General features: G+C 37.4%; 5 protein-coding genes, 2 long non-coding RNA genes and 3 pseudogenes across 18 annotated transcripts; 7 read left to right on the forward strand and 3 right to left on the reverse strand.

The window, feature by feature from the left end:
• The first annotated feature begins 33,455 nt into the window (after positions 1 to 33,455).
• Positions 33,456 to 69,298, forward strand: LOC120364329 (uncharacterized). Of its 4 annotated transcripts, XR_012513184.1 has the most exons (4): positions 33,456 to 33,783; positions 34,351 to 34,465; positions 66,591 to 66,805; positions 68,287 to 69,298. It is a non-coding gene; the product is annotated as an uncharacterized LOC120364329 (long non-coding RNA). The 4 variants fall into 4 exon arrangements; XR_012513183.1 differs by having other exon boundaries at positions 66,591 to 69,298; XR_005579606.2 differs by lacking the exons at positions 66,591 to 66,805; positions 68,287 to 69,298 and adding an exon at positions 47,023 to 50,977.
• Positions 69,299 to 111,461: 42,163 nt separating this feature from the next.
• Positions 111,462 to 146,874, forward strand: LOC141583462 (uncharacterized). 2 transcript variants are annotated; one of them, XR_012516076.1, is made up of 3 exons: positions 111,462 to 111,543; positions 115,799 to 115,902; positions 145,445 to 146,874. It is a non-coding gene; the product is annotated as an uncharacterized LOC141583462 (long non-coding RNA). The 2 variants fall into 2 exon arrangements; XR_012516078.1 differs by lacking the exon at positions 145,445 to 146,874 and adding an exon at positions 135,100 to 135,304.
• A 42,983-nt stretch (positions 146,875 to 189,857) lies between these two features.
• On the reverse strand, positions 189,858 to 773,354 carry ADGRV1 (adhesion G protein-coupled receptor V1). 4 transcript variants are annotated; one of them, XM_074383772.1, is made up of 90 exons: positions 773,194 to 773,354; positions 728,982 to 729,166; positions 726,357 to 726,506; positions 724,733 to 724,828; positions 722,865 to 722,969; positions 720,155 to 720,268; positions 717,626 to 718,191; positions 716,683 to 716,953; positions 715,990 to 716,319; positions 703,723 to 703,899; positions 701,091 to 701,314; positions 696,319 to 696,445; positions 696,041 to 696,226; positions 695,096 to 695,276; positions 694,212 to 694,375; positions 693,002 to 693,125; positions 691,679 to 691,945; positions 687,469 to 687,595; positions 686,618 to 686,835; positions 685,233 to 685,976; positions 680,799 to 681,172; positions 670,851 to 671,027; positions 667,441 to 667,621; positions 666,242 to 666,444; positions 665,491 to 665,620; positions 662,072 to 662,149; positions 660,252 to 660,391; positions 657,830 to 658,439; positions 651,449 to 651,664; positions 649,786 to 650,001; positions 648,846 to 649,090; positions 647,150 to 647,331; positions 645,222 to 646,033; positions 642,799 to 643,008; positions 636,131 to 636,261; positions 635,112 to 635,211; positions 634,209 to 634,388; positions 633,389 to 633,552; positions 630,114 to 630,207; positions 627,182 to 627,260; positions 626,934 to 627,072; positions 625,816 to 625,957; positions 620,668 to 620,930; positions 618,119 to 618,294; positions 617,304 to 617,428; positions 614,093 to 614,250; positions 613,850 to 613,996; positions 613,427 to 613,534; positions 610,152 to 610,416; positions 609,321 to 609,443; positions 592,863 to 593,082; positions 592,326 to 592,530; positions 587,375 to 587,521; positions 584,262 to 584,517; positions 582,801 to 583,003; positions 581,387 to 581,563; positions 580,832 to 581,014; positions 578,762 to 578,941; positions 575,719 to 575,883; positions 563,581 to 563,698; positions 561,255 to 561,378; positions 559,778 to 559,916; positions 559,122 to 559,304; positions 558,640 to 558,872; positions 556,215 to 556,363; positions 554,396 to 554,597; positions 553,670 to 553,889; positions 551,370 to 551,609; positions 549,837 to 549,986; positions 548,359 to 548,832; positions 542,971 to 543,114; positions 540,417 to 540,591; positions 538,180 to 538,315; positions 534,960 to 536,065; positions 530,043 to 530,160; positions 528,976 to 529,147; positions 523,420 to 523,662; positions 517,162 to 517,569; positions 511,049 to 511,233; positions 506,203 to 506,452; positions 505,498 to 505,637; positions 503,801 to 503,961; positions 497,638 to 497,738; positions 393,427 to 393,543; positions 380,812 to 380,990; positions 273,139 to 273,296; positions 252,983 to 253,104; positions 204,573 to 204,764; positions 201,481 to 201,658; positions 189,858 to 190,648 (listed from the first exon to the last, which is right to left on the reverse strand). In XM_074383772.1, exons 1-90 carry the CDS (start codon positions 773,213 to 773,215, stop codon positions 190,530 to 190,532), a joined length of 18,918 nt encoding a protein of 6,305 aa, XP_074239873.1. In that variant the 5' UTR covers positions 773,216 to 773,354; the 3' UTR covers positions 189,858 to 190,529. The 4 variants fall into 4 exon arrangements, with proteins under 4 accessions (XP_074239873.1, XP_003920809.3, XP_074239876.1 ...); XM_003920760.4 differs by having other exon boundaries at positions 662,072 to 662,152; XM_074383775.1 differs by lacking the exon at positions 773,194 to 773,354 and adding an exon at positions 748,880 to 749,047 and having other exon boundaries at positions 662,072 to 662,152.
• On the forward strand, positions 321,276 to 321,800 carry LOC120363354 (lysosomal enzyme trafficking factor-like; annotated as a pseudogene).
• A 30,339-nt stretch (positions 773,355 to 803,693) lies between the features above and the next one.
• LYSMD3 (LysM domain containing 3) lies at positions 803,694 to 815,138 on the forward strand. Of its 2 annotated transcripts, XM_010340504.3 has the most exons (4): positions 803,696 to 803,870; positions 804,531 to 804,591; positions 806,896 to 807,161; positions 813,697 to 815,138. In XM_010340504.3, the coding sequence occupies exons 3-4, from the start codon at positions 806,907 to 806,909 to the stop codon at positions 814,360 to 814,362; spliced, it is 921 nt and encodes a 306-aa protein (XP_010338806.1). In that variant the 5' UTR covers positions 803,696 to 803,870; positions 804,531 to 804,591; positions 806,896 to 806,906; the 3' UTR covers positions 814,363 to 815,138. The 2 variants fall into 2 exon arrangements, with proteins under 2 accessions (XP_003920810.1, XP_010338806.1); XM_003920761.4 differs by lacking the exon at positions 804,531 to 804,591 and having other exon boundaries at positions 803,694 to 803,870.
• Positions 815,139 to 815,443: 305 nt separating this feature from the next.
• Positions 815,444 to 859,117, reverse strand: POLR3G (RNA polymerase III subunit G). Of its 4 annotated transcripts, none has more exons than XM_039464949.2 (8): positions 859,031 to 859,117; positions 847,260 to 847,419; positions 845,136 to 845,265; positions 837,070 to 837,126; positions 835,144 to 835,194; positions 830,848 to 830,930; positions 827,002 to 827,148; positions 815,444 to 820,946 (listed from the first exon to the last, which is right to left on the reverse strand). In XM_039464949.2, the coding sequence occupies exons 2-8, from the start codon at positions 847,374 to 847,376 to the stop codon at positions 820,860 to 820,862; spliced, it is 672 nt and encodes a 223-aa protein (XP_039320883.1). In that variant the 5' UTR covers positions 847,377 to 847,419; positions 859,031 to 859,117; the 3' UTR covers positions 815,444 to 820,859. The 4 variants fall into 4 exon arrangements, with proteins under 4 accessions (XP_039320883.1, XP_010338813.1, XP_003920813.1 ...); XM_010340511.3 differs by lacking the exon at positions 859,031 to 859,117 and adding an exon at positions 858,734 to 859,017 and having other exon boundaries at positions 847,260 to 847,409; XM_003920764.4 differs by lacking the exon at positions 859,031 to 859,117 and adding an exon at positions 858,734 to 859,017.
• Positions 859,118 to 859,462: 345 nt separating this feature from the next.
• MBLAC2 (metallo-beta-lactamase domain containing 2) lies at positions 859,463 to 884,930 on the forward strand. The gene is made up of 2 exons (XM_003920766.4): positions 859,463 to 859,916; positions 881,089 to 884,930. Exons 1-2 carry the CDS (start codon positions 859,463 to 859,465, stop codon positions 881,472 to 881,474), a joined length of 840 nt encoding a protein of 279 aa, XP_003920815.3. The 3' UTR covers positions 881,475 to 884,930.
• Positions 884,931 to 935,899: 50,969 nt separating this feature from the next.
• Positions 935,900 to 954,022, forward strand: CETN3 (centrin 3). Its single transcript, XM_003920767.3, has 5 exons — positions 935,900 to 936,024; positions 937,861 to 937,996; positions 939,840 to 939,954; positions 945,775 to 945,966; positions 951,353 to 954,022. Exons 1-5 carry the CDS (start codon positions 936,008 to 936,010, stop codon positions 951,394 to 951,396), a joined length of 504 nt encoding a protein of 167 aa, XP_003920816.1. The 5' UTR covers positions 935,900 to 936,007; the 3' UTR covers positions 951,397 to 954,022.
• A 65,768-nt stretch (positions 954,023 to 1,019,790) lies between these two features.
• On the forward strand, positions 1,019,791 to 1,030,516 carry LOC101038158 (inactive protein-arginine deiminase type-6 pseudogene; annotated as a pseudogene).
• A 4,934-nt stretch (positions 1,030,517 to 1,035,450) lies between these two features.
• LOC101028437 (actin, cytoplasmic 1 pseudogene) lies at positions 1,035,451 to 1,036,509 on the reverse strand (annotated as a pseudogene).
• Between the last annotated feature and the right edge of the window lie 116,924 nt (positions 1,036,510 to 1,153,433).

Below are 1,153,433 nucleotides of genomic sequence, written 5' to 3' on the forward strand. Positions count from 1 at the left end.
TTTGTAGAACACCTAGTTTGACATAATGAAACGTAAGACTGAATAAATGGACAAAATCTCCTTTTCAATTCAGTTTCTTTTTTTCTTATTACCCATATAAACCGAAATTTTATTATAGAATGTTTCCAAAAAATTCCTGTTTGTGGTAATTTTCATCTCAATTATTTTCAGAGAAGCCATTCTAGAAATTTTAATTGTTAACATTTATTTGATAATTTTTTTTCTTTTTTTCTCATTTTAAGCTCTTACATAGAAGAAGATAATTTTTTTTTAAGAGGAAAAAATATCTCTCTAGGCTGGACAGGGTGGCTCACACCTGTCTGTAATCCCTGCACTTTGGGAGGCTGAGGCAAGCAGATCACTTGAGGTCAGTAATTCAAGACCAGCCTGGGCAACATGGTGCAACCCTGTCTCTACTAAAAAATACAAAAATTAGCCAGGCAAGGTGGCGCAAGCCTGTATTCCCAGCTACCTGGGAGGCTGAGGCAGGAGAATCGCTTGAACTAAGGAGGCCAAGACTGCAGTGAGCTGAGATCAGGCTACTGTACTCCAGCCTGGGTGACAGAGCGAGACTCTGTCTCAAAAAAAAAAGAGAGAAAGAGAGAGAGAGAGAGATCGTTTCTTGCTCTGTCACCCAGGTTAAAGTGCAGTGGTGTACTCATAGTTCATTGTAACTTGACAGTCCTGGCGTAAGCTATCTCCTGCCTAAGCCTCTCTATTAGCTGAGAACATAGACGAATGCCACCATGCCTGGCTAATTTTTTTTTAACATGTTTTGTAGAGATGACATCTCACCCTGATGCTCAGGTTGGTTTCTAACTCCCAGGCAAATGATCCTCTCACTTCAGCCTCCTAAAGTGCTGGGATTACAGGCACAAACCACCACACCCGGCTATCTCAGCTAATTTCAAATAAATGAATAGCTATGTTCCTATAGAACAATAATTCTCAAGAGGGGCAATTTTGCCCTCCTCACTCTCTACTCTCATGCCCAGGGAACATTTGGTAATGTCTGAGACACATTTTTGATTTTCATATTGGGAGTAGGGGCTGCTATGGGCATCCATGGGTAGAGATCAGGGAAGCTGTTAAATATCCTACAGTGCACTGCATAGCAAAGATTTATCCCATCCAAAATGTCAATAGTGCCAAGGCTGAGAAACCTTGATGTAGAAATAGCTTTGTTTCTCTCTCTCTCTTTTTTTTTTTTTTTTTTTTTTGAGATGGAGTTTCGCTCTTGTTACCCAGGCTGGAGTGCAATGGCATGATCTCGGCTCACCGTAGCCTCCGCCTCCTGGGTTCAGGCAATTCTCCTGCCTCAGTCTCCTGAGTAGCTGGGATTACAGGCACGCACCACCATGCCCAGCTAATTTTTTGTATTTTTAGTAGAGACGGGGTTTCACCATGTTGACCAGGATGGTCTCGATCTCTTGACCTTGTGATCCACCCGCCTCAGCCTCCCAAAGTGCTGGGATTACAGGCTTGAGCCACCGCGCCCGGCCTTTTTTTTTTTTTTTTTTTTTAAAGACAGGGTTTCACCATGTTGATCAGGCTGGTCTTGAACTCCCGACCTCAGGTGATCTGCCCGCCTCGGCCTCCCAGAGTGTTGGGATTACAGGTGTGAGCCACCGCACCCAGCCACTTTGTTTCTCTTTATTTGAAATATGCAATGTGCCCCAGGACCCTTGGGACATAATTTAGTGCACAGAGAGAGAAAATAATTCAGCACAAACCCTTTCTGCCATATCCACGGCTGGAACCCTCAACTGTGCTGCCATAAATTCTTGCCTGAACTTCTCCAATAGCCTCTCCACTGGCCTCCCTGTTTCTATTTCTGACTTCTCTAGTCTCTTCTCCCCTAGAGCAGCCAGAGTGGGGGTTTCCCATTCCTAGTCTAGATCATGATAAACTTCCTATTTTATGAGACCCTCCAGGATTGCCTTCCTGCCTCCCTCTGCAGCCTCAAACCAAGAACCCTGGAGCCATACTGGCTTGCTTTCTTTCTTTCTTTCTTTCTTTCCTTCTTTTTTTTTTTTTTTTGAGAAAGAGTCTCGCTCTGTCGCCAGGCTAGAGTGTAGTAGTGCGATCTCAGTCACTGAAACCCCCACCTCCTGGGTTCAAGTGATTCTTCTGCCTTAGCCTCCTGAGTAGCTGGGACTATAGACATGTGCCACCACACCCAGCTAATTTTTGTATTTTTAGTAGAGATAGGGTTTCAGCAGGTTGGCCAGGATGGTCTCGATCTCTTGACCTTGTGATCCGCCCACCTCAGCCTCCCAAAGTGCTGGGATTACAGGCGTGAGCCACCCTGCCTGGCTCATACTGGCTTTCTTTACGTTACTCAATAGCTTTGTCAGGCTCGTTATGTTCTTTTGTTTCGTTTTTGTTTTTGAGACTGAGTTTTGCTCTTATCACTCAGGTGTGATGTCCGATCTCACTACAACCTCCACCTCCGAGGCTCAAGAAATTCTTATGCCTCGGCTTCCTTAGTAGCTGGGATTACAGGCGCCGGCCATCATGTCCAGCTAATTTTTGTATTTTTAGTAGAGATAGGGTTTCACTATGTAGACCAGGCTGGTCTTGAACTCCTGACCTCAAGTGATCCACCCACCTTGGCCTCCCAAAGTGTTGGGATTACAGAAATAAGTCACTATGTAAGGCCTCCTGTTTATCTTCTTATCATTGACATCTATCTTAATTCCAGTAAGACTTTCTTAACCCATCATCACTAGATGAGGCCAGTCTGCTCTAAGCTCTCTTATCTCTGTGCTTTTCTTTTTTTAAAATAAATTTTATTTTATTTTATTTTTTTAGAGATGGGGTCTTGCTACATTGCCCAGGCTGGAGTGCAGTTGCTATTCACAGTGACATTTATTGGAGTAAATGTCACTTACATTTATCAATATACCTTAATGAATCTGCTTGCTATTAAAGAGGAGACACTGAAAACCATAAGTAGGAAGAGTTTAAACTGTTAAACTGCTTTGCATAATAAAATAAGAATTAGAAGTCTTGGGAATGGGCGGTGGCTGGGGAGGCATGACCTGTGGGCAAAAATATAACTGGAAGTGATCTATTAAGGAGGTACAGAAATTCTCTAAGACAGGGACTGATTAGTAGACTTTAGTAGAGTCATATTAATGTTTTTAAACTTTTTTCCTGTACTGCTCAGCTCTGCATCCCTTTATAGCTAATACAAATTCCAGTGAAACTTACACTCTTGACCTTGTATTAGTGGTGCTTTGTGAAATGGGAGTAATTTAAGTTGTGTCCAATGTTGGGAATAGGAGGCCTGGTGCAGCGTCTCACTTCTGTAATCCCAGCACTTTGGGTGGCCGTGGCAGGTGGGTCACTTGAGGTTCAGGAGTTTGAGACCAGCCTGACTAACATAGCAAAACACCATCTCTACTAAAAAAAAAATTAGCCAGGCATATGGGTGTATGCCTGTGGTTCCAGCTACTAGGGAGGCTGAGGCACAAGAATCACTTGAACCCAGGAGATGGAGATTGCAGTAAGCCATGATCATGCCACTACACTCCAGCCTGGACAACAGAGCAAGACTCTGTCTCTAAATAAGTAAGTAAGTAAGTAAGTAAATAAATAAATAAATAAATAAATGTTGGGAACAGAACGGAAAAAGACATCAGTAAGTGGGCAGAGACTAAGATGTCAACAGATAACAGTAAATTGGAGTGAAATGACTAAAATATTAGCCTCTCAAGGATTACTAGGTTAGATGCTGAGTTTCCACTGTGTTGTAAAAAGGGCATGAGTTATTTAAATATTAGAGGTCTAGTTCAGGCGTCCCCAAACTACGGCCCGCGGGCTGCATGCGGCCCCCTGAGGCCATTTGTTTGCTCCCCACCCACCCCACCGCACTTCAGGAAGGGGCACCTCTTTCATTGGTGGTCAGTGAGAGGAGCACAGTATGTGGCGGCCCTCCAACAGTCTGAGGGACAGTGAACTGGCCCCCTGTGTAAAAAGTTTGGGGACGCCTGGTCTAGTTGCTTCCAAACAGGGACAGGCACTGGCATCCAGATTACATAACAATGTAAAATGAATAAATAAATGATATCTAAGGTCTCTCTCTCTCTCTCTTTTAAATTTGCTCTCTTTATTCATTCTTACATCATTAAGCATAAATCTGAGAATAATTGCTTTTAATTTTAATGTTTGAATGTGTGTACACTTCCCCTTGTATGTCTAAGTGTTTTTCTTCTTTTGTTTCTTTAACATTCATCTGACAGATAGACAACTGAAAATAACACTTACCTTTTATCTAAAATTCCCAGAAATGTTTGCAACTCCCTAATTAAAAGTCACCAAGTGACTCATTCTGGAAAGAAAAGGGGAAAACCAACTCTAATGGAATACGGGAAAAAAATTAACAATCTCTTCTCATCTACTACTTAAATCATACTGTTAGCTGAAATATATTCCAGGTTCTGTTTTTAAGTGCTTTCGTATATCAATGCCCCGAACATTACCAACTCCATAAGGTGGTATGTTATTATCTCCATTTCACAGGGAAGGAATTTGAGGCTCAGAGAAATTAAGTAACTTGCTCAAGAGGTTAGGTAACACAGCTAGTAACCAGTGAGCCAGGATTAGAAAACAGGCAATTTGCCTCTGAAAGCTACCCACTCCAGAGGCTAAACAATGTGCATTCATGCCTCAGTGTGATTAACTTCATACTGACTGGTTGGCTTTTGAATACAGTACAGTGTTACATACAACAAAGGATGACAGTCTCAGTGAATGCCACCTCTGTACTTGGTTTGCTCAATCCAAAGAAGTATCCTTGAATTCTGTCATTCTCTTACATCCCATATCCAAGTTGTCAGGAAACTTAAAATTACTCTGCTTTCAAAATACACTCAGACTCTAACCATTTCTTACCATCTTCACAACTTCTATTCTGGTCTTTGTTACTGTCATGTTGACATGCATTATTGCACTAACCTCCAGACGTTATATCTAACCTTTCACCCTTGCCCCTTCAACAGTCTATTCTCTAGTCAGATGCAAAAAAGAAATAGAAAAACATACAAACAAAGAAGCAATCTATTCTCAACACAATTGTCAGAGATATCCTTTAAAATGAAAAGCCAGGGCTGAGTGCGGTGGCTCACATCTATAATCCCAGACTTTGGGAGACCGGGGCAGGCGGATGACTTGAAGTCAGGAGTTGGAGACCAGCCTGGCCAACATGGTGAAAACCCATCTCTACTAAAAGTATAAAAATCAGTCAGGTATGGTGGTGCACGCCTACGGTCCCGGATACTCAGGAAGCTGAGGCAGGAGAATCGCTTGAACCCCGGAAACAGATGTTGCAGTAAGCCAAGATCATGCCACTGGACTCTAACCTAGGTGACGGAGCAAAACTCTGTCTCAAAAAAAAAATTAAATAAATAAAATAAAATGAAAAGCTAGATCAAGGCACGTGTTTTCTGACAATAGTGGCTTCCTATTTTTTTCAGAGTGAAAGTCAAATTTGTTACAATGGTGCATGAGGCCCTCTGTTATCTGTACGTCCCCCCTCATCACCATCGCTGTGGTGCACACAGCATTCTAGCTACACCTGACTACGGACAGTTTTTCAAATATTCCATGCAGGTTTTCTGCCTTAGAGCTTTTGCACTGGCCATTTCCTCTGCCTGGAATTCTGTATACCTAGTCTCCTCACTCTCTGTGAGTCTTTATTCAAATGACAGGTCTACCCTAAAAACTCTATTTTAAATTAGGAGCCGGGTGTGCTGGTTCATGCCTATAATCCCAGCACTTTGGGAGGTCAAGACGGGCAGATCACTTGAGGTCAGGAGTTTGAGACCAGTCTGGCCAACATGGTGAAACCCCGTCTCTAATAAAAATATAGAAATTAGCTGGCATGGTGGCATGTGCTTGTAATCCCAGCTACTTGGGAGGCTGAGTCAGGAGAATCACTTGAACCTAGGAAATGGAGGATGCAGTGAGCTGAAATCACATCACTGTACTCCAGCCTGGACATCAGAGTGAGATCCTGTCTCAAAAAAAAAAAAAAAAAAAAAAATTGTAGGCCGTGCGCTGTGGCTCAAGCCTGTAATCCCAGCACTTCGGGAGGCCAAGGCGGGTAGATCACGAGGTCAAGAGATCGAGACCATCCTGGTCAACATGGTGAAACCCTGTCTCTACTAAAAATACAAAAAATTAGCTGGGTACGGTGGTGCGTGCCTGTAATACCAGCTACTCAGGAGGCTGAGGCAGGAGAGTTGCCTGAACCTAGGAGGCAGAGGTTGGGGTGAGCCGAGATTGTGCCATTGCACTCCAGCCTGGGTAACAAGAGCGAAACTCCGTCTCAAAAAAAAAAAAAAAAAAAAAAAAAAAAAGTATCTATATATATATAGGTACTGCTCAAGTCTTTACTAAACCTCATTTCTTTCTTCTTTCTTTCTCCTTGTATATTTTCCACTAGCATTAATACTTTATACAGTAACATGTAATTTATTCTACTTCTTATTCATTATATTTATTTTCTGTCTTCTCTGTTAGAATTCAAGTTTGTGAACACTAAGGTATCTCAAGTGTCATGCATATTTATGTGTGTTTTTGTGTTTGTTTTGTTTCTTTGTTTTTTAAGAAGGAGTCTTGCTCTGTCACCCAGGCTGGAATGCAATGGCACAATCTTGGCTCACTGCAACCTATGCTTCCCAGGTTTAAGCAATTCTCCTGACTCAGCCGCCAGAGTAGGTGGGATTACAGGCACACGCCACCACCCTGGCTAATTTTTGTATTTTTGGTAGAGACAGGGTTTCACCGTGTTGACCAGGGCGGTCTTGAACTCCTGACCTCAGGTGATCTGCCCTTCTCAGCCTCTCAAAGTGCTCAGATTACAGGCATCAGCCCCCACACTGGGCTGATACATATTTGTGGAATGAATGAATAATTAGTCATAGGACCCTAAGGAATGAATGCAGCTAGTTTTTAAAATCAGAAAACTATCTACAAAAGTATATGAAATGTATTACTATTGGGCAAATTTATTCTTTGGCATGTAGATATTTGGAATATTAAAGACTAAAATTTCATTCCCTAAGAATCACCAATATTAAAATATAAATTTAAAAACAATGATTATCACCACTTTAATTGTGAAAGGCCCCATTTCAATACAATACCAACATACCCTCTTTTTATTTTCTTCTGAAAATAGTGGCTCTAGGCTCCCAAAAGAACAGGAACAGTTATGGGAAAATGCATATATGGACAAATATTGTTTTCAGGACCTGTCATACTTCCAATCACTCAGCACCTCCTTGCAAGTCTTCTTCTCCCAGAGTCACTCCATCTCTGCGTTATGTCCTCAGAACACTGCAGAGACCTGCATCAGAGTGAGTGACAGGAAGGACTATCAGCAGGTGCCCCAGCTCCTGGAAGCTGGCTGCCCATCCTATCGGCACCTCAAAGTATGGTCTAGGACAATCTACATCAGGGTTTCTGGGGCACTTGTAAGAATGCAGACTTCCAGGACTTCAGCTATTCTTACTGGGTGAAATTCTCCGGAGATGAGACTGGGCATTTGCATTTTAGTTCAATTCTGGCATAATTCTTTCTTTTTCTTTTTTATTTTTATTTTTTGAGACAGAGTCTCACTCTGTCACCAGGCTGAGTGGTGCAATCTCAGCTCACTGCAGTCTCCGCCTCCCAGGTTCAAGTGATTCTTCTGGCTCAGCCTCCTGAGTTGCTGGGATTACAGGTGTGTGTCACCATACCCAGCTAATTTTTGTATTTTTAGTAGAGACAGGGTTTCACCATGTTGGCCATGATGTTCTCCATCTCCTGATTTTGTGATCCGCCCGCTTCGGCCTCTGAAAGTGCCGAATTCACAGTGAATTACAGGCGTGAGCCACAGTGCCCGGGACATGAGTAATGTTCACCTAATTGTATAGAGATGAGGTTTCGCCACATTTGCCCAAGCTGATCTTGAACTCCTGAGCTCAAGGGATATACCTGCCTTGGCCTCTCAAAGTGCTGGGTTTATAGGCATGAGCCTCTAAAGCCAATTCTCACATTCTTGTACCCAGTTATCTGCCAAAGTTAATCATATGAGAGATATTCAGGCAATAACTATTGATGTTCGCTCCCAAGATCTCCTCTCCATAATTGCATTCAATACCTTTAAACAAACTAGTAACCAGTGGTAAGGACTATCCATATACCTGCAGGCTCATGGGGAGAGCATCTGTGACATCTCTCCCCCTTTAAGGCAATTCTTTTTAAATGTCTTGTCCTGGATGTGAAGTTGACTGAGAGAAAGAATGCTTCTTTCTTCAAAGAAAAAAAATATTTTTTTTTCCTAAAATATCTTCTAAGTCATATGTTTGGAAATAAATCTATGCTTTTGTACAGTATGTTTACATTTGATTTCACTACCTACCAGGTTGACCTAAACAAAACCAGAAAACCCTAGAGTGGCATAAATTAGATTTATCATTGGATCTATGTTAATATTTGCTGGGTTACAGGTCAAATATTGACATAGGTAGGTATTCTGGTATTAATACAAATAAAGTTACTCTGACTCTCCCGATGTTCTTATTTGCATGGAATTCTACTAAAGAAGCCAGGCAGGGCCGGGCGCGGTGGCTCAAGCCTGTAATCCTAGCACTTTGGGAGGCTGAGGTGGGTGGATCACAAGGTCAAGAGATGGAGACCATCCTGGCCAACATGGTGAAACCCCCGTCTCTACTAAAAATACAAAAATTAGCTGGGCGTGGTGGTGTGTGCCTGTAGTCCCAGCTACTCGGGAGGCTGAGGCATGAAAATTGCTTGAACCCGGGAGGCAGAGGTTGCAGTGAGCCAAGATTATGCCACTGCACTCCAGTCTGGTGCCTGGCGACAAAGTGAGACTCTGTCTCAAAAAAAAAAAAAAAAAAAAAAAAGAAGCCAGGCATGGTGGTGTATGCCTATAGTCCTATTTGGGAGGGTGAGGTGGGAGGATGGTTTGAGCCCAGGAGCTGGAGAACACAGCCTAGGCAAGATAGTGAGACCCTGGTTTAAAACAAAAAAAAGGCTGGGTGCAGTGGCTCAAGCCTATAATTTCAGCACTTTGGGAGGCCGAGGCAGGTAGATCACATGAGGCCAGGAGTTCGAGACAAGCCTGGCTAACATGGTGAAACCCCGTCTCTACTAAATATACAAAAATTAGCTGGGCATGGTGGTGCACGTCTGTAATCTCAGTTACTCAGAAGGAAGACTGAGGCAGGAGAATCACTTGAACCCAGGAGGCAAAGATTGTAGTGAGCCCAGATAGCACCACTGCACTCCAGCCTGGGTGACAGAGTAAGACTCTATCTCAAAAAAAAAAAAAAAAAATCACTAGAGCGCAAGTGGGTTGTTTTTGTTTTTCTGTTTTTTTGAGACAGGGTTTCACTCTGTCACCCAGGCTGGAGTGCAATGATACAATTACTGCTCACTGCAACCTCTGCCTCCCAGGCTCAAGCCATCCGATCCTCCCACCTCAGCCTCCCCAGTAGCTGGGACTACTGGTGTGCACCAACACACCTAGCTAATTTTTGTATTTTTTGTAGAGACAAGGTTCTACCATGTTGCCCAGATCAGTTTTGAACTTCTGAGCTCAAGTGATTTACCCATCTTGGGCTCCCAAAGTGCTGGGATTGCAGATGTGAGCCACCGTGCCTGGCCTCTTGCAAGTGTTTTTAAAGCAAGTCTCCAATGAGTTGATTCTCATTATTCATGACAGTTATATTCTGTAAAGTCTCCACAAACACTGAATTAGTGAATACTGACTCATTGCTCCTAGGGAAAATACAGGGTTAGGTTCCTACAGCCCTTGGTGACAACATTTTGTCAACTGATCAATACACAACCTTGTTTTATGTTTTTCTGTTTAAAAATGTGAACCCAAAAGCATCTGATCCAGGTCTCAATCAATTTAGAAAGTTTCTGTTGCCAAGGTTAAGGATTCATTCATCACACAGCCTCAGGAGGTGCTGACAACATGTGCCCAAGGTTTTTAGGGTACAGCTTGCTTTTATACATTTTAGGGACACATAAAACATAAATCAATAAATGTAAGATTTACATTAGTTGTATCTGTAAGGGTAGGACAACTTGAAAGGAAGAGGAGCTTCCAGGTCATAGGAAGATTTTTAAATGTTCTAATTGGCAATTGATTGAAAAAAATTTTTTTTTTGAGACAGCGTCTCACTCTGTCACCAGGATGGAGTGCAGTGGCACAAATCCCAGGTTCAAGTGATTCTCCTACCTCAGCCTCCTGAGTAGCTGGGACTACAGGTGTGTGCCACCATGCCCAACTAAGTTTTGTATTTTTTAGTAGAGACAGGGTTTCACCATGTTGGCCAGGAAGGGCTCAAACTCTTGACTTTGTGATCCGCCAGCGTCAGCCTCCCAAAGTACTGAGATTACAGGCCTGAGTCAATGTAAGAGTTATTTACAGTAGAAAGTAGTGTCTGGGATAAGACAAAGGGTTGTGGAGATCACGGTTTTATCATGCAGATGAAGCCTCCAAGCAGCAGGCTTCAGAGGCGATAGATTGTAAAAGCATCTTATCACACTGAAAAGCGGTACTGATGTTGATGCTGGAGTATAATGAGGTATGTCCAACCCCCACTTCCGTCATAGCCTGAACTAGATTTTCAGATGAACTCTGGAATGCCCTTGGCTGAGAGGAGAGATCCATTTGGATACCTGGGGAGGCTTAGAATTTTATTTTTGGCTTACAAAGACAATTACTTGGCCCTTGGCTGGGCCTGGTGGCTCATGCCTATAATTCCAGCACTTTGGGAAGCAGAGGTGGGCAGATTGCTTGAGTTCAGGAGTTCAAAGCCAGCCTTGGCAATATGGTGAAACCCTGACTCTACTAAAATAGCAAAAATTAGCCAGGTATGGTGGCAGGTGCCTATAGTCCCTGCTACTTGGGAGGCAGAGGCACAAGAATTGCTTGAACCTGGGAGACGGAGGTTGCAGTGAGCAAAGTTTGCACCACTGCACTCCACCCTGGGTGACAGAGCAAGATTCTGTCTCCAAAGAAAAGACAAGAAAAAAAAGAAAGACAATTACTTAATGTGCTTATGTTCAACAGCACTATAATTCATGCCTGAATGAAGCTTATCTAATACAAAGATTCATCTGTAAGACACATCACAGGTGTCTTGTGCTTAGGAACATAAAATAGCACTTCGGTACTACACTGGGAACCATTTTAAACAGTGAACTCCTCAACAAAAAGCTCAAAAATGTTGCCAGATACGGTGGCTCATGCCTGTAACCTCAAGTGATCCAGGCCTAGGCAGGTGGATCACTTGAGGTCAGGAGTTCAAGACTAGCCTGGGCAACATGGTGAAACCCCGTCTCTACCAAACACACAAAAAATTAGCTGGGCGTGGTGGCACACACCTGTGATCCAAGCTACTTGGGAGGCTAAGGCATAAGAATTGCTTGAACCTGTGAGGCAGAGGCTGCAGTGAGCAGAGATAGCGCCACTGAACTACAAGTTGGGTGACAGAGCGAGACTCTATCTCAAAACAAAACAAAACAAAACAAAACAAAAAGTTCAAAAATACAAGAAAGCATGGCACTATATAGACTGTGAAAAGAGCATTTGTGTGTATTATAGTATGACAACAGAAATGAGAAGGCAGAGTGTTGCCTTGTTAAACCTCATCCTCTGTGTGCACGTCTGTGAAGTGCCAGAAGTGTTGGGTTTGAGGTTATAAATACATTTTTGCGGCCGGGCATGGTGGCTCACGCCTGTAATCCAAGCACTTTGGAGGCCAAGGTGGGTGGATCACCTGAGGTCGGGAGTTCAAGACCAGCCTGACCAACATGGTGAAACCCCGTCTTTATATAAAAAATAAATAAATAAATAAATAAATAAATAAATAAATTTTTGCAAATAGCCAAATTCACAAATACAGAATCCTGAAATAATGAGGATCAACTCCATTCAAAATTAATACACTCCTACAAATAATATATTAATAGCTATCTTTTTTTCAGACTTTATGTTGTATAAGATACATTTAATAACTTCTTTTTTTTTTTAAGTAATTTTTTTTTTTTCGAGATGGAGTTTCACTCTTGTCACCCAGGCTGGAGTGCAATGGCGCGATCTCAGCTCACCGCAACCTCCTCCTCCTGGGTTCAGGCAATTCTCCTGCTTCAGCCTCCTGAGTAGCTGGGATTACAGGCACGTGCCACCATGCCCAGCTAATTTTTTGTATTTTTAGTGGAGACGGGGTTTCACCATGTTGACCAGGATGGTCTCGATCTCTTGACCTCGTGATCCGCCCGCCTCGGCCTCCCAAAGTGCTGGGATTACAGGCTTGAGCCACCGCACCCAGCTTAAGTAATTTTTTTTTTTTTAAATAGCTCACTGTTGTAGTTTTGCAGCACCTGCTGGGTCATGGTCAGTGCCACCAGGGTTAACTCAAATATTTTTTTTTTTTTTTTTTTTTTGAGATGGAGTCTCGCTCTGTTGCCCAGGCTGGGGTGCAATGGCCCAATCTCTGCTCACTCTAACCTCTGCCTCCCAGGTTCAAGCAATTCTCCTGCATCGGCCTCCCAAGTAGCTGGGATAATAGGTGCTCCCCACCATGCCCAGCTAATTTTTGTATTTTTAGTCGGGACAGGGTTTCATCATATTGGCCAGGCTGGCCTCAAACTGCTGACCTTGTGATCCGCCCACCTCTGCCTCGAAAGTGGATTACAGGCGAGAGCCACCACGCCCAGCCTTAATTCTTAAAAGAATTCTTGGAGATAAATATCATGATTCCACATTTGCAGCTGAAGAATTTGGAATTTAGTAAGGTTTTTAATTTGCTTAAGAACACAGAACTCTTAACTATCAGAATGTGGATTCCGATTTTTGTTTTGTTTTGTTTTCTTGAGACGAGGTTTCACTCTGTCACCCAGGCTGGAGTGGGGTGGCAGTGATCACAGCTTGTTGCAGCCTCAGCCTCCAGGGCTCAAACCATCTTCTCACCTCAGCCTCTGGACTAGCTGGGACAACAGGCACATGCCACCATGACCTGCTAATGTTTGTATTTTTTGTAGAGACAGGGTTTTGCCATGTTGCCCAAGCTGGTCTCAAACTGCTGTGCTCAAGTGGTCCTCAGGCCTTGGCCTGCCAAACTGTCCTGGGATTATAGGCGTGAGCTACCACAATTGGCCTGACAGTTTATTTTAAGACAATTTAAGGCTGAGCGTGGTGGCCTGTAATCCAAGCACTTTGAAGGTCAAGGTGGGTGGAGCACCTGATGTCAAGAGTTCAAGACCAGCCTGACCAACATGGTGAAATCCTGTCTTTAAAAAAAACTCTTAGGCCGTGCGCGGTGACTCAAGCCTGTAATCCCAGCACTTTGGGAGGCCGAGGCGGGTGGATCACGAGGTCAAGAGATCGAGACTAACCTGGTCAACATGGTGAAACCCCGTCTCTACTAAAAATACAAAAAATTATCTGGGCATGGTGGCGGGTGCCTATAATCTCAGTTACTCAGGAGGCTGAGGCAGGAGAATTGCCTGAACCCAGGAGGCGGAGGTTGCGGTGAGCCGAGATCGCGCCATTGCACTCCAGCCTGGGTAACAAGAGCGAAACTCTGTCTCAAAAAAAAAAACAAAACTCTTTTTTGATTAAAAATTTCTTTTTAAAAAAAGGCAACTTAAATATCCTTCTTCTTTTTCTTTTTTAAAATGAAACCTTAATTATTTAAGTATTTATTTATTTATTTATTTTTATTTTTTATTTTTTTATTTTATTTATTTTTTTTTTTTTGAGATGGAGTTTCGCTCTTGTTACCCAGGCTGGAGTGCAATGGCGCGATCTCGGCTCACCGCAACCTCCGCCTCCTGGGTTCAGGCAATTCTCCTGCCTCAGCCTCCTGAGTAGCTGGGATTACAGGCACGCACCACCATGCCCAGCTAATTTTTTGTATTTTTAGTAGAGACGGGGTTTCACCATGTTGACCTGGATGGTCTCGATCTCTTGACCTCGTGATCCACCCGCCTCGGCCTCCCAAAGTGCTGGGATTACAGGCTTGAGCCACCGCGCCCGGCGAGTATTTATTTATTTATTTGAGGCAGGGGCTCACTCTGTCACCCAGGAGTACAGTGGCACTACCTGGGCTCCTTGCAGCCTCCACCTGCAGGGTTCCAGTGATCCTCCCACTTCAGACTCCTGAGTAGCTAGGACCACAGATGCATACCACCACACCCAGCTAATTTTTGTACTTCTAGTAGAGAAGGGATTTTGCCATGTTGCCCAGGCTGGTCTCAAACTCCTGGGCTTAAGCAATCCACTCGTCTTGGCCTCCCCAAGTACTAGGATCGCAGGTGTGAGCCACCTTGCAAAGCCTAAATATCCTCCTAAGACATGCAAAGAGGTTTTTCGTTTTTGTTTTGTTTTTATTTAAAACCTTAACTGAAAAATAATGAACTTGAATCTCATAGCAAGAATTTTGCTAACATTGCCTTTTATTAGTTAGAAAAACAAAGCTCAAATATTAAATTACTGTTTAATGGTCTTAGGAAAAACACAGGGCTTAAAATTAAAAAAAAAAAAAAAAAAAAAAAAAGAAATTGCTTTGCAAGACCAGGAGTGTCAACATCCAATGGTGTCACCCAACCACAAAAACAATCCCAGCTACTTGGGAGTCTGAGGCAGGAGAATCACTTGGACCTGGGAGGCAGAGGTTGCAGTGAGCCGAGATTGTGTCATTGCATTCCAGCCTGGGCAACAAGAGCAAAAGTCCATGGGGAAAAAAATAATAATAACAACTAATGTGGAAGGACAAGAGAAGCCAGGGGATGTAGTGTAATATGGTCCATGCCAAGGGGTATAAATTTTTATCTTGGTGCAAAGGGATGCCTTTGTGAGAAAGGGGTCAGATAATTTGGTTTACATTTTTAAATACCTCTTTGGCTGTTGTGTGCCGAATAAATTAACAGGAGCAACAGTAAAAGTGGGAAGACAGGAAGCTCTGCACTAGTTCAGGTGAGAAAGAATGGTAACTAGGTCTGGCGGATGGTAACAAGGAAAGTGAGAGGTAGATCTTTAATGTAGGACACGCAGGACTTCATGGTAGATTGTAAGGGTGGTGGAAATAGAGAAATCATTTACCCATATATTTTTCTGTACACTTGTTTTTCTTTCTGGTCCTCATTTTCACCCATAAGCTTGAGGATACCAGCAGATATGTTAGATTGTGTTCTTCACTGCAAAATTTTATGAACTGAATTCATAAAATCAGTGAGACATAATGAAGGCAGTAGCAACAGTCTTAAACTCTAACAGTGAAACAGCCTGCTGGGGAGGCTGAGATGGGAAGATGACTTGTGTCCAGGAGTTCAAGACCAGCCTGGGCAGAATAGCAAGACCTCCATCTCAACAAAAAATAATATCATCATTAAAAAACTGACAGCCAGACTCAGTGGTTCACACCTGTAATCCCAACACTTTGGAAGTCTATAGTGGGTGGATCACCTGAGGTAAGGAGTTCGAGACCAGCATGGCCAATATGGTGAAACCTGTCTCTATTAAAAATACAAAAATTAGTCAGGTGTGGTGGCGGGCGCCTGTAATCTCTGCTACTCAGGCAGCTGAGTCAGAAGAATTGCTTGAACCTGGGAGGCAGAAGTTGCAGGGAGCTGAGATCATGCCACTGCACTACAGCCCGGGTGACAAACCACAACTCAGTCTCAAAAAAATAATTGAGACTATTCTTGGATTTAGAATTTAAAATACACCTTGTGATTGAGATTCAGGGTCCACAAGTGTAAACATGAGTTTGCATTGAAAGTTTTTAGAGGTTGGTTTATAACTGGCTGATGAGGTCCAAGTGATAGAATAGCAATTGAATTTTATAAACCTTTGCATGTATTGTCAATACCAATTACATGCTACAGGTGCCATTTCCTAACTTGCAACAATTATTTGTAGCTTTTAATTACATGGTAAACTAGATGTTCCAACTTTATTTTTAGAAGTACCATCTTTTATTTTTTTACTTTTTGTGTAGAAACATAAATATCATTTTTACATAATTATAAAAAAACACATAGGTTATAGTGAATGGAGATATAGGAAAAAAGGAAATATAAGCATTAGTTCTTCAGATACATTGAGGTTTACATTTGTGTTACATTCTTGGCAAAGTTGAGGGACCGCAAAATGGTCATACTTGGTGTATGAACCACAAAATACACATACTTGGTGTATGAACCACAAAAATACAACTGAAAGAGATACGGAAATTATTTATTTTACTGTGTAATGTGACAAGATGTGTTTAAAATGCAACAGAATAGTCATTCTACTGGGGATGCAAAACAACAAATATTTAAAAAAATAAAATGCAACAGAAGCTGAGTTGTGTCTTTCATGAGGCTGGGCACCTGGGAGGAGCAGCATGTGATCACAATGCATGACTCCTTGTCATTTTTTTCTTTTTATTTTATTTTATTTTGTATGATTTTTATTATTTTTTTAAATATAAGACGGGGTTTCACCGTGTTGGTCAGGCTGGTCTTGAACTCCCAACCTCAGGTGATCCACTCGCCTTGGCCTCCAAAGTGCTTGGATTACAGGCGTGAGCCACCACGCCTCGCCTCCTTGTGATTTTTTTCTCTGTGAATCCACATTTTAAACAGGGAGTCCTCCAGCTCCAGCTCTATATACATTTTTCTGAAGCATATTATGCACTTCTTATCAGATGTGGAAACTGTTTTAGAAGGATAGAGCAGGTCTCAGACTGATCCATAGACCTGATAACGTTTTTTGTGGCTTGCTTGTGAAAGCCAGGCTGATTCTTAGAGCTAGAGACTCATTCTGTTAGAGGAACAAATTACTCCCAGGGCTGCCTCAGTCTTACAGGTGTGACTAGACTGGTTTAAATAACATAGCCTAAAGAAAAAAACTTCTTTTTTAAACTTAAGGGGATTTACCAACATGAAAGATAGAGTGGAAAGAGAAATGAAATTCCAACACTGAAGAGGAAGGAAAAACTAGTGAACAAGGACATTCCAAGTTTTTGGGGGTTTTGTTTATTTGTTTGCTTTTTGGTTTTTTGAAAAGTGATTTTTGGGAAAAATATCTTTCTCTTTTTTAGATTCGTCATGTATCATCTTTCTGTACAGTAAGAAAGAGTTGCTATAAATGCCTATGTGTGTATCTCCCTTTTTTGCTAAGAAAATTTTGTTAAACATGCTGTTGCTGCTGCTCCTTTATTTTCCACCAAGTGAATGTTTAAATAGTTTAAATAAACATGTTTCAGCTGACTGCTAGGCGAGATTCATTACAGCCAGGAGGAACTCAGTGAAACAGTTCAAGGAGATCTGGTTAATATCCCTATGATTTTTGCTTGCATCAGAAATTGCACTAATATTTACACAAAGGGCATGGTTTGGGGGCAATAGCAAAGCTCTACTAAAGTGGGAATTTGCACAGTCAATGCCCACTAATGAAAATAACTACAGTTCAGTGCCTTTTCCTTTTTTTTTTTTTTTTATTATTTATTACTATTATTTTTTAATAAGACAGGGTTTCACCATGTTGGCCAGGCTGAATGCCTGACCTCAGGTGATCCACCCACCTCAGCCTCCCAAAGTGCTGAGATTACAAGTGTGAGCCACCATACCCAGCCTTTTATTTATTTATTTATTTATTTATTATTTTTAAAATACTTTTCCAAAAGTATAATTAGGCCCTTCAAATGACATGTGATTTTCATATTTTTAGTCTTAAGTTGCAAATTTTTCTTGCCATCCAAGTGCCTGCATTGAGACTACCACTTTGCAAAAATAATTAAGCAAGATAACACTAGGCTCCTGAACAACTTCTGAAAAATGTATGTTGGTTTTTCTTTTATAGCTGATATAAATTAAAAACAAAAGATTATAATTTTCTTGATAATTATACTTAAAAAATTACTGATCTATGTGAATATCATTACAGTCTCTGAGTAACACTATAGAACTAGGTTAAGCATGGTGGCTTATGCCTGTAATCCCAGCTACTAGGGAGGCTGAGGCAGGAGAATCACTTGAACCAATGAGGCGGAGGTTGCAGTGAGCTGAGATCACGCCACTGCATTCCAGCCTGGGCAACAGAGCAAGACTCCATCTCAAAAAACAAACAAACAAAAAACCATTATAGAACTATACTTTTTGGCAATCTAGATATCTGATTGAGTTCTACTTGGGTGGAGAAGAAACTTCAAACCAAATTTACACTGCAAATACAGTTCTGCTAAAGTTCTAGCGGGTTTTCTCATTGAAGAGGGAGCCCGTGGGAAATCTCTAACACTGAGTTTACCAGGTTTTGCTTTTTGTTTTTGCTTTCCTAGTTCAATAGCTATTTAACTTGTTCAGGAAACAGAATATCCTGAAATTCAAGGTGCTCTTTGTGTTATGATAAAATATGAATGTATTTATTTCAATCCCAAAAACTCTGATTTAGTACAAAAAGACATATCTAGATGTCTAAAGCTAAATGGTGATACCTAGACAGATAAACAAATGTTTATGCATTTATTTAATTTCTTTTTTGAGAATATTCAATGTTGGTGTTGTAAATCACATTCCCTTGACCTCATGCTTATAAACCATGGATGCTTCCTGATTTCCAACTAGGGCTCTTTCTATCTTTTCCTGTTAGTATTTGCTACTTGTTCACTCACTCTTGTACCCAGTGGATAAAATGCAGTAGTTGATGTTTTAAAAAAAATACATGGGAGAAACACCTAAAATTTAGAAAATTCTGTTCACTGTTTGATATGTTTTCTGAGTTAAGAAAAATCCCATTATTTGATTTTAGTACTGAATACATTAGTCCATTTCAGGGTCCAGCAATTATATATTTGATAGATTTGAGCATAGCATGAGAAGTATTCTCAATTTTTTGTTTTTTTCAGACTGTGTTTCACTCTTTTTTTTTTTTTTTTTTTTTAGATGGAGTTTCACTCTTGTTTCTCAGGCCGGAGTGCAATGGTGCGATCTTGGCTCACGGCAACCTCCGCCTCCTGGGTTCAGGCAATTCTCCTGCCTCAGCCTCCTGAGTAGCTGGGTTTACAGGCATGCGCCACCATGCCCAGCTAATTTTTGTATTTTTAGTGGAGACGGGGTTCCACCATGTTGACCAGAATGGTTTCGATCTCTTGACCTCGTGATCCACTCGCCTCGGCCTCCCAAAGTGCTGGGATTATAGGCATGAGCCACCGCGCCCGGCGACTGTGTCTCACTCTTGTTGCCCAGGCTGGAGTGCAGTGGTGCGATCTCGGCTCACTATAACTTCTGCCTCCCGGGTTCAAGTGATTCCTGCCTCAGCCTCCCGAGTAGCTGGGACTACAGATGCGTGCCACCATGTTCAGCTAATTTTTTGTACTTTTTTTTTTTTTGAGATAGAGTTTCGCTCTTGTTACCCAGGCTGGAGTGCAATGGCGGCGATCTTGGCTCACCGCAACCTCCGCCTCCTAGGTTCAGGCAATTCTCCTGCCTCAGCCTCCCGAGTAGCTGGGATTACAGGCACGCGCCACCATGCCCAGCTAATTTTTGTATTTTTAGTAGAGAAGGGGTTTCACCTTGTTGACCAGTATGGTCTCAATCTCTCGACCTCGTGATCCACCTGTCTCGGCCTCCCAAAGTGCTGGGATTACAGGCTTGAGCCACCGTGCCCGGCAATTTTTTGTATTTTTAATAGAAACAGGTTTCACTGTGTTAGCCATGCTGGTCTCGATCTCCTGACCTTGTGATCCACCCGCCTTGGCCTCCCAAAGTGCTAGAATTACAGGCATGAGCCACGGCAGCTGGCCTAGTCTTCAAATTTTAAGTTGAGAATTCATTACAATATCTAATTACTTTACTCTGTTCAGAACATTAGGACAGAGGTATTGATACAGCCCAAGGTTAACCAGAGGTTCCAGTTTTTCTTAACCTATACTGAGCTCTGACTTTGTGCCACGCACTGATTTAAGACCTTGACATGGATAACTATTTTTAATCTTCAAAACGACCCTAAGAAACAGATAATGTTCTTTCATTTATTCATTTATTTATCCTAAGTGCCAGGCACTATTCTAAGCTCTGAGGGTAGAACATGAACAAAACCAAGTCCTTGCTCTGCTACTGTTTGTAATTCTCCTCAAGGATATAATCTGAGGTCTGTTTAAATATCTGCTCCACCCCTTACTAGCTCCGTGACCTTGGGTAGATTTTTAAAATCTCTCTTTGCCTCAGCCTCTTTATCTATAAAGTACAGACGATAACAGTTCTTACCTTAGAAGGTTGATATGAAGTGGTATGATGTAATACTAAATGAGTTAACCATTGTAAAACACTTAGAACCTTGTCTGGCTAACAAATAAGCACGAAACACCAAGCAGATGGTGTTTCGCCTGTGTTAGACAAGGAGGAACATGGAACACATATATGTTTATGTGGTGGTAAGTGATATGAAGAAAAATGAAACTGGGGCAGGGAACTAGACAAAGACAGAGATGAGTTCATTTTCTGTAGGTACATGGGAAAATCCTCTCTGTGAAGGTACACAGATACCTGACAGAAGGAAGGCACCAGATCATGTGGCTATGTAAAGGAAGAGCCATCCAGGCAGAGGGACAGGGGAGGGAGTATGGCTGGCGTGACCAAACAACAGCATGAAGGCCAGCACGACCGGAAAGGGAGACGGAGCGTGGCCGGAGATGAGGATAGAAGGTGCAGGGATCATACCAGGAAGAGCTTTGCAGATTATGAGGAGTACTTTATTTTGTTTTATTTACTTTTGTTTTGTTTTCTCTCTTTACTTATTTTTGAGAAAAAGTCTGGCTCTGTCGTTCAGGCTGGAGTTTAGTGGCGAGATCTCAGTTTATTGCAAACCTCCGCCTCCTGAGTTCAAGCGATCTTTGTGCCTTAGCCTCCTGAGTAGCTGGGACCAAAGGCTAGCACCACCACGCCTGGCCAGAACTTTTTTGCTTTGTGTTGTCAAGATGGAGTCTCCCTCTGTTGCCCAGGCTGATGTGCAATGGTGGGATCTTGGCTTATCACAACAGCAATTCTTCTGACTCAGCCTCCCGGGTAGCTGGGATTACAGGTGCCCACCACCATGCCTGACTAAATTTTGTATTTTCAGTAGAGATGGGTTTAACCATGTTGCCCAGACTGGTCTTGAACTCCTGTCCTCGTGATCCACCCACCTCAGCCTCCCAAAGTGCTGGGATTACAGGTGTGAGCCAACGTGCCAGGCCAGAATTTTGTATTTTTCTTTTCTTTTCTTTTTTTTTTTTTTGAGACGGAGTTTCGCTGGAGTGCAATGGCGCGATCTTGGCTCACCGCAACCTCTGCCTCCTGGGTTCAGGCAATTCTCCTGCCTCAGCATCCTGAGTAGCTGGGATTACAGGCACGCGCCACCATGCCCAGCTAATTTTTTTTTGTATTTTTAGTAGAGACGGGGTTTCACCATGTTGACCAGTATGGTCTCGATCTCTTGACCTCGTGATCCACCCGCCTCGGCCTCCCAAAGTGCTGGGATTTACAGGCTTGAGCCACCGCGCCAGGCCCGAATTTTATATTTTAATGAGCATATTGCTCTGAATAAAGTTGAAGGCAGCCAGGTGAGGTGGCTCACGCCTGTAATTCCAGTACTTTGGGAAGGCTTAGGCGGGCTGATCACATGAGCTCAGGAGTTTGAGACCAGCTTGGGCAACATGGTCAAACCCCAAAAATTAGCCAGAGATGGTTGCAGGTGCCTATGATCACAGTTTCTCAGACAGCTGAGTCAGGAGGATCGCTTGAACCTGGGGAGCTGAGGTTGCAGTGAGACGAGATCACGTCACTGCCTTCTAGCCTGGGTGACAGAGTGAGACTCCATCTCAAAAATAAATAAATAAATAAATAAATAAATAAATAAATAAATAAATAAATAAAGTTGAAGGTCTCAGAAGCAATCCCCCAATAAATTGTGTCCTTGTTCCCCACCCAGGTTTTAAAGAAGTAGTACAACAAAACAAGGGATTTTTGTCTGTTTTTCTTTGTCTCCCCCTCGTATCCCAAGCAGCAGAACAGTATCTGGCACATAGTAGGCTCTCAAAAAAGCACTTGTGAGTGAGTGAATGAAGTTCTATTTCAAAGTAAAAATGGAAACCAGCAGATCAACTTTATTATAGATTGTTAGATGCTGCTTTAGGTTGTTAGCTAAGGGGAATGACTAGTCCTAAACTCCCAACATTAGGCAGAAAGAACCTGAGGAAGACTTACCTGACAGAAGAGCAAAACAGAATGCTTGCTTTCTGCTAGCTGATTCCTTCCCAAGAGGGTAAAGAGCCAGGCCTGGTGTTCCATTCCACATTTATCAATCAGTAAGTCAGGCGTCTTACTGGCAGCAGAGTGTCTGCAGACAGAAAGACCAGGATGTGCTCAGGAATAATCTCGCTTTAAGAAAACCAGGCCAGGTGCAGTGGCTCACGCCTGTAATCCCAGCACTTTGGGAGGCTGAGGGTGAAATCCTGTTTCTACTAAAAACACAAAATTTGCTGGGCGTGGTGATGCATGCCTGTAATCCTAGGTACTCGGGAGACTGAGGCAGGAGAATTGCTTGCACCCGGGAGGCGGAGGTTGCAGTGAGCCAAGATCGCGCCATTGCATGCCAGCCTGGGCAACAAGAACGAAACTGCATCTCAAAAAAAAAAAAAAAAAAAAAAAAAGAAGAAGAAAGAAAAAGGAAACCATGAGAGGAGAAAAGGTATATCCCTCTAACCACTGAAATGGGCGTACATTAGGGGATTCAGAAAAGGAAAGAAACATCTCTGATTTACATTTTAAAAGTTTCTTCTATTTGCCCCCAGATCCACTCTTTACCTTCCTCCCCTTGCCTTGTGCCAGGGATGATGGTAATATGGGTCCAACTGTCAGAAGGCAATCAAAGAGCTCTGATCTAAGGCCTGGCTATCTTCCCGTCTACATGCCCTGTAACCACTTCCTGCACTCTGGGATATTGTTCTATTCCTTTTTTACTTCCCTCACACCTGTCCTTACCTTTGTAAATTGTTCCTTTATTAAACCGTCTTCAAATTAGCCAGTTTGTGTGAGCATCACTTTCCTGTCTATACCCTAAGTGATACATAGATATAGTGGCTCTTGCTGTTTTCTGAGGACAAAATTACTGAGGGGAGAACATGTGGGGCCGAGGGTGAGGGGTGGAGAGAAGAGGTAAGCACAAAAGCAGGCCAATTAGAAGCTGGCCGTGTGCAGGTTCAAGCCATTCTCCTGCCTCAGCCTCCTGAGTAGCTGGGACTACAGGCACACACAACCACGCCTGGCTAATTTTTGTATTTTTGGTGGAGAAAGGGGTTTCCCCATGCTAGTCAGGCTGGTTTCAACTCCTGACCTCAGGTGATCTACCCACCTCGGCCTCCTAAAGTGCTGGGATTATAGGTGTGAGCCACCTAACACAGCCTGGTTTTAAAGAGAGATTATTTCTGGCCAGGTGAAGTGGCTCACACCTGTAATCCCAGCACTTTGGGAGGCCGAGGTGGGCAGATCACAAGGTCAAGAGTTTGAGACCAGCCTGATCGACATGGTGAAACCCTGTTTCTACCAAAAATACAAAAATTAGCCGGGTGTGGTGGCATGCGCTTGTAATCCCAGCTACTTAGGAGGGTGAGGCAGGAGAATCACTTGAACCTGGGAGGTGGAGGTTGCAGTGAGCCAAGAAGGTGCCACTGCACTCCAGCCTAGGAGACAGAGGATGACTCCGGATCAAAAAAAAAAAAAAAAAAAAAAAAAGAGAGAGATTATTTCTAAGCACCTCCTGGTGTTTCTGTCTGCAAACACTCTCCTCCAGGAAAGATGACTGACTTACTGATTGATAAATGTGGAATGGAACACCAGATCTGGCTCTTTACCCTCTTGGGAAGGAGTCAGCTAGCAAAAAAAAAAAAAAAAAAAAGAAAGAAAAAAAAAATCCATTGTAATAATCTTCAGAATGTGTGGGAAAGGGCAATACAAATGGAAATAAATTAAATTATTAAAAAAGGTGTGTATATGCTGAGCCAGTGTGTTCAACAGTATCTCTCTCTCTCTCTCTTTTTTTTTTTTTTTTTTTTGATGGGGTCTCACTCTCACCCAGACTGGAGAGCAGTACCATGATCTTGGATCACTAAAGCTCCCGCCTCCTGGTCTCAAGCTATCCTCCCACCTCAGCTTCACAAGAAGGTGAGATCACAGTCGCCTGCCAATAGGCCATGCTATTTTTTTGTATTTCTGGTAGAGATGGAGTCTTGGCCGGGTGCAGTGGCTCACACCTGTAATCCCAGCACTTTGGGAGGCTGAGGTAGGTGGATCACCTGAGGTCAGGAGTTGAAGGCCAGCCTGGCCAACGTGGTGAAACCCCATCATAAAAAAAGAAAAAATATATATATATAAAAGAAAAGAATATATTAAAAAATTTTCAAAAATTAGTTGGGTGTACTGGCATGTGCCTATAGTCCCACCTACTTGAGAGGCTAAGGCAGGAGAATCGCTTGAACCTGGGAGGCGGAGATTGCAATAAGCCACGATTGAGCCACTGCACTCCACCCTGGATGACAGAGTAAGACTCCATCTCAAAAAAGAGAGATACAAGATGGGGTCTCACTATGCTGCCCAAGCTGGTCTCCAACAAAGAAGTTGTCCACCCACCTCAGCCTCCCTCTCAAAGTGTTGCAGTTACAGGTGTAAGCCATCACACCTGGCCCAGTAGTATTCTAAGAATATATCGATACGTGTATAGGAAAACAAAAACTGAACATATTAAAAGATTAAAGAAACCAAATTGCCAGGGTTAAAGATGAGTTAATTAGGTAACTTTTGCTTCCTCCATACACTTGTCCACATTCAAAGGTTTCTGAAATAAATAGGTATTAGTTTTAGAAAGTGGGCTTCCCTGACCATCTATCTAAAATAGTAATACCCTAAAAACAGGGATGTGGACCAATGGAATGGAATAGAGAACCCAGAAATAAAGATAAATACAGCCAACTGACTTTCAGCAAAGCAAACAAAAACAAAGTGGGGAAGGACATCCCATTCAACAAGTGATGCTGAGAGAACTGGCATGCCCCATGCCAAAAAATGAAACTGGATCTCCTCACCTCTCACTTTATGTAAAAATTAAGATGGATCAAAGACTTAAATCTAAGATCTGAAACCTTAAAAATTCTGGAAAATAATATCAGAAAAACTTTTCTAGACATTGGCTTAGGCAAAGAGTTCATAACAAAGAACCCAAAAGCAAATGCAACAACAATAAAAAATAAATAGATGGGAACTCATTAAACTAAACTAAATTTCTTTGGCACAGAAAAGAAATAGTGGAGTAAACAGACAATCCAGAGTGGGAGAAAATCTTCACAAACTATGCATTCCACAAAGGACTAATATCCAGACTCTATAAAGAGCTCAAACCAGCAAGAAAAAAACAAATAATCCCATCAAAAAGTGGGCACAGGACATGAATAGACAATTTTCAAAAGAAGATATGTAAATGGCAAAAGAAGATCCGTAAATTTATTGTGTACCTCCCAAGTTCTAGGCAAAGGAAGAGTGAACAAGGTAGATAACTTATTTTTAATTTTTAATTAATTAATTAATTCCTTATTTTTCAGACAAGTTCTGGCTCTGTCACCCATGCTGGAGTGCAAACTCTGCCTCCCAGGTTCAATTGAACATATGAAAAAAATCAAACATGAAAAAATTGCTCAACATCACTAGTTACAAAGAGATGAAAATTAAAACCACAGTGATACACCACCTCACTCCTGTAACAATAACCATAATTTAAAAATAAAAAAATAAAAAATAATAGATGTTGGGCCAGGTGTGGTGGCTCGTGCTTGTAATCCCAGCACTTTGGAAGGCTAAGGCGGGCAGATCACTTGAGGTCAGGAGTTCGAGACCAGCATGGCCAACAAGGTGAGACCCTATCTCTAAAATATTTTTTTCTTTTTTTCTGTCTCTTTTTTTTTTGAGATGGAGTTTCGCTCTTGTTACCCAGGCTGGAGTGCAATGGCGCGATCTTGGCTCACCGCAACCTCCGCCTCCTGGGCTCAGGCAATTCTCCTGCCTCAGCCTCCTGAGTAGCTGGGATTACAGGCACGTGCCACCATGCCCAGCTAATTTTTTTTTTTTTTTTTGTATCTTTAGTAGAGACGGGGTTTCACCATGTTGACCAGGATGGTCTCGATCTCTCAACCTCGTGATCCACCCGCCTCAGCCTCCCAAAGTGCTGGGATTACAGGCTTGAGCCACCGCGCCCGGCTTCTCTCTCTTTTTTAAAAAAAAAAAAAAAAAAAAGACAGGGTTTCACCATGTTTGTCAGGCTGGTTTTGAACTCCCGACCTCAGGTGATCTGCCCACCTTGGCCTCCAAAGTGCTTGGATTATGGGCGTGAGCCACCATGCCCGGCCTAAAAATTTTTCTAAAAAAGGCAAGGCAAGGCCGGGCGTGGTGGCTCATGCTATAATCCAAGCACTTTGGAGGCCAAGGCGGGTCGATCACCTGAGGTTGGGAGTTCAAGACCAGCCTGACCAACATGGTGAAACCCTATCTTGTTAAAAAAAAAAAAAAAAGGCAAGGCAAATCAGGGCAGAGAAGGGAAGGGAAGGGAAGTGCAGATGTGGATGGAATGTGGTAAAACAGGGACAGTTTTTTTTCTTGGAGATGAAGTCTCGCTCTGTCGCAAAGGCTGGAGTACAGTGGTGTGATCTTGACTGAGTGCAACCTGTGCCTTCCGGGTACAAGGGATTCTCCTGCCTCAGCCTCCGGAGTAGCTGGGATTACAGGCTACAAGCACACCATCATGCCTGGCTATGTTTAGTATTTTTAGTAGAGATGGGGTTTCATTATGTTGGCTAGGCTGGTCTTGATCTCCTGAGCTCGTGATCCACCCACCTCAGACACCCAAAGTACTGGGATTACAGGCATAAGTCACCACGTCAGGCCCTAGGGGACACTATTACACTTCCAGTGGGAATGTAAACTAGTACAACCACTATAGAAAACAATATGAACATTCCTTGAAGAACTAAAAGTAGAACTACAATTTGATCCAGCAATCCCACTGCTAGGTATCTACCCAAAGGAAAATAAGTCATTATATAGGTCATTATATAAAAAAGACACTTGTGCACGTGTTTATGGCAGCATAACTCACAATTGCAAAACTATGGAACCAGCCAAATTACCAACGACTGGATAAAGAAAATATGGTATATGTACACTATGGAATACTACTCAACCATAACAAGGAATAAAATAATGGCATTCACAGCAATCTGGATGGAGTTGGAGATGATTATTCTAAGTGAAGTAATCCAGGAATGGAAAACTAAACGTCGTATGTTCTCACCCGTAAGTGGGAGGTAAGCTATCAGTACGCAAAGGCATAAGAACGATATAATGGACTTTGGGGGCTTGAGGGGAAGGGTGGGAGGGAGGCAAGAAATAAAAGACCACACACTGGGTACAGTGTAAGCTGCTTGGGTGATGGGTGCACCAAAATCTCAGAAATCACCACTAAAGCACTTACCCATGTAACCAAAAACAACTTGTTTTTCAAAAACTGTTGAAATAAAATAAAAATAGCACACTATTTAAAAAATTTTTTAAAAAGTGATACCCCACTCCCCACCCCAGTTTCACACAAATGCATACAAATACTACTTTTCTATTCTTCATAGCATATAACTCAAGCTAAAATTACATAATTTGTACATTGCACAATTCCATCAATAAGATTTAAGTTCTCTGTTCTGCTCTTCTCCACTTCTCACTGGTGCACTTGACTAGTCTTAAAATAAAAAAATTAAAATAGGCTGGGCGTGGTGGCTCATGCCTGTTATCCCAGCACTTTGGGAGGCCAAGGCACAGTGATTAGTTGAGATCAGGAGTTCAAGACCAGCCTAGACAACATGGTGAAACTCCATTTCTACTGAAAAATACAAAAATTAGCTGGGCATGGTGGCAGTTGCCTGTAATCCCAGCTACTTGGGAGACTAAAACCCAAGAATCAATTGAACCTGAAGGCAGAGGTTGCACTCCAGCCTGGGTGACAGAACCAGACCGTGTCTGAAAAATAAGGAATTAGTTAATTAATTAAAAATTAGAAATACGGGCCGGGCGCGGTGGCTCAAGCCTGTAATCCCAGCACTTTGGGAGGCCGAGGCAGGTGGATCACAAGGTCAAGAGATCAAGACCATCCTGGTCAACATGGTGAAACCCCGTCTCTACTAAAAAATACAAAAAATTAGCTGGGCATGGTGGCGCGTGCCTATAATCCCAGCTACTCAGGAGGCTGAGGCAGGAGAATTGCCTGAACTCAGGAGGCGGAGGTTGCGGTGAGCCGAGATCGCGCCATTGCACTCCAGCCTGGGTAACAAGAGCGAAACTCCGTCTCAAAAAAAAAAAAAAAGAAAATTAAAAATACATTCTCTACCACTCTTCCTGTGCCTAGAATTTAGGAAGTGCACAATAAATGTTTGCTAATTTACACATACACACACACACACACACATGCACACTAAGGTATTTGGCAACAGAGAGAGATTATTATGATAATTCTAAAAATCTGCAGCACTCATAAGAGTTTAAGTTGATATGATTTTTCTTTCTTTCTTTTTTTTTTTTGAGACAGAGTCTTTTTCTGTCACCCAGGCTGGAGTTCAATATCGTGACGTAGGCTCACTGCAACCTCTGACTCCAGGGTTCAAGCGATTCTCCTGCCTCAGCCTCCTAAGAAACTGGTATTACAGGCACCCACCACCACACCCAGCTAATTTTTGTATTTTTAGTAGAGACAGAGTTTCACCATGTTGGTCAGGCTGGTCTCGAACTGCTGACCTTGTGATCCACCCACTTGGATCCCCCAAAGTGTTGGGATTACAGGTGTGAGTGCACCCGGCTGATAGAAATTTTCTAAAGAGAAATGTTACCGTCTTTTTTTTTTTTTTTTGTACTGTTAGTAGAAATGGGGTTTTGCCATGTAGGCCAGGCTGGTCTCAAGCTGCTGACCTCAAGTGATTTGCCCCATGGGCCACCTAAAGTGCTGGGATTACAGGTGGGAGCCACAGCATTCGGCCATCATCTGTTTTAAAAAAAAAAAAAAGCTTCAGAAAGATTATGACATTCAATTCAGGAAGTCTACTTGAAGGGCTGAATAGGAGATTCAGACAAATATTTATAAAAGTGTCTTTGTTGCATTATATAGTAATGGGAAATATAAAGTTTGGTTAAATATATTATGAAGCCATAAAAGAATAAATTGTTATAGCAAAAAAAATGTTAGGCAGGGGGCAGTGGCTCACACCTGTAATCCCAGCACCTTTGGAGGCTGAGGAGGGCAGATCACTTGAGGTCGGAGGTCGGGAGTTCAAAAGCAGCATGACCAACATGGAGAAACCCTGCCTCTACTAAAAGTACAAAATTAGCTCGGTGTGGTGGCACATACATGTAATCCTAGCTACTCCGGAGGCTGAGGTAGGAGAATCGCTTGAACCGAGAGGTGGAGGTTGTGGTGAGCCGAGATCGCACCATTGCACTCCGGCCTGGGCAATAAGAGCGAAACTCCATCTCAAAAAAAAAAAAAAAAAATTACAGCAATTAAATGATTATAGAAAAGGCTGTGTCATCTGTTATTAAATTTGAAAAGTAGGTAACGAACTAGCATGATCAGTTTTCCTTACACAAGGTAAAACTTTCCTGATTGGGCTCAGTGGCTCACTCCTGTAATGCCAGCAATTTGGGAGGCCGAGGCAGGCAGATGACTTGAGCTCAGGAATTTGAGACCAGCCTAGGCAACATAGTTAAAACCCATCTCTACAAAATACAAAAAAAAAAAAAAAAAAAAAAAAATCAGTTGGGTATGGTTGCATGTGCCTATAGTCCCAGCTATTCAGGAGGCTGAAATGGGAGGATCACTTGAACCCAGGGAGGTCAAGGCTGCAGTGAGCCCAGATCGAAGCCTACACTCCAGCCTGGGTGTCAGAGTGAGGTCCTGCTTCAAACAACAGCAGCAACAACAACAACAAACAAACAAAAGACCTGGCCTACAACTTGACCTTCCCACCCTCGCCTTCCCACCTCCGACTCCAAAAACAAACAACTTTGTAAAGTGTGTGCTCCAGAATGTCTGTCATTGTTACTTCTTGGTTGTGAGATTATAGATGTTTCAGAGTTTCTTCTGTGTGCTTATCTATGTTTTTTTGTTTTGTTTTTGAGATAAAGTATTACTCTATTGCCCAGGCTGGAGTTCAGTGGCATGAGTCACTGCGTCCAGCCTTATCTATGTATTTTTAAATGTCTACAATAAACTAATAAAACAACATGTTGTTTAACTTGTTTCATTTTAAAATACTGTTTAAAATTATTATAAGTAAACCAAAGTGGATTTCCTAAGGACTTGTAGCTACAGAGTATCTCAAAGCAGAAAAACTAAAATTTGCAAGTGAATTAGAATCATAAAGAGTCTGAATATTTTCTCTCTTCAGTGCTGTTACCCAAACATTTATCTCAAGTGGAAACATTTCTCTCTGGGCTCCAAAAAAGATTTGTAAAATTGCTACTGCCTGCCAAAAGAAATTAATATTGCAAATAATAATTAGGTTAACAATGAAAACCCTGGGGGGAGGGCATAAATAAAATACCCACAATTCACAATTATCCTTGAGTGCAATCTGCAGAGGTTGGAGGTTAATGGAGAGCTCCTCTTTCAAAGTCAAATCAAATCAGTGGTGTTAAGCACCTCATGGACAGGACCCACTGAACTAAGCTCTGAGGAAACACAAAATGTGTGACCTAAAGTTCTTGCTCCCCAGAGACAATACTAATGTAGTGGAGGAAATTCCTGTTAGAAATTGGTTTGCAGTGAGTAGGAAGGATGGTGTGAGGTGAATAGCGGGGTTGTGGATGGTGTGGATTGTCATTCCCTTGATCTGAACCAGGGGTTGCAAAAACATAATCTGAAAACTGAATCAGCCCTGCAGACAAGATAAAGCATTTATAATGCTTAAAAATATGTTAGAAAACAGCTGGTTGTGGTGGCTCACACCTGTAATCCCAGCGCTACAGGAGGCCAATGTGAATAGATCACCTGAGGTTAGGACTTCGAGACCAGCCTGATCAACATGGGTGAAAACCCCGTCTCTACCAAAGAGTATAAAAAACTAGCCGGGTGTGGTAGTATGTGCCTGTAATCTCAGCTACTTGGGAGGCGGAGGCAGGAGAATTTCTTGAACCTGGGAGGTGGAGGTTGCAGTGAGCTGAGATTGCACCACTGCACTCCAGCCTGGGCAACAGAGCCAGACTTCATCTAAAAAATAAATAAATAAATAAAAAATAAGTTAGAAACCTATTTAGCTCATTTCAGGCATAGCACAGAGCAACTAATCCAAATCACAAATTTCAGTTATTTGTTCCTACAGGTATAGTTTTTCATTATTGTATCTAAGCTATGCTTGGATTCCTACTTGAAAGCTGACTGACATTTGTCAAACAAAAAAATCCAGAGAATACTGACTTTTAATGACAAAGATGAAAGTGCTGTGCTACTTATGTATTTATTTATATTGAGACAGGAATTCTTTCTGTCACCCAGGCTGGAGTGCAGTGGTATGATCATGGCTCACCACAGCCTCCATCTTCTAGGCTCAAGTCATCCTCCAGCCTCAGCCTCTCATGTAGCTGGGACCAAAGGTGCACACCACCATGTCCAGCTAATTTTTTGATATTTTTGTAAGGGCAGGTTATTACTCTTGCCTAGGCTGGTCTTGAATGCCTGAGCTCAAGAGATCCTCCCACCTCAGCCTCCCAAAGTGCTGGGATTATAGGCATGAGTCACCATATCCAGCCTACTAAATTTTAATAATGGTAACTTCTACAATTATCAGGAAATAATTGCTAGGTAGGATTTCCTCCTAGGCCACTTTTCTCTCCTCTCCTCTCCCCTCCATTGCCCTTTCCTCTCTTTTCCTTTGTCAGAATGAGTCTTGCTCTGTTGCCCAGGTTGGAGTACACTCGGGTGATCTCGGTTTTCTGCAACCTCCATCTCCCAGTTTCAAGGGATTCTCCTATCTCAGGCTCCCAAGTAGCTGGGATTACAGGCATGGATCAACACACCTGGATTTTTTTGGATTTTTTGTAGAGACAGGGTTTCACCATATTGGTCAAGCTGGTCCCTAACTCCTGACCTCAAGTAATCTGCATGCCTCGGCCTCCTGAAGTGCTAGGATTACAGGTGTGAGCCACTGTACCTGACTTCTAGGCCACATTCTTTTTTTTTTTTTTTTTTTTTTTTTTTTTGAGACGGAGTTTCACTCTTGTTACCCAGGCTGGAGTGCAATGGTGCCATCTCGGCTCATGGAAACCTCCGCCTTCTGGGTTCAGGCAATTCTCCTGCCTCAGCCTCCTGAGTAGCTGGGATTACAGGCACGTGCCCCATGCCCAGCTAATTTTTTGTATTTTTAGTAGAGACAGGGTTTCACCATGTTGACCAGGATGGTCTCGATCTCTTGACCTCGTGATCCACCCACCTCGGCCTCCCAAAGTGCTGGGATTACAGGCTTGAGACGCCACGCCCGGCCTAAGACCACATTCTTAAAGCTTTGTCCTGCCACCATTTATCTGCCAGGAACAAAAATAAAGAAACAAACACAAGTAAGCCAATATCAAGGAGGAAAAAAAAAAAAGCAAAACAAATTAAGATTCTATCATGCTGGGAAGATAGGTATAGATAAATTCCCCTAGCACCCTAATGGCCAAGATATTGAATTTCCTTTATCCTGGAGACAGTCGGGAGTCTTGGATATGGAGACAGACTAGAAATTTAAAATCAGTCTCTAAATTTTAGAAACAAGGCTGAGTGTTGTGACTCATGCCTGGAATCTCAGCACTTTGGGAGGCCAAGGTGAGAAGATCACTTGGGGTCTGCAGTTTGAGACCAGCCTGGCCAACATGCTGAAACTCTGTCTCTACTAAAAATACAAAAATTAGCTGGGCGTGGTGGCGGGTGTCTGTAATCCCAGCTACTCTAGAAGCTGAAGCAGGAGAATCTCTTGAACTCAGGAGGCAGAGTTTGCAGTGAGCCAAGATGGCACCACTGCACTCCAGCCTGGGCAACAGAGTAAGAGTCCATCACAGAAACAAAATCTATTGATATGAGTTCATTTTGAAGATCATTCTCCACACTTGGAGCATGAGACTATGCCTCTCAGCAATTTTGATCAGTCTCCAGATTAGTAACTGTGACTTGCCACCCTGGCTGATGGGCTGGCAGGAAGGAGTGTCATATCAGAGATTGCCACAGACTCTCAGGGCAATGTGATTTGTCGCTTAAAGAGGGAGGCAGCTCAAGAGTATCTCATCCTCCAGCTGCTGAGTCATCCTGTGCTGGCAGTTATTTAAACAGAAGCCTCCAGGAGACATATAATCAACACTGCACTCAGACAATGCCCAGACCTCCAGAAATCATGTGTCCAGCTCGGATTGCCTTAGACAGGTGCAATTTGAAAACAGTTTTCATCTTCTTTTCTGTCATGTTGGTACACTGTGGGTTCTGACTTCTGGCTCCTTTTCTCACAAGAAGCTCACCCAGCCGTCACTCTTACGGGACCTTGGCACCAGAGACCACCAATTCCTCTTTGAAGTTTTCTAGCAGCAACAGTGATATTTCTGACTTGGCTTTCTTGTATTTCTCTCACGTTAACAAAATTGGTTGAGCATCTACCATGGGCTACATAGGAGCTACAGGTAAGGCTTGGCTAAAGGATGAATAAGACCCACTCCTTATCTTCAGGAGCTTGTCTAGCAGAAGAGTCTGTCAGGTAATCAGGAAACCCCAATACACAGTGTGATAGCTCTAAGACAGGTATATACAAGATGATGCTCTGGATCTTAACTGTTTGGGGAGTACCTTGTCTGAAAGCTATCACCTTTTTTATATGCCATTTGGGAGGAACTGGGGGGATGTGGGAGGCATCAAAGGGATATGGGCGGATGGACATTTTAGAAGGGGTTTTCAAATCTGATGATATGTTCGCATTTCCACCTGTCTGCCAGCCCTTGTCCAGTTTGACCTGGGCACTCACTGCTGGTCTGGCGGTGAGTAGTGTAGATGGTTCTTTTTCCTGCCCATCCTCGAGGTGCTCCCTTCAATATGTTAAATGAGGACTCCTGTTACATTTGGCTGTCATCTATCAGCCACAACTGCCCAGCCCAGAAGAGCTGGCCTTGGCTTTAGAGCCTGCATCCTGGCTGGCCTTCTTTACCACTTTATTAAGGAATCTGACTTGCTGTTTGGTATCCCATGTACTCCAGGTGCTGTTGATGAAACTGCTAAAGGAGCTGAATGTGACTGACGTCTTTGGAAGGATGAGACTTAGCATGCCCGTACAGTTGTGTCTAAACGTTGTCCTTACCTCCCAAAGGAAAGGTATTGTAAATAAAGAGAAAGGTCAGAGGCTTATTTTAAACACTAAATATGAGCTAGGAGCTGTCCTAGACACTATGTAAAAGCTTTATTTAGTTCTCACTGTAATGTTGGCCTTACGTTAGCATCCCATTTTTTAGACTGAGGAAATTATGGCTCAGAGAGGTTAAGAGACTTATTGAAGGTCACACAGCTCCACAAATGTTGGGTAGATTGAATGTGCACATGGGTCTATGTGACTTTGAATCTTGTTTTCTTTACATTATGGGCATATTTCCCAGGAGGAAAATGAAATATTAACATGGCAATAAGATTTCTTATACCAGTCTGATTACTGGGTCTTCCAAGAGTGTTACAGGATGCATAGCCTGAGTCTCCGAAGCTTTGTTCTGAAGCATGCTATCAATCTGAACAAATTAGTATGCAAGGAAGCCACAAATACATACTAAAATTAATTCATCAGAGAAAACTTGGTTAAATACATTTACATTCCCAGAACTATTAATATCAAAGAATAAAACACAGAGTGGGAAAGAGACGAAGAGAAAATGCGCATGTTTTTATGACTTGTTGATATCTACGGGGTTTTTCCTTAAGCCTCAAAACAATTTACAGCATTGCCAGCAGCATTCAGTACATTCAGAACAGGATCATTTCACCCGCAGCTGAACTAGGGCCATGCCTGGGACAGACAGAGCACGGCCTTCCAGCAGACATGCCAAGGAGCAAGCCAGGGTCAGTGAGTGAAGAGGAGGGCAGGCCCATTTGAAGCCACACAGTTTATGTAAGTGTGATCTAACTGCTGTCACTGAAAATGGGTCAGACTCCAGCTGAGAAAACCAGGGGTCTCAATGACTTGGGCAAAATCACTCTGGCATTTCTTTCAGTCACCTCCAAGAATATGGCCCTGTGACGACGTAATGACGTTTGGATTAATTTCAGTTGGCCATGTTTCACCCTCTTTTCTTGCCTCCTCATACTTGATTTGCTCATTTGTTTTTCGTTTTGCTTAAATACGCTAAACTAAACAGGATACATTATATGACAGTCCGTGATAAATTTACCACTGGGAATAGGGGGAAAGTATGGGATAAAGAAATAGGTCTTTTTTGCCTCTCACAGCTGTGATTCAGTTCTGACTCAAAAGGAAGTGTGCCACCTACTGAATCACAGAAACCACTTCCTGTGGCTGTTTGGTTTATTCTGGAGGAGCATCAGGCCAAGTGCTGCCCTGCCCTGACCCTGACGGGCTCTTCAGAGCCAAGGCATTCACAGCTTGAGGTGGTTTGGCCTCAGACTCTTGAGAACATTGCATATTAAATTACAAGTGTTTCGTTTCCTAGCAAGGAGTCTTTAGCAACATGAAAACGAACATGTGTTATTTGCAAACCAAGTGTATCATTCCTGAACCTGAATATCTTTACTTTCTCATAAGGTATGTATTCCGGATGACCAGTCTTAAGATCTGAATGTACACTGGCTGTTTTTACTGAGGGCAACATGGACAGTCTGCAGGGTAGCATTAACCAGCTGAGGGAGTTCAAGAGCACCCTTTAATCAGTGAAGCAACACTGAACTTGTATTCACTCACTCAACGTATTTTTGGGCATGTATTTATTGCCATGTGCCGAGCTAGGTAGGGGTAGAGGATACAGTGGTAAACAAGACCCCGCAGCTCCTGACCTCATGGCTCATGTGTTCTACACTGTAAGGGAATTACGCTCTGTTCCGCGGGGCAGGGGCCTTCCTCTGTTCACCACGCAGCCCCAGCATCTAGCACTTGGCCTTGCATAAAAGAACCTCTAAATCAAGCTTGTTCAACCCAAGGCCACAGGCCGCATGTGGCCCAGGATGGCTTTGAATGCTGCCCAACACAAATTTGCAAAGTTTCTTAAAACATTATAAGATGCGTGTGTGTGCGTGTTTTAGTTCATCAGCTATCATTAGTGTTCGTATATTTTCTGTGTGGCCCAAGACAATTCTTCCTGTGTGGCCCAGGGAAGCCAAAAGTTTGGACATCCCTGCTCTAAATACTTGTTTGTGGAATGGATACATGAAAAGAAAGAAGGAAGGAGGAGGAAAGAAGGGAGAGAAGAAGGGAGAAAGGAAGGGAAGAAAGAAGGAGAGAGGAAGAGAAGTTACAGCTGGTGCGGTGGCTCAAGCCTGTAATCCTAGCACTTTGGGAGGCCAAGGTGCGCTGATCACCTGAGGTCAGGAGTTCGAGACCAGCCTGGCCAACATGGTGAAACCCCGTCTCTACTAAAAACACAAAAATCAGCTGGGTGTGGTAGCACATGCCTGTAATCCTAGCTACCTGGGAGGCTGAGGAGGGAGAATCTCTAGAACCCAAGAAACGGAGGCTGCAGTGAGCTGAGATTGTGCCACTGCATACCAGTATGGGTGACAGAGTGAGACTTCGTCTCAAAAAGAAAAAAAAAAAAGAAAGACGTTACCATTATATTTTTTTCATATTTGCAAGTGAAGAAAAAATCACCAAGGTAATTGTTTCCTTCTATAATTAGATTTTCAAATAGACTAAAAGTTTCTGCACTTAGATGGATCTGGAGACTCTAGTACCTCAGGACACATGTAGTCTCTTGGTTTTGTTTTTTTTTTTTAATGTTGTTGATTTTATTTTAAAACAATTTTTTGTAGATGAATATGCTTACATATGTTTGGGGTTTTTTTTTTTTTTTTTTTTTAGAGACAGGGTTTTCCCATGTTGGTCAAATGGGGTTTTCCCATGTTGGTCAGGCTGGCCTCGAACACCTGACTTCAAGTGATCTGCCTGCCTCGGCCTCCCAAAGTGCTGGGAATACAGGTGTGAGCCACCGCGCCCAGCTGTTTGGTTTTTTTTGAGACAGGGTCTTGCTCTGTTGCTCAGGCTGGAGAGCAGTGGCATGATCACAGCTCACTGTAGCCTTGACCTCCCAGGCTATGGACTATAGGTGTGCACTGGGGTGCACCACCACATCCAGCTAATTTTAATTTTTTTTTTTTTTTGTAGATACTCTGTTGGCCAGACTGGTCTTGAAATCCTGGACTCAGGCAATTCTCCTGCTTTGGCATCTTAAAGCATTAGAATTACAGGAGTGAGCACCGCACCCTGCCCGCATGTGGTCTCTTAATCAGAGGAGGCCTCTTCTGAACTAGGTAGAGGTCCTAAGAATTTATTCTAAGAGTAAAAGGCTCTTTGTTCTCCTCAGAATAGATCAGAATCCCTAATGATAGAGCATCTACTACTCTAACTTAGGTTGCACCTGATAAGGCCAGTGATTTTTCCAAGGTATGACCAATGGTCAGGTATTTAATGATATAATTATATGGCTCAGTGTATCTCAGCCTTTCTAAACCCTGCTCTTCTTTTGACAATTGTAAAAATCTTAAACTGACCTCCAGTTGAAATCCTCTGACAAGAAGATATTATTGGTCGGGGGCGGTGGCTCACACCTGTAATTCCAGCATTTTGGGAGGCTGAGGCGGGAGGATCACTTGAGGCTGGGAGCTTGAGACCAGCCTGGCCAACACAGTGAAACCTCATCTTTACTAAAAATACAAAAATTAGTCAGACATGGTGGCCTGTGCCTGTAATCCCAGCTACTCAGGAGGCTGAGGCAGGAGAATCACTTGAATCTGGCGGGGCAGAGGTTGCAGTAAGTCAAGACTGTACCACTGCTCTCCAGCTTGGGTGACAGAGCAAGACTCTGTCTCAAAAAAAGAAAAAAAAAATTAAGAAAAAGAAGAAATCCCAATCTCTTCCTTTATGTAGATTCTTCCTCACTTGAATAATGCTTCTCTTCCCCAGTATCGTCCAAATTATCCCAGAGTCAGCCCCTGTGTTTTTGTAAAGCTCTATGTAACCTCCTCTAAGTTCTCCTCAACTATCATTTCATTTGGCTCAACAAAGGGCAGGAAGCTAGATTCTAACTGATATTTTGAGGCTGGGCACAGTGGCTCATGCCTATAATCACAGCACTTCGGTAGGCTGAGGTGGATGAATCACCTGAGGTCAGGAGTTCAAGACCAGCTTGGACAACATGGTGAAATATTGTCTCTAATAAAAATACGAAAAGTACAAAAATTAGCCAGCCATGGTGCCATACACCTGTAATCCCAGCTACTCAGGAGGCTGAGGCAGGAGAATTGCTTGAACCTGGTAAGCGGAGGTTGCAGTGAGCCGAGATTGTGCAACTGCACTCCATCGTGGGTGACAAGGCCAAACTCCATCTCAAAAACAAACAAACAAACAAACAAACGACCCTGATACTTTCAAAATTGAGGCAATTATAACAGTTGTTTAGCCAAGAATTATGATAGCAATAATAGCAAGAAAATAAATTGGTTCACAAATGAGTCTCAGAAGCTCAGTGATTTTAATTTTTTTAGTTTTTGAACTTTTATTTTAGAATACATATGCAGGATTGTTACCAGGGTATATTGCATGATGGTGAGGTTTGGAGTGCACATGAGTCAAATCTGTCATCCAGGTAGTGAGTATAGTACCCAACAGATAGCTTTTTTCTTTTCTTTTTTTTTTTTTTTTTTTTGAGACCAGCAGGGCCAACATGGTGAAACCCATTTGTGCTAAAAATATAAAAATTATCTGGGTATGGTGGTGAATGCCTGTAGTCCCAGTTACTTGGGAGGCTGAGGCAGGAGAATTGCCTGAACCTGGGATGTGGAGGTTGCAGTGAGCTCAGATCACGCCACTGCACTCCAGCCTGGGTAACAGAGCAAGATTTCATCCTGGAAATATATATATATATATATATATATATATATATATATATATATATATATATATATTGTAGGGACTAGGTCTCCATATGTTGCTGCAGCTTGTCTGGAACTGCTGGGCCCGAGCTATTCTCCTGGTTTTGCCCACCAAAGTGTTGGGATTACAGGTGTGAGCCACCACATCCAGCCTGTTTCTTTCTAAATCTACAATCTGCATGTTTGATTTCTTTGTGAATGGTACAAAGTAGAAGTTAAGATATTTTTTTTTTCCAAATGTATATCTAGTTGACCCAGCACCATGGATATTTTTTTTTTAAAGAGAAAAAGAATAATAAGAAAAAGAATAAAGAAGAGGAAGAAAGAGAAAGAGGAAGAGGGGGAGAGAATAGGGGTATTGCTTTGTTGCCCGGGCTAGAATGCAGTCTAAATATGGGTATGCCTACAATTGTCCTTGATAATGGAGACATGAAAGAAAATGAGGGAAGAGAATAACAAACAAGGAGCCAACCAACATTTCATTTAAACTTCTAAGTTGAGATGATGTGGTACTGACAAGAGTGTGTATTTTGTGTAAAGTGGACAGTTCTATAAATGTTATTTACGTTTACTTGTTCCAGATCTGAGTTCAAGTCCTGGATATCGTTGTTAATTTTCTGTCTCATTGATCTGTCTAATATTAATGTTGAAGTCTCCCACTATTATTATGTGGGAGTCTAAGTCTCTTTATAAGTCTTGTATGTCTGGGTATTCCTGTATTGGGTGCGTATATATTTAGGACCTTTAACTCTTCTTGTTGTTGCATTGATTCTTTTATCGTTATATAATGTCCTTCTTTGCTTCTTTTGATCTTTGTTGCTTTAAATACTATTTTATCAGAGGCAAAAATTGCAACTTCTGCTTTTTATTTATTTATTTTTGCTCTCTGGTTAGTTGGTAAGTCTCTCTCCATCCTTTGTTTTGAGTCTTTGTGTATCCTTGAATGTGAGATGGGTCTGGATGCAGCATACAGTTTTAGTTTTTTGTCCAAATTGGCTGTCTGTCTTTGAATTGGGGAATTTAGTCAATTTAAATTTAGAATTAATAATAATATATGTGAGTTTAATACTGCCATTTGCCCATTAGTTGATATAAATTCTTCATCATATTAATGTTCTTTACTTTTTGGTATTTTTTAGAAAGGCTGATACTGTTTGTTCCTTTCTATGTGTAGTGGTTCTTTCAGAAGCTCTTGTAAAGCAGGCCTGGTGGTGATGAAATCTCTGAGTACTTGCTTGTTCACAAAAAACTTTATTTTACCTTCACTTTTGAAACTTAGTTTGGCTGGATGTGAAATTCTTGTTTGAAAATTCTTTTCTTTAAGGATGTTGAATATTGGTCCCCACTCTCTTCTGGCTTGTAGGGTTTCTGCTGAGAGATCTGCTGCAAGTCTGATAGGCTTCCCTTTGTGGATAACCTGACCTTTCTCTCTGGCTGCCCTTAGTATTTTCTCCTTCATTTCAACCCTGGTGAATCTGACAATTATGTGCCTTGGAGTTGCTCTTCTTGAGGAATATCTTTGTGGTGTTCTCTGTATTACCTGGAGTTGAATATTATCCTGCCTTACTAAGTTGGGAAAATTTTCCTGAATAATATCCTGAAGCATATTTTCCAGCTTGGATTCATTCTCTTCGTCACATTCAGGTACACCTATCAAGCGTAGATTAGGTCTTTTCACATAGTCCCATATTTCTTGGAGACTTTGCTCATTCCTTTTTATCCTTTTTTCTCTAATCTTGTCTTCTAGTTTTATTTCATTAAGTTGGTCTTCGACCTCTGATATCCTTTCTTCTGCTTGATCAATTCGGCTGTTAAAACTTGTGCATACTTCACGTAGTTCTCGTATTGTGTTTTTCAGCTCCATCAATTCACTTATTTTCCTCTCTAAATTTTGTATTCTTGTTGACATTTTGTCAACCCTTTTTTCAAAGTTCTTAGTTCCTTTAGATTGTGTTAGAACAAGTTCTTTTAATTCACAGAAGTTTCTTATTATCCACGTTTTGAAGCCTGCTTCTGTAATTGGAACACACTCGTTCTCCATCAAGCCTTGTTTCGTTGCTGATGAGGAACTGGGATCCCCTGCTGAGGAAGAGGCATTCTGATCTTGGGTATTCTCAGCCTTTTTTGACTGTTTTCTTCCCTTCGTTGTAGATTTATCCATCTGTGGTCTTTATAATTACCGTCTTTGTAATTGGGTTTCTGAGTGGACGTCCAACTTATTGATTCTCAGCGCCGAAATCTGAGCAACCCACTGCACCGACTAAATCAGCGGCGTTAAGATTGATGGTGCTTTTCTGACTCTGCACCGAGAACCGACGCTCTGAGGCGCCGGCAAAACCGCCTCGCCGGTCACAAGAGTTGCGCTGGCGACCCGTGGGGCTCCTCCGCTGGGAATCCCCTGGTGCGTGAGCAACAAGAATTCATGTGAAGGTGTGGCGTCCTCTCGTTCTTTGCGTTTTCACTGGGAGCTACAATCCCGAGCTGCTAGTGATCAGCCATCTTGGATCTCTCTCCCCAGATAGCTTTTTCCAACCCTTACCTCACCCCTTCCCCACTCTTATATTTTCCAATGTCTACTTTTCCCATTTTTATGACTGTACCAACAATATTTTTTTCTTTTGTCTTTAAATAGAGATGGAATCTCACTGTGTTGTCCAGGTTGGTCTCAAACTCCTGACCTCAAGTGATCCTCACACCTTAGCCTCCCAAAGTGCTAGAATTACAGGTGTGAGTCATTGCGCCTGGCCCATGCCAACAATATTTTAAACCCTTATCTGCATGTACAAGTTTGCTACTGGTTTTGTTTTGCTCATTACTGTATCCCAAGCATCTATACCTGGCATATAGTACCAGTATATAGTAGGTGCTTAAGAAATATTTACTGAATAAATAAATTAGTTTGAGAGTTAACATTTCAAGTACAACAAAATACCATTCAATTAATTCTCTTTTTCTTCTTTTTTCTTTTAAGAGAGATAAATAGTTGCACATGCATCAGCAGGAGAGGATACAATTTCCTGTCTTTAAGTTTTTATGATGTTACTTTAGGTCAAATGTCACAGCAAATTATATTGAACTCTTGACCAATCTATCTATTTTTTCCATTGGAGTATTGGCCCAAATAAGAAATAGCATCAAGGAAAAATTATTTTTTGGCAGAAAAATATCCTCTCTAAATTCTTGTGTGTTTTGTTTTGATTTTTTCCTTAGTGACTGGAGGCCAGTTTCAATCCACTGAAGCACAGATTCCAAATTTTCAATCTGGTTTTCCTGAGTAGTGACTTAGTGCCAAAAGTGAAGCAATGACACAACATCATGACCAAGGCACTCCCCATCATGCACGCACATACCGGAGTCCAAGCCATATTCCGGCGACTTGCAAGCTTCTTCCCCACTCACAAAATAATGGGTTTGGTTTTGTTTTTATTTCAGATGAATTTATTTCCTATATCTTTAGCCAATTCTCATAAAATGTTTGTCTAACACACTGGTCAGTGTAGTCCAGATCCTAAAAGATAATATAATAAAACTACCTATGACCAAAAGATAATCAATATCTTCTATTATCCTTTTTTTTCTTTTAAACTTGAATTTTGATACATTTGGGAGTGAAATGATGACAATAAATGCAAAGTAATGATTGAAGAAACATTAATTTTGTATGAGCTTACTGAGAAAAAAAAGATAACCAAATATATTTTGGCAGCCCCAAACAAATCACATGTGTAATACAGCAGGAGAGCAGTGCCCTAAAGGAAAAGGTGGCCTGCTGGACAGCCAAGAGAACAGACGGCTTCTGCAAGTAATATGAGCTCTAAGTTTGGACGAGGCCCATGTCTGCTATGAGACTTGGGGCAATTCACTTAATCTGAACCTTAATTTCTTCAGCTACAGGCTAGCAATATCCATACCTGCTACTTATTTTGTGAATCTCCTTTCTAAAGTTAACTCTATTTGTTGTTCCATAATCCCATACATTCTAGAATCTTTTCCTATTATACCAAGTTGTCTATCATTGACAGAGATATTCACCTGGTTGTTTTGGCTTCTCTAATCCTCCTGGTGAGAACACTTCCAAGGGAGATTTCAATGGCATTTATGGTCACGTGTGCTCTTAAATGGGCCTAGAAATTGCCTTGATAGTGATTTTAGCTCACATGAGGTAAGTCTTTATTACATGCCCAACCTCTGTATGCATTACTTCATTTAATTGTATACTAGTCCTTTGTTGTAGGTTATCAGAGTGCTTAACTATAAGTTATGGGAAGAAAAAAAAGCAAAGTTCAATTGAGTAAAACAATGGGGCATTTACTGGCTCACGTAACTAAGAGTTTAGAGAGAAGGTTTGGCTGATCCTGTGACTCCGCCTTGTCTCCAGGTCCCCAAGTTCTGCCTCTGTCCTGACATCCAGTGCTGGATTCCTCTTTACATCAATTCTTCTCTGTAGGTTGGACTGTCAGATATTACCTCCTTATTTATGTTGAGCAAAGGAGAGAGAATGCCTCTACAAACAATAAAGAAAGTGAAAAAAAAATCCTCTTACTTCTAACTTTAGTTAGCTTATCTTTATTCAGTTACTTATCTATTAAACAGTAGCTGTTGGGAGGTGGGAAAGAATTTTATTGTGTAATCAACTAAGGCATATACAGAGGAGTAGTGTTATCTGGATTGATTTGAATAAATTATAATTTACTCTTGGAGCTGTGGCAATTCCCTGAATCACACTGATTGCTATAAAGGGGAAGAGGAAGAGACTACATTTTAGGGAGTCAACTACAATGTGTACTACAGGTAAAATACTATGAATTTCCAATTCACAGATGAGAAAGTTGAAGGATATGGTGGGAGGGAGGTTAAGTAATTTGTCCAATATCACACCTGAACCTAGGCAAAGACCTGTCTCCACTTCTAACAGTTCAGTGACCTCCATGTACATTTCTCCCTCTCCTTTTTTTTAGAGTAGGAATCTCACTGTGTCACCCAGGCTGGAGTACAGTGGCTTGATCATGGAGATCATGACTTCCTGTAGCCTTGAACTCCTGGGCTCAAGTGATCCTCCTGCCTCAGCCTCCCGAGTGGTTAGAACTATATGCTTGACAACACACCCGGCTATCCTGTGTACATTTCCTGAGAGCTTATGGTATATAAGAGAAACTCCAAAGAAAAGGGGACGGTGTGCTAAGGGGAAGATGACAGCTCTATCAGAAGGTGGACATTCAATCTTATCTCTTCTATTGACTAGTTCTGTGACTCTTTTGAAAATGGGAATAATAGGCTGGGTGCGGTGGCTCCTGCCTACAATCCCAGCACTTTGGGAGGCCAAGGCAGGTAGATCATTGGAGGTTAGGAGTTCAAGACCAGCCTGGCCAACATGGCAAAACTCCATCTCGATTAAAAATACAAAAATTAGTCAGGCATGGCAGCGTGTGCTTGTAGTCCCAGCTACTCAGAAGGCTGAGGCAAGAGAATCACTTGAACCTGGGAGGCAGAGGTTACAGTAAGCTGAGATTCCACCACTGTACTCCAGCCTGGGTAACAGAGCGAGACTCTGTTTCAAAAACAGAAAAGAAAGAAAGAAAATGGGAATAATAAAACTGACTTACTGGAGTAGCAGCAAATATTAAAATTTAGACCATGCAGAAGAATGTTTCTCAAAATGACATCACCTGATAGTATGTTAAAAATGCAAATTCCTGTTCCCGGGGCCAGACCCACTGCATCAGAAAGTCTGGGGATGGAACCCCGCAATAAGTACTTTAGCAAGCACTCCAAGTGATTCTAATGATTGTTAAAGTTTGAGAACCACTGGTCTAACACAGTGCCTGGTACATAAGCTTTTATTTTGTTGTTGTTCTCAGGACAATGTGTGTATTGACTTCTGTCTCCAGGAGTTCATGACTAGGAGACCTAGGGAAAGGCAGACAAAAATTCTTTAATGCAGAACAATACTGACTGATAAATACCTAAGTATAATACAGGTTAAATGTGCTTTGAAGATTTATAAAAGGTTGAATTTATTTCCAGCAAGATGACTCTCAGAAGCCTTTATAGATGTGTGTCTTTTTTTTTTTTTTTTTTTTTTTTTTTTTAAGATGGGGTTTCGCCATGATGGCCAGGCTGGTCTTGAACTCCTGACCTCAGGTGATCCACCCACCTCAGCCTCCCAAAAAGTGCTAGGTTTACAGGCGTGAGCCACCACACCCAGATACCTTTATAGATTAGAGAAGAAATGGAAAGGGGAAAAATACTTATGAACTATAAAGTAGGACAGACAAATTTTCAGTGGTTACTGCCAATGTGTATTTTTAAAAGTTACCTTGGCAGGGTGAGGTGGCTCACGCCTGTCATCCCAGCACTTTGGAAGGCCGAGGGGGGCAGATCACCAGAGGTCAGGAGTTTGAGACCAGCCTGAACAACATGGTGAAACCTAGTCTCTACTAAAAACGCAATTAGCCAGGTGTGGTAGAGCATGCCTGTAGTCTCAGCTACTCAGGAGGCTGAGGCAGGAGAATTGCTTGAACCCAGAAGGCGAAGGCTGCAGTGAGCCGAGATTGTGTCATTGCACTGCAGCCTGGGCAACAAGAGCAAAACTCTGTCTAAAAAAAGAGAAAGTTACCTTAAAATATATTAATACAAACAAATAAATTAGATATTTCATATTGTACAGGAACAAAACCCATCAGAAGATAAGGATTTTTGTCCTGATGCTATTTTTTTTTTTTTTTTTTTTTTTTTTTTGAGACGGAGTTTCGCTCTTGTTACCCAGGCTGGAGTGCAATGGTGCGATCTCGGCTCACCGCAACCTCTGCCTCCTGGGTTCAGGCAATTCTCCTACCTCAGCCTCCTGAGTAGCTGGGATTACAGGCACGCGCCACCATGCCCAGCTAATTTTTTGTATTTTTAGTAGAGACAGGGTTTCACCATGTTGACCAGGATGGTCTCGATCTCTTGACCTCGTGATCCGCCCACCTCGGCCTCCCAAAGTGCTGGGATTACAGGCGTGAGCCACCGCGCCCGACCTTCCTGATGCTATATTTAACAGCTGCCCTTCAGTGTTCTACTTCTTAAAAAAGGAAAGGTTGGTTCTAATCCTTGCTTCTTAACCAAGAAAAAATAAAGTGAGGTCAGGGCGTGTGCAGACTTAAAAATTACACAAAGGAATGTAGGCACAGCCTGTTTAAGAAATACTGGACTAAATGGCCTCTAATCTGTGATTGTAGACTAAAGAATAATCAAGTGTTTGCCAGGCGTGGTGGCTCATACGTGTAATTCCAGCGCTTTGAGAGGCTGAGGTGGGTGGATCACATGAGATCAGGAGTCTGAGACTAGCCTTGCCAAGATGGCAAAACCCCCTCAGTACTAAAAATACAGAAGATTAGCCAGGTGTGGTGATGCACATCTGGAGTCCCAGCCACTCAGGAGGCTGAGGCATGAGAATCACTCGAACCTGGGAGGAGGAGGTTGCAGTGAGCCGAGATCACGGCACTGCACTCCAGCCTGGGCAACAGAGTGAGACTCTGTCTCAAAGAAAGAGAAAAATAATAAACAAATGTAAAATTAACACATAAAGGAAGCACACACATATTAGTAAAATCTATATGGCTATCTCTACTTTTTAATTTTTTGCTTAATATCTCAAAGTATTCTAGTATCTGAACACATATTAATGAAAGGAGAACATTTGTAATACATAGCTACCAAAATGTCACCTTCTCTGTGGGGATCACAAAGTCCTTGGCAATCACTTCCATACCAGACAAGTGAGTATTGTCCTTCTCCTTTTCCAGATGGATAAACAGAGGCAACCCGAGGATAAAGGCCTTTCCCAGTGTCACACATTTCAGTCACTAAAAAAGACACAATGGATGCCAGTCTTCTCATCAAATAAACAGCCTTCAAGCTCTTGCAGTCAACAAGAACTTTTGGAATGATTTCACTGCCTGAAAAGGCAGATATATAGATGACATCCACAAATAGAAAGAAAATCAACCTGAACCTTAGTGTCTGGCATCACTGACTCTAAGCAGTAGAGACAGAAGCAAAGTAAAGTTTTAGTAAAGAAGGGTCTGAAAGAAAATACATTTAGTATAGCTAGTTATTAAGTGCTGTTTTCACACAGTAAACAAAGGCAAAATTACTCTTCTTTAAGTAGTAATTTTTAACTCTTGATTAAATCATTCACTCGTTCATTTAATAAATACTTACAGATTGCCTTCTATGTGTTGAACACTCATCTCTGTGCTGGAAACATAATGATCATGAAAGTTGACAATAGTAATAACAATAATAGCCAATATAGCAGATACTAATAATTATTTGTTGAGTGAAATGTCAAAATTCAGTGTGAACCAGCATTGTCTTTGGGGCTGCATCCATTGGCTATAATATAGCTAATCTATCTGAAATTTTCCAGCTTTGGGTCTCTCTAATAGAAGAAGCTGTTGCTGGGCCTGCCTTTGGTTGGCGATGCACACACCAAAGAGAATGAATTATCATCACTCCTCCTGTAAAGAACGCTGGAACTGAGAGCACTGCAATTTTCTTTTACTGTGGTAGTTTTAATCACTAGAACCAACTTTACTTCGTTTCCTACTTACCAAAACAGTAAAAACAACATGTAACATAAAAGAAATGCCATCTTAATATTGTTTTGATGACAAAACAGTGTTCCTTTCAGTTGTGCTTCAAATGGAATAAGACACAAACGGGCTTGGTATGGTGGCTCACAGCTGTAATCCCAACCCTTTGGGAGACTGAGGTGGGAGGATTGTTTGAGGCCAGGAGGTTGAGACCAGCCTGGGCAAGATAGCAAGACCGTGTCTCTATAAAAAATAAAAAATTAGCCGAGTGTAGAGGTGTGTGCTTGTGGTCCCAACTACTTTTAAGGCCGAGGAGGGAGAATATCTTGAGCCCAGGAGCTTGAAGCTGCAGTGAGCCATGATCATGCCACTGCCCTCCAGCTTGGACAACGGAGCAAGACACTATGTCAATAAATAAATAAATAAATAAATAAAAACGACGCAAACATATTTGAGATTAACTTTCAGTGGTAAATTTGTTCCATGAATTTATTTTATTTTTATTTATGTTATTATTATTTTGAGATGGAGTCTCGCTCTGTCGCCTAGGCTGGAGTGCCATGGCACAATCTCGGCTCACTGCAACCTCCGCCTCCCGGGTTCAAGCAATTTTCCTGCCTCAGCCGCCTGAGTAGCTGGTATATAGGCACGTGCCACCATGCCCGGTTAATTTTTGTATTTTTAGTAGAGGTGTGGTTTCACCTTGTTGGTCAGGCTGGTCTCAAACTCCTGACCTTGCGACCCACCTTGGCCTTCCAAAATGCTAGGATTACAGGTGTGAGCCACCACACCTGGCACCATATATGATTTTTAAGGCTAAATGCTTTGGAAGCCTTAAAAATCATTTCCGTCTTTTTAAATGCCAACTTACACTGATGATGCTCTCAGATATTAGGAAATCTTTCCAGACAGAAAATAGGAGTGGAGCTGTTGAGGCAGGGAGAACAGTGATGCAATACTCCTTAGTGCTGTCCTGTGATTTCACAATTTGTTTTTCAATCTGCTTGGACTTCCGAAAGGGAAGACTCTCATATGTCACCAAGCACATGAACTAAAGCTTAAAACACTGGAAACAACAACTGCAGAGTTTCAAGTATAAGTACATTGATATATTCATATTCCTTGATGGGAATGCTAGCTGGTGTGAATGTTCAGTCTCCTGGGAAATGTAAAGTTTTCTCTGACAGATTTACTAGCTTGCTCTATCTGAGCACATGAGCAAAAACAATGCCTAATAAAACTTTGTTTCCTTCAAAGTCAAACTTGGAAGAAATAAAGGGAAACTGAATTTTCTTTGCTTGACAGTGTTCAGTGTTCTTGTAGTCAGTGTGTTCATGATGATTGCAAACTTTTTGTTGTTGTTGTTGTTGAGATGGAGTGTCTCTCTCTGTTGCCCAGGCTGGGGTGCAATGGCATGGTTTTGGCTCACTACAACCTCTGCCTCCCAGGTTTAAGCGATTCTCCTGCCACAGCTTTACCAGCAGCCAGAATTACAGGTACCTGCCACCACACCCAACTAATTTTTGTATTTTTAGTAGAGACAAGGTTTCACCATGTTGGCCGGGCTGGTCTCGAACTCCTGACCTCAAGTGGTCCACCTACTTTGGCTCCCAAAGTGCTGGGATTACAGGCCTGAGTCATTGCACCTGGCTGCAAACCTTTTATAGTTAGTAAAAAGATGCAGCACATTTTCAACATGAAAAGACTGGCCAGGTGCAGTGGCTTATGCCTGTAATTCCAGCACTTTGGGAGGCCAAGGAGGGTGGATAGCTTGAACCCAGGAGTTGACCAGCCTGGAGAAGCTTCATGATATGGTTTGGCCATGTCCCCACTCAAAAGTCTCATTTTGAATTGTAATCCCCATAATCTCCCCATGTCAAGCAAGACACCAGGTGGAGATAATTAAATCATGGGGGCAGTTTCCCTCCTGCTGTTCTTGATAGTGAGTGAGTTCTCATGAGATCTGCTGGTTTTATAAGCGTTTGGTAGTTCCTCCTGCACTCACTTCTCCTGCCTGCCGCTCTGCAAAGAAGACGCCTTGCTTCCCCTTTGCCTTCTGCCATGATTGTAAGTTTCCTGGGCCTCCGCAGCAATGCTGAACTATGAGTCAATTAAACCTCTTTCTGTTATAAATTGTCCAGTCCCAGGCAGTTCTCCCCAACTCCCACATACAGGTCCAGGCTGGAGTGCAGTGGTGCAATCTCAGCCCACTACAACCTCCGCCTCCTGAGTTCAACCAATTCTCATGCCTCAACCTCCCAAATAGCTGGGAAGATGTATGCCACCATGCCCAGCTGATATGTTTTTTTTTTTTTTTTTTTTTGAGATGGAGTCTCACTCTGTTGCCCAGGCTGGAGTTCAGTGGTATGATCTTGGCTCACTGCAACCTCCATCTCCCTGGTTCAAGCAATTCCCCTGCCTCAGCCTCCTGAGTATCTGGGATTACAGGTGCATGCCACCACGCCTGGCTAATTTTTTTGTATTTTTAGTAGAGACAGGGTTTCACCAGTTTGGCCAGACTGGTCTCAAACTTCTGACCTCAGGCAATCCCCCCACCTTGGCCTCCCAAAGTGCTGAGATTTCAGGCATGAGCCACCACACCTGGCTGTGGGGTAGTTCTTTATAGCAGTATGAAAATGAACCAATACGCCCGATCTCTCCCAAAATACAAAAATTAGACAGGTGTGGTGGTACGCACATGTAATTCCAGCTGCTCAAGAGGTTGAGGTGGGAGAATAGCTTTATCTGGGGAGGCGGAGGTTGTACTGAGCTAAGATTGGGCCACTATACTCCAACCTGGGTGACAGAACAAGATCCCGGCCGGGCGCGGTGGCTCAAGCCTGTAATCCCAGCACTTTGGGAGGCCGAGGCGGGTGGATCACGAGGTCGAGAGATCGAGACCATCCTGGTCAACATGGTGAAACCCCGTCTCTACTAAAAATACAAAAAAAAAAACTAGCTGGGCGTGGTGGTGCATGCCTGTAATCCCAGCTACTTAGGAGGCTGAGGCAGGAGAATTGCCTGAGCCCAGGAGGCGGAGGTTGTGGTGAGCCGAGATCGCGCCATTGCACTCCAGCCTGGGTAACAAGAGCGAAACTCCGTCTCAAAAAAAAAAAAAAAAAAAAAAAAAAAAAAAAAAAAAAAAAAAAAAAGATCCCATCACCCCCCCTAAAAAGAATTAACTTATTAGATTGAAAAGATATAAAAATAAAGCTATTAATCTCTTATAGTCCCAGATATAAAGTATGTGCTCTCATGTTATGAAACGGGTAACATAATTATGAATAAGAAAAAAAGATTATTGTTCTTTTATGTTCACCAATCTGAGCACCTATGATGAACTCCTACGAGAATCTCTGCTGGTACTTACCAGTTAACCCACTCACTGTCTCCAAGATTCTGTATGTTTTCCACCCTCTGTTGAAGAGCATTTCTGGTCCAGTATACATAGTTAAGCAATAATAGATTGTCAAGGAGAAAAGACAGTTCTGAAGTGGCATTAAGAATAGCAGCAATGGCCAGGCGCGGTGGCTCAAGCCTGTAATCCCAGCACTTTGGGAGGCCGAGGCGGGTGGATCACGAGGTCAAGAGATCGAGACCATCCTGGTCAACATGGTGAAACCCCGTCTCTACTAAAAAATATTTAAAAAAAAATTAGCTGGGCATGATGGCACGTGCCTGTAATCCCAGCTACTCAAGAGGCTGAGGCAGGAGAATTGCCTGAACCCAGGAGGCGGAGGTTGCAGTGAGCCGAGATCGCGCCATTGCACTCCTGCCTGGGTAACAAGAACGGAAACTTCGTCTCAAAAAAAAAAAAAGAGCCGGGCGCGGTGGCTCAAGCCTGTAATCCCAGCACTTTGGGAGGCCGAGGCGGTTGGATCATGAGGTCAAGAGATCGAGACCATCCTGGTCAATGTGGTGAAACCCCGTCTCTACTAAAAATACAAAAAATTAGCTGGGCATGGCGCCTGCCTGTAGTCCCAGCTACTCAGGAGGCTGAGGCAGGAGAATTGCTTGAACCCAGGAGGCAGAGATTGCGGTGAGCCGAGATCGCGCCATTGCACTCCAGCCTGGATAACAAGAGCGACACTCTGTCTCAAAAAAAAAAAAAAAAAAAAAAAAAAAAGAATAGCAGCAATAAGTCCAGGCATGGTGGCTCACACCTGTAATCCCAGCATTTTGGGAGGCCAAGGTGGGTGGATCACCTGAGGTCAAGAGTTCAAGACCAGCCTGGCCAACATGGTGAAACTCTATCTCTACTAACAATATAAAAATTAGCTGGGTGTGGTGGTGCATGCCTGTAGTCACAGCTACTCAGAAGCCTGAGGCAAGAGAACTGCTTGAACCTGGGAGCTGGATGTTGCAGTGAGCTGGGATCGTGCTACTGCATTCCAGCCTGGGTGACAGAGTGAGACTCCATCTCAAAAAAAGGAATAGCAATGATAAAATAGAATTGTCTGGAAATGACTGGCTTTGAGGCAGATTGTTTAAATAAAATATGCATGGAGGCTCACTTCAGTAATCCCAGCACTTTGGGAGGCCAAGGTGGGCAGATCAGTTGAGGCCAACATGACAAAACCCTGTCTCTGCTAAAAATACAAAAATTAGCTGGGCTTAGTGGCACGTGCCTGTAATCCCACCTACTTGGGAGGCTGAGGCAGGAGAATCACTTGAACCAGAAACGTGGAGGTTGTAGTGAGCTGAGATTGTGCCACTGCACTCTAGCCTGGGCAACAGAGCAAGATTCTCTCCCAAAAATAATTAGGCCGGGCATGGTGGCTCACACCTGTAATCCCAGCACTTTGGGATGCCAAGGCAGGCAGATCATTTGAGGTCAGGAGTTCAAGAGCAGCCTCAGCAATATGGTGAAACCCCATCTCTACTAAAAATACAACACTTAACCAGGCATGGTGGTGCATGTCTGTGGTGCCCCCTACTTGGGAAGCTGAGTCAAGAGAATCATTTGAACTTGGGAGATGAAAGTGACAGTGAGTCGAGATGGTGCCACTGCACTCTAGCCTGGGCGACAGAGTGAGACCCTGTCTTTATTCAAAAAAAGAAGAAAAGAAACAAAAATGTACTGTATATTTCAAAATAGCTAAATGTCAGGATTTTAATTTTTTTTTTTTTTCTTTTTGAGACAGAGTTTTGCTCTATGGCGCGATCTCTGCTCACCACAACCTCCGCCTCCTGGGTTCAGGCAATTCTCCTCCCTCAGCCTCCTGAGTAGCTGGGATTACAGGCACGCGCCACCATGCCCAGCTAATTTTTTGTATTTTTAATAGAGACGGGGTTTCACCATGTTTACCAGGATGGTCTCGATCTCTTGACTTTGTGATCCGCCCGCCTTGGCCTCCCAAAGTGCTGGGATTACAGGCTTGAGCCACTGCGCCCAACATGCATTTTAAATATTTTTACCACAAAGAAATGATATTTGAGGTGATGTATACGCTAATTAGCCTGATTTGCTCGTTCATTCATATATATATATATACACACACACACACACACACACATATATGTATATGGAAACATCACACTTTACTCCATAAATAAACACTTGTATAATTATTATTTGGCAATTAAAAATAAAAAAATATTTACATAAGTAAATTAGCCAACTAAATACAAAGTAGTATAAATAGATTATACAGAAATAAAAGTCAAATTAAGTGTATAATTGCCAGTTCCAGAAGCAAGCCTTTAAGACAGCCTTCATTATTGTAGGACCCATCACTATGTATTCTCTCAATATTCTTAGATTTTTCTCATCTTTACTATACTGCATGGTTATTAATGGGTGCAACAAAATGTTTATTTACTTTGAGTCATAATCAACTTTTCCATATAGATTAAGAATTATCCTCTTTTTTTTTCTTCTGAGACAGGGTCATCTTGCTTTGTCCCCAAGTCTGGCTAGCTCACTGCAGCCTGGAACTCCTGGGGTCAAGTGATCCTCCTGCCTTAGCCTCTAGAGTAGCCAGGACTATGTCCAATCCTCCTGCCTTGGTCTCTCCCAAAGTGCTGCAATTACAGGTATAAACCACAACACCGGACCTAGATTATAAATTATTCTTCTATACAGCTATGGCATTGTCAGAGGAATTTGAACCAGAGCAATTCCATCTTGAATAGGAACTGTGTAAAATGAGGCTAAAAACTACTGGTCTGCATTTCCAGACAGTTAGGTATTCTAAGTTACAGGATGAGATAGGAGATCAGCACCTGATAAAACAGGTTGCAAGAAAGAAGCCAGCTAAATCCCACCAAGACCAAGATGGTGATGAGAGTGACCTCTGGTCGTCCTCACTGCTACACTCCCACCAGTGCCATGACAGTTTACAGATCCCATGGCAACATCAGGAAGTTTATATTATGTAAAAAGAGGAGGCATGAATAATCCTCCCCTTGTTTAACATATCATCAAGAAATAACCATAAAAACGGGCAACCATGGACTAGCCATTCTTTTATTTCTTTACCTTTTTTGTTTTTTTGTTTGTTTGTTTGTTTTTGTTTGTTTTTTTTTTTTTTTTTTTGAGGTGCAGTCTCGCTGTCACCAGGCTGGAGTGCAGTGGCTCAATCTTGGCTCACTGCAACCTCTGCCTCCCAGGTCCAACTGATTCTCCTGCCTCAGCCTCCTGAGTATCTGGGATTACAGGTATGCACCACCACGCCCAACTAATTTTTTGTATTTTTAGTAGAGATGGGGGTTTCCACTGTGTTGGCCAGGCTAGTCTCGAACTCCTGACCTCAAGTGATCCAGTCGCCTCAGCATCCCAAAGTTCTGGGATTACAAGCATGAGCCACCGCGCCCAGCCTTTTACTTTCTTAATAAGCTGCTTTCACTTTACTCTATGGATTTGCCTCAAATTCTTTCTTATATGAGATCCAAGAACCCTCTCTTGGGGTCTGGATCACACCCTTTTCAGGTTATAGCTCTATCACAGCATTTTTAATCCTATGCACTTAACACTTCTGTATAGAGAAAGAACATCACACTAGAATTTTGATGACAATAGATGACAATATGATGAATCTTATTATACGAAGTGTCAAACTTATTAGAGCAGATATGGTACTAAAAATAAAATCCCACCTCCTCTAAAGTTCTTCTAGTCTCCAAGGCCATCATTTTTCATACGTACTGCAATATTTCTTCTATATCTTGCTAGTCTAAAAGTATTAATCCCCTTTGCAAAGTGCACAGCTCATTACTAGGTAGTAACTTAAGCAAAGGAAGAAAGCTGGCTGAATCAATGATTTGTCAGCAAGGTCTGAATCACAGGAGGTTGGTCTCTGGTGTATCCTCTTGGTCCAGAAAGCAGGAGGTGGTGGTCCAGTGAGCCAGGAATTGCCTGGCAGCATCAACATCCTGGCTGTTGCTTGGGATAGGTTGCATTTTTTGGCTTTTGCTCTTGAACCAAAAGTTCAAGTGTGAAAACCAGGACTGATGCCTCTCCTCTGCTGAAGCCAGGTTACCCCCAGTTCAGCCAGAAGTTAGCTTGAGGGTGGAGTGGCCCAGCATTCCAGGAGTGGCAATTGTCAGCAGGAGCTGTGCCAGGGCTATGTCCCAACCACAGAGCTGGGCTTGCCACACATCCTTCACTTCATTAATATAGTGGATTTCTGGGTGACTGGGCAGAGACACCATTGAGACAGAATCAAAATGTGATTTACATGCTGGGTCTATTATCTCCGCTTTGGCAGGCACATATTAGATAAAAGTCAGGCTGTGGCCTGCAGATTTAGGCCTCTGTCTCCACTGTACCTGGAAATGAACCCTTTTGTTTCATCTTTCTTTTTTTTTTTTTTTTTTTTTTTTTTTTGAGACGGAGTTTCGTTCTTGTTACCCAGGCTGGAGTGCAATGGTGCGATCTCGGCTCACTGCAACCTCCGCCTCCTGGGTTCAAGCAATTCTCCTGCCTCAGCCTCCTGAGTAGCTGGGATTACAGGCACGCGCCAACATGCCCACCTAATTTTTTGTATTTTTAGTAGAGACGGGGTTTCACCATGTTGACCAGGATGGTCTCGATCTCTCGACCTCGTGATCCACCCGCCTCGGCCTCCCAAAGTGCTGGGATTACAGGCTTGAGTCACCGTGCCCGGCTGTTTCATCTTTCTTAAAAATAAAGAGCTCATGTGCTCATGTTTTTCCCTTTGCTTCTTTTTTTTTTTCTTTTCTTAGACAAAGTCTTGCTCTGTCGTCCAGGCTGGAGTGCAGTGGTGCAATCTTGGCTCACTGCAATCTCTGCCTCTCAGGTTCAAGTGATTCTCTTGCTTCAGCCTTCTGAGTAACTGGGACTACAAGCACACGCTGCCATGCCTGACTAATTTTTGTATTTTTAATCGAGATGGAGTTTTGCCATGTTGGCCAGGCTGGTCTTGAACTCCTAACCTCCAGTGATCTACCTGCCTTGGCCTCCCAAAGTGCTCGAATTGTAAGCAGGAGCCACCGCACCTGGCCTATTATTCCGAGATGGGCGGATCACTTGAGGTCAGGAGTTCGAGACCAGCCTGGCCAACATGGTGAAACCTCGCCACTATTAAAAAAATATAAAAATTAGCCAGGTGTGGTGGCAGACACCTGTAATCCCAGCTACTCAGGATGTAGGAGAATCTCTTGAACCTGGGAGGTGGAGGTTGCAGGGAACTGACATCACACCACTGTACTTCAGCCTGGGGGACAGAGCGAGACTCCATCTCAAAGTAAAAATTAAAAAAAGAACACTTATGTGACCAGATAGATTTTTGCTACACACACCAAGCAATTTTCCAGCACATACCAACTGGTTGTCTTCTAATTCAATTAGGACACTGTCTACTTGGAGATAGTGTCAGATCCCACAGAATTAGTCTCTGTCTCACAAGACTGGCCCCTATTACAAATGTCAATCACAAGTCCTATGTTGTGATCTGTGCTTCTGGTCAACCCACTATAAATCAGGGTTCCATCCTCTGCCCCCACTTTGAGTTCAATAATTTGCTAGGATGATTTAGACAACACAGGGAAACACTTTACTTATGTTTACTGGTTAATTATAAAGGGTGTTACAAAGGATATAAATGAATAGCCAGATGAAGTGATGGATTGGACAAGACACAGGGGAGACAAGGTATTGCGGGAAATGGAGCTTCCATGCCTTTTCTGGGCATACTGATCCCAGCACTTCCACATCTTTGGCATCCCAGAAGATCATCAAATCTTGTTATTCAAGAATTTTAATAGAATTTGGCTGGGCACAGTGACACCACCTGTAATCCCAGAACTTTGGGAGGTACTGAGCTCAGGAGTTCGAGACCAGCCTGGGCAACATGGCAAAACATATCTCTACAAAAAATACAAAAATTAACCAGGTGTGGTGGTGCATGCTGGTAGTCCCAGCAACTTGTGGAGCTGAGGCCAGAGGATTGCTTGAGCCTGGGAGATTGAGGTACAAATGCAAACACCTGGGTAACAGAGCGTCTCTTAAGGAAAAAAAAATTTTCATATTAATAGAACTTTATCTCCATCCTCTTCCCAACTTTCCTGGAGGTTGGAGGTTCCAAACCTCTAATCACTGGGTCTTTCTGCCGACCAGCTCCATTCTGAGACTACCCGAGGGTCCCGACCCTAATTCACCACATTAGCATGGACTCAGGTGTTATCAAAGCTGCACATTGCTAATAACAAAAAGGTACTCCTGTCATTCCAGAAATTCCAGGTGTTTTAGGAGTTCTGTGACCGGAATCAGAGACAAAGACCACACACACACACACACACACACACACACACATATATATATATATATATATATATATATATATATATATATATTTTTTTTTTTTTTTTTTTCCAGATGGAGTCTCACTTTGTTGCCCAGGCTGGAGTGCAGTGGCATGATCTCGGCTCACAGCAACCTCTGCCTCCCAGGTTCAAGCAATTCTCCTCCTTCAGCCTCCCAAGCAGCTGGGTTTACAAGCATGTGCTACCACACCTGGCTAATTTTTGTATTTTTAGTAGAGATGGGGTTTCACCATGTTGGCCAGGATGGTCTTGAACACCTGACCTCAGGTGATCTGCCCACCTTGGCCTCCTAAACTGCTGGGATTACAGGTGCGAGCCACCACACCCGGCTGACCATATATATTTCATATTATACAATAAACTATACTTACGGGGGAAAAAAACTGAGTTGTAAAAATGAAGACAAAGTTTACCTCACCAATCATTTTCACCTTCACTCTCTGCAGGTAATTACAGTGAATTTCTTGTTTTTTTAAGACACCAGGTCTCGCTCTGTTGCTCAGGCTGGAGTGCAGTGGCATGGTCATGGTTCACTGCAGCCTTGACCTCCTTGGCCAAGTAATCCTCCCACCTCAGCTTCCCAAGTAGCTGGGACAGGCATGTGCTGCCTTGCCCAGCAATTTTTTAAAATTTTTGTAGAGATGGGGGCTTACTATGTTGCCTAGGCTAGTCTCAAACTTTTGGGCTCAAGCAATCCACCCACCTCTGCCTCCCAAAGTGCTGGGATTATTCTAGGCTTGAGCCACCACACCTGGCCTATTGTGAACAATTTAATGTGCGTTTTTTTGTTTTGTTTTGTTTTGTTTTGTTTTTTTGGACTTTTTATAAATACTTGCAAATATTAGGTATGTAGGTATGTCTATGAGTTTTTCAGTTTTTTGTTTTGTTTTGTTTTGTTTTTACAAAAATGAGATTTTAATGTTCTTTTTACCTGTCAAAATGTATGCACAGATGACAACTGGAAGAGATGCCAGATGTAAATTTGCCCCTGTCCCCTCCCTCTGAGGCTTGCCCCATCCTCTGGCTCCATATGACCTCATGACAGGAGAGCTTTCTGTGGCATTCAGGCAATGCAGCAGGGGTCTGGCCGCTGACACAACAAACTTGCGGTTTTCAAATACAAGTCATACAGCCAAGACACAGGTGCCTGGGTTTCAGGGCCTGTCATTGTCCAATGTCAGACTGATTTTTAACCAGCTAGTGAATACATTTGTAATACATGATCCAGCTGAAGATTTCAATGATTTAACTGCCATGAAATTGCAAGGAAACTTCCCAGTGGCTGAAATTTTGTGGTTCACATTTACACTGCTGTTAGCACAAAAGGCAATTACGATGTGTGTGAAAAAGGTAGCCTGATTAGTTGTTCACACATACAAAGATGTGCTTTCACACATCTTAACTGCTTTTCTGCTAAAGAAAGTGTAACTGCAAATCGTAAAATTATAACATCCTCTAACACGTTCATTCCATTTCATCAGCAGATGATGTAGCTTGAATATTGGTGTAAAGTGACTTTAGAACTCATATTGATGGGAAAAGTTGAGGTTAAGACCCTGCTTTTATAGAAGATAATTATAAAAATTATAGTTCACACTCATAAATACACATGTTTCTGTACAGTAGTATTGTGAATTACTATTTTGGGATGATGTCTTAGGCTTTATTTTCCTACATTTCTTTTGTTAGCCTCAATTGAGTCATAGATTAGTAGAAAATATGGCTCCAGAAAGAAAGAGGATACGGGCTAAAGAAGTAAATCAAAGCACTCAATAGCTTTTCTGAAGGCTAAGGTAGAGAAAATCATCTTGAAAGCCAACACTTACAGAGAAGAAAGGGTTTTTAAGCTGCATAAAACAAAGAAGAACCTGAAACAGCTGGAATACCAGAGGTTCTATCACGGAGTGGGTAAAGACTAATTTTTACACCACTAAGAAGGGAGATCAAAGTTTCTCCAGCTTAAAGGAAGAGGGATTAAGAGACCTGATTAGTGCCTACATGCTGCTTGCATCCCAGAGATGGGCAGCAGGAACCCCAAAAAGCTTTAAGAAGATGGAGAATGTGGAGAGTATTGTCTCTATTCCCATTGTATAGCCAGAGGAAACTCCAAGTCTTTCAGAGAAATGCCTTGTCCAGCACAATGGAGGAGGAAAGGTCTGAGTGGGTGGAACTGAGAGGAGCCTCACCCTTGTGTCAGAGGCAGAGGTGTCTAAACCAGAGCAACTCCATCTTGAATAGGGACTGGGTAAAATAAGGCTGAGAGCTGCTGGGCTGCATTCCCAGTAAGTTAGGCATTTTAAGTCACAGAATGAGACAGGAGGTAAGCACAAAATACAGGTCATAAAGACTCTACTGATAAAACAGCATGAGATAAAGAAGCTGGCTAATTCCCACCAAAACCAAGATGGCAACAAAAGTGACCTCTGGTCATCCTCACTGCTCATTATACATTAATTATAGAGTATTAGCATGCTAAAAGACACTCCCACCAGCACCATGACATTTTACAAATGCCATGGCATTGACCACGTATGGTGTAAGATGGCAAGGAGATCTCAGTTCCAGGAATTGCTCACCCATTTCCCAGAAAACTCTTGAATAATCTGCCCCTTATTTAGCATATAATCAAGAAATTACAATAAGCATAAGCAGCTGGGCAGCCCATGCCTGCCTATGGAGTAGCTATTCTTTTATTCCTTTACTTTCTTAATGAACTTCCTTTTACTTTACTGCATGGACTTGTCCTCAATTCTTTCTTGCACAAGGTCCAAGAACACTCTGTTGATGTCTTGATGGAGACCTCTTTCCAGTAACACTTTCACAGGGCAGGAGGGTATCCATCAGATCCCACTGTTCTTAAGAGGAGCACCAGGGTAGCTGAGAGTAGCTAAGGGACCCAAAGGAGTTTGGGGTAGACTAGGGAGGTTCCATCTACATCTGCAGTGTATGGACTGTGACATGCGCAGTGGAGGCCAGCAGGGCCGAGTGGATTTGGTTCTACTTCGACAGAGACCAGCAGGGATAGGGAAGGATGGAAGGCCAAGGGCCTTTTCCCACCTGTTATCAGAATGATACACATACCCTCACTCTCCTCTTTTCCCTGATATCCCATCCCTCAAAAGGGGGATGGAAGAAAGCAGAGAAAGGGTAATCCCAAGTTAAGTGAGAATCACCCAAAAGAGAATGAGTTTCCAATCAGTAAAATGCAGTTTCCCACTGGCAGTGGAAAGTGGGCTTTAGAGTTAGGTTATGGTTGGTGATAAGAGAAACAGAGCCATATGCGGATACCTGAGTCTATGTCTGGACTTTCCATGCCTGCTGTGTAGACACACACAGATACATGCACGACTAAGTGTGTCTGTGTCTTTTTAAAATGTAATCCCTGGAGGCAAACAGACCTAGCTTAAATCTTGGTTTATCCACTTAATAGCTGGATGGCTTTGGGCAAATTTCTTAATCCAAGATTCTCTTTTTGTAAACTGGTATGAGAATAGTGCCTCAGAGGATTTTTGTAAAGATTAAATGAGATGAAGAGTTTACCCAACGATGTGGCACATAGTAAGCCATTAATTACTATAATTGCAGAATAAATAATAATAATTATTATAATTGTATGTTTGCTTATTCTGACACTGAGGCTGAACTTTTGACTGGCAGGATACAATTACCTGTTGTGCTTATGGTACGTCCCATTCAGCTACCAATACTATACATGCTTAGAGACTAAGGAGATGTTCATGACAGCTCTTTAAAGTCAGTGTTTAAGGTGTATCCCCTTTTATATATTTGTTTATATGTTTAATTCTTTATTTTTGAGAATTTATTCTCAGGGAGGGATATGCCCTCTAGATTTGGGGAAATTTGAGGTAACATTTCTTTTGAACCAGAATATAAACTTAAATTTTAAATGAGTAAAGTCTGTTACCCAGCCTCACTTCTCATCACTTAAGTGGAACTGGGATCGGTGGGCTAAGAGAGGTTTCTTTCCTCTTTGCCAAGGTCTTCAGAGGCACTGCACATTTGGTCCTTAATGTAGCATTCGTTGAAGAGCAATGCTTCATGCAAGGCTCCGGCAGTACGTCTGGTCCTGAAGTGGTTTATTAATGCAACAGCCCTTGCGGAGTAACCAAGTAGTTATTATATTTGAACATTTCTGATACGAGAGCAGTATCTACAGCCAAATCTCTGGGGCTTCCTTTTGATTATCCAAGGTGCTTCTATCCTAAGCATCCTAATGGTGGTTTGGCAATCCTAGTTCCACCCTCTATACTAACAAGGTGAAAAACCTACAGGAATCCCCGTATCCAGGTGATAAACTCAGTCACAGGCTCTAGTGATCTATGCTGTATTTGGCAGAAGAGGCATAAAGTCTTTTCCTGATTTCTGGGTGGCCTCAGAAAAGCATCCAAAAAAAAAAAAAAAAAAGAATCTATCTGTATAAGGGGGTTAATGATACTATGATAGTTTGCCTCAAGAGATATTATATAAAGCTAAAGATTATATGTTGAGACAAGACGTGGTGGCTCATATCTGTAATCCCAGCACTTTGGGAGGCCAAGATGGGAGGATGGTTTGAGGCTGGGAGTTGAAGCCCAGCCTGCATAACACTATAAGACCTTGACTTTACAAAAAAATAAAATAAAAATACAGGCTGAAGGGCAAACTATGCAAATGCTGTGAATATCATTATTCAGATAATGGTTAATTGAATGTAAATAATTCATCATATGAATAAAACCATGAACTGCTTTGTGTGGTGTTTACTACAGCCATTCCCTACATCAATGTAATGTCTGGATAGCAGCATCTTAACAGGAAACTTCTGGATTTTTCTTTTTCATTTTTTAGAGATGGGTCTCCCTATGTTGCTCAGGCTGGAGTGCAGTGGCTATTCACAGGCATGATCCCACTACAAATCATCATGGGACTTTTTACCTGCTGTTTCCCATCTGGGTGCTTTCATTTCTCCTTAGGCAACCTGGTAGGCCCCAGTTCCAGTGTCAATGCTGATGGGCATACATAAGGCATTACAGCCCAGAACTGGGCTCAAGCAATCCTCCAACCTCAGTCTTTCAAGTAGATGAGACTACAGGTGGGTGCCACCATGGCTGGCAACTCCTATTTTTTTTTTCTTTTTTTTTGAGAAGCAGTCTTGCTCTGTCGCCCAGGTTGGAGTGTAGTGGCGAGATCTCAATTCACTGCAACCTCTGCCTCCCTGGATCAAGCAATTCTCCTGCCTCAGCCTCCTGAGTAGCTAGGATTACAGGTGCCCACCACCACACCGAGCGAATTCTTGTATTTTTAGTAGAAACAGGGTTTCAACATGTTGGTCAGGCTGGTCTCAAACTCCTGACTTGTGATCCACCCGCCTCGGCCTCCCAAAGTGCTGGGATTATAGGGGTGAGCCACCATGCCTGGACTCCAGATACGTCTTTAATTCATTTGGGTCTCTGAGTCTTTCATTCCTGGGTCCTGAAACAAAGATCCTTTTTTTCCATTAGAAAGGAAGTTCTCTCCTACAAGGCAGTTTAGAGGCAGTTTAGAGGCAGGCACAGGCTTAGCTAGATGAAAAAGGCCAGATGCACATGGCCAAATTTCAGCTGAATTAGGCCTGCCCTGGTTCACACAGATCTTTTACCTAATCTGATTATCTTGTTGAAAAGAGAAGCTGTATGTACATCAACATTTGGCAAGTATTAATATGCATACTGTGTTTTCTTATGATTATTAATATAAAAAGAAGAAATGTTCCTTGGCAAGTACACATGGTATTAAGAGTACCCAAAAGTTCCTGTATTCTGCAGAACTTATCTAGAAATGTTAGTGAATCATTCTTTCCATCACACTTAACAAAGACATGCATTATGCACATTCATGGAATAAATACATACAAGGTTGTAAGTAATCACTTTAAGGTAAGTCTCTGATATTTGAAGCCATGGGAAAGTGTCTGGCTTTTTTTTTTTTTTTTTTCTTTTCTATTACTTGTTTCCTCAGGGTCCATGGAATTGCTGAGGAATTGCTTAAGTTTTCATCTACTGGGATGAATGCCAGCTTTATGCTCTGGTCTGGCTGTGGAAAATCTCAGAGTACATCTAGGAATAGCTTGGTTGGGGTAAATAATTAGGATAATGTCATCATCCTTCCAGTGTAGATGCTGCCCATCCATATTTTTTCTTTTCCACAGAGGGCTCTTGGGAAAACCCTCATTACCTAATGGATCCAGGCCTGCCTGGCTCCACACGGTGCCCCTCAAGCACATTTCTGGGGCTTATTCAAGGAAAGAGCATATGCAAAGATTGTCCCACTGGGCCCTAGAATTTCTCTTGACTTTGTTCCTTAAAGTAGAAAACAAACTCCTGTAGACAGGAGGCCAGGGCAATTATTTTACATAGTTCATGGGCTAAACCTTCAGAGAGTCTTCCCTGAGGAAAACTTGGTTCTGCAAGGATTCAAATTATAATGTGAACTCAAGACAGAGGTAGCAATGATGTGAATTGTGTCATTATTTCTTCTGATTTGATTAAAAGACGATATATTTTATATTCTTCTACTTTTCTCAATAACATGCCTACAAAGGCTGGCTCATATATTATAGTGATTGCCACCCCTCACACCCTGGTGTGTTTCTACATTTATATTATTGAAATCTTTAGCAACGTTCTCACCAACTTTTGCTTAGAATTGGTGAAAAAAAGGTATGTCAGAAAATTTTTCTTTTCTTCTTCCTTCCTTCCTTTTCTTTCTTTTATTAGACAGGATCTCACTGTATTGCTCAGGCTGGAGTGCTCTGTTGCCCAGGCACATTTATGGCTCACTGTAGCCTTGACCTACTGACCTCAAGCCATCCTTGTACTGCAGCTACCCGAGTAGCTGGGACTACAGGCATGCACCACCACATCTAGCTAATTTTTAAATTTTTTGTAGAGATGGGGTTTTGCCATGTTGCCCAGGCTGACCTCCAACTCCTGGTCTCAAGCAATCCTCCCACCTCAGCCTCCCACAGTGCTGGTATTGCAGGCATGAGCCACTGTGCCCAGAGAGAAAATTTTTCTAAACTAGAAAATAAATTCGTTTATTTATTCAACAAACAGAATCAACTACATTCACTGTTGAATTATGTTCAACACCAGTTAACTCACTGAAATTCACTAAAACACTCCCTTTCTGAATTGTTACTGATAAAATAGATACCTGAAGCATACGTTAAGGGAAAGAGAGCTAGTCTTAGAATCCAGTCCTACTTCTACCAATTCCTAGATGTGAAATTCTGGGTGAAATATTTAACATTTTTCAGCTACAGTCTCTTTATAAATATGAAGAGTGCAGAAATGAGGCAGAATGCATAAGATCTCAGGCTTTGCAGTTAGACAGGCCTGGATTCCAATCCAGTTCCTTTCTGCTGCTTATTAGTTGAGTGTCCTCGGGTAAGTTAAACTTCTTATTTCTCAGTTACCTTATCAGTGAAAATAGGAATGATACCAACTCACCTCACAAAGTTGTATTTACAAGAATCAAATTTTAAAATGTTGATCAAGTGCTTAGTTTAGTATCTATCTGGCTCATAATAATATTCATTAAGCTGTGGTTTAAAAAAATCTGGAACTTGGGATCACAAAATAGAAACCGTTTTTCTTTTCTTTTCTTTTTTTTTGTGGCCCTACCCCTTCCTGTATGGACTCCTTTTACTTTTCAAAAAGAAAAATGGAGCTCCAGCAGTGAAGGATCTTGTCTACAGTCACTGAATTAGCATGCTCCTGATGAACATTCCCAAAGCTTTCATGAGTTCCATGGTCTGGGATAGGTCTCTTTGTGACCTGTTCTCCTACATACTAAATATATGAAATATTAAACCACATAATCACAAAGTTTCTGTATCCATCTAAAAATGCCAAAGATTGCATTGCTATTTATTGAGCGCCCATGTTCAGAGAATGTTGCTACCTATTGTGGATGCTATAACATGCATGTAAGAACTTGTCTCTTGTCCCAAGAGTGCTTACAGTTTACTTGGAGAGACATTTATATAGACACTTATGAGATTTTTAAACCAGTGACATAGCCACTTGGCATGGCCAAAGTTCAAATGTCAAAAGGATTAGACATAAACAGCAATGTATGCTGCAAGGTCCTGCAGAGGGTGAGGTCCATTTGGCTTATGGTGTTAGTGATCAGGCTTCAAAGAGAAAAAACAGGAGTTTTATCTATGCATTAAGGCTGAGTTGGATTTGAATACAGACAGGAGAAGGGAAGACATCATATGCCTTGAACTAATGCAAAAGCACAGAGGTAGAGATGGTCACCATTAAGTGTCCCACGATTTAATACTGAAAACTGCAGAGATTACTGAATGAATTTATGAAAGGAAATGAAGTTTAAAGTACTTTAGTGCTCACATTACCTTCCAAGTCTGTCAACACAATCATGCGTTGCTTAACGATAAAGATCTATTTCTGAGAAACAGATCCATAGTTGATTTCGTCACTGTGTGAACATCACAGAGTATTTACACAGACCTGGATGGTATAGCCTACTTCACACCTAGGCTATGTAGTATAGCTATGGAAGGAAAATAAAATCTTGGAACACCAAACTCACTATGCTGAAGGGAAAAGTTAAGATTGGGAAATGAGTCATGCAAAAACTGCCTTCCTTTTGCTTCTAAACAGATAGTTGCAACACAGAGGGCCACATATCTCCCCACGTGGCCTCCCTCACAAATTGCTCACAAGGAAATTCCTTGTGGGCCCCAAAGTCTTCACCCTAAAACAGAGTTCTGTGGAATCATCCTGATACTGTACAGTACTATGTATCAGGATGTACAGTACATTCTGATACTGTAAATTAACAGTTTACCCTCACAGGTACTAGACAAAGACAAGATTAGAAATCATCCCTCTGCCCAACCTGAGACAAATGCATATTTGACTTCTGATATGGTCTGGCTGTGTCCCTACCAAAATCTCATCTTGAATTCCTATTCGTTCTAGGAAGGACCCCATAGGAGGTAATTGAATCATGGCGGCAGGTCTTTCCCATGCCATTCTCACCATAGTGAATAACTCTCATGAGAACTGACAGTTTTAGAAGAGAGAGTTTCCCTACAAAAGCTCCTTTTTTTGCCTGCTGCTGTCCATGTAAGACATGATTTGCTCCTCCTTGCCTTCCACCATGATTGTGAGGCTTCCCCAGCCATTGTGGAACTGTAAGTCCATTAAACTTTTTTCCTGCATAAATTACCCAGTCTCAGGTATGTCTTTATCAGCAGCATGAAAATTGACTAATACAACTTCGTTCTCTACTCTATGTTTATACTATGTAAAATGCAGATTTACTTCGTAAAATGAATGTATAATTGACTGTTCCTCTTTCCCCACCTGGGTGCTCTTTCCCCTTTAAAAACTAAAGTCCTCAAGACTGTTCAGAAAAAACACAGTGCACTGATTCTACTGTAACTTGTGTCTCTTTTTCCTGGTGTATCCTCAATCTGAGCAAAATAAGCCTCTAAATTGATTGAGATTTGTCTGATACTTTTTGGTTTACATAGCCTATTGCTCCTAGGCTATAAAGCTGTACAGCACGTTACTATACTGAAAACTATAGGCAATTGTAACACAGTTGTGTTTGCTATCTATATACAGAAAAGGTAACACAGTGTGCTACAACCTTGCAATGACTATGACATCACTAGAAAATGCTCAACTGCATTATAATTTTATGGAACCATCATCATGCATGCAGTCTGTTGTTTCATTTACAAAGGAGTTGCTTTCTTTTGGTGGGGGGTAATTTTGAAACAAATATCTTCTCTGTTGTTTTTTTGTTTGCTTGTTTCTTTGTTTTGTTTTGAGTCAGAGTCTCACTATGTCGTCCACGCTGGTATGCTGTGTGCTATCATCGCTCACTGCAGCCTCAACCTCCTGGCTCCAAGACGTTCTCCCGCCCTGGCTTTCCAAAGTGTTGGGATGACACGCATGAGCCACTGTGCCAGCTGAAATCCCTTTCTCTGAAGCGCATTAGAGAATGGAAAAGAAAAGAGAGAATAAAATAAGAGAAAGAATAAAAAGAAATTGCTGTGGCCTGAGTCATGTCCCTCCTGGTAAATAAAATTTATGGGAGGCCATTGTTTTGGACTAAGCTCCCAGAGTTGGGCCCAACAGACCAAACCACATAAACAAGCTAAAACTTTAAGGAAGCAGGTAAATCCCCAAACACACCAGTTTTCCTTGAAAACAAGAGGTTTACAGCCATCACTTGGAAAAGGTCCAGTCAACCTGAGTCACCCTAATAAGGAAGTTCCTTTTGCTTTAAAGTTTATAAGTAACCTGAAGTAACCTGATATTAACCATTCTGCTTTTTTCTATATTTGTGTTTCCGTGTTCCCATATAAAAAACTAACTATTGCACTGAGCCCTCATCATGCCTCTGTACTCCAGCCCGGACAACAGAGTGAGACCCTGTCTCAAAAAAAGTGAAAAACAAAAAAGTAACTGTTTTGCTAAACCCAATAGAGCACTCACTATTTTATAGAATGAAATGTTGCCTGATTCTAGAGTCCCAAATAAAAGCCAGTTTGATCTTTAAACTAAATTTGTAATTTTGTCTTTTAACACCCTCAGAATTCATATATTGAAACCTAATATTTACCCCTTCTCCCCCTCCTCACCATCCTGTGTATGTACAAAGAAGAAGTCATTTGAGCATCTACCTACAAGCAAATAGAAGAGGCCTCAGAATAAAACCTACCTACCTTGCTGGCACCCTGATCTTTCCAGTCTCCAGAACTGTGAGAAGTGTATTTCTATCACTTAAGCTACACAGTCTGTGGTACTTTGTTATGGCAGTCCAAGCTGACTAAGAAAAATACTATTTCAAGAAAGTGACTTACCACCAGGTGCGGTGGCTCACACCTATAATTCCAACATTTTGGGAGGTGGAGGCAGGCAGATACTTGAGATCAGGAGTTCAATATCAGCCTGTGCAATGTGGTGAAACCCCACCTCTACTAAAAATACAAAAAAATTAGCTGGATGTGGTGGTGTGTGCCTGTAGTCCTAACTACTTGGGAGGCTGAGGCAGGAGAATTACTTGAACCTGGGAGACAGAGGTTGCAGTGAGCCAAGATTGTGTCACTGCACTCCAGCCTGGACGACAAAGCAAGACACTGTCTCAAAAAATATATAAATAAATAAATAATAAAGGGACTTAGTGACTTCTTTCTTATGAGCTGCTTGGGGAAGTTGATGGGTGATTGGTCACTAACCTCTATCAACAGCTAAGCTCCTCAGCCTTGTACCTGCACAGAACCTCATTTCTGTCTCAGCAAAATAATGCATTTCTGTATGGCAAGGGGATTGATCTATAACTTAAAGGGCAATAGTACAATAAGTATATCCTCTCTGCCCAGTGACTGCAATGCTACTTTGTCAAAGAGCTCTCTCTGAGGACGGGAGAAAAAGGTTCTTGCCTGGTTGTTTTGCATCACTTACCACTTCTCTGGCCAAGTGATGATTGTAGGGCATTCCCTTGATTTAGATTTCCTTTATTTTTTTCAGCATTCTTCTTATAATCAAAGAACATTAGTACTTGCCCAGGTGTTTTAGACTCTTGTCCAAGGATCTTGCCCCAGGTCACTGTATTAGTCTATTTTCACATTGCTATAAAGAAATACTTGAGACTGGGTAATTTATAAGAAAAAACCAAGTTTTGTGGTTTTTTTTTTTTTTTTGAAACACACTCTCACTGTCGCCAGGTGCCAGGCTGGAGTCCAGTGGCACAATCTCGGCTCACTGCAATCTCTGCCTCCTGGGTCCAAGCAATTCTCCTGCCTTAGCTTCCCGAGTAGCTGGGACTACAGGCATACACCACCACACCCAGCTAATTGTTGTACTTTTTAGTAGAGACGGGGTTTCACCATGTTGGTCAGGATGGTCTCGATCTCTTGACCTCATGATCCACCCACCTCGGCCTCCCAAAGTGCTGAGATTACAGGCATCAGCCACCGCGCCTGGCCAAAAAAAAGATTTTTAATTGACTTGCAGTTCCACATGGCTGGGGAGGCCTCAGGAAACTTACAGTCATGGTGGAAAGTGAAAGGGAAGCAAGCACCTTCTTCAGAAAGTGGCACCAAAGAGAATAATGAAGGAGGAACTACCGAACACCTATGAAATCATCAAATCTCATGAGAATCACTCATTATCACAAGAACAGCATGGGGGAAACTGTCTCTGTGGTCCAATCACCTCCCTCCCTCAACACATGGGGATTATAGGTCCCTTCCTTGACACTGGGGATTACAAATGAAGATGAGATTTAGGTGGGCACACAAAGCCAAACCATATCAGTCACTGAACCACCACATTTGTGGTGTACATTCCCAAAGCTTTTATTAGTTCTATGATCTGGATAAAATACCTGTACTACCTCTTTGTGACCTGATCAATAGTTTAGTCAAGTTCAGTAATACTGACAGCACAATACAAGCTTCGTTTACTGATAATTTTTTTGTCCGGAAATGTGCTAAACCTTTTATAGGCATCATCTCATTTAATTCTGCTTTGCGAACAAGTGAAATGGTGATTGCAATCTCTACTTTACAGAGGAGAAAATGTGCTTAGAGAAGCTAGGTGTCAAGCCCAAGTTCACACTGTTATAAGATGAACTTGGATTTTGAACTGAAGTCTGACTCTGTAAGTGCCAAGGCAATAGCAGTATGGATATGCTAAGAATAATGAATCAGAATCAGGCACAGCTTTTAAGACATCAAATGATGTATGTAATTACTTAACATTTTAAATGTTCATGCAATAATTTGACCTTTTTTTTAAGGCTAGCATATTAAATATATCTCCCACTACAACTAGTTTAAGTAAATGAGATTCCATTTCTGGTTCATATTACTCATTTTGCTTTCCTGGGCTCTGATCATCTCTCTTATTTTCATGTTTCCTAATTTTATTTGTTTGACGGCTTTTCCCTCCTTTACAAAATCGAGTAGTCATGCTTCTCCAGTAACCTTGGTGAGTCAGTTCAACCTCTAATTATTTCAGTCTCCTTCCCTGCAAGAACAGCAGTCAAACTACACGAACACTCTATTGTTTTGCATCATTTCACACGCACACAGGGATAAGGAGGGAAATAATTCTCCCAATGAAGCAGAACCACCGGTAACAGCTGGCACAACTTCTAAAGACCCAGTCTGTCTTGAAAAACAGCCTCAAGTTGTCCCTAAATAATAATTACCCCACCTGTATCAGGACTATCTCACTAACTAGCTGTACTTGGTGACACAGTATCTGCTATTAACTGTCAGCATGGATATAAACATTGCCATAATATTTTTAAAAACCAACAATGTATTGTTTGCACATCAGGACAACAGGATGTTAGTTAAGGCACAGAAAACACAAAGACATGGCTACTCTGTTCTTTAGTGACTCACTATCTAATTATTACCAAATATGTCTCCAGTCTTTAGACAAATTTAGTTATTATAAAGGTGATGGGACAAATAGCAAAGATTTGCCTTTCATTAACAAACGGCACATCAGAACCACGTTACTTTTCCTTCCCAGCTACCCAACATTCAAAGCTTCTACTGCAGCCATTTTCGAGTCATTGTAGACCCCAGAGCAGTGGGACGATTTGATGCCTAAGTTTCAACACGTTTTATTAATCCATACTTCTTGTGCTTCATTTAAAATACTGGAAACTATAAAAAGATCAGCGCGTTAACCCTCTGCCAGGAAACATGGGGGGGGGGAAAGTTGGAAACCTAACAACAACACGAAAAAAGCAAGAGCAACTGGAATCTCAGCTTTGAGGAAACACATGGGATGAAAGCATCCGCCGGAGCTCTAACCATCTGTCACATGGGACGCTTCCCCTCGGGGTGAATCCTGGACGTCCCCAGGACCGAGCGCGGAGGCCGTGCGTGCGGGCGAGTGTGTGTCTGCGGGGGGCCTCGGCGGCGCGAGAAAGCGGCGCCGCCCCCTCCCTCGGGCGCAGGGAGGGTCTTCCAGGAAGCGGCGGACCTCGGCTGACTCCGCGGCTGCGGGCCCCGGGCCGGCACGTAGCGCCGAGCGAGCGTGACTCAGCGCTGACTCATCGGACTCGCTGCCCGTGGATTTCCCCCGTCAGCTGCTCGCGCTCCGCCTGCAGCCGGGAGCGCTCAGGACTCCGCAGAGAGCGCTGCCTCCTTCGTCCTCCCTGCACAGCAGAGCGGTCCCGCCGCTCCAAACAGGGCGAGCCAGCTTTCACTGCTTTCGAATCCCGGCCGAGCGGGCCACTGTTCTGCTGCGTTTCCTTTGCCTTTAAGAGTGCAATATGCCGGTCGCGGTGGCTCAAGCCTGTAATCCCAGCACTTTGGGAGGCCGAGGCGGGTGGATCACGAGGTCAAGAGATCGAGACCATCCTGCTCAACATGGTGAAACCCCGTCTCTAGTAAAAATACAAAAAATTAGCTGGGCATGGAGGCGTGTGCCTGTAATCCCAGCTACTCAGGAGGCTGAGGCAGGAGAATTGCCTGAACCCAGAAGGCGGAGGTTGCGGTGAGCCGAGATCGCGCCATTGCACTCCAGCCTGGGTAACAAGAGTGAAACTCCGTCTCAAAAAAAAAAAAAAAAAAAAAAAAAAAAAAAAAAAAAAGGAGTGCAATAGTCCACTTAACCAAATTCTTTCATCAAAAGCGTGTTGGGACAAATCCCGGACCCCGCCCTTCCACTATGACTTGGAGGTGACCTCCACCCAGCTCTCGTCTTATTTTCGTCCCTCATTTTGTGAATTTATCCTCTCACTACGCTTGATAACTAACGTTGGCGCAAACCCACAATTGTGGTGACGCAAATCAGGTCGGAACTTGGCATCGTCGCGTGCGGGCAGTCAGGGACTTACTGTAAACACTGGGCCTTTATAAAGGCGTTCTTATCTGCCATCCCACTTGCTGATTAGATGCCATGCTCATTTTCGGTCTGCCAGGCACCTTTGAAAGTTCCAGAGACAGATTTAGATTGACTGCTAAAACCTGTATTCAGGGGCGACCGTGCTCATTTATACTTCCCCGGAGTTCAATCTGCAGCGCGGCGGTACAGCGGCATTTCTTCCACTTTACCAGGAGCCGCCTGCATCAAAAGCGCCACGGTTAAAAAAAAAAAAAAAATTGCAGATTCTTGAAGCTCACGTCCCATTACAGACTCGGAATGTCCTGGAGGGTGGGTGCACGGAGGCACCTGTCCTCAGGGCGGGGCCTAGAAATAATTCATCGTATTAACCAACTACCTAGCAGTGAATCTAGGTACACCTAGGTTTGAAAACTACTAGCAAGAGGACGAGGATGTGAGACATTATACCATGCAGACTGTAGGACTCCTTACAGTCTAGAGCACTGTGTTCTAAAATTGATGTTTACGTTCTGATGGAAGGAAAAATATTTCCAGATTTAGCTTTTGTATATTATTTGCTTTAACTGTATACAAATATAGACAAATTTCTTTGTTTTTATTTATTTATTTTTTTTATTTAAAGAGAGAGAAACTCTTGCTGTGTTGCCCAGGCTGGCTTCGAACTCCTGGGCTCAAGGAACCCTTCTGCCTCAGTCTCTCCAGTAGGTAGGACTGCAGGCGTGCAACACCATTCGACTCTTTCTTTTTCTCTTTCTTCCTTTTTTATTTTTATTTTGAGACATGGTCTCACTCTCTCGACCAGGCTTAAAGCGAAGTGGTGGGATCTCAGCTCACTTTAGCCTCACCCTTCCCAGGATCAGGTGATACTCTCACCTCAGCCTCTCGAGTGGCTGGGGCTACGGGCATGTGCCATTAGGCCTGGATAATTTTTGTATTTTTTGTAGAGACAGGGTTTCGACATGTTGCCCAGGCTGTTCTTGGACTCCTGGGCTAAAGGGACCCGCTTACCTTGGCTTCCCAAGGTGCTGGGATTACAGGGGTGCACCCTGTACCTGGCCAGCTCTTTTTTTTTTTTTTTTAATAATTAGAAGTTTGTTTATAAAATAAAATCAAGTTGCTATAAATTTTCTTTATTTCAGAGTGATATTTCCCCAATGTGACTTTGTGTCAGAATTACCCAAAGAGCTATACCAAAAAACAAAACAAAAAAATTATTTGACCAGCCTTCAGGCTTAAACACACTATCTCTGAAGGTGAAGCAACACCCAGCCAAAAATAGGCATTTTGAAATACTTTCAAAGTTAGTCTTTGAACTTTTTCAAAATCATCGCTATTCCCAAGTAGTAACATCAGTAACTCCAGGGTAAGTTGGCCTATATTGTTCCATTATAATGCTCACTCATCTCTCACTCTCACTGTTTCATTTTGAAATCACCATTTTAAAAATAAAATTATGATAAAAAGGAATTTGATGAGATAAAAGGAAAAAGAGAAAAATTAAAAGTGATCACATAAAATAGCAACTCACTATTACATTCATAAATTCACTTATTTAGAAAACAAGTTTGAAATATTTGTATTCTACATCTTTTGTGTAGGTGGGAAGAAGGGGTTTATTGGCCAATAATCTGCAGGTCTATTTTGAAATTTTTAGGTCAGTTGTGGTGGCTCATGCCTGCGATCCTGGCACTTTGGAAGGCCCGGTGGGAACGAGGGCAACATAGCAAGACATTGTCTCTAAAAGAGAAAAAGAAAAAAAGTAATTGTTTTCCCCTTGGATATTATGTTTACTCTTCTTCTTCTTCTTCCTCTTCTCCTCTGCCTCCTCCTCCTTCTTCCTTCTCTTTTTCTTTTCTTTTTTTTTTTTTTTTTTTTATGGGATTGCAGGACAGAAAAAGAACTCTGGGTAAAAACTGAGGACATCTGAATAAAGTATAAGCTTTAGCTAATAATGAGGTATCGATATTGGTTCATTAATTGCAATAAATATACCATTTATCACTAATGATGATACAAAATACTATTTATTAATATGATTAATATGAAGATATTAATAATATGGTAGCTGGATTTGGAGCATATGGAAACCCTGTACTATATTCACAATAATTTGTTAACATCAGTAATTGTCATAAAATTAAAAGTTTACTTTCTAAAAGTTTATTTTAATATCCTATGATATGTTTTAATAATATTTCAAAATAATTTCTCAAAGGAGTGCATGAGTAGATTAACTATTTCAATATATGGGCATTTATTTTTTACTTTTAAATTTGTGGTTTATTTCAATAGGTTTTGGGGGAACAGGTGGTGTTTGGTTACATGAATTAGTTATTTAGCAGTGATTTCTGAGATTTTGGTGCACCCATCCCTCAAGCATACTGTCCCAGTATGCAGTTTTTTATCCCTCACCCCCTCACACTCTTTGCCCAGAGTCTCCAGAGTCTCCAAAGTCCATTGTATCATTTTTTTTTTTTAATAGCTATTCTTCTTTTTTTTTTTTTTTGGTTATCACAGCTAGAGGGAATGAGATTTTATTTTATAAAAAATAAAAATAAAAAAATAAAATAAAAAAGAATCCCTGGCCTCTACCAACTATATGCCAGTAGCCTCTCATTCCTTCTCTTTTTCTTTTCTTCATCTTTCTTTTTCTTTTTCTTCCTTCTTCTTTTTTCTTTAGGGGAGAAGCACAAGACACAAGTTCTGTGAGTATTTATTTTCTTTTCATTCCCCTGGATTTTTCCATTTAGTCTCTGCTAGCATTGTGGCAAAAAGCCAAAAAAAAGCCTAGATCTGAAACATGCCTGACAAAGACATCTCCTTGCTGACTTTTTTTTTTTTTTTTTTTTTTTGTTTTCAGACAGAGTTTCGCTCTGTCATTTAAGCTGGCGTGCAGTGGTGCGATCTCGGCTCACTGCAACCTCTGCCTCCCTTCACGGATTCAAGTGATTCTCTTGCCTCAGCCTCCCAAGTAGTTGGGATGCCCAGCTAATTTTTATGGTTTTAGTAGAATCAGGGTTTCGTCGTGTTGGCCAGGCTGGTCTCAAACTCCTGACCTCAAGTGATCCACCCGCCTCAGCCTCCCAAAGTGCTGGGGTTACAGGCATGAGCTCCCATGCTGGGCCTGGCTGACTTTTTTATAGCTTTGCTTCTTCAAGCCTGGTCCTTGGTCCAGCCGCATGGGCATCATCTGGGAACAGACTCTCAGACCCCGTCCATCACTACTGAATCAGAATCTGCATGTTAGCAAGATCCGAAGGTGATGTGTGTGTGTATTAAAATTTGGAACCACTGTCTCATAGTAATTGTAAGAGCTACAATCTAAGGTTGATGGAAGAGGAAAGAAGAAGAAACAGGAGTCTGCTTGTGGAGGGGACATGTATTAGTTTCCTAGGCCTGCTATAACAAAATACCACAAACTGGGTGATTAAAACAATAGAAATTTATTCCCTCACAGTTCTGGAAACTAGAAGTCCAAAGTGAAGAAGTCGGCAGAGTCATGGTCCTTATGAAACTCTGGGAGGAATCCTTCCTTGTGTCTTCCAGCTTCCAGGGGTGACCATGGATACTTGCAGTTCCTGGGTTTGTAGCTGTATTACTTCAACCTTTGCTCTTGTGGTCACATGGCATTCTTTCTATGTGTCTGTCTTTTAAATTGGTTTTTTTTTTAAGACAGAGTCTCACACTGTCACCCAGGCTGGAGTGCAATGGTGCGATCTTGGCTCACTGCAACCTCTGCCTCCTGGGTTCAAGCGATTCTCCTGTCTCAGCCTCCTGAGTAGCTGGGACTACAGGTGCCCCCCCTGCCCCCCGAACCCAGCTAATTTTTTTTGTGTGTGTATTTGTGTGTGTCTTTAGTAGACACGGGTTTCACCATTTTGGCCAGGTTGGTCTCAAACTCCTGATCTCATGATCCACCCGGCTTGGCCTCCCAAAGTGTTGGGATTACAGGCATAAGCCACTGCGCCTGGCCTACATCATCTTCTTATAAGGACGACAGTTATGTTGGATTAAGGCCTAGTGAATACATTGTAAATTGATTATATCCGCAAAGGTCCTATTTTCAAATAAGATCACCTTGACAGGTACTGGGATATAGGATTTCAATATATTACTTTGGGGGAAGAGATTTATCCTGCAACAGGGAGATGTGGAGATTTTATTATCAATGATTGGAAATGCATTATGTGAAAAATAACATTTAAAAATAAGCATTATTTTAAAATAACCTAATCATATTTTACTTTTAAATTTTATTTATTTTTGAGATGGTCTCACTCTGTTGCCCAACCTGGAGCGCAGTGGCGTGATCTTGGCTCACTGTAACCTCTGCCTCCTGAGTTTAAGTGATTCTCCTGCCTCAGCCATTCAATTAGCTGGGATTACAGGTGCATGCCACCATGCCTGGCTCATTTTTATTTTTTATTTTTTTCATATTTTTAGTAGAGACAGGATTTCACCATGTTAGCCAGGCTGGTCTCTAACTCCTGACCTCAAGTGATCCACCTGCTTTGGCCTCCCAAAGTACTGGGATTGCAGGTGTGATTCACTGCACCCAGCCTCAAGGGCAACTTAGCATTATAACATGATGCCGAGTTGAAAGTAAGAACTCAGTAGTTATTAATGATAATAGTCAAAGCTATAGCATACTACTGGACAAACATATAAAATCTCACGTTTCAATCTACCTATGGTACAAGGCAAAGCAAACTTCCACCACAAAGATTTAGTTTGATCATAGAAAGTAAGGTCTAAAAAAAGGGAAAAATCTAGGCACGAAGGCTCACGCCTGTAGTCCCAGCTACTCGGAAGGCTGAGGCAAGAATTGCTTGTGACAGGGAGAACTGCTTGAACCCAAGAGGCGGAGGTTGCAGTGAGCCGAGATCACTCCATTGCACTCCAGCCTGAGTGACAGAACAAGACTCTGTCTCAAAAAAAAAAAAAAAAAAAAAAGCAAAAAAAAAAATTATAGCTAAAATTATCACATTGACAGAGAAACTGAAAATACCACAGGACCAGGGCAAGAAAGAGAAGGGAATTCTTATAATGCCAGGGAAGGATAAGAGTAGGACCAGAGGGGCAGCTTCAAATGTAGTAATAATGTCTTTTTAAAAGCCCTTGACAATTTGTTGTAGGAATCTGTTTTTGTCTGCCCAGCATTAATTATCCCCCTTTCCTTTGAGAAGCCTCAAGTCATCCTGGCCAACGTTTCTATGTAGGACTCTCAGCCACAGTGCTTGACTTTCCCACCTCCCTTCCTCCAAAGTTGAAACATAGGGCTATTTATGTCCTAGGCATCTAAATATGGAGTGTAGTCTCAAAAATGAAGAAGGTGGTGGAAGCTGAGTCATTTTAGTGGTAGTGATCAGTGACACCAAACAGATATTTTGTTTGTTTTACCACTGAGAATACCAGAGCAACCCTAGTTGCTATCCTCCACAGGTCCCCATGTTTTTTGTTTGTTTTTGAGACGGAGTCTTACTCTGTCACCCAGGCTGGAGTGCAGTGGCATGATCTTGGCTCCCTCCAACCTCCGACTCCTGGGTTCAAGTGATTCTCCTGCTTCAGCCTCCTGAGTAGCTGCAATTACAGGAGCCTGCCATCATGCTCGGTTAATTTTTGTATTTTTAGTAGAGACAGGGTTTCACTATGTTGGCCAGGCTGGTCTCAAACTCCTGAGCTCAGGTGATCCGTACGCCTTGGCCTCCCAAGTTCTGGGATTACACACGTGAGCAACCACGCCCAGCCCCATTGTTTAGCTATTGCTTTTGTTCAAAGTGCTACCTAGTATCTTTCCAAATGTTATTTTATTTAAAAAGTTAAAATGTCAATGTTTATTTTACTTTGTATATTGTTATTTTTTGTTAATTATAATTTACTTTAAAATTATTTTTAATGGGCCCAGAGCTAGCCTCAGTTGATTTCTATTGCTTACAAAGAAACCTAAGCAACAAAGATACTGATGGGGAGAACACATACTGCTCACCCACTGAGACACCTGAAGTAGTAGTCTGCATTCATCATAAATAAAATATGTTTTCTTGAAATATAATTAACCTCTTTTCAGTTTGTTTCATTGGATTTTACTGTCATTGTCCTCTATATTTTTTACTTTTTTTTTTTTTTTTGAGACAGAGTTTTGCTCTTGTTGCCCAGGCTGGAGTGCAATAGCACAATCTCAGCTCACTGCAATCTCCACCTCCTGGTTTCAAGGGATTCTCCTGCCTCAGCCTCCCAAGTAGCTGGAATTACAAGCATGTGCCACCACACCCAGCTAATCTTGTATTTTTAGTACAGATAGGGTTTTTCCACATTGGTTAGGATTGGTCTTGAACTCCCAACCTCAGGTGATCCAATCACCTTGGCCTCCCAAAGTGCTGGGATTATAGGTCTGAGGCACCATGCCCGACCCGTACTTTTTACATTTTAATTTACTTATTTCTTTATTTTAGAGATGGGGGTCTCACTATGTTGCCCAGGCTGGAATGCAGTGACTATTCACAGGTGCAATTATGGCACATTATAGCCTTGAACTTCTGCACTCAAGCTAGCCTCCTGCCTCAGCCTCCTTCATAGCTGGGACTACAGACATGCACCACTGCATCCAGCTAGCCGTATATTTCAAGCTGAGTCATCTTTCCTTTCTAACCACCCAAATTGCCAGTGGGTGAAAATGAGGGAATCTCTTTTATTATGCTACTTGAAGACACCAACAATCTTTTAAACTTTTTTTTTTTTTTCCAGACAGGGTCTTGCTTTGTTGCCCAAGCTGAAGTGCAGTGGCACAAACATGAATCACTGCAGCCTTGCCCTCCTGTGCTGAAGCAATCCTCCTGCCTCAGCCTCCCAAATAGGTGCAACCACAGGTGCACACTACCCCATGCCCAGCTAATTTTATTTACTTATTCCTTTTTTTTTTTTTTAAGATGGAATCTTGCTCTGTCTCCTAGACTGGAGTGCAGTGGCTCAATCATGGCTCACTGCAACCTCTGCCTCCTCGATTCAAGTGTTTCTCCCACCTCACGCTTCCACAAACCTTTTCTCGTCTGCCCTCATACCACAACAATCAACACTTCTGACTAAGTATGGGGGAGGGGTTCCCCACACACCAAGCACGCAATCATTTCCGCAATGGATACCAGCTGGGTGTCTTCTAATTCAATTCTGATACTATCTACCTGGAGATAGTGTCAGATCCCACAGACTGAGGCCTCCGTCCCCAAAACTGCCCCTCTTCCGCACTTCCGATGCCAGTCACAAGCCCCAGGTTGTTCTACCTGTGCTTCTGATCAACTAGCTATAAACTCGGGATTCCACAACCTCTTCCTGGGTTTAGTTATTTGTTAGAGCAGCTTAGAGAACTCAGGGAAACATTTATGTTGTTTACTGGTTTATTATGAAGGATATTACAAAGGACACAGATGAAGAAATGCATACGGAAAGGCCTGGGGGAATGGGAGCAGAGCTTCCATGTCCACCCTGAGCACACCACCCTGTAGGAACATCCACGTGTTCAGTTATCCAGAAGCTCTTCAAATCCTGCTCTCTTGGGTCTTTTGCGGAGACTACATTGGATTGGCATGACAGCTAACTATGTAGAAAGGTGACTGGTCACAAAAGCATGATCTCATGGTAATAGATTTAAGTAGGAAAACTCAGCAAGGCCTGTCTGTTTAGATTTTTCTTGGTCTTTCTGTGCAGCATTTCTTCCTCCAGGGTATGGGGAATGACTTCTGAAAGGCAGGGGAAGATTAGGATCCTCTCTTGGAGACAAAAAGGAGCAGGTGAAAGAAGGGCAGGAGAAGGCCGGGCATGGTCACTCACGCCTGGAATCCCAGCACTTTGGGAGGCCAAGGTGAGTGGATCACCTGAGCTCAGGAGTTCGAGACCAGCCTAGCCAACATGGTGAAGCACCGTCTCTACTAAAAACACAAAAAAATTGGCTGGATGTGGTGGTGTATGCCTGTAGTCCCAGCTACTAAGGAGGCTGAGTCAGGAGAATTGCTTGAACATGGGAGGTGGAGGTTGAAGTGAGCCAAGATTACACCACTGTACTCCAGGCTGGTTAACAGAACAAGATTCTTTCTCAAAAAAAAAAAAAAAAAAAAAAAAAGGCAGGAGAAGATGAGAGAAAAAGATTCTGTTTTCTGAGGGTTGCTTCTGAGGCCTTAAGTTCCCCAGTATTATAACAAAATATTATAACAAAAGCTATGGGAGTTACGAGCCAGGAGCTGTAGATGAAAATCAATATGTGTATATATTATAACACAGGTGTAATTGCATGTCCTTTTCTGCAATCTATTGTTTTTCCTAGACTTTCTAATTAAAAAATTTTTTTACATTATCGCCCGTAATTTCTTCCAAAATTCTTCAACATACTACTTGGTCTATGAAAATGTTTCTTTCTAGGAGAACTCCAGCCTCTGGTATCCCTCTGACCTCTTTGAACTGATTACTTTGCAAGCCTGTTTCACAGTTATTACTTCAAGACTTCTGCATATTGCAATATTAGGTTGGAGACACTGTCTTCTAGCTCCCATATGACTTACTCTCTCCACTCTAAGTATCTTTAAAGAAAATGCCTGAAAGATAAATTTACTAATTCTTGCATATCTAAAAATGTTTTTTCTTTTGTTTTTACATTTGATAGATAAGATGTCTAGAATTCTTGATTGAAATCATTTTCCTGCAAAAACTGAGAGCATTGCTTCAGTCTTAACAGTATTGCAAATGAGAAGTCAGAGGAAAGCCCGAATTTTAATTCTTTATTTTTTCCATTCTAAACTTTGAATCTCTTCTCTTTCTTTCTTCTCCTTTCTCCTTCTCCTTCTCCTTCTCCTTCTTCTTTTCAAAGATGGGGTCTTGCTGTGTTGCCCAAGCTGGTCTTGAACTCCTGGGCTCAAGCAGTCCTACCATCTTGGCCTCCCAAAATGTTGAGATAACAGGCATGAGCCACTGTGCCCAGGCTTCTTTATGTATTTATTTATTTTTTAAGTGAAATCAAGTTTATTAGGAAAGTAAAGGAATAAAAGAATGGCTACTCCACAGGCAGAGCAGCCTAGTGTTTATTTTTAGTTTAGCTCTTCCTAGCCTTCATAATCTTAGGGTATTGTCTCTACTTATGGATATTCCATTTATTCTGCTCATCATTTAGCAGAAACTTTCAGTTGGAAAATTCATGACTCCCTTCAGCTCTTCTAATATTTCCTGTCTCTCTTCTGTCTTTTCTCTCTGGAACTGCTATTAATTAGCTATTACACATCTAGGTCAGTTCTTTATTTTTCTTAGTTTTTCTTATTTTTTTATTCTTTTACATATATTTAAAGGAATTTCCTTGATTCTATATTCTAATTCTTCTAATTATATATTTTGGCGTGTGTGTGTGTGTGTGTGTGTGTGTGTGTGTGTGTGTATTTAAAGACGGAGTTTCACCATGTTGGTCAGGCTGGTCTTGAACTCCCGACCTCAGGTGATCTGCCCACCTTGGCCTCCAAAGTGCTTGGATTACAGGCATGAGCCACCACACCCGGTCAGCAGTTATATTTTTAACTTATCAGAATTCTTACTTATTGTCTGAATGTTCTTTTATTATCACATCTAATTTCCCTGCATTTCTTTGACAAGCTTATTGGACCTTTTTTAAAAAAGTATTTTGTTCTTTGAATTATTTGTTTCCTTGTGCAAGGTTTTTTACTGATGCATTTCTTTTATCTGACAGTTTTCTTCAAATGTCTAGGCATACTTGGCTGTGTTTTTATATTATTAAGAGTCATCAGAGAGGCGTTGATTTAGGGTAAATAAACTCTTAGGTCCTCAAGTTCCAGAATGATTTTACTTTAGCGCATCAATACCTAGAGTGCTACTAGTTGCCATAATTCCTTCCAGTGTTTTCAATGCCGCTGAATAGGAATATTCAGTTTTTTAGATTGAAGCAAAGGTCTGTTATTCAAACTTTTTTTTCTTTTTGAGACAGAGTCTCATTCTATAACCTTTGGCTCACACTGTGTCCTGCACTGCACAAGGGTTCTAAGACCTAAGAGGGAACAGTGGGGGATAAAGAAAAACACAAACAGAAACATAGAGAAAGCTGGGCCAGGTGGTCCGGGGGGTGAAGGATTTCAGTCTCTCTAGCCCCAACTTGTCTCAGTGTACTTTATTTTATATGTTCACAAAGCACATAGCAGAGGGAAAGTGCAGTTACGTAGAACAGCCTGTGGTTATTATTCTCATACTTCAGTTAACATACTTCAGCTAACAACTATCTTGCAGCAAGCTCAGCAAAAGCTGCTTATCTCTCTAGGCCTGTCTCTGTTCTACCCCAAGACATACACATCCTCCTATTATGGTTTCACTTCTCTGGAGTTCACCCAAAGTTCACAGCAGACTTGCTGCTGATCCTCCTAGAGTGGGTAGGCTACTCTCACTCTCTACATAGCCCAGGATGGAGTGCAATGGTGTGATCTCTGCTCACTGCAACGTCTGCCTCTCAGGCTCCAATTATTCTCCTACCTCAGCCTCCCAAGTAGCTGGGATTACAGGCATGTGCCAGCATGTCTGGCTAATTTTTGTATTTTTAGTAGAGATGGGGTTTTGCCATGTTGGCCAGGCTGGTCTCGAACTCCTGACCTCAGGTGATCCGCCTGCCTCGGCCTCCCAAAGTGCTGGGATTACAGGTGTGAGCCACTGTGCCTGGCCGATATTCAAACATTTTAAGCTAGGTGGCTGAAAGTAGAGGAAAGGGGATCATGGTTTACTGTTCTCTTTAAGATGTTCAATTTATCTGGATGATTTCATTTCACTTCTCACTGTTCTTCTTTCCTACATCTCTCTGTCTCTGAGAAGGGAGGCTCTTGGGGCACTGCAAACCGGCAGGCTTCATTTTCCTAGGAAGCTCTCAGAAAGTACAGATTCCTGTTCCTAACCTAGGGACCCAAATTCAGCACCTCTGGGATGAGCTTAGACATCTCTTTATTTTTAAATGCCTTTTCTTGTTCATACATACATCCAGATTTAGGCACCACCAAAAAGTTATCAGTGACTTGGGAAGAGGTGACAATACAAGACAAAGCAGAGGTTAGAGCCTCATGACATGGCAAATGACCTGATATGGGGAGAAAGAAGGAATCAAAAATGTCTATCAGGTTTCAAGCCTGAGTGACTTCTAGAATTATAGTGACATTCATATAAATAGAAAAGTGATAAGGAGAAATAGGTTTACTTCCTTCTTGAGTTTTTTTTTTTTTACCAACTACTGTACTGAATGCCATCCCTATAAAATATTACTGAAATATTCTTTTTGTAGAAAGATTACTAATAAGATGAAGTTAAATAAAAGTTAAATTAAAAAATCAATTCTAAATCTTTTGGGAAAATAGAAAAAATAGAATGAAGTTGCATTTCAATAGAATTTCCCTGATAAACTTATTAGAGCTTTATCAGAGAAAAAGATGAAGAAATAGGTGTTTTTTTCAGGCTGTAAAGCCTGAAGGGATTTATATGCACAAGCTAAACAATCTATCCACTTTTAACAGTTTATTAAGATAATTAAAAGACACATATACAGCATTCCAAAACTAAATGTAACAATCTACTGGTGAAAAATTCCTAGTTTTTCTTCAATCAAGTGTCCTGATTTTCTATATGTAAAAGAGCAAAATCTTAAATATACATCACCTCTCATTCTTACTCACTACTTCTAAACAGAGTTGCAAAAAAAAGAAAAAAAAAACCACAACAATGGTATCTACAACTCTTTACAAGGCTTATATCTAACCTTACCCACTAAAATATTTTGGTTCATGCAGTTCACTTTCTATTAATAGAACAGCTTGATGACTCATTTTGTACATTTAGAGTATAATGAGGATTTCCAGATCTGCAATACCTGTGATGACCATAAATACTTCCTTCAAATTAAAACACATTTTTAAAGAATAGTTCTTTGAAATATTATTTTGAAAAAAGATAAGGTACGATTTATGTACAGTAATTTTTATGCATTTTAGTGCATAGCTTTGTAAGCTTTGACAAATGTATACAGTCATGTAACCATCACCACAATCAAAATACCAAGCAGTTCCTTCACTTCTTGAAGTACCTCCTACCTCCCCCAACCTCGTATCCTTTTGAAGTCAACCCACCCCTGCCCCGCAGTCCCTGGAAATCACTCATTTGTTTGCTTCCTATATAATTTTGCCTCCTCCAGAATGCTATGTAGATGTTATCAGACAGTATGCAGCCTTTTGAATTTGGCCTTTTTCATTTAGTGTGATGAACTTCAGATTCATCAATTTTCCTCAATACATCAGTAGTTTGTTCCTTTTTATTCCTGATAGTATTCCATCATACAGATATGCCAAAGTCATATCCAAATACTGATTGGATGAAACTAACCATAAAAAGGTTATTTTCATGACTTTTGAAATTATGTAATTTATTTTTTTATTTGTTTTGAGATGGTCTCACTCTGTTGCCCAGGCTGGAATGCAGTGGCACCATCCTGGCTCACTGCAAACTTCACCTCCCAGATTCAAGTAATTATCCTGCTTCAGCCTCCCAAGTAGCTGGGATTAAAGGTGCATGCCACCAGAACTGGCTAATTTTTGTATTTTTGCTAGAACCAGGGTTTTATCATGTTGGTCAGGCTGATCTTGAACTCCTGACCTCAATGACCCGCGTGCCACAGCCTCCCAAAGTGCTGGGATTACAATGAGCCACCACCCCTGACCTATGCATTTATTAAGAAGGAAAAAAAAATGTATATTCTCATAATGCCTTGAATTCTTTAGTTACTTGGGAATTATTTGAAAATGTATTAGGTATAACTGCTTCAAAAGATATGTTTTTTTTCACATACCTTAGAAAACAATAGATATTTGTTCAGCTGTCTAATTGTGGGTGTGCATTTAAAATGTGTATTTTGAGTCCAAAATTTTCTCTACCTAGAAGGGGAATACAACACATGGGATTATTATTACTGATGACACCAGATAATATTTTGCCCAAACTCCTGAGGTAAGTGCTCTATGAAGATCCCATTCAACCCAACCCTTTGAAATGGCTCACTTCCCATTTAAACCCTATTAAACTTTTACCTCATGAAGGCAACAGGTGGTTTAGAAAAGAGCCAATAGAAAGATAATTTTTGTCCTTCAGTATCAGTGCCAATGGAAAAAAGTGACCTGAAATACAGATCTCAGGCCTGACATGATGAAAATCTAATGCCACAGCTGTTGTCTCTCAGAACTGTCACTCATCATGTTTTAATTTCACAGTTTTGATTTAATCTTTTCTAAATACAGCACTGGATAAATACAGAACAAGATAACAAGAGTTCCCAGCAAAGAAGCCAGATTGGTATTCATACTATCTCCCTTTTTAACCTCCTCCCCAGCCCTTTGGGTTTTATTTTCTGTGGTGATTGCATCTCCAGCACACTGCTTTTTATGTTCATGAGGGACAGGGCTTCTTTACTAGCTCGTGAACCGAACAAGCATCCTAGTGGTTTGATTTCAGTGTGATTTATTTGCCTTTCTTATCGTGCTAACCAGAATGCTTTTATCAGCCATGTTAACTTGTAACACAATGGAATTGGGTTTGCAGGTAAAAAAAGAAAAAAATGAGATTTTTCAATGATGTACCTATCCTTAAGAGGCCCATTTTTCTGAGATCTATAATGAAAAATACTGCTGTCAGTCATGTGTTAATTCTTTTTCTTATGAAGCCACCATTAAAAAAAAAACTACATTGGGTTATAATTTACATACAATAAAATGTACTCATTTTAAGCATATAATCTTGATGAACATATATGCATGAGTAAATCACTACTACAAGATATGGAGCATCCTCCCCGTGACTCACAGGCCTCCCTAATGTCTCTCTTCAGTCATTTCTTCCCTCACCCTCAGACCCAAGCAGCTGATCTGCTTTCTGTCATGATAGATTGCTTTTGCCTTTTTCAGATTCTTCTGTAAACAGTGTGTACTCTTTGTGGCCTGGCTTTCTTACTTAGCATAAACTTTTTGAGATTCATCAGTGTTTTTTCATGCATCCATTAACTTGTGCTGTTTTTTTTTGACTGAGTTTTATTTTGTTTTATGAATACATCACAATTAGTTTATTCATTTGCCTGTTGATGAATATTTGGATTGTATCCACTTTAGGGCTATTTTGAGTAAAAATGCTATGGACATTTGTATGTAAATCTTTATGTAGTACTCATTTCTTTTGGGCAAATATCTAGGAGGAAATGGCTGGGTTGTATGATTATGTATATAATTTTAGTCATTTTAGTGGGTTTGTAGAGATGTATCATTGCAATTTTAACTTGCAGTTTCCCAAAGACTAAGGAGAAGTCTAAGGACTTAGAATAGTTTTTCATGTGGCTATTGACCATTTCAGTAACTGTTTTTTTTTTCCTTAAAATGTCTGTTTGAATCTTTTGCCAGTATTGTTTTGGATTGTTATCATCTAATTATGGAGTTGTAAGAGTTCCTTAATATTTGAAATACCAGTCCTTCAGAATATGTGTGTTACAAATACTTTTTCCTACCTTGTGATTTTCCATTTCCTTTTTTAAAACATTTAGTTTCTTGTTTTATGTTCTATTTTCTTTCTTCCTTCCTTCCTTCCTTCCTCCCTCCCTCCTTCCTTCGTTGTTTTTTTTCCTTCCTTTCTTCATTCCTCCCTCCCTCTTTCCTTCCTTCCTCTTTTCTTTTCCTTTTTCCTTTCTTCCTTCCTTTCTCTTCCTTCTTCTTTCTTTCTTTCTTTCTTTCTTTCTTTCTTTCTTTCTTTCTTTCTGTCTTTCTGTCTTTCTGTCTTTCTGTCTTTCTTTTTCTTTCTTTCTTTTTCTTTCTTTCTTTCTTTTCTCTCAGTTTATTGCAATGTCCACCTCCTGGGTTCAAGTCATTCTCGTGCCTCAGCATCCCGGGTAGATGGGACTACAGGCATGCACCACCCACACCCAGCTAATTTTTTGTATTTTTGGTAGAGGTGGGGTCACTATGTTGGCCAGGCTAATCTTGAACTCCTGACCTCCCAAATTGCTGGGATTACAGGCCTAAGCCACCGCACCTGGCCTCATGTAAATTTTAGAATTGACTCATTAATTTAAACAAAAGGTCTGCTAAGCTATTAATTGGGATTGCATTGAATTAATTTAGGAAGAATTGTCATCTTGGCTGGTCAAGGTGGCTGGTCAAGGTGCCTGTAATCCTAGCACTTTGGGAGGTCGAGGCAGGCAGATCACCTGAGGTCAGAAGTTTGAGACCAGCCTGGCCAATCTGGTGAATCCTCGTCTCTACTAAGGATACAAAAATTAGCAGGGTGCAGTGGCAGGCATTTGTAATCCCAGCTACTTGGGCAGCTGAGGCATGAGAATCACTTGAACCCAAGAGGCAAGATTGCAGCTAGCTGAGATCATGCCACTGTACTCCAGCCTGGGAGACAGAGTGAGACTCCATCTCAAAAAAAAAAAAAAAATTATCCTAACAATATTTAGACTATCAATCTATGAACCTGGTCTATCTTTCTGTTTATTTATTTATGTTTTCTTTTCTTTTTTTTTTTTCAAGGCAGGAATGCAGTGGTGCCCTCTCTGCTCAATATAGCCTCAACTTCCTGGTCTCAAGCAATTCTCTCACCTCAGCCTCCTAAGTAGATGGGACTACAGGCATGTAAAACCATGCCTGGCTAATTTTATTGTTTGCTTTTTGTAGAGATGGGGTTTTATCGCGTTGCCCAGGCTGGTCTTGAACTCCTGAACTCAATAGATCCTCCTACCTCAGCCTCCAAAAGGGCTGAAGGTGGCTGTGAGCCACCATGCCCAGCCTATTTAAGTATTTTTAAACTTCTCTCATTAACATTTTGTAATTTTTAGTGTACAGATACTACATATATTTTGTTTAATTTATTCCTGTTTCATATTTTTTGTGGTGTTGTGAATGTAATTGTTTCTTTAATTTCATTTCCAAGGGATCTTGGCTAGTATTTAGAAATACAATTGATTCTTTAATATTGACCTTATATTCTATAATTTTGCTAAATTCACATGTTTGTCACAGTAGTTTATTTGGAATACTTTAACATTTTCCATATGCACAATCATGTTATTGATGAGAACATACTGTTTTACTTCTTTTTTTCTAATCTTGCTTTGTATTTTTTTTCCTTGCCTTATTGTAATGACTAGGATTCTAGAGCTTTGTCGAATATATGTAATAAATGCAGACCATCCCTTGGTCTTTGGAGGGGAAACACTCAATATTTCAATAGGATGTATGATGTTAGCTCTAGGTTTTCCATGGGTGTCCTTTATCAGATTGAGGATGCTCTTTTTTATCCTATTTGTTGAGAGTTTTACCATGAGAGGGTGTTGAAGCTTGCCAAATACCTTTCCTGTATCTATTGAAATGATATTTTTTCTCATTTATTTTATTAATATGGTGAATTACCTCAACTGTTTTGTTTTGTTTTGTTTTGTTTTGTTTTGTTTTGTTTTGTTTTGTTTTTTTTTTGTTGTTGTTGTTGTTTTGAGACAGAGTCTTACTCTTGTTGTCCAGAGTGGAGTGCAATGATGTAATCGCGGCTCACTTCAACCTTCACCCCCTGGGTTCAAGTGATTCTCCTGCCTCATTCTCCCAAGTAGCTGGGATTACAGGTGCCTGCCACCACACCCAGCTAATTTTTGTATTTTTTTGTAGAGACAGGGTTTCACCATGTTGGTCAGGCTGGTCTCAAACTCCTGAGTTCAGGTGATCCGTCCCCCTCGGCCTCCCAAAGTGCTGGGATTACAATTGTGAGCCACTATGCCTGGCCATATCAACTGAATTTGAATGTCAAATCAAGTTAGAAATCCTGCAATTACCAGTATGTGGTCATGGTCATGCCATGTTATCCTCTTTATATACTGCAGGATTGATTTTCTAATAGCTTAGATTTTTTTCCTTTTGTCTATGTTCAGGAGAGATTAATCTATAGTTTTCTTTCTCATGATGTCTTTAACTGGTTTTGGTACTGACATAAATGAATCTTACAAAATGAGTCAAAAATTGTTCACCCCTTCTTTTATTTTTCTTACACAGTTTCTGTGGAATTGGTATTATTCTTTTATTGAATGTTTAATACAGTTCACTAGTAAAGGCATCTAGACTTGGAGCTGTGTGTGTGTATGTGTGTGAAAGGTTTTAATTTTGAATTTAATTTCTCTAATACATATTTGACTCTTCACATTTTCTGTTTTTCTTTTAACAGAATTAGTAATTTGGATCTTTCAAGGAGTTTGTTTATCTAACCATTGAATTTATTGGCTTAAGGATATTTAAATATTTCCTTATTGTAATTTTAATGTTTGTAGGATCTGAAGTGCCACCCCTTCTTTCTTCTTCATATTAGTAACAAAGTGCTATAATATTTGCTTTGAGCATTTATGTATCTTTTAAATAAAGTGAGGAAATGTATGTGTGTATAATACGCTACGTATCTATTTACTCACACCGTTACCATTTCCAGCATTCTTCCTACCTATAGATTCCAGTCATGATCTATGTAGTTTAGGGGTTAGCCAAGGATTGGGAAAGTTTTAAAATCCAATTTGGAGCTTGCAGTCTTTGTAGTTCCCTTAATTTCAGAGCTACCCCTTCTCACTCTCCAGAAATTTCCGACAATTCCTCTGGCACCTCAGGCCATTAAGCTTTCAGCTTTCTGCTGCCTCAGTTGCATTCCGGTTGGGAATATGCTCTGTCAAAGAGCCATAAAGTCACAGATCTTACCTGAGATAGTTCTGATACAATGTGCAGATACATTATTCTCTCTTTTCTACCTATCTTTTGCTGTCCCCATGTGGTATTTTCTACTTATCCATAGTTTAGCAGTCACCTAGAGATTTGGGTAGTTTATATTCAGAATTTGGGCCTTATCTCTTCTGTGGTTTTCTTGCTTCTAAGATTTCCTCCTAAAATTCCAGCTACTCTGAAAGCTTTGTAGTCTGTCTTCTGCCACCAGTAATACTGTAGTTTTCTGTCCCAGGAGCTTTGGACATTGCTAACTCTCCTCAGGCAAAGAAAGCCACAAATTGCAGTTCTTATCTGCTGCTGCTGCAGTCTTTCAAGAATAAACTGTGTGTGGCTTCTGGTTTTCTCCAGAGTCTTCAAATCATTGTTTTAAATAAATGTTTTGTCCAGTTTTTATCATTATGATCTGCAGAAGAGTTCACCTGACCACTTCATAATGCCAAAACAGGAAACTTGACCTTTGACTTTTAGCCTTTGGCTTTACAAACATATATTGAAATTCTTTCTCATATGTGTGCTTTCCATAGATTATTATTCTTTCTATAGGGATTGGAAAACATATATATATATATTTTTTAAGACGGAGTTTCGCTCTTGTTACCCAGGCTGGAGTGCAATGGCGCGATCTCGGCTCACCGCAACCTCCGCCTCCTGGGTTCAGGCAATTTTCCTGCCTCAGCCTCCTGAGTAGCTGGGATTACAGGCACGTGCCACCATGCCCAGCTAATTTTTTGTATTTTTAGTAGAGACGGGGTTTCACCATGTTGATCAGGTTGGTCTCGATCTCTCGACCTTGTGATCCGCCCGCCTCGGCCTCCCAAAGTGCTGGGATTACAGGCTTGAGCCACCGCGCCCGGCCCGTGGAAAACATATTTTTATTTGTATGTGCCTCAAATGCCTAATTTTATTCCACATACATTTATCACATATTTGCTTGACTTGAATACAAAGGTAAATAAAACTTGGCCTTAAGGACTTGTCTAATGTGAGAAAATGATAAACAATGGAATTATTGTTGTTATGCCAAAAGTTGTTAGAGGGTACCATGAATCACAATGAATATACGGGTCAAGACTCTCAGAGGGGTTAGAGAGAGTGTCTTCACAGAATTTGCAACCCAGCTACTTGGGAGGCTGATGTGCGAGGATTGCTTGAGCCCAGGAATTCAGGTCAAGCCTGGACAAGATAATGAGAACCCCCTTCTCTAAAAAAATTAAATAAGTAAGTTAAATAAACCAACAAATAAAAGGAAGGAGTAATACTTGAGAGCTGAGTCTTAAAAGATGATTAGATGTTGGCCCACCTTTATGAGGTTTTGGTGAAATTCCTTTTCTTATCATACATTTTTCTATAAGTAGCCATTCTCAAAGCTCACATTGTGGAATAAATCATAGTGAATTGAAAGGAAATAATTATGTATTAAAAACTACAATATGGCAAGCATTATGCTATAGAGATTTTACATATTTCATTTTATGTTATCTCAATAACTGTGAATTATTATTAGCCCTATTGTAGAGATAAGAAAAAAATAATTTTCAATTTGCCCAGTATCAAGCAATTAATAAGTTATGTACATTCCTTCACCAAATTTTTTTTTTTTTTTTTTTTTTTTTTTTGAGACGGAGTTTCACTCTTGTTACCCAGGCTGGAGTGCAATGGCGTGATCTCGGCTCACCGCAACCTCTGCCTCCTGGGCTCAGGCAATTCTCCTGCCTCAGCCTCCTAAGTAGCTGGGATTACAGGCACGCGTTACCACGCCCAGCTAGTTTTTTGTATTTTTAGTAGAGACGGGGTTTCACCATGTTGACCAGGATGGTCTCGATCTCTCGACCTCGTGATCGACCCGCCTCGGCCTCCCAAAGTGCTGGGATTACAGGCTTGAGCCACCGCGCCCGGCCAAATATTTTTTAAGTAGTTGTTATGTGCCAGTCAAACATTATTTTTGGTGTTGGGTATACAAAAATAAACAACATAAGGTCCTTGGCCTTATGGAATTTACATTCTAATGGGGGAAGTCAGATTACAAACTAATAAATAAATACGCAATGTCTTCATTGGGAATAAATGCTACAGAGAAAAATTTTAAAAAGGCAAGGAGTTGATATGTTATTAGATATAAAGGATGATCAGAAAAGTCTTCTTAGATAAAGAGACATTTGACCCAAGATCTGGAATAAGTAAAGGAGGATCATGAAAACACCTGGGGGAACAGCATTCGGAAGGGAAAGAGGACAGCACCTGCAAAAGTGCATTCCCTGGTGTGTTTGAGGAATATGAAGGAGGCCCGTGGAGCTGCTGTGGAGTGTGAGATGGGGAAATGGTAGATAAGGTGATATGATGGTTAGAGGAGCCCAGCTCGTGTAGAGCTTTGTAGGCCAATGAGATTTGGAATGGATGAAATGAATGAAGCAGGAAATCACTGGAAGCTTTTGAGCATTAGAGAGGCATAATATGCCTTGTATTTTAGAAGGGTTACTCTGGTATGGGAAATACATATGAGGGCAAGGGTGGAAACATATAGACGAGCTAGGGGATTATTATAATTGCTCCAGTAGGAGATTGGACCAGTATGGTAGCAGTGAATCTGGAGAGAAGAATTTGGATTCTGGACTTATTCTGCGTGTAGAGCTGACATTATTCAAAATGAATTAGAAGTGTTCTTTGAAAGAGAAGCCAACCTCAGGTTAATCTAATTCTGAACTCACTCTTCCTCTAAGTACAGGGGGAAAAAAAAGTCTTTTATTTAAAGAAAAAAAGCAGAGAAAAAAATGCACAATTTGTACAGTTATACTGGTAAGAAACTAAGATGAAACTCATGGTCACTGGCAAATTCAAACTATTTTAATCACCCAAAATGTCTTCAAACTAAATTGCTCAATGTGTCAACCTGAAGTACATTCAGTATTATGAAAACACATAATATATAGATTGTATGCCAGTTTGTGAATACTTTAGAATTCTTAGCATAAAAATACTCAAGTTTGGAAAATAACTGAAAGTAAAATGAGAGTCATGGCAATCCTGTGAAGTATGAAATGAACAATTATTATTCCTACTATTCTGTAAGTTATAAATGTAGAGTCCGGATAAATATATGGCCCCTTTCATCAAATCCAATTAATCAAGCACTAAGATCAGGGTCTATGAATTTTAATTCTAGAGCAGAGATACTCTTTGATCAATTGTTGACTCATGCTCAATGTTGCCTGCCTTTTGGCCTAATTAAAGGTATCAAATATTAAAGGCATAATATTTTCCATATTCCATATTTCCACAAGACCATAACAAGCATTTTAAAGCACCAATAGATGGTATAAAAATATTCTATACAATGTTAGAACATTTAGAAGTGTCCACCAAAGGATAGCTCACGAAGTACAAAGAACTTAGAAAAACCACTTTCTAAGTCTTTATGTTCTATATCAGTTACCCTAAGTTTTTGAAATGTCTATAATTTTTTTTTAATAGATTCTTGTTCTGCTGCCCAGGATGGAGTGCAGTGGCATGACTTTGGCTCACTGCACCCTCTGCCTCCTGGGCTCAAGCGATTCTCCTGTCTCAGCCTCTTGAGTAGCTGGGATTACAGGCATGTGCTACCATGCCTGACTAATTTTTTGTATTTTTATAGAGACGGGTTTCATCATGTTGGCTAGGCTGGTCTTGAACTCCTGACCTCAGGTGATCTACCTGCCTCAGCCTCCCAAAGTGCTGGGATTACAGGTGTGTGCCACTATGCCCAGCCATCGAAACATCTGTAGTTGTGTTGATTTCCTTACTACTTATTCTGCATGGCAAAATCTGTTTAAATATATGTGTGTTTCTTTGGTGGGGGACAGGGGTTTAGAAATGCACACAGAAAGAACATTTGCAAACACATCTAAACAAAGCTTGTTTGGAGACTGTAATTTTTACTTCCATGATGTTGAGCATGTAGAATGATAATTATATTATTTCCTCTAAAATGAAAAAAAATAACTAAAAAGTAATTATATTATTTCCTCTAAAATGAAAAAAAATAACTAAAAAGTCTAGGCAGGAGGTGGCCATAGAATTTATCTCTGCTGAAGCAATTGGTTTGTGTGCATTCTTATATTCCATTGTAAATATTTTGTATTTATCTATGGTAAGCCTCAGTAATCAGGCCATAATCGTAAGTTGTCACTCTTGAAGACTACAGCTGTGTGTATTTGCAAAGATTAATGACAACTAGATTTTTTAAATAATTTTGGGAACATTGCTTACCCTAAGATGGCAAGCAAGACTCTTATTGTTTACTTGATATGATATAAATATATTTTATTGAATATTTAAGACTACATAGCTACATAACTTTGTTTAAAAAAAAAGCTTTTAACAAAAGTTTGGAAGTTAAAAGTGAATTGTTTCTTTCTAAAGCTGTGATTCGTAGCCTTCATAGTGCCCAGTCATGTGCCATATACTATTTAATGTTTAATAATTTTTTATGCTCAGTCATGACATCTATACACACACATATTTTGGTTTTAAAATCTATATTATTGGCTTTTTCTTATAACTATTCAGAAGGATAAATAAAAATAGAAGCAATTCTATTTTTATTTTACAGAAAAAGGTATAAATATTTAACTGTGTAATAGGCTAAATCATATGAGTAGCAGAATGAGTACCAGAACATGATTCATTAATTTTGTGTTTACAGATCAGTGAGACCCAGAATATTTTTGTTTCTGGACTATTCTTCAGTCAGGGTGGATTAAACTACATCTGTATTTGCTGTTGGAGAGATTCCAAATACACATTTTATATGGTATAGTTGAAAGTGGAATAAAATGTTACTGGAAAAGATCACCTTTCCCAAATAAAATCCAGGCTTTCAAAAGAAGCATAGTCTAGATTCATATAATTCTGGAACATCAGAATCAATCAATCAATAAAGTAATAAGCAAAGGTTTCTTAGTGACTTTTCCGGATTTTATAGCTGGTTACAGTATCATGTTCATGTTAGTAAACAGCTTTGGAAAGCCTACTAGCCAGAAGAAATGTGAACTATAGATTATACTCAGTAGAATAACATTAATTAACATTAGCCAAATAGCAAATTTCAGTAAATCATTTAGAATTGGAGAAAATAATCCCATTTGGAAACATCTGTTACCTATTCAAATAATAACGATATTGAACATCTATACTTTTTTCTTTTTCTTTTTGAGATGGAGTCTGGCACTGTCTCCCAGGCTGGAGTACAATGGTACAGTCTCGGCTTACTGCAACCTCTGCCTCCCGGGTTAATTCTCCTGCCTCAGCCTCCCGAGTAACTGAGATTACAGGCACCTGCCACTATGGCCTGGCTGATTTTTTGTATTTTTAGTAGAAATGGGGTTTCACTATGTTGGCCAGGCTGGTCTTGAACTCCTGACTTTGTGATCCACCCACTTCAGCCTCCCAATGTGCTGGAATTACAGGTGTGAGCCACCGTGCCCAGCCTGAACATCTATTTTATGTCCACCAGTGGTATAGGGTGATGAGATATGAGAGAGAAAATTAGGGGTTTCTTGCCTTCAAATAATTTATAATCTAGTTCTTCCTATTTCATTTCAGGTTGGCCAATACAAGCTTTAGATGCTTCTTGATAGCTTTATTTAAAGAACCAAATTTTGTCAGAATCATTCAACTCATCAGGCATGGTGGCTCATGCCTGTAATCCCAACACTTTGGAATGCTGACGTCGGAAGATCACTTGAACCCAGGAGTTCAAGACCAGCCTGGGCAACATAGCAAGACCCTGTCTCCATACAAAAAAATGAAAAACTATCTGGGCTTGGTGGCATGCACCTTTAGTCTCAGCTTCCCCAGGGAAAACTGAGGTGGGAGGATCGCTTGAGCTGGAGAGGTTAAGGCTGCAGTGGACCATGGTCGCCCCACTGTACTCCAGCATGGGCAACAGAGTAAGACCCCATCCCCCACACCCTCTCCCTGAAAAAAGGGAAAAATTGCTTATCTCTTTTGGATAATACCAAGAAGCAAATGAATGATAGTGAAAACATATATTGCGAACAGTCCTTATTTTCTTAAGTTGGTTATGATTCAATCATCTGTTAGAAAGATCTCAGTGTAGAAAACGCCTTGACCAGCCAGGTGATCTTTGTGAACTCCTTCACTCTCAGAAAGGAAAAATAATATTGGTTCTGCCTTCTGGCACTGGCAAGAAACACATGAATGCCTGTACAAGTGCACACCAAGGACTTCAATGTCGTTTACCAACAGATTTCCAAAGCATCAAAGAGCAAGCATTTAAACCACACAATTGAATTTTAGGAAAAATGCTCAAAAATACAATTTGACTAATTATTCAACCTTGTTAGGCATTCTGCCGGATCACCTTTCTTCCTTCCTACACAGTGCAAAAGACTTCTTTGTGGTATTCATTAGAGGAAAAATAATAGTTGTTGTGCCAAAGTTTTGGTAAAAGTTACTTTAAAACCGTTATCAGTCTTTTAGATTTTTTTTCATTTAGTCTTGCCTCATGATAATTATGCTGAAATATCAATTGCACAATCATTTATTGTGCCAGGTTAAGGTACCTTAACCTTAATTTGCTGTATTAGACATGGAAAGAAATACATGAAGATAAATATTAACCTATTTTGATGTCTAGATACTTGTAACCTAGCAGAAATAATTATAAATTATTTTTTTTCCTTTTTTTTTAAGATGCAGTTTCACTCTTGTCACCCAGGCTGGAGTGCAGTGATGCCGTCTTGGCTCACTACAACCTCTGCCTCCTGGGTTCAAGCAATTCTCCTGCTTCAGCCTCTAGAGTAGCTAGGACTATAGGCACCCACCACCACGCCCAGCTGATTTTTGTATTTTTAGTAGAGACAGGATTTTGCTATGTTGGCCAGGCTGTTCTTGAACTCCTGACCTCAGGTGATCCACCCACCTCAGCCTCCCAAAGTGCTGGGATTACAGACGTGAGCCACTACACCCGGCCTAACTCTATAAATTCTATAAACATTGAATGTATACTAAGATGTACCTGAAAGTAGTCCTTTGAATAAGTAACTAGTAAAATAATATAATTTTTATCATAAAAATAGAATGGAGACTTTATTGAAAATATAATTTTTTGGGCTCACTCTTTGTTTATATGCCACAAAAAAAGCAATTGACTATATTGTGTTAGTCTGTTTGCATTGCTAGAAAGGAATATCTGAGTCTGGGTAATTTATAAAGGAAAGAAGTTTCTTTGGCTCACAGTTCTGCAGGGTATACAGGAACCATGGCACTAGCATTTTCTCAGCTTCTGGTGAGGCTTCAGGAAGCTTATAATCATGGCAGAAGGTGAAGGGAGTGCTGACATACCACATGGCAACAGAGGGAGCAACAGAGAGAGGAGGAAGTTCCAGGTTCTTTTTGACAACCAGATCTTGCACAAATTCATAGAGCAAGAACTCATTCATTCCTGAGAGAACAGAACCATGTCAGAGATATCCACATGATATCTCTGTCAGAGATAACCCATGACCCACATACCTCCCACCAAGCCCCATCTCCAACACTGGGGATTATATTTCAACATGAAATTTGGAGGGTATATTAGGGTTCTCTAGAGGGACAGAATTAATGGGGTAGATGTATATATAAAGGGGAGTTTATTAAGGAGTATTCACTCACATGATTACAAGGTGAGGTCCCACAATAGGCTGTCTGCAAGCTGAGGAGCAAAGAAGCCACTCTGAATTCCAAAGCGAAAGAACTTGGAGTCCAGTGTTCAAGGGCAGAAAGCAGCCAGCATGAGAGAAAGATGTAAGCTGGGAGGCTAAGCCAGTCTAGTCTTTTCACATTCTTCTGCCTGCTCTTATTCCGGCTGTCCTGGCAGCTGATTAGATGGTGCCCACCCAGATGGAGGGTGGGTTTGCCTTTCCCAGTTCACTGACTCAAATGTTAATCTCCTTTGGCAACACCCTTACAGACACACCCAGGAACAATACTTTATATCCTTCAATCCAATCAAGTTGACACTCAATATTAACCATCACGGAGGGGAAAAAAACATCCATACCATATTTTGTAGATAGATGATAGCAACCTAGCTAGATTGATAGCCAGATGGATGGATGGATGGATGGATGGATAGATAGATAGATAGATAGATAGATAGATAGATAGATAGACATTCTGGTGAAAAATAAAGAATAAATTTGCTCAAATTAGTGAAAAAAAATCTCCCATTGAATTCAAAATGTGAAGGAAATTATGTATAGAACAATTGAGTTTTAGGACCTACAAAATGAGAGGGACTTTTTTTTCTGAGTCAACTTAAGCAATGCATAAACTGCTGTATAAGTTAATAATAACTTAGTAAAATTTTGAGAACCAAATAGGAGTTTTCATAATTAGCCTAGATCTACTTAATCTAAACCACCTTGACAGGTACCTATCTTTGGATATTCTGTGAAGTCCTACTACCTATAGCTTCTGGAGTGTTTGCTGTAATAGCTAAAATAATGAAAAATAAAGAATAGAGTTCTAGGTAAAGATAAAGAAACAAATATGTGTTTGTGTTTACTTTCTCTTTAGAATTTCATTAAAATGACAGAAAAGTGATTTACAAAAAGGAACAAACCCATAAAGACAAAGAGGACAAAAAAGGAGTCAATACAAGGAAATTTTGGACACGCAAACACAGATGTAGTAACTGCTTGTTAAAACTTTAGAAACCAACTGTGGGGGAAGTAGAGAAGTAAATTTTCATGTCAGATTTCCTAGAGGGTCAAAATTATTGGCACTACGTGCTTTTGAACTAAGGTGAATGTGAGCGTATAAATAGGAGATTGTTATACCTACTCTGTATAGTGAATCAATGGTGTCGGCCCAACAAGGACAAAATATTGCAGGTTTATTTGAAAGAGGGTATTGGAAATGGATGACACTAGGCAACATTGAAGCTAGGGGCTACTCTTCTGCGAGCAGTGTAATTAAGTGATCTTTATTAACATATATTTTAAGAACAGTCAGCTTTTCTTCCTGTCCTCAGTTCCCAGAATGTTTGCTTCCAGCCTCTACTCTCTCTAGGCTGAAGAGCGGAAAAGTCATGTCTGAGGAATCTGATAAGCCAAGAAGACCTAAAGATCCTGATATCAGAGTTCCTTCAAAGAAATGGGTCATCCATATCACCCACCAAGAGCAAAGGTTCCCCTAAATATAGTGCACACAGAAGATGCTCAGAGCTCCCTATTAGCTTTCTAGTCACCTGCTGTTAGAGAATCCAAAATCATTCAATATCTGAGAAGATCCTCTTATTTGAAGGATAGAGAGGGCAACAAGTAGATTAAAACAACATTGAAGGGATGGATACAGGCAGGAGGAGAAAATGTAAATACTTTCATGTCTCTGATGGAAAAGAGAGAATGCTGTATCCATAAAAGAGAACAGGTTGATTATCTATCTATCTATCTATCTATCCATCAATCATCTATCCGTCTAAAAATACTAAGAAAGTCATCCTTAATATTCAAATCACGAGAGTATAAATTAAAAAAAAAAAATACTCAGTAGAAGAGTTGAAGGCTGGGCATCATCACTTACACTTGTAATTCCAGCGCTTTGGGATGTCAAGGTGGATGGATCACTTGAGGCCAGGAGTTCGAGACCAGCCTGGCCAACATGGTAAAACCCTGTCCTTACAAAAAAATACAAAAATTAGCTGGGCATGGTGGTGCATGCATGTTATCCCAGCTACTCAGGAGACTGAGGTAAGAGGGTCACCTGAGCCTTGGAGGTCGAGATTGCAGTGAGCTGTGATAGCAACACTACACCCTAGCTTGGGTTACAGAGTGAGACTTTGTCTCAAAAAAAAAAAAAAAAAGAGTTGAAAGACAACTATATACATTGAGGACATCTCTTACAATGTAGAGTGAAAAGACAATGAGAAGGGAAATTACATAGAGAAAAGATTTAGAGGACTAAAGGACCAGTGCAAGAAGTTCAATATCCGAAGAACAGGTATTTCAGATGGTAAAAGAAATCTGACGATTTTATTTTATTTATTTTATTTATTTTATTTTTTTTTGAGACGGAGTTTCGCTCTTGTTACCCAGGCTGGAGTGCAATGGCACGATCTCGACTCACCGCAACCTCCGCCTCCTGGGTTCAGGCAATTCTCCTGCCTCAGCCTCCTGAGTAGCTGGGATTACAGGCACATGCCACCATGCCCAGCTGATTTTTTGTATTTTTAGTAGAGACGGGGTTTCACCATGTTGACCGGGATGGTCCTGATCTCTTGACCTCGTGATCCACCCGCCTCGGCCTCCCAAAGTGCTGGGATTACAGGCGTGAGCCACCGCGCCCAGCCAGAAATCTGACGATTTTATTAAGAAGGAGAAGGAAAAAATTTAGAAAAGGAGATAAGAGAAAATGGATAGAAGAAAATAATCAAATAAGGAAATCAAGAACATATGTCAGAACTGAAGGATCTGAATTTCTACGTTAAAAGGTACTACCAATGGCCCCAGCCAGTCATTTCTAATTCTTTCAGTGGAATTTTAAAATTGCCTTTATAGAGACAGGATCTTACTATATTGTCCAGGCTGGTCTTGAACTTCTGGGCTCAAATGATCCTCCCACCCTGGCCTCCCAAAGTACTGAGACTAAAGGAACAAGTCACCAAGTCTGGCCTCAGTGGAATTTTTTTTTTTTGAGGTTGGGGAAGGTAGTTTTTTGGTCATCTTTTCTTTTTTGAGACAGGGTCTTACTTTATTGTTCAGGCTGGAGTGCAGTGGTGCAATCATGGCTTATTGCAGCATTGACCTCCTAGGCTCAAGTAATCCTCCTGCCTCAGCTCAGACTACAGGCATGCACCACCACCTGGCAAATTTTAAAATTTTGTTTTTGTAGAGACAGTCTCACTATGTTGCCCAGGCTGCTCTTGAACTCCTGGGCTCAAGTGATCTTCCTGCCTTTGCCTCCTAAAGTGTTGGGATTACAGGCATGACCCACCAAGACCTGCCATGTCTTACTTCTAAATGATATGCCTATATAGCTGCTTCATGACGTTTCAGCTTTAGGCATCAACTCTTGTATTAGTCTGTTTTCATACTGCTATAAAGAAATTATAAAGTATAATTAAGTGATCTGGGTAATTTACAAAGAAAAGGATTCAATTGACTCACAGCTCTGAATGGCTGAGGAGGCCTTAGGAAACTTACAATTATGGTGGAAGGGGAAGCAGGCACCTTCATCACAAGTTGGCAGAAAAGAGAAGAGTGAAGGAGAAACTTCCAAACGCTTCTAAAACCATAGATATTGTGAGAACTCACTCACTATCACTAGAACAACGTGGAGGAAACTGCTCCCAGGATCCAGTCACCTCCCTCCCTCAGCACGTGGGATTACAGGTCCCTCCCTCCGCACATGGAAATTACAATTGGAAATGAGATTTGGTTGAGGACGCAGAGCCAGACCATATCATCTATTGTTTTCGTATTTTAGAAGGAGCATTGTTCTACTCATTATTTTCTTCAAAACTATCTATCCTCATCCTCCCATTCACCTTGTATAATTATGTTTTAATTTAGGTTAAACCTGTATTCACAATTTACATTATTATGACTACATTAAAGCTGTTCACAGCTGAGACATGCAGCATTTTATAATTCTCTTTTTTTCCTATGTAACCTTTTGCTTTCCTCTAGGTTAATCTTCGTCTTATTTCTTCATTTATGAAATTTGAAAGTTCAAGTACTGACCTATTTTCACTCACAATTCAAATACTGTCATTAAGAAATGATCTCCCTTCTTTGATATGCTCTCCTGTCTTGTGAGCCACTTCACTCTCAGCCAGGCATTCCTAGCAAGCCAGCAAGAAGCAACTTCAGTCTTATATGCTAGCAGTTGAGAAATCTCAGCAGATAGGAGATTTTTCTCAATAGCTCCAGGAAGAAAACCAGTCTCTAATCCAAGAGGATGTGCTTGCTACTCTTTTTGCTTTCTGGAATCTCATTCTAGCCAGAGGATGGTATAAGTTTTATGTCAGCCTTTAGGATTGAAAATGAGGGAAAGAGTCTGGGCAAACAAAAAAAAGATAATGGGATTGCAAGAATATTACGTAGTTTACATTTGTATCTGTAACTATATTGTAGCTCAAACTCAAAAAGGTGTTAAAATTGTACAGGCTAGAAGGGGATAGGAGTTCATTTAGTCCATTCCTCTGATTTAATCAGGGTCATAACCGAAGTATTCCAGATTTAACATTCGAAATTTATTGATGTTTAACTCTATAAGTGATGCATTTTGGTGGAAGAAACACTATATAATTCAAATTTTCAAGTTTAAAATGACCCAGGAGGCTGGGCGCAGTGGCTCAGTCCCCTGTAATCACAGCACTTTGGGAGGCAGAGGCAGGAGGACTGCTTGAGCTCAGGAGTTTGAGACCAGCCTTGGCAACATAACAAGACCTTGTCTCCATAACAAGACCTTGTCTCAAAACAACAACAACAACAAAAACCCAAAACTGGCCTGGGGATAATGGTTTACTATTACGATTTTAGAGCTAATTCAAAAAATTTATATTGGTGCTCAAAGGGCAGAAATTTGTACATAAATAAAAATTAAGATGATATGAATTCATAGTTCCTATTCCTTTACGGCTATACTATCTTATCCCTTTGAAGATATAAGCAACTTTAAAAAAAGCATCTTTTGGCTGGGCTCAGTGGCTCACGCCTGTAATCCCAGCACTTTGGGAGGCTGAGGTGGGTGGATCACTTGAGGTCAGGAGTTTGAGACCAGCCTAGCCAGCATGGTGAAACCCTGTCTCTACTAAAAATACAAAAATTAACTGGGCATGGTGGTGCATGCCTGTAGTCCAAGCTACTTGGAAGGTTGTGGTGGGAGGATCAATTGAGCCCAGGAGTTTGAGGTTACAGTGAGCCATGATCATGCCTTGCACTTTAGGCTAGGTGATAGAGTGAGACCCTGTCTCAAAAAAATTATTGAAGTGCCTACTAAGTATATTAAAAGTACAGAGAATAACATAAGAAACATACATGTACCCATCATTTAACCTTTCGACATATTCGCTAACTTTTTTGTTTTTTAAACTACGTTATGGACAGTTCTTTTTTTCCTCTTTTTTTTTTTCTTGAAATAGAGTCTTACTCTGTTGCCTAGGCTGGAGTACAGTGGCACAATCTCCACTCACTGCAACTTCTACCTCCCGGGTTCAAGCGATTCTCCTGCCTCGACCTCTAGAGTAGCTGGGATTAAGGTGCCCACCACCACGCCCAGCTAATTTTTGTATTTTTAGTAGAGACAGTGTTTCACCATGTTGCCCAGGCAGGTCTTGAACCTGACCTCAAACGATTTACCTGCCTCGGGCTCCCAAAGTGCTGGGATTTCAAGTGTGAGCCACCGCATCCAGCCTATAGACAGGTTTAATAGTGTATAGAATATATCTATAATGGTTTAAGGAATAATAAGATGAATGTGAATGTACTCTTTAGCAATTTTAAAAAATAGAACATTGCTTCTATCTTAGGAGGCTTCTGTGTTCCCTCTCTAATGGTTGATAGTTTGAATATAGAATTCTAAGTTGGAAATAATTTTACTTCAGAAGTTTTAAAGATCTTGTTCCGCCAGGCGTGGTGGCTCATGCCTGTAATCCTAGCTCTTCAGGAGCTTGAAGCAGGAGGATTGCTTAAGCTCAGAGTTCAGGAGTTCTAAATCAGCCTGGGCCCATAGCAAGATTGTCTCCACTTTTGCTGTTCAGGCATCAGATGCCATTTTGATTCTTTTTCCTTTGTACATAACCTACTTTTCCCCTCCATGGAAACTTTTGTCCCCAGGGTTCTGATGTTTCACAACGATGTACCTTGGCATGAATTTATTTTTATCAATGTGCCAAGCACAATCTATGAGTACATTCAATGTGGAAATTCACGGGCTTCTGCTCTGTAGAATGTTAAAAGATTGCTTTTTGATGATTTTTCTCCAGAACATTTTCTATGTTCTCTGATATTATTTCAGGGTAGACATGATGGGCTGACGTCGTTTCATTTTTCTCCCTTATCACTTTGCCTTTTTTGCTCTATTTTCTGGGAGATTTTTCTCAACTTTATCTTTATGCTCTTCTAACTTCTCATTTCTACCATATTTATAATTTCTTTTTCTTTTGTTTTTTGAAACAGGGTCTTGCTCTGTTGCCCAGGCTGGAGTGCCATGCTATGAGCTTGGCTCACTGCAGCCTCCCTATTCTGTGTCTAAAGCGATCCTTCCACCTCAGCCTCCCAAGTAGCTGGGACCACAGGCACGAGCCACCAGTCCCGGCTAATTTTTGTGTTCTTGGTAGAGATGAGGTTCCACCATGCTGTCCAGGCTGGTCTTGAACTCCTGACCTCGAGTAATCTACCCGCTCCAGCCTCCCAAAATGCTGCAATGACAGATGTGAGCCATCGTGCCCTGCCCATATTTATAATTTCTAGTAGTTCCTTTATTCCTGTGTTTTAAACAAAGTATCCTATTCTTTTATGGCTTCTCTATATTATCTCTCTGAAGTTATAAGCAACTTAAAAATTATTTTTCTTCTCTTTACATGGTCTCTGTTTCCTTGAGAACTTTTTTTTCTAATTTCTTTGTTTTGGTGTCTCTTTCACATATTCCTCAGTATTTCATAGTGATCCTTGGCTACCTACTCTCACTAAAAATGAAGCATTAAAGAGATCATTTGGGTTGGGCATGGTGGCTCACATCCGTAATCCCAACACTTTGGGAGGCTAAGGTGGGTGGATCAGTTGAGGCCAGGAGTTCAAGACCAGCATGGGCAACATGGTGAAACCCCTTCTCTATCAAACATAAAAATTTAACCAGGTGCAGTGGCTTGTGCCTGTGATCCCAGCTACTTGGGGGGCTGAGGTGGGAGGATCATTCTAGCCCCCAAGGAGGAAGGAGGCTGCAGTGAACTGTGTTTGTGCCACTGATCTCCAGCCTGTGTGACAGAGTGAAACGCTGTCTCAAAAAAAAAAAAAAAAAAAAGAAAGAAAAGAAAAAAGATAATTTGGAGTTTCATATCCATGTGTGGGACTTACTGACCAGGAACTTTATTATGAGGTGTTTTGGCTGTAGCACTTTATTGGGGAAGCCCTGACTGTAGGTATTGGTATTATATGTTATATATAAGATATATGTCTCTCTCTATATAGATATGTCTTCCAGTGCCCATAAGTTGTCTTTTTTTTTTTTTTTTCAATAGAGATGGGTTTTCTCCATGTTGGCCAGGCCAGGCTGGTCTCAAACTACCGACCTCAGGTGATCCACCCACCTCGGCCTCCCAAAATGCTGGGATTACAGGCATGAGCCACCGTGCCTGGCGACTCATAAGCATTTTTATGAGACCTGGAAGAGAGTCTTCCATTTTTCTGCCTTGCAGGTAAAAACTGGTGGCTATTGTTTTACTTAGAAGGCTGGTGGAGGAATGGTAGTATCTCAATATTTAATATGCGACCATTTTATTTAATCTGTTTTCAATATGGAAGCCTACTCTCACAGTGCTCAGTGCCCTCTAATGAAGAAACACTGTTCTATTCTCTCTAGGTGATGAAACTTCAGTGTTGTGCTGGAGTAAAAAAATGGCAATCCCTTGACTACAAGGAGTTGCAGGGCTCTGAGTATATAACTGCTTCTTAAACATTGACTCAATCTTCCTTTTTAAGGCCCAACTTTACTCTCACTGCCAAAATTATCAGACACAGTTACTGGGAGCTAGCTGCTCGTGGGTTTTGAGGCATACATTGCATTGCTTTTTTACTTCCTCTACTGTCATTGCAGAGAAGGAAGCTTCCTGAGTTATGCAAAACCCAGTTAGTTTCAGATTCCTATTCAAATTTATCATTCGTTTTGCTCTTGTGGACACATCTTTTTGTTTGTCTTTGCATTCTGCAGTTTAGCTAGGATGGCTTAAGTGCAGGTTTCATTTACCTTGCTTTGGGTTCCTTACATCCCTGAATATGAAGATTTGTGTCTTTTATCAATTTCAGAGTATTATCAACCACCTTTAAAAAAAATCTTCTAGCGGAAGTTGGAATGTACATATCACTGTGCAGAATTCTAGATTATTTCCTCATTCTAACCATCTGACTGACTAATTCACACTTCAGTTGTCTATAAAATGCTTTTAAACTGCACATAGAGCTTCTAATTTTAATTGTTATACACTTCATTTCTAGAATTTCTGTTTAGTTCTTTAAAAATAATTTCTTTAAACATATTTGGCATGCTTATCACCATTTCAGAATCTATGTCTGCAGATTTGCTTTGTTGCGGTGATACCATTCTGCTCTCTTTTTTGTTTTTGTTTCTCTTGCTCTCAGGGGCTTCTTTTGCTGTTGTTTTGAGATTCTCCATTCTGTACTCTCATTCCTTGGAAGTTTATCTGTGAAAGCTCTTCGAGACCTAGATTTAAAACATCTACAATTCTTCTATCAGTACCACTTGGAAACTGCTAACGTAGAACCATTTTAATGTAAATTTTTACTTTTTAATTTTGAGCCATACAGAGGGTATAAATTCTGACCCCCAAGTTTGGATTGAGAGCCACCTTGATGTTACATATTACCAAGGAAGACTTCTCACCTTCATCCAGAGGTAAGACCAAGAAAAGCAAGTTTCTTTACTATTTTCCTTTTTCTTAGTTGTCTCATTAAAGAGAACAAAATTGTTTCTGGTTGGAGGAGGGTCTCAAATAAGAATTGCAACAGTTAATAGGCCCTCATGCTTATCTTTTTTTTTTTTTTTGAGATGGAGTCCTACTCTGTACCCTAAGCTAGAGTGCAGTGGGGCAATCTCAGCTCAGTGTAACCTCTGTCTCCCAGGTTCAAGTGATTCTCCTGCCTCAGCCTCCCAAGTAGCTGGGAATACAGGTGCCCACCACCACACCCTGGCTGTTTTTTGTATTTTTAGTAGAGACAGGGTTTCACCATGTTGGCCAGGCTGGTCTCGAACTCCTGATTTGCCCGCCTTGGCCTCTCATAATGCTGGGATTACAGGCATGAGCCACCATGCCTGGCCTATCTTTTATCATTTATACTAAACCATTAAACCTGAAGCTTTAGACCCCCTGGAATCTGTAGATTTCAATCCACCACATTCCACCCTAACTCCAGGCAGTGGGACTATGGTAAGCTACCTGAGTGCCTTATACAGCAACGTTTAAGTTCTTGTTCTCGTCACAATTCTTTATGGAATGGTCAGGTCTTCCCAGAGACTCTCATCCAAGCAATGGTCTCGTATTTTGGGTGCTTATATAGCAGAACTCCACTGCCTGGAACATTTGGCTTTCAAAGGTATTCCAGAAGTGCCTGTGGAAAGAATTGCAGAATCAAGAAGGATGTTTTCAAGGCCACACTTCTGCTTATGTTTTATTGCCAGATTTTAGCCCCAATCTAAATTTATAAGAGGCCAAGAGGTCGTGCATGGTGGCTCACGCCTGTAATCTTAGCACTTTGGGAGGCTGATACTGGCAGATCACTTGAGGTCAGGAATTTGAGACCAGCCTAGGCAACATGGTGAAACATTGTCTCTACTAAAAATATAAAAATTAGGTGGGCGTGGTGGTGCACGCCTGTAGTCCCAGCTCCCCAGGAGACTGAGCCACAAGAATCGCTTGAACCTGGGAGGCAGAGGTTACAGTGAGCCGAGGTTGCACCACTGCACTCCAGCCTGGGCCATAAAGCGAGAATCTGTCTGAATAAAATAAAATAAAATAAAATAAAATAAAATAAAATAAAATAAAATAAAATAAAATAAAATAAAAAGTAAAGTTGTAGGAGTCCAAGAAATATAGTCTTTTTGTGTGCCAAGGAGAAGGAACTGGTGAACACACAGCATTATCTCTGTCATGGAGGAGTACTCTGGGGACTCTAATGAATCTAGAAAATGTAAATTTGTGAAATAAAATGAAAAAAAAAAGTAAGAAATAAGTGAAATACTTTCTAAGCCATCTACTGCATTTGAATTTTTAATATGTGAAATCTAGTTCAAACCAGGAGAATTGATTCCAGATTCCTTGAGCATCCCTGCTCTGTGTTAATGACATGCTGTGAGCTAGCTTGGGAACTAGTATGGTGATGCTTTGAGAATTATCAGAACAGAAATAAGATGGATTTTCTGGACTTATGTTTCTGGGAGATAGCAACAGATTTTGTTAAGTATTAAAACTCTGACCCCTACTATTCTTCTATGCTTTTTTCATGGAACCCGTTAGCCTAACCCCCAAACATACAGTCCTCTCTCTCACCTTTTAGTCTGTACATGGCTTGTTCTCTGTGCTTGTAGTTCCTTATCACTCTTTGCTCTCATGTTAGGTTTGTGATCACCAAAAGTTTATATGTAATCTTTTCTCAGAAGTCTTTTTGGAGTCCTCTAAAAAGAATTGCTTGTGTTTTCTCTGTGTTTTCAAATATCGATGCTGTTTTTATTTATTTATATGGTGTGGTCTTCATCACACCACCTGATTCCCTAAAACACAGATATACTCCTAATCAGGGTGTGGTCACATTGGCAGTAAAGATTGAGTCTTTTTGTGTTCTTTCTCCATAATCTTGGATAGCTCTAGACACATAGAAGGTGCTCAATAAATGTCTATGGCTCAGTGATAACAACTCTAGCTTAGCAGAGTTCTCCATAAACATGGTGAAATTATTTGATTCGGTCTAGCTGAGGAGATCAACTAACTCCCTGTTCTGCATCGCAGCCCCGCTCCGCAGTCCACATTATTGTGATCAGATCACTTTTATTACAAGGGAAGAAGACACCATCTCTACCCTTAATAAACTTTATCTCTAAAAAAGGGATGTAAAACACATCTAAGGATACACACAGATATACAAATAAGTTACAATTAAATTTAAATATATGAGTGCTTATTAAGCAGGAAGCAGGGAAAGACAGAGTGTACTGGGGAAGAGAAAACCTACGGCGTGAGGTGAACATGCACAGGCAACTGTGGCAGCGTACCCAGCCTGGCTGTCCTCACTCACCCCCCAGCTGCATGCTGACGAAACAGGCACCTTCTCCGTTTGGAAGCTAAAACATTTTTAGCAGGCTTGGAGTGCAGACATGGCCACATTTAGCTTCTCAATGCTGCTCCTGATTGACAGTCCCTGAAATGGAAAACTGGAAATTTGGTCATATATGAGTCTCATCAGAAAGAATTTAAAAAGCAAAGTGTATTGGTCTTATTTTTTTTCAGTCAATACCATTCCTCTATCATGCAGCCTTGAAATAACATGGTGCTAAGCATGGATTTTTCCACAGACTAAGGAAATTCTAATTCTATTTGTTAGTCTCTTTATCACCGATACCAAGTGGCAAAGGACATCACCATCTTTGGAGACCTAGTGGCGGAGTTAAGCTACTACCAGGAAACAATTATGTATAGAGGAGCTGAGCTTCCTAAAGGAAAAAGTACATCTATTTTTTGTTTTTCTTCCTTTTACCTGATAGCAGAGTAGCACAAGTTTGTAGGTGTGGAACTGCCACTTTGCCCAACACACAACCCAGAAAATTACCCAATTTCTGTCTATTCTGCTGCCTTAGGCACTCCTTTTCACCTCCCATTCCAATCCTGTCAGTCTCAACCAACTTTTACTGCTGATGTATGGGCCCTGCTGCTGAACACCTTGAGTAGCATCCTGAAGAGTAATCACATGTTGTTACAGTTGTAGTGGCGGTGGTGATAGTGGTGGTATGTGTATGTGGCTTTGGTGGGGGACAAGTAACGTTACATGACAGCTTGTTTCTATTCCATGTTCTTCAACAATGACTATACCACAGAATTTAGTATCTGGAGATTAACGACAACAACAAAAACTAAGTAATAGGGATGTTCATTTTCGGTAGTGACAAACTAGTAATTCAGACCAAATCTCCTACTGAGTTTTAATAGAAAAGATGGGGGAAAATCCATTTGAAAGTACCTGAAAGCTAAGGAAGTAGGGAATAATTAGTTCAAGATTTGGAAAAAATAAAAATTGAGAAACTTGTGCCCTGTGCTTGAGGGCACTTTTCTCCTAAAGGCATTTGAAAATTCCAGAAAAGGCATCTGATGTATAAAAGTCCTTCCCAACTAGAAGCTTATCAAACTCTGTGCACATAAGGTTGGAACTCCAAAATACTATAGCCAGGAACAAAGGTGAAGGAGAAGCCAACTGGCTCTCTCAAAGACTGTAGCCCAGTTCCAAATTACTTTTATCACTGAAATTATGTTGTGTTTCCAGATTGCTAGAGATCCCAAATGCAAACTTTTTCCCGGGTAAAGTTAACATTATGCTAGACCTCAAAGTATATTAACAAATAATTTTTAAAACACAAGTTCCGATGCACCATAGAAAATAACCAAGACCCTAAGAAGATAGAACTTCATGAAAAATAACTAAAAACGGTCTTGCAAGGACTCCAAAAATTAGGGTACTCAAACATTGATTTTAAAAGCTAGGCTTTCTTACATTCAAAGAGATAAAAGACAAGATTTGGAATTGTAAACTGACAGCTAAAAATATTAAACCATGGCAAATTGAAAAAGGATCAAACAGAAGAGCTAGAATTTAAAGATGCAGTAACTAAACTTAAGAACAAAATATATGAATTTAACAGCAGAGACTAAACAGAATTGAAGAGAGAATCTATGATCTGAATGGCAAGACAGAAGAAAATATGCAGAAAATCATAAATCACCAGACCAAAAAGGGAGAGAAATGAAAAGATTACAGTGATAATCCAAAAACAGAGGAGAGTAAAATAGGGCAGAAACAATATTTGAGAAAATAATGGCTAAGAATCCCCCAAACTTGATAAAGAACAATAAGACTAGATTCAATAATTTCCAAGGATAAATAAAAAGAAATTTATACCTAGGCTCATCATTGTAAAACTGATGTAAATAACAATAATAAGGCAAATGTTAAAAGCAATCCGAAAAGACAGATTACTTTCAAGGAAAACAATTTGATATACGACTTTTCAAAAGAAACAGTGAATGCCAGAAAACAATGGGATGATATTTCCAAAGAACTCAAAGAAGATAACCTACAGTTTATACACAGGGAGAGCATCCTCCAAGAATGAAGATGAAATAATGACATTTGTTTTTTAAACAAAAGCAGATAGAATTGATCTCTAGCAGACCTACAATAAAGAAAATACTTCTTTGGGCAGAAGGAAAACCATTCCTAATGGAAGATCAACTATTCAAAAAAGAAAGAAGAACAATAAGAAAGGTAAATATGTGGGCACATTTAAATGAATGTTGACTAAATATAAGAATTGTAGTATCTTGTGTAGTTTAAACATTATTGGAAGATAATTCTTATAGGCCTCTCTGCGTGGTTTGTGAGCAGGGACACTGAAAATTTTGTTTTAGACTATTTTTAATGAATGTTTGTACAGCAAGGAGATTTAGGTTAGAGTTAGTGTCTCCCTCCAAAGTAGAGTAAGTTTGTCTGCTCAGGATTTCTTAGTTCTGATGCAAATGCACTATGTGCCCAGTAGGTACCTGGATCACTCGATGTCACCCCAATGGGCCTTTGGGGGTGAGGAGAATTGACACAAATACAAAGCTCACACTTCTTCCTGTGCCATATGTAATAATGTCCTTCATCTTCGACTCAGGGATGTTTTGTCTTCTGCCTGCATCACTGAAACTATGGCAGGCTAACTTGTTAGCTTGCAAATATAGTAAAATCTTATACCTTTCAAAGTTCTTAACAAATATATATGTAGAATTAAAATACACAACATTAGCATGTAAGCATATATATTACATTCAAGTGGGGTTTATTAAAGAAATGTAAGTTGACTTAACTTTTGAAAATTAACCAATGTAATTCACACTTGCAGAATAAAAGAGAAAAATGATTTGATCATCTCAAAAGAAGCAGAAATATCTTTTGATTAATTTTGATATCCACACATGATTTAAATTCAACTTCTAGCAAATTAGAAATAGATAGGTGCCAGGTGCTATCTATCTAATCCCAGCACTTTGGAATGCTGAGGTGGATGGGTTGCTTGATCTCAGGAGTTTGAGACCAGCCTGGGCAACACAGTGAAACCCCATCTCTACCAAAAATACAAAAAATTAGCTGGGCATGGTAGCATGCATCTGTGGTCCCAGCTCCTCAGGAGGCTGAGGTGGGAGGATCACTTGAGCCTGGAAGGTGGAGGTTGCAGTGAGTTGAGATCACACCACTGCACTCCAACCTGGGTGACAGAGGTGACACCATCGAAAGAAAGAAAGAAAGAAAGAAAGAAAGAAAGAAAGAAAGAAACTTTCTTAATTTGCAAAGGGTATCTAAAATGACCCAGAGCAAGCATAATTGTATTTGCACATCAGCAGCAATCATAAAACACAAATTTAAAAATATAAAATTCACAACATCATAAAAATTTAAAATGCCTAGAGCCAATCAAGATGTGCAAAATCTTTATTCATTTATTTATTTATTTTGAGATGGAGTTTCACTCTGTCACCCAGGCTGGAGTGCTGTGGTGTGATCTTGGCTCACTGGAGCCTCTGCCCCTGGGTTCAAGTGATTCTTCTGTCTCAGCCTCCTGAGTAGCTGGGATTACAGGCGCACATCACCATGCCCAGCTAACTTTTGTATTTTTAGGAGAGATGGGGTTTCACCATGTCGTTCAGGCTGGTCTCGAACTCCTGACCTCAAGTGATTCATCTACCTCAGCTTCCCAAAGTGCTGGGATTATAGGCATGAACCACTGTCCCTGGCCCTGTGCAAGACCCTTATGCATAAATATATAAAATGTTATTGAGAGAAGTTTTTATAGGTCTAAATCAACAGAGGGATGTGTCAAGTTCATGAACTGGAACACTCGGCACTATAAAAACATTTTCTCCAAACTGTTTTTTAGATTCCATAAAATCCTAGTCAAAATCCCAAAAGAGCTTGCATGCATGAATGTGTGTACAAGTATAACTAAACAAGTTATGTGTGGTCAGAGGCCACTATCCACTATCCACTCTCTCTCTGGCTTATACAGGGACCACAACTGGAAAGTCATAGCATATCTGTGTAATGGCAAAAAAAATTGTTTGCTCTTATGATTTCATGTGTAATTTATAAGCATGAGATGAACTTAACGTATTGTATAATCTTTTGGAGGTTTAAATGTTGCTATCTCTAAACTTAGTTTATCAGGATTGAATAAACTGATAAAGGCTGTTAAAACTCTTATAGTTGGGGATTTTGTGTAAAATTTAAAAATATTTTGTGTTACAGTCAAGAAAAACACAATATTCTCCTTAAAAAAAAAACCCCAACGTCATTATAGTTAAATATTGCTATGTCTACGAAAGTTTTATATTAATCATATGCTGGCCAGCTGATAGGAAACTGGCCAGTATTTCTGTACAGGAATATCAAGAATAAAATTTCATAAGGCCTTTACTTCTCAATGAACAATAATGGTTTATTATCAATTTAGAATGTGTTTAGGGGAATTTACATATTAGGAATGTTTAATTCAAATGAAACTTTGGTTCTTTCCTTTGAGGTAGAAAATTATCATCATTCTTAATACTATTAACTGTTAATAGTTGGCAGTTGTCTTGTTTATAAACTAGATTCCAGATCTAAATGTCTTATGTTCAATATCCTCAATTATAACCCCCAAAGCTGCCTTAAACAGTTAAAGAAAAATTTTTCACAGATCAAATTCTGAATGCCTTCAGGTAGGATGCAAAAAGGTGTTATATCAATGATGTGCTGGAGCTTCTGTAAACTGATTTATGAGAACCAATTATGAACATGTCTTTCCAGCTCCACATTTAGTAATGTCATATGGATAGTTTGAAATCAGTCATGGTAGGCAGGAGTAATTATACCACAGAAATGGGTGAACACAATAAATCAGGATTGGGTGGTTGTTACTTTACCCTGGAGATCTGTCTGTTAAGCAACACCAGCATACCATTATATAAGGTGAAGAGAAAAAGAAAAGGAAACACGGATGTGGTTTTACTTATAGAAAGGCCATGGAATTTGCAAATGGAGCTCAGAATGACTTGTTAGATTTATAATTGGAAAATATTATTCAAAGTTTCATTTATTTATGTATGTATTTATTTAGAGACAGAGTCTCGTTGTATCCCCCAGGCTGGAGTGCAATGGCACTATCTTGGCTCACTGCAACTTCTGCCTCCTGGGCTCAAGGGATTCTTCTGCCTCAGTCTCTTGAATAGCTGAGATCACAAATGTGCACCACCATGCCCAGCTAAGTTTTGTATTTTTTGCAGAGATGGGGTTTCACCATGATGAGCAGGCTGGTCTTGAACTCGTGACCTCAAGTGATCTGCCCACCTCAGCCTCCCAAAATGCTGGGATGACAGGTGTGAGCCACTGTGCCTGGGAGTGTGATCCTATTTTTGATCAAGCATTTGAAACCTTTATTTTTACAGACTTCTCCAAATTGAATTATCAAATTAAGTCTTTTTAACTTTGAACTAACTTTGAGATGTTCCACAGAGTTCTAGAACTTCTCAAATGATGTATAAAAGAAGTATTAAACTGTGGTAAGCTTATTGATACGTTAAATTACATGAGAAATATTGCAAATAAGAAATATTTAACTTTCTTTGAGTTATATTTGTATAAATATATTATTAATATGTGCTCCAAAATTGTATGAGATTTCTAAAAATATGATGATATCAGTCATAATTTTGATTATTATGTTCCAATGTTGTAATTTCCTTGTCACAGAAATAATCAAATTTCTTTGTCAAGTGAGTTACTATAGACTCTCATCAGGTTTTGAACCATGGTCATTTTATGTCTTGTTGCCCACAGTTAATTGCTTTATTGATACCTTTCTGAAAGCTTTTTGCAACCAACTATAATCCTAAAGCATTGTGTTTTCAAGGAGATTTAAGGAAAGAATGGAGAGAATTCAGACAAGCACAGGTTTCTGATAACTGAGCTGTTATTAGACTGGATAAGAATTTCTGAAACTCTGGAGGAAAAACTGATGGGGTTGGACATTGGTGGCTCACCTGTAATCCCAGCACTTTGGGAGGCCAAGGTGGGTGGATCACTTGAGGTTAGGAGTTCATGACCAGCCTGAATGCACAACAAAGCAAAACCCTGTCTCTAAGGAAAAAGTACAAAAAGTTAGGCTGGTGTGGTAGAGCTGTACTACCAGTTACTTGGAAGATTGAGGCGCAAGAATTGCTTGAACTCAGGAGGCAGAGGTTGCAGTAAGCTGAGATAGTGCCACTGCACTCCAGCCTGGGTGACAGAGAGAGACTTTGTCTCAACAACAACAACAGTAATGACATAAACTTATGGGGTTGTGAAACTGCTAACCAAGATTAAATGGAGCAAAAATTAATTACATGAAATTGAATGAACTGATGAAGAAAACTTATGGGTTTTTATGACTTTTAAAAATTTGAGCCAATGCTGGTTCTTTTCATGTTTTGTCTTTCAAATTTAAGGAATGTTTTTTTCTTTTCAGCTATGTACAGCTTACAGCAATTTGATAAAGTATTCTTTTGTACATAAAAAGGAAATGTTTGCTTTTCTTCTCTGCTTGATCTCCCCAAAATTCAGAAACTATTGGTGAGTATTCTTATTTTTATGTCAAATATGAGTATTTACGTAAGTTCAATAAGAATTTAATTGTATCCTTCAATAAGATACAGTTGAAATATTGAATATATTATTAAGGTTTTGACTGGATTGTCATATTTGAAAATGTGCATAGAATGTCTGGCTTCAGGAGTTCCCAACCCATCAGAGGGTGACTAAAAAGTTGTCACTTCCTGGCAGGCCAGAGAACCTCAAGATATTAGATACTGTAGGCAAAGTCTAGTATCTGCCTTGGTTTGACTTCCTAGCATCAGAGGTTTTTTAAAGTCCAATTTGAGTTTCCTTCTTAAAATTTACAGCAACGCAAATGTAAAATGAGTGAGCTTTTGTGTCTATTCTTGCTGAACCTATGTAAATATCAGGCCAAGTTTGAAGCTAAAGTTATTTTACTAACAAATTGGTCTTACCATGATTATCTTTGACAAAAATGGGGGTGACTGTAGAGAGAAAAATATTTTCCAGAACAACAAGCACAGTACATCTGTTATTTGATTGGAGCCCTGTTTATTGCTTTTAAGTTTTTATGATCTATCTGTAGACAGGATTCTGAATTCTTTCTAGTTTTCTCTAATATCTGGGTATGACTCTTCAACAAAGAATCAGAACTGCTCTGTTCCTGAAGCCCTATAGCCAAAGTTGGACAACTTAATATACATTTCAAGAGACAGGTCTCATGCTTGATGTTTGTGCCACAAAGATAGTTTGTCAGAATGTCTGATGCCACGACTGAAGATATTCAAACTGCAAACTAGGATTAGTCACTGACTTCATGCTGTGGGTAGCTTTGCACAAAACCAGAGGAACAAGACTCCATATCATAGTAAGACTCTTACCCTTCTTATTTTTCTTTAATAATTTTTTTCTTTTATATTTTGTAGAGATGAGGCCTCATCATGTTGCCCAGCCTGGTCTAAATGCATGGGATCAGACAACTCTTACTCTTTGTAATTTTTCATTGTTTATGCCTATCTCTTTCACTTGACAGGATAATGCTGTAGTTAGAATTTCCATCAGTAGTTTTTTGTAACTTGATAAACCATGAGATCTGTCATGTCAAATCCATTTTTTTTTTTAAAGAAGTGGGGTTTTGCTATGTTGCCCAGGCTGGAGTGCAGTGGCTACTCACAGGCATAATCATGGCACATTGCAACCTTGAACTTCTGGGCTCAAGCAATCCTTCCACCTCCATCCTGACTAGCTGGGAATTTAGGGACACACCGCAATGCCTGGCTCAAACCAAAACCTTTACAGGACTTAAGATATCTTTTAGTGTACCTAACAGGTAATATTAGCAACATTCCTAACACAATGTTTGTTCAAATTGTACTAGTGGCCTCTTTTATAGAGTTAGTACTCTCTGCTTTAATTTGATGTTTTCCTGTGTTGCTAGATGATAGAATTGCTACCTACAATTTACTGAACAGGGAGGAATCTGCACAGTTGATGACGCTTCTTATTGCACATAGATAAATACATAGGGCATTGTGAAGACACAGCTGCAAAAAGTTAATGCAAAGGCTACTTGGTTAAAATGGGTAGATTCCTCATCTGATTCATTATTTGATCTATTCAATTTTAAATGGTTCAATTCATCAAGACTCTGGCTTAAGAGCATACTCCAAACTCTTGGTAATATCTTCCTAATAGTCATACTAATAGTCTCCCTGGTGCATTATTTCTTCTCAAAAAGTTTTAACTGTTTGCACACAGCTCTCTGTTGAGTATCAGATGATTTTTCTTCAGCTCAAAGAAATACATTATCATGAGAACACTGTAACCTAACAATGACGTGTTGAGACAGGAATGATGGTAACTTAAGAGTAGTATTAACAGCTTTAGTTTTGACTTTTTTAAAAATTTTTAATTTTTCTTTTTTGGAGACAGAGTCTTGCTCTTGTTGCCCAGGCTGGAGTACAGTGATGCAGTCTCAGCTCACTGTAGCCTCCACCTCTCAGGTTCAAGTGAGTCTCCTGCCTCAGCCTCCCCAGTAGCTGGGATTACAGGTACCTGCCACCACGACTGGCTAATTTCTTGTATTTTTGGTAGAGATGGGGTTTCATCATGTCAGCCAGGCTGGTCTTGAACTCCTGACCTCAAGTGATCCACCGTCCACATCGGCCTCCCAAAGTGCTGGGATTACAGGTGTGAGCCACCACACCTGGTCAATGCCTTCAGTTTTGATCACACTCTTACGTGGGTGAGAACCTCATTAAAAGAAGGGAACTGTTCAAAAATTATAGGAGGCCATTAACTCCTGTACTAGGCCCCAGCAGACTAGATTAATAACCCCAAATGGAGCCATCCATGCTCACTAAACTAAAACTGAGTTATTATCTGGTCTTCCAAGAAATCAGGAGGGACAGATAGCTTGATTTTTCTAATAAGCCTGTTGCAATCTTCAATTGGCATGATAATGAAGTTCTCCTTGTTTTAATCCTTACATTAAAGTGTGATCGAAAAGTAAACTGGTGTTAACCAATCAGTTATCTCTCTACTATTCTGTCTCCCTGTCCTTGTCTTAACAAGGAAAGTAACTTTGAAATGATCAATCTCTTTTCGTTCTATATATCTGCCTTCTTCAGCCCTTTTTCTGTCTATAAAGCCAAACTTCTCAGCCCAATTCATTGGACACTTCTTCTGTTTCATGGGATGAAGTGTTGCCTGATTCTAGAATCACAACAAAGTCATTTGAAATCTTTAAACTGAATTTGTTGTAATTTTATCTTCCGACACTACCTATTACTCTGTTCCTAGGCACACAGATCTCATGAAAATTGTCTGTATGTGATTACCAATTTTCTTATTGCTGTGTCTGGCATATAGATATTGTCTCTACCTAGTAGTTTTGGTGTTTGTTTCTTTACCCATATAGAAACAAACTTTACCCTTCAGAAAGTCTATTTCCAGTATGTCCTTCATTTCCCTTCTTCATTGATCTTCCTATAGCCTTTACTTGCTCTATGAGAGGAATGTAGACCCTGGAGCTTACAAAGGAAATAGAAATGTACAAATAGTATTTCCAATACAAGAGTCCCTGTGACCTTTAAGAAGAGTCCAAGCTCAATTGGCTGAAAAGTTTTCTGTGGGAAAAGCATTTTCCCAAGGTCAAAAGAGTTCAAAGAACACAGCAAACTTTGTGGAGCATGCCAATTAATTCTGTAAAAGTTGTTTTTGTGTGTGCGCAAAGGCAGGGCTTGGCTGGTCATTCTGATCTCCAGATGGTCACAGGATGCAGCCAGTAATGACCATGGAACATCCTGAAGCCGATTATTAGTTTAATCAAGCAACATATTCTCATTTGTTTGCTTGTAAGAGAAAATTTGACAAAATTTCTGACAATGTTCTCTGCCATCCCTACTGCTACCTCACACTAAGTGAAACACTGTTTTCTGGCTGGATTATTGTAATGACTTCCTAGCTAGTCACCACTTTAACAATCTTGCTTTTCTGAAATCTATTTACACTGTAGCTGGAGAGGTCATTTTAAAACCTAAATTGGATTTTGTCACGCCCAGCTTTAGAAATGTCCTTGGCTTCCCACGGTAGTTATAATAGCATGCAGAAAGCTTTACTATGGCCTGCAAGGCCCTGCGTGACCGGGACCCCACCTCCCTGCTCCATTTGTTTCTTCCACCGTCCCTCAAGTTTCTGACAATCTTAGCTGGTTTTACGCCACTGTTCCTTTGGCCCAATACCCCAGCCACAGAGCTTCTTGTGGTCCCTCAAAAGCTCAAACTCCTTCTTATCATAGAACTTTTCCCAGTGCTCTTCTTTCTCCCTAAAACTTGCTCTCCTTCATTATTCGTTGCTACACAGCCTGTTTGAGGTATCTCTTTTTTTTTTTTTTTTTTTTTTTTTTTTTTTTTTTTTTTTTTTTTTTTTTTGAGACGGAGTTTCGCTCTTGTTACCCGGGCTGGAGTGCAATGGCGCAATCTCAACTCACGGCAACCTCCGCCTCCTGGGTTCAGGCAATTTCCTGCCTCAGCCTCCTGAGTAGCTGGGATTACAGGCATGCACCACCATGCCCAGCTGATTTTTTTGTATTTTTAGTAGAGACGGGGTTTCACCATGTTGACTAGGATGGTCTCGATCTCTTGACCTCGTGATCCACCCGCCTCGGCCTCCCAAAGTGCTGGGATTACAGGCTTGAGCCACCACGCCTGGCCGGGGTATCTCTTTAAGGGTGTTAGCAGGCAGGCAGCAGTCGTCACTTTTACTGGGCCAGGCTCCATCAAGAAGGTGATTCTCAAGCTTGAAGTTGAGGAAGCATTTATAGGCAGACAAATGGGACCACAGTGTAATCTCAGCAGAGGGAACAGAGTAGATTAAAATATGGAAGGCAAGAAGCCACTGGGATAAAAGTAGTGATAACATTTGTTAAAACAAAGAAAACAGACTGAGGAGAAAGTTTTGAGAGAAAGATGAACTCTGCTTAGAACCTGTTGAGTTTGATTTATCTGGGACTTCAAGATGGAGAGACTAGCAGGCAATTGGATATGTGGGGAAGGACATGGGTTAGTTATCTAAAAGGTACGGAAGGACATGTAGATCTAAAAGTTAACAGCACAATTTCTCAGGGGAAAAAAATAGAGTAATAAGAAAAGAAATACCAACATTTAAAAAGCAGGCACCAGTAATGAAGACAAGAAATGGTTAGAAAAGTTGTTATCTCTGAAAGTGAGGAGAGGGAGAGTTTCAAGTTGTCTATAGCAAAAACACAGATAATTTAATGTGAGAACTAAAAGGACCTTAAGACATTTGGCAACACAAAAGTCTTGGATGAGCTTTCCCAGGGAAATGTGGGAAACTGAGGTGTAAGGAAAGTAGCTGGAGATTGAAGAGAAACTGGAATATCAGGAAATGTAGCTAGAGATTGAAGACCATTCTTTTGTGGAGTTTGGCTGTGAAAGAAGAGAGGGGCAGAGGAACAGATAGGTTCCTGTGAACCACCATGAAGTGGGTACAGATTTGAGTTAGTGTTTAATTTCTATTTTTTAGATTAGATGAGGCTAATGGTTTTATAGGCAGAAGGAAGGTAAGATTGAAATATAATATTTGAGAAAACAATTTATGAAACAAAACATTGCGAGAGAGAATAGGGAATCTGCTTTTAAAACCAAGAAGAACTTAGGAGAGGAACAAACTCTGAGATGGGTAGAAAAGAGAAAAGAGTCATGGCCTTGTATACAGCTGATAACTGCAATTTTTCTCTGTAAGGTAGGAACAAGGCCACGACTAAGAGGCTAGGCAATGTGGAAAGCAGCTACCTCATCTCAGCAACGTAGCTGAGATATCTGTTGGTACAAAATCATAGAGCTTTTACCTGTCAAGGGTTCATAGCTATGAGGACTGGACTTACATATAAAGTAAAAGATTCAAGGCTATGACATTTCTGCAGATGTGTGCACGTGGTCTGATCTGGTCTCTCCTAGCCCAGTAGTAGGGATGCAAGGCCAGAGGAGAAGATTTGAAGGTCAAGGATGTGAAAGTAGCTGCAATAGCGGGTGAGATCCTCTCTGAGTGTAAATGTCAGACCCTCACAGTGACTGACTCTTAGGCCTGGATACCACGTTTTTCTTTTCAGTAGAGTGGTTTAGGAATCAGTTACAATTCTAGGCACTATCTGATAATGCTTGTCTGTACCTCATAGTTGAGCTAATAAACATTGTCAAATAACTGTTTAAGCTTTAGTGGATTGAGACATTTAGGGAAGGTAATACATATAATTGTCTATTACCATAGTAAAAGGCCATGCTGCACCTATACTTCTCACTGAGGAATAACAACTAAAACATGTGTTTTAAAAATATGTATCAATGCACTTAGCATATGTTTGTCAGGTATATTTGATTTATTTTTTTTTATTTTATTTTTTTTTTTTTGAGTTTAAATGCATTTTATTTTTAGAGAACCTACATGACATGTTTTTCTTAGAAACAATGCCTCCACTCCAAATAAATCACGGTCAAAATACATGAAGAGCTCAAGGTGACATCAGTCCCATTTGTCTTAAGTCCTGGTGTGTGGATGACAAGCAGAAGCCAGTTACGATGGTAGGTGATAGATCCAAAGTAATTGCCAAATTTGTTAACATTTTTCCATTTCTAAACCATCCTTAAAGAAAATCATATATGGGGTCACACCATCTTCACGGTAGTCCAATAGAGCAACCATGCTGTCTGGATTCATGTTTTCACCAATAAAGAACTGGTAGTTTTTGAAATTAGCAAGGATGTGCTTGATTTGTTCTGCAGCCCCTGTCATAAAAGGTTTTACTCTTTCTGGTCTCTGTTCTTCAAGTTTGCCTTTGATTGATTTCATGTAATCTTTGATATACTTCTTGTAGGCTTCTTTTGTGAAACTTGTTTCCTGCAGGTGATGGTTCATGACAATATCGACACCAGTGTACTGCTCAAAGTGGCCATGCTGTTGTTGTTAGGACCACAGAGGGTCAAGTTTACTAAATTTATTATTTATTTATTATTTTATTATAAATTTACTAAAGTACAGAAACGTTTAGCTCAGGTTTTCTTCCTTTCTAGTTGCTAGTCTTAATAAGACTGTCAGCCTAAATGATCACAGGTACATGCCATTTTCATTGTATTTTTTAAACTACAGCTTCATTATCAGTAGCAAAAATTCTTAGAGGCCCTGGTTTAAAGCTATAAATATATAAAGAAATTGTTCAAGGCAGATATATTTGAACATCTATTTTTATAGCCCATTGAAAAGAATTTTGTAGGTGTTTTCATCGTAAGTAGTAAGGCAAGGTCTTTCTCTTTTTCATAAAGCCATGTTATCTATTATTCTGCCATGTTATATTTTAAGCACAGTGTCTAACTTAAAATGCTACTGACTTTTCCTAGAAAGTCTTTATTGTTCTGATTAATTTGTACTTTTAAAACCTTTGCCTGCTGTTTCAGGGGAAAGGTTTTTTGAATCACGGATGAATAATGTCTGAAAGACCATAATTTCCCACAGGAATGTGTCTGTAATAGAGCTGGCACACAAGAGAGGAGGTTCTTGTCCTCAGGGAGTTTATCTTCCAGTGGGGAAAGATATGTAAAAAAAGTAAAATGATAAATAAATAATTTTAAGTTGGGATAGCATTTGTACAGTAGTCCCCCCTTATCCACAGGGAATGAGTTCCAAGACCCAGTGGGTGCCTGAAACTGTGCACAGTAGTGGACCCTATATACACTGGTATGGTATGGCTGTATCCCCAACCAAATATCATCTTGAATTGTAGCTCCCACAATCCCCATGTGTTGTGGGAGGAACCAGGTGGAGATAATTGAATCATGGAGGTTCGACACCATCCTGTTCTAGTGATAGTGAGTTAGTTCTCACAAGATCTGATGGTTTTATTATTTATTTATTTATTTATTTTTAGATGGAGTCTCACTCTATTGACTAGGCTGAAGGGCAGTGGCATGATCTCAGTTCCCTGCAACCTCTGCCTCCTGGGTTCAAGCAATTCTTGCCTGGCTAATTTTTGTAGTTTTAGTAGAGAGGTGGTTTCACCATGTTGGCCAGGCTAATCTCAAACTCCTGATCTCAGGTGATTTGCCTACCTCAGCATCCCAAAGTGCTGCAATTACAGGTGTGAGCCACAGTGCCCAGCTATGAGATCTGATGGTTTTTATAAGGGTTCCCCCCTTTGCTGGGCATTCATTCTTCTCCTTCCTGCTGCCATGTTAGGAAGGAAATGTTTACTTCCCCTCCTGCCATAATTGTAAATTTCCTGAGGCCTCCCCAGTCCTGGGTAACTGTGTGTCAATCCATTTTTATAATTTACTGTCTTGTGTCTGTCCTTATAGCAGCCTGCGAACAAACTAATATAGTAAATTTATATTGCAGAGTAGGGTGCTGCTATAAAGATATCTGAAAATGTGGAGGCAACTTTGGAACTGGGTAGCAGGCAGAGGTTGGAGCAGTTTGGAGGGCTCAGAAGACAGGAAAATGTGGGAAAGTTTGGAACTTCAGAGACTTGTTGAATGTCCTTGACCGTATGCTCACAGTGATATGGACAATGAAGTCCAGGCTCAGGTGGTCACAGATGGAGATGGGGAACTTGTTGGGAATTGGATAAAAGTTACTGTTGTTATGCAGAGACTGGAGGCATTTTGCCCCTGCCCTAGAGATCTATGGAACTTTGAACTTGAGAGAGATGACTTAAGGCAGGCGTCCCCAAACTTGTTACACAGGGGGCCAGTTCACTGTCCCTCAGACCGTTGGAGGGCCACCACATACTGTACTCCTCTCACTGACCACCAATGAAAGAGGTGCCCCTTCCTGAAGTGCGGTGGGGGGCCAGATAAATGCCCTCAGGGGGCCGCATGCGGCCCACGGGCCGTAGTTTGGGGACGCCTGATTTAAAGTATCTGGCAGAAGAAATTTTTAAGTGGCAAAGCATTCAAGAAGAAGCAGAGCATAAAAGTTCAGAAAATTTGCAGCCTGACAATGCAACAGAAAAGAAAAACTTATTTCCTGGGGAGAAATTCAAGCTCAGAGCATAAATTTGCATAAGTAATTAGGAGCTGAATGTTAATGGCCAACACACTGGGGAAAGTGTCTCCAAAGCAAGTCAGAGAACTTCACCGCAGGCCCTCCTAACACAGGCCCAGAGGCCTAGCAGGAAAAATGGCTTTGTGGGCCTGGCCCAGTGCCCCCCTGGTGTCTACAGCCTGGGGACTTGGTGCCCTGTGTACTGGCCACTCCAGTCATGGCTAAAAGAGGACAAAGTACAGCTCAGGTCATGGCTTCAGAGGGTGTAAGCCCCAAGCCTTGGCAGCTTCCACGTGGTGTTGAGCCTGCAGGTGCACAGAAGTCAAGAATTGAGGTTTGGGAACCTCCACCTGAATTTCAGAGGATGTATGGAAACACCTGGATATCCAGGTGGAATTTTGCTCAGGGGCAGGATCCTCACAGAGAACCTCTGCTAGGGCAGTGGGAAAAGGAAATGTGGGGTCAGAGTCCTCACACCAAGTCCCCACTGGGGCACTGCCTAGTGGAGCTGTGAGAAAAGGGCCACTGTCCTCCAGACCCCAGAATGGTAGATCCGATGACAGGACAGCTTGCAGAGTGCACCTGGATAAACTGCAGGCACTCAACACCAGCCTATGAAAGCAGCTGGGCGTGGGGCTGTACCCTGCAGAGCCACAGAGGCAGAGCTGCCAAAACCATGGGAGTCCACCTCTTGCATCAGTGTGACCTGGATGTGAGATGTGGAGTCAAAGGAGATCATTTTGGAAGTTTAAAGTTTAATTATTGCCCTATTGGGTTTTGGACTTAGATGGGGTCTGTAGCCCCTATGTTTTGGCCAATTTCTCCTATTTGGAATGGGTGTATTTACCCAATGCCTATACCCTCATTGTATCTAGGAAGTAACTTACTTTTGATTTTACAGGCTCATAGGTAGAAGGGACTTGTTTCAGATGAGACTTGGGACTTGGACTTTTGGGCTAATGCTGGAATGAGTTAGGACTTTGGGGGACTGTTAGAAGGGCATGATTGTGTTTTGAATTGTGAAGACATGAAATTTGGGAGGGCCCAGGGGTGGAATGATATGGTTTAGCTGTGTTCACACCCAAATCTCATCTCGAACATAGTTCCCATAATCCCCATGTGTTGTAGAAAGGACCAGGTAGAGATAGTTAAACCATGGGCATACTTTCTCTCATCTTGTTTTCATGACAGTGAGTTAGTTCTCACCAGATCTGATGGTTTTATAAGGGTCTCCCTCCTTTGCTAGGCACTCATTCTTCTCCTTCCTGCTGCCATGCGAAGAAGGACATGTTTGCTTCCCCTGCTGCCATGATTGTAAGTTTCCTGAGGCCTCCCAAGCCATGTGGAACTGTTAGTCAATTAAACTTCTTTTCTTTATAAATTACCCAGTCTTGTGAATGTCCTTGTAGCAGTTTTAGACTGGACTACTACATACGCTGTTTTTTTCTATAAAGGATCAATCAGGTAGCATATATAGTGTGAATGTATCAGACAAAGGGATGATTCATGTCCAGGGCAGGACAGAGCAGGATGGTGCAAGATTTCATCATGCTACTCAGAATGGTGTGTAATTTAAAACTGACTAGTTGTCTATTTCTAGAATTTCCACTTAATATTTTTGGATCACTATTGACTACATATAACTAAAACTGGGAAGCAAAACCTTGGATAAGGGGGGACTACTGTATTTGCTTTTTCTTCCCTATATGTTTCTGTCAGCCTTACCATTTATAGAATTATTAAATGTATTCTCCATCAAGAAGTACCATACAGTATAGCTTCTAATTGATAAACTTAAAAATAAGAAAATAGATTAATGTTGATGGGCTTACTGACTGTATCATGTATCTCCTGATCCAGTAGCAGTCTGCCTGACACAATTTTGAGATGGGACACCAAATATTCAACTATGATGCTAGCCAGAAGATAATATGTTGTGAAGTTGGGGTGCTAGCATATGAAATATGGTATGTGCTCTGAAGCTGTGACAATTTTATGGCACTGATGATTACACGGCCTGAATGCATGAATTTGGTAATTAAGGGGCAGAACTGGAGTGACAGTTCTCACAAAATCACATAGTGGCTGAATCATAAAAATTTGGCATCCCAATCCAGTCCCCTTGGGCTCTGCTTGTTTAGGGGATCTTAGTAGCCAAGGAAGGGTTGCTTCCACAGGGTACCAGGTAAACACTGGCTTAATTGCAATGGAAGCTGAGTTTGCCACTTTTCCATTTCCAATTCTAAAATCACAGGGTGAAAAGTCAAAAAGAGGATTATGATATGACAGAAATTATGATTCTAGCTATAATGGGGAAACAGTGTTGCTATTAAACAATAGGTTCAGAAGGGTATTGGTGGAAATCCAGCAATCCTCTGGGGTGCTTCTTAATACTGGCCATGCCCAGCATCAAAAGTTAAAGGAAATCCACAGCAACCCAATATGGAAAGAATGGTCAAGGGCAGCTTTCTCAGGATCAAGATGGGTAAATCCTTGGCTGAGGGCAAAAGAAACTTAAAATTGATAATAGATGAGTTGAGTAATCAGTGCAAATACAGCACCAGGACAAACTACAGAAATGAGACTGCAACATCTACCCATATTTTCTTTCATATATGTATGTATAAATCTGAACAGTTTTTCCATTTTTCTTTCATTTTATCTCTGTTCTATTATTTATGTATTAATAGTGGCTTTTACAAATTAGTCCATAGTTTATAGAATATTGAGACAATACCATGGTACAATTCCAGAAGAGCTGGACATCTTCTAGAAAGCCTGAATTTCGATCTGGATAAAACTTCAACTGGTTCTTTTTGTATGAGGAAGAATAGTTACTTTGGGTTAAGTAGTAACTTTTTTTTTTTCTTAAAAATTTTTTTTTAATTATTTTTATTTTTTGAGACCGAGTCTCACTCTGTCACCAGTCTGGAGTGTAGTGGCACGATCTCAGCTCACTGCAACCTCTGCCTCCCAAGTTCAAATGATTCTCTTGCCTCAGCCTCCCGAGTAGCTGGGACTACAGGCACATGCCACCACACTCAACTAATTTTTTTGTATTTTTAGTAGAGATGGGGTTTCACCATGTTGGCCAGGTTGGTCTCCATCACTTGACCTCGTGATCCACTCACCTCGGCCTCCCAAAGTGCTGGGATTACAGGCATGAGCACCGTGCCTGGTCTTTTCTTAGAACTTTAGGCATGGGGAGAAGCTTGTAAGTTGGTGTTGAGATGCCAAAAGTTTAGCTAATAGTGGACATTCGTGATTCAGTTTGTCTGTATAACAACCAAGTCCCATTCTATACCATATTTGAGAATTCCCACTTAATGAATGAATCTTGGTGTGAGGCAAAAAGAGTCTATCCCTAAGGAGGCTAAGACTGTCAGACATTTGGCAGCTTCCTTTGAAGACAGTATACTGTCATGAGACTTCGGTTCAGAACTGGACTTTAACTAAGGGTAGTGATGGAAGAAACCAAGAACAGGGGTCTTTTTTCTTATGACTATGGCAAAGACAGCTATTAATATTACTTCCTTGTTAAAAAAAAAAAGGCTAAAATTTAGTGTGAAACTTTTTGATTTTATCCTGAAATTAGGCTCTCCAGCCCTGCCAATGAGTCTACAAATTATTCACTATTCTTTTACCAATTTCCTTTTCTGCTTAACTCTAGCTAGAGTTGCTAGAAACCATGAACATCAACTACCATAGCATTTGTTGAGGCATCTCCCAATATTTTACCACTGCTATGAATTCCTTTTAAAAAATTATTTTTAAATAACCCTTTTTAAAATATTTATTTTTAAAAATCAGCCATAGACCTCATACTTTAAAATATTTTAATACTAAGTAAAATGCATTCATTAACATCACCACTTCCAGGAGCTCCAGGTTGAGGATCACCAGCATAAGATAAACCAAGTACATATTATGCAGTGACATCTCATTAATTCGAATGAAATGGGAAGGACTGTCTATATCAATGTGAAATACTTACTTTTGAAACGATGAGGCTTTATTTTTTCCAATTACTTATAGCAAGTAACTTATAGCAAGTAATGTTTTGATGTGCCATCAAAACATTACAAGAAATACTAGAAATCTACTAGAAATAATCAGAGATCTGCCAAGCTAGATATATAGAGTACATGTTAATATAATCAAGTTTCATTTTGTTGGACTGGACCTGTATGATTCGGAATTCTTTCTGTTTCAAATAATTTTTAAAAACTAAATTCAAACTGGCTTAAAAATAAAAGGAAACAGAACTTAAAAATCTAGGGTTAATCTGGCTTCAGACATTGTTAGATGTGTGGGCTAAAAACAAAGAACCAGGACTCAGTCTATCTCTCTCCACTGCTTGGCTATGCTTTCGTCTATATTGGTTTCCTCCTCAGGCAAGCCCTCCCCCGCTTGCTAGCAAGATAATTGCCAGAAGTTCTGGGCCTACATCCTACCCCTTCAGCAACCTGTGAAGAAAAAGATTCCTTTTTCCCAACAGTTTCCTTGAAAGTCTTAGGACTGCTTCAAATTTTCCGAGCATGGACCACGTGCCCTTTCTTGGCCAAGGAGATAAAAGCCACTAAATGGCTATATAAGGATCACATGCCCACTTCTGGAAACTGAGGGTGATTTTAGCTCTACTACGCCTCATAGAAATGGGGGAGAGGTGGTTCAACAAAGAACAATGGGAGCTATTACCAGAACAAGGAGGAATAAGATGCTGACCAGGTGAAAAGACCCATTTCACGAGAGAACCTTAAATTACCAGCGCCACCTGGTGCATCAAAACCCCTCTGTAGCTGGGCGCAGTAGTTCACATCTGTAATCTCAGCACTTTGGGACGTTGAGGCAGGAGGATCGCTTGAGCCCAGGAGTTTGAGACCAGCCTGGGGAACATACGGAGACCAACCTCTATCACTGCCACAAACACATCTCTACAAAAGATTTAAAAATTAGCCAGGCATGGTAGTGCATGCCTGTGGTCCCAGCTACTTGCGAGGCTGAGGTTGGAGGATTGGTTGGGCCTGGGTGGCTGAGGCTGCAGAGAGCTGTGACTGTGCTACTGCACTCCAGCCTGGGTGACAGAGTGAGACTGTCTCAAAAACAAACAAACAAACAAAATTCCTCTGTAACACTGCTAACAGCTATGGAGCTTCTTCTTGTATACTTCCTGTATTGACATATTTTCTATCCTATCCGGCAACTTACTCTGTTGACAATAAGTGTTACAGTTCTTCCTTATATGGAATTAAATTTGTTTCCTTGGATTTTAGAAACATCTATTTGTCTATGCTATGCTCTGGAGTTCAGCATGTGCCCATTCCCACTTAAAAATGACACTACAGTATTCGAGGTCGGAGTTCATACAAATCATGTACACCATTTCTCAAATGATATGTTTCCTCCAGAACCGTTATTATCTTGGACACTTTTCCCTAAGACATTTTCTTGTTCATTTATGTTGCCATAAAATATACTTTTATAAAATAACATATTTGGAAGACAAATAAAACGAGGAAATGGGAGTACACTAGGAAATACAGAAATCATTTTGTTAACTGTGACCATCTTTCTGAGTGCAGCCTGATATGGTTAGAAGAGCAATCCTTGGATTTGGAAGTAAATAAAATGCATTATCCTGCCTTCCTTTTCTTTTTTGTCTTGACTAGAGTGATTGTAGTCTGGTCTCAAATTACCCGTTTTGGGCTAGTGTAATTATTATGGTACCCCCCCCTTCACTTTCAAAACTTTATTTTGGTCATACTAATCTTGAACCACTGTCTGTATACATTGTCCATTGTTTGAAATAAATCATACCACAAGTTTTGGCTATGTGCCAGAGGTAGCAAAACCTACAACCTATTCAGTTTTTGGATTTCATCCAGGTGAGATGTGCTGATTGAGTCAAGGAATTTCCATGCTGGACAAGTATGTACTTTTGGTTGATCAGTGCTAGATCATAATGCTTTAAAACTTTGTCTAGGTAGTCTAATTATTCAGAGGACAGTCTGATATTTGTGACATTGTTAGATGGAACATGTTCAAGGAGAAGGACAACTATGCAGCCATAAAAACCACACACTATCACCTTGTGGCTGAAGAAATTGTGTTTTATCATCACATTGTTAATCAATTGACAATACAATTAATTACTTACAATTCATTTGTGCTGGAATAAATGTAATTACCAATATATTTAGGTTTATATCTTCTAGTTTACTAATACACTATTTGTTTCTCATTTGTTCAAGCAGTACTATGTTTCTTTAAAAATATAAAGAAGGCATGTTGATCAACTGATTAATGTTTCAACAGTCTTATTTTCCTGAATAGCTATAGAAGTGTTCAAAAGAGAAACAGACCACATTCCAAACATGATGTATCACTACGGTAGTTGCAGAGGAAAGGCAGACTGAGTGAACTATGTGTAAGGGTACCTGGAAAATTTATCACCAAAAGTGAAACATTTTTGAGAGTGAGAGAGGGTGCTATTAAAAATTATTCTGGAATGACACGTGTGAACCAGGACAATTCCAGGCAAACAAAGATGCAAACTGACCCTAAACAAGTATGTATTTATTGTATAATTAATTGTTTCCTATTAGGGAGCTGTGCACAAGAATTCTGAAAATGGAAGTTGGGGATAGAAATTTTGTTGTATTTGCTGTATTAAGTGTGTACCTTAAATAATAAACAGTTCTATGATTAGGATTTAGTCCAAGCAAATTAAATGTCTAGCATTTACACATCCAGAAGTTATACATGTACTGTATTACTTGTAGGCATCAAGATTAGTAACTATTACATGAATCAGTTCTTAAACAGGCTGGGGAAAGTACAAGTTGTGTTGAGATACCTCAATCCCTCTTCATTCCCATTACTAATCATGAAAGCAACACAAATGTTTTTGTTTTTTTCTTGACTTGGGTCACATTCCATTGCGGGGTGATGTAAGAATTTTAGCCCAGCATAGAATAGTAATGAGCAATTTTGGACATCCAGTTCTAAAACCTTGCCTTGGGTCACACACAACTAGCACTTAGAATCTAAGAACATGGAACCATTTGACTTGTAAGTTTAATTGTATACCTGTTGACTTTGGGCATATTTTCTAAGGTTAAACTGGAAAAACAAAGAATCAGTTATGGTCCACTTGTCCAAGAAAAAAAATATAAGCCCATGAGTCCTCTAGTATTTTTCCTATCCCATTGAAATATATAAGCCAACATAGCCTTCCTCTGCGAATAGCTGAGGCTTCTTCGTTTCTGCTTCTAAGCCAGTAGTTTCCAGCTTGGATACACATTAGAATCATCTAGGGGGAACTTAAAAAATCCTGATGCATGAGCCATACCTCAGATCAATTAAATTATATCATCTCTGGTGGTGGAACCCAGGCATCTGTGTTTTTTAAACGCTGTAGATAATTCCAATGTGCAGGCAAGGTTGAGAACCACTGCTGTAGTTTCAGCTCCATCCCCAGCTCTGTAACTACTAAAGGCTGATTTGAGGAGTTCTAGCCCAGTGCTCCAAGATGTCTGAAAGATTAAAAATCAACTTACAAAGCTAGTCTGACTTACTAGTTCCAGTAACTAAATTTATAAGAGTTACAGGCTGAAGTAAGAAAAAGAGAAATAATTAGTTTTAGATTTAGCTAAGCTTTATTTTTTTTGAAAAAATTTTTTAAATTTTTTAGACAGAGTCTTGCTCTATCACCCAGGGTGGAGTGCAGTGGTGTGATCTCAGCTCACTGCAACCTCTGCCCCCTGGGTTCAAGAGGTTCTTCTGCCACAGCCTCCTTAGTAGTTGGGATTACAAGCATGTGCCATCACATCTGGCTAATTTTTGTATTTTCAGTAGAGATAGGGTTTCACCATATTAGCCAGGCTGGTCTTGAATTCCTGACCTCAAGTGATCCATCCATTTCAGCCTCCCAAACTGTTGAGATTATAGGCGTGAGCTGCCACACCCGGCATAGGTAGGCTTTATTTTTTAGCCAGAATCACGAATTTAAATTAGCTATATGGCTTTCCACAAGTTTACTTATTCTCATTGAGCCTCAGGTTCCTGATCTGTAAAATGGATCAATAACACCTGTTGCTAGACTGTACTATTGCTTTCCTTCTTAATGAAACAGAACCACTGCTCCCGTTTAACCTAGTTTTGGAAGCTCCCACTTCTATAAACACCTGTATTTCTATCTTGATAACTTTATATTCTAGAACCCGGCCTCTCCCCTGTTCGTGTGGATGCCTTCTCAATGACTATCATCTCCCTCTGACACCAGTCCAAGGATGGGATTCGGCTACTGGCTGACAGATTTTCCTAATCCTATTTCTCCAAGCACATGTACATTTGTAGTGCTGCCACTTCTGGATTTCTATATCTGGGCTCCTGCCACTTGACCAATGGCTTGGTTGAGAACTTCTTTTTGGATATCACTGACACCTGTTGCACAAATACTGTGCATCAAGTTCCATCAGCCTGACTAGATTTCCTCTGATCACCTCTAGTTGTGCTATCACTCAAGTTCTACCTAACCCCTAAGGAATGTATTGTGTTTATTCATTTAATCAATGTTTAACAAGCATTTACCAAACCCAAGCATTTTGTCTTTGCACACATAAAATGTATATAGTACAGTGGAGGAAGACAGACAAAAGATACAATAAGTACAGTGACAGGGACAATTCTAGGCCTTGACCTTCCCTATATCCTTTTCTCATCAAAGATTAATACTTCAATATTAATTTTCTCATTGAAAATTAACACTTTTATGTTAGGTCAGAAGGTGGGATCATTGTTAAAGACAAATTATTATTATTATTACTTTGGAGATGGGGTCTTACCTTATTGCCCAGGCTGGCCTCAAACTCCTAGGCTCAAGCAGTCTTCCTTCTTCAGCCTCCTGAGTAGTTGGGATTATATGTGCAACTGGCTTTTTTTTTTTTGGAGATGGAGTCTTGTTCTGTCACTCAGGCTGGAGGGCAGTGGTGCAATCTTAGCTAGAGATGGAGAATCAAGTGATGCTCCTGCCTCAGCCTCCCAAGGATCTGGGATTACAGGCACATGCCAATTTACCCAGCTAATTTTTGCATTTTTAGTAGAGACAGGGTTTCACCATATTGGCCAGGTTGGTCTCAAGCTCCTGACCTCAAGTGATCCACCTGCCTCGGCCACCCAAAGTGCTGGGATTACAGGTGTGAGCCACTGTGCCTGGCCTTGCTGTATTACTTTTAATGGCAAAACCCACAATTTCTTTTGCATTAACCTAAAATATCGGATACCTTCTTTTGATCTACATGATCAATGATTATTATAATTTTTCAAAACTCATTTTCTACTCTTTAGTGTACAGCAAGCACACTGTCAAGTCTATGTTGGGCTTATCTTTGTGTACCTAAAGTGAACTCCATGCTTTCCCTCAGGAACAATTTAATTTGCTGTGTAGAGGAGGTGTCCTCTGGCTCTCTAAGAGTTAACTGATCTGGCTCTATCTGATCTATCTGTGAATTTCTATAAATACTTTACAGGTATGTGACCAAACCAGTGTCAGAGGGAAAAGGAATTAGGTAGTCATTCCAGCAACCTACTTTATGGGGCAATCAGTGAGGATGTTATCTTAGCTGTCTTTTTTATTTTTTTATCTTTTTTTCAGACAAGGTCTCACTTTATCACTCAGGCTGAAGTGTGGTAGTGTGATTTTGGCTCACTGCAGCCTTGACCTCCTGGGCTCAAGCGATACTCCCACTTCAGCCTCCCTAGTAGTTGGGACTACAGATATGCACTACCACACTTGGCTAATTTGTGTATATTTTGTAGAGATAGGGTGTTGCTATGTTGTCTAGGCTGGTCTTTTTTTTTTTTTTTTTTTTTTTTTGAGACAGGGTCTCACGCTCACTCTGTTGCCCAGGCTGGAGTGCAGTGGCACGATCTCAGATCACTGCAACTTCTGCCTCCTGGGTTCAAGCGTTTCTCCTGCTTCAGCCTCCCAAGTAGCTGGGACTATAGAGGCATGCACTACCATGCCCAGTTAATTTTTGTATTTTTAGTAGAGACAAGAGTTTCACTATATTGACCAGGCTGGTCTTGAACTCTTGACCTTGGGTGATCCACCCCCTTGGCTTCTCAAAGTGCTAGGATTACAGGCATGAGCCACCATACCCGGCCCCAGGCTGGTCTTGAACTCCCAAGCTCAAGTGATCCTCCTGCCTCAACCTCTCAAAGTGCTGGGATTATAGGTGTGAACCACTGCATTCAGCCTCAGCTGCCTTTATACCACCATCCCCAGCCTCGCTTATCAGTCGTGAGTTCCCTCTGTGTCTTTCTAATGTTCTTTCTCTGTGTTTTCTGCCAGCTCCCTTATATTACCTATCAGAGGGATGAAAGCGATTGATTCTATCAGAAGCTATTGAGAAATGTACATGGCTTTTAGGAGTGGTGGTGATGATGATGATGACGATTGTTTTGGCACTTTCAGAATTCAGAAGTAATTTGTTGCCTCCTGGGCACCCTACTCATGACCAGCTAACTTTAAAATAATCCTGTTTCCTTTGTGGTGATCAGAGTTGGCTTAACAAAAATTACAAAGGAATAAAAAGCTAAGTTTAGTAAGCCCATCTCTACTATGCTGTGTCTAATCTTCTTGTACTGGTTTCCTAGGGTGCCCTCTGCTGGGCCCAACCAAGTCTTCGATTCCTGTGAAACTCATGCCTCAGCTCTCATCAAAAACTTACTATTTCATTCACATATGCCATCAGAATCCTAGCATTTGCTTTCCAGATTGACAGTTAACCCAGGTAAACTAATTCATGTTAATGTGTGTATGTATTTTATTGTATAAATGGGAAAAAAAACCCAATGCCCCTCTCAGATCATCTAAGTGTACATTTCCACAATGACTTTATGGACGTACTACTTCAACTTAGTATCTAACTCTGGTGACTAATGGTGGGAATGGAAGCCAGGAGTCTTGGGAAGGCTATGTTCTGAGAAATCAAAGGGGAGTATATTTTCCAACAGACAGAACCTTGTGGCTCCCCTCAAATTACACTGTGTGGGCCGCTGTCTACTCAATCTATCTGTATGGCCAAGCCCCACAGAGGTAATTTTCACCCTGCCACCCAGAAAAGAATGAACATCATTGTTTACTTTTAAATTTTTATGAAGAATGCCTTGAGCTCTTTAGATTGTGTTATCTAAATCTTGATACTAAGTAAGTATGTGGCATTGTTTGGAGGATCAATTTAAACTATAAAGATGTGTCTAGGTTGTACAGTCATTGGCTTGACCTCTGCTGCCTTATGTACTTCCTTGTCTACTGAAATCAGTTGGGCAATTCCTGTCTGTAAGCACATTTCCCAAGAACTGGTTAGAGCCAGTCTTCATAGGAGGAACGTATTATGAAACCAGCTCCTGGGATATTTACTTTGCTCAAGATCTACCGAATGCTACACTTAATTGAAAATAAAATTGCTTTCTCTTGGCTCCCACCCAGCCCCTTGAAAATCAGCAACCTTTGGGATTCAGTTAGAATGAGATAGAAAGGGGAGATGATATGCTGGGCCTAAGTGACATTTTTCTGTAAGCTTTTCTTGTTTAAACTAGTATTTGTATAGTTGTTGAATGTGGGTGTTTCAAGAAGATCAACTAAACTGATAACATATTATCAAGTAAATAAGGCGTCCAAGATTGGGAAGAACATGGCACACATTTTTTGAATGCACACCTTTTTTCTTAAAATTTAATATGAAATTTGTATCTTTGTTAATATATCCAGGTTGTTTTTCAGTTCAGTTATTAAATCATCCAAATCTCCAGTTAAATAAATGCTCAAGTGAGAAACATTGTCTTAATGGCTCCTGATCTAAAATTATGTGTCCCCGGGAATGTATGTATCCACATTTGAGAAGCACAAGCTCCGTGGAATAGTGATTGAGAGAACCTGGTCAGAGAAAATAAGTGTGTATTGATGATCAATCAGTAGGAAGGAGGACTGGCATAAGTTTTGTTGTGGATGACTTTCACAGGAGGGTGGCAGTGGCATTTGATGTTAAGACCTACTGCATAGTTGTGCTGAGGTAAAGATGTTAGGATTATCTAGTTAGAGCTAGAAATGAGGAGAAAATAAACAGAACATGGAATCATCAAGATGGCTGTGAAAAGGCAGGAATGTGATAAACACGAATGCAGATTTCTTAGACTCCTTACAGACTTACAGGAACTGTGGATGCACAAAGTAAATGGTATAGCATGCAAATGGAGAAAATTCTGCATATTACTTTTTGCATAATAGCGTCTTCTCTTTACTTTCTGAAATTTAAAAATAAATATCCTTTTAATCTAGAGAGTGCTATACACTTTTTATAAATAGTGTTTTATATTCACTATCTACAATAAATATTATCTGTAACAATAATTATAATAAATCTCTGTAATAATTATTTATAAGATAATATTATCCATAATAATCATATCACAATCTGTAATTATTATATAATTATTATATTTAATAAATATTATCTATTAATAATTATAATTATTTCAAAAGTTTATTTAAAACTCAGAGTAAGCTTTCCAGTATAATCTTCTTAGCACTGAGTCTTTCAAACCAGTCCCAAAAGTGTATTTAACACATAAGGTATCTGGAATAGGTCTGGAGTAAGGAGCTTAGGTATCTGCATTTTTAAATAAACGCACTTTGATGCAAGTGATCTGGACAACACTGTGAGAAATAGTATTATAAGAGGTTGAAGACTCTTGGGATAAGGGCTGGAGACTGAGGACACCAGTCAAGAGCCTGGGACAGGGTTGCGAAGGGTTGTAGAACTATATGAAGTTGCTTGTTTAGTCCACAATTCCCCTCTCTACTACCTGGTATCTCTCCCAACTCCCCAACAAAAGTAGTTACCTTGGCAGTTAGATGGAACTAAATGACCAGACCTCATGGAACCATGGTGGACACCTGACCTAAGATAGGCCAACCAAATATTTCAACTTGAGAGTTTGGAACTGAGGACAGGAATACCAGTTAACTGCTGCTGGTTGTTTGAAATGAAGAGATCCTCTGGAGCTATAGGAAGCCAGACGTATCTAGCAAATGGACAGACAGAGAGCAGCACATGTAGAGGAAGAAGGCAAAAAAAAAAAAAATCAGGAAGAAGAGATGAGGAACTATGGGTTGGAGATGGGGAGGGAGAGAGAGAAGGAGTAGAGAAGGGAGGGAGAAATAAAGACAACCAGCAAGAAAGCCAAAGGGAATGAATTTTCCGTGGAGCGTACCAATCTGCTACTCCAAATCCCAGTCTCTCCTGTGGTCTGAGTGTGCGTTCTGTAAGATATTTTTGTATCTGTCCAGTAAATTCTTCAGTCTCACTCAAGCTAATTCAAATGTGTTTTTGGGTGAGAGGACACCCAGAAGTTTAGGAGAAACACAGGTAGAAAGAGCTGTGTCTTATTCTTGTGACTTCTTCTTCATCCAATCTGTCTCCATTCTCTCTTCCCCCTTTTACTTTTCCTTCCTCCTGGCATAAGGACTTATGCCCAGGACTGTTAGGGGAACAAAAAAGTGATTTTTTTTCTCTCCAAATCCTTGATCCTTTTTCTTTTCTGTGTTTAACCCCTTTCTCTTCTTCCTTGCAAAGCAGAAGAGAGCCTCCTTTTTTTTAATTTTTAGATTATTATTAATTAATCAAAATTCTTTTTAATAGAGGTGAAGTCTTGCTATGTTGACCAGGCTGGTCTCAAACTCCTGCTCTCAAGTGATCCTCCTACCTTGGCCTTCCAAAGTCCTAGGATTGCAGGCATGAGCCACTGCGCCTGGCCCCTCCTTTCTTTTTCCCATCCCTGCTCCTCTCTAAGTGTTATTCATACCTACCCTAAATAAGAATGAACGACTGTGATGTGGAGGGAAGAGGAGGGAATCTTAGGACCACTTGGGCAAACGTAAGAAACAGATTTCTCATATTAAAATGTAACACAGGGAGTATGTTTGTTTAAAATAGCCCATTTGTTAAGCCCAGTGAACTTAACCTTATGTAATGTTTTATGTGATGAAACACTTCTCTGGTTGGATCAGTTTCAGTTTTGCTAATTAGACCTTTTTTTTTAGTGAGTGTGAGAGAGAGAGTCTCACTCTTTGTCACCCAGGCTGGAGTGCAGTGACGTGATCTCTGCTCACTCCCATCGCCTCTTCCTGGGTTCAAGCCATTCTCATGCCTCAGCCTCCCAAGTAGCTGGGATTACAGGTGTGCACCACCATGCCTGGCTAATTTTTGTATTTTTAGTAGAGACAGAGTTTTGCCATGTTGGCCAGGCTGGTCTCTAACTCCTGGCCTCAAGTGATCCACCTACTTTGGCCTCCCAAAGTGCTGGGATTACAGATGTGACACTCCACACCTGGCCCTAACTGGGCTTTTAAAAATTAGGTGCTCTTCATTGAACTAAAAGAAAAGAATTGCAGATAAAGAATAAAGGTCTAGATCTGTGATTAACTTGACATATAATATGCATTATATAAAAGTTACAACTTCATATCATAAAAATCTTCTATGTTGAAAGGATTGAGCTTAAAATGCTCCAATTTAGGCTTGGCAGATTATTATTATTGTTTGAAATTGAGTCTCACTCTGTCGCCCAGGCTCCCAGGCTGGAGTGCAACGGCACAATCTCAGCTCACTATCCCCTCTACCCTCATCTACCCACAACATTCAAGCAATTCTCCTGCCTCAGCCTCCTTAGTAGCTGGGATTATAGGTGCCTGCCACCGTGCCCAGTTAATTTTTATATTTTTAGTAGAGATGGGGTTTCTCCATGTTGGCCAGGCTGGTCTCAAACTCGTGATCCACCCACCTCAGCCTCCCAAAGTGCTGGGATTACAGGTGTGAACCACCGCATCCAGCAGGCTTGGCTTATTTTTATGAAGACATGGATTGAGTTGTCATAAACTTATCTGATCAAGGCAGTCAACATATTTGCCTTAAATCAACCTGTAGTGAGTTTCCTACTTGCATTTGTATGAAGCTAGTAGAGATGTAGCTTAATATGTATGAATGGACAGAAGGAAACTTTGGTTCTCACTCAGCTCTGCTGCTCACTTGGCTAGTTACAGGAATTTCAATAAATCACAATTTCTCTGGGTCTAAATTTTCTTTCTTTTATAAAATGTGAAATACTTTTTTCAAACAAAGCTACAATATGTACATTAGATTAAAGTGCCCTGATTGGGTTGGGCTGGAGGTGGGCCAACTGCCAGAATCTCCTTCCTCCCAGTCTTTTTCCAGTTGCCTCACTACTCTACCCATCCCACCTACCTCTACACTTCTGGACTTGAATGAACTCTCAGGGCTTCGCTGAGGACCCCTGGAAATCCTAGACTGAACAATCCCCACAATTGTTTCAAGCTCATTAATTCAATTACTCTATGAGATTTTTGAGGAAAACTCTAAAGAAAATGAGAAAATACATCATTTACTCCAATGAATGTTTATAAAGGCTCTCTGATGACTATGATATTTATGATTCAAGGGGTAGTTGATGTGAGAGATCAGATGATTACTGAAGCTGCCATTTTGATTGCTAGAAATCACTTTGTATATATGTTTGTTAAAGTAAGTAGATCCCTCATGTCCCACATGTCTATATTTGCATTTTGATGGAACTTCAGGGAAAAGGAATGTGTTCATAAAGAACAGTTGAAATTGACTTTTCAGTCAAAGCAAGGTACTCTAACTGTGGTTACAAATATGCCTCTTCTTCTAAAAGCTCAGCATCAGTTATGAAAGTAAATTCTTAGTAATACTGTTGTTTCATGTGGGGCCTGTGCCTGGGATGCCATGGCTGCATTCCATCCCATTCTTCCTCTTCAGTCAGAATGCTGCCCTTTGACAGAATAGAGTCTAATTTGGATCACAAGATTCTTTTTAAGCTTTGCTTTAACGTAAGGACAAACAGGGAGGCTAAGACATCTGAGCTTCATAAACTCCCCTGCTGTAGGTGGAGTTCTGTCCCTCAAAAATTCAAATCCTGGAGTCCTAATCCCTAGCATCTCAGAATGTGACCTTATTTGGAAATAGGGTTATTGCAGATGTAATTGGCCAAGTTGAGGACCTACTGGAGTAGGGTGGGCCTGGATCCAATATGACTGATGTCCTTATAACGGGGGAAATTTGGACACAGATATGCACATATGAACATGAAGGCAGAGATTGGGGTGACATTGCAGAAGCCAAGGAACACCAAAGATTGCCAGCAAACCACCAGAAGCTAGGGGAGAGGCATGGGACAGATCATCTGTCACAGCCCTTGGAAGAAACCAATCCTGCCAACTCCTTGATCTTGGACTTCCAGCCTCTGCAACTGTGGGACAATGGATTTCTCCTGCTTAAGCCACCTACTTTGTGGAACTTTGTTAAAGTAGCCTAGGGAAACAAATACAACTACCATCATTATTAAATTTCTAGGGGGTGTGTTTTAATCTGTTCTTACATTGCTGTAAAGATGCTTCCCCAGACTGGCAATTTATAAACAAAAGAGGTTTAATTGACTCACAGTTCTGCATGGCTGGGGAGGCCTCAGGAAACTTACAATCATGGCAGAAGGGGAAGGGGAAGCAAGGCGTATCTTACATGGTGGCAGGAGGAGAGAGCAAGCAAAGGGAAGTGCTGCGCTTTTAAACATCAGATCTCATGAGAACTCACTTACTATCATGAGAATAGCAAGGGAGAAATCCACCCCCATGATCCAACCAGGCCCCTCCTCCAAATGTGGGGATATTACAATTCACGATTAAATGTGGGTGGGGACACAGCCAAACCACATCAGGGTGGTTTCTCCGTGTCTGTCACTTGAGTAAGGACTTTTGCTATTGTAGTATGTGCCACCAATTACAACTTATTTTCTATTTCTTCCCTTAAAAACCTATTTTTAGCTCATTGGGTATATCAAAAAAGAGAAGACTTTTTTAAAAGCAGACTTGTTAAGTCTAAGTGCTCTGTAAAAACTACTGGAAGTGCTGAGTTAAAATATAAAACCTATTGCTTTTAATATACTCATTTGTTCAATAAATATGGGTCATGTCCATGACAGGTATTGGCAATAGAGAAAAAGCAGAGCCTAGCTCCAGCAGAGACTCGATGTCTGTACATCAAACCATTTCTTATTCTTCCTAGGTGCACAGCTTAACTACTTTCTCCAGTCTCTCTTACAGTTGGGTGTGGCCATGTGACTTGTGGGCAGTGGTCATGTGAGGCACCAGCAGACTTGGCTCATAAAACTTCTTTTTCAAAGTGAACATGTATTGAAACTGGCTGAGCCACAGGATGGAATTTAGGACCCTGACTCATGCTTGGAGTAGAGCCACCTGACAATTAGGAACATCTGTTTGGACTTTCTATGGGAAAGAAAGAAACCTCCATTATATTAAGCTACTCAGATGTAGGAGTTTGTCTCCTGCAATAAGTAGCATTGCCCCAATTAACATGCCATACTCAAAATCAAATAGGAAAATAGATTTTTAAAAACACCATGCAGTACAGTGCTTTGAAAGTGATCAAGCATACTCTGGTCCTGGAACAGAGGACAGCTTGAGGAGTGAGAGACAGAGGAAATGACATTTGAAGTGAATTTTGAAGATTAGGTTATGTGTCAGCCAAGCTAAGCAGGGAGGAGTGTTTAAGACAGTGAGAAATGTGTGTACAAAGCCTCCCCAGGAAAGAGAGCAATTTCAAAAGATTAAAGTAAGTTTGTGGGGGAGGGTTCAATGTGGACTTAGTTTGAATGACTCAGCACTGAGGAGAAGGGTGAGATTCTGAGTCTCAAGAGGTAAAGAGAAACTGGATAACGAAGGATGAATAAACGGCTGACAGGATGGGAAGTGGACGTCCTGGGCAGAAAAAACTGAATGTCCAAAGCCCAGAGTTATTACAGAGCATAGTTATCTCTGGAAATTAAACAAACACGAATTAGCATAGAGGGAGTAACTGGAGTAACGTAGGAGTGGAAAATCAGACCCTTGTTCTTCCACTCTTGATTCTGAAGACAACAAAGTGCTATTCCGGAGTTTTCAGCAGGGGAGTAATGGAACATATTTTCACTCCAGAAATATTCCTCCGTTGAAAAATCATGTAGAATACAGATTAGGGTTTATGTAGGCTCTTAACATAGCAGTGTTTGTTTTTTTCTAACAGAAATGTTTTGTGATGTTTTCCATTGAATTCTATTTCATCACTGCTAAGAGATAAACGTCTCATTGTGTATGGATCATAATCAGGACATGCTCTATTAGTTAAGATTGGAAGTGAGGGGACAGGTTCAGAGCTATCAGTATTATCCAGAACATTGATGGTGATAGTCTGAGCAAGGGCAGAGTCAGAGGAAAGAAAGAAGAGGGGATGAATTCAAAAGCAGACTAAGCAACTTAAAGACAGGGCTTAGGTGGGAGCAAACATCAGAGCTTACTTTAGTTTTAGTTCTTTATTTTGCATGACTAGGGAGATCATGATGCTACTCATCTGAGAAGTGCCCAAGACATAGCAAGAAGAAAAATTTGCAGAAGATAGAAAAGTTTGCCAGCTGAATGTGGTGGTGTATGCCTATGGTCCCAGCTGCTCTGGAGGCTAAGGCCAGAGGATTGCTCAAGCCCAGGAGTTCAAACGCTGCCATGAGCTATGATCATGCCACTGCTCTCCAGCCTGGGTGAAAACAGAGCAAGACTCTGTCTCTAAAATATAAAGAAAGAAAAAAAGAAAAGTTTGGTTTTTGAAATACTGATTCTGAGGAGACTGAGGCACATGTGAGTATTGAGCTTTCCTTTGGGGGAAAAAAAAATCAGGCTCAGACTCTCACAGATCAGAAAAGGGGAGGATAAATTGTGGAGTGGTATCAGTGTATAGTGGTCCCAGTAGAAGGCCGAATGAAAGCAAAAGAGATTATCCAGGGTAAAATGAGGGCTAAGTAAGAAAGCTTAGAGGTCTCTTACATTTCAGCACCCAATCAAATAAAAGGAGAAACAAAAGTAAGAGGAAAACAACACCAAACCAAGGCTTGGCGTCCAGAGCAGCACAGTCACAGCAGGCACTTGAAACACTGCCATGGAGCCTTTTTTTTTTTTTTTTTTTTTTTTTTTCTGAGACAGTCTCTCTGTTGCCGAGGCTGGAGTGCAGTGGTGCAATCTTGGCTCGCCTGCAACCTTCGCCTCCGTGGTCCAAGCAATTCTCCTGCCTCAGCCTCCTAAGTAGCTAGGATTACAGGTGTGCACCACCACACCTGGCTAAATTTTGTATTTTTAGTAGAGACAGAGTTTCACCATGTTGGCCAGGCTGGTCTCAAACTCCTGAACTCAGGTGATCCACCCACTTCAGCCTCCCAGAGTGTTGAGATTACAGGCGTGAGCCACCCCTCCTAGCCCAGAAGAGAGTTCTATACTTGTTTCTACAGAAGTCCTTGGAGATTTCTTGGAAAAGTCTAGAAGAGTGGGAGTGGAGGCTAGATTATGGTGAGTGAGAAGAAGGCACAGATGTGGAAATACCTTCTTTCTAGAAATTTTCCAAAATGGTTACAGATTGCAAAAAAAATGCGGGATAGAGGAATTTCTCTTGAGAATAATAAACATTTGAAAATGTCCATCAGGATGAGAAGTGGGTGCAATTAAGGGGAAGACATTAAAGATGGAAAAGTCTGGGGATAATGGTGGGGAAAACTCTTTAGTGAGCTGTGAAGGACAGATGAGGACTCTTTTTCCATTGCTCAGAATCATTTTGGTAACTTATACTACTTCGGCTCTGAAATGCACCCACTTCTAAGCTAGGGTCCCACGGAGGAAGTCTCTTCTGTGCTAACCATTCTGTGAGAGGAGAAATAGCAGCAAGAGTGATGTAGACCAACAAATGCATTGCAAATTGATTTACTGAATATACCCCATTCAACTGAAAATAAACACAGTTTAAAAAACTCATAGTTAAGTGAGCTTAATGTGGGGAAATTCATGTTAAAAGGATTGTTTGAGAGGCTACATATCAGTTTTTTCTGATGCTATGAAAATCACCAAAGATATGTATCTAAGGAATAGAGCAACTCTATTTTTGTTTCTTTGTTTTGTAGATTGTAGTGATGCTTGTGGAAACAAAGCTCCTGTGCTGCCAGTCACATAAAAGTATAGCACATACAATTCCGTACAGTACCTGATACTTGATAATGAGTGACTATGCTACTGGTTGATGTATTTTATATATATATATATATATATATATATATATATATATATATATTTTTTTTTTTTTTTTTTTTTTTTTTTTTTTTTTTGAGACGGAGTTTCACTCTTGTTACCCAGGCTGGAGTGCAATGGTGCGATCTCGGCTCACCACAACCTCTGCCTCCTGGGTTCAAGCAATCCTCCTGCCTCAGCCTCCTGAGTAGCTGGGATTACAGGCACGCACCACCATGCCCAGCTAATTTTTTGTATTTTTAGTAGAGACGGGGTTTCACCCTGTTGACCATGGTCTCGATCTCTTGACCTCGTGATTCACCCTCCTCAGCCTCCCAAAGTGCTAGGATTACAGGCTTGAGCCACCGCGCCCAGCTATTTACTATATTTTTAATCATTATTTTAGAGTATAAACTTACTTACAAAAAAAATCTACAAAACAGCCTCAGGTAGGTCCTTCAGGTAGTACATGCACATCTGGTTTTATTGCACTTTGGTTTATTGTGCTTTGAAGATAATGCATGTTTTCCAAATTGAAGATTTGTGTCAACTCTGCATTGAGCAAGTCTATTGGTGCCATTTTTTCAATAACATATGTTCTCTTCATGTCTTTGTTACATTTCTTTGATAATTATTGAAATATTTCAAGTGTTTTCATTATCATTATAGCCTTTATTTTTTATGTTAATAATCATAATTGTTCTGGGTGCCACGAACTGCATCCACAGAAGACAGCAAACTGATAAATGTGTGTGTTCTGACTGCTCCACCCACTGGCTGTTTCCCTATCTCTCTCTCTCTCCTCAGGCCTCCATATTCCCTAAGATACAACAAGTTAAAATTAGGCCAATTAATAACCCTATGATGGCTTCCAAATGTTCATGCGAAAAGAAGAGTCTCACATCTCCTGCTCTAAATCAAAGCTATAGATGATTAAGCTTAGTGAGGAAGGGATGTCGGAAGCTGAGATGGTCTGAAAGCTGGACAGCATAAGCCAAACAAACTGTGAATACAAAGGAAAATTCCTTGCAGGAAATTAAAAGTGCTACTCCAGTGAACACGAATGATAAAAAAAATAAAACAGACCTATTGCTGATATAAAGAAAGCTTTAGTGGTCTGGATAAAAGATCAGAGCAGCCACAATATTCCCTTAAGCTGAAGCCTAATCTAGAGCTGAGACCCAACTCTTTTCAATTTATGAAGGCTGAGAGAGGTGAAGAAGCTGCAAAAGAGAAGTTTGAAGCTAGCAGAAGTTGATTTATGAAGTTGATGGAAAGTAGTCATCTCCAGAACATAAAAGTGCAAGGTGAAGCAGCAAGTGCTGATTGAGAAGCTGTAGCAAGTTATCCAGAAGAACTAGCTAAGATAAAGGTGGCTACGCTCAACAATAGATTTTCAACTGAGATGAAATAGCTTTGTATTGCAAAAGGGGTGCCATCTCTAGGGCTTTCATGGCTAGAAAGAAGTCAATGCCTGGTTTCAAATATTCAAAGGACAAGCTGAGTCTCTTGTTAGTGGCTAATGTAACTGGTAACTTTAAATTGAAGCCAGTGTTCATTCACCGTTCTGAAAATCCTAGGGCCCTTAAGAATTATATGAAATATACTCTGCCTGTGATCTGTAAATGAAACAGGAAAGCATGGGTGATAGCAAATATGTTTGCAGCATGGTTTACCGAATATTTTAAGACCACTGTTAAGACCTGTTGCTCAGCAAAAAGATTCCTTTCAAAACATTACTGCTCATTGAAAATGCACCTATTCACCCAAGAGCTCTGATGAAGATATACAAGGTGATTAACGTTGTTTTCATGCCTGCTAACACAACATCCATTCTGCAACTCATGGATCAAGGAGCAATTTTGAATTTCAAGTGTTATTAGCTAAGAAATTCCTTCCACAAGGCCATAGCTGCCATAGACCATAATTCCTCTAGGGACCTGGGAAAAGTCAACTGAAACCTTCTGGAAAGTATTCACCATTCTAGGTGCTAGTAAGAACATTTGTGATTCACAAGAAGAGGTCAAAATGTCAACATTAACAGGAGTTTGAAAGAAGTTGATTCTAACCCTCATGGATGACTTTGAGGGGTTCAAGACTTAAGTGGAGGAAATCATGCATATGTAGTGGAAACAGGATGAGAACTAGAATATCTGAAGATGTCACAGAATTGCTGCAATCGCATGACAAACTTGAACACGTTCTTCTTGTTGATGAGCAAAGAAAGCGGATTTCTTGAAATGGGAGCTATTCCTGATTGTGAACATTGTTGAAATCACAATGAAGGATATTAAGTAAGTTTAGTTGATAAAGCAATGGCTTTGAGAAGTTTGACTCAAGTTTTGAAAGAAGTCCTGCTGTAGGTAAAATGCTGTCAAACAGCATCACATGCTACAGAGAACTCTTTTGTGAAAGGAAGAGTCAATTGATACAGCAAACCTCATTGTTTTAAGAAACTGCCACACTCACCTCAACCTTCAGCCATCACCACCGTGACCAGTGAGCCGCAATCAACAATAAGGCAAGACCTTTCAGCAAAAAAATAACTCTCTGAAGACTCAGATAATCATTAGCGTTTTCAGCAACAACATATTTTTAAATTCAGGTTAGTACATTTTTCTAGGCATAATGCTATAGACTACATTATAGTGTGAAGATAACTTTAACATGCACTGGGAAACCAAAAAAAGTGTGTGACTCACTTTATTTTGATATTGGCACTGAACCTGTAGTATCTCTGAAGTGCACCTGTATTCCAGAAAGAGACATTGTTATCATAGAACATGACAGCTCCATGTGTGTTACTGCCCCTGAAGACAGTCCAATGGGACAAGATGTGGAAGTAGAGCACAGTGATATTGATAATCCTGACCCTGTGTAGGCCTAGACCAGTGTGTGTGTGTGTGTGTTTCATTTTTAACAAAAAAGTTTAAGAATATTTTTAAAAATTACCAGAAAGTAGCTACAGATAAAGATATAAAGAAAAAACAATTTTTGTATAGCTGTATAATGCTCTTATTTTAAGCTAAATGTTATTACAAAAGAGTCAGTTTAAAACACTAAAAAGATTATGAAATAAAAAAGTTACAGTAAGCTAATTTATTAAAGACAAAATTTTAAAATAAACTGAGTGTAATATAAGTATATAGTGGTTTTAATCTGCAGTAGGGTACAGTAATATCCCAGGCTTTCACATTCACTCACCGCTCACTCAATGACTCACCCAGGAGCAACTTCCAAGCCGGCAAGCTCCATTCATGGTGAGTGCCCTATATAGGTGTTCCTTTTTTTTTTTTTCTTTTAATCTTTTATGCCATGTTTTATTAGACATTTTCTATGTTTGCATATGTTTACATACACAAATACCATTGTGTTACAATTGCCTACAGTAGTGATCCCAGCCTTTTTGGCACCAGGGACCCTTTTGTGGAAGGCAATTTTTCCACTGATGTGGCAGTGACGGGGGACGGGGAACGGGGGACAGGTGGAGTGGGGAGGACAGTTTCAGGATAGAACTGTTCTATCTCAGATCATCAGGCATTAGATTCTCTTAAGGAGCTCACAACCTAGATCCCTCATGTGCACAGTTTACAATCGCATTCCCACTGCTATAAGACTCTAATGCGGCAGCTGATCTCTCAGGAGGTGGAGCTCAGGCGGTGATGCTTGCTGGTCCCTCGCTCACCTCCTGCTGTGTGGCCTGGTTCCTAACAGATTACAGACTCTATCTGTCCACAATCCGGGGATTGGGGACCCCTGGCCTACAGTATTCAACACAGTAACATGATGTACAGGTTTCTAGCCTGGGAGCAACAATATATTATACCATACAGTTTAGGTGTGTAATAAATAGTTATATCATGCAGGTCTAAGTACATTCTACAGTGTTCATACGATGATGAAATCACCTAATGAAGCATTTCTCAAAATGTATCCCTGCCATAAAGCCATACATGACTGTACTTCACTAGGTAAACAACAAAAATCAACCAGCAAAGTTAAATAAGTTTCAAGAAAACTTCTTTTGAAATTCTCAGTGGGAGTTGCTGATATTTGAGCCTCATAAAAAAGGTATGATGTGGACAAACAAGCTCTGTCTTTCAGAATGAAATATTGCCTGCACTGAGTATTTAAAACATAAACACAAAAAATAGACACATCGATCCAAAGAAATTAAGCATCTTTGTGGACTGGCTTTTTATGTTTTTATATCATTTTTCTTTTTAAGATGGAGTTTCGCTGTTGTCGCCCAGGCTGGAGCGCAATGATCGGCTCACTGCAACCCTGCCTCCTGGGTTCAAGTGATACTCCTGCCTTGGCCACCTGAGTAGCTGGGATTACAGGCACACACCACCAGGTCCAGCTAATTTTTGTATTTTTAGTAGAGATGGGGTTTCATCATGTTGGCCAGGCTGGTCTCAAACTCCTGAGCTCAGGTGATCCGCCTGCCTTGGCCTCCCAAAGTGCTGGGATTACAGGCATGAGCCACCATGCTTGGCCTTTATAAATATTTTTTATATAAGTGATCATTTAACTTTCAGTCTGCTTTTATTTATTTTATCACAGCATAAAACCAACTATAGCTCACTGGCTGCCACAGAGTTCACTTAAACTTTGATCTTTAAACAATGTGTATGCCCAATCTCATCTCTTTATTTCCTACTTACTTTCTATTTATTCTTTCACTGCCTGTCGTCTGTGTTTTTATTTTCTCAGAGGGCAAGGCAACATCTGTGTCTTAAGCAATTTGATATGTATTATAGAGCCTTAATAAACACCTTGCAATTTTATTTTCTCTGTTGGAAAAGTTTTCATTTACTTGTCAGTTAAATAATGATTCTAATGATTATTATAACATGAAATTAGAACAGTTTATAGGTCATCTCTTTAGTTTTATATGTTTTGGGACAATCTATTCTTGAATTGAAAATGAGCTCATACTGACACACATTTCTGATGCAGGGCTTTCTATACTTTTGTACACTTTCGATGTACTTTACTTTTTTTTGTTTTTAAACAGAACTTGATGTATTCCAAAATCTTTCTCAAGTTTCCCAGGAAAATGCTGAACTTGTATTGGAGTAATAACTAGTGTAATTCACCTTTTCCAATCCATATGGCATGTTATAGTTATATTATCTCCCTGAATTGGTCTTTTTTAAAGGGGTCTCTTACACAGTGTTTGTGTTTCTTCTGATTTATTGTTAACGTTATGCTCTTTTTGAGTTAAAATCATGTGCTGTTTGTGCATTTTTCTCTTTGAGAAGTTGCATTATAAAGTAAAGCTATTTGGTGGAAGGGTAGGCTCTTGATTTTTAGAAGAACTGGAAGCCACTCTGAGGCCTGAAAGCCAAATGGGAAGACAGCGAGCTCTTTTTGTTTTATTTAAAGACGGGCTTTCACCATGTTGGTCAGGCTGGTCTTGAACTCACAACCTCAGGTGATCCGCCCACGTTGGCCTCCAAAGTGCTTGGATTATAGGCGTGAGCCACCACACTCGGCCTAACAGCAAGCCCTTTTTATTGGCTTTGAAAGCGTTTGTGCTCAGCGTAAATTGATCTAAACAGAAATCGCTTTTTTCGAATCACTTAACTGCTTACTGGTTTTTGTGCTTTTGTTTTACTTGGGGATACGTTTTTGGTTAATCACTTGGACCCAGATTTGAAATAGGAAATACTTGGACTAATTTTAATTTTTCTCTTTTTAAACTGTGGTAAAATGTATACAATGCAAAACTTATCATTTCAATCCCTATAAGTGTACAGCTCTGTGACATTAAGTCCACGTACATTCGCATTTTTGTACAACCACCATCCTTCATCTCCAGAACTTTTTCATCTTTCCCAACTGAAACTCTGTAACCATTAAATAGTAACTCCCCATTTCCCTGTACCTCCAGCCTCTGACAACCACTGTTACTGTTTTCTGTTTCTATGAATTTAACTATTCTAGGTATCTCGTACAAACAAAATCATAGCAGTTGTTCATTTCACTTGGCACGTCTTCAGAGTTCATCCGTGTTGTTGCCTATGTCAGGACTTCTATCCTTTTGAAGGTGGAATACTATTCCTTGGGATGTACAGAGCACATTTTGTTTATTCATTCGCCTGTCCGTGAACACTTGTGTTGCTTCCACCTTTTGCCTACTGTGAATATACCTTTACTCTAAAAGCTGCAATGTAGCCCATATTTCAAAGATTTGTACATTTTGTACATTTGAAACAATTTAATGTCCCTAAAATCAAGATGCTTCAAAATCATTGGAGTATCATATTTTTAAAATTAAAGCATAATTTACATACAATCATTCAATGAACTTTCATAAATGAATATTTACATGTAACTTACACCTTAATCAAGATACAGAAACCGATATTAGAGACAAAATATTTCCATCACCTTAGAAAGTTTTCTCCTGCCTGGCACCCACTCACTGGCCACCTACACAGAAGCCACCATGGTTAGGCTTTCTATCAGCATAGATTAGTCTGTCTAGTTTTGTACATCACTTAAATGGAATTACACAGTGTCTGCTTTTGTGTCTGGATTATTTCATTCAATATATTTTTGAGATTCTTCCATGTTATGTGCATCAGTAGTTAATTCCTTTTATTGTTGGAGAATAATCCACTGTATGGTTATGTCATGATTTATTTATCCACTCTACCATTAATAGACATTTAGGCTGTTTGTATTTTTTAGCTATTATTAATGAAGTTGCCATGAATCATGCATAATCTTTTTTTTTTTTTTTTTTTTTTTTTTTTTTTTTTTTGTTGAGATGGAGTCTTGCTTTGTTGCACAGGCTGGAGTGCAGTGGCATGATCTCAGCTCACTGCAATCTCTGCCTCCCAGGTTCAAGCAATTTTCCTGCCTCAGCCTCCCAAGTAGCTGGGACCACAGGCATGCGCTACCACACCTGACTAATTTTTGTATTCTTAGTGGAGACAGGGTTTCACCACATTGCTCAGGCTAGTCTTGAACTCCTGACCTCAGGTGATCCACCTGCCTTGGCCTCCCAAAGTGCTGGGATTATAGGCATAGCCACCACGCCCAGTTGCCATGCATATTATTTTACAAGTGTTTCTATGGACATATGTTTTCTTGAGGAACTGCCTATGGGTGAAACTGCCAGGTAACGAATTAGGTATATATTTAATTTTATAAGAAAGTGCCAAAGAATTTTCCAAAGTGATTGTGCCATTCATACTCTCACCAACAATGTTGGAGAGTTTCTGTTGCCTTCCATGTTTCTTGAACTGAGTATTATCCATATTGAATTTAGTAGTCATGTTGATTTTGTGTGTGTGTGTGTGTGTGTGTGTGTGTGAAGTGTTGAAGTCACTTGCTCACTTGAAATTGGATTGTCTTTTTATTATTGATTTGTAGTTCCTTAAATATTCTAAATACAATTCCTGTGCCATCACATAGCAGATTTTTTTTCCAAATCTATGACTTGTCTTTTCATCTATTTAATGATATCTCTTAATGAGCAGAGTTATTTAATTTTGATGAAGTCCAATCCATCATATTTGCTTTCTTTTATGCTTAAGCTCTTCGTCTATTTTCTGAAAGAGGTTATTCAAGATTGGTATTATTTCTTCCTTAAACATTTGATGTGATTCACCAGTACAGCCATATGAATATGACATTTTATTTTTAGGAATGTTTCATTACAAATGCAATTCCTTGAACAAAGGTAAAGTTATTCAAATTTTCTATTTTTCCTTGAGTCAATTTTGATAAATTGTGGTTTTCAAAGAATTTGTTAATTTCATATAGATTCTTTAACTTATTGGCATAAAATTATTTATGATGTCTTCTCATTATCATTTTAATATTTACAGTTCTGTAGTGATATTCCCTGTCTTGTTCCCGAGATTAGTAGCATAATTTTCCCATTCTTCCTCTTCTATTTTCTTTTTTTGATCAGTATTTTTGGGAGATGATCAAATTTACACATTGTTTTCAAGGAACTAATTTTTGGGTTTGTTGATTTTTAAGATTTATTTTCTACTTTACTGATTTTTTACTCCTTATTTCCTTACTTCTACTTACTTGGAGCTTAATTATTTAATAATTTTTATATCAGCATTATTTTTCTTTTTGAACTATAAAAAATATGAGTGCATTTTAAAAATCAGAAAAGTTTTTAGATTTAATGAAACATTGCTACTTTTTGCAACTACAGTTGACCCTTGAATAAGATGGGGGTTAAGGCTACCAACCACCTATACAGTCAAAAAACCAAAACAGAGCTTTTGACTCCCCGCAAACCACAAACTTTTCTAATAGTCTACTGTTGAACAGAAGCCTTACCAATAACATAAACAATCAATTAACACACATTTTGTATGTATATGTGTTATATTCTGTATTATTACATAAAGTAAGCTAGAAAAAATGTTATTAAGAAAATCATAAGAAAAAGAAAATATACTTACTGTCCTTTATGGAGCATCATAAAGGTCTTCATCCTCGTTGTCTTCATATTGGGTAGGTTGAGGAAGAGGAGGAAGAGGAGGAAAAGGAGAGGTTAGTCTTGCTGTTTCAGGGGTAGCAGAGACAAAAGAAAATCTGTGTATTAGGAGATCCAGGCATTGCAGGTCTATGCTGTTCAAGGTTCAACTGTACTAGTTTTACAGAGATATTCCTGAAAAATATCACATCCTTATTTGTTCAAAGACATGGGACAATTTCTCTAAAATTCAAAAGAATCTTAGAAAACAATTTCAAAACCAATTTTTTTTTTTTTTTAGAAAATAGGCAAAGTAAATAAGTAGCTAACACACAAAGAAGAAATATAGATAACCAATACAAGGAAAGATACTAATCAAATTTTTTAAATAACAAAACATTTTCTTTTACAACTTAGATTTTCAAAATGAAAACAAGTCATCAAAACCTAGTGTTGGTAATTATGAAAGGAAATATATATTCTCATATTAGTGTATTTCAGGTGTAATTTTTTTTCCCCAGAGCAGGATCTTATTCTGTCACCCAGGCTGGAGTGCAGTGGCACAATCATAGCTCACAGAAGCATTGACATCCCAAGCTCAAGTGATCCTCCCACCTCAGCCTCCCAAGTAGCAGAGGTACACCACCATGCCTGGCTAATTTTCTTAGTTTTTGTAGAAATAAGGTCCCATTATGCTGCCCAAGCTAGTCTCGAACTTGTTGTGGGCTCAAGTCATCCCACTACCTTGGCCTCCAAAGCAGGTGCACACCACCACATCTGGCTAATTTTTTAACAGTGTTTTGTAGAGGCTTTTCCTATGTTGCCTAGGCTGGTATTCAACTCCTGGGCTCAAGTGATCCTCCCACCTTGGCCTCATATGTTGGGATTATAAGCATGAGCCACTGCATCTGGCCTCAGGTGTATTTTTTTTAAAGCATGTATTCATATGTAAAATGAAATTCCATGGATCCAGCAATTCTAATTATTAATCCTCTTAATTAGTACATATTTTAGAATTTGCCATTAGGATAATAACTGCAGAAGGTGAATAGATGTAGTTGTGAGGATGTCTTGCTTTTTTTCTTTTAATTTTCAACTTTTAAGTTCAGGGATACCTGTGCAGAATGTGGAGGTTACACAGGTAAAAGTGTGCCATGGTGGTTTGCTGCACAGATCATCCCATCACCTCAGTATTAAGCCCAGCATCCATTAACTATTCTTCCTAATGCTCTCCCTCCCCCAACCCCCACTGCGATAAGCCCCAGTGTGTGTTGTTCCCTTACGTGTCCGTGTGTTTTCATCATTCAAATCCCACTTCTTTGTTTGTTTGTTTTGTTTGTTTCAGCTCCCACTTGTTTGTGAGAACATGCAATGTTTGGTTTTCTATTCCTGTGTTAGTTTGCTGAAAATAACGGCGTCCAGCTCCATCCATGTCCCCTGCAAAGGACATGATCTCATTACTTTTTACGGCTGCATAGTACTCCATGGTATATTTGTACCACATTTTCTTTATCCAGTCTATCATTGAGGGGCATTTGGGTTGATTCCATGTCTTTGCTATTGTGAATAGTGCTGTAGTGAACAGACACACATATGTATCTTTATAACAGAATGATTTATATTCCTTTGGTTACATACCCAGCAATGGGATTGCTAGGTCAAATGACATCTCTGCCTCTAGACCTTTGAGGAATCACTACACTGTCTTCCACAGTGGTTAAACTAATTTACACTCCCATAAACAGTGTAAAAGTGTTTTCTCTGTAACATTACCAGCATCTGTTGTTTTTTGACTTTTTTTTTTTTTTTTTTTTTTTTTTTGAGATGGAGTTTTACTCTCTTCGCCCAGGCTGGAGTGCAATGGCTTGATCTTGGCTCACTGCAACCTCCGCCTCCTGGGTTCAAGGGATTCTCCTGCCTCAGCCTCCAGAGTAGCTGGGATTACAGGCATTGGCCACCATGCCTGGCTAATTTTTGTATTTTTAGTAAAGACATTTTTGCCATGTTGGGCATGCTGGTCTCAAACTCCTGACCTCTGGTGATCCACTCACCTTGGCCTCTCAATGTTCTGGGATTATAGGTGTGAGCCACTGTGCCCAGCCAGTTTTTTGACTTTTTGATAATAGCCATTCTGACTGGTGTGAGATGGTATCTCATTACGGTTTTGATTTGCATTTCTCTAATGATCAGTGATGTTGAACTTTTTTTCATAAGTTTGTTGTATGTCTTCTTTTGAGAGTGTCTGTTCATGTCCTTTGCCCACTCTTTAATGGGATTGCTTTTATTTTTCTTGTAAATTTAAGTTCCTTATAGACTCTGGCTATTAGACCTTTGTCAGATGGGTAGATTACAAAACTTTTCTCCCATTCTGTAGGTTGTCTGTTAACTCTAATGATAGTTTATTTTACTCTTTAATTTAATTAGATAACATTTGTCAATTTTGGCTTTAATTGCAATTGCTTTTGGCATCTTCATAATAAAATCTTTTCCTGTGCCTATGTCCTGAACGGTATTGCCCAGATTTCCTTCTAGGGTTTTTATAGTTTTGGGTTTTACATTTAAGTCTTTAATCCATCTTGTGTACATTTTTGTATAAGATATAAGGAAGTAAGTTTCAATTTTCTACATATGGCTAGCCAGTTCTCACAGCACCATTTATTAAACAGGGAATCCTTTCCCTATTGCTTGTTTTTGTCATGTTTGTTGAAGATCAGATGATTGTAGGTATCTGGTCTTATTTCTGAGTTTTCTGTTCCATTGGTCCATGTGTTTGTTCTTATACCAATACCATGCTGTTTTGGTTACTGTAGCCTTGTATTATAGTTTGAACTCAGATAGAATGATGCCTCCAGCTTTGTTCTTTTTGCTTAGGATTATTTTGGCTATTCGGGCTCTTTTCTCATTCCATATTAATTTTAAAGTACTTTTTTCTGCATGTACCCTACCTCTTTATCTGTAACCCATACAACAAAATGCCTGTGTAATCCTTTTAGGAATTCCCAACTGCTTATAGACATGGTTCTCAGATTTACTGATGGTCTGTCAGAATCACCTGGAAGCTTATTAAAAATACTAATGTTTGGACCCCACTCTGGAGATTTTGATGTAATATTTTTAAATCGTTATATACTGCAATCTTCAAATCACTTGTAGAATAATATCAAAATTTCTCAATCAGAGAATAAAGACCCTCACAAATATTACTCCAAGTTATCCATCCAGTCATAATTCCCAATATCTTCAGGGAAGATATTCTTCCTACTTTCTTTCAAATCTATGATGTTTATTCTCTCCCCTGTGCTTTATTGCAGTGAAATAATACTGTATAGACTGTTGTCTCTTTCTCTGGTGAAACTTTTGCCTGGATGAATTTGCGAATCCTACCACACAGCACAGCATCACAGACTGGGGGTCGTAAACAACAGGAATTTGTCCTCTCACATCTCTGAAGACTAAAAGTTTGAGATCGAGTTGTCAGCATGGTTGGTTTCTCTCTCCCTCCCTCCTTCCCTCCCCCTCTCTTTCTTTCTTTCTTTCCTTCTTTCTTTTTTTGACAGTATCTCACTGTGTTGCTGCCCACACTGGAGTGCAGTGGTGTGATCCCTGCTTACTGCAACCTTTGTCTCTTGGTCTCAAGCGATCCTCCTACCTCAGCCTCTTGAGTACCTGGGACAACAGGCACAAGCCACCATGCCCGGCTAATTTTGTTTTGTAGTTTTGGGAGGCAGGGGTTTTGGCAGGTTGTCCAGTCTGGTTTTGAATTCTTGGGCTCAAGTGATCTACCCACCTCAGTCTCCCAAAGTACTGGGGTTACAGGTGTGAACCACCAGGCCTGGCCTCTTTGGCTGGTTGATGGCCATCGTCTCCCTATGTTTTTGCATGATCTTCCCTTTGTGTTTATGTCTTAATTTCCTCTTTTTATTAGGATGCTAGTCATATCAATTGGAGCTCATCCTAATGACCTCATTTTAACTAACCAACCCCTTTAAATCACCTATCTCCAAATTCAGTCATAGTCTGAGATACCAGAGCTTAGGCCTTCAACAGATGAATTTCAGGAGGGGAGCACAATGCAGCCCATCACACCTGACCTCCAAGGCCCTCTACAGCTGAAGAATCTTCAGGTATGTCTAGCCCACACTGGTCTTCCTATATTCTGAATGTCTTTATGAGAACCGTTGTTATTTAACTGCTTTATGTGGAAATGCTCCTTACCTCTCACATCATCTCCTCGAATATGGTTTGTACTTTTCTGGTGTTTACCCCAATTTTCAGCTCACTGCTTTGTACATATAGTCAGTAATGTGTAATGCATTTAGTCATTTAAAGGAGTTTTCTCTCCCATTAATACAAACTTTGAGAATGCTACTTCTTGGGCATAGTAAAGGTGCTTGCTTCCAGGACTTCAAAATCATGGATTAGACTGGCCAAACCGCAAGGTACAGTGCCTGAGTATCAGTTCAGTGAGGCAGCCGGGAGACAGTCTATATTCAGGATTATCAGTGCTGGCAGCCACAACACACAGACTCCTGAAGCCTCAGTGGTTTCACACAGCAAAGATAGCTATATTTCTTCCTCACATTCTGGTCTGATACAGATCTGACAGCTTCCACCATTTTGTAGTTATACAATTGGGCCAGTTGACTCCAAGTAGGAGGACAGGGGAAGAGCTGGAGGATGGGGTGTCTTGAGGGGCCAGAAATGGAAGTGACTCTGCTCCTTCTGTTCTTATCCTATTTGCAGAACTAGTCACATGGCCCAGATTGCATCCTCGGGGAGGCTAGGGAATGTGGAGGGCACATGGATATTTGTTGAACATTCTGACATTCTGTCCTGTAATCTGTAATCCAAACGTCATCTTTTTTTTTTTTTCTTTTCTTTTCTTTTTTTTTTTTTAACTAGTATTTGGGAAAACCTCAGCAACTTTCTCACGGTAGCTCCTTTAGAACTGAGCAGCATTAGGAAGGGGCACTTTTCCTGCTCAGTGGGTTCCCTGAGCAGAGGGTATTGGAGATGATAGAAACAGAGTGGCATGAAGGTAGAATCATGGATTTAGGACTGTAGCAATCCCGTCTGGGGTTCTGGGGCTCTGTATTTTAGGACTCCTTCAGGTTTTGTGGACATTGTGCCAGGACTACAAAGGCTGGGGTAGAATCTGAGATTTGGGGGCTGCTCGGCTTGTTGGCTTCTGAGCTATCCCAGAGCTAGGATCAGTAGGCCAATGAGTCTGGGCTGCAGGTTTGATCAGCTCTGGGGAAGTTATTTGAAATTGGTGTAATTCACTTAATAAGGTACGGGGAAGATGCCTTTCTTCAGTGATCTGGATTGAGACATAAGACTGGATGGGTACAAGCATCCAGAAAACAAATGGGATATTTTGTTCCAGGCTTTTGACTCCTCAGAAGAAAAAGTGACCACTATATATGCCTCAATGCGGCCTCCTTGCAGCTGGTGCCCAAATGTATAGTCACAAAATTAAACAGGGTAAGTCACCCTGCTTGCAATTTTGCTTGGTTGGAAAATTTAAACAATTTAAAGTTAACTGATTTCATTTTGAGTTTAATTTAGATCCATTCTGTTACATAGTCCAGCACTGGCACAGGCGGTTGGCACGTGTCTTTGCAATTGCTCTCCAAGCAGTAATAATCGTCACAGTATTACTTTTCACTCACAGCAGGTGCCTCCAAGGAGCTCCTGCACCAGAATTGCTTGATGGGTGGAATACAGCCCTTTAATGCACTCAGTGAATTGAGGAACAATTGAAACATAGCCGTGATGAGGGGTAACCATTTTATGGCATGGCTATTGCATTATCTCTATTGTTGTAATGGCATATCATTGGCTACCACTCATCAATAGGATTTTATGGCACAGGGTGATCTAATAAATAGCAGCAGATGGAGTTTGAGTCTCCTTGGAGAACTGACTAATCCTACAACCTGTGGAACTGCTCTCTTTACATTTTCGCCTTGGCGTTTTTCAGAGATCGTAAATGAATAAGACAGAGAAACTGACAGGAGGAAAGCAAGCTGCCAGAGCTTAGAGCTGTTCTTTTGTCTGTACTGTTCAGGAGCTGAATCTTATTCAAATTCATAGTAATTTCTTTTTTCAAGCGAAGCCAACTCACATTGGGAATTGGAACTCTGCATAGTACTCAGACTAGCTAACACAGTAAGTGGGTATTTCTGGTCTCTATCACCTTCCTGAGATTTTTTTTTTCTTTCTAATTGTATTAGTCTGCTCAGGCTGCCATCACAAAATACCACAGACTGAGTGACATAAACAGTAAAAATTTATTTTCTCTCTGTTTTGGAGGCTGGATGTCTTAGATAAGGGTGCCAGCATAGTCAAGTTCTGGTGAGGACGTTCTATTTGTCTTGCAGATGGCTGTCCTCTTGCTGTGTCCTCACAAGGAAGGAAGGGGGAGAGAGAGAAAAAGAGAGAGAGAGAGAGAGAAAGAGAGAGAGAGAGAGCAAGCTGAGCAAGCTCTTTGATGCCTCTCTTTCTAAGGGCACTAATCTGTTCACAAGGCCTTACCCTGAACACCTCATTGAAACCTAATTATCTTCCAAAGGGCCCATCTGCAAATACTAGATAAGGGGGGTTGAGGTCTTCAATATATGAATGTTGGGAGCAGAATTCAGGGCATAGCCCTAACATAATATACAAATAGGAGCATAGAGGAGCTTCTTAGTGGATCTCACTGCTCCTCACTAGATCCCTGCAACCTACTTTCAGTGAAGATAGAATTTTAAGATATATAAGCCGGATTACATCACTTCCCTGTTCAAATCCTCCAGTAACTGCCATCACATCTAGAAAAATATCCCGTGGACTACAAGGGTCTACATGATTTACACCCTTCCTTCTTCTACTTTCTCTGCTTACTTCAATGCTAACATACCGGTCTCTAGGTATTCCTTAGGTACATCCAACGCACTTCACCTTCAGGGCCTTCGCAGTTGCTCTCCCCTTGACCTGGATCACACTTTTTCTGATATTGATTGATTGATTGATTGAGGCAGGGTCTCTAGCCTTGTTGCTCAGGCTGAGTGCAGTGGCATGAACATGGCTCACTGTAACCTTGATCTCCTGGGCTTTTCTGTCCTCAGCGTCCTGAGTAGCTGGTACTACAGGTGCACACCACCATGCTTGGCTAAGTTTTTTTTTTTTTTTTTGGTGGAGATAGAGTCTCACCATGTTACCCAAGTGGTCTCAAACACCTGGCCTCAAGTGATCCTCCTGTCTTGGCCTCCCAAAGCACTGGGATTATAGATGTGAGCCACCACACCCAGCCTGTCAACTTCTTGAAATGCTCCTTTTCCCCCAGCCGTCTCTAATTATATGTTCTGGTCAACGTGACTACTCTATCTTCAAAACACTTCATATGAAACTTTGCTGTTGCTTCTTTCTCCATATATATCTTATGGCTAGAACAGTACCTGATACTTAGTAGGGACTGAATTAGCACTCATTACAAAAAATAAATAAAATACTATGCACATCCCAATGACTCCCACATTTGTACGTCCGTCCTAGTCCTCTCCCCAATTTCTAGGCCTGTATATTCCTCTGTCTACTTGGTCGTCCCCAAATGATTACTTCATAAACATCTCAAATGCAAAGTGTTCAAAACTAGTTAATCCACCTCATGAAACCTGAGTCTTTTTTTTCATGTTTGTCTTCACGTAGTCTGGGAATCACCTTTAATTTCCCTCTTCCTCACCTCCCTATAATAACAAAGTGCTATTAATTCTATCCGTAGAATACATCATGGCTATCTTCTTTGCCCCGTCTCTACCAATGCCACTCTTGTCCAAAATACTATGCTTTCTTGCAACATCTTTCAACAGGTCTTCCCACTTTCATTCTTTGCATACCTTCATTCTTTTCTGAAGCAGTAGCCAAAGTGATTCTGAGTGTTTAACAGCAAGAGTGAAAGTGTACTGCGTTCTACCGTATGTCAGTACTCCGTTGCTACTTGAAGATGACCAAACCAAACATGAATTTTGACCTTCTTGGAGAGTAAAATGCAAATCTGTTCATGTACCTACCCTATATAAAAAGTGATATTTACAAAAAGCTGTATAAAAGCTAAAATGTTACTTCTCAAAGAAGCTTCTCATGAAACACCTAGTTAAAAACTGAGTCGCATCTAACACATGCTTCATAGCATTTACATTTGGTTTTATGACAGTTGGTAATTATAGACTTATCTGTAACTGCCTAAGAATGGACTCTGCCATCATCTGCTTACAATCTTGTAAGCTCTGTGTACTCGCAAGTCATGTTTGTGTGTTTGTTTTTTAAATTTTTGTTTGTTTTCAAGACAGGGTCTTGCTCTGTCTTCCAGACTTAAGTGCAGTGGTGCAATCATAGCTCACTGTAACCTCCAACTCCTGGACTCAAGTGATCCTTCTGCCTCCGCCTCCCAAGTACCTGGGACTACAGGTACACAGGCATACACCCCCACATCTGGCTAATTTTGTTTGTTTGTTTTTGTTAGCTTGTTTTTCATAGAGATGGTGTGGGGCGGGGGTCATCTCAATATTTTACCCAGGCTGGTCTCAAACTCCTGTCGTCAAGCAATCCTCCTGCCTCAGCCTCTCAAAGTGCTGGGATTACAGATGACGTTTGTATTTTTAACTGCCATATCTTCAAAGGCTGAGCCAACTACCAAGTACACAGTGGAAATGTAATAAGTACTTACAACTGTAGCCAAAAATGAGTGGAACGCTCTCTGCCACCCCCAGAAAGTTACCTGACAGGCTTTTAATTCTGGTCCCTTGAACAGCTTAAAATAGAATGCTCCAACAAGTTACTACAAAATGTATAATATGCCCAGTAACTGAGAAAAGGGAAGCCTGTTTTAACCATGGCTTTCATTGAAATTGTTTAGTTTTCTGTTCAATAGTAAAAAAGAATCATAGTTTCCTGTAAAAAACTTACTTGCATTTGATAATTATTTGTTATCTATTGTTCATTTGCAAAGCATAACTTTTAAAAAACCTGTTCTTTAAGATAAACTGCCAATTTATTAATGGAAGTGTTGAGATTTTATTATCAAAGTGAAATGCTACTACATAAAGCGGTGGGAAGACACACACATTTTATCCAGTTATTCCGTTATTCTTAGCCAAAACTACTTTGCATATTTAATACAGGATTTTGACAAGATTTTTAAAGCCCAAAGTATCATATGATCTTGTTTTAACAGCAAGAATTATTGTTATTACTAACAACCACAAACGGCCTGGCCTTTAAATCCAGGTGTTCTTAATCAAAATATAAATGCTGCAGTAGCCAATCATAATGGGAGACTAATTTGGGACTAAGCCTGAGACAATTTGTTATAACTTAACTGATCAAATCAAGTTTAGGGTCCAAACAAAGACGGTATCTTAATCTAGGTAAGAGGCCAACAACCTCCACAAGCTCCAGCAGCCCAGCGGGACAACTTGCTGTTTTGCTGTAGAGCCCATGAGCGAAGAATGGTTTTACATTTTTAAACTGTGGAAAAGCAATCAACACAAAACATTTTATGACATGTAAAAGGGATATGAAATACAACTTTCACACAGCCAGGGCCCATTCATTTACATATTGTCTATGCCTACTGTTGTACTACAATGAGAGTTAAGTAGTTGCAGCGGAGTTTCAAAGTTTTTTGACTCTAATTCTTAGTAATATACTTTACATTGAGAGCTTTATAGTCACATAAGCACATAGCTTAAAAGTTTCACAATACAATACTTACACTGTTATAATGTGCTCTGCTGCGTTCTGCTCCATTTTGTTTCATTTAAATAATATTTAAAATGTTATTTCTGATTCTGATCCACTAATGATTGCACTCACAGTTTGAAAAGCATTCATTTGGATTTGTTTTCTCAATCCTGGTTGGATAATCGTAAATAACTGAGGAAGTTCTTAAAGAATATGAGGCTTCACTCCAGACCAGTCTCTGGATACCTGTTAGTCTTAAAAACAAACAGTAATCAGCCTCTCAGGGTGATTTTATTGAGCAGCCAAAGTTGAAAACTCATCCCCTTGCTACTCAAAACCTGGTCCTCAGACAGCAGTCTCTATATCACCTGTGAGTTTGTTAGAACGGCAGAATTTCAGGCCCCAGTGTAGACCTACAGAATTAGCTCATGTTTCTTAGCAAGATCCTCAGGTTATTTATATGTACATACATTAAGGTGTGAGAAGCGCTCATCAGAACCAGGTAAAAGTTTGATTAAGCAGTGCAGCGTGAGGGACTCTTTTTCCTCAGGGAAAGGAAAATGAATGTGTTTGCTTCTGGTTTAAATTGGATTCAGACCTGCAAGGGCAAAATGTGAAATGGCTGCGGATAAAATGTATCCAGAACCAAAAGCCATTCCATCTGTGTGTCATTCTCTACCTGGAGGAGACCATTCAACTCTCAAAAAGGATTCATACAGAACTGGATTTCAGGAACATAGCAGGAGTGACCTTGAAATGTCAAGCCACACGACATCTAAACTGGGGCTAAGGGTGTGTGAGTTCTTCCTCCCTCTCTCCTGCTCCTCCAGGGGAATCCATTACTTGGTTTTCTCTAATCTCAACCTTCCCACCTGGGTCATAATCACACTGACTTCTAGGAATCGGAGTCTAGGCTCTCCTACTGTCTATTTGATCAGAAACATCCATGTTTTAGAAACCAAAGCTCTCTGGGGCATTTCATCCTGGTGAGATCAAAGGCAGAGTTTCTGAGTTTTCCCTGAGTCCAAGGCTTCCCAGGGACACAGTGAGTCACAGAGGAGCCACGGAGGGCTGAGGTCTCCAGCAACCTACACAAACTCCTTGGCAACTGGAACCTTGGATGGAAAGTTTTCCTCTTTAATTTCCTCAGGTTTCGTCTACAGTTTAAACTCTCTGTGTTCTCACAGCATTTCCAAATCCTGGTTTTACCCTCAACTGCTGTGAGCAATTCTAGCTGGCACTGTTGTTAACTTTTTAAGTGCTGGTAAGAGCCCACAGCGTTTTGTCTAGATGTTTGCTTTGTTTATTTTACTTTTGGTTTTGGTTGAGGGAGAGGATGTGAGAGTAGAGGTACTGGATTCAGAAGCAGACACTGACAGAAATTTAATCAAGTAACACTAGATCAAGACAAAAGAATTAGGAGTGATCTCTGTTTTTTAGTTCACAACTTCCTTCCAAACAAATAAATAAACAACAAGAAAACCAGATCAAATTTTAAACGACCACATCTTAATCTGTCTAGGGAAGTTTCCACAATGTCTCTTGGATGTTATTTTTTTTTTTTTTTTTTTTCTGTCGTGAGCATTTATTAAGTGTTTGCTGTGTGCCAGCCACTGCGCCAGGTGCTCTCTGAACACAGAAGCACTGAAGTCTGGCCCCAAGGGCCTGAAGTCTGGAAACAGCTGTTCGTCAGCCGTGGCATGCCCTCTGGGGACGGTGAAATGTGTGCAGACCGACTTGGAATCCCAGGGGAAAGCCAGCATAGCAGCAGCGTGCAGCGTCTGGATGCCTTCACCTGCAGGAAGAGCTGGGCTGAGACTTCAGGACTGAGCAGGACAAAGCCGGATAGAGGGAGGTGCAAATGTTCCGTAAACCTCAACCCTCAGCTCTCAGTAGGTTTTGGTAAATACTGAAGTCATAACAAACGTTCTGAAAACCTCAGCCCTCAGCCTGAGCACCCTGAGTGGTCATCTCAGCCCCGGGATTCACAGGCAGAGCGCCCAGCCTGGAGGGAGAGGCTGAAAGGCAGGACAGACGCGGGACATGAGGTCAGGGGGACGTCCAGGCTGCACCTGCAGTACCTGCGCTTGGGAGATTGGGAGGACTCTTTCTAGGGCAGTGGTTTATGAAGTGTGATGCCCTGGCTGGGAGAATCCCTTCCACCTGGAAATGTGTTAGAATGTCCATTCTCAGGCTCCATCCCAGACCTACTGAATAAGAAACTGTAAGGGTAGAGTCCACCTCTCCAGGTGATTCTGCATCATGCTAAAATTTGAAGACTTCTATAACATCAGCTACAATTGAAACTGGTATTAAAGACATGTTAATCTGATCTGGAAAACAGCCGTTTACTACCCCACAATATCTTTGGAAAAACGTTGGATTTATGAAAGCAGATTCTTAGCCTGACCATAGGTAGATGAAGACCAACTTTTTATGGCCATCAGAGCACTTTCCTAATGAGAGCTTTGAAAACTGTAAAACATTAGCAAGTCCTATTAATCCTCAGACCTGTGGGTTGGTCACCCATTGCTGAAGATGATACACTCTAATGGATACGAATCTGTCAGAGGGAAAAGAACATGTTGCTTCCATTTTGCAGTTGAATTATAACTTCCAGTCAATAAACTAGATAAATTAATGTGTATCTGGAAAGAATTAAAATGCCTCCAAACAATGTAAAGTATACCTAACAAGATTCATTTAGCAGAAAGAAATCTCTCTTCCAGCAACTAGTACCTTAAAGGCTAAAGGATAAGTCAATATTCACACAAATACAAAGATTCATGCCGTGTATAAGGTATGTTTGCCCAGTGAACCATAAAATATGGCCTAACAGAGATTTCCAAATAATCTGAAGATCTAAAGTTGATGCCCAGTTCTCTGGCATAGCTATGCTTCCTGAAAGAGATTATGCCCAACCCCTATATAGGTGCTTAGTAGAAATATCTTGAGATCACACCAATGTGTTTTAAGGGTCACTTAAGAAAAACAAAAACAAAACCCAAAACACCTAAATCCAAAGGAAATAGAGGCAAATTACTTTCCATTTAGAGAGTTTTTTTTGTTTTGTTTTTTGTTTTTTTTGTTTTTACAATAAAGGGTAAGTTTTGAGTAATGTTTTGAACAAAAGAACCTACGTGGTTTAATGGAAAAGCAAGAAAAGAGAATTCCAAGTGGAGATTCTTTTTAGTCTTAAAAGTTACGTATTATGCATTCATCTATCTATTCATTTGTTCATTCATTTTCTCCACATTTCTTCACACTCTGAGCTTTCCTTGCCTAAGGGATTGAAAATCATCATTAGTTATGAATATTCTGATGTGTAATTATTGATTATCAAGGAAACAGAAAAGATTTGGCTAGTCACAAGCTGTGTGACCTTGAACAAATTAAGTTTTCAGGAGCCTATTCTTTTTATTTCTACAATAAAATTATACTTTTTTTTTTTTTAATGATTCTTGTAAGGAGACATTCTATACATTCTACCAATGTGATTTCCTCTCAGTGAAGTGGAACATAATGCAGAAACACAGCTAACATTTATTTGGGTGTTTCATTTTGTTTGGTAAACAGGATCAATATGCCAACATTTTTTGTTCATTCTAGATTTTGTTTTAATTCAAAATATCCAGAAAGAAGTTATTCCTTCACTCAACTGTTTTTTTTTTATTTTATTTTTATTTTTTTGAGAAGGACTCTTGCTTTGTCATTCATGTTGGAGTACAGTGGTGCAATCTCAGCTCACTGCAACCTCTGCCTCTCGGGTTCAAGCAATTCTCCTGCCTCAGCCTCCCGAGTAGCTGGGATTACAGGCATGCACCATCACACCAGCCTTTTTTTTTTTTTTTTTTTTTTTTTTTTTAAGTAGAGACAGAGTTTTTACCATGTTGTCCAGGCTGATCTTGAACTCCTGACCTCCAGTGATCTGCCTGCTTCAGCCTCTCAAAATGCTGAGATTACAAACGTGAGCCACCACGTTTGGCAACAGTCTCACTTTTTATCAGTGTTTTTTACCAGCCAGATTATTTGTATTAGTCAAGCTAAATATGTCTTTGTTTTCTTTACAACCTGACAACTCCAAAGAACTTCACAATCCTACTGTCTCTTCCTTTGTAGCACCGCCCTTGCCTTTTCTTTTCCCTTGCTTCATCCTCTTACGTCTGAACTATGCAAGAATCTGTTGCATAGTTTTCCTGCTTTCAGTATCTCCTTCTAGTCAATCTAGTCCTGACTGTGTAGTAGATAATTAGATAAGCTTTAGAACTTTACTGTATGGGTTTGACTGTTAGCTCTACCTTTTTATAGTAATATGAACTTGGCAAGTTATTTCAACAGAAATAGCTTCCATTTCTTTGTCTGGAAAATGGAGATGATAAAAGTATCTATTCACATATGGTTCTTTAGAAGATTCAGTGGTAGAGTAGATATGAAATAGTAACCAGTAAGAGCAAGCATGATATAAAATGTTAGCTGTTATTATTTTACTCACTGATGAGTTAATCTTACTAAGGCATATTATGTGATTACCCACTCAAAAATCTGGAATGACTTCCCAAGGCCAACAAGTTAGAGCAGAATGTTCATAAATGGCTGATGACTTTATTAAAGAAGAGGTATTCCAGAAATTCCTTACTGCCCTTACCTTAAGCAATGTGTACACTGGTGCAGAAAGGGAAGCTAATATTTGCACTTAAATACAGGGAAAAAATAGATAAATCAAGAAAACCTCATAATTCAGACTGGAGGAGCACGTGTTAGACATCCTCTCCATTTCTTGCAAATGTGGTGTCATCTTTGCCCCCAGTGGACCATTGCTTAAACCTCTGAATTTCCCAGTTCTCAACTCCCTGGTTTCTTCTTCCCATCACAACCTTGAATGTGGTCATTTGTTTGTACTTCTACTTTCAGAGAATTTCAGACACCTTACAAATGTACGTATAGCAGGAGAAAAATAAATACATAACACCATGTTAAATATAATTAAATTTAAAACTGGAGCAAAATGAACCCTTGTGAAATCTAGAGTGTTCAAACCAATTTTTCCCATGTGTGTTTTTGAATTAGACCCATAAAATGCATCCATCATCTGTTTATGAAACTAGGGACAACAGGGTCCTTCTTCCTCACCCATTCCAAGGTCAATACCCAACACCCCTGCAACAAAAGTTAACAAGAGAAAAGCATAACACATTTATTTAGAAGATCAATAGCAAATGAGTACTCCAAAACCAAATTTACACACAAATTACAATTTAAACAACTGTTTTCTTCTGCTAATCTGCACTTGAAAAGGAAAGGATAAAGATAAATTTTTACCTGCCACTCTCCCTTCACAAGGACTATAGGCAGAGATCTTGAAATACTGACCTTGGTAAAAGCATTTTTTTTAAGCCCTTTTACTGGCTTTTTGTCAGTTGTACCAGGATCTCAACTGCAGTATCTGGAGTGAGTCAAGTGCCTCAGCCACTCCATGTTGGATGCCAGAAATTGTAGGAGCAGAAAGAGAGAAGGTAATACCTTTTAAGGTCATGGCTGACATGTCAAAATGGGAGACAAGTTAGCACAAGAAAACTATAACAAATGTATTTAATTAAAGTTTTATGTGATAGGGAGCCTTCAGAAATCAAGACCTAAAGACACAGGGAAAACTATGTAATTTTATGTTTAGGTTCAATGAAGAACGGACAACCATGTAGAAATGTAATTGGACAAAAAATGGTTATAAACTAGGGGAACTTAGGATGTCCTGTTTGACCAGATTCTTTCTGGCCCCTCTGTGTGGCATTCTTTCCTCTGGGTGTAGGGCAGGACCCTTGTCACATGAGGGTCTTTGGGAGAGAAGGGAACAGGCCAAAGAGTGACACGTCTGGGTTTTTTGAATTACTTTGGGAAGAGGAGTTCTAGTTTCTATGACCTGCTCAGAGGAGAAGTGGGGAAGGAGAAAGGAGGGCTGGAGAAGGTCAGAGAGAACTTCTTGCTTCTGAAGCCCTTCCAGTCTCCTTCAGTTCCAACTACTTAGCCTGGTAATGCGCCATATTTTGGGATATCATGTTCTAAGCCCCAGTACTATTCTATGTATCACTGATCTCTATGTTTCTACATCTCTATCTATGCATAAATTAGGCAGGCAACTGACTCATAGGGTGAAGGATGGAGATTGTCAGTTTTTATATCTGATAATAAACAGTAAAGTGTTGATATATTCAGATACTCAATGTTCTTCTTGTTTTCTTTTTCTTTTTCTTTTCTTTTCTTTTTTTTTTTTTTTTAAGACAGGGTCTCACTCTGTCATCCAGGCTGGAGTGCAGTGGTGCTATCTCGGCTCACTGCAATCTCCACCTCCCAGGTTCAAGCGATTCTCCTGCCTCAGTCTCCTGAGTAGCTGTGTGTGCCACTAAGCCCTGCTAATTTTTTGTGTTTTTGATAGAAACGGGATTTCACTGTGTTAGCCAGGATGGTCTTGATCTCCTGACCTCATGACCCACCCGCCTCAGCCACCCAAAGTGCTAGAATTATAGGCATGAGCCACTGTGCCTCACCTCAGTGTTCTTCTAAAAGGTGAATCCATTGTTCTACTAAAACTTGAAGAATTTTGGGGGGGGGGGGAAACTGATACTTTTATCCCAAAATAAACTTCAAAGTTGTTCAAAATAAAACTAAATGTCTTTGAATCAATATTGAAATAGTGGGAAAGACTGTAGGTATTTTTAAATAATCTGCTGGAGGATTCACAAAAATATAGCTATATGGAAAACCTACATCTCCGTTTCACAGAACTAAACTACATGATGAGTTTTGAAACAGATTAGCAGAGGCTTAGAATGTAGGATTATTTTTCAAGAAACTTGAATGAATTTACTTCTCAGTATAAAAAAGAAAGTGAACAATATCCTCCACATTCAAACGTAATAAAAAAATTGAGGAATAGAGAAGAACTGTGTCAAATATTGATGTATGTGTGGGTTGGCCATATGTCCTTTTTCATCCTGGATAGTCCATGTTTGCATGTGTGGTCCTGTTGTGATTGTTCGTAATGCCACCTTTCGCTCTTCACAATGTCTTGGTTTAAATGATACATTAAATGTTCATCCTATGTATGTAAAATTAGATGAAGAATGTTTTACATGTTCACTAAGTAACATGTAAAATTGTCTGATTTGCAAAAGTAGAGCTCTAACTGAAACTACCTGTTCATTTGGAAACAAACCAAATAACCTTCTAAATGAGTGTTGCTTCTCGGAGATGTGAAGACTTCCCAACTTTATTTTATATATAATGATAAAAATTCTGCCTGGATTCAGAAATTTCAGTGTTTAGTAGGGATTACCATTTCATTCTTTCCATTCGATAAACCACCTCTAGCTGACCTCTGGGAAGGGCTAGGATTTCTGGCAGGGACATAGGGCAGCTGAGAACATGAGGCTAAACAAAACTCCATTAAAAGTAGGGATTAAGGGGAGGATATTAATCTCATGCAAGTTCTCTTGACAAATCCTAAAGGAACTAATATAATCATAGGTCACAAACCAACTGTGAAGATTAATTAAATGCTTAGGTTAATTCTCCCAATTCACTTCCCCAATTTTCCATAAAAAGTACTTCCAAGTCCTTATAACTTTAAGCTCTTTCCCATTCATGAGCTCTTTAGAAAAGCAGTAGAGACTTCCGGGTGTTCCAGGGAGAGTTCTTATAGGCAGCCAACAGAGTTCAAGACTTCAGTGTAATATTGCTAACTTGCAATTATTAAGAGGAAACTACCCATGACTCTTCAGAGAGATGTCTCCAGAGACAGCTTTAGTTTGTACCATCAGGTCATCGCTGTGATTTTTTTTCCTCCATGAAACTGCATTAGAAAACTATCAAAATAGACAACAAAGGTATGATTTTTTAAAAATCATGGTCTTAAGCTCATTTAGGGGAACACTATCATCATTTTCAAGTTAGACCTCCCATATAATTTAATGACTATGTAAGTGAGTATCCGAGATGACACATGGAAACATTCTTATTAAAGGGGTTGTACAAATATGGAAGGCATTATTATGGTTATCACTTCAGTGGTCTGAATCCTTCAGATTCCTTGGGGTGCTTGGCCACAGGATAGACAGTACAATGTTTAGAGCTGAATTGCAGCTAGACTATTTGGAGTCCCAAAGGTGAAGTTTATCAACTTCCTCTTCAAGTAAGTGGGCGGGAGGCGGGGCAAGTATTGTTGCAAGGCTAATATGTTCATTTCTTCCTCCTTCCCAAACTTGTTTTGACAGTCAGGTGAGCCAGCCAACTTATGAAGACAGTAGGTTAGGTCAGGAATAAATCCTTGTTCTGGATTTGTTTCCCCTCTTTGAACAGCAGCTTCAAGTTGATTCAGGTTTTACTTGTCTTTTCTGGAGTTCAACATTTATACTTCTAAGAATGATTTTTTTTTTTTCCCTGAAACTCAAAGAGGCAAATGAAAGGGAAAGAATAATCAAGAAAAAAAATGGAAAATGAAGGGGGAACATAAAGAAAGCCAGAAGAAAAGCAAGAGGAAAGGATTAAAGTGGAAATTACTTTGGGGCATTGCCTTATTGATTCCTTTGTTTCAGTTTCCTCTTCTGTAACACAGAGATAATCATAGTAAATAACTTTTAGGAAAGTTAGTGGGGCCAGGTGCAGTGGTTCATGCCAGTAATCCCAGCCCTTTGGGAGGCCGAGGCAGACAGATCACTTGAGGCCAGGAGTTTGAGACCAGCCTGGCCAACATGGTAAAACCTGATCTCTACTAAAATCAAAAAAAATTAGCTGGGTGTTTTGGTGCCTGCCTGAATCTCAGCTTCTCAGGAGGCTGAGGCAGGAGAATCCCTTAAACCATGGAGGCAGAGGTTTTTCCAAGAAAATTACATGATTCAACAAATAACTCAGTACCTTTTGCAATGGAAATAATTCGAATGTAGCCAGAGACATTCATAGGTTACAACTAATCTCACTGAAGAGTCATTCCCTGAGTCCCAAGGATTGTTTGATGCCAAGCCTAAACTGCTGTTACCTGGATTGTGGACTCAGCTGGTTTGATTCTGTATAGTGTGAAAGGCAGTAACTAGAAAAGATAGATCATAAAAGGCCTTAAGAAATACTCTTCAATTATAGGTGTGGTTTTTTCAAGTCACCCTGTTTTTCACTGAACTCAGCTCCACCCAGAGATGAGAGGAGTCAGTAGCCAGTCAGAGAGAAATGACTTTGTAAAGCTCTACAAACAGAGAAACAAGGAAGGAGGAAGCTGGAGGAGGAAGCTGATGTCTCCATCTTTACCCTGGAGTGCAATGTTTATGTGAAGTGGGGAACCATCTAATCTTAAGCTCAGCGAGCAAGTTCCGAGAAAGTTTGTATCCCAGGCCTCCCTTTTGGTGAATCTCTGAGGAGGCCTCCCTAGTCTCTTGAACTCCTGTTCCTACTCAAGGTGAGAGAAATTCTGTGCCCCATTTAGTTACAATCTTAGTTCTGAGATACAAGTTGTATCCAGGGCATTCGCTGTCAATATAGGAAAAAATGATCAATAGGAGCAATAATTTTCATATGCCCAAACATTTAAACACACACTATGTGCCAAAGGATCAAGAAACACACATTTATTTTTTTTTCCTTGTGCTGTCACCTGGACGTCCTTGGCCTTGCATAGGGGAACTGCTGTAATGTCAGAAGACTGTTATGGAAGAGAACAAGTCATGGAAAAGACATTTAAAATTATCTAGTTCTGAAGAGCTTGTCCCTTGCTGTATATTAGAGTCATCTGGAGAATTGTACAAAATACCAATACCAAGCCCTACTCTCAAAAATTAATCTTCTGGGCTGGGGATAGGCAAAAATATTTTTTAAAATTTCTCCAGGATGATTCTAAAGTACAGTAAGAGCAGAAACACAAAGATTTATGTGCGTCCCTTTACTATGTAATGGTGTCTAATATATAATAAGGCCCCCAAAATAACGGTTATAAGAAGATAGGATAAATGTGTTAATTAATTGATAAACACGTTAAGTTAAACCTTTTTCTAGAAAGCTGGGAACAAAAGCAAATATTTTGAGATAAGAGCTTGATTTGCTCCTATACTTCACTGGGGTGAATTTTCTCAGTATTGTACAATGTGATCAATTGCAATACAAATAAAAATTGAGTACCGGGCTCAAATGTATACTCTGAAGATGCCACTATAAAAGTGTGGTACTCTTTTTTTTTTTTTTTTTTTTTTTTTTTTTGTGACGGAGTCTAGCACTGTCACCCGGGCTGGAGTGCAATGGCATGATCTTGGCTCACTGCAACTTCTACCTCCCAGGTTCAAGCAATTCTCCTGACTCAGTCTTCCAAGTAGCTGGGACTACAGGTGTCCACCACCATGCCCAGCTAACTTTTTTTTTTTTGTATTTTTAGTAGAGACAGGGTTCTGTAACCAGGTTTTTGGGGTGCAGGGGAGGCGAGAGAAGTTTATAGGTTCTTGGTCTCCGCTATCTCAAGAATGAGAGATGGGACCACTGCAGGTGCGCGGTAAGCTCATAAATACCAGACCCAAGAAGTGTTGTAGAAAAGTTATTTATTTACAGAGAGACAGAATAAAGGAGAAGAAGAGAGAAAGACTTCCACACGAGAGTTGTCTGGAAGGGTATCCAAACATGGAGTCCAAAGGGGTGGGGAGGAAGGGGACTTTTAACCTGGGAGGCACCCCCACCTTCTCTGAGACCCCAGGCCCATGAAAGGAGTTCCTTAGAATTTCCGCTGGAGTGATTGACTTTTGACCCTTCCCCACTGCCCGTAAAAATGAAAACAGAGATGTTAAATCTCCTGGATGGAGAGAGATGGGAGGGGTGCGTGGTGCTGGGATGTTCTTGCCCTTAAAACTATGCCCCCTTGTGTACCCGGAAAGAGAACACATTATCTCAGTTTCACTATGTTGGCCAGGCTAGTCTCGAACTCCCGACTTCGTGATCCACCTGTCTTGGCCTCCATAATTGCTGGGATTACAGGCGTGAGCCACTATGTCCTGCCAAGGTGTGGTGCTTCTAAAACTGCATGCACAAACTTCTTTATATGCCTCCCTTTAAGAGGTGGAATCTAATATCCTGCCCCTTGAGTGAGGGCTGGATTTAATGACTTGCTTCTAATCAATAGAATAAAGTGGAAGTTGTGATGTGTAACTTCAGAGATTAAGTCACAAAAAGGCACTATGATTATTGCTGTGTGTGTGTGTGTGTGTGTGTGTGTGTGTGTGTGTGTGTGTGTGTGATCACTGGCTTTAAGGAAAACAGCTGACATACTGTGAGGAGGTCAGGTAGAAGCCCACACTGGGATGAACTGAGACCTTCTGCCAACAGCAGTCTTAGTGAGCCATCTTGGAAGTGGATCCTGTAGGCGTGTCAAGCCATCGGATGATTTCTCATGAAGTTGCAGTTTTGGCTGACAGCTTGATCCAGCTAAACTGTTCTCAGAATCCCGATCCTCAGAAATTATGTGAATAATAAATGCTTGTTGTTCGAGGCTGCTAAATCTTGGTGTAATATGTTATGCAGCAGTGGGTAACTGACACAGGAATCCATGAACCCTGGCCTCCACAAATTTACAATGCAGTTGGAAAAGTAGGTTACAGGCACAAAAAAATAACAAACTACAAAAGAATTTAAGTATTCTATCAGATGAACAGGACTGCTGTGGATTGGAACTTGAGGGGATATCATCCACATGATGGTCTTTATGAATTGCATGTCCTGAAGCACTGTGGACTTAACAACAGGTAATAATTTAAAGGAAGAAATCAAAGTTATAAAGGTTTGAATTGATAAGATTTGGGTAGACACAGTGAGAAGACTACACAAGTCTCAAGATATGTCTTTGGGAATCTCTCATAGTTAATGAGATGTCTGTTGAAGCCAATGATGTAGTTCCATTACATATATATATATGTGTCTGGATCTATAATGAGCTCACTGAGATTGCATGCAGTATGCTACCAAAACAGATCAATAAAAAATTGCTGATTGCAGTTGAAGTAGCTGATTAATTATTGTGCAAGTTCAGTTTTCTTGGCTTTAATGTTAACATCGCTCTTGTCATTTGTTTGTTTTTGAGATATAGTTTCAGTCTGTTGCCCCGGCTGGAGTGCAGTGGCACAATCTTGGCTCACTGCCCTCAACCTACGCCTCCTGGGTTCAAGTGATTCCCGTGCCTCAGCCTCCCAAGTAGCTGGGATTACAGGTGCGCACCACCATGCCTGGCTGATTTCTATATCGTTAGTAGAGATGGGGCTTTGCCATGTTGGCCAGGCTGGTCTCAAACTCTTGACCTCAAGTGATCCTCCCACCTTGGCCACCCAAAGTGCTGGGATTACAGGCATGAGCTACTGAGCCCAGCCTGTTCTCGGCATTTTGTTGTTGTTGGTGCTGTGTGTTGTGTTTTCTTTGAACTGTACCAGGAGTAGGCCTCTGGTCACTGTTTGTACAATATGATCTAGCACTGTCAAAGGTGATTAGAGACTGAAATTCAGATTTAAACAGAAACAATCTGAGATCCATTTGCAGGAATTTAGAATTAGGATTTAGGCCAGGTGCCGTGGGAGTAATCCCAGCACTTTGGGAGGTTGAGGTGGGCAGATGGCTTGGGCCCAGGAGTTAGAGAATAGTCTGGGTGACATAGCAAAACCTCACCTCTACAAAAAAAAAAAAAAAAAAAAAAAATTAGCTGAGCATGGTGGTACACACCTGCACAATTGTAGTCCCAGTTACTCAGGAGGCTCAAAGAAGGCTCAAGTAATCCTCCTGGTGGGAATATCATATGAGTTCAGGAGGTCAAGGGTGCAGTGAGCTGAGATTATATCACTGCACTTCAGCCTGGGTGGCAGAGTGAGACCCTCTCTCAAAGAAAAAAAAAGAGCAGGGACTTAGTTGGTCTTCCTTTTCTTCAACCCTCCCTTACTTCATTCCTTTCTTCCTTCCTTCCTTCTTTTCTTCCTTCCTTCCTTCTTTCCAAGGTCTCACTCTGGTGCCCAGGCTGGAGTGTAGTGGCATGATCTCGGCTCACTGCATCCTCCACCTCTCAGATTCAAGCACACCTTGTGCCTCAGCCTCCTGAGTAGCTGGGATTACAGGAGAGTGCCACTACACCTGGCTAATTTTTGTATTTTTAGTAGAGATAAGGTTTTGCCTTTTTGCCCAGGCTAGTCTTGAACTCCTGGACTCAAGCGATCTGCCCATCTGGCCTTCTAAAGTGCTGGGACTGTAGGTGTGAGCCACAATGCCTAGCCTGAGGTACTTTCTTAAGTGGAGGAAACATTGGTATATGTTGTCAGTCATTTTCTTCCATATTAATTGGGAAGCATAGAGATCTAGTTAAGAGAGACACAAAGGGGAGAGACAGACAGGGGAGAGAGTTCCATAGCTTCCATGAAATATCCTTGTAACTTTTAAAGGAATTGTTAATTGCCCTGGTTATAAGTAAATCTTTCTGGCCAGGCACAGTGGCTCACGCCTGTAGTCCCAGCACTTTGGGAGGCCTAGGCAGGTGGATCACATGAGGTCAGGAGTTTGAGGCCAGCCTGATCAACATGGAGAAACCACATATCTAAAAAAATAAAATAAAATAATAAAAAATAAAAAAACAAGTAAATATTTCTGCAACCAAAAGAACCCAACTACAATACATTCATGATTTTATAGTTTAGACTCTTAATATTAAAAATAACCTGACCTTTGTCTATTGCATACTATAATGAGGTCCCAATGGCAAAGCATCTATTATTTTGTACTTTAAGTGATTTTCTTTTCCCTAACTTCTCAAAGAAATGGCACAAGTAAAAGAATTTATAAATAACATCTGTCTAGCTCATGTTATTGGTTATTTGTGTGAAAATTTGTCTTATTACTCACACGAGGTTTTTTTTTACCTTCTGGAAAAGAATAATGCACAATTTCCTGTAAGTAAAAAAACCAGGGAAAATTTTTAATTTTGATCTAAGTTATTTCTTCACTTTTAATTATGATGACTACTACCCCATCCAGTCAGAAAAAAAGTTTGACCTGATGTAAATAAAGCTTTAGAATTATGTTGCTTTTAAAAGTTTCAATAGTAATAGTAGGGTAATTTAAATAAAAGGGACTGTCATTACTCCTATATGAAATACAGATAAAAGAGTGAGTAAGATAAGCCTTAAAAAAGTTTGAAAAACTGTAACATGTTCTATAAACGTATCTTTATTATTACTGTAATTAAGCTAATTTTACTATACATGATTAATTGAATGGGTATAAGCAAAGACTAAAAAGTCCAGCAAGATTTCCCTCTATTTTCTTTACCAGCAGTGTTTTAGATGATTCTGAATTCCAGAGGAAGTGGTAAGATCTTTTCATGGTCGGATTTTCCTTTTGTTTCTGGGGAAGGATCATATCTGGCTTAGTGACATCTATTGTAAGATATTGTTTTTCCGAATATTTTAGCTCATCTTTTGGGTCACTGATCTCAGGTCTGAAAATTGCAAAATGTTTCCAAACGCAGCTTGTTCCTTAGAGCACTCCTCTTTCATAACTCTAGTTATGAAACTAGTAACTCAGGCTATGTGTCCTGGTGCAGAGGATTTATCTTTTCATCTCAGGAAATTTTGAAGAATTTTAAACATGTATTAGAGTATCCAAAATTGTTATATTAGTCTTTTATGAAAAATTTAACTTCTTATTTCTGTTTCTATTTCCTGTGAGATTTTCTTTATTGTGCCGTTTATATTGTTTCTTGCACTTGGTGTGAATTTCTTTTTTTTTTTTTATTTTGAGAAGGGGGTCTTACTCTGTCAACTAGGTTGGAGTGCAGTGGCATCATCTCAGCTCACTGCAACCTCTGCCTCCCAGGCTCAAGCTGTCCTCCCACCTCAGCCTCTCAAATAGTTGGGATTACAGGTGTGGGCCTCCATGCCTGGCAAATTTTTCTATTTTTAATAGAAATGGGGTTTTGCCATGTTGCCCAGGTGGGTCTGAACTCCTGAGCTCAGGTGATCCACCCACACAGGCCTCCCACAGTGCTAAAATTACAGGCATGAGTCACCGAGCCCTGTCTTGCACTTGGTATTAATGCTTCCTTATGGTAGCCAGTGGTGATTCTATCAGCTTATTTCCCCCTCAGTTTTTATTCCTTGCAAAGATTGAAGAAATTAACACAATCTAAGGCAAGGATTTAACTTTAGAAACATTTGATATTTTTGGAACTCAAGATAGAGTGGTGAGTCAGCAGGGAGTAATACACATGGTTCACGGGAAGAATAGCTTTGGGTGGGTTGAAATGATAATGCCAGAGCCAGGTGTGGTGGCTCATGCTTGTAATCTCAGCACTTTGTGAGCCGCAGTGGGAGGATCACTTGAGCTCAGGAGTTTGAGACTAGCCTGCAACTTAGTGAGACCTTGTCTCTATACAAAAATTTTAAAAAGTTAGCCAGGCATGGTGGTGCATGACTGTAGTCCCAGCTACTTGGGAGGCTGAGGCAGGAGGATTGCCTGTGCCTGAGAGGTCAAGGCTGCAGTGAGTCATCATTGTACCACTGTACTTCAGCCTGGACAGCAGAGTGAGATCCTATCTCTTTTTTCTAAAAAAGTCATTTATTTCATTCTCCAAAAAATTTGTAGGATGGAAGAGCATGTATACTGTATAATCTTATTTTACCACTACTATGTTTTTCTTTAAAACACATGGTATTTTCTTTGAAATGAAGCTTTAGCATTATTAGAGAGAACTGTGACCTATAACTCATCAATCCCCAAAAGGAGGCTTATTAAATCAATCATCATATGTACCTATTTACATACCATAAGTATGTTGTACTGCCATTGGGAGTGACGTAGAAGCCATATTTAAAAAAATTTTGCAGATTTGGCCATGAATTTAATAGCTTTGGCCATTGTCTATGATGCTTTTACAGTCCTTTAAGGGTCAATTACTGCCGGAGGTGCATGCCTGTAGTCCCAGCTACATGGGAGGCTGAGGCAGGAGGATGGTTGTGCCTGAGAGGTCAAGGCTGAAGTGAGCCATGATTGTGTCACTGCACTCCAATCTGGCCAGCAGAGTGAGACCCTATCTCTTAAAAAATATATATATATACATGTATGTGTATATATATATATATATATATATATATATATATGGCCAGGGATATAAGGCAGAGAGGGCAGCAGGGTGGCTGGCTGGAGTGGTAAAGGAAGTATGTGCATAAAAAGACACTCTGGATTAGGGTGGTCCACCTGAAGTGATGTGATTGTGGAAAGAATTGTGAGAGACTCTGTACGTGACCAAGACAGCTGGTATTTACCTACATCTGCTCTTTCCTGACACACATTTCCTAGCCTGTCCGGCAGCTAGATAGAACCACGTGACTGAGTGCTGGCCAGTGCATGTCTAATGATGATGGTCGCATATTCCACAAGCGCTTCCTTTCTCTCATTCTTTCTCTGTCTGCCTTGCTAGAAATGAAAGATTCTGAGGGCCTAAAGGATGGTGACACCACAGAATGAAAGAAGGGATTCTGAGTCATTGCTTTGAAAAGAGGGATATTGGACTTTGCATAAGCAAGAAATAACTTGATATTATGATAAGCCACTGAAAACTGGGTTTGTTTATTACAGCACCCAGCATCAAGTATCTTGATTAATATAATATCTCTCTAGGTCTGCTATTGTCTTTGACATTGTCACAGAAAGAGAATAAATTAAGGAATACAGAAGCAGAAAATAATTACTCGGGGAGAGGGTATTAGTGGATGGGGAGGGAGCAGGAGAAAACAGATGGCATTGGGCATGGAGGGCCTCATGAAATAGCAAACATTTTGTAGGTGTACTGACCTAATTTTAGAACAGAGCAGGATGCCTCTAAATGTATCTTGATTTGTGTGACAGTAGAGTGACATATTTTTGACAATTAAAAGGATATGCCACCTTCTAGTTTATGCAAGTGTAAATGAGGCACAATAAATTAAGTTTATTAAAATATATGAAATAGGAAAAATCAGTTGTCAAATATCAAGTTCATATGTATATACTAAGACTTTTTTAAAAAATGCTGCAGTACACTCTATGTGTTTCAGAATACCATGTGGAGAAATAGGAGGGCCTTAGCTCTGAGCTTGCTGAGTTGGAGAGCGCTCTGAGGCTATGCACTGCATGTGGAGAATGTTTGGTGTATGATCAACTATGAAGCTTGCAGGGCCTGGGAGCCCAGAGAAAGTGGCAGGAGAGGACTGGCTTTTCCCTTTGCTGTTGGTATTTAAATAAAGTGACTTAGAAGTCAATCTTCATTCAACAACAAAAAAAATTTCATGATCAGATTTGGGACAATTGTTTGAAATTACAGAACAGGTGAATGAACGGTAAGGCTCAAGTTTCTTTTGAAATGTAGCATAGATTTTTTTTTTTTCTGAAACATGGAACAAATCCAAAAGTCTGAAATAATACCCCAAACGCTCATTTTTCCATCAATGATCCTTTGTGACTATCAAGTATGTGTCATTTTCTTTTAAATATGCTAACATCGTCGTACCAATTGATTAGAATAAAAGCACGCCTGTGTTCCTTCCGCAAACTGTCAGGGACAGATAATTCCTTTGACTTGGGGCTTCCTTTTTCTTTTTCCCCCATGCCTAAATTAGAGATTTGATTGGACTGAGAAGTTAAGTCTGATAGTTTATGAACCAGTGACGGTGGTTCTGAAACTCATGGTATGCTAATCGTTGTGGTCACCTAATGTCATCTATGAAGCAGACTTCACAGGGGTGTCATTTCCACGAGGAAAAGGAAGCCTGTGGTCTTTAGATTTTTAAAATATCATCTGTTATAATCATTATACTAAAGATTGACTGAAAATAAAGAATAGATGACTTGTGCTGAACCCACGGCTTAAATAATTTCCAGCAAACTCTATGCGTATTTCTTCTGAATTCAAATTTAACACACAATCTATGTAGAAAACTTGAAAAATACAGAAAAGTCAAAGAAGAAATTGAAGATCTCTGTAATTACACTATTAACGTGTTATATACATGTATGTGTATATTTGTGTGTGAAGATTTGTGCGTGTTTAAGTTCCAAATATAATATGTAAATATGTTATATATTTATATAAATGCATACTATTTGTATTCATAGTATATATTTATATGTAAATATATACATATATATTTATAATTTTATTATACATATTTTTATTAGTGTTAAACTTTGGGTTGTATTATAAAAGTTAGCTCATGTTAACTGCTAACATTCTTAAGAACTTCTAAAAATATTCTTTCAAGTGACTGTGCAAGAGCTTTCTTCTGTCATTTATTTCATTCTCCAAAAGACTTGTATGATGGAAGAGCATGTATACTGCGCTGTATAATCTTATTTTACCACTACTACATTTTTCTTTAAAACATATGGTATTCTTTTTGAAATGAAGCTTTAGCATTATTAGAGAGACCTGTGAACTATAACTCATCAACATCCCCAAAGGAGGCTTATTAAATCAAGCATCATGTGTATTTCTTTATATACCATAAGTATTTTATACTGCCATTGGGGGTGACTGTAGAAGCTGTAGTTTAAAATGTCTCCCTGATTTGGCCATGAATTCAATAGTTCTGGCCATTGTCTATGACGCTTTTACAGTCCTTGAAGGGTCAGTTACTGCTGGTGGAGAATCAGTGGTCTCTCCATTTTTCCCAAAATGATAAATGATAAGCCATTTTAATGGTTTCCTATTTCGCTGGAAACCTTGGCACTCTCAAATCTATTTATAAGGAACGCTCACATAAGTTACTTGTAAGTATGTGATGGCAAGCTGAGATTAATTTTTACTTTGCCTTGAAACAGGCAGAGTGTAAGCAGTGCCTCTCTGCTTCATGTTCATGGTGTAGACCTAACACAGAAAGCAACTATCATTTATTCCAAGAGCCATTCGGCCCTGGGTTCTATACATTTTACCACATGACACTTGAAACCAAGTGGAAATGTACTATACTTCCAGGTGGTATTTGCCTACTCTGAAGGTCTAAGTACTCAGCAACCATGCTTAGGAGAAGGTGTGGATGCTAAGGGAAGTCAAAATTACTGAAGTTAAAAGGCTTGTCATCTTTTAGGGAGTTTTAAAATTGTGGTCACAGTTTTATTTCTCAGTCTAAATCCTGTAAAGAATGGTTGTTCTCCAAGGAGAAGAAAATGAATCAAATAACTTCTATTTCTTTCTTTCCTTCCTCCCTCCCTTCCTTCCTTTGTTCCTTTCTTCCTTCTCTCTTCTTTCTTTCCTTTTTCCTTTCTCTCTTTCTTTTCATTCTTTCATTCATTCTTTTGTTCTTTCATTCGTTGTTCTTTTTTTTTCATAGAGACAGAATCTAGCTCTGTCACCCAGCGTAGAGTGCAGTGGTGCAATTATAGCTCACTACAACCTTGAACTCTTGGACTCAAGCAATTCTTCTGCCTCAGCCTCTCAAGTAGCTAGGACTACAGGTGCATGCCACCATGTCTAGCTTAGTCAAATAGTTATCAAGATGAAATCAAGAAATAATTTGAAAATAATATTTTATTATTTATATATAAACACAAATTTTTAATATTTAATATTTATATTAAATAATATTTTAAATTATTTTCAAATTATTTCTTGATTTCATCTTAATATAAATTTACCTTATTTATAATGGTAAATAAAATTTAAGGGTAGCGATTATTTTGGACTGAGCTTCATCTGCAAGAGGCCCCAACAGAAAAAACCAAAATGGAGTCACTTGTGTTAAGTGCCACAAAAGCAAACTGAAATTAAAAAGAACAGGAAAATCTCTAAACAGGCCAGTTTTTCCAAAACACAGGAGATTCACAGCAACCAATCAAAAAAAGCCCAGCTGACCTGGGCCAGCATGATAAGGAAGTCCTTTCTGCTTTAACTTTTATGAGGAAAGTACTCTGAAGTAGCCTGAGGTTAAACAATTTGCTTTTTTTTGTATTATGCCGTTTCCTTGCTCCTGCTCGAGGTTCCTTGCAAAAATCAGTTGTCCTGCCATACCCAATGGAGCTTCCTCTGTTTTGGAGATGAGATGCTGCCCAATTCATGAATTGCTAATAAAAATTAATCAATCATTAAACTGAATTTGTTGACATTTTTCTTTCTGAACAATCAGGCATGCCCACATAGTGTGAAAAATATACTTTATTTAAAAAATAATTTCAATATAAATTTTCAAAAACTCTTTCTTCTATAAAATATGAAGTGTGAGGAAGAGGAAAGGACAAATAAGAAGACAAAGAGCAAAGATTCCAAACTTAACTATTTAACCAGCCTTCCAGGAGAAATTCTGTAGGGTTAAGAAAATGCTTTTTCTCTTTTTCAAAATTGCCTATACTGTTCTAGTTTAGAGAGGTTTTGAATAACTGGACCAAAGATAAATTAAAATAAAATCTGTTCTTCTTTTTGCTCATCCTTCCAATTTGTCAATTCTGTTGTATTTGCTCTATAATCTACATTGGCAAATTAAAATTTTGTGCATTTTATCAAAACATTTTTGTGCTGACTTTTAAATGATTATTATTTTTTTAATTTTCTTTTTTGAACTTTTTAAATCTTTTGCCAGGAAAAAGGATCTATTTCCCACAGGTTAGTCTTTATCTTGGTGACTGACAAGAAGCAATAACTTTTGACTCATAATCCTTTGGTTGTCTTGAGAAATCACAATGTGGTTGGATATGGGAAGGTCTTAATATGTAGTTCCTAAAAGTGTGGAATAGAGTCATTGCTCAGTTGTGAAGATGATAGTGTGTTCATCTGAACCTTGGACACAAACAGTTAAACTGATTGCATTGCTTTATCTTCAGAGTACAGTGAGTCTTATTTCCTTGGTTTACTACAATGAGAAATTACATGTTATCTAGAGCTGGGTATTACGGAGCAGACTATTCAAACACATTTAGTACAGGAATAAATCAACCATGAAATGCCAAATACAAACTTCTTTGACTTCCTACTGTGGAACCAGATAAGTAGAAGAGATTACAACCATTTGGTTATGAAATACCCATGCATATGTAATTTTCAACACAAAGCCTTATGATTAACAGGTCTTGAAACAAGAATGAGATGCTAAAAGTAAATATCATCTTTTGTTGTTCATTTACTCCTTTTGTCCTCACTAACCCCAGTAATCCTTTAAAAAACTATTCTAGTTTGAAACCTGTTATATAGACTACTGCCAAAATGAAAATAACAAGTTTTTTATAGATCTTTAGTGGTTTTCATGACTCCTTGGATAACTAGGAAGCTGAGTGAATTACAGATATAATTCAACAAACTTGGCCTTGAAAATCAAAGCTGTTTGGTAACATGAAGATGATATGGCATCTTCAATAATTGCTATCCATTTGGATTTTTGAAGGTGTAACTTCTGTAACCAAATCAATTTTTAAAAATCAAGAAAAAAGATGCTCTAATTTAGCTACTAGGGAAAAGATGGCTTTTTTTCAGATCAACAAATATTTATTTGGCATCATTTTGTTCCAAGCATTTTGTTAGTTGATTTGGATAACAAAACAAATGAGACAGAGATAAGTAAAAGTGGGAACCCTCTTAAGGAGCTTATAGTCTATCTAACAAAGGTTGTTTAATTTGGGTTTTGCAGATATCATTAGGGATTATGTGAGGAGTTACTATTAGGGGTTCCAGAAGAGATTGGGAAATTTTTCAAAAAATTTTTTTGATTTTCCTTTTCTATGCAGTGCCAGCACTTACAGTGATAAATAGTGATCAAGTGCCCTGTAAGCAATTTTTAAAAAATTTATTTTATTGTGGTAAGAATACCTAACATGAGATTTACCCTCTTAACAAAATTTTAAGTGTACATTACATTATTGGTTGACTATAAGTGCAATGTCATACTGTTGTATGTCAAATTTCTAGAGCTTATTCTAGAGCTTATTCAACTTGCTAACTTAACCTTTATGTTCACTGATTTAACTCCTCATTTCTCCTCCCCCATCCCCTGGCAACCACTATTACACTCTTTAATTCTGTGAATCTATTTTAGATACCTCAGATAAGTGGAATAATGTAGTATTTGTCTTTCTGTAATTGGCTTATTCCACTTATCAACAGAGTAAAATGGCAACTAATAGAATGGAGAAAATATTTGCAAACCATGTATCTGATAAAGGGTTAATTTCCAAAATATATAAGGAACTCCAACAATTCAATAGTAAAAAACACCTTATAACCCAGTTAAAAATGGACTAAGGACTAGAATAGACATTTCTTCAAAGAAGACATACAAATGGCTAACAGGTATATTTAAAAATGCACATGTCACTAGTCATCAGGGACATGAAAATCAAAACCACAATGAGATTCCCTCTACAACTGCCAGGATGGTTATTATGAAAAAACAAAAGACAACAAGTGTTGGTGAGGGTGGGGAGAAACCAGAACCCTTGTACACTGTTGGTGGGAATGCAAAATGGTGTGGCTGCCATGGAAAAACAGTATGGTACTTCCTCAAAAAAATTAAAGATAGAACTACCAAATGATCCAGCAATCCCACTTCTGAGTTATTTGTCCAAAAGAAATGAAATCAGAATCTTGAAGAAATATTAGCACTTCTATATTCATTGCAGCACTATTCATAATAGCCAAGATGTGCAAACAACCAAATGTTCATTGACAGGTAAATAAAGTATATATAGACATACAGTGGGCTACTACTCAGCCTTTAAAAAGGAAATTCTGCAATCCGTGATAGCACAGATGAACCTTGAAGATAAAGGTGATCTTTTAAAAGGGGAAGCCACCCCTTTGCTATATAATACCTGTATGCTATTTGGTGGAACATTCAGGAAAGAAACCAAACTGCCTCTGATACTTCTTGAGTATTTTTCTAGTTTCTGTGAGTGTTCTTACCCACTCTTTTAAGTCTTTAATTAAATGACCACTACTTCCCTCCTGTAATGTACAAAAGTCTTCAAAATGATTTTGATGAATGCACGGAGTAAGGATATATAATGTGATGCAGGATGGTGGACTGTTGACACACTTCATGAGTCAGTTTTGAGAACATCTTTTAATCACGGAATCTATTATTACTTTATTATTGTAATTTTCCTAATTTTCTTGCTCTGAATTCCCAGACTTTTTTTTTTTTAGGCAGAGTCTGTCTTTATTGCCTAGGTTGGAGGTGCAGTGCAACAATCTTGGCTCACTGAAACCCCTGCATCCCGGGTTCAAGAAATTTTCCTTCCTTAGCCTACCAAGTAGCTGGGATTATAGGCATCTGCCACCATGCCTGGCTAGGCTGGTCTTAAACTCCTCACCTCAAGTGATCTGCCTGCCTCGGCCTCCCAAAGTTCTGGGATTACAGGTGTGAGCCATTGTGCCCAGCCCCCAGAACTTTTCAGTCTCTCTCTCTCTCTCTCTCTCTCTGACACACACACACACACACACACACACACACACACACACTTACCTTTGAAATAAATGTAATCATATCCCAAACTCAAAATAGTGATGTTGACATGGTTTGCATTGTCTCTTTCCTTCATTAGTGTTACCAAACAAATGCTAGCAGTACAATCCTAATTAAAAACAAAAAACAAGTTTGTGATTTGTTTACAAACTCATAAAGCTTTATCACAGGCAAAAAGTAAAGTTTGACCTTGCTAAAATTTGAATTATTGTATCTATTAGAAAGCAGTGATTACTTATGTTTTTTCACAGATCTAAAATACTATTTCATGTACTGAAAGTGCTCATTAATTTCTTGGGCTATGTCAGCTTTAGAAATTTTGGCTCCAACCTTGGTTCTCACAGGTAGATCCAGTTGGTGAGTTCACTGCAGAGGCCAGCTGGGAACTGAACTGAGACATCCACAGTACTCCCAAGGACCATGACAATAGTACTAGACAACAGTATGCCATTGTCACAGATGATAGGAAATGTGGTTATTCTCCATTCGTGTTTCTTGAAACCATGTAATTTACTTTATAAAAGATGTCTGTTAGCCATAAATCAATGATACTGAAGCATCAGTAAATGGGTTGTTTTGAATAAATTCTTTGTTAAACCCCTTTATCTCCAGTGTAGTCAATTCCTAATTAAGTAGTTGCCTAACTTGTCAAGGTGGCTTGAATAGTTATAGATTACCATGAAAACAATGTTTTTTTTTTTTTCGTTAGGAATATTATACATGTATTCACTGTGTGTGCTAGCTAGTATGTGCTATAGTTTAATAAAGCATCTGGGGGTTTCTAAATGTTTATAAAGGTGAGTTTGCTTTTCTATTGCAGTGTTGACATTTTTATGGAATAAAAGTATGGGTAGGTGAGAATAATTAAGAATAAAATCAGAATGTACCAACTACATTTTATCAACATCAATCATCTGAGTTGTATTTTATTTCATTGGTTGGTCAAAAAGACTAGAAGTGGCTGAATGTGGTGGCTCACGCCTATAATCCTAGCACTTTGGGAGGCCAAGGCAGGAAGATTTTCTGAGATCAGGAGTTTGAGACCAGGCTGGACAGCATGGTAAAACCCTGTGTCTACTGAAAATACAAAAAATTAATTGGGCCATGGTGGCATGTACCTGTAATCTGAGTTACTTGGGAGGCTGAGGCAGGAGAATCCCTTAAACCTGAGAGGCAGAGGTTGCAGTGAGCCAAGATCATGCCACTGCACCCCAGCCTGGGCAGCAGAGTGAAACTCCATCTCAGAAAAAAACAAACAAAAGACTAGAAGAGATGCAAGATAATGAGTTTCCTAGCCTCAGTCATTTGGTCCATTCTTTAAACCAGGCGTCCCCAAACTACGGCCCGCGGGCCGCATGCGGCCCCCTGAAGCCATTTATCCGGCCTCCCGCTGCACTTCAGGAAGGGGCACCTCTTTCATTGGTGGTCAGTGAGAAGAGCACGGTATGTGGCGGCCCTCCAACGGTCTGAGGGACAGTGAACTGGCCCCCTGTGTAAAAAGTTTGGGGACGCCTGCTTTAAACACTACTCCTAGAAAATGTGGTCCTTTGACTTGGCTCCTGCTAGAGAAGCCTTGGAAGTGTGGGTCTATAACATTAACAATTAAAAGGCCATATGGAACATAGGAATGGCCTTGGTGCTTTCTTTGTTTCTCCCAAAGTCAGGGTGTAAGGGAGATCCACTCTGGCATCCAGACACTTTGAGGTCAATATCACTTACTTATCTGATTGAGACTTAACCTCAAACAAATCTACCCAGAGGCCTTAGGATCTTAAGTTTTGGTAAACACAAGGTAAAATTGATTGAGAGTTTAGTCCCTAAATGGGATTTTTTTTCATACATCCATTATGTTTAAACTTTCCTGATCAGACTTGGGAGGCATGGAAAATGTTGATTAAACCTTAAAGTACCTCAAGAGATTGAAAATCAACGCAAAACTCAAGTTCCAGAATGAAATTCTGTGTTTTGTTTACTAAGATTTTCATTCAACTGGTATTTCCTGTCTTGTTAGTAGAAATTCCACCAGTTCTATCACCATCACCATCCTGTAACCCATGTGCATACCTCTCTGCACTTATATCCAAATTATGAAAAATCTTTTTGAATGTTCTAAAATACTAAAAATATAAAACCAAAACAAATGCAAAAAAGTAATCACAAAAATGCAGAGAAGTGAAGACGTTGCCAAGGAAATGTTAGGTGTCTTACAGAGGAAAGAAAATGTGATGGAGATGGGGTATACAGAGTTTATGTTTGGAGTGATGAAAACATTTTGGAAATAGATAAAAGTGATGCTTTACATTGCACCACATCATGAATGTAATTAAATCACTGAATTATACCCTTAAAATGGTTAAAATGATACATTTTGTATGTATTTTACTACAATTTAAAAAAACTCCAATAATGTAATATACCAAATACCATTGAAGTATACACTTTAAATAGGTTTTATGGAATGTGAATGATATCTCAGAAGAGTGTTAAAGAAATGTCATGGAGAAAAAGAAGATCATGCCTACTGAAAGAGAAAGACCACAGGTGAAGTGTTACAGTCCTATCCTTTCAGTGTTCATTTTTGAGAATTTGATTTTATTTGCCCCTGCATAGTACTACATAGCAGATATCCCACTTTTATGCACATTTAGAGGAAACAGAATGGCAAACTATTGTTGCTTGTTGGCATATGAATCTTACTTCTTTTTAGCACTCTGGCTGGTAAAACCTTGGGTTTTCCTTCTAATACTTAAAAGAATCAAGTGGAACACTGGCAGGTAGCGCTTGTGATTTTTTTTTTTTTATCAAGATGGCAATTTGGATAGTAAAAGAAATCCAGCAACCTGAAGTAAGAAAGGTGTCCCTGATTGGTCATTTTTTTCTTTTTGGTCAGGTTTTCTCAAAATTTGGCAACATGTAGCAAAGAAAATAGCTATCAACAATAGCCTTTGTTAGATAATTAGATGTCTAATGTATTTTTTTTTTTTTTGTAGAGATAGTTTTGCCATATTACCCAGGTTAGTTTCAAACTCTTGCACTCAAGAGATCCTCCCGCCTTGGCCTCCCATAGTGCTGGGATTACAGAGATGAGCCACTGCTCCTGACCCTTTGTTTTCTACTTAAAGTAACAGTCTACTTTTCAAAACTCAATATAAGATGAAGGAAAAGGAGACATTTTATAATTTATCAAGATGAATAATGCCACCTCAGGCTTTATAACAAATAAAGCCACCCTTAATAGAGATGATAAAACACTTGGATCTTTTAATTATGTCCCTAAGGAAAATTATTAATAGAACAAAATTATCTCTTAACCTTTAACTTTTCTTGAGATGATACTGATTTTCTCAAAAATACTCAAGAATTCCAAAATAAACGGTCAAAATGCCTTCCTTAGGACAAACTTGTCCTGTTCCTGGTAATTCTTCTGGAACTCCGGTCAACAAAATCATCACGAACACAACAGTGTTTGTTCTGGGATAGACTTTCTGATGTCTCATTCCAAAGCAAAGAAGGATGGAAAAATCCAAACCGAGAAATGTTTCTCCAAAACAAACTCTCTATTGTTTGAACGATCTTCTTCTTAGCTGCATGAAAGTGCTTGACGGAGTTATTTTTAACTGGGGACAGAACATTCATTCTGGGAAGTGTTCAGATCCCTGATTTTGTAACGAGCAGAAATACATACTGTTGAAAGACTAGGCCAACTTCAGTACTCCCATCAACATTTAGGTGCGGGATCATCAACAGACAGTTCATTTTACAGTTTTCGGGAATTAAAGTCTTCTAGTTGCAGTGCAGTCTTGAATCTGGAAAACCTGGATTCATGCAAGATGGCACAGGGTGCTTGTCATCATCTACACAGAGAGTTAGCTTTTTTTGCCCATGCACAATGTTTCTTTATAAATAATGAAGCTGGATGATACCAAATAGATTCTATTGCTTTATTGACTATTACTTTCATTACACAATGTTAGGCATATAGGATGATTAAAAAAAAAACTAATATTTTTGGAATATGAACATTCTATTAACTGATACAAACCGATCCTATCTTTCTCATAGTAGTGAATTTTCAGGTCGCACACAATCAGTAACTTATATTCCAAACACAACAATCACTTTTGTGTTAATCATCCAGTATAGTTCACAGGTTCTTATTCCACAAGTGCATGTACTTAAAGAATTTTAGCACAAAAGCTGATACAAATATGAATGTGTGTTCAGTTGAATGGTTAATGAGGTGCTAGAGGTGAGTGTCGGCGATGGGTATCCTCCTGAGTTCCACGATCTGGGAGTCAGTCAAGGTGCCCCCCTCCTGGCTGCCTTGACCAGATTCATTATCACTGATACTGAGACCAGCACCTGCCACAGAAATAGAATGAACACAAAAATCCAAACCATTAGTGCAGTGAATTCTTAAGAATCAATTTACATTAGGTCCAAATTTGTTTATTTCTATTATATGAGTGAAAAATGAGCACTACCTTTAGAAGACATTATTAATACTGAATGGTTATGAAACTACCTTTTACATTTCTTTTGGTAGTTTTTAAAAATCTACAGATTAATTTCTAAAGACACACATTTGGGTTCTCAATCTTTATTGTTTCTTTGTTTCCACACAGCGAACAGGTGTAACCTACTACCAATAATACAATTTCTCAACTGAGGGCTCAGCAAAATAGAAGATCAGTCAGGTTATTAGACTTTTCAGCAGTGGTGTAGGATTTGCTGTTATAAAACATACAGGCCCCGATTTCACATGCACTGAGTTGGGTAGGTCCATCAGTTGAGACTGAGCGTTGGACAGTTATCTGAGAAGAAAGATAGGCATCTGAGAACACCTGGTGTCACATCAGTGCCCTGAAGACATTGGCTCTGAATGATTAAGATCTGATCCTAAGATAAAAATAATTATGTAACACCGTTCCAAAATAGATCCACACAGGAATTCCACCACAATGGCTGTTAACTAGACAGTGTCCAGAATCTATTTTGAGGAAGCTCCATTATTTGCTATTTTTTTTAACAACTCAGATAATAGAGAAAACTTAAAACTATGCTAGAGTAACACTTTGTTCTTTTCTTTTTCTTTCATATTTCTAGAGAACAATGTTCTTTTCTTTTGTAGTAATGTTCAGAGGAACACATAAAACTCTCACTTTCTCTCTACACAGACACACAGACACACACACACACACACACACACACACACACACACACACACACACACAATGGGGATGTGGTCATAGGACGTGCTGGATGAATCACCAGAGGTTACCAGGGCCAGACCCACTAGACTCTGCAAACAAGGAGGAAAGTGAAAAACCGGTTGCTCAGGCAGCTGGGATTTCCCTTTCCGTCTGAGACGAAGAAAAGGCAATTCTGCAGAGTTGACAGTTACAGGAAAATGGTGAATTAGCTTCAACTTAGCCTATTTGGAGATGGAAGCCAGAACCTACTAGTGACCTTCTAGCCAAGCCCTCCCTCCTCTGGGTCTCTGAACTTCGCACTCTCCTGTTAAAGGCTGCTGTTGAAACTCCACTTCCTCCCTTTGTTTCTGTGACAAGGTACTTGCCCATCTCATCCTCTGATCTGCTGGCTCTTTCTAGACCTCTTCTGCTTTCTCATTTGTCTCTTCCTGCTGCCTCATTTCTGGAGGCCTTGTCTTCTGCTCTGCCACAGGGTCTGCAAGATCTTCTTGCCTGCACTTTCTCCTAATGTCTCACTAGGGTTTCCAAGCTCAGGACAGGGAGCAGCAGGTCACCTCCTTTTTATACCATGTTCTTACGCTGGCACCTCTGCCTGGGGTACTCTTTTCACTTCCCACCTCCTTCGTCTGGCTGCCTCCACTCTTTCTACCAATATAAATTTCACTATCCCTGGAAACATCATGATTCTCATTTAAAATTTCTGACTCTTGATTATGTCCTTCCTATCTTTCTATCTTCCTAGCTCATACGACAGTGCTCAGTACACTGCAGGTGTTCAGTAAAAGTCTGCTGGATGTAGTAATAAGCTGTGCTCTGCATCCTGAGTCACAAACCTGCCTGTTCCATCTTGTTGCCTGCTCTGTTCCTCTGGTCCATTCTGCATTCCCTGCCCTCTCCTTCTCAAGAATAAGCATTAGTTCCTATTGCCAGTTGCAGTGAGTTGGGACCCTCTGCTTTGGCTTTCAAAACAGTCCTTAATCTGTTTCTAGCCTATCAAATAGATGTATCCTTACTACTGCCTTTTGGAGAGCTTTCTCTGAAACTGATCAGGACTCCTGATGTCCTGAATGTACCATGTTAATTCCAGCCTAAGTGTTTTCCTACCTGTCCATCAATGCCCATTTATATCTCTGTACCTTTTTACAGATACTTACTTTTCCATCTCCCCAAAATAGGGAGCTGGAGGATATAAAATGTGAAAAGTCCTCATCCCTGACAAAATTGTTAATCATGTCCCCTTTATTCTCTCACACTGTGCAGGTTTTGATGATAAATTTAATAATACTCCAATGTATAATGTATACATAAGCCATAAAGCAAAATGCTTAACAAACACCCATAAACTCTTTCTTCAAGAACCAGAATATTGACAATGACAATGTATTTTAAAAAATTTAGTAAGTTGTGGCCTGGTGCAGGAGTTCATGCCTGTAATTCCAGCACTTTGAGAGGTTGAGGTGGGTGGATCACCTGAGGTCAGGAGTTTGGGACTGACCTGGCCAACATGGTGAAACACCGTCTCTAATAAAAATACAAAAATTAGCCGGGGACGGTGGTGGGTGCCTGTAATCCCAGCTACTTGGGAGGCTGAGGCAGGAGAATCGCTTGAGCCTGGGAGGCAGACGTTGCAGTGAGCTGAAACTGGGCAACAGACTGAGACTCCATATCAAAAAAATATGTATTAAGTTGCTAAAATTTAACAATTACAATACATTTCACATTAAAAAAAATCAGATTTCTGGTTCCTCTTGAACAAAACAAAAGATCAGGCAACACTGGGCCTGCATTACAAAAACAAAAACCAAAAAACCATGGACCAGGCAGTCCCCTTCAGTTTGTTTCTGTTTTTGCCAAGACCCCTTCAATCATTTATGAAACACCATAAATAATGGTTGGCCCTGAAGCATAAATGCTTGGCCTCTGAAGGTAACATCTGCATCTACGTCCAGGCCTTTGAAGGACAAGGCCAATGCTTCTCTGCCAGGAACAGGAGAATCGTGTTATCTGGAAGAACCTCAGTGAATTGGTAAGATAGCAGTCATTCTACAAGGAGGTGACTGAGGCCCTGGGGCCTGTAGCTAGGAGGAGCTAAATACGGAAGCTCTAGGGAGGAACAGAGAGAACCCCATGATTAGCCTCAGGGAAGAGTGAGGCCGAATGATTTATCTAGTACCAAGGCCCAGTGATTTTAGTGTCTGCCTATTCTCCATCCCACTAGGAATGCTATCATAAAGCATGTGATGGCAACTTGGACAAGGCACACCAGAAAGATGAGCTCTGCATTACTGAAAGCATGCTGAGCTTATTTAGCAACTCAAGATATGCAAGCGTGTTCTAGACTACTCTTGAGTCACCACATCTACCTGACCCACCTCATTATCCTCCTTCCCAATTTCTTCCCAGTTCAAAAAAATGCACAAATACCCAAATACTCATCCCTCACTGAGACTCAGAAAGGGCATATATTACAAACAAGTAACATGCCGAGACCTGGGAGCACAAACCAGGTCTCCTATCTCTGCAATTCATTCATTAAATGAATAGGGAGGTAGTTTGCAGTAAGTGTCCTGATTTTCTGAAAGGTGTTTTCGTGCATAGACTTCAAACCAAAAGTTTAAGAAAAATCCAGTGACTGTGATAACAAGAACACCTTTCTTTGGTGAACAGCACAGGCAATCATAAAGGAACTAAAAGTAATAATTTACACTCATCATGAGCTTCACCTTTTCTTAACATTTTAACATGCTTTGGTTAGGATAGGGTGATTATCAGTCCTTTTTTATAGATGCAGGGACTGAGTGAGGATCAGAGGTGCTAGTTGAGTAGCCCAAATCAATGTGACAATGATCCAAAGACCATACCCTTTCCATCTTTTTCTGAGGAAAAAATTCAAAATCTTTCAAAATTCCACTTTTTCACTTTGATTCTCACCTAACTTTGTTTAGTACACTAGGCTGCAGAAGTTCTTGAAGCTAAATAAGTCATTGTGGTTTGATGTGATATCTTGTAAAGAGAAATTTAATGATGAGTTGGGGAAGTCTGAGTATTTTGGGCCTTGATTCTGAATGTTTTCATTTGTGTTCAAGGACTTGTCACCTATTTTCTTCTCACTGAAAAATAAATCATTTCTAGGTATCCAATAGGGAAATGTTTACCATGACATTTGTGTCTCTGGCCAGGGATAACACCAGGAAGCTAGGGTACTGGGGATGGTGGGGAATCAGGTTAGTCACTCTGGGAGAAGCCCCCACTGAAGAAAGTCTCCTTTCTAAGCCCAATATGCTCCAAGCTTGATATTTTCAGGAATCTTGTCAACTTGGGATCAACATAGAAATGCCAGTACTCAAGGCACACCTTGTTAGGAATGCAAATAGAGACATTCCTTTCCATCCTACCCTCACCCTGAGTCTGGGTTCTAGTTTGTTCTGAACCTTCTCCTCTTCCCTAAAATGAAAGCTGTCCCAGGGTGACTGTTCCATTCTTCTAAAGTCCTAGCTGGGGACACTGATGATACATTAGACAGCTCTATTTAAAAAAAAGGATAATAATAATCAGGATACCACTAGTCTAGAACTCAGTGTCTCATTTGCCTGTGGAAAGGCTGATGGACTTCAAGAACAACTAATTGAAGGACATTATGCCATCTTTTTTTAGATTGAAATGTGGATTTCTCATAGAAAGTCAAATATTTTATCTTAGAAATTAAAAATGTCAATAGTGTTTTCTTTTTCTAAATTTTAAAAAAATTAATATGGTTAAAATTAGATTAAAAAAGAAGTCCATGACTGGTTTATGGGCCAGGTCTTCTATTTTACTTCAAACTATTTTAATATACTTGCCTTTAATGTAAGTTTGAAGTATGCAACAAAGTAGGCGCTAACACAGTGGCTTCAAAAACATTGTCTTGCTCACATCAAAATTTAATTATAGCTGTTAGACATGAATTTGGAGCCTGCTGACGCATTTGTAAATGCTTGTAAAGAAGTGATGATGTTTTCTAACCTGGAAACTGACTCCTTAGCTTTCCCTCTTAGAGATATAGCCTTTCTCATGGTTAGTCTTAACATAATTAAAAAGAGAATGTCTTAGCTAAAGAGTATTATGTCTCCTGCTTGCCCCTTAGAGCAATGGCATTCTGACATTAAATCTCTCTATTGCACTCAGTAAAGACATTCTACCTACTGAATGAATACAAGCATTTTGGTCTGTACTTGAATTTTTGAACATTATTCCTAATAGAAAGATGAAGAATGCTAAGGGAGATTAAAAGGGTACAGGAAATGTTATCTGTGGCTATTGAAAAACCTACTTAGTCACTCTTCCTGAATCCCATGTATCCATCCATCCATCCATCCATCTGTCCATCCATCCATTGATCCATCCATCCAGTATGGAGCATCAACTGAGATACTCAGCACTGTTACATATCCAGGGATACTGAGATGAATCCTGATTTTTCAGAACATAAGCTCTGGCCCAGGACTAGGCCAGATTCTTATTTCTACATATTCATCTGGCCACCCTTCCGCTTCTATGTGGAATTTGCTTTCGACCGTGCTTCCTATTCTTGTGACCCACCTGCTCATTTGTGATTTATTAACCTCTGTCTTGATTATTACACACTCTCCAACACATATTTTAGTGCATAATATCCTATTAGGGGAAGGGAAGTGCATAGAACAGACCTGATTAACAGGTGGTACAATTTAAGAAGGACAGACAAATCACTTTTCATCTGATCCTACCACAGTGTCTGAAGTCCCACAATTAAAAATGAACTTTTTCCACCTTGTAGGCTTTGGTTTTTAAGAGTTTTCTATTCAAATGTTAAAACCATAGAAAAAACTTTTATCTTCTACTTGTTTATAGTATACTTTGTTATGAATGATGCTATAGCTAAGAAAGGAGGAGGTGAAACAGAATGGACATTGAATGTCAAAGGCCATTTTTGCCTTAGATTTGAGACTAAGATAATCTTTGCAATGTCGGATTTTTGAAGTAGAAGGAAAAATAGGAGTTTGCTAGCCCAGTTATTATAGATGAGAAGATGTGGTTAACGATTCGGCTAAAGTCAGTGGTCTATGTGGGAGCTGGCTTCCCCTCATAAGCTAATGCTATACATGGCTCCAGGTCAGTGCCTCTGCAGGATATAAAGCACCTGAAGTAGAAGGCTTCAAGCTGAGATTCCTTTAACTTGTGGTACATGATGCCTTTTCAAGGAGTACAAAGTAGTGTGGAAGGAACAGCTTTAAGGGAATACATTCCCAGATCTTGAATTTCCATCTCTATTATTCTGATGAGTCTTTTTCATTTTCGACAGTCATTTATCAAAACAGATATTTTTATTACTCATGTTGGCTTGTTGAACTGTACAGTAGGAACAATTATAACAGTATAAATGAAATTTTGAACACTTTAGAGTCTTATGGACACAGAAAAAAATAAGTTTTAATTTGAAAATATGTTCTGTTGGAGAGAAATATGAGTAAAATGAATTTCAAGTATAAAATATATTAGAGTAGGATAAAATTCTGTGGAGAAAGTAGAATGGAAATTTAAGTTTGAACAGAAGAGAAAGTAATGTCAAATTTCCAGTGATTAAAAAAATCCTGTTCACAGATTTTAAAAATGAATAACTAGGTATTACATTGCTAAGGTAATTAGCAAAATACCTTTGGGTTAGCTTAAAACAATAATGTAAAAATTTTTTTTTTCAAACACCAAAGGAGAAATACAGTGGAAATTACATTATTTGATACTATTTAAACTCATTATGAAAAACTTCAGATGTTTATTTAAACATATGCAAAAAGCTACATGGCTTTTAAAAGTTGTTTAGGGGTTCAAATGAAAGAGACGTGGAAGATCCACTGTTTCCAGTACTTAACTTGGAGTGGTCCATAGTGAAGGTGGACCTGAGATAGATCAAGGTTTGCAAACTCAGATGTCCTAGTGGCCAAGGAGGCCTGCATAAGCCGGTGACATGGGCCTAGCAGGTACTAGACAACAGAAGAGCTCACGTCCAAAGAGGCTGCTATTACTCAGTCCCAAGCAAGCAGTGCTGTGCTCGAATTCAAAGACTCTGTTGTTAGATTTTTCTAGAAATTATAGATTTTTAGAAACTATCTCTAATTTTTCATATTGGCTTAAAAAATGTTAAGATGTTATAGGCATAAAACAAAGCACTTTGTTGGGCTGAATCTGGCCTTACAGGTCAATTATAACTGCTGTAGATCGAATGGCATGTAGACAGATACTTTACTTGACCAGATTCTACGAGGGGAAAGTGTTCAGTAGGTGGTACTTGATTACTACCATATTTTTGCTAAAAATATAGGGAACCAAGTGTTAGAGATGGTTATTTTGGTCTTTTAAAGTATTTATTTCCCAGTGAGTTCAGGGAACTCTAAAGGAATGCTAAACCAAATCTATAAGTAAGCAAGACATTCCTTACATTCTAGAACCGAATGCACTTCATAGTTGTTATATAAATATAATATCCAATGTAATATAGATCTAATTTAATTATGTTCCAAGAATTCATTTTATGTTTCCGGTGTCATAACTTCAACAACTGATGATGCTGTAGCAGTGGGGACATAATCTGCCCTGAGAATTACTTGTAGTCTGAAAGCCCCTTTTGAGCCCCAAGGAACGTTTTATGCGGCCAATCATTTCTTCCTTCCTGAAACTCCTTCCTCTTTGGTTTTCTTTCTGAACTTGCTACAGTTTCTTTGTGAGACTGTTGTCTAATTCGATTTTTAAATGATAGTATTATCTATAAAATTCTTGTTTTCCTTCCTTCTCCTCTGACTTCCTTATTTCTTTTCCTTTTTTCTCCTCTCTCCTTCCATTTTCCCAGATCACACTTTTTTCATCTCTATAGCTTCAAATATAGTCTCTGTGCTGATGCATTTCAAATCATTCCCTTCCCCTTCCACCCTGGTTCTTCGCCTAAGATCCAAGCCCGAATATTTAGAAGCCACCAGGCCTAATGTTCAAATCTGAACTCATCAGTTTTCTCCTGCAAACAAATAAACAAACAAACGCTCTATATACTTTTCCTTCAGTCAGCCATCGTGGTGAGAAGCATGAACTTTGGCAGATTGTCCCTGAGATTTTCCTCAGCATTCCCCTTGTTGGGAATCTCATCTTCTCATTTTTATTTCCACTCTCCAGATTTGAGGCCTTAACCTCATTCTTTTGGAGCACTGTAATAACCTCCCAGCCTTCCTGATGTTGCTTCTAAATTTATTTCTTCATGCTTTCATAGGAGTTATTTTGCCTCAAAACCCAATAGGAACATGTCATTCCTTTCCTCCAAAACCTATGTGGCTCACTATGCTCTATAAATATCTCAGTCTTTACCCACAGCACCCGAATAGAATTTTAATATCATGCAAAATGTCAGTGACTGTTCCGCTCCCCCAAAATGAATGTATTGCTAGAGTTCTGGAAAGACCAGGTTAAATTAAGCAAGTGGGTTTCCTTGGTCTAGAACATTTTAGAGCTGCTAAAATGCTCGTGTGAATTGTGAATCTCTGCAATTTCCCAAATATACTGGGTCAGGGATCCTCCCATTGAGGAATGACTATGAACAGCTAAAGGAGGGTGTTTGCTGAAACCCAGCTGGGGAGCGAAAGTAGATTACTGATGGTGCCAGCAAGCTACCCATCAGGCCTGCCTTCTGCTGCCTGGCTTCTCTCACCCTCTGCCCCTGTGACACTGCACCACTGGTTCTCCTAAAACAGGCCATACTCCGGTAAGCCTCTGGGCTCCTGCTCATTCTATCCCCTCATATCCCCTCAGTCCCTAATGCCTTTTCCTCCATTCTTTACTTGTTTAAATCCTATACATTCTTCAAGAATTAATAGAGAATTTTTTGTTACCTCTTCATCTCCTCAGTAATTTACAACTTTATCCATGACTTTATTCTTTCTTATGTCATGTTTGTGTGAATGTCTATTTTTCCTAGCAAACTCTAAGCTTCATTGTTTAAATTCATCCATTCATTCAGGATTCAACAATATCTAGCAAAGGTTATTCGAAGCACTATTCTGAATACAGGGTTGAGTTCTTATTCCTTTCAATAGTGATATGGTTTGGCTGTGTCCCCACCCCAAATCTCATCTCGAATTGTAAGATTCAATTGTAGATGTACAATTCAATTGTAATTGTAATTGTATCCCCATATTCTCTACGTGTGGAGGGCAGGACCAGGTAGAGGTAATTGGATCCTGGGGGCAGTTTCCCCCATGCTGTTCTCGTGATAGTGAGTCTCACAGGGTCTGATGGTTTTATGAGTGTCTGACATTTCTCTTGCTTGCACTCACTCAGTCCTGCCACCCTGTGAAGAAGATGCCTACTTCTCCTTTGCCTTCTGCCATCATTGTAAGTTTCCTGAAGCCTCCCCAGCCATGGGGAACTGTGAGTCAATTAAACCTCTTTCCTTTATAAATTGCCCAGTCTCTGGTATTTCTGCAAAGCAGTGTGAGAATGGACTAGTACATATAGGATTTGCCATTCCTAACAAAGCACTTGAGAGGCGGTTGTGGCATACTGGCTGAGAGCACCATCTCAGGACTGGGCGGCCTACATCACCATCTCAGGGCCAGGTGGCCTGCATCACCATCTCAGGGCCAGGCGGCCTGCATCACCGTCTCAGGGCCAGGCGGCCTGCATCACCATCTCAGGGCCAGGCGGCCTGCATCACTGTTTCTCAGGGCCAGGCAGCCTACATCACCATCTCAGGACCAGGCGGCCTGCATCACCGTCTCAGGGCCAGGCGGCTTGCATCACCATCTCAGGGCCAGGCGGCCTGCATCACCGTCTCAGGGCCAGACGGCCTGCATCACCGTCTCAGGGCCAGGCAGCCTGCATCTGCTTTGTGCCACCGCCATTTCTTAACTATGTAACCTTGGACAAGTTATAAAATATGATACATGAAAATATGCTGTTATTCTTAGGAATTCTGGAGTATTTTTCAAGATATAATGCAAAATTTTAACTTCATAATAACAAAAAAATGTTTTAGCAAAGCAATATACTTTATGCCAAACAATAAAATTATAAGACAGTAAAATGCACTTCTGAATAAATATTTCAAAAACTTCAACTGGGCATGGGCATATCTTCTTGCTTATGTGGATATCTAGAAATTGAAAGTTCACTGGGATTTTTATAAGTGTCAGTTCAACATTTTTCTAAGGAAAAACGATTTTTAAACTCCATATTTGATTTGAAAACAACTCAGATTGCTTTTTGGTTTTCTTTCAATGTTCAAAATAGGATTTCTGACCAATCAAATATCCACTATATTTATATTATGAATGCAGTTATAATTTAGACACACTGGAAAGAATGATGTCCACTAACTGTTCCCCCAGGAGCATGTGACCTTTAATCAGGTGTTTTCATGGTCTTTTATTGCCTTAGCATATTTCTAGCATCATATGTTGATGAGTTGGGACCTTAGGACTATGTTCCTCTCATTCTGTAAGAACTATTCACTGGGGTCAAAGTGGAGTGGGACTGAATATATAGGAGGGTCAATGAATTATTGTATGTGATAGCACTCGGAAATTATAGAACTATACCATGCTTATTACGTTGCCTTTGAAAGTTTCTGCTTCAAAAGCACTCCATAATAAGGTCTCTTTGGCAGGCCAGAGACAAAACTCCCACAGTGAGATCCCTATCTACTCTCTATAGCAATCTTCATAGTATACTGGTGTTCTAGCAGGAGTCCAGGACAGGGATATTTACATTTAGTTAGAGTATGCCTTGTTTGAAAGCAACTTGTAATTATTTTTACGTGGTGTTATATTTGATGCCAAGAACAAAATATCCCAGAGTTTTCCTTGAATTAGAAATGGGTCATGAGAATCAAGATGTGCTAAGGGTGACTGACAGTACTTTTGGAACTTTATGGGAAGAAAATATAAATTGTAACATAGTAGTTCTAATGTGGCTCATACATACCAGTTTTTAATGCAAATATTAAATCATCAAACTCCTGGGACTCCTCATCAGCTGTCAGTGACCCCTGGCCATATCCTCCAGAGGGTGGGAACGTGGCTCCATTTTGTGGACTTGGCTTTAAATCAGGGCTGGCCTGACTGGCCTGTTGGAAGGATGCTCTCTCCCAGTCAGGTGGCACCTGTTTGGATTGGGATGGGGGAAGAAGAAACCATAATATGAATGCATTTGCACTCACGATGAAACCCATATGAACAATTGATCTTGGCCTCTCCTTACAAAGACCTTGTTGAGTGGTTACATCATTTTGAAACTAGACCTTTATTTACTTATAAATTTATTTTTTGTAGAGATGGAGTCTCATTACATTGCTCAGGCTAGTCTTGAACTCCTGGATTCAAGAGATCCTGCCTCCGCCTATCATAGTGCTATGATTACGGGGATGAACACCATGCCTGGCCTTAAGTTCTTGTGTGAGGATTGCTTGAGTCCAGGAGTTAGAGACTAGCTTGACAAAATGGTGAAACCCCATCTCTACAAAAGTTTTTAATATGTAAAAAATTAGCTGGTGTGGTGGTGTGCATCTGTAGTCCCAGCTACTCAGGAGGCTGAGGTGGGTGACTCATTTAAGCTCAGGAGTTCATGGCTGCAGTGGGCTATGATAATGCCACTGTGCTCCAGCCTGGGTGACAGAGAGACAGCCTGTCTCTACAAAACAAAACAAAACCTTAATTTTGTCTTTATTATTTAGAAAATTATGTCTCTCCCTGAGACAATTTAATCTGGTGATTCTAAACAATGTCTCTATTTCAATTACTTGTATATTTCTACGCTGTCATGTGTGGGGAAAGAAAATTAATTTTTAACCCAGTAAATACATGTTTTGGTAAGATGCGTGCAAAGAAAACTGTTAAAAAAATATAAGAACTGGAGGATAATTCTGCTAATCCTTTATCTAAAATGCCACACAGGATTTTAAATATAGTAGGTATCTATAAGGACATACTAAATTGAGAAAAATACTTTCATAGCATTCCTCCTTGTTTTTGATTGAATAATTAAAAAGATAGCTCTATCCTGGAATGATTAAATATACTTACATCCCTCTAGGTTACTCATAAACAGCCCCTTAATCCTTCCTTTCTTATACTTTCCCTTCTTTGCATGGCTTTTTAGAATGTCTCTGATAGCACCTCACTGACAGCTGAATCAGTGCCAATTCTAAGCCTCTGAGGAATGCAGAGCACACTTCAGGCTTTGCTCTTGCACAAAACCCAAATGAGCACTCAAGTGGTGGCTCTGGCCCAAGAACTGGACTGTTACAGCTGCTGCCTACCAATATAGGGTGTTCTGAGAGACAGCAAAGACACTTCGTTTCTGAGAACAGTGATCTGAGAACTTTAGATACAAACCTGAGAGGAAAAGATGAAACCTTAAAAAATTTCACTAGGAAGTGGAACATCTAGACCAGCAGTGTCCAGTAAAACTTTCTGCAGTGATACAAATGTGTTGTGTCTATGTTCTCCAATATGGCAGCCACCAAAGGCATGTGGCTGTTGAGCACTTAAAATGTGGCAAGGGTGAATGATAAACTGACTCTTTAATGTTGCCTAATTTTAGTTTAAATTTAAATAGCCACATGTAGCTCATGGTTATTGTATTGGATAGTTCAGATCTAAATAAATGCAAGACTGAGCAACCATTCAAAAAATTTTTTTTAAAGATTCATTTCTGAATTCTTGATCCTAAAAAATCCCTGTTTCCATTGGACCTGCTGTGATGAAGTAAGTCTATTTAACGAACTCTGGGGACGCAGAAATGGTACTAGATTTCCAAAAATTTAAGGACACTAAAGATATATCTTGATTTTTAAAGACTGTACCTGAATTTATAACTGAAATTTTGTAGCCTTTGACCAAAATCCTTCATTTCCTCCACCCCCTGCACCTGACAACCACCTTTCTACTTTGTTTCTGTTACTAGTTAATAATTCTTCATATTAAAATTTCTCATTCAAATTAAAAATATATACAGTACTTGAATTGTAGACATTTATCTTAATTTTAACCTAACATAAATAAAATTACTTTCTATATTGCTATGAAGGACAAAAGGTATCTCTGGGCAGGTAGGTTATCAGTCTATTGATCTATCTATCTACCTATCTCTCCATCCATCTATCTATTAATATAAACTGTTTCCTTTTCAGACAGATGTACCTTCATTTCCTGCCATTTTTCAGGAAGTAAACACAAATACTGTTTCCCTTGGTCCTTTAATTTATAGAGGGCAATACAAGCTCATAAAAAAATAGTAACCAAACACATCTTGGACACTGCAGAAATTTTTAGGGGCCTTTGTTACTATCTCCTCCTGACCAAAGGAATTCAGGGATGTTTTAAAATGTGAGCAGTGGCCTGACTGCTAGGGCAAGCATTACTGACAAGCTGGTGGCAATGGCATTCACGCACAGGAAATCAAAACGATGTGGACAGAATGCAGAGGGCAGTGGGAGGTAGATTTGTACAGAGGAAATCCTGGCTAGATTTTCCAACAGTGCTGCAGAAGCACTCTTCTGAGCTTTTTTTCTAAAATGTTTTCTGGTATTTGAATTGAAAAGAGGTTTGGCTTAATTTCTTTTCTCTGTTTGTTGGGATTGAAGTAGTGAGTTGAAATGGGTGGAGGAAGAGAGCTATGAAAGTATTTTTAGGAAAAATAGCACGTTAAGAACCACTTCCTTGGTAGACTCAGTCACTGGCACATCAAATTAGAAAGATTTTGAAGAAAGAAATGCCAGATTATACTCTATCTGATTACCCAGTACAAATTGCTGATCAGTCTAGTTCACAGGGTGAGGAAGAAAAATAATTAGATAATGGGTGTGACACTATAGTAAGGCAACCAAGTATCATAGGTCAGAAGATGTCAGTATGTAAAAGATTTAAAAGTCACCTAGTATCATTCATCTTTTACTCATATTCATGAGGTGGAGATGCTGTCAATGAGAGATGTGTGTGTGTGCGCGCACACAGAGAGGGGGTGGGGTAGAGAGAGAGAGAGAGAGAGTCAGAGAATGAAAGGGCAAGGGCAGATACCTCCTCCATAGCACTGATGAGATTCTGGGTGGACTTGCTGATTTCCCCTCCAGCAGGAGGCATTCCACTCCCGGGTGTGAAAAAGGCTGTGCTGGGTCCAGGATGCCCATTCATTTCCACAGTGTAACTGGCCTTCATGGGGCAACACATTTGGTTGTGTAAAATGAAATAAACCACGAAAACATAAAGTCCCTGCAAAAAAAAGAACATCAGCATGTCAAAAGAAATTGTGCTACCATAGCTGAAGAATAAACATTCTCATCTGCTATGAAGAAATACTCAAGACAGTAGTAATTTGTTTTTCTTTCTTTGTTTTTTTTTTTTTTTTAGATGGAGTTTCACTCTGTCACCTAGGCTAGAGTGCAGTGGCATGATCTCACCTCACTGCAACCTCAGTCTCCCGGGTTCCAGTGATTCTCCTGCCTCAGCCTCCCAAATAGCTAAGACTACAGGGGTGTGCTGCCACACCTGGGTAATTTTTGTATTTTTAGTAGAGAGGGGGTTTCACCATATTGGCCAGGCTGGTCTTGAACTTCTGACTTCAAGTGATCCCCTCACCTTGGCCTCTCAAAGTATTGGGATTACAGGTGTGAGCCACTGCACCCAGCCAAGACTGGATAATTTATAAAGAAAGAGGTTTAACTGACTCACAGTTCTGTATAGCTGGGGAGGTTTCAAGAAACTTACAATCATGATTGAAGGCACCTCTTTACAGGGTGGCAGAAAGAAAGAGTGCAAGCAGGGGAAATGCCAGATGCTTATAAAACCATCAGATCTCATGAGATTCACTCATTATCATGCAAACAGCACAGAACTTCCTCCGTGAGACTCACTCATTATCATGAAACTGCCTCCATGATCCAATTACTTCCATCTGGTCCTGCCCTTGACACGGGCGATTATTACAATTCAAGGTGAGATTTGGAGAACACAGAGCCATAACATATCATTCCACCCCTGGCCACTCCCAAATCTCATGTCCTTACATTTCAAAACACAATCATGTCCTTCTAACAGTCCCCCAAAGTCTTAACTCATTCTAGCATTAACCGAAAAGTCCTAGTCCAAAGTCTCATCTGAGACAAGGCAAGTCCCTTTCATCTATGAGCCTGTAAAATCAAAAGCAAGTTAGTTGCTTCCTAGATACAATGTGGATACAGACATTGGGTAAATACACACATTCCAAATGTGAGAAATTGGCCAAAACGAAGGAGCTACAGACTCCATGCAAGTCCAAAATCCAGCAGGGGAGTCATTAATCCCTAAAGTTGCAAAATGATCTTTGACTCCATGTCTCACATCCAGGTCAAGCTGATGCAAGAGATGGCTTTGGACAGCTCCACCCCTGTGGCTTTGCATGGTACAGTCCCTCTTCCAGCAGCTTTTCCAGGCTGGCATTGAGTGTCTGTGGCTTTTCCAGGCACACAGAGCATGCTGTTGGTGGATAAACTATTCTGGGGTCTAGAGGATGGTGGCCCTCTTGCCACTGAGGCAGTACCCCAGAAAGGATTCTGTGTGGGGACTCTTACCCCATATTTCCCTACTGCACTGCCCTAGCAGAGGTTCTTTATGAGGGCTCCGCCCACGCAGCAAAATTCTGCTTGGGTGTCCAGGCATTTCCATACATCCTCTGAAATCTAGGCAGAGGTTCCCAAACCCCAATTCTTGTCTTCTGTGTCCCCACAGGACCAGCACCACATAGAAGCTGCCAAGGCTAGGGGCTTGCACCCTCTGATGCAATGGCCTGAGCTATACCTTGCCCCCTTTTAGTCATGGCTGGAGCAGCTGGGATGCATGGCAGACAGCAGGAGGGCCCTGGACCAGGTCTAGGATACCATTTTTCTCTCACAGGCCTCTGGGCCTGTGATGGTAGGGGCTGTGGTGAAGGTCTCTGGCATGCCCCAGAGAGTCCCTGGAGATATTTTCTCCATTGTGTTGGCGATTAACATTTGGCTCCTCATTACTTATGCAAATCTCTGCAGCTGGCTAGAATTTATCCCCAGAAAATTGGTTTTTCTTTTCTACTGCATCAACAGGTTGCAAATTTTCCAAATTTTTATGCTCTGTCATCTCTTGAATGCTTTTCTAATTAGAAATTTCTTCTGCCAGATACCCTAAATTCTCTCTCTCAAGTTCAAAGTTCCACAGATTTCTAGGGAGGAGGTAAAATGATACCAGTCTTTTTGTTAAAGCATAGCAAGGGTCACCTTTACTACAGTTCCCAACAAGTTCCTCATCTCTATCTGAGACCACCTCTGCCTGGACTTCACTGTCCATATCACTATCAGCATTTTGATCAAAGCTATTTAACAAATCTCTAGGAAGTTCCACACTTTTCCACATTTTCCTGTCTTCTTCTGAGCCCTCCAAACTGTTCCAACCTCTGCCTGTTACCCAGTTCCAAAGTCACTTCCACATTTTTGGTTATCTTTACAGCAGCACCCTACTGTCTCAGGGATCAATTTTCTGTAATAGTCTGTTCTTATGCTGCTATAGAGAAACACCCGAGACTGGGTAATTTATAAAGAAAAGAGGTTTAATTGACTCACAGTTCTGCATGGCTGGGGAGGCCTCAGAAAACTTATAATCATGGTGGAAGGCACCTCTTCATAGGGCAGCAGGAGAGAGAAAGAGTGCAAGCAGGAGAAATGCCAGATGCTTATGAAACCATCAGATCTTATGAGATTCATTATCATGAGAACAGCATGGGGAAACTGACTCCATGATCCAGCTACTTGCATCTGGTCTTGCCCTTGACACATGGGGATTATTACAATCCAAGGTGAGATTTGGGTGGGGACACAGAGACAAACCATACCAATGGTTGAAAGCTTCACTGATTTTCCACAAGCATTCTCCAAATTCTGCTAAAAGCTGAGAATTTATATAACATGTTAGGAGTCTAGCAAGAGACCACGGCAAATTTTTAATGTCACAAAAAATTTAGTCAATGTAATTTAGGAAAACTGACCTCCCACTAACAATTTTTTTTTTTTTTTTGAGACCAGGTCTTGCTTTGTCACCCAGACTGTAGTGCCGTTGGAATGAAGTGATGTAATTACAGCAGTGGTGCAAGGTGCATCTCGGGCTCAAGTGATACTCCCACCTTATCCTTCCCAGTAGCTGGTACCACAGGTGTGTTTCACCATGCTTGGCTAGTTTTTTATTTTATTTTATGTATATATGGGGTTTTGTCATGTTGCCCCAGCTGGTCTTGAATTCCTGAGCTGAAGAGTAATGACTACCTTGGCCTCCCATAGTGCTGGGATTACAGGTGCAAGCCACCATACCCAGTTTCAAATTCTTTTCTTGGTAAAAACTTAAGTGATGCTGAAATCTAGCTCTACTAATACATGAAAACAGAATGACAGAAGTATATCCTATTAGCTGTGCACATTTTGTTTTAGAAAGCAAACTTTTTTCCTTCCAAAAAAGCACCATATTTTCCCATCTATTTCACTTATTTCCATTTTTTTCTTAGCAAAATGCTTAAACTGGGGTACTAACAGTGATCCATTCACATTGTAGATTTCTGGAAGGGCAGCATTAATCAGGCCTCCTGATTTTATTTGTGTATCTCACCTACTTATCTCATTTGAAAATAGCATCACTGGGTAGGGACTCAGAGGAATTCAGTAGATTGCTTAACATTTGGTATGCCTTGCGTCACAGTAAATGTTACATAAGGATAACTCATGCATTCTTAAAGAGCTGCTGGCCCTTTGCATTCTTTTGCAGTCCAGTCAAACTCTTGACAATTGCTCTGCTTTCGTCACAGACAGCAACTCAAAATTTGTATTGCTGGTCCTGACACTGCCTACACTGGCTCTCCTTCATGGTCTCTACAAAAGATCTACTATATATTTCTAAGGGTGTGTCTATAAAGCTTGGTAATTGTGACCTTTATGCTCAGCCAATAAAATATGTTAAATTGTGCCTCTTGTATCTATTTATCCTGGTGCCTATGTTTTGGAAGCAAGTAAGAATCTTAATTAAACAGTTACTAAAATTCTTAATACATAAAAATAAAAGCAAGGCATTCAGCTTATTAAAGAAGAAAAGGAGTTAACATCAAGATTTTTCAGAAAACATGAATTAAGTATCTTCATTTTGTGAAAAATGGCATTCTCCCATGGTTCCTAACATTTCTAGAAGTGTAGAAGCAATAATTTTCTTGTGGGCCTGAAACTTCCATCTCTTGGTATAATAGTAAAAAGTATATTAGAAGATGCCCAGGATCTAAGAATTACAAACAAATTTTATAAAAAGTGAAATTAGAGGGAAATGCCAAGGTATGTAGGCTAGCATTTGATTTCTGCTGCCATTTCTGGAGTATTATTATAATTTAGTCCTTTCTCCCCTTTCTACTTGAATGATCCCTTCTCGGGTTGACATCTAATCTGTATTACTAAAATAATACACTTTAAAATCAGTGGTTTATCTGCTAAAAATACTTTTAAGTGTAATTTCTCTAACCATGATACCAAAGTAAACAAACATGTATTTCCTTTTGAATTAGAGTTGTGATTTTGGAAACAATAATAATATTCTAAATAATTATATATGATAATAAGTGAATTAGTTTCATGTGCAAATGACATCATCAGCAGAAACAAATCTTCCTGAAAATACTCATACATATCCAAAATTTTCCTTGTACGAAAAACTTTTCACATGGGTATGACCTAATTACATTGGCTACAGCAATAGACAAAACAGGAAAAAAAAAACTGTCAGCCTTAAAAATTGTGCAAACGTTACTGATTTATTTCAGGATTTCTCTCAGTGTTGTGAAGTGATAGGGTAAAAGCTGGATCGGAAAACAAAATTCAGGCTTTAAAATCCATCTCTAAGGACGTATTTGTTAAAACAGTGCATTCTCTCTCGTTTGTTTTTATATCTAGCCTTTTGTGATTCGGGAAAGGAACTGCCTGCTGAAAATAACTTGCATGTGAAGGCTGCGTGTTTTTTTTCCTTAAAAGCATAGAAATATACAGCAAATATTGTGAATCTTTTAGATGTGCCACAGGAAACACAAACACTTAAAATGGCAAGAAAAGAATGTTTAAATGCAGATCGTATGACATTTGTCTGTGTCCAGCCTAAGCTGGAAAAATATAGAAAATGGACTTTCATTATCCTGAGTACTCAGCTGTGGAGGTTTCTGACCTCAGGATAAAAACAAGTTCCCATTACAAACACTGCATGTTAAATCTCAGGCTCCCTTTTGTATGCCAGTCTGTGAAAGAATTATAAGAGAGAATCTGGATTCTCAATCATTTAATCCAGCATTGTTGATCACTATATTGCATATAGTGGGTACTATATACATTGCCAAGCACTGAGATGTAAGGATGGAATATTTGGTTCCTAATCTTGTTACTCACAAATATAACAATATCTTACAATATAACAGCTTAACTGTTTTAGAAGCAGAACCTATATAATCCATCTGTTCTTCCTATTCTTTACCTAGTAAAAGCTTACAGGGAAGAGAATTGTTTCTGTGCATTACCATTTTGATTATTTTGTTGGCTCTCCTAGTACAATCATAAAAAATGCTTTCAAAAGTTTTTAGTTAGGTTGGCTGAGGTAGCTCATGCCTGTAATCCCAATGGCTTGGGAGACCAAGGTGGAAAGATCACATGAGGCCAGGAGTTCAAGACTATCCTGGAAAACTTAGAGACTACATCTCTACAAAAAAATAAAAAAGAAATCAGCCAGGCATGGTAGCACACACCTGCCATCCCAGCTACTCAGGATGCTAGGGCAGGAGGACTGCTTGAGCCCAGGAGGTTGAGGCTGCAGTGAGCCATGTTTGCACCACTGCATTCCAGCCTGGGTAACGAGTCAGAACCTGTCTCTAAAAACAAACAAAAAAATGTCTTTAGTAATATCTGCATTGACCATACCCACTATTTATGGTAGCAGTGCCCCATCTGGAGCAGCTGCTGTGGAGATGCTGGCTACAGAGGGGGAGGCATGGCTGGGCTTTGCAGTCCATGGGGCTGGGAGTGGGCAGGAGCCACACCCTTCTGGGTGTCACTGCAGCTGCCCAAGCTGCAGCTGCAGACCTGGGCATCTCTGCACTCTCGAGGGCCCAGGAAGCCCCCCTTTCCTCCTGCGGGCTCAGAAGTGCCTGCTCTCACTGCCTGGCCTCTCCACATTCCCAGTGCCTGCTCAAATCTCGGAGCAAAGTTGAGGCCAAGCCCAGGCACTGTTGCAACCCAGCTGGATGTGCACACACTCAGGGCAGCACTGACATATTAGCTCCCTGCCGCCTCAACTCTTTCCAGACTTAGAGTGCCAATGAACATGGGAGGGAGGCTGAGGGGGGCTGAGGGCAGCTTAGCACTTGCCTGCAGGCACCCTTCTGTATGAACAGCCTGGGGATTGTGAACAGTGGCAGGAGGCAGACAAGCCCCAGAGCAGAAAGGGGCAGGTCCTTGTTGAGGCCCCACCTTTAAGCTGGGTTAGGCCTGAAGCCTGGAGAACAGGCTGCCAGTCCTGCAAACTGCAGTGGGAACTTATGGTGCTTTTTCTGGGCCCACCCATGGCCACTCATAGACCAATCAGCATGCACTTCCTCCCCTCTGCAACCCATTAAAAACCCCAGACTCGGCCAGACTTGAGCACTCAATGGGGCGACCTGCCTGCAGAGACAAGCTACCTACTCCAGGGTCTCCTCTCTACTGAGAGCTGAGCAGATGTAGGGATGCCCAGCTGTGGAGAGGAGCACTTTGAGTCTCCTCTGAGCTGTTCTATCACTCAATAAAGCTCCTCTTCACCTTTTTCACCTTCCACTTGTCTGCATACTTCCTTCTTCCTGGGCATGGGACAAGAACTTGGAACTTGCTAAATGGGGCTGAAAGAGCTGTAACACAAACAGGGCTGAAACACATCCCTTGCTTGCCATATTGTGGGAGACAAGGAAAGAAGAGTTCCAGCCCTTGGGGAAACCCAGACCTAGGAGTGCTCCCAGCCAAGGCTGTGACACCCTTTTTTGGGCTCTCTGGTTCCCGGCATTTTGAAGCTTCTGGGTATGAATGTGTTCTCTGGTGCCAGCTGTGGAAGCTACTTGTGGGATGCCTGGTGGGGACAGTTCCTGTGGCGGTGCCTGGAGCTGCACACTCCACCACTGTGTGCAGTGGTCAGACCCCATACTTGTTCATTCACACACCCCTCACCACTCCACTCACCCTTGGCAGGTATGGGATCCAGGCAAGTAGCACCAGCTAAGAGTAGTCTGCCAGGCTGAGCAGGCCCAGTGGGCCTGAACAAAACTCGGGCAAAGGTGTCACTGGCCACAGAAGTTTCCAGCTGGTGAAGTGAAACCCCAGGATCCTGTAACACTATGACCAATTCTGTATTTCTTTTGATTCAAGAATTTAAACTTATTAGCAAACATTCAGTGAGACATAAATGACATCATAATAGTCTAAAGGAGTTAATAAATGTTCTTGACATTATCAAGGAGTAAAATAAGTATAGGAGATTCTGGACAATTATCTCAAAAATTTTTATCAGCTCTATATGAGATAGGAAAGAATCAGTATTACCATCACATAAATTTAACAGGAAGCGGGGTGGGGTGGGAAGAAGTGGTTAAAACAGGAAAGTGATTAAGTTAGGCTTTACAGTCTTTTGAGATCTTTTTACAAGTTCTCCAAGGTTTGACAGCTCCTAGTTGAGGGTCATCTTCAGGTTTCATGTGACATCTCCAAATTGGTGTGGATCCCTGAGAAGATTGGAGGTGGTCAAACAGTATTGAGGTGGGACTTAAAAATATAGAAGAGGTTTGGTATCCAAGGATAATTTTTTTAAAGTTTAATAAAAAGTAGAGAAAATAATTGAGTTGGTATGAACTTTCAATAGGAATTTTTTAAAAATTATAAAAATACCAAATTGTACTGTAATAAATAAGATTATTTATTTAAATCCTGTTATAAGTAGTCTTAAACATAGTTTTGATCAGTGTCCTTTAAATTACCTTTTTGAAAACAAGGCCTTAAGAGTTTACCATTAATCTATCCTTCTCATTGTATGGATAAGTTTAATTGTTTGAACAGTGATAGGTGACCAAAGAACAGTGTTGATGATGACGAAAGGGGAAAATTAGATGATCCAGTTCCAAAAAATTAAGAGAGGACGAAGGATCACTTTGCTGTAGGAGCTAAATTAAATTTCACACATGTTAGAGGTGAAAACATGAGATATTTTAAGTACCCCAATGGAGATGAAAAGAGAAGGCAAGGTTAGAATGTGAATATAGAAAATAGCTGTGTAGTGGTGAAAGCTGAAGCTACACGGCTGTATGACTTTTTAAAGGAAGACACTTTACAGAGAAAAAAAAAGCTGAGTGCTCAGGATTAAACACAGCTGGAGGAAATGAACAGAAAGAGGAACCAGTGAAGTAAATAAGGAACAACTGACTGGTCAGGCAAGTCTGACTAAGGACAGCCACAACTATATGAGGGATGCCAAGGGAAGATATTGTTCTAGGAGAATGAGGTGGTCCACATTGTCAAAACAGACATCAAGGAGAAAGAGAAAGAAGGATTTGTTCATTTCAGAAGTAACTGACGTCTCTGAGAAAAAAAAAAGAAAATAACACAATTACAACAGAGAGAGTGGTGAGAGTAGGCTAAACTATGTAATATGCATTAGTGTCAAAAAACAGGTGTCAGGTTAGGGGAATAATCTGACTTGGTCCATTAAATCAGCCAATTTGATAACTACCTCTTAACACTTGAAGGGAGTGTTTTACTCCTTCTAACCTATCCACTTCAATCATTTTCCTTATTCGGAGCAAAAGACTATATAGCACAGAATTAAATTCCTTTAAACTACAAATGGAATCAGGTATTCCATCTGAAGAGAAATTCTGAATGCACACTGCAAACTTCACTTTCTTTGCAAGGTAAGACTAGTATGGTGAGCTTTCCTGCAAATGAGATGCCTTATCTCACACCAAGATCCCTTCTGGAGATGCCCGATGTTTGTATTCCTGACTTATTCTTGTCCCACAAGGTGCTGACGTGAGTCAGTCTGCCAAAGATATATATATACTGGGTTTCTAAATCTTTTATATTGCTTTTAACAGGAAAAAAAATCTCAAACATTTTTGACTTCATTATAACGTAATTAAATATCACAGATGACCTAAAAGGCTTTGTTTTAGAAACATTCTCATGTGAATCCATTCCAAGACAATGATATAGTCCAGTAGACTCACAGAAATGTGCAACTCCACATACTATGCTTTGCTGTACCGAAACACACGTGTAAATTATGCCCTGAGGAGGTAAGAAGTTTACCAATATGGCCCAGTGCAGTGGCTCACACCTGTAATCCCAGCACTTTGGGAGGCTGAGGTGGGCAGATCACTTGAGGTCAGGAGTTCATGACCAGCCTGGCCAACATGGTGAGACCCCATCTCTACTAAAAACACAAAATTAACTGGAGGCGGTGGCGCATACCTGTAATCCCAGTTACTTGGGAGGCTGAGGCACAAGAATCGCTTGAACCCAGGAGGCAGAGGTTGCAGTGAGCTCAGATGGTGCCACTGCACTTCAGCCTGGGCAACAGAGCAAGTCTTCATTTAAAAAAAAAAAAAAAAGAAGTTTACCAATACAAGTGGCAAAATGACAAATTCTGGGAAGCCTCACTAGCAGATAAATATTCCTTGAGGTATCATACTTCTTAGAATTTTTGCATTTATGGATTTGAGATAATATAGTATATAAATATTGTAATAATTTAAGCATATATATTGTCAAAAGATTATGTTATTATTTTCAAACACTCTTTTCTGATGACTGTTTAGTAGAGACAAATCATTTAATATCTTTTTGTTGCTATTTTCTTATCAGTGAAACAAGGGCCCTAGGAGTTCTCTAGGGATGTTTTATAGAGTCACTTATTTATTAGCAAAACTGTAAAACTCAGCAGATGTTTTAATTTAAATAAATAAAAATTGAAAAGCAAACCAAGTTCATATTTATTGCAGAAGGAGAAACAAGAAAGAATGGAAATATAGAGTAGCCCCCCAAAAAATTGATACCAAATCTTAGCACTCAGAAATAACCACTCCAGCTTGGATATAAACTTTTGTAAAATTACAATTTCTACAGAAGGTTTTTTTTTTCTCCAACCCGTTAATTATATAAGGAGATGTTTTCATATGTAAGCATTTTTTTGGAATAAGAGCTGAAGGTTGGATTTATGGTTGGGCAATCACTAGGGTAACCTCAGATCCTGGTTTGCCATGACAGTCCTGGTTTGCTTGGGATTCTTGGTTTAGCCTGTTGTCTCAGCATTTTTATTAACATCACCCCATTTCACTCAACTGGCAATGATAGTGAATTACATGGCAAACTAGCAATTGCTTGCTAAGGGACCAGCATTGTGGAAGCCATCCTGTTTGATACAGCAGGACTATCAACTTTATCCTTACATAAATCCAGATTCTAACCAGCTCTCTTATATGAGGATGGTCTGCAATTTAAGTTCTCTCTTAACCATCTTTGGTTCATTCATTGAGTAAATACATAATAGCTAAAGGTCCACCTGGTAATGTACTGTCTGCTCCATACAGGCAGTAAACAGAACAGGCTTGGTCTTGCCTCCAGAGTATTTCATGGCCACTCACGTAGTCTAACGATTGGAAATCCACCGGGAGTTCCTCTTATCCCTGAACCTCAGATCACTGCTTGAACAGGAAAACAGGAAAGTGGAAGATGGGTCCCAATTTAGTCCCAAATTACCTTCCCAACAGAAAATTTTCAACTTTATTAAGAGCAAGTAAGTATCAGATGTGGTCCTGTATCACTCATTTTGTGAAGAAAGTCAAATGTAAAACAAAGAGCTGGGTACAGTGGCTCAAGCCTGTATTCTCAGTACTTTGGGAGGCTGAGGCAGGAGGATCAATTGAGCCCAGGAATTGAAGGTCACAGTGAAAAAAAAAAAAAAGGAAAAAGGAAAAAAAAAAGAGAAAACAAGAATGAATTTCATGTATCTGTTTATTCTATAGCCAATTTTTTATAACTCAGTTTCTGGTAGTGCCAATTTTAATTGCCATTACCTCAAATTAATCTTACTTAAAAAAATACATTTTTAAACAGAGCATTTTTATTCTTAGACCATAACAAAGAAAATCAGCAAAATGACTATTATTTCTACTTCTAAAGGAAATGGAGTGATCAATTCTTATAATCGGTAATTTGACAAAAAATCCAACTAAGAATTTTAGTTCTGCTGCAAGTTTAATTTTCTTCATTGAAAATTGCCAGTCTTGGCCGGGCATGGTGGCTCAAGCCTGTAATCCCAGCACTTTGGGAGGCCGAGGCGGGTGGATCACGAGGTCAAGAGATTGAGACCATCCTGGTCAACATGGTGAAACCCCGTCTCTACTAAAAATACAAAAAATTAGCTGGGCATGGTGGCACGTGCCTGTAATCCCAGCTACTCAGGGGGCTGATGCAGGAGAATTGCCTGAACTCAGGAGGCGGAGGTTGCGGTGAGCCGAGATCGCGCCATTGCACTCCAGCCTGGGTAACAAGAGCGAAACTCCGTCTCAAAAAAAAAAAAAAAAAGAAAAGAAAAGAAAAGAAAATAGCCAGTCTCTTTTAAAGAACAGAGTAGTTTAAAGTCTGATATCTTGGAATGAATCTCAGCTCCACTGCTTGCTAATCATTATTATGTATAACTATATTTTATTTGTATGAACCTCAATTTCTTAAATCTGGGAAATTGGAATTTCAATACCAATTACTTCCATGGATTTCTTTCTTCCCACCAAGATGGTCTTGCTCTCTCACCTAGGCTAGAGTGCAGTGGCACAGTCGGGCTCACTGCAACCTCCACCTCCTAGGTTCAAGCAATTCTCCTGCCTCAGTCTCCCAAGTAGCTGAGATTACAGGTGACTGCCACAATGCCTGGCTAATTATTTTTTTATTTTTGCTAGAGTTGAGGTTTCACCACTTTGGCCAGGGTAGTCTCGAATTCCTGACCTCATGATCCACCCGCCTCAGCCTCCCAAAGTGCTGGGATTATAGGCATGAGCCACCACGCCCAGATGGATTTTTATGAGTCTCAAATGAAATGTACCATATATATATTTGTAAGCTGTAGATCAAATTTATAAAGAAAGGTGATATTGTTTTTACTACTAAATGAATTTGCACAAAGTTGATCTCATCCTTAACCTGGTTGATTGATTTCTTTGTTCAACACATTCCTACCAGTTGAGGTGGCCTGCCACAAGTCTGTCTTCCGAGAAATAACCTAACATTACAAGGCCAAGCAGGATCTTTGTGGTTGAATATTTTACACAGCTAAGAACCACTTCTTTCCCAGAACTGGTCGAGGATGTGAACCAAGGTGCTATTCTGCCTTGAGGGTAGGTCTAAACACAATTCTTGATCACCTTACTTAAGGCATTGGCAGCTCTTCTGATTCACCTATAAGGTTTATTCTTTATTGAGTCATTTCAGCAAATGGTAGGGGGCTACAAGGGAGGTGTTAATGTTTCAGTGGTTCCCTAATGCCTTCAGAATAGAGAACATAATTTTGTAATTTGGCTAATAAAGCCTCTGTGGTTTGGTCTTCATCTGCCACCACTCCCTGTCCCAGATTCCTCACTCCAGGCATAGTGAACAAGTCATACTTTCATCAAGATGTGCTGTGCTTCTCCTCAGGCTTGCCCCTGAACTCGTGGTTCCCTCTGCCGCTCTTCCCCCACTACCTTGCTAATCCTACTTATCAGTTAAGTACCAACTTCCTCCAGGGTGTGGAGATGCTTCTCTGGCCACCCCACCACCCCATACTGGGTTAGGTAACCCAGTACTATATCCTGCACATGCCCTGTTTACAGCACTTATATGCTAATGTCACATCATCATCCATAAACTTCTTCAAGCAAGAAAACTGGATTTCTGTAACATGACCTGCAAATAGCAAGTTTTTCATAAACATTGGTTGGGTAGATGAGTGAATTATGAATTCCAGAAAAGTCTGCATTGCCTAGTGCCTAGAAAAACAAGGACAGGAAAAACCAGATTCTATAGAAACAGCTTCTATGAATTAAAACTCACTCTTAACTAAGAAAAGGGTTGAATTGTACCATCTATGCCATGATACATCTTTCCAGAAATTCTGAAATACTTAGACTGGGATGCTTTCTTTGCAAGCTGCTCCCACAACTCAGTTCCCAAGTAAGAGTATGAAGGTATGTAATCACAGATTTTATAGGCTGGGCCTAAAAACACCTATAGTTGGAAGGGATGAAAGGCATGTTACAGAAAAGGCAACAAAAGCTGAACTGTGTGTGTGTGTGTATGTATGCATGTACATGTTTAAAGCACCTGGGAATATGTAAAAGCATGCCAAATTTTACTATTTTAATGGGTTAAAAATAATTTTAATTTTAGAATACAATGCAGTATCTATGTAGAAAAGAAAATTTTCCTCTTTTTTTTTTTTTTTTTTTTTGAGACGGAGTCTCACTCTGTCCCCGAGGCCGGAATGCAGTGGTGTGATCTCAGCTCACTGCAATCTCTTTCTCCCTGTTCAAGCAATTCTCCTCCCTCAGCCTCCTGAGTAGCTGGGATTACAGGCGTGTGCCACTATGCCTGGCTAATTTTTGTATTTTTAGTAGAGATGGGGTTTCTCCATGTTGGCCAGGCTGGTCTCAAACTCCTGACCTCAAGTGATCTGCCCACCCCAGCCTCCCAAGAAAAAGAAAATTTTTTAAAATTAAAAAATTAAATCCCAAATTTCCAATTTTGGGTTTCTTTCTTCTGTAAGTCTTTCATGCAGAGTGTTATTTATACCTTGACTTTAAATTTCACCACTCTTATAAGAGAACACATATTTTATAAAATTAATCTAAAGTAGGTTGTAATTTTTAGAACAAATAAAAATTTTGGATTTATAAGAAAAAGAAAATCTTCATATTCTATGAAAAAGAAATCTTAAAACAAGGAAACATTCTAGGTTTATGAGGAAATGTTTGTACAATTAATAAAAATAATTCATTAATATTTATTTATACATCATAGGTGAAAAATAGCGAATCTATATATTCCTTTTCATGGCAAAAGGGTGGTTGTGACCCTTTATGTAATTTGTCAATGATAGTAAAGTCTGGGCGCAAAGAAACAGTAGGCAGTTGGGCACAGTGGCTTACACCTATAATCCCAGCACTTCGGGAGGCCCAGGCCAGCAGGGCGGTGATCACTTGAGCCCGGTGGTTTGAGACCAGCCTGGGCAACATGGTGGAACCCTGTCTTTACAAAAAATTAGCCAGGCATAGTGGTGCACACCTGGAATCCCAGCTACCTGGGAGGCTGAAGTGGGATGATTGCTTGAGCCTGGGAAGTTGAGGCTGCACTGCGCCATCATCAGGCTACTGCATTCCAGCTGAGGTGACAGAATGTGACTCTGTCTTAAAAAAGCAAGAAAGAAAAAGAAAGAAAGAAAGAAAGAAAGAAAGAAAATAGAAAGAAAGAAAGAGGAAAGAAAGAAAGAGAAAGAAAGAAAGAAACAAACAAACAAACAGCGGGCCATTCCTTTAAAATATATGACCCAGAAAAAACAGAGTTCTCCATGCTTGCCTACTTTTCTTCCCCTGAATAATCAAGACATTCATCTTTCCAGTTTACATGCTAGTTCCTCTTCCTTACAGATTTTACACATGTGTGAAATTAATAGACTTGAGATAGTCGTAGTTGGGTCATTTTCATTTTATTAAATTATTAGTTTATGGAGCTGAAGTCAGTGGCATACTGTGGATTTACCTTTTTTTTTTTTTTTTTTTAAATGCATAGCTATACTTTTGGAAAAGGACATCCTCTTGGTACTAAAGCAGAGTTACTGCCTAATCAATGTTAGATACATTTCTTTAATACACTGTGTGATGCGGTAACTTCTGTACAAAATTCTGACAAATTAAGTGCTGAATTAAAAGCATACTTAGGCAGTAGCAAATCAAAGTTAGTGGGATTCACAAAAGTTTAAGATATAAGGATCAGCATACAAAAGAGGAAAGGTGCTTTCTATCTTATCGCATTTCTGTATGTGCCACACACTATATCAGGATCTTTGTAACATTGTCGCCCACATCTTCTAACAGTTCAATTAAGTAGGCATTACCATCCTTCATCCTAGGAGCCTTCAGAGAGGGTCAGTAACTTCTTCAAGTATATGGTTCTCCTTAGCAAGCTCAGACACCTGGATGTGAAGTGGCTGGAAGCACAAGGATATGTGTAGTTTCCCTTCTATTTCAGCAGGGGAGTAGCTTAGGATAGCGGCAAAGTCCAGGGTGGGACCAGATGCCTGGGTAGTAGAGGTGGCATTACTGGAGCAGGAGAGAATCATCTATAGATACTGAGTCATCAGGATGGCCCAGGACACCTACAGTGACCCCTTCTCTCTCTTCCGCCAGCCCCAAGTCCAATCTATCACCAAGTCAAGTCAATTTCACCTCAGAATTGTCTTTTGAGATAATTCTGAGGTGATAATTCAACCTCCAGCTTCTCTTCAAGTACATTACTAATACGTTAGTTGAAAACACAATAATCATTTAAGCCTTTACTACCTATATAAGAAAACTGCATATATACCCCAAACCTAAAAGTTAAGAAAAAACACCATGATATCACGCCTTCACTCAGACAAAAATCTCCCTATTAGCTCACTCCCTAGTCTCCTCCCCTCCTCTGCCGCAATAGTTCTCCATAATAGAAGATGCAACATCACTACCTATACCCTTTAATGATTACCACTACTTTCAAGATAAAGACCTAAATCTTAGCTTGTCTTAAAGGACTCTGCATGACCTGAATTCTGGCCAATTTTTCAAGTTCATCATTGTGACCTCTCCTTCACTGTCCACATCCAGCTCCACTCATCTGATTTCAAGTCCCCACCTCAGTGCCTTTGCATGTTCATTTACTCAATCATCCCATGAATATTTTTCATGCAAGTGCGTCCTCTCCCTCTCACATGCTGCTCCCTTTGGCTGGAACACTATTCTTAAATGGGTAGTCCCTCCTGGGCCTGGTGGCACTTTGTCAGCCTTCTGATTTTACTTCCTCAGGAATTCCCCCAATTAGATGGCATTCTTCTATTTACGTATTTACAGCACCCCATAATGTTCTCTTGTAGAACTTATCACAGTTTATAACAATACTTGTGTGATTATTTTAGTCAAATCTTCCTCCCACAGTAGACTGCAGCCTCTGTGATTTTATGCATTCTGTTTGGGACCACTCCTGTTTGGTTCTCCATTGTACCCGCAGAACCTGATGCAATCATCCATGTAATGAATACCTTTGAAAGAATAAATGATGAGACAAGCTACTTGTTGAAATCTTTTCAGAAATACCTAAAATATGATTTGTAAATGTATTAGTGATGAGACTAACAACAAAACTCAAATTTATAAAAACTTCCAAAGGACTTTCTAATTAAAGCCACATTGATTTTTAATATAAATAGTTAAAATAAATTCAACATTTTGTTCTATGAAGAAAAAAATCCAGTAAACCAATGACAAATGATTAAGCAGCCAGTGATAGTCAAGAATCTGTCACGACAATGGAACAGAACAGAGACCCCCGGAATAAGGTTGCACACCTACAATCAACTGACCTTTGACAAAGTTGACAAAAATAAACAATGGGGAAGCATACCCTATTCAATAAATGGTGCTAGGAAAATTGGCTAGTCATTTGCAGGAGAATGAAACTGGACTTCTAACTCTCACCATACACAAAAGTTAACTCAAAATGGATTAAAGACTTAGATGTAAGACTCCAAACTACAAAAATCCTAGAAGAAAACCTAGGAAATACCCTTCTTAGACATTGGCCTACTCAAGGAATTTATGACTAAGTCCTCAAAAGCAAATGCAACAAAAACAAAAATTGACAATTGGGATTAATTAAACTAAAAAGCTTCTAATTAAACTAAAGGGCTTCTGTATAGCAAAAGAATCTATCAACAGAGGAAACAGGCAACCTAAAGAATGGGAGAAAATATTTGTAAACTATCCATCTTACAAAGGACTACTATCCAGAATCTACAAGGAACTTAAATAAATCAACAACAAAAACAACCCCATTAAAAATTGGACAGAGGCTGGGCATGGTGGCTCATGCCTGTAACCCCAGCTACTGGGGAGGCTGTGGAGGGAGAATCTCTTGAACCTAGGAGGCAGAGGTTAAAGTGAGCCAAGGTCATGCATGCCACTGCACTCCAGACTGGGTGACAGAGTGAGATTCCATCTCAAAAAAAAAAAAAAAAAAAAAAAAAAGTTGTCAAAGGACATGAACAGACACTTCAAAAGAAGACATACAAGCAGTCAACAAACATAAAATAATGCTCAACATCAGTACTCGTCAGAGATACAAATAAAAACCATAATCTGAATGACTATTATTAAAAAGTCAGAAAACAACAGCTGTTGGTAAGGTTGTGGAGAAAAGTGAAGTTTTATATACTGTTGGTGAGAATGCAAATTAGTTCAGCCCTTGTGGAAAGCAGTTTGGAGATTTATCAAATAAATTAAAATAAAATTACTATTCCACCCTGTAAACCCATTATTGAGTATAATAAGCCCAAGGGAAAATTGGCCGGGCGCGGTGGCTCAAGCCTATAATCCCAGCACTTTGGGAGGCCGAGGTGGGTGGATCACAAGATCGAGACCATCCTGGTCAACATGGTGAAACCCCGTCTCTACTAAAAATACAAAAAATTAGCTGAGCATGGTGGCGTGTGCCTGTAATCCCAGCTACTCAGGAGGCTGAGGCAGGAGAATTGCCTGAACCCAGGAGGCGGAGGTTGTGGTGAGCCGAGATCACGCCATTGCACTCCAGCCTGGGTAACAAGAATGAAACTCCGCCTCAAAAAAAAAAAACAAAAACGCAATTCTCATCTCTGATAAAATAGACTTTAAAGCAACAAAGATCAAAAGAGACAAAGAAGGACATTACATAATGGTAAAAGGACCACTGCAACAAGAAGAGCTAACGATCCTAAATATATACGCACCCAATACAGGAGCACCCAGATACATAAGGCAAGTTCTTAATGACTTACAAAGAGACTTAGACTCCCACACAATAATAGTGGGAGACTTTAACACCCCATTGTCAATATTAGACAGATCAACCAGACAGAAAATCAACAAGGATATCCAGGACCTGAATACAGACCTGGAACAAGCAAACCTAATAGACATTTACAGAACTCTCCACCCCAAATCCACAGAATATACATTCTTCTCAGCACCACATCACACCTACTCTAAAATTGACCACATAATTGGCAATAAATCACTCCTCAGCAAATGCAAAAGAACAGAAATCATAACAAACAGTATCTCAGACCACAGTGCAATCGAGTTAGAACTCAGAATGCAGAAACTAACTCAGAACCGCACAGCTTCATGGAAACTGAACAACTTGCTCTTGAATGTTGACTGGATAAACAATGAAATGAAGGCAGAAATAAAGATGTTCTTCGAAACCAATGAGAACGAAGACACAACATACCAGAATCTCTGGGACACATTTAAAGCAGTCTCTAGAGGAAAATATATAGCAATGAGTGCCCACATGAGAAGAAAGGAGAGGTCGAAAATTGACACCCTATCATCAAAATTGAAAGAGCTAGAGGAGCAAGATCAAAAAAACTCAAAACCCAGCAGAAGACAGGAAATAACTAAGATCAGAGCAGAACTGAAGGAAATAGAGACACAAAAAACTCTTCAAAAAATCAATAAATCCAGGAGCTGGTTTTTTGAAAAGATCAACAAAATAGACAGACCACTAGCCAGATTAATAAAAAAGAAAAGAGAGAATAACCAAATTGATGCAATAAAAAACGATAAAGGTGATATCACCACAGATTCCACAGAAATCCAAACCATCATCAGAGATTATTACAAACAACTCTATGCACATAAACTAGTAAACCTGGAAGAAATGGATAAATTCCTGGACACCTGCAACCTCCAAGCCTAAACCTGGAAGAAGCCGAAACCCTGAATAGACCAATAACATGGTCTGAAGTCGAGGCAGCAATAAAGAGCCTACCACCCAAAAAAAGCCCAGGTCCAGATGGGTTCACAGCTGAATTCTACCAGACATACAAGGAGGAGCTGATACCATTCCTTCTGAAACTATTCCAGACAATCCAAAAAGAGGGAATCCTTCCCAAATCATTTTACGAGACAAACATCATACTGATACCAAAACCCGGCAGAGACTCAACAAGAAAAGAAAATTTCAGGCCAATATCCATGATGAACATAGATGCAAAAATCTTCAATAAAATACTGGCAAACCGATTGCAACAGCATATCAAAAAGCTCATCCACCATGATCAAGTAGGATTCATCCCGGGGATGCAAGGCTGGTTCAACATACGCAAGTCCATAAACGTAATCCACCACATAAACAGAACCAAAGACAAAAACCACATGATTATCTCGATTGATGCAGAGAAGGCTTTTGACAAAATTCAACAACACTTTATGCTAAAAACCCTCAATAAACTAGGTATTGACGGAACGTATCTCAAAACAATAAAAGCTATTTACGACAAACCAACAGCCAATATCATACTGAATGGGCAAAAACTGGAAGCATTCCCTTTGAAATCTGGCACTAGACAAGGATGCCCTCTCTCACCACTCCTATTCAATATAGTACTGGAAGTTTTAGCCAGAGCAATCAGGCAAGAAAAAGAAATAAAGGGTATCCAAATTGGAAAGGAGGAAATCAAATTGTCTCTATTTGCAGATGACATGATTGTATATCTGGAAGACCCCATCATCTCAGCCCAAAATCTCCTGAAACTGATAAACAACTTCAGCAAAGTCTCAGGATACAAAATCAACGTGCAAAAATCACAAGCATTCCTATACACCAGTAATAGACTTCAAGAGAGCCAAATCAAGAACGAACTGCCATTCACAATTGCTACAAAGAGAATAAAGTACCTAGGAATACAACTAACAAGGAACGTAAAGGACCTCTTCAAGGAGAACTACAAGCCATTGCTCAACGAAATAAGAGAGGATACAAACAGATGGAGAAACATTCCATGTTCATGGTTAGGAAGAATCAACATCGTGAAAATGGCCATACTGCCCAAAGTAATTTACAGATTCAACGCTATTCCCATCAAGCTACCAATGACCTTCTTCACAGAACTGGAAAAAAACACCTTAAACTTCATATGAAACCAAAAGAGAGCCCGCATAGCCAAGTTAATTCTAAGCAAAAAGAACAAAGCAGGAGGCATCACACTACCGGACTTCAAACTATACTACAAGGCTACAGTAATCAAAACAGCATGGTACTGGTACCAAAACAGAGATATAGACCAATGGAACAGAACAGAGGCCTCAGAGGAAATACGACATACCCACAACCATCTGATCTTTGATAAACCTGACAAAAACAAGCAATGGGGAAAGGATTCCCTGTTTAATAAATGGTGTTGGGAAAACTGGCTAGCCATGTGCAGAAAGCAGAAACAGGACCCCTTCCTGACACCTTACACCAAAATTAACTCCAGATGGATTAAAGACTTAAACATCAGACCTAATACCGTAAAAACCTTAGAAGAAAATCTAGGCAAAACCATTCAGGACATAGGTGTAGGCAAGGACTTCATGACCAAAACGCCAAAAGCAATGGCAACAAAAGCCAAAATAGACAAATGGGACCTAATCAAACTCCACAGCTTCTGCACGGCAAAGGAAACAGTCAGTAGAGTGAATCGGCAACCAACAGAATGGGAAAAAATTTTTGCAGCTTACCCATCTGACAAGGGGCTGATATCCAGAATTTACAAAGAACTAAAGCAGATCTACAAGAAAAAAGCAAACAAGCCCATTCAAAAATGGGCAAAGGATATGAACAGATACTTTACAAAAGAAGACATACGGGAGGCCAACAAACATATGAAAAAATGCTCATCATCACTGGTCATCAGAGAAATGCAAATCAAAACCACATTGAGATACCATCTCACACCAGTTAGAATGGCGATCATTAAAAAATCGGGAAACAACAGATGCTGGAGAGGATGTGGAGAAATAGGAACACTTTTACACTGTTGGTGGGAATGTAAATTAATTCAACCATTGTGGAAGACAGTGTGGCGATTCCTCAAGGACCTAAAAATAGAAATCCCATTTGACCCAGCAATCCCATTACTGGGTATATACCCAAAGGATTATAAATCATTCTACTACAAGGACACGTGCACAGGAATGTTCATTGCAGCACTGTTTACAATAGCAAAGACCTGGAACCAACCCAAATGCCCAACGATGATAGACTGGATAGGGAAAATGTGGTACATATACACCATGGAATATTATGCAGCCATCAAAAACGATGAGTTCACGTCCTTTGTAGGGACATGGATGAACCTGGAAACCATTATTCTCAGCAAACTGACACAAGAGCAGAAAATCAAACACCGTATATTCTCGCTCATAGGCGGGTGTTGAACAATGAGAACACATGGACACAGGGAGGGGAGCACTACACACTGGGATCCGTTGGGGGAAAATGGGGGAGGGGCGGGGGGTGGGGAGGTGGGAAGAGATAGCATGGGGAGAAATGACAGATACAGGTGAGGGGACGGAAGGAAGCAAAGCACACTGCCATGTGTGTACCTATGCAACAATCTTGCATGTTCATCACATGTACCCCAAAACCTAAAATGCAATAAAAAAACAAAACAAAACAAAACAAAACAAAAAAACAACAAAAAAAAAACAAAAACAAAAACAAAAAAAAACTCAGGGTCCCAATTTCCTCATCTGCAGAATCAAGGTGTGCCGTAGACTGGATTATGTCAAAGAAAGTATTTCTAGAATTAAAGTTTGATTTTTTTAATAGTTGAAAAGAACAACATAGTTGCCGAACTTATATTGTGTCTCTTCTTGGAGCATATCACAAAGAAGCTGAAATCTTTGAATTTTACTTTCTAGAGACAACTATCTATTTCTTCAGCCAAGCATAAATCCCACTGTAAAGTAATACCTCATGAATACTTGAATAGTGGTCAGCTTGCTGCAGTTGTTTTTGAGCCTGTGAAACTAAGGATCAAACTTTGATCTGTGATGCCGCCCAAAATAAAGGCAGACTTTAAAATATACTTGAGAGAAAGCCAACAAACAATACCATACCCTACCCATCATTAAACTAGCGGTGAATACAATAAGGGCAAGTAATTATAGAACTCATAGGCAGGGGAGAATTCTACCTTTTCCAAAATGCTTTCTAATTTAGGCTGCTCACGGCCTGCATGGAAGAGAATCACAATGGGGAGAAAATTTAAAAGTAGATGTTTAATAATGATTTTTGCTGTTCTTGCAACATACAGCAAAATCATGTGTTAGAGAAGAATGAGCACCTCTAGCAAATGTTAACCATATTTGTTAACAAAGAAAGGAAATGAATTTCAGAGATAGTTCTCTCTGTTCTAACTCATAAATGCCACTGGAAAACATTCTAAATCATTTTGATCTTAAAACACCCACAAGTATGCATTGATTTCTTAGTACAGAGAAAATTAAGTATTTTGAACTGAGGTTTTTGCTAGTTTAGGCTGATTACCATTTTTCCTCATTTATACTATGGCTTTTGGCTTCAGGTACAGAGGTATTGTTTCATTTTTCCAACATTAAAGAATCTTTGTCTCACTGTATTCTATAATAATCCTCCAGGAACTTTAAGGGAACATTCCCAGTGAATCCTGTCCTGCCTGATTTGCCTGAGAGTGAATGATTGTGATGATTCAAGTGCTAAGTATTGGGAACACAGGACAGACCATTCTGGAATTAGTGTGACCATTATTAGCTTGCTGAAAGGACAGTAGAATTATCCTCCATGCCATTACTATCTTTTCCAGGGTGTGTATGGGGATGGTGGTGGTGGAGAAGTCATTTGAATTTAGGATATGCCAATATAAGTCAACATGCTGGAAAGGCACAATAAGCCTTTCATTCTTCTTAGCATTCATCCAAGTATTTATTCATTCAGGGATCCATTCAATCATTAAACATTTACTGAGAACAAGCATTGTTAGGGTTGGAACACAGAGATTAAACACACAGCACCTGTCTTCAAGTGGCTAGGTCAGTGAGAGAAAGACAAAAATAATTACATTACAGATGCTCCTAGACTTACAATAGGGCTACATCTCAATAAGCTCATTTTTAGTGGAAAATATTGTAAAAAAAAAAAAAGTTGATAAATCTTAAGTCACTCTAAGTCAGCAACTGTCTCTATATAAATGTTGTGATAAGGGAGAAATATTATATAGCAGGAGTTCAGAAACATTAAACCAGGAGTAGTTGGGCTCAACAGAGAAGTTCCCTTGAAAGATCTGACTTTGGAGAGTTTTAAAAGGATAAGTAGAAAGCCAGACAGGAGGCAGAGAGAGGCAGGGGAGGGAAAGATTCCAAGCAGATCAGACAATATGTCCAAAGGCTTGTTTTCTTTCGTTTTGTTTTTTAGGACAAGCCTGTTGATTGTTTAAAATTAAAATACTAAAGAGTGATTAGATTTAACACAAAGTTATAGAGACATAGTTCCAGGGAACATCAGAAACTCTGAAGACTTGTAAAGCTAGCATAGCTTTAGTGAGTTCAAGAAGCAGAGTGACTTTATTTTGAAAAGGGTTAACAAGCTTGTTTAGGTTGTGAATCAACAGAACTATTGGTCTGTCGAATCTGAAAGCATCCCATATTTGTACTATGAAAACAGGGGAATTAAAATGGTCCAGGGCAAGTACTGGTGTCTCTATAAAGTCAGCTTCCTAATTTCTTACCCTGGATTTAAGCTGTCACTAAGATCTGGCTTTTGCTTTGTTTACTGTGTGACTATATGGACTGTTTATCCAGCTGAAGAAATATTTTCATAGGACATAAAGTCTTTAAGTGATCCCTTTTCTAATAACCTAAATCTCTAGTAAAAAAATTTTTTTTTTTTTTTTTTTTTTGTGAGACAAGGTCTAGCTCTCTTACCAAGGCAGGAGTGCAGTGGCAGGATCAGAGCTCACTGAAGCCTTGAATTCCTGGGCTTAAGTGATCTTCCTGCCTCAGCCTCTGGAGTAACTGGGACTACAGGCACACCACCATGCCTGGTTAATTTTTAAATTTTTTGTAGAGACAACATGTCACTGTGTTATCCAGGCTAGTCTCAAACTCCTGGCCTCAAGAGATCTGCCCACCTCAACCTCCCAAAATGTTAGAATTGCAGGCATGAGCCACTAGGCCAAGCCAGATTTCCATTATTTAACAAGTATGAAGTCTCAGATGTCTTGCAGGATACCTGCAGAGTATTCAAGGGATAAGAGCAACTAGCCCTATTGCCCTATTGGGGATGGATTCTCATACTGGTAATGGTTTGTTCTTCTCTGACCTGAGGCAGTTTACAAAGATTCTGGTACAACACTTACCAGCCAGAGCAAAGGTGCTCTTTGTTCAGGTTGTTGGGAAGTGCAATCAGGTGACCTTGTGTATTATTTGGTTACCGTAATTCTGGAAACAAGGAACTGTAGTCTACATAACAGACACCTAGCAGTTCTGCAAGGCTAGATGCCTGCGTTCAGATGTTAGAAAATCAAAAACCTTATAATATGGGTATGCTGCTTGCTGCTTCTGAGAGAAGAGCATCCATTCAAACACCAGGCATTTCTGCTGCTGCTTTTGCCCTTTGTAAACCCATAATCTCCCTACAAAAGTGGTCCAGAAATGACAGAGCCATGTCACAGACAAACCCAGTTTCCAGTGCAATGCTGCAAACATAGATTAAGTCATAACTTGGAACTCTTCCACTGAGAAAACTTACAAGAAGCAAAGCAACTTTTCAAAGCACAGCAAAATAAACATTTGCTCCATGACTTACTGAATTTGGCACATGAAAAATATGCACTTCCAGTAAACTTAGTGATTTAACTGAGGCACCAGCTTTACCTTCTTGGTTGTTCAAGGCGACCAGACTGCTCTGGGGGACTGACCTAATTTCTACTCCTAACCCCACCACTAAATCTATTATTTGAGGCAAAGCATGTAACCCTTAGCTATTTTAGCTCCTCTAAGTGGGACAATGCTTCTGGCTTTTACCATAGTCTTAGGAAATGTTGGATAATTATGTTCTTTTCATGTAAACACTGGTTTCACGTAAACGTTGTTTTGGTAGTACACACTGGAAAATTATAAAGCATCTCAATAATTTGAAAATGTTAGTTTGTGTTGAGGTGTTAACACTGGTTAGTCATTTAAAGAGATTTCCCTTCATTGAGGGTTTTTGTGGAAGGGGAGTGGAGGCATTGGAAATTTCAAATAAGAGATTTAACTCAACAAGAATTTATTGGGAACCTTGTGCCAACCCTGTAATTAAGCTTTACAGGCAGTACAAAAGAACAGAGGGAGTAGGTCTTCAGGGAACTGCTCAGGGAACTGCCCAAGGCAATCGAGGATGAAATGCCAAATGAGTGAAAATATGGAATGCAATGAGGTGGGGGTTGCATCAGAAGATGTTACTATAAACTAGAGCAGGCACAGAAAGCTTCAAGGAAGTAGTCCATTTAAAGCTGTATTCTAAAGAAAGGTAAGGTTTGAAAACATTTTAAAAAGGAAAACAGAATTCCAGATGGACACAGCGTGGTAGAAGGAAGATGACAATGAAATAAAATTCCTCTGTATCAGATATGAACATAATCATTGCATGTGTTCATTTCAGCTGATACACTTCAAAATAGTGCTTTCTACGCTCTGTTGATCTGGTTCCCAACAAAAAGCTCTAGCACAAAATGCATTCACTCAAAATAAATTTGGAGAATTATCTAAGGCTGTGCAACTCTTCTCTTCTTTATTCCTTTGAAAAAAATAATATAGCTACCCTTTACTGAGTGTTTACTACGTGGCAAGCATTGGGCTGAGCATATTATGCATTATTTCATTTACCGGGATTTAGGGATGGCACTGTACCTAGAATTCAAATTTAAGCTTGTCTGATTCCAAGTCTAGCTCTAATGCTATGACTTGCCCAAGACTAGTGTTGCCTGGATTCTCTCTGGACCTTAGGGATTGTCAACGTATTTTCAGGGATCAGGCAACAGCTCTGTGCTGTGATGCTCCAGACTGCAGCTCTCACTGTATCTTCCAAGTATATTCCTGGCCTTTGCAAGGAAGTAATAGTAATAGCTACTTTTTAGGCAAATCATATTATAATGCATGACCTACCAAAAGTGAATGATATGTGCTTTTAAAGACCACTGTTTGCATGTCATGTCAGCAGCTCATAGTTTAAAAGATTCTCCTACAAATTTAGGGGATATCAACCTCTGTGCTTCCCTCCTCTCATCCATTCAGGGAAGGCAAATCCTGAGTGTGGAGAATACATGCAACAGGAAGGAGAAAGAAAAGCAGTGTGTGACTCCCCATCTGTCCACTCTGCTGGTTTTATTCCAGATAGTCTTGAAGATCCTGGACTGAAAACCTGGCCACTCAGAGGTCCGCACTGCCCCTTGGCACAGCTGCTGAAACCCCAACTCTCCAAGGGACTGTCTTTATCTCTCTCTCTTCTCCTCTGTCTCATAAATACAAACTGCATAGTTCTAGAATCTTAAAGCTCACTTTTGATATGATAGTTCATTTTAGTATTCAATTAAAATGTCTTTAGAAATTAATTAGAAAAAACATACAAGCTCAAATAAAAGCACATTATAGAGAATGTTACAGTTTCATCTTTTCAAGTAATTTCTCTGAACTAAATAAATCAATCTAAAATTTTTCTTCTTGAACCTGTAATTAAAGATACCCAAGTTTATTATGAACAGATTTTTTTTTAGAGGAATACTTCCATATTTTACCATGAAGGTTGTTTTTGTCCCATCTGTCATTTTTTCCTATGGTTTATTATGTTAACTTCAGGGGTCTTCACTAGAGGGTTACAAGTTTTTTCCAGTCATGGTAAAGTCACCACTGAGACTTTTCAATCTCCAAATAAAGTATTTGTGTTCTATTTTTGCTCACGGTACACCTACATTGATGTTATTAGTGATGTTAGGCAAGGAAATTTTAACTTCCTTTTGATGTTGCAATACCAGATGGCCACAATTTAAAATGAAACCCTACCTAATGAACCTAATGTTAATCCCACTCTCACTTAATGGTGAGAGAAAAACAAAGCAAACATTTAAAAATTTTATTTTGTGGTGAGTTTGGAGAGGCAAATTCAAATATACTAGATAATAAATGCAATAGAAAATTTTAGGATAAAGGCCAAAAATAGACCAAAAGATTTAGTCTCAAAGATATTATCTTTGCGGTACTAGTAAAGGTTATGGAATGAACTGTAATGAGTAATGGTACTCAGAAATAATACATACAAAAAATTCTACTCAATAAAAAAGTTTAAAAATAACTATGTGAATCATGGAAGGAAGTAAAAGCAACTGAAGATGGACACTGAAATTCTCCCTGGCTTCCTTCTACCCATGCTCATTAACGGCCTTCTCAAAGGTCTCAAGGCCTTCTATTTGGCCACCTGTTTAAAATGTATCCCACCTGCCTGCCCCTTGCTCCCCTGGACTTGGAATTTGTCATCTTCTAACATGGTACATGATTTAGTGATGTTTATTTGAATTATATATTTTCTCTACCTCACCCACCCTCCACTCTGTGTTAGGATATACATTTTTCAAGGGCAGGCATTTTTGTATGTTTTGCTAACAGAGAGATATTTTTTGTCTATTTTGTGATTTAGCCAAAGCACATACAACAGTTTCTGAAAAAGAATAGATAAATAAATTAATTAATTTAAATGAAGCATCTAATATAGTAAATACATAGCTAAGGGATGGAGAAATAATTATAAGTCAATTCAGAGAACGAGATTTATAAAACATGGATCGTAATGTTGGGAATCACCATGGTTTGACGATTGCCTCCAAAATTCAAGTTGAAACCTAATCCCCATTGTGGTGGTATTAAGAAGTGGGGCCTCAGGAGGTGATTAGGTCATGAGGGCTCTATCCTCATGAATGGGATTAGTGCTGTTATAAAATAGGCCTGAGGGAGCTTGTTAGCCCCCTTTTCCTTTTACTTTTCTGCCATGTGAGCACACAAAGAAGGCGCCATCTACAAGAAACAGATCCTCACCAGATACCAAATCTGTCAGCACTTTGATCTTGGACATCCCAGTCTCCAGAACTATGAGCTCTAAGTTTCTGTTGTTTATAAATCATCCATACATTTTTGCCATAGCAACCTGAATGGACTAAGAATAATACTAATAAGATAACAATTAACAGTTATTGTGTATTTACTGTGTATAGCTACTCATTTAAATGTTTTACATATATTATCTCATTCAATCTCCCAACAACCCTGTGACATAACCATCTTTCTCACTTTAACAGATGAAGAAACTGAGGCCCAGGGATGTTAAGTAACTGGCCCATGATCACAGGACTAGCAAGTAGCCGAGTCAGGATTTGAATCCAGAAGCATGGTGGAGACATTTCCATCCTATGGAAAGAGGATGACCAGGAGATACTGATTTTTGTACACTCACTTTTGCTGTGGGAGTAGGAGAAACAGGCAGGAAGTCTGGGAGTCCCTCTTTAAAATGCCAGCATCCTGGCAGGAGGCATATCTGAAACTAGCACTGTGAAATCTTCAGCAAGGATTAACTGAGAGTAAGCCAAGCTCAGCAAAAGAACACAAGCTAGGAAGTAGTGGAAGCGGGTAAGAGAAGGAGAAAAGCACTGGCAGTTGGGTGCAGAGCTACTAAAGATAAACTTTTGCATATTCTATTTTGAAAATGTCACTAGTATGTGTTCTGTCAGTGACAACAATAATCATTTCCTGGCCTACATTTTGCCAGCCTACTCTCTGCCTTTGTAATAAGATTATAAGATACAATTCAATGAAAACTTACGGTTTCACACTGTTAAGTAATGCTATTTTATATTTCCCCCCAAAATAATTTCCCCAAAAAGAGGTATGAGGTAGTAATGTGCTATGACTAGAGCAGACAGTGCTAATAAATAACAATGGCTATTAGAAAATAAACTTGAACAAAGAGACTTTCTCTTTTTCTTACTCTGTGTGTGTGTGTGTGTGTGTGTGTGTGTGTGTGTGTATACGCACATACAAGTTCATCATCAGTTATAAAAATGAGATGACTTTTCTGCTGAAGGAGTAAGTCCCTCGTTACCATTTGGAAAATGCCACTATGAAATGTATTCATTAAAAGAATTATACTCCCACAGCTATATTCTTGTTCAAGAACATCAAAGAGCAGAAAAGCATGAGGGAAACATTATGACGCCCACCCATCTAGTGTGGTAACTCATACTCCACAAATAAGCAACATATAGAGTATTTATAAACAACTTTTGCTGTTGAATTAGTTTTCTCCGTGTTGTTTTTCATGGAAAGACCCAGAAACAAGAGGAAAGTACCAGAAATTCACTAATTTTATTACAATCTAGTCTTTCTTGTTTCAGAGCCACCAAAACATTTTTAGATTAATTTTACTGGTAAATAAAACACTTCTGAAGTTCAATAACAAGTTAATGGCCTAAGTTCGTTTTTTTTTTTCTTCTCTTTAAACCATACTGACCTTTAAAGAAGCAAAAGAACATTTGACATTTCACAGAAAAAGGAGAAACATAATTTAGCAATTTTTCACAATTGCTGCATGCTACGACTTTAGAGTTGCTCAACTCTTTCCAGACACAAATGTCTCCCAAGCATGCTTCATAGTCTTTTTAAAATCACAAGTAAATAAACCAAAAAATATTTAATTAGTTGAGCCTGTATCTCATATTTGGCTGATGTCATCTTCTCCTCTCCGGGAAAAAAAAAAAAAATCCATTATAAAAATGAAGAAAGGAAAAAACCACAGGACCCAGATGACACTGGACATGTAGAACCTGCTTTGTCTCCAGTGCTGTGGTTCCTAATTGCAGCTCGGATCTCGCCCAAACTGCAGGTCCGGACTTGGTTACTCAGATTTCTGGCCCAACCCTCACACCACAAAGAAGAAACACACCCATCAACGCCGGGGCTGACGTCCCTTTTGAGTTGCCCCATGTATTTACCTGTTCGCTTGGCCTATTGTTTCACTTGGAACAAAAATATCCTGTTATCTCCGTCCTAGCCACTGCACCCTAGCACGGCTTCTGGTTCTGGTGAAGATTTTTGGTAGTATGATGTAAGTATGGATGCATTCATTGAACAAGTTAGAAAGGAGAACTGAGCATCTCCCATGGTCTCATGATTTAACACCTCTATTTTGATGTATTTTTCTTACTTACAGTTGAGAACTAGAAATAAATAATGTTACCCTACACACCCCATTGCATTCTATACTTTCTTTTTTTTTTTTTTTTTTTGAGCTGGAGTCTCATTCTTTTGCCCAGGCTGGAGTACAATGACACTATTTTGGCTCATTGCAGCCTCCTCTTCCAGGGTTCAAGTGATTCTCCTGCCTCAGCCACCCAAGTAGTTAGGATTAAAGGCATCTGCCACAATGCCAAGCTAATGTTTTTATTTTTAGTAGAAACAGGGTTTTACCATGTTAGCCAGGCTGGTCTCGAACTCCTGGCCTCAAGTGACCCGCCTGCCTTGGTCTCCTAAAATGCTGAGATTACAGGCATGAGCCACAGTGCCTGGCCCCATTCTATACTTTATCTTGTCTGTCTCCCATAGCATCTCATTCCCTTCTGCATGGCTATACTCCACATTGCCAAGCACAGCTGAAGAGGTTCTGGCCTGACTTAGAGTGAGTGACTTTGTGCCTCCCCTGTGGCTGTAGTACCGAGCCAGGTGGAGCCCAGTGTTTTGTACTAGTCTAGAATAGGCCCCAAATGTCCAGCCTCTCCCTTTTCTCCTCTTGGATGAGCTATGGACTTAAGGTCACTTGAGGGGATGGATCATCCGGAGGTCACACTGAGAACTGGGGTTTGTTCCAGACTACATTCAGAAAAGGGGTTCAAAAGCTCTGACAACAACTCTGATTTAAAAAAAAAAGTTTATTGTAGAAAATTTGTAAAAGCTAGACAAAGCTGGAAAAGTTTCTTTTTTCCTGATCCACATGGACTATGAGAGAATGCCTACTAGGTAAGCCAAAGGCTACAAACTGGCAGCTTGAATACTGCCTGCCAAAAAGTTTGGATTGGCCCGCATAGTGTTTAAAGGTTGTCATAAATACTTGCCACCATTAACAAATTAGGAGCTTTCACATAAAAAATCTGGTTTCTGGCTTCTCTAGAAAAATCAGAAGATCTGGCTGAACCGGATCTGCTTCCTGTCCAGCAAATGTTTAACTGGAGCCACATAGCTACTGCCCCTTCATGTCCCTTCATCCCCCTTTCCCAGGCACGCTCCCTCTTGACCACAGGTTCCAGACGAGTCTGCTTCCAGCCTTTGTAGACATGGGAGTTCGCGGCATCTGGCATAATCACCCCGAGTACCCAGGTGAGCACCTGGTGTAAGTGCTATGTTCTTGTCAGTAACTCTAAGGCAGGATCTGGTTCTTGCTAGTCTCACCTTATCTATGCTTTTTCTTCTTGCCTCTGAGCTGCCCTGAGGCTAGATAAGCACTCTAGTAAGAACCATTTTCCTTTGCCAAAAGGGTCCGAAAGACCAAGTGAAGCCAAAGTGTCACAGTCTCTGCTGTCCTTGTCTGCAAATCCAATCGCTGTTTTGGCTGCCAAAGACTTGTACTAGTGAGGAAGATCTATAACTTCTATAATTGGGCTAGGTATTTGCCAATATAAAGATACAAAGTCATGCCAATGGAGAGACTTTTGAGGGCCAAAGGAGAAGTGGATGTGTGTGGTTTTATTTCTTAATGCTTGCCCTAAACTTGGCTGCAAAGTTGATAAATATGAGGCATGATGCCTGAAGTCAAGCTAACAAAAGTTCTAAAACATTTTCTTTGCTTCTACCTCCAACTATGGAGATTACATTTAGATTCCATCTTCGGGACAGTTGCCAATTCCTTCCTTAGAAAATAGCAGAGGCTAGCTTTTGGTGACACACAGCATGAAAGCCACCACGGGGCTAGGCGATAAGTTGGTAACACAGAGGCAAAAGACAATTCAGGACAATTTTCAAAGTGCTTCAGGGCCTGCAGCTGTAAGACTCCCGTGGACTGCACAGCAGTGGTGTGCCTACATTTTTCTTCTTCACACAGCTCTAAAAACATAAGCAGGCAACTCTTGGCTGACTTCAGGAATCCAGTTGCCTATGTATGATTCCTCACAGCACCTGCCAGTATTCACCGCCACTGGGAATGTGCAGGGGCATCCTGAAATGGCACAAACCTGGATGTTTGATTATTTCTTTTAGCTCTTACTGAATTGGAAAATTCACCATGTCTTCTAAAAATAAAAAAATTCCCTGCTGAACACTATTAGGTGGATTTTAAAACTTTTGTTTGCTTTTTAAAGGCAGAGATGAGTCCTTGTATGCTAAAGGCTTGCTCTCTCAGAGAACAAGTCATACATAGTCATCTATGGAATTACTAACAAAGATGTGAATGTATGAGAATGATCAAGATAGATGAAAAATGAAAATGGGGTGCAATAGAAAATAGATATTGAAAGGAGAAGAAAATGATAAGAAGCTTCGTTCTTATCAAGAAAAAAGAGAATTCCCTGTGAGTTCAGAGAGAAACAAGCAGTGCCAAGTTCAGAGGGACCCTGGCTGGTGCCATTCTCTATGCCTTAAGGATTAGATAAGGTTCTTTCACTTCAGTGCTCATTTGTGCATTGTCCTAAAAAAACGTGCTCCAGGAATTCAACTCAGTAGCTTCTTAGTACTGTAAGAGGTGTTACGACCATGAGAGGCACGGGAGATTTTCAAATCATGGCTCTTGATCTCAAGAAGATTACACTCTGGATTACGGTTGGTGTTTTGTGCATTTATGTATTATTTATTTATGGTGAATTCCTTTCATGCTGCTCTGAGCTCATTCTTAGAGTCAATATCAGTGAGAGGAGCAAAAGCATCTGTGATAATGGTTCTGTCCTACAGCAGAATAAACTCCCTGATAGCTGTCTTTGCATTTGCCTTTATAGATGTAATGCAAAAGGCCAGAGTTCAATAACTGCAGTGGTTAAGGCATTTATAATAAATGATTTTTTAGAAGTTTTTTTTTTGTTTCAATTACCTTAAACTATTTAAACAGATCCCATAATAGTGTGGCACAAAGATTTTGCTCATGTGACCATCCCCTTACCCCAAGGCCTTTTCAACAGTATTTCCCTTTATTCTCCTACATAAGCTTCATTCCAGCCAGACAAGGATAACTATGTACTCCCCACCTTCTGCATTTGCCCACCCCTGCCTTGTACCTGAAGAGACTTCCTTTGCCTCACGACTCACCCAAATTTGCTAACATTTGTAACGGGGCTAAGGACCACATCTTTCCTGACGCCATCTCTGACTTTTCTAGATATTCCTGTGAACTTCTCAAATTATTTTTATTGCTAAGTATAATTACAAATAACACTAGATAGCAACCACCACTCTGACGATAAGAGTAGCTAATATTTTCTGATCACTGTTCTAGCTTCACACACTCAGCCATGCTTCACATATAAATATTTAAACTACTCAGTCCTCTCAACAATCCTAATCCTAAGGTGAGTTCTATTATTATTCTCACTTTTTGAAGAGGGAAACTAACTAAGGCTTACAGAAATTGAGTAACTTTCCCAATGATACCCAGAGTAAGTGACAGGGAATTACTGTCAGTATCATCAGTTTAGCATTTAACTATGAAGTGATCATTTGTGTCTCTTGAATTGCTATTTATTGTGCCGTTGTTAAAATATTTTCAATGTAGTACTTGAGTAAGTGGTTTTATTAAAAAGCAAAACTGAGGCTTCAAATATAATACAAAAATGTACTCTTCATTCAGCACTGAAGAGCGTAATGAGGAAACTGATTATAGAACCCCACTCATATGTTATTGGGTATGTGACTTTGCCTAAAAGTCTCTAAGCCTTTGTTTCTCCATGTGTAAAATAGCAAGAATAAAAGTCCCTACTATTCACAGTTGTTGTAAAGATTTAATGAAATAAGTACAATTCCACATAATAAACAATCAATATTATTGTTCGTGTTCTGATTTTTTATTATAATAGATATTGAGGGAATAGAAAAAGCAAATACATGAACAGAGACTGGATAGATTAATGTTCCTGAATGAATAAATGAATATAAGGTTTCCAGTGTTATGATATTGGTTTACTATGTATTGATAAACTCAGCATAATTTACTTTTTTTGATATTATAAATTTTCCAAATAAAAATTTTACTATAAAATTTTATAACAATTGTACTGTGAGGAATACTGATGAATTCAAATTCTTTTTTCCCCAAATGCTTACATATTAGATTTTTCTTGCAAACCTTTTCAAATGACCATCATCACATTCTACTTTACCTACTTTTTACCTACTGTTATTTAGTCTTAGCTAATAATTGTGTAATCTTGACCTGGAATAGATTATAGTACTGCTACATATTACTGCTCTGGGTATTCCCTATTCTAGCAACCAACATGGAAACAAAACTTCCTGAAAATTCTTTTTGAAGGTAATGAGCTAATCCTGATTTTAACAATTTTCTTCTGAAGTATCACATGCCAAATCAAATATTATCTGCCTAGGGTAGTGGCTGGCCCTTTTTTTGCAATGCTTGAATATATTACCACTTTATAACGGAGAGTTTCCTATGGTACTGCCCTAACATGTTCCAAAACATTAATTACAGAACAAAGGACAAAATACAACAGGCAGATTTTATGTCTACATCACATTTATACAGCACCCATACATACATTGAGGTCTCATTTCCAAATAAGATCACTGAGTTGGTAGCTTAGTAAATGCAGCCTGTGACATTATTGGGCTTCTGAACAGATTGAATTATCAGACTAACTTAAGGGAATTAGAAAAATACTGCTAACTGATTTCAGTGACACACTATGTAAAGTAATCTTACATGAAATGCATATGCAGTTATGATATCATATTAGGGACAAGAAAAAGGCAGTTAATGTTAATATACACCAGTTAAGTGCTGGAAATTTCACTATCTTTGGTAGATTTCCATAAGTGCTTTGTAAAGTAAGTAGTACTATACTCATTTCAGAGAAATTACATAATTTGCCCACAATCACAAAACTAAAAATTAATAAGACAGGATTCGTATTTCGATGTATTTTCAACTTGCTATTTCATGCTATTTCTCAAAGTAAAGAGAACATTATTTAAAATATTTACAGAGGAAAACAGTGACATGGAATTGGTTTATTATGAAGGACTGAAGATAGAACTTCCCCGATCTATCTATCTAAAGGGCTTAAAATAAAAGTTCAATTTGTATTTAAATTCATGCTCTTTACATTTTTTTTCAGTAGAACTGTAGTTCACATTTTTCTATCCATATTGTGAGAAGGAAGGTATGTTTCCTGGAGTAGTATCCATTTGGAACATGTACCTTTAGTTGCCCTTTGTGTTATTACATTATTAGTCTGGTTTTTGTTTTTGAGATGGAGGCTCACTCTGCTGCCCAGGCTGGAGTGCAATGGTGTGATCTCTGCTCACCACAACCTCTGCCTCCTGTGTTTAATCAATCCTCCTGCCTTCTGAGTAGCTGGGATTACAGGCGCCCACCACCATGCTCAGCTAACTTTTGTATTTTTAGCAGAGATGGGGTTTCATCATGTTAGCCAGACTGGTCTGGAGCTCCTGACCTCAAGCAATCTGCCCACCTCAGATTCCCTGCTGGGATTATAGGTGAGAGCCACCACACCCAGCCAGTCTGGTTTTCCTATTGTTTTATTTCAGTTTTGTGAAATAGGTGTGGCGATTTGGAAGCTGAAATATCATATCTAAATCTCAATTTTCATTTGATGGATTACAGATTCTAAGATCTTACTCAATATCTATATTTATTGTTTTAGTTTTGGTAATATACAAGAAAAAGTACAGCTCATAGGCTGACTATAAGATGTTACATGCATGGGCTTCCTCATCATGTTGTTCTTAGGATGCTGGCCCAGGAATATGCCTTAAAAAGTATCTACTACATACCCGATAAATTTCAGCAGCTCCAAATATCTTCATTTATTATTATGCAATCAGTATATGTGAAAAATTATCAGATATAATTTGTTGAAATAAATGTATTGAGATTTTTGTTGCTGGCTCTGATGGAATAGTCTGTATCAGATTAATCTTATTGAGTACAACTATGTAAGCTGGAGAAAAATATTTTCACACACACGCAATAACAAAACTGGAGCATGAACAAAACCAAGAACATAAGAACAAGAACAAGAACAAAATAAGGGTTGAAAGACCTAACACCATAAAAACCTTAGAATAAAACCTAGGCAAAACCATTCAGGACATAGGCATAGGCAAGGACTTCATGACTAAAACACTAAAAGCATTGGTAACAAAAGCTAAAATAGACAAATGGGTTCTAATTAAATTCCAGAGCATCTGCACAGCAAAGGTAACAATCATTAGAGTGAACCCACAATCAACAGAATGGGAAACAATTTTTGCAATCTACCCATCTGACAAAGAACTTATAGCCAAAATTTGCAAAGAATTAAAACAGATTGACAAGAAGAAAACAAACCAACCCATTCAAAAGTGGGCAAAGGATATGAACAGATACTTTTCAAAAGAAGACATATATGAGGCCAACAAACATATGAAAAAATGCTCATCATCACTGGTCATTAGAGAAATGCAAATCAAAACTACAAAGCAAAAGTAACAATCATTAGAGTGGACCAGCAACCAACAGAATGGAAAAGAATTTTTGCAATCTACCCATCTGACAAAGGGCTAATACCCAAAATCTAGAAAGAACTAAAACAGATTTACAAGAAAAAACAAACCCATTCAAAAGTGGGCAAAAGATATGAACAGACACTTTTCAAAAGAAGACATATATGAGGCCAAGAAACATGAAAAAATGCTCATCATCACTGGTCATTAGAGAAATGCAAATCAAAACTATATTGAGATACCATCTCACACCAGTTAGAACGGCAATCATTAAAAAATCTGGAGACAACAGATACTGGAGAGGATGTGGAAAAACAGGAACAATTTTACATTGTTGGTGGGAGTGTAAATTAGTTCAACCATTGTGGAAAACAGTGTGGTGATTCCTCAAGGATCTAGAAATAGAAATTCCATTTGACCCAGCAATCCCATTACTGGGTATATACCCAAATGATTATAAATTATTCTATTATAAAGACACATGTATATGTATGTTCATTGCAGCATTGTTTACAATAGCAAAGACCTGGAACCAACCCACATGCCCATTGACGATAGACTGGACAAGGAAAATGTGGCACATATACACCATGGAATACTATGCAGCCATAAAAAATGAAGAGTTCATTTCTTTTTTAAGGACATGGATGAGTCTGGAAACCATCATTCTTAGCAAACTCATACAAGAACAGAAAATGAAACACTGCATGTTCTCACTCATAGGTGATTGTTGAACAATGAGAACACATGGACACAGGGAGGGTAGCATCATACACTGGGGTCTCTTGGGGGTGCTTGGGGAGGGACAATGGGAGATGGGGAGGTTGGGGAGGGATAACATGGGGAGAAGTGCCAGATAGGTGATGGGGATGGAGGCAGCAAACCACATTGCCATGTATGTACCTATGCAACAATCCAGCATGTATCCCAGAACCTAAAATCCAATTATACATATGTAAAGGAGAAAAACATTGCAATATATGTGGTCATAGAGTGCTCACAAAATGGAAAAATCACAGGAAAAGAAACTAAAAGATTAAAAGATAGTATGAATTAGAGCAGAAGAAACAGAGACACCTGTTTGGACAGAGGCAGTCAGGTTTCAAAATGTATAGTCTGTTCAAGCCCCTCATTACTAAAACTGTATTTGTGGGAGATGTTTACTGGCAGATCAGACCCTGACACTTTTATTTCGAGAACTCAGATGAAACAGAAGTGAAAATCCTGCAATCTATCTAAAGAACTATGTCTGGCCAATCAATAGGCTAATGAGGAGGTAATGTTAGACACTGTCACTCACTATGAAATGGAGTTAGCTTGTCTCTCAAAAACACAGACATGATTCACCAGCCCAGGTGCTACTGAACATGGGGCAGAGTGGCACAACCTGATTAAGAAAATTTAAGTACACCTCCTTGTCTCAGCTTCTATATGTTTATTTGTGAATTTATAGAAACTTTTAGGGAAGTTTCGAAGGGTGCATGAGGCATTCATTAGTCTCTCTGAATTCTCACTCTACAAAACAAATGTAGTGATTTTTTTTCACTGAATTTGACTTGGCTCTGGGACAAATCAATGATAGAGTCCCAGCCTCCCCTGGCTTCTACATGTTTATTCCAGGGTTTTCTGGGAAGACTGCTTTTTCGCTCTTCATGAATAGTTCATGTACTAATGTCCAATGGAAACAAAGTGACATTTCTTATTACTGTTGGCTGTTGGAAAGCAATTGCAAAGGGAGTGCCTTGAAACAATTAGTCCTCTGTAACTGATTATTTAACAATGTGTATTTCCCAAGAGCTGTTTATCTTCGAAAGGAAGCAGCCAAGACTATATACGTATGGTATTTAAGCAGACACCTGCACTGAACCCTTCTGGATACTAAGTGGGAATTGAAGGGGGATTATTAATTTGATCCTATATTCCATTTGGGATGAAATCTGTATTTTTTATGAGCAAAGAAATAAGTTCCATTTCTTATGATACCTCAAAATCTATTTTCATTTGGGAAAAATCTCTTTATAAAAGATGGCTTTAATTTTAAAACTGAAATTCAACATATGCCAATGAGAGACACATAGAAAGCAAGAACAGGAAGGGTAAAAGGTGGGAGGAGAGAGAGAGGGATAGAGAAAAATCTGTTTTTTGTGTTTTTTTTTTTTTTAAATAAGGAAAATGTTTTATGTGTTCAAGGCACTGTAGTGACCACCAAAGAATAATTTTTAAAAACCAGGTAGAATAAACTGTTTCTACCTTTCAGTCACTTCTTTCCAGTATAAGACATGGGGCTAGAATGAAAATGATTTTAACCAACTGGATCCTTAAGTCTGAATATGGACTATATATTTTTAGCTACAAATTCCATGTTGTAACTCCCCTCTCTGAAATAGGAAATGATTCAAAACGTGCCAGGGAACATCTCGAGACCAGATGCTTGTACAAATGAACATGTACGAGTCAGTCACAGAGAAACAGTCCAACAGTGCTCTGGAGAATGCAGTCTCATAACTGACATACTGAGAAATGTCATATCCCAATACTGTGCAAAGCTCTGCTCACTTGCCAGCTTATGCATTCCAAGAAGAACGCATTTCAGATTTTGGAAAGCTTCTATGCATGTGAACCTTCTCCGCAAATATATTTTCTAGCATCTCCAAGCAGCTCATCCCGATTACTGCTGGCTACTCATTATCTCACATGGGATTCTCTACATGTGAGAAAACTGTCAGTGAAATTCCGACATAGTAAATGTGAGTGACCCCCTAGAAGAAAACCTGAAATAAATGCTGTATTTCAGCCTGAATCTGATGGGTTAAGGTTAAAAATAGAAGAACTACTTCAGCACATAATTACAACTAGGAGTGATATGCAAAATATTTAATAATAAGTGTGGCATAAGCATTGCCAAATCAGAATGGCTGCAGGTCTAGTGCTGTATTAGCATCCTGGAGGCTCCCTGTCTGGAAGCCTAGAAAGGCTTCTAACCTCAGTGAGTGGAAGCCTGAAACACCTGCAAGGTTTGGATGGTAGCTATTTTCAATATTTTAATTGATAGGGTTCTGCCAGGGTCTACCAGCTGAGTATCAACCTGGTGATTATTACTACTAAATGATGATACAAATTTGGATATACCTTGGCCTGAGTAGTTTAAGAAATTTGTGCCCTATAAGAATTAGCAAGAATCCCCTTAGAAATGACAAACTCAACTCAGTTTTTTAAATTAGAGGTTATTGATTAATGGAACAGGAAAATAAAAAATATTAAACATAGTTTCTTATGAATTTCTTGTGAACAGTATAGAGACATTTGGTTATATGACAGATCACAAGTACTATCATAATAAACTGATATCACACTGATAAAGTTTTCTCGTTTTGTGACAGTAGCTGTCATTGGCCTTGTCCAAACATATCAATGAACAAGCAGATTTAGAAAGTCGGTACAGTGGACATCTGCTACTTTGGGCCTGTATAGCGCTCCTGTCCCCTTTTGTTGATAAGAGAATCCTTTCTTCTGGCAGGAATTCCATTCCATGTGGCTTTTATGAAACCGACTTTACTCTTTTCATTATTGGATTCTGTTCATGACCCAGGCCTGGCCAGAGTACCAGTCACCCTGTGATTGGTTCCTGCATGAGATGTGACCCAGGATGGTACCATTTGGTCCTCCATAGGATTTTCTTATCGAGGAATAAGCTCTTTCCTGCTGCGGCTGGAAAGCTGGCAGGTGAGTCTTGCTCTGTGGCGACCACCATGATCAATGCACTTGGAAAGCCATGTAGCATAGGGAAACATAGAACCCCAAGGCCTTTGGAATATGGGCTCACTAGGCATGTAACCGTAGAAATACTTTTCTCCTCTCAGGAAGTCAGAGCCCCTCTTTTAACATAAAATGAAGCACCATGAAAATCAGGATTTGTTAACCTCACATCAAGCACATTACGGGGAATTGGCAAAAGCACAATTACCATGATCATGCTGACATGTTATATAGTAGCTACTGGAATTAGAAACGAATTCTGACCGAATAAACCTGAAAGGGCATTTTCACTGTCATTCTCTATGTTCTGCTCACTTTTGATATCCAACAGTTTAATTTTTAAACTATCAAGAAAATGTAAATAATAAGGATAGACCAATAATAATTTGAGTAAAAGTTCAGTTCTTGGGGAAGATGAACTCCTTATGTTCAAGGAAGATTATTAAACAATACAAATTAATAGTAAATGTTTAGAATGATGATTTTTAGACCTTACTTTTGCATTTGTATCCACTATGCTTTGCAAAACACTTCATATGCATTTTCCTAAATATGCAAATTTATTATAAGTTTAGTAGTTCAACTTTGAAATTTTAGGAAGTGATAAATTTCAGGTAAATATTTTAGATAATATTTCAAGTGATCACGATTTTCTTATTTAAAGTACATCAGACACTAAATATAAAACACTTCGGGATAGACATACTGGTTCATGCCTATAATCCCAGCAGTTTGGGAGGCTGAGGTAGGAGGATCACTTGAGGTCAGGAGCTCAAGAGCAGCCTGGACAACATAGTGAGACCTTGTCTCTACAAAAAAAATAAAAATAAAAAAATAGCCAGGCATGGTGGTATGTGCCTGTAGTTCAGCTGCTTAGGAGGATGAGGCAGGAGGATTGCTTCAGTTCAAGGCAGGAGTTCAAGGCTGCAGTGAGCTATGATCACCTCACTGCCCTCCAGCTTGGGAGACACAGCAAGACTTTTTTTTCAAAGGAAAAAAAAGACTGTAGAGAGAGGACAGAGGTGGCTAGAGATCCTGAGATCGCAGATTCTAGAATGTGTGTTGATAAATAATTTTTTTAAAACTTAAAAAAATCAGAACACTATAGAAATATTGTTTTCAATCATCAGTTTTAGAGCACCTATGACATCATAATAATCTGGAATAAAAAGTCAGTCAGTAATCTCTGAACAAAATGTAGTAAGCAAACATAAGCTAAATAATATGCTTTTATGGTCACAGGTGTGGACAAAAGTCAGCAGAGAAATACAAAAGCCATTCGGGGGGGGGGGTCAAAAAATATAAGTGTTCATGGATCATACTTAAAAAATCTTACTATTAATACTATATAGCTATATTCCATGGAAATGCCTAATTGAATACCTGATTTATAAGTTAAATGAACCAAAATAAACTCTAAGGAAAGGATATTTTCCAAGTGTTTCTTAGTAGGCATTACTTTTAGGACTGACTCAGTGAGTACTGGTACCAGGAATGTGCCAGTGTGCCAGGTGCATTGCTGGTTTAGTAATGCCTGGATTGCATTAAGCTCATTAAACATGAGTTTGAAATATTTTTAGTTTTTACTTATTCTTAGCTTCTAATAAGTTCTTCAGAGAAAGAGACCAAATTTTTTTCTTATATATACCAGTGGCATATACCATTATGTTCAACAGTCCTCCTTTATTTACATTTCCATAAGAACCTCAATAAACTTTTCCTGTGTATGTGGTTTCATAGGTTACCCAGGCTACCATTATAATCTTAAGGCTTACATTTATTTAATTACTGCTGACTGGCTCAATTACAGATTTAAGTTGTCTAATCTCCATTTAATCCCACTGATTTCTCTCTAAGCAATCCATTTCTTGACGAGCTTTCAACATAGTTTATTTACTTTCTTTCTAGAAACTGCTCCATACCTTTTAAAAATTTTTATCTTATGCTTTGAACCCATTTTTTTTTCAACAAATAACTTGGCCTCTTGCCTTTAAGAGAAAAGAGAGTGTATTACATGCAAATGCCAACATTCCACATTTTCAGCTCCAGAGCAGCATTTTTCATGTTCACCAATCATTCCTTCTTTCCCCAGTCTCAGAGAGAGAGAAAAAAAATTGCTACTCCCAGGGAAGCCCTCTCTCTTTTGTTCTACCTGTCTCATCCATGATCTTGCCATGACAATAAATCTTTCTTCCAGTTGTCAATTTTTCCTTTGTTGGTTCTTGTCACAATAAAACAAAACCAAAAAATCTCCTTTGAACCAACCAACCTTCCTTCCTAAGCTATTTCTTTCTCTCTTTGCAGTCTCTATTTCACTTCATTTTCTCAAACTGTAGTTCCTAGACCAGCCGAATCAGCACCACCTGGAAACTTACTAGAAATGCAAATGATCAGATTCTGCCCAGACCTACTGGATCAGAAATTCTGGGTGAGGGGCCTAAACCTGTGTTTAACAAGCCCGCCATGGACTTCTGCTGCACATAATGGTTTGGGAACCACTGCTGTAGGCCACATTGATCCTCAGTTGTCACGCTATTTAACTTCTCTGTTACACTAGCCGCAGTTAGGCATTGCATCCTCTTGAGCTTTCTTTTCTACCCACAACTGCAAACCCTATCCGGGTTCTCTTCCTAGCTCTCCGATCACTCATTAACAATTTCTTTCATTAGCCCTATCTCTGTACCCAGTTACTAAAACATTGGCATACAGTATTTAGCAATGTCTCCTAAATCTCACCAACATCATTGTTTATTCCCTAGACCTTGCTCTTTATGTGATCCACATTTGGACTAAAGGTATTCAGGGCCCAGCCATTCATTCAAGCCAGGAATTTCTAAGTGATGCTCCTCTCTCACACTTTACATTCCTATATTTAATTAGTTAACCAAATTTCATTAATATTTATCTCATATTCCTCATGGACCAGAAGAATTAATATTGTTAAAACAACCATACTAGCCAAAGCAATCTACAGAGTCAATGCAATCCCTATCAAAAATGCCAATGACATTCTTCACAGAAATAGAAAAAAAAAATCCTAAAATTTGCATGGACACACAACAGACCTCAAATAACTAAAACAATTCTGAGCAAAAGAGCAAAGCTGAAGACATTGTACTATCAGAATCTGAAATATACTACAAAGCTATAGTAACCCAACACAGCATGGTATTGGCATAAACAAAGACACGTGGACCAGTGGAACAGAACAGAGAAGCACAAAATTAATCCACATTATCTACAGGCTGATTTTTGACAGAAGGCAGCTAGAACATTTATTGGGGAAAGGACAGCCTCTTCAATAAAGGTTGCTAGGAAACCTGGACGTACACATACAAAAGAATAAATCTAGACCCCCAACTCTCACCCTATACAAAAACCAACTTAAAATGAATCAAAGGCCTAGATATAAGACCCAAAACTATAAGATTACTGAAAGAAAACATGGTGAAATGCTTCACTTTATAATTTTATAAAAGATTCTTATTTATAAAAGGTTTATAAATATAAAAGGATATTAAATATAAATGAAACGTTTTAAAGACTATTAAATATAAATAAAAGGCTTATAAATATAAAAGGATATAAAATAAGAATCTATTGATAAATTTATAAGAATCTAAAGATTCTTATTTATAAAATCTTTTCCCAGACCAATGTTCTGAAGCTTTTATAAAATGCTTATTTTATAAACTAATAGGATTATGTCAAACTAAAAAGCCTCTGCACAGCAGGAAACAATTAACAAAGTAAAAAAGACACCCTAAAGGATGAGAGAAAATATCTGTAAACTATTCATCTGACAGATAATATGCAGAACATACAAGGAACTCAAACATTTCAACAGCAAAAACCAATCTGAATAAAACATAGGCAAATGATCTGAACAGTTATACAAATGGCCAACCAACATATGAAAAAATGCTCAGCATCACTAATCATCAGGGAAGTGCAAATCAAAGCCACAGTGAGGTATCATCTTACCCCAGCTAGGATGACTATCATCCAAAAGACAAAAAATAAATGCTGGTGATGATGCAGAGAAAACAGAACTCTTCTACACTGCTGATGGGAATATGAACTAGTATAACCACTATGGAGAACAGTATGGAGATTCCTTAAAAAATTGCCCACAGAACTACATATGATTCAGCCACCCTACCACCAAGCATTTATCTAAAGGAAAGAGAAATCAGTGTATTGAAGAGACATCTGCACACCCATGTTTGTTGTAGCACTATTTGCAATAGCCAAGATGTAGAATCAACCTAGTTATCCAATAACCAATGAATGGATAAGGAAAATGTGGTAAATACACACAATGGAATACTATTCAGCCATAAAAAAGAATGATGGCCAGGTGCAGTGGCTCATGCCTATAATCCCAGTACTTTGGGAGCCCAAGGTGAGTAGATTGCTTGAGTTCAGGAGTTCAAGACCAGCCTGAGCAACATGGTAAAACCCTGTCTCTGCAAAAAAGAAAAAAAAAATACAAGAAATTAGCCAGGCATGGTGGCATGTGTCTGTAGTCCCAGCTACTCAGGAGGCTGAGGTGGAAGGATTGCTTGAGCTTCAGGTGGAGGTTGCAGTGAGCTAAGATTGTGCCACTGCACTCCAGCCTGGGTGACAGAGTGAGATTCTGTCTCAAAAAAAAAAAAAAAAAAATATATATATATATATATATATATATATATATATATAATATATGTGTGTGTGTGTGCACGTGTGTGTGTTTTATATATGTGTGTACATATATATACACATATATATGTATATATAATATACATATCTATATATGTGTGTATTAATATACACATTTATAATAAATCATGTATAATATATACATATACATATATTGTATTACATATAATGTATAATACATATAATGTATAATGTAATATATAATGTATAATATACATTATATGTATATTATGTATATGTATACATACATAATACATGTAATATACATATATATGTACATAATAATACATATAATATACATAATATATGTATGTGTATATAACAATACATATAATGTATAATACATATTACGTATAATGTATAATACATATAATGCATTATATATGTGTATTATATATGCATATTATATATAAACACACATATATAATACATTATATATGTATAATATATATACACATATTTTTATATATATATGTACACATACACACACACACACACACACACACACACACACATATATATAGATGAAAAGGTTGGTGCAAATGTAACTGTGGTTTTTGCCATTACTTTTAATGACAAAAATCACAATCACTTTTACACCAACCCAGTATCACTTACGGCAACATAGATGGAACTAGCGGACATTACGGTAAGAGAAATAAGCCAAGAACAGAAAGCTAGACATTGCATGTTCTCACTCATGTGTGGAAGCTAAAAATGTTGATCTCATAGAAGTAAAAAGTAGAACAGAATGTACTAGAGGTTGGGAAGGTTAGGGGGAAAGGGGATACGGAGAGATTTGTCAAAAGATATAAAATTACAGCTAGATAGAAGAAATAAGTTCTTGTGTTCTATAGCACTACAGGATGACTACAGTTAATAATACTTTATAGTTTCAAAGCACTAGAAAGAGGGTATTGAATATTCCCAACACAAAGTAATGATAAATGTTTGAGATGATAGATATGCTAATTCTTTTGATCTAATCACTACATCTTATATGTATCAATACATCACTATGTACCCATAAATACACAATTATTACATGTCAATTAAACAATAAAATGAAAACTCTATAACAACTCTCTATAACAACTCTCAAACCTGTCAGCTACTTGTTCCAACTTGGTTCTAAACTTGTACCAACTTGGTTTTATTCCCAGGCACACTGCCAGAACATCTATAGTCTGAAATATGACAACAGCCTACCTACTCAGAGCTACTCTTTTTTTCAATATCCTCTCCTAAACATTTCCAGTTATTCTTCCAGTACAAGCATGTACTCCAATTCAAAATGAAAAAAAAAAATTAATTGACAAAATTAAAAAATGTTAGAACAAAACAAAGAAAAAACACAACTTTTACGGCTTCCCCTTGTTTAAAGACTGAAGTTCAGAATCCTGAGCATGGAAAGGGGGCATTTAAACCAATCTACCTTTCTGTCTCCTCTCTTACCACTTCTTTTCTAATTGCAAGACCTTTATTTTCCCTTCTCAACCCTTTGTTTAATCTAGGTGAGATTATCCCTTCTTGCAGCTTGGCTAACAGTTTTTTCTGCCTGAAATTCCCATCTGTAACCATACACTCATTTATCATTTAATAAGCATTAAATATGTCACAATCTCAGGGGCAGGTAAAATGAATAAATTAAGCATATCAGGTCTGCTCAGAGCTTGGAAATTGCTGCCATGCAAATACTGCCTTCAAAAAAAAAAAAAAAAGCCAGTGATTCAGGTTTTTAATGTGAAAATTCTCAATTTTAAAAGTTTGCAGCAAATATTTAAAAATCTGAAACAATCCTTTGTATAACACTGTGTGTCTGCTAAGTAAAACACACAGGCAGGATGTTGGTTTGGACCTTGCTCTTAGTTCCACCAGGCCCTAGGGAACCAAAGGTGACCAGAACCGAGCTTCTGCCCTATTGGCTCTGCCCTGACGGTCAACAGGCCCCTACTGATTCTTGAAATGCTCTGTTTACATGGCACCTGCCATACTTGATTCTTAGAGCTAGTTGTTTACTTTTTGAATCATTAGATCCCAGAGAGGTGGGGCTGTCTCTGTTCCATCTGGCAATAGTAAGTGCTCACCTGTAACTATAACCATAGACAGATGTCTATATAGAAACTTGTACCAACTTGGTTCCAAACTTTTAGTTATTTTGTATTTTTCCCTTCCTAAGTTGATAATATGCTTTTATTAGGCACCATCACGTAAGCTATGACCTAACTAAAGAATTTGTCTGCTCAGGTGCAAACCTAGAAAATTCTTGGAGTCACATTTCAATTGTATGCTACAATTCTGAAAGTGTGCATATGTGTGTGTGTTTGTCACACAGGATCCTTTCAAGATGGTAGCCAAAAAGAAGGACTACTTACAAATAATTTTAGTAAATTTAAGAAATTATTTTAGTCTAGGACAGACCTTTTCACTTTGGAAAATAAGAAAAATGTGTTCATTTGCTCCATATGTTAATATCAGGGTGCAACATTTTTCCATTTCACAAAAGTACTAAAAATGTCAGCTTTCATTTTTGCTACAGTTATATAATTTCTAGTCATCCAAGCATACTTACAAAACTAATTTAAGTTGAGCACTGGGGACTTACGGGATGTCAGTCATGTTTTAGTGAACCAAACACTCTCATTTCACTAAGCATCACACTTAAGAGGGGACTGCTTGAACATCACTATTTCACTCCTCAGTTGATCTAATTTCTAGACCCAACCACAATCCAAATATGTGCATTGATCTTACATGGCTGCCATCTGCAAAATTAATAGTTGATAAATCAATCCTACTGAAAAAGAAATATGTTTGTGTAGTTACTTGGATGTTGTCAAAATGAAGGACAGTAAATATTTTGTCTTCCCTAATTGTATACTGGGCAAGTTAGAATCCCAGTCATATTTCGAATGTTAAAGATTTAGGCTCCTATTATTTTATTTTACAACTCTGTATGATGTTACTGTGTACACAAATTCACCTGTGTGTGGGTGCTTGAATCTTTAATATTGAAACTCTACACCTTGTGTTCAGTAAGATAAATGTATGTTGTCACTAACCAAACTGTAAGGCTTACCTGCAGACTGTTGAAAATGACAAAGAGAACCAACATCCAGAAGTGTCTGTAGGCCATGTGTAGTCCTCCCCAAAGCCATGTCACAGAAATCAGGGCAAAGAGATATAAAATCAGTGGAATTTCTAGAAATTAAAAAAAAAAAAAAGAATTTTTGAGCTTCGGAATACTGCACAGTCACATGTATACACAAAGTTATTTTTGGCTTCTTTCTGTGGTACTCTAAGTGCCCATTTTGAGAGAACAACCTTGGAAATCCCATTCTTACGCCAGCGGAGAGAAAGCACATTGCTGAGTCCACATTCTTTCTGTTTTGCAAATGGGGCTGCTGGTAGGCCCAGGGATGGATGGGGAAGGATGAAAACTGTTCCTTTCCTAGACTACCACCTGCTGGACTGCTCAGAAAGTACCACAAGCAACAATGGAGTTGTAGAAATCTCCTTAAAAGAGCGTTCCACCAGAAAATGGCAGGCAGTAGTGTGCTACCGAAATTGGCATATCCCAACCAGGCACTTAAGATTATGTAACATTTTGTATATGTGTGTGTGTGCATGTGTGTGTGTGTGTGTGTGTGTGTGTGTGTGTGTTGGAAGAACCTGTAATCATGTCCTTTATCTGACTGAGAAGACACCAAAATTTATTGGTAAGGTTAAGAGCAAAGATGAAGTGACTCATAATGATCAACTGAGCTTATCCCACACATGTTCTCAGGCAGTTCATTTCAAAAGTTTCAAACAGATTTTCTCAGGGCCAAGGGACTTTGCTATCCTTTCCACTTGTCTATTTTGAATTTTCTTTGCTATTTGGGTTTTAGAATAATAACCATATAGAGGTGATTTTAATATTTAAATGACAAGTTATTTAAGATTTAGAAAGTGAATCAGATTTTTGCAGCCACAAATAAACACATTTTCAAGCTGTTGAAAGAGAATCAGGATGGATCACACCACTAACAACTTTCATGACAGACCTCAAATCCTTTCTTTACCCACTATCATCAGTTCACACCTAAAATCCTCATGCACTATGGAAATGTAAACAGTTGCTTAGAACTTTAGCTATTTTTAAATTTATTTGGAAACAATCTCAAACTTACAGAAGAGATGCAGGTAGAGAACAATGACAAAGTTTATTTTTCCCCTGAATCATTTGAAAATTTTCAACCTGATCCACCATTACCCTCTGAATAATGTATATTTTCTACAAAGACATCTTCCTAAATAAACATGATACCATCAAATCGGGAAATTAAGATTAATATGGTACTATCATTCTCAGATTCCATTTTATTATACCAGTAATTTCCTTTTTAGCAGAGAGCCAGAGATCCAGCCTTGTATAGCTGACATGTCTCTGTAGACCCTTTTAATCCCACATGGTTCTTCTGTGTGTCCTTGACTTTCATAACCCTGACACTTTAGATATTACCAGCCAGTTTTTCTTGCAGAGTGTCCTTAAATTTGAGTTTATTTGACATTTTCTTATGATTTGATTTACATTATAAACTGGTAGAAATAACAGAAGGTATACTGAGTTCACCTTACAGCATTCTATCGGGTGGTACAAGAATTCAGTCTGTCCCATTACTGAAGCTGTTCATTTCGGTCACTTGATTAAAATGATAGCTGCACAAATTCTTCACTATACTTAGCATTTTCCCCTTTGTAATTAAGACGTGTTATATGTGGCATTTTTTTGAAACTATGTAAATAGTTTTTTCCTTAACAAATGTTTGATTTATCCATTTATTTATTTTCTAACATAGACTTACAGATTCCTACTTATTTGGCATGTTATTATCCATTATTCTTTCCAATTCCCTTCCTCCCTCCCTCCGTTCTTCCTTTCTCCTTCTTTCCTTCCCTCTTTGTTTTCCTTCTCTTTTCTTTTTCCTTTTCTTTTCTTTTCTTTTCTTTTGCATAGGGTCATACAAGGTATTTCTCCATTGCCCAGGCTGGAGTGTGGTGGTGGTATCACAGCTCACTGGAGGCTTGACCTCGTGGGCACAAGCCGTACTCCCACCTCTAAGCCTCCCAAGTGGCTGAAACTACAGTCGCATGCCACCAAGCCCACTTAATTTTTCTATTTTATGTATAGATGGGGTTTCACCATGTTGCCCAGGCTGGTCTTGAACTTCTGGGATCAAACGGTCTGCCCGCCTTGGCCTCCCAAAGTGCTGCGATTACAGACATAAGCCACTGCACCCGGACACTGTCATCGTTTATTTTCATGCCAAGTTTTCCCTAGTGGGAGCCCTTTCAAGATGGTTTCTGTGCCTTTGTTTATATCCTCATCATTCTACTAGCAGTTGTTTGCTTTTTGGCCCAAGATGTTTCCAATGTTCCCTGCCCAAGTCCTGGTATCTTTTAAGGGAGAATGGTATTTAGAAATTGTGATCTGGGGCTAGGTATGGTCCCTGCTGTTGCTGCTCCTAAGCTCTCTCAGTAGATACAGTGAGGATATATGTATCTATGCACATACAAACACATTTACATCTATTTTACTCTATCTCTATATAATGAAATTAGTTAGTTCATTTCAATGCTTTGAATTCCAACCCAACATCACAGGGTTAATTCTAGTTTTCTCCCCTCTCCATATCGTAACCCTTCTATGTTGGTAAGAGATCACCTTCTCATTATTCTTGAACTCCTGGACTCCGGTGATCTGCCTGCCTCAGCTCCCCAAAGTGCTGAGATTACAGGCGTGAGGCACCATAGCCCACTATTTCTGATTATTCCTAATGTATGTGTTGATTCGATCCACTCCCCTGCATGTAACCAATCTCCTATTGCTGTCATCCATTCCCTCACTCAGGTGGCCTTCCAAACCCACTCAGCGTCCCACAATTCCTGCTGGGCAGCACTGCAGCCCTCACATGAATTCCCTCCTCACAACCTGTGGCTTCTGACACCCAGGCTTGGGCCCCTTCCTGTGGATGCACATCTTGCTCTGTACCAACCAGTGGCTGTACAGGGAATTGTTTGGGAAAGGGAGGAAAAAGAAAGAACAAGGAGAGAAGGCAAAGAGGGAGAAGGGAAGTGGGGAGGAGAAAGAGGGAACCTGAACCCTTTTTTTTTTTTTTTGAGAGAAAGAAGGCATTAGAAGGGGACCATACCGATATCTTTCTCAGATATACCTTTCCTCACAACATATACAAATTGTCTAAATTATTATATCTGCACAGGGAAAGTAAGACTGATAGAAGAAGATTTACACACATGAATAATGTCTTTTATTCATTATAAAATTTTATTCATTTTAGTCACTAATGCTTTGCAGCAGGACAGGAAAATATATATTAAGATTTAATTTCGAGAAAAATTCATTTTTATTGAATGAAGTAATAAAACTGATAAAGGGTCAGAAGGCTCATTTTTACTTCTGACAATATACCATAATATTTAGAAAACTGCCTAAGCTGTGCTAACAAAATTTTCAAAGATTAGGTATCAAGTCTGGACACCACATTCTCTTCTTCCACTGTATAAGAACAAAATTCTATTTATGGCTCTGTGTGGAGTACAAAGGGACATGCACATTTTGTATCAACAACTAGGAACCAATTTTCAAAGTCTGGCCTGCATGTTCCTCTGAGTGCTTAGAACCAAGCAAGTGGTGTGTGCTGACAGAGCTTAGCGGAGAAGCTAAGGGAGCATACTGGGGCTCACGAGGAATATCCATGGCTTATATTTTCCTGGAATTCTGTAGAAAAGCATGGTAGTTTGGCACCCCAGACTAGAAACTCTGTGAGGAAAAAAGCTAGTCATAAATAACTTAGTGTACTTAACAAGAGATCCCAGGCTTGCTATCCAGCAGTACAACAATGATTAAAATTATGATTTCAGATAGAAGAAATATATCCAGAGGCACATACGGATTTTGTCAGCCTGAAGCTGATATTAGGGAGGTTTATTTAAAAAACAAAGATTATGAAGTCATAATCAGGTATAGGATCTTGGAAGACGCCAAGGCTGGTAAAAGGACCTGAAACTTAAGCTTCATCAGCTGTACGGTTAATCTACCTCTGAGGAGGAACTTTTAATCCTCTTTGGGGCCTGAGTCAAAAGAGAATAGGTATTGGGAGCGGTTGATGGCGATGAAAGCTGGTTGGGGGTCATGTTGTTGTTAAACAGTGACTGTAAATTCCATTTGGCAAACTGAAAAACACTGCTCCATTCAATTGAAAATCACTTTGTTTTTATATTTCCTAAGCTGTCATTTCACATTTGATGAACTACTAATAACTTCTCTGCTTTCTATAATTCAATATTTACCAAAGAAGGCATTTATAATGGGTAATATTGGAAATAACTTATGTTTAGGAGTGAATTAGTGAAGATAAAACAGAATCATTTCAATGTTCTCAATAAAAGGAGGCCCTAAAAGCACAGTGTTGCACCCAAGAAATTAGTATCTATATAAAAGACTGGGCTATGTAGAATAAAGAATTCCTACAACTTAATAACAAAATACCCATTCAATCCATCTGAAAATGTACAAAGGACATTTGTTTAGAGAAGATATATAAATGGCCAATAAGCACATGAAAAGATGCTCAGGATCACCAGTCATTAGGGAAATGAAGATCAAAACCCCAATGATACCACTTCATACCTGCTAGGATGAATATTATAAGAAAAACAGGAAATAGTCTAAGTGTTGGTGAGGATATTTAGCAGTTGAAACCCTTGTGCATTCCTGATAGAGATGTAAAATGGCACAAGTACTGTGGAAAAGTTTGGTGGAACCTCAAAATGTTAAACATAGAGTTATCATATGATCCAACAATTCCACTTGTAGGTATATGTTCAAAAAAAGTGAAGGCACAGGTACTCAGGCAGATATTTGCACACCAATGTTCATGGCAGTATCACAATAGCCAAAAGGTGGAAACAACCCAAATGTCTATCAATAGATGAATAAATAATATATAGTATTTGCATATAATATGACACGACTCAGTGCCATATTCTGAATGTTTATGTCCCCCCACCAAACGTTATATGTTGAAACCCAATCACCAGTGATAGCATTAGCAGGTTGGACTGCTGGGGGATGATTAGGTCATGAGAGTAGAGCCCTCATGAATGGGATTAGTGCACCTGCAAAAGAAGCCCCAAGGCTCTTCCCTGCCCCTTCCATGTGAGGACACACCGAGAAGGCACCATCTATGGACCAGAAAGCTGAGCCCTCACCAAACACTGAATCTGCTGGCACCTTGATACTGGATTTCTCCACCTCCAGAACTGTAAAAAATACATTTCTGCTGTTTATAAGCTAGCTGGTCTAGGGTATTTTGTAATAACCTGAACAGACTGAGATACTCAAGCTTAAAATGGAATGAAATTATAATATGTGCTATAACATGGATGACCCTTGAAAATGTAATATGAAACAAGCCAGACACAAAAGGACAAATAATAATTCCATTTACATGAGGCGCCTGGAATCAGCAAATTCAGAGGCAGAAAGTAGAATAGAGGTTACCAGGGGCTGGAAGGAGTGGGGAATAGTGAGTTACTGTTTAATGGATACAGAGTTTCTGTTTGGAGTGATGAAAAAGTTCTGGAAACACGGATAGTGTTGATGGTTGCACAACATTGTCAGGGTACGTATGTGAAATAAAGTTTACATTTAAAATGGTTTAAGATGCTAAATTTTGTTATGTATATTTTACTACAAATAAGAAAAAAGCAAAAAGACTATGCCAACTAAGTCAGGCTGTGTCAAGACGAAGTTCCACTGCAGGGAGAAAAAGAAAATCAAATCATTACAGTACTTAATTTACATACTTAAATGAACAAGGAGTCTCTAACGTGAAAACCACAGTAGTCTGAAAAAGTTTTAGTGAAAGAAATTACTTGTGGAAAGGCAAAGAAACCAAAACAAACAACAACAACAAACCAGCAAGTAGATAGGTCAATTAGTGCTACTATCTTAAGAAAGTCTACTTATGGGAGTTAATAGAATTCCATTGAGATTACATCACATCTCCTTATGTTTTAGTGTAAAGTATTATTTCCATGAATTTAACAGGTTGGCCAGGCTGGTCTCAATCTCCTGAACTCAAGACTGGGTAAGCAGATGGCCCTTCCTGATGTGAGTGGCCATCACCCAACACCTTGAGGGCTTCAATAGAACCAAAAAGGTGGAGGAAGGTTGGCTTTACCTTTCTTCTGCTTGACTGCTTGAGCTGGAACAGGAATCTTCTTCTGCCTTTAGCATTCCTGTTTTTCAGGTCTTCAAACTCAAACTGAAATTTACAGCATTCGCCTCTGGCTCTCAGGCCTTTAAAATATACACCAGCAGTCTTCTTTAGTCTCCAGTCTGCAAGTGATCTCTTGTTGGTTCTGTTTCTAGGGAGAATCCTAACCTAATTCACATATTGTTTGTTGTTTAACACTCTCCTAGAATGTGAGCTCACAAAAGCATTGAAATAATTCTCAAGCACTAGTTTAATGAATTAAAGACAATTTCTGTTTCTAGTTAAATGAATTTTAAAAAGTTCTTATGGGGCTGGCTAAGATGATATGCTACAGTTAAAGGTAAAATTGAGAAGAAATTGTACCACCGCTATCTCCTTCACTCTTTATTTAAAGAGTAGGAAAGATGCAGAGAGAAATGTGGATGTCACAGCAGGGAAAGAATTGCTTTTGGGCTGCAGGGGCTTGATAAAAATTTGAGTTAGTGACTTGTAAACAAAGCTGTCTATGAGTAACATTCCCATAAAGACATTTCAGTGGAATTATTTGTTTCTTAATCGGAGGGAAAAAGAGAGGGAGGGAGAAAAAGTGTGATAGAATCATTGAATGCTTTCCAGAAACAACCCTACCTTATTTAAGATTTCCAAAAACATATGTCAATTCCACGGCCACTGAGGAGTCAGATTTACTGTACAATACTGACTTTTAAACTCTGACCACAAACCACAGTAAGAAATGCATTTTACATGTGAATTACACAATCTTGAAAGAAAATTTCTATGAAACCCAAGTTAATATATGCACACTTTGATCTATTCTATTCTATTCTATTCTATGCACTCTATTCTCTCCCATCCCATCCTATCCCATTCCATGTAAAATATGTTGGCAGTGGGACTCACCAATGTACTGTGTGACCCACGATTTTTAAACCTTGGTTTTAGAAGGTAATTTAAATAGCTTATACTGTAGAGGTAACGGTAGGCACAGTAAATATAACCATAGCGGAGGCTTCCACCTACTACCTTCTGACATGGATTTACCCTGACCTTCTTTACTGATATGTGAAGGATGCAAGCATAATTTGGAAAGATCTGTGCAGGTGACATACTGGATCTGCAGGCAGAGAAGTGAATCAGTATTGGCCTACAGTTTATTTTCCAGGGGTAAAGAGAAGAAGAATGTGAGCAAATTCTCGGAGGAGTCTCAAGGTCTGCAGGGAACTTAAAATGCAGTACTTTGTCAACAGCTGATGTAGGGCTCTCCTGGATGCTAAAAGACAGTCCAGTGTCAGGTCTACTTTGAATGTGATTTATTGGGATTGAAAAAAAAGTGGTGAAAGCCTAGAATTATGGTCTTCCCTTGCAAAAGCTATATATAATTTTCAATTTGCAGGCTATAATTTTGAATCTAAGAAGAATAACCAAGTTAGATGAGACATACCCACACAGACCTCGCAAGAACTATTATTAGAGTAATTCTATTTGAACCATGTACTTCAAAAGTGCCAGATAATATTCTGCTGGTGGAGGGGGGTTCAAATATGTCTGTGATTCTTAAGGAAAAGGTTAAGTACTCTGTTTTCTTCCAGTGAAGGAAAAAATGTTGAAACTATGGGAAAGGGAATTATCATTTGGGTTTACAGCTATCAGCAATTTTCTACACATTTCATAAATGTTTCATAAGGTGAAATTATGAAAACAAGTTCTTAGAAGATTAGAGTTCTAAAACAAACATGAAGTCAGCCAACTAACGACTGAAGACTGGCTTAACCTAGTTTTCTAACTACCTTACCAGTTACTCAGGCACTAAGGAGCTCAAAACTCATCTACAGGCATGCTCAGGCATCTAACAGCAATTTTCCATCACACTTAACTTTTTGTAATACAATGAAAATGTACAATTAATCTTTAAACCTGCCTATGTTTGTATTTTGAATCTGGCTAGATGGCCTTAAAATTTTTGGACATTAGATGATCATGCATTTGGCCATGAATAACCAGTTATCTTTTGTAGATAGTTTGATAACACATCAATTAGCACTCATTAAGAGTTAATAGGCTCAAATTCAATGCCGAAATCTTGAGTCAAATCTGGCAGGAGTCTGAGTAAAATTAACCTAAAGATAACCCTAATTGTGCAAGAAAATATTTGAATGAGTTATCATAAATGTCAGTTTCCAGAACTGGTTTTTGGTAGACCCTCAATCTGGATAAATGCCAGCCTACTTCAAAGCTGCCTTTGTTTCTTTAATTTGGCTCTTCAACCATCACACACAAAACTGTAATACAAATTTAAAGTTTGATTTGACTTTTTAAATTTCCCTTGCCATATCACTATTCTAAAAGGTCTCCTTGAGTTAAATCCTTTGACTCTCTGTCAGTGTGACTAACTGCATCTCTTCCCAACAGCCATCAGATTACCAGGGCACTGCCTGGTCTTAGAAATAATGATATTTCCCAATAGCTGTAGGTAAATTACTTATTGTCTGTTGTTAAATAATTATATTTTTAATCAATTAAATAGATATAAAACTCATGCAGAGCTGTTTTTTGGCATATGCAATGACGATTGATCATGAAGCCGTCTGATACCTGTGTTATATAAAGGTTTATTTTTGTTATCCATTTAAACAATGGCACAATACCCACGGGTGTGGCAGATATTTTAATGAATAAGAGAGTGAACTAATATCTTATTGCTCATTCTTACTAACAACGTTGGACAAAGCCCTCACAGAGAAAAAAAAGGGAAACAATGGTTTTGAGAAAAAAAAAGGCAATTCTGGGATTGAATGCTGTGTGTATAGTCTGGGGAGAAGGAGGCTGTCTAATACTTGTATATTAGTGATCAAGGTAATTTGATCAAAGTGATTTCACCCAACGACAGACCACTAAATTTTATTTCTGTATGTGCTTGTCAATATTACATGTAGACCTTGATTTTTGTGGCATTTTAATTCCATGGTTTTTTTTTTTCTCTCTTTTTTTTTTTTTATATAGAGTTTAAATTGCTAATCGTTAAACTGGTTCACAGGTGTGTCTGATATTATTAGCAAACGTATGGTAGATGCTACAGCTTCTTTTTGCTACAAGCTCACAACTACATGCGTCCTTTTTTTGAGAGTACTTCTGTGAGGATCAAAGTTTGTTACTGCCTCTAGCCCAGTGAAAATCACACTTCATCTTTAATATGGTATACTTTTTTCTGAAAAAAAAAAAAAAAAAAAAAAAAAAAAAAAAAAAAAGACCAACATATTATAAAAATGACACTTTCTTCTATTCACCTGAGTTTTATAATATGTAAACTTTTGAGTATAGCATTAGATCATGGGTATTGTGCTAAGCATTCATTTTGAAGGAAATTTATGATTCAATTGCTAATTCCCCAAATTACCTTCCCCTACTTCCTATTTCTCTAGCACTGGTAAATCCATTTTTCTTTATTTCTGGATCTCCTCTTTAATAATGTACCAGTTGATTCATGTAATTAAAGTGTGATCATACAAATGATTGTAGACTATATTATTTCATTATAGAACTATGTAGGCACTGAATTATAAATTAGAAGTAAATTTAAATAATGAAAACAACAATAAATAATATGTGGAAAAAGTTGCAAACCAAGAATGGAATTTACACCTAAGAAGTTGGGAAAGAGAGCTATAGTGCGTAACAGTATCACCATGTTGATACCAGCTGAGGTGGCTCATTGACCAGGTCGAGAGAGAAACCTAGTGCTTTCAGGGCCATACTTATTCCAAGATAAAACAGCCTCAAAATACAAATTTTTCTATTCTCTAGTCAAGTTTTATATAAACTCATTCTGAATACAAATCCTAGAGAGATACATTTTAAAAAATCAGTAACAATATTTTCATTAGCCAACAGTTGAATAGAAGACTTTGGTCATCCATTTTTTTTAAAGTGTTCCTAAATAAAAAAAATTTTAATAATCAGCTGGGCATGGTAGCATGTGCTTATAGCCCTGGCTACTTGGGAGCTCGAGGTGGGAGGAGCTCTTGAGCCCAGGAGACTTAAGCTGCAGGGAGCTATGATTGTGCCATGGCACTCCATCCTGGGCAATACAGTAAGGCTCCATCTCAGAAAAAAAAATAGGAACTGCCAGGAAAATTACAATTTATTATTAACTTGGAAAACAATAGCAAGGAAATAGAAAACTTCCTTAGCCTAAGTACACACCTGATAATGGGAATGTTTCACTAATTCTCTGGGTCAAACATGGTATGGCACAGCAGTGACACACACATCAACAAGAAATGCCAGCCACATTAAGGGTCAAAGAGTATGCAGTGCACCTAAGCAACAACAGCACTTTAATACTCTTAGTTATTGGCTTTAAGTGTGTATCACATTAGCATATCTTCCACTAACACCCTACTGAAACTTATTTATGATGAGTATCAAGAATTTGTTTCAATTCTATTCTGTCTCCTCTCTTATCACCCTAAGTGATGAACTCAGCAAGCAAGAGTGAATTTAGTTGCGTTATTTAAGTCCAGCTTTATCAGTTGTCATACCAGTTTTAGGTGGCAGCACTAGTTAAGTATGGTTAGGGCATTAGAGACTATGTGGAGAAGTAGTAAATTTTAATTTTCATTTATTTATTTATTTGAGACAGAGTTTTGCTTTGGTTGCTCAGGCTGGAGTGCAATGGTGCGATGTTAGCTCACTACAACCTCCACCTCCTGAATTCAAGTGATTCACCTGCCTCAGCCTCCCGAGTAGCTGGGATTACAGGTGCCTGCCATCACACCTGGCTAATTTTTGTATTTTTAGTAGGGACAGGGTTTCACACTATGTTGGCCAGGCTGGTCTCAAATTCCTGACCACAGATGCCTTGACCTCACTAAGTGCTGGAATTACAGGCGTGAGTCACTATGCCCAGCCCCTGAATTTTTCCATTTATTCGACGGTCTAATGAGTGTCATTGGATGATTTTGTGACATGGTCAATTTTGCTTTTTAGAATGCTTCAAGTGTGGAATGGGGATAGACAAGAATTGAGCAACACTGGTCTCAAGACAGCTGTAATAGTCTAAAGGTAAGCTGATGGGAGACATCACCAAGGTGCTATGGAATGAATTGTTTCCTCAATCCCCCAAATTTGTAATGTTGATGCCCTAACTCCCAAGGCAATAGTATTTGAAGATGGAGCCTTCAGGAGGTAATAATCTCATGAAGGTAGAGTCCTCATGATGGAATTAGTGCCCTTATAAGAAGAGACATGAGAGGGATCTCTCCCATCCATGAGAAGGGACAGCAAAATGTCTATGCAAGCCTTGCCAGGGCCTGAATCAGCTGATGTCTTGATCGTGGACTTCCAGTCTCCAGAACTGTGACAAATAAATGTCTGTTGTTTAGGACACCCAGTCTATGGTACTTTGTATGGCAGTCTGAGCTAATATATCAGGCAAAATCATGAAGAAAGGGAGGGGAACATTTGAGAGATATTGATGAAGTATACAGAAGAAAGAAGTGACATATCTGACTGAATTCTGTACCAATTACATATTGAAAAGGTTGCTATACTAACAAAAATACTAACATATATTGAGTGCTCAGTATGTTTCAGGAAGTATATTAAATATTTATATGAATTAAAATTTTATCTTTCACACAACTCTACAAAATTAAATAGTATTATTATTCTTGCATTACATATGAGAATAGTGAGGAAAACTAGGGAGGTTTTTTAAAAGTACCGTAAAAAGGGGGCAATCTTTCTTGGAAATCAGATTAAGTGGAAGATGAAGGAGTAATTTTCCAACCCTGATGGCTTCAAGTTTCTTTTTTCTTTTTTTTGTGGGGCAGGACAGGGCTGGATGTGAAGTCTAATAATTACTTTTACGAAATTAGAGTTCTCTAAGCTTAATATTTAATGTTTACATGCCACTATTACCAAGAAGCGTTTTGAAAACAAAATGGTAAGGGCAGAAGTACTGATGCTAACAACAATGGCAGCTCTGGAGAGCTTGTGAATCAACCTACGATTCTAATCTCACAATTTAACAGCTTTGTAAATGTGAAAACGTTTCTAAGACTCTCATTTCCTTGATTTTCTTGTCTGACTAGAGGAAATCATACCGGCTTCATAGGCTTCATGCAAAAATGGAGATAAAATGTTTGATAGCAAAATTAGGTTGACTATAGTTAACAACATGTATTGTATATTTTAAAATAGCTAGGAGATAACTTGAAATGTCCGCGACACATTGAAATGATAAATATTCAAGGTGATAGACATTCCAAATACCCTGACATGATTATTACACATTCTGTGTATGTCACAAAATATCACATGTACCCATACATATGTACAGATATTATGTATATATATATACATATATATATATATATATATATATATATATATACACATATAAATTGAGAGAGTATACACAAAATTCTTAACTCAGTGCCTGATGAATGGTGAGTCTTAATGGGTGGCAGTAATGGTGGTGACAACAACCATCATGTGGACTACCAAGGCCCAAAGGGAGAAGAACACCTGCCACTTACAAGCAGTGCCAGCCCTTTACTCTTCCTTCACCCCATATCCATGCTCTGTGCCCTCTGTCCACCTAGAAAAAAGATGTCCATTAAACATAATAGTTTATTACTGAAATAGCCTGAATTGAGGATTGCCTTTGTTCTCATCCATCTCCAACTGAGACTGGCAAAGGCAGTTCATTAAAGTAAGAGATCCAGGAAACTTGAGTTCTGGAAAGGCCCAGGTTTCCCACAAGTGGTCAGCCCCTTTTCCTTTTTGGCTACAAATGTAAATCAGGGGTGTTTCAACAGAAATTTAAGCCTTTTCTCAACAATGCAATTTTCTTTTTTACTTTTCATGTGGATGTGAAAAGCCTTAGGAAACTCCTGATGTTATTGTTGTAGGAGTTTTTCGTGAGCAATATGTTTTCAAAAACAATAATGAAGAAAACAAACACTGAATAATGAAGAAAACAAACACATCATCTTCCAGGCAGAGAGATTTCTGATATGAATCTTTGAGGACTGAGGTCAGAAACCTAGGCAGAGAATGGGCATCCACATGTATATGTTTTTAATATTTGGAATTTTCCCCACCACTAATGGCAAAATGTAGGAAGAGTGAATTGTGCTTCACAAAGATTGTTCCAAGCTTGAGTGGGAGTGTCTGTTCACGGTAGAGTGAAAAGCTGGGATTTTCCTTAGGCCCCTAGGCATTGTTTTTTTATTTTATTTGCAGAAATGGAACTGGGAGTAGACTACAAACAGCATTTAACTGCCAAGGACATGTGAAACCTGTTTTGTTGGTCATTCTGGATCCTATTCAAGTACGTACTATTACTGGGTAGGATCACTTTTACTTTATGTTAGCAGAAGCCCCAATTCTGCTTTAGGAAAAAAAATGATATCATGTTTTTCCATTTTTATTTATAAATCCTGAAGGTTTCTAAAAGCAGTAACATTTAAAAGGACAATGACATACTTGTAAGTTTGCTGTGAGTATAATGAGGATGCTGAAACACCAGAATGTTTCAGCTATTGATTGCCTCATAATAAGCTAGCACCAAACTTGGTGACTTAAAATAAAATAATGTACTATTCCTCCCAAATCTGCAATCGGGGCTAGGCAGATTTTCAACTCCATGTGGTGTCTACTGGGGCTGGAACCTACAAGAAGCCTTCTTCACTCACATGTCTGGAATCAGAGCTGGTTTGCCTGACACAACTGGAGGCTGGCCGAGCCTGCTCTGCACATCACTGCTAAACATGGCCAGCTTGGGGTTTCTACCACTGTGGCGGTCTCTGGGTAACTGAACTTAGATGGTGGCTGGCTTCCAAGAGAAAGGAATCTAAAATTGCCATTCCTCTTAAACTTTCGGCCCATTATGGGAAAGCATCACTTCCATCACATTATATTGGTCTAAGCAAGTCCAAAGCCAGCCCAGACGTAAAAGGATGAGAAGCAGTCTCCATCCTTTGATGTGAGGAGTAGCACCTATACAAAAGGAGAAAAGTAACTGATGGTGGCCATCTTTGAAGACTGCAACACAGTTTATTTACCGGGAGCTTTTTCCTTTCCCTCTTTTTCCTTTGGATTTCATTTCCTTTGAACTCTATTTGAAATTTTAAAAATGACAAAGGAAAAAAGTCACTCAACTTTAGTATGTAAGTGATGAATATTTACAATATTCATTATAACAAGTTTTCAATAATTGTAATAATAATAAAATCTTGATTTGCATTACTATTATTGCTCACTCTAAAGCTGAAGAAATGGAAGCATTCATTCTCAAATAATTCTTCCAGGTAAGAGATGAGGCCCTTACAGTACCAGGAGATTCCAAATACCTCACGTTCACATTACATGGCTAGCTGGATGAAGCCGCCTTTTCATTTTCATATATCATATTGAAATCTATGTGTAGGATTTTTAGAAGAAGAGATTTGTAATCATCTACTTCCATATTCAAATGCATTTTCCTCTCCTGATTCATGAATCATTCCTCATATAAGAACTGGATTATGAATCAGAAAGGAGTCAGCAAACACTAATGAGCCTAAAAGGAGAAACAAGCTTATCATTGTCAGAGATCAAAACCAAGCCCGAAAATTATAGGCTTTGTTTAAAATGCTGTTTGAGACACTGAAATTTAGTTTAGGGACATACCTTTATCATAACTCATTCTCACTGCACATCCACCCACTGAAGGGAGGAGGAGGCGAATGATCCTCATTAGGAGCCATTGACCTTCAAAAATTTGGTTTATGACAGTCAATGGGCCACAAAAAGCCAAGTTGTCCTGTCCCAGGCCATGCCCAGGGGGATACTTATTCTTTGTTCTCTCCATTCCTTTGGGTTTCACTGAGTTTATTTGAACTCTGTTTGAAATTAAGGGATGATGGGAAGAAAAAAGTCACTAAAAATACAGGATGTAAGGGATGGCTTCTTGTATTCGTTATAACCAGTGAATAATGTGATGCAAAGTTGCTCCTGTTGTCAGCACATTAAATCCACAAAGGAAGTGATTAGCTTAGAGTTTGGTTCTATAGAAATCATGGAAGACTTTGAGCCTAACAAAACTTCCTGCATCTACCAGCTTCTGGGCCCAGGAAACATCGGTCTATGGTTTTGGCCTAGCCTACTGGTACATTTGGTGTTTCTGCTTGATTTCTGTTCTGTAGAGGTGCTCATGGTATTTTTTAACATTCTTTTGTTATATGTTATCTTTGGCTATTCTGTATATAGAGTAAGGCAAAGGGCAAAACGTGAACTTACAGTGCCATCTTAACTGGATATTTTACAGGTCAGCACAAGGGAATTTTAGCAAAAAGATTAAAAGAGAGTGTCAAGTGCTCTACGGTAGAATAAATAGAAGTTTTTCTTCTAGAAATTTTGAATTTAAGTGGAGCATATTCAAGTATAGGTAAGTTATAGTAGGTTGAAAATAAAAATATAAAAGATCAGGCTGAGGGCAAAGCTGAACATGTAGTTTTGGAATTATAGAAGTAAAACTTTAAAAACTCTGTCTTATAAAAATAGTCCAAATAAAAATAACTGAGGGATATTTACAAGCAGATCAGCAAATTAAATCATTTAATTTCTACTTTGATAATATTATACTTTCTCTTCTTATTGCTATTTTTAGCTTGGGTATTCATCTATACAATTATAGACTTTTGTGGTACATTGATGATTATTAATTTATTTGTTTAATTAATAAATATTAATTATGCTCCTGCTATCCACTGAACACTCTGCAAGGCCCCGGGGATACAGAGATGAATATTAAATGTCCCCTGCCCTCAAGGAATTAATAATTTATTAAGGAAATCAAGCAACCACACACACCGAAACAAGTGACCACTCCATCCTAAGACAAGTGCTACAGTGCCTAAAGGGACAAGTACTTTAAAGGCATAGAGGAGGGAATGAGTAATTCTTATTTGATGTGATTCCATAAAGAGGCAATTCCTAAGGCTTCACAAAAGAGGGAGAATACTAAAAGTTTCTAGAATTTCTGTAAAGAAGTAAAGTGAGGTCTAGGAGAATTAACTTGTGATTGTCAAACACATCACTGTTGCTTAGATTCAGGTTATTTTGGAAAGCTTTGTAGAACTAATAAAAATTATGGGAGGGTGATAAGCCTCTTGCACCTGTCTCTCACTCATCTACATTTTCTCATATCACTTAGGAGCACATGAGTTTTACCAACTAATGGGGAGGAGCTCAAAGTAAAGGTTTCTTTACATGAGCAAAGACGGCATTATCAGGCAAATTTAGGAAAAGGTAAATAGACTGGCATGTTAGAATACAGGATAATAGTAACTAACTTGGGAATGGAAAGATGGTCCTGGTTAGGACTGTGGAAACTCTCGTAAGCTAAAGAGACTGAACTTTCTTTTTGGGCAGTGAGAGAAATATTGACCGAAATGCGGGAGAATGAGGAAATCCACTTTATATTTTTTTAAATGTAGACATCTTAGATAAGAAAATGGAGAAGAAAAAGCATAGAACCAGAGATACTAATCAGAAAACTCCTGCAAGAGTTCAAGTATAATGACTATTAGAATGAACTGCCATGGGAAGAGGGGAATTAGAAATACTATACATTTTTAAATTTGTAACACCACAATAGGGCAATACTTCTATTCACATTTTATCACAAGAGAGGGTTCCCTCATTAAGATACAACTGTGCTGGAACTTTTGCCTTATATTCAATGCTTGAGGGCTATCTTTTTCTGATAATCAGGGTACTGTTTTCTCTACTATATCATTAATGAAGCATATCCAAGAGATACATGGGGTGATTTACTCATTCAAAGAATTAACTCACCGTGTTAGCCCCCTATGTTTGCATTGTTGAAAACATGCAAGCATTGGCACTTTTTTCTTTTCTTTTTTTCTTTTTTTTGAGATGGAGTCTCACTTTGTCATTCAGGCTGGAGTGCAGTGGAGTGATCTTGGCTCACCACAACCTCCGCCTCCTGGGGTTCAAGCGATTCTCTTGCCTCAGCCTCCCAAGTAGCTGGAGACTACAAGTGCTGACCACCAAGCCCGGCTAATTGTTGTGTTTTCATTAGAGACGAGGTTTCACCATGTTGGCCAGGCTGGTCTTGAACTCCTGACCTCAGGTGATCAGGTGGGATTACAAGTGTGAGACACCATGCCCAGCCACAATGGCACTTTTACATTGGATATAAAACAACAAATTTTGTCACTTAGAGGAAGAAACAAACAACATTTCCCCCCAAAAAAGAATGTACATTTTAATAAGAGGAATCTCAAGTTGATTAAAAGCACAGCTTCTGAAATGGGACCTAATTAAACTAAAGAGCTCCTGCATAGCAAAAGAAAATATCAATGGAGAAAATAAAAAATCTACATAATGGGAGAAAACTTCTACAAACTATGCATCGGATAAAGGTCTAATATCCAGAATCTATGAGGAACCTAAATAAATTAACAGACAAAAACCAAACAAGCCCATTAAAAAGTGGGCAAAATACATTAACAGACACTTTTCAAAAGAAGACATATGTGCCACAAAGAAGTCAACAAGCATATGAAAAACTGCCCAGCATTGCTAATCATTAGAGAAATGCAAATCAAAACCACAGTGATATACCACTTGACACCAGTCAGAATAGCTATCATTAAAAAGTTAAATGATAATAGATGCTGGCAAGGTTGTAGAGAAAAGGGAACACTTATACACTGCTGGTAGAAATGTATTTTAGTTCCTCCTTTATGAAAAGCAGTTTGCTATTTCTCAAAGAACTCAAAGCAGAATTACCACTTGACCCAGCAATTCCATTATTGGGTATGTACCCAAAGGAATAGAAATTGTTCTACCATGAAGACACATGCATACATACATTAATTGCAGCACTATTCACAATAGCAAAGACATGAAATCAACCTATCCATTTTTTATGGCTGTATAAAAAATGGATAAAGAAAATGTGGTACAGATATGCCATGGAATACTATGCAGCCATAAAAAAACCAAGATCATCTCCTTTGTAGCAACATAGATGGAGCTGGAGGCTGTTATCCTAAGTGAACTAACAGAAGAACAGAAAACCAAATACCACATGTTCTCACTTGGAAGTGGGAGTGAATATTGAGTACCTATGGACACAAAGAAGAGACTAAGGGACACTGGGGCCTACTTGCGGGTAGAGGGAAAGAGGAGGGGGAGGACTGAAAAACTACCTTACTGGATATCATGCTTATTACCTGGGTGGTGAAATAATCTGTATACCAACCCCCCATGACGTATGCAGTTTATCTACATAACAAACATACATATGTGTCCCTCAACCTAACATAAATGTAAAAAGAAAGAAAAGTAAAATTTAAAAAAATGTAATCAAAAAATAAAAAGTATTAAAACTAAAAAACAGCTTCTGGATAAATTCTGTGTCCCATGAAAAAGTAGAATTTATACATTGAATTTTTTTTATTAAAGGAGTTAAGATTAATCATAACCTTAAACAATATTCCTTGGCTGGACATGATGGCTCACACCTGTAATCTCAGCACTTGCGGAGGCCAGAGCAGGTGGATCGCCTGAGCTCAGGAGTTCAAGACCAGCCTGGGCAATGTGGTGAAACCTTGTCTCTACTGAAAATACAAAAATTAGCCAGGCATGGTAGCACATGCCTGTAGTCCTAGCTACTACTCAAGTGGCTAAGTCAGGAGAATTGCTTGAACCCCAAAGGCAGAGGCTCCAGTGAGCCAGGATTGTGCCCCTGTATTCCAGCCTGGGTGAAAGAGTTAGATACTGTCTCAGAAAAAAAAAAAAAATCTGCCAACACAATGATGCATGCTAAATGGGAACGAACAGAAAAGAGCTGGCTAGATACTGCTATCCTACAAAGTATCCCACAAAGTAATACAAACTAGTGTTTTTTCCTTATACTACAAGGAAAATCCTTTTGCATATTAACTGATTAAGTTCAGGAACTAGAATTACATTACATTAGAGTGACATCCAGCAAGTGACAATAGCTATTGAGCTCCTAATAATGTTTTAGACACTATTGTAGAGATATCATATATGCTACTTGCTTAAACTTTGACAAGCACTTAAAATGTGAAGAATTCATCTAAGACTGTCATTCATTTGACTTTAGATTTGTAAAACTTAGAAAAAAGATTACTTCTTTTCCTCATTGGCCCAAGAGTATCCTCCACTCCCAGCTCTTAAGATGCTCCCTAATATCCCCTTAAGATGCTCCCTAATATCCCAGTCACTCATATAACATTTTAGAGAGCATTTTCTGTACGTAGGTATGTGGTTATTGCTTCCAGTTAAGAAAATTTCTGAGGGACTCTAATCTAAAAACAAAAATAAAAAGAATCAAATCATAAAAATCTCTGTTAAGCATGATTCAAAGGGAAAAAATGAGCTGCAGTGAGAGCCAATTTGAACTAGAAAGACTTGCACTCTTAAGTAACCAGACATGTGTAGCCACTTATGTAATTGTCTGATTACATATGTTTTTAAACATCTGTCAGCACAACCAGAGCTCCACATGGACACTCATGAGCACTATGGAGGTTTGTTCCACTGTGCAGAAGTCACAGAATCAGAGAGAAGTGAAAAGACGTCACAGGTAGAACACAAGTTATTATTGCTTCACTTAATGAAAGATTGGGAAATGGTTCCCAAGGCTGTGACTCATTTACTTGGACACCAATATTTTAATGACAAAATTTGAACAAGCAATAAAACCTACAGAGCCCTGAAGAAAGAGAGACATCAGAGGTACCAAGAAGCAGGAGAAACTAGAGAGATATAGCTTAACTTGTGGCTTCAGAGTTGAAAGCTGGGCCTAACTTCCCTCTTTTGGATAAAAAAAAAATGTTCAGTGACATTTTCCCACCATTAAAGGGTTTCCATCTCCAAAGTACAAATATAGTTCCTTTCAAACCTGCAGCATTTGCCCTTCCTCTGAAGACATCGTCATATGCTTTCCACTGTGGCTTCACCTGGTAGGCATGGATGAACACCACGAACACCACCACGAGGCACATCAAAGGAACAAGAGCTGCAGTGAACAAAGCAGCATAGATGTTTGGAATAAAACAGCTGGAAGAGAAATGAGAAGTAACTCAGTCACTTTTAGTGCAGATATTTCTAAATTCAGAACGTGTCGCGTCACCACTTTATACTAGCTCTTTGTATCAGGTTGCTGGCAGCATCAGGTTTTTGGTTTGCTAAAATGAAATTTTGTTTGAGTACAACATCTGATTAAATCTAGCCCACTGTTTTACACAGTAGGTTCCTTGAACATTCATCTCATGTAAAGTTTAGAAAACTTCAAAAAAGGTAATGGCCAAATAAATTTGAGAGATGCACACTATCTATATACATCTCATGGAGGTTAAGGGTACATATCTGTTCATTTTAAAAATGCCACAGAAAGTCATGGAGTCAAGAGATCTGGGCTCTGAAATCAGGCTAGTGAATTCAGCACCACATCTTAAAAAAGAAGAGTCAGTTTAGACATATTTTTTAAATTTCTCTGAACTGTCTCTCATGTTTAAAATAAGAATTATAGACAGGCATAGTGGTTCACGCCTATAATCCCAGCACTTTGGGAGGCCGAGGAAGGCAGATCCCCTAAGATCAGGAGTTCGAGACTAGCCTGGCCAACATGATGAAACCCCACCTCTACAAAAAATTCAAAAACATTAGTTAAGTGTGGTGGCAGGTGCCTGTAGTCCCAGCGACTTGAAAGGCTGAGGAAGGAGAATTGCTTGAACCCAGGAGGCAGAGGTTGCAGTGAGCCAAGGTCATGCCACTGCTCTCTAGCCAGGGTGACAGAGCAAGACTCCATCTAAAAAAAATTTAAATAAAAATAAATAAATAAATAAAGATTGTAATCATGTATGCAACAAAAGTTAGTTGTCAAGATTAACCAAAATAATTCACATAAAGCATTTAGCAAATTTTGTTTAACCCATCATTCCTAGAGTTCAATGAAAATAGATCCGTCTGCTTTTTCACACACATGTGCACACACAGATACACAGAAATATGGTCACGCTATAGGACTAATGTGTTCTGGAACACTTTGGGAATCACTGATCTAGTCATGCCCAGCTTATGTTTCAAATTCCTTGGTAGATTCTGGGGAGAGTTCCAGGTTCCTTTGTGTTTCCTTCCTTTATTTAACCTCAAAAGAAGAATGCCATCAGGGTTTACGGCCATGAGGCTGATGACAAAGACACTGTGTCCTGTCAATGGCTGATCATGTCTGCAGGGACCTCTGTTGACTTCTCTGGCTCCTCAGGGTAAAAGGTCAAAGAGACTGACTATTGCTGCTCCTGCATAGGAGGAGCCAAGCCACCTGCTCTCTCCCCTCGCCCCCTCTCCCTTCTCTCCTTTCCTGCTCTCTCCTTCCTTCCCTCTCTCTCCATTTGGAGTTTTCTTCCTGAGAGGGGACTAACAGAGGAAATAAAGGATGAGAGATCATGTCACAATTAGGGAGCTAATAACAAAGCATGAGTTTGCCTTGCTTTTCCAGCCCCATCATCCCTTGGGAACCACATGAGAGAAGGTATTGTTTAAAGGCAAATCTGAGGATTCCCAGGGCTTCACTCTGTCATCCCCACGATATTGTTTTTTTTGAGTAACTGACAGTTTTGACATTCCTGAACTATACATTTCCCCAAGAGCCATCTATTCTTTCTTGAAAATGAAGATAATTTCTCCATTTAGAAGCTATTCTGCATAACTGTATCTATTATTACTGGATTTAGATAGGACAATGAAGTTCAAGGCAAACTTTATTTATTTATTTTGGTAACACTGAAATTATCGGCAAAATGATTTTAGAGATGTAACTAGAAATTTTTGCTTATACATCATAACATCCACTTGTGCTTTACAATAAATCTTGCATGAAAATCTCAAAATGGAGGAAAGTGAAACAGGTACTCAATATCTAAAATGTGCTTTTGAAGTATTCTTGTAAGAGATACACCTCCAAGTTACAAGACTATACTTTTAATTACAAGAAATCTTAATAGTATGAAGTGTTTCTTTTAAAATATTTTCCCCACCCTCTCTATTTTTCCAAAATATAATATCAATAAATCTAGATTATAATACAGCCATAAATACTAGACTTTGAAGAAAACTCAGGAAAAAAATGCATAGCCTGTTTAGAAGGAATCCAGAATATAAGTAACCAGGGAAAACACTCATTCTTTTAATTTGGGAAAATAGTGCCTCATTTTTTTTTTTAAATAACTTCAACTTTTATTTTAGATTCTGGGAGTCCATGTGCAAGTTTGTTACATGAGTATATTGCATGATGCTGAGGTTTGGGATGTGAATTATCCCATCACCCAGATAGTGAGCAAAATGTCCAAATCAGTTTTTTAATCTTTGCCCACCTCCATCCCTTCCCCATCTATCAGGTTCCAGTGGCTGTTATTGCCATCTTTATGTCCAAGAGTATACAATGTTTAGCTTCCACTTATAAGTGAAAACATGTGGGATTTGGCTTTTTATTCTTGTGTTAATTTGCCTAGAATAATGGTCTCTAGCTCCATTCGTTTTGTTGCAAAGGACATGATTTCATTCTTTTTTGGGGCTGCATAATATTCTATGGTTTATATGTACCATATTTTCTTTATTCAACCCACCATTGTTGGGCACCTGGGTTGATTTCATGTCTTTGCTATTGTGAATACTGCTGCAGTAAACATACAAGTGCATGTGTCTTTTTGATAGAACGATTTATTTTCATTTGGATATATGTCCAGTGATGGGATTGCTGGGTCAAATGTTAGTTATGTTCTAAGTTCTTTGAGAAATCTCCAAACTGCTTTCCATGGGATCTGAACAAATTTATATTCACACCAATAGTATACATACATTCTGTTTTCTCCACAACCTTGCCAATATCTGTTGTTTTATGACTTTTTAATAATGACCATTTTGACAAGTGTGAAATGGTGTCTCATTGTGGTTTTGATTTGCATTTCCCTGATGATTGATGATATTGTTGAACATTTTATCATATGTTTGTTGACTGCTCATAAGCCTTCTTTTGCGAAGTATCTGTTCATGTTTTTTGTCTACTTTTTAGTGGAGTTATTTGTTTTTTGCTTGTTAAATTGTTTAAGTTCCTAACAGATTCTGGATATTAGACCTTAGTCAGATGCATGGTTTTTGAGTATTTTCCCCCATTTTGAAAGTTGTCTTTTACTCTGTTGATACTTGTCAGTTTTGTTTTTGTTGCAATTGCTTTTGGGGTCATAGTCATGAAAACTCAATGGACATAGAGCCAGTGTCTATGTCCAGAATGATATTTCCTAGGTTTCCTTTGGGGAGTATTATAGTTTTATGTTATACAGTTAAATCTTTAACCCATCCCAGTTAATTTTTGTATATAGTGTAAGGAAGGGATCGAGTTTCAATCTTTTCCATGTGGCTAGCCAGTTATCACAGCACCATTTATTTATTGACTAGAGAGTCCTTTCCCTGTCATTTGTTCTTATTAGCTTTGCAGAAGATCAGACGTCTGTAGTTGTGTGGCTTTATTTTTCAGTTTGCTGACTTATTCCATTGATCTATATACAGTATCTGTTTTTGTATCAGTACCATGCTGTTTTGGTTATTATAGCCCTGTAGTACAGAGCCAGGTGATGTGATGCCTCTTTGCTCTTTTTGCTTAAGATTTCTTTGGCTATTCAGGCTATTTTTTTGTTTCATATACATTTTAGAATAGCTTTTTTCTAATTCTATGAAAAATGATGTTGGTTGTTTGATAGGAATAGCCTTGAATCTGTAGATTGCTCTGAGTAGTATGGCCATTTGAACAATATTGATTCTTCTAATCTGCAAGCTGGAATGTTTTTCCATTTGTTTGTGTCATGTACGATTTCTTTCAGCAGTGTTTTGTAATTCTCCTTGTAATACTTGGCCAGATGTATTCCTAGGTATTTTATTTTATTTTATTTTATTTTATTGTGAGTGTCTCAATTTTATATTAAAAAGAAATACGTTATTAAAGGCCTAACTCAGATACTATTTCTAATTAACATAATCTGCTAAATGTATTCCTCATGTAAATAAGACATATTTCAAGAGATATTTCAATACATACTCTGTATCTGCAAAGGGATATAAGAATGATAAATTTATTGGCTTTTAGAATTTAATTTTGATGGCACAAAGCCTGAATCATTACCTGAACACTCATCTGTATGCAATCAGACCTGATTCTTCCACATGAAGGGCACGTGATTAAATAAAATGGGCAAACAATAATGGTCTTAATACTGAATATGCTTCTGCACTAAAAATAGTGGTCATTTTGGTTACTTGTTCTTATGTATATTGGCTTCAAGTGGTTACTTTTTTTTCATGTGAATTATGGGTTCTATTGACAGCAGGAAGCCTAAAGATGCTTACACAAATTCAGATACTGATGAAGAATCATGCTTAGGTTCCACTGCCTTATTTGCGTTTTAAAAACTGTCACTACAATTCAATTTGGGACTGCAAAATAGGGAAAATTACTGAATCTATTGAGTTGCCCTACAAGTATAAAGATTTCGTGCAGAGTGCTATGGGTATAGATGTGACTGTCCAACATCCATGTTCTCCTGTGGCTAACCATATTTGGGGCTCACCTTCTTATTTGGAAAACTTTGCTAGAACTTTCATCTACTTTAAAGAACAAACTTTAAAAGGTAATCTCCAACTGATGACACATCATTTTGATTAAAAAATTAAGCAAGCAATGTGGAACCTTTGGGAGGATGGAGGTAACCAGACATGTCCACAGCTCCTCTCAGGAACAGAAACGAACTCTGTAAGTGCTATTGCTCTTAAACATATTCTTGCAATTTTCCCTGCTTATAGGATGACTTGACACTGATGGCTCATCCTTTCAGAAAAGGGGCAGGAAAATGACTTTTCTCCTTTTATTCAGAGCTCTACAAGTCATGACTTCTCAGAAGTGCTGGGCCCCTGAGGGTACCTACTCCATGTTCATCCTCTACATGGTCAATGTCAGGCCAGAATGTTAAGGAGGAGGGCTTGCTCCTACAGCATGCCTGTTCGCATTGGCAGCTCCTCTTGCCTTCTCCTCTACCTACAGCATTGCAGAACTTCAGGGCCAGTCCCTTTGCTCTCTGCTGTTCAGCTGGGACTCCATCCCAGTCTCCTTCAAACAAAAACTGCCTGCCTTGTGTACTACCTCTTAGGGATTAGGGAGTCAGTCGGTGTTGCAAAAAACTTAACATTTGCAAAGGAGGCAGGGCTACCAAGATAACCCACGGTGCAGATAACAGATGGGGTTCCCACTCCCTGATGGTCCGTGGAGAGGAGGTAGGACTAGCTATGATTCTGCATCACCAGATTTTGCCTAATATACTTAAAATCTTCTTGTTTTAACTTATCTTTTAACTCCTCTTTTAAAGCTAATAGGTATTATTCTGATTTTCTGAGCAATATTGTCTGAATAAAATTTCTACTGGTGTAAAATAAAATTTCTCCCAACTACTAAAAAATGCTCAAGATAAATGAACTATATCCTACCCTTGAAAGAAAAAAATAGGAGCCTCACCAACCAGAATTTCCTCCAGTCCATTCAAACTAGAGGTACAGTATATTCAGGTAGTTAGTTTGAGGATTAGATCACATGAAAGTGATGTGGGGTGTTAGGAAACTGTGAATGTCATGTAGAATAGTTTTTGAAATAAGTCTAGGAATGAATTCTTGGAAAAACTGAATGCAACATAAGAAATAAGTAGACAGAATGCGATGCCTGCACCAGGGCTGTGGAAGTAGCTGATTAACGTGTAGGCAACTATTGCTTCAAGAACAGATCTGGCAGATATGAGAAGGGAAAGTGAGACAAAGGCCATATAGATTTGCTTCTTTAAAAAGGGTGAGGAGAATGTGTTCTCTGTAATTACCAGCTCAACCAGGTTCAAAGAACTCCAGGGATCTTTCTCTCTTTGGGTGTCGAACAGGTTTTTGGGGCCTTACAACCACATGACTAAATTTTACTGTTCCTTTTTAAACTTTTATGGATAAATTTCTTATTATAACCTACAGACAATTTTAATTTACTTCAAAATTTTGTCAGGACTTCATCTTTTCTCTATATTTAGCCAGAGGAAACAAGTAGATGCTGTTTCATGACCTTCAGTTTTTCCTTTTCCAAGTCTACCCTCAGAGCATTCACAATGCTTTAAGTCACTTTCTAATTTAGTAAGATTATTACCTCTCCTTGGTAACGCTTTAAACTTACTGAAATGTTTTCCCTTGCGCTACCCAACTTAATTTTTAAAAAATTTATGTGGGTGGCATGGAGTACCTCAGTTTCTTTATTCCCGTCTGAAATCTTCATGAGAAGGAGTTTAGAGGCAGAGGGGTCTAGGAGAGACATGATCTCCACTTACAACCACTGAAAATACTGGAATGGACGCTGGGAACTCCTTGTGCATGAGATTGTGATTTGCATCCATTTAAATTATATTTTAAAGAACAGGTTGACCCTAGCAAGCTGGAAAATTTGAAGAAATACAGGCAGCTGACAGCCAGGTTATATCTGGGTTATGTAGGTAATGAAAAGGACCTAGGTAGTAAAAGGACAATAAATGTTTCCCAGGTCTTCTTTGTGAGTACTTCTCACTAAGACAAGGATAATAGTCATGATTCACAGGCTTATGTGTCAGCCTCCCTCAGAAGTCTCCTGAGTATTTCTCCAATAATAGCCTCTACGTTAAAAGACACATTTGTCACTTCAACAACTTCTTCTTCTCTACATGGAAATTCATAGTGATGACCTACTTTATCAGGGGAACTCAAGGGATGGTCTATCAATCAAGAATTGCTCACCATTTATCACAAACTGGTTTCCAATTTGTATAGAGAGTACAGTATATCTGCTTATTGCTTTTATTAGTTGAAGAATACACAGATGTTATTAATTTTATAGATGCTTATTCTTTATAAATAAAGTCTAACACATTATTTACAATTTCAATATTCCTTTCTTTGTATACTCAATTTGCATACTTTCCAAAGATAATGCTCTTATTTAACATGCATTTTTATTTGCTTGTGAATTTATGTATGCATGCATTGTGTGTGTATGTATGTATTTCCTGGTCAATCCAAAATGGCTGGAGAGATTTAGAGAAACACTTTAAGCACATTAATTGTTTTAAAGTAATAAATTTATGAAAACATCAGAGAACAGGAGAAACATAGTTTGGGTTTAAACAGTTGTAAGTAGGAAAATATACCCTTCTTTCTGTCTTTCTGTTATAGAGCTTATAGCAGTTTTCATATCCAGGGGAATTAACTAAATTTTAAATGCATTTTTGTTTAAGTTTATACTTTGAACAACATTACTATTAAGATTAAACTGCAGACAATCTCTACCAAGTGAAATGGACCATTAAGAAAACATATGAACTTAGGGAGAGGGGAACAGTTTTTCCTAAACTGAATTGGATGGATAATTAAGACTAATTAAGTATTACTACTACCACTACCACTACTGCTAGCAATCACTTACTGTGTGCCAGGCATGAAACTCAATCCTTACATGCATTAACCCAGTGAAACATAACTATAACCTGTTATTGTTACATACATATGGGGAAAATGACGCCTAAATCATAAAATGTCAAATTGCTAGAACCTTAAACAGGCTCACTGGCCTTCACCTTATCTCTACAATTCTAAAATTATTTCCACAATTCCAGTATAGACACATTTGAGTTAGTGGCAAATATGCCAGTGTTCTTTGAGCACAAGGACTGTAACATTTTCTTTCTATTTCTTCTAGAGCTTTGCACAATCAGATCCTTAAGAAATGCTCATTGATTTAACTGGTTCTTAGAAGTTTTTGAAAATCTCTCACTTAAAAATATGGCATAGAAAATCCAGTATTTCAAGTGTCCTCAGCTCATTCATAATCCAATTAACATTTAAATATCAATCACATACTAGCTTCCATGCTGGGCATGGAAGGGCATATAAAGCTGCCTAAGGTGTGGTCCCTCCTGTCAGGGAGAATATATTTCCAATAAATGCAGAGCACTTCTGAATCCAGTCTTCTACCAGAAGTTGTGTTGTTCTTCCATCAGCATCATCACCACCACCACCAGCTCCACTATGGAGCTCCTGAATCTCATCTGAAGTTTCACAAGTTCCCCAGGTGCTTCCTATGCATATTAATCCTGTTTAGAAAAAAAAGTGCAGCTCACTGCCAACCTCATTTAATTTTACATAAACATGTTCTTTGAGGCTGAAGCAAATTTGGCTGATTGTCAATGTGAAAAGAAAATATAAAAACTGTTCTTGGAGTTATTTCTAAACAGAACTAACATCAGAATTGTCTGAATCATCAGACTCTTCTATTTTGGAAAAATCTGATTCATCAAATGAATCTTCCACCAACAACTGCTCCAGAAGGATGTTAACATCATGCGTAGGAATGCTACATTTTCTAGGATTTGACAATTTCAATGATAGAGAATTACTACATATTGTAAATGGAAATACCACTACTAAAAATAGAATGCTATAAATAGAATTATGCCTTTTGGGCTGGGCGCAATGGCTCATGCCTGTAATCCCAGCACTTTGGGAGGCCGAGGTGGCTGGATCACCTGAGGTCAGGAGTTTGAGACCAGCCTGACCAATATGGAGAAACTCCATCTCTTATAAAAAATAAAAATTAAAAAAAAAGAATTATGTCTTTTGTTTCCGAAGTCCACATACTAGAGAGATGTGAAAATAATAAAAGAGATATTTCATGACAAAATTGTCTTGGGGTAAATGCTGCAGCCACAAGTACTGGCTGCTGGTATTCTTGGAGCAAACAGGAAAAAGGCTTAAAGTTTGAGAAAAATAGTTTGGTGCAGGGGTTGATGCCTATAATCACAGCACTTTGGGAGGCTGAGGTGGGCAGATGGCTTGAACTCAGGAGTTCAAGACCAACCATGAGCAACATGGAGAAACCCCATCTCTACATAAAATACCAAAATTAGCCAGGTATAGTGGTACCATGCCTGTGGTCTCAGTTTCCTAGAGACTGAAGTGGGATGATCACCTGAGCCTAGGAGGTCAAGGTTGCAGTGAACCAAGATCATGCTACTGCACTCCAGCCTGGGTAACAGAGCAAAACTCAATCTCAAAAAAAAAAAAAAAAAAAAAAAAGTCTGAGAAACACTCTTCTAGCATACTCTTTATAAAGTAGTTTAACCTAATTAACACGTTAATCTCTACATCCCTTTGGTTGGGAGCCATGGTGCTACAGAACCCTAAGGAGAATCAGACCCAGAGACTTCACAGCACATGGTAGTCACAGCAGCATGAAGAACCATTGAGAAAGAAAAACAGCTGGAAGCCAAAGGGATAGAAAAGCACAGGTCTGTGATATTTAGAAGCCTGGGTTCTTCAGATGCAATGTTCAGAAGAAATCTGAATGTTGTAGAAAAGAAGAGCTAGCATTAAGGTGACAGAGGATACAGCAGATCTGCAGACTGGCCGAAAGAGATAGGAAGGAAAGTGCTGGGATGCAGTGGGTGTGGTAGGACATTAATATTTAGTTCTGCTGCATCTAAACAGCTCTTGAAGAAATAAGGTTTCTGTGTGAGTGCAATTGACATGTTCCACAGTGACCCATGCTGCTCAAAGTTTCTGGAAAGGGGGATCCCTGTGCCACATCCTCCACCCCCACTCCCCCAGCCACAGATGACTGGCTCTGAGATGAACACCTGCCTCGGAGACAACCATTCTCACTTGCCTCTGACTTATAACTTGGTGACTCTGCTCTAAAAGTTGAGCTCAGTCAATCTGTCTTTTGCCCTTGAGAATTTAACAGGGATAGTTGCAAATTAATGGTGGGCTCCAGAGCTGATGTTAGGGCAAATGACCATATTGGAGCAAATACATAAATCTGAGGAAGAAATGGACAAAGAAAGGGGAAGCAAGAGAGAAGGGGAGAGAAGAAGAGGGTTCAGATGCTTGTAACACCACAGAAGTGAGAGACTCTGTGGTCCCTAAAAGAAGAATGAGGCCCTGGCTTCTGGCATGCTAGTTCCAGGTCTCCTGAGGTCCTGCTTCTGAATGTCCATGGGAACGCCTGTAGTATACTTCTATACCACCACCTCCCTCTGACTTGAGATAACTTTTGTGGATTTACATGCAACTACAATGACCATAGTTAAAACACAGCTAATGAGCAAGTGATAGAGAGAAAAAGGGAGTGAACACATAACTGTTCTTTAAACAACACTGCCCTTGAAGATGTATAGGATTCCACTGTCATGTCTATGTGTTCTAGACAACACTCCACACCGTGGTGAGAGTTGCTAACTCTAAGTATTGACAAATGCCTCAAAAAATGCCAAAGGACCAAGGAACAAGAATTGGGCTTATTTTTAAGTACTAAAAATGTACTCACATGCTTAAATTGTTTAAAAAGATTGAGAAAAGAGAAATGAACATATTACAGCAATATCACTTCATCTAATTCAAAAGGAACAGATATTTGACTTCATTTAATATTAAACTAAGATTTTGAAGTAGTCGGATATGCTGTCTATACTAAAATACCACCTTATATTGTAAATAATTAGCTCTTGGTGAATAAGGAAGAATTGCCCACATTCCTGGCTCATTAAGAAGTTAAATATATTTAGACATAACTCCAAAAGTGAATAATAGACTCCAAGTATTAGAAGGTTAAAGATAGTTGATGAAAAACAGTCCAAAAGTCAGGATACTTCAATTTTTTTTCCTTTTTCCAAGAAACCCAAGTCTGAGCAGCCTGTTCCTGAGCAACTTGATAAAACTGCTGAAATAAATCCACTGGTCAGTGCCTGCCAACTTTATTCCAGGTAGGTTCCAGTAAATCAAGCCCCATCAGCATTTCATCAGAGTAAGGTCAGGCTGACTTGTTATTTTTTGTATGTACGAATGCTCTATGTTCTCTCATAAAACAAAATTGTTTGGTACTGGAAAATGTCATTGTCCTAGAGCATTCAAAGTGTCCTGTTCTTACCTCTTGCTCTAAAAAAAGGGCAAAAGGTGCCTGGAAGGAAAAGGCTGGTTACATAATAATTTTCTAGCAAAGGGAGTTTCTAGCCTTTCAGAGCCTGCCTTATGGATGGGTCTATGCCCAAAGAGTGTCACTCTTGGTCACTATTGATGATATAGATGTCTGAGTGGCAAAAGAAATCCTCACAGCAATGCTTTTATTTTTCAAAAGGGCACTTTGTAGAAGGAGAATTCAACTTTTTTTTTTTTTTTTTTGAGACTGAGTCTTACTCTTTTTGCCCAGGCTGGAGTGCAATGGCATGATCTTGGCTCACTGCAACCTCTGCCTCCCAGGTTCAACTGATTCTCCTGCCTCAGCCTCCTGAGTAGCTGGGATTACAGGTGCCCACCAACATGCCCAGCTAAGTTTTGTATTTTTAGTAGCGATGGGGTTTCGCCATGTTGACCAAGCTGGTCTCAAACTCCTGACCTCAGTTGATCTACCTGTCTCGGCCTCTCAAAGTGCTGGGATTACAGGTGTGAGCCACCACACCTGGCCAGGATAATTCAAATTTTAATTATTCACCGCATTTTATAGAACAGTAGCCACATTACTTTGACCTGGAAATTAGCTCCGTATGTGGCTTTATGTGATAGTTACAAATGCTCCAAGAAAATACTTCTAGAGCATTCCCTGCAGGGGTGAACATTCAGCCACACCCATATGTATCATATTTAGTCACATTAACACTTGCAGCACATTGCAATAACTGGTGACCCTAAGTGATAACCTAAAATCTTTAAGAAATCATCAGTTAGTCATACACTGTTTAAAATACACTAAACATTTCTTTGCACTATAAATAAAATTTTAATCATAAAATTCTGGAAATAATAAGGTAACTTTCAATGATTAAAAAAACAGTGGCCAGGTGCAGTGGCTCATTCTTGTAATCTCAGCACTTTGGGAGGGTTAGATGGGGGGATTGCTTGAGGCTAGGAGTTTGAAACCAGCCTTGGCAGCATTCCGAAACAATGTCTTTAATAAAAATACACACAAAAAAAACCCAAACAGCCAGGCATAGTAGAGTGTGCCTGTAGTTCCAGCTACTTGGAATGCTGAGTTGGGAGGATCACTTGAGCCTGGGAGATACATTGCACTCTAGCCTGGGTGAAAGAGTATCTCAAAAAAAAAAAAAAAAACCCAACCAAACAAACAAGCAGAAGAAACAAAACTGCCACCCCATCCCTTCCCACAATCAACAAACAAACAACAAGATAATAGTGATAGTGTGAGTAGATGAGGTTATATGTCCATCATTTTAGGTTATTAAGTTATAGATTAGTTATGTCTCAACTCCAATACTCAGCTTAGTTGCAGAACCCATTTCAATCCTCATATCCTAAATTTTTTATTGAATACACATGTAAAGATGTTGGTGTTTGCTGTGTAATGTGTTAGCACATAAAAATGTACTAGGATATCTAAACATTAAATATGCCCGTACTGGATGGTTGCTAGTTAGTCTATGATGTTACCGTTAATTAGTATTTATCATGTTTATGTTATGTTCTGGCCTTGCAGTGCTGCAGTTAAAACTGGAGGCTTAAGAAATGTAAAAGGTCAGTATGCAAGGGATATCTATAAATGTTATAAAGGCAAAGAAATATGGGCCAGAAGATGGAGTCCAAGATGTCCGAATGAAAACAGTTCCAGGATGCAGTTCCCAGCAAGACAGACGCAGAAGCCAAGTGATCTCCACGTTCCAATCGAGGTACTAGGTTCATTTTATGGGTCTGTTTGGACAGTGGGTATAACCAAAAGAGGGCAAACTGAGGCAGGGCAGGGCACTGCCCCTCCCGGGAAGTACGTGCAGCTGACCAGAGGATCGGAGGTTACACCCCCTCTGGGACTCTGGTTCAGATACTGTGCTACACCCAAGCTCTCTACAACCCACCGAACAGGAGATTTTGTTGAGCTGAAAAGCGTCCCTGAATCGCCTGAATAGGGCTGAGCAACAGCTCTGGCTGGGGGTTATTGGCACAGATCCAAGTGGAAGTACTGGCTAAGGCGGAGAAAGCCAGCAGGATGGAGCTTCCCATCCCCTAGAAAGGAGGGGAACTGAAAGCCGGGAATCAGGCCATGATGCTAGGCAGGTCCCTCCCCAACAAAGCCTAGCAAACTGAAGCCCTCTCACTTGATAGTTTCACAGCCAGCACATCAGTTAGAGCTTGACAGAAAATGATCAAGCTGGGGGTGGTGTGGAGGGCAGTTGCCATTGCAGAGGTGGGCCTAATCTTCCTGAGTAAACAAAAGACAATAAACGCAGCAGCTCCACTGAATCCATAACAGCCCAGCAGCGCCTCTGCAGGCAGACAAAGGAAAGGCTGCCTTCCCAAGTAGCTACCTGAGACCAAAGCTAGATAAATCCAAGAAGATGGGAAGAAATGAGTGTAAAAAGGATGAAACCATCAAAGACCAAAACACCTCTCCCCCACCAAGGGATCACAACTCCTCACCAGCAAGGGGAAAAAAAAGGATGGAGAACGAATTTGATGAATTGACAGAAGCAGGCTTCAGAAGGTACATAGTAACAAACTTCTCTGAGCTAAAGGAACATGTTCTAGCCCAATGCAAAGAAACTAAAAACCTTGAAAAAAAGGTTAGACAAAATACTAACTAGAATAACCAGCTCAGAGAAAAACATAAACGACTTGGAGCTGAAAAACACAGCATAAGAACTTTGTGAAGCATGCACAAGTTTCAATAGCCGAATGGATCAAGCAGAAGAAAGGATATCAAAGATTAAAGATCAACTCAATGAAATAAAATGAGAAGGCAAGGAAAGAGAAAAAAAGATGAAAAGAAATGAACAAAGCCTCCAAGAAATAGGGGATTATGGGAAAAGACCTAATCTACGTTTGATAAATGTATCAGAAGGTGACAGGGAGAATGAAACTAAGCTGGAAAACACTCTTCAGGATATTAACCTGGAGAACTTCCCCAACCTAGCAAGGCAGGCCAAAATTCAAATACAGGAAATACAGAGAACACCACAAAAATACTCCTCAAGAAGAGCAACCCCAAGGCACATAATCGTCAGATTCACCAGGTTTGAAATCAAGGAAAAAATGCTAAGGGCAGCTGAAGATAAACGGGTCACCCACAAATGAAAGCCCATCAGACTCAAAGTAGATCTCTCAGCAGAAACCCTACAAGCCAGAAGAGAATGGGGGCCAATATCCAACATCCTTAAAGAAAAGAACTTTCAACCCAGAATTTCATATCCAGCCAAACTAAGCTTCATAACTGAAGGAGAAACAAAATCCTTTATGGACAAGCAATTGCTGAGAGATTTCATTACTACCATACCTGCCCTACAACAGCTCCTGAAGGAAGCACTAAACACAGAAAGGAACAACCAGTACCAGCCAATGCAAAAAAGAACCAAATGGAAAAGACTAATGATGCAATGAAGAAACTGTGCCAACCAAAGGGCAAAACAACCAACCAGTAACAAAATGGCAGGATCAAATTCACACATAACAATATTAACGTTAAATGTAAATGGACTAAATGCCCCAATCAAAAGACATAGACTGGCAAACTGGATAAAAAGTCAAGAACCATCAGTGTGCTGTATCCAGGAGACCCATTTCACATGCAAAGACACACATAGACTCAAAATAAAGTGATAGAAGATTTACCAAGCAAATGGAGAGCAAAAGAAAAAAGCAGGACTTGCAATCCTAGTCTCTGATAAAATAGACTTTAAACCAACAAAGATCAAAAGAGACAAAGAAGGGTATTACATTATGGTAAAAGCATCAACGCAACAAGAAGAGCTAACTATCCTAAATTTATATGCACCCAATACAGGAGGACCCACATACATAACACAAGTTCTTAACAACATACAAAAAGACTTAGACTCCTGCACAGTAACAGTGGGAAACTTTAAAATTCCACTGTCAATATTAGACAGATCAACTAGACAGCAAATTAACAAGGTTATTCAGGACTTGAACTAGATCTGAACCAAGCAGACCTAATAGACATCTACAGAACTCTACTCCCCAAATCCACAGAATGCACATTGTTCTCCGAACCACATTGCACTTACTCTAAAATTAACCACATAATTGGAAGTAAATCACTCCTCAGCAAATGCAAAAGAACAGAAATCAGAACAAACAGTCTCTCAGACCACAGTGTAATCAAATTAGAACTCAGGATTAAGAAACTAACTCAGAACCGCAGAACTTCATGAAAACTGAACAACTGGCTCCTGAATGTCGACTGCATAAATGAAATGAAGACAGAAATAAAGATGTTCTTTGAAACCAACAAGAATGAGGATACAATGTACCAGAATCTCTGGGACACATTTAAAGCAGTGTCTAGAGGAAAATTTATAGCAATAAATGCCCACATGAACAGTGAGAAAAGATCTGAAATTGAAACCTTTCATCAACATTGAAAGAGCTAGAATAACAAGATCAAAAACCCCAAAAGCTAGCAGAAGGCAAAAAAATAAATAAGATCAGAGCAGTACTGAAGGAGATAGAGACATTAAAAAATCCTTCAAAAAATCAATAAATCCAGGGCTGGTTTTTTGAAAAGATTAACAAAATAGACCACGAGCCAGACTAATAAAAAATAAAAGGGAGAAGAATCAAATAGATGCAATAAAAAACAATAAAGGCAATGTCACCACTGATTCCACAGAAATACAAAATACCATCAGAGATTACTACGAACAGCTGTATGCACAGAAACCAGCAAATCTGGAAGAAATGGATACATTCCTGGACACTTGCACCTCTCCCGAGACTTAACCAGGAAGAAGTTGAAACCCTGAATAGACCAATAACAAGGGCTAAAGTTGAGGCAACAATTAATAGCTTACTAACCAAAAAAAGTCCAGGTCCAGATGCTTTCACAGCCGAATTCTACCAGACTTACAAAGAGGAGCTGGTACTATTCCTTCCAAAACTATTTCAAACAATCCAAAAAGAGGGAATCCTCCTTAACTCATTTTATGAGACCAACATCATCCTGATACCAAAACCAGGCAGAGACTCAACAAAAAAAGAAAACTTCAGGCCAATATCCATGATGAACATAGATGCAAAAATCTTCAATACAATACTGGCAAACCAAATGCAATAGAACATCAAAAAGCTTATTCATCATGATCAAGTAGGCTTCATCCTAGGGATGCAAGGCTGGTTCAACAAACGCAAGTCTATAAACATAATTCATCACGTAAACAGAACCAAAGACAAAAACCACATGATTATCTCAATAGACGCAGAGAAGGCCTTTGACAAAATTCAACAGCCCTTTATGCTAAAAACCTTCAATAAACTAGGTATCAATGAAACATATCACAAAATAATAAAAGCTCTTTACGACAAACCCACAGGCAATATCATACTGAATGGGCAAAAACTGGAAGCATTCCCTTTGAAATATGGCACTAGACAAGGATGCCCTCTCTCACCACTCCTATTCAGTAACTGGAAGTTCTAGCCAGAGCAATCAGGCAAGAAAAAGAATAAAAGGTATTCATTAGGAAAGGAGGAAGTCAAATTGTCTCTATTTGCAGATGACATGATTATATATTTAAAGGACGCCATTGTCTCAGCCCCAAATCTTGTGAAGCTGATAAGCAACTTCAGCAAAGTCTCATGATACAAAAATCAATGTGCAGAAATCACAAGCATTCCTATATACCAATAACAGACTAACAGAGAGTCAAATCAAGAGTGAACTCCCATCCACAATTGCTAGGAAGAGATTAAAATATCTAGGAATACAACTAGCAAAGGACATAAAGGACCTCTTCAAGGAGAACTACAAACCACTGCTCAAGGAAATAAGAGAGGACAGAAACAGATGGAAAAACATTCCATGCTCATGGTTAGGAAGAATCAATTTTGTGAAAATGGGCATACTTCACAAAGTAATTTATAGATTCAATGCTATCCCCATCAAGAAACCTATGACCCTCTTCACAGAACTGGAAAAAATCACCTTGAACTTTATATGGAACCAAAAGAGAGCCCACATAGCCCAGTCAATTGTCCGCAAAAAGAACAAAGCTGGAGGCATCACGTCACCTGACTTCAAACTATACTACAAGGCTATAGCAATCAAAACAGCATTCTACTGGCACCAAAACAGAGATATAGACCAATGGAACAGAACAGAGGCCTCAAAGGCAATGCCACACATCTATAACCATCTGATCTTTCACAAACCTGACAAAAACAAGTAGTGGGGAAAGGATTTCCTGTTTAATAAATGGTGTTGGGAAAACTGGCTAGCCACGTGCAGAAAGCAGAAACTAGACCCCTTCCTGATACCTTACACTAAAATTAATTCCAGATGGATTAAATATTTAAACATAAGACTGAACACCATAAAAACCCTAGAATAAAACCTAGGCAAAACCATTCAGGACCTAGGCATAGGCAAGGACTTCATGACTAAAATAGCAAAAGCATTGGCAACAAAAGCCAAAATAGACAAATGGGATCTAATTAAACTCCAGAGCTTCTGCACAGCCAAAGAAACAATCATTAGAGTGAACTGGCACCCAACAGAATGGGAAAAAATTTTTGCAATCTACTCATCTGACAAAGGGCTAATATCCAGAATCTACAAAGAACTAAAACAGATTTACAAGAAAACAAACAAACAAACAAACCCATTCAAAAGCGAGCAAAGGACATGAACAGACATTTTTTAAAAGAAGACATATATGAGGACAACAAAGACATGAAAAAATGCTCACCATCACTGGTCATTAGAGAAATGCAAATCAAAACTACATTGAGATACCATCTCACGCCAGTTAGAATGGTAATCATTAAAAAATCTGGAGACAACAGATGCTGGAGAGGATGTGGAGAAATAAGAACACTTTTACACCGTTGGTGGGAGTGTAAATTAGTTCAACCATTGTGGAGGATAGTGTGGTGATTCCTCAAGGATCTAGAAATAGACATTCCATTTGACCTAGTAATCCCATTACTGAGTATATACCAAAAGGATTATAAATTGTTCTATTATAAAGACACATATACACGTATGTTCATTGCACCACTGTTTACAATAACAAAGACCTGGAACCAACCCACATGCCCATCGATGATAGACTGGACAAGGAAAATGTGGCACATATACACCATGGAATACTATGCAGCCATAAAAAATGAAGAGTTCCTTTCCTTTGTAGGGAGATGGATGAAGCTGGAAACCATCATTCTCAGCAAACTGATACAAAAACAGAAAATGAAACACCGCATGTTCTCACTCATAGGTAAGTGTTGAACAATAAGAACACATGGACACAGGGAGGGTAGCACCATACATTAGGGTCTCTTGGGGGGGCTTGGGGAGGGACAGTGGGAGATGGGGAGGTTGGGGAGGGATAACATGGGGAGAAATGCCAGATAGAGGTGATGGGGGATTGGGACAGCAAACCACCTTGCCATGTATGTACCTATGCAATAATCCTGCATGATCTGCACATGTACCCAGGAACCTAAAGTACAATAAAGAAAAAAAAATATGGGCCAAAATACCTGGAGAAAACTTGAGAAAGTGATCACAAATTAATTCCAGATAAGGAAAGTAAAACCAAAAGTAAGGGAAATACAGGCTAAAATTTTATCCACTTTATGGGGAATTCCCAATATTGAATTCCAGTTTCCCTGAAGCTTTGAAGTGTTAAGCGTTAGATCATACATATGTAGAGGCAACATTAAAAAAATCTCAATTTGAACTTCCCTAAACTAGACAGATATGTAATGAGCTAGATAGACAGATGTCGAGAGAGCTCCTTTATGACTTTTGCAAGGAAGCTACTTAAAAGAAAATGATCTTGTTGAGGTATAACATGGGGCGAATAACAGAGTGAGGAGAAGCCTTTTACTGATGGGTTAGAATAATTCTGCTCACAAAAAAAAAAAAATACTGGTAAGAATGAAGGCTCTGAGTCCAGATATTTGGAACAGCCCCAGGTACACCTCTTATTGACTTGTGCAACTATGTAGCTCCTCCACACCTCAGTTTTACAAAAAACAAAATGGGGAAAACAATGACATCTACCTTACAAGAGTGCAGTGAGAACCAAATGAGTTAATACATGCAAAGAGCTTGGATCAGAGCCTGGCATGCCGTAGGTACTCAATAAAAGATGACTGTGATCACTGTCATCTATTGCTAAGCCCAAATCCTCTTAAGTATACAGTATACAAGATTTAATTTGCATTAAAAAAGAGAAGATACCAAATAGTAGAGAGGAAAGTGTGAACATTTATCACATTTCTTTATGTGTCAGAGAAAAGTGCTGTGCAGTACGAGTTCAGTGAAAGAAAACAATCTCCTATTTGGGGTAGTCAGGGTAGACTTTGTGCAAGAGTTAGGTGAAACCAGCTCTTTCCCTCTTGAGCTCCTTACCAATCAGCAGATGCTTAAGATGACTCAATCATGCAGTTATGATTATCTGTCTGTGTCCACAACACATCTGCATAAGGGGAAGGAGGAAAACTTTCCCTTTGCTGCTTTTCCCCATGACTCATGTATGTTTTTGCAAAATCAGTGTTGAAACTTGGTTTCAATTTGAAAAGTCAAGGTAATTAGGGGTCATTCAAAAAGAGGCAGGTAATACTCAAGGAAGCCCAACATGACACCTCACACCACTAATGGTTGACAAACCAGTCTGGCCAGTGGTGTTAGCAGCAGTAAACTGAGCTGTTGGTTTAGGGGCTTTTCTAGGGATTTAAACTTAGGGTTTCTTATCTGCCATAATCCTGTCTCACCGCAACAAAGATTCCAAAATGGGGTCAAAAGGTGCCAGAAAAAAAATGGTCGATTACCTAATAATTTTCTGGAAGAGGGAGGGCTTTTAGCCTTTCAAAACCTGCATTCTGGATGGGGTGACTGCTGGAGGATCTCAGTGTTGACTGTTGGAAGGCAGGCCACTATTAATATCCCTGTCATTCTGAGCTGCCCACTGGAAAGACAACAGTACTTCCTTCTTTAAGGAAAAAGTTCCTTCATAGAAAGTTAGCACTAGAAGGGATAGTAGAGGTCTTGCCATCTTCCCTGCAGCATGATGGGTGAAGAAACCAAGTGCAAGGACTTCTGAGGCTTGCCCAGCACCTGGCTATCTAAACTCCTGGTCAGTGCTCTAATGAGGCTCCGCAGCATAAGTCAGACTCAAGGGAAAATTAACCTAAAATGTTTTCAGGGACCATATTCTGCTAATAATCTAAAATCTCTTGTTAAGCGAATGTCTCAAGTGTTGTGTACTTTACATATGCATTCCCAGGGGTTAGGGGACTACTGAATAAATCAGTGTTCAGTGAACATCACACTAAACACGCTCATTCCTAAGTATAATACTCACTAGTAATAGCCAGGCAGCACAGACACACGTATTCCTTCCATAAAACAGTTTTCAAATACACCACACATCAACAGTTTTGCAAAATACAAAAATTCATGTAAAATAATACAACTCATTCAGTCAGAGATAGAGCAAAGCTATGAGGAAAGAGCAATGAACTCAAACCAACATTCTGTCACTCACAATCCACTCTCCCACTAAGGCCCTTTCCCCATCCAAAAAAAAATTGGCTTCAGTTGAAAAATATTTTATCATAAGGAATTTATTTTTGTCAACAGGATGTTCCTGTTATTTTTAAGTCCTGTAGTTTCAACAACAGGATTTTAGGGCAGTGAAAATAGGAATAGCAGAGTAATTTGAATTTCTGAGCATACTCATGCATATATAAGAAAAGTCCAAATAGTCTAAAACTGGCTTTAAACAATTTGAGCTGTCTCCTTAGGAACTTTCTAAATTTCTTCTCATTAAAAAAAGATGATCTAATAGGCAGTAAATATTTTTGACTGACATTCTTAAGTTTTTAATTGTAGCTAAACTTCTTAATCGTGGAGGTGGGCCAGCTAATGCCTTCAAATACTTCCCTTTATGATGGTGCAATAGTTTATTTGTTCTTTTCTTTAGTTTTTTCTTTCTTTCTTCAAATAAATGTTGCATGTGCTACAAAATTTAAATAATTTAAAAACATACTGAAAATTCAACAATATGAGATATACATGCCATCTATCTGGGAAGGTATCATGTACTTTTAAACAATACAATTTTCCGAAAAGTCAGGGCTGCTCTTCCTTACTCATATAGTGGTCTATTACTTTGGTGTGTGGAGAGGAGCCAGGAGAAAATATTAGGTTGCTACGAAAGGAATTTGTCATTTGATAATGGAATACACTCTGAAATAAATGTGGTTATATTATATACTATTTTACTGGGCATTTCTCGATTTATGCTTTCGCTAATGACTTATTACTTGCTGTTTATTTTATGTTTATTTTAGACCATGGATATTATGTTAGACAAAAAGGTAATTCGAGTGATTTTCTTATTCTAGTTCAAAATGTGTTGTAAAGCAGTGGCGACAACTCACAACATCAATAGTGCACTTCGGCCCAGGAACTGCTAACAAACGGACAGTTCAATGGTGGTTCAAGCAGCTCTGCAAAGGAGACGAGAACCTTGAAGATAAGGAGCCCAGTGGCTGGCTGTCAGAAGTGGACAACGACCAGCTGAGAGCAGTCATTGAAGCTGATCCTCGTGTAACAACACGAGAAGTTGCCGAAGAACCCAAGGACGACCATTCTATGGTCATTAGGCATTTGAAGCAAATTAGAAAGGTGAAAAAGGTCACAAAGTGGGTGCCTCATGAGCTGACTGAAAATGAAAAAATAATTGTCGTTTGAGGTGTCGTCTTCTCTTATCCTATGCAACAACAATGAACCATTTCTCAATGGGATTGTGACATGCGATGAAAAGTGGATTTTATAGGACAACTGGCGATGATCAGCTCAGTGGTTGGACCGAGCTCCAGAGCACTTCTCAAAGCCAAACTTGCACCAAAAAAAAAAAAAAAAAAAAAAAAAAAAGGTCATGGTCACTGTTTGGTGGTTTGCTGCTGGTCTGATCCACTACAGCTTTCTGAATCCTGGAGAAAACATGACATCTGAGAAGTACGCTCAGCAAATAAGTGAGATGCAATGAAAACTGCAACGCCTGCAGCTGGCATTGGTCAACAGAAAGGGCCCAATTCTTCTCCACAACAACACCCAGCTGCACGTCACACAACCATCACTTCAAAAGTTGGGCTCTGAAGTTTTGCCTTATCTGCCATATTCACCTAACCTCTTCCCAACCAACTACCATCTCTTCAAATATCTAAACAACTTTTTGCAGGGAAAACCCTTCCACAACCAGCAGGATGCAGAAAATGCTTTCTAAAAGTTCGTTGAACCCTGAAGCACAGATTTTTACACTACAGGAATAAACCAACTTATTTTTTGTTGGCAAAAATGTGTTGATTGTAATGGATTCTATTTTGATTAATAAAGATGTGTTTGAGCCTAATTATAAAATGATTTAAAATTCATAGTTACTTTTGCACCAACCTCTAAATCAAAGACTTGTTTGAAGATTTCTGTTGCCTGCTGTCACCCAGAAGAGAGACTAATCTCACTGGGTTTGATTATGTCTCACCAAAACTCACCACTGTCTGGGTCATTCTGAATTGAAGACAGAAAGAACATGATGATTTCACAAAACAATGAGAAAGTGAACTGCTTATGGATGTGAAGTCTGAATCAGACAGCCCTGGCTTTTAGTACTGGCATTGCTATTTAATAGCTTTGTGACTATGGGCAAAAGAAATTACCTCTCTGAGCCTCAGTAGCCTTACTTGTAAAATACAAATAAAATCTGTTTTTCCCCCCATAAATTTGTTGTGAGGGATAAATGAGGTAATCAAAGTGCTTAGTACAGTACCCAGCACGTGGCAAGGACTCAGTAAAGGACAGCCATTATTATCACTAACTTTGGCATTGTTTTTTGCTAAAGTTAAATGACAATATGTGTAGGGAAGTTAAGAAAGTGAAATCTTGTTTGTCAAGAACGAGATGAGATTAAAATCAAGAAGGACATTGGTTACTTTAACATCATGAAAATGAATTAGATAGTCTTGGGAGAACCATATTTTCTTTCCTGGACAACAGCAAAGAAAAATGCTCAAATTGGTTTAATTGAGGATTAATTTAATTGCTGTAACACTGTAATGTCTACTCATATAGAAATCATACATGACACTTAACTGTATTCATATTTCATTTCATATGCTATGCAAACATCTGGTTAATATCCTTTTTTTCTTTTCTGCAGAAAAGAAAAAGCAAGCTTATCAGAGGTCCTAATCCACAAAGTGGTCATCACCTCTAATCTGGTGTCTAATACCATTTTTCAGAAGAGCACACACTTCCTTTAGAGCACCCATAGCAGTGACTTAAATGTGAAGGCTCTGGGTCAGTGCTTAGTCATTCGAAAGCAAGAAAAACTTACAATCTTTTAAAAATATGAGCTTAAATATTTATTTGGTTCTGTCAAGGTGACTCAAAATTGTCTACAAAGAATCCTAGATTTAAAATCACAAAAAGGGGAGATGGTGATGAACCCTTTATGTTGGGATGCAGATTACTTACCTACTTAGGGATATGTTCTTTATGGTTTCTGTTTTGAAGGGTGGGGGAGCACACACAATCTCAGTGGCCTCCTCTACGGTGACTATGGTGTTATTTTCACTAAGCTATGTTACTGTGCTTGGAATTTTGAAGAATTTTTCTTTGAAGACAGGGCAGTTCTACTAAAGGTTCTGCTGTGGTTTGAATGTTTGTTTCTTCCCAAAATTTACATGTTGAACTCCTAACCCCCAACATGATAGTATTAGGAGACAGGGCTTTGGGAGAGTGATTAGATTGTGAGAGCAGAGCCCTCATGAATGAGATTAGTGGCCTTATTTAATAAAAAACCCCAGACAGACTCTTGCCTTTCTGTCATGGGAGGTTACAGCAAGAAGATGGTGGTCTATAAACCAACTTCGGGGCCTCTGCCAGCACCTTGATATTGAACTTCCCAGTCTCCAGAACCATGAGAAATAAGTATCTATTATTTATAAGCTACACGGTCTATGGTATTTTGTTATAGTATCCCAAATGGACGAAGACAGGCTCCTACCATGTTACTTCAATATCCAGGCAGCAGTAAATAGCATCCTCATAATTTTCCCCCCATACTTTCCTCTTCAGCAAAGAGTGGACTAGATCTTTTTTATGCTTCTTTATTATTTCTATAAAATACAAAAGATTAACCTATGTGCCTAAAAAGGTTTCGAGTTGCTTATAAAGTTGTTCAAGATAAAAAAAATTAAAATTGAGAGAAATGAGGCAAAGAAGAAATAAACTAAGATTGAACTAGGAGCAAGATATCAAAATGCTATTCGCTTATAATGGGTTATGCATTCATCCCAGTTTGCTCTCTTTAGCAGCTGTTTCAGAGTCTCTGTCTCTCTGTCTGTCTCTCTCTCCCTCCCCCCTCTCTCTCTTTCACTCTCTCTCTCAAACATACACACACACACACACACACACACAGAGTAGTTCAATGAAGCACAACTTTTTCCAGTATGAAAGCAGCAAGGCTACTGTGTCATATAATAGATAAAATTCTTGATCTTATATTAATGGAAAACCTATGACTGACTTTTACATGACTGATATTCATTCATTTTACATGCATTTATTAAGCAATAACTATGTGTATGCTATTTGCTAAGCTCTGGACATTCAGTGATGGATAAGACATGCTTCCTGAGCTGGAGATCAGAGTCTGGTATGGAGAAGAGGCTCACACTATCCAGTAACTTAGTTCAGAGTTTTAAATGTGATAGCAAAACCACCTGGAGTATGACTGGAGCATAAGGAAAGGAGTGAATTATTATATGTAGGGAAGTTAAGACAGAGAAATCTTATTTGTCAAGAATGAGATTAGATTAGAATCAAGAAGGATATTTGTTACTTTAACAATAGGAAAATAAATTGAATAGTCTTGGGAGAACTATATTCTCTTTCCTGGACAATGGCAAAGAAAAGAAATGCTCAAAAGTTTCTCAACTTTGTTTCCTGTTGGTTCAGGAATCATCTGTGCACTTAAAAAGGGAAGCAGGGCTTGAGATTTTCAGGAAGATAACATAATTATGATTAATCTTTGTTTCTTTGGGGCCATAAAATTTTCAAGGTCAGGGATTTGTATATGTGCTCTGATTTCGAGGGGTCGAGACCAGAATTAATAAACACATAGAATTAGAATAAAGGCTTGAGGGTCCAAAGATACAAGGACTGTATATTTCACTAAAAAAGGGCCTAGAGAGACAGAGTGACACACATCATTGTGTAACCCGGCCAATAAAGACTGTGTGAAGGGTGATTGCAGAGGAAAGCCCAGGAGAGCTGTAATATAAGAATTTCAAAAGAACCCCAGACAGTTTAGAAATCAGGAAGGAAACAGTGATTAAACCAATGTTCCCTTTACAGATCCCTTCAACCCAATGGAAATGACAAGGAATGAACCATAGGATCAACGCTGAGTGGAAGGACCTTGGGAAGTACAGTAGAGGTAGAAAAATTCACCAATCCCCGAAAAATTCCACTTTCCTTTATTAGCTTGTAATGAATCAAAACTTAGCTACTGAGAAAGCATTAATATCGACTAGAGCAGCAAACTGAAGAATACTAAAGAAGCAGTGTTTCTGGGGGAAGGAGAGGACTTTGATACTGTTTTTTTCCCCTGTCTTTTAAATCTAAATTTGCCCTTTATTCACACAGAAAAGTTTCTCTTAAACTGTAACTGGAGTGTGACACAGATATCTTTAACAAGCCACAAGATACTTAATATGCTATATCTAGGCCGGGCACACAGGCTGGGTGCACAGGCTGTGCACAGTGGCTCACGCTTTTAATCCCAGCAATTTGGGAGGCCAAGGCGGGTGGATCACCTGAGGTCGGGAGTTTGAGATCAGCCTGACCAACATGTTGAGACCTAGTTTCTACTAAAAATACAAAAATTAGCGGAGCATGGTGGTGGGCTCCTGTAATCCCAGCTACTTGGGAGGCTGAGGCATGAGAATCACTTGAGCCTGGGAGGTGAAATTTGCAGTGAGCTGAGATCACCATGCCACTGAACTCCAGTCTGGACGACAGAGCAAACTCTGTCTAAAAAAAAAAAAGGAAAAGAAATATGCAGAGGTTTTCCTTTTTTTCAGTGCTATCAACAGTGCTATTAACAAAACACTACAATTCATTCAGTAAATGCTACTACAAAGCAATTTTGGAAAGTTAGATTCTAAAATGCATCGTTTTTAGGAGAAACATTCAAGAAAACATAGAGGGTATCAGGCTGTCACACAAGCTAAGATCTGATGTCTTATTGCTTGTAACTCCCTTTCTTCAATCCTTATAAAAACTGCAGAGACACTGGTGTTATTAAGGTTTATATTTGCTTAAAGTTCAAAGCAGAGCACTGCCTCTGGATTAACTTTTGAAAAGAAAAAGAAAAGGAGATTATAAGTTTTAAAAAAGAAAAGCCAGTAAGTCTGTTCTCTAGTTTGGGGTGTAATAATTATTAAATAAATAGTGCCAAAATACAGATCAAGTGGTCTTCAGTCTATGGTTAGACAAAATGAATGTCCTTAAGAGGATATTTTCCCACCTTTTATATGAAAGAACTTTTTATATAGTAAACATAAGGTGAATTGTTAATGATATCATAGTGAGATTCTCATCACTGTAAAAAAGTCCACTTACATAAACAAGGATCCCAAATATAGATGCTTACTGGGATGTAACCCCATTGTAAGTCAAAAATATCTGAAGTCAAATGCATTTAATATCCCTAACCTACTGAACATTATAGCTTAGCCTAGCCTACCTTAAACAAGCTCAGAAAATTTGTTAGTCTACAGTTGGACAAAATAATCTAACACAAGCCTATTTAATAATAAAGTCTTTTATATCTCATGTCATTTATTAAATACTATACTGAAAGTGAAAGAATGATTGTATGGGTACTTGAAGTACAGTTTCTACTGAATGCATATTGCCTTTATATCATCCTAAATTTGGAAAAGTGTTAAGTTGAATCACTGTGAGTCAGGGACTTCCTATATAGTATTTAGAAGTTGTATATATTTAAAATGTGCATATAATCAGTATGTTCAGTTTATGGGTTGAAATTCATACATTTAAAAGTCAAGTTTGGCATTTCTGGGTGCCATAAGGGACGTTTTAGGGTTTTAGATTCTGTATCTCATGTTGTGTTGAGTTTGAATGACATCTTTAATCTTCACAACAAATTCATAAGACAAGCATTAATTATAATCTCCATTCTTTCCTGACTGTTGAGCAGTGGTTATAGGTCAGAGAATGTTCGAGGCTCCAGGGTTACAGCAGTGAACAACTACTGCTGCAAAAAGTCCTCACCATTTTGGAGCTTACATTCTAGTGGATATCACTTTGTCTGGATCCTATTTCATTTTATTTTTAGAGACAAGGTGTCTCTCTGTCACCCAGGCTGCAGTGCTTGCTGCGGTAAAATTGCGGCTCACTGCAGCCTTAACCTTCTGCGCTCAAGTGCTCCTCTCACCTCAGCTCTTGAGTACCTGGGACCACAGGCACACATAACCGTGCCTGGGAAATTTTAAATTTATTTTGTAGAGACAGGGTCTCCGTATGTTGCTGAGGGTAGTCTTGAGTTCCTGGGTTCAAGCAATCCTCCCACCTCGTCCTCCCAAATTCTTTTTAGTCTAACCTTGCCCAGAGCTAAGATATTATTAGAAAGACTTTTAAAAAACCAAAAATCCAGGACATAGGCATAGGCAAGGACTTCATGACTAAAACACCAAAAGCAATGGCAATAAAAGCCAAGATAGACAAATGGGATCTAATTGAAATTCAGAGCTCTGTACAGCAAAATAAACCATCATTAGAGCGAATCGGCAACCAAAAGAATGGAAAAAATTTTTTGCAATCTACTCCTCTGACAAAGGGCTAATATCCAGAATCTACAACGAACTCAAACAGATATACAAGAAAAAAACAACCCCATTCAAAAGTGGGTGAAGAATATAAACAGACATTTTTCAAAAGAAGACATATGAGGCCAACAAACACATGAAAAAATGCCCATCATCACTGGTCATTAGAGAAATGCAAATCAAAACCACACTGAGATATCATCTCACGCCAGTTAGAATGGCAATCATTAAAAAATCTGGAGACAACAGATGCTGGAGAGGATGTGGAGAAACGAACACTCTTACACTATTGGTGGGAGTATAAATTAGCTACCATTGTGGAAGACAGTGTGGTGATTTTTTAAGGATCTAGAAATAGAAATTCCATTTGACCCAGCAATCCCATTACTGGGTATATGTCCAAAGAACTATAAATCATTCTACTATAAAGACACATGCACACGTATGTTCACTGCAGCCCTGTGTACAATAGCAAAGACCTGGAACCAACCCAAATGCCCATCAATGATAGATTGGACAAAGAAAATGTGGTACATATACACTGTAGAATATGACACAGCCATAAAAAACAATGAGTTAGTGTCCTTTGTAGGGACTCAGATGAATCTGGAAACCATCATTCTCAGCAAACTGACACAAGAACAGAAAGCCAAACACCATATGCTCTCACTCTTAGGTGAGTGTTGAACAATGAGAACACATGGACTCAGGGAGTGGAACATCACACACTGGGGGCAGTTGCAGGGGTGGGTAGGGGAGAGACAGCGGGGGTGGAGAGGGAAGGGAGGGTGGGGAGGGATAATATGGGGAGAAATGCCAAATATAGCATGCACCTAAAGTAAAATAAATAAATTAAAAAAAAAAAAAAACTTCCTTTTAAACCTCAGCCAGAATCTAGTACAGATATCTGAAAGACAGAAAATATGAAAATACATACAAATAAATAAATACATACTATACCTGATATTGATAATGATATTGACAATGTCATTGATAGAAAAATAAAATAGGATAAGGTCATTATGCAGTGCTGGGAACTGCTAATTTTATATCAAAGGGTCAGGGACATAAAGTACCCATTTAGAAACCAAACTGAGATTTGAGATTTTTCTACTACCAAATCAGGGAGCTAGTAGATCACTGATGTCTCTTTCAGAACAACAGGAAGAGATAAACTGAATTAATATTGCACTGTGCTTATTAACATGCTGTTGTTCCAAACAAATTAATGCTAGTCCTCAAATGGTAAAATATCACCCAAGGAATACCTCGCCCAACTGGAAAAGAGTCCTAACGCTTTATTTCCAAAACATGTAGACTCTCACTGTCAGCATAAGTACCCAGACTGGTATGGTTAATTATTTTTCTAATTCTATACCAGCAGGATCTGGAGGAGGACATCTGGATTCTCCCTGGCAGGCCAGCACATGACTCATGTCAGAGGAACAGTTGCATTGGATAACTGATAAGTCTGTAAATTTTTATGAGGGCTTTCTAAACTTCATGCACAGTTTTCCCTCAGTATTTGTGGTGCATTGATTCCAGGACCTCCACAGATACCAAAATCCTAGGATGCTCAAGCCCTAAAGTTGGCCCTCTGGAACTCGTAGCATGTGCTGTTATTCTTGCTTACAACCAGCTTGTTTCTTTTATCTAAGGCACTCCTCCTTCAAAAATAATCAAGAGATACTGATGATATGAACTTTATATTTGTCTGAGATTGGCATTTTTCTTACTAAAATTCATTTCATTTGATTACAGTCATCCCTTAAATCTCAGTGTTTGCCTAAAAACATGATATACAAAATTACATTGAATGATATTTGTCTTGATTTTGAACTAATATAAAGGGCAACAAGTATCCAAGTTTGGCCATTTAGTATAAAATTCATGTATTTAATTAAGTATTTAGTCATTTATTTCAAGTGGGCCAATTTGTTTCAAGTAGACAACCACATGGAAAGTTTTAAGATTTTTTAAAACATGCTGAAATAATCTGTTATGATTCTAACTGTGAAAAGTGCACTGAACCTAGACTTAATTATTTCAAAAGAATGAAGGAGACATCCTGGATCAGCAGGCAATGTGTTTAAACAGAGAGCTGGCCTGACGAATCCATAAACAAATGTGAATGTATGGGGATAAACCAGTGACAAATCCATAAACAAACACAAGAGTTATGAGAATAAACCAGTGTTGTATCATATAAACTCTAGGGTAAAAAAGAAAGGTTTACTAGTTTACCTGGCAATTATTCTTAAATCTTTAAACCATATCACTTCTTAAGATGTATTTTGTTAACAGAGATAATTATCAACTGGTTGAGCTCAGTGGTCTTGGTTTTTTATTTTTTTAAGGAAAACTATTTTTTTTTTAAGGAAAAACAGAATGTACTATAAATATAGGCTGCAATATGAAAGTCACACCAATAGGCCTGGGTTTTTAGATAAGTTGATTATAATCTGGTTAGTATCATGCATCTGCAGGTGATTTAATGGAATTGTAGGCAAAGTAAAACTAAGAGTAAAATAAACTGTTAGTGTTGCTTAACTACTGAAGATGCAAACAAGCTGTACCTTTTTTATGACTTTCATTTATTTAAATCACTTTACAAAAATCAATAGATCTTTTTGATTAAGACCCTAAGGCATCAGATATCAAACAAAGTAAGCTGGAAGACAGAAAGCATCAGAGCGACTTGTGAAAACTACATGGCAGAGAACAGGCTAGATATCCTTGCATGTCAAGGGCAGTAAACAGAAAGAGAGAAGTGAAGTTTAGAAAAAGAAAGGTTTTGGTTTATTTATTTATTTATTTATTTGGCATGCACTTGTGTAGGAAAAAGAGAGAACAAGATACCTACAATTGTGCTACGTAGAAGTAATTGTGTGCCCCCTGGAGTTGGGGGAAAGGGATGAAGAGCTCTGGTTTTGACTCCAGTTTGGAAAATCTCCAATGTGAGAGACAGGCTGGCTTGCCACTTCAGCAGCAGGCTAGAAAAACAGGTGGTTGGGTTGGGTAAACTTGTACTTCAAAAGTTTATTGGGTCAATGCGTTACACAGGTGTATCTGGTACACTGTGCAAGAGAGAGCCAGAATGACATGATACTAGTTCTTGTCTGATGGAACCTTCTAGAATGGCCATTAGGCCTCAGGAGAGATAAGCGAAAGATACTGAGTTGCTAGAGATTGTGCAAATCATAAGCAACTGTCCAGAGAATGGCAGCCAACTTATAACCACACCAATTAAATAAATATGCCAGTATTTTCCTTCCTTTCTTCCATATTCTTCCTCCCCATATTCCAACCTAGGAGAGCCAGAAATCAAGATTAATTAGCAGAAGTGTAAAGAGGCAGGAAGAACAAGGCTAACCACACCCTCTTCCCTATCCCTAAACTTTAGACCTTAGTAAGTCCTTGCTGTTGGAAGGATAGTAGTTGTAACTGAATCAAGTTAGCAACTTTGACAATCCCATGGGACTAGATTTTTAAATAATTGAGTCAAGACTGTGTGATTTACAGTAATCGCAAGGCCTTCTATTTCCAAAGACTTATTAGAAGTTTAAGAAGTTTTCTAAGGTTTTACTCAGTGGCAGAAGACTTCTTCCATTGAACAAATTATAAAGAAACAATCAGTGGCAAATAGTATCACTTTATGATTAGACCTCATGAATCCTAACATATCAGTTACATTGTGATGGTTAATATTGAGCATCACCTTGATTGGATTAAAGGATCAAAGTATTGTTCCTGGGTGTGTCTGTCCGGGTGTTGCCAAAGATTAACATTTGAGTCAGTGGACTGGGAAAGGCAGGCCCACCCTCCATCTGGGTGGGCACAATCTGATCAGCTGCCAGCACAGCCAGAATAAAAGCAGGCAGAAGAACATAGACTAGACTGCCTTAGCCTCCAAGCCTACATCTTTCTCCCATGTGGATGCTTCCTGGCCTTGAACATCAGATTCCAAGTTCTTCAGCTTTGGGACTTGGCCTGGCTTCATTGCACCTCGGCTTACAGAGAGCCTACTGTGGGACTGTATCCTGTGAACGTGTGAGTTAGTACTCCTTAATAAACTTCCCTTTATATAAACATCTATCCTCTTAGTTCTGTCCCTCTAGGGAACTCTAATACATACATGTAAAGAGAAAAATTATGGATAAATAAAGGATGTTATCTTTTTTTATATATAACAACAAGGGAACTGTTTGGCTAAGAAATTTGTCCACAGTTATTAGGTATGGCAACTAGAGCTCAAATTCAGATCTCTGAACTCCCAGATTGGTACTATTTTATTCTACAATGGTCACCACACTGTCTTTCATAGTGGTTGTACCAGTTTACATTTCCAGCAGCAGTACAGAAGTGTTTCCTGTTCAAGGCATCCATGCCAATATCTATTATTTATTTACTTTTTGATTATGGCCATTCTTGCAGGAGTAAGATGGTATTGCATTGTGGTTTGTACTTCCCTGATCATTAGTGATGTTGAGCATTTTTTTCCTGTTTGTTAGCCATTTGTATATCTTCTTTTGAGAACTGTCTATTCATGTCCTTAGCCCACTTTTGGATGAGATTTTTTTTCTTGCTAAAATTTTCCCAGGACCACTTGTTGAATAGGGTGTCTTTTCTCCACTTTATGTTTTTGTTTGCTTTGTCATAGATTAGTTGGCTGTATTTGGCTTTATTTCTGGGTTTTCTATTCTGTTCCATTAGTCTATGTACCTATTTTTATACCAGTTCCATGCTGTTCTGGTGACTATGGCCTTAGAGCATAGTTTGAAATCAGGTAATGTGATCCCTCCAAATTTGTTCTTTTTGCTTATTCCTGCTTTGGCTATGTGGGCTCTTTTTTTTTATTCCATATGAATTTTAGGATTGTTTTTTGTAGTTCTGTGAAGAATGATGGTGATATTTTTCTGGGAATGGCACTGAATTTGTAGATTGCTTTTGGCAGTATGGTCATTTTCACAATATTGATTCTACCCATTCATGGACATGGGATGTGTTTTTGTTTGTTTGTGCTGTCTATGATTTCTTTTAGCAGTGTTTTGTAGTTTTCCTTGGAGAGATCTTTCACCTCCTTGGTCAGGTATATTGCTAAGCATTTTATCAGTATTATTTTGCAGATATTATAAGAGGTGTTGAGTTCTTGATTTGATTCTCAGCTTGGTTGCTGTTGGTGTTAGCTCTTCTATAGAAGAGCTACTGGTTTGTGTACATTAATTTTGTATCCAGAAGTGTTGCTGAATTCTTTTATCAGTTCTAGACACTTTCTGGAGGAGTCTCTAGGGTTTTCTAGGTAAACAATCATATCATCAGCAAATAGTGACAGTTTGACTTCCTCTTTGCTATTTGGATACACTTTATTTCTTTCCCCTGTCTTACTGCTCCAGCTAAGACTTCCAGTACTATGCTGAAGAGAAGTGGTGAGAGAGGGCATCCTTGTCTTGTTCCAGTTCTCAGAGGGAATGCTTTCAACTTTCCCCCATTCAATATTATGTTGGCTGTGGGTTTGCCAATAGGTGGCTTTTATTACCTTGAGGTATATCCCTTGTATGCCAATTTTACTGAGAGTTTTAATCATAAAGAAATGCTGGATTTTGTCGAATGTTTTTTCTGTATCTATTGAGATGATTGTGTGATTTTTCTTTTCACTTTTGCTTAAGTGGCATATCACATTTATTGACTTGCATATGTTAAACCATCCCTGAATCCCTGGTATGAAACCTACTTGATCATGGTGGATTATGTTTTTGATATGTTGTTGGATTCGGTTAGCTAGTATTTTGCTAAGGATTTTTGCATCTATGTTCATCAGGGATATTGGTCTGTAGTTTTCTTTTTGGTTATGTCCTTTCCTGGTTTTGGTGTTAGGGTGATACTGGCTTCATAGAAAGATTTAGGGAGGATTCCCTCTTTCTCTATCCTGTGGAATAGTGTCAGTAGGATTGCTACCAATTCTTCTTTTTGAATGTCTGGTATAATTTGCCCAATTTTATCTTTGATCAAGCTGTATTCTGTGCATGAAATGTTCTCTTCTCCTTCCAAATCACCTAACAAAATGCTTTTCATCCTTTAATGTTTGTCTAAAGGATCACTCTCTTGTGTTTTCAATCACCTACAAAAATCGTCCTACATCTGAATTTCTTTAGAAACTAATGATTTACTAATGCGTACTGATTTCTTACAGTTTTTTTGTCTTGTTGATCTAAACCAGGCGTCCCCAAACTACGGCCCTGGGGCCCATGCGGCCCCCTGAGGCCATTTATCCGGCCCCCTGCTGCACTTCAGGAAGGGGCACCTCTTTCATTGGTGGTCAGTAAGAGGAGCACAGTATGTGGCGGCCCTCCAAGGGTCTGAGGGACAGCGAACTGGCCCCCTGTGTAAAAAGTTTGGGGACGCCTGATCTAAACAGACTATACACTTTTCAAGAACAGAACTTTATGCGTTTTTGTATCCCACTCAATGCTAAGCGTATTGATACATAATAAAGGTTCAAGAAAGAAGAGACATTTATTCTTTAATCTTTAAGGTACTGTCAGTGTGTACCTAAATAAAATTTCAAAAGGCAAAGTCAATTTATTTTTGTTTGACATTATTTAAATAACAGTATCAAAGCAAGTGCAATTCTGGTGTGAGTTAGGAGGTCTTTCATTTTTCTGACATTCTCCATTTTTACCTAACCTGCGTAGATTAAACAGCCTTTGGCTATTTTACCCTATGGTATGTGGTAAAGCAAAGCACCAGCTCTAATAATTCACTGTTGAATGATTCAAAATTGAAATGAGAAAGTACTTTTAATAGCAATCGTGAAAAAAAATGCACACAAGTGATTTTAAAGTGATTACTTTAAAAAGTGACTCTTTCTTTACCAGTGAAAGTATTATCATTTTTGTATGTAGAGAACTGTCTTAAGTCTTTAAACTTGCACTATTTTTTTCTGTTTCAAGTGTACGTTTTACTTCATTTATACTGAAAATATAATTGACATTGAGAAGTCAAACTAAAAGATCAGGCTTATGTTGTGAATCACTACAGACCCTCTTAAGTGTTTCATATGAGCTTAGTATTCAATTCACTGCAAGCACAGCTTAAACCAGGATCTAATTTATCTTGCAGTAATTGTGATTTTGTGCTCCTATAGAGTTCTGATGGATTAATGTATCTATAGATATGCATTCTAATATAGATATCTTTCTATAATAATTTCTTCATTCATTCTCCAAATATTTGTTGAGCACCTACTATGTACATACCAGACGCTGTTCTAGATTCTAGGCATAGAGTCCTATACAAAAGACCTCACTAAGATTACTTTCTTTTTGAAGAAACAGAGTTCAAAATATAAAATAAATACAAAATATAATATTGGATGGTGATCAGGACTTTAAAAAAATAAAGCAGCAAATAGGAAGAGTGAAAAAGATGACCAGGAAAGGCCTCTTTGAGGAATGACATTTGGAGACAGCATGCTACATGAAGTCTGAAAGAACATTTTAGATAGAAGAGACAGCAAAGCAAAGTGTTGAGATACGAGCAGCTACACAAATATCTAATCTTTAAGTATTGCCCACTAAGTGCCAAGCTCTCTTATCACTTAGAATAACTTATTTAATCCTCACAATAATCCTAAGAGATAATTACTAGAATTATCACCCCCATTTTATAAATGGAGGAACTGAGGCACAGAGAGATTATTTAACTTCTGAAGGTTAAATTCTAGGAGGAGGCAGATCCAGACTTTGAACTCAAGCAGTTGGTCTGGCTCCCAAGTCCCTGCTCTAACCACTGTGCACACTGCTTCTCCAAACAAAAAGGCTGCTGGGGCTGGGCACTGAGCATTGTCTCTTTAAAAAATGGTAACAAGAACCTCTAGCAGACGTCCCCAAACTTTTTACACAGGGGGCCAGTTCACTGTCCCTCAGACCGTTGGAGGGCCGCCACATACTGTGCTTCTCTCACTGACCACCAATAAAAGAGGTGCCCCTTCCTGAAGTGCGGCGGGGGGGCCGGATAAATGGCCTCAGGGGGCCGCATGCGGACCGCGGGCCATAGTTTGGGGACACCTGAGCCTCAAAGAGTATCACCATCAAGATATAGGAATATTAGTTTTTTAAAAAGTAGGGTTTATCAGCTTGAACCTGACAAACTTTAAGTATTAAGTATTGATACAGTATTTAATAGAACTATATCTGGAAAAAGAGATTCCTCTAGAAGAATATGAACACAAATGGATTTGTATCTAGAAAATGGACAACTCTACCGTATTACAGCCAAGAACACACTGTAGATTTACTCCTTTGATTACATCTGAAATAATGAAGTAGAGATGACTTTGGTGCCTCTTCTCATAAGAGTTACATCTGACTTTTCCAGATGGTGAACAGGAAATTGCAGATACACAGTGAACCGGGGATAAAGCAACCATACAAAGCTCAGACTGTTGCTGAGCAAACATTAATAAAAATGCTTGGAGTTACTCCTGGCTCGAACTATAGCTTGTTTGTTCTCTTGGAAAGGAAGAAAGAAAAAAAAAACACCCAGAAATGAAGTTTTAAGGATCTCAATTTGAAGCCAAACAGTAAACCCTTTCAGCACTCTGAATCACATGTGAAACTGTCATGGAGGCTGCTTTCTAGGGTGCCTCCCATTTATGGGTCTACAAGTTTGTTAAAACCCTAACACTCATAATTCCATAACTGCATAAAGGAAACAGGAGAGAGATTGTTTGCTAATGTGGAGGGCATTATTTTTAAAAGGCTGCTGTATTTTCTAATACTGCAATTCAATTCAGATTAAATTATCTTGATTTAATACTTAAAGATAGCTGTCTGCAATGTGATTGGCTAAAACCCTGAACACATCCTGCTTAGGCAATATAACATTTGTTTGATTCTAGGAGGCAGGCATGTCTCCTTATGTCCAAGGGACAACTCTGGCCCAGCTGTGAATGATATAAAACAGTTTATTTGGTGGCCGTAAGAAAGCTGTTGTTTTAAATATATCAACTGTACTGTGATATTTATTATAATTCATTATCATTCTTGATGACTCTCACCGGTATGACTCTGTTTTTATTATTTAAGATAAAAATAATTTTCCATAGCAAAGCATAATCTTTTCATCATGCATTAACTACTCTACTGAGTTCACAGAAGTGCAGGCAGAGCTTAAGGAGATATTTGAACTGAATGACTATGTCTTCCTTGGTCAGTGATGAATGGATCAGAGTAATTAAATCATAGTAAATCAATCAAACTGACTAAGAGCCTCAAGCTTGAAACATCTGTAAAGCAGTTAAATAACTTCCAAATTTCTTCATCCTTAACAATACTTCCTAATGGAGAGCTAATTTTAGCCACATCCTCTAAGTTATCCTCAAATATAATACTTTCCTTAAATACAAATAAGGAAAAATGAATATATTACACATGTGTTTAATGTCTGTGTTGAGTTTGTTCTTAGAGCATCATGAAAATGGCCAACCAATTTACTCTCGAGATGGTATGAGGTAGAGTTTATACTGACCAATTGACATTAATATTGATGTTAAGATAGGCCTCTGAAAACTCTCCTCTAGCTTTAGAAAACTGAAATTCTTTCAAGTAGGTTTTATGTCAGTTTCTGCCATAAAAACGTTATTTCAAATTGGGCAAGTCTCTCTCTCTCTCTCTCTCTCTCTCTTTTAAATTATACTTTAAGTTCTGGGATATATGTGTAGAACATGCAGGTTTGTTACATAGATATATGTGTGCCATGGTGGTTTGCTGCATCTATCAACCCATCATCTACATTAGGTATTTCTCCTAATGCTATCCCTCCCCTGGGCCCCGTCTTCCTGACAGGCACCAGTGTGTGATGTTCCCCTCCCTGTGTCCATGTGTTCTCATTGTTCAACGCCCACTTATGAGTGAGAACATGCAGTGTTTGGTTTTCATTCCTGTGTTAGTTTGCTGAGAATGATGGTTTCCAGCTTCACCCATGTCCCTGCAAAGGACATGATCTCATTACTTTTTATGGCTGCATAGTATTCCATGGGGAATATGTGCCACATTTTCTTTATCCAGTCTATCATTGATGGGTATTTAGGTTGGTTCCAAGTCTTTGCTATTGTGAATAGTGCTGCAATAAACATACGTGTGCATATGTCTTTATAGTAGAATGATTTATAATTCTTTGAGTATATACACAGTAATGGGATTGCTGAGTCAAATAGTATCTCTGGTTCTAGATCCTTGAGGAATCACCACACTGTCTTCCGCAATGGTTGAACTAATTTACACTTTCACTAACAGTGTAATTGGGCAAGTCTCTTAACATAGTTAGGTCTCAATTACATCATCACCTAAATAATGAGATAACTAAAGAAGAGAAGATTGAGAAAAAGATGGTCCTTAAGCTTCTTTACTGAACCTAAATTCCATTGCTCAATTCCATGATGACCTAGATGCAATATTGAGTCTATTCATAAAAGTGCTATGACCATATGTTTTGTATTCAGTGTAACTTATAATATTAAGAAACCTCATCTTTCATAATTACTCCTAAAATGAATGCTTAGTTGATGATAATAGATGGAGACAATGGATCAGATGATCAAAATTTTCAATAACTGGAAATTATATCAGTATCTTGTTGTCAGCATCTTTTATTAGATTGTTAGCACATCTAGCTTCTATTCACTGAAAACACAGCAGCTAGAAAGTTGGCAGTCTATGTATAATGCCATGTATGTATGATGACAACACCATTATAAATGTAATATTCGTTAAGCAGATCCATAAAACAGATTCCATATATAGATAATTAACAACTAAGTGAAATACAAATTAACATTGACACATACTTAGCCAATATTTTAAAGACCATTATGATCCAGCCCATCGGATGCAAATATGCAAATAACACAGGATTCCTGTCCTCATAAAGCATAGAGTCATCTAACTGGTCACTCTACCTTTGAGCAGCACAGTGCCCCAAGGTCCAAATGTATGAGAAGGAACACTATTTTAAAAGATCGCAGAGAAGGCTTGAAATTCATTCAAAGAGTTATTAACTCCAAGTTAAAAAATATTTCTCTCTAAATATTTTGCACACCTGCTTGAACTTCTTTTATTCTGTTTTATTTCTAGTATGGATGCAAAGAGAAAAATAGCTACTTTTTTCCTGAATTGAAACCATATATGTAAAAGCATTATGTTTCTCTTTTACTACTGCAATAATTTAATACATTTTATCCTCCTCAGAGGGCTTTATTTTGCATAGACAAAACACTACATACATATTGATTGATTTTTAAATTTTATTTTCTATCCATTACTCATCTTCATAGAGTTCTTCTGGATCTTTCCAATTGTTTTCAGTTTTTTTCTTTAGCGTAGGAGTTCAACCTCAGATACAAGGATCTAATTCAAGAGTAGTAAAATAGCAAAATTAAACCATCACTCCAATATTCTAGACATGGGTTTTATTCATCCTTGTACATCTTTGTTTTTGAAACTTTGACACCTACTGATTCACAGACAACATAATACACTCTTTCCATCTTTTCATAAGTATTACTGCAGAATTATCTTTTATTCATTTTATATCAATGTACCTTGTCTTAACCTTCCACATCTGCCATTCTGCACTGGCTTGTATTGAAGTCATTCTGTGATGTTTCAGCTCTTTCCCAATGTACTTGTGTGCAGTGGACATTTATCATTTGTTTGTCAGTTTGCATGCCCATCCATCTTTACTTTCCCATGTTCTGGGATAAAATCCCCTCTTCTTGGGGAGATCAGATTAGAACAAGAAACAAATGTGATTCCAGTTAGACTGGCCAAGGCAAGCAGGTGACCCAACTTTTGTTCAGAGGTGAATACATGACTCAAACAGTTGTCCTAGTTTTCACGGTCAGAAAGCAAGACACTTTTCCATTGGGAAATCAGATGGACTGTATAGGCCTAGAGCTACCAGTGACTTCCTTTTGTACTTCAGGAAAAAAGTCTGCCCAATAATGAAGGTAACAAGGGACTCCAGAAGGGAGTCATGGAGTAAGACAGCAGCGTGATGACATCTTGGGTATCTACAGCTGCCCGCTTGATCTGAAAGTTTTTACTTACTTGAGCTACATATTTTCTTATGATAGCTTGAGTTGGATTTTTGTCAACTGCATTTTAAATACTCCAAGAAAATGCTTTTAGTAGTTTCTTAATTCTAAGGAATTTACTTACATATTGGAAGCACCAGGTTCAATATTTGATGTGGTTGAATATCAACTACATATTCAGAATATCTGTGGGTAGTAAGAGCATACTTTTCTCAGCATGAGAAAAGGACATATGCCTCATTAGAATCAACACAGGGAGCATTAATGATGGCATCATACCCGGTGTAAATTATACAGCTTAAAAGGGATCATACCGGCAATATTTGAGGTGCAATTTTTAACCAACTGATAGCACAAAGGTATTCTTTCTTCTATGAATTCAATAAAAACTACCTGTATATAGAGGTGAGTGTGATACCTCAATTCCCTACAGCATATCTTTTATCTGTACCAAAGTTAGTTCTTAGGGCTCTGGAGAGAATCAGGTTCCCTGTGTGTATATATCTAAGATGCTTGCTGTCACTGAAATAGAAGTGAATTTATGAGATAAATCCCCAAGAGGCTAGTTAATTCTTTCTAGGCACTCTGCCTGCACAGTTGCCCATGCCAGAAATCTGAGAATCATCCACAACTTTCTTTTTCTCCCTCTAAATCAAATCAATCACCCAGGTCTGACAACGACGCTTTATAAAATATTTTTTGAATCTACTCATTTCACTTCATCTATACTGTCATTGTCTGTAGCCAGATTACTATCACCTCCTGCTGGGCTTATAACAATAAGCTCTCAACTCCAATGTCTGCATTCATCCTTTCCCCTACAATCAATCCTTCATACAACAATGGAGGGGCATTCTAAAATGCTAATATAACGAGGTAATTCTCTTTCTTAACCTTCCACTGCCTTTGCATTGCCATCAGAATCAAGTCCAAAATCCAGTCTGGTTCCTGCTATCTTACACTGCTCTAGTAATCCTGGCTTTCTTGTAGTTTCTCTAATAATACGGGGTTCCTTCATTCAATAGGGTCTTCCTTCTACGCAGAATATTGTATTCCCTACTCTTCACCTGATCATTACTACCAGAAGTAAAGTATCTGAAATGCTTGGGACCAAAACTCTTTTAGATTTTGGATTTTTTCAGATTTTGGAATATCTGCATATACATAATGAGATATCTTAGGGATAGAATCTAAGTCTAAACACAAAATTCATTTATGTTTCACGTATACCTTATATACATAGCCTAAAGGTACCTTTGTACGGCAATTTTAATATTTTGGTACATAAAACAAAGTTTGACTGCATTTTGACTGTGGCCTGTCACATGAGGTCAAGCGTGAAATTTTACACTTGTGATGTCATGTTAGCACTCAAAAAGTCTTGGATTTTGGAGCATTTCGGTTTTTAGATTAGAGATGCTCAACCTTACTCTGTCTGTTAGGCCTTATTTTCAAATTTTTACTTCCTCAGGGACACTTTCCTGGATATCATAAACTAGATAAGTTCCTTAATATATAATTTCATAAATCTGCTTCATTTTCTCCGGTGAAACTTATCTAAATTGCAATTAATCATTTATGGCTTATCTGTTTAAAGCCTGTCACTATCACCAGACTGTTAGCTCCCTGAACGCAAATAGTACATATATCTTGTTCTTTTCTCATTCCTTTGATTACAGTGAAGAAATTATTAGTTATCCATCCATCCATATAACTAACTTTATCCCCTCTCCCCCAAACTAATATATGACAATATTTTCCCTTCCTGACTTGATGCGACAAACATTGGGAGACAATTCTTTAAAGGTTTCTTTGTTTCTGGATGGCTTGCAAGCAGAGGCACTGATGGCTTTTATTCTCAACAATTTTTTTTAAGTATATATGATCTACTTTGGAGGATAGAGACAGTTGCTTTCTCATAAGCAGAGAGCAGATTTTCTTACTGTCTAGTAAAAAGATGTGTCCTACTGCAAAGATCAGGCAGGTTTGCATGTAGCTGTTATAAAAGACTGGGCTTTCCTAAACTTGGATATCTTTAGCTGTGATGCAAATCCACTGTGTGCACAGCATCCATCTTTGTGATACCTGCCCGGGTCTCTGGGGAAAGGAGAACTGATGCGAACATAGAGCTGTGCTGCCTGCTGTGCCATGAATGATAAAATTGCTTTGTCCCTGAGCCAGAAAGTTCCTATCTGTCAGTATCCAGGCTAACTTGTTAGCTAGCAAGAAGGGTAGCATTTCAGATCCATCAGAATCCCTGACAACAAAAAGGTCATCTAAGTTGTGTAATCTGTACATTTAAAAATATTTTATTTTTATTTTTTCACACTTCATTTCCTGCCAGAAACTTTTAAGCAAGGGATTCTTAATCTGAGGTATAAGAATGAGCTTCATGGCATTGTGAATCCCTGGGTAATCTGTATTTTAACATAGTTCCCTTTAAAAACAATTAAATATGTATACATATTGAGACAGAGTCTTGCTCTGTCATCTATGTTTAAGTGCAGCTGCATGATCATATATCACTTCAACTCCAACTCCTGGGCTCAAGTCATCCTGCCTCACCTCTCTTGCAAGTAGGACTACAGGTGCTCACCAGCACGCCTGGCTAAGTTTTTTATTTTTTGTAGAGACAGGCTGTTGCTTTAGTGCCCAGGGTAGTCTAGAACTTCTGGCTTCAAGCAATCCTCCTGTCTTAACCTTCCAAACTGTTAGAATTACAGGTGTGAGCCACCATATCCAGCATTAACATAGCTCTTGAAATGAGTAAGTTATTTTTATCAGATTTTCTAAGGAGTCAGAAAAAAATACTAAGAGTCGTTTAAGGATATATGCCTTACCTTCTTATGTGAAGTACATTGTGAATTCATTTAGTATGTATTAGAATACATTTAAACATAATGATTTCATTAAGTATATTTTTAACATCAGATATCTACAATGCTTAATCTAAACCCCTCATCTGTCAGCTTCCTTTATCTCATATTTTAATTCTTGAGATTTTGTGTGTAGTGTAAGTAAGTGAATCCTAGCTGGCACATGTATACAGTACCTACTAAGTGCTAGGCATAGTTGTAAGATATAGATATTTATATTGGAAACCTCCTAGGTGATCACTATTTTAACATAGTCCTCTTTAAAAGCATTTTTTTTTAAGACAGGGTCTTGCTCTGTCATCCATGTTTAAGTGCAGTTGCATGATCATAGGTCACTACAGACTCCAACTCCTGGGCTTAAGTGATAAACTTACAATATTACTTACAATATCCATATGAGGTAGCAATTATTGGTTATTATTATTATTGGATGCTACAGATGAGGAAACCAAAGAACAGAGAGGTTAAATAACTTGTCTAAGGTCACATCAGTTAGTAAGTGGTGGAGGAAGATTTGAAACCAGGCAGGCAGATACATGATTTCACCTATAATATTCATACCCAAATTGGCTTCTCAATTCAAGATATTTTTAGATTTCTTTTGCTCTAAATTAACCTAGTAAATAATATAAATATAAAATAATAATACTTTACCATTCACAATTATATTCTTGAAATTTTCATTATCGAACAAAACCTAAGTAATATCAAAGCATTTCAGAAAACTGAGGTTAAGTAAAAAGTAGTAAAATCATTCTAAAATATATATTGGGGAAGAGAAACATATTATTGTAAAATCTTATAAACAGAATTCTTCTTGGGAAACAATCTGTTTAGCAAAACTCCTGAGTCATCCATTGGGAAGTAAGTGCATGGGCCTCAAGACAAAGACAAGGTGACACCAAGGGAAGACAGATTTGCTCTTCAACAAAAAGTGGGGAAATTTTGGTTTCTTTCTAGAAACAGCTCAAGAGGGAGGCAGTGAGAATTAAGGATATAAAAAAGGGTGGATGGCATAGAACATATGGTAGCAGGCTGGATGATGGAAGGATAGGGCTGCAAGGAGAAACAGAGCCATTGCAAAAGTCCCTGTATTACAGATGACAGGAAAAGCTTTAAAATTAAGGATGTTAGTCTGGATACAGTGGCTCACATCTAAATCCCAGTGCTTTGGGAGGCCAAGGTGGGAGAATTTCTTGAGGCCAGGAGTTGGAGAATAGCCTGGTCAACCTAGTGAGACCCCGTTTCTACAAAATAATAATAATAATAATAATAATAATAATAATAACAAAATTAGCATGCCTGTAGTCCTATCTACTGGGAAGGCTAAGGTGGGAGGACCACCTGCACCTGGCCGTTTAGGACTGCAGGGAGCTATGATCATGCCCCTGCACTCCAGCCTTGGCAACGTAACAGCGGGAACAAAAAGCTGTCCACCAAAACATCCGGTATGCTGTTTGGTCTGCTTGTCACTCTGACTTACACTTTTAGAAGTTGGCAGGATGCAAAAAAGCAAAAGGAGTCTGTGTTTCATGTCTGTGTGGACAAGAGACAGAGAGAAGAAAACACCTGAAAGAAGCCAGAATCAGAGTGGAGAGGGGGAATACAGGGAAAGCAGAAATCCAAAGCACACGTTTCCACAGAGATACTGGTGAGAACACTGCAATCCCTGCCTTTCTTGTGATGAGGAGTTATGCCAAGCTCTTAATACTTGTGTCTGGAAGGATGCCTTTAGAAGGATGTAGTACTTGATAAATAAAACTTCTAAAAGCACATCCTTTTCTAAAATAAAATAGAATAGTGAATGTTAATAATCTACCATGACACATTACCCTTTTTGAATCTCTTTTCAAATGTTCAAGAAACTTTGTTCAGTCTAACCAATGAGGCAGATTTTTTCCATGAGTTTTGTGTTATGTAGATTTTTGATCTGCTTAAAGTTTGTACACCAGACCTTATTAGATTGAAATGTAATGTGTTTGTACTTAGGCTGACTTGGCTGGTTTTCACAAGCCTCAGTAAAATGCTTAGGTAACCTCCCAGGCTACACTAGATTCGGTCTTCTGGCTACATTTTGGACTATTTGGAGGATAGAAAACAATCACACTAAATATAACTTTAAATTTTAAAAAAAATGTGGTATCTATTGATAAAATCAGGTTATCACAAAACTGTAGTTGGTCAGGAATTTCTGCATGCTTTATTTCTGCAACTTCATTTCTCCAAGTTAGGAAATCAAAATATTTCGTGACTTTAATAAGAGAAAAAGAAATGTTAAATGAATAATGTCTCTGAATAATGCAGTACTCAGAATATGAAAAAATATCACTAAGATTTGAATATCTGTTAAATGTAAAAATGTGAAAGATGGACTTCGAATCGATAGGGTTGACAGTCCCCGCCTCAGCTCTAAACAAATAAATTGCTTTAAAAAATAAATAAGAATAATACAATTGGGAATTTATCATCTAACTCAAAATTTGGAATCATAAATCCTCATGTGCCAAAGATAAAGCCGCAACAAAATGTCACACTGGTTAATAGGACTGAAGTCCTGCGACTCATAGAGCAATCAGAACTGGGAAGGACAGGGTTTAATACCTGTGAGGAGCTGTCTGTTTGCACATCTCTAGGACTGAATTACATGCAGACACCTAGAAGCCATGAACGGCTACCAAAATCATGAACAGGGAATCAGAAAAACATTTGCTCACTGCCCAGGGAGAGTGGTGAAGAGTTACCAGTTGGAAACCTAAACTTCCAACCTTGCTCCATGTAGAGATGGCATCCAAATTCACACTATTCACACAGATCAGGAACATGAAGCTGAAAAGTTAAGACAAAACTGCTCTGGAACCTTTAAATTACGTAGGACCCCTATCAAAAGACACAAAGAATTCCCATAGAAACTCTTCTCTAGTCACACTTATAATTAAAAAAAATTATAAACCACACAAGGAAATAAAGGTCCTTGTATCATCCAAGAAGAAGATAAAGACATTATTAACTTAAAATATTTTTAAGTATATGTATTTTAAAAACCACACAAATTTGTAAACAAAAAAGTAGAGTGTTTAATCACACCAATGGAAGGAAAGCATAAAAGGAAGCTAACAAAAAGCTCAGTGCATAGAAAACACAAAGTAAGTTAGTAGAAATAACTTAACGTTTATTAGCAATCAAAATAACTGTAAACGTATAAATCCCACTAACAGGGCTCTAGACTTGACATAAACGAATCCAGATCTGTGCCATATCAGATTTACCTAAAATAATGAATGACCCTTAAAGTTTAAAGTAAATGGCCAGGAAATGCCACAGCAGAACAGAAAGCTGGGGTAGTAACACTAATAGGAAATCATGTACAAAGTAAGGCTTTAAAACGCTCATAGATGTTAAAAAAAAAAAAAAGGTAAAAAACAATTTTCCCAGAAGATATAACAATGTAGATCTATAGGCATCTAAGAAAACAGCCTCAAACTATATAATTCAAACACTAATATAAAGTAACATTTACAAATCCAAAACCATAATTGGAGATTTTGTTTTTTTCAGAAACTGACAGATTAAGTTGAGAAAAACAAAAACGTAGTAAGGCATCAAGAAAGAATAAATTATATAATTAAGAGACTTAGTAAAATATATATAATTATAGTTACCGGAACAAAACAGACAAGACAAGGTGGTTAATGACTCAACTGTAGAAAGTAGAAAGAAGATAATACTAATGATAGAAGCCAACATGGGTAAAATAAAGACAAATGAAGGCAGCAGAGATAGATGACTCTAATTCATCACTACATGTCTGTTGTTACCACCTTAATCCAAGTGACAATCATCTTTTGCCTTTACATTGCAATAGCATCATAACTCTTCTACTTGACTTCCATTTATATTTAAAACTATGTATCAGATATGTCATTACTCTCACAACCTTCTTTTTTTTTTTTTTTTTTTTTTTTGAGATGGAGTTTCGCTCTTGTTACCCAGGCTGGAGCGCAATGGCATGATCTCAGCTCACCGCAACTTCCGCCTCCTGGGTTCAAGCAATTCTCCTGCCTCAGCCTCTCAAGTAGCTGGGACTACAGGCATGCACCACCATGCCCAGCTAATTTTTGTATTTTTAGTAGAGACGGGGTTTCGCCATGTTGACCAGGATGGTCTCAATCTCTTGACCTCGTGATCCACCCGCCTTGGCCTCCCAAAGTGCTGGGATTACAGGCGTGAGCCACCGCGCCTGGCTCTCACAGCCTTCTTAAACTCAGAGTCATTATGCTTACCTATTCTGACTTCTCTCTTCTCCCTCTCATTCACTCTACTGCAGCCACACTGGCCTCTTCGCAATCCCCAGACATGCCCAGCATGCTCCTGCCTTAGGGCCTTTGCACTGGCTGTTTCCTCCACCAGGAATATTACTTTTGGGATGCTCACATGGCTAACTTTCCTGCCCCCTTTAAATCTTTGCTGAAATCTTATCTTCTCAATAATATTTCTGCTCACATTCTTTAAAACTGCAGCCCACATGCTGCTCCCACCATGCGACACTTCTGATTCTCCTCACTCTGCTTCATTTCGTTCATAGCAATTATTATCTCATCATATAATTATTTTTTCTTTGTTAAAAAACATATCTCTGCCTCATAAAATCATAAAGAGCAGGTATCTAGATTCTATTATTTTTTACTTTTTTAAAAAAGTAACCCAATTAGTTAGAGTCTGGCATATAGCAATTAATAAAATTTATTGGTCACATAAATGAAATATAATTGTTTAAAGAGCTAATCCTTTGAACAGATACTAAGAATCTTTGGCATTATTGATCATGAGAAGAAAGAAGGCACAAAAACAACGGGACATAACCTTAGATATAAGAAAATAATACGACTCACCATGTATTTGAATACTTAATAAACTACTATTACTTTCTAATAGTACTTAATAAAATAAACTATTTCTAAAAAGAACTCTCAAGGGCCAGGGGCCATGCGTGACCCACCACAGTCACAGGTTCTTGATCACCAGTAGTTGGTGCTTCAGGCTGGCGGTGCTCACCTTTCTCTAAGCCTAGGGGCTTAGGGGATTTACTTTATGGTGGCTTTCTCTGAAATGCCAAAGCCACTAGCTTATTCAGAGCTCTTTAACGCTGGCCATAGGAACAGGAAGGTTTTTGGGACCATTGCACAGAGCATTGAGAATGACGAATTTCTGTCAGCGGATGAGATGAATTGCAGTGGGATTGTATCTGTTAGCAAGTGGAGCAGCATTTTACTATGTTTTCAAAATCAATGAAACTTACAACAAGCTGGTCTTGGAACACATTCAACAGCACCCTGAGAAGCCCCTGAAGGAACCACATGGACACTCTCCTTGAAAGCTCGGTTACTCTTTTGCCTTTTTGGTTGTAGACAATTATTTTTCTGATATCTTACTTACAGATGTTTTTGTTCCTTTATTCTTGTATAAGAGCACTGATTCCAAAACACTGAGCTACTCTATCATCCCTGTACGTGTGGCAGTTATTTACAATCACCACCAGGCATTTGTCAAGCTTCTAATCAGATCAGCAGACTACAACTGGTTGACATGTACAATCTGTCGTCGTTTTTTCCTTAGGATTACAAAATTGCCAGTACTATATGGAATCTGATCACAAGACTGCAGTTTCTTCTCCGATCTCAGGAAGTTGTGGTGAGGCAGAGGCTTTTCCAAAATATGTGATTAGGGGACTATCTTTATCTGAATAATAATGAATTTTTAGGTAAAGCTTAAGATAGAGTAATACAAAATCATGTTGATGACTTCAGGTTTTGGAAGTTAATCTTGTCTGTTACTTGCATTCTTGACTAAGTACCTGAATCTATTCTACTGTGCAACACAGTGATGATTCAGAAATTTTTCCTTTGGGGAAAAAATGAATATGAACATTTCCATTGTGTTAAGTGTAAAAAGGTCCAGACAAAATCATAAAAATTGTATACGAAAACAAAAATAAAAATAAAAACTCTCAAAAGTGACTCAATAAAATAGAAAACACAGCTAGACCAAAAATTATTGAAGAAAAGAGAGTCAAAATTCACCCTACACCTCCAAAATCAATCAAGTTTTATGAGCAAAAGTTAAATCTTTATGCACAAAGAACCCCATCTTAAACAAATTGTACCATTTCTCACCACTTCATTTTTATGTTATAATTTAGACACCAAGAAACCAAAAACAAGAGAAAGAATAATTATAAACCTGCCTTGCTTAGAATATACATTCAAAAACCTGAATTAAATATTAATAATTTGAATCCAAGAGTGGACTAAAAGGGTTTATCTAAGCATTTCAAAGACTTGAATATTTGGTATCTATTAATATAATCTCATTGTTAGCAGATTAAAGGAGAAATATCATACATACAGCAGTTAGAAGAGTATGGTGTTGGTGCAGGGATAAGCAAATGGAACAGAAGAGAGAGCCTACCCACATGTGAATGGTAATTTTAGTATATGACCAAGTAAATGGGGAAAGATATTACTTAATAAATACTCTTGAGACAACTGGTTATTATTTTTAAAAAGTAGATCCCTCCTTGACATCATTTACAAAAATACATTCCAGATGAATAAAATATCTAAGTGTAAAAAAAAAAAAACTTTTAAGTATTTTAGAAAACACTGTAAGAGAGTATGACACTGAAATACTGTAGGTGATTTCTAAAATCAAGAGTTAAGGAAAATACTGGTTAATATGACTGTATCAAACTTGAATACTTCACTTGATATACAAAATTTAAAAGACAATAAAAACTAGAAGCAGATATTTGCAACATATTTAATTGATAAATGATTATATTTATAAAATAAATTTCTACAAATTAATAAACAAAAATAAACAACCTATTAGAAAAATATTGTTGGACAACTATTTGAAAGAGCAAGATACCATGTATTGGCAAAGCAGTGGGGATACGCTTCAACATGGCTGGTTATGTATAAATTGTTGCAGCCATTTTTTAGAGTAATTTGTCCGTATCTACTAACATTTAAGATATATCTACATGAGGTCAAGCCATTTTATTTCTAGTTACATGTTACAGTGAAACTTTGCACATATATATCTGGAAATGTGTTCATTAAACTACTGTTTATAACAATAAAAAATTCAGGAAAATCTACATTTCTATCTATTAATAACTAATAAATTAATAAATAATAGAGAAATAAATTGTACCATATTCATACCTTGGTGTAAAATGTAATAGTTTAAGTGAGTCAACTAAAGGTATGCGTATCATTTGGAATCACCTCTAAAACATTATATTGATTAAACAGGCAAATTGCTGAAGGATAGGTACATTTGCATAAATTATTTTCTATGTAGTTCATGAAGAATATAGAAAGATAGATGGAAAGAATATAGACCAACATTCACAGTGTGAAGAAGTAGAATGTGGGGTGGAATTGTACATAAATCTCTTTGTAAAAACCCTAAAGAAAAAAGTTTTAATACTTTTGGCCGAGTGTGGTGGCTCATGCCTGTAATCCCAACACTTTGGGAAGTCCAACGGAAGGACCACTTAATCTAGGAGTTCAAGACTAGCCTAGTCAACATAGCAAAACCTAGTCTCCACCATAAAATAAAAATTTAAAAATACTTAGCCAAGTGGTAATGTGTACCTGTAGTCCTAGCTATGCAAGAGGCTGAAGCTAGAAGATTCCCTGATCTCAGGAGTTCAAGGCTGCAGTGAGCCATGATTGCACTACTGCACTCCAGCCTCAGTGACAGAACAAAGCAAGGCTCTATTAAAAAAAATCTAGTGTTTTCTACTTGGATTTTGGCTCAGACATGTTGAGGGTCATGATAAATCTGCCTGGAACAGGCAGTGTTTAAAGAGGCTGGTCCTTGATGGTAGAGATGTCTTAAAACTGGAGCAGGGCAAGACATCGCAGCATGAGTAGGATAGATCTCGTATATTATACATGTGGTCATGAGTAAATGGGCATAAATACTAAGAAAATATGTTTAGGGGCAGGGTGTGGAGTAGGCCAGATAAAAAAAGAGAAAAATGAGAAGATACCAAGACTAACTTTAAGGATATCAAAGCCAGCCTAAAGTCTTTTGTAAATATAGCCAGAAATAAGCAGTCAGTCAAGAAAGAACTGTGAGGCAGACAGATCTGGGTAAATACAATTTTCTTTCACAAACCAGGTCTATAATCCAGGGCACCTTTGCTTCTATGGGGTCAGGTCCTCTCTCTGGGCTTAGCTGGATACGAGGGAGAAGAGGGAATAGTGGAATTGGTTCATTGTTTCAGGGACTTTGGTAGGAATTGTTTCCTAAACCATGACTCAGATGACCTCAAAGGAGGATTCAGAAGCAGAAGCTCCATTCTTTACTCATAAATCTATCTTCTCTACTTCTTTTACAAGAAATAACAGCAGAGAAAAGTTGAAGTTCAGCCATTCACTGATTTGAAGAATTTTTTTTTTTTTTAAAGCTGGACCTGAGTAGCAAGTGGGTCACTTGTGTCTTCCAGCATTCAAGGCCTGCTATTTAAGAAATCCTGATCTGGAAAAAAATTCTCTTAGCAACAAAAGAAAGTCTGCTGGCTTGGTAAAGCTAAGAAACCAGCAGGCTCTTTGCAAAGTTCATCTCAGATTCAGTATTTATACTACCAACAATAATTGTCAATAAATTAGACTTACTATTGTACAACACAGGAAAAAGCAATGCTCCTTGTTTATCTTTGGCTGCTGTTTACTTTTAGCTCTGCTGTGGGAAAGAGAACTCAAACAATGCTAAGCTTTCCCTTAATGAGATCCTGATTAGATAGTCTGGACCAATGTATAAAGCATAGTACACTAAAGCAGGACAGCAAAAACTAAACTCTTTATCACCCTCTCTCCTGCAAACAAAATTGTCAGTTCATTCCAGTTTGCCTTCAGCACAGAGCAAAGCCATCTCCTCAGTGATGGTCCTTTTTCCAGAGTACCTGTCCTAACTAGCCCAGTAGCCTTCTTGACTTTCTTTCTCATGCTGTTTTCATATCTTTCAATGTTCTGGGTTGGCCTTGCCATCTTGCCAAACAAAAAAATACACTCATTGTATGTCAACTTCTCAGTACCTTAAATTAACAAAAATCACCGGTGTAGGCATTGTAAAGAGTTTGAGGGATTTAATCTACAAGTTTTCAACCTATGAAACTAGGGGTCCAGGAACTTCATCTGTTTGATTATCAAAGAGGTTAGCAAACATTATTTAGTCTATTATTTGTTGTATAGATTAGAAGATGAAGAACTGAGAGAGAGATTGCTCCTTTCCTCTAGTTAAGAGGTTTTTTTTTGTTTTTTGAGACTGTCTCACTTTGTGGCCCAGGCTAGAGTGCAGTGGCAAAATATTGGTTCACTGTAACCTCTGCCTCCCAGATTCAAGCACTTCTTCTGCCTCAGCCTCCCGAGTAGCTGGGACTGCAAGTGTGCACCACCACACCCGGTGAATTTTTCTATTTTTGGTAGAGATGGGGTTTTTCCATGTTGGCCAGGTTTCTCTCGAACTCCTGGCCTCAAGTGATCCACCTGTCTCAGCTTCCCAAAGTGCTGGGATTACAGGCATGAGTCACTGAACCCGACCTAGACAGACAGTTCTTAATGGCAGAGTAAGGCCTGGTTTCTGGAACTGTGAGTCTCTGGTCCTGTCCTCACCACCGTATAAAAGCTGAGGTTAACTTATCTTTATGAAGACATTAATTCTTACTTATATCTTACACATTTTAACTGAGGCCTTCAGTGTTACCATCTTTTGTTACCTGCCAGGTCTTTTTGGCACTCCTCCAAAATCCACTCACAGCACAAATGGCTCTGTTGCCTATGAGTTCAAGAATTCTCATGTTCAAAGTGCCATGAAGCCTCCCCAAGAGCTTCCACTTTCCCTCCATAAATGAAATCCAAGGAGGTACCAATCCAAAGTCATGTCTATTTAATAATGTGTATACTTACTTCCCACTGATCCTCAATATCAAGAATAGAGGTTTAATCTTGAAATTATCTACTTTTCAGGACCTACGTTGGAACGTAGGGAAAGGGAATTGTACTGAGATAGAAGAAAAATATTATTTTGCAATTGAAAGGCAGGATTTTAGAATGGAGGCTTAATTAATACTTACAAAGTAACAAAGCAGTGAAATGATCTTTGACTGGCTTATTTTTTGAAAGGCATTGTTTTATGTCCTGCTCAAATGAAATATTTCATATTTCATTTCCTGGCATCATGCTGTTCAGCTCTAAAGCATTTTGCAAATATTTAATCTTGTTTGTAAGGCATGGAAGTTTCACAAAGATTAACAGAACCATGGCCTAATGGTCCAAAGCAAGGACTTTGGAGCAGGTTTAATACCAGCTAAGTTATGTATTGCTAGCTGTAGGACTTTGCATTAATTTGATGTAATTTTTTTTACCTCAGTTTTCTCATTTTTAAAATGGGGACGGTGATGATAATAGTACTATTTCACTGTAGCACTTAGTAGTAAGCACTTACGTATTACTGCCATTATTATTAGATGGTATTTTCTTGAATATTATCTCATCAGTAAACTATGCCTAACTCTTCAAGTCTGTCACTCTTGCCTTGTTGAGAACTGAGGTGTTTTCATGTGTTGAAGCTCACCTGCCATGCTTACTCTTAACAGCATATTCATAGTTTCTGGATTGATCACAGTGAAACAACAACAGTAAAACAGCTTTGCTTCACCTCCCTGTTTCAATTATCAGTGAAAGTAACTGGAATAAATGCAATAGAAATGAAAATGTGTGGGTCTGGCGGCCCTTTTCTCTGTTGCTGATTGGTGATCCCCTGGTTCCCAGGCTGCCATTCTGAAAGTGCGGCGGAAGGGTGAGGAATGTGCACTCTGCTGGCTATGTCTTTTGCATGTGGCAGTCTCTTGACGAACTGTTTTATCTGACAGCATGCCCTTCCTTTATGTCTCACAAACAAGAAAACCGATCATATGTATTAAAAAGTAATTATATCTGCTATTTCACCTCTATGTCCACAAAGGTCACTGATTTTTATACTAAATCCCATATTCTTTCTGGGTAGCAGTTATGCATCTATTTTGATAATTGTATTAAAATGCTCAACTATCTGGCTTATATAAGACACGACCTAAAAAAAAAAAAATCTTTCCTTTTCCCTTAGGCCATATTATTGTTTCTGTAATATGCTAGCTCCTGACTTTGCCCTCTGACTACTTGTGTGATTTTTACGCAAGCTATATTCTGCATGGGGAAGAGGTGGGAAACTGTGAGTAAGAGGAGTAAGTGGAAAACAGAACAGAAAGGCGAGGGAATGTTAGAGAGGGGGAGAATTATGCAGAACAGGAGTTATACTGTAATTAATGCGTGGCAGGTGTTTTCTGATGATGAATTGGGAGTGGTCTCAAGGTTGCCAGTGTTGGTCAGAGAAGCTTGCTTATAACCAAGAAGTAGCTTATAACCAAGCTTGTAACCAAGAGGTAGCAGTGGAAAGTCTAAAGCCTTTTACTTTGGCACAAATCCCAGGGAAGTCGATGGGGGAGACCCACTGGCTATGAGCACCATACTGCGCTATTTGACGCTTTTCATTTGGTAGAATTTTGTTGCCAAGGCTATTGCATCAAGTTACTGAAATCTTAGTGGATATAAATTGTCTCATGTGTCACTTATCCTGGCAAGAAATTTAAAGAGCATGCCTTCTACTGAAAGGAAAGATTTAACTTTAGCCCATTAAAGCAATAAGCAGCATTCTAAACCCTAGGGAGAACACTCACACTATAGGTTTGTACCTGAGAAAACAAAGTAAGTTTTTTTTTAACAACAACAAAAGTTTTGGTGGAACCCTGGACCCTTCATTATGAAGTATGCATAAAATCAGGGGCATTTTTTTTAGGGATTAGGAATTTTACTTTACATTTTTAAATCATTTTGTATAGTTCAGTTTTGTAAAATGTGTGGGCAACTGAGTACTGCTTTTAACTAAATCCCAGGAGAGAAACCAATCGATGCTGATTTATAGAGGATGTAAACAAGGGTTTAATGTTTTCAAATCCTAAATGTTGGCAGTGTAAGGAGAGCAGTTAATAGAGCAATATTTAGGGTTTATTAACCTACTAAAATGATTCAGGGATACAGAGGTTGCTTCTGTTTCTAAAACAGGATATTATTCACATGCTTCCTTTCTTCCTTCAGGCTGAAAATGCCCAAACCTTCAATTTCATTGTCATTCTCCTCTGTCTCAAAGTCATCCAACACTAGACAGGCTGGCCATACAATGGAAGAAATGGCTAAGATCACCAAGAGAATAATTAATTGAGATAAACAGATGTTACAGGTGTGAGTGTCTAGAGAGGAGGAACTCAATCCTGCTGCATGTCAGAATCAGCTGAGGAGATTTTAGAAAATACTCATGCTTGGGATCAAGGCCCTAGATGCAGAAATTCGTTTAGGATTGGGCCTATGTTTTGTACTGCTTTTAAAGTTTTCCAAGTGATTCTACCATGTATTGAAGTTTGAGACATAGTGGTTCTTTAAGATGAAAAACATGAAAAGATAAACTTGAACTTCAGAGAACTGAGGTTCAGTTACATGTAGGTTACAAGCAACTATATAGTAGTTATTACATTTAGGTTCTAAAAATAAAGATAATATTTTAGAAGCATTTTAGTGATACTCTGTTTTCATCCTATCTCGTCAGTGTAGCCCCTTGAACTTTTGAAAAAGGAAATGTAACTCCAACAGCCTTGCTCATGGCTTCAGGGGAAAGCACTGCTAGGCCCCTGAGTTCCCTGCCTGCCAAGCCAGCCCTGGAGCTTGGGTGGCCCAGAATCCTTTCGTCATTCTGAAATAGAAACCATGGATGGGGATATGACGTATTTTCAACCCTGATACCAGAGAGCATTTCCAAATATCTTTCACCCAGTATTCTGGCAACTAAACAATTCAGGAAAATAAACCCTAACTTAAAAACCAAGTAAAAGAAAAAGAGAGCGCATATACCTTTTCATCTGAATATACAGCAATAACTTTAGCTCCAGTATCAGGTATTTGCTTTCCTTTCCATTCTCACTTTATCACCTCACCTTCCTCACTTCTTTACACTACCACAGGGATCTCAGTGCTTTTCACCTGGGCTCTGGTATCTTACCCCTAACTGAGCTTGTGAATAGCTAGATTTAATCTTCTTACTCAAAGTACACAGCACTTGTATAAAATTCATTGTTTAGCTACACATTATGGTGTTCTGAATCACGAATGCTTTTAATATTTAAGCACTAGCTTTATTAACTGCGAAAATTCAATATATGTTTGTTTATAAGGAAAGGTTTCTGTTTAAGCATCACTTTTCCATTAAGATCATTAGTTCTTTAGTTTATCTGTGGGATCTTCAATGGGGAAAAAACAATCGTTTTTATTTTAACCCACACACAAAAAGAAGTAAGCCCTGAGACAACTGTGGGCTTAATAGTTACTGAAAGATCCATAGGATCCCAAATGTCCTACCCCAAGGCCCTAGGACTTCACGCCTAAATTTACTTATTTTTAGTTCTTGCGTCTCCTTTAAGTATGACATTTTAAAATAGCAGCACAGAAAGCTGCAGGCTAAGACTGTTACTTGTAAACCTGTTGGAACAAATTCATCCCTCACATTAAGGGAAACTAAATTACCATATTCATCTCCCCAAAATCGTTTCCCCACAAGGAATCTAGCTTATCTGTGACCCAATTTTAGTTGTTCATGAGTGGGGGTGGGGTTCCACAAACTCATACAGTGGAAACACTTGAAAGATTTATGAGCCTGTAAATGGGTATTAGCCATTTCAAGTAAATACAGGCGAAACCAAACTCTTGGCTGTCTGCATTTAGCCTTGATTACAGAAGTTACACAAATAAGACTACACATGTATCTAGAACTTAGAAAATTGCTTAGAGGCTTTTCTTTCCATAAACCTTAAAGCACAGGGAGTGGGCAACCTATATGGAGCCTCTGAATCAAATCTTTCACTGAAATATTTTTTCCTGCCTATTTTTATGGCAGCAAAAAGCCATAGAGAATTTTTGGAGCTCATATTAAACGCTCCCTGATGATAACTTTACTGGTCTCACCATTTGGGCTCCACTGACACTATGAGCAGTCAGATGTACCCAAGCCCAAGTCAAGATTTAGCATAAACACTATGTTTACTTAGTTCTAAATTCTACTCATGAAGATTTGTCATCACAGATCCTAAATTGCATTGATAAACACACTAGATAGCATCTTCTATGACTGAATCCGGCAGATAAAGCTAGAAGATAATGATTATGCTATTTTAAGTAGTTCAAAATGAAATTGTTTGGAGGACTTTGATTATTATATCAGGTATTCCACTGTGTTTTTTAAATTTCAAAAAGTTTTCAAGTTACGTGCTCTAACATTTGTTTGTATGATTTTAGAACCTGTATCACTACATTCATACTCTCCATTGCCATTTTCCTTGACTAAAGACTATGCTAATATGGTGCTAACCCATTCTTACAGGTAGGCAATCACTTACAAGTCGACCGTCACTGGCTGCTCCCTGGATATATGATATCTGCTCACATGAAGCAGCTAGATCTGAATTTCAAATGTTACAGCTCTTCCAGATGCAGACATTATGATACCTTCTCTCTAGGCACTACCCTTCTTTTGAAATAAAATTTGTATCTGCCTAGGTATTTTCTCAAAAGCCAGGAGAGGGATCACTGTCTTTCTGTGCCACACCAGACACAATAATTTCGGGGTGCAACCACACTGTATCTACCTGCTGCCATCCTTTCAGGATAGCTAGATACCTCTATTTATACTTTCTTAGTAAAGATTCACATGAAAGTTGATGAGATGGGACAGGACTATTTCGTACAGGAAATGTGGAGGATAAGTAGTCTCTAACCTGGTTCACTGTGTGGGTTTAATTAGGTCTCTTATTCTTTTATGGGCACAGAAATTATTAGTCTCAGCTTTGATTTCCCCACCTAATATAAATAAAGCTGAGCTCATTAAAGCATTTGATCTGCTTCCAGCCTCTCAAATTGGATTTTCTGTACTTAACTTTGTAAATACAACATCGTGAGGAAATTGAGAGAAAAATAATACCACCAAGGGAAAGATGTAGGCGAGTCCTCGTTTAGAATTCAAGTCATGTCTTACTTGCTAGTAAGTGAAACTGACAACCTAATGTCATTTTATATTATACTCTTCAAAAATATCATTTGTGACAGTTATTGACATTCTAGAAATAAGACAACAGTTAGGTTAGTTAAAATATTTTCCTTTTGCAATTCAGAGTTCCAACAATAAGTTAACTGACTTTAAATAATTGCTGTTAGGGATACAAAGCATTAATTTGTGTCTGTTTCTGATATGGAAAAATTTGCTTTAAATTTCCATTGAAATTTGAAAACATAAAAAAGGCTTAAGAGAAAAAGTAAACTCTCATTTACATATTAGCAAACTGGGAATGAGTAAGCTTGAACGTATTCAAACTTAAATATATTTCAAATGAAATGACATTCAATGAAAATACTTCTTTTACTTGCATTGTGTATAAGTAGCACAAGAAATAACTTGTACTCAAAGTCAGTACTCTTTAAATACTATATCAAAGATTTAGATGTCAAAGCAGTGGTGTTCAGTATGCTTAATATCCTTTAAAATGTCTTCTACCAGTTCATTCCTTTTCCAGTGTCTTCCTAATGTCTCAAATTCTATCAAGCTCCCATGCCTTCCAACTGAGATGCCTGCACATTCTTCAGCCTCAAAGCCATCTTGATGGATGTGCACAATGGCAGTGGGTCTTTCACACATGCTTAGCTCTGTCTGACAGTCTGCAAATGCTGGAATGGATTCCAGGCAATGCCGTGATGGAAAGAACACAGACAGTCCAGAGTCAAAGACCTGACTCTGTCATTTCTTAGTTATATACCCTGGTGAAAGTCATTAAGGTCCCTAAGTTCTACTCTTGACCTGCAAACTAAGATAGTAAGATCTCATCTGTTACGAGAATCAAGTGAGACAACACACATGAAAGTACTTTTAAAAATGAAAAGTTCATACATAAATGGAAGCTATCTGACAAGTTCTTCTTTCTGTGATCAGCTGTTTAAATAATGCAGGCCAGTGAGTATGTCAGCACAAGAAACTTACATAGTTTAGAGGGTTGAGAAATGGAACTGGACACATGTTGGCTTTGTGGCCCTACTCTTTAGGATCAAGGCCAGCTTACAAAAGCATACACCAGTGGTAGCCTGACAAGAACAATTGTTGGGACTTACAAAGAAATAATGTAAACCAGTTAACTTTATACAGGTAGGAGCATCATTTGCCATCCATGGGGAAGAAATCATAGCCAATCTGCCATAACTGTAAGTCTTAAAAATTATAGTTAGAAACATATTTCTTCTAAAACTTTCTTAAACATGACACACTTCGATCACTAAGGCTTGGACAGCCTCAATTACTGGGTGAACAATTTAACCTCCCAGCTGCTCAAATAATGACACAGAAAGAAAGCATGAGAGCTGGGAATAGAAGAGAGACAGAGAGTAGGAAATAGTTAAACAAATGAATGAAAAAAATGTTCTGCACCAGAAGAATTAGATTTCGCTCTACTTATATATAAATAACCATAGTGAATCTGAAGAGTTAACAGGATGTGAAGAAATAGGAAAAAAATCATTTTTTAAGGGTCATGTTCTCAGATAACAGTATTTTCACCAACAACCAATTTGTTTGAATGACATCACCGAAATCCCAGGAATTTAAGGATTAGAAAATAATCATAAAACAGTTTCCAAATCATCAGACTTTTATAAAAAAAAAAAAAAAGGGATCAAGTGGTATCATATCCAGTTTTCCCCTACAGAAGGGAAAGAACCAAGTAAATTAATGGTACAGCAATGTTCAAGTGATTACATCTGTTGCTGTTAGCCAAGGGCAAGAAGAGCTGTCTTAATGTTGGTCCCATTTTGCACTAAAGTATAACACACTTATCAAATAGTATAAGCCTTAAGGCAAGAAAAAGTGATTAAAGGCATTCTGGCTAAAATAGTCATCCATACCAGATTAAGGTAGATAACAATCACAAAGGTGGATGCACAAAAAACCCACTGCTACTTTCCTTACTACTTATTATGATGTGCCTTATGACAGACACAGATGCTAGTTGTCAGTATGACATTTATTCCCCGTTTTGGTAACAGCACTTCAGAATTTCCTTTGAAATCTATATGATTTCATCATAACTGACCTCATTCTTCCCTGCTCTTGCTTTAGCCATGGGCATATGACCTGGACAATCAATGTTATCTGCTCTCCTATCCACAGTGATAAGTTCAGGGATGAATACTGAATCCATGCAGCCAACAGGACTCCTATATAGAACTTTTGTTGCAACTGTTGAAAAGAGAAACTATCTTTCTTCTGGACTGGTAGGCTGAAAGGATGAGAATCTGAAGCCACTAGCCATTATGTTGACTCCCCGAGGAAGGCATCTTACAATGATGAAATGACTGATTTCTATAACGTCGGCTCAACACCTAGATGGTGAAAGTCAGAATGCTGTGACATTTTGAACCTCTGAATTCAGCAATGACTGAAGCCGGTTATTCACAGGCAACTTAAGCTTTAAGGCTTAAGCACTGCAGTTTATATTGGATTTCTGTCATTTGCAATAGCATGAATCCCAGGTTCGCTTCATAAAATAGGGATGTTTACTGAAGCAGTATAACTCCGTTTTAGGAGATGGCTTTGTAAAGGAATCCAAATGTGACTATTTAACAAAAGGATTTAAGCTTAATTTCTTAATTTATTTGTATGAATGACCAGTTGCATTTCCCCCTTTAACCTAAAGCAAACATGATATGCAAAGACTCACAAGTTTCTTCTTTTTAGAAAGGCAAAAGTTGCCTTTCATACCTAAGAACCCAAAGCAAACACTACTTGAGGTCCAGATACTGAGTAACATAAATCTCAACCTTTCTTTCCACACCTCTCTGAAAGAGGCTTTGCCAAAACCTCTCTCCTACTATGCTGCTATGTAAATCTCCCATATCCAGTTTACCAGTGGCATCTCCCTTGGAATCTCTGGCCAGGTCCTGGCAGAGCAGAGAGAACTGTTTGAGAAATTCAGCTGCAGTTCAGCTGTCTGGAGCTTCAAATAACTCCACATATTTAAGGGCAGGGAGAACTGTCGTCTAGGAAGACCACCTGGGACCGCCTGTAGGACATTTAGCTTTCAGAACAGACAAGGTCAGAAAAGGAAAAAAGATGCTCAAGACTATGAGAAAAGGTAAGTCTTTCCCTTTCAGAATCAGGTTCTTTATTAAGTTTCTGTATATTGTTTTCCTTTTCTAAGTGAATACGGAAGATCCAGCATATACTTGTTAAAAACTTAGTAGGGTAGATTACGAATACTCTCAATACAGTATATTTGTTTTACATTCTTTCAGAATATCATATATACTTTGTACTGTTGAATACATAAAATTACAGTTTTCTGTTAACAATTTAGTTATGTTGACTGATTGGTAGTGATTTGTTTTCTTCTAGGTCCATAGCTTTCAAACTTCACTCTGCATTAGAATCCTCTGGGGAGGACTTGTTCAAAGTGCTGACACGAAGGGCCCACAGTAGACCTGAGAAGTAAGAATCTCTGTAGAAAGAGTGCAGAGATTGGAATTTTCTAGTGATACAAGTTACCTGAAAACCACATGCTGGAAAACATTGCCCTGGGGGTAAATTCACATCCAAGGGCATACATGCATTTGTACCTTATAAATCTACTTAACAACAATTCACATCACTAGTGACATGTCTACATCTTGATGCTTTTATCACAAAATCCTATTTACCAAGAGACATGGCACAGAGTTCCAAACAACATGTAATCATTGCTCTGACTGGTTGTTTTGTCTACAATCACTTCCAGTCTTCATGCCATGGGAGGATAAAGTGTTCCTGACTCACTGCTGAAGTGGCAGCACAATATAAACAGCTTCAGTTCTCCTTCAGATTGCAAAGCAAAAGACATTTCATAGACCCTTCATGGATCCACTGGTTCATTTTAAGTTGAAAATTTATAATGTGCTTTTTGGTGCTTATTTTTTACTTCCATTTTGAACATGGAATTACAAAGAAGTACTCGCTGTATTATCTTTCACATTAGAATACATTCTGCCAGTTGTGGTCCAAATGTAGTTTAAGTGGTTTGGCAGCTGGTCAGTCAGTATTACAAGAGAGAACAGCACCTCTTAATGAAAAATATATATATCAGAATTGAAAGTTTAGCAATAGCAAATCAAACAAGGCTCTTCATGAGTCACATATATCCATTTTGAAAGCCATGCTTGTAGTAAATCATGCTTGATATGTGTATCAATTTTGTTGACTGCTTGATACTACTGAGTACAATGAAACAATGGTTTCATAAATGATTCTCCCACTGGAACTCTTCAACTTGTATCCTGAATATCCCTCGGTCTTCCAATCATATTACAGTCTAGATTAATGTCAAAGTTCTCATCTCTGTTTCTCTGTTCCCTCATTAGATTTCTGTTTCATCCCTGTATTTTCTCTTCTTATTGTCATCAAGGATAAGTATCAGAGACTCTTTTATTACTGTATCTCTAGTGTCTACTAGAGTGATCGGCATATAGAAGGTGCTTAATATTTATTGAATTAATAAACAACAAAAATGAATGAAACAACTTCCTTTTCTTTGATCACATTATCTTTTATTCCATTTTAACTTAGTCTATCTCCTCAAGCTGGAGTAGGTGAGAGTAATCTCTGATTTTCACCATTTGCCACAAGATACATAAAATTCATCAATCTAAACTTTGGTAGGATTAAAGGATTGCATGTCTGTTTCTTCTACTAGTGAGCCAGAGGACAGTGATGAAATAATGGCCAGCATTTCCCCTCCCTCCAAAGTCAAAAGTTTATTTTTAATCAATAATCAGCTTAAGGAAATTAAGACGGAAAAGCAGACCAAGAAAATGACTTGGGTCACATGTGTGGTAATTTTTCTCTGCATTTGTTAAAAAGTGTGTGAAGCTTGCAGGGACTGAGAGCTAGGGTGGGGGCTGGAGTGTGCAAGAACAAGGACCCTCCAGGGTCTGGTAGTTTCTGAATAACTTCCTACCACACAATACCTGAAACCAGACAATGAATAAATCCTTAAAAAAATACAAGATGTTTGTCATTTTAAGACATGGCATGGCACAAATCAGCCAGTTAAAAGCTAATTAATAATTTTAAAAATATTTTAAAATCTTCAACTAAAATTTCATATCCAGTCAAATTAAGCTTCCTCTGCAAAGAAAAATAAGATCCTTTTCAAATTAGCCAATGTTGAGGGAGTTCATTACCACCAGACCTGTCTTACAAGAGATCTTGAAAGGAGCACTAAATCGAGAAAGGAAGGACTGCTACCAGCTAATACAACACACACTTAAATACACGGACCAGTGACACTATAAAGCAACCACATAAACAAGCCAGAATAATAACCAGCTCACAACCCAATGACAGGACCAAATTCAAACATAATAATACTAACCTTGAATATAAACAAGCTAAAAGCCCCACCTAAAGGCAGAGTGGCAAGCTGGATTAAAAAAAGCAAGTCCCAATTGTATGCTATCTTCAAGAGACCCATCTCACACATAATGACACCTATAGGCTCAAAATGAAGGGATGGAGGAAAATCTACAAAGCAAATGGAAACCAGAAAAAGGCAAGCATTGCAATTCTAATTTCAGACAAAACAGACTTTAAACCAACAAAGACTAAAAAAGACAAAGAAGGGCATTAAATATTGGTAAAGGGTTCAATTCAACAAAAGACCAAACTATCCTAAATATATATGTACCCAACACAGAAGCACTTAGGTTCATAAAGTTTGGAAACCTACAAAGAGACATAAACTCCCACACAACAACAGTGGAAGACTTCAACACTCCACTGACAGTATTAGATCACTGAGGCAGAAAATTAATAAAGATATTCAGGACCTGAACTCAAAGTTGGACCCAATGAATTTTCTAGACCTTTAGAGAACTCTTCACCCCAAAATAACAGAACATACATTCTTCTCATTGCCACATGGCACATACTCTAAAATCCATCACATAATTGGACATAAAACAATCCTCAGCAAATGATAAAGAATCACAATCATATCAAACACACTCTCAAATCACAGTGCAGTAAAAATAGAAGTCAAGACTAAGAAAATTCCTTAAAATCATGCAACTACATGGAAATTAAAGAATATGCTCCTAAATGATTTTTGGGTAAATAATGAAATTAAGGCAAAAATCAAGAAGTTCTTTGAAACTAATGAGAACAAAGATACAAAATTCCAGAATCTCTGAGACACAGGTAAGGTAGTGTTAAGAGGAAAATTCATAGCACTAAAATGCCCAAATAAAAAAGTTAGAAAGATCTCAAATTAATAACCTAACATCACAACTCAAATATCAGAGAAGCAAGAACAAATGAACCGCAAAGCTAGCAGAAGACAAGAAATAACCAAAATCACAGCTGAACTAAAAGATATAAAAACACAAAAACCATTCAAAAGATTAATGAATCCAGGAGTTGGTTTTTTGAAAAAATTAATAAGATATATATGCCACTAGCTAGATTAATGAAGAAGGAAAAAGATCCAAATAAACACAATTAGAAATGAAAAAGGGGATGTTACCACTGGCCCTCACAGAAATAAAAATTATCATCAGAAACTACTACAAATATACTTCCACATACAAACTAGAAAACCTAGAAAACATGGAGAAATTCCTGGATACATACACCTTCCCAAGACTGAATCAGAAAGAAAAACAGAGTCAGTAATAAATAGCCTACCAACCAAAAAAAGCCCAGCACATGATGGATTCACAGCCAAATTCTACCAGATGTACAAAGAAGAGCTGGTACCATTTCTATTGAAACTATTCTTAAAAATTGAAGAGTAAGGACTCCTCCCCAACTCATTCTATGAGGCCATCATCATCCTGATATCAAAACCTGGCAGAGTCATAACACAAAAAAACTTTACCCCAATATCCTTGATGAACATTGATGCAAAAATCCTCAACAAAATACTTTCAAACCACATTCGGTAGCACAATCAAAAAGCCAATCCACCATGATCAAGAAGGCTTCATCCCTGGGAGGTCTTTTACCTGCCTGGTTAGCTGTATTTCTGGTGTGTGTGTGTGTGTGTGTGTGTGTGTGTGTGCGCACAGAAATTATGAATGGGATTGCCTATGAGGCTACAGTAAGCAAAACAGCATGGTACTGGTACAAAAACAGACACATAGACCAATGGAACAAAATAGAGAGCCCAGAACTAAGGCCATACCTATGAACATCTGATCTTTAACTAAGCTGACCAAAACGAACCACTGGGAAAAGACTTCCTATTCAATACATGGTGCTGGGGGTATTTGTCTAGCCATATGCAGAAGACTGAAGCTGGACTGCTTCCTTACACCACACACAAAATCAATTCAAGACGAATCAAAAACTTAATGTAAACCCCAAAACTATGAAAGCCTTGGGAAACCACTTAGGCAGTACCATCCTAGACACAGAAATGAGCAAAATTTCCATGACAAAGATAACAAAAGCAATCTCAACAAAAGCAAAAATTGAGAAATGGGATCTAATTAAACTTAAGAGGTTCTACAAAGCAAAAGAAACTATCAACAGAGTCAACAGACAACCAATAGAATGGAAGAAAAAATTTTCAATTATGCATCTGACAAAGGTCCAATACCCAGCATCTATAAGGAACTTAAATTTACAAGAAGAAAACAACCCCTCTGAAAAGTGGGCAAAGGACATGAACAGACGCTTTTCAAAAGAAGACATACATGCAGCCAATAGCCATATGAAAAAAAGCTCAATATCACTGATCATTAGAGAAACGCAAATCAAAACCACAATGAGACAGCATCTCATACCAGTCAGAATGGGTACTACTGAAAAGGCAAAAAACAAACAAACAAACAACAACAGAAAAAAACAGATGCTGGCAAGGTTGCCAAAAAAAAGGGAATAGTTACACACTGTTGGTGCTAATGTAAATTAGTCCAATCATTGTGGAAAGCTTCATGGTGATTCCTCAAAGAGCTAAAAGCAGATCTAACATTCAACCCAGCAATCCCATTACTTGGTATATATCCATAGGAATAGAAATAATTTTATCATACAGACACATGCCTGTGTATGTTCATTGCAGCACTGTTCACAATGGCAAAGACATGTCCTACATGTCCATCAACCTACATGCCATCAGTGACAGACTGGATAAAGAAAATGTGATACATATACACCATGGAATACTATGCAGCCATAAGAAATAACAAGATCATGTTTTTTTTCTTTCTTTTTTTTTTTTTTTTTTGTGAGAACAAGAATGGAGCTAGAGGCTATCATCCCTAGCAAACTAATGGAGAAAGAGAGAATCAAATACTGTATATTCTCACTTATAAATTGGAGTTACATGATGAGAACTCATGAACACAAAGAAGGGAACAAGAGACACTGGTATCTACTTGAAGGTGGAGGTGGAAAGAGGGAGAGGGGCAGAAAAAATAACTATCAGGTAGTAGGCTTAATACCTGAAATAATATGTACAATAACCCCTCATGACACAAATTTACCTGCATAACAAACCTTCTTATGTATCCCTGAAACTAAAGTAAAAGTTTAAAAAAGAATTAAAAACATATATATGTATAAAATTATTTATTTTAAACATTTATGAATATACACTACCATGGACCCTGTCACAGGAGGGAAGCAAACTGCTTCTTGTTTTCCACTTTTCCCTCAACATTGAGAACACACTTGATACACAGGAAGTAGAGAAAGTAATGGGAGGAGGGCATATAAATGATACGAGAAAATATGTGGTAAGTGTCATAAGACAGTTCAAATAAATAGAAAGCTATTCATAGGGAGAGGACCCACCTATAGTGGAAATAAAGCAAGGCTTCTAGAAGGTCATGGTATTTAACCCTAAAGAATTTAAAAGTCTAAAGAATATAAGATTTTAGTAGACAGATGATAAATAAAAACTGAAGGCAATGTATTAATACAAATGGTATAAGAAAATGGGTAGAGAAAGGAAAGCCTAGGTTGTTGAAAGGGGAATAACAACAAGTATTCCAACTAGACTGGAACAAATGGAATGTCTAACAGTTATAGACCAAGCTGAAAGGTATCCAGGGACCTTGAACACTGGTTTAAGGGAAATTAAATTTTATTTAGGAGTAAGTAGGAAACCAGTTATCAGGTGAATGGCAATAGGGGAAGCTAGAACAACCCAGCCCCATTGTAAAGAAAAACTGAACACCATTAGCAAGCTATTGAAGTCGTTTATATTTCAGGTCCTGGATTTAAGCGATAATAGCAGGAATGAAAAGGAAAGGTTAAATGTCAGATACACTGTAATGGTTAATAAAAAAAGAAAAGGTTATTTTATTAGCCGTGAAAAGAGGGGTGGGGAATGAAGTCAAGCTAAGCTCAGATACCTGAGAGAATTTTCAGTGTTGAAGGAAATTGTAGCTCATTTCCCAGGGAGAAAAGTGTTTTCGTGCAAATGGATTCGTCAGTTAATTGCTACTCCTATCCATGAAATGCAATTCCAAGATAATAAAGTAGCTCTATGAACTACAAATCCATTCTGTTACCACTGCTTTTTTTTCCTGGCCTTACCAAATCTAAACAGTAAAAGCCTTTGTGAATGGAAAATATGGGCAATGTCATAAATACATAATTTGATAATGATGATGCTAGTTAGAGGGAGAACACAGAAATTTAAATTCACCATTTTCTAGTTTTACAGATTAAGGATGTTAGATATATACATAATATATTAATATGTTAATACATGTAGAGCATCTACAAAAGTATTCTGAAGATCATAATGTTCTAAATAGATGAAGTAAAATATGGAGTGAAATTTCCTAGACTCTAGGCAGTAGTGCTTGTTTGCCACTTACTAAAGTGATGATGACAAAATAAGGAAACTGATAACTCTGGAAGAAAGAGAAACAGACACAAAACTGTGAAGAGAAGATGAATCCAAGACATCAGAAAATAACTAGAAATGACATGTTCTTAACTATAAAAATATTCAAATCCAATTTTTCTTAAAAAATAAGTGGTAATACAATTTAATGAAGACTATACCATAAACATTAACAAAAAGCTGCATGGTTGTCAAGTTTTTCATCTATCTTTAAGGTACGACTTTTTTTATGTTTTCGTCATTTTTATTATGAAAGTAGTAAAGCAAGGTTGTGATGAACACAATCAGACAAATATAAAGCAGAAAGTAAAGTACTCCTAATACTCCTTCCCCATCTCATTTCCTAGACAAAGCTACTATTAGTAAATTGACATATATTGTTCCACATTTTTTCTATGAATAACATTTGTAACATAAATTGAATTCAATATCTTTTTCTAAGAAATCATTCATTTATCAAATAGTAAGTTTATGTGCACTACGCTGAAAATCCAAACATAGGATTCTATTTTCAGTAACTTACAGTCTAGTGGGAAAGAAAGAGAAGTAAATCAACTATTACAATACAGTATACAGCACTAAGAAATTATTACTTTGTCTAATAATTATTAAATAAATTTCAAAAACTTCAGAACATTTTCAGAGCTTAAGATCAATAGTTTAAATGAATGAAGTGATTCTTAGGATGCAAATTTTGATTAACTTATAGAAAATTTACAGAAGGTTTCCAGTGTAAGTAGTACATAATTTAGTATTTCAGATAAATCAGACAACGTTTCTTTGTATTATCGGGTGACTGTCATTTAAAGTACTCATTTCCTGGTGGGTTTAATGTATGAAAATATCTTTGACCTAAAACCTTTCATTTTATTTTTGGTCCACTAAAAATTCATCTAAACAAAAGAGAATTTGATATTTCTATTTCAAATATTTTAGGACTCAGAGAAAAACTAAGCTTCTCTTACAATTCATAAATATGTCTGCACAGGCCAAACAAAAGTCAATGAAAAGTGACTCAAAGATTATCTGATTTCTGAGAGCAAGCCTGGTGTTTTAACACAGCCTTTGTGTATAGTTGAGTATTTCCTCTTCTTTTAGAAGATGGATAGATGTGTGCTCATATTTAGGTGGTTCTTTTGATCCACCCCAGGAACTGCGTATGAAACTACTGCTTCTCAGAAACGGTGAATTAGCTCATTATTTATTTCTTAGGAAGCCTGTGTGTCATGTTGCATCTAGCTTTTATGCATCCCCATTCATTTTGTTCCCCTATTAATATCGACTTCCTATCTTGGCCAGCTTTTAGTAATTCATGTTTTAAAACTATTATGTTTGTAATTTACCACAGGCCAATTCTTACAAATGAAATGCTAAGATGATGAGAGTAATTACCAGGGTGACGTAATCAAGTCAACTTTTTTTTTTTGCTCTATAATTCCTTAATGGAACTCAGAAATGAAACCAAGTTGTGGTGTTTTAAGAAACACATGAAATTTGTACTTATAATTTATATAACTATCCTTAATTTATTGAAACAGATTAAGATGTATGTCCATAATTTTCTGATGCTTTCGGTTTCTCTTTTTCCTTGACTTTAAATATCTAAAAGGCTGTGATAGAGTGTTTTGAAATTCACCCAATTTATTCTGGTAGATATTATAGTACAATTTTATAAACATGTATTATATTGCTTTGGTTCATGACATGACTAATTAATTTCTCTTTAGCTACTATAAAATAGAAAAACTTAAGTCTTTTATTAAAATCATACTTAAAAGTGATAGCTTTTACAAAAGAAAATTTTCAATTATTTTTCATTATATGGCTCTAAATATTTGCTACATGACACAGCAAATATTACAAGTGTGAACGTTTAGAATAAAAATAAAATTTATTCTGAAATCTCTCAGAAATATTTAATTTCATGTCAAGGGACAGATAACAGTAAGTCATTCTGTTACTTGCGGAACACACCAGAGCTGTATTATTTACCTTGCTTGTTTCAATTGACTCCAATAGGACCAGTAAGGACAATCTGAGACTTGTGGCAGAGCTGCAATAATGAGCTTGTAAGAGTTTTTATCTGAGGAAATCCCAACAATTCTTGATACAACATCTATTCTCTTTATCATCTTCCTTGATGAAAGACCATTTTGCCTAGATTCTGTGAGTAGAAAGTCATAGTTGCTCCCTTTGACCTCATATCTATACAAACGAACATGTCATGCTTGAAAGAACTCAGAGAATGATCAACAACAGTCTTTGTGTTACTCTGTGATTTACTTCTAAGAACAACACATTTTGAGAATTTTTATGAATAGAAGAGATAGAAAGATGCATATAAATGCAACAGATTATCTGAGCATAACATGAGTATCCATTTAAGGGTCAGAATTAGTGTTCTTCCTCCACTACAAATATAAATTTTTTCTAGAACCCTCTGAAAATGTCTGTTGGATTTGTCAATATTCACTTTCAAGGAGCCATGTAAAATACTATGCTGGAGCTGGTTTGTACTAGCCCTATGAGAAGCAACTGTCAAATTTTCAAGAATTTGGTGAACCAGTTATTAAACACAGTCATTATTTGAAATAATATAGGTCACACACAGTGGCTCACACTTGTAATCCCAGAACTTTGAGTGACCAAGATGGGAGGTTATCTTGAGGTCAGGAGTTTGAGACCAGCCTTGCTAACATGGTGAGACCCCTCTCTCTACTAAAATTACAAAAATTAGCTCAGTGTGGTGGTACATGCCTATAATTTCAGCTATTCGGGAGGCTGAGGCACAAGAATCACTTGAACCCGGGAGGCAGAGGTTGCAGTGAGTTGAGATCACGCCACTGCACTCCAGCCTGAGTGACACAGTGAGATTGTGTCTCAACAAAATGGATAAATAACAGAATAAATGAGAAGTAAAATTATACAGACTTACAATAAATTAGATTAAAAGCAAAGGTAATAAATAGTCAAAACTCACGACTTCTTAATTATTTGGCTACGTTATTATTATTCATGCATCTATTATATTTGTCTAGTAGAAATGTCCCAGAATAATGTGCCATTATGCATCTCTTTCCAACTCTGTGATCAGTGATTCTGCATTGGTAGCTACCATGTTGGGAGCATTTAAAACATAGAAATTAACTGCTGCTCCAAGTCAGTTGTTTCCTGACCCCAGAAGTCAGCTGTTAAACATTTACCAGCACAACACTCTAAGGATAGGTTCCTGAATTACAAAGAAGAATGAGACAACGCCTTTATAAATATTATAACCTAATATTTATTTATCAGAGATAAATATTTAACTATAAGATATCTTCTAAATGACAAAATAGGGTTTAAAGGCATTAAAAAGAAGAAAGAGACAATTAATTTTTCTTGAGGTGTCCTGAGAACGTCTCATAGAATAACAACCTTTGAATTAGACTTTGAAAGTTGAGTAAAAAATGACTTGGCAGAGAAGGGAAATGCTCTTCTAAAAAAGAGCAAAGGGTGAGTGACATATAAAATAATACTATTAGCAGTATAGTGGAATATGTACACAATAGAGTTTCTCAGATATTTCCACTTAGAAAAGTGGCAAAGAATGAATGAGTAATTCTGGTGATTTCAAGTTGCAGCTTGAAGAGGCTCACTGCCAAGATGGAGTTTCTCTGATTTCTTCTGTTTCACCCTAAAAATGCATTGGAGTATATTAAATTATAAATGCTTAATATACTTAGTTTTAATGTAAAAATCACGTAAAGTAGAATTTATGAGAATTCTGTCTTTGTTGTACAAAGATATGTAGCAATACTACGAACAGTAAGAACATCTACGGGTATAGGAACAAATTTCAATTGACCATGTTAGAGGAAGGACTTATCTATCATTCAGGCTTCTCTACAGAACATCTTACTAAATTGATACCATGTAAAGAAGTGATCAAAAAGTATACAAAAATGTTGTGAAAAAATTAGAGAGGTATCTGATGACTAATAATAAAGTTACGTTATTTCTGGATTTTGTATGTTTGCGGTATTTGACACTTTTTTTTTTTTTTTTTTGAGACAAGAGTCTCACTCCATCACCAGGCACCAGGCTGGAGTACAGTGGCACGACCTCAGCTCACTGCAACCTCCGCCTCCCAGGTTCAAGCAATTCTCCTGCCTCAGCCTCCCGAGTAGCTGGGACTACAGGTGCGCGCCACCACGCCCAGCTAATTTTTTTGTATTTTTAGTATTTTTCACCATGTTGGCCAGGATGGTCTCAATCTCTTGACCTCATGATCTGCCCACCTCGGCCTCCCAAAATGCTGGGATTACAGGCGTGAGCCACCGTGTCACATTTTTAAGTACAAAATTTGTTGTAACTTTTTTCTCTTTACAAACAAACATTTATTTTTGTATCTAATTTTGGATTTGCAATTTTGTACATGTTTCTTATGGTTGGCTCTCCAAATCACAGACATGTTAGTCTCCTTGAAACCTGGATCTGCCCCTGTAAGGCTCTGTACCTACATTCCCATTCAGAGGTTACAGGGTATAACATTATGTAGTATAAAAATGGTATTTTAACTTATTTACCAGCTGAGCTACTTTAAAAAATCCTAGATATTTAAATACAATTAAACTTCCAGGAATATGAGCAATGTCTATCCTGTGGCTCTGTGACTCTGGCCCTTCTACAATTATTCTAGTTTGAAAAATATAGACTCAGGGCTTAGCAGGCATGAGTAGCTATGAAAGGATGGGAAAACATAGGTTGGGGCCAATAAATTAAGGGCATTGCATACTGTGTAGAAGAGTTTGTATTTTTTCCCCCAGAGATTTAAAATTTAATGAACTTTAGTGATGGTACAGGGAAAGGGCTGGAATGGGGGTAAATGATATAACTGGCCTTGAGGCTATTGAAATAGACTTTGCTCAAGATCATGAGGACTTGAAGTAGGCCTGTGAAATAAGAATGGACAGGAGAGAACAGGTTTTAAGTGTTATCACAAGGATCAATAACCCTGTGACTAACAGGATGCAGAAATGGGTGGGAGAGTGCTGCCAAAGATGACTCCAAATGATCTAGCTTAGAGCACCTAGAGGAACAACACTGCGGATAATGAAGCGGGAGAGTGCAGCATGAGCAGGTTTTTCACAGAAATAGCAATAGCAAACAAACTGGATTTGTTGCCTTAAAATTTGCAATACAACTTTAAGGTATAATTTTAAAACTCTGTTAAACAAATTTCTTTATATAAGTATCTTGCATTATCTTTTTCTGTTAAGAGACGGTAATTTTGGATTACAAGTCATATCCTAGGTGATATTTAGCAGCTAGAAACTTAAATCAGCCAATCAAATAGTTTTTTTTGAGCATTTACTCTGAAACCAGAATAAATAAGCTATAAAGTTTAAGATGAATTCTGAGAAAATATACGAAGTATTCACTTAAATTCAGTGTAGGGTTGAATGTAGCTATTGAACAACAATTAAAAAATATGTTTCTACTTTAGGTTTATAAAAGAGAACGAAATTAGAAAACACTGAGGGAATAACAAGTTCATTCAGTTAACTTCCATTCAATGCTTGACTCTCCCAGATGATTCTCCAGGCATCCTTTTTGTCAGTATCTCAGTTCTTCATTTGAAGAAAGCCATACTGTCTCCCCCAGCACTTCTCACTTACACTTGAGCCCTCCCCCTCGCTTCTATCCGTGACCCTCTACATGATGGCATGTGACATCCTCTTAATCATCATGACATTCTCCTCCTGAAGCCCCAGTGTTTTCAAGCATTTCTCTTTAGCTTTACAATTCACAATGAACAATTCAATCAATGCTTAGATACATTTATTAAGCCAATCACAAAACAACTCAACCACATCCAGTCTATGGTTCACCATCTCATTCTTAAGAAAATCATGAGAGCCAAAGCCAAAGGTCATAATGTCTATAGCATTCTCCTATGTTGGTATACCCCTTGCAAAGGAAATTGGTCTAATAGTATATGTAATCTTCTAGTTTATCATCACTTTATTTTTCTAAGTGTTCTCCAAAAATCAGATATGTTAGGAATTTTTTTCAGGACCAGGAGGATTCAGAATCTAATTTATGAAACTGAAAAATTAGATTTTGAGGATTCATAAGATGAATGAGGTTTATAAATTAGATTTATAAAAATATTTGCTTATTTTTCATTTTGTTTCCATTACCAAACTGTCCTATATTCTACATTTCTCAAAGTCAGTTCATCAGATTCTCTCATATTTGAACATTATCATTCAAGTGGGAAGAGTAATGTTACTTAGAACACCTAGATGCTTTTTCATCAGTTCACGTATCTGATAGTCCAAATCTTTTACAGGTACCCTTCCTCCTGATCCCAAAGATTCTATTTAACAGAGAAGATTAAAGCAAAATAGGACTTAGGTATCTTTCCTTTTCCTAATACTATTCTGTCTTCTTATAATCTACATTTTCTCCACCGTTGAGTGCATGTTTAAACTGAAAGCAAACTTTAAATGGCCTTTCCTTTCCTACAGTTACCATTTCATTGATTTTTTGAATTGTACTTTAGGTTCTGGGGTGCATGTACAGATCATGCAGGATTGTTGCATAGGTACATACATGGCAAGGTGGTTTGCTGCCTCCATCACCTATATCTGGCATTTCTCCCCATGTTATCTCTGCCCAACCTCTCTACCCCCCACTGTCCCTCCCCTAGCACACCTCCAACAGACTTCAGTGTATGATACTCCCCTCCCTGTGTCCATGTGTTCTCATTGTTCAACACCTGCCTAAGAGTGAGAACATGCAGTATTTGATTTTCTGTTCTTGTGTCAGTGTGCTGAGAATGATGGTTTCCAGATTCATCCATGTCCCGACAAAGGACACAAACTCTGTTTTTTATGGCTGCATAGTATTCCACGGTGTATATGTGCCACATTTTCCTTGTCCAGTCTATTTCCAATGGGCATTTGGGTTGGTTCCAGGTCTTTGCTATTGCAGACAGTGCTGCAATGAACATATGTGTGCATTTGTCTTTACAATACAACGATTTATAATCCTGTGGATATATACCCAGTAATGGGATTGCTGGGTCAAATGGAATTTCTAGTTCTAGATCCTTGAGGAATCACCACACTGTCTTCCACAATGGTTGAACTAATTTACACTCCCACCAACAGTGTAAAAGTGTTCTTATTTCTCCACATCCTCTCCAGCATCCGTTGTCTCCAGATTTTTTAATGATCGCCATTCTAACTGGCATGAGATGGTATCTCAATGTGGTTTTGATTTGCATTTCTTTAATGACCAGTGATGATGAGCATGTTTTCATATGTTTGTTGGTCTCATAAATATCTTCTTTTGAAAAGTGTCTGTTCATATCCTTTGCCCACTTTTGAATGGGCTTTTTTTTTTTTTCTTGTAAATCTGTTTTAGTTCTTTGTAGATTCTGGATATTAGCCCTTTGTCAGATGGGTAGATTGCAAAATTTTCTTCCCATTCTGTTCGTTGCTGGTTCACTCTAATGATTGTTTCTTTGGAGGTACAGAATCTCTGGACTTTAATTAGGTCCCATTTGTCTATTTTGGCTTTTGTTGCCAATGCTTTTGGCATTTTAGTCATGAAGTCTTTGCCTATGCCTATGTCCTGAATGGTTTTGCCTAGGTTTTCTTCTAGGGTTTTTATGGTGTTAGGTCTTATGTTTACGTCTTTAATCCATCTGGAGTTAATTTAAGTGTAAGATGTCAGGAAGGGGTCCAGTTTCTGCTTTCTGCACATGTCTAGCCAGTTTTCCCAACATCATTTATTAAACAGGGAATCCTTTCCCCATTGCTTGTTTTTGTCAGGTTTGTCAAAGATCAGATGGTTTTAGATGCGTGGTGTTGCCTCCAAGGCCTCTATTCTGTTCCATTGGTCATATCTCTGTTTTGGTACCAGCCTTCAGCTTTGCTCTTTTTGGTTGGGATTATCTTGCCTTTGCGACCTCTCGTATGGTTCCACATGAAGTTGAAAGTGGTTTTTTCCAGTTCTGTGAAGGTCATTGGTAGCTTGATGGGGATAGTGTTGAATCTATAAATTACTTTGGCAGTATGGCCATTTTCACAGTATTGATTCTTCTTAACCATGAGCATGGAATGTTTTTCCATCTGTTTGTGTCCTCTCTTAATTCCTTGAGCAGTGGTTTGCAGTTCTCCTTGAAGAGGTCCTTTACATCCTTTGTTAGTTGTATTCCTGGGTATTTTATTCTCTTTGTAGCAATTGTGAATGGCAGTTCATTCTTGATTTGGCTCTCCTTAAGTCTGTTATTGGTGTATAGGAATGCTTGTGATTTCTGAACATTGATTTTATATTGTGAGACTTTGCTGAAGTTGCTTATTAATTTAAGGAGCTTTTTGGCTGAGACCATGGGGTCTTCTAAATATGCAATCATGTTGTCTGCAAACAGAGACAATTTGACTTCCACCTTTCCTAATTGAATACCCTTTATTTCTTTTTCTTGCCTGATTGCTCTGGCTACAACTTCCAATACTATATTGAATAGTAGGGGTGAGAGAGGGCATCCTTGTCTAGTGCCACATTTCAAAGAGAATGCTTCCAGTTTTTGCCCATTCAGTAGGATATTGGCTGTGGGTTTTTCATAAATAGCTTTTATTATTTTGAGATATGTTCCATCGATACCTACTTTATATTTTTAGCATAAAGGGCTGTTGAATGTTGTTGAACACCTTCTCTGCTATTGAGATAATCATGTGGTTTTTGTCTTTGGTTCTGTTTATGTGGTGGATTACATTTATAGATTGCATATGTTGAACCAGCCTTGCATCACCGGGATGAAGCCTACTTGATCATGATGGATAAGCTTTTTGATGTGCTGTTGCAATTGGTTTGTCAAGATGTTGCAAGATTTTTGCATCTGTGTTCATCATGGATATTAGCCTGAAGTTTTCTTTTTTTGTTGAGTCTCTGCCAGGTTTTAGGATCACAATGATGTTGGTCTCATAAAATGATATGGGAAGGATTCCCTCTTTTTGGATTGTTTGGAAGTTTCAGAAGAAGTGGTACCAGTATGTCTGGTAGAATTTGGCTGTGAACTCAACTGGACCTGGACATTTTTTGGTTGGTAGGCTATTAATTGCTGCCTCAACTTCAGCCCTTGTTATTGGTCTATTCAGGGTTTCAAGTTCTTCCTGGTTTAGGCTTGGGAGGGTGCAAGTGGCCAGAAATTTATCCTTTTCCTCCATGTTTACTGGTTTATGTGCATAGAGTTGTTTGTAGTCATCTCTGATGGTAGTCTATATTTCTGTGGAGTTGCTGGTGATATCCCCTTTATAATTTTTTATTGCATCTATTCGACTCTTTTTTCCTTCCTTTTTTATTAGTCTGGCTATTGGTATGTCTATTTTGTTGATCTTTTAAACAAACCAACTCCTGAATTTATTGATTTTTTGAAAGGTTTTTTGTGTCTCTAGCTCCTTTAGTTCTGCTCTGATCTTAGTTATTTCTTGCCTTCTGCTTGCTTTTAAGATTTTTTGATCTTGCACCTCTAGCTCTTTCAATTTTGATGATAGGGTGTCAGTTTTAGATCTTTCCTCACTTCCCATGTGGGCATTTATTGTTATAAATTTTCCTCTAGACACTGCTTTTTTTTTTTTTTTTGAGATAGAGTTTCACTCTTGTTACCCAGGCTGGAGTGCAATGGTGCAATCTCGGCTCACCACAACCTCCGCCTCCTGGCTTCAGGCAATTCTCCTGCCTCAGTCTCCTTAGTAGCTGGGATTACAGGCACATGCCACCATGCCCAGCTAATTTTTTGTATTTTTAGTAAAGACGGAGTTTCACCATGTTGACCAGGATGGTCTCGATCTCTTGACCTTGTGATCCACCTGCCTCGGCCTCCCAAAGTGCTGGGATTACAGGCTTGAGCCACTGGGCCCAGCCTCTAGATACTGCTTTAAATGTGTCCCAGAGATTCTCATACATTGTATCTCATTCTCGTTGGTTTTGAAGAATATCTTTATTTCTGCCTTCATTTCACTGTTTATCCAGTCGACATTCAGGAGCCAGTTGTTCAGTTTCCATAAAGTTGTGGGGTTCTGAGTTAGCTTCTTAATTCTGAGTTCTAATTTGATTGCATGTGGTCTGAGAGACTGTTTGTTATGATTTCAGTTCTTTTGCATTTGCTGAGGAGTGATTTGCTTCCAATTATGTGGTCAACTTTAGGGCAGGTGTGATGTGGTGCTGAGAAGAATGTATATTCTGTGGATTTGGGGTGGAGATTTCTGTAGATATCTATTAGAACTGCTTGATCCAGATCTGAGTTCAAGTCCTGGATATCTTTGTTAATTTTCTGTCTCGTGATCTGTCTAGTATTGACAGTGGAGTGTTAAAGTCTCCCACTATTATTGTATGGGAGTCTAAGTCTCTTTGTAGGTCATTAAGAACTTGCTTTATGTATCTGGGTGCTCCTGTATTGGGTGTGTGTATATTTAGGATCGTTAGCTCTTCTTGTTGCATTGACCCTTTTACCATTACGTAATGCTCTTCTTTGTCTCTTTTGATCTTTGTTGGTTTAAAGTCCATTTTATCAGAGACTAGGATTGCAACTCCTGCTTTTTTTTTGCTCTCCATTTGCGTGGTAAATCTTCCTCCATCCCTTTATTTTTAGCCTATGTGTGTCCGTGCACGTGAGATGGGTTTCCTGAATTTGGCACACCAATAAGGTCTTGACTTTTTATCCAATTTGCCAGTTGGTGTCTTTTTTGGGGGGCATTTAGCCCATTTACATTTAAGTTTAATATTCTAATGTGTGAATTTGATCCTGCCATTTTGATACTAGCTGGTTGTTTGGCTCATTAGTTGACATAGTTTCTTCATCGGTCGACGGACTTTAACATTTTGTACATTTTTGAAGTGGCTGGTACTCGTTGTTCCTTTTTGTGTTTAGTGCTTCTTTCAGGAGCTCTTGTAAGGCAGGCCTGGTGATGAAATCTCTCAGCCATTGCTTGTCTGTAAAGGATTTTGTTTCTCCTTCACTTATGAAGCTTAGTTTGGGTGGATATGAAATTTTAGGTTGAAAGTTCTTTTCTTTAAGGATGTTGAATGTTGGCTCCCACTCTCTTCTGGCCTGTAGGTTTTCTGCTGAGAGATCTGCTGTGAGTCTGATGGGCTTCCTTTTGTGGGTAAACCAACCTTTCTCTCTGGCTGCCTTTAGCATTTTTTCCTTCATTTCAACAATGGAGAATCTGAGGATTTTGTGCCTTAGGGTTGCTCTTCTTGAGGAATATCTTTGTGGTATTTTCTATATTTCCTGGACTTGAATGTTGGCCAGCCTTGCTAGGTTGAGGAAGTTCTCCTGGAGAATATCCTGAAGAGCATTTTCCAGCTTGGATTCATTCTCCCCATCATATTCAGGTACACTGATCAAACGTAGATTAGGTCTTTTCACATAATCCCATATTTTTTGGAGGCTTTGGTCATTTCTTTTCACACTTTTTTCTCTAATGTTGCCTTCTCATTTTATTTCACTGAATTGATCTTCAATCTTTGATATCCTTTCTTCCGCTTGGTCAATTCGGTTATTGAAATTTGTCTATGTTTCATGAAGTTCTTGTGCTGTGTTTTTCAGCTCCATCAAGTCATTTATGTTATTCTCTAAGCTGGTATTCTAGTTACCATTTTGTCTAACCTTTTTTCAAGGTTCTTAGTTTCTTTGCATTGGGTTAGAACCTGTTCTTTTAGCTCAAAGAAGTTCATTATTACCCACCTTCTGAAGCCTGCTTCTGTCAATGCATCAGACTTATTCTCCACCCAGCTTTGTTCCCTTGCTGGTGAGGAGTTGTGATCCCTTAGAGGAGCAGAGGTGTTCTGCTTTTTGGTGTTTTCATCATTTTTGCACTGGTTTCCTCCCATTTTTGTGGATTTATCTATCTGTGGTCTTTGTAATGACTTTCAGATGGGGTCTCTGAGTGTACACCCTTTTTGTTGGTGTTGAAGCTTTTTTTTTCTCTTTTCCAGTTTTCCTTCTAACAGTCAGGCCCCCCTCTGCTTCAGGACTGCCAGAGGTTCACTCCAGACCCTGCTTTCCTGGGAATCACCCGCGAGGGCTGTAGAACAGTAAGGGTTGCTTCCAGTTATACACCAATAACAAACTAACAGAGAGCCAAATCTTCTTCTGTTATCATTGTACCAGAAGAGGATCTGCCAGATGTCAGCCATAGCTGTTTTATGAGGTGCCTCTTTAGATATACAGGGGAGCTACTTGAGGCGACAGTCTGTCCCTTATCAGAGCTCAAGTGCTATGCTGGGAGCTCTGTTGTTCTGTTCAGAGCCACTGGGCAGGAAGGTTTAAGTTTGCTGCAGCAGCACTCATAACCTCCTCTTTTCCCAAGTGCTCTGTCCTGGGAAGGTGGGGCTTTATTTATAAGTTCCTGATGTGCTGCTCCCTTTTTTCAGAGATGCCCTGCCTAGCAAAGAGATAGTCTAGTCACAGTCTGCCAGCAGAGGTGTTGCTGAGCTGGGCAGCTGCTGTGTAAACTTCCTTGAGGTTTCGTTTACAGAGGTGCAGTTAGAACTTCCTCGGTAATGGCAGTCAGCCTCAGTAATGGTGGACTGCCTCGGTAATGGCAGATTGCCTCAGTAATGTTGGACTGCCTTGGTAGTGGTGGACTGCCTCAGCAGTGGCGGACTGCTTCAGTAGTAGCGGACTGCCTCAGTAATGACGGATGCCCTTCCCCCTACAGAGCTGAACCAGCCCAGGTCCAGCTGCAGTTGCTGCAAAACTCTCAATCCAGAGCGTTTCAGATTGCTGGTCTTTGTGTGGGTGGGACCCACCCAGCCAGATCACCTGGTTCCCCGCTTTCAGCACCCTCTTTTTTCAGTTGAATAGGTGGCTCTGCCTACCAGGCATTCCAGGCATCAGTTGAAATGGCAGTCCAGATTTGTGTTTTTGTGCGGAAACCTGCTGCACCGGCTGAATTGTGGCACTTTTCAGCCTGGGAATCTCCTGGTCTGTGGGCAGTAAAATCTTCAGGAGAAGCACAGTATATGAACTGGAGTACTAGAGTGGATGGAAAAGTCCCTGATGGGCTCTTTTGGGTAGGGAGGGGGTCCTCCAGGGATTGCACTTCCCAGGTGAGGCAGCGCTCTACCCTGCCTTGGCCTGCCCTTCTTGGGCTACACCCACTGTACAAACAGTCCCATTGAGATGCACCCCGTACCTCATTTGGAAATGCGGTGATCATTCACCCTCTGCATTGTTCTTGCTGGGAACTGCACACCAGAGCTGTTCCTATTTGGCCATCTTCCATTTCATCATTTTTTAATCAAGCCTCACTTTGTTCTAGATTTAAGCTTCCCTTTTTCTTACATTGGCTATTATTTTTCCATTAATGATACTTTCCTACTTTCTTTCATTATACCTGTCCTTTTTACATCTGAGTCCATGAGGAAGAGTACATGTACCCATACTGATTTTGATGACTGTAAACATTTTTCTTTAGAATTATTCCCAGCCATTCCATTTGAACTTAACTTTTGAAGCTTTTATTCCTCTGGCACTGTTTCCTTTCAGCACCTCTCTTTGTGAAATATCCAATTTTTATCTGAGTGTTTAAAAATGGATCTTCCTAAATTTTAGTGTGCACACACATCTAATTATGTTCAGGATTTCCCTCCCTGTTTATCAGGGACTCCACAAGGCAAGAACTGTTTTCTCCTGGGATCTTGTCATTTCTACATATAGAATTGAACAGAATCATGCCAAGTAGTTTGCCTCACTGCTTCCTCTACCTTCAGAGAAACTGTCAGGTATTCACATAAAATATCATCAGTGACTGTATTTTAAGCAGAATAGGATTTCTAGTGTGTGTCTGAGAGTAGCTATGGATCTGTGGATAAGTCAGATACATGTGGTTTAATTCTAGCTGTGCTACCTACGATATTCTGCCCTTGTACTTCTTTACACCTTAATTTCCCAAGAAGAAATAAGTTACCTAACAGTTTACCTGGTATTCACTCAAAAGGGGCAGGATTTCTATCAACTAAAAAGATGGGCAGCTCAAATAATTTCCTTTTCAGACTGTGTACTACCTTTTCTACTGCTAGCAGTCCATCTCTTCCATCAGTCCTAATTACCTTTAGACACTGTTTAGAGGCTGCAGCTCACCAATTCCACAGGAGTAGCTGAAGTAAAAGGGACTGTGTTAAGAGTGTGGTACCCTGGGAGGTCAGGAAAGATCTATTACACAGGTACAGAGACAAGAAAAAACCCAGGAGCAGAGTCTACTGGGGGCTGACATTTTCCATGTATTTCTTTGTTTTTAAAGTATCAGATAACTAGGCTATGTAGATAACAGTAGATAAATACCACTTCCATCCTATAGATCTGTAGTAAATGAATACTTACTAACTAATCACTGTTAATTGGGCCATTATGATATGTATATATTTACAATTAGACTCTCCATTTAAAAATGGAGATTCTAAGAACGAAGCGAACAGAACCAAAGTCATAACTTCATGTACTGGACAACATGACACCCCATGGGGATCTCATTCCAGAAAGAGTGAATACATTTAATAAAACATATTCACATGGGTACATGAGAAGAAAAAGTAAAAGCCATCAAATTAAGAAAAAAAAAATTTTGAAAATTATTAAAGGGGCCAGAAAAAAATTTAGAAAATGGCTTGAAAGTCTAAATAGGATATAAGGAGACAAACCCAAAGGAAAGAAGCAAAATAAAGCCCAGACGAAAGTTGTCTGAGGGATTTAACAAAAGAGGAAAACAAATGAGGGAAAATGAAATAACACCTGATATCTACATTGGAAGTAGTAATGAGCAGAATGATACTACAGAATCTAAAATAACTTTCATGGCAGACAAATTGGAGAAGCAGTGACAGATGCATGGGATAACGTCACAGAGCTGAAAACTGGTTTTAAAAACTATGATTATTATGAACATGAAAGACAACGTACTCACAATACTTTGGTATCTCCGATTCTAGAACAACAGAAAAATAGCAAATAGAATGTGTAAGATTGAAAATTTAATTGAGCAGAACACATCACGTCTGTGGACTTAGGAGCCTACCCAGGACCAGACAAGTTTAAGAAAAAATAGCTACAATTATATATATTCAGCTCAAAGTATTTATTACATTATAGAAATAAAAATGTAAAGATACATAGGCATTCATGAAGATGAAGAAAAAATTTACCTAAGTGGAAAAATAATATCAGGCTAATCTCTTTAACACAAAATGCTAGAAAATAATACTATCATATTTTCTGAGTTCTTATGTGAATAACATCAAGCAAAAATAATGTTACAATATTTAGTGTCATAGGAAATTAACATAGCTTGCAACTGAATTAGCAACAACTGAGAGAAAAAGACACAAAGAGAAAAGAACTAGTGAGAATACAAAGCAAATGTGTGAGAGAGAAAGAAGACCAAATAAGTTAATAATAAAGAACTTCCAAAATGAAACTGAATAAAATAGTATTTAAAGGTATAATTGAAGAAAAATGTTCTGAAACATACAAGTAACACAAGAAAAATATATAAAAAGTTGGATAGACTTTACTACAATTAAAAAATGTAACTCACAAAGTGTGGCAAATATTTTCATCAAATATTACAAAGCAATATCTTTAATAGGAAATTAAAGTTTAAATAGGAAAACAAAGTTCTCACAAATCAATAAAACAAAACAATGGACAAAAATGCAAACAATTTATAAGAGAAGTACAAAATGGCCAATGAATGAATAAGAGTATGTTCAAAGTCCCTGGTCTCATTAAAGAAATAAAAACAAAAACAATAACATATCATGACATGTGATGGTTAATTTCATGTATCAACTTGAAATATGACATAATACATTCACTGCAGACTTCTTAAAAATTGAAAAATGGCCAGGTGCAGTGTCTCTCACCTATAACCTCAGCACTTTGGGAGGTTATGGATGGAGGATTCCTCTAGGTCAGCAGTACAAGACCAGCCTGGGCAACATAGTGAGACCTGGTCTCTATAAAAGATAAAAATATTAGCCAGGTATGGTGGTACATGCCTATAGTCCCAGCTACCAGGGAAGCTGAGGCAGGAGAATCACTTGACCCCAGAGGATTGAGGCTGCAGTGAGCTGTGACTGCACCACTGCACTCCAGCTTGGGCAACAGAGTGAGACTCTGTCTCAAAAATAAAAGAAAAATGGAGACACAAAAGAGAACCTAACTTGACAGATATTTGGCCAAACATTATTCTGGGTGTTTTTTGTGAGAATGGTTTAAGATGAGATTAACATTTATTTATTTTTTTATTTTTTTTTATTTTTTATTTTATTTTTATTTTTATTTTTTATTTTTATTGCATTTTAGGTTTTGGGGTACATGTGATGAACATGCAAGATTGTTGCATAGGTACACACATGGCAGTGTGCTTTGCTTCCTTCCGTCCCCTCACCTGTTTCTGTCATTTCTCCCCATGCTATCTTTCCCACCTCCCCACCCCCCACCCCTCCCCCATTTCCCCCTAACGGATCCCAGTGTGTAGTGCTCCCCTCCCTGTGTCCATGTGTTCTCATTGTTCAACACCCGCCTATGAGCGAGAATATACGGTGTTTGATTTTCTGCTCTTGTGTCAGTTTGCTGAGAATAATGGTTTCCAGGTTCATCCATGTCCCTACAAAGGACGTGAACTCATCGTTTTTGATGGCTGCATAATATTCCATGGTGTATATGTACCACATTTTCCCTATCCAGTCTATCATCGTTGGGCATTTGGGTTGGTTCCAGGTCTTTGCTATTGTAAACAGTGCTGCAATGAACATTTGTGTGCATGTGTCCTTGTAGTAGAATGATTTATAATCCTTTGGATATATACCCAGTAATGGGATTGCTGGGTCAAATGGGATTTCTATTTTTAGGTCCTTGAGGAATCCCCACACTGTCTTCCACAATGGTTGAATTAATTTACATTCCCACCAACAGTGTAAAAGTGTTCCTATTTCTCCACATCCTCTCCAGCATCTGTTGTTTCCCGATTTTTTAATGATCGCCATTCTAACTGGTGTGAGATGGTATCTCAATGTGGTTTTGATTTGCATTTCTCTGATGACCAGTGATGATGAGCATTTTTTCATATGTTTGTTGGCCTCCCGTATGTCTTCTTTTGTAAAGTATCTGTCCATATCCTTTGCCCATTTTTGAATGGGCTTGTTTGCTTTTTTCTTGTAGATCTGCTTTAGTTCTTTGTAAATTCTGGATATCAGCCCCTTGTCAGATGGGTAGACTGCAAAAATTTTTTCCCATTCTGTTGGTTGCCGATTCACTCTACTGACTGTTTCCTTTGCCGTGCAGAAGCTGTGGAGTTTGATTAGGTCCCATTTGTCTATTTTGGCTTTTGTTGCCATTGCTTTTGGCGTTTTGGTCATGAAGTCCTTGCCTACACCTATGTCCTGAATGGTTTTGCCTAGATTTTCTTGTAAGGTTTTTATGGTATTAGGACTGATGTTTAAGTCTTTAATCCATCTGGAGTTAATTTTGGTGTAAGGTGTCAGGAAGGGGTCCTGTTTCTGCTTTCTGCACATGGCTAGCCAGTTTTCCCAACACCATTTATTAAACAGGGAATCCTTTCCCCATTGCTTGTTTTTGTCAGGTTTATCAAAGATCAGATGGTTGTGGGTATGTTGTATTTCCTCTGGGGCCTCTGTTCTGTTCCATTGGTCTATATCTCTGTTTTGGTACCAGTACCATGCTGTTTTGATTACTGTAGCCTTGTAGTATAGTTTGAAGTCCGGTAGTGTGATGCCTCCTGCTTTGTTCTTTTTGCTTAGAATTGACTTGGCTATGCGGGCTCTCTTTTGCTTCCATATGAAGTTTAAGGTGTTTTTTTCCAGTTCTGTGAAGAAGGTCATTGGTAGCTTGATGGGAATAGCGTTGAATCTGTAAATTACTTTGGGCAGTATGGCCATTTTCACGATGTTGATTCTTCCTAACCATGAACATGGAATGTTTCTCCATCTGTTTGTATCCTCTCTTATTTTGTTGAGCAATGGCTTGTAGTTCTCCTTGAAGAGGTCCTTTACGTTCCTTGTTAGTTGTATTCCTAGGTACTTTATTCTCTTTGTAGCAATTGTGAATGGCAGTTCGTTCTTGATTTGGCTCTCTTGAAGTCTATTACTGGTGTATAGGAATGCTTGTGATTTTTGCACATTGATTTTGTATCCTGAGAGTTTGCTGAAGTTGTTTATCAGTTTCAGGAGATTTTGGGCTGAGATGATGGGGTCTTCCAGATATACAATCATGTCATCTGCAAATAGAGACAATTTGATTTCCTCCTTTCCAATTTGGATACCCTTTATTTCTTTTTCTTGCCTGATTGCTCTGGCTAGAACTTCCAGTACTATATTGAATAGGAGTGGTGAGAGAGGGCATCCTTGTCTAGTGCCAGATTTCAAAGGGAATGCTTCCAGTTTTTGCCCATTCAGTATGATATTGGCTGTTGGTTTGTCGTAAATAGCTTTTATTGTTTTGAGATACGTTCCGTCAATACCGAGTTTATTGAGGGTTTTTAGCATAAAGGGTTGTTGAATTTTGTCAAAAGCCTTCTCTGCATCAATCGAGATAATCATGTGGTTTTTGTCTTTGGTTCTGTTTATGTGGTGGATTACGTTTATGGACTTGCATATGTTGAACCAGCCTTGCATCCCCGGGATGAATCCTACTTGATCATGGTGGATGAGCTTTTTGATATGCTGTTGCAATCGGTTTGCCAGTATTTTATTGAAGATTTTTGCATCTATGTTCATCATGGATATTGGCCTGAAATTTTCTTTTCTTGTTGAGTCTCTGCCGGGTTTTGGTATCAGTATGATGTTTGTCTCGTAAAATGATTTGGGAAGGATTCCCTCTTTTTGGATTGTCTGGAATAGTTTCAGAAGGAATGGTATCAGCTCCTCCTTGTATGTCTGGTAGAATTCAGCTGTGAACCCATCTGGACCTGGGCTTTTTTTGGGTGGTAGGCTCTTTATTGCTGCCTCGACTTCAGACCATGTTATTGGTCTATTCAGGGTTTCGGCTTCTTCCAGGTTTAGGCTTGGGAGGTTGCAGGTGTCCAGGAATTTATCCATTTCTTCCAGGTTTACTAGTTTATGTGCATAGAGTTGTTTGTAATAATCTCTGATGATGGTTTGGATTCTGTGGAATCTGTGGTGATATCACCTTTATCATTTTTTATTGCATCAATTTGGTTATTCTCTCTTTTCTTTTTTATTAATCTGGCTAGTGGTCTGTCTATTTTGTTGATCTTTTCAAAAAACCAGCTCCTGGATTTATTGATTTTTTGAGGAGTTTTTTGTGTCTCTATTTCCTTCAGTTCTGCTCTGATCTTAGTTATTTCCTGTCTTCTGCTAGGTTTTGAGTGTTTTTGATCTTGCTCCTCTAGCTCTTTCAATTTTGATGATAGGGTGTCAATTTTAGATCTCTCCTTTCTTCTCATGTGGGCACTCATTGCTATATATTTTCCTCTGGAGACTGCTTTAAATGTGTCCCAGAGATTCTGGTATGTTGTGTCTTCGTTCTCATTGGTTTCGAAGAACATCTTTATTTCTGCCTTCATTTCATTGTTTATCCAGTCAACATTCGAGAGCAAGTTGTTCAGTTTCCATGAAGCTGTGCGGTTCTGAGTTAGTTTCTGCATTCTGAGTTCTAACTCGATTGCACTGTGGTCTGAGAGACTGTTTGTTATGATTTCTGTTCTTTTGCATTTGCTGAGGAGTGATTTATTGCCAATTATGTGGTCAATTTTAGAGTAGGTGTGATGTGGTGCTGAGAAGAATGTATATTCTGTGGATTTGGGGTGGAGAGTTCTGTAAATGTCTATTAGGTTTGCTTGTTCCAGGTCTGTATTCAGGTCCTGGATATCCTTGTTGATTTTCTGTCTGGTTGATCTGTCTAATATTGACAATGGGGTGTTAAAGTCTCCCACTATTATTGTGTGGGAGTCTAAGTCTCTTTGTAAGTCATTAAGAACTTGCCTTATGTATCTGGGTGCTCCCGTATTGGGTGCGTATATATTTAGGATCGTTAGCTCTTCTTGTTGCAGTGATCCTTTTACCATTATGTAATGTCCTTCTTTGTCTCTTTTGATCTTTGTTGCTTTAAAGTCTATTTTATCAGAGATGAGAATTGCAACTCCTGCCTTTTTTTGCTCTCCATTTGCTTGGTAGATCTTCCTCCATCCCTTTATTTTGAGCCTTTGTGTATCCTTGCATGTAAGATGGGTTTCCTGGATACAGCACACTGATGGGTTTTGGCTTTTTATCCAATTTGCCAGTCTGTGTCTTTTGGTTGGGGCATTTAGTCCATTTACATTTAGGGATAGTATTGTTATGTGTGAATTTGATGCTGTCATTTTGATGCTACCTGGCTGTTTTGTTGGTTAGTTGATGCAGATTCTTGATTTTGTTGATGCTTTTTTACCATTTGGTGTGTTTTTGGAGTGTCTGGTACTGGTTGTTCCTTTACATGTGTAGAGCCTCTTTCAGGAGTTCTTGTAGAGCAGGTTTGGTGGTGATGAAATCTCTGAGTGCTTGCTTGTTCACAAAGGATTTTATTTTTCCTTCACTTATGAAGCTTAGTTTGGCTGGATAGGAGATTCTGGGTTGAAAGTTCTTTTCTTTGAGGATGTTGAATATTGGCCCCCAATCTCTTCTGGCTTGTAGGGTTTCTGCTGAGAGATCTGCTGTGAGTCTAATGGGCTTCCCTTTGTGGGTAACCCGACCTTTCTCTCTGGCTGCCCTTAGCATTTTCTCTTTCATTTCAACCCTGGTGAATCTGACGATTATGTGCCTTGGGGTTGCTATTCTTGAGGAATATCTTTGTGGTGTTCTCTGTATTTCCTGGATTTGAATATTGGTCTGCCTTGCTAGGTTAGGGAAGTTTTCCTGGATAATATCCTGAAGAGTATTTTCCAGCTTGGATTCATTCTCTTCATCACATTCAGGTACACCTATCAGACGTAGATTAGGTCTTTTCACATAGTCCCACATTTCTTGAAGATTTTGTTCATTCCTTTTGGCGCTTTTTTCTCTGTTCTTGCCTTCTCTTTTTATTTCATTGAGTTGATCTTCGACCTCTGATATCCTTTCTTCTGCTTGGTCAATTCGGCTGTTGAAGCTTGTGCATGCTTCACGAAGTTCTTGTGTTGCGTTTTTCAGCTCCATCAATTCATTTATACTCCTCTCTATGCTGTCCATTCTCGTCAGCAGTTCGTCCAATCTTTTTTCAAGGTTTCTATTTTCTTTGCGATGGGTTAGAACGTGTTCTTTTAGCTCATTGTAGTTTCTTACTACCCACCTTCTGAAGTCTGATTCTGTCATTTCATCACCCTCCTTCTCCATCCGGTCTGGTTCCCTTGCTGGTGAGGAGTTGTGATCCCTTTTAGGAGGAGAGGTGTTCTGGTTTCGGGAGTTTTCATCCTTTTTGCGCTGGGTTCTTCCCATTTTTGTGGGTTTATCCACCTGTTGTCTGTCTCTGTCCCAGGGAGTTGGAGCTTTATGAGTTTCCCTTGCACTACTGCCTTTTTTGATTTTTCTTTCAGGTCTGACCCGCCCAGCTAGCAGCATGCCTAGCCACTGCCTGCCCACAGGGGCTTTGCTGAGCTGCTGTGGGCTCCGCCCAGCTGCCCTGAGCTCTTCCCTGTAGTCCTTTTTATAAGGGCAATGGTGGCCCCGCCTCTGTTATGGTGGACTCTCTCTGTTGTGGCAGGTTGCCTCGGCAACGGCAGCCTGCCTCTGTAGCGGTGGAGAGTCTCAGTAATGGCGGAAACCCCTCCCCCACGGAGCCGGACTGTCCAGGTTCAGCTGTGCTTGGTTTGAAGGGCTCAACCCAGAGGGTTTCCAATTACTGTTTTTGTTTTGGTTGTTGTTGGGGGTGGAGGGGTGGGACCAACGGAGCCTGATCACCTGGCTCCCTGACTCAGAGTCTTTTCTTTTAAGTTGCACGACCCCGCGTTCCGGTCGCTTGTTGAAAAGGCCCCGGGATCTCCCGTGCTGCGACTCACGGAGTCGGCTCGAACTGCGGCGCCGGCTCCTGGCGGATTTTTTCCCTAGGAATCTCCTGGCCTGACTCGCTATTTCAGATGAATGGGCTATTCTGCCGTCTCAGGGCTCTGCTCGCCAGCTAAGAGGGCTCCCGGACCATTGGCTTTTGTATGGAGAACCGCAGCAACAGGGAGTGGTCACAGCAGCCGCGCGGGCGGAATCAGCCCCGCGGGGGCCAAAACAGCCGCACCGGCTGGGACTGCGACGCTGGCGACCCCTCTGCCTGGGTATCTCCTGGTCTATGGGCAATAAGAGTTCGTCTGGAAATGCGGCGTCCACTCACCCTCTGCACTTTCACTGGGAGCTGAAGTCCTGAGTTGTTCTTAGGCGGCCATCTTCCCTGAGATTAACATTTAAATTGGTGAACTGAGTAAAGCAGATTGTTCTCCCTACTGTGGGTGGACCTTACCCAATCAGTTGAAGGTCTGAGGAAAACAGTCTGATACTTCCCCAATCAGAGTGAATTCTTCCTGCCCAGTAGCCTTTAAACTGGGACATTTTTTCCCCTGCCTTTGTACTCAAATTAAAACATCAGTTCTCCTGGGTTTCCAGCTTGCCAATTCACCCCAGAAATCTTGAACTGGTCTCCATGATACTATGAGCCATGCCTTATAATAAATGTCTTTATAAACACACACACACACGCACACACACACACACACACACACCCTGTAAGTTCGTTTTCTCTGGAGAATCACTGAAAGTAATGGCAAAAACAGCAATTACTCTTGCACCAACCTAATATGCAGTATTTACTACCAAAATCATAACGCTAATAAAACAATCAAGACTAGCTCTTGTGATGGGAGACTGGTAATTTCAAAAAATGTTAAGATTGTATATTTTTAACCTTTCTGGATAACAGTTTGGTAATAATAATATTTCTAAAACTCTTATATCCTTAATCTAGTAACTTCATTTCAAGGAATATGTGAAGTGGAAATATAACATAGCACATTCACTGAAGAAAACCTAGGTAAAACCATTCAGGACATAGGCATAGGCAAGGACTTCATGAGTAAAACACCAAAAGCATCGGCAACAAAAGCTAAAATAGACAAATAGGATCTAATTGAACTCCAGAACTTCTGCACAGCAAAAGAAACTATCATTAGAGTGAACTGGCATCCAACAGAATGGGAAAACATTTTTACAATCTACCCATCTGACAAAGGGCTAATATCCAGAATCTACAAAGAACTAAAACAGATTTACAAGAAAAAAACAAGCAAACCCATTCAAAAGTGAGCAAAGGATATGAACAGATACTTTTCAAAAGAAGGCATTTATGAGGCCAATAACATATGAAAAAATGCTCATCATCACTGGTTGAGAAATGCAAATCAAAACCACATTGAGATACCACCTCATGCCCGTTAGAATGGTGATCCTTAAAAAATCTGGAGACAACAGATGCTGGAGAGGATGTGGAGAAATAGGAAAACTCTTACACTGTTAGTAGGAGTGTAAATTAGTTCAACCATTGTGGAAGACAGTGTGGCGATTCCTTAAGGACCTAAAAACAGAAATTCCATCTGACCCAGCTATCCCATTACTGGGTATATATCCAAAGGACTATAAATCATTCTATTGTAAAGACACATGCACACATATGTTCATAGCAGCACTATTTACAATAGCAAAGACCTGGAACCAACCCAAATTCCCATTGATGATAGACTGGACAAGGAAAATGTGGAATACTATGGAATATGCCATGGAATACTGTGGAATACACCATGGAATACTATGCAGCCATAAAAAATGATGAGTTCATGTCCTTTGTAGGGACATGGATGAATCTGGAAACCATCATTCTCAGCAAACTGACACAAGAACAGAAAAACAAACACCTCATGTTCTCACTCACAGGCGGGTGTTGAACAATGAGAACATATGGACACAGGGAGGGTAGCATCATAAACTGGGGTCTCTTGGTGGGGCTTGGGGAGGGACAATGGGAGATGCAGAGGTTGGGGAGGGATAACATGGGGAGAAATGCCAGATATAGGTGACAGGGGGATGGAGGCAGCAAACCACCTTGTCATGTATGTACCTATGGAACAATCCTGCGTGTTTTACACATGTACCCCAGAACCTAATGTGGAATTATATATATGTGTGTGTGTGTGTGTGTGTGTGTGTGTGTGTGTGTATACATACATACATATATAAGCAATTCCACTAAGCCTGTAATCACATTAAATAAAATCCTCCTGCAACCACCACCAAAAAAAATCTAATAAATTACTATTTAAAAAAAATAGCACATTCACTGCAGACTTTAAAATATTAAAAATGGGGACAGGAGAGAATCTTAACGTTCAATGCTGAGGAAAGGTAAACATGCTTGATAAATCTATCATGAGACAGACATTGTGAATCCATTAAAAAATGCTGAGGTATGCTCAATGGCATGGGAAATTCTAATAATATACAACATTAAGTGAAATACTCGGGAGATAAAATTGAGAGATCTCAATTTTCTATTATAAAACAAAAATGTATAAATCTAGACATAAACAAACACATCAAGTGCTTATGTCTGAATGATGAAGATACTTCAGATTTTAATTTTTATTGTGTTTTTTTGCTTTCCATAATTTCTAAACAAATATTGATTAATTTTATAAGCAAAATGTAACATTATTTTGGGAAATGGAAAGAGCAGGAAGATCCTTGCTTCTAAGAAGCTACAAAGTAGATAATCCAAACTCAAAATCAATTGTCAGAAAATCCTTTTGAGTCAGGAATGGTTTTTCTTAAACTGTATGAAGTTGTGGGTATTCCCTTTTTCATTAGAGACATCTACAACAGAACTTCCTCTATAAAGAACTGCTTTCTTTCCTGAGTAATACACACGTGACCATCTGTGGTTGTATGAGCTTTTCAGTTTTCCAAATGGAAATCTTTGAAATATTGCAAAAGACTTTGTATTATAGAGCTTCTAACAATAAAGGTGCCCAATTTTCCATTTTATTTCTAAAATTCTTAAAGAAAATAAGAGAGGTGAAACGTAATCTCATAAACATCTCTATCATTACAAATCTACACCCTGTGGCTTTATAATGATCTGTTTCCTAATGCTCTATTCCACTCGATATTTCAAATGCCTAAAGTCTTAGCACTTTACATTAAAAAGTAATCATTAATCTTCCTGATTCTGCCCTAGTTAATAAATTAGGATGAATACAGACTGAGATTCTTATGGCAGCATATGTTTTCATGATTTTAACCCTGAGTAAATAAATGTTCTCAACTTGTTAACTGTTCTATTATTGTGGATGGAAAATTGAATTAGCATAAAAATATTTAAAATAATTCTCTGAAATAAATTGATATAAAAACTCATCTCGTATTTAGATATAGGAGAAAGATGTATCAATAGAGAAATAAAAATTCAAGAGAGACAAAAGCTAATAGCCATAATACAGCACACCTCACTTCCAAAAGAAGGAAACAGGAAAAGAACAAGAACAAAGTACTCTCCAAATCACTGAAAAACATGAGCAAACAATCCCAAAAATTAACGTACGGACAGGAACGAGTAAGTCAAAAAAGAAATAAAAATGCTGAATAAATTTATGCAAAGATATTCAAACTCACAGAATTGTATATGAATAAATGAGAATATGCAGTCAGTATAGTGTCTGGTACATGATAAATGAAGTTATTAAAACATAATAATTAAAGAAATACAAGTTTAAGGTACTGCATATGTGTATATTTACAAGTATGCAAATCACACTGGCAAACATTAAAAAGAAGTTATGATGCCCAAAGTTGGCAAGAGTGTGAGGAAACAGGCACTGCCATCATTTGCTGCTTTAGTATGAACAGGTGTATCGTTTTTTAGAAAACACTTTGAAAATATCTTTTAAAGTGAAAACTTATACATATATCATTGAGTCATTCCACTGCTTGAAATTTATCCTATAAAAATATTAACATAAGTGTACAAAGATACCTATATATGGATATTCATCACAGCAATGATATAAAGAATTGGAAATAGTTCAGAAGTCTGCAAAAAGGGTTGATTAAATCAGCACAATAGAACATTATAATACAAAATGTAATGGCGATTACATACTGATACAGAAAACTTTTCAGTTATTAAAAAGTAAATTGCAAAGTACACAACATCCCATTTTTGTCGTGATTGTGTATAAAAACAAAATGCTCACTGTTTAAGTCACCCAGTCTATGGTATTCTAGTACAGCAGCCCTCCCTGACCAGGACAGCCTCACAGAAGACCACAAGTGTTAGAGACATTTCTCTTTCTCTTTTATGATGAAAACAAAACAAGCTCGTAACTTAGGTTGTTAGAAGCTTCTGAGTTTCAGAAATATTAAAGAATGTTGTGCTTGCAATCCTTATGTCAAAGACGAGTGCAAAAGAAAACGATGGAAATGACATAAATAATACTTTCAAAATAGCTGGAGATAACAAAATAGTAAGCAACTCTTCAGGACTTACAAGGTCAACAGTATTTAACTGGGCTTGTCTGATTGCTTATGTGTAATTACCACTTCATATAAGACACACAGTCATAGACATATACATGTGGCTTTCACTTATTGTCCCCTCCTCTGTGTCAGGTACTGTACATGCATTTTCACTGCAAGCATTGTCTCACTTAATCCATGTCACAGTCCTAGAACACAGATTTTATGATGCCTAATGCACAGATGGAAAACTTCAAGCTCACAGAAGGTAACTTGCTCAGAATCATTCAGCTAGAACATGTCTCAGTCAGTATTTGACTCCTCTGTCTACCTCCAAAGCCCCTGCTCTTTCTACTACACTCCAACCAAGGATAATTTTAGAGGCATAGCTTAAGATATGTACAATAGGTTTGTGAAAATATAATTTTAGGTCTTTGTATTTCAGTACAGGGTATTCTAGATATGAAGCTATGTTAGTATGTTCTCACACATCTATAAATAACTACCTGAGACTAGGTAATTTACGAAGAAAAGAGGTTTAATTGACTTACAGTTCTGCACAGGAAACATGGCTGGGGAGGCCTCAGGAAACTTACAATCATGGTGGAAGGTAAAGAGGAAGAAACCATGTCTTAAATGGTGGGAACAGGAAAGAGAGAGCAAAGTGGGAGGAGCTACATACTTTCAAACAACTAGATCTCATGAGAACTCTATCACAAGACAGCACTCTGAGGATGGTGCTAAACCGTTAGAAACTGCTCCCGGACGGGCGCGGTGGCTCAAGCCTGTAATCCCAGCACTTTGGGAGGCCGAGGCGGGTGGATCACGAGGTCAAGAGATCGAAACCATCCTGGTCAACATGGTGAAACCCCGTCTCTACTAAAAAATATTAAAAAAAAAATTAGCTGGGCATGATGGCACGTGCCTGTAATCCCAGCTACTCAGGAGGCTGAGGCAGGAGAATTGCCTGAACCCAGGAGGCGGAGGTTGCAGTGAGCCGAGATCGCGCCATTGCACTCCTGCCTGGGTAACAAGAACGGAAACTCCGTCTCAAAAAAAAAAAAAAGAGCCGGGCGCGGTGGCTGCCAAGCCCTGCCCCCCCGCCTTTTTTCATGGTATTCTATTCCTTATTCTACACATTGAATATTAAGGTAATTTAAAATATTCTGTTCAAATTATGCTTAAAATAATTAGGCTTATATATTTTTATAGTTGGTTTTTATATAAATCTAGGTTTAAAATGTTAAAATTTTTAAGTGGTTTCTATGGGTCAACCTAATTACTTGCTATACAACCAAGTATAAGTTTAATACTTTTAGCCGGGCGCGGTGGCTCAAGCCTGTAATCCCAGCACTTTGGGAGGCCGAGGTGGGTGGATCACGAGGTCGAGAGATCGAGACCATCCTGGTCAACATGGTGAAACCCTGTCTCTACTAAAAATACAAAAAATTAGCTGGGCATGGTGGCACGTGCCTGTAATCCCAGCTACTCAGGAGGCTGAGGCAGGAGAATTGCCTGAACCCAGGAAGAGGAGGTTGCGGTGAGCCAAGATCGCGCCATTGCACTCCAGCCTGGGTAACAAGAGCGAAACTCTGTCTCCAAAAAAAAAGAAAAGAAAAGAAAAAAGAAACCGCTCTCATAATCCAATCACTTCCCACCAGGCACCACGTCCAACACTTGGGATCACAATTCAACATGAGATTTGAGTGAGGATATAGAGCCAAACTATATCATACCGCCACTGGCCTCTCCCAAATCCTTACATTTTAAAACACAATCATGCCTTCTCAACAGCCTCCCAAACATTAACTCATTTCAGCATTAACTCAAAAGTTCAAGTCCAAAATCTTATCTGAGACAAGCCAAGTCCCTTCTGCCTATGAGCCCATAAAATAAAAAACAAGTTAGTTACTTCCAAGATACAATGGGGGTGCAGGCATTGGGTAAATGCTCCCATTCAGAAAGGAAGAACTTGGCCAAAACAAAGAGGCTACAGGTCCCATGCAAGTCCAAAATCCAGCAGGGCAGTCATTAAATCTAAAAGCTTCAAAATAATCTCCTTTGACTCTATGTCTCACATCCAGATCACGCTGACACAAGGCATGGGCTCCCATGGCCTTGGGCAGCTCTGCTCCTGTGGCTCTGCAGGATACAGCCTCCACGGCTGCTTTCATGGGCTGGCATTGAGTACCTGCTGCTTTTCCAGGTATATGGTGCAAAGTGTCAATGGATCTACCATTCTGGGGTCTGCAGGACAGTGGCGCTCTTCTCACAGCTTCACTAGGCAGTGTTCCAGTGGGGACTCCGTATGGGGACTCCAACTCCATAGAGAGGTTCTCCATGGGGGCCCTACCCCTGCAGCAGACTTCTGTATGGATATCTACACATTTCCATACATCTTCTGAAATCTAGTTGGAGTCTCCCAAACCTCAACTCTTGCACTCTGTGCACTCACAGGCTTAATACCACGTGGAAACTGCCAAGGATTCTTACGGCTTGCACCTTATAAAGCAGTGCTCTGAGACATATCTGGGGCCCTTTTTGCCACAGCTGGAGCTGGAGGGGCTGGGATGTAGGGTACCATGTCCTGAGGTTGCACAGAGCAGTGGGGCTCTGAGCCCACCCACAAAATCATTTTACCATCCTGGGTCTCTGGGCTTCTAATGGGATGGGTTACTTTGAAGGTTTCTCAAATGCCTAAAAGGCATTTTCCTCATTGCATTAGCTGTAAACATTCAGCTCCTCTTTACTTATGCAAATTTCTTCAGTTGGCTTGAACTTCTCCTCTGAAAATGCGTTTTTCTTTTCTACCTTAGAGCCAGGCTGCAAATTTTCCAAACTTTTATGCTTTTCTTCCTTTTTTAAGTTCCAGTTTCAGGTCATTTCTTTCTTGATGCAAATGAGCATAGGCATTTAGAATCAGCCATGTCACATCTTGAACATTTTGCTGCTTAAAAATTTCTTCTGGGCTGGGTGCTCATGCCTGTAATCCCAACACTTTGGAAGGCCGAGGCGGGTGGATCACGAGGTCAAGAGATCGAGACCATCCTGGCCAACAGGGTGAAACCCTGTCTCTACTAAATACAAAAAATTAGCCAGGCATGGTGGCACACGCCTGTAATCCCAGCTACTCGGGAGGCTGAGACAGGAGAATCACTTGAACCCAGGAGGTGGAAGTTGTGGTGAATTGAGAATGCGCCATTGCACTCCACCCTGGGCAACAAGACTGAAACTCCGTCTCAAAAAAAAAAAAATTTCTTCTGCCAGGTACCTTAAATCATCTCTCTCAAGTTCAAATTTCCAGAGATCCCTAGAGCAGGCGCACAATGCTACCACTCTCTTTGCTGAAGCTTAGCAAGAGTGACCTTTACTCCAGTTCTCAGTAAGTTCCTCATATCAATCTGAGGGTACCTCACCCTGGACTTGATTGTCTATATCACTATCAGCATTTTGGTTATAACAATTTAATAAGTCTCTAGAAAGTTCCAAACTTTCCTTCATCTTCATGTTGTCTGAGCCCTCTAAACTTTTCCATCTTCTGCCTGTTACCCCATTTCAAAGTTGCTTCCACCTTTTCAGGTGTCTTCATAACAATACCTCACTCCCAGTACCAATTTTTTGTATTAGTCCATTCTCACATTACTATAAAAAACTACCTGAGGCTGGCTTATATATAAAGAAAATAGGTTTAATTAACTCACAGTTGAACAGGTTGGATACAAGGCATGGCTGGGAAGCTTCTCTAGACTCATATAGCCTTGAAAAATAGTCTGCATTCTGGATATAGTCTGGCACCTACTGGGGAGGAGATTTGGGGAGCACAATGAAGCTGGAGCTCTTTCAAAGCTTCAGTCCCAAAGAAAATCCCCACTTGCAAGGTTTTCTATATTTTACCTATTTCAGAGCTCAGCCAATGCAAAAAAAATCTATTTCTTGGGTATAAGGTAAGGAGACAGGGGGTTGTTTGCTAAAAGCAACTAAAGGCAAGTAATTTAACATCACAGCTAACTGAGCCAGTAGATAACAACAATGGAGCAAAACACTTCAAAAGCTTAAAAGAAAAGCTGGGGCATTAGACATACACATAGGCTTTGGAAAGCTCCAGTACATTTCTGGGAATTTAAAACACCATATGCATGCTTGAGGCTTTGTTCATGTTCAGGAAAGACTTGAGAAGGCTCTAGGCTCTCTCACCACTGGTACTTTGAGGGCATACACAAAATTAAGGCTAAGACAGTTACTAACTTCCTGGTGGAGTGTTAAAGTCATGCCCCGACATGCACATGCAGTCTTCTAGCAAAGACTGGGAGATTTCTTGGTGACAGGCATTTAAGGAGATCTCTGTTCAATCATTAGCTGACCATTAAATTAATGAAACAGAGACATCAGTGGCCACATGTGACAAAGAATATAGATTTATGAAATTAAATGTGTAAATTCAGAAAACTCAATAAGCAAACAGCAGCTACTACTCTAAACAGAAAAAACAAACCCTGAGAGAAAAAAATTATCTGATTTCCAAATTTTCCACATAGAATGTCTAATTTTCAACAAAATTGACAAAATATGCAAAAAACCAAGAAGGTAGGTACGATGCATACACAAGAAAATAATGAATAGAAACTATCCCTCAGGTAACTCAGATGTTAGATTTACTGAACAAATAAATTCACCATTTTAATCATGCTCAAAACATAAAGGAAACAATGTCTATATAACTAAATGAGCACATGAGAATGGAATCTCATCAAATAGAAAATATCAATACAGAGATAGAAATGATAAAAAAGAACCACATAGAAATTCTTGAACTGAAAAGTACAATAACTAAGCTGGGCATGGTGGCTTATACCTGTAAACCCACACTGGGAGGCAGAGGTGGGCAGATCACCTGAGATCAGGAGTTCAAGACCAGCCTGGGCAACATGGTGAAACCACATCTCTACTAAAAATACAAAAATTAGCTGGGCATGGTGGCATGTGCCTGTAATCCTAGCTACTCCAGAGGCTGAGACAGGATAATCGCTTGAACCCAGAAGGCAGAGGTTGCAGTGAGCTGAGATTGTGCCATTGCACTCCAGTCCAGCCTGGGCAGCAAGAGTAACTCTGCCTCAAAAAAAAAAAAAAAAGAAAAGTAAAATAACTAAAATGAAAATGTCACTAATGATGCCAAACAACAGATTTAACCAAGAAGAAAAAAAAATTGGTAAATGTGAAGACAGCTCAGTTGAGGTTACCACATCTGAGGAACAGAAAGAAAAAATGCAAAGAAAACTGAACACAATCTTAGATTTTTGTTGAACATCATCAAAAGTACCAATATATGCATAATAAAACACTCAGAAGAAGAGAAGCAGAAAGGATATTTGATAAAACAATTGCTAAAAACTCTCCAAACTGATGAAAAACCTTAATCCACACATCTAAGAAGTTTAACAGACTCTACTCAGAGAGACCCACACCTAGACAAATAAACTGTTGAAAGACAAAGACAAAGAGATGATCTTGAAAGCAGCAAGTTAAATCATATGGCCCAATAAATTCTACTCCTAGACATATACTCAAGAGAATTAAAAACATATGTTCATATGAAAAAACTTCTACTTTAACACTCCGTCATTCTAGCCAAAAAAATGCATAACCTACATCTAATCTTGAAAAACATTAGATAAGTTTGGAGTTCTTCTATAAAATAATTGACCAGTACTCTTCAAAAGTGAAAACCAAGGAAAGACAGAGAAATTGTCAGACTGGAGACTAAGGACACACAAGCACTAAAGATAATAGAACATATTTTTTATTGGATTCCAGAACACAAAAAAGACACTGAGGAAAAAACTGGTGAAATGTGAACAAGGTCTGTAGTTCAGTTAAAAAGTTTTATCATTGGTAATTTCCCAGTTATGATCATTGTGCTATAATTATGTAAATATGTATGCACACTGGATTAAAGGTATATGTGAACTCTGTATAATTTTTGCAATTTTTTTGTAAGTTTAAAATTCTTAAAAGGTAAAAAGAAGAATTGACATAGAACAAGTTTAGAAGAGATCTATTAAAATAGTGAACCGATGTTGCATGAGAAACTATATAAACCAATCAGAAATGTTTAGGATGGAAAAAAGAACTGGGAGAAATATTCAAAAGGATTATCATGTGAAAAATATCACATTATTTTGCTTGCTTGCTATGAACCCAGCAAATGGATTTAAACCAGAATCTATAAGATAGTTTCCTTTTCTACACAAAGAATTCTTGGGAGAAAGTGTGTGTTCTTTCTAATGCAAGAGTTCAAACATAAAGTGAAAGAATGTTTGTCAGCAGTGCTGTGAAGGTTACTCAAGAATTACATGAAGATGGGATTAAAAGCTTGATAAAGTTCTCTTTACACCTAGGTTCCACCTTGTGCGCAAAGAGGAGGATCCAGGAACTAAGGGAAGCCAAGAGAGATATAACTCAAAACATGACGTGGAATTTTTCTGAGAGAGACAAAGCAGTAATCAGAAAAGGTAAGATTGTTGCTAAGAGTGACAATACTGTATATTAAGTGAAGAGAACATGGTATTAGCAGAATTGTATAATTAACTTCCATAAAAAGTCAGATATACTGAGCATGTTTAGAATAAAAATGTGAAGGAGCTAACAAGCCTTTGAATGAGAATTCGAATCATGATTATGTTTTCGAGAATGTGTGGGAAACTTTATTAAGGCAAGCTAGATATTTTCCAACCCTTAGATTCCATTATTCTAAGAAGACTTCATAAGGAAGGGTACTTTCAAGATTTTTTCATTTTAGGGTCTGAATATATAGAAAATGCCAGTCTAAGGTTGCTATTTTTATATGGATGTATTTATATTTCTTATGTGTGTACATGTGCACCGACAAGCAGTAATATAGCCCTAACTGAGCAAATGCATGAAGAGATCTTGACATTTTTTTCAAAGATGAATGGTGACTTTGTTCACTCCTCAGACAATAAGTAAACATTTCTCTAATAAACACTTTTTTCATGATTCTCTTTTAAAGTAATTTAATGAAAATAAAGACTCTCATATGATATCATATTTCCCATACAGTACAATTATTTCTATTTAGTTCTAATTTAGAATAGATATTTGTCCTCTATATTAATAACATTTCTTCTAATATAGCTTGCAGAATCAGATTGTTATGAGATGATTTATTAAAACTGGTAATTCAGTTCAGAAACAGGATAATCAGAGTAGGTTATAATAAAGATTTGTTTAGTGTATCTAAATTAAAATATAATGCTGAAATACTAAAACGCTAAAATACTAGGCTGGGCATGATGGCTCATGCCTGTAATCGTAGCACTTTGGGATGGAGGAAAATTGCATGAGTCGAGGAGTTTGAGAACAGCCTGGGTGACACAGCAAGACACTGTCTCCACAAATTAAAGACAAACACCAAAAAGACCAAAGAACTGTTACCAGTTTTAAAATTAAGTTATGAAGTTATGCAATTTTTTTCATTACAACCAAATTCTAAGCCTAGACAGAATAGAATTCACTTAAGCCTTTGCATATAGTCATTATTCAATAAGTTATTTGTTGATTTTTCTTAAGTTTGAATTCATATGAATTATAAGAATAAAAAGCAGACATTTGGAAGTACAAAACAATGTCACATTTATTGTGTCGTTTTTACTTTTATTGATGTGTTGGGGTTGCTTAGAAGAAAGAATATTGAGATCAAAGTAAGTAATGTTTTCGTTGTCCTCACCTCCGTATGCCATGTCTTTGACACTCATTCCTATCACTCTATCAATATTCACATAACGGGAGTTCCAGATAAATGGCATATTCTCTGTTTAAGAACACTCCTCAGGACCACATTCTCTTCACTTCCACCCTGGGTCTTGACTCTTCTTATATTCTCTTTTCCCCTACACTTTGCATGTTAAGGTCTCCTTTAACTTGTTTTCTTTACCTAAAGTAGCCTAGAATCTGTCTCAAGAAAAATCGGTGACTACTTCCAAAGACATTCATTATAAAACGGCTCAATAGAGACTACTTCCAGGTACTCTCAACAGTGTTACTTCTGGTAACCAATAACAAACAGGGACAGATTTCCTTTACTTTTGTCTTTGTTTTAGTTTAAGCACTGTTCAATTATAAGACAGAAAGGAAGTTGGAAAGATTTTTTAGCACTAATTTCAAAAGTTGATTAATATATCCTGTAGAGGTCTTCAAACCCAGGGCAGTGGACTGGTACCTGCCCATGGCCTGTTAGGAACTGGGCTGTACAGCAGGAGGTGAGCAGTGGGCGAGCCAGCATTACCGCCTGAGGTCTGCCTTCTGTCAGATCGGTAGAGGCATCAGATTATCACAGAAGTGTGAACCGTACTGTGTACTGTGCACGTGAGTGATCCTGGTTGAGCACTCCTTATAGGAATCTAACTAATGCCTGATGATCTGAGGTGGAACAGTTTCATCCCCAAACCACTCCCCACCCCCATCTGTGAAAAAATTTTCCTCTACAAAAATGGTCCCTGGTGCCAAAAACGTTGGAGAATGCTGCTTTAGAAAAGTTTGAAAGTGTAGGTGCCTCCTTCTATTAACTTGGAGTAGAATATAATTCCTCATAGATACATAGAATCATCTGGTTTAGTGACGAAGCAGCAATATTAAGTCTATGTTGTGTTTTCTACTTTATAGAAAAAAGTACATTTTAAATTTTATAGGCACTTTTGGCTTTTATTCAAACCAGATTATTCAATTTAAATCTAGGTTGAAAAACACATTTGTCTTAGTAAATTAGAATTTTATTTTCTATGCACATATAAGAAAGTTTCTCTCTTATAAGATTTGACATGACCCATGGTATTTAAAATATTGAGATACTTATCATTTGGTGACCTTAAATATATTAGATATTTTTACTAATCATATTGTTGTATGAAATCTTTATTATGCATGTGTATGTTATTGTGTAGGGAAAACATGAAAGTTATTTCTAAAATCTCATTTGTGTAAATTCACATTGGATTGTTAAGGCCCTCCTTTCTCTAGTTTAGATAATTCCACTAAGGGATGAACTTACTAACCCTTTCCATATAGTCTGTAAGTAATCACTGTTCTCCAGCTGAATTTCAAGTTACATAGTTGGCATAAACAAATATCTTCGATATATTATACTTAGCACAATCTTAGGATTTATGAAAGGTTATGACTCTATATAAAAAGCTATATATAAGATGTTGTGTTTTCATCTGAAAACAGACACTTTACTAAGTTGATATTTAAGTCGCTTCAAGGAAGAATAGGGACTTTGTAGGCAGACAAATGAAAGAAAGGCATTGAGATATAAAAGATACAGTCAGGCCAGGTATGGTGGCTCATGCTTGTAATCCCAGCACTTTGGGAGGCCTAGGTGGGCAGATCACGAGGTCAAGAGATCAAGACCATCCTGGCCAACATGGTGAAACCCCATCTTACTAAAAATACAAAAAAATTAGCTGGGCGTGGTGGCGTGCACCTGTAGTCCCAGCTACTCAGGAGGCCGAGGCAGGAGAACTGCTTGAACCTGGGAGGAAGAGGTTGCAGTGAGCCAAGGTCACGCCACTGCACTCCAGACTGTTGCCTGGTGACCGAGTGAAACTCTGTCTCAAAAAAAAAAAAACATATATTCAAAGGCACAGAAATAAGAGATCATGGGAAACTTCAAGGAAGACAAGGGAGGAGAGTGGGAAGAATGATTCTAAAAAAGCTGGTTCAGCAGTTCAGTGTCAAACCATGGATGACCTATCAAGCTATGATCTTGAAGGTAATGAAAGGCAACTGTTGGGTTTTAAGCATCAGAGTGATATGAAAATTTGCATATTTCAGAATTTAATGAGTAGATTATAAAATGAAGAAATTAGAGATGGGGCACAAGTTAGGAGGCAACCCAACAAACCAAAGAAGACAGAAGCTGAACTTGAGAGGGAGATGAAATAAAAGATGATGGTTGAAATGAGAAACTAGATTAAGAAGGCAAATATTTAGGAGTTAGGCTAGAAAATAATTTGTGATTATAGAATATTGAGTGTAAGGTGAAAGATATAGAAAGTAATCTGAGTTCACAGCCTGTGTATGTGGGTGGACAGTGGACATTTCATAGAGAATGTGGGTCAAAGCATTTTAGGATATCAATTTGAAACGTACTAAATAGGAAAGAGCTGTGTGTTACTTTGGTAAAGATGTTTATAAAACATCTGAATGTATAATATAGATATGGAGCTCAGAAAAGTGTTTTATAGGCTAGAGATACAACTTCAGGGGGTTATCATATAGAAAGTGGCAAACCATAATAATAGAAAATAATGTATATACAGAAAAGTAGACTGAAGTCAGCACTTAGGAAACACAGGTATTTAAAGTGTTTTCACTGCTATTCACTATTACTGCTTTCCATAAAAAATTTAACCCTAGATTATATAAATTATTTGGCAAAATTTTTGTCTTTGGCTGTATTTAATCAGTAACACTTAACCAGCATATTACTATTTAAAATGCAGATATGCACACTATCTATAAAATCCATCTTAAAATACTGAACTATATTTAATGAAACAGCTTGTATATGATTTATAATTCCATCTAGAATAATCAGAAAAAATAAAGTAAAATCAACCAAACAAAACCATTTGTTTGAAGGCACTGGAAAGCTGTTGAGGCAGCCAAGATTTGAGAGGCCAAGCTTGTGAAGAAGACAAGCTCATTGAAATCAGTGCTATATTCAGCATACCACTTTTCCCCCCCAGGGCATCTGCCTATTAATACTTGGAGAAGAAAGACTGACTGAAAATTCAAGACAAGGAAAGATGCTGAGAGTCATGGAAGCCAGCGCAGCATCTGGTAATCTCAAAGAGCTAAGGAGACAAAAATTAGACTTCAGAGCTGGCAAGAAAGAGGACTTGAGAAAACACATTCCAGAAAAAAGTGAACAAGATGCTTGGAGATTTTCCCTTGAGGCATTTAAAAAATTCTTAGCACTTTCATAGGGGAAGAGCGTAGGAGACAAGCAAAATACTACGAAGTAACCACTGCTCAACAGACGAGCCAGTAGTTCACACAACCATAAATCCTGCCAACACCTCTAGAGAAATGGCATGTTTCAAAGTGATGATATAGGTACACAATATTTTAATATAAATAATGTATCAGTTTATATCCTTAAATTAAAATAGAATATTAAAGATACAGAATATTTACAAGATAGAATGAATTCATATGGGAATGACTTAGGAAAATTCTTTGTGAATTAAGGAGAAAAGTAACCTATAGTGAAATAGACACTATGGTCTAATAATTCTTTAAGATTAAAATCAGGTAGCAGTAATTATAATGTATTTTTCATTTCACTTATAATTCAGGTGGTCACAGAGAACATTTGGCAAAAGCTTAAGAAGGCAAATACTTTTGAGTAAGTTCATTTGGACGTTCTTTGATCATAGTTTATTTCTCCCTTTAAAAATCCTTTTAAAAGGATCAAGAGAGTTTTTTCTAATTAATATTACATTAATTGGGTTCATTTAGCAAGTCTGGATGGGTACACATGTAATGTGTTTTATTTCCTACAACTAAATAAGTCCTGTCTTGCCAGGGAGCTCATGAAAGGAATGGTCTGCCAGCCACCACAGCTTGCTTCATGGTTACTTTGCATGTCACAAAGAATGATGCAGAATTTTCTGAAATTAATCCTGGCAGCCCAAGATTTAAATTAATGCAAGGGGTGGTAAAATGTAAAAAATCATAATATAATTCTGAGAAGATGCCATTGTTTCTTTTTAGAAGATTACAGCAATGTAGATTTGTGTATACATAAAATACATTATAATATTATAATCAGTATGAAAGAGTCTTCTTGAATCTCAATAAAAAGAATTACAAAAATGTATAGTATATATGTGTTGTGTTTGCATGTTTGTGTGTGTATATTGTGTGTCTGAGTGTGTGTTTTACATAGCTACTCTCCATCTGAATGTGTTATGGGGTATGTGTCTGTGATTGCCTATCGTGAAATACATTTGTATATATCAATAACAAGTATTTATTCAGTATATAATTGATCCAAAGCAATAATTCTATTAAAATGACTTCTGCTGATACAGTTTAACTTTCAATATTTTTAATGTCTATTAACTAATTTTATCAATATAATAACCTATGAGATAATTAAGTAATACTGTCTTCATAAGACTGTGAATAGGCTATTTTTCCTTGTTTAGAATTTTACTTTTTCTCTTATACCAAAGGAGTTCTTTGAGCTTTATTAATGCAAAGTGTGTTTCCACCCCCTACATGTGGAGCTAATAAGAGGGTTTCAGTGGTCCTCAAAGCTACAAGATACCAGATTTAGGATTAAGTCTCACACACACACACACACACACACACACACACACACACACACACGTGTATGTGTGTGTGTGTGTGTATAAAAAAGTGTTAGATTTCAAGATTAAAAGGATATTTTAACAAGAGTATCTAAGACCAAGTTGACCTTGTCTGGTTCCTATGCACTTCTGCAGACACTCTCCATTCATATGATGCAGTCATTTGGTACATTTGATATTCAGGAATTTTATGGGTGATGGTGGCTGCTATCATCCTCTCTCACCAAAAAGCCACTGCTTAATGTGCCACACTCCAGATTTTTTCAGTAATGCTTTATCAAAAACTTCACGGTGCCCTGATTTTGCTAAATATTATTATTTGCCTCAATCTAATGAACTAAATGCTAAGGTACAAATTACGATGAACTGTCTGATCCACCAACTCGCTTGAGAAAACTGCATCTATCAAAGAAACTTGAGAGGCCACAGTTTCCTATTTAAAAGAGTAATTAAGTAAATAGAGCTTTAGACAGTGTGGCAGAAAAGCAAAGATCTTCCTGGTACTTATTCAGTCACAGCTCCTATGCAACTGCCTCCACTGTCTACTAATAAACGTGCTTAGGTACATGAAAGCTAGGGCAATGTGTTGCACAGATGTACTTACAGGTCACCATGAATGAGTCCATAGATCAGTGACATGCTCTGATGATAGATTCCTCTCAAAATAACTATGAGGAGAATCATCACAAAAGCTGGTAGTCCCCAGCTCAGAAGGAAGAACAGCATATATCTCCTCTCTGTGTGCTCATCATTCATCACCAGCACGTACCAGAAATTCACAGACTAAAAAGAAAACAAGATAAAATGAACAGGCTCTTCTTTAATGGCACAGAACACAAACTCACCTGGCTTAGGCAATAAGTTACCAAACAACAAAGGGCAGTTGTTATTTACTTAATAATTAGTTTTGATTTGTTTTTTGTTGTTGTTGTTCATATTCTTTCACACATTCAAGAAATTCGAGATACCTCAAAATTCTGGAAACACAGGGAAATATTTAGTTGTTTTGTTGTATTTTTTATTTGCCTTAATTTGCTCCGATTTACTCTCAGTTACAATCTTCTAAGATTGTTTTATACATGTGTCTTTGAAGAAACAGACACTGATAGGCAAACCTACTTTCCACGTGAACTTCCAGGTGATAATGATGTCAAGAGCTCTAAATTTTGAAACTTATTGGTGAGTTTTATTTATTGAGGGCCTAGCACATGGTAGGGCCAGATACTGTTTAGTGGGGAAATAATGGTGAAGATAACCTTGGCTCAGTGCCCAGTAGAAGACATAGACAAATAAACAGAAAATGACTGCACAGAGAGGAAGTACTATAGTGGGTTTGTTTTGTTGTCCCTGTGTCTCAGTTTATACTCGCACCCTTTTGTTCATTCACATGACAAATATTTATTGAGTGCTTACAAAGATTCACAGACTAGTGTAGGCACTGCGGATACAGCAGTGAAAGAGATGGGGTGGTATTTACTTTCTTGAATCTTAGTTTCCAAATAAGCGGGAAATAAATAAGGACAATATTTCTTTTATATCATATCACATCTTTTATCTGTTACTTCTAATTAAGATAAAACATATAAACAGGGTAAGTATGTAGAGAGTGAGGGGGGATGAAGGGATGAGGGGACACATTAAACAGAGTAAGAAAACTGAGGCCTATAAATGTGATGTTGGCTCCAAATCCCACACCTAACTTGTATCTAAGTCTTCTGGTGTCTTCTTTCCATGAGGAGTGCTCATATTTAATTATCATTTAGTACACTAACAATATTGAATGTCATGTCATACATATTACAAACAGTAATATCTATTACCTGGATAAACCCTCCTTCTCAATTTTGTATGGTGGAAAGAGTATGAGTATATATTAATTATATATTATATCTCTATAATTATATCTCTATATACTTCATACTCATGAATGTTATACTTTAAGTGGATAATCTTGGGCAAGTGACAACATTTTCAGAACCTCAGTTTCATGTGTACAAGGTTACTGTAAAGATTAAATGAGATGTTATGTGTAAAGTGCTGAGCACATATATAGTCAATGCTGGAAAATGTGACTGCCTCTCTTAAATCTCCTATTAGGAGGTAAGGCAGTGTGAAAGACAAAAGATAAATACTTTTCTATTTGAAAAATAAGCATTCCTAACATTTGTGGGAAGGCTTTCAGATGTTTTATTTACTGAGGCTTCTCAGTAAGATTCTATTTTTTTTTTTTTTTTTTTTTTTTTTGAGACGGAGTTTCACTCTTGTTACCCAGGCTGGAGTGCAATGGCGCGATCTCGGCTCACCGCAACCTCCGCCTCCTGGTTCAGGCAATTCTCCTCCCTCAGCCTCCTAAGTAGCTGGGATTACAGGCACGCGCCACCACGCCCAGCTAGTTTTTTGTATTTTTAGTAGAGACGGGGTTTCACCATGTTGACCAGGATGGTCTCGATCTCTTGACCTTGTGATCCACCCGCCTCGGCCGCCCAAAGTGCTGGGATTACAGGCTTGAGCCACCGTGCCCGGCCTGTAAGATTCTATCTTTACCAAATTAGCCTTGAGGGATTAGTATTAGGCTAAACCAGGGAAGGATAAGAGTGTTTGTTTACTTAAAGATTTGTGTCTCTAAATTTTATTTCCTGCCAGCACTCCATATCTTTATGTACATTTGCTTATATCTGTAATTACGAAGCACGATTTGAGTTGCTGCTCATGTGAATTTGTTCCAACTCATTTTTAAAAATTATTAGATCTAATATTTTTTTTTCTGCTTTCAATAATTAGTATAGGGATGTAGACTCAAACAAGTGGGGTTGTGCCAAGTGTTGTCGCTGAAGTAATCAATACTGCCTGTTAAAGAATGAAAATTTATACAAAGCAAGGGTCATTGATTAATCCGTCTTCTAAACAAAAGTATTAATTATTTATGTCAGGTAGATACTTGTGTGCATCCATGTAACATGATAACTCAATGGGGTATAGTAGGTGGATGAGTCAAGGAGGAGGGTACAAATTGGTAAACGACTCTAAGTTGATTCATCATGATAAAGACTGAGACATTTTCAAAATGTCTGCTTTTATACAGATGGACATTAGTTCCATCAGTTAGAATCACTCAGCCTTTCAGCAGCTGTCTGACCTTGACCACAGGCTCAGATAAGACTGAGACAAATATAATTGTTAGATTTATACATGCAGTGCTTCTGTCCCAAAGAGCTCAAGACACAGTGTGGCTGAATTATTGAATATTTGGTTAGGCAAAACAAGCTTCAAATATCATAAACTTTTGCCAATTATAAATAAAAAATAATTTAAATTTCTTCTTAAAAGAATATAATCACTGAAATATACTCTAAGAGGAGTATTTCCCATAACATAACATTTTTAAAGCTATGGACTAGAAATACTAGAATGTTATGTAACAACATTTAATTATTCTAGGAACAATACATGGCCCACACATAAGATTTGTGTTGACTAGCTCATTACAAGTTTGACTTGAATTTTATTTTAATGTAGTATGGTAGGCACATTTTTGGTCACATGCCTTGCTCATGAGCACCCCTTTTCCAAACCCTGCCCCTCTAACCCTCCTTCTACCATACGCAGAGTGGGCTCAGTGTGCTCAATGTACTTACTCCCTGACGCTGCTCCCCCAGGCACAGCTGATTTGATCAGGAGAGAAGCCTGGCCCAGCCTGAGCCAATCACCTCTACCCTGAATTCCTTGATGTTCTAAGACAGTCTAAGCTGGTCAACTGAAGTAAGAGGACACAGAAAGAGGGTGGCCATGAGCACAGTGAAGCAGAGGTCTGCCAGTAGAGAAGAATGGACAAAGCCTTCCATTCTTGCTCACAGTCCCTTGTGAGGGCCAACTGTAGGTACAGTTCTTAGGTTCAATGAGTTATCCAATATATCTTTACAATTTCAATGTTTGTTTACATTAGCTCAACTTAGTTAACTTAGTTTTTCTTTCTTCTTCTGCCAAAAACTTCAATAAGATATATTAACATGTTGCTTTCCCAAAGCAGTGGGGTTAACATCTCCAGTTACTATCATTTTTTTTAAAACCAAAAGAAGACGGTGGAGCATTTGACTATACATACAGTATGTTCTCACTTAACATTGTCAATAGGTTCTTGGAAACTGCAGCTTTAAGTAAAATAAAGTATCATGAAACCAATGTTAACATAGATTAAATGATATAGACAAGAGTTAAGTTCCTATAGCATGTTTCTGGTCACAAAACGATGACCAATCTTCTAAATAAAGACCTAAATACTTCTCATATTAAACACTGAAATAAGCGTGACCTATACATATCTTTAAGAAAGATTGATAAAAACAAGTGTGATTTTTTTTTTAATTATCATTTTTTAGAAATAGAGTCTTGCTCTGTCATCCAGGCCGAAGTGCTGCAGTGGCATGATCATAGCTCACTGCAGCCTTCAAGTCCTGGGCTCAAGCAATCCTCCCACCTCAGCCTCTCGAGTAGTAATTATTTTACTCAGGTTTTGGTGAATCAATGAGTGGCAGTGGTTGTCATGATGGTAGGTTAAATCAAGGAATAAATATTTGCAAAGTGAAATTTAGTAACTCTAAACATTGTATATTAGAACTACCACCTTCTTATTTTCATTGTTGCTTATCAGGAAAGGATGGTGTACTCTTGAATCCTCACACATCTCACAATTACCAGCATACTATGATCACCTAGGGACTATACTTGGAAGTACTTAATTAAAAGCCCATTTTAATAAATGTAAAGAAAACTATGTCATGTTATTATTGAAAATTTCCTATTACAAACAGAATCTACATAAATATAGAAAGGGAAGATTTGCAAAGCAGTCCTCCAAAAGTAAAGCTCCAGGTGAATAATAAATATATATTTTAAAAATCTACAAAATTAAAAAAAAATAATGCTTAGTAACTTGATTTGGGTCTGTGACATGCTTCTGCATAAACTGCTTTTGGCCACTATCACTTGGCTTCTCTGAGTTTTAATTTCCTCCTACGGTAAAAGGAGAGGTTAAACTTTTAGTTATTAATAATTTCCTAACACTCTGATTGATTACTGCAGAAACGACAGTTCTTAAGTAAAAACACTAATGGCATGGATGTATACAGACGATGATTTCAGCCACACACAGATCTTATAGATCATCTTGCCATGTCCTCTTATGATGAAACTGAGGCAACGAAAGAACAGCATAGCTTTTTCATCTTCTGGTTAGCTACAGAAATAGGAGTGGAACATAACTCCAAACTGCCTTGTAAAGACTGATTATATTTAAGATTTATTTCTTTTGACACAAATAGGCTGGGCACAGTGGCTCACACCTGCAATCCCAGTATTTTGGGAGGCCGAGGTGCGTAGATTGCTTGAGCCCAGGAGTTCCAGATCAGGCTGGGCAACATGGGGAAACCCTGTCTCTACAAAAAATACAAAGAATTAGTCAGGCATGATGATGCATGCCTGTAGTCCCAGCTACTCAGGAGGATGAGGCAGGAGGATTGCTTGAGCTTAGGAGGCAGCGGTTGCAGTGAGCTGAGATGGCACCGCTGAACTCCAGCCAGGGTAACAGAGTAAGATCCTATCTCAAAAAGAAAAAAGCACAGAAATGGACATAAATATTGACAATATTATTATTTACATGAGAGCTTCTTGTCCTCATTTCTTCCTCCACTCACTTTATATGCCAGTGGAGATATACTTTACTTGTAGAAGTAAAATGATAACCTGTTCTGTATCTTCATTTCTTTTCTAAGACTTCAGAAAAGCTTATAAAGGCTGATCAGAATACAAATAATAAAACAATTGTGAACTGTGGCACATTAATTTTTCTTTACCTTGTAGTACCTAGTGATATGCTTTGCATGTAATTTTAATTGAAAAACATGAAATAAATGAAGATGTACACAATTTGTTTTGAGTATTTAAAACATTTTATTGACTTTAATAATAATTTTATTATTTGGTTTAATATTTGGTTTAGTTTCCCATAAATATACACCACCTTGTTCAAAAAATAATTTAAATGTTTTAAAATTTTTAACTTAAAAAAATGTGTACATAATAGGAATATATTTATGGGGTAAGTGTGATATTTTGATACAGGCATACAATCTTGTAATAATCAAATCAGGGTAATTGGTGTATCCATCACCTCAAGCAGTTATTATTTCTTTGCATTTGAAACATTCTAATTCCACTTTTTTCATTATTTTAAAATACACAATAAATTTATGTTGCGCACACTCACCCTGCTGTGCTATCAAATACCAGATCTTACTCATCCTAACTATATTTTTGTACCTGTTAACCATCACCTCCAGAAAGAATTTTAGGAAGACTTTATAATTTTAGTTGATTTGACTGGACTCCTAACGAAGGACAAAAGTTAACTGGTGAAAAGTGAAAAACATTGAAGGTAATAGTTTAACAGAGGAAGAATGAAACAAATATTTATTAATTAGTTAATACATATACACCAAACATAAAGCTATATATCATTTAATCAAGACTTCTTTCCTAGGTTTTACTACGCCCTGTTTAAATCAGAGGAAACTCAGCATGGGTAAGTATATTTCTCAGAATTAGTAATTAAGGCTATTGGAATTTAAACTGATTCTGTATAAGATGCAAACAACCAATTGAAATACCCAGATATAATTTAGGTCAAATATAGATAGTAATAAACTAAAAGACTGTGTCTATAAGCTTATTTACTTATATTCCTACACAAACCTATCCATTTATTTTTATAATAACACTTTCCCTACTATTTTTCCAAGTGTCCAAATAGGAAAACTGAAGACATACTTTGTTAAGTGTTTTGACTGTCATAGGCCATAATTATGCTTTCCCATGTTCCATAAACACACATTCATTAGCTTATTCATGTATCTTCATATAAAGCATATTAGCATATGTGTAAAATATAAAGGAGAAATCCCCTTCATTTTAAAGTTAAAAATAGGCTATTTGAACTCCATAATTCATGGTATATGAAATAAAGATTGGTATCCTGACTGTTGTTTAATATTTGATTAATAATTGTGTAACCAGAATCCTTGAACTGACCTATAGCATCAAGTTTAGTCAGAGATCACAGATGCTATTAATTCTGTTACCATATGCTCTTAATCATTCATTTCAGATGAGAGTCTAAGAAATGTTATCACTCGTCCTTGTCCCAGTTCTCTCCCTCTTTCTTAACATTTATTGCATGAAATAAATTGCAATAGTCCTTTTTGAGGACTGGAGAATTCAGTATTTTCTGGGTATGTCATTTTTATCTTGGTGATTACCAGTCTGTTGTCCTTAATACCTTTGATGTTCCCCCAAATTAAATCAATGATGAAGGAGAAACAAGGCTAATTTTAGCATTTCTCTTCCTGTTTTGCTATGCTTGGGCACTAAGTAGCCTTTCTACCAAGGAATAAATAACGTGCATTTTCTTGTTCATAGCCTGGTTATATTAAGAAATTAAGGCATAAGATGTGAATGCTCAAGTACAATTGTAGAATGACTTCTAACCTTATTCTACCTTTAAAAAAATATGTTCTTCAATTAAGCTTTAGTTTCGAAAGAAAAGGTATTTCAAATTAAGCTGTGACTCTAAGCATGAGATGAAAAGACTACAAGAATAATTCCAGGTTCGAATATTTTTCATAGTTGATGTGGATTGCAATACAATCATTTAATTTGGTGACAGGAAGTGATCATAAAACTGGTCCAAATGAATATACAGGCAAAAATTATGTGTCTAGCTATATCATATATGAATATCTCAAATAATTTACTTGCAATTTACCTCATGATTTTACATGTTTCATGTAGACATGAATAGTAAAGGCATAATTCCCAGAATGTATTCTATGGATATGGTCCAAGTAAATATTCAAATATTCAGAGTGCAAGGATGTTCAAGGACACATTGTTTACTATAGCAAAAATTAACACAATAACCAAAAAATAATGTAATTTTATCAACTGGAGGCCAGAAAAATGAATTATGTAATAACCATATTATAGAATAGGAAAAAGGTATATCATGCATGGTAAACTTAAAGATGTCCATATATATACATGCATACATACCTATACACATAAGACAAATATACACTATATGTAAATATACACTATATTTAAATAGATACACTATATATATACACTATATATAAATGTATGTTCACTATGCATATACAAGAACACACGTGTGCTTATTTATATATTTATAACTATTTGTCTATGCATGGAATACTTATGGAGAGATACACAGGAAACTGGTATTGACAGTAGACCAAAGACTGGAGAGTGCAAGAAATAGAAAAGGATGTACTTTTTATTTTATATTTATCTGTAGTATTCAATTCTGTTTTGTAACATTGCTACATGCTATCTCAAAAATGAAACCAAATCAGAACAGAAGGAAAAACAGAACAAGTAGCAAAACAGAATAAAGATACTTCATGATTTTAAATTCTCACAGCCAATTTTTTTTAAAGTAGACATAATCCTGCCTTCTTAAGGAAGTGAGAAATGATTTCAGTAGTTCCATGGAGTGATCTTACATGACAAGTGAACAGAAGGATAATTCGATATCTGTGGCCAAAAATGGAGTTTATGAATTGTTTCCTTTTAAAAAATAAGAAAAATAATTTGTTACTGCATCCTTGCCTTGCACTGTATGACTTCTCTGTCAAAGAAGAGGGAAGCCTGTAGAAAGAGTGGCAAGGCTGTTATTTATGGAGCCTGCTATGAGCCGTGCGTCTACTTTAATAAGAGGTTAAAGGTTCTCCAGCTTGCTAAGGCTTTGCAGCTAGTTAGTGTCCACCTCACTCAAAATCAGACTTCTTTCCACTACATGAAGCTTATTCTTTTCCATTTAAAACAAGGTATAAATTATATTGGAAAAGCAGAGTAAGCAAGATGTTTTTAAATCTATGAAATTTTAGCCACAACATATTATCTTTTTTTAAAAAATATATATATATTTTATATATATTTTATTGTACTTTAGGTTCTGGGGTACATGTGCAGATCATGCAGGATTGTTGCATAGGTACATACATAGCAAAGTGGTTTGCCTCCATCCCCCTGTCACCTATATCTGGCATTTATCTCCATGTTATCTCTCCCCAACCTCCCTAACCCCTGCTGTCTCTCGCTTAGTCCCCCCCAACAGACCCCAGTGTGTGATGCTCCCCTCTGTGTTCATGCGTTATCATTGTTCAACACCCACCTATGAGTGAGAACATGTGTTGTTTGAGTTTCTGCTCCTGTGTCAGTTTGCTGAGAATGGTTTCCAGATTCATCCACGTCCCTACAAAGGACACAAACTCATCTTTTTTATGGCTGCGTAGTAGTCCATGGTGTATATGTGCCACATTTTCCTTGTCCAGTGTATCATGGATGGACATTTGGGTTGGTTCCATGTCTTTGCTATTGTAAACAGTGCCGCAATGAACATACGTGTGCATGTGTCTTTATAATAGAATGACTTACAGTCCTTTGGCTATATCCCCAGTAACAGGATTGCTGGGTCAAACGGAATTTTCTATTTCTAAGTCCTTGAGGAATCAACATTGTCTTCCACAATTGTTGAACTAATTTACACTACCACCAACAGTGTAAAAGTGTTCCTATTTCTCCACATCCTCTCCATCATCTTTTGTCTCCAGATTTTTTAATGATCGCCATTCTAACTGGCATGAGACGGTATCTCAATGTGGTTTTGATTTGTATTTAACATATTATCTTAACAAATAATATTAGTAAATGTGTACAGAGTATGCACTCTGTACAATGGTATCCCAGATACCATTTCAAGCTCATTCTATATATTAATTCATTTTATCTTTTCACAGTTTGTAAAGAGAGGTACTGTTATTACAATTTAAGTTTTCAAATAAGAAACTCTATGCTCAGAGAGTTTATGTAACTTGTTTCCCAATAAAACTTATCCTAATATTCTAAAATACAATCTAATTTTACCATAAGGTACTAAAAGTATAGAATATAAAAGTAAAATAATCTTCAAGGTAAAGTCATTTAAATGTATTTATTCTAAGACTGAAGATATAATGCAGATAAAAGTAAACATGAACAATTCTGACATGTTTAACTCCATAATTACAAATTAATGATTAATGTATTGTCATTATAAGCTATGCACAGTCATATGTAGTATCACATTCTCTCCTATATTACTAAAAAAATATGAAGTAGAATCATTAAAGTAAAAATACTCCCAATTCAACTAATAGGATTGAACTAATAACAGTCTAACCTTCTATATAATGTTTTTAAAATGGATTTTAGAAAAAAACAGATTTTAGCAGTCACTATTTTATAAATGGGAAAATGTAGGTTGGTGCAGTGACAACCTCTGATGATAAAATAATTCATTAAAAGTAACCTAACTAGAATTCAGAACTTACTGACTTTTTCCCTTGTGGTCACACCACAAACCATGAAAAATGTGTGGTGTACCATCTGAAATATATTAAACTTCACTGGTACTTTAAATAGTTTCCCTAAGCCATTCGCTATCCAGAAATCTAACCGGTCTACTAAATGTGAATCAGCCACAATCACATTTACCTAACTCGAAGAAGAGATGTAGAATACACCAATCTTTATGAACTTGGATGAAATCTTATGTATGATTTTGTCTAATGCTCCTTGAAATCAGGAAATCCATCTAAAACATGTTTGAAAGTTGGTCATTTCCCTCTCAATATATTTCAGCGATTGAATTCACTCTACCTTTGGAAAAGTCTTTTCAACTTTGAGAGTGTTACTGGCTATGAAAATTCCTAACCTGAATCAAAAATTTCCTTCCCTAATTTTTGACCCATTTGCTCTGCCAAATGGAGCTACATAGTCCACCTTTTCCTGTAGTAGCCTTTTCAGTATTTGTAGACAGCCATCACACCTTCCTAAATTCTTTCCAGGTTAGTTATGTCCAGCTGCCTCAAAGTTTCTTAGAGTGTTGTTTTCCAACTTCTCATTGGATATTTAATGTTCCTGCTGAAACACGAGCCATGAGAGTGGTTGCTGTGTCCCAAAATCGTCTGAATTTTATAGATTACAGTGTAAACCATGTCTGCTTCCATACCGCTATCAATGCAACCTAGGTGTGTCTTGTTTTTTAGTTACTGTAGCTACTATTGTTAAGCATTCTGGTCAGCTATTTGCTGTTGCGTTTATGTTAAATTATAATTTTGAATAATTTACATTAACTTCCATTGATGTCTCTTTCACTCTAGTTTTTAACTTATCTCAGTACAGTTTCTCTTTATTGGCTCTACCTGTAATCTTTATACAGGCAGCTCTGTTGCAGCTGTCCTTTTAGTTCTGTATCATGTGTATAGCTGATAAGCAATTTCCTGTGTTTTCATCCAAGTCATGAATCAAAAATTCTGAATAGGTCAGGGACATGGACAAAGACCTTCAGCATAGCACTGGGGACCTCAATCCAGACAGATAGATAACAACATGAATAGGGCACATTTTAAAAAGTTTAACTCAGATAAACTCTTAAAGAATTTGACAATCAGAAAATCTTGCAAATGTTATTCTAATTTCAGCAGATATGTAAGTTTTATGTTATATGGTTTTAATTTACTCTTACTTGTAACTTTTTCTGAGGGGGGAGCTTGAAAACACCATAAATTTTCCATGATTAGAAGTGCTCCAAGAACTATATAATATTAATAATAATTCTATGAGTTAGGAATTATCCCCATATGAGGATTTAGAACCAAATACTGGAGAGAGTTGATAGCTTGATTAAGCTTACACAGATAGTGGCAAAGGTGGAATTCAAGCCCAGATCCAGGGTGCCAATTGTTTCAACTAGTTCTATTAGTTAAGTAGTTCAATTCTCTTCTTCAGCTCCCACTATCATATCATACTGGAGAAAACAACCCTTCCTTGAGCCTGTGTCATATTCTCTCATATCACCACCTCACTTTCTTCCTCATTTTATCATTATTTCACTGTTGCTACATAATCAAGTTCCACAAACTTCTTCTTTAACAAGATAAAATAATATGCAAGGGCCTGAATGCATCTGTCTTCATAAAATAGTTTACATGCATACTCAGAAACACTGTATCACATGAAAATCTTAACCATACCATTATGTAGAATGCATTATCAAAGGCAGCATTTCAGTTGAGCCATTTAATTAGTGACATATACTGTGTCCTCCTCTCACTTTAGCCTCTTTATCAACCAAATCAGCATAGAATAATGGAGAGAATTTGGGATTTTAGTAAGAAAAGGAGAATTGAAACTTCTCCCCCAACATTTACTAGCTCCCCAGGTGAGTATGCTAAGACTCTGCTGGTCTAACTCTATACCTTCTCCCCAAGTAATCTCATCCAAACCAATGGCTCCATTTTCCAACTCTAAGCCACTAACTTCCCGGAGCATTTCTAAAGTCTAGGCCTCTCTTTTGAGCTTTGGCTTCATGTATCTCCCTTTCCTAAAAGTTCCCACTGGAGGTCTCATAGGTGCTTCACATTCAGCATGTCCCAAACAAAACTCACCAGCTCTTCCCCCATTGTGCAGTGTTCAAAACTTCAGCTACCGCTACCCACCAAATACACAGGCCAGAAATTTGGGAAGCATCCTGAGTTCCACCTTCTGCATTCCTCACAACCAAGCTCTGCATCCTATAGTTCTAATTTTAAAAAATCTCCAAAGCAGTCTACTTCCCTTTGCTTCTACTGCTACCTCTCTAGTTCACGCTACCATAATTTCCCTGTGACTACAGCTAAATCTGCTTAATAAGTTCTCCCAGCCACTCTTTCCCGTCTTGAATTCACTGCAAACAAGGAGATCTTTCTAAAATCTAAATTTTATCATGTCACTCCTTGGCTTAAAATCATTGTTACTTTTTCTAGAAAAAATGTTCGAATTTCCTATTGTGCTTTATAGGATCCACATTGCAGACCTCATCTCTAACCACTCCCGTGTTTCCAATCCTACTAGATTTGCATCATTTCTTCAAACTCACGATGCTCTCTAATGTTGTACAGCTTATAGGGTGTATTGTTTGTTTGTTTGCATTTATATCCTGAGAATGCAGTGATGGATATATGGAATTAGTTCTACTTCAGTACAGAGTACCAGATATTAAGACCACTCCACCCAGATTCATTAAAAGATGGAAAGGGGCGGGGAGAGGGAATGAGGTACCAACCTGAATGAGCATCCAGCTAAACTGGCAAAGATACAGGTAATGTGTGACAGCAGCCATAGCTGAGCAGCTCTCCTCGCTGAGTTGGGGACTTGCATATGCAGACGCCAGGAACAGAATCTGTAAGAAACAGATACCTCTATTTTAAAAAGTTGATGAAGAATATTAAGAAAGTAAACGGCTTTCTTATCTAAATCTATGACTCAGTGATTCAATGGGAAAGTAAGTTGACCTGTTGCCCAAACTGATGCAACTAAGAGTCATTCTAAAAATGCCAATATATGGATTTTTGATTTCTAAGAAACAATGAATGATATGAAATTATGCTCCATGTTGCTCTAGGCTCTCAAGAGAAAATTTTCAAAGTAAACCTGTTCTTATTGACAGACAAAAGTCCCATGAAATACATTTATTTTAGCTAAGTAGAAAATAGTGGAAATACCACTCCTTGTGTAAATCAATGCTAATGGGAGAGAAAAGAAAGAATAATAAAAACTTTGACTTTACCAACACCTACAGCCTCTTCCCAGGAAGTCACATAAATAACAAAACAGACTTAAAATGAGTTTAAAAATTCAAATTTTATGATTATCCTAATCTTTGGATTTTTATTTCAAGAGCCTTTGTTCAAAAGTCACAATGAGGCCTCTCTTGACCACACTATTTAAAATTGCACCGTGCTTTTTAATTTCCTTCTCATGCACATACTTCTGCTAATTCTACTTCTCTCTCTCTCTCTCTCTCTCTCTCTATATATATATATATATATATATATATATATATATATATAATTTTTTTTAAACCAGCACACACCACCTTCTAGTATGCTCTGTAACTTTTTTTTTTTTTTTTTGGCTATTAGTCTTACCCCCTAAAACATAATCCCTGCAAAGACAGGATGGTTGACTGTTTTACTCACTAATGTAACCCAAGCACCTAGCACATGGCAGGTACTCAGTAATACTTGCTGAGTAAATGAGCAAATGAAGTGAAAGACAGTGATTTCTATCCTTTTGTGTTTTCTCCAGTAAATGACTACTGTGTTAAATATTGCAATGATGAGTGTAGATGGCAGGAGAAAACCTGGAGCAATAATATTGTCCTATAAATACTCAGTGAATAAACTCAGGCTGTCCCTTACAGACAGGAATCAACTTTTTGACTATACTTTCAGGGGCTACCACTGCGCCTGGAATATAGAGGTGATCCATAAACATTTATTATAAAAGAATGAATGATTTATTCCAAAAGGACAGAGGAGAAAACGAATTCACTTATGCCTTAAAACCTCTCAACTTCCAAAAAGAAAACATGAATGTCTTTAATGTTGTTTGACTTTATTTAAAAAAATAAATAATATGCTCAAAAACAAAGACCATGGGACAAAAAGTTGTTTAAATTTCAAGTGAAATATACACCTCCCCAATCCTCTTGTTATTAAGGACATGTCCCTCGACTCCCCTTGAAAATTTCTGCTCAAGGGTATTGGTAGGGCAGCATCTCTGCGGTAAATTTGCTAGGATCTTCAGTGACACTTTGTTATGTTCCCAGCATCTCAATTTCACAATGAAAGATGCACCTTAACCTTATTCCTTAGTCAATTGCATAAGGTCCAACATACTAATTAAAAATTAATCTATTATTAATAATTATAAATTACCAATAATATAATTGATATTAACTGTAAATTAATAAATCTGCAATATGTATCTCATGTCATGCTGAAGTGACTCTTTCTTCTTGCAAATTATTCATTGAGTACCTTCTGTACCTGATCAAATACAGAATGAAAATATTCTTTATTTTAAAGCTATGGACACTGAACAAGTCATTTTCTCCTTATAATTCCATCATCAATAATAGAGGGAAGTTGGAAACAAATCAACTCTAAAGTCCCTTTCTACTGCAAGACTCCAGAATAATTTTTAAAATGAGAAGTACCTTGATTCAACTTTCTTTCTTTTTTTCTTTTTTTTTTGAGACGGAGTTTTGCTCTTGTTACCCAGGCTAGAGTGCAATGGTGTGATCTCAGCTCATCGCAGCCTCCACCCAGAGTTCAAGCAATTCTCCTGCCTCAGCCTCCCGAGTAGCTGGGACTACAGGTGTGCACTGCCATGCCCAGCTAATTTTTGTATTTTTAGTAGAGACGGGGTTTCACCATGTTGACCAGGATGGCCTCAATCTCTTGACCTCGTGATCCACCTGCCTCGGCCTCCCAAAGTGCTGGGATTATAGGCGTGAGCCACTGCACCCGGCCTTGATTCAACTTTCTATTTACTTAGCCCTGGATTTGGTACATTTGTAAAATACACTATTAAAAAGGATGCATGCCAACATTTAAAGCAGAAAATAGAAATTTATGTAACATTATTTCATGACAATCCGGTACAAATAAGTTCCCTTAAAAAAATTAAGCCCACAAAGTCACCTTTCTAGAACACACCACAATATAGCTTTTGAATTATTAGAGACTATGCTTAGATTTCCCTTGACTTTATTGTCCAGCTTTATCATTTATTCTGACCTTTATTATAGGTCATAAACTAAACCTTCCTAAATTCCACAATTATTCCTTGAACACCTTCTACACACTAAGCACTGGAACTATGACTTAAGATTATGATATGGTTTAGCCCAAAACAAAACAAAACAAACAAAAAAACAGACAAAAAGAAAAACCAAAATGGATTTAAAAAAAACAATCATTTTAACATTTCAAGTTCTGTCTTTTTACAAAGGTGCATCTATTTCCATAAAGTCTTCATAAATGTACTTAACAATAAATTCAAGCCTTTCTAATTCAGATTCTTTTATATGGATTGTGTTGAAGTTTACTTGGTAGTTTTGGTCTAATCAACATAAACAGGTCATTACATAATAAAACAGTGTAATCCAATTTATAATTGAATATGTTTAGCTTTCAGCATTCTATGAAACTATAACTATATGCTAACTTATAGAATTCTTTTCTTTTTCAATATGTTTTCTTTGAAGCAACTAAATCAGTATAGGTTCTTATTTAAAAGTGTATTTACTTTCAGAATGGTTTTAACATTCGAAATTCTATTCTTAAGGTATGATTTCATATTTTATTATATTCTAATCTCCTTTTCTAAATTATAAGAAGATCAGCTACAAATCTACTTTTGTAAACCATGCAAGTTGTTCCAGATTATTATCTGAATTATGGGAACTGCTTCTGTCTGTAGAGGAGATTAGTCAGCAAGAGGAGGCTGAGCTGTCACAATGCACATTGCTATAAAAGGGATGTGCAAAGAATACTTGGAGAACTAGGTATTACATGTGACCAGACCTCCTCAACATTTCATTAACTTAATTTAAGATAGAAATAAAATGAAATCAAGTAAACAAAATAAACAAAATCTACCAGCATAGTTAGCTGTCTCTTTTTTAAGGATACATAACCTAAAAATAGATGGAGTTCCATCATTGTTCTTTTATTCAAACACAGAGATTACCAGAAAAAAAGGTTATGTTCACAGTCAGTTCTCTGAAAGCATTAAGTGGAATATGATAACAGAAAAAAAGCAATTTTTCAAAGGTCTAAGTTGTTCATATGCTGATTTATTCAGTATGAATGAGTGCTTAAGTATCCACTACCTATAAAGTATTGTGCTAGGCAAGAGGAAGTATCTGAAGGCAGAAAACTGCTGTATACCAGCATGGTGCTACATATTTTATCTTGTTCTTTTGTGTATAACTCACATATTAATGATGTGAAGCCATTATTGTTTTTATCCCAATTAAATAAATAACAAAGGAAGAACTATGAGATAATTAACACGTTAAAAGGTCCTTAAGCAAGTTTTAAAGTTAAATTGGGATTCAAATTCTGGCATCCTGATTTGCAGAACTAGTATTCTTTCTTAAACACCAGGCCACTGCCTACAAAGCTAAATAAGCACAGTCCCCTCTCTGATGGGGCTGTGTCACTGTTTCTCAATTATTTTTACTCCATGGCCCACCACAGGCTCATGACAATGGAATATAATGTCAATAGCAAACAGAATACTATTCTCAATTCCATTTTGATATAACCTATATACAACTTAACTAAAGAGAAAATAAAAATATATTTCTTCCCCAAAAATATCTGAGATATTCTCTTTTTAAAATGACTTATAAAAATTCTCTGTTTATTCTGATTGCTTAGATGCAGGTGTCCCCAAACTACGGCCCGCGGGCCGCATGCGGCCCCCTGAGGCTATTTATCCACCCCCCTCTCCCCCGCCACCGCACTTCAGGAAGGGGCACCTCTTTCATTGGTGGTCAGTGAGAGGAGCACAGTATGTGACGGCCCTCCAACGGTCTGAGGGACAGTGAACTGGCTCCCTGTGTAAAAAGTTTGGGTACACCTGGCTTAGAGCTCTGCTGTGCCAGCCAGTAAAGGAAATGAAGAGAAAAGACTTTTTAGAAAACTTAAATATACAGTACGTGTCTCTGTTGCTTGGGCTAAATAATGACAAATATTGGTTTTCCTATAAACCTCAATTCTCAGTACTCCTTAATATACATACCCTCTTCCTTCAATTTACTATGGATACCCTCACTCCGTTCCCTATAAAATTATTTTTGAAAAGACCCCTCCTTTTTTTTTTTTTTTTTTTTTTTTTTTTTTGAGACGGAGTCTCATTCTGTCACCCAGGCTGGAGCGCAGTGATGCAATCTCGGCTCACTGCAACTTCTGCCTCCCGGCTTCAAGTGATTATCCTGCCTCAGCCTCCTGAGTAGCTGGGACTACAAGTGCATGCCACCACGCCCAGATAATTTTTTGTATTTTTAGTAAAGATAGGGTTTCACCACGTTGGCCAGGATGGTCTTGGTCTTCTGACCTCGTGATCCGGCCACCTCAGCCTCCCAAAATGCTGGGATGACAGGTGTGAGCCACCACGCTCAGCCAAAACTAGTCATTAAGGACCAATTCAAATTCTACCTGCTTACTCTGATCATGGCAGATTCCTAGACTTTCCCATTTTTTGAAGTGGGACATCCCTTGTTACTGAGCATTTATAATGAGGCAAATGTAGTCCTTTCAGATAGAAGAGTGCCTAACGCTGAAGCTAGACACAAGATGCAATAAAATGTGACAAGTATTGCAGCAGGGTATTGAGTAAAATATGAGGAGAAAGCAGAGTTGAAAGTATTAGAGCTGCTTGTGGGAATTCAAAGAAATTTTCAGAGAGGAAACCCAAGTCCCATCTGCCCCACTTTCTCTTCCTAAGTTTATCTTCCATAAGACCCTTTGTACACCAAATATTCTATCCAAATGCATTTACTGCTATTCCCTAGACATACTTCTTCATGTGCTGACTCTTGCCTTTGTTCTTCCTCTTCCTTTTATCTAGAATTTCACCTTCCAAAACGTGGTAGACCTCTGTCATTAAAACCTGGAAATTCTACCTGCTTACTCTGATCATGGCAGATCCCTAGACTTCCCTATTTTTAAATACCTGGTTATTCCTTTAAACCATAAACAATCTTTACCTCCTCTAGATTTTTAAAATAGGATTTTATTATTATAAGAATTTATTTTCTTATAAATCTCAATTTTTAAATAAAATTAATTTTAATGTCTTTGAAAACTGTCAATTTCTTAAAACAATTTGATCTTATCCAGTCATAATTATTTTAAAGTACATTTTGTAAAAAAGAATTCTGTACAGATTCTATCATGAGTTTGAACATAGTAGGTGTTTGTTTAAAAAACAGCTTATTGACATATGATTGACACCATAAAGGTGCATATTTAAAGTATTTGACCTAAGTGATTTTTGCACCTGTGAGGCCATCATCACAATTAAAATAATGAACACACACATCAGCCCCAAAAGTCTTCTCGTGCCCTTTGTAGTACCTCCCTGCACCACCACCCCTACAACCCTAGGCATACACTGATCTGTTTCTAATACATTAGTTTGCATTTATTAAATTTTATATAAATATAATCATATATGCTCTTTTGTGTCTAGTTTATTTCACTCAGCATCATTATTTTGAGATTTTTCCGAAATAATGTGCCAATATTTTTTCAGCATCATTTGTTGAAAGACTGTCATCTTTCTTCCAGTGAATTGCCTTTGTGTATTTGCCTATATATGCTGAGGTCTATTTCTGGACTCTCTAATCTGTTCCCTTGATCTGATTGTCTAGGTTTACACCAATACTACATCATTTGATTACTGTAGCTATATTTCTTGAAAAGGGTAGTGTTAGGTTCTAATTTATTCTTTTTCCTAGTTGTTTTGGTTGTTCTTAGTCATTTGCATTTCCATGTGACTTTTTTTTTTTTTTTTTTTTTGAGACGGAGTTTCGTTCTTGTTACCCAGGCTGGAGTGCAATGGCGGGATCTTGGCTCACCGTAACCTCCACCTCCTGGGTTCAGGCAATTCTCCTGCCTCAGCCTCCTGAGTAGCTGGGATTACAGGCATGCACTACCATGCCCAGCTAATTTTTTATATTTTTAGTAGAGATGGGGTTTCACCATGTTGACTAGGATGGTCTTGATCTCTTGACTTCGTGATCCACCCGCCTCAGCCTCCCAGAGTGTTGGGATTACTGGCATGAGCCACCGCACCTGGCCCTCCATGTGACTTTTATGATGAGGTAATCAATTTCTACAGAAGAAAGCTGAATCCCAATCTAGGGAGAATTGACATATTAACAATATTCACTCTTACAACTCATGAATTCAGTTTCTTTCTCCATTTATTGAGGTCTTCTCTAGTTTCTCTCAGCAGTGTTTTGTAGTTGTCCACATACACCTCCCTCATACATTAAAAAAAGATTTATCTCTAATTATCTTGTTTGATATTGTTGTAATTCATATTTTATTAAATTTTAGTTTTGATTATTCCTTTCTGACACATAAAATAAAATTTATTTTTATATTGATCTTTTATATGTTGATCTTGTACCCTGTAAACTTACAGAAATCACATTAGTTTGAGTAGCTGTTTTGTAGATAACATTGTATTTTAAATATAGGATCATGTCATCTATATATAAACAGTTTTACTTACATTTTAGTTAGAATGAGTTGTCTTATCTTGCCTATTGTACTTGCTGGGAAAAATATATGCACACACATGTTGAAGTCCCCACATGCACAGTTTGGAAGCTAGAGTCTGAGTTGAAGGTGTCTGCAGGGTTGACTTCATTCTGAGGCCTTTCTCCTTGGCTTTAGGTGGCCATCATCTCCCTTTGTCTAAACATGATCTTTCTTCTGTGCATGTGGGTGTCTGTGTCCAAAATTTTCACCTCTTTTAAGGACACCAATCATGTTGGATTAGGACTTACTCTAAAAGACCTCATCTTAACTTAATTACCTCTTTAAAAATCTTATCTTCAAATACAGTTACATACTGAAGTACTGGGGGTTGGGACTTCAACATGTGATTTGGAGAGGAAACAATTTAGCCCATAACAACACTTAATGCTGAAAGACTGAATGCGTTCCCCCTAAAATTAGAAACAAAACAAGGATCTTTATTTTCACCACCTCTTTTAATAGTGTGTGTGTATGTGTGTGTGTGCATATTTTGTTATGTGTTCTTTAAGCCATCCGGTCTGTGCTATTTTGTTATGGCAGCCCTAACAAGCTAATACAAGTATGATGTTAAGTTACATAGTTTTGTAGATACCTTTATCAGGTTAAGAACATTCCTTCTGTTCTTACTTTGCTGTTTGTTGAGTTTTATTGGAAACTGACATTAAATTTTGTTAATTCTATTTCTCATTGAAATTATTCAAAAAATTTCTTTTCTTTTCTTTTTTCTTTTTCCATTTTTTTGTTTGTTTTTTGAGACAAGGTCTGGCTCCATTGTATAGGCTGAAGTGTAGTGGCACAATTTTGGTTCATTGCAACCTCAACCTCGTGGACTTAAGCGATCCTCCCACCTCAGCCTTCCAAGTAGCTGGGACTACAGGTGTGCACCAGCTTGGCTAATTTTTGTATTTTTTCTTTTTTTTTTTTTGTAGAGTCAGGACTTCGCCATGTTTCCTGGGTTGGTTTTACAATCCCGAGGCTCATGCAATAAACCTGCTTCAGCCTCCCAAATAAAAAATATTTTCTATTTTAGTTTGTTATTATGGTAAATTACATTGATTAATTTTTGAATTTTAAGTCATCCTTGCATTATTGGGATCACTATCATTCTGTTGTGGTATATTATCATTTTGATTGGCTAATAGTGTATTAAGAATGTTTGCATCTATGTTTCTGAAAGACATTGGTTGGTACCATACCACTTCATATATAGCATAAAAACCTCACAATAATATACTTTATTATTTTCTCTCCTGATTTCCTGGCATATATTCTACTTTCACATATACTGTAAACCTCACACTATTTAGCTATTATTTTTGTTTCAAGAGTTAATTATCTTTAAAATAGATTTAGATACTGGGGCTACACATGGTTTTATATACATATATATATAGGAGAGAGAGAGAGGGAGAGACAGATTTATATACATGTAAAATATATTACATATATAGCTAAACTATATTACATATATTAAACTATATTATATTTGTAATATATGTAATTTGTAATATATATGTAATATATATTACATATATTAAACTATATATATAAACTATGTTATGTATACTAAATACTAAACATATTTTACATATTATATAAATCTATGTATATTTATATATGTAAAACATTACATATACAGTTTATATATGTATAAACTATGTTATATATGCTATATATGTAACATATATATATATTACAGTTGAAATTTTTTTAAAAAAGGAAGCAAAAATTATTAGCCCTCACTACAGAATTTTTATAGAGGGATTTTAGTATGCTTTTATTTTTTCTCTTTTTTAAAAAAAGCCATCTTCTGAGAAACATTTTTATGAGTAATTAACATCAAGACTAGTTGTTTTCATCTGGTACACAGCCAAAGAAACACTAATTTATTTTTATAAGAAATAGTAACTGCAGTAATAATAATAGTTACCATTTAGTGAATGGTTTTCTTGTGCCAGGTACTGTGCTAAAGGCCCTAGAGATACTACTTCATCTTATCTTTAAATAATCTATGCAATTTAGAGATCAGTGCTTTTTAAAAATTTCCTAGAGAAGGAAACTGAGGCTTAATAAAAGTAAATACATTTACCAAGGACACAGATCTAAGGAAACACTACCATTTTTTTTTCCTCCTTGATTATGCTTAGTAGAGATTTACCCGGACCATGTTCCTCTTGGAATAATGCCATACTTGGTTTCTTGCATTTGCTGCATCTTTTCTTCATTACCTTGTGCTCACATGTTTGTTTTTTTTCCCCCCTGGGCTAGCATCTTTTTCACTGGTGTTTTTACTTTGTCCCTTAAGGGAATATTTAAGTGTCAGGAATATTCTGTCAATACCAAATCTTAATATTTGCTGTTATTGATAGCACCTTACTTAACATTACAGCTCTTTCCACTGATGTCACAAAGCTATACCTAAGGTACGACAGACTCAAGACTTGAGCCAAGTCTGCTGACTCCAAAGTGTTTCTAACCACTAAAATAACCACTTAAAATGATGCTAGTATGTATTCCCAAAATCACTAAAGCCACGCACTCACAATTCCTGTTTGTATAGGAGATTCTCTAGAAGTACATAAAATCCTTTCATTTGAAGGAATAACAACTAACGCAATGGCTGGTTGAAGTATCAAGCTGAAACATCAAGATCACTTGAATATTACAAAGGTTGAACTAAATGTTTCCATGTAGACTTAGATTTTCAAAGTCACATTTCTTAGTTCTGTAATGACAGTTATGAATTCTGTGGAAACAAAAAAGTCTCTCTATATGAAGTGAACATAATTAAATTCTTTACGTAGAGCACACTGAAGTTTGTATTCTACTATTTTGTTGGTGGTACTGGGTTATTACTCAGAAAATTCAGATTTTAGTTGATTTTGTTGTTGTTATTATTGTTGTTGAACGATTAACTTGTAATAAAACCATGTTCATTTTTTCATTTTGGTAGTGGATACATGGCCAGGATCTGATTACAAGTGATACATGGTCTGAATACAATTCAGAATCTACAGTCACTTCAAAATTGTACAATAAATTTATTTGAAATATATACTGGGAAATTGCTGTTTTTGCTTCATAAGTTATCAGTTGAAAATATTTTGATTCAACTTTTTATGGAATTCCTTGGACTTAGATAAGCATACATATCAGCTGGAAAGGAAACCTTATGGGATGGAATTGAAGAGAAACTGAACAAGACTAATAAAATTCTAACACATCTAAAATCTAACAGTAGTGTTTATTAACTCACAGGTCATAGCCTAACCTTACTGTGCAACCTCCAAAGTTTATAATTTCCCTGGCTACAGCATAAAACAAATCAACGTGTCTTCTCTAAGTGGAGTGATATTAGATGTTTCTTATAAATAAAAAAAATTGTTATTCCTTCCCATATTACATCGAGGATATGATTGCTTGTCTTTAATTATTGAGAGAGTTGTATTTTCCCTATATTTTTAACTACAAAGTAGAATTCCCAAATATTTTATCCGATGTAAAAAGTTGGCAAAGAAGCCAACATTAAAGACTACTTTTATTGTGTAATTGCTTTAGTTAGAACTCTTTACCAAGTACAAAAGTGTCGCATGATCTATAAAAAGATAAAAAAAAAAAAAGGGAGAAAGTATTTCAATAAGTGAATATTTTAAGAATCAGAATCATCTTATCATTTCTTTATCTAATCATTCAATCATTCCATTAACAAATATATTCTGTGTGGTTGCTACATGCCTGATTCCAGAGCCAAGTTTCTGTTATTTTAAATCACATTCTATTTCAGGTTGGGGGTTATTTTGAGAAGGCCTGGGATATATGAATAAATAAACATACACAGGACTCTCTGCTTTGGGGTAGGAGGCAAGAAGTATAGACAAAATATATAGGTATTTGGAACAAAAAAATGGAAAATTTATTCTCAGATAGAAAACAAGAAAAATATGATTTTGGCTTATTTGTTCTTAAATGAGGAAGAAATGTGTTTGAGTCAGTTTGGGATATTATGACAAATATGCCCATAGACACTGGGTAGCTTAAACAACAAACATTTAGTAATCACAGTTCTAGATGATGGAAAGTCTAAGATCAAAGTGTCAGAACATCTGGTGTCTGATGAGGACCCACTTCCTAGTTTGCAGAGGGTCACTGTTTCATTGTGTCTTTACATGGCAGAGAACAGAGAGAAAAAGCAAACTCTCTCCAGTCTTTTCTTCTAAGTGCACAAATCTCAGTCATGAGGGCTTCACTGTCATGACCTAATTACCTCCTAAATAAAGGCCCCATCTCCAAACACCATCACTCCGGGGATGAACTCAGGCAACTACTAAACAGCAGACACAAAGTTTGAGGAACACAAAGATTCAGTCCAAGCAAATCAGAAACATAGAGCAGCCAGTGTATGCCATGAATTCATTATAATTAATTAGTCACCTTTCTAAGCCACAAAATCACTATTAAGTAAATATCCTAGTAGATAGAGGATTATGTAGCACATAAATAATGCATTTGTTTACATGTCTCAAGTTAACCTATGGAAATATAAAATCACGACTAAACATTTTGGCCTACATTGAATTATATTAGGAATAGAAATTACAAAGAAAAATGTAACATATATCAGCCCCTTGTCAGATGGGTAGGCTGCAAAAATTTTTTCCCATTCTGTTGGTTGCCGATTCACTCTACTGACTGTTTCTTTTGCCGTGCAGAAGCTGTGGAGTTTGATTAGGTCCCATTTGTCTATTTTGGCTTTTGTTGCCATTGCTTTTGGCATTTTGGTCATGAAGTCCTTGCCTACACCTATGTCCTGAATGGTTTTGCCTAGATTTTCCTCTAAGGTTTTTATGGTGTTAGGTCTGATGTTTAAGTCTTTAATCCATCTGGAGTTAATTTTGGTGTAAGGTGTCAGGAAGGGGTCCTGTTTCTGCTTTCTGCACATGGCTAGCCAGTTTTCCCAACACCATTTATTAAACAGGGAGTCCTTTCCCCATTGCTTGTTTTTGTCAGGTTTGTCGAAGATAAGATGGTTGTGGGTATGTTGTTTTTCCTGTGAGGCCTCTGAATTTACAAAGAACTAAAGCAGATCTATAAGAAAAAAAACAAACAAGCCCATTCAAAAATGGGCAAAGGACATGAACAGGTACTTTACAAAAGAAGACATACAGGAGGCCAACAAACATATGAAAAAATGCTCATCATCACTGGTCATCAGAGAAATGCAAATCAAAACCACATTGAGATACCATCTCACACCAGTTAGAATGGCGATCATTAAAAAATCGGGAAACAACAGATGCTGGAGAGGATGTGGAGAAATAGGAACACTTCTACACTGTTGGTGGGAATGTAAATTAGTTCAACCATTGTGGAAGACAGTGTGGCGATTCCTCAAGGACCTAAAAATAGAAATCCCATTTGACCCAGCAATCCCATTACTGGGTATATATCCAAAGGATTATAAATCATTCTACTACAAGGACACATGCACACGAATGTTCATTGCAGCACTGTTTACAATAGCAAAGACCTGGAACCAACCCAAATGCCCAACGATGATAGACTGGATAGGGAAAATGTGGTACATATACACCATGGAATATTACACAGCCATCAAAAAGGATGAGTTCACGTCCTTTGTAGGGACATGGATGAACCTGGAAACCATCATTCTCAGCAAACTGACACAAGAGCAGAAAATCAAACACCGTATATTCTCACTCATAGGCGGGTGCTGAACAATGAGAACACAAGGACACAGGGAGGGGAGCACTACACACTGGGGTCTGTTGGGGGGAAATGGGGGAGGGGCGGGGGGTGGGGAAGTGGGAAGAGATAGCATGGGGAGAAATGACAGATACAGGTGAGGGGATGGAAGGCAGCAAACCACACTGCCATGTGTGTACCTATGCAACAATCTTGCATGTTCATCACATGTACCCCGAAACCTAAAATGCAATAAAATAAAATAAAATAAAATAAAATAAAATAAAAAAAAGAGTGAGACTTCATCTCAAAAAAAATAAAAATAAATTAATTAAAAATAAATAAAAATTAAAAAAAAAAAGAAAAATGTAACATATATACACATATATCAAATGTTCATACTTTTTAGACTTTTAAATATGTTTTTATGTAGTATATCATAGTCATAATTTGGGCAAGTACAAGAAAAGGTAAAGCGGTTGAAAGGCAGTTACATTTTTCATAAAGTGACTTCCTTTATATGTTTTTAAGATTTTGTTCTAATGTTTTCACATATAATGTTCCATCTTGGTTTGATAGTATGGCATGCCTAAAAAGCAGCAGTTACTAACTCACCAGTTTTGCCTTTTCATATCTCTTTCGACTATTAAAAAAGGTGAATTAGTATTTTATAATGTATAATAGAAAACATGCTAACCCATACAGATTCAACATTTGCTGAGCACATATATACAAATCAAAGCATTAACAAAGTGCTTTAAGGGATAATAAATTTCATCCCCCTACTCTCAACCACAGGCTTTTAAATCTTTATAAATAGGATGATTAAAAAAACAAACAAACAAACAAACAAACAAACTAAGGCTAGGAAAAGAAGCCCTATGTTTTACACAAGGTTTTACATAACAGGTGGATATCTAATATATTTTGTTATCATTAAAAAGCCACATTAGTTGAGTTACCACTTAGCTACCTTAATATTTGTTTACATATAGAAAGTATTTTTAAATTACTATCAGTAATTATTTGATCAATCTGTTGGCATAATTAAAATTAAGGAGTATAGCAGAAATTTGATTAACATTAGAAAAATAAAATACATGCCTATAGGTCTTTAAAGAAAACAGTTCATTTATCCAAATGTTTAAGGAATAAAAAAATGAAATAAATTTCCTACAACCATTACCATACTCTTCTCTTATGCATTTCTTTGCAGCATTTCCCCTTTAGAATTATGCAAGAAAATTATGTTAGAACAATCATTACAAAGGAATGACACACATTGGTTTTATCATTATTTTCAATTCAAACTTTTACTTCAAATTAAATTAAATATCTACATTTTTATATGTTTTAAACTTTGAATAGTTTTTCTTTAAAAGCTGTTTTCATTTTGTATGACTGTTAGAGAAGAAATATCAAGACATTTATGAGTTGTCAAGAGTCTTCATTATCTGAGTAGGCAGTTAAAAAACAAAATAAAAAACTCCTAAACTGCTAAAAATAAACTAGATCCTTCAAGAAAATCCAGTATTACTAGAATTGGAGAAATAAACATAAAAATTTTAGAACTGTCCTAAAATACTGAACACTGTGGGAATACTGAGTAATATTTTGACTCAACTAAATGAGAAGGGAAGTAATTATTGGATTCTTACAGTGTGGTAGACTTTCTATGATTTCTACACATAGGTTATTTCATTTTAATCCTGAAAATAGTCCTATAATGTTATTGTTCCTGTGTGATAGCAAAAGAAACAAAGGTTTTACAGCTAACAAATGACAAAACTTGTGCTGGGCTTACCTAACCTCAGCTCAATTCTCTTTTTGCTATTCTCGGCTGCCTTTATGCTGTTTTATAAAAACTTCTGAAACTCAAACAAGGGGTACCATTAGCTCTTTGAATTAATGGAGACAATATTGAGATTTTTTCACATGGCTCTCAAAGATATTTCCGTTAATACCAGTGTTCCCATACACTTGGTCCAAAGTAACTAATGAACCTCACTGGTGAGTAAAACTACGGTCTTTTCAATGAGTAATTGTTAAACTTGTTTTCCATTTATTTTATGTGAACACTAAAATGTATATTCTCTCACTGACAAAATAGGTGACAAAACAATTATCAACAGAAAACTTAAGTGGCTCTTAAAAAATAAAGAAAAATTCCTGATACAGACAATCCACTAGCAGATAGGAAATAAAAGAGCTCTGTGTAGAAGAAAACAAGGCAAATCAAGAGAGACAAGTCAAGATGTACCTAAAAGTTCACTTCTGAATCTAAATGGAAGAAATTTTAGAGGAGATGTGAACACTTTCCACTTATTATTATCTATACAGATAGCTTACCTGAGTTCAAGTCCTATATAGAAAATTGGTTTTCCTAAGTCAAAATAATATTTGGAGTAAGATAAGGACTTCTGGAAGCTCAGCTGTACTTTAATTATATTACATGTCCTAGATATCTGTAGATCAGACTTTCAGCAACTTCAAGTGTCTAGAATGCTCCAGATGTCAGGATAGCCCATCTTTCCACACACCCCAGTGTTTATTGTGACTCCCTCCCTTCATCATAAATGAGTTTTAACACAAAGGTAGTACTCTTGAACAGCCAGCAGCAAGGAAGATGAAAAGGGCACAAAGATAACTAATAGTATTCCACAACTGGCTTATCAGAAAGAAAAGAGCATCCTAACTGCCTAAGAACACCCGTAGACAATCAGTTGTTTTGAATGACAGTGACTATTCTCTGGAGAAGTGGCAGAAATCAAAAGAAAGAGAGAAAACAGATGGAAGTGAAGGTGGTAGCAGCAGGGCACAGAGATTAGCAGTGGGGGATAACCAGTACTAAAAAGAGAGAAAGACTTTTAAAAGCACACCGTAGACTATGGGCAAATATAAATTGTTAGTATATAAATTGTTAGTATAATGATGTTTTGAACAGACACATAAAATTTTTTAAATTTTACATCTGTGTAGAAATTTCAGTACTCAATCTTTAGAGAAAATTCTTACTTCAATAATTACAAATAACTGAGCTTTATCAGTATTGCCACTAATTTCATGAGATTATTATTATGGCAATTTAGCTATTATCTGGAAAAATTAGTATAGCTTTATATACAGTATAATTTATATTCTTAAAAATAGTACCAGCTGGGTGTGGTGGCTCATGCCTGTAATCCCAACACTTTGGGAGGCAGAGATGGGTGGATCATGAGGTCAAGAGATGAAGTCCATCCTGGCTAACATGGTGAAACCTTGTCTCTACTAAAAATAAAAAAAAAATTAAAAAAATAAAAAATTAGCCAGGCATGGTGGCATGCACTTGTAATACCAGCTACTTGGGAGGCTGAGACAGGGGAATTGCTTGAACCCAGGAGGCAGAGGTTGCGGTGAGCTGAGATCTCACCACTGCACTACAGCCTGGGTGACAGAGAAAGACTCTGTCTAAAAATAAGAAATAAAAAAAGCACAAACTCCTTATAACTGGATTTAATGAATTCTAAGTTCAGATCTTAAGCACTTTGAGGGCAGGAATCTTATTTTTTAATGTATCTCTAGCACTGAGCATATTGGCTAAGATCTGAAAATTTAATATATAGTTGTTGAATAAACATTTGTTATATGCAGTATTCTAACTTATTCAGAAACATTTACAAATCTATAATTTAAAATTTAAGTTTGAATTGGAGACATTCACCTATTGCTAGCCCCATTAAAAGTTACTTACTTTAACTATACATTATTAACTATAGTATATATCAATTACTGATAGCCCTGACACTTAATAAAACATAAATTGCATTAATGTAAATAAAATACTAGTTTTTAGGAGTAAACAGTGACCAAAACTTAAGACTCTAAGGAAATGATTAAAATCTTATTGTCTATTTTTCAAGAATCCATAATAATTACAGAAATGTTACTCACTCTTTCTTCAATAAATGAGCACAGATGTCTTCAAAACTTTGTATTACTTAAAAAAAAAAATCCAGAATTCTGACTTGTCCCCAATTCAGTTTTGGAAAACAAGCATTTTTATTACCTCTCTACAATCCAATTAAAGTAGTTATTTTCTAGTAGGCAGAGACTACCTAGCATGGAGGTGGGCTCTATGGAAGAGTTTGCTGAGCAATGAAATGTTTCCTACTTGGAAAGAGTGAACCATCGAGATGTGAAAAGAGGAGATACAATTATCAAGGCATGAGCCACATGTCAGCTTCCCTTTTGCCTATTGTTTTTATGTTTTCACCACAGTTTTTATGACAAAATTGCTTGTTCTGCAAAGTGGAAATGAGGATATAAAAAGAAAGCAATGCTTATCTTTGTTGAGATCAATAATATGAACTATTAATCATTATTTTTTAATTAGCCATATCATCCATAGAAAGAGAGATACAAGTAACAAAAGAACATTATTTATAATTCATTTACTACCTAAGTACTCACTACAAGGTGCTAAGCTGAAATTTTGCTCCTCTTCAACCAAAGTACTCTCACTATTCCAGCGTCTGTGTATCACTCAACAGTTTAAGTTACTCAAGATTTTGACTGCCTTTTTTTCTTCATCCTGTACAATTCATTCTCAAATTCTATCAGTTTTATTTTAAAAATAGTTATTTAAGGCTGGGAGTGGTGGCTCATGCCTGTAATCCCAGCACTTCGGGAGGCTGAGGTGGGTGGATCAACCTGAGGTCAGGAGTTCGAGACCAGCCTGGCCAACAGGGCAAAACCCTGTCTCTACTAAAAATAGAAAAATTAGCTGGGCATGGTGGCAGATGCCTGTAATCCTAGCTATTCAGGAGGCTGAGGCACAAGACTCTTTCGAACCAGGGAGGCAGAGGTTACAGTGATCCAAGATTGCCCCACTGCACTCCAGCATGAGCCACAGAGGGAGAATCCATCTCAAAATAATAAACAAATAAACTAGTTTTAAATGTGTACATCCCTCCCCCTTTCTACTATTATTTCTCACCTGGAATATTTCCTCTCCAGAATGAACAGTGTAATTACCTTGATATATAGCAATACATGTACACAAGACAAGTATACTATTATATCTTAAAGTTGGGAATGATGAGACATTCCTTTTCATCCAGGAGATAAATGTAGTTTAAAATGTGGCATGGTACTTTAAAATCTATTCATTGCTACATTTTTCACTGAAATGGCTACCACATCTTAATGAATGTATCTCCAGTTCTCCTACATCCAGAAACATTCAATTGTTAAGATGCTGATAGGGATCACGGACCAACCATTGTACAAAGTTCATGTTTAACAATGTATTATTCTGGAAATGATTAATGAAACTTCAGTAAAGGCATCCCTCCTTTGTCAAAGAAATACCACATCAGAGCACCCTGTACTGTACTAAGTCACTTCCAAACAGTCAATGGAACACAGTTCATTTTTAAATGAGAGGGTTGGGCTGGATGAAAGGTAACACACCTTGTCTTACAGCTTTAACATTTTATAATTTGTTTTTCTTTTTGCTTCTTTCTGGTTTATCATTCAAAAGCATTTCAGAATGCTTTCCTCCGACTTTAACCAAATCTAGCCATTATGTGCAAGGACACCCTGTTAGGCAAAAAGCCCCTAGAGAATTTCCCTGTAGTGGGAAGTTGACATCTTCTCTTTTTTTTCCCACCACCTGTCCTTTTGGTAACCCATTCCGGAAATTGCTCTTCCATTTATTACCTCTGCCATCTATATCTATAATGTTTTTTACTAATCTCCCATTCATTTTTAGTTCTATATTCATTAAGAGGAATGCATGTATTACATGATTTGCAAGATTGAATAGTTTTATGAGGTTATAAGAGAAAGGTTGTTAAAACAGCTGCTACCTGGGATTTCCCTTTATAATCACCTTAAAAATTTCTCTTGTGTCTCTCCTATGCTGTCCATAGCCATATATTTCCTGGAATCCACATCTTCCCCTCCTTTTTTAGTGAAGCACATCGCTTTTGGCTATCTCAGATAAAGTAACTCCAGATTACAAATGATGAAGGTAATCTTTTCAGGCCTTGCATGACTGAAGTGTTTTACTTTTTCTGTCAATCACGGGAAAGAATTCTGGGATTGAAAGAGTGTATGGTCAGAATTCTAAAGTCAAAATTTTATTGCCTTCCAGTATTGCTGTTAAGAAGTCTGACACCATTCTGATTCCTGCTATGAGACATTTTGGTGTGGAGAGGGAGGTCTTATAGAAATGTTTAGATTTTATTTATAGTGTTTTAAAATGCCATGATAATGATGCGCTTTGTTCTGTTTTGTTTGCTAAACACCTGAAGGGCTTTCAGGGATCATATTCTTTAATTTGGGGAAATTTTATGCTATTGTTTCTTTGGCAATTTCTTCATTTATATTTTCTCTGTTATTACTTTCTAGATCTATTATTCAGATGTTGGATATATTTTATTTCCTATCTATTAATTCTCCACTATCCTAAGATACCTAAGGAAATGTTCTTTTTAATTTTTTAGATGGAAGTCTACCATACACACACTAGGGTGCACTTACTTTAAATTATAGTTAAAGTTTAGACATAGACCTATATGAAGTCCACAAAAAAGATCACAGTATAGAACTTTTCTAACACCTTTCAAGTCTCACTCATTACCCTTCCCAGTCAGTACCCTGCAACCTAAAGTATTCAGGTATACTTGCATCATCATTAATTTTGGCTATTCACGAACTTCATATAAATTGAACTATGCAGCACGTACTATTTCATGCCTAGTTTATTTCTCTTAACAAGTATCTGTTTGATTAATCCATATTGTTGCATGTAGCAACATTTCACTTTTTTATTGTTGCATAGTATTCCACTGAAAGAAATTATGAAAATGTGTCCATTCTATTTCTGATGAACATTTGAGTTGTTTATTATTTCAGGCTAGTGTTAATAAAGGTGAAATAAATATTTTATATACAGATGACCTCTGACTTATGATTGATTTACAATTTTTTGACTTCATGATGGTGCAAAAGTGATACATATTCAATAGAAACCGTATTTGAAGTACTCATACAACTATTCTGTTTTCCACTTTCAGGATAATCTTTAATCAATTATATGAGATGTTAAACCCTTTATTATAAAATTGGCTTTTTGTTAGATGATTTTGTGCAACTGCAGGCTAATGTTAGTGAAATATTTGTTGCAGCTTTATTAATAAGTAAATACTTATTGCAGCTTTATTAACACTTGCCTAAGTACCTGTACTGACTTTCCTTACCCGATCTCAGGACCTGCTTTCTCTTCCTCCTACCTCTCTGAAATATTGGTGTTCTGGGCCTTCTTTCATGTGTCTTTTATATCCCCACTTTCATCCACCAATACTCTAATGCTGCCTAAACCTGTATTTTAGCTCCAATTTCTTCCTGAGAATTGCATCAACATTTAAAATAATCCCATCTAAGATTTCATGATGAAAACATCAAAAATATTACAACAAAAGCAAAAACTGATAAATGGGATCTAATTAAACTAGGCCCTACAGAATGGGAGAAAATTTTTGCAATCTATCCATCTGACAAGGATGTAATATCCACAATCTACAAGGAACTTAAACAAATTTACAAGAAAAAAACAAACGACCCCATTAAAAGTGAGCAAAGGATATGAACAGACAGTTCTCAAAAGAAGACATTTATGTGGCCAACGATAAAGAAAAAGCTCAACATCAGTGGTCGTTAGAGAAATGTAAATCAAAATCGCAATGAGATACTGTCTCATGCCAGTCAGAATGACAATTATTAAAAAGTCAAGAAACAACCAGTGAGAGTGAGGCTGTGGAGAAATAGGAACACATTTACACTGTTGGTGGGAATGCAAATTAGTTCAAACATTGTGGAAGACGTTGTGGCGATTTCTCAAAGATATAGAACTAGAAATACCATCTGAACCAGCAATCCCATTTCTGGGTACATATCCATAGGAATATAAATTATTCTATTATAACGATACATGCATGCATATGTTCACTGCAGCACTATTCACAATTGTGAAGACATGGAATCAACCCAAATGTCCATGAATGATAGACTGGATAAAGAAAATGTGGTACTTATATATCATGGAATACTAAGCAACCATAAAAAGAATGAGATCATGTCTTTTTCAGGAACATGGACAGAGCTACAGGCCATTATCCTCAGCAAACTAACACAGGGACAGAAAACCAAACACCACATATTCTCACTTATAAGTAGGAACTGAACAATGAGAACACATGGACACAGGGAGGAGAACATCACACACTGGGGTCTGCTGTGTAGAGGGAGTTGGGGGAGGGAGAGGATCAGGATAACAACTAATGCATGTGGGGCTTAATACCCAGATGATGGGTTGATAAGTGTAGCAAACCACCATGGCACATGTTTATCTATGTAACAAACCTGCATGTCTTGCACATGTATCCTGGAACTTAAAATAAAATAAAATTTTAAAAAATCCACTCAATAATTATAGCCAGATATGGCAAAATGATAATGTTTAAATCTCAATTCATTATATTCTCTTTTACCAAAGATCTACCTGTCCATTTCCACTAACAGAGTGATTCTTACAATGTAATTAAAAATCCTTACCATAATCTTGCAATGCCCTATATGATCTTGCTCTATCTACTCTGTCACCTCATCATCTATACCACTGTGCCCATTACTCACTCAACTCCAGCACTGCAGTCTCTTTTCATTTTCTTCAATAAGCCAAGCCCTTTCTTGTTTTAGATTCTTTGCAGGTGTTCCTCCCTTTGCCTGGGATATTCTCTCTCTAGGTGGCTCTTGTCCAACTTATTGGTCTCAGTTCAAATGCTATTTCCTTGGGAAGACAATCCTTGACCATACTCCTAGTATTACTTATTATTGTATCAGTCTGCTAATTGTCCCTCCCTCCCTTGCTTCCTCCCTCCCTCTCTTCCCTTTTTTTGAGACAGGGCCTCACTTTGTCACCCAGGCTAAATAGAGTTCATTGGCACGATCTTGGCTCACTGCAACCTCCCACCCACTGGGGTCAAGTGCTCCTCCCATCTCAGCCTCCAGAGAAGCTAGGACTACAGGCACACACCACCATGCCCCACCAAATTTTTGTATTTATTGTAGAGGCAGGGTTTTGCCATGCTCTGCTTAATCTCTGGGCTCAAGTTATCCATCTGCTGCAGCCTTGCAGAGTGCTGGGATTACTGGCTAAAACTATTACACTGCTTTATGATAACTTCAGCACCCAGCACAAGCTCTGCATCAAAGTAGGTGCTTAATAAATATCTGTGGGACAAAGGCATTAAATATCATCCACTGTTCCCCTTCCCATCTAGCACCCTCCCTCAATAGAGCTCAGTTTTAGTCTTTTGCCCCCAAGGCTACTATCTGTTGTGCTGAAAGCAATCCCTGGATTGGCCAATGCCCTCCATTGAAGTCTCTCACCAGTGCCTTCCTCAGTTTTGGTCAAGTCCATGTGACTGAGCATCCCTTGGAGACCGAAGACCCCTGCTACCCTCTGAAGCCCTGCCTTGAACCACATCCTGCTTGACTGGGAAGGTTGGAAATAAGTAGTCCTGCAGGATACCTGGCCCCAGTCCTGCCTCCTCCTAGTTGCTGGGGGCTCAGGCTTCCTCTCTTGTTATTGAAGTGATCAGTTTAGGATATAAAAGAGAACAGAGAAGAACAAAAACAATCTGTTTTCGGATTAGTAAGAAATTCAGTTCATTAGCCATGAAGTGCCCTGTGGTTTTAATTTTTTAATCTCAGAATTTAAACAGGGCCTAAATTTATAGATAGAATTGAACTGATGGCATCTGTAATCAACACCATAACCATGATTGTGTTGGTGATATTTCTAGCAAGATAAAATATGTTTATGGACAAGTTTTTTGTTTAGTAATGGCCTGAAAATTTAAATTAATATAGTCAATTGTTTTCAATTTTGCCACACAGTCATCTTTTGTTTTTTAGTGCTTAGAAATTTTGAAATTTAATTTTAAAAAGTAAATATTTCTGCATTAAATGCAAACAAAATCATGTTTAATCAAAAGGACTTCCCATTTTCTCAGAAGTAAAATTAAATGGATTTTTCTTGGCAGCACTTAAAGGTCCCAAAGAGGATGTTTCAGCAACATTGTACTGTGAAAAGTGTCAAAACTGATGACATATTTCCAACAGTTTGTCAATTAAATAATTCAAACTGATAAATTAACTTTCATGGGAAATAATTGTTCTACATCTTCTTAAATAAAAAGAAATGAGTTACGTTATATTCCTATGGGAGAAAAAATATTGAGGTAGAAAGGTCTTTTGGGAACCAGCCACTATGAGCATAAGAATGAAAATTGCTTGAAGATTTGGGGTCCAGTCTTCGTAATGTCTAGTCTATTTACTACATAACACAGAATGAGTGTTTGCTACACTTAAATCAGAATATGTAACTTTGGTTATCTTTCTTATAATTCTCTCTTCAAAACCAGGCAAAGCAATAGGTATCTCAATGTCATGTGTTTATTTTTTCCTCTTTTTCTTCAAGTAGGACCTAAATGGAAGGTACAGTATAATCATAATAAAAAATTTTTATTTTATTTACATGTAAATTTTTATTTACATGTAAATACCTGCTGCACTGATTCACAGAGTAACTTGGGGTCACTGAGCATCTGGCGAAAACAGATCACATACTACTGGAACTGCAAAGTACCTTAAAGACTAGCAATTCCAACCCCATTATTTCATCAGTGAAGAAAATTAGCCGAGGGGGAAAAAAGATTACTTAATATACTAAATAAATACTTTTTGGTTAGCTTTTAGATACCAAAAATTACCTAGGCATTGAGAATACAGAAATGAATAAAACAGACTTAAAACTTGCCTTCATAGAATTTCCATGTTAGAAAGATAAACAAATTAATATGTAATTACAAATAGAGTAAATACAATAAAGAGAATTTAAAAAGGGGGTTGGTACTGGGTTGAGTAGTGCTCACCCCTCACCCTAATTCATGTATACCTGGAACCTTAGAAGTTGACTTTATTTGGAAATTGAATCCTTGTAGATGTTATTAGTTAAAATGACGTCTTGCAGAATTGAGTGGGCTCTACATCCAGTGAACAGTGTTCTTATAAGAAGGCCACGTGAAGAGACCCAGACACACAGAGGAAAGAAGGCCATGTGACCACAGAGGAATGGGTAGGGGTGGTGCAGCTGCAAGCCAAGGCACACTAAGGATTGCTGGGAACCAGCAACAGCTCGGAAGAGGCCAGGAGGGATTCTTCCCTAACTTTTAGAGGGAGGATGCTGCTGTAAGCATCTTGAATTGGGACATGTAGCCACCCAGTTTATGGTAATTTTTTTACATTAGCACAAGGAAGCTGATAGAAGCTCCAGTTTAGATGGGAAGGCCATGGAAAGCCTCTCTGAGGAAGTGACATTTTAGCTGTGATTTTAAGGACAAGAAAGTGACAGTCAGGTAAAGGTAAAGAGAGAGATTTTGCAGATCAGGGAACACAGCATGTGCCATGGCCCCAAAATGAGGAAGAATTTGCCAGGTTCATAAGGCCAGGAAGTAGCAAAGTTGAAACTTGGTTCCAAGCCTTCTGATTGTAAGATCAGGGGTTAAAGCTTTTCCCATTACATCCTGTATCTCAGAAGAACCTTAAGAACTAACCAATCCACCCACCCCTCACTGTTCAATTTTCTGAGCAATTACAAGTGAAGTGTGGCTACAGGCAGGTGGTGCAGATATTGCAGGCAAAAAACACTTTTTGAGAGACAAATGGAGGCCACCTTTAAAGAACTGCAATCTAATCCCCTAGCCAAAGCACCCTAAAGAACACAAGTGACAGCCAGTTTAATCAGTCACCAAGTCTTGCTGATTCCTTATTTCAATGTCTTCCTAACTCCTAATTGCAGAAGGGGCAGAAAAGGCTTCCTGGAGTCTGTAGCTTGGGTCCACAGGTTTTTCCCATTCAAAATCACAATAGGTAACCATCGTGATTACCTTCCTAAAATATTCATTATATCTCTGGCCTGACTAAAAAGCTCCAGGACTCCCTTTTCCCACACAGTTATGGATATAATTGATCTGTTTAGTGTTTTTAAAATTCAGGTATTTCAAACCATAGTTCAGATAATCAATTTCTCTTGAAAAATAAGAAAACCTTGCCACAAGGAATGATTAGGTGGAAGTAAATAATGGTTTCCATTTAGGGCACATATTTACCTGTTACCACTTCTGTAGTCCCTCGGGTCTCGCTGAAAGAGCTTCCCTGGCCCCTAGAAGGCATTTGGGTTTTTGAGCCCTGATCTACAAAAATATTAACTCTACAATCTGTATCTGTATCTGTACACTCAAGCTGTATCTGTACTGTATCTGTACACTCAAGATATAGTATTAAACCTGAGAAACTCTCCAATCTTCCATAACTATTTCATACTATTCCCTCTCCTCTCTCCTTTCAGCCAGTTGATCCCTCCTCCAGGGGATAACTCGAGTTGTAGTCTTTTCCAAATACACCTAGTCCACTATTTTTCAAGAATTAATTCACTATTGTGTCTGTCACTTAAGAGTTTTCTTAATCGATGACTGCCTGGCATTGCTAGTTTATTGTCCAGTACATACGTTTCTCCAAAGATTATGGGATCATCATAAACTCACTTGCTATCAACTTAGCACTTTAAGGCTACAATACAGATTAGCTTTCATAAAATGTTTGGCCAATGTATGGTGTCAATGAGTCAACACCAAAGAAAAAGTGGCTAGTTAACAATGCAAATTACTTATTTGAAATTAGATAAGCTGTCTGTACACCCTCTTATTTCTGGACAATTCCTTACCCCATGGGTATCTACCAAAGAGTGAGGAAGAATAAAGAAGGGCATGTTTTCTTGCGAATTGCTCTAATATAAGGGTTTGTGAGAAGAAAAACTGAAACCAATGTCTGAAATAAGATTATTAGATTATTCAGGCTTTTCATGACTACAATTATCATGGAAATTTTAAAATCAATTGCATCATCACATTTTGACTTCCAAAGTCATTACAATATTATGAGTTAATTCTGGATAGCACCTACTAAATGAAATGTCAACATACACTCCTAACTTAGCTGTGGGTTTTATTTCACAGGCACCTGAACTTAGATTACCCTTGTGCTGATGAGAATCTACCCTAAAGTTGCTGAATCTTTAAATTTCCTAAGGATAGCTGCGTGAGAGTGTTTGGGTTAGACATTTCTCCCAGTTTTGTCTCCAGTCCCTGTATTTCTTGTAGGGGGACAGTGTTGGCAGTGACTCCTAGAGTGGAAACCATCTAGCAGGTTTTAAATGGTTTTGGATTTCTGCCTAGTAGTAGTAAACCCTGAAATTAATGAGACAGAACTGATTTGAAAATGATGAGCTTGAAAGACACCAGAAGCCCTATAATCACCCTCTTGCCCACTCAATTTAACTCATTCCTAAAAATCACTGCATTTTTAAAAATGGCTATTTGTGTTGTAAATTTTCACAAGACCGATCATATAATGTTAACCAATTGCCTTTACTTAAGAAAGTCTTTTGCGACTTCAATTTTCACCAGATGTTATAAACAATATCCTGTCTCTACTGATTTAAACGGAGTTTCTTTATGCACATTCTACCATATCAAAACTAGATGTCGTTTTGAAGTAGTTTTATTTGCTTTTGATGGTGTGATCTGCTTGACTTTTTTTTTTTTTTTAAAAGTACTTTTCCTTGCCATGATCTTAGAAATTCTCTAGAAGCTGGTTTTGTTTTTATTTTTTTCTCAGGAAATGTCCAAAACTATGGATGCTATTTTACCAGTATCCATATTCTATTCTAAATGAGAGGTGAAAAAAGGCAAATCCCAGGAGGGGAAATGCAGAAAGCAGAGCTGTAACACAAACGGCTATTTCTGTGCTTTTTTTCACAGAAGAATAAGAATTTCGTCAAAACATTAGGCCTATAACTACACATTTAAAACACATCCTCTAAATGGCCTTTACAGTGATCCTGTGAAATGAGGCAGCGGCTGAATGTAATTCCCCTCTGAGTCAAGTGCTCCTCCTTCCCGCGCTGGTCCCACCTCTTTTCTCCCTGTCATTACTAACTAGTGCCGGTTCAAACTGGCTGGTTCCAGCCTTTGCAGCATCCTTTCTCTCCTTCTGTGGGCTTTTGTTTGAGTTAGAACAGAGCAGGGCTTTTGCTTCCATGCAGTTTGTGAAATTAGTCCACAAACTGAAAAACATCGCAGTATATCACTCAATAATTTATTGACCTGGTTACCTGAAAAAATAGTATTAATCTAAGGTAAATGTAACTGCATTTTATTATCCTATGTTTTTGCATTTAATCTATTTTCCTAGTTCTGGTAGTTCAATAGTTTTTATCCCTTGGCTAGTTGCAAGTCATTCTGTATAATTGTTCTGTTTGTGGCTTATGAGGTTCTAAAGAAATAAATCATTTGCAAAGAATTCAAGGAAAGTTCATTTGACTATCCTTTTTGTTTTTTTTTTTTCACTGTACAGACAGGAGGAGTAAACAGAACAGTCTTGAGTCATCCGACAAAGGGAAAACTGGAAAATGTTACTGGTACAGTGGCATCATTTTAAGCAGTCCACTAGTTTTATATTTTGAGTACTGAATAGTCATGCCTCTTCTGTCATAGTACCTGTGAGATGAAAAGCTATTCCAAAGCAGTTTTTGTTTTCAGAGTAAGCATATGTTATTACCAAAATTCAAAGAGGAAAAAGAGCAGTTTAAAGGATAGAAACATATTTTGATGAAATAAAAGGTAACATTTAGTCACATCAAACAGCTGCCACACCATATTAACTGCAGTTTGCCTTCTAGTGCTGAAGAACAAAATGACAACCTGTTGTGAGCAGAGTTTTGGCGTCTGATGTTTGTATTTCTAGACCTGCAGTATATGACTGTGTGTGTGGTGTGTGTGTGCGCGTGTGTGTGTGTGTGTGTTTACGCGTGTGCTGGAGAACGTAGAAGAGGAACAGAGAAAAGAGGAGGGTAATGTGACAGGGTCACTGACTCTTTCAGTCAAAGAATTAGAACCCTTTTATGTGCTAATATGCCTCTGACAAATCTCATGCTCTCTACTAAACTAAGGAGGGCTCTATCCCCACTTCAGAGTCTCAGATGAGTCCTGTGACCAACACCTCTGCTGGATACATCCTAAAGTCTGCTTCCAAGCTCTTGATACATGTTTCCCTCTCTATTTTAGAAATTTTGTTTTAGAAGCAAATTTACTGTGACTGTAGACATAGCAATGTGTACAAAATACCACCTTATTTATACCTAGTGCATGTATGTTTACAATTAAACAGAGCATTGTACTGAAACTCAGCCAACTCACCTGTGTAAAGTTCCATGGCTAGCAATGGCCAAGTTTGGAAGAAGCAGCAGCAGCAGCAGCAAAATCGTGGATGATTCATAAATTCACAGTAAATACCAACTATACCTGGCCTTTTGACTTAGCTCGGATTCTTGTTGAACACTTGACAATAACACAGATAATATATTTCCTCTTTGTGGAATAGTGTGAACACTGAGTGTGCTCTTGTATTTCACAAAATCAAAGCAACTCATATTTTGGATAAGACAGAATCAGATTTATATCCAAGTCCTTAAAAGACAGTCAGTGACGGGAGGTAGATTCTTAGGCTGTTTATATTTCTTCTCTGAAATAACTGTAGTTCTTTTACTGCTCTACTAGTCTGCAATAAATGCTAGGAGCTGTTTACAGGAATAGTTCTTAAGAAGAAAACAAGTTGACAATGCATTTTGAAGGCCTAAGGAAAATAAGAAGACCACGTTACATGCTTGAGAAAACACATGATTTCTGAACTAGGAAGATACGAGGTTAGTTGAGAATGACAGCTCTTCTTACAATGAGAGCTCTAAAATGGCATCAGGTTTGAAGGACAACACGATTGTGTCTAATCTCTCAACCTCCCTGGGAAAACAGATTATTGTTTGTTTTCCACATGAGGCCACACAGAAAAATGGTCTAACTTAAGGGGCTTTTATAAGGCTCATATGAGAGCCTTACAAAGTGTTTACAAACCTGAAAGTATTTACAGACCAGAAAGTATTTACAAACCTGGAAATCACTATTCAAGTAACAGTATTATATTTTAAAATCAAGTGAAAAAAAAAAGCAATCTGCCACCTGTATAGTATCTAAATTTCCCGTAGAAGGTTGTTTATGAATTCTAAATATTATTCTCAGATGAACAAGAGAGACTTTTTAACCTAAATTATTATTTTTTACACAATTGCTTTCATAGTACTTTATATCCTTGTCATTTAGAGCATTTTGTTCACAGTAACATTAGTCCACAAATATCTTCACAAAGCAGAAGAAATTCAAATAGCGTGGAAAGTCAGCAGTGAGCCTAGAATGGAACTCACATTTCCCGACCTTCAGTTTAGTGTTCCATCTGTTAGGCCCTGGTATTTGAATAATGAACTCAAATTAACCTAATCGTCATTGCTCAAAAATTCATTAATCACAGAAGCAGATCAGAACAAAATGAGTAAGTCAAAAGTCAATGAAAACTAATACCCTAAAACTGCTTTTAAGAGTAATTCCTCATACAGCTACCTAATTAATGAGAGAAACTCTAATCTGTATCTTGTATCTAATTAAATATGGGCCCCTTCTTTGATTATGTTTTAAAATGTAACTTTCAGGTTTAAGCTGACAATGTGCTTCTCTTTCATTGCTTTAGTTTAACTTTGTTTTCCAAGCTGGAAGAAGTGAACATGTTTTCTAAAACTGGCACCTTTGACTGACAGACAAAAAAAAAAAAAAAAAAAAAAAAAAGGATTATCAATCTTCTACTGGGCTTATTTTATCTTTATAATGATAACTTTAGAATAACTGATAGTCTTCCACCAGTGTAGATTTACTATAGAAAATAGAGAAACACAAGTATATATGTATGTGGTTAGGATTTCTTGTGGCAGTTTTCCAGAAATGTGGTAAGAATAAAAGTGGCTTCCTCTAGATATGCTTTCTGGGTTGAAAGATAACGAAAGCAGATCCTAAAATCATCACTTTACTTTTCCTACCAATACTTTGTAAAATATACAATCCTGGAATTATACTTTCTTCAGTGTTTCATTGATTAATAAAAACCCTCTCTGAGCAAAGTTATTATTAACAATAAACTGGAATGTAGGTCCCAAGAGGGTAGAGATTTTATATGATCTGTCTGCTGTCATATAACATGTGCATAGAGCAGTGCCTGGCATATAATAGATGCTCAATAAAGTATGTGTTGAGTGAAAAGGATAAGGGAATTAAGCAGAGGTTCAGGCAGAGGGAGCACCGTCACAGCCAGACAAGATCACAGAAAACTTTCATAGAAGTATTCATTAGGGAAGTCTTCAATTAATACCTTTTTTGGCACTCAAACATTGCCAATCTCACTGTTATCTTTTCCCTAAAAAAAAAAAACTATACTCTTCAATGTTTATGGTAGTATACTGCCTTAAGAAGTAAATTATAAGTAACAGCCAAACAGGTCTAAGATTAAGGCAATCTAAATTAGAATTGCTTCAAATTAATTCAAAGTAAATGTTTCAGAGCCATGAGTACCAACATGGATGTGAGGAAAGAAAAAGCTGCTTTTGTCCTAAGTGACATTAAAAACTATTGAATGACAACTCCAATAAAATTCCTTTAAAAATTTTTCCCTCTTATTCAGCCAGGCTGTTTGGGACTCTCAGTTGAAGACGCACAATGAGTTCACACAGGAAACTCCAGTTCTAAATACATATCAATGATGCATTAAAAAAATAAGATTGGGTAGTGAAAATGACAGCCAAGGATAAATACGAGCAAACATTTTTATAAACCAGAAATGGAACAAAAATCAAGACACTGGGCAGGTACAAATAAAAGGCAATTAATAAAATCGACAATTTGCACATAAATGCACTCTAGATAAAATTAGCTTCATGAAACAATCTGACAAAGGTATTAAAAGAACATGCTAACAATGGCCAGAGATTAATAAAGACAAAACTGTCAATAAAAAGAATGAATTCATAAAATATACACAGTCAGAATTGAAATAAGAATAGGTAAAGATGAAAAACATAAAGCTTAAAACTGAAAAAAATAAAGTTACTGCAACTGAAAGATGCAATAAATGGGATAACTTCAAAGTGGGATCAAAGAGCAAGCTAATGAAGAAGAGTGAAAACTAAGGAACTCACCCAGAATGTAGCACAGAAAGATAATGCTTAAAATTATGAAATAATAGTCATGCCACAGAAAAGACCTCTAACAAATCTTCTGTAAAAAGAGTAAGAAGTAAATAATAAAAGTATATGAAAAGTATTGCTGAGAATTTTCCAGAATTAAAGAAACACACAAGCCATTAGGATGAAAGTACAAACTACTAAATAGAAAAAATAAGGATGGAATATATAATAATACATCTAGATCAATATATACTGTAATGAAACTGAAGAATCTTAAAGTCAAGTAGAAGGAGAAAATACAAATTATCTACATTAGAATAATAGACTTACAATAAACTTACTGGCTACAACAGATGGCAAGAAACAATGAAATGATACTTTCAAGGTGCTAAGGAAGTGTAAGTATTAACTTAGAATTTTATAACCTGTCAAACTATTATATTGTGCAAGATCACAGTCAAAAATTTAGATATATTATATTTTTATCTAATATTATTAAATTAGAACTCAAAATAATTAAAAAGTAGCAAAAAAAATGTTTAAGAAACTTTAAATGCACACCTAAATTAATTCAAGGAATTAAAACAGAAATTACTGGTTAGAACAAAATGACAATGAAAAGTACTATATGCCAAAATTTGTTGGAAAGCAGCTATAGTGATACTTAAAGGTAAATTCAGACTTAATTGTGTTTACAAAACAAAACTAAAAAGCGATAATTTAAAAGCCAAGTAAAGATAAAAATGTAAACATATTAGGTAGAAGAAAATAAATAAGAAGAAGATAAAATATTTATTAGAAAAAAGAGATAATCAACAAAACTAAAAGCTTGTTTTTTGAAAATATCAATAAAACAGATAAAACTTGAACAAAGTTTAAGAAAAAAAGGCACACATTTTTAAAAGGGGAAGATTTGTATAGCTACAATTGATGTCATTTTATAAAAATTCTTAAGAGATACAAAAATATATTTACAAATTTGAAAGTAATAGATATATAAGTATATATATTTTCAGATACAGATAAAATATGAGCGTGTGTGTGCATGTATGTGTGTGTGTGCCTGAGACAGAAAAGAGAATACCACAATTAATGGTGTTAGAAATATACAGAAAAAAATAGAATGACCCAGTAATAACTAAATTGGATCCATAATCCAAAATATCTTGGCCCAGAAGAAATCAAGAAGATTGGAAGAATATTGCAGAACATGCTTACTATTCCACATAGAGCAATGATTCATAAAATCTAGGGTACATAGAAATCATCCCGATAATTACAAATGCAGATTTTCAGGCCTCATCATGTAAGAGTCTTCTCTTAAAACTTTTGAAAAGCTTTTTTTGTTGTTTTGTTTAGAGGTGGAGTCCTCACTATGTTGCTCAGGCTACAGTGCAGTGATTATTCACAAGTACCATCACAGCACTCTACAGCCTTGACCTCCTGGGCTCAAGCAATCCTCCTGCCTTAGCCTCCTGAGTAGCTGGGACAACAGGTGTGTGTCACTGTGCCGGGGCTGGAAGAACTTCATTTGTAACAAGCAATCCAGGTTACCACAATCAAGGTGAACTTCAGAGCACATTCTGAGAAACGCTGCCTCGAGTCATATGACATGTGGACACACATCTGTCTTTCCTAATTGTGCTGAACACATACCAGAGTTATGTGTATAGGTGTAAAGACATAAATTTTGTGGGCCCCACAAACTTAAAAATGAAACAGCAACAACAAAAGCAGTATTAGAAAGTCACATGCCCCATGCCCCCTTTTTTTTTTTACAGACTTTTTCTGTTGAATAACCACGATTTTCTATAAGTTTTAAAAGCATAATCAATCTCTATGCTCTGTATTAGAAAGCAAAACTTGACCAAATAGGTTACAACTATTCCCCTTTGCCAGCTGGAACCAGTCAGGGTTTAAGAGGTGTGGAAGTTGGAATTGAATATAATAGAGAGATGCAAAGCTCTAGAACTACTCACCCCTGGCCATGAGCAGCTTCATTGCTAACAAATATAATTTTCTATATTTCTCGTGACATCAAAATGGCTTAAAAGCAAAACTACAGAGTATGTGAAAGTATTAATTTCTTTTTTGACAAACATTAGAGTTGAACAATATAATTTCTTATTGGAGGGCCTTGAACTTTATTGATAGGAACAGGAAAGATTTTTTGCCTAGGTGAATATGCTTATTATTTTCATGATCAAGCATTTATTGTTCTCCATTATAATTGGCACCATCATAAATGCCAGAGATGAAAACAAAAGAAAACAAAACTGTTATGGATTGAACATTTGTGTCATTCCAAAATTCATATGTTGAAGCCTTGACCCCCATATTGTGATGGTATTTTGAGATGGGGCTTCTAAGGGGTAGAGTTAGATGAGGTTGGATGAAGTTAGGAAGGTGGGGCCTTCATCATGGGATTAGTGGCCTTTTAAGACACAGCAGAGAATTTTCTCTCTTTCCTTCTCCAAGTACACACAGAGAAGAAGTCATGTGAGCACACAGTGAGATAGAGGCCCCATATAAGTCAAAAGAAGAGGACTCAGATCACAATCTACCTTGTAAGTGCCTTGCTCTTGAACTTTCCAGCCTCCAAAACGGTGAGAAATAAATCTCTACTGCTTAAGCTTCACAGTCTGTGGAATTTTGTTATGGCAGCCTAGCTGTCTAAGACAAAAACAAAACACCCCTTAAGAAGTAGTTGTCCCTGTGATCTCAAGGACCCAACAATTGAAGGTTTGGAACAACAATTCAAAAGGTGGCATGATACCAATGAACAAGGGTCAGGCTGGAGGACACAAACAAAACGCCTAGGGAGTGCACAAGAGGAAGTGCTTATCTCTTATGGTGACGGAGATCAGTAGCTGTGGGCAGGGTGCTAAGAGGACCCGATAAACACGAGGGGCCTGAAAAGACAAGCAGGATTTTATCAGACTCAGAAAGGTAAGTGGCACAATAATGCTCTGAAATAACCAAGTTTTTTCCCCTCTGGTTTTCCTTTTTATCTGTTGTAGTCTCCACCCCTTCAAACAATAGCAAGATTGAGCAGCATCCACTGCCCAGGGAAGACATCAATTACAAGCATAATGAAGACAAGGAAGAGATCAAAGGCCTGGAATAATACTGAGCAAGGGCAAAACTTCCCACGCTAGGCCAGAACAGATCTAGAGACCTATAGGGTCAGAAGGGGAGAGATGAAGAAGCAGCAGAGAGTGAAGAAATGAGGTGAGACTATGCCAACTCCCAGAAAGAACAGACAAACCCCCTGCAGAGGTTTAGGGATCTGTGGTAAGAACCTATGGCTACTTTTCAGAAATAGTTTCTGGAGTAGAAAGGCTACAATCTGTGTCTAGGCAGCTGTGCTTGAGACAGGCCCTTTGCCTACCTCCCTAGATAGCTCACTGTTACAAGAGTCCGCAAGGGCCTACGTGCAGCCACAGAATAAGGCCAAAGGAGAACAGAATTGACAGATTGTTCATACTACCCAGAAGAATGGGGCTCAATTCATCTGTGAACAAATAGTTATATTCCTCACATATCTCTGCATGTGGACTGAGATTCACACCCTCTACGAGAAACTGGGTATTCCAGACAGAAGTAACCTAAATAAAAAACAGAAGGATTGGAGGGCAGAGCATTTGCAAGGAGAACCACACAGAGGCCTAAGAGTGAAGGCTTTTGAATGCCAAATCAACTCAAAAGTTAGAGAGATTCTCTGAAAAGTTAGTCTAATCAACCCCCTCTTCTGCACAAAGCCTGCCAATGATTTCCTATCTCATTTGGAGAAAAAAATCTACTAGGTCCTGGCACATCTCACTAACTTCATCTCCCACAACTCTCCCTCACATTCCAGAACCAGACTCACTTACTGTCCTTAAAATAAACCTCAGGACTATATTTGCTTTCCCTTTTATCTGGAATGTTATCCCCCAGCTACGTGCATAGCTTTCTTCCTCATTTCTCTCAGATCTCTGCCCAAAGAGTATTTTCTCAGAGACATTTACCTCGGCATTTTTACACAAAATAGCTCTGCTTCTAACACCCTTAATCCTTTTACATTACCCTTTTTCATTGCAAAAGGGTGCCTGGTGTGCACCCTTGCCTTGCCACCACTACCACCAAACATAAACAGCATGAGTAAAAGAATTTTGTCTGTATGTTTCCTGGCATAAACAAAACATTGCACAAAACCGAACACACCGCAGACACTCAGTAAGTGAGTAAATTGATGGGACTAGATCTCAAGCTCTGATATTAAAAAATTTGAAAGATCATGCTTTTTAAGTAAACCAACCAATTTCAATTTGAAGTTCATTAAAAATCTTCAGAGAGTGATTATTTCTGGGATCACCAACAACTCTAACTTTATATGTATAATTACATACGTGGGGCCTGCATATTAATGTGTGACCAGCACCGTGAGTGATGAGACTCACTGTCACATGCCACTGAGCAAGTGTCCTTTTTATGTAGTCTTTGCTCTCTGTGTGTTTTTACATGTATACATATGTGTGTCTACTATGTGTATGTACACACACACACACACACACACACACACACACAGCTCACGGCAATCCTATATTCTCTGATTTTTTTTAATCTGAAAGCTTTTCCTGACACAACCACTGTTTGGTTTTTGCAGCAATGCATTCTATGGTGACTTAATATTTTCAACTGTTCACAACTAAGTTATACTCAGAGATCTATATGTTTTTACATTTGAAAAAAATCAGGGAGAAAATTACTATTTTAAAGGTTATAGTAGAACTTTTAGTGAACACTTGATATCGAACATGTGTTCTTCTAATAGGCATCTCTCCACAAACTAGTACCTTGAAAAATAGGTACCAACCAAAACATTTGAAAGTTGTTTTTGTTTATTTGTTTTAAACAATTATAAAAAAGGACATTTCTACTTGCAAAAGAAACTAGGTACAAAAACCTTAGCTTAGTAATAAAAACACAAAAGATGAGTAAATGCCCACAGGTTTTTATTGTGTAAAGTCATCCGGACACCCTGGTAAATAGCGCTTGGAAAGAGTGCACCCTAGTGGGCAAAGTAACTCAACGAAGGCGTGATGAGATGGAAAAGTACCTTTTACACAAAAATGAAATGGGATATTTGGGAAATCGTACCACTAATGAAAAAACATTCACAGCCCCGCGAACTCATTTCCTAGCAAGTTACCACTTCCTTGAATTCTCTCACCTGCTAAAATGATTACATACAGATTTACCCACGAAGAAAATAAACTAAGCTGCCCTGCAGTGCTTGAGAAATCCCTTCTAGCAAGTGGAAAATTTATAACAATTTATGTGAAGAAGGAAAATAAAACAAAGTGAGTAAAGTAAAAATCTAAAGGTAGAGTGCTTCATGCTTCTCTTCGCTGTTTCAACTTTGTGCCTTTGCTCTTACAGACCATTCATTTTATGTCCACTAAATAGTCCATTAAGTTTTCAGATTTTAGGGGGTCAAATTTATTTGAACAGCAAATTGACATCAATTTTTCTCTAAACCAATATACAGTAAAGGATTTTCAAGTATATGCCTGTCAGAGAGAGTGATTTTATTTCTGTTCATCAATTAGGAAACATGCCTAATTAATACATAGAAATGAACAATTATTAAAATATATCTTTTAAGAAATTGTGTTGTCAATTTTAATAAAATGTTTATTGAATCATACTGTTTTCCATACTTCAACATAATCACTTACATAAAATTTGGCACATAAGCAAAATGGTATTTTTTCTTATAATCTGTTATTTTAAAATACATGCTGATTTCCACATAGAATTATATTACTTCAAGAAAAGCCAGTATTTTCCCTAGTGAAATTTATTAATTTGGGCATCACTAAAAGAACTGAACTAAGAAAAGGAATTTTATTTATAGAAACTATTTGAATGTATCTAGCTCCATAAGTGAGCTAGATCTATTAGGTGAGCTGGATACATTCTTGGATAAGTGACTAATTTTTGGATAACTTTTTGATCCCTTCTATATCACCTCTTTTCCCTAAATCTTCTCTGTATAAACTTCTTTGATATCTGGCACTTGATGACTTAGCTCTTGTTTACCAATCCAGCCTCATCCCCCATGAATCCTCAAATTTGCATTACCCACCAGTCCTCTTAAACTGCTGTTTCATTCTCTTTCTCCATCCACACACGACATCGTCAGAGCTGCCTGCTTTTACCAGTGCTGCTTGCTTTATCAGGACACAATTCCAGCAAGTACCTCCTTTCTCCTCCTCTCTCTCTTCACCTATTAAAAATATCTACAAATCCTTCAGCTTTGGTATCATCTATCCCAAGTCACCTTGGGATGAACAAAGTGGCCTCTTCTCTGAGCTCTCATGGCACAAGTTCAGAAGTTTTTTGATCACTGACGTGCCATGCTAAAATGTCCCGGTTAGGTTTCTCCTTTAAAGTCAGGCAGTAGTCATGCCAGAGAGTTCATGGCTCACAGGTGATCCTCTGCTAGTGTTTAATGAATTGGATATTCCCTATTATCCAGGCTCTCATATTGTGAAAGATATTTCATTAAAACCTAGGTAACATTATTGTTACTGGACTTGAAACCACAATATTTCCTCATTTCCTGTAAAGTTACTTACAATAGTGCGAGACCAAGTTCATTAGGGCAGTAAAAATTATCAGGTAAGCAAAGAAGAATTACAGTTTCTGCTTGGAAATTTGGCCCCATGTAAATTTAGAAATATTAAAATTTTAGCTAACACTTATATTTGGTCCTTTTTTCTTTTTTTAAAAGATGTATTTTATTGCACTTTAGATTCTGGGGTCTATGTGAAGAACATACGGGATAGTTGCATAGGTACATACACGGCAATGTGGTTTGCTGCCTCCATTCCCCTGTCACCTATATCTGGCATTTCTCCCCATCTTATCCCACCCAAACTCCCTATCCACCGCAGTCCCTACCCTAGTCCCCACCAACATACCCCACTGTATGATGCTACCCTCCCTGTGTCCATGTGTCCTCATTGTTCAACACCCACCTATGAGTAAGAACATGCGGTGTTTGATTCTCTGTTCTTGTGTCAGTTTGCTGAGAATGATGGTTTCCAGATTCATCCACGTCCCTACATAGGAAATGAACTCGCTTTTTTTTTTAATGGCTGAATACTATTCCATGGTGTATATGTGCCACATTTTCCTTGTCCAGTCTATCATTGATGGGCATTTGGGTTGGTTCCAGGTCTTTGCTATTGTAAATAGTGTCACAGTTAACATACATGTGCATGTGTCTTTATAACAGAATGATTTATAAGCCTTTGGATATATACCCAGTAATGGGATTGCTGGGTCAAATGGAATTTCTATTTCTAGGTCCTTGAGGAATCGCCACACTGTCTTCCACAATAGTTGAACTAGTTTACACTCCCACCAACAGTGTAAAAGTGTTCCTATTTCTCCACATCCTCTCCAGCATCTGTTGTCTCCAGATTTTTTAATGATCGTCATTCTAACTGGGGGGAGATGGTAACTCAGTGTGGTTTTGATTTGCATTTCTCTAATGACCAGTGATGATGAGCATTTTTTCATGTTTGTCGGCCTCATAGATGTCTCCTTTGGAAAAGTGTCTGTTCATATCCTTTGCCCACTTTAGGATGGGTTTGTTTTTTCTTATAAATCTGTTTCAGTTCTTTGTAGATTCTTGATATTAGCCCTTTGTCAGATGGGTAGATTGCAAAAATTTTTTCCCATTCTGTTGGGTGCCGGTTCTCTCTAGTGATAGTTTCTTTTTCTGTGCAGAAGCTCTGGAGTTTAATTAGAACCCATTTGTCTATTTTTGCTTTTGTTGCCAGTGCTTTTGCTATTTTAGTCATGAAGCCCTTGCCCATGCCTATGTCCTGAATGGTTTTGCCTAGGTTTTCTTCTAGGGTTTTTATGGTGTTAGGTCTTATGTTTAAGTCGTTAATCCATCTGGAGTTAATTTTAGTGTAAGGTGTCAGGAAGGGGTCCAGTTTTGGCTTTCTGCACACTGCTAGTAAGTTTTCCCAACACCATTTATTAAACAGGGAATCCTTTCCCCATTGCTTCTTTTTGTCAGGTTTGTCAAAGATCGGATGGTTGTAGATGTGTGGTGTTGCCTCTGAGGCCTCTGTTCTGTTCCATTGGTCTATATTTCTGTTTTGGTACTAGTACCATGCTGTTTTGATTACTGTAGCTTTGTAGTAGTTTGAAATCAGGTAGTGTGATGCCTCCAGCTTTGTTCTTTTTGCTTAGGATTGTCTTGGCTATGCAGGCTCTCTTCTGGTTCCATATGAAGTTTAAAGGGGGTTATTTCCAGTTCTGTTAAGAGGGTCATAAGTAGCCTGATGGGGATAGCTTTGAATCTTTAAATTACTTTGGACAGTATGGCCATTTTCACAATATTGATTCATCCTAACCATAAGCATGGAATGTTTTCCCATCTGTTTGTGTCCTCTCTTATTTCCTTGAGCAGTGGCTTGTAGTTCTCCTTGAAGAGGTCCTTTACATCCTTTGTTAGTCGTATTCCTAGGTATTTTATTCTCTTTGTAGCAAGTGTGAATGGCAGTTCATTCTTGATTGTGCTCTCTTTAAGTCTGTTATTGGTGTATAGGAATGCTTGTGATTTTTGCACATTGATTTTGTATCCTGAAACTTTGCTGAAGCTGCTTATCAGTTTAAGGAGATTTTGGGCTGAGATGATGGTGTCTTCTAAATATACAATCATGCCATCTGCAAATAGCGATAATTTGACTTCCTCCTTTCCTAATTGAATACTCTTTATTTCTTTTTCTTGCCTGATTGCTCTGGCTACAACTTCCAATATTATATTGAATAGTAAGGGTGAGAGAGGGCATCCTTGTCTAGTGCCAGATTTCAAAGGGAATGCTTCCAGTTTCTGCCCATTCAGTATGATATTGGCTGTGGGTTTGTCGTAAACAACTTTTATTATTTTGAGATATGTTCTGTCAATACCTAGTTTATTCCGAGTTTTTAGCATAAAGAGCTGTTGAATTTTGTTGAAGGCCTTCTCTGCTATTGAGATAATCATGTGGTTTTTGTCTTTGGTTCTGTTTATGTGGTGAATTATGTTTATAGACTTATGTATGTTGAAACAGCCTTGCATTCCCAGGATGAAGCCTACTTGATTGTGATGGATAAGCTTTTTGATGTGCTATTGCAATGAGTTTGCCAGTATTTTATTGAAGATTTTTGCATCTATGTTCATCATGAATATTGGCCTGAAGTTTTCTTTTCTTGTTGAGTCTCTGCCAGGTTTTGGTATCAGGATGATGTTGGTCTCATAAAATGATTTGGGGAGGATTCTCTCTTTTTTTATTGTTTGGAATAGTTTCAGAAGGAGTGGTACCAGCTCCTCTTTGTGTGTCTGGTAGAATTCAGCTGTGAACACATCTGGACCTGGGCTTTTTTGGTGGTAGGCTATTAATTGCTGCCTCAACTTCAGCCCTTGTTATTAGTCTATTCAAGGCTTCAGTTTCTTCCTGGTTTACGCTTGGTAGGGTGCAAGCGTCCAGGAATTTATCCAATTCTTCCAGGTTTACTGGTTTATGTGCATAGAGTTGTTTGTAGTAATCTCTGATGATGGCTTGTATTTCTGTGGAGTCAGTGGTGATATCCCCTTTATTGTTTTTTATTGCATCTATTTGATTCTTCTCCCTTTTCTCTTTTATTAATCTGGCTAGTGGTCTGTGTTGTTGATCTTTTCAAAAAACCAGCTCCTGGATTTATTGATTTTTTGAAGGTTTTTTTTTGTCTCTAGCTCCTTCGGTTCTACTCTGATCTTAGTTATTTCTTGTCTTCTGCTAGCTTTTGAGTTTTTTTGATCTTGCTCCTCTAGCTCTTTCAATTTTGATGATAGGGTGTAGATTTTAGATCTTTCCTTGCTTCTCATGTGGGCATTTAATGCTATAAATTTTCCTCTAGACACTGCTTTACATGTGTCCCAGAGATTCTGGTATGTTGTGTCTTTGTTCTCCTTGGTTTTGAAGAACATCTTTATTTCTGCCTTCATTTCATTGTTTATCCAGTAAACATTCAAGAGCCAGTTGTTCAGTTACCATGAAGTTATATGGTTCTGAGTTAGTTTCTTAACTGTGGGTTATAATTTGATTGCACTGTGGTCTGTAAGACTGTTTGTTATGATTTCCGTTCTTTTGCATTTGCTGAGGAGTGATTTACTTCCAAATATGTGGTCCATTTTAGAGAACGTGTAATGTGGTGTTAAAAAGAATGTATATTCTGTGGATCTGGGTGGAGAGTTGTATAAATGTCTATTAGGTTTGCTTTGTCCACAAATATATTCCTCAAGAAGAGCAACCCCAAGGCATACAATCGTCAGATTCACCAGGGTGGAAATGAAGGAGAAAATGCTAAAGGCAGCCAGAGAGAAAGGTCAGGTTACCCACAAAGGGAAACCCATCAGTCTCACAGGCGATCTCTTGGCAGAAACCCTACAGGTCAGAAGAGAGTGGGGGACAATATTCAACATCCTTAAAGAAAAGAACTTTCAATCTAGAATGTCATATCTAGCCAAACTAAGCTTCATAAGTGAAGGAGAAATAAAATCCTTTACAAACAAGCAATTGCTGAGAGATTTCATCACTACCAGGCCTGCCTTACAAGAGCTCCTGAAAGAAGCACTAAACACAGAAAGGAATAACCAGTACCAGCTACTCCAAAAACATATCAAATGATAAAGAGCATCGACACAATGAAGAAACTGCATCAATTAACCAGCAAAATAACCAGCTAGCATCAAAATGGCAGGATCAATTCACACATAACAATATTAACCTTAAATGTAAATGGGCTAAACGCCCCAATGAAAAGACACAGACTGGAAAATTGGATAAAAAGTCAAAACCCATTGGTGTGCTGTATCCAGGAAACCCATCTCATGTGCAAGGATACATATAGGCTCAAAATAACGGGATTGAGGAAGATTTACCAAGAAATTGGAGAGCAAAAAAAAGCAGGAGTTGCAATCCTAGTCTCTGATAAAATAGACTTTAAACCAACAAGGATCAAAAGAGACGAAGAAGAACATTACATAATGGTAAAAGGATCAATGCAACCAGAAGACCTAATGATCCTAAATATATACGCACCCAATATAGGAGCACTCAGATACATAAAGCAAATTTTTAATGACCTACAAAGGGACTTAGGCTCCCACACAGTAATAGTGGAAGACTTTAACACTCCACTGTCAATATTAGACAGAGCGACAAGACAGAAAATCAACAAGAATATCCAGGTCCTTTTTTCTTTGGTTAAAAATAAAAACCACATACTCACATACAAAATTATACTATTTCATTGACGAGAGTTCATATATTGAATACCAAGTTATAAAAGTCCATGTACAAAACCACTTAGGCAATAAAAATATAACCATTTGGTCATTATGAATTTTAGAAGATTATGTAGGAATGTTCCTCACCAATAAGGCAATAATAAAATACGTATTTTTTAAAGTTGGCATTCTCATTCACTATTTCCATTTTTATTTGGAGTTTGCCAAAAGGACACATGACATTCCACTGGCAACATACTCATTTTGTTAGACCAGGACTGAAAGTAAATATTGGCATCATGCTTCTAATAAGAAAGTAGAACATCTGACTCTATAGCACAGGAGGCTGTTGCAGCAAAAATCGTGGCCTAATCTGTCCTTAAAATAGTGTTGCTAAGAAATGTATTTCTTTACCAAAGATTTGCTAGACAAACCATATATTTTTTAAAAAGAAACAACAAAAGAAGATGCCTACTGGTCAGGCCATTCAAATGGAAAGCCAACACTCATGGCTAACATTAATGCCTATTTTAAATATAGACTGGCCTTTTAAAATTCCATAAAAACAATATGGATGAAAAACTCAATTAAAATAGAAATAGAAATGGAAGCCTTCCTTAAAAATGATTTCTTAATGTTTCTGTAGGATATAGTCATTTACTTACCTTAACATTGTGCAAGAAAAAACCCCACAAATCTACATATTAGTCAACAACCTAAATGTAGTCAATGCAGTACAATCCACACTGTACTAACTAATATAATCAAAACCTATATAAAAAGATGTGCCTAACCACAAATAACATAAGAAGACTAGCAGTGACAACAATGTTTAACCTGAGATGTTGTCACCACTTACAACAAATAACCTAAGGCTAGATTGGGGCTGTTCTATATCTGTCACTGTTGCAAGCTGTTTTATGTATCTATCCTAGTAACTATTTAAATTTCAGGTTTATATTTTAGTATATATTTGAATTTTATATATTTAAACACATACTTTTTAAAAAACAAGTTTTTAAATTGATTTCAAAGAAAATTTCTAAATCATGATGAATTTTATAGTACATATTAAAAATCAGAGGTAATTTCTATTTTTAAAATATACATTATCCTTGATATACATTAGCCTAGCCCTTATTATAATATTTGTTTATGAAAATATCCTTTTAGCTAATGGCTCCCTTATAAGCATAATGAAAAATTATAATCATAAATTGCAATAAATTCTATTCGAATTATCGCATTCATTTCATGCATGTAATGCTCACAAGTTTGAAAGGATACAGTTTACAAGGTGCAAAAATGCTTCTGTTTCTCATGGCGACAAATAATTTGGTGGGTTTAGTGCTGAAAACACCCAAATTCTAAGCATAACTTCTTATAGGATCATTTATGCCCAGAGACAAGATAAAATACAAATCAAGTCAGTATAAATTTAGCGAGAGCCACTATGTAGCAGATCCTCTGTGGAACGTTTTGAGGGCTCCACATCAAACAAGATACAGTTCCTCCATGAGAAACTTAAGATCTACAAGAGACCATGTATCAATAACCAACTGTCATTCATGTGATGAACGCTATTTCTAAAACATGAGGACCAGCAGTGTCAGATCACATGGGAACTAGTTACAAATACAGATGCTAAATTCAGTGGGTCAGGTTGGGCCCAGCATTCTGCATTTCTAACAGACTTCCAAATGAGGTCAGTGCTGCTGGTCTGCAGACCACATTCTGAGTAGCAAAGGTTTATATACATGGTAACACTGGTAAAGCAGCAACAAGCTCTGCCTTGGTTAATTAGAAGTTTATCTTAAAAAGCTACTGATAGATTACCACTGTAGAGGAAAAAGGCAAAAATAGCTTTCTAGACACAAGAGAAACTCCAAAAATAAAGGCATACAGTTATGAAAATACATGACACAGTAACTGACAGTGAGCTGACAAATATGTTTAAAGTATGAAATATATGGAATGAGTGACAAAGCCAGAGAAATGCCCTAAGGTCATATTGTAACTGTTCTATATACCTGTTAGACATCAGATAGTTTAATCCCATAAATATTTCAGAGGCCCCCCCGAGAGATACTGGACTTTTAAACATTTTTCTTGAGGGAAATAACAAAACACCAACATTTTAGAAAGATAACTAACATTAGCACGGGGGATGGACTGGAAGAAGAAAATATAATCGGTCAAAAGACTATCTGAAGTCATTTGAGCAAGAGATGTTGACACCTTGAACTACAATGTGGTAGGAAAATGAGGTAAAGAAGGAAAGACTCTGGAAGACATTGATGAAGCTACGTGTGGCTCAGATACTGGACTGTCCACCTAAGTCTCTCCTCCTGTACTTTAATGATAGTGTTATGGTGAGGAGGTGGCTACCTACCCACTTAGGAACTGTTTTCCTTTTAGATTCACAACCAGGAGTGTGTGAATGGAAGTGATTGAACAACTTAGACCCTGTTTATGAGTCAGTTTTTGACCCCGGACTTAGGACTGTCCTCTCTCCCCCACAGGCTGAAGGATGACCTTGGAAGTCATATGTTGAAGAAGGAAGACATGCTGTAGTCTAAGTCATTAAAGTGCTGCACTGACCAGGGGCTCAGACACCTCAGACTCTTGTAGAAGAAAAAACAAACAAAACAAGACACAACTTTATTGGATTGGGTCTTACCTATTATATTTTTATATATACTACATTAATATATCTTGCTTTAGTAGCTTGGGTTTTACTTTTAGCCTCTAAAGGATTTAGTGATTTAAGTAGCCATGAAGGGTGAAGAACATCAGGGATTTCACAATGACTAAATTTAACAGCACAGACCGCAGGGTTGATAGCATACCATTATTTGAGTTAAAGAAAAAGCAAAAGAAATTGCAGGTCTGGGGAGACAATAATAAACTCACATTTGGAAGCAGGAAGTTTATGTTACTTGCAGGATATCCTGTTGGAGATACTCAGTAGGTTTTTAGACAAACAGGCCTGAATCTGAGAAGTATATAAAAGGTTTATAGAAGCCACGTGACGCAGGGAATACATAGGGAGAGGTTGTGCAGCTAGTAGAGAAGGTGGTCAATTACAAGACGCACAGAAACCAAAAAAAAAAAAAAAAAAAAGAATCTTGTAAAAACAATGTTAAATGATAAAACAAAAAACAAAAAATAGGTGCTAAAGAACATATCCATTCACACAGTGTGCTGTCATATAAATAAAAGTTAAAATATACCAAAATGTGACATGACACATTATGTACAGGTACATACTATGTAGTAAAAGAATATTTAAAATGCATGGGACTGTAAATACCCAAGTTTGGATAACGGTTACATTTCCATTTGGGCATGAAGGAACATACAATCTGGGAGGAACACAGGGAACCTGAACTCTGTTGACAGTGTTTTATTTATTAAAATAGAAGCAGGTACAGAAGTTCTCACTTTTTAAATAGTTTACATGATTTGATAATAAAATTTAAACTAAAATGCCAAAAAGACAGTTTTACAAAGTAGGTTGTGGTTCACAATATCAAAGGAAAATGAGAAATAGAAAATGACAATTGGATTTGACACCCAGTAGTTAATTAGTGACATTTATAAGAGGAATTTTAGTGACTACAGGAGAACTTGAGTTAGATTTTTAAAAAATGGAATGTGTAAAATTCCACATTTAGATTCTAAACATTACACTATTTTTGTTGAGCTATTCACTCTAGGAAACTGCTTTACAATGAGGAGAAATAAATTTTATATTCTGCAGTAATTAGAGAAAAAGATACTAATGAGATTATAACTGCTCTAATACATCTAATAAAATATTTTTGATTGGCTTAGTTTATTATAGGAATCAACTATAAAATATTAATCATTTCCCATTGGTTATTATAAATAACTCTTAAATCTGTTAAATGTATATAAATTCTAGTGGGCACCTGAATGTAAAACAATAACAAGTATAAAGACTCTGAAGAGAAAAAAGTTGTGTGTGTGTTTTTTTAATTTAGGAAGCCAGTAATCCATTTTCCAAAGAGCATTTGTTATGTTCTAATATTTGTGTCTCTCCCAATTCATATGTTGAAACTCTAACCCATAAGGTGATGGCATTAGGAGGTGGAGCTTTTGGGAGGTGATCAGGTCATGAGGGCTCCTCTTGCATGAATGGGATTACTGCCCTTCTAAAAGTGGCCCAAGAGAGCTCCCTGGCCCTTTCAGCCACATGAGGACAGACACAGTGAAAAAACGTTGATAAACCAGGAAGCAGGTCCTCACCGGACACTGAGCCTGTTGGCACTTTGATTTAGGACTTCCCAGTCTCCAGAGCTGTGAGAAATAAATGTTGTTTATAAGACACATAGTCCATGGTAATTTGTTATAGCAGTCTGAATAAGCTAAGACAGTAGTGTAAAATATTACTCTTTCAAAATATTTTTCTTTTCTCTTCTAGTAGTACATACATATAATGAGTTCTCAAGCAATTATCCATATTTCCATTAATGAAACTACACACAAAGCTTAAACTAATACTCACCTGAATCACAAATATATTTAATAATTATGGTACATTTTAGGAAAAAAAGAAATTATTTTGAGGAATAACTTTGATTTCACAAAGTGTGGTTTTTAAAATCTCATTTATAGTCACAATCACTATAAGATCTAGAAAAATAAAGTGAACAAATTAGGTGTAATAACAGAAAGTTATATGTATCAATTACACCTACCAATATTATTTTCTCTTGTTAACATCATTTCGAAGTCTCCAGTCCTATCTAACTACCATCTCTCTAACTATTAGAAAACATTGCTTTTATGATCAGGCAAGACTTTCTCTTTCATCTATTGTTTGGGAATATATAGATGCTGATGAAAAATATGTATTGGATAGGAACAGCAGATTTGGGCTAAAAGGAAATAATTAGATGAGTTCCATGCTCCTTTTTGATTCTGTGGTTCTTGATCTGGGTGACAGGAAGGAAGCTAATAGCAGCTGGAAAATATAAAAACTAGAAAAAGAGGTTTGAATTTGATATCTGAGGATGTAGGTAATTTGAAATGTTTTTTGTATTGCCAGAAAACCAGCAGATGATCTTTAGTAGGCAAATTAAAACAAAGCTTTTAGAGAAATATAACTCAAAATGTATGAGATGCATCAGGCAGGGCAGGGCAGGGGTATGTTCTAGGGCCAGAGTGATTAGGTCCCTGGGTTATGCACCCTGTGAATTCCTAAACCAAGAATAGACACAGTTAAAGGAGGAATTGAGAAAGACCCTTATGGCTGGTGTAAATTTCTTCCTGTAAGAGGTGAAGAGAGGGAGGCCTTGATTCTAGTAACATGTGAAATGGAAATATAAAATAATGGTTTAAATAATTATTGTGGAGTAAACATACAAGGGAGGAAGACAGCCTATCATATGCAAGACATTGTATAGCATGTTTATACATAGATATCTCATTTAATCTCCATAACAACCCTGAAAACTTATTATTATTTACAGTGTAAAGACAAGAAAGCTAAGGCACACAGACATTAAGAAACTTAGTATCCAAAGTTATAAAAGTACTAACTAATGGGTCTGAAGTTCAAGCTCAGATACATGTATACTCAAATTCTGTAATTGTTCCACTAATCTTTGCTATCTACTTTTCATACCGAGCTTAGTGACTCACAGATGCAGAAGATGCAAGAGATAAAATCACTGAAAATAGCCTGAATATTGAAACCTAATGTGATACTTAATAACATAGATCTGGCTAAAAATTAGCTCAGCATGGTGGCACGCGCCTATAGTCCCAGCTACTTGGGACTATTCTCCTGAGGCAGGAGAATTGCTTGAACCCGGGAGGCAGAGTTTGCAGTGAGCCAAGATCTTGCCACTGCACTCCAGCCTGGCACCTGGCGACAGAGTGAAACTCTGTCTCAAAAAAAAAAAAAAAAAAAAAAAAAAAAACGATCTGGCCACTGGGAAATAGATGTTTAGATCATTTCTCTCTGGATCTGGGCTTTCACTTAGTTTAGTAGATGTGGTCTGTCATAAAACCACTGCAGGCTTCCTGAAAGTCAGATTAGGCTTTCTGAGGGGTCATTAAAACCAGAACTGGTCCCAAACATTGGAACTATTTCCTCCAAGATTCTGCTCCTACCACAGCCACCAGATTGGACTGATCCAGCACTCTGAACTGATCTGATGAATTGTGAGAGCCAAACAGCCTTAGCAACTCTACCCAAACTGTAGGATCTAATGTGTCTCAGTCAAATTCCAGTTTCTGCTCTTACTAGTTGTGTAACCTTGAATTAGGTATTCATTCCTTTGCCGCTCATCTCATTTGAAAAATGAAATACTGAAATATATCTCCCTAAGAGCTACTATCAATAAAGACTAAATAAAATAAGGCAGATAAAGTACCCAGCATAATTTGCACTTCACAAATGCTTCTTTTAAAAAAAGACAGTGGTGGTGGTGATGATGATGATGATGATGATGATGATGATGGGATAAATGAGAGAGGAAGGGGGAGGAAGAGGAGAAAGAACAATCTAAAAACTCAGAGAGTTTCTTGAGCATCTGGATTTCTCGGTATTTGTTAGACAAAAGCCTGCTTTCTGCTTGGTAGCACGCTTTCTGTAGTCAAGGGATAATAAACAATACAAAATGAGACTCTAGCTGGTTTATTCTTTTAAGGAAATAAGTTGGTTCTCTCAATAATAGAGCTTATCTCTCAATTATAGAGGAAACTTACTTCCTTGGGAGTTTGGCAGATTCAGAGCTTGATATAAACTTGAAGAATGTGAAGCAGGTTACACCTGTTGATTTTGTTTTGATTCACTGAAGTTTTGTTTGCTTATTTTGAATATTCCCACTGCTAGCACATGCTTGGCATAAGGCACAGCAGTTAATTTTTATCCATTCTTGATTGCTGTAGGTAATTTATATCTTTAAATTTTTTATTGGCAATGACTTAGAAAGTCACTTAAATTAAAATAACATACGTGGATCTAGTCATAGGAACATCACCATATACTTCTCTCTGCTTCCAGGGAGCTGCCCATGGCTCCACTTATAAACATAGTTATCTGTGGCATTTTTCACCTCTTTTCATTTTTGGAGTCCTGAAAATCATGAAGATTTAAAATGAGTTTAGTCATTGATAATTCCCAATTCCAGGAAAGCTGTGGTGAAACAAGCACTCATTGCTGATAGTGTTGTGATTGCCACATCCCTTATGAAAGCAGCGTGGCAACTAGAAACAGCAAGGTTTGTTCATTCTTTTTGATTTGGTCTGGAAATGATTCAACAGAGAAATCAAATGATACTGCACCAGTGTTTTCTACTAACATACAATGAAATATTCAGTATTATATGAAGAATTTAATAAATTAAGATACACAAATATACAGATATTCTAATAAAAAATTTGTGAACTCTGAAGAAACAATGAAAATATTCACTATAAAATTAAGTAAAATAGAATATATAAATTGAACACAGAATAATATGTACAGCATGGTTGAAACTATATAAAATATTGGTTCTTTACTTGGGGTACACATGACATCACCAGCAGAGCTCCCAAAAATACAATACAGAGGCCTCATCAAAAAAGAGGCCTAATCAATTGATCTGGAATTGTCCCCCAGTATTGGTGGTGAATTTATTGAAAATTACATTTCTTTTATATTTAAAAAACATTGTAATGATGTTACCAGTAAAAAAAATCTTCATATATTTAAATGTTAAGTGGTAGAGTTATTAAATGTCATTTGAAATAAGATGAAGAATTATATTAAATCTATGTTTTTAAAAATTGCCTTTGCCTTATTAAATATAATCCTATTTTCCAAATGACTCACTAGGATGGGATTCTTGAAAACAAAAATGTCATAAAAACATAATTAAGGCTAGATTCTCCCTACACCAAATACTCAGTGAGAGGCCAATGACATCTTGCATCCAAATATCCCCTTCTTCCTATCTCTCCAACTCCCTAAGCCCTGGTGCTAGTTCACACTCAAAGAAAACCTCTGAGAAATGCTACAGAAAGGCCAGCATTCTCTGCCCATATCCTCCTAAACCAAAACCTGCCACCTTAAATATAAGGGGATCAAACACTTTCAATGGCTTGAAAGTATGAACAAATAAATTATGTTAGGTATGGCCAAAGACCTTACCATTAGAGTCGCAGTATTTGCATACATAAACCATGCAATGCTGAACTGTTAAATATGTGCATATTTACAGTTAAAATCAACCAATCTGTCCTTTTGAAGTTATTAATCTTAGCACTTTGTTTAATGATGAGGCATGCCAACTTAGTAGGATCCGGAGGCTTGACTCCTCCTCCTCAGAGCGCCCCTGGGGGCTGGGGGAGGGTCTTCCCATCATAGGCCTGCCAGCAACAACCCCTTGGCAGCATGCATTGATCACAGTGGCTAATTTTAGAACTTGATGTGTATTTTTTACCTTGTTACCATCCCCTTTCCACCAATGTCACAATCAACTTTAATTTTTGCAGAATGCTTTTGCCTTTCTAAAAGAGTTAAGCCTTTAGTCACAATGGAAAAACAAACAAACAAGCTTGTGGACCTAGTCATGCTCAGTTCATGTGCCTCTTCCCCAGATTCCTGACCAAAGGACAAAGAGATTAATAAGTAATACTAAAGTCACGAGGATTAAACAGCCACTGAATTCTTAAGCCAAAATCCACAGTCATTCCATATAAAAAATCTCAAAATAATTATTTTAAAATCAGGGTCCTTTAAACCAGATTACTGATTATTTTAAATTGATATATTTTACAATGATAATTAAGAATACATTATCCTAATGTACATTGGAATATCTTTTCTATGATTACTTTTAGAACGCTGTCTGGATAAATGAACATTTTTTAGGTAATAAATAACTCCCACAAATTAGTAATAATCAACAATTTTTAGAAGTTTATGTTTGTAATATTCCTTAAAAAATGATTAAAAGAAAATATAACACTAGTAATATTTTATTAGGGAGATATTTGTTATATTCTTTGAATTTCTGTAACAGTTAAATCTCTCAAAGTTAAAAAAAGAAAAAGAAAAAAAGGGAAAAGTTATGTCACAACTCATTCAGTTTTTAGGGGAGCACTTAGGCAGAGACAATAAAATCTCTTTGTTCATAAATGCTCCAGTGGTTACTTAGAGAATTTGTCTTTTAAGAGATCTTGAAGGCAATTAAAATACATTCCACTGTGATCATATGACAACTGTTTATTAGAAAAGGAACCCTGAAAAACAGGTTGTTTTTGTTTCTGTTGTTGTTAATAAATAAACTCAGTTGGTAGATTTAAGCTTCTGTTTAAAGATTATTAACAACTTAACCTATAAACTTAATGGAAAGGATCCAGCAGCTGCTGGCAAGTAAAAATCAGAAATGGGGAAATCAGCTCTCTTATTAAAGATTATTAGATAGAATAATCACATTTGCAAAACTCACTTAAATATTAACAGTACATTTGCTGTATAGTCATGTTTTACTCAACATGAAATTAAAACTCTTCATCATTTATCTCCACTTAATAGTTGTATGACCTTAGAAAAATTAGGTAAATTCACAATTTTATTTAAACTCAGTTTCAACATTTTAAAAATAGGGACAAGAAGAGTATCTCATTCAAAGATTTATTGTGAGGTTTAAATGAGACAGCCTCCATGAAAGGTTTAGCAGTGTCTGGCATAAGGTAAGGCTTCAATTAAGTTGTTACAGGCTGAGTATCCCTAATCTGAAAATCTGAAATCTGACTGCTCAAAAATCTGAAACTTTCTGAGGACCTACATGATGCTCAAAGGAAACGTGCATTGGAGCATTCTGGACTCTTGAATTAGGGATGTTCAACTGCTAAGAATAATGCAAATATTCCAAAATGTGTAAAAACCCCAAATCCAAAATACTTCTGGTCCCAAATATTTTGGATAAGGGATAATCGAACTCATAATATTCAGTTACATCTAGATCCACGACCATAGCCTCACTCACTACTTCATATGTTAAGCCAAGGTTTCAATTTTCCCTGTTGAAGGAACCATGCTAAGAGGGGCTTATTAAATCTTTAAAATTCATGTCATGGTGACAAAACATTGTAACACAATATTCACCTGCAAAGATTTATGATGCTGAGGCAGGACAAAAGTATCATTTATCTATGAGCAACTAATTATAGATCTTCTCAAATAAAGCAAACATAAATCTTGGAAGTATCTTTTGGTTGGCTTGGTTTTCCCTGTAAACATTCACATGGAACTCATTTCAGAATGAGGTTTTATGAAAGGAACCTCATACTTTGTGATTATATTTAGAAAACCACTCTAACATGGGAAGAGAGGCATAAGTTGTGACAAACTAGGCCCATGACTTTAACTGGAAGATACCTAGCTTCCTCACCAAATTTAAATTTCCTGCAACCAAGAAACAAAATAAAACTCAGACATTTGAAACATTTTATTGTTTAACTTTACTGAAAAAGACATTTTATAATATTGTGTATATCAATCAATAAATCTAAAACGATTTTTATGCTACCACTTTTTAAAGTAAAACTTCTATTAGGACTAATTGATTAGATAACTTCGACCAAATTACAAAAATAAGACTTCTCACTAAGAAACTAATAAATTTTGATATAACAGGATAATTATACTTAAAAAATATAGAAATTCAGGCTTATACTTTGGGCCAGACATGAAATTTATAAAAGTGTTGATTCTCTAATTGCTAGTGTAATTGATGCTATGGTAAGAGGTGACACTTTCATTCCAAAGTTGTACTGGAATAAATGCAGAGCACTGATTCCACCCTGCACTCAGTAATAACTAATCACTGAGAAGGCACTGGCTATATTTCCACAGTCTATAATGCTCACAGTTCTCCTGGGGCTCCAAATTACCCAGTGGAAAACATAAACCCTTGGCTAAATATGGCACATCATTTATACATGGAACCTTTTAATGATGAGAAACTTACTACTTAACAATTTACAGTGTTTGCCTGATCTTGTTTTTCACGCAGTATTTCATGAAGGAAAATAAAAATATGTTTCAAATCCCAACATCAAAGTCCCAAATTTCGACTACAGAGAAATAAATGTGGAAAACAGAGGTTTGAGAAGTGGACTTAATTAACTTTGAGCAAAAGATGATGCTGGACTATTCAAAACAGCAAAGACATGGAATCAAACTAGGTGCCTGTCAATGGTGGATTGGATAGAGAAAATGTGGTACTTCTACACCATGAAATACTTTGTAACCTTAAAAAGGAACAAAGTCATGTTTTTTGCAGGAACATGGATGCTGTGGATGCTGCTGGAGGATATTATCCTAAGCAAATTAACACATGAAGAGAAAACCCATACCCCATGTACTCCATTGTATGAAGAACCAGTAACACTTATACCACATTGTAAGGAGGAGCTAAACATTAGGCACTCAAGGACACAAAGATGGCAACAATAGACACTGGGGACTAGTCGAATGCAGAAGGAGGGAGGGGAAAAAGGTGGAAAGGCCAACTATTGGGTACTGTGCTTACTACCTGGGTGACAAGATCATTTGTACCCTAAACCTCAGCATCATGCAATATACCCCGTAACTAACAAATCTGCATATGCAACCACTGAATCTAAAATACAAGTTGAAGTTATTCTTTAAGAAATATGATGCTGGCAGGAGGTCGGGAGAAATGTTTGGCACTGTCATTTAATCTGACACAGGTGCTTCTATCCAGGTGCTTCTCCTTCCTCTTTACCTCCTGCTTGCTTCATTAGAAGGGGACTTGGCAACCACACTGCAAAAGGCTTTGGGCTTTCACCACTGGTCTTTTTGAGAAGTTACTTTCTCCTTAAATACCCCTGCTAACAAGGTTCTCTCTTCTACAGAACCATGACAAAAGAAAAAGCTCATATTCATGAAGTATTTACCACTTATCAAGCACCTTATTAGGAAACTTACATGCTTCATAACAACTCCATGAGATTGACTCATTGAGTCAATTGCCCACTCCATAAAGCTTAGAATTAGCAGAGCCAATATTTGAACCCAGGGCTGCAGACCTGACATGCTACTCTTAACGCTGCTGCTCTACAGGAGACTTGGCAGCTGTTTCCTTATGTCCTATATATAATCTGTCCTCAACCTGAGCTACTGGAGGAAACAGTGGGACCAGGACAGTTCCCACTTTAATCAACTTCCTGGGAAGACAAAAGAAGAAAGGTCTATGACATTGTTTCTGATTCTAAAAGCTTATAATCTTCTAAAGAGGTAGGAAGATAACAGAGGCGGAATAAATAGATAAAGAAAAGGAGGGATAAATTTTAAAAATCCAATTTTATTAAAAGTTTAAAGTTTAAAATTTCAAATGCAATAGTATTAAAACCACTAACGTAAAAAAAAAAAAATGAGAAGTTTCAAGGTCAACTTTTGTGTGATTCAATTTATATATCTTACATTAATAAAAATTGCCATAAGCTAAAATAAACTTCATTTTCCTTCCAGATAAACCTATATGTAAAACTACATGATAGATTAGCTTTTTAATTTCCACAGAAATATTAAGAAAACAAATCTAAATCATACCTTTTAATGACCTTTCAATAAACAAAAGTAAATGATCATGAATATACCACATGAGGTCTGGATGAGTGTGTTTGCAGTAGGAGACACACTGGTGCTTCCTAATGTTTACAGAATAGGAAACAGTTCAAAAGCTAGATGACTCGTTGTCTGTCTGAAAAAGTCACAGCATTGTCAGTCCATGAAAAAAGTGACCTCAGTTAAAAATAGAATTCTCATTATGCTGTCTACCCCCTTTTCCTGAAGAACTTCACTTAAAAATAGAGTCATCCATATTTTACAGCCATAATTACTTTCTTTGGTAACCCATCAAATGTGTTTAAGACTTTATAGTTCTCTGATAAAACTCCTTTACCAGGTTTACTTGTAGAATGGACAGGAAACACATGAATTAAACTTTGTTTTCTAATAATATGGCTACTACTTAGCTAATACAAGAACGATTTCAGACAAGGTTAATATAGTCCTCCTTTTTCTTTGGTGTCTCAAGGTTCCAATAAATAACCAAAATTGTAAAGGAATAGATAGGAAAACTGACTTAAAAAACTTGTTCTCACCACTGTCAAACAAGATTTAATTGTATGTACCATGTTGGTAAGAAGCAATATTTCTGAAAGTATTTAAGAAACAATTTTCATGAAAGATTAGATTTTCAGTCAGTTGTCAGTTTCTTGTTATTAAAGAAACCACGTACATGTATGCTCTAAAAATTTCCACAGAATAAACTCCTAAAAACTTTTTGATCATGTGCCCCAAATATAAATATATATGTATAATATATATGTTTATTCTCAAAATTAAATACATACAAGTGTGTGTGGGTATGTGTATATATCTATATCTATCTATATCTATATCTATATCTATATATATTTATATATATATATAAAACTAAACATGGTCACTAAAAGTGTCCATTAAAAGTAGACTTAAGTTGAGTATAAAAATGAAATAAACATAATTTTTAAATGACTGGCTAATCATAATACTATATTCACAGTGTGTATTATCCCAAAGTAGAATACACACTTGAGGGTGAGGATCTTTGTCACAGGTATTTGGATACATTCACTTTTCTAATAGTCTTCTTGGAAATTATCAACTTTTGGTGGTAGAAGTTTGGTTATATCTGATTAAAATACCCCTGATTTTTACTCTAAGTGTGGCTAAAGAAGAGCTGGTAGAGGAGTACAAATATCAGCTCCTCCGTGTGACTGTGTCACAAGCAGTAGCTTCAACCTGCAGGTTCTTGGCAGGAATCTTTTAAAGGCACTTGAACATTTTACAAATGTTATTTTGGTTGAAGCTAAATACACAATCTGCAAATCAAGGCATGCATAAACAGCAATACCTCAAACAAACTGAAAGTGAATAAACAAGTAAGGTCTTGCTGTCAAGGTCTCCAGGACGCGGAGTTCATACCGTTCCCTCCAGAAGCCTGTTACCAAAGTTGACATGGACCATCTGACATAAGAGTGACTTGGGTCAATCCACAATTTAAACATTTGTATTTTTAATTTATTTTACATTTTAAATGTTTGGTTTGTTTCTTTTGTATCTTAAATAACTATATTTTTCAGAAAACGCTTTTTAAAGATAGAAACACTGAACCTGTGATTATAATAAATTCTTTCCACACCCCATGGATCATCTTGCCTACTTTTAAGATGCAAACCTTGAACTCAGAAGATCACTGACCTAGAGAATGGAATATAAACTTCAACCTTTCTTGCAAATCTTTCCACAGCCTAGTTTTATCTCTCTCCCTCCCTCTCTCCCTCTCTCCCTCTCTCTCTCTCTCTCTCTCTCTCTCTCTCTCTCTGTCTCTCTCTCTCTCTCTCTCTCTCTCTCTCTCTCTCTCTCTCGGCATATTCCCACAATTTTTTTAGTATTCCCACAAATGAATCCTTCATACCAAGCAAGCTGGTTATTATGGCAGAAGAAGAAGCTGGGCAGGAGACCAGAACTCCAATATTGTCTGGCAGGGAATGTCACCTATGGAGTAGGTCAGCATGAGCTGGACGGTAAGCCAGCTATACTAACCAGCCAAGAGTCTGAGTGGAACAGCAAGTCAGGAACTTCAGCCAGGCAGAGGTTAAAAAACATGTCACAGGAGGTCAGACACATAAGGTAGAAGAAAAATCAGGCAGTCAGAGAGCACCAAGGCATAACAGCAAAATTTTGGAATGGTCAAAAGATCAAGGACTCAGGAATCAGGAGATCCACTTTAGTAGGACAGGGGTTGGTGAAAGGACAAGGAAACAGATGTGAGGCTCAAGCAACAAAGCAATTTGATACTACAGCAATTTTCTATTATGGCCAGGAAGTTTCTTACACGTTTCCTACTGGATCCTTTCCCAGAACTAGGCTAGTGTGACCCTGTGCAACAAGGCAGCAGGCAACGAAGAGTGTCTGGAGAAAAGACGGCATGAGAAGGGCCAAAGAAAAGATTTCTTAGTCTGAAAAACAAGGCTCTCCAGAGGCTCTGTCTCTGCTCTAATGCTGCCATTCTCCTACGCTATCCTCCTCTCCTACTCATCCTTAAAATCACTCCCAAATCCCACCTCCTCCCTTACTCTTTCTTTAACAATCTCAACACACCATTCTCTGAATTCTTATAGTGATTATTCCTCTGAACATTTTAATTCAACTGCGTGCTGCCTTGCATTTTTGTTTGTTTGTTTTATGTATGAGTTTCCCCAAAAAGATTCCAAATGCCTGGAGAGGTATGGGCTCATGTTACACTTTGTTTTTTAATAGGAGATGCTTCTTAAATGTTTCTGAGAGTTCTTTTAATAATATATTACTCTTCACTCAGACAAATACACAGAAGATCATGCACGCAATATTTAGTATGTAATTGTATAGGATTAGGTAATTTATCTTAGGTTATTATAATAAAATTCTACCACTGAATTCAAAGTAAGGGTAAGCAAAAAGTCTGTATCAAAATACAATAAGTACAGATTTCTTCACTCGTGAAATATGAAGAATCAGAATAGGAAATATTGACAAGTGAGTCACTTAAATATTATAATCTATGGGTATAAAAAATAGAATGTGTATATAATAGTATTTGCTAGCACAACAGGGTGACTGTCATCAAAACTAATTTAATTACACATTTCAAAATAACTAAGTACAATCCAATTGTCTAAAACACAAAGGGTAAATGCTTGAGGTGATGGATACCCCATTTACCCCAATGTGATTATTATGCATTGCATGCCTCTGTCAAAACATCTCATGTAACCTACAAATATTTATACCTATCATGTACCCTACTATAATAAAAAATAAAAATTAAATAATATAAAAACATTATAATCTATCCCTGAATGGATTACCATAATATTAATTTATTGGCAAATTCCAGTCTGGCATGGTGGCTCATGCCTTTAATCTCAGCACTTTGGGAGGTGGAGGTGGGCAGATCACTTGAGGGCAGGAGTTCAAGATCAGCCTGGGCGACATAGTGAAACCCCATCTTTATTAAAAACACAAAACTTAACCTGGCATGGCGGCACACCTCTGTAGTACCAACTACTCAGGAGGCGGAGGCAGGAGAATTTCTAGAACCTGGGAGACGGAGGTTGCAGTGAGCTGAGATTGCACCACTGCACTCCAGCCTGGGTGACAGAGTGAGATGTTGTCTCAAAACCAAAAACGAAAAATTGGCAAATTCCATAAGCTCCTACATATGCCTACTACAAAATACCTAGCAGATACTGTGGTATGTACCAGATCAAGACAAGAATACAGAGATGAATAAAGCTTCATCTCTGCCTTAGAAAACCCTAGAGAATAGAAAATATTTCAGGTCCACCTAATCAAGTCTAGAAAGTCCTAAAATGCCCAGCCATTTGAATTTGGGCATGAAAGATGAATAGAAATTCACCAGGTAAAAATGGGAGAAATCACAGCTGGCAGAAAGGCAAAATTTGGATTGCAGAATATACAAGGAAAAAGATGAGACAACTAACATACAGGGGTGGGGCAAGAAGAAGGTATGAGAAACGGAAGAATGGAAGGTAGGACTAATATGTAGCCTGGTACAAAAGCATACACTATGTTAAGGAGTTTAGACTTCATTTTGGAAGTACTGAAGAGCCACTGCCAATTTTTAAGAAGCAAATTAGTAGATTTTTGTCTGGTTTGCTAGACAAAAATTAGTATTTATTAATTTAAGTGATCATTTAATTACAGACTGCTTTAGGACAATATGTGAATTTAACCAAACTGATACATAACATTAAGGCTTATTTTTTTGTTTCCAAAGTTAGCTATTTTGTTTTTATAAGTCATGTGGTTTCCAAAGTATATTTGCAAATACAAAATACTTACATCATGAGGTTAAAAAGAGAAATGTCAACAGTGCCACCATGTAATGTATTCATGATGCCCATAATAACAAATATGCTGATTAACTAATTTAGGCCATTCCCTAGTTACATTTCATATGTGTATCTTAACTTGGAAAAGATGGGCAATTAAGTGCTAGTGTACTATCCTCTGGAAATCATGGACCATAAACAGAAGCCACCTACAGAGAGGCTTAGCAGATTTAGATGTACATCTCCAAACTGCTTGAGAATATTAATTATGTATATTATTACTCAAGTTATTCATGTCCCCATGGATCATGAACCTAGCAATTCTGCCTTTTCTTACATTAAAACAACGGGAAACAAAAAATTTAAATAAACAATTAATGATGCATCTTAAAGAACTAGAAAAGCAGAGCAAACCAAATCCAAAATTAGTAGAAGAAATAATAAAGAAGAGAGCAGAAATAAATAAAATTGAAATGAAGAATACAAAAGATCAGTGAAACAAAGAGCTGGTTTTTTGAAAAGTCAAACACAACTGACAGACCTTCAGCCAGACTAACTAAGAAAAGAAAGATCCAAATAAATAAAATCAGAGTTGAAAATAGAGATGTTACAACTGATAACTGATATCACTGAAATTCAAAGGATCTTTAGAGGCTACTATGAGAAATTATATGCCAATAAATTGGAAAATCTAGAAGAAATGGACAAATCTCTAGACACATATACAACCTACCAAGATTGAACCATAAAGAAGTCCAAAACCTGAACTGACCAATAACAAGTAATGATATCAAAGCTGTAATAAAATGTCTCCCAGTAAAAAGCAGCCCAGGACCTGAAGGCTTCACTTAATTCTATCAAACATTTAAAGAAGAACTAATACCAATCCTACCCAAATTGTTCTGAAAAACAGAGGAAGAGGGAGTACTTCCATACTCATTCTACCAGACTAATATCACTCTGATACTAAAGCTAGCCAGACACATACACACACACACACACACACACACACACACACACACACACACATTTGTGAGAGATACTGGCTTGTAGGCTAATATTAATAAACACGCCCTCAATAAAATACTAGCAAACTGAATTCCCTAGTTATATTTCATATATGTATCTTAACTTGAAAAAGATGGGCAATTAAATACTAGTGTACTGTCCTCTGGAAATCATGGACTATAAACAGAAGCTAATGAAGAAAATAATATAAAAGATCAGTGAAACAAAGAGTTGGTTTTTTGAAAAGTCACACATAATTGACAGACCTTCAGCCAGACTAAGAAAAAAGAGAGAAGATTCATCATGATCAAGTGGGATTTGTCCTGGGGATGCAAGAGTGGTTCAACATAGGTAAATCAATCAATGTGATACATCATATCAAGAGAATGGAGGACTAAAACCATATGATCACTTCAACTGATGCTGAACAATCATTTGATAAAAATCAACATTCCTTCATAATAAAAACCCTAAAAAAACTAGATATAGAAGGAACACACCTCAACGTAATAAAGCCATATATGGCAGACCCACAGCTAGCATCATATTGAATGGATAAAAACCAAAAGCCTTTCCTCTGAGATCTGGAACACAACAAGGATATTATTCAACATGGTACTCAAAGTCCTAGCTAGAGCAATCAGACAAGAGAAAGATATAAAGGGCACCTAAATTGGAAAAAAAGAAGTTAAATTATCCTTGTTTGCAGATGATGTGGCAATATATTTGGAAAAACCTAAAGACTACACAATATAATCTTAGAACTGATAAACAAATTCAGTAAAGTTGAAGGGTACAAAATCAACATACAAAAATCAGTAGTATTTATTTATGCCAACAGTTAAAAGTTTGAAAAATAAATACAAAAAGTAATCCCATTTATATTAGCCACAAATAAAATTAAATAACTAGGAATTAATTTAATCAAAGAAGTAAAAGATCTTTATAATAAAAACTATAAAATTCTGATGGAAAAAATGGAAAAGCATATAAAAAAATGAGAGAGATTCCATGTTCATGGATTGGAAGAATCAATATTGTTAAAATGTCCATACTACCCAGAGCAATCTAAAAATTCAACGCAATTCCTATCAAAATACCAATGACATTCTTCACAGAAACAGAAAAAAAAAAATCCTAAAATTTATACGGAGCCAGAAAAGACCCAGAGTAGTCAAAGCTGTCTTAAGCAAAAAGAACAAAACTGGGGAAATTGCATTACCTGTTTTGAAATGATACTACAGTTGTAGCAACTGAAACAGTATGGTACAGCATAAAAAGAGACACAGAGACCAGTGAAACAGAATAGAGACCCCAGAAACAAATCCACACACCTACAATGAACTCATTTTCAACAAAGGGGCCAAGACCATACACTGAGAAAAAGGCAGTCTCTTTAATAAATGGTGCTGGGAAAACTGGACATCCATATCCAGAAGAATGAAACTAGATCCCTATCTCCCACCACATATAAAAATCAAATCAAAATGGATTAAAAACTTAAACCTAAGACCTCAAATTCTGAATCTCTTATAAGATAACATTGGGGAAACTCTCCAGGACATTGGTCTAGGCAAAAATTTCTAGAGTAATACCCTAGAAGCACATTCAACTAAAGCAAAAACAGACAAATAGGATCACATCAAATCAAAAAGCTTCTGCACAGCAAAGGAAACAATCAACAAAGTGAAGAGAGATCCTACAGAATGGGAAAAAATTACCCACCTGGCAAGGGATTAATAACCAGAATATATAAGAAACTCACACAACTCTATAGAAAAAATCTAATAATCCAATTAAAATATTGGCAAAAAATTTGAATAGACATTTCTTGAAGAAGACAAACAAATGGCAAACAGGCATATGAAAAGGTGCTCAAAATTACTGATGACCAGAGAAATGCAAATCAAAACAACAGTGAGATATCAGCTCACCCCAGTTAAACTGGCTTCTATCCAAACGACTGGCAACAACAAATGCTGGTGGAGAGAAGGAAACCCTAAGACCTTGTGGTGAGAATGTAAACTAGTACAACCGCTATGGAGAACAGTTTGGAGGTTCCTCAAAAAAACTAAAATACAGCTACCAAATGATCCAGCAATCCCACTGCTGGGTATATACCCAAAAGAAAGTAAATCAGTATACTGAAGCGATATCTAGACTCTCATGTTTATTGCAGCACTGTTCCAAATCTTGATAGACAAGATTTAGAAGTAACCTAAGTATTCATCAGCAGTGAATGGATAAAGAAACAGTGGCACATATACACAATGGAGTACTACTCAGCCATAAAAAGAATGAGGTCCTGTCATTTGCAACAAATGGACAGAACTGGAGATCACTATGTTAAGTGAAATAAGCCAGGCACAGAAAGACAAAGATCATGTGTACTCCCTTATTTTTGGGATCTAAAAATCAAAACAATTGAACTCATGGACACAGAGAATAGAAGGATAGTTACCAGAGGCTGGGAAGGGTAGTTGTGAGTTGCTTGGAAAAGAAGGGATAGTTAATGGGTACAAAAAAATAGAATGAACAAGACCTAGTATCTGACAGCACAACAGGTGACTACAGTCAATAATAATTTAATTGTATACTTTAAAGTAACTAAAATAATATAATTGAATTGTTCATAATATGAAGAATAAATGCTTGAGGGGCTGAATAATCAATTTCCCATGATGTAATTATTATACATTACATGCATGTATGAAAACATCTCATGTACCCTATAAGTATACACACCTCACAAAAATTAAAAATAAAAATAAAAATTTAAAAGAAAACAAACCCTGATCTGCTTGCCTGTTGGCCTGAGGTCCATTGTAATTTCTTTCTGAAGTATATCTGAGAAATAATCTGCAGTTCATGGTATGTTCCAAACAAAATATCACTAATCCAAAAATAATAAAGTTACTAAAGTAAAAGAAAATATTGCTATTATTTAAACTTGTAGGGGACTAGAATTATTGTCCCATTTTAAAGAGATAAACATTGCTCAATATTTTTAAAAAAGAAACTTCAGTGGGTATTACAAGACAAACATAAGAAATTTATCTCCATCTGAAATCATGCATGATATTATAATTTCATGGAAATATTTTAGAGTAACGACTTTCCAATGAATACAGGAAGAATGTTATTAAAAAGAACAGAGATTAGGAAATATACTGTAGAACATAATCCTGCAGCAGGGAAGGGAACAGTCTCTTATGATCTAATAGGATTTTTCCATTCTTAAGTTGGTTAATCTTAGACACAAAGCAAATAAATCATTCTTGGTTTCTAAAAGTCCATGGTGATACTCAAAGGAAATTAATTCTTTTTGCTACACATGGTTTAGAAAAACCTATTATTGAAGCCAACTCAATGAAAATTATAGGTTTATTACTATAATAAGATGTCAATTTTTCTTAAAATAAGGGATTTTTCCATCCCTTTCCAAGTAGTTTCAAACACAAAAGTGTCTTTCTAGTGTCAAGAATTATGTGATGCAAGTGGCAGAATGGCAAAGGTATGATGCCGGCATAAGTGGAGAGCTTGTGAACTCAGTTTGGTAAAGAGGCCAACACTTGAAAACTGAAAGCAGAGGCTTTCTGAAAAATTCAGATGTTCTAAAGATATCATTCCATCACTTTAAATTTGAGTGGAAAAGAGCCTAATTACTGGTGGAAATGTGATTAAAGTTCTTATCACATACAGCCACTATATTGGAATCAAAATGTTATCATCGCTTAAAAATGATTTATTTAGAACTTAATTGCACAAGTAAGGCAGCAATCGCCCTCATGGTGCTGACAATCAAAGATGGACACTTGCGTCAATGCACATATATTGAAACATGGAATTAAGACTTGCAGAGCAAATATATAAACGGCAACAGGCATTGTCTGAATAAAGGGTGAGTGCACCGCAGCAAGGAGGCAACATATGTAACTGGGTTGAGAACAGAATAGCTATGAAAACCCTTCCTTCCAACTAAATAAACTATGTGGAAATAGTCTGGTCTTTGGTTAATCAGGAGAGTTTGATGAAAGAACAGGGATTTCAAAATCTGTTAGAAAGTTCACAAAACAGGTATAATCTGTAACCTTCCACAGGTAGGTAGTGACAGAAAAGGAGGAATGAGAAGCCACTGAACAATGCAAAATGGATCAAAGGTGATTTCCTAAAGGTAGAAAATAACATGGATAACTGTTGTCTTGAGGGAAAGAAATGAATAAAGCTTGAATGATTCAGCCCAGGGCTCTTCCTTGACTCATTTCTTTTCCTTACACACAACATCCAATACAGCAGTAAGTCCTGTTAGCTTTACTTTCAAAACACAATGCAAACCTGAGACTTCTTCCCCACTACTAATCTCTTAGTTCAAATCACTACCATCTTTCACCAGGACTTCCGCAAAGGCCTCTTAACTTTCCTCTTTGCTACCACTATCTCCAGCGTGCACTATCCACTACAGTCTACCTTCTACCCAGTAACCAAAATTTGATAATGACTGATCAAACTTAGAACAAAACACAAACTGAAGCTACTAGAATCCTATTTAATCCATGATATTGCTAGAATAGTACACGTTTTTAAAAAGGAAGAAATTCACATCAGTTGAACACCAACTATATACCAAAGTATTGAGTTCTATACTTCATCCTACTGAAAAAATACTTTACACTTTAATATAGACATATGTCACAGTCATACTATTAAACTCTCCTTTGGGAGCAACCAAAGGAGCCTAAGTACTAAATTTTAAACAACGATTTGCATCCTAAACACCTGAGATGATAGAGTTGCTAATCCATGCACAGCAATTACAAATCAGAGGTTGACAATTACATAAGTAGCTGGAGCAAAAGTCAAAGGATTCACATTCACTCATAAGGGGAGGGCTCCTGAGTACAAAGGTTTAGGAGTAACATACGTGTAACTTGGGACTGTGGGTATGGCACCACACAAGAAGGGCAGCTGAATTTTGCAACTTTGGTCCAATGCTTACTTGCTTATACTCACATCTCACTTCCATTGGCTTGAAGTTGGCCTGACAACTCTCTAACCAAGTAAGGTCAGGACCAAGATGAATCTATCTCGAAATGCCCCACATTTATGAATACTTACAAACTAACCTGCTAAAGAACTTAGAGCTGTGTCTTTATCCTATTTAAATCAGTATGAAATTAACTGATAACCATGTTTTTGACTTGGGCCTAGTGGCCAAAGAGAGGCCTGACTAGAAAACATGAGGGTCTCTGATTTGGGGAAAGTCTAACGCCCTAGGCACACAACTACTGGACTTTACACAACCAGGATTGTATCTCTTGAGGAAAAAGGTAGTAAAATCTTTAAGAATGGGGGAGACTTCTTAAGGAAGAAATTCACCCCTGCATATAGATATAAAATTCTACAGGACAAAAACGGGATTAGCTAGGGGAAAAAAAATTGGAAAACAAATAAGCCAAAATATTAACAATGATTTATTCTGGGTGGTGGTACTATGAAAGATTGTTATTTTGTTCTTTGTATTTTGGGGATGGAGGCATATATTATTTTCTTTTAAAAGAAGAGCATTGCTGGGTGGAAGTCTATGCCTTTACCTCTTTCGTTCCAACTATACTTATCCTTTAAGACAATAAGCACCAAGTCACATGCCCAGAAAGCCGAGGCAGCTAATAATGCAAGTGAGTGGTTAATTGTGTCAAAGCAGCAAGCACACTTCCATGCCAAGAGGCAGCTGCTCCCTTGCACAAGCATACAGCGCAGCAAAGAAAGGCAGGTCGCATTGTTGAGAGACCTTAAAATATTTTTGACACTTGAAATCTGAATTTTTGTTGAAACTTTCTGATTTTTAAATTGTGGCAATTTAAATTTTTAAAACTTAAGCCAACAGAAAAGCAAAACAAAACAAACTCTGTGAGGTATCAAGCAAAGTATAAAAGGATTTTCAAGGGTGATTTTGCCCATAAAGTACAAGGTACACGTTTATTTGTTTTGATATGCAAACTTATATTCATGGTTACACACCAGAAGCACAGATCAAGATTTAAAAAAAAAATAAAGAAGAATAGCAATGGTCTATAAGTAGAAGTTTGGGCATACAAACAATCCCTTTAAGAGAACTATTAAATCTCTATCTAAATGGAGGATGGACAGAAAAATCTCAACTATTACTTTCTGCTAGTAAAATTTATTCCATTCTATTTATAATGGTCTCCATTGCATGTTAACAGATTAAACAAGACAATGGAAGTGACATCTAAAATGGAGTGTCAGAGTAAAACTTTACTAAACTTGTAAATGAAATAAGTATGTTCTGCTTTGTTATTTTGCATATTCAACAAGAAATTTGCTGAGAAAAAGAAAGATTAGATGAGTCTGAGTCAGAGAAAGGGTGTCTGAGGGATCCGTTAAGACAAATCTATAATAAGAATTCTTTCTCTCAAAGAACTGGATGCAACGGGTGTCATCTCAGGTGGACAGGAGACAAGGCAGCTAAGGCCATTAGGTGATGGGGGATGTCAGCTGGCCAAAACCCCATCAGGCTCAAGTGGAAGACCTCACTCTTGTTGTCAGAGTCTTCAGGTGAAGTAGAACAGATTGAAGTGGAAAGAGTGGAAGGAACGGAGTATGAGAGTATGGAAGGTATGGCAGGCTGACAAGCAAGGTCTAGAGAAAGCCTAAAAATATATTGAAACAAGGGAGAAATATAAAAAGCGTCTGGAGGATAAAACAACTAGAGGTAGGTTACAAAGAAAGAGGGTGGGATGAGACAGAGAGAGAAAAGCATAAAGCCATTTATAAGACAGGTACTGAGGTCAAGGCCAGCAAAGAATAGTGGCCTGAAGTCAGACCCTGGGAAATGATCTGGAATGCTGTTCTGACAGGAAGAGGGAGACTAACAACAGGTTTCCAGATTTGGCCACGTTTTTTCAGCTTTGTTACTTTTGGCCAGGTAGGGGATGTTTACCCATTAAGGGCCAGATGAGGTGGAGAACAAACATAACCCCAGAGAGGTATGCAGAATGATCAGTTCCCTCAGTAGACTGGAGGCCAGAAATACCATCCTAAAAGTCTGAGACTGGCCTAGGATTAAGCAGTGTATCCTCATTACAGGTAGGCAAAGCTGTGATTCATCTATCACCAAGTTTGCTATCTGCTATATTTCTGCTAAAAGTAAGCATCCAGGAAGTTAACCTGTTTCATTTACTTTGCAAACAATGTATGGTCATGAAAACATTTACAGAAAGAATTTTTTAAAAGTTTTACAGAAGCTAAGTGATATTTTTTTCTATGTCATGTGTGGCCCTTGGACTTTATGTTTACATAAGAAAGACAGCAGCAGAGTCTGTTTTAATCTTTAACCACAAATGATTTTCAAGAATGAGTGACACATCCCCAGTTCCTCCTGTTAGTTTCAGCCAGTGTCTAGCATTTATTTTATCTTTTTGGAGACACAGTCTCACTCTGTTGTCCAGGCTGGAGTGCAGTGGTGTGATCATGGCTCACTGCAGCTTCAAACCCTGAGCACACAAGATCCTCCTACTACAGCTTCCTGAGTAGGTGGGACTACAGGCATGCACCACCACACCTGATTAATTTTTAAAATTGTTTGTAGAGACAGGGTGTCACTATGTTTCGTAGGCTTAGTCTCTAACTACTGGCATAAAGTGATCCTCCCTCCTTGACCTCCCAAATTGGTGGGATTACAGGTATGAGTCCCCATACCCAGCCGGTTTCTAGCATGTAAACTTATTCACACAGCATGTTGAAAATACCACCCTACATTAAGCTGTGAAACTGTTTATTCAGAAGGAAAACATTGCAGTATAAGTAAGGATAGAGCAATCACTCAAGACTGACTAAGTGAATTAAGCCTGAAACTTGTCTGCTTATCAAGCACTAAAAATGAATCTCTACTACCTATTTGAAATGTAGGCGCTAAACTAAAATATAACCAACTAAGGAAATGGTATGAGCACTGAAGACCAAACAATGGTGATCAGAATTGCTGGGATCCTCTACTTTTTGGCCTAAGCATAAAAATTAAGGTCACTGGAGACTCATGTTCTGGTTCGGAACAGAAAGTGTTATCCTTTTATTTTCTCTTTGTTTGCAAAAGATCTTCAGCACCAAATAGTCAAACATGACAGAAGAAAATGAACTTAAAATTCATATTAAACTTTATAGTGCTTTAATACATATAAATGTGCCATGAGAATGAAACAAATGCTTTCTAAAGTAATATTACACATGCTTACACAAAAGAAGAGTGTTCCTTAGTGGACATGTCAAGCAATCTTGTTCATTAGAAAATCTCCACCTTACTTTTAAGATCCTCCTGGGCCTGGAGGGAACTGGTTAAAGGCAAAGACTCTGAAATCTGGGAAAGTCAGGCTAAAGTCTGAGCAGGGTCTGGTGGTGACAGGGCACAACACCCTCTAAACCTTTATCCATCTGCTACTGTTACAGGATTTGGAAAGTTGATTGAATCTGCAGTTCCCTCTCCTATGGTATTAGGCTACCTGAGCACATTGTTCCCTCCCACACATACTCTAAAGGCATGCAGAAGGGAAACATTTCCTTGGCCTCTTAATTATAGCTAACCCAAGCAAAGAAGGCGTCCTAGGCAAAATGATAGCCTTCAGAAAAGGAAGATCTAGGTGTGCAAATAGACGTAAAAATTTATTTTAGAGTTGATTTAGTCCTGAATGATATTAAAATAGTAGAATGCAAAATGTCCAACTACTCTTTGGGGGCACAAAAAAAGAAAAAATATGATTATTAATGATATTCGTATTTGTTGAGTGCTAATGTTTTGCTATGCTAATGCTTGCAGTACTTGAAGGACCCCTTACAGAATGAATTTAATTCTATAATATATGTGTATTACACACACATATATCTACATCCACATGTTACTGTTCTAAATAATGAACGCTATAGTATTCAAACTATATAGCTGGTGAAACAAGGACAAAATTAACAAGTGGTAGGTAAGGGTATAAAATCTAGACATCTTGAATTCAATATTGAATCATATAAATATTAACTATGAATCATTATCCTGCCTTTCTGTCGACATTTTTTAATTGAGCTAAATTAATCTATAAAATTAAAATGTACATAATATTTATATTTTCATTTAATTATATATTCAATGTGCTAAACCTTCTGCTAGCTCAGTGACATTCTGTATTCAATTCTGTTTCTCTAAGGTGAGACATTTGCCTCTTTAAAATGTGTGCAAACAATGAACGATAAGGAGTCAATAAGAAATAGCTATTTTAGAAGCAAATACATGTGAAAGAATCACTCCCTAGAGCAAGGGTTCAAATTTCCTAACCTGTCCCTGCACGTCAGTGATTTGTGGGACTTCATGGTCTACACTCTGTGTGGGTCAGCCCACCAACAAGCACCTGCCATGAGGGAAATGTCATCCAGCCCTGATAGGCCTTTTCTTGACTATTTAATGCCACTTTGTGCTGGTGTAAGCACAAGGAGTTCATGATAATGCTACATATTTATAGTCTTTTTCATGACTATAGATCATAGTATTTACTTTTTCATTCACATGAGATATTTATTTTCTTATGATAGTTTCACTTCTAATACAAATACATTGAAACCATAGAATAAAGCATAGCTGTCAGGGGCCAAGCTAGATTAATGTGTGTGTACTTGCCTCATATATTACCTCTTACAATGCAAATTATTATCTACTTATTTCTCAAGAAATAACTTCAATGCTTACATAATACATAACAATCAGCCAGGAGCGGTGGCTCACACCTATAGGTGCAGCACTTTTGAGAGGCTGAGGTGGGTCAATTGCTTGAGCTCAGGATTTTGAGATCAGCCTTGGTAATATGGTAAAACCCCATCTCTACAGATAATACAAAAATAAATTAGCTGGGCATGGTGGAACATGCCTGTAGTCCCACCTAGTTAGGAGGCTGAGGTGGGAGAATCTTTTGAGACAGGAGTTTGAGGCTGCAGTAAGCTGCAATCATGCCACTGCACTCCAGCCCCAGCAACACAGCAAGACCTTGTCTCAAAAAAAAGGTCACCTAACACCAGATTTATTTATTTTAAAATCTGATTATTTCAGACTAAATTTGTAAGACCAATAAACATAAAGAGAGAAATTTCCTTACACTGAAATTTCTGAGGAAGAAACTTCAGATACATTGCATTTAAAATAATTTATCATAGTTAAAAAATAAAAATAACACAGTCCAACAATTTACATTTTCAACTACAGTGAAATCCAGTCAGCTTGATCGTTTTGATAGTCAGTGACCTCTAAAAATGGAATTCCAGCACGTATCTGCACCGCCATTGGCACTCCTAGACAGAGCAGAGCACATCTCATTCTAATAAATGACACAAATTTATAAATAAACAACTCACAGTTCAACTGTCCATACAAAATTAACAGAGGCAGTTCACAAAGTTATAAAGACCATACTTTTGGATGTGCTACTCCTGACTGCTTGCTTACACATGTCTCAGATTTTGGCTCCCTGCTACATGATATCTCCCAAACTGGAGGACAGAAAGTTAAATTTGTTATCAGCAAATTAGAAGCTATTTCAACTCATAAGTAGCCTTAAATAATAGCATTCTCATCAGTTGGTTTCCTATCTTGAAATTTGCTGAAAAGGTGACAGCTATTCTAGGTATTAACTGAGAAAAAGAGAAAAAAAAAGGTTAAGTTTTAAAGATGTGCTATGTGAAGACCCTGCCCACCTCCTGACCCCATTTTCTAAGACTCCCCATCCTGTTCCCTAAACTCCAGCTACAATGTCCTCTTTGTTGCTCAAGCATGCCAGGCTTTTTCTAGCCTCTGGGCCTTTGCACCTGTTGTTTTCTCTGCCTAGATTTTTTTTGTCTTAGATATTTTCCTTTCTTCTCAATTCACACGTCAGCCCCACAGTGATGTCTTTTCTGACCTTGCATCCCTTCCATTATTACTCTCTAATAGATTTTCACTGTTACACTTACCACCAGCTAAAGTCTGTTTATTTACCCCTTCATTCTGTCTCAAATGCCAAGGTATTTCCTTTCAGAGAGCCGAGACTGTGTCCTTTGTTGTTTACCACAGTGAACATGGTTGCCTGGCCCATTTTAGAAACTCAAGCATGGGGATCGCTTGAGTCCAGGAGACCAACCTGGGCAACAACACAGCAAGACCTCATCTCTAAAAAAAAAAAATAACCAGACATGTTGGTGCATGCTGGTGGTCGCAGGTGCTCAGGAGGGTGAGGTGGGAGAATTGCTTGAGCTCAGAAGGTCGAGGCTGCAATGAACCATAATCATGCCACTGCACTCTGGCCTAGGTAACAGAGCAAGACCCTGTCTCAAAAACAAAACAAAACAAAACTTAATACTGATTAATGTAATGAATGACTAAAATTAATCTAATTAGAGCATTTTGACTTAAGGACCAGACTTATGAAATAAGACATTGCTCCTTAATATTGATATTCCTCATTTAATAAAAAATAAGCTTGAAGTGGAAGGTAAAGAATGAACCAGGTTCCACATTAACTCTATTAGAAATAGATATTGAGTGTCTTGTGCTCTGCTCTTTCTTGTGTCCATGCTTGAATCAATGCATGTCTGCCAAACTCAGGGAACTCACTGGAGTCTGGGAAGTCACTGTGCTGCCTTGCAGAGTCAGTGAGTGCTATACTCTTAATCAGGTACTGAAATATCAGCTAAATAAAGTGTTGTCATGGGAGCAAAACAGTCAAAATTTATTAATCTGCTCAGTTTTGTCAGCCAGCAGACAAATACAGTCCCTCCCACCCCATAGCCAGCCATCCCCACAACTCACTAAGCAAAGGCAAGCTATTTCGCCACTCATTTTATATGCTGCTGTGGCTTTGGGTGCAGTTAAAATTACATCCAATTCTGCAGGTAATCCTAACGTCATCAACTGATAAGTAACAGCAGAGAATGTGGTAGTGGGATATGAGCATAAAAATAATGAAAATGAACACAAATCTTGGGGTTGGAAAAAGGTTTGAGAATGACGAAAACCTCTGCCAAAACTTAAGCTTTGGAGCTTGCTCCTCTGCCTTGGGAACAGTTGTGCTATAGGGTGGGGCGCAGTGATTTTACTGCCAGATTTTTTGATGCTGCATTCAGTTTAGTTTTTACTGTTTGCAATGGGTGCTTATTTTGAGTCATATTCTCTCTTACTGTTAATATGTGAAAACATCCATTCATATTTTGAGTCTTTATTAAGGTTTAGCCACAAATCATAATTTAGCTTTAGAGTATCTTCTAAAAGTATGCTGAATGTCTGTGGGATTTAATGTTATCCTCTTTATCCTCATACCAGTTTTAAAGCAACATTAATTTTTAAAATATATTTATACCTAAAATATTAGACATACATTGAACAGTGTGAACAACATATTAATAATCTCCAAAATCAACAACTTTTGTCACTGCAGGGCATGAGAAAAATAAATGTTGAATTAGCTAATCTTTAATTTAATGTTTATTATTAGTCCTTATGAGTAAATAAGATTCAGATTATTTTACAACACACTGAAGGTTTAACTTATAAAGATGGTTCTCCTTTGTTCCAACTACTTAAATATATACTAAAAAGAAAGTCCAGAGGAATGAGACCTACCAGGTTGAACAAAGCTATTGAAATATACAGTACATTTAAAGAAATGCTACATGGTTATCTTTAGTTTATGGTAAGAAAGTAATATGTGCTTTAAAGATTATTATTTGATAAATTGTAAAACTATTTTGTAGTCAGCTCATAAATTATAAGTAAATGGATACTGCTAAAATAGGTTTTATGGGCTGATTTACACAAGAGCCTTAAAACTTGTTGAATAGTTTGACTTTGTATAGCCAGACATACCTCGGCAGCCAAGCTTCACGATGGCCCCAGCGATCCCCAACGCCTGGTATATTCTTGTGTAGTCCCCTCCCATGGTAGACTAGGGTAGTTGTGTGTGACCCATAAAATATGAAAAGAAGACATGGTATGTGACTTCTAAGAGCAGATTGTCAAATAAAATGTGGGTCTTCTCTCACAGTATTCACTTTGGGGAAAGCTGATTCTATCATTAACAGTCTTATAAAAAGCCCAAAGGGTGAGAATCTGAAGCCTTCCCAAAGCAGGGAACTGGAGCCTTTAGCCAATCATCACACGAGTAAGTCATCTCAGAAACACACTAGCCTCAGTCAAGCATTGAACTTCATCCCTCACTGACACTGACAGCAACCTCATAAAACAGCAGAGGCCAAATCTACCTAGCAAAGCCACTTCTCGATTCCCAACCCTCAGAAACAATTGTTTAAGCGGCCAAGTGTTGGTATAATTTGTTATACAGTAATAGATAACTAATAGAAGAATCCTCTTGCAATTCATCTGCCCCAATATTCCATCTTGGCCACAGCCAAAGTCAATTGGGTAAGTTTTGATTAAAGATTATAGATAGAAATAGCTGTGTTTTTTACACTTCCGAAGGACGTGAATGAATATAGAAAAATCATTTAGAATTAGTATAATACTCTATTACAAACTGGGTTGGAATTTGCTTTTCCAGTATAATTAAGGTGCTTCATTAACAAAAATACATAATTCAAGAAAATACAAACTCATCTTTTGGTTAACTGGAGACAGAGGAGTGGCGGAGAAGAATTAAAAGGGGTAAGAGAATACGTTTGGGATATACTCATTACCTTGATTGTGCTGATGATTTTTACTGGTACATACATATGTCAAAACTTATCAAATTATACACTTTAAATGACTGTTCTTTGTTTTTCAATTTTACTTCATTAGTTTTTTAAAATGTATCTGATTAATGGATCCACAATTGACCTAATTTTCAAATGGTTATGATTTTCAAATTGCCAGGTCTGAATGACATAAGACTTTGTTTTTTGGGATCTGGGAAATTAAGAAAACCATACTTTTATATATTATTCTATCTTTATATCACTGAAACAGTCTCATAAATTATAAAACTGTGTTGGACAATTTGAATCAGAAAGTACTTGAACAGAAAAAATTGGAAAGGTTCTCAATAAAAGTTTATTATATGAAAGATGTTAAGAAATATGATGGAAAGGTGACCTCACATTTACATGAAATTTTTCAATATTGAAAGAGGTGAGCACTTCAAAACAAAAGAAGTAGATAAATCTGCACTAATAATTTTTTAATTCCATGAAAGATTCTACAACATTTCCCCTTGAAACTACAATCAAGAGTTCTAGTCAGTTTTTCCAAAAGAATTCATCCTTTAGTCTTTACATTCCAAAGGATAAAATTTAAGGTGCATTTTCTACTCTGAACTCATTACTTTTCAATAGAGACTAAAGAAAAATTACCTAGATGAGGTTATCCCATGTATACAAATACATTACTGCTTCCCCAAATTAAGGATTACATATATACATCGATAAGCAATGTAGCAGGTGGTTTTATGATAGTAGCTTCCCTTCACTGTCAGTAATATTTAGCCTATTTTAATAAAATTACCTAAAACAGAAATCCTTCTAAAAATGAAAAGAAAGGTACTTTCATGCTATAGCCATGTAAAATTTTATTGATCTAATTTGTAGTAAACCATTTTAAATATGATATTTTATAGGATATTTTGTTTTATCATCACACCGTAACTGATGTGATGATTATCAGTACCTGAAAAAATTTCTCCTTTTTGCTATTACACTTTCCATGTTTTTTCTTGTAAATTAGATGTTATTATTATTTTATTTTTACCATTTATACTTTTTTTTTTTGAGACAGAGTTTTGCTCTTGTCCAGGCTGGAGTGCAATGGCACAATCTTGGCTCACCGCAACCTCTACCTCCCAGGTTCAAGTGATTCTCCTGCCTCAGCCTCTTGAGAAGCTAGAATTACAGGCATGTGCCATCATGCCCAGCTAATTTTGTATTTTTAGTAGAGACAGGATTTCTCCATGTTGCTCAGGCTGGTCTCAAATTTCCAACTGCCCACCTCGGCCTCCCAAAGTGCTGGGATTATAAGCATGAGCCACTGCAACCATCGCATACTTTTATAATTAAAGTTTACTATAAGTAATTTGCTTCCCTGTATATACTGATTTTCTTAATGATATTTAGAATATTGCTATCACCTATTAGTCATCTATAAGAAGGTGATATCTTATAAAAGGCTATTTTAAGATATTACTTTTCAGTTTGTGTTGTCTAACACCCCCATAACTATCTCCATACTCACATCTATTGCTAACTCTTGAGAGCTAAGAAAACCAATACAAAACAAAAAGTGAGAAATACAAAAGTACGCCTAATCAAAAGGAAGTCTAAATGCTGGCTTGGTAATAAACCTAAATTTATGTACTTTTTTTAAACTATGAAAAAATGAAAATATTAAGAAAAGAGCAAAATAATATAAAATAGAAATAGCTACTCATTATCCAAATTAAAACAATAAAAATTTTCAAACATTTTGTTTAAAGAAAAGAACTGTTACATATGCATATAAACCTGTTCTCCCATTCTATTCCTGCTCCTTCTTCCTAGAGGTAAAAAGTGAATTTCCTTTTAATTTCATCTGCTCATATCCACTATTATACATTTTATTTTGTGCAAAGTATATTAATTGGGAATTCCAACAAGGGCCAATTAAAAAAAGATTTTCAACTTTACTCTTTATCAAGGAATGCCAATTAAAATAACAGAGAGATACTCTATTAATTGACAGACTAAAAAATAGTTAAATATCTGATTATACCAAGTGTTGGGGAAGATGAAGATCAACAATAATTTATATGACACTGGTAGAAATATAAGTTGTTACAATGTCTTTAGAGAACAATTTAACAATTTGGGGGTAAAACTGAATGTATCTTTATGTTGTGGCCCAGAAATCACCCTTCTAGGTATTTACACATGAAAATGTGTCACATTTACGTGTGAGGAGGCATGTAAAAAGTTCATGTTAATAAATGGAAGAGTTAACATTTGTACAGCATCTCTTATGTGACAAGTACTGTTTAATCCTTCATGTGTTTTTATTACTATCTTCATTATATGCCAACCTCATAGAAAATATGCTTCATTTAATAGGTGGGTAAACTGAGCACTGTGGTTTATGACTTGCCAAGGTCCTGTATCTAGCAGTGGTAGAACTACAAACCCAAGCAATCCAGCTCTGGAGTCAATGTTGTTAACTGCTGTGCTGTATGGCTCACTGAAACACCGTATGTAAGAGCAAAAGGGTGGAAATCATTCAGAGTTCATCAAGACAGCAAGGAACAAACACACAGTAGGAGGTTCATACAGGGAAGAACAGTACAGCCTTTCAAATGCGTAAAACAGACCTACATACAGCTAGTGTACGTTTCAGAAACCTAACATGGAATGAAAATGCGAGTTGCAAAATGATTTGACCCGTATAATAACTAAAGTCATCTTTATGACTTATTTTCAACCGCTAAAATAGCTAAACAATCTTAGGCTATATTAAAAATATGGAATCAAACAAAGAAAGGCATTCCTTTTTTCCCCCTTGGGGTTAAGGATTGATCACACCTAAAATAGTGTATCAATATAATGAGCTGCAAGACTGATCAACCAAACTGGGCTTAGGAGTGAGAGGCTGGAATGGGCAAGGGTTTTTGTAGCTGTATGGAAAATGTGTGCAAAGTCTCTCAAGTAAGAGAATAACTGTTTATGTGCAAGAAAGAAACGTGGTCTCCATCAGCCCTCTCTTTCTCCACAGGCTTTCTATCAAATGTATCAGTACACATTTTCAATAGGGCTCATCTGTTTGACTTAGGGCAACTATCCTCACATGAAACATTAACAAATGGTATTATAACATCATTTAATTTGATATACATTAGATACAGTGTTCTCAAGTACATGGAAGAGTATTAATAACAAATTGTGCACAAAAGAATTTCATGGAAAATTATATAATAATTTAAAACTGCCTATTTTTATCTGACCAAAAAAGGTGAAAAAATGATAAAATAAAATTGCATCTTTTTAATACTGTATTGTTTTAGATGATAGATCTACCAAGAAGTTTCGCTCTTACTGTAACAGACTGTCAACAAAAAAGTACAATTCCCTCTTTAAGAATATATACGTAAGGGGATATTCTAGTACTGAAAACAATGATCTGTACAAGGAAGACCACTGAGCTCTTCCTCATTCCATGAATGAGTCTTCTCCATAATGAGGAGAGGCCTGTTAAGAGACCACAGTGCTGATGTTAATTCATAAACCATCAACCTCTATGGAGTAGATTTACTGTCTATAGAAAAGCAATTAATATTAAAAAAAAAAAAGTTTCTTTTCAGAGAAGACAAATCTAATAAAGACAAATACTTGAAAGATCAAGAGTTAAATTGAGCACTAATATACATGGGTAAAATGTTAGTTTTCATGAATACTTAATGGACAAAGTGGGGGTAAATTAAACGTTAATTACGCTTAATCTTAGGTCTTAAAAAATTGCTTTTGTTTGGGTGTGGCAACTCTTTTTGAAAAACTTGTTGGCACTCCAGTGTAGAACTTTGCTATGATTTCTTTCCAACATTGTACACACCTTGTTCAAAAGACACATGACTCATAGAAGGCCACAATCCAAGATTTGATAGTCAGCATTTAGCTTGCTAATGATATCCCAGATGTAGCCACAGTTTCTACTATGAGAAAAATAGTACACACAGGATTACACTATGGCTCCTATATTTCACTAGAGTCTGTTTTGCAGAAATAATAAAAATACAGTGAGAGGAGTGTCAGATAAGGTAATGAGGAGAAAGGCCACAGAGGGATTGTGAAAATTATGCCAACATCAACAGTTGTTACTCAATATTTGTACCACTTAACCAAAATAAGCCGAGCATAGAAGGTGAAAATGGTTAGATAAGAAAGGAGAAAGCAAAGCCAACTAATATAAAGTCAACTAAGCAAATCTGCAGTACAATGATAAAAACACCAAGTGATATATGATATCCGACATCAAATACATTATCCATTTGTAAAGAATGAAGGCCCATTACAGTCATTTTTCTTGTCCAAAGTCCACAAGCACATTTATGTATGTTTTAATGTATCATTCCAACTTTTGCCAAGAATATATTATTTTGTTTTTAAACACTTTTGCTAACCTGAAGAGATTGCTATTTTATATTTGCTTTCATTACCCATTTTTAATATAATTTTATGAATACCTATAATTTTATGCCCTAATGATGCAAATGTAAAAAAAAATTCTTTTTAAAAGATCACAGTTCAGTAATGATGCAGAAATCTACATAAACATTTCTGTTTAAAAATGAAACTATGCTATCACAGAGTTATATGTAGTCAGTTTTCACTTATAGGTCATTCTTGCTTCTAGAGGAAAAAATTATTTAATGCTACCCCATTCCACTAGTCAACATAAATATGATATGGCAAATCTCATGCACATTGAAGTCTGATACTGTAACGACACTTTTATGCATATATGATTTTAACAGAGCAGGACAATATTCAAAATGGTGAAATTTTGGGCACACCAATAAAAAAACAGGAATTAAAGAATATTTTTCATTTTATTTGCTTTTATAACCTCCCTCAAGTCAGAATCTGTAGGGAAATGCCTACTTTATCTGTGTATCTGAGGTCAACCCTGTGTTGTTCATTTTCCACATAAAATTTAAAAAAAACTACTGTGTCCAGAATGCTGACTTAAAAAAACTGTGGTACAAAAATACTATTGTGAATTACACAGCTAAAGGAAGTAAGCATTGGCTAGTAAATGTTGATGAAGATTTACATATAATCCACCTAAAAGCATGAGAGAGGAGGGACAAGATTAAGTAGAGTTAAACGATTATGACTCCATGTTAGATTTTAGCATTTAGGTTTATATTTTCATTATCAAACGTCTTATTTTTTATTATAAAATCTCACCCAAATTTTGTTTCCCATATACACACTTCTTGGCCCTACACTGAAGACATTCTTGGCCTTGTATTAAAGACAAACAAATAAAACCTTAATAATTAATAACAAATATGCTTTCAGTGCTTATCATTAGTCAGGCACCGCAGCCGAAAAGGAGTGCACAGCAGTGATGAAGACAGCCATGGCTTCTGCCCTCGTGGAGTGTATTGTCCATGAGAAAACCGACATGAATAACTAAAGAACCACAACATGCTGAGTACTATAGCGAACAGGAAAACGAACTGAGAGAAGACAGTCTGTTGGAGAGATGAAAGGATTAAATAGAGTGAAATAGAGTGATGAAGACCTCCATAAAAGGTGACATTTAATCTGATCCTTGAAGTGAGAGAAGAAACCTCTGATACCAACAGCTAAGGATCAGGGAAAAGGGCATGCCAGGCAGAGACCAAGGCACCCACAAAGGTTCCAAGGCACACGTCACCTTCAGGGAACCAAGGTGGGGTGAGTGTGGTACGGGCGGTAGACTGGTGATCTGGACTGGAGCTGGTGATACATAGTCTTAACAGCCATAATCCGATGTGGAATTGATCTTGAACTGTGGAAGCTGTAAAAGCATTTCAATACAGGATATGTATGGCATTTTTAAAAGATGATACTGGCTTCTAACTAGAGAACAAACTGGTAGAGAGAAGAGGTAAAGCAGGCAGATCAGTTAAAAACTATTTCAGTTGTCACATAAGACGTGGTACGTTTGGCAAAATGTAGTAGATGGATTTGGAAAAAAGCAGATGAACTCATGGCATAATTTAAAGGCAGAATTAAAAGAATGTGCTGGTAGACTGAAGTCTTGCTGGTAGGCTGAATATACATATAGGAAGGAAAGAATAATGCTTGAGAAATTCTGTGAATGATGGCCCTGGTTATTAAGATATAGGAAACTGCAGGAATAATGGTTTTCAAGGGGATGTTAAACTCATCATCTGGACATGTTAAGTTTGAGACACCTGTGAGACATCCAAGAAGAGCTATCAAGGAGCAACAGAGTATATAAGACACAGCTTAAAAGAGTGGTTTATGGTGGAGATAAAAGTTTGTAAGTCATGAAGTATACAAAAATGGTTAAAGCTTAACGCTATGGCTAATGATGAGATCATTATGGAGAAAGTATGGAGTAATATTTCTATAATTGTAGTATACAATTTCCTGGGGAGATTCTGATTCAGTAGGTTTGGGGTGGAGGCTTTGAATCTGCATTTTTATTAAACTCTCCAGGCACATCTCATCCAAGTACATTGTTAAATACTGCTGTAGAGACAGAAAATAAGTGAGCCCAGTAGTGAGCTGACAACCTTTAGCAGTTGGTAGTTCGCCAGAAGAGGAAGAGTTTGAGAAGCTAAAGCCAGAGACCAACCAGGAGTGAGTGTTCAATATAATTTTTTGAACCATCTTCAAAGTGAAAATAAAGGCTTCTGACTATTAGGTAATACTAGTAAGAATATGATCCGAATTCCTTTCAGCAATTTAGTGACAAGAGCCGACCTCCAGAACAATAGGTGCAAGGGCTTGATGCTGTTCAATAAATTTGTGCATTGTCACCATAAGAAAAAATATGGATTATGTCAGCAACAGTTTTGTTGCTGCCTTCTAAGTACAACTATGAATCCTGCTACACTAAAATCAGGAGAAGGCACCATGGGATTAGTATTGGATATTTTAGAGTTAATGAGATCTTGATCAAGTCACTTCCATATACTGAGGATGAGTAACGAGCAACACTGCCACCTTCCCCCCTTTTCTTCTTCATGTGACATGCAGCAGCCTCAAGATCTGATTAAACAACTCCTTAAAACAACAGGCTAAGAAAAAAAGGGCCAGACAAATTATGAGAGTCATTTCTTTTTCTAACCTTATATTCTGTTTTCAACCCCTCTCCCGGCACTCCTTATCTCCATAGTATTTTAACTGCTTAGAACGGTCACCTTTCAGTCCCCACCTTATGCCAAACAAATGAAGCTTCAGAATGCTTCCTTCCATCTCCTCTCAAAGCTTGTCACATTTCACCTAGGGTTGCGTAATAACCATTTGATCCATAAACTTACTATAAGCTGATGGGTTTGTTATTTCCCACAGATTTGCAATTTAACAGGAGTTTTTGCAGAGCAAACTTTAATTTGAAGGAGTTAAGCTGAAGCTGGAGCATTTCCATATCATCATGGAGAAGATGTAAGTATGGAGAAGATAATTTAACAACCCTTAATCAACACCCAACAGATTGCTATCTGTTTCACTTGTAAAGTCCTGAGAGTTTAAGAAGTCTCTGAGTTAATCACCTGGGAACAAGAAAGACTGCCAAGAGATTATTAATTGCTTCAGAAAGCTGATTTCATGTTATATGATAACAGAAAAACATCTGAAACAACAAGTACATCTATGAGTCTGTCTTGTGAAAAATCTACACAGAGCTAAAGATTTTCTTCACCAAATAAAACTGGAAGTGGTCCTTAAATGAAGAGTTGCAAATCAAAGGTTATCAAGTACAAAACTATTACTATACATGTGTGGAGGAGCCAGATATAAAACAACGTGGGGCTGCGAGGTCCATGGGACGCATACTGTAAGAACATACATATCACAACTGTGGGCCAAACTCAAACCACGGAACCTTACTGCCCCTGCACTAAACTCCCCAGGCCATTGTACAGGAATGAAAGCAGGATTCATTATTCTGGTTGCCAAAGAAATAAAAGGAAATATCAATTAGGGTATTCAACTTTCCTGGATTGCTTGGGACTGAAGGATTTACTGAGATGTAGAACTTTCAGTCCTAAACCCAGGACAGACTGAGGCAGGCAGAGATAACTGGTCACCTTAAATCAAGACAATTATTGTAATATGCTTTGAGCTAGTGAAACAAAACATGATGATAATGTGGGGTCTAGTTTTTACAAAAAGTTGAAATTGGTAGTTTGGTTGGAGTCACAAAGCACATAAGGAAGAGAGCAGAGCCATCACCAAGATATTCTCCAAAGAACAGCATAACCAGGGAATTAATTGTCATAGGCACCTGATATATACCACTAACACTGTCTTTTCAATATCTCACACAAAAACAATATTGCAAAAATGTAGTAGCAGCTCTTGAAGAGACCATAGTATGAAACAAAAGAAGTCAGAAGCAATTTAATAACCCAGCTGTAGCAAAATCAATATCCCAAAATCAAAGGAGATAATTGTTCTATAATTTAAAAACAACAGGATACATTTCATAAAGTGTGCAGGAAAAAAAATGATGAAAAGAATAGATTGGTTGTCTACAGTAGTGGTTCTCACTTGGAGGCAATTTTGGCCTCCAGGAGACATTTGGTAATGTCTAGAGACATTTTTAGTTTTTACAAAATGTTTTAGGGGAAACGTGCTACTGGCATTTACAGGGTAGAGGGCAGGGATGCTGCTAAACATCCTACAATACACAAGACAATCCCCACAACAAGTTATCTTGTCCCAAATGTCAATAGTGCCTGAGTTGAGAAATCCTAGTCTAAGACCATAAATCCTTTATAAGAACCATTTGGCTAACGCCAGTAATGTTAAAGTGCATGAGGGTAATTTAGTTCTATGAGTGTGATTCCTAACTTGACATAGGGCAATAAAAGGAGACAAGGAGGGAAGTAATGAAGTAATGCTATGGATGATGCAAAAACTAAGGACTAAAAGAGAAGAGGACTTGACTATCACATCACAACCTTTCAGCTTATTGGGACCCACCCCTCATCAACCCCTGCAGAGGCCTTGTCACATTCCACTCAGGAATGCAGAGGTCTAGTTATTGCAACTCACCTCTCCGTGCCACAGCCCCGTGAGTGGAAGGATGACATGCACATGGACATATCTGCTAGCAACAAAATGCAGGGGGAGAATGATGGCCTTGGGGAGTTAGGAAATGTGGGTGTGAGAAGGTGAAAGGGTGAAGAAATAAAAACAGAGAAGTAGCAGTTAGAAGAAAGAATAGTCTGCACATATGCAAATACATTTGGGAGGTGGGAGAGAAAGTCAGCATTGTACCAGTATCACGCTAAGTTATATTCAGAAGCTGTGAAAGGGAATATGGATCACAGCAGTGACCAGTTTGCAAAAAAGTCATTTTTTAAAATGAAAATGTTTAAAGTACTAACTAGGAGTCTAAACGCCATCATTTTCTGCATACCTCACTACTGGATTTTATACCTACTGAAGTAATAGGAAGAAAGAAGAAATTAGATAGTTATTTAAGGATCAATACATATTTGCCGTCTTCCAGTACAAAATCCTCTTCGATGGCCTGAAAAACCATGCAGCTATTCTAGGAGTTAGAAGCAAGATAGGCCCTTCCTTCTGGTTCCCACAGATGAACCCGTAATTTTTAGTATTATCTGTCACAAAAGTTCTGTCAGGGTTCATCTGAAAACACAGTAGAAAGAATAATGATTCTTCTCAGTCATGTCTTTGGACAAACAAAATCAATTCAGAGATAATTGGGGCTAACAGTTTTATAGATATACTAAGATTATGTTCAGAGCCTAAACTTTCAAGGTGGAGATTGAATTATTTTTCTTATTGCACTGCAATTTTGATGAAAATATTACTACCCAAAAAAGCTATCTTTACTTAAAAATCTCTAGTTACTAACAGCATAATAGATAATACGGTCACAGACATTTTGTAAAGTGAAGGTTTTAAATTCAAACACTATTTTAAGGACATTGCTACAATTTTCAAATTTAGAAATCATTCATGTTAAAAATCATTTATTGATATTTTTATTAAGAACTTATTAGCTGACTATTTCTTAAAAATATGTGTATTTTTAGATGTTGTTTCTCATCTTCCTTTACCTTAATCCATATGCCCAAGTTCCTTTAGAAAAAAAAAAGGTATTCATTTTCTAGATGTGAAATGCTAACTCAGCACTTTATTCTGGTTAAGCAGGAAGGGGTGAGTGTATCCAAAGGCCCTGCAGGGCACAAAGGGAGTTTCCCCATCTAGAACAATAGCTTTCTCAACATTTTAAAGTGGGAAATATCATAGAGAAAAGTATTTAAAAGGCTGTCATGAAAAAATATATAGACATATGTGTAGTGAGAAAAAATAGGCTTTGAAATGATCTGGATGTATGTTAGCTTTACAGCTCTGTCAGTATAGGAGACTGTGAGCAAGTTTCTTTCCACATCAGGGAATAGGAATTAAAAAGGTAAAGGGCATGGGTCTCAAGAGAATAGTCAATATTTCCTTTTCAGCAGAATATTCAGTATTTCCTTTCTTCTTTCAAAATTAATGAGAAAAATACAAAAAAAGTACTGAAAAGGTTTGTGAAAACTACTTTCAGAAAGGCAAAAAGTCTGTCTTTTAAAATACAGTACAGCAAAATGTCAAATTCAGTCTTAAAATCTATAGATAACTTTCTGTTTGAAGGTGAGCATATTCATGTAAAGGTAATCTCTTTACATCTGTGAGGAAATCTGCAATTTTCCACCATATATGAAATTTAGAAGTTTTTCTTTTGGCTTAGTCCTTAGTATAAATGTTGGTTTATTTTCTTTTTTTTTTTTTTTTTTTTTTTTTTTTTTGAGACGGAGTTTCGCTCTTGTTACCCAGGCTGGAGTGCAATGGCGCGATCTCGGCTCACCGCAACCTCCGCCTCCTGGGTTCAAGCAATTCTCCTGCCTCAGCCTCCTGAGTAGCTGAGATTACAGGCATGTGCCACCATGCCCAGCTAATTTTTTGTATTTTTAGTAGAGACGGGGTTTCACCATGTATGGTCTCGATCTCTCGACCTCGTGATCCACCCGCCTCGGCCTCCCAAAGTGCTGGGATTACAGGCTTGAGCCACCGCACCCGGCGGTTTATTTTCAAGTTAAAAAGCAGACTGAGTACAGCGGCTCACACCTGTAATCCCAACACTTTGGGAGGCTGAAGCTGGCAGTTCACTTGAAGCCAGGAGGTGGAGACCAGCCTGAGCAGCAGAGCAAGACCTATCTCTACAAAAAAAAAAAAAAGAAAAGAAAAGAAAATAGTTGAGCTTATAGTCCCAACTACTCAGGAAACTGAAGCAGGAGGACCACTTGACTGCCCACGAGTTTGAGGCTGCAATAATCTATGATCACACCACTGTACTGCAGCCTGGCCAACAGAGCAAGACCTTGTATTAAAAAAAAAAAAAAAAAAAAAAAAAAAAAAAAAAAAAGTCCCACACTGTATTGATGACTCTTCTTTCTAATCTCTAATCATCTTTCCATATTTATTTTCTAATACTTTCATTAATACTGCTGAGACAGCTGGAACTATTACAAATTCTGACTACCCCTTATACACATCACCCAATCTTTATCCTTTCCTGTGATCCACTGGCCAAAGTTTACCTTTCTTGAGTTATTCAATGAGAGGAATTTGTGGAAAAATACAAGATTAAAAAAAAAACTTTCTAAGACTTTAATGAAGGTTTGTGATCAGAAAATCACAAACTTTCAATGGTAGCACATTTAATGAGGATTTAAATAATATTATTAACAGTCCAATAATTAGACCCTTTCACCACACACACAAAAATGTCAAGCTAACAGGGTCATAATTTCCGGCAACACTGGTTACAGGTGCTCTAGGGTTAGCTGTTTTTCATTCTTCTTCTTTAATTTGATTAAGCCAGAAATAATGAGCAAATGCAAGCCCTTCCTGGAAGGCATCACTTAATTTCTTTTCAAAAATTGCACAGGTGGAGTCCAGCAGTTTCTTGGCCATGTACTGAGGTAGGATCCAAGAAATACAAAATATTCCATCAATTATCAATGAAGGATGAGATGCCCACTGAAGCATCTCACATTGGTATTTACCTTCATGATCTGGTTTTGTTAAAATGCACTCCAAAACAATCCAGGTATGAAGAAAAGAATGAATTATTGAGCAGATAAAGGTTGTTTTCCCAGAGTGAAAGCAGAGGATGTTACAATACTAAGTACACAGACAGAACCATGAATCATATAAGGCAGTCACTGATCAGGAATGGACTAAATAGGAAAGCAAACTGCTAAAATCTGGCCACCATTCAGTGCCAGCTTATTTATACTGATGGGAGACTACAAAGGATGAGAAATTTGAGATTATTTACCTATACAGACATATGGACAACATTCTCCAGAAAGCTGACATATTGAAATGGTTGCTGCTATTGTTATGAGTTTGTACAAATTAGAATAATAATTCCACAATGTTCAGAGAAGCTGAGCTGAGAGGTGGCTCCAAGATAAATCTTCTTACATCTCTTCCTTGATAAAAATCACCTAAACCTGGAAAGTAAAGCCCCGACTACCAATCCAAGCTTTCATGACCTCACATAGGCTGATCGGAATCTGCTTTTCAACCTTTCCCACAACACTCTCATTTAAAGATGGTACATGTCAGTCAGTGTCCTACTTTGGTGTATTTTAAAACATATCCTGTAGTTTCGCAAACCCAAGGTGTGTCACTGTTTTCTTTGCTCAAAATGCTTTCTTCCCAGTGACAGGCAACCTCCACCTCTGATTGCTCAAATTCCATCTATCTGATTAAAGCCTTTAGCAATATTCAGGAAAAGAAACAGCAGATACTATACATGACATACATTCATGTATATATGATATACATATTCATACACACATTTTTATACATGTGTGTTTGTAATTTAGTGGTTAAAAGAGAATAAGACACATATAGGTTCAAATCTTAGCCCTGTTTCATAGCTATGGGATCTTGAGCAGATTTAAGTTTACTTAGTATAAAATGAGGATGGCAATGTCTACTGTTAGCACAATTGTGAGATTAAAATAAAGTAGCATACTTAAAATTTCTGTAATATCATAGGAGCGCAAAAAGAATATTATTAACAATCCCATTATCTCTCTGGAATTATTTACATAATGTAAATATATGTGCCAGCATACCCAGCTGATTTTGTATTTTCAGTAGAGACAGGGGTTTCACCATTGTTGGCCAGGCTGGTCACAAACTCCTGAAATCAAGATAATTTGCCCACCTCGACCTCCCAAAGTGCTGGGGTTATAGGCATGAGCCACTGTGCCTGGCAAAAATATTTTAATTAAATTAAAATTTTAAATATGTCCCTTACCATTTGGAGAAAAAAAAAGCATAAAATCAAACAAATCAAAACAGCATAATTAAGGAGAAAACTGAAATTTTAAGAAACTCACAAGGAAGTGGAAAAAGGCCATTCTTCCTTTGATAACAGGAATCTATGCTTCCCATAATCAAAATTATATTACAAATTTTAAAAGTTAAAAAAATTTAAACCCAAACAAATAAAATATCTTAACTATTTTACACCCATTACATCCTACCTTCTCTGTTTTTTTGAATGAATACTGCTTGTTCTTTTCTTTTCAAATCTCCTTTCAAGTTTATGTCACCTTGTTTACTGATACTTCTTTTGTTTCCAAAATGTGCATATGGATTGCTTTTCAAATTTGTATGATTGCTGGGTTTCTTTGTGAATATAAGGGCCTTTCTCTCCTACGTATCTCAAAACAATTTCTGGAAAGATGGTGTTAGGTGGGAACCTTGCCTGGGCTCTGCTTCGGTGTAGGGAACCACGGAGGTGAGGTTGAAGTCCTCATCCAGCTTTTGCTAGGGGATGTTCTCCTTCCTTCCTTTTGCATGCAGACTGGAAGAACTGGAACAAAAGCCTTGTTTCAAACATGCCTCAGACTCTGTGACCTTACTTCCACAACAGGTTCCCCAGGCCACTCTCCACTTAAAGCTGAAGTAGCCTTATCCCAGGAAAGAATGACTCACATGAAGCTGGGCACGCATTTCTCTTGCCACGTGTTCTAGTCTGTCCACAGAAGGAGAATTAATGATCAAATATAGTTAGAGTTTTTAATCCTCAAGCAAATTGTAACCTGTAGGTGGGAAAAGTGTAAATGTGCAACAACAAATAATGTGTGACAGCTACGCTACACCAAGTAGCTGACTTCATCCTTCCTTGATTTGCCCTCGTTTCTTATCTGTATAAATCTCAGCACTCCTGAGACTTTAATCTTCTTGGGGACACCATCATGACTATATTGGAGTTTGTTCGTCAGCTGGTTATCTGTTTAATCTCATAAATGACTGTGAACATAGAGGTATATTTTAGAAGTATGTCTTTGACTTTTCATAACTACCTTCAAAGAAGTGACAAGAAGGAGTTCTTCAGAATGAGATCCTAATGAATATTTAGGACTAGATGCTTGGTGACTGTTTTGGGAATTACAAACGTACAAAACAGCATTCCAATGGTGTTCTAAACCACTTACTTTAGCCTTCAAATTCCATGTTAAAATTTAAGTGGTAAACAATCTTTTCTTCAAGTTGCTTCCTCTCTCATGGCCACCAGTGACGCAGACATCAGCTGGAAGAGAGGCCTCCAAGGATTAGGCAGTGTGCTTTAGACATAACTTGGCAGCCACTTGTAAACTCCAAAGAAAGTAAATCAAATATCAGTGACCGATTGTGAAGCTCAATTGCTTCCTCTTTTCCAGTTTCTCACAAAACCGTTTGAATTCAGCTTCCCTTCTCCCTAACAGTAGCCAATTCTGACGGAAGTCTATTCTCTCAGACTTGCTTCTATTTAGGAGAAATTGCTTATATTGTTTTTCCCAAGCCTATTAATAACTTAGAAAAGAGTTACACACGCTCAATTTTAAACAACATCACAAATATTTTCCTGTGGCATTTTCACTGTATTTTTCTAAGGTCTGAATTCCAGCTTTACCTCAAGAATATGAATTCAATAGCATATTCACAAAGTGTAATATCATAGAAACTATACACAGGATTTTCTACAGTCATACAGCTGGAGTTTTCACAATTTCATTTTTCTTCTAAATTTCACAAAAGGGCATAAAAGAGGTAGTATTAATATTTGTATATAAATTTAAATATTTCAAAAGGTAAAGTTATATTGATTTATGTCTCATCTTTAATATGTAATAGCAGTAAACTGTGTTTTGAATAACACTGAAAAAATTTACTTTATACCTGATTTTTTTTCCTATCTCTTAACTTGAACTAATAACAAAGGGTTCATTGGGGGATGTTATGAGCAATTATTCTTTAAAATATTAAATTTCTAAGAGGCATTAAATGGAAAAAAAAAAAAAAAAAACCACACACACTGAAACCCTACTGACACCTAACAGAACAGAAACTTTCCATTTTTCCAGAAGCAGTAGTACAGAACTACATACTTCAGCCTTCTCAGATTAGACAAGTTAACACATTTAAAAAAAAAAAAAAAAAAAAGCTTGTGAGACACCAGGATCCAATTTCTTATCCAAAGAAATTCTCATTTTCTGTTGCTTCTCCATACATCAGTTCTGCTCAGGTCTGGCAACTATCCACTTCTCTAACAGGTCTGCCCAGAGTAGCTCTCCTTTCCTTATTGGCTCGTGACCAGCTGAATCAACCCTGATTCCTTGCAAACCACACAGAACATAATCCAAGGTAGAGCAATCCTCTTTGCATCTCTAATCCTGCCAGTTACCACCCATTCCTCTGCCTTTACTAATGTCTGTCTTTTAATTATATGTAGATTCTTCCTGGTGAAGACATCTCATCTTTCAAGACGGGCTAAGCACTTTTATCTCTATAAAGATTTTCTTGATTCCACCCCTCAACCTGGATAGAATAACTCTCTTTTTTTGGTTCTCACTATATGCCGTGCAGACTGCTATCATATGCTTATACCATTCTATTGTATTAATCTACTTATCTGTTGATTACCCTTCTAGTAGGCTTAAATTACTTGAGGGTCTAAACTATGTCTTTTACTATGTCATTACTAGATATTACATAACATGACATTACTGTGTCATAGTACATATGACACTAAATAATTGGAGAATTGGAAGAATGAATAACTGCATGCATGAGATAAATTTAAATTGTGCTTCCACAAAATTTTCAGAAAAAGTCTTTTCATTACCTAGAGAATAAATCTGCTACTCTGATTAAGACTCAAACAGGAGGTGATAGACAGACTCGCCTGACCTCATCTGACTTTCCTATATTCACACAAAAGTCTTCAATAATTAACCCTGACAAAGGTTGTCAAAGAGCAATTCCTAATCCTAGAGTGAAAGGTTGCTCAAGTGTGGATTGTTTGTATAATACAAGGACATTTTTTAATGGAGTCTCAGGAGTACCTAGTACAATAATGGCAACCACAAACTGAGTTAAAACACTGGCAACTCAGCTACTCCGGATTCCTGGGCTTAATCTCTAAGATGCTGCAGCCTTTGTATCCCTGTAAAGTGAAAAAACTGTTAGCAGTGCCTACACGCCTATCTTTATATCATTGTAAATGCTTATATTGCCCTTCTAAAATAAATATTTACTGAACACTTTAAAAGTGTTCCAAAAGTTATACACTTCAACGATTTCCAAGGTACAAAACCATACTCCTTAAATGCAAATATTTTAGTTTTTAAAAATATTTCTGAAAGGAGGATTAGGATTTGTGATTGTCATATTTTATTAATCCATTTATTTACAAAATACCAGGCATTGTATTGAATGCTTTCAACTACTTATAGGTTAAAGGCTTTTGGAGTGTGGTATCAGATACAATAAACTCAACAACTAAGAGTAGATTCATCACAATTATAAACATGACCTAAACACGACAGGATTGCTCATTATGTCTAGACATCCTGCAGTATGCTGGGGTATTTCATTTCTTAATTTCAACATACTAACAATATAATAACCTTGTTATTTATATCCATGTTTTAATGTCCCATTTTAATTACTTTGGCACTATAAGCATTTACTAGTTAATGCCATTAGAATTAGCTTTTACAACTAGTTATTATCTATCTTGGAGTTTCTACACTAAATTTTAACACAAAATTTCATTCGTTTGGAACATAGAAAGATATTACTTAGGAAAACTTTTTCCATATTCCAATAACTGTTCTCTCATCTCTAATGTTGCTCCTTAATAAGTTACCAAAGCTGCTTTAAGAGCTAATTCTCTTTGCACACTCTATGACCACAAATTTCAGAAACCTTACCACTTGCTATCCAATACACTTGCAGAAGCACCTACCTGGCCCAAGCAGCTGGTTACCAGAAGGCTCCTTCTTCCCCTCCATCTCACCTTTCCCGGCCCCACCACCACCTGGTTTCCTTATATTCTGCTTCTATGAACTTTTGAAGGAAAAAGAGCCATTTAACAGAGGCTGTGGGAGCAGCAAGTGTTTTCTTGAAGTTCCCAATTAGAAATCAGAATGTATTTTAACATGAAGAAAAGTTACAAATTCAATTAGGTTCTAGAACAGTCAGATAGATTAAGAGTCAAATAAGCTTTGGTGGCTGGCTTGGGATCTTCTCTTTATAAGCATTGTTTTTCCTGGGAAAATTAATGCTGAATTGAACACATCTAAGTTATAAACCAAGATTTATAATATAATTTGTTTATAGAAGAGGTAGATCGCTACAGAATACATTTAAGAGTATGAATAATTTCTTCTTTAATATTCTGGCCTTAAAAAATTCAGGGTCTTGCTCTGTTTCCCAGGCTGGAATGCCATGGTTCAGTCATAGCTCACTGTAGACTCAAACTCCTGGACTCAAGAAATCCTCTAGCCTCAGCCTTCCCAGTAGCTGGGATTACAGGCATGTGCCCCACACCCAGTTCTGGTTATGTTTTGTTTTAAGAAAGTGAGAATATAGGAAGTGCTTATTTTCATGAGAAAATAGTGATAGGTTAGTTTCAGATTGCCAATAATGCTCTTTATAAGAAAGCTTATGATTTCTTTTAACTTCATTGTATTTCTTAAGCAGTTTTTTTTTTTACTGAAAACCCAGTGTGAGCCAAAAAGCTTTTTATGAGTGCTAGAAGCAGCAATGAACAAGACAGGCAATTCCTGAGCTAATGGAGTTGACATTCTAGAAGTAGAAAGAGGAAAGAGGGACGGAATACATGAACAAGAAAATTTGATTATTGATACATGATATGAATAAACATAACAGTGATGGAACATCTTAGGGGAGGGGCTTCTTGGGGAGGCGATTCTGAGGTGGTAACGTATGAGCTGAGTGCGAGTGAATGCTGTATGAATGGAAATATGGATAAGCAAAACACTGGGGCAGAACTTTCCAGACTTAGGTATTAACTAGAATACAGGATATAGGACAAGAAGAAGCTGGGCCTATTTAAGGAGCTGTGCCCACTGTGGCTGGGCTGGGTGAATGGGGAGGTGGCAGAAGATGAGATCGGAGAATTGGCAGAGACTGATCCTGAAGGAAATGGAGGTCAGAGTCCCTCCGTTATGTGCAGTGGGAAGACACTGAAGGGTTTTAGGGAGAACGACTAGGGTCAATTTAGTCTTTAAAAGGACAACTCTTGCTGCTGAGAGGAGAACAGATAATGGAGAAAGGAGCCAGGTTAAAACCATGGGGAAGAGTTTGGAAGCCATAAAAGAAGAAAGGTGACTTAGGTAAGATAATAGTGACAATTAAGAAAGGGATCACAAATGGAATAAACCCAGAAAACAGAGAGTAGAAAAGCATTTACTTCCCAAATACGGTTAACTGAGGTTTTCCTCCTTTTTTTTTTTTTTTTAAGAGACAGGGTCTTTCTCTATCTCCCAGGCTGGAGTGCAGTAGCGCCATCATAGCTCACTGCAGCCTCCAACTCCTAGGCTCAAACAATTCTCCTGCCTCAGCCTCCAGAGTAGCTGAGACTATAGGTGTACACCACCATGCCTGGCTTTTAAATTTTTTCTCTGAATATTTTTTGAAATCTGTAATTAAAAAGTTTTAAAATACACAAAAATTGAGAATTTGTACTCAAACATTTTCATTCAACCTTGATGAGAAATGAGAGAATAAATGTGGAGTTGGGGCTTAGAGGTGAGCTCTGGAGTTGTTGTGGAATTTCTCATAGTTTCCACATCAAACCTCATAAATTCACTTGCACATGCCATCACCTACAGATTAAATGTGACCACAAAACCCACTTGGTTGTTGATATGTGCCACGTGTTTCCATTTGGCAATAACATTCACCCCTTACAACCAAAACATAGTGTCTGAAACCAAGCTCCTCCCCACTCCTGGCAGAACACAGAGTATATGTTCCCAGAAGGTAGCATCCAAATAGGGCTCTGCCAGAAAGGCAGTTCTAGCCTGCACAAAACTAGCAAGCCTATAGGAAAGGCTCCTCACCCCTTAAAACCAAAACATAGTGTCTGAAACCAAGCTCCTCCCCACTCCTGGCAGAACACAGAGTATATGTTCCCAGAAGGTAGTATCCAAATAGGGCTCTGCCAGAAAGGCAGTTCTAGCCTGCACAAAACTAGCAAGCCTATAGGAAAGGCTCCTTTGTCTTTATGACTGATGTTATTTTGGTCTTTCTGACTGATGTTATTTTGGCATTGTATGTGATATAAAAAAGAATAGTCTCTTCCCTTGGGAGCTTAAGCTCAGCTAGGCAGGTAGGCAACTACATAAAAGGCCCTCTGTTGGTGCAGCAAGCAGATAAAGCTCAGGAGACACAATCTCCTGGGGCTGAGGTCAATGTAAATCTAAAAACCAATTTTGTAAGGACCACTCATAAAAACTTTCAAAGAAGGAAGCAAGATTTCAGAGTTACAAAGGAAACTAAAGAGGAGCCTACTAGCACGCTTAGTATAGTATCAGAGTAAATGTTAAACTGTCTGCAAGAAGACCATGCTATTAGGCTCCACGGAGGTGGAGGGAAAAAGCACTCTCTGAGGGTCTCTGAGGGTTCCTCTGCAGAGAGGTGGTCAGGGCATTATGGAAATCGCCTTTGGAGATAGACTTACTTGATCTGAAACTTGGGGCAAGTCACAGAATCTTTCAGTGTTTTGTATTTCTCACATACAACGCACAGGCAATAATATAGACTATGAATAGAGCGTTGGAATGAACATATCAAGTGCTTATCTTAGTCCTTTGCAGTACTATTTCATTAAATAAGTGTCTGTATTTTCACAAGACCAATGCTCTAGCCCTTCAGCTATGGAGCCAAGTGTCTCTGTATTTTTAAAATATAGGCCTATTTCAAATGTATACACACACACACACACATATACACAAGCTCACACCATATATATTTTTTTCTAGATAGGCATGCATATTATAGATATCCAAATTTTAAGGTTCTAACAATTCAACACAAGCAATGAGGTCACAAACACTTAGAAAACACTTGGATTAGGGAAAAAACTCTTAAAAACTATAAACAAAATTACTGATAGTATATACTACAGATACTGCAGACCAATAGGAAAAAATTTCATGGTCTAATTATCTATAGTACAATGAGAGGCCTGGTTACAGGCTTGACAGAGCCAATTATTGAAAAAGATGAGGCCCCCGAATTGTCCTCTCTCTTGCAGCTGATTTAAGAAAACCTGAAGCATAGAAAAGCAGGTTAAGGGCTCAGGTCCTTCAGAAGGATTCAATATTCAACTCAGGGCAGAACCCGAAGGGCCTCTGCGTGTTGTGAGGTAGCAAGAATTGTCCCTGCCATCCTCTGCTGAGATCTCCTTCCCCAGACCTTGTGTTTTGTGCATTCGAACATGATCCACTACATATCTTCTCAATAACTCTGCAAATCAGGCATTCTGATTATTTTCCCAGTGATTTTCTTTTCCATTGTAGTTCAGGGATGTTACCCCATCAGTCTCTCTAATTCCAAAACTGGGACTCTTCCCCCTACACTCCATATTTGTTAAAGTTCTTTACAGCTATCATTAAACATTCATAAAAACAACTTTTTTCATATGTCGATTTTCCCTAGTCAGAGACATCAAGGAAGTTTTTTAAAAGTCACGGATAGTTTATGTTACTGAAGCTGTAATAGAGGGTTCCAAACTGGTATTTTTTGGTAAAGTTTGGATTTGCCTCACAAATTTTCCTAGTAGCAAAAGCCATGTTGCAAACATGATAATGTCACTGTAGCCTCATTCAGAATATTACTCACTCTTTCTGTTGCTTTGCTACTTCAGCACTTGGGAAAGTATGAATTTCCCAGTAGTGTGACCATGATACTATTTTTGTATCTTCAGTGTCCACTTATTTTCAATTTAGTGAGAACAGTATACTTGAGTTGAATTTTGAAAGCTTGCTGAGGAAAAGGAATTCAATTTTACTGTTAAAAGACTTTAAGAAAGACAAATATGATACATACAGGAAAATGTAGCCTTAAAAAGAAAGTAAAAATAAAATAACTTTTTTTCCCCTGGAATTCAATACTTTAATCAATATGCAAATTTCTTTCTATTTTGAGTACCAAAATCCTTATAATCATCCAAAGTACACACTTGTAACTAGCATAATATTGATACTTTTGGTTGTAGAATGAATTATACAATTATTTGATAATCGCTAATTACAAATTTGTTTCATGATTGACTGCAAGTTTACATAAAGTTCAGTAGCAACAATGCCAAAAATATAAGGCCATCACAGAAATTTAGATTCAAGAAATGGAAAAAGAAGCTCAAACTACAGCTCTAATTTTCTCCTAGATATAACATTATTAAGTTAGGTGCACTACCAGGGAGTCACTTGCCTAGACATAAAAAATTCAAATTAATTACAATGTATAAATAAACAGATGGATCAAAGAGCAACTTACTAATTCTTATTACCCTTTCAACAAACTTTAACAGGAAGTTCTCTTTCAAGGAAAGAAAATACCAGTGGAGGAGATGGGGGAGACCGTCCCTTAGGTGGCAGCCCCCAGGAGCCAGGTTCCCTCCAGCAAGCCTTCTATGATCAGAGCCACCAGAATTGTTCCCCACTTCCTGTGCTTTGACTGCCTTCTTCTTTCATTGCCAACCTTTACAGGTGTGGTCTCACAGCCTCATCCATTTTCTTCCTACCCATTTACTCTTTAACCTTTTCTAATTTTTGTCATCTCTCTCCAAGTTTCCAGGGATCTTGTTCTTACCAAATTTGAGGACTAAGCTCCCCATGATGTTCAAATCCTTCCAATTGAAACCTTTTTTCCTTCCTTGGCTTCAAAAACTTTAACATTTTCCAATCCTCTTGTAGTGATCCTTCTCATTCCACATAGCATAGTCTCTAAATACATGAGTTTTAGAGCCAGACACATTTGGCTTCAAATCCTTCTTCCTTAAATGTTCTACCTATGTGGGTTAGGGCAGGTAACTGAATCTCTCTTAGTCTCTTTAGAGATGATAACAGTACCCACCTCATCTGGTTGTTATAAGAGTAAATAATGCAATAGATGTAAATCACTTAGTTCGGTGCCATAAAGCCCAGCCCTAAATGACATTAGTTATATGTATTCCATATACACAGGTTCTCTACCCAACCTGTCTCAGAGAACCTATTTTAAAGTGTCAAGAAGCTCTATACATATGTAGATAACATCTAAATCTCTATGCTAAGGAAACCTTAAACCCCTCATGCTCAAAATTGCACATATCACTCTACAACTATTAAACTTTTCCACTTTCCCATTTAAGTCAAATGAAACTACTAGCTTCACAGTCACCTTAAAAATCTTCTCTCTCATTTGGTGACAGAGTAAATTTTATTAATTCCTCACTTATGAAGCAACTTAGTATAGTGGCTTAAAAAAGGACTGGAGGCTGGCTGCTGTGTTCAAATATCAGTTCTGTTACTTACCACTTATGACCTATAGCAAGTCATTAACTCTTATGCCACAATTTCCTAATCTGTAAAATAAGAATAATACTAGTACTACCTCATAATCCTTGCCTCCTATAATATATAATAAGTATTACATTAATGTTTATTAATTAAAATTTGCAATGTGAGGCATTCTGGTTTTCCGTGTTTTCATCCTTTTTGTGATGGTTTCTTCCCATCTTAGTGGCTTTATCTATCTGTGATCTTTGTAGTTGGTGACTTTCGGATGGGATCTCTGAGTGGACATCCTTCTTGTTGATATTGAAGCTATTTCTTTCTGTTTCTTAGTTTTCCATCTAACAGTCAGGTCCCTTTGTTGCAGAAGTGCTGGAGGTCCACTCCAGACCATGCTTGCCTGGGGATCACCCATGGTGGGGGCTACAGAACAGTAAGAGTTGCTTCTGCTTATACACCAATAAGAGACTAACAGAGAGCCAAATCATGAGTGAACTCCCATTCACAATTGCTACAAAGAGAATAAAATACCTAGGAATACAACTAACAAAGGATGTAAAGGACATCTTCAAGGAGAACTACAAACCACTGCTCAAGGAAATAAGAGAGGACACAAACAAATGGAGAAACATTCCATGCTAATGGTTAGGAAGAATCAATATCATGAAAATGGCCATAACTGCCCAAAGTAATTTGTAGATTCAACGCTATCCCCATCAAGCTACCAAGGACCTTCTCCACAGAACTGGAAAAAACCACCTTAAACTTCATATGGAACCAAAAGAGAGCCTGCATACCCAAGACAATCCTAAGCAAAAAGAGCAAAGCTGGAGGCATCATGCTGCTTGATTTCAAACTATACTACAAGGCTACAGTAATCAAAACAGCATGGTACTGGTACCAAAACAGAGATATAGAACAGTGAAACAGAACAGAGGCCTCGGAGGCAACATCACGCATCTACAACCATCTGATCTTTGACAAACCTGACAAAAACAATCAATGGGGAAAGGATTCCCTGTTTAATAAATGGTGTTGGGAAAACTGGCTAGCAATGTGCAGAAGGCAGAAACTGGACCCCTTCCTGACCCCTTACACTAAAATTAACTCCAGATGGATTAAAGTCTTAAACATAAGACCTAATACCATAAAAACCCTAGAATAAAACCTAGGCAAAACCATTCAGAACATAGGCATAGGCAAGAACTTCATGACTAAAACACCAAAAGCATTGACAACAAAAGCCAAAATAGACAAATGGGACCTAATTAAACTCCAGAGCTTCTGTACAGCCAAAGAAACAATCATTAGAGTGAACTGGCAACCAACAGAATGGGAAAACATTTTTGCAATCTACCCATCTGACAAAGGGGCTAATATCCAGAATCTACAAAGAACTAAAACAGATTTACAAGAAAAAAATAAACAAACCCATCCAAAACTGGGTGAAGGATACGAACAGATACTTCTCAAAAGACAACATATATAAAGCCAACAAACATATGAAAAAACACTCATCATCACTGGTCATTAGAGAAATGCAAATCAAAACCACATTGAGATACCATCTCACACCAGTCAGAATGGCGATCTTTAAAAAAATCCGGACACAACAGATGCTGGAGAGGATGTGGAGAAATGGGAACACTTTTACACTGCTGGTGGGAGTGTAAACTAGTTCAACCACTGTGGAAGACAGTGTGGCAATTCCTCAAGGACCTAGAAATAGAAATTCCATTTGACCCAGCAATCCCATTACTGGGTATATACCCAAAGAATTATAAATCATTCTATTATAAAGACACATGCACACGTATGTTCATAGCAGCACTGTTTACAATAGCAAAGACCTGGAACCAACCCAAATGCCCATCAATGATAAACTGGACAAAAAAAATGTAGCACATAGATAGCATGGAATATTATGCAGCTATAAAAAATGATAAGTTCACATCCTTTGTAGGGACATGGATGAATCTGAAAACCATCATTCTTAGCAAACTGACACAAGAACAGAAAGTCAAACACCACATGTTCTCATTCATAGGCGGTGTTGAACAATGAAAACACAGGAACACAAGGAGGGGAGCATCACACACTGGGGTCTGTTGTGGGGGGTCAGGGGAGGGTTAGCAAGGGGGTAGGGAGGTCAGGGAGGGATAACATGGGGAGAAATGCCAGATATAGGTGACGGGGATGAAGGCAGCAAATCATATTGCCATGTATGTACCTATGCAACAATCCTGCATGTCAAGCTGCTGGATGAATAATGATCTTGACCTGGGATAAGGGTTTGCTCAATTTTTTGGTCTGAATGTTGAATGGTCACTCATAGTCATGAATGTAATAATATTTTCACCATACCATTGAGCATACCTAAATCAAGTCAAATAGTTTAATAAATTCAAGTTAAATGTATACTCATATCTGTGTGCAGAATGTTCTTTATTCAAATAAACTAATCTCTATATGAAGAAAAGATATAGTTAAATACCCAATCTCTACATAAAGACACAGTTAAATATAGTTAATTGTACAAAAAAAAAAGTTTAAATACTCAATGCCATTACAGTGGGGGGAGGGCACCTACAAAATCTTTGTGGAAAAGAATGAACTTGGGGCAGGGGAACTAGTTATATCTTCTTTCTAGTAGTTTATTTTATGTCCAAAACAACACTGAGACGTTTTTGCAAATTGTAAAATGCTATGAGAATGACCAGAATAAAGGCCTTATTCATACTCTAAATTATCTTAGTCCACTTGCCTAAGGACCTTTCCCTTTCTTAGACCCAGAAAGAAGAAAACAAACAAAACAAAACAGAAGGACACAGAAGCAGCCTTTCGTTAAAGAGAGAAAGACATGTGTACAAGGAATTGAAAGGCAATGAGATTTAAAATGAAACTAAAAAAAAAATTAATGAGATTTCTTAAATAATATTTTATACTAAGAAAAACAGCTTAATTATATGGGTTTAGTAATAATAATAACAGCAACAGTATCATCAACAACCACCACCAGAGATGTTTTGGGTCATAATACAGTAAATCTCTTAACAAGTAGGATCTGGAAATCCACCATAAACTCGCTGATGCACTATCTGAATTTTAACAAGATGTCTGCATTGAAGTTTAGGAAACACTTCTTTGCTACTTTCTTGATCTATTGACATCTGCACTAACATACAGTCAAAAATGTTCTACTGAAAAATGACCTTCTGCTTCTCAATTTCCTAATCTTCAGAGCAAGATTTAATTTTGATCCTTGTACTTAAACTCTTATGTACTTTTTTTTTTTTCAGCAAAAAAGTAGAAATAACAAAGGATATTCTGGTTAACAAATGATTAACCAAAACTTCCAACTAAGGGAAATGCTGTTCTAATGAACATTTTACCATCTCTATCTTACTCTGCTTCAGTTGATTAAAATATGCTTGTTACATATGTAACATGCCTTACTCACACAGACTTTCCTGAGTTGGCAATCTCAACAAAACAGTGCAAGCTGCTGAACCGAAACCAGGGTTTGTAGTATCCAGAAGGAGCCAGCATTTGGGAAGTCACACAGGACTTCTGCCTTTAGTCATGCACACTCAATGATTCTCAAGGATTCCCAAAGAAGCCAAATACTCTAAGCAAGAATGACATAATTCCAGATTAAACCAGAATCTTTTAGCAGGGGTGCCTGAATAGGATCCTTCCTGGGAAACAGCACATTGCAAAATGACATCCCAAAATGTTGCAGATTGAGAAAGTGGACAAAAGACAGTAACAGTCCAACTTTTGTTAAATTCCAGAGAATAGTCTCCTGAGCTATAGGCTTGCTGGCAAATGTAATGAGACTTATATACATCATTTCTAGATGAATTTGCTATTTAGTCTCAGAAAATATATTTAAGCTGTACAAATAATGAACCACAAAGAAGAAAAACAAATAGTTCCCCTTGTTAAGTATCATTAATCAGAGTAAATACAGTTCCATCTTATCATCATGTTTTCTATGAGAAAACTTCTGTTCTTTTTTTAGATTTGGAGAATTGCTTTTCCTGACAGAACCCCCAGAACTGAGAACCCTGAACTGTAAACTTGTCCTTTGCCCTAGTTGTTTACCAGTCTTATCAGGGCACACATGGGTTGGCAATGTGATTCAAAGATAAAAAATCCCAAAGATATAATTAGATGTTTTTCTCAGAAATATCACCCAATACTACCAAAATTTGTTTGCTGTTTTCTCACATCATACTTGAAGAGTCCCACAATTTCTTGCCATTTAATCATTTTCTTTTATATAAGTGAGAAAAAACAACTTGGTATTGAAGAAATATGTTTATTTTTTGATAAACTGAAAATAGAGAACTTTATCTCAAAGCTTCTGTGACATTATAATAAACGCATTTTTTCTGTATCAATAACATACTTACTGCTCATAAATATAATGATGAAAATAATTTTATGTCCCTCAATTTAAATATACATACGCAGTAGAAAGATATATTCAAAGCCAGTAGAGTACAATCTTTCTTATGGTACATTTGCATTTAGTTAAATTCTATATAAAGAAGATAAAAAGACAAACGTAGGAAACCACAAATGACGTGTAAAACACCCTGTAGCCCAGTTAAAGAAGTACTGTGAAAGTCTCAAGATTTTTAGCGAACGCCATCATGGCTAAAGAGAGACTGACAAATTTGAGGGAGAAAAAAAAAAATCTTCTACTGCCACCTACTGGTATTTTATAGTCAATGATTCTCAAAGGTGCTATAATGACAAATTCCACATTAAAGCAGAATCTTTTGATTTTTAAAGAAAGAATAATCTTCGGATTTGTATCTGTATTCTTCCAATCATGAATACATACACACACACACACACACACACACACACACACACACACGCACTCACACAATAAATTATGGTTATAATATTCTACGTGTTTCTAGAAGTAGAAAGTAGAGTCGGACGAGCACATTTTCCTGATTTTCTGATTCACGGGCCCATTATACCGCATTGCTCCAAAAGGAAGTCCAGAATATCACATTTCCATTCTTTCCTTCCCCACATAAGCCATTCTACTTAGTCCTAGTTCAGCAATAAAGATTTGAAAATGACTGGTCTTGGCAGACTTGTCTGCAAAGTATTCTCAACTCAAACACTCCAAATCAGCTGTAGAATTTTCCCTCTTAGCTAAAGAACCACAGGCCAAGCCTGTATTTTTTGAAGACTTCTCTAGAGTTAAACTCCAAAAATGACAATATAACATTGATGGAGGGTCCCAAATGAAAGATCCAAGGCTGGAACTGTAATAACTCCTGTTGGCAAAATTATATAACTGGAGCTATAAACATGACTTTAAAATTTAGATAGGGTTGGGGCCCAACTTACTACAGTCAGCTTCATTTTTTGTGTTGGGGGGGGTGCCTAAGAATTTTTTAAAGCTTTAGCTAAAAGGTTTTAAGTATGATAATTATTCTTCTTAAGGGTATTTTTAAATCAAAGTAGATAAAGTGCTTTGAAATAAACTATTTTCTGTCAATAATATACCAAATTTTCCTGCCAAAAATGAGCTATGAAAATACTTTTTAGTTATTTTATGTCACAAGTCATACATTATATGATTTTTCATGCCACACTGTTTCATCTATTCTAAAAATATACTGGAAAACATGGATTTGACAAACCATTTTGTCCAAAATCGATGTTAAGTACAATATGAAGCAAAAGTCAATGTTTCAACACAGAAATCCTAGTTTTGTCTTTCATATCCCTAGACATGAGCAAATTTGTCTGCTAGGACACTGAAGAGCTGTCCGTAATTCTATAGTGCTATAATTAAGTCTTGTACAAATTCTCCTGCCAAAAAATCACCAGAGTGGGTGGTGAATACAGCCAAGTAAACTCTAATTATGGAAGGCAGGTTTTCTAAGATCTTAGACACAAGAAGCAAAGGCAAGATAAGACAGCTAAGGCAGGTTACAAAGGCAATATAAATAGCCTTGTCAAATTCAAAGCAAGCCTCTTTGGTACCCACTGCTACCTCTCACAGCTCATAGGTCTTCAGAAATACAGAGACCTTTGCTTAGAATCCAGCACTTAATTATTCCCTGAAAAATAGAGTTATGAAATGTACAGGTCATTTTCACTCCTAGAACAAAAAGGGTGACAGAATACCAATATTCAAGATAATTTCTATTTTATATTTCAGCTCTCCCACAAACACTATTTTTTTAAGTTCTGTTTAGAGTTCAATAAATGCACTTTAGCACTCTAAAAAACTGCAAATCATGTCTACAGCACAATAAATGTACACAAACTGAATACACACATATAACCAGCACCCAATCAATAGAATATTGTCTGCATTGCAGAAGTGTCTTCCCATCCAGAAAAGTGGTATTTTTTTTAATTTTATAAACATTAAAAATTATCTCAATAAGAGCATTATATAACATATTCTTTCTGCCTGTATCCATAATTTCAGCCTTAAAGTAGAAGTGATTATGGTTTTTTTCTTTGCCTATATATGTCTAGGCCCTTCTTAGTCCTTATCAACAAACTGAATTTTCACTCATTTGAGTTCCCACTCAATATCACCTTTTCTATGAAGACTTTCTTGACCTTCAGAGAAAAATGAGAAAACGAATTAAGTCTTCATCTATTTTCATAGAATAGTTTGTAAATGGTCTATGTTCACATGACACACTGAGTTATAGTTATTTGTATGTACATCTACTTTTCTAGACTATAAGCACCATGTGGATAGAAAAAGCATCTAATTTCATCTTTTGATCTGGTTTCTGTACTTTACATGGTGCTCTAAGCAAGATACTTTAAATTGTGTGCTAATAAAGAAGTCAATGTTTTACTCACAGTTTCTTCTACCATAGGAAACTGTATGATTTTTCAAAAGAAAATATTCTATCAACCTATTATATTAAAAGAAGCAATACATATTGTCCAGATGCTTTAAAATATATGTTAATGTCCTACACATAAAGAATTTATAATATAGCATATTTCATTCAAACAGATTAACAAAATGTTAATTTTAATGTATATATAAATTATAAATACATTCAGCATCTATTAGCTGACAACAGAATGCTTTGTGATAAGAAACTAGTTTTCTGTAACAGATGACATTAAGATGCCTCTCTGTAGAAAGAAGCATTTTAGATTTGATATTCCTTACACCACTCTCCTGTTCCCATTCTCTTCCACTGCAAAATTAAACTAGTTTATTTCAACTAAGTTGAGATTAAACTTCACTTTTACACTCAGTTCAAGGACCAAAGCAGAAGAAACACAAACATCTCATGATAAATCATAAATGCCAGTGCTCTCCTACCTGTGTACCTAAGCTGGCTGCCATCATGTGAGTCAGAAGTTTAGCTGCAAACATGGAGTACCTGGCACAGAAGATATGGGAAAGAACAGCCAAGAAGAGACCTGTAGGAACAAAAAAGTCCACGTATAATTTAATAATCCATGAAGATTCAAACAGCATTATAGCAAGAATCTTTGGGGGCAGTTAGGGGCACGTCAGGTCTGCCACCTGTCTCTGCCCAGTACCTCTGGAAAAGATGGCATGGCAATTGTATTCTCCACTTTCTATGACAAATAAGATCTTCAAACTTATCAGTTAAGCCCAATGGATAACTATAAATATCTACATGTTCACTTTTCTGTTAAAAAGACATTACAAATTAAGCAGATTAATAATTTTATTAGACCCTCGGTTTTCTATATTTACAGAAGTCAAGTTTTATTGTTTAAGAATCGAATTGCAATCTAATTTTCTAAGAACAGGTGGTTTGGGGAAATAGAAATATTTGAGAAAGTGAATAGCATTTTCAGTCATAAAATTTTGAATGGTACTACCAAAACTCAGGTTTTATAATCACCCCTTTTTATCTACTAGAAATAGTTATATAATTACAATAGTGGTAATTATGAATTTTCAAGGCAACTTTGCACTACTAGATGCCAAAACCAGGAAGAAAATGTGTTATTTTCTCCACAATGACTTTTAACTTAAACTGCTGAATTTCTAAGTTGTGTGAAGAAAATTATTTTTATTATCTTTGGGTCTGTTTGAATTCACCTATTTACATTACTCAAGGGGACAGAAACTAGCTCTAATCCAACAAATCTTTATCTTGCAATTAACAAATTTATTTTAGTGTTAGATTTTTAAAGGCATATACTCTATACACATATTTTAAAAATATTTTCTGCCTCTTAAGACTAAAATGTGCTGCATATGATAACCCATTTGTTTTTTCACTTAAACATTTTACCCCACTCATTCTCAGTAAGGTTATTTTGTCTAAGGATTACTGAAACATAGCAGCAATTGACATATGTATACTGCTTTGCCATGTACTTTGCATGCATTACCTCATTTCATTATATCAATGCCTCCTTTATAAACAGGAGGCGCTGCACTTATTTAATATTTTTTCTTCTGAAACCGTGGAACAAACTTTCAGAATATACTGCATACTGGCCTAAGTGGACTGTGCATCGGCAAAAGGTCTACATGAGGTCGTATAACTTCTTTTGGAGAAATCCTTTGAATTATATTTTTATATTTTAATAAAGTAGACAAGGCTCTCCACAACAACAGAGGCTTTGCATTAGTGAAGGCTTTCAGCCTAGAAATTTGGCCAAGAAATCTGGAGCAATCCACTTTTAGGAAGGCTTCCATGGGATGTTCTGGAACAGGTGTGTAGGTCCTGGGGCTGACTTCAAATCCACCTACACAAGTACAGAGTGTATCTTCAGAAACTACAGAGGCTGCCAGATATTCTGCATCTTGACTTAGGTAGTCTATATACTATTGGAGCTGATGCTCAGAACTCAACTAATGTATACTTTGAATTCCCTAAGATGATAAAAAGCCAGCTTAAATTTGAAGCTTGAGTGTGTTAATGTGCACGCCTGCATATGTGAGTGCGTGTGTGTATGTGTGTGTGTGTGTGAATAATATACTCTTTAAAGTAGGCTTTGCAAGGTGTTTTTTTTTTTTTCATTTTAAGGCACATGATCATAAATATGTGCTTTGCTGTAAGTTTGCTGTGGTAGATGATAACAACGTGAGGCAAGGGATTAGTGCTGAACAAGAAGAAATATATAAGTCAACTGTTTTTCCTAGCTCACAAGAAGGGCTTATTTATAGCCTTTTCCTTTAACTTAGTAATGCTCTAGTATACTCCTGTTTCATGATATAAATCTAGTATACTAAATTTGACCAGCTCAGAAATATTTAATTAAATATACTAAGCTTCAATTAAAATGCTAGCATGACACCTGGTGGCAGTTCAGGATTCAAAGCCAGTGGCAGGAAGACAGGCCAGATTCTATTAGCCTATAACTATAATGCATCATAATCTAAATGCGTTTTTTACATAGGGGAGAAGAATATTGCTAACAACCCCAAACAGGCCAGGTCCTCATCTAGGGAAACTCACCTGGCTTGAGTGAGGGTACTGAATGCCTAAAATTTAAACAAGTGAATATTTCAGTTATCAGGTTTTTAAGACACTATATACTAAATATTTATCTTTTATTTTTTCATCTGAAATTAAATAGCTATATTTAACATATATTTAAACTCAGAAATTATTTTTTTAATTGTAGAAATTTTTGGTTTAAATTTCTTAATATAAATTTGAAAATTACAAAGCATAAAGTGTTATAACTATAAATAGAATGATTTTTTAAAAAATAAAGTATAGGCTGGGCGCAGTGGCTCACACCTGTAATCTCAGCACTTTGGGAGGCTGAAGCAGACAAATCACGAGATCAGGAGATCGAGACAATCATGTCTAACACAGTGAAACACCATCTCTACTAAAAATAAAAAAAAAAAAAATTAGCCAGGTGTGGGGGCACACGCCTGTAGTTCCAGCTACTTGAGAGGCTGAGGCAGGAGAATCACCTGAACCCAGGAGGTGGAGGTTGCAGTGAGCCGAGATCACACCACTGCACTCCAGCCTGGGTGACAGAGGGAGACTCCGTCTAAAAAAAAAAAAGAAAAGTATAACAATTCCAGGTATTACTTAAAGGTATAGTCTGAAGTTTTTTTAAAAAAATTGATTTCTTGACGACGATGTAGACAAAACAAGCAGCTAATTGAGTAATTTGCCTTTTCTTTTTTTCCTACCACTATATGCATTCCAGATTCAGTTCTAAAAGAACATCTAATTAGTTCACTGACATAAATGACTTTTCCTCATTATTCAAAAGAAAGAAGGAAGATAAATAACCCTTAATAAAATGATAAGATTGATAATGTTTGATTTAGATAAGAAAAACTGTAAAGAACAGCTATCGTCTTTTATTATACTACAAATCTCTTTTCTATCTCTACAATATTTGAATGTTTATATGCATATAAACATATAAAATATTTGTAGATAAATTACATGTGTACATTACATATATTTGTAAACATCTTTATTATTTGGCATCACTTAAGAAAGAAACATTTTCCAAATAAATGAAGTTTATTCCTTCACAAGACAAGTACGTTTTCTCACGAAATTTTCCTTAAAATATTTATAAATTATGTTTATCTGTCTGCCTTCTCTACAGATAAATCCAAATAAAATAAAATTGCCATTATTTTATTATTAAATGTACTATTAGTTTTTTAGCTTAAGCTTTTTTCCTCCATTATTCCACCTAATGCATTAGATTGGTGCAAAAGTAATTATGGTTTTGGCAACTAATTTTAATTAAATTTCAAAAACCACAATGACTTTTGCACCAACCTAACAGCTGTGCTTGTCACTTTTCTCCTTTTTGTTGCTTATCTCTATTGATTCCCATGTTCCTCCAACTCTGCCCTCAGTATAATGCCTTTTGGTTACTGCTTTAATAAGCTAAGGGCACAAAAAGAATATAGCCAACCCCGAAAAGATTTCCAGTATGAACAAAAGTCTGTGTGAAGCACTTTACAGTATAAAAGTTCTGTGTATTAAGGGAAAGGAGTTATTCTAGAGGGGTGAGGTTGCCAGGAGACCAGCCTCCAGATAAACAGAGTGGTTGAACTTAACGCTGTTCAATATAATAGCCACTAGTCACATGTGGGTATTTAATTTTCGTTATTATTATTATTATTATTATTATTATTATTTTTAAGAGACAGGGTCTTGCTCAGTCACCCTGGAATGCAGTGGCATGGTCGTAGCTCACTGCAGCCTTGAACTCCTGAGCTCAAGCAACTCCTGTCTCAGCCACCTGAGTAGCTGGGACAGTATATGCCATCATGTTTGGCTATTTTTTTTTTTAACTTTCTGTAAAGACTCTATAAATGTCCTTTCGTTTTAACCTCAAGGGATGATCTTAGTTTAATTTTCTGATAGTCGGAAAACTAGTTTACAATTTTAAGTCACTGGTATACACCCTTTTCTTTCATCTTTCTAAGCTAAGAATGGTAAGCTTGTTGGCCTCTACAACTATTTACACACTTTGACCATTTGGGTTGTACTGCTCTTAGTATAGTAAACGGAACTGCAAACTAGAATTGCTACCAGTACATTGTGATCTACTTTAATCTTTTAAAAAAAAGGTTAAATTCCTGTCTAATTGTATGTTGCTGTATTTCAGGAAAAGTACTAGCCAACTGCTGTCAAATTCAGAGGGATATTCGATGTGTCCTGAAATATATTATAGAATATGTATAAAAGATAAATAAATAAATAAAATTCTCCTTTCTGGTTCCTGCGATCCATCAGAGGGATGAAAATTCATCCAGCCCTGAGGGATGAGCTGAAACTGAGGTACAAAGTGAAGACTTTGTGTCTCCTTATTGACAGAACATGCAATTACATAACAATATGACATGGACAAAGAAAATAATTTCAAATATGACTCCAAGTCAAAAGTGATAAAAGCATATACTAACATTTAGCTGTTAATTCTCAAATACATGAGCAAATCTATGTAATCTTTTCTAAAGTTCCAGAAAAGGTATACAGGTATTTATTAATGATTCTCCAGGAAATTCATTATTGTCAGTCCTACTAGTTTTCTATAAAATCAGGATAACATTCCCTGTTTCGTTATTAAAACTTTTTTTTTAATATTCAGTCTTATGAACAAGCAAGGAATTTTTGTGGGTCCTAGCAGCACATAACCTATGTCTCTATGGAAACATGTAAAATGACATCTAGATTTTATTTCAACATTGTGCCTTTTGGCTTTATCTCATCGTTCTAAGAAATTTCTTTGCTCGTTAAATATATTAGCAATAAAGTAAAATAGGATGTCTCCATCTGATTTTGGAGCTATATGGACCTAGGAGATTCTACTAAATAAGAAATGTCATCCTTTATAAAAGATATTAAGAATAAGAAGTTATTAACTTGCTATTGAATTAAAGTTAGGTTCAGAATTAAAACACATTGAAGAAAATTTATAACTATACAAAATAAAGTTTTATTGGAAAGACTGGCAATCAGAACAAAGAATAGTAATTAATTACTTGATTCTAGCTCCAGAAAAATTTCCTAAAAAAGACTATTAGAGAGACTGTTTGTATACAAATACAAGAGATATGCATTCAATAATAATCACATTTACAGATAAAACATCACTAAAGCAGAATGTTAGAAATGTCTAACTTCATATATTTACCACCTATTATGTACATATAATTTATAATCAAATATTATGGGTGGGAAAACTGAGGTATAGAGAAATTAAGTAATTTGATCCAGGTCCCACAACTAGTTAACAGCATAATTGGGATTTGAACTCAAGTAGTCAGTCTGGCTTCATAGTTGGCATTTTTTAACCATTACCCTACACCCTGCTCTTAATTTAATTCACTGTATAGCACCTTGCTCATATAAAAAGTTGTGGGGTTGTAAGAAGAGAATCAGGGCACAGAATGGGTGAGGGTGGGGGATAAAATTATAGTTTAAAGAATTCTCAGATGCCCAACCATATAATTAATACAGCTAATAATAATGTTTCTATTGTTAAGTTGTAGGTAAACAGTTTGACAGACATTAATATAATTTAATTTCTTCTTACTGCCAAATATGAGGCCTAGATATGGAATGTAAGAGATAATTTATTTTTTAACACAGTGGTTGGCATATTCAGAATGCTTAACTTGTAGAATGCAAAATCTACCCATGGGGTAGCTTTAAAAAAAATACAAAAATTTTTGTATGTATTAGATAGTCACATAGTCTTCTCATTGTAACTGTAGAACCTGGCCTCTAAACCATGGTACTATAAACTATAGCCTTTCCTTATCTATTATTTAGCTTCTATCCTACAGTGTATTACATATTCCTTATGGGGTGAAACTATGTCTCATTCTTTACTGTATCCTCAGTACAGAGATGGCTCGCTATAAATATTTGTTGCATGAATTAATGAAAAAGACAATGGTATATTTGCATCTTACATATATAAAAAGGCTATGGGAAAACAGACTTCTCATTTTCAGAAATATTTAAAATTATTGATTCAAAAATAATGTCACTGACCTGAGATACATATAAATCCAGAAGAGAAAAAGGCTTCATTGTATGAAGACAAGTTGTCAGTCTGAGCATAGACAGCATACACAGACATGTGTGAACAGGCACATTCCACATAGTCTGAAGTTTCCTCGACCACTTTGCAAAATTGACTGTCAGACAACCAGCTAGGGCAAAAACAAAATAGTCACTATTCCTCTTTCATCAACACTTAAGGTGTTGAGATAGCTTTTAAAGAAAAAAAAAAAAAAACAGGTTCCTGAACTTAAGGTTTCTTTAGTCAAGACTTAAGTAGACCACATTTTCAAGAATAAACAGTGAAGGGAACATTTTGTCAAGGACATGACATAACAGATTCCACAGGATGTCTTAAGAAGCAGCGTAAATACCAACCAAAGCTTCTAAGGCATTCCTGGTACCAAAGGAGCTTGTCTTCTCAACAGGGCAGCACCAATTCCTACCTAATCTAGAAAACCCACCCGACATGTTCAATAGAAGGCACTCTTCTCTAGCATTCAAAACTCCCGCAAGAGCAACAGAGTTGTGATATACGTTTACTCTTTTTTTTCCCCACAAGTCCTTGTATTTTGAACCACATACATTACTTGTATGGTTTCCTAAGATTTCTTCCTCAATTTTTTTCTTCTTTGGAAGGACATATGTACATATCTTTTCTAAGGTTCTTTGAATGGTTTCCTTTTATAAATTATGGCTAATTTAGCACAAAAACCATGTCATGATTTTAGCAAACACTGCATCTGATACCAAGCCTTCTGAGCCTTCCTCAATGACTATTACTTCAGCTTCTTCCCTTTTAATGCCTCTTAATTTCTTTACTTTTTTAAGGACCTAAAACTCCCTTGCCCAAACTCCAGACGCAGCTTGAAACATTCACTATTAATTACATATTGAAGATTTCAGAGTACCTATGCATTAGGTTTAAGATCTGTTTTAAACCTAGAAAGACATTTGAAGTGGAATTTATTTAAGTGAAAGAAAGCAGAAATTTCAGTGTTTTTGAGGACAGCTGGTTACCAAACTAAGCTATTATTTCAAACCTATTTAGAATTTTCGTTTGTGCGGCTGAAATTCAGTAATAAACAGAACCAAGTGACTGATACAAGCCCCGAACCTTTCTAGGCCACCAATGCCTGACCCTGCATCGTTGATTGAGCTCCTAGTGACAGTAACTGATCAGAAACTTGAGGCTCGAGGCCAAGGAGATTCAAAGAATCATTCTCTCCTTCTCATGCATGTCCATGGATTTAATCTCAAAATGTACTCCAAGCCACGTGGACTAGAATTATAAATTCCTGCTGATTCCTCTTAAACACAAGGCATCAGCTCCCAGAACCATATGTCCAGATGGAAAGGGTAAAAAAAGGAATTTCTTTCCTGCCCAATAAATTTACTGATAACTTCAAGGTTATCTGAATTTACCAGAACTCATGCTACATCCCATGAAAGTAGTAAAAATAAAGAAGTGAATCATGTGCTACACACACGTTTAAATGCTGGGCTGCATCTGCCATCAGAACAATACTAGATCATTTCCTACGCTGCTTCCCCTTATTTATTGGAGAGGTTATTCTCCAGTGTAATGACCTGGGGCCACCATCTATGCTCAGCACAAAACATTAGGCTAAGTGGTACTGAAATGGGGAAGGACCAAATTCTGATTTTAAAAATTTATTAATAAGTACCTTGCAGCAGCCTGATTCCAAAGAAGACACAGAGATGTCTGAGGGATAATTCTAGGCTCAGCAGCATGGATCCTGTAGAGAATCTCATTGTCATTAGTCAGCATTTGTGAACTCTGACCTTTCACACTCAAAGATAATACCTAGAATGTTAAAAGCAACAGAACATATAATGATGTTTTACAATTAGTGTAATGACTGAGTCTCTTACCCTGAACTTGACTTCATTTTTCTAGTAGCTATAGTGACTTGTTTTCTCTCACTATTAGTATTTAGCTTACTCACACATGCAGGACATCCCATTGGTTTCCCATTGTGCTTTTTCTGCCCCACCTTAGTCATTCAGCAGTCTTCAGCTGACAACACTCACTTTGACTCTAATTTGCTGACTTCATTAAAAGTTAAGTACATAATAGTATATTATATTAGTGAAAGCTAGTTTTTTTTTGTTGTTTTTGTTTTGTTTTTTTTTTTTTTTTTTACTTTTCCCACTTACCTATGTATTTTACTCAATAAAACATGAAGGAAATATTTCCAACTCATTTAGAAACTAAACATTCTATAAATAGTTCATAAAGATAGAACACATTTCATATCAGTTTGCCATGTGTAGCGCTTATGAAAACTGTAAGCAAGCAAATGCATTCTGGGTGTGCCTGCTAAAGAAAATCAGATTCCAACCACATAATTTTTTAAATGATAGATTACCTTATTTTTCATGGTAGGAAGATTGTTTCCACTTATAAACCACTGTTGGCTGCTATACTCTGTAAACTGGACTAATTTACATATAGTTTTTCCAGCCATTATTTCTGCATCCTGGACATCCAGTAGCCTCTCTGGAATTCGAATATAATCTCCTTCCTTTCCTTCAAATTTGTGCCCATTGATTTGCTGAGGATACCAGTGAAGAGCCAATATTGACAAATAGGGGCAACTATCAAGGATGGTTTTGCTTCTACAACAGAAAAGCAAAGGGTGTGTAAAAATGCCATGTGTTTGTATACATATATCCAATTATCTTTGTTAAAGTGCATTACACGGGGATTCTATTCTTTATGTATAACAATAACACAACAAACCCAGAAGCAGTAGATAGACTGTGCCTTCAGTTCTTTTGTGGTCAACTGTCACGATTTTTTTGCATAGAAATTTCTGCATCCTCTTGCCTGATCCTCCTAGTAACCTAAAACATGGGTTTTTGAAACCTGTTTTATGAATATCAAGATGCAATCTGTGGCTATAAAGTGTGCTTTTCTGTGTTAGTCACATTAGCATTGCTGGAATCAGTACAGCAAAGCATGTCCCCACTGAGCTAAAGCCCTTTGCTTTATTTAACAACATCATAAACCTTACATAACTAGAGCCATGTTTTCAGCAAGAGTTTACCTCATGCCTTTCTAATCCACCAGAGCCTTGCTAATATAACTATCTGACTGATAAGAGAAACAGCACAGAACAGTGATCTTTTTTCACTAACAATTTTGTTTTGAAGATCTATTAGGCATAGTAAGAACCTGGGCTCAGTGAAATTGCTTCTAAACCTCAGTGTGTGTTGAAATTACCTAGAAGTTTGTTTTAAAGTACAGATTTCTAGATTACATCTCAGATTTACTAAATCAGAATCCCTACCCAGGGAGAAGATTGGCCGTTCTAGGAATTTATATTTGTAACCAGTCCCCCAGATAATCAGATGCATCCTGTTGGCTGACTCATCACATTTGCAAACAATCAGGAGACACATAGATAAATCAGATCTTAAACCTGCCTGGAAAAGTTGAGAGAATATTACAATATTGGGATAAGATTTATGCATTAAATATTAAAAGTTATATAGGTCACAATAGACGTAGAGTATGTATAACTACATCATAGATCTAGGTGATATCTTGTCAAGACCCCAGATGTGGGAAATGGAGCAGAGGATTTTGAACTGAGTCAGGAAAAGAACAAGTAAGGGCCAACCTTTTCCTCTTGTGATATATCCTCTCTAAAAAAATAATTCCTCTGCAACCTTAGCTACCATATTTGAATTGGTGGCTTCAAATATCTGTCTTTAATCCACTTATTCACCTGGAGCTCTAGGTCCTTTGTCCATGCCTCCTTTTGAAACACCTCAATTTGTATGGACCCTACATGCCTCCATGTCCACCACAGCTTGTCAAAAATCTCATCTTTTAATCTGAAGTCACCACGTCTTCAATGGTGACTCTCAGCCTAAAAAGTGTCACTGCAGACACCCTGACCAGACACCATGTGGCTGAGACCAGTGAACCTCAGCCACATGACTCCACATCCTCTTTCCCCTTCCATCCTTTGTAATCTACTGAGAGTTAGTCCAGTCAGGGACTCTGCTATCTTGGCAAACTGAGACCACCACCACATGCAGTGACTCCACCTAACCCTAGACACAAGCATGCCAAATTTCCGACCCCCTCTTATTTGCTGATGATCATAATTTCCCTAACACTTTAACCTGTGACATCTATGTCCCTCAAATGCACTCACCTTTATCAATCCCAGTCTGCTTTATACCTTGGTTTATATGACGGGGAAAACTCCCACATTGACATGTAGACTGGCACCATTGCAATTTCACAGTGACCAACCTCAGTTGGACCCTCAGTGCCAGTTGGCATTATTTTTACTTGGCTTCCAAGTGATTGTTCTAGATTCCATCATTCTCCTCAATATCTTTGCTCACTCCCCAAATGTTTAACTCTCAGCAGACACCCTTGATATTGCTCAAGACAATGTATAAATAATGCATATCAGAATATAGTAGTCAACCAAACAGAAAAGGCATTTCTTTTTGTGCCTCTTATATACTCTTGAGTTTTCACTGGGCCTTTGAAGACACAGATATGGGACTCAATATGCACAGCAAGGTAAATGGTTCATATCTGAGACGACCTGGTGATTTTAACATCCTGGTGATCTTATAGACATATGGGGAAAATGCAAAAGAATGAGATTATGGGGATTGCAAAGCTATGAACTGCTTGATTTCATTGAACAAAATAGTTGAACATAGTTCAACAGGGGAAAACAATGACAGGTATTCCTGACTACACACATACACACATACACACACACACACAAATGCATACTGTGGCCTCAGTGAGTGCAAACTTACTTAAAGCAAAGAAATGATCCATTTCAGAGGTTTCTGAAGATAGCATTAGAGATATTTACAAGAGGTACTAAGGAGCTAAACTGCTAATCATTGATTTCAGATGGACATTTAGGAGCAAGGGTGAGAAATGGAGAATCCTTTCAGGAGGCCTCTGTGAGGCTTTTCTGATGCTTTGCTGGTTTTGTGCATTAAAGAAAACTTCTATTTCCAGGGCCCTCTCATCAAAATTAAAGAAAGAGTAGAGTACAGGGATATGTTAAATCTATATCTTTACCTCAAGTCACACTCTAGCACTGATCTGGGTTGAAAGTCTAGGGCACTTCAGAGCCATGTGGCTGGAGGGGGGCAGATTTTGCTACAAAGTAGGTGGTTACAATCTATTCTGACCACATGGTATGGTGTCCAGCAACTGCTGTACACTCAAGTAAGTCTTGGGTTGAGTCCAGGCCTCACCATGGACTAACTGTGTGATCCTTGGCAAGCTGTGTAAGATTCCTAGCCTTATTGTCTATATCTGTAAATATGCATACTAAAAGCCCTCATGCTAACCCTGAATAGCTACTTAAAATGATTTCTGTAAGGACAAAACCATGTGTATAACTTTTAGCAAGGATTAGGTTGAACCACATGGAAATTTCATTATACTGTTTTTACCTATTAACAAAGGCAATTAATATTGTTCCATTTAAATCAATTTCAGCACTATGACAGAGGTATGATTAATATCATTTGTATTATTATTATATCCCTTGCTCTCTCTTATAACTTTTTTCTATCTGGATTGACTATGTCTTTGAAGTTCCTATGACTTGTGACCTAAGAACTAACATTGGGCTGGGCACAGTGGCTCACACTTGTAATTCCAACATTTGGGAGGCCAAGGCAGGTAGATCGCTTAAGCCCAGGAGTTCAAGACCAGCCTGAGCAACATGGTGAAATCCCATCTCTACAAAAATTAGCCAGGTGTGGTGGTTCATGTCTCTGGTCCCAGCTATTAGGGAGGCTGAGGTGGGAGAATCACCAAAGCCTAGGAGGCAGAGTTTGCAGTGAGACAAGATCTTGATATTGTACTCCAACCTGGACAACAGAGTGGGACCCTGTCTCAAAAAAGAAGAAGAAGAAGAAAAAGAAGAACTAACATTAAGTTTCACATATCTAACTGATTTTTAAAATTACCCTGCCAATGTTCGTAAAGAGTCCCATACAGAAAGAGATAATTTAAATTATTATACAAGATTTTGAAAATATAATCTTCAAAATATCTCTGAATTTCAATGTGACTTAATAAACACTGATGCCAGCATTCATGAAGATTACTAAAACTTATAAAGAGATTTATATAAACACTCTTAAACAGACATATCACATTAAATAATGGTCAAATAGTTGTCATTGCTTTTTAGATAACACATATTACTCTGTGAGAATTAAAAGAATCTGTTTCCAACCATATTTTATTATCAGCCATTTTTATTTTAAATCAAATAGAAATAAAACATTTTTAGGTCTTTGTACTGCAATGATCCAATTCACCTTATGACTACAATTCATAATACCATAGCATCTTAACATATTAACATATAATTAAGGCCAGGTGCTATGGCTTATGCCTGTAATCCCAGTGCTTTGGGAGGCCAAGGTGGGTGGATCACCTGAGATCAGGAGTTCAAGACCAGTCTGGCCAACATGGTGAAACCCTGTCTCCACTAAAAAAGTACACAAATTAGCTGCACATGGTGGAAGGCACCTGTAATGCCAGCTACTTAGGGGGCTGAGGCAGGAGAATCGCTTACATCTGGGAGGCGGAGGTTGCAGTGAGCTGAGATGGCACCATTGCACTCCAGCCTGGGTGACAAGAGCGAAACTCCATCGCAAAAACAATTTAGTTAATATAGAGGTATTAGTATAGTACCTATAGTATACAGGTATGCTAACATATAGTTATAGAATTAATCCTGTAGTTAGTAATGAACACAGGCCATATTTTATTTTTTCCTTTTCCTCTTGCTGGCTTTCTGACAACTAGCCTGAAGTTTAACAACAGTCTAAAAGCTGTCTCCAAATGGACAAAACAATCATAACTATAGCGGGAAGCACAATTATAGCACATCAAAACACTTCTAAAGGTTGGAATTACTTTTTTCCATTCAGAATATGTCTTCTACTCATTAAATAAATAACAGAAAGACTTTTGTTATTTTTAAAAAAACACTTCAAAATAAGAGGAATATATTTTTGACAGTATACATTTTTTTTATGTACCTGCTGTGTTTCCTTCAAATAATTAACTTCAGCTGCCCAAGAGGTACAACGCATTGACTGTATCATTCTTAGTTACATCATCTAAATGTCATATTGCTTTGTAAGCAGTGAAAAAAATACATAAAAGGTACTGCTAATATATTAAAAGATACTTACTTTTCACCAGGAGAGCCACAAGTAACATTAGTCAGCAGAGAAAAGGCAAAATTCTCAGTCACTTCAGTAAAGTGACTGAATCCCCTGGTGTCCTTGCGCTTTGGGTTAATAAGAGAACAAAGAATCTCATAGAAAAGTGTTCGGCTTGCAACACTGAAAGCTTGATTTTTTCCTTCAGCAGTTATCTGGAAAAAGAATCTAAGTATAAAAATATATCTATAAAAAGAAATTTCTTAAATTATATGCAATAGCTATATGTGTGTATGTGTGTTCTTTATTAACAGTTGTTAACATTAATAAGGATAAACCCATGAAAATTTAAGAGAAATTGGTATCAAAATTATATTTCAAATATGTACATTTTCAGTTGAGAAAGGCATAATCATCTATTAAAAAGGCATAATCACCAAAATATTTTCTACTTTATCATTACATAAAGTCCCAAATGACTGCATAGATTACTTAATTTTAACTACAATAATTAACCTCATGAGTTAAAATTAATCTCACTTTTACATCTACCCCAAGGATTCTTATTCTTTTGACCAACAAATAAGGGAAAAATACAAGAATATCTGTTTATAATAGTAGCAAAATTATTTTTTTCCAGTCAACAGAAGCTACCATAATCACTAAATATTTAAAGCACCAAATGAGAAAATCCTTTTCAAGATTAGTCAAGAGTTCCTGTCACTTTTGCCTTTTTCAATAAGTATGACCCTTCCTATTTAAACACACACACACACACACACACACACACACACACACACACAAACTGGGCTATTCATTGTTTAAGAGACAAGGAAAAAAACTAGGAAAAATCCAGAATGAAGGGGACCACATCTTTATTGTTTAAGCATCGGTGGGAAGCCACTTAACTCCATTACCTTCTGATAAGTCCCTATTACTGAAACTCTAAAAGTCATCATTTTCTCTATGATGCTTACACTATGCCCCATCCACCGACCTACATTATCACTCTTTGTAACTTGCATGAACCTTTATTAGTGAACTTATGACAACCTTGAAATGATCTGTCTGTTTCAATCTCATTGTGAAAGTGGCTCATGTTCCCCATTTTTTTTTATAACTTTGTAATCTAGTACAGTTCTAAGCTCACAGCAGAACTCAAGATCTGCATTTATAAGAATAGTCATCTCCCAGCTAGTAAGCCAGAGTGGAGAATAATCCACAGGGAAATTTAAAAGACACAGAATAAAAATTTAGCAATGCAAAAATTACAAATGGAGACAGAGAACAACCCACTGGATACTGAAACAAGCAAACTAAAATGATAAATGGGAACAAGCTCAAGAAGATTTCCCAGAACTCAGAGAAAAGATAACAGGTTAATAGGGAAACTCTTAAATCCCTAAGATACAATTGTGCATATAAAAGAGCAGGCAGAGGCAACAAAATAACACAGTTCCTTAATAAACTGAAGAAATACTCAGGTCTAAAAATGTAGAGATTGCTTTTATACTAGAGAAAATTAGAAAAAGAGACAACACCAGACATATCTGGGTAATTTTAAAAAATGCTATTTCAAGAGTAAAAAATAATCATACCAGAAACCAGAAAGGAAAAAAAATTACCAACAGAAAAACAAAAATTCGGTTTGACTTCAACTTTTCTAAAAACGACATGCCAGAAGTCAGCAAAGCAATATGTGTAGAATTTTAAGAATTAAAGGTTATGATCCAAGAATTCTATGGTTACCCACACTTTCATTCATACTAAAAAAAAAAAAAAAAAGTTTCTTTTGGTAAAGCACACAAAACTGAAACAAAATGGCCATTTCCACAACACTACAGGCACCTTGTAGTTTTCAGCACTTTCTAGTAACTAATCTTCACAACAACCTGTAAGGAAGGTCTTATTGCCTTTGTTTCTGGTTAGGGAAACTAAGGCAGAAGAAGGATAACTAACTTGTCTTACAGTACGCAATTGGTAACGGTGGAGCCCAGGAGGTGCTCCTGACAGCCACCCTACACTGCCTGGCAACATTCCCAACTTGCTTGCCCAAAAACAACCACCTAGATTGACTCAGTTCACAGATAAGTCAGTCAAAATTACCTCAAACATGAAACACAAAACAAGCCAGTAAGATACAGAGTTAATCCAAAATCCTTGTTAGTATGATAAAATAAATCAAGTGTAAAAACTGATTCTTCAAATATAAGGTACCTAATAATGAAAAGTGTATGATGAAAAGAAATAAATTGACTCCACAAGGCCATTTTACGCAACAACAACAAAAGAACTCCCAACATTATTAAAATTGCTTTATGAACAAGTAGAAGACCTGAATCAACTATGGAAAAAACTTAAAAAGTTGTCAGGATAGAAGACAAACATGGAGGCCTTTGGAGGTATTGGTAGTCTACCAAACTTTTACAGAACAAATCATTCCTGTGCTTTTTCAAATGTCGCAGAACAAAATATTAGAGTCAACATCTCCTGATGGGCTTTGCCAAGCTTTAATAACTACAAAAATCAAAACCTGACGAAATTCAAAGTTAGCATATCAGATTCAGGGAGTTTTAGACTGCTCTTGCTATTAAAGCAACTGAGAGCTTTTAAAATAATTTTTATTTCACCATGCCTGGGAAAATCAGGGAATAGAATATTCTATCACAGCAAAAATTTGCCTGAACCCGCAGCTGGATTTCATACAGAAAGTCTTTCTATTGAGGCATTTAAAGCTGATGCTCTTTTTTAGTAATAATACTTGTGCCACTTCTAGCATGTGTAACAATATTATCTAAGGCTTATTGAGATTTTTTAAAAGAAATGTATTGTATAGAACAGACTTTGTTTCAAAGAACTTAGAACTGGGGGAAAATAAAATTTAAAAATATAAAACAATTTAACTTAAAATATAAGGTCTTCATTAATGAAATACTTTCCAGCATTTGGAAGCTCTATTCTGTCATTTTTAATTTGAGGCTATTTTAGAGTGTATATTACTTTCATATGGCATATATCAATGGTTTGCCAGGTAAAGTACAGGTGATCTTATTCAAATTTTAGACAGGCAACAATAACTTTCTGGTATAAGTATGTCCAAATAAGTATCTGCAATATACTTATACCAAAAAATAAATTTGTTATCTGAAATTCAAAGTTAACTGAACATTCCTTATTTTTATTTGCTAAATTTTGCAACCTTATCTATATGTGATCCTCTACATTTTCAGTATTGTTTTATTATTCTCACTGTTTTAGCTATATTTAAAATATAAAATACATATTTCCTGTGTTTTTAAACACATTTCATACATTCATTTAGTCAGGCCCCATTTAATGGCTATTATTTTTCCCAGTTTAATAAGTAATGCTGAAATAAACATTCTCATCACACATGTATTTGCAAAAATGTCCCCCACACTCATTGTCTTTTCACTCTGCTTTGGTGTTTACTAAGAGAAATTTTATTTAAACTGTACATGGTCAAGTTATGAATCATTTTCTTTATGGCTTCTGGGTTTTGTTTGATGCTTTAGAAAGATCTTCCCCATTCTGAAGTCATGAAATGACATGTTTTCTGCTACTTTCATGGTTTCACTTTTATTTGATCTCTCTAGAATTTATTTTGGGGTAGAGTTTAGGATAAGGTTCAGCTCTATTTTGCTTTCAAATGGTTACATCAGTTGTCTCAACACCATTTGCTGAATAATATTTTTGACCCATTGATTTTAAATAGCACCTTTATCACATATAAAATTTTCATATATGCTTCAGTTTATTTTTGAACTTTTTGTTATTCCATTGATGTGACTGTTTATGTCTGCACCAGTGAAGCTTTAATCACAGTCACATCAGAATATATTTCGAATGTGTTTTCATATCTGCTAGGGCAAGGTCTCTCCTCCTTCTTCTTCTTTTCCAGGAAAGTTCTGCCCATTTTCACATGTTTAAATTTCCCAGGTAAACTTTAATATTATTTTGTCTATGAAAAATAACCCTGAAACAACTTACTGACATATTGATAAGAATTATAATGTATTTATAGGTTAATTTACAGAAAACTGTTGTGTTCATAATGTTGAGTCTTTCTATTGCAAAACATGGGATGAATTTCTATTTACTGTCATTAGAATTTTTGCTTTCTTTATATTTTCTGTATGTACATATGTGCTATGTATTTCTATAATTATTAAAGAAGTCAGTTAAATCAAGATTTTGGTATTGATGTTCATATAAAAAAGAATTTGAGAATGCAATACATTATACTGTTTTATTTTTTAAAAATTAGTGACAATAATGATTTGAAATTAACTAGATCAAAGAAGGCTTCAGATGAAATAAGATACTAGTCATTTTAAGAATTCAAATGTTTTCTACTTGATTTTACAATTTTCTTTCCTTTTCATTTTTGAGATGTAGTCATGCTCTGTTGCCCAGGCTGGAGTACAATGGTGCGATCTCGGCTCACTCCCACGTTCAAGTGATTCTCCTGCCTCAGCCTCCTGAGTAGCTGGGATTACAAATGTGCGCCACTATGCCCAGCTAATTTTTGTATTTTTAGTAGAGGTGGGGTTTTACCATGTCAATCAGGCTGACCTTGAACTCCTGACCTCAAGTGATCTGCCTGCCCAAAGTGGTGGGATTACAGGCATGAGCCACTGTTCCCAGCCACAATATTTTTATAATATTTAAAATACATTTTATTCCTCTAAGTATTCACAGATAATTTATTTGATTTAAGTTATCTTCATATATGAGAAAATTGTACTGTTTGCTAATGGTTACTCAAAAAAAGCTAATTACATTTTCCCATAGGAGCTACTTTTATAATTCAATTTTATCATTCATAATAGTACTAGAAATAGTCAAGATTTACTGTCTGACAACTCTACTGAAATAAGTGGTGATTCCTAACCAATAATACATAGTTCTCTCATATAACTTATTGAGAACAAAAAGTAGAATTTTAATATACTTTCCCTAAATCATATGAAGTGAGGTCCTGTTTTCTTCCCTAAAATGTAATTACTTACTTTACATTCTTTCTCTTTCCCAGGCCAAAAACAACTTGGCATTGTCCTATGCCATTGGGTCAGAAAATTCAAGTAATATTTTGTGGAGTGAGATTTTATTGCTAAAGTTTTTTCTGCATGAAATAGCAATTGCTTCCCTTTGCTTTCTAAGCTCTTTGGTATGGCTTGCTCTTTTTACCTCTGTACTTTATAATTTTATTTTCTAATCTTCAAGCATTGTATTTTAAGAGATACCACATGATGGAAAGTACACATGATAATCTAAAGCCCCACTGTAAACATCTGAAGTATTTAAAGGTCACTGTGTAAGAGATGTAGTATTGTACAGTCATGTGTATGCACTCAAAACATTCAATTCTTATACATAAATATATTGACAGGAAATATCTTAATAAGAAAGCCCAAAGTAAATCTTCAAAAAAGGCTTTTTTGAAGTAATAATTTTTAAAATATCTTTCAAAATTTATATTCATAGGCTCTCACATCTCCATCTAATATTATCATTTGCAGAGGTGTAAGTAAATAGGTTTAAAATAAAATCTGTTTTGTACAAGTCTATACCAAATTGAAAGCCTGAAATAATCTGGTCATTTCTTAATTTTCCTTTTCTATGAAAGTTTTCAGTGCCCATGAGGACTAAAGAACAAGCAATGGGTGATAATTCCTATTCCATGTCATTTAAACTGTAAAGACTATGCAGATAATCTAATTCAAGTCCTTTTTCTTGATGGACTAAAAAAACTGAGGCTCAGACTCCAAAGGTAATTGGCCAGTTTCTGGAGAATCACAAAGTGCCTATAGCTTCCATCTCTGGAGCCTTTTTTTTTTTTTTTTTTTTTTTTTTTTTTTCCATGTACTGGGCAGTCTTTACTACTGCACTAGATCATTCTCCAAGGCTAGGGCTGAGATTTCCAAACAGGGCATCAGTCATACTCAAGCAAGAGGAAATTGTCAGATACGATGCATTCTATTCCTATGTTCAGAAATCTAACTTCGTCATGACTTCATAATAACCAATGTTATAAGAAAATGTGATTTTGGTTTTACTCGGGTTTTTAAATTTAAAAAAGGTCAAGAAACATAGTGCTAATATTTGTAAGAGCTTCTTACCTTTTCTATTAAATGCATCATGGCACTCAGTTGTTCATCTGTGTTTTCTGTGGCCACTTTCATGTTGATGGTATGGAGTACTCTGTTGAGAATATCATCATTCACAGGCTGATGTAGCTGATCTGCAAGCCCCCAAATGGCCTGCGAATCTGCGTCAGAGACAAGAGTGACATTGGCAGTCCCATACACTTTATCAATTCTGGCACCACCTTTTGGGTTAAAAAGTACAATCTGGAAGCGTTTAGGAAATGAATTTAAAGATCCTGTCTCTGGCGTTAGGATGACATCCAATACAGTGCTTCTCTGGCCAGGTTCAAAGACCAACGTGCCTTCAGTTATCACAAAATCCTTCCCAGAAATAGCTGGAGATATGACAGTACGACCAATTGTTTCAGCACTCCTCAACTCCTAGAAATTAAACAACACCATTTAAGTGAATCTATGATACCGCTGATCTTGTCCTAAACAAATTCTTGTTTCTTTTTTTTTTTTTGAAACGGAGGTTTGCTCTAGTTACCCAGGCTGGAATGCAATGGTGCGATCTCGGCTCACCGCAACCTCCGCCTCCTGGGTTCGGGCAGTTCTCCTGCCTCAGCCTCCTGAGTAGCTGGGATTACAGGCATGCGCCACCATGCCCAGTTAATTTTTTTGTTATTTTTTTTAGTAGAGACGGGGTTTCACCATGTTGACCAGGATGGTCTCGATCTCTTGACCTCGTGATTCACCCCTTGTTTCTTAAACAGATTCAATTTCTCTTAAACAAACTGAAGGGCAATGATGACAACAGTACTACCTAAATATGGGGTTTTATGCTTTTTCTAATATTTTAAGATAAATTAGAGAGATAAATACATAATATACAGTGATGAGATTAGGAAAGAGATGCCTTCAAATGGAGCAAGGAAACAAATTAGATCAGAAATGTCACTCTTGCCTCCATTTCTCCAATTGTAAATGCAAAAGAAATCATGCTTCAAATAACACATGTGCATCAAGGAGGTACCTGCACTCTCACGTTTGTTGCAACACTATTCACCACAGCCAAGATTTGGAAGCGACCAAAGTGTCCACCCACAGGCGAATGGACATTGAAAACGTGGTACATACACACAATGCAGTACTATTTAGTCATTAAAAAGAATGGGATCCTGTAATTTGCAGCAACATGGATGAAAGTGGAGGTCATTACATTATGTGAAATAAGCCACACAGAGAACCACACACATTGCATGTTCTCACTTATTTGTGGGAGCTACAAATTGAAACAATTGAACTCATGAATATAGAGGGCAGAATGATGGCTGTCAAAGGCTGGAAAGGGTGGCGGCAGTGGGGTAGAGGGGTTTGAGGGAAGTTAGAATGGTTAATGAGTACAAAAAACAGCCAGATAGAATGAATAAAATCTACTATTTGATAACACAACAGGATGTCTATAGTCAACAATAATTTACTGTATATTTAAAATAACTAAAAAAGTATAATTGAATTGTCTGTAACAGAAAGAAAGGATAAATGCTTGAGGTGATAAATACCCCATTTACCCTGATGTGATTATTATGCATTGTATTCCTGTATCAAAATACCTCATGTATCTCACTAACATATACACCTACAAAAATTAAAACAAACAAACAAAAAAAACAACTGGTATTATGCACGGCCACAAACATTCTTTACTAAGCCCATAATCACAGAGTAGTATGTTTATTGGTCAGGGTCAGAATATGATCTGTGTGTGTGTGTGTGTGTGTGTGTGTGTGTGTGTGTTTGCACGTGCATTTATGTTTGTGTGTGTGTGCCTATATATATAGGAAGAGAAAGATTTATTATAACGTAAGAAATAAGCTCATGCAGTTATGAAGGCTGGGAAGCTCAAGATCATCTGCAGGATGACTTCACAGGCTGGAGGCCAAAGGAAGTCAATGGTTTAGTTCCAGTTCAAGTTTGATGGCCTGAGACTAGGAGAACCAATGGTGTAGTTTCAGTGCAAAGGCTGGCAGGCTTGAGTCCCAGGAAAAGTCAATGCTCCATTTTGAGTCCAAAGACTGGAAAAAGCTACTATTCTAATATAAAGCCTATCAGGCAGGAAGATTCTCTTCTACTTAAGGGAGGGCCAGCCTTTTTGCTCTATTCAGGACTTTGATTGTATGAGACTCACCCACATTATGAAGATAATGTGCTTTACTCTGTCTACCAATTTACATGTTAATCTCATTCCAAAAAAAAAACTCTCACAGAAACACTCAGAACAATCTCTAACCAAATTTATGGGTACTCTGTGGTCCAGTCAAGTTGACAGATAAAATTAACCATTATAGTGGGGAAAACTAGAAATTCCTAAAAATATATTGTTCCAAAAATAAGTGTCCTTTGTGAGTTATACACTAGTGACAGCATGTGTTTTGCAAAGAATCACTTATGAAGAATCTAGAAAAGATATAAATAAATACGATAGAGATGCTGGCCTTCAGATTCTTCTTTTGGCAACTTCAATTCCCCTCTCATCTGAGCATATAAACTCATTTAAAATGTGCCTCACATCTCTTCTTTATATATATATATATATATATATATATATATATATATATATATATATATTATACTTTAGATTCTGGGGTACATGTGCAGAACATGAAGGATTATTGCATAGGTACATACATGGCAAAGTGGTTTGCTGCATTGATCCCCCTGTCACATGTATCTGTCATTTCTCCCCATGTTATCCCTCCTCAACCTCTCTATCCACCACTGTTCATCTCCCCATGTTATCCCTCCTCAAACTCTCTATCCACCACTGTCCATCCCCCTCAACAGACCCCAGTTTGTGATGCTCCCCTCCCTGTGTCCATGTGTTTTCATTGTTCAACACTGCCTATGAGTGATAACATGTGGTGTCTGATTTTCTGTTCCTGTGTCAGTTTGCTGAGAATGATGGTTTCCAGATTCATCCATGTCCCTACAAAGGACACGAACTCATTGTTTTTTAATGGCTGCATAGTATTCCATGGTGTATATGTACTACATTTTCCTTGTCCAGTCTATCACTGATGGGCATTTGGGTTGGTTCCAGGTCTTTGCTATTGTGAACAGTGCAGCAATGAACATACATGTGTGTGTGTCTTTACAATAGAAGATTATAAAGATTTTGAATAGATTTATAATCCCTTATATACATATCCAGTAATGGGATTGCTAGCTGAAATGGAATTTCTATTTCTAGGTCCTTAAGAAACTACCACACTGTCTTCCACAATGTTTAAACTAATTTACACTCACACCAACAGTGTAAAAATGCTCCTATTTCTCCACATCCTCTCCAGCATCTGTTGTCTCCAGATTTTTTAATGGTTGCCATTCTAACTGGCATGAGACGGTATCTCAATGTGGTTTGATTTGCATTTCTCTATGACCAGAACTTCCCCAACCTAGAAAGGCAGGCCAACATTCAAGTCCAGGAAATACAGAGAACACCACAAAGATATTCCTCAAGAAGAGCAACCCCAAGGCATATAATCATCAGATTTGCCAGGCTTGAAATGAAGGAGAAAATGCTAAAGGTAGCCAGAGAGAAAGGGCAGGTTACCCACAAAGGGAAGCCCATCACATTCACAGCTGATCTCTTGGCAGAAACCCTGCAAGCCAGAAGAGAGTGGGTGCTAACATTCAACATCCTTAAGAACTTTCAACCTAGAATTTTATATCCAGCCAAACTAAGCTTCCTAAGTGAAGGAGAAAGAAAATCCTTTACAAACAAGCAATTGCTTAGAGATTTCATCACCACGAGGCCTGCCTTACAAGAGCTCCTAAAAGAAGCGCTAAACATAGAAAGGAACAACCAGTACCAGCCACTCCAAAAACATACCAAATGGTTAACAGCATTCACACAATGAAGAAACTGCATCAACTAACAGGCAAAACAACCAGCTAGCTTCAAAATTGCAGGATCGAATTCACACATAAGAATATTAACTTTAAATGTAAATGGGCTAAACACCCCAATGAAAAATCACAGACTGGAAAATTGGATAAAAAGTCAAAACCCATTGGTGTGCTGTATTCAGAAAACTCATCTCACGTGCAAGGATACACATAGGCTCAAAATAAAGGGATGGAGGAAGATTTACCAAGAAAATGGAGAGCAAAAAAAAAAGCAGGAGTTGGAATCCCAGTCTCTGATAAAATAGACTTTAAACCAACAAGGATCAAAAGAGACAAAGAAGAACATTACATAATGGTAAAAGAATCAATGCAACAATAAGACCTAACGATCCTAAATATATACACACCCAATATAGGAGCACCCAGATACATAAAGTGAGTTGTTAATGACCTACAAAGAGACTTAGGCTCCCACACAATGATAATGGGAGACTTTTAACACTCCACTGTCAATATTAGACAGATTAACGAGGCAGAAAATTAACAAGGATATCCAGGACTTGAACTCAAGCCTGGACCAAGCAAACCTAATAGACATCAACAGAACTCTCCACCCCAAATCCACAGAATATACATTCTTCTCAGCCCCACATCACACCTACTCTAAAATTGACCACATAATTGGAAGTAAATCACTTCTCAGCAAATACAAAAGAACAGAAATCATAACAAACGGTCTCTGAGACCACAGTGCAATCAAATTAGAACTCACGGTTAAGAAACTAACATAGAACCACACAACTTCATGGAAACTGAACAACTGGCTCTTGAATATTGACTGGATAAACAATGAAATGAAGGCAGAAATAAAGATGTTCTTTGAAATCAACAAGAACGAAGACATAACGTACCAAAATCTCTGGGACACGGACACATTTAAGCGTTGTCTACAGGAAAATCTACAGCAATAAATGCCCACATGAGAAGTGAGGAAAGATCTAAAATTGACACCCTATCATCAAAATTGAAAGAGCCAGAAAAGCAAGATCCAAAAAACACAAATCTCTTTTATCATCTGTTTTCATCTCCAATCCCTGCTTCTTCCACTCTACAAAGTAGTAAGCTGTGATGATATACATTTCATGGGAAAAGAGAAAGAATGAAACAGAGTTTCTATCTTAAATGTTCCAATAAAAAATACTGAAGTCTTCCTACTATAAATCAACATAACTTCTCTTTGTGCTCATATCACTTCAAGTCTATTTAGAATAGACTTTATTTCTAGGGTCTCATATAATGGGAAGTTTTCTTTTTGTTTGCTGAGCTGTGGACTCTGTCATAAAGATAAGTTTTACTGCCTGGCAAACTTCCAGAACAGCTTAATACCCACAGCTTGAGGCCTATTCTCTCACCATGACTCATGTAACTGCTACAACACACTGGCCACACATATGTTGTGTTTTATGCACAGAATGTCCTGTTTGTCTGAGCCACCCAATGGTGACACAACCAAACAGATACTAAAGGGAACTTTTAATGAAATTATGAAATACTAAGGCCCAAGGAGTCATCTAGTTTAAAATCTTGAAACATGGGAAATAGCAGAGCTCTCCAAGACGGTAGTTTTCAAATAGTGGGTTTCCTGAAGTTACATAAGGTAAGGGGAACAAAGAGAGGACTAAGGTGGGTCAGCTATAATCCTAACAATCATGCTTCAAGCAGAGTAGAGACACATTTTTACTTTACTATATTAGAGTTTCACTGCTAAAACAAAAGGAAAAATAAGGCTGAAAAGGTATATGGTATTGTTGGGGCCAAGCCCACGGTCTGGTGACTTAGTGTTATGCAACATTGATCTTCTGAGTCCACAGATAGCCGCCTGCTCCCTGTCTTTTATCAGATGTCACCTAAGAGGATGGATGTGAAAAAGTGGCAGTGAGTCTTCATAAATGCATGGATTTGAAGAAGTGTAAAGATCAGCTAGCGCTGGAGGTTCTGAAGAAGAAAATTTTCAACTGTTTTGGATACAAAATATAACAAGATCCTTACTTTCTACTTCTGGTCTTAAACAGTTATATTCTGAGGAAATTATAACTCCCTAGAGATTTTATAAAACAGATTCATGTAAGATATTTTGCATTGTATAATCAATCTTGTCAAAAGAGAGAAAAAAGAAAAGTCTGTCATTTTAAAACATGATCTGTTACTAATGAGTGAAAAGCTGAGCTGTTTCAAGGATAAAGCTTAATGTAATGAATAAAAATGTAAATTATGATGTTATCCTCAGAAAATAATGCATGAATTATTCCCTGTGGCATTACTCTTGCTGTAGTTAAAGAAGAAAACCATAACATGTATTAACATGTATTCCATGCTTACCTGGGTACTAAAGTTAACAGATACCATTAGTCCTGTCCCAGAATCTCTGGATACCTGCAAACTGATTAAAGTGGCCTTCTTGTGAGCCACTGCCAGCCGAGAACCCACAGAAAAATACACGAGGCTTTGAGATTCGTCACTTTGTAAGATTTTAATCTGTGCAAATCTGGCACTGTTGTTTATTGCCGCTCCAGCAGTAACTTCATATAATTCCACAAAAAAATACACTTCAACCTGTGGTATCTGACAATCAGAAAAAAGGGGAGAAAAAGAACTATTACTAACATATTTCTATCTGTAGATAGTTGTGATACTTAAAAAGGGTATCATTCATATACATTAGAGAAATATATAAATCTAGAGATATATTCTGTTTAAATATGGAATTAAATTCTTACATTATCATGACACTTGTGTTTTAGTCTTTCTTTAAAAATACATTTACTTTCTCTGGGCAAGCTTCTTACTAGAAAATCAATGTCAGGAAACAATCTATGTATACTATGATCAGCAAAAGGATAAATTAAATGCATTCATACAACAAAACACTATAAAGTCATTCAAAGAAATGAACTAATTCAGTATTTTTTAACACAGATGCATCACAAAATATGACAAGTGAAAATATCAAGCTGTATAATGATATAGATAGCATGCTAGTATAAATGTAAAGTCAAGACTACACAAAGCTTACTATATTTTCTTAATAGATACATATTTATGGAAAGTTTTCTTTTTCAACTACCACACCCTGACAGCAATTGCCTTGGATGGAGGGTTTGGGTTGGGGACAGGGCAGGGAGTAGAGTTGGAGAATACTGGGGAGATGGGAAAAATGGAGTTTCAATTTCATAAGGTTTTATTTTTATTTATTTGTAAAGTGTTTTAAATAAATATAATCAATAAAATATTTATAATAGTCAAATCTGAAATTTTATGTATTTTTTTAATTACCCAAAATTCAGTATATAATCTAAATGTAGTTTGCTGGGTATAGTTTGCTCATGTTTCACTTTGGTTCCTTCTCAACAGTGTCAAATAGTTTATTTTCAAAAGCCTGAATTCAATTATATAACATATTGTCAATCACCTGTTTTTACTAGTCATTCATTCGTAACAAAATCATCTAAAAATCTTAGCAATATTTTTACCTTCCTGGCATAACTCAAAGGAGCTAAGCTGATGCCTTTACACCTGTAGTGACACTGTCTAATTTGATGTAATATATCATTTTTATCTACCAGCAATGGCCATTATCTGTTTTTGTGATCATTTTAATGAAAATTATGTCATGAAATTATACAATGAATCCTTCAGAATTATCCAAGTGTTAATAAGTAAGTTATACCTTAGTCAGACCATAAATAAACTTAATGTCTTGTTCTCTGAAGAAATATTTAGTTTTTTCTATGGCACATATCGTTCTTTACTGTTGCTGATCAACTGTCAGTTGATACTGAAATATGGAAATAATTGTACTATTTCCACTTTTGAGAAACTACATCTGGCAAGTACAATAAACTAAAGCACTATCACAGTGTAGTAACTATATTCAAGAGCTAGTTTTCCTTAATGGCCAAGTGAGCTTGAATTCAAAGTAGTTTCTTTTAACTAAGGACTTCAGTATATTACATTCCAACAGAGACTTTGCTTTATTTTTCAGTAAACTATTCCTTTTGCACTGTGATGATGATTAGAACATTATTTATAGCCACCTGCAATCAATCTAATTGTCATAATCTAAGTAAAGAATCATCTAAAATTGAACAGTGTACAAGATGGGTGCCTACATATCATTAGACTAGTAACAAAAAGAGTCTTCCAGTCTTAGAAACACTCTATCAAATCAATATTTCCAAAGTCTATTGAGAAATCAAGCCTCGCAGATCATGTATGAACCTCCCTAGACTCCTAAAAATGATAGAAACTTCATAAAAGCCCATTCCATGTATAATTCCCAGCAGGTTTTTTTGCTGGTTAGGTCAGAAGCACCCAAGGATAATTTTTTGCCCCAACTAGTAACAGATGATTTTTCCAGGGACCAGAACTGCTCAGCAATACAAAACCAAAGTAACAATGAAACAATACCTTACTTACTTAAATAGTTTTGGAAATACTTGCAACAAATATGTAAAGTCTGAATTTAAACAGATTTTATGGTTAAGCACATGCTTCCTAGTTGTTACCTTAAACATTTTGCTAATATAGAATCATAAGATAAATCATCAAGAAAAGGGGAAATGGACTCAAATTCAAGACATAAGTTCTAATCTTGGCCCAGTAAGTGAATGAGCAAGTTACTTAAATTCTTCATAACTCAAAAGTGAAAGTATTGTAAAACTGTAGAGATGACAATCTGAGATAGGACAGAGTCGAAAACCTTTGCGTGCCAATAGACTGGAATGAGGTGAGGGACACCACCATTAATGAGTGGTGTAATTCTGTGGATGCATTTGTTGTGTCTGCAGGATCTGTAACTCTTCCACCACTTGTGTTGATGTAGTTATTACTCAAGTCACTGCATTCCCTCAGGCTCCATCTCCATTCATTCTGAATAATCTCAACACTCACCATCTCTTATGAAGGGCCAACTCTGCAGAGAGCTGGGCTAAGAACTTCTCATTATTTTCTTTATCTGCCTCACAGCCCTATTATAAACCCCATTAAACCTGAGGTTCAGGAAGGCTAAGCAACTTGTCCTGTCACCCAGCTAATTGGTAGAAGAGTTAAGATTTGAATGAAGGTCTCCATTATCAGAACCCTAACACTTATATTCACTCCAGTGACTCCAAGAATAAGTTCAGTGTAACCGATGTCTTTCCTTTGACAAAAAAATGAAGATGGTGCTTAGGTCAAAAGTCTAGCAATAATTGGGATGTTCTACGAGGACCTCCAAATAATTTCTCAAAGCCCACTACAGAAGAATATGGCTACAGAACTTGTGTTGCTTATATCACTAGGTTTCAGTTTATGTGACATAAAAATAATTTGAACTGGATGAGTAATAAGTTCCCTTCTACTCATAAAATGTTAAAATATATATCAAAAGTTCACAGTATTTTAAAAAATATTTTTTCATTTTCAGGAGAACAGAATCATCTTCCCTTTTCTCTCTTTTTAAATTTCCTCTTAACGAAACTAGAATGTATATTAACCTTGCTTGTACCTTGCCTTTTAATAGGTGAAAAGATAATGAGGGCAAAATGTCTTGAAAATTAGCTGCTTCTCAGAATGTAGAAGAAAACTCTATGATTTTAGTATTACATGTGAAAGAGAAAGAAGAGGGCTGACTAATTTTTTTCTCTTACCTGACAAACTATTTGATGATGGGCTCAGTAGCATTTCTCTAGCTAGGAAAAGGGACATATGTATATATACACACACACATAAATATTTAGCATCTCATGTGTTGCGTACAACATTCTCTTACCCCTTAATTACATGTTCTTCTGCAAGGAGGGCAAGCTCAGAGGAAGCAGTCTTCCCTAACCCCATCTATACTTTAACTTTCCTATTTCTCTTTATTCAGTTTGCCCAAGCCCACTCCTGATGGCTCTTTTCCTCTCTCTTCTTAGAATTACAAGGTTAATAACTACTCTATGAGACAGATGTTTAAAGTCGAGTGAGATCTTATTAGGATCCTAATTCACCAAAAATCTTATTTGAGATAAAATGCACAGTTTTTAGTCATTCATGTATGCAAAACATGTTTATGGAGGATAATAGGAGAGACACAGAGATGAATAAAACCATATTCTAATTTTTGAGCAGCTAACAGTCTTACAGTCTATATAAATATGCATAAGTTTTAACACTGCATGTGACTGATAACCTCCATAAGAAAGGTACAGATAATGTATTGTAAATTTAGAGAATCAACAATTCCAACTAGGGGTTTCATGGGAGGCATCATGGAGAAAGTGGTATTTTGACTGAGAAAAGGTGATAGTTAAGAAATATAAGGGTTGGGCATCGTGGCTCACGCCTGTAGTCCCAGCACATTGGGAGGCCACGGCAGACGGATCACTTGAGGCTAGGAGTTTGAGAACAGCCTAGCTGGTGAAATCCTGTCTCTACTGAAAATACAAAAATTAGCAGGGCATGGTAGAGTGAGGCTGAGGCCTGAGAATCACTTGAACCCAGGAGGCAGAAGTTGCAGTGAGCCAAAATCACGGCACTGCACTGCAGCCTGGGTTACAGAGCAAGACTGTCTCAAAAAAAAATAATAATAATAATAAAAAAGAAATACAGGATTGAGAGGGTTGATGGAAGCATAAAAGTATTTGGAAGAAATGCATGAAGGAGGATTTAAATGTTTTCAAGTAGAATACAGTAACTCTTCACTTAACAATGACAGGTTCTTGGAAACAGCAACTTTAAATGAAAGGACATACTGTGTGCAGTAGGAACTCAACTGTTGTTTATATCAATTAGTCAATGGTAAAATTGGTTTCATTATACAGCACATTGTTTCACATAAAGTTACAGTTTCCAAGAGTCTATTGACAAGTGAAGTGAGGACATAGTATATGATTAAATGTCTTGATACTGAAATTTCAGTTCCTCATTGTCAGTGTGACAGAAAGTTTTAATAGCTGATGATAACCCAACTCAAGAAAAGCAAAATACAATAACATGATATGTTAAATTACAAAAAAAGAGTATGGATTCAAGACCTTAAAGAAAATATATTTTCTAGTGCTACCAAGGTGGTCACAACAGCAACACATTTGCCCACATCAGCTTTCCTGCATAGCTCTAGCATGTACATATAGATCTCTAAAACGCTTTCTGATCAAAGAAATCAAGTCCTTTGACACGAGTTGATTGGCTGTCCTAGGAAAAAAATCAAGACAGCTCTAGAACACATGTTATTGCTATAAAGCAAGTATGATTCCAGATATTTTAAAATTAATACTGAAGAGACAAAAGACCAGCTTAATAAGACTATCAGTGGCCTTGCCACAACTAGTTGAGTATCAAAAGGAAAACCACTAAGTAATGAAAATTGTTTGAATTAGAATCTATTGTGGTACTAAAAGAGGAAATGTTATCATTATGTAAAAAGAGGTAGGATGCAAGATAAGTGTGATTCTAACAGTATATCCCTAATATTGTATTAATTTTAGTGTGTAGAAGTTAGCATATCAAGACACATTTTATTCAGCATGTGTTCATTTATTAAGCAATAATAACTTTTTTTTTCTTTGTGTGTAAGTAGGAAGGGATTTAATAAAAAGAATTGTGAATAAGACATTTATTTTTGGGAAAAGGAAGAATTGCACCAAGAACAAAAATAAAGGTAAAAATTAAACCTACATGCTTATTTTAGAATGGCAAGAAACAAACAAAAAAAAAGAAAAATGACAAGTTTATTGACAAAATTCCATAATGCAAACAAGCCTGTCTAAAGTCTGTTGTCAGCAAAGAGATTTAGACATCATGGCTAAGAAAGACACAAAGAATGTCCACATCAACAATGCATAACGTTCAATCACGGTTTTAAAGTGATGAATCCTAAAGAAATGTAATTAGATGTGTCTCTTCATTTCTTACCTTCTCTGGTTTGAGTTCAATACGGATAAAGCATTTTGTCTGGCCCGTTGTACAGGCTGTGGTCCCTGACACAGACTGAAGTTCCTCCAGCAGGTTTACCCCGTCCTTCCGGAGCGTGGCGGCCGTTTTGTTAAGTGTGACTCGCCAAAACACCTTGACACCTTCAAAGGCCCTGTGAACAAGAAACCCACCCAGTGCCTTAACAGAAGATGTTACGCCCTTGTCTAAAACAGTTTATGATCACTGTGCCAAATGGTACCTCTTTACCCAAAGTATAGCACTTACTTTATCACTGATGATGCTGAAAATGACTGATTTTCCTCACTACGGATAAGAAAATTAAGGCTCATGGCTTATGTGGTTTTCTTCGACTACACCCTATTTAATAATGAGTGAGTATCCAGATATTCTGAATACAGAATGTGAAACAAATATTTTTCTGTCTATTATGTCCAAAAAAAATGTGAAAATGAAAATCACAGGGAGTTTCTACAGGCAAGGAAATGTTCCTCATTTCTCTTTTAAAAAGAATTTTTCTAAAGAAACAACATTTCCACTCATAATGGTTGTTACTGTAAAATGGGGCAAAGGGAGACCTGCATTCTCACAGATTATTTAGAGCCAAAATTTAAAATGTTATATATATATATATACATGTGCCTGTGTGCATATCATGTACATATTTGTGATGACCATTCAAAAATGCTACTATACAGTTTTAAGTTGCAAATAAAATTTTGGTACTCCAAGTTTTCCTCACAGGAAAACAGTATGTATGTAGAGTGAGCAAATAACAGTCAATATGATGAAGTGATGACCTATATAATCTGATTATCAGTATGGTACTTCTTGAAGTACAAAACACTCAAGGTAACCCTAAGTTATAATCATAAACCAAGTATCATAATCACAGAATTAGAACTAGATTAATATCATAAGATATGCCAAATTCCACACTACTTTCTTCTATCAACATCTTACCCTGCCTCTCCCACTGTATGAATTGAAATTGTATTTGTATAGACACACAGGATGTTGTATCTTCCATATACTCTATATATACATACCTGTTTGGCTGTCTTGTGACAATAAGGTGCAGTCTTCTCCTATCAGCTCCTTCCCTGAGTTCCAGACCACTCTGAGACTCCTCACTGAATCCTATGATGCCATTGTGAAGGTCACTCCCTGAAAAGAAGAATGGAGGGCGATAATATAGTCAAGAATTATTTTAAAGACTTCTCATGTTTCACTAATCTTGCCAGCTCAGATAGTTTAAAAGTGAGAAATTCACCAATGGTGGGGAAAGCTAGAATTGTTAAAAGATCTTTATTAAAAATAAACTAAACTATGATAACATCAAGGTGGCTGTGTGGGAAAAGAAAAACAGAAGAAATAAAACATCAAATCCCACTCCCTCCTCTGACACACACGTTTGTTTTTCTATTAAGATCCTACTTTATATTTGACAGTATTTGACTTTTCAGATGTTTGTCTCTTTTAAGGCTGTATATCTTCCACAGAATGTTGGCTCTACTAGAGCAGCAACTTTTATTCCCTACTGTATCCCCAGCTCCAAGAACAGTACTGAGCATATGCTAAGGGTTGAGTAAATATTTGTTGAATAAATGAATTCTGTTCAATGGATTTACCTTCACATAAGAGGGTTGACTAAAAGACCCTCTATGCTACCCATGAAGTTATCTGCCCCAGAACAAAACAGAAATATTAAGGAACTCCTGAGCATCTCTGAGTATCAGAAACTTTGCTAAGCAACACTTGAGGTTACAGGTACCATTATAGTAAAAAAAAAAAAAAAAGTTGAAATTAGAACAACACTATGGCTCATATTATACTGAAATCATCACTTCAAATCCTGGGCTGTACCTAAGCCAGCTTCTCAGACTAGAAAAATACCAATGTCTAGTTCTGACTCCTTTCTATTCCTCCACAGCGCAGTTTTGCAGTGATCCTAGAAGCAATGATCCTAAGGCAATCAGCTCAAAACCATGTGTATTAGTTTGTTGTTTACACTGCTATAAAGATACGACCTGAGACTAGGTAATTTATAAATAACTTCCAATCACGGTGGAAGGGGAAGCAAAGCATGTCACACATAGTGGCAGGAGAAAGAGAGAGCAAGGGGAAGTGCCACTTTTAAACCATCAGATCTCATAAGAACTCACTCACTATCACAAGAACAGTAAGGGGGAAACTGCCCCCATGATCCAATCACCTCCCACCAGGTCCCACCCTCCACACACAGAGATTCTGGGGATTACAACTGGAGATGAGATTTGGGTGGGGACACAGAGCCAAACCATGTTATCATGTGTACCCATCACCTTGAAACCTGATCTGGCATTCAAAAAGACAGAACTTCTGAAGTTAGGGAGTAGGTTGGGTTAAGGAAACAGAAAACCACTGAACTGTCCTGATAGGGAAGAACTAGTAGTCATCAGTCCCTGGACTATTTCCCTGGTCTGAAAGTAAATGAGGAGCCCCTTTATTAGGAACATGCAAGTAATGGGCTACTTTGTCCCAGGGCCTCATGGGTGTTTTTGTCTCAGAATGCCAATCCTCATCCTCACCGATTAATCATTACAACCACTTCGTAGCCTGGTATCAGAAGCTGGCATTGACTTTTTCTCTTGGGCAGCAACTGTTTCCTTGTCACTTTAGTGAGAATTTAGGCCAGGCGTCCCCAAACTACAGCCCGTGGGCGACATGCGGCTCCCTGAGGTCATTTATCCGGTCACCCCCGCCACACTTCAGGAAGGGGCACCTCTTTCATTGGTGGTCAGTGAGAGGAGCACAGTATGTGGCGGTCCTCCAACAATCTGAGGGACAGTGAACTGGCCCCCTGTGTAAAAAGTTAGGGGACGCCTGATTTAGGCTCTTCAAGTACATTACAAGCTGATCACAGCAGAATCTTCATTTCCTTTTCCAAGGCAATAGTAACTAGCATGATTCTAATGACAATAACACTTCCCTTGTCAGGTTTACAGTAATAAATCTGATGTCAAATTTCTAGTAAGATGATTTCTAGAGGACTTCCACCAAGATGGCCAAATAAGAACAGCTCCAAAGAGCAGTTCCCAGTGAGAGACGCAGAAGGTGAGTGATCTCTACATTTCCAAGTGAGGTACGAGCTTCATTTCATTGGGACTGGTTGAACAGTGGGTGTAGCCCAAGGAGGGTGAACAGAGGCAAGGCGAGGTGCTGCCCCATCCAGGAAGTGCAACTGCCTAAAGGATCGGGGACTTTACCCCCTCGGCACTCTGGTTCTGATACTGTGCTTCTCCCACGGCCATGGCAACCCACAGTCAAGGAGAACGCCCAGCAGGCTGAAAAGTCCTGCGAGTTACCAACACAGATCCGAGCGACAGCTTCGGCTGGCCCAGCGCCGCAAGTTGTCTGCAGAAAACTGGGTGGAAGTTTTCACTAGCGCCCAGAGCGCCTGCGGGATGATGGACCCATTCCCCAGAAAGAGGGAGAGCTGAAAGCAGGGAGACAGGTGATATGGCTTATCAGGTCCTACCCCCACAAAGACCAGCAAACTGAAGCCCTCTTGCTTGAGAGTTTCACAGCCAGCACATCAGTTCGAGCTCCACCCAGGACAATTGAGCTTGGTGGGCAGAAGGGCATCCACCATTGCGAAGGCGGGTCTAATCTCATCTGCGTAAACAAAAGCCAGAGGAAGCCTACACAGCAGCCGGCCTGAGTCTGAGGCAGCCCAGCAGTGCCTCTGCAGGCAGACAAGGGACAGGCTGCCTCTTCAAGCAGCTCCCTGACCCCTGTATAACCAAAAAAAAAAAAAAAAAAAAAAAAAAAATGCCTCATACAGCAGAGAGGCCTGACTGTTAGAAGAAAAACTAAAAAACAAAAAGAAATAGCTTCAACATCGATGGAAAGGATGTCCACTCAGAAACCCCCATCTGAAATCACCAACTTCAAAGATCAAAGGTAGATAAATCCACAAAGATGGCAAGAAACTAGTGCAAAAAGGATGAAATCATCAAAGACCAGAACGCCTCTCCTCCTCCAAGATGACTCTAGAATTGTAATATGCCAATGATCAAAACCAAAACGAAATAAACTATTTTTCCCTGATTTATTTAGAAAGTCTGTTTTAAAATCTAAATGTGAAAATATTATAAAGATACGGATGTGGCAAAATTAATTATCCAGTTAAGTGAGAAATATTATTAAGAAAAAGAAACAGGTAGGGAAGAGATGAGGGCAACATTTGCAGGTAAAGGAACTTAGGATATTATGACCATGTGAATGAATGTGCCTGGTGGTGAGGTCAGGCCAATTACATCATACGACGTTAGTGGTAGTGATGGTAGGGTTGTCAATCATTTGCTGCAGGTGTGTGATGAGTATGCCTTATGTAGGGAAGGTAAACATTACAGAATCTCACAGGCCTCAGCTAAGTTACCATTTGCCTGGTGAGTTAAAACTAAGCTCAGAGCTGATGAAGAGATGGGCACTGGTAGACTCTACTGTCTGATAAAACAGAGAAGCACTTCCGTTCCAGTTAGTACCTAACTTCTGTCCTGAGCCCTCAAAGAGCCCTCTGCCACTTCTCTAATCAGGACTACAAGACCTCCCTGTGATCTGGTAATTAATGGTGTACCGCTTAGAACAGCAAAGAACCTCCAGAAGCGATTTTGATGGGCCTGGCCTGTGCCAAAGGAATCACTAAATATTTTTACTATCAGCCCTGGGCATATTCAAATAACTGTAATAAAATATCAGCATCACAGAATAAGAGGGAGGATGCCGACTGCCAAACTAACTTTAATAGAAATATGTAGATGGTAGTAAGACAACATGAATCAATATCAGTAAATAACTTGTAGACTAGAGTAAGAAATTACAATATTAATACTCTTCATAAATTGTAGGAATAGGAATAAATCATACTAAGTTAATTGATGTAAATTTGTAGCCTAACATAAATGAGATAATGCTGACCATATGAAAGAAAATTAAACAACTGCAAAATTATTACTGAATTGTAACTCAGTGGCTAAAATAAAATATGAACTCCAGGAAGCATCAAATCTCAAAAGTATGTTTTGAGATCTATTGCACAGAATGGTGAATATAGTTAATATAGAGTACTGTACATTTCCAAGTTGTTAAAATAGTAAATTTCAAATATTCTCACTACAAAAAATGTTAAATACTTGAGGTAATGTGCATATTAACTATCTTGATTAAACCATTCAACAATATATTTATAAATCATAACATAATTCCTTGTACCCTCTAAATACGTATAAGTTGTCACTTTACAATGAAACATAAAAATGAAAACAGAAAAGAATCATGAAATAGCCTGTCACTACTCTAATTCATATAAGGTACTGACATGCTGATGTATTTCACTTAAAGAAATACAGTATGATTTCAGAGGTAAACTGCAAAGTGTCATAAAAAGACTACATAAGATATAAGAGAAACTCAAAAATTAATTAAAATGTTAAGCTATTGGAACATATATCCACAACAGTATGATGGCTGTATCAACTACATTGGGTCAAAAGCAAAACAAAAGGCAATAGTTTAAATGTATTTGACAACAGATAAAAAGAATTTCCTGAAAATGAGATTTTGGACTCTAGGATGGATTATTGAAAATGCTGGTAAATTTAGAATGAAATTCTAAAACAGGATAGGCCATCATGTGTTTGGATAATTAAATTAAATGTTCCTTATATTATAAAGTATAGATTTATAGATTGTATTACTGGCTCTGATCTCAGTGACATTTATAGTACATTAAACTACAGGGGCCTCAGAACAGCATCATGAGTTAATGTCATGGGTCCAAGCTACGGAAAAACAATACTTTAATGCATTCCTATGAATGACAAGTAATTCACCTTCTTCCATTAAATTTAAGCTAGATTCATCTTCATACAAATTATGTACCACGAAAGTACATTTTTATCTCTATCATTTCAAAGACATACCTGTAATAATAACCATGGCAAAAGCTGCAAATCCAGTGTCATCCTTCCCCTCCACAATCTGTGCTCCCCCTTGAGGGTTTGTGAGAAACACGTAGAAGAATTCCTGCCCCTCAGGCTCATCATCATCCAAAATTTGAACTGATACTTTACGTTCTCTTTCTCCATCTAGAAATATAAGGGTAAGAGTTTGTTCTCCAAAGTCTTCTTCTTCAACTGCCCACGTCAGGTTGGAAATTCCATAGATACCATGAAAGGGCAATGCATTTGGTTCCTTCTGAGCACATCTTTCACCAAAAGTTTTAACTGTTATGCTGACATTGCCAGTAAACCCACCAGTTCTTCGGACAAGAACTTCTGCAGTGTTGAATGTGCCATTCTTCATCTCCTCTTCAACGTAAACAATGGATGGCCCAAGACTGAATGTTCCATAAATGGAAATGTTAGCAGGTATAGTGGCCACATCAGGCTTTTCAGACATGGCAGGTGTACCATGAAGGGTGACAAGTTTCTCAGGGATGGCAGATACATCAGCTGCCTCAGTAACAAGGGCAGCCACTTTGGTTGGCTGCAGAATGGTAGTCGTCTTGCTTGTACTGAGGTATGTGGTAGATTCAGTTTCTACAGGAATGAGAGTTGTGTCAACTCCTACAGCCACAGATGTCATGGGGAAGGAAATATCCATTCCTGACAGGTCATCATTATCCAATATTGTGATCACTGCAACACTGAAATCTAGATTCAGTCGTGGGCTCCAATTAACATCAAACTTTTGTAATCCCCTAATTTCTACTGAAGTAAGGTTAATGTAAAAAAATTCTTCTAGCTCAGGGAGCTGATCATTAATAATGGTTATTTCAAAATCAACCTCGGTTTGGAATTTTTGAAAAAACAGTTCCCCATTCTGAACAGGCTCAAAATCTTCCAGAGGCTTGGCGGTTCCTGCAGTGGTCTGATACGAAACTTTAATAAGATCGCTGTGGAACCCAAACAGTCTTTGCACGTGTAATCTGATTATCTGTGTATCTTCTGACACTATGATATTTCTTGAGCTAGGGGAAAACTGGAAGACGCCCATTGGTTCAATTTCAGCAACGATAAAACCTGATCTGGGAAAAAATTAAATCATGAAGAAATTGATTTAAAAAATAGGAATATCACTGTAGAGATTCATCGTTCACATATTTAAGATGCTGCTCATGAGGGCAACAACTTAACAATGACATGCCATTTCAAAATCCATCAAACTCTACTCAGTTATTGATAAGTAAGGGCACAAGAAATGTAAGAACAGGAGCTACAAAAGCAGGGACAGGACCTAACAATTCTGAGCTAAATGAAAAGCTCGCAGGTCTCTTGTCTATTTCTCTATCATCCCAGAACAGCTGTCTGAGGGATGTGAAAATCAGGCTCTCTCTTAAGATCATTACAAGGGGACCAACACTACTAGAGCTAAACCTCTGACAGCGTTCTTATCTAGCAAATAGAAATAGTTACTGCTACCAGCAGCAAAATCCCTGCTTCCTTTAGCTGCCAGTCATGGGACTATCCTCTCATGCAAATGTAGCTAAAACTTCATGTATGATTTAGGATAGATACCCATGATTGCATAATTTATCCTTAGTTTTTTCCTATAGATTCTTGTTGTGAGTTAACTGGCAGCCTCTTGGCCTAATTCTGTCTACAGATATATTATTTTCTTTTGAAAACAGTTTTTTTTTTTTTTGTCTCTAATATAAATTTGAATGCCTTTAGGGAGGATTCTTCAGGTCCCATCACTATCTCTTGTCAAGCAGCTAACACTCATTACATAAAATTGTGGTTAATTGAGCTCTGACAGAGGCCATTCAGCCTGGGTTGGAATCATGGCCCCAACATGTATTAATTATGTGGTTCTGAGTTTACTGCATAATCTTTCTATGACTTTTGTCATCTACAAAATGGGACAAATAACAGAATCTACTTCATAAGGTTGCTGGGGAGAGTAAAGAGAGAGAAAGATAATGTGTATGAGTGTATATGTTGCGTGTGTGTATGATTTATGCCTGGCCTAGGGTAAGCACTGTAATACTATTTGTTGTTTTTGAGATGGAGTCTCACTCACTCTGTCACCCAGGCTGGAGTGCTGTGGTGCAATCTTGACTCACTGCAACCTCCACCTCCTGGGTTCAAGCGATTCTCCTGCCTCATCCTCCCAAGTAGCTGGGACTACAGGCATGTGCCATCACACCTGCCTGATGTTCAGTATTTTAAGTAGAGATGGGGTTTCCCCATGTTGACCAGTCTGGTCTTGAACTCCTAACCTCAGGTGATCTGCCCACCTCAGCCTCCAAAGTGCTGGGATTACAGGCGTGAGCCACCACTCCCGACCAAGCACTGTAATACTGTTAACTATTGTTGCTGTTAAAGCATTTGAATTTGCAACCCTAAGACATGTTCTCTGCATGAACATTTTAAAAATGGCCTATGTATAATCTAAAGTCATATTTGATTTCCCCAATGGAGATAGCCCACACATAAACATGTATACAAACATACTTGAACACACTCTATAGTTTTCACACTCAAAAATTTTCCTCATTTTACAAGTAAACTGAAGAACAGAAAGATCAAGTACCTTTCTCAAAGTCACACAGCGAGTAAATGGCAGAACCAGGACTAAATCCCTAAGTCTGAATAGCATGTCTGCCCTCTGCTGCTCTGGTCAAGTCTATCCTAGAAATAAGGCAAGTAAAGTGCTTTTGGCTGGTACATATTTATCTGCAAATACACTATATTTGTAGAAACAGTCATTTTAAACAGTGAAATTAAATAAAATAAAATTCAAGTCAAAGGGCCACTGGTCCAAGTAATATTATCACCCTACTGCAATGTCTTATTCTTAACCACTTGGGGCAATCAGGTATTTTCAGCTGCTTCTCAGAAGATAGCTCCCTTTAACAAGAGGAGAACTGGCATCATGGCTTTCAGTGGAGATGTCACCACGGCCTCCATTCTCCAGATGGGGGCATAAGGAGCTCTCTTCACGGCCTGCAGTGGGTGGGCGGTGGGGCTCCCGAGAGCCACCTCCCTCTCTGGCATGCAGGCCACATGATGATCTACACTAAAACTGTGTTTGTGTTTGCTTCAAGGAGAGTAATCCTTGTGCCCTTCTCTGTTTTGATGGATGAATTCCAGATTATTCCTCAGAGAATTTCTTGGGTGAGAATGAGGTTGGGCTTACCGGAGCTGAGCTCCGCCAGGAGCACTGCTCCGCACCCCTGATAGGTGAAGAACAAAGGCCTCTGGCTGACCAGGGCTGGGAAACGTCCACAGGAAAACTCCTTTCCTTTGTTCACCGTGGGAAAATGAAAGGCTCCCTGGAAGGAAACATGAGAGGAAAGCAGGGTATTAGTTCTTATCTTAAATTGGGATTTGACTCTTAAAACTGTAGTAACGTATTTTCTTTTCCCAAATTCGATTATAGTTCACAAAAGGTAAAACATTTTTAAAAAGGGGCAGGGGGGAAGAGGTAAACTTAGAGGAGACCACACAAAGCCCTGTTTACTTTTCTCCTTTATCTCTTTTTCTTTCCTGGCTCAATGACAAAATCTGGTAGTGAAAAGGGACTGGTGTTGGGCAAGCTTTAATACAGATTTAGTGTCAGGCTTTGGTTTAAATTCCGGCCCTGGAATATTTTTAGGATACATATTGAAGCAGATAGGAGTGAAATATCATAATCTACGTATTTTACTTTAAATTGCCCCAGAAAATATGTCACAAATATGGCAGGCTGTAACAACTATTAAAGGCAGTCAAGGCCAGGTGCAGTGGCTCATGCCTGTAATCCCAGCACTTTGGGAGGCCAAGGCTGGTGGATCTCTTGACCTCAGGAGTTTGAGACCAGCCTGGCCAACATGGTGAAACCCCATCTCTACTAAAAATACAAAAGTCAGCCGGGCACAGTGGTGCGAGCCTGTAATCCCAGCTACTTGGGAGGCTGAGGCAGGAGAATACCTTGAGCCCAGAAGGTGGCGGTTGCAGTGAACTGAGGTGGCACCACTGCACTCCAGCCTGAGTGATACACAAGACTCTATCTTAAAATAAATAAATAAATAAATAAATCTAGTCAGTGAGTTCATGGGTGTTCACTGGACTTTTCATTGTGTTTGAAAATTTATTATAAAAGCTCAAAAAAACTAAATGAACCTGTTTGAAGATACAGATCTATTATTTGGGAACTCCTGTTATTTTAGTTGAATCAAGTTAACAAACTCACAAAAGCTTTTGAAGATTAATGTGATATGTAAGCACAAAGCCACATACACACTCATAATAAGCAATATTTCTACACATAAATCTTTTCACATGTAGCAAGTGGTTACTAATATAAAAACATTTTTCAAAACACCCTAAGTTATACGGAGCTATGCATATCACCCAAAGTGACAGAGGGATAAGGAAGTAAAAGATAAGAGTTTCTGCAGGAAAAAGAGGCTAGAAAATAAACAAGAAAAATAATTAAATATCTTTAACTTAGGGGACATGCCAAAAGGAAAGTAAGAGGAGTCAGTGTCTGAGACATCAGATCAGGGGCACCTATCCAGTGGCTAAAGAAGCCCCAGAAACCAAGGCAGTTCTCCCACCGGGGTTGTCTCTCAATCACGCAACTGAGTTCTCTCTTTTTGTTTACTAGGATTCCTGTTAGGATGAAAGCTGACATGACAATGTTGTCATTTTCACTGGCCTAGACCTCATCCCCTATCTTCTACAGGACTTTAGCTTTAATTCCTTCTCATCTCTCAGTGATACCAAGACCCTAGGAAAATGAAAATCATTCCATCCTCACTGCGAGACTGAGGATCTCAGAACTCTGCAGGATTCATTAGGTTTATTACTGAGTGTAAACAGCATTTACCTGCTGACCAACAAGACCCTCTGAATCAAGGAGGGAGATCCTCAGATTCAGAGCCCACTGGAGGGTTCTTTATAAACTTTCACTATCTGAATTTGCAATGAGCTTTCTATAACATCATAGAGGTCAAACCATCTAACATTTGCATCTCACTAACTCTTTTAGGGTTAGACTCTAAAAAATAAAGCATCTAAAGTAACCTGCCAGAAACAATCAGGTGAACATGGAAATGCATACAAAATATGTATGCATTTTTATTTTTTTTATTACTGTATTTGCCCAATTCGATTGTTAGAACTACTTTCAACAAACTCCTACTGTATGGACAGAGTAGTTTGCTTAATGACCCCACTCTTTCGAGGTAAGGTATGAAGTTGTTAATTTGACTGGAAAAAGCTTCTCTCCTCTCACCAACTGGCCTGCACTACTCTGATCACTTAAATATGGGAGCATCGTATTAGAAAACTAAGTTTCGTATCCAGAATAAGGATGACCCAAGAAAATTAGTAGCCAGTGATATCCCTCCAATATTCTACAGGACGTATTTCAGAAAAACTACAACTCACCCAGTGTTGGGGTCATGTTGCCAACAACGATGAATTCAGGAATTTCTAGCCCAGGAGCATATCCAGTGGTCCAGGCAACTGAGAGAGCACCATACGTGCCTCTCCTAGAAATCATAACGTGGCTTGTGCCAGTAGTGATGTCCGTGAGTTGAAAAGCAGTGGATTCAAATCCAACCTGAGGGAAAATCATGCTTAGAGTATTTTATTTCTCTGTAAACTTTCCTGTTTTCTGAAAAATGGGTTAAATGTCAACTTACCCTCTGTTTAAACAGTACATATATTTGTCTTATATTGAATTAAAGAGAAGTGCTTAAGAAATGACATCTCAGATTTAAAAATTTATTTTACTTTTTAATTTAGGTTATAGTCTATACCTCTTTCTTTTTTAATCAAAATGTTATCCTTTGAATAAACATCTAAAAAAGAGAAGTGTAATTATGGTTAAATGAAAGTAAAATATTTTAATTGGCATTTTAATATAACTTGTTTGTGGGTCTTTCCAGAACTTCATTTGTAGAACTAAAATTTGACTTCTAAGACATAATATTATATTTTTTTCATTTGCAAAATAAGCCCCTTGAACTAGACCTTCTATTAGGGTTATTTTCAGCTCTTTGACTTAATTTTATATCTTTCTTTGAAGACGAGAAAGCTTCAAAGTTTATTTTTTAATACCTGTCTTTATCACAAGCATCAAGATTTTGCTTTAGGTGTAACCTTACTAGGGTATGTGATTTATAGATGGCATAAGTTCTGAGTAATGAATAAGAATAAAAGCAGGTTCCTGGCTTCACATTTTGATTTGAACAATTCAGTTTACCTCTTTTGGTCTCAATAGCTATAAATTTGGGATACCATTTAATCAAGTCTTACATATTAAGACTGATTCTCCTCTTCTTAAATTGAAATAAAGAATGGTAGAAAAATGTGAGAGGGTTCCACAGGATAACTTCTGGAGCCACAGAGAAAAAAACAACAACTACTTTCATTTGAACAGCCTAGATTCTCTGTTACAGTGAGGCTTCTCTTCTTTTTTCTTTCCTGAGACAGAATATCACTCTGCCCCCAGGCTGGAGTGCAGTGGCATGATCTTGGCTCACTGCAACCTCTGCCTCCTGGGTTCAAGTGATTCTCAAGTCTCAGCCTCCCCAGTAGCTGGGACTTTAGGCATGTGCCACCACACGCAGCTCATTTTTGTATTTTTAGTAGAGATGGGGTTTCACCATGTTGGTCAGGCTAGTCTTGAACTCCTGACCTCAGGGGATTCACCCACCTTGACCTCCCAAACTGCTGGGATTACAGGCATGAGCCACCACGCCCAGCCCAGTGAAGCTTCTGCTTAGCAATTGCCAAAAGCTTTCTCTCTTTCTTTCTCCCTCTCTCTCTCTCTCTCTCTTTCTCTCTCACTCTCTCTCTCTCTCTCTCTCTCTCACACACACACACACACACACACACAAACACACACACACCCCAAACACTGATACGAGTATAGAGGATACACCAAAGACATGAATATGTCATGATAGACTCTAACCTTGCCCTTTGGGGTGATACAGTATTGTGACACTATGCAGGGATAAGGAGCAGTAAGGAGTAGGAAATGTTTCACTACTCCAAACGAATGGTTTTGCTGAATCTTTTTTTTAATGACCCATGAACAAAATGAAGACAACAAAATTCAAAGCATTAATTCTATTTCCTCATTCACTCTTAACGAGGAGGAGGTAAAGCAAAAAACAACTCTTCCTCTCAGTTATTTTAAGTGCCGGCGTATTCAATTTTAGGAGAAAAAGCACATTCATTCTTCTTGGAGATGCTCAGGAGGGAGTAGCTGAAGAGCATCCCCTAGTGGCCAGACACTATATCTGCCCATATTCCTGCCCATTCATCTGTAGATTCAATGTCAGCATCTTGAGCTAGGCTTGCCTGAGTTATTTCAGATCCCACCTGAGGGAGTAGGATGAAGTTATATTTCACAATGGCTTCGAAAATACACACATTACCATAGCCACACACAACAGCCTTGTCCTTTTCTTATATTGACAGAATCAGCCTGAAAGGAAAGGAAAGCCCTCAACTTGTTCTTTGTTCTCATGTACATTTATGAAGGAACTGGGAAATATCTACAACGACCTCAAACAGAGGATGTAAATACTTAGTCGCAACCATATCACCGGATCTGACTACCAGCATCTATCTACATCAGCACAAACTTGTTCCAATAAACCAAAGTCTGAATATTAAAGACAAACATTCACAATGTTAGTAAATGAAAAGCCTGAAATATTAATTAGTGCTTCATTATAATTTTAATTTAACGTAAAATACCTCAATATTAGATACAAAATATCAAGAGATCTGAACATAACTTTTTTCCTACTGAATGTTGAAAATATACTAATTATTTTTATATAATATATCCATTACATCTACTTTGATATTCAGTTATTTATATTTAAGAAAATAGTAACTCATGAGAAATTCTGTCTCCGTCCTGCCTGTAAAAGCTGCCCTCTAGTGGTCTGCTGAGAGAATCACACCCAGCGCTAATTACCTGAGAATTGGCAGCTTTCTCAGAGACGGGAAGTACAGCAGATTTTGCTTCCTGAAGAATTGTTGGCATTCCATAGAAACGTCCACCGACAAGCATCACAGTCACCAGTTGCAAAGTGAAATTAGAGCCCAGTGATAGGAAGACCTATAAATAAACAGTATTAGTGATTTAGAAACAATTTTCAGAGAAAAATGCCGGTATTTGACCTGAGCCATTAGCATACTGCCTGCAGTTCCTTTTGAATCCGATAGTTTCATCAATGTATGTCCACTCCCCTGTCACAAAACAAACCACGAGTATGTAGGATAGGAGATAAGGAATGGAAGTTATAGAGTATAAGAAAACTACAAATTGGGCTGGATGCAGTGGCTCACGCCTGTAATCTCGATACTGCAAGAGGCCGAGGCAGGCAGATCACAAGGTCAAGAGATCGAGACCATCCTGGCCAACATGGTGAAACTCTGTCTCTACTAAAAATAGAAAAATTAGCTGGGTGTGGTGGCACATGCCTGTAGTCCCAGCTACTTGGAAGGCTGAGGCAGGAGAATCGCTTGAACCCTGAAGGCAGAGGTTGCAGTGAGCCGAAATAGCACCACTGCACTCTAGCCTGGTGACAGAGTGAGACTCCATCTCAAAAACAAACAAACAAACACAAATTGGCCAGGCGCAGTCTCACACCTGTAATCTTAGCACTTTGGGAGGCCAAGGCGGGTGGATCACTTGAGGTCAGGAGTTCAAGAGCAGCCTGGCCAACATTGTAAAACCTTGTCTCTACTAAAAATTAAAAAATAATTGAGCGTGGTGGTGCATGCCTGTGGTCCCAGCTACTCAGGAGACTGAGGCAGGAGAATCACTTGAACCCAAGAGGCAGAGGCTGCAGTGAACCGAGATTGTGCCACTGCACTCCAGCCTTGGTGACCATGGGAGACTCCATCTTTAAAAAATAAAATGAAAAAAACTACAAATTTTCAAATTTTTAATGTTCCCAAAGGCCTCACCAATGACAGTGCTCACAGAAGCAGTGTTCGTGATGAAATCATGTGTCAAGAAAACGGAAGGGGCACTCTGGCGAAAATGTCAGCTCCTATATACTTGGCAAAACTCACTTTCTTCCTCCTTGTTGAATAATTACTAATAACTCTTATCATATTTACTCAAAATGAATAATAATTTCAGTGTACTGATTTCAGTATATTGGATAAATAAAAGTTAATAATGCTATGTATTACATATTTTCAAAATTTTAGAATCCAACAAAATAGAGGGAATCTGGAATTTACATATTGATGTTATGCTAAGTTATTTTAGAAACTTACAGCACATTTTCACATAGAAACATTGATCTTCATAATAACCCCCAAGTTATCTCATAACCTGGAATATTCCCAAAAACTGCATATCTTTACTAAATGTAAAAATCAACCATTTCTGTAAAGTCTCTTCTTCTTTTAAATGTAATGAACTTAGAAAACACATCCTCAAATTTGCAAAATATATACCATGGTGGTTTCAAATATTGGGCAACATGAGGGTGACAGATGTTTCATTCATTAAAAATGACATTCACTGAACATGAATGCTAAATGTCAAGTGCTAAAAAAGACAAATAAATCACAGAAAAATTTCAATCATGTACATCCCACTTCTACTATAAGAGTATATCCCTCCCCCATGAAGGTCACTGGCTGCGCAGCTGATGATTTTTCTTTCTCTTTATCTTCCTGAGACTGAAGAGCCAGGTGTCAGCTTAAAGCACCAGGTCACTTGTGCCTTCCCGCCTAGCTCCTCTGCTCATGGGCCCTTGGGTACACACAGACTTATAGGATATGGCAGATCCCCAGGGAGCAGCAGAAATTAAATGCTAAATGGAACTTGATTTAAGAGATTTGAGGAAAAGCTGGTTTTCCTACGGAAGAAAAGAGGCGAGATTGATTTGAAAATGAATTTGAAAGTTTTTAGAAGTTGATTGCATTCTCAATATGCTCTTCCATTTCCTTAATCCAAGACTGCCCCACCAATACCATTTTCTATATTGCCTATCATTCTTGATGGCACTGGGCACAAACAGAAATGATTTATGGTACCATAACGTCCTGTGTACCTGCTAACACTGTTTATCCAAATGCTTTTATAATCGGCCAAAGGTCACGATGTATCAAATCCCCTGTGCTGTGGCTTCTAACCTTCAAGTGGGTATTTGAACAGGGTAGGTTTCCATTATGCTCTAAGAACAAAAGTCTCTTGAAGTAGGTTTAACACCAGAACCCTGGAGTGTCAACTGTTAGCACCTGGTAAGTTATTAACACCTGGTTAACAACTGGCTTTTTTATGAGGCACAAACTGACAATAAGAATCACTGACAAGCTAAAGAAACAAGTCTAGGTTTAAAATACTTTTTCAGAATGGAAGACCAATTTTATATTTGTGGCTGGGTCATTTATTGAGCACTTATTGTATGCCAATCATTGTGAGCCGCTCAGCAGCTATAAAGATGACGGAGAACAATTCCTGTTGCCTTGTTGCTCCCTGTCTGGTGTAGGAGAGTGTGCGTGAACGTCCTTCTCTGTGGCCTACCTGTCCAAAGTCTTAACTTTTATCCAGGAGTGTAGAACAGGGAGAAAAGAAGGTAAACTGTCGTAACTAATATTCCAGTCTTTAAAGAGCAATGGTAATATACCAGGTGAGAGAGAAGAAAGGGACCACTGAAAAAAATCTTGTCCTTGGTTTAAGTGCATGTCACACCTTTCTCCAAACAGTTCCTTGGAAGACTAACTCTCCAATACTTAAAAATCTATGTGCCGTCTTTCACCACAATCCTGGAATGTGCGAGACAGAAGCTATGTAACTGGAAATAGGTTACAGAGAGATGTTAAAGTGAGCCAAAGAGGTTTTCATGCATGCATAAACTAGTAAACTTTTGTTACTCTTTATGAAAATAGAAATCATAAAAATAATTAAAATGGCTTTATGAGTTTCTTAATACTGTCTTTGAGACAATATGAAATGATGCTTCATTTATTGTATTAGAAAAGCTAACTATTTTTATAAACTGCAATGCTAAGCTTTCAAATGAAATGAAAAACGGATTACCACATTCTTCAAAATGTTCCAGGTACCCTGAAAATCTAACAAGCAGGCAGATCAAGGGTGTTAGTCTGTGTAATATATACATCACTTTATTTTGGTTTTCTTATACCTGAGAGCAATTTTGTACTATACACATTGTTTAGTAAAATAACAGAATATCTAATCTCTTTGGCCTGCCTTACTGTCAAATGAAAACTAAACTATAAAATGATACCACTCTATTCCTAGAAAAGTTAAAGGACTGCCCCCTAGTGTTCATTAGCAGCTTATAACTTGAATATGTTCAGAATGTAATACTATGAATATATGAGAAAATGTTTCGAGTTACACAATTAAGGCACACTGTATTTTTAAAATATTTTCTAATTTGTAAGTGAGACTTGATGCAATGCTATTCTGGTTAACTTAATCCAACTCTCTTCTTCCATTTTTGTAATCTTTAGCCTTGAGAGCTGTTGGATAGAGGAAATGGAGGTTAGAAATTGATAAAGCAAGGTCATGATATGGAGTCAGTTTCCCAAGGAATTACAGCAGGTCTTCAAATAACACAGCTTCATTCAATGCTGTTTCATACAATGTTGAGAAAAAATCAGTTCCCAGCCGGGCCACTGCCTGTGTGGAGTGTGCCCATTCTCCCCCACGTCTGCATGGGTTTCTCCGCATGTTCTGGTTTACTCCCACATTCCAAAGATGTGCATGTGAGGTTGAATCAGCATGTGTCAATGATTCCAGTCTCAGTGAGTGTGGGTGTGAGTGTGACTGTGCCCTGCAATAGGACGGAGTCCTGTCCAGGGTTGGTTTCTGCCTTGAGCCCTGAGCTACCATGATAGGTTCTGGCAACCCATGATCTTGAACTGGAATAATAGGGTAAATCATTATTTTCTTTTTATGACTCTTTCTCAAAGGCAGACATAGCTCACAATTATTTCAATGTTGAATTTTGAAGTAGTTGGTCTTTATTTAGAAGCCTGGTGCTGTTTTTCTGACCAGAAATATGCTGGAGGAACTTAACTATTGTTTATATCAATTAGCTTAGGGTAAAATGGGTTACATTTCAGTTAAAGCTGCAATTTCCAAGAGCCTGTGGACAACATCAAGTGAGGACTTATTGTACAGGAATGTAGGAATAACTATGAAACCCATGTCTCACTAAGAAGCCCCATTTTTTTTTCTTCATTAACCAACAACAAAAGGCTCAAGTACACAACACATCAAAAGGTTGTACTGTGAGTATGGATTAGTGTAATAGCTTGTTGCTTATTCTGAATGATAGCCCATTTTCTATGGACCACAAGTTTATATGAAACTAGGCTGACACTGGCTGAACACCACACCTCCATGAAAGCAGCAACCAAATGTTCAAGCCTTCATGGAATTGATTTGGGTGTTCCCAAAGGCTTCAGAATTCCCCTCGTCACCATTCCTCGACAGAATATATTCTTTCTCATTCCCTCCTAGCTTCACAATTCACCCTGCAAGTTTTTCTCAAGATGATTCCAATCTGACTACTTCTTGGGAGGCCTTTCTTACTCATGAGATAATTAATCCCAATGCAATAATGCATCCAGTGGCAATGAATGCCATAATGCATGCACAGAGGATGATATGACATGCACTATCCTTGGAAGGATTTGAAAAAACAGTCACTCAATCACTTTCTGTGGTTCAGATTGAGAAAGACTACTGGGCTGTCTGCTTAACTCACAGGAAATCCAGCATTCTGCTCCCTCGCCCCAGATGCTGGCAGAGCAGACTGCTATGATCTCTCCTCATTACCATTAGAGAATATCATGGCCAATTTCCTATGTTCCAACTTTTCAAAGAGAGAAGTAGGTGCCAGTCTCTGCATTCACAAATCCTCTTCATGTAATCTATTTCATTGCACTACTCTTTGCCAGAAGCACAAAGAAGCTTACAAATTTCTCCCCTTCAACAAGTATCAGTGTGTGTGCATGTGTGTGAGTGTGCGTGCGTGTGTATGCACGCGTGTGTGTGTACACATGGGCGTGGGTCTGCAGGTGTATATGCACAGCACTGGAAACACTTCCTAGAACTTTGTAAGTACTAAATAAGTGTCTGTTACTCTATACACAAAAATTGTTATCTCCGGTCCAAATAGTAATATCCTTATTATAATCTGCAAATGTGTTATCCAGTAGTTACTACACATTTTTCAAGGGCATTTTTTTGTGGTTCCATTTAAATACCTGAGTAAGATTTCAAACTGATCATGAGATAAGCATGGGCACTCCTGAAGGTGTTTTATTAGAATGAGCAGAAAACTGAAGAAATGGCACAAACCTGATTCTTTATTGGCACCATGTCCACTTTGTATGTGGCACCATCTTTGACCACCAGCTGCCTCTCCGCACTTTCGGTAACAATCGGCTGTTCTTTATGATCAGATGATATTCGAAGCCCAACAGCCACATCTCCAAATGTTCCGGCAAGCCGGGTTATGTTAATTTGGATGGATCTAATAAGGTTCTGCCCAATAAGTATGGACTGGCGATCTGAATACAGGGCAAATATTCCATGTGGGTCATCATTTGCGTAAACAGAGAACAATGTGATATGTTTTTCCGGATCCAGTTCTGCTCCTCCCTCTACAGAAACAAGCTGGATCACATAATCTTCCTCTATTTCGGGAACATCATCTGGTAGCAAATGAACATCAAAGCTAGCTTCACTCTCTCCATCAGCAATGGTAAAAAATCCATTGGTGAAAAGAAAGTCTTCAGTAATGTCAAACTCACTACTTAATTCCCAGTAAACCTAAAATAAAAGAAAAAAAAGATATATAATTTAGTATATTGCACCAAAATCCTTTAAATTATGTTTTCCTCTATAATAACAAAAAATAATTTTAATTGTGCATCACTATATTCAAAGCCAAACTCTCTATGTTAGTTTGGGAAGTATATTAACTCTTTTGGGGGGTTGAATGCTATCTGCAGGACAAGATTACAAAATCTCATTATTCTACCTGCTTCTAAAATAATAGCACAATTTGAAGAGACACAGAGAAGCAAGTTACCTTAAAAATTACAGTTCCATAAATAACTTTAGTAGTGAACTATACACAATATTTGAAGGTAAAAAGTAGATAATTATTCAAATCAGATTTTGGTTGTTTTTAATAAAAAGGGAGTATCTATAAGATATCAAAAAATCCATCGTTATTTTCCCTGAATTGCTGGCCTCCAAACTATAAAGTTTCAACTGAAGAAGTACAAGTTAATATCCAAAACAGAAAGAGAGGTCACTGTATAGAGAAATTTCATAAAATACATTTTTCTAGCAAACAAATTATCTTCATCTATTAATCAAATATGAAAACCACAAGGACATCCCCGAACATTCTATATAAATATACATGCAAATACAACCTCTGAAAAAAAACAGTTGCTAAATGGTAAGATTACAATGGGAATTATAAGGCCCTGGAGAATTTACAAAAATCATTGAGAAGCTTAAGTAGAAAAGGCTTCATGTTATAGCAAACAATAAAATATAAAATCATTTTGTTCTTTATAATCAAGTTTGAAGAAAATCTTTCTCAACTAACTGTAACCAAATTTAATTGAGAGAGATAGCTGGAGGTTGATGCTGATGAGAAAGCCCAAAGATGTTAACATAAAGCCTCTGTTTCTCTGAAAACTCATGTAATTTTAGTTTATCAAAAATTTTAATTAACTAGAACATGCAGCTTCTCTGTCCCTCTTAACCTCATTTGTTAGGCAAACTAGTACTCTGAAAAATCAAATGAAAAGTAATACCGTAATCTCTCCAAAGGTACCCTTGACTCTTCTGACAAAGAAGGTAATGAGCAGGGGCCCTTCCAGAGCCAGAGGCTCTGCATAAGTCTTCTTAGACAAAGTCTCAGGAGCAAACTGAACAACTCCATTTGGATCACCAAACTTTTGTATCTAAAAAATATAAACAGAGAAAAGAGGAAATAATATATAAAACAATAGCGACAAATTATAGTATAGAAGCTGAGGAAATGAAATAAACGTAACAATGACACTTGAATATAATCTACCTAGCTACCTGATTTTTGAAAACCTCTTTATCACATTGACTGTCACCTAAAGCAAGTAGGTTCTTATTCCCCGAAGATGATGGGAATAAGAATCCAGAAAAGTCCCATTTGTAGAATCCCAAGAGAAGAGTAATTTGATGCCTGAATTTTGCTTTATTCATCGCATATTTACATCTAATCAGTTAATTTTAGATAAATTCTTCCTACTAGCCATGATATATGTGGAGTGAAACAGGCCCCGTGAGGACTAATTTGTGCGTTAACTTGGCAAGACTACGGTGCCCAGTCGTTTGGTCAAACACTAGTCTAGATGTCACTGTGAAGGTATCTGGAGATATGATGAACACTTAGAATCAACTGACTGTCCATAAAGGAGTTTAGCCTCAAGAATGTGAATGGGCCTCATCTAAACAACGGGAAGCCCTTAAGAGCAAAAACCGAGGTTTCCTGGAAAAAAAGCAATTCTGCCTCAAGACTGAAACTAGGAATCCTGCTTGAGTTTTCAGCTTACTGAACTGCTCCACAACATTCAAAATCAAGACTGCAACTTCGACTCTTTCCTGAGTTTCCTGCCTGCCAGCCTATTTCACAGACTTTGGGCTTGCCAGCCCTCACAATCATGTGAACCTGTTCCTTCATCTCTCTCTGTCTCCCACCGCCCCATTCTGTGTGTGTACGACTGTGTGTATGTGTGACTGTGTGTGTGTGCACGCACGTGCACGTGTGCTTGTCCTACTGCTTTTGTTTCTCTGAAAAACCCCTGACTGATATAAATCCCAAACAAGAGTATTTTACAAACTTTAAGTGTGTCATACCTCTGCACTATTTTCAGTAGTCTTGGTCCTAGCACTTTTTGCCTTGTGTTAACAGAATAAGTACTATTTTTCCTTCAACCAATCTGGAATATAACTAGTTAATAATTTTTACATACTCTGAAGAGAAAGATATCCAATATTCGGTATGACATAACAAATACCTCTGCTGTAAAACTGCCAAATATTCCAGAAACACCAAATTTTCTCCAAGGTTGTAAAATAAGTATTTCTCACTACATTAAAATGTTGTTTAAAAATTACCAATAATCAGGCTATGTAATAAGCTGACATGAAAACCAAAAAGTTTGACCCTTTTCAAAAAAAATTATGATTTTATTTGATTTTATCATTTCTGATTCATCACAAGCATGTAAAGCTTCAACAAATGTAAATGCATTTTCTGATAACTCCATTAAATCCACATTTTGTGAGAAAAATAAAGTCATACTTACTGTTAGTGTAACATCTTTAGCTCTGGAGTCTAATTTAGCTTCTCCTTTCACAAGTTCCAGTTTAATAATAAATGTCTCTTCAACTTCAATTTCTTCATGAGGATAGATTGTCAGAATTATGGTTCTTGCCCCACCTTCTCCTTCTCCAAAATAGAAGAACCCGCGCACTGGGTCCGCAATGTCTCTGTTCTGTGGCACTAAGGCTTCTTGAGAGTTGGGTCCTACTACCTCCCAGTTCACCTGCAGGATGTTTTTGTTTTTTGTTTTTATTTAATAGAGATCAATTTTAAGCAAAGAATTACTTCAGGGTATGTAGTGTTAAGAAAATGTATAGACATATAATTATTCTAGGATATTTCTATCAAATTCCTGTTTCATAAACTGTTTTTTGTTCTTAAAAATAATGATATTTGCAAATATAAACTACATACCTATAGTATTCATGAATAAAATTGTCTAAAAGAAGAAGTAAAACATTAATAACTAGTAATTTGTCATCACATAGGATAAAACATAAAAATCTACATTAAAATACATATTAGAGAAATACAAACACTTAAAAAAATATAAGTACAATACTGTCTTGCTGTGTGCACAGGCTGTGCCAATCAATACCTATATAAATGAGACAACCAAACCATGCTGAAACTCTGCTGCAGACCATGCAAAAACTCTAAACATACTTAAATCCCTAATGTAAAATGAACGGAAATCTTCATCAATTGTTACAAGACACAAAGTTTTATATATTTCTATGATTTGAAATGGCATGCCTCTCATATAATCTACAAAGAAAGAACACTGGACCCTTGTTTTTGCTTCTTACTTGATCTTTCATCAGCAGCACACCAGCTGACCATTTCCTTCCTTAAATATCATGTGCTGTCTTCTTGGCTTACATAATATTACGTACTACATGCCTTCCTAGTTTTCCTCTTCCTTTACTTCTCAAGCTTCTCTGCTGGCTCTCCTTCCTCTAATCTCTAAATGCTGGAAGTTCAGGACTCAGCCCATATCCTTCCCATCTACAGCTATACCCCTTACATGCCACGGGTTCAAATGCCTCTTCAGGTGTCAGCACCTTCCAAACCTGTATCTGCAGCCCTGACCACTCCACAACGCACACTCACACATTGCCCTGCCTACCGGGCCCTCCTCCCCTGGGATGTCCAGTAATATCTCAGAAGAACATGGCCAAAACAGAGCTCTTAATTTCTCCTTGAGCTTCTCCATCTCAGTAAACAAGCTTACAGTGTATCCAGCTGCTCAAACTTAAATGCAAGGAGTTAACCTTAATTCTTGTGTTTCCCTCAGCCTCTACTTCCAGCCCAGTGAATTTTTCTTCCAAATCTCAGTGTATATCTACTTCTCGCCATCTTTATTTCCAACGCCTGGTCTGAGCCCCCCGTCAGCTTTGACTTGGACAGTAGAGGGAAATAAATAGCCTCCTAGCCAACCTTTCTGCTCCTATGCTGCTCCACCAGCTTCCTGAATCCATTTTCCTCATGGTAGATTTAAATGAGCTGCTTTAAATGACAATCCAGTGACACTGTTCTCTGGCTTAGAATTTTCTAACGGCATCCTATTTGCACTTAGAATGAAATATTTAACCTGGCTTAGGAGGTTCTGTGGGATCCAGCATCTGCTGGGCCCTCTGATCTATTCTCTGCTGTTATCCTCTTACCTCCAGGCCTCGACCACAGGGACCCTTCCATGCCTCCAACATACCAGCTTATGCCTCTGCAGAAGCTATTATTCATTCTACCCAATGCTCACCCTTCTAACCTCTTTCTCTCAACCCACCTTTCAGCTGAAATATCACACCCTCACCATCCATCTGGCACAGGACTTACAATTGTGTCTCTCAGTTTTACAAGCAGAGCCCTTACTGTTACCAGATCATTGTCTTTTTACTTGTTTATTGCTCACTTCTGCTTACTAAAATGAAAACCCTGTAAGAATGGAGATGAGGTCTGTCTAGTGCCCCAGTATATTCTCAGTATCTAGAACAGGGTCTGATCAACCAACAGTTGTTGAATTAACGAATTTTGTCACAATCATTCACGTCATTTCCAACAAGCTCTCACGAGTTCCCTGAGGACAGATGTAGGCCTCATCTATTTTTGTGTACTTCACCTGGCTCAAAATCTGCTTTACACATACAAGGTAATTACTAAATATTTATTGATTGTGAATGAATATATATACACGCATACACATACGCATACTTGGGGAATGAGAAAACCAACATCATACTCTATCAAAAATTTTATTTAAAATCGTGGAAGAAATTAATCTACCTGAATCTCTCCCAAGAGTCCTCCAGTCCGCTCCAGCACCAATGATAAAATCATTGTGGTATTGGGGTTAGGAACAGAAATTTTGCTTTGATTGAGAAACCTTATAACGCCAAAGGGAGAGTCACTCTTGGCTATTGCGATTCTGCTCACTAGGTGGCGCCCAAGGACCGCTCCTCCAGTAGCTCCAGTGAGTAGAATTTCAATGGGCTCCTCAAATTCACTGCATGGCAAGAAGGAGCAATTCTGAGAGTCTAAACATATTAAAGTACTTGTAAAATCCCAATAACCAGTCATTTTCCAAATTGGTCATACATATTCAAAGCACAGCAGTCACACATCAAGTGGTAAGAAGTGGGTGCTTAGCTAAAAGCACAAATGATTAACATCAATATTACATGACCTAGGGCAGTTGTAAGACTGGGATCTTTTTAATTGCTTAATGCATATAGAAAGTAAACTAAAGGATGTTTCCACATTTTGATTAGATTTTTAAGTCTAAAGAAACAGAAAATATTATTTACTTTGAAATGAAGTAACATATGTAATCACATCGTCTCTTAGCCCCTCTTTCCCTAACCCCAGCACCTCAAAAGTATTCCACCTGTTGTTACCCAATGGACACATATTATCTAAAGTTCTATTGTCAGTACAGAACATATGTCAGGGTTAGAACACAATACCTATGTCTTACATATCATATGCCCACATTATTTCCTATATACCAACCTTTCACTGTCATCAATGATGGAGATATTTATAAAACTTAAATTTTGCCCATGCTGAAAGGTGACTGAACTGCCATGCAAAATGTAATCAACACCTCCAGGACTGGCAGAGGAGCTCTGAGAGATGAAATCAGCTGTAACATAGCCGTAAGTTCCATGGAGCCTCACCACTGGAATCATGACCAGCCCAATATCTTCCTCCACTGCAATGGGAACTTGGAATTAACTGGTAAACCAGACAGAGCAACTAACTTATAAGATTGAGCCAAATTAAACCTGGTAATTAAATATGATGGCACAAAGTAAGTACTCTATGTTTTCATAGTTCTTTTATCATTTAAAAAAGATTAGTGAAAAGCTCATGACTTTTTTTTTTTTTTTAGGAGGAACATAGTTTATCGGATGTTAAAAGCTACAGTGAACAGTACAATTAGCATTTAAATAATCTATGTAACAAGTAGGATTGGCATTCTTCCTCTGTGCGCTGCATACAAACAAATGATCCTTGCTTTCTAAGACAATGTTAGGTAGACACACACACACACACACACACACACAACACTTAAGTTGTTTCTGCTCTTAGGGAACCACTCTAGATTGATTCTACACATTCCACTGAAATATAAATATAGTAATATAAATAAATGAGGTTTATGATATGTATATCATATGAATGTTCTAAAGGTCCAGATGTAAGTACAATTTGATTACATTTGCAGTTCCTATGAAATCTACTTGTGAATCTGAAAATCTACTTGTGAATAATCTTCAGTGTTTGATTTCAAATTAAACATTATTTTCAAAAACATCTTTATTTCTTCGTAAGCTATGCTAAACTCTGCATATTAAAATTTAATAGGGCTCACATTTGCTATAGCTAATACTCAATGTACATTTTAACTATAAATACGCACTGACCAAAATTCACCAAAGATAATGAATCTAACAGAAAGCAATGAACTGAAAAAAAGTATGTCTCATTTATTTCTTGATGCAAAAAGGTAATATGACTTTTACCAGGTATAACTGAAGTCCACAAAATAGTGATGTATTCCATAACTTACCCATAAAGTCATTGTAAACCAACACCTAAAGCAATTTTTTATAAACTTTAAAAAAGGATAGATAACCAAAGAACTTTGATAGAGGCAATGAAGTCAAACAGGTTAATTGCAGAAATAAGATAGCATATTTATTTGTAAAGTCATATTAATATTCTGTCTTTGAATAAAATCATATCCTTGAAAGGCAGCCATCTCTTCCTATCTGGAAAGGAATATAATCATATAGTCTGTATTCTGCTTATACGAGAGGAAAGAATTGGCAATATCAGGAGAGCTACTATGAGGGACTGTTTCAAGAAAGCAAGCTCAAGGATCCAGATACCACCTGCATCTCTAGGCCAGGAAAATATGCATTTCAAAAATGACTATTCATTAGAAAGTGAAGATTCACTGTTTCTCAGCCTTTTGGCTAAGATCAAGTGTAGAAAGTAAATATTCACTGATTTCTAGTAACATAGGAAATTAAATATGCACAAATTACAAAGGCTTTCATTAAAATGTTTGAAACAGAAACACTTTAATAATCCTAAGATTAAATATAGTTTTTCTAGATAGTCTTGTTGCCATTCACAGCAAGGTTCAAGACTTGCCCAAAGGTAACTGAAAATATATTTCAAAGTAAGTAAATAAATATAAAAGTGTATATGTATAAACACACACACACACCCCAAACCAAGAAAATTTATACATGGAAATTCAAACTCATGTAATTTGGAAAGTGATAGTAAACTTACAAAGCTAGCTAGCTGAACCTACCTTCAAAGGCAGTATACTTTGGGTCAAATTCAATGATGCCCTCTGCGTTATCATTTTTCATTATTATGATTCGAACAGTGGAGATATTTCCTATTTCAGGAGGTTGATCTATCTGAAGTCCATTTTCTTGGATGGTAAAATCATACCCTCTTCCAAAGTCATACAAATCGAAATAAAATACAACAAAATAAAATAAATACATAATTGCATAACATGCACTAAAAGGTCCTCTTGGCTCCTATAATCTAGTTCTATAAAGTATTGCAAATACTTTTAAAGATCCCCAACACTAAAATAGTCTTTTATTTTTCTGAAATGATGTTTTGAAACAGATTTCTGTGTTGCTCCCAATTATTGGTGCATACACGAAGCCAAAACTAATAGAAAGTTACTGAGCTTGGGCAATGGGAAGATAATAAACTATGAGGAAATTGGGACGATGCTGTCGTAAAATGAACCTTTGGGAATCACTGTCGAATACATGTGCAATAATGGACGTAATGCACTCAGAGATAAGTAAGCAGGTGGGCTTGAGATTTACACTGTTAGGCTGAGATGATTTATTTAAAGAAACAGTGAGTCATGCCACTATTAAATTTCAAACTAAATCATCAGATTCAAAAATATATTTCTCAATACAAGTCTGGGCAACACAGTGAGACCCTGTCTCTACTAAAAACTAATTTTAAAAAATTATCTAGACATGATGGCACACGCCTGCAGTCATAGCTATTTAGGAGTCTGAGGTGGGAGGATTCTTTTAGTCCAGGCATTCAAACTTGCAGTGAGCTATGATTGTACCACTCCACTCAGTACTGTGTGAAAGAGCAAGACTTTGTCCAAAAAAAAGGAAAAGAGAAGAGAAGAAAACAAAAGAAAGAAAAGAATTTCAATTTCTATAGAAACAAATTATAATCAATTCCTCTATTTTTAGCATTGATGGTAGTTTACTTCTGTAATGATACTTCTGCAAAAGAAGTTTTTGTAGGCTAATATTATTCCCACCAAAAAAAAAAAAAAAAAAAAAAAAGCTTCAACTTCCAGGGCCTTAATTCCTGATGCTAAAAAATGTCAATAAACTATTTTAGACCTTCCTCCAATTCCCAAATTCTATTCTGGTATTTATACCCTAACTAGTGTAGAAAGGTTGAAAATTGGCAAATTATATATAAGGCAAAATTAGAAAATTGAGGCTTGTAATATTAAATAAGACTGTTACTAGTAGTCTGAGATGGGCTGTAGATTAGCTAGTTGTACTATTTACCTTTTCAGAATAAAGAAAACCTAGAAGTTTATCTGGAAGGAAAAATTTGTTTCCCAGAATTATACTTACATAGGAACTGCTTTTAAAAAAAAAGAAGGTGGGGAGCAAAGAAGACTAACTATTCAAGCTCTAGTTGGTCAATAACACAAATACGGTCTCACATTTAATAAGCTACTTTCACCAAATTGCATTTATTTAATTAAAACCGTCAGTGATCAGTTCAAACTTTAACATATTTACTAGGAATAAAAATTCACTCTCATTGCCAGGCACAGAAGCATTTGGGGGAAATTTAAAATTTAAAGGGTATGTGAATCCACAATATATTTTTTTTCCCAGATGGGATGTTACACACTTAAGTCACCGAGTGACATATTTTAGCTTTAAAATGTTTTTAAAGCATGATATTCATATTATAAATGCAAAAATATTTTCATGCACAAGAAGAATGTATTGATGACTCTTCTCAATGTAGGCACTGTACCAGCTGAAGGGCCCACCTATCTGGGCAGAGATGCTGATAGGTATCTCTCAACCTGTAAGCTACAGAACCTGTGAATACTTAACCATGCTAAAGCTATTTTTCCACCCCATCAAATCTGCCCCACTAAATCAGGGAATGAAAGTGACTCATTATGGGTTAATTCATAATCTTCATTGAAAACACGGTGCACATTAATGGCCAACTAGCTTTCACTCAAAATTTTCCCCACTTTAAAACTATGGGGCAAGCATCTATGTCATTCACCTACACAGAAGACAATACAGCCTCAGATGACCCAAGGAAAGAAATCTCTCCCTCCAGCCCTTTCAGGAGTATGGAAATCAAGAGACGCAAATTCAGCCACACCAGCTGACCTCTGACTTAGAGAACTGTGAAGCCCATCTCTTATTCAACTTTCTGGCCACCCAGAGTGAGTCCACACAACAGAAACACATACTTTTTCAACTTTCAGAGGGAAGTTATATTAGAGAATATTACAAAAAATAACAGTCGTTGTCATAATTTCCCTTCTATGCCCTGTTCTAATGTCACACAAATCTGAGAAAGAGTAGGGAAAAAACTGCATTAGAGCTCAGTATTAATCTCTACACAACAGAACTTTCTCTCTCTGTGTGTGCTTTCTGTTTTCTTTTTCCTAATTTCCTTTCCTTCTTTACCTTCCCTGGAGTTCCACCTTTGTAATTATTAGAGAAAAGTCCTCGGGGCCTTCAGGATGGTCATCATCAAGGATTTCAACATGCAGGCTTTTCCTCATCTCCCCTGCTTCGAAGAGGAACTCCCCTGTTGCAGGAACAAAATCCACGCCTGCTTCTGCTGTCCCGCTCATGGTCTCATACCAGAGTCGCACTCGGCCAAAATATCCACCGGAACGAATGACTGTGATGTTAGCCTATGCAAAAAGCATTTTCTTATTTGATGTGGATGTTTCGTCTACCAGACAATACTGTCTCTAACTAAAGATTCTATTTACCAGGATTGTGTTAAAATTACATATAAGTATAAAATTATATTCATTATATGTTAAAAGAATGATGTTTGGAGCAAATTAATCAGTTTGTGAAAACTTTGGAATAGAAACGAGAAAACATTTTAACGTCAAAAATAAAAATATTAAAATTGTAAGCATTTCATACTATACCCTCTGTGCTTCTGACACTCGAAGGTGCTCATGTGAAAAGGCAAATTGGCCATAGGGAGAGTCGCTGGCCACCATCGTGATGTTGGCAGTGCTGCTAGATTCACTCAGAACTCCTCCCTCACTGACTGCAGTGAGCTGAAACTCATAGAAGCTTTTTTCCTCAGGAATGTCATCGTTCAAAGCCTAGAGAAACACCAAGAGTCATCAACAGAAGAATCTGTGAAATTTCAAGAAAAACTCCTCTCCTCTAAATAATAGATTCTAAAATATTAATCTCTTCCCCATTCCCACTCTTAACCCCACACACGGGCACCTCCACAATAGCAAATGCTGTCATATTAACCTCTCCAATCCCCATTGTCAACCCCCCCAACACACACACATGCATGCCAACACCACAAATGCTGTAATATTTACCTCCCATCCCCCACTTCTAAGTGCACACACACACACACACACACACGTGCATGCCAACAACCCCAAATGCTGCAATATTTACCTCGTCCCCATCCCCCACTTCTAACCACACACACACACACACACACACACACACACTCTCTCTCTCTCTCTCTCTCTCTCTCTCTCTGTCTCTCACATATGAGGACACACCAGCACACAGAGCAAATGGCATGACAGAAGCCAGCTAATACTGATACCTGTATTACTACAACAACTGCAGATTGCCCATCTCGCATTGTCAGTTTTCCTGATGTTTCAGCAAATTCCCCCACAGAAGGAGGGAATATCATCCAGAACACTGTGACCTCCCCCAAAATTCCTGGGCCACGGACAAGGCTAAAACAATAAACAAATGTATATCCAATACATTTCAACTGAAGGTACTTTTTCTTAAACATTTTCTCTGTCTTTTAACAGTAATCACTTTTCATCCATTTCAATAACAGTTTGCTTTTAAACAACCTTATCTACCAACTATAAACCAAACGAAAGTCTTTAATTTCCAAGACAGTAACAACCAAAGTATTAAGCTGGTGTAAATCTATCTTGACAAGAGTGCAGTCAAAAATTGATCACTAGAAGCAGAAGGTTTAAAGAAATAAAAAGAAGTATTAATATTTATAGGCTTTTCACTTAACATACAAGGTATAAAATATGAAAAGTCTAAGTTCTCTAAATATTGGAAGACCCTTCATACAATGAAGGTCTGCTGATGGGAAGAAATACGTCGTCTTACTTCTGGATAACTATCCTAAAGATAAAGTCAAACTCAACTATGTTACTGATATCTGCTTCCCACCCCCTATAAGAAAATTTACGAAATTTTTGAAATTACAAAAAAAACTTGCCTATGATCATACTAATTTAGTTATCTGACAGGTCCTGATATGGTTTGACTCTGTGTCTGCACCTAAATTTCATGTTGAAGTGTTAGAGGTGGGGCCTGGTGGGAGGTGACTGAATCACGGGGGTGGCGATCCCCCTTGCTGTTTTGTGATAGAGTTCCCTCAAGCTCTGGCTGTGTAGAAGTATGTAGCGCCCCTCCCCACTTTCTTCTGCTCCAGCCATGTAGGATGTGCCAGCTTCCCTTTCACCTTCTGCCATGATTGTAAGTTTCCTGAGGCCTCCCCAGCCATGCTTCTTGTACAGCCTGCAGAACTTTGAACCAATTAAACCTCTTTTCTTCATAAATTATTCAGTCTCAAGTAGATCTTTATAACAGTATGAGAACAGACTAATACAGGCCCTGATTTTAGAATGCTTGGAAGCAAAATGTTTGGCCCTGATGATTTTCTAAGGAATAATTTTGTAGCTAAGACACACAGAGATGTGTGTCTTGCAGAGATGAAGTAACTCCCTTATATCACATGTTTAGTAACAGAACAGACTGAAAGCACAGATTTTCTGTTTTCAACTCCATGTTCTTTCCTTGGTGTAATGTATTCCAATCACTCAAGAGTCAGGAAACTTCTCATGATCAAACATCAAGATAGGTCAGGATATTGTTTCAATTTCTTCCCAAAATTTGCTCTCCTCTCCACAGTATGTTACCAGTATGTAAGATGTTAATGCTTGAAGATTAGGTATGTATTGAGAAGGATGGATTTAAGACTAATTATTTAAATAAAGCTTCATAACCCCCAAATAGGCAAAGAAAAATCATGAAGTCCTTACCTGATGATAGCGGTACCATTATATTTTGCTGAGGGTTCACCAATGAGGATGTGCCTAGATGATGGAGCTATGCCAACTTCTCCTGACGCTCCCTTATCTCCCCGAATAATTATTGATGCGCTACCTAAATTGAAGATGATATAGACCGCTTTGTAGCAGAGGCGCACATACCCTTAATCTATGCCTGGCAACTTTCCAAGCGCTTTACACACAGGAATCTAGTTCATTTTCAAGACTCTCACGTAAGTTAGGTATTAGTATCCTCATTTTACCTATGATGACACTGGAGCACATTGAGGTCTTGAAGACTTGGAGGCAAATCACTTGCCCAAGATTACATTTTAGTGAAAGGGGCAGAAAAAAATGGGCAGTAATTTCCCTATCATTCTCATGATAAGCAAGGGTTCCTCTACCATTTGCATTAATTTGCTTCTACAGTAACCATTTTGCAGCTCACTGCAGTTGGCTACATAACTATGTCAACTGTATGTGGCAGAAGCAAGACTTTTTGAGGGCACTTTTTCATTTTTAATTTTCTGACTCTGTCATTTGACTTTAACATTTATAAGGCTGTGTCAAATATTTCTACTCAAATGAAAATAAAAACTATATCAAGTATTTGAGTATCCATATAATTTAGCAGAAACTTAAAGAAAATTGTTTCTTTAACAATTTGTTAATGAAACAATGTAATAAGCCCACAGATTAGGGGCTCATTACACAAAGAGCTAGATTACTAACTCTCACTTTCTTGGTAATGGGTTAATGGAATCAAGAGTGGCTTGTCACAGCAAGTATGTCATACTCAGACAGAAATACATTAAGAATTTTTTAAACAGGTGCAGTGGATCACACCATAATCCCAAACTTTGGAAGGCTGAGGCAGGAGGCTCCCATGAGCCCAGGAGTTCGAGACCAGTCTGGGCAACATAGGAAGACTCCATCCCTAGAAATATAAAAATAAATTTGCTGGGCATAGTAGCACATGCCTGTAGTCCTAGCTACTCATGACGCTGAGGTGGGAGGTTTGTTTGAGCCTGGGAGTTCAAGGCTGCAGGAATCTGTGATCACACCTCTGCACTCTAGCCTGGGTGACAGAGCAAGATCCTCCCTCAAAAAAATTTTTTAATATGGTAAATGATTTATCCTGATCCAATGACATATTCCTCTATGTTTAGTTAGCCTATGTGACATCAACTCTGTCCTTTTAACATGACGTAGCCAACTAAAAGACTTAGGAAAGAGCTAACTAACGCTAACTAAAGACTCACAAAAGAATATGGTGCAATGATGTGACTCCCTGACAGTCTTGTTGGAAAATTTCCTAAACAAAAATGCAGAAAGAATAACTACCCTAAGTACATACAGTGATAGATACTCTACAATTCTGAAAATTTCCTTGACCATGGAATCTGCTTTTAGCCACAGATCCTTGCATAGGATAGAGTTCTTGATGGCAAAAAAAGAAATGTAACAATCACCAAGTTTTCATGCTAAAGTTTCTGAACCAGTTTTTATGGTTGGTTATTATTGTTTATAGAACAATAAAACCATTTTAGAATCATTAATTTTTTCTCTATGGATCCAAGAAACAAATCATTATATCAACTGGAGGCAAAGAAGAATTAAAATGCCTGTTGCTGAAATATCAAAATATCTAAATAACTACTTTCAGATGAAAATAGATGTACATAGGCTATAATGCTAAACATAATATGACCCATTTAAAAATAATGTTTTATTACAAAAGTAACGTGTAACTGTAAATGTGTTTAGAAAATATAGGTAATCAAAAAATACTATTAACATTTCAATTAAATAATTCTAAAGTCATGTAAGACATGAACATAACAAAATAGAGTACATTTAGACTGTTGTTAAAAAACCTGTTTTGTTAACATAACAATTATCCATGTAATTATGTTTTTAATTTTTAATGTAATTAAGAGTTTTTCCTGTTATGTCACTTTGAATCGCTGCATAGTATTCTGACACATTTAACTAGTCTCCTACTGTTGGATCATTTAGGAAGCTGACATACTTTATTTTACATTTTATAAAGACTGCTACAATGAACATCTTCATTTTAAAAAAAAAATTACACAGCTAAGCAGTATGAAATATTTGACTTATGACCTTACCAATATTGGATATTATAATTTTAATTAAAAAAAATTCTTAACCTTTAAAACATGTAGAAAATGGTATCTTTATGTTTTAGGAATTATAAAACCTAACACTGCCTATATTTGTAAGTATGGGTTATTTTGTTACATTTTTTCTGAGAATCGACTTTTTTATTTCCAAAAATGTAAATTTCTCTTACCTTTTGCTGGAGATATTTCTACCTCATCACTTGATATCAGCTGAATGGTGAAACGCCGGTCCTCCTCCAACACTGCGGCTTGAAGTGTGTGCAACACAATGGTCTTCTGGGACTCCGTCTACATCCAATGACAGAAACAGTGCATTTTCCAGATTGACAAAACTCAAAGTTTAAATGTTGTCATTAGCAGAATAATGTTTATGTCCATAATCATTTTTCAAAGATGCCTTTTTGTCACTAGAATTATGAGTTGTACCTAGGGAAAATTACTCCACAAAAATCAGTTCTGACTACAAATTCCATTTAGGTTCTTTATGGGGAAAACGGGAAAAGAATTTAACACAACTCCTAAGCTTACTGAAAAATTGTAACTGTTAAAAATACAATCTTTAAAGAAAGTTAAATGATCACAAAATGATGTACATAGACAAAGGTCATAAATCTAGTATTTATAAGAAACAGCTTCATGGGAAAAAAATTTTGCAATCTACCCATCTGACAAAGGGCTAATATCCAGAATCTACAAAGAACTAAAACAGATTTACAAGAAAAAAAAAACCCATCCAAAAGTGGGCGAATGACATGAACACTTTACACAAGAAGACATATATGAGGCCAAAAAACATGTAAAAAATGCTCATCATCACTGGTCATTAGAGAAATGCAAATCAAAATCACATTGAGATATCATCTCACACCAGTTAGAATGGCGATCATTTAAAAATCTGGAGACAACAGATGCTGGAGAGGATGTGGGGAAATAAGAACACTTTTACACTGCTGGTGGGAGTGTAAATTAGTTCAACAGTTGTGGAAGACAGTGTGGCGATTCCTCAAGGACCTAGAAATAGAATGCCATTTGACCCAGCAATCCCATTACTGGGTATATATCCAAAGGATTATAAATCATTCTATTAAAAACACACATGCACACGAATGTTCACTGCAGCACTGTTTACAATAGCAAATACCTGGAACCAACCCAAATGCCCTCGATGATAGACTGGACAAGGAAAATGTGGCACATATACACCATGGAATATTATGCAGCCATAAAAAGCCATGAGTTCGTGTCCTTTGTAGAGACATGTATGAATCTGGAAACCATCATTCTCAGCAAACTGACACAAGAACAGAAAATCAAACACCGCTTGTTCTCACTCACAGGTGGGTGTTGAACAGTGAGAACACATGGACACAGGGAGGGAAGCATCACACACTGGGGTCTGTTGTGGGGGAACAGAGGAAGGACAGCGGGGGTAGGGAGGGTGGGGAGGGATAACATAAGAAGAAATGCCAGATATAGGTGACGGGGATGGAGGCAGAAAACCACTTTGCCATGCTTGTACCTATGCAACAATCCTGCATGTTTTGCACATGTACCCCAGAACCTAAAGTTCAATTATATATATATATATAAAATAAATAAATAAAAAGAAACAGCTCCATTCAAAGGAGAAAACAAAGTGTGAATGACATTAACCACAGTTTCAGGGGAAACTGACAGTCCTGAGATGCCAGCTATTGTTCATCATCACTGAACATCCAATTCACGGTCTATTTTGCTGACATTAAATTAGTAATGGCACCTTCTAGTTAACAAAAATATCTAAAGGTAGCAGTAAAGGGCCTAATTTATAAGAAAATGTAGTTTTTCTATCCAGGAATTTGGTATTTTATATACACACTTCAGTTTTCTTTTACCTTCACCTTCAAGATTTTGTTTTTATATTAGTTCCACTTGTTTCTTGCTAAATCTATTCCTAGGTATTTTATAGTTCTTTCCCATCATACATTGTTTCTCATTACTTGTAACTCATAAGAATGTTAATGGTTTTATTTTTTCTTATTTTTTTTTTTCTGGAATCTCAGGTGCACAGTTTGAATTGATCCTACTCCTGTCAACAGCATTGTTCCACTGGACAACAAATCATCTTTTATTTTCATTTATTCTTTTTGTCCCCTTTATCAGCCCATTATGATCTCACTTTTCAAAATTTTTCCCATCCCATTAGTCATTCTAAAATGCATTGTGTCTCCTTCTTAATTTTTCCTTCAATATGTATTGTTGAGGTTATCCATGTTTTCATATGTAGGTTCAATGTATTTTTTTTTCTTTTTTTGAGACAGGGTCTCACTTTGTTGCCCAGTCTGGAGTGCAGTAGTATGATCTCAGCTCACTGCAACCTCTGCCTCCTGGGTTCAAGTGACTCTCCTGTCTCAGTCTCCTGAGTAGCTGGGATTACGGGTGTGCATCACCACGCCTTGCTAATTTTTGTGTTTTTAGTAGAGATGGGGTTTTGCCATATTGGCCAGGCTGGTCTCAAACTCCTGACCTCAGGCGATCCACCAGGCTCGGCCTCCCAAAATATCGGGATTACAGACATGAGCCACCACACCCAGCCTCAATGTATTATTTTCATTGCTGTAGGGATTCCATTGTTTGCCTTTATACTATTTGCACACTTTATCTAACGATGGCTATTTACTATTACAAATAATGTTGCCAAAAACATCTTTATATACTTCCTTATGTGTACAATAATTTCTCCAAGGTGCTATTGATTTTATATGCAGTTCTTTTTCATTATCCTTGGATTCCTTATTTGCACATTTATCTCCTCACCCAACTTTGTAACCCCAAAATCAATATTGGCCACTTCAGTGGTCATTTGCAGACATGTGCACATTGGTAAAATTTAGAATCATTCTAGTGCATTTCTCATGTTTAATAAACACATGATTCACACCCAAATAAAGTTTATCTAACATAAATATTTTCTTCTTAAGGTACATCACAGCCTTCTTGTGTTTGGAACACCAGATTTCAGCACTACACTTGGGGGCATATTTTTTTTTTTTTTTTTTTGAGACAGAGTCTCACTCCATCACCAGGCACCAGGCTGGAGTGCAGTGGAGCAACCTTAGCTCACTGCAACCTCCACCTCCCAGGTTCAAGCAATTCTCCTGCCTCAACCTCCCCAGTAGCTGGGACTACAGGCGCGTTCCACTGCACCCAGCTAATTTTTTTTTTGTATTTTTAAATAGTTAATTCAGCAACAGAAAGCACAAAAATAAAATTAAAAAGTGACAATAAATGGACTGTAAAAACAACATTTGCATACAACATAAGAGCTGAAACAAAAAGGCAAGTTGTTGGCTTGTTTAACCTCAGCTGGGAATGTATAAATCAGGTGAATCAAATTCTCCACAACCTTATGTCCATGAATGACCGTGAAAACATCAGGAGTATTGACTTTGGAGGCTGCAAATACACCTTAGTGACTAGGCACATTCACAAGTAGGGGATTGTGAATGATAAGGATTGGCTACTGTGAATCATGAGAATCAACTATATTTGTTCATATTGCCCTCCACTTTACCTACTGTATACATAAGGCAGCATTTAATATGATATGCTCTTCATTTCTCAAAGAAATCTACAACCAGTAAAAGGGAAAAAGGGTGATTACAGATGGAAAATTCCAGACAATGTTTATGAAAGACAGTAATAAATGTTCTGGGATAATAAGGTGATGGGTAAGTTTCATAGGGGAATAAATTCAGAATATTTCTTCTGTTAGAGACTCAAAATGGTCTTAAGTGTATTAAAGTGTCTAAAAATAATCCTGCACAAAAATAGCTTACTTAGTTCAATTTTTTTTTTCTCTTCATGAGCACTGTTTCACTATGGTGTTTATAGTTATCTTATATTTTTTGTCTCTCTTTCTGGGATTCACATTTCTTGTTTAGTATGTAGTTCTGTGTACTTCTCTTTTCTCAAAAAGTTATGTACTGCTGCAGATTTCTATCAACTATATTTGTATTATTTTCTAATACAAGGGGGAATCTATGCAATGAAAAATAGGTAACAGGTTTTCCCACATCTATTTAAACCTGGAATCCCTTTCTTTCTTTAAAATTTAGAACAATTATTTCTATTCTGCTGAATGGCAGTGCAGAGCAACAGTTTGAGAAATGACACTACATACAGGCTATCTCCGGAAAACAGAAATACAAATTTCTCCTATTTTTAAAAAAATTAAAGCCTTTAATTTTTTATCCTATGATTCACTATATTAAGTTGAGGTAGTAACCTGCTATTTCATTAAAATGTTTCTAAATTACAGTTATTGTATAAAACACTTTCTAAATGTCTGCAAGATGGCTAGTTTTTTCACAAACATTATTTCATGCAATACTCAGAGCCTTTGTTTAGACTGTCTTATTATCCCCATTTTGCAACTAAGAAACCAAATATGAGAGAAATTAACTAATTTTCCTAAGGTCACATGGCATTAAATGGTAGAGTTAAGATTTGGATTAATATCTTGCTGGATATAAAATCTATATCCTTTTTACTTTTCAGTGGCTACTTTCTATATCTCAAGAGAACCAAGACTGGAAAGATAGTAAAGGAGAAGAAAATAATACAAATATAGTTGATAGAAGTCTGCAAAAGTACATAACTTTTTGGGGAAAGAGAACTACACAGAACTACATACTAAACAAGAAATGTGAATCCCAGAAAGAGAGACAAAAAATATAAGATAACTATAAATACCATAGTGAAACAGTGCTCATGAAGAAATATCAATAGCATCAAATACTAAAGGGAATCTATGCAATGAAAAATATGTAACCAATTTTTTAATGCAATGGGTTTTGATCAGTAAGAAAAATAAATGTTTAAGATAGATTATAAAGTAAAAAGAGCAAGTTACTGAACAGATTGCAGTGTAAAATTCCATTTGTGTAAGAATAAGATACATATGTTTGGATAAGCATAGAAAATTTTTGGAAGGGTTTATAAGCAACTGTCAATAGTGGTTACCTCTGGGAAGTAAAATGCAAGATTCAGAAGGAATCAGGGGAATTTTACTTATTTTTCTACATCCTTCTGTACTGCCTGAGGTTTGGCTTGTTTTTTTCTCCATATATTTTTACAGCAAATTAAAACAAAGATGGAGGAAAGACACTTCTGAGTTTAACTGGCAGAGACTGGTTGGGTGAGTTGTGCCTTCTTCAAATGCACATGTAGACACCATAAAAGGCCAAGACTGACAGAAACAAAGAAACTAAAGATATTAAAATGTTTTAAATATAGGTACAATTTTCACTAATGAAGGAATCAATTTGGAGTAGATTAGAGTATACACATTCCATGTCATGAACCTAAATAACTAGGAGAACCACAGAGGGGGTGTTACAGTTTGGCTGTGTCCCCACCCAAATCTCATCTTGAATTGTAGCTTCCATAATCCCCACATGTCGTGGTAGGGACCTGGTGGGAGGTACTGAATCATGGGGGCAGGTTTTTGCAGTGCTGTTCTTGTGATAATGAGTAAGTCTCACAAGGTCTGATGATTTTATAAAGGGCAGTTCCCCTACACATGCTCTCTTGCCTGCTGCCATGTAAGACATGCCTTTGCTCCTTCTTCACCTTCTGCCATAATTGTTAGGCCTCCCCAGCCATGTGAACTGAGTCCATTAAACCTCCTTTCCTTTATAAATTACCCAGTCTTGGGTATGTCTTTATTAGCAGTGTGAGAACAAAACTAATACAGGCGGTAAGACCCATTTCCTGACTTCTCCGAACTCCCAGCCACAGAGACTACACTAACCAAGAACTGGCTGCCACCTACCTCAGAACTATAGTGTTCCCACTGTTATCAGCTCTTTCCTCTTTATGGCAATTCTGAGTTTCCAATTCATAATATACAGAGAGTAAAAGAAATGGGAGTGATGCACTGCATCCCAGAATTATAGATTTTTCATAAGTACATCTAAGGAGGTCTCAGGCAGGAAGCACATATTTTCCTAGAAGCCCTTACAAAATTTTTAAAAATACACATATTGTAAGAAATAACAATAAAGAATTGTGAAGAAATAAAAGCTTGAGGGAAGAGATGAAAATAATACAATTTAATAAAAATCTCAAAGAAAAAATGGAATTGCCACACTAAAATGTTCATGAGAAACAATAAAATGTAGAATTCAGACTGCAGAAAATTTAATCAGTGATGCATAGGACAAACTGGAGTTGTTTTATAATGCAGAGAAAAAGGTGGAGATAAAAATGATATGTATCATGATTCTCTCTCTATGTATTAACATAGTTGTTCTCTGTATATTTCCTTTCCTCTATTCTTTATCTCCCCAAGGACCATTTTATTTTTACCAGCCTACAGTGAAACTTAACGAAGTTTCTAGAAGTTACTCTGCTAAGAGAAAGACAAGAGAGGAAAGGCATAATAGGGAGTATTCTTGGGATCAATAACAGTGGATAGGATGGGAAAGAAGCAGGAATGGGTAGAAGGCAAAAAGTCAAAGTGGGCAGTAGAAAAATAAGTATATCCATAAAAGACCGAGGGAAAGAGAGACTTTCAGAACAAGATTCTCTTGAACATGGCCCTACCCTGCATCTCTGTGGTGGATGCTCTGATGTTCAATAAGATCCCCCTTCTGGAAAGGATGCATTACCTTTCTCTCATCTGTCAGGCTCCTTTGCAAATTGCCTCATTGGAAGACAACCCCTTCCCACATGGTCAAATGCTCTTCCTGGCATGGGGTCCACACACAATGACTGCTCAACACAGGATTATAAAACTCACCATCATTCTAACTCAGACAGCTATAAAGGGTCAGTCACACTTCAAATTGTACTATACTGTAGTGTCAGTTTCAACGGCATCATGGTTTGCCTTCATGACGAATCCTGCTTCTTTCACTTACACAAGGTTGATATCATGAGCATGTCCTAAAAAGCCTTGGATACCAATCTCCATCTCACAAATTTCTTCTCAAGGAAGGTAAAGTGCAATATCCCTCTGACTTATCAACTATGGACCATTTATCAGTTCTGGAGAGTTGTATGTTTCTATAAACAGAGTATGGAGCTTAATTGTCCTGCATAAAATAGAAATAGGAAATCCAAGCACTATAATATCAGCACTTTGGGAGGCCAAGGTGGGTGGATTACCCAAGGTTGGGAGTTCGAGACCAGCCTGACCGACATGGTGAGACCCTGCCTCTACTAAAAAATACAAAAATTAGCCAGGCGTGTGGTGGATGCCTGCAATCCCATGTACTCAGGAGGCTGAGGCAGGAGAATTGCTTGAACCGAGGACGTGGAGGTTGTGGTGAGCCAAGATGGTGCCATTGCACTGCAGCCTGGGCAACAAGAGCAAAACTCCATCTCGAAAAAAAAAAAAAAAAAGAAATAGGAAAGAACTTCACCCTGTTAGGATTGAACAGAATTATTGTGAGAATTTTCCTGTAAGATGGGCAATGGTGACTTATACAGTAAGTCTTGGTACAACCTGGGATGTACCGTAGGTATAACAGCTTCTATAGACTAGTTTCCCTATTGCCAATGTGAGCGCTAAGTTGCCATGAGAATGATTTGTGAGAACGGAGATCCACCTGGGCATTATTAATGGAGTGGATACCACTAGCCATGAGCAGACATGAGAGTTGATGAGAGAGATCCTCAAAAGCAAATTAGAACCTGTGGGAGATGTAGACCTTTGTGTATATTCAGACATATACAAAAGCCATGGAGCCGTTACACAGCTGTACCAGGCCAATGACCAAACAAGTAGCCAGAGAGAGTGGAATCAAGAGACAACCACATCCCTCCTGATGCAGTACTCTAAAAACGGATGACCTTATTTGCTAGAGGAAAAGATCAGACTATCTGCCACTTTGGTGTAGATTTTTATGCTCAAAAACAAGAAAACTTTTTAATCACCTAAGGAGTGGATCTAGCAATAAGAATCTGGCAACTAGAAGTATTGTCCCTTATTAATGAGAAAAATCTTTATAGATACTTGAAACTAATTTCTAAATTCTAAATGCTCCTCAAGGGAGAAGTTTTTAGATCGTGGCTAGGGCACACAACCTAGATGTTTCTTGAGTCATCATGTATTGGAATCTGAGAAATAAGTGGATGATATACCTGCAAGATCTGGTTTAAGATTTAATGCCATCAAGCTAATCACACCTCAAGAATGATGGCAGAACATATGCATGATAGACTGCCAGACAGCATCACCAATGAACTCCTTAATCACATCTTGGAAAACTCAAGGAGAAAAAAATTATTTGTTTCTGTGCTGCCTCTTATTGAAGGCTCTGAAGAAGCGTCACTAGACTGAAAAAAAAAAAAAAAAAAAAAGCAGACATGGACCATATAACATATTTGGTGGAATTCCTTTGGAAAACCGAAGATTTTAATGTTTTTAATATTTATTCTCTACTCATTTTCAAAAGTGCAAATGCTCAGACTTTCTACATCTGCTAGAGGCAATTTCACATAGGTTTTTAAAATCTGTCTATATTTATATAGCCTATATTTATATAGTCTCTTACAATTTTCAATATTTTCTCTCTTTTAATAATGATTTCCTTAGGTCAATTTTTATTTTGTAAGATTTTTAACTTATTAATCAGTTTCTCTTGGTATTTTTGTTTGTTAACTAATTGCCTTCTGGTTTCATCTTTATTAATTTAAGAAAGCTGTTTAGTTATTAAATTAAGAAAGCTGTTTAGAATCAAAACATATTCTAAAAAGCAAAAACTGGAAAAGGACTGACAAATCTGGACTATTTTCTTCTCTTTGGCCTATTTGTTTATCCCAGAGAAAATATCACACTGTCTCATTTACTTTGACTGTGTATTATTTTACACATTGGTTAAGTAGAGCCACCCTTCATATTCTTCTTTGTGAGTTGCTGGCTATTCTTGGTATTTTTGTATTTCCATGTATATTTTAGAATCAGATGGTCTCTTCCACCTCCCCACCTTCCCTTCCAGAAGAAGACTTAGGAGTTTGATTGGTAAATATCACTGTCCTGTGGTTAGGTTGAGATTATCAATAATGAAACTTTGTGCTCAGCTTAATGGGGTCCCATATACTGCCTTTCCCATCTTCTTTTGAATATTAAAACTGACCAAAGAAGGGAAAGAGGAAAAAGAAACTGAGTGAACACAGGCAACTAGAAAAATCACATCCTACAGAGGGTTGGTTGATACTCCAGCCAAGGTTCTCAGGCTCATGTTGATAAGACATAAAGAAATAGATCTCTAAATGTCCAACAAAACTCTGAAAAGGGGAGTCATTCCCACAAGTTACAGAAACCTACTACATGGGCCAAGAGATTATGTTTCTCCCTCAAAGTAGACAGGACCTTGCACCTTCACTTGTTACCACTGTGGGAGGCTGACGCAGATGCAGATGGACTGTAATACACTTGCCATTCTCAAACTACTTATTGCGTTTCAGTTTTTTGATTGGCTGAAAAACTTCCTTAATTTTTTTTTCAAAGTGTATATGGATATTAAAAATTAGGAGTTTTTGTAAGCTTGACATTGTCTTAACGTTACACAATCAGTATATTGAGTCAGTATAGAAGTTCTGCAGTCAGAATAGTCAGAAAGCACACATAAAGAGAAACCTGACTGGACTTGGTAATCAAATACATGTAACAATTACAGAAAGGGTGCAGCTGGGGATGACACCCAGACATCCAGCTTGGCTGGCTGGCTTTGCCTTCAATTAGGAGAGAAAAAATGTGAGAGAGGGTTGTTTTGATGGTAAAATATGGGCACAGTCTGAATTTAAAAATTAGACTATAGATCAGGCACAGTGGCTTATACCTGTAATGCCAGCACTTTGGGAAGAGACTGTGTAAGCCCAGGTGTTTGAGACCAGCCTAGGCAACATAGAGAGACCCTGTCTCTACAAAAAAAAATTAAAAATTAAAAAATAACCGGGCATGGTGGGACATGTCTGTAGTCCCAGTTACTCATGAGGCTAAGGTGGAAAGATTGCTTAAGGAGGGAGGTCAAAGCTGCCATGAGCTATATGATTGCATCACTGTATTACTGCCTGGGTGACAGAATAAGACCCTGTTTCAAAAAAAAATATATATATATAGGTAACAATAATGTGTTATACATTTCAAAACAGCTGCAGAATAGGTGATGGATAGCAATTACTCTGATTGGATTATATAAACATATCAAATGTACTCTGTATCACATGTACTCTGAAAATATGTATGCCAATTATGTATCAATAAAAACTTTTAAACAAATACTTTCAAAAAATGAAAATAATTTGATTTCAGATATCTAGAGTTTCTGTGTGTGTGTGTGTGTGTGTGTGTGTGTGTGTGCGTGCGTGTGTGTGGTGTGATTTTCCCCCTATCATGCATATGAAATTCCAAAAAAATTCCAGATATAGTAAATATTATCACATGAATTCACAAATAATACTATGCAAAAGAAAATCAAAGACAGCTCTTGAGGTGTGGCCACACAGGGTGACTACAGTCACCATTCCCCTCAGCAATGACAGCACAGCACCACTGGCTTGAGCAGACGGCTGTCTAGGGACATCAGGCTCCAGTTCTCCTCAGGAAGATGATCAGAGTTACTGGTGAAAGGAAAAGTTCTGAACAGAAAACTGAGGGAAGAGAGTCAGGACCTGTCAGAGGGCACGTGGGAAGAAGCTGGGGTGTAGAAAAGGGAAGCAGCAAGAGTCTACAAAGACTGACCTCCAAGGAGCTTGGAGGCCCATGAAAAGAGTAGGTGGGAGTGCTTCTCGCCTCCCCTCATTCCTCTGACAATCTCCTGACTGCCAAGCTTTTTAGGAGCCCCACTATGCTCATGACCCAAAACTATGCTATCAGTGGCGATCTGGGAACTTCCCAGGGACAGAGAACCGGGTTGCTAGCTTGTGCAGGCATGCCTATGCTTCCCTCAGACCCAAACTGAGATGCAGGTGCCATACTGGCTGTAAACCCATAGTGTCACTTCCCTGCCTGAGACCTCTCTGCCCAAGTCACTGCACCACCAGATCTCCTGCAAACACACCCCACAACCAGCTCTGATGTTTGGAAGCACGGAGGACAGGTGGGTCCCAGGGATCTCAAGGACTTCTGGAGATCTAACCCACACTGTGGGCTGCCCATCAAAGAGGGGGAGCAGAGCCTGCCAAAGTCCCCTTGAGACAAAGGAGATGCAAGCATAGGGCCAGTCACTGAAGGGGGCAGTAACAATACTAAGGGACAATCGTAGAGAGGGGGTCATCTCCCCCTCTAGACTGTTGCAGACACAGCTGTGGTTCTTCCCACTGGGAGTTAACACACGCACACAAAGAAAGCATTTGTTTGAGCTTTTTTCAGTGGCTCCATCCCTGCTAAAAGTGAGCCTGTGCCACTTGGGTTTACAGGCAGAACAGGCCCCAACTGCCCCTCCTTACACAGAGCAGCAGTGTCCCGGCAATGGAGGACAGACAAGTCGTGAAGTTGCTCACCCTGGAGTTGGGGAAGAGACCCTGCCCTGAGACCATTTTGTTAGCAACTCTTAGAGGGGTGTCACTGTGGCCTGTAGCTGCACTGAGGAACCAAAGGACAAAGTCTTTATGAATTGAAAGTAATGAGTCCTGCCACATGAGCATGATAGGAAAGCAGACTTCATTCCTGCTGGCTCAGGACTAGAAGCTGGTGCACACCCTTACCACTCAGAGACTGCAACACATTCCAACATGATCTCTTCTCACCATCCTTCCCTGCCTGTACCCCACACCAGGGCAGGTGCCTCCACTCAACACCAGACATCAGTCTATTTATTCACAATAGTGAAGGTCTGGAATCAACTTAAGTGTCCATCAACAGTGAACTGGATAAAGAAAACGTGGTAGATAAACACCATGAAATACTACAGAGTCATATAAAATAATTAAATCATGTCCTTTGAAGCAACATGGATGCAATTAGGGGCCATTATCCTAAGTGAATTAATGCAGAAACAGGAAACTAAATACCATGTGTTCTCACTTACAAGTAGGAGCTAGACAATGGATAGCCATGGACATAAAGATGGAAACAACAGACACTGGGGACTGCTTGAGGTTGGATGGTGGGAGCGGAGTGTAGGTTGAAAAACTACCTATTGCGTACTGTATTCACTATTTGGGTTTTGGGTTCACTAGAAGCCCAAACCCCAGCATGATGCAATATACCTATGTAATAAACCGGCACATGTGCTCCCTCAATCTATAATTTTTTAAAAAGACAAAATCAAAGACAAATTAGGAAAAAATTACAGAAGTCCTAATGCTGACTATACCTCATCAAAATGAAGGGTTCCATTCAAAGGACTAAGGTCATGTTTAGCCTTCTCATCTATAGTCCACTGAAGTCGGACGGTTCCTTTTCCTCCCGGGGACCGGACAACCGTCAATGTCACATATGAATCAGGGTCATCAGATGAAAGGGATTCATCTATCATTACCTGAAAGAAGAAAATTCAGTAAGACAAAACAACAAAAAAAAGAGCAGATAAACTAGTAGAATCGTATTTCTGTTTACAATGACTACAGTTTTAAAATTTAGAATGTTACATGTTATGATCATATGGCAGAAAAAAATGTTTTACCAATCCCCACTTCTTTTCTATTCTTAGATGCTCAACTAGTTGGCATTTCCTATCCTGTCTTGCAATTAGGTAGAGCATGCAACTGAATTCTGACCCTGAGAATAGAGGCAGAAATGATTTATGCTGCTAATACTCTTGCCATAAATTTCCAGAACAAGATCACATATCCTCTCCTTTTCCATTTGGCAGGTGAATAGAGAGGACGCCCAGGATCTAGAAGAGGACAGAACCCCAAGATGAACAGAATCTAGTGCCTTGAGAATCACCAGTTAAATAACAGGTGTCCATAAGCATCAGCCAACTGGGCACCCTGGTGCAGGATTCTTGCATAAAGAAGAAATGAACACTTACTACGTGAAGAAACTGAGATTTGTGGGGGATCTTTGCTACTACAATCAAGCTCCGCACTTAACACAGACCTAAACTGTCCTCTGAATTATCTGTAATGTACCTACTTAGTGAGTCAGAGTTCAAAAGTGGTTTTATTAATCTGATACAGAGAAGGAGATTCGATACATTAATTTGCCAGCACTATTTTTTTTACACAAGTCCTTATTAACAGATCTAGTTTAAATGAAGTACATATGTTGACTCTGTGAAGCAAAGTCCTCATTGAACCTATATCATCCATCCATCATACAAATAGAAAATATAACACAATGCTTTCTACTTTCAAGATGGATAGAAGCTTAACATGCAATACAATCTTGTTTTTGTTTTTGTTTTTTTTTTTTTCATGAGATTTGCGATGATGTCAAGAGCACAGATTTGGAAAAAACTGAAATTAGCATCTATTGTGTGTCAGTTCTTACATATACCCGATCTTGTTTAAGCTTCATAGAAACTCATAGAAATCTGAGGGCCAGATATACACATATATTTGGAGATGAGGAGCCTGGAAACGAATTAGGATTATTTTGACTCCACATTGATCATACCACTACTCAGGGAGCAGAGATATTTAGTAAGAAAAAAAATGGAGAAAATCCATTATATAAGTCTTCTTTGATTCCACAGATGTAACGTTTTAGATTAGGTTTCACAAGTAGATTTCCATGGGTCTCTGCTATTCCCAGGGCTGTGATATACTTACCACATTGCCCTTGTGAACAGCTTGTTAATTTTGATGGATTTATGCTAACAGTCTTTTCTCAATGTTCCTCAGCTGTGAATCTAATCTGTGTCACCAAATAATGCTAAAAGAATGTTCACTGTGTGCACAGTATTGTGTATCTTATTGCTAAAAGATAAACTCCATACTATCAAAAAACCTTTGTTATAAGAAAGAATATACACAAGGAAAGCAGTCACAAAGGGCGGAACAACAAGCAGCTACTACTATCACCAACAATCATAATAGCCATTGCCACCTAATGAATTAAAGCCCAAGCATGCATGCTTTACATGTTCAACAATACAGTAGGAATTGGGAAACCTAAGTCTTACCTTTAGACTCTAAGACAAATGGAAAATTTGTAGCTGTAATAATATTAATTGTATTATTAATAAATTTATTATTTATTAATAAATTACTAACAAATTACATATTCATGTGTAATTTTCTGCTGCTTGGGAGATAGTCACAGTTACTCTTTTGTCAATCCAACACTCCTTACAAATACTGCTGCCAATTTTTTTTTTCCCAAGGAAGAGCTCATTGAGCCACAGCGAAAGTTTGTTTTGTGCCTCTTATAGGTCCTATTTTCTTCCAAAGTTGAAATTTCAATAGCTAAATCATTAGGCAATTATTTGTTACATTTAAATTTTGGAGTATCCAAGAAGTCTAGCCCTGATAGACAAGCTGTCAGGCTAGCCTTGCATCCACAGGAAAGTAGAGAGTGGACATAACAGCAATTGGTTTATTTATTAAAAGTGATCTATGTGAATTACTGACTACCTATAAGTCATTAAATGAATGGAATGGTGAATATGGAGCCAGAAAAGTTGCTGAGTATATGGGGATTACCTCATATATTTTCATGGCTAGTTCACACCTTGGAATTTATTTTGAAAGGTAAGGTCATAATGTTATGTCATAGTCATATAATAATAATTATGATGGAATTTATAGTGTTTTATATTTAAGATGCAGTGATAATTTAGTACTAGGTACAAAACCTGGCTGCACAAATACTTATTTTTCATGATTAATTAGGTTCTCTCTCTCTCTCTCTCTCTCTCTCTCTCTCTCTGAATCAATAATAATTGGATTCCTTCTTTCAAATCTTGGAAGTAAACAGCCAATGAGAAGCAAGAGAGGAGAAATATAGAGAAATACATAAGCTCGGGGGGTGACTGTGGTGTTTTGTTCTATGTAAGTCACAACAGACTAGCATAACATTGGGTAATATAAATCCCTCACCAGGTAAACCCATTGTGGGATATAACACCCAGACAAAGACAGAATCCTGTCTATGACAAGAATGGTGGTCTGGCAGTAAGGCACACAGAGAACAGATGGTATGGATGAAAAGTACATCTCAGTCTACTATACCCATAAATAGGAATCTGTTCCCTTTTGTAATTTCCTGATATTAAGAGCTCACATTACTATCAAACTGTGTGCATAGGCTGGAGGATTGGCCCCTAATTCAATAGCCCACTCAAAAAGTCCTTGAGAAGGCTCATATGTGTAGGGTAATACTTTCCAAACAAAAATGAAAGATTGTTTCTACTCAAAATTATTTGACAAAGCAGCCTGGAACAAGGCATTCCCCTGATATATTTAACTTACAGTCTTTTCTTCAAATCCAAATACTCCAAACGGAGAATCATTTGGTGGAATAACAACAGTTACCACAACATCATCACCAAGTCTGCCTCCTCCAGCAACACTGATCAAGGAAATATTGAATGTCTCTGTGAGTTCAAATTCAGCATCATCAATTATGGTGATTTCTATCATTGAAGTAAACTATGAAAGCAAGAAAGGAAGGAAGGATGAGAAGAAGGAAAAGAGGAAGAGAGGAAATGAAGAAACAATGTAATAACAGTTTTTGCTTATATATATATATATTTTAATTTTGTAGTTGAATTTCAAAATATGGTACAAAAAAGTAGATCTTTTTGTTTATTACAGTCATAATACTTTTAAAGTTGTGTACATTTATGGCATTTCAGAAATCAGAAATTTAGTCTATTATTTTCAAGGTAAAAAATTGTTGAGGTGATAAGATAGTACTATTTACAGTTAAAAACAATAAATCCTTATTCATAAAATTTTTTTAATGTCATGCTGGTTCTAACACCAGTACACAAACATAAAATGCAGTATGCTTGGTATTAATATTACATGATATGAAATTGGCATAAAAATTATCATTGTCTTAAACAATCAAAATAAACTCCATTGGTTTCAAATATTGTTCTTGCAATGTAGTCAAAAAGAAAGGCAGAAAGAAAACCCAAATTTACTATTCCTGGATGTTTATAATCAGGATTTATTTTAATTATCTGAGTCTATGTTAAAAGCTTTTATAAACGTATAAAAAATAAAATTTGATCCAGCTTGCAGTTTCACTGTTGGTCCAATGTTTCTGACACAGACATTTGTCAGAAAAATGAAGTGTCTGACTAAATCTACCTCTTTAATTTAACAACAAAGAAAGGTCCTGGGCATCATGCTCAGACAGGTAGAAACATGAAAAAAAAATCAAATGCTCAAATAGAAGCTAATTAAATTGCCTGCACCTCAATTCTGTGCTGTAGAATATAAAGTATTTTCCCTAGAAGATATGAACTTTAAGAAAAAGCATGATCTTAAGGATGCTAGTTAATGATGGGACTTGAACTTAATGCACAGATAAGGTACTGATAATGGCATTAAAGTAGGAAGGCTGCTTCAATGAATAACCAAAGTATTTGTTTCTGCTTTTAATGTAAGAATCTCATTGACCTGCATTTCCCTTTTTTCAGTAGGAAATGTTTCAAGTTCTAAATCGGTTTTAAAAGCTTGGGATTTCACAAAGATTGACAATAATAGGCTTTTATGTGCAGGAAAATCTAGATCTGTATGCTCACGTTTTAGCAGCATTTACTGCCCCCCATGAACAACTAATAAGTTGATACATACGCTGGTAATATGTGTAGCCAAAATCAGGCTACCTGTAGATAGATGTGCTAGTTTAAGTTACTAACATTTTCATTGTTGTTCATATACCTTTTTCACTTACTGACAAAAAATTGCATGAAAATATCTTATTACATATTACAAAATTCCAAGTTTACAAAATTTGTAATTCTTGGAGAATGCCATATAATTTTTAAGACTGGTTAGCCTAAATCTAGAATATTGTTCTTTAGTTTTTCAAGTTTTAACTATTTTGTTCATTTTCTCTTATTTCAGTCATTTTTTAAACTATAAATGACATTTTAGACATTAAATAAAAACCGTGTACTCTTTTAGTGTAAATTCTAAATAAATACCTATATTTACTGGTATTAAGAAACAAAATAAAAGATGCAAGAAACTAAAGTCCACAGGAATAGTCCAGTTTATCAGATAGTTTTCTATACATTGTTAGGTACTTCTAAGTCAATTATTATCCTATTTTGTAACTTCTGTTTATTTTAAATAAAACCGGGGTGGGGGTTCAGAAAAGGGTAAGATTGTTATATCTTCATAGTCTCTTCCTATCCCGATTAATAAATTGTATTTTAATTAATAATATTTCTGATTGATTTAACATAGAAACATTTAGAGTATAACGCATTTAGCAATCACGAATGTGCATTTATTTGGTGGATGCCTACAAAACATCTGAAGTACAACCCAAATAGGCTAATATGTTAATGACTGGCATACTTGTCTATCTGCAAATTCAAGAATCCCATGAGGTGGTTTAAAGTCTTCCAGTCCAGCACTGTCCAGTGATGCTTTCCAATAAACATTTACTGCCCCAAAGCTTCCAGCCAGCCGGACTACAGGAACTTGAAGAACATTCAAGGGTGGAGGCACCTCATAGGCAGTAATAACTTCCCCAGTGCCCTTTAAGTAAAGAATGTAAGTTGAAAGGCAAGATAAAGTGGCAACTCTCATTAAGTCATCTTTCTAAAGTTATTGTTTTGACTTAACTTTCTATACTTCACCCTTCAAAGTAGAAATTAACAGTCAGATATAAGTGTACATAAAAGGTCTCCTGAACTCATATTTAATGTAATAAAAGTAACATTGTTTAATCCTTTGGTCTAGCTCAGAGAGACCTAAGAACTAGTTTATAAGACAAATGTACCTAGTTATCTATTTAAAAATAAAAACAGGCAAAGCTAACTGTTTTGCAGAAAATATATTATAAAATACTGGCCAAATGAGCAGGGAGAGGCTTCTGTATGACTGTAAACAAATGAAAGCTCATCTCACTCTGGTAACATGAAACATAAAAATTCCTCTGGGATCATCATTTTCTTCTATCATTATCTCAGCTATTTCCATTCCAGTCCTCTGCACACTTGGTTGTCCTGCAGAGAAGTCAGAGTTCACCAGGTTCACCTCAGTGATAGTGACAATAAATCCTTCCTCCAATTCAGGAACGTCATCCTGGGGGATGGGGAAAAACGGTGTTTTGCTTTTAAGATATTTATCTTGCATTTAATATTTTATATTTTTCAGTAAGGAAATAACTGACTATTCACAGAGATGGGCAGTTCTGTCAAACATAAAAAAGATACTCATGTTTTACTACATTCCCACTGACAACTTCAGAATCTATGGAATATTCTAGCTCACTGGTGAGCTGGTGATGTTTCAATGGAATCTTCACACTCATTAGCAAATAAAATAATTTTTAAAAATCTATCCTGAAATGTTGACCATATTCTATTGTAGGTTTTACATATTTAATATCCCAAAAGAAAATTTAGGAAATACTGGTAAATGCTACATACACTTTAAAGTGAAAGCTCTATACTTGAAAATCTAGATATAAGCCTATATTTAATTTTTTGAAATTTCTTACTTTATTTTGCATAATAAAAAATTTCCAAAGATAAAAAATACTCTAAAAAGGGGGGAAAACCCTCATTTCTATCCCATCCCTTATATCTTTCCCGGATTATACTCTTCAGTACATAAAGCCACTAATATCACTATTAGTGACACTAACATTATTATATAATACATATTTAATAATATATAATATATTTTATTGTATATAATATATATTTATATACTATAAAACATATTTATTATTTTATATTATTAACACTAATCTATTAACCACTTTCAATTTCTTGTGTATCATAACGGACATATTCACATATTCTCCTCCTCTTGTTCTCTGCTTTTCTTTTCTCTCTCTCTCCATATGTATATTAATAAATTCAGATAGCTAAAATCAGATCTAAACAATCTGAAGACTAATTCTGATTCAAGGAATCATATGATGAAAGGAAAATACTGTCCTATTAAATGAATAATAAAAATAAACATTGATTTAGGCATTTCATTTGTTGTCATTAGTTTAAAAACTGACAAACCAAAATTACAGTGGATCTAATCAGATACAATTAATCTATATTCAGTGCTTCAACATTCATTCAAACAATATTCCAGTTCAAGAATAAATAAAAATAATAGATATCATTTCTGCCAGCCAGTTATAGAATATTTATTCATTAGTAAATATTTAGCCAGGCGGGAACATTAGAATACTTACATTTTTATGTTTAAAAGAATCCTTTTATTAGAAAAAGATTTTTACCTACAAGAGTATCACAATTTTACTTAAGAGTATTTTCCTTTCTTTTAGATCACATTCATTGCAGCCCTGACTCACCGGCAAAATGGAAACTTTGGCATGAGCTTCTTTTATGTTTTCTTTCATTATTATTACCGTTTCTTGCAACACATAATCTTCATTCTCAGTAGCTTGATTATCGACATGCAGTAAGAAGTTGGGTTGAGCTCTCAAGTGAATGGCAATATCCCCAAGTAGTCCTTTATCTCGAGCTATTTGTAACTGAAGAGTGGTGGTGTTTTCTGTGAGGGAAACATGCCACAAGTAAATACGCTTTTCTATTCGCTGGCAATGCTGTTCCAAGCACCTAGAGTGGAACACTCTGCTGTATCTCTTGCAGACAGTTAAGGAAAAAGAAGTAAAACAAAGACAATGTATACTCCCAAGGATTATTCCGGGCTTGGTCTTCCTGCTTTCCAAAGTTGGTCAGAGAATCACCATCAACTCCTGGCATTACATACCAGTTCTAATCCCCGACTTCTGGTTCTCTAGTGCACCCTCCTATGTTGCATCTGTCATACACTTTAACAGGAATTACGGCAAAGTCTTAGGGAAGTACAGATACACAGGTTCAGCAGAGATGATGATTATAAATGCTCAAAAGAATCTTCAAAAAATGAAAGATTATATACACAAAGTCATCATTTAATGACTCATCATTAAGAATGATTTTGTTCTTACAGTGACGTGTCTATCACAAGGCTCAAAGTACTTCACAGCACCTAAATTTTATTTCAGTGTTTAGATTTTTTAAAACTAATTTTGCCATATTAAAGTCCCAGGAACATAACTACATATCTACATAACTACACAATATCCTTCACAAACTAACATATGAACAGAAATACCACACGTTCTCATTTATATTTCTCATTGACTATTCAAATGAAAGGTACTTGAAAGCCTTCACATAGTATATTCTAAATACATACTTATTATATATAACTTTTTATTGAAGTAAGTCAAATGACCTATATGTACAAAAATCTATTTCTCCATTAGCTAATATGAATAATTATTTGAGTGACGATTTTAGTACTCAAATTTTTGAGAAACCACTGTACACTTCACAGGATAAAATTGTTCTAATTATTATTATGGATTAAACAATACCTTCAGTGAATGTACATTTTACTATGTTGCTCATTGTTCTCTGTAACTATTGAAAATCTACAGAAAGTGATGCTAAGTGAAGAAAGAGAACAGATGAAGGACGAAAAAGAAAAAGTAAAATAGAAAACAGTCACCTCTACTGCACTGACAACTAAAATATTAATATTTATATTATAATGTATCTTTTAAAAGATATATTTCCTATAACATTATTACTAGATGATTTCACATGATCACAAAATTTAACAACAATAAACAAAAAGGACTGAGTATGACCTGTCAAACTGAAAGGGTCATATAAAAACAGAAATTTACATTCCTTATAAATATTAAAATTATCCCATGAAGCTTCTCATTAAAACTTGAAAAATATTTAACAAGCTTTACCTTTAGGCTCTGCTACTCTAATGAAGACAGACTCAGCATGCCAGCCCACCAAGCCATAAGGTGAGTCATTGGGCAAAGTTGTTATAACAGACTTGCTTCTGTCCTGATCAATAGTAGCACCTTTAGAGGAGTCCTCAACCTCTTCTGTGGTGATATGGGTGAGTGTTACAATCACAACCTCTGATAACTCTGGCATATCATCAGCAAGAATAGTCAGAGTGATTGTTGACAGTGCCTGGCCTTCAGTAAATGAAATCTAGAATTTTAAAGAAAGACGTTATTTATTTTGTTATTGTTACTATGTAGTAAGAAGATTTAAAAATTTGATTTTCTTTTACTATAACTTAAATCATAAGAGATATTTAAGCAACATAATAATATGATTGTACAAATCAAATGCCTTTCACATTAATAGAAGATTGTTAGGAAAAATGAAAAAGCAAGCCATTTATAAACTTTAAGCTAATAAAAAAAAAAAACTATGTAGCCAAACTGTCAAATCCTGGACTCAAATCCTGGAGTCTGAATTCCATTCTAAGATAAAGTATATAGGCTCTCTGGGAATCTAAGTTCTAGATACCATATATAAAGATCCATAAAAATAAAATAAGGTGACATACTAGTTTAAAATTTTTTCTCTACAAAACTTGCCTGGATTGTTATTTCCTTTCACTAAACTCTGAAGAGATATATCATTAAGCAATGAATCAACTAAAATACAGGTGGAGAGAGAAAAATAGGGAAAGATGCAAATCACAGCATGTCTCTCCTCCTTTTGTGTCTCTCCTGTCTAAAGAGTCAAATCCAAATTTGCTAAAAAGCATCTGAAGTCCTTGCTGATAGGACTTCCTGAATGTCATTTTCCATTGTTTCCCACCTCACACACCTCTCCAGCAATGCAGCTACAAACTATTTATAATTATTCAAACTAGCATTATAGGCTTATGCATCTACCTTTGCTGACATACATCTTTCCATCTGGAAAAGGCAATGGAGACTATAAATTCAAGAGCTCTATTCAGTCTATCATTGATGGACATATAGGTTGATTCCATGTCTTTGCTATTGTGAAGAGTATTGCAATGAACATATATATGCATGTGTCTTTATCATAGAATGATTTATATTCCTTTGGGTATATACCCAGTAAAGGGATTGCTGTGTTAAATGGTATTTCTGTCTTTAGGTATGCAGCAGCAAAAGAAAAATGTGATCCTGTCCTTTGCAGGGGTATGGATGGAGCTGGAGGCCATTATCCTTAGCAAACTAACATATGAACAGAAATATTACATGTTCTCACTTATAAGTGGGAGCTAAATGATGAGAACACAGAGGGAAAAGTCACACACTGGGGCTTATTCAAGAGTTGAGGGTGGGAGAAGGAGAGGATCAGGAAAAGTAACTAATGAGTACTAGACTTAATACCTGGGTGATGAAATGATCTGTACAACAAAACCCCATGACACAAGTTTGCCTATGTAACAAACCTACACATGTACCCCTGGCTTTATATAAAAGTTAAATAAATTCAAGACCTTTATTAATAAAATCAGAGGTCAGAAAAATATTGCCCAAAGGCCAAACCCATTTGTCATAAATGAAGTATTACTGGAACACAACCAAGCTCATTCAATTGCATATTGTCTATCACTATCTGTATTATCTGCTAATATTTCTTATATTGTCTAGCACAATTCTACTACACTAAGTACTAATTCACTACTACGTAGTAGTCAAAGAGACCAAATGACTCACAAAGCCTAAAATATTTACTATCTGGCCCTTTGCAGAAAAAAAATGTACTAGCTCCCTGAATGAAATAATTAATTCTTCCAAAATACAGTCTATGTTTAAGGTAGTATTATCATCATATATTTAAATTAGAAACAATTATAATTATGTTTATATAAGAAATTAAATTGGCGAAATATAAATTGGAACATATAGAACCTGACAGACACAATTTAGTTTTGGTAACTTGCATAAAGTAAGTATTAAATACAATAGAATTTGCTATAACATTCTTAATATACAGAAACCATGATATACACCTGTCCTTTTTTGGAGACAATCCCATGAGATTTCCTTTAAAAGAACTCTTCAGAGAAGCAATTGGGCAGTACACACAGACTAATCTATGAAACTGAAGGCAAGCCAAGAAGATAATCCATCTTCCAGCTACGAACAAAAGGCTCTCTGAGCCCTCTTGTTGTTAGTAATGTACTTATTTGGCTCATTCTGATTCCATTCTTGAACCTCAGCTCCAACTTCATACTATCCTCCAGTAATGGATAATGTTGTCCTCTGGCCAGATCCCTTCTCAGGACTGTTGTACCCATCCCTCAGCTGCTAGTTAACAAAAGCTTCTGTGCTCCTCGTTGAGAATTGCCCTTTGTTACAGCAAATGGTCTCACTCAGTGTTATACCCTAAATGGGGATAATGGGGATAATGGGGATAAATGGGGATAATGGGGATGCCAATGGCTCAGCTTTAAACTGGGAACAACTCCTAAGCACCAACTCATCTCCTGAACTCAGGTGCAATCAACCTCAGTTGCAATCAACCTCAGTTGCAATCGCCTGTGGACCAACTTCTCCCTCTGCACATACTCACCTTCCTCACATCCTCATAGAGGTATCTCCCTAAAACCCCTCTGTCTACAACTCTCAATCTCAGAGTCTATTTACAGGAAAGCCAATCTATATCCCTCCACAATCAGATTTACTTTTTCATAAGTTCGACTGTTTTACATAGAGTTGTTCCCTACTTACTACTTTCATTTTGCCTAAATCTGGAAATCACATTTTGATCCTTATTCGGTTGATTTTTATCTTTCTGACAATGTAACACACCCACAATGTGGCCAACCAATGTACTAAAACTCAAAAAGAATGACTTTTTAAAGGATAATTTTGATTTTATAAAAATAAAAAAAAAATACCCGCAATAAGAAAACTAACCTTAAATTGTATCCCTCTCTAAGATGATTAGTAGCAATCCAATGTTGACATGGTCAAACTCAAACACTTCATCCATAAGGCAGGATTTGGTCCCATATATCACTAGTAACCATAATTTAAAAATGTCTCTTATAACTTTGTAAATTACATACCACTCCTGAGGTAGGAAATATATCACTAATACTTCCATCAGCTTCCCATGCTACGGTTATACGACCATATGTTCCTTTTAAGCGTTCAACATTCAAGGTTACTAGGCTATCTTGCTCCATTTCTTCCACTTGCTTATATAATGAATTCTGGAAAAATACACAGAAAGTCACAAGGGGTTACCTGAAATTACTTAAGCAAACTTTTTTTTGTCTCATGTTATTATGAATCTACAAAGTTCACCGTCCTAAGCAACATGATATCATTAAGTGAAAAACAACAATTAAAAAACAGCCATATAGAATGTCCATGATTTAAAACACACGTTTGAATAAGTAAAAGATTCAGTGAAAGTAACAAAAATGTTAATTATTATAGGATTATTTTATTTTTGTGTTTCTGTCTCTATACTTTTTAAATTTTGCTCAGTGAACACATATTACTTTTATACTCAGCATGTACTTTCATAAAAGTATTCATAGCATGTAAAAAGTTTGTAGAAGAGAAAGGACATAGAGTCAAGAGAGCAGAAAAACCTTTCCCTCCTGTGTAACCTCTGGCAATTCCTCTACATCTTTGTTTCCTATTTGTAAAATGAGAGTTTGACCTATATGGTTTCCAATATCCCATCCATGTGCAACAGTCATGAGAATTAGAGCCTTCTTCCAGATCATTTGAAAATGTCTCTTATCCTTAAATTCATATCCTCTGAAGTGTTTCAGTGGGCTATTCTGTCCCCATTGACGGTGTTTCATCCTTAGCTCATGGCCTTTACAGCTGTTTTTCCTGCCAGAAATATTCCTTTGCCTTGTGACAGAATTCCTTTCATTCTTTCTTCTTCTCATCTATGCTTGCTAGCCTCTTTCTTTTGTCCCAAACTAATATCTATTTCTGTGTCACTCCAACATTCTTCACCAAACATACACATCTCTTGCCAGCCATTTCATGAACTGTTCCTCAAAAAGAATGCTTCAAAGAATCTCTTCTTGCAATACTTCTGGTTTTTCCATACGCAGTAAAGCAAGAATATGGAGTGCAAAGATTTTTAAAAATCTTTCCATTCATGTTACTATGATAACCTGAAAAGAGATTCACCCATAAATTTCTTAAATCTTATGAGAGTTTCTACTTAGAATGCTAATGAGTAGACATCCTGTCCTTTAGCGATATTTTACACAGTATTTTAACACACTGTTACAGATGTTACAAAGTAATAAAATCTTGCTCTAGGCAATCAAACATTCCTAAATAAAATGCCTTGATTTTAAAATATGCATATTATTTATTCACAAAAGACAATGCCTTTTTAAAAAGCCAGCTCTCTCTGGCTCCATGCCCTCCATTAATGAGGGTTAGTAAAATGAGCACTTCATGCAGCCATAAAATATTCGAGAAATTCTCATTATCTACTAAATCTCCTCTTGAAATGAGATTGTCCAGACATAAAAGACTTGTAATGAAGAATTCTACTCAACAGATTGAAAGAATTCAGTATCTACTGGCAAGTATTAAATAACAGTGATTTTTATGTCTCTAGAACAATTTTGGAACAATCTTCACAAAGGGAAATGTACCACGCTCAAACAGTTGAGGAACAGCATGTGCTCTCCATCTGCAACAAGGCTGCAGGTGAGAAGATGGAACCAAGCAGCAGAGCATGTCGGATCTCACCCCATGAAGCCCAGCTCTGCCCTATACATTTGTATAAGGCCTTGAGAAGGCCTTGTAAGTATTCTGCCTCTCCCACAGAATGACAGGCTCATCCTAAGTCCCTAGTATGTGCCAGGCATTTTCTGGGTGCAAGGATAAAGCTGTGAACGCAGCAGAGTCCCAGCTCTCACATTCTTCAATTCTAGTAAAAAAACAAACAAACAAAAAACCTGATGATAGACAAGGTAGTCAATTTTAAGTGTCATAAATAAGAAACCTTAAGAAAGATTAAAAAGATACAGAATGAAGGAGGGGAGCTGCAATTTTCCACAAGTGAAGATATTTCTGGTAAGGTGTCATTTTGCAGAGATCTGAAGAAAAGGAAGAAAGAAGTGAGTACCTAATGCAAATAGGGGTTCTCCTGTTTCTTTCTAACTCTCCCCACCCACAATCCAGTTCATGTCCTAAGGTTGTACTGTCCTTCACGATAGTCACTGGCCACATGTGGCTACTGACTGATTGAAATGTAGTTAGTGTAGCTAGTCTATAAGCATAAAATGCACAATAGAGTCTGAAGATAAGATACAAGAAAATGTAAAATATTTCCTCAATAATTTTAGGTTAATTGTATGTTGAAATAATATTTGATATACTGGGTTAAATAAAATATATTAAAACTAATATGACCAGCTTCCTTCTACTTTTTAAAAAATGTAGGCTACTAGAAAACTTAAATTTACATATGTGGCACACATTATACCTCTATTGGGCAGAGATGGCTCAGAAGAAGCTGATCTTTGCTTAGCTCCAGGGATGGGCCAGACCGAGTAGCAGTGTAAACTTCTGACCCTTGCATGCAATAGACACAAGGTTTTAAGCACATCCAAAATGCCTCATGTTATCCCCTAAACCTGCTCTTCCTACAGTCAACCATATGTCAGTGAACAGCAAATTCATGCTTCCCATAGCTCCATCATTTATTGCTCTATTACTGCAGTAACTCCTAACTGGTCTATTTCTGTCCTTGCCCACTTACAACCTATTCTCTATACTATGGTCAGACTTGTTCCTTCTAAAATGTGAGTCATATCATTCACTTTTCTACTCGACCCCCTTCAAAGGCTCTCTAATTCCCTCAGGAACCAAATTCACTACAGTGCTAATGGCCTTGTGCAGGAAAGTGTTCACACAGCAGACCTGACTGCTATCCTTAAAGGTTTGCTCACAGGTCGGCTCTCCACTGGTGTCTGGGAACTTGGACTTCAGGAGAGTTCCCACCATTCCCAGAACTGTTAAGTAGTTCCCAATTGCCTAAACTGCAAAGTAAATGTGGTTTATGCTGAACATTCATTTTCTTCCTGAGAGTCTAGAATTTTGGTATGTGCCAGGCAGAGGGTGCCTGCAGGATCAGACCCCAGTTAAAATCCTGGATACTGAGTCCCTAGTATGCTTCCCTGGTTGGCAACATTTTATACATGCTGTGACAACTCAATGCTGGGGAATTAAGTGTCTCCTGTGCCAATGGGTGGGGGGGGATGGGGAGGTGGGGAGGGAGTTAGAGGATGGAGGTGTTGGCAGGGGAATCTTAGAAGTTTGCCCTGACTTCCTCTGGACTTTACTCCATGAGCTTTTTCCCTTCAATGATTTTATTTTGTATTCTTTCCTGTAATAAATCATAGCCATGGGTATGACTAAATGCTGGGTCCTGTGAGTCCTCTTAGTGACCCATCGAAACCGTGGGTAGTCATGGAGATCCCCGACACAAAGCCCTGGTCCTGCATCTGTTGAACATCATCCCCTATCACATGCAGACATCAGCCACAGTGGCCTCCCTGTTGCTCCATATGGGCAGGGCCGCACTGCAGGGCCTTTGCTCTTGCTGATCGGTCCTTCTGCTTTAAACGTTCCTACTCCAGATATTACATAGCTCACACCCTCATCCCCCACCCGTCTTTGTCCTTCTGTCATTTCCTCCAAATAGCCCTTACTGATCGTACTATTTTAGATTTCCCCACATACAATCTCCACTCCCTCCCTCCCTTGCATTCTCTATCTGCCTTCCCTGCCTAACGTTTCTTCATAGTACTCAAAACCTTCAGATATAGTACATATTTTCTTATGTCTGTGTTTACTCTCAGTCTCCCCTTGCCCTCTCTAGAATTTAAGGACCATGCAAATAAAGAACTTTACTGTTTCATTTTTTAACATGACTCTAGCAGCATCTAAAACAGCATCTGGTACATAACAGTCATTTGTTAAATATCTGCTGCATGAATTAACAAATGAATGAGTGAGTGGGCTTGTTACCCAGTTCTGGACAATGAGACATAAGCCATTTTCTAGAAGCTTTTGGGAAATTTCTTCCTTACCTTGAGAATCACATAAAACATCTCTCTCTCCCCAACTGAACATGAACAAGAACGTAGTAACCTTAACAATATCATCAGCTTTCAAACAACCAAATGAAAGTCAATTTGTGATGGCAAAGTAGAGAGATGGAAACAACCTTAGCCATAATGACGTAGAGTATCCAACTAACTCTGAAGCTCACCTTCTCCAAGGACATGCTCTTAGTGTGTAGACCAATTTGGATTAGGTTTTCCTTACATGAAAAATATTTCAGAGAAAGATACATGATAGCTGCAGCTATAACTCGAATTAAGAAGAATTCACTTTGCCAAAATGACTAAATGATGCAAATAACAGATATCCTTCTGCTTGCGGATAAAAAAAAAATATGAAGTCTGGGCATGGGAGTGACTAAGAATTTGCATGGTTCTCTTTCCTCAGGAAAAGACATTTACATGTGTCCAACACACATACAGTTACAATCCCCTCTCTCTCCTCTACCTTCCCCCACCCCACCTCTCAGTCTCTTCCCCTCTCCACCTAAGTAACAAAAGCATAATAGGACAGTAATATATTTGTATGTGATGTGTATAATATCACAGTTTATATTGTATTTAGAATCTTGCTCTCTGGTAATAGGGCTAACAACAGAGCCAAACTTTTAGACCAATATCAACTTGTAACATTTCAAAATTAATCCTATAAAACCAATCCAAAAATAGCCAAAAAATTAGGACAAGTTAACTCAGAGTGTCCAGTGTGTAAGACTGTAAATTGCAAGATTTCAGTAGAATTCACCCTAGAATGCAGCATAAAAGGGAGGCAGGGGAAAGGGAAGGGAGAGAGGCTAATGATACTCAAATTATGACTTGCTAAATGCTAATAACAGCTAATACACAAACACAATAAATAAAACATTTTCCATTGCAAGTGTGGGGTCTTTAGCGTCATTACCTGAGCAAATGCAACAATTCCATAGGCGTCATCATTAGACAGAATGGTTATTGTTACAGAACCATTAATACCAATCTCTGCTCCTCCTTTGGGATTTTTAAGTTGAACTTTGAAGGATTCTTCTTCTTCTGGAACTGTATCATCAAGGATATTTACTGCTATTGTAGCTTCTCTGTCACCAGGTTCAAATACCAGCTCGCCTGAACTACCATAAGAAGTATATATAAAATCAGTCAACTACAACAAATTTAGCATATATACATAGTAGACTACTCATAAAGTTACCATTACATTAACTGATATTAAAGGTTTGGATGACTCACAACATTTTGTAAATAAAATTTTAATCCAAAATATTCATGTAATACTGATTAACTTGGTAGAAAAGATATTAGAAATATGGATAATAATCGAATTTCAGGCTGGTAAATAGCTCTTACATTTTGCATATTTTTCAGTCACTAAAGACTTGGAAATGAGGTGTCATACAAAATTACGGTGAGCATAAAGGTACTTAGCATAAAATGTGGAACCTACCTAGGAATAAAGTCAGACTGGCTGGAAATGTAGACTAGTTCATATATATGTGAATGTGTTCCCACTAAAGCTATTAAATTCTTGCTTGAATTAATGGACTTTACTATAACAGAAGCCACATCATAAGCAGAAGGTACTTCCAGAACAAAAAAGAATTGATTAAGCTCCAAATTCCAGCAATAAAGAGCAGACATATCTTGGCCAATAAGAAGTATGTGGGCTGCAGGAAGGAAAGAAAAGACAACTTGAGTGAGATGTAAACTGTCACCTCCCACACTCCCCGCATTGGTTTCAAAGCAACATCTTCCAAAATCTCAAAGTTCCCTTGTGATGTCTGAGGTACCCAAGTACACTCCAATTTCGGAAATAACAGGATGTAAATAATAATCTTTTAAGTGCTTTGGAATGATCAAGCCAGCTTGATAAGGTAGCCACACCCATTTAATAAAAAAGAAATTACTGGCTGCTAAAACCCAACCTAATTTTAAACTCTTTTATGTTCATCTTAATATTTATTAGATAGCATAGGATACTTTTAAAAGTGAAACATATGTATAATCCCATCATGAAATGTTTCATTTTACTTTCTAGTTACCATTCATATGAATTCATAATTGACACAGTTATAAACAGTATAAATACAAAATAACTCTTAACAATATTACACCATATTTTTAATATCAGTTTTCTATGTTTCTACATAGTTTTCAACTCTATAATTTCAGCGCATAGATAATAATATAGAGGTATTAATATATAGGTAAATATATTTAATAATTTCCCTACATTTAATATTTGTTGTATATTTAATTTTTAAATATTTTTAATAATAAATAAAAATTTAAATAGCCATATTTAATTTTTACATACTAAGTAGAGACAGAATTCTTCATGTTAATTATCTTCATTTGATAAATTCTTTAAGTTAGTTAATTAGGCCAAAGGATATAAACAAATTTATGGTTCTTGGAGTATATTCTGCCAATGAGTTTTGAAATGTTATCGGGAAACCATACTTTTGATAGTTTGAAGCAAGGCTGGGTGCGGTAGCTCACATCTGTAATCCTAGCACTTTGGGAGGCCTAAGTGGGAAGATGGCTTGAGCCCAGGAGTTTGAGACCTGGCAACATAGAGGGAGCCTGTCTCTACAAAAAATTAAAAATTAGCCAGGCATGGTGGCAAGCACATGTGGTCCCAGCTGCTTGGGAGGCTGAGGTGGCAGAAATGTTTGTACCCAGGAGGTTAAGCTTGCAATGACCCATGATCATGCCACTGTACTCTACCCTAGGCAATAGGCTGAGACCTTGTCCATATCTATCTATCTAAACATACCTATATATCTATATGTATGTGTATATATATATATATATATATATATATATATATATATATATGTATGTATTTCAGTTAATAGGGTTGCTCCTAAAAAAGAAGTAAAAAATAGCTATAAGGACATAGTTACATCTACTCAAGTTAGGAAGGAAGGGGCTTACTATGTTATATGTAATACTAAATAATTTCCAGACTTAAATAAAACTGGGAGAAATGAGAAACCATAGAAAAACATGCACAAATCCCACTACTTAGATAAACACATTGGAACATAAAGATATCAAATGAGACTGATTAGATATTAAGATATTACCAAGAATAAGAAAGCATGAGCCTCTTCTACAATTTCAGCCGATAGGTTACAATGGGAAGCCCTGTATCCTTACTCACACATATCAAGAACTATTGATCATGTTTACTTACAGTAATAGATTTAAGTACTATCACACTTCAGCAAATGTTGCATAAAAGTTAAGACAGTCAAAAAAAGGGTTATCAATAAACTTGTATTTTAAATGGCCATATATTTTTCATAAGCTTTATAAAACTGGAGACAGTAAAGAACAAATTCAGGGGGATCTTAACATCCCTCATGTTAAGGGTTAAATGAGCTGATTCAATAGTCTCAACCAAGATAATCTCTGCCTGTAGTAAGATAACCTCTGCTTATGAACTTCCAATGTGTATCAGCAATCCAAGAACCTCCTGTAAGCTCCATAATCAGTAGTGCTTACTCTGCATGTGAATGGCAAATTTAACAACTAAACTCATTTTCCCTACCCCCAAAAGCCTGGTCCCACCTAAGAAATCACCACCATAATAGTTAAAACACTACCATTCACCCACCAGTTGTTGCAGAAATTAGGGCGCATCTTTGACAAACTCTTTCTTGCCTACCTCCATATCTAATCTATCACCAATCCCCATGGATTTTACTTGTGAGACATCGCCTCAATCAATCTACTTCTCTAACCTGCCTCACCTACCACTTTCCAAGCTTCATCATTCAACATCTCTAAAAAATGAGCCTTCAGCTCTTTCTCAGACATCTTCTAATATTTAAGTTTTTCTTCCATGGCAGACACACACACACACACACACACACACACACACACACACACACTCTCTCTCTCTCCCCTTCTCTCTCTCTCTCTCTCTCTCTCTCTCCCTCTCTCTCTCTCCCTTTCTCTCTCTCTCTCTCTCTCTCTCTCTCTCTCTCCCTCCCTTTCTCTCTCTCTCTCTCTCTCTCTCTCTCCCTGCCCACCTCTCTATTTCCACCTCCCCACCACCTCCTCAAGCAAGGTATCCCAATACTCTTAGGATAAAGACCATAATCCTTTAAGTCCCTATCTGATTATATCTTCAGTTAAACCCAGTATCACTGTTCCCTGTCGGTATTTGGGCCACACTGGTCTCTTTCCAGTTCTTCCCTAAAAGCACAGGCTCACCACTACCAGCACCTGACCTATCTGCACATGCTATTCCCTTTGCCTAGATCCTGCCCCATCATCAACTCTGCCTCTTCAACTCCTACTCAACATATAATTCTCAGTTAAATGATTCTTCCTTAAGTAAGCTTTCTGGGTACCTCTCAGACCAGGGCAAGTCCTCTCATTCTGTAGTATGAAAGTATTCTATTCTTTCATAGCAGTTATCCATTTATAACTAGAAACTTATTTGTATGATTATACATAATGTCTCTCTTCCCTGCTACATATTGAACTTCTTCAGGGCAGGGTCCATATGTAGTTTTGCTTTTCCCATGGTCTACCAATGTGCTCAGCACATAATTGGCACTTTAAAATATCTATTAACTACTAAAGGAGAGAAGGATAAAAGGGAAGATAAGTTTATATGTCCTTGTAGTCTTTGTTATATTCATCTTCTTCTTCCATTTAAAGAATTCAGTCACCACCCAATAATCTCTGTCAAGTCATTAACCAGAATAAATATGTGATCCTCACAGTTATGGCTCCAATCTAATACTTTTAATAAAATATTTGACACATTCAAAATAAGAAAGCCCTTGAACATTATTTAATGCATAATTTCAGCTTTCAGGAGATCTATAATAAGCCATTCTAAATAATTACCTACAATCTTTTCATACTTCCTACAGCCTCAAGTCACAGAAACAAAAGAAATAAAGAGACCTCATAATGGGTCCTTTAACAAGCCTCTGGCAGAATTTTTTGCAAATTCTTTTAGAAAGTATGCCTATTATATATTTTTTAAATCTTTAAAGAGAATTCTATAACTTTAATTAATGGCCCATTCAGGCAGCACTCATCATCCTTAAAAACATTCATTAGGCAACTATTTTGAATAATAATAAGTGACTCAGGAGATACAGTTAGTCCACTTGAATACTTGAGGAATAAGAAAAGTGAACACAATAAAGGCAAAAAACTAAAGGACAAGTAGACAAAAACTAAACGAATATATGATTAAAGATACATCATTTACTTGATGAATCACTTGTTGAATGAATAAGAAAATCACTCAAGTTATGTATCTTAGGATAATAACAGATTCATGAGTACACAGTGTTGGCAATGTAAAGAGAAGTTATTTAAGAAAGAATGAGCACAAAAGAGAGAGGCAGAGGACCCTGGTGGCAAAGTAAAGACAGTGTGGAGGCTGGGAAGTGACATCACAGTCCAGGTAGGAGGTGGCTGGGGCTTGGGAGAATGAGGTGTGGGCGTTCCACAGGGCTGAGGAGGAGAGAGTAGAAAATACAGAAACAAAGTACAATGTGAGAAACAATCTATAAAAAAAAAAAATGAGAGGTTAAATAGAATGACATCGGCAAGATGGTGGAATAGGAATTCTCTGGCTCCACCGTCTTCTAAAGAAATCCAATTTGCAACTATTCACAGACAAGAATGCCTTGATGAATATCCCAGTACATGGGAGTGAGGCTGAGACAATCCCTTAGACCACAGACTAAGAACAGCTACACTTGAAGGGTAAGAGGGGGAGTTTCTCTTTGAGTGTGTTACTCCTCCCCCAAGTCAGCACAGTTCAGCACACAGAGATTCCCAGGAACTGTTGGTTTTTACAGAGAGAAGAGAGAGTTGAGTTGGAGGCAGACATTCAGTTTCCATGACATTCTGGACCTATTCACAGGCGACACTCTCTTGTCTTGCTCCACTGGAAACACTAGCAGTATAAACAGGGCTAGACCACCTGAGGCCAGTTAGAAACAATGAACAGGGGTAGGGCTCACACTGATGGACATGCAGATCTTGACAGTGGCTCTGCTCTGTTGCCAGTGGAGGCACGCCACCTGAAAGGATACCTAACAGCACTGCCCTGCATGAGGCACAGTTGACAGGCCTCCCAGGCTCAAATCCTAGCCAGCTTCCACATCCAGCCTTCCTACTGTCCATAAAACTTCCTCCAGCCTAGAGAGAGCAGCATGTTGATACTTAGCTGCTGAGGGACCATCTAGCTTTGCACAAGCCCAGTGATTGAGCTGCAACCCAACCAAGCCCTAGTGCATTCCTTAGTCCTTTCTTAGGCCAGAAGGCAGGGGTACATTGGTGATTACTCACAGAAGCGGTATGTGACCCCACCTAGATGCAGTTACAGAACTATGACTTAGCCAAGCCCTGGTGATCTTCACTCCCACTTCCAGGCCAAGAGGCAAGGGCAGGTCAGCATTATCCACAAAATGTCATTGTTCTCTGACCCTTCCCAGACCCACTGATCATCCAAAGAGAGTATCTGATCCCACTCAGACCCAGCTGCAGAGCTGTTACTTAGCCAAGCCTCAGTACTTTCCTTAACTCCGCTCCAAGCTAGACATTAGAAGCAGGTCAGTGATTATCTGAATCTAGCCCTGCCCAGATTCAGCTACTGAGCATCAATCCAACCAAACCTTGGGACTCTCCTTAAGCCCTTGCCAGGCCAGGAGTCAAGAGCATGTACATGAATGTCTTCTGAGGAGAGCATCTGACCCTGCTCAACTCCAGCAGCTATACAGCTACTGTACCAAGCCTCAGGGCTCTGCTTAAGGTTACTCTAATATGGGAGGCAAGCCCATGACCATACATATCTGTGTGGCATAGCCTGTGGCCCTGCCTACCCTAAGTATTTAAGTAGCAATCTAGACTCCTCACCAAGCCTCCAAGCCAAGTGGATGGCCCTGCCCAGATACACATCCCAAACGACAGTACTGGCCAGCCAGGGAAGACAATCTGCAACACTGTCTGATCAGAGGCAATTACAAAGCCCAGCCAACAGCTCTGCCTTACTGAAGACCCCGAACACCTATCTCACTGGATTTCAGAGCAAAGCCAGCACTTCATTTGATCCCAGGTCACAGGTAACAGCCCAGCCCAAGTACAGAACATGATGACAAAGTCTACTTGTTTGGGTTCACTATCAGCTAACCCAACCAGAATCCCAAGCTTGACTAGTGAAGTTCTACCATCACCAAAGAACACTAGAAAAGCCTGAAAAGGGTGGCTGTTTCCTCACATGTGCATACACCAACACAAAGATTCTTTAATAATCAGGGAAACATGACACCACCAAAAAAACTAATAAAGTTCCAATAATGGATCTTAAAGAAATGGAGATCTATAAATGAATGATAAAAAATTCAGAATAATTTTCTTAAAAAAGTTCAGGGAACTCCAGTTTCTGCCCGATTCTAGTTCCACATCTCTAATCACCCACATGTTTCTATGTCATCTCAAACTAAAGACACCTATAAATACATTCATCACATTTCCCACTACACACATTTTCTCTGTCTCTTTTCTTAATTTAATACCATTCTCCTCCCAATTGTCACGCTATAATAACTTTTGCTCCCCACATTTGAACAGACATCAAGCACTGTTGAATCATTTCTAACTTCTTTTTCCCACAAGGATTTTCATTTCTAATTTATCTTTCCCACAGGAATCTTCATTCCTATTCTCACCCCAGCTAAGAGCCCTCCTCAACTCTTGCCCAGGCAGTTGCAAGTTACTTCATCTGGCATATTCTATATACCAAAGCTATGAGGAGTTATAAAACATGTCTTTGATCATCATTTGCTGTTGAAAAGCCTTCAAGGATTTCTCTATCTCACTACTGCTGAGTGTGATCCATGGATTCCTAAGAGATGTTGAGACCCTTTTAGAGGATTTCTGAGGTCAAAATTATTTTCCTAATGATACAAAAATAATGCTGTTTGCATAACAATGCTGTTTTTCTATTTCACTCTCATTCTTTTATGAGTGTATAGAACTTAGCAGAGGATAAATGGTTGATAATACTTCAGTAGACTAAATTCAGATGCAGAATGAGAACCCAGACTCAGACAAGTACTCAGACAAGTACTTCCACTCATATGTGGAATCTGAAATGACAACAACAAAAAAGATTGTAGAATTATGCTTGCTTGGGGCCAGAGTGTGGGAAAAATAAGGGATTTTTGTCAGAATACAAACTTTCAGTTATAAGACGGGTAATTTCTGTAGTTCTAATATACAGCATAATAACTGTAGCTAACAATAATGTCTTGTGTACTTGAAATTTGCTAAGAGACTAGATCGTAAGTGTTTTCATCAAAAACAGGTAAATATGTGAGGTTATGATGGGTTAATTAGCTCAACTGAGGAAATACATATCACAACATATACATATATCAAAACATCACACTGTACATCTTAAATATATGCAATGTTTGTCAATCAAGCCTTAATAAAGTTGGAAAAAAAGTTAATTAAGAGAGTCAGTTGGGCACAGTGTCTCACACCTGTAATCTCAGCACTTTGAGGCAATAGAATCTCTTGAAGCCAGGAGCTCAAGACCAGCCTGCTCAACATAAAGAAACTTCACTTTTATTTAAAAAAATGCTCTTAATTATGTGGGCATGATGGACCATGCCTGTAGTCCTAGCTACTCAGGAGGCTGAGATGAGAGTATGGCTTGAACTCATGTGTTCACGGTTGCAGTAAGTTATGATTACTCCACATTACAGCCTGGAAAATGAGCAAAATACTGTCTCTTTAAAAAATTATTTAAATACATAAATAAAAAGTAAAATCTACATACCATATATTAAACCAGCCATTAAAGAGATTTTCAAAAATTAAAATAAAACCAATGCCACTCTTCTCATAAAGGTGGTTTAGGAAAATTTTTTAATACCATGTTATATTTACACATAATGAGTATACTGCTGTCATTTTAAATAAATGACTTTAAAATTTCTCAGTTTGAATCTCTAATACAATAAATATGAATCAATCCTAAGACCAAAATGTGTGAAACCTGCTGGATGATTTGAGGCACAGGCACACCTTGGGCCTGCCATTCCAGGCCATCTTCTCTAGATTCCAGTGTTGTATCACCAACCTCAGCACCACAACATTCTGGTCAAATCCTCTGTCCCTAGCACTTTCATCTACCAATGGTGCCCTCAATGCAATAAATGCTTCTGCCTTTCTCCTTTGCTCATACCTTTCCCTCTGCCCAAAATATTTCTTGCCAATCCACCCAGACATAGCTCAAGCTCTCTCTTGTCTCTCTTACCCACTCCAATTCTGTCCCTCACCAAGCAAACGGTACTGGTCGTTGATACGGTTGTCTCTGTGTCCCAACCCAAATCTCATGTCAAAGTGTAATTCCCAACATTGGGGGAGGAACCTGGTGATAGGTGATTGGATCATGGAGGCAGATTTCCCCTCTTGCTGTTCTTGTGATAGTAAGGGAGTTCTCCCAAGATCTAGTTGTTTAAAAGTATGCAGCACTTCCCCCTTCACTCTCTTTTTCACTCCACCATGTAAAGAAGGTGCTTGCTTCCTCTTCACCCTTCTGCCATGATCATAAGCTCCCTGAGGCCTCCCAAAACATGCTTTCTGTACATACTGTGGACCTGTGAATCAATTAAACCTTTTTTCTTCATAAATTATCCAGTTCCAGACAGTTTTTTTAAAGCAGTGTGAGAATGGGCTAATGCAGTCCTATACCTTAATTAGTATCTTAATCTTTTTTCTTTCCAACCATACATTCAGCCTTTTAAGTAGAATTCCTCAGAGCATTGCAACACTGACTTACAGTATCAAATGAAGAACTGTGTGCCATTTAATTCATACAGAATTGCTGTATCTCATTTTAAAAGCAGGACTGTGAGGGATCCAAGATGGCTGAATAGCAACAGCTCTGGATTACAGTTCCCAGCGAAAACGCAGAGGGTGAGTGATTACCCATTTCCAAATGAATTTTTACCACCCACAGACAAAGAGATTCCTGGTCAGAAAAGTGCCATGAGCCCCAGCTGGCTGTTTCAGCTGAGGCAGCGGGTCTCTGCACAAGAACTCACACAAATCCAGGAGCCTTTTCAATTGGCTACTGGAATGCCTGGGAGACAGTCACCAGTGCAACTGAAAAAAAGGGCACTGTAACAGGGAGCTAGGCCAGGAGATTCCCAGGTAGAAAAGTGACACAAGCCACCAGCATGGCTTTTTCAGCCAGTGGAGTGGGTCTCTGCACAAAAACTCACAGAAATCCAGGCACCTTTTCAACTGGTGAGTGGAACACCTGGGAAACAAAGATGCCCATGCAACTGAAAAAAAAAGGGGACTGAAATGGAACCAGGTGATCTGGCTCAGCCAGTCCAACCCCCACAAAACCCAACAATCTGCAACACTCTGGATTGAGAGTTTCACAGCAAACACAGCTGGACCCGGGATGGTCCAGCTCTGTGGGGGAAGGGCATCCGCCATTACTGAGGCAGTCCACCACTACCAAGGCAGTCTACCATTACCGAGGCAGTCCGCCATTACCGAGGCAGCCCACCATTACCCAAGCAGCCCGCCATTACGGAGGCAGCCTTCCATTACCAAGGCAGTCCGCCATTACAGAGACAGTCTGCCACTACAGAGGGAGACCACCATTACTGAGGCAGTTCTAACTATACCCCTATAAACAAAACCACAAGGAAGTTCACACAGCAGCTGAGCAGAGCCCACGGCAGCTCAGCAATGCCTCTGCTGGCAGACTGTAACTAGGCTACCTCTTCACTGGGCAGGGCATCTCTGAAGAAAAGCAGCAGCATGACAGAAACTTATAAAAAAAAGCCCCACCTTCCCAGGACAGAGAACCTGGGGAAAAAAAGGCAGTTATGAGCTCCACTGCAGCAGACTTAAATGTACCTGCCCAGCAACTCTGAACAGAACAATGGAGCTCACAGCTCAGCACTTGAGCTTCCATAAAGGATAGACTGTCTCCTTGAGCAGCTCCCCAACCCCTGTATATACAAAGAGTAACCTCATAAAGGAGAACTCAGGCTGACATCTGGTGGGTATCCTTCTGGTACAAAGATAGTAGAAGAAGAAACTGGCAGCAACCCTTACTGTTCTGCAGCCGCCGCAGGTGATCCCCAGGCAGGCAGGGTCTGGAGTGGACCTCCAGCAGTCCTACAGCATGGGGGCATGAGTGTTAGAAGAAAAACTAGGCCGGGCGCAGTGGCTCAAGCCTGTAATCCCAGCACTTTGGGAGGCCGAGGCGGGTGGATCACAAGGTCGAGAGATCGAGACCAACCTGGTCAACATGGTGAAACCCCGTCTCTACTAAAAATACAAAAATTAGCTGGGCATGGTGGCGCATGCCTATAATCCCAGCTACTCAGGAGGCTGAGGCAGGAGAATTGCCTGAACCCAGGAGGCGGAGGTTGCGGTGAGCCGAGATCGCGCCATTGCACTCCAGCCTGGGTAACAAGAGCGAAACTCCATCTCAAAAAAAAAAAAAAAAAGAATGAAAACTAAGAAACAGAAAGAAATAACTTCATCATCAAGAAACAGGACATCCATTCAGAGACTCCATCTGAAAGTCAACAGCTACAAAGACCACAAGGAGATAAATGCACAAAGATGGGAAGAAACCAGCATAAAAAGGATGAAAACACCCAAAACCAGAACTCCTCTCCTCCTCCAAGGGATCAGAACTCCTCACCAGCAAGAAAACAAGATTGGATGGAAAATGAGTCTGATGAATTAGTAGAATCAGGCTTCAGAAGGTGGGTAAGAAGAAATTTCTCTGAGCTAAAAGAACCTGTTCTAACCCAATGCAAAGAAACTAAAAACCTTGAAAAAAGGTTTGAGGAAAAGCTAATGAGAATAAACAGCTTAGAGAGGAATATAAGTAAATTGATGGAGCTGAAAAACACAAAACAAGAACTTTGCAAAGCATACGCAAATTTCAACAGCTGAATCAATGAAGCAGAAGAGAGGATATCAGAGACTGAAGATCAACTCAATGAAATAAAATGAGAAGACAAGATTAGAGAAAAAAGAATAAAAAGAAACAAACAAAGCCTCCAAGAAATATGGGATTATGTGAAAAGACCTAATCTACATTTGATAGTTATACCTGAATGTGATGGAGAGAATGAATCCAAGCTGGAAAACACTCTTCAGGATATGATCCAGGAAAACTTTCCAACCTAGCAAGACAGGCCAATATTCAAGTCCAGAAAATACAGAGAACACCACAAAGATATTGCTCAAGAAGAGCAATGCCAAGACACATAATTGTCAGATTCACCAGGGTTGAAATGAAGAGAAAAGTGCTAAGGATAGACAGAGAGAAAGGTCGAGTTACCCACAAAGGGAAGCCCATCAGACTCACAGCTGATCTCTCAGCAGAAACCCTACAAGCCAGAAGAGAGTCGGGACCAATATTCAACATCCTTAAAAAAAAAGAACTTTCAATCTAGAATTTCATATCCAGCAAAACTAAGCTTCATAAGTGAAGGAGAAATAAAATCCTTTATGAACAAGCAATTGCTCAGAGATTTCATCACCACCAGGCCTGCCTTACAAGAGCTCCTGAAAGAAGCACTAATCATACAAAGGAACAACCAGTACCAGCCACTCCAAAAACATACCAAATGGTAAAGAGCATCAACACAATGAAGAAACTGCATCAATTAATAGGCAAAACAACCAGCTAGCATCAAAATTGCAGGATCAAATTCACACGTAAGAATATTAACCTTAAATGTAAATGGGCTAAATGCCCCAATCAAAAGACACAGATTGGCAAATTGGGTAAAAAGTCAAAACCCGTCAGTGTACTATATCCAGGAAACCCATCTCACATGCAAGGATACACATAGGCTCAAAATAAAGGGATGGAGAAAGATTTACCAAGCAAATGGAGAGCAAAAAAAAAAGCAGGTGTTGCAATTCTAGTCTCAGATAAAACAGACTTTAAACCAAAAAAGATCAAAAGAGACGAAGAAGAACATTACATAATGGTAAAAGGATCAATGAATCAAGAAGAGCTAACGATCTTAAATATATACATACCCAATACAGGAGAACCCAGATACATAAAACAAATTCTTAATCACTTACAAAGAGACTTAGACTCCCACACAATAACAATGGGAGAATTTTAACACTCCACTGTCAATATTAGACAGATCAACAAGACAGAAAATTAACAAGAATATCCAGGACTTGAACTCAAGTCTGGACCAAGCAAACTTAATAGACATTTACAGAACTCTCCACCCTAAATCCACAGAATATACATTCTTCTGAGCACCACACCATACCTACTCTAAAATTGACCACATAATTGGAAGTAAATCACTCCTCAGCAAATGCAAAAGAATGGAAATCATAACAAAAAGTCTCTCAGACCACAGTGCAATCAAGTTAGAACTCAGAACTCAGAAACTAACTCAGAACTGCACAACTTCATGGAAACTGAACAACATGGCTCTTGATTGGATAAACAATGAAATGAAGGCAGAGATAAAGATGTTCTTCGAAACCAATGAGAACAAAGACACAACGTACCAGAATCTCTGGAACACATTTAAAGCAGTGTCTCAAGGAAAATTTAAAGCAATAAATGCCCACCAGAGAAGCAAGGAAAGATCTAATATTGACCTATCCTCAAAATTAAAAGAGCTAGAGGAGAAAGATTTTTTTAAAAACTCAAAAACTAGCAGAAGACAAGAAATAACTAAGATCAGAGCAAAACTGAAGGAGATAGAGACACAAAAAACCCTTCAAAAATCAATAAATCCAGGAGCTGGTTTTTTAAAAAGATCAACAAAATAGACAAACCACTAGCCATATTAATAAAAAAGAAAAGGGAGAATAATCAAATAGATGCAATAAAAAACAATAAAGGGGCTATCACCACAGATTCCACAGAAATACAAACACCATCAGAGATTACTACAAACAACTCTATGCACAAAAACCAGTAAACCTGGAAGAAATCGATAAATTCCTGGACACCTGCATCCTCCCAAGCTTAAACCAGGAAGAAGTCGAAACCCAGAATAGACCAATAACAAGGGCTGAAGTTGAGGCAACAATTAATAGCCTACCAACCAAAAAAAGCCCAGGTCCAGATGGATTCACAGCCGAATTCTACCAGACACACAAAGAGGAGCTGGTACCACTCCTTCTGAAACTATTCCAAACAAAACAAAAAGAGGGAATCCTTCCCAAATCATTTTATGAGACCAACATCATCCTGATACCAAAACCTGGCAGAGACTCAACAAGAAAAGAAAACTGCAGGCCAATATCCATGATGAACATAGATGCAAAAATCTTCAATGAAATACTGGCAAAACGGATTGCAACAGCCTATCAAAAAGCTTATCCATCATGATCAAGTAGGCTTCATCACAGGGATGTAAGGCTGATTCAACACATGCAAGTCTATAAATGTAATTCACCACATAAATAGAACCTAAGACAAAAACCAAATGATTATCTCAATAGATGCAGAGAAGGCTTTGACAAAATTCAACAGCCCTTTATGCTAAAAACTCTAAATAAAGTAGGTATTACAGAACATATCTCAAAATAAAAAAAGCCATTTACGACAAACCCACAGCCAATATCATACTAAATGTGCAAAAACTGGAAGCATTCCCTTTGAAATCTGACACTAGACAAGGATGCCCTCTCACCACTCCTATTCAATATAGTATTGAAAGTTCTACCCAGAGCAATAAGATAAGAAAAAGAAATAAAGAGCATTCTATTAGGAAAGGAAGAAGTCGAATTGTCCCTATTTGCACATGATTGTATATTTAGAAGACCTCATTGTCTCAGCCCAAAATCTCCTGAAACTGGCAACTTCAGCAATGTCTCGGGATACAAAATCAATGTGCAAAAATCACAAGCATTCCTATACACCAATAACAGACTTAAAGAGAGCCAAATCAAGAACGACTGCCATTCACAATTGCTACAAAGAGAATAAAACACCTAGGAACACAACTAACAAAGGACATAAAGGACCTCTTCAAGGAGAACTACAAAGCATTGCTCAATGAAATAAGAGAGGACACAAACAGATGGAAAAATATTCCATGCTCATGGTTAGGAAGAATCAGTATCATGAAAATGGCCATACTGCCCAAAGTAATTTATAGATTCAATGCTATCCACATCAGGCTACCAATAACCACATTCACAGATCCAGAAAAGCCACCTTAAACTTCATATGGAACAAGAGCCCGCATAGCCAAGTCAACTCCAAGCAAAAAGAAGAAAGTTGGAGACATCACGTTACCTGACATCAAACTATACTACAAGGCTACAGTAATGAAAACAGCATGGTACTGGTACCAAAACAGAGATAATAGACCAACAGAAGAGAACAGAGGCCTCAGAGGAAATGCCACACATGTACAACCATCTAATCTTTGACAAACCTCACAAAAAACAAGAAATGGGGAAAGGATTCCCTGTTTAATAAACGATGTGGGAAAAACTGGCTAGCCATGTGCAGAAATCAAAAACTGTACCCCTTCCTGACACCTTACACTAAAATTAACTCCAGATGGATTAAAGACTTAAACATAAGACCTAACGCCATAAAAACTCTAGAAGAAAACCTCGACAAAACCATTCAGGACATAGGTATAGACAAGAACTTCATGACTAAAACACCAAAAGCAATGGCAACAAAAGCCAAAATGGACAAATAGGATCTAATTGAACCTGAGAGTTTCTGCACAGCAAAAGAAACAATCATAGAGTGAACTGGCAACCAACAGAATGGAAAAAATTTTTGCAATCTACCTACCTGACAAAGGGCTAATATACAGAATCTACAAAGAACTAAAACAGATTTACAAGAAAAAAACAAACAAGTCCATTCAAAAGTGGGCAAAGGATATGAACAAAAGCTTTTCAAAAGAAGACATACATGAGGCCAACAAACATGAAAAAATGCTCATCATCACTGGTCATTAGAGAAATGCAAATCAAAACTACATTGAGATACCATCTCACACCAGTTAGAATGGCAATCATCAAAAAATCTGGGCCGGGCGCGGTGGTTCAAGCCTGTAATCCCAGCACTTTGGGAGGCCGAGGCGGGTGGATCACAAGGTCGAGAGATCGAGACCATCCTGGTCAACATGGTGAAACCCCGTCTCTACTAAAAATACAAAAAACTAGCTGGGCATGGTGGCGCGTGCCTGTAATCCCAGCTACTCAGGAGGCTGAGGCAGGAGAATTGCCTGAGCCCAGGAGGCGGAGGTTGCGGTGAGCCGAGATCGTGCCATTGCACTCCAGCCTGGAAAGAGCGAAACTCCACCTCAAAAAAAAAAAAAAAAAAAAAAAATCTGGAGACAACAGATGCTGGAGAGGATGTGGAGAAATAGGAACACTTTTACACTGTTGGTTGGAGTGTAAACTACTTCAAACATTGTGGAAGATAGCGTGGCGATTCCTCAAGGATGTAGAACTAGAAATTTCATTCGACCCTGCAATCCCATTACTGGGTACATACCCAAAGGATTATAAAACATTCTATTAGAAGGACATATGCACACAAATGTTCACTGCAGCACTGTTTACATTAGCAAAGACTTGGAACCAACTCAAATGCCCATCAATAACAGACTGGACAGGGATAATGTGGCACAGATACAGCATGGAATGCTATGTAGCCATAAAAAATGATGACATGGATGAACTTAGAAACCATCATTCTCAGCAAACTGACACAAGAACAGAAAATCAAACTCCGCATGTTCTCACTCACAGGCAGTGGTTGTACAATGAGAAAGCATGGACACAGGAAAGGGAGCATCACACACTGAGGTCTGTTGGGGGGAAATAGGGGAGCGACAGCTGGGGGTGGGGAGTTGGGGAGGGAGAACACGAGAAGAAATGCCAGATACAGCTGATGGAGAGGAAGGCAGCAAACCACATTGACATGTATGTACCTATGCAACAATCCTGCATGTCCTTCACATGTACCTCAAAACCTAAAACACAATAAAATATTTTTTTATAAAAAAGCAGGACTGTGATTCATCCAGAGTCACCTATAGAGCCACTCAGGCTTTGCTCACTAGTTCTCTAGACACCTCAACTGGAAACATGAAGACCCTCTGTCTGTGCCTCCTCCCTCCGCTGTGAACACCCACCCCATGAACCAGCTTAATAAGCTTACCATACCAGCTGGCCTCAGCTTCATCTCCTTATTATCACTGGCCCACCCAAGAGATTCCTTGCCAACCCTAAAATAATCCTACAACCTTCAGACGGCAATAATACCTTGTATTCTCTCCAATCAACTTTGTTTCTGAAACCACAGTGATTAAAAATATTGCTTATGTTTCCGATGTGTGGACTGAAGTACAGAAGACCAGGAAAGGATTTCAGATTGCGGAGGAGGTTGGGAGAGTGAATGAGGATAGAACAGTTCTCGCAGTCATTCTCTAACTTAAAAAAAAAATTCTTAAATGCAAATACTTGCTACTGCCATAAGCATACTTTCATATTTTAAAAATATATATTTAATGTCACTCTTCATGTTTCTCTAGGCAAAATAAATATATTAATTTTATTCTTCACTAATAGTTCTCTCCATATTTTAGTTAGTCTGATTATTCTCAAGTCAATGTCCATTTTGCAAGTATTAATCTGTAGAAAAAGAACCTAAATTCAGAAGTATTTCAAAACATTCTAGGATTTCTGGAAGGAGTATTATAAAGACTTTGATGTTACATTCCTACTAAAATATCCAGTGTCTGGCAATGTGTGCTAAATCTAAATCAATGAGATTCAAATCATTCTGGCTTTCCATACTACCTTCAGAATCGGTGAGCAGTTGCAAAGTCCTTACCTATTCCTGAGGCTGGTGTGAAGGAATGGATTCTGTTGACAGCAGCAAAATCTAGAGACTGAAAATACCTGAAGGAAGACTGTCTCATCTCCCAGATGAAAATATCAATTGAATTCTGATCTCCTACAATAATGAAATAAAAGTCAAATTTTAATGCAAAAGTTACAGAAAAATGACAAAATTACAGTAAAACTGCAACAAAAATATCAGGAAAGAATTTTCTTCAGAATCCATTTAGCATAATAAAAATGTTAAGTTAATAAGAAGTACTTCAAAAGTCTTTTTGCATTTACTACATGTCATAAATACATGGTTAGCTATTAACCATGATATAATGTTCAAGACAGAACAAGGACAAAATCTGCTTTTTTAGGAACATTGCAATTTTACCTGTGAAAGTTCTATTCAGCAGCAAAACACAAATTTCTATTCCGATAATATTTTGAAAGAGTCTTATCAAAAGTTTCTGAACATTATTTATTAATACTATAAATTATTCATGGCACTTCAAGTAAATACAGGTAAAAAGTTACTTGCTTGCATCCTGGGTATAAATATTTATGTACCTTCGAACTTTACCTACCCACTTCCAATTCTGTTTTAATATGACTTTAAGGTAGTAATCAGAACACCACAAGATCAGGGGCATAATGTGTAAAATAATTCTCAAAAATCCATTTACAGCTGACAATTAATACTTAACTATTAAGAAATATTCTATGGATTACTAAAACATTATTATAACAGCATTTTCATATAAAATATACCATAAGAATGCTACATGATTTCGATAATAACTATATACACATTACAACTACTGTATCTTCTCACCTTGAAGGACATTTTTGGCAAATATTAAGTAAATATCATTGGCTGAAGACAAAGCCTCAACTTGTGTTGTCCCACTGACAGGCACTTCTTGAAAGTTAATAAACCCACTGCCCGACCATCTGAATAAAAGGGAGTTTAGCCTGGCATTAGCCTGGGAAATGGCTAAGAACACAGAGCCTCCCTTGTTGAACAATGCCAGGGTCAGCACACCTCGGACAGGGAGTATTTGATGCAACACGAAGCTTCCTCCATTCCACCTGAAGACCTGAAGGAAATGTTGAAATACAAAACCCTTCATGACTAGGAATTTAGCACTTGTGAATATTTAACCAATATATTATGTTTACTCTCTTGGATCCTTTTATATTTGGTTAAAAAGATATTTTCATAAATAAGAAAATACTAAAACTGATGCTCCCTTGCTGCTCTCTCCCTCGTCTAATCTGTGTGTGTGTCTATACACATGAGTACACACAGAGTGAATGAAAGAGAAGTTATCTGAGAAGAAATCAGTATCAAATATACATCTGGGCAGGGGTTGGTGACAGCAAGGAAGGGGAAAGCTAAAATCAAAAAAGACACTAAATATGAAAAATTTAAAATAATAACAAATATTCTAATGCTGCAATATTATCAACTGCTTGAGCAACAGAACACAGAGAAACACCTAAATCTTTTTGTCCCCATGGTGGCAGTCAATGCACACAAAGTTACAGGGTAAGTGTTCATAAATGCAAAATTAAAATTTAGACCCTACCTGAAGGCAAGCTCATCAATGTCACAAAAAATTATACTTATTCAATCAACGATTAGGAACTTCTGAGCCACAGACATTATGCTAGGAACTATGGATACAGCAGCCTTTCCCTTTATGGATCTTATTAACTATTAGGAAAAGGTAAACAGGAAACATATCAGTAATTGATAATTGAATTGAATAAACGTATGAGTATAAAATGAGTCAAGTACTAAAGATGACTATTAGGATGGTCTGATAGAGGATTATGACAGTATTGGGGAAATCAAGTTAGAAGGAACGACATGACAAAGTCCCTAAGACAGAAAAGGGTTGTGATTATCTGAATAAAGATTGCAAGGAATTTGATAGTGCTGGAAGAATGATGAGAGGTAAGATCATGGAGTACCTTCCATTAGGGTGACCATATAATTTATCATCTAAACAGGGATCCTTTAAAGAGTGAAAGGGACAATATTAATAACAATACCACAACAACAGGCATAATCCAGTACTTTCCAAGGCAAATCAGGAACTATAGTATCCTATGTTAAGCCAATATTAAATAATTAAGAATTTATTCTAAGTATAATTGCAAATAATTGAATAGTTTTTAAATCAGGTATAACATTAGTCAATTAATATTTTCAAGAGATGACTCCAGTTACTCAATGGAGAATGGATCTGAGGAGGTAAAGGAAGTTCAGAGAATGGCTAGGAGGATACTCTAATGGTGTGGAAGAGAAATAACGGGGACCTGGAGTAGGGAGAGGCAGAGATTAAAAGAAATGTCTTCACTTATTGACACATATCATCAAAAATAATTAACTAGATGTGAAAGAATAAAAAGGAGTAAGTGTGAGACCAGCCTGAGAAACATGGCGAAACCCCATTTCTACAAAATACAGAAAAATCAGCCAGGTATGGTGGCACATGCCTGTTGTCCCAGATACCTGGGAGGCTGAGGTAGGAGGATCACCAGGGCCCAGAAGGTCAAAGCTGTAGTGAGCTGTGATCAGGTCGCTGCACTCAAGCCTGGGCACAGAGCCAGATCCCCTAAAAAAAGTAGTAATCAAGGAAGGAATATTCCAAGATTCTGTCTTAAGCAACTGAGTTTGTAGGGTTGCTATTTCCTGAGATGAAAGCTAACTCTGAAGTCACAAGTTTCATAGTGAAAATGAAAGGTTCAGTTGGGATATGTTAAATATTATATACCAAAAATATATTTAAGTAAATATGTCAATAGGCAGTTAGATATGCAGGCCTGGAATACAGAGAAAAGGCTACAGATATAATTTAAAAGACACTAGCCTATTGCTGATATTTAAAACCATAGGACTGATAAAAGTATGCAAGTGAGCGAAGAGAAAGAAAAAAGAAATTTGAACTATAAGAAGTGAATCTTTCTGGAAAACTCCAAGACATCTAAGTTTACAAAAGGGAAGAGAAACTGGCAATGGGGACTGAGAAGGATCACACACACACACACACACACACACACACAGAGAGAGAGAGAGAGAGAGAGAGAGAGAGAGAGAGAGAGAGAGAGAGAGCATGCAAGAGAGAGACTGAGAGAGACAGAGAAGGAAAATTTGTGTAGTGTCTTAGAAAGCAAGATAAGATTTACATTTGAGGGTGTCACATGCCAGTGTAATGTCTAATCATTATGCAGAAAAACACCTACTGGATTTGGTAACCCAGTTGTGAGCATGAGGAAGTAAAGACAAAGCAAGTAGATAATTCTTTCAGGATGTCTTACTATATTGGGGAGAAAGGAAATGAAATGAAAAAATGAGATCAGGGGAGGAATTTCATTTTAAGCTGGATGAACCTAGAACATTTCCACGATTGTAACAATCCAACAGAGAGAGCTAGGTGCCAGAAATGGAGGGAACAGCTAAACCTTATCAAGGCAAGATGGGCACCTATATGAGAGGCCTGGCTTTTTTAGAAAGGACACTTTCCCCATCGTAACAGGACCAAGGAATAAAGCTGGGTTTCAAGTGGGTTTTTGAATTTGGTGTTGGGAAAATGAATGATACCTCTTTTGGTAACTTTCATTTCAACAAGGCAATTATCTGAAAATGGAAATGTGAAGCATGTATGAAATTTGAGGAGTGACAAAAGTTATCAAATAAGCATAACTAGGATTATAAAATCCAGTTTATTAAAGAAATGTGGGATTTCTGGGGTAATACTGAATGCCCATGTAGCAATGCTAATCATGAATTTTTACCAATACTCTCCGTCTGGCTGTGTGATTTTTCTCCATAATCTTTTGCAACTCAGTTAAATTCTAATTAAATGTTCATATTTACTATTACATTATCCTTGGCTCTTAAAGACAATATAATATTTTATGACTCTGGTGTTTAAAAATTAACTTTTAACTAACCAGTCTTTACATTCTACTTTACCACAATGAAATTATTGTTTTCTTTTATACTAAAGCAGCAGACTGTATCTTAGGTAAATTTCAATTATAATGTTAAAAAGAAAAGCAAAAAAGAAAACCCACTTCATTTAAAAAGTATCAAACCTTAGTTAATTCGGAATCATCTCTTTGACTTGCAATGATTAAATAATCTTGGCTGTCTGAAGTAAAATATCTTACTTGAGAAGTTTCCAAAATAATGATTGTTTGTACCTGCAAGGAGGATGGAGAGAGGGAATGAAAACTGAAAGGAGACTTTACCTAAGAAAGCCACTGAACGCACTCACAGCACGGGTTAGGATCTGAAGAGTAAGACTTAAAAAATTCTAATCCCAAGGTATGCATACCTAAGTGTCATTTTAAAAAGACAAAAATATGCCCAGATTTTTGCTAAAATGTATATCAACTCACAAAAATTTCTTTTTTCACGTTAACATAGAACATACATTATCTTCCAATTTGAACAGCCTTACAAATCTTAATTTCTTTTAAAGAAAGCAATCTATTTAAAAATTAAAAATTTTTTACCTGGAATAATTTAAGTCCAGATGTGAATGTATACACACTATTAAGAGAAGGCTTTTCTTCATTTCTTTCTTCATGAGTAATCACAAAGTAGGGAGAAAAACCAATGTTAAAGGCCTCACAAGTTTTAGGATTTTCTATGTTTAAATCCTAGAAAAGGAGAAATAAGAATGACAGTAATTCATGATACATCTAAAATTTATCTGCACATTTTATTTTTGCACTATAAAAAATACTGATGTTTACCTCAACTGGAATAAAAATCCCTTGCCATCGGTAAACAGTAACAGATGATTTTCTTAACATTATACCATATATTAAATTTTCCAAAGTAAAGAAACACCAGGCAGAAGCTGATTCATCCAGAAAACTCTGAAATATGGAAAATACAGCATCCATTCCCCCTGAAAAACACAAATCATTATTTACTAGTTTATTATTTCTTCAAAAACTTATCTAATTTATTGTTTAAACAATGAGACCAGTGCATTTGTGACTACAAATGAAGATCCTTTCATGGTGTGTGTGTATGAGTGTGCAAAGAAAGAAAAGACAGAAGTGAGAGAACTTTAAAATAACTACAAATAATGAATTTGTACTAAAAATAAGAGTTTTTAAAATTCTTATTTAAAAAACAAGAAAATTTATTAATGCTCTGCTTTATACCTACACAAACTTTCCCATGGTATATTTAGAAATAAATATTAAATGTGGCTATGTGGCTGGGCACAGTGGATCACACCTGTAATCCCAGAATTTTGAGAGGCCAAGGTAGGTGAATCACTTGAGGTCAGGAGTTCGAGACCAGACTGGCCAATATGGTGAAACCCCCATCTCTACTAAAAATACAAAAATCAGCTGGCGTGGTGGCATGTGCCTGTAATACTAGCTATTCGGATGGCTGAAAATTGCTCGAACCCAGGAGGTGGAGGTTGTATTGAGCTGAGAAAGTGCCACTGCACTCCAGTCTGGGTGACACGGCCAGACCCTGGCTCAAAAACTAAATAAATAAATAAAAAATGCATATTTTAAAGGAAAATATGCAGAACATGATTTTTATCAACTTCTGTAAAGTTGATAAAAATGTAACTGAGAAATTTTAAAAGAATAAATACCCTTGATAGAAACATGCTAAATATTTGGATAAAAATTTACACTATTAATTTGAAATTATGCCCATCTAATTTATTATTCACTTTACATTTTATATATTTTAAGAATGTCAAGCAGACTCAGGTACTTCAAATGGCTGTCAAGGTTTTATCAAGCTGCTATAACTGGTACATGTTTTAAAATTCCATACTCAAAAAAAAAAAAAGACAAAAATAAAAATCCCCTAACTAATGAGGAGTAACTATTTTAAAAATTACATATGATCTCTTAACATGGCTGCTTCCCCCAAAACATTAAGTTCTTTTTAAATTTTGGTTAATGGTATGAACATGATGGAGCAAGAACAAATACCAAGGTTGAAACCTAGGCTCCCCATGAATGATTGGTCATTTTTAGATTACCAGTTCAAGAGAATTTGTCAATGCCTTACATGTAATATCCAACAGCAACTTCCTTTCCTAAAAATCCAGCATTTCAAATTCTTATGTTGCTCCCTTTTAAAGGTATACCGGAGATTTTTCATTATGTATCCCAAATGGTCCTGACATACAGACAAATCTTTCTCTACAATAATTCAGGAAGACCACAAATGAAGAACAAGCAATGACTGCTGACAATTAAGAATCTCCAACATATGCTCTTATAAGTACCTTCAAAAAACACATGCAAAATCCAAGCAGTAATGGAGAAATCTAAATTAGAAACCATAATCTTTCTTTTTTAGATCCCATCTCTACTTGTTTTCTAGACAAGCACACCACTATTAATTATCTCCTTTTTCTTCTAAGTATTTATCTACCTTTTCCATCCAACCTCCACATGCTTGGGTCTCTCCATACTAAACATGCAAAAAACCTTCTGAATCCCACACCACACCACTACTACCTTCTCCAGGTCCTATCTTCCTAGCCAAACTTACTGAAATGGTTGCATATACTTGAGGTCTCAATTCTTTTACCTCCACTCAAAATGGTATTCAGTTCTCATATTTCTATACAAATAGCCCTTCCTATGGTCATTAATGCCTTCTATGTTGCTAACTATAATGGTTATTTTTCAGGTTCTCATTTTACTGGACTTCTCACCAGGAGCTGACACCGTTTACTTCTTCCTCCATTTTAAAGCACTCTTCTGCTGGTGTCTGCAATCCTATTTTCTCCTGAGTTTCCTACCAGGTCCTCTAAGACTCCTTTGCTAGGCCATCATCCCATATCCTCAGCAATTGAACTTGAACCTTCTTATAGTTCAGTCTACAGGGTCCTCTTCCCTTCTCTATCTTCAGCCTTTCTTTTCAGATTATTACATCAATTTCCATGACTTCAAATACAATATATATAGCTAAAGTTCCCAGGTTTCTCTCTCCTGCAGAGAGGAGCTTTTTTGAGTCTAGAGAAATTTATTCTCAAAAGTAACTCAAATTCAAAATGTGTTAAACCACATTTATTTTACTCCCTTTACCAAAATACATCTATTCTTTTTTTGGAATTCCATCTTAGTGAATAGCACGAACCTCTTTTCCCATCCAACTGCACAAGCTAGGAACCTGAGTAATCTCTGGTACTTCCTTCTCCCTCACCCTCACAGCCAATTCAACACCTAGTCTAAGTTATCATCATCTTGCCTCCCCGTATCTTCACTTCTCTTCTGTGCCAACCCATTATTTACATGGCACTGTGAATAATATCTTCAAAATCCAAATATAATTATAACATACCACATTACATATGGTAACTCTGCTCCATTCCTAAACCACTCAACGGCTTTCTGTTAACACTATTAGACTGGCAAGTATAAAATATTCCTTAAGTTCTTGAATGATCTGGTCTTCTCCAGCTATCCAGGCTCAACATTCCTCCTTATTTCTATACCTACTATTCACTTAAGTTCTTCACTTATGTGTGTTTTTTCTGCCTCAGGTTTCCGCCTTCACAGCCTCCCACTCTCAAATCCATGTTCTTCCAACCCAGTCCTTTGCATAATCAATCTCTACTCATCATTTAGTCTTAGTGCAAAGATCAATACCCCTTAAAAGCATTCCCCTATATTCTTTCAACACTTAGAACTTCTCCTTTGAAGCATTTATTAAAGTTTAAAGTATATATTGATTTTGACTTACTTGATTCATTTCTGTCACTCCCTAAATTCTAAGATCCATGAGTTCAGTGCCATGTCTGGCACGTGACAGGCAGTCAGTACATATTTATAGATGCAATAAAAGAATGAGATTGTCTGTTTTCCATTTTCAAAGGATCGATAACATACAATTCATGGGAAAAAATATAAATCTTATACATGCAATACTTCTTGTTTACAGGATTTTGTTTTCATAAGAAATGAAACGTACTCATGCCAAAGGCTGTTTCAGATACTGTCTCCCACTGCACACTCACAGCCAAATCAATGCCATTAGTGCGAGATACATTTAAATACACGGTCCTATTGGCTTCTTCAATGTCTATGGAGGTGGCCCTAAAAGAAATACATGGATTGTGAAAAGCAGAAAAAGTATAAATTCTACATATTTAAAATATATATCATATTGCTAGCATATACTTAATGCACTTTTAAATTTATACAATCCAAGATGAGATCATAAGAAAATACTGAAAATCAGTTACTTTAATAACTTCACACTATATATTCTAAAAAAGAAAGAAAATTCTAATTCTGTTTCTTCACACGTATATCAAATACATTTTGTAGAAAAAAATAAGTCAGGAAATTATCAGCCTATTAATGAAACCAGATCTATTAAAATATTTTTATGATATAAAAAATAAATATTTGTCAGCTTCCAGAAGAAATTTTAAAACCACAATCACATTAATACATGTTTGAAGAGTCATTCATGTGGTTTGAGCTGCTAAGTCTACATTATATTATTTCTCGCTTTTTATTATTTTTAAAAACACAAAATAGTACAGACCTTTATCTGAAAGTGTGAACTCTGAGAAAATAAGAACTAATAACACCATTACACAGGGTGTGTTTAAGTTTTTGATACTCCCAGTTAGGAGAGTAATTATCTTTTCTAGAGTTCATTTTAAAACTCCCTTTTAAAATAATCAGACATCAATTTTATTGTGCATTTTCTTATGTCAAAAAATATTCCCTACTTATAGCTTCAGAAGTGATAATTTCCTTATCAATAAACAATACCTGTTTTCAACTGCAGAGATACTGAATAGACCCAAGGGGGCCTGGTTTTGCAAAACTGTTATCAGGGTTTGAACATGCTCCCCTAGTCGAGCACCTCCAGTTGGATTAAACAAGGTGCAAACAAAATACTCATCCATTTCTGGTTCTGTGTCTAATATGGCAGATATGTGTAGGGCCTGAAAACAAAATCAAAAGATAACGTTACTAGAATACAGCATTTTTTGTAACACACATATAGAGAAATCAACTAAATATTTCTAACAACAAAATAACATGTTTTGAAAAAATCATCTTATTTTTCACTTAATACTGATTCCTGTAATGTTATGGTTACAACTGTTTCATGTTACTACTTTCAGGGTTTTCAACTTTGTGACATATTGCACTGAAGTGTCCAAAAAAATATTTAGAGCATTTAAAAATAAGATTGAATTAAAAATTAAATTTATGTCTTCATTTTTGTGAACTTTTTGTCCTGCTCTGTCTACATAACTTCATTAATCCCATTCTAATCTAGGGTTCACTGTTAAAAAACAGTTGCAGTCATAGCAGACACAAATTAGGAACAACCCGAATGTTCATCAGTGGGAGCACAGACAAACCAACAGTGGTGTATTTTGTAAAATGCTACTCAGTGATTTAAAAAAAGTACAACTACTGATACATGCAACCACACAGACTTAAAAATTATATTGAGTGAAATAAGCCAGACACAAAAGAGTACACACTATATGATTCTATTTATGTGAAGCTCAAGAAGCAGCAAAATTAGTCTTCAATGATAGAAATCAGAAAGTAGTTTCCTCTGGAAAGGGGAAGAGACGGGGGAACCTTCTGGGTGATGATAATGCTAAATACTTTTATTTATTTATTTACTTATGAAACAGAGTCTCACTCTGTCACCCAGGCTGGAGTGACAGAAATCAGAAAGTAGTTTCCGGGAAAGGGGAAGAGACATTATCATCTTCTCATTGATGATAATGTTAAATACATACATACATACATACATACATACATACAAACCTTTATTTATTTATTAATTAATGAGACAGAGTCTTGCTCTGTCACCAGGCTGGAGTGCAGTGGTACTCTTTTCACTGTAACCCCTGCCTCCCAAGTTCAAGTGATTCTCCTGCCTCAGCCTCCTGAGAACTGGGATTACAGGCACGTACCACCACACCAGGCTAATTTTTGTATTTTTAGTAGCAGTAGGGTTTCACTGTGTTGGCCAGGCTGGTCTCGAACTCGACTTCAAGTGATCCACCCACCTTGGCCTTCCAAAGTGCTGGTATTACAGGCATGAGCCACTACAGTGGGCCTTAATGTTAAATATTTTTATCTGAGTGGTTGTTACATGTGTGTATGCATGTAGCTTTAAAGTAATTAAGCCATATACTTAAGATTGGTGTATTTTACTGTTTATACCTCAAAATAAAAACTTTTTGGAATAAAAGTAGTTATGTTGGTTAAAAAATTTATTTTATTGGTGTATTTTACTGTTTATACCTCAAAATAAAAACGTTTTGGAATAAAAGTAGTTATGTTGGTTAAAAAATTTATTTAATTTAATTTGCTCTAATATTCAATTTGCCTAACAAAAAGGTATATATACTGTGAAAAAGGAGGGTTTTATGAAAAAAAGCCACAGTAAAAAAAAAAAAAAAACCAAATTCAAGAAAAAATTTAAAAGCTGAAAAAAATCATGAACAAAGCAAAAGAAAATTAATAAAATATTTCAAATTTGAATTTTATATATATTTCAAGATTTAAATGTAAGTGACTTTGGACAAGCCAATTAAGGTTTTAAATTTCCAAAATATGAAAAAAACATCTAAATGAATATGCATTTGAAAATGTGAAGTTACACAAACTGATCAGGAAAAAAATTATTAGATGGACTGTTTTAGGTAAAATAGCTTTAAATATATTATTTTAGATTTATTATACTTTATATAGCTGGCTTGAAAAATGACTAAAGCTAAGATAATTAGCTATTTTTAAACTTAAACTTTTAAAAAATAAAATTCAGTAGCAGGAACAGAAAATTGTTAATATACAGAAAAAGAGGTTTTGGAAGGTAAACTTTGAGTATAGATCATATTTATAATTAATCTCAAATCCACCATTTTTTCTCCAATAACCTATTCCTGTTCTCAAACAGTCTGAAGTAAGCAGTTACATTTTGTTAAAGGGAAGTGAATGGCTGGGACTTAATGGTTACAAAAATTGGCCTGGGTTTTCTTTTATGTGGTTTTTTTACAATATAAAGTGGCACATGCAATTTAAATATGCTGAAAATTTAAAATAACAATACATATATTTTCTTTATTATTTGCATATTCTTTTACCTTATTAATAGTAAAATTTTCCAGTTGCACTTTATACAGAGTAAATAGAACTACAGCACTTGTCACATAGTAACTGAATCATGTCTTTATCACCTAAGCTGAAAGTATTGCTTTTTTCATTCTAGGACTTGAGTGCTCGTCTAAGAGAAATTCGTTTTGTAAATATTAAACTTCCATTCTCATTACAACTTCTTACAGTACCTTGAATCGAACACCTTCTTCTAAAACAATATAGCCTTTGGAAGGAGTCAGATCTTTAGATTCATTTGAGGAATTCACTTCTGTCACAATGAACTGAACTGTCACTGTTCCAAACAATCCTCGTGCAGGTTCCCGAACAATGTACAATACTGCAATACTCTCCTGGACATAGAGAGCTGTTGGCTCTCTTAGAAAAAAGTGCTCACTGTTGTTAAATGATAAAACTCCAGGGCCATCATCGTTAGCAAGGACAATAATTAAGGCTGCAAAATAAAAAGATTAAAGCAATAAATGAAAATATAATAGGTTATAAATGCTGAACAAAGTGTGAATTTCTAATTGAAAACTAGGCCAATTCTTTACCTAAGGTGATTGTTTTAAGATGATCTTTAAAATGACAGAATTTTTTAAGCATTTAATAAAATTCCATATTCATTCATGATAGAAAAATACTCAGTAGACTTGGGATAAAAGGCAGCTTCCTCAACCTGATGAATCAAAGTTCTCAGAAGTCAACAGCAATCAAACTTAATATTGAAACACTAGCAGCATTCCCACTAAAAACAGTAACAAAATAATAATGCCTATCATGATTGCTACTATTTCCCAGTGTCACAGGGCTATCAGATAGATAATACCTGTAAAAGTAGTGAAAAAAGTAAGAACTGTCACGATTTTCTAGATGATATGACTGTCTACTAAGAAAATGCAAAAGAAAATATTAGAACTATAGTAAGAATACAAAGCAAGCTGAGTCAGAAATCAAAAGTGTTCTATTTTTTACTGTCACTAATATTAATAACTAAGAATTGCAGCAACTAATACTATTAAGAACTTACTAATTGCTTAACCTATATTAACTCTTTTAATTCTCACAATAACCCTATGATGTTGATTCTATCATTATTCTCATTTTTACAGAACCTATGATTGAAGCACAAACAGGTAATTTGAAGAAGTTTACAAGCTAGGAAGTGGCAGAGCTAGTGCACTAGATCAGGAAGTCCGCTTCAGATCATAGATTCTTAAAGTCTATTATAGTATCTCTATAGATCAGCTATCACTATCTAAAGAAAAAAGTAGACCTTATTCACAAGAGCAACAATACTTAAAAATTAGCCTAATGTAATAACTACAAAATCTATATGAAGAAAATCTCACCTATATCCCCTTCACCCACTCTAAAGTCACCTGCAGCAGTTTCTATTTGCCCAATGGTCTCTCTCTTCCTGAAGACAGCATCAGCCCATGCAGGAGTAAGGTCAGAACTTTTGTAAATTTAACATCCAAGAGCAACTCTCAAATGATTAGAAATAGGAGCTGGTGAATGAACAGCCCAGATTTCCTTCCTTCTCATGAGACAGTCCTAAGCTTTATTCAACCCCATGTCTAAGAGGGACCCCAGCAGGACAGAGTGTCAGCTGCCCACAGCAGTACTGCTCATTAGAACATCACCTTTCAGCTTTCCTCTCTCTCTTTCACCCCCTCATTTCTCATCAGGCCTCCAGAGATCACCTCTCAAATAAACTAAAGCCTTGTCCAAATCCTTGTCTCACAGTTTGCTTTTGAGAGGACACAAGCAAAGGCAATAGTATAAAAGATCTAAATTACTGGAGAGGGAGTTTACATTTCCAAATCAGAAAACTCATTATAGTGATGTCAAATCCATCCAAATTAATCCAAAATTTTAATTCCCCAACCAAAATAGTTTATTTTATAGATCTCAGCTTGAATCTGATGTTCATATGAAAGAGACTTTTTAAAGGAATAGGTGAGATAATTTAGAGAAAGAAAAAGAAAATTTTTGGCTTGAAAAACCAGAAAAATGCACTTAACATAACCTTAGTTATATTAAATAAAACAGTATGCTATTAGCACATGAATAGGCAAATAGAACAAAACAGAGTCCAAGAAAATGATGAGTAGATGGATAGAAAAAAGGAAAAAAAAGAAAGATAAATACTTCACGTTGAAAATTAATGACTAACGAATGTTCCATTCTCTATATAATATTAGGGTATTGTTTTATACATATTAGAAGAAAAATGAAGTTGTATCCTTTCCTCACACACTACTAATGAATAAATTCTTTGTATGTTCAATAATGTAAATATAAATCAAAACTATGAAAATAGTATAAAATACAGTAAAATATTTTATAGCATTTGAGTGAAAAGGCCTAAGTAGGATTTAAAAGCATATCAGAAAATATCTAATATTTTAATATTAGACTTTTTTAAATTTGAGACAGAGTTTCACTCTTGTTGCCCAGGCTGGAGTGCAATGGTATGTTTTCAGCTCACCGCAACCTCCACCTCCTGGGTTCAAGTGACTTTCTTGTCTCAGCCTCCCAAGTAGCTGGGATTACAGGCATGTGCCACCACACCCAACTAATTTTTTGTGTTTTCAGTAAAGACAGGGTTTCACCATGTTGGCCAGGATGGTCTCGATCTCTTGACCTCGTGATCCACCCGTCTCAGCCTCCCAAAGCACTGGGATTACAGGCATGAGCCACCTGTTGCGCCTGGCAATTTTAAAAATTTTGATAATAAGAGACAATATAATAAAAAGTAAACGGCAGACTGGGAGAAATATCTACAATATATTTAAGAGGCAAAGGGTTGAATTCAAAATATATGACTATTCCTACAAATCAATAAAGCTAAAAACCAAAAAAAAGTACATAAGGGATACAAAAATCAGAATCACAAAGAAAATAAAAACCACAATAACCAGTATCAAACTCACTAAAAGGAAAATGAAAGAAAAAATGCACAATAATGCATAATACAACTACATATTTTTCAGTAATTTGAAATGGCATATAAAAATTTAAAGAAATTGCTGGTGAGGATATGGAGAAACTATTGTCTATGTACACATTGGAGTGTAACTAACACAGAAGGCAGTGGCTGAGTCCTTTCCACTCAACATGCATTGTACTGAACAGATAATCTTAATTATCCACATATACAAAGATTTATATACAAGGATATTTATTTAAACTTTATAAGGGTTTGGAAATAGTCTCTAAGTCAAATCAGTGGGGCAAGGTTTAAGAAATGACCAACTGCCAAAGCACTTATTTCTCTGAGGAATTTTTTAATCTTTAAAAATAGAAAATTACAAGTATAAAGTAACATTGAAAGAGCCCAACAGTATATTTCTTTCTCCTATCCATGGAGCTGGGCATGTAACCTACATGATTTGAATCAGATTTATATGAGGACCTTGTAGGAATGCTTGAACTTGAATACTCTGTCTTCCTGTTATATGAAATGCAAAAGAATGATCCTGATCACTATCTTATGACAATGAATAACGTTAGCCCTGCAATGAAGCCAATATTCCAAAAGGCAAAGAAAAGAGACAGAAAATCTCAGGATCTTTGGCAGCATTAAGTCCTGCTCCCACCTCCTCTAAAGCCATATGTCTCTGTACCCCCAGGTTATATAAACCAATAAATTATATGTGTATAAATCCATTTCCATTGGGTTTTCCATTACTTATATAGAGACTATTCTCAACCAACATATGGTATTCATTCACACAACTCTTTACCAACCCACTATGTTCTACAAGAAAATGATCTGAACTCAAACATATACTCTTTGAATTTGAAACATCAGCCACAGCCTTAAAAAAAAAAAAAAAAAAAAAAAAAAAAAAAGCTTCTGGGTGGGGACTTAGAAATATCAATGTATTTTATCAACATAGCAAGAAAGTAAAAACCAATTCTTGGGTTATTCAGAATTATTTCATATTTTCTACTATTTTTCTATTTGTAAAAATTTTACAAATAAAATTTTTCCATAAAGGCCAATAATTTGGGAAGACAAATGTTCATTAAATTAAAAATTAAGAAAAAAAAAAACCCTGCTCAGCCACTGACTAAGACAGGAGTTTGAAGGGTCAGTCAACATTCAATCCTTGAAATTCACTTGGCTTGTCTGTCATCAGAGGAAATGGAAGTGACTTCTTAAGAGCTCTTCCAACCCTAAAGTTCTGTATGTTCCTGAGTTTTCTCCTTTGTCTCTTTCTTACCTTCTCTAAATAGTCAGCACAATACTTAACAAGCAATGGAATAGGATGACTATTCACAACAATATCAAACTGTTCCAACCAAAGAATTATGACCCCCATAATCTGTCTGAATTATCAATATAACTCAACTCTATGTGGAAATACTACAGAGTAGATGACACTAAGGGAACTGCCTTTGTAATTCCTTCTATTGCTAAGTAGGAAACCAAAACAAAACTCAAATTGCAAAGGAAAGATAACTACAAATAAAATAAACTTACAATAACTGAAGAAATAATTTATTATCTGTAGTATCAACATACTTTTTTGTCTTTTACATATATGCACCCATACATCAACACACACAAGCTAGAGGCACTGTTACGCAGACACCAGAATTCAGAAATGTTCTAACTTAAAATCATTCTCATTGTAAGCACAGAAAACCACCAAGACTTTCTTATTTTTATTATTTTATTTTTTTATTTTACTTTAAGTTCTGGGGTACATGTGCAGATCCTGAAGGATTGTTACATAGGTATACACATGCCATGGTGGTTTGCTGCTTCCATCCCCCCATCACCCACATTAGGTATTTCTCCTAATGTTATCCCTCCCTAATCTCCCCACCCCCTGCTATCCCTCCTCTAGAACCCCACCCTCCAACAGACTCCAGTGTGTGATATTCCCCTCCCTGTGTCCATCTGTTCTTATTGTTCAACACCCACTTATGAGTAAGAACATGTGGTGTTTGGTTTTCTGTTCTTGTGTCAGTTTGCTGAGAATGATGGTTTCCAGATTCATCCATGTCCCTGCAATGGACATGAACTCATCCTTTTTTTATGGCTGCATAGTATTCCATGGTGTATATGTGCCACATTTTTTTTTATCCAGTCTATCTTTGATGAACATTTCGGTTGGTTCCAAATCTTGGCTATTGTAAACAGTGCCACAATGAACATATGTGTGCATGTGTCTTTACAATATATCTATTTACAACCCTTTGGGTATATACCCAGTAATGGGATTGTCCCACCAAGACTTTCTAATCCCTTTATATCTGCCCCCATATTAAGGAACTCAGCATGAAGGAGAGGAAGCTGTTTATAAGAAATTATTAATTACCTATTGTATTTTTCCCTAGCTCTAGTCCAGGAGAAGGATTTGTTAAAATCAGCTGAAATTTTTCATCTCCTTCTGGAATGTCATCATCAAGAATCAAGATATTGACACTTTTAAACCTTTCTCCATCAGCAAAATGAAGAATCTGGTCAAAAAGGTAAAAGCAGACAGTATTATATTTATATAAACTGTGAGTTTCTACAGAATGTTTGGAAAGAAATACAATATAGTTGTGAATATAAAAAAATAAGCTATTTTACACTGAATTTTGTTTCCTTATTTTTTAGTTTATATCTTTTCATTCAAATTGGCAACATTAAGTTTAAAAAGTAAAAACTATGGTTGCGGGGAGGCAAGTGCAGTGGCTCATGCCTATAATCCCAGCACTTTGGGAGGCCGAGGCAGGCTGATCATTTGAGGCCAGGAGTTCAAGACCAACCTGGCCAACATGGTGAAATACACTAAAAATACAAAATACACTAAAAATACCAAAAAAAAACAAAAATTAGCCGGGTGTGCTGGTGGGCACCTGTAATCCCAGCTACTCAGGAGGCAGGAGAATTGCTTGAACCCGGGAGGTGGAGGTTGCAGTGAGCCGAGATCATACCATTGTACTCCAGGCTGGGTGACAAGAGTGAGACTCTGTCTCCAAAAAAATTATGAGAGAAGAGAAGAAAGTAAACATTTGACTAAGAAATAAAAGGCATGAGGAGACCAAGTAAAAGGATTTTAAAACACTAAAAGTGTTTCCGTGAGCAAAAATAAAGAAATAAAAGAGTTAAATTTTTCAAGAAGTAGGAGAAACATTTGGGAAGATTATCTAATGATATAGATTCTTTATTATTACAGATTGTATCCTCCAGTATCAAATACTAAAATGAAATAGTTAATCCATACAAAATAATATTTAGAATAGTACTGAAAATTCCATTTACACTTACTAAAATAGTGAAGGGAACTATTTTACCATGTAGAAATCTTCTTTCCTAATTTACTGTGAAATATGTAATGGTTTATTGGGAATAATTTATTTATATGGGATCTAAATCACTGTAATTCTCAAGAAATAATGATGATAAAATAATTTGTAAAAGTTATCTGTGATAGATTTTGAGACTCACCATTGGGGTGAAGTTGTAATCCAGTCCCAGTTGTGCTTCCAAATTCTGAGCATACACAAACAAGGAAACATGGCCAAGAGCTTCTCTGTTCCTCTGGGCTACCAATGTTAAACTTCCATGGACTTCATTTACTTCAAACCTATAACATAGTAAAAATATAAATAAATTTTTTCCTTATAAACTTTTATTTGGTAGATAGTAAAGAATATGAAACCCAGAAGAGGACTCTCACGCAGCCTTGGGCTTACCTGCTATGTTGCCATTCAATTACACCTCGGGCCCCATCATTAGCATCAATAATAATTTGTGCAGTCAAACCTTCTGAATCTAAAAAAACATAGAAGCATATCTTAACATACATATAAATTATTAAAAATACTTTTTAATATAGGCTTTAAAGACAGTCCCTTTGAGATCATATAGTTCCTAACATGCAGGTATTAACATTACTCAAAAGATGTTTAAGAAAATAAAGAGACAATACTTATCATATCTGAATAAGGACATTTTTGGCTAACAAGAGCCACTGATTTATAGAAATTTAATCATCTGAGAACAGTAGAAAATAATAAGCAACTGAGATTATGGTTTTTATCTTTACTATTTTAGTTAGTTAAAACATACTTGGTATCTCTATTCTACAATATCACTATTTCAGGAGGAAAGGAAAATGGGGACAGTTGGAAGGAGCAGAAAGAACAAAAAAGGGAAAAACAAATGGGAAATGAATGCAGGGAATGGTACAAAGAAAAATATCGGTGTGCAAAGGAGACACAGAGAGACAGGGACATAAACAGAAGTTGAGACACGTGAGAAAGATGGGGAAAATGTTTGGTGAAGTAAAGAGAGATTAATATCAAAGTAAACTTATCTTTTCCTTTTATTTTTATTCTGTCCATCAAATTCAGTATATTACCAATACCTTAAAATATTAACTAACCAACCCTGCTCCTGGTTGGCTTTTTGTTTCAGTCTTTTTTTTTTTTTTACAATTTTATCTGTCAATTTAATGTAAATTTTTTTTAATTCTACATATAAGTGAGATTATGTAGTATTTCTTTTTTTTTAATTGCATTTTAGGTTTGGGGGTACATGTGAAGAACATGCAAGATTGTTGCATAGATACACACATGGCAGTGTGATTTGCTGCCTTCCTTCCCCTCACCTGTATCTGTCATTTCTCCCCATGCTATCTCTTCCCACCTCCCCACCTTCCTGTCCCTCCCCCATATCCCCCCAACAGACCCCAGCGTGTAGTGCTCCCCTCCCTGTGTCCATGTGTTCTCATTGTTCAACACCTGCCTATGAGTGAGAACATGCAGTGTTTTGATTTTCTGCTCTTGTGTCAGTTTCCTGAGAATGATGGTTTCCAGGTTCATCCATGCCCCTACAAAGTACGCAAACTCATCGTTTTTGATGGCTGTGTAATATTCCATGGTGTATATGTACCACATTTTCCCTATCCAGTCTATAGTCGATGGGCATTTGGGTTGGTTCCAGGTCTTTGCTATTGTAAACAGTGCTGCAATGAACATTCATGTGCATGTGTCCTTATAGTAGAATGATTTATAATCCTTTGGATATATACCCAGTAATGGGATTGCTGGGTCAAATGGGATTTCTATTTTTAGGTCATTGAGGAATCACCACACTGTCTTCCACAATGGTTGAACTAATTTACACTCCCACCAACAGTGTAAAAGTGTTCCTATTTGTCCACATCCTCTCCAGCATCTGTTGTCTCCAGATTTTTTAATGATCGCCATTCTAACTGGTGTGAGATGGCATCTCAATGTGGTTTTGAAATATTACTAACTCTGCTCCTGATTGCTTTTTGGTTTTGATTTGATTTTTGTTTTTAATACTTTGTTCTTTACCTTTTAAATTTTAGAGGTGCTACCTTAGTCTAGGATACTTAAGGATATCTGCCCAGATGGGGAAAGGGTAGGAAGAGTATAATTCTCTGTAGAGTGAAAAGAACAACACTGTCCAGGAAAAAATATAAAATGAGAGTTTGTTCCCAACAGACAACAGGCTAAAAAGAAGAGATTCTAAAATCAGGCCACACCATTGAAACCAGCTCTACCACTCTCTAGCAGTGTGATTTGGGGCATATGACTCAGCTTCTCTTAGCCTAAGCTACCTCATCTGTAAAGATGTAAGTAATGACATTACTAATATACAAAGCACTTGAAATAGGAGCATTAGAAAGCACTCAACAGACGTCAATTATTGAAATTATCTCAGTATAAGGATGAAAGAAATATGTATTGTTTGCTTAATTTTTTTAATGTCAATAATAATCTTGTAATAACACTTGATGTAAACAAGCTAGTCATTGGAATCACCTATTTCTTTAGGAAAAGAACTGAAACTTTTCAAACAATAATAGGTTAGAACCTGATTATTTCCTTTCAATATTTTCAAAGTTAATCGAAATGAGCTTCAGAAATGAATGAGGAATGCCTGTTCTCCAGGCCAGTGCTCCTGGCCACGCTTTTCTTCCTTTGATCAAAATCAACTTTCCCCTGTCCAGCACACCTTCTAACCAACTCAGCACCACCCTCTATTGGCCATCAGACCTACAGGCTTCAGACAAAATTTACCAGCAGTAAATGTCCACACTGAAAACAGGAGTTTGTGTTTAAACATAGGAATACACCTTTTAAAGAAATCTAGATAAGTTTGTACCAAGGTTCAGGTTTTACCTTTTAGTCTGTAATGAATTAACTGAGTTTTTTCTAAAAGCATGAAAAGAAAAAGACAAAAGGTCAAAAAGAAGCAGAAAACACAACAAAGTAACAAAGAAGCAAATGATACCACTGCTTAACCTAAAGGAAAATAAAAACATCTGAGAGTTTGAGATCTAATGAAAACAGCTAATTTTAAAAGAAAATGAAAGGAAAATACCTTCCAAAGAACTATTTTGAGGATTACAAATTTGTTTATAAAATAGTTGTAAAATTTAAAGAACATCACACAATTTTTAATGTCTTTACATTGTTCAATGTAAAAATTGCAATATATGAGAATCTCTAAATAAAAATATAAAAGCCCATCATATTTTGACAAATAGCCAAGATTAACAAAACAGCACAATGATCACTTCCGATTCAAGGACGAAGTTTCTTCATTTCATTTGAAGTAAGTAAAAAGAAACAAACAAGAAACCCCTCATACCAAGTCTGGGAGGAAATGAAGTTGAAGCAGCCATGATAAGTTCAACATGAGTTAAATTCACCAGGAAATATTCTTCTAGCTCTGGTATATCATCCTGCAAAAATTATACCTATTAAATTCCTTTAATGATATTCTCAAAGTAATTAAGCCTCAGAATCTGTTTTTAAATTAACTTTTTAAATTAAACTATATAACTAGTATATAGACAATACAAAAATGGCACCATAAAGTAGACAGATGTAAATCAGAAAAAATAAATATAAAAGTATTAAACTTATACTTGGTTGTATAGCAAGTAATTAGGTTGACCCATAGAAACCACTTAAAAATTTTAACATTTTAAACCTAGATTTATATAAAAACCAACTATAAAAATATATAAGCCTAATTATTTTAAGCATAATTTGAACAGAATATTTTAAATTACCTTAATATTCAATGTGTAGAATAAGGAATAGAATACCATGAAAAAAGGCGGGGGGGGCGGGGCTTGGCAGCTCAAGGAGACCTAGTACCAAATTCTATAAATTTAAGTAAGTTACTTAAATTTTAGGACCCAATTCTATCTCTATAATAGGGGAAATAATAGCTTTTTTGGGTGGGAGATTGTAATAATGATCATAAATCATGTGTAGAGTGGCCTAGAGAGAATGCTTTAAAATTAACAGCTATTATTATTAATCCCTAGTCCACATAATAGCAATGAAAACAAGGCAGGTACAAAAAAAATAAGGATTAACAAAATCCATATCAAGAGTGATCAGCTAGCCATCAATATTTACATAGAAACACAATGTGTGTGTATTTTTATGCATATATAATCTCAGTACATACTCACCAATATGTACTTTTCCCCTCACCTTATTTAATGGAGTCATGTTTCCAAGTAAAGAATAAGTGAAAATCATGGTCCCTAGACTGTCTTATGTAATAAGACAACCAATAAGTTACAAGGTCAGTGACACAGAAGGACTGCTCTATGTATTCTTACTGTGCCCCATCCCCCATTCAGTAACTCCTCCCTACCACTCCCAGGGCAACTTGCTCCTCTATGCACAGGCCTGCAGTCTCTTAATCTAGTGCTACTCAGGGAACAGAAAGGATTGCAAAGAGCTAGGAAGAAATAAAGCTGGAACCAAAACCCCATATTCAAAAAAACTAGACTCTTCAGAGAAAAGAAGGGTGACTGTGTATTCTCTGCTTTAAAAACGAACATGTCTAAGGAATAATCAATCCATTTATTTATAGTTATTAATAAGTATACATTTGATAGATAACTTGAGTATACATTTGAAAGAATATACATTTGAAAGATAACTTACTTGAAAGTTTTCTCAAATTTCATGTTATATCCCATATACTGACATAGTACTATCTTTAATTTTATAGGTTTATAATTTGTATACTGTTATATTAGGTCATAGTGCCACAGTAATCAATAAAATAAGTTACTGACTTCAGATAGTAGATGGTTTACACCACTTATAATTTTGTAAACATAAAAGCCTCCAAGATAAAATATTTTTAAAAATAGAACTCCCAAAATACATAGTAATTGAAAAATATTTTTTTAACTGCAATATTCATGTTTTCTCCCTCTTGCCACTCCTGTATCTTAAACATCTCTTGCAAATGTATGTAGGTAATTCATCCACTATGTCAATTACCAAACAACATGAGGCTCTATAATATGAAAAATTATTTAAAACACAATTTAAATCACTAATGATTAAGTTTAACCTAACCAAAATCGCATTTCATGCCATCAGCCTCTAGCAAGTTTTTCCCTATATCTGATTTAACCAGTCCTACCAACAAAGATTCTGACATACATCGATTTGCTGGTCCAAATAATCCTTTTGATTAATCAAAATACTCCTTGAAACCTCTTAAGTCTATGCCATCTTAAAGGGGACTATCCTAAGAAAATTATCTTTATCACAGACATGTCTATAATAAAATACATAATAGCAGGCCAGTCTATCTAAATAAGAACAGAAACCCCTGTGTGCCTAAAGAAACAAACAAAAACAACAAAAATCAAAAAAATAAATAAGCTGATTTAAAGGTACCAGCAGGGTGAACCAAGCAGAAAAGAATTCACTAAGTTTCTGGTATTATAATTGTAAAGTATCCAAACCTTATATTAAAAGAAGAGTAGTATTTTCTTACAAATAGAAAAAAACTCAGGTAAACTTCGTTTTCATAAAACTTGATGTCTTAAATGCAAAGTTACTAGAAGTATCTTACTAAATGTTACTACCTCTGTTATAGACTCTTCCATCACTATGTATTTACTTCAGGTTTTATACAATAATAAGGAAATTGTGGGGAACATTCCCGTGTGAGACCCCTAAAAGGCGTGAGTCTCACTATACGGTGAGTTTGATCCCAAACACAGTTTCCTACTGGAGGCAGTCGAGCTATCCGGAAATATAGGAACTGAAAGATGAATGATCAGTTTCTAATATCAACCACAATATCGTTTGGGCCTAAAATTATGCGTTGCTGCTAGACCAAGTAACCCCCTACCAGCAACCGGTTCCTGCTTTTAACCTTTTTATGACTCTCTCTTTAAGAACAAGTTTTAACCTTTTCTTTACTTACCTGACTGCCTAATGGTTTAACTGTCGATATTTGCAAAGCAAATGCCACCATAAGGGATGGCATTGATTCCTGACTCAGAGATTCCTGAATGGGGAAGTTGAGTTAAGTTGAGTTAGGAGTAGACAAAGGAGAATCCGGTTAAAAGATATTCTGATGAGCAAAACCAGAAAACCTTTTCACATCTCAGTTCTAAAACAAGATCAAACCAGAGATACCTGCAGCCAGGAGGAATAATGTCTGGATGTAAACAAGCTTTGTGATTACAGGAAATTCTGTTACTTTTTACAACCACTGATTGCATATCTGATTTCTCTATTGTATAGACCATGTAAGGTATACATTTGCATTTCCTCTTGCAACCATTGTGTATCTGATTTCTCTCTTGTATAGGCCATGTAAGGTGTACATTTGCATTTCCTCTTGCTATGACGTAAACCAGAGCCAAGAAAGTGTATTTATTCCTGGCCTTTGAAAAATAAAATTTGCTGTTTAGGCACAGCCTATCAGCCCTCCAGATGCCTCGCTTTCTCTCTCTCTGTCTTTATTAATTTTCTAGGTGCACTCCCTCTTCCAGGTATTGGGACCCTCTTGCAGGTCGAGAGACCCCGGGGCAGACGTGCCTACCCGTCCCGGACGGTCCACGACAGGAAATAATAGGAGAATTTTACCTCAAGAATGGTAATGTTGATGGCTGCTGCTGTTTCCCCTTCTTCTAAAATCAGAAAGCCAAGAACAGGGACGAAATCAGCTTCTGGCTCTGCTAGGTTTCCTACTGTTTGGTTCTTCAGACTCAGCATTCCAGGAATGGTGGCATATGTGACATTGATAGCTCCTAATTGAATTGGTTGCAAAAAATGTTTTATAAATCTGTAAACTTTTATAATAATTTCCCATTGTGAATTTTTTGCCTTTCCTAAAAGCACCCTTTGTAGCTAGCATTATTGGTCCCAATTCCTCACCCCTTCCTATATCCCCAATCTTTACCATGTGATGGCTCATGGGTGTCTCACTGCGGGAAAAACTTATTTACCTGCCTCTAGACTGTAAATCTGGATATATGACTTGTTTTGGCCAATAGAACAAAGTAAAAGTGATATGCTGGTTCTAACCCTAGATCTCAGGGGGCTTTAGACATTTTCACTTGGTCTTTTGTGCTACCAGTGGTTCCAGGAGAAGAATAACAGACATATGAAATAGAGCCACCCATGGCCAAGCCCAGTGTAGATTAGCAGACCCAGAGACAGCCTAAATTACTGTTACTGCTGTAATGTTATGTTTGTTAATTACACAGAATTTCTGTGAAAACAGATTATTTCTTTTAAAAAGAAATAATCTTTTCAGAAATAAAGAAGTTATAAAGTTCTGTCCTAAATGAAGAAATATTTTTTTCCTGTCCCTGATTTATTTTAGCAGTGGCTTTTATCCACACAAGTAGAATATTAATAAGTACTTCCCTGGAAACCCCATTCAAACTAGAGTAACACAAACCTAGAGATCCAAATTCTCTGTTGATGAAAAGCTGAATTGTTACGTTAGCCTCTTGCAGTAAAACAAATCTTGATGAAAGAGCAAAATTTAAAACTCCATGTGGTTCATCACTGGCTTCTACTGTGAGGACGGCTGCATATCCTTGAGCATCAAGCAGGGCGATTCCTGCTGGTGGAACTCCTAAAAATGTCAGGGACCACATCAAGGAATCTAACAGTGATTTGGCATTAGCTTTTAATTGCTGGACTATAACCTCACTCTCTGAAACATACTGAGGTAATCAAAGAGTATTCCATTTACTTCTCTAACAAATCTTCAGGTTAACCTGTTTTGGGCAATAGAACAAGGTAAAAGTGATGATGTGCTGGTTCTAACCCTAGACCTCAGGGGGCCTTACACATTTTCACTTGGTCTTTTGTGCTACCAGTGGTTCCAGGAGAACCAACAGAATCCACAATCCATTTTTCCTTCAGGTAAAAGGTCATGAATTTCTTCACTTCACATACTACTATCATTCTTGGTTATATTGGTTATCAGAATTATAGAAATTGAGTAGAAACTGAGGAAGGTACCCAGATAATTTGCTTAAAAAATATCCATATAATTGGTCCAAAATTCAAATTGGCCTGTAAGTCTCAAGTTAATTTAAAAAAAAAAAAAAATTCTATCTTTGGAAATCAATTTTATTCTTTAAGTAACCATTTAGCAAAGTTTTCAGAGCTTTTCTTCCGAAGTCCATAAAGTATTCCCATACGGTGCTAACGTTTTTTGGATCTAACGTTTCTAGGGGATACATAATAGAGTAACATTTTAAAAATTGGTATGCATCTAATTTGTTAAATACAGAGATAACTATTTTCTTTCCTTTCTGAATATATATAAAAAAATTAAATTCTGAAGTACCTTGTGTCCTGACATCATACAGAATGACTTGGTATAATTCTTTCTCCTCAGGAATGCTGTCATCCAACAAATGCACACACAACGTTTCATTCAATGACCCCTATGTCAAACAGAAAGAAATCCATCCCTCTATCATTACTGAATATGAACTATCTCCTGCTTTATTTTATTGGCCTTATAAATTTTGCAGCCAAACATTTTCTTTTTCTTTTTCTTTTCTTTTCTTTTTTTTTTTTTTTTTTTGAGACAGAGTCTCACTCTTGTTGCCCAGGCTGGAGTGCAAAGGTTCAATCTCTGCTCACCACAACCTCCGCCTCCCAGGTTCAAGTGATTCTCCTGCCTGGGCCTCCTGAGTAGCTGGGATTACAGGCATGCCCCACAATGCCCAGTTCATTTTGTATTTTTAGTAGAGACAGGTTTTCTCCATGTTGGTCAGGCTGGTCTCGAACTCCTGACTTTAGGTGCTCTGCACACCTCAGCCTCCCAAAGTGCTGGGATTACAGGCATGAACCACCATGCCCAGCCCACATTTTCATTTAAACAAAAGTTTTTAAAAGATGAATAAAAATCACTGACTCCTGGGAACCTAAGCTTCAAGCAGACGGGATAATTGTGGAAGATCTTGAATGCTGAGCTAATGAATGTAAATGTTAATTCATTGAACAATGTAGCACTATTGAAAATCTCAAAGCAAAAAGTTGGGGAGGTTTCTACAACAATGGTGAATAAAAAAAACTGGAGCAGAGAAAAGAAAACAAGTGCTTCAGGGACACTAGTCATTAGAAACCCAATGTACTACTCAAGGCAGAAGGTAATATTGGCTTGGCTTAATATGGAGTCAATGGGAAGAAAGAGAAAAAGAATTAGGTATTAACATCAAAGAATTCATACAAAGTAGGTGTGGAGAAGAGAGAAAGATAATAACTACAATAGTACTGCTTTTCTATCTCATTTTCCTCAAAATACACCATTTTTTCTAGATATTTGTGATCGACTTCTTTTTGTTTTTGCAGTATTACCTCAGGAAAGAAAAGTTGTCCACTGAAGTTAGCAAAATTAAGTTCTAGATTTTGCCCAATAATTTTCCAGTTAACAGTAACATTTCCTCGACCAGGGGCAGTTCTTATCACATGGAATTGCAAAATTTCTCCTGCAAAAAAATGTATACACTGATAAATGCTTAATGGAAAATAAACTTCACATTTGAACTCAACAAAACCCAAATCCCAAGCATGCAACTATTACACCATCTTTCCCAAGAACATTACAAAGCTATTCTGTTATGAATTTTCAAGAAGCTTTATAATGCTTATTGTTTATTATCCCACTTCTAAATACTTCCATTTAGTAGAACTTCAGGAAATTCAATATGTAAATGTTATAAAAGCACATGCTAAAATGGGAAACACAAACTTTTATGCACTCCAAAACATGCACCAGAACATATGTGTTCTGTAAATTAAAGGAAATTATAAAGTCCTCATGGTAATAACACAAGTAAATTCTTCCTTCACTTTTCAAAATGGCACAAATTCCTTACACTGATATGCAATGTGATTTTACACAATGCATGCATAAAAATGCTTGCAAATACCTGAAAATCACATTTCTTTAGTTGTAACTTACATATACCATCAATGATTTTGTTTTATAAAAAGAAATACAAAGGAAAGGTGTCAAATCTGTACATCAACATCTGTAACTTCACCAAAGTTACAGTTAACCTTCCTGGATGATGGAAATATTTTAGATCTCTTCCATTCCTGGCTTTTATCCCCATATAATACTTTACAAAAGTGAAGAACTTCATGATAACATTTCTTTCAAACTGCTAAAAGCACAAAGTAAGCTGTTAGGGAGTGTGCTAATGGCTATATGACTTGTTGAAAAGATGCTCAATTCACTAGTTTTATATGATGGTGAACACAAGTTAAGAAATACCAATGAACTGTATCACTAAAAACATTATTATGCAAAGCTACAAAGATGTTTAAAAAGATTTAGAAGACAACATCCTTGATCAAATTGTATAGAATATACATGTAGTTAAAAACCATAAACATTCACTAAAAATGCCACCTTTAGTTTAGTTTGTTATACAAGTAACTTCTGTGTATATAAGTAAAATCTTCCAACACTTTTTAAAGAGTAGAAATAAAGCAATAAAATACAAACACCCTTTTCAAGTATTTTTCAAACTGCCACATTGTTTTATTTCTGAAGACAACTGAACAAATATTTCTTATAGGAAGGTTTCTTAAAATATCATGAATTAATTAATTTAGAAACTATCTTAATTTCAATTTAAAAACTCAAGTTTTCCTGCTAAATTTAAACACACGCACAATTTTAACACAATGAACATTTTAAGGAGAGGGGAGAAGACAAAAGCATTCGAAAGACTTTTTAAAACAAATTTTAAGTGTATCATTACAAAAAAAATTTAGTTACCATTACGTTAGTAAACTATGTCTTAGATTTATTTTTTAAAAACACAGGAATTTCTAGATCAGATTGCACAAAGATAGGGATAAAACTGAGACTATATAGTCAGCCATAATTGCTAGCATACCATTTAAAAATTTTGTATTTGTATAACTTGTTAACAAAATATAGACATGACTATGAAACTCTGGTGTCTCTCTATTGTACAATATGTAGAACTTCTTATAGAGCAAGTTTGAAATATCAAAAAACAAAAATTACTGAAAAGCACAGAAAAATTCTTTATTAAGCTATTTCACCTACAGTGCTGTCTGGTGACTCTTTCATAAGAGTCATGGTTTTCAAACTTTTCCAATCACAAAACTTGTTAATGGTTCAAAAAGAAAATTATGGAAGTTTAATGAAGTGCTAAAGTGCAAAGAGAACATAAATGGCAAGAAAACAAAATGTAGGTCAACAAAGATCCATGTTGAAGGGCAATCTATAATCACAATAATAAACTTGCAGTTGCAAGTCTGTACATAGATTTGGGAATAAAAATATCATTTTAAGGTAAAAGTAAAAATAAAATGCTTAGAAGAAAAGAAAGTAAAATCTTCAACAAACTTACTATATGTAAAATCATTCAAAGTCTAATACTACTTCATCAATATCACCTCTGAAAATTTAAAAAGTTACCATGAAAGTAACTTGCATGAAAATACTGTAAAAATATACTTTGAAGTATGACATACACACACATACACACAAACACATGTGCACACACACTCATATAGGGAAGCACATATAAATAAAACATAAATGAAGTATTTCTTAAATATAATCTTGTAAGCCTACTGAAAATATATCATGCCAACAGCAGGAATAGTATAAATTTTTTTCTAAGCAATAATCAAAAGGGAGGTATTGATTCTTTCTCTTTATTGCAGACTCCCAGGAACCAGATACATTTAAAATGTCTCCTGGAAAAAAATGACTGGACATATCAAAAAGCTACCTTCTGCCAGGGTGAAAAGTCAAACAGTCACAGGAAAAAGAACTCAAAAATAAGTGCTTAGTCTTCCAAATTTAACGGAAAAGGCAGAAGAAAAGTCTCGAGAGAGTATGTTATAATTAAATGACAAAGACTCTCCTAGGTACTAAACAGCCTTCTACATTTTGCCCAAGATGAAAGCTAGAAGAACTCTCACCTAACAAAGTGTCTGACTACATAACTGGAAGATCATCTTGATATGAAATCCACAGTTTACCAAAAAGTTAGTGACACATTTCAACTCTAAAGCAGATATTTCATATTGTGTCTATGACTAACCTAATGCAGATAAAGAATATAAATGAAGAATGCACTTTATAACCTTAAGTGTTTTAAACACTTATTTTCAAGACCGTAATTCTTTTTACAAATAATAACACCAAGTACAATGCATATAAAAATAATGGAAAACCAAAATACAGAAAATATATTTTAATAGATAAGTGTCTACATGACACAGGTATACTATCGAAATTGCCCTCTACAATAAAAAAGAAAAGGGGTTGAAACAGTTGTAGAAATATGAATAATGTGAAGCCCAGACTGTCAACAAGAACAGTTAAAAGTTGAGTGTTTCCAATAGAGTAGTTCTACATATTTCTTTAAAGAATCACATTTCTTGTTCAAATCTTTGTGTAAAAAAAAAGATTCATGCTGTCCCTAAGAGAAGAAAACATTTAAAATCCGTCGAACATGACAGGATGATTACAATGCTGCTGAGTTGGGTGACTGAGAGAAACATCTAGCACAGATTTATAAAGAGCACATTTATAACCAGTGTGCAACCACAGTAAAATACATTGTCCCATATTTCTAAATTTTGTCCATTACATTTGAAAGAAGGTAATATTTACCACTGGGCAGCTCTCCAACTGCATTAGGACAAAATGTAGAAATAGGATTCTACAGAATTCAATACATTGTTAGAAAAAAAGGCAATTCCTCCTCATGAATCAAAAATGCATTCTAGAGCCAGAAGTTCAGCATAGTCCACATTTTAAATCTAATCACATAAATGAAACTCTAACGCTAGGCCAAAAGCAATGTTAACACTGTAAAAATCTCACACAGCACGATTATTTTTGCCCCATTTGTTTAGCAGTTATCTCTGAAGAATCACTGCAATGTTTTCATTAATTCACTTTCATAAACTCAACACAATTCTCTGTGCAATTTTCATGATAAATATATAAGGCACATACAAAATACTGAACTATTGTGGCTTAGTATGGTTTTGAAAAAAATTATTTGGAATCTCTAGGAAAAGGCTTAGGAATGAAGAGAAAAAAAGTAAGTAAAAAATAGAAATTGACCCCAATATTTATGTAGAAAACGTAAAAAAAAAAAACCGAGGGCGTACTCATGCCAGCAATAAAAGCAATTTGGTGTTTTGGATTGATATGCTAAAGCAGATTTTTAACCCATAACACCTTTGGATCATTTATTTTAACTACTAATCCTGCTTCCTCTTTGCCATTCCTGCAGATCATTAGCTGTTAGATACTGACGAGGTCACAATATTGTTTTCAGGTGAAGTTCACCTAGGCCAGAGGCTGTAGGTGTTCATGTCTGCAGTTTCTCCAAGATGCTGTGGAAGCGAGCAAGAGGGCCTCAGTGTCTTCACAGCCCTCCAACTCACCACTACCACCACCATCCAGGCTCACAGATGCACTTTCACCACATTAGGGACCCTTCAGTTAAAATGTCTTCAGATTGATCCTAGACATCCAAATTCTTTTGTATTTTTTAGAAAGGAAATTTCATCATATAGCTGAAAAGCACACACCTAGTCTAGCTCTAAGTCTCTCCTTATATCTCAACTATCCTTTCCTTATCTCAGCAACTATTTATACCTTTCATACCACTAACACTTTCGCTTCTTCTTTTCCTTCCTGTATTTCTTCAACAAAACATAAAAAATCCAAAATGCTCCCCTTTCTTCTGTTTTCTCCAAAATCCTCCTCTCCTTGCTGTCATAGCCAATAAGCAGTGCCTCTCAAAACTCCGTGCTGTGAAGGACTGGGCATTTTGTTTTGTTTGCCTGAATCCATCAAAGGTTGACCCTTTTATAAAACACAATAAAATAAATGACTAGATAAGCTAAATAGCAAAAAACAAACACAAACAAAAAGCAAAACAAAAAAAAACATGCAAAATTGCAACCCATAGATACTGCTTTTGGATATTACAGCAGTGAAATTGTTATAAAAGTTTCCAATCCTCTTGTCACAGACTAGAAGCAAACACTGTCAACGGGCAGCCTCTTGAAACCCACACTGAGGAGCACTCCCTGATGGCTTCCACGTTTGTCATCCTTAGATATTTGCTTCCCATCCCCAATCCTCCTTTAAAATTCATCTACCATTGCTACTGTTTTATTTGGCCCATTTGAGATCTAACTCCCCTTTTTGGTCATGTTAGTATGAAACACTGATTACTCTGAGTGAAAATACACTCTCTCCCTGGTTTCTTCCTGCCTCTCCAGCAGGTTTCTCTCTCCTTTCAAGTAATTTTTATTTCCCAGCACCTTATTCTAATGTTCTGCATGGCTCCATTCTGATAACTTGCTTTTTTCCCTCTGTCCATAAAAATCATCATATTCATTCTCCAGATTTCAGCTATCATCTGGGAACACCCAGTGTCCATTTTTAACTTGAGACAGAGTCAGGTTCTCTCACTAATTTCCTTCCCTCACATAGTCATTGGTATTCAAATTCATTATTCTTCCAACTCAAATAATTTCAAATATTTACCAAAAGTTCCTGCATTGTCAAGTTCTGCAGCAGACGCAAGTTCAACCTAAACAAAGTCTCTCGTCACTAGGTGGTGCCCTACATAGCATGCGCTTTGCATTTGACACAGCTGGGCCTATGCACTACCACTGAAGAATTGTTGCTATTTCATCTCTCTCAAATTCAGTTTCCTTGTGTGAAAATCTGGAGTATATGTTTATACCTACTTCACAGGGCTGCTGTTAAACTTAAGTGAAATGAAGGTGGAATGTCTGGCAGATAGAAAATACTCCATCAATGTTATTGTTGTCATTATTAACTATCCCCCCAGTAACTTTTTATTTGTATTATGTCACAAATAACTTTTTGATAGTTGATAATCTGTCTTTAGGTTATATGTATGGCAACTTGTTAGTCCCTTTTACTCATTACTGCTATGATAACATGCAATTCCAAACCATTAATAAAAGTAGAGTACTGAAAATGGCTCAAATATTTGCATAGATAAATAAACTTGCAAGTTGGGAGTACAGTAAGAAAAAAGGTAAATAGAGTAAAATACATTCTGTTTTTGGCACAGCCACTAACTGTCTGACATTTCCAAGTCTTTCAACCTTCTCTGTGTTTCAATTTGTTTTCTCATCTATTAAATAGACATCCAGGTATACAATCTATATCCTTTCCATTTCTTAACTATTCAAGGTAAAATTATTTTTTAATTCCAGATATAAACCATGTAATCAAACACAGGGTATCAATACCTGTTTTACCCCAAAATGCCTTTACTCAAAGACAAAATAACCACTGTTTCAAACACAAAAAAATTAGCCCCCTCTATGCAAAACTCTACATATGATGTAAAATATTAGGTGAGAATTCAAGAAAATTACTGTTTTCTAAGGGGAAAAAAAGAGACTTTTATAAGGTTTTCTAGTTTGGCACTTTGTTCATAAAATATACAAACATAACATAGAATCCAGGCTAAAATATTCACTGATTATAAACTATTACTTGTTTTTAACTGGTTCCCAGTGTTCCACTGTTTGATACCTACAGCTACCATTGAACATACAGTATCCTCGCCAGTAACTATGCTAAGCTCTTCACCTTTATTAGCTCACTTAATCCTCACAAAGAAACCTATGAAGTAATATTTTGTATCATTTAACAGATAGGAAAACTAAGTATTCTAGGTTTCGCTTCCTTAAAATCATACCAGTAGAGCATGGCAAGCTAGAACATGGTATTAGTTTGCAAGGCTCCTAAATCTGGTTAAACAGTTCATTATAAAGCCTTCTCCCAAATACGGTTCTATGCAGATTAACACACACACACACACACACACACACACACACACACACACACACACTTCAACAAAATAATGAAAGGGAAAAATATTAGAAGTTTTAAAGAACTACATAAAAAACAACATCCATGGAAAAGAAAATGGATATGCTTAACAAAAAAAGGAACACACCTTCATGGCCTATGACAGATCTGGAAGCTGTCAGGAAGCTAACAATTCCTGCCACATTGTCATTGGCCAAAATGTTCACTGTAACAGTGTTGGAGCTTGGCAAAACTTTACTTCCACCTTCGGTGTACACCAAACTAACTATGATGCTTTCGTCATCCTCTGGTTCAGAGTCATCCAAGATGGTTAAAATGACTGTCTTTTTTGTTTCACCTATAAAAGCAAATGGAATAAAAACCAAAGTAACAAAATCACCAACACAGAGAACTCAGAAAGACCCAAAATAATTTCTATTTTTAAAAGTTAAGTAAAAATATGAGTGAACTATAACAATTCCACATCATGGGCAACACAAGAAAATTTTGATGATTAGATGTCTATCTTTTCCCATGTCAAACACTGTAGAGCTTCATTAATGAAGACATTATGGAGAAGGACATTTTGAATTATGGAAATGTTAAAAGGTAGAATTATTTCAAAGAATCATGGCTTTACTTCCTGGTTTTTAGCCAGGAACAGTGACCTAGCTAGGAAAAGAACTTCAAAGGTATCTTCTGTTTAGAAACAACCCCTTTTAGGAGAGTGGAGTCTCATTCCCATTCTGGCATTACTATGATCATTTTAATCAGATATTCAACACAATACCTTCCTGAAAAACCAGGGACACTTAGGGAATGGTGGTCAAAATGAGGAACTAAAAAGGGATGTCAAATTCTGAGCAAAAGAACCACCCTGAATGAAATGCATTTTTGAGTAACTTGATGAGATGACAGCATCAAGTACCAGTTTCCAGGAAGTAATACAAGGAAGAAACGAAGCAAAAGAGGAAATCAAAGGGACATGTGACAGCCACAAAGTCCAAGCAATCTACTTTGCAATTTGATCTAGTAGACAGGGCACCACAGAAAGTCCCTAAATCAAATAATGCTTCTACTGTTTAGCCTATTTATTTTCTCCCCACTTTCTGGAGAGAGAATGAAAGAGTGAGAAAAGAAAAGGCAGGGAAAAGGAGAAAGGAGATTAAATGCATATTCTCTCTTTTGTGAATCTGGTGCATTTTCATCAATACAGCAGTGTCAAGATTGCTTTAAGAGAGTGCATTATCTAAGAATCTAAGTTAGTTATAGCTATAAAATAGAGTCCATTTTGTGTGATACTAAGATTAAAATTCATGGTAATACTAATTTATATAATGCTATTTCTTTATATATAACTTTCTTTGTAGTTAATAAAACCACTGGAAAATCTAACTTTATATTTCCCTTTCCACTCCCTCCTCATTACATTTTCATTATTCCTTTTTTGAAATATAAAAGTTACCAATTACTAACCTGTTCCCATCTTCGGTCAAGCATATCATATTCCACTAAATCCTCAAATCACTGACTAAAAAATAACCATTATAAAAATATTTTATAAAACTTTTTAAATTTACTCTAAAACATCATGCTTATTATATGTTTCAAAAAGCACAGTATACATGTACCATGACCTCTAATTAGTTTCCAAAAAAAAGTATATGCACTAAAAAGTTAAACAACAATACAATGAATTGTTCTAAAATATGGAATTATGAATAAAGTTTCCTTTGTTATATATTCTGAGGTTTTTAGAGTATACATTATTTTTTCAATCAAAAAACCACTATGTTTTTTAGAATTTTGTAGAATATATAATTGCCCAAATGAGGATTTAATCAATAATCTCAGTAAAGATACCTTTCCCACACCCAAAGAAAACTATTTTAAGCATACTAATTTTCCCAATTTTAAACAGCACAGGAATCAACCAGTCCTGAAAAAGAACCATTCAACCTGATCCTAATTCTAATTAGCTGGTCAGGTAAAATATCATTATGTTTATGAAAATTTACAATAGTGATCTCAAGTGTAGGCACACTATTATAAATTGATCTATCACTAGGATTAATGTACTACAAATGCAGTTACCAAAGTTTATGCTTTTACTTACAAATTATTTTCACTGATTATATATCCTGATTTGTTATGAAAATGTTTATCAATTAACACTCATTTTCCTAGCTACCACTGCTTCTTACCAGCGTGCGTGGTTGTAGGTACATGGCTCATTATTAAAATTTCCCTTACAAAATTAGAACTTGCCTTATAGTAGCCCTTGTGCTTTGTTAAAGACACTACTATCAAACATAAAGGGACAAAATTCACATATTCCCAAAAAATCTATTTTTCAAACTAAAAAGTTACATATATAGGGTTATACCAGGCTATGGATGTCATGTTAACTATTAACAAGCCAGTTAACTTCTATTTTCTTCTAAAGTCAAACCACATTTTTATATATTAACCAGAATGTACACAGTAAGAATTCCTATAAACTCTGTCATAAAAATTGACTATGATGACTTCACCAGGGGCAACTGAAATCCATTTAAAGCCATCACTTACCTTCAGCAAAAGTCAGAATCTCTCCAGCACCTATAAAATCTAAACCTTCAGTAGCCGTTCCACCAACAACACTCCATTCAACTGCCACTTGACCTAAGCTGCCCCCTGTCCTGTGTATCATCAGCTCCACCAAGGTTTGGGGCTGCTCCTGAACTTCAACAAATGAGCCATCTTTGGAAGTATTAGGACTAATACCGTAGATCACAAACACTCCAAAGGCATCACCGTTTAGTGCTATGACAACCGTAGAAGTATTTGGCTGTCCTATGGTTGGCTGATTTTTCAAACTGGCTGAAATGTTCATGAGGTGTACTTCAAGAAGAGAAATTAGAAAACTCTCATCCATCTCTGGGAAATCATCAGGAAGAACAGACACTGTGAGATTTGTGAATTCGTCACCTTCTAGCATTACGGCCCACTGCCTTGTCACAGGCTCATAGTCACTGCCAGCCACAGCCTGACCACTAAAAAGAGATGCTACCCTGGTCATGTTTTTCTTGTAGGTCCAGAAGTCTGAACTGTTGACAGCTGGGCTGATCCATGATGTCATCCAAAAACACTGGGGACCCTCAGAAGCACTGAAAAATGAAAATGCTGAGCAAGCATGTTCTTTAAGGCACAAAGTGGCACAGGTATACTGGGGCTCCCCCACGGCAGAGACATTCACCCAAGTTCTCCAAAGTGGGTCAGGTACCCCTTGAATTGGCGATTCATAGTAGGACAGTAAATCTTGACCTTCCTCAATTGCAAGAGCCACTACATCAATGTCAGAAGTACTGTAGAACAACAACAGCCGACCAAAGTGCCCTCCGCTAAAATGTGGAGTGACAATTAAAAGACAAGTTAAGCACTCAAAGTTATGACACATAGAGAAGAGGAATGCTGATAGTGGTTTTCAATTATTTTTTTAAAATGTTTACAAGTCGTCGTACAAACACAATCCTGTTTCTTAATGACACTTGTCTCCCAACATTTTGTTTGTCTCATGTAAAGAAACCTTGCTAATTTTCAATAAAACAATACTTATTTTTAACCAAGCTATGAAAATATTTTCCAAGGTATGGCAATTCAGGGCTTCAGAACAAAATTACAAAGTTAATTTGTATTGCCATACTTAACTGAAACAAAGTAACAATGATCACAGCATGACTACATTTTGAAGAAATGTAGTAACAGTCAGCCCTCCTTATCCACAGATTGTACATCTGTGGATTCAAGATTGCAGATCAAAAATATTCAGAAAATAAATAAATAAACTTTTAAAACCAGTCCAGTATAGCAACTATTTACATAGCATTTACATTGTATTAGGTATTATAAGTAATCTGGAGATGATTTAAAGTACATGGATGGCTGTGCAAAGGTTATATGCAAATTTTATATTTTATACCACTTTATATAAGGGGAGCATCCAAGGATTTTGTTACACCCGAGGACCTTGCAATTAATCCCCTGTGGATACCAGAAGGGTAACTGTACTTTGCCACAAGTTCCCCAAATCCTGTTTTCTATTTCTGAAGGAGCTCAGTGAACCCAATGCTGCTTCACAACAACAACAACAACACACACACACACACACACACACACACACACACACACCCCAAAAACAAAACCTGAAAATCACCTCTTCATACATCATACAAATGTTCTTTAATTTAGAAGCCAGTATATTTAAGTACTAATTGTAACAAATTACAGATTAAAGCAGTGATGTAAAATTTATTACCAATTTCACTAACAATACGTATGGTAAAGGACAGGTTCTTCATACTAATAAGCATAATTCAATTAACAAATTAAATAACCTACAAAATAATTTATGATATAGAAAAAACTCAAAACCTAAATTATTTAACTGTGCAAGGGATCCTTCTCCACCACACACAACTCTCATCACTCCCACAGATGCAAGTAGCCATCTCATATACCTTCGCCTGACAGTTATGTTAGCACAGGAACTTCTTTCCAGAGGCTCTTGAACACGAAAAACCGTCTGAAGAAAGGCTACTGTACCATAAGGATTATCATTGGCAGGAATAATAATATTTGCAATTCGATCTAACCCAATAGTACCTTCACCAGAGGCATCAGTTAGTTGCACCTGGATAATCTAAAAACACAGTGAAAACTTCCTTAACAGCATCACAGTTCTGAAATTAGAATAAAAACGATTCAAGGGAAAAAAATCAAACATTTACATGCAAGTACAAGAACAAAATGTTATGAAATATAAATGGACTCAAATAAATCCCCCAATTACACTTACAAACCCAGCATGTAACAAAATAACTCATCATCAACATTTAATAATAGAACCTGGTTAGACGTAAGAAATATAGGTTGTTTAAACTCCTTAATATTGTTATATAATCATCTGACTCAATTTTAAGATCCCTGTTTATTTTTACCATTTCAATAATATGCCTTTTATGTCCTATACTTTTAAAAAAATCTGAAATATACATTTTAATGGAGAGTTAATATACTATGCTTTATTTCCCACATTATCTTAAATAAAATTCTTTGACAAAATTTAAAACAAAAACATATTGTAGTATCACTCAAATTTAGAGAGAAGAGAAATGTGTTATATATGCTAATTAATATCTAATATTTTAGAAGTGAAAAATGGCACAATTCACATTCAAAATATATTGTATGAACTTATAAAATTTTCTACTATTAAAGAATAAAGGCTATTAAAAGTAATTTTATGAGATCTAAATTTTAATACTTGAATTTCATACAATAAAATTATTTTCAGCTATTATATGTTAGTGATTAATTTTTCCCGATACTCTACTTATATTTGCCAACTTGCTGCTTCATCATGGAAAGGAAATACCAGGAAGATGTATCTAGCATGGTATTCTTCATATAGTAAATTCTCAACAATAGTTGAAGAATAAGTGAATGAATGAATGGAAAACCACAATAATATTAAGACTGACTGGCTCACAGCCAAGCCAGAAGGGAGTGTAAATATAAATTAAGAGTTTATACAGAACAGGCCAGGCACATTGTTTCATGCTTGTAATCCCAGCACTTTGGGAGGCCAAGGAGGGTGGGTCACCTGAGGTCAGGAATTCAAGACCAGACTGGCCAACATGGTGAAACCCTATCTCTACTAAAAATACAAAAATTAGCTGGGCATGGTGGCATGCACCTGTAATCCCAGGTACCTGGGAGCCTGAGGCAGGAGAATTGCTTAAACCCGGGAAGCATAGGGTGCAGTGAGCTGAGATCGTGCTATTGCACATCAGACTGGGCAACAAGTAAGAAACTCCATTTCAAAAAAAGAAAAGAGTTTATACAGAACAAATGTATAAATTATGACAGATCTATATACATGTATTTATCCATTTAACCAAAATGTTGAACAATACAATGTAATTGTACAAAAAAAGTCTTATAGTAGTAAACTGGCATATGTATACAATTTATTTCTAGAATATTCCTGCTTTTGTCAACTGTAAGGATCACTTTCACACTACCGTAGTTTGAACATTCGTGTAGGAATAATTTATTTGACATCCTCTCCAAAATGTCACAACAGCCATCTGTTCTAGTCACTAAGATAAGGTATGATTTATAGTGTCATTCTATACTAGCCATTCCTCTCACCTCTTCAATCTCCGGAACGTCGTCAGCCAGGACCTCTAACAACAAGGTTTGAATGGTTTCCCCAGGGGCAAAGGTCACATTACCTGAGACAACTCGCAGGTCGCCAGTAGCAAGCTGTCCATTAATGGTGGCAACCCACTGAACAGTAACATTGCCAAGTGTCCCAGAATTTCGAATTATTGGCAGGTTTACCTTCACTGAGTTAAACTCAGGTTCCTCTACAGTAAGTTTAGTAATCTGAAAACCTGAAGGGTAGACAGAGCAGAGTTAATCTGAAATACAAAGTGAAACAGAGATATCATAAAGTTAACCAAGCACTATCCTATGGTAGACTTCTTTTCCCCCTAAGCAATCTAAGTAGCTACAACACACAAAAACCAGAGTAACACATTGTGATACAAATTGGTCATCTTTCACAGTGACAGACGCAGAAACCACAAAGCCCACAGGCTTCAAGTCTATACCAGACATGAGTGACAAGTCCAGCGAGCACAGAAGCTGAATGCACAGTGCAAGCTGTTCCAGAGGGGCAGTGGCCATTTGGCTCCCACGGCTGATGTTATGCTAGAAAGGAGCTTGATATTGCCACATTTACTAATTATCAAGAAAGCCCAGAAATCCAAATTTTTGTGTAAACTTCTATAAATTATTTTTTTTAAAGAATAGCCTAAGACTCACAAAACACATATAGTAGGCAGGTCTGACCCAAAAGCCAATAGTATGTAACTTCTCTATATATACTAAGAGACTGATTTCTTTTTTAAACAATCACTAACCACTGCCAGTGACTGTGCACAGATGTCCTATATGTCAGTAACAGCAGGTTAAGAAAGAAAACATGAACAGATCAATTCTAAGTCTCTAAAAGTAAAGAAAATATCATTATCTATGTTCTGTACATACAGACAAGTCAAAGAGAGACACAAAATAGTCTTCCTACCAAATAATCCATAGGGGTCATCAGAGGCCTCAATAATAATGACTGCCTCTGTTAAAGACCCTAGTCTGGCTCCTCCTGTTGTTTCATTCAGCAGTTGCACAAGAAAAGATTCTTCCAGCTCAGGATAGATGTCATTAATGATATATATTGGCACAGCTTTACTGGTTTCCCCTTCTAGCAAGACCACATCTGATGAAGCTATACTATAATCTTCACCTAAAAGACCAAAAGTAAAATGCTAAGACTTCTAAAATACGATCATAAACATTCTATATACTAGGGAAAAATTATTAGGTATCAAACTTTATAGATCTACTTGGAAATACTTTTTTGAGGATACTGACTACAATTATTCTAAGCAAGAAGACTTTTACCCCTCTCAGTAGAAAAATGGGTTTGACAATATTACAAAATAATGAAAAAGACTTCCTAGGGGTGTTCAAGTTCATTCCTTCACCTTCAGAAAGATGTATACATATTTGGTCTATTTATACATATAAATAGAGAGAGAGAGGGAATCATTCATTACATTATAGCCCCACCCTTATCTACAAAAAAAAAAAAGTGTACTTTTAGAAGAAGGAACAGAACCAGAATTGTAATGTTACTGGAGAGACAAATTATACCACTGCACAGATATGGGCATGCTAGCATCATCGATTTTACCGCTGGATGCAAAAATACTTTCTTACATAGTTGGATTGAAAGCCGCTACTGAGTACTGCTCAGGATGGCAGGGGCTTTGTTTTCTGTTTTTTGTTTTGTTTTGTTTTGTTTTGTTTTGTTTTGTTTTGTTTTGTTTTAAATGGGTGGGAAAAAGAGAGACATTTCCTAGGAAGACTGGAGTCTAATTACCTATAACACTGACAAATTCCCACCATCTGTGAATGTGTAAGGTCCTCTAGAGGCAGCCAGACATTCCTAAGAGCAACCCCAGCCCATACCAGTTAGATATTAAATGGGCCTGGTTTATTGTCTTTTCAAGCAAGTATTATGTCCAGATGATTTATTTTTTAAAAATCAAGCATAGCGTCCCATCCATTCACACTCCTGTTCTTCGAGAGCACACAAGAAAGATACTAACTGAATACTTCTCAGGCAAATCTCCCTCTGCATGCTGGGACTGCACTATCAAAGTAGGCAGTTTTCTAATATATGCATCTAGCAATGAAGTAATTTTGCTTATACATAAAATAGTTAATGCTAACTATTGCCTCTTCCTTGCTCTTCACAAATAAATAAGCAAGCAAGATAAAGGGATCCAGAGACAAGGCTGCTGCCAAGCACTGAAAGCATGTCACTGCCCATTTTCCCCTGCATTCCTCAGCAGTCATTGACATGTGCATCCCTTTCAAAACTGAGTACATGCAGAGGAAGGCAGTGATTTCCTTGGTTTACTTTTCATAGATTTGTGCATATTTTGGTCTTTATAGTTTTTAAATTCACAGATAATTTTGCCAAAACATTCTGCAAAGTCTACAAGTTCAGTGTCATAATTATATAAAAACTCTAGATTTGTCCCTCGAAAAAGATACAAGAGTATTTCTAGTTTTCTAGTTGATTATCCTAACTGCATCTTTGAGAGACTTTATTAATCAAGGATACATGTCCCTCTGTGTTTATGTCCTACTGTACGTACTGCTTTTTAGATGTCTTTTCTTACCAGCTATTGCAGTTATTGGCACAGCTTTAAACTTCACAGAGACATCTGCAAATGTTCCTCCTGTTCTAGACACATTGATAATGGGTCCAACATGATTTTCTGCCACTCTGACAATCGGTGCTGAGAGCTGAAGAGTTCCAAATGCATCATCATTGGCAATGATAATTACTTGGGCAACAGTTTCTACCTTAGGCCCAAGACGTGGAGAATCTAGAACTGAAAGACAGAAGACCCAAATAGAACAAAGAAAGTTATCAAAATTCCAATAACTGGCCAAAAGTGATCAACAAACCTCAGCAAGACTCCATCCCCTAAACAGGACTCTCATTTGGGGTTTTCCCTCTACTATTTATATTTAAGAATATGTATTGCTTAATATGCACCAGCATTAATGTAGACATTCGGGATTCAAAAATAAACTAAACAGAATGTCCTGGCTCTCTTGTAGCTTACACTCCAGAGAAATTTTTATTATAGAATTTATAGCAAAAGTAGAGAGATCCAAGATGGCTGATCACTAGCAGCTCGGGATTGTAGCTCCCAGTGAAAGCGCAGAGAACGAGAGGACACCACACTTTCAGATGAATTTTTGTTGCTCACGGACCAGGAGATTCCCAGCGGAGGAGCCCCACGGGTCACCAGCGTGGCCGGCGCTGCGGTTTTACCAGCGCCTCAGCGTGGCGGTTCTTGGTGCAGAGTAAACGGGACTGGGTCCCCTTTTGGCCGATGCTTGGAGCTCCGGGAAGGCAGAGTCGCCTGTTCAGCTGATCGAAGGACGGACTCAAGAGGGAAGCCAGACTGGAGAATCCCAGGCAGAAAAGCACCATCAATCTTAACCCCGCTGTTTTAGCTGGCGTAGTGGGTTGCTCAGATTCCGGCACTGGGAATCAACTAGTTGGACGTCTACTCAGAAACCTAATTAGAAAGTCGGTAATCATAAAGATGACAGATGGATAAATTTATAACAAAGGGAAGAAACCAGCCTAAAAACGCTGAGAATACCCAAAGTCAGAACGCCTCTCCCTCTACAGGGGATCACAGTTCCTCATCAGCAACGGAACAAGGCCTGATGGAGAACAAGTGTGTTCCATTAACAGAAGTAGGCTTCGGAAGGTGGATAATAAGAAACTTCTGTGAGTTAAAAGAACTTGTTCTAACCCAATGCAAAGAAACTAAGAACTTTGAAAAAAGGTTTGACGAAATGCTAATGAGAATAGACAATTTAGAGAGGAATATAAGTGAATTAATGAAGCTGAAAAACACAATACGAGAACTTTGCGAAGTATGCACAAGTTTTAACAGCTGAATTGATCAAGCAGAAGAAAGGATATCAGAGGTCGAAGACCAACTTAATGAAATAAAATGAGAAGGCAAGATTAGAGAAAAAAGGATAAAAAGGAATGAGCAAAGTCTTCAAGAAATATGGGACTATGTGAAAAGACCTAATCTACATTTGATAGGTGTACCTGAATGTGATGAAGAGAATGAATCCAAGCTGGAAAATACTCTTCAGGATATTATTCAGGAAAACCTTCCCAACCTAGCAAGGCAGGACAATATTCAACTCCAGGTAATACAGAGAACACCACAAAAATATTCCTCAAAAAGACCAATCCCAAGGCACATAATCGTCAGATTCATCAGGGTTGAAATGAAGGAGAAATGGGCAGCCAAAGAGAAAGGTCAGGTTACCCACAAAGAGAAGCCTATCAGACTCACAGCAGATCTCTCAGCAGAAACCCTACAAGCCAGAAGACAGTGGGGGGCCAATATTCAACATCCTTAAAGAAAATAACTTTCAACCCAGAATTTCATATCCAGCCAAACTAAGCTTCATAAGTGAAGGAAAAATAAAATCTTTTGTGAACAAGCAAGTACTCAGAGATTTCATCACCACCAGGCCTGCTTTACAAGAGCTTCTGAAAGAACCACTACACATAGAAAGGAACGACCAGTATCAGCCTTTCCAAAAATATACCAAAAAGTAAAGAGCATCAACATAATGAAGAATTTACATCAACTAATGGCCAAAACAGCCAGCTAGCATCAAATGGCAGTATTAAACTCACATATATTATTATTAATCTTAAATTTAAATCGACTAAATCCCCCAATCAACAGACACAGCCAAACCCCATCGATATGCTCCATCCAGACCCATCTCACATGCAAGGATACACAAAGACTCAAAACAAAGGGATGGAGAAAAATTTACTAACCAAATGGAAAGCAAAAATAAATAAATAAACAAAAAGCAGGAGTTGCAATTCTCACCTCTGATAAAATAGACTTTAAAGCAACAAAGATCAAAAGAGGCAAAGAAGGACATTACATAATGGTAAAAGGATCAATGTAACAAGAAGAGCTAACGATCTTAAATACATATGCACCCAATACAGGAGCACCCAGATACATAAGACTTATAAAGAGACTTAGACTCCCACACAATAATAGTGGGAGACTTTAACATCAATATTAGACAGATCAACGAGACAGATATCCAGGACTTGAACTCACATCCGGAACAACTAAATTTAATAAACATTCATAGAACTCTCCACTTCAAATACACAAAATATACACTCTTATCAGTACCACGTCACACCTACTCTAAAAGTGAAGTAAATCACTCCTCAGTAATTGTATAGCATTTCACAGGTTTAAATGAAATAGTGGTTGGCTGCTTGTTTGTTATTTTCTTCCCTCATCTCTTCCTGTCTCCATTATTAAGCACAATTATTGGCATAAAAAAGGTTTTCAATACCCATTTTTAGACTGCATTTTAGCCTGGGCAATAAAGCAATACTCCTGCTCTCTCTCCCTCTTCCTCTTCCTCTTTCTTCCTCTCCTTCATTCTTTATTTTTATTTTTATTTTTTTAAAAAAAGAATTTATAGCAAAAGAACAGTAACCTACAGAAATATTTTAATATGTATTGAAAAGTTATCAAAAAGGAAAATATCATTAGAGTATAATTAACCATCATTTTACATAATATTACAACAGATGACGAAATCTACAGAATGATGCTCTTCTAATTGATTCGCTATGCCATTAAAACAAAACAGCATTTCAGTTACAAAATTGAGAAGGAAACTAATTTAGTTCCTTGACCCTCAAAGACTAGGTGCAAATCATCATACTCTAAATACTGCTTCACCTTCTTCCTTGACAAACCTGTTCTGCACTGCCCAGTCCTAATTAGTACAGTCACTAAACTACTTTGTTACTATGGTCTGAAGCTTTGTGTCCCCCCATCCCAGAACTCATAAGTTTAAATCCTAATCCCTGTGGTGATAGTATTAAGAGGTGGAGCCTCTGAAGGTTATTAGGTTAAAGGGGTGGGACCCTTATAAATGGGGTTAGTGCCATATAAAGGAGGCCTGAGAGAGACAAAGACCCCTCAACGCTTCCACAAGACCCAGGAAGGAGGCCGTCACCAGACACTGAATCTGCTGGCACCTTAATCACGGCACTTTCCAGCTTCCAGAACTGTGAGAAATAAATTTCTTTTCTCAGTTACCCAGTGTATGGCAGTTTGTTACCCCAGTGGATGAATCCACTCATCCAGCAATCAGAGTCAGCCTCAAGACTGCATCAACCCTGTTACAATGGAGTGTTGTAGATAATTTTAAAGCTCCATTCTTATTTTTACTGATTTCAGAGAGAGCAATACTTATTTTGAAGGCATATAGAGCCCTCCACAAACTGCCTGATTTTTCTCAGTTCAATTCCAATAGCACCCTTGCCAAAACAATATTAAAAAATAACCTTTTAACACAAATGAAACAAAAACAAACTCTTACTATTTTTGAGTTCATATTCAGAATACTCTCAAACAACCATGGTATTTGGAAGTATGTGATTGTGAAAAAATTTAACATTTTCAAAGTTTAACCTAAACGCTGGTAACAACACTATTTAATTTCAATGACATGAGCCCAATTATGTCACAGTTAAAATCATAAACTACGAATCAATATAATACAATTAACTTCAACTAAATTAGGAAAGAATGGCAGTAACATAGACAGTTGCAGCAGCAGGTGACATTTTCTGAGTGTGGAACTACATGCCATGTATTGTTCTAAGCACTTTTTGCGTATTAAGTAAGTCATGTAATCCCATACCACATCCATTTGGTAAGGAAGACTGTCTATAGATGAGGAATCAGAGGTACAACAAATAAGTTGACCAAGTTATCTAAGGTCTTAGATGAGTACCTGTTGGACACAACCCAGGGGCATTCTCTGAGGGTTTGCCTAATCTCCAGCTCCGTATCTATAAGTCCTTACCAAACCAGATATATAACCTTCAGTTATCCATGACTATTTATCTGCCCTATGCCCTTAGCCAGGTGCTAATAGCCAGTTTTCCCAGACTGCTCTCCATAATCATGAAAATGGATGATTACACTCCCAGTAGAGCAGCAAAGACCCTATTAGGTCTTAAATCAATTTTGGCTATTAAAATCTGAGTCAGTATCATACAGATTAGCACTTAATTGTTCTTTAATTATCCCACATCACAGCTTTATACCTATTCTGAACTGCCCCATGTATGTTACATGGTTCAAGAAAAATACCAAGCATGAAATTTATGTTGATTGCTTCTTCCATTCCATAGCACATATTCTGCTTATACTATCTTATTAATAATTGTTCATGTTTGTAAAATGCTTACCATGCAGCAGACACTGTATTTTTACATATACAGTACTGCCATATTTAATCCTCATATTTCTATATCACATGTAAGGAAACTGGGGCTTAAAAAGTCTATGTCCAACAATTTATTATTACATACTGGAACATAAATTATCTGATGCCAAGGGCTGCAGCTAATAGCCATTGTGATATGTGATACTCCCTCATGGTTTTATTTCCATGTCAATAGACTGTGAGTTCCTTGAAAACCAGACTATATTCTAAAATTCTTAATAAGACTAATTCTTTAGTTTTATCTTAATTTCTTTGTAATTATAACTGATCCTAAATCTTGCTTTAAAAAGATGTCAAGGTGGGCATTGTGTGTGAGGATGTTTTACCTTGTAACCTTAAGATGTAACATTATCAACTGTCCTATAAATTTTTTTCTATAACCCTGGACTGCATTTACATTGTGGGCAAGAATGCTGCTCACCCTACACAACATATTCATCCAAGTGTTACAGTAAAGTGAAGAAGCTTACTTGTAAGAAGTAAGCTTACACATGGCAGAACACAGTCAACATACAGATCTTGGAATCTTACATTTTAGGCTATATAATTACATTTTCTTAAAGAAGGTTTTACTTGTTTTCCTAAATACATTGTCCTAAAATTAATATTGAATTAATATCACTAATCTTTCTTCCTTTATCTGTTTCCTTATTCCAGATCTACAGTCTTCTCTTTATTTAAAAACACCTTTCTAGAGCTATAGGTCTTCCTAGAAAGATGTGACTAATGAACAAGCTGTAACATAATAGCTGCTTTCAGCTCTACAAGATCCAGTCCTGCTCCCCATCCATACCCAGTCCACTCCTTCTTCAAAGCCACTGAGCCAAAATTCCAAGGAGAGTGGCCACTACTTTCAAGCAGAGGCTGCTACACCAGATCCTCTGCCCAGTGTCAGTCATTCCTCATTCCTCATTCATATCCCCCCTCCTCCACTAATGGGAAATATGTATCCACTGATGATGATCCACTGATGGGGGATATGAATCAATCCACTGATGATGATCCACTGATGGAGAATATGAATCCACTAATGATGATCCACTAATGAGGTATATAAATGAGGAATAAGGAGTGACTGACATTGGACAGAGGATCTGGTTCAGCAGCTTCTGCTATAAAGTAGTGGCCATTCTCCTGGGAGTTTTGGCCCAATGGCTTCTCAAACCTCACAGCAACCTAAAAATTTTCACAATTTCTTACTGCTACACAGCCCTGTCCCCCTTCCCTCATGCAGTTGCCAGCGCTACATGCTTCTTGCCAAAACAAAGAGCTTGTGTTGGTTAGAGAATCTTCCAGAAGTAGATCAAGATGAGAGAGGCTTGGGCTGTTGCTACTGAGACTTTCCTTGGACTCCTCAGATTGATTCTAAAATGTTTTGAAAGTTACAGTATACAGCACAAAGTACTAAAGGTCAGTTACATCTGGATTACATAGGAGCTTTTAAAATTTAGCCTCGGAGTGTAATTGACTTTTAGAACAGAATTTCTAAGAAAAAAGGTGTCCAGCTTCCAGTTGCCTTACACGTAAACTGTTGTAAGAGGACACTTTCAAAGTTAGAGTTTACTATTTTTTATATAATTGTCTATTATATCAAATTTAAAGTTTATTGTTTTAGGATTCTGATGGCTAATAACAATAATAACACACTAAGGGATACTTACTTGGACGACTCTGTACTTTTGCTATTAAAGTAGAGTTGAGTAGTTCGATAAACACAGATTCAGACCTTTCTGGCTCATCATCATCCAAAATTGAAATAGCTATTGTTGCCTCACTCTGATTAGCTCCAAAAATAGCGAATCCAGAAGCTGGTATATAGTCTCTTCCTTGAGTTGCTCTAGCTAAATTAGATGGAAAATAAGGTGGTTTTTCCATATCATCTAGTGTTGCATATGAGACAAGGACTTTTCCCATGAGGCCTTTCAACCTTATTATTGATAGTGTGACATTCTGGGTTGCTTCCTCGACTTTAACAGGTCTGTTTTTCTCAGAAAAAATGAACACCCCATATGGATCATCATTAGCCAAAACTATTAATGTGGCATTAATATGAACTCCCAAAGAACCACTGGAAACACTGAGGATTGACACAGAGAATGCCTTATCCAGTTCTGGATCTTCGTCAGGCAATACTTCCACGGTGATATTGGCACTCGTCTGCCCAATCTCAAATGTGATGTTGCCAGAAGTGAAGGCAAGATCACCATCAGGATCAGAGTCTATGTTCCAATGCAGAGTCACTGGAGACAGAGTTCCATGATGTCTTATAACCTACAAAATATTTAATATTAAAACCTATTAGATTAAAATCAGTTACTTAGAGGCTTATACATACGTTAATGATAGCAGCACAATTTTATTTTATGTAAGTTCTTCTCCAGACTACAAGACTGTTGCGGGCAGGGGTCATATATTATCCATCTTTGAAGGCCCACAGAGAGTCCTACAAATGGAGGATATTTTAAAAGTCTATGCTGAGTATAGTGGCACAGGCCTTAGTCCCAGTTACTCAGGAGACTGAGACAGAAGGATCCCCGAAGCCCAGGAGTTAGAGGCTCCAGTCAGCTATGATGGTGCCACTGCACTCCAGCCTGGGCAACACAGCAAGACCCTATCTCTTAAGAAAATAAACAAACCATCAAAATAATAAAAATTTCAAAAGTGATTGCTCATTGAAACTATAAATTGATGAAAAAATGTAGCTTCTATTTAAATTATAACTGTCTTCTGTGTATCTTTTATTTTATCCCCAATAAATCAAATGTGATTAACAATGTATTACATTTAGGCACACTCATAAAAGTTTTCAAAACTACAAAATGATATGTATTTCATTGTAAGGAATCATATCATTGGTATGTATTTTTCAGAAAAGTACATACATAAATGGTGCTTTTCGGAAAAAGTGAGCTGTAAAACATTTTTAAAACAAATCACATTTACTTTTATCTTCAATATATTATGTAAACAAACTCACCAAAAAGCATATTTGACCGAACATATAAGAAAATACATTTAAGAAAAAAGAGAAGCTTTTGTCAATAACATATTAAGAATGAAAAGCTTAAAAATTTCTCCAAGTAAATCCCAACTAAGAAATTTTCATTTGTTCTTGAAATATGGTTACATCAAAATAAAATTAGAGACAGCAATTTTATAAAAATTGATCTTTTCCCTTAATGCTTATTTTCTCCTTCCTGAGTCATTAGTTAGCCTTTCTAAGGTTATTCAATTTATTGCAAAACAATCTATTGAAAATCTGCCATAATAGTACAGCAGGATATGTTTGAGTGATATTTCTTCATTATTCATATGGTAGCTAAGCAGGCAGCTAGCTCCTGTGAGTCACTGAACAATGAATCCTTCTTAATTTCTACTGAAATTTTAAAAAAAGAGTAGGCACACAAACACACACTCATATCATATAGAGTTATTATTATTGCTTGTTCACAAATGTTTCGGATTTTTCTTTCCTTATGGGAGAGAGACAAGATAGGATTACACTTCACCCATTGATATTAGGCACGGCCATGAGACCTGCTTTGACCAAGGAAGTTAAGTAGAAATGATGTAAATTACTTCCAGAAAGAAGCTATAAGAGCTGATATGCTGTTCTTCACAACCACATTTCCCTCCACCAAGAAGATAAAAACACCTGCTGAGATATGGCCGGTTCCTAAAGGGACTGGTAATCAGAGCCCCTTGCTAACTTAAGTTGGACATACACATACTACGAATGAAAAACAAATCTTTGTTGTATTAAGCATTAATATTTTAGAGATGTTTGTTACCACAACCTATCTGAACTAACACAAAAATATACATAAGATAAATACTTATAGTAAAGCTCCATTTTATTCCTTAAAGGGTCAAAGATCCTCAGAACTAAACAATGACTCCACGTGCAATATTAAAAACAAAAATAAATCACTGTTCAATTAACAATTTGTATTGCCTGTGTCAATAGGCTCATTCCCCTCAGCCTACACAAAATAAGGAAAACATAAAAAACACTTTCATAACACAGTACAGTTTATAAAACAATAGAAAGTGTCTAGAAATGAAGGGAAAAAAGGTACTCACATTTAATACAACAGTGCTACACCCATCTTCTGGTTCAGTTCCACTGACAAAGAGTGACTCACGGCTAAATTCAAATACGCCATGAGCATGGTCAGAGGCTGCAACTGTCACTAGAATTTGGGAAGCCACTCCGAGACTGGCTGCATGAACAAGTTCCAACAGATAGAAAAAAATATGTTAATCAGTAATTTACAAACCAAAGGAAAAGCCAAGAAACAACTTTCTGAAAAGAGTTCTTCCATTCACTGAGTACATTCTAATTTGTTTTAGAAAGAAAGGCAGACACAAATGGGTGCCACATATATTCATGCTTTTATGACCTCTCTCTACTTTGGCACCAATGTGATGTACAAGTGCTGTACATGCACTTGGAGATGAACAAGGAGAACTTGTTTTTCTTTTTCTTCTCTATGAAAGAGAACATTCTTCCACACAGAGTATATGAGGAAGGTCTCCCACGCCCTTTGCTGACCTCAAAAGAACTTGGGCCAGAACGACTCTTACTTTCATGAAATAGTAAGTAGTTTTCCTATGATTTTAATTATTCTGGCTGAACAGATTCTTGGTTTCCAACGTGCATGAATTCTCTGCCTATTTTTTCATCATGTGATGACATTATAAATCTCTCTCTCTTGATCCTAAATAGTCCTAATCTGTAGCTAAAAAGACGTCAAGATCTAAAGAGGCATTTCATTTTTTCCTAAAAAGTATGTTCAATTTTTATGTTGCATTAATGTCTGCAGACTAGAAAATGAACAATTCTAAAAGTAATAGAGTAATTAATTATAGCAGTTGCATGAGGCATTGATGGAAGTTAGGGAAGGAGAGGACGAAATCATGAATTCTGACACTAAAATATAAAACCTGACATTATGAAAAAAGAAAGATTTGAGGATTAGAAAATGTTCTTCTTCAAGAAACAAATATTCTAAGTATGATTTTATATATGAAAAAATATTTAAAGTAAAAAACTAAATCATGTTTATATATACATTTCCTTCAGAAGGCACCCTCTTTTCAATATTACCCTCATTAATTGCCAACTATCCTTCTATTCATTTTCTTCCTAATTTATTTTTCCCATTTTTTTCTTTTTTTTTTTCTTTGAGACAAATTCTTGCTCTGTCACCCAAGCTGGAGTGCAATAACACAACCTTGGTTCACTCAACCTCCACCTTCAAGTGATTCTCCTGCCTCAGCCTCCCAAATACCTGGTACTATAGGCTCACACTACCACACCCAGCTAATTTTTCTATTTTTAGTAGAGACAGGGTTTCACTATGTTGGTCAGGTTGGTCTTGAACTCCCAAACTCAGGTGATCAGTCTGCTTTGGCCTCCCAAAGTGCTGGGATTACTCCCCATTTGGTTTCATTAAATTTTACATATAAAAATCCATATTTCTTTTTGTACAGAAAATAAGTGCAATGTATTTAAAATGAAAATACATATTTTCTATTGACCTCTTTTTAGGTATTTGAAGCTATGCAAAATGTTTCCCAACAATCATTTTTATAAATGACATTCAAGTGAAATTTCTATCACAATTAGAATCAGGAAACTGCATTAGGTTCATACAGGAAGAAGAGCTGGATTTTGGAAGCAGAAAGGGATATGATTCTGACTTGATCCTTTTCCAGCTGGGTGACTACAACATGGAGCAAATAATACTTTACAAAGTTGCTGTGACAGTTAATGAGATAAAATACATAAAGTACCTATGCATAGTAGCTGTCAATAAGTGGTTAGTATTGTCTCTAAAATGAGAAGTTAAAATAAAAATATATAATTTGATAGCAAGGACCTTAGAACAGCTGCTTACCACGTTTGTGAATAGTCGGAAGGAAGAATTCCATGTCCCCATCACCACTACCACTTCCATCAACCCTAAAGACTTCAGCTACTTCACAAGGAGACACAGAGACACAACCCACACAACACACATTGACACAATGAGAAAATTGAGAGCTCTTATATCAAGCAAAGAGGAAAATGCAGTAATAACAATAACATGCATTCTTCTATAGAAAATGGATCATTTTAAATAGTAAAGTTACAGCAGCAGTCAAGCTATCAAATTATCAAAATTTCATTCATAGTTTCATGAAATACCCCATGTAGATTGTAATTGTTACTTCCCATTTCTGCCAATCTAGTATTATTTTTCAATTTTCACCTTTTTACAGCAATGTAAATTATTTTCTAATATCTTAGATATTTAAAAAATATGTATCTGATTATATAATCATACGCTTAGGCCTAACATGTCTCTAATAGTCACCTTACCATTCGCAACAACCAGTTCAATATTGGGAAATGCATCTAGCCTTTCCTTCCAACCAAACATTCAAATCCCCAACAAATTTATTTACCATTCTCAAACTTGATCACCCTCTGGCTACTGACATTGTGGAAAGAGTCCTGGACAAGCTGTCTAAAAATTCTGCTTTCCTGGCTGTGAAAGATGCCAGCTGTAAAAATTTCAGCAAGTCACTAAACTTCTTGGTATCTCAGTTTCCTCACCTATCAAAGGTGCTATCTTTTATAGAAATGTTGTAGCTATGGTTTGAATGTGTTTCCCAAAGTTCACATATTGGAAATTTAATCACAAATGCAACAGTGTTGAGAATTGGGACCTTTAAGAGGTGATCAGGTCATGACAACTCTGCCCTCATGAATAAATTAATGTTGTTATCCTGGGAATGGGTTCATTACTGCAAGAATGTGTGTCTTGTAGAAGCAAGTTCAGCCCTCTCTTGCCCTCTATTATGCATGCTCTGACCATGTGGAGCCTTCCACTACGTTATGATACATCAAGAATGCCCTGCAAGATGCAGCCCCCCAATCTTGGGACTTTCTAGCCTCCAGAACTATGAGTCATGTAAAGTTCTAATGCTTATAAATTGCCCAGTCTGTGGTACTCTGTTACAGCAGCAGGAAATAGACTGAGAATTGTAAAAATCAAATAAAACAATGGAAAATAAATAGTATTATCAAAATATAAAATACTTTGGTAATAATAAAGAGAAAATGGTTATGCCTTCCCCTCTAATACGTCTTGTACCCCAACCATTATTTTACCAAATGTTTGCAAACAAAGAAGATAGGAAGGGCATTGATGACAGCAATATAAAAGAAGGAGAGTAAAAATAGCAAAGCCACATTCATATGAATGATCTTCTACCAATATCCTTGATTGACATGCTAGTTGAAGATCTTCCCTCTCTTTTCTTTTTGCCCTGTGTTTTTGCCCTGTCAATAGGACTGGGATATACCAGATATGAGAATTTATGGCACCCAGAACCTGAAATCATCATACAGACTTAAAAGGCAAAATGGATTTCCAGCAAATATCTGGTACATGGCTTTGCTCCCACATTATGTGGAAGTCCAACACCACCTATGCTTTGGCTAGCATAAGACATTTGAAAGAAGCTCAATACCACATACACTTTGACTAGCATATGATATCTATTCAGGTGTGGATACCTTATGTAGAATCATCAGTTTCATCAGTTTTATAGTCAAAAAGCATGAAGTAAGTCCTTGACTCTCCAAAGAATTTAGCCCTATAAACTACTTGACATATTAGACAGTCCCTATGTATGAGTCCAGGAGTAGAGGTCATTGAATAAATTCTTTTTCCTCCAATCCCAACTCACTAAGAAATAAATCAGATTTTCTGCCACTACTGCTTCCTACGAAACTGTAAGGTTGGTTTTCTAGTGAGTATTCAAATCCAATTAATATATAACAACATATATTCTAAAGATATGGGGAGAAGTTTCTCAATAAAATCACAAGTATCACTATAAGTGGTCATAACACAAGTATTATCATCTCAGTAATATTTCATGTTCCATTATTAATCAATATTAGCTAATGGTCACTAACATTTTCTCTTTCTATTATATAAGGATTTTTAGCTATAAGTGATACAAAGAGCAACTTTTCAAATATTTTATAGTAACCTTTTTAGTAATGCAAATAGTGATTTGGAGATGCAAGGATTTGTCTCTGGAAGACAAGAAAAGCTGGTAATTTTATATGCCTACTGGACAGGTCATACAGCACACTTCTACTGTTTTATGCATTCAACCAAGCTCAGCACTGTTTAACCATTTCCCTGCTCCCACACACTGGTTGGCCTCCTTGCTCTCACCTGAGATTTGGCAACAAAGGAAAGAAAAATTTTGCATATTTATCCCCAAATACCTACTTTATATATAAAGACAATTTTAATATTTCAGTCCTACCAATTTTTCTTTTGGATGGCTTATATACTCTGGCTTTCTTCATCAAAATAATAAATAATAATGAGATACTGATACCAGGTTTTGTAAAGGAAGGGACTGTCCTGATAAACACCATATCATCTCTCAACTTCTTATACTTATAAAGGTAATACAATGCATATCATATGTATTCCATAACACTCCCAGTACCACCTGATAAAACACATGAACACTGTTGCAAAGAAGTGTTCCATCTAATTGGGATAAATACTACAAATAGCCTCACTTAGTCTAGATGAGTTTTGTCATAAAATAAGTTTTTACTCCAAAAACCCTTGATAATCAGAGCTTTCTGAATAGCAGAATTGAAATTAAGGTATTGTTGACCTCTTTTATTAATAATCATCTCATAATAGATCATCCAAAAGGACTAGATTTTACAATGTTATACCTGTAGATAGCTCTAACAGAGCTACAGCAAAAAATGGAAAAGACAGAGGTGATCTTAACTGTAATTTGGTGATTTAGTACACTTACACTTTTCATTCTAAAAGCACAACTCACAGGAAAATATCAGTGAGGTAAAAAAAAAAAGGGGGGGGTGGCGGGGGAAGAGATGACACAAACATGGTGTCCATATAAAAAACAGAGATCTTACTCAGAATTAACCAAACCTCAGAGAGAAAGTATATCTATGTGAAACTGTGAGTTGAATATTAATAAATAAAATGAATACTAAAAGTTAAGTAGAGAGGAGAATTTTCTTTCTACCAAGACAGGGATTATCAATCAAAAATGATTGATATATTACTACATATACTATGGTATACATTATCATGTGCCTTAAGTGATTATTAACTTTCAGGCTGCTCTCTCCAAAAATTAGTAATTTATTCATTTATTTAAGTAAGATTAATTCAAAGGAACATACTTTCGTAAAGGAATCTGCTGTCATCGGCATGGGTAGACAAGCAAATACTTAATATTTTTGAATCACCAGCCTTACCTCCTCCTTCCAAGTTTAACAACTCAACTTTAAAAGACTTTTCCAGTTCAGGAATAGAGTTATCAGTGATGTTTACAGAAATGTATTTATATCTTTCTCCTGGTTGAAATTCCAATGTGCCAGCAACATTCTGAAATATAAAAGACTGATCCATTAGATTAAAACTATTCTCTATATGAATTTGTAAAATCAGAATGTTTGTTATATACCAAATTATTATAAATACTAAAGCAGAAGAAGATAAGTAAAATACAAAATTGAAAACACTTCAGTGGGTTTGAATAGCGTTCAATGCAAACTCAAAATAAATATTCTCCAATTAAAGTAGATTATTTCTTTTTCTTTTCTTTTTTTTTTTTTTAAGAGACAGAGTCTCACAATGTCACCAATGCTGGAGTGCAGTGGTGTGATCATAGCTCACTTCAGCCTTGAACTCCTGGGCTCAAGCAATCCTCCTCCCTCCTTGAACTCCTAGGCTCAAGCAAACCTCCAGAGTAACTGGGACAAGAGATGTGCACCACTATGCCCAGCTAATTTTTTTTTTCTTTTTTTTTGTAGAGACAGTGACTTGCTATGTTGCCCAAGCTGGCCAACAACTCCTGGCCTCAAGCAACCCTCTCGCCTTGACCTCCCAAAGTGCTAGGATTACAGGTATGAGTCAGTATGCTCCAGGAAGTGTAAATCCCTTCAGAGAAGGGTTATGTCTGTTTTACAAGTGCGTATGCAGCTTCAAAAGGACTGAGTGAATTACCTGGTAGTCCTCAGGACTGAATGCTGTCAAGGACACTGTTCTAAATTCGGCAGTCACTATTCCCAGGAGTCCCTGTGCACGGATGACCAATAACCTGACTTCTCCATCTTCCTCCTGCACAGTGATGTGTGGAACGCTGCTGGCGGGCAAGGTCATTGCATCCTCGGGCTGAGGAGGCAGCCCTGTGGAGAACTGCAGCAAGCCTAGTGAAGACAAAGGGGCCAGGGTGCTCTCCCAATGATCTGTGCAAGAATTTTTTAATTCAATTAAAGTGATCTTACACAATTGTTTTGATCACCAGGCCAAGATTCTGAGGGCCTTTATTTAGAAAGATTTTAGCAAAGATTTAATTAACATGCTTTTGACACAGAATACGTTTATAAGCTTTCAGAATAATAAAAGTTAAATTGTTTATTGTCTTTGGCTTTACTCAAAGAAAGCTTTTCTTCCCACAGCAGCATCAACAGCAGGAATACTGATAGAGTTTTGAAATATATAGTTTCTAACATTTACTCATATTATATTAGAATCTCCAGAAATCATTTTAGAACGTATAGTAGAGCAGGTTAAATGACACCTTAAAGGAGTTGCAACACTTAAACAAACAAAAAAAACGTAAGTATGAAAACTAAAGGTGAAGAGCCTCTAAAGATTTCTATCAAACCTTTTAACACATGTTCTTGATTCATGCCCATAGAAGAAATATTATTTTGCAATACAGAAAACATTCCCAACTTACCAGGACAGATACTTGTGACAGTTCCCTAATCAAGAAAATTGTCACTATTTAGCATAAGACAAAAAGAGATTAAATAGTGATATATTCACTTCTTGAAGCTTAATAAAATATAAATTACAAAGTATTTCAATTACTTAGATGTTATCAAATTGCCATAGGACAAATATTAAATTAAAGAAATTTGACAGCTATAAACAGAAATGCCTTTCTCCATTTTAAATAATCCTGTAAAAGCTTTTCGAAATATATTATTGAACTTTGGAAACTGATCTTTATATTTTCTCTCATAAACAATGTCCCTCAAAATGGCAGCATACAAGTTAAAGAGTGTAGAAATAAGGGGGTCTGAAGGCATTCTACTTCCATCATTTGCAAAAAAGTGCCTTAAGAAGTTCTTAACAAAACTAAGTACATCCAGAGAAAAGAAGAGAAGATTTTTCTTGCAAAAGGAGCAGGTTACCATACGGATGATCGCTAGCTTTGATGGTGATATCGGTCGTTTCCTTTTCAGGATCTATGCTTGCACCACTGGTAGGAGTTGAGCCTAGCTTCCCATCTCCAGGAATTGCAGAAACCAATGTCACACGGAAATACTCATTAAGTTCAGGAATATCATCATCAAGAACATATATATTCAGAACCTATAAATATAAATATCCAGAGGCACTAAGCAGTGAGGCATTTAGAAATGACTACTAGAAGAAAATTCAAAAGGCAATTAGATTATATTCAAATGAAGTTACCACTTAAGACTTATTTCTGCATAAATTTAAACATTAAAATATTGTGTGTGTGTGTGTGTGTGTGTGTGTGTGCATATGTGTGTATACAGACATAGATAGAGAAAGGGCAGTCTGAATAGATTAATTCCTTTAAAATAATGGGATATATTCCTTAAAAATAATGGGATATAGATTAATTCCTTAAAAATAATGGGCTGCTATAATCTGACCTATGTTAAAATCTAATCACCAAAGTGGTGGAATTAAAAGGTGGGGTTTTTGAGAGGTGATAAGGCCTTGAGGACAGAGACCTCATGAATGGAATTAGTGTTGAGGGAGCTTGTTCGCCCCTTCCACTGTGATGAAGGCATTTTGAGAAGGCAACATATTTGTGAAGCAGAGTGAGCCCTCACCAGGCACAGAATCTACAGGTACCCTACTCTCAGACTTCCCAGCCTCCAAAACTGTGAGCAATAACTTTCTGTTGTTTATAAGTTACCCAGTCTAAGGTATGTTGTTATAGCAATCCCAACAGCCTAAGACAGGTGCTGAACAGTAGCATTTTCTAACAGTAGCCTATACATGCATCAATATCACATCATATACAATATGTTGACTTATCAATATAGTATCATGTATTTTTTTGTACCAAAGACCACGGTATTACAAACCTCAGGTAGAGATTTCCCAATTAAGAAACTGCATGTTCTATGATGAGATGTAATAGGCTAAGACGCAAGGGCAAAGTGTCTGTGTCTAGTGTCTGCCTAAGGAGGGCTGACATGCTCAGAAGGAGTATTTTAGAAAGTAAGATTCATAACAGGCCTAGGAGTCTGGCACAAGCAATCAATCCAAAAAATGTTATAAAAGGAATAGGAATAACTCAGCCATGCTCTACAAAATTAAACTCAAAATTTAAAGTTAAAAACAATTTCTCGTTTCTTTATTAATCAAAGAAACCCATTTGACATATGCAGTATGCTGGGGTTAGATATGGCGCCAGTACCCAATCTATCATAGGAGATAGATCTATAGGAAATCACTTAAAACGCAATGTGAAAATGTCATGATAGAGTTCTGTATAAAACAAAGTGATGAAGAAACTAACTCTACCTGGTAAAGGTTTTACAGCAGACATGTTTGAAGCAAGTTCTAATGGATTAGTTACAGTTGTAAATAATAATGGGAAAGGACATTCCAAACAAAAGACACTACTGACAGAAAGATGGGGACATGAAAGAATATGGCATACAGGGAATTGCAATCAGATCACAAGGCAAGAGGAAAACATGAGGCTGAATGAATAATCTAGAGTCAAATCATAGGGATCTTTAATGCTGTCACAAAACACTTGGACTTCATTCCATAGAAAGTGGAGATAAATTGAAGAATCATAAGCAGAGGACTGACAAAATGAGAATTCTGTTTTAGAACAAGTACCACGGCAGAATAAACAGAGTGCGAAAAACAAAAAAAGATGCATGAGGATGAGTTAGTAGATGATTGACCCGAAATGACAAAATTCTAAACTAATACAGTAACAAAAGAGATAAGGAAAAATTGATAGATTTGAGATTTGTCTAGAAAGAGAAGATGCAGGCCTGATGAGGTACTTGACATAGAGAGTAAAAAATAAAAAAGGAGTAATGGTGATTTCCAGGTTTCTCCCAGAAAGGAGAGTGACTGAAAACAAACTCTAAATCCAAATACAGTCTCCAAAATACTAATCATTGGTCCTAAAAGCACCTGGAGAGCTTTTCTTTTTTAACCTACTTTTTCTAGAGATTTTGATTCAATAGATCTGAGTTAGAACTTAAATTTGGTTTTTAATATACATTTTAATCATATTTTAAATTAAGAAGTAATTTTATCAGCAGCATGAAAAATAAAAAATAAAAATTTTAAAGGAATAATACATAACACAGCTGATGTGCTCAGAGAAGTGCAAAAATGTCATGTACTACCCAAATCATATAATTCATGAACTAAGGGAAAAAGAAATTGCTAAATTAGGTAATCAAATATATATATTTGAGACAAGGTCTGGCTCTGCTGCCCAGGTTGGAGTGCAGTGGTATGCTCACAGTTCACTGAAGCCTCAACCCTCCATACCCAAGCTATCCTTCCACCTCAGCCTCCCAAGTGGCTTACCCTACAGGGGCACACCACCATGTCCAGTCAAAATATTTTATATAATACTTAACTGAAACATTGATAACTGTTTTAATTACCAGATTTGATTAATTCTTATCTCTTTCAAAATGTATATAAATTTAATTTATAAAACAATGGTAAAGTACTAGTTAAACCTTTATCATCGGCTGGTCTGCAGACTAGTATCAAAGAACTTTTGTTATAAACTATTTGTTTCCTTATTTCACCAAATTATAGAAATTTGATCACTATTCCTTAGTTTTATTCTTTAGATCTTAACATTTTAACCCTTCCCTCAATTTTTTTAATCCAATTAACTTCTAAATCCCTAAAAAGTGTCCTAAAAATTACTTATTATCATGTATAAACCTTAACTCAATTTGCTATGTATCCTTGATGATATAAGTGATTTAAATTTTACTGTAAAAATTATACTGATATGCATATTCCAACATGATTAATACTTAAATATTTTGATATAGGAGAAAGACTCATCCCAATCTCACTTATAGAAAGTGTCATTTATTTATGGAGCATCTATTCAAACATGTGACTCTGGTTCATGGAAAGTTTTTTTTGAAACTGAGGTCATTTGTACTCTTGAAATGTATTTTAAAAACTCATTTCTCCAAGCTTAATGCCAATAAAATGAGATTATAGTTATAAGAACTTCACACTGGCTGATTAGAAGACTACCATTAAGAATTCTGTGGTTTCCTATTGCATCAGTAATAACAAAAACCCACAGATATATATCTGTTAGTTATACCATTTTTATTATGTTGGGATCAACAAACAAAACAGAAACATAGATTATTCAAAATTCTTAATTTTTCTTTCACATAAACATAAAAATATTTCATACCACAATGTATACCTAACTTCCTAAATATTTTTAATTGCTTATATAACAAGAAGCTGCAAAGAAATTACAGAATGAACACATCAGAAAAAGCTTTCCAGGAGGCTTTCAAAAGAACAAAGAAGGGTTTACCTCTGATCTCTGCCAAGGAAGGAATGTGATAGTTCCACTGGCATTAGCAAAGTCATCAACAAGGTAATTAATGCCATCAGTTTCAATCTGTGAGATGGTATAAAAAACATGCACATAATCCAGAGCTCCTCTGGTTCTCTCAACCACACAAGAAATGGTTGATCCCTCCTCTGCAATCTGAAATTGAATGTAAATCATTAATAGGAGCATAGCAATTCAAGTCAGTGACAAAATTACAATGCTTTCATGAATTCTTTTTACCATGAACTTAATTCTACAATTTTCTACCTGTCTAAAAGGGACTAAAGAGGCCTCTGCAATCCCCCCAATAAACTCTGAGTGCTAAGAAATATTTACATTCATTTTCTCCCATTCCTTTGTAGAGACAAATAAAACAAAGAGAATTATAATCTCTTAACTGCACAAGTAATTCATTCATTGATACCTTCTATGTGACAGCCACTGTTCTATATGCTATTGTTGCAAAATATTTTTTAATGCATAATCCTTTCTCCGGATTAGTTTAATTTCAAAGAGAAAGACAAACTTGCAAGTTTAAAATGGGCTCAGCACAGACAGACCAAATAGGGGTGTGGGTTAGGGGTAGAGGGTGGAACATTATATCAGAGAGAACTTTCTAGGCATAGACGTAAGCAGCAATATAGTATATTTGGTGGTTATCATTTTGGCAGCTGGGGCATGAAGTGCCAAATGGGGAGAGCCTTGAGAGATGCCTAGTGTGGGAACGACAGATCAAAGAGGGTATCTTTTGCCATGCTCAATATACTTGTTGGTATTTTTACCATATAAACCTAGAGATATTTTTGCAAGTTGAAAATTTTTTATCTAAACACTTTAAGATAATCCTTAAAAACTCTATGGTGGAAGCAGTGGGAATATCATCTAAAGGAAGGCCTTCATACTGTCAAAGTTGCAGTCTCTCAATTCAATTTTATTTTACATTAGCAAATATATAATTGGGAGAAAAAAGAACCAAAATGAATACAGATAACAATACAAGCTTTAATATATAGAATGCCATTCTGTATTTTTCATATGAACCATAAGCATCTTTTATCAGCATGGTGCTGGAATTTTAGAGAGGACAGATTTGGGATTTGTCTACAAACTGACAACAGTCAAAAGTTATCAATGAGTGTGGAGTCACCAGGGTATGTACCAACAAATCCTCTGAGTTTCACTGAGCAGCAGCAACCTATTCTCATGGTAAACAGGATCGAGTACACCTAGGGCAACTTTTATTTGCCTGCTGGTCCATGGACATGAGAGCCCCAAAACAACCTACTGGTAGGTCAGTGGTGCCCTCAGTGCGTGTCCTAGCAGACACACTCTCCCCAGCCCCACCACCAGAACAAGAACTTCTAGTCCAGTGGAGCCTAAAGTGGGAAACAAATTCAGGCAGTAGGTCACTAAAAGTGGTAGAGACAGGGATCTGTCACACTTCTACCTCCTGCTTCCTTAGTCTGTGTATTCCAGTTTTTGGGGACACAGAAACAGATACCAGCCATTGAATGCACACACTGCATCCTGGAGGACAACACTTCAACCTTATAAGAAGCTGTTCTTAAGCCGACACTGTGGCTGGGTCTTCAACAGGCCATTCAATTGTATGAGGCAAGCTACTTCAGGTGATGTGGTATACAGTGAGGCCAGTGAATTAGTCCTATGACTATGTACCCATTGTTTCACCTCCTTCAAATTAGTCCCTTTGAGGTCATGTGATGCAGTTCTCCATGTGGTTAAAGCAGGCATTCTTTATGCCTTCAGATGATGGTGCTTGTATTAGGATGTATTAGGAGGCTAAAGTATCATTTTCAGTAAGAATGAATTGCAGTTTCCTGTGGAGTGATAAATTTTGGTTGGGATCAATGTATTAGTAAATGTTTAACTGGGAAGTGCTTAGCTTTGATCTCTGCTGTTTGCTGTTTGGACATTCAGCAGCCACCAGTTGCTAGATCAGTTGCTAGATCCAATATGCAAAGGAGCCTCACTCTAATTTCATGGTTGTTAAGAACCTTTCCAGAAACGCCCCCTCATACTGTGTTGACTCCTGGTAATCTACTCACATGACTCCTCCCCAAATGTCTTTGTTTCTAGTCTTGATATTCTAAGCCCCTGGCCAATCAGCTACACCATGAGCACTGCTCAGGGTTGAATGTAGCTTCATACTTCAGGACATTTCTCCATCCACAGAAGATGAATGGCTAACAGGACAGTTTACAGCTCTGCCCTCTGCCCTTCAGAAACACCTCTGGTTAGGGCACTAGAGAGGCAACAGCCCACTCAGAGCAAGCAGCAACATATGAAGGAATCCATGAAGCAGGCTTGACTTTCCTCCTGTATCAAGTCAGTCACAGGTTTTGGGTAAGAATCAAAAGGTTTAAAATATGTCCATCTTGAAATGTCTATGAAATAAGTATCTTAGAAATGTGTCAAGTCGTAACTAAAGAAATGGGTCTGGAATTTTAGAGAAAAGGATGAGATTGACATCATAAATTTGGAAGTTATCAATATATAAATGGTATTTAAAGCCATATGAAATTGGTGACTAAATATATAATTATACAAATGGTATTTGAAAACTGGTTGTTAACAACGGGAAAGTATAGATGGAGAGGACAAGAGGACCAAGTACATTTGATTCTGCTTATAACCCTTATTTTGAAATCATGGAATTGTTCCAACACAATTGATAATATATTAGGGAACAATTTGGATACAGCTTCAACTTGCATTTGCTTATAAGTGATATTTCATTCACAAGAAACTTGGTGAACACAGAAAATCACACCCACCTGAAACAAGCCACATACCTCAAACACATGCCTCAAACAACTACCAGCTACTCAGTTCAACATCTGTTACCAGCTACACTTAACTACATCTAGTGTTATAAATTTTCCTCCAATTTTAGATCATGTTCATTCTATCACTTCACAATAACACACAAGCTGCAATCCTTCTGATGCCCACTTCTACCAGTAAACTTAAAGTTTTATTTTTAAGATAATATGCCATACTTATTGTGGTTTGTAAATATTAAATATCTAATGTGTAAAACATTTGTATCAGGTCCCTATTTTTTGTAAGCGTCGATGATCAAGTTCTTCAGCAGTGTTCTCCTAACCCCATCTTTTCCAGGCGCTCTGTGTTTCTCATTAGGCATCTGGCATAGCGTGATGATTTTTAAGAATCCATCCATCAGTCATGGCAGAACTGACCATCCTGAAGGTGGGGCACTCCAACCTTAAGATGTTGGACAGAAGAGCAGGACGCAGCTTGAGACCCAAGTGTCAATACAACATTGGATTTAATTTCCACTTAGGGACCTACATTAGGATTTTCACGCTAGCAGAATGGTACATGAGCAAATGCATGGTGCAAAGAGTGCAGCTATAAGGCCGATTAGTCCTGAGCTTCCTCATTCTACCACTTATCAAGCATTTGCAGTCTTTTCTAAAAATGGGGATCATAACACCTCGTGAGTTAAATTAATAAACTATTAATCTTATATGTAAATGTTAAACTCAGAAATGTATAACTTAAATTTTTATCAAGTCCATCAGCATTACCACACAGCATTTAGGACTAAGATGAGGATTTTGTATGCAAAAGTCACAGGGAAAATTTAATTAAGTATACTGTATATACTAAAACCTTCATCAAAACTTATAGCTTCCTGAATATTTTCAGTTTAAAAAAAATCACTATTCATATCTAATAAAAGTATGTACAGTTATATGCTATATATCAACTATTATAGAAAATTTAATTAATTAATATTTTGTTCAATAAAGTAAACTTTGTAAGTTATGAGCTTTCGAACATCAAGAGTCCATTAAAAAAGAAACACTAGGATGCTCAATGCAAATCGACCTTTAATACTTCTGAATTTACAGAGAAATAAGTTTTGCCTTAAAAAGTACTTTAGCCAAAAATCATTAAACAATATTGCCAAAAGGCTGATAATTATTGAAGCTAGGTTATGAGTACACTGGGACACATTCATTTATCATTATTTTTGTGTATACTCTATATATGAAAACTTTCATTTAAAAAAAATTTCTAATTCAGCTTAAACTTCCCCTCTCCCCCAGCCAGGGATTATAATCCAGGGGTATCAGGTCTCGAGTTACGAATGATGTCCAGTAATATGCATTACATATTTCTGACAAGGTCACCCAAAGGCAGCACTTTTAGAAATACTGGACTCCAGTACATAAATAGTAATAAAGAAATGCATAAGACATAGAAAATATCTAAACCTTTTTTCTAATATTAAAATATTCATCTAATTGAGTTTAGAATTAGGATACAAACAAACATTTAGACCAGTATATGAAGGGGCCTAACATCCATAATAATCATCAAACCATCCCCACAGGGTTTCTCACTAGAAACAATAGTACTCACTACCGTCTCCTCTTTTAAGTCAGGAATTTGCCAAATATTCAGATCATAAGAAGAGTAATAATAAACAGAAATAGAAGAGTTTTTGAAATATATTTTCTTAGAAAAAATAATGCAGTATTCTGAATGATGAATTGGCCTTCTCTATTGAAACAGAAAATTAAAGCTACAAATCCAATTAATTTTTAATTTTGTTTCATGCTTGGGTGATGATTGGTGATATCACATTATACCAATATCACTTATATCTAAAGGAATCTATTCACATAGCATATGGTAGGCACTTAAAAATAAGCACAGTCCAAGTTGAAATGATATTCTTATTTTCATAAAGACCTTCTCAAATTGTCTTTAATTGATTCTCAAGCCATAGTTTATAAATATAAAATATAATGCAAGTATTAGTTATAAAAACAAAATAAGACTAGTAAGTTATATTAATCACTATAAAAGCAATCTCATTAATTTATAATTATGTGGTATACAATTTGGCAGGACACATAAAAACAGTGCTAAAATATGGCAGAGAGAAAATAACATAGGAAGTACACAGAATAACAAACTATGGGGAAGAAATATGAGAATGTGGTTACTAGGCTACAGATCTAACAAAATCCATCTTCTGTTCAATACAGATCCCACTTGAAATCCAAAGCACTATCTGGCATGACTCACCAGGACCCTCAACTGCCTCACAGGTTTTATTCATTCTTTCAATTACAGTTTATTAAGCACCTGCTCCTAACATCCATAATAATCATCACCTAACATCCTAACATCCTCTTCTTTGCCAGGACACAGTGTACCCGGTGGGTAGGAAACAAATGACAGAATAATTACCTTCTCTTTCAATATGCCAAATATCAGGGTATGTCATAGTCTACATATTTGTTTAAGATGTCATTATGCTATCATTTTAACCTTAAGATTACTTTATGTCATACGAATCTATGAAAAGTAAAAGCATAACATAATTCAGAAGGCCTGTTTTAAAATTTTTTAATTTTTATTTCAATTTATAATAGACCCGGGGGTCTCACTATGTTGCCTAGGCTGTTCTCAAACCCCTAGGCTCAAAAGACCCTCCCACTCCAGCCTCCCAAAGTGTTGGGATTATAGGCTCGAGTCACCATGCCCAGCCCAGAAGTCTTAGATAGGGTGTCTATTGCATTTAGAAATTTGAAGGATTTTTTTTTAAGTGAAATTGTCAATGTCATTGCAACAACATAATGGAGAAGAATCTGTGGAAGTAGCTGTGGTCTTTATTTCTAAAAATGAAGCAAGTTAATCATAAAATTTAAACTCTGAAGATAATTACAAGCATAGAGTAAACCAGCAGTTCTCAAATGTTTTAGTTTCAGGACCCCTCTACACATTGAAATTATTAAGAACCCCAAAGAGTTTTCTGTTAATGCAATTAAAATCTGCTGATATTTTCAATATTACAAAGGAAAAATTTTTTAAATTAAATATTGATAACTCATTTTAAGACATCAATAACAAATCCATTAGATGCTAATGTAAATAACATATTTTTATGAAAAATTACAGTTATCAAAATAAAAATAAATTAGTGATAAGGGAGCATTGTTTTATCTTCCTACAAGTCTCCTGAATGTCTGGCTTAATAGAAGACAGGTGGATTCTCCTATCTCCTCTTGCAATCAATTTGTCTGTTTCTATCTTTTACTTTGGTTAAAGTGTACAAAGAAAATCCAGCCTTATATATATATACATATATATTTGTGTGTGTGTGTGTGTGTGTGTGTGTGAGACAAAAAAAGGAATAGGATTTTATTAGTCTTTCAGATAATTATGGGTATTTTTCCTTGATATTATACCAAAATCCAAAATTTGACAAGTGGCAGTTTCCTAGCATTTAGTTGCAATGTGGAAGCATACTCTAGTACTTTAAAATCCACTAGTCTACCTTGTACTTTGAAACAGTCTTTTACCCAGGCATGATTTGCAACAATATGCATTGATTACTTGAAAAATATTAGTTACTGAGTTACACAGATCTTCAAAATGTTGACACACATTATACAACATAATCATCCTGGTTAATATCACTATCAATCTTACATGAAAAGTCTTTACACATTGGGAAACAAGCTCATTTTTTATTTCAAAATTCAAAGTTTCATTTAAAGACTGAACTTTTATCATCAGCAAGAACTATATTTTCCTTGCAATCACTGGCTTACTATTCATTTTCATGAAAATGTCTGCTAAGTACTCAAGTCTCAATAAAGTCAAGTTGTCGGTCATTTTTTTCAAGTAAAAATGGTGTGCTACGAAAACAGCAACTAGTTCAATGCACAACTAAAAATCTGCACAAGCACTTTTCTTCAAGACAACTATCATATTTCGGTAATTCAGCATAAGTACTTCATTTGTGCTTCTCATTTGTGACAAAATACTTAAAGCACAAGTATTCAAAGGTCTTTTTACTGCTTCATCAAAGACATTATCTGAAATTAGCACTTTTTAAACTATGGGTATGTGGTGGTAAATGATAACCGGTTCCATTTGGTGCCACTACTTTGATGTGTGCAAAGATGCCAGCAGCTAGCAGTTTTGGCCACCATTGTTTTTGCAGTACAAATCTCATGAAAAAGGCAAAAATATCTCAGTGGTTTTTTTCTGTGTGTTAGTTTGTTTTGAGACACAGTCTTGCTCTGTCACCAGGCTGGAGTGCAGTGGCATGATCTCGGCTCACTGCAACCCCCACCTCCTGGGTTCAAGGGATTCCTCTGCCTCAGCATCCCAAGTAGCTGGGACTACAGGTGCACACCACCACACCCCACAGGTTTTTTGTATTTTAGTAGAGATGGGGTTTCACCATGTCGGCCAGGATAGTCTCAATCTCCTGACCTCAAGATCCACCCACCTTGAGCTCCCAAAGTGCTGGTATTACAGGTGTGAGCCACTGTGCCTGGCCAATATCTCAGTATTTTTATTAAATTAGGTTTGGTCTTGCAGACCCTCTGAAAAAAAATCTCAGCAAACCCCAGGGATTCATAAGCCACACTTTGAGAATGATTTAAGTAATCAATAAATATTGATGATTATGATAATGATAGTAAAAATATGTGAAGATTCCCATCTTTAGATCATATCAAAATGAAAGTAGAAATTCTGTGTTACTACTATTAACATTTTCAGACATGAAAATTCGGTAATCTTCCTGGCAACCAATTTACAATGTTTAATCTTTTAGACTTAACAACAGTTTTCCTATATTAACCATTTAAACATTTCTCTTTCCAATATAGATGCATTCTATTTATCTCCCAGATAATCTTGGAAAATAATCAATCATGTTTTCTTTTTCTTTCCAGCAGTTCTACTAATTTAGATACTGTGGCCTATATAGCAAAGTTCTATCTTCTGAGATCAAAGTCTTAACTGGCTTTTTTCAAGTTCAGAGATTTTCAGGAAGAGGCAAAGTTGGTAACTAGGTGGAGCTAAACCAAGTACAATTTATCCATGGAACTTGGGAAACAAGGCAGCATTAAGTATTAACTATAACGGAAACTAAAGAAACACTCAAAAACAATTCCTCATTTTAAGCAGGTTTTAAAATGTGTTATATGTTGTTTTGTTTTTTTTCAGTGTAGTTGTTTATGTAGCATAATTGAACCTAAATGTATGTGATATCTGAATTGCTATATGACTTTTCATGTCTGGATATTAAAATATATTCGTAAGTTCCAACAAAAGTTTCTTGAATACCTGCTATGCTCCATTCTTAGTGTTATCAATGCAGTAATGAACTGTAAGAGCTCTTTCATTTTTGTGATGGAAGGTGATAGCCAGTAAATAAGAAGACTTCTAAATAAGAAAGGGAATTTAAAAGTGTGAACACTGCTACAAAAGAAATTAGGCAAATGGAGAGTGGTCAGTAGGGAAAAGGGGATCTGTTACTTCACTAAAGACCTGTCTTTGGATCTGAGACTTGAATGACTAAATATGAAGATTTTAAAAAAGAGCTCTCCAAACACAGAGGCCAGCAAGTCACTGAAAGTGAAGCAAGGCAAGTTGGCTGGAAGCAGACTAACCAAAGGGAGAGTAATACAAGATGAGGCCAGAGTCAGAGGCAGGGGCCAAGTCTTGAAGAGAACTGAAGGGAACCTGACTTTACATGGTACTCGCAACTTGATGAAACCTGTCTTTTTAAAAATAGAGATGATGAAATTAAAGACATAGGAGGAGAGACAACAGGTTAGTAGTCTCAAGACATGGGTTCAAATTCTACTTCTTCCCATTATATCTTAGGGGCAAAAAAAGAGGAAAACTAACATTCATTAAGCGCTAGTAACTGCCAAACTCTTAATCAGGTACTGAATTTGATCTTGTTTCATTTTATTCAACTTGCGTTACTTATTTTCTCAGGCCTGTAAACCTCAGTTTCTAATCCAAGAAAGAGGAGAAAGTAATAATACGTATGGCACCTATATTATGGATTATCAGAAAGGAACATAAAATGAAATATGTAAAAGTTATTTGATAGCTGAATACGTATTTATAGTATTATCCTCTATAGATAAATATCTTTCTTTTTCATGTTGTAGATTTGTATGACATTTGTTATTGCTAGTCTAGGATATTCTATTTCTGATGTAAAAAAAAAAAAAAAAAAAAGACCACACTACTTGAAGATTTCTTATGACTGTCACCAAACCAAAGGACTAACGTGGCAATAAAGACACTCCAGAGAGCCAGGCATTCCAATTTAAGCTAGAATGAGCCTATAACCTAGATTTTTTTTCAAACTCTACTCATCCATTTTTTAAACATCATTTCAATTTACCTACACACCCTTCTAAACCAATTAGAATCAACTTGCAAAGGGAAAGACTCTTGTTCCTTGGCATCCTTTCATGGCCATCGAGCTCTTGCTGTCACACACAACACCTGGGAAGTAGTTTCATGCGCTCTCACATTACTAACAGGAAACTAAGCTGATTACGAATCTTTGAAAACATGGAAAGAACTGATAAGGACAGGAAGACAGCTTAATGAATTAAGCTGGCCAAGAAGGTTGATAAGAAGGGCATTTACACCCAAGAAGAAACTAGCTACTCAAGCACGTTTCACATGTGTAAAAATAAAACCTCAAAAAATCGTATTTTAATAAAGTTGCAAATACAATTATTCATACAAGCTTTCAACATATATTATTTCATTCACGTTAATGGTATCCAAAATAGTAGCCAAAAGTAAATATGTAGAGTATAAACATGCATTATTTGAAGAGCATTAGCTTTAAAGCAAATTGCTAGTTTCATCTGCTAACTTATTACTTCTATCAGCTCCTTTAGTTGATTCAAAGGGTGAACTCATAAGAGTAAGAATTTTATAATTTATATTTGCAATCACTGGCCCTAGCGTACTTCTGGAGTTGGAATAGATGCTCAAGCAATCTTACCAAATGAAGGAAAGCTGAGTCCCAAACGAATCCACTTACAATGAATTCTTTAAACTCCAAAATTCTCCAAGCTCACTACTCACCTCTGGTATACAAGCTCCTGTGAAACCAAACAAGCCATTTGCATTGTCACTTTTTTGTATTGTTAATCTTGCAGTAGTATTTTCTTCGGAAATACGAGCTCCTCCATATACAGAGACTAGTTTAAGAATGAATAATTCTTCTCCTTCCTCCTCATTGTCGTCTCTTGCAGAAATAATGAATGATTTGTTAGTTTCTCCCTGTCTGAACTCCAGATATCCAGAAATGGGGTGTAAATCACTTTTTGCAGGCATGGCATGAAGTTCATAAATTTCCTCAAGCGTCAGTTTCCGCTCATAGGACCTCACATCCTGCATCAGACCTGTAAATCTGTCACTGCCATTTACCCCTGCTCCAATTCTCAGTATTCCAGGACCTGAAATTAGAGACAAGTTTAAATGTTACAATACCTTCAACTGTCGTGTCCTAAATTATAAATGTGATTCAGAAAGTAAGTCAATTTTACTGAAAGACATTTTTGGATAAATAAAACGTTTGCATAACTAGTATACAATGAATTGGATATGATGCTCTATTATGATTTTTAAAAAGAAATCCATAATCACTAGGATTTATGATATTTTGTACTAAAGGAATTGGTAACTATCTTCAGATTAGATGATATCCTTAAAAGTAACTTCTATCAGTCTGTCAACATGTCTAGACAAAAAAGCATCTGAACATATACATACACACATACATACAAATGTATACATGCATGTATGTGCATGTATGTATTTGGATAGTAATTTATTCCATGATATTTTAAATTTTACTCTTGCACATTTAAAAATGGAATTATTCAATTTCATCACAATTTTTAACTAATTCATTTTTAAAATTTACTTTAGAGATATGATTTTGCTCTTTTACCCAGGCTAGAGTGCAATGGCATGATAATAGCTCACTAGGACCTCAAACTGCTAAGCCCAAGCAATCCAACCACCTCAGACTAACAAGTAGCGAGGACGTCACTACAGGAGTGTGCTGCCATGCTTGGCTAATTTGTTTTTTAGGGAGATGAGGTCTTGCTATACTGCCCAGGCTGGTCTCAAACTCCTGGCCTCAAGTGATCCTCCCAAAGTGCTTAGATGGGAGGATCTTCAAGGCTTGATGTGTTAGACACACACTCAGTTTAAGTTGTGAGAATTCATAAAAAGTATTTCTACCAGCCAAATATATCTCTTTATCCAAATGACTAATAGAATAGATGTAGAAACAGAAGTAGTTCTTCTCAGAAACATATGTAAGACTTGGGGACTTTAAAAAAAAATAATAACATGCAGCCCAACTGTGTCACTATATCTCAATAACAACACTTTTCATGATTTCACTAGTTCTCCTTTCTTTACTTGTTCCTTCTCTAATAACTCAACTAAGATATTTATGTAAGATCTTTAGGTAAGACGAGATCTTGACAGAAATTCTGGAAAAAAGTACAAGCAATTTTCTTGTCAATAGCCTCAGTGAAGGCTGTTTCACAAATCTCCACCCAGATGGCTCTTTCAGGGTAGTCACAAGTATCCGGCGTGTTATTGCCATGACTGCTCCCATACCAACTCCAGAGACCACCTTTCTGCCCAGAAAACCAGAATCACCTTTTCACTGGAGCTCCAGATTGTTTGGAAAACCCTATGATGTTGTCTCTCCTACTGAATTATCTGGCAACGGTAATCATATAAGTTCCCCTGATTCTCACAAAACCATGTCATAGGTCGCATTGTTAGCATACTATCTAGAGTCAAGGATATAGAAATGATCACATCTCCTTTAGTTATGTTTCTATGATATGTTAAGAGAAATACTGACCTAGAGGTTAAAGGCTTATGTTCAAGTCTTGGTTCCCCTATTACTTGTCTGTGCAATGCTAGCAAATTTATTTACTGACTCTGACCTCTATTTAATGCATTAATTATGAAGTACAAATTAGGTAATGTATGGAAAATGCCTTATAAATATAAAACCCTATACAAATTTGAGAATTCTAAGCACTTTGCTTCTATAACTAATTCTCTTAAACAAATGTGATCATTTCTCTACTTGTAGTGTTAACGACTTAAGTTATAACGCTAAATCATTCAAAATAAAAGTTATAAAAATACCAATATATTACAGTGGTTCATGGAGGGAATATGGTAACTTTCACTCTGAATCTTAATCTACACTTTTCAAATGTCATGGAATATGCATGTGTTATTTTGACAAGAAGAAAAATACTGAAATATGTATATAGTGTGTGTATATGAAAATGTTAACAGTATGCTTAATGTTTATAGTGGCTATCTCTGAATGACTATAACAGATTTTTGTAATGATTGTAAATTATTTTTATTGTAAATAATTTCTATTTTTGTTTTATATGTCCAGCTTACAATTTTTCTGTTTAAACACAGAATTATTTCTTTTAAATACACCTTTTTTGATACTGTAAGATACTACTACAAGTCTACCAAAAGTAAAGATGGAAAAAGCTAAGAATTAATGCAGTGGAACTCTCATACACTAGAGGTGAGAGTATAATTAGTTCAACTATTTTGGAAAACTGTTAGGCATTATCTACTAAAACTGATTATTTGTACACACTGTCATTCAGCAATTCCATCTCCAGGAATGCGCTCAACAGAAATGCACATGGCAGCTATATGGTCATCAAAAAACATGTATAAGAGTATCTACATATAATATATGTAATATTATATATATAGTACTATATATAATAGACCTGAAAACAACCCAAACAGAAATTAAAAGTAGCACTAATAAATAATGTTACAGTTACATAGGAGAATTCTATATGGTAATGAGCACAAAATATCTACAACAGGCAAAAATTTGTAGGAACTTTACAAATAATACTGAGCAAAAGAAGCCAGAGTCTCAAGTGTACATATTGTTCAGTTATATTTACATAAATTTTAAAATAGGAAAAGCAAATCTTATGCTCTTAAACATGCCAATAATAGGTAGGCAGGGTGCTGAGTTAGCAACTGGAGAGGAGTCAAAGGTGGCTTCTGGAATACTCTGTTTCTTGATCTGGGGGATGATTCCATGAGTACTGGAGCTGATGAATTTAAGTTTTAAAAATTTCATTTATCTGTATATTTATAATATATATACTTAAATATTTTTATAATATAAAATGCACTGCAGTGCATTAATATATATATAAATTTATATATATAAATAAATATATAAATATATATAAAATTAATATATATATTAATATATATATTATATATATATAAATATATATATATAAATAAATATATATATAATATATAAATATATAAATATATATAAATATATATTTATATATAAATATATATAAAATTAATAACTTTATATATACTGTTAAACTTACCTTTCCAAGTTACAAATTACAAAAATAACAAGTTCTTTGCAGTAAGCCAGAGAAAAAACACCAGTTCCCACTTTGCCCAATCTTTTCCATTCTCATTCCACCAACACTACCATCACCGAAAGAATCAAGGCTAACAGATACTTGTAGGTGTCTGTTATTCACATGGCCAAAAATTAGATAAGACCACAGACTGCTGTAAGCACAATCCATGGTATTGAAATTGTTAGGTATGTGCATGTTTCTTTGGCCTATTTTTTTCTTTTCCCCTCTGGGAAAAAATACAACCAAATAACTAATTTAAGAGGTTCAGAGGAAAACACTCTATTAAGCTATAGCCATATAAGCTCTACTCTATCTTCCACAAAATATAAAAAATAATGAAACCATAGGATAGAGGGGTTGAGAGGGAATGGTGACTATAATGCGGATAACCAGTGTTTGTGTGCACACACACACAAACGTGCTTCTTGAGGAATCAATACGTGACCTAGTTTAAAGACAAAAAAGATTATCTCTTTAAAGCACTCCACGAATTCACCAAGTTACCTCCTGATAGTATAAACCCATAATCTCTTTTCACTGTGATGTGATTTTTCTCTTCTGCTTTCTTTTCAACCTCATGCCCACCACCCTCTAACTCCAGCAATACTGAACTAGCAGCAGCTCCCTAGATACAACATGCTGTTTCACATTTCTATTCCTTTGTTCATTCCTCTGCCAGGAATATCACTCCCCATCCCTCCTACTATCCACAGAAGGACAAATGTTCCTCTTCCATTTTTTTCTTTTCTTCCTACAAGTTATCATCATGATATATTACACATCTCTCTGTTAGGGCTTATTCCAGGTTCTTCAAGTCCAAAACTGTCTGATTCATTTCTGCAACACTCAGCACAGAATTTATCATGATTTTGGCAGACACATAGTTTTGATTAAAGAAATTAATCAAATGCATTTCAAACCAATGCATAAGTAGAGTTTCAAATACATGTTAGCATTTTTAAAATCTAAATTGTAATGAAAAATTTTAGACACTTCAAATTTCAGTGTCTTAACTGTGAATGATGACCCTCACCATCAGTAATGGCTTCTCCTTTCAGACTCTTGATTCCCCTGGGCATTGCATGTCCATCCAGGTAGAATTCGATTATACCATCATCCAGGATAATTAGTAGATGAAGCCAAATACTTTCTTCTAAATATTTCATGACTGTTGTCTTGGCAATGTATGTAGCATTGGAACCCAAAGTTTTATAATGAAGGGAAAGTATCACATGGGATTCATTTGTTTGAATTTTTACCCCGTAGTAGATGCTTCCATTACCATCATCCTTTGCTATAATGAATCCATTCGTATTGGCATTGGGCATTACCCAAGCTGAGAATGTAAAGTTGGCAATTGTATTATTCCTGGAGGGATGGTATTTTGGACTAACAGTCCCAAATGCACCCTCTAGTCCGCTGAAGTACAAAGCATCTGTTCCACTATGGTGATGCCGCATGTGCTGCTGTAAATGCACACTGGTGGGGAAAATTCCAACCAGTAAAAAATCTATCATTGGTGGCAAACCAGCAGGGAACTCACTGGACAGTATTTCCCAGCCCAGTCGTACATCACCAAACACACCCCGTTGCCTCAAAATGGTGAAGTTAGTAATATAAGACATATCATCTTTAGACAGGACATCTTCTGCCACTTCTCTCTCTAAACACTCTGAATCCAAGATGAAAACTCCAAAGGGATCATCATTGAATGGAATCATTACTGTCACCTGGAGGTTGGTTTCTGCTAGTTGGCCCCCAGGACCTGGGGATCCACCTGTAACAATAAAGTTTATTAGTGAGGAGCTAGAATTTCAAGTACTTTCTAGTATAATGTGAGGAAAACAGAATTTGTTTAGCAGACAAACTTCTGGTTAAGTAATTTACTCATTATCAATGAACAATAGTGTCACCATTGGCTTTCACCACATTTTAGGGGCAGGAAATAAAACAGTATTAGTTCAGCATAATTTTATTGATAATCAGTCAAACCTGAGAAGAGCGTATGAACTAGAAAGGTTTGATTCTGTGCTTTAAACCAAAAGTGATGCAAAAATTCATTGCTTAAATTATGACACAAAGATCAAGCTTTAAGCTTCCATGAATCTTTATCTCTTACCTTCCATTAATGTCTTATTGAAGACACTATACTTGGTGTGCAGAAAGTCTATTTGCAAGTTTGAGGATGGACGTAGGCCTCCATCCCTAAAACTGAACTAAACTAAGATCTCAGAAAAGTGAATGTTAAGAGTAACACTCGAATCAAGAAGGGTATTTTGACATTTCAAATCAGATAGTCACGACACAAATGCTTCACCAATTGCATGTTGTATACGGCTTTAATTATTCAAGTATAAAATATAAAATTTAGTATAAATAAGACATGGAAATAAAATAAGACACGGAAAAACACAGTACCTGAAATGTTTACAAGTTTTAAAATATAAAATTCATTGAATTCAGGAATTTCATCTGGAAAAGCATGGAGAATGATCGGTTTTGCTTCTTCTCCCTCCATGAAGTTAACAGCTCCTGAAGTTTCATAGAACTCCTGTCCAGGCTGCAAAGTGGAACCATTCTGGAAGAGCTGCCATGACACAGAAACACTGCCAAAGCATCCTCGGTGCCTCAAAATCCTACGTAATAAATTAAAGAAAATTTATAAGTAGTGGATCTTACTGTCTAATGAGAGCTTCTGGTGTTATCAAGGAAACATATTTTTACTATCTATCATCTTTCAATAAACAAGCCAGCTAGTTCTACTAAGCAAACTATGAAGAATTTCATGGGAAGAGAAGAATGAGGTAGAACGTTAATAAAGAGAAGCAGTCTTAAAAGTCTTGTCTTCAAAATCCAAACTGAAAGATAACTTCCAAGCTCCATCACAAAATACTACATGACAGTTGTCAAAAGTTTTCCAAAAGCAAAGTACACGGTGGGAGTAGTCACATATCATCTGAGAGCAGAGTTCCTAAAGATCTGGGATAATTCAAGCTTCTCAGTCTCGTGAAGGATTGAAGTTTGAATGAGGGAGGTGGGGAGAATAATTTCTGCTTGCCAGCTGAAGTTTTTCGTTTTTTGTTTTTAAGATAAGTGGCAACAGCATACATAAACAGAGTTTACCACTCATTCAGACAGCCAACTTTGAAATTACTCAATTCTTCAATTATTAAATTTTGAAGGATTAACAATATTTCAGTTTTTCACATACTTAATGGTTTTATTTTATTTCATTCCATTTTAAATTTGCCTTCTCTAAATATGCTTACCAAAATGCATTAGTCTTTCCTTCTTCCACTGCTTTGTCTATGGGCTCCAAAGAAAAAATGCCATTTGGGTCATCATTAGCTTCAATTATTACTGTAGCTATTCCATATTGATATACTACTGTATCACCTAAATTAAAAATAGAAAAGTCAAAATAACAGAGAGTAGCTAACTATTAAATATATATATTTTTAATTAAGAAAGTTTATAATTCAGTTCAAATTTTTAGCAAGAATTCCTCACTGCAGGTCATACAAACAAATGCCAAATACTGCTCCATATTTCCATGATGTTTATGTAGACACCCATACATACAAACATACATACAAAGAGAGAGATGGCCACATAAATTCAAGATAAAATAGCTCCTATTTTGTTTTTTAGTTACAAATTAACTATTTTATTGAAAAACTCACTTTTCTTCAAATAGGAATATAGCTTCAATAGCTTAATTAGAAATCAAAAATATAATTTTTTCAAATTTCAAATTTTTGAGGGATATTCTTTTGTGTCATAAAAATAATAAAGGATTACCCAATAACATAAAAATACTACTGTCCATGTTTACTGGAATCAATGGCCTGAGCATTCCCCTTTACATCTCTGCCTTCGGGCAGCAAAGTTTGATCTGGTTGTACATAGAACAAAGCAATCACCACGGTTTTGAGCTTGCTTCCTTTCTACTCCAGTTCTTTGCACAGCATTTTGGCACTGCTACTTCCCTGAGGTCCTTATCTCTTCATCTTTACTCCAGCTGTTGCATAGGGGAGCAAGTCCTTCCCATCTTCACTCACCTAACTTATCACTCCTGAAAACCCACCTCAAGCAACAAGTCTTCCAGGAATTGTTCCCTGAATCTCCAAATTAAGCAAAGCACCTCTCCAGTGTGCTCTAATGGCACTTTGCTCTTTGTCAGTCTATCATAACAATGATCATATTACACTGGGACACACACATACATACAGATATACACACACAATTTTACTATATGGTCCTTGGACAAATGATTCTTATTCAATTCCATGCCCTGAAAAAAATAGATGCTCAGTAACTGGTGCACAGAATTTATTTACTGATGAACTGATGCAACTAACGCTTTCAAAATTAGATGTATACAACACCTACAGCTAAAATTATAGAAACAAATTATATATAGCAAACCAGCTCATCAATAAAAATTATACAAATATGTAACTGTACTCAACTTCACTTCAAAATTCAATGGAAAAAAGACGTAAAAATAGTAAATCATTGTGTAGAAAATGCTTACAATAAATAAAGAGCATATAATAAAATCTAACAAAAATAATAAAACCGAATTTTGGCAGGGTTCTATTATCACGTGCATTTGTAATGCAACATGTCCCAGGTGGTGCTGAAAATTCATTCTGTTTCTCTGCAAGATGAACTGGGAATATTTAACAAGGGCTTGAAGGATGGACAAATCCTCTGATTCAATATCAGAGCATATGCTCTAAATGATAAGTATCTGGCTAAACAGCCACTGCCAGCACTAGGTCATGTCAGAGATGCTGTCTCTACAGAGTCCTATCATGGGCCCACTGCCAGCACTAGGTCATGTCAGAGATGCTGTCTCTACAGAGTCCCATCATGGGCCCACTGCCAGCACTAGGTCATGTCAGAGATGCTGTCTCTACAGAGTCCCATCATGGGCCCACTGCCAGCACTAGGTCATGTCAGAGATGCTGTCTCTACAGAGTCCCATCATGGGCCCTGCAAGTCCTTGATGTTTCCATATCATAATGGAGGAAAGAAAAAGAGGAAAAGAGCTATTACAAATTCTAGAGATTTTTGTCATCTGAGCCTTCTTAACTGAAGTGACTGGATTCTCAAATGCTATCATTTCTGAAAAAATATCAAAGTCAAATGAAGCAGCAGTACAGGTAACACACATACCTCAGGCCAATAACCCAATCACATCTTGTGTTCTCCCTCTCTCTTTCTCTCAAAATCGAATGTGTGTATATATATATATGTATATATAAATATATACATAATATATACACACACACATATATACATATACACACACACACACACGTATACATATATATATATACATACACATATATATATATATATATATTTCTGCAATGACATATTTCACAGAATAAACCAACTAAACTCTTTTTCAAGAGCCAATTTCCAGCTGGGCACAATGGCTCACGCCTGTAATCCCAGCACTCTGGGAGGCCCAGGTGGGTGATTTGCTTGAGGTAAGGAGTTCTAGGCCAGCTTGGCCAACATGTCGAAACCCTGTCTCTACTAAAAATACAAACATTAGCCAGGTGTGGTGGTGCCAGCCAATAGTCTCAGCTACTCAGGAAGCTGAGGTAGGACTTGAACCTGGGAGGCAGAAGTTGCAGTGAGCCGAGATCACACCACTGCCCTCCAGCCTGGGTGACAGAGTGAGATTCCATCTCAAAAAAAAAAAAAGTCAATTTCCATACTCCTTACAAGAGGTTTAGAATGTTTCATCCATTATTTAACCACATTGGCATTTTTTTTCCTAATGATAGTTTAACCACAGTGATGTTTTTTAGATAAAAATTTTTATCAGAATCACACTAATAAATGTCATTGAGAATTTATTTCCAGAGTAAATTCTATTAAGATATTGTCACTCCATCATCACTTTTCTATACTTTACAGTAAAACTTTGTTTTTCACTTTTACTTCACTAAAATTGTTTTTATCTGTAGCAATTCCTTTCATCTAAATTTTACAATAATGATTGGATTCACCAAATATTTTTGGTCTACATAAGATCTGAAGATGTGTTTTGCAATTGTGAAATTGCCCTTGTGGCTTTTTTTTTTTTTTTTTTTTTTTTTTTTTTTTTTTTTGAGACGGTGTCTCGCTCTATTGCCAGGCTGGAGTGCAATGGCATGGTCCCAGCTCACTGTAATTTCCATTTTCTGGTTTTAAGCAATTCTCCTGCCTCAGCGTCCTGAGCAGCTGGGACTACAGGAATATCCCACCACACCCAGCTAATTTTTTTTTTTTTTTTTTTTTTTGTATTTTCCATGTTGGCCAAGATGTTCTTGATCTTTTGACCTCGTAATCCCCCTGGCCTCTGCTTCTCAAAGTGCTGGGATTATAGTATAAGCCACCGCGCCAGCCATGCCCTTGTGGCTTTTTCCTACAAAGTCAAATTTTCCTCAAAAGATAATAGTTTTTAGTTTTAACTTTTTTGTGTGTTTTCTTAGTTAAGCTATGTGAAAAATGAAAGGCAGAGAAAAACAAAAGGAGAAAAAGAGGAAGGGGAATAGAAAGAGAGACAGCAATCAAGAAGGTCAAAGAGAGAGGGAGAATAAAAAACACAGCTAAAACAGTAATTAAGAGATCTCTTTCTCTTCCTCTTTCTCTTTCTAAATCTTTCAGTCCCAAAGGCACAAGGTGGAACACAATGTTGGCAATCCACTTGGGGTGGTAGGTAGGACACCACAGCGACCTGATGCAAACATTAGAGCTCACGAGGGCATCTCTGTGGGAGAGCACACACTATTGTATTCAGGGTGACGGGGCATCATATCTTTAACTTACTCTCAAAAGGTTCAAGGTGAAAAAAAAAAAAGAAATATCAAGAGAAGCTATAGGCCTTTCCAATTTAGAGACAAATAGAGCCCAAACATTCCCAAATCCCAAAGAGTGGGGTCAAAACATCCTGTTTCATTTATAGTATGGAAAAGAAGGACAAGCACGTCTTTTTCCCTTGCAAATTGTCATTCATTTTGGCCATGGTTCCAGAGAATTATCAAACATTTGAGGTTAGCTGCCTACAGAATTAAGCTTCCCAACCAAGTGTGCTAGCACCGTGCTCCAAGGAAAATGCTACAGGATACCCATCCCCTAAGTGGCTGGGTGACTAAGCAATGCCTAGGGAAGCCATATTCCCAAGGCTTGTTACTTTTAGCAGTAAGAATTCACTTCCTTGTATATCAGAATTTTCTATTGTGCCATATTGTAAAGAGAAGGTTAAAAAGGATGCCATCAAGTACACTAAATATGTAAATGTTCAACACATATATTCCTCACCCCATTTCTCAAGAAAGCAATGAAACAATTTTGCCCTTGAACAGTACAAATATAGTTAGGCCCTGCTTGTCCCCATTATTGGACAGTAGTGCTTAATTTCATCTTATTAAAGCACTGTGGCAGATCTGCCATAAAAAAGTATAATTTACTTACCTGTTGAATTAAAGAGGGTGATATAAAAAGGCTCATCTGTTTCTGGGATACCATCTTCATTAACAAATATAGATATGCTCTGCTCTCTACTTTCAATCTCAAAAATGAGCGTTTCTCCTTTTTCAACAGGAACAAAATCTCTCTCTCTCGCAGTAGCCTTCCCATCCATGGTAGCATACTGGACTGTGCAAGTCACATCAATAGATCCATTTCTGAGGACTGTAAAGTTGGCAGTTTCACCTTCCTGAACCCTCACTACACGAGGTTCTGAAATATCCACAAAGAAAGAACATGTGAGCTTTTCTGATTCCATCACATATTTTCAGATCACATTGTGCTTCTCCCTGCCCTCCATGAGAGAAGCCTTCTACCGTGTCTTTGCTAAAATAATTAGCTCTGTTCCCAACTCTGACATGAGTCCCCTCTGATTACTTCAATAGCCAATGGTTGTCCTCTTGCCTTAATTCCTACAAAATTCATTATCTTCAACATTGAATTTGTCACCAAATTGCATGCTATTTCAAATCCTTTGCCTACTATTTCATAAATCTCATTTCCAAGTTGAGGATTTAACTTCCTTGAGAACAGGCCCCGTGGTCTTACCTTTTATATTTGTCACAGCAGTTGCCAGAAGTTTGAACACAAGGCTAATTCATTAAGTACACATTAACTGAAGGTTAAGAATGTGACTCAATAAAATATAAAAGGTTTAAAATATTCCTGCATTTGGTAAATTAACCTATGTATAGATGACAAAACCGATTCAAGAAAGAATTAGACATAAACCGTTTCATAAAAAAAACTAAAAGATGCTTCAGGTAGCAAAAGACAGCTCTAAATAAAGCGTTAAAGTGGCAAAATGAGAAAACTTTAATTAATATTTCCATTAAAGATTAGTTATTATAGTACATGGCCATTCATTAGGCACAATACTCAGGTCCTTCTAATACATAATCTAGCCCTGAACCAGCTAGACTGTGTATTAGAAGAATCACATGGAGAAGTATTATCTTCTGCACAAAAGAAAAAAAATACCCAGAAATGTGAAAGGGGGAAAAGTAACAAACCAGTACTTATTTTCCTTTGCTTTAGAAATTTTTTTTAAAAATATTTGTTAAAACATCAAATAAATTAAATAACAACCCTCGAATGAACCATAAAATCCTATTTAAACAAGCATCAATTGGGCTTTATTGAAAATGTTCAGTGAAAAAAATTGCTCTGTGTGTGTGTGTGTGTGTGTGTGCGTGTGTGTGTGTGTATACATATATATACACTGCTTAAGAAATATGCAAGCTCATTCAAGTAAGATAGCAATACCACCTGCAAAATAAATTGGGTCATCATTTCTTCTAATCCTCAGAGTTGCAGTTGTTCTGTTTCCCACTTTAGCTCCTCCAGTGGCATTCAGTAAGATAATGGTAAATTCTTCCATTTCTTCTGGAATCTTTGGAAAATGTTACATGTTTTAAGTCAGGTGACTTATACATATAAATTGCATTACATATTCTTGAATTATTGAGGTTTTTTTTAAAAGCACCATTAATGTTATTATTCATTTCCTTTTCTGAGGCAAAACCTTCCCTAACATATTCAGATAAAACTCAGACCACCCCCAAAACTATATTCATCTGCATTCATACAAACAGCCACTTTATTTAGACTATGAAATTTAATGGAAATATCGATATTTTGCCTTACATAAGCTAAAAACAGATATACCACAGAGGTTATATTATTTCTGTAGGAAAATGGGAACCATGCTGATTTTTAAGATGAAACATAAAAATAACTTTTTGAACACTTAGAGCAGAGTTTGTCATAGTAACTAAAGCTCAGCCAGCTCACAAGGCCTCTTACAAAGCTTACTAAAGTTTCACCTGCATAGGTCATACAGGCCTTACTCCATGCCCTAACAAGATTTGATTCTCCGTATTTCTGAGCCTAAAGGGATCCCCAGGTGAACAGTTTATTTTTCACTTCATCCCTCTGGTTCTCCCCCAAACAAAACAGAAGTGTTAGAATTTTGTCTCTTGAGGAATGGGTCTGAGGGAAAGGGGACTGGCCTCCATAGCTGTTCTAGGTGCCACTCTCCTCAGAAAGGTTCACTCCCTGTTGTTGCTAAGATCTTTCTATTTACTATCAGAAAGAAAAAACACCATGTTTGGTCCATGACTCATATGGCCCCATGTCTTGATGCTGAGACTGAACCGCAGAATACTTGATAGATGGCTTTGCCTTCAAAGGGACTAAATACAAGCCGAGGGCTTCACCTCTTCCACAACTAAGAATCCCTGATACTGGATACATGAGCAATGTCACTGACCACTGTCAGTTCTAGAGTTCAACATGCCTTCAGAGAAACCAAAAAGTAATACTGTTCTTTTGGCTTATGGTCAGACACTGTCACACCTGAGTTCTTTATCACAAACTTTTATCACAAAATATACTACCAGATGTTTAATTATTTAATAAAAAAATTATTATTGAGCAACTACCACAAGTAAGGCAGAAACTTACACGCAACATTTACCTCATCTGGAAGGGAGTAAATGGTGATATTTTTAAAAAATTCATTATCTCCAAAGACAGTAGTTCCTTGTATGGGAAATACATCTTGCGTAAAGTCTGGACTAACCACCCATGATATACTAACATCTCCAAAGTTGCCTCGATTTCTTACTACATCATAAACAGCTGCAAAACAAAAACATACTTAATATATATGAATACATACTAAACTTTAAAAGGATGAGTAAAGAAATTGGTCAAATAAACAAAAATTAAAAACACCTTTTTTTAATAAAAGCCAACTATTTGCTTAACACAGCTTTTAAGGTACATATAAAAATATATTAGCCTGTTCCTCCCTCTGTAGGTATATAATTAATAGAATAAATGGACTCAATCTTTTCTAGTTTGGGATTTCAGAAGTCAGTTGGCATGGGAAACAGAATGATAATGAATTAGGCACACCTATCATAAAGTCTGTAAGGATATCTGCTAAAAGCAGTTACAGAAAGCTGCCAGCTCAAGTGTGGTTTCCTTACCCAGACAAACACTGCTCTAAAAATAAAATATTTATCATTTCCTGTCACCTCAATAGTTCCCTAGCAATAGTTCTTAGTTTTAAGGTTCTCCCTATTTGGATGGACTTGTGCTTGGGTGTTTTGAGTTGCACTGCAGATGCTTAATTACTATCAAAATATAACTGAAGTCATCAGTATCATCACAACACTATGTAAGAAATATAAATCATAATCCTAAATATGACTCTTAAAAAAATTCTTCACTATGTGGAATTTCTAAGGCAGGGTGAGCAACTGGAAATAACTAGCTAATAAAGAAATAACTAAAATATATATATATATTTCTTCTTCAGTAAGCAAATACAATATAAGATACAGAATAAATTACCACTATAGATATCATCTCCTTTGCTTTCATTTATCATCACAATTAGATCATCAGAAACAAAGTCTATAATCCCATGAGGATCATCATTTTTCAGAATCGTTATATTGACAATGGTAGCACTTCCCAACTTGCTTTCCCGTTCTCCATGGCTGCTGAGGACTACCCAGTAGTGTTCATCCAACTAAAATGAATGTGTCAAAAGTGGGGAAATTATAAAGTTGACATTTTCAAAACCAATTAAAAACTATAAATATTCAAGAATATTATATACTCAAATTTTCAGAAATGTATAACTCACTAAAAGGACAAAAGAGGTGATATTATTCCTGAAGAAATTAATATTCTCCTGTCAATTAAGAGAGATGCCAGAAATATGTATACATTGTCCAAAAAGAGACAGAGAGAAACAATGGTATTACTCTAAAATGATAAGAAAACTGAATGCTATCACTGATGATCTAGTCATTTAAACTTACAAGAGTGAATAAAAATTAATTTAAGAGCTACACATGCATTGGTGAGTAAGCATAATGGAACTATACTTGGCTCCATTAATATAAAACTCTAATTTCTTTTTTTCAACAAGTAATTCTACAGCAGAATTTCTACAGTTTAAAACCACATCATTCAAAGTTCAGTCAATACGTATTACCTAAAGGAAGCCTTAACATGAATAAGCTAAAAGGAGATGAAAACTGATAATACACTGAAAGTCTAAAATTATTTGGTATATTTTTATGTGAGACAAAAATACACCATTTTAATTTGAATGAGTCTTCATTTTTTAAACTTTTGTTAAAAATTTTCCAAATCTATGTGCTTCTCAATCTTTTCTTGCCCACCTCTTTCCTGTCTCCTTGCCAATGTTCAAAATATTTATATTCATAATATACCAAATATTATCAATCTTACAGAGAAATACAAAGAAAAAATAAAATCCCATACCTCTGGTATCCCATCCAATCTTGCTAGTAAGGTGATCACTATCTCCCTTTCTCCAGGTTTAAATTCTAGCACTCCCGTGTTTCCATAGAATTCATTGCTATCTCTTGGCTCTACTCGGTAATGTAGAAACTGCTTAACAAGGGAACCCCTCGATCGGATGATGTGGAGCTCTACAGATTCCCCTTCCTTTAAGAAAAATCCACAAAAGTTGAAATCCTTTGAGATCACTCTTCTGAAATTGTGAGCAGGGAATAAATGGAAGTTTTTTTCATACTTACTTTTATAACATAGGGTCCTCTGGAAGCAGGAGAAAATTCAAAAACTCCCCCAGGGTCATCATTTTCCAAAATAATTAGGTCACGACTAGTATATCCAGATTTCAGCACTTGATTTTCCACGTTAACCCTAGAGTAGTCAGAGGAAAAAATGGCACCCACTACTTAACAGGCTTACTTCTGAATTTTGCAGGCTTTTAAAGCAGTATTTACAACTCTTCTAGATAATGAAAAGGAAGGCTATTGGGATTTAGACCTTACGTGAATTTACGTGTGTTGAAATCATTTAAAATCAAAACAGTTTTACTCATAACAGTTATGAAAGAACTTCTATTTCTGAATTCACCACCTTTTTTTATTTGACAAAAGCTAAACACTACATATGTACACCAAGAATACTGTAACCAAAGGTTCTCAATATATTTATATAAAGTATCAAAATTTGCAGATTTGATCCCAGTTTCAGAAAAATTTAACTTGTAACATGTAGCTAGAAGATATCTTAAAACATAATTGTTTCGATTTTACATACACTTGAATTTATTTTTTAAACTCATTACATAAGATTATACTAACTGAATAGAGCACATAATAGCTAGATAACTAAATGGACTAAAGAAAGCCATGCTGACAAAAGAAATAAACACAATTATGATTATATTTTAGGAATACGTTGTGGTTTCAAATGCCTTCTATTCTCTATAATTTTAAACCCGTGCTTTTTTTCTTCTAGTATAAAAGAAAACATAGGACATATAAGAAAAAAAAAGAATAGAATAGATCTGAGATGCATGACATGTTATACCAATTCCTACATATCTCCAAAAACATATGAAAACAATATGTTTTTTTTGTTAATTTCTGGTTTTAACTTTCAGAACATAATTAGAATGATCAAAGGGACTTGGACTGCAAGGCTCTGAGGGTTTAAAAGCCAGCAGGCTCATAAGAATCATTAATCCTGCAAGCTGCTCTAAACCTTTCCAAATGTCACCTCCTATTGAACCAAAAATGTACTCATGCTCAGACTTCAAATCACAATGAAACCACAATTCGTATGTAGAAATATATAGGGAAAAAAAGCTCACTTCCTATTTAACAGAGAATCTGAATTAACAATCCTTCCCAGTTTTTAGAAATCTGATAATATCTAGCATGCTAGTAGCCACAGAAGAGAGTCTAAATAATAGGAGAGTCATTTTATATTGTTAAAAGAATCATATGATTTTCATAGCAAATTTGTCCATAATTTACATCAATAGCCTCATTAATTAAAAAATTTTATATCCACATAAGCTAGGAAACAAAAAACTGGATCAGAATGTAAATTATAAAAATCCATTCTGAACATTAACAAATTTATTTTTACACTTACTTAAAATATGCTACCCTTATGTGAAATGCAAATTCTGAAAAGTTCTGTATACAGCTCTGAGATATAAGCAATAAATTGTATCTTAGATGTACTCAAAAAACCAATGAAACAATTCAGATAGTTGATTGCTAATTCTCTGTTAAGCTGCAAGATTCATAAAAAATGTTGGGTAAAAATTTCAGAAGTGCAGTACAATAATTATTCTTGAGGTTATGTGTACCTAGAAGGAAAGTTAATTTTAAGATCCTTTAAATGTGACTGCACTAATTGTCAAACTTCTTAACAAATACTTAAAATGCATTCACAGTGCAAAACTATTAGGACCAAAAATAAGTAACTTTGTGTAAATTCCTCTTATCATTGGAAAATGAAACTGCACACAAAGCATGCACATCCAGGTGGACAAGCAAAATTTCCCAAGACCTGTAATCATGCAGAAGAGCAGCTTTGTCCAAAAATGATGACTTGCAAAACAAAATACTAAATCACCAAAAACAAGGTATTATTTTGTACACTTACCCAAAATACACGACAAACCTTTCAGTTTCTACCCTGTCAACACAGAAAGAAGTGTGGGAGGGGGGAAAAGGAGGCAGGGTATCATTTGCCAAAATCTCACTAATACTGCTAGAAATTTAGAATGGCAGGAGAAAAATAAAGCTAAAGAAAGCCTTCCTTTTTTTCCCAAGAGCTAGTAATGTTCGTTTTATGGGAACTCTGCACCCTGAATTCTTTGCTATTGACAAATGCTAGCAAGAGGTTCAGCAGTTCCCACTTATGGAAGAAGACCCCATGGCTAGCTAGCATGTCAAGATCCATTCAAGACATTCCTTTCCAGGCCTCCTCCAAGGAGCTTGTGCCTGCCAAGCACTGTACAGGCTCACAAACTGCAGCAGCTGAACAAATTTCATTCAGCCCTGCTTATAATTACTTAGTAGCTTTAATTAGGTTTAAAAAAAATAAAAACCTCTAGTCTCAGATCTAAAGCCAGTTGTTCTTTGAGTTAGAAAAAAAAAAAAACTCTGTAACTAGAGAAATCTATACCTTATATCATTTGCACAGGAATATACTGAAGAAGCCATATGATTATATCATTTAATTATGCCAAACATTACTTAAATACAATTTTGCATCAGAAAACCAAAACACTTTTCCAAATCCCCAATGTTTTTCATTTTCAAACAGCCTTGAAAGAACATGTCAAAATGTAAAGCCCTAGAGCTTCATTTTTAAAGTCAAATGTATCATTTATAAATCCAGGGTTATATACCACATATATCCAAATTCTCTGAAATAAACTGGCATAATGAAATTGTTTGTGATTTGAGGAAAACTAAATAGAATATTTTTACCCAGCATGGTATTTGAAACAACCACAAATTTTTTAGTACCAGGGCAACTTTTGTCTAAAGTTAGTTGAAATACAGAGAATTTGAACTTGGATTTGACATTGAGAGAAAATTATAAACTGTTATCACATTAAACTGTTAACTATTTTATTGCAATATTGTGGTTTATTGTAATCACAGTAGCATTCATTTATTCTTTCACTCAAACTTTGTTAAAAAATTTGCAAAATTAAGAGGGAGTTTTTGATAAAATATGGGATCTAGATTTTATTTTACATAACTAAATGTGTCTGAACATTCAAATTTGCTCATTCTTGTTCACACACAATTGAGATAATGCAAGTATGCACCAATTACTAATCAAATTAAAACATTTTAATATACATTTGAATTAATTTTCTCTATTTGAAAAGAACCAGTAATTTCTGAAATTTTCTACCTTATGATTTGTACTTTCTTATGTACTATTTTTACCCATAGGAGGCAGAAAAAAAAGTAAGAACAAAAGAAACCCTTAAAAATTACACTTAACTTAAAATGTTTACATGGTAAGATTTAAAAATGAATATTTTGAAAGAATATAAAGAATAGTCACTAACAATTTGCAGATGGATAATCCAAATAATTCTTTAAACATTTAGTTGTGAGTGCAAACTGTCAGCTAACAAAGTTTCTATGGATTACTACAGCATTGGTTTATAATCACTCCTTCTTTTTCTTTAGTTATTTTCCAGATTGTTCACTGAATGTTTAGACTTAATGCTTTACTTAGTGAAAAAAGACAAAAATGAAAAAAAGAATTTCCAATCTTCATTAGATTTTACTGATTTTTGATCATATGAAATACATTTTCTTAAGATTTAAGTCTAAAACATATATTAAAATCATATAGGTCATCTAGCCTGTGTGAGTGTGTGTGTGTGTGTGTGTGTGTGTGTGTGTTGTAAATTGGTTTTTGCTTTGGGATTTTTTTTTGTTTGCTTCGTATTATGGTTGTTTTGTTTTACACTTCATGTAAGAAAGTAAGTAAACACAATATGGTTTTGAAAGAAAGCAAAAGGAACAGTGGACATTCAATAATTTGTTACATTCCATATTTTTCTTTCACATAAAAATAAAAATCAGTTACTCATCAGATTTTTTTAAATGTGTTTAGACAAAATGCCTACAAAGAAAAACCTAAAAGACGATGATATGGAGAGATCCAGGGATTATATAAAATAACTTTTACTTTAGTACGAATAATGTAACACAAAGTGTTCCTTAAATTTATGTTTTATTGTTTCTAAATATGAATTGCACAAAGCCCTCAAGTCACAGTAACCTTCTCTAATATGAATCAATTTTCATATAAAGAGACTTGTGTTAGAGAGAAGACTGATTCTGATTTCTTAAAATCATTAAATCATTAAACACAGTATTTTATATATTTATAGAGAATTTTCTGAATTGCCGGAAAAAAAAGCTCTTTGAGAGATTGTGAATTTTTCTTAATATAAATTACCCACTGAGAAATGCTAAGTCAATTCTTATTATTTATTACTAAAAAGGTGTCTCTTAAATTTGTGCAACTTTTGATTCTTTAGAAAATGGTCATAAAATCAATGCTTAAGTTCTGTGTAAAAAACAGAATTTTATTGTATGAAGATTAATGTTTTCTTTTTACTCCCAAGCTCTAATCTTCTCTTCTGTTGAGCAAAAAGCCAGCAGAACTGTTTGCTTAACCTAACATTTTAGATTTGCTGGGTCTTTTTCTTTTAATATAACAAAATAGTAGCTACATTTCATATTTATCTGATACCTTCCATAAATTCTCTCTGTAGTTCTTCTTCACAAGAAATAGCAGGGTAAAAATTCACTGAAGGATACAATTACACTCATAGTCTAATCAGAAGCCATCAATAAATAACAAAAAAAGTCTGAAGGCCAGTATGACCCTATTTCCTTTTTTTTAACTTTATATATATAAAAAAAGAATAAAACAAAAATCAAAGTTATTGAAGAGAACTCAAACATACATGCTACTGAATATTACCAAAATGGGTTATTACCTGTCTAGAGAAAGTGTTACAGTTTCGTTCATTTCTGGTATGTCATCACCTTTGACAGTAATGTTGATTGTTGTGTCACTTTGCCCAGATAAAAACAAAACAGAACCATTAAAGGGACCTACATCATCTGCGGTCACTGATTTTGAATTAAAGCCAGAGGGCTTCAAACTCCAGTAGACAGTAGCCTGGCCATCAGTTCCATCCCGATGTAAAGGTATGTATACCTTATAAAAAGAAAAGAACAGGACAATTTCTTCTAAAATGCATGTTCACAAATTATATAAGCTTTGCTACTGCTATTAGTTTGTACATATATTAGTGTGTGAACATACGTATTCTATATAGAGAAGTGAACTATTAAATGCATTAAAACTCAACCAAACAATCCTCTAAGCATAGAAATACACTTAGACATATTTATATTAATTTTTGCTAATCAAATTTATATACAAAATTACCCTCACCCAAAAATGTGTCTAATCTGGATTTGTCCTAATAAAAGACAAATATTTTAAAAGCCGAAGAATTGTTAAAAACATTGAGTAATCTTCCTAAAAAATAAATTTCCATTAGAGGTTCTCTGAAAATAGAATTTGCTATCACAATATAAACTGAAAAATACCAGTGATTAAAACTGGAAAACCATATGTCATGTAAAATACATCCTAAGTGATGGGGGTAAAATTTTTAAAAAAATGTTTCTAACCAATAGGACAAATACCATAGAAAAAAAATCAGATACTTTATCGTGACTGTAGATTACCTTGAGCAAGTTACTTAACTTCTCTAATCCCAATTTTCTCATATGAAATAAAGCTAATGATTTCCTATTTTGCAAGTTTGTGGTGATTAAGTAAAGTATCTAGAACAGTGCCTCTCTACAGTACAAAGCTAAATAAATGGAAACTATTATAATAATTCTGAAACAAACTATTTGGTAGTTTCAATCAAGGGCAGTACACTTTAAAAATATATAATAAGAGGATCACTATAGATTATGATGAAGTTTTTTCAAAAGAAGAATATAAAGTAATATTTAATGGTAGATTATGCTATTCTTTTTATGCTCCTAAAAGAGGAGTATCCTCTTTTTTTTTTTTAAATTTGCCCTTTAAACTCATCTTGGAAAAAAAACCAAGACATTTTTACCATTAATCATTCTGCTACTTCAACTTACAATGGTCAGAAGATGAAACTAGTGAGGAAAGATTCTTAGGGAAGACAAAAGAAGTAACAGAGGGCTGGGTCCTAAATCACCTTGAGGGAGTGGGCATCATCCAGGCTGTATCTGAACAAACAAAGAAAAACTCCTAGTTTTTCTGCTGTTTCCCAAGAGGGGAAGAATGCAGGTTCGAGGAGCCCAAAACTTCCTAAAAGCTAATTTTTCTTAAGGAAAAAAATATGAAATGGTAAATGTACAGCTTTTTAAGATAAATAAAAGCAATACACTCTTTGACAGCAAACTAACCTTTAGACAAGAGTGTATTCAGAAAAAAACACAAAAAATCAAAACCATCTTGAAAAATGAAACTTCTCTGTCCATTTATTTAAGCTAATATACAACGGAAATTGAGGTCACCATATTTTAATATAAAGCTTTGATAACAAAAACTCTCCTCCTTTCTGATCTAAACCTCAACTCGGTTTAAATCAAATTTAAGTGTGGGGTACTTGGAGAAGGTCTCAGGGACAGACTATGACTCAGGCAATGGTAAAGCTGAAGGAAGAACCATCCCTAAATAGAAGCTTGGGAAAAATCCAACCAGGGTATGCAGTGGTGGGGGCAAGGGGAGGGATGGGGTGCTGTGTATGTGAATTTTTTATATGTCTATATGTAAAAATGTATATATACTGTACAAATATATAAAATTTAAAATTCTTAAGATTTAGCAGTCCACAACTTTACCACATCATTTCCACCATCAAGCATAAGGCCCAAGATGGCCACCTCACTCCAACCAAGCATATGGAATGCTCAGAAATGGAGTACGTCAAGCACACCTGTGGCACCACATCTTGGCTATTAAGAAAAGAAAAAAAAAAAGGTTTATAGCCCAGGCACGATGGCTCACACGTATAATCCCATCAGTTTGGGAGGCTAAGAGAGGTGGACCACTTGAGCTCAGGAGTTGGGGACCAAACTGGGCAACATGACAAAACACCCATCTTTACTAAAAATAAAAAATAAAAAATAAATAGCTGGGAGTGGTGGCATACACCTGTAGTCTCAGCTACTGGGGAGGTTGAGGTTGGAGGTTCAATTGAGCCTGAGGTAGAGGTTGCAGTGAGCCAAGATTGCACCACTGCACAGCCTGGGTGACAGAGTAAAATATTCTCTCAAAAATTAAAAAAAAAAAAAAGAAAAGAAAGTTTATGTTTGGCTACCACTGTATCGAATGTCACAGAACTATCTGAAAGCTGTCACATCAAAATATCCTACACTCACTATGAGCAATTAACTCTAATTTCATTCTAACATTGCAAAAGATGATGGAAAAATCACATACTCATTAGTTACCTATGTCAAATGGCATATGGAAAGCTTGCTGTACACCACGAAGCTTTTTAAGATCTGTTAACCCTATATGCTAATCCTATTTTAGGCCCCATCAGTAAGAAAGGGCCTACTTACCACTTCAGCAGCAAAATCTTCTGGTTCATGCAAAATAATCGGAAGATTGCTAAGAAAGCCAATTTCTCCATTTGCAATGGCTGGAGTAACCAGTAAAGAAATATTGCAGATTTCCCCAAATCTAGGGCTTATGGGTGGGATTAGGGGAATTATATTCACCAGCTCTACAGTTTCCAACTATAATAAAAAAAATAAACAAAAAGTAATAAGAATTGATAGAAGAGTACATTTTTTTAAAGGCTTAACAGCATGGGGCGACAAAATAAGTATAGATAGAGGTCACCAATAATTTGGCAACATTATTCTCCTCCTCCTAATTCACCATCCCTTTTCTGTCTCCTTCGCTGGCCTCTGGAGCTCTTTCTGCCCTTCAATTTTTATCATTCCCCAGGGGTCTGCCTAACTCCTTTATCTTATAATTTTATGCCCTCTCCTCAATAATCTCTGCATCTCTCCCTCTAATTCCAAATCATTATAACCAACTGCCACCAGACATCATATAAACGTCACACAAACACCTTACATATACAATGTCTAAAACAGAAATCACTATCTCTCTTCCATGCCCTTTCACTGGATCATCACCAGTGCCACCACCTGCTATTCCTCCTTGCAACCTACATCTAACTACCTTGTCCTTAAAGCAAAATATCAGAAAGTTGTCCATATCACCTTCCTGTCTTCCACTGACGCACACTTCCAATCATCACCCATTTCCCTTCTCGTCCAGAAAAAATCCAGTATCAGAAGACGACTCAGAACTCCATTTATAACTTCATGCATCTTTATATTTAAAAAACTGCAATGTGTAACATGCATACATAACACATACATAACATATAGTGGCCCTGTAGTTATAAATTTTACAAATTGCTGGTTTATGAACATTTGATGTATTCCAGATTTTTACTTCCCAACACGTCTGTAGAGCTCTTGTGAGTCTGTGTCCTTTTCAGCATTTTCCCAATACATGACACAGACTTGACATAGACTAGAAACTGCAGCAGCTTCACAACAAATGTTTGTTAATTCCTCCCTTCTACACAATCTGAGCTCTATAAGAATTCTGATAAATCACAAACATTCAACATCTTAAATATTCTGACTTTTCAAAATCTAACTTCTCAATGCTCTCAGTGTTTACTTCAAGAGTGCAGGAATAGTTACTCATTACAGGACTGCAAAAACAATAGGGATTTTAAGTCATTAAAATAAGACACAATTTTTAACTTAATAAAACCTGTCTCTCTCACTCTTTAGAATTCTCTGTTAGGCTTTATAGTGTTGAAGTGACGACACTAAGTAACCACCAGTAAACCTGTGATTTAAATAGATTTTCCGCAAGTGGACAGGACTGGTACTGATTTCCCTCCTACTTTGTAATGAATAGTACATTTTAATGAGTAAAAGTAAAAGTCTTTTTTAAATGTCACATATTTTGCTTTAAAAATCATATACTGTAGAAAGACATAAACAATTTCGGTTTGGTAAACATTTGAATAAAAGAAAAAAATTAGATTGATAAATTTTGTCAAATATTGGCATATGGATGAAGCCAAATAAACTGTGATCTTTAGTATACTGCATTTACTTTACAATGTAAATAAAATGTAAAGATAAATAATTAAAGTCACATAACTGTCATTTTTTCTAGAGAAAAGGAATATATATATACACATATATTTATTTATCATACGAAATAGCACAAAGATAAATAAAATACAAATATTTCAATGGTATATAAATATAATGGTGTACATTAATATAAGGCAAAGGTATTTCTAAAATACACTGGTCATGCATGAGTTAGCACATATTTGTGAATGAATATTCTCATTGCTTTATATTCCAAAAGAGCTAATCTGATAATACTGTGTTAAACGTCAAGAAAAAATATATATATTTTTTACTGAAAGCTTTCTAAAAAGAAAGAAAAATGTAAGTCATATTTCCCTACATTTATCAAAAAAGTTACAGAATTAATTCTATAGTATTTTTGAAAAATAGAAAATATAGATGGTTATGAAATGAACTGATGGAAAAGAAGATGCTAATTGTACATGGCTTATTTCCCAGCCTATAAGCCTTTTTTTGTCTGGGTTCCATCTGCTAAATCAAATTGCTCTATTCATTCATAAAGAATCGTTCTTTACTTTCAGACAGTTTGCCATTGGGACAGCACATTAGTAGCCCTATGCTTGCCAAAAGCTGCATCTCAGACTACTGTATTTAGCTGAGAGGGTTACTAAAGAATGAGGAGCGACCAAAGAATTCTTCTTTCTTTAGTTTCATTCAACTTTGCAGGCAGAGGCTGAGGCTTCCTATTCTTGAGTTGCTCATCCATTATGTGCTATGCAAAATACACAAACCTCTTATTCCAACCAGCCTTCCAGAACCTACAGCTGTTTTGAACCTCAATGAATTGTGTCAGTGACTAATAATGCCTTGTTCCCCCAAACAAGTGTTAAATTAACTGCACTGTAAGACCTTTGTGTTTTAACTATATTGAGAGATATAGAAAGAACTGAGTGTGAAATTAGTGGTGCAACTTTCCAACCCAGGATCACCAAAAATCAGATATTAATTACATCCTCCTTCAGTTTTTTTCTTAGTTTTCAAGGGTCATCAAAAAATTAATTCTGTATGTTTATATAGAACACTGAAGCTGAGTAGCTAATATCTGACTTGTAGAAAGTTTCTAATAAGGATGTGCTTGTACAAGAATTCTCTATGGCTACTTAGATAGAAATATTGGAACTTTTCAAAAGATTAAAAGTTTAACAGAGGACACTGATACTAGCACAGATATAAGGGTCTCTATCCACAGTAAAGACTGGTTTGGAGGCATTATGAGAAAAGAAATTAGAAAACTGGAATGACAACAAAAACGTTCTCTGTAACTCCATAATAACATTCTGCATCATCAATTCTGAAACTCTTATCACATCATTGCAACTACTCTAGATATGCCAGAATGCCTAGGCCTCCATGAAAGCAAAAGCAACTGTATAAAATCTTTGCCTCATTCCACTTGTTTTAATAATCTGGTTCTTATATGAGTTGTAGATTATGCAAGACTGGAGACAAACAGAAAGGAGAATGCTAGGCACGAAAAAAATCCCCAAAAACCCTTAAACATACACTTAGGAGAATGTTCTGAAATCCTGAAACCTGAGGATACTGACAGTAGAGAAGACAAACAAGTGCTCACATCAGAAATAAATTGTATCCCAGAGAGTCTTGAAATTTGGGAAAGGCTACCCTAAGTGTGAACTGGTAAAATCAGGATGCATTTACATATTAATAAAATCAATTATTAAAAGCAAACAAATTATGTCATTTTGTTGTATAAAGCCAGAGGTTTTTTTTTTTTGTTTTGGTGTTATTTTTAGTTTCTAAATATATCTCTAAATGTGTTCTGGTGGCAGCATTCTAGTTGTTTTAACTTAATGCTCACAAGGGACCCAGTCATGTGCTTGGCCATTGCAGTATTTCACTTCACAGATCCAGACCCCCTGGCATCCACAAGCCACAGGACAAACCAGACGCAATTGTTAATACAGCCATGTTCCATGTGCCTATCACTTCAGGAAAAATCCAAGGGTCCACCAGAGAGTGAGTCATCCTCACAGACAGAACACACATTATATGAAAATATTCCCACTTGGAGGAGATGCAAGAAAACAAAAAAAAATAATAATAAAGATGAAGATCAGGATCTACTGCCATTAGTGTAGGGCTCTGGGGAAGAGGACAAATGCCTCCCTCTGTGTAGGCATATTACAAAAAGGTGTCCTTTACATACTAACAAATCCTACATCCCCATAAACAGGTCACCCACTAAGTCCCTTTGACAGAACAAAAGTCCTCGAAAAATACACAAACAGCACAAGTATGCCTGGAGGCTCAGCTTAGAAAAAGGCAGGAGTCTTCAAACTGAAAACAGTCACCCTACCAAGTGCTGACACAGTCTTACAAAATTCAGAACACCAAGGAACAGTTGCAAAAAGCTTTCAGAGATAAATATCAAGTTATCTTAAAAGATAAATCATCTCCTTCACTTCGAATTTCTCATTTGCAACTCTGGAAGCTTAACAACCATACTGTTCAAGTTCTGAAGAAGAAATTATTTTAATCTAGAAATATCTACCAAGCCAATCTATCAATGTCAGTTTAAAATTTCACATTTCAGCTGCTAAAAGACTCAAAAAGTTTACCTTACATATACACTTTCAGCACATGTATTTGAGGGTAGCTACATTTCAACAAAACTACAGCATAATCCCAAAAGAGAAACGCAAGAAGTCAAGGAAATTCAGGAGTTCAGTAAAAACCATCCCAGACAACAGGTGTGAAACAAGCATACAACGCAGTTAGTATAGCTAAACTCAACATTCAACATGCACAGGAAGACAGCTGCAAGGTGTCAATAATGCAGTGAAGATGACATATAGAAAACAGACAATGAGAAACTCCAGAGAAAGGAATAACAAATCCATTATAAAATCTAGGCAAGGAGATGCTGGGAAGATGGCCGCCTAAGAACAGCTCCGGACTTCAGCTCCCAGTGAAAGTGCAGAGGGTGAGTGGACGCCGCATTTCCAAACGAACTCTTATTGCCCACAGACCAGGAGATACCCAGGCAGAGGGGTCGCCAGCGTCGCAGTCCCAGCCGGTGCGGCTGTTTTGGCCCTGCGAGGCTGATTCCGCCCGCGCGGCTGCTGTGACCATGCCCTGTTGCTGTGGTTCTCCTTATGAAAGCCACTGGTCTGGGAGCCCTCTTAGCTGGCGATCAGAGCCCTGAGACGGCAGAGTTGCCCATTCATCTGAAATAGCGAGCCAGGCCAGGAGATTCCTAGGCAAAAAATCCGCCAGGAGCCGGCGCAGCAGTTTGAGCCGACTCAGTGAGTCGTAGCACGGGAGATCCCAGCGCCTTTTCAACAAGCGACTGGAACGCGGGGTTGTTCAACTTAAAAGAAAGGACTCTGAGTCAGGGAGCCAGGTGATCAAGCTCGGTTGGTCCCACCCCTCCACCCCCAACAACAAGGAAAACAAAAACAGTAATTGGAAACCCTCTGGGTTGAGCCCTTCAAACCAAGCACAGCTGAACCGGGATGGTCTGGCTCCGTGGGGGAGGGGCTTCCGCCATTACTGAGACTCTCCACTGCTAAGGAGTCAGGCTGCCGTTGCCGAGGCAACCCGCCATTGCTGAGACAACCTGCCACAACAGAGAGAGTCCCCCATAACAGAGGCGGGGCCACGGTTGCCGAGACAGTTCTAACTACGCCCATATAAACAGGACTGCAGGGAAGAGCTCAGGGCAGCTGGGTGGAGCCCACAGCAGCTCAGAAAGCCCCAGCGGGCAGGCAGTGGCTAGGCGTGCTGCTAGCTGGGCGGGTCAGACCTGAAAGAAAAATCAAAAAAGGCAGTAGTGCAACGGAAACTCATAAAGCTCCAACTCCCTGGGACAGAGCACCTGGGAACAAAAAGTGCTTTATGAGTTCAGCTGCAGCAGACCTAAACATACCTGCCCAGCAGCTCTGAACGAACAACGGAGCTCACAACTCAGGACTTAAGCCCCAATAAAAGATAGACTGTCTCCTCAAGTAGCTCCCTGACCCCCATTGATCCAAAGACTCACCTCATAAAGGAGAGAACGGACTGACAGTAGGCGAGCATCCTTCTGGGACAAAGATAGCAGAAGAGGAAACTGGCAGCAACCCTTACTGTTCTGCAGCTGCTGCAGGTGATCCACAGGCAAGCAGGGCCTGGAGAGGACCTAAGCAGTCCTACAGCAGAGGGGCCAGACTGTTAGAAGGAAAGCTTAAAAAAAAAAAAAAAAGAAGAAGAAGTAACTTCAGCATCCACAAACTAGAAGCTCACTCAGAGACCCAATCTGAAAGACAGTAATTACAAAGACAACAGGTGGATAAACCCACAAAAATGGAAAGAAACCAGCGCAAAAAGGATGAAAACTCCCGAAACCAGAACACCTCTCCTCCTAAAAGGGATCACAACTCCTCACCAGCAAGGGAACCAGACCGGATGGAGAAGGAGGGTGATGAAATGACAGAATCAGACTTCAGGTGGGTAGTAAGAAACTACAGTGAGTTAAAAGAACATGTTCTAACCCAACGCAAAGAAAATAGGAACCTTGAATAAAGATTGGACGAAATGTTAACGAGAATGGACAGCATAGAGAGGAATATAAGTGAATTGATGGAGCTGAAAAACACAACACGAGAACTTCGTGAAGCATGCACAAGTTTCAACAGCCGAATTGACCAAGCAGAAGAAAGGATATCAACTCAATGAAATAAAAAGAGAAGGCAAGAACAGAGAAAAAAGTGCAAAAAGGAATGAACAAAATCTTCAAGAAATGTGGGAATATGTGAAAAGACCTAATCTACGTCTGATAGGTGTACCTGAATATGATGAAGAGAATGAATCCAAGCTGGAAAATACTCTTCAGGATATTATCCAGGAAAAATTCCCCAACCTAGCAAGGCAGACCAATATTCAAATCCAGGAAATACAGAGAACACCACAAAGATATTCCTCAAGAAGAGCAACCCCAAGGCACATAATCGTCAGATTCACCAGGGTTGAAATGAAAGAGAAAATGCTAAGGGCAGTCAGAGAGAAAGGTCAGGTTACCCACAAAGGGAAGCCCATTAGACTCACAGCAGATCTCTCAGCAGAAACCCTACAAGCCAGAAGAGATTGGGGGCCAATATTCAACATCCTTAAAGGAAAGAACTTTCAACCCAGAATCTCTTATCCAGCCAAACTAAGCTTCAAAAGTGAAGGAAAAATAAAATCCTTTGTGAACAAGCAAGCACTCAGAGATTTCATCACCACCAAACCTGCTCTACAAGAACTCCTGAAAGAGGCTCTACGCATATAAAGGAACAACCAGTACCAGCCACTCCAAAAACACACCAAATGGTAAAAGAGCATCAACACAATCAAGAAGCTGCATCAACTAACCAACAAAACAGCCAGGTAGCATCAAAATGACAGTATCAAATTCACACATAACAGTACTAACCCTAAACGTCAATGGACTAAATGCCCCAATCAAAAGACACAGACTGGCAAATTGGATAAAAAGCCAAAACCCATCAGTGTGCTGTATCCAGGAAACCCATCTTACATGCAAGGATACACAAAGGCTCAAAATAAAGGGATGGAGGAAGATCTACCAAGCAAATGGAGAGCAAAAAAAGGCAGGAGTTGCAATTCTCATCTCTGATAAAATAGACTTTAAAGCAACAAAGATCAAAAGAGACAAAGAAGGACATTACATAATGGTAAAAGGATCACTGCAACAAGAGCTAACGATCCTAAATATATATGCACCCAATACAGGAGCACCCAGATACATAAGGCAAGTTCTTAATGACTTACAAAGAGACTTAGACTCCCACACAATAATAGTGGGAGACTTTAACACCCCATTGTCAATATTAGACAGAACAACCAGACAGAAAATCAACAAGGATATCCAGGACCTGAACTCAGACCTGGAACAAGCAAACCTAATAGACATTTACAGAACTCTCCACCCCAAATCCACAGAATATACATTCTTCTCAGCACCACATCACACCTACTCTAAAATTGACCACATAATTGGCAATAAATCACTCCTCAGCAAATGCAGAAGAACAGAAATCATAACAAACATTCTATCAGACCACAGTGCAAAAAAGTTAGAACTCAGAATGCAGAAGCTAGCTCAGAACCGCACTGCTTCATGGAAACTAAACAACTTGCTCTTGAATGTTGACTGGATAAACAATGAAATCAAGGCAGAAATAAAGATGTTCTTCGAAACCGATGAGAACGAAGACACAACATACCAGAATCTCTGGGACACATTTAAAGCAGTCTCTAGAGGAAAATATATAGCAATGAGTGCCCACATGAGAAGAAAGGAGAGATCTAAAATTGACACCCTATCATCAAAATTGAAAGAGCTAGAAGAGCAAGATCAAAAAAACTCAAAACCTAGCAGAAGACAGGAAATAAATAAGATCAGAGCAGAACTGAAGGAAATAGAGACACAAAAAACTCTTCAAAAAAATCAATAAATCCAGGAGCTGGTTTTTTGAAAAGATCAACAAAATAGAAAGACCACTAGCCAGATTAATAAAAAAGAAAAGAGAGAATAACCAAATTGATGCAATAAAAAACGATAAAGGGGATATCACCACAGATTCCATAGAAATCCAAACCATCATCAGAGATTATTACAAACAACTCTATGCACATAAACTAGTAAACCTGGAAGAAATGGATAAATTCCTGGACACCTGCATCCTCCCAAGCCTAAACCTGGAAGAAGCCGAAACTCTGAATAGACCAATAACATGGTCTGAAGTCGAGGCAGCAATAAAGAGCCTACCACCCAAAAAAAGCCCAGGTCCAGATGGGTTCACAGCTGAATTCTACCAGACATACAGAGAGGAGCTGATACCATTCCTTCTGAAACTATTCCAGACAATCCAAAAAGAGGGAAACCTTCCCAAATCATTTTGCGAGACAAACATCATCCTGATACCAAAACCCAGCAGAGACTCAACAAGAAAAGAAAATTTCAGGCCAATATCCATGATGAACATAGATGCAAAAATCTTCAATAAAATACTGGCAAACCGATTGCAACAGCATATCAAAAAGCTCATCCACCATGATCAAGTGGGATTCATCCCGGGGATGCAAGGCTGGTTCAACATACGCAAGTCCATAAACATAATTCACCACATAAACAGAACCAAAGACAAAAACCACATGATTATCTCAATTGATGCAAAGAAGGCTTTTGACAAAATTCAACAACACTTTATGCTAAAAACCCTCAATAAACTAGGTATTGACGGAACGTATCTCAAAACAATAAAAGCTATTTACGACAAACCAACAGCCAATATCATACTGAATGGGCAAAAACTGGAAGCATTCCCTTTGAAATCTGGCACTAGACATGGATGCCCTCTCTCACCACTCCTATTCAATATAGTACTGGAAGTTCTAGCCAGAGCAATCAGGCAAGAAAAAGAAATAAAGGGTATCCAAATTGGAAAGGAGGAAATCAAATTGTCTCTATTTGCATATGACATGATTGTATATCTGGAAGACCCCATCATCTCAGCCCAAAATCTCCTGAAACTGATAAGCAACTTCAGCAAACTCTCAGGATACAAAATCAATGTGCAAAAATCACAAGCATTCCTATACAACAGTAATAGACTTAAAGAGAGCCAAATCAAGAACGAACTGCCATTCACAATTGCTACAAAGAAAATAAAATACCTAGGAATACAACTAACAAGGAACGTAAAGGACCTCTTCAAGGAGAACTACAATCCATTGCTCAACGAAATAAGAGAGGATACAAACAGACGGAGAAACATTCCATGTTCATGGTTAGGAAGAATCAACATTGTGAAAATGGCTATACTGCCCAAAGTAATTTACATATTCAACACTATTCCCATCAAGCTACCAATGACATTCTTCACAGAACTGGAAAAAAAACACCTTAAACTTCATATGGAACCAAAAGAGAGCCCGCATAGCCAAGTCAATTATAAGCAGAAAGAACAAAGCAGGAGGCATCACACTACCGGACTTCAAACTATACTACAAGGCTACAGTAATCAAAACAGCATGGTACTGGTACCAAAACAGAGATATAGACCAATGGAACAGAACAGAGGCCTCAGAGGAAATACAACATACCCACAACCATCTGATCTTCGACAAACCTGACAAAAACAAGCAATGGGGAAAGGACTCCCTGTTTAATAAATGGTGTTGGGAAAACTGGCTAGCCATGTGCAGAAAGCAGAAACAGGACCCCTTCCTGACACCTTACACCAAAATTAACTCCAGATGGATTAAAGACTTAAACATCAGACCTAACACCATAAAAGCCCTAGAAGAATATCTAGGCAAAACCATTCAGGACATACGTGTAGGCAAGGACTTCATGACCAAAATGCCAAAAGCAATGGCAACAAAAGCCAAAATAGACAAATGGGACCCAATCAAACTCCACAGCTTCTGCACGGCAAAAGAAACAGTCAGTAGAGTGAATCGGCAACCAACAGAATGGGAAAAAATTTTTGCAGTCTACCCATCTGACAAGGGGCTGATATCCAGAATTTACAAAGAACTAAAGCAGATCTACAAGAAAAAAACAAACAAGCCCATTCAAAAATGGGTGAAGGATATGAACAGATACTTTACAAAAGAAGACATACAGGAGGCCAACAAACATATGAAAAAATGCTCATCGTCACTGGTCATCAGAGAAATGCAAATCAAAACCACATTGAGATACCATCTCACACCAGTTAGAATGGGGATCATTAAAAAATCTGGAAACAACAGATGCTGGAGAGGATGTGGAGAAATAGGAACACTTTTACACCGTTGGTGGGAATGTAAATTAATTCAACCATTGTGGAAGACAGTGTGGCGATTCCTCAAGGACCTAAAAATAGAAATCCCATTTGACCCAGCAATCCCATTACTGGGTATATATCCAAAGGATTATAAATCATTCTACTACAAGGACACGTGCACACAAATGTTCATTGCAGCACTGTTTACAATAGCAAAGACCTGGAACCAACCCAAATGCCCAACAATGATAGACTGGATAGGGAAAATGTGGTACATATACACCATGGAATATTAAACAGCCATCAAAAACGATAAGTTCATGTCCTTTGTAGGGACATGGATGAACCTGGAAACCATCATTCTCAGCAAACTGACACAAGAGCAGAAAATCAAACACCATATATTCTCACTCATAGGCGGGTGTTGAACAATGAGAACACATGGACACAGGGAGGGGAGCACTACACACTGGGGTCCATTAGGGGGAAATGGGGGAGGGACGGGGGGGTGGGGAGGTGGGAAGAGATAGCATGGGGAGAAATGACAGATACAGGTGAGGGGACAGAAGGCAGCAAACCACACTGCCATGTGTGTACCTATGCAACAATCTTGCATGTTCTTCACATGTACCCCAAAACCTAAAATGCAATAAAAAAAAATCTAGGCAAAATATGGAATATATTTAAACGTGGCATGATTCAAAAAAAATAGTGAAACACGGTATTTCACTTGCTACATACTTCAGTTGGCAAAATGTATGGTAACATAAGATTTTAGCTCTTTCCTTGTCAATCCATTCACACTACCTGATTCTGCACTTAACTGATTTACATAATTCAAATTTGATAAGCACCCTTTATTGATTTTGAATTTTCAGCATTAAGCAATCAACACATGGAAAACAACAATAGTATCATAAATGAGTACAGATAGTTTACACTTTGGCCATAAAAGTAATATTTAATAGAAGTTGAGAAATGAAATATATAAAATGGAAGGATATGTCATGGGGATTTTACTAAATAGCTGAAGGTCCAGAGATTCTATCTAGACAAAGAAATCGATTTTTGAGTATATGATTTTAAAGTATTTATAAAATTTGTCTTGGACCAGGAGCAGTGGCTCATGCCTGTAATCCCAGCGCTTTGGGAGGTCCAGGCAGATAGATCATCTGAGGTCAGGAGTTCAAGACAAGCCTAGCCAACATGGTGAAACTCTATCTCTACTAAAAATACAAAAATTAGCCAGGTATGGTGGCAGACACCTGTAATCCCAGCTATTGGGGAAGGTGAGACAGGAGAATCGCTTGAACCCAGGATGCACAGGTTGCAGTGAGCTGAGATCGCGCCACTGCACTCCAGCCTGGGGAACAAAGCAAGACTAGCTAAAAAGAAAAACATATACATCATATTGCTTTATTTCTGAAATATTTTTCTTGTAATATTTATTATAAAAACGTATTTATTCTACAAATCCTATTCCTATGTCATATTTTCCCAAATCAATTCAAAGCAAGGTTAGCCTCTTTCTCCCACCCTCCCCTGTAATAGTTTGTAAGTTACTCTACTATGTCATCCATGACAGTCTGACTTGAATGACGGGTGTTTCACATCTGGTGTCCTTTTAATGTCACCTGATTAAAATATTAACTTTGATAAAAATTCTTGTCTTATTTATCCTTATATACCTTAGGAGCAGGCACAGTCTTTTGACTCCCTAAATAACTTTTAATAACAAAATATAAATGACAGCAAAATAACAAGGGCAAAATAATGTTTAGTTCATTCTTTTACACAGATTAGTACACCTGAAAGTTAACCAAAGTTACGACTATTTTAATCATAAAAGTACCTGTACTAGAAAGTGAGCCCCATTTTGAAGGAATGCATCATTTCTTATTGGTAATTTCGTAGTGACTTGAGTTTTTCGCTCTGGAAAAATGAGGTCATTTCTCCTCGATATATTTAAGATGCCATCTTTTGCTTGCAAGGGGTCCACAGCTCCAGCAGGAATGTAAAGTACAGAATAAAGCAGCCTCACATCTCCTTTAGTTCCTCCTAGTCTTGTAAAACTCAAAGATAAGTATCGTTCACCTGGGCTGCTTTCAATCTTCTGGTTTTCCATAGGAAAAAATGTTATTAGGCCATAAACATCATCACTATCTTGAATGTAGAACAAAAGCTGCAGATGAAGGAATAAAATATTAAAGTACAGAATCTCACATCTGAGATTATCAAACTCTGTATTTTCCATGCTATTCTAATTTTAAAATTTATTTATACTTCATGTTTAAAAATGATGACTTCTTGTACATAATGGAGTAAAAGAAGAACCAAAAACAGATTTGGAAATGTCCAAAATCATAGTTTGTGGAATTTTTTAGAGGATAAAATATTTATTTTCAGAAGAAATACTAAGCAAGAAAACTATTATTTTTCCTGTCCCTTCAAACTAAACATAAAGTAGATTTATGTGTGATCAAATTCTGTCTTTCTTCTACAGCACAGAAATATTAACAAGCATAAAGCATAATAAGAGTTATACCTCTGCTGGCTGGCTCACTTCTGCACCTCCTTGTATTGTGTGAGGCAGAATTTGAAGTAGATAAGCTTCTGCCTCTTCTGGAAGATCATCATCAACCACAGTAAGAGGGATGGTTGCCAACATCTGCCCTTGTGCAAAATGGAGAATTCCAGAGCTGGGTCTGATATCTGCTGTTACTGGTGAGGGATCACTGCTGTTCCGTGTCAACACCCAATTCACAGAGACATTCCCATGGGTGCCACCATTTCTAACCACTGTGATTTCTTCAAATCTTAAATTTTTTAAAAGAAATGTATATAGTCACATAGTACACTTTATTTCCGAGATAAGCTTTCCCGATATCAAGTTGTCCATTAAACACTGATAAAACCAGAATCTATGTAACAAAACAATAACTGATTTGCTTTTTGTTTTGTTCACAACAGGGTCATACTCTTGACCAAGCCGAAGTACAATGGCATGATCAGAGCCCACTACAACCTCAACCTCATGGACTCAGGTAATCCCCCTACATTGCCCTCCCAAATATCTGGGACCTCAGGTGCATACCACCACACTCAGCTAATCTTTTTACATTTTTTTTTTTTTTTTTTTTTGTGGACAGGGTCTCACTTTGTTGCCCAGACTGGTCTCTAACTCCTGACCTCAGGTAATCCTTCCCCTAAGCCTGCCAAAGTGCTGGGATTACAGGTGTGAATCACCATGGCTGGCGGAAAAAATGTTTTTAATATGAAAGTGTAAATATGTGAATGCATCCTCAGAAACTACTATACTATCAATCATTTGCATAATTACACTCCAAATAAGAAAGAAAACAGTGAAGTCATGGTAGAGAAAGTGACACATATTCTAACAGTTCATTGTTGTATCCAACACCACAAAACTTAAATCTTGGAATAACATATTAAAATAATGGTAGCAACATGTTTAAAATAAATCATACCTTGATATTGTATCTTCATCAATTATAACTGTCCTTTCAAACAAGACACTGTTGAATGAAAGGACTCCATACGGTTTATCATTTGGCTTAATGGTGACTTGAACAACAGAAGGACTTATTAGCACAGCATCTCCCTGTAAGGTATCTTTTAGTAACATAATGTGAAATGATTCAGAAATCTCTGGTATGGTGTCATCAACTATTTGAAATTTCAAGTGAGATTCATGAATAAAAGGTAGAAAAACAACAGATGTGTTTGGTTGAAGATCAATGAAGTCCAGATTTTGCTGGGCATGTGCTGTGGAATTCCCAGTTACAATAGCATAACTGATTGAAACCTCATATTCATCAGATCCAATCAGATTTCCATTACTGTCCTTTCCACGAACTACTGGAATTATGAGTATGTGGTCTTCCTCAGGAACCAAATAAGTACTCTGAAGGAATCTCACGGGACTATCATTTTTCTTAATGATGATCTCAACTGAATTCCTAGAGGTGTTAATCTCAGCTCCTCCTTCTACACTTTGCAGTTGAATCAAAAATATTTCATCATTTTCTGGTATCTGTTAAAGGAATATAAACAGAGGCAAAACATCAATAGCCAAAACACCTGCAAAGAAGCTAAAGTATAACAAGTCATTATGTTTCAATACAGTTACATAGAAATAAAAATTATTTAACTGAGGGAGCAAAGAGAGAGGCTTGTTTAGTCTCAAATTACTAAAATAGTTTCCACAGGTAAATAATGTATTTTAGACAGGAAAAGAAAATGTAACAAAGCAATGGTACAAGTAATGAAGTCCAGGCATAACATCTTTCAACCTTAATTGGTCCTTAGATTAACTCCAAAGATTAAATAATAAAAAAATTGACATACATTTCTATCAGTTTTATCAGGTTAGCAAGGTGAGAAGCAGTATTGAAAGTGTAAGAATCTGGAAAGTACATTAAACATTATATAAAAATGGTTTTCCTTGTGAATTATTCTTGTTTTTCTCCAAATGGTTGTTAATTCAGGAGTGAAACATATGACACCAATATATGCTTTTCAAGCTACACATCATGCCTCTCTGGAGAAAAAGCTATAAGAGTCAGTACCGGGCCGGGCGCGGTGGCTCAAGCCTGTAATCCCAGCACTTTGGGAGGCCGAGGCGGGTGGATCACGAGGTCGAGAGATCGAGACCATCCTGGTCAACATAGTGAAACCCCGTCTCTACTAAAAATACAAAAAACTAGCTGGGCGTGGTGGCGCGTGCCTGTAATCCCAGCTACTCAGGAGGCTGAGGCAGGAGAATTGCCTGAACCCAGGAGGCGGAGGTTGCGGTGAGCCGAGATCGCGCCATTGCACTCCAGCCTGGGTAACAAGAGCGAAACTCCGTCTCAAAAAAAAAAAAAAAAAAAAAAAAAAAAAAAAAAAAAAAGAGTCAGTACTAGGACAAATGTTGACATTGTTAAAGAGCAATTTTTTTTTTTTTTTTTTTTTTTTTTTTGCTGTTGCAGAGAAATCCTGGGGTTAATCTCCACTGTGCCGTGAGAGCTTTTCATTTACCATGCTATTTTAGAAAGTGAAAAAAATGCATGCTTTTACCTCCATCAGTAGCAATATAAAAAGCAAAGCTATTTAACTTAAAAACAGAATGTTGTGATTTGATTGATGGTCTTTTAAATTTATAATCAAAATGTATAATTAATCACCTCCCCAAATTATAGCCCATTCAATGCTCTGAGATCTTAAAACAAAAAGGTTTTTTTGCTTGCTTCCAGAATTAGAAAAACTAGAGATATCAATGCTTCCAAATAGTACATTTTTTCAAGAGAAAAACTGTTTTCTAATAATGTCTTCTAATCCTCTAATATTTCTTTTTTCCTTCTCTTGAGGTTTCTTGTGATTTGGTTTCAGAATTTTTGTAGGAGGGTAGAGGAAGGGTTACAAATTCCCAGCTATTTCCTTTTTGTTTTCTTTTATGGTAAAACTTAAGATTCTTCTATAAAAAGTCGTATTTTCTCTTGTTTAGCTCATGTGGGGGACATCATTGCACATTATTGTTCAGATTCATTCTTTTCTTACCAATTAACCTAGCTGTATCATGTATCTCTATCCTTGGTAGTTTCAATGTGAAACATGAAAACAATAAAAACCTTCCCATAAAAGTGAATATTGAAAATATCCAAACAAAAGAATATCAACTACAGTAGAATTTTTCATTGCTTTTATGGTAAAATATTTATTCTAGGTTAGTACTGTTCTTGCTCAAATTTGAAAGCACTAACAAAAATCGATTATCAGGGGATACAAAATGCTTACATATTTGTATGATGTATGGTTGCCAGTTACATTCAGATTCATCAGCTTTTAGACGTGCAATTTAATGTGAATTAAGTAAGGTAAATACTAATAAGATGTATTCCAAAATAGTCAGCTATTTATTGCTGAGGTATGACTGGCCACAATACATTAAGTTCATAGAGGACTGTGTTCTGCAACACAGAATCCTTGTCCCATTTAAGTATTTAACATTAGCCAACCTCATCATCAAGTACTGTCAAGTTATAAATTACTGTTGCTCTGCCAGGGGGAAAGGTGATATTTCCTTTTACTGGACTCAAATCTTCATCAGGGGTATTTGGGCCACCCTCTACCTGCAAAGAAACACACAATGCCATCAATAAATACCAAATACTTCACAAGATTGAGAAAGCATCATTGTGAAGTCAGCAGACAAAAATCTGAAGTTTAAAGATGTTCTGCTGCAAGAATTACACTAACCCATACCTAATTCTGCTCTTCGAATTAATAGGTCCTATAATGTAATTATAGATATCGACTATAATTGCATCAAACTTTATGGTTTTTACAAACTGTTTTTTCTCAACCATTATGTTAAATCTGACAGGGAAAACCTCTATAAATATTTCTTCATGAAAGAAAGGGTATTCAAGATTAGTAAATTCCCTCAAGTAATGGAATCAAATACCAGTTTTTCCACTTCACAAGCTGGATGTGAAGATGTGAAGAATAAATCAAATCATTCATTTAAAAAAGCATTTGTTAAGTATTCCATGTGGCATCTCTTTTAGATACTAAAGATTTAGCAGTGAACAGATCAAACTCCCCTCCATATATACCTGACATTTAAAGAAAGGGAATAAATGATAAATAAATGAATGGGCACGCATCAGATGATAATAAGTATCATAGAGGAAAAATTAAGAATAGCAGGAGAGAGACCAAGTGCCAGGGAGAGGTGCTATCTGTATGCAGTGATCATCAATCAACTTACAGCTGTATATGGCAATATTAAGCACTCCAAAATGTTACTTATAATTATTTAAATAAAAAACAGGTTACAAACATGGTAATATAACTTTAGACATCCACAGATAAGTTGAAAACACCATAACCTAGATGCTTCATTCTTTCTATAGACAATTATTTTCTAGTGTTTCCAATATTTATCAGAAAAATTTTTAATTTTTTATTTTGATTTTGAATTTTTAATTCATTACCTAAATGCATATTCCTAAGTACATGAAAAATCGTGTATGACTCTAGTGCAGAACTTGCAAGACTACTGCATATTTAGTGTTTACTATGTTTTTCACGCATTACTGCCTTCTGCTGTTCTATGTTCTATGTAGTTAACTTAACTACCATATGATGTGGACACCCACAGCATGAACAAAATTATTCTATGCTTCCATAGAACTGTGTTACACAAATACAAGTCTCCATTTCATTGATATTACAATTAATAATTAGGAAATAAACTGGTATCAGAAATTGCTAACACTCTAATGCTTGAAAATAGTACATGATCATGTTCTGGATCCTAAAAAACAGAAAAATTAGTTGAAGATTTAAATGTGTATCTCATAGAACAGCAATGTGGTGACACAATGATGGGCACATGGTCAGCAAGCAAGCAAATAAAATGGTTAGAGCTAGCACCTGAAAAATACACCTCACCCATAGCTTATCGTATTCATGCCACATCCTGTAACATTCATGGATTCCCATGGTGGAGTGCAATGGCTATAACCAACATCCATTCGGTGTACTGAAAAAAAATAGGGGGTGGGCGGGAAGGCATGGTGACTCATGCCTATAATCCAGTTCTTTGGAAGGCTGAAAAGGGAGGATCACTTGTGCTCAGGAGTTTGAGACCAGGCTGGGCAACATAATGCAACTTCATCTCTACAAAAGCATTAAAACTTAGCTGGGCATGGTGATGTACACCTGTACTCCCAGTTATTCAGAAGGCTGATATAGGAGGACTGCATGAGCCCAGGAGGTTGAGGCAGCAGTGAGCCTTGATTGTGCCACTGCACTGCAGCCTGGGCATAAGAGTAAGAGCCTGTCTCAAAAAAAATAAAAATAAAAATAAAATGGGGAAAGACAACACATTAAATAATTGTACGCAAACCTAAGTAATCCAAGGGTATTTTAAAATTTCACATATTTGAAAACATTTATCATAAAAGTTCTGTGAATTTTATAGGATTCACATTATTATTCTATTTTATGATGTATTTTTCCCACATATCTAAAATGTTAGCTTGTATTTCATGTAAGCATTGTATACACAAGCAACAAAGAAAACATTTTTTATATTAATCATGCAATGTATCAGATCAGAAAAGTATTCATCTTTATTTCATTGTATTGTGTCATGTTTATTATATAAAGAACTTTGATTTTCAAAACTGCAGCCATCTGGCATTAACTCCAGTGTTTGCATTTAAAGTGATTTCAGGGCTGGGCATGGTGGTACATGCCTGTAATCCCAGCACTTTGGAAGGCCAAGGCAGGCAGATCACCTGAGGCCAGGAGTTCAAGACCAGCTTAGCCAACATGGTGACACTCTTTCTCTACTAAAAACAAAAAAATTAGCCAAGCATGCTGGCACATGCCTGTAATTCCAGCTACTTGGGAGGCTGAGGCAGGAGAATCACTTGAACCCAAGAGGCAAAGGTTGCACTGAGCTGAGATAATGCCATTGCATTCCAGCCTGGGCAACAGAGCAAGACTCTGTCTCAAAAATAAAAATAAAAATAAAAATAAATACGTAATTCCAGCTACTTGGGAGGCTGACAGGAGAATTGCTTGAACCCTGGAGGCAGAAGTCGCAGTGAGTCAAGATGGTGCCATTGTACTCTAGCCTAGGCAGAAAGAGCAAAACTATCTCAAATAAATTAATTAATTAAATTAAATTAAATGATTTCAGAATAAACTTACCTCAAAAGTCACAGTGACCATTCCATAGGTTCCCTTTTCCCTGATGAGAGTGAGAGGCACAGACTCATTTCTGCCTCTGGGCTCACTCACTGTGATTGAGGGAAGCTATTGAGGAGAGCAAGCACAGATGATCAGTAGCTAAGCAATCAGAGGTATAAGGCGGTAAAACTATTACCTCAGAAATGCTCAATTTCCAAAGACAAATCAATCCACACTGCATGATAAGAATGTGGTGTTTCCGCCGGGCGCGGTGGCTCACGCCTATAATCCCAGCACTTTGGGAGGCTGAGGCGGGTGGATCACGAGGTCAAGAGATCGAGACCATCCTGGTCAACATGGTGAAACCCCGTCTCTACTAAAAATACAAAAAAATTAGCTGGGCATGGTGGTGAGTGCCTGTAATCCCAGCTGCTCGGGAGGCTGAGGCAGGAGAATTGTTTGAACCCAGGAGGCGGAGGTTGCGGTGAGCCGAGATCGTGCCATTGCACTCCAGCCTGGGTAACAAGAGCGAAACTCCGTCTCAAAAAAAAAAAAAACAAAAAAAAAAAAAAAAAAAAAAAAAAAAAAAGAATGTGGTGTTTCCTAGCTTCAATGAACTATGGCTTTAAAATGCTGAAAAAGTTAAAAATAATAGTATAAAGGGAAAATAAAAACTAGTCAGGCAAAAGATTTGGGTTCTTGACCTGGTTCAACCATCAACTAGCTGTTCTGCTGAGGAATTTAAAGGTTTCCTAGTTTAAAGATGACAAACTCAAATGCTCACAGGGGCCCGGTCACAGACATGAGTTGAGCCTCCAGGCCAAGGCAGCAGGTCACTGGGACCACCACTTCACCTTGCCCCCAACCACTCTTTCTCCACATCAGCCAGCTTGTCAGTGAAAAAGAGACACTGCTAATAACTTTAAGGACAGGATCTTTGCGGGAGGTGAAAGCGAGGACTTCAAAAGAAATATGCTGCTTTGGCTGTGGGAAACTTAGGGTAGGAGAGGAGGAACATGGACACAGGCAAGTGCACACAGACTGCAGAAGCAGTGGCCAGCTCTCCAGGTTGCAGCGAAGTTCAGTTGCCCCATCCATAACTGGGGTTAGGAATGCCCGTCTCGAGGGGTTGTGATGAGGATTCAATGAGATAGTTCACAGCAAATTCAACTGTACTGGAAATAAACTTGTTTTTATTTTAAGAGCTGGAAACAATTTCTCTCAAGGAGAGACCTAACTTGTGTATTTGTTTCTAATAATAAAACCCTCTGAACAAAGGATTGGCCAGAGCCACAGAAATTCAGTTAAAAAATAGAAAATAAACTATTGAGCAAAAGTGAATGGGATGAAATGCGAGTTTCAACCTTCAGAAAATATTAATTAATGGGAAAATCTAAGAGTTGAGATGACTATAGAATTTTGAAGAGCAGTAATGCCTACTATTCAATTTAAGTTCACAGTAAGTTTTTTGAAAAGTATTCTTTTAATATGCTTTCTCATCTCCCATTAACTCCAAACTTTGAGAATAGTCTGACAAACACCACTTTCCTTAGGTGCCATTTGAGGAAATCAGACAAAAGGCATTGGGTGGTATATCTGAGTTAAAGACCAGACAGGAGAGGTAACAAAGGATTCAGGTGAAACGATCAACAGAAAGAGATTAGGACAAAAGATGACCACGATCATACAAGTCTCCTCAATTCACAAACATCTTAGGTAGAACAAGTGAACAGTCTACAGAATGTGAAACAGGGATAAAGTTAAAGTAAATTTTATTTAAATATCAAAAGACAGAATGACACTAGCTAACATCATGAAAACTAATTTTTGAAACTTAATAAACCATTATCTTATCAACAACCATGAGTATCATCAAATTGAAGCCATACCATATTAAACGAAATAATTCCAAATGCATTGTCATTTGATAATATTGTAACAGTAACAGTCCTTGGCCATCCGAGCTTCACATTTTCTGACGATTTCTAAAATAAAATCCCAAAAGTAATGAATTAAAAATAAAATAATAAACTAAATATTTGTTTTGTAGAATTTGTCTTCAAATAATTATTGAGAATATAATAAAAATACATGTGTAATCTTAATGCACAGATTAAGAAAACATTCAAAATACATCGATGTGGTTAAGAAGTTCCAAATGAAAAACTTTGAAAAAAGTTTTGAAAACCTGTAGTCACTGACTCTTAATACATGATCGTATAATGATAAATAATCACTGGCTAGTAATGCTATATTATAAATTAGTTATAATTCTGATGTTGTCACTTATATAACAGAGAATTAAATACACAGTACAAAATTCTATTCAATGTAATTTTTCTTAAACTATTGAAGGTATTGAAAATTTAGAATTATTCTATGAATCACAGAACCAAATTAAAGACAAAACATTAAAACATTGTTCATAAAATTGAGTCTATCTGTAACATTTCTACTGATATTCAGCATAAGTGTATTTTTAAAAGAATGATTTAAGAGAGCAAAACATAATTGTTTCAAGTGTCATTTTCACAAACATTTTAATGATAGTGACATAATTGCTCAAAAAAAAATTCTTAATGTTCTTTAGAAAAAACAACCAGAATTGTGTTAGCAAGTCATTGCCTCAACCTAACAGATCAAGCCATAAAGTTCAATTAAACCTAAAGCTTTTCAAGTTCTTTTCCCAGCAGTGCTCTGAATTTAAGTCACAGGGACCTCCCACTTCTATGCCTGCTTTTTGTATCCTTGTTCTTTGAACTCAGAAGTCACAGTCATTCTTTGTACACCTGGCAGCAGGGGAGGAATTAAAAAAAAAAAAAGCCAAAGAGCAGTTCAAGTTTTCTGGAGCATCTGTCATGGCAATTCCTGAGTAAACTGAATGGATCCAAAAACTAGCTGTAGAATTTCTGAACAAGATCAAAAAATAACCAGACGGGGCCAGGTGCGGTGGCTAAAGCCTGTAATCCTAGCACTTTGGGAGGCCGAGGCGGGTGGATCATGAGGTCAAGAGATCGAGACCATCCTGATCAACATGGTGAAACCCTGTCTCTACTAAGAATACAAAAATTAGCTGGGCATGGTGGCACGTGCCTGTAATCCCAGCTACTCAGGAGGCTGAGGCAGGAGAATTGCCTGAACCCAGGAGGCGGAGGTTGCGGTGAGCCGAGATCGCGCCATTGCACTCCAGCCTGGGTAACAAGAGCAAAAACTCCGTCTCAAAAAAATAATAATAATAATAACCAGATGGTAGAAGTGCTGAAGAGCCTGTCAGTTTTGGATTCTATGAATACCACCACCAGTTATCTGAATTGGTTTATCTCTAGATAGATATATTGCTGAGCACTGAAAGATTTTTATAAGTTTTATAAGTCCTCCTTATAATTTTTAAAAACATGACCTTACCTGTAATGTTAAGTAAAAAATAAAAGTTTCGTCAGGCTCAAAACATGACCTTACCTGTAATGTTAAGTGAAAAATAAAAGTTTCGTCAGGCTCAAAACATGACCTTACCTGTAATGTTAAATGAAAAATAAAAGTTTCGTCAGGCTCTGGTAAGTCATCATCACATACTGCTATGTATACTGTTCTGTTTGTTTCTCCAGTAGGTATAAAAGCTGCAGCATATGTGTCAAAAAAGTCACCAGTGTCCTCTCCATAGAGCTATCAAATGCAAAATATAGATCGTTCTTATTTAACACAGTATTAGGATAAGTAAAACTGATGTTAATTACAGCAATCAAGAGACAAAGCATAAATCAAGTGACATTAATGTTTATAGATAAGATGTACAAAAACAAAAATCATAAATATTTAATAAGTGAAAAAACTTATCCTCAGAAATAAACAAAAATAAATGGTTCTAAACAAAATCATTTGTTCATGCTGTGAAATAAAAATAAATATTTAGAAAAATAATAATCATATAGGAAAGCAATTATGTGAATTTTCTTTCTCTGCTCCTGATTGATTTGGAGTAAACTACAGCAAACCTAACAAGAAGACAAATTATAGCTAAAATTCTCACAAAAATGTTGCACATATGCACAGCTACACAACAGAATATTATTCAGCCATAAAAAAGAATGAAATCCTTTCATTTGCAGCAACATAGATGTAACAGAAGGTCATAATGTTAAGTGAAATAAGCCAGATGATGAAAGATAGATATCACATGTTCTCATCCAGGTAAAAATGTGGATCTGAGGGAGGTAGAGAGTAGAATGGTGATTACTAGAGACTGGGAAAGGAAGGGGGGAATGAAGAGAAGTTGGTTAAAGAGTACAAAAACAGAAGGAATGGGTTCCAGTATTCGATAGTACAGTAGGGAAACTATAGTTAACATTAATTTATTGTATATATCAAAATAGCTAGAAGAGAGGAATTGTAATGTTCCCAACACAAAAGATTAGTGTGTGAAGTGAAGGACATCCCTATTTCCCTAATTTGATCATTACGTATTGTATACAAATATTAAAATATCACATATACCCCCAAAATATGTACAACTATTATATATCCACACAAAAAAAGAGAGAGAGGAGGAAAAGAAAGAGGTGGATGTGACCTGCCAAAAAATGCATCGGGAAAATCAATTATTTCCCTATCAATTTCAAAGAAACTGCTCTTTCCCAAACTCAACCTAAAGTTGTACTTACATTCTCCCACATCTCCAATAAAGATCTAAGTCTTTTAGCATTTCAAATGTATTAGTCATCATAAACTTTTCCTTAACTTTTTAGGATGTTAGTCTGTAAAATCAGCATTACTAGTAAGGATTCTCAGCATTATTGGCAAGATTCTGCATGAACTTGTGCAGATCAAAATGAGATCTCTTTCACCAAAAAGCTCAAATGAGTAATTTAGCTACTAGAAAAAAATATTTTATTTAGTAAAAAACAAAAATTTTCCTATACATGTTTTTTACTAAATAAAAAAAATTATTTAGTAAAAAACATGTATAGGAAAATTTTAGTAAATTTCCAGTTTTCATACATAAAAATAAATTAAGTTTTAAATACTTGAGAAATCCAAGTAAGTTGTTAAGAGTGTGGGAAAATACACCTTACTATAGAAAATGACACAGCTTTAAGAAAGAATTATCAAGAGCCACTGAAACAAACAAAAAAACAGTCATTCAGCCTATGAAAATCATTTAACAATTCAAAATATATAAAAATCAATATATGTAAATAGTTTCACCAAAATAACAATCATAACACCAAAAATTAGAAGCAACCTCAATGAAAAGGAAGAATGATCACGAAGTAATTACAACATCATCAAGAAAAGTTGGGAAAATGATAGAGGAACCTGAAGAAAATGTTAGGATTCAATCAAAATTATATGAAAAAGATTATCTAATATAATGTATACTCAAACTAAAAATAATTTCAATATATATAGATACATGTCATAAATAACTAAAATTATAACATTGGATTTGATCATAGATAGTTTTTCATCATCTTCTCTTTTTATAAGAGTTCATAATGTAATAATTAAACCTATTACTTAAAATTTTATTTTTGCGAACAAAAAGTTTAAGTACTTCCAGACTCAAATATAGCAATACTCTTAGTGGTCACATGACATTACTTTCTAATTAAAAATAGACACATACTTATGCACACACAATCCACCCAGTAATTAACTATGTGCAAGATAGATCAAGAGTTCAACAAATTCTGCCTAACATTTACTTAAATTAATATATTTATTTTTTCCCATTAAAAGAGCTCTTGAACATAACTAAAGTTTTTTTCCTACTGACATTTTTCTACTTTTAAGTATTCCATACATTTTCTCTACACCACCTTACAATAGATAGTACATCTGAGCAGAAATAGCTACAATCCAAATTACCCAAAATGAAACATTCTTGTTTTAAAATAAATATATGAACACTGTAAAATGATCAGTCTATATCTTTAAAAACAGTACTGTCAAATGCACATGGTTATGTTGGAGCCCTCTATAAACCTGTAAGAAATATAAATGGAATGGTGTTATCTGCAAATCATCTATCATTTATCATAATGAAACTGCTCAAAATCTCATACAGAAAAAAAAATCCTTGCCATTAAAACTATGAAATGTATCTATTTCAGCAAAAATAGAACTACAATAATGTCTTACCGATACAATTGCAGTAACATTTGCTGGCTCTCCTATCCTTTCAATGATAAGACGAATAACTGTTGTACTTGTTTCATTAACAACAAATTCAGTTTGTCCAGTAAATCTTATTTCTGTTTCTCCAAACACAAAAACGATGAGTAAAGCTGAAAGAAAATTTACTAATAAAGAGGCAGAGGGCATCCCTAAAAAACAAAACAAAACAAAACAAAACAAAACAAAAACAGAAAAAAATATCATTCACAAAATACATCTAATCTATTTTCATTACACTGTTGTCTATAGATACAAATACAGTATGAAGAGTTAGTAAATAAGACATAAATACATGAAATATTAAGTCATCAAACTCAAATGTGTGATGACAGAAGTTAGAAATTATTATTCCATTCTTATGGTTCTCTTTCAACTGTTCAGAAATATTTTTGTTTTTTTAGCTTTTATACCAAGATAATAGTTACAAGTTAAAGTTATTTATTAAATTTATTTCATTTAAAAAATTTATCAACATCTACATTTTAAGAAAAACCTAAGCAGCCAACATGGAAATTTAATTAAACCCCAGATTTCCACAAATGAAGCTATGAAATACCAGCCAAAACTGAAACAGTTGAAGCTAAATTTTAGCAATAAAATGATTTATTGATTGGTGTCTACTTTTTCCTTAAATTTATCTTCTTTGAGAATTGTTTTTAATTCTTAGTTATTGCTAGGAAATTCTAATCCATTGAAAGGAGGGATGAATTTCCAGGACTTAAATTTCTTTCATTTTACTAGCTAAAATACTAAGACTGCATTTTAGAAAATGTCCATGTTGCTTTGCAAATTTGGCAAAGTGTATAGTTCCTTTTTTCCACGACATCTACTTTTTTTTTTTTTTTAACTACGATATGTGTGTTTATGAGTCATCAATATTGTTCCTACTTTCAACACTCTGGGATTCAAGTGCTTTCAAAAGCACAACAGTGCAGTGGTCTCCTAAAAGTGCTGCTGTTTTGTAATGTAGATGTACCTCTAAAAATGTGAACAATTTCCCTCACAGATCATTAAGATTTCATGAATCTATGTGATCAGTCACACGAACATAAAAAGTTCATGTGCTTTAAAGGGGAGCTGCATTACATACTCTATGAGCCAAAATGCTTCCTATTAATCTTTACCTTTGCCAAGAAGTAACAAAATTTTCTTATATGCGGTGTTTCCACTTTACACATGGCTTTATATTTAGGAACACCAAATACATGAGTTCCTGGCATATTTTAGGATTTAAATGCAATGTTCTCAGTTAAGCATATAGACAATGCAGTCTGAGACTGCTCAATGATGTCTCACACACTTCTGACTGCAAACTCCAGACAGGGATGCCAAGTTCAAATAAAGTCCAGGAAAGAAATAAGCTAACAAGAACAGAGATGCTGAAGGATTGGGACTTCTTTTGTACCTGTCCCTTCTCCCCAGATAACCCTGCCATAAGGCTAAAGAACTTGCAGCTTTCCTTGACCAGCTGCAAACTCTTCCCTGTCTTCTAATCCAGGAATGCTCATGGAAAGAAAGGAAATGAAAAAGATGAAAGGGAAGGGAAAAAGCAAAGCATGTGTGAGACAGGAAAGTGGGAGCGGTTCTGAGCTAAACCAAAGCCAACTAAAGGTCTTTTAAGGAATTCTAAAGCCAGAATGATTTCACACCCCACTTATGACAAATAGAAGGAAAGAAATGAACAAGGTACAATGAAGAGAGTAAAAAATGGAAGAGGGAGAAGGTAGCAACCTAGGCTTTGGATGTGAAAGAAAAAGATCAACTATGGTCTACTGAGATTTTGAAAGAAAAACCTAAACTCCTTAAACAGGAGATGTGACAGAACTGGGAACTGAGAGAAATAAGACATCTGAAGTGCAATGTGAGAGTGAAAGTGAGATTAGAGCATAAATAGAGGGAATCATGAACAAGTAAGAACAGTTCTCAAAATTTGTCTTGAATAAGGATCACCTCAGGTAGTTGTTAAAATGCTAATTTTCACTCTCAAAAATTCTGATCTGGTGGTTCTAAAATGAAGCCCAGGAATATGTATTTAACAAGTGGCCCTGTTAATTCTGATGCAACTGATCCTTGGTATAATACACTTTGAGAATTACTGTCCTAAAGTATAAGGAATAGTGTTAGAAGTGTGTCCTGGAGTGAACATACAAAAGGCCACATTTGTAGTTGTAAGTTAACTACTGAACTTTTCAATGCTGTATGTGTAAACTTCCTCATGTTTTTTTCATATTCTAATATTGCATTTTAAGATTTTGTGTATTCTGAAGAAAAACTGTGATGAACTTCAAACAATGATCATAACAGCAAATGATTATGTAGCACTGTTTTAGGTACTTTATATATATTTACACATTTAATCTTTACAACATCTCTAAGAAGGTAAGCATAGCATTAGTACCATTTTATAGCTGAGGAAACTAAAGCAGACACGGGTTAACATATGTTATATTATTCAGCTAAGTGGCTAGGTAGGATTTGAATACAGGAGGCTAACTCTGAACTCTCAACCCAATAACCACACTATACTACCATTTACATTGTATTTCAACAAATCACACAACATCACCTTGAATAATATGACAGATCATTTATGCTACATGTTTCCAAGCATTCAAATATTTTAAGCTCATGCACAACAACCAAAAACTCCCATAAGACTGCATGATTATGAATCTCCTAAAAGTTTCACTTTATTATTCTAATAAACATTACATTTATTTAAATGACACTACAGTTCTCTTGACTACTTTAAATATTTAACAGCATCTTTTTATGTCAGGACCAATGAGCTCAAATGCTGCATTCTTACAGTTTCCCAGGCAATTAGAGCTCCAAGATCCTGTGTTTAAGTCAGTAAATTCATTTTAAATTGGTCCACATCAGTGAGTTTTGAGATTATGCAAAATGAGCACACAGGCATGATTGGAAATGCCTCAAATTCTGTGACATCATTGATAATTACATCTCCTTTGCTTTCATCTTTTCACACTGTATGAAAAGTTGTTGTGGCAAAGTTGGCATTCAATAGAATTTAAAGATTAAAAAAAAAGCTTTGAAAATGAAGTTCCCATTAGAATACAGGCATAATTACACAAATGCTGAAGTTTATCTTTTAGGGTAACTAGGTACATTTTCTTCTATCATACTAAAAATCTGGTCTTCGGAATTCCCTTTTTAAAATTAAACTCACAAGACAAGGCATTAGTAATTGATGCAGCACATTAAGTCTTAAATCTATTTTAGGTCATATTTTCTTATTAGATTTAACAAAATTTTTTCATGCCCTGTCAAACCGCTTATTTTTAAACTTCTCTATAAAATGAATTTCAAACAACATATGTTTTAAGATCATGATGTGCATAATTTATATTCTGTTGCAACTGTGAAAGAATAACTTTAGCATCACTGACATCATTCCTCTTCTCCAATGGCATGATACTCCAATATTCAAATCCTCTCATTTCCAGCTATCATCCATGTCCTCCACCCACCTCCCACTTTTGTTTTGTATGACTCAAAAGAAACTATAACTCTTTCTGCCAATATATCTCTTATCTCTTAACACATCTCTTAGCATACTAAGATGATACGTAATTTCAGTTAATTTCTTACTTCTTATTTCCTTAATTGTATTGTGAGGTTTTGATAGCGTCCTGATAACGCACAGGCAGAAAGTCTCAAATTATTGAATTCTAGTAATCATATTCAGTGTCTCCAACAAGTCACCTAATTTTGCTCCAAAAAATTTTCATAATTAAAATCTGGACTATATTAGACCAGCTCTTACAGTACAAAATGGTTGTTTTCAGAAAAGCAGCTTACAGTTTAATGAAACATTTGTATATTGTGTACCTGTACATCATGCAACACCCCGTGCTAATCAATCACTGAGGACACAAAGATACTTAACTATGTTCCTTGGCTCAAATAGAGTCATTGGTTGGGCATACGATTCAGATCAGGTCAATCAAAGCCAAGAAGACTGAAGACACAATTTGGAGGCTTTTGCTTCAGCATAAGAATGGAAATTCCCCTCTACCACCATATTTGGGATTGTGATAACTGGGGCAAGTTCTCCCACAGTCTGAAAATGAAGCCAACACAGCCAAAGACAGAGCCAGAGGAATGAAAGGAGCCATGTTTTGACAGTCAAGCTTAAGCTCTTGAATCTGGCTTTATCCTAGATTTTTCAGTGACTGAGATAATAAATTACATTTTGTGCTCTAGCTCGCTTGGGTTGAGTTTTCTGTCACTAAACATCAATATTTATTCACCATTCTCTCATATGTGATACTGCAAACTCATATTAGAATAAACAAAGTGGAAAGTCCCTCTGTTCCACTCTAACATTCAATAGTATTATTCTTATCTAAACATTCATGAAAGGATACCACACTAACTATCGTCTGTTCCCATGCAATTATTACCACCATCTGTACTCACAGTCTAATACTTTCCCCTCCACCTCAAAACTGGCAATGACTAATAGGACACTTAGACAAACTAAGGATGTCTTCCGAATAGAACACAGCAGGACAGGAGTGTACCATATTGACTCAGTGTCCTGAAAAAGCTAAGGTCCTTCTTAGTTTTTTTACCTTGTCACCAAGGAACCCCAATATCATGCTTCTTTGCCTTAGTCTGGCTTTAATTTATTCCTATTGCTGTTGTCCAGGATGCTTCTTTCTTCCTGTTTAAAAATCTACTCATATTTTCTCTACTTTATTTTTTAATCTGGATTACTTAGCCCATAAGAGCATCAAATATTATAAAACTCATCAACAACGTGTCATTATAACAAATACATTCTAAAGCCTGTTTATCTAGGACAGTACCTTCTTCCCATCTTGTCTCAAATCAATGATGGGCACCTTAGGAAATGTAATAAGCATAGTATGTTCTGATTACATGGAAAGAGTCATTTTATCTTTGCCTGAATAACTATGTAGAAGCAGAGTAGAATCAGGAAGAGAGTAAAATAAATAAATGAGAATTAAGACCCAATAGAAGGCAATGAAATAAAATCATAATTCAATTAATGTTGCAGTAATAAACATTGCTTAAAAAAACCTGCCCTCAATTTGAAAGTTAGCTCTATTTCTTTACGTTTCAGAATAAACTATAAGATATCCATGAGTGATGGGACACAGACCTGAATAGACAAATATTACTAGTGCAGAACTGAATGAATGCATTGACCTTTTAGCTTCATCTTATGCCTTGTCAATGCCATAGCAAGCATCTTCCCACGGTGTGACCGCCAGGTAATTAATACTGAAAATATGATCCTAAAGGAACAAGGTTTTCAAGTTTAGAATTACTTGAATTCTATTACATCTACTAAGGGGCATTCTAAAACTATAGAATTACTCCTGTGGAACAAGAGAAGCTTCATCATTCATATCATCAATTATTCATCTTCTAAGAATTCTTAATCTGTCTTATTTGTATCTGGCAAGTACCACCAAAAAATACTGACCTTTGCCCTCTCCCAAAGCAAAACAGAATTTAAGTTTACAACTTTCAAAAACAAAGTAATCTAATGTTACAATTAGAGTAAGTGCTAAACATTTTAAAACTAATAAATAAAAAGAATAGTCTTATTCAGACTGTTATGTTACTGTCTTTATTTTTATTTATTTTCAGTTTTTGAGAAATGCATTTTATTTTATTCATCTTTAAGGAACTTATATAATATTATGCATGTGGCATAATATTAAAAAGGAACAAAAAGATAAACTAAAAAATAAGCCTCCCTCACAGTACCCTCCACCAGCCATATGCTGCTCCTACCCACAATCAATCACAGTTATCAACTTCATCTGTATCTCTCAAGAGATTGTTTATATGTCTATACATATATACACAGACATATATGTATTCCAGCAGAAAAAAAAATTGCTGGTACAAATTTTGTCTTCTTCTGCATACAGACTGCATGCAGAAAACAGCATGTTTCCAAGATATTAGTTAACAAAGAAATATCGGGCTTCCATGTGGACATTTATGTTGGGAATATGTTTATTGTCTCGGATATACATCATCATCATTGTATATTTCATCAATAAAATGGCAGTTTCCACTGACTTTCACTACAGTCATCAATTCACTCTCTGGAAATAGTTGACACAATTATAGTAACTTGCACTTTCCTAGATCACATATTGTCAGACCTACATCAATCAAAAGTGGTTGCCCTCTACACATGATGGGCAACAGTCATCCTGGGATCCATGTTTCTATCATCCTGGAATCCCTTTGAATTCTTTCCTTGGGTCTGCTAAGACAATCACTACTCATCCATCTGCCTTCTGACTCCAAAACTGAGTTACTATTGCTTTTTTTTTTGTCTTCCTTTTGGCCTTTGTGTTTATCTAATTGTTTAAAAACCCTTTTCTGTAAGGTCTTATATTAAAGGTGACTAACTAAAGTTAGTAGTTAAATTCTATACCCAATGAAAGTATTAGTTAAGTGGAAGGAAATATCATAATTCCTAACATACAAGACCTAAAACTTCGCTCTCTACATACCCTTTCTCAGGATGTTACTGAAGGGCGTTCTCCATCAAAACAAGGAAATAAAGCAAATAAACTAAGAAAGAAGAAAATATAGGACTAGCAATTAAGAATGAAACACAGGAAAGCATTAAAGGAAATACCAGGATGATATAAAGTGGGATACCAGAATGACTGCTGCCCCCCAGGTGTAGAAGGCAACCACTTTTGATTTGGCAACATGTGGTCTAGGAAAGTACAAGTTACCATTATTGTGTCTACCCTTCCCTGGAGAAGGAATGGATAGGTGTAGTGAAAGTCAAAGGAAACTACCTTTTTAATTGATAAGATCTACAATAATTATGGTGTTTAGCTGAGATAATAAATATTTTCCTAACACAGTGTCTACATGAAAGCCTAATATTCCTCTTTTAACCAATGCCCTTCTGTTTCCTTCTGGTACTTATCACAATTTGCTTTTATTGTGTTTCTCTCCTTAGAACAAAAACGCCTGCAGGACAATGACCTTGCTCATCTTGACTAGCTTACATACCCACCACCTAGCACAGTCCCTGTTATATAATGGCCCTCAAGACATGCTTATTTAATGAAAAAATGAGTAAAGAAGTAGATTAACCCACCTCTTAGAGTAATGGGAAGGTAGGAAAAGCGTGGATAGGAAAAGAAAGCAAGAGACTCTTTTCATCCTTCCTTGCCGTATTTAGTTTTGTCAGATCCAGACAGTTACTCTACTCTGACAATAGCACAGGCACAGACATGAGGATCACAGACACTGATTTTTTTTTAAAAAACGTATCCAAAACTTGAATACAAGCCAAAAAGTACTGCGTGGACTATGCTTTTAATGATCACACCAAGCACAGACCCACCCAAGATTTGGAGAAACACACCAAGTTAAATCAATAACGGTTTACCATTGATAAAAGATCTCAGACTTAGTGAAATCACATATAAATTTGAAAACCTTTGTCCTATAAAAGTGCAAGTACTTTTTTCTTATCACCCTTTTACTTGACTAAAAAGTGCAAGTAACTTTTGTACAGTGAAACAGATCATACATAGGTTACCACTTTATTTCCTGGTAGGATGTTAACCAGTTTTACATCTCACCCAGAAATCTTACCTTAACATTTCTTTATTATTTTCTTGTAAATCCTTTGTTCCAAAAATGCTCTTTGAACTAGTATTAACAGTTTATTAGTTTCCTCACTAAGTAATGGGTTGAATAAAATCTTGACACGTTCATTTTATATTTGTGTGAGATTTGCACTTTTAAACTTTCAAAAACTGTACCTTAACACAATAATTTTTTCCAGAAAAGTAACCATGATAAGACAAATTGCCATGGTATATACATAAGACTGGTTCTATAATGGTCATTTCCATGAACAATAATGCAGTATAGATAAAAACTTTCAGGAAAAATAACGTTTTACATAACAGAAACCGGGCAAGTAACTATTTGATCTAACACATAAAGTATTTTAACTCACATAACAGGGCTTCTGATTTCTATCTTCTTTCTAGAATACTTAAGCTTCACATTTTCCATGAGATCATGTACTCCGTTTGCATGAGTCATCAACAAGGAGTTCACAAAAGCCATTCGAGCTGTTTATATTTGGACCACATATGCCCGCCACGGAAACAGGAAGAACAGTGTAGAGAAGCTTTAATTCCAGAGTTCTGTGAGTTCTAGAAGATTATGGGTTTGAATTGTGCTTTCCCTCTCCCACATTTGCAAAGCACAAAATGAAAATCTCACTAATCTAAATCTTTTGAGGCCAATTTAGAAGCAGTAAGTCAAATTTGCTGATATAGGTTATAAATCTGAGTATGTGACAATATCTCTGTCAAATAGTAAGATACCATTTGTCTTTCAGGTCCTTTACAAAATAAGGATCACGCGTTTAATTAAGATTTCTTAAACCACCATTAGATGGCACCCCTCCATCTCCAAAAACAATCAACAGCAACAATTTCTCAAATTATGAAAAGAGGTCTAAGAATCTAAGGATAGATTTTTGCCCCCTATAACTCTTCCCAAACAAATATAATTTTGCAATTCTACATAGATCTTAAAGACAAAGTCATGAAAAGCAATTCTCTTGAAATTAAGATCTCACGGAAAACAGCTTTAATTAGCTCTAGTCCAGGCGTCCTCAAACTTTTTACACAGGGGGCCAGTTCACTGTCCCTCAGACCGTTGGAGGGCCACCACATACTGTGCTCCTCTCACTGACCGCCAATGAAAGAGGTGCCCCTTCCTGAAGTGCGGTGTGGGGCCGGATAAATGGCCTCAGGGGGCCGCATGCAGCCCGCGGGCTGTAGTTTGGGGACGCCTGCTCCAGTCAAACAAAAAATTATTTTTTTCTCCTGAGATTCTGTAGTATTCTCTAAAAACTTTTAAATTGTTTCTTTGGATACTTTCTGTGAGTTTCTTTCTCTTCATTGAAGACCGTCTGTTTTATTGAAGAATCTAGGTGCCTGTGTTTTCTAAATGAATTATTTGCACTTATTGCTGGTAAGAAAGCAAAAGAGGGAGTTTAATGTTGTAAACCCAGATGCCTAGGGATATGATGTTTTTTAGTCCAAACTGTTTACAAAACGGCACTAAAAGATCATTTTTGCCAAGATTTAAAATTTGAAGATTTCACATTTAAAGAAATGGATTTCCAGATTATTCTGAAAAATTACTAGAAATGGCAAATCTGGGTCCACATTTCTCCGTAGCATCCCTTGCTGGAACCAAGCAGTAGCTGCCAGTTAGACAGAGAATTTGCTCTCCTATATCCTCCTAAAGCCTCCTCAGACTAGGGTCAAAAGGAAAGTAAGAAATTTCTTATCTCCACATCATTCAGAGGTAGAAAAGCAGTCCACAGGTGGTTAGTGTGCATGTGCGTATGTGCATGCACACATGCACACTCACCACCTTGTGGAATACCTCCATGCAGTGTCCCAGTACTTTGATTTTTTAAGACAATGGGAAGAATTTGTGGCAGTGCCTACATGAGCATCCTACCACAGATACCATGAAGCCTCTAGCTGGACACTGCAAGCACCTCCTGGGGTGTTGAGTCTTGAGTCACCTCCAAAGCAGGAGGCAAGCACTGATCCCACTCAGCCTTGGGCTCAAGTCTAGTCTCTGCCACCTTCTCAGCTGTTGAAGTTTAGACAAATCACTTCCCTTCACATGGCCTTGAGTTTCACCAATTGTTAAATGGAAGCATAACAAACAGCTACAGTACTGAGGTAGTTATGAGCCCCAGGGGAGGGAATCCATCTCTGTGCACCATGAAGTGCCAGTTTCCAAATTCTAGACCTCCAATCTGCACATGGTCAACAGACCAAAGGAAACAGCATCAGGCATCCTGGACTGTCTTATATGAGAACCAACCATACACCCACAATTCCTGTCTACCTTCCACAGTAGCAACATTAGAGTGAAGGAATGTGTGAAGCAGATGGAAACACGGGGAACTTGAAAGTTTAAAAGACAATGAAACTCATCATGAACTTAAAGGTCAGGAGATAAATGAATTACAACACGGCATCTGAAAGAACAAAATGCTGGGGCTCCTGATGTTCCTGGATGACTCCTGAAATTTGAACCACAGTATCTGCCACCTCTACACACCGCAACTGGCATAGGAAGCACAGGTCAAGGTCTGGGAACTTTGCAGGTGCCTACCCTCCCAGCTACATCTACAATTTCAGAGAAGAACAGTACTTTTCATGGTTAGAAAAAAAAGTTTGTATTTACTCTGTAATAATTTGTGGTTCTTCCAGGTTAAAAAAACAACAACAACAAAGACAAAGAAAAAAATGATAGAAACCCAAAGTTAGATCAAGAGACCCTGAAAGTGTTTTGAAATGGAAACCATTGCCACACCATTTTGCACGCACCCAATCTGCCTTCAGGCTCAAATACCACAAATCTTTTAACCACTCAGCTGCTGCTGAGCCACACAATGACTTTTTATCTTGATTTTTTTAATGTCTATTAATCATTTTTATAACAAAATAGAAATACAAAGCATAATGCAATTTGACTAATTAAAGTCAACACTTTATTCCAGTTTTCTTAGTTTTTACCTAATTTTCTTTTTCTGTTCCAGGATCACATCCAGGATGCCACATTACATTGAGTTGTCATGTTTCCTCAGGCTCCTCTTGGCTGTGACACTTCCTCAGAGTTTTCTTATTTTTGATGACCTTGGCCCTTTTGAGGAATGTGGTCAGGTGTTCTACAGCATGTCCCTCAGTTGGGATTTGTCTGATAACTTTTTCAATTAGACTGGGGTTATGGGTTTTGGGGAAGACCAAAAAGGCAAAATGACTTTCTCATCACTTATATAAAAGGTACATACTATCAATATGACTTATCACTACTGGTGTTGAGCTTGGTTACCTGGCCAAGGCAGTATTTGCCAGAGTGTTCCACTGCAAAGTTACTCTTTTCCCTCTTTTCCATACCATACACTTTGGAAGGAAGTCACTATGTATGGCACCCCTCACCCCTTTTGAAAATTTCTTACTGCTTTCCTTTAAATCAAACAAAGTCACTCCTTTCCATCCATCTACCCACTTATTAAAAACCATACCAGGCATTGAAACATTGTCAGGATACTGTATTGTAAATCTGCAGAACTTGGGAATGGAATCTAATTGGAAGATGAATGGGATACACATATGAGAATCTAACAGAATTAATAGAATACAGGATCATTACAGCACACATTTATGTTGCCAAAAGGGTAATTGGTAATTTCAGATTTTCCTCTTCAAATATTCTCTGAAGTCATCAGTGTCTAAGTTCATTATTTCTTCTGTTAATGAGGCTCTTGATCATAACGTTCCAGGTTGTAGTGATGCTTCTACACCCTTATTATGCAAGCCTCCAGCAATCCCCAACTGTCTGCTGGTTTTTACTATATTTCCTTGGTTTCCTCAAGCAATTATAAAGTCTCCAGCAGTATCACTCGCAAACCATTTTCTAGCCATTAAAAATATAAACCATTACCCAGAATTTAGACTAATGGGCCAGTTGGATAATTCCAATTTTCACACTGAAAAAAAATGCAGCAAGGCCTATCAACTATGCCCTTAGAGTACTCTGACACTTACCAGCAGAGCAACTATGGGTAGGCTGTTAACATCTGAGTCTACTTCCTCTACTGCAAAATGAAGTCATAAGACTACTGACTTTATTTTGATATTTTGATCTGGGATTAAGTCCGATGTTTTTCTGTTTTCTAATTCATCAATTCTTTTCTAATCTTTATCAATTGTCTATCCTGATTTGTTAATTATAGTATTTTTTTAAGATTCATAAATTGAAAAACAAGTTAGTTTTTTTATTATTTAAAAGATACGCTTTTGCTCCATATATCGTTTTGGCTGCATTTCAGGTTTTGATAGGTGAATTTCCTAGTGTTATGAAATTCTAAAAAGCCTATTGCTTAGTTCCTGTTTAACACAAGGCTTATTTAGAAGAGCTGGATTTTCTCTTGCTTATTTTTTTTTTTTTTTTTTTTTTAAGACAGAGTTTCGCTCTTGTTGCCCAGGCTGGAGTGCATTGGCACAATCTTGGCTCCCCAGAACCTCCACCTCCCCGGTTCAAGTAATTCTCTTGCCTCAGCTTCCCAAGTAGCTGGGATTACAGGCATGCACCACCACACCTGGCTAATTTTTGTATTTTTTAGTAGAGACAGGGTTTCTCCACGTTGGTCAAGCTGGTCTCGAACTCCTGACCTCAGGTGATCCACTCACCTCAGCCTCCCAAAGTGCTAGGATTACAGCCATGAGCCACCGCACCTGGCCTGGTTTTCCCTTGCTTCTAAGTAAAAGGAAATTTTGGTTTTCTTTTTAAAATGCATCTTTTAAAAAATTTTTTGTTTTTAAAAAGCAGTTTTTATTTAATTTTGTTCACAACGTGTCCTTTTCTGGTTCTCACTTTTATTTATTACTTTTGACACAAAACAGAATTTTATGAACTTACCAATGATATGAAGAAAAATAAACATTTTATTTTTCTGGCTAAACATGTGATGCTCAGATGAATTAGGTAAAGCTCTGGAAGATAACTTATCGTCCAACTAAGTACTACCTCTTTCCCATTTAGAAGGTATTTGCATGTCATATTATCTATTGTCACTGCCAGGAGCCACTTACCAAACTAAAACAAGGTATTTAATATTTTTTAGATACTCAATCCTTTCAATTAACAATTTTCCACAGGGATTCAAGGACTGTACAAAATTCTGTTAAAATAAGAGCCTTAGTTTGCAACCAAAGTACCTGAACATGTTCTATTATTCCCTCAACTTCTATAATCCTCCATAAATTCGAAACATAAAACCTAAACCTGGATTACAAACATTTCCATCCCAGGAAGTTTGAAGCCAATGACTTGACAGTATTAATGTGTTTCTCCATCTGTCTCATACACACTGAACTTGTGAGATTTTATGCTACGATGTTTTGTCGATATGCTTATATCTCTAAGGAAAAATATCTGAGATTGGTCTTCTCTTGCTTCCCACTTACACAGAGATTTATAAATTTAAAAATGTGATGATAAAACCTAAGATCAATTGTTTTATTAATTTCTATAATGCTTGATAATATTATACAAGCATTTATCAATCAGGTAAAAATCAAATGTGAGAATACTCTTTGCTAAATCCACTGAAGATTGTTAAGTACCCTCTAGAAGTGACACTAACTCCAGGGTAAACTCATTTCAGACTGATGAATTTACTGATAAAAATGTTAATGGCTAGGGGTTGTAGTTCACACATGTAATCCCAAAACTTTGGAAGGCCGATGCAGGTGGATCACAACGTCAGAGATTCGAGACCATCCTGGCCAACATGGTGAAACCCCATCTCTACCAAAAATACAAGAATAAGCTGGGCGTGGTGGCACACACCTGTAGTCCCAGCTATACAGGAAGCTGAGGCAGGAGAATCGCTTGAACCCAGGAGGGGAAGATTGCAGTGAGCCAAGATCGTGCCACTGCACTCCAGACTGGAGACAGAGCAAGACTCTGTCAAAAAGAAAGAAAGAAAGAAAGTTAATAACATGAAAAAATTCCATGTCAAAGCATGAAAATTTTCCACTTCTGGGAATGCCTAAGAGTTTATCAGTAACTGATCATTTAGATGGGTCAGAGCTGTTTAAAACACTTTGTTAAAATGTTTTATTTAAAATTTTAAATAAGGTATTCATTAGGTTTGATTTAAATTCATCTTTATAGAGAATCGAATATCTAATATCACATTGACTTTACTTTTTCTGGCTTTCATCAACATGCTTTGTGAGTACACCATTGTTTTTCTCAAAGCATTTATTCCAGGCGTCCCCAAACTACAGCCCCCCTGAGGCCATTTATACGGCCCCTCCCCACACTTCAGGAAGGGGCACCTCTTTCATTGGTGGTCAGTGAGAGGAGCACAATATGTGGTGGCCCTCCAACAGTCTGAGGGACAGTGAACTGGCCCCCTGTGTAAAAAGTCTGGGGATGCCTGATTTACTCTAATCAGCTAATTTCTTTTCTTACCTTTAACTTCTATGTTTTGGGGGGTTTTTTTGTTTTTTTTGGGTTTTTTTTTTTTTTTTTTTTTTTTTTTGAGACAGAGTTTCACTCTTGTTACCCAGGCTGGAGTGCAATGGCGCGATCTCGGCTCACTGCAACCTCCGCCTCCCAGATTCAGGCAATTCTCCTGCCTCAGCCTCCTGAGTATCTGGGATTACAGGCACGCGCCACCATGCCCGGCTAATTTTTGTATTTTTAGTAGAGACGGCGTTTCACCATGTTGACCAGGATGGTCTCGATCTCTTGACCTTGTGATCCACCCGCCTCAGCCTCCAAAAGTGCTGGGATTACAGGCGTGAGCCACCGCGCCCGGCCTCTTTGGGGGTTTTTATGGCCATGAGCTACTACGTACACATGTCCCAAAATTAAATGTTTCTCTTCTATTCTTGCTCTTAAAGGATTTAGTGGGGGGTTTTTTCCCCTATGTTTTAAATGCAGCCCAAACCCTGTTTCAGTACTCTGCTGAGATTGGAGGGATGATAGGGTTAGATTGATATATTTGATTAAAATTGTCTTACAGCTGATTATGAATTGTCTTACAAACATTATGAATTCCCTGGAATCCAAAGCATGTAACAAGTATGAACTAGTTCACAACACCCATGGTGCAAATGTGTTAAGCACTCCATTATTCTCCAAATTAAATTAAATCCTACTCAAGATGCCATGCATGCATCATACTAGCTGGAAATCCATTTTTACCTCTTGGAGCTCCCCTACTTGTATGCTCTAAGAATTCCAGCGGCTAATGCATTCCTAAAGGAGGTCTGGTGTCTCCCAGACTACAGTACTTCAGCAGCCACTGAACTCTGGTACCTGATTCCCTGCCTGAGGCTGGTCTTCCTCCATCTGCCCAGGCCTGCTACTTCAGGCTGTATTCTTTGTTCCTCACTAGCCCCAACTCCTGGCATGGGTCAGCACAACTCTTCAGAGGGGAAATACTCATTGCCTATGCCACTTCTTTAGTGCTATCTTTTTTTTTTTTTTTTTTTTTTTTTTTTTTGGAGACGGAGTTTTGCTCTTGTTACCCAGGCTGGAGTGCAATGGCGCGATCTCGGCTCACCGCAACCTCCGCCTCCTGGGTTCAGGCAATTCTCCTGCCTCAGCCTCCTGAGTAGCTGGGATTACAGGCACGCGCCACCATGCCCAGCTAATTTTTTGTATTTTTAGTAGAGACGGGGTTTCACCATGTTGACCAGGATGGTCTTGATCTCTTGACCTCGTGATCCACCCGCCTCGGCCTCCCAAAGTGCTGGGATTACAGGCTTGAGCCACCGCGCCCGGCCTAGTGCTATCTTTAGACTACAGGGTCCCTAAGCAGCTCCCTCTGGCTACAGGACTTAGTGCCAAGTCTTTTCAAGAGCTTAGTCTTTCTGTTCATAGACACAAGTTTGAAAGAGCTTAAAGGAAACCCAAGTGTGGCATGTGGGCACTATTGATGTGCTGTGGCTGTGTCTAACATTCATTCACATTCAAGGACATTCGGAAAGTACTCACTAAGTCTCTACTATCTGCCAGGCATAATTGAAGGCGTGGGTACACCACAGTAAACATGACTAAGAAGCATTTAAATAGAATTCCATCTTAAGTGAGTTTTGTCCTACTAAGTAAAGAAAAAGTAAATCCTCTTTAGATCTGTTCTTGCCTCCCAACTACATCCTCCACATTACTGTGTGAACAGTTGCTGAAAAATGAATAGGTTATCTTCACACATTTAAAATAAGAATATTTATTCTTATTTGCTTTCATTATTGCATCAGATTCCCCACTGGTATTAACTGTCCACCCTTCACTTTTGTAATAGTTCAACCACTTAAAAGATTTTATTTCCCTTCCCTCAAAATTCTCTATCTCCATAGACTGTCTCCAAAAATGGAACACCCATACTCCTAAGAACAACCCACCATCTAGGCTTCTAACCTCATTCTTTCACGTTTAAGATTTTAATTCTACTAATTTATCTTTCTCCTCCCTTCTCTTCTCCCTCCTTCCTTCTCTCTCTCCTTTGCTCCTCACCCCACAAATGCACTCTTCTCACCGACAAACAACTTCCCATTCTCAGCCTGGTTTCCTCTTCAAGCTTCCACCTCAACTCTCTCCTTCCATTCAATATCAGATTTCACCCTGTCCTCTGAGCAATCTGAGCTTTGCCCAGTCCCTGTGAAAGTCTCCCAATGCAACTCTTACCCTTTCATTTAAGTTCCAACCAATATTCCCCCAGTGTGGTCTATGCTATGCTATGCCCACATTTTGATCAGACTAAAGAATTCACTTAGAAATACATTTAGGAAATATGTTTGTGCCAATACTAAATAACCTTCTTAAATATTCAAAATACTTAAAGTTTATGACAAACCCTAAAGGCCTAAAAGAATATAAACAACTTTTATTCAACATTTTCAAAATCCATTATGACCACAGAACAATTTTCCCCATTGATATTTACATCCTGCAGAACTAGACTCATGTGGTCAGCTATTAAAACACTTCCCGAAGTTTCTTGCAAGCCATTTTGATTACAGTGGCAATAATTCTTGTTAAAAAAAATAAATCCCCAATCCTGCTCACACATTCAACTGACTTCTTTATATCCCTATACAGATGTCCTACCAGTCCCTCAAATATATGTCAAACCAAAACTAAGTGTAACACCTCCCAGCTACTCTCTGCCTCTGTCCTCATAGTGAAGATGAATTGGTCACATATCCTTTATAAATCACCTGTAATATTATTTTTTGTCATATAACTACAGACACTCACTACTCTTTGTTTTTTGTTTTTGTTTTTGTTTTAAGAAGGGTGTTTAGTTCATTCTCATGATGCTATAAGGAACTGCCCAAGACTGGATTATTTATAAAGGAAAGACATTTAATTGATACACAGTTCCACATGGCTAGGGAGGCCTCAGGAAACTTACAATTACAGCAGAAGAAAAAGCAAACATGTTCCAGGGTGGGAAAGCCTGTTATAAATGGGAAAAAGCCCCTTACAAAACTCTCAGAACTCATGAGAACTTACTCATTATCATGAGAACAGCATGGAGGCAACTGCCCCATGATTCAATTACCTCCCTTCGGGTCTCTCCCATCCCATATAGGGATCATGGGATCTACAATTCAAGATGAGATTTGGGTAGAGACACAGCCCAAACTATATCAAATGGGGTCATATTTTGTTTATCTTTGCATCCTCTTCTACCTTAAACCTAATCATATTCCAAATTACTAATTTATACGTTTTTATTTTAAGAAGAAATCATATTACACAGATGTACAAACACTTGTTTTTTTGGTGGGGGTGGATTATAAAAATGTTCATCAATTTTATTGTAATGTTTTCACAGATGTATATATCTGTAATAGTGAACCAAATTGTACAATTTAAATATGTGAAGTTAATTTTAGTTCAATTATATATCAATAAGGTTAGGTAAAAAAACACAAAACTGTTAGTATCCTTGGAATATAAAAGAATTTGCTAATTTGATAAAAAGTTTATAGCCAAAAAATTCCTACCAAGATCATAGTTAATGATAAATTCTTTTTTTGGCCTTGAATACTGCATATTTTTGTATTTCAATGGATTTTGGAAGAACAGGAGGTATTTGGTTACATGAGTAAGTTCTTTGATGGGATTTCTAAGATTTTGATACACCCATCAACCAAGCAGTGATCACTGGACCCAATGTGTAGTCTTTCATCCCTCACTCTCCCTCATCCCTTTCCCCTAAGTCCCAAAAATCCACTGTGTCATTCTTATGCCTTTGTGTCCTCACAGCTTAGCTCCCAATTATGAATGAGAACATACAATGTTTACTTTTCCATTCCTGAGTTACTTCTCTTAGAATAGTGGTATCCAGTTCCATCCAGGTTGCTGCAAATGCCGTTATTTCATTCCTTGTTATGGCTAAGTGGTACTCCATGGACCATATATATTACATTTTCTTTATCCACTCATTGATTGATGGGCATTTGGACTGGTTCCACATTTTTGCAATTGCAAATTCTATTGCTATAAACATGCACGTGCAAGTATCTATTTTGTATAATGACTTCTTTTACTCTGGGTAGATACCCAAGAGTGAGACTGCTGGATCAAATGGCAAATCTACTTTTAGTTTTTTAAGGAATCTCCAGACTGTTTTTCATAGTTCAAACATCTGTTTTGAATCCACACCACCTAAGTTACATCCTGAATCAGTCCTTATCATCTTTGCTAGCTTGGCAAGGGGCTTAGCATCTCTAAATCTCAATTGTGTCTCTAAACCTGTTTTCCCATCTGAAAATGTAAAATTAAATCATCCACCTTAAAGAGGGGTTGTGAGGATTCACTGAAATAATGTATGTAATAGACTTACCACATGTCTAACTTACGTTAACCATTAAATACCTTGTGTCTTTCTTATAAACTCACCCAATTTACATGAACAAAACCATAGCTACTAAAATCATGTTTCAACAAGTGGGACTTCAGGTACAAACTATTTTTAGCTACTAAAACAATTTTTAAATGTCTAGGATTAGTTGACTTTTTCAATCATTTACAATTCATTTGTGGTCAGTTAAGCATTGTGCCACTAACAATTATGCCTTTCCTTTAGCAAACCTCTAGTTATTTTAGCTCTTTATACTGGTTTGCTTAACCCCTCTACAATTTTAAGTGAACAATTATTTTGTCATTATTACAGTAACTATTTTATCTAACCAGTAGATAATCTTTACGTAAACCCATAATTTTGGAAGCGATATATCAGGAAAATACGAAGCCATTAAAATATGTATATACATATATATATATATATTTCTGAGACAGAGTCTCACTGTGTTGCCCAGGCTTGAGTGCAGTGGTGTGATCTCACCTCACTGCAACCTCTGCATCCCAGGTTCGAGCAATTCTCATGTGTCAGCCTCCCAAGTAGCTGGGATTACAAGCATGGCCTGTAATCACACCTGACTAATTTTTTGTATTTTTAGAGACAGGGTTTCTCTATGTTGTTCAGGCTGGTCTCAAACTCCTGGCCTCAAGTGATCCACTCACCTTGACCTCCCAAAGTGCTGGGATTACAGGCATGAGCCACCATGCTTAGCTTCATTAAAAATATTTTATGACAAAGGATAAATGATTGAGGTGATGGACACCCCGTTTACCCTGATGTGATTATTACACATTGCATGCTGAATCAAAATATTTCATGTAACCCATAAATATATATACCTGCTATGTAACCACAAAAATTAAAAACTTTTTAAAAAATTATGAAAACTGTAGACATAGGAAAGTGTTCAAGGGTAACAAGTAGGATAAATACAATATTACACTATGATAGAATTGTTATTTAAAAATACACATACAAGTGCCATTTTTCCAGTAATAGTGTTTAAATGAATACATATTATAAAACATTAGAATAAAAGTACATTATTATACTTTCAAACTGGATGAGGCCACTCGTAATAGATTACAGGTGGCTGCAAATTCTTTCGTGCTCCTCAGTTTGAGAATGGAGTCTAAGTCCTCTTCCCTTGAATCTGGGCTTAGGGGACTTGCTTAACCAAAAGAATGGAGTAGAAATGTGATATTCTTGGTCTTCGAAAGCTAAGTCATTAAGATGTTTTGAAGTTTCTTCCCAGTCCTCTTGGAATGGCTGCCCCAGAGGAAGACACCACAGTATAAGGAATCTGACTACCTGCCATGTTTCAGGAAGCCTAAGCTAGCCACATGAAATGGCTATATGGAAAGAAACATACCTAGTTAGCCTCCAGCTGTCCATACGTGTCATGTCCAGACATGAAATCACAAGTCAGACATCAGACACACGAATGATTAAGCAGTTAGATGACATCAGCCTCAGCCATTATCAAGCTGCAACTCTATGATGCACCCCAAGGAAGAAGAGCCCAGCTAAGTCCTTCAAACCCTAGACCTGTGAGAGATCATCATAAATTAAGTTAAGCCACTAAGTTTTGACATGGCTTATTACATAGCAATAGATAATGAAACATGTTTCTGATCCTGCTGTTTTAATATGCATTAATTCCTCAAATGAAATACAACATAATGTGTCATTTTAATTCTTATTATATAATTGTTTAAAATAATAAGGGAAGTCATATCATAAAATAACAGTACATTTTAAGTTTTATGATGCAGCATGTTAATCTAAAATGGAATATTTTACATTAAAATAGAATAAACACACAAATATGTTTATGTACACAAGCGAATATATCCATAGAAAAGTATGGGAAGAACAGCGGACAATCTTAGGTACAGAGGTTTTCAGTAATTTTGGTGTTTCTTTGTGCTTTTCTGTTTTCTATAGTTTCTGCATTGAATATATTTTACTTTTGGTCATTTCTGATGCTGTTTTTGAAAAGCAAAATACCAGAAATTAGGACTCTGAACCAAAACCTTAAAACTACGATCATTTAACACCCCTAATCTAGCACTTTAATTGTGAGTATAAACACCCAGGGCTTAATTATGACCTTGTAGTTAGAATTAATGTGTTCTCCACCCATAAGCAAACAGGGAACTTCTTAACATGTTTCATACATGTCGAATGCTTTCATAAAATGAAAAGGGCAAAAATATCATTTAATCAAAACAAGATTATAGACATTGAAACAAATATCAAACCATCTATTGTACTTTTTCCTAGCTGTTTTTCTCGTTATCTTCCATTCCTCACTTTCTTTTTCAGCCACAATATATTGCTTGAGGAGAGAAGCCAGTTTCCTTTCACATACATTAGTTCACATCCTTCTATAAAATCCTTTGTACCTAAAACTTACCTTTGAAGAAAATTCACAAGTGAAAAGGAAGCCATTAACAGAATTCATTGAGTGCATCAACTATGATATCTTTCATCTCTTGACTTGCATAAGGAACTCTGGTGTCATAAACTGAAATACGGGTAGTCTTTTTCTAATAATGCAATGACTCCTCAGACTTGCTTCTTTTATTATTTTGCCTTTGATCAATGTGTCCAGCATACAGACCACTTTGAAGTTATACCACCCACTCTGCCCTCACTTTCTATCATAATTGTCTTTTCCCTCAATCATAAAATTTACGCTAATCAATTGGCTTTAAAAAAAAAAGATATCTTTATTTTTCTCTTTGTACTTCTTACACTTACAACTTATGAAAGACAATGCTTTTTAGCTTCTTATTACTTCAACTTAAAATTTTAGTTTGATCCTCTTTTAATTCCTGACTTCCACCTAAGCTGCACAATCAGCTGAAAATTCTGGGGTTATAAGGAGGTAGTTAGGCTCCGAGTTCAAGTTTTCCATGAATTGGTTTACTTAAACTTCTCACTTGGATTCACTTTCCCATTATCAGAATTGTCCCCTCCCTAAATATCCCCTGCTTCTCTAACTTCAGCTACTTCTTACGACTCCTTAGATCCTCATTTGTCGTTTAGAACATATGGAAGGATAGCAATACAAAAAGTTACTGGAAGGGCACATGGTCAGTTCCTCCTTCTTGAATCACATTTTCATGTGGCTTCCTGACACCATACTCCTTGGGTTTCGGTTTCCCTTCTTACCTCACTAGAAGCCCCTCCACCTCCTTTGCTGAACTCTTGTCTTCTTTCTGACTTCTATGTGATGGGATGTATCAGTCTCAGGCCCAAACCACTTCATCCACATTCAGTCTCACTCTGGTCTCATTCACTCACCTGTAATTTTAAACACTGTCTCCCAAATTTTCATCTCCAGCCTAACATCTCCCCTAAATTCCAAACTCATTATCTCCATCAGACTATTTGGCATCTCCAGATGAAGATTTTTTAAATCTAATTTTATTTTCTAAATTTATAACACATTTATACGAATCCAAAGTTAAACCTATATAAGAAAATATATTCAGAGAATGCTCACTTCCATTTACCTATTCCTTTCCTCCCTCTATAGATAACCATTTCTACTAGATTTTGATTTAAGTCACCATCATTCCTTTTATAAATAAAAGCATATATACTAGCAAATAACTGAAATAAAGCAACTGAATATAAAGTAGAGATAATAGGACACAGACAAATTATTTTTAGTGGCTATAGAATATATATTTTCACTGTCTATACCTAGTAGAATAAATTCTAAGGACAAATACAGCTGTAAAGAAAGCTTATATTTCACAAGCATTCTCAATGATATTATCAGTATAATTATGTGAAATTAAATTTTATGCTGTAGAAAATACATTCTCAAACAATATTTTAAAGATTATAGGATATGTATTTTGAAACTATATATTTTGTAGGATAGAGCAAATAATAATTACTTAAGAGAAAACAGGCTGGGCACAGTGGCTCAAGTCTGTAATCCCTGCACTCTGGAAGGCTGAGGCGGAAGGATCACTTGAGGTCAAGAGTTTTAAGTCCAGCCTGGCCAACATGGTGAAACCTCATCTCTACTAAAAATACAAAAAATTAGCTGGGCATGGTAATGCATGCCTAGAGTACCAGCTTCTCAGGAAGCTGATGCAGGAGAACAGCTTGAACCTAGGAGGCAGAAGATGGCATCACTGCACTCCAGCCTGGATGGCAGGGTAAGACTCCATCTCAAGAAGAAAAAAAAAAAAAATCATATAAAGTTTCTGCAAGGTTAAACTTAAACTGGAAATACCAGTATCACTTCATGACTTTTTTTCTTTGCAAAAATACGTATTTCCTGGCTCTATCCACTAAAAAGGCTTCCAAGTGATAACAACTCAGTAACAGTAAGGATCATAAGGGCCTGAACTTCTGCCTCTAACCATCATTCCCCACTTCAAGGAAGCAGGACTCCTTAGATGAATGACTGGTATATGGGGAAGGAAATATGCAAAAGAAACCTGAACATCTTGAGCAAGGAAACTATCTACGAGTAACAGGATCATGTTACAAGAGAAACATGAAAGGGTTTCCACTGGCTAAAGATTAAAAATTTTTGGTATCTAAAGGGATAATGAATGTAATTTTTTGAAATACATTGAATATATAAATCCATATGTTCATAGGATGAAAAGAAAGATGGAAAGAAAATTAGTTCAATGGCTACCACTGACGGTAACTAGGGCACAAACTACTTACTCTGAAATTAACATTTAAAGAATTAAATATTTAACCAGTGTATCCTAGATAAACTCCTTTTCCAGGTAACCAAATAGCCTAGTTGCTAAGAAAAAAGTTTTTCCTTGCAGAAAAATTCCATCCAATGAGGCAAGAATGATAGAGGTAGAAAAGTACCTTTTGGTAACTCCTACTAAAATAATTAAGAAAGTCAGCATGCACCGATGAAACACTTAGATTAAAAGATAATGGGAAAGTTAACAAAAAGGGATTGCACTGTCACTAATGACCTGAACCCACTGCTGAATCCCAATGTCACTGAAGTGGACAAAGCCAGACACGGTGTGTCTCCTGATGTAATGCAAAATGAAATTCACAGCACCACACCTACGTAGCATTCTTGCCCAAAAAGTGGAACCTGAATCTAATTGGGGCTTTAGAGCTAACTTTCCAGTTTACAGGAAAAATGGGGGCTAAAGAAACATGTGAAATAATCCAAAAAAGAGAACCAACAAATTCAGAACATGGACATCCCATGGGACAAACGGCCACATTTCTTCAACAAATCACTGTTGGCTGGTGGGTAGGAGATGCAAAAAGACTACTGTCAGATAGAATTTCTACAACATAATTATATTCTAGTTAGAAGAAGTCAACTATAAAGAGGCATTTTCAAGACAATCAAGGAAATTTGAAGGTGGACTTATTATTGAACAATACCATGGAATTATTGTTAATTTTGTTAGGTAGGATAAAAGCACTGTAGTTATGTAGGAAAATATCCACAGATTTTATAGCTGCACTCTCTAATATGTAGAGATACATGAAACAAGTACGGCAAGATCTTATAATTGCTAATTCCAAGTCGGGAGTGAAAAAGGGCTCATTTTACTATTCTCTCTACTTTTGTGCATGTAGAAAAGCTTTCATAATAAAAATATTTAATGGCAAACTCCACAAAACAATCAAAGCTCTAACTTAAATTTAACATTAACTCTTCTTCTGCCCCAACTAGGGACTGCTGCAAGCTGGTGGCTTACAGCTGGAGAAAAAGTTATTGCCCATCTTCTCTTTTTGCCTGTCTATAGTTTTTTTCCTCCTTCAGCTGGCCAACCGGTGTCCCATCTCCACTAGGGGAACAGCAAAGTGAGGGTTGAGTGAGGTCAGAACTGAGAAGAGGTTGGAAAGGTTCTTACTTGACTAGACTGCTATAAGATGGCTTTGTTCTCTAGGTCCTTGGCTGAATCACTCTAGTGGAATTTAAGTCTCCACAGAGGTCTCACCGCAGGGCCCATCAACTTCAATCCTAACATGCAGGGATTGCTTCCCTTTCAGTTGACAAATCTGACAGCATGCCCACAGCAATGTACTCCTGGGCTTCCCTTTTCCTGACAGGCTGCCTTCTGGGCAGGATCCCTTTAAGATGACCTCAGACTAACGTCTTTATCAGGGGTTTCACAGCCAGCCCTGGGGTTCACTTCCATTTGCCCTGCTGTGGGAGGTGATACGGTTCAACCCAGACTCCGACCTCCATCCTACTACCATAGGCCACCTTAGCTCCCTCAGAAATTGATCAGGACTTTTGTCATCATTGTCTTGAAGCAGAAATCACACTCTCCAAGGGGTTTTGTTGAAGCACTTCTCACCATACTTAAGGTGATGCACCGACACACATTGAGGGGCAGAGACAGGGGATGCTCACAGCACTCCCACAGTTCTCCCAATATAAATTCTTCTCAGAAAATCCTCTCATATTTTACTCTTGAATTTTTCATATTCAATGTCAGTGAGAGAATTCAAACGTTATATAATTGGTTTGTTATATTCTTTGAAATTTTGTGTTTGAATAATTTTTCACAACTCATTTTGACATCTATCTGTTGGTACTTCATTTGAAAATTCCAGTGTAAAATAAAAGTATGAATATATCATCATCAGGAGGTCAAAATGCCTTTTTCCTTTTTTAAAATAACCCAGAAACCATATCCTCTGTCAAATGGGTACACTTCAACAAAGTAGTCCATAATAACTAACTTGCTTATTATTATTTTAATTAACAGCTATAGTAGTGTGGTAGTTTTAAAATATGGAGCCACGATTTTTTCACACTTCTTCATTGAAAGGTGGGCTATTTGTCCCCACTTCTTAAATCTAGGTTCTATGAGCACTTGACCAACTAAATATAGTAGAACTTAATACTGTATTTGCTTCTAGCAAAGACAGGCTAGCTTTCAGGCCCAAGTCTTTAAAAACCGGCAGCATCCACTTCTGGTCTCTTGCACCACTTGCTCAACGACTGCTCATGATACCTAGTCACCCCACAGAGAGACTCACATGGAGAGGAACTAAGAGCCTGCATCAATTTGCCAGCCATCTCAAGGGAGACATCTTGGAAAATGATACTCCAGCCCCAGGTGGGATGCCCCAGGAACCTTGTATACAGCAGAGACAAGTTGCCCCCACCAAGCTCTACCCAAATTACAGATTCATGAGCAAAATAAGTAGTTAAGTCATTAATTTTTAGAGCAGTTGGTTATGCCTAAAGCACACACGTATAATTTGGGACTCCTCTTCAAGCAGAAAAGTAAGAAAGCAAAATTATTAGGGGCTGAAACTTGAGCTTTAGCAGCTTCAAGGTAAACTTAAATCCCCTTCAGGCTTCTAGAAGAAGAAAAAGGAGCTAAGAAAAAAAAAGGTAACATTTAGGCAGCCAAATCATTAATAATCTAAATTTTATGTGTCACAGTATTAGCTAATACTGGCTAACTTTACCAAGTGCTACATGCTGTTCAATGTCCAGGTCTTATACTCTTAACAAAATTCTAAATACACATTTTCTATCAACCAAGAAATCTTACTTATAGTCACATTAGGAAAGATCATTTTCAAAGTCACTATATCTATCTATCACATTAAACAAAGAAATCTTACTAATAGTCACTAATAGGAAAGATCATTTTCAAAGTCACTAAATCTATACCATCTATCACATTAAAAATACCATTAAATGAAAAGTGCACATTTTACTGTCTTCTCACCATAATCAAACTCAGTCTCTTAGGGGCAGCATAGTTTGCTATTTTTAACACTAATGAGTTGAAAAGCACTTATACCTAGTGATTAACTATGTAATAAGAATGGTCATATTATATACAATTTTAAACCCACAGTGATTTACCACTTACAAGGTAATTAGTTGTAGGCCCAGATGTTATTTGTGGGTATCATGACACTTCAATAGAACAACAGTAATGAAAACATTCAAGTATAGGGCCCTAATTATATGCTTACATTCATCTCCTGTGCTGAAAGAAGTATGCCAAGGGAGGAAGGGAAGGGTTTTTAGTAGCTAGAAAAGTAGGGATGGAATTCCCAAATGTATGGTGCCATGAAATCATTAGGATGCTAAAATATCACTAGAAATCATTATAAAACAGATTTTGAGGCTGTAATAAAATGTGAAAGCAGAAATCACCAGCTCAATGTTTTTTTCAAACTCATGTTAGAATACTCCAATAAAAAAAGAATTAATGACCAATACCCAATATATGTCACCCAGGAATATTATTGAGAAATAAAAAATGAGATGAAGCAAAATCCCTTGGAAGCTACAACAGTTCAGGAAAGTCTATTAATCACATAATATACTAAGGTCTCAACTACTACGTATGCTACTGACCTACATAAGCTACAGCATTCTAGTCACCTGAAAACATGAACAATTTCCAAAGTTTCCTGACTTTACTATTAAATACTGTGCAAAACTGCCACACGATGATCAAATTGCTTTACAATAATACTCAAAGATTGTTTCCAATTATTTACACTTTTGGTAGCAAAAGAAAAAAAATCCTAGATAAGTTTTAGAAATATATTTATTATGTTGATGTTTTCAATGTAACACTATTCAATGAAAATATCTAATACAGATGTATTTATGATTACACATTTATTTATATTAGAAAATTTAAGATAAGAAGTGAATTCATTTTAAATTAAGCCAGGCATGGTGGATTGAATCTGTGATCTCAGCTACTTGGGAAGCTGAAGCAGGAGGATCAGTTGAAGACAGGTTTGAGACCAGTCTGGGCAACATAGAAAGACCCTGTATTAAAAAAAAAAAATTCATATTGTTTTTGTTTTTGATTAGCTGGGCATGGCGGTGCACACCTATAGTCCCATCTAGTTGGAAGAATGAGGCAGGAGAATCTCTTGAATCCAGGAGCTCAAGGCTGCAGTGAGCTATGTTGACACTACTATACTCCAGCCTGGGTGAGAGAGTGAGATCCCATCTCTAAAAAAAATTCTCAAAGTAAAAGAGTGGAGTAAGATTTACCAATAACAGAAAATAAAAAAGAGCAGGAGTCACCATTCTTATATCAAATAAAACAGACTTTAAACCAATAAAAGTTAAGAAGGACAATGAAAGGCATTACATAACGATAAAGGATACAATCTGACAAGAAGCTTTAGTTCTCCTAAATATATACACACCCAACCCTGGTGCACCCAGATTTAAAAAACAAATTCTTCTTAGTCTAAGAAAATACTTCAGACAACTACACTAAAATAGTGGGAGACTTCAACTTTCCACTGACAGTGTTAGACAGATCATTGAGGCAAAAAACTAACAAAGAAACTATGGAATTAAACTTAACATCTAAGCAATTAGAACTAACAAACATCTACAGAACACTCCACCCAACAACCACAGAATATACATTCTTCTCATCTGCACACAGAATGTATTCTAAAATCAACCACTTGCTTGGTCAGAAAGCAAGCCTCAATAAATAAAAAACAACTGAAATCATATGCCAAATAACACTTTTGTACCACAGTGCAATAAAAATGGAAAGCAATACCAAGAAAATCTCTCCATATTATGTAATACATGGAAAGTAAACAACTTACTCCTGAATAACTCCTGAGTGAACACTGAAATTAAGGCATAAATGTAAAAATTATTTGAAATTAATGAAAAGAAGGACACAACTTACCAAAATTTCTGGGATCAGCCAAAGCAGTGTTAAGAGGGAAGTTAATGGACTTAAAAACACCTTAATAAATCAGTTAGAAAGGTCTCAAATCAACAATATAACTTTGCACCTAAAGGAACTAGGAAAAAAAGAAGAAACAAATCCCAAAGCTATCCAAAGAAAAGAAATAACTAAAAGTAAAGAAATTAACAAAATTGAGATGTGAAAATTTATACAGACAATTAATGAAACAAAAAATTGGATCTTGGAAAATAAATAAATAAAACTGATAGACCCCTGGTTAGATAAAGAAACAAGAGAAGATCCAAATAAGCACAATCTGAAATAACAAGTTATATTTTTTACAACTGATCCCACAGAGAAAATCGTCAGAGATTGCTATGAACAATTCTGTGCACTCAAATTAGAAAATCTAGAGGAAAGGGATACATTCCTGCAAGCACAAAATCTCCCAAGATTGAATCATAATGAGAATGAAACCCTAAAAAGACCAATATCAAATTCTGAAATTAAATGAGTGAAAAGAACCTATCAACTAAAACATGCCCGGGACCATATGGATTCACAGCTAAACTCTACCAGATGTACAAAGAACTGATATAAATTCCACTAAAAAGATTCCCAAAAATCTACACGAATGGTCTCCTCCCTAACTCATTCTATGAAGCTAACATCAACCTGATATGCTTCTATATCTAGAAAATCCTAGACTCCATGAAAAGGCTCCTAGAATTAATAAACAATTTTAGTAAACTTTTACAACACAAAATCAATGTACAAAAATCAGTAGCATTTCTACATACAAAGTTCAGGATGAAAGCTAAATCAAGAACATAATCCCATTTACAATAGCCACAAAGAAAATGAAATACCTAGGAATACAGCTAACCAAGGAAGTGAAAAATCTCTACAAGGAGAGCTACAAAACATTACTGAAAGAAATCAGATGACACAAATGAAAAAACATTCCATGCTCATAGATTGGAAGAATCAATATCATAAGAATGTCCATAGTGACCAAAGCAACTTACAAATTCAATGCTATTCCTATCAAACTACCAATATTATTCTTCATAGAATTAAAAGAAAAAAAAACTCTGAAATTAACATGGAACCAAAAAAGAGCCTGAATGGTCAAAGCAATCTCAAGCAAAAAGAGCAATGCTGGAGGTGTCACATTACCAGACATCAAACTAAACTATAAAGCCACAGTAGCCAAAACAACTTGGTACTGGTAAAAAAGTAGAACTACAGACCAATGGAACAAAATAGAAAACAGAATAGAAATAAAGCTGCATATCCACAACCATCTGATCTTTGACAAGGCCAACAAAAACAAGCAACGGGGAAAAGGCTCCCTGTTCAATAAATGGTGTTGGGATAAATGTGCACTCATGCTCACACGTACATGTGCACAGACACATGAATTTACCATATCTGAAAAATTATGTTTTAGTAAATGGGACTTATTTTTTACTTAAATCCCAGTTCCCAATCAAGTGATTTAAAAAAAAAAATTTACAACTTCAGTAATTTGTCTCAGAAGGAAACAATAATTTATTTCTCATTATGGCAGTTCATCCAACATACAGTCATAGACTGCAATAATGATGTTTCAGTCAGTAATGGACCACATATATGATGGTGGGCCATAAGATTATAACAATGTATTTTTACCATACCTTTTCTAGGTTTAGGTATGTTTAGATACACGAGTTGTTACCTTGGTGTATTAATTACCTACGGTATTCAACACAGTAGAATGCTGCAAAGGTTTTTAGCCTAGGAGCAACAGGATATACATAAAGCCTAGCTGTGTGGTTGGTTATATCATCTAAAGGTGTGTATAAGTACACTCTCTTATGTTTGCATGATGACAAAATCACCTAACACCACATTTCTCAGAAGATATCCTCATCATTAAGCAAGGCATTACTGTAATTTAGATAAGTCTCCACCAAAAAGACAGAAGCCATCAGGGAATGGATTCAGTGGTCATCAGATAATATCACATTTCTGATCATAGCAATATCCTGGATAGCTCAATCATTATGCTGGCCAATACCATACTTCCTTTCTTAAGAAAACCTACTGATTTTCTTAAGAAAGGAAGTATGGTATTGGCCAGCATAATGACTGAGAAGAAAACTGTGAATTGGGAAACATTACTTTGTTTCCTCACAATTTGATGGCCTTAAATGTCTTACTTAATTAGCAGATCCATACCAGGAGAGATCTAAGTGAAACCTTCAAGCCATCTGTGATACATTTGCCCCATAACGTCAACCTGAGTTTAACAAGATACAAGAAGAAAGGGGACAGATTCCTTTTAAATGACACTGGTCTGTTTTATCCATCCTTTCTGGCAGGTGAGGAAGGGCATGAATACATTTTCTGATGCATCCTTCCTCCTATCCAGTCCATTCTAATTCCACTTTCCCCCAATTACTTTATTTTCTCCTCTCTCACAGTACAGGAGACCCTTCTCTTTTCCAAGGTTCGTCCCAAAATACACATCCTATAGTCTCAATTTTTTTTTCCTTTGAAAATTGTTCCCTCTTTTTTCTCTACATCCAGCACAGCAGCCCACATATATATGGTGAATGAATGGATGACTGGATGGATGACATATTCTTCAGAAGAACTTTATTTTATAGACATCAAACCTGCTTAAACACTGATGTCATGCAAAATGTCACCAAGTACTTCTGACACCTTCTTTAAATGCCTCCTTTATCCTTCATTTAACATTGTTTTGCTGCTACCCAAAACAAGAGCATATCAACATACATCCATGATTATTGCCTTTATGAATTTGCTCTCTTCTGCCCATTCCAATTAGCCTTTTATAGATTACAAGAGAACAGTCTTCAAAAGACTATTTTTATATCAATCTGTTTTTCAGAAACTGACAGTGATTCCATAATGCCTAACAAGAGATAGAGGGAAGCCCTAATGCTTGCTCTGAAAATCCAAACCAGTGCAAATGTCAGGGTTTGTCCTCTGCTCCATAAAAATAATGAGAAAACTAGCAAAAATTGTCAGAATCAATGCATGCAGAACTTTGGAAATTAACTAAGGGATTGCAGGATTCCAAGGAGCATTTATTAAAGAAAAACTGCTGCATCTCCAGGAAATCAGTTAACTTTATTATATTTAAATTTGACCTATTCCCACAGAACTCTCCCAGCCTCCAAAGTCACCTTAAAAACTAACAGCCTGCTATCATAGTTAAAACCAGCAGCCTGGCAGCCACTGAAGGGAACAGAATGGGGTAGGAAAGCCATCAAAGCTCAATGCACAGAGTTATCATTGTTTGATCTATCTAGTGGTTTGTTAGAAGACTTCACTCACCACAGTATCTTTACTTGACCTGATTCAAAATTTGCCCAGTGTATAAAAGGCTTTTCCTTAGAGGCACTTGTCAAAAATCTTTATAGGCAATTATTTAACAACAGCTGGGACAAACAATAAGCCAACTAAAAGCTTAAAAGGAAAGACTGAGCAATGAGAAGTTTACTGCAACTTTTAAAATCCTCTGACATATTCCTAGAATCTAGAAGATGACACACAAGTATAAGGCTGTGCACATGTTCATGAAAAACCTGTAAAAGCCCCACATTCTCACCCCTGGCTGACTTTGAGGCTGTGTGCAAAGAGGAAGTGAAGGTTAGGCAGAGCTGAAAACTTTCTGGGTGAATGCTAAAGGTATGCTTCAACGTGCACATGAAGGTCCCAAGCAAAAACTGGGAGACTTACTGTTTCCTAGGATTTAAGAAAATCTCTGTACAATCGTTAGCTGACCATTAAGTTTACCAAGCAGAGTGGTCATACACACTTTATTATGTGTGCAATGGCCACACATACGAGTACATACTTTTAAAAGACTTCAGAAAGTTCACTAAATGAACAACAACAAAAGCAGCAACAAAAACCCTAGGAAAGAGAGAATATGAACTTCAAAGCCATACACTGTATTATTTTAAAGGCCCAGTTTCTTAGAAAAGAAAGTACCAAACATGAACAGAAACAAGAAAATACAAACAATACACAGGAAAAAAGTAATCAATAAAAATTGTTCCTGGAGAACACACCAGGCGTTAGACTTACTAGACAAAGACTTTATATCAATTGTTTTAAACATGTTCAAAGAACTAAGGGAAATCAAACAGTAAAAAGTATAAAAATGATTTCTTATCAAATAAATAATATGAAAAAGCTATTTGTTTAAAAAAAATCTGGAGTTGAGAAGTAAAATAACTACATTGAGAAATTCATTAGAGGGGCTCAACAGCTGATTTGAGCAGGCAGAAAAGTGAATCAGTGAATGTGAAGATAACTGAAATTATCCAGGATGAGGAACAAAAAGACAAAATAAGGAAGCAAAATCAGCAGATCCTCAGAGTCCTACAGGACACCATCAAATATACCAACATAGGCATAATGGAAGTTCCAGAAGAAGAGACTAACAGAAATGAGTTAAAGTAATATGGCTGAAGAAATAATGGCTGAAGGCTTCCCAAATTTGATTTTAAAACATCAATATACATATCTAAGAAGCTCAGTAAACTCTAAGATAAACACAAGAAGATCCACATATAACAAAACAAAACACAAGAAGAGCCACATATAACAAAAAACAAAGAATCATGAAAGAAGAGGGAAGAAAATTATCACATAAAAGTGATATCCTGACTAATATCTGATTTTTCCTCAGCCTAGGAGGCTAAAATGCAGTGACATTCAAAATGCTGAAAGACAATCAGCCAAGAATACTATATACAACAAAATTATAATTCAAAAATAAAGAAGAAATTAAGACATTCCCAGATAAACAAAAAGTGAGAGACCACGTGGCTACCAACTTTGCTTTCCAGAAATAATAAAAGGACTTTTTTTGGGTGAAATGAAAGAACACTAGAGAGTAACTTGAATCCACAGAAAAAAATGTAAAGCACCAGAAAATGTCACATGATAGATAAATATAAAAGATGGCATAAATGTACTTCTGTTATAACTACTTTTAGCATCTCTGATTTAAAAGAGATGTAAAACTGTATTAAGTCTAGTTAGTTTATAGTATTTTTTAAACTCTTGTTCAACTACATAAAGCAACAATAATAGATCTGTGCTAAAGAAAATACACTGTATACAAATGTAATTTGTATAACAATAACAGCACAAAATAGGAGCAGAAATGACACTATTAGGAGCAAAATTATTGCATACAATTGAAATTAAGTTGTTATTAATCTGAGCTAGATTATTATAGGTTAGGATATTAAATGTAATCCCCAGAGTAACCAATAATAAAATTAATGAAAAGAGCATAATAGAAGAAACAACCATAAAATTACAATGATACATCAGAAAATATCCATGTAAAATGAAAGAAGGTAGTATAAGAGGAACAGAGAATGAAAAGGGACATAGACACAAAAAACAAATAGCAAAACGGCAGACATCAATCTTACCTTTTCAGTAATGACATTAGATATTACTGAATTAAATATTCCAATTAAAAGGCAGAAGTCATTAAAAATCAATTGGAAAAATGACCCAATTATATGCTCTTTACAAGTGGTACACTTTAAACTAAAAGTCACAAATGAGTTGAAAATAAGAATGGAAAAAATGCAAACAGAAACCAAAAGAAAGCTGAAGTGACTATATGAATTACTACCGTTTGAATGACCTCTCCAAAACTGACATTGAAATTTAATTGCCATTGTAACAGTATTGAGAAGTAGGACCTTTAAGAAGTGATTACATTATGAAGGCTTTGCCCTCTTGAATGGAATAATGCTATTAGTGGGGGTGTGTTAGTCATCACAGAATTGGCCTCCCGATAAAAGGGTAAGTTTGGCCCCATTTCCCCTCTCTGTCTCACATGCTTGCTTGCCCTCTAACTTTACATCCTGGAATAATATAGCACAAAAGCCCTTGCCAGATACCAGAGCCAAGTTCTTGGAGCTTCCAGCCTCCAAAACTGTGAGTCAAATAAATTTCTATTGCTTATAAACTACCCAATCTCTGCTATTCCAAAAACGGACTAAGACACTAATATTGGACACAATAGACAATATTAGAGGAGAAAATGTTGCTAGAGACAAAGAAGGATATTTTATATAGATAAAGGGCTCAATTTATCAGAAAGATATAACAATTTTAAACCTATAGGCACACAAAAAGACAATCCCAAAACACATGAATTTAAAACTGGCCAAATTAAGGGGAAAAACAGACAATTCGACAATTATAGTTAGTGGCTTTAGTAGTATCCCATGTTCAATAATGAATAGAACAACTAAATAAAAGATGAACAAGAGTTTAAAAAATACTATAAACTAACTAGACTTTAATACAGTTTTACAGAGCACTTCACCCCACAACAGCAGAATACATATCTTAACAAGTACACATGAAGCAGTCTCTAGAATAGATAATACATAAGGCCCTAAACCAAGTCTCAATACATTTAAAGGACTTTAATCATATAAAGTATCTACTCCAACCACAAAAGAATGAGAATAGAAATAACAGAAAAAAAGTGGAAAATACACAAACATATTGAAATTAAATAGCACACTCCTCAATGACCAAAGGATCAAAAAAGGAAGCACAATGTAAATTAGAAAATAATTTGAGATCAATGAAAATAAAATCAGAATATACCAAAACATATGGGATGCACCTAAAGCAATGCTTGGAAAAGTATTTACAGGCATAAATGCATATATTTAAAAAAAAGAAAGGTCTCAAATAAATAACCTAAACTGCCACCTTAAGAAAGTAGAGCCGGGAGCAGTGGCTCAAGCCTGTAATCCCAGCACTTTGGGAGGCCGAGGTGGGTGGATCACGAGGTCGAGAGATCGAGAGCATCCTGGTCAACATGGTGAAACCCCGTCTCTACTAAAAATACAAAAAACTAGCTGAGCGTGGTGGTGCATGCCTGTAATCCCAGCTACTTAGGAGGCTGAGGCAGGAGAATTGCCTGAGCCCAGGAGGCAGAGGTTGCGGTGAGCCGAGATCGCGCCATTGCACTCCAGCCTGGGTAACAAGAGCGAAACTCCGTCTCAAAAAAAAAAAAAGAAAGTAGAAAAAACAGGCCAACTAAATTCACATCAAGCAGAAGGAAAGAAAGAAAAAATATTTGAGTGGAAATAAATAAAATATAGAAAAGAAATACAATAGAGAAAATCAACAAAAGTAAAAGTTGGTACTTTGAAAAGATAACAAAAATGACCAGGCACAGTGGCTCATGCCTGTAATCGGGAGGTTGAGGCAGGTGGATCACCTGAGGTCAGAAATTTGAGACCAGCCTGGCCAACATGGTGAAACCCTGCCTATCCTAAAAATAAAAAAATTTGCTGGGTATGGTGGTATGCACCTGTAGTCCCAACTACTTGGGAGGCTGAGGCAGGAGAATTGCTTGAACCCAGGAGGCAGAGGTTGCAGTGAGCTAAGAACGCACCACTAGACTCTGCCTGGGTGACAGAGCAAGACTCTGTCAAGAAAAAAAAAAAAAAAAGATTAAAAAACTGGCAAACTTTGGCTAGACTAAGGAAAAAAAGGAAGAAGATTTGAATTTTAAAATGAGACATTCAAAAAGGGTCATTGCTAACAACTTTACAGAAATAAAACTGAGTATATAAAGCATGACCATGAACAACTGTATGCCAACAAATTAGATAACATAGAAGTAAGCAAATCCTTAGGAAGATACAAACATCCAAAACTGGCTTAAAATAAATTAAAAATCTGAATATGCCCATAACAATCAAACAGATTGAATTAGTAATCACAAAACGTACCATGAACAAAGTCCAAGCCCAGATGGTGAATTCTACCAAATGTTTAAGGAATAATTAACATCAACCCTTCACAAATTTAAAAATATATTATAAAAAACAAGACTTTCCAAAGCATTTTATGAGGCCAGTATTACCCTGATACTAAAACCAGACACAGACATTATGAGGGGAAGAAAAAAAACCACCTAAAAAAAAACACTAAGACAAATATAGTTTATTAATATTGACACAAAACTCTTAACAAAATACTAGCAAACCAAATCCAGTAACATATAAAACAAATTATATGTGATATAACCAAGTTAGATCTATCCAGGAATGCAACATTGGTTCACCATCAAGAACCAATTAATGCAATGTACCAAATTAATAGAAAAAAGTAGAGGGAATCACATGATCATCTTGACAGACACAAAAAAGCACCTGAAAAAATTCTACATCTTTTTATTTTATTTTTTTTACAAACTAGGAATCAAGGAGTAATTCTTCAATTTGACAAAGAGTAGCTATAAAGGGTATCCACATCATACTTAATGCTGAAAGATCAAACGTTTTCTATCTAAGATCACAGGACAAGACAAGGATTTCAGCTCTCATCATGTCCTTTCAGCACTTTACTGGAAGTTCTAAGCAGGACAATTAGGCAAGAAAAAGAAATAAAAGACATCCTTGGAAAAGATAAATTAAACTATCTCTAACTGCAGATGACATAATATTGAATATAGAAAATCCTCAAGATGCCACACATAAAAAATAAATTAGTTCAGCAAGGTTACAGGATACAAAATCAATATAAAAGAATCAATTGTTATTTTCTGTACATTAGTAATGAACAATTTAAAAATGAAATTAAGAAAATAATTCCATTTACCACATAATTAATAAAACAACAAAATGCTTAGGAAGAAATTTAACAAAAGATGTAAAATAATCAAGACTGTGAGGTACTGGCAGAAAGACAGACAACTAGATCAATGAAATAGAGTTGAGTTCAGAAACAAAACCATACATTGATAGTCAATTAATTTTTGACAATGGAGCTAAGTCATGTCAGTGATAAAAGAATAATATATTTGGCAAGTGGAACCTAGACAATTGGATATCTATGTGCAAGTGAAGGAAGCTGGACCCTTATATCATAAAAAATTAACACAAAATGAAATAAAAACCTAAATGTAAAAGCTTTCACTATAAAACTCTTAGATGAAAACATGGGTACAAATCTTTGTGACCTTGTATCAGACAACAGCTGGTTAGCTGTGACACCAAATGCATAAGCAACCAAAGAAACATTAAATAAATTAATTCATAAAAATTAAAGACTTTTTGCTTCAAAGGACACCATCAAGAAAATAAAAGACAACCCACACAAGGAAAAAAATTGCAATTGATGTTATCTGATAAAGGATTAGTATCTACAGTATGTGAAGATTTCTTGTAACTCAATAAAAAACAAAAAACCTATTTTTTAAATGGGCAAAAAATCTGAATAGAAATTTCTCCAGAGAAGATACACGAATGACCAATAAGCATATGAAAAGGTTTCTACATCATTAGTCATTAGGGAAATACAAATCAAAACCTGAATGAGATACCACTTCACACCTAATAGGACAGTTAACATAAAAAAGACAGAGAGAAACTGAAACTCTCATAAATTGCTGATGGGCATATAAAATGGTAAACACATTTTGGAAAACAGTTGGAAATTTTTCAAAAAATGAAGCACAGGATGACAATATGACCTAGCAATTCCACTCCTAGATGTGTAACCAAGAGAACAAAACCCATGTCTGCTTAGAAAAACTTGAACAAATAGCAGCATTATTTATAATAGTAAAAAAGTAAACGAAACTCAAACATCCATCTATCTGTAAATGCATAAATGAAAGTTCTTTAAGAAGCCAAGGTGGGTGGGTCACCTGAGGTCAGGAGTTCAAGATCAGCCTGGCCAACACGGCAAAACCCCATCTCTACTAAAAATACAAAACAATCAGCTAGGTGTGGTGGTAGGCACCTGTAATCCCAGCTAATCGGGAGGCTGTGGCAGGAGAATCGCTTGAACCAGGGAGGCAGAGGTTGTGGTGAGCCAAGATGGTGCCGCTGCACTCCAGCCTGGGTGACAAGAGCGAGACTGTGTCTCAAAACAAAACACAACAAAACAAAAAATCACTGCTGGGAATACAGGAATGAGCCACCACGCCCAGCCCCAACTTTTTAAATATGTTAAATACCACGGAAATGTAAACATTGAAAGGTGATTTTTTAAATATATGTGAATTATATCTCAATTCGAAAAACAATCCAACCTTCTTTGCACTTCCAGTCATCTCTTTCTCTTCCTTCAACTTTTCCAGTCAGGTTAATCTAACATGTGTCTGGGACTAGACACTTGTATTATTCATGCCTCTACACCTTTCATCTAAGCTATTCCCAGGCCTTTCTATCTCTTTCCATTCCCTTTCCTCCATCATTTTTCAAAGTCCCAATCAAGTCCCATTTTTTCCAGAACACTCTCCAACCTTAGCTTACTAGTCTGCCAGAGAACCAACAAGCTCTCTCCATTTCATTCCATCAGCACTGTTGAATCTAGTTAAATGAAACTAAGCATTCTAACTATAACGGTAATAAAAGCTTTATAATCACAGATTGGAAATATAGATGAAAATCAATTGTTTCACATATGCTCACAAAACTATACTGATCACTTGTAAGACTTACACCTAAAAGATTTCTATTATGCCTTATTTCAGTTAAATATTATTTGAAGAATGGGAAATGTATTATTTTACTTCCAAATAATTATATAAGTATAGCTATGCAAAAATAGTAGTGTGCTAAAAGATGAGCTATACTGAATTACTGATCCATGACATGGATTACAGGACAATATCATTCTAATTATCCTAACAAAAGGATTAGCATACCATACAGTGGTTTCTTCACAGGAATAAGAGTGTATACATGAAGCACATTAATACTACCTGATTGTCAAAATTCATGACTAAAGAAGCTGACACAATCTTAGTTTCAATTAGCACACAGCACAAAACCTTTATTTCCACAATATGCCTCAGAGCACTTATTCATTTGTTGTAACACTTAAGAATCTTTTCTCTTTTACACTTATTCCCCACAGAATTCTTTCTGGCATAAAGGAACTGCACCTTCTTTGTTAATTTTGAGTCATGTTAACTGAATTAATACCAGTATGTATGCCCTATGCTTACTGTGCATACTGCACGCAGAAATAAACCATTAACAGTGCACACAATGACTTTCTAGAGTTGCATTTTATTTGAAGCTATTCTGTCTTTCAACCTGTGCCACATTTCAATGATGACTATTTATAATTACAGTCATCCCCTTATTTGCTTGGGATTTCATTTTCCTTGCCCTATGGCACCCTACAGTTGAAGGCAAGGAAAACTCTCCATTGATTAGTTATTTAAGACCAGCAACAATAACTATGCTGGAGAGAAGCCTGCTTGGAGAGGATTACATAAGACCTAGCACTCAACAGCCTCAGACAGAGAGCAGAAAATTATAAATCCAAGTACTTCGTTGCATGTAACCAAATTGGCTAGTTGAAATGCTAATTGCCTTTCAGCAAAACTAAAGACAGACAGGGGACCTTGTGCTTCAGAGAATGAATGCATTTTTACTCCACTTTTATACTATTGTCTTGCTGAGAATCATTTGAAATCTATTCATAAAGGTAGCTCTTTCCCTAACCTTTAAAATGTGGGAAATTTATTTAGCTCCTACCAGCACCTCAGACGTGCTGATGCGCCAAGATGCGAACAGATGGTTGGATTAAAGCCATGTTAAGCCCCTAATAAAGTGAAGCATGAAAAATCTCTATGCTCAAATGTATAGTATAAACCAAGAAAATATGCCTAGGGAACGAAGTTTTGAATAACAGATAGGTTTATGAAATTAATCAAAAATCATAATCTTCAAAACAAATGTTTTCAATGTAATTACATTTGAAGGAGAACTTTCGTCTCTTTCAAAGAGATGCCCCAACTTTTCTTTATATTTAATAATTTTGTGAGTATTACTTCAAACCCATTTATGGACAATGATTCCAGCAGCCAGTGTTTCCCTTTAATATAAAAGAGGGTCCATTCCAGCTTTTCAGAATCCTGAATAAATGAATGAGAAATGCCCTATCAGCATCTTGCCCTTGCTTTGAGGTAAAGCCACACTTAACGCCTGACTGCACCAGAAAAGGGCCCCATGACCACCTGCCCAGCAGCTGGGGGAGAGACTTAGTCTGGTACATTTTTAAGTGTATAGTGTGTCACAGTAGAATCAGAAAACACAGCCTTTGTATTACCACAACCGTTTGTGCTTCAGCTCCACCCTTCTCCTCTATCACACCTAACTCAGGACAACAGAGATGGGGTGCTGTGGCTTCCTGTGTGGCCTAACATCCTGGTATACCGGGGAACCCTCCATGCATGCAAAAGATGCTCCCTGTGCTCCCAATCCTACCTTGTGAAAGGAAAAAATTAGGCATGCAATGTGAGGAAATCAACTTTCTGTACTACTCCATTCTACATGGAGTAGACTCTGGTTTATTAGTTGTATGTTTATTTTCACTGCTCAACAAATACCTTTATTTATATAAAGTCTGAACTGCCCAGAAGTAATGGAATACTAAGACTAAATCAAACTTTACCATAAATGGTTTCAATAAATAATCACGCTCTCACTCTGATTCGACATGAGTTAAGAGAAGAGCTCTCTGGCTGGATGTTCACCAAAACCTTTAGACTGGGGAGGTTCTGGTGACTTTTCTTTATTTCTTTGCTGTGTAAATTTCCTGCATAACTTTGCATTATCTTTGCAGTCAGAAAAAAAAGTTATTTCTAAATCAAAGAACAGAGTGGGGGTGGGATAAACTGAACTGTGTGTGATACTTAGCTATGTGATTTTCCCCCCAAAATCAGGGAAATACAGTTGGCCATGGTGGCTCACGCCTGTGATCCCGGCACTTTGGGAGGCTGAGGCAGGTGGATCACCTGAGGTTGGGAGTTCAAGACCAGCCTGGTCAGCATGGTGAAACCCCATCTTTACTAAAAATACGAAATTAGCCAGGCATGATGGTGCATGCCTGTAATCCCAGCTACTTGGGAGGCTTAGGCAGGAGAATTGCTTGAACCCGGGAGGCGGAGATTGTGGTGAGCTGAGATTGTGCCATTGTACTCCAGCCTGGGCAACAAGAGCAAAACTCCATCTCAAAAAAAAAAAAAAATCAGGGAAATATACATCCAAATCTCTCTATGGTAACACACTGCATTTTATAACCAAATTAAACAATTATCTAAGAAGCTCACTATACTTCGTGAGCATCTGTAAATTATCTAGTTGCCCTCTACATGGAGTGAAAAACGGTGATGGCATTATGCTTCCACTATGTAGATTTCAGACCTGGTACCTAAAATAATGACTTATAAAGGCAAATAAGCAACAAAATAATTTATGCAATAGATTAACCATTATGTTAAACCCTGTAGATATTACATAAGAGAAATACATAATACAGTCACTGTCTTCAAGGATTTTCCATCCTAATGGGGCAACCTTGAAATTTTAAATAAAAGTATGGCAGCGATATAAGAAAGGGCATGAGGTGGCATTTGTTTGAGTGACAACAAATCAAACAATTAATGACCAAGTTAACCCATCAGGATATTTCTTAACTAATATTTTACAAGAATATACAGGTGACTAAAATGTGTGACCTTAAGTGGATCTTTTAACTTTTCTAGGTCTCAGCTTCCTCAAAATAAAGAGTTGGTTTAGTTTGGCTCCAAGTCTCCTTCCAATGCTTCAAGATTTCATGTTATGTTCATAGCCTAAGAATTTCAGAACAATGAACCATCACACATTTAATTTAAGATAAAAAGTATTTTCTTTGTGGGTCCTCCCACAGCATAGATCTTTCTGCCTCAGTTTCTTCATCTGAAAATCAGAATAATACTATTTAATTTGTAATTCAATATAAAATTACACTAATAAAGGGCTTAAGAGAATTCCTGGCATACAATGTACATTCAATAAATGTGGCATACTATTATCATTCAACATGGTAATATGAACAAAAGAGTTCAGTCACAGATAATTCCACTCTGAACACCCTTTTTCCTTGGGTGTAAGCATTTTTGTCTAGTAGAAAGACATCTGACATACTTAATATTAGCATTTGCTTAATACTAGCTTCCTCTCTCTCATTATTTTTCTAGTAGTTATTATTACTGTAAAAGCATTTGTGTTCCAAATACATCTCATATTATCACTTTCTGAAAATAAATACAATTGGCATTCAATTAACATACAGCATAAATGTGTAACTTATTAAGATATAATAAATGGAGACTGATACAGCACCTATATATTTAATGGTATCAAAACTCAGTGATACATAACTTACTTTCGCCCCATTATGGACTCTTACGTTAGCCCAAGAGTACTTCAGTTTATAGGCAATTTTAGCTTTTAATCATCACATTCCGTATAGCATAGGTCCTAAGTGCATTTGGGAAAAATATTTGACCCAGTTCTTATAAACTGGAATTCTGGGCAAGGAGCTTAAACTTTTCATTCTTTGGTATCATTATTTATAAATTGAGATATACTACTCTTCAATTTATGATGGTATTGTGTTAAACAAGATAATCTATATAAACGGTTTCTAAGAATTCACAACATAGCATGTATTTATTAAGGAGTGACTGCTATATTTATTCATCATGGAAATGAGAAAACGGAGGTAGGATTCAGTTGTACTTCCGTTGCGTTTTTTTAAAGTGTATATATCTTGGTTACTTCTTATAAAAGTAGTATAATTTCAGAGATATAATATTTTTAGCTGAAATAAACCTTTGCAACCACCTAGCCCAATTACTTTATTTTATAAATGAAGAAACTAATGCCTGGAAGGATGGGTGAATATCCAAAGTCACCGTGTGTAAATGGCAGAGCCAAAACATTATACCTAATCACAAATATCTAATATATTTTATTATAACACAGTTCAGGGTGTATTTGACATCTCCCTGTAACCTACATTTTTCTCAAATTATATAGGCAGAATAGTTTGCCACTTAGCCTAAGAAATTACCCCAGAATAAATTATTGGTGTTCAGTTGTATCCTGCCTCAGATATCATTTTTTCTCTTCTTTATGATCTGTTGGAAGTTTTTCGCTGTTGTTTGATCTGATTATTTTGATAAATTACACATAAAAGGAGAAAAAAGCACTTTAGTAATTTAAAGTAATCATAACTTCAGTAAGAATTTCTAATCATCCTGTATTCGTTAAAGTATTTTTTGACTTGCAGCCTAATTCTCAGTAATTATACATCCTTAAAATTTGATATCAGTTTCTAAAAGAGTGTGCAGCATACTAATAAATACATTACACACATTTTGAAGGCTGTGGATTTCATGAAGTGGGAAAAGTTGGTTTAAAACAAGTTACATGGGATAAGTTAATACATCTTAAAATCAATTTTCCCCTGACGAAATAATTTCTGCTATAATTTCTTGGTTTTAAGAAAAAATCAATTTTGAGATAGTTTTTAAACTATATTTAAAAATATATAAGCTTTTAAATTATATGTACATATATACTATTCTATAACTTCACGTTAATCCCAAGCTCCCTAAAATCAATATATTTCACTGAAATTCCTCGACGCAGTCATTATTTTGGAACATAAACAAGACTCCTTCTTAAGTTTATCTCACTCTGCCCATTATCAATTATTACCTACGGCGCGCCGTTCTTGGTCCGTTATTTTCCAGATAGACTTTTTAAAATTAAAGCTAGGGTTCGGGTTTCAAGCAGGCAGAAAAAAGGGAAAGGAAACTTTTCACTCTGCTCATTCACCTCTCACTTTCCCTGAGATCTGGCATCTTTAGAAGGTGCGAGTAGGGGGTGCAGGAACCTAACGCTCCCTGCAAAGCCGCAGCCTGGGACAGAACTGACAAGAGCAGCTATTCCCTGCTACCCGCAGCCCGCGGCGCCGGGTGCGCGCCCAGCCTCCCTGCGCCAGGCAGTGGCCCGCCCTCCGCGCCGTCCTCGCCTCCCACCTCCTGCAACAGGTGCTGATGCTGAGGCGCTCCCCTGGGGCACCGCCATGCTCGCAGCACGACCCCTCAGCCACAGCCTACCTGACCCCAGGAACACCGACATCCGCGCGCTCCCAGCGGTCTCCGTCGGCCCTCCCTTCACACACCCTCGCTCTGCCTGCCTCTCGCTCCAATACGTACTCCTAGCCGGGGCTGCTGACTCTTACTCCGCTACGGGATCAGGAGGAGGGCTCCATCCTCCTCCCCTTTCTCCACCTCCCCGCCTCCTCCCCTTGCGTCCTCCCTCTGCTCCAATAGGACCCGTGGCTCGCGGGGCAGTGCTCACCTGACCAGCGGAACGGGGGTGGCCGCCCAGGGCAGCGCACAGTGCTCTCCGCAGCGGGCCGCCAGGTCCACGCTCCGGCGTCGGGAACACCCTGCCTCGGCCATCCTAATGGACTCTTCCAGCAGCGAGGCGCCTAAGCTGACCCGCGCGAGTCCTGCCTCAGCCTGCGCTTCCCAGCCTAAGAGCGCGGTCAGCGCTTTCTAGTCGTTTCTTTGGCTAAACTTTCTAGTTGCCCCGTTGGGCACGAGGAACTCACCATGTGAACAGCGGTACACACCGCCCTGGATACGCCACTGTAAGCAATTACTAGTTTTCTTTCTGGGAAGAAAACCCATTTACTGAGTCTTGTTCCGTTCCTAAAAGAATATTTATTTTCATGTTGACCGAAGCACTCCCTAAGTTTACCCAATAAGAATTTGAGCATAAATTGAATTATCAGAAAGGACGGATCTACTGCCAACTAAACTTATAAAGCAGGGATTGGGGTCAACATCCGGGATAAATTATGTCTCCTCTTTTAAAAAATAGGATTATTAATTCCTAACTCATAAGGCTGTTAGTAGATGAACGAGATTGTGTGTGAAGTGCAACTCTTTACAGTACACCTGGCAAGTGGTAAGCCTCAGCAAATGTTGCTTATTTTTCCCAGTGCTGAAAAGTAAAGGCGCAGTGTCAGACCATACCATTAGCAATGTTCACATCCCCACCTGCACCAGAGATTTTTAAAGCAAATGCTGCGTTATTAGAATCACGGAAATTTCAAACTGAGAGCAAGGAGAAAGATTAGCAGTCCGACACCAATTCACCGCTTTTTATAGGCCAAAAAAAAAAAGGTTATCAATCTCCTCATTTTAAATGCAGCTCATACAAGTACTCTTCCTAATTGGAAGAGGAATAACTAGATAGTTACTTTGTGTTACATACTGCTGTCCAGGGGCACTAATTTAGCGTTATTATGAGCTGTTGCTGAACACTTCCTCTGAAAGCTGCAATACTCAACAAACAGCTGGGTATCCAAGGGCAAGTTTATTCAGGCTAAATGATTCTTACACAGAAACCGTGTAGGAATGCAAATGACACATCAAGGCACTGGGAAAGGTAGGGAGAAGAGCAACCTTGGTGATCCAGGAGATTGAAGAGCTTTCCTACGAGGCTCAACTACAAAGGTTGGACCTGGGTCTAGAAGCTTTAAATCCACGAGCGTATTAGCAGAGTAGACCCAGACAGACATGCTTACCAAATCCTGCTGTATGTGAACGGTAACTACAAAGCAACTTAAAGTGAAAACAGTGAATCAATTATCCATGTAGGCACAAGTAAAACAGAAAACAATAACAAAAATGTTTTCTTACTGATCATTTAAAACGTCTTACTAGCCGGGCGCGGTGGCTCAAGCCTGTAATCCCAGCACTTTGGGAGGCTGAGGCGGGTGGATCACGAGGTCAAGAGATCGAGACCATCCTGGTCAACGTGGTGAAACCCCGTCTCTACTAAAGATACAAAAAATTAGCTGGGCATGGTGGCACGTGCCTGTAATCCCAGCTACTCAGGAGGCTGAGGCAGGAGAATTGCTTGAACCCAGGAGGCGGAGGTTGCGGTGAGCCGAGATCGCGCCATTGCACTCCAGCCTGGGTAACAAGAGCGAAACTCCGTCTCAAAAAAAAAAGTCTTACTAAAATGTATATTCAGCCCACAGTGTTGTTTTCTTAGTATTTCTAAAGGCTTTATTTGTGGCTAAATATTAATTTATTAAGATCCTGGCAAAGTCAATGTCTACCAACTAAATATTTCATCTTAAATTTTGTTTCACCAAATCTCATGATTAAAACACATTCCCCACAACTGAACTTACTCAGCTTGGATATTTACTTTGTGTGTAATATTACCCTAGGCACTGTGATGGGTAAATGAAAATTTACACCCAATCTACATCAGGGAACTAAGTAATTGATTAACAATTATTACCAAGTGTTTAGGAAGCAGAAGACTCTGAAAGGCACTGTGGAAAAAACAGTTATCTCTGAAACAACCCTAAATTTATTCAGTTTGCACTCTTTTTGGGGTGAAAGCAGAATATGCCATGCAATAAGCGAGCCACTCAGAGTGTTAGAAATCTCTAGGAAGAAAAGAGTATATGGATTGCTGAAGGCTTCTCCAAAAAGCTTTGCTTTGAAGAATATACACAAGAAACCACAAGAAACAATATAGTTGGTAATTTTGGTACAAATACTTGACAAGTAGTGTAAATGCTCTCAAATGCTGAAATTATTAAACAAATGCTCATTGAACTTAAATCCAAACTCCTTACATGGACCAGGAGACCTCACATAATTCTGGTCTTCTTTTCTTCTCCAGCCTCATCTAGTACCACTTTTTTCCCATTTCACTGTGTTCCTATCACACTGACGCTTCTTTCTCTGTTTCAAACACAGCAAAATTGTTCCTGCCTCCAAGAATTTGCCCAAGCTTTTCCCTCTGCCAGGTACATTGCTCCTGAAGAGCTTCATATGGCTGGCTCTATCATAGCCCTCATTTGAGGGGTAGCTCAACTATCTCTTCCTTGGAAGCACCTTCCCTGATAACTTTCACCACCACTCTCAGCCACTACCCTGTTCTATTTAATTCCTATAATTTATCCCTAACAAATATCCTGCTTGCCTATTAAGATATTTAGGTGTTCCATCTGTCCATAAAAATGGAAGCTCCATGGGGGTAGCTTCCATGTCTCTCTCATTTGAGCTTTATACTCAGTAGCTTGAATAGTCTCTGGGTTATAGTAAAAACTCAGTACATGAAGTAAGGAGGGAAAGGAGGAAGGGAGGGAGGGAAGAAGGAAGGAAGGAAAGGAAAGGAAGGGAAGGGGAAGGGAGGGGAGGGGAGGAGGAGGGGGAGGGGGAGGGGGAGGGAAAGGGAAAGGGGGAAGAAAGGCAGGCAGGCAGGCAGGCTGGCTGGCTAATATAGCAAGGTTCTGTGAAGAACCTGAAAGCCTGTCATATTAAAAAGTTTCCCAGAGCTCATTTTTTATTTCTTTATATTTCAAATTCCAACCTTACAAAACATAAGACTTGATGCCATGTACAATACAAACATACCTGAATCAGAGATACTTTAAACCTCATCCATCATTACAACTTAGAAAGCCTTTGTTCTTCAAATCGTGTTTTGATATAGAAGAAGGAGGAGGAGGAAGAGGAGGAGGAGGAGGAAAAGAAAAGCATTACTAGGCACCTGGAGGTGGGAGGTGTCAGGTGCTACTGAGAGATAAGTGTGTTGAAAGGAAAGCTGAAGATTCTAAAGACAAAATTAGCCCAATTCCTAATTCTGCCTAAAAGTAACATTGGTGAAATATAAAGCTTTTCTCCTACAGGACTCTTCATCAAAATAAATTCAATAGCTCTAAATTCCACACAGTAAAGAGAAATTAGTTTTCTTAAACCCAATAAGAAAAGTACTGATGTCATACAGTTTTCCTTCCTATTCCAATTTAATTAGTCTTATAAATCTTCTGAAAAGATCTTTTTATTCCCTTGAAAAAGTTATTTCTCATATCCTAGGTTTCACATATCTAAGTTTAGGCATGCGTAAAGGAATTTCGCCAAAGCAACAAAATCAAGCTTTAGGCAATATCTATTCCCTCTTACCCTCCAAAATAAAAGTAGGATAATACTTCAAGATTACCCAAATCTGCCCCTCAGAGGCTTTTTCTGTTTGGGCCCTAGGTCCCAGATAGAGACAGAAAAAATAGGGATTGTCAGGAGCCACAGACCTTCACTCCTCTTTCTCGCCCCACTTTTAAGTTCAGACCCACCTGAAATCCAAAAGTAAAATAAGGCACCCAGTCATCTCAACAGTCCCCTACCCCAACGCATTTGCACACTAATATGTAGTAACATTCTCAATAAATTTTAGTGTTTATCATTTTAGAACTCTATAATTGTCTTCATCCATTTTTGCATTGCTTTAAAGGAATACCTGAGGCTAGATAATTAGTAAAGAAAAGAGGTTTATTTAGCTTACAGTTCTGCAGGCTGTACAAGAAGCATGGCACCAGCATCTGCTTCTGGTGAGGGCTTCAGCTGCTTCCACTCATGGTGGTAGGTAAAGCAGAGCTGGCAAGTGCAGAGCTCATATGACAAGAGAGGAAGCCAGAGAGAGAACTGGGAAGTACCAGTTGTCTCAGCAACTAATAGAGCAGGAACTCACTCTTGGACAGCACTAAGCCATTCATGAAGGATCCACCTCCTGGTGGATTCAAATACCTCTCATTAGGCTCCACCTCCAACATTGGGGATCAGACTTCAACATGAAGTTTAGAGGGGTCAAATGTCCAAACTATAGCAATAATGAAAAAACAAACGGAACTTAAATCCAAGTCTTCTCAAAGAGTCAGACACATAGTAGTAGGCTCTTAACATTTTTTGAATGAGTAATATGATTGAGCAAATGAGTGAGATGGAGGCCCCACTGTCAGAACCTGATTCAGAATTTGTAAGTCAAAGGAAATAATTTCCTGTCCCAAAGGGATCAGAGAATCCATTTAACAACTGAGACTACTTTAAGCCTGAGAATCTGCTACTATGGCAGAAAAAGACAAATATTCTTGGGACTTTCGGAAATAAAAAGCCTCCAAAAATCTGAGCAAGTTCCTAAACAGTCTTTCACACAGAGCTATGTATTGGTTCTGCTACTGACTCAGACATTCTGCTCCAAACTGATTTTCATTTAATTGATCTCCCACTTAATAATACTTAATAGCCTGCTGCCTCTAAGCTGCCAGACCTTGCTTTTTCTCTTCTTCCAAAAGTATCATAATCCAGCTAGCTTCAATGCATATTTCAAATGAATACCTATTTATTCAAGAACATCATTAGACACTCAGAATGGGAATATGAACATGAGCAAAATATGATCTCTGCCTTCATCTAGTCCACTTCAGGTAGGAGAAAGAAGACATAAATTCAAAGTACAATGTGAACAGTCCTATCAGAGATATACAAGAACAAATGGTTCAAGGAAAGGAGGGAAGAGATTACTTGTTTTAATCAAGATGACTTTCCTCTTGGCTCATATAAAACTGTCACACCCACCCTGTTTCAGCTCTGAGACTTGCTGTTATCCTTCTGACAGAACTGCCACGTGCTCCCAATCACCTCTACATGTAAGACCTGGGTTAGCCCTGCTATAACTGAGTCACCAGGTAACATGTAAACACAGTTTCAAACCTCTATGATTAGGCATCAGGAAACCTTAACTATAATATAAAGAGCCAGACAATCAGTATTTCAGTTCACTTTCATAGGCCACATAGTCTCTATGGCAACTATTCAGCCTTGTCATTCACTGTAGTGTGAATTCACCCAAAGACAACATGAAAACATATGAGCCTGACTGTGTGCTCAGAAAACTTATCTACAAAAAGTGGCAGTCAGAAAGGGCCCAAGGGTCATGGTGTACCAATGCCTACTTTATGCAGAAACAAAAATTACTTAATTATCAAATCCTTTTTTGATATTGGTGTTTGTCCTAAATTGACTCACTCAAACATTTAGTAAGTGCCAATATTGCATAAAGTTTCAGAGATGTAAAGGTGAATAAGGACATGGTCCCAGCCCACAAGAAGCTTTCCGTAGCAGAATTTGCTGGCTTGTCCCACAAGGTTCCTCTATGTGTTACAGGTTATATATGTTGTAGCTCTGATTATTTGCAAGAAATCTGCACTATTCTGTACTAGGTCCTCATTTTTGTAATCTTCTGTTTCTTCTTTCTCTGCCTAGTTTCTGATCAGTGTTTTCACCTGACTCACACCTGCTATGTGTCCAGATTCTGGTTAACTTCTTGCTTGATCTGATCTAAAATTCTCTTACCAGACTTGCCCCAAATTCCTCATTCTCAACCTCTAAAAAAATTCAAACAACTATGATCAGCATCTGCACCCACTGGTACTTTGTGTTCACCTGCTTTGAACGTTGTATGGATATTATAAACCAATGCATCGAATGAGCCATTTCTGTTCCCCTGGAACTGGCGATTAGCTACAGTCTGAGACCAAAGAAACAAGTACTTGACTTCTAAAGAAAGCTGCCAACTACTGGGAACAAAATCTGCCTCCAGAGCTTTCTTAGAAGGGAAAGGATTGACTATAGGACAATCACCTCTCTCTGTAGTCACCCCAAGGAGAAGGGAAAAAGGAAAGAAGCAGTTCTAAGTAGTTAGCCTAGTGGGGAGGTTCTGGCTTTTTGCTATTGTCCAGAGAGAGTAGAGAGTGAGAAACAGCAATTAATTTTCTCATTAGATGTCAATAACTTATTGATCTGCCCTGACCCTACCACTAAGAGGAAAGAGAATTTAAGAAATAAATGTGGTAGGACCCAGAGAAGGACTGCAAGGGAGAAGCCTCACTCATGCCTTTGTACAGGGATGTGTAGTCTCCCATGAATTATGATACCGTGGGAGCTGCTTATGATCAAACTCTTGCCAATACCTGACAAGAGAACAGCCTATGTAGTGATAAGATCCCAGGAACAAGAGATGGTGTACTTCTGGGCAATAGCTAAAGGAGGTGGTTAAGGAAGAATGCACTTCAAGCAACCATACTTTGGGTTAGGCTCACAGAAGCCAATAGAACTTACTGGTGTGCTTCTGGGAAAGTTAGTGTGCTGCTCGCATAAACAGGAGATAGTCTGCTATCAAGAGAAGCAACCACAGCCCTAAAGAAAGGCACTGTACCTGTAAGTATGTTAAATAAAAGGATGTTTGTCCTTTTCCTATTTTCTCACAGTATCCAGAATAGTTAGGCTTTGAAAAGGAACAGGTAGAAAAGGGACTTCCTGGCCGGGCGCGGTGGCTCACACCTGTAATCCCAGCACTTTGGGAGGCCGAGACGGGTGGATCACAAGGTCAAGAGATCGAGACCATCCTGGTCAACATGGTGAAACCCCGTCTCTACTAAAAATATAAAAAATTAGCTGGGCATGGTGGCGCGTGCCTGTAATCCCAGCTACTCCGGAGGCTGAGGCAGGAGAATTGCCTGAACCCAGGAGGCGGAGGTTGCGGTGAGCCGAGATCGCGCCATTGCACTCCAGCCTGGGTAACAAGAGCGAAACTCCGTCTCAAAAAAAAAAAAAAGAAAAGAAAAGAAAAGGGACTTCCTAAAACTAGAATCCCTATACACAGTCTCCCTCTCTCCCTCTCCCTCCTCCTCCCCTTCCCCCTCCCCCTCCCCAAATTGGTCTCTTGGAAGAGAAAGCTTTAAATATGGCTTGAGATTGGTGCTTTAAATTATATTGGAGTTATGAAATCTGCCCAAGGGATTTGCTACCCAGTGAGAAAGACTTATTTGGTATAGGACACCTACAGAAGATACTGGAGATCACAATGCTGATTCATGTTTGAACTCCACTGAATTAAAATTCCTCAGTAAACCAGTTGTCTCACTATTTCTAAAAATGTTACTATGGGACCAGGCCAGTGGCTCATGCCTGTAATCCCAGGACTTTGGGAGGCCGAGGTGGGCAGATCACCTAAAGTCAGGAGTTTGAAAACAGTTTAGCCAACACGGCAAAACCCTGTCTCTATTAAAAAGGCAAAAATTAGCCGAGCATGGTAGCAAGTGCCTGCAGTCCATGCTATTCAGGAGGCTGAGGCAGAAGAATTGCAGGAATCCAGTAGGTGGAGGTTGCAGTGAGCCGAGATTACGCCATTGCACTCCATCCTGGGCAACAGAGTAAGACTCTGCCTCAAAAAACAAAAAAAGTTACTGTGAATTTGTTTCCCAGTTTTGCAAAGGGCAAAAGGCTCAAACCGCAAATGTGGGAAACGGTCTTAGAGAATCATTAAAATAATGATTTAATAAAATATTGAAACATGAATACTGTAGTAAAATCAGTTTAAATTTAACTTGCTATTTTATAAACTTATTTTATCACAGAACCCTTTCTTCTATCTTATTCCTATTAATATTCAAAAGACACTTTGGAAATGCTGTTTTAAAGAAGTATTAAATTCTTACTGTGGGTCTAAAATCGAAGTCATATGAATTCCATTGTGGCAGCTCATGGAAAGGGACTGAGTTTCTTTGGGGTTTGGCGTCCTTATAGCTAAGGGCCATGACTGTCCATGTCAGTCCCTTCACAGGTGCCGGAGGTTGTGCAACTGTTGTTCACATAATTCTCATTTACGTGAAAACCTGTGTGACTGGTTCTCCTGGAGTTATCCCTCCAATGAAGACCACGTAAGAAAACATGTACTTTATGTGGAGGCTGAAAAGCTGGGTGCCGGGGCTCACACCTGTAATCCCAACACTGCAAATCTGAAGCAGGAGGATCACTTGAGCCCCGTAGTTTGAGACCAGCCTGGGTAATACAGGGAGACCTCATCTCTAAACAAAATTAAATAAACAGAGTGTGGTGCTGCAGGCCTGTAGTCCCAGCTACTTAGGAGGCTCAGATGCGAGGATTACTTGAGCCCAGGAGGCAAAGGTTGAAGTGAGTTGTGATGGCACCACTGCACTCCAGCCTGGGCAACAGAGTGAGATCCCATCCCCCCTCCAAAAAAAGAAAAAAGAAGAGAAAAAAAGAAAAGCTGGGGAAGATTTTGAAAAATTGAGAGAAGTAAGTCCTTCTGGAAGGTATAAAGCAGAACAGCACAAAGAGCTCAAAACACAGCTCCAGCGAGACATGAGCCACACTTTCCCAGAAAGGAGTTAAGATGTGAGGAGCATCTCAAGCCCTGGTCAGTTCTGTTTGGACAAGGTGGGGCCACTGAAAGCTGCTTCTCAGAAAGCTTCATGGGGTGAGCCAAAGGGAAGAAGCTGAAGTGCATCTAGAAGTCTGTTCTCTGCATTTTCCTATCTTGCCAAAGCCTTTGGATCCTCTCTAGGCTCTGTGTGGGTTATCTAGCAGTGACATAAATAAATTATTATTTATCCTAATTTATTATGACTATTTTGAAATCTCTAATGTGATGTGACAACACCTTCTCTGTAAATGATTTGTTCCCTATATAGATGAGGTATACAAAAAGTAGTTCCTCTTTAAGACTGAGATGTTTGATAAGCCAGCAGTCAACCGAGATCCTCACAGAAAACAGAAGTTGAGGTGGCATTTTAGAATTTTAAAACACAAATGTGATAACAGCAAACAAACCCAACAAGAAAGCCTTTTCTCTTTGCTTCTTCATGTGAAATGAATACTTCACTATTTTTGTACTTACGTCTCTCTTTTCTAAATTTTTTCTCTCATGAAATTTTCTAAAATTAATAAGCAAAATACAAATGGTAACTATGATCATTATGTTCTACTGCAAATATTTTAAATCTTTACCTTCCTAAGTTAAAAATGTTTTTTTTAAGAAGTCTATTTATAGAACATAATTTCTGAGACTTTGTGATATCAGCCACTAGTACAGTTTCTATTTCTAAAGCCACAGAATAGCAAAAATAAAAGCAATTCATATGGTTAGGTCCAGATGATGTCAAGAGATCATATAGTATATGTAGGTGGAGTGAATGTAGATAAATGTATTAACTTCTCACATTTTAGTTTCCTTATCTGCAAAATAGAGTCTTCTAGGACTCATTGCAAGACTTGTGTGTAAATTGAATGAGATAATGAAATCTGCTACAACGTGAGATTTTAATAACTGACAAACAGAAAAACAGCAAAGTAAAACAAAACAATTATTTCCTACTCTAGTTATGTTTTAGATGCAAATGACACTGTTTTTCTTCTCCGTTAACCAATTAAATATTGAAAAAACTGTAGTGTTAATTATACATAAATAAATTTAACAAATTAATAATCACATATATAACAGCAATTTCCCACTAAAAGTTTTAAAGTAACATCTTTCATTGATGTGAGTTGCACCTGCTTTCAATATATCTTGATATACTTTATACTAATTTTAAAAAAAAGAACACAAGGCTGGGTGCAGTGGTTCATGACTGTAATCCTAGCATTTTGGGAGGCTGAGGCGGGCAGATTGCCTGAGCTCAGGCGTTCAAGACCAGCCTGAACAACACAGTGAAACCCCATTTCTACTAAAAATACAAAAAATTAGCTGGGCATGGCAGCATATACCTATAGTTCCATCTAGTCCAGAGGCTGAGGCGGGAGAATTGCTTGAACCCAAGAGGTGGAGATTGCAGTGAGCCGAGACTGCACCACTGCACTCCAGCCTGGGCAACGGAATGAGACTTCGTCTCTTAAAAAACATAATAATAATACATATGTAATTCCTAAGTAGCTCTATCAAATAAATACTAAGAATAAGTAATATCCAAGTATACGTATTACAGTCTGAGGTTTATGTCCTTACAAATCTAAATATATCCTAATAATAGTATGCAATTATATATATTGGATTTTATTTCTTTATTGGCCATATGTAATACTTTATTACGTTACTTAGTAAAAGATGAATTGAGAAAAATGTATGTCCTATGGGAAATATTTTAAATCTACATTCAGAAGCTAAAAATATTTTATCCTTAAAATTATGTTTACAAAACATTTACAGAGAATACTGAGACTTTTTAAAATCAGTAACAGTTTCTATTTTTCAGCAAGAACCATGTCTCAGAGCAGTTTTTCTCATATTTTAAAAGGAATTCCTCCATAAATCAGATATAAATGTATATCAAGTTTTTAATTTTTCGAGAACAGCAAATTAAATCTTTTCTTCTCCCCCAGTTACCTCTGGTTCAGGCACGCTGTGTGTGGCACTTCTCAGGGTTTGTCATTTTGCTTTAGTGGCAGGGGGAGGAAGCCAGTAAGGCTCAGTAAGCACACTGCATATCAAAATGTCGCCATGGCAGCATTTGTCCACTTGTCAGAGTCCTTCTGAAATAACTCAGCCATTCATTTTGTTGAATCAATATTTAAGCTTTTGAGATTTATTACTTGAGGTTTGGGAGGAGACAAGACAAACAAATCCTTCATTCCTAACTTGGAGTTCCAGTTGAGACAAGATTATGATTTCTGTCTACACTTTATTTATGAGAATGGAATATAAGGTTTCCACTCCTTGTATAATTATCTTATAATAAGCTTTCATTTGCATTCCAAATAATACAGTAAAAAAGAATTTAACATTTTCCAAAAACATTCTGTGGGCTGTGGTAGACTTATCCAATGCTGAATTCAAATAGTTAATCTCCTGGGAGGAGGGATGGGGACGAGGAGACAATATACATCTTTCGATATAAAATCTTTAAATCTTTGATATAAAACATTAAATTCTGCTTCTATATATATCCTATCTTGACAGAAGTAACAAGAAGCATATTATCTACCTAATCTTTCTATTTATTAATAATCACATCCATGTATTAATGGCTTCACCATTAATAAAAATTATAAAACTGACCCTTTCTATTGTAAAATACTGAGATTTCTTCAAATACTTTTTTATAATCACGTACGTTTCTAGTGGATTGTCTCACAAAATGAGTCTGATTTCTCAATCCAACCATTCACTGTGTATGTTTTCAGCTATCAGTGGGCTATGTTCAGTGCAGAGCTCATCAGTACTGTCCAAAGATGAAATGAGAAAATGTTAAGACTATAATGCTGCCTGACAAGACCCTGATGTGCCTTTGAAGCTTCATTGACATACAGGGTCAGGCTAAAGTGAAAGAGGACAAGTTTCTCTCCTATATTCCTCTTTCAGAGCCCTTCCCATGGGTGGGGAGTCTCTCACTTAACATCCAGTCCTACATGAATATGCACAGGATGCTGCAATCCAATTATCGTAAATGGGGTGAGTGTACACCAGGTAACTTGATGAAGTCATCTGTGTTGGGTTATAGGAAAAGCTCTCCCAGAGCCCCCAAGCTCAACCAAGGACTTCTTCAGTCTGAAGTAATGTTTATTTTACCAGTGGCTACAAGCAAACAAAGACACTGCAAATAAAGTTCCCACTGTCTATTCCCACATGGGTGGGAAAATCAAGCCCAGTGGGAAGAGAGGATTGACTTACGGTGTGTCTGGGGATCATGCAAGGCCTTACAAAGTTTACATCTTACGTGTGGGTGCCTGGTCCACTTAACACAGACATCTCTGCCAACAGTTTTAGACTTCAAGTTAGGAGTGCTCTGCCTTTCAAATCATATTGAAATGCATATGCATCCTCTACAGAAAGCTGTAATACTTTGTGGCTTGTAAATGTCAGGTCATATCAGAAAACTTACACTGAAATTGTCTCACTTTTCAGAAAATAAAAATTCTCTTTAAGTTTTCTCTTTTTTTATAGGGTTCTGAGAAAGTAAAAAAAAGTTAAGATTGTGCTTCAAAGAGTACCATACAATTTTAGCATTGCATTGGAGCAAGTACACACAATTTTAGCACTGCATTAGAGCAATCTCACGTGGAATACTCCCAAACAAAATGGAGTTCTCTAATACTCCTTAATTCTTTTCTTTTCTGTCTTTCTTTTCTTTTCTTTTCTTTTCTTCCAAAAGCAAGGAAGTGAATTGTGAATATTTCTTATAAGAAATGCTGAGCTAATTTCTGATAATTATAAAATCACGGGTGGCCACTAGTTCAAAGGAAATGTTTCCCAGATAAAACCAATTATGAGCAGAGACTTTAACTGTGTCCCTTTATCCACTGCCAAAATGCAGTATCAATAGAACAGAATGCAAAAGCTGCAGCTTTGATATGAAAGGTATTGAAAGTATTCATCTTTTGGTAGTAGTTCTGCCACCACATGGAATCGAGTAAAAGGAAAGAGATTATGCAGCATCAAGTTGAATTATGCAACTGGAGAGCAAGAAAGGCAAATTATAACCAGATGTATATATGCCTACATTTTATTTATAAATTTTCATGACATCACCACACAGCCAACGCACTCTACTGGCAGTGTGAAGTAACTGAAAATAATACAAAAGAAAAATTGACTAACATATATTATCATTTAAGTAGAAAAGCATTTACAGCAAAGAAATACTATCAGAAATGTTTTTAAAACATTAATATTGGGCTGAACCACATGAAATTGATATTTTCTTATGTTAAAATGGTCAATATATGCAAAATGATTGAATAACAGCAATTTCATGTGGTTCAGCCTAATATATAATTTTCTTTTTTTGTTTGTTTGTTTTGAGACGGAGTTTCACTCTTGTTACCCAGGCTGGAGTGCAATGGCGTGATCTCAGCTCACCGCAACCTCCGCCTCCTGGGTTCAAGCAATTCTCCTGCCTCAGCCTCTCGAGTAGCTGGGACTACAGGCATGCGCCACCATGCCCAGCTAATTTTTGTATTTTTAGTAGAGACGGGGTTTCACCATGTTGACCAGGATGGTCTCGATCTCTTGACCTCATGATCCACCCGCCTCGGCTTCCCAAAGTGCTGGGATTCTAAGCGTGAGCCACCGCGCCCGGCAATTTTCTTCCTATTTTAAAATGACATTCTGTTTTGTTCTTTGTCATCATCACTCAACGGAACAAAATACATTTACTTAATTTTATTTTATTTATTTAATTTTAAATTATTTAGCATTTTTAGCCACCTCATATGGAATTCCATAAACTCATGAATCAATTAATGTCTCTTTTTTCCACCTTTAATTAAGAAATTTTTGGGGGCTGGGCACGGTTGCTCAAGCCTGTAATCCCAGCACTTAGGGAGGCCAAGTCAGATGGATCACGAGGTCAAGAGATCGAGACCATCCTGGTCAACAAGGTGAAGCCCCGTCTCTACTAAAAATACAAAAAATTAGCTGGGCATGGTGGCGCGTGCCTGTAATCCCAGCTACTCAGGAGGCTGAGGCAGGAGAATTGCCTGAACCCAGGAGGCGGAGGTTGCAGTGAGCTGAGATCGTGCCATTGCACTCCAGCCTGGGTAACAAGAGCGAAACTCCGTCTCAAAAAAAAAAAAAAAAAAGAAAAAAAAAAAGAAAAAGAAAAAGAAAAAAGAATTTTTTTAAAGTTACATACACAAAAATGTCTCTTTACTCAGTTTGAATCTATTCTCAGTTGTCATGAGGCATTTTAAAAGAAACCTTTCTCGATTTCTGGTGATGGTAGAAGGAAGATGCTCTTCCCCATTTGAAGAAGTGGATCAACTCTGCTTTTATATCCTTCTACAAAATGCTAAAGTAAGCAAAGTGACAGTCTTTCTCCCTTTGGTACCTTGAGGGGCCCAGAGGTAGGCATTTTTGGCTTATTGAAGGGATTGGAGTAACTGAGAGGGAGGACTAGGGGCTGTGGGAATGGGGTTGATCGAAGCTTTATACTAATGGAACTAGAGACCAAGGGCAAAGCCTATCTGTGGATGATCATCCCAGCTCTGATCAGAAACACCTCTAGGTGTTTAAAGAGGAAATCTGGTGCTGGAAATGAAGGTAAAGTCTAGCAACAGTGTTGAAAGGAGAGAAGAAGAAAGGGTGAAGAAGAGGAGCAGAATGGGACTGAGTTGAAAGAGAAAAAGAACTTGGCCACTGAGTACTTCGTGTACAAGTGAGTTTAAAAATATAGCACCAGGGATGGGAGATGAAGAGCAGAGAGACATTATTCATACTCCAGAGCTCAGCAGCTAGAGCAGAATCAATATCCAAACAAATGTTTAGCCTATGCTCAGACAACTGCAGTTGGCTTCCACTATAGGGACAGAATTTGGGTGCCATTACTGAAAAAAATTCTTGTTCCCAGTGATAATCTACTACACCCAACAATTGGAAGTGTTCTATTTGCAGTTCACAAAAAAGCAACACAGCACAAAACTCTGGACAATTTCTCAAGAGAAGAACTTTAATAACTGTTCCTAAATTAGAGTCAAAGGTCAGAGACAGTCTAGTCTGGCAGTTAACCAATAAAACAGTTTCCCCCCCCCCCCCGCCCCCGGAGTTCATTATAAGACTAACTGAGGTAGAAATACTGAAAAGGGGATCGATATTTCAGGAGCCAATTTATTCCATTAACTCAATTCTGTTCTTTCTGACTACTTTCTCACCTTGCGTTGTTATTAATTCCCTTCTGTTCCAAGATGAAACCTCGAGTAGATCCCATGTGTCACATTCATTTTCAATTAACAAGTAGCCTTATTTCTCAGACAGTACAAAGCAAAGCTTAACCTCTCATTAAGCTTTGAGACTTAGACCTTTGTCTGACCCAGGTTATAAAGCCTACAGTGGGAAAGGAGGGCAAGCTTATCCTTTTGTTCAATTCCTCCCAACTGTACCACTTATCCCCTTTTGCTATGTTCTTTTATGCCTGCTCCAGAGTTGGAAAGCAGGGAAACGCATAAGGGATGTAAAAAAAATGTTCTTTTCTAATGAGTTCTTTGGAGACTTTCATCTGTGGGGACCCTAACATGAGTTAGGTCTTCCTGGGCAGGCCATTTGCAATTAACCCCCCGTCTCTATCTTCTGGCAGTCCATCACAGATGCTTTCCGCAGGGGTTCATTCATTCCTCCTGATGGGTCTTGTGAATGAGGTACCTTAAGAAATTTAGACACATTTGTTCTATCCACAACGGGTTCTCAAAATACCACACTTATCTCCTACAATTATTCTGCCTGCAGGGCAGGGTCAGACTCACTGTTGGACTTTTTCAAGGTGAGTTAAGTAACAGTCACCCTGTCCCTCAAACTCCACGTCAAGTTCTCCAAGTGATCCTCTGATTGTCCACCACTTTTGCTTCGAGGTGGCAGAGGTGGATTGCACAGCACAATGACAGCTGTCTCTAAAGGAATGCTTACTAAAGCCTTAAAGATCAATATCCTGGCCTCCACTTACATACCCTGGAGGTGGGTGATGACCTAAGAATCACAGAATAAGTTGTCTGTTTCTTCACAATGTAATTATTAGCTAATCTTGCAGAATCCGAAACAACTATATGAGTTCAGAACACTGTTCTGGAACCTCAAACAAGATGCTTAATTTCTCAGTGTCCTTATGTATTAAGTACTGAAATCTATAACAAATAAAAGCAATGGCTGCAGCACAAATTTGTTTTAAAAATTAAATGCATAAAGTACATAGAACAGTGCCTGGTCTCCAATAAAGAGGCAAACTTACATTATGTGCCTTCTGATACGATGCACTGAGAAGTATCCAACATCACCAATGTGGGGTTCTTGCCAAAAACCATTTAATCTGAATCTAATCATGAGAAAGCAATGAAAAAACTCTAAAATGAGGTATAGCCCACAAAACAACTACAGCCTAGATTTTTAAAAAATATCGTCATCATGTCAGACCAAAAAATTGAGATGTGGGAAGAGAAACTGGAAAACACTTCTGGATTAAAAGAAACTAAAGGAGCATGACAATTAAATGAAACGCATGATCCTTGATTCAATCCTGGACCTCATTTTAAAATAAACTACAAGACAAAAATAAAAATCTAAGCCCCCTCAACCAATGGAACGAACCAACCCCTCCCTTGGCGAAGGTCATTCCAAAGTAAACCTAAAAACCTAGTTCAGGTCATTATGGGAAGGGAGGGTTGGCCATGCCTCATTATACCCTCCTCCCTTTGGAATTCAGACACTGCTGACCATCATTCACATTAAAACAGAGATCTGCAGACTGACCAAACGGATACTTGCAGCAATAAGATACATTGCAAAATGACAAATCTCAGGCCCTGAAAGAAATCAAAATATTTTACCCCAAAATATATTTCTTTGACATATTTTTAAATGACCTTGAAAAGCTGTCTCTTGTGGGGGAAATCTACATTCTGTGGAGAATCTCATTCCCTTTCCAGGTACTTTCCTGACTTAACAGAAGTTTACGGAGTCTTGCACCTTTGTAGGTCTGTTAAGAAACATTTACCATCTAGTCTCTCTTAAGCTTGCTACCTGGAAACTTCATGTGAATAACAGAAACCTTGATCTCCATAACCCCTTATTGTAACACAGATATTTCTTTTTTTTTTTTTTTTTTCTTCCTTTTTTTTTATTGCATTTTAGGTTTTGGGGTACATGTGATGAACTTGCAAGATTGTTGCATAGGTACACACATGGCAGTGTGCTTTGCTGCCTTCCGTCCCCTCACCTGTATCTGTCATTTCTCCCCATGCTATCTCTTCCCACCTCCCCACCCCCCGCCCCTCCCCCATTTCCCCCCAACAGACCCCAGTGTGTAGTGCTCCCCTCCCTGTGTCCATGGTAACACAGATATTTCTTTTTATTCATTCCAGGTCTTAAAACAGTAACTCTTTCAATGAATTGCCAATCAGAAAATCTTTGAATCTACCTACGACCTGGAAGCCCCTGCCCCACTTCAAGTTGTCCCACCTTTCCAGACCGAACCAATGTACACTTTACATGTACTGATTGATGTCTGCTTGTAACTTCTGTCCCTAAAACGTATAAAATCAAACTGTAACCCAACCTACCTGGGACAAGTTCTCAGAACCTCCTGAGGCTATGCCATGGGAATATCCTTAACCTTGGCAAAATAAACTTCTAAATTGATTGAGACTTGTCTCACATACTTCTGGTTTACAAAACAAATAAACACAAACCTAAAACCACATGAAGGACAAAATTAGGGTAATCTTGGATATTTAAATATGAACTGAATATTAGAGAATACTATTGTATCAATATCATGCTTTTTCAGTTACCATTGTGTTTGATTATGTAGAAAAATGTCCTTGTTCTTAAGAGACATATGCTGTAGTATTTAAGGGTGAAGTGTCATGATGTCTGCAGCTTATTCTCAAATCTTTTCTCAAAAATTATATTAAAAATAAAAAGAATAGTGCCATCCACAAAGTAAATCTCTTAGAACAATAACTGATACACAATAAATAACCAGTAAGTATAAGCTATGTATTATTGTCATAGATAGCTAGAAAACAGAGAAAAAAATACATTTAAACCTATTACGTGTATGTCAAATTGAATTAATGGAATGAATTTCCTAAGCCAACACCCTCTTCACCCACCACTCACCATTCCCAACTCCCACCCCAATTCCGTGACTTCAGTGGCTGACATAGTCTGGCTCCTGTAACTTTTTTTTCCTTCATCCTGACAGGTCCCTGTAACTATTTTCTCTTTGTGTATTAGTACAGTTTCACACTGCTATAAAGAAATAGCAGAGACTGAGTAACTTATAAAGAAAAGAAGTTTACTTGACTCAGTTATGCATGACTGAGGAGGCCTCAGAAAACTTACAATCATGGCGGAAGGTAAAGCAGGCATGTTTTACATGGTAGCAGGTGAGAGAAGAAGAGAAAGGGGAAGAGCCCTTTATAAAACTGTCAGATCTTGTGAAAACTCACTCACTATCATGAGAAAAGCGTGGTGGAAACCACCTTCATGATCGAATCACCTCCCACCAGATCCTTCCCTCATTACCTGGGGATTACAATTCAAGATGAGATTTGGGTAGGAACACAAAACCAAACCACATCACCCTGGCCACCTTTGTTCCAGTTGTAGAGATGGAGCCCACTCAGCAGCTTTCCGTCTCCAACCTTGCCCTTCCTCAACTTCCCCACTCTTCCCTTCAGACCATGCCTCCCACAAATACGATTTCTAACTTTCCAGTTTACATTTTGGTAGCTAATATGATCAGAAGCATATTTTTTTCTAGGTGTGCTTTAATCTGTAACATTTTGATTCACAATAGACTTATATCAGAAAATCTTTTGAACCTTAATACCCATGCAGTACTTGGATTAGATACCTTTGAGGCTACCTTACAGAATAGCTTAGTGGGTCTCAAACTTTTTAGTCAGGACTTCTTTATACTCTTAAAAATTGAGGGCCTAAGCTTTTGATTGTGTGAGTAATTGCTACCAACATTTACAATATTAAAAATTAACACTAAGAACAATTTAAAATATGTATCTATTAATTTAATTAAAAATAAACTGATTTAATGTTAATTGGAACAATACATTTTAGGAAAAATATATCTTCAAAAACAAAAATATTTAGTGAGATCAGTGGCATTGTTTATCATTTTTAAAATGTCTTTAATATCTGACTTAATAAAAGCTGGATTCTTTTTTTAAAAAATTGTGGTAAAATCCACATAACATAAAATTTACCATTTAAACTGTACAATATGATGGTATTTAGTACATTCACAATATTGTGCAACTATGATCCTTGTCTAGTTCCAGAACATTTGTAACATCTCAGTAAGAAAACCTGTAACCATTAAGCAGTCACTTCCTATTCCTCCCTTTTTATACCTTGGCAACAACTAATCTGCTTTCTATCTCTATGGATCTGTCTATTCTAGATTTTACAATATAAATGGAATCATGCAAAGTGTGTGACCTTTTATGTCTCATTTATTTCACTTAGCACAATCTTTTCAGGGTTCATCCATGTTGTATCATATAGCAGTACTTCATTCCCTTTTATGGCTGAATAATATTCAAATTGTATATGTATACCACATTTTGTTACCCATTCATCTGTTGATGGACACTTAATTTATTTCTACCATTTCACTATTATGAATAATGCTGTAATGAACTTTATGTACAAGTTTTTGTTTGAACACCTGTTTTCAATTCTCTTAGGCATATACCTAGGAGTAGAATTGCTGAGTCATGTGGTAATTTTATTTTTCACTTTTTGAAGAATTGACAAACTGTTTTCCACAGCAACTGCACCATTTTATATTCCCACCAGCAACATATGAGAGTCCCAATCTCTTTACATCCTTAAAAGCATTTATTTTTCATTTAGAAAAATTGCAGCCAACTTAGTGAATACAAAGTGGCTTCTCATTGTCGTTTTGATTTGCATTTTCCTAATAACTAAATGATAAGCATCTTTTCAAAGCTTTTTGGTCATTTGTATATCTTCTTCATAAAAATAACTGCTCGTGTCTTTGGCCCATTTTTAAATTGAGTCATTTGTCTTTTTATTGTTGAGTTTTAAGAGTTCTTTATATTTCTGAATACTAGACAAGATATATGATTTACAAATATTTTCTCCCATTTTAGAGGGTGTCATTTCACTCTCGTGGTAGTGTTTTTGATGCCCAAAAGTCTTTAGCATTGATGGAGTCAAATTCATCTATTTTTCTTTTTGATACTTATTAGTTTATGTCATACTTAAAAAGCTATTGCCAAATCCAAGATTATTACTTTTATGTCTGTGTCTTCCCTTAAAAGTTTTATAGTTTTGGCTCCAATTTTTAGGTCTTTATCCATGTTGAGTTAATCTTTGTATACGTTTTGAGGTAGGGGTCCAACATAGTTCTTTTGTGTGTATATATCCAGCCATCCCATCATCATTTGTTGAAGAGATTATTCTTTCTCTGCAGAATGGTCTTGGTGGGTGGTTGACAAGATGGCCAAAAAGGAAAGGCTCCAGTCTGCAGCTCCCAGGGAGATCAATACAGAAGGCAAGTGATTTCTGTATTTCAAATTGAGGTACCCAGCTCATCTCACTGGGACTGGTTAGACAGTGGGGGCAGCCCACGGAGGGTGAGCAGAAGCAGGGTGGGTCATCGCCTCACCTGGGAAGTGCAAGGGGTTGGGGAACTCCCTCCTCTAGCCAAGGGAAGCTGTGAAGGACTGTGCCATAAGAGATAGTTTACTCTGTCCCAGATACCATGATTTTCCCATGGTCTTCTCAACCCACAGACCAGGGAATTTCCTCAGGTACCTACACCACCAGGGCCCTGGGTTTCAAGCACATAACTGGGCAGCCATTTGGGGAGGCACTGAGCTAGCTGCAGGAGTTTATTTTTTCATACCTCAGTGGTACCTGGAACACCAGCAAGACAGACTCATTCACTCCCCTGGAAATAGGACTGAAGCCAGGGAGCCAAGTGCTCTAGCTCAGCAGATCCCACCCCCATGGAGCCCAGCAAGCTAAGATCCACCAGCTTGAAATTCTTGCTGCCAACACAGCAGTCTGAAGTCGACCTGAAATGCTCAAGCTTGGTAGGGGGAGGGGCATCTGCCTTTACTGAGGTTCGAGTAGGTGGTTTTCTCCTCACAGTGTAAACAAAGCCACTGGGACATTCAAATTATATGGAACCCACTCAGCCTGCAAAGATGCTGTAGCCAGACTGCCTCTCTAGATTTCTCCTCTTTAGGCAGGGAATCTCTGAAAGAAAGGCAGCGGCCGCAGTCAGGGGGTTATAGATACAACTCCTATCTCCTTAGGTCAGAGCACCTGGGGAAGGGGTGGCTGTGGGCACAGCTACAGCAGACTTAAACATTCCTGCTTGCCAGCTCTGAAGAGAGCCACAGATCTCTCAGCATAGCACTCAACCTCTGCTAAGGGACAGACTGCCTCCTCAGGTGGGTCCCTGACCCCTGTGCCTCCTGACTGGAAGACACATCCCAGCAGGGATTGACAGACACCCCATACAGGAGAGCTCCAGCTGGCATCTGGCAGGTACCTCTCTGGGATGAAGCTTCCAGAGGAAGGAACAGGCAGCAATCTTTGCTATTCTGCAGCCTCCATAAGTGATACCCAGGCAAATAAGATCTGGAGTGGACCTCCAGCAAACTGCAGCAGACCTGTGACAGAGGGGCCTGACTGTTAGAAGGAAAACAAACAGAAAAGAATAGCATCAACATCAACAAAAAGGGTGTCCACACAAAAACTCCATCCAAAAGTCACCAGCATCAAAGACAAAAGGTAGATAAATCCACAAAGGTGAGGAAAAGCCTGCACAGAAAGTCTGAAAATTCCAAAAACCAGAACACCTCTTCTCCTGCAAAGGATCACAACTCCTCACCAGCAAGGGAACAAAACTGGACAGAGAATGAGTTGGTGAATTGACAGAAATAGGCTTCTGAAGGTGGATAATAGCAAACTCCTCCAAGATAAAGGAGCATCTTCTAACCCAAGGAAGCTAAGAACCTTGAAAAAAGGTTAAATGGATTACTAACTAGAATAATCAGTTTACAGAAGAACATAAATGACCTGATTGAGCTGAAAAACACAGCACAAGAACTTTGTGAAGCACACACAGGTATTAATAGCCAAATCAATCAAGTGGAAGAAAGAATATCAGAGATGGAAGATCAACTTAATGAAATAAAGCATGAAGACAAGATTACAGAAGAAAGAATGAAAAGAAAGAAACAAAGCCTCCAAGAAATATGGGACTATGTGAAAATATCAAACCTACATTTGATTGGTGTGCCTGATAGTGACTGGGAGGTTGGAACCAAGTTGGAAAGCACTCTTCAGGATATTATCCAGGAGAACTTCCCCAACCTAGCAAGGCAGGCCAACATTCAAATTCAGGAAATACAGAGAATACCACAAAGATACTCCTTGAAAAGAGCAACCCCAAGACACATAATTACCAGATTCACTAAGGTTGAAATGAAGGAAAAAAATGTTAAGGGCAGTCAGAGAGAAAGGTCAATGGTAGCAACTACTGTCTTTTTTTTTTTTTTTTTTTTTTTTTCTGGAAGTAACTGGCTTATTTTGCTCATTTGCAAAAAAAAAAAAAAAAAAAAAATCCATCAAATATTCAAGTCTTATTGATCGTATTTTGATTGTTCTTGTTTTTGAGACAGAGTCTCACTCTGGCACCCAGGCTGGGATGCAGTGGCATGATCACAGCTCACTGCAGCATCAACCTTCCAGGCTCAAGCAATCCTCCTGCCTCAGCCTATTGAGTACCTGGGACCACAGGCCTGTACCACCATGACCAGCTAATTTTTTAATTTTTAATTTTTGTGGAGTTGAGAGTCTCCCAGTGTTGCTCAGTCTGGTCTCAAATTCCTGGGCTCAGTTGATCCTCTCACCTCAGCCTCCTAAAGTGCTGAGATTACAAGCATGAGCCACTGTGCCCAGCTAACCGTAATTTTCCTGTCATTCTTTCATTTAAAATAATGTCCTTTGATAAAAATGGTTTGTTCAGTTCCCAACTCAAACAAGGCCACCAGATTTTTTTCTTAGACAACCATATTACTTTGACATGCAGCAGAACTACATGTTCATTTCCCATTTCATTAGAAAGAATGATAAAAGCCATATATTCAAGGACTGAGCTTTATTTATTTATTTATTTAGAGACAGAGTCTCACTCTGTCACCGAAGCTGAAGTGAAGTGACATGCAACTTCTGCCTCCCAGATTCAAGCAATTCTCCTGCCTCAGCCACTCAAGTACCTGGGACTACAACCATATGTCACCGCGCCCAGCTAATTTTTATATTTTTAAAAGAGATGGGGTTTTGCCATGTTAGCCAGGCTGGTCTTCAACTCTTGACCTCAGGTGATCCACCTGCCTCAGCTTCCCAAAATGCTGGATTACCAATGTAAGCCACTGTGCCCAGACTCCAGGACTGAGATTTAATACAATAAATATATTTTACTGCTTAATCAAGGAACATTTTTAAAGTGGTATTTGGTGTTCATGTCTAATTTGAGTCAACCTCCCTTTTGCCTGAGTTACTGCAGTTGCCTCTTAACTGATCTCCCTGCTGCGGCCCTAACCTTCCCCTGAAATCCTTTTAAAAGGTAAATGATGGGGGCCGGGCGCGGTGGCTCAAGCCTGTAATCTCAGCACTTTGGGAAGCCGAGGCGGGTGGATCACGAGGTCAAGAGATCGAGACCATCCTGGTCAACATGGTGAAACCCCGTCTCTACTAAAAATACAAAAAATTAGCTGAGCATGGTGGCACGTGCCTGTAATCCCAGCTACTCAGGAGGCTGAGGCAGGAGAATTGCTTGAACCCAGGAGGCGGAGGTTGCGGTGAGCCGAGATCGCACCATTGCACTCCAGCCTGGGTAACAAGAGCGAAACTCCGTCTCAAAAAAAAAAAAAAAAAGGTAAATGATGAACTCCTCTGCTCAGAACCCTCCAGTTGTTTACCGTCTTGCTCAGAGTGAAAGCCAAAGTCCCTGCAATGGCCAACAAAGTCCTATCTCATTTGGCTCCCCGTGGCCTCATCTATGTACAAGAATAACTTGAATGCAAGTGATAACACAGTGAATAAAGCAAATAACTTCTTAGAATTATTGTGAAAATACTTCAGGGCCCTATGAAGGAGTCTTGGGGATTGGTAGAGGTCCTCAGATCATACTTTGAAAACACCTTGTATAGTTATCAAAATATCAGTTTTGCACAGACTGCCTTAACTTTAGAAATGTTGGAAGAGGTTGATGTTACTATTCTTATCGTGATCTACTTGTTGGTGTTTTCCAGTCCTTTAGCAATGCATTTGAATGCTCTCATTACACACATACAACCAGCAACAGCAGTCTCTACTTGTAGTTTTTATGAAACTAGAATTTTAATGAGTAAAGGCAGATATTGAGAAAAAGGTGATTAAGTCTTATAGGAGGTAACACAGTGCAGGGGGAGAAAAGAATTTACTATACATCCTTTTGTGTATTTTTACCGTATTCATTTCCAAACTCTATCCCATTCAGTTGCTAAAACCAAATAAAGCAAAAAGGCTAGCATATCTATTTTACTAGAATAGACTATGCAATGCTTTTATGGCTTTGCCTTACAAGCAATTCTAATAGTTGTATACAGAAAAGTCATTCTTTTAAAATATAATGCTTTCCATTGAATCGGCATTAAATATAAAGCCCATAAACATTATCTTACACATAGCCAAGAATAACACACAAGAAATTTTCCTTAGAGGATTGTTGGAGTAATATTTATCTTTCAATGAATTGACTGAAACAATAGAATTAGACATCTTTATTTTATTTTAGTTTTTTGAATTAGAGATCTTTATAAAACAGGTGTTAATTTATATTGTTATGCAATCTATAACCAAATCTATAGTATGATCTTGACGACAGGGTAATAAAAGGAAAGTTTTAATCAAGTTTAAACTAGTATAAATTGATTATTCTACAAAATAACAGATTAGATTTAAAACTGAAAAATACTCCAATGAAAAGTAAGTACTTTTCAAAACAACAAATCAAAGAAATGAGCTTCTGTATGTTTCTTACTAAGATTGCTCATTGATCAGTACACATAACTGCCAAACATATTATTCTGCATGGAAAGGAAGGAAGCCTCCACTATGCTTGCTATATACCTCAAGCAAGTACGTCCAAGTGTAAAATGTTCTTTGAAATCAGCAGGCATTATTTGCTTCAAATAATTCTGAAGGGATTTAGAAGCCAGATAGGATTAAGGCTTGGAAGAAGGGGGAAAAAATTCAGCTCAATCTTAGCTGTAAATAAAAGAAAACATGGTGAGAGGGCAGAACGGAAATTTTACTTAGATCCAACAAATTGCTACAGTGGTAAATCTGGCTTATTTGGAATTAATGGGGAAAAGAGGCCCTGCTACAGAGTCACTAATCAAAGTATGCAAGAAGAAACTAGCGAGAAAGTTCTTTAAAACTAAAATTGAGCATCCTCATAGAGTTGGAGGCTTTGAAAAAATATTCTTAAATCAAGTATTTTTAATCCAAATCAGTGCGATATTTGGTGTTTTTCTCTAATTCGAGACATCTTCCCTTTTGCCTGAGTTAACTACAGATTTCCTCTTAACTGATCTCCCGCTGCTGCCCTAATTTTCCTAGGGATCCTTTTAAAAGGTAGATGGTGACTTCCTCTGCTCAGAACCCTCCAATGGTTTCTCATCTTGCTCAGAGTGAAAGTCCAAGTCTTTGTAATGGCTGACAGAGTCCTATCCCATTTGGCTCCATATGACCTCATCTCCTACAGCTCCCTCTCTGGGCAATCTGCTCCAGCCATGCCGCCATCCTTGTTGTTCCTCCAGTACTCTAGGCACAGTTCCTCTCTGAGGGAGAGAGAATTTTCATAGGGTAGAGACTCTCCCCCATCCCCAAACACTGTAGCTTCCTACCCTATTTAGTTTTCCTCCATTCGCATATCACCATCTAACACAATTTCATTTATTTATTTTGTTTTATCTTTCACCACAAGAATATAAGCTCCGAGAGGGCAAAGATTTGGGTCTGTTTGCTCATTGCATGTCCCTTAATTCTAAGAAGTTATTTGCTTTATTCACTGTGTCCCTGGTTCTTAAAATAGGATTTGAAACACAGCTGCTGCTTAATTAACATTTGTTGAGATATAATTTCTGTCTATATTTTGTCAGATAAGCAACTACCTTTATTTTAGGTATGTATGTACACCTCATTATTACTCTATATGAGCATGGAAGTGTTCCTTTTGAAATTCTTGCTTGGTTTTGTCAGATAGATAGTGTTGACTAAGCTGAGGATTGTCACAGAAGTGGTCTCTATCTGGAAAGACTTAGATTAGAAAGAGAAGATGCTGTTGCCTCTTCCATTCTCCTTTTACTCTTCCCCACTCCCTAGCTTTCCTGGTTGTGTGAATGCACTGCTGAAGCCCTAAGATATCGAACTGGATGTCCACTCTCTGTCCTCCATTTTGACCTGCTCTCCACTTCTGGGTGATCACCATCTACCATCACCCAAAACCTGGGTCATGCCTCAGGTTTTCCTTTAGTTTAGTGAACTTAATTACATTCTGCCTTATTATCTTAAATCTCTGGGGAAGTAGGCACAAAAACAAGCAGGATGCAGGTTCTGTGGACATTCACCTGCACTGATTTGCCTATGTGATAGTAGTGATTATAAAGACCATGAGAAACAAAGCATATCAAATTATAGTCTAATTAAATATAAACATGTAACTATTCCTTCCTACATGTACCAACCACCTAGCTAAAGAGTGTAAGGATAGTATTTATGAGGCTAGTTTTCATCATATCTGCATGGATGAAGACTGGAAAATTGTTGTTTTCAAGTCTTGCTTAGCATCCATGAATTAATTACTAGCATTTATAAACAGCTATGGATTCCTGAAGTATATGAGACTCTTCTTTTATCCACGTTATGGCAAATAATGATTATAATAAGCACTGTTTAAAAATCACAGGATTAAAGGCAATGAGAGAGGTTATATGGGTACATCTGCTAGCAGAATGTATCCAAATCACCCAGTCTGTTTTTTCCAAAACTTCGAGAGGAGAGACACAAAAATTTTCTCTCTACATAGGTTGTTTGAAGATCAGAGATGTGGGAGGTTTTTTAAAAGTTTCACTCAATAATCTAATTTTAACTTCTTTTGAGATTAGTTTAGGTATTTCCTTATTGTCCAACAGTTCTTTCTAGTTCTGCTTCTGAAAAGTTGAAACTGGACAGAAAAGGCTGCTAAGAGGATAGAAATAGGAATAATAGGAAGGAGCAGAGAGTAAAAGAGCAGGGTTGAAAGAAATCAGACAGAGGAAAATCAAGAAAAACTGTAAAAAGAATTCAATGTTTGTTAGCCTTTCATTTTTTGATTTATAAGACAATTGATCTGTTTTTTTTTTCTCCAGGCATTCGTCACTTGTATGCATAGTACAAACACACTCAGGAATGACTAAGACATGGATGGTTAACTATAGGTTAACTCCAGAATAAACAAGTCCAGTTATCTAAAAATAAAATGTGTTAATTCTTTTTTTTTTTTTTTTTTTTTTGAGACGGAGTTTCGCTCTTGTTGCCCAGGCTGGAGTGCAATGGCACGATCTCGGCTCACCGCAACCTCCGCCTCCTGGGTTCAGGCAATTCTCCTGCCTCAGCCTCCTGAGTTGCTGGGATTACAGGCACACGCCACCATGCCCAGCTAATTTTTAGTATTTTTAGTAGAGACGGGGTTTCACCATGTTGACCAGGATGGTCTCGATCTCTTGACCTCGTGATCCACCCGCCTCGGCCTCCCAAAGTGCTGGGATTACAGGCTTGAGCCACCGCGCCCGGCCAATTCTTAATATTATAATAAAGGCATGCAGTAATAAAAATTATGTCCATATAGAAAGTTCTAAGAGGAAAAGACAAAATCTCCTGCCTACTCCCCTGCCATGTCTAGTCCTTTTTAGCCGCTGTTAAAATTCCTTGAGTAACTTTCCTAATGGAAAAATTAAATGCATCTCCCTGCATAGATACATATGTGTGTGAATGTGTATGTGTGTGTGTCGGCAGGGTACAGGGGGTAGGATGGGAGATGTATATTTAAAATTTATTCCACAGAATCAACATCATACCTCCTATTTTATTTTTTTCTTCCTAAAATATACTATAATACATTTTAAAGATCCTTCTGTATGCTTACAGTTATGCAAGCTCTAGAAGTAAGGGGAATTTATCTTTTTAAGCATTGTTTTTCTTCACCAAAAACTTCTTAGGTAAATGAAAGAATAAAGCAGCATATGCCAGATTAACTTCACTCTTTTGAACCAAAGTATAATATTAGATTGTTTTAATGTACCAGAAGTATCAGTCAACTACTGATAAACATTTAGAATGTTTTCAGATTTTGGCTACTACTGTGCAAACATTCTTGAAAATATCTGTTAAATCTTACACATATGTATCTGTAAGTAAATCAAAGGTAATTACTTAGCAATGTAGTAGTTCAGTCAATTGCATTTCTAATTCTGATAGATATTGCCTAACAGGTTGCATCAATTTACACTTTCACTTCAGTACAACTTCTACTCTGGGACAACTCACAAAATCTAAATGTTAGTGACTAAAACATATATTCCTAGAAATGGCATATTCTTTCATCTATAGCCTTTTAACAGAAACTGTGTCAGATAAGATCTTAAAACACTAAAAATCCTCTCACTGTGCTGAGCACTGGGGACATTCTTTTTCTCAAAGACAAAATACTTGTTCCTACTGGCTGGCTTTTTGGACCTTGGCCAAAATTCATGCTAACTGCTTCTTTTGTATATTCTAATAATAAAATATAATCAGATTCTTAACATTTCAATAAAAAGTTTAATATTTGCAGCTTTGTTAAATACAAATAATGATTCAAGAGCATGCAGATATCTCTGAGAAAGTTATTTGTATGAAGGATACAGATATCGGTCCTATAGAGGTGCCTGAAATCTATTACTTTGGCTTTCACATGAATTCCGCTGTCTATTGACATTAAAATAAGAAAAGTAACCTATAGGCAGGAAGAAGGATGTATTCCCATTAACATTCATGAGGGCTAAGCAGCTGAAGTCCTACATATCAAGTAGGGAATACGTCCTTTGTCTGCTGATGAGAAAATGTCTTAGTGATAAATGGTTACAGACAGGGGTGTCATGAGGGCAACAACACACAGAACAACTCAGACAACCTTTTAAAAAAGTATTCTCTTGCAGTTATTTTTGTGGCACTGGGGAGCACAGTGCCTATCCCTGCAAATAAAAGAAAACTATTGCAATGCAAAACTCCTAACCTTTGCAGAGGCACTTCCCAGAAAACCAAAAACATACCCTTTGAAAAACAATTTAAAACCAAGCTTCAAAGGCTTTATCATGTATAAATATTCAGACATTCTGAAAAGCACTGCTCTGTCCCTGCCCCCCAGCTATTTGTGCCTAAAATGGATATTGTCGTAACAGTTAGCATAGTCGTCAAAGTGTAACGTCTCTCATGTCAACACTGAGAGACATCAGACTTATTAAAATGCTTTTCATTCATTAGGTTGGTGCAAAAGTAATTGCGAGTTTTGCCATTCAAAGTAATATATTAATTCAAACACATTATCGTACTCATTTAGTAAATTTGTGATAAAAATCTTGTATGAAGTCATGAGTTTGTTATTTAACAAATTGATATCTCATAGATCCCAAAGGTGACTACAAATGACTCAGTTAATTTTCAAACCAAAAGAAGTTAGATTACAATTTATTGACGCCCTTGACTCCTTGAGCCAGGGAAAGCATTTCCCGGGGCCTGACTCTAGGTGGCTCACTTTCCTCACCTATAAACACAAAGGTTGCAACAACCCCTTCAATCCTCGTCCCCGGTCCCCCAAGGGTTTCTCGCCAGTATTTTGCCTCTTCTGCAGCAGTCTAGAGTCTTCAGCATGAAAAGCGTAAGAAGCATGCTGCAATTTTCTGAAAGCGTGATGTCAACAGTGCTTTTGAGGTGTCCTTCCCCACCCTAAAGAAAATTCAAGATGTAGAACAAGAAAAATATGCAGGACAGCTCCCCTACACATCCTCAGCCACGCCTCGGCCTCAGTGCGCCCCCAACAGTCTCTGCCAGCACCATGAACAAAGGCGTAGCCAGCAAGTAGCCGGGGATCGCGGGCTAGTTCCGCTGCCTTGTCCAGCAGATCTTTTCCGAGAGGAGTGAGGCGGCTGGGGAGAAAGAAGGGAGTCAAGGGCGGGGCTGGGAATTGGACCCGCCCCCAAGCCCTGGCGGAGTCCCTGCGCTTGCGTGCGGGGCGGGGACCTGCGGTTGGACTCCCCTGTCCTCGGCTCGCCCCACGCCTCCTCCCCCGCCCCTTCCCACCTCCGCCCACTTGACGCGATGACGCACCGCAGGTTTGCGGACGTGGCGGCGGCGTGCGGCCCGGAAGGCGGAGACGTTGGCGGCGGAGGCAGAGGCGGAGGCGGATAGGGTCAGCCGAAAGCGGAGGCTCGGCCATGAACTTGCCCGGGACAGCGGCGGCGGCGGAACTGATAGCAGTCTGCTCGCTACGTGCCCCCTGCTAACAGGACAGGTAAAGATGGTGGCAGGAGGTGAGGGTGGCCTGGGCCTGGCTGGCGGGGTTGGGCCCCAGCTGCGTTCTCACTGGAGAAGGCGCGGAGCCCTCGGCCACAGGTGTGGTGGGGGCAGCGGGGCGGCGCTCGGCCCGCATGGAGGACACCCCTAAGGCAGGAAAGAACTTCCAGACCAGCTCCGCCAGGCCCCCTTGTCACGCTGTCGGGGAAACTGAGGCTCAGAGGAAGGATGCCTACCTGCTGGATAACCGGGGCAGCTCTTTTCCCACCCAAGCACTGCATTTCTCCCACAACTTTATGTTCGCATGAAACATGAGCTGACGACATCTTTTCATATCATTCAAGTGTCATGCTGTGACAGAAGAATCTGAGACGTAATCCTCGCTGATAGCAGGGACAGAAAAACTTGACGTGTGGAATATGGAGGGGAGGAAATTAAGTTTTAAAAAACGAAATAGGCCCTGGCAGCGGATAAGGTGACTTTGATTGTGTCCCGGTGCAGCTCTGGTTTGTGCCCTGTGACCCTCTTATTGCTCCCTGCTTAAAAAAGGTCAAGGCAAAACATCTTCTATAGTACGAAGATGTTTGGGAAAGCATTTTCAGTTACAGAGTAAGCTGATGAATGCTTTAACACTGTTTTGTGGCCTCTTGTAATCTAGAATGCAAGCTTGTTCCAGGTTTCTGAAGAGGGAGTTCTGCCTTTTTACTGCACTAAGACAAGTGAGTAGTATTGAGCCAGATGACTTAAATATTATGTACTTTCTTTTTTTTTTTTTTTTTTTTTTTTTAATAGAGACGGGGTTTCACCATGTTGACCAGGATGGTCTCGATTTCTTGACCTCGTGATCCACCCGCCTCGGCCTCCCAAAGTGCTGGGATTACAGGCTTGAGCCACCGCGCCCGGCCAATATTATGTGCTTTCTAATCTCCGAGTAGTTGACTAGAGTGATTACCTGAGTCAGTTTGTTCATTTCGGTTAGAGACACCGCCAGTTCTTGATCATTCAGAATACCCAGTTTTGTAATATGATAGTCAGCTGCCCCCATTTCATTATAAAGGGGAGTGGAGAGATAGTGAGACAGGTGAAATTCTGACCGTTAAATTATTATTTAGAAATATATCGTGGAGAGAGGTTGATATAAACAAATATCTAAAATGGCTTTGGTGCATTGCTTAGTGATTTTCAGTTAGCTGTACTAAGCCAATTTTTGAAGTTGTAAGAACAAATTATTAGGGAGAAAGTGTCTGAAGGGACAACATAAGTAGGTCGGTATAGCCACGTGTAAATTGCTGTATATTGAGTCTTAAATTTTTTGATTATGAATGCCTTTTGAGAATATGAAGTAATATTCTCCCCGGAAAAATATACTCATGTATAAAATTTGCCTGGAATCCACAGGATTCACAGACATTCCCTAGATTAAAGACACAAGATTAAAAAAAGACTAGGAGCTGGGCGTGGTGGCTCATGCCTGTAATCCCAGCACTTTGGGAGGCTGAGGTGGGCGGATCATCCGAGGTCAGGAGTTCGAGCCTTGTCTGGCCAACATGGTGAAACCCCATCTCTACTAAAAATAAAATTAGCCGAGCATGGGGGCTGGTGCCTGCAATCACAGCTACTCTGGAGGCTGAGGCAGGAGAATTGCTTGAATGCATGAGACAGAGGTTGCAGTGAGCCAAGATTGCACCATCGCACACCAGTCTGGGTAACAAGAGTGAGACTCCCATCTCAAAAAAAAAGAAAAAAAAAGTGAGTGGAAATAAAACCATTATCCTTGGAGGAAAAAATGTGATCATGACTTCAAAACTGCCTTTGAGATATAAAATGCGATAGTTTTCTTTAGTTTCATAGCTGTCAAGTTAGGAATCCTAGTTTTTGGTAATAAGTAATGTAGCATTTCAGGGAACAGTTGAAATAATCTACTTAACATATAGCTATTAGTTATCCGTGTTATCTTAATAGGAACTCTTGAGTTTTTAAAGCATTACAATATTGCCATTAGAAAATGGTTTTTAAGGGTTGGATTCAACTATATTAAATAGTTTCAAAACATTTTATGGTAAGTACATGCCTATATAGAGAGTATAGGTTGAGCTTTCCTTACCTGAAATGCTTGAGACCGGAAGTGTTTCAGATTTCTTTGGATTTTGGAATGTTTGCATATACATAATGAGATATATTGGGGATGGGACTCGTCTGAACACGAAATCTGTGTGTCATATTCATCTTATACACATAGCTGGAAGGTAATTTTATATAATTTGTGCACAAAAGTTTTTGTACCTGGAACCATAAGCAGGCAAAGTGTCACTATTTTAGCCACCCTTGTGGAAAATCTGTGGTTGTTTGGCATCACCAGCATTCCTAACTCTGAATTTATATGCTACTAATAAGCAATCATTTTCTTACACGTACACATAAGTACTTAACAGTAAAAAAACAACAACAACAAAAAACTATGACATACTATTAATACAGTGAAAAAAATAATGTGTTCAGGGCACCTAAGCACATTACCAGAATACCTGTACAGGTTTAGCATTCCTAATCTGAAATCTAAAATGTCAGGTGTGGTATCTTCCATCTGTGGCTTCATGTCATGCCTGTAATCCCAACAGTTTGGGAGGCCAAGGCAGGTGGATCACCTGACATTAAGAGCTCAAGACCAGCCTGGCCAACATGGTGAAACCCTGTATCCACTAAAAATACAAAAAAAATTAGCCAGGCGTGGTGTTGGGCGCCTGTAATCCCAGCTACTTGGTAGACTGAGGCAGGAGAATCACTTGAACCTGGGAGCCAGAGGTTGCAGTGAGCTAAGGTCACACCACTGCCCTCCAGCCCGGGTGACAGAGTGAGACTCCATCTCAAAAAATAAAACAAAAACCTTGAACCTAAACGTTTAAATAACTAAAACCATTAAAACAAAAACAAGATTGTGTCCTGAATGTACGATGCATGCAAATCAGTCAGTTAGATCAGCTACATTCCAAAATTTTCTCTGCTTTTTCTTTCTTCCTCTCCAGATTTTAACATTATGGCAGGGAGGCATCAGAATCGAAGTTTTCCCCCTCCAGGAGTTCAGTCGAGTGGTCAAGTACATGCATTTGGAAATTGTTCAGACAGTGATATGTTGGAGGAGGATGCTGAAGTGTATGAGCTTAGATCCAGAGGAAAAGAGAAAGTCCGAAGAAGTACATCAAGAGATAGACTTGATGACATTATCGTATTAACAAAAGATATACAAGAAGGAGATACATTAAATGCAATAGCTCTTCAGTACTGTTGTACGGTAAGTTTTAATGCAATCCAGATTAAATTATTTGTTTACCCACATTGAAATAAATTCCATGTCATTTTTTTACCTTGTTTATTCCTTTCTCCAATTTTTGCTCTTATTCTTCTTTGCATAGAAATCTGTGTCACATTTGTAGATGTTTACTTTTTAAAATTTTAAGCGAATACCTCAATTTCTGTGTATTTCCAAATCCACGAATTTCAGTGTTGAAAAACACTTAACTATTTTATCATCTTATTCAAATGGTAAGAAAATGTGGAAATACGTTGGGAAAAGCTTTTCCATGCCCCAATTTCTTGAAATAATTACTTTAGCATTTTCCTGTACCTTATTTTGCACTCATAAGTATTTACTTATATGTACATACTTGGGGAGTTAGTCATCTGTTTTTAAAAGTGGTTTTATTATGCATATTATTCTGCAACTTGCATTTTTCATTATTTAGTGTATCATGGACACCTTTATGACCATCCCTCAATAGTTATATGATGTCCATATTATTAATGTTCCAATATTTTTAAGCCATTGCCCTATTAATTCTCAGGATTTTCTTGGTGTTTTACCTTGTGTGGCAAATATCATCACAACTATATCTTTAAATGGTGGTATCTTTATTTCTGTGGGATAAATCCCAAAAATGGGATTGCTAGATAAGAAAAAGGTGTATTATTATTATGATGATGATGATTATTTTTTGAGATAAGAGTCTCACTCTGTAGCCCAGGCTGGAGTGCAGTGACACAATCTCGGCTCACTGCAGCCTCCACCTCCCAGGTCCAGGTTCAAGCAATTCTCCTGCCTCAGCCTCCCAAGTAGCTGGGATTACAGGCACGAGCCACCATGCCCAGCTAATTTTTGTTATTTTGTAGTAGAGATGGGGTTTCACCACATTGGCCAGTCTGGTCTTGAATTCCTGACCTCGTGATCTGCCTGCCTTGGCCTCCCAAAGTGCTGGGATTACAGGCGTGAGCCACCGTGCCTGGCTGAAAGGTGTATTTTTAATTTTAATAGATACTGTACTCTATTTGGACCCATTTTCTATCTGTGTCATTATGTCCATCTTGAGGCCTTAGCAGTGTGTGTGTGTGTGTGTGTGTGTGTGTGTGTGTGTGTGTGTATTTTGTTCTGTTTTTTTTTTTGAGATGAAGTCTCACTCTGTCATCCAGGCTGGAGTGCAGAGGCGTGCTCTTGGTTCACTGCAACCTTCACCTCCCAGGTTCAAGCGATTCTCCTGTCTCAGCCTCCTGAGTAGCTGGGATTACAGGCGCGTGCCACCAGGCCCGGCTAGTTTTTTTTTATTTTTAGTAGAGATGGGGTTTCACGGTTTTTGGTCAGGCTGGTCTTGAACTTCTGACCTCGTGATCCACCCACCTTGGCTTCCCAAAGTGCTGGGATTACAGGTGTCAGCCACAGCGCCTGGCTAGCAGAATATTTTTATATCCTCCTAAGACCTCAAACTCATTGATATGGAAAATGGCTAGAACATTTGTTTTTGACCTTTTTGTTCTCGTACTCCCAACAGAATTTGAAATATATGTACTATGTACCTGTACCTCCTTGCACATTTTTAAGCAAACTTCTTAAATTCTTCCTCATGACTTAAAATAGTTACAAAGGGTATAATTTTCAGAATGTTGTCAGTATTGACATTTAAAAATAAGACTTTTAGAGTGCTCTTTAAATGCATCCACAGAATTCTAAATACCACTTGGATTTGCTACCTGAAATCTGTATTTAACAAAAAAGTGTAAAGTGTCCGTATGTATGAGAGTTCTTTTCTAAAAGCATGAGATTTTATATCATTCCTTTTTCTCATTAATATTTTCATCTTCCTCCCAAATTTTTCATGATATGAACTATTTTTAGAATTGAAAAACCTTTTATTGACTACCTATAATACTTCTCTGCAATAGGACCACACATGTCTATAAGTTTATATTGTATAAATATGTATATATATAAATTTATATTGCATTCTAAAAAAATTATGGTCATGAGGTTGTGTTTTTTCTACATTTGCAACTACTGCAATAATTCATATTTTTATTACAATTCACAATTCATCAAAACAAATGTACTACAAATTTTGATTTTAAAATTTAATAAAATATTTTATTAAAATGAATTTTTTGATGTGGTTTAAGAGCTGGGTAGTTTTTTCCTCCTACCTTGCTCATGTATGCCAACAGCAATTCCTGCCGTTATTAAATCAGAAAATACCTAAGTTTATTTCTGAATGCAAATAAACATGTGAGTAAATGTTTCATAGAGAAATAGGACCATTGAGAAATAAATTACAGAATATATCATAGAAGGTAAATAGTGGAATAAACTCTGAAATCAAAGACAAGACTAAAAACATAAAGGTACAGATCCAAGAGAAGAGTGTGATTCAGTAGTTTTATAAGAGAAAGACATTAGCTTTCTTTTAATAAACCTAGAGAATTCTCTTAGGAAAATCTGACATACCATCTAAATAATTAAAAATAGGTCATATTTCTGGCTGGGTGCAGTGGCTTACGCCTGTAATCCCAGCAGTTTGGGAGGCTGAGGCAGGTGGATCACCTGTACTCTGGAGTTTGAGATCAACCTGGCCAATATTGTGAAACCCCATCTCTACTAAAAACACAAAAAGATTAGCTGGGCATGCTGGCACATTCCTATAATCCCAGCTACTCAGAGGCTGAGGCAGGAGAATTGCTTGAACCCGGGAGGTGGAGGTTACAGTGAGCCGAGATCACACTACTGCACTCCAGCTTGGGCCACAGAGCCATCTCAAAAATAAAAAGGTCATTTTTCCAGTGAGGTGCAAAGGACATGTTTCAGTGGTGTGAAGATTTCAAGGAGGAAATATGGTAAACAACAAAGGGAATTTTCATAGGTATTTCAGCAATGAGTGGCACAGACTGTTTGGGATGAAGTGCTTTGAGACCCTGAGGAAAAGTTTAATCCCTACAGTAAGAGCACAATTGTAAGGTTTTAACAGGAGTGATAAAGAATGGAAAAGTTTGATCTATATAGTAAGAGAACACAATTTAAGGATTTAATAGGAGTGATACAGAATAGCGGAGGGGCCTGCTGATGAATTGAAGGGGATCCAATAAAGAGATTACTGGAATAATAAAGATGATCGGGACTCAGACTAAAATTTTTGTGATAAGGATAGAAAAGAATTGTTTAAAAATGTATTGGGAAAAAGCACAGGATATATCAGCTGATTGCTTATGTGAAATGAGAATGATGAAAGAGCTTAGCTTAACATTAGAGGAGAGATGGCATTGGTCACTGTATTAGTCTGTGCTTGCATTGCTGTAAAATACTTGAGACTGGGTAGTTTATAAAAGAGATTTAACTGGCTCATGGTTCTGCAGGTTATACAGAAAGCAGGCAGCATCTGCTTCTGGGGAGACCTCAATTTTTACTCATGGTGGAAGGCAAAGCCAGAGCAGGCATTTTCACATGGCTGGAGCAGGAGGAACAGTGAGTGAGGGAGGATGTTCCACACACTTTTAAACAACCAGATCTCACAAGAACTCAGGACAATATCAAGGGGGATATCCATCCCCGTGATCCAATCACCTGCCTAAGCCCCATCTGCAGCATTCGAGTTTACAAGATGAAATGAGATTTGGGTAAGGGGACATACCCAAACCATATCAGCCACTATATAGTGGGAAAGGTGATAACAGAATCAGTTAAGATAAGCAATGCTCCTTTTTGATGGTAGCATAAGCAACAGAAAAAAATTATAAAAGGATTTATAATTATAAAAGGATTTATCATTTAAAAAATACCATAAGTGATGTATTCCACTTAGAAATAATCTTAAGAATTATTAAAAATATGTCAGTGATACAACTGATGAGAATAAAAAGTCCAAGGTTGGAATCTTGAATGCAACAAAGGAAGTTAGCATAGCATAGAAATCATTATGGGGATATTCACAGATAACTTAGATTCTAAACATTGAAAACACTAATTCCAAAAAAATACTAAGAAGTAAGAGTACACAATACCAAGCAAAAGAGCATTTAAAGACAATGGGGTCAAACTTTGGGGTTTTCAGTGAATCTTCATTTACTGTAAGACAAAACTGTGTGAAGGTAGTAAGAGGATAAAACACCCTTTTTATTTACTCTTTCATCTTTAGTTGTTGTTCAGCCCTTTCCTTCTAATCCTCCTACACATACACTCGAAGAGAATTTTCCCAGCTTGACTTCTTTTAGTCTTCATCATAGTTGATCACGAATCTACAGTTGATTCTGTTCACTACTCCCTCCTAAAGAACTCTCTCTGCTTGACCACCTTGACTTTTCAGGTTTCTGGTTTTCCTACTATTAACATTTAATAATAGCTAACTTTTATATAACATACTGTATATCACTGTTCTGAGTGTCCTACAAAATTTAAATTATTAATGTTCACTTCAACCCTATATGTAGGTAGTATTACTACTGCCATATTGCAGGTATGGAACCTGAATGGCAAAGAGGTTTAACAGCTTGCCCCAGGTGATACAGCTAGAAAGTATCACAGTCATGCTTCAAGCCCAGTTATCCATGCTTTTAACCACTATTGTATATTCCCTTCCTGGCCATTCTTAATCTCCTTTGTAGATTTCTGTTACTTGGCATACCCATCAAATGTTGGCGCTCCTTAGGGATCTTCCTGTTGCTTTGTTCTCCCGGGCTTTTTGTGGTGACTCCGTTAACTCTTTGACTTCAATTACCTTTTTAAAATTATTATTATTTTCTTTTTTTTTTTTTTTTTTTTTTTTTTTTTTTTTTTGAGATGGAGTTTCGCTCTTGTTACCCAGGCTGGAGTGCAATGGCGCGATCTCGGCTCACCGCAACCTCCGCCTCCTGGGCTCAGGCAATTCTCCTGCCTCAGCCTCCTAAGTAGCTGGGATTACAGGCACGTGCCACCATGCCCAGCTAGTTTTTTGTATTTTTAGTAGAGACGGGGTTTCACCATGTTGACCAGGATGGTCTCGATCTCTTGACCTTGTGATCCACCCGCCTCGGCCTCCCAAAGTGCTGGGATTACAGGCTTGAGCCACCGTGCCCGGCCTTATTATTATTTTCTTGAGACAGAGTCTTCCTCTGTTGCCCAGGCTGGAGTGCAGTGGCACAGTCTTGGCTTACTGCCACCTCTGCCTCCTGGGTTCCAGTGATTCTCCTGCCCTCCCGAGTAGCTGGGACTACAGGCATGCGCCACCATGCCTGGCTAATTTTTGTATTTTTAGTAGAGACAGGGTTTCATCATGTTGGCCAGACTGGTCTCGAATTTCTGACCTCAGGTGATCCACTTGCCTCAGCCTCCCAAAGTGCTGGGATTACAGACATGAGCCACCATGCCTGGCCGACTTCAATTACATTTTTGCTGATAGTCCACAAATCTGTATCTGTAGCAGAGATCATTCTTGAATTTCAGACATATATCTACAACTCTGTCCTGAACATCTTCCACTTGTTTATCTCAAGCACCTCAAACTCAGCATGTCTAAAATCTGCATTCATCCTCTTCTTACCCTCCATAGTACTCCATTTGTTCAGTGAATGCCATCATCCATCAAGTTGACCAAACCAGAAATCTAAGCTTCATACTAGACCCACTTTATCTCTCTGACATCAATAAGGTGATACATGATTAGGTCTTAGATTAAAGCATTGATGGAAATGAATGGGACTAATAGATGCTGGGAGAGCCTGGCATACCAAATGATAATTTGACAAACACTCCTCTTCCCCCAACACAATGGAATAGGATATACAGACAAGTTATCTCACAGTGGATGGGATATATAAACAGGTGGAGGAAGAGAAAAAGCTTATGAGTAATCTTGAAAGTAGTTGAATAATGAATTTACACTGAGAAGTTTTGGGGGAAAATGGCTTCAGAAGTGAGGGGGATAAATTACCAATTTTTTGAATTCTAAGTTATATATGCTTTTCCATGCATTTTAGCATCTTTAAAATTGGAATGGTGGCATCTTCAGTTTTTGATGAAGCTTTTTTTTTCCCCTAGGGATACGTAAAATAATGCTGCAACTTAGAGTTATGGCATCTTAATTTTGATAAAATATGATGGTTTTAATTGGACAGCATTTGTCTATATTCCATTTTTCAAACTGAAACAAACATAACTGCTTATAATCCTTCCTTCGCAAATTGTTTCCAAGCATAAGGACTGTGGTATTTATGCATGATGCACAAAGGGAAACAGCAAAGGATTCTAGAATCTACTTAAATTGCATTAACTAGTGTTACTAATATATATGGGTGATAGTAAAAAGTAGTTGGTGATTTCCTAAGAGTGGTAGATCTAAAGTGGTGTAGAATTCTCATCTACAAATAAAATTAAAATCTCTCTGGGTGTAACGTAATACTACTAATAATTGAATTCAACTTTTTTTCCCTCCAAAAGTAACTGGGATGAATGAGTATTGCTACTTTTATTTTGACTTAGAATTGAGTTGTATGTTGCCTTTTTTTTCTTTTTTCTTTTTTTTTTTTTTTTTTTTTTACAGGTAGCAGATATCAAGAGAGTTAACAATCTCATCAGTGATCAAGACTTTTTTGCCCTTAGATCTATCAAAATTCCAGTAAAAAAGTTCAGTTCCTTGACTGAAACACTTTGTCCTCCAAAAGGAAGACAGACTTCACGTCATTCATCTGTTCAATACTCTTCTGAACAACTGGAACTTTTGCCAGCTAATGATTCTCTTTCTTACAGTGACTCAGCTGGTAGCTTTTTGAAAGAAGTAGACCGAGACATAGAACAAATAGTGAAGTGTACAGACAATAAGAGAGAGAACCTCAATGAGGTAGTATCGGCCTTAACAGCACAACAAATACGTTTTGAACCTGATAACAAAAACACTCAACGTAAAGATCCCTATTATGGAGCAGACTGGGGAATAGGGTGGTGGACAGCTGTAGTGATAATGTTGATAGTAGGTATAATAACACCAGTGTTTTATTTATTGTATTATGAAATTTTAGCTAAAGTGGATGTTAGTCATCATTCAACAGTGGATTCTTCACATTTACATTCAAAAATCACACCACCATCACAGCAGAGAGAAATGGAAAATGGAATTGCTCCAACTAAAGGAATACACTTCGGCCAACAAGATGATCATAAACTGTATAGTCAAGATTCTCAGTCACCTGCTGCTCAACGTGAAACATAGCAATTAGCTCATAATTAAATGTTAGTGTTCACGTGCATCTGGAATGTGGTGAATAGTTAAATCCAATAATCGCTTCAAAGGCAGAATTTAGAGAGATTGAGGATGCTTTTGTTTTTAACAAAAGGGTTTCATACTTTGAAAATTTTTGAGCAACTAGTTGTTCATGTTAAGAGCAGTTGATCCATAAATCTGGTGTGTCAGTGTTTCAAGCAGAAGTGAATTTAAATGTGTGTTTAGGAAGTTCTTAACTTGGAAGGTATATCATTTTTCTTAAGATGAATGCTTAAATTTTATTTTTTAAGTAATTTTTTAAAAGTTTATTAATGTGAAATTTATGATGCAGAATGATAGCATCAGATGACTGCAATTGAAAAAATTTACTACTATGAACCCCCAAAATACTCAGTTGCAAGAATATTTGATTCTAAAATTATTCATGGTAGCATACCTAACACACCACTTTGAAACTTTTAAAAAATACAGTTAGCACATGTGCTGTGAAAACATATGTACAAAGAGAAAGGGGAAGGTAAATTATAATTCCTACAACAAAGGCCGAGAAATGAAATATTTTGAAGACCCCCAAAATAATGTGTTATGGTTGGGAAGTCAGTAGAACACTGGACTAGGTGAAGACCTAACTAATTTTTGTCTTAAGAATGCTTTCTCCAAGACAGACCCTTTAACCTCACCTCTATGCGTCTGTTTCTAAAGTGATTATATTTGCCTCTGATATCTGAAAGCACTTTTAATAAAAGTTTTGTTGATGAAAAATATGTTAAACATGTATCTATTGACATTATTTAGGAAATAATTTCTTACATACTGTGATAAATCATTGCTGTAACATATAGTAACATGCCTTAATTACATTTAATGCCTTACTGTTTTTTTAAGTAAATACAAGTTTTAGAATTAAAATTAAGCATTATTTCAGATGGTCCAATAAGATTCGTTACATAGGCTATACAAATTTGTCTCCACTTTGACCATCAAAGCACAAATAATTGGGTCAAAACTGCCTCTGAGGTCTGTTGAAGAAAATGGTTCCTTAAACAAAAGCGAGTAGAGGTCTTTTGTATTTTCAGTGACCGACAAATTATTTAGTAATCCCTTAACCTGTTTTTCAGAGAGAAAATATCCAATTTAGACTTTTTTCCTGAACAATATATATAGCATCAAATTGGGAAACAAAGGCCAAAGGTGTATAGATTGCTTGAAAGGGCATGATATGCCTCTTTTTAAGATCTGTTGAGTCAGCTACAGTCTGGCTAAGTAAGAAGCATTTGCATACTGATTCCATCATTTAATCTTTAAAAATATGTGTTTTAAAAATGTAACCAGAATGATTCTTCACTAGAAATGAGATTTGGTGGAGTCTGGATTGCCTGTTTTGTATATAATAAACTATATACTTAAAGATATATAATACCACCTCATTTTCTGGGCATTATTTCCTAATTGTTGATGTTTCAAGCTTTTGATCAGTCATTTTATATATTTCAAATTTCAATCTTGATACAAAGTGGCATGAATAAATATTTATGGCAAATAGAGTTTTATATACTTTCAGGAAAAGAAAAGTCAAACATTAAAGCTTGCAGATATTAGAGGACCTTAGACAATTACCAAAAAGTGTTTAATAGGGAAGTTGCAAATTGATTCTTTTAGTAAATTAATCATTTAAAAAATTGTTTTAACGTGCCTTCAGCATCTTGAAGAGTGTGATATAATTTATGCTCAGTGTTTTAACTGGCCAGTTTACATTGTATTTATTAAGCCTGCTGAAAAATGAGGTTTTAAGGAAGAAAATGCAGATTATTTTAAGATAAACCGGCCAGGTGTCATTTGAAGAACTTTGTTTACATCAAATTAATGAAATTATAGTCTGATTCCTTTTTTGTTACTTGTACTTTGAAATTGTTATGACTTTGATTTCCAAAATACATAATTTATTTTTAAAAAGGCATAAAGTGTGCTGTGTACTTGTTGATTAAAAATCATTTGTCTTGCAGACTATCCTTTTCGAAGGAAATATACATCCTTATAACACAATCAGGCAGGTTTTTTTCTATATTTAAATTATATGTTGAATTAATTGAATATAATTTGAATTACATGTAATTCTATATAAAGGTTACATACTGAATTATGGTTCTAAGGTTTTGAAAAGAAAAAAAATTTTCCAAGCGTTGAATACATTTGGAATAATTTTAGTTTCTAAGGAGTACTAATGTAAGTTGGTATCAAATGCAAATTACCCTGTATAACTAATTAACAAGCACAGTTATTGTTTAATATTGTGGATTTTGTGTTGACACCCTTATTTGAATTTGCAGCTTTACATGTGTGTCTGTGTGTATGTGTGCCTACACGCACGCATGCTCTTGTATGCAGTGTAAAAGTAACAACAGAATCATTGCATTTGGTTCACTTAAAATTTGGTAGTTAGCAAATAAAGAAAAAGCTGATAGTTTTATGAAGTCTGCCTTAAAATAAAAATTTTTTTGTTGTCCCACTCCTAGAAAGTTATGGGGTTCATGTTTTCAAAGATATGTTAAAATGGTTACAGACTCTGCTGCTCACATTAAAAGACTCATGTTAAATTATCTTCTCCAAAGGACTTATTTACAGCTTTTCTTTTTCTGGGTTCTAACTGCTTGGTTCAGTGTCCTGAAGAGTTCTTTAAACGAACCACTACTTAGTTCTTTTTTAAAGTGTCTACTTCTAAAATTACCTAGTTGGAAATACGAGTAAAGGATCCAGTCAGCGTTACACAGTAAAAGGTGGAGTTTTTTAAAGTATGTATTTAAATGGTGCACTGTTTGGATTCATTCTTAATCTGAGTTACAGAAATGTTGCTCAGGTAATCAGTATTTTCTTCCACATATGTGCATATTGCACTGTTAGATCATGGAAATATCTGAATGCTTTAATTTTTATGTATGCAAAATCTATAAATCTTTTGTATAATGTATTTTATACAAATGTAACTGTAGAACATGTTAGCATGTACATGTATAAAACCAGTTTTTAAAATTTCTTGCCCCTTATTTTTCATATTTTGAAAGATCTGCAACATGTAATAAAGTTTCTATTATTCAATCTGGAATGGAAGCCAGTGAATTTAATTGAATAAAGCAAACCTTTTCTCCTCCACTTTCAAACTATCTAATATAGGGATATTATGTAAGATAGAACAGATTGACAAAGGTTTACCAGTTCAGATTTCCCACTTGCCACAGTGAAGCAAAATACCCTGGATTATTTGTAAGACATAGATAAAACATTTTAGGTGAATGTTCTTTGAAGGATTTTCCTCAGGGTAAGATCTGGTAAGGTGTGGTCCAGGAATTGCTATGAAGTTGTAGATGAGTCATTATCTACAGATTATAACCTGCCCTATTTATACGTAAATTTTAATTTATCGTAAAACAAAAAACCTCAACAATACTGTTTAAAAGATTATTAGCAGAAAAATTGAGAAGGTTCTTTAGAGCTTTTATTTAATGGAGGAATTTGTATAATCCCTGTGGTTTTCTTTTCCATTTTTAAATGCATCTTGACCTTAAAATTATGTTTTTAATAAAATGGAAATTTTTACTACAGACGTTTTGTTTTTTAATTTTGTTTTTGAGACAGGGTATTGGTCTGTTGCCCAGGCTGGAGTGCAGTGGCATGATGGTTCACTACAACCTTGAACTCCTGGGGCCAACTGATCCTCCCAGCTCAGCCTCCCGAGTAGCTGGGACTACAGGTACATGCCACCACATGGGCTTGAGATTTTAACCATGTAAAAGCAAAGCCATTGACACTGTACATGAGAAGGTACTGAAGTGGATTTAACAAGAATCTGAATGTCTTAACATTCTCTGGTATCCAGTATAAGTCGGCCCAAGTTCAAATGATCACACTAAATCATACTGCCTGCCAAATCTCGTTTGTTATCACAAATTTGTGTGTGTGTGTGTGTGTGTATGTGTCTCATTTACCACCTTGGCTCACTGATGCCTCAACCTCCTTGGCTCATGCAGTCCTCCCACCTCAGCCTCCTGAGTAGCTGGGACTATAGGAATAGACCAGCATGCCCAGTTCACAACCTTTATAAATAATCATTACCCAGAGTTTTGTTGTTTGTGGTGATAGTTTATTCAAGAATATCTGTAATAGGCATCCCTGCTCAATAGATAGTTACTAGGTAAGATCTGTATTAACAAATTAGTTTTCTCTACCAAATAGACATTTAAATAAGTTCAAAATAAAACATCTTACTGTAAAACAAAGGAACACAATTTTGTAAGAATTTAATGTGTAAACAAATACAGAAAAATAAGCATTATAGCAACCAGTTTTGCTCATGATAGCAATTTTAAAGACACTTCAACAACTACTTTTATCTAAGAGGCTATCTCTGCAAAATAAAATTCACTTTCCTATGGAATAATTTCACAGTCTCAGATTTTAAGCCAGGAAAATGAGATTCATGCTGGTAAAGCAACCTGCAAATTCTGCTTGTTCTCACAATTAACTTTAACATTGTAAAAAGAATGCTCTTAAAGGGGATGGCTGATGACCCAAGGGGCTGCCCTGCTATCTGCAAGACTAAAATTGTCATGACAAATTCAAAGCTAAAAAAAGAAATGACCTTCAGTGTATTTGCCTGGTTCAAGTGGTTATCTGCAAATTTATAATAAGTAGGTAAACAGAACAATATTGATAAGATTTCTGAGAACTAAATGGTATTTAGTTCTGGTACTAAGGTGGTGAGAGAATAAAACACCTATGTTAATTATCAACCCCAAATGACAACTTTATGTGTGGTTTCTATTCTAAGGCTTATTTTATTCATGTATTCCATTTAGAATCTTAAATTGGTTTTACAATTTCCTTTAAACAAGAAATAATTCACAAATGGTTAATACAGCACTAAACTAATAAGACAGGTACTCACACCCATCTTGAATTATTTAATAAAGTATTGCCATTGAAAGTGATCTTTTTCCTGAGAAACTCATGTTGCAAAATAGCACAAGACAATACACATTTTCTCGAATTTTCTGCATGAATACAAGATAGGAAAATCAGATTATATTTTGTGAGGAAAACATGTTTCTCAAAATTGTTTTCAGTTACTTCCCAAACTATAAATTTTTAGAGGGTGAGAACCAAATGTAAATTAAGAAGTAATCTTTAAAGAGAATAAATACATATAGTAAATTTTGGTTGGTATTTAAACAACTTTTATAGGAAATTGTGTACACGTGGAGAAACTAAGGCACATAAACAACCACACTCAGTTTCAAGGTTGAGTTTAATAGTACAGGTAGAAATAGGATGTAGGGATCATATTCTCACATTTCAGGTTAATGATATCTTCCCAAAGGAGAAAAATAATTTCTTTTGGTAGATAACATTGATAAATCATTTTTCAAATATATAATATGAATTTCCTTGAAAATCTTTGGCATTTGTGAGAGTCTTTGTAGGCTAAGGTTTTTAGGCATTTTTCCCCCCAAAATATATAAAGTTGGGGGAGCTAGCTTTAAAGTTAAACAAAAAAATTAATCTTAATTTCAAAATGACCTGAGTTCATTTTGCATTCATATAAATCAAATGTACAACTTGAGTATTCTGAAACATAAAAGGTCACCATACTTCATAGAGTTCACACACATGCATTCTACAGTGATATTTATATTACCAGAACTTATCTCACACTTACATAAAGGATAAAATAAAATGTCTTAGTCAAGTTTTTCCATAAGCCCAACTATTTGAAGATGTCCAAGTTATTACAGTGGGATGAATAATTTATATATCATACAGTATCAAGTGAGTCCCATATTCAAGTATTTATAATATTCACCCCATGTGAAAGTTTCTTTGCACTGGCTAAGACGTGAGCTGTGAACTTGATATTGCTCAGTTTGGTATTTTTCTCTGTGTGTATGTTTTCCATCACAAAACCTCTATCTCACAATTCTGCACTTGTAAGAGCTCAGGTAGGTTTATGTAGTCAGAATGCAGTAGTCTAGAACATACTATGTTAAAGTAAAAACTAAAATTATTTTCAAGTTTCTTTGTTTTTAAAGTGCTCTATGTGCTGTTATCTCAATTTTCAGGTTATAGAAATTCGTTATGACTAGCAATAGTTTTATAAAAGATCAGCAGTTAAGCAAGAATGATTTCAAGTACCTATACACAGATTAAGAGAGCATAAATTCTTTAGGCACATTCATATTCAAATATGAAAAAAATCCACGAGAGTACATAAGAGAGATGGCAGAGGTGTTTAGAAGGAATGTCAGAGTGTCAGGGACTAATTGGTAAGGTAACTAGTATGTAAACTCAAAGTGGTTTTGAATATTTTGGTAACAAATATTTGTCCAAAAAAAACAAAAACATAAATACTTATAGCTTATCAGAAATAAAATACAAAACAAGTCTGTCCAAATGTTCAGAAGCTGCATAAAAATATTTTTTGAAAAATTTCATGCCTAATAGGTTGCTTCATCCATGTTGTCATCACTGTCTGCTCCAAAGTCATCTCCATCTTCAAAGTATGAATGAATGTAGTCATTTTCCTAAGTGAAATGATATATTCCTTTGTAAACATTATAATGAATGAATAGTAAGAAAATACACCAGGCTTCAAAGTCTCTGCTTTTATCTGCTTCAAAAACACAACAGTTTTCACTTGTGTTTACCTGTGCCACTTTCTTCTTTAAGACCACCACCTCCTACTCTTCTCAGGCTAAGAGAACATGAAGCCTTGCACATACCATCGTGATAAGATAAAATAGCTACTAACACACTACAGCTTACTAGGATGATACATAGTTTAGTTAGCCAAACCACTAAACATTTACCCCACAAAATGTAGACACTCAAGAAACAAAGCCAGTTTACATTAACATCCATTAGACTACACCGGTACTGAGATTTTTAGTCACAAAGCATAACTAAGCATAAGCCAGAGAGACTTTTGCTTCCCCTTGTCCTCCCCAAAAAAGGTCTCATGATACCAAAGCAAATCTAAAAGATGCGTATATTAAGATGCCTATATTATATTCTATCTAGGGCTTCTTAATTTCTTTTCCTTGTGGCTGAATAACTCAAAAAATATCTGTACTTTCTACCAAAAATTCAAAATCTCACTTTCTTATTTATTTTTCTAGGCCTCCAGTATCTTGCAATAAAAAAAATCCATTTTGGGTATAAATTAAGCCTAAGAGTTATTAATCAGTTGCAATGTATGGATCGTATTTGGATTCTGTTTGAAGCAAACAAAAAAACTTTTTGAGACAACCAAGAAATTTCAATACTGGCTTGATAGTTGATGAAATTAAGGAATTATATTTCTTATAATTTATAATGTATAGGGTGTTATCATGATACTGTGATGTTGTTAAAGAGCCCTTATTTTTGGATCCATACTGAAATATTCATGGATAAAATGACATGACACCTAGGATTTTCTTTATAATCCAAGGCACATGGGGCACGGGGAATGGGGTGGGTGAACAGGGAGGGACTGGGTAGATGAATGAGTGGTTGAAAGATTAGCTATGAGTTGATCATTGTTAGAGCTGAGTGATAAGACCATATGGGTGTTTCTTTTACTAGTTACTACATTTTTGCACTTGATTGAGATCTGCTATAATAAGAGATTAATCTCCACATCTCTACTATCTATAGTAAGAAATACAGATTATTCTCAAAAGATAGTTTGCTATCAATTTTATTATTTTTCCAATTTTTTTTTTTTTTTTGAGTATCCGGATAGTGGGATTTTTCATATATTTACCTAATGCAAGAAAGGTAACATGCATTATTTAGATAGTATTTCATTACCTTTTCTTTCCTAGATACTGTAAGTTTCTGCATCCAGCTAATAAGACCATTCCCATCTCCAGAAAGTTGGCCTTGCTTTTCTGGACCAAAAAATTTGGCAATACCTAGAAACCTGGCTGACACCTGGGGCCTGTGTACCAGGGCAGGGTGGCATGTTGAGAATTCAAATGAGGTCACCTTGTAAAGGCGGTATTTGGCAAGAACATTTGTGTGGAAATAAAAGCCAATTTGTACATAAAGTGGAGATGAATAAGGAAGGGATACTCTAGTATTCCAAATCAAGCATATGTCACTTTTGTTTTAGACATGAGTACCTTTTCCAAGTTCTGTTTAAGTGATTCAAATTAGGTAACTGTGTGATGTTAGTAATCTTTTTTTTTTGCGATGGAGTTTTGCTCTTGTTACCCAGGCTGGAGTGCAATGGCGCGATCTCGGCTCATCGCAACCTCGGCCTCCTGGGTTCAGGCAATTCTCCTGCCTCAGCCTCCTGAGTAGCTGGGATTACAGGCACGTGCCACCATGCCCAGCTAATATTTTGTATTTTTAGTAGAGACGGGGTTTCACCATGTTGACCAGGATGGTCTCGATCTCTTGACCTCGTGATCCACCCGCCTCGGCCTCCCAAAGTGCTGGGATTACAGTTTTGAGCCACCGTGCCCGGCCCTGATGTTAGTAATCTTGATACAGGTATAAAGTAGTGAAACCTATAAAGTAGTTTCAGTAGTGAAACTGACGGCTTAAATGGTTTCTAGGCTCTCATTTGAGCCCTTGTGTTTTCAATTACAACATTCTAAAGATCGAATAAGTAAGAAGTCTTTATTTCCTTGATTTTACTAATAGGCATTACACAGATAATTTGTCCCATTTTATTCTTCAAAACAGAATGCTCATCAAGTCCTCAATACATTGGGTAAATTAATTACCACATATTTTAGTTAATAATTGCCAAAAGGAGCAGAGAGAAATAATTTTAAATGTAGAAAGGTATTAAAGAATATCTCCTTTCCATACTTCAGCTATACACGCAGAACACACATTATTCTATTAAAGTAGGGAGGTTTTTTGTTTTTTGGGGTTTTTTTTTTTGTTTGTTTAAAATGAAACGTCATAATAAACCCACTGGTATTGTTTAATATTCTGCTAAGGCTCAATGAAGAATTCTAAAACTACTAGAATCCCATTGTTTGTTGTTTTTGTTAGAGGAGATCTTAATTTCAACACAGATATGGTTTCGACTCAACTCAATGCCAGCAGACATTGTTAACAGAGCATTGCAAATGCCAGTGTTGTCTAGAACATCGGCCATACAAACTAGAACCTATAGCACCACCACCCTACTACCCCCATGGCAGTGTGACAACCAAATATATCTCCAGACACTACCAAATATCCCTTCAAGGGTATTGAAAACCTCTGGTTTGCAGCAGCAAGCTTTCAAATATGACTCAACCTTGGCTCTTCCATTCAAATCAACTGAGCTTTCTAAAATATAAGTATGATTACACCATTCCACTATTTAAAACCCCTCAATACTCCCCACAGTGCTCAGGATAGAAATTCCTCACCTTAACATTCAAAGTCCTTAATGACCTGCTCATCTCTCCAGCTTCATCTCTCAATGTAAGCCCGCTTACATGCTCTAGTCCAGCCATGCTGATTTATCTGGTCAGTTAAATCAAGATGCTACAGTCTCATCACCTGCAAGCCTCTCTCCATGTTCTTTTTTCTACCTGCCAAGTGTCCCCTCCATTCCATGTTCCTATCTTGATGTGATTAGCTCTTCGGAGCTCCTGAATTGTCTTCTTTGCAATATCATTTTGATATTCCTAAAATAGACTTTGGAGTGCCCACAGCATCTCTTATGTGCCGCTATAGCATCCTGTACTACTATATCATAGCACTATTCACTGTATTTTAACTGTCACCTTTCTTGTCTCTCTAGTAATTTTCCTGAGAGGAAAACTGTATCTTATCTTCATATTCCCCTTACCTAGTACAATTCCAAGCATATACTGAGTGTACACTTACTATAGGTTGAATAAAAAAGAACATTTACACAGGGTAACTATGGAGAAGGATGCAATCAGTCAGAGAGATTATGGTGAGAAAAAGAAGCCCAAGGGAAGAACCCTGAAGAATACTGACATTTAAAGATTAGAAAGAGAAGAACTCAAGAGACCACAAAAATGCACCAGAAATAGGAGAAAAACAAGGAGCATTATGTAACAAAAATGAAGGGAAACAACCAGGTTTGTCTATAACTTGGCAACTAGCATAATGCCTGGCATATAGAAGATGCATATAATTGCCATACATTGTTGAATTTAAGGAAATTACATATATATATATATATATATATATATATATATATATGTATATACACACATTTGTTTGTTTGTTTTTGTTTGAGATGTTGTCTCACTCCATCACCCAGGCTGGAGTGCAGTGGCATGATCTTGGCTCACTGCAACCTCCGCCTCCTGGGTTCAAGGGATTCTCCTACCTCAGCCTCCCAAGTAACTGGAATTACAGGTGCCCGCCATCACGCCTGGCTAATTTTTGCATTTTTAGTAGAGACAGGGTTTCACCATGTTGGCCAGGCTGGTCTCGAACTCCTGACCTCGTGATCCGCCTATCTGAGCCTCCCGAAGTGCTGGGATTACAGTGTGAACCACCGTGCCCAGCCAGGAAATAGTATTTTAATAATAGAGCTGTCAAAAGTGTTAAATGCTACAGAAAAGCTAAGTAACATAAAGGCTAAAATTTGTCTATGGTGAGCGTGGAGGCAATAGTTTCTTTCTTTAAGCTACTTCTATTTGTCAAAAGCAATAATTTGAACAGCACGGAGGTGAAACTAAGATTGAAAAGAGCTAATGGTGGGGGAAGGGGTAATGAGCAAGTGATGACCAGCTAAAGAAGCTTTCAAAGAGACAGCATGAGGGAGAATGAGGACAACATATTTTGCAAAGGGAAATGAACATGTTTTAATCCATGAATGTAAGAGACAGGCAGAAAAAGAGGTTAAAAATATGGAAAGGGAAATGACCTGAGAACTATGGTTCAAAAAAAGGATAGGACTACTAGACCCAAATAGGGTAAAGCGGATTTCTTCCCTTGATAAAAAAAAAAAAGAGAAGGAGGAGATAAGACAATGAGTTTGATGGCAGAGGACAGACATGAAATTAATAGAGTTTCCTCTTGATGACTTCATTTCCTGTATGAAGGTACTATCACCTGCTGAGTGAAAGAAAAGGTAGTAAATGAGAGAAAATAAGATGATGATCTAAAATAACTGCTGTAGAGAGCTGACTTAAAAAGAGAATAGAAACATGTTATCCAGCAAAATGGGGCTAGCGTTTTTGGAGGGGTATCAATTTCTGTGATTGCCATGAAATGCTCAACAGGTCAGCTTTGAAAGGGAGAAGAGGTAGAGAGTAGAAATGATCAGAGCTAGAGTCTACAGTGTGCACTAGGAGGGCAAGAGACAAGAATAACGGCAAAAAAGAGGATGAAAGATGAGCAAGGGTCTGAGTTTCTTAGAAACGAAAATTAAAACAGAGAACCAATAAAGGGGAAAGAGATGATCAGAATTACTGACCATCTCAATCATGTCAGAGAGCAATGGAAATAAAAACACGAATGATCTGAAAAAAAAGCTGGTAACAAATGTGATATACCACAAACGTGATATATTTAATTTTTAAATGTTTAGACTTAAAATTTACCTGAAAGACTAGACAGAATATTCAGGAAAATTGTGGGAAAAAAAAACGGTAGCGGGGAAGACATACCCTACGAATATTAACAAAAAATCAGATGCTTCTACTAATTGGAACAGCTTAGTGTTGGTTCAAAATAAATCGGTGGAACAGAGAACAGAAGTAGAAATGGGAATGCAATAGCCAATACAACAAGAATTTCAAAATCAATGAGGAAAGCAAATTATTTAAGAAATGAGGTTAGCAGTTGGCTAACCACTTGGAAACAGATAAAAAATGTATTCATATTAATCTGTTTATGCCAATATAAATTTCAAAAGAACATCAAATTTAATGCAAAATAAATACAGTAAAGATTTCATAGTTGGAACAGTTTTAGGAGAAGCAAAATTTCAGAATGTGGTGTAAGAGGCTGAAATGGAATAGAAGACAAAGGTCACCAGAATGGAGAAGAAACTCTCTGCCTAGGGTTACTGTCTGAGGTATCTACAAAGTCCCGAAGAGGCGGTGGTCTGCACAATTACCCTGCTCAAAAATACCTGACTGGCTCCAGCTACTTCTAAATGTACTATGCGAATTTCATTCTAAAAGTTAGACATCCCAAATCCAAAACACAGAGTCCTGACTCAGCCAGATACCTGAGGTTAAACTGTCAATCTTCTCTGATAGTAGAGTTCACATGCACTTTGGAATTTGAAACACACTGCAGGGATTCTCCTCTAGATATAACGTGGTTCAGCCCTCCATTACCTGAATTGCTGACTTAAATAAATTTTTATGTTGTTAAATCTTAATTGCAGTAATTTGATCAATTTCCTTATCTTTTAGATTTATACTTACAAAGTTGCCAATCAAGTTACTTTTTATCTCCTATATTCAATTTGACATCATTATAATATCAATGCTATAATAGTTCTCTCGACAGCAAGGAGTCAATGCCATTGATAAAAATATACTTCTATTTCCCATCATCTTGGTTTCTGTTTGTTGACTTTAATACATACTATATCTGATTCCTTGTTAGATAAGCTTATAATTTTGCTACCATCCCCAAATGAACCATTACCTCTTCTTGGTCTTCTTCATCATATTCCTCCTGTTCTGCAGCATCATCGTCTTCGTCATCCTCACCTTCTTTACTTTTCTCTTTGCTTCCTTCTTTCTCTTCATTTTCCTCATCTGATTTTTCACCATCACCTCTCTTTTCCAACTCCTGGTATAAGTGAGTTTCATTAATTTGTATGGAAACCACTAGACTGCTGACTTCCCTGCTTAGCCTTAAGGGAACAGTTATCTATTACACATTATTCCAATCCCATCTTATCACCACCTACAGGCCACCACCTACCTAGAAAACTAGGAGTCAACTCAAGAAAGAAGGAATTCACTGTCTCATCACTAAACCAGCATTTTCTTTGATTTTGTTACTTAATAACTGGGTTTCAGATTAATACTGGGCTTATCGGCTTTAATGCATAATGTTTTATTTTTATAATTTCTCTCCTACCTCTCCTTTGTTTTTTTTTTTTTTCAGATAAAGTCTTGCTGTGTTGCCCAGATGGAGTATGGCACAATCCTGGCACACAGCAACCTCTTCCTCCTGGGTTCAAGTGATTCTCCTACCTCAGCTTCCTGAGTAGCTGGAACTACAGGCGCATACTACCATATCTGGCTAATTTTTTGTAATTTTAGTAGAGGGGTTTCTCCATGTTGGCCAGGCTGGTCTTGAACTCCTGGTCTCAAGAGATCTGCCCGCCTTGGCCTCCCAAAGTGCTGGTATTACAGGCATGAGCCATTGCACCTGGCCGTCTATCCTACCTCCTTCTAAAATATTTGAGGTGACTTAGTTTATGGACAACTTTTAGAATGTTATTTTATTTTCCTTTTAACATAAAAGGAGAAAAAAAATAAGGTAATAGTAATATTTCAAAATGTCTATGTTTCACTTTATACATGAGATCATTTAATACTCTTAATTACAATATCAAGTCATCCTGGGTTAGATTACCCTAGTTGCAGATTATCTGTGTCTTCAACTCTTTTCTTTCTCATTATTTACTTCCTGTTGCCAGGAATTTTTGTTTCTTAATATATCTGGCAGATTGAGAAGAAACAGAAATTGAAACTCAAATCACTGTCAATACTAGCAATTTTTAGAAATTCTATAAAAGAAGGCAAAAGAGAGATGCAGAGTTAGGAAAGCTCTGATTCCATGAGAGTCCCACTTAACGACAAGTGGAACCATCAGGGAATAGCACATGAAATTAACTTTACATCTTTGCATTTCTATCATGACTACCAACAATTTTTCAATTTTTTTTCATTTAATAAAAAGTGACCTATTTTCATTACTGTCACTATCTATTCACTAAATTGTACTATGCTTTTTTCATTTAATAAAAAGTGACCTATTTTCATTACTGTCACTATCTGTTCACTAAATTGTACCCTGTTTAATGTGCATATGTTACAGAATTTCACAAGTTTTTCAGGAGTCAATAATTTCACATATTACTACTCATTATTAAGGCATAAGTCACCTCAGCTAAAATGTGATTATTCCTAAACAGAAATAATCTGCAAAGACTCCATCTCTATTATAAGATACTTGCTTTGTAGAGGGCGAAAACATCTGAAGTGACTACAACTTAGCTATCCCTTTACTGGTTCTTAAATGCTTATCTTTAAAACTCCTTGTAATTACATTCAAATCTGAATTTAAGGAAATCAAAGACAATAGAGAGAATACCTGACTACCTTAGATAGGCTCAGTTTCTAATCAAAATTCAAATGCCACCTTTCCTGTCTGCTTAACGCACTCAGGCAGAACAAATAAGACCAAGGTAACAGACATAAGATGATTTATCTTGATAATGACTCATATGTTGTCTTATATGAGCTATTACTACATACAATATAATGTGTGCAATTTTTCCAACTGCCAATCCCTTTGGAAAAGTACAAGTAAACAAAAGAGTGCTTATGGATATTTTGAAGCATCTATAATAAGATATACATACACATATATGATGCTATGTTAATAATTTTTTTTCTATTTCAATCAGATCACAGTAAAAAGACCTGCAACCCGTAAGTGTGTGTAGTTAATAGGAAATTGCAGTGCTATATTTATTTGGCTCTGTGCAGGGTACACACTATATCTAAAAAATCATGCTATTATTTCATAATTAAGAACATAGTTATTTAAACCAGTTATGCAAAAGTACTTTTTAAATACAGTATTAATTCAGTGCCACATAGGAACTAGGAAGTCTGTATTTCTATTATCGCCCCCTCAAATATCTTAAAAAAAAAAAAAAAACATCTTTATTTCCACCACATAGATCTAAATCACTCATAAAATAGGTTAAAAATAGCAGATTTATGCAACTTTTTAACAAAAACTGATCTCAAAGCCACACACATCATCTCATTGCTTCATTCCTTTTTTATTAAGCTACTAGTTTCAGCTCTCCTATTACTAGTCTCCATTCTCTCACTCCTGGTGATATTTAACCATCTAACCTTATTACTTTACAGATTTAAGAATCGAATAATATAATGTAAAGCCACTGAAAACAGTTCAATTATGGACAGAGAGCAGTTCTTACGGTTTAAATATTATACAGCCTTACAGCCACCATACAGAGCCTCCTGTTATGCAGAAATAAGAAGCCTCAGGTATTAGCTTACCACTAATTATTCACACATGAATCATGAGATTTGAATATATGTCACTCCCTCTCCATCCATGAATGTTCTATTATAATAAAACTTGTAATTTTTTTTGCTGAAAAAAAATGAACAATAAGAGAGTCATCTGGGAACAACTCTACTAAACTCATTGGAATTTCTTGATTTAAATTTCCAGTTTACCAGTGTGTGTCCTGAAAAAGGTGTTTACATGTAGAGAATAAGGAAACATAATTTGTTACAGGGAGAAACCACACCCAGAGACCCCAGATCAATCTTCCTTACAGCACACATCATTTTAGCAAGTTTTCTCCAGGAAGCTTTAAGAATGGCCAGATCCTCGCAGGTTCACACATTTGGTGTATGTGCTCGGCTGAGGAGCCAATGGGGCGAAGCTACCATCTGTGGGATTATGACTGAACGCCTCTAAGTCAGAATCCCGCCCAGGCGGAACTATACGGCAGCGCCGCGGAGCCTCGGTTGGCCTCGGATAGCCGGTCCCCCGCCGTTCCCGCCGGCGGGCCGCTCCGCCCCGCGCCGGGACCGGGGTCCGGTGCGGAGTGCCCCTCGTCCTGGGAAACGGGGTGCGGCCGGAAAGGCGGCCGCCCCCTCGCCCGTCACGCAACGCACGTTCGTGGGGAACCTGGCGCTAAACCATTCGTAGACGACCTGTTTCTGGGTCGGGGTTTCGTACTAGCAGAGCAGCTCCCTCGCTGCGATCTATTGAAAGTCAGCCCTCAACACAAGGGTTTGTAAAAAAAAAAAAAAAAAAGTAATATAAAAATTTTGAAAAAAAATATAAAAATAAAGAAAAAAAAAAAAAAAAAAAAAAAAAGAATGGCCAGATCCTGAGTTCGATCAATACAAGCTGTCTAGAACTGCCATCCCATCATTCCACCACAGTTAAACCTGACAGTTATCACTGCTCCTGCATCAGCACTCTGGCTTTATTTTTCATGTGGTCTCGAGCTCAAGTACTGGTCAAAAAATAAAATAAAAATATCAATTTTCCAAGCAAGTAACTAACGAAGGACATGACAGAACCTCCCCATCTCCCAGCCCACAAAGTTAAAACCTTCCCACTTACTTTACATGCTGGGCTCACTTCTGCCAAATTAAAAAGTGAGAGAATGCTGAAAGGTTGAAACAGGAAAGCAAAAGGAGGTAGAATCTTTTGCATTTTTTTCAGTTCACTTTTATAGTAAGAAGAAAACCTTACCTCAATTTTTTTCAAAACATCTGCAGTATTAGTGAGTGAAGTGCCTTTGCCTGCGTCTTTTGCCTTTTTGGGTTTGGGGCCTGCTGAAGTAAAACTACCAGTTAACACATTTTTCTGCAAATGCAACTGTGTATTATATTTCCTTGCCTCTGCGTATGCTGTCCAGCATCATGCTATTGCACCCTAGGCAGTCACATAGTTTTCAGAGTAAATTAATTTTCTCAAAGAATAAACAAATCATACCTCACCAATTTTCCAATGATGAGGAATAAATGATCATCAATAGGACTTTTTTTTTTAAGACTGAAGTCAGGTGTATTTTTAACTAGTACTAGAAATTGGAATTGGCAATTAATATAGTCAGGGCCAAACTGCTGAAATGTTACCTCAGATGGAAGTAGCATGAGTACAGTGAAAGGCTCCCGCAAATCCACCCGCACTGGCTTCTCCTTCACTTTAACCAGAGGAATCTTACCAGGTGTGCAAAATAAAAAGGAAGTGCAGGATAAAAATTCATTTGCCAATGGTGAACGAGATGACAAGTGCAACACAGAACTATCTTTGGAATAAAGATTCAAATAGTTAAACTGAACATATTCATCATATTAACCTGAAAACTCAAAAGCATATACGTGAAATAAAATGTAATGGCTTTGGGCTACATAACTTCTTTTTTTACTCCTATTAAAATTTTACATTTTGAGGCTGTTCTGACTAGAGAAGTATTTCACATATAAATTCTGCCAGTCAGTTACCAAAGCAATATGACAGGCTACAGAATTGTCCCATTGTAGTCAGAAAGTATTACAGTTCTTTTCCAAACTCAAACTGAACACCTAGAAATTACTTTGTAAGAGGAAAATGTGGCTCAGAAAGATGTAATTTTGTTAAAGATTAACATTTAACCTACAGAAAAAAATGTTTAGATTGTGGTAGATGACCTGTAACTGATGGAATTACAATTTACCGTGTTATACGGAATTGCCCCTCGGTGATTTACTGAGCCCAGAGCTCCCAAACATATGTATTAGTGAGGTTTCTCAAACAAAAGTAACAGATTTAATGATTGGTAACTTTCTCTGACCCCCTTGAGGGCAACGACTGCTTAATAAAAACTGTAACACGTAAAATATAGCATCATATATAAACAAGATCTCAATAAATATTCATGCCAAAAAACATTAGTTAATAATGTATTCTACTCATGAAGTCTTTTTCTAAGAACTTGTTAGAAAATTACTTAATTTTGCCGGGCGTGGTGGCTCAAGCCTGTAATCCCAGCACTTTGGGAGGCCGAGGCGGGTGGATCACGAGGTCGAGAGATCGAGACCATCCTGGTCAACATGGTGAAACCCCGTCTCTACTAAAAATACAAAACATTAGCTGGGCATGGTGGCACGTGCCTGTAATCCCAGCTACTCAGGAGGCTGAGGGAGGAGAATTGCCTGAACCCAGGAGGCGGAGGTTGTGGTGAGCCGAGATCGCGCCATTGCACTCCAGCCTGGGTAACAAGAGCAAAACTCTGTCTCAAAAAAAAAAAAAAAAAAAAGAAAGAAAATTACTTAATTTTATAACATATACCTCTGCTAAAGGGATACTAGAGAATATGGCCAGGTAAGTAAACTTATTTTTTTTCCATCTTTGGCCAAGTATCTGCATATATTTGAATAGTTTCTGTTAACATGTGGCAGTAGCTGGTTCTTCAAGAAACAACTGTTTTCATCCTTTGACTCTATTGGTATTGTTTAATTCCATGTAAATGAATGGAGGACATCTCAACAAAAAGGAGAATACAAACTTACAGAAACAAGACACAAAAATTACATAACATATAACAAAACATACTAGAGCAAAATAAAAAAACAAAGTTTTGCTGTTGCTTTGTTTATTAACAAATGGAAACCCTGATACATGGGGAGCTTTTACTAATGCTTAATGTGGGTATAAAATCCCAGGGATGACGTATTTGAAAACATTAACTCTTCCAAAATGAGCACATTCTTTTCAGGTTTAAAGTCAACTACGGATTTGTGATCCCCTAGGACATGACCAGTATCATTCATGCACATGCATTTTCTTATGAAAGTAATATATTTGCCCAATAAAAACCAAGGGTATAAAAGAAGATAAATTGTTGTATCTCAAAATATTTGCATTCAAGCTAAAGGCTGTTATATACTATATCTTTAAAATAAAATAAAAATATTTCTGCCTTAAATACATATGTGCAAAAAATGTAAATGTACTTCTAATATGTGCATTTTGTTATTTGTCAATTGTACCTCAACAAAGGGTTAAAAAGGGGAGTGGGAATTCCTTCTCTTCTCTTTGTTGATAACCCCACTGTTCTTAACCTCTCTGGCTACCTTCCTTTTCCACTCTTCATTCTTCATAGCAAAATTCTAAAAAGGCTCATCTATGCCAGCTGTCTCCAATTCCTAAGCTCCATTTACCAGTTAAGCCATTCCAATTTGGATTCTACCTTTGAGAATCTTTCAAAAAGCTCTCACTGACGTCACCAATAACCAACATGTTAACGATGAGTGAACATTTTCCAATCTTCATCCTATTTGACCTCTTAGCAAAACTGTCTAACATCTTTTAACACTGTTGACAACCTTCCGAAATATCAGATTACCATGTGTTACTCTGCTCTCGTGGTTCTCCTCCTCCCTCTCTTTCCAGTTCCTTTCTTTGCCATTCAATCTCCTCTACCAGCACATTAAATGTTGGCATTCTTCTAAGCTCAGGATTAGGCCTTCCTTTCTTCTAATTACCTAATTCTGCCCTAGGCCATCTCATCCTTTCTCTTGGTCTCAACGATCACATCTCTGATAATGACTACAATCTCCATTTTGAGGTCCATTCCCCTGTATCCAACAATATATTTAACATTTCTATTTGTATATTTCAAAGGATCCAGAAGTAACACCTTTGAACTGAACTTTTGATTTTCTCTTACAAACCTGGTTATTTCTCTACTTTCTCTCCCACAACTGTGTCTCAGTAAACTCCTACTCATCCTTTAATCTCAACTCCAATTCCATTTCCTCAAAGAATACTTCCCAATGAGGACAGTGAGTTTTTGTTTAATGATTTCACCCTATTTGACTGCAAGCTCTATGAGGACAAGGATTATTCCCACTTTGCTCAGTTTTATTCCTGTCAGCACAATGTCCAGCAATAATAGGTAACTATTTACTGAATGGAATTACTAAAGGAAAACAAACTGTAAATATTCACTTTGGCATTCTTCTATACAACATAATGCTATTTTATTGGTTTCCCAATTTTGAAATGTTTTAGTTAATAATTTATAATGTAGCCAGTACAATAAAAAATCTACAGTTATGCAAATGAAAAGATCTACAACAATTGAAAAGTCTTTCTTAGCACCTCCACAATTCTACAACTAAAGGACAATCCTACATAAATAAATACAGGAACAGAAAACTAAATATTGCATGCTCTCACTTATAAGTGGGAGCTACACACTAAGCACACACGGACATAAACATGGGAACAACAGACAAAGTGGACCACTAAAGTCGGGAGGGGAGAAGGGGGTAGGGTGGTTTAACAAACTGCCTATTAGGTAGTACACTCACTACCTGGGTGTTAGATACCAATTTAACAAACCTGCACATGTACCCCTTGTATCTAAAATGTATCTAAACACATGCAAAATGAAATGAATAAAATGAATGCTAAAATTTTTTAAAATATATAAAATTAAAAAATAAGACATACACAAAGAAAAAGTGATAGCTAAGAAAATAATAATAGACACCCAAAAGATAAACAACAAAAAATAAGCTTTAGCAAAAGATATATGGTGGGGACAGGGGGACAGAGAGAAAGACAGACAGAGTCAGGGTCTTAGAAAGAGCATCAAGGTCTTGCTCTGTATTCCAGGCTTAAGTGCAGTGGTGCAATCTTGGCTTACTGCAGCCTCCACCTCTTGGGCTCAAGTGATCCTCCCACCTTAGCGTCCCATGTAGCGGACTACAGGTACATGCCACAACACTTGACTATTTTTTTTTTTTTAACTTTTTGTAGAGACAAGGTCTCACTATGTTGCCCAGGCTGGTCTTAAATTCCTGGGCTGAAGCAATCCTCCCACCTCAGCCTCCCAAAGTGCTGGGATTACAGGCATAAGCCTTCTTGTCTGGCTCAAAATACTTTAAGAAAAGCATTAAGAACAGTAAGTATAACTTTGGGTTGATAAGTCCATATTAACAGAATGTAAGAAATAAACTTTTCCTCCCTGACTTACTATTACATTAGTCAATGTACCTTTTTTACATTTATTCCTTGGCATCATCTCTCTTGGAAGTCTTCTCCAATCTGTACATGAAACAAAAAATTTAAAAATTGCAATTTCCTCCAGGAATTAGTGGCATTGGACATAACTATTTGAAGGAAACAACAGTTATCCAGACAATGACAATCTGACTGTACAAATTTAGCCTGAAACATAACAAAACAAAATCCAAATATAACAGATAATGATATATATTTTCCTATAAAGAAAAAAGTTTATTAAAATAGCTCTGAAATAGTGCTATAAAATTTTGGGGGAAGAAAATCTTATGGTAATTATTTGTGGGTGTTGGAATTACAACAAATTTTAAGTATTATTTATATTGATTTATTTGACTACTTTGTATAAGTTTTCTGTAGTTGATATATTATGTAGTTGATATATTTCTTATGCAACTAATTTTTTTTCCAAAGTATGATAACACAATCCCAACACGTGCAAAATGAAATAAGCAATTCTAATATCTGAAAACTTTAAAATTAAAAATACAAACAGCTGTCAAAAATAAATTTCCAAGCCTGTAATCCCAGCACTTTGGGAGGCCGAGGCGGGTGGATCACAAGGTCAAGAGATCGAGACCATCTTGGTCAACATGGTGAAACCCCGTCTCTACTAAAAATACAAAAAAAATAGCTGGGCATGGTGGTGCATGCCTGTAATCCCAGCTACTCAGGAGGCTGAGGCAGGAGAATTGCCTGAACCCAGGAGGCGGAGGTTGCGGTGAGCCGAGATCGCGCCATTGCACTCCAGCCTGGGTAACAAGAGCGAAACTCCGTCTCAAAAAAAAATAAAAAATAAAAAAATAAAAAATAAAAAAATAAATTTCCTCCAATAAATTTTGCTTGCATTCGCTAAATAATTCCTCTAATGTGTCACTTTCTTTTAGTTTTTAAGCCTATAGTTAAGCAGAAAATTGAAGCAACAGAAAAATTGGTTGAAAAATACTGCCTACTAATAAAGAAATTTCATTGCATTTTTACAAAACCTTTAAATCTCAAGTCATTTTACCTGAACTAATAAATTTTGCTTTGAATATATTTTAGTTTTTGTAAACTATTCATTTTAGATGATGGAATATGTAAAGAGAAACATTTGAGAGATGAATACTAATGAAATCGAAGAAATGTGAGACCTAAGTTGTTTCCAGGGTGCCCAAACTTATCCATATTGAAAAGATAGTACTATAATCTGTAAAAATGATAATGCTGTTAATGCCATTTATGTTTTTACGTAAGGGTAGTTTCCATAAAAGACCAAGGACAGAGACATAAAAAGAATGTAAATTAAAATGAGAAGACCTGGGTTCCAACAGTATTGGCCAGGTGGCCTGACAGGTCACTTTATTTCTATGGCAACTGTTTTTATTTGCAAAATGAATGGGTGGCATGAGGGCTGCTTTACAGCCCCTTCTAAGTTGTCTACACCGAAGGTAAAGCTTCTTTTTAGATACAGTTATTTTGAAAAAGAAACCTAGCAACTAAAAATAGTCTATGCCTGCTGATTAAGAAAGGAAGATCCATGAGCTTGGCTTAAAATATCTTTAAAACTATATTTTTGTTTCCTCTTCAAATGCTCTAAAATTGCTCAGGGGCATATTATTTGTGCTTTTTGGCATTTCAAACTAAAATTGTGATTGTGGCTAATGAAATTAGAAAATCAAAAGGGTTTCTTTGCCCTGTCCTTTTTATAAAAAATGTATTTTAAGAACTTCCACAAAAGCACTTCAATTCTTCCTTGTTTTAGCATAAAAATATTTTCACCTTAGTTTCCAAAGATTTATATTACTAATTAATCACAATAAAAGAACCAGACTCAATTTTCCTTTGGTTAAAAATAGAAAACTTATCCTTAAAAAGAATACGAGACAGTCTGTTTTCATACTGAGTGTTTGTAGTTACCTGGTATCCATTCTTCCTTGTACACTTTCATGTATCTTTTACTATACCTTTCGATATCTAAGGGAAAAAAGAATAAAGAGCTCATTAGGAAAATCATGAGTAACCCTGAACTTACGCCATTCCTTTAAGATAACTGAAAACAACAGACATTTTTTATTTCACATACAGGGAGTTTCCTACATTTGTATATAAGAAAATGGGAAAAAGGGTAGAAGTAGGCAAGGTTGGACTTGGTGAGGGGTTACCAATCTGAGGGATAAATGAGCAAGCTGCAAGCCTCCCATGCCAACTGCTGAGAACTCTGCAGGGACCCTCTGAGCTTGCCAAAACCAGTAAAGCCACAACTATGGCTCTTACTTCCGACTTGTCCACCTCATCACAAGAAACACCCTTCAGGAGGGCACAAACTATTTCCCAGCAGCACAAGTTGGAAAGCAACACTATCACACAAAAGCTTGAAGCTTTGTTCATCATAAAAAGAAGTTCAGGAGTTAGGCATGAAAAAGGGAAGATAATACTAAAGATGGATAGATAAAAGTCAAGGACCAAATATGTACTGATTTTTCTTCTATGTCAAGAATATGCTTCCAAATAATATAATCATGTATTACAGAAAGATAACTAAAATAAGCAGTAGATAAGAGATCAAGAGATCAGGTTTTTCTAGATAGTTTAACTGCTTGACATCAGGGCAAACGTTTTAACTAATCTTGTCAAGTTTTTCATCTGCAAAATGAAGTCAGCACAAACGAGAGATTTTCAGCATTTGTAACACAATGACTTCTTTTTTTTTTTGGAATTTTTCCAAAACAGATTCCCTATTTTAAATAATTTTGACCCTCAGTATACCAGAAAAAAACAGTTTTTGCCCTTTTTTCTCTGGGTACAATAGACCATTTTTTACATTTTAAGTATTTTTAAGTTAATTTCAAATAATGAAATACAGAGAATAAATAAAAAAGATAACAGATAAAAGAGTAAAGAGGTATTAAAAACCAATTATTGGAACCCAATTAAAAAGGGGTAAAGAATTTGAATAGACATTTCTCTAAAGAAGATACAAAAATGGACAAAAAGCATGAAAAGACATCCAACATCACTAATCATTATGGAAATTTAAATCAAAACCACAATGAGATACTGTGTTACAACCACTGGGATGGCTAGAATAAAAAAAAATAGCAAATGTTGGCAAGGATATGGAGAAATTGGAACACTCATACATTATTGATGGGAATGTAAAATGGTACAGCTACTTTAGAAAAGAGTTTGACACTTCCTCAAAATGCTAAATATAGTTACCATATGATCCTATGTATATACCCAATAGAAATGCAAACATATGTTCACACAAAACATGTACATGATTGTTCATGACAGCATAACTTATGTTATCTCAAAAGTGAACTGACCCAAATGCCCATCAAGTGATGAGTGGATAAACAAAATGTGGCATATCCATACAGTGGAATATTATTAAGCCAGAAAAAGGAATAAAGCACTTGTATGTACTAAGCCACTGATGAACCTTGAAAACATTATGGCAAGTGAAAGAAGCCAGTCTCAAAAAGACACATATTACATCATTCCACTTACACGACATAGACAGAACAGATAAATCTGTAGAGACAGAAAGCAGATTGCTGGTGCCATGGGTTGTCAGTAGGGAAGACTAGGGAGTGACTAATAAAGGGTACAGATTTTCTTTTCTGGATGATGAAAAGCTTCAAAAAAATTAGACAGTGGCTGGATGCAGTGGCTCACACCTATAATCCCAGCTCTTTGAGAGGCAAGGGTAGGTAGATTACTTGAGGTCAGGAGTTCAAGACCAGCCAGGCCAACATGGTGAAACCCCATCTCTACCAAAAATACAAAAAAATTAGCCAGGCGTGGTGTGCCTGTAATTCCAGATACTCGGGAGACTGAGGCAACAGAATCACTTGAATCCAGGAGAAGGAGGCTGCAGTGAGCTGAGATCATGCCACTGCACTCCCGTCTGGGTGATAGAGCAAGACCCTGTCTCAAAAAAAAAAAAAAAAAAAAAAAAAATTAAATAGTGGTGTTGATTGGACAATTCTGTGGCTATATTAACTGAATTGTACACTTTAAAAAGTAGATTCTACATATGTGGATTATGTCTCAGTAAAACGGTTACTTAAAAATCAGTAAAGCTGGGTGCGATGGCTCACTCCTGTAATCCCAGCACTTTGGGAGGCCGAAGCAGGTGGATTATGAGGTCAAGGGATCAAAACCATCCTGGCCAACATGGTGAAACCCTGTGTCTACTAAAAACACAGAAATTAGCCAGGCATGGTGGCATGTACCTGTAGTCCCAGCTACTTGGGAGGCTGAGGCGGAAGAATTGCTTGAACCCAAGAGGCGGAGGTTGCAGTGAGCCAAGATTGTGCCACTGTGCTCCAGCTAGGCAACAGAGCAAGACTCGAGCTCAGGGAAAAAAAAAAAAAAAAAAATCAATAAAACTAGGCCCAACACAGTGGCTCAAGATGTAATCTCAGCACTCTGGGAGGCCGAGGCAGGTGGATCCCTTCAGTCCAGGAGTTCCAGACCAGCCTGAACAACATGGTGAAACCCCATCTCTACAAAAAAATACAAAAATTAGCCGGGCATGGTGGCTCATGCCAGTGGATTCCAGCTACTTGGGAAGTTATGGCGGGTGGGAGGATCGCTTGAGCCTGGAAGTTGGAGGCTGCGGTAAACTGAGATTATGCCACTGCATTTCAGCCTGGTTGACAAAATGAGATCCTGTCTCAAATGAAAATAAATAAAGCTATTAGACATTTTACTAAGTAATTAAGTATAGTAAATTCAAATTTATATTCCATGTTTTAGTGGTTTTGAAGGAAAATTTAACCAAAATGGGCAAAGTCATTTGAATACACTTTTCTGTACATCAGAAAATCTAGAACAGGTGTCCCCAAACTTTTTACACAGGGGGCCAGTTCACTGTCCCTCAGACTGTTGGAGGGCCGCCACATACTGTGCTCCTCTCACTGACCACCAATGAAAGAGGTGCACCTTCCTGAAGTGCGGCGGGGGGCCAGATAAATGGCCTCAGGGGGCCGCATGAGGCCTGCGGGCCGTAGTTTGGGGACACCTGATCTAGAATATATGCTTTCTGTACATCCTGATCCCTGATTCCAAACACATCTTTAATAGGTTCTAACTTATAATTGCTTTTGGTTCTTTTTCTCATACGTGTATCATCTGCATTTCTAGATTAGTTTATCACTACTTCCAATTCTTCCTGTACTTACATAACCAAAATGCAACAGTTGGATAGAGAAAAACTTTGATTTCTCATACTTTTATTGAAGAGAAGATGGTCCAGCAAACTTCTTTACTCTATACTTGCAAAATATTTTCATTATTAAATTTACAATTACCAATTAACACAATCAGTCCAAAAAATGATTTCATGTCTGTACAATCAACTTCTTTTTCAGCATTTGTCAGTTGCAAACATCAAATTAATGTTGGTGCACAAATATAAAACAAAATGAAAATGATCACCTCATTTTAGCAAACAAGATGTTCCAGGTTTTTGTTATAAAGTATTACATGATGAGGTCTTTTTCAAAGATTAACTGTACAAGGCCACCATAATTCCTTTTTAATTCTTAGAAATACAGTGTTTACTCATTGATTCTTGAATTTGAGAAAATTCATTGAAGACACTGAAGACTCATAGTCTGAGATTTTGCTGATAAAATCAATTTCATCATCATCATTAGCATCCAGAGAGCTATTTATCTCTTTGAATTCATCTTCCGGTTAGTCTAAGAATTGTTGAATGTCTCTTTCTGTCAGTTTTGAACATTATGTGCAGAAAATTAAAAATTGTTGAAATTTGCTACTGTATTCAATGAAAATTAAAACAGAGCAACTGCAAATATGAGAGTGTCTGCACACTTTATATCTTCTTAAAAAACAGATGTAGGCCGGGCGCGGTGGCTCAAGCCTGTAATCCCAGCACTTTGGGAGGCCGAGGCAGGTGGATCACGAGGTCAAGAGATCGAGACCATCCCGATCAACATGGTGAAACCCGTCTCTACTAAAAATACAAAAAATTAGCTGGGCATGGTGGCGCGTGCCTGTAATCCCAGCTACTCAGGAGGCTGAGGCAGGAGAATCACCTGAACCCAGGAGGCGGAGGTTGTGGTGAGCAGAGATCGCGCCATTGCACTCCAGCCTGAGTAACAAGAGCGACAATCCGTCTCAAAAAAAAAACAAAAAAAAAAAACAACAAAAAACAGATGTAATACTTTGGACAAGCATTAGGAACTTGTCCAAAGGAAAGAAACAGGAAAACTATATGATGACATAATAGTGATGATTTATTTCAACTGCACAATTTCATCACTCTCCCATTTTTTGTATTTATTCTTTTTTTCAGCATAGTGGGAAATATCTGATGAATGATGATGAGATAATATCTATGATGATGAAGTAGCAAGGTATTTCAAGATAGAGAAAAAATAAGATCACTCAGATTCCATAATTATCTTAGATATATAAAAGGGTCCAATGGGCTGATGCAGCACGCTAAGATAAAATGAGTTTTCTTATTTAAGTAAATTTCTGCTTGTTCTTTAGAAAACCTCTATGCAAGAATAAAAGTTATGAATATCAATCATACAAACAATAAGAACTGCTCCAAAAAACAAAAAAACAAAAAAAAAACCCTCAAAAATTTATATTGAGTCTCATGGACACCGATAGTATAACAAGAATTAGGAAGCCAAATTCCATTTACTCAGTAACAGACCTGTGGACATACTTAAGTAAATGTATGATTTCCATCAAGCTTGGAGGTTCTGAAAATGGCTTATTACAACATTATCACTAACAGAATCATGTTTTTACCCCAGAGGACCCTATGGTTCAGGAACCTGAGCTGGGAACCACTGGACCAGATGATCTCTACATCGTCTTCCAGCTACAGGAAAAACACCAGTGAACATTATTTTAGTTCACTGGTATTTTTCCTTTGTTATACAAATAACAAAATTCAATGCAAAGAAAATACTAATCGTATCTAAAATTCTACCTGAAAACACTAAAAACAAACTTTGAAGACATCACAACATGAAATAAGTTCATTCCATGCCCTAGGTTCTTCAGGACTGATCCCAATGCCCTGAGCCAGCAGTCACTTGACTATCAGGAAGTCTTGAGATTTCCCACCCCATTTGTCTGTCCTGAAGTCTAGTAATGTAGTTCTTTACAGTAGTCCGTAAGTCTCTCTTTCCTAAAGCACAGAGGTGGCAAGTGATGCACCTGGCAAAGGTGCAGTCATGCAAAATCTCTATCCAGAATATGGTTCTCTCTGACACTAGGATAGTTCTGTTCAGTCTGGCCAATTCTTTTTCACTCATAGCATGGTTATTATATACATTTATGCATGCACATATACACATATATAAACCTATATATGCACTTACAAATGTATATATTTTATAGAAAAACCTTTATTTTTAACATGATTTTGTTTTCTAAACACACTATATCAAGAAAAAGAGTTAGGCTGGGTGCGGTGGCTCATGCCTATAACTCCACCACTTTGGGAGGCCAAGATGGGAGGACCACTTTAAGCCAGGAATTCGAGAGCAGTGTGGCCAAAAAGCGAGACCCCTGTCTCTACACATGGTGGTGTGCGTCTGTAGTCTTAGCTACTCAAGAGGCTGAGGTGGGAGGATCACTTGAGCCCAGGAGTTTGGAAGCTGCAGTGAGCTATGATCGTGCCACTGCACTCCAGCCTGAGTGACAAAGCGAGACCTCGTCTCTAAAATAAAAAATAAAACAATTTTTAAAAGGCAGAAGTAAACATGAAGATCTCAGGGAGAATGTGCTTGTATCAATTTGGAAATTTCCTACAAGAGTTTTCTCCCAAAAGAAATAAAAGCAAAAAAAACCCCTTACATTTTTAAATACTTTATTACATAGTTATCAAAGATAAAGTGCTCCCTTAATCCATGTACGAGCCAACCACTCCCACAGATCAACAACAAAATTATGTTTTTAATATCCCTGTCTAAAAGACTCATAAATGCTTTAATGATTTGAGACACTTTTTTTTTTTGAGACAGTCTCATTTGTAGTACTGTGACGTGATCTCAGCTCACTGCAACCTCTACCTCTCAGGTTCAAGTGATTCTCCTGCCTCAGCTTCCTGAGTAGCTGGGACTACAGCACATGCCACCATGCCAGCTAATTTTTGTATCTTTAATAAAGACAGGGCTTCCCCATGTTGGCCAGGCTGGCCTCGAACTCCTGACCTCAGATGATCTGCCCACCTCGGCCTCCTAGTGTGCTCAGATTATAAGAGTGAGCCACTGCACCCAGCATGACTTGATGTACTTTTAGATTAGACATGTGTTTCAATAACAACCACATTCAGTTAATGTGCCAGAGAGAAATGATCAATTTTAAAAGGACTAAAGTATACCTTGCATTAGAATTTTTTCTAACAAGAATGAATATTGATTAGTTCATTTGGTCTTTTTAAAATCTTTAAAATGAGAAGTTTTAGTTTGGAACTCAAACAGATGAAGGCATGCGAGGTAATCACGAAAGTTAAAAATTTCAGTATTATGCTGGGTGCAGTGGCTTACATCTGTAATCCCAGTACTCTGGGCGGCTGAACTCGGCAGACTACTTGAGGTCAGTTCGAGACCAGCCTGGCCAACATGGTGAAATGTTATCTCTACAAAAAATACAAAAATTAGCTGGGCATGGTGCTTCGCATCTATAATCCCAGCTACTTGGGAGCCTGAGACATGAGAATCAATTGAACCCAGGAGGCGGAGGTTGCAGTGAGCCGAGATTGCACCACTGCACTCCAGCCTGAGCAACAAGAGTGAAACTCCAATTTCAAAAAAAAAAAAAAAAAAAAAAATTAAGTATTTTTGAGATAAAATATCTCTTATCAAACCATTATATAACTTCAAGCAGCTATGTTTTGAGAATTGAATGAACTTACCTAAAATGCTTCCTATATTTATAAGCACATGCTAAGATCATTACATAAGGCGTCATTTTTTTGATTCAGCCAATTCAAATTATTCTAGAGAGGGGAAAAATGGAATGTATTTTTAATACTAATGGAATTAGATGACACTGTGAATTTTTCATGTTTTAATGATGTTTTGCAAACTCAAAGATGATATCAGTCTCTCTAATTTCAACAATCAAGGGCAGAAAGTAAAAAATCAATATAGTACTGCTGTGCTAAAGAGCTACTCAGGAATGGCTTCCTTTCCTGTAAAACCACTTCCCATTTCTAGTCTGAGACTGTCAAGCCCTCTCCAAATATAATTTTTTTTTCTGCCTTAAACATCAACAATGAATACATATTTTAATTCATGTCAAATATATATATATAAAATCAAGGCTTAAAAAATGTTTTAACCTAAATATTAATCAGAGACACGCATAAATGTTTGTATAATGATAATAATCACAACATTATATACACAAGCCAAAAACTGGACATAATTTTTAAAAAGCAGAAAATTAGTTCAGTTAATAATATTATATCCTCCACAGAGTAGACTACCACAGTCATTAAAAGTCATATTTTCCACAAATAAGAAGGATAAAAAAGGAAGATACAAAGTAATACGAAAAGAGAATATACAAGCAGAATAAAAAATCTGGAATATAATAAATATGAATAGTGGTTCTCTAGACATAAGCATGGGTAATTTTTATTTACAGTTTTGTAAAGAGAATATACAAGCAGAATAAAAAATCTGGAATATAATAAATATGAATAGTGGTTCTCTAGACATAAGCATGGGTAATTTTTACTTTTTAAAATTTTCCTGTTTTTCTTAATTTTCACTTAACATAAAATTATTGTGAATTTCTAAAAATATCAAAAAGTTTAAAGTCTTTTCTCTGTTAAATCAACATAAATGTGTTTTTTCAAAGTAGTTGATTTTTTATTGAATTGAATCAGTCATTAAATGATTATATATCTTGTGCTTAAACACTGTTTCATCTGTACACAATAAACCATATAATCAAAGACTCCAATATGGTACCTTGTCTTTCTTCAGGTGTTTCAATAAAGTAAGGCATTCTTTTCATTGTTTCTCTCAACTCCTGTTTCAAAGCCAGCATATATTCTTCACCTTCTCCTGTTTTCAGTGGCACTGGTTTATAATCTGTATCCTGTTTAAATTAAGAGACAACGGTTTTTTTTCAAATAAGTTATGTATTTTAATATCTCTTTTATCTGTATTATAGAAAACAGCAGTTTTATTGAAATAGTATGTTTTACAGGGACTAAGTTTTACAATCAATGTAAAAGATAAACTTCTGTAGTCTATTTAACCTGTTAACCCACTTCCTACTTTGCCCTTACATTAGAGGTAAGAAAGATGCATATTTTCCTATTGGCCCTGAAACTACACCCAATAATCATTTTTCCGTATAGTCTGTTGACCTATGTGATTCTCTATTTTAAAACTTAGAGTACCAAAAAGAAAAAAAGAAAGAAAAAATTTAAGATACCCAAATGAGAGCAGATGCTTTAGTTTCTTATTAACCTCAACTAGTGATGGTGTTAATGGAAAAAAAAAAAGCAGCGGTTTTCATTTAGTAAGTGGTTAACATGACTAGGATGTACTCAATATTCAACATCCATTATCTCATTAAAAGGACTACCAATATTTCTCTGTTCACAGTGAAGAAATTGAGAAGTAAACAATTTGTAAGCCCATATAATGAATAAATTGCAGAGACAGAGTTTGAAGCTGCATTCCAAGTTTTAAAAATTATACACACATATACATATATACAAATATGCATTTGTGTGTATTACACAAATATATTCATTAACAAATGGGTCTCCAGTGTACACAGTAAAGACATTTCTAGTTTCAGAGGATAAAGATAGGGTATATTTTCAAAATTTGATTAGGAATGTATTCATTCACGCTATAACTACTTATTGAGTACCCACATGGTTAGACTTTAGAAGATACCATGATAAGCAAGTCAAAGTCCCTGCCTACAGGGAACTTACAATCTAGGAGAGAAACACACACACAACAAATTAGTAAACAAATGAGGTGATATACAATTTCACTTAGTGATAAACAACATAAAAATAAATGAAGGTGGGTAAAGGAAAAGTGACTACCAGAGCGTGGAGGATGGAGGTGCAATCTACACAGCGTGCATGGCCTCTAGAGGAAGTCACATTTGAGTGGATTGGGATAAAATCAGGGAACCATCCATTTGAAGAGAAGAGATGGTTCCAGTGGGGAACCAGCAGGGGCAAAGGCCTGAGGTCGCAAGGAGACCAGCATAGCTGGGGAATGAGAAGGACAGCGGTAGGAAGAGTCAGAGAGACATCAGAACAGAGAGATCATGCAGAGCCTTTTACCCAGTAGTAAGGAATTTTAATTTTATTCCAGGTATAAAGAAATACTATGTACTAACATCCCCAGTGTTTAGAAGTACTCTCACACATGAAAAAGAGCTTGTTTTAAAAATCACTGTAAAGTGACATTATGCCAATACCTGAGATAGTTGTCTTTGTTTTTATGTTGTGCTAAACATCAAAAAGGTAAAATATCAAGAGCAAAAAGCAGAAATTCCTTGTGTGAGACAGGTAGATCTCTGGATAGATTTTAAACTAAATATAAAGTGAAAACATTACACGTTATACAAATTATGCTTCCAGAATACTCACTAAATTTTAAAACAACACTAAACTAAGCAAAAAAAGTTCAGTGGGGAAAAAAGGCAAGTGGTATACTAAAGAGCAAAATTAAATTCAACAGATACAAGATGAAAAGAAAATCCTTAAGTGAAGTCATGATAGAGTGGGAACTGAGAACCATTATAAAACCTAATGACTTTTTAAACTATTATTTTGACATTGGAATAGATCAATAACACCAACAGAAGTTGTAAGAATTAAAAACCAATCTTTACTAATTCACATATATTCATGGAAAGATGTATACAGTTTTGTTTTCTATATTTTAAGAAAGCAGATCATGGAAATATTTAAATTAAAGGTAAGTGAAACACACTCTCCTTTACTTTCTTATACTTGAGGATACATAACGATATATCAAGTCCTATATGGAATTTTAATATTCTCTGAAAAATAAAAAAACACACTATGAGAATTCAACTGTTCATATACTTACAGGAAATAATGGGGGTGGTTTCAACACTGCATCAGGTAACTTTTCACCTTTGCTAAATCCAACAGCTTCAATATTAAAGGTATAAGCAGCACGTCCTCTTCCTTTATTCCCAGCCATCAGAACCAGTTATACCAGACGAGTGGGCAAATTCTGAAAGGCACTATTAATGATTAAGATTTACTGGATCACATATAAAAGGAAGTCAACAGTTTAAAGCAAAATATAAAACTGCACCCCTTAATTAGCATAGCTGATTCAAAATACTTTTGGAAAGCAAAACATGTAGAGAAATAAAAACGTGACAACTGTCTGCTGAAGTTCTCACACTCAACCACCTTTGACAGGTAAGATGATGATGGCTTCAACTCCCTAACTTATTACTGCCCCATCCAGTCCAGGCAATTCACCCACCCCTCTGTGGTTTGGCAATAGGATCTCAGATGTAATGTACATAAAAAGTGGACACAAGAAAAGACTGGGCTGAAGAAGAGAATAAATCTTTATTTTTTCATATCAACTTAAAAACCATCGTTAGTCATATATACTTGAAAACTTTAAATGATGTATCTTAGCATGTGAGTGTTGGGAAGCAACCCTGAGATCTAGTCTAATACCTTCCTTTTAGAAAAAAGAATGGGATGGCCGGGCATGGTGGCTCATGCCTGTAATCCCAGCACTTTGGGAGGCCGAGGTGGGCGGATCACCTGAGGTCGGGAGTTCGAGATTAGCCTGACCAACATGGAGAAACCCCATCTCTACTAAAAATACAAAAAAATAAGCTGGGTGTGGTGGCACATGCCTGTAATCCAAGCTAATGGGGAGGCTGAGGCAGAAGAATCACTGAAACCCAGGAGGCGGAGGTTGCCATGAACTGAGATCGTGCCATTGCACTCCAGCCTGGGCAACAAGAGCAAGACTGTCTCAAAAACAAAAACCAAAAAACAAGAAAAGGGAATGGGATCAATAAGACTAGAAAGAGATCTGTCCTAGGGGGGAAAAAAAAAATCAGAGAAAAACAGCTGAATTCATTAAAGTTATGATAAATCTGTACTCTTTTGGGGACAGTAGTGATATCACATACGCAAGTTGTATTGAATTTTTGAATCCTCTGGTTATACTATGAGAACTGAGCTGGCAATGTATAAACAGGGATCCCTATGCTAGAGTTCTTTCAATAGACGTCTCCATTCAACTGCAGAGATGATTATAATGCACATTCTTTACATCTCTTTCCCCGCTGGTAATACCGAGCCTCATTTAACCCTGTGAACACAAGACAGCAATGATATGTCCTCCAGACTACCTGGAGGAAGTCACAGGAGTGGCTTTGGATTTGTCCCCATCAGCTCAGTCTCATTTCTGAATCTACACATTTGCCCTCCTTTCAAAATTTTGCAAGCCACAGTACTTCACACAGCTGCTCTACTCTTCACCAGTTTCTTGCCCGGTCATTAATATTACCCCTGGTTAGTCTGTCACATTAATGGTGAAGGAACACCTCCTAAACACAACAAAGTGCTACTTCCTTCTATCAATTTTACTGTCTACAATTTGAATATACGCAAAACTTTGGGCCAAAAGGCTGAAAACTCCCAGCTCACTTTATCACCGGGCCTACACTACAAAGCAAGTGCCTGTCGGTTCTCAACCCTGGCTGCCATTAGAATCGCTTGGGTAGCTTAAAAAACTAGAGCAATGGTTCTCAAAGAGTGCTGTCTACAGCAGCATCACTCACAAATTTGTAGAAATGCAAACAGTGGGCTCCACCACAGACCTAAAGAAAACAGAAGCTGTGGGTGGGCCCAGCATTGGTGTTTTAACAAGCTTTCAGGTAATTCTTATGCAGCTAAGTTTTGTAAATCACTGAACTGAACCAATCAATCCAGATCTCTTGGGGTGAGGATTGGGCAAGAGTCAGTTTTAGAAGCTTCCCAGGTGATTCTAATACACAGCAAATATTAAGAGTATTGAGAGAACTGTTTTGGTGGAAGCCTTAGCTACTGAGGAGTAGTTGAGTTAAAACACACATGTAGAATCAAGGACTTCATAGGTGTCATCTTTGAGGTTTAAAATTATACAAATTAGCCTTAGCAACCTAAAAAAGTTTGCCTTAAAGGTGAGATAACTGTAACTGCTATAAATCTAAATAACACTCAGGATGTGGCAGTTCAAGTTTTAACTCATTTGCAAGAAATAGCATTAACAAGGCATTTCACTTTTAGATAGCCAATTTAATTTTTTAATTTTTATTTATTTTTTTTTTTGAGACAAAGTCTTGCTCTGTCACCCAGGCTGGAGTGCAGTGGCAGGATCTTGACTCCTGCGTCAGCCTCCAAAGAAGCTGGGGTTACAGGTGTGCACCACCACACCTGGCTTATTTTTATATATTTTTTAGTAGAGACAGGGTTTCACCATGTTGGCCAGGTTGGTCTCCAACTCCTGACCTCAAGTGATTGCACACCTTGGTCCCAAACTGCTAGGATTATAGGTGTGAGCCACCACGCCCGGCCAATGACACCCTGCCAATGATGGCCAACTTTAATGTCCTTCTACATTTAAGGCCCAGGAAGCAAATCATATATTTAACATCTTTCTATAATGAAACAGTTTCCTGCTTTCTGTGAATTACTCAAGTAGAATGGATGGCATTTGATTTGACATAATAGCTATGATACAGAGAACATTTTCCGTTATGATTTTGTAACTGCCCAAGGGGTTCACCATGCCTACTTTCTGGACACAGCTGATTTATCAAGACTGGGAAATTGCAATATAGAAAAACGTAATTCACACAGAGCCGGCTATGCGGGAGCCTGGAGTTTTATTATTCCTTAAATCAGTCTCTACCAAAACTCAGAGATCAGAGATTTTTTTTTCTTTTTTTTGAGACAGAGTTTCACTCTAGTCCTCCAGGCTGGCGTGCAATGGTGCAATCTTGGTTCACGTAACTTATGCTTCCTGGGTTCAAGAGATTCTCCTGCCTCAGCCTCCTAAGTAGCTGAGATTACAGGCATGCGCCACCACACCCAGATAATTTTGTATTTTTAGTAAAGATGGGGCTTCTCCATGTCGGTCAGACTGGTCTCAAATGCCCAACCTCGGGTGATCCACCTGCCTCGGCCTCCCAAAGTGCTGGGATTACAGGAGTGAGCCAACCCGCCCGAGTTGAGATGAGAGATTTTCTGGAGATCAGAGATTTTAAGGATCATTTGGTGAGTAGGGGGCCAGTGAATCAGAAGTACAGATTGAATGGTTCAGGGATGAAACCACAGGAAGTTTCTTAGTCCTACAAAGGCAGTCTAGTCCCCAGGCAAGGAGGAGGTTTGTTTTGGGAAAATTTGTTACAGTCTTTGTTTTAAACTATAAACTAAGTTCCTCCCAAAGTTAGTTCAGTTATGCCCAGGAATGAACCAGGTTAGAAGCAAGATGGAGTAATGGTTAAGTTAGATCTCTTTAAGTGTCATAATTTTCTCAGTTATGATTTTTGCAAAGGCGGTTTCAATCCCTCCCTTTGGGTTTCATAGTTTTACATTATTCGTTTTGTAAATGTATCCTTGCAGGCCTCATATTTCAAAGTTTTCCCTCGTAAGTGCTTGAACACTAAAAGTTGATTTGTCATCTTTAACTTTGCCATTTTAAACCACAATTCTATGCCTTTTTAAAAAAAACTAATACTTACATTTATTATACTTACATTCACAAAAGTCGGTGTATATATACATTTTTTTTTTTTTGAGACTGAGTCTTGCTTTGTCACCCAGGCTGGAGTACAGTGGCCTGATCTCAGCTCACTGCAACCTCCACCTCCTGGGTTCAAGTGATTCTCCTGCCTCAGCCTTCTGAGTAGCTGGGATTACAGGCGTGTGCCACCATGCCCAGCTAATTTTTTTGTATTTTTAGTAGAGACAGGGTTTCACCACGTTGGCCAGGCTGGTCTCGAATGTCTGACATTGTGATCTGCCCACCTCGGCCTCCCAAAGTGCTGTGATTACAGGCATGAGCCACTGTGCCCAGCCTAAAAAGTCAGTATATTAAATCCCAATATACCCACTACTCAGCTTCAAAATTGTCAGTATATGACTAATCATGCTTTAAGTGTACTTTTTCTACTCCCATGCTTTAGATTATTTTAAACTCTTCAGTATGTATCTTCTCTGAGAGTTAAGGGCTTTAAAAAAATCACAATAACATTACATCTAAAATTTTAACAATAACTCTATACCATCATCTTACATAGAATCAATACATTTCTTCAGTTATCACATAAATGTTTTTATAGTTAATTTGTTCAAATCAAGATATAAAAAATACAAGACATTTAACTTTCTTTTAAACTATAATAGTTTCCCCATTTTTTTTTTTTTTTTTTGGTTTGTCTAAGAAACTAGATCAGTACTCTGTACAATGCTTTCTAAAATTTAGGTACAAGAGAATTACCTAGGAATCTTGTTAAAATGCAATTCTGAAACAGTTTGCCACAGACACGGCCTGAGAATCTGCATTTTTATCCAAGGTTTCAGGAGACATCAACACTGCTCGTTTGTAAACCATACTTTGAAAGTAGCAAAGCTATATAATTTCCCATATTTTGGATTTGACTGATTTATACCTGAGATGTGGTTTAACATATTCCTCTATCCACTGTGTTTATTTCCAATAAACAGGTAAACTAGAGGCCTAGATTTGGGTTTGATCTTTTTTTTCTTCAAGAATACTTAAAAGGGATACTCTGTCTTTCCTTCTACATCACATCAAGATGAAGATAAAGTCTCCCTCTTAGTATTGATCAGGTTGGTCATGGGTTCAGGTGTTGGTCTATTTCATTAAGTATAAAGTATCCATCAGTTTTCACCTCAAGATTTTAGCAGTCACTGATGATCACTACCTAGCATTTTTCCATTATGAATTGCAAAACTGGAATTCTACCAGGGATCAATTTCCCTTATCTATTATTTAGTTACCTTGAAATAAAGTTCATACAGGAATTGTATTTGCTTTAATAGCCAAGCTTATTCCATTTGTCCACACTAAAAATGCAGGAAAAAATCCAAATGGACTTGTTTCAATTGCTAGGTCACTAACACATATACTGAGCCTAGAGAAAGCATTTCTCCCAAGTATGAAAACTGCTGAGCACAAGAGGTCACACCTTTCACTCTAAGAAACAATTGCAAGAGCCCACCAGGCCTACTCAAAACTATTGGGCTGCACTCCAGTCCAGGATTTGCCACTACTTAAAGATTAAAAAAAATTCCAGGTAAAGTTTACCAGACTTTCCTGATCATGAGGATTAACTGGAGGACCTGCTAAATACAGAGTTCCAGCCATTCTTCAAGCCCTCAAACCTACTATACCAGAATCTTTGGAGGTGGGCCCTGGAAAAGTTTGGAAAACTTACCCTAAAAAAAAAAAAAAGGACACCAGTTAGCATTGCTTCACAGAATAGCTCTTGAAAAATAACAAATTCTATTGACCCTAAATTTCCATTTTTATCAAGCAATCTTTGGGCATATGAAGTACTATCATTAGTGAATGTACCACCCTTGCCAGAAAAACCTCCTAGCTTTTGACACATTTAATAATTATTTCGCATTCCAGCCTACAAACCCTTCATGAATCCATCCCCCCTGTACATAGAAGAGCTGGTAAATTCACTTTCTTCTGTAGAGCTCGATAGAATCCCTGGATTCTGGTAAATATATTGTGAAAGAAACGGCCTACAAGTGAGACTGCAGTTGAGTCAACCACTGCCTTATTTCTTTTTCACTATGGCAAACTCTTGAATAAAGGATTTTTACTGCTTTCTGTATTTCCTCATTCTCCAAATCTTTCTCTACTTCATATGGCCCAGTTTCATTGAGTCATTCATTCAACCAATACTGAGCATTCCAGACACTGTGCTAGGAGTCAGAGAGCACTGATCGATCATCTTCCTTCTCAATGTCACTTTCTTTGCAATTTCTCTACTATAATCCATCTCAGTCCTTTTTCACCTCACTTCTGACTGACCTCAAACTTTGTGGTATCCCTTGTTCTTCCTGTTTAATTTATGGATCCACATTACTCATCCTAAAGCACAGTTTTGATTATGCTATTCTCCTCGTCTTCCTTCTTGGCTAATTGAAATAAATCCATGCCCCCTGTTTACTTAGAGCCCTTTTAAGATGGTTGTACCCTATCCTCCTGACTTACTAGTCTATAATCATGTCTTGATGCAATCTCTCTTTCCACTGCAACTTACTCCCTCTGCCTCCCTGACTTGCTACATCCCTTCTCTCGGTAAAAGCCAGTTTACGTCTGTCAGCAACCACAACAGTCAGTTCATCCCACTGCTCTTGGAAAGATCCCCCGTTAAAACACATAGATTTTTTAAAAAAATTCAGGCAATACAGTTGCCACACTCATCAATTTTCAAAGAAATAGAGAGAATGCCCCTTTTGGGAAATGGGACTTTTCCAAAAAGAAGACGCTTCATCTATGCTTTTTGTCTGTTGGTTCTTCCTCCTCCTTCCGCCCCACTACGCAGTCTCACTGTGTCGCCCAGGCTGGAGTACAATGGTGAGATCTTGGCTCACTGCAACCTCCACCTCCCGGGTTCAAGCAATTCTCCTGCCTCGGCCTCCAGAGTAGCTGGGATTAGAGGTACCCACCACCAAACCTGGATAATTTTTACATTTTTAGTAGAAATGGGGTTTCACCAGGCTGGTCTCAGACTCCTGATCTTAGGTGATATGCCCGACTCAGCCTCCCAAAGTGCTGGGATTACAGGCATGAGCCACTGTGCCCAGCTGTTTGTTGGTTCTTTGACTATGTTAAGTAGAGATTTTATCCCCCCAATGTCTAGCATAGTGCTTCCTATATAGCAATAGGTCCAAAATTAATGTCAAGCTTACCCTATTTATTTATTCATGCACTGTGATTTGATGAGCAAATCTTCCCACAGAAGTACAATTCAGTTAGCCCATTATTAAGGCTTCCTCCCCCGCCTCCTTTGAGCGGGACCCAGGTGCACATTGGAATCACTGGGAGCGGTTTTAAAGAAAAGAAAACCCAGGCTTCACCCCAGAACAATAAAATCAGAAGCTCTGCAGGTACCATTTAAGCATCAGGACTTTTTAAAGCATTCCAGGAGATTACAATGTGCAACCCAAATTAAGAACAACTGCATTTTTATTAGAGACAGGGTTTCATCATGTTGGCCAGGATGATCTCAATCTCTTGACCCCGTGATCCATCCCCCCAGCCTCCCAAAGTGATGGGATTACAGGTTTAGCTGGGCATGGTGGCAGGCGGGCGCCTGTAGTCCCAGCTACTCCGGAGGCTGAGGCAGGAGAATAGCTTGAACCCGGAAAGCGGAGGTTGCAGTGAGCAGAGATCGCACCACTGCACTCCAGCCTGGAGACAGCGAGACTCCATCTCAAAAAAAAAAAGAACTACCGCAGATTAAACCAATTTCACAGAAGAGGAAAGTGAGGCCCTAAGCAGTTACTTGATTACCTAATTACATAAAGCTAATTCCTAAGAAAGGCAGGACTGCTTTAAAGCCTCAGAAAACCTGTCCACTGTTCTTTCATTTGTATTACACTTCAGGAAGCATAAATCTAGGCTAGTTAGGAGACTTTTTTTTAACCCCAGGGAGGTCTTTATTCGGTGAAGTGATTAATAACTGCAAAACAGACTCAATTAAAAATGTAAAGTCAGCAGCATTGTCCCTTCCATTTCAGGATGTCTCCTGAAAATTCCTACTCAGAATTGTTCTGAGAGGTTTGAAAATGGGGGTAGTCTAAGCATCCAAGAGCTGAAATACAAAAGCCCATTTTAATCAACAACAAAAACAATCTCCTAGCAGACACTGAGCTAATCCTTGAAATTCCTCCTAGTTCTAACATTTTATGAGTTATGATGTAACTTAAATGTCTTGTCCACCATGTCTTAGTTCCTTCCACACATTGAGGCAGGAAAATAGGGTCTGGAAGCAGGGACTGAAGGACTCCTCCTGGGTCCACAAGGGATGGGGTTTCAAAAGCAGGAGTTTCCCGGCTCCACCCCTCAATCCAAGTAAAGTTCTTTGTCTAGGTTTCCCACCCATGGGCTAGGTAGAAAAATCCAGGTGGGCTTCTTTGTTCAAAAGGCCCACCAAAGGCTCTGGGAGGAGGGGGCTCTGTTGTGGCCCCAGCAGCCAATCCGTATCAGAGTCAAAGATCAATCACTCCAGAGGAAGTTTGAAAGAACTCCTCTCATTGGATCGAACAAGAAGGAAAAGGCAGTAACTCCAGGGTTAAAACTTCGCTACTCCTTACCTATATGAATATCCTTCTCCAGACTCCCCTCCCACAACAGGTGGGAGCTCTCTCTTTCTCTGCCTAATAAATCCCTTTTCTGCAAAATTCTTTGGGTGTACGATATTTATTCTAACAGTAAGCTCACCACGGCTCCAGGGCCCCTTTCTCCATTTTTCAGGGTAAGAGAGGCCAAGGACCTTATTGGACAGGAGGGAACTGAGTATGCAGCCCCGCCCCCTTACAGGACCATAAGGCCAATTCACACTTCACCTATGACAGGAAATATGCTCTCCATAGGGCATATGCCAAGTAAATGACCTTGTAACTTTACTTCACCCTCTTCATTTACATAGGGCATATATCAAGTAACCAGTGGAAACCCCTAGAGGGTATTTAAACCCCCACAAATTCTGTAAGGAGGCCCTTGAGCCCGTATGCTCCACCCACTCCCTCACTGGAGTGTATTTTCATTTCCAGTAAATATCTGCTTTTGTTGCTTCATTCTTTCTTTGCTCTATGAGTTTTGTCCAATTCTTTGCTAAAGATGCCAAGAACCTGGACACCTTCCACCAGTAACAACATCAGCTCCATGAATAAATGCACAAACAAATAGAGGCAGACATAGAAGCCAGAAGTAGTGAAAGTCAGGTCACAGTGTTATTTCTGATGAATGACCCCTAAATTGCTACAATCAGGATAGGTATCCTGACGTGTCTACTTCCAAGCCCTCATCTAATAGTAGAAGGTTAGTTACCAACTCTGTTCTCTTTCCCATGTTCCCTTTCCTCCACCTCTGCTTCAATTCAGACCCTCTCATCTCTCACCTGGAACTCTACAACATAACAAATAAACTTCCTGTGGCCAGACTCTCCCTTTCAATCCACTCTGCAGTCTAGAGTATCTTTCTAGAATACAATTACTGGCATGTGACTTAGCATAAACAACAGAGCTTTGGAATCCTTCTGCCTCTCACCACATGCATCCCACGCTGTGGCCACATCAACCATTGCATGCCTGGAGTGCCCTTCCTGCCACATCCACCTAAGCCCCAGTTTCTTTTAAGATGCCATGCAAATGACACTTTCTCCATGACAATTTCTTCCACCCTACAAGGAGGTAGGCCCCTCCCTTCTCTCTGTTTCCCAAGTACTACACTGCTTTTAAGCCCTTTTTACAATCATATTTTAACTATCAGCTCTTATCTGTCTCCCCAGGGAGGCTCTTCAATCCCATCAAGTATTTATTAAGCACCCTCAGCACAGGCTGCCCTCTGTGAATTGGGAATACAGTAGTGAGCAAAACAAAATCTCTCCTCCCATACAGCTCATAGTCTAGCGTAAGAAATTGACAAAATATATTTTATAGGAAATGTCAGGAAGTAATAAGAAGAAAAATAAAGACAGGAAACATGGATGCTATTGTAAAGACAATGGCTGAAGAAGTCCTCTCTCATTCGGTGGTATCTGAACACAAGCCTGACAAAAGTAAGGAAAAGAGCTATGGAGAGAATTAGAAAAGGACATCCAGGGAGATGTGTGATACAGGCAGAGGGACCTGGAAGTGTGAATGTCTCCTTGGAAACTTATTCACCTTTTTATGTCCCCATTGCTAACCAAAGTCTGGCAAAAGTCCAATCATTATTGGGTATATTATTGCTGAGCTCATGGCCTGGTAGAGATATCACTCCTTTTCACCACTAGTGGTTCTCTTCTGCCTAGAGGAAAAGTACCCAAACTACAAAGAGCCCTATTACTCTGCTGAGAATGCACTAAAAGTAGTCTTTTAAGGCCAGCTCAAATGCCTCTCCTGAAGAATCCCTTCCATCTGTATTCTTATTGAATCTAGTTTTTACTTTCTCTGTGGCACATACCCTGTAATGCTTTATCTTGCAAGTAATTGTGTACAGACATTATCTTCCTTCAAACTCTTGAGAATCCAGATTATGACCTTTTTACACAATTTTGTTCATGAATTATCTAGCTCAGGCACTTGTGCATAAGGACATCCCTCAACTGAATAACCGAATAATCACTACCAAGATTAGCAAAATATTTAGAAAAGCTGCATGCCCACCAAAGACTTTAGGAGGGTAGGGAAGGAGAGTACGCCTCTCCTTCCATGAAGGCTTACTAGTAGTTGTCACAGTAAAGGTTTTCATAATCCTTTTCTAATGCTGTCTCAGGAGTCTCTTTACCATTTTTCCTAAGTAGGGAGGTTAGTCAAGTTCTCAAGGGAATTTCTGAAGCCTAAATAGATACTTCAGGCCAGTGTAGTGGCTCACGCCTGTAATCCCAGCACTTTGGGAGGCCGAGGAGGGCGGATCACTTGAGGTCAGGAGTTCAAGACCGGTCTGGCTAACAAAAACCCATTCCTACTAAAAATACAAGATTAGCCGGATGCAGTGGCGGGCGCGTGTAATCTCAGCTACTCGGGAGGCTGAGGCAAGAGAATTACTTGAACCCAGGAGGCGGGGGTTCCACTGCACTCCAGCCTGGGAGTGAGACTGTCTCACCAAAAAACAAAAAAACAAAACCTAAATAGCTGCTTCAATAGCTAGGAAGCGTGGTGAATGGAGACAGTGACCTGGTGTTAACAGGGCGGGTGATTTACGTGGCTGGCGGGGCCACACCCAGTCATTATTCACTTTTCCCGTCCTCACCAGGTTCTCCCTCTTTCCTTAGTAGAGCTTTTCTACCAACTTTCTTTACTCTCCTCCAAGGACAGACTAACCAAAAAAAAAAAAAAAAAGAGGGTGGATACAGAATTTTATTTTTTAGAAGAAAAGACAAACCATATTAACAGCTCCCATCCCTACGATATAAAGTGCCAACAGTTACGAGAATAGATGGTGAACAGTCGGTCCTCAGCTTCAATCTGCGGCAATGACTAGTGCCTAAACAAATCATAAAGTCACTGGATTCTGAAAATCACCTACTGTAAGAGAATACCCTTCTAACTCACTGCAAACAGTCCCAGAAGTGAAGACTAAGTAAAATCTGGAAATTCGACTTAAAAAGATTCTGAAGGGAGCAGGACCAGGGGGAGGTACCAAGCCATCTCCAAACGCCCCTCAACCCAGAGGCGCTTTAATAAATCTCTACCCCCGACTTCCCCCTACCTTCTCCACGTGTCCCTTTAACTCTTCTCTACCCTCACCACCCCTCCCAAGTCTTCGATGGCTTCCTCGGTTACCTGCTCCCTAAGTCTCGAAGCGTGGGCAAAACTCTGCAGTGGAAGTGCCGGCCGGCAAGGAAGGGGTGCTGGCAGAGGACGCCGGCGCTCCAGAGCCGCGGGTTCCACCGCGGGGGAAGCGCGCACCGCCCTCCATGCGGTCCCAGAACTGCAGCCTGAGCTCTGCAAACTAGCCCCGCCCACTCCCTCGGCAGGCCCCACCCCCTCGGCACGGAGCTTTTTTGCCCTTGGCAGGCGCCGTAGTCACCGTACAAGCCGTTAGACCCCACACTTTCCGCGCCAGCTGGGAGTGCGCACCGCGGAAAGCTGGTGGGTGGGCGGCGGTCCTAGCGCTTCCCATCCTCGCTCCGGGTCTCTGCTGTCACACGCCTGGGGAGGGGAAACAGTCGCCTCCTGAGTCTCCATTCTGCTGCAGTGGCCCCTGCGTTAATTCTCCCTCGAGCTGCGGCTGGAGAGGCTGCGGTAGCTCCTGTGCCTCGGTGCAGGTGGCGCAGCCTCTGCTGGCTGCCGGCTTGGCGGGAGGGTGCGGGAGCGCACGCCCCAGGCAGCGTCGGTCTGCGTCCTTCCTCCTGCTAGTCCTATCCCCGCATTCCCCGCCCCCGCCTCGCTCGGCGCCTCCTCTCAGGCTGCAGCAGACCGCTCAACACAGCCGCAGCGCCTGGTGTCTGGACAGCCTGTGGGAGGCACGCACGCCCACACTCACCCTGCCTGGCTGCACCCCTGCCCAGCATGTCGGCTCTCGAGTGGTACGCCCACAAGTCTCTAGGCGATGGTATCTTCTGGATTCAAGAACGCTTCTATGAGTCAGGCAACCGCGCCAACATCTGGCTGGTGCGCGGCTCCGAGCAGGACGTGGTGATTGATACAGGCCTGGGGCTGCGCAGCCTCCCGGAGTACCTGTACTCCTCCGGCCTCTTGCAGGACCGCGGGGCCAAAGAGGACGCGGCGCACCGGCCGCTGCTTGCCGTGGCCACCCACGTGCACTTCGACCACTCCGGCGGCCTCTACCAGTTCGACCGGGTGGCCGTGCACCACGCCGAGGCCGAGGCTTTGGCTCGCGGGGACAACTTTGAGACTGTGACCTGGCTCTCCGATAGCGAGGTGGTGCGGGCGCCCAGCCCCGGCTGGAGGGCCAGACAGTTCCGGGTACAGGCGGTGCAGCCCAGCCTCATCCTGCAGGATGGTAATGGGCCCCCGCGGGCGCGCGCTCTCGTTAAGGGAGGGTGTTGGGAAGAGACTGTCCGAGTGCCGCATGTTGCAGACCTGCGTGGCCATAAAGGGGATTTATTTTGGCACCTCCTAGAACCACTTCTCTTTCACCCTTCTCTGAGTAAAAACCCACTTGACCAGAGCCAAGGCCGTCGCAGCCTTCCCTGCCAGAGATCAGCTCTGGCACGGTGTAGCGATTCTGAGTACTCCTTTGGAAGCCGGCACCACCCCCTCCCTAGCCAGTTTCCTGCGTCGGCAATGGTAGTAACACTGCAGAGACTTGTGACTGACTAGGGATTTCCCATTCTTTCCCTAAGCACCTGCCCGACATTTCCAGGCGCTTAAGTAGTGAGTAGACTTTTATGATTTGTGCTTTTGAGAACTGCAGACTTCATCAGCTTGGTCACCACCGGGCATGGGCAGTTTCCACCTGTAGCCTTAGAAAGTCATCAGACCAATGATTCCAATCCGCTAATGCGATTGGAAACCTTTCAGATAGGTTTGTGTTCTTGATGTTGCCTCACGAGAGAAAATGCTTAATAGTAATCATAAACATAGAATATGTCTGTCTTGCTTTATGACAGATATCTGGTCTGGTTGAAAGCAAAGCCTGAGAAAGATTAATAAGGAGGTAATTTTCGGTGGAGGTAAATTATGTGGACTAATGCATAGGTAACCATGGTCCTGTTTGGCTCTGTGAAAGACAGGTATGGAATCAGAGAAATTCATGGAGTGGAAATAGATAGATTAGGGCCTCAGCCCATTCTCCCTAGGCAGGCACTTGAATAATTGAGCTAATTTGCCATAACAGCAATATTTGGTATATTAATTTTCTATTTTTTTTTTTAGAATACTTTTGATTCCATTTTATCCTCACAACACACTTAAAGTGAGGCCACTGACTCCCCAGTTAAATGGCTTGCCTGAGCCAGATCATGGTAAAAGCTAGGATATGAATCCAGGCATAATAGATCAAAGCATGCAGAACGTACATAAATCCTACCTCATAAATATATGATGATAATTCTATGTAGAATGTGAAAGGCCCCTTTCCTGTAGCGTGAGACCGTTTTAATTGCCAATTTGGTTTTTTAAAACGTGCCTCTGTGTAAGGTAGAAAAATCCAGTTGCTGCAGTATAATGAGGCTCACTTTATGACCAAACAATATGGCAAATAATGAAATATTTTACAAAAATCAGTTTATTTCACATATGAGATCTTACTTGAGATATTTTTAAAATTCCAATATTGCATTGCAGTATTTATCGGTGCTAACAAAAATTGCAAGATTCTGTACCTTACCCCCACCCAACAAGTCTTCATTAAAGTTTTAAATCTAAATTAAAAAAAAAAAAAAACTGGTTTAGATGGGAGTCTTACATTATCTGACAATATGTGATGAAAGTACATGTACATTAAATTTTAATTTACATTAAAGTTACACCTAATTACTGTATTTCTTGATAAAAATGGATACTTTTAGAGGTAATATTGCTATGCCGTTGATGAGTATACAGACTAAATTCTGATACCCAGACCAAAAATGTTAACATTAGTATTAAAATATATTTAAATTGTTTAAAAGAATAAATTACTTTTGATTCTGTGCCAGCAATGGGAGATTGATTTATAGATGAGGAAAGAATCCATGCAGGCCTGAGTATCATGTGCGAGGTCACATAGCCCATCTGGGAAAGAGCTGGGACTAGAAGCCAGGGTTCCAGTTGATGGTAGAATTCTAACATTTTTGGAGCTGAAAGGGGCCTGCAAACCACTTGTGTGGTGCTTTAAGCCTTTAAAGGGGTGAAAAGAAAGCTTAATGTTTACCAGACACTTGGAAGGTGATAGTACTGTGTTATCAAAGTTGTTTTTCATTAGGATCTGGATGCCCCACTCTCTCAAGTAATGTCTGATTTCCTCTCTTCTCAAGACTATTAATTTCCTGTATCTTCTGAATGATGTGGCCTGCTAACTTGCTGTTAACATAATCCAGATGGCTGGGAGGATACATAAAGTATTTGTATTAAAAAATTTATATACAGTTACACACATAAACAGCATAAAGTCTTCATTGCTTTGGTAGAATGCAAGGAGCTGAAGTCATTTATTACATTTCCTTTAATGAATTGATGATCACTTGTCATGGAGAAGCCTAAATCTGTGCACTGTACCCCTAACCCAAAAGCCAACTTGTAAATGAGGGAAAGGGAGAAAATAGCCATATCATCCAGTGCATTATCCTTGATGGAAAAACAACTCACCCTACTAATAGCGAAATGGTTATCTTTCTCTAAGATAGCAGTAGACCTTAGATTGGCATAGCACATACCTGAGTGAGCATAACATCATTTTGCCCATTTTTCAATACAGTCAAGTGATAACGAAGTTCTGGCATTGTGATCCCTGTTACATACATGTTTAAACCATATGCACAGTGTCACCAAGATGTTGTCTCGTAGGAATGGTTTCAGGTGGACTTAAGTTGTTTGTGGAGGTCAAAACAGGTTGTAGGAAGGCGGCGGATTGAACAGGCATATCTAATTTGGCTCCCTCCCGAAGCACCGTTAATGTACTGTAAAGGAACCTCAATTTAAGTTTTAATCCCTGTTGGCTGGGGGAACTGTTTTCGATGCTAGAAAGAAGATGTGGTGACCAAGTTAGCAGTTTTATACTATGCCAGCAATGGGAAATTAAGAGCCAATTCAATTTGCACCGCAGGAACCTTAAAAAACACGGGAATTAGCAATAGGTAGTACCTCAGTGGTGGCAAAGAAGAGTAAGTAGAGTTTCTTGAAAACCTTTTAAGAAGCTCTTAGAGCTCTAGTGAATGCCCCTCCCTCTCTCATCCAATTAGTTTATTCTTTTGGGATAGTAAAACAAAGGGGTTTCTTGATTGAAGGATGCCAAATTATTATTGAGCTTAAGGATTCAGTATGGAAAACGAGAGAGAGAGAGAGTGTGTGTGTGTGCGCGCGCGCGTGTGTGTCCTACTAGTTTCCCAGAAGGATGAGTACCAGGCCTTTCCCACCCAGGTAGGAAATTAGAAAAATGTTATCTAGAGAATCTGCCTCTTAAAGGAAAGACTACGATACCAACGTAGAGGAATCCCCAAGAAACCCTGTCCTCTTTCTCTACCGTGAAGCCTCGGTCACCAGGCCCCATGCGTGTGCTGCAGGCACCCTTTTTGTCCCCTGTTCTTTTTAAAATTGATACCTAATAGTTGTACTTAGATATTCTGATAATACATAAAATGCAATGATCAAATCAGGGTATTTAGCATAGCCATCACCTCAAACATTTATCAATTCTTTGTGTTGGATACATTCCAAATCTTCTAGCTGTTTTGAAACATACAGTAATTGCTTGTTAACGCTATAGCCTGTCAAAACACTGGAACTTACGTATTTTATCTAACTGTATTTTGGTACCCATTAACCTGTTTATTCCCTTTTCCCCTCTCCCCTTTCCAGCCTCTGGTAACCACCATACTAGCCCTTCCTCCCACATATGAGTGAAAACATGAGATATTTGTCATTCTGTACCTGGCTTATTTCACTTATTGTCCTCCAGATCCATCCATGTTGCTGTGTATGACAAGATTTCATTATTTTTTATGGGTGAATAATTCCACTGTGTATATTGTTCCACATTTTATTTATCCATTTATTTGTTGCTGGCCACTTAGGTTGATTCCACATCTTGGCTATTGTGAATATTGCTACAATAAACATAGGAATGCTTTAGTATTCTGATTTCCTTTTGAGGGAATGTGTTCTCTTTCCGGGTCCACGAGGGGGCGTAGTTTTTAGGACAAGAATTTCCCAGTGCCATGTCCCCCTCCCATCTCTCTCCATCTGGGAGATTTAACGGTTTATGTTTGAATTTAGCGGGCTTGGGAAGAAACTAAAAGTCAATTACTCCAGTGGAAGTTCTGAGGAACTCCTTTCATCGGCCCACGGTCTTGGAGAAGGTGGGGGTTCCTCCCAGGATAAAAGTCCGTGTCCACACACCTCGCCAGATTTCCCCTCTGGAATCCCCTTCCACACTCTTCATGGAAGTCTTTCTCGTCTTCTTTTATTCTCTTTTCTCTACTTAAATAAAATCATCTTTCTACAACACTTCTTGGGTCCGATATTTACTTTTACAAGCGTATGGCGAACCTGCAGGGTCCCATCGCTTATTCTTAAATTGGACACCAAGAACCCACAGCATTCTCTAGGGGGAGCTGCGCCTCGCCAGCACCTAGGAAAAATCCCAGTTACACTTTCTTTTGGATGTATATACCCAGCAGTGGGATTGCTGGGTCCTTTGGTCATTCTATTTTCAGTTTGTTAAGGAACCTCCGTACTACTTTCTGTAGTTGCTGTACTAATTGACATCCCCGCTAACAGTATTCCCTTTTCTGCACTTCCTTGTCAGCATTGTCTTTTTGACAAAAGGCATTTTTATTCATACCCACCCCCGACTCTTAAATAGGTAACCAAGCATGAAATATCTGAGAAAATCCTCTAACATGAGATCAAATATTAAACAGCATGAAGTAATTTGAGAGTGGGGGACTATAATCAATATCATCAAGGGGATAAGACAAGTTATTGCCTTCAAGATATCTTAGAGTCAATAAGGATGCTTTAACAATAAATAGCAGAACAAATTCACCAAAAAAAGCTCCTGGAATTTAAAACCTCAGAAATTACGTAATAGTGAGTCTGGAAGATAAAGTTGAAAAACTTACTAAAGAGCAGTAAGGGAAAATGGAAACTAGGAGAGAAAGAGACTAAAGTAGGAGAACCAGTTGGAAAATCCAGTCTTGGACTAATAGATTCAGAGATAGGACAGAGAAGGTAAAATAAATAGTAGAGTTGCTGGGCACAGTGGCTCATGTCTCTAATCTCAACGTTTTGGGAGGCCAAGGAGGGTGGATCACCTGAGGTCAGGCGTTCAATACCAGCCTGGCCAACATAGTGAAACCTCATCTCTACCAGAAATAGAAAAATTAACTGGGTGTGGTGGCGCACACCTGTAATCCCAGCTACTCAGGAGGCTGAGGCAGGAGAAGAGCTTGAACCTGGGAGGGGAGGTTGTGAGTCAAGATCATGACACTGTCCTCCAGCCTGGGCAACAGAGCTAGACTCTGTCTCAAAAAAAAAATAAAAAGAGAAAGAATACAGGTAGAGGTAATCCAATAATATATCACACAATTAAAGAATATAAATTTCCAGATTGAAAGGGCCCACAGAATTCACAGGACAATAGATGAAGACACATCCAAGCCAAAGCATATTAACTGTAAAATTTCAGAACACTGAGTTTAAGGAAGATTTTACAAGCTTCAAGAAATTTAAACAAAAGAGTCATGTACTCAGAATGGTTTTGGAGCTGGCAAGGAAGAAATTTTGCCTTCCAATTTGAATGAAAATGATTTCCAATCAAGAATTCGATATCCCACTATTAATCAAGTTTTCAAGAAATTATTTCCCACATTCTGTTACTTAGAAAGCTACTAGGATATGCCCCTTCAAAATAAGAGAGTGAACCAAGAAAGAAGTAATATAGTAAACAGGAAATCTAATTCAAAGGAAAGCCTCAGGAAGATGCAACAGATGACACTAACAATGATAGTACCTCAAGCTTAGAGGGACCAGATTGGAGCAGTTGAATCAATTCTTTTTCAGGGAGATATGATGGTATGCAGAGAGTGGGGAGTAAAGAGAACTAAAAATTCTATTTCACAGTGAAAGCCAATGAATAACATAAAATTTTAAAACCAAGAAATAATACATGCATGAAATCAGTAGAATATACCCAACTGGTAAATATGGAATATAAATCCATATTCAATTTATATGGAATATAAATCTATATCCATATATACCAGTTGGGTATATTCTTTATATAAAGAATATAAAATTTTCTTTTTCTTCTTACCTCTACTATACCTGGTAGAGGTAAGAGGAAGAAAATGGCTGATGAAGAAATGGGTGAGGTTGTTAAAAGTGGTTGCATCATGGAAGCAAGATTGGAGATAGGGCAAAAATGCGGCAAATAATTTTTTTCTTTCATTTTAAGCCCCTTTAAAATGTTTTATTTGAAATATGCACATCTATATTTTTGTGTATAAACTGAAATTTTAAAAGACGGAGGATGCCAAGTTGGAAAAGGGCATAAGAGAAGTCTAGAATAACTGGAATCTGAATAATAAAATCAGGGTGAAGTTGGAAGGATTTTGTGTATGTATGTGCTTGTATATTTATGATATACTTCATATACATATCTTGTTCTTGTAAGAGAGATACTCAGGAAATTCTATATGTAAGCATTATCAGCATATTGAAAGCATTTTTATAGTCACAGGATAATGGCAGAACTAACAATACTCAGCAACTATGGCCTTATTAGTTGCTTACAGCTGTTATCAATTTTCATGGGTGGGTACTTACATTTTATCTGTTGCTAAATATTTTAGTATCACCTGGATATAATGAAAGATCAGTAAGATTCTGTCCCTGAATTGGTAATTCTCTACAGCTTTTTAGGATCAATCTTCTCTTACATTCAGCCTTTCTCTACATTTATTAAACAGTTGGTCTCCAATAGTTCTATTACTAAGTCAACTCAGCAGTAATTTCTTTGCCTTACTTGCCAATCATACAATAAGTGGCAGTGGTTTGTATTCCCTAGAGACACTTTAAATCTGTACTAATTATCCTATAAAGGAATTCTGGTCCCTTATATCTGGAATGTGAAGAAATCCGGGAGTGTCTGAAACCATCTTAATGTCACTACTGGGATTCAAGACAAGACCAAATAGGCAGATGAAGCAGCAAATGAGGCTCTGCCCTGACATAGGTTTTAGCTACCCAGGACAGATGCCAGCTGGCTTCTTGCCCTTGTGTCCTGGGAGTACCATCAGGACAAAAATTCTTTCAGAGAATTTAGCCCTATGGTTATACAGTGCTTGGCATCATCCATTAGAAGGGTCATTTAGGGATAATGGCAGTGGTTCTAGAACTTTGATATGCAAGAGCTTGTTAAAAATAGCAAGTTCTAGGCTTTAACACTTAAGTTTGGATGCTGTAGGACTTGTGTGTGACAAAGGAATCCTTATTTTTAACAGTCCCCAGGTGATTCTGATGCAGAGGTTCTGCATAGTACTATAATTTGCGAGATATGATTTTATGGAATTACATTGCGTAGCACTGTATAGTGCAATTATGGCTATGCAGTGTTTCACTTCATCCTTCTTCACATGTTGTCATAACTGAATAGGCAATGCTGCCTGAGCAGTAGTTCTCAAAGCATGGTCCTGCACTAGCAGCCTTAGTATTGCCTGTGAACTTGTTTGTTAGAAATGTAGATTCTTGGGCACTAGTGTATCAGTGCAGATCTATCAGTGCAGTAGTTGGGGATGGGGCCCAGCAGTCTGTGTTTTAACCAGCACTGCAGGGAATTCTGATATACGCCAAAGTTTGAAAACTGCTAGTGCAGTTCCTTGCTTCCCAAAGTTGCATGAAAATGAAAATCACCTCGGTTTCTTGTTCAGCACACAGATTTCAGACTCTTTCCTAAATGACTGATTCAGAAACTTTGGAGTGGGTCTAAGAACTTGTGTGTTTAACATGTATTGCAGGTGATTCTTACTGTTGCCAGCAGTGAATCCATCCGGGTCTGCAGCAACTTCACTTCTTGCCTTCTCAGAAGAAGGAATTAGCCTGAGGGGCAGAAGACAGAAGGGGAGACTGAGACAAGTTTTAGGGCAAGAGTGAAAGTTTATTAAAAAGCTTTAGAGCAGTAATGAAAGGAAGTAAAGAACACTTAGAAGGCCAGGCGGGTGACTTAAGAGATCAAGTGTGTGGTTTGACCTTTTGACTTAGGGTTTTCTATGTCCACATACTTCTGGGGTCTTGCATCCCTTCTTCCCTTGGAGTGGGCTTTCTGCATGCGCAGTGGTCTGCCAGTGCTTGGCAGGTGAGCATGCACAATGTGTTTACTGGGGTTTTATGCATATTCACTTAAGGCATTCTTCCCTTACCAGTCAAATGTCCCTGGAAGGTCACATACCAGTTAAACTCCACCATTTTGCCTCTTAATGCACATGCTTGAGCCCACTCATCCACCTCTTAAGATCTTATTGGGAAGCTGCTAATCACCAGTTTCAGGCATTTCTGTCTGTTGGGAGACTGCTTTACCCTGGCATGGGCTGCAGTCAATTATTAGTTTAGAGATAGCTTCAGCAACCACCTGACCATCACCTGATGATTGCCTGACATTCCTGGGGTGTGTGTGTGTGTGTGTGTGTGTGTGTGTGTGTGTGTGTGGTTGTAGAGAGCCCTCTCCTGCCCTGCTCATGTCTGACTAGCTACCCACTATAACATTATCACAGGCAAATTCTAGAAATCTGTAGACTATTGCATGCATGAAAAACACCTGGATAACTGCTACTGCTTCTGGTCCTCAGATCATGCTTTGAGCAGTACTATTGTAGAGGCAGATCAGTTTACAATGGAAGAAGGGAAAAATGGCAGAGATAATGACAGAAATGGCACTTCAAAAGCAAATAATTAGGAAGTCAAAGTATTAAGAGAACCCTTTTGGAAAATTGTTAAAGCCCTTGACTTTTGCCCACAGGACCCTCTACGTGAGAATAAAATAGCACTTTACAGGGCATAATATTATTACATTTACTCTCACTGCGAACTGTGGCCAAGGTAGATTAGCAAACTACCAAAAGACTCTCTACTGATAAGATTAAATTAATAATTCTTTAAAATGAAATTCCAACCAAACTGTTTTCCATTTCCCACTATGTACTGTAAAATTTTAGTCCCTTCTATACCCCTGCAAAAAATTTAGTCCCAGTTTTAAATCATCTTTTTTTTTTTCTAAGTACTAATGTTACTCAAATAATAAGGAATTTCTTTACTTCTAAATTCAGAAAAGAAATAATGTGAATCCCTGGGCTTATAAAGCAAAAGCCAGAAGTACCAGCATATTCAGAAAATATATTTGAAGAATTATGCTTATCTTTAAAATTATTGAATTTTTTTACATTCAGTTCTATTATATCCCTTTCAATAGCTTGTTATGAATTTAGTATAATTCATATATCATAAAATTCACTCATTTAACATGTATAATTCAGTGGCTTTTAATATTTTCAGTTGTACATCCACTGCAATCAATTTGAGGATATTTTTCTTAACTTCCAAACAAATATCCCTCATATCTTTTAGCCATCATTAACCTCAACATCCCCAGACCTTTATCCCCACTCTAGATTTGTCTATTCTGGACATTTCATTTAAATGGAACAATGCAATGTGTGGACCTTCACAACTGCCTTCACTTAGCATTGTGATTTCAAGGTTTATCCATGTTGAAGTGTGAATCAGCACTTTATTTTTGTTACCAAATAATATTTCATTTTATGAATATGTGTCATATTTTAATACCCATTCATTCATTGATGTACATTTGGATTATTTCCACTTCTATCCTTTTTAACAGCTTTATTAAGGTATATTTACACACCATAAATATACACACTTTAAGTATATGGTTTGATGAATTTTAGGAAATGTATACATGCATGAAACTATAACCACAGTTTAGTTCAAGAACACTTGTCACCCCTAAAAGTTTCCTCCTACTTTTTTTTTTTTCCAGTCAGCTCCTTCTCCCACCCCTGGCCTCAATGATCTGTTTTATGTCACTATAGTTTTGATTTTCTAAAAATTTTCTATAAATACAATCATTATATATATATATATGTCAGTAATGTCAGGCGATATATATATATATATTTGTATCTCCCATCTTCCATTTCACATCTTTTGGATATTTATCCATATCGTTGCATCTATTACTAATTCATGCCTTTATATTTCTGAATAAATATTCCATTGTATGAATATAGCATGTTATTTATCTCTTCACCTGTTAAAGGAAATTTAAATCTTTCCAGTTTGGAACTGCTGTGAATAATTCTGCCATGAACATCTACATACAAGTCTTTGTGTGAATGCATGTTTCCGTTTCCCTTAGTAGACACCAAGGAACAAAATTCCTGGGTCATATGGTAAATGTATGTTAATTTCTAAAGAAAGTGCCACATTGGTTTTCAAAGTGATTATACCATTTTATATTCCTAAATGCAGTGTGTAAGGATTCCATTTTTTCAGTATCTTTTTCTTAAAAAAATTTTTTTTTTATTTCAGTAGGTTTTTGGAGGAACAAGTGGTATTTGGTTACATGAATAAGTTCTTTAGCGATAATATCTGAGATTTTGGTGCACCCATCACCCGAGTAGCATACACTGTACCCAATGTGTAGTCTTTTATCTCTCACCACTCCACACACCTTCCCCCAAGTCCCCAAAGTTCACCGTTATCATTCTTTTCCTTTGCATCCTCATAGCTTTGCTCCCACATATGTGTGAGAACATATGATGTTTGGTTTTTCATTCCTGAGTTACCTCACTTAGAATAATAGTATCCAGTTCCATCCAGGTTGCTATGAATGTCATTATTTGGTTCTTTTTTATGGCTGAGTAGTATTCTGTGATATATACATTTACCACATTTTCTTTATCTGCTTGTTGATTGATGGGCATTTGAGATGGTTCCATATTTTTGCAATTGCAAATTGTGCTGCTATAAATATGGGTGTGCAAGTATCTCTTTCATATAATGACTTCTCTTCCTCCAGGGAGATACTGAGTAGTGAGATTGCTGGATCAGACAGATCTACTTTTAGTATTTTAAGGAATCTCCACACCGTTTTCCATAGTGGTTGTCGTAGTTTACATTTACACCAACAGTATAAAAATGTTCCCTTTTCACTGCATCCATGCCAACATCTATTATTTTTTTATTTTTTTGATTATAACCATCCATACAGGAATAATGTGGTACTGCATTGTGGTTTTGATTTGCATTTCCCTGAAACTTAAGTGATACCGAGCATTTTTCCATATGCTTGTTGGTCGTTTGTATATCTTCCCTTGAGAATTGTCTATTCATGTCCTTAGCCCACTTTTTGATGGGATTGTTTGTTTTTTTCTTGTTGAATTGTTTGAGTTCTTTGTAGATTCTGGATATTAGTCCTTTGTGGGATGTATTGATTGTGAAGATTTTCTCCCATTCTGTGATTTGTCTGTTTACTCTGCTGATTATTTCTTTTGCTGTGCAGAAGCTTTTTAGTTTAATTCAGTCCCATCTATTTATTTTTGTTTTTGTTGCATTTGCTTTTGGGTTCTTGGTCACGAAGTCTTTGCCTAAGCCAGTGTCTAGAAGAGTTTTTCTGATGTTATTGTCTAGAATCTTTATGGTTTCAGTTCTTAGATTTAAGTCTTTGATTCATCTTGAGATGATTTTTGTGTAGGATACAAGATGAGGATCCAGTTTTGTTCTTCTGTACATGGCTTGCCAATTATCCCAGCACCATTTGGTATCCTTTTCTTACTTTATATTTCTGTTTTATTTGTTGAAGATCAGTGGGCTCTATTCATGGGTTCTCTATTCTGTTCCATTAGTCTATATGCCTGTTTTTATACCAGTACCATGCTGTTTTTATACCAGTACCATACTGTTTTTACCATACCAAAACAGCATGGTACTGGTATAAAAGAGTACTATACTATACTATAATGGAACAAACTATACTGTAATGGAACAAACTTATAGTATAGTTTGAAGTCAGGTAATGTGAGGTCTCTAGATTTGTTCTTTTTGCTTAGTCTTGCTTTGACTAGGCAGGCTCTTTTTTGGTTTCATATGAATTTTAGGATTGTTTTCTAGTTCTCTGAAGAATGATGGTGGTATTTTGGTAGAATTACATTGAATTTGTAGATTGCTTTTGGTGGTATGGTCATTTTCACAATATTGATTCTACCCATCCATGAGCATGCAATCTGTTTCCATTTGTTTGTGTCATCTGTTATTTCTTTCAGCAGCGTTGTATAGTTTTCCTTATAGAGGTCTTTCATGTCCTTGGTTAGGTATATTCCTAAGTATTTTATTTTTGTTTTTTACAACTATTGTGAAAGAGGTTGAGTGTTTTATTTGATTTTCAGCTTGGTCGCTGTTGGCGTATAGCAGAGCTACTGATTTGTTTACATTAATTTTGTATCCTGAAACTGTTGATTGCCAGTTCTACAGGCTTTTTGGATGAGACTTTAAGACTTTCTAGGTATACAATCATATCATCAGCAAACAGTTTGACAGTTTGACTTCCTCTTTACCAATTTGGATGCCCTTTATTTCTTTCTCTTGCCTGATTGCTCTGGCTAGGACTTCCAGTACTAAGTTGAATAGAAGTGGTGAAAGTGGGCATCCTTGTCTTGTTCCAATTCTCAGGGGGAATGCTTTCAACTTTTCCCCATTCAGTATAATATTGGCTGTGGGTGTGTCGTTGGTGGCTTTTATTACCTTAAGGTATGTCCATTCTGCCATTTTGTTGAGGGGTTTAATTATAACAGGATGCTGAATTTTGTCATATACTTTTTCTGCATCTATTAAGATCATCATGTGATGATCTCATTTTTGTTTTGAGTTCTATTTAGGGTAGTGTATCATCATTTTTTGTTTTGAGTTCTATTTAGGGTAGTGTATCACATTTATTGACCTGGGTATCTAAACCATCCCTGCATCCCTGATATGAAGCCCACTTGATCATGGTAGTTGATCTTTTTGATATGCTGTTGGATTCAGTTCACTAGTATTTTGTGAACTAGTATTCAGTTCACTAGGATTTTTGTATCTGTGTTCATCAGGAATATTGGTCTGTAGTTTCTTTTTTTGTTATGTCCTTCCCAGGTTTTGGTATTAGGGTGATAGTGGCTTCATAGAATGATTTAGGGAGGATTCCCTCTCTTTGATGTGGACCAATGTCAATAGTATTTGTACCAATTCTTCTTTGAATGTCTAATAGAGTTCAACTGTGAATCTATCTGGTATTGGACTTTTTTTTTTTAATTACTATTTCAGTCTTGCTGCTTGTTACTGGTTTGTTAGAGATTCTATATCTTCCTGGTTTAATCTAGGAGGGTTGTTTATTTTCAGAAGTTTATCCATCTTCTCTAGGTTTTCTAGTTTATATGTGTAAAAGTGTTCATATTAACCTTGAATAATATTTTGTATCTTTGTGGTATCAGCTGTAATATCTCCTGTTTCATTTCTAATTGAGCTTATTTGGATATTCTCTCTTCTGTTCTTGGTTAATCTCACTAATGGTCTGTCAATTTTATTTATCTTTTCAAAGAACCAGTTTTCTGTTTCATTTATCTTTTGTGTTTTTTAAAATTTCAATTTAACTTAGTTCTGCTCTGATCTTGGTTATTTCTTTTCTTCTGCTGGGTTTGGGTTTGGATTGTTCCCACTGGGTGTGATCTTAGATTGTCTATTTATGCTTTTTCAGACTTTTTGATGTAGGCATTTAATGTTATGAACTTTCCTCTTAGCACTGCTTTTACTGTATCCCAGAGATTTTGATTGGTTGTGTATCACTATTAGTGTTTAGTTCAAATAATTTTTAAATTTCCATCTAGATTTCATTGTTTACCCAATGATCATTCAACAGCAGGTTATTTAGCTTCTATGCATTTGCATGGTTTTGGGGTTTCTTTTGGAGTTGATTTCCAATTTTATTCCATTGTAGTCTGAGAGAATACTTGATATAATTTCAATTTTCATAAATTTACTGAGTCTTGTTTTGTGGCCTATCATGTGGTCTATCTTGGATAATGTTCCATGTGCTGATGAATAGAATGTAAAAAATCAAAAACATGATACAAGATAAGAAACACAAATTCTTCAATGAAATAGATAGCATAAATAAAAAACAATCACAACTTCTGGAAATCAGGGACACATTTAGAGAAATTCAAAATGCACTGGAAAGTCTCAGCAATAGAATCAACCAGCAGCAGAAAGAAACTCAGAGCTTGAAGACCTGGCTTTTGAATTAACCCAATCCATCAAAGACAAAGTAAAAAGAATTTTAAAAAATGAACAAAGCCTCCAAGAAGTCTGGGGCTATTTAAATGTCCAAATCTAAGAATAATTGGTGTTCCCAAAGAAGAAGAGAAATCTAGAAGTTTGGAAAACCTATTAGAGGGAATAATCAAAGAAAACTTCCCTAGCCTTACTAGAGATCTACACATCCAAATACAAGAATCTCAAAGAACACCTGAGAAATTCATCACAAAAAGATCATCACCTAGGCACATCGTCATTAGGTTATCTAAAGTCAAGATGAGGGAAGAATCATAAGAGCTGTGAGATGAAAGCATCAGGTAACCCATAAAGGAAAACCTATCAGATTAACAGCGGATTTCTCACCAAAAACTCTACATGCTAGAAGGGATTGCGGTCCCATTTTTAGCCTCCTTAAACAAAACTATCATCAGCCAATAATTTTGTATCCAGTGAAACTACACTTCATAAATGAAAGAAAGATAACAGTCTTTTCCAGACAAACAAATGCTGAGAGAATTCACTACTACCAAGCATGCACTACAAGAACTGATAAAAGGAGCTCTAAATCATGAAACAAAGCCTTGAAATACACCAAAATGGAATCTTCCTTAAAGCATTAATTTTACAGGACCTATATAACAATAACACAAAGAAAAAAAAAAGCTATTCAGGTGACAATAGCTCTATGAATAGAACAGTACCTCACATCTCAATACTAACATTGAATGTAAATGGCCTATATGCTCCACTTAAAAGATACAGAATGGCAGAATGGGTAAGAATTCACCAACTAAGTTTCTGCTGTCTTCAGGAGACTCACCTAACACATAAAGACTCACATAAACTTAAGGTAAAAGGGTAGAAAAAGATTTTCCATGCAAATGGACACCAAAAGTGGGCAGGCTTATATCAGACAAAACAAATTCTAAAGCAACATTAAGACAAAGAGGAACATTATATAATGATAAAAGGACTAGTCCAATAGGAAAATATCACAATTCTAAATATATATGTACCTAACACTGGAGCTCCTAAATTTATAAAATAATTACTATGAGACCTAAGAAATGAGATAGATGGCAACACAGTAATAGTGGGGGACTTTAATGCTCCACTGACAGTACTGGACAGGTCATTAAGATGGAAAGTCAACAAAGAAACAATCTGTTCTATACCCTAGAAAAAAAATGGACTTAACAGATATTACAGAACATTCTACCCAACACCACATCTTTTTCTTTTTCCTTTTTCTTTTCTTTTCTTTATTTTTATTATTATTATTATTATTATTTGATACAGCGTCTCACTCTTCACCCAGGCTGGAGTGCTATGGTACAATCTCACTGCAACCTCTGCGTCCCAGGTTCAAGCAATTCTCCTGCCTCTGCCTCTTAAGTAGCTGGGATTATAGGCATGTACCACCATGCCTAGTGAAGTTTGTGTTTTTAGTAGAGATGGAGTTTCACCTTGTTGGCCAGGCTGGTCTTGAACTCCTGACCTCAAGCAATCCTCCCACCTCAGCCTTCCAGAGTGCTGGGATTACAGGCATGAGCCACTGTGCCCAGCTCACATCTTTTTTAACACTTGGTTTTGTTAATCCTTTTCAATTTAGCCATTCTAGTGAGTGTGTAGTGGTACTTCAATGTGATTTAATTTGCATTCACTAAAAACTAATGATGTTGAGCATCTTTTTGGTACTTATCTGCTAATCAGATATCCTCTTTATAAAAGGGTATATTAAAATCTTTTCTTCCTTTTAAAAATTGAACTATTTTATTATTGAGTTGTACAAGCTCTAAATATATTCTGAATACAAGATTTTATCAGATATACATTTTGCAAATATGTTCTCCCAATGTGTGGCCTACCTTTTCATTTTCTTAATGGTGTCTTTTTAAGCAAGAAAGCTGATAACTTGGATGAAGTCCAGTTAGTAATTTTTGTCTCATGCTTTATGATTGTTGTGTCGTATTTAAGAGCTCTATGTCTAGTCCAAGATCATAAAAATGTTCTCCTAATTTTTCTCTAGAAGTTCCCATATTTAGGCTTATGACCTATTTTCAGTTAATTTCTGTGAATATTGTGAGGTAAATGTTGAGAGGTTCGCAGTCCTTATTTGTTTGTCTGCAAATGGATATAGAATGTATCCCAGTCCAATTGGTTGAAAAGACTGTCTTTCTACACATTTAATTATCTTGGTTGACCTTTGTCAGATACCCATTGACAATACTGTGTCTACTTTCAGACTCTCTGTTCTCTTCCATCAATTATGTCTATTTAACCAGTAACACAATATCTTGATTACTGTAGCTTTATTGTACACTTGATCTTAGCTAAAAGACTGAGAAGCAATATTTTATTGTAACTCTTGAAATTAGATAGTATACATCCTCTGTATTCCTCCTTTTCATAATTGCATTGGCTATTCTAGGTCATTTGCATTTCCACGTGAAATTTAGAGTCAGATTTTCAGTTTCTTCAAAAAAAGGTTAAGATTTTGATTGAGATTATGTTGAATTTTTACTGGCCATTACAGTAGCCACTAGCCATGTATGGTTATCAAATTTAAATTAAGATTGCCGGACTTGGTGGCTTACCTGTAATCTCAGCTCCTTAGGAGACTGAGGCTGGAGGATCATTTAAGACCAGGAGTATGGGACTAGTAAGGCAACAAAGTGAGATCCTGTCACTAAAAAAAGTGTTTAAGTTAGCTGGGCTGTTGTTATATACCTGTAGTCCCAGCTACTTGGAAGGATACCTTGAGCCCAGGAGTTCAGGCATTATAGTGAGCTATAAGCAGGCCAACTGCACTTCAGCCTGAGTGACAGAGATTCCATCTCTTTAAAAAAATAATTAATTAAGATTGGTTAGAATTAAAAATTTAATTCCTTAAATGTACTAGCTTTATTTCAAGTGCTAGTAGCCACACCATATTGAACAGTATTGCGAATCAACATTTCAATCATTGCAGAAAGTTTTATTAGGCAGTGTAGCTATTGGAAAAATTGGGTTACATTACCATCATAGCAATATTGAGTCTTAGTGATATTGAGACAGTCAGTGAGCATAGCCTCTCTTTTTATTTAGATCTTCTTTATTTTGACAGTATTTTTGTAGTTTTCATTATACAGTGTTCATATGTTATAAGACATCTTTTGTTAAATTTTTTCCTAAGTATTTTATTCTTTGTGATGCTATTTCGAGTCAAATGTTTTAAAATTCATTTTTGATAGTCAGTTGTAGCATATGGAAATACAGTTTATCTTTTTATGTTCATCTTGTATCCTGTGACATTGCTAAACTTGTTTTTTATTTCTCTAGCTTTTTCCTACTTTACTTAGGACTTTCTGTATTTAAGATTATGTCTAAATAGAGATTTACTTTTTTTCCCCTAATCTGTGTGACTTTACTCTCTTTTTCTTGGCTTATTACACTGGCTAGGATCTTCAGTATAATGTTGAATAGAAATGGTAAGAGCAGACATTCTTGCCTCATTATCTTAGGAGACTTTCTATTCAAAGAGATATTACCTGTAGGTGTTCATAAGTGATCTTTATCAAGTTCAGGACCTTCCCCAAGGATTCCTAGTCTGCTGGAAGTTTTTATCATGAATGAGAATTGGATTTTGTCATGAGCTTTTTATGTATCAGTTGAGATAATCATATGGCTTTCTCCTTTATTAATACGGTATATTACATTAATTTATTTTCACTAGTTAAACCAAACAATATTTCTGGGATGAACTCCTCTTGGTCATTTTCCTATTTATAAATTGCTGGATTTGCTTTGTCAATATTTTGTCAAGAATCTTAAGACTGCATTCATTAGATATATTTGTGTATAGGCTTTTTTGTTTTGTTTTGTTTGAAAGAGTCTTTGTTATTCAGGTTAGAGTTCAGTGGCACCATCATAGATCTCTGCAGCCTCAAACTTCTGGGCTCAAGCAATCCGTCCACCTCAGCTTCCTGAGTAGCTGGACTACAGGTCCAAAACATCCTGCTTGGTTTTTAAAATTATTATTTATTTTTAACTTTTATAGAGACAGAGGTTTCACTATTTTGCCCAGGCTGGTCTTGAACTCCTGGCCTCAAGCAATCCTCCCATATGTTACCAAAGTGATGGGATTATAGGAGTGAGTCACCATACCAGGCTTGATTTTGATGTTATTTTAATATATTGTCTTTGGTTTTTATGAAGGTAATAATTGAGTTAGATTTCTCATCTATATTCTGAAAGTCTTTATATGGGTTGGAATTATATAGGGTTGAAATTGTCCCATTTAAAAATGATTGGCAGAATTGATTGATGAAGCCTTCTTTGAGCCCATACTTTTCTTTGTGGGGAGACGTTAAATTGTTAATCAATTTCTTTGCTTGATACAGGTTTATTTAGATTTTGTTTCTTCTTGAATCAATTCTGATGATTTTTCTCTTTTTAAGAATATGTTCATTTCAAACAAGTTGTCAAATGTGTTGGCTTAAAATTGTTTATAATATTCCCTTATTCTCCTTTTAATTTCCTTAGAGTCTATAGTAATGTTCCTTCTTTCATTCCTATTTTAGCAAGTTGTTATCTTCTCTAATTTTTTTCTTGATTTGTCTGGCTAAAGGTGTATCAATTTTGTTGTAGTTTTCAAATAAATAACTGTTGGTTTCATCTGTTTTTCTCTGTTGCTATTTGTATTCATTTATTTTTGCTCTGCCCTTTATTATTTCTATTAATACTTATTTTGTTTTTGATTTTTTCTTCTTTTTCTAACTTCTCAGGATAGTAAGTTTGATTATTGATTTTAAACATTTAATCCTTTATAAAATATGCATTTAAAGCAATAAATTTTCTTCTAAATACTGCTTAAGCTGTATTCTGTACATTTTTATATGTTTTGATTTTGTTTTCATTCATTCAAAATATTTTTATATTTCCTTTTATTTTTTATCCATAAACTGTAGAATTTTGATGTTTGCTTTACATATGTTTGAATATTGCACATATTTATTTTTGTTCTTCTTAATTTGTTATTTTTTTGTCTATTAAAAATACATTATAAGGCTGGGCGCAGTGGCTCATGCCTGTAATCCCAGCACTTTGGGAGGTTGGGGAGGGAGGATTGCTTGAGGCCGGATTTGCCAAGATGGTGACCAGCCTGACCAACATGGTAAAACCCTTTCTCTACTAAAAATATAAAAATTAGCCAGACGTGGTGGCACACACCTGTAATTCCAGCTATACACCAGTCTGAGGTGCAAGAATTGTTTGAACCTGGAAGACAGAGGTTGCAGCAAGCCAAGATCACCCCACTGCATGCCAGCCTGGGCAAGAGAGTGAAACTCTGTCTCAGAAAAAACAAACCAAAAAAACCCTACACGTTATCCATTTTCTGTTCATTTTTTTTATTTCAAATTTAATTATGCTGTGGTCAGAGAACATACTTTGTATGATTTCATTCCTTTTATATTTATTGATTCTTGCTTTATAGCCTGTAGAATATTTCAAATGCAATTGAAAAGAATGTGTACTTTGCTATTTTGGAGTAAAGTGTTTTATTTTTATCAGGTCAAGTTGGTTGATAGAGTTGTTCAGGTCTTCCATATCCTTACTGATTTTCTGTTTACTTGTTTTATGAATTACACAGAAAAGAATATTGAACTCTCCAAGTATAATTGTTGAATTGTTTATTGTTTATTTCTGTCAGTTTTTGCTTCATGCATTTTTGGTGTCTGTTTTAGATGCATATACATTTATAATTGTTACTTTTCTATGTATTGATTTCATGTATAATATTCTCATAAAATTACTTCTTTAGTAATATTCCTCATGTAAAAATTAATTTTGTCTTACATTAATATAGCTCCCCTAGTTCTCTTATCAGTAATAGTTAATATGGTTAAGCTTTTCAACCTATGTGTGTCTTTGGACTTATAATTTCTTTCCTGTAGACTGCATGTATCTTGATTTTTAATCTAGTCTGACAATCTCTGCCTTTTTATGTTTACCAGTTTACCAAATCCTGATTATTACACCATTTTGATTCCTCACCGCCGCCCCCCCCCCCCCACCGCTCTGCCCCCGAGATGGAGACTTGTGATCCTGGCTCACTGCAACCTCCGCCCCCCAGGTTCAAGTGATTCTCCTGCTGAGTAGCTGAGACTACAGGCGCATGTCACCACACCTATTAATTTTTGTAGTTTTAGTAGAGACAGGGTTTCACCGTGTTGGTCAGGATGGTTTTGATCCCTGGACCTGGTGATCCTCTCGCCTCAGCCTCCCAAAGTGTTGGAATTATAGGCATGAGCCACCAGCCCGGCTTGTTTTGATTTCTTTATTAATTTTTTAGCTATATATTTTTAAATTTTTTTCCTGTGTATGTGCTTACACTAGAGATTACAGTATGAATCTTTTAATTTACCATGACTTACTTCAAGTTTATACTAATTTAATTCCGATGAAACAGAGCAGTTTTGCACCCATGTAGCTCCATTTCCTCTCTGGTGAGATTTTACCAATTTGCAAGTTAGCCTGCCAGAATTTAATGTATTCTGACAGAAGACCCGAGGTTCCTGGGTCAGAAATGAAAGAGATGATTACTCACAGCATTAACGTTAGAGCATAATCATTTATAGCAATTCCTCAAGCCCTAATTCTGACAAGGAGATAAAACAAGAGGCAAAATACAATAAAATTCCCTAGAGCAACATTCATTAATTGTGTCAACAGGATACTGGTACCACAGATGTTCTGAAAAGTAAATTTCATGATCACATAAGTTTGAGAAATTGTACAACGATATCTACTTCGTGTATATCCACAGTATATTATATATTAATATAATAAAAGCTCAAAGATGTCTTTCTGAAAAGAAAGCTAGTTTTCTTTAAAGTGAGAATTCCCCAAATTATTTGACCACAGAATTACCTCCTTTTCATTTATGTATCATAATAACCTTTAGAAGTAGTGTTCCACTTACTTGCTTTGGCAAACACTGGTCTAGCAAACAATAGGAATGAAATATAGGCAGCTTATTTTTAAATCATCAAGAAATACGGTAGTTATGAAATAAAGTAAATGTCATCGTTCCCAGTTTCTTTGGAAGTATATAATGCTCTTTTATTCTTTAAATGCTAAGACAAGTATACAACATGTTTATCTGTAAACTCTGTTTCCATTTGTAGGGGATGTGATCAACCTTGGTGACAGGCAGCTCACTGTTATGCACATGCCAGGTCACTCCAGGGGCAGCATTTGCTTACATGACAAAGACCGAAAGATTCTCTTCAGTGGAGACGTCGTGTATGATGGATCACTCATTGACTGGCTCCCATACAGCAGGATAAGTGACTATGTCGGAACCTGTGAACGTCTAATAGAATTAGTGGACAGAGGTCTGGTAGAGAAGGTGCTTCCTGGGCACTTCAATACCTTTGGTGCTGAAAGGCTTTTTCGATTGGCTTCCAACTATATTTCAAAAGCTGGGATATGTCACAAAGTTTCTACTTTTGCCATGCGATCTCTTGCAAGTTTAGCTCTACGTGTAACAAATTCTAGGACCTCACCCTAGTATCTATCCTGATAATATATTTTGATTAATTATATACATTAATTCATTCTGTGCTATTTAAATGATTAATAGTGAGCATTTCATGAAGTGCTTTTATACCACTATTGTATATCAGAGAAAGAAAGATTGAGAATGAATAAGCCAAAAAGAAAATTGTTGAAGTTGTTTTCTTTCTTCCAAGAAAGAAGCCAGTTAAATCTGCTTATACTTGCCAAAGCTGTCATCATGTAATACGTGCTCTAGAAATGACGTAAAGGTTTATGAGGAAGCAAAGAGAGATTTTGTGGCAAAAGAAAGACCTGTCCTTGCCTCTGTTTGTCTTGTTTTATTTCCTAGATGACCTAGGAAAAAAGGCATATAGAGTATTCTGTTTATACTTTAAACTTGATTTTTTTTTTTTTTTTTTTTTTTGAGACGGAGTTTCGCTCTTGTTACCCAGGCTGGAGTGCAATGGCTCGATCTTGGCTTACCACAACCTCCGCCTCCTGGGTTCAGGCAATTCTCCTGCCTCAGCCTCCTGAGTAGCTGGGATTACAGGCACGCGCCACCATGCCCAGCTAATTTTTTGTATTTTTAGTAGAGACGGGGTTTCACCATGTTGACCAGGATGGTCTCGATCTCTTGACCTCGTGATCCACCCGCCTCGGCCTCCCAAAGTGCTGGGATTACAGGCTTGAGCCACCGCGCCCGGCTAAACTTGATATTTTTAGTATATTATTTAAAGATAAAGGTTCCTGGGTTTGAAATACATTAGAACTTAATGCAAACATATAAAGTAACATTGAGAATGACAGCTAAAACATTCCATTGTTATGGTCCTGAATTTTTTTATGCTTCTTTTATTTATTTATTCTTTGTGTAATTATAACATACATGACATGTAATATAACTTATGAAAAGTACAGTGAATTTTGCTTTATTGCAAAGCTTTAAATATAAATTGCAGAGTGCTTCAGTAAAAAGCTACTATATATTGTTGTTTGTTATGTAAGTAATATTTTCAATTACGAAAGTGAAATGCAAATGTTTGTAATCTAACTACAAATTGTCAGATTTCTCAAAAGGACACTGTCAGGCAAATTTGAAAATATACACATTGAGAATAATTTTTTATTATTGTATCCTATTTTAATATTAACAGCTATTATAAACAAAATTTTCCTGTTAAATAGATACTTCAGTATTGTGTTACGTTTTACAGTATTAAAACAACTATGAAGATCTACAACTATTCTTTTACTCAACATGCATATGTACTACAGAGGGATTTTTTAATTAACTGCAAATGTGCATTAGCTATTGACTTAGAGTGAATTGCCTTTTGTATCCTGATTCACAACACCTATTCCTGTTCAGTATTCTTTGTCTTGAATAGAGAAGTCTATGTTCATAAAGTCCTAAAAAAGGTTATACCACTATTTAGTAAAATGTTTGGTTTGGTGCTCCTAATAATAATTTGTTAAAAGGCCTTTTAGAATATTTCATGAAGGGTTTTAAACCATTTTCCCACTGCCTTTTTATTACTGGCATATCTAAAACCAAACTGAAATTGCTTTAGAAATCAGATTTTTTAATGTTATGAAGTTCCAGCAATTTTGGTTTCTGAAAAATTATGAAACTTTTCTACCCTACAGATGCCCAGGTTCTTTAGTTTTTTTATTCATTTGACACATACACACATAAACATATACATACACAAACAACCTGACATGCATACATACAGTCACATATATACATGAGTAGCACAGCACTAAACACTGTGGAGGCTTAAAATGTCAAAGACAACATTATAGCTAAAACTTGAAAGCACACAAAATATAAATAATTTTTGCAAGTTAATATACATTACACATGCGTGTAAGGGACATAAATGGAGGGGTGTGAACCTTGGTTAGGGAGAGTTTACTGGAGGAGGGGCTTTTGAGTCAAGTTTGGAAGGATGAACTTGTTAGATAGTCAGGGTAGGAAACAAAACGGTCTAAGAATAGGGATATAAGCATTGCTAGTCTAGAATAGTCTATTCCTTGTGAAAATATAAATTTAATTTTCAGGAGTCCAGTATATTCCAAACACCACATATTTAGCATGAGAAAAATTCATTTGTGATTGTATATAAGAGCCATTCTTAATGTGAGACAAGCTGAACTGCCACATGCCACCAAATGAACCTTTACTTCGATCAAAAAGGAGGGCATGACGGGTTCAACTGTATTAACAGAATATCATGGGCATTTCTCTATAACCGTCATTCAAGGCAGTAGGTTTGTTTCAACTGAGTGCAACACTGAGAATAATGATTTGGTACAGGGCAACTACAAGCAATCACTTACTAAGCCTTAAATAAAGCCATTATTTTTATATCAGTAGCACAAAGGAAAACCAAAAGTCCTTAACCATTGACCATTTTTATCATATTTTAGGCCTTTTTTTAAAAAAATCAGGGTATAGTAGGCACTAAGTTTTATTAGGAACTATTTAAACCTGCTAAAGGATTTATTTATAAAAAGTACAATTTTTTCAAAACACATTGATATTATTTTTAATTTCCCAGTTTTTTCAGTTTTTCAAATTGTGCCACAACATAGGACTGTGATATTTTGCTATTACTTCAATGTGAATAAATTGGGTAACGGATATCATTTATTGAGTGCCCATGCTGTACATTTAAAATATGAATTATTTAATTTAGTCTTAGTCCCAGCACCGAAAGGTATCGACCAGCTTCATACAACACAGTTTTGGACAAAGCTGAACACAGGTCTGTCTGCCCCACACTTCTCTTTCTCTTATATCTGCACAATAGCAGAAAATTGGCAAAGCGTATTTTTACTTTCCAAGATGCCACATATGCCAAGAATAAATCAAATGATGTTAAACATAATAACATATCTTTAAAAAGCTTTTCAAAATATATTTTCACCCTGACAGTGACCCTTGTAACTTACGATTTTTGGAAATATTAGTATGTAAGTATAATTTAAAGTTGTCAAAATGTAAGATGTTTAGAAGTAATTTTTATTATTTACATTGTTAATACTTATTCACTGGAAATTCATTTTCCTTACTGGATGTTTTCTTTCAACTCAGAAGCCTAAACAAACAAAAACCTTGTGTATTATCCTGATATAGTTGACTAAATGTATTTGTTCCTATATGGATAGTAGTATGAATGTGACATGCACCAATTGTCCTATTATAATTTTCAGATAAGTGTAAGTAAGCATTTGTGTAATAAATATTCAAGTAGTCATTTTATTTTAATCTGTAATTGATATTTTTATAACATTAGCAAGTTTCTGTTTAATTGCTTGCAAGGATATTTCCTGTCCAAAGTGTAGTTTTTAGAAGCACATGGTCAATAAGATATTAAATTTGTGAGAAAGGATAGAGAACCCGGAAACAGAAAAATACTCATACAAGCCTTTAGCAATTAATAAATATGACAATTCAAATCAATGGGTAAAAGACTATTAAATAAACGTTACAACTGTTGATATGGGAAAAATGGCCCCTGCCATTATAAAAGTAAATTTCGAATGGGTTAAAGACCTAAATGTGAAAATCTGAACCACACATGTATTAAAGGAAAATCATATTTAGCCCCTTGGGATGGGGAAGGTCTGCCTTATATAGACACATAAAGCAAAATCACATCAAAATTTTAAATGTCTTAGAATTTAGATGAAATACAAAGAGGAATATTAGAAAAAATACTCACAATTTGTATAACCTAAAATAATTTAGCAAATACAAAGGATGCGTACAAATCAGTAAGAAAAAGATAAACTACTGTAAGGCAGGAAAGACCTTTCTTCTCCCCTCTTAAATTCTGTGGCTGGGCCTGAGAATTAAACTGACAAAAGATTAGCAGGAAAAAAGCACAAGCATACAAATTTTATTTAATGTTAATATTTTTATGTGTACACACAGGCCTTCATGAAGACCTGTAGAAGCAAATTGGCCTAAGACCTGTAGAAGCAAATTGGCCTGAGCACTTTCATACCATTTTAACAAAGAATGATAAATTGTAGAGGTATGACGAGACAAAGGAAAACATAGTTTTGGCTAAGGGTGGTAAGTTGTGGAAAACTGAATAGAAAATATATGGGAGACACTAATAGAAGATAAGGATTATTTTAGGTTTGTTTATGCAGATTTATTCTGGCATAACTGTTCATCTCCAGTGAGAAGAATGTTCTCTGTATGGTACGGTGAAGAAGGGTACCTCTCTCTTTGGAAATGTTATGCCCTGCTTTTGGGTAGCAAGGGGGTATCTGCATTTTCTCAGTTACCTTCAGTTCAAAATAATCAGTATACCAAAATGGCACATTTGGGGGTAGCATGTTCTCATCTCCTTCACTGCATACTGTAAAAAATGGGTAAATTGGGCCAGGCACAGTGGCTCATGCCTGTAATCCCAGCACTTTGGGAGGCTGAGGAAGGTGGATCACCAGGTCAGGAGTTCAAGACCAGCCGGACCAACATGGTGAAACCCTGTCTCTACTAAAAATATAAAAATTAGCCAGATGAATTAGCCGGATGTGGCAGTGCCCGCCTGTAGTCCAGCTACTCGGGAGGCTAACACAGGAGAATTGCTTGAACCCAGGGTCAGAGGTTGCAGTGAGCTGAGATTGTGCCACTGCACTCCAGCCTGGGTGACAGAGCAAGATCCCATCTCAAAAACAAACAAAAAAGGGTAAATTATATGAACAGGTTACTCATAGGAGAGGAAAAACAAAGGGCCAATAAACACATAAGGTAACGCTGAACCTCACTAGGAACCAGGGAAATGCAAATTAAAATAATGAGATAGGTTAACCCAATTGGTAAATTTTAAGAAGATGGAGTACTGATAAGAATAAGTGGCTGTTTCATGCTGTGCTGCCAGAAGTATAAAGTGCTGCACTGTTTGGGGGGCAATTTTGAAGTATGATTTGGCACCATCAATCTGCATTAAGAAGGGCAGTTTGAGTATACACACTGCCCTCTGCTCTTTCCTGAAACTCTTAATAAAATGACAGGAAAGAAATTTTTTAAAATGGCATAAACTCAGAGAACAACAAGAATGGCAAAGGAGACAACAGCAACAACTTTTCTGGACACCAAAAAGCCGATAGATGAATGAAAACTGATTTGACAAACCCAAGAAAGCTGAAAACTAGGCCAGGAATGAGAAAACCCAACAAGTGATCTTATTATAGCACAGAACCCCATTAAAAAGCTTAGAAATTGATACTACTAGGTGACTCTGAGAGAGAAGTTAAGGGTCTTGATTCAAATTTTGTTTGTGATTTAGACCACCAAATCCCTCCTTTACATTATTAGCAATTTTCTCTCCCCAACTTCAGGGACTATTGGGGGTCAATATAGATTTGCCATGAAGTAAAGTATGCTATAGTTTCAGGCTGCTCCACTTCCATGAGCCCCTTCCAAGAACCTAGAGGGGCCTGAGATATGTGTTAAGTGGTCTTTTCTTTTTTTAAACAGGGTATCACTCTGTCACCTAGTCTGTAGTCCAGTGGTTTGATCACGGCTCACTGCAGCCTCAACCTCCAGGGCTCAGGTGATCCTCCCACTGCAGCTTCCCAAGTAGCTGGGACTACAGGCATGCACCACCACACCCAGATAGTTTTTGTATTTTTAGTAGCGCTGGGGTTTCAATATGTTGCCCAGGCTGGTCTTGAAATCCTGAGCTCAATCAATCTGCTTGTCTTGGCCTCCCAAAGTGCTGGGATTACAGGCATGAGCCAACATGCCTGGCCGGTCTATACATATTTTTTTAATTCACAAAAGTTATTTTTGTATTCATTCTCTAAAAGCCCCCAAATTCCATATGCTTCAGGGCCCACAAAACTGAGATCTGCTCTGGGCTAGAGGATTTTTTACCTGGATAAAACAGTGGAATTTTATTTTGAGGAGACAAAACTTTATTAAGACTTGGGCTCTATATTGAAAAAGAAATTTGGCAAAGGTTAATATACAGTAAAAGGCCCGGCATGGTGGCTTACACCTGTAATCCCAGCACATTGGGAGGCTGAGGTGGGTGGATCACCTGAGGTCAGGAGTTCAAGATCAGCCTGGCCAACATGGTGATACCCTGTCTCTACTAAAAATACAAAAATTAGCCAGTTGTGGTGGTGGGCGCCTGTAATCCCAGTGACTCTGGAGGCTGAGGCATGAGAATCGCTTGAACCTGGGAGGTGGAGATTGCAGTGAGCCAAGATCATGCCATTGTACTCCAGCCTGGGCAACAAAGCGAAACTCTGACTGAAAAAAAAAAAATGCAAAAGTTTGTATGCAAAAGTAAAGACCCACCATACTCTTGACATGGTTCAAAGAATGCGTGTAGGTAGGATCACACCCTTCCACTATGAAGGTTGAAAGAATTTTTTGCAGAAATTTGACTCTAGAGAAAGAACTTCATAATATCAAATCCGGAGTCCCCAAGGAAAGGGCCCAGTGAGATTATCCTATAAGACAGCTCACAGTTGTTGAGACCCCCTTTCTTGGCACTCCTACCACAGAACTTTTTAAAGTCTTCTACTGATAAGTTTAAGCATCTATGCCAAAGCAGACATCCTATGGAAAAAAACAAAAGAATAAATGGAAATGAGTGGAAAAAACCCACTAGAAGCATTATGAGAATAAAGTAACAGGATATCAAATTAACATTAAAATCTAGAGTTCATTTATACAAACAATGAGTTCAAAAATATTATTTATAATATATAATACAATATATATTTATAATAAACAATTTTTTAAATATTAGGCACAAATAAAAAATGTTCAACATTATTTACAGAAAACTATGTTAAGAGAAATGACAACATAGTATGTATTAATATTTGGATAGGAATATTGAGAAACAATTCTCCATGAGGTCTCTCACATTTCTGTGCATCTTGCAAACATAAGCACTGACTACTTTTGTTCCATATGGTGTTAAATATTTTTAAATTATTAAGGTATAATTCTCACATCATTAAATTCATCCCGTTAAAGTGTACAATTTAGTGGTTTTAAGTATATTCACAGATGTGTGCAACAACACCATTACCTAATTCCAGAACATTTTTTATTGCCCCCCAAAGAAAACCTGTACCTATTAGTAATCACTACCCATTTTCCATTACGCTCAGCTCCTGGAAACCACACTCACTTTTTGTCTCTAGGGATTTGCCTATGCTGAAAATTCCAGATAAATGAAATTATATAACATATGGCCTTTTGAGTTTAGATTCTTCAACTTAGCATAATGTTTTCAAGATTCATCTATGTTGTAGTATCAGTATTTCTTTTTGTTGATGAATAGTATTTCCTTGTGTAATATACCACATATTGAATATTAATTCAATTAATGCACATTTAGATTATTTCTACTTTTTGACTATTACAAAAAATGCTGTCATGAACATTCAGGAATAACTTTTTGAGTATTCATGTATTTTCAATTCTTTTAGTTCTATACCTGGAAGTGGAATTGTTGAGTCATATGGTAGCTCTGAATTCCAAACTCTTTTGCAAAATGGATATCCCATTTTATATTCCCCATCAGCAATGTATGATGGTTACAATTTCTCCATATCTTCACCAGCACTATTTTGCATCTCTTTTGTTATACCATCTGCTACAATGTGAATATTTGTCCACTCTAAAACTCATGTTGAAATTTAATTGCCATGATAACAGTATGAAGAGGTAGGACTTGGCCAACACGGTGGCTCACGCCTGTAATCCCAGCACTTTCGGAGGCCAAGGTAGGCAGATCGCCTGAGGCCAGGAGTTTGAGACCAGCCTGGACAACATGATGAAACCCTGCCTCTACTAAAAATACAAAAATTAGCTGGGTGTGGAGGTGTGTGCCTGTAATCCCAGCTACTTGGGAGGTTGAAGCAGGAGAATTGCTTGAACCCAGGAAGCTGAGGTTGCAGTGAGCTCAGATTGTGCCATTGAACTCCAGCTTGGGCAATAAGGGAATAGGAAATCTCAAAAATAAATAAATAAATAAATAAATAAATAGGCGGGAACTTTAGAAAGTGATTAGGCAATGAGGGTTTCACTCTTAATGGGCAGGATTGATGCCCTTATAAAAGGGAGGGTTCAGCCCTCTGTGACTTCCCTTGCCCTTCCACCTTTCACCATGGGGTGATGCAGCAACAAGGCCCTTGTCAACTCCTAGCCCCTTGATCTTGAACTCTTAGCCTCCAGAACTGTTAGTCAATAATATAAATTACCTACTCTCAGATACTATGTTACAGCAGCAAAAATGTACTAAGACACCATCTTATTGAGCATGAGATTTTGATTGTGGTTTTGATTTGGATTTTCCTATTGACTAAAGATGTCAAGAATTTTTTTTTTTTGAGATAGAGTTTCGCTCTTGTTACCCAGGCTGGAGTGCAATGGCGTGATCTCGGCTCACTGCAACCTCTGCCTCCTGAGTTCAGGCAATTCTCCTGCCTCAGCCTCTTGAATAGCTGGGATTACAGGCACACGCCACCATGCCCAGCTAATTTTTTTGTATTTTTAGTAGAGACAGGGTTTCATCATGTTGACCAGGATGGTCTCGATCTCTTGACCTCGTGATCCACCCTCGGCCTCCCAAAGTGCTGGGATTACAGGCTTGAGCCACCGCACCCGGCCCAAGAATTTTTATGTGATCGTTGTCCATTTGTATCTTCCCTTTGAAGGAACAAATATTTACATATTTTGCCCATTTTTAATAGGATTGTCTTTGGTTGCATTTTAGGAGATTCTTGCATATTCTGCATAGTATGCCCTTTACAAATTCATGGTTTTAAAATATTTTCTCATTCCCATTGTACAGATTATCTTTTTACTTTCTTGGTAGTGTCCTTCAAAACATAGAAGTTTTTAATTTGGATGAAGTCAAATTTCTCTAGATTTTTGGGGGCTACTTGTGCTTTTGATAATATATCTAAGAAGGTGTTGTCTAATCCAAAGTCATGAAGATTTATGCCTGTTTTCTTTTGCAATTTTTATGGTTCCATCCATTACATTTAGTTTTTTTATCCATTTTGGGTTATTTTTTGTATATGATATGAGGTAGGTTTGACTTCCTTCTTTTGCAAGAGGATATTCAGTTGTCCAATCTCCATTTGTTTGAAAGTATTCTCTCATTATTGTCTTTATACCCTAGTCAAAAATCTTTTTTTTCTTTTCTTTTTTTTAATGGCTGGGCATTGTGGCTCATGCCTGTAATCCTAGCACTTTAGGAGGCCAAGGTGGGTGGATTGCTTGAGCTCAGAAGTTTGAGACCAACTTGGGCACATGGCAAAACCCCATCTCTACAAAAAAATTAGCTGGGTGTGGTGACATATGCTTGCAGTGCCAGCTACTTGGGAGGCTGAAATGAGTGGATCATCTGGGCTGGGGGAGATCAAGGTTTCTGTGAGCTGTGATTACACCACTGTACTCCAGCTTGGGTGACAGAATGAGACCCTATCTCAAAAAAAATTTTTAATCCATTTTTTAGCTGGGCATGGTGGTAAGCACTTGAAATACCAGCTACTTAGGACGTTGAGGGGAGGAGGATCCCTTGAGCCCAAAAGTTCGAGGCCAGTCTGGGTAACAGAGTGAGACCCTGTCTCTAAAATAAGAAGGGAAAATAATTATGTTTTCAAAGATGTATCTATAGTAAATAGTTTTCAAAAACAGAGATGGTGTCTCCTTCCAGAGCAAAGGATGTATTTTCTTAATGTCCAGTATTTAAAAAAATGGGTTTCCTAAGCTTAGAGTATTTTTTTTTTTCCTTTTTAGCAACTCCCTACATGTGCCAATGTCACCTGGCCCTCTTTACATCACCTTGTGGCAACTGGAATTTGGGAAACCAGTGCAAGAACATTCTGATACCCTTCCTACCACCATTGCTGTAATATGATCCTTTGTCTCCAACCCAGATGTTTCATGTTTTGTACTAGCATCCAAAAACTGTGTAGGCTTACTCGTTAGCTTGCAAATAGGGGGAAATTTCATACTCTTCATAGATTTAGACAAGGAAGATTAAGTATTATAAAGATATCCTTTCCCAAGTTACTTTATAAATTAAACCATGGTACCACAAAATTTCTATTTTTTTTTTTCCTAGAGCTTAACAAGTCAATTATAAAGATGATTAGGAAAAGCAAGCAAGCAAAAATAGCCAGGAAAATGGCCGGGTGCAGTGGCTCATGCCTGTAATCCTAGCACTTTGGGAGGCCGAGGCCGGTGGATCACTTGAGATCAGGAGTTCAAGATCAACCTGGCCAACATGGTGAAACCCCGTCTCTATCAAAAATACAAACACTAGCCAGGCATGGTGATGGGTGCCTGTAATCCCAGCTACTTAGGAGACTAAGGCAGGAGAATCGCTTGACCCCAGGAGGCAAAGGTTGCAGTGAGCCAAGATTACGCCACTGCACTCCAGCCTGGGCAACAGAGTGTGAATCTGTCTCAAAAAACAAAACAAAAACAAACAAAATAGCCAGAAAAAAACAAGCTAAGGAAGAATAAATATAAGGGGTTCTGTCCTATCATATTGCAAACTCTGTAAAATTAAAACATTATGGTATTGTCTCATGAACAGAACTGATCAAACAAAATGCAAAAATTTATAAATAGATACAATTAGTATATTGATTAGCGTACAATAAAGATGATACCTTTACTTAGCAAAGGAAAACATGAATTTTTCAGTACATGTTCTTGAGATAGCAGTCAAATGGAAAAATAAAATCAGATTCGTTCTTCTTAAGAGATGTAAATGTAAAATAATAAAACCATATATGTTTCAGAAAAAACAGGTGCAAACTCCTATATAACTTGTGGATATGAAAATTTTTTTCTGATCTTTATTCCAAATACTAGTAATAAAATAAAAGATTGAGATACTTGCCTACATTAAAAATATTTTTTAAATTTTGCATAAGCAAAGTAAAAATACAAATAACAAACTGGCAAAGATTATTTTCAGCTTATGCCACTAAGGGTTATTACCTAGATCGAGCCTCTAGACTTAAATGCCAGCTTATAGAAAATTTAAAGCATAGAATTACATGTTAAATAAGATCATCAAAATGTAATCAGCAAAGTTCATAATGTGGAAAACTATAAGATAATGATTTCTTCATCAAATAAACTGAGAGGATAAAAAGGACAGAGGAAAAAGGAACCTATGTAGTTTTAAGGGCTTAAGAAACATTTAAATGCAAAGCAAATATTGCAGGTTTAGATAGTGTTTAGATCCTGATTCAAACAAACCAGTATAACAACAAAAGAAGAAGAGGAAGAGGCAGAGGAAAAAGAAAGAAAAAAATAAAACGTGGAGAAATGCAAATGTTGACCTGATCATTTGATACTATTACAAGTGCGTGTGTGTGTGTGTGTGTGTGTGTGGTTTCTTTTCAGTCATGGTAAAACTATTACGTTTTCGGAGAAAAGTCATTTTGGAGATATATAGTAGATAGTTTGCAAATGAAATGGTATCTTTCTAGGATTTGCTATAAAATATGGGTGTAACAGGCTAGCTCAGTGGTACATGCCTGTAATCCCAGCACTTTAGAAGGCTGAGACTGGAGGATAGTTTCAGCCCAGGAGTTCAACACCAGCCTGGGCAACATAGCAAGACCTCTTCTCTTTAAAAAAAAAAAAAAAAAATTAGCTGGGCATAGCGACACATACTCGTGGTCCCGGCTACTCAGTAGGGTAGAGGTCGAGGCTGCAGTGAGCTGGGATGGTGCCACTGCACTTCAGCTTGGACAGCAGAGTGAGGCCCTGTCTCAGGAAAAAAAAAAGGGGGGTGTAATAAAGATGAAACAAACTAGCTATGCAGTTGTAAATATTAAATTGGATGATATATGGGATTTATTACATTACATTCTCATATATATTTGAAATTTTCAATAAGTTTTTAAAAATGTAAATAACAAAAAAGTATATATCAAATACTGATATAACTGGAAATTTTTATATAACTCTCTGGAGGATACAATAGGATATCAACATATAACCTTTAAAAACATAAGGCATAAATTGCAAGATAACTAAATATATAAGAAACGTCTTATGGGCTCTAAAGCAGTTTCTCTGGAAAGTAAGATTTATGGGTAGGCAGGAATAAGGCAAAGAGTTGCTGGTTTTTCATTTTTGCCATTGTTATTAGTCTTATAATACTATTTGATGTTTTAATAGAGTATTTTGATGAAGATTAAAAGGAATTCCTGTTTTTTTTAAGGCCAGATATTGTAGTTATATAAAAATAAACAGTATGCATTTGTACAGATCTTTTGTACAGATTTAAATTTTTAAAGAAAGGAATACTTTAATAAATAATAATAATAATTATTTTTTGAGATGGAGTTTTGCTCTTGTTGCCCAGACTGGAGTACAATGGCACAATCTCAGCTCACCGCAACCTCCACCTCCCAGGTTCTAGTGATTCTCCTGCCTCAGCCTCCAAGTAGCTGGGATTACAGGCATGCACCACCATACCAGCTAATTTTTTATATTTTTAGTGGAGATGGGGTTTCTCTATGTTGGTCAGGTTGGTCTCAAACTCCCAACTTCAGGTGATCCGCCCACCTTGGCCTCCCAAAATGCTGGGATTACAGGCATGAGCCACTGCACCCGACTGTAAATATATTATTAATCTCTTCAAAGGTAAGACAAAACTTGGCATCCATAAAATAACAGAATGGTGTATAAATAAGCAACAAGAAGAAAAAATAACTCTTAAAAAAAGATGATTTGCTTTTAAAGCAAGAAAAGAGAAAACAAAGGAGAAAATAGTGTCACTGAAATGACTCAGAAGCATTTATGAGAGTACAAAATATGAATTGCTAGACTGAAAGGACTGCTTACAAAATGAAGATGGATACACACCAAAATACAAACCATGAAATTTAAGAATACGAGATACAGGCCGGGCGCGGTGGCTCAAGCCTGTAATCCCAGCACTTTGGGAGGCCGAGGCGGGTGGATCACAAGGTCGAGAGATCGAGACCAACCTGGTCGACATGGTGAAACCCCGTCTCTACTAAAAATACAAAAAATTAGCTGGGCATGGTGGCACGTGCCTGTAATCTCAGCTACTCAGGAGGCTGAGGCAGGAGAATTGCCTGAACCCGGGAGGCGGAGGTTGCAGTGAGCCGAGATCGTGCCATTGCACTCCAGCCTGGGTAACAAGAGCGAAACTCCATCTCAAAAAAAAAAAAAAAAAAAAAAAAAAAAAAAAAAAAAAAAAAAAAAAAAAAAAAAAAAGAATACGAGATACAGACAAAAGACTCAACAAGCTTCCAGTTTTGGGGGGGTGGGAATGTGGGGTGGGAGTACAGTTAGACCTTATGTAAAAGATAAGGAATCAGAATGACTTCAGAGTCCTCAAAAATTAACCTGGATCTCTCCTTCAAGGGAGAAATGAGTTTTTAAAAATTTGAGGCAAATGCTTTTCAACTTTGAATTACACACTCAGCCAAACTATTAGTCAAGTGTGAGAGTGGAACAAAAATATTTTTGTGTACTGGAATGACTTCTACTGAAACAAGAGAGTAAACTCTAAAATGTGAAGAAATAGGATTTAAAGCACATGGTTTCAACACAAAAGTAAGACAAAGGCATTCCCTATACAATGTTGAAAGAGTTTCTCAAACCACAGGAATCCAGAAACCAATCCGATTGTATTAGAGAAGACCAAATGGCTCTAGGAGAGACTTCTTCAAGATAGTGAAACTATTAAAATACTTAATATATTTATTTAACTATATTAAGAAGAGATTTACGTACCTGGGGAATAGTTGGATGACAAAATAGTGATAAATGCATAGAAAACTGAGCATATAAAAAAGATACTTATTAACTTCAGGAAAACCGTAAGAATTTAGGAAAGGAAAAATTATAGGAAAAGTTATTACAAATAATCATACAGGAAAATTGGGGAAATGAGAAGCTTTATTGTTTCAGTACTTATATTTTAGTCTTTAATCCACTTTGAGTTGAGTTTTGTGTATGGTGAAAAATTAGAATCTAGGCTGGGCACAGTGGCTTCCATCTGTAATCCCAGCACTTTGGGAGGTGAGACAGGTGGATCACCTGAAGTCAGAAGTCACCTGACCAGCTTGGTCAACATGGTGAAACCCCATCTTTACTAAAAATACAAAAATTAGCCAGTGTGGTGGCTCGCGCCGTAGCTCCAGCTACTTATGAAGCTGAGGGAAGAGAATTGCTTGAACCCGGGGGGCAGAGGTTACAGTGAGCTGAGATTGTGCCACTGCACTCCAACCTGGATGACAGAGCCAGACTCCATCTAAAAAAAAAAAAAAGGCTTGGGACAGTGGGTCAGGTCAGGAGTTCAAGACCTACCTGACCAATATGGTGAAACCTGGTCTCAACTAAAAATACAATTAGCCATACATGGTGACAGGTGTTTGTAATCCCAGCTTTTTGGGAAGCTGAGACAGGAGAATTTCTTGAACCCAGGAGGTGGAGGTTGCAGTGAGCCAAGATTGCACCAGTGCAGCACTCCAGCCTGGGTGACAGAGTGAGACTCTGTCTCAAAAAAAAAAAAAAAAAAAAAGATTAGAATCTAATTTAATTTTTTGCATGTAGATGTCCAGTTTTTGCAACACTGTTTGCTGAAGAGATTATTATTTTCCCATAACATATACTTGAAGCCTATGTCGAAGGTTAGTTACCATATATGAATGGGTTTGTTTCTGTGCCAGTGGTCTGCAAGTTTGCTTTAATGACAGTGCAATACTGTTTTGTTTACTAGAGCTTTCTAATGTAATCTGAAATCAGGAAGTTTTGTTCTTTCTCAAAGGATTGATTGCTTTAGCAACATTTTAGTTGCTAAATTAAGATTGTTTTCTTAATTTCTTTTTTTTTTTTTTTGATAGTTTGTTGTTAGTGTATAGCAATGCAACTGAATTTTGTATGTTGATTTTGTATCCTGCAATGTTACTGAATTCGTTTATTAGTTCTGTTTTTCAGTAGAGTCTTTTGGGTTTTCTATATGTAAGACTGTGTCATCTGCAAACAGAGACAATTTTACTTTTTCCTTTCCTATTTGGATGCCTTCTTTTTCTTGCCTAATTGCTCTGGCTAAGAATTTTGATTCCTCCTCTTTCAGTTTCCTCCTTTTCAACTTTTTGGAAGAATATGAGAAGGACTGGTATTAATTCTTCCTTAAATGTTTGGTAGAAATCAGCAATGAGGCTGGTCATGTTGGCTCACACCTGTAATCCCAGCATTTTGGGAGGCTGAGCTCAGGAGTTTGAGAACAGCCTGGGCAACATGATGAAAACCTGTCTCTGAAATAAAAGCTAAAACAGAAACAAAAACAAACAAAAAACAAAAATTAGCTGGGTGTGGTGGCACATGCCTGTAGTCCCTGCTACTCAGGAGGCTGACATGGGAGGACTGCTTGAGCCTAGGAGGCAGAGGTTGCAGTGAGCCAAGACTGCACCATTGCACTCCAGCCTGGGCAACAGAGTGAGACCTTGTCTTGAAACAAACAAACACTGGTCATTTCAAGAGCATTGGAAAAGAGAGAGAGAGAGAGAGAGAGAGAAGGAGAAAGGAAGGAAGGAAGAGAAAAAGAAAGAAAGAAAGAAAGAAAGAAGAAAAAAAATTGCTTGAGCCCAGGAGGCAGAGGTTGCAGTGAGCCAAGACTGCACCATTGTACTACAGCCTGGGCAACAGAGTGAGACCCTGTCTCAAAACAAACAAACAAACACTGGTCATTTCAAAAGCATTTGAAAAAAGAAAGAAAGAGAGAGAAAGGAAGGAAGAAAAAGAAAAAAAAAGAAAGAAAGAAAGAAAAGAAAGAAAGAAAGAAAGAAAAGAAAGAAAGAAAGAAAAGAATCAGCAATGAAATCGTGTGGCAGGAAAATCCAATCAATGTGCTGACAGATTTGGTGTCTGGTGAAGGCTTATTTCCTGGTTTATAGGCTGCCATCTTCTCACTGTAACCTCACATGGTGAAGGGAGAAAACCTTTCTGATGTCCCTTGCAGAGAGTCACTAATGCCACTCATGAGGGCTCCACCCTCATTTCCTAATCACTATGCAAAGGTCCACCCTCAAATACTAACACACTGGGGGTTAGATTTCAACATAAGAATTTTGGAGGGGACTCAGACATTCAGTCTATAGTATAGCTTTCTTGATTTCCTCACTTTTCTCATAGGTACCCAGAGCCAAATGCTCACTTATCCCGACTCTTTCCTATTAAAAATGTCATCATTTTTCTGATATCTGTCAAGTTTGTCGTTACTTTGCATCACCGTACCTTCAGTCTATTAAGATTCTATCATCTCACACACGGACTACTATAGGGATCTTCTGCTTTTTTTTTTTTTTTTTTTTTTTTTTTTAGATGGAGTCTTGCATGGGCTGGAGTGCAACGGCACAATCTCAGCTCACTGCCACCTGCAAACTCTGCCACCAGGGTTCAAGCGATTCTCCTGCCTCAGCCTCCCGATTAGCTGGGATTACAGGTGCCCACCACCACACTTGGTTAGTTTTTGTATTTTTAGTAGTGACAGGGTTGCACCATGTTGGCCATGCTGGTCTTGAACTCCTGATCTTAGGCGATCCACCTGCCTCAGCCTCCCAAAGTGCTGGAATTACAGGCATAGCCACCACACCCACCCTGCAACTTTTAAATGTAGGTCTAGGAGCCACCACAACTTTGATATTTTTAATGAAAATACATGATGTGGAGAAAATTACATTAGAAGTGTCAAGGAAGACTCAACTTGACTCTGAGGTTCCATTTCATCTTCTTTTTTTTTTTAAGCAACATTTTAGTTAACCTTCAGCATCATTATGGTAAAAAGCACTGAGAATCAGCTGTAAAAGTTACCATGGAGACCATATCATGTTCTCAGGTCACAAAAATGAGGTCTCTCTATTCAGTCAAAGAAGAGTTTCCTGCATCTGGCAGTGCTGCAGCCAGGAGACAGGGTGGTTACAACACTGCGTGGTTGTAAGTAGCAAATACAAATCAGCACCAATAAAGGGAGGTTTATCCAGAGGACAAAACTGGTCACTTCAAAAGCATATGAAGAAATAATATATAGTTGTTCCACCTGGAAAATGGAAAAAAAACTGTTAAAACCCCAATATTTATTTTCATCTCTCTCAGAGTGGCATGGCCTTGATTCTCTCTGTACTTCTGGGCATCTCTTTGTTCCCACAAATTCTCTCATATTAGGCTTTGATTTGCTGTCCTTTGTCAGGTCTTGCTCTGACCTTTCAGTTCAAGTACTTAGCATTGTCTGACTCATCAGCTCAATACTCATGTTCAGCGTCTCAAGAAAAAGAATCTGGTTCTGTTTAGGTCAGGGTTCTCCAAGTGGCCTAATAGACAGTGGTAGTGGTAGAGACTTTGGTATATGTCTTTATAGAAACTGTGACCAGTTAAAGTATAATTTATATTATCCAAAGTTTTGCGAAATCCTTAGGGAGTAAAGGAGTAAAGCAGGCTTTGGTGATAATATATTCCCAGTACCATTCTAGAATTTGACTATTAATAATTCAATCACACCTTTACTTCTCCACTGATTTTAAGAATTTAAGACAATTAAGGTGAGAGAAATCCAAGATGGCTGATCACTAGCAGCTTGGGATTATAGCCCCCAGTGAAAGCGCAGAGAACGAGAGGACGCCACACTTTCAGATGAATTTTTGCTGCTCACGGACCCGGAGATTCCCAGCAGAGGAGCCCCACGGGTCGCCAGTGTGACTCTTGTGGCCAGCATGGCAGTTTTGCTGGCGCCTCGGAGCATCAGTTCTTGGTGCAGAGTCAGAAAAGCACCATCAATCTTAACGCTGCTGTGTTTGCTGGCGCAGTGGGTTGCTCAGATTCTGGCGCTGGGAATCAACAAGTTGGACATACACTCAGAAACCTAATTAGAAAGTCGGTAATTACAAAGAGAACAGATGGATAAATTTATAACGAAGGGAAGAAACCAGGCTAAAAAGGGCTGAGAACACCCAAAATCAGAATGCCTCTCCCTCTACAGGGGATCACAGTTTCTCATCAGCAACGGAACAAGGCCTGATGGAGAACGAATGTGTTCCATTAACAGAAGTAGGCTTCAAAAGGTGGATGATAAGAAACTTCTTTGAGTTAAAAGAACTTATTCTAACCTAATGCAAAGAAACTAAGAACTTTGAAAAAAGGTTTGACAAAATGCTGATGAGAATAGACAATTTAGAGAGGAATATAAGTGAATTAATGGAGCTGAAAAACACAACACGAAAACTTCACGAGGTATGCACAAGTTTTAACAGTCGAATTGATCAAGCAGAAGAAAGGATATCAGAGGTCAAAGACTAACTTAATGAAATAAAATGAGAAGACAAGATTAGAGAAAAAAGGATAAAAAGGAATGAGCAAAGTTTCCAAGAAATATGGGACTATGTGAAAAGACCTAATCTACGTTTGATAAGTGTACCTGAATGTGACGAAGAGAATGAATCCAAGCTGGAAAACACTCTTCAGGATATTATCCAGGAAAACTTTCCCAACCTAACAAGGCAGGACAATATTCAACTCCAGGTAATACAGAGAACACCACAGAGATATTCCTCAAGAAGACCAACCTCAAGGCACATAATCGTCAGATTCACAAGGGTTGAAATGACAGAGAAAATACTAAGGGCAGCCAGAGAGAAAGGTCAGGTTACCCACAAAGAGAAGCCTATCAGACTCACAGCAGATCTCTCAGAAGAAACCCTACAAGCCAGAAGAGAGTGGGGGCCAGTATTCAACATCCTTAAAGAAAATAACTTTCAACCCAGAATTTCATATCTAGCCAAACTAAGCTTCATAAGTGAAGGAAAAATAAAATCTTTTGTGAACAAGTAAGTACTCAGAGATTTCATCACCACCAGGCCTGCTTTACAAGAGCTTCTGAAAGAACACTACACATAGAAAGGAACAACCAGTACCAGCCTTTCCAAAAATATACCAAAAAGTAAAGAGCATCAACATAATGAAGAATTTACATCAACTAATAGGCAAAACAGCCAGCTAACATCAAATGGCAGTATTAAACTTACATATATTATTATTAATCCTAAATTTAAATCGACTAAATCCCCCAATCAAAAGACACAGCCAAAACCCATCGGTATGCTGCATCCAGACCCATCTCACATGCAAGGATACACAAGACTCAAAACGAATGGAGAAAGATTTACCAACCAAAGGGAGAGCAAAAATAAATAAATAAATAAAAAGCAGGAGTTGCAATTCTCACCTCTGATAAAAAAGACTTTAAAGCAAGTGTCCCCAGACTTTTTACACAGGGGGCCAGTTCACTGTCCCTCAGACTGTTGGAGGGCTGCCACATACTGTGCTCCTCTCACTGACCACCAGTGAAAGAGGTGCCCCTTCCTGAAGTGCAGCGGGGGGCCGGATAAATGGCCGCAGGGGGCCGCATGTGGCCCACGGGCCGTAGTTTGGGGACACCTGTTTTAAAGCAACAAAGATCAAAAGAGGCAAAGAAGGACATTACATAATGGTAAAAGGATCAATGCAACAAGAAGAGCTAATGATCCTAAATATATATGCACCAAATACACGAACACCCAGATACATACGACTTATAGAGAGACTTAGACTCACACAAAATAATAGTAGGAGACTTCAACACCAATATTAGACAGATTGATGAGACAGAAAATTAACAAGGATATCCAGGACTTGAACTCAGATCCGGAACAAGTAAACTTAATAAATATTTATAGAACTCTCCACTTTAAATACACAAAATATACACTCTTATCAGTACCACATCACACCTATTTACAGGTTTAAATGAAATATTGGTTGGCTGCTTGTTTGTTATTTTCTTCCCTCATTTTTTCCTGTCTCCATTATTAAACACAATTATTGGTATAAAAGAAGTTTTCAATACCCATTTTTAGACTGCATTCTAGCCTGGGCAATAAAGCAACACTTCCGTTCTCTCTCCCTCTCCCTCTTCCTCTCTTCCTCTCCTTCATTCTTTTTCTTTCTTTCTTTTTTTCTTTCTCTCTCTTTTAAAAAAAAACAAAACAAAACAAAACAAAAAACCTCAACAACAAGGAAAAAACCCACCAGTTTTTAAAATAGGCTTAAAAAAAAAAAAAAAAGGAAAACATGAAGTCCTTGTACCTTGTTGCCCCTCCCTGAGCTCAGTGTTCATCCCACACCTAACAGGGTAGAAGGATACCATCAGCAACCCTGATGCTGGGATGCTGGGTGATACTGGAGCAGAAAAAAAGAAAAAAAAAAGGAAAAAAAAAAAAAGAAATTAAGACACACACACATACACACGTGCACAATATCTGAGTTATAAAACAGTTGACAGAAAATTAAAGTTGTTATATTAATCCGTAAGTTGTTTTAAGAATGGGAACCCAATCAGCAAGTATTTATTGGTTCCCTTAAGTGAGCACAGTATTGGACAGCTTGGAGTGGAGGATGAGAATAACAAATGATGAAACTGATATTCAATTTTATTGAGTGTCAATAAACAAATGATAAAATTGTTACTCAATTGATACTCTTTGATACTCAAAATTTTTCTAAGTCATGAGAATTCCCAGCTCCCAAAGGACCCTTTGTTTTTGGTGGTTCCCAATTGGCGCATAGAGCTATTCTATCTACAGTCTATATATTCTTATTGTTTGCCTGCTCATTATTGCTGCTTGATTCTTGCCACTTCTCCAATTACACTCTTACTTCTCAGAATGTTCCCCTTCAACAGACTTCAAAGGAAGAGGACTTCTAGAAAACGTCCTTAGGCAGATTTTTTGGGGGGCAAGGAAAGCCACATAGTTGCCTGTTGATTGGATTTTTTGGTTGAATGCCCAGCATCTTAAAAAATCAGCACAATCTACAAAATTTGGTTTTCTTGTTTCTATTGAAAAATCTGGAAATCCGGCAATTTAGGGCATGTATTTCCCCAAATCATCAATTGTCTAGAGCTGAATAGTAGTCTCTCTCTTTAGATGAGGCCTGAGCTTCCTAAGTTTTTATGGTTCCCATATCATGTTATATATTGTATCCAGCTAGCTTTACTCATTTTATTTATTTGCCTTGATCTTCAAAGCATTTGTGTTTGCAAACTTTGACCTTTTCACAGTTTGCAAGATGCACTGTGCTCTCTTATTTATTTCCGAATCTGGGCTCTGGAGAAAGTGGTACATATTTCCAGATTTGAGAATATTGAGTGGCACCACATCCCATTTAGAATAGTGAGCCAAGTCAGAGATAATTTATTTCTATTCTCTTTTAACTTAAAAGCCATTCTTTGCTCATCTTCTAGGACATCTACTTCTTTTTATTTATTTGTTTTTTTGAGACAGAGTCTAGATCTGTCAACGGGGCTGGAGTGCAGTGGCCTGATCTTGGCTCACTGGTTCCAGGTTCAAGTGATTCTACTCCTTCAGCCTCCTGAATAGCTGGGACTACAGGCACCTGACACCACACTTGGCTAATTTTTGTATTTTAAGTAGAGACGGGGTTTCACCATATTGGCTAGGGTGGCCTCGAACTCCTGACCTCAGGTGATCTGCCTGCCATGGCTTCTCAAAATGCTGGGATTATAGGGGTGAGCCACTACACCTGGCCTGGACAGCTACTTCTAGAGCTACGGAAACCCATTGCCTGCTCAGTTTGTTCCAAAACTTAGTGTCCCTGATTTTATCACTGGTCATATTCATCATTTGTGCAGGAAATCTAGTATTAAAAAATGTCTCTTTGTGGTTTTTCCTGCTGCAGCATATGGAATTTTCTGAGATTATATTGCTCACTCCACCAACATAATAACTTTTACAAATGACCATGTTAGAAAAACTGTCTACCACTTGAAAATGGGCAAAATGAAATTACTGAGTTTAGCAGACCTGCTGGAGATTATCTATTATTTAAGGCTATGTACTTTGATTGACTTTCTATTAAAAAGGCTATTTACATTTAATACAGGTAGACATTTACTTGCACAAAACTAATATTAATAGTAATGCATGTAGTTTTTTCCCACAGCAATGCAAATTAATTCTATCTGTTACAGATTTAATTGATTTTTGCCTTGTAAAAAAGATTACCAAAAACATTATTTTTACTGCACTACAGAATATTATCAGTTTTGTATCTCTTAGCAAGTTCTTTTCAGCATTCTCAATTGTATATGTGTATGTGTATATGTTTTTGAGATTCTTCTTTAAATTGATTCTCTCACTTAGAATAAAATCTTTCATATGTGTTCATTTTATATTTGCATGAGAATAAAAATTATATATATATATTTTGCTTCTTGAACATTATAATTTAGCAGAAAAATGCCTAAATTTTGATGATCATATTTCAGTAGGTTCAATTAAAAAAGAAACTCAGATAGATTACTAAATATGTAAAACCAAGTTGCTCAAAAACTGTAATCCTAGCACTTTGGGAGGCTGAGGCAGGCAGATCACCTGAGGTCAGGAGTTCAAGACTGGCCAACATGGTAAAACCATGTTGCATTTCTCTACTAGAAAGGCAAAAATTAGCCGGGCTTGGTGGTGGGCACCTGTAATCCCAACTACTTGGGAGGTTGAGGCTGGAGAATCACTTGAACCTGGGAGGCAGAGGTTGCACTGAGACAAGATTGCACAATTCCACTCCCGCCTAGGTGACAGAGCAAGACACCCTCTCAAAAACACAAATAAAAAGAGGTAGATGTTCTAGAAGATGAGCAAAGAATGGTGTTTAAGTTAAAAGAGAATAGAAATAAGTTATCTCTGACTTGGCTCACTATTCTAAATGGGATGTGAATATTCTCAAAATCTGGAAATGTGTACCACTTTCTTCAGAGAACAGATTTGTAAAGAAATAAGAGAACACAGTGCATCTTGTGAACTATGAAAAGGTCAAAGTTTTCAAACACAAATGCTTTGAAGATCAAGGCAGGTAAGTGAAATGAGTAAAGCTAGCTGGATATAATATATCACATGGTATGGGAATCATAAAAACTTGGTAGTGAATCTGAGGTACAAAATGCATTTTAGGTACAGTACCTATAGTTTTTCCATGAAGTGTGTAAACTTTTGTATGGTAGAGGAAATCCATCATAAGGGTTATCTGCTCTTAAAACCTTCCTTCTACATTTGGCGGTGTTTTTTTTTGTTTGGTTTTTTTTTTTTTTTTTTTTTTTTTTTTTTTTTTTTTCCGCAAAGAGAAAAAATAACAAAGAAAGTGAATCAGATGAGGAAGGGAAAAAATTAGCAGAAAGAAAGGAAGACAGATTCAAGAGCCCTGGTTCAGCTGTATCTTTCTGTACAAAGTATCCTTAACAGGCCTAACATTTTGGAAATTTGCAGGCTCCAGAGTGAAGCCATTCTTTTTCCACCTCAGTGAGCCAGTGACTTTTCTAATTACTAAGGAAGGACGCTCATTTACTACAACCCAACAATATAAAATACTCTCTAACTGTTCTTCTTTTTTAAGAATTGAGGAATTGCAATTTGGTAGCTAATTTTTTTTTTTTTTTTTTTTTTTTTGAGATAGAGTTTCACTCTTGTTATCCAGGCTGGAGTGCAATGGCGCGATCTCGGCTCACCGCAACCTCTGCCTCCTGGTTTCAAGCAATTCTCCTGCCTCAGCCTCCCAAGTATCTGGGAATACAGGCATGTGCCACCATGCCCAGCTAATTTTTGTATTTTTAGTAGAGACGGGGTTTCACCATGTTGACCAGGATGGTCTCGATCTCTTGACCTCGTGATCCCCCCGCCTCGGCCTCCCAAAGTGCTGGGATTACAGGCTTGAGCCACCGCGCCCGGCGAGATAAGAACTTTTAACAAAATAATGCAATGTTTTCTTTAAGAGACATTTGTCTAGTCTCATTCACAAAGAAACAAATATATTGCCATCTAGTGGTTTAATTGAAGAAATTCGGTAAAGCAAGTTTTCCCCATGAAGTTTCACATTAATTTTTTCATGTGGCCCTGAATATAAAAACATTTGTTGTAGAAAGCAGTTCTTCATACACTTTTTCAAATTAAGGATTCAGACTTGGCCACTTATCTTTTTATTTTCAAGTTATATTCTCTATTAAGTAGGATTTGAATTAGAATACATAAAAATTTCATAATTGAAGAAAATATTAATAAAAGATGATGTTACACTGAATAAATGGCCAGTTATTAGACAGCCAAAACAAAATAATAAAATTTAATTAATGACCAAATTAATATTTCTAACAAAACTTTAAAAGAAACTTTATAAAATAAATAGGTATATGGTATATACAGTTATGTAGCAATATTTTCTAAAGTATAGTATAAAGCTACAGTCCCTTGCTTTTGTTAAATATACTATATAGCAAAATTAGCTAAAAAAGATTTTATAAAATATTAATTTATCATTGACTTTTATTATAAAATTTAAAATGTATTTCTGTAATGCTATCCAATCCAAAAACCTTTGACATCACACTTATAAAAATTACATCTGTAAGTCCGGCAAAATTTTATTTGTAGGTAAAGTCAGAAAATTCACAAGTATCATTTACTTTCTGCATGGGTACAAGTTTTTGTAGTCCTAAGTAAAACAGAGTCACTCTATTCTATAGAACGATTTTATTTCTAATAACAGCATGAGAGACAATAGCTCCCATAGATGTTTTGACTCCATTTGACCATGACAAAGATCTTTCAGGTTCTCCTTCAACATTTCAGATCAGCATTAGCCCAAGTATTGTCAAGAGGAAACTATTTTTTCTTCATTTCCTGAGTATTCCGATTCCACTTTTAAAGCAATATTTTTTTACTTTGGAGACAATAGCTTAAACTGAATTAAACAGAGTAAGGCTTGATTCTCATCCTTGGTCTAGAGATACTATGGCGGAATATATCCAGCCTGAGACAAACAAGATGCCAAGTCTTTTCTAGAATAATCTAGATTTTCTTGTAATCTTCTAGAGTAGATATAAAAGTTTAAAGGAGAGACGAACTAAACAGAGGAACAAATAGGCTCAGTTTATGATTTCTGTATAAAATAATAAAACCCTTTATTCTGAAACAGTCTGGGGCAGAGATTACCATGACACCCTGGATAGTTTATGGTGGAAGGAGGAAGGTGTACATTTGTCCTCAACCTGCAGACTCCTCAGTTGTTGTCAGGGTTCAGGTAACTACAGATTCTGTTGTGGGAAGTAAGAACAGACTCATGGTCTGGAGTAAGATTTGATTTTGTCATCTAGTAAGAAGACTACATGCAAGAAGAAGTCACGTGAGCACACACACAAGTTAAAGTTGGAATGACCACACTCCCAATTTCTTGGCTAAATTTGGTAAACATACAATCTACCTTTACATCTTTAAGAGGGAAGAAAAAAATAGAGAGTGGATTTTTCTTTAGGTATGCTAAGTTAATAGGCAAGCCAATCAAGGCAAAATATTCTAACACTGCCAAACTTCAAGAGCGATTTGTAAAGTGAACCTCTTTTGAAACAGGTCATAGTATTCGTCTAGAGGAAGTAAGTCTTAAGTGTGTATCTGTTTGTAAAAATGCCATCCTTTCCTCTAAATTATAAAATCTGTAGTTCTGTTTATTATAGGGGATATTTTCTTTTTCAAAATCTCATGAAAGATACAGAAACTTGCTCCCCCTCATTCAAAAAAAAAAAAATTTCAATCTTTGAGACTGGGGTTCAAACATCTCTATTTTTAACAAGCTCCCCACGTCATTCTGATGTGTTTGAGTTTAAGAACCACTCTTATAGACTTCATTACCAAAACCAGTAAGACTAAATACTTTTTGTGGAAAACAGTTTAAGGCAATCAAGGGTGAAAAAGTAGAACAACTGGTCTTATTTAATAACCACTTAGCTGGAGGACTGGCAGATCAACAATGAGATGCCCAAATTACAATACCATCTGTGCAGGGAAGCATTCTTTAATAAGTCTTATTACCACTTGTGGCAACCTGATAAAATCTCTGTGAAAGAGTGGAAATATTTCAGACAAGCAATTTTATTTATTAATTCAAGTGTTATTTGCTGAGCATCAGGTACATGCTAGGAGCTATGTTAGGCACTAGAATTACAAGGAAAAAGTTCCTTCCCTTTCGGAAGTGCTTATTGTAAAAAATCATTTTTAGACTTCAGTATGGATAAAAATCACTCTGCATCCTTCTTATGAATATAGACTCTCAGTATCTGATTATGAAGAATGATAGTATAATTAGTAAGACACAAAGTAAGCCAATACTTACAATGCATGTGTAGGTTTTGAGATATACAGGCTGGGCTTGGTGGCTCACATCTGTAGTCCAAGCACTTTGCAAGGGAGAGATGGGAGGATCACTTGAGCTCAGGAGTTCGAGACCAGTGTGATCAACATGATTAAACCCCATCTCTACAAAAACAAACAAACAAAAAACAAACAAACGAAAAAATTAGCCAAGCGTGATGTTGCATGCCTGTAGTCTCAACTATTCCAGTAGCTGAGGCAGAGTGATCACTTGAGCCTGGGAGGTAGAGGTTGCAGTAAGCCATGATGGTGCCACCAAACTCTAGCCTGGGTGACAGAATGAGACACTGTCTCAAAAAAGAAAAAAGATATACAGAGATGTCATTTGATCATTTGATCACCTATCCAGATCAAAAGGGAAGGGAAAATATCAGGGATAGTTTTTTGTAGAAGATGATACCAATTTGAATTCCTCAATGGAAATTAGGAGCTTTCTAAATGAAAAAAGGTGGGAGTCAGGTAATGATAGTGAATGATGAGAAAATGTACCATACATTAGGCACTAAATCTTATGTCTGGGTGTAGACGTTGAGAATAAAGTACACTGAATATGGGATTGGGTAAATAAGCAGGAGGGGAGCATCACACACTGGGGTCTATTGAGGGGACGGATAGGGTAGCAACAGAGAGGAAGAGGGAGTTGAGGAGGGATAACATGGGGAGAAATGCTAGATACAGGTGACGGGTGGATGGAGGCAGCAAACCGTATTGCCATGTATGTACCTATGCAACAATCCTACATGTTCTGCACATGTACCCCAGAACCTAAAGTGCAATGAAAAAAATATATATATTTAATAAGCAGGACTAGGTTATGCGGAGTCTTGTATCTTAAACTAAAGAGTTTTAACTTTACCTAGAAATAAGTGTTGAATCATTAAAGTATTTGAAGTAGAGTTTGACCTTGTCAGAAACGGGTTTTAGAAAAAGCATTCTGATAGTACTGAACGAATGGGTTGGGTAATTCAAGAAAAGGGGAATAACAGGAAGGTCAGGTAGGTAGAAGATATTTAAAGCAAGGAATGTGAAAGCCTACCTTAAGGCAGTGTTGCTGGAGTAGAGAAGAGAGAAAGGAGAGATGCTAAGGTGATTAAACTGATGAGACACGAAGAAAAAGGTGGGGTGGGGGAGTGAAGAGAAGAAGGTAGAGTGAAGGATGACTTCCAGGTTTCTGAGTTGATTCCACTCATCTCATCTCCTTAGTGATAGTGTTTCCTCTTTTTAATTGGAAAGACCTTCCCTTTGCCATCTTTCTGCTGAGTACTTTGTACTTAAAGTAGCTTATCATTTGTTGAATGCTTATATCAATTATTACTTAATGCATAGTAAGTGTTATGATAAATACATTATCTCACTATAGAAGATGCTGTCAATGTCCTATCCGTATCCCTTTGGCCCCATCTAGAAGTTACCTGAAGCCTTAGTGGACAGTTCCTGTAAAAACAAAGCTTTCTACCTCAAGCCATGGATTTTCTGTGAGAGGGCTTTCTCTGTGCTCTGGGGTATCCCTGACCTGTGCTCAGGGGAGGCCAGAAGTGTCTGGGATGCTTGCCCAGGAGAAATTCTCAACCAGTGAGGAATGGGAGGTTAAGGATAACCACACTTCTTAGCTTCCCAGCCCTGTGATGAAGAATCCCTGGTAGGATTTGGCCTCTTCTGCACACAGCAGGTATGCGCTTGTTAACTCAGCCATTAGTGGCTTTTCTCCCTTCCCTGTTTCACATCATCACACTCTCACTTCCCAAATAAACCACTTGCACTCAAATCTTCACCTCAGATTCTGCTTTGGGGGAAAACTAAATTAAGGTACTCGATCCTCAATTCAACCCAATGAGGATGATAAGAATTATTCCTATCACCATTTTATGTGTCTAAATTTATGCTTGGAGAGGTTAAATCAATTATCCATATCATTTAGCTGGTAAATCCTAAAACCTGAATTAAAATCCAAAGGCTGTGATCTTAGCACTATGCTATATCGCCAGTCCTGAATTCCAAGATGCAAACTAGGCATCACGAGTTGTGGAGTGAAAGTCAGAGGAAGCCTGTTTAGTGCCTTTTAGGCAGCACTGCAACTGACTACTCTTTTCGGATTTCAATTATTATTATTATAAAAGTTTAGCTGGAGACCTCCCTGCCAGCACATCTGCCCTTTCTTCATGCCCATTTTAGTTGGCTGAAAATTCATTGTGTAGTTTCTTCCCCTTTTCTGAGCCTGGTAGTAATGTAGAATTTAGAAGCTTGGCAGATCACTTTTGAAGAAGGTTAAAGGTAATCACATAATGGCAGAAAGTGATATGATGCGTCAGCCACTCTTTTTTTTTTTTTTTTTTTTTTTTTTTGAGATGGAGTTTCGCTCTTGTTACACCCAGGCTGGAGTGCAATGGCGCGATTTCGGCTCACCTTAACTTCCGCCTCCTGGGTTCAAGCAATTCTCCTGCCTCAGCCTCCCGAGCAGCTGGGACTACAGGTGTGCATCACCATGCCCAGCTAATTTTTGTAGTTTTAGTAGAGACGGGGTTTCACCATGTTGACCAGGATGGTCTCGATCTCTTGACCTCATGATCCACCCGCCTCGGCCTCTCAAAGTGCTGGCATTATAGGCGTGAGCCACAGCGCCCGGCCCAATCATTCTTAATTCTTTTTTCTACTTGTCGGATTTGCCTGGGGCACTTTCTTGGTTCAGTTCCTGGTTAAGAATCTGAAGAAAAATTGAGTGACGAAAAAGGCAACTGCCACTTGAGGTCAAGAAAAATAGTATGTCCAGAACCCAGCAGCAGGTCAGACTTTTCTCTCCTTGTCTATGATGCAAATGATTCACGTTGAAGGGAAGTACAGAGGAGAACAATGGAAAGTGGAAGATCTAATCTCAATTCCTTCATGAACTAGCAGAGTGACATTAAACAAATCACTTAACTTCTAACGATCATTCCTGGGCAGAGTGGTTCATGCCTATAATCTGAACACTTGGGGAGGCCATGGCAGGAGAATCGCTTAAGGCCAGAAGTTCAAGACTAGCCTGGGCAACACAGAAAGACCCCATCTCTACAAAAAATTGTCAAAGAAGATCTTGGGTGTCATCTGTAAGAATAATTTCAAATACAGATGTTCTGTAAGTTCTTTTCTAGTTTAAACATTCCTGTGGTTCTATCAAGTCCTGAGTTAGAGTTGCCTGGATGAAGGACCCTCATCTCCAAGTACATTGGTCCACTTTCCTCTCTGCACATATTTTCACCTTTCTAAGTTTATGTTTTTTCCTCTGATTTGCCTTCCATATGTAATAGTTCGTCTTCTTATAAAATTTCAATTCAACTTTTATAATTTCTTGTCTTAATGACTGCAGAAATAATTGTGCCCTCCTCTGAAACCCTAAGCATTTATTATCACACCACTCATCATATGGCACTTAGCAGTTATAGCACAAGAAAACTCTGCAAGAGACATTACAGTAGGAATAGAGTACATGACTAATTGCCAGAGAAGTGGTTTGGAGCATAGTTCTCAACATGTGGTGGTCAAATCACATTGAGTTTCTAAGACTCTACCCCTTTCTCTTTCACTGATCAGACCCATGCTAGCATGTCATAACACTGCAGGATGAATATAATTAGTATATAAATGAATTCAAATACCTATATAGGCTGTAATGCACAAAGTAAAGCAGTACAAAATTTGCAATAATGAGTGGAGGGACTCTGGCAGAAAGGAGAGCGTAAGTCCCATCTAAAGGGGGCAGCAGTGCCTTGGCTGTGAGGGGCTACAGCACCCGTGTTGATGGATCTTCAGTTCTTAAAGAAAAGTCAGAAACCTAAAGTCTTTGTTCTTTGTTTCCGATTTTTAAATGTTAGCACCAAAATGAAACATTTTAAGCATACTTTCTATACGTCTTATTTAGCTTTCCTCAGCAAATTGCAGTCTGGTTTTTCCAGTGAGATTGCTTTCTCAAAAGGTATCCTTATATCAGCTTTGTGATCCAAGGCAGATAATTTAACTCATTTGAAATGTTCATTGCAGCACTGTTTACAATAGCAAAGACTTGAAACCAACCCAAATGCCCATCGATGATAGAATGAACAGGGAAAATGTGGTATATATACACCATGGAATACTATGCAGCCATAAAAAACAATGAGTTTGTGTCCTTTGTAGGGACATGGATGAACCTGGAAGCCATCATTCTCAGCAAACCGACACAAGAACAGAAAATCAAATACTGCATGTTATCACTCATAGGCGAGTGTTGAACAATAACACATGGACACAGGGAGGGAAGCATCACGCACTGGGGTCTGTGGGAGGAACTAAGGGAGGCCCAGTGTGGGGTAGGGAGTTGGGGAGGGATAACACGGGGAGAAATGCCAGATATAGGTGATGGGGTGTAAGGCAGCAAACCACATTGCCATATGTGTACCTCTACAACAATCTTGCATGTTCTTCACATGTACCCCAAAACCTAAAATGCAATTTAAATACACACACACACACACACACACACACACACACACACACACACACACAAATTAACTCGTTTGAGTATCAGAGCTTTCCTGTCTATAACATCAACCTCATAGGATGTAGGTAAACAGAAAATGAGAAAACTCCTTTAAAACACAGTACACGAAAGTTAACATGAAGTACTCCATGAATGTTTGTTCCTGCTCTGCTGCAACCTTATGGTGATCTGGCTTTCTGCGTCAAGATGGCATACCTTTAAACACCTTTGTGCCATCTCTCCTTCTGCCAATGCACACTCTTCTCTCCTCAGCCTCTGAGTTTTAACTTCTTGAGTAATATACTTTCTCAAGTTGAGTATACATTTCTTGATGGTAAAGACTATTGGAGTTCTGCTCCCTCATTTAAAAAAATGATCTTATTCTGGAAAATTTCAATTGTATCCAATGTAGAGAGAATAGTATAATCAATCCTTGCATACTCACCCATCCTCAACAATTGTTTCTTTTTTTTTTTTTCTTTTTGAGGCAGAGTTTCACTCTTATTGTCCAGGCTGGAGTGCAATGGCTCCATCTCACCTCACTGCAAACTCCACCTCCAGGGTTCAAGCAATCTCTTGCCTCAGCCTCTCGAGTAGGTGGGACTACAGATGCCCACCACCATGCCCAGCTAATTTTTGTATTTTTAGTAGAGACAGGGTTTCATTGTGTCAGTCAGGCTGACCTTGAACTCCTGATCTCAGGTGATCACCCACCTCAGCTCCCAAAGTGCTGGGATTACAGGGGTGAGGTATCGTGCCTGGCCCCTCATAAATTTTCAATGCATGGCCAATGTGGTTTCGTTTATACCCTCATTAACTAATTCTCCCTGACAGTGGATTATTTTCGAAGCCTGTTGAAGACATCGCATCATCTCACTTGTAAATACTTCAATAGTTACACAGCTTTTTAAGGAATGTGTGGGAAAGAAAATGAGGCTGTGGAAAGATTACGAATGATAATTGGCACGTAGAAGGCAAGTAGGAGAAACAGACTAATAATACACATCCTAAAAGATGAGGGTTCTTTTCTTTCTAAGATTTAATAATTTAAAATTTCTGTATATGCCAATACTAGATAGCTTGAACAAAATATGTGGGCATGATCTGGCCATAAGGCCATAAGTGTGCAACCTTTGCTATAAATAATAAATGGGATAAGGGGAAATCAGCAAGGGATAGACTCAAAATAGTGGCAGTTTAGAGGAAGGAATTCTGTCTTCAATTGCCAGGTAAACTTGTGAGTTTAAAATGATTTCTATCTTAGAGTTTGCATAATTAGAAAAAAATTTAGAATACATTTTGCATAAATCTTGGTTGATAATAGAAATGCTGTGACTATTTTTAATTAATCCATTCTGGCTACCAATACCAATATTTCACAAAATGTGCTTTTGTTGAGGTTACCAATTTCACCAAGCCCAGCTGAGTTGACCAGTTTCTCCTATACGGTTTTCAGTATGACTGATTTTCTCCTGTTTTTTTTTTTTTTTTTTTTTTTCCTTGTTTGTTTTTGTTTTCTACTACATTGGTCATACCACTTAACAACATGTTAGCTGCTAGCTTTCATCTTGAACTCGCTCTCTCTTTCTCTCTCTCTATATATAATGTAAAACATATTCATATATATATAAAACATATATATTATATACATATACATATATATGTAAAACATATACAAATATTTTATATATATACATATATAATGTAAAACATATACACATATATGTATGTTTTACATTATACATATATATGTATATACATATAAGAACAGTGTAAAAAAGAACAGTGTAAAACATATACATATATATATATAATGTTTTCTTTCTTCTATATGGGTCACACCTCTTACAACATGCTAGCCTTGGTCTTGAACATTTTGTGTGTGTGTATATATATATGTATGTATGTATCTTGCACACATTTTCTAGTTGATTTTGTCTAGTTACTTTAAGTATTATTTAAATATTGATGACTCAAATTTATTCCTCGATTTCAACTTTCTCTGAAGCTCTAGACTCTTATAAATAACTTTCTACTTAACAGTTCCATTTATTGATTGATTTACTTTTGAGACGAAGTTTCACTCTTTTGCCCAGGCTAGAGTGAAGTGGTGCTATCTCGGCTAACTGCAACCTGGGCCCCCCAAGTTCAAGAGATTCTCCTGCCTCAGCCTCCTGAGTAGCTAAGATTATAGGTGCCTGCCACGATGCCTGGCTAATTTTTGTATTTTTGGTGGATTCGGGGTTTCGCCATGTTGGCCAACTCCTGACCTCAGGTGATCCACCTGCCTTGGCCTCCCAAAGTGCTATGATTACAGGCATGAGCCATGGTGTCCAGCCCCATATAGATTTTTTAAAGGCATTTGAAAACTTACTGTTCAAACTCATTCCCCATTTCTGTACCCATACTTTCCTTCCAGTCTTTCTCATCTCTGTAAATGGCACCACCAACCACCTAGTTGCTCTAACACCAAAACTAAGAAAGTTATTCTTTCTTCCCCAGCCTCCCCCAATCTTTTTTTATTCATTCAGTCTCCAAATACTACTTTGCATATGTCCAGTCTTCTCCCTTCCCATGATCCCCACCGTAGTATAAGCCTCCTTCTTCTGTATTCTGGGCCACTAGAATATCCTCCACTGTGCTTCCATTCTTGCCTCTTGTCTACTTTTCCAGCCAACTACTTTCTTGTCCCTCTTAATTAACAGAATCATTATTTATTTAGTTAGAGACAGCAATATTTAAAATACATGTTTTTCAGACTCTCTTACAGTTACAGGTGGCCATCTGACACAGATATAATAAATAAGGCCAGCAGTGATAATGTCCATAAGTTTTTCCTTTATTTTTACAAGTGCTATTCTTTCCTGCTTCTGTCTTTCTCCTTCCTCCATAAGTAAGATGAAAGCAAAACAATGAAGACATTTGTTGAAACTTAATGCCTTTATCGATGATGTGAGTGACTTCTTGGCTGAATCAAAAGATAGTTTTTAAATTTTGGAAGGCTATTCCCTTATTTGTTCATGCAATGCATAATGTAATGGTTACTAACTTGACATAGTTTTAAGTTTAATCTGTATTATTAACATTTTCTTCATCATGTTCTTAAATCTAGAGAGTTGGAAAAACAACAAATTAAGCCCTGATCTGTAGCCTTTTTCAGTATCTGAGGTGTAAATACTTTCAACTGATTTAAATTCATCAATATAAGGTCACTGAAGATGTACAGTGGTGTGGTATTATAGTATTACATAGTATTTCCACTGTGTGTGTGTATTAGCTATAAACAATTTTAAAAACATAGGTAACAGGAAAATGTAAAATAATTAGAAAATGGTAATTTTTTAATATTTATTGCTTTTAAGCTTCATATATTTAATTGTAAGTTTATATAATTTAATTTTTAATAGTATACCAGCTCACAAAATTCCTAAAGTTTTAACAACTGGCTCTTCTGAGCTGACACAAGTTAGCTCCAGCATTTCACTGATACTAGCACTCTCTCTGTCACTGGATTATGCTTTGCTTGTTCTTACCTCAGGACTTTTGCTTTTACCTTTTCTCTGCTCTAGAGTTCTTCACAAGTCTAGATTCTGATCTCAGCTCAAGTATTGTAGAGAGGCCTTTCCTGACCACCTGAACTAAGCAGCTTTACTTACTCCAACTTTGTCCCATTATTCTCTTCATTAAGATTGAGCAATTATCAGTCCTGGAAAAGCATGTAATAATATATGGCATTTACTTATTTGAATAGATGACTCATGCTTATAATAAAAAATTCAAACCAAACAAAAGTATATCCAGGGAGACTTCCATTTCCAGGAAGATGGAATAGATATACTCTTCCCAGTACAACAAAAAACCCTGGGCATAATATATAAAATAAACATATGGAGATTCTGATTGGTAAAGGGAAGGCAGAAGAGGTGAGAACTTCAGGATCTGAAGAATGACATGATAGTGAGTTCCTTAGTCTTTGTTTTTCCTTTACATGTCCCAGATGGTATTGGCAAAGTTGGCAACCTGGAAATGCCCATGGTCACAGATAAAAGAAATTCTCAGCAAAAGTTTGCTCCCTTGAGTCAAATGACCAGGATAAGGGCAGTCTAGCAAGACAGAAAACTTTGTAGAAAATAACAAACTTACTGGTGCCAGACACCAAAACTATGGCTCCATAGTCAGTCATACCAGTGAAGACCAAGTGGGGAGATTTGAACTTTACCCAACTACAGCTTTATCCTCCTATAGTCTTTCCTCCCTGTAGATAAAATTTAAGATATTCAATCATGAAATTGCCTTTAACTCCATAAACCCAAACCAAAGCCAAATCCTTAAGATATTTTTTTACACATTTTCATTAAGATGTCACACAAACTTGCTGCTTTCTCCCTTGCAGCAAAAAATATTAAACCCAACTTGTTTAACTGTAAGTACTTCTGGAGATCTTTGGCTGAAGAGCATTGACAATATGAAGTGGCTCCAACCCCTTTTTATTACTGTTTTCTAACTCAAATGATAGTATGTTAGATACACTGTACTTTATTTCACTTAATGATATATTTCAAACATGTTGCATATTAGAACCTATAGATCTACCTTATTGGTTTTACCAGGGGCATAATAATTGCACGATATGAATGTAAATGAATATATTAAACCTGCCTTATATTAATGAACATTCAAGTCTTTTTCCAATCTTTTCCTCTTATAGTCTACATGAATAGCTTTGTACATACTCTCTGTACAAGTACAGGTATATCTAAAGGATAATTTTTGAGAAGCATAAATGCTAGTTCAAAGGGTACATGCATCAAAATTTTGATACATACTGTTTCCAAGTTTTCCAGAAAAGTTGCCCCAAGTGATTCAGCCATCTGCAATGTTTAAGGAAGCTTTGTCCTGCTACACTTTCCATAGTAAATTTGTATTACCAAACCTAGATCTTTGCAAATTCACTGGGTAAAAATTTTTATCTCATAGTATTTTGAATGTTCGTTTTATTTTTAGAGATGATGTATGAGTTCTATGTTTAAGAAAGATTTGTAGATCTTTTTATGCGAGCTGTCTTCTCCAACAGTTGTAATAAAAACGTGCATTATATATAATAATATATAATGTATATGTTATATAAAATGTATAATCTTTATATCTTCTTATTTATTCAGTATCTTACATACTATTGAATCTTATTGCAGGGTTTATTATATAGTTTGGAAATACATGTATACATTCCCTCACCCTATCTTTTGCAAGCTACTACAGTGATTTTTGGCATCTTTTATCAACATTCACAAAGTTTACCTTTACTTTATTCTGATATTGACTGGTTTGAATCCTACATACATTTTTTTCAGTATTTCCTTTCTCTTCTAGTTACCAGTCACCACATTCTACTCTTCAGTAAAAATACCTTTTTCTTCTTTTAATGATTATTTCTTGTTCATTTCATAGCCTTGTTCTGCCTCCCTACCACCTTCTCTTTCTCTCCTTCACCATCCCTTCCTCCCTCTATTCTTTCCCCAACTGTCTCTTTCTCTTTCTATCTAATCTGTTGCCACAGTAATAACTTATATAATTAGATGCCTTGATTTGGGAAGGAAAGAGAGGAAATTTTCAGAAACATTATGGTTTATTAAACTAAAAGAACCATTATTTTCCTCCTGCTCTTGATGTTGCCTTGATGCTATGTGTAGGTGGTAGCTAAAAATAACTTGATTAATATTCTCTTCTATGTCGTATTCACTAGCATGTTTAGTGCCTCATTATTAATGAGAATTTGTCAAAAAAATGCAAAATTCTTTGTTTCTGACTGTTGTAATAAGAACACCATTTGTGTTCACAGACATCCTATGAATCTACAAATATGCACATAAAAATACAATTTGCTCGCTTTTAAGAAATACGAAGCCAGACAAAGAATAGATGGTAGAACATTTCTTTTTCTCTAGCCAAGGTTCACAAAGCAGTTTCAGGACAATGCTAGCTATTAAGTATCCTGATTTGCAGAGTATACCTGAGATTAAGATATCATTTTCAGTTTTTACACAATGCTTCATAGGGAAGCTTCCAATTTGTCAAAATAACTCAGAAAGCTACATTGCTCACTTTTTAAGTAGAAAAGACCTTCTTAATATTTATAGTTTCTACTTCATTTTCATTCTATTTTTCAGCATATTCTGGTCTTGAGTCTTTTGTTCTTTGTAGTCAATAGTACTGGAGTTTACCTGCATTTACTGTTGGGACACAAAGTGTGAGTAATCTTAGACTTAAAAATGACTAGCTACATGGCCCTTGGCTCTGGGTATGAGAGGCCCCTGCTCAGGGCCGTATGCTTTGGAGCTGCTCTGGCCCTTCTTTAGCTGCACCCCTCCACTATGAGGTGAGGAGCCTCTGGGGCCTAATGAGATATGCCCACCTAAAGCCCACAGTGCTCCCTTCCAGAGAAAGCTCCAAGTACTCCGACCCTCAGAATTTTCTGCCCAAATGGCTCCGAGCTTGCTGCTAGTGTTTTGTAAGGTAAAGACCATGCCACAGGAGTGTAAAACCCTAAACCCAAGAATGACCCAAGGGTGCCTACAGTGAGAACAGAGCTTGGATTTGCAGGCTGGAGTATCCTCACACATACACGGAAGATCCCTCTCAGTGTGGGACAGAGGTGGAAGGCAGTGTTGGTCTGGCTCTTCTCACATCATCAAGACTCAGTGTGAAACTCCAAGGAATCTGAAGAGTCTAACTTCAAAGCTGGACTTCAAATCATTCTAAGCTATGTTTATAAAAGAAGGAGGATAGAATATCTTTTATTGAATACTTTGCTAGCTTGATTTATACGTTTTAAATATTTAGACACATGGTATTTTGGCCTTCATTGCACTATCCACAAATGTTAGGGAAGTGCTTTGCACTAGATTCTGTATCCTCCTCTGTTGGGTCGTTTTTATGCTGACTCCAGGTTATTCGTTGTTTTCACCAACCTATTCAGGAAGAATAATTTTCAGCATCTCTGCTCCTTTAAAAGGGGAACTAATATTCACTGCTTGCCTTGTATGGACACTTTGTAGACATTAGCTCATTACATCTTCATAGTAACTCTTTGAAGTGAATGTAATTTCCAACACAGGATTCAGGAAACTCAAAAAGCAAAGTAACTTGCCTAGGATTTCACAGCTAACAAGACAGCTACTTGACTTCATCAAACTCTCTACCTGCTGTCCTCTTTTCCCCACACCTCCTGAATTTTAGTAGATGTTCTTACTTCACATTTTACTAAGAAGGTTGAGGCCAGGTACAGTAAAAGTCCCTAAACTATGTCTTCTTTTGAAATCTGTATTCTTTTGAAAAGCATGTCTTCTTTTGAAGAGTGTCTGTTCATATCCTTTGCCCACTTTTTAATGGGGTTATCTTTTTCTTATACATTTAAGTTCCTTATAGATGCTGGATATTAGACCTTTGTCAGATGCACAATCTCTATGTTTCTTCTCCTACTCTCTTCCTTTGCTCTAGTTGATGAGATAGATTGCTTCCTTCTAATTATTTGGGTAACTCTTCCAGTTTTGACTCAAAGATATCTAGTCTTATCAACTTTCTCTTCTCCCCACTTCCATCCTCAACTTACACTTCTCCACTGGCTTCTTCTTCTGCCTCAGAGTCATTTCCAAATCTAAAGGAATTGTGAAAACAATTTTCTTTGACTTGTTGATGTCTCTATTACTTCCTTAATTTCCTCCTTCTCTTCAAGTCAAATTTCTTGAAACTGAAGTTAATTTTCATTACGTCATTATTCCTTGATCCTTTATAATCTAGACTATTTTCCCTGGTTCTACAAAAATTGCAGCGAAAGGCCCCATGAAAAACTAAGACTTTCTGATGGATAACATATCTAGTAAAATGCATAAAGTGGCTAATACTTACTTTTTATCTAACTTTTATTTTAAGTTAAGGAGTACATGTACAGGTTTATTATACAGGTAAACTTGTGTCATGGAAGTTTGTCATACAGATTATTTCATCACCCAAGTATTAAGCCTAGTACCCATTAGTTATTTTTTCCAATCATCTTCCTCCTCTAACCACCACCCTCTGACAGGCCTCAGTGTGTATTGTTCCCTTCTATGTGTCCATATGTTTCATAATACAGCTCTTAATTATAAGTGAGAACATGTATTTGGTTTTCAGTTTGTGTCAGTTCACTAAGGATAATGGCCTCCACCTCCATCTGTGTCCCTGCAAAGGCCATGATCTTATTCCTTTTTAGCTGCATAGTATTTCATAGGGTATATAATATTTAACGGGGTATATAGTATAGTACTTCATGGGGTATGTGTACCACATTTTCTTTATCTAGTCTACCACTGATGGGTATTTGGGTTGATTCCATGTCTTTGCTATAGTGAATAGTGATGCAATGAACATATGTGTGCATGTGTCTTTATAACAGTACAATTTATATTCCTTTGAGTATATACCCAGCAATGAGATTGCTGGGTCATATAGAATTTCTGGTTTTGGTCTCTGAAGAATTGCCACGCTGCTTTCCACCACGGCTGAACTAATTTACACTCCTACCGATAGTGTATAAGGATTCCTTTTGCTCTGCAACCTCACCAGCATCTGCTAGTTTTTGAATTTTTAATAGTAGCCATTCTGACTGGTGAGAGATGGTATCTCATTGCTGTTTTGATTTGCATTTCTCTAATGAGTAGTGATGTTGAGCTTTTTTCCATACGCTTGTTGGCTACATGTATGTCTTCTTTTGAAAAGTGTCTGTTCATATCCTTTGCCCACTTTTCAATGGGGTAGTTTTTTTTTTTCCTGTAAATTATAGATGCTGGATATTAGACTTCTGTCAGATGCATAGTTTGCAAAAATTTTCTCCCATTCTGTAGGTTGTCTGTTCAGTCTGTTGACATTTTCCTGTGCTGAAGTGCACTAATCTTAAATGAAAAATTAGATGGTTTTTACATGTGTACACCCAGGTAACCACCATGCAGATCAAAATACAAAACATTTCCAACACTGGTAAAACTCCATTGTGCTTCTTTTCAGAACATATATCATCACTACTACTTCCATCTCTGCCTGTCCAGAGGTAACCACTACTCTGATTTCTATAAACATTGTTTACTTTTGCTTTTTGTTGAACTTTCTATAAATGGAATCCTATACTACATATTCATTGTGTGTAGTCTTTTGTATCTGACTTACTTCACTTAAAACAACATGTGTAAGGGGCAACCTGGTTATAGACTGTACCAGTAGTTCTATTTTAATTTTTTTCTTTTATCACTGATACCATCCATTGTATGAATATATCACAACTTGTTTGTTTTTCTGCCTGTTTTAGACAGTTGAATTGTTTCAACTTGGGGTTATTGTGAATTAAGCTGCAATGATCAGTCTTGTGAAAGTGTTTTGCAGGGACATGCACTTCTCTTGGGTAAATATCTGGAACTGAAATTGCTGTGTCATAAGGTAAGTGAATGTTTAACATCAGAGAAAGACAGACAATTTTACAAAGTGGTTGTATCATTTTGTACTCAGCAAATTTGAGAGCTGATCCACATTCTTGCCACCATTTGATATTGTTAATCTTTAAAATTCTTTTTCTTTTGAGATGGAGTCTTGCTCTGTTACCCAGGCAGGAGTGCAGTGGCACTATCTCTACTTACTGCAACCTTCACCTCCCTGGCTCAAGAGATTCTTTTGCTGCAGCCTCCTGAGTATATGGTATTACAGGCACCCACCATCACGCCTGGCTAATTTTTGTATTTTTAGTAGAGTCAGCGTTTCACCATGTTGGCCAGGCTAGTCTCGAACTCCTGACCTCAAGTGATCTGCCTGCCTCAGCTCCCTGAAGTATTGAGATTACAGGCTTAACACCCATGGCTGACCTAAAATTTTTAAAATTTATTTTTAGCCATTTTGTGCTTGTATGACATTACTTATTGTGGTTTTAACTTGTTTTAACTTGTAATTACCTAATTATGTTAAATACTTTTTCATGTTTATTGGTTATTGAGATAGCCATTCACATTTGTGAAGTGCCTGCTCAAATCTTTTATCCATTATTATCAGATGTTTAGTCTTTCTATAATTGATTTGTAATGCTGTGTCAGATTTGTGTACTGTAAATTTTTCCAGTGTGTGACTTGTTGCCTTTTCATTTTTGTACTGTTGTCTTCGTTGAGCAGATACGTATGGTTTTGATAATGTCTAATTTTTCAAGTTTTAATTTCGTGATTGGGGCTATTTAAGTACTATTTAAGAAATTTTGTTTACCCCAAAGTCATAAAGCTATCTCCCTATACTTTCTTTCAGAATCTTCACAGCTTTTCTTTAACAAATAAGTATATAATTCATCTCAAGTAAATTTCTGTGTATGGTGCAATGCAGGAATCAAGGTTCATGTCTTTTTGTGTGGGTTATTGTTGTATCTGGTTGCTGCAGCACCATTTATTGTAAAGGTCTTCTTTTTCCCATTGAATTGTATTGGTGCCTTTGTAGTAGATCACATGGACTGTATAAGTAGGTTTACATATTGATAATTTTTCTGTCCTTTGTCTAATGCCATGCTCTTTTAATAACTGTGCCCTACTGATTTTGAAAAGCAGAGTCCTTTTCTCAGTCCTTTCTTCTCATCTTATGTCTACTATTTGAATTAGCTGGCAACTCACGTTCTTTGTGGGGAAAAACATAGACATTGACGGAGGCAGATTTGTCTTTAAAATATAGCTCAATCACCACATAATGGCAATTTAAGATCAAGGGCAAGTGTGAGAAAAAAAAAAATATCCAGAACTTGAAAATAAGGCCAAAGAATGACTGCACGTCATACTGGAGTATTGCTTAATAGATCTACCCAATGACTATTTTATTCTCCAGGAGATATGCCTTTGATTTGTTCTTTGCCATTTATTAGAACTAATATTGTGTAAAAAGTTGACTTGTAAATTTTTGCCCTATAGGGATGCAAATCATTTTTAACTAGCAGGGAATATAACTGCAAAGGCTATAGTTTATTTTTACCTATAGAATATTAACTTGTATGACATTGTAATTTAGCAAACTTATTTCAGCTTATAAGTTTAAACACCTTTTTCGACAGGCTATGTATACTCAGTTTCTCTAATTTTTCTATAAGCCAGATTTACCATCACGCTTGTTTTCCCATTAAAGAGACAGACACTGGAGACTTATTCATTCTATAATTATATGATAGTCATATCTTTAAATTTTGAAAATTATACTTTGACCATCAGTGAGCAGTTAAATGTTATTCCAAGAAGTTATGTGAACTAGGTGACTGTTGATGTCATTATCCAAGAATGAGAATATATAAGAAGAATTTTCTTCCTTTCTTTTCGATATAAAGTCTCACTCTGTCACCTAGGCTGGTGTGCAGTGGCATGATCATGGCTCAGTGCAACCTCCACCACCCAGGCTCAAGTAATTCTCCCGCCTCAGCCTCCCGAGGAGCTAAGACTACAGTCTTGTGCCACCACACCTGGCTAATTTTTTTATTTTTTGTAGAGACAAGGTTTTGTTTCCCATGTTACCCAGGCTGATCTGAAACTCCTGAGCTCAAACAATCTACCCGCTTCAGCCTCCCAAAATTCTGTGATTATAGGCATGAGCCACAACACCAGGCCATAAGAAGTAGTTTTAAGGAAGGTAATAAATTTTGTTTTGTTATATTATACTCTGAGGTGGAAATGCATGACTTATAGATGAAAATATAGGTGTGAAGAGTGAGAACAGAGGGCTAGAGGTAAAAAAAAAAATTAGAAATTTTGGAGTTATCAGCATGTAAGTGAAACTTAGCAGTTGAGAGTACCTAGGGATAACATGAAAGTATTAAGGACATAATTGTGAATTAAAAAATTTAGGGAATGGATTTTAAAAAGCCATAGAAGGAAATTAGGAAGGAGTAGTGAAAAGCAGCCATGAGAGCAATTTTCAGGAGTGAGTGGTTAATGTGCAGATATGACCCAGGAGACAACTAGGATGGGAATTAGAAAGAAGCAATTGAACTTAGCAATTAACAAGCCTTTGGTAACCTAGTAAAAGCATTTTCAATAGAAAGGTGAGGCTGTAAATCGGATTTGTTCTGAGTTGAGAGATAATGAAATATGAAGAAATGGATGCTATAAATACAGATTAATGTTTCAGGAAGTTTGAATATAAAACCTAAATCAGACCATACTAATTCTCTGCTTAAACAACTGGCTGATGGATTTCCAGTACAGTTGGAATAAAATTTAACCCCTCATCATAGTCTTTTAGGCTGCATATGATGAGGACTCTGGTTTATCAATCTGACTTCTTGTGCCATTTTGCCACTCTCATTATGCAGCAAACTTACTGTTTTTTTCTTTTCCTCAAATATACCAGCCATTTTCCTATATTAAGGACTTTGCCTTTGCCATTTCACCTTCCTGATAGATTCTCCCTCCAGATCTTTGCAAGGCTGGAGGGACAGCTATGAAGGTGTATGGTTCAGATTTCCCTTCAAGAGAACCTGCTGTGAGGAGCAGAGTTAACACCCTCTAGTGGCTGTGACTTCTGATGCACCTCAGCATTCATACTGAGGCCAACTGCATCCAGCCAAGGACTGAGCACTATCACTGGGGATGATCAGCGGGAACACCAAGCTGGGCCATTCTTGCCTAAGGCAGGACTTCTTTAATAGACAATTTCAACTTTGGGGCTCTCATTGGCCTGACTGAGACTTTCTCACAACTGTGCTGCCTATCCAATCCTCTTTCTTTCCTGATCTCCTTTCCCAGGTGTCAAAACTGCACTGTGGTTCTCCTGCCTTCTCTTGCTTGCCACACTTCTATCCTTCACAGGTGTTTTCTGGTCTATTTTAAAACGAATCCTATCCTGTCATCTAGACCTTCGAGGACCTGAACTGACATAGGTGGCAATCACTTAATATCTCAGCTCAAATGTCACTTTCTCAAAGACCTCAAATCTATAGTACTCAATTCTTGGTCACCTCCGAATTCTCCTGCCTTAGATCCTTTATCATGGCAAAAACCACAATTACTTTTGCACCATCTCAAAAAGAAATTTAAAGGATATTACAACCAGATAAAATGTCTTGTCCCAGATTAGATATTGGTTTGGACAAAACAACTGTAAAAGGTATTATAGAGACAATTGAGGAGATTTGAATATGAATTAGGAATTAGATGACATAAAATATTACTTATCCTTGTATCCCAATTTTTATTTTGTATACCATTTTAAAGTAAATTATAGAGATTTTGAACATTTCACCTCTAAACAGTTTGCATTTCCAAAAAAAAAAATTTCATATATAGACAAAGTATTCTTACAGTGCCTGAAAAAAGTTAGTATTTCCTTTATATCCTCTAATTCCTAATTCATATTCAAATTTCCTCAGTTGTCTTCACGATGCCTTTTATAGCAGCTTTGTTCAAACCAGTATCTAATCTGGGACAAGACATTTTATCTAGTAGTAATATCCTTCAAATATTTATCAGTCTAAGTTACTGCCTTTTTCTTGTACTGGCTTGCTGAAGGGAATGGCCAGTTCCTAAGGAATGTTTTACTTTCTGGATTCATCTGATTGTTTCCTCACAGCCTACCTTAATTTTTTTTTTTTTTGAAAGTGGTTCCTCTGTCTCCTATATTTTCATAATCTCAAACTGAGACTCTCCACCCATTTAAACAGCAACTCCACATTCTTTCCTTCATCCAATCCCTGATAATCACCATTCTACTTTGTCTCTATGAATTTCTCTATTCTAGGTACCTCATATAAGTAGAATCATATAGTATTTGTCCTTTTGTGTCTGGCTTATTTCATTTAACAGTGTTTTCAAAGTTCATCCATATTGTAGTATGTATGAGGATTTCATTTCTTTTTAAGGCTAATATTCCACTGTATTTATTGATTATATTTAATTTATCCAATGGACATTTGGGTTGTTTCTACCTTTTGGCTGTTATGAATAATGCTGCTACAAACATTGGTAAACAGCTACCTGTTCTAGACTGTTTTCATTTCTTCTGGGAGGAACTGTTGAATCATATGGATCACATGTATTTTTTTGAGAGGCCACTATACTGTTTTCTACAGCACCGCTACCATTTTACATTCCCATCTGCAATGCACAGGGTTCCAATTTCTCCATGTTCCTGCCAATATTTGCTATTTTCAGATGTTGTTTGTTTGTTTCTATACCAGCCATTTTAATGGATGTGAAGTGGTATCTCATCAGATTTTGATTTGCATTTCCCCAGTGATTAGTCATACCGAGTATCTTCTCATGTCCATATGATTCATGTGTATACCTTCTTGGTGAAATGTCTATTCGAGTCCTTTGCCTATTTTTAAATTGTTTTTCTGTTGTTTAGGTATATGACTTCTTTATACATTCAGAATACCAGTACTTTATCAGATACATGATTTGCAAGTATTTTCTCCCATGCGGGTTTCTTTTTCGCTCTCTTTATAGTATCTTTTGATGCTCAAAAGTTTTTAGTTTTGGTGAAGCCCAATTTATTTATTTTCTGTTTTGTTGCCTGTGCTTTCCACTGAAGGTCTTTCCTGATCCCTTTCTCCAGTTGCCATTGTTCTCTCCAGAGTTAACTGCTGGTTACATAGCTTGGTGTGTATTTTATTTATATAAAAATGTGCATTTGGGCCAGGTACAGTGGCTCACACCTATAATTCCAGCACTCTGGAAGGCTGAGACAGGCGGATCACCTGAGGCTGGAAGTTTGAGACCAGCCTGACCAATGTGGTGAAATCCATCTCTACTGAAAATACAAAAATTAGCCAGGCATGGTGGCACAGGCTTATAGTCCTAGCTATTTGGAAGGCTGAGACAAGAGAATCACTTGAACCCGGGAGGTGGAGGTTGCAGTGAGCTGAGATTGCACTTGGTGCATTCCAGCCTACTGGGTGACAGGGCAAGATTCTGTCTCAAAAAAAAAAAAAAAAAAAAAAAAAGCACATTTGTATAGTCAGATCTATCATTCTTTTATGGGTTCTAATCTTAGTAATTATGCTGAAGAAGTCTTTCTGAATTCTGAGATTATCAAAATAAGTATATGTTATTTTAAGTTTTTAATAAACTTTTAATTTGTCTTGATTGTATTTTGATACAAAATCTTTTTTTTTCAGATTTTTTTTTTCTTTTTCAATGATTATGCCCTGAGATACAAAATCTGAAATGTGGATCTAACTTTATTTTCCCAATGGACTGCAGAATACATTTTGTCCAAATGAAGTTTTCCTTCTATTCTACATTTTTATTAAAGTACTTCATGGATGTGGTTTATTAAATATAATTCATAAGGGTAAAAGTCACCTTCCCTATTTTTTTCCATTTTTCATTTCAACTGTAAAAGCAGTTGTGGGAACAAAATAAAGAATTTAGAAAATCACCTGTCATATACCATTTCTGAGTTCCCAAAGATACACTCCAGCAAAGTAAGAGTGAAACATAGTAACAGGATGAAGATGTGAAATATGAGGAATGGTGGCTTTAACTAAAGAATCCAATTGTTGTTTGACAGATCTAAAAAGCAATTGGTCTCAGTTGGAATAGGAAATCAGTGTCTCATTTCCCAGAGTTAATCCATTTTAAATACTCTAACAGTCTCATCTTTTTAAAGAAAATAGAACATTTTTTTAGAGCACTTTTAGGTTCACAGCAAAATTGAGCAGAAATTTCAGAGCTCACATGTATCTTCTGCCCCTATACTTGTGCAGCTTCTCCCCTACTATCAATATCTTGCATGCGAGAGGTACATTTATGAAAATTGACGAACCTACATTGATGCACTATTATCATCCGAAGTCCATAGTTCACATTAAGATTCACTTTTGGTGTTGTACTTTCCATGGGTATTGACAAATATGTAATGAAATCTGTCTATTATTATAGGGTCATATAGAATAGTTTCTACTACCCTAAACATCCTGTGCTCTGCCTAGTCATGCCTCCTCTGCCTGATCCCCGACAGCCACTAATCTTTTTGCTGCCTCCATAGTTTTTGTCTTTTCCAAAATGTCACATAGTTGGATCATACAGTATATAGCCTTTTCAACTTTGCCTTTGTTTCTTAGTAATATGCATTTAAGTTTCCTTCATGTCTTTTCATGGCTTGATAGTTTTGTTTTTTTTTTTTTTTTTACTGATTTCTTTTTATTTTTTTGAGACAGTCTTACTCTGTCACCCATGCTGGAGTGCAGTGGCACAATAGTTCACTGTAACCTTGACCTCCTTGGCACAAGCAATCATTCTGCCTCAGCTTCTCAAGTAGCTAGGACCTCAGGTATGTGCCACTGTGTCTATTTAATACATTTCTTTGGGGCTGGGCACTGTGGCTCACACCTGTAATCCCAGCACTTCAGGAGGCCTAGGCGGGTGGATCACTTAAGGTCAGGAGTTCCAGACCAGCCTGGGCAACATGGTGAAACCCTGTCTCTACTAAAAATATGAAAATTAGCTGGGTATGGTGGCATATGCCTATAGTCCCAGCTACTTGAGAAACTGAGGCATGAGAATTGTTTGAGCCTTGGAAGCAGAAGTTGTAGTGAGCCAAGATCTCACCACTGCACTCCAGCATGGGAAAAAGAGCACGACTCCATCTCAAAAAATAAAAGCTTTTTAATTTTTTTGGCAGACATGGGGTGTCTCACTATGTTGCTCAAGTTGGTCTAGAATTCTGAGACTCCAGGCCTCAAGTGGTCCTCCTGCCTCTGTTTTCCAACATGCTAAGCTTACAGGTATGAGCCACCATGCCTGGTCTGTTTTTTTCTTTTTAGAGATGAATAATTGTCTGTTGTCTGGATGTACCACAGTTTATCTTATAATCTACTGAAGACATCTTGGTTGCTTCCCAGTTTTGGCCATTATAAAGCTGCTATAAACATCTGTGGTCTTCTAAATATTTCATCTTTTGTTTCTAATAAGTTCACTCATTTTCTTTAAACATGTTTTTAACTTAACTTTTAAAATTTGTATTTCTAAGGCTAAGCTGCCTAACTCTATCTGTGGTGACCTAATATCTTTGTCTTGTTCTTTTTATATTCTGTCAGTTGCCTGTGTCTTAGGGTGAGTTCTCTGGGAAAGAGATTATAAGACAAATTTCCATAAATGAGGTTTATTGGGGAAGCCTCTCAGAAACAAGGGGCTGACAAAAGCAGAACTGGGCACAGGGAGAAGTTAAACCATGGTGCTATCAAAACAGAAGCCTCAACCAACTGGATGGGGAACAATCAAGTTGGAGGGGACCTTCCGAGTTCCCTTGAATTGAGGCAAGGAACTCAGCTCTTTTTCTTCCACACTAACCAGTCTTTGGATGTGTTATACAAGGAAGGTTTGTAATCTTTTGTAAGACACATACGTTTGGTGGAGGGCAATATCCTGGGGGAACTAAATTGTGAGTTTTTAGCAGTCAAAACTCCTGGAAACTGGGGATATAAGTTCCTTGGTTCTGAAATGAGAAAGGTAAGTGGTACTTCATAACATTCACTGCAGCTTGAAATTGCATTATTTTAGTTTACATCATTTTTAAGTCATAATTTTCTTATAAATGTTTTTTCAAAGACCTTGTAATTACCTTTTTTTTTTTCTTACAAATACTTTCTTCACCATGTCACTGAGTATGTTCATGTTCTTTTTATCCATTTCTATCTACTGAGTGGAACTCATTCAATTTTTCTTCTTGAAAACATTCCCCTAGTTGTCTATCTATTTATTTTAGGCCAGTTGCTTTCTAAGCCTCTGTGTCTCCCCCTTTTCTCTTTCACCTCTTATGAGATGTATTCATTTTCTATTGCTACCATAACAAATTACTGCACATTTAGTGGCTAAAATCAACATTCACTCATTATGTTACAGTTCTATAAGTCAGAAGTCTAGGCTCAACTGTGTCTTCTGCTTAGGGTTTTACAAGGCCTACCAAGGTGTCAACAGGGCTGAGCCTCTTTCAGTAGGCCCTGGAGGGGTGAATCTACTTCCAAGTTATTCAGGTATTGACACAATTCGGTTCCACAGTTTTGTAGAATTGGGGTCCTCAATTTCTTGCTGGCTGTTGGCTGGGGTCCCCTCAACTTTGAGAAGCAGCCTTTATTCTTTGCCTCATGATCTCATTTCATTTTCAAAGCCTATAATTGTTGCTTGAGTTATTATCTATCTATCTATCTATCTATCTATCTATCTATCAATCAATCATCTAAGACACAGTCTTACTCTGTCGCCCAGGCTGAAGTGCAATGGCATGGTCTCAGCTCACTGCAACTTCCACATCCCAGGTTCAAGCAATTCTCCTGCCTCAGCCTCCTAAGTAGGTGAGACTACAGGCACACGCCATCATGCCTGGCTAATTTTTGTATTTTTAGTAAAGATAGGGTTTTGCCATGTTGGCCAGGCTGGTTTCAAATTCCTGACTTCAGGAGATCCACCTGCCTTGGCCTCTCAAGGTGCTGGGATTACAGATGTGTTACCATGTCTGTCCAGAATTCTTATACTTTAAATCTCTCTAACCTCTCCTGCTTCATTTTTCCTGCCTCTAAGTGGAAGAAGTTCTCTGATTTTTAGCACTCATGTGATTAGACTGAAAACCCTGGATAATCCAGGATAACCCCCTATTTTAAGGTTGATAACCGTAATTATACCTACAAAATTCTTTTTTCCATGTAAGTAACATTAATAAATTTCCAGGATTAGGACATGGACATGTTTGGTGGGTCATTCTGCCTGCCACACTCTTGTATTTTACATCTATTATATTTTTGGATTTCATTCTTACTTTTCTGGAGTACATTTTCAGACAGAGTATATGATGATTGAACTTTCTGAAATCTTTATTATGTACTCATACTAGATTTTTGTTCTGACAGGAAATAGAATTCTAAGTTCAAAATAATTTTCACTTACAATTTTGAAGGTATTATCTTTTGGTATCTAAAGCTTCTCATGAGAAATCGGATACTAGCTCAATTCTTATTCTTTTATAAAGGGTCAGATTCTTGCCTCTGGAAGCTTTTAGGCCTTTTCCTTTTTGATGCTCTGAAATGTCTTCTTTATGTGGCTAGGTGTGTTTTTTTTTTTTACCATTATTTTGATCAGCACTAAATGTGTTCTATCAGTTTGGAGATCTGTATTTATCTTCAGTTCCCTGAAATATCTTTTCAGTGTCTGATATTTTTCTCGTCCTCCTCCTCCATTTGTTGCTCTCTCTTTCAGAAATTCTTGTTAGTCAAATAATGAATTAACCCTCCATGGGTTTTTTTTTCCCCAAAATGCTCCATGTTTTTGTTTGAATATTGCAGGTTTTGTGGTATTTTTTCAAATTGCCATTTTATTAAAATTTTAATTTTTACGTTCATATGTTTATTTCAACAGTTTTTTCTTATTCTTTGAATGCTCCTTTTTCAGAGTATTCTGTTCTCTAATATTTTCTCAAGTACTTCTTAGGAAGCTTATTATTATAAATTTCTTATTATTTTACTTCCTTAGCTGACTCAGAATTTTCCTAAAATAGCTTTCTTAGTTTTATCTTTCATGCTGTTGATTTTCTTCATATCACCAATGTTTTTTCATTCTTCATTCATTATTAAGACAAGGGCTAGTTGCAGTAGCTCATGCTTGTAATACCAGCACTTCAGGAGACCAAAACGCAAGGTGGGAGGATTGCTTGAGCACAGGTTGAGTGAGGTTGCAATGAGCTATGATCTATGACCATGCCACTGCATTTCAGCCTAAGCATCAGAGACAACCCCTGTCTCTTAACCAAAAGAAAAAGAAAAGAGTGGGGTTCTACATAGATGTAAAGAGACAGAACACTGAGGGAGGAATCTGGAGGAACTGAAGTGCACTGCTTTCTAAAGAGGTTTTAAATTGACATTTTGTATTTAGCTCCCTTCTCATTTCCATCTTCTACTGTACAGGAGAACTCTATTCCTGGAATCCCTCTGGGACTCTCCTAGGCAGATCAACTCTCTGTGAAACATTAGTCACCTCCTGAAATTTCTGACATGCCACTTCCGGAATCTGTTTCATTTGTCAACAAGTTTCCGTACTTCTTTTGATCTTTCCAATATTTTTTGAAATACTTAGTCTGCTGATGTTCTCTCTCCAGGTCACTTCAGCTTTAGAAATTAATTTATTGGGTAGACACTGGAGTTAATTTCTGTACTCCTTCAACACTCTGGGAGCCTGAGGCTGGAGGATCACTTGAGACCAGGAGTTCTAGACCAGCCTTGGCAGCATAGCAACATAGTGTAAAATTAAAAAAAAAATTTAGCTGAGCATGGTGGCATGCTTCTGTAGTCCTAACTTTTCAGGAGGCTGAGGTGGGAGGATCCTTTGAACCCGTGAGTTCGAGGTTACAGTGAACTATGGCACTGTACTCCAGCCTAAGTGGCAAAGTAACTCTTGCTTTATTAAGGCTTTAGGAGGCAGACTAAACAAATACTCATGTAACTACCTCCTCAAAGCAGCTACTTTTATTTACATTTGACTGTCTCTGGAATTTCTGGTCTGATTACCACTGCACCAAATACATTTTAGTGTCCCATAGAGCAATTTTTGTATTATTATTCTTTTTCAACATTTAGTAAGTTATTTTTATGCAATTGTTGAGATGATCTTTGGAATAATTCTGTTCAAGAAAAATATGAATATTTAAATTTTGATTGCATCAAATTTATAAATTTAAAATATAATTAGTTACAATACCAAATTTTCCCATCTAGTATAGCTTCTCTCTCAATTTACTTAAATCTCACGTTCTTTAGTAGAGCTTTGTTGTTTTTCTACCTATGATTCTACAGATTTCCTGTTAAATTTGTTTCTAGGAAGGTCATATTGTTATTATTAGTCACTTTATTATATTTTGTAAATGTTTGATTTTGCAAATCTGTCTGGTCAACAGCTACTTTACTGAAATCATCCATACATAATATTAATTTTATATGTCACTTCTTTTTCTTGTTTTGTGGAATAACTGATGAGAATTTCAATGATAATATTAATAACTGCTTTAATGGTATTTGTGGCAGAGCTGCTAATCACCTGTCTTATCTTTAGTAATAGAAGATCAGACCCCAGGTTTCAGCAGAGCAGTTTTCCATCTAGAGATTTCTTGTCTCAACCTCCCTTGCAAAGCAAGAAGTGGTCATCACTAGTTCTCACTAATTAAATATAAGTGATGCATGTAAATTCCCTGTCACTCTCTTAAGAAAATACTCTATTGAAAACATTTTAAAATCTGTTTTCCCAAATTATTTGTCTACGAAACTCACTTTCTTTGAGATCAAAAGCATCACACATAATTCTAGTGTTCCAGGAATGAGGTTTGAGAAACACTGGTGTTTCAAGTAGTCTGTTGATATTAAAAAAAGTATTTTCTAAACCCACTTTATTTACACCTTAGTAGAAAAGGTGTTGCACCTTATTCAGTGCCTTTTTGACATTGGGATGATTTCCTTAACCTAATGCTATAGTTATTTAACATGGATTTATATTTTGAATTGCCTTTGCACTTAAAAAAATAAACTCAATTTGGTTATACAGAAATTGCTCCTTTAAGAAAGCATCAAACTGATTCTGCTAACATCTAGGATTTTTGCACTTATTTTCATTTGCACAAATGAACATCAAATATGAGCCAGGCACTAGGGATACAATAGTGAGAAACATGCATTGCCTTCGTCATCCCCACGGAGCTTACACTGACTGACTTTAAATGTTCTTTCAGGATGTCAAAGATTATGCTAGCTTCAAAAATTAAGATAATAGCTCTCCATCATTTTCTATGACTTGGGTTTAAAGCACAAGATTTAGCTCTTAAGATTTTTAAAAATTCAGCCATAAATCTGAGTGGGCTGGAGGCTTATTTGAAGGTACAGAACTTTAGCATTTTTTTCAGTCCTGTCTGTAGTTATTGACTTAATTCACTTTTCCATCTTTTTTGAGTTATGTTTTCCTTGAAAAGTGACTATGTCATTTTTTATTATTTATTGGTGGCATAAAATTGTATAAAATATTTTAATAATTTTTAAACCTCCCTTTTATTAAATTACCAACCTTTCTAGTGGCACTATTCCTTTTCTTGTTACACTTCCTGTAAGTCTTGGAATTTCACTGTTATTGCCAAAAACCAGCTTTATACTAGATTGAGTACTTTATCAATTTGAACAATTTCCTTTCAAACATTGTTCTCAAACTTTATCTTTACTAATTTCCTCTTCCTAATTTCAATTGTACAATTTTCTTCTTCATTTCTAATATCTTCATATAAATGCTTGGTCTATTTTTATCCTTTCTTCTTTAAAATAATGTTCTCCTATAGCTTGGTCTGTATCTTAAAATTTTAAGATATAGTTTTTTCAATGTCATTAGGTTCTAGTAACTGGAACTTCTCCTTCCTTTTAGAACCCAAAGGCGATTTATAAAAGTACCTTAAAATTTACAGTATGAACAAAATAAAAGTTCCACTTTGCTTTTTAGGGGTGCTAACCCTTAGCTAATTTTTTGTTTGTACTATCTTTACTTATGCAAATTTAGCCCATCCTTCTAGGTCTAATATTTATGCCACCTCCTTTAAGAAGCCTATCTTGTATTCTCTCCCTTCTCTAAATCATTATATACATCTCTTAAACATGTAATGTTTATGTATCCTCTGCCTTCAACTCCCACCCTCAGGCTATTTTATTCACGTTTATGAGATTTGCTGTTTAGCTAAGTATTCTGTGGGTTTTCAAAAGATTCCACTCCATTTACAGAGCACCTATGCACCATTTTATTAGGTACAAGGAAAAGCCTTAAACAGATAATAATCATGGCCTTCAAGAAATTGAACCTAGTAAGAGAGATAAATAAGAAGACATTCAAGTGAGCTTCAAGAGACTTGGTTTGGTAGTGAAGTCAGTCTCATGTGTATAAACAGCTTACAGCACGGTAAAATGAGAGAGAAACGAACAAATCCGTTTTAAACAGTTCAAAGGGGGAAATCGAGAGGGAAGGGCGGTTTAGATACAGATTCACCATAAATAGCCTAATAATCTAACCCTGTGGTAATCCAAGTATAGTTACAGTACCTGCCTCAGAATCACCTGGAAGGCTTTTGAGGGGTAAAAACGAAGATTCATACCTACTGAAATTAGAATAGAGAAAGGGGCATTTAAATCTGCATTTTAAACACTTTCCCCAGGTACTGAGGTCATCCAAAGTTTTAGAACAGAGCAGAGCCAAGTTTCGCAGATCTTGTTCCTCAGCTACTCCCTCCTTCTAGCCGGAGGGTGGCCTGCAGCGTGTCCCTTCCTTTCCCTCCGTCGGAGCTGTCCAGTTTCCGAACGCCGGCCCCACATACAGCGGGGCTTCACGCGAGACACGAGGAGCACCCACCCACCGCCGAAACCTCCACGCAGGGATCAGAGGCCGGACCCGCAAAGGATTCGGGGAAAAAGGCATCGGGCCAATCCGAAGGGCGAGAACGGCCCTAGATATGGGCGGGGGTGAAGGACAGAAAGATTCTTCTTTGATTGACGTAAAACCTACCCAATGAAAACAGAGAATTGTGAAGCTTCCGCCCTAATAGGCAGAACCGTAGCGATTTTTCAACCAATCCAGCTCAAAAGTGTCTATGTTGTGGGAGGTCCCTGAGGCCGCTAAGGTCGTTTGTGTCTGTTGGGCGGCTGTGGGAGTCTTGCTGCCTTGGGTAGGGGGTTGAAATCGTTCTTGAGAGGAAAACCTCTGTCCGAAGAGATAATGAGTTTAGCTCTGAGGTCGGTAATAAAGAGGCGGCAGTGTTCCCCACACCCGGGAGCGGGACGCAGGGAGGCTGTGGAAGGGAGGCCGTTTGGGGCCGAGGCGAGGTAGGGGATGCAGTTTTGGGACGCGGGAAAGGAGCCTAGGGTAGCCTACCCGGACCAGTCACCCTCTGGGCCCTGGTGCCTTGCAGGGATCGAGCCCAGTGCATTTCTACTGAGGACGTTTTTTCTGTCAGCGCGTAGGGCTTTGGACTGCCAAGCAGATGGGCTTAATTACGAGCGCGGGGGGGAATGAAATATCGCGAGGCTTCTACTCGTTTCTGTGTTAGATCAGGCCGCGGAACATCCCTTCCTTCAATTCGTGTAGCTGGCCAGGGCCCCGCCTCGGCTGCTCCGCTGCTAATGCAAATCACTCACCTACAAATTTTGGCGATAACACAAAACTCCTTCTTCCTCATTTCTCAGGGCTTTGCCTTACGGTGTAGTTGGAGACCCATTTTAGTGAATTTAATTGGCAAACTGTCTCTTGGATTTCCTCAGTTTCTTGCATTTCTTTGCCTTTCAGTTCTAACCTCTAACCCCTTGTATGTTGCCCTCTCCCCCTTTGTAGAAGTTGTACCGTAAAACTATATACTTAGGACACTCTAAAAATGTTCCATGTTCTGCTAAGGGATAATCTTGGTACCCTTGGATGGGGTCAGGGGTGGGTCGGTTCTGGACTTGGCCTCTGAAAGTCTCAGGAAGGAAACGACTGACCCCAGGAATACCCAAGTTTGTGTCAAGTCAGGTTTCATGAAAGGAAGCTTCCTCAGCTTCGTCATACTGCACCTACTGGTCACTTCCTGGCTTTTTTTTTTTTTTTTTTTTTTTCCTAGCTTCAGAGACCAATATGACTTTCAAATGCAACTAGATACGTGTTTTAAAGAGTCAACTGGTTTTTACATGATAATGTGTTATCGAATTATAGGTTTCAAAACTTATTCTTATACGAGTGTTGCATCCCCCTCTGAAAATCTGCAGCGTATTTAGATGGGCAGCTCTTAAGGAAAATATTTCTGGCTTTAAAAAAATTACTTTTTTTCTTTAAGGCTTTCCAGAGTTTGTTAGAAGTTTAGCCTCCAGTTTACATGTTAAGTGAGACAAGACTCTTCACATTTTTATATAGAATGAGGCACAAATATTGTATATTTTTTGGCATCTAATATTTGTCATGTTTAGACTCATTAATATTTTGAATGATTTGTTAATATAAATGGAGGAAATGACAAATTGCCAAACTGTTAGAAAGATGTAATCTAAAAACATTTTTAACAAACAGTGCTAAAATACTAAGTTAATTCGGTTGTATTTTTTTGGTAGTAATTTTACGAACTTAAATATAAGAACTATCAAAAGTAAACTGTTATGTAGTGACTGTCAACTATGAATTTTGGTTTCGTTTGGAGTTATTTTTCTTTAACACTTAGAATAATGTGAGTATTTTGTTTTTTAGAGTTGGTTGGAGTTTCAGACATAAAAGCAATGTTACTTATTCACAGTTCTTGTTTCTTCTACAGTAACATTAGTGGGAATAAATAAAAAGCTGGGAAAAGTGGGAATAAATAAAAAGCTGGGAAAAGGAGAAGTATGATCCTCATTTATTTTACTAATCTTTAACAATCTTTAGTTTTGGGAAGTTCAGATTTATAGCAATTTAGATTGTGGAGTAAACAGAGCATTGACTCATAAAGGGAAAGTTTCCCTGTCTTTCTACAAAGTACTTTCGTTTTTGAAATTTAGAAAATAATTACTGGCTAATTTCTGTTAGCAAATTCTCCTTTAATTTAAGGACTTTTTCTTTCCATTTAATAGAAGTGAGATTGTAGTAGACAAAACAAAGAGGAAAAAAAGAAGAGAATTGTCTGAGGAACAGAAACAAGAAATTAAAGATGCTTTTGAACTATTTGATACAGACAAAGATGAAGCAATAGATTATCATGAATTAAAGGTAATGGTATACTTTAAAATATTTGTTTTTATGTTAAAATGATTTGCAATTTAACAGTTGCTTTACATTACATTTCTAAATAATTATTTTAACTAAACTGGTTTGGAACTATGAAGGCATTTTAAGCATTCCTAGTTAGATGTTATAATAAAACTGAACAGAACCCCTAACATAGTTTTTAGAAAGTCTTTTTCACATGATAAAATGAATAGCATTTTAAATGTAAAAATACATTCCTAGGGAAGGTGCTTATTTTTCGCTGACATAATTAAAGGATTTCAAACTGGAATTTAAACTCTTATTACCATATTCTTTTCACTGTTTAGTTTTTGTTTTGTTTCTTGGTGACTCACTGTTTTCAGATTGAGGGAATGTTGTCTTTTAATCTTGTAAATTGGATTTGTTAGTAACATAGTCTCAATCCACTTTCTCTGGTGCAAACTAAAGTGCCTGTTTGATGTTGACACGTGCTGATGGGTAAAAATGTCAACTTTAAGAGTTAGAATGGCAAGGTGTGGGGAGAGATTTGTAAATTATATTTGTCAGGGTATAGGGAGAGATTTGGGTTTAGGGTAGAATGGGACTTTTAGCACAGTGGGAAATACAGCATTTTCAGATTTTTAGTAGCCTTAATGGATAGGTGAATATAAGTATGTGTTTTAATTTTTCTAATTTTGCAAGGGATTTTTAAGCATAAGAATTCTAAGCAGGGGTAGGAACTATGCAGTGACAGGATAGAATATATAAAAGCAGTTAATAGGCCTTTAAGTCTAGCTTTCTAAATCTTGCAGTCCTCTTTAGTTCTCTTTTCGCACTGTTTTTTTTTTTTTTGGTGGGGGGAGGTTACTCAGATTTGATCAGTTCTTCCTTTATAGTGTAATAATGTCTTTTCCATTTGTAACCATTGACTCTCTTGGTTTGGGACCTTATTTTATACCTGGAGCTTCCTAAATGATTTCTCTACCTCTAGTTCATCTTGTACACTACCACTGAATTTAGATAGTTTAAAAATTCTTTCACCATTGTTCATAAATTGTTCATTACTCATAAATCTTTACTATCAATGACTCCTCATTACATACTACTTAAAGTTCAGATTTCTTTGCTTTCTACTGAATGTTCTCTACACTTTTGCCACCAACTACTTTTTTTCATTTGCTAATTGCTTTCTTCCACCTGAACTCTTCTAATTCAGGTGATGTAAACTGCTCTGTTCACTGTCCTTCAAACCTTCATTTCAGTGTCCCTTTTAATACCAGTCATCCTTCCCAAATGCCCTGCTGCTCCTCTTCATCTATCATTCAAGGAACAACTTGAATCTTTCCAGATAAGACTTCTCTAGTCAGTAACATGTCTCCTTCCTTGTTACTAGTAACAAAATTTCTTTTTTTTCCCTCTAAATCCAGGGTCCTTAGCCCTATCATTTACATGATAACTAATCATGGAGAGACTGATAATAATTCTTACTTTAATATTTTATCTCATCCGTCATATAACTGTTTAATATTTATGCCATGCCTTCTCATTTTGGTTGTTAATCCCTTGAGAACAAATAACAATGAAATTATCTGTGCAGTAAGTTAGTGCATTTTATATAGTAAAATTTATGAACACTTTTAGTTACTTTGTCATATAAAAATGCAATTTATAAATGAAAAAACATACTTAACTTCAATACTGAAGAACAATTACACTGTTACTTTGCTATTTTAGAGAGATAAAAGATACAAAAGAGTTATATTTTATTAATGTGTTGTTATCTCTTAAGATGTAAAAACTTAAGAATTAGAAATTCTTTAGTAAAGAGTGCTTCATAATTTGCTTTTCCCTTTTAATCCAAAAGGTGGCAATGAGAGCCTTGGGGTTTGATGTAAAAAAAGCTGATGTACTGAAGATTCTTAAAGATTATGACAGAGAAGCCACAGGGAAAATCACCTTTGAAGATTTTAATGAAGTTGGTGTGTATTTTAATAGTCTTTGTAATCAGCAGCTGTTAGGAAATTGTCTGATTAATATCGGTTTTTTTATTTTAAATTCTCTAGGTTATGGAATTTTCTTATAGAACACTGGTGTATAATGTGACTCTTACTCAGTTTTGTTTGTTTTTTTTTATTTTCAGAGAAAAAATATTTATGGCTTTGCTCTGAGATTCATAGTTTTGTTTTGTTCTGAGTATTCTAACCAGGGAACTATTGTGTAGCTTTTTAAGGAAAGATGCTTTTCCAAGTTATGTGTATTTATATTATGTGATAAAACTCAAAGGGTGATTAAAAATTATATTTGTTTAGTAAAACAGAAAATTTGATATCCTGCTATTTGGAAATTGTTTCGCAAGATCTTTCTGGTATGTGATTTTTGTTGGCTAAGTGGGACAGGGGGGAACTGGTAGCAGTTGGTATCTTTAGCTGTGGATGAAATGCATGACTTCAGGTTGACAAAGTTGATAAGAGGCTACATCCTCTGGATGACCTTTATCTCAGTGAAAAAAGTCATCTATTTAAAGTTAGGATTGGGGAAAGGGTTGTAGTAAAGGAGGCAGTGGGCATACTGGAAACAGGAGAAAACGTCCTAGAACCACCTGAAGATAATGTGTCATAGGCTTAATATGGCTAAATTTTATATAGTTGATTTTAGTGAATTATTTATAGCATATATAGTCTAGGTTTTTTTCAAAATAGAAGATTCTGGAAGGCAAGTACTTTGCTATTAATGACCTAAATATATTGCCCAGAATATTATCTACAAAATGTATAAATATTCAGATTTATTTCTATTATTATTTTTTCTAAATCAATGGGTCACAATATAAACAAATCGTATAAATATTTTAAGATACTTAAAAAAATTGGAAACTGTTATGTACACAAACCACTTATTTTAAATATTCATCAAGAAGCAATATGGGAAGCAAAAAGAAATGGCAATTAGTAGTTGCGGAGAAAGTTTATATTCATGTCATTAGTCAGGTTTTTAAATCCAAAAGCTCACGTCAAAAGCATTTGAGATGGAAAAGAAATGATAAACCTAACAACAACAACAACAAAAAACCAAAAACCCACAACGTAGAAGATACTCAACTTAGGAACTAACATATGACTGTTTAGAAAAGCTACTTCTCCGTTTAGGGAGCATTTTCTTTTTTTCCTCTAATTTATAGAATTACTTATTTGAGGAGAGGGAGAGAGCCACCCTTTGTTCTCTCAGAGTGGACACTGTCCTGAGGTTTATGATCACAGTATTCCTAGTTTTACCTTTTATTGTTTATTTGTAGAAACAAGGTATCAGGATACAGTAGAAATGATACTATTAGGAAGGAGCTATAATTCAGGTATGTTTAGTACAGTGTAGTGATTTAGCACTTGGAACCAGATTCCCTAGGTTCACACCTTGGTTTTGCCACTTTATAGCTCTGGAACTTGGTCATTTTAGTACTCTGTGCTTCATTTTCAGCTCTAAAGCAGGGATCATTGTACTCTCTCATAAAATTCTTATGAGGATTAAATAAGTTAATGTTATGTAAAGTACTTAGAAAAGAAGGCCTAGCATGTTGTAAGTGCTACTGAGCATTTGCTATTATTATTACTTTAAAAAATTGTCTTTGTTTCAGGGGCTTGAAATCACATATGTATCACTGGGACATAAAATATATTATTTGTATATTTTTTATTGACCTTTTTTCATAAAGCCTATTTTAAGCACTATATCATCATTAATAATTTTACAAAATATGTTATTTTATCTTAAATGAATACAATTTAAAAGTTGTGATTTTTATTGGCAGTTGGGACCAGAATCCCATGCCACCTTCACTTTTTCCCGACACCCATCTGTTCTTTGTTATTAACAGAGCAGAAATGCTGGATTCCTTGTAGAATAAATAGGTGTGGCAAAACTTCAGCTTTGACACCCAAAGATTAACCTTTTGTTAACACTTATCTTAATTCTTTTAAGGCTACCTATGGAGAGTACCAGGTGTCAAATAAAAGTTTATTACTTTTTGGGAATTAGTCAAGAATTATGTAGTCCCACTTTTGTTGATTATTTTAAATTAATGACTGATTCTAATTCAGAACATTTGAGTCCTAGTTTTATGAACTACCTAAGAATACTGTTCCAAAATATATCTGGATGAAGTTTGGCACTTAACTACTATAGATTCTTCCTAGTACTGAAAACAAGTGTTAAAATATATTTAATGTTAGTTTAGAGTCAAGACAACCTGAGGCTAGTAAGCAACAGATGCTTTAGGAATGACTGCCTTTAAGACCAACATAAGTCAAACGTTTGTATGCTCTTTTTGACATGTACTACTTATTACTACCGTTCAGATAATAATACTGTATTATTGTCTTCATTTTGCTTATTTAACACTGAGTTTTTTGTTAGGTACTGTACTGGGGTTGGGAAGAAGACTTAATTAAGAGTTACTAAGATGTTCTTTCAGGGAGCTTACAATGTAAACATAGGTGGCAACAGGCTATAGTACTATGTGGTAAATTGTAATTTTGTCTAGAACAGAAGTCAGCAACTATAGCCTTTGGACCAAATTCAGCTGCTGCTTGTACACCACCACATCCATTCTTTTCTGCAGTTTTTGTGCTACTATGGCAGAGTGAGTAGTTAGAAACTTTATGGTCCTCTGCAAAGCCTAAAATATTTACTATCTGGCCTTTTACAGGAAAGATTTGTTAATCCCTGATCTAGAGGAGTTGAAGACTTTACAGAGGAGATTTTAAATTTAGGACTTTGGAAATGTGAGTAGGATTTCATTCCAAGATTGCCAGGAGAAGTAGAGAAAAAGCAGTCTAGGCTTAGAAAGCAGCAACAACAAAGAATGGTACTAGAAGTATAGCATGTTTGGGAAACTAGGTAGTCTTTGGACTAGATTATAGGGAAATGACTGGAAAGGTAGGATTGGACCAGATTGGTAAAGTCTTGTAAAACATAAAGATTTTTAATTTTAGTCAGCGGAAGATCATTGACAATTTTTAAGGAAGGGGATATAGTATGTTTGAGAAAGAATACTGATAAGAGTATTGTTGATGATGAGTTGGGAGGAAGAGAGACTGCAGATAGAAAATACTATTTTTTATGCTGAGGATGGTGAGGATGAAAATAAAAGGAATACATTTAAGAATAAGAAAGAGTCTGGGCTTAGTGGCTTATGCCTGTAATCACAGCACTTTGGGGTCAAGGTGGGAGGATTGCTTGCTCATAAGAGTTTGAAACCAGCCAGGGCAACAAAGTGAGATCCTGTTTCTAGAAAAAAATTTAAAAGAAATTAGCCAGACATGATGGCACATGCCTATAGTCCCAGCTGCTTTGGAGGCTGAGGTGGGAAGATTGCTTTAGCCTAGGAGTTGAGGTTGCAGTAAGCTTGGATCACACTTACCCTTCAACCTGGGCAATAGAGTGAGAACTTGTTTCAAATAAATAAATAAATAAATAAATAAATAAATAAATAAATAATGGTATTCCCAGTATTATAGGACCTAATCACTGTTTAAATTTATGGGACTGAAAATGATTTATACTTTTCAAATCTGGAATCTAGCTGTAAATGATGCTGTTATTTTTTGGTGGGCTTAGAGGTAGGGGAGGCAACTACGGCTACCATGGTGGTAGCAGAATGAGTTTGGAGTCCAACATATCTAACTGGCATGTTTGGATAGAAATTTCCAAAAGGCAGTAAGAAATATAGTTAAAGCCATATTTCTAGCATTACCTATAATGATTTTTAATTTACTTTTAATGTGATGTTTTTAGATTTGCTGTATTCTTAAGTGATTTTTATACATGAAAGGTCTAAGTATTTTGATGAAGTACATTTCTGATAGTATGTGTAATTTGAAAATACAGTTGAAAATCATTTGAAAATACAGTTACATGGGCAGAAATGTAGAGTTTTGTGAAATAAATGAAAACCACCTTAACTGCCTCTATGTCAGTTTACTAATAATTTTCATTGAAAATAAATGTATTTCTTAAATTCTACTTTGTGGAACAAGAATAGAACATGAAGACTTGGAGGAGAATCATCATAGAGTTATATATTAGGTAATGTTTTGCTATCCAAAAGGATGAGCATTTATAATTCCCAAGAAAAGCTGCATTTTAAGAAAGAGTATTGATAAAAGAATATATAGACACATAGCTCTGAAATAACTAACACAATTAAAGTACCAGTGGGATAAGAATTTATACATCTTGGAGCCCCATCTGTTCCCCAATCACCCTGTTGCTTCTTTAAGTACATTAATACTTTCAGCAAGCTGCTTTTTTGGTTCACCTGTCATGTAAATTATTTAATTGGTGAAGAAAATTTCTTAACACTTTTTTTCCTTGTCCTGCTTTTTTGTTGGGACTAAATTCAAAATAAGTTGAGTATGTGCCATAGAGTTAAGTGTGGTATTTTATTTTGGTGTTATGGCTGTAGATATGCCAGCTCCTTTTTGACTGAATATTTATGAGCTTTGATGATTTGCATACTTACAGTAATATACTTCAATTAGTTACTTGGAAGCCTTTTTGGATAAAATTAATGGATAAAAGGAAACTATTGAAAATATGTGTAGATGATACAATAATCATTTGAATAGAGGATTATTGAACCAAATATGGATGAAACAGCAGCAAAACAATAAGTTGTTGGAGACTTTGATTGTATTTTTTTCTTTCTGGGTTCCTTAAACATTCCAGTATTTTCCATCTATAAGCAGTTGCTTTTTTTTTTTTTTTTTTTTAAATGATTCTGTAACCTTCAACAGGACTGAGTTGTTTTTAATTACATAGTAAAGGCCATAAATACGTTTTCTTGTAGTGGCAGACAATGTATATAATTACTTCAGAGCTTTTTATTTGAATATTGTTGGAATTTTATCTGGTAACTTAACAATTTTTATGCCACAGATTTTTATTTTAATTTTTATTGCAGCTATTGATTAAAGACTGGTAAAATTGAAAATACTTAAGCTTATTACTGTATTGTTACATATGATTATATTTAGTATATTAAAATCCACTATTACTACTGAGGTTTGAAATTACATTTATTTTTAGTTAGTTGTCTGAGAGTTATTTATCCAAAAAAAATGGTTAAGCTTTAAGGAAACCTTCTTTCCAGAGGTGATTTTGAGGTGAGCTTTCCTGCTATAATCAGATTTGATCCTGTTTACTACTTTCCACATTTTGAAAAACCAAGAGGTTCTTCTAATCATGAAGGTATTAGTGGAATTTTCATCTGCTGTCTTGAGATTGTGCCTGTGTCTGTGATGGCAGTACGTTTTGTCTTTCGCAGTTTTTCTTGTTTTGAAGTTGGATTGAATTTGAGGAACAATCAATTTTAGTATGACGTTTAGCCAGCAAGCAGGTTTTATTTAGTTAGCTCCAATTATTTTGTTGGTATGTGTCTCTGCAAGTAGTGACACACTCCGCGTGTGCTTGATGTCAGTGGAGCCTAGTACAATTCTTGATAATAGTAGATCTTAAATAAATATGGTATAAATGTAGTCCTTTTTATTTTGCCTCTGTGTGATACGGTTTTGCTTACTTTTTAAATAAGACAAGTTGCTCATAATAAAAAGGTTAAAATTTAAAATATGGATTTGGTTTTTCTAATTTCAGGTTTATCTTAGGGTTTTGGGATCTCATTTGACATTTTATTGTCAGACTAAATGTTGAAAGTCACAGCTTTAATCTCATCTACTATTTAGTTGATTTCACAAATGAATGCTTTTGTGATTATGCAGGTTTATTAAAAAATTTTTTTTAAACTGTAGTGACAGACTGGATATTGGAAAGAGATCCCCATGAAGAAATACTCAAGGCATTTAAACTATTTGATGATGATGATTCAGGTAAAATAAGCTTGAGGAATTTGCGACGTGTTGCTAGAGAATTGGGTGAAAACATGAGTGATGAAGAACTTCGAGCTATGATAGAAGAATTTGACAAAGATGGTGATGGAGAAAGTAAGTTTTAAGTAAAACCCATTTTCCAAGTATTCCTGATGCTACACATGTAGTACATTTTTCTGAAACCAAATGACTTGCAAGAGTTTTTGTAAACGTACCCCTTCTTGTAATAGGCCTTCTGTCTAAATAATTCACATATTCAGTTTAGAATGGAGCAGATCTGTAAAACCAATTACACTTCAAGAAGGTGCTGCGCTTTTCTCTGAAGATGAAACATCATCAAGATTTCAGCCTTTCAGTAAAAATTCAGTCTTTAATGGCTCCTCCCTCAACTTGCATGTACTTCTAAACTAATATTAAGTTCTAAGTTCTGTTGATTTTATCCTTCAGACATTTTGAATCTGTTTTTATCTTTGTCCCCTTTGGCTGTCCTAGTTCAGGCCCTAATATCTAATTAAGAATGTTATAATGGCCTCATTTATTCTTACCTTGGTTGCCTACTACCTGCAGTGTCCTGTGTGTTGACTGGTGCTACACAATGAAAAAGGCAGATGTGATTTCTGCTTTCACTTTGCAGTCTCTTACAGTGTCTTAATTGCCCTTTAGGCATATAAAAGTCTCTAATCTCTTCTTCAGTTTCTTGATCTCATTCTTTTCCTAAAATATACATTTGATAAGGCCATTTCCGTGTTTAAACAGTTGGACAATTCTTCACTGCCTACAGAGTAAAGTTCAAAGCCTTCTATGATCTGTCCCACTCTAAGTAATTAATTTTATTTCCTAGTGTATTCTTCCACTTTTCTTCTTTAACCCTCACCTCCTGTAGGTACATATTTTGTCAAAATACTCTCCTGAAAACACATTTTTCTGCTGTTCATTTCATCATGCTGTTTCTTAATCTTAGAATGCTCTAATTGTTCATTTCTGCCTAGTAAAATGTGATTCATTCTCTCACGTACATATTAAATACCATTTTTTTCTCAAAGGCTTCCCATAATGCTCTCTGTATGAATCATGAGACTTCCATTGAGGGCCTATAGTATTTAGAGAAACAATTCGTTTTGATACTTTCATTCACTTAATGTGGATTCTTTTGGCTGGAAACTAAGTTTTGTTGAGATAAAAACCGCTTTATGTTAAACTGGTAAAGATTAGACCTTGCTGCCTTTTTTGTGGACTTTAGTATTCTTCTCTCTTCGTGAATTGGTCATGCTTTTCAGTATCTAAGAGCAATGAAATTTTTAAAAAATATTCGGTATATAGAATAATAAACATGGTAAATGTGGAGTTAAAGGTAAATAAGAGGTATTACAAGATAGACATAAAGCTGTGGTAATGATACAGAGAGTCACCTGCCCACGCCCCCCAACGTATATAAAATGAAACATAGCAAATCGTTTTGAAAAACTGAAAGGAACATTTTGAAAAGCCAGAATGGATCATCTTTTAAATAATGAAGATGGTTGTTAACATTTATTTAGCAGTTACTATATTGAATCTTTTCTTGGCATGTTACATTGTGAATTATGTCACTTAATTTTCATAACTTTTGTAAAGTAGATATAATATTATACCTATATATGCATATAATAGATGCATATAGATTAGAAAACTAAAGCTTTGACAGATTAATAACTGTCCCATGTTATCACAAAGCTAACACTACATGGCAGAGCCAGAACTCAAAATCAAAAATCTCCATAATGACAAAGAATGTGCCTTTAAATATAATATTATATTGTCTCTTGGGCTATAAAGTAAAATATTAACTAGACTTCTATGTTTATGGAGTTTTAAAAATTGCATGCTATTATAGGAAGCAGTGTATTAGCAACATACTCAGTTGGAACTTCCGATTCTAAGATTTACTTTTCCCCCTCAAAGCCAGATGGTCTCTAAGGTACTTAATCTACTTAGTTCTTTAAAATTTTTATTGTTAGCAACTTATAATAAGATTTACTCTGTGAAATGGTTGATTTATGAAAAATTTTGTTAAAGAAGGCAATATAAAAGGAAACAAAGTGTCATATTTTTTTGATTCAATAAATGTTTTGCCAAATGCTTATTTTGAGCTAGGTATTGTGGTAGATTTATTAGATATAGGAACTGGATATAAGAGATGGTTAATAGAGAAGGTTATAAAACCAAATGTACAAAGGTTTAGAAGATTGTCTTTTAACTGTCTACAAGGCTCTCTGGTAGTAGAGTAGCTAATTTCCTTAGCCACTTTCTACTTTTTACTTTTTCAAGTTTAAATACTGTGTTTTTAGGCATGAATCATGGAATTCAGTTGTCCCTTGATAAGCACAGGAAGTTGGTTCCAAGTTGCCTAAGATGCCAAAAATCTATGGTGCTCAAGTCCCTTATATAAAATGTATAGTATTTGTATATCACTTGCACATATCCTCCTGTATACCTTAAATCATCTCTGGATTACTATAATACCTAATATAATGTAAATGCTAGGTAAATAGTTGTTATGCTTTATTGCTTTTTTTTTTTTTTTTAATGGTTTTCCTTAATTTTCATCTGCAGTTGGTTGTATCTGCAGATGTGAGGAACCTTTGATTACAGAAGGCTGACTATAGTTTAAAATACTTTTGAAATGCTTTATAAAGTTTTTATTTATAAACAATATAAAAATTGTTTTGTGATTTTCAAACTTCTATATGAAGCTTAAAATTTGAAATTTGAGTATTGAAATTTTACAGATCAAGAAAACGTTCTAGATCTTTAAATAACAAGTGCTTTTTATATTTTGAATATTTTAATCATGGCTATGTTACACTATTAAAATGATCTGTAATCAAATCATGCTAAGGCTGTTTTATGTTCTTCCTCTTAATATAGTTCTTAAGAACATACTCTTGCTTCCTATTTGATCTATATGCCTCAGTCTAAATTGGGGGTTCTTCAGTGAAGGTGCACACTGGCTAAATTGATTAGTAATTTTATATATTTGAACTTTATTTATTGGAAACAGAGGGATCATAGCCTTCATAAGATACTCAGATACTGGAAAGGTTAAAGATCACTACTTCAATTTGTAAGATTCTTGCAAGTAGTTTGAGAGTATTATAGATTTTGTATTACACTCTTACCATGTCTGTCATAGTGTTTTATGGATGTTAAATACTGATTGCATGGATTCAGAGTTCTCTGACAGCTTCTGGAGAGTGCATTTTTCCTAACTCATAGCTTATTTCTGTGAGGCATACACTATTCTCTTTCTGATGGTATTCTCCCTACCCCAGCTCTCTTTCTACCTCCTTTCTAAATTCTTTGTTTTTATTTTAGAGCCCAAGTAATGATTTATCTTTACCTACATTTTTCTCATTAGTGTAAGTATTTTTACCATTGTGAAGGACTTTTTTTTAACACCAATCCGGTCTTTATTTTAATAATAAATAGTATTTTTTGTTATAAACATTTGTTCTGTTTCAGGTATAAAACCTGACTAACATAGTTATCAACACTGATTTTCTTTTTTTTTTAATTTTTTTTATTTTTTTTATTTTTTTTATTGCATTTTAGGTTTTGGGGTACATGTGATGAACATGCAAGATTGTTGCATAGGTACACACATGGCAGTCAACACTGATTTTCTATATGGTTTCTGGAACCAGTACAGTGTATATTCTTTTAATTCCCAATGACCATGTTTTATCTCCTCAACAATTTTTAATTGGTTAATTTTTTCTAACTATTCATTATGAATATTCTCAAGCATAGAGAAAAATTGTCAGACTAGCACAGTGAACACCATTGTACCTTCTGCCTAAATTCAATACTTAGTATATTACCACATTTGCTTTATTTATAGTGTGTATATTTTTTTCTCAATCATTTGAAAATAAATTTCATATATCAAGAACTCAATCCTTTAAGCCAGGCACCATGGCCCATGCCTATAATCCCAGCACTTTGGGAGGCTGAGGCAGGTGGATTGCTTGAGCCCAGGAATTCAAGATCAGCCTTGGCAACATGGTGAAACCTCGTCTCTACCAAAAATACAAAAATTAGCTAGTCTCATAACATGGTCTCTAAATAAATAAATAGATTAAATTTTAATAATAAAACAAGAAAAAAAACTTGATCCTTTAATGTTTTAGCATCTTTCATAACTGTGATACCAATGTTACCCTTCATAACTATGATACCAATGTTATACTTAAGAAAATGATATATCTTTCATAACTATGATATCAGTGTTACACTTAAAATTACCAGTACGTTTATAGTATCATATAATATCTTTCTCATTTCAGTTTTAATACATTCCAGAATGGGAAGCCTGGTGTCTGTTTTGGTATACTATACAACAGTTAGTATGGTGTTGTCATTCACTAGCCACTTAAAAATGTTTGATTTAATAGAGTATTTTCATATAATACCAGCTAGGGTAAATAAGAACTGAACAATTTGAAACATCATCTCATATTTCAGTGTTTTCAGATAAAGGAAATGAGATGCAGAACTGTTCTGTGCAGAGCTATGACTAGTTACGAGGTCTTAGTTTCAGTATAGTTTTCTTTTGCCATTATCAAAATTATCATTCATAACTTGTGCCTTGCTTAGGTATGTATTAAATCTTAGGGCTAAATACTGAATACTTAGCAGAAGTATCTTCCAAACATTTTTTTTAATTGATATGTGTGCATATATTGGGTTTTCAAAATTATATTAAATAAGATTATCTGATTTCTTATTTCTAGGTTGCTGTCTTAAACATTATGTTTTATAAATTGGAGATTCTTATTGTATTTATAATTTTGGCAAACTGAAAATTAGTCCTTATCAGTGATTTTTTTTCTGCATTTACATCTATATAGTTTCTGGATTGCCTTGGTGATTAAAATTAAATCTGTAATCTTTTTAAATTGCCATTTTTATTGATACATTTGAGATATGGTGACCTATTTTTAATTATTTGTTAACATAGGCTTTTAAGTATATAAAAGTTCAAAAAATAATAATTTAACTTTTTATAATTTTAATATATTTTCATTCTTTAGAAATCTAATTTATATGCATGATATGGTTAAGCTTGTGAAGGAAGGATTTGCTAAATGAACTAGTAGAATAAAGATTATAAAGAGGATTGTTTAAAGAACTTTGAAATGTCAAACATTTAAAAGGTTTTAGCAAGTATGTACAAATATGACTGTGATTGACTTTTTTGGTAACATTATCTTTTTCCCAGTTAATATTATAGAATACTAATTTATAATGTTTGACACATGTATATTTTTGCATTTAAGAAGTTAAATTTAATAAACATATTCCACTTCCTAACAAAGAAGTAAAAGCAATAAGCCACGTCTTGATGTAATAACAGCATAATGTAAAAAATTTTTAATACTTAGTGTAAAATAGTAGTCATAGACTCTGAAAAAATAAAATATTTGTATTTCTGACTGTTTCGTTTTCTTTCTTAACACAGTAAACCAGGAGGAATTCGTTGCTATTATGACTGGTGACATTTAAAGAATTACAAGGATAAACACTAAGAATGTTGCAGTTACCATCTTATATTCTATTTTTGTGCCTGGAGCCATGTGAAAAAAAAGAAACCAACTTAGTTCTTTTTTCCAAAAGGACCAAAAATAAGCATCTTACATATTTGTATTTTACTAGTTAAGTTTCTTTGTATGAACAGTATTGTTAGTACTCAGATAATTTAGCTTTGTATTTATGATAGAGCTTTTATATAAAGTTTTAAAAAATTGAATCATGTGATATGCGTTCTTTGAAGGTTTTTTAATTTAACATTAATAGTCACTTTTATTTTGGTGCACACGTTTTCCAGACTTTCATTAATAAAATGCTTATTTTATTAGTATTTTAAAGTTTGGTAAATTTGTTTTTATTCCTAGTGTCTGTTAACCCTCAAGAGTGTATTTTTAAAATCTTCCCTTTATATGTTTACTAGTTTCTGAAACAAAAATTCAAATACAAATAGCAATAGTGTGGCATATTTTTCTATTACCTAAGATTTCATAAATTTTGACATTCTATGTTTTAATACAAGATGAATCAATATAAGCCTAATTCTGTTTTTAAGAGTCCTGTCTTTTGAGTTTAGAGGGAATAAGTATTGTGCAGATAGACCCATTTATCCTTGTGTGTTATGTCTCTTAACTCTTTTGGCATTAATGTAAGTTTGAAACCTAATTTTTTTTCTGAATATTTCCTTCTTAATTAATGAATACAATTTGAATTCTCTAACTTCTTGACTGAGAGATTTAAATTTTAGAATTTTGATTTGTTAAGATAATTATCACTCAATTAAATGTCACAGTGATGAAAATAGAAAACTGTAAACCACAGAAATAATTTAAGGCTATGTTTTATCTATATAAAGGAACATTGTATGATTCACCAGGAAAGAGTAGAGACAGACTTTTCAAGTATTGGTGGGCTCTTCTGCCTTGTAGAAGTGTATGTTAAGGGGAAGCAAGTGGTTTTGGAGATGGATCATAGAAAAATAGTACCTGAATGAATCCTTCACTCATAATCTAGTACTTGATGTTGTGGGCTTTCCCAGGAAGAGAATTGAGTTGTCTATTTCAGCAATCTTTCTTTAGAATTATTGTTTTAAATTTTAAGTTTAAAGTACAGTATAGTTGGAGGCACTTTAAATGTTGTGAGCCTTTTAGAGTGTTACATTAAGGGTTGTCCACTAGAAATTTAACACAAAATCAATAGGGAATACTATAGCAGTAGTGACATTTGAAACAGTTATCTAGAAAGTAAGTCTGTATTAGGTCATTCTTGTATTGCTCTGAAGAAATATCCCAGACTATATTTTATAAAGAAAAGATGTTTAATTGGCTTATCGTTCTGCAGGCTTTACAGGAAGCATGGTGCTAGCAGTTGCTTCTGGGGAGGCCTCAGGAAGCCTACAGTCATAGTAGAAGGCAAAGAGGGAGCAGGCACATCACACGGCGAAAACTGGAGTGAGCAAGTGCCAGAAATGCCAAGCACTTTTAAACCACCAGATCTCTTGAGAACTCACTATTGTGAGGACATCTAATCACCTCCCACCAGGCTTCACCTCCAGTACTGGGGATTACAATTCAACATGATATTTGGGTGGAGATAAATATACAAATGATATCAGCAAGTTAACTAGAGTAAAACTTAATTTTGAATACAAATTTAATAGTCACAGTCATAATATTCAGGGCAACAAGTAGACCTTAAAATCAAAAATTTTTTATCGTACTTACTGATGAGTTGTCTCTGTCTTGATCATGAAATACATTGATTTCCAGGAAAGTGAAGAATAAAACAGTAAAAGTAAATTTAGTTTTGCTAGTCCTCTATGACTTTATTGGAACAACGAAGCTATTTTCTGCCACTTTACAGAGATACTGTCTTTTTTCTTAATGTACATACTTTCTCCTTGGGACACTAGTACCTTTGTTTCTTACTGTGGGTTAGGGAAGAGTGCTCATCTGGGCTCACTCTTTATGTTTGTGAAAGACTTATCTTACAGTAATACATGAATTATTCTTTCTTCCAGTATTCTTAATCAGTAACTGTAGAGTGGAAAGGAAAGAAATATTGGCTAGCGTAGGTGGCTATATGAAGAATAGAGTGCATTTTTTTGTAAAAAAGAGGGAGATGGACATTAGTCATATTTATTCTTATAATCCTACTTATCATGCAGTGGCATTTTATGATGTGAGAGAATTATGTTACCTGCTAAACTTTTTTAGTGCATTGCTACTTTGGTTTCCTTGTGAGCTTTGAGAGCTTGAGATTTGTCAGCTAAGATCTTTACCTTCACCTTTGTTATAAGCCAATAGAGCCTACTTTCTGAAGAAGCTATGTGCCTATTAGCCGCTCTTAGACTAGGGTAGGTAGTTGGGTTGGGGGAAGAAATCAAAAACACATTTTTTAAGCTCTTAATATGTATTGATATAAGAGATAGGAAAAACAATGGTTATTTTACGTATTAGTATACATGCACAGGATGTACAAGTTTGTCATATAGGTAAATGTGTGCTATGATCGTTTGCTGCAACTATCAAACCATTACCAAAGTATTAAGCCCAGCATGCATTAGCTATTTTTTCTGATATTCTCCCTCCCCCTACCCCCTACCCCCCACCCCCCGACAGGCCCCATTGTGGTTTCCCTCCCTGTGTCCATGTGTTCTCATTGTGTAGCTCCCACTTATAAGTCAGAACATATGGTGTTTAGTTTTCTGTTCTGTGTCTATCAGGGTCTATTAATTTGCCAGGCTACTTACAGAACTCAGAAAAAACACATCTACTGGTTTGTTATAAAGAATATTACAAAGATGAACATGTAGATGAGATGCATAGGGCAGGGTGTAGGGGAAAGGTCCAGCAATCGGGAAGCCTTCCAAACCTGTTTTTTCAGGGGTCTTAATGGAGGCCTCATTATGTAAGCATGATTGATCACATCATTGGTCACTGGTGATCATCATAACCTTTGCTGAGGATAATGGTTCCAGCTTCATTCATGTCCATGTAAAGGACATGATCTTGTTCCTTTTTATGGCTGCATAGTATTCCATGGTGTATATGTACCACGTTTTCTTTATCCATTCTATCATTTGATGGGTATTAGGGTTGATTCTATGCCTTTGCTATTGTGAATAGTGCTGCAGTGAACATTTGTATGCATGTATCTTTATAATAAAATGATTTATATTCCTTTGGGTGTATACCCAGTAATGGGATTGCTGGGTCAGATGGTATTTCTGGTTCTAGGTCCTTGAGGAATTGCCACACTGTCTTCCACAATGGTTAAACTAATTTACATTCCCACCAACAGTGTAGAAGTGTTCCTATTTCTCCACAACCTCACCAGCATCTGTTTCTTGACTTTTTAATAATTGCCATTCTGACTGGTGTGAGATGGAATCTCATTGTAGTTTTGATTTGCGTTTTTCTGATGACCAGCCTTTTTTTTCTTCATATTGAAAAACACTGGTTTACAGTCACTCAGCAAAACACATTTGACACTAGATTTTCGAGTGTACAGAACTAGGTGTTCCATGATTCAATTTAACTGTGGCACTATCGAACTGGAGGTAGATAAAAGTCTCCTCCAGGTGGATGGGTCAATCACAAGCTCCAGGTTGTGATCTGTGCTTGACTGACCCGCCATAATTGGGGATTCCCAGTACCCCCTTAGCAGGGTCTATTAATTTGCTAGGCTGCTCACAGAACTCAGAAAAAACACATCTACTGGTTTGGTATAAAGTATATTATTACAAAGATGAACAGCTAGATGAGATGCATAGGGCAGGGTGTAGGGGAAAAAGTCCAGCAATCAGGAAGCCTTCCAAACCTGTTTTTTTGGTTTTAATGGAGGCCTCATTATGTAGGCATGATTAATTACATCATTGGTCAGTGGTGATCAGCTTAACCTTTACCCTTCACCCCTCTCTCTGGGTGGTTGGTGAAGGTGGGACAAAAGTTCCATCCTTCTAATCACACAGTTGGTTCCCCTGGCAAACCCTCACCCCAGTCCCAGACCCCCAGACTATCCAGGAATCCCAGTCACCAGTCATCTCTTGGAGAACCATGGTTTTAGGAGTTGTTTGCCAGGAATCAGAAGCAGAGACCAAACATACATCACAATATCACAGTTTCTGTGCTTGGCTTAGTTAATCCTTTATTGCAGGAAATTTGTATAGCACTTCTAATGGAAGACTTTCAAATTTAGTTGATGTGATGGTGGTAATGGCCTTATCTTAGCAAACACCATGGAAAGTGGACAGTGGCTTTGGCCTCAGCTCCATAAGCCACCTGATGCTAGTCACTGGAAGTAAGCTCTCTTAGGGATTTAATAGTGATGTGTTTTTTAAAGATCGTTTACAATGTTCTGAAGACCAATGTGAGAAAGAAAAAATAACTTAAAAATCCACAGTATGTAACATATTACACTTTTAATAGAGTGTAATATAAGGAATAGGTTACATTGGTACTGGAGAACACAAACAAAAGCAGAAAGGAAACATAACTTCAGGTGGCAGCTACCACCCCTAGGCCTAGGAGAACAGGATAAGAGGTTGTATTTACTAGACACTTCGGGGAGAGCTTTAGCAGAGCAGGGACTCGGACATTTGAGGAGGGGCCGCTGGTAAGCGGTGGTAGTATAGATAGAGAATGATGAGGCTGGTATGGGGAATGCTGAGAAAAAGCTGGAGACGAACCAAGTGTCGCTACTGGAATGAAGAGCTGTTGCTCTGGGAATGCTGGCAGGAATAACAGGAAAACAGGAAACAGCAAGATTCTTTCCTTCTCCTGCCCTTATGTCTTTATCTTCTAGTCCTTCTAGTCCTGCTATTAGTGGAGCCTAACAAAAATTCAGATTGCAAAGGAGAAACATAGTTTTCACAATCCCAGCCCTGGTATTACACAGTTGAGTATAGAATAGTGGTTGTGGGGGGAACAAATCAGCAAAGCTGATTATGTATTTTATCTGAACCAGGTTACTTTTGAGAATGAAGGAGTTAGAAGATGGGTGGAGCTATTATTTACACTAGGATAACAGATGTAAATCAGAAATGTCCTAGGCAAATCATATCATTGCCTGATCTCTGGGAATAGTAGCCACTGTTATTTTAGAGAAGTTACATATTTTAATCTTAATAACCTTTTTGGGTAGATACTGTTGGATTGTCTTTTACAAACATTTGGAGGGTTTAAGTAACATGTTGAAGGTAACAGGTTGTAACTGAATTGGAATATGATCCCAAGCTGTTTTACTCTAGAGCCACTCATAACTGATGCTGTCTGCTTAACAATAACTTTTATGTACTCTCTCAAGATGTAATGCATCAGACCTTTGGAACCACAAAACATGAAAGACAATTTGAGATTCAGTAGCTCAGCTGAAAAACATTTATGAAACATGTTTCAGTTAGCATGGCATTATATTAAGTTATTCCATGTAAGTTAGTGTTTTGTGTCAGACCTCTGGAAGCTTGTAATCTTAGATAACTATATTTCTATAGTGATGGAGACAACACATTGAAAGAGATCAGTTTGGAAAAGAAATACATTAAAAATAGGGTTAAGCAAATACTGAGAAAGCACACATTATTGAGTAGTGAAAACTTGTAATATGTTTTCATTTTGAGGGTAAAATTTAGGAAAACATTTTTTCTACTTAATTTTTGTGTAGAAGATTTTATTTTAGGGATTGCTTAAAATGAAAGGAAATGTGGATTTAGAAGTGTGGTTGATAGAAGGTTGTGTAGATAGTCTTAGGCATTAAGCTAAAGAGGAGGAGGGAACAAGGTTTATGAACCTAAAGCTGGTACTCTAAAGCAAAGCTCTTGTAGGTCTCAGTTGAGGTGCATTGGTTGGAGGGGACGGATGGTCAGTAAAGATCATTTTAATAGTAGAAATGTGCAGAATTTGGGTTGTAGGCAGGAAATCTCAGAATGAAATATGGCAGCCAACTGGATGAGAGCTTAGTGCATCTTGGAGATCTTGGGATAAATTTTCAGTTGGAGTAGGTAATTTGTTTACCTTTCCTGATTCTGAATTCAGAATATACTACAGTTAGACCATTCATTGAAAACTTCATCCTAGATGCTATGAAAAATTGTCAAATAAAATCTAAAATACAATCAGTTCTCATTTATCTGAGATATATGACTGTAGATTAAAAGTTACCTTTGTGATGTATACTCTAAATACTAGGTGTTTTTATTAATAATTTTATCTGATTGTCTACAGAAATCCAAATTATTTGTTTCATGAGAACTTTGGAAACCTATTCTGAGACTATGTAAAACATTTTTTCATCTTATATAATGATTTTAGGAAGAATACTGACATAGAATCAAACATCAGGGTTACCTCCATTTTATACTTAAGAATATTTAAAAATAGGTTATCTTTATACTAAAATAAATAAGAGATACTTAATAGAATCTCTGGAGTCCAACATTTCTGATTTTAATGTGCTTGTAACATTTGCCTAACACACCACTGTGCTCTCTGAAAAGGGCGATCATTTTCACTGTGTGGTATTACCTCACACTGCCTATCCCCAGGGTCTTCCAAAAGGTCCATGTAAGTTTGACAGCACAGAAACATGCACCATTGTAGAGCATAAATTCTGGTGACTTATTGATGAAAGCTTATTTCTGATACATGGCTTTTTAAAGACCACTCAAAATACATAAACTAAATGTTAAGTGACAAATGTATTTTCAAATTGTATTTCTTACCATTAGGACCTTCTTAAATTTAACAGCAGGTTAAAGGTTTGGGGTTGGCTTTATTTAATATACATGTTGATTGTTTTGAAAGTTTATACATTTAAGTTTCCTGCAAAACAGGTAGACATAATCATACTTTAAGTAAGATTACAGTTTTCTCTTTTCTATTAAGATTTAAAATGTTCCATTAAATCTCAATAGCTGGCCAAAACTGAGCTTTCCAGGAGATTTTTTTTCTATACCAGTCTTGCTGGGAGATAATTGTTGCTAATCTAAGTCCTAAGGGATGGTGGGATGTTTTTCAATACTGGCAATAAAAACAAAATAACTCCTTTGAAGAGGGAGAAGCAAGATTTGGATTCTAAAAATTTTCCTTGTGAAAGAAAACTTTGTTTAAATCTAATTGGTTGATTTAACTACTGTAGCAAAGATATAAGAAAAGAAACAAAACTGGGAAAGATTTAAAAAAACTAGAAAACTATCAATCTATTTTAACTATTTCATGTGGTTTGGGGTAAAATTAAGTGAAATTATGTTTGTGAAAATGTTTTGTGAATTGCAAAGTTATATTAAAATATAATTGATATAGTTAGTCATCTTCTGTAGTTTGAATTTATTGGCCTATGGGCCCAAGTGCATGTAGTTCTACAATCTGATCCTGGAAGTTCTGGGGTCTTGATGGCCTATGAGGACCTGTTGGTTGTACCCAGACCTAGGTAGCTAGGATATTGCTTGGGGGCAAATTCTGAACTCAGATTAGTTTCTCTGGAGTATTCATAAATAGGTGAGCAAGGCAGTGTTCAGTTCATTTGAAGGAAATATATTCTTAGGGAGCATGGATAAATTATATGCTATTAACAGTTGGTTGAAATCAGTTTAGTAATAATGGTTTACATAACTAAGTTATATTAAAGTCAAAAGTTTTTAAAAAATTATTTTCCAAAAGCTGAACTTGATTGCTAGTAGCTCTTTGTGTCTAAAGAGTTAATTCATGTGAAAAAGAGAAAAGGCAGATCTTTTTAAAAGAGTTCTTAGTTTCTATTTTATTTACACTTTATATGACATCTTTCTTTTCCCCAAAAAAGGATTGTAGCAGATTTCTCAAATACAAGTTCAGTAAGATTATTAAATTAGAAATAATAGATCACAAACTATATAGAAATAAGGGACAAACGAAGTCAACTTCAGTTATTTGACGTCAGATGGAGGAGGGTTCAGATTAACCATATTAAACAGCAGAGACCTGGACTAGGCTCATCTCCCAGTAGAGTAATTGCTGTCTTTTACCACTTTTGCTCTCTCCTCCCCCTTGTCTCTCACAAGATTAGAGAAGTGCTGAGTTAACTGAGAAGCATATTTGGTTAAAGTAGGGATGGGAAATCAAAGAAGCCCTTCCCAGCTCTATAGGGGAGGGTAAATGCTAGACATCTGCTATACTTTAATATTGTTAGGAATAGACCAGTCAAATTGCTTCTATATAATCAAGAAACTTGTTCTAGAAACCCAGGCTGAAATAAAAGGTGGGTGAGGGCCTAGAGGGAAAAGAGAGCTTGATTTAAAATACAGCTTACGGTATGGATGTAGAAGTTTTCTGAAGTGCATATTAATTCATATGCTCATTATTGGTTTGATGACATACTTTATACACTACTTACTAAAAAAACTCAAGAAACATTAAAGAGATTGCTATAGCATTTGACCATCTGAAAACATTACTCAGAATTCTGATGAATTTAAGTGTTGAGGAATACACCAGCCATATCAATAACTGCTTAGGTGTTCTTAAGCCTCTGGGAAACCAGAGATTTAAGGCTAATGTAGAGGAAACTTAAAAGTCACAGGGAAATTGTGAGTGGCAGTGGGTCACTGATGCCAGAGAAAGGACCCACGGAGAGGTTATTGGCCTATAGGTTCAAGTGATTTGCAGTTCTATAATCAGATCTTGAATGTTCTGGGATCTCCAGGACCTCTACAGTGTGGGAAACAGTTTTAAAAAAGATAATATCATCTAAATTTCAGTTTTTGCCTCAGGCTGACACTGCTGGAACTCTAATTTTCAAGAGGGTATGGTGGGTTCCATATTATTCCAAGGTGATTATGCTTCTGGGTGGGCATCCATTGGTGAAACTGAATGGGGACATGTGGTTCTGATTTCACTTCAGAACTTCTGTTTTATTCATACACAGAAGTTGGCACAATTATTCCTTTCATTATAAATCACTTGTTAAGGTATCATCTCATGTAACCCAACAATGAAAGGTGTACCTCTTGGTACTTCCATACGGTAATTTTCCTGTGAGTCTTCAATGAACAACAATTGTTCTTTACCAGTTAAAGAGCTGTTTACCTTGTATATGTGAATAGATATAGAATAATAAGAAGACTCACTAACTAGATTCTTGTAATCTATGAATGTGATTTTTAAAAGCTTCATTATTTTGCATAATTTTGTTAGCCTCTATCAACTAAGACTTTATGTTTTGGGGAATGTTCTTTTTAGGCAGAAGGGTTTGATTTCTGCGATTATGAATGTTATTAAGTACAAATTCACCTGTGGAAGGGATGACCGTCAATCCACGGGTTTCTAAACTCTTTCTTTATTCATTCTTCAAGGAAGAATGGCACTAAATTACTCAAATTAGGATAGTGATTTGGAAAGAGAGAAAAATAGGACAAAATATATTTTCAATATCCACCAGGGGGACCTATTGCTGCAACAACAACAAAATGAATCTGAGGAAGAACATTTGTTTTACACAACAGTTACGTGCTGTTATAGTTAAATTTTATAAACTGTATACACCTGTTTGAAAAAAGTACTTTTCATATTCCACATAATGGCATTTCTCATAATATAATTTTATTTTTACATTCTTTAATAATTAAAATATAAAAATAAAGAAATAAAATAAGAGGTTTTCTTGATTTGTTAGTTAAGTTTTTTTTAAGTAAAATAACTATAAAGTGAAAATATAAATTCAGTTTTTATTTGAGAAGAATTTATGTTTAATATATCCACAAGATTAAGAAAGCAGGAAAAACTCTTTTTCATGAAAACATATCTTTCTAAATTTTGCTAACTCAGTGTATATTATTCCCTACTCCACTGGCTTTTGTCTGGGATTTAAAGGCTTACAATTTTTATGAAACATTTTCATGCTATCCTATTTATAATTACAAAATAGGTAAGTTCTGTAATCACAAAGTTAGTAAATCTATCCTTTGGCCTCACTTCTAGTTGTGAGGACATTCTGTTTTGTGCTTTCATATTATGCATGCTTTCTTAGCATCAGGAAATATTTTATTTTTTTATAGACATATATATCTTAATATTACTTAATTTTTATGGTACAAATATTCTCTTTCTGAGTGCTGTATAATTTTCTAAATTCTAGATGTTTTTATCTGGCTCTCATGACTACCTCCTTTCTGAGTTCATTGATTAGAAGTGATTTATGTTAATGGGGGTCACTGGTGAACAAAGTTTACTGACACTGTGGGACAGCTATTACTATGTCAATTTTTTAGATCAGGAAATTGAGGCTGAGAATGATTACATTATTTGGTTAATGTAATGTTTTCCACCATATGACTCTATGCCTAATGTTATTAAACACACAGTTAATTTTAACACATCTCAGATTTGAGCAAGCTATTGTTCTTAATATGCTTTCTCAACCTAGACCAGACTAGTGAATTCATAATTTGATTGTTAGTGGGCCCATATCTTATATCCTAGATATGTTCTTCTGCATAAGAAATTCCTCCCTCTAGATAACTTTTTTGAATAATTCTCCTTGTCCTGAATAACTGTTAACATATGGTACTTTAGATGTAACAGGAGATTTTTTAAACATACATACTGCAGTTATGCATTTGGCCAAGCAAGGTTGTAATGATGCCTTTGAACTTTTGGTTACATGTGCACACACACATACATAAACACACACACCATTATTTTCTCCAAATAAAACGATTAACTCTACATTATGAAGAATTGAATGAAGCTCAACCAAAATGAAATAAAAATTTATATTAGACATACAAAATCACTCATACTAATGAAACACAAAATTAAAGTACACTGAGGTACCACTTTTACTTATTCAATTATTTTTGTAATATACTCTGTTAAATGCACAGAGGAAGGGAAATAAACCAGAACTCTTCCACTGCTGGCATTACAAATATACAACTCCTGCGGAGGGCAACTGGTAACATTTGTCAGCATTGTCAATGCCTACACCACTTGATCTAACAGATCTCTTGGCATTTAGCCTATGGATATACTTGTACACATTCAATATTATTTATGTTCAAGACTATTCATTATAGGTTTTTTATAGCAAGAACTGGAAACAAATACCACTTGATAGGAGGCTGATTAAAATATTCTACGGCTGTTAAAAAGAATGAGCAAGAGCTCTATACTAATATGCAAAGAGCTTCAAGCAATGTTAGATGAAAATGGCAAAATGCTGAACAGTCTTATAGGAAGCTATTGTTTGTGTAAAAAGGGAGGAATAAGAATATATATTAATATTTCATTTCATATACATACAGAAACTCTTGAAGAACACATTAAGAACTAGTAAAAGTGATTACCTGCTTGGAATTGGAGGCAAAGAGGCAACTGGTGGCTGAGAAACAGAGGCAACTGGTGGGAAAGACACTTGTTTTCTTTTGGTAGAATATTCTACCTGTTTTTTTTTTTTTTTTTTTTTTTTTTTTTAAAAAAAAAAAAAGGATGCATGAGAAAGAACCAGAGGGAGGGAAAGAGAAAATATATGAGTTTAGGTAGACACATATACTTTTACTCCCTAAGATGACAGTAAAGGGATATTTTTAAAAAGATACTTTCCCACAAGGACAAAAAGAATGGAGAAAGAAATAGCAAAAATTTTGGAAGCTAGAAGGCAGATGAATGAATAATATTGACTCAGCAAACCTAGAAAGCCAAATTCTTTGCTGACGTGGGAAATGCTGAGAAGCTTTTACACTGCAGAATATCCTGAAGGTACAGGAATTGACACTTCCAGGTACCTCTGGAAATGAGATTGAAAATGGGCTATAATAGGAAGATTGGATGAAAGCTTCAAGAGGCCATTAAATAAATCCCCCAATTGCAAAGGCAGACAACCTCCTTTACCCAACTTGTCAAGGTTAGTTTCCAAAGCAGGTAAAACAGAACCTCTCTGGATTGAGATGTATCAAGAAGAGCAGTGGTGGTGGGGTGGGGTGTTGAGAGGTCCGGGGAGGGGAGCAGTAACTTGCTGATGAAAGGGATTAATTGAACATTTGCATATTGAATATTCAGACACCTCTCTTTAATCTTTCTTTCTCCATTTAGCTCCCAGAGTGTCAACAATCCAGTTTAGGCAGAAGATGCTTCTTAAGGAAATCTGACCAGTTAAAAGAAAAGACAGCTGAGGAACCCAATGAAATGACCAGCTTTAGATCACAAGTGACAGACTCCAGGTTGCACTCAGAGCTTTCACATAACTTTTTAGTACTTCACAAAAAGCTAAAGCTTATCAAATAAGTGTGGAAAGTTTTTTTTCTTTTTTTCTTTTTTCTTTTTTTAAAATTCTTTTTGAGATGGAGTCTTGCTCTGTTGTCCAGGCTGGAGTGCAGTGGAGTGATCTTAGCTCACTGCAACCTCTACCTCCTGGGTTCAAGCAGTTATTATACCTCAGCCTCCCAAGTAGCTGGGATTACAGGCCTGCACCTCCACTGCTAGCTAATTTTTAATTTTTAGTAGAGACAAGATTTCACCATGTTGTCCAGTCTGGTCTTAAACTCCTGGCCTGAAATGATCCCACTGCCTTGGGCTTCCAAAGTGCTGGGATTACAGGCGTTAGCTACTGCACCCAGCCATGAGGAAAGCTTTTAATATAAAAGTTAAAGACTGTAGTGGAGGGTTGCAGCTGAGTGGCTAAAAGGTGCTACCTTGACCGAGGTTACATCCTTTCCCCAGAAGCGCTCATATTAAAATGCTGGTCTGTTAGGGTGGGCCTTAATCCAATCTGGCTGTTATCCTTGTAAGAAAAAGAGATTAGTCCTGAATTGCAATGAGTACAGAGGGAGACACCACAGATGCCTGAGCACAGATATAAGATCATATGAGGATACAGTGAGGGAACCATCTCCAAGCCAATGAGAGGGGCTGTGGGAGAAACCAAACCTACAAACACGTTGATCTTGGACTTCCAGCTTCCAGAACTGAGAAAATAAACTTCTGTTGCTTAAGCCACTCAGTCTGTGGTATTTTGGTATGACAGCTCTTGAAATCTAATACATTATTAAATTGTGGAAAGATTTGGAAATGAATACCAAAAGATTATTATTATTATTTTGAGTCAGAGTTTCACTCTTGTTGCGTTGCCCAGGCTGGAGTGCAATGGTGCCATCACAGCTCACTGTAACGTCCACCTCTTGGGTTCAAGCAATTTTCCTGATTCAGCCTCCCAAGTAAGTGGGATTACAGGTGCTGGCCAGCACGCCTAGCTAATTTCTTTGTATTTTTAGTAGAGATGGGGTTTCATCACATTGGCGAGGCTGGTCTTGAACTCCTGACCTCAGGTGATCTAGCCACCTTGGCCTCCCAATATGCTTGGATTACAGGCATGAGCCACCACGCCTGGCCCCAAAATTAAATTAAAAAAGCTGAAAAGGGTTGCTTTTAGGAAGTAGAATACAAGGGCAGGGAAAGAGATTTTTTTTTTTTTTTTTTTTTTTAGATGGAATTTCACTCTTGTTACCCAGGCTGGAGTGCAATGGCGCGATCTCGGCTCACTGCAACCTCTGCCTCCTGGGTTCAAGCAATTCTCCTGCCTTAGCCTCCTGAGTAGCTGGGACTACAGGCATGCGCCACCATGCCCAGCTAATTTTTGTATTTTTAGTAGAGACAGGGTTTCATCATGTTAAACAGGATGATCTCGATCTCTTGACCTCGTGATCCACCTGCCTCGGCCTCCCAAAGTGCTGGGATTATAGGCGTGAGCCACCACGCCTGGCCAAGATTTTTTTTTTTTTAATGAAAAGTTTGTAAAACTTGTTGACTCCTTAAACTATGTTTGTTTGTTAGTTTATTTATTTTGAGACAGGTCGCATTCTGCCACTCAGGCTCAAGTGCAGTAGCACAGATACAGCTCACTGCAGCCCTGACTTCCTGGGCTCAAGTGATTCTCCTGCCTCAGCCTCCTGAGTAGCAGGGACCACAGGTGCGCCGCACAATGCCCAGCTAATTGTTTGATTATATGTAGAGACGAGGTCTTACTTTGTTGCCCAGGCTGGTTTTGAACTCTTGGGCTCAAGAGATCCACACACCTCTGCCTCTCCAAGTGATGGGATTACAAGCGTGAGCCACTGCACCAGGCCTAAATTATGTATATTTATAATGTTGGTAAAAACACAAACAAACTGAATAGGTAGTGTCTGATAAATTAGAATTACTTATTGTCTCTCAGCTGGGTAGTGGAGTTTCAGGTGAGACTCTTTAAGCACTATGGACAGTTGGGGGCTCTGTAGAGGAGGCCATCCATAGGGACTAATAACACATTAGGCACTTTATATAAATGCAGACTAGATTTAGTCTAGCTTATTAATATACTGGCAGCTACTTGGGACTCATTGCTCATGGACAGGAACCTGGGTTCACCAGTAACTCTTCTGTAGCCAAGTCACCTCTGAAAAACATTGTAATGTAATACCACACTTGTCTCACATCATTTGAGAAGAATACATTTGCTTTGGAAGTAGTGTTTTTATATTATATTTCACTATATTTTCCTTTATCTGACCTCTGTTTTCTCTCCCTGTGGTCCTCTCAACATTTTTACCCCAGGGAAGTTAGTGTACTTTGGCTGCAAGCCACAGAAAGCCAACTAGAAGTGTTGAACCATAAGTAACTACTACTATCTCACATGAAAAGAAACCTTGAGGTGGGTGGTGCTAGGTAGGGTGTCCAGCTCAGTGACTCAGTGACACTATTAAGGACCAGGTGTTTTTCCGAAGTCTCCGCTGCCACCCTTAGCATGCTGGCTACTCTCCTCATATCTGCAAGATGACTGCAGCAGTTACAGGTGTTGTTCCTCATAAACAATATTCAAAGCCTGCGTGGGGAAGAGGTCATTTGTTTTCATGTCTCTCTTTAAGAAAGTGTTGAGGTGTTTGAACCAGAGTGAATCCATGTTGAATAGGGACTACTGGGCTGCATTCCCAGTAAGGTAGGCATTCTAAGTCACAGGATGAGCTAGAGGTCAGCACAAGATACAGGTTATAAAGACCTTGCTGATAAAACAGGTTAGAGGAAATAAGCCAGTCCAAACCCACCAAAACCAAGATGGCAATGATTGTCCTCATTGGTTGTCCTCACTGCTACACTCCCATCAGCCCCATGACAGTTTACAGGTGGCATGGCAATCTTAGGAAGTTACCCTAAATAGTCTAAAAAGGGGAGCCATGAATAATCCGTCACTTGTTTAGCACATATATGGTAATCAAGAAATAACCATTAAAATTGGCAACCTTGTAATCTCAGCACTTTGGGAGGCCAAGGCAGATGAATCACCTGATGTGAGGAGTTCAAGACCAGCCTGGCCAACATGGTAAAACCCTGTCTCTACCAAAAATACAAAAATTAGCTAGGCATTGGTGGTATGTGCCTGTTATCCTAGCTACTCAGGAAGCTGAGGTACAAGAATTACTTGAACCCAGGAGATGAAGGTTGCAGTGAGCCAAGATTACTCCATTGTACTCCAGCCTGGGCAATAGAGGGAAACTTTTTCTCAAAAAAATAAAAAGGAAAAAAAAAAATTGGGGCAACCAGCAGCCCCTGGGGCTGCTCTGTCTATGGAGTAGCCATTCTTTTATTCCTTTACTTTTTTAATAAACTTGATTTCACTTTACTCAAAGGACTTGCCTCAAATTCTTTCTTGCCCAAGATCCAAGAACCCTCCTTTGCTGTCTGAATCAGGATTCCTTCCCGGTAACAAAGAAACACTTTGCCAGAAGTCCCCAGCACACTTCTCCTCGTATCTCAGTGGCCATAATTGCACATGCCATTCCTAAACCAAGTAGCCAGAGAAATTAAACTGCCATGTTTGGTTTTAACCAAATTATATCTTACTCTCTGAAATTGAGGAGGGGCTCAAGCTCCCCTAAACACACCTCTGATCCGTACTTGAACAAAGTCAGGATTATGTCAATAGAAAATGTGGAGAAGGGCAAATGTCGTGGAATAGGGAAGAAGAAATAGAGGTTTTAGAGACAGTTCTAGTGAGATAGGAAGGGAAAGTAGAAAATTATTTTGCTGGGAGAAGAGAGAGGAGGGGAAGGATCAGAGATGAATGCCCTGCCTGGCTCCCTACTTAAGGTTTAAGCCTGGGGAGGAGCATTGTAGGGAGGGGTTGAGGGTAGTAGAAACACCTGAATTCCCAGTGATAATATCCTTAGTCCCGTCTTCTTGAGACATAACCTGGGAAGTTGCAAGTCTTTCAGAGAAGTTCAGAAATTAAATGAAACCACATCCAATCATGTCACTGTGTAAGGGATAAGACAGCTGAAGGATGGGGTGAGGTGAATGGGTCTGGCCTGGGGTGCAGGTTCTATACAATCCAAAGTTTCTGCAGAAGATGTATTTTATGCCTGGAGGCTGTGGCAGAGGCCAGGGACTCTCTGGGTCACATTCAAAGGAATTCACAAAATCTGCTGCACCACATGGGAGTGTCTCTACTGCCACTGCCTGAGGATTCAAGGCTTATATCCTGCCTCACTCTCTCAGGAAGGGGAAAGAGGAAAGGAAAGTGAAAACAGTCCTGGGAGGGACTTTGAACTTTGCATTGACTGAATAGTTACAGTTTTAAATGGACAGAGACTGAATGCATTTAACTGGCAAGTTTCTTTATCTATTGGTATGGGGCTCCAGAATAAGAGATCGGTTACAACGAATATTACCATTTTTTTTTTTTCACCTCAAGGTATACAACTTCTGGCCTTGCTCCAGTGTGCAGATTTCAGTGTACATATTTACCTTTTTAAACTTTCGGGGGAACCTTATGGGGAGGTGGAAAAGGAAAAAAGAATGGGAAGGTGGAGGTGCAGGAGGCCCTCTTGACAAGTGACTAATGCTAGATTTGCATGTGTCCAGAGAACATCAATTAGATTATGTAAAAATAATGTAAAATTGTTTAGCCAACTACTCTTTCTCTAAAGAATTAATACAGTTAATAAAATACTTTTTAGCATAAATAAACCACGTATGACCTCATTCAACTCAGTTTTTAAAAAGGCATGCATTAAAATGTTTGTTTTTTAAAATCATGTAAAGATAACCATGATTCAGTACAGAAATAAGCTACCAGGTTACTTATTTTTATTTTGTTTGCATTATGTTTTCTTTTTACTACATATGTTTAACCAGGTGGAAAACAACAGAAAATTTCCATTTTAAAAAATAAATATAACCTGGTCAGGAATCAAATTTACATTCTAATTGCATTATAATAAATCAGGAATGTTTATGGTCACATCTAGCACCCAGTTAAAACTCAACACATGTATAACAATAATAACAAAATTTGTTGGCCAAAATGTTGTAATAGCTACTAAAAATACATGAATAAATTTTAATACCCAGACGGGAAACAACAGACATACAGTGTGTATTTGAGGCACATGTATCATTTGAACTGGTGCCAGAGTTATGTAGCTAAAGATTAAAGTGTGATTTAGAGATATATTCCACTCTGTATGCACGTACATAGCCTCCATTAGCATTAATAGAATTTACATGCACATAGTTAGAGGAGAGAACTGAAATTTGTTGAAAGGCAAAGGAGGAATGATTTTTAACTTTGCCTATAATTCCAGGAGCGTGGGACTGTATTATTAAAAGCTCTGTGAAAGGCCTTAATTTAGGAACTGAGATATAGAAGCTCTATATCAAACTACTGCATGTATACGTTGTCGTATTATTAGAGAAGAGTGAGCCAGGAAAGCCGAAGGATTTGTCAAAGGCTATTCTGGGATTATGGTCCTGTGTAGAAATGGGAAGCTACATATGCATTTTGAATATGGATTAATTCGAGGAATACGAACAGTATTTAATCTGTAACAAAATGTAGTTGATATTATTGTGGCCACTAGCAGGCAGGCACACACCCCGATGCATGGGCACACACATTGTTGCTTATATACTACTTATACTTGTCTATAAGCATCTATTCCCTACCCAGGCTTTAGGAAACTACAATTATTTCTAGCCTATTCAATGTATTTCTTTTTCTTACTGTAAGATTATCAAATAAATTGTTGAATCTAAAGTTCCAAGAAAAGCTTTTGGGGGATTTTAGGGAAAAGTAAGTTTGTGGCGTCCTATTGGCCACCTCCTGGGAAATGTTTCCTATTAAATATAGCGATTCCTTTGTTGAGTATCAGGAAGAAATAAATCAGCTAAATAATGAATCAGACCAAGATGGCGACAAGTGATAGGCTTAACTTCCTATGGGAATGATTGTATTTGAAAGTGCTATTTATTTTGGAAAGTCTTTGGGCAATGTATTAATTCATTAATTTAGAACATTCTCAGTGAGTGTCTACTATGTGTTTACCACTTTTCTGATTCTACTGACCCACTGGCAAATAGGATAAAGTTCCTAACCTCATGGATTTTGCAAGTGAGCAGTATCCATTAAGAACTTTAAAAATGTCCATACTTGGCAGGGCATGGTAGCTCACATCCGTAATCCCCAGACTTTGGGAGGCTGAGGTGGGTTGATCACTTGAGGCCAGGAGTTTGAGACCATCCTAGTCAACAAGGTGAAACCCCATTACTACAAAAAAAAAAAAAAAAAAATTTGGGTGTGATGGCATACGCTTGTAATCCCAGCTACTCGGGAGGCTGAGACATGAGAATCACTCAAACCTGGGAGACGGAGGTTGCAGTAAGCCAAGATTGCACCACTGCACTCCAGCCTGGGTGACAGAGGAAGACTCTGTCTCAAAAAACAAAGGCCATACTTTTTGACTTCTTAGTTATTATATTTTTTATTAATTTAATTTTATACTTAGAGATATACGTAAAGATTGATAGTTTCTGAATAATGCAGAAAAATTTTATTATGCAGAAAAACCATTATTATTATTATTATTATTATTATTATTTTGAGATGGAGTTTCACTCTTGTTGCCCAGGCTGGAGTGCAGTGGCGCAATCTCAGTTCACTGCAACCTCTGCCTCCCGGGTTCAAGTGATTTTCCTGCCTCAGGCCTCCCAAGTAGCTGAGATTACAGACATCAGCCACCATACTCAGCTAATTTTTTGTGTTTTTAGTAGGGATGAGGTTTCATCATGTTGGCCAGGTTGATCTTGAACTTCTGACATCAGATGATCCACTTGCCTCGGCCTCCCAAAGTGTAGGGATTACAGGCGTGAGCCACTGCGTCTGGCCAGAAAAACTATAATTTTAAATACACAACAATAGAATGGCATGTATCAAATGCATTGACATTTTTCCATGCACAGTTTACTTTTGAAAAATATAGATTTGAACTTTTTAGGTCCACTTATATGAGGAATTTAAAAATAAATACACCGGAAAATGTTTAGGAGATTTGTGACAGTTTAAAAAAACTCCTAGATCAACCAAATGGCCTAGAAATATAAAAAAAAAAAATTAGAAAAAGTAAGATATGTCATGAATGCATAAATACATGTCAACACTAGTGTATGTTATCACTTATGACCAAAAATATATACAAATCTATTATGAAAAGTTAAAATTTATCAAAATTTATGCACACAGAGTGTACATGGCACCATTCACAGTTGAAAGAAATGTAAGCAAATGTAAAGGTGCAGTATTAAATCATAACTGCATACAATTAACTGTAGTAATACTGTACTACTATTAATAATATTTTAGGCCCCTCCTGTTGGTTTTCTGGTGAGCTGAATTGTTGCAAGTGTCTGCTTAAAATGCTATGTGACACCAATCCTCTCCATATGAGTAGTACATCTCTCCAGTAAGTTGCGTATTGAAGTAAAAAGTGATCTCTTGTGATCCTTGTGTATTTTTCATCATGTTTTGTGCAATATTGTAAACTTTGAATAACATCATCCAAAATACACAAGGATCCATGTGAAGTACCACTAGTGATGCTGCAAGTGCTCCCAAGGAGCCAAAAAAAGTCATGACATTACAAGAGAAAGTTGAATTGCTTAAAATGTACCATAGACAGAGGTCTGCAGCGGCATTTATGCACCATTTCAAGATAAATAAGTCCAGCATAAGCACCACTGTAAGAAAAGAAAAGAAAATTCATGAAGCTGCTGCTGCAACTAGGCTAGCAAGTGCAAAAACCTTTCACTTATTGTGAAATACCTTTTTATGTAGTATTGAAAATGCAATTTTTCTGTGGTTACAGGATTGCTATAAGAAAGGTACATTTATAGACTCTAATATGATTTGAGAGAAAGAAAAGTCATTATATGACAATATAAAGCAAAAGGCAAGTGAAGAATCAATAACTGGAGAATTTAAAGCCAGCAAAGGATGGTTTGATAATTTAGGAAGAGGTTTGGCTTAAAAAATGTCAAGATAAGAGGAGAAGTAGCTTCTGCTGAACAAGAGGCAGCATACAGATTTTCAGATGTCATTAAGAAAATCATTGAGGAGAAAGTTTATCTGTCTGAATAGGTTTTTAATACAGATGAAAGTGCCTTATTTTGGGGGAAAAATGACATAAATGACATCTATTGGTAAGGAAGAGAAACAAGTACCAAAATGTAAGGCGGGAAGGGATAGATGAACTCTACTCTTGCGTAAGTGTGGTTGGGTTTAAGATGAGGACTGCCCTTAGCTATAAAGCTGCTAACTTCCAAGCTTTGAAGAGAAAGGTAAAAAACAGTTGCAAGTCTTTTGGTTGTAGAATAAGAAGCCCTGGACAACAAGAACTCCATTTTTAGGAATGATTACATCAATGCTTTGCTCCTGAAATCACAAAGTATCTTGACAGAAAGGGACTGCCTTTTAAAGTTCTTTTGATATTGGACAATGCCCCTGGTCACCCAGAACCCCATGAGTTCAACATCAACTGTGCTGAAGTGGTCTACTTTTCTCCAAACACAACGTGTCTAATTCAGGCTCTAAATCAGGGGCATAAGGACCTGTAAGGCTCATTACATGCAATACTCCGTGGAAATCATTTTCAAGGCTGTGGGAAAGAACACTGATTTATGAAAGTCTGGAAGGATAACACCACTCAAGATGCCATTGTTGCTGTAGAGAAAGCTGTGAAAACCATCATGTCTGAAACAATAAGTTTCTGCTGGAGAAAACTGTGTCCAGTGTTGTGCTTGACTTCACAAGATTTACGAAGGAGCCCATCAAGGAAATCATAAAAGAGATTGCGGATATGGCAAAATAGATGAAGAATGAAGGGTTTTAAGATAGGTATCTTGGAGAAATTCAAGAGCTAATAGACATTACATCAGATGAATTAGCAGAAGATGATTTGATGAGGAGAAGTGCTTCCAAACCAATGCCAGATGACGAGGCAGAAGACATGGAAGAAGCAGTGCCAGAAAACAAATTCGTATTAGCTAATTTGGCAGAAGGGTTCCAGTTATTCAAGACTGCTCTTAACTTCTTGAATGACATGAATTCTTCTATGATATGGAAATTGAAACTACACTAAATAGGACATCTATTAGTAAGGAAGAGAAACAAACACTAAAATATAAAAGCAGGAAGGGATAGGCTAATTCTACTCTTGTATAAGTGCAGTTGAGTTAAAGATGAGGACTGCCCTTAGCTATAAAGCTGCTAACTTTCAAGCCTTGAAGAAAAAGATAAAAAACAGCTGCAAATCTTTTGATTGTAGAGCAAGGGGGCCTGGACAACAAGAACTGGAAGAAGGATTGGTACTGTATAAAAACATTTTTAGAGCAATGAAAGGCAAAAATGTCAACAGAAATTATAAAATATTTCTATAAATTTACACCAAATGTGCCTGTGTCTCCTGGTTCTTCTTCCACCTCTTCCATCTCTTCTGCCTCTGCCATCCTGAGACAGCAAGACCAACCTTTCTCTTTCTCCTCAGCCAACTCTATGGAAGATGACAATTCATTTCCATTAATAAATAGTAATATTTTTATCTTCCTTATTATTTTCTTTATAACATTTTCTTTTATCTAGCTTACTTTATCATAATACTGTATTCTTACTTTAATAATGCTGTATTCTTACTTTATCATAAGAATAATACTATATTCTTATGATAAAGTAAGCTAAATAAAAGAATAAGTTATAAAGACACATATAAGACAAGTGTCAATTGACTATAAGTTATTGGGAAGGTTTCCAGTCAATATTAGGCTATCAATAGTTAAGATTTTGGGGAGTGATATAGTTTGGATATTTGTCCCTGGCCAAATCTCATGTTGAATTTTAATTCCCCTATGCTAGTGTGGCACCTAGTGGGAGGTGTTTGGATCACGGGGGTGGATCCCTCATGGCTTGGTGCTGTCTTCATTACAGTGAGTTCTTGCAAGATTTGGTCATTTAAAAGTGAGCTCTCCCTTCCCCTCTCTCCTGCTTTCACTATGTGAAATACCTGCTCCTGTTTCACCTTCCGCCATGATTGGAGGCTCCCTGAGACTTCACCAGAAGCTGAGCAGATGCCAGTATCATGCTTCCTTCAAAGCCTGCAGATCTGTGAGCACATTAAACCTCTTATCTTTATAAATTACCTAGTCTCAGCTATTTCTAATTTTCAATGCAAGAAGGGCCTAATACAGGGAGTAAAAAGTTACCCATGAATTTTTCAACTGTATGGGAGATTGGTACCCCAAATCCCTTGCATCATTCAAGGGTCAACTGTATTTGGAAACTCTCTGTAATAAGAAATGAAAATCTCTGGGTAGTGAAATCTGAAGTACTTTTGACTTGATGTTTTTCTGCCCTTTCTAAAATTTCTGAGCACAGAAGGTTTTTTAAAATTAAAAATGTTTTTAAGGTTCTTTTAATCTAAAAATGTAAAATGGGTAGACTTTGGCAGTAGAAGATATTTGTGAAAAGCAAGGGCTCACTATTTCCCTTGCCTACACAGATTGTCTTCCCCTGATTTCTGACAGATTGCCAGTTCCTGTGCCAGAATACCTTAGTGGATTCTTCCACATTATCAGAAACTAGCTCAGAAGTGTTTCAGGTGCTAGATATGTTTGGGACAGACTTGAGTCTTAAGTGAGGAGAGACTAGAGAGAGAGTAGGAGCATTTTCTTATTTGTCACTGAGAAATGTGAATTGTCAGGTGCTCAAATGCAAAACATGCCATTATGTATTCACAAGTATTCCATTCTTCTTCCAGGGATGTGAAAGGATTGAACCCCACCCCCTCTGAAGTTAGATGGACTATGTCACATGTTTTGGCTAATAAAATGAGAGCAGAAGTGCCATGTGTCAACCAGAGGTAGGAGTGAGCATGAAGGGTCTGTATGTAGTCTATTAAGTTCCCTTGCTGTGATCATCATGGATCTATATGTTAAAATGGAGCTTTCATAGCCTTGATTTCTTAGTGATTTAGGATTGAAATATCCTGTGATTCATCTTTAATATTTAGCACGGAGAGAATTAAATTGGTTGTGTTGAACTGCTATGCTTTAGAGGTTGTTTATCATCACAGTATAGTCTAATTTTGTTGGATAAAAAATTTAAAAAAGTAAAAAGCTAAAGCAAAGTTATGATTTTTAGATATTATAACTGCAGACTTTCAGAAATCATTCATTGAATAGTTGGTCTTTCAGGTGAATAGTTTGATTTATTTTTGTAATGCAAATGATTATCATACAATGATGAGTTAGGAAGAGATGCTAATCTTTAAAATCTCAGACATCAAATGGTTTATACTTTCAATATCCAATTCTTCTAGAGCAACAAGTGTCTAAGTTTTAACATTTGCTTTCTCTGTGGGCCTTATCAGTCACATGCAGTTCACAAGACAATAGAAGTTGTTTCAGCAACTTCTATACTCAGTTACTGATAGAGGGGTGGAGAGCAGGCTGAATGCTTTGGTGCTGCAGTCACAAAAGCCGTCTACAAATAGGGCCATTGCTTTATATATTGGTAGATAAAGGATTTTTGAAACACTGATCTTCGAGAATGGAGAATGCTTAGTTTTTACTTACTTACTTGTTTACTTATTTTTATTAAACTAATTAATTCATTTATGTTAAACCAGAAGTTTCCAGGTATGATTCTGTGGATTCATGGTTTCTGGATTCTGGTGATTCATGGTTTACCTACTATCCTATTGTATTTCAGGTAAGTTGCCACAAACTGCAAAGACTTTTCTTTCTTAATTTGTAAAGCATCTATTACAAAGGAATGTCATGCTCTTATAAAAAGACAATTATGAAGCAACTTTCTAAGATTGGACACGCTTTCCTTGGTATGTCTGATTTACTGTTTTTCTCTGCAGATTGATTTTTTTCCATGTATAATATGGTTTGACTGTGTCCCCATCCAAATCTCATCTTGAATTATAACTTCCACAATTCCCATGTGTCTTGGAAGAAACCTGGTAGGAGGTGATTGAATTACGGGGGTGGATCTTTCCTGTGCTGTTCTCATGATAGTGAATGAGTCTCACAAGATCTGATGGTTTTAATAATGGGGGTTTTCTCTCTTCCCTGCTGCTGTGTAAGTTGTGCCTTTTGCCTTCTGCCATGATTATGAAGCCTCTCCAGCCACATGGCACTGTATGCCCATTAAACCCCTCCCTTTTGTAAATTGCTCAGTCTTGGGTATGTTTTTATCAGCAGGATGAAAATGGACTAATACAATAAATTGGTAACAGGAGTCAAGTGTTGCTGAAAAGATACCCCAAAATGTGGAATTGATTTTGGAGCTGGGTAACAGGCAGAGGTTAGAACAGTTTTGGGGGTTCAGAAGAAGACAGGAAATTGTGGGAAAGTTTGGAACTTCCTAGAGACTTGTTGAATGGCTTTTACCAAAATGCTGATAGTGATATGAACAATAAAATCCAGGCTGAGGTGGTCTCAGATGAAAATGAGGAACTCGTTGAAACTGGAGCAAAGGTGATGCTTGTTATGTTTTAGTAAAGAGACTGTTTGCATTTTGCCTTGCCATAGAGATTTGTGAAACTTTGAACTTGAGAGAGATGTTTTAGGGTATCTGGCAGAAAAAATTTCTAAGCAGCAAAGCATTCAAGACGTGATTTGGGTGCTGTTAAAGGCATTCAGTTTTATAAGGGAAGCAGAGGATAAAAATTTGGAAAATTTGCAACCTGACAATGTGATACAAAAGAAAATCACATTTTCTGCAGAGAAATTCAAGGTGGCTGCAGAAATTACTGTAAGTAATGAGGAGCCAAATGTGAATCCCCAGGACAATGGGAAAATATCTCTAGGGCATTAGTTAGAGACCTTTGCAGCAGCCCCTTTCATCAAAGGCCTCAAGGTTTAGGAGGAAAAAATGGTTTCATGGGCTGGGTCCAGGGTCCCTGTGCTGTGTATAATCTAGAGACTTGGTGCTCTGCATCCCAGTTGCTCCAGCCATGACTAAAAGGGGTCAACATACAGCTTGGGCTGTTGCTTCAGAGAACAGAAGCCCAAAGCCTTGGCAGCTTCCACATGGTGTTGAGCCTGTGGGTACACAGAAGTCAAGAATTGAGGTTTGGGAACCTCTGCCTAGATTTCAGAGGATTTATGGAAACACCTGGATGTCCAGGCAGAAGTTTGCTGCAGGAGCAAGGCCTTCATGGAGAACCTCTGCTAGGGCAGTGCAGAAGGGACATGTGGGGTTTGAGGCTCCACACAGAGTCCCTACTGGAGCACCACCTGGTAGAGCTGTTAGAAGAAGGCCATGTCCTCCAGACTCCAGAAGAGTAGATCCACTAACAGCTTGCACTGTGCACCTGAAAAAGACACAGACACTCAATGCAGCCCATGAAAGCAGCCAGGAGAGGGGCTATACTGTGCAAAGCAGAAGAGGTAGAGCCGCCTAAGGCCATGGGAGCTGACCTCTTGCATCAGTGTGACCTGAATATGAGATATGGATTCAAAGGAGACCATTTTAGAGCTTTAAGATTTGACTGCCCTACTGGATTTTGGACTTGCATGAAGCTTGTAGTGTCTTTGTTTTGATCAATTTCTCCCATTTGGAATGGTTGTATTTACCCAATGCCTGTACCCCCATTGTATCTAGAAAGTAACTAACTTGATTTTGATTTCACAGGCTCACAGGCCTTTTCTCAGATGAGATGCTGAACTGTGGACTTTTGAGTTAATGCTAAAATTAGTTAAGACTTTGAGGGACTGTTGGGAAGGCATGATTGGTTTTGAAATGTGAGGACACAAGATTTGGAAGGGGTCGGGGTGGAATAATATGGTTTGGCTGTATCCCCACCCAAATCTCATCTTGAATTGTAACTCCCACAATTCCCATGTGTCATGGGAGGAACCTGATAGATGATTGAATTATGGGGAGTGGGTCTTTCCTGTGTTCTTCTCATAATGGTGAATGAGTCCCACAAGATCTGATGGTTTTAAACACGGAGTTTCCCTGCACAAGCTTTCTTTCTTCCTTGCTGCCATATAACATGTGCCTTTTACCTTCCACCATAATTGTGAGGCCTCTCCAGCCACATGGAACTGTAAGCCCATTAAACTTCTTTCTTTTGTAAATTGTCCAGTTTCAGATATGTTTATTAGTAATGTGAAAATGGACTAATACAATATATTAATAGTTATTCCAAAGTTCCATAATTTTTATAGCCTCAGTTTTGTTGTTTTTCCTTGATTATAGTTTCATTGTAGCAAATAGATACAAATCAGAATTAGCCAGAGAAGCAATATATAGATCTAAGAGGCTCCAAAACATGAATCTTCTGGTGTCATCTCCTCATGGAGTCAGAATACATCACCCTCCTGGCACTCTCCTGCTATTGATGTGTAGCAATACACAGAGTGTTATCAGCCAGGGAAGCTCACTAAAGCTTCAGTGTTCAGAGTGTTTATTGAGGTGACATTATGTAGGCATGAATGATTGAATCAGTGGCCAACATTGAACTCAGTCTCCAGGGCTCATCCTCTCCCTTATCAAGGTGATATTACATGGCTCAAATCCTCAATCCTCTAATCGCATTTCATCTTTCTAGAGTAGACAGCTGTATTCTGAGTCATTTCATTGGCACAAACTATCTAGAAGCCCGCCATGAGTCACCTCATTAGCATAAACTATCAGAGCCCAATATGAATAACAAAGAAATTTTAAGGACTACTTTCTAGGAACAGGGAGCAAAAGCCAGCCAAATTCTTTATTATACATAATTTATATCACCTTTCCCCCTTCACCAATACTATTTCTGATCTTAATTCTTGGTAATGTCAATCACATACTTTTTCAATATTTTGATCTTTCAGTTCTTTGAGTTTGCCTCCTTTGATAATTTCACCTTCCAACTTACTTTAATCATTAATTTCCATTGTCATAACTTAAATCTTGACTAATTATTGCCACCACTTCATAATTTCAATTTTATTCATCTCACTCTCTGACCATCATGTGCTATATTTCTGTCTTTCTCTCTCTAATACTCTGACTCCAATAATTATGATTCTGTAACACCATTACGAACTCTAATCCATTAATCTTTCACCATTTCTCTTCTCAGCATCCTCCTATCCTCTCCCTTCCTTACTTAGCTTAAATCAATTATGGTTCTCCCTTACATACACCTTTGGTACCATTTCAACTTTCTTGATTCATTGTCTTTGCTGAGCCAAAGCCATATTCCTAGTTAAATCCAACCTTCCACTTGTTCCGTATCTACACTCATTAAGCTGAATGTGGTTAGTGAAAAAAACACACAATCTGACTAATGGGTTTTACTTGAACTTATAATCACAAACCTCAAGTGGAACCCTAATGCTGCCTACTAACCATGCTATATATCCTTAGTCTAGAAAGTGGGAAAACGAATGGATGTGATTACTTCACACTTTTTCTTCCCGTATCATACTTCTAATACTTTCAATTTTTTTCTCAGCTAAAGACTTTTATTCCTACTTCACTGAAAAAGCTGAAGAGAACTTTTGTGGAATCCCACAGTCACATCTATAAGCATTTGCATTCACGTCCACAGTTTTTACCACCATAAGGGAGAAACTGGAATTACTTAATTCCAAAAACACTTTCCTGAAAAGAAAATCTGATTGGCCAAGATTTGGCCACAATTACTTGATCCAATTAATTGTGGCCTATGGCACCAAGTTACTGAACAACAAATGGCTGATATGACCCATTTCTGAATGAGATGGAATATTCATTCCAAGAGAAGGAGGCTGATATGGTAGAATGTATATACTTCAGATAGCAGTTGGAACACAGTATAGTAAGTTCTTAACACTTCTCAAAATTTTGTCTTTGCCTCTCCTGAATTGGAATCACTCCAGAGTTCTAACCCAGGCATACATACTAAATTTCAGTGAAATGTCTTGAAGTGGAATCTAAGAGTTTGTCTTGTAGCAGGTGCTTTAATTGATTCCTCTATACAATGAAGTTTGCTCTGTATAGCAAAACAGAGTTTGAAAGATTTCCAGTGGCAACCTTGAATCTACAAAAAGGATTTATTCATTCGTGGCTAGTTAACCAAGGTTTATATTAAAACAAACAATCTTCTAATTGTTTTGATTAATTGAAGCTTTATTGTAATATGATTGGTTGATTGATTCTATTTTAAAGACTCTATTTGTAGCTTTTAGTCAGACAGTGAGTCAGAATGAATATTTAATGACTAGTTTTTATGAGCCAGGCATTATGCTAAGAGTGGAACAGTATAGAGTGAGCAATATAGTCTAGAACTCAGGCCTCCTTACTTTTAGTACAGTGCAATTAGTGTTGGTTTTGCCTTTCTATGTTTTTGTTTTTAATGTGTGTGTGCCTTTCATGTGGTTTTTAGTTCTAATATAATTAAAACTTCATTCAAGTATTTTGATTTTATTGTTTTCAGATTTTATTAGGGATGTTTCTTTTTGTGGTATAGTGGAAAGATCACTAGCTTTGAGATCAACCTGAATGTGAATTACATTTCTGCCACTTACTAGCTAACTGTCTCAGCAAATTTAGTAAGTTCTCTGAGCCTCAATTTTCCTATCTGTTAAATGGGATAATAATAACTATATTATAAGGTAATTGTAAAGATGAAACAATAGATGCTTACAGTCCTGTTTACTTTTTTTCTTATAACATTTTTAGCTAATTTTGGTTTGTGTAATTTAATTTGACTAATGGTATTTATCATTTCCAAATTCCCATTTGCGTTTACATTTTTCTAACAAGCAGTTTGAAGCAAAGAGGTGTTTTTCTGATTAATTGGTTGTCCTTTCCACTTGTAGTATGGAATATTGATTTATCGTCCCTTGTAAGAAAAACATGTATTAAATTTGCAAGATAAGGAGCACTTCTTACTCAAGCCGTATCTCCTTCTGTAAGCAAGAGCTGTGGCACATGCTTACTGAGGTGCAAAGTAGAGAGTTATAAGATCTTTTCCCAGAGGTAACTTTGATTCACTGGTTGCGGAGATGATAAACAAACGGAGAGTTAAATAAAAACAGGAGATTTAAGTAATATGCAAAGCAACTTTAGAAGAGCTGCTCCTGGTAGCACCTGGGTAATTGTCACACAACTATTACCATGAATATGCGCTAATGCAACTCTCTAAAGAATGGTCAACCTTTGTGTGAAATAAAGGAATTCATCTGAAGCTGATACTGGAGACCAGAATTACATTTTTCGCCCTCCTGTTTCCAGGGCAACCCATGGAGGGCAAAGGAATGCTGTCTCTAGTTATTTACCAATCTCTATTGCAAGGTCATAAAATGGTAAACTGTACCTTCCTTCTTAATGTTGGAAATTATTCCTGAGAATAGCATTGAAGTATGTAGTATTTAATCTTTATTTGTAATGATCATACTAGGTAAAGAGAAAAAAGACTTAAATAATGAAGCAGATGAAATAATTCCTTTTTTCCACTTATGGCATTAAAGCAAATGTTATAAAATAATGACTATGCTTTGATACTAAACACCCTTTAAAAAAGGCTGAGGAATTTGAACATGCTTAGCCAGGCAAAGTAAAATCAAAATTCAAGTTAAAGTTAAAGTAATTAATTTTTAGTTATCAATTTGAATATGCCTGGTAATTTTTTGTGTTCTGCCTTGCCACTAGTAATTTTAAATATTTTACACATTTCCCATCTTGTTTTTTTAACTTAGGTTTGGTGGGGTTTGTATGTGTATTCGTCTACAAGCTATATATCAATATTGCCTATGTAATATCAAAGAAATATGAAGAGTCTGAAATATTAACATTACTTAATACAAGGGGTTGGGATTTGCAGGAGAATAGAGAGAAAGTGTATTATTTTCAAGTGCACTTGAAAAAAGGTGCTTTCTTGTATGACATGTTAAAATAGATGCAGATTTTGTATAATATTTTTAAATTAAATAAAAGAAACAGTGAAAGAAAAGGGAATACAAAAACAAACTGAGGGACTCTTCCCTGGTCCGCAAGGGGCGGGTTTTCAAAGGCAGGAGTTTCCCAGCTGCATCCCTCCATCCGGGAATGTAGAGTTCGTGGGTTTTCCCTGGGTGAGCTAGGTAGAGAAATCCAGCTGGGCTTCTTTGTCCAAAAAGCCCGCCGAAAGCTCTGCCTAATAAATTTCTTTCTGCAAAACCCTTTGGGTCCAAGATGTTTACTCGCCGTGCTTCCGGGGCCCCTTTCCCTATCCTTCTGGGTAAGAGAGACCTAGGACGTCATCTGAAAGGGGAGGGAGCTGAGTAAACAGGGTTGCCCCCGTTAAAAAATGAAAGAGAATCATCTCATAGAATAAAGAGGAGGTTTTTAAAAGGAGACATTCTTACAAGGTAGAGTCCAGCCCCTTACAGATTGTGGCAGGTCCTAGGATAATTCATTTGAAAATGATTTTGAAAATTATCTCCAAGACATTTTGATTCACACACCCTTGCTATGCTTTCCCACTCAACATTGCTATTCCCACCCTACGTCACAAGCTACTACTACAGAAAATACACCTTCTTGATTAATTGATTAATATATCCTACTCCTTTATAACCTAGCAGTAATATTTTATAACAACATTTTAAAAAATTACTTTGATTAATTTAATTACATTGAAATCAGGGAATCTCTATTCTATCCTTGGTTTCATATTTTTTCTTTCTAAGAAATTAATCTACATTTAAGTTGTGTCTCTTCAGAAAGCAGTCTTGGTTGAGACTTCGCTATGTGATAGACTCTGAGGAAGATTTATAGAAGTGAAATATAAGGCTTGGTCACTGCCTTACAGATGTTATCAGAGATCAGACATCCAGTCTAAATCAGAGTGTCTGGCTTTAATCCTGGATGCCTTGTTATTACCAACATGACTCTGTTTTCTAATCTCCAAAATGGTTAAAATAATAGGTATACTACAAATCTATTATAAAGTTGTGATTTAGAACAAAAGATGAAGATAATATTATTAGTAATAATAACAGTCATGTATTAAGTACTTAATGTGCAGAAGATACTTTGGTTAACATATCATATAAAATATCTTAGGTAATCCAAACATTATCTCTTTTTTTCTCTTATTCTTTGAGATGGAGTTTTGCTTTTGTTGCCCAGGCTGGAGTGCAATGGTGTGATCTTGGCTTACTGCCACCTCTGCCTTCCGGGTTCAAGCCATTCTCCTGCCTCAGCCTCCTGAGTAGCTGGATTACAGGAGTCTGCAATGATACCCAGCTAATTTTGTATTTTCAGTAGAGACAGGGTTTCCTCCATCTTGGTCAGGCTGATCTCAAACTCCTGCCCTCGGGTGATCTACCCGCCTCAGCTTCCCAAAGTGTTGGGATTACAGGTGTGATCCTCTGCACCTAGCCAATCCAAGCATTATCTATGGAAGCAACACAATAATCTCATATATAAGTAATTATTATTTAGAAATTTTAGAACACTACAAAATGTAGAGTATAATTATGATTGGTATCATATTAGAACATTATGGAAAGGTAAACTAATTTTCAAGGGATTTAGAAATTTTGCCTAAGCAATTGAAAAAACAAATTATGAAAGCCTCATGTTTATAGGATATTTCAGATATATTGAATAGTCTCATTAAGATAGCTTTTTAAAACTAGGGTATCAAACTGGTTTGGACATATTTAAATTTAAAAAAAAGTTTGAAGAGTACACACAAATCACTTTCACTCAAACTCACTTCTAAAACTCCTGAAATTTTATATGCACAGTATAACAATAAAAATCAGAAAATTAACATTAACAAAATACTAGTTAATTAATTTACAGGCCTTATTAAAATCTCTCAGATTATCTCACTAATGTTCTTTTTCTAGTCCAGGATATAATTCTGAATCCTACCAATATGATTTGGCTGTGTCCTCACTCAAATCTCATCTTGAATTGTAGTTCCCATAGTCTCCACATGTCATGGAAGGGACCCAGTGGGATGTAATTGAATCCTGGGGGAAGATTCCCCTATGCTATTCTTGTGATAGTAAGTTCTCACAAGATATGGTGGCTTTATAAGGAGCTTCCCCCTTTGTTCAAATCTTATTCTTCTCCTTCCTGCCACCAAGTGAAGAAGGATGTGTTTGCTTCCATTTCTACCATGATTATGTATTTCCTGAGGACTCCCCAGCCCTGTGGAACTGTGAGTCAATTAAACCTCTTTCCTTTATAATTTACCCAGGCTCAGGCAGCTCTTTATAGCAGCATGAGAACAGACTAATACAGTAAATCGGTACCAGGTAGTGGGGCACTGCTGCAAAGATACCTGAAAATGTGGAAGCAACTTTGGAACTCGGTAACAGGCAGAGGTTGGAATAGTTCAAAGGGTTCAGAAGAAGAAGACAGGATGATGTGGAAAGTTTTGGAACTTCCTGGAAACTTGCTGAATGGCTTTGACCAAAATGCTAATAGTGATATGAACAATGAAGTTCAGGCTGAGATGGTCTCAGATGGAGATAAGGAAATTCTTGGGAACTGGAGCAATGATCACCCTTGCTATGTTTTAGCAAAGAGACTGGCAGGTTTTTGTCCCTGTGCTAGAGAACTATGAAACTTTGAACTTCAGAGAGATGATCTGAAATTTGAACATATGTTTAAAAGGGAAGCAGAGCATAAAAGTTTGAAAAATTTGCAGCCTGACAATGTGAGAGACAGAAAAAAATCCATTTACTGGGGAGAAATTCAAGCCCCCTGCAGGAATTTGCATAAGTAACAAGAAGCCAAATGTTAATCACCAAGACATTGGGAAAAATGTCTCCAGGGCCTGTCAGAGATATTCATGACAGCCCCTCCCATTACAAGTCCAGACGCCTAGGAGGAAAAAATGGTTTCATGGGTGAGGATCAGGGTCTTGATGCTTTGTGCAGTCTCAGGACTTGGTGCCCTGCATCCCTGCCATGGCTATAAGGGACCCAGTTATGGCTCAGGTCATTGCTTCAGAGGGTGCAAGCCCAATCCTTGGTGGCTTACCTGTGGTGTTGGTCCTGTGGGTGCATAGAAGACAAGAATTGAGGTTTGAGAACTTCTATCTAGATTTCAGAGGTTGTATGGAAATGCCTGAATGTCCAGGCAGAAGTTTTCTGCAGAGGCAGAGCCCTCATGGAGAGCCTCTGCTAGAGCAGTGCAGAAGGAAAATGTGGAGTTGGAGACCCCACACAGAGTTCCCACTGGGGCACTGCCTAGTGGGGCTGTGAGAAGAGGGGCACCATCCTTCAGACCCCAGAATGGCAGATACCCTGATAGCTTGAACTGTGCACCTGGAAAAGTCACGGGGACTCCATGCCAGCCTATGAAAGCAGCCAGGATGGGGGCTGTACTCTGCAAAGCCACAGGGATGGAGCATCCCAAGGCCATGGAAGCCCACTTCTTGCATCAGCATGCCTTGGATGTGAGACATGGAGTCAAAGAAGATAATTTTGGAACTTTAAGGTTTAATGACTGCCCTATTGGATTTTGGACTTGCGTGGATCCTGTAGCTTCTTTGTTTTGGCCAATTTTTCCCATTTGAAACAGGTGTAGTTACCCAATGCCCGTACCCACATTTTATCTAGAAAGTAACTAACTTGCTTTTGATTTTACAGGCTCATCGGCAGAAAAGACTTGCCTTGTCTCAGATGAGTCTTTGGACTTGGACTTTTGGGTTAATGCTATAATATGTTAAGACTTCGGAGGACTATTGAAAATACATGATTGTATTTTGAAATCTGAGGACATGAGATTTGGGTTGAGGCAGGAGTAGAATGATATGGTTAGACTGTGTCCCCACCCAAATCTTATCTTGAATTGTGGTTTCCATAAACCCCAAATGTCATGGAAAGGACCTGGTGGGAGGGAATTAACTCATGGAGGCAGTTTCCCCCATGCTATTCTCATTATAGAAAGTTCTCATGAGATTTGATGGTTTATGAGGAGCTTTTCCCCCTTTGCTCGACTTTCATTCTCCTTCCTGACACCATGTGAAGAAGGACATCTTTGCTTCCCCTTATGCCATGACTGTAATTTTCTTGAGGCCTCCCCAGCCCTGTGGAACTGTGAGTCAATTAAGCCTCTTTCCTTTATAGTTTACCCAGTCTTGGACAGTTCTTTATAGCAACATGAGAATGGACTAAGAAACCTATGTTGTATTGAATTGTTATGTCTCCAATTTGAAATAGTTTTCTAGTCTTTGTCTTTCATGACTTTGGTGACTTTTAAGAGTACTGGCCACTTATTTTGTGGAATATCCTTTAATTTCATTTTTTGGATGTTTCCTCATTGAATTGATGCATCTTTGGCAAGAATACCATAGAAGTGATATCCTTCTCAGTGCATTGAATCAAGAGGTACATGAAGTCCAAAATAACTTATTAGACAAATATTAACCTTGATCACTTAGTTAACATAGTGTTTACCAGGTTTTTTTTCACTATAAAGTTATTACCTTTCTCTCTGCAATCAAATCTGGTGGGAAGATGCTTTGAGACTATGCAAATATTAAGTTTTTTGTCATACTTTTGGCTTACCAATTTTTCCATTGATTGACTCTTGCCTGCAACAATTATTACTGTTGTATTTGTTTAATGGTATTTCTATTTCCATCATTCCTTATATATTTACTAATTAACTATTGTTATATCCTTCTATACTTATTATTAGTCTTTTGTTGTGAAGAAAAGTTGTTCCATCTCTCTCATTTCTTTATTTACTCAACTATTTAATTAAATCAGGTGGAATCATGGATATTTATTTTACTGTATAAATTATAATTCTTATCATCATGATTTTGATGCTAAGATTGTCTTAGATTTGGCCATTGGGAGTTTATTCAAGCTGGATCTTGTATCCTTTCAACATGCTTCCAATCTTTTTTGAGTGCTTATTTATTTTCCACAAGACGCTTTTGGCTTATATTTGACTTTCTCTGCTCCAGTCCTGAAATCAGCTATTTCTCCAACAAGTTCTGTTCTTTTATTACTACTTTTGGGAAACAAGATCTGGGCACTAGGTTGTACATTCCCATTGAGTTTTCATGGCTTCTAGATGTTTTAACTGGACAGAGTAAGGAAATACATAAAGGTACACACTCTGTCTTTCTCATGGTGTGTATGTATAAAAGAAAATCCATGATTTTGTATTGATATCTCCAAATACCAGTACAACACCACAGGATCCAGTCTAGCTTTCTTCCTTCCATTATTTAAAATTCTTTTATCCAATGATGAGATAGATACCTGGTTCTCATTATCCACAATATTATCTATTTGCTCAATCCTGTAGTTACCTAGTTTCAAGATAACTTCTTAATTAGTCTATTAATCTTTTCTTAGACTTTTTTCATCTTTAGACTTAAAATATAGCTTTAAAAAGGTTGTTTTCCAGGAAGGGAGATCCAAGATGGCTGAATAGGGACAGCTTCGGAGGGCAGTTACCAGTGAAAACAAAACAGAGGGTGAGTGCTCTCCACATTTCCAAACAAGTTTTCATTGCCCACAGACCAGGAGATTCCCAGGCCAAAAAGTGCCACAAGTTTTCAGTGTGGCAGTTTCAGCTGCTGCCATGTCAGCGCACAGAAACTCATACAAGTCTGGGCGGCCATTTTGACTGGTGCCTAGAATGCCTGGGAGACAAAGCTGCCCATTCAACTGAAAGGGAGGGGGCTGAGTCACAGAGCCAGGCAACCTGGTTCAGAGGGTATCACCCCCACAAAACAAGCAATCTGAAACACTCTGGATTGAGAGTTTCACAGCAAGTGCAGCTGGACACAGGGCCATCCAGCTCAGTGAGGGGAAGGGCATCCCCCACTACTGAGGCAGTCTGCCACTACCGAGGCAGTTCACACAGCAGCTGGGCAGAGCCTGCAGCAAACTCAGCAATGCCTCTGCTGGCAGACTGTGACTAGACTACTCCGTGTGGGGCAGGGCATCTGTGAAAGAAGGCAGCAGCACAACAGGAACTTATAAATAAAGCTGACCTTCCTAGGACAGAGCACCTGGGAAAAGAGGTGGTTATGAGTTCAGCTACAGCAGACTTAAAGGTATCTGCTCAGCAGCTCTGCAGAGAACAGTGGAGCTCCCAGCACAGCACTTGAGTTCTTATAAGGAAAAGACTGTCTCCTCAAGCAACTCCTCAAACCCTGTATACTCTAAGAGACACCTCATAAAGGAGAGCTCAGACTGACATCTGGTTGGTACCCTTCTGGGACAAGGATAGCAGAGGAAGAAACTGGTAGCAACCCTTACTGTTCTGCAGCCCCGACAGGCAATCTCCAGGTGAGTGGGGTCAGGAGTGGACTTCCAGCGGTCCTGCAGAAGAGTGGCCTGTTAGAAGGAAAATTAAGAAGGAGAAAGAAATAGCTTCAACATCAACAAAAAGGATGTCCACTCAGAGACTACATCCAAAAGTCAAAGACTGCAGGTAGTCAAAACTACTAAGATGGGAAGAAACCAGTGCAAAAAGGCTGAAAACACCAAAAGCCAGAATGTGTATCCTTCTCCAAGGGTTCACAACTCCTGACCAGCTAGGGATCAAAGATGGATGGAGAATGAATCTGATGAATTGACAGAAAGAGGCTTCAGAAGGTGGGTATTAACAAACTCCTTAGAGATAAAAGATCATGTGCTACCACAATGCAAAGAAACTAAGAACCTAGAGAAAAGGTTAGATGAAGTGCTAACTAGAATAAACAGCTTAGAGAAGAATATAAACGACTTGATGGAGCTGAAAAACACAGCACGAGAACTTTGTGAAGCATACACAGGTTTCAATAACTGAATCAACCAAGCAGAAGAAAGGATAACAGAGATTGAAGATCAACTCAATGAAATAAAATGAGAAGGCAAGAATAGAGAAAAAAGAATAAAAAGAAATGAACAAAGCCTCCAAGAAATATGGGATTGTGTGAAAAGACCTAATCTACGTTTGATGGGTGTATCCCAATGTGACAGAAAGAATGAATCTAAGCTAGAAAACACTCTTCAGGATATTATCCAGGAGAACTTACCCAACCTAGCAAGGCAGGCCAACATTTAAGTCCAGGAAATACAGAGAACACCACAAAGATATTCCTCAAGAAGAGCAACCTGGCACATAATTGTCAACCAGGTTTGAAATGAAGGAAAAAATGCTAAGGGCAACAAGAGAGAAAGCTCAGGTTACCCACAAAGGGAAGCCCATGAGACTCACAGCAGATCTCTCAGCAGAAACCCTACAAGCCAGAAGAGAGTGGGAGGCCAATATTCAACATCCTTAAAGAAAAGAACTTCCAACCTAGAATTTCATATTTAGCCAAACTAAGCTTCGTAAGTGAAGGAGAAAGAAAAACTGAGTTCGTGTCCTTTGCAGGGACATGGATGAATCTGGAAACCATCATTCTCAGCAAACTGACCCAAAACAGAAAATCAAACACTGAATGTTCTCACTCATAGGTGGGTGTTGAACAATGAAAACACATGGATACAGGGAGGGGAGCATCACATACTGGGGTCTTTTTTGGGGGTGCCAAGGGAGGGTCAGTGGGAGGGTGGGAAGTTTGGGGAGGGATAACACAGGAAGAAATGCCAGATATAGGTGACGAGGGAATGGAGGCAGCAAACACATTGCCATGTGTGTACCTATGCAAAAATCCTGCATGATCTGCACATGTATCCCAGACCTAAAGTAAAAAAAAATTAAATGTTGTTTTCCAAGGTTACTTAATTCTTTCCTTTTTTTTCTCATTAAAAAGGACTATGTTATTCCTTTCTAATACATTTTGGTTTATTTGTTGCTATATATATTCTGTTTTGGATTTTCTCCAAGTCTTTACTGTTTTTAATCATTTATTTTTTGGGTATGTAAAAAAATGTCATTCTGAAAATCAAAATTATGCAAAAAGGAATACCTAGAAATACTTCTCACTTTTCCATTCTACCTTGCTTCTATTTCCCATTCTTTCCATTTTGTTTCCACTCCTTGTAGGTAGCAAATTTTATTAGTTTCTTGTTAATCCTATGTTTATTTCTGCCAAAATGAGCATATTCATGTGTAATTCCTATATTCATATTTATATTATATATTTCTCATATTTCATATTTTTCTTAAATAAATAGCAGAAACCACAAATAAGATTTTGAATTTTGCTGTTTTTAGTTAGCAATACATCCTGGACGTCCCTCTGTATTAGTTCATAGATATCTTCCTTATTGTTTTTTTACAGCTGCATATTTCTCCATTTGTGGTTGTGTTATGGATTGTTCACCTATTGTTCTATTATGAGCATTTAGGTTGTTTCAAATATTTTAAAAATATTTATTTATTTCTTTTAAGAAAGCATGTCATTTATTTTATTTTATTTTATTTTAAATTTTTTGACTTTTAGGATCAGTGGGTACATGAGCAGGTTAGTGACATGGGTAAATTGCGTATTGTTGAGGTTTGGTATATAAATAATCAATCAACCAGGTAGTCAACATAGTACCCAATAGGTAGTTTTTCAATCCACACCCCTTTTCCCTTCCCATCTCAAGTATTCTCCAACGTCTACCGTTCCCATCTTTGTGTCCATGTGTACTCAATGTTTAGCACCTTCTTATAAGTGAAAACATGTGGTATTTGGTTTTCTGTTCCTGTGATAATTCACTTAGAATAATGGCCTTCAGCTGCATCCATGTTGCTGCAAAGGACATGATTTTTGTTCTTTTTTAAGGCTGCATAGTATTTCCTGGTATATAGGTACCACGTTTTGTTTGTCCAGTACACTGCTGATGGGGACCTAGGTTGATTCCATGTCTTTGCTATTATGAATAGAGCTGTGATGAACATAAAAATGTATGTGTCTTTTTGCTTTTTGGGAGAATGATTTATTTTTCTTTAGGTATATACCCAGTAGTGGGATTGCTGGGTTGAATGGTAGTTCTGTTTTAAGTTCTGTGAGAAATCTCCAAACTGCTTTTCACAGTAGCTGAATTAATTTACATTCCCATCAGCAGTATATTTGTTACCTTTTCTCCAGAAACTCGCCAACACTTGCTTTTTTGACATTTTATTTTTTAGACAAAGTCTCACTATTTTGTCCAGCCTGAAGAACAGTGGTGTGATCATGACTCACTGCCACCTTCACCTCCTGGGATCAAGTGATCCTCCCATCTCAGCCTCCTGAGTAGCTGGAACTACAGACCTGCTCCACCATGCCCAGCTAACTTTTGTATTTTTTTTTTTTTCATAGAGACAGGATCTCCTCATTTTGCACAGGCTCTTCTCTAGCTCCTTTGCTCCAGCAACCCATCTGCCTCTGTCTCCCAAAGTGCCAGAATTACAGACTTGAGCTACTGCACCTGGCTTTTTAGTAATAACCATTCTGACTGGTATGAGATGGCATCTCACTGTGGTTTTGATTTGCATTTCTCTAATAATTAGTGATGTTGAGCATTTTTTTCATATATTTGTTGGCCACATGTATGTCTTTTAAAAAAACATTTTAATAGTTTTGGAGTACAGATGGTTTTTGGTTACATGGAAGAATTCTATGGTGGTGAATTCTGAGATCCGAGTGCATCCATCACCTGAGCAGTGTATACTGTACTCCATATGTAGTCTTTTATCCCTCACCCTTCCCACCTACTCCTCCCTGAGTCTTCAGAGTTCATTATATGACTCTGTATGTCTTTGCATTCTCATAGCTTAGCTCCCAGTTATAAGTGAGAACACATGGTATTTGGTTTTCAATTCTTGAGTTGTTTCACTTAGAATGGCCTCCTATTCCATCCAGATTGCTGCAAAAGACATTATTTTGTTCCTTTTTATTGCTGAGTCATACTCCATGTTTTCTTTATCTACTCACTGGTCAATGGGCACTTAGGCTCTTTTCTTATATTTGCAATTCTGAATTGTGCTGCTATAAACATGCATGTGCATGTATCTTTTTCATATAATGACTACTTTTCCTTTGGGTAGATATCCAATAGTGAGATTGTTGAATCAAATGGTAAATCTACTTTAGTTCTTTAGGAAATCTCCATATTGTTTTCCATAGAGGTTGTACAAATTTGCATTCCCATCAGCAGTGTAAAAGTGTTTCCTTTTCACCACATCCATGCCAACATCTATTGTTTTTTTTGACTTTTTAATTATGGCTATTCTTGTAGGAATAAGGTGGCATCTCATGTGGCTTTACTTTTCATTTTCCTGATGCTTAGTGATGTTGAGCGTCTTTTCATGCTTCTTTGCCATTTGTATATCTTCTTTTGAGAAATGTATATTCATGTCATTTGCCCACCTTTCGATGGGATTTTTTTTTTTCTTGCTGATGTATTTGAGTTCCTTGCAGATTCTGTATATTGGTCCATCATTGAATACATAGTTTGCAAATATTTCCTTCCATTCTGTGGATTGGCTGTTCACTCTGCTGATTTTTTGCTATGCAGAAGCTTTTTCATTTATTTAGATTCCATTTATTTATTTTTATTTTTGTTGCATTTTCCTTTGGGGTCTCAATATGTCTTCTTTTGAGATGTGTCTGTTCAGGTCCTTTGCCCATTTTTTAACGGGATTGTTTTTTGCTTGTTGAATTGTTTAAATTCCTTATAGATTTTGGATATTGGACTTTTGTTGGATGTAGAGCTTGCAAATATTTTTTCCCATTCTGCTGTCTATTTACTCTGTTGCTAGCTTCTTTGGCTGTCCAGAAGCACTTTAGTTTAATTAAGACCCATTTGACATTTTTGGTTTTGTTTCAATTGCTTTTGGGGCTTAGACATAATTTTTTTTGCCACAGCCAATGACCAGAATGCTGTTTTCTAGGTTTTCTTCAAGAGTTTTTATAGTTTTGATCTTACGTTTAAGGATTTAATCCATCTTGAGTTTATTTTTGTAGATGGTGAAAGGAAGGGCTCCAGTTTCAATCTTTTGCATATGGCTAGCTAGCCATTACCCCATCGCTATATTACTGAATAGGGAATCCTTTCCCCATTGCTTGTTATTGTTGACTTTGTTGAAGATCAGGTGGTTGCAGGTGTGCAGCTTTACTTCTAGGTTCTTTAACCTGTTTCATCAATCTATGTGTCTGTTTCCATACAAGTACCATGCTGATTTGGTTAATGTGCTTTCAATATTTTAAAATTATAAATAATTTTTCAATGAATAATCTTTGGCATATATGTTTCTCTTTTGTTGTAACTGTATCTTCAGGGTAACTTCCTAAAAGTTGAATTGTTGGGTTAAAAGGTAAGTGCATATAGGTAAGTGCGTACGTATTTTTGTTAGGTACTGTCAAATTCTTCTCCAAAAGGGTTGTACCAGTAATGCCTGAAAGTGCCTACCTCTCCACAGCCTCACCAGCCAAATACATTCTCACACTTTTAAAATGTTACTAATTTTATTTGTGTAGATTTTAAGGTTAACTCTTTTAAATTTTGTTATTAGACAAATACTTTGTGAATTCTTTACTTTTTAGGATCCATAAGAAAATTTCTTTGAGATCCTGTCAAGTTTTATTATTTTTTGTCACAATCTTAAGATTTTATCTATTCCTTTACTCACTAATTATTCAAACCTTATATTCGAGGGATCTCTATTTCCCATATAATATGCTTGCCTTCAAGAAGCCTACTGATAGATAGGATTAGGAAAGCAAATAAATGGAGAATCATAATAAAATGTAAAAAGAATGTTATTATTTGAGATGGAGTGGGCTGATGGAAATAAGTATGAAGTATTACGGAAGCACAAAAAGGAGGTGTTTCCTCCTATTTACAAGGGGCGTCTTGGAGGACATATTTTTTTTTTTTTTTTTTTTTCCTGAGAGGATCTTTAAGATAATTAGCCAGTGGAAAAAAGAAGAAAGGAGTAATTGGTGAGCTTTCCAGATACACACAACTCTGCATGTACAAGATCCTCAAGTGAAGGAAGAGAGAGACAAATACATTTTGGAATTGTAAAGAGTTTAGTGTAATTTGTGTATAACATTCATGTATGCACTCATAGCTGTGGTGAAGTAAAAGAGGCAGAAGGAAATATGGCCCAAGAAGCATGTATAGAAACTTAAACTTCATCCAGAAGTCAAAAAGGCTTGCTAAAAGTTTTAAGCTGAGTAACTAGTGTTAAGCTCAGAATTTTTATTGTGAGACTGACAATTCAGTGTTTCTAAGGAACTCAAGATTTGTCCTCGAAGCATTAAACTACACTGTATACATAGAAATATGCGAAATCAAGCAGAAAAGTGGAATGATGCGTAGGTCAATAATTGACAGTGATTTTAAGAAAGGTAGTCAGTAATCACAATATAAAAAGAAAGGGAGATATCTTAGAGGTAGACTGCTTCAGTGGCTTAAAATGAATCTTTTTTCAGAGAAAAGGAGCTGCTTTTGGTGTGCTGGGATTTTTCAGTTGAATTTGAAGAACACTGGTAGAATGTGTTGAGATCCGAAGCTGTCTATACTCACACAGCTTAAAGTTTGCATTAACTTGACTTTACTATTATATTGCTTCATTAATGTGACATTATTATTTCCCTGTCTTTTTGAACTTGATTTTATTATTTCAGAAAACTTTTCTCCAGGAGGATAATGTTGCTGATAACTTTAACATTCATTTCAAAAAGTTCCTGGAAGTCCATTTAAACATATATTAAACTACTCGAATTAAAGCAGCATCAAACAGCTGTTCATTCTTCAAGGACTGCATTAAAACCCTTTTATCAAAAACCTCCTCTCTCTATGTCTACTAATACTAAATTAGTACATCACAAACTTGATCCATCATAATCAAGTCCCCACATCCCACAGCAAGAGAACCACCTTAAATCAGATGCCGCATATCTCATAAATACGCTATCTTTGCCCTTTCTTTTCTGAGATACCATAAAGATTCTTATCAAGGTGGTGGCCTCTGTTACTGGTGCAAGCACAATAACGCAGATCTGCTTTATCAACGGGTTAGTTTGATGATGTTTTCATGGAGTAAAATACTTATAAGATTCATTTTTTATTCCACCACAAATGATGCATTTTGCATAAATGATAACCTATAGTTTGAAACCATAGGCCTAAATTAACAGTCCAAGAATATCTCAGTTAACTTTCTAAATTAGTCTCTTTTCAATCTGACATACGGCATTTACAACCAGAGAGGCCTTGAGGAATGTCATTTGTGGTTCAGTCAAAATCATTGTTTTTCCAATTAGTGAATCTAGAAATGTATTATGGTTACAGGAATAAGTAAGCGAACTGTGTATTTCAGCCAATCAGCCTACATCAACCAAGAAAGACTTTTGAAAAAAGCTATATAGATTTTATGTAAATTTGGTATTTATGAGCACCAAACTTTTAGCACTGACATCTGCCTGAGAAGAAACTTCATTTACAGCAGTGGCAGAAATGAAGTTCACTGTGAACTAGTTTTGGATACCATATGCTTTAGCAAGCTGAAGAGGAGGGGGGAAAGAGGCATTTTAAAAACAGATTTTTCTTGCTCTCACTGTGGATGATGTTGCATGACAACATTGTGACATCATGGCTTACGCTATTTTACTTGCTGTTGCACCAATATAGCATCAAGGAGTGTAACAGTACCTTGGATGCAGAGTGCTTTCCTTCTATGGAACTTACAGCACTTCACAGGCATTTTCTTTCGAAACCTCACAACATCTCTCTAAGGTATTGCCAAACTGGAGACAAATTTCACAGTTTAATCATGTGGAACACATTGGTAAATATAGATGTGCCTTTTAGAAAGTTGCCTCAAAGTGTATTTTGCAGCTCACGAGACGTTTCTCAGGGTGTAAACCAGTGGTGTAATGTAAAGCTTTTGGCCCTCCCCCATGCGAGCTAGGAGGATAGACGTGCTTGGCATAACACTCACAGTGGCGCAAAAGGAAAGGAGGGTAGTGCAGAAAAGGCAGGCTGACTACTTTGCTGTGTGTCCTCCCCTCCTCTTCACGTCTTCAAGGCCACACGGGGTGCCTCCTCTTCTTCCATCTCATTCTTTTCTTTTCAGCATCAGAAATGAAAACTGAGTTATAAAACTTAACTTGAATTAAGAGTCTGGTTAGATTTTTAGGACAGAACAACAGAGTCCATTTAAAACACAAGGTATGTTGATTATAATACCAGCAATCTCATCGGCATTTATCATACAGTTTTAATGGAAATAGGTTCTTATAAAATGGGAATGTGGAACATTGCAAACATGCCATTGCTTGCCCTAATCTCTCCAGATCCACACAGTGAAAGGGAATGGGCTCATTCTCAGAGTACTTCTCCCTCCCAAACTCCATCCTTCTCCTTCCAAGACACGCACTTCTCCCAGCTCCCTAGAAAAGATCACTTGATATGGAGCAGAGACCTGAATGTGAATCCTAATTGGGTCCTATAATAGCTGTAGGAACAATTGAGTAGGTCATTAATCCTCCCGTAAATACCAATATCCAGGTAAAACAGGATGTGTGCTCATCCTACATATACAAGAAACCTTCAGATGGGAAGTGCATGTGCCTAATTGTACATAGTATTGTGGATAGGGATGTTTGCATGGAACAAATAAATGCAATTTATTGAAACGCTTGCATTCTATGAATATCATTTACTGTCCACATACCACTTGAATCTGTAATACATACTTCTGATTTTCACAACAGTGTATAGCTGCGCCTCCCAAAATTTGATAATGTGGACAACCGGTGGTACATGAAAACACTTAAAGTGGTAGACAGCAAACATTATTTTTTTTAAAATTTATCATGTCAAGTCTATAATTTTGAAAGTGAAAATTTTTGTTTTAAAATAAATTTACCTGGGTAAAATTTTGAATTGATTTGAAGAAAACAGTTAAGCAGGCCAGGCATAGTGGCTCATCCCTGCAATCCTGGAGGCAGGAGGATCACTTGAGCCGAAGAGTTTGAGACTAGCCTAGGCAACACAGCAAGATCCTGTCTCAAAAGCAACAGCAACAACAACCACCACCACCAACCAACCAACCAACCAACCAACCAAACAAACAAACAAAAAACGCACACAAAAAAACAGGTGTGCTGGTGCACACCTACTTAAGTAGTCCTACTTACTTGGGTGGCTGAGGCAGGAGGACTGCTTGAGCACAGGAATTAGAGGCTGCGGTTAGCTATGATTGTGCCACTGCACTTCTGTCTGGGTGACCTTGTCTCTTTAAAAACAAAACAAAAAACAAACAAAAAATATTGAGCAAATCAAGCTATAATTGGATTATAGATATATAAAGTTTGACCTGGAATGACTGATATGTAGGAAGACTGATATGTCTTTTATAAGACACAGCCAGAATGAAAGAACATGCTATGTCATATTTGAATAAACCACACAATAACCTATGACTTTCATTCAAGGAAAAGTGCTTTTCCAGGGATGGAAATATAAACCTAATTGTGATCTGAATGAGAGAAACAGAAATGAAATAATTGCAGTTGGAGATTAGCCTCAGACACGTTTCCTGGTAGGTCCTAGACCTCACCACCATTTTTGTATATTATTAATGCAGACTATATATGAAGAATTGATAAAAATGGGCCGAGTTCTGTACATATGTCAGTTGATTCTTTATGGGGACATTTCATACATGCATGATTCTTTGAGAGACATGACACAGGACACAGATTGAGCTGGCCTTGTCTTGAGAATTTCTGAGATAAAGGCTCCTCAAACTCTTGGAGTAGTTCATTTAATTCTGTGGCAATCAGAAAGTTCTTCCTGATTTCTGGTCCCAGTCCCTTCTACTTTGAGTGCAATCTCTAAAGAAATAGAAAAATTGTTTACTATTCCACCTCTCCATATTTGGTTATAGAGGCAACAACAGCAGTGGACCTTCTAATCATCACCTTGCTTTATTTACATTCAATTTTGTTTTTGTTTGTGCTTTCTGTCGATAAAAACATGAGTGCTTCTTATTGTTTTTGTTTGCTTAAAATGGAGATAAATAATGTATCAAGCTACTTGGTGCGAATGATCAGAAGTTAGTCATTAACAATTATATCCTTTCCTAAAACACATCAAAATATTTGAGAGATGGTCATTTACAGATATCTGTGTGCACCAGAGCTCAGAGTTTATAAAGGTTTATAAGTATTTATGTATGAGTTTATGTGTATTTTCAGAGTTATTTTTTTCTTATGGAACTTTGAAAAATGAAGAGAATTAAGTTGTTTCTAAAAAGCCAAAGCAGCCTGCCATCTCTTTTTCTTTTCTGGGCTACGGTCCAATTTGCACAGCAGTTGCAAAGAAAAAGCAAACGCATCACTAGATTCAGCGAGAAATATTGTAACAGTATGTAATCTCTGTCAAGATAAAATTGCTTTGTGATTTACATTACAATAAATCCTGACCTTTAAGTGCTGCAGACTAAGCTAATCTGTGAAGTACTTTATTTCAACATTGAATCAGCGAGTGCAGCTCAACCAAAGTGACTGTATTAGTCCCACTGTGGTGTGGTTAAAGAGACTATATATATCGAAGCAGATTACAGAACATTGTTCTATGTGTACTATAATAAGTAGAATAATTGAAATATTCAGTCTGTTTCATCACTGTGAAATAATAGAATTATTTTAACCTCTCTTTTGTTTGCCTATTATGGGAATTGTAAGTAGCTACATTTAAATATCATTAGGGCCTGATTTAGATTGATTAGAACAAGGACATTCAGAATTAAGGTTAAAATACCGCATGACATTTCAGCCTTAATATGTTTCTTGGGGCTGTTATTTCTTTTCTTTTTCTTTCTCTTCTTTTTTAGTAAAATAGTTAAGGTGTCACATAGAATTTCCCAGTAATAGCTTTGAATTTTTTGGCTTTTTCCCTGCCCAAGCCAAGTAGTAGGCTCACCAATCATTGGAAAATGGAATGTTCTCAGAGATATCATAAATTCAAAAAATAAATAGAATTTATTGAATTTGGAAGATATTTAGTCATCAATTCTTCAAATATTTTTTTCTCTCCTCCCTTCTCTCAGTTTTCCTTCATGTATTAGCAACTTGACAGTATCCCAGAGGTCACTAATACTTTTTTCTTTCTTTTTTTTTTTTTTTTTTGCCTCTGTGCTTCATTTGGATAGTTTCTATTGTTTCTTCAAATTCATTAATTTTTTTTTCCTCTGCAGTTCCCAATCTGCCACTAAGTCATATCTGGCATATTTTAAATTTCAGCCACTAAATTTTTCATATAAAAAAAGTTTCATTTAAAAAAATTTCTTCCATTTGTCTCCTTGTTATATTCATGGTCATTAGTTCCATCATCTCTGTCCTGTATGCACCTTCTCATGTCTGGTAATTACTGATTGGATACTGGACATTGTGTTTTTGGTTTTGGGTGCTGGAATTTTTGGTATTCCTTTAAATACTGTTGAATATTGTCCTAGAATGCAGCTAGGTTCTTAGGAATCAGATTCTTTTGAAGCTTGTTTTAAGACTTTATTAGGTAGATCCAGATCAAGGTTTAGTTTAAGACTAATTTGGCCTGACTACTAAGCAGCATGCCCTTGAAGATCCTTCCTAATGCTTTGTGAACTATGTGGGTTTTCCACTCTGGCTGGTAGAAATGTGGACTATTTCTAGCCCTGTAGGAACTGTGAAAATTGATTGGCCTGTTGGTTTCTGTGGTTTCCTTATGTGGCCAGAGTTACTTCCTTCACTCGCATCTACAGATCAGCAGTCAGCCAAAAATTTGAGGAGAACACTCCACAGATCTCTGGAGATTTATTTGTAGCTCTCTTCTCTCTGGTATTTGGATCACAAATTCTAGCTGTCTCAGCCTCCCTAAATTTCAACCTATGTCTCTTCTACTCATGAGACCACAGGGCTCAGTTTGGGTTCCCTTCCTTTTGCTGAAGACTGGAAACTGTCTTCAGGTAGTAAGTTGAGACAAATGATTCTTTCCAATATTTTTATAAAGTTTTCTCATTGATTAAGAGTGATGTCTCCCTGTTACTCTATCATGGTCAGAACTGATACGTTAAATAACTAGAATTTAAAAGGTAGTTTAAGGTTTTTATTTAACTATTTACTCAGCATTCTTGCCAAGAGATGGGTCTGGAGACAGGAAAGTAACTAATAAGAAGGTTATTAAAACAAGTTTAGACACAATTAACTGTAAACTTTTTTATTTTTGTTTTTTTGTTTGAGATGCAGTCTCACTCTGTCACCCAGGCTGGAGTGCAATGGCATAGTCTCAGCTCACTGCAACCTCAGCCTCCCAGGTTCAAGCAATTCTCTTGCATCAGCCTCCCAAGTAGCTGGGACTACAGGCATGTGCCACCACACCCAGCTAATTTTTGTATTTTTAGTAAAGACCAGGTTTCACCGTGTTGGCCAGTCTGGCCTTGAACTCCTGACCTTGTGATCTGCCTGTCCAACCACAAAGCAATGTAATGATTGCAAAGCACATAGGGCACTGTAACCAGGTCAAATCCTTGAGTCCGAATGTTTTACTTCAGTCAGTTAAATACATGAAGGTGCTTTGTGGAGTGCTAGAGGCCTTTCCATTGTTTCTTCTGGTAACTGTTGCTCTACTCTATTTTAAAGTTACATTGAGTGAGAGGAATAGTTTCAATTTTAGTAAGGCAAACTTTTTTGTTATTTTGTGTTTTTTTCATTTTAGATTTCTATAATAAATTTATAGGGTGCCTTGAGGGCAGCTCAATTTGCATTGTAGGGGACCACCTAAGAAACTCACCAGGGACAGACCACACTGTTCTGCCTTGGAGCACTATGGCCTGAAAACAGATTTGTTCCTGAGATACTCACATTATAAATAGAGATATCCTTGGGGCACCATATCAATGTATACTAGAGGGTCTTCTCATGCATTTTGAGGAGAAAACAGCAGTTTCAATATTCCCAAGATGACGGAAGGTATTTCTGAAGCTAAGAGGATCCTTTAGCACTTAGCCGAAAGATTAGTATTTTGAGAGGTCAATTTTATAGGTCCAAACAATTTCAGAGTTCAAATATAGTGACATTCTAGAATCATTTGCTTTAGTGCCAAGAAAGAGTATGAAACTAATTGTTTAAAAGAAAGGTTACATAAAAATGTGGATAAATTGATATAGGTCAGGTAACACACTAACAAGCGATGTCTTTTGGGTTGCTATTTATTTTCTCACCAAATTTTAAAATACTGACAACTAATAGACACTTATTACCTGGTTACTTAATGATATTTAAATTTTCTGTGGCTTAATCTTCAGATTAGGCATAAGAATATCTCACCAATCTTTTGTGATGTCAGTTAAATCAACATATACCTCTAAAATAGCATTTTTATTTTTCTGAGGAAGAAGCCTTGTTTTAGCTGTTGACGCTTTCTGATGCTTTGAAGGTTTTGTTCTCCTCAGGTCTGTCAGGCACTTCTCCATATCTTTTCACAACTGCTGACCCCACACATGCCTTGTAGCTGTTGACATTTGCTCTGCATCTGGATCTGGGGGCTCAATGGGATACCTCATTTGCCTATTCTGTTTTAGACATTGGTCTGTGGATTTTTTGGCTTTACTGTTATAATTGTCTTTTGTTTGTATGTTGAACTTTGGGAAAATTCAATACTACCTAACTGCCAACCTTGACTTCTTAAAGCTTTTGAGATGAAAAAGGGGCCAATCGTAGGGGCCTATTGCAACCACCCAAGCATGGAAATAAAGGAAAAATTCTGAGTCCCTTCAAGGAAATTTCTAGGCATCTAGCTAGCCCTGAGGAGCAAGTGAATAACCTGGTAAGCAAGAAGATAATAATAACTTGAACTATAGTCATCCAAGCAAGTCAGGGCCATAAGGTGTTTGGTTTCCCATAGAAACTAAAAGGTAACATATTAAAATATTTTTTTGATTTGTTTTTCAGAAACCAGAGTCCCCATCGACAGAGAATGCTGACCACTGTCAGACAGACCTCAGGCAAAAAAGAAACGAAAGACTGAACTCTGGCTGCTGCCTTTTGTTTTAAATTTCTTTCCTAGGGACCTGGAGAGAGTCACACCTGCAGGCCACCAATCTGGCTAAAATGGTCACTCTGACCCAGTCTGTTGTGACTTGATCTCATGACTTGACTGGCATAGCAACACTTGATGATTAATAGGTTTCCTTATCTTAACTAATATAGGTTAACTCCAAGCCTTAATATACCTTTCTGCTGACCCCAAGGTTTTAGACAAAGGCTTGTTCCCTTAGCCAGTTGTAAATCAAAGAATCTCTAAATCCACCTCTGACCTGTAAGCCCCTGTTTCAAGATATGCTGCCTTTGCAGAATAAGTCAATGTACAACTTCCATGTATTAATTTATGAGTTTGCCTGTTACCTGTTTTCTTGAAATACACCGCTGTCTTTAAAAACTTGCTTGTAAGCATTGGGGAGGTTGGGTCTTAAGCTTTAGCTGCCTGTTCTTCTTACTTGGCTTCCTGCAATAAATGCCCCTCCTTCTCTTCCTGCAAATCTTGGTGTTGGTGTTTGGCTTTACTGTGCCAGGTGAGTGGATCCAAGTTTGGTTCCGTAACATTTTGCTTCCTCACCTGTTAAAATAAAGAGAACTGAATGATTTCCTAATATTCCTTCCAACTCTGATATCAATTTGGACCTAACAAGATCCAAAATTGTGGAGGAAGAAGTACATGAGATATTACCTCACAAATATGTTTTCAGACCATGTATGTCTACGATTAAGTTGCTATGTGCTATATTATATTTTATCATCTGAGTCATTATCCATTCTAATAGAGATTCACCCTTCTATCCATTCATCCTAATAATGAACACCCAACCACTATTATATACTAGCTTTGTTTCTTCAGGTACATATCAATTTGCCATGGTATTTGAAACTATAAATAATCACACTACAAATGTCATTACTCAGATATATTATCACTTAAGGAAACTTGATTGTTACTTGAAGGCAAAATATGAGTGTTATGGGGTTTTATTTTTTCTTGAGACAGGGTCTTACACTGCTGCCCAAGCTGAAGTGCAGTTATATGAATATGGATCACTGCAACCTCGACCTCTTGAGCTCAAGTGATCCTCCCACCACAGTCCCCTAAGTAGCTGGGACTACAGGTGCATGCCACCATGCTTGGCTAATTTGTTCATTTTTTGTAGAGATGGAATTTTACCATGTTGCCCAGGCTGGCCTCAAACTCCTGGACTTAAGCAATTTTTCTGTCTTGGTCTACCAAAGTGTTGGGATTATAGGTGTGAGCTACTGTGCTCAGCTAGAATTTTTTTTTTTTTTTGATAAATGATTTCAGCTTTTTGATACAGAGGATTTTTTGCCTGCCCCCATAATCCTGGATCACTCAACATAATCAACCAAGGACTGAGATTTCTTTAGGAATTAGCTATCAGCTGAAGAAAGCCAATAGACCTCATCATTTGACCAGTAGCCACACTACGAGCTTGGAAGAAGCTCATAAGGCATATGGCAGGTCACTGGGGGAATATTGCTTACAGGCAAGTAATATTTTAGTGTTGTCAAATAGTATTGTATCAGTTAGGGTTTTCTAGAGGGACAGAACTAATAGGATATATGTATATATAAAAGGGAGTTTATTAAGGAGAATTGATTTATATTATCAGAAGGTAAAGTCCTATGATAGGCTGTCTGCAAGTTGAGGAGCAAGGAAGCCAGTGGTGGATCAGTCTGAGTCCAAAATCTCAAAAGTAGGGAAGCTGACAGTGCAGCCTTCAGTCTACGGCCAAAGGCCCGAGATCCCATGGCAAACCCCTGGTATAAGTCCAAGAGTCCAAAAGCTGAAGAACTTGGAGTCTGATGTTTGAAGGCAAGAAGCATCTAGCACAGGAGAAAGACTCCTTTGGCAACAACCTTACAGACACACCCAGTAACAATACTTGGCATCCTTCAATCCAATCAAGTTGAAACTCGTTATTAGCCATCACAAGCCTTATGTTGGCAGCTGCCCACTCTGCATTGTGGAGCCACTGAATAATTGTCAGGAGCGACTCCAGCAAATGGAGAGGCAGAAGGCACACTCAAGGAATATACAAGGCAATGCTTTCTTCCTTCAGAAAGATCCTAGACCAACAAATATTGATCACCTCCCTTTCACCACATTCCTGGAAACCATGTAATTTATATAAGAAACATTTATAGAATACCTACTGTGTATCAGTCAGTTTCTTAGAGACTTTCTTTACTTTTTGTTCTTAATGTAAATTTTGCTTACAAAATTTATACTTACACATGCTTAACAAATCAAATAACACTTCAAGACTTATAAAAAGCTAGCCCTTGTTTTATTTCTCTCTTATTTTCCCCAATGGCTACTATTTTAAATTATTTTTAATTGCTTATTTTAATGTTGCTTTTATATACCTAAATAGAAGCTTGTATTGCTATTTCTTCATTTAACAGTTTTAAATATTTTTTCTTGTACTTCCTGCTTTAGAAGATATGATTTTGTTTTCTTATATCCTCATCTCTTTAACATAGAGAAATTTAGCTCCTTACTCATGCTTCCAAAAATTATATAATGATTTTTATTTAAATAAATATTTATTTACATTGTTTTGACTACATATTATGTATAAATGGTGAACCATACACTATATTTCATTTCTGGGTATAGTATGCTTTCTCTAAAATTAAAAGTTTCCTCTTTTTTTGTTTCTTACTTTTCTACATAAGTATCATTAATGCATCCCAATTCTTGAGTAGAACTGGAATTCTGACAGTTTAGAAATACCTTCTAGAGCCCTCTATCTCCTGCTCTAATCCACACTGGTTGCTCTTTATGCTGGCCACCCAACTGTCACCCTGAGATTTCCACTTATTTCTTGTTGGATGTTCTACTATGCTCCATTTGATGCTTATGCTTTTTCCGGCTTTTATGTTCTTTTATTCTGTTTACGTTTCAATTTGAATTTTTTTTTTAAAGACTTGTTTTCCAATTCATTATCCTTTCTCTCTTTCTAGTCTTATCTATTGCTACACCCATCTATTGATTTCTTAATCTGTTATTTTATGTTTTAGTTCTAGAATTTTCATTTGATGATTTTTAAATATAGATTTCAGTTCTGATAAAATTGTTCATCTTGTCATTTTTTCTCTTGAATATGTTGTTATAGTTATTTAAAAATTTTTATTAAGTCTAATATCTGGACTATCTAGCCATGGAAGGGTGTGTTTATATTTTTTATTTTTTTCTTTGTTTTTAATTATTTTTTGTCAGCCTGACATGTCTGATAATTTTTGACTTAATGCTCCACATTGTAAATCAAAAATTATAGAAGCTTTGGATGATTTTATCTTTTTCCAGAGAGAGTTTTTTTCCTCTTGCAGGCAGTTAGAGGAGAGGCAAAGCAGCAAATGCTCTGAGGGGAAAAAGCACTGGTGAAGATGGGACTCACCTCCAGGAACTTTCCTTTTCTCTGTGATCCTGGCTCTCCAAGTTCTGGCTGCCTTAGTTTCCAATGCCTTAAAATATCTGTTTTCAACCAGCTTTTATTAATTGTTTTAGGTGGCAGACTTAGATGGAAAGACACATAGTGGAAGTGGACATTAATTGTTATTTTGTATATGATGTTTTTGTTTCTCCTTTCGTAAAAGTATTAATTTTTTCTTTTTATCTTTATAGTCAGTATACTAATTTTTTCATGGTAGTATACCTTGGGGTAGGCCCTTTCTCACCTATTCTATGATAAATTCAACAGATCTTTTCAGTTTGGAAACTTGTGACTTTTGGGATTTGAAAATTGTTTAGCTTTTTAATAACTTGTGTCTCTCCATTTTTTTTCCTTTTCTACAATTTTTGACATTTTGATACAGCACCTCCTGGATGGATCCCTTAATTTTTTAAAACAGTTTTCTCCCTCATTTCAATTTCTATGTCTTTCCCTTTAGCCAGTTTATTCAGAGAAGAATCTTCCAGTCTTATGCCTTAGGGGCTTAAGTTCGGCTGCCAGTGTTCTGAGAGGCCAAGTAGTGGACAGAGGTCAGGAGAGCTATTCAGAATGTGGACTTCCACTTGGTGTCCCTGTGTTCAACCAGGTGCCATGACCATACATTCAGTTGTATCTTCTGTTCCTGAATGCAGATGTCACCTGGTTCATTCTCTCCAGATAGTAAACCTCAGTCTTCAGCACAGATGAAAAAGGAAGATTTGTTTAAAAAAATTTTTTCAGTCCCACTCTATCCTTACCCTTCAGGAATACTTCTGTTGTCAGTTTTTGAGATGTTGCAGGTTCTGTGGCACTATTAGATTGCAGACTTAGGTTTCAGCTTTCTCTGATATGTTACAACATGTACCCTTTATCCATTGTTTTTCAGATTTTAAAATCATTGTCATCTTTTGTATCTTATATTCTCTCTAATATTTATTATACTTGTGGATTTATATTTAATTTTTTTCTTTTCCTTTTCTTTTTAAAAAATTTAGAATTTTAGGGGAAGTAGAAGAGAACAGGTGTGTTCAATTCACCATACTTAATAGGAAGTTTTAGGTGCTTTATATACATCACAAGAAATTTCCACAGCAGGTATTAATACAGATAAAGAAAATGCTGAAGTAACATAGTAAATGACAGAGTTAGAATCAAAACTCAGTGTATCTGGCATTAAAACTCTCATTGTGGAATGTTTTTTAAAACTGAAATTTCCAAGTTTTACTCAAAAGTAAATTTGATATTTTCAAAATGAATTGATTTATGAAATTAGGCATTTTTATGACATGCTGTTACTTTCTTGATTTAGTGGTTTAAATTCTGATATACTTATCACAGTAAAATGAATTATACATTTAAAAAATCTATTGCAATTTTACTCATGTTTTTCATTGTAGCTTTTTTCTTGTACTTGAAATTTCTAAAACCAAACTCTGGAAAAATTATTCCCTAGTTGAAACCTTTCTGTATGTCATAATTATGTTTCCCAATAAATAACATCTATTTTATTTTACAGAGAATAAAGTTCTTTGCTTGGGGTTTGACATATTCTTTGCAAAAGTTTGAAAATTTATAGAAAGTTTCTTATTCTGTTTCCTTTTGGGCTATTCTGGAATTCCCTTTTGCTTCCTCTCAGCACATCTTTGGCCCTATTTCTAGAGATTCATGATAAAAATTTCCCCACATACTCACCATAAAAGTAATAATTTACTCTTTCTTATGAGAAATAGTTTAGATTTATGTGACACTAGTAAAAGCTTTTTCAAAAGATAATTTATACATTTTGTGACAAGTGGAACATATAATGCTTGGTAAATTTTTATAAGAAATCTCCAACTAAAAATTGTGCTGGCTTGTACTTTCATATTTCTCCTCCTCCTCCTTCTCCTCCTCCTCCCTCTCCCTCTCCCGCTCCATCTCTCTCCTTCTCTTTCTTCTCCTCTCCTTCTCCTTCTTCTTCTCCTCCTTCTCCTTCTTCTTCTCCTTCTCCCACCTCCCTCTCCCTTCCCCTTCCCCTCCTCCTCCTCCACCCCCTCCTTCTTTTCCTCCTCCTCCTCTTCTTCCTCTTCTACTTCTCCTTTGTATTCTTCTTCCTCCTCTCTTCTTCTTTTTTGAGATGAGCATCTCACTATGATGCCCAGGCTGGTCTTAAATTCCTGGGCTCAAACAATCCTCTTGCTTCAGCCTCCTTAGTAGCTGGGATTACAGGCACACACCACTGTGCCTGGCAATATGCTTTCATATTTCTATTAAGGAATGCAGAAGTTTCTGCTTATAGGAAAGTTTTACATGAGGAAATGGAGTTATGATGGGCTGTCTTCCCTTCCAAACATTTTTGACCCATGAGAATTTAAAAAAAACATGTGTTCCCCCTTTGAAGGTTTCACCAACCCTCAGGCAAAATCTTTCTTTGCACTCCCCCAGCTCTCACCTGCTTTCAAGAGGTAAGGTGGTTTATATCTGCTAAACATTCATAGGACAAATATCCAGATAATCAGAGAGCTAAAACCAATCTAGAAGCATCAGATGTGTAATATTGTTTGGATTGAGAATAACTTAGGCTTCAGGCAAACAATTGCATTGGTCTTTTAGGTTGTTGGTTCTCTGAAACCTGTGCATTGTTGTCTTTTTCAAAGGAATAAAAATGACTTTCTTTTGTTAAATGTCTAGCAGTGTTTTTCATTGATTTTTCAAATTTCTACTCCCTAGAAACTCTCTTTCACCCTACCAGATCAGATCAGAAACACTCCCTTGCTCTGTATCCCCACTGAGTGATTTGTATATTCAGTTTGCTCTATCTACTTTTCTTATAAAGTTGCACTTTATCTTTTTTTGTGGGGATCCCTGAATATTCCATGAAGTTCTGTCTCCCCCAGCTAGATTACAAGTTCTTACAGTTAACAAAAAAATACCATGTTGACATCACATAAAAATATTCTTAAAAAATATTGTTCTCCAGAAAACCAAATACCACATGTTCTCACTCATAAGTGGGAGTTGAACAATGAGAACACATGGACACAGGGAGGGGAACACCACACACCAGTGCCTGTTGGGGGGTTGGGGGCAAGGGAAGGGAGAGCATTAGGACAAATACCTAATGCATGCAGAACTTGAAACCTAGAATATTGGTAGGTGCAGCAAACCACCATAGCACATGAATACCTATGCAACAAACTTGCACAATCTGCACATGTATACCAGAACTTAAAGTAAAATAAAAATAATAGTTTCCTTAAATATAGAAAATATATGTTTCTGTTTTAATTTTATAGTGTGTGTTCTTTAGTGAAGAAACTGATGAAAGATCCCTACGTCTGCTCATGGTCAGCCACAAGAGAAGAGATAACAGATGGCTGTCTGTTGGGAGTCTTGTAAAACAGAAGAGTGACATTTAGGATATTCTCTCTGATATCTTATTGGTATACAAAGAAAAGAAGAAGATAAAAGTTAACCAAATAAAAAGATGCCATTTCGAAGTAGAGTAGTGAAACCCTAGGTAATTAAGTGATCAATTAGCAGAAGGAGGCAGATTGAGGAACTTTCTAAGAAAGTAAGCAAAGGGAAATCTAGAAATCACAAAAGAATACATGTATAGATGTATTATTAATCACGGTGACCTCTTCTACAATAAGGGCAGTTTCCAACAGGCAACTGTGGGTAAGAATTTAAAAACTGGTGTTAAAGCCAAGTGAAGAAAATAAGAGTGTAAGCAAGAATGGCTTCAAAATGACTCTGTTTCAAAGCCCTTTGATGATAACAAAATAGGAGCAAACAGGAATAAATCCCTTAAGGAAGAAAGGTACAAACATGATAAAAATTACAAATGTTAGAAAAAGAGAATCACAAATTAATGATACAATTTTCCCTAAGTGTTGCAGAAAAAAAGATTTAAATCATTTGTAGAAATTGTCTCTTTCTTATATAGAAATTAGTTTTCTCTTTTAAGTATATAAGTTCTACAGAAATATAAGTTCTTGATTCAAGCTTGGGTTTGCTCTCCCTTGCTTCATGTGTGTCTTCCTCATGTCCTTTCATTTGGTCTATCAGGAAAAAAAACTCACGTGACTCTCTGCTGGGCATGTGTGAGGACCTGATATTTTAGCTCAGCCTGCTGGGTGAGACATCAAACACTAAAATGGCAGCTAGTCACTCAGATGATTAGAATAAGACATGGAGAGATACGGTACAAGCAAATGGTTACCAGTTCTTCCCATGTAGCAGGATCCAATAAGTAGTTGATGAAGAATTAAACAAAATAATACAATTATAAATGCTGGAAGGAATTGTCCCAGAGTTGATGGGCACACCAAAACAGATCATAAAAATAGCTATCATTTATCAGGTCCTTTTCACATGTCCAGAACTGTTCTGGAAATTTTTTAGTCTTCTTTAATTTGTAAAATAACTTCAATAACTAAATATTTTTTCCCCAATTTACCGATAAAGAAATCAAAGCTCAAAGATGCTAAGTGTCTAGCCCACAATCTTCCAGCCAATAACCAGTAGAGTCAAGACTAAAATTCAAGTCCTGCTAACTGTAAAGCCTGAGCTGTCAGGCAGTATGATGCTACCTATTCTCCTTGAACAAGATGAGTAAGGACAGGACTTCCCTCCTGCTGCCTGTGGAATGGACAAGCTTCCACTGTAGCATGGTATAGAATTTGTTTGCTTTTTTCTGTCAGTGTTCTACCTCCCCAGTGGAGTGGACATCTTCATCTGCATGCTCCATAAGTGATAGTCAGTGATTAACAAGCCTCAAACTGAGCTCACTATCTTGTCTGCAAATCTTTTATTTATTTATTTATTTATTTTTTCTTTTTACCTCTATTATAGTTAATGGCAGCATGATCTACCCAGGAACCTGTAAATTATTTTGGTCCCACAGCCTCCACAGCCAATTTAGTCACTAAGTCCTGAGTTTTCACCTCTACAATATCTCTGGAGTCTGAATCCTCTTTCTATTCTGGCATATGATGCCTTTGTCAGGCACACATTTTCCTCTCTTGTACTACTTCAAGAACCTTTTGATTTGTTTCACTGTCTCCCATCATTGCCATCTCCAATGCAACTTCTGCAATGCAGCTGGAGTCATTGCCCCAGTTTAAAAACTGCTGCCCTAGGGGAGAAAGAAATCTCTTTTGCTTTCATGACCTCATTCACCATCTGTATGCTGAGAAATCACAAATTTATATCTCTAGTCAGATTTCTCTTCAGAGCTTCCACACTAATGTTTCCAACTCAATAAACAATACCAGCATCTACCCAATACCTCTGACATTTTCATCTAATACACATCAGTTGCAAATTCTGGCAATTCTATATTCTGAATAGCTCTCATTTCTGTCCATTTTTCTCCATCCCAGCTGTCTCTACTTTGGTCCAGTATTGAACTTCTGCAACAGACTGAGCAACGGAGGCAGCCATAACAATACCCTGCAAACTATTCACTTTGTACCCATGTTTTCTCACTTCTGATTCATTTTCTTTCCACATATATTACATTTTGTCAACTCGAACATGCATTTTTTATTTTTCACTTTAACGTTTTTAAACTTGAAATATGTCTTACAATTTATTTTGTATCCCAGTTTGATTAATAATGTGTGCTTTTAAATTAATCATGCATAAAATAATGGTATATTTTATAATCAAGGGCATCTTAGATTTGATGAAACACAAAAATAGAAAAAATAGCCTTTCTGGATATGCTACTGTCCTGCATAGAACCTTCAATAATTTCCCATTGTTTTTAAGATAAGGGTAAACATCTTAACATGCCTACCAGGCTTTGCATGTTTGGTTCCTTGCTGACCTCTGTAGAATCATTTTGTGCTACTCTTCTAGTTATCTATCCTTCAGCCACTTTCATCCAACAAATATTTATTGGGTAACTACTGTGTGGTAGGCCCTATGATAACGTGTCAATGAATCCAAGAAATCGACATAGTTACTGCCTTCGGTGCTGACCAGGTAGTAGGAACCCGCATGGCCTAGCTTGAATCTACATGTTATTTCTTATTTCAGGACCCTTAAGTATGCGAGTCCCTTTCTCATTCTCCCTTCTTTGCCTAGCTGAGCCATACCTCCTACTCGTCCATCAGAGTTTATTTTATGTAGCCCTTTCCCCAGCTACCTTGTGCAATGCTTTCACGGCTCCAGCACTTTCTTCATAGCACTCACAGCATTTGCTTTCTTGGAATCTGTCTTTATCTCCCCATGGTCAGGTCAGGCCGGAAATGCACCTGTCCAACTCACAGCTCTCGCCCCAGCCCTTACTTCAATGCTTGGGCCACATTTGGGTCTCTGTAAATACTTACTGAATGGCTAAGTAATGGAATTGGAAACATGAATTCAAAATTGAGATTTTGAATTCTGAGGTACTCTGAATTTTCTACCAGTCAAATGTATTGTTAAACCAAAACAAAACATAACTAAAAGAAAGCCATCAACATATGGAATTACATGAGGTAGTTTAGGTTGACAACTGAGAAGAAAATATATTATCAATTTCAAACTGAGATGCATAGAATTTGACGGGAAATGTGGTATTTTCTTTCTTAAAATAAGAGCTGTACTACTCTAGAGTTATAATTTTCATTACGAATCGATACACCAACCAACATCTATACAATAGTTTTTGTACTTCTTAGATTAGACCATATTCTTCCTCTGCTGGTTTTAAAGGCTTCCTTCTCCTTGGTCTACCCTTTGTATTGCAGATGGGCTGCCTTTGTGCATCATACATGAGCTCAGTGGGTTATGTTTATGAACTAGCTGTAGATTCAGTTCTAAGATGTGAGTTACCCTCGCACTCCAGACAGAGCCTGCTGTTTTGCAAACATGAGTCCAGTTATATTCTGAGAAGGCAATTCAAAAAGAAGTTCATTCATGTCATCTTTTTAAATATAACATGTTTTCATTCGAGTTCAGAGAAATCATTGCTATCTTTTATTTGCTCTAGATATAAATTTTTCTTCAATAATATATAACCTGGTTCATTATGCAATTGTATCCATCTTGTATTGCCTCTATATTTATATTAGCATATTTTTTTCTCTGTGATAGCAAAGAAAAATTTGAGAAATAATTAAAAAAAACCCCTTAAATCTTTACCTTTAAAATGTTTCACAGTAAGTAAAGAACCAAAACATTAGACTTTCTAGTTACTAAATTTTAGCTCTCCTATTTTTAGAAACATCTCTCCAAATCCTCAGATGAAAGGGCTATAAAATTTCAAGTATTATTACCACAACCTATAGCAGCAAACTATTTCAACAGGTGTAATCAAAAGGGAAATTCTTATAACAATATTCATATTCAAAGATCTTGTGATATAAGCCAACCCCTGTGGGGGTATTATTTTCGAACATAACAGGTTGACATTATATAATTATACACTGCTCGATATTGAAATATCAAAAAAGGAAAAAGTGCTTATAGTAGTACTCACAGCGCACTATTATTACTCACATATCTTTAGAGAATTATTTCTAGTTACATATTACAGAATTTAGCAACGATTTAGTGATGTATTTAATATCAATATTAGGCTTTGACATTAATGTCTTAGCAAGCACAGGGAGGTGTGAACCTAAGGCTCACTTTCGCTGGGTAAAGGGGCCCCGAAGTGAGCCTCTTCTCCATTGTTCTGTGTTCAGTTTGTTAAACAGACACTTCATATATGTGTGTATCTAAATGTTCCAAATCCCATCCAATTATTCTTATAATTTGCATTTCCAATTTGCTTAATTTTTTCCTTTATTGTTCTTTCCACATTTGAGGATGACATTGTTCTTTTCTAAGAGAAAGTCTTCTCTTTTGGTCCCAATTACCATCTACTTTCATTTCATGATTCTCAATGTTATTTTCCTCCCATTTAATATCTGCATTGTAACCAGCTTTAAACTTTCTCCCTTTCAGAGGTCAGGTTTCCAATATTTCCACTTTTTTACCTTCCATGAACTTTTTGGTCTACGTGGTACACCATGAAATATAGTTTCATGGACATTTAGGCCTCAAATGCCATCATTTGTGGAACCTTATCTAGTCTTTTTTTCCAAGTTGGTTAGTTTGATAATCTTAAATCTCTTCTTTTTATTCTGTTATGTAGGTACAATCTAGTGGCTGCCTTCGGATTTCTTTCCTATCCATACCTCTCTTCTAAAAGAGGTTACATATAAACTATAGGGTATATCATTTCATATTTAGTATTCTTAGCAATTTTCTTCTAGTGTCTCTTACTTACGGAGAATAAGGGAGAGAGAAAACTAGAGCAAGAGACTACCAGGCAAATATAATCTATATGGGAGAAAGCATTAAGGTGGCATAGAAAAATACGTACTATTTCATAGTAAATACTTGTTATGCAAAAAACTGGCAGCATAGTAGCACATATAATGGCATAAAGAATAGGGGAACTTCTCCATTCCAATCAACAAAAATCACCCAGTCAGTCAATCAACCAGCCACACCATAAGAGAATAAGCTGTGATAATTAAGGAAGCTCAGATTTCAGTGGGTACATGGCCAATAAAGGTGAAACAAGACTTTTCATTATAGTTATGAGAGAATCAGAGGGCTGGGATTTTGCTCGGCTACCCTTGATCGTTAACTTTGTCATCTCTTCTTCTTAGATCTCTCTTGCTCTTTCTTTCTATTGGCATAAGCTAAGGCCCTAGATGCTAGGATGCAAGATGAAAATCTTTTAACTATCACTTCCTCAACCCTCTATGCCAGGAGCAGAGTCATAATCACAAGAGATTTCCAATAAGACTTCATAGATACGAATGTAAAGTTGCAAAAGAAATTCAATTAACCTGGTTGGGTTGTTTGTTTGCTTTTAATAAATTATACATAGGGACTCCTTCTGGAGGTACCTTTACTGGCTTTTAAAAACTTCTGTGGGTGTCATCTTGAGGTATACACCTGAAATCATCTTTCAACAGAAATAAAATTAAAAAATCTTGTTATGACCAGAAAACTACAAATACATGTAAATAGGCATCAAATAAAAACGAAATGTAAATACACTGGAGATGTAGTGTGGCTGCTTTATTTCTCTTAAAATCTGCTCCTCACACCCTTTATGGCCTCTTTGGGGTGCTGGTGTTCATGAATAAAAATATTACTTTAAAAACAAAACAAAACTTTCTTTGCTCTAATTAGGCAAAGTGAAAGCCTTCTGTTACAATTTATATTATTAAAATTTTGACATTTTCTAATGGCATAAAGCAAGTTTTATTTTTAACAAAGTCTTATATTAGAAACATGCTTTGAGGAGATTTCCAAGTTGTACTGATGCTTGAGTTTTTGTACTTATTATCTGATACCAAAAATTATGATGTAATAAAATAATTTTGGTTGTCCTTACTTTCAATTTAAGTAGTAATTGGCTTCTATACTGGTATGCTTCCAGAATAATGCAACTTCGGATGGAAATGTAAAAAGATAATTACTAAAGCCACATACATAACAGAAATGGTCATTCCTGGGCAACAGAATCTTGATTCCAGTCAAGCAGGATTGTTCCATATGAAACTACTTGAAAGGATTCTAAAATCTGGGGATTCATGAACACCACAAAAGTGTTGTGAATGACTGAAGTGTATTTTAGAACAACTATAAAGGACACTGAATGAGTTCTGATCTTGATCTTTAGTTATTTCTCATTATAAACTGGTGATAATACTCAGAGTGTGACAAAGGGCAACTTCTCTGCTATAAGCCTGAATTATTTTTTCTTTCACAGTTTACTGATTAAAAAAAAATCTTTTCTAGCATTTTTTTCTTGCATAAGACCTTTATTAAATTTTTTGAAGTGTGTGATTCCAAATGCTCAAAGTTTACCCCAAATAAAGTATATTTTTTGAAATTTTGCTTTATCCAAAATATTTTCTATTAAATTTTCTAAAAGCAATGGCTATTTTATGTTGCAATTCTGTTTTACTCCATTGAAAGCATTCTGGGCATGTGTTCATTCTGTAAATATTTATTGAGAACCTATGAGGAGCAGGTATTATGCTAAAAGACTATGGATATAACAGTGATTTAGAAACCATTCCAGCCCTAAGGGAACTTACAGGCTAGTGGAGAATACAAACAAAAAGGTAATTACCATATGCTAAAGAGCTGGGATTGGGATAAATTGAAAGTACTGTGGGAACACCCAGGAAGGGTATCTAGTCTAGTTATCTTCATAGATCAAAAAGGGCTTCTCAGGAGAAGAGGCAGTGAAATTTAACCATGAAGGGTGAATAAGCGTCAGCCAGATCAGGTGGAGAACAAGACTGTAAAGATTCCTCCAGGAAGATGAAGCAGCAGGTATACTCTTAAACCGTCCAGGTTTCCTCTTCTTCATGAAAGAAGTGCTAAAACATACCCTGAGATGCATGAAGCTTTCTCATTGCTGACCTTCTATCTTAGCAACAGCAACTTAGACACATCAATGGACTAATCATTTGTGTACAATACAATGAAGCAAAGCTACTTCTATAAGCTTACTTATATGTACTTAACAGGCCTATTCTTTAATAAACTGCACAACATAAAAGAAAAATTGTAAAGATTGATAAGTTAGGATGATTTTTGTTGCAAGTACAATGACAACACAATCTGAATTGATGAAACAAGTATGAAAGTCACTTCACATGATTGCCAGGAGTAAAGCAGGCTTCTTGTTATACAATTGCCGGGGCTAAGCCTTTAAAGCCCCAGGACCTTTCTGCCTCTATGCTCTGTGTACTCAGCATCAGCTTCATCCTATGCCTGCTTCCCCTTGAGGTTACCATTAGGGCCATTGGGACTATATGATTTCTTTTTATTTCTCATATTTTTTTTCTTTTTGGAAAAATGGTATTTTCCTTTTAATTGACAAATAATAATTACATACATTTATGATGTATTAGGTGATGTTTTGATATATGCTTACATTGTTGAATGATTAAATCAAGCTAATAACATATCTATCAAACTTCTGTGGTGAGAACATTTAAAATCTAATACTTAGGCAATTTTGAAATATATAGTTCATTATTATTAAGTATGTCACCATTCCATGCAATCGATTACTAAGGCTTATTCCTCCTCTTTAGCTAAAACTTTGTACCCTTTGATCAACATCTTCCCTTTCCCTATCCACCCACATTTCCCAGCCACTGATACCTACGATTCATTCTATTCTCAACTTCTACGAGTTTAACTTTTTAATTTTCCACGTATAAGCAAGATTATATTCACATCCAACAGGAGAGAATGAGATCCCATACCCCAAGTATGGAATCAGATTGTTTATTTCAGTCAGATTGGTATGACTTAGGACATTTCCTACCCTGGACCAAAAGCAGTTTCAAGACTTACACAACATTTTGTTTGCTCAATGAAGAGGTAACACTTAGAGAGGGCAAGAAGTCAGAATATCCTCCCCTGAATTGTGAGGAGAAGGCATAGATACCTAAGGAAATCAACCCTCTGTTGGGAAGGGGGAAAGAAACATGGTTTTGAGAGGGTTAGAGAACAGTGTGAGGTCAAGTTGTTTGCCATTTCTTCATATTTGTTAAATTCAAATGGAAAGCAATCTCTTTATTCAAAAAACCAAAACAAAACAAAACCCCAAAAACCCTTCCATATCATTGGGGAACAAAGGACCTAATTCTAATGGTTCTAACTCTTTGGACTATGTGTGAATTAGTAAATAAGGAGAGATGAAGTAAATGAGATGTGGAGACCGCTATCTTATCTTTCTTCCCTTTACTTCCTGAATTACACTTATGAATTTCTACATTGGTTTCTGTGGTCCACATTTACTATAGAGTAGAAAGAAATTGCAAGCATTTATTTCACTGTAAAAGTATTTTTAGATGTTTTGTGGGCTGTGTATCAATTATCATATAACACAGCGTTAGGAAGGAATGTGCAAAATATATTTAGCAACTTTTGATAATATTTTAAGAGCATTTGATTCTGACACATGCTATATAATTTATAGAGATGCAGGTTAGATCATTAAAAGCTTACATATTGGCTGGGCGCAGTGGCTCACGCCTGTAATCCCAGCACTTTGGGAGGCCGATACGGGTGGATTATGAGGTCAGACATTCAAGACCAGCCTGACCAACATGGTGAAACCCCGTTTCTAAAAAAAAAGGTTACATGCGTACTGCGGCATTGACAAAAAAATTCTTAATAAAAATCACTTATTCTTGAAATACAGACTGAGGATATTCCCTAAAGGGAAAAAACATGTGATAATTGCTCAGGTTTTTCTTTTTAATTTATTTTGTTGTATTTTCCTCTTATACTTCTAATGCAAGTATATTGTGGCTTCTCATCATGACAAATAAATAGATGATTGAACCAGAAGAAGTGAATGTCAATTGGATGATTGACCCTTATTTTTTATTCAAGACTATCTTTCCCTCTGGCTACACAGGGTGGAGTCATGTTCTTGCCAGAGGCTGGACAAAGATAAACACATTTCCCTATGGAAGTCGCTGCATAAGCAAATGCAAAAGATTCTTTTTTCTAAGTTTCTTCAGGGCAACCTTTGATGACCAGAACAGGGAATAAAATTAGTAGCTTAAATACTAGAAAATAATAACTTCTACAAATATTTGCATAGTGACATATTTTTCCAAGTGCTTTTGTATACATTATTTCATTTAATGGAGTAACCCTGTGATGAGGAAGGGCTGGTAATATTATAAGCATTTCACAGATTAGGAAATAAAAATGTGTAGAGGTTACACGAATCTCAAGTAGAACAACCAGGCTGAGGAACTCAAACTTTTGGTTTGTTTCCCTCTGTGTGTTTGTGTATGTGTGTGTGTGTGTGTTTTCCTCTAGTAAAATATTTCACTTCATCTTTTTAAAAAAAGAGAACAATAAATATAAAAAAAAGAGAAAATGAGAGTTGAGCAATAACAACCAAAGTGCTGCTATGTTAAACACACAAAGTGATCAATATTTAAAGAATAGATGTTTGCTGGATTAGGCACTCTCCCAAGGTAGTAACTGTAAATCTGTAGAAATTGAATGACTTGGCTGGGTGAGGTGGCTCACTCCTTTAATCCCAGCCCTTTGGTGGGCTGAGGTGGGTGGATCAGAGGTCAGGAGTTTGAGACCAGCCTGGCCAACATGGTGAAACCCCCATCTCTAACTAAAAATATAAAAAGTGGCTGGGCGTGGTGCCACATTCCTGTAGTCCCAGCTGCTTGGGAAGCTGAGGCAGGAGAATCACTTGAACTCAGGAGGCAGAGGCTGCAGTGAGCTGAGATCGCAACAGTGCACTCCAGGGTAACACAGTGAGACTCCATCTCAAAAAAAAAAAAAAAAAAAAGAAAAAGAAAAAAATTGAGACTTGAAATATAGTATTTGCTTTCTTGCACTTTATTTCCTATCGGGCAGAAGTCTTACATATCCAGTGATAGTCCATGTAATCTCCATCAAATGCATTCCTTATGCTTATTATTTCATACTTGTACCCCTCCCAACCTAGATCATTCCTCACATGAGAGTGTTTAGGGCTCATGTTACTTGTGAAGTTTCTACTCAAAGGTTCGGGAAGCACTGATTTTCCCTCTCACCTTATTTAGAGGGAATCTGTTTTGGAAAGTACATTAAAGGGAAGGGGTTATTGCTGAGAGTCTTTGAAATCATATATGTCACATGGTGGTTACCCATTTCTGGAAGTCCCCCAGACACAATCAAGACTTTGATGACTGACACATAGTTGGTCCTCAATAAAGAGCTATAGATAGCTATTGAGGCTGCTGCTGGAGTGACTGTGTTATGTGATTTTGTGCTTTCTGAATACAAAATAGATCTTTGAGTAAGGGATGCTTTTTGACAGCTGCTGATAACATCTGAGAGACAATTTAATTTGTCTTCAACTAAAGCAGCAGAAAATTAAAAAAAAAAGCAAACAGGCTCCATTACTATCGCTGCTTACTTGATGAATATCAATAAATATGAATGAAACACCTGAAGGAGCACACGAATGCCTAGTTAGCAAATTTGTCAAGTATGCAGACAATGGGTATACTACATGATTATGTTTGCGGAAAATAAAAAAGAAAGACACATAAATATCGCTAGTGAGAATGAAGATTCAGTGACAGCATCACATAATATTCATAAAGTATCTTTCATCTGAGTAGTTGAAAGCATTTTAAAAGTGTCCTTATGACACCCTTCTGGTGCTAGTAGGTGGTAAAGAACTATCAACTCCATTTAAATTAAAAAGGATGCTGAAAAGGGAGTTGAGAAGTGAACTGCTCATTGTCTTGGTTTCACAGGGGAGGCTGTGTCTATCTGTGGCAAATGTATTGTGTCATTTGCCCCCAAACAATCTTTTTCTAGCTCTGTATAAATTATCTACCTGGCAAAAAGAAGACTGGAGCTGGGAGCAAAAATATACTTCAGTGGGTGTAATTGAATTCGTGGCCAAATAGAATTTGGACTTCCTCCATTAGCAGGAATGCCTTGTGGTAGTACTAACTTTAAAACCCTGAGTTGTCAACAAACAGAAGGAGCCTAGCTGAGCAGGATCAGAGAAGAAAAATGGAGAGATGGGATAAATATGCAGGAACTTCCAAGGATTCAACCTAGGACTTTACAGAGGGAGATGGATTTATGGGAGGGAGCCTTTCCTTGTGGCTGGGATCATTTCTTTCCCTTTCTTCCTCAACTATGATTCTTGACCCCTTTTGCTCCTTGGCTTCTCCAGAAATACCAGAATTGAGCATTGGGAACAGTCAGAATCCAGAGTAAGTTTCTTCCCAGCCAAAGGTAGCAGTACTGCTAGCGTTCCTTTCTCCTGTGCAGGACATTGAGCATTTCTCTGAAGCAACTTGCTGCCTCATCCTGCTCTTCATCTCCTATCTTGCTCATAAACTGCTCCTCCCATATTACTCCTTGACCTTGCCTAATAAGTCAGGCATATTCCTGCCTCAGGGTATTTCCACTTGCTGTTTCCTCTACTGGAAGTATTCTTTTTACTGAAATAATATTTTCATAATATGTCTTCCCTTGTCTCACAATGTAGATTTAGAGTGACAAAAGATCCTGTTTTGCCTGGAACTGAGGATTCCTAGGACATGAGACATTTTGGACAAATGAGGAGCCTGGTCACCCTTCTAGCTCTTTCTAGCTGGCTTCACCACTTTACTTTTCCTCTCAGCATTGATCACCATCTAATATACTTTACACTTTACCTACTTACCTTTTCAGTATCTGTCTTCGTGCCTCTTTCTGCAATGTTATCTATGTGAGGGTGCAGGATTCTAAAAATTGTTTAAAGTTGTTTTATTCTCTCTTTTATTCCCTTAGTGTCCAGCATGGCTCAGGGCAGGAATTCAATAATAGTTTTAGAAAAATAAATAAATAAATGAGAACTCTAGAAAACAGTAATCATATATGAAAAAATCATGTTGTGGGATAATATTTCCTGAAGTAGGTTATTGAATCCATAAAGTCTTAGTCAAATTTAATTTGACTCTAAAAATAAATGCATTATTTTCTAGTGAGTGATGAGTTTCTTAGGAAATTTAAACAATGTTTTTGTTGATATTTTAATATCTAAGTGTTACTTAATTTACTGTAAAAATGAATTACTCAAATAGAAAATGGCGTATATTTTGATATCAAGTTTGTGGATAACTTGTGTGGCTTTTAATCTTTTGAAAGTGAGTTTAATTTATTGAAATATACTTGTAAATTTAATAGTTTTAATCCATGTAAGTCTCTTATTTGCCCCCAAGAAAATGTAGACATATGTTTAATCAACAAACACAACACATTTTCTCTTAATATTCAGTTATTATTGACTGGATTAAAAGCTGGATGACTTCAGAAGTCAAACATACTGAAAACCAAATCAATTATAATCTCTTCATTGGACAAGACATCAGAAGTCAGGGCTTCCAGATACTTAGGGTGATATTCTTGAGTGTCTGACTTTTTAAATCTTAGACCTAACCTGGGAAGCCTGACAGAATTGTGTTCTATAATAGTAGACAGAATTGTCTACTATTTGCAAGCATTTGAGTTGTCTCTCACATGTCCATCTTGGTGGGTGCTGTGGATAGAAGACTATATTTGGGGGCAAAAGCCCTAGGTCTTCATGTCTTCTCACAATTTAAGTCTCCATGTGGCCTTGGAAGATCACATAACTTTTTAGAACCTGCATCTCCTAATCTGTAAAATGAGAATGATAAAGTTTCACTCACCTTACTAGACTGCTGTAAACTCAAAATAGAAGTGCAGATGCTTTGAACAGCATTAGGTTATATACTGGGTTCCTCTGAATAAACAGACCAATAGGATATATACATACATATATATTTATACAGATATACATACATATATATGTATACAGTATACATACGTATATGTGTATACAGATATACGTATATATACATACACACATATAAACACACGTAAGTTAATACATACAGGAATTGACTCACATGGTTATGGAGGCTGAAAAATCCCATCGTTTTATTATCTGTCATCTGCAAGCTGAAGACCCGGGCAAGCTGGAGGTGTAACTCAGAGTCTGAGTCTGAAGACCCGAGCATCAGGGGAGTCCATGACATAAAGCTTAGCCACAAGGCAGAAGAAGAGATGAGACATACCAGCTCAATAAGCGAGACAGATAAAAGAAATAAATGCCTCCTTCCTCTTCCTTGTGTTCTATTGAGATCTTCAACATATTGTTACTTAGCAAAAGTAACAAAGAATTATTGTTACATGACTTTAAATTATACTACAAGGCTATAGTAACCAAAACAGCATAATACTGGTATAAAAATAGACACGCAGATCAATGAAATAGAATAGAGAACCCGTAATTAAAGTCATATACTTACAACCAACTGATCTTTGATGAAGTGAACAAAATATACACTGGGGAGATGACACGCTATTCAATAAGTAGTGCTGAGATAACTGGCTAGTTGTATGCAGAGGAATGAAACTGGTCTCGTATCTCTCACTATATACAAAAATTAACTCAAGATGAATTAAAGACCTAAACATAAGACCTGAAACCATAAATGGCTCGCTGCAAGAGTGGCTGAGGTACTAGTGCCTTTGCTCCTTTCCCAGTCCAAGGGCAGTGCCAGCTGCAGTGGCAGTGGTAGAGGGGCTTTTGATTGCTTCTGGGAGCACCACCTCAGGGAAACACAGAGCTGCTGCTACTGGGGATGTTCAGCCAGAGGATGGGTTGGCTGCCCTGCTGGCTCAAGTTGTGGGTCCCTCTTGGCAAAGAGTGGGGAGGTAAGGATGCACAGGGAGGAGAGACGGGGCATCTCTATGTGTGGTGGCTATGTTGTGCTAGCAATGAGAGTAAAGCCTTCAGGCCCTTTATTTCTCCTCCAATCCATAGGCAACAGGGGTAGAACCACCATCATGGCAGTAGAAGAGGGGCTTTCGGTTGCCTTGAAGAGCTTTTCCCCAGGGAAACACAGGGCCACTAGCAGTGGGAATGCTTAGCCAGAGTTGGAGTGGCTACTATGCAGTCCTAAGTTGGGGATCCTGCTTGGTGGAGCGTCAGGGCTGGAAGCTTACAGGGAAGAGACACTGGGCTCCTTTCCATATAATGGCTGTGGCTGCTGGAGGTTCCAGCATAGTAACAAGGCCTTCTGTTCCTTCTCCAGCCCGAGGGCAGTAATAACAGTACTACTGCAGCTACAATTGCATTTATGGAATACCTCTGTTATTTCCTCCTCAGAAAAACGCCGAGTGGTCATTGACGGAAGTGTTCAGTAGGGGGCACAGTGATTTTGTTGAGGTCCCAGGTGGAGAGGAAGTGCCCAGTGAAGAGTAGCAGAGGTGGGGACTCATATAGAAAACAGTCTGGCCACTTTTTCATAAAGCACCTGCACTGTGATGACGGTTTGCATTGGTCCCCAACTACTATGCTACCTCCCGAGCGTAGAGGAACAAGGGCTGTGGGCAGCAAAAATAGCCTGCCTGCTACTTCTGGGAGCTCCATCCCAGGAAAGTGCTTAGCTCAAGAGATCAGGCAGGGAGTGGGTAGTTTTTCCTCTATCAGGTCCCCTTATCCAGAGAGCAGTAGCAGAAGTGATGAGCCACGTGAAAAACAGTCTGGCCACTTTTCTGAAAGGCAGCTGTCCTGTGCTTGGGGTCTGCAATAGTTCCTAGTCACTGTGCGCCCTCCTGAGCCTGAGGCCAATGGGAGTGAGGGCTGCAGAGCAGCAGAAATGGCAGCCTGTCTCTCCCTCTGGAAGCCCCACACCAGGGAAGTGCAGAGCTGCTCCTGGCCCAAGGATGCGGGCAGAAATGAAGTGGCCTTGCTGGCATCTCAGGCCAGTAGGCTTTACCCTGCTAGATGCCAGGCAGTGGATTTGGCCCTTTTCATAGGAAAGTTCAAAGGAGCCTGGCTTCCCCTTTTGATGTAGCTGCAGCTGCTGTTGTTGGGTTGCCCAGGCATTCAAGGCTCCCAGGACTCTGCACATGACTGAGCAGCAGCTCTGCCCAGACCCCAGTAGCTCTCCAAGTTAATCCTGAGGCCCCAGAGGGGGTTGCAGAGGGGATCTTCTTAACTCAGATGCAAATGTCAAAGGCAGTAAGCTCCCAAAGACTCTCACGCATCATCTTCCTGTGGTGTGAGGACCCTAACTCCATGCCACTTCTGGGTGAATAGCTGTCCTGTCTGACTCTCCTCTGTTCTATGAGTTGCACTGTTTCCCTGATGCACCCCAATGTGTCCACCTCGATGTTTCAGTTGAAAAGTTAGTGTCCACTCACCATCCTTTCTTCTCTCCATGAGAGCAGCACACACTGGCTGCTTCTAATCAGTCATCCTGACCCAGGTCTAATTACATATTTGATCTTACAGTTTGAACCTGTAATGATGAATGTAATTTATTTCCTGCCATCAAGGATCTTAAAGTTCATTATTTCTTTCTTCTATAACAAAAGGAAAGACTAGCATCTGGAGTGATCCTTAAGCTCTTGGGCTGGTAAGGAACAAAGCCTTATTCAAGTTACCTCAAGTCATAAAGATATATTGAGTATTCATATTGACCTAATCTCAAGGAAACCCAGAAACAGTCATGGGCTGGAGCTCTGAAATCTGGAATAGGCCAAAAATTGAGGACCTCAAAGCAGATATAGGAGCTAATTAGCCCATCCCTTCTTCAGCAGAAGGACGGACGACCGTGTTGATCTGCCTCTGTTACCAACTCCACTTCTGCTCTAGCCACCACCAAGCCAACTATCTCACATTCTGTGCTCCGTGCATTTTGCCTTTCACTTCTGCATTTCTGCTTCCCTATAGCTTCTGCTTACTCATTACTTCAGCTCACTCAGCCGACTGTCTCTAATAAAATATTTCTTACCTTCCATCTTCAATAAGATGTCCCCAAACAGAATATCTGAGATGGCCTGAATAATCAGCAACATCTGGGTTTTGAGAGAATTTTCATGCAAAGTCATCTCACAGGCCATTCACCAGACAGCCTGTAGACTAGCCATACTGAGGCAATTGTGTTTCCTTTTGTCAACCAGTTGTCACATGAACATAGGATAAGCTGATGTCATCATAGCAAGATATGGATTAAGAAACTGAATTCCCTCAACAGGGGGACACCTATAAGCAGAGCAATTTCCTTTTGATAGTGTAATAACTAGTAAGAACTGTGCTTGGCCTGTCTTGTAGGTTGCTATTCCTAAATAATAAAAATATATATATATATATACCTGAAGTCCATGGTCGCTTTCTGGGGAGGGATCAGGGAGTGGAAGGACTGTCAGGAGGGTACCACTCTCTGGATATGATACTTAATTTATATTAAATATCCTAAAACTCACGGAAGTGAAATGAAGCATAGTGTTCTTTTGGTGAATACTTACAAAAAGTATACCAGAAACCAGTCTCAGAGTGAAGCCTCAGACACCCTCATTTGAGTGAGGGGTCAATTAGAAAAACATAATAATAGCCAACAATCATATGGGGACTTCCTATGCATCAGAAGCTGTTCTAAGCACTTTGTGTGATTAATACTTTTAAGTCTCTTACACACTATGAGGTATTAGTGTAGCGTATCTCAGTCCATGCCATATGTATCTCAGTCCATATGAGATACTTGTTCAATGCCAAATACCTGGTAAATGACAGAGGTGGGATTTGATCATAGACGACCTAGCTCTGAAGTCTCTTTCAATCACTGCTTTTTTTGGCCTATTTGCAGTTATTCACCAACTTTTCAAGTAAAATCTAGTTTGAATATGGAGGATTGATGTCTGTCTTAAAGGAGAAAACAAAACCTTTCCTCCAGCAAGTGACCTGCTTCTATAAAGGTGAAATTTATTAAAATTGGTAAGAAGGCACTAGGAGAATAGCTCCCTAATCATGCACTTTGAGAACAAAACTTAAGTGACTCTCTAGATCTAAAAGGAAAAACACAGACTTCATTTCTGTTACTCTCTGGGTATCATTGGTGCTGTCACCCTTTTTGAGAGGGACAACCCTTATCAGTGAGGTGAAGGATAGGTATGAACCAGGAAGCCAACCCAGAACCATCTGGCAGTGGCTGCTCAATCATCTGCAAAACATGCATCCAGGAGAATGCTGCTCCTCTGATCTTACCTCCCCTTATATTGTTATACAGCCCTTGTGATGGTTAATTTACTGTGGCCAACTTGAGTGAGTCACAGAACGCCCAGATTAAACATTATTTCTGCATGTTTCTGTAAGAGTGTTTCCAGATGAGATTAGCATTTCTAAATCTTATTTATTTTATATAGATGGAACAAGCACAGCTTTCTTACTTGCATATACTGCATGGTGTTGAAGTCTGGCCCTTTAGTGCACCAGTCACCCAAATAGTGAATACTGCACCCAATAGGTAGTTTTGCAACCCTCACACCCCTACTCTCCCATCTGTTGGAGTTCCCAATAGCTATTATTCCAGTCTGTATGTCCACATGTGTCCGTTGTTTAGGTCCCATTTATAGGTGATAACATATTTTTGACATTCTCTTTCTGCATTGTTTCACTGAGGATAATAGCTTCCAATTCCACCACGTTGCTGTGTTGCAAAAAAACATGATTTCATTCTTTTTATGGCTGAATAGTATTCCATTTTGTTTATTCAACCTCCATTGACGGATACTTAGGGGTATGTATGCATATACATTTATATATGAAATTGCATATCTTTGCTATTATGAATACTGCTGCAATAAACATACGAGGGAAGGAGTCTTTTTGATAATATTATTTATTTCCCTTTGGGTATATACTCAGCAACGGGATTGCTGGATCGGATGGGAGTTTTATTTTTAATTCTTTGAGAAATTTTCAGGTTGTTTTCTATAAAGTTTCTACTAATTTGTATTCCTACCATCAGTGTCTAAGTGTTTCCTTTTCTCCACATCCTCACCAACATCAGTTGTTTTTAGAATTTTTAATAGTAGCCATTCTGACTGGTATAAGATGGGTGTCTCGCTGTGGTTTTAATTTGCATTTCTCTGCTGATTAGAGACGTGGAGCATTTTTTTCATGTTTCTTGGTCATTTGTATGCTCTCTTTTGGAAAATGTCTGTTCGCATCCTTTGCCCTCTTTTTATTTGTGTTAACTTCATTTTTTCTTTTTGAGTTGTTTGAGTTCTTTATAGATTCTTGATATTAGCCCTTTGTAAGATGCATAGTTTGAATTTTTTTTCCCATTTTGTAAGATGTTTATTTACTCTGTTGATTATTTCTTTTGCTGTGCAGAAGTTTCGTTTAATTGAGTCTCATTTGTCTATTTTTGTTTTTGTGTTTGCTTTTGAGGACTTGGTCATAAATCACTTGTTTAGGCCAATGTCCAGAAGAGATTTCCCAAGCTCAGTATCACTGATCATTAGAGAAGTGCAAATCAAAACCACAATGAGATACCATCTCACACCAGGCAGAGTGGTTATTACTAAAAAGCAAAAAAATAATAGATACTAGTGAGGTTGGGTAAAAAAGGAAATGTTTATACACTGCTGGTGGGGATGTAAATTAATTCAGCCAGTGTGGAACGCAGTGCGGTGATCCCCCAAAGAATTTAAAATGGAAGTACCATTCAACCCAGCAATCTCATTTTTGGGAATATCACCAATAAAAGATAAATTATTCTGCCATAAAGACACACACAGTGTATGTTAATCACAGTGCTATTCACAATAGTAAAGACATAGAATCAACCTAAATACCCATCAATGGTAGTTTGGGTAAGGAAAATATGGTACAAATACACCATGGACTACTATGCAGCCATAAAAAGTAATAAGTTAATGTTCTTTGCAGCAACATGGATGGAGCTGGAGACCATTTTTCTAAGTAAACTAATACCGGAACAGAAAACCAAATACTGCATATTGTCATTTACAGGTAGGAGCTAAACATTGAGTACAAATAGACACAAAGAAGGGAACAAGAAACAACACTGAGCCCCTTTGAGGGTGGAGGGTGGGAGGAGGGAGATTGAAAAACTATCTATCAGGTACTAGGCTTATTACTTGGATGATGAAATAATCTGTACACCAAACCCACATGACATACAATTTGCCTACCTAACAAACCTGCATTTGTATCCTTGAACCTAAAATAAAAGATTTTAGAAATTAAGAAAAAGGAACGTAAGTTCTCTGTGCAATGTCTGTACCTCCAGTGATTGTGACACTAATTATTCAGTGGTAGTTGTTACGTACTGATGATTGTTTAAAAAAATTCTCATTTTTAAATGATGGGGCCATTTTCAAGGAAGGAAGATTTTATACCTTATGTAGAACACAAATAAAATTTGCCATTTTCTTAGCAGGACAGGTCTGACTTTTAGTTTGTAGACATTTTACTTTTGATTTTAAAATTAAAATAATTGGGTTTTCTATTTAAAATGTGGACCACATGAAATGGTTGCCATCTTGAAGTAAACCACCTGTTTTCTTACTTAGTAACTATATTCTAGATTAGAATTTTTCACCCATTGATTTCTAAAGTAACAAAATAGTACTTATTCTTTTTTTTTTTTTTTTTTTTTTTTTTTTTTTTTTTTTTTTTTTGAGACGGAGTCTTGCTCTGTTGCCCAGGCTGGAGTGCAGTGGCACACGATCTCGGCTCACTACAACCTCAGCCTCCTGGGTTCAAGCGATTCCCCTGCCTCAGCCTCCTGAGTAGCTGGGATTACAGGTGCACGCCACCACTCCTGGCTTTTTTTTTTTTTTTTTTTTTTTTTTTTTTTTGTATTTTTAGTAGACACAGGGTTTCATCATGTTGGTCAGACTGATCTTGAACTCCTGACCTCATGATCCTCCACCCACGTTGGCCTCCCAAAGGGCTGGGATTACAGGCGTGAGCCACTGCACCTGACCTTATTCTTCATACACATGTGCAAAGCAGAATTTGCCTGACCTATTGGCTTATAGCACATATGCAGTCGCATTAATATTGCTGCTCAAATTATGGTGGCTTTGAGCATGCATTCCAGGAGACTAAAGTTTGATGTATACAAATAACTAGTTAAGAGCATGGAATCTGGAGCAGGTTGTTTAAATTTGAATTCCAGCTCTATTGTTCACTTGCTGTTTACCTTTAGCAAATTACTTGTATGTTCTGTGCCTCAGTTTCCTTATCTGTAAAATAGGGATAAGAACTGTAACTATCTTACAGTGTTGTTGTGAGAGACAAATGAGTTGATGTATGTAAGGCGCTTAGAACAGTGCCTGGCACATAGAGGTGCTCTGTGTTAGATGATGTTGCTGCTTTTATTCTCTTCCACAAGAACTCATGTGAGTGTCTGAGTGTGCCTACTAGTTTTAGAAATAACACATCGTATATTGTTTTCAGTTGTCTGTTTCCACGCTGCAGATACATTTTATCAGTCTACTCTCCCTCCACTCAGAATGCTTTTTCTGGTTTCAGATGGCTGCCCTCCCTCAGCCTGCTCAGGGCTCTTCCATACCTTCTTTTGATCCCATGTATAGGCACAGATGCTTCCCTTAGTTTTCTACAACCTTCCAGAAATCTAGCTATTAGCTTTATCAAACTATTCTGAAGTCTCCTGGATAATATAAAGTAAGAAAACAGAAATAATAACTTGGAATTAGAACTGGAGTTATTGTGGGAGGCCACAATAACTGGAGGAAATATCTGTTGATATCTCTGTATCCCTGGTGGAGGAGTCTGAAGACCCATTAATTCCAGAGACTCCACAGTGCAAAGACATGGTGGTATTTCGGGTGGCCCCCTGCATCTTCATTCCCTGCACCCAGGTGCCTCTGGAGGTTTATCTGTGCAGGGAGCTGCAGCTGCAGGGTTTTGTGGACACAGTGACGGAGCTGAGTGATAAGAGCAACAGCCAGGTGGCCTCTGTCTACGAGGACCCCAGCCGCCTGGGCAGGTGGCTCCAGGATGAGATGGCCTTCTGCTACACCCCGGCGCCCTCAAGACAACATCCTTGATCCTTGACACACCTCGAGCCTCCAATCTTGATGAGTTCCCCATGAAATGCTCACTGAGCCCTGGTATTGGCTACATGACCCACGACACTGAGGACCATATAGTGGCCAGCATGGATTCCATCGGGAACGTGATGGTATCCCCACCTGTCAAGGTCCAAGGGAAAGAATACCCCCTGGGCAGAGTCCTCATTGGCAGCAGCTTTTATCCCAGCGTGGAGGGCCGGGTCATGAGTAAGACCCTCCGAGACTTCCTCTATGCCCAGCAGGTCCAAGCACCGGTGGAACTCTACTCTGATTGGCTAATGACCGGCCACGTGGATGAGTGCGTGTGTTTCATCCCCACAGATGAGAAGAGTGAGGGCAAAAAGGGCTTCCAGCTGCTCCTGGCCAGCCCCAGCGCCTGCTACAAACTCTTCCAAGAGAAACAGAAGGAAGGCTATGGTGATGCTTTTCTGTTTGAAGGAGTAAGAGCAGATCAGCTCCTGTCTAACAGAAGGGAAGCCAAAACCATCGACCAACTTCTGGCTGATGAAAGCCTGAGGAAGCAGAATGAATACGTGGAGAAGTGCATTCACCTGAACCATGACATCCTGAAGACAGAGCTGGGCCTGGTGGAACAGGACATCATCGAGATATCCCAGCTGTTCTGCTTGGAGAATCTGACTAATGTCCCCTCTGATCAGCAGCCCAAGAGGCTCTTCGCAAGGCCATACTTCCCTAACCTGATGATTGTGATGGGGATCCCCATCAAGAACCTGGGGATCCCCAAGCCTTTCGGGCCCCAGATCAAGGGCACCTGCTGTCTGGAAGAAAGGATGTGCTGCTTGCTGGAGCCCCTGGGCTTCAAGTGCGCCTTCATCAGTGACTTTGCTACCTGGCAGACGTGGGAGACATCTGCGCCTGCGCCACCGTCCACCGGGCGCCCTTTGCCTTCAAATGGTGGAAGATGGTGCCTTAGACCCAGGCCTCGGAGTTGCCAGCTCTGCCCCAGCATGGATGGCCCACGTCACCATGCAGCAGCAAGACTCCTTGCCAAGTGGAGGAGGCTGGAGAGTCGAGGCAACACAACCGTCTCCTCCCCGTCCACCCTGACCCTTGGACCCCGTAGGATGGCAAATGCCACCAGCTTGAACCCCTGTGGGGAAAAGACTGAAAAATTTTCAGCCAAGAGGCATTTACTAGACAGGCAATAAAGCGCTGGCGGTCGTGAATTAAAAAAAAAAAAAAAAAAAAAGGGTTGCAATAGAGACGACAACAACAAATCAACTCTCCACAGCCTTCAATAAAACTAAAACGCCCAGAAAAATCCACAAACGGAATAAAATATAAGTTAGGGGAAGAGCGTTTGAAATCAGAAGAATAGCATGGGCTGAAAAACAGTGCTGCAGAATGGCAGGTGTTGAAGGAAAGAACTGGGGTGAGATTTTCTAGCAGAAGCAGAGCACCGACAATGCCAGCAAATATTCATCCCACCAAAGGAAGGGGCCCTCTGTGAGAACTGCTGTGGGTAGAAGCACGAACAAGGAGGGAAGAGCATTAGTGTTCCATGAAGCAATGTGAACGATTGTAGACAGTGCGGAGAATAGCAGCGGGAGATGATATTAAAGAAATTACTGGTTACAGAGCGATATAATAGGAGATATATATTTTGTTTTTGTCCCAGTTTCTACCACCTGGCTCCTAACACCTTTGTAATCTCCAAAGCAATAAGAGTGTCTTTGTTTGATAATGAGATGATTAGTGGCTGGGGACCCCTAGATATCATTATAGGGGCTAGTCACCAGAAAGACCACGGCATGATTAGAAAGTCAGAACTTTCAGCCCCAACTCCTGACCTCTGGGTAGGAGAAAGATGGAGGTTGAGCTAGGCATTAATGGCCAATAATTTGATCAATATTGCTACATAGTGAAATCACTGTAACCGCTCCGCTTCCCCAGTGACAGGATTTGGAGAGCTCCTGGGTTAGCAAACACACCGAGGTGCTGGGATGATGGTGAGAACACGGAAAGTCTATGGACTCCCCAACCTATGCATACTTTGTTCTACGCATCCCTTTCAATTGGCTATTTCTGAGATTTATCCTTTATATTAAACTTGTAAAGTATTTTTTCTAAGTTCTGTGAATGTTTTTCTAAGTTCTAGCAAATTATTGAACCCGAGGAAGGGGTCATGGGTACCATGAATTTATAGTCACTTGGTCAAATGTACAGGTGGCAACCCAGAACTTGTGAAAGGCATCTGAAGTGGGGGTAGTCTTATGTGACTGAGTCCTTCACCTGTGGGGTCTGTGCTAACTCAAGAGTAGTGTCACAATTGAATTGAATTGTAGGACACCTAGTTGTTGTTCAGAGAGTAGGACAATTGTTTGCTGTGAGGAAAAAACCCCATACATTTGGTGTCAGAAATGTTTGAGTAAAAACAGCTCAGCACAGTAATGTCAGAAGGTGGATATCTTGAGCTAAGAAACTGTGAGAGCAACCTGTCATGGTTTGACAATTTTTGCCCTCTTGAAAATGTGTGTGAAACTTAATCCCCAATGCAACAGTATTGGAAAATGTGGCCTTTGTGAGGTGATTGAATAATGAGGGTTTCATCCTCATGAATTAGATTAGGTGCCCTTTAAAAAGAGCTTGATGGAGAGAATTTGTCCCCTTTTAACCTCTGTTTTCGGTCATGTGAAGACACATCCTTCCTTCTCTTTGGAGGATGCAGCATTGAGGCACCATTCTGGAAGCAGAAAGTAGCCCTCGCCAGACAACCAAACCTTCCAGCACCTTGATTGTGGACAAGAGCAAAAACTGTGAGAAATAAATTTCTATTCTTTATAAATTTCCAAGTTTCAAGTATGCTATAATAACAGCACAGGTGAACGAAAACCCAACCCTTGCCTTTCTTTTGCCATTTACCAGGTTCTTTTGATAATAGGTGAGCCAGGAAAAACTCATTCAGCTATGAACAAAAAAGTAAAAATGCTGCATTCAAATGAAGATGTCATAAAAAGACAAGAAAATCAGAGCTCAGCTATAGAAGAAATCTCCCCAGAAAAAGACTGCCAAGATTAGAAGAAAATCACAAACATTTTTATATTATAAAGAAAAGCTATATATATATAGTCACAGTTATAAAAATCATGGAATAGAAATAAAGGAACTCAGAGAAAAGATGGCCAGACAGTAGGAACATGAAACTGAGAATTGACAGAATTCAGAAAAGAAATGAAAGAAAAAGATAAAATTATTTCAGAAATGTAGATTAAATTGCAAAAAGCACAAGTGACACTGGATTTAAAAACACAATAATGCTATGAGAAAGAAAATGGGAAAAAGTGAAAAATAAAGAAATAAGAGACTAGAGAGAAAGATTAAGAGAGAAACAAAGGAGATCCACAAATACATAATTTAAGTTCTTGAGGAAGAAGAACAAAATAAAGTAACAGAACAAATATTTTAAAGTATAATTTAAGGGAACATCCCTAAAATCACATATGACTTGAATCTCTTGAAAAGGAATATCATATACCTAAGAAAATCAATCCAGAATCAATATTAAGATATAAAGAAATAAACAAATAAAAGTTTTGGACTTTAAGGAATAAAAACAAAATTCTCTGGATAACTCCGCAAGAAATCCAGGTCATGAGGAACAAAAATCAAGCTGCATCATACTTTTTAAAAGCAGCTTTTAATGCTTACAGAACATTGTAGAGCCCTGTACTCAAGAAAAGAAGTCTGACCCAAGCATTAGATACCTCACCAAACACTCCTTTATCTGTACACATTTCAGATAATCTATGTACAACATGGAAGATCTTGAAGATCCACTTTTGCCAAAAAAAAAAAAAAAAAAAAAAAAAAAAGGTGATTAAGGAAAGCAATGGCAAAAGAACAAATAAGCAATACACAGACTTAAACATAATATCAATAAGAAGACAAAGATACAAAAGGATGAGTGGCATAATTTTGTATAATTGCTATATGCCTTGACAATATAAAAATTGAGGACCTGAGGAAAAAAATGAAAGGAAAAGGAGAGATGGTAGAAAGTAGAATGAACTTGGTGGGGTGTGGTGGCTCATGCCTGTAATCCCAGCACTTTGGGAGGCCGAGGTGGGCTGATCACCTGAGATCAGGAGTTCAAGACCAGCCTGACCAACATGGTGAAACCCCATCTCTACTAAAAATACAAAAATTAGCTGGGTGTGGTGGTAGGTGCCTCCCAACTACTCAGGAGGCTGAGGCAGGAGAATTGCTTGACCCCAGGAGACGGAGGTTGCATTCAGTGAGCTGAGAACAAGCCATTGTCATTGATTGCACTCCAGCCTGGGCGACAGAGTGACTCCATCTCAAAGGGAAAAAAAAGTCAGGCACGGTGGCTCATGCATGTAATCCCAGCACTTTGGGAGGCCGAGGTTGGCGGATCACCTGAGGTCAGGAGTTCCAGACCAGCCTGACTAACATGGAGAAACCCTGTCTCTACTAAAAATACAAAATTAGTCAGGTGTGGTGGTGCGTACCTGTAATCCCAATTACTCGGGAGGCTAAGTCAGGAGAATCTCTTGAATCTGGGAGGCAGAGATTGCAGTCAGCTGAAATCGTGCCATTGCAGTCCAGCCTGGGCAACAAGAGCGAAACTGGGTCTCAAAAAAAAAAAAAAAAAAAAAAAGTACAATGAACTTAATAGTTGTCTCATAAGTAAAAGTAAAATAATATCATTTTAAGGTAACAAATCCAGTAGCATAAGTGTAAGCATATGTAAGATTCCAAAAATAAACACTGTGAAAATAATTATTGATTAAATTTAATTATGGAGAACATGAGGAGTAGGAAGAAGGAGAGGTTAGAATAAACAGAAATGGATCAAATTGCCATCCTTTAAAACATCACCATGGCCAGATGTTTTCTAAATAATAGTTCTACAAAATCTTTAAAAGGCAGGTATTCTCAGTGTTTTTAAGTTGTTTCAGTTTCATAAAGAATACACAGGAGAAGGTACAGATTTATTTTATGAAGCTAGTATAACACTGATACCAAAACTATTAAAACTCCATGAGAAAAGAAGCTACAGATTCATCTAATTTCTAAATATTGCTGCAATTATATTAAATAAAATATAAGCAAATAATATTCTACAGTACATTAAAAAACATATCATAACCAAATGGGGCTTTATTCTGGAAAAGGAAGGATTTTTTTATATTAGTAAATTAACAGATTTAAGGATAAAAATCATATGATTATGTCTGTAGATGCTAAAAGACATTTGAAATAATTCAATCTCCAGATTTTTGTTTGTTTGTTTTTTGGTGTCACTTTTATTCAACTGGTCTCAAGTCAGTGTACAGGTAAGCCCTGGCTGCCTCCACTCGCTCCCAGGGAGACCAAAAACCTTCATATGTCTCAAGTTGGGGGACAAAAAAGGGATTTCCACAGAGGCTAAAATCTTTCAAAATAAAATAAAGAAGTATTAAGGTGAAGATTTAAAAAACTCTGCATTGCATAATTTACACAAAGGCAATGCGATTACCTCCACTGTTTGGACTTGAGAGAGGACTAGGCCATTCTCCTTAGAGAGAAGTGGGAAGGCTTTTGGGAGGGCAAGGAACTTCCTGTAACAATGCATCTCACCCTATTTGGAGTGACTATGAAAAAAAAGAACACTGTGCAGTCAGAGTCGTCAGCCACACTGTAGAACTTTGGGGGATGCTCACTCCAACCGACTGCTGTCACCTTTACCATTCCAGTTTGAAAATCCCGAGTCAAGCCAAAGAAAAGAAAAGAAAAGAAACCAAACCAAAACTAAAAAACAAATAAAGTCATGCCAATCTCATCTTTGTTTTCTGTGCAAGTTAGGTTTTGTCAAGAAAGGGTGTAACACAACTAAGTCACAGTTGCCTAGAAGCATTTGCGATGGACAATAGAGGGGCCAGACTTGTGCTCCTGCTTGCTGATCCACATCTGCTAGAAGGTAGACAGCGAGGCCAGGAAGAGCAGTGATTTTGATCTTCATTGTGCTGGGCGCCAGGGCAGTGATCTCCTTCTGCATCCGTCGGCAATACCTGGGTACATGGTGGTACCACCAGACAGCACTGTGTTGGCATGCAGGCCTTTGCAGATGTCCACATCATACTTCATGATGGAGTTGAAGGTAGTTTCGTGGATGCCACAAGATTCCATGCCCAGGAAGGAAGGCTGGAAGAGCGCCTCAGAGCAGCAGAACTGCTCGTTGACAATGGTGATGACCTGGCCGTTCAGCAGTTCCTAGCTATTCTCCAGGGAGGAGCTGGAGGCCACTGTGGCTATCTCCTGCTCAAAGTCCAGCGTGATATAGCACAGCTTCTCCTTGATGTCAGGCAGGATTTCCCGCTCAGCCTTGGTGATGAAGCTGTAGCCACACTCAGTGAGGATCTTCATGAGGTAGTCAGTCAGGTCCCGGCCAGCCAGGCCCAGACACAGGATGGCATGAAGGGGGAAATACCCCTCATACACGGGCACAGTGTGGGTGACCCCATCACTGGTGTCCATCACAATGCCAGTGGTATGGCCAGAGATGTACAGGGACAGCACAGCCTGGATGGCCACATACATGGTGTTGAAGGTCTCAAACATGATCTGGGTCTTTTCGCGGTTGGTCTTGGGGTTCACGGGGCCTCAGTCAGCAGCACAGGGTGCTCCTCAGGAGCCACATGCAGTGTGGTGTTAGATCTTCTCCATGCCATCCCAGTTGGTGACAGTGCCATGTTTGATGGGGTACTTCAGGGTCAGGATGCCTCTCTTGCTCTGGCCCTCACTGCCCACATAGGAGTCCTTATGACTCATGCCTGCCATCACACCCTGGTGCCTGGGGCACCCCATGATGGAGAGAAGATGGCCAGGGAACATCTTCGAGGTGAAGCTGGCCTTGCACATGCCTGAGCCGCTGTCGACAATGAGTGTGGCGATACCATCATCCATGGTGAGCTGGCAGCGGGTGTGGACAGGCGGCGGAGCAGCGAGGAGAGGCTCTGTACTCATGGGGCTGATGCGGTCTTGGAGGTCTCTAGTTTTAATTTAATAGAATTATAGATGAAAACTGATGGATTATATATATATGTGTGTGTGTAGAAACATATATATAGCACATATATATTTATACACGTACACAGATATGTGCATACTTGTGTCTGATTCTCTCCAAAACAACATACTACAAAATAAATAAGTGCTAAAGGAATTCTCAGTCAAGTCAAGAATAAGACAGTAACACTCATTTTCAGCACTACTATTTAAAATTATACTGGCAATGTTAGATAGCACAATTAGATAAGAGAGAAAAATTAAAACTTTAAAAATAAAAAATGAAAAGGCAAACTATGAATAAATAACTTTAAAAATCCCAAGAGAATCTATTAAAAACTATTACAGACAAAGCTCAGAAAGGTCACAGGATTTGAAATTAACATACACAAATAAATACATAATGGACGCAAAATCAGTAAGTTGGAAGATATAACTGAAGACAGGACCTTTCCACAATAGAAAAAAAAAAGATAAAATACGGTACCTAGGTGAAACTTAAGAAATAAAAACAGCGTATACATTTTTCTGTATATGTAAAGTAAATCTAAGTTGTTTCTAATTACTAAAGAAAAATAAACAAGCAAGCAGTGTCCAAAAACCCCAGCACTTTTTGTCTTGTTTCAGAAAAAATAAAAATAAAAACTCTGTTGGCATTTTTATTCAAATTGCATGAAATTTATAAGCCAATTTAGGGGCAGCATAATAATTAATTTTCTTGTTATTTTCTTTAGAGACAGACTCTTCTCTGTTGCCCAGGCTGGAGTTAAGTGATATAATCGTAGTCCACTGCAGCCCTGAACTCCTGGGCTCAAGTGATCCTCTTGACTTAGACTCCCAAGTTGCTTAGATTATAGGTGCAAGCCACTTACTGGGCCTGTGATGGTTAATTTTATGTGTCAACTTGACTGGGCTTAGGGATGCCCAGATAGCTGATAAAACATTTTTTCTGGGTGTGTCTGTTACGATGTTTCCAAAAGAGATTAGTATTCAAATTGGTAGACTGATCACAGGAGATCTGCCCTCACCAGTGTGTATGAATATCATCCAATCCACTGAGGGCCTGAATAGAAAAAAAAGGCAGAAGGAGGGAGTGTACTCTCTTCTTGAGCTGCAATATCCACCTTCTGGGACATCAAAGCTCCTGGTTCTCTAGACTTCAGACTCCAGGACTAATACAAGTGACCCTCCAAGTTCTCAGGCCTTCAGCCTTCCACTGGGACATCCATGGCTTCCCCAGTTCTCAGGCTGAATTAAGCAACTGGCCTTCCTTGTAATCCAGCTTGCACATAGTAGATTGTGGGCCTTCCTGGCTTCCATAATCTCATGAGCCAATTCTCATAATAATTTCAATATTATATCTATATCTTTATTGATTGATATATCCTATATACATAAATTATCTATCTAACATATGTATGGGAAATTTATACACATGGGAATTACTCTATATAGGGAATATATATACGTAGGATAGATAAAGATATAGACATTCCTCATATGTATGATATAGCTATTCCATACATTATATATATACACACACATACTTGCATATATATATATACATATACATATATATATATATATATATATATATATATGGGGGATTTGGTTGCTTTGCAGAACCTTAATACAAAGAGTGTACAAATTATAAAAATTGAGAAGAAAAAGCCCAGTGACTGCCTCCCAAAAAATGAGCAAAGAGCATGAACAGACACAACCTATAAATAGAAATACATGTGGTCTCAAATACACTTGAGAAGACGCTCAACCTCACTCATAGCAAATGAAAGGCAAATTAAAATCAAATCAAGGTGTCATTTTTCCTCTATCAGCTTTGCAAAACCCCCAAATTTGTTAATACATAATGTATATAAATCTATGGGAATTTTTTACACTCTGTGGGAGTGTAAAATGGTACAACTTTTATGGAGGAAATAAGCAATATGTAATAACAGGGAGTTTTTATTCTTACCCAATAATAGGAATCTTATAGATAAATCTGTACAAATCATTAGAATCTTTTTGTAGCTGTGAAAGTTCACTGTGTCAGCATATTCAGTTCTGAGATTTGTCATTACATGGCACATAAATTAAGTTTTGTGAATGCTGTACATATTATTTTGTAATGTGTAGTTTTTAATGCCCACATACAGATATTATGATGCTATGCTTTTCCACTTCTGAAATGTAGCCTTATCATGGAATGCAGCAAAGGCATCTCCATTGTCCAGATGAATCTGAAAACAGCAGTAGCAATTGTTGTTTCAACATCGTTGCCTCCACTAGGGCCTAGAGCACATGCCAACATTTGTGTTTCATCTTGAGCTGCTAATGGAGAAAGTGTTGAGTGCCAAGAGGTGCCAGATTTGCTTCATTTGCTTTGGCTGGGGGGAAATTATGCTTTGAACAGGTGGATCTTGTAGTGTCTTAGATGGAATGCTCTTTGCATTGCAGGTTCAGAACTAAATTTAGTGAACTCTAACACACACGCAAAAATGAGAAATAGAAGGATAACGTGAAAACTTTGTGCACACTTCATGTACATTTAACCTACTTCCTGAGTGTAGGCGAAGCTGTCAGTGCCCTATCCACTTTCCCTTGGCACTCATCACTCTCAGGCACAACGAGAATGGCCCTGGCCTGCTGCCATGAGTGTAGTTCAGCTTTTCCCACAGCCCGGAGCACCTTTTATTATGTCTTGATGCACCACGGTCCTGTGCTTGAAGTACAGACCCATTGTAAGCAAAGAAATTTTCACCATTCCAGTCATATGTGCTGTCTCAGCCAGCCTCTCTCGTCCCTGTGCCTTCCCACTTCCACTTCTTTCTAGGGAAACTCCAGTCTTAGAACATTCCTGGTATGTCCTTGCCCCAAATAATCACATCAGAACATAATAGCCCAACATCAGATTACTTTCAAAGTCTGGTTTATTGAATCTTAAATTATACCATGAGGGAGTTTCCTACAATACGCTGTAGTAAAAGGCTTTTCAAACCTGGCTCTGCTTTGGAAGCATGCATGGAGTTTTCTAAAAATATAGATGTAAGCCTGCATTCCCAGGGAGTCTGACTCCAGTTTGCTTTTATATCTTTGCAACCAGTATAATATCACATATCTTTTCTGTAGTTCTAAGTCTTAGTTCCTAGTATTACATGAGCAATAATAATTAGACTTATCACACATCCTCAGACATATAAGGAAATCAACAGTCAGCAAGTATGCTACCAAGAAAATGCAGAGCTAAAAAAGGATATTTCTTAAAAGGAGAGAATCTGTGGGGGTTGAACTCAGTCTTGTACATGATTTTAGTGAGCATTTTAGCTCTTGGGAGCCATAGGTTCTCAAACATTACTACTTAATACTTTTATAACAAAATGACTCATTTTACTATTTTTTCCAAGGACAAAGAAAGAAGTGATGTATGATTTTCACATCTTGAAGGGCATAAAGTTGTTGTTTACAGTTCTGAAATGACAGATTTACAGGTTTTTCTGTTTCAAATATCCAAATAAATTAGAGCCCATGTAGCTCAAGGTACTGTTTCTCCTCCTGGCCATCCCAGGACCAAGAAAATGTCATGGCTAGATAACGGGTAGAGTTAAGCCAAGATGGAGAAAACCCTTCCCCATTACACAATCAACATCTTACCAAATTTGCCAAAAGTGACTCAAAACAAAAACAGAAATCAAATTTTTTAATGCTTGCAATCTTTAATAAGAGGAAGGAAAAGCAAGTAATATTGTCATTCACATTTGTTTCTGGCAGAACAGTGCAAGTTAAAAACAATCGAACAACTTTCTTAATGTTCAGGGCAAAGATTCAAAAGAGGAATGTACATGATGAGAAACCTTATAAACTACTTCTGAAAAATTGAGACTATTTAACAAGACTTTTGGATTATCCTATAACCTGAAATTGAAGAAATCTTAATGACAAAAGACTTGCTTTGTTATCTTCACCTCCGCAATGTCATGGTAAGCACTGTAGACCCATTAATCTTTAAATGGTCTACTTGTACCATAATTGATTTCTGATATGGTTATATTAGCTCAATTTGTTTTTATTTAGAAATTGATTAATCTTGAGTTTTAAAAAATATGTTTTATGTTTTAAGTCTTTTATGTTAAAATCATTTTTATTAAGATAATACCTTTTTTTTTTTTTTTTTTTTTTTTTTTTTTTGAGACACAGTTTCGCTCTCATCGCCCAGGCTGGAGTGCAATGGCGTGATCTCGGCCCACCGCAACCTCCACCTCCCGGGTTCAGGCAATTCTCCTGCCTCAGCCTCCTGAGTAGCTGGGATTACAGGCACGCACCACCACGCCCAGCTAATTTTTTGCATTTTTAGTAGAGACAGGGTTTCACCATGTTGACCAGGATGGTCTCGATCTCTTGACCTGGTGACCCACCTGCCTCAGCCTCCCAAAGTGCTGGGATTACAGGCTTGAGCCACCGTGCCCGGCAAGATAATATTTTTAAAATAATTGAATACTTGAAATAATTTTTATAATTTAAGCCTTTATAATGTTGCAAGTAGAGCACTGTCCACTGTCTTTTCTTTTGAGGCAGTTTCTTGCTCTATTGCCCAGGCCAGAGTGCAGTGGCATGGTCACAGCTCACTGTGACCTCTGCCTCCTGAGCTCAAGTGACTCCCACCTCAGCCTCCTGAGTAGCTGGGACTACAGGCATGTGCCACCTCAGGTGGCTAATTTTTGTATTTTTTGTAGGGACAATGTTTCACTATATTGCCCAGGCTCATCTTGAACTCTTGGACTCAAGCAATACTCGTACCTTGGCCTCCCAAAATACTGGGATTACAGGCATGAGCCACTGCACCTGGCCAACCAGTGTCTCCTAACTGGCTTTTTACATTCCTGTGTTAGTCCACGGAGTAGATTTTGAAGAGATTGTTTCTCTCATTTGAAAATTAAAAATCTATTTGGAAAAAGCTCGTCAAGTCTATTCCAGAACTTACGTAAAAACATGGGTAGTGGTGCCCCACTTCATGATGTACCACTTTCCTCTTTCCTGATACCTTTGTGCTCTTGCCTTTAATTTCCTTTCCCACCAGAAGCCATTAAGAAAAGCATTTATACCCAACAGAGAGAACACAAGACCAATTTTTTAAATAGACAAATTTCTCCCTCCTCCTTGCCTTCTCTCATCTTTTACTTACTCATTTGTTCATTTATTTGCTCACTGTAAATAGTATCATAACTAAGGAAGAATACTTTCCTACCAGACTATTCCTATTTGCCAGGCAGTTAGCAAATATTGACGTAAAGAGAAGGCATTTAAAAACAAATACACATGCAACTTTGGATAATATTAATAAGGTATGTGTTTAAATGAAGCTTGTCTTCTCTAGAATATCTTATGATTTACTACATCAGGAATATACCTCATGTCACTAAGAAGACATCCAGATTTCACTGGAACTAAGTAACCCTGCTAGATTTCTGTTTCTTGCTTTGACTATTCTTAGAAATTTCACTGATGTTTAAGCTTTTAAAAATTTTATATTTCATAACAGCTAAATTTCAAATTCCAAGGTCATACCTGTGGAAAATTCTTTTCCTTTTTCTTGGATGAAGAAATAAACTGGGACAAAGTGCACTGAAATATGGAATGTAATCTCTGGGTGGCAGCATGTATTCACCAGCAGAAAGTCCTTACTAACTAATGCCATTTCCATTTCCTTTATGAATTGCTAAATTGGTGGGTCGGCATTATTCCACGGTATAGAGTGACTTGATTATTTGACAACCCTTCTTCACATACTTTTTGAACAGGTACTAAAATGTGAAATTGGTGATAACACAACTGAGATTGCATATGACTATAAAACAAAATGTAGAGAAAATTGGTTGATTAATGCACCCATATGAGTTTTTGAGACTTTCTCTAACGAAATTTCATAAATCTGGTTACTCAAACCTTCTTTTTTATTGTTTTGGAAATAGGCTTCAAGGTTATAAAAATTAACAATAATGTAAACTTTAGGTATAGTGAGTATGCCTCAATTCTGATTGAAAATTAAAACTCTTCGGAAAGAGGTACTAAAAACATCAGTGAAAATGTTCAGATATTAACGTAAACTCCTATGATTGTTAAAGTAATATAAAATGTCAAAAAGTATAATACTGAAAAGACCTTGGCATTACGGATAATCCTAAATCCACTATGAGATTTGAAAAAATGTGTTGTAACTGGTAAGCTGTGCAATTTTAGGCTGTGTTAGTTGAAGCATGGTGTTATCCACACTTGTACAGTCTAATAGGGACATTAATATATGAGAATGTCAAAGAGAAACTGGGAAGGTATAAAGTCTGGAAAGTATGTTATAAGAAAACAACTAGAAAATGTTTGGTTTGGAACCAAAAAAACCTGGGTACATGGAAGCAGTGAAAGCCTACCATGTTGGAGAAATAGATTTTTCTTTTTTTGGCTTCAGAATATTTGGTAGACAGCATGGGGGCTGCTTACTGCTGAAACAAGGAAAAGTTTGATAACAATTAGATCCATTCAACAAGGAATGCCTATTACTGTAACTCCTTATCACCTGACTAAGGGCACTCACCGATAATCCAGATTGAATGATCACCTGTCAAGTGTTGTAGAAGAAATTCTCTCTATTACTAAAAGCCTCCTAGAGCCCTCTACTTCTTAAGTTTCTATTTCTACTTCCAGATATTTAGTGACAGGCAAAATATCAAGATGAGTGATTGCACTTTTACTTTTGCATTTGGGTTTTTTTTTTTTTCTTTTGCAGGGGAAGTCACTATTTGGCACACTCTAATTGTTAAACAGGCTCTTTTATAATGTTTTAAAGTTGCAACTACTGATAGCCATCTGGTTATGAAACTAAATGTGTTAGACAAATGAAATAATATCTATGATACACTGTAGTCTGGATTTTAGGAAGGATCACTGACTTAACACTAAAAATCATGTATAGAAATGAATCATATTATAATAATAATTTGTTGCGACATGCTTCTGGCTTGTTTTTCACCAGAGTTTTTCATGCATCTGATACCTCACAAATGCTTGGTTGAAATGACACTCAGATTATTAAGTCATGTTTATGCTCCTGCCAGTTATTTGGAGAGACCTTCCCAAGAGTATTTTCCCTAATTTGAAAAAGTGACTTCATTTTCAAATGAAGGATTTTTATGTGAATCACACTGTGGAATTATTTATCACTATAAGACAATATGTCTACATTACATTGATTTACTTTTATAATTAACATCTACAAATTAAATAGCAAATATAATAATGGGAGCTTATCATTTATGTTCATTGTTTTTTGTGTGTAATATTGGCTTATTTTTCATTTAGTCAACATTAAAAAGCAGTGGCCATTTTATCTAATTTTTTTCTTTTTTAGCAAGAGGGATAAAATGAAGGCAACAATAGTACTTGATTTTTTTGTTTAGTTTTGTGTTGGGTTATCATTGAGGAAGAAGGATCCATATTGTCTTGACAGAGAAAGTAATATAGCTTTTATTTCCCCAACTACCACAGGTGCTTATTTTCAAAACAATTGAGAAATGATAGAAAAATAAAGATACAACAAAAGGTTTTAGAGATTAGGTTACAACTTTAAACAGAGGCCTTTAGGCATTCATTCTTGGACTGGATTGTATTCTCAACTATTTATTTTAACCAGGGGCAATGGGCAGACTTGTCCTTTATGCCACACTTTTATTCTCTATGGTAATAGGGCCTTTGGGTGAGGCCATCTACGCATTCCATAAATATAACTGTTATTGACATAAATGGAATGGAGCATAGAAACTATTATTTATTGTTGAAGATCTTATGATGTTTGTCACTCACCTAGACTTCTTGTTTACAGTCTCTGTGGACACAATTGGGGTTTTAGCATTAGTCTGACTGTATGTATTTTTCTTCCTCTAAATTGTAGTCATTCCCTTGTGAATTCAGTTCTACCCCTGAGGTTACATCTTTCATTTTATATTAGCAACACACCATTTCAAATATTTATATATTCAGGTTTTCAGCTGTCTAGGGAAAAATTGTATATTGTGCACTTACTTCCTTTTTACCTGCTCTATTTTTTTTTTTCTATTTGAGTTAATGAAGGCAGGCAGGATTGCTTTCCTTTAGCAATAAATGGAAGAAGGCATTTAAAAAAATCATCCAAAAGAGGACACTTGATCTGTTTAATTGATCTCAAATTTCGATAAAGGCTTAAACAGGATTTAATTAAGAACATTTTTTAACAGTCACATGATTCAAAATGAAAAGCTATGAAACACTACACCATGAAAATCAGTCCTCCAGTTCTTATCTTGTACCTGCTCAGTTCCCAATCCCACCAGGTAGCCACCATGAGGTTTTAAAATATGCTCTTACAGACTTTTTCATGCATATGCTTGCTGTATAGATATTTTTCTTTACTATAAAACTATCATTATTATATATATACTCCTTTGTATTTTTTCAGACGTAACAATATACTACTCAGATATGTAGAGAAACTTTTCATCCTTTTTTATAGCTACATAATATTTCATGTTTTGATGTGCTTATGACAACGGGTCTTCTGTTGATGCATATTTGTTTTGTTTCCAGGTTTTCACTATTTCAATGCACAGTAAGTCACTTTATTCTTATGTTTGTTCCACACTTGAATGATGATATCTATAGAAAAAAATTCCAAAGGAATTTTTAGGATTTTAAAAGCTTTGATTTTCTTTTAAAATTAAAATTAAATTTTTTTTTTTTTTTTAGAATTTTAAAGGCTTTGATTTTCTTTTAAAGAGGGCTTCTATTACTTCTTAAAGATTCTAAAAGATCGACACCAGTCCCTTTTTCCTTTTTAAACTTAGGCATGTGGAATCAAAAAGTTTTTTGTTCTTTTTCTAAATGGTTGCCCTAATCTGGCACACTTTTTTTTTTCTTCTGTATCTGCATTAGGCACTGTGGGCCTCCCAAAGCAAAATCTGGCTGGGTCCGATTGAGTTTCTACATTTTGAAACTATCTTTCTTGTCCAGAAAAGTACTTTTACAAACTGGCTCTCTGCTGCTACATGTCTCCTTGAATTACCATTTCATTGTTTAAGAACAGGTCCCTTCTAAGCATGAGAAAAGGAGTTCTTTATTCTTTTGCTAAATTGGTCAGCCAAAGAACAGCTTTTGGTGAATAAAAGATATTCTCATTTTAGCAAATGAAGGGGAAGTTCTATTCCCTTCAGTCCAATGCAAAATGTTGTTATTCCTTAAAAATGTTCTAAGTGCTCAAAGTGCTGGAAACCGTTCAGAACATACCACAGAACCCAGTTCCTCCCTACATTCAGAATGTTTACATTCTAAAAATGACAAGAGAGGGAAGGTTGGGAAGGTAGCTAGATCCGGAACAGATGGGCACATATGCCCTCTCTCCCTACCAAATGCAGTCCTATGGATGGCTCAACAGTTAATGTAGATTTCTCTTTACTAAGTTTTATAAGTAACTCTGCCGTGCACAGCCAAATGACTTGAAATGTGAAGATGTAATGCCTCTTTGCTGTGCCCTGCTGTTCAAATGTTCTCAGCTTTGACAATTTATCTTGCTGGAAAATGTCTTCAGAATGTCAGTCACTTCAGTTTTCATGCTTGCCATTTGCATGTTGCACACCTGCTGGTATCTTTGGTTGTGATCTATTGTTATTTTTCTGTGGGGGTGGGGAAGGTACAATATTGCTTTTGCAGACTTGGAGTTCAGTTTGAGTGCAGTTTGGAAATGATTCTTGTGAGCCTGGCTATTCTTCTCAATATTAATATTACCTACAAATAAGGGATTACTGAGTGCATGGTGAAATTTTAGTGCTACATTAGCCACTGGGGGGAGATAATTAGAAGTGAATGAAAAGACAAATTTCTTGTCTGTCCCAGAAGGATTAGGTCCCACACATGATGATGCACATAGATACACAGGCACACAGACTCACAAAGCAGTACTCATAAACCATGTCATCGGGGTAAACATAGATGCAGATATTCCATAAGATTTAAATCAAAATATGTTAAGGGTGGTTGCCTCTGATAAGGAGAGGGAGATGGAGCCACATGAAGGGAAATAATAATCTGTGTTCCATATTCTTTTTTGTTTTCAGTGAGCATACAATAACTTGTTTCAATGAACATGTAATTACTTGGTTAATTAAAAATAAATAATTAAAAAACAGCAATAAAATAACTTTATATTTTATCAATTAAGATAATTGTGGCTACAAGTAACAGGAAACCAATTTTAAAATTAGATGAAGTAATAAAGCATTTTTTACTTGACATAGTAAAATCACAGAGTAAAATGATTTCAAAGCTGGATTATCCACTAGCTCATGATGTCATCAAAAACTGTGTTTTTTTTTTTTTTTCCTCTTTCTCTGCTCTGCCATAGGAAGAGTTATCCCCTCATGCTTACAATAATATTCAGAAGTTGGAGATGGGATGAGAGTGTATCATTTCTCATGTCATATTTTTCCCATATGTTTAAAAATCTCAATTTCTGGAAATTTCAATCATACACCCTTCACCTAGCTTCAACAATTACAGATATTTTGCCAATCTGTTTCATTTATTCCTTTTCTATACTTTAAAACATTATTATCTTAAAGTATCGCATATTTTTTCTATAAATATTTCAGCATGCATTTTAAGCACCTAAGGACTTTTAATAAGTATGATGCTGTTATCACATGTAATGATAATAATAATTTCCTAAACACAGTAACACACTAATCTTTGTTCAATGTTCAACTTATTTACACCCTAATCTGTGTTCAATTTTATTCTAAAGAAAAAAATCCAAATAAGATTCATACACTGCATTTGGTTGTTATGCTTCTCCAAACATTTTTGAATCTTCAAGAGTCCTTCTCCCCTTATTTTGCTGAAGAAACTAGTTTGTCCTGTAGTTTATCCTGCGTTCTGAATTTGGCTGGTTGCTTCCTTGTGATGCATTTAACTTGATTATCTCTCCTCATATTTCCAAACTAGAGATTTAAATACAGAGACTTGACTAGATTAAGATTCACTTTTGTCTTCTAAGAATATTTTACAAGTGACACTTTATATAGCCCCAAACTTCAAATCAGAAGACAGATAAGGCCTGGTTGTTCTGCTTTTAGTATACTAAGATTCATCTGTGGATTCAGAAGTTGTCAATACGATCCATCCACTATGAAGTTCCACATCAACTTTCGCATAACATTTCAGAATCTATTGATGGTTGTTGCATAGATTCATTATTCTTTTAAGGGTTGCAATTTTTAGTGGGCATTCTTGAATAAAGAATAACTCTTCTTTAAAAAACTGTTTGGTTACTCAAAATATAGGAAAAAGAGAATAAATGCTTGAATCTTTCTCTTACCATTTTCTTCTTGCCTTTTTAAAAAATGACAAATTTTGCTCATCTAGTCTTCCACAGAAGTCTCTCCTTACTTCTTATTGGTGAGTCTTATTACATGCCCATTCCTAAAATAAGGAAAATGGAATTACCATAATTGGCTTGCACCAAACAAATCTAACTTCTTGGGGTTGGGTAGAAGCTGTCTTTTGGAAAGAACATGGCCGGCTTAGATTTGAATGAATCTGGGTTGCTCTTAGTAATGAAGAGACAGATAAATTTCTACTGAGTAGACAATCAAAATGCATGGTAGGACATGACTGTCTATCCAGATGTGACTGTCTGTCACCTCTTTGTCTTTTGGTCATTCTCATGTTAACTAAATTTACTCAGATAAACCTTACATTTTACCTGCACAATGAGTATGCTTTCTTTCTTTTTTTCTTTTTTTTGAGACGAAGTCTTTCTCTGCTGCCCAATCTGGAGTGCAGTGGTGCCGTCTTGGCTCACTCACTGCAATCTCTGCCTCCTGGGTTCAAGCAATTATCCTGCCTCAGCCTCCTGAGTAGCTGGGATTACAGCTGTGTGCCACCACAACTGACTAATTTTTGTATTTTTAGTAGAGATGGGGTTTCACTATGTTGGCCAGGCTGGTCTCGAACTCCTGACCTCAGGGGATCCATCCACCTTAGCCTTCCAAAATATTGGGATTACAGGCATGAGACACCACACCCAAACTTTTTCATCTTTTTGAGGCTTTATTTTTACATCATAGCCAAATCCATTGCAACTCGTAATGGTACAACTATCAAAATGTGTTACTTGCTTCTGCTTCAATGGCCTGCCACTGCTTTCTGAGCTCTTGGCCTGACTCCTTCCTTGGGCCAAATTTGAGTGGTGTATACCACTGACCTCTTGCTATCCAAGACACCCTGCTAGTATTTAAAATTTCTTTGTGAGGTTTAAGCATAGAGGGACACTAGAAAGAAAATTTTTAGCATAGATGAGTCAAATTCCCAGATTATAGAATTTAGTCCCAAGTTAGCTATATTCTAGCCTCAAAGGCTGGTGACTTCACTACAGACTTAATGTCCTACTAATTGCTTTTTTTTTTTTTCTACACAATATGAGAGTTATGTCTTGAATGCCTAAGGTCAGATTCTTCATTGGTTTGCTCACATATCTGAAGTCATAAAAGACCAGACAAAGAAATGACTATGAGGACAATGGGTGAGCAAGATGAAAATTGGCTCTAACCAAAGAAGCTCTCTATGTTGGTTTTCTGATAAATGAAACCAAAGAATATAGTTTGGTGGAAAGCTAAGGTTATGGTTCAGAGAAACTGACATACATATATACAAACTAAAAGGGTGAGAGGTGACTGTATAACCATAATTATGGAATCAGTAATAGTTGTGTACCAGGAGAGTTAGGAAAATAATAATTAGCTAATTATTATTGAGTATTTATGAAGTACCAAGGCAGATTGAAAGCACTCTACATGCATTAACTTACGTAATAATACACAACCCTGTGAGGCAAGAATATTATTCCAATTTTTTTCCACATAAGAAAACTAAGACAGAGAATAAATTACTTGCCCAGGGCCTCATAAAATTCGTAAGTAAATGGTGGAGCCAACATTGTAATCTGAACTTAAACCACCTGTGCTATTTTAGCTGTATCCACAAAATACAGGGTAGGAACTGGTAAGCAGGTGCTTCAGGAAGCCAAGTCTCTTGACATTGTCTTGGGGTGGCATGAAACTTATATGTACACCTGGAGGTATGGAATCTTAATAAAAGACAGTTCACTTGGCTGAACACCATCTGTTTAGAATGTGTATTTCTAAACATGGGGTTGTACAACATGAGAATTCTATGTGGAACCTTGCCCTAAAGTAGGCTGCAATGTATACTTCCTGTATATCTGACTGGCAGAACTATGATAATTGATGAATAAATGCCCTCATCCTTCCTGGCTAGGGTTATGGGCTTATTTTTTTTTTTTTTTCTATAGAGGTATCTGACTTATTTCTCAGCTAAGAAGAACCCCTCCTCTTCACAACCATAAACTGTACGAAGCCCTGTCCTTTGAAGACTCATATTCTTATAATACTTTAGCTAAACAACAATTGTCAGAATCATCTCATAAGCAGCTATGAGAATGTTCTCTCATGGGTTCAGAAACAGAAACAACGTGTAACTATTGTGAAAATAAGTGTGATTTTTTTTCCCAGGTTATTCAACTCGAAAGACTGTCTTTTACTTGCCCTCTGTCACTGGACACAGACACATGCTCTGGTAGACCTCTCTTCTTTCTGCCTTCAGCGTTGGGAAGTAATTTTTTACTTTTTGGGGGCAAAAAAGTAGAATTTTGTCTACTCTGTTGGAACAGTCAGTCCCCATGCTTTAACACCAGATCCCACGTCGTGTAATTCCAAGGATCATCTTTCACACTGATTCAGTCACAGACTAAATAGGAATTTCTAAATAGAAGAAGTCTCTGGGATTGTACAACATGGGGATTCTATGTGGAGCCTTTACCTAAAGTAGGCTAGCTAGCTAGACTCTACCTGAACTTTGAATCATGAAAAGAAAACCCGAGCATAAAAAATAAAACTTCATTATTTCTGGGGACCTTCCTAAGGATTCTCAACATTAATTCTTGCTCTTGAGAGCTATGGCTTTCGTACTTCTGTGTTTCCCAATAACTGTTCAGATTTTTAAAAAATCCTGTGAACTATCCTATGCCTTCCAATAAATTACTTTTTATGCTTAAATTAGCCAGAGTTGGCTTCTATTGTTTTCAACTAAAGAAACTTAACTGTATAACCATTTGTATAAGTGTTAGGGTTCATTTTTGAAATTTCCACACACATTGAACATGGCTTTGCAATGTTACCAAAGTGAATGTATCTTAATTTTTCATAGGCTCAGAACAATAAAAACATTAGAAGGTATTTATAATATTTGTAGACAAACATATTGTTATAAATATATTACATATAATGTATGTATAATATTTTCCCTACAAAATGGCAATTTCATATAATTCAACATTACTGTTATTATTATTGAGACGGTCTCACTCTGTCATCCAGGCTGGAGTGCAGTGGTGTGATCTCAGCTCACTGTGACTTCACTGCAACCTCTGCCTCCTGGGTTCAAGTGATTCTCCTGCCTAAGCCTCCTGAGTAGCTGGGATTACAAGCATGCACCACCATACCCAACTAGTTTTGGTGTTTTTAACAGAGGCAGGGTTTCATTATGTTGGCCAGGCTGGTCTCAAACTCCCGACATCAAGTGATCCACCAGCCTAGGCCTCCCAAAATGCTGGGATTACAGGTGTGAGCCACCGTGCCCAGACAATTCAACTTATTACACACACACACACACACACACACACACAAATCCATGTTTTTCTTCTTATTTGCATTTTTTCCTTTCTGTACTCTCAGGGGCAATGTGTGCTTGCTCTAGACTAGATGAAAGGGAAGGCATAAAAATAATATTAAGTGGAGGAAAGTGTGAAGATAGAAGTTGGATTGGAAGACACTGAGTGCTCAAAGAAACAGCCAAATGACGGGAAAGGGTAGCCTGGGCAACATGGTGAAACCCCGTCTCTACAAAAAGTACAAAAAATTAGCCAGGAATGGTGGCATGTGTCTGTAGTCCCAGTTACTCGGGAGGCTGAGGTGAGAAGATTAATTGTCAAAATTTCAAAGCCTGTTATTGATAATAACATGTTAGATTTACTGACTGTCAACAATGAACTAAGAACTAATTTAATCTTTCCAACAATCCCATGTGGTAGGTTTTATTATTATGAGTTTACAGATATATCTGTAATCTGTAATTCAAAGAGTTTAAATAACTTTCCCAAATCTTTCTGCTAGTTAGTAGCTAAGTATAAGTGGAATCCAGGTCTTTGTTTTCCCCCCACCTCTCTCACCAACAGCTCCTTGAATAGCTTTTCTCTTCATCCTGTTTAAATTCTCTCCCTAAATGGCTCCTTAATGCCTTGTGTGTACAGGCTCTTTGTTTCTTTCTACTTGTCCCACACCCTCGTGATCTGCTGACAGTAAATCTTAACTCTTTCATTGCAAGGGAGAGGGATGCCTAGGAAGCAATGCTAAAACTTTTGGAACAAGGCAAAGAGACTACGAATTAGTACATGAATGTTTGTTGCTATTGTGTTTGCTATGGATTAATCATCATATATTACTGTTTGTTTCTATTGTGTTTACCTATGGATTTTTTTCCCATTCTAATTTTTACTGTTTTAAACTAATGAATGTGTAAATATTTACCATTTCATAATTCATACCTCAGTGTCTGTGTTTTCTGTATATTTTGATGACTAATTATGTTTATTCACTTTGAAGTGGTGAATAAATTCATGTTTCCATTCTGCATTTAACAGCTTTTTTATACCCTCATGAAGTCTTTTGGTAACAGGCCATCCTACGTCAAACCAAAGTGTCAAGTATTTGTTAAGTGAAAATAATAATGTGCTCCATCCTATAATAAGTGTCATGAGAAAGCAGAAGTCATAGAAGACTTGTTTCCTACTCTCAGGAAGCTTGCACGCTAGCTTGGATTATTACATTAATTAAGGGGAAACAATGGTAAGCAGTATGGGCCAACATACGCTGAAGTATGAGATGGTTACTAGAAAAACTGTAGGAGTTTACAGAAGTGGGAGAATAATGGGGTTTGGAGTTGCCATGGGGAAGTGGGATTTCAGTTGGGTCCTTAAGTACAATATCACTTGGATGAGACGAAACATTCCAGACCCGGGGAGCATGAGGAGAGGCAAAGAAACAGAAATGCCTAACACCAGGGAATAATATTGATATACTAGATAGAAACCTTTCTATTTCCATGCTTGTTGATTTAATATTTGATGTATGCCAACAATTGCCTTTCTACGCCATGTACATTTTGGCGTCTGTCAATCACAGTTCTGTTGCATTTCATATGATCTTTCTTATTTTAACTTGTTTTGTTGTATGTGCTACTTACTTTGGACTTCATTATTTTACTTCGTGGTAATAAAATATAAATAATTTTTATAGCACTTAGCTCAATATGGAGCATATAACTGGTACACAGTTAATGCTATTGGCATAGCAGGCTTAATCATTTAAAACATTATTCTCTTAAGTCACCTTTTTAATATAATCTAAGAAGTAAGAGAAAAAGGCAGGCTCAGGTGTCTTTTCCCATCCCAGAGATTGTAAGAGTGGATTGAAATGTTTTTTCTCCTGTTTCAGGATAACCATCCCAGAGATTGTAAGAGCAGATTGAGATGTTTTTTTCTCCTGTGTCTGTGAAGAAGAAGAAAGGTGAAAGCATGAAAACATTCCATTACTTTAGAGAAAATGCCAGTGAGGATCTAAGTGTGAGGAGCTTTCCAAGTGATTGGAGGATACATGGCTTTGCTTCCCATTTGGTAACACTGCAGTGTTGTGACAAGATCCTAGATACTGTGGCAGACCTGTGGGTGGCCTCACTTGCAAGCATCTCAGAGACGTGCTCTCCTGTACCAGGCCATGAAATTGAATTTTGTTTGGAAACTGAGTGGTTTATATGTCTTTTGGAAAGTAAGCGTTTTGCAGGTATTTATTTCCAGCACAACATCGTCATCGGCTGTAACTAATAAATCCTTTACACTGAGACCAACTTTACTAAGTACTGGCATGGGTAGGAAGTGATCCTGGAGTGAAGACATTTCAAAGACATTTTAATACAGTGGCACCATGCGGAGGGCATTAATCTTTCTTGTGATTTCCTCTTATTGTAACAATGGAAAAGTCTTCTAATGTGCAAACCTCGTTAAATCAATCATCTTGGGAATTTAGATGCACAGTGTGATAAAAGCAACAACTTTCTCTACCTTTAGGCAATTTTCCATATGTTTTGAAGTTGGGATTTGGGGAAAATAAGCTCTTTGATGGATTTATGATTCAGCTTCAAATGCAATATTTGAATTCCACTTTATTAGCCAGAAGAAATAGAAAGCCCTAAACAGCTAATAAAGTATGTTTCATTTTTAGATAATATTTATTGTTTACACACTACTTTGGACACTCCCTTTATATCTTTCAGCTGTAACCACACTGATGGAATATAATAGGAAATGTTTTCATTTGGAGCAAGGAGCTGTTTGTTCGTTTCTTTATTTATTTACAATTATTTGCTATTTTTACTTAAGAATTTGACTGCTGTTATTTGACAAAGCAGTTTTATAAAGATGATTAGAAATGGTGAGAAAAATGTTTAAGACAAAATGTCCTTAGCGTTACAGATTTTGCCTCGATTTAACTTTTTCCTGTTTGTATATAGAAAAGTACATTGGAAAGGAACGCTAACTTCCAGAATATTTTAAATTTGGACCTAAATGAACACAGGTTATGCCTACACAACTACAACATTAGCAGTGGCAGGTGGGAGTGACAAAGGTGTAGGAGGCACTGTTTGAATGCTAGATTGGGATCGGCCAGAGGAAATGCACAATTGAAACATTTGCTTTAAATCACTCTCTGCTGCTATATTAGGGAAAGAAATTGATTCAAAATGTTAACTTTGACTTGCTTTTATTAAATGCCATCCATTCTTTATTTGCTGGCTGGAGTATGCCTGGGCATTTCACGGCATGATGGATAGTATGGGAAGGTCTAAGAGTACGCAGGAGTGCACTGGTACTATTGTTTACGAACCAGTATCTAAAGCATCTTAGAGTTAATTTGGTCAGCGTTTATATTGCTAGATATCCATTGAGCTTTGCCCGAACTGTGTATTCCAGGAATATCTGGATTGGATCTATAGACCAAGTGGGGAACTCTTGCTCTGAACTCAAGAATTCCACAAATCAATATCATATTGAACCAATTTTCTACTGCTTTCCCATGTCCCTGGCTTGGTATTTTGGAAGTTATATTAACTCTTTCAGAGACATTGTTACTATATCCATAGAAAACAAGTGCTTTCTTTTTTTTCAGACTTAGAGCTTACAAGACAAGTGCTTTCTAATTGTGTCATACCGCCTTATGTTGCTCTATTGCAGTATGAATTGCACTCAACATGTAGCATTAAGGTGTTAAAAACAGAAAGAAAAGAATTTACTGAAACAAAAGAACTGCATTACTAAAATATAATCCAGTTTAATATTAGAAAACTTTAAACATTAATCCATCATATTTCAAAAGATATATTGTATATATGTTTGTGTGTATATAAGCATGTGCATGTATACACACTGAAAACATTTTGCAAAACAGATTATATTCTGTATTCTCAGAAAGGGGAGTTGGAGTCATTTAGAAAGTCATAATTGTGATATTTCACATCTTAAAGGATCATGCACCCTGTAATCTTCAAACATTTGACAAACTCTTGTTTTCCTCAAAAACCATGGTTTGCTTAAGCCCTGTACCTTTGAAAAAGAAGTGTCACTTTGTTTCTATGTGGCTAAAAGCTTACATGACATCTAAGTAATCTTACACTATCTGTTGACAACTTAGATCTCCATGGCGTCTGAGGAAAGTGACAACTGTGGGAATTAAGTAAGCCATGGAGAGAAGTGGTTATCTAGGATCAAACGGAAGAGTGGGCAGCTTTCAGATGCACTTAATTTGTGAAGGTGGTTTACATGTAGGTGGCATCGTATGCATTTTTAAACAAAAATACCATTTTCTTCTTTCTTCTCTTCCTTTTTCCACCTTTCTGTTCCTTATCATCTTGTCTTGCTTCCATAGAGTTTTGACCTAATACTTGTAGTTGGCTATTCTCTGGCCTTCCTTGGCATCACACCTTAATGAAAATTTCCTTGGGGACTGTCTACCTATGAACTTAAGTTACTCACAATGCAGCCTATTTTTCTTTGATACTCTTCTCTTGGGGAACTGACCAAGAAGGTCCCTATTCTCTATTTCCTTGGCCTCTGTAATTTTGAGATTTGAAAGTTTGAATGGGTGTTTACCTGATCACATTCAGGAAGCTGCACTAAGAACTTTGGTTCTTTTAAGAAAGCTTTTGGAGATTATGACATAAATGAGTAGAATATGTCCCTGAACACTGATGCTCTTATAATAAAGTGACTAAAAAAGCAAAAAGCAGCAGTCCCCTCGGTGGCGAAAGGTCTGGTTTCTTTTCTCAGCTATGCAAAGAGCAACCACAAAGCAAGACTACTACTGCACGGAGGGGAAGGTGCTCCCATGTAAAGTAGTCTTATGTACAATTCAGTTACAGACAAGGAGGAAGGTGAACAACTTCAAACCTAGCCAGGGGTGGAGGGAAGAGGGCAAGTGAATTAGTCCAGGCTGGGAGACAAACACGTTATAGTATTTTTCATGATATTATATTACGTTATACTATATATTACATAGTCTTTGTTATATAATATCAATAAAATAAAATGTAATATAATACATAATATTGAATATAATATAATAATATATTTAATACTTATTTACTTGCATAAAATGATTATCTATATTGATATATAACTCATATATAGCCATTTTACACAAGTAAATAAGTGTTTTGCCAAAAAGTATTATGATAAAATTTTATATACATAAATGGTGGCGTTATTATTGCATTGTTCTCCCTTCCCCCATCACCAAGTGTGCTCACTGTATAGGAAATTTTCAAATGTAATGTAAAACAGACTTGCTCCAAGCATGTAATTCTGATTTAAAATAGAACCAGAACTAATTGTGAAAGAGTGTGTCAATCTACAACAATGGAATTTTAGATTTATTTAAAAAGTGGAGCCCAAGCTGTTAATAATGTGGTCTTATTTCCATTCTTCCTCTCTTGTGTGAGAGCAAAGGCCTTGGCACTCCGTTCTTGGCTTACTCATTCCCATCCATTCCACCCCTGTCATCACACCATGTTGTTCTCACCACATCTCAGCTCCATATAAGGAAAGGCATGCCTTCACTCCCATCCTACTCTGTTTGCCTTGTCACCCTGGAATATATGTTCTGCTCACTGTTGCTTGTCTACTCTGGTGCTTTCCCTAGTGGTTGATGTTGGCTTTCTGTATTAGTCTATTTCCATGCTGCTGATAAAAACATATCCAAGACTGGGAAGAAAAAGAGTTTTCAGGCCTGGCGTGGTGGTTCACACCTGTAATCCCAGCACTTTGGGAGGCCAAGGTGGGTGGATCACGAGGTCAGGAGTTCAAGACCAGCCTGGCCAAGACAGTGAAACCCCGTCTCTATTAAAAATACAAAAATTAACCGGTTGTGATGGGGGGCACTTGGAATATCAGCTATTTGGGAGGCTGAGGCAGAGAATTGCTTGAACCTGGGAGGCAGAGGTTGCAGTGAGCTGAGATTGCACCACTGCACTCCAGCCTGGGTGACAGAGCGGGACTGCCTCAAAAGAAAGAAAAAGAAAAAAAGAAAAAAAAGAAAAAGAGGTTTAATTGGACTTACAGTTCCACATGGCTCAGGAGGCCTCAGTATCATGGTGGGAGGAGAAAGGAACTTCTTACATGGCAGCAGCAAGAGAAAATGAGGAAGATGCAAAAGCGGAAACCCCTAATAAAACCATCAGATCTCATGAGACTTATTCACTACCACGAGAAGAGTATTGGGGAAACTGCCCCCATGATTCAAATGATCTCCCACCGTGTCACTCCCATAATACATGGGGATTACAGGAGTACAATTCAAGATAAGATTTGGGAGGGGACACAGAGTCAAACCATATCACGTTCACACATTTGATCAGTACTTACAATATTTTCTAGCATTCTCATGAACTCTGTTTGGTATCAGAAAACTTCCTCCCTTTTTTGTGCCTTTACTCTTTCATACTGTTTCCTTTATTACATTTTTTCCTTTAGTTTTCAAATAAAACCATTTAACTAGCAGATCTCCAGACAAGTGGTTTAGGTTTGGAGTTCACCTTGTGTCTGCACCATGCTTGCCAGAATCTTGCCAGTAGCATTTCCAAACTCAGCTCTTGAGAAAGTGATAATTGCCCTTGAATTGCTAAGAAGTTAAAAGCCTTAATATTGTTGAATGACTTTGGACTGATTGGTAAATTTGGATGTATGCTGTAAATGAGGGGTGGGAGTGCTTGCCAGTTTTCCAGACAATGGTAGATATTGGGAAGAACACAGAAGGAAACTTGATACAATTCAGGAATTGGTAGAAGGATTATGGAACAGTGTTGGGTCCTAAATATGGCTGGATGATGTTCAAAGTTGTTCCCTATCTGGAAGGAGCCAAGAAGAAGAAGCACTTGGTTAGGTGATGGAGACAGGATGCCTTTTAGTGGCTGCTATTGTGTCTTTGAGTGAAGGTCTTATAAGACCCATCCTTCAGTAGTGAATAGTGTGTTGTATTTTTCACAGAACGAGTGTCATCAAAGAAGCAAAGCCAAATACAAACAACTACAGTTCAAAGCACAGTTTAAGTCCAAGTGGCTAAGGAAGAAAAGGAATCTCTACAGGGAGCCAAGGTTGTTAACAAATATAAATCCCAATGAAGATGGCAAGAGGTGAGGGTTATAAAGGGATGAGATACTAATGATGCCAGAGCTCACAACAGTATAGCCATTGCTGTGTATTCATTTACTGTAAACTTGGAAGTTAAAAGCAACTGGGGAAAACTCAGGAAGTAGAAGTTTGTAGAAGCCAATCAACATGGCTATCTGACTTCTTTCAGAAGTCAGACTGTTGAACTCTTCTGTTCAACAGGGCAGAGGAAATAGAAGAAAATAATTAGAAGTTTTAGGCTTTGAAATTGGCCTGGCAGATAGTTAGAAGGGTTGAAGTGGGGTGATTAAAGAGATTAGTGAACTAGAAAGACCATGCTTAAAAAATGAATTTCTGATTTACTAGGAAGACTAGTTACTAGGAGGCGATTGCTGTGATGGGTGTAAATGAAGTAGGCTGCCATAGTGTAAATTCTTACAAAAGTTCTGATTAGATATTCCTTCTTCTTATTTGGAATCAAGAGTCCAAAAATCACATTCAAAATAATTTGACCCTTCTCTTTGTTTGTATTTTAACATTTTATTTTTTCTTTTATGTTGTAAAGGAATTTTGAAGCATTAACTTTTAATTTATCTATACAATGGAGTATAGCTCTGCAAGAGGTTTGAGGATATGGTAAATGTGAGAAATGTGCTTTCTACATTATTCACATAACAATCATGAGCTAGAAGAAATCTTACATTCTTGATACACAGATCACTGTAGGACAAGAGCAAAAATGACTGGTTAATCCAATTTGATGCTTTCTTGGTGACATCCTTGGGGGGTGCGTGAGTGAGAACCTGAATCCATAAATTTATCACCATTGTGGCATTAAGGTGCACTACAGCAAATTATACTTATGGTTTCATGTTCAATTCAATCACAGCCTGTAGTCCTGGATTATTTCAAATATAAATAAAGAAAATATGTGATAAATTTCTAATCCGTGTGCTCATTGTAACTAGTTAATCTATATAATTCAGAAATAAAGTTTAGAGTTGAATCTTCTAGAAGTTAGTCTGTGTCAACTGAATATTTTCTGGATCATGTCTTTATAATTTCTTGTAATTTAAACCACCAGTCTACACAAGTAGCATAATTATATTTGGACCAGAGAGCATGGTATTCTTTTCTTGCCACAAACTTTCACACGTGAATTTTAGAGCTATGAAACTGTCTTCTTGTTCTCAAAATGAGTATGAGCCATAAATAAATGGACAAACTACATGTCTAAAATGCCATTTTATGAACCAGTTTTAAAATTTACTGTCTGCAGCCTATGTCTGAAGGGCAATGATTGCTTATTAAAATAATGATCTTTAGAGGTCTGTTTTGGTCTCTAAAACAGACATAGTAGAGCAATAACCCTTAGGTTAGAGAGTGGTATAGATGTTAACAGTTTAAGGTGGCCTTGAGTGGCAACAGACAAATTTGGACTAATGTCTATTTATGACTCTTAAGAAATCTATGAGTTTTATTCATAACACACACAGGCACAGAATCAGTGTCACCCAATTAAGAACGACTCCTCTTGTGTAACTAACTAAATTCCTTTGGCTCCCAAGTCTGTATTTTCTGCTTGATGCAGATATCTGGTAATTCCTTCCCAGGTGCCCGCCCTTTGTGTTTTCTACAGACTTTTCATCCTCAGTGGCCACCTGGTTTATATTCCTTTTGTTTGATCCTAGCTCCCATCTCCCTCGGTTCTGAATAGTTTTGCAGAGATCAGCATATTCTATTTCTTGCTGAATGCCTCTCTTTCTCTGAGTTACATTTTGTTTTGTTTTGTTGTTTTTTTTTGTTTTTGTTCTCTCATTTAATCTTTTTCTTGCCTCTCTTCTAATTAACTCCATCGTTGCCTCCTTCATTATGCTTGTAATGAGGTCACCGAGGTGTTCCGAAATTTCTGCTTTCCCCATCTGCTTCAGGGTTCCAATTAGTTTTCTTTGGAAATCTGAAGTTTTTTGCTTAGTAGAAGCTTCCAATAAAGCTAACTCTAGGATGGCCTCTTTTCCTTCATCAGTTCAAATGAAAACTTTCAAGATTATACAGGCTCTCGGTGGTGTAAAAGGCATCATTTTCTCTAGCATAGAAATGGAGTTAGAGACAACAACAGTTGAGCTACACAGAAAATTTAAATATCTTTTGAAAGAGTGTGAAGTCTGTTCTTCCAGATTGCAAGTAGATGCAGGTGAGAAATTTCAGAAAGACACTTTTATCCACACTTGGACGTGAAGGGTATGTAGCTAACACAACAAAATGAATTTTAAAGAAAATTTGCAAATAATATATTTTAAGGAAAAAGTTTTTAAACTTTAATATCTTGCTCCTAGAGCATTATTTTCACATAGAATTTTGCAATAGACCATTGTTTAGTCACAGCTATGTACTGAATTGCGTCTCCCTCTAAATTCACATGTTGAAGCCCTAACCCCTAATGTGACTGAATTTGGAGACAGAAACTGTAAGGATGTAATAAATGTTAAAGGAGGTCATAAAGGTGGGGCTCTAATCTGATAGAACTGGTATCTTTATAAGAAGAGGAAGAGAGACCAGAGCTCTCTCTCTCTCTTCTCTAGGCATGTGCTTTGAGAAAAGGTCATCTGAGGACAAAGTACCCATCTGCAAGCCAGGAAGAGAGCCCTCGCCAGAAACTAAACTCCTCTGGAAACTTGATTTTGTGCTTTCCAGCCTCTAGAACTGTAGGAAAGTAAATTTCTGTTGTTTAAGCCACCTAATCTGCGGCATTTTGTTACGGCAGCCTGAACAGACTAATACAGCCATTACAAGTAATTCTTTCATAAAAGAGAAGCACTTGTGTAGTTTGTAAAGCAGAACGTAAGTCTGCTTTATACAGTAAAATCTTATCTATATACAATAAGAGCTTCCCCAAGTTAAGAAATATAGAAGATGAAACCTTCAGTTATTGCTGGTGGGAAGATAAATTGGTATAGCCACTTTGAAAACAGTTAGCTATTTGCTCAAAATATTAAACATAGAGTTACTGTATTACCCAGCCATTTTACTACTTGGCAGATAAGCAAAAGAAGTGAAGGCATACAAGCACACCAAACCGTGTATATGAATGTTTATAGCAGCATTATGCCTGATAGGCAAATAGTGGAAACAACCCAAATGTCTATAATGTGATGAATGGATAAATAAAACATGGGACACCTATACAATGAAATATTATTTGACTATAAAAATGAATACAGTACTGGCATGCTACAACATGAATGATTCTTGAAAACATTACACTAAGTGAAGGAAGCAAGTCACAAAACTATATATTATATAATTCCATTTATATAAAATGCCTGGAATAGGCAAATCCATAGGGACAGAAAGTAGATTAGTGGTTGCCTGGAGCAAGGGAGTGCAATGTTGGGAGTGACTGCTAATTAAAAGGTATGTAGAATCTCTTTCTGGGAAGATGAAAATGTTCTAAAACTTAAGATTGTGGTGATTGTTGTATCATCCTGTGAACACATTAAAAAAAACATGTTAAATAGGTAAATTGTATAATGAATGAATTATATCCCAAGAAGTAATTAAAAAACTGTAACCTATCCATAAACATACACATACACAGAAACATACAGCAAGAAAACATAAAATATTAATAAATGTTTCATATGTGTTTTCAGTTGAGTTTCTACTCACTTCTTTATGCTTTTATGCATATATTTTGAATTTTATACACTGAATATAGTTTTTAATAACCAGAAAATAAATAAAATATTAGAAACCAAGTTAGTGTTCTAAACTCTCCTGCCCTGGGCAAGGTTGGTCTCAGAGATTTTCCAACCCATAACAATGACAAGAACAACTGCTATCTACCCAAACTCTCTTCATGTATTTATTGTTTACTGTGTGCTTGTTTCTCTGCTACACACTGGAAAGACAAGCTAAATAAAGCATATAAGCTTCTTGAGGATAGGAACTTTATTTTTATTCACTACTGTAAAGGAAACTCTCAGTTTGGTGAATGAATCAAAAGTACATATGAGGTACCATCTCACACCAGTCAGCATGGCTATTATTAAAAAATAAAAAAATAACAGATGCTGGTGAGACTGTGGAGAAAGGGAATGTTTATACACTGTTGATGGAAATTTAAATTAGTTCAGCCATTGTGGAAGGCAGTTTAGAGATTTCTCAAAGAACTTAAAATACAACTACCATTCAACCCAGCCTTTCCATTACTGAGTATATACTCAAAGGAAAATCAGTTGTTCCACAAAAAAGACACACACACTTGTATGTTCATCCCAGTGCTATTCACAATAGCACTTAAGTGCCTAATGATGGTAGACTGTGCCATACATACACCCCGTGGAATATTACACAGCCATAAAAAAATAAAATTATGTCCTTTGCAGCAATATGGATCTATGCTGGAGGCCATTATTCTAAGCAAATTAACACAGAAACAGAAAACCAACTACAGCATGTTCTCATTTAGTGGGAGTTAACATTGAGTACACATGGACATAAAGATGGAAACAACAGACACTGGGGGCTACTGGAGTTGGGGGAAAGAGAGTGAAGGGTATGGGGTGAAAAACTACCTATAGAGTACCATGTTCACTACCTGAGTGACAAGATCATCTGTACTCCAAACCTTAGTGTCATGGAACATACCCATGTGGCAAGTCTGCACTTGTACCCTGTGAACTTAAAATATAAGTTGAAATTATTTAAAACAAAAATGAAAATAGAGATGAATGAAGACATCACTGTATTTTTTTTCAGGCAGGTTACAATCTACTGTGGTGGTAGGGGGTGCAAGAATTTAACAGGCAATAGTGCACTAAAGATAGAAACAGGGTGCTGTAGGAACATTTAGGAGAGACACAAAACCCAGGATAGGATATTAGGACAGGTAGCGTGTGGAAGGTAATTTCTTTCTTTCTTTCTTTTTTTTTCTTTTGAGACGAAATCTCACTCTTTTTGCCCAGGCTGCAGTGCACGGCATGATCTTGGCTCACTGCAACCTCTGCCTCCTGCGTTCAAGAGATTCTCCTGCCTCAGCCTCCCAAGTAGCTGGAATTACAGGAATGCACCACCATGCCTGGCTAATTTTGTATTTTTAGTAGAGGTAGGTTTCTCCTTGTTGGTCAGGTTGGTCTTGAACTCCCAACCTCAGGTGATCCACCCGCCTCTGCCTCCCAAAGTGCTAGCATTACAGGTGTGGGCCATCATGCCTGGCCACAGAAGAAAATTTCTAAGCTGAGTCCTGAAGAATGAACTGGTAGCAGGAGGGAAGAAATTCTAGGCAGAGAGAGTAGCATACATTCTAAGACCCAAAGGTAAGCTAGAGCAGAGTCAACTTAAGAGATTTCAAAAGCTGTGGTTAAGTTTGGAGTGTTGAGTGAGAGTGAGTTGCAATGAGAGTTGAGGTTGGGGGAATTTGAGAGGGTTTAGAGCATAGATCATCAAAGGCTCTGCATGGAGTGATTTTATCTTAAGGCAATGTGAATCATTAGAGGGGTTTTATCTAGAAGGTGACTCTACTATGTACGTCTCTTGGTTTTAAAGACTAGGCCATTTAGGTTCCTTTATGGTAGGTATTTACCTAGAGGCTAGCCAAGAGTAAGTTCATAATAAAAAGAAGAGGCTTTTGGGGTCTTTAATTAAATTTTTTTTTTTTTTTTTTTTTTTTTTTTTTTTTTTTACAGAATCTCGATCTGTCACTCAGGCTGGAGTGCAGTGGCATGAGCTTGGCTCATTGCAACCTCCTCCTCCCTGGTTTAACCTATTCTCCTTCCTCAGTCTCTTGAGTAGTGGGACTATAGGCATGTGCCACCACATCTGGCTAATTTTGGGATTTTTAATAGAGATGGAGTTTCACCATCTTGGCCAGGCTGTTCTCAAACTCCTAATATCAAGGGATCTGCCCACCTCGGCCTTCCAAAGTGATGAGATTACAGATGTGAGCCACTGGGCTCCCCCATTTATTAGAAATTCTATTGCTTACATGGCTTTCCCAGCCTCACTTCTTACACTGTTGATGAGGAAGTTGGGGTCCTAGATAGGCTGGTGCTCTAGACTTGACTGGCAGGAGCAGAGAGCCATGACTATCATGAAACTTCACTCTGGAGAGGTTTTAGTGAAGGCTGTACTTGGAAGTGGTCAGAAGCTCCATCTGGTATTTCTAGCCCTCCCTAGATCTTCCACTGAGCAGATGTAGTCTCATCTTCCTCATTCAATACGGCTTTTGTTATTTTGGAGATCCTACCTGACAAGTGACTCTTTAGTTAAAGTTATAATTACTCTGGATGATATTTTAGTTTCACCTCATGTTTTAAGCACAAAATATTTAAGACATTTCTATCACTATCTTGGGTGGTAATGACTGTATTTTCTATATATTTTGACTGGTATAAATAATGTCTGGCTTTTAATCTTATAAACATTGTACACAGTAAACCATATTCAAAGCCAACATTATAAACAACTAACCAGAGGTGGAATCATTAAATGCTTTCATGTGGGACAGGAAGAGTTCAGTGAAGAGAATGAGTTTGAAGGAAGCTACTGCAGTGATCAATATGAGGAACAATAGTGGCTTGACCTGACTTGGTAAGATGGCAGAAGAGAGGAAGATGGCTAATGAATGGGCAAGCAGACATGGTGATGAATATGATGATGAGAAGAATAGAGAACACTTACAAATAGCTTTGTTTTGTACCAGGCACTGTACTATGTTCCTTCCGAGGTTTATCTTATTTTCTTTCTTTGATCCTCACAGCTGACTTCGTGAGTTACAGCTTTATCACTGATTTAGACACATCCCAGCCTTGACTTGCCTGGTGCTCTGGCTCACCTTCTGAGCAGTTTTGGCCATTCTCATACTGGTTTTCTATCAGTTCTGTCAACAGGCCTTGTTGCTTCTGATTTAGGGCCTTTGTGGATGCTGTGCTCTCTGTCTGGAACGCTATGTACTTTCAGTCCCTACAAACCCCAACTCAATAGACATTTATCTAGTTAACATCTACTTTTAGACCTCAGTTCAAATGTTCCCTTCTCCGAGAGGCCTTCTTTGAGCCCCAACACCAGGTGAAGTCCAGTTATTTAACGATTTTATAATACTACATGTATTTCCTCCCAGTGATAATCTCCGTTATAAACTTCCGTGTATTTAAGTGTTTATTGGAATCATTGTTATTTCCTATACTAGGTTATAAATTCCATGAAAATAGGAACTATGCCCAGATTTCTGTTTTATTTATTTATTTAGAGACAGAGTCTCACTTTGTCACCCAGGCTGGAGTGCAGTGGTGCAATTATAGCTCACTGTAACCTCAAACTCCTAAGTTCAAGTGATCCTCCCACCTCAGCCTTCTGAGTAGCTGGGACTATCAGTGTGCACCACCATACCTAGTTAGTTTTTAAATTTTTTTATAGAGATAGAGTCTCACATGTTGCCCAGATGGTCTCGAACTCCTGGCCTCAAGCAATCCCCTCACCTTAGCCTCCCAAAGCCCTGGGAATTACAGGGATGAGCTACCTTGCCTGGCTCATTTATTTATTTTTGATCATTATCACCTTCCCAGAATTTATCACATTGCATGGCATATAGCATGCATTCAATTAGTGTTACTTGGATAGATGGTGAACTTGGAGACTTTCACTTTCCCCTATTTACTTTTCAGAATCTATTAATTTACAACACTTTCCTTATTATACTTGTGTCATCTTTTTGCAACACTCAGAGTGGCCACAAGCATTCCAACAACTTACGTAATTCAGGCTGTCTCCTGAATGGTAATACTCCTTATATTTCTGTGACTTCCAACTTCCATCTGCCTCCAGGATTTACTCCTTTTCCTGTTACCAGCATTGCTCCAATGAGAACAAAGGCTTTTAATTTTGTAGATTCGTGATCAAACACAGAGATGTGTGCTTTTGAGTTGACCACTATTCAACTCAAAACCTGGAGCAGTTATTTTTGAGACAAAAGGATGAGGAATGATCAAAGGCTTGGAATTTTTAGTGCAAATAAGGCTTGGTTCATGCATTTTAAAGGCATGGTATTCATAATATCAGAGTGCAAGATGAAATTGCTAATGTAGAGAGCAGCAGAAGAAGGTAGTAAGGCTTTTGGCTTCAAAGGCAGGAGAGACCAGCAACTTGATCAGTTTGTCTGCTTGAGAAAAAAAAAAGAGAGAGAGAGAGAGAGACAGAAAAGGAGACACTTTGAATTGGGTTTTCAAAAAGGCAAGAAATTGCAAAATTGAAACCACTTTAAGATTTTTATTATGTAAAAAAATTGTATGTATATGTGAAAGGGAAATGACAAGGTGAAATAGTTTTTTCTTTGAAGGAAACAAGATTATAGGGTGAATTTTTTCTTTATTTTTTTTGATTTACATTTACATTGTCATACGCCGCACATATTTTCCAAGGAACTCCAAATCTTCTTTAAAGTTTCAAGGTATAATTTACAGAGTAGATCTACTTTGTGTGATGTTCCCTGTTACATCATTTTACTTAATCCCAATAATGACTCTGAGAGGAAGATGTTGAGCAGGAGGCAGAAGCAACTCTTGAGTCCAGGAATTTGAGACAAGCCTGGGCAACACAGTGAGATCTCATCTCTACAAAAAATAAAACATTAGCTGGGTACAGTAGCACACATCTGTAGTCTCAGCTACTCAGGGGGCTGAGGTGGGTTAATTGCTTGAATCTGGGAGGCCAGGGCTGCAGTGACCAGTGATTGTGCCACCCACTCCAGCCTGGGTGACAGAGCAAGACCTTGCCTCAAAAACAAAACGAAACAAATGAAGAAAAAATAAAAGATTAAACAATTGCTTTAGAAGTTGAACAAGTTAAAAAAAAAAAGAGAGATACTTTTTATATGTTATAAGAGGTAGACCTAGGATTTGAGCCCTGCTGGATCTGATTACAAGCTTAGTTTTAATCCATTGCCTTACTCTGCCTCTTTTCAGAGTAACTGGACACAGTCTTAAAGAAGACTTTCCAGATTCCCTGAAACTGCTGAAAATATTTCTTCCTCTGCTGCTTTATTTCAATTAATGAATCATTTCAATAAATAATTAACGTATTATTATTAAATGGTTATATTTATTAAACATTTGCTACACATGCCAGTGATGGTTGCAGATTCTGGTTTCTTTTTTGAGACGGAGTCTCGCTCTTGTCGCCCAGGCTGGAGTGCAATGGCCCTGTCTCACTGTAACCTCTGCCTCCCGGATTCAAGCGATTCTCCTGCCTCAGCCTTGCAAGTAGCTAGGACTACAGGCCCTTACCACCACTCCTGGCTAATTTTTGTATTTTCAGTAGAGATGGGGTTTCACCATGTTGGCCAGGCTGGTCTCAAAACTCCTGATCTCTGATGATCTGCCTGTTTCAGCCTTCCAAAGTACTGGGATTACAGGTGTGAACCACCATGTCCGGGGAATGTTGTAGTTTCTGAGTGAATAAGGGTGAATACAATGAACAACGTCCTTACTCTTAGTTTATTCTAGTAGAAGAAAGATAACAGATTATCAGATTAGCAAATAAGAAAGCTATGAGATCACAGTAAGTGATACATGGAGAATGAATGTTGGCTATCTGATTGTGACTAATTATTGGATCCTAGAAGCTGCTAATTAAATAGCATAATGGGAAGACCTCTCTGAGGAGCCAACATTGAATCTGGGACCCCAGTGACAAGAATGATCCCAACAGAAGAGCAAGTGTTTACAAAGGCCCTGTGGTAGAAACCAGAATGGTATGTTCAAGTAATAGAAAGAGAAAACCAGCGTCAACAGCTTATAAAAGATGCTAGAGAGAGATGCAGTTGGACAAGTAGGACGTAGTTGGCTCATGTAGGGATTTGTAAGCTAGAATAAGAAAATAGATTTTAGTTTACTGGACATAGGAAGTCATTGGAGGATTTTAAGTAAAATAAAGTTATTCTTGCGGCTGTTTGGAAAATGGATTGTCGGGTAGCTAAAGAGTGGGGTCAGGGATATGAGTCAGAAGGCTATTGTGATATTCCCAGTGGGAGAGATGGCAGTGGTTTTGATGGGAGCAGTGGTTCTCAAATGGAATTGTTTGTGGGAATCACTGGCAGGGGCTGCTGAACACAAGCTGATGGTCCTGCTTCTACTGCCTGGGGTCTGATTCAGTACAAGTGGGATGGCACCCATGTTCACAGGTTGTGCTGATGCCGATTCTACAAAGGACAAAGGTGTTAGCAATGGAGATAAAAGGGGAAGGATTCCGAATGTATTTTAAAGTCGAGGCTATAGAACTTTCCAATGGATTGCATTTAGGGAGTAAGAAAAGAGAGAAATCAACATTTAGAATCTGGGGAAGTGGTAGAGGTGCTTTTTACTGGGATAAGGAGGTGTCAGGAAGGAACAGTTTTTGATGGGAGAGGAGGAAGGGAAGAATCAAGATTCGATTGAATTAAGGGGAAATTATAAAGATGTTACATTTTATACATTTATGCTGGATTATAGCAAGTCATTTTAGGTGATTTATTAAGGTGATTTAATCCTTTCACTGAGGCAGTGGAGCTGGTGCAGAGACCGTAACTAGTTTGAGGTGATGGAGGCCAGACCGGGGGCTGGAGGTAAAGAGGACACATGAAGCCAGGCGTGGTGACACGCACTTATAGTTCCAGCTATTCTGTAGGCTGAGGTAGGAGAATTGTTTGAGTCAAGGAGTTCAAAACCAGCCCGGACAACATAGTGATACCTTCTCTATAAAAAAAGTAATAATAAATAAAAACACATAAAAGAGGGCACAAGGGAATTGTTGAAAGCTGGCTGCATGATTAAAGTTAGGTGGATGAGTGACTGAATTAGAACCATATCAGGAATAAATGTATAGAATTCTATAAACGACATTGTCTGGTGTTTTTGTCTAGGACTTACGGGCTGCACTGCGGTTTGATGAACCAGGGCAGTTTACAAGATGAGTGGCAAGACATGAGCCTGGTTATTAATAATTACACGTGATAATACTAACAACAACTAACCTTTATTGAGTGCATACACTTTTCTGGGCATTGCTGAGTGCTCTACTTAGTTTATCTAATTTAACTCTTACAATATCCCATGAGATAGGTGTCATTATTGTTCCATTTTTACAAACTGGGAAACTGAGTCTGAGAGGATAACTTGCCTGAGGTCTGTTAGCTAGAAAAATTATAGAGCTAGAGCTGGGATTCATACTTGGTGCTGTTCAATTTCAACATATTTTAGAAGGTTTTAATCTGTACAAGTTTAAAACAGATGTTTTGGGACATACTAAATAGCCCTTTTCTGCTTTGCCTACAAAATATTAAATGTTAGGCTTGAGGCAAGAATATACAGCTCTGCCCCCCCACCCTTTTTATAACATTAAAAAATCAAGATCCAGTAATTTTACTTGATAGGTCATGTTCCAGAATGTAATGTATTATTATACGCTTGAGGACTGTTTGCACTGTCTATGTCTGAAAACAGTAACTTTTGCACACAATTAGCCTGAATTTTTATTGCTATGTTTCATTTTAAGTGATAATAAATTAATCATATATATGAAGGTGTTAAATTTGCTTGAGAAGATATATGCTTTTTGCTTTCCAGAAAAGGGAAAATCCTCACCTTCTGGGATGTCAGGCTGTTTATCTGCTTCTCCTCCTTTCCCTTGCCTGATATCTTTAGTCTCTTCTCCTGTTTCTCAGACCTTCATCTTCCAAAATGATGTTTACTGGGAACATAGAAAGAGAACAAAAGATAGCCCAACATACATCTCTGATGATTGGCGTGCCTTCATCTTTCACACTCACTCTGAGGCTTCCCTGTGCGTATTGCACATCAGTCTTTCGAACCTTGGCTGCTGGCATGATCCCGACACAGACATGGGAGAATTCGACAGGCTCGCTTGGGGGACGAGAGAGATAAGAAAGATATTTTCTTAACACATTGCATTTCATGGAATTTTTTTTTTCTGCCTAGAGAAGCATTCTAGGGCCATTCACTCACTATTTTCCCCAAGTCTGAAAAAGTTCTTCAATTGAAAACTTGAGAAACTGACCAAGGATGATAATATCGAGGAACTCATCAACCTATTATAGGCACTTTGAGGGCAAGGAGACAGCTTTTATTAAAGGAATACATTTTCTATAGTACTATATTGTGCTATGCAGTTATTTAGTAACTTATTCGACTTTTAAAATTTTGTAGAAACTGCTATTCTCACTGTGCAGCGAAGATCTACAATGCTTTATCCCCAGCCGGTTGGCCTTCTTGTCTGCAGAAAGGACTTTCAAATGTACTTTTGTTTTTGTAATTAAAAAAATACTTTCAAAAATCAGACTTTATTACATGAGCTTTGTGCTTTGAAGCAGTGTCATGGAAATATATACATAAATCATAATGTGTTTTGATTAGGCATTGATTTGAATTAAATGGAAAAGCAAGAAAATCCTGAGCTGACCTAGTAAATAAAAAGATGATGTAATTGGGGTGCTCGGCAGAAGTTCCTCTTCCTAAATGTGTCTCTAATAGTACAGATAGTTCCCACGATGTTGGCGTTAACTGTTGGGAGTTGCTAACTTAAATGCAATCATGCCTGCTGCCAAGGTTCCGGATACTGATGTGTAATACGCGCAGGGAAGCGTTAGAGTGAGTCCGGAAGATAAAGGCACTCCTGTCATTAGAGATGTGTTTGGGCTATCTTTTGTTCTCTTTCTATGATCCCAGCAAACATTTTGGAAGATGAAGGTCTGAGAAACAGGAGAAGAGATTAATCTCCTAGTCTCCTGGAAGTAGCATCATGTTACTGTTAACAATTTATGTTGGAAATACTTGATATCTGTTTAAAAGTAATTGTTAAGGAGAACGAGATTCTGGGAAGGTTGAAGTTGGAATTGCAATGGAATGGAAGGCAGTTTTACGGAACTACTTTTTCATGGAGATGGACTGAAATGAGTGAGAGGAAAATCCGAAGGCATAATTGTCCCAGCGAGGCATGCTGAATCTCCCATTCTGAACCCTAACTCCACCAATGGGTTTAATTTATTCAATAAAACAAAGTAGAAAACTTGGCAGGAACTTTTGGTTCAATATTTTGTCTGGGTTCTACACTTCTCTTGGTGTTACTAAGGCTTTCTCAGTTTTGAAGTTTATCTTGCTTAAAACCTCTGAGGATAGGGAGGTGGCGGGGATTGTAACTGTATTACATGATGACCGACCTTTCTTCTTTGGCCAAAACAGTTTATCTTGGTTGCCTGGATGGAAAAGGGATGATAAAACTGAAGCAAGGGCAGCTGTTCCACAGAGATGGGATGAGCGGGACCAATCAGATTCTCCTTTACTTACTCGAACTAAATGGAAAGAAGTAGGAGCTGAAGCTGAGAAGCTATGGTGTAAAGCTGGCACCGTGGTGAGCCATCGGAAACCAAAATGTCAAGGAAGCATACATTTTTAATAAGCAAAGGAGGGCAGTAATTATGATCACCTATCCTGGGGGAGGCTGCTGTTGCCAGTAAGTGGGTCCTTAAGCCTATGGGCAATTTCACAGTAAACTTCTCTTAAGACGGCCCATGTGAGCCTCTGTTGTAATCAAAGTAGCCTGACTAAAGTATTGCCTGAGTAATTTTTGGCCTGGGATGACTTTGATGGTCAATTCCTGAAGTATGCCACCATTATGCTACCAAATTTCTAGAAGTAAGCAATTTCTAGATGTAGCAGATAAGAAGCATACAGTGCTGTTTAAGAAGAATGTATTAAATTTGATGTGTTCAATGGCAATCTATTTTGAAAACCTCTCAGCCCATTTCAGGCTTCTCAGCCCACTTACCTCTCTGATATTATCTAGTATGAAGGTAAGTTTTGAGACTATGCATAAAAGAAAGGATGACTGCTTTCTACCTAGAAGGATGTTCATAAGCATAACTATGAAATTATCTATAGAACTTGATCCCAGAAAGTAGATGTGAGTGAAATTTCACCCAGATTTACTTCACAGACTACCATTGAATAACACCAGGGGCTACTCAAATTAAGTTTAAAACATTTTCTTTTTGGATTATTTAAAAAAATATGTCCTACAGAAAAGTCTGCTATAACAACATTTGACATGCCATCTATTCCTAACATTTTGGTTCCCACAAATGATTAGCTCTACCATAGAGTATGAAGAATAAATAAGAGCAAAAGATGATAAAATAAGACCATGTGTCCAAACATGCTATGTATGCCTTGGCAAACAGAATGCACATATTAAGACAAATCCCATCTAGCTTGCCAGAGAACTGGATCAAAGCTGGCACAAATAAGATTCCTGTTGGATAGAAGAGATAGGGAAGCTTTACAGTGGTCCCCTCGAAGTAGGGAGACTGTATAATTGATCATCCAGACTGAGACACTTGAGAGTGATAGGAACACTATTAATAATTACAGTAAGGCGATAGATGTAAACTAAAAGTCTTCCAGGAAACTGGTTAGATGGATACTCTGGAAGGAAGTCATTGACCATTTTCTCTTTAAAATTTTTTATTTTTTATTTTTATCTAGTGGTCAAAGAGCTAAAAGTAGGTACTGAACTTGGAAAGAATAGTCCAAAATCCAGATTTAAAAAAAATGCCTACTGTTTAACGTATCAGAGTTTCTATCTTTAGGGCCAGAACTGCCAAATTTTAAAAGAGTAAACTTGAGCATTGAGGAACTACTGCAGACTTTACTTAAAGACAGTGCACCTTGTAGGATTGCTGCAAGGAGTCTTACCTGTTAGGATCCTTAGTTCACTTGAGACAGGCACATCAACCCTGAAGGCTTTAGGCCAGGTCATATGTGCTGGGATTAGGTTTTTTTTTTTTTTTTTTTTTTGACTTGAGGTAAAATTTACACATAAAATTCACCATTTTAAGCATTATGAAGTATACAATTCAGTGGCTTTTAGTGCGTGCACAATGCTGTGCAACCATTAGTCCCGATGTTGCTACAGAACATTTTTTTTTTTGAGACAGGGTCACACTCTGCCACCTAGGCAGACATGATCATGGCACACTGCAAACTTGACCACCTGGGCTCAAACAATTCTGTCTCCTCAGCTTCCCAAGTAGCTGGACTACAGGTGCATGCTTCCACACCTGGCTGTTTTTTTTATTTCCATTTTTGTGGAGATGGGGCCTTGCTATATTGCTCAGGCTGGTCTTGAACTTCTGAATTCAAACAACCTTCCGAACTTGGCCTCCCAAAGTGCTGGGATTACAGGCATGAGCCACCACACCTAGACTGCTTGTTTTCTTTAAGTCAATTACAATTTTTACCTAAATAAATTTATTTTAAAACAAAATTATTTTTCCCTTCCAAAATTACAAATTTGACATGATAGATAAAAAAATTAATGTTTGCTGTATACCACTTAAAGTGGTTTCATGTACCACCAGTTGTCCACACACTGTATTTTGGTGCCACCAGGCCTGGCTACATTTTAAAATTTTTGCAGGTTGGTCTCAAACTCCTGGGCTTAAGCAAGTAATCCTTCTACTTTGGCCTCCTAAAGTGCTGGGATTAGATAGACATGAGCCATCGTGCCCAGCCCAGAAAATTTTCATTACCTTAAAAGGAACCCTCATATCTATTAAGCAATCTGTCACCAGTTCCTTCCTCTCCTCAGCCCCTGGCAACCACTGAACTGTTTTCTGTCTCTGTGGATTTGCCTATTCTGTGTATTTAATATGAAAGAAATCATTCAATATGTGGCCTTCTGTGTCTGACTTCTTCCCTCAGCATAGTGCTTTCAGAATTTATCCATGTTGTGTATCAATATTTCATTACTTTCTACAGATGAATAATTGTATGGATATACCACATTTTGTTTATCCATTCATCATTGATGGGTATTTGGGTTGTTTCCATCTTTTGACACTTTTAATAGTGCTGTTATGATCATTCATGTACAAATGTTTGTTTCAAATCCTGTTTTCAATTATCTGGGGCATATCCTTAAGGAGTGCAATTGCTGGGTCATAAGTCAAACGTTTTGAGGAACCATGGAATTAGTTTTATGAGCAGGATACCTTTAAGAGTATTCTCAAGGAGGTCATGAAAGAGTGGCAGTAAGGGGTGTTTTATCAATGCTGAAAACCATTTCCTTAAAAGGTTGAGGCCCAGAGATTTTCTAACACTTAGTGGGGGTATGTTTGTTTGCTTACTCCTAAACTAGGCAGACTAAAAGAGGAACCATTAACATCCAGCTTATTATTCCACTAGTGGATTTGTTTATTCAATAAAACTAAGAAGGGAAATGGGCAGGAATTTTTGTGAAGATTTTTCTTTGGGTCCTACATTTCTCTTGGTGCTACTGAGCCCCTCTCATTTCTGAAGTTTATCTTGAGTTTATCAGTCTTCAAAATTTACAAAAGAAAACATCATTTTTTTAAATTTTATTTTATATTTGTCAAACATCACTCTTTTGCAGAGCTGATTTTTCAAGATCTTATGAATGTGTTATTTTCCTGTTTTTGATAATTAATTGCTAATATAAAAAGAAACTACTTTAAAACATATGATATACAGCTACTCAGGAGGCTGAGGCAGGAGAATTGCCTGAACCCAGGAGGTGGAGGTTGCGGTGAGCCGAGATCACGCCATTGCACTCCAGCCTGGGTAACAAGATCGAAACTCCGTCTCAAAAAAAACCCCAAAAACCAAAAAACAAAAAACATACGATATAAAGCACACTGCTTTTTTTTCTTTGTCTCCTACGATGCAATGTTCTTATCTTTATGAAACTGTGTTTATTTTTTCCCATGAAATAGTTTATTTACTAGAAATAAATCCCTTCTTTGCATAGGAACAGAAGAACCACATGTCATTGGAAAGCTAGCAGATAGGAGTCTGTGATTCTGCCTATTTTACCAATATTATTTCAGAAGTTTAAACAGAGGGTTGACTGGCTTCCAAATTAAATTGGAAATACTGCAATTTGCTTTAGTTTCTTTTAGATGAAGGGTCCAAGAAACAAGATGTATCCTCTGTGTGTGTGTCTGTGTCTGTGTGTGTGTGTGTGTGTGTGTGTGTGTGTGCTTTTCAACTAATGAATGGACATGGAATACCTGGGGGAGTTATCTGTGCGACTGCCATCCATTATGTTAGATGGTGGTTTTTAATTGTTTCCTAGCTTCACAAAAACTCTCTGCCTTTTGGAATGTTCATTCAACAGATTTATTACTTATCAACAGAAAACATTCTATGCGTGTGTATACTTTTGAGCTCATATGTGATGCATTTCTTTGCTCAATTTAAATAACTTTTTTTGGGGGGGTGCATAGATACAAAATATTGGAACACATTAAAAAACACAATATATAATCATGATTATACCAGGGTAAATTGATTATATTTCCATGCTTATTTATTACAGGACATCAGAGGAAAATATTCTTTACTTTATCCTCTATTGAGAGAAGTGTGTTCAAAATTTTTGTCTTTCCATTATTGTGGCATTTATTTTGTGAAACAAATTCACTTGCCATTATGCTCCCAAGTGATACACCTTTATTGATTAAATTTTTTAAAAATTCCAATTTTTAAATTTAATTTCAAATGTTTCCTGTGTTATAAAACTAGCATGGTCTATAAATATTAATTAAAAGTGAAGATCAGAATTAATAAAATAATCAGAGGCAATGACAATGAGAGGAATGAACTAATGAGCAAGATTAGTACAGGCAGTGTGTCTCATGTAAAAGAAAATGTGCAACATACACTAGAAACCTCACCAAAAGGTTGCAGGTTGGCACTTTGATCAGATAATTAATTTTTATCGTTTTAGACACACAGTACAGTCTAATTGTATGTGGGTTCATTTGCATATGTATATTTATATACACATTTAAAAATTCTACAGAATCGACAATAGAATGCGAATTGTGATTTGTTCAAGATTTTTCCTCCTAGTTTTGTTCAAACACTATCATTGAAAGGCTTGAGGTCTGAACATAATACTTTGGTGTTAAATGTTGGAAAAAGGATGGTTAGCAAAGGAAAATCACCCTGACGTACCAGACTCTTTTGACTGGGAAAGAAATAAAAATAATCAAGAAGAGAGAACAGCAGCAGAGGGACAGCATCTGTTTTTAAGAACCACATCTCATGGACCCATTCATTAAAATCCCGGTGTGCCTAAGCATGACTTCCATGAAGAGTCATTTTAACCGTGTTAGATTTGGAGTTGAGAGAATAAAAGAGAGGGAGAGGTTGAGGGAGAGTGTCCCCATTATAAGTATTTTATCTGCTACTACATCAGATAATATCTACCATAGGAATTGTAAACTTTCAGGCATAGTGATATATTTTTGAACATCTGAGATACTACACACTGAAAACACCATGAAATAAAAATAATCTCTTCACACTTCCCAACTGGCTGTTTATCAACTTTTCCCTTTCCCACATTTGTGCATGAAGTGTCCCTTCGCAGCCAGAAACCCTGTGGTGTTTTTGGCTCTGATTTGGACAGTAACTTGCTTATTTTCAAAGTTAACGGCAGAAAGCAAAGAAAAATGTAGTCCATTAGTGTGTTACATTATGTAAAGAAAACAAGATTGCTAAATACTGCCATCCAGTATACTTTCCAAGCATTTATTTAAACCTTTCCATTTCAAATCAAACATCAAATCGAACAGCCCCCAAATATTAGAGTTAAAAAAACTTGAAGTCTCTGGAGATCTTAGAGCAACTGATCATTTATTTAAACTTTTTGTAAACCCATCCTCTATCAAGCAACCTCCGAGGGGAAACATATGTGTATATATATATATATATATATATATATATATATATATATATATATATGCATACACACACACACACACACACACACACACACACACACACATAACCACAGCAAATATTGAATATTGACTTTCGGTTTAATTCTCTCCAAGTGTGTATGAATATGTGTGTGTTGCAAATTTAATAAGCAGTGACAATAAAAGATGAGTAAAGTGGGTTGCTGGACAAAACGGTATGTGATTCTACAACTTGCCTTGAGGTTCATCAGGTATAAGTTTTATAACAAAAACTGAGCATAACATTTTTGTTTTGTGGATGAGAGTGAAGCTAAATAAATGTTGTCTGTCACTGGGCTGTGAGGGACATGATAGGGTGATTAAAGCAGATTTTTCCTCCTTAAGTAGAAGAGGTTCCTGCTAATATACTATTTCTGAAGGAAAATTCAGTGCTAGCTTCTAGGCCAATAATAGCAAAAAAGTTTTATTTTTCTCAGTATAATTAAATTATATACTCTTAGAATTAAAAGATACCTTCTCTCCATTCATATAAAACCAAACAAATAATACTATATTTTATGTACTAATTATATAAAGGCAACTATGTACTTATTCTATGTATATTTATAAGTGCATAGGAAATAATTTAGAAGAACGTACAGTAACTGGTAACAGTGCTTACCTTTGGGAGCTGATTTGGATTTTCATTAGGGCGATCAACTGATAATTTAGATTTTTTTGTGATGTTTGCTATTTAATGCAAGTACATAAATGTATCATTTGAGAAATTAAAAAGTAGAATAATTTTAAAAGTATTTTTTTTCCCTTGGCTCTTGACCTTAAACAGAATATTCAAGATAGCCTGTTATTTTTCCTCTTAAAGTTTTTGTTGATGGAGAGCTTCATTCCTAATTATTCCTGTTTTCTAATTCCCAGGCTTGATTTTTTAAAAAAATCTGTGAGTTAAATTAAGAGAACATATATATCTCTCAGTATTTTCTTTAGTTCTGTTTCCTTTGTAAAAGATGAATATTAGTGAACAACACAACACTGGGAACCATATTATGAAATGATAGGACATTGCTGGAAATTTCTAAGTAATAGCAACATTCAGGACAATTTCATGATCAGCATTTCTAATAACATTGATTTGTTTATCAAATAAAGTACAAGATCAAGAGTATCAACAATACTAGGTTTCTTTGTATAAAGCATTTAGTTGTAAATATCGTAAACCAAATGACTAGGTGTGCTGGTAAAAATGTAAAATGGACTGAGAGCTGTGCAATGGGGGCTGCAGCTTCATGCACAGGTAGCAGTTACCTTCAGTGGTGTTATTTTTAAAACAGAAGTGACAGCAACACAACAAAGTATTTATGTAGTTGGAATAAAGCAGTTCCATGCTCTGCATGCAAGGACAGTCACACAATTTTCCCCTTGCTAGGTTAAAGAAGGATTGGCTTAAGCCTCCACATGCCATGCTGGCCGGAAGTACAGTATACTTAGGGGGCCAACCAGTTTCCAAGATTGTCTAAGAATTTAAGGGATTTTACAAACCCAAAGGAAGCCCTTCTCCAACAGTCCTTCCAAGCACAGATGAGCCTTGCATCAGCTTTGTGACTGGACTGCCATCAGTTTGCTTTTCACTGATGTGTTCTACTGTTACTGAGCTCTGGGCTTCCTCCATCGGTTAGTCTATACAGCAGAAAACTTTCCTGGGGCTCACCCAAGTGGTCCTTCAAAACAGGATGCCTTCAGTTCCTCAAAGGCAGGCATAGCTCTGGATATTCCTCAGTACCTCCTCCTGCCTTTTCAATCACACACATAGTTCCTTTTCTTGAAGACTTGATTGCTAGGTACAATGCTCTTTCAATGAGTGCTTATTGATAATCCCATGATTACTTTCCATCTTTCCCACCCGTTAGACAAGAATATTTAATTTTTGCCTCAGGATCTTACTTGCTAGACCAGTTTTCCATTTATTTATTTATTTATTAAAAAGAAGAAGAAATAAAAGAAACGATGTCTTGCTCTGCCATCCGGGCTGGATACAGTGGCATGATCATATAGCTCACTGCAACCCTGAACTCAAGGGGCTCAAGTGATCTTCTCGTCTCAACCTCCCTATTAGATGGTACTATAGGTGTGTTAAGCCATGCCTGGCTAATTATTATTATTATTTTTTTTGGAGAGACAGGGTCTTGACATATTGCCTAGGCTGGTCTTGAACTCATGGCTTCAAGTGATCCCCCACCTCAGCTTCCAAAGCATTGGGATTACCAATGTGAGCCACTGTGCCTGGTATGCTTCTGTTTTTAAAAAAGTTTCCTTTCTGACTTTTTCCTTATCCTTCCTTCAGTCATGTTTGTGGGACAACTCTCAGTGCATCCTTAATTTCTATTTATTTGGTTGCCTGCTTTACCTATCGTCCAGGCTCCCTGAATACCACTGCCCTTGGTTGGTATGGCACAAAATGATATTTCTAATCTTTCTACTATATTAGAAAGATTTAACATATTTAACTGTTCAACATGATTAACTTCTTGAATTTCTAGTAATTGAGAATTCTAGGGATTGTGTTCCATGAAACAACTAATCATAAAGAACACTATGTATTATTTAAATTTCATAACAAAATTTATGAAGAGTTTACTTATGTTGAAAAGGTTTATTTATAAAGGCAAAATTTAAAACCCTTCATCTTTTTGGGTTTTAAATTTCTGACCATATTAGTAGGAAAATAATCTCATATTGCAAACTTAATTTATGCCACAAGGATCACTAGCTGTGATATCAGCTTGGCCCCATTATAGTCTGAGCAGATCACCACTACCTTCTTTAGAAAAAAGTACAATTGTATAAAAATATGTTGGAAAACCAAAGGCCGTATTTTTGGTTTAAATATTCTAAGAAGTTAAAGCTGAAATATCCATATAATCTTAGAAACTCTAGTGTGATAACCTCATAACAGTTAAACATATTAAGGAACAATAACTTTATATATATTTTATAAATAACTTCTTCCAAGATACACCAACACAGATTTATCAAAAGGATATTAGCATCAAATTAAACTTGATAATATTGCCCCATTGCCGGTTGCTCTGCTTAGCTGGCTGGGTTTGTCTGGGTAGCAATTAAGCCTCTCAGTTTAGAAAGCCTGATAAGGTTACCATCATTTCTAATAGCTATATTGTTTGGGCCATTGTTTTTGCCTATAGATAGTAATCCTCTTGCAAGGCTTAAACATTAATCTTCCCTTTATGAAGCCTCTAGGTCATCTTAGGTTGAATCTGTGCTCATAATACTTTGTGTCACAATATCCTATGACCCAAATCTTTCTTGAAAAGCTGCAAAATCCAAGAAATGGGGGAAATGGCAATGTTATTAGTTGGCAATGGCACATATTTTCCTTTACAGAACTTTGAATTATGCCTTTTTAGCAGATTTATGATCACGCAGGGCAGTGAGTCTTGCACAGCTGTGGTTTAACCTCAAGTACTTTTGTCACATTTTGTTTTTTTTATAAAATGTATTTCAATTCTGACATTTAGAAGATTGCAGCTTTGAAGAATTTGTGTGGACCTTCTGCAAGCATTTTATTTTGCTAATGAACTAAAATTGATCTCTGTAATTGAAAGATAATGATACTATTTGAGTGTAATGACTAAATACAAAGTGAAATTTTGCACAGATGAAATTCTACACAACCCTGGATATAATATGACTGCTTTATCTTAATTGTGAAATCATATTATACAGCTTCTCTAAGTTGTTTAATCACTAAAATATAATAATAGATAAAATGAGCAGTGGACAGAATGATGGACTGGACGTCTGCAGACTTGAGTTCCAAACCGGACGTGTAAAACCTTGAGCAAGTCCCCTAATTTCCTTGGGACTCAGTTTTTACCTATAGACTTGGCAGAACAAGGTTATTTAAGGTCTCCTGCAGCTCTTCCATCTTTATGAATCTGAATCCCACCAAATTGATTTTTCATAGTCAGTAAAAAATCTGAACAAAGCTGAACTGTGAAATTTTTGACAAGCATTAACAGGATTGAACTTGTTTTAGACGCTCAGTGTTCTGTAGGAGAAAAGAACAGTTAAGAACTAACCCCACCCCTAACCCACCCTATACATAACTGGTGTTTCTTTAAATTTGAAACTCTGCGATTTCCAGTTACTCAAAACTGATTTTGTACAGCTTGTGGTAAGGACAGATAAAGAATGCTCCAACCTATAATTTCAGAGGGCATGTTGTACTTTATAAACAGTAATGAACAGTGGCTTGGGCGGGGATCTGGATCAGTTTGGGTGGTGTATTGTCCAGACTATAGTAGATTTATCTTTGATACAGGGTCACAAATCTTACTGAGATTTTCCTTCCCCTGAGGAGTTAAAAAATAAGAGATACAGAAAAACCAAACTGCCAGCAATACTAGGGCACCTGCTTTATTAAATTTTTCCCAGGGAGGTTCATTATGAAGCTCTGAAATAATATCTTACCACAAATGGCAGATGAGGACTTGTGCTCTCTTTATTTGTGATATGCATATTTTACTAATTTCTTACTAAAACCAAACTTACCAATCGACATACACACACAAATATACTTCTTTGTAGAATTTTGTGGGTGGACCCAGAATATTAAATTGCACAGAGAATGTTGAAACAAAGATTGATAACGGTTCTTACACACCATTTGTGTTGCCTTTGCATTTCTAGAGTCTATGTAAGATACCTGTCAGGAAAATATCAGAGAGAAGATTTTAGAAACAGGTAAAACAGAGTTGCCTAATATACCAGAAAATATCTAGCTTTATTTTACTGAGGGATAAAAATAGTTTATGCACATACACTTGAAATGAAAAGGTATAAATAAAAATGCAGTTGTAGAACAGATAACCTGAATTAATAGATTATAACTTATTTGCTTTAGTACTTATGGGAGGCTAGATTTTAGCCATTTACATTAATAATATGCTTTTTTTGCAGATAATCCCTGAGTTACAATATTTGATCACACTTCAACACTTTTTTTTTTAAAGGACAGAATTTAGTTTTTTTTTCTTTTTTAAAAAATAAATAGCATTCTACTGTCGTGAAAAAAGAATCACGTTATCACAGGCTTTCGTTCTGAATAAACTAATTCTCTGTTTGCCACTCATGATGTTTTTTTTAAAATGGTGGTTGAAACACCAAATAATTCAGTTTAATTTACAGAGAGCAAAATACATTTTTGCTATAATTCAGAAATGTCAAGCCATTCAAGGGTTTTGATAGACAGAACCTGAAAAAGAAAGGAGAAAGGAAGCACGTAGGGTGGCCAAAGATGTTGGGATTAGGAGTCTATTAATGGAGGGCCCACAGGAAATAACGGTGAACACAAAATGTTGGTTTAGGCGTGAAGTAAGCCCAGGAGCACACTGGATGCACCTGCAATCACAACAAAACCTATGTTAGTTTTTTTAGGATTTGGTTGGCTTATCTGAAAAACAGGGGTAATGGTAGAAAAGTAGCATAAGGTAAAAGCACAGTAAAATCGGCTGGGAAGCCATTTAGATTTGAAAATTGTTTTTAAAAGAAAAGATTATTTTCTGTGGAAGTTAAATAATATATTGAATCAGTTTTTAATGTAATAACTTAGCAAAAAAAAAAAAAAAGCAAAAAAACCCTCAAAAGAGGGATGTTATTTAGGGGAAGGCAGCTTTAGTGTTTGGAAAAATGCTGTTTAATTTATGGCATCAATTGAGACCCAGCCCATAATATGAAATCAAATTTTTTCAGAAAACTGACAAAAGATAATTTACCTTGAATTCTTATGTAAAAAGAAGTAATTATATTGTATTTCCATAAAAAAGGGAGAAAAAAACACAAGAACATCAAGGTTTATGTATATAATTAAAATACTTTTTAACCATCAGTCACTTTCATTTTCCAAACTGATACTATTTAAAAATTTTTTTAAAAAATATATATTTGTATTTTGGTGATTATCTTCATCACAGTCATTATTCAAACCAGGAAAAAATGAAATTATATTATAACAATGCAGCCAGACTGCTGAACAGGTTTGTTGAATACTGTGTTGCGGGCTTAAGAACCAGCACTGCCCTGGAGAAATTCCTCTTGAACATGCTCCTGTTCTTCTGAGTCGGTACTTCAGGCACAGATGAGTTCCATTTTGCTTACACAGGGGCTCTTTCTTTCTAGTGTGTAAATTCGTTAATACTGTATAGGTAATGATGAGTTGTACCTTGATTAAGTCTATGATTGCTATTCTATTTTAGAGGCCAAAAAGGTAATCTTCTATGTTGTCTAAATGTTGGCTAGTGGGGGAAGGCACCCAGAGGACAAAGCCATCTTTCCTAGATTTGCCTTTTAACTACATTCTGTTATGATTTAGAAAAGCTGAAGCTCAGATTTTTTTTTATTTTTAGTGCCCCAAAATGCCTCAATTGGGGTGACTTTTTTGTTATTGTTGCTTTCCTGCAAACTTCCAGACTTTTTTTTTTTTTTTTTGAGGTGGAGTCTTGCTTTGTTGCCCAGGCTGCAATACGATGGCACGGTCTCAACTCAGTGCAACCTCTGCCTCCTGGGTTCAAGTGATTCTTCTGCCTCAGCCTCCTTAGTAGCTAGGATTACAGGCACCTGCATTATTCCTGGCTAATTTTTGTACTTTTGTAAAGACAGGGTTTCGCCATGTTGGCCAGGCTGGTCTTGAACCCCTGACCTCAGGTGATCTGCCCGCCCCCCGGCCTCTCAGAGTGCTGGGATGATAGGCATGAGCAACTGCACCAGACCCAGACTTTTTGTACTGTATTACCCAAACCCTCTATTAGAGAGATGACAACAAAGTAATGTGGCAAGTATTAACTTGAGTTTGCTTTCTTCAGCAAGAGAAAAGCTATTAGAAACAAAATGTCGGCAGTTTTTTCAGAAACTGTTTTGGAAACCAATAGATCTCAAACTGTGGTCCCTGGACCAGCAAGCATAACATTGCCTAGAACTTGTTAATGTAAATCGGTAGGCCCTACTGCAGCCCTACAGAATCAGGAGCCCTGAACACGTGCTCAGCAATCTGTTTTTACAAGCCCTCTGGGCTTGTCGGCTCAAGTTTGGGAAAGGATGTCTAGAGAGCAGCGTTCTTGTTTCAGTTCTGCCATTTTCTAACTACTAGAGCTTGGTAAATTTGCTTGACTTTTCTGAACTTTTGGTTCTCCCATCCATAAAATAAGAGATGATCAACAATGGCTCTTCCAGTTCTAACATTCTGTAAATCTGGGATCTTAATTACTTGGTGAAAAAAAAATTCATTAGGGAAAAGCAATGCCTAGACATCTGGCTACAGTGATAAATCTGATATTGCTCAGTTATATACAACTTCTACATGTTTAATGTATAGTACAGTGATCCTTCTCAATTCTCATTAGTTTTGTGTCTTTTTTGTAGCAGTTACTGTAAAATAAAATGAGGCTGCTAAATAAGTCAAGACCACTTCAATTGCAAGTAAGTAGGATAGATGACAATGGTCTTACTTTTAATTGCTGAAGATGATACAACGCATCAATGATATTATAAAATGTAATTCCAAAGTACACAGCTTTCATTAGAAGGCCTTTCTCCCAAATTCATCGCAAGCTGAAATAATGCTCAGAGAGTATGTAATTAAGTCTATAAGCAATAATAGAGTGATGCGACTCTTTTTTACATTCAGTAACATATTTAAAGCTAAAAATGATAAACATAAATTTTTATAAAGATCTGCTAAAGCACACTTCTAGTACTCTAATGGAGATTAGTTGGCTCAAATGACCAAAGGGCAAATCTTTTACTTTAAGATTTTCTATTCTCCTAAATTTAACTTTCAAAATGCAACATGTTTTTCAGTTTATTCAGAGGTATATTACATGGTTTGGCAAGCTAAAGCTTTTACTGAAAAATGCTATATGTGTGCTTTTGTAAGTATTAGATGTGACATGAATATTTAGATCATATACACTGGGATGCAGGTTTACTCTAAGAGGATATGAAGTGCAGTCGTTGACATCTTGTATATTTTTGTAATGTTAACACTGAAGACAAATTAATCTTCTTCATCCAATTTTTGTGCTAATCTGAGTCATTATTTAAATATTTAAAAAATGCCAATTTTTAAAAGGCACACAAGTGATAAATCTGCTTTGACTAACGAAGTAATTGGACAGAGATTCCTGATGTTAAAGAGAAAAATACACATTCAACATACCACACACATGCGACCTGGGTATGGTATGACTTTCTTGTCTGGGTTTGTTCATAATTTCATTCAATAGAGTTGAATACAATATACATTTGGTTGCTTTGTTTAAAAGGCTCTAGCTGTGTATATACTTGTTTTTTTCTTATACAATAGAATGCTAGCAATTGTTTATGATATTGTGGAAGCAATACGAATATGATAGTTTTTATTATTTTTGTAGCTTATATTCTTGGTATATATAAATCAGGCAATTATTTTAAAGAATATTTGCAAGTGAGGTCTTGAAGAAGCTTCACATAAAACTATATAATGTATTTCAATTGAGGGTGACTCCAGAATTTTGAAGACAGTATCATGTACTGTCACTTATAATAAATGATTGCAAATTGTTTTCTTTTGTCTTTAGGTGGACACCAAAATTCTTTGCCTCAAAACCTGTTAAAAATATAAAAAGAAGACAATAAATGGCTGGGTTTTCTTTTAGAGTGTCAATGTCATTTGTCCAGAAGGGGGAGCTCTCAGTCCGCATGCAGCAGAGCAAGGCAGACAGTCTGGTATCTTATCTGCTGCTTGGGAAATTGTCTGACAGGAAAATATCAACACAAACCATGCGATTTGCCGCTGTAGCACGCTGGACCTCATCTGCTTAAAAAGATGCACGGATATAGTCATCACAGTTCATAATTTAATAAACTGCTAAAAAAACCACACATTTTCATTTTAGCGACTTTGGTCTCACAACTAAACTCACATTGCTACAAAGACATTTGAATTTTGCACTAATATGTCATGAGCACTGCACCCATTGCAAATTAATGAGTCTCTGAATAGCACTGTGCATTTGTCATTTGAATTTATGCTAATGCAATGAGGTCTCCTGGTGATGCTGATAGTCCATAGCAGCTGCTCGAACCACAGAATATACCGGCACTTCTCTTCTACTTTATATTGCTACCTCCTTTTTTGGCTTTTCTGGCCTGTCACTTAGGCAGCAATTCTGTAGCTGGTTATTGATAGGGCTGCTAATTATCTTTGACTTTACACTATCGGCATGACCCCCAACACTGAGCAGAACTAATGGATCAGTGTTGAGAGAATTATGTACATCACATAGCGACAGTCTGAGACCAGGAGGTCAGAAGGAGTTCATTGAGAACCAATGGTATTTACAAGGGATGTTAATATGGAAATTGGCAATATTTTTTTCAGTGATATTGTGTCATTTATATCAATTAATGAGTCTAAGAAAGTTACTGTAATTTTTGCAATCATAATGAATGGCATTTATATGTGGGTGCAAAAATAGAAGGGGGTCCTCTCATTTTTTTTTCTTTTCTATTCACTCTGCAATCTGAAAAAATGATCATTAGGGGTGTGGAGTCTTCAGTATGGTTGTAGAAACTGCCTGTTGGTCAAAGAGATGTGGTAACAATTGAATCTAGTGGTGGGATTGTTGGAGTGAGGGGAGGGAGAAGCACAAATAACTGTTTTTATGGGACAAATTCATGACAAAGGGGTCCCATTGTCTGTTGCTTTCTTTCCCAAGTCTTAATTGTGAAGTTAAAATATTTTTCTTAGACTAGCGCTTCCATTTGACGTACTTCTAGAAGTAAGAATGAAGTTATGTAAAATTTATCATAATGGATTCAGGAAATCAAATTTGATGTTTAGAAATACGGCAAAAATTAAGCAGAAAATTAAAAGCTAAAAACAAATTATACATCTAGATTATACATCTTACAAAAATTGTTACTGATTTAAGAAATGCTTTTTCACCTAGGGCCAAATTTTTGTCTTTCAAATAAAAAAGAATTTAAAGGGAGATAAACAAATATACACTGGTTAAATGTAGCATGGTTAGCATTAATTTCCTAGGTTGTAAATGAAGCAGAGACAAGAAAGAGTCAATTCCTGAAATATTCTGAGGAGAAAAACGCATTCCAAGGCTGATGTGCGTAATTGTTAGTGATGTCAGGAAGCGCAGAGTGTAAAAGTCAAAATGACCTGTTTATCTCCCGTAGTGCCCAAGAGCAAAAAGACTCCTTTCTGAACAATAAAACTCACAAAAGAAAGAGGATTTTTATCCTGACTCGACAGCCTAGTGAGCTGCTCAGAGCACAAGCAGAAGACGCAAACATTCCTTTTCATCTCTACCTGTTGACCTTAACCTAAAGGATAAAGGGCCACTCGAGAGAAAGAAACTTGACTGAGAAGGCAGGAAATAGATTCTTTACTACAGCTCCTCCGTTTTCCATCAAGGAGAGGAGACGTTTTCACTCTTCTTGGAAAAACTTTGAAATGTAAACTGTTTCGATTGATGGCTCCTTCTGGCCCTGGCAACTCTTTTTGGTAGCTGGTGCTCTTTCTGTAATACTTGTTAAAAACGACTCCGTAGCAAAGATGTTGTTTTTTATATGATTTTTTTTTTAAGTCAGTGCATGTGTGCGTACAGACAGGCTCTCATCTTGCACGGCGGAGACTGGCAGGTGAACACCTACTCCTGTTGCCCTTATTCATTTGCAATACTTTATAAGATTAGTCTCTTTGAAAGCTGTTTTCAGTCTAAACTGTCAATCCTCTTCGAATGTGGTCCCTTTCACTGTGAATGACTTCTTAGAACTTGTGAGAACACTGTGGCCTGAAAGTCCCTTCCTAGCCCAGAGAGCCCTCCATGTATCACTGACAACCTGCCCCTAAACTTTCTACAGTAAGGTTGCCTGGGGACAGCTTTAAAGAACCAGATATGCAGCTAAGGTATCAATGTTTAGAGCAATCTTTATGTACACAATTTCTGCCACTACCCACATGATTTTAATCATTTTTTCTTGGGACAGAAATTTCATTTTCCTTCAGTTGTCTATGAAATGACTGTGTGTACATAATTTTTAATATCCTTGTAGTATTCTTAAGCTACACCCATATGGGAATAATTAAGGTGGTGAAATTGATCAATCTGCTTAAACTGATTGATTCAGATCATCAGATCAGTCAAACTGCATAAACCAGTGGGAAAAATAACCATTTTAGTCTAAATGTTGATTGCTTATATTGATCTGCTAGATTTACTGTGGTTAAATTATTTCTTTGTTCTGTGCTAGTCAGGTTCATGAGTTTTGTGTTCTTCTTTGTTGGGGACTTATTTTTCGTTGCCTGATCATTATGCTACTCTTTTCTGTTTTGCTACTGTTGCTTTCCTGAAGAAGTATGCTCCCTTGTATGCACCACCATGAGGAAAGCTCCGTGGTGACCTCTTTCCCAGTGAAGCCACCTTCTCCACTCTGAGTTCTCCCACTTGCCAGCTCCTGTATCCACTCACAGCACATTCTGAGATAGTGAGGCTGCAAATCAATGGAGATTTGACTTATTAAGTGTTAAGTCGGGCACTGATTAAGTGTATGAACTTAAGTTCAAGAGGCCACACTGGCTGTAGTCCTCTTCAGCCAAGTGGCTGCTCAGGTGCTTAGAGGTGCTTCTTTTCCTCCATTCCTATACATCTATCTATCTATCTATCTATCTACACACACACGCACATATGTACACATTCTCCTATAATATATATTCTCATATACGTGTGTGTGTATATATATATATATAAAGGAGTGTGTATATATGTATATATATGCGCATATATACATATATACACACTCCCTCATATATATGCACATATATATACATATAATGTGTATATATGTATATATGTGTGTGTATATACATCTACATACACAAAGTTAGACTGGAATTATCATACTCTGTTATTTTTAGTTTTTAAAATTACAGATAAACAAGAAACACTTGCGTAAAGTTAATCAAAGAAGATTCTCAACACATGTTCAAATTATTCACTGAAATATAGGTAAAGTTAATCCCCCTAAGTCAATATGAATTATTTAATTTCCCTTTATGGCACTAAAAATTTAAGTAACGATTGATTTTATTTTATCTTAACATTCAAGTCCATATGTTCTTGGTGCACTGTGAATCCTGTGAAGTTCGTACAAGCCTTCCACCAAGGTCTCTGCCTTCAAGACACTTGCAGTCAAGTATGAAAACAAGATCAGCAATAATAATGAGCAATTAATATAACAATACAGAACTATGAAAAGTATAAACTAAATTTTTTTTGTATTAGAATGTAAACATTTTTTATTAAATTTTTAATTTAATACAATGTATTAAAATGTATAAATTTTTTATATTAAATTTTTTTTTGTATTAAAATGTAAATGTATTTACATTTTAGAAGTATATTCTTGATTTCTTACATATAATTCTTATATTTCTTTTCCAGAATACATGAAAAACATTTAAATCAGAAAGTAAATGACAGAATGGTTTGCCAGATCAGTGCCTAGCTTCCTTTCCCCCAACTCTCTTTTCTTCTCCATGGTCCTATCAGGAACCTAAGAGCTATCCCGAGATCCTATCTCCATTTCCAAGGCCAATGTTTGGGCCAAATGGAAACCAAATGATGAGACCTTTTTGTAGACCCATGTGGAAGGCCTTGGATTACTGGCCTTTTTCAAAAACTTTCAGTACATTCCTCTCCTTACAAAGCCTTCTTTATTACAAAGAAATTAAGTTCACCAAAGAGAATTATGATAATTCATTCTCAATAAGGCCTTAATATTCATTTGTAAAGTGAAAATAATTTGTAAAAATTTATAAACAGCAAGATAATACCTAAGAACACTTCCAAAGTAAAATTTCTCTTTTCTGTGCTTCCAAATGAGAACATCATAGAGTTCCAATTTTGACTAATTTGGGGCCCTGGAGCATAATGCATAGATTTAAAAAATTCCTGAAAATGTTTAAATTGAAATATGCTTTGAGTTTGATTATAAAATAGTGGAAAGAAAAAAATTAATTCAATCTAGCAAGGTGTTTTTTTTTTTTTTTAGATAGAGTCTTACTCTGTTGCCCCAGGTTGGAGTTCAGCGGTATGATCTCAGCACACTGCAACCTTCCCCTCCTGAGTTCAAGTGATTCTCCCGCCTCAGCCCCTCGAGTAGTTGGGATAACAGCCCCCCGTCACCATGCCCAGCTAATTTTTGTATTTTTAGTAGAGACGGGGTTTCACAATGTTGGCTAGGCTGGTCTCAAGCTCCTGACCTCAAGTGATCCACCGGCCTAGGCCTCCCAAAGTGCTGGGATTACAGATGTTAGCCACCGCACGTGGCCCCAGTAAGTTTTTACTTTAGGATTTGAAGACATAGGTAAGAAAAAGACAGTGGGGGTGAGGTGACAGAGTGTATGAATGAGAAATAATTTAGGAAGTAGTGGGGCATAGAGGAAGAAGGGAAGTTGAGTATATGAATCACTTCTCTTAAGAGCCTTCATAAGTTGCTAGTATCATCTTCTAAGTTCTTTAACTGAGTTCTCTTTTACCAAATCACTCACCTTTCTGTTTCTTTCTGCTACAGACACATGGATGTAAAATTAAAAAGCCTCTAGAGTTTCAAAGGTACAGAATGAGTTTGCTCCATTCCAATTATGCATACTGTATGAGGAGAAAAGACATTTTAAAATCTTTGCACTTACAAGTGCACTGACAAGAAAGAAATTATTGAAGTGTGGAAATTTGAGATTATCATCCAGCATTTATTTAAGGTCACTTGAGAGAGCTTTTAAAATCATAAGTGAGAAAGCAAAATATTAAAATGCTAAGCATATTATTTCAATAATGTCTGCCTAATGTAATGATAGAGCATTTTTAGGGCCTGGTCTAATTCATATGGGGACATTTGAGTAAATTTTGATACTTTTTTTTAAACCTAGAAGTGTTACATATGAACTAAACCCTATAAGAGAATGCAACTGATCTTGGAAGTACGGTCCATCGCCCTTAATTTTTGGTTAGGTGACTAGCAGACTTCAAATTCACAATCCTGGAATGCCCTTGCCACTCTCTTCCCTCCCCATGTTCCCTGTAGGGCCCAAATTAAGGGTATGGTCACAGCAGGGCAGGCACTTAAGAAGTACTTGCCAAGCAATTTCTTTTGCTAAAATATGATAATCGGCTTAGTAGGACTTGGTAGCTTAAAAAATTAAAAACGGTATTGAAAAGATGTCTACATTTCTGCATCTTTAAAAAAAAAAAAGCCTTTAGAAATCTTATCTGGCACTATGAAAATAGACTCCACAGAAGATTCTTCTCCTTCCTCCTCCCACTCCCCAATTTAAATCAACTAATTAAGAAAGACTGTAACTAGAAGGGAATGATTAACTCATTAACTTAATCATTGTCATACTTGTGAATATGGACTTGTACCTGAGTTAAGAGGTTAATGAATTCAAATATATTGTCAAAACTGCCTATGGTTTTCAAAGAGGTGACTTTTATATTCTATAGTTTATATGCTTAGAAGGCAGAATTCAGCTGTGATAAAGTTTGACATCAAAATAAGTTAGTGAAAGTATGCAGCAAATGGTGAGTTGAAAATAAAAATTTCTCTTTATTACTATTGCCAACATACCTGCTACCTTCAATGCCACTGCCGTCTATACCATTATTATCTTCACATAGATTTTTATTTTTCATCTGGGTCACTGGGAATTGACTTGCTTGGGCATAGGCTCTCTATCCAGAGGGATTTCTCCAGAATTCTGACTTTGGTCATCTTTTCTTTTTACTATTAATGTTTTCTAGAAATTTTATCTGTCTGTTACATGCTAAAAATAAGTGTTCAGACCAGTTCTCTCTGAACCTGTTACCTACCCTGCTATCCATCAAATTTAGCAGGCACCATGCTAGATATAGAGGATCTAGTGGTCAACGGAATGGGGGCAGCCCCAGTCTTGGCAGCGCTTACAACCTGGGGAGATGCAGTTAATAAATAACACAAATAATGCACTGTGATTAGTATTTAGCATAGCACTGGAGATGGTGAGAGATTACCCCTTCCCATTATGGGACTTGATTTAAATCAGGAAGCTCTTCTAGGGAAGTAGCAATTGTGTTAGAACCCAAAGAATGAGCAGGAGTAACCTGGGGTGAAATATTGGGAGGAAGAGAATTTCAGAATAAACCAATAGCATATGCAAATGTTCTGAGACAGGAAAGAGACTGACAGTCTAAAAAAGCTGAAAGAAGGCTCACGTGCCTGCAGGACAGTGTGAGACAGTGGGTGACAGGAGATGACACAGGAGAGGGACATAGAAGATGACCATGCAGAGACTTTGCTGGCCATAGGATGGAGGATTTTACTTTAAGAGAAATGCAAAACCACTGATGGGTTTTTAAGAAGGGGTGAAATAACCAGAGTTTTGTTTAAATAACATTATTGTAGCTCATTGTGGGAAATGTACTGGAGGCGGGAGCATAATAGAAACATGAGAACTCTGGTCTAGGTGAGAGAGGATAGAGCCTCAAAATAGAAGATGGAGATGGAGAGAAGGACATAGATTCAAGATATAATTTGGAGGCAGAATTAAAATCAGTAGATCAGAAGCCCGTTGAACAATGTGTAGTAGGGAAAGGTTGGGAAGGAGTCCTATTTGTCAGAATTCCCATCCCACTAACTACCCACAAAATTATATAATGATTGGATGGAGGGCTGCCACGTGACACAACTCTAGGGGGGCATAACCCCCTGTGTGGTACAACCTTTCCATGTGCTTAGTGTCCCTTGGAGTTGTGCAATGCAATTATATTGGGGATGTGGAATATTGAATTTCCTTTGTTTATAGAGATTATAAAGCAGGGTGTTGTGTGGAGGACCCCCAGGCATGCTCATGCTGGCTTGACTGGCTGGCGGGAGCCTGGACACATACACCGGTACGCAATCATGTCAGTCCCTAGGAAAGAGGCACCTTTTGCTAGTTTGTCTTGCAATCCAGTTTGCTAGTTTGTTAAGCAAGACATTTAATAACTCACTATCCAAAGAGTTGCTGTTGTGTAATAGGCATGCCTGAAGGAGAGATTATCTTCTACTTACGTGCTAGCAGTAGCCCTGTTTCCATTAGTCAGATATGTGCCACAAACACCTCATTAAACCATACAAGATGATGATAGACAAGGCATTAGCAAAAATGTTTACAAGTTGGGGATGACAGACATCACGGGAAAATGATCTGTAGTACAAAGAAGGATCCATCTGTCAAGGTAGGAGATTCAGAGTCCAAAGCTTCTGGCTACTATTTGCATACGACAGTTACACTCACTTGAGTAAGTAGACTCTTTCAGCAAGCCACCCGACATTATTACAGACTGCTTTCACCTGGGAATTCTGGGTCACATGTCCCTAGTCACTCAAGTCTTCACAAACAATGATCATTTTTACCACCTATAAGAGACCTCTTCCTTTGCTAGTAGCAAATAAACCCAGAGAGATGAGAGAGAGAGAGAGAGAGAGAGAGAGAGAGAGAGAGAGAGAGAGAAAAGAGTAAACTCAGAGTATTTGTCGCCCTCCCTCCCCTTTCCCTTTGTTCTCCAGGCTTAAATGGGATGAAAGTTTAGACACAAAATGCTGTTGTTTCTACTCTCTTACTCCTTGGATTTCTGAGTTTGGCCTCTGGGTAAAAAGCTAAGGAATCTCAATGAGATCTTTGAAATTCATGGCGATTCAAATCTCCAGTTTAGGTTCTGACAATCCAAAGTAGAACAGAACATCTTTTTTTACCACATAGTTGCCACATCAGCTGTTTTCATTACTGCAGTAAATGCACTGCCATCAGTCCGGTTATCTCGGCCGGAAACCTGGGCATTCGTACAGTCCCTCTGTCTGGTTCCCTCTCCTCATCTGACTGCTCCCGTAGACCTATTTCTTGAGCCCGTCTTCTTTCCTCTGTATCTATTGCTCAATAAAGGCAGGTTAAATGACTTTATTAAATATATATTTGATCATTTCATTCCCTTGCTTAAGATTCTTCAGTGATTTTTATTATCTTTAAAGAAATCAAATTTATTGGCAAGCCAAAGTTTGTAATAATGACTGATGCCTCCCACCTACCTGTTTATTTTCATCTCCCATGATTCCCATTTCAGCTACCCTGAAATGCAGATTCTCATATACTCTTTTCTCTTGGATGACTCTGGGCTTTTCACATACTTTTTCTTCTGCTTTATCTTCAATATTCTGCATAACTCCAAGATAACGTTCCTTGTGATTCAGATCAAAGATTACCTTTCATGAAAAGTCTTCAAATAATCTCTGTCCTTGATTCAGTTACCACCTTCCCAGGTGGAGTTAGGGGCTTTATCTTGCATTCTGTGTTTGCCTCTATCATAGGATTTTACTGTGTGGTCTCTATTGGGTCACATTTTTGTGTAGCTCAAGGATATGGAATAATGGTTAAGAATAAGAGCATTGGAGTTGTGCAGATCTATTAACCAAGATCAAGGCCAGCTTTGGTTTCCGTGTCTATTATGATAGATTATTGATTACAAAAATATAATGCAAATAAAATGGATAACTGTGCCTGGTGCATAGTAAGTGTGTAAAAAATGTTTTATGTTGCTTTTCATGGTATTAGTAGAAATAGTTTTCTGTGTCCTTAGAAGATACTTAGTAAATGTTGGCTGGTTGAATAAATAAATCTATATCTAGGAAAATTGGCTTGTAAAATCTTGAAGATAACTTGAATTTGTTATAAGAAAACTATATGAAATTCAAAGCAGTTTGGATACTCAACCATTTTCACATTGTATTGCCAAGGACATGCATGTGAAATATTCCAGATTTCATAACTTCCACTTGATTTGAGGGTCAGGAAACAAAAACTGTGTTAATTTAATTTAAATGGTTGATATCACCTGGAAATACTCTAATCACCATATAATTTTGATTGATATGAAGACTTCTGAAAAACATTTTTTTGAGGTGTATGATTTTTCCACTAGACTGAAGGTTCTGTAACATGAATTCTCAAATACACAATTTCTACACAGAGCTTATTATTTACTTTTGTGTGTGAATCAGCTGATATTTGTCTTTCTTTTCTCCTTAACTCTCCTTAACTCATACATAATTAGATAAGATTATGTTTAGAAGAAAATGTTTTCTTGTCAATAGTCCATATATCAATAAGGCATATATAACTGTATTTTGTATATACACAGCAATACAAATCAATAAAGCAGCTTAGAGGTATGAACAGTTCCTTAAATGTTTCTATATTGGAATTTTAAATGTGCTTTGATGTTATTATTTGAATATCAAGTATAAATATTTGGATGAAGAAAAGACTTTGAACCAAACAATAAAGTTATCCTGTAAACCACAGGATGGACTACAAGTGTGCAGACTCACACCTTGAGTGATTGAGACTTGGAAAACAGACTCTGAGGGTTGGAAAGGACCTTAGACATTGTTGAGTCCAACTGTTTACACAATGGGTGATTCTCTCTGAAGTCTGCCCCATACGTCTTTGTATCTTTTTGACTATTTCCAGTTTTGGATACCTCTAGCTCGTGAGACCTCAAATAGCTCTAGTGAGTGGTTTAACTTCTTTTGAGCAAAGCACTACCATCCTGTAACTTCCATTTATTTGTCTCAATTCTTCTCTGTGAATGTATTCAAAGTATTAATTTTACCTGATTATACATTGCTGAAACACTTCATATCAAAGATGGGTATTTTATAGAGTAGAATATAACATTTTTACTAGAAATTCCGGAATTTCTAAGATAAAATTAGGATTTCTTTGATGGGAGAAAATTAGGTAATTCTAAAAGTTTTAATTCCACTTCTTTGGGAGATACTTTTTTTTCTTAGGAAAGCAAACAATTGTGCAATTTGAGTGTGAAAAGATAGGCCTTAGGATGTGGTCTGGAAGGTGAGTCCTCTGCTTGAGAAGACGTTTTTTCTCAACAGCTTTCTAAGAGGGGGAGAATAAAGGAGAAGTGATGGGGAGAAGGAAAGCAGTGGGCAAGAGGTGAAGTGAGACAGCCAGACACCACAGCCTGAAGACAGAGTATGTCCTGTGGAAAAAAAACCTGTGCGAAGGTCATGGTAAAAGCGGTTACGTAGTAGGGATATTGGGGCTACATTTTTAGTTTTTTGTTTTGTATGATGCTTCTGTGTATTCGCTTTTATCTTCACACACATTCCACTTAACCTGCAGCTAAAATATATTCCACACAGGCATTTTATTTAGGAGTGCCTTTTATGACCAAGATTTTGGAGAGCAATGTTGAAAAAGAGGGCTGCGTTTTACAATTGGGTCAAGACGGTAAGCAAGAGCACAACAGTGCTTCAGAGATCCTTGAGGATGTTTGGGATTTGGGGCTGACACTGGATTTTCTACTCACTATTTTGTGAGAAGAAATCATTTTTTAAAATTTATGCCATTAAATATAGGGGAGGAAAGCCCAAAAGAGTTGGAAGAGTTGAGGATACCTAAGCTATTAACACAGGGTTATGTTTTAAAAACCTGAAATTGTATGGTTGCAGCAGGCTACCCTGAATATGTCTAGTTATGCTGTGGTGTGAAGTGGAGGGTTTATCTGACTTCTCTTCCCTGTTAATATTTTCTCTCCTCTTCCGGTAGAAGCACTACTTTTATTCTGTCAATTTAAATCTTGAAAATTGGTATTGAGAACTAACCTGAATGTAACACTCTAGGTTTTTTTTTTTTTTTAAACAAAACAATGTAGAGTGGGCAATTGTCTTGCTTATTTTGAACCCACATACTTTAAATAATAAAGAATATAATCTAAATATTGCATTTTTTCTGAGCTCATGGCCTCGTCTCTTGCATAGTTGTAAATCATCTGTCCAAATGGGATCCCCTTGTCTGGTTGTTCTAACTAAAGAAGTACTGTGGTGTAGGAGAAACACATTAAACTTGGAGTTGGGAAAACCTGCCTTGAATAGTAGCTCTGCCAGTCATAACTATATAAATGATTGGGATGTTACCTATTCCGTGTCTGAATTTCCTTATCTATAATATTCATATAAAAATAACTCCCCTACATGCCTTATAGATTTGTGGTGATTGTAAGATGTTATGATATGAAAATATCTTGTAAACTATAATATTCCATACAAATATGTAATAATACCATTCTAATCATTTAATGAATGTCTTTAAAGAAATGGTGGGAGGCACAGGGGAAAACAAAAGCACACTAGAGATGTTTTTAAAAACATTTGTTTAAAACATAACCAGCTGGTCTTGGTATTATCCTCCTGGTGGTCATAACAGTGGTCTCCCTGGTGTGCCGTATTCTCTTGAATGTTTTAAATGTTTTCATGCAGCCGTCCGTAGAATGTCAAATGGTCTCTTTTTGACCAGAATAACAAAAATTCAAAGAAATGCATGACCATGAGGACACTGTGATCTGTGAATGATATATTGAGACTGACAACTCCCCCCAAATGGTAACTGAGAATAGCACTAAAACCCTAAGTTTTGGTCACATTCTCAAGTGACAAGTGAGCAAAGAAAAAACTTTGGATAAATTAAATTTAATAGAGTTTAATTGAGCAAAGAACAATTCACAAATAGAGCAACCACCAGATCTGGAATAGGTTCACAGCGACGTGCAAGTGAGAATGTGACCAAAAGAGGGGAGTTGTTCAACAAAATTATGGGAGCCCATTGGTTTGGACTGAGCTCTTGTGCTAGGTCCCAACAGACCAGACCAAACAAAAGTGGAGTCTCTCATGCTAAATGCAATGTAATCAAACTGAAACTTTAAGGAAACATAGATCTCAAAATACCATATAGATCTTCCTAAAAGCAGGAGATTCCAGAATAATGAGAAAGTCTCCTCTGTTCTAACACTTAGGAGAAAGTAACCTGAAGTTACCAATCAGTGTTTTTTTGTTGTTCTGTTTCCTCATTCCCAACTTGCAAAATTGATAATTCTCCCTCTTTCCCAGTGGGATTTGAGACTAAATAAGTCAATTTATGATGGTGAAAAAGTGATGTCAATGCTTAACATTTTAGTCAATCTTGCAAGATTAAGATGTTGACCAAAAGAGGAGAATTATCAAATTAAGTTTAACCTAAAACTATCTCTGTACATATTTTAAGTTCAGCCTACAGGTTACTCCTTACATGGGTAAACTGTTATCTAACTGGATATGTAAATGACTGTAAATGATTTACTGTTGTACAATCAGAGTTTCAGTCAATCACAGGCAGTCAACTGTTTAAAGCAAGTTCAAATAAAGACAATGCTGAGTTGTAACCAATCCAGTTGTTTTTGTATTTCACTTCTGTGTTCTGTATGTCACTTTCCCATTTCTATCCATAAATGTTATCTGACCAGTGGTAGCCCTGGCATCACTGTAAACCTATTCTAGATCTGGTGGCTGCTCTATTTGTGAATTGTTCTTTGCTCAATTAAAACCTATTAAAATTTATTTTATACAAAGTTTTTTCTTTTAATGAACCATTGCCTAACACAAGGTAACAAAGACTTATTTACATGTTTTCATCTAGGGGTTTACAATTTTAGCTCAGGTTTGTTAAATAGCATTTATGAGAGGTCATAAGTCTGAACTGAGCTCCTGCATTAGACCCAATAGAACAAACCAACATAGAGTCACCAATGCTGAAATTCTATGCTAAAGTCAAAATTAAGTCATCTATCTAGCCTTCCAAAAAATCAAGAAACACAGTAGCCAAATCCCTGAACAAGCCAGTCTTAGCAGGCATGGTAAGGAAGCCTTCTCTATTCTAACTTTTAGAAGGAAAGCCACTTCAAAATGACCAATTTGCTTTTTGTTCTTTATTTCTGCTTTTCTAAGCCCTTTTCTATCTATAAAATCAAACTTCTCTCCTCAGCTCATGAGAACACCTCATTCTATAAAATAGAATTCTAGAATTACAAATAAAAGCCAATTGAAACCTTTGAACTAAATTTGTTGTAATTTTGTCTTATGACATAGTTAAGTCTATAGGGTCCCTGGCTGTGGCTAATAGACCATGTTGTTTTTGGGAGTGAGGTAGATTAGGCAGGCAATAATAGTATAGCTTCACCTGCATAGAAAATTAAACTTGGATAAACAGAGTCTGATAGCAATGGCAAATCATAACCCTTCACCTAGTTTCTAGATCTGAGCCATGTTTCATACTGAAGCCCATAATTGAAGGGGATCCTGAGTCCTGAGAAAGGTATATTTCTTCCTTTGATACATTCAGTGTAATTTTATCCAATCCAACCCTAAAATTTGTGAGAGCAACTGAACCCTGAGAAAAGGGTGACCCCAGAGCTTTTGAGGGCTGTTAGATTCAAGATCTGAGCTGACGCTGACACCAGGGCAACTCAGACACGGTTACGGCTCTCCTGATAGAGTGGAGGTGTACAGAGGCCAGGCGATAAATGAAGTCTTGGCCCAAATTGTTTCACACTGGTTGCAGTGGGTCCACAAACCCAGTCTGTGGTCATTTTTCCGACCCACAGTCAAGATGAATATTCTCGGTAACTGACAGAAACCCACATTAGGCTCTAGACCATGAACAAAGAGCATTATGGTAAGAGGACAAATGAAAGTCCTTACAACTGCCTCAAGTCCAGCCAATACAGGAAATCAAAAGCAGTACCACACCCTAGGCATAATGGTGGTGAGTGCATCACTCTCAGAGACTCAAAGGTAGTGGTGTCTACCACAGTCTCATTTAATTTACCAATTAGGCCTTCGCAAAAATCAAATGGATTGTGTGAAGTGTTAGTGGTCTAACATCACTTAAGCATGAGGTAACCCTGATCTCAATTGCTGTGCATGGTGAGGAAATCTTTACTAGAAGAGATCAGCTTAGTCTTTGGCATTTATTATGTAGCTGTTATTTGGCAAATGCATTCTTTTCAACCTCATCTGGAGGAAGGATTAGAGTATTCTTGGTGCAGGCAGCAACTCACATTCAAGATCTTACTCAAGAACTAAGTTACCTTTTCTGCTTTCTGTCATGAGTCCTTGATCATCTTGTTATTGAGCAGGATATGATGCTGGTCCACTATATTGGTAATATCATGTTCCTTCAACACGGGAAGGAGGAAGTGGCAAGTACTGTGAATAGAGAAGGAGTCCAGACTACATCACCACGCATAAACATTATTTTGAGTTGAAGGCGTTTGAGTTCTTGAAATCTCTTTATTGGCCTAAAAGTAGACCTTCCCAAAATAACTCAATTGTCATAAATCTTTTCCCCTGGAACAACTAGGGAAGATTGACTGAGTAACAAAGACAATTTCTCCAAACTACACCCAAACAGACAGTCACTATCATAGCATCCAATCTAGCCTTGTATTTCCTAAGAGTCATTTGTTTTCCCCTAAGTACTCTTCTCCCTCTCCTTCTTCAACTAATAAGATAGTATTTAATTCCACTTCTAACTGCTCCTTTGAGTCACATTTCTTTGTGAACTCCCATATGTATGTATATGATTAAAATATGCTTTTTTCTCTTAAAAAATAACCAGTTAGAAGAAATGGAGATAGTATCTTTGACTTGTCAATGAGATTATTACTTTGCCTCTGTAACTCTGTAACTCTCTCTGATTGAACCATCCAAATGACTACATTAATTTGCATCATCAATCAATTAACTTCTTCAGATAAAGTGCATATCCTTTCAAAACATTGGTGCTTATGTCATACAATTTACTGCTTTAGCAAAGTAACTACTCAAAGTGCTGGGTACCTTTTTGTCTTTGGAGAACCAATAATCATCAGCCAAGAAAAAAAAGAGAGAGAAAAGATCCAACTCCTCTCCCCCTAGAAAACCTCAAGCAGTTTACTATATTTTCTACTGAGATACATACACATAAATGTCATGAATCATGCAAAATACAATTGTATATCATGTTCATGTCTCCATAAGAAACATTGAGATGTTGAGGTAAAAGAGATACAGTAAGAGAGAAGACTTATTGGAGTAAGGGATAAGAATAGACTTTGAGAGAAAAGAGAAAAGAGAAAAGGGAAGAATGTAAGAACAGATCTTTTATTCTTGGTGTTTTAAATCCTTCTGCTTCTTTTTTTTTTTTTTTTTTTTTTTTTTTTTGAGGCAGAGTTTCACTCTTGTTACCCAGGCTGGAGTGCAATGGCGCGATCTCGGCTCACCGCAACCTCCGCCTCCTGGGTTCAGGCAATTCTCCTGCCTCAGCCTCCTGAGTAGCTGGGATTACAGGCGCATGCCGCCATGCCCAGCTAATTTTTTGTATTTTTAGTAGAGACGGGGTTTCACCATGTTGACCAGGATGGTCTCGATCTCTTGACCTCGTGATCCACCCGCCTCGGCCTCCCAAAGTGCTGGGATTACAGGCTTGAGCCACCGCGCCCGGCCTATGCTTCTTTGTTCTACTGCTTAAGCCTGACTTTCCTTTCCAAAAGCTCAAGAAAGCATCTTCCTCTTATCTGACAGCTATCCAAAGCCATGACATTGTGTGGCTCCCATTGTTATAATCTATATCTTTGCCTCTTATCCTCTGCCCCTGCTGAAGATCAAGCTTCTCCCAGTGCCCATACTGCTGGGAACACAAGATCCAGTACTTCCTTAAATCATCTCTCCTGGTGATGTATGTACTTTTGCTTTTGCAGAGTTCATGTTCCTTTCTTATATCATATATTATATATATGTATAATTTATATAAATATAAGGGGTACAAATGCAAATTTGCTCCATGAATATATTGTGTAGCAATGACCTCTGGGCTTTTTGTGTATCCATCACCCAAATAATGTACATCGTACTCATTAAGTAATTTCTCAACACCACCTTCTCCTGCCCCCCTCACCCTTCTGAGTCTCCAATGTCTTTCATTCCACACTCTGTGCCCACGCTCACAGCTGGTCTTAACTGGGCTTGGGATATACCTCCTCCTTTTCTGAGAATCTCAGAGTGAAGTATTATACGTGATGAAGGGCCCTCAGTCATACAGTGAGAATTCTATTTTAAACATTTGCAAAAGTGGATGAGCTTATCAGTCAAGAAAGAGATGCTGGGTGGGCAATTAATAAGAAAGCTTGCCAGTGGCTTAGTAAAATGAGGTTCATGACTGTTCAGTTTATTGTGAACAGTCAATAAATTCACTGCATTGTCTGTCTGCTCACCACCCCGCTGTCTATTTAAAACACAGCTTTGAGAGACAGGGGAAAAGTGGAGTGTCCTGGTTAATTTTCATGCAGATAAGACCTTAAAGAGATTTCTTACCCTCTCTAGACTTTAAAGTCGACAATAATATGGCATGCCCACAATAACTGCATAATGAATCATTTTCCCATGAGATAGAAATTTCTAGAAAGCATAGCCATTCACTGTGATTTTCTAGAAATTACAGATGTTTTTCACATCCTGTAATCTGGAGTGAATTTCAGATGATGCCACCAATTGGAGGGTTCACTCTACTTTAGGTGAGCTACAACTTCAGGGGGCCAATGAAGCCAGCACTCAGTCTACTTAGTCTAATACTTAGTATCTGCTGTTGACTGCCTCGGCAAGGCTGCTGTGTTGAAGCAGATTCTATTTGGAAATAGGCCAGATTCTTTGTGTCTCCTGGGGCACTCTAGAATTTTATAGTGTATATTTATATTTGTATAATCAGCACATTTTCTAATTAAGTGGGAATTAGTGTGTTTTGCTAAGTATAGTTAAAATTATTGCACTTAAACATTGAACTAAAATACAGTAAAATGTAACTTCTAAAATGGTATGTAATAATAATATATAGTGCTTACTGTGTATAAACACTCTTTTAAGTACTTACCCTCTGTTAGTTCATTTAATGGTCACAACTCTGTGAAGTTAATTTTTAAATTAACCTCAATATACATATTAGTATAATAAGCCAAAAAGAAGGTAAATACCTTGCCAAATCACACAAAAGTTCAAGGTTATACAAAAGCATATATATATATTTTTTTCTTTAAGAATCTGACATAATGAAATTCAACATAAATGTATGAGGCCTATTTACAGGTGTTTTTGTAGGAAGAGGCAAAAAATCAGAAAATAGGTGCATGATTTACAGGCTCCTTGAGTTGAGATTTAGTGACCAAGAGGAAAGGTTGGAAACCTCAGTTGGCAATGTTGAAGGCAAAATAGAAAGTTTAAAAGTGGAAAATTCAAGATAGAGGAAATATAGTACTTGGATTTTTGTGGGGATAATCAGCAGCTAAAGTAGTAAGTAAAGAAGAAAAACATGAGGAAAAACAAGAAAAATTAAATCAGAGAACCTGTGTGGGCAGAGTACAGTTCTGTTGCTGATTCATGCTTGAGTTTTTCAAAAAAGACAATTTTGATATTCTATAGAACAACTGGCTGAAACCGTGGTTGAAAAATATTGAACTTCACTAGTGCCCGAAGAGCACTCATACAAATGATTCTTGCCTTGGGGAAAGGAAGAAAAGGGATGAATTATTGAAGAACTTACCCAACCTACATGACATGTACATACATTAATATTGGCCATAAACATCACATATTTTAACCCATATCTCAAACCAAATGGAATTGTCTAAATATGGGGAAGCAATAAATTGAATGCAAAGATAACATCTTTTTTTTTTTTCTATTATACTTTAGGTTCTAGGGTACATGTGCAGATCACGCAGGATTGTTGCATAGGTACACACGTGGCAATGTGGTTTGCTGACTCCATCCCCCTGTAACCTACATCTGGCATTTCTCCCTATGTTATCCCTCCTCGACCTCCCCACCCACCACGCTGTCCCTCCCTTGGCCCCACTAACAGACTCCAGTGTGTGATGCTCCCCTCCCTGTGTCCATGTGTTCTCATTGTTCATCACCTGCCTATGAGTGAGAACATGCCGTGTTTGACTTTCTGTTCTTGTGTCAGTTTGCTGAGAATGATGGTTTCCAGATTCATCCATGTCCCTACAAAGGACACAAACTCACTGTTTTTTATGGCTGCACAGTATTCCATGGTGTATATTTTCCACATATTCCTTGTCCAGTCTATCGTCAATGGGCATTTGGGTTGGTTCTAAGTCTTTGCTATTGTAGACAGTGCCACAATGAACATACGTGTGCATGTGTCTTTATAATGGAATGATTTATAATCCTTTGGGTATATACCCAGTAATAGGATTGCTGGGTCAAATGGCATTTCTATTTCTAGGTCCTTGAGGAAGCTCCACACTGTCTTCCACAATGGTTGAACTAGTTTACACTCCCACCAATAGTGTTAAAGTGTTCCTATTTCTCCACATCCTCTCTGGCGTCTGTTGTCTCCAGACTTTTTTTTTTTTTTTTTTTTTTTTTTTTTTTTTTTTTTTTTGAGACGGAGTTTCGCTCTTGTTACCCAGGCTGGAGGTCTCCAGATTTTTTAATGACTGCTATTCTAACTGGCTTGAGGTGGGATCTCAATGTGGTTTTGATTGGCGTTTCTCTAATAATCAGTGATGATGAGTATTTTTCCATATGTTTGTTGGCTTCATATATGTCTTCTTTTGAAAAGTGTCTATTCATATCCTTTGCCCACTTTTAGATTTTTTTTTTCCCTTGTAAATTTGTTTTAGTTCTTTGAAGGTTCTGGTTATTAGCCCTTTGTCAGAGGGATAGATTGTAAAAATTTTTTCCCATTCTGTTTGTTGCCAGTTCACTCTCATGATTGTTTCGTTTGCTGTACAGAAGCTCTGGAGTTTAAATAGATCCTGTTTGTCTATTTTGGCTTTTGTTGCCAATGCTTTTGGTGTTTTAGTCATGAAGACCTTGCCTATGCCTATGTACTGAATAGTTTTGCCTAGGTTTTCTTCTAGAGTTTTTATGGTGTGAGGTCTTACATTTAAGTCTTTAGTGCATCTGCAGTTAATTTTGGTGTAAGGTGTCAGGAAGGGGGCCAGTTTCTGCTTTCTGTATACTGCTAGACTGTTTTCCTAACACCATTTATTAAACAGGGAATCCTTTCCCTATTGCTTGCTTTTGTAAGGTTTGTCAAAAATCAGATGGTTGTAGATGTGCAGCGTTGCCTCCAAGGCCTCTGTTCCATTCCATTGGTCTATATTTCTGTTTTGGTACCACTACCATGCTGTTTTGATTATTGTAGCTTTGTAGTATAGTTTGAAATCAGGTAGCGTGATGCCTCCAGCTTTGTTCTTTTTGCTTAGGATTGTCTTGGCTATGAAGACTCTCTTTTGATTGCATATGAAGTTTAAGGTGTTTTTTTCCCAGTTTTGTGAAGAAAGTCATTGGTAGCTTGTTGGGGATAGCATTGAATCTATAGATTACTTTAGGCAGTTCAGCCATTTTCATGATATTCATTCTTCCTAACTATGAGCATGGAATGTTTCTCTGTTTATTTGTGTCCTCTTATTTCCTTGAGCCGTGGTTTGTAGTTCTCCTTGAAGAGGTCTTTTACATCCTTTATTAGTTGTATTTCTAGGTATTTTATTCTCTTTGTAGGAATTGTGAATGGGAGTTCACTCATAATTTGGCTCTCTGTTAGTCTGTAATTGGTGTATGGAAATGCTTGTGATTTCTGCACATTGATTTTGTATAATGAGACTTTGCTGAAGTTGCTTATCAGTTTAAAGAGATTTTGGGCTGAGATGACGGGATCTTCTAAATATACAATCATGTCATCTGCAAATAAAAGCAATTTGACTTCCTCTTTACCTATTTGAATACCCTTTATTTTTTATTCTTGCCTAGTTGCTCTGGCTAGAACTTCCAGTACTATATTGAATAGGAGTGGTGACAGAGGGCATCCTTGACTAGTGCCAGATTTCAAAGGGAATGCTTCCAGTTTTTGCCCATTCAGTATGATATTGGCTGTAGGTTTGTCATAAACAGCTGTTATTGTTTTGAGATATGTTCCTTTGATACCTAGTTTATTGATAGTTTTTAGCATAAAGGGCCATTGAATTTTATCAAAGGCCTTCTCTGCATCTATTGAGATAATCATGTGGTTTTTGTCTTTGGTTCTGTTTATGTAGTGAATTACATATATGGACTTGTGTATGTCAAGCCAGCCTTGCATCCCCAGAATGAAGCCTACTTGATCATGATGGATAAGCTTTTTGATTTGCTGTTGTAATCGATTTATCAGTATTTTATCAAAGATTTTTGCATCTATATTCATCATGGATATTAGCCTGAAGTTTTCTTTTTTTTGTTGTCTCTGCCAGGTTTTGGTATTAGGATGCTATTGGTCTCATAAATGATTTGGGAAGGATTTCCTCTTTTTATATTGTTTGGAATAGCTTCAGATGGAATGGTACCAGCTCCTTTTTGTATGTCTGATAGAATTCATCCGTGAAACCGTCTGGACCTGGACTTTTTTTGGTTGGTAGGCTATTAATAGCTGCCTCAACTCCAGCCCTTGTTATTGGTCTGTTCAAGGTTTCAACTTCTTTCTGGTGTAGGCTTCTGAGGGTGCAAGTGTCCAGGAATTTCTCCATTTCTTCCAGGTTTACTGGTTTATGTACAGAGTTGTTTGCAGTAGTCTGTCTGTAATTTGTATTTCTGTGGAGTCAGTGGTGATATCCCCTTTATCATTTTTTAATTGCATCTATTTGATTCTTCTCCCTTTTCTTTTTTATTAATCTGGCTAGTGGTTGGTCTTTTTTGTTGATCTTTCCAAAAAACCAGCTATTGGATTGATTGATTTTTTGAAGAGTTTTTTGTGTCTCTATCTCCTTCAGTTCTGCTCTGATATTAGTTATTTCTTGTCTTCTGTTAGCTTTTGAGTTTTTTTGATCTTGCTCCTCTAGCTCTTTCAATTTTGATGATAGGGTATTGATTTTAGATCTTTCCTCATTTCTCTTGTGGGCATTTATTGCTATAAATTTTCCTCTAGACACAGCTTTACATGTGTCCCAGAGATTCTGGTATGTTGTGTCTTCATTGTCATTGGTTTCAAAGAACATCTTTATTTCTGCCTTCATTTCATTGTTTATCCATTTGACATTCAGGAACCAGTTGTTCAGTTTCCATGAGGTTGGGTGGTTCTGACTTAGTTTCTGAATTCTGAGTTCTGATTTGATTGCACTGTGTTCTGAGAGATTGTTTGTTGTGACTTCCATTGTTTTGCATTTGCTGAGGAGTGATTTACTTCCAATTATGTGGCCAATTTTAAAGTAGGTGCCATGCGGTGCTAAGAAGAATGTATATTCTGTGGATTTGGGGTGGAGAGTTCTGTAGCTGTCTATTAGGTCTGCTTGGTCCAGATCTGAGTTCAAGTCCTGGATATCCTTGTTAATTTTCCATCTCATTGATCAGTCTAATATTGACAGTGGAGTGTTAAAGTCTCCCACTATCATTGTGTGAGAGTCTAAGTCTTTTTGTAGGTCGTTAAGAACTTCTTGTATGAACCTGGGGGATCCTGCGTTGGGTGCATAGTTACTTAGGATTATTAGCCCTTCTTGACGCATTGATCCTTTTACAATTATGCCCTCCTTTGTCTCTTTTGATCTTTGTTGGTTTAAGGTCCATTTTGTCAGAGACTCGGATTGCAACTCCTGCTTTTTTGCTCTCCATTTGTTTGATAAATCTTCCTTTATTCCTTTATTTTCAGCCTATGTGTATCCTTGCATGTGAGATGGGTTTCCTGAATACAGCACACTGATGGGTTTTGACTTTTGATCCAATTTGCCAGTCTGTATCTTTTGATTGGGCCATTTGGTCCATTTACATTTAAGGTTAATATTGTCATGTGTGAATTTGATCCTGCCATTTTCATGCTAGCTGGATGTTTTGCCTGTTAGTTGACACATTTTGTTTATTGTGTTGATGGTCTTTACCATTTGGTATGTTTTTTTGAATGGCTGGTACTGCTTGTTCCTTTCCTTGTTTAGTGCTTCTTTCAGGAGCTCTTGTAAGGCAGGCCTGGTGGTGATGAAATCTCTCAGCAATTGCTTGTACATAAAGGATTTTCTTTCTCATTTGCTTATTAAGCTTAGTTTGGCTAGATATGAAATTATATGTTGAAAGTTATTTTCTTTAAGGATGTTGAATGTTGGCCCCCACTCTCTTCTGTCTTGTAGAGTTTCTGCTGAGAGATCTGCTATGAGTCTAATGGGCTTCCCTTTGTGGATGACCTGACCTTTCTCTCTGGCTGCCCTTAGCATTTTTTCCTTCATTTAAACCCTGGTGAATCTGATGATTATGTGCCTTGGGGTTGTTTTTCTTGAGGAATATCTCTGTAGTGTTCTCTGTATTTCCTGGACTTGAGTGTTGGCCTGTTTTGCTAGGTTGGGGAAGTTCTCCTCGATAACATCCTGAAGAGCGTTTTCTAGCTTGGATTCATTCTCTCCGTCACATTCAGGTACACCTATCAAACAACATAGATTAGATCTTTTCACACAGTCCCATATTTCCTGGAGGCTTTGTTCATTCCTTTTCACTCTTTTTTCTCTATTCTTGCCTTCTCATTTTATTTCATTGAGTTGATCTTCGATCTCTGATGTCCTTTCTTCTGCATGGTCGATTTGGCCACTGAAACTTGTGTATGCTTTGTGAAGTTCCCGTGCTGTGTTTTTCAGCTCCAGCAGTCATTTATATTCTTCTCTAAGCTGTTTATTCTAGTTAGCATCTCATCTAACCTTTTTTCTAGGTTCTTAGGTTTCTTTGCATTGGGTTAAAACATGTTCTTGTAGCTCAGAGAAGTTTGTTATTACTCACCTTCTGAAGCCTGTTTCTGTCAATTCACCTGGTTCATTCTCCATCCATCTTTGATCCCTAGCTGGTCAGGAGTTGTGATTCCCTTGGAGGAGGAGAGGTGTTCTGGTTTTTGGTATTTTCTTCCTTCTTGCACTGGTTTGTTCCCATGTTAGTTGTTTTATCTACCTGTGGCCTTTGTAGTTGGTGACTTTTGGATGGGGTCTCTGAGTGGACATCTTTTTTGTTGATGTTGAAGCTATTTCTTTCTGCTTCTTAGTTTTCCTTCTAACAGTCAGGAGGCTCTGCTGCAGGACCGCTGGAGGTCCACTCCAGACCCTGCCTGCCTGTGGATCACCCACTGGAGCTGCAGAACAGCACAAGTTGTCACAGGTTTCTTCCTCTGCTATCCTTGTCCCAGAAAGGTACCCACCAGATGTTGGCCTGATCTCCCCTTTATGAGGTGTCTCTGGGTATACGGAGGTAGAGGAATTGCTTGAGGAGACAGTCTATCCCTTATAGGGGCTCAAGTACTGTGCTGGGAGCTCCACTGTTCCATGCAGAGCTGCTGGGCATGTATCTTTAAGTCTGCTGCAGCTGAACTCGTAACCGCCTCTTTTTCCAGGTGCTCTGTCCTAACAAGGCTGGCTTTATTTATAAGTCCCTATTGTGCTGTTGCCTTTTTTTTTTACAGATGCCCTGTCCTGCACAAAGTAGTCTAGTCACAGCCTGCCAGCATAAGTGTTGCTGAGCTGCTGCAGGCTCTGCCCAGCTGCTTGTAAACTGCCTTTTAGTTGTGGACTGCCTCGGTAGTGGGGGACAACCTTCCCCCAACTGTGCTGGATGGTCCTGGGTCCAGCTGTGCTGCTGCAAAACTCTCAGTCCTGTGTATTTCAGATTGCTTGTTTTGTGGGGGTGGCACCCACCGAGGCAGATCCCCTGGCTCCCTATCTTAGCCTTCTCCTTCCAGTTGAATGGGCGGCTCTGTCTCCCAGGCACCAGTCGAGATGGCTGCCCATACTTGTGTGAGTTTTTGTGTGCTGACAAGGCACTGGCTGAAACTACGAATCTCCTGGTCCGTAGGCACTGAAAATTTGTATGGAAATGTGGTGAGCATTCACCCTCTGTTCTGCTCTCGCTGGGAACTGCACTCCAGAGCTGTTCCTATTCAGTCATCTTGGATCGTGACCTCCAAGATAATATCTTTAAAAAAAAAATACCAACACTTTAAAATGCTCATAAGAATTTGATGGCTTACCCTGTATATAATTTTTTCCTTCAGAGCTGTGGCTCAATCTTCTCAGAGCCAAAGTTTTCATTTTCTAATAAATATTTGGTAATGTTGCCTCCACTTTCCTGAAATAAACTTATAAATAACATAAAATCAGTAATGCTACCACTGTTACATAAAAGAAAACTAAATGAAAGATGAATATTAAAATTATATGTATTTCCATATGTGAATGTTCTGGCAAACATTGTTTCACTATGTTCATATCTTGCATAGTGAGACAGTCAGATGCATGTCCCTATTTGAAGAATTCCTATGGATTTGATTGCACAACTGCAAACTGATACAGGTGTTTTACACCAGAGCTCGAGTACCATGACTGGCATTGCTGTCAGGGATGTGGTTTTTCAGAACAATGAACAACTTTGGGCAAACTTTCAAGCAAAATAGAATACAATTTTTTTGTCACTTTCTACCGTACTTGCATTCCTGGAATATTATGGATATCAAAACAGCATAAAGTATAGTTTGTGTTTATATGTAAAAGAGACTTAAGCAGTAGTCTCCAGTTCCTTACCTAATGAACATCTAGCATGATATTCTCAAGTCAAGAGGAATACAGAATAATTTATTGCAGTGCAAGGTGTCTAACATTTCTGGGTCCAATCTACTAAATGCTCATAATACCCTTCATCATTGTGGCAACAAAGTAATTAAGTGCATGATTCAGTCCTGGGCACTCACAGTTTTATTCTGTGAAAGCGTACAAAAATCAGGCTCTAATACTAGTTGTGTCTCAGGTTGATCAGAGTAATATTTTCAGCTTATTGACATCTTGCCTAGGCCATGTGAAAGCTAAACAATGAAATATCCCAAAATTGAATGGTTTAAACAAAAATAATATGTTATTTCCCACAATTCAATGTGTTGGTTGGTGAATTCATTCCTGTGAATGTAAGTTGATCACAGGGCAGCGTGATAGCCAAAAATACTACCCATATTTTCAAATTTCTACCTGGCTAACTTCTACTAACTCTCCAAATCATAGTTGATATATAATTTACCAAGGAAACATTTCCTGTTTCATAGACTAGATTGAATTCTCTAGTCGGAGATTTTCATAACATTCATTTCCCAGTGTTCACCACATTTTTAGATGCTCAGTGGATGTTTTCACTGTCATACTATAAATTCTAAGAGGACACATCCTGTATTTTATTCATCATTGTATTCTGATTGCCCTGTAACAAATTGTTAAAAGTTGTTTTTACATTACATTGCATTGAGTTGATTTGAAATTGAGATTATTGATCAATTGACCCCCCCAAAAAATGTGACCTAATAGTTTTAGAAAATGTTGATGTATTATTTAAAAGGGTATTGTATCCATTTAAAAAAGTTACCCTTGGAGATTAAGTAAAATGACAATTTCAATCAACAGAGTAATACCTATATAACGTAATGTACTTTCACCCTCCAAAGAATTATTACATCATTACATTCTCTACTATTCTCCTAGAGAATGTTTAGAATATTCTTTGGCTATGCATCCTTACTTTCTGGATTTCTAGTCATTTTCCATCTTATATTTCTTGGATATACTAAAATCATGAATATCTTTCCCCTGGAGGATTTCTCTTCAGTTTTGAATCAACCATGGTCTCATTGTAGCATGCCCATCCCTTAATGGTTGATCCTTGGTCAGACTCTTGTAACTCACAGTCTATACGTGATCTGCCCAGATGTGAGTCTCTGTCTTCACTCACACATCTAAGCCTACATTTTGTCCTGAGCCCTAGGAGTATCACTAGCTTTCACAAAATTGGTAGAAAGAATGAACGCAGAGCATGCCTCTCTATATTTCCACTTTCCCAGTGTGGGCTCCTCAGACAAGTGATACGGGTTTGTTAACATTAATAATCCTTTAAAATGCCTTCAATTTCTGAGCCCTCTTATGGTTCTAGGACCACAGTCTTGGAACCATCTGACTCTAGTTAACATAAAGTTTATTTCTTCTTAATTTCCTGAAATTCAGATGACAGAGGTTTTATTGTACTATGATGTTGGCTTATCCAGTGCAATATACTTAAATGTAGAGTGCAAGTCTTCATCTGAAAAACAGGGGCTGAACCAGAATATTTCTAGAGTCCCTTGCAAGTGCAGTATCAGAAAGTCTTAAACTCCTCTCATATTACTTCTTTGTGTGCATCCCATGAAAGTTCCCTGAACTGCTGTCTTTCTACCTCTATGTGATGCACTACCAATTCTTATACAGGAAACCGGAATCTGAGAGAGGAAGGTGGGAGTAATGTAGGTAATTTTATTTGCACCCTTCCATTATACATATGCTCAATCAGCTTTGTAGTTTGAATAAGCAGTGGAAGCAATGCTATGTATGTGAGCTATTTTGAGACATCGAAAACATTGCGTCTTTTTCAAAATTGGCCATGTCTTTTTTGATTCCCTTCCCACTCTGAACATAAAACAGGTGCACCAGTAATAGTTGGCACAAAGTGAAAAAGTTTTCACATTGAAGACTGATCATTTCTTGTAGTTCACTTTATCTTAGTCATCAGTGTTGATTCAGAGATATTAAGTATGGTAATAACTTGAAGCCAAATTAGTCAAGATTTGGCCAGCATTAACCAGGGTTTGCTTTAGCTGTGGGAGGAACTTGCAAAAGGCAATATTGATTATGTCTGGGATATGCCAATTATAATTTGACATTATGATTTCTGCTTTTTGTTTAACTTAGAAGCAGATTCTGCTTTGCTCTATTTGTGAAAGACAACTGGATAAGTAAAGATTACTACTTGCAATGAGACTAGCAATTTATTTGAAATTAGAGACACAGAAAACAGCATCTTCTTTTCACTCATTCTGACTCAAAATGGGTGTAGGTGAGAAATCGTACTGAACAAAATTATCTAGGTAAAAAGAGAAAGATGAAAAGAGTGAGAAAGCCAAGAGTGATTCTTGAGCTGAAAATTTTTTTAAGATGAAAATTAAAACAAAATATAAGTACTTGGAAGATTTTTAATAAGATTATAGTGATGAAAAAAGTAAAGAAATTATGTCGCTGAAAAAAATAGGAACTGAAAAGATGCAGATGAGTTGATATATAGAAAATGGATATTTCAGCGAAATTACCACTTTATGATCAATACAGTGTACAATTCACAACAGAGATGATATTCTGTCTTAGGTCATTGCATATTAATATGTATATCAGGAAGTCAAACAGGACTTCTCTCAATTTTGGCTGAGGTGTGAAGACATAGGGGCTACACTCAAGAATAAATTGTGAGACTAATCTCTCATCTGAGAATGAAAGAAATGACTCTTAAACCTATATTCAGGACCAAGAAAGTGGGGAGAGAGTGCCCTTTTTGAGGAGCTATTTTGGAGAGAGTGCTGAGGGCTGTGGATACCCACCTGGGTGGGAAATATGGGAGTTGTTGGAGAGGTGTCTTTACCTCAGTTTTGTGACAGAGGTTCAGAGATTCAGAAGCTCAAAGAGCTTGATATATGTTTCTTATGATTGGAAACAGAGTGGAATGATATCTGAATCACATATACATAAGTTAAAGCAGCCTTTAAAAGAAAAAGTCTGCATCTGCAAAGTTTCTATATGTGCCTATTTTATGGGGCTGAAGATGCATGGATTGAGGCCATGGGACAAATTCAGTGGGAATGCTAGCTTGGAGTCATTTAAAGATGGGGTCCTGCAAAAGAAGCAGTTCTATCTTAGAATCCCACAGTAAGTGACTAAGAGGTATACCACAGAGGTCAGGCACACATAAGCATTAGGGCCAGCCATAGGTAGGCACTGCTTTGGTTAAGGGAATTGCAGTTGGAGGTGCCCAGCATGAAAGTCCCCATAGAATTGACAAAAGCACCTATGAGAAGACAAGCCTCTTTAATTTTCTGCTGGGCCTAAAGATCATGGGACCTTTTCATGACAGTTGATACATGGAAGAACTTTCCCATCTCTTTTACCTCTTCTTTTTCTTGCTATGTGTTTGGTCCTGGAAGTCTAAAAAATGAACAACTATCAAGTAAGAGAAAAAGAAAAGTAAAAAGAGAGGAAGAAAGAGAAGACACAGATCAGATTTCATTCCTGAAGGCAGATGGTTCATTTGCTGCCAGCCAGGATGGCCCAGCTCTGTGAGGGGAAGGGCAATCACCACTAACGAGGTAGTTCACACAGCAGCTGGGCAGAGCCTGTGGCAGCTCAGCAACACCTCTGCTGGCAGACTGTGACTAGACTACTCTGTGTGGGGCAGGGCATCCATGAAAAAAGGCAGTAGCATGATGCCAACTTATATTAAAGCCGACCTTCCTAGGACAGAGCACCTGGGAAAAGAGGCAGTTGTGAGTTCTGCTGTAGCAGACTTAAAAGTACCTGCCCAGCATCTCTGCATGGAACAATGGAGCTCCCAACACAGCACTTGAGCTTGTATAAGGGACAGACTGTCTCCTTAAGCAACACCCTGACCCCCGTATACCCAAAGAGACACCTCATAAAGGAGAACTCAGGCCAACCTCTGGTAGGTACCTTTCTGGGAGGAAGATAACAGAAGAAGAAACCAGCAGCAACCCTTACTGTTCTGCAGCCCCTGTGAGTGATCCCCAGTTGAGCAGAGTTCGGAGTGGACCTCCAGCAGTCCAATAGCAGAGGGTCCTGCCTATTAGAAGGAAAACTAAGAAACAGAAAGAAAGAACTTCATCATCAACAAAAAGGACGTCCACTAAGAGACCCCAACTACAAAGATCACAGGTAGATAAAAACACTAAGACAGGAAGAAACCAGTGCAAAAGGGATGAAAACACCAAAAATCAGAACATGTCTCTTCCTCAAAAGGATCACAACTCCTCACCAGCTAGGGATCAAAGATGGATGAAGAACGAATCTGATGAATTGACAAAAATAGGCTTCAGAAGGTGAGTAATAACAAAATCCTCAGAGCTAAAAGAACATGTGCTAACCCAATGCAAAGAAACTAAGAACCTAGAAAAAAGGTTAGATGAAATGCTAACTAGAATAAACAGCTTAGAGAAGAATATAAACGACTTGATGGAGCTGAAAAACACAGCATGAGAACTTCACAAAGCATACAAAAGTTTTAGTAACCAAATCGACCAAGCAGAATAAACAATATCAGAGATCGAAGATCAACTCAATGAAATAAAATGAAAAGGCAAGAATGGAGAAAACAGAGTGAAAAGAAATGAACAAAGCCTCTAAGAAATATGGGATTATGTGAAAAGACCTAGATCCATGATAAACATAGATGTAAAAAATCTTCAGTAAAATACTGGCAAACTGACTGCAAGAGCACATCAAAAACTTATCCATCACGATCAAGTAGGCTTCATCCTGTGGATGCAAGGCTGGTTCAACTTATGCAAGTCGATAAATGTAATTCACCACATAAACAGAACCAAAGACAAAAACCACATGATTATCTCAACAGATGCAGAGAAGGCCGTCGATGAAATTCAACAGCCCTTTATGCTAAAAACTATCAATAAACTAGGTATCAAAGGAACATATCTCAAAACAATAACAGCTATTTACCACAAACCTGTAGCCAGTATTATACTGAATGGGCAAAAACTGGAAGCATTCCCTGTGGAATCCAGCACTAGACAAGGGTGCCCTCTGTCACCACTCCTATTCAATATAGTATTGGAAGTTCTAGCCAGAGCAATTAGGCAAGAAAAAGAAATAAAGGGTATTCAATTAGGAAAAGAGGAAGTCAAATTGTCTCTATTTGCAGAGGACATGATTGTATATTTAGAAGACCCTATCATCTCAGCCCAAAATCTCCTTAAACTGATAAGCAACTTCAGCAAAGTCTCAGTATACAAAATCAACATGCAGAAATCACAATCATTTCCATACACCAATTACAGACTAACAGAGAGCCAAATCATGAGCAAACTCCCATTCACAATTGCTACAAAAAGAATAAAATACCTATGAATACAACTAACAAGGATGTAAAGGACATCTTCAAGGAGAACTACAAACCATGGATTAAGGAAATAAGAGAGGACACAAATAAATGGAGAAACATTCCATGTTCATGGTTAGGAAGAATGAATATTGTGAAAATGGCTGAACTGCCTAAAGTAATCTATAGATTCAATGCTTTCCCCATTAAGCTACCAATGACTTTCTTCACAGAACTGGAAAAAAAACACATTAAACTTCATATGCAATCAAAAGAGAGCCTTCATAGCCAAGACAATCCTAAGCAAAAAGAACAAAGCCAGAGGCAGCATGCTACCTGATTTCAAACTATACCACAAGGCTACAGTAATCAAAACAGCATGGTACTGGTACCAAATGGAACAGAACAGAGGCCCTGGAGGCAATGCCACATATCTACAACCATCTGATCTTTGACAAAAGCAAGCAATGGAGAAAGGATTCCCTGTTTAATAAATGGTGTTGGGAAAACCGACTAGCAGTGTACAGAAAGCAGAAACTGGACCCCTTCCTGACACCTTTCACTAAAATTAACTCCAGATGGATTAAAGACTTAAACATAAGACCTCACCCCATAAACACCCTAGAAGAAAACCTAGGCAAAACCATTCAGGACATAGGCATAGGCAAGGTCTTCATGACTCACACACCAAAAGCATTGGCAACAAAAGCCAAAATAGACAAATGGGACCCAAGTAAACTCAAGAGCTTCTGTACAACAAAAGAAACAATCATGAGAGTGAACCGGCAACAAACAGAATGGGAAAAAAATTTTGCAATCACCCCATCTGACAAAGGGCTAATATCCAGAATCTACAAAGAACTAACACAGATTTACAAGGAAAAAAAAAAAAACAAACAAACCCATCCAAAACTGGGAGAAGGATATGAACAGACACTTTTCAAAAGAAGACATATATAAGGCCAACAAACATATGGAATAATGCACATCATCACTGATTATTAGAGAAATGCAAATCAAAACCACATTGAGATACCATTTCACACCAGTTAAAATGGCGATCACTAAAAAATCTGGAGACAACAGATACTGGAGAGGATGTGGAGAAATAGGAACACTTTTACACTGTTGGTGGAAGTGTAAACTTGTTCAACCATCAGGGAAGACAGTGTGGAGCTTCCTCAAGGACCTAGAAATAGAAATGCCATTTGACCCAGCAATCCAATTACTGGGTATATACCCAAAAGATTACAAATAATTCTACTATAAAGACACATGCACATGTATGTCCATAGCGGCACCGTTTACAATAGCAATGACCTGGAACCAACCCAAATGCCCATTGATGATAAACTGGACAAGGAAAATATGGCACATATACACCATGGAATACTATGCAGCTATAAAAAATGAAGTTTGTGTCCTTTGTAGGGGCATGGAATAATCTGGAAGCCATCATTCTCAGCAAACTGACACAAGAACAGAAAGTCAAACACTGCATGTTCTCACTCATAGGCAGGTGATGAACAATGAGAACACATGGACACAGGGAGGGGAGCGTCACACACTGGGGTCTGTTGGGGTGGGCCAAGGGAGGGACAGCAGGGGTGCGGGGGGGTTGGGGAAGGATAACATGGGGAGAAATGCCAGATGTAGGTTACAGGGGGATGGAGGCAGCAAACACATTGCCATGTGTGTACCTATGCAATAGTCCTGCATGATCTGCACATGTACCCCAGAACCTAAAGTACAATAAAAATATCTGATTTCTTTTATTATGTAAACACATAAAGCTTATATAAACGAACATTTTGTTATTGATATAACACTAATTTGGTTATTGATATAACACTAAAGCCATGCAGTTGATCTCCATTTTAATTTATGTTGGAGAATATCCTTCTGCTTTGTGTAACTGGTAATGAGAAATTCTGGAACGTCATTCTAGCACTTTCCACCATCAGAGTAGCCTGGCTCCTGCTTGCTGGAGAGTGTCTGGTTCATTAACAGTGGTCTGTGAATGAGTACTTCAACATTGTGATTGTTCCCCTAAGGCTGCACAGTTCCTGGACCTGAAGAGCTAGGATTCTGACATTTGGCATTGTATAATACCGCAAAAGCATGTCCAAATGAAAACTACTGAGTTAAATTTTTAAGAGCAAGGGAATGAGTTTGTCAATCCTTTTTGATTTCTCTGAGGGTCTAGAAACAGAGCAGGCAGCATAAAATAAAGGGTATAAGTCTTGATTGGGGAGTTTCTTCTTCAAGTAATGTCTCCCTATGAACAGTAAGCTCAATATATTTAAGCATTTTTGAATAGATAATGATTTCTTCTATAAGATCATGCTTTTAGCATATATGCTATAGTGACTAGGTAAGATAAACTGAATGCTAATGGACAGTGGTATGCTGAAGTCCCCTTGTATTAACTTATCAGGGTACACTCTTACATTTTCAGGACTTTTGCTACCTGGCTCACATCACTTTGGTAGCTTGAACTCTGCCATGATTTGGAATATTTACACCACAAAAAATGGACAAATGCTAAAAATTAATGACCCCCAGCATGTCCTCTGTATTTAATTTTAGTTGTCTGTATTGGAAGGTACATTTTGACACCAGTTCTTCTTTAGGAGTTACAGCAAAGAGACAGTATTCACATTTCTTTGTGGAACAAGGTTAACAGTGGACAGCTGTGTTTAGTTGAAGTAGAATTGCTTACAAACTCACAAATGTGGTTTAAGTGATTTAATACTTATGTAGGCTGCTTTATTTTTTCTATTCTTTTTGCAACTACATAAACTATAGGTTTATTGGTATTAGAAGTGAGCCTCTGATAACCACATCTTGATGAACTCATTCTTTCCCTGAATGTCCTAGAATCTTGGTTACTGTTACTAAATGTGAAATTCTGGGTCCTTGAACAAACAAAGCATTTTAGTACTTCAATTAATTGCAAGAGACAATACATTTTTACTGGGGATGGTCTCTCTCTCTCTCTCTCTCTCTCTCTCTCTCTCTCTCTCTCTCTCTCTCTCTCGTTGTAGGCTAATCTCCTAGAAATGGATTCTAGGACTGCATCAGCATTGACATAATACATAAGCGTGTTATGATTATATCCTTTGTGTTCTGTGTGATTTCTGAAAACTTTGGAGCCAGGTTCAGTCCAGCTAGAACAGCAATGCCTGAAAGAAAAGCATACTTTAGTACTCCGTGGGAGGGGATTCGCGGTGGGGCTGGAGGGTGTGGGAAGGTACTGACAGTACTTTGGAAGATTCACCTCCACAGAAACATGGTTGGTTATGGATCAATGTTAAATAAAGTTAAATGACCATTTGGATGATCAGGATTACATTTTCAAGGCCCTCCTTTTTTTTTTTTTTTTTTTTTTTTTTTTTCTTTTTGGTCAGTTACTGTATTCTGAGAGTTATATTTTCAGAATAATTGGAGTTTGATGTTTGGAGTTTTATCTCTTTCAGCATTTTAGTTTTCCTTGTTAATATAGCACATTGATGCCCAACTTTAACTGCACATTAGAATCACCTGTGGAATTTAAAAAACAAATCTTGGTGCTTGGTCTTATTCCAGAACAATGAAATTTGAGACCAATTGAGAACCAGTAACCTCTCTGGAATGTCAACTCTTAATGGGGTCAACATGTCATTAGTTTGTTTCACCATTTAAAGGGTTAATTTTTAGAGTGTTTTTCTAGGCATCACATATTCATATGGTTCTCCTTTTTTGTGTGTATGTGAAATATTTTTGATCAGATGACACCTACTGGATAAGCTGCTATTTTGTCCAGGACATTCATTTTACAAGCTGTAAATCTGATAAGCAGTTGTACGTGCCTTGTTTTTCTTGATATAAAAAAGAACCTATTGAGACATCAGCACATCTGGGGAAAACATGCTTTTAATATTTAGGTTGTTTTTATTTAATTTGAATAAAAAAAGATCAAACTTGACATTTATCTTTAAAATATACAGATGAATCCTTGTGGGTAATGATGAATCTGATTTTGAGAAGAAAGCAAACTATGCACAAAGCCTGAAGGAATTTTCTTTATTGCCATTTTATCGCAGGAAAGGACCTTTGAGGGTATTAAAGCTTGACGCTTGTCTATTGACCTCATAAGATGTAGAGCTCCTGTTAAACACAAACCCGGGTGCTTTGTTTTCACTTTTGTCCTGTTGGCTTATGTAGCAGTGGGTTGATTAAAAAAAAATCCTCAAGACATGAGGTAAACTGAATGCCATGCTCTGGCAACTGGTATATACCAAAGCAGAGGCAAATTCACATGAGAAAAGTGCTCGACAAAAATATTTCATCTAAGATATTTTCCAGCTGAGTTGCCTTCGTGTTCTGTTCCCACCACATTCTCTGAATTGCACGGTGGAAAAGCTGAGACATTTAACTTATGCTCTGAAAGTACTGGGAACTTGGGCACAGAAAACCAGGTCATTTTTTTATTGCTGTCTTTCTGCAAGACTTTATTTTTTTAATACTGTTTATGCAAGGGAAGAACAAACTTAGGAAGAATTTACTTTCTTTAAGCACTGTCAACTGCTCTAGTTATATATTCCCACGCTGTATAACCTTGTACCTTGTTGTTATTGACAAATTACATAGAAAAAATGAAAATACCCTTTGTAGCCCTAATTTGGGTTTATATATTTTAGAAGCATAACAATAAAGGAAGCCTAATATTGTAGGTAAGAAAACATTTATTCACAGCATATGTGCCATCAAGAGACAAACATATTTTATGAGAATACATTGCCTAAATTTTGGCTCTTATCAATATTGATTATTTATTTCATGCCAACAATGTGTGCAGTTCTCTATGATAAACATAAATTTCTTTCTTAAATGCTTTCCATCGAACTTACGTATACAATAATTCAGCAGGACAATCCAGGCATGAAATGAACATGTTACTGGATTCCTCTGTGTCTATATATTCTGTATTCCTTTCTAATTTGAATCATGAACCATTTGACAAGAACCATGCTTAATCTTATCAGCACTTATAGAATAGTAAGCGAAGTACATCCCTGCCAATTTATTGAAGAATTCCATTAGGAGACACAAAGCAATTTTACCAGAGGTTGTATAGGATTTGAAGAAATCTGGAAAGCTTTGGAAAATGACTGACATAGAATAGTGATTGTTTATTTATGAAATATTTATTGATCAGCAGTGATATGTAAGCATCCTGCTATATCCTACCAGACACTGATGGGGGTTATATGTATAGTTTTTATTCCTAAGGAATTCAGAGTCTAGCAGAAGAAATACACATATAACAATAAGGCAAGACAGCCAGACTAAGGGTAACATTTACATTCACACCTGTTTCTATTAGCAGTTAGTTACGTGACAGGAGGGAGATCACGTAGCCTTTCTGGTACTTAGTTTCTGCTTCTGTAAAATGAAGATATGAACTTCTTTGTCTCCAAAACAGGGCTTTGTTTCCAGCTTTTAAATAAATATTATCAAAAAGTGGGCACATTTATGTGATACAGATTTCAATGCACTGAAAATACAGTTGGTTATTCTTTAGTAAGAAGTTAGCATCAAAAAGCTGATAAAAATTTAGTGCAAGAGTAAGACTAGAAAAGGCTGGCACATGAATCAGCAGATGTGTGTCGGGAGAAAATCTCTATTATGGTTTTCTCCTTTCCTTTTCCTGCTGTGATCTTCCCTCAGATCCTTTCCTGGCTCTTTCCTTATCCCTCAGGTCTCTGCAAACAGCTCACTTTTTGAGAGAAAGATTCCCTGATGAAACTATTCGCCAAAGTCTCCCCACCCACATCTCTTTATACTCACACGTTGCTCAATTTTTCTTCTTAGCTCTTACTATTATTTGCCACTGAGGTATGTATTAGTTTACATAGCTAATTATCTGCCTCTCCCATGAGGATGTAGCTGTGTTATGAGAGAAATTTTATTTATGTGGTTCATTGCTGTTTCACCAGCATGTAGGACAGTGTCTGGTACGTTGAGAGTGAGAGCACTTTATAAATATATGCTGAAAAAGAAAGTTAACTTCTTTATAATGACTTCAGTTTTGAATAATACCCCTTCCTTTTTCTTTTTTTCTTTTTTTTTTTTTTTTTACCATATCTGTTTACTCACAGAAGTACTGTGCTAACTAAGTAGCTTACTCATTTGTGCCAGGCTTTGTGAATGAGATTACAGTTTTCTCTCTCCCTCTCTCTGTTCCTCCCTCCTTCTTTTCCTCTCTTCCTGCCTTCTTTCTCTCATTTCCTCCTTTTGTATTTTCTTCTCTTTGGAATTGTGGAAAGGAATTTTGAGTTAAGTATAAGGAATGTGGAGCCCTTACTTTTCATTAAATATCTAACTAGAAACCTTGTAAGATTGAATTTTCTCATGAGTTTTTTATTTCCAAACTTTATCAAAACAGATAAAAGAAATAATTTTCGCAGATTGTTTTCTATCTTATTTTTAGGACAACCTGAATGTAAATGAAGATAAAACGTATGTCAAATATCAAAATTATATTTTCGAACATTATAAATTATTTGTGCCTGCTCAGGTCAAGACAACAGATTTTACTTTTATTTTTGATGAATTCAAAATAAAGCATCTGTACAGTGAAAACTGAACTGTAGCTAAATTTGGTTCACATCATGAATCATTAGAATCCTGAGACAGTCACATTGTCATCTGCTACAAAGTCGATGAGAGCAGTTACATAGGATGAGTTAACTTTAAGTAGAAACTCCTTGGAATTCTGTAGGTGAAAAATGGTTTGTTCTCTTTTTCTGGGAAAAAGTGCAGTTAAATTGGTTGTATCAAACTTCCATTTCCTCTAAACAAAGACAAAAGATGTCCAAACCAAATAAGTTGGTTGCTTATATCAATCTAAATTATAAATTTATAGCAAAAATTTAAATCATTTGAATGGGGTATAAAAAAGAAGTAATCATAGTCATTTCATAAAGCACGTGTTTCTAGTACAATGTAACTCTCATTGATTTATAGCTTATATTTTTTATTATATCTATATTAAGTTTTTACTTTTTATCAATTATCAAAAGTATGCAAAATTTACTACCAACTACAAAGAAATAGTTATAGACATAAATTTAGGTGTTCACATTTTGATTTCATGAATTAATATAATTATAAAAGAAAATACCATAAACAGATGGAAATATCAGTTTTCATCTTTGGATGTAGACATATTTTAACCTGTACTACCCTATACATGTGTTTCTGGTCTCTGCTTAAGAAAAAAAGCCATGGACAAAAACACTTTGTGTAATTTGGTACCATTTGCTACTTGACCTACTATTGTTTTAATGTGGCTTCTGGCAATGGAAGGCTTTGATGGGCTTTGTTCATGCTATAACTGGCTGCTATTAGCACAGAGAAAATAAAGGACTCCTGTTTCAAATAATATGGGCTTCTTAATATTCACAGGCATAAGAAAGTTAATCAATATATAATATTTGTTTTGATCAGCATTAAGCTTAGATATCATCCTTTTCAAAACTGAGCAAATTAAATATAAATCTAGGTAGGTAGGTTTACACAACGAGCATAATCATGTTTATGCCGGGCAGTGATTGAATTTGTAGCTCTGTTCATTTTAAAACCAACTCATGGTTGAATTATCAATGGGACATTGGCCTAGCCTAGAATTTACAAAAGGAAAATTTGGCTCAGTGCCTCCTGGTTGCAGCAAAGGCAGACTTTATCAGTTTTTGGACTATTGGTAAGCACAGTAGAACAAGAATACTGAGTAAGTCCTTCGTTTTACTAGCTAATCACATTTTGAAAATTTGTACTTATTTGACTGAGATCAGAGCAGTTAGACTTTGCTAGATATAGACTGAGCCTCAGTTACCATCCAACATGGCTACAGATTCCTCTGTACCCATCTGGGATAGATTCATAAACATCCCTTCTCAAGACATCTGCCACATCCACCCTTCGAGTTCTAAAGCATCATCTTTTTCTAAAGTAAAGTACATAGGAGTAATTTGATACAAATCCAATTTATGTAAATTCATGCTAGGGATCTATAAAAAGTGTATCTAGTTTATTGAGGAATTTCAACCAAGTGTGTTATTAACATTTTAAAATCCTTCCTTCAAGCCTACTGCTAAGAATCTTTCCATCTGAGTTGCAGAGTCCTTAGGCAATTCTAGGCAAATCCCATAACTTTCTGGGCAGATTCAGTTTAGTTCGCTTAAAATGTTCAGCTCATTGACTGATTTGAATTGTATCTCAATCCCTTCCTCCAGAGCAGGGTTGACCAGAAATAAGGATGAGAATGAGGTCTATTTTTTCATTCTCACTCCAGAAATTTTGGAAAGAATTGTCTCACACCGTGTGTCTTGAACATCTTCTCTTCCTCCTTTGGCTGGGTCTAGCTCCTCTGGCCTTGTGGGAAGCAGAGCGGTGGGATGAGGGGAAAGGGCGGGTATCCCTTAACTGGTTTTTGGTCAGGCATCGCTGCTTTCTGGCTTTCATCTGAGTGTTCCAGCATGGGAGGCAATTTAAGACTGACAGTGGTTGGATGGCAAGAGCTAACTTGGTAGGGTCCTTTCAGCTGACTCTATTAATAAGCCTTGAAGCAGGTGTCTGTTCCCAGTGATTGGTGAGTTACCTTAAAATTTGAAGGTATCAAACACCCCCTTGACCTTAGCTTTGAGCCCTGGTTGCTCATTTTGGGATTACAGGGAAACCCAACATCTGCTAAAAATATCAATAAAATCTCACTTTATGTTCAAAATTTGAAGTAATGACTCCTCTTGAATAAAAAAAAATCTTCTGCCAAAAATTCCACAATTCAAATCTGGTAGGTCAAGTAGACCAAATATTGAAAACTGTGTTTTCCTTATTTCCAAATAAAGGTGACATTTTATCTATAAACAGTCATACTCCTATCCTTTGTAATTTGTGAATTGTGTGTGTTGAATTAGGCAAGGTTTTCATTCATCCCGTACAGTGTATGAGTGTGAACAGTGTATGTTTCTCAAGCATCATAAAAATTAGGGTACAACAGAAGCAATACATTCTAGATGTTCAATTCCCTGCATTATTTTATATAACTAGATTCCAAAGAGCATTTTAAATATACTCATTAATATACTAATTCACAATTGGTGTGGCTATAATGATTCTCTGACTCTAGCTTCAATATGAACACAGTTATTGGTATGAATGCTAATTATTATCCACATATTTATTTATATCATAATTTAGAAGAATATTATTAGTTGTACTTGCTTACATTTTGTTTTTGTCCATGCCATTTCAGGGCTCTGAATAAGAAGAGAGAGAATTTAACAAAGAAAATGAGATAGACTTGAATGAGATTTATAAGAGCAGAATTATATGGGGATTAATACTTACCCATGAGTAGAATATTTAAAGAAAGTAGTAAAATATTGGTGTTTCAGGAGGTTAGGAAACTGGTGTAAGAAGAATAAAGGTTAATTAGAGTGACACATTGACTGCTAGGAAGAAGAGGGGATATATGATACACACATGCATCATATATATGCAAACATATATGTGCATTTATATGAGTGTGTTTTTCCACATTTCATATTTCTGATTGTATCATGATTGTACAGAAAGACCAGGATAACAAATGTGTGTGGTATAAAAGAATGTAGAATGTACTCTCTTACTCTCTCACTGTGGGAATTTGACGACTCACCAGACTCCGCATGTGAAGAGGCGTGGAACTGTAGCGTCCCTCATTTGTTTCCTGTTAACCAGGCACTTAGCTATTCCTGTCGCCCAAGCAGTTTTCATTCACCATAGTAGGTCTTTGTAATATTAAGATAAAGTTAATTTAGAGGTCAGTAAAGTATCACCAGCCACTTCACCATAATTCCCCTTCTGTTTTGAAAAGGCTATTCTGGCTACAGCTTCAGTATTTCCTAACCTCACTTCTTCGCGGAGCCTCAGAGATTCTTAGTGACTTTTGTTCCTTTATGCGTTCCCAAGAATGGAAAACTGGTCATCTCTGACTTTTGTACCACATAAACCCCTGAGACAAGCTCAGAGGCATTGTGGGCTCTCTGGAGGGCAGCAGGGAGGGTTGTGGGCAGGACTGTGCTTTCGCTGGCTTGGCACTTGGCTGTAGGGCCAACCCAAAGGAGGGCGTGCAGGAATCCAGTCAGCGTGCAAGGGCTTGATTTGGTTTGACATCAGCTTCAAAGTGCTCACAATCATCTTTATTGCTGGGAGTGGCACTCTGCTTCCAAGGAGCCCAGCCAGGACTTGGAAAAGAAACCGCTGCAGTTCAGATCCTGATCCAACAGGACTGAAATGGACCCAGGAAACCAAGGATGATCCTAGCCGGCAGGAAAGGAAGGAGAGATATGGTCAGTCTTGAGGGACTGTAGTTCAAAGGAAGCACAAGTGATCGGGATGTCCCCCAGGAGCCCTCACACCAAATTCAGTTCACAAGGATTAAGTTTCTGTAAACTCCACTTCCCTGCTGAGGAAGTGATGCCTAAACACTACCATACTTTGCTGGAACAGTCACAGGGCCTGTAGGATGCTGAGGTCATCAGCACATTGATGGGTAGGAATAGGAGTAGCAGAAATCCCTTTGTTTTTGTTCATAGTCAGACCAGAGGCATTTTTAGATGGAGTAGTTTAGTTGTGTGTGTGTGTATGTGTATGTGTGTGTGTGTGTATGTGTGTTTGTTAAGGTTTTACATAGGTATTCTAACAACATATACAGTTTCATGAAGAAGACTGGGATATGTGGAAAGATCCATGGCATTGAATCCAGCAAAGATAAGAGATTTAACTCCATTGAATTCAGCAAATATTGAAACTCAGTGTCTTTACATAGAAAGCAGGAGTGAATTCAGAAGCATTTTCTGGTGGCTTCTTTTTTTTTTCCTTTTTAAGGATGGTTTATTCCTGCCTTAGAAATTTTTTAAAGTTCCAGAGGTTTGAATCTGTATTTTATTTATAGTTAATATCTATAATTTTATTCTGAAATGCTTCGTCTCAGAGCTTGGAAAGGGGAGGATTTGCAATTAGAAAAATATACAGAAATGAAAGCTATAAAGAAAACTCATGACAAAGGCACAAGTATTTGCATTTCATGTGTGTAAATGCCTCATAAAGTAATGAAACCCTTTATGGTATTTCCCCATATGAAACAGAAGTTGAAAGCTTCTAATCAGATCTGTCTTTAACTCTGCATCCTACAAAAATTTCATAAGGAACTTTTGGGTTTCTGTAAAAGGAGATGGAAGTATCTCTTTGGATCAGTTGTAACAGGAGGGAACAATTAGTTAATTCTCTCTATAGTGGGTGAAAATTGGAGGTTGCTGTAAGGACAAACGCATGTGAGTGGCATGCCAGGGCTGCTTGCAGAGAAACTCATATGCTTGGGTTCAGTGTTTGGCCTCAGGCCAAAGGCTGCAACTAACAGGAAAGTGTCAGCATCTCAATATAATTGCATGTCCCAGAGCCTATTATTGCACTAATAAAAATGCTTTTCAATAAATCTGAAAAAGGAAGAGAAAAAAAAACACGAGGAAGAAAGAAATTGCCTGAAATGTTTTATTATATTTAATAAAATTCTCATTAATGGAAAGAGTAGCTTTCTGCTAAATAAATGTGCTTTAATTTTATTTTCTGATTAATTTGATTTGAAGGAAAATGCTAGTAATACTATTTTTTCAGTATACTTTCTTAAAATTAGAGTAAAAGGCAAGTAGACATTACTGTGGGTAAATGTTTTCTGAAGGAGAAAAGGAGGCAGGAGGACCAGAGAATCGAAAGCCTAAGGTTTGGTTAGTAATTATGTCAGTGATGCATTAGTGACCAGGAAAATGACTTAACCTTTCCACCCCCATATGTAAAATGTTAGTTTCATGCCTACAAAAATCTTTGAAATAAGAATGTCAAATGTATTTGACATGTGCACTATTATTTAAAATGGTTGTAGTAGAGAGTATATTTACTAACTGACAACTATCTTGATCACACCCAGTAGCACATCGGAGATATTTTTCTCTTATGTGTTTTTCAGATCAATATTGAATATTTGAGACACCCTTACTTAAAGAAAAAAACAAACCACTTGAATTTTCTTATAGGAACAAGCCCAAATAATGTTGGTGTATGAATGTAATCTATAAAGATGTTTACTCTTACAGTTTCTATAAAACAGAGAAACACAAAAAAGAGGAATGATAACTAAATTTGTTGTTTATTTACAATAGACAATGTTCACAGTCATAAAAAGAAGGAAAGGAGTGGAATTCTTTTTATATTATGCTTCTACCATGAACCAGATGGTTATTTACATTACCTTTGTTTCTTAATGTTTAGGAAAATTTCTGACACACAGTAGGTGCTCAGCAAGTATTAATATTTATTGGATGAATGAATACTTATTGTTTCTTTTTTATTCTCAGAATAACCTTATAAAGCAAACCTTATCTCCATTTTACAGAAGAGAGTGATGTGAAAAAGTCTAAATATTTGATTAATACCACAGAATTAACAAATGGAAAAGCCAAAATTTGAGCACTAATTTGTCTGTCTGAAAAAAAAACCCTGTTGTGATGAGATCACCTGCTCACTTTGGACTCAAAGGATCTGGTCAGTGCCTTCTGCACAAAAGCGATTTCTATATGAACACATGAGATGAAGGGAGGTGTTGACCTTGGAGGAGAAGTCAGTTGGCTGGGCTGACTTGTGTGGGTCTTTTGGGCCAGGGCTGAGCCACAAGAACATTTCTTACACACAGTCATGGCTATAAGGAGCTGATGTATGGAAAATGCCCATCACAGAAGCAAGGAAGAATCAAGTAGGTGTTGTGAGCTGGGAAGCCAGGAAAGATAAAAGGAGAGAACAGCAGGTAAGAGTAGTATGGTTTGAGAGACACTGGAGGAAGACAACTGCTGCCCATGGCTGAGTTTTTCTGTCCTAACTACTACTTGCATTGGTAATTGGTTGGAGGAAATAACGTTTTGGCCACAGTTGCTCTAAGCCCAGTCCATCCTTCCGTGCCTTGCTTTGTCCTACTGCAGCAGGACCAGCAAACATTTATTCTTGGCTAGCTGGCACAAAGTTAAGCTTTGTTGGTAGGAGGAGTGGAAGGACTCTGCAGGAGGGAGTTTGGTTCCATCCTTCCACCGTGTGTGGGAGCCAGCACCCAGGGATGCTCACAGTCCTGCTTATTTTGCCAGCACTGCAGTGGGGCGGTGTCCTGACAAGTTCTACAATACCCCCAAGGGTGGCTTCCTGGTCAGTGCTGCCCACAGCACTGCTGGTTTCCCAGAAAGTCTCATTAGTGTACTCAGGCAGCTTCTCAGTGACTTCCAGCAGTTCCTTAGCAAGTGGTTTCCCAGTGAGTCTTGTTAGAACTTCAGTGGGCAGCTTCCTAGAGAATCTTATTCGTACCCTAGAGGGCAGCTTCCTAGTGAGTTTTTTGGGCATCCCAACAGGCTATTTCCAGCTAGCTCCTCAGCCATCTGGTGAGGTCTGACTCTAAGCCTTGGGGAGAGTTCTCTTTCAAGATTATTCCCTCTTCGGATATTTTGTCTTAGCCCCGGATGTCATAGCTGATTCATTATCTGCTCTTGCTATGTTCTTTAAGCTTCTTTTTCCTCTTTGCAGTTAATCCTCTGCCACAAGTTAATAATTCTTTATATTAAATTTTCTCTGTTCAAATTACTGGTGTGGTTTCTGTTTCCCGACTGAACCTTGATCAATACACAAGATTGCCCTCAAAAACAGAGCCTAAGGCAAAGAACTACTGAGAATCGCTTATTTGGGAATGTAATTTTAGGGAGCAGAAGACGAGGACGAGCAAAACAGGAAGAAGGAAAAGCTAAGGTAAGAGGGAGTTATCAAGTCACACCAAGAGGAACAGGTTTGTCAATCCCATGGGAACTTCTGAGAAGCTATATGAACCATCTCAGAAGCACGTGATGGGGGAAGAAGAGAGGAAGCATCGGCTTCCTTCCCTCATTGTCTAAGAGGTTCAGAGTGAAGACCAGATTGCATTCTTATGAAAGTGGGTGAAGCCTGCATAGAACTGGTTACTACCATAGTACTTGGCATAAGAAGTGAGGCTGATAGAATGTGAACTGGAGGATAAGTGTTTGGTGCAATTACCAAAATAAGAAGTGGATATTTAAAAATCTTGTCTCAAATATCTCATCATAAATATTTAGCTAGGCCAGGCGTGGTGGCTCATGCCTGTAATCCTGGCACTTCAGGAGGCCAAGGCAGGTGGTTCATGAGGTCAGGAAATCAAGACTATCCTGGCCAACATAGTGTAACCTCATCTCTACCAAAAAATAAAAAAAATAGCGGGGCGTGGTGGCGCATGCCTGTAGTCCTAGTTACTCAGGAGGCTGAGGCAGGGGAATCACTTGAACCTGCCAGGCGGAGGTTGCAGTGACCGAGATCATGCCACCACACTCCAGCCTGGCTACAGAGTAAGACTGACTCAAAAAAAAAAGAATATCAGGGTCAGAAAATTAGTTTGGTAAATAGAACCATGTATGAACTGCAACTTGATTTCTTCATTTATGATACCTAGATCAAGTAGGGATGAGAGTAAATGGGAGATATCTTGTATAAAACAAGCAAGGAACTAGGAAGTATGCAGCAATGTATATAATCTACTGATGATACATTACAGCATGCTATTATTAAAATTTACTAAAGGGAAACATTATATTTCACTAGTTCAACAAATGGCATTTTCTCTGCCAAAGCCAAGAGGGCATAGCTAGCTATAGGAAGGAGAGGGAGCATTGTCAGAAATTCAAGAAATATCAAGAGGTAAGTCAAGTTGCTAACAATTTAGGAAGCACATTAAAGTAAGCATCTCAGAATTTTATTATTCTGTTGGTCTAGGGCTGTGGATATAATTAGAGAGCAAAACTGTAACTATACATGAGTTCTGATACTGATAGGGAAGTTATGGGGGAATGATAATACCCTATATTCTATTGCCTTTTCCTGTTAACACTTTCCTGTTTCCTCACATTCACTGTCCACCTTCCATCTCGACTCAGTAGGAGAGGCGTAAAGTTGGTATCTTCCTTGTATTTCCTTCATGCCCCTTTCTGACCTCAAGTGGGGAACATTCCCGTGTGAGACCCCCAAAAGGCGTGAGTCTCACTATATGGTGAGTTTGATCCCAAACATGGTTTCCTACCGGAGGCAGTCGAGCTATCCAGAAAAAGGAACTTAAAGATGAATGATCAGTTTCTAATATCAACCACAATATCGTTTGGGCCTAAAACTATGCAGTGCTGCTAGACTGAGTGACCCCTTGCCAGCAACCGGTTCCTGCTTTTAACTTTTTTATGACTCTTTCTTTAAGAATAAGTTTTAACCTTTTATTTACTTACCTGACTGCCTTGTACCCTAGATAATGGTTTAACTGTTGGGATACTTGCAAAGCAAATGCCACCATAAGGGTTGGCTTTGATTTCTGACTCAGAGACTCCTGAATGGGGAAGTTGAGATAAGTTGAGTCAGGAGTAGACAAAGGAGAATCCGGTTAAAAGATATTCTGATGAGCAAAACCAGAAAACCTTTTCACATCTCAGTTCCAAAACAAGATCAAACCAGAGATACCTGCAGCCAGGAGGAATAATGTCTGGATGTAAACAAGCTTTGTGATCACAGGAAATTCTGTTACTTTTTACAACCACTGATTGTGTATCTGACTTCTCTATTGTATAGGCCATGTAAGGTATACATTTGCATTTCCTCTTGCTATGACGTAAACCAGAGCCAAGAAAGTGTATTTATTCCTGGCCTTTGAAAAATAAAATTTGCTGTTTAGGCACGGCCTATCAGCCCTCCAGATCCCCGCTCAAGCGCACTCTCTCTTCCAGGTATTGGGACCCTCTTGCAGGTCCAGAGACCCCCGGCAGATGTGCCTACCTGTCCTGGACGGTCCATGACAACTTCATGCCTGTAAGTTTCTCCAATCCTCATTATTCGAAGCCCATGGTATTTGTTTGTGAGACAGGCTTTAACTTACGATTTCCATTTTCTAACCTATGAGCAAAATTTACAAGTCTTGCAGTTATTTTAAAAATATTTATACTTTTTGATTTACAAATCTCCAAAAGTGTTTTTATTTTAGAAAGATATTTTTTAAAGATTTAGCATTTTTGAATTTCAAGAAGCTAGAGGTTTGTGTGAATCATGGAGAAAGAATATACAAATTTCTGCAGAATGGTGAATTTTTCCAAATGACGTAATAGGGGTGGAGGGATATTGGAAACTACTTTTGGAGAGAGTAATAAGAGCCAACGTTGATTGAGAGGTCAGGCTTTGTGAAAAATGCCCTTTCATTTTATCTGCATAGAAATGCTACCAGAAAGGTGCCAAAGAAGCTAAGTGCAAAGGGGGCACAGGTAACATGCTCGGAGTCAAGCAGATCACCCTGTCTTGGACTCCTATGTCCACAATCATTTCTTTCTTCTCTGAAATCCCGTTGCATTTTCTATGTAGCATGCTTTTGGCTCTTTTGATATCCAGACTATGCTGTCAAAATGTTTTTAAGGTCAGCCTCTTCTGTTAAACACAAAGAACTTTTCTTTAATATCACTACTGCCTAGTGATTCTAAAAGGAAGATGAATTGTGTGTGGTATGGGGAGAAGAGGATAGATTTGGTGGATGGATGCCAATTCTGTCACCAGCTGGAAACTTCAGGAAAGTCACTTAAACTTTTTTTTTTTTTCCCTGAGACAGAGTTTCACTATTGTTTCCTATTCTGGAGTGCAATGGCATGATCTCAGCTCACTGCCTCCTACACCTCCCAAGTAGAAGCTATTCTCCTGTCTCAGCCTCCCAAGTAGCTCAGATTACAGGCATGTGCCACCATGTCTGGCAATTTTTTTTTTAAATTTAGTAGAGATGGGGGTTTCACCTGTTAGTCAGGCTGGTTGTGAACTCCTGACATCAGGTGATCCACCTGCCTTGGCCTTCCAAAGTGCTAGGATTACAGGTGTGCACCCCTGTGCCTGGCCCGAAAGTCACTTAACCTTTCTTAGTCTCAGCATTCTTAATTTGTAAATGAGCGTAACACAACCTATTTGACAGGGTTGTGAGATGCTGTAACTTAGCAGTCCCCAAAGTATGCTCTTTGGAATACCAATCCCAAAAGATGCTCCTCAGCAAGAAAACTCCTTGGTTAAATTATTGTGTGAAATTATCATAAAAGTTAGCTGGGAATGGTGGCATGCCTCTGTAGTTCCAGTACTTGGAAGGATGTAGTGGGAGGATCGCCTGAGCCTGGGAGGTCAAGGCTGCAACAGCAAAGTGCAAAAAATTCTTTCATTTGCATTAAAAAGAAAAGATATATGTTCCTGCATTGTATAAAAGATTTTGAGCAGGATGCAATAAACTATTAGTAATGGCTTTCTCTATGACTGTCTGAAGTGGAAGGGAATCATATACAGATGTTTTTAACCTTTTGTACTGTTTCATTTTGTTACTCTAAGCATATTACTTGGCTAAAAAATTGCTGCATGTGATAAAGACGATCAACTAAAATACACCTTAAGTTTGATGATTTGTCATAGATTAAAACTTGAAGAAAACTTTACTAGTGGTAATCATTTGTTAATCATTTTTGGGAAAAGGAATTTTATGATCCATAGGCCCATTTCTACATTCGTTATGTGAGTTTGCCAGTTTGGTAATGTGTATAATAGTTTTGTACCTTGTTATGTGCAAGCTTCAATAGAGATGCGCATCTTTTAATTTAGAAGCCTGCTTTCACCTCTCCTATGCTGCAGGCACAAGTGTTAGAGACCCAGTAATACTGATCTGTAGAATTGAGTTTCCAGTTGATTATTTGATCCAAAATCAACTTAATATATAATGCTATCTTTGAGACTTTTAAAATAATTTGCAAAAATGTTAGTAGTTTTACAAGATTTGATATTTCCTGGCTTAAGAAGTTGAAACTACATGTAGGCTTAGAGCAGGCGTCCCCAAACTATGGCCCACGGGCCGCATGCAGCCCCCTGAGGTCATTTATCCAGTCCCCCCGCCGCACTTCAGGAAGGGGCACCTCTTTCATTGGTGGTCAGTGAGAGGAGCACAGTATGTGGTGGCCCTCCAAAGGTCTGAGGGACAGTGAACTGGCCCCCTGTGTAAAAAGTCTGGGGACGCTTGGCTTAGAGGCTCTTCAGAAAGGTCACTCTGTGTAACTGCATAAAACTTCAAATCCAAAAGATTCACAGTTTTACAAAAACATCCTATATATCAATTTCTTACAAGATGGAAGAGGTGGATTTGAATATGCAGTGATCGATAATATAAACAGGAAAGAAAGAAAAAGCTTCTGTTCCTATTCACAACATAAGGAATGTAATTTGCAGTGCATTTCCAGTACATGAGGTACTTAAAGCACATTTGGCAACACTTAACAGTAAGTGGCAAACCATTGTTATGTCTTTCAGTACCCTACACATCCTTATCCTTCCGGTGCTGGGCATTAGAACAGTTCTGTGGCTATATCTGTTCTGTAGGTCTTGCCAGTGTTTTGATTTGAATTTTGGCTTAAATCAACTGATCCGTTTTTAAAAATTTGTGCCTTGGGCATAAATGAAAGCTACTAGCTTCATCTCTAGTAGGGGAAAAAAAAGACACAAAAATGGTCTCTTGTTTTACAAGTATCTATCCATCCTTCCTTGGCCCAGCCCTTTGGTCTGATCTCCATTACTGATTTCCCAGTGGGCTCCACCCTCTGATCTCTAGCTAGAAAATTCACCATTTCTTAGTGGAGTGGAATTTCCTGTTTGATATCCATCTAAAAATAAAGTCAGAAGGAAAGAAAGGAGAGGAAGTTAAGAAAGGTCAAAAATAATACACTTGGGGATATTTCTTGTTCTCAGAAGTGGCAGATTAGCATTTAAACCAACAAGGGAGAAATCAGAACAGCAATTTCTTCAGGTACCTTTCTGTCTTCTTTCTTATTCTTTTTTGAGTGCCTACAATTTGAGAACTGGTGAGCAACAAAGAATTTGTTTTTCTACCAACTTCAAACCATCACCACCCAAGAACAACGTGTTAAAAGCACCAAGTGGGAATATCAGTGATCAGTAAAATAAAGTTGGTAGTTGGAAACAATCTGTTTTTTATTCCCTACGTATGTGAACATTTGTTGAACAATTATACATCATCATATTACAATAATGATTGTATTATTGTACAATTGATTGATTGATATTGAACAATTTATATAATTGAAAAGCAGAGATATGATAAAGACAACCTTTATCATTTGTTTTGCCATGTGTTAGGCACTATTGGAACTTTTAATTTAACTATGATGTCAGCCCAATGAGATAGGTACTCTTAATATTACTTCCAGCTTAGAAGAGGACAATGAGACAAAGAGAGGTCAAATAACTTGTCCACAGTATCTCAGCTAGTGAGTGGTAGGCTAGGACTGGATCTCATGCAATCTAGTTCTAGAGTTAGTGCTGTTAACCATTATACAACACAACATATCCTCTTGATGGGTTTAAAGAATTACAGACATAAGAAAATATGATTCTAAATAATATTTGCATATTTCTTCTGTTAATTTCATATATTGTACCACATAATCCTAGAATAAAAAGAATTTAGCAGGAGATTGTTGATAAGAGCTAATATTAATTGTGTGCCTGCTCAGTGCCAGGCCATTAATGTGTATGAAGAGGTGAGAATGGTTACTTTCCACATCTATGTGGATGCTTTGGTTGGCTTGGGGATGAGTGCACTTTATCCATAAAGGGCTAGGTGGGAAATATTTTAGGCTCTGTGGGGTTGCTTGTTTCTGTTGCTGCTGCTGCTGCTGCTGCTGCTGCTGCTGCTGCTGCTGCTTCTTTCCTCCTCTTCCTCCTGCTCCTCCTCCTTCTCCTCCTGCTCCTCTTCCTCTTCCTCCTCCTCTTCCTCTTCCTCCTCCTCTTCCTTCTTCTCCTCCTCCTCATTCTTCTTCTCCTTCATCTTCTTCTCTTCCTATGCCTTTTTTCATTTTCTTAAATTGTAGTAAAATATACATAAAATTCAGCATCTTAACCATTTTTAGGTGTACAGTTCAGTGGTACAAAATACATTCAAAATGTTATATAACCATCACCACTATCCATCTTCATAAGTCTTTTAATCTTGTAAAATGGAAACTTCATACCCATTAAACAATGCTTCCCATTTCCCTCATACTCCAAGCCCCTGGAAACTACCATTCTATTTTCTGTCTCTATAACTTTGACTATTCTAAGGACCTCATGTAAGCGGAATCATAAAGTATGTTTCTTTTTGTGACTGGCTTATTTTACTTTTCATAATGTCCTCAAGGTTAATCTAGGCTGTGGCATATGTCAGAATTTCATTGCAAGGCTGAATAACATTTCATTTTATGTATAGACCACAGTTTGCTTACCCATTCATCTGTCCATGAACAGTTGGGCTGCTTCTACATGTTAGCTATTGTAAATAATACTGTTATGAACATAGGTGTACAAATATCTCTTCAAGGCCTTGCTTTCAATTCTTTTCATTATATACCCAGAAGCAGAATTGCTGGATTATACAATAATTCTATTTTTAATTTTCTGAGGAACTGCCACACTGTTTCCCATAGCATCTGTAACATTTTATATTCCCATCAATGGTGCAATGGTTACAATTTTTCTAAGACCTTGCCAATAATTGTTTTTTTTTTTTTTCCCTTTTGATAGTAGACATTCTAATGAATGTGAATTGGTATCTCATTCTCATACAGAAAAGGAGAATTCAAAGTCAATACACAAAAATCAGTTGCATTTCTATATACTAATAAGAAATAATCCGAAAAGAAAATTATTTTTAAAATTCCTTTAACCATACCTTCAAAAAGAGTAAAATACTTAGGAATTAATTTCTAAGTATTTCATTGTAGTTTTCATTTGTATTTCCCTAATGATGAGTGATGTTGAGTATATTTTCATGTGCTTATTGGCCATTTTAATGCCTTTTTTTTGAGAAATGCCTATTCAAGTCCTTTGCCCATTTTTGAATTAGGTTTTTTTTTTTTTTTGTTGTTGAGTTTAAGGATGTCTCCATATACTCTGGATATTAACCCCTTATCATACATATGATTTGCAAATATTTTCTCCCATTCTGTGATTTTTTTTTTATTCTGTTGGCATTGTCTTTTGATATACAAAAATTTTAAACTTCAATGGAGTTCAGTTTGTCTATTTTTTTTTTTTTTGGTCTGTGACTTTGTTGTCATATCCAAGAAACTGTTTTCAAATCCAATGATATAAAGCTTTTGCCCTGTTTTCTTCTAATAATCTTCTAGCTTAAGCCTTACATTTAAGTATTTGATCTATTTTAATTTGGGTAATTAACCACAAGTAAATACAGCATTAGGTAGTGGTTTAACTTCATTTTTTTTTTTTTCATGGAAAAAAATGCTGTTTCCTCTATTGAATGATCTTGTCACCTTTATATATATAGGGTCTCATATATATAGCATTTGGCTCATATATATGAGAGTTTATTTCTGGGTTCCTATTCTATTCTATTCTATTCTTTTTTTTTTTTTTTAAGACCTGAGCTAGACCTATTCCATTCTGTTCTATTCTATTCTAATGTTTATATATTTGTTTTTATGCCTGTACCACACTGTTTATATTACTGAAGCTTTGTAGTAAGTTTTGAAACCTGGAAGTGAGTCCTATAGCTTTGTTCTTCTTTTTGAAGATTGTTTTGGATATTCAAGGCCCTTTAAAATTCCACATGAATTTTAGAATAAAGTTTTCTATTTCTTCAAAAATGTCAGTGAAATTTTGATAAGGATCACATTGAATCTGTGGATTGCTTAGGTAGTAATCATAACTTAAAAATATTGTCCTTGAACCCATGAACATGGTATGTATTTCCATTTGTTTATGTCTCCTCTAATTTTTTAAGCAATATTTTGTAGTTTTAATTGTTAAAGTCTTTCACTTCCTTGCTTAAATTAATTCCTAAGTATTTTACTCTTTTTGAAGCTATTGTAAGTTGAATTTAAAAAATAATTTTCTTTTCAGATTATTTCTTGTTAGTATATAGAAATGCAACTGATTTTTGTATATTGACCTTGTATTCTCCTTTTCTGTATTAATCAATTATGGCAGCATTTTCCTGGGGTGTGGAATCTATGGTTTTGTAAGTATAAGATCATATGATGTGTCTTCAAAAAGTTCTTAGAAAATGCACATGATGAAAAAACTATGCATGATTTTCAAAATTCTTTTCCATCAAAATAAACTCATACTACCTTATTATAATGTGTCTGAACAGGATCTAGTTTGAGGTGCTAAGAAGGATAAGACATTAATTTATAGAAAGTCCCTATCAGAGCAACATGAATTCTGCTAAAACTGAAGGAAGAATAAATATCAAATTTATGGTGAAACTTGGGTGGAAGAATGGTGAAATCACTGATGCTTTACAAAAGTTTACTGGAACAGTGTCCCAGAGAAATTAGCAATTTACAAATGAATAACTAGGTTTAAGAGGAGACAAAATGATATTCAAGAAGCCTGTAGTTCATCCACATCAATTTTTGAGAAAAGCAATTCATCTTGCCTGTGCCCTAATTGAAGAGGATACAATAGCCAACTCCATGGAAATCTCAACGGGTTCAGTTTACACAATTCTGACCGAAAAAATTACAGTTGAGCAACTTTCCACTTAATGAGTACCAAAACTGTTGCATCTAGATCAGTTGCAGACAAAAGCAGAGCTTTTAAAGGAAATTTAAAATGAATGGGATCAAGGTCCTGAAGCATTTCTTCAAGGAATTATAACAGGAGGTGAAACATGACTTTACCAGTGTGATCCTGAAGACACAGCACAATCAAAGCAATGATATCAAGAAGTGGAAGTGATCCAGTCAAGGCAAAAGCAGATCAGTTAAGAGCAAAGGCCATGGCAATGGTTTCTGGGAATGCTTGAAAGGGATTTTGCTTGCTGACTTTCTGGTTGGCCAAAGAACAATAACAACTGCTTATTTCGAGAGTTTTTTGGAAAAAGTCAGCCAAAGATTAAGCAGAAAAACACCCAGGAAATCTTTATCAGAGAGTCCTTCATCGCCACAACAATACTCCTATTCATTCTTATCAAACAAGGATAATTTTGTGAGAGTTTTGATGGGAAATCATGAGGCATCCACCTGACAGTCCTGATTTGACCCTTTCTGACTTCTTTTTATATCCTATCATTAACAAATCTTCCTTCAAAGGCATTTCCTTTTCTCCAGTTAATAATTTAAAAATGAAGGCATTGACCTGGTTAAATTCCCTGGGCCCTCAATTATTTAAGGATGGACTAAATGGTTAATATTATCATTTGCAAAAGTGACTTATTTGGTGGAGTTTATGTTGAGAAATAAAGGTTATATTCTGTATTTTTATCTTTTAATTTTATTTTTCCTATACAGTTTTAAAAGCAGTGTAGTATCATCTGCGGTCTGAGATAATCTCACTTCTTTTTTTTTCATTTGTATGTCTTTTATTTTATTTTCTTACCTAATTGCTCTGGCTGAAACTTTCAATACTAAGTTGAATAGAAGTGGTGAAGTTGAACATCTTGGTCTTCTTGCAGGTCTTAGAGGAAAGTCTTTCAGTCTTTCACTATTGAATATGATGCTTTTTGTGGAGTTTTTACATACAGATTTTATTATGTTGAGATAATTTTCTTCTATTCCTAGTTTATTGAGTATTTTTATCATGAAATGCTGCTGAATTGTGTAAAATTCTCTTTTTCTTTTTTCCTTTTGTCAATGTGATATAGTATACTGATTGAGTTTTGTATGTTGAATCATCCTTGCATCCCAGGAATAAACCTCACTTGGTAATGATATGTAATCCTTTTAATATGCTGCTGAATTCAGTTTGATCATATTTTGTTGAGAAGTTTTACACCAGTGTTCATAGGGATATTAATGTACAGTGTTTTAGTCTCTTTGTCTGGCTTTGGTATCAAAGTAATGCTGGCCTCATGGAATTAGTTAGGAAGTGCTCCTTCCTCTTCAGTTTTATGAAGTCCCTCAATTCTTCTTTCTGTGTCCTGATTGTAAATGACAGGGAACCTGGACAACTTTGTGACCCACACAACTTCAGGTTTTCTCCAGCAGGTTTGAATGCAAACAGGAGCATAAAGCATTCGCAGGCACTAATAGAGATATCTAGGTTGTTGCCAAAAGCACTAAAAGAAACTAGTCCTGACCCTGAGCCAAATTATCTGAACCCTCATACAAAATCCATATCCTGATCTCCACGCTGTGGACATATACTCAGGTAGAACACCCCTTTCCTCTCACTGTCTGCAGTGAATATTGCTGCAGCCCTCTGTACATAAGTTCCCCTAATAAATGTTTTGAATTTATCAGTCTGGCATTTAATGTTTCTTTCTTTGGAATTCCAACTGCCCAATTTTGGGGTGATCTGAGGCATGCCCTTATAAGAATTCCCCCATCCTTGATTTCGGGAGAAATTCCAGTTGTGGATTTAGAGGGACAAAATTTTTCTTTGGACAAATGTGAGAAGAATTGGTATTAGTTGTTTTTTGTTTTTTGTTTTTTTTTAAAAAAAGCATTTGGTAGCATTCACTACTGTAACTATCAGGTCCAGGGCTTTTCTTTGTCAGGAAATTTTTGATTGCTGATTCAATTTCTTTAGTAGTTACAGTTCTATTTATATGTATTATTTCTTGATAATTTAGTCTTGGTAGGTTCTGTGTGTCTAGGAATTGGTCCATTTCATCTGGGTTATACAATTTGCTGGTGTACAACTGTTTATAGTACTTTCTTACACATCCTTTTTACTTCTGTAGAATTGGTAGTAACATCTACACTCTGATTTCAATAATGTGATCCTTCTCTCATTTTTAGTCTTTTTAAAATTTTTTCAGATAATCAACTTTTTGTTTGTTTTTCTCTATTATTTATTTTAATTATCTCTAATCTAATCTTTGTTATTTTCTTCCTTTTCTAGCTTTGCATTTAGTTTGTTCTTCTTTTTCTAGTTTCTTAAGTTGTAGAGGTAGGTTGTTTATTTACAATTTATTTTGATGTGAGCACTTATAACTATAAATTTTCCCCTTAGCACCACTTTTGCTAAGGGAAAACTTTATAGCATCCTGTAAGTTTTGGTGTATTATTTTTGTTGTCACCATCTCTATGTATTTTCTAATTTCCCTTCTGATTTCTTCTTTGATCCATTCTTGTTTAATAATGGTTAACAACAATATTGTGAGTTAAGAGTACATTGTTTAATTTCCACAAATTTATGAATTTTTCTGTTTTACTTTTTATTGATTTATAAGATTATCCTGTTGCAGTTGGAGAAGATTCTTTGTATATTATCAGCCTTTAAAATATGTTGAAACTTGGGCTGGGCATGGTGGCTCATGCCTGTAAGCCCAGCACTTTGGGAGGCCAAGACAGTGAGAGGAAAGGGGTGATCACCTGAGGTCAGGAGTTTGAGACCAGCCTGGACAACAAGTGGAAATCCTGTTTCTACTAAAAATATAAAAATTAGCTTGACATGGTGGCAGGCACCTGTAATCCTAGCTACTTGGGAGTCTGAGGCAGGTACAATTGCTTGAACACATTCTATATATAATTATATATATATAATATATAATATATGTATATATGTATATAATATTTCTTATAGAGTAGGTCTAGTGGCAATGAACTCCTTTGGCTTTTGTTGATCTAGGAATGTTTTTGTTATTCCCTCAATTCTGAAAGATAGTTTTGCCACATATATAATTCTTGGTTGACAAAGAATTTTAGTAATTTTTTTTCTTTTAGTAATTTGAAAATATTTGCCTGCTGCCTCTGACCTTCAAAGTTCCTGATAAGAAATCTGCTTGTTATCTTATCTGGCATCCCTTATATGTTATAAATTGCTTCTTTCATGCTACTTTGAAGAATCTTTGTCTTTCAAAAGTTTGCTTATATGTTTCTTGATGTGGATCTTTTTGAGTTCACCTTATTCAGAGTTTGTTGAGCTTCTTGGATGTTTATATTCATATTTTTGTCTTCCATCAAATTTAAGAAGTTTTCAACCATTATTTCTTCAAATGTTTTCTCTGTGGTTTTTCTCTCTCTCTTCCCCTGGGACTCCCACAATAGATATGTTAGTCTCCTTTATGTTGTACTATAGGTTTCTTAGGCTCTGTTCACTTTTCTTCAATCTTTTCTTCTGTTTCTCTTACTTAGTACTTTCAGTGTCTTAGCCTTATGTTTACTGATTTCTCTTCCTGTCTGTTCAAATCTGCCTTTAAAAAATTCTCTAGAGAAATTTTCATTTCAATTATTAGAATATTCAGCTCCAGAATTTTTTTTTCAGTTTTCCAACTCTGAATTGATATTTCCATTTTGTTCACTCATCATTTTCTTAACTTTCTCCACATCTTCTTCTAGTATTTTGACTATCTTTATTGTTTTAAAGTCTTTGTCTAGTAAATCTGCCATTAGGTCCTTTTCAGGGATAGTTTTTGTTGATTTATTTATTTCTTCTTTGAATGGGCCATACTTTCCTATTTCTTTATATGTCTGTGATTTTTTGTTGTTGTTGAAAACTGGACATTTTAACCTAATAATGTGTGAACTCTTTAAATCAGATTCTCTTCCTTCTCCAGGGTTTGCTGTTTTTTGTTATTAATTTTATTAGTTTTTTTCAATTTTTATTTTTTGATTATTGAAGGCAGTCTGTGTGCTAAGGATTAGACTGAGATGTGAACTTAAGGTCTTCTCAGGTATTTTCTGAGTCTGTGACTTTCCCCAGACATGCATAGTCACTTTCTACTTTCCCCCATATATGCAGTTGTTTTTGAATGTTCTAGTCCTTTATATCTCGCTCCCAAAAAAGGAAAGGAGAAAAGTGAAGGGAAAGAAAAGGTGTTGGCCCTTTAAATCCCCTGGAAGTCATTTCAGCTGGAGGATTGAAAGGCTTGTAGCAATTAGGGGAAATTCAGTAATAATGACCACCTGCCCCTTTGTCTGCCAACGGCTGTAATAGAAGCAGCAATCAGTAATAAGAGCATAGACTCCTGATATTTGGAGGATGGGGCACGTTTTGCTCACTCTGGCTCCTACAAGCTCTGTTCTTGTTGCTTCAGGAGTAGGTAGATACACAGCTGCCTGCTGTGGAGCTGAGGGTGGGGGATTGGTAGCTGCTACTGTGATAAGAGCTGAAACTGACCCAAATCAGCAGCAATTTGTCTTCAAGCCTTATTCTGGAAGTTATAATTATTGTTACTGTAGAATCTATTGATTCTACAGTTCCAAACTAGTTATTTAGACAAATTCTGTCAATGCAATTGTTTTCTAGGTGGGGGAACAGATTTCTGGTGCTTCCTACTCTGTAATCCTTTTGAAATCTTCTCATGTCTTTCTACATCTTTTTAAAATGTAAAAATAATTCTTTAGAGTAGAATAATACTAGATTTAGTCTACAGGCCATAGTTTTTCCAAGTAGCCTCAAAAAATAACCCGAATTAGTTTGCTTATGTTGTTGAAAGGTAGAATGAGCTTTGGGGGCAGTTCATTACAGCTGTTTCCATTTTTCTGAGACTCATGAGACCCTCTTTATGTAAGATTTGTCTTTGGGCTTGTTGCTTCACCATTGCAAGTTGGCTTCATAGAGCAACCAGAGATCCATACTTCCTTATGTATATTTGAGGGATGGTGTGGTGGGAGAAGAAAAAGCCTCTGTTTATAAACACAAAACACAAATCCTAAGCATCACTGATTGGACAATTTTATGATTTTACACATCCTAAATTGATTCATGAGACTAGAAATTTATAGGTATGATTGGCCTAGGCTTGAGTTGGTGAATTTTGAAGACTGTGTGGCAAGAGAGTTAAAGTTACCTTTGGCCCCAACTCATGATTCTGAAATGGACTCAGATTTTGCTTTTTTAATGAGTTTCCAGGTGATGTTGACAGTGGGTGGCCTTTGGAATACACTTTGAATAATAAGGCTTAAATAAGCCTAAACAGTATGACTACTAAATGTTAAAAACTGATGGAATAAATATTGAGACCATAATCAAAACACTAAAATTTTCTAGAAATGTGTTTTCTGTAAATATGTTTTCTATAAAAATATGTTTTCTGTTGAAAATAATACAAGGGCAATGTGGAAATTAGAAGGTGAGGTCCCTACCATCAGGATGTGAATGATAGAGCCATTGCCAAAGCTTTACATTAAAAGAAATTGTTCTTCATAATAGAGGAAGTAAAATGTGAATTCTCAGGCCAATCCAGAAGAAAGGGGTGGAAAGGCAGATATGCAGAGGAAACTAGGAAGAGTGACAAATATATGAACTATCTTATGTAATCACACTTTTACTTATGAATGCTTGTGAAAACTAAAAGAAGACTGATTTTCATGTGGAGTGCAGCAGAAGTATTATTTGAGGAAGACAGAGCCACAAAGGCAAATGATACCAATGTGTGTATTTGTCTCAGGAATTACTGGAATTCTTAGAGGTGCCATTCAAAGAACTGGGGAGTTACCAGAAAGTTGATAGTCCAAAGAAAGGCATCCAATCTTTAACATTTGAGTTACATACAGTATTTTATTTATTACCCCAGTGATATTGTAAGGTAAGTAGTATTATCCTTTTCAAAATGAGAAAATCAAAGTTCTGAAAAATTGAAAAACTTGTCCAGGGCTTCATAGAAAGCAGTTTGGGGATTTGAACCCCCATTTGTCTAACTGTAAAACCCATTTTCATTTGATTATAGTAGCCATTTAAAAAATCGAACAAAACAAAACTTTTAAAAATGAAATAGGTGGATCTAGTGGTGGCTTGAGAATTTCTATACTGAAGAGATTTGGAGGCAACAACTTGTATGTTTTGGCTATGAAACTTGTTTGAGGCTGTGTTTGCATACCAAGCACACAATTTCTACTTAGACTGTATAGTTACTTAAAATGTTTTTTTTTGGTGGGGGCGGGGGTGGAATCTGTTAAAGCCCTAACTCACTTTTTGATGGTATCCCTGCATGGGACCAATGTGTAATAGAAATAAAATTCAAACTCTTTTTTGTTGTCTCTGAAGCACCTTAAAGAAACCATAGAAACCATTGGACTCTATGCTTCCTGTTATTCTTTACGGTATGAATGAAGAAATTGAGACCAGAAATTTAAAATGAATTATTCAAGGTAGCACATCAAGATAGCAGCAGTTATTCCAAGGACTACTCAATGCAAATACTTAGAGAGAGACACATTTCTTTGATTTGTGTTTAATGTGCCAATAAAAATTAAAACATTTGTCTTAAGTGTTGAAGTACTTTGAGATTTGTAGAAAGTAGAATACTCGAGAATTAGAACTTATTTTCTCTATAAAGGCAGCATCATATGAAGCACATAAGATGTATTTTTAGTTTCTTCTAGTATAGTATAATTTTATTTATGTTTGTGTTTATTACATTATAATTTTGAAGATTTGATTAATGTTTCATCAAAAATGTTATTTTTATTTTAAACATTTGATTTTATATAAATCCCATTTTTACTTATAACTCATACTACATACAAAGGCCAAATTTTTGCCACCAAAATATCTATCTGAATTTAGATTAAAATCAGTGACAGACTAAAAGAAATTTACTTTACATAAGAATATTTTTCCTTTAATATGCTACTTAAATCAAGGGATCTATGTGCTACATCATTTTGATATTATAATTGTCAATTATATTCTGTTAATAGGCCATAGTTCCTTGTTATAAAAGTAGCTTTTAAAAAATATAGATGCATAAATTCATCTGAATTCAGTATCGACTCTGCCTCTTATTAGGCTTTTAGCCAAAATGTGACTCAATAGGGTGAGTACAGTAACTGGAGAAATATAATAGCTTCACCCTTGGAAATCCTTTGGAGTAAAATGGTAACCACAAGGGCAAAGGGACATAGCTTAACAACAGTGCCTTTCATTGGTGCAGACGGTCAACTAAAGGACAACACACAGAGTTGCAGGCTAGATCTATAATTCTAATGGCTCAACTGTTTGGCAGGAAGCATTATGTACATAAAAAATGATGAGAGTAAAATAAAAAATATTCTTGGTACCCCAAATCTTATTCTCTAGAAAGAGGAAGAAGACAAAAGGCTGACTGCAGACAGAGGAGGAGTTGGGGGTGGGGCGGGGAGAGAGAGAGAGACTGTAAACTGATTTGGATTTCTGTAAGGTTATGCTAAATTATCTATTTTCCCCACAGTTTGTTTCTTTGAGTTCTGTTGCTCATTTCTTCCTTTTCCCCACTTCTTCTGAAGAATATCCTGAGTTTTAAAAATTCTTGAATTAGTGATTCATATTTTTCATAATTGGGGGAAAGCTGCCCACTCATTTCCACCCCTCCCCTCTGTCCACATATGTTAAAAACTATAATAAATAAGAAGACCTCCTTGTCAGTAATACAAAATTTACTTACAGAATATAAGCACTTTTTATTTGAAGATTTTAGGTCCCAATGTTCATTATATAACTCCCTAGTGTTACAGGAACAGAAATATAAGAGCATTTACTAAAAAGATGGTGAGTCAGTGAATCTAATGTGAAGAATGAGGTATAGATGAGCAGTTTAGAGTCTGGGTGATCTGTTTGAATGCTTCTGATGAATCAAAAGAAGTAGGAAGTGTGAATCTTGATGTTAAGAACAGGATTGGAGTCCAAGAACAGGGTGGTGGGGTGGTGGCTGAAGTTTGATGGGGGAGCAACTGTCCATTATCAGAACATCTATCCAGGAAAGTAAAATCTAAAAAAAAAGTGGGGAAAAGGGAGATGATTAAGTCAGGAGTTTCAAGAGTGTAGGATAATGGAGGGGATGAACAGAAAAGTTGGAGAATCATTTAGCAAAGTGGGTCTGTGGCTTGGACTGGGGTGTGAGGTTACTATAAAGGGCAGTAAGCTGGGAGGACACCTTTTAGACCAGTTCTTGTCATGTCCTGTGTGTGCTGACCACATTTCCCTTTCCACTAACATTTAGCATTTTAATTTAGTTTTCACCTCTGTCAAAACTAAGTTACTAAACACCTTTACAATTTTATTCACTAATTTATATTGATTTCTGGTAGAATAAGAACTCATTTTTCTTTACAAATTCAATGTGAATCACAAGACATGATAGAAAGACAGGGGAAATCCAGCATAAACAAATCTAGCAGGCAAACCCTAGGTCTATTTTTGCTTAAAGGAAGATTTGTGTCATTTTTTATTACTTAGGGAAATATTTCTCAAAGTATGTCCAGAGGAACATTTGTGTACAATAAAAAATACTCATTTATAATAAGTAGACTTTTTAAAAATTTAGGATTTTTTAGAACTATTATTATGCTAAGATGACATTGTCATGTTCATTATTAAAACAATTTATTTTTGATATTTTTCCTATCTCGAAGTTTAACAGAGGTATTAGAGTCATGTTAACTCAGTGTGGGAACATGAGAATAAAAAAAATTATTTTCCAATTGACTTTGATACTTCTTGTGGCCATTTTCATATTATTATTCCCTGGAGGGTACATCAGAAGGATAATTCCAAGAGTTTAGTGGTGAATTTCCATGGCTTCCACTGAGAAAATAGTCATGTTAGATATTTCTGTGAGGAGGGATAATCTATTCTGATTGGACATTTGCACAGCTTCAAAGGGTGTTGCAGCCAGACGGCTCTCGAGAATTCGGAAACCTCGGGCTCCCAAGGTTCCACCTCTTCGAACCAACTTATCTTTCATCTCAGTTTTTTGTTTGAGACCCTGAAATGACCTTACCTCAGTTACAGACTTCCTTTTCCATTCTTCTTTAGTAGGATCTTTGGATTTTCATCCTGAGAGATTAAATGGTCTTTTAAATTTATTTTTTATCCCATTAATAGACCAACGCTAAAGCAGTAATGAAAAAGGAATCACTTTCTCCCCAAATTCACACTGCTAATTGGCTGACAAATGGTCCTCTGCTTGAGCATTTCCTCCAGAAGGGCCATCCTACCTTATATTCCAGACAGATTTTGCTCTGTGAACTAACACTGTTAAAAACAAAAAGCCTTTTTTTTTTTTTTTTGGTTCCTGAGAACAACAATATAACACCTACTGATTGAATACAATTGAACACCTTTGTGTATAAAATGTGACAAAATAAGTCCCATTTTATACCTGACTTGATGGAAATCTAAATATTATTTCTTGGCAAAATTTCGTGGCATAATCTATAATTTATAAATACGTGTTTATGGACACGTCCAAAAAACTGTATTGACATACTACTTTAAAAATCATATTTGCTAGTGGGGGAGAAAAAGAAGCCTCTACTTTTCCTTATTTCCTAAAAGTAAAGAACACCTTTAAGCCTCTAACAGCTTTTATTTTATTAGTAGCTAAAAGAAATCTCAAGGAGAAGTGGATACTTTAAAAATAAAAGGAGAAAACGAAGGTGCTCATCTCTCTGAAACCCCTATTGTTCAGTAATGCCTAATGTTAGACATTAAAGGTTTGCATGTTCATCATCATATTTTATTGAAGTTGGTAATAATTTACTTATTATCTGCAATGGGTTTCTGAAAAATATTTCTCTTTCCATTAAGGATTTCATTTTCAGCATTTGCTTGTCAGTTAAATCCTCACATCATTAATGTAACTTCTCATCAGAGGCAGAATTGAATATTCATGCATTGCTCAAATCACTGTTATTCTGGCCTGTTACTTTTTATTCCTCGCAAAAGTGGAGATTGTTAACCCATCACTTTACAGCTAAGGTTATTACATTTTCTGAGACTGCTTTGGTTGGTAAATGTAACATTTTGTCATTTTTCTACTGCAGGTAGTAATTTCAGCTTTTACTCTTGACCAGTTCCAGGTAGGTCATTTAGCTGTTTGCCCTTTGTTAGCCACTTTATTAACTCTTTGGTAAGGTTCCAGATCCTGGAGCCATGCCATTTCAACCCTTCATTCAGAGTGTTGCCTGCTTTTATGCAGTATGAATAAAACTCTTGAATGATGATCATGCTCTCAAGTACCTGACCTATACCCAAGGAATTAATTTTCTTGTCTGTGAAACACTTAAAGAGTATTTTTAGATGGCCAACCAGACTAGATGATCTCTCAAGCCCCTTTTGGCTATGTGATTCTGGGATTCTATTTGTCTGTTGTTTTATCTCACTTTCAGTGAATCATCACTAATAAGACTAGCCTTCAATTTTTTTATCTTTTTGAGGTCAGAAGCTACATTTTCCTTAAGTTGTATTATGGCAGGATCAAGTCTCTCCTGGGTCCTGCCCCATTTCTTGGTCCCTGCACATACACATCTGCCTTCTGAGGCGAGGTTCAAATTAAACTAGGGCAACAGAAAGCAGCCTTTGATAATGCTGCCACAAAGTGAAAGCGAAAACAATGACTCTTTTTGCATAATAACTCACAGGAGAACTGATGACCCTTGGCTTTTAAAAAGTCTGATTGCCATGTAGCTGCTTGCTTCTAAAACATGATCATTGAAATCAGCTTTCCTTCCTCCTTCAGAAGGTTAAAAAAAAAAAAAGCCCGAATGAGACCACTAACAAAACTTTCTAAAACTCAATGATACATTGGCAACTAGTTTGAAGCAAAGAGTAGAAAGAAGTAAAAGTAAATGTGGGTGGGAAGCAAATTGGATTCAGGGCCTATAGGACCCATCAGGAAGGAGAAGGGAAGAGGTTCTAGGGGATAAGAAGATGGAGTGTCTGTAAGTCTGCTATGCTTGTTTAGAAGAGAGTGTGGCTGGACAGAGCTGAATGTGGTATACAACATCAAAAGTGGGTACTATGTTGGGTTACAGTGCATGACTTGAGCCTGAGTATGCTCAGGGAATTTATGCAGGTAATTGCTTGGTTAATGGTAAGAAATTATTTTTGTCAATGGATTGCATAGTTTTGCTTTTCTATGAAGGTATAATAAGGGAGTTACATTGTTAATATGCAATTAATATTCATCTAAGAGATGTTTATTCTAAAAACACCCAGTGTCAATGATGAATGTCAGGTTTCAGAATGTAATCTTCTAGAATGTAAGGAGAGAGCATATTCTCTAAGATGTTTATGAGACTCAGTTAATCCCATTCTCCCTTTGCATTATGTGTTGATAGCACACACATCGTTTCAGGCCACAGTTAGCCATTTCATGGTTGATTTACTATCAGAGAGTTACTTGAGGAAGCCACAGGGCAAGAGAGAACCTAATTAATATTAAACATCAACAATAATTTGGGCTTGTTTTCATAAGTTGCCTCGTAAAGGAACATGCTAGCTCTGGGTTATCAGTACAAATTAATGGTGGCTTCTTGTGCTCCTGGCCAGAATCATTATAAACTGTTTAGCATACGAATTATTATGGAAAGTATTTTTCATATAGTAAAGCTCAACTCATTCATTTCACTAATCTGAGGATCCAATAATTTTCAAACTAACCTCAACAATCTCTCTCTACTCAGTCAAGTTTATTAATAGCAGAGAGCTGTCATGAAATCACATACTGCAAAGACTTAATTACTTCTACAAAAGATGCCAGAGTGTAATTGTTTGTCTATTTATTATCAAATAACTTAGTAAAAAATTAAAATGCAAGTCTATTTATCAGGAGGAGCAGTACACTTCTTTGTACTATGACATCTTAGCAGTTTGTCAGATCCATATGCACAGAAAATACTCACACTGGGTAATTTACTTTGGGTTTTATTAAGGCTCCTCATCGGTATGATGCTAAAACTTTAGGAGAACACTTAAGTACAAGAGGAATTCTACATGTTACTGGGAACATATAGCAAAGGTAGAAAGAATGGTAAGTGTCTTAATGGGTAGAACAAGTATAAGAATTTTATTTGTGTCTAATTTTTATGTCTCAACCCTCCATAAAAATCCAATAAAATTTATTTCCAAATTTACAGTTAAAACAGACTGAAATTAAGTCTATAAATGGCAAATTATAATAATTTTTTAATACGAATGATGATTTATCTGAGGAGAAAAAAACCAGTAGGCCAGAACAACAGTGATTTGTATTAGGCATAAATATTCAATCCTGTCTATGATGATAAGTTGTATTAGTAATGTGAAGATTTTACTGACAGGCATATGCTGAAAATAAAATTTTTAATGGAAAGAGAAATATTTTTCAGAAACCTGTTGCAGATAATTAAATTATCACCAATTTCAGTAACACATGATTACCGTATGGCAGCAAATTCATTATATATTACTTGAGCTTTGGTTGAACAATAGCATTTCTATGTAATTCAATTCAATAATTCACAACTGGAGTGCCTACTATGCATATCATGTATATGGATATCTTAGCTGAGGTTGAAAAGAAATTCGATTCCTTTCTAAGGGCCCTCCATTTTGTTTTAATAAGTTGAGGGAAATGCTAAAAAATGCAATAATAATATCACAGTCATTCAGCAAATATTTAAGAAGCACCTGATAAATTTGCCCTTATTGTAACTGTGTAACAAAATATTAAGGTGGAAATTTTGACTACGGTACCAAGATATGGATGTCATGTACCAGAGAAACAAATTACATGATTACACATATTTTCAATGGAAATGATAAGAGAACTGGCTTTATGACTCATGAGCCCTTTGCTTACTTTGAACATATAAAAAGGTGAATATTTCAAAATTAGAAAGGATTTGGTAAGTAGAATTTCTTTGGGAAAAGAGGAGCTGTGATTCCTTCCTCTCTCCAAGAAGAGTGGTAAAGTGCTTTATATGTGTTCCTTGAAGTTGCGGGGACACAGTAGAGTAGGTCTTATTTACATCATTTGAGAAAATTAAAAGAAGCCCTTGGCAGCTAAACAGAGGTAATGTCTAGAGATCATGATATAGTTATGCTCTCCAATCCATCATGGCCAAAAGAACTTAAATCCTATGGAACAGATGTGGGACTTGCAGTAGAAAGTCTACTGGGGTCATTTAAATAAAAATCTTGCCAAATAGAAAGCTCTTGCAGTTTAAAGGTTTTAGTGTGTACTACCTGAAATCTGCAGTTGAAATGTGACTGGTAGCAGCTGGCCAAAGGAGAGGTACATTCTATGTCAAGTAAGTGACATTGTCTCTTGATGGAGAGATTTTGAAGAACCTGAGAGATTACCTGTAAAAGAAAGAGCCAACTCCAAATCTAAATACCCACCAGTTCTAAATAATATGATGGCTTTTTATCTTTCTATCATCCTATGCCTTCAGCCACAGAGGGGCTAGGAACTGTAGTTGTCCAGATGGAGGGGGAGGGAGAGGGGGAGGGGGAGAGGAAACAATTGATTTCAACCATTCTTCTTTTATGGGATGGAGGGCTCATCTGAGAAAGGGAAAATTAAATATTTTAATTGAGACTTAAAAATATGACTTGAAAGATTTCTGCCTCCAAAAGGATGGAACGAACATATTTTCCCCTATTCCTCTCACTAAGTAGAGCTAAAATCCCTGGACATTATATAAAAAACAAAAAAGAAAACTCTGAATGTTGGAGAGAAGAAGGCAAACCAGCTAGGGAACTTGGGACCCAAGGAATAACACAATGGTAAGTTACCTGGGCTTTTTTTTTTCTCTTTTTTTTTCCTTTTTTCTTTTTTAGGCCTCAGCTATTCCAGCCTAGATATTAAAGAAAGCAATAACCCAGAAATGCCAACAGGTGCAGATAAACAAAAATGAAAATGTACATACAACAAATTTCCCTCCTTTTTACCAAAGAACCAGGAAAGTGGCACTTTTAAAACAGAAAACTTTAAGACAATGACAATTCTACACCTAACACCATAAAAATATTCAAGGCTAACACCCTAAAAAAATCCAAAAAACAAAACTCCACAAAAAACTTGTTGCCCACCACTACTTGCAAAGGTTGAATAGATAATCCCAAATAATCTGCCAAAAAGTATAAGAAATAATGAAGGTTGCAGTATACGAAAGCACAAAGTCAATACAAAAAAATAAATTATATTTGCATGTATTATAAATGAACATGTAACCAGTGAAATTAAAGCTACAATAGCATTTACAATTATTAAAAAAAGAAATGCTTTGTAAATCTAGAAAAACATATTCATGACTTTTGTGTTGTAAGTCACAAAACACTGATGAAAGAAATCAAAGAAAATCTAAATCAACGAACAGATATGGTGTGTTAAAGGGCTGGAAATTTCAAAGATTCAACATAGTAAAGATGTAATTTTTCCTCATT

The sequence above is a fragment of the Saimiri boliviensis genome, chromosome 1, assembly GCF_048565385.1.
Source record: "Saimiri boliviensis isolate mSaiBol1 chromosome 1, mSaiBol1.pri, whole genome shotgun sequence".
NCBI classification, from domain to species: Eukaryota; Metazoa; Chordata; class Mammalia; order Primates; family Cebidae; genus Saimiri; species Saimiri boliviensis.

Excerpts from the sequence above, each read along its gene's own strand:
- POLR3G (XM_039464949.2), bottom strand. The coding sequence starts at position 847,376 with ATGGCTGGGAATAAAGGAAGAGGACGTGCTGCTTATACCTTTAATATT. Across the intron at positions 845,266-847,259 it reads AACCACCCCCATTATTTCCT|GATACAGATTATAAACCAGT; the intron begins GTAAGTATATGA and ends TAATTTAAACAG. Across the intron at positions 835,195-837,069 it reads CAAGGAAGAATGGATACCAG|ATTGGAGAAGACTTCCAAGA; the intron begins GTAACTACAAAC and ends TTTCATGTACAG.
- CETN3 (XM_003920767.3), top strand. Across the intron at positions 937,997-939,839 it reads TAGATTATCATGAATTAAAG|GTGGCAATGAGAGCCTTGGG; the intron begins GTAATGGTATAC and ends TTAATCCAAAAG. Across the intron at positions 945,967-951,352 it reads CAAAGATGGTGATGGAGAAA|TAAACCAGGAGGAATTCGTT; the intron begins GTAAGTTTTAAG and ends TTCTTAACACAG.
- MBLAC2 (XM_003920766.4), top strand. The coding sequence starts at position 859,463 with ATGTCGGCTCTCGAGTGGTACGCCCACAAGTCTCTAGGCGATGGTATC. Across the intron at positions 859,917-881,088 it reads CAGCCTCATCCTGCAGGATG|GGGATGTGATCAACCTTGGT; the intron begins GTAATGGGCCCC and ends TTCCATTTGTAG.
- LYSMD3 (XM_003920761.4), top strand. The coding sequence starts at position 806,907 with ATGGCAGGGAGGCATCAGAATCGAAGTTTTCCCCCTCCAGGAGTTCAG. Across the intron at positions 807,162-813,696 it reads CTCTTCAGTACTGTTGTACG|GTAGCAGATATCAAGAGAGT; the intron begins GTAAGTTTTAAT and ends TTTTTTTTACAG.
- ADGRV1 (XM_003920760.4), bottom strand. The coding sequence starts at position 773,215 with ATGTCGGTGTTCCTGGGGTCAG. Across the intron at positions 693,126-694,211 it reads TTTACTCCCTTCCAGATGAG|ATTCCAGAAGAAATGGAAGA; the intron begins GTAAATGTTGCG and ends CATTTTCCAAAG. Across the intron at positions 273,297-380,811 it reads GGACTCATTCATGGTGACCT|CTGTTTTATTCCAAACATCT; the intron begins GTAAGTACATCT and ends TTTCTCTTCCAG.